Genomic DNA, 1,153,433 nt, shown 5'->3' with positions numbered 1-1,153,433 from the left:
TGGAAAGCAGACGAAAACGACAAATCAATGCCCATCCTACTACAAAAGGATCGCCAGAACCTGGAAACGAACTGGGATCCTCTGTCTGACACAATATTCTCAGGGATGCCGTGCAAACGAACCACGTTCTGGAAAAACACAGGAACCAGATCGGAAGAGGAAGGCAGCTTAGGCAAAGGAACCAAATGGACCATCTTGGAGAAGCGATCACATATCACCCAGATAACGGACATGCCCTGAGATAGCGGAAGATCAGAAATGAAATCCATGGAGATATGTGTCCAAGGTCTCTTCGGGACAGGCAAGGGCAAGAGCAAACCGCTGGCACGAGAACAGCAAGGCTTAGCTCGAGCACAAGTCCCACAGGACTGCACAAATGACCGCACATCCCTTGACAAGGAAGGCCACCAAAAGGACCTGGCCACCAGATCTCTGGTGCCAAAAATTCCCGGGTGACCTGCCAACACCGAGGAATGAACCTCGGAAATGACTCTGCTGGTCCACTTATCCGGGACAAACAGTCTGTCAGGTGGACAAGACTCAGGCCTATCAGCCTGAAATCTCTGCAACACACGTCGCAGATCCGGAGAAATAGCTGACAAGATAACTCCATCTTTAAGAATACCAACAGGATCAGCGACTCCAGGAGCATCAGGCACAAAGCTCCTAGAAAGAGCATCGGCCTTCACATTCTTTGAACCTGGTAAATACGAGACAACAAAATCAAAGCGGGAGAAAAACAATGACCAGCGGGCCTGTCTCGGATTAAGGCGTTTAGCAGACTCGAGATACATCAGATTTTTGTGATCAGTCAAGACCACCACACGATGCTTAGCACCCTCGAGCCAATGACGCCACTCCTCAAATGCCCATTTCATGGCCAACAACTCCCGATTGCCCACATCATAATTTCGCTCGGCAGGCGAAAATTTCCTAGAGAAAAAGGCACAAGGCTTCATAACAGAGCAACCAGGGCCTCTCTGCGACAAAACGGCCCCTGCCCCAATCTCCGAAGCATCCACCTCAACCTGAAAGGGAAGTGAGACGTCAGGCTGGCACAAAACAGGCGCCGAAGTAAACCGGCGTTTCAACTCCTGGAAAGCCTCCACGGCAGCAGGAGCCCAGTTAGCTACATCGGAGCCCTTCTTGGTCATATCCGTCAAAGGTTTCACAATGCTAGAAAAATTAGCGATAAAACGACGGTAGAAGTTAGCGAAGCCCAAGAACTTCTGAAGACTCTTAACTGACGAGGGCTGAGTCCAATCAAGAATAGCTCGGACCTTGACTGGGTCCATCTCCACAGCAGAAGGGGAAAAAATGAACCCCAAAAAGGGAACCTTCTGTACACCAAAGAGACACTTTGAGCCCTTGACAAACAAAGAATTTTCACGCAAAATTTTAAAGACCAACCTGACCTGCTCCACATGCGAATCCCAATTATCAGAAAAAACCAAAATATCATCCAGATAAACAATCAAAAATTTATCCAGATACTTCCGGAAAATGTCATGCATAAAGGACTGAAAAACTGAAGGCGCATTGGAGAGCCCAAAAGGCATCACCAAGTACTCAAAATGACCTTCGGGCGTATTGAATGCGGTTTTCCATTCATCACCTTGCTTAATGCGCACAAGGTTGTACGCACCACGAAGGTCTATCTTGGTGAACCACTTGGCACCCTTAATCCGGGCAAACAAGTCAGACAACAGCGGTAAAGGATACTGAAATTTGACAGTGATCTTATTTAAAAGCCGATAATCAATACAAGGTCTCAAAGATCCGTCCTTTTTTGCCACAAAAAAGAATCCCGCACCAAGAGGGGAAGAAGACGGACGAATATGTCCTTTTTCCAGAGACTCCTTGATATATGAACGCATAGCGGTATGTTCAGGTACCGACAGATTAAACAGTCTTCCCTTAGGAAATTTACTGCCTGGGATCAAATCTATAGCACAGTCACAGTCCCTATGAGGAGGCAGTGCACTGGACTCAGACTCACTGAAGACATCCTGATAATCAGACAAATACTCCGGAACTTCCGAAGGCGTAGAAGAAGCAATAGACACAGGCAGGGAATCCTCATGAATACCACGACAGCCCCAACTTGAGACTGACATAGCCTTCCAGTCCAGGACTGGATTATGGGTCTGTAACCATGGCAGCCCTAAAACGACCAAATCATGCATTTTATGTAAAACCAGGAAACGTATCACCTCGCGGTGTTCAGGAGTCATGCACATGGTAACCTGAGTCCAATACTGCGGTTTATTTGCTGCCAATGGTGTAGCATCAATACCCCTAAGAGGAATAGGATTTTCTAATGGTTCAAGAGTAAATCCACAGCGCTTAGCAAATGAGAGATCCATGAGACTCAGGGCGGCACCTGAATCTACAAACGCCATGACAGGATAAGATGACAGTGAGCAAATCAAAGTTACAGACAGAATAAATTTAGGTTGCAAATTACCAACGGTGACAGGACTAACAACCTTAGCTATACGTTTAGAGCATGCTGAGATAACATGTGTAGAATCACCACAGTAGTAGCACAAGCCATTCCGGCGTCTATGAATTTTCCGCTCATTTCTAGTCAGGATTCTATCACATTGCATTAAATCAGGTGTCTGTTCAGACAACACCATGAGGGAATTTGCGGTTTTTCTATCACATTGCACCGAATTAGGTGTCTGTTCAGACAACACCATGAGGGAATTTGCGGTTTTGCGCTCCCGCAACCGCCGGTCAATTTGAATAGCCAGTGCCATAGTATCATTCAGACCTGTGGGAATGGGAAAACCCACCATAACATTCTTAATGGCTTCAGAAAGGCCATTTCTAAAATTAGCGGCCAGTGTACACTCGTTCCAATGTGTCAGCATGGACCATTTCCGAAATTTTTGGCAATACACTTCAGCCTCGTCCTGCCCCTGAGACATAGACAGCAAGGCCTTTTCTGCCTGAATCTCAAGATTGGGTTCCTCATAAAGTAAACCGAGCGCCAGAAAAAACGCATCAAGATCAGCCAATGCCGGATCTCCTGGCGCCAGCGAAAAAGCCCAATCCTGAGGGTCGCCCCGTAAGAACGAAATAACAATTTTTACTTGCTGAGCAGAATCTCCTGATGAACAGGGTCTCAGGGACAAAAACAATTTACAATTATTCACGAAATTCCTAAACTTAAACCTGTCTCCGGAAAACAGTTCAGGAATCGGTATTTTAGGTTCTGACCTAGGATTTCTGATAACATAGTCTTGTATGCCCTGCACACGAGTAGCCAGCTGGTCCACACTTGTAATCAAGGTCTGGACATTCATGTCTGCAGCAAGCATAGCCACTCTGAGGTAAAGGGGAAGGAGAAAAAAAAAAACTCAGAATCTTCTTTCTTATAATCCCTCTTCTGCAATGCATTAAACATTTAATACTGGCCTGGCAAACTGTTATGACCCCAATGGCGAGGGTCTCAGAGGAACGTGGAAGTCTGCAGAATACAAAAATCCAGCTCATAGGGCAGTGGTAACTGGGTTGACCATATATCTACTCCTAACGCCAACACTAGAAGTAGCCGGGGATCATTCCTACGTTGATTCTAGATGACACGCGCCAGCCGGAGAATCTAGCTACCCCTAGTAGAGGAAAACAAAGACCTTTCTTGCCTCCAGAGAAGGGGACCCCAAAGCTGGATAGAAGCCCCCCACAAATAATGACGGTGAGGTAAGAGGAAATGACAAACACAGAAATGAACCAGGTTTAGCACAGAGAGGCCCGCTTACTGATAGCAGAATAAAGAAAGGTAACTTATATGGTCAACAAAAACCCTATCAAAATCCACACTGGAAATTCAAGAACCCCCGAACCGTCTAACGGTCCGGGGGGAGAACACCAGCCCCCTAGAGCTTCCAGCAAAGGTCAGGATATAGATTTGGAACAAGCTGGACAAAAATACAAAACCAAAACAAATAGCAAAAAGCAAAAGGCAGACTTAGCTGATATAACTGGAACCAGGATCAGTAGACAAGAGCACAGCAGACTAGCTCTGATAACTACGTTGCCAGGCATTGAACTGAAGGTCCAGGGAGCTAATATAGCAACACCCCTAACTAACGACCCAGGTGCGGATAAAAGGAATGACAGAAAAACCAGAGTCAAAAAACTAGTAACCACTAGAGGGAGCAAAAAGCAAATTCACAACAGTCTCCCAGGTGGCTTGTTGCAAACTTTAAATGACACTTTTTATGGATATCTTTGAGAAATGGCTTTCTTCTTGCCACTGTTCCGTAAAGGCCAGATTTGTGCAGTGTACGACTGATTGTTGTCCTATGGACAGACTGTCCCACCTCAGCTGTAGATCTCTGCAATTCATCCGGAGTGATCATGGGCCTCTTGGCTGCTTCTCTGATCAGTCTTTTCCTTGTTTGAGATGAAAGTTTAGAGGGACAGATGGGTCTTGGTAGATGTGCAGTGGTATGATACTCCTTCCATTTCAATATGATCGCTTGCACAGTGCTCCTTGGGATGTTTAACCCCTTCACCCCCAAGGGTGGTTTGCACGTTAATGACTGGGCCAATTTTTACAATTCTGACCACTGTCCCTTTATGAGGTTATAACTCTGGAACGCTTCAACGGATCTTGGCGATTCTGACATTGTTTTCTCGTGACATATTGTACTTCATGATAGTGGTAAAATTTCTTTGATATAACTTGTGTTTATTTGTGAAAAAATGAATATTTGGTGAAAATTTTGAAAATTTCGCAATTTTCCAACTTTGAATTTTTATGCCCTTAAATCACAGACATATGTCATGCAAAATACTTAATAAGTAACATTTCCCACACATCTACTTTACATCAGCACAATTTTGGAACCAAAATTTTTTTTTGTGACGGAGTTATAAGGGTTAAAAGTTGACCAGCAATTTCTCATTTTTACAACACCATTTTTTTTTAGGGACCACATCTCATTTGAAGTCATTTTGAGGGGTCTATATGATAGAAAATACCCAAGTATGACACCATTCTAAAAACTGCACCCCTCAAGGTGCTCAAAACCACATTAAAGAAGTTTATTAACCCTTCAGGTGTTTCACAGGAATTTTTGGAATGTTTAAATAAAAATGAACATTTAACTTTTTTTCACACAAAATTTATTTCAGCTCCAATTTGTTTTATTTTACCAAGGGTAACAGGAGAAAATAGACCCCAAAAGTTGTTGTACAATTTGTCCTGAGTACGCTGATACCCCATATGTGGGGGTAAACTACTGTTTGGGCGCACGGGAGAGCTCGGAAGGAAAGGAGCGCCGTTTGACTTTTCAATGCAAAATTGACTGGAATTGAGATGGGACGCCATGTTGCATTTGGAGAGCCCCTGATGTGCCTAAACATTGAAACCCCCCACAAGTGACACCACTTTGGAAAGTAGACCCCATAAGGAACTTATCTAGATGTGTGGTGAGCACTTTAACCCAACAAGTGCTTCACAGAAGTTTATAATGCAGAGCCGTAAAAATAAAAAATCATATTTTTTCACAAAAATAATTTTTCACCCCCAATTTTTTATTTTCCCAAGGGTAAGAGAAGAAATTGGACCCCAAAAATTGTTGTGCAATTTGTCCTGAGTATGCTGATACCCCATATGTGGGTGTAAACCATTGTTTGGGCGCAGGGCAGAGCTCGGAAGGGAAGGAGCGCCATTTGACTTTTCAATGCAAAATTGACTGGAATTGAGATGGGACACCATGTTGCGTTTGGAGAGCCCCTGATGTGCTTAAACATTGAAACCCCCCACAAGTGACACCATTTTGGAAAGTAGACCCCTTAAGGAACTTATCTAGATGTGTGTTGAGCACTTTGACCCAACAAGTGCTTCACAGAAGTTTATAATGCAGAGCCGTAAAAATAAAAAATCATATTTTTTCACAAAAATGATCTTTTCGCCCCCATTTTTTAATTTCCCCAAGGGTAAGAGAAGAAATTAGACCACAAAAGTTGTTGTGCAATTTGTCCTGAGTACGACGATACCCCATATGTTTGGGTAAACCACTGTTTGGGCGCATAGCAGAGCTCGGAAGGGAAGGAGCGCTATTTTACTTTTCAATGCAAAATTGACTGGAATTAAGATGGGATGCCATGTTGCGTTTGGAGAGCCCCTGATGTGCCTAAACATTAAAAACCCCCACAAGTGACACCATTTTGGAAAGTAGACCCCCTAAGGAACTTATCTAGATGTGTTTTGAGAGCTTTGAACCCCCAAGTGTTTCACTACAGTTTATAACGCATAGCCGTGAAAATAAAAATTCTTTTTTTTTTCACAAAAATGATTGTTTAGCCCCCAGTTTTGTATTTTCACAAGGGTATCAGGATAAATTGGACCCCAAAAGTTGTTATCCAATTTGTCCTGAGTACGCTGATACCCCATATGTGGGGGGGAACCACTGTTTGGGCGCATGACAGAGCTCGGAAGGGAAGGAGTGCCATTTGGAATGCAGACTTAAATGGATTGGTCTGCAGGCGTCACGTTGCATTTGCAGAGCCCCTGATGTACCCAAACAGTACAAACCCCCCACAAGTGACCCCATATTGGAAACTAGACCCCCCAAGGAACTTATCTAGATGTGTTGTGAGAACTTTGAACCCCCAAGTGTTTCACTACAGTTTACAACGCAGAGCCGTGAAAATAAAAAATCCTTTTTTTCCCACAAAACTTATATTTTGGCCCCCAGTTTTGTATTTTCCCAAGGGTAGCAAGAGAAATTGGACCCCAAAAGATGATGTCCAATTTATCCTGAGTACGCTGATACCCCATATGTTGGGGTAAACCCCTGTTTGAGCACACGGGAGAGCTCTGAAGGGAAGGAGCACTATTTTCCTTTTTCAACTCAGAATTGGCTGGAATTGAGATCGGATGCCATGTCCCGTTTGGAGAGCCCCTGATGTGCCTAAACAGTGGAAACCCCCCAATTATAACTGAAACCCTAATGCAAACACACCCCTTACCCTAATCCCAACAGTAACCCTAACCACACCTCTAACCCAGACACACCCAACCCTATTCCCAACCGTAAATGTAATCCAAACCCTAACCCTATCTTTAGCACCAAACCCTAACTGTACCCCCAACCCTAGCCCCAACCCTAGCCCTAACCCTAGCCCTAACCCTAGCAGTAATGCTAGCCCTATCACTAGCCCTAACACTAGCCGTAACACTAGCCCTAACCCTAGCCCTAACCCTAACCCTAGCCCCAACCCTAGCCCTAACCCTAGCCCTAGCCCCAACCCTAACCCCAACCCTAGCCCTAACCCTAACCCTAGCCCTAACCCTAGCCCCAACCCTAGCCCCAACCCTAGCCCTAACCCTAACCCTAGCCCTAGCCCCAACCCTAGCCCCAACCCTAGCCCTAACCCTAGCCCTAACCCTAGCCCCAACCCTAGCCCCAACCCTAGCCCTAACCCTAGCCCTAACCCTAACCCTAGCCCTAAGCCTAATGGGAAAACGGAAATAAATACATTTTTTTTATTTTTTTATTTTTCCCTAACTAAGGGGGTGATGAAGGGGGGTTTGATTTACTTTTATAGTGGGTTTTTTAGCGGATTTTTATGATTGGCAGCCGTCACACACTGAAAGATGCTTTTCATTGCAAAAAATATTTTTTGCGTTACCACATTTTGAGAGCTATAATTTTTCCATATTTGAGTCCACAGAGTCATGTGAGATCTTGTTTTTTGCGGAACGAGTTGACGTTTTTATTGGTAACATTTTCGGACACGTGACATTTTTTGATCGCTTTTTATTCTGATTTTTCTGAGGCAGAGTGATCAAAAAACAGCTATTCATGAATTTCTTTTGGGGGAGGCGTTTATACCGTTCCGCGTTTGGTAAAATTGATAAAGCAGTTTTATTCGTCGGGTCAGTACGATTACAGCGATATCTCATTTATATCATTTTTTTTATGTTTTGGCGCTTTTATACGATAAAAACTATTTTATAGAAAAAATAATTATTTTGGTATCGCTTTATTCTCAGGACTATAACTTTTTTGTTTTTTTGCTGATGATGCTGTATGGCGGCTCGTTTTTTGCGGGACAAGATGTCGTTTTCAGCGGTACCATGGTTATTTATATCAGTCTTTTTGATCGCGTGTTATTCCACTTTTTGTTTGGCGGTATGATAATAAAGCGTTTTTTGCCTCGTTTTTTTTTTTTTCTTACGGTGTTTACTGAAGGGGTTAACTAGTGGGGCAGTTTTATAGGTTGGGTCGTTACGGACGCGGCGATACTAAATATGTGTACTTTTATTTATTTTTTTTTATTTAGCTAAAGAAATGTATTTATGGGAATAATAAATATATATTTTTTTTCTTTATTTAGGATTTTTTTTTTTTTTTTTTTTTACACACGTGGAGAATTTTTTTTTTTACTTTTTACTTTGTCCCAGGGGGGGACATTACAGATCGTTGATCTGACAGTGTGCACAGCACTCTGTCAGATCTGCGATCTGCTGTGCAGGGCTGCAGACTTACCAGCACCTGCTCTGAGCAGGCACTCGGTAAGCCACCTCCCTCCCTGCAGGACCCGGATGCCGCGGCCATCTTGGATCCGGTACCTGCGGCGAAGAGGGAGGTAGGAGACCCTCGGAGCAACGCAATCACATCGCGTTGCTCCGGGGGTCTCAGGGAAGCACGCAGGGAGCCCCCTCCCTGCGCGATGCTTCCCTATACCGCCGGCACACCGCGATCATGTTTGATCGCGGTGTGCCGGGGGTTAATGTGCCGGGGGTGGTCCGTGACCACTCCTGGCACATAGTGCCGGATGTCAACTGCGATATGCAGCTGACACCCGGCCGCGATCGGTCGCGCTCCCCCCATGAGCGCCGCTGATCGGTGATGACGTACTATCCCGTCGGTGGTCATACGGGCCCACCCCACCTCGACGGGATAGTACGTCAGATGTCAGAAAGTGGTTAAAGTTTTGGAAATCATTTTGCATCCAAATCCAGCTTTAAACGTCTCCACAACAGTATCATGGACCTGCCTGTTGTGTTCCTTGGTCTTCATGATGCTCTCTGTGCTTCAACCCTGAGACTATCACAGAGCAGGTGCATTTATACGGAGACTTGATTACACACAGGTGGATTATATTTATCATCATTAGGCATTTAGGACAACATTGGATCATTCAGAGATCCACAATACACTTCTGGAGTGAGTTTGCTGCACTCAAAGTAAAGGGGCCGAATAATATTGCACGCCCCACTTTTCAGTTTTTGAATTTCCACAAAAATTTAGAATAACCAATACATTTCATTCAACTTCAGAATTGTGTTCCATTTGTTGTTGATTCTTCACCAAAAATTTACATTTGGTATCTTTGTTTGAAGCATGATATGTGGGAAAAGGTTGAAAAGTTCCAGGGGGCTGAATACTTTCGCAAGGCACTGTAAATTAAATGTTTAGGTCTAAAACAAGATTTTAGTGGTTAAAATTAAGTTATTCTGTCTTCACTGTCCAATTGTATAAAATTCTGTTAGGCACATGTAGTGTGAATATGCTCGCTGCACCCCTAGGTGAATTCATTGGGGGTGTAGTTTGTAAAATGAGGTCTCTTATGGGGGGTTTCTATTGTACTGGCATCTCATGGGCTCTGCCAATGTGAAATGCACCCTCAAACCATTTCAGCAAAATTTGAACTCCAATATGGCACTCCTTCCCGTCAGAGCTTTGCACTGTGCCTCAAAAGTATTTTTGACCCCATATAGGGGTATTGGAGTACTCAGGAGTAACTGCGTAATTAATTGTATCATGCATTTTCTCCTATTATCCATTTTGAAGATTTAAAACTTTGGGCCAAGTGGAAAAAATGGTAATTTTTCCATTTACTCTGCCTAATCTTATACATTTCTGTGAATCCCTTAAAGTTTAAAAATGCTCACAAGTTCACAACCCCACTAGATGAATTCTTCTAGAGGTGTAGCTTCCAAAATAGGGTCACTCATGGAGGTTTCTGTTGTTTTTGCATGTCAAGGTCTCGTCAAATGTGACATGGATTCCGCAATCTATTTTACCCAAAATTGAGCTCCAGAATTCAGTTGACACAAATAATAGTTTTCCTCCACATTTGGGATATTGGTGTACGCAGGTGAAATTGCACAACAAATTTTATGATCTATTTTCTCCTGTTACCCTTGTTAAAATGAATAATTTGGGGGAAAACAATATTTTTTGCTGGAATAATAAGTTTTTTGAGGGGTGTTATTTTGAAAATGGGGTACATTGTGGGGAGCTTCCACTGTTTAGGTACATCAAGGGCTCTTCAAACACAACAAGGCATCTGCTATCTATTCCAGAAAATGTTGCACTCTAAGGCTGTGTGCACACGTTGCAGATTTTTTGAGGTTTTTTTTCGCGTTTTTTCACTATAAAAACACGAAAAAAACGCATACATTATGCATCCCATCATTTAGAATGCATTCTGCAATTTTTGTGCACATGATGCGTTTTTTTCCGCGAAAAAAACGCGTCGCGGTAAAAAACGCAGCATGTTCATTAATTTTGCGGATTTTTTGTGGATTTCCCACTATATTATTGCATTGGTAACCTCCAGGAAAAACCGCAAAAAAAACACACCAAAAACACGGTAAAAACGCATGCGGATTTCTTGCAGAAAATGTCCTGTTTTGCTCAGGAAATTTCTGCAAGAAATCCTGAACGTGTGCACATAGCCTAAAAGTAAAAAGGTGCTTCTTCCCTTCTGAGTTTTGCTGTGCTCCCAGTAGTTTTCTACCACATATGGGGTATCAGCATACTCAGGAGAATTATAAATTTTGATTTTTTTTCCTTCCACATTGCTTTAATTCCTGTGAAGAACCTGAAAGGTTAATAAACTCATTGAATTTGGTTTTGAGTACCTTGATGGGTGATTTTTTTAATGTGGTGTCACTTTGGGTATTTTCTCTCAAAGTCACATCAAATGTGATGTGGTCCCAAAAAAATTGTTTTTGAAATTTTTGTTTGAAAACTGAAAGATTGCAGACCAACTTTTAACACTTCTAACTTCCTAGCAATAAAAAACTAACTTTAAGAAATGATGCTGATGTAAAGTGGGCATATGTTAAATTACTTATTAGCTATATTGTGTGATATAACTATCTGCTCTAAGGGCATAAAAATGAAAAGTTTGAAAATTGCAAATTTTTCACCAAAATTTCAATATTTTTACAAATGAACACAAAATACACTACCATTCAAAAGTTTAAGGTCACTTAGAAATTTCCTTATTTTTTAAAGAAAAGCACAGTTTTTTCCAATGAAGCTAACATTAAGTGATTCAGAACTACACTCTATACATTGTTAATGTGATAAATGAATATTCTAGCTGCAAATGTCTGGTTTGTAATGCAATATCTTCATAGGTGTATAGAGGCCCATTTCCAACAACCATCACTCCAGTGTTCTTATGGTACTTTGTGTTTGCTAACTGTGTAAGAAGGCTAATGGATGGTTAGAATACCCTTGAAAACCCTTGTGCAAGTATGTTAGCACAGCTGAAAACAGTTTGGCTGATTAGAGAACCTATAAACCTGACTTTCCTTTGGGCTAGTTGAGAATCTGGAGCATTACATTTGTTGGTTCCATTAAACTCTCAAAATGGCCAGAAAAAAAGAAATTTCATGTGAAACTCGACAGTCTATTCTTGTTCTTAGAAATGAAGGCTATTCCATGCGAGAAATTGAAGATTTCCTACAATCGTGTGTACTACTCCCTTCAGAAGAGAGCACAAACAGGCTCTAATCAGAGTAGAAAGAGAAGTGGGAGGCCCCGCTGCACACAACTGAGCAACAAGACTAGTACATTAGAGTCTGTAGTTTGAGAAATTGATGCCTCACAGGTCCTCAACTGGCAGCTTCATGGGTGTCAACGTCTACAGTGAAGAGGCGACTCCGGGATGCTGGCCTTCAGGGCAGAGTGGCAAAGAAAAAGCCATATCTGAGACTGGCTAATAAAAGGAAAAGATTAATATGGGCAAAAGAACACATACATTGGACAGAGGAAGATTGGAAAAAAGTGTTATAGACAGACGAATCCAAGTTTGAGGTGTTTGGATCACACAGAAGAACATTTGTGAGACGCAGAACAACTGAAAAGATGCTGGAAGAGTGCGTGATGCCATCTGTCAAGTATGGTGGAGGTAATGTGATGGTCTGGGGTTGCTTTGGTGCTGGTAAAGTGGGAGATTTGTTCAAGGTAAAAGGGATTTTGAATAAGGAAGGCTATCACTCCATTTTGCAAGGCCATGCCCTATGGACAGTGCTTGATTGGAGCCAATTTCATCCTACAACAGGACAATGACCCAAAGCACGCCTCCAAATTATGCAAGATCTATTTAGGGAAGAAGCAGGCAGCTGGTATTCTATCTGTAATGGAGTGGCCAGCGCAGTCACCAGATCTCAACCCCATTGAGCTGTTGTGGAAGCAGCTTGACTGTATGGTATGGAAAAAGTGCCCATCAAGCCAAACCAACTTGTGGGAAGGGCTTCTGGAAGCATGGTGTGAAATTTCTCCAGATTACCTCTGCATATTAACTGCTAGAATGCCAAAGGTCTACAATGCTGTAATTGCTGCAAAGGGAACATTCTTTGACAAAAGCAAAGTTTGTGTAGATATACTGTATGTTATGATCCGGTGACCTTGGAGCCGCATGAGACTTTCTCTGGAGTAGGTGGAACCTGTACTGACCGCAAACCCTAAACTGACACCGCAACTAGAAGTAGCCGTGGGGTGTACCTAACACATCCTAGACACCTCGACACAGCCGGAGAACTAAATACCCCTATAGATGGAAATGGGAATTCTATCTTGCCTCAGAGCAGAACTCCAAAGGATAGGTAGCCCCCCACAAATATTGACTGTGAGTATTAGAGGAAAGACACACGCAGGCAGAAAACAAGATTTAGCAAAAGAGGCCACTCTAGCTAAATAGAAAAGGATAGGATAGAATACTAAGCGGTCAGTATTAAAACCCTAAAAATATCCACAGCAGATAATGCAAAAATTCCACATCTAACTAAAGACATGGAATGTATATCTGCATCTACTGAGAATCCAACATGACTGAAAAAATCCAAACACAGTCTAAGCTGGACAAGAAAAAAAAATGAATAGTACTGAATAGTAAAGCACACAACATGTGTGCTGCAGAAACAAAACCCAGACACTTATCTTGGCTGATTTGGCAGCAGGGCAGGAGGAACCAGACAAAGATGTAAGACCTCCAAGAACAATGGACAACTGGCAAAGGCTAATGGATCCTGCAACCCTAAATACCCAGAGAGAGCTGCAATCAGCAGGGACACCTGCTCAGGATTGCAACCCAGGGACAACTGTATTACCGCCAACAACCACCGGAGGGAACCCAAGAGCAGAATTCACAACAGTACCCCCCCTTGAGGAGGGGTCACCGAACCCTCACCAGAGCCCCCAGGCCGATCAGGACGAGCCAGATGAAAGGCACAGACCAGATCAGCAGCATGGACATCAGAGGCAAAAACCCAAGAATTATCCTCCTGGCCATAACCCTTCCATTTGACAAGGTACTGAAGCTTCCGCCTAGAAAAGCGAGAATCCAAAATCTTCTCAACCACATACTCCAACTCCCCATCAACCAACACAGGGGCCGGAGGATCAACAGAGGGAACCACGGGCACCACATATTTCCACAATAAAGATCTATGGAAGACATTATGGATAGCAAAAGAGGCCGGAAGGGCCAATCGAAAAGACACCGGATTAATAATCTCAGAAATCCTATAAAGACCAATAAACCGAGGCATAACTTAGGGGAAGAAACCTTCATAGGAACATGACGGGAAGACAACCAGACCAGATCCCCAACCCGAAGCCGGGAACCAACACACCGACGACGGTTAGCAAAACGTTGAGCCTCCTCCTGAGAAAATACCAAATTGTCCACCACATGAGCCCAAATCTGCTGCAACCTGTCAACCACAGAATCCACACCAGGACAGTCAGAAGGCTCAACCTGCCCCGAAGAAAAACGAGGATGAAAACCAAAATTACAAAAGAAGGGCGAAACCAAGGTAGCCGAACTAGCCTGATTATTAAGGGCAAACTCGGCCAATGGCAAGAAAGCCACCCAATCATCCTGATCAGCAGACACAAAGCATCTCAAATAAGTTTCCAAAGTCTGATTAGTTCGCTTGGTCTGGCCATTTGTCTGAGGATGAAATGCGGAAGAAAAAGACAAATCAATGCCCAGCCTAGCACAGAAGGCCCGCCAAAACCTAGAAACAAACTGGGAACCTCTGTCGGACACAATATTCTCCGGAATACCATGCAAACGAACCACATGCTGAAAAAACAACGGAACCAAATCAGAAGAGGAAGGCAATTTAGGCAAAGGCACCAAATGAACCATCTTAGAGAATCGGTCACAAACAACCCAGATAACCGACATCCTCTGGGAAACCGGAAGATCAGAAATAAAATCCATAGAAATATGCGTCCAGGGCCTCTCAGGGAACGGCAAAGGCAAAAGCAACCCACTAGCACGGGAACAACAGGGCTTGGCCCGCGCGCAAATCCCACAGGACTGCACAAAAGAACGCACATCACATGACAAAGAAGGCCACCAAAAGGACCTACCAACCAAATCTCTGGTACCAAAAATACCAGGATGGCCAGCCAACACAGAACAATGAACCTCAGAAATCACTCTACTAGTCCATCTATCAGGAACAAACAGTTTCCCCACTGGACAGCGGTCAGGTTTGTCAGCCTGAAATTTCTGAAGAACCCGTCGTAAATCAGGGGAAATGGCAGAAAGGACCACCCCTTCTTTCAGAATGCCGACCGGTTCAAGGACCTCAGGAGAATCAGGCAAAAAACTCCTAGAGAGGGCATCAGCCTTAATATTCTTAGAACCCGGAAGATACGAGACCACGAAATCAAAACGGGAAAAAACAAGGACCATCGAGCCTGTCTAGGATTCAGCCGTCTGGCAGACTCAAGGTACATCAGATTTTTATGATCGGTCAAGACCACAATACGATGCTTAGCTCCCTCAAGCCAATGTCGCCACTCCTCAAATGCCCACTTCATAGCCAACAACTCCCGATTGCCGACATCATAATTGCGTTCAGCAGGCGAAAACTTACGGGAAAAGAAGGCACACATTTTCATCAAGGAACCAACAGGATCCCTCTGAGACAAAACGGCCCCTGCCCCAATCTCAGAAGCGTCAACCTCAACCTGAAACGGAAGAGAAACATCCAGTTGACGCAACACCGGGGCAGAAGTAAATCGGCGTTTAAGCTCCTGAAAGGCAGAGACAGCTGCAGAGGACCAATTCGTCACATCAGCGCCTTTCTTCGTCAAATTGGTCAAGGGTTTAACCACACTGGAGAAGTTAGCAATGAAACGGCGATAAAAATTAGCAAAGCCCAAAAATTTCTGAAGGCTCTTCACAGATGTGGGTTGAATCCAATCATGAATGGCCTGAACCTTAACCGGATCCATCTCCATAGATGAGGGAGAAAAAATGAAGCCCAAAAAAGAAACCTTCTGCACTCCAAAGAGACACTTAGACCCCTTCACAAACAAAGCATTATCATGAAGGATCTGAAATACCATCCTGACCTGTTCCACATGAGACTCCCAATCATCGGAAAAAATAAAAATGTCATCCAAATATACAATCATGAATTTATCAAGATAAGTCCGGAAGATATCGTGATTGAAGGACTGAAAAACAGATGGAGCATTAGAGAGCCCGAATGGAATCACAAGGTATTCAAAATGGCCTTCGGGCGTATTAAACGCAGTTTTCCATTCATCACCCTGCTTAATACGAACAAGATTATATGCCCCCCGAAGGTCAATCTTCGTAAACCAACTAGCCCCCTTAATCCTAGCAAACAAATCGGAAAGCAGAGGTAAAGGGTATTGAAACTTGACCGTGATCTTATTCAAGAGGCGATAATCAATACAGGGTCTCAAGGAGCCATCCTTCTTAGCAACAAAAAAAATCCTGCTCCCAACGGTGAAGAAGATAGCCAAATATGCCCTTTCTCCAAAGACTCCTTAACATAATTCCGCATGGCGGTATGTTCAGGCACAGACAGGTTGAAAAGTCGGCCCTTAGGAAACTTACAGCCTGGAATCAAGTCAATCGCACAATCACAATCCCTATGCGGTGGAAGGGAACTGGACTTGGGCTCATCGAATACATCCTGAAAATCAGACAAAAACTCTGGAACCTCAGAAGAGGAAGAAGAGGAGATTGAAATCAAGGGAATGTCATTATGAACCCCCTGACAACCCCAGCTAGTCACAGACATAGACTTCCAATCCAACACAGGATTATGTACCTGCAACCACGGAAAACCCAGCACGACAGCATCATGCAAATTATGCAACACCAGAAAACGACAATCTTCCTGATGGGCTGGCGCCATGCACATGGTCACCTGTGTCCAAAACTGGGGCTTATCTTTAGCCAAAGGTGTAGCATCAATGCCCCTTAAAGGAATAGGGTTCTGCAAAGACTGCAAGGGGAAACCACAACGCCTGGCAAACTCAAAGTCCATTAAGTTCAGGGTGGCGCCTGAATCCACAAACGCCATGACAGAAAATGATGACAATGAGCAAATCAAGGACACAGATAACAGAAATTTAGGTTGTACAGTACTGATGGTAAATGAACTAGCGATCCTCTTTGTACGCTTAGGACAGACTGAAATGACATGAGAAGCATCGCCACAATAAAAACACAACCTATTCTGATGTCTGAATCCTTGTTGTTCCGTTCTAGACAGAATCCTATCACACTGCATTGGCTCAGGCATCTGCTCTGAGGACAACGCCACAGCACGCACAGTTCTGCGCTCCCGCAAGCGCCGATCAATCTGAATGGCCAGAGACATAGAATCACTCAGACTGAAAGGCGTGGGAAACCCCACCATAACATCTTTAACGGATTCAGAAAGACCCTTTCTGAAAATTGCCGCCAAAGCATCATCATTCCATTTAGTCAGCACAGACCATTTTCTAAATTTCTGACAATACAATTCTGCCGCTTCTTGACCCTGAGACAGGGCCAACAAGGTCTTCTCCGCTTGATCCACAGAATTTGGTTCATCATATAATAATCCTAAAGCCTGAAAAAAGGCGTCTACATTAAGCAAGGCCGGATTCCCAGATTCCAGGGAAAATGCCCAATCCTGAGGATCACCACGCAGCAGGGAGATGACAATTTTAACCTGCTGAATGGAATCACCAGAGGATCGAGGTTTCAGAGAAAAAAACAGTTTACAGTTGTTTTTAAAACTCAAAAATTTGGACCTGTCTCCAAAAAACAAATCAGGAGTAGGAATCTTAGGCTCTAAAACTGGAGTCTGAACAATATAATCAGAAATATCCTGTACCCTAGCAGCAAGCTGGTCTACACGAGAAGCTAATCCCTGAACATCCATGCTAGCACAAGACTCCTCAGCCACCCAGAGAAAAAGAGGGAAGGAAAGACAAAACAGGCTACAGAAAAAAAATGGCTCAACACCTTTCTTCCCTTCTTCTGAAATGCATTTAACTCATTATAGGCCAGTTGTACTGTAATGATCCGGTGACCTTGGAACTGCATGAGACTTTCTCTGGAGTAGGTGGAACCTGTACTGACCGCAAACCCTAAACTGACACCGCAACTAGAAGTAGCTGTGGGGTGTACCTAACACATCCTAGACACCTCGACACAGCCGGAGAACTAAATACCCCTATAGATGGAAATGGGAATTCTATCTTGCCTCAGAGCAGAACCCCAAAGGATAGGTAGCCCCCCACAAATATTGACTGTGAGTATTAGAGGAAAGACACACGCAGGCAGAAAACAGGATTTAGCAAAAGAGGCCACTCTAGCTAAATAGAAAAGGATAGGACAGAATACTAAGCGGTCAGTATTAAAACCCTAAAAATATCCACAGCAGATGATACAAAAATTCCACCATCTAACTAAAGACATGGAATGTATATCTGCATCTCCTGAGAATCCAACATGACTGAAAAAATCCAAACACAGTCTAAGCTGGACAAGAAAAAACAATGAATAGTACTGAATAGTAAAGCACACAGCATGTGTGCTGCAGAAACAAAACCCAGACACTTATCTTGGCTGATTTGGCAGCAGGGCAGGAGGAACCAGACAGAGATGTAAGACCTCCAAGAACAATGGACAACTGGCAAAGGCTAATGGATCCTGCAAACCTAAATACCCAGAGAGAGCTGCAATCAGCAGGGACACCTGCTCAGGATTGCAACCCAGGGACAACTGTATTACCGCCAACAACCACCGGAGGGAACCCAAGAGCAGAATTCACAACAGATATAGCCTGGTTTTATATGTGTAGGTGTAGGTTATCAGAGAGTTGACCTTTTAATCCATGTGCTTGTTGCTGAAATGACCTTATGCCCATATATGCTGTTGCCTTTATTCACTTCCTTTTTCTGACATGCTAATAAGAATGATCCCTGTCATTAAGGCCTGCAGACAGGCTATGTACACAGACAGGTGTGTTTATTGTGGCTTTGTCTCTGCGACCAGTCAACGCCCTGATTTGGTCAAAACTGGCAAACATGTTCAAATGCCTAGCATCTCCCCCAAAGCTCTTCCTAGAAAGGGGTTTCCACAACAATAAGTGTGTAAAAATATTTTTACCACATGGTAAATGCTGTAAAACCAAAAGCAAAACAATGAGAAATCGAAACACCAAAAATTTGTAAGCGTATAACTTTTTATCATACAATGAATGAGCTTTACATAAAACTAGAAAAAAAAGAGGCTGAAAGGGCAGCCAACTTTTCACAAAGGTTGTTAATGCGTTGGATTCTGTAGTTCCTTAAAGGGAGTCTGTCAATCTAACCCTATGTCACATCAGTCAATTTTTATCTTTAATTTACTTCCTCCCCTTTTTCTAAGAGTCATAACTAGTGATGAGCGAATATACTCGTTACTCGAGATTTCTCGAGCATGCTCGGGGGTCCTCCGAGTATTTCTTAGTGCTCGGAGTTTTAGTTTTTAGCGCCGCAGCTGAATGATTTACATCTGTTAGCCATCATAAGTACATGTGGGGGTTGCCTGGTTGCTAGGAAATCCCCACATGTACTTATGCTGGCTAACAGATGTAAATCATTCAGCTGCGGCACTAAAAACTAAAACTCCGAGCACTAAAAAATACTTGGAGGACCCCCGAGCGTGCTCGAGAAATCTCGAGTAAAGAATATATTCGCTCATCACTAGACATAACTCTTTTATTTATTCATTGATATGCCAAATGAGAGCTTGTGTTTCGTAGTACAAAGTTTAAAATAGGACAGTGTCAGAAAGTCATGGGTATGAGTGCTATCTGTCAAAATCATGGACAGCACTCTCTAATATATAGGTTATGTGCATCTGCCCCAAGGTTTAGATAATCCTGTATTTTGACAGATTGGACTTTCCTGGACACGGAGATACCAAATATGTTCATTTTTGTCATTTTTTAAGTGGAGAGAGTGAAATTTTTATGTTATTTTATTTTTTAAAACATTTTTTCCCATGAGGAGCATACTGCAATTACTGTGTGAAACTGATGTTCTTCTCTGAGGTTTATCCATATCTGTTATGTATGGTTAAGCTCCTGAGTCCGCTCCATACACCCACACCTGACATGCACTGTACATCTACAGCGGATGTCATGGAGGGGTTAAAGTAAGCATATTGCCTTTGTACAGATTTGCTAATTTGGATGCTCAGTACACCCTTGGCATAACCAAGTCAGTGTGTGCCCCATTCCCCATTTGAACTTTCTTGATTTTATTTTTTCTATTCTCTTTTTTTGGGGGGATTTCATTTCCGCATGAATTGAAGGGAAATACATTTTTTTAACCTCTACACTAAATCATTTGCATTTGCTTTGTGAGACACCATATTAAATGAACTTAGGTTTATTCCATCTGTAGTGTTGATAAAACCATTACTGAATAGTAAATCTGCTTTTCTTTAAAGGTACTTTGGCTATAGCCAAGTACATCCACCCTGTGGGGGCAGAAGATAAAACCAACATCTAACAGCTCCATTTTCTATTAATGGGATTGTAGTTTTTAGTGCATAGTGCATAAAGCAATTATAATATTCCTATTACGGCCCACGCATTTTACATTATTTATCAACATTCTGAGTACTGTAAAATTTTATTGCATTTTTAAGGCTGTCTGTGGCTCTATACAACAGAAGCTGAAGGTAACTGACCTTGGTCAATCCTCAGTAAAGTATATGGGATTTTTTTTTTTTTACTATGGTTTTACTACTCTAAATCAGACATAGAATTGTACAAGTTTACCAAAATTGATCATGTGTTCAATAAAAATTTAAAAAAAGCAAAATATGTTTGAAATGTGTTTGAAAAAAATAAAAAAGGCAAAATAAACAGCTTCAATAAAGTGAATATGAGGAATTTCACACAATCTGTGTTACCTTTCTGCTGGCTGCAACCTTCTGCCAGATTTTTTTTTTTTCATTCTTTTTAGGAAGCGCTTTGAGGGGAATATACCATGAGAACAATACACAGCTGCTGCTGTATAGAGATATCTAATTGTCAATATTGTGGAATTTCTGCGGCTTATTACTTGCATTCAGTCTAATTCTGGGCAAATTGCCAGTCACTTCAGGGACATTTAAGGGAACCACATTACACGTGGTATGGCAGCCCAGCTTTAAGATACCCGGCTGTTTTGCCTCTGGCCAGGGAATGTTTTTACCGATGCTCACGAAAAAAAAAAAAGGAGGGGGTAACAACAAATAAAAATAAAATTTTGTATTTTTTTCAAGTGGGCTGAGTTTCAAGCCCAGATGTTGGTAATGAAAGATTCAATTTAAGGATTTAAATTACAAATAAATAAAGAATGAAACAGATGTGATTTTTAAGGAAGTTCAAATTATCCAGGAAGAAAAATATCTCCGTGCATGACAAAGTACTAGGGATTGTCTCGAGAGTCTGTCGGAAACAATCTGCTTTGTTAGATACACCCTAAGGACAGGCTTGGTATAGAACGGGGAGGACTGGTGGAGCTTGTCATTAAACAAAAATTGTGTTTAATAAAACTTTATAACCGTGATTAATCCTATGAGGCCCTAAAGGAGTTTGCAATTTCTGATAAACACATTTTCCTTGTTTGCAATGGTAATGATATTTTCAAGAGAAGGAAATTTGAAAGAAAATTACAAAGTTAACAAAAAAAGTAGTTCTCACCACTACCTAAAAATAGAATAATGCTGATGGCAAAAATATTACAAAGCTCATCATTTCTGTCATACAGCTTTTTCCAGTAGACTTTTTTTTATAATAAAATTCAATTTCATTATTGTACATGATTCATTTATTTGTATCCTTATGGCCATAAATAGAAAAGATGATATAGATAGATACTGTAGATAGATAGATAGATAGATAGATAGATAGATAGATAGATAGATAAAAATCAAGCAGCACTCCAGTTCAAGAAAAACTGTGGACTTTACTCCAGCACCAAGTTGTGCAATGTTTTGACCTCACAACATGGTCTTTGTCAAAAATTGACAGCAGCATTTAACATGTGATTGCGATTCCACCCGTGGCTGTTAGGGTCATATGTCCGGAAATGTTGCGGGCCCATCGCCACAGCCTGCGTCAAACAGGGGGAGGCGACCTATGACCTACCTGCAGGTCATAGGTAGTAAAGGGGTTAAAGGGAATATGTCAGTAGGATCAACCTTCATAAGCCATCTACATGGGAATGCAGATAATAGGAAGCAGAATAAAATGTTACCTTGATATCTGCAATCTGATGTCTTATTCCAGATAAATTAATGTTTTGTTTATATGCAAATTAGCAGCTTAAGGTGATGGGCAGGACACTGATCTGCATAAGAATCTGATTCCATGGCTTATTTTCATAAAAGGAGGTGCTACTAGAGTGAGACATATAAATAGCACAGTACAGTAGAACTGAACTTTGTCTTCTTACAAACACGTTAGCAGTTGCAGTTCTCACAGCTGTACTGTATTGCAATTATATTGGCTGCCTTGGAAATGGAAGCTGAAGCACTAAGAGGAACCCGTAGATTGTATCGGTTAGGCCAGAGTCACGCTACCATACAATAAAACATGGCATAGCACTCGGCCCAGTGTTACTGCATGGGGAAGCTCATATCTGAGATTATTTTCTCATGCTGAATCGGCATGTGAGATTGGCTGCAAGACTCAGTGAGACTCGTTTCACTCACACCCATATAAGTCTACACGGTGCATAGCACTTGGATATCATCCAAAAGTTTTGCAATATACGCCGACGCTGGGAGCAGAGGAGATGAGGAAATTAATTTCTCCACCTCCTCTACAGCTGTGTTCCAATCCTCTCTGTGTGAGAGGATCGGAGCACAGTAGCATGACAATCGGCTCCCGCTCACAGCAGAGCAGGAACCGAGTGTCATTAGCATATAACAACCAAGGATGAGATCGCCCTTAGAGAACTTAGGTGTGCAACGCGCCTGCGTGGTACATCACATGACCAAAAGGTCCTTTATGCAGAAGTATCCCATCTGTGCATTGCATACTTAGTGTCACGTGACCGCAATGTCCTTTACAAGAATACCATGATTGAAAAGATACAAATAAGCGATGTATTTGTCTAATATGTTGGCAATGCGTCTGCGTGATACATCACATGACCAGAAGGTCCTTTATGTAATAATATCCCATCTATGCACTGCATACTGTACTTAAAGTCGCATGCCAGCCGCGACCAATCAGCGATATTGGGGCGGGATTTCAACACCGTTTCACTTTTTACTATTGATGCTGCCTATGCAGCATCAATAGTAAAAACATATAATGTTAAAAATTATTTAAAAAAAAAAAACATTATATTCTCACCTTTCGGCATCCGCGGCAGCTTTTCCCGCTCCTCGCAATGCTCTGGTCCCAAGAATGCATTGCGGCAATGACCCCAGATGATGTAGCAGTCTCGCGAGACCGCTACATCATCACGGGTTATTGCCGCAAGGCATTACTGGGAACGGAGCATCGCGAGGACCATCGATAAAGGCCTGGGCTGGATCCGGGGGCCACCGGAAGGTGAGTATATAACTAATTTTTATTTTAATTATTTTTTTCACAGGGATATGGTGCCCACATTGCTATATACTAAGTGGGCTGTGTTATATGCTATGTGGGTTGTGTTTGGGCTGTGTTATATACTACGTGGGCTGTGTTATATACTGCGTGGCCTGTATTATATACTGCATGGGCTGTGTTATATACTACCTCGCTGTTCTATATACTACGTGGGCTGTGCTATATACTACGTGGGCTGTGCTATATAGTACGTGGATGTGCAATATACTACGTGGCTGTGCTATATACTATGTGGCTCTGTTATATACTACGTGGCCTGTGTTATATACTGTGTGGGCTGTGCTATATACTACGTGGGTTGTGCTCTATACTACATGGGCTGTGCTCTATACTACATGGGCTGTGTTATATACTGCGTGGGCTGTGTTATATACTGCATGGGCTGTGTTATATACTGCGTGGGCTGTGCTATATACTACATGGCTGTGCAATATACTACGTGGGCTGTGCTATATACTACGTGGGCTGTGCTATATGCTACGTGGGCTGTCAGACTCTTTAGCCTGGGGCCCTCAAAAACCTGGAGCTGGCCCTGGCTTCACTAATTGGTCACGCCCGGCCGGCCGCGAACAATCAGCGACAGATGCAGTCCAGCCACGAATTGGCACGGGATTTGAACCACGCTTCGCTGATTGGTTGCGCCCAGCCAGCCGAATCCTGTGTATTCATTGCATTATTCTGAAATCTTCATAAATAAACTACATACATATTCTAGAAAACCCAATGTGTTAGAATCGGGCCACCATCTAGTATGAACATACTCAGAAACAAGATTAGTTTAAGTTATTATATTTGGTGTGCATACAAAAAAGGAGAAACCTCTGATATTTGATTTCCATTCCCTTTAATATTTCTGATTTCCTTCTTTGATGGTGCCCTCCCTGTTTCGTATTATACTAAGTGTCATTAGCATATCGCATCCGATGCTCTCGCATTGGTTATGATACTCTGGTGTGACTCCAGCCTTATAACGATACACAGCTCTGTAGTGATATCAGGAGACCAGAAGATGCCATCACAGATAACACTGGTAATGTGCTCTTTCAATTAAAATAAGTGTTAGAGGCAGATTCTCATGCAGATCATTGTCTGGCCCAAAGTTCTGAAGAGCTTATTTTTCATATAAGAAAAATGTGAATATCTCAGAAATAAGACATTGAATTGCAGATATCAATGTATCATTTTATTCAGCTTCCTATGATCTGTGCCCATATTGACGGCTTTGGAAGGTTGATCCTACTGACAGATTCCCTTGTAGGATTGATTGCACTTATTGATTCTTATTGATTCTTTTGACATGTCAGAAGAGATCACTGAAATCTGGGATACTGCACACACCATATTCTTTATCTAAAAAAAAACAAGTTAAATTAGTTATTACACAATGTCTAAGAAGAGGTTTTCATAGGTACCCATTCACATGGAGATGTTTATTCTCAGCGAGGAAGGAAAGCGTAGGACCTGGTATAAGAGAGATGCCGTAAAGTGGCTACCAGGTACACATAAAATTGGCCTTTTTTATGCGCTAAACGCTCTCATTTTTCATATTTTTAGTGCAGTAATGCAGTTCAATTTCTGTGTTTCATGTTTGCATGTGTTAGCGCTGCAGTGTGCTGCCTTTTTTGCTTGACTGTATAGGAGTTGGTGACTCTAAGGTTCAGCACCTGTTCACACTTGATCTATGTTTGGATGTGATGGTCAGTTTTTTCAAATGTATTGTCTAGCCTTCTGACCGAGCACTCCGCCTCCTAGTCACAAGTGTCTTAATTGAAGCAGGTCCAGTACCCCTCCACAGAGAAAGAGATTGTTAGTCTCATGAGAGGTTTTCATAAGTACCCATTCACATGGAGACGTTTATTCTCAGCGAGGAAGGATAGCGCAGGACCTGGTATAAGAGAGATGCCGTAAAGTGGCTACCAGGTACACATAAAATTGGCCTTTTTTATGCGCTAAACTCTGTAATTTTTCATATTTTTAGTGCAGTAATGCAGTTCAATTTCTGTGTTTCATGTTTGCATGTGTTAGCGCTGCAGTGTGCTGCCTTTTTTGCTTGACTGTATAGGAGTTGGTGACTCTAAGGTTCAGCACCTGTTCACACTTGATCTATGCTTGGATGTGACGGTCAGTTTTTTCAAATGTATTGTATAGCCTTCTGACCGAGCACTCCGCCTCCTAGTCACAAGTGTCTTAATTGCAGCAGGTCCAGTACCCCTCAACAGAGAAAGAGAATGTTAGTCTCATGAGAGGTTTTCATAAGTACCCATTCACATGGAGACGTTTATTCTCAGCGAGGAAGGATAGCGCAGGACCTGGTATAAGAGAGATGCCGTAAAGTGGCTACCAGGTACACATAAAATTGGCCTTTTTATGCGCTAAACGCTCTCATTTTTCATATTTTTAGTGCAGTAATGCAGTTCAATTTCTGTGTTTCATGTTTGCATGTGTTAGCGCTGCAGTGTGCTGCCTTTTTTGCTTGACTGTCTACCTTGTGCCAGTCATTACACTGGCTACCCATCCACTCTAGAATCCAGTACAAAACTACTATCCTCATCCACAAAGCACTCCATGGCTCAGTACCACCCTACATTTCCTCTCTGGTCTCAGTCTACCAACCTACCCGTGCCCTCCGCTCCGCAAATGACCTCAGGTTAGCATCCTCAATAATCAGAACCTCCCACTCCCGTCTCCAAGACTTTACACGTGCTGCGCCGACTCTTTGGAATGCACTACCTAGGTTAATACGATTAATCCCCAATCCCCACAGTTTTAAATGCGCCCTAAAAACTCATTTGTTCAGATTGGCCTACCGCCTCAACGCATTAACCTAATTATCCCTGTGTGGCCCATTCAAAAAAAAAAAAAAACATAATCAGGTTCCTCGCATCATGTTCTCATACACTTTATGCAGTTAATAGCCTCTGTGCCTGTACTGCTACATACTTAGGCAGTTCACTGGTTCATGCAGCTTTACATGAACACCCGAGCCTTACACTATGGATGGTCCAAATAACTAAAGCAATTGTTACCATCCACCTCTCGTGTCTCCACTTTTCCTCATAGTTTGTAAGCTTGTGAGCAGGGCCCTCATTCCTCCTGGTATCTATTTTGAACTGTGATTTCTGTTATGCTGTAATGTCTATTGTCTGTACAAGTCCCCTCTATAAATTGTAAAGCGCTGCGGAATATGTTGGCGCTATATAAATAAAATTATTATTATTAATTATTATTATTATTATTATTATTAAAGTGGATGTGTAACATATTTACAAAATGTTAACCTCCATTTCTTTGTAAAGAGCGAGAGCAAGTGAGACCTGCTATTGTGGCATAGTGCAATTTCCAATTCCATACTTGCCAACAGTCCTAATTTTCCCAGTCCTGCAAAACACACTGTATTAGCGGTGCAGCTTACTAAAACCACACTCAATGGTGGCCTTTTTGGGGCTGTCCTCAGTTGTTTCTTGAAATCAGACTTAAATTTACAAACTTTGCTACGTTATTGGTTGGTCAGAACTGTGATGCCTCAGAAGAAGCCAAATGTCTGGTGAAATCCTTGATCCAGTGATAATTCTAAATTATTATTCATGAAATTATATTACCTATAATTTGATTCTTTTCTTGTTTGGAGTAAAAGTAGCACTCCTCTAATCAGCTGTTATGAGCTCCGATTGCATGGCTGAACAGTACTGGGGGTTGCAGGATTAAGGTTGTGGACAACTTCCTACTACATTGCTTCACACTGAATTTTGAAATTATATAGTTGAAACTACAGCGTGAGGACACGTAGGCAATGTTCACACATTGCTGCCCTGTGCATTCTTTTGGTTGTGGTTTTCCAAAAAAAGGAAGTCAAAATTGCCAGATTTTACCAGAAATCAGAGCAATTTCTATAGTTGCAAAGCTGGACAAAGATGTAACAATTATTGTTCCCAATCCAAATGATCATTAAAAATAATTGTTATATCTAAGGTATTAAATGCAATCAGTTCTCTATGGAAAAGTTTCAAGTGCTCCCTCACACAAGAACACATTATAGTTATAGAAACAAAATATATATTGCTATTTTTACTTATGTCAAAAGACATGTTAAATCACTTTCATCTCCATTAATTTAAGTGCTTGTATCTGTGTTGCAGCTGCAAGCTATAGGTCAGGCCAACAATATTTTTCTTGAACAGTTTTTTTATAGTATATGTCAGTTTTAACACTTTTCTATGTATTACACTAATTAGGAACAATCTCAAGAATGTCTGTTCTAGTGTTTTGATTGTGGTATTATAATAAATGCAGATTTTATCCTGAAATGTTTTTCATAACACAACTAACTGATCAGGAATAATGACCCAGTTAATTGTGGTATTTACCACCATGTGCCATGGAACGAGGTGGTCAGCTGGCTCCTGGATATGGACACAGTTAGTATTCCTAATAATACAGTTTGAAAAAATAATTATTTCTACCCGCAAAATGTACAGAAAGGAAAAGCGAACTGAGAGCAGAACATGAGCACAAAAATACAAAGATCTAAACAAATAATAGAAAATCACATTGTATGATTTTTAATTAATTAATTTGCATTTTATTACTTGAAATAAGTATTTGATCACCTACCAGCGAGCAAGAATTCTGGCTCTCAAACCTGTGAGACCTTTCTCTTTAATAATATCTTATACTCTGCACTAATTACCTGGATTGATTGCACCTGTTTAAACGACACCTGTTCACACACTCAATTAATCAGACTCCAACCTCTCCACCATGGCCAAGACCAAAGATATTTCTAAGGACACCAGAGACAAAATTGTAGACCTGCATAAGTCTGGGATGGGCTACTACAATAGGAAAGCAGCTTGGTGAGAAGGCAACCACTGTTGGCACAATTATTAGAAAATGGAAGAAACACAAGATGGCTGTCAATCTCCCTTGGTCTGCGGCAAGGATGATCCTGAGAACGGTCAGAAATCAGCACAGAACTACACGGGAGGACCTGGGAGAGCCGGGACTACAGTCCCAAACATTACCATTACCATACACTATGCTGTCAGGAATTAAAATCCTACATGGGACGCGAGGTACCCCTGCTCATACCTCACAATTACCATCTGTATGATCCAGAGGAGGCATGGGAGAAGGCTATATGCTCAGATGAGACCAAAATAGAACATTTTGGTATCAACTCCACTCACTGTGTTTAAAGAAAGAATAAGGATGAGTACAACCCTCAAGAACACCATCCCAACCATGAAGCATGGTGGGGAAAACATACTTTGGGGATGCTTTTCTGCAAAGAGGACAGGACAACTACACTATATTGAACGGAAAATGGATGGGGTCATGTTTTGCGTGATTTTGGCCAATTAACTCCTTCCCTCAGTAAGTGCACTGAATATGGGTCATGGCTGGGTCTTCCAGCATGACAATGACTCAAAACACACAACCAGTGCAACTAAGGAGTGGCTATGTAAGAAGCATTTTAAGGTCCTGGAGTGGCCTAGTCAGTCTACAAACCTGAACTCAATAAGGGGAGCTGAAACTCAATGCCCAGTGACAGCCCAAAACCTGAAAGATCTGGAGAATATCTGTATGGAGGAATGGGCCAAAATCCCTGCTGCAGTGTGTGCAACTTGGTCAAAAACTACAGGAAACATCTGACCTCTGTAATTGCAAACAAAGGTTTCTGTACCAAATATTAAGTTCTATTTTTCTATTGTATTAAATACTTATTTCATGCAATAAAATGCAACTTAATTATGTAAAAATCAAGCAATGTGATTTTCTGGATTTTTTTAAAGATTCTGTCTCTCATAGTTGAAGTGTACCTACGATAAAAATTACAGACCTCTTCATTCTTGTAGGTGCAAAAACTTGCAAAATCGGCAGTGTATCAAATACTTATATTCCCCACTATGTATATGATGAATTAACAACTGCAAATATTTATAATGCTAATTATAAAAATGATTTGAATTCATAACAACTGATATTAATAATATACATATGATGTATATATATATATATATATATATATATATATATATATATATATATACAGGTATATATATATATATATATATATATATATATATATACACTCACCGGCCACTTTATTAGGTACACCATGCTAGTAACGGGTTGGACCCCCTTTTGCCTTCAGAACTGCCTCAATTCTTCGTGGCATAGATTCAACAAGGTGCTGGAAGCATTCCTCAGAGATTTTGGTCCATATTGACATGATGGCATCACACAGTTGCCGCAGATTTGTCGGCTGCACATCCCAAAGATGCTCCATACAAGGCAGGATGGATCCATGCTTTCATGTTGTTTACGCCAAATTCTGACCCTACCATCCGAATGTCGCAGCAGAAATCGAGACTCATCAGACCAAGCAACGTTTTTCCAATCTTCTACTGTCCAATTTCGATGAGCTTGTACAAATTGTAGCCTCAGTTTCCTGTTCTTAGCTGAAAGGAGTGGTACCCGGTGTGGTCTTCTGCTGCTGTAGCCCATCTGCCTCAAAGTTCGACGCACTGTGCGTTCAGAGATGCTCTTAGGCCTACCTTGGTTGTAACGGGTGGCGATTTGAGTCACTGTTGCCTTTCTATCAGCTCGAACCAGTCTGCCCATTCTCCTCTGACCTCTGGCATCAACAAGGCATTTCCGCCCACAGAACTGCCGCTCACTGGATTTTTCTCTAGTCACCTTCCACGACGGCATATGGAGGTTGTCTCTTTGCCCTAATGGGGAACAGGAAACACAGAGAGGTTAAAAGGACCTCCCACCTCCCACTTGCCAGTGTCTTTCCTGTTCCCCTTTAGGACAGGGAGAGGTTTTTTCCGTATGCTGTAGTGGCCGGCGGCTACAGTGTGTTTTCTTATGCGGGTTTTTACCTGCTTAGCCGGGCAGCTGGTGTCGCTCTGTGCCTCCCCCCTTTTTGCTGCTCCCGTCGTCCTGATGCCAGGTTCCTTGGGACCCCTTCCAGGCCTTCCTGCGCCCCCGTGAGGGTAAAGCAGGCCTGGATCCCCAGCCGGGATCCTCCTTGAGCTTCCCGGCTCCTTCCCCTCCATGCGGCTCGGCTCGGCGTTCCGGAAGTGACGTCAGCGATCGCGCGCGTCACTTCCGGTTTTTTTGTATGTTCCCTGAAGCCGGTACTTCCGGGTTTCGCCGGCCGGCGTGTTCGGAGCAATGGCGTCCCACACATGGATACCGGAGGGGGAGGGGGAGATTCGGCCGCTGGAGGCAGGTGCTGGGAGTGCTCTCCATAAAAGCCTGCTGAACCACCACTGAGGTAAGACCAAAAAATCCTTCAGTATGGACGGTTCTTCATGCCCTGCGTCTGCAGAGCCCAGCGCTGCCCCTGCTACTGTGAGTACGCAGGGACGGGATCCGGGAGGTAGTTCCCTTAGGGGGTTTAGCTCCTCACTCCTCTCTCCCTCTTTATTTCAGGGAGAAAGGTCTACCCCCAAAGCTAACTATAGGAAGAAGTGCCCGGTCTGTGCTGCTAAATTCCCTCCTAACTGGGATAAAAAGCTCTGTCAGCCTTGCACTGACAAGATAATTAAAGCGGAGCAACCATCACTACTAGATGAGATTCGCTCTCTTGTTAGGGTACTGTCACACAGTACCATTTTGATCGCTATGACGGTACGATTCGTGACGTTCTAGCGATATCGTTACGATATCGCAGTGTCTGACACGCAGCAGCGATCAGGGATCCTGCTGAGAATCGTACGTCGTAGCAGATCGTGTGGAACTTTCTTTCGTCGCTTGATCACCCGCTGACATCGCTGGATCGTTGTGTGTGACAGCGATCCAGCGATGTGTTCGCTTGTAACCAGGGTAAACATCGGGTAACTAAGCGCAGGGCCGCGCTTAGTAACCCGATGTTTACCGTGGTTACCAGCGTAAAAGTAAAAAAACAAACAGTACATACTTACATTCCGGTGTCTGTCCTCCAGCGTCTCAGCTTCTCTCCACTGTGTGAGCGTCTGCCAGCCGGAAAGCGAGCACAGCGGTGACGCGGTGACGTCACCGCTGTGCTTTCCGGCTATGGCGCTTACACAGTGGAGAGAAGCAGAACGCCGGGGACAGACACCGGAATGTAAGTATGTACTGTTTGTTTTTTTACTTTTACGCTGGTAACCACGGTAAACATCGGGTTACTAAGCGCGGCCCTGCGCTTAGTTACCCGATGTTTACCCTGTTACCGGGGACTTCGGCATCGCTCCAGCGCCGTGATTGCAACGTGTGACCGCAGTCTACGACGCTGGAGCGATATTCATACGATCGCTGCGACGTCACGGATCGTGCCGTCGTAGCGATCAAAATGGTACTGTGTGACAGTACCCTTAAACAGGAGGTGCAATCTTCCTTGGCAGCTTTCACACCTCCACCTCCGCCACCACACTCCCCAGCTAAGAAGAGAAAGATACAGGTCATTGAATCAGACTCTGATTCAGACCACTCTCAAACTTCATCTGTTGGCTGGGAAGATCCTGCATCCCCTAAGGCTGAGGTCAGGAAATACCTCTTTTTCTCAGAATATATCGAGGACTTAGTCTCTGCTGTACGTAACACGATGGGACTTGAAGAGGAACCTGTACCACAGTCCATACAGGATCATATGTTTGGTGGGCTTAGATCGGAGAAAAAGACAGGGTTCCCCGTTCATGCTAATGTGGTTAACATGATTGAGCAGGAATGGGAACTCCCCGAAAAGCGCCTTAGCATGTCTTCAGAGATGAAACATAGATTTCCTCTAGAGGGTGAATTTGTCAAACTCGACATTCCCAAAGTTGATGTGCAAGTGGCCAGAGTCGCCAAAAAAACGGCACTCCCCTCTCTTCGCAATTGAGAGATCCTATGGACAGGAAGATTGAGAGTCTCCTGAAGAAGTCTTGGGAGTCCTCTACATCTGTCCTTAAGGCTAATATCGCCTCTACCTGCGTAGCCAGGGCCCTCTCCTGCTGGCTAGAAAAACTAGAGTCTCACATATCGCAGGGTACCCTTAGAGGTGAAATGTTGGATTCACTTCCTATACTGCTTAGAGCTACTGGGTTCCTGGCGGACGCCTCTCTGGAATCCGTTAGAGTCGCTGCCAGATCTCTAGTACTCTCCAACTCTGCCAGACGGGCTCTCTGGCTCAAGCTATGGAGTGGTGATATCACCTCTAAAGCTAAATTGTGCGCCATCCCATTTAAAGGAGACTATGTGTTTGGCCCAGCATTAGACGATATTCTTGACAAAGCAACTGACAAGAAAAAAGCACTCCCGGAGCAAAAACAACCAAAAAAACGTTTTTTTCGTGCCCCAATGTCGCAGCCCTCTCAACCGAGAGGTAAAGGCAAAACCGGCAGGTGGAGCTATGCAAAAGGAAGAGGGAAAAATATTTTCGTCCCTCAACAACAGCAGCAGCAGCAGTCATCCCAACAGGATAAACAATGACTCCGACCCGGTGGGGGGAAGACTCTCAAAATTTATAGATCAGTGGGAAAACATCACCAAATCCCACTGGGTCCTCAATGTTATCAAACAGGGCCTTTTGATCGAGTTAATTTCTCCCCCCCCTCAGGGTCTAAAAATTACTTCCCTCCCGGCAAGACATCACAATTTGTTAACATTGGGTCTCAAAAATCTTCTGAGATCAAACGTGATCTTCCCGGTTCCTCAGACGGAACAGGGTCTAGGACATTATTCCCGTTTATTTCTGGTACCCAAACCATCAGGGGAAGTTCGGATTATTATAAATTTAAAGGGTCTGAATCAATACGTGAAATATCGAAGATTCAAGATGGAGTCTGTAAAATCAGCCATCCCTTTAATAAGTCAACACTCCTTTATGGCGACTATAGATCTAAAGGATGCATATTTCCACATTCCTATCCACCCGAGACACAGAAAATATCTCAGGTTTGCGATACAGGGAAATCACCAGGTGGAGCACTATCAGTTCAGAGTCCTCCCATTCAGCATTTCATCAGCCCCGAGGGTGTTCTCCAAAGTGATGGCAGAGGCAGTGTCCTTTATCCGGAGACAAGGGGTTTCTGTGGTGCCCTATTTGGACGATCTGCTGATAGTAGCTCCCACCGAGGCAACCCTAATATCCCATGTGTCAGCTACATTAGAGATATTGAAGTCTCTGGGTTGGATTCCGAACATGAAGAAATCTCAGCTTCAACCCTCAAAAACCAGGAAGTTTTTAGGAGTAGTTCTGGACTCGATAAAACAAATGTCCTTTCTTCCAGACGATCACAGACTACCATTAGTAGTAAAGATAAGGAAATACAAGGAGATGAGATCCCCTACGCTCCGAGAGGGAATGTCCTGTTAGGCTCCATGACAGCATGCATTCAGTCGGTGGCTTGGGCTCAAGCCCACTCAAGAATTCTCCAAACCCATGTCTTAGACAATTGAGATGGTCGTCCCAGCTCACTGACCAAAAGGATTCGCACACCAGGGCGGGTGAAAGCATCCTTAACATGGTGGATGAGATCGAGAAATCTTCTCAGAGGTGTGAGTTGGGTTCATGTCCCCGATAACTACAATCAAGACAGATGCCAGCAAGAGGGGCTGGGGAGCCGTGATAAATCAGGTTCCTTATCAGGGTCTTTGGGACCAAACAATCAGAGGGAGATCTTCGAATTTCCGGGAACTCAAAGCGGTAGAAGAAGCTCTCTTGGCAGCAGATCGTCAGATTTCTGGCCAACATGTTCTGATACACTCAGACAACATGACCACGGTGGCTCACATCAAACACCAGGGCAGTACAAAATTCGCCAGCCTAAAGAGGGTCTCTGCTCGAATCTTTGCCTGGGCCGAAAATCACTTGCTTTCTCTGACGGCAACTCACCTGCAAGGTACTGCCAATATTCAGGCAGATTATCTGAGCCGGCGAGACATCCACCCGGGCGAATGGAGTCTGGATCCTCAAACGTTCAATCTTTTAGTAAGCAGGTGGGGTCTCCCGGATGTCGACCTCTTTGCCTCCCATCAGAATGCAAAAGTCGAAACATTTTTTTCCCTGAATCCAACAGGCAATCCCAGAGCAGTGGATGCTCTAGTTCAAGATTGGCATTTTCATCTAGCCTACGCATTCCCACCAATCCCAATCCTTGCAAAAGTGCTGCGGAAAATTCGGATGGAAGGGACTCCAACTATCCTGATTGCTCCTTTTTGGCCCAAAAGAAGTTGGTTCAACTTGATCATCCATCTACAAGTAGACGGGCCAGTTATGTTACCTATAAAAGACAATCTCCTCTCTCAGGGGCCAGTTCTTCACTCGGACCCTCAGAAATGGAATTTAGCGGCGTGGTTTCTGAAGCCCAGGTATTGAAAGCAAAAGGGTTATCAATCCCTGTCATAGCCACCTTACAAAAATCCAGGAAGCCAGTAACAAACGCTATTTACAATAAAATCTGGAAAAAGTTTTCATCTTTTTGCCTACCTATTCTTCCAGACCCTCTCAGGCCGGATGTACCTAGGATATTAGATTTCCTACAGAAAGGCTTGGAAATGGGCCTGAAACCTAGTACTCTGAAGGTCCAAATTTCTGCGCTCAGTTCTATGTTCGATCAAGATCTAGCAGGCCATCGCTGGATCAAAAGATTCATGACCTCAGCAATCAGAATAAACCCTAGGCAACAAATCATAGTTCCTCCATGGGATCTTAACATCGTACTTCAAGGTCTTACGGGTCCACCCTTTGAACCTTTGTCCTCCTGTTCCCCACAAAATCTTGCTTACAAAACCGTTTTTTTGGTAGCTATAACTTCAGCCAGAAGAGTGGGTGAATTACAGGCCTTATCGATAAGAGAACCTTATTTACTGGTTAGAGATGACTCAATAGTACTCCGTCTGGATCCTTCTTTCCTTCCAAAAGTGGTCTCTGAATTCCATCGTTCTCAAGAGATCGTTCTGCCTACCTTTTGCAACAAGCCTGCAAACTCAGAGGAAAGGAGATTTAACACTCTGGACGTTCGTCGTATCCTGCTTCATTACCTGGATCAAACTCAAGATCTTAGAATTGATCATAACCTTTTTGTCCATACTTCGGGGCAAAATAAAGGGAAGAAGGTAGCTAAAAATACCATTGCTACATGGATTAAAAAAGCCATAACAGAATCCTACCTTGCTCAAAATAAAATACCTCCGGTAGGGATCAAGGCCCACTCAACTAGATCTACGTCAGTTTCCTGGGCAGAAAGAGCAGGCGCATCTCCAGAGCAGATCTGCAGGGCAGCTACGTGGTCCTCACTCCATACCTTCTCTAAACATTATAGATTGGATGTATTATCCAATAAGGATTTGGTCTTCGGCCGCAAGGTTCTTCAGGCCGTTGTCCCTCCCTAGTGCCAAATTAGTTGGTATTCCTCCATATGCCGTCGTGGAAGGTGACTAGAGAAAATAGAATTATTCTTACCGTTAATTCGGTTTCTAGGAACCTTCCACGACGGCACTAATTCCCTCCCTCTATATATTCCTGGATTAATTCTGGGACTCAGAAGGTAAACCGGTGCTATGGTCTCAGTTGTAAGTCACTGGCAAGTGGGAGGTGGGAGGTCCTTTTAACCTCTCTGTGTTTCCTGTTCCCCATTAGGGCAAAGAGACAACCTCCATATGCCGTCGTGGAAGGTTCCTAGAAACCGAATTAACGGTAAGAATAATTCTATTTTTTTCTTTTTCGGACCATTCTCTGTAAACCCTAGAGATGGTTGTGCGTGAAAATCCCAGTAGATCAGCAGTTTCTGAAATACTCAGACCAGCCCTTCTGGCACCAACAACCATGCCACATTCAAAGGCACTCAAATCACCTTTCTTCCCCATACTGATGCTCGGTTTGAACTGCAGGAGATTGTCTTGACCATGTCTACATGCCTAAATGCACTGAGTTGCCGCCATGTGATTGGCTGATTAGAAATTAAGTGTTAACAAGAAGTTGGACAGGTGTACCTAATAAAGTGGCCAGTGAGTGTATATATATAGCTAAGTCCATATATATTAGGACAGAGACAACATTTTTCAAATTTTGGTTATAGACATTACCACAATGAATTTTAAACAAGACAATTCAAATGCAGTTGAAGTTCAGACATTCAGCTTTCATTTGAGGGTATCCACATTAAAATTGGATGAAGGGTTTAGGAGTTTCAGCTCCTTAACATGTGCCACCCTGCTTTTAAAGGGAACCTGTCACCTGAATTTGGCGGGACCAGTTTTGGGTCATATGGGCGGGGTTTTCGGATTTTGATTCCTTCGGATTTCCTTACCCGCTGGCTGCATGCTGGCCGCAATATCGGATTGAAGTTCATTCTCTGTCCTCCGGAGTACACACCAGCGCAAGGCAATATTGGCAGTAATTGGATAATTGACTCCAAGGCTATTTCATGGACAAGTGTGGGCAATCCCTTCGTTATGTCATTCTCAATTAAGCAGATAAAAGGCCTGGAGTTGATTTGAGGTGTGGTGCTTACATTTGGAAGGTTTTGCTGTGAAGTAAACATGCGGTCAAAGGAGCTCTCCATGCAGGTGAAACAAGCCATCCTTCTGCTGCGAAAACAGAAAAAACCCATCCGAGAAATTGCTACAATATTAGGAGTGGCAAAATCTACAGTTTGGTACATCATCAATGAACTCATCAATGCAAAAAGACCTGGGCGCCCAAGGAAGACAACAGTGGTGGATGATCGCAGAATAATCTCCATAGTGAAGAGAAGCCCCTTCACAACAGCCAACCAAGTGAACTACACTCTCCAGAAGGTAGGCGTATCAATATCCAAATCTACCATAAAGATAAGACTGCATGAAAGTAAATACAGAGGGTTCACTGCACGGTGCAAGCCACTCATAAGCATCATGAATAAAAAGGCTAGCGTGGACTTTGCTAAAAAACATCTAAGAAAGCCAGCACAGTTCTGGAAGAACATTCTTTGGACAGATGAAACCAAGATCAACCTCTACCAGAATGATGGAAAGAGAAAAGTATGGCGAAGGCGTGGTACAGCTCATGATCCAAAGCATACCACATCATCTGTAAAACATGGCGGAGGCAGTGTGATGGCTTGGGCATGCATGGTTGCCAGTGGCACTGGGTCACTAGTGTTTATTGATGATGTGACACAGGACAGAAGCAGCCGAATGAATTCTGAGGTATTCAGAGACATACTGTGTGCCCAGATCCAGCCAAATGCAGCCAAACTGATTGGTCGTCGTTTCATACTACAGATGGACAATGACCCAAAACATAAAGCCAAAGCAACCCAGGAGTTTATTAAAGCAAAGAAGTGGAATATTCTTGAATGATCAAGTCAGTCACCTGATCTCAACCCAATTGAGCATGCATTTCACTTGTTAAAGACTAAACTTCAGACAGAAAGGCCCACAAACAAACAACAACTGAAAATCACTGCAGTGAAGGCCTGGCAGAGCATCAAAGAGGAGGAAACACAGCATCTGGTGATGTCCATGAGTTCAAGACTTCAGATAGTCATTGCCAACAAAGGGTTTTCAACCAAGTACTAGAAATGAACATTTTATTTAAAGTTATTTAATCTGTCCAATTACTTTTGGTCCCTTTAAAAACAGGGTGGTACCTGTTAAGGAGCTGAAACTCCTAAACCCTTCATCCAATTTTAATGTGGATACCTTCAAATGAAAGCTGAAAATCTGAACTTTAACGGCATCAGAATTGTTTTGTTTAAAATTCATTGTGGTAATGTCTATAACCAAAATTAGAAAAGTGTTGTCTCTGTCCAAATATATATGGACTTAACTGTATATATATATATATATATATATATATATATACATTATATAACATGATAAAAATGGTAAATAAGATCAGAGCCTTAATGAATAATAATGCAGACCAAAGGAGGAACATGAGAATGGCGAATACGAAAGAATTTCAATAAAATAGTAACATAATTATTACTAATAAATATAGATATATAAACAAGAAATACATCAAAAACTGTGCCTGGATTTAGTGCGTAAAGAAAGCAAATAAAATATGGATCAATTAGTGCATATTATATTAGCAATTAGCAATGACAATGCCGAATTTGAGCAAAGTAAATGTGTAGAAGTAGACCTATTAAACATTATACTACAGGTAAATTATTATTAAGTGTTCTGCGCTAAAATTATAGGCAAAAGCAGCACCCATGAAACAAGGTAATCAGAGTTGAATACCCAAGAATGGTCGCTGTGATGACTTCAGCTGCAATGTAAATTTTGGTGCTGCCTTCTTTTGAGGCATGTACAGCTAAATGTTCAAGCATAAGCATCGCAATGATTTCTGAACAACATCCAGTTACTTGATCTGTATTCATATGTTAACAGGAATCCGTCATCAGGTTTTTTCTATGTAATCTGAGGACAGCACAAGGTAGAGGATAAAACACAGATTTCAACCATGTGTCACATGTCAGGCTATGTGCTTCTGTTTATTTTCTGGACTACACCCGCTACAGCAGCTCATGCTTGCTAGTCCGACTCCACCCCTTTCTGTGATAAGCAACTTACTGTCTATAGACAATGTGCATACAGAGCCAAGTGTGGGCAGCGTTAGCTTTTGAGCTCTACTGGATTGCTAAATGTAAAAACTCTGATTGTGTCATAACCACTGCACCCAGTAAAGCACGTGTATCTGACCCCTGATGAAGTTATGGAGAAACGCACGTAGGGTGTAAACATCTGAGGATATGTAGTTTGTTTGATACAGTCTTATTATCTTTACTGTTTCTTATCTTTTTTCCCTGTGTGATCTCTTATGTGGATGGTTCACATGCATCAGGAAGGGCTCATCCATTACATGCTTATGAGGGAGACATAGTCACCTATGCCATAGTATGCAGCTTTTTGAATGTAGTACTCTTTTTGCACTTTGCACTTTTTGTATACTTAATAATGCACTTTATTAAACATTTGCATATAGTGTTATACGTTATATAGTTTTCATTATCACTCCAAATAGTTTTTTATGAATTACTATTTTATGCACTGAACTCTTCTTTCACCAACATATCTATCTCTATTAGTAGTGACCCTATGATATTGCAGAATGGAATTTATATATTATGAATGTTACCATATTTAGGGAAGTCTTCTTTCACCTATTCTACTATCATATATCTATTTTAATTTGTTCTGAAACACTATATTAATTGTTGCATTTTTGAGCCATTTTTAGATATATTTTGAATCATTGGATTAATGTAAACATAACCACTAATTTCTTGATATTGATATTTATAAAACCATCTCCATATTTTAAATGCTTTTATATATTAATAATAAATTGATGTCATTGAATTATTTATGTTATGTGTAGTCTTTATAGGTTTAATAAGTGATACATGGATGGATTGAGGTCTCATCATGCTGCTCTCATATGAGGTAGAAAAAAAACTGCTGACAGATTCCCTTTAATACTTTTTCTAACCAAAGATGCTGCAGTTTTTTGGTAGCAAATAATTGAAACCTACGGTTAAGTCTGTCAGCGGACACAGGCTAAAAAGTGTACCTCAGACAGCCTTGGCACAAGTCACTCCATCATGTAGATTCCAGAGGAACCCCAACACCCTGGAGTCTGGACGGACTTACAAGAGGGTCCAGTGGATTACTAGTATGGAAGAGATACCATTCGAACCAGAGTCAAGGAGGTCGCCAAGCAGGGACAAAGTTGAGACGTTATGTCAAAGACAAAATCAGGAGATAAGCAGGTGGTCAAAATACAAGCTGGTTAACATTACAGCCATGTCTATGCAACATGGGATGGTTCAGGATGATTAAAAAGAATCTAGGACTTGTGTTCTTGTTAAATACTAATTCTCTGACACCAAAAAAATGCTGTGACACAAACACTGACATTAATATGGCTAGTGGTGGTGCGAGTTTTTATGATGCCAAGAATAGCACTGACAATTGCACTATTCTTGCTTTAAAAAAATGACTAATGGAGGTTCCTGACAAATGTGAACACAGTCTAGTAAAGGACCCCGTACACACTAAAGTAAAATATGTTGCTGGTATAACAATGTTTTAATAATGTTAGTCCAATTGATCGAGAAATTTACGCAGCCATAAATAAAAACTGGCACATATTGCAAAATGATAGAGAATTGAAATCCCTGGCAATAAGTCGTCCAAGATTTGGTTACAAACGTACGAAAAATCTGAGCGATTTATTGGTTAGGAATAGGCTCCTCCCGACGGTAAACAATTGGCTGTCAAAAGCTTCACCAACGGGCAACCATAAGTGCGGGAATTGTAAATTTTGCCACTTGAGATTGCTGAAAAATCCTATTCGCATAGGTCCTGTCACTCACGTAGTTCGGCATCTAATCACGTGTAAAACCCAATACGTTGTGTACCTGATTCTCTGCCCTTGTTTACACTACTACATTGGTAAAACCATACGCCCAATGGTTACCAGATTCAAGGAACACTACAACTCGGTGTTATCCGGCAAAGGCCGTCCCCGGTTCATTCAACATATGCGGGAGCATCACAATGGTGACCCTAATGTACTGCGTTTCGCAGGTTTAGAGGTTGTAAAAAGCCCTGTACAGGGAGGTGACCGCAATAGATTGTTGTTACAACGGGAAGGGAGATGGATAATGGAAACCAATGCACAGGGACCTATTGGTCTCAACGATAAATTGGATATGACCATCTTTTTGTAGTATTAGTAAATGACACTTATTGTATTATCTCTGTTTCGAAATGTGATTCTATATTTGTGCTTGTTAATAATGGTTTTGCACATAATTTATAATGTTTTTAAGTTTCACACCTGTTCACGTAGCGTCATGGAATTTCCTATAAAGGATATGACGTTTTTATTTGTGCACCTGGACCCGTGGAAGCGCATCGGCGCGAAACGGCCGTCATCCTCCTCCTTACTCCCAGCACTATTACCCGATTCCAGCCGCCTCTCCTTATGATATGTGTTTTATCGCATGACGAATAAAGGACATTAATTTAGCAGTTCATCTGGGTGAGTGCCACATTTTTCTTCTCTTCATTTTTCGGACATTGCTGATTTTTCTATGTTGAGCACCCCTGGGCATTACTGCAGGTACGCCCGCCATACGAGCCAGTCGGAGATCCAGCAAATTTTTACCATAAATTGTGCAACACAGCTTGGTGCCGTTCACACATCTTGGATTTTGTAGTTAAATATAAATACCTACATTGATGACCAATAATTGTCCTCTTACCGCCTCAGTGTGGTGCTGTCCAGGAGAAAATAGCTGTGGGTGGCTCACAGCACATCACTTATTCTTCCATTTTAGCATGTAACAGAGGGATCACAATTCGATTGTATCAGTATTCTTGGGAATGTAGATGACATTGAATGTGTCAGAAGCACCATTGTTGGGAACAACATGGACCTAGCCCAAGGACCATAGAACAAACATCTGCATCTGCTTCTATTGAAGTTGTTTCGCTGGTGTCGGGCTCTCCTAATCAGTAAGTTAATCCTGACCATCCTACACAAACCTGTGATTTGTTATACACCTTTAATTATATAGTAACAGCAACAGCAAATGCCAATAAAGGACAAAAATTCAGTTCTTTGAAGAAAAATTGGACAAGTTGAGGCAGACTATACGAGTAACCATAGATTAATATTGGGTGTTAATGGCATTGTATAGATAGCATGGTGAAGAAAAGAAATATAAAATGTATTCCCTAAAAATGAAATATAAAATTCATAATTCTGGATTAGTAACAGCTGAGAGAAAACTGTAAAATGCAATCATGTATGCATGCATGTTAAAGAACATTAATACTAATAATGGGTGCCCAATAATTTTTCATATTACAGTATATTATTATATTCAGAAATCCTTAAACGAACCCTCAAATATATCATACAGATACTACTGATAACAATTCTTAACATTTCTTACATGTTTTTTACTATTACCTAGATATTATATCTTCCAAGTTGGAAGACATTGCGGTCTACATCTGATTGCAATACAGTCGCTCATTCACTTTAGCACATTCAATCCATCAGCTTTTCAAACAATTGCCAGGGGCTACAACAATTGCTGTTTGTGTTCAGGAAACACTGATTAATGAATGCAACAATTCTCAAATTTATCAATGTTACAGTGGCAATTTACTCCTTACGAAAATGCATTGCAAATTTATTTTATATATATCTCACAACAAATGGCATTGACAAAATTAATCCAACTGCCCCTAAATTCTTGATAATGATATTGAAATTGTACTTATGGCATAAAATTAAGTTTGCAACTGGTATGAATGTAAAATAGTGTGAAAAGTAATAAATCAAAAAGTCAAAGCATTATGATTCATTAGAGAAAGGAAGAATAGACATAAAATGTGCCATCTCACAGCTGTTTTGCCTTTACTCTGGTAATATATTCAATATATATACAGTATATTCATTCCTTCCAGTATGTTTTCAGTTTTACTGAGAAATAATCAATATCAGAGTATGAAGCAAAATAAAGTCTCAGCTTCACAGTTATAATCTAAGATAAACTACAGACCACTCAGAAATAGGGATGAGCGAACCCAAGCTGTAGTGTCTGGTGCTGAACTCTGAACATAGACTTCTCCTGGAACTCTGTGAAAAATCCACATTATTGCTCTGAGCTTGAATGATTAATAAAGCCTGTTGAAAGACTGCAGCACAGCCAATCAACAAGCTTTTAGGTTGTGGTTGTGGACACTTCTGCAGCCATCACAACCATACCAAATATTGAGATGGCTGTGATTGGCCGATGCCACCGGTGACCCAGCCTGTATAATCGCCAGATCATGCGTGGTGCCACCATTGTGCTCTGACTAGCATAGGGACAGGATGCTGCTCAAGTGAGGGACAGTGTAAAAAAATAATAATTTAAAAAAAATGACAGGTCCCCTGTATTTTTAATAACCAGCCAAGGGAAAGCAGACAGCTGTGAGCTGGTCTTATTATGCTGGGAAAGGGCTATATCCATGGATCTTACCACAGCCTATTAGTATCAGCCCCAGCTGTCTGTTTTGCTTTTGCTGGTTATTAAAAATGGGGAGACCCAAAAAATGATGTGGGGTCCCCCCTATTATTAATAACCAGCTAAGGCAAAGCAGACAGTTGGGGGCTCATATAAATAAGCTTGTAAGATCATTGGACATTGTCCCCTTTCAAGACTACTAAGACCAGCCACCTCAGAAATGGTGCATACTTACATACACTGTTTACTTCCAGTCAGCACTGCAAACAGTTAATCACCCAGAGAGGTGAATATTTCTCTTAAGTGGTGGCACACGTGACCGCCCGGCAGCTGCAGGAAGGCTCCGGCTGACACTGTGCACATTGCTGAAGAGCAATAAATACTCACTGCTCTCTGCGTGCACAATCCCGGCATGCAGAGCAGTGAGTATTCTGGCAGCTGCCCTTCGTCTTGCAAGCAGCGCATGATGTCCTTTCCATGTGCTGCTTACAAGCATAAACCAGCTGCTGGCATTGGAACAGGATGCTGCAAGGGAGCGCCGGGAAGGTAAGTGTAATGTTTTTTCTTTAATGTTTTCTGATGGGCTATGCATACCGGGATAGGGGTGGGGGCCAATCATGGCAGAATATGGGATAGGGCCATGCATACTAGGATCAGATGGGGGCCTTGCATACCAGGATAGGGATGGGGCCATGCATACTAGGATAGGGATTAGCACGATCATTCCTGCCAGGATAGGTGTTGTGAATTCCGTCTGGGCTCCCTCTGGTGGCCTGTAGCGATACTGCGGGTCTGTAGCAGGGCTCAGCTGCCTCATTTCCTGCTATGCTGGTCCCTATTTAACTCCACCTGGACCTTTACTTGTGGCCTGCTGTCGTTGTATTCAGTACTGGGTCTGATCTCTCCTGGACTTCCTTGTGACCTGTCTCCTTCTGGAGAAGCTAAGTCTTGCTAGTTCTTTTTGCTCATTGTTTCCTTGAAAATGTTTCTCAGTATGTTATGAGTTCAGTCCAGCTTGCTTATATGTGATTTTTTTGCTTGCTGGTAGCTCTGGGGGGCAGAGTGTGCCCCTCACATCGTGAGTCGGTGTGGGGGTTCTTGTACTTTCTGCGTGGATAGTTTTTGATAGTTTTTGTACTGACCGCACAGATCCCTTGCTATCTTCTGTCTATTTAGCGTTAGCAGGCCTCATTTGCTTAAACCTGTTTTTCATTACTACGTTTGTATTTTCCCATTAACTCACCGTTATTATTTGTGGGGGGCTGTCTAAACTTTGGGGGTATTTCTCTGAGGCAAGTGAGGCTTTGCTTTCTCTCTAGGGGTAGCTAGTTTCTCAGGCTGTGAAGAGGCGTCTAGGTTTTTAGGTAACGCTCCACGGCTGCCTTTAGTGTGTGTGGATAGGATCAGGGTTGCGGTCAGTATAGTTCCCACATCCCCGGAGCTTGTCCTTACATTCAGGTTTTCCTATCAGGTCAGTTTTGTGATCCTACCACCGGATCATAACAGTACAGCAGGCCCGTAAAGAGTTAATGCATCGCAAAAGAGGGATAAGAGAAATCCTGAGTTCATTTTTTTTTTCCTCTGCAGTGTGTCTAGCCTATCTCCTCCCCTTAATCTCTGAGTGGTTCAGAATTCAGCTGCAGCTATGGACATTCAGAGTCTGTCTTCTAGTGTGGATCATCTCACTGCAAGGGTACAAGGCATTCAGGATTATGTAGTCCACAGTCCTATGTCAGAGCCTAAGATACCTATTCCTGAGCTGTTCTCTGGAGACCAATCTAGGTTTTTGAACTTTAAAAATAATTGCAAATTATTCCTTTCTCTGAGACCTCGTTCCTCTGGTGATCCTGTTCAGCAAGTTAAAATTATTATTTCTTTGTTGCGTGGTGACCCTCAAGATTGGGCATTCTCTCTGGCGCCAGGAGATCCTGCACTGCTAAATGTGGATGCGTTTTTTCTGGCGCTTGGAGTGCTTTATGAGGAACCAAATTTGGTGGACCAAGCAGAAAAGGTTTTGCTGGCTCTCTCCCAGGGTCAGGATGAGGCAGAGGTTTACTGTCAGAAGTTTAGGAAATGGTCTGTGCTCACTCAATGGAATGAGTGTGCCCTGGCAGCGATTTTCAGAAAGGGTCTTTCTGAAGCCCTTAAGGATGTTATGGTGGGGTTCCCCACGCCTGCGGGTCTGAATGAGTCAATGTCTTTGGCCATTCAGATTGATCGGCCTTTGAGGGAGCGCAAACCTGTGCACCATCTGGCGGTATTTTCTGAGCAGAAGCCTGAGTCTATGCAATGTGACAGGATTCTGACCAGAATTGAACGGCAAAATCACAGACGTCAGAATGGGTTGTGCTTTTACTGTGGTGATTCTGCTCATGTTATCTCAGATTGTTCTAAGCGCACAAAAAACTTCGCTAAGTCTGTCACCATTGGTACTGTACAGCCTAAATTCATTTTGTCTGTTACTTTGATTTGCTCTCTGTCATCCTACTCAGTTATGGCTTTTGTGGATTCAGGTGCTGCCCTGAATTTGATGGATTTGTCCTTTGCCAGGCGCTGTGGTTTTATCTTGGAGCCTTTGCAATTCCCTATTCCACTAAAGAGAATTGATGCCACGCCATTGGCCAAGAATAAACCTCAGTACTGGGCTCAAGTGACCATGTGCATGACTCCTGCACATCAGGAGGTGATTCGCTTTCTTGTGTTACATAATTTGCATGATGTTGTCGTGTTGGGTCTGCCATGGCTGCAGGCTCATAATCCAGTCCTGGATTGGAAAGCAATGTCTGTGTCAAGTTGGGGTTGCCAGGGGATTCATGGCGATGCTCCTTTGGTGTCAACTGCTTCTTCTACTCCTTCTGAAGTCCCTGAATTTTTGTCAGACTACCAGGATGTATTTGATGAGCCCAAGTCCAGTGACCTACCTCCTCATAGGGATTGTGATTGCGCTATAAATTTGATTCCTGGTAGTAAGTTCCCTAAGGGACGACTGTTTAATTTATCTGTACCAGAACATGCCGCTATGCGGAGTTATATAAAGGAGTCTTTGGAGAAGGGGCATATTCGCCCATCCTCGTCCCCTTTGGGTGCGGGGTTCTTTTTTGTGGCCAAGAAGGATGGTTCTCTGAGACCTTGTATAGATTATCGCCTTCTAAATAACATCACGGTCAAATTTCGGTATCCTTTGCCACTGTTGTCCGATCTGTTTGCTCGGATTAGGGGGGCCAGTTGGTTCACCAAGATAGATCTTCGTGGAGGATATAATCTTGTGCGTATAAAGCAGGGCGATGAATGGAAAACAGCATTTAATATGCCCGAAGGCCATTTTGAGTACTTGGTGATGCCTTTTGGGCTTTCTAATGCCCCTTCTGTGTTCCAGTCCTTCATGCACGACATCTTCTGAGAGTATCTGGATAGGTTTATGATTGTGTACCTGGATGATATTTTGGTCTTTTCTGATGATTGGGAATTTCATGTGAAGCAGGTCAGGATGGTATTTCAGGTCCTGCGAGCCAATGCCTTGTTTGTGAAGGGCTCTAAATGTCTCTTCGGAGTCCAGAAGGTTTCCTTTTTGGGCTTTATTTTTTCTCCTTCTACCATTGAGATGGATCCAGTCAAGGTCCAGGCTATTTATGACTGGACACAACCTACATCGGTAAAGAGTCTTCAGAAGTTCTTGGGTTTTGCTAATTTTTACCGTCGCTTCATCACTAATTTTTCCAGTGTGGTTAAGCCTTTGACGGATTTGACCAAGAAGGGTTCTGATGTGATGAATTGGTCTCCTGCGGCCGTGGAGGCCTTTCAGGAGCTGAAACGTCGGTTTTCTTCGGCTCCTGTCTTGCGTCAGCCGGATGTCTCTCTTCCCTTCCAGGTCGAGGTTGATGCTTCTGAGATTGGAGCAGGGGCTGTCTTGTCACAGAGAAGCTCTGATGGTTCTGTGATGAGGCCATGTGCCTTCTTTTCAAGAAAGTTTTCGCCTGCCGAGCGGAATTATGATGTTGGTAATTGGGAGTTGTTGGCAATGAAGTGGGCATTTGAGGAGTGGTGACATTGGCTTGAGGGAGCCAAACATCGTGTGGTGGTCTTGACGGATCACAAGAATTTGACTTATCTCGAGTCTGCTAAACGGCTAAATCCTAGACAGGCTCGATGGTCGCTGTTTTTCTCCCGTTTTGATTTCGTGGTTTCATACCTTCCGGGTTCGAAGAACGTGAAGGCTGATGCCCTTTCTAGGAGCTTTGTGCCTGACTCTCCGGGAGTTTCTGAACCGGCTGGTATCCTCAGAGAGGGGGTGATTTTGTCTGCCATCTCCCCTGATTTGCGACGGGTGCTGCAGGAATTTCAGGCCAATAGACCTGACCGTTGTCCAATGGAGAGACTGTTTGTCCCGGATAGATGGACCAGCAGAGTCATTTCCGAGGTTCATTCTTCTGTGTTGGCAGGTAATCCTGGGATTTTTGGTACCAGGGATTTGGTGGCTAGGTCCTTTTGGTGGCCTTCCTTGTCGCGGGATGTGCGTTCCTTTGTGCAGTCCTGTGGGATTTGTGCTCGGGCCAAGCCTTGCTGTTCTCGTGCCAGTGGATTGCTTTTGCCTTTGCCTGTCCCGAAGAGGCCCTGGACGCATATTTCCATGGATTTTATTTTGGATCTTCCAGTCTCTCAGAGGATGTCTGTTATCTGGGTGGTTTGTGATCGTTTTTCCAAAATGGTCCATTTGGTACCCTTGCCTAAGCTGCCTTCCTCCTCCGATTTGGTTCCACTGTTTTTTCAGAATGTGGTTCGTTTGCATGGTATTCCTGAGAACATTGTGTCTGACAGAGGATCCCAGTTTGTGTCCAGATTTTGGCGGTCCTTTTGTGCTAAGATGGGCATTGAATTATCTTTTTCATCGGCCTTCCATCCTCAGACGAATGGCCAAACCGAACGAACTAATCAGACCTTGGAGACTTATCTGAGATGTTTTGTTTCTGCTGATCAGGATGATTGGGTGACCTTTTTGCCATTGGCTGAGTTCGCCCTCAATAATCGGGCTAGTTCTGCTACTTTGGTTTCACCTTTTTTTTGCAATTCTGGTTTTCATCCTCGTTTTTCCTCAGGTCAGGTTGAGCCTTCTGACTGTCCTGGGGTGGATTCTGTGGTGGATAGGTTGCAGCAGATTTGGAACCACGTGGTGGACAATTTGACGTTGTCACAAGAGAAGGCTCAGCGCTTTGCTAACCGCCGTCGCTGTGTGGGTCCCCAACTTCATGTGGGGGATTTGGTATGGTTGTCTTCTCGTTATGTTCCGATGAAGGTTTCCTCTCCTAAGTTCAAGCCTCGTTTCATCGGTCCTTATAAGATTTTGGAAATCCTCAACCCTGTGTCATTTCGTTTGGACCTCCCAGCATCATTTGCCATTCACAATGTGTTCCATAGGTCATTGTTGCGGAGATATGTGGTGCCTGTGGTTCCTTCTGTTGATCCTCCTGCTCCGGTCTTGGTCGAGGGAGAATTGGAGTATGTGGTGGAGAAGATCTTGGATTCTCGTATTTTGAGACGGAAGCTTCAGTACTTGGTTAAGTGGAAGGGCTATGGTCAGGAGGATAATTCCTGGGTTGTCGCCACTGATGTCCATGCGGCCGATTTGGTTCGTGCCTTTCATTCGGCTTGTCCTGATCGGCCTGGGGGCTCTGGTGAGGGTTCGGTGACCCCTCCTCAAGGGGGGGGTACTGTTGTGAATTCCGTCTGGGCTCCCTCTGGTGGCCTGTAGCGATACTGCGGGTCTGTAGCAGGGCTCAGCTGCCTCATTTCCTGCTATGCTGGTCCCTATTTAACTCGACCTGGACCTTTACTTGTGGCCTGCTGTCGTTGTATTCAGTACTGGGTCTGATCTCTCCTGGACTTCCTTGTGACCTGTCTCCTTCTGGAGAAGCTAAGTCTTGCTAGTTCTTTTTGCTCATTGTTTCCTTGAAAATGTTTCTCAGTGTGTTATGAGTTCAGTCCAGCTTGCTTATATGTGATTTTTTGCTTGCTGGTAGCTCTGGGGGGCAGAGTGCGCCCCTCACATTGTGAGTCGGTGTGGGGGTTCTTGTACTTTCTGCGTGGATAGTTTTTGATAGTTTTTGTACTGACCGCACAGATCCCTTGCTATCTTCTGTCTATTTAGCGTTAGCGGGCCTCATTTGCTTAAACCTGTTTTTCATTACTACGTTTGTATTTTCCCCTTAACTCACCGTTATTATTTGTGGGGGGCTGTCTAAACTTTGGGGTTATTTCTCTGAGGCAAGTGAGGCTTTGCTTTCTCTCTAGGGGTAGCTAGTTTCTCAGGCTGTGAAGAGGCGTCTAGGTTTTTAGGTAACGCTCCACGGCTGCCTTTAGTGTGTGTGGATAGGATTAGGGTTGCAGTCAGTATAGTTCCCACATCCCCGGAGCTTGTCCTTACATTCAGGTTTTCCTATCAGGTCAGTTTTGTGATCCTACCACCGGATCATAACAGATAGGGGTAAGGGGGACCAGTCCTACCAGTATAGGGATGAGGGGGCCATGCATACCAGGATAGGGAAGAGGGGGCCATGCATACCAGGATAGGGAAGAGGATCCCATGCATACCAAGATAGGGATGAGAGGGCCATGCATACCTAGGTAGGGACGAAGGGGCCATGTGTATCAGGATGGGGATGAGGGGACCATATATACCAGGATAGGGTATATTAAGTACAGAATTGATCTAGAGAAGTAGAGAATTGCTTAAATTTTTTTCCCTAATTTCCTCCTCTAAGACGTAGGTGCGTAAAATGTTTTGTACACACTCTAGGGTCCTATTGTTCATGCCAATCTGGATGAGGAGGTGCGCTGGAGTCAGACGCTCATAATTCATGAATCATGAGAATCGGACAAGTAACGCATACAGTACCTCTTGTGGTACCTCACTGCAAATCCTACTCCAAACCTTGCTGGAGTTACATTTGAGAAAGGCAGGGCAATCACAGCAGTCACTACACTCCCATCCTACCCAGCTTCATAGACTTTGTAAGAGCTGGGGAAAAATGGTGTGAAAATGCCAAACATTGCATCATTTTAGCATAGCATCAAATTGTGCCAAAACTATGCAACTTTAGATGCTAGGGTTTTTTTTACACAACACCTATCTAAAATGCAATAAAGAACAATCAAAATGCCACACGTACCCTAAATAGGAGCAATATAACTGTCTGCTCACAATACAAAAACAAGTCCTCACACAGCTATATCACAGAAAATGACGTGACAAACCAAAATTTCTTTTAAAGACTTCTGATTTTTTTTTCACCCTATAAATACAAAAAACATCTATGTAAGTTTGGTGTTATCCTAATCATAGTGACCTGGAAAATCCTGTTTCAAAGGTCGGTTTTGTCATAACAAAACCCAGAAACCAAATACGGAATTTTTTTTTTTTTCACCATTTCATCTCACGTGCAGTTTCTTTCCCATTTTTACTTTACATGGTAACATTAATGTTACAATTCCAAACTATAACTTGTCCATCACAAAAATAAGCACATTTAACCCCTCTCTGGTAGCTGATTGGATAGTACGTCAGCTGGCAGTGTCCTCCGCTTTGAGGTGAGCTATGGCGGTGAGCCCACCTCAAAGCTGTGACATATCAGCTGTTTTCAACAGCTGACATGTGCGTACAATGGGCATGAGCAGAAACGCGATCCGTCCGCCCCCCATTCACTAGTTAAATGCCGCTGTCAAACTCTGATGGAGGCATTCAACAAGCGCTCCCGGCCACGTGGCCGGGGTTACTCACACCGCTGACCCTGTCACATGATCGGGGGTCATCGGTGCATTGCCATCACAACCAGAGGTCTCCTTGAGACCTCTATGGTTGTTGATGGCAGATTGCTATGAGCACCACCCTGTGGTCGGCGCCCATAGCAAGTCTGCAATTCTGCTGCATAGAGGTGATCTGTGCATCACCTCTATGTTATAGTGCAGGACAAGACGTGCACTCTCGCTAGTGCTGGTGCTGACTGAACATGGAGGGATACTCCAGAATATAGTCCTATATAACAACAGTCGCACTCAATGAGGAGAGTTCTTCTGAATTTTGTTAGTCAAAAAGCGTGGTTTCTTTATTGTGAACAAACACCAAAATAAAGGTATCACCGCAGTGTTTCAAGGTAACGTTTCGACCCACAGGGTCTTTCTCAAACCTTACTTTCAATAGTAGTAGATACCGAGCAGAGGGCACATATCCCTGGAGAGATGCAGGAGTCCCGTTAGGGGCTGTAGCTAGAGAGTAACTGGCGTCTGCGGTGGTGGTGTGTGTCACCTCTATGTAGCAGAGGCAATCAATTAGTGCTTGCTTCTAGCCTCCAATGGAGGCTAGTGAAGCATGCCCAAATTTAGAAAAACTGTTTAAAAATATATAAAAAAAGAAAAAATACAAAAGTTCAAATTACCCCCCTTTCGCCCCGATCAAACTAAAGCAAAAAAAAACACATATTTGGTATCGCCGCGTTCAGAATCCCCAATCTATCAATAAAAAAAGATTAACCTGATCGTTAAACGGCGTAGTGAGAAAAAAATCAAAATGTCAAAATTACATTTTTTTTGTTGCTGCGACATTGCAATAACAGGCGATCAAAAGAATGTATCTGCACAAAAGTGGTATTATTAATAACGTCAGCTCAGCATGCAAAAAATCAGCCCTTACCCAACCCCAGATCACAAAAAATGGAGATGCTACGGGTATCTGAAAATTGCACAATTTTTTTTTTTCTTTAGCAGATTTTGGATTTTTTTTTTTTTACCACTTAAATAAAAGAGAACCTAGACATGTTTGGTGTCTATGAACTCGTAATGACCTGGAGAATCATAATGGTAGGTCAGTTTTAGCATTTATTGAACGTAGCAAAAAAGCCAAACAAAAAACAAGTGTGGGACTGTTCTTTTTTGCAATTTCATTGCACTTATAATTGTTTTCCCATTTTCTGTTACAAGACATGGTAAAACCAATAATATCGTTCAAAAGTACAACCTGTCCTGCAAAAAATAAACCCTCACATGACCATATTGATGGAAAATTAAAAAAGTTTGGGCTCTGGAAAGAAGGGGAGCGAAAAATGAAAATGAAAAAACAAGAAAAATCAACTCCGGGGGTTAAGGGTTTAAAGCTTATGTCACAGAAGAATCAAAAGTTATTGGTCTTGGAAGAAAGGAAGGGGAAAATAAAAGTGTTAAAAATGAAAATTGCTTGCAAAGGAAAGGGTTAATGAGTATGAATCAGTATTTTTACAAATAGCATTGAAGTAAATACCCCACTGTGATTGCATAAGAGAAACTCTTCCGAAAATCTGTTTGTTTCCATTGTGACAGTCTACTTTGATCCTGCAACCATACTATGTACAATCAGTCTCCTACTTTTTGCTAACCTATGTTGAGTTGGTTAAGATAACTGTTAGAAAGAATTATAATTGCAGAATTTGACTACATTGGGTTTGTTTGTAGTCTGTTACCATGGAGACATCTAACTCTGCATAAGAACTGTATAAACGAAAACATCAGGCTATTTTTAAATAGGGCTAGAGATGAACTGAACGTTTTGTGGGACTCCAGTCCAGCATCCACTAGATGGGAGGCCCACGAATCTCTTACTTAGCGACATCTCTGGAATGGCTTTTGATTGGCCTGGGCTGGTGCAAATTCATCTGTGCATCACATTGCCTAGATCAGGTCACGGTAGCCATGACAAATCAAATGCCATGCTGGAGACACTGGTAGGTAAAAGCTTTGTGGCATCCCGTCTAGCTGCCAGGTGTCACTGTCGTGGATGTTGGACCAGAGTCCCACAAATTGATCCACTTATCTTATTTTAAAAAATCCTGACATTTTTGTTCATGCTTTACTATGCAGACATAGATGTCTTTACGGTAATAGAGTACAAATAAATTGAATGTAGTCAAATTCTGCAATTATAGTTCTTTGTATAACAGAGTCCTGCAAGTCAATCTGCTCATTTTGCTCAGTTGCTTCAGTTTATAATATATTTTTAATTAATTTTAGCAATACAAATAGTTGAAAATGTGGATATACGCTTAAGAAAAACTACCTATATTTATGGAGGAAATAAACGCCCGCGGAGGAAATCTCCCCAAAAATTCCAATTCTTGTAAACATCCTTTACCACAAGTTATACCAAAACATAAGAGAAACACTTTGTTAATGTGCTCCTGCTAATCTTAAAACTTTAGCAAAAAAATCTAATGGTAATTCCCATGTACAATATCCCAGGGAGTAGAACAGCTTGGTCAATGAACCTGTGCGGTATTTTTAAAATGCAAATATTGATGCATTGTTCTTCTAGGTCTTATTTATCATAGAGGAGCAGATTTATATGACATCCTCTATATGCAATTGTAACTACAATTTACCATGTCAAACGTACTTGACTAAACAAAATGCCACTAAGTAGGCCATTCAAATCTGTTACTATAATACAACCGCGGAATTATGCAGGTAAAGATTTCTTCCTGCCACTAGTGCATAGTGACATGTTGCTATGTTTTTTCTTTATTTTACAAAACATTTGTTTTCAAACTATATTGTTTCTCAGTGCATCTGAATCAGCAGTATTTAAATACCCAGTATATCAGAACAGATACGCACACAACAAATACAGCAGGTGTTTAATTGTGGTTTAGGATCCGCATTGTTCACATTTTATAATCACAATTAAAATCAAACAATAACACCAAAGGAATTTCAGTACACGGCAATAATATTTAGCCATATAGTGGAATTGATAAGGATCCAAATATTTCCCTGCCTAGTGTGGTAACCCTGTGGTGACTGATTGCTGCTATGCAGTCAACAAGCAACTAAGAAATGCTTAATTTTTTTATTTTATTTTTTCTTAAATTATCAATTTGTTTCATGGATATGAGAACAATGTAAACCCCAAGGAGAGAGCAATAGTTAGTGTGGTATTAAAACAGTTATATAACTAATAAAAACACTAAATCAACTTAGATATGCAATAGTGTGTTATTTTCAATTTAATAAAAAGGGACATTATTCTCCTCTCAAAATTATAAAATTGTGTTTTTTAACTCCATGCCAGGACAATCTGGAAGTGAAAAGTAATAAATCCACGGTTTCTAAAATTGCTGTTTGAGCCATTTCACTAATCTCCAGAAAGGTAAAAAAGTAACAATAGAAATGCTTGCCAATATCAGTATTCTGCATTTAAACAATTCAGCTGCTTCATGTTCTCGCTTTCTATTTTCAGCTGGGATATGCATTCGCTAATTTGCCTAGCTGGGTACGTACTGTACATAACTAAATAAATACAGTAAGTCTGGGTAGCCAGATCAAATGGCGCTATTAGGAAAAAACAAGTAACTTGAATAATAGCATAATATGAAAAAAAGCCGTCGGTTTTATTATAAGGGGGGAAAATGGAAGAGACCAATATGCTGATAATGCATGTTTTCCTATCTAAAGCATAGATCAATTAAAGATTGCAAAAAAAATGGAAAATAATTTAAAGGGGGATGTTTTGTTTAAATAAGACACATTTTATTCCCACTGAATAAATTTTATGCAAATCAAATTTCCTGGCCAAATTTGAATGAAATGCCGAATTGGAATTTTGGCAGATTCACTCTTCATTAACCCCCTTACCCCCAAGCCAGTTTTCACCTTCATGACCCCTGACAAATTTTACAATTCTTACCAGTGTCATTTTATGAGGTAATAACTCTGGAACGCTTCAATGTATCCAACTGATTCTGAGACTGTATTTTCGAGACATATTGTACTTCCTGATATTGGTGAAATTTGTTCAATATGACTTGCATTTATTTATGAAAAAAGGGGAAATTTGGCGGAAGTATGGAAAAGTTAGAAAATTTTGCACTTTCAAACTTTTAATTTTTATGCCCTTTAACCAGAGAATTGTCACACAGAAGAGTTGATAAATAAGATTTCCCACATGTCTACTTTACATCGGCACAATTTTTGAAGCGACTTTTTGTTAGGAAGTTAAAGAGGTTAAGAGTTGACCAGCGATTTCTCATTTTTTCAACAAAATTTACAAAACCATTTCTTTAGGGACCACATCACATTTGAAGTGATTTTAAGGGGCCTATATGACAGAATACTCAAAATTGACACCATTCTAAATACTGCACCCCTCAAGGAGCTCAAAATCATATTCAAGAAGATTATTAAACTTTCTAGTGCTTTGCAGACATTTTTGCAACGTGGAAGGAAAAAATGAACATTTAACTTTTTTTCACCAAAAATTTACTTTTGACCCAAGTTTCTTTATTTTCACAAGGTTATCAGGAGAAAATGGGGTAAAAGGACTGTTTGGGTTCACGCTAGGGCTCAGAATGGAAGGAGCGCTGTTTGATTTTTTAACGGGAACCTGTCACCCCCAAAATCGAAGGTGAGCTAAGCCCACCAGCATCAGGAGATTATCTACAGCATTCTGTAATGCTGTAGATAAGCCCTTTTTCTATGAAAGATGAGAAAAAGAGGTTAGATTATACTCACCTGGGGCGTTCCCGCTGCGGTCCGGTCTGATAGGCATTGCAGTCTGGTCCGAGGCCTCCCATCTTCTTACGATGACATCCTCTTCTTGTATTCATGCTGCGGCTCCGGCGCAGGCATACTTTGTACCTTTGTAACCTCTTTTTCTCATCTTTCAGGATACATCGGGGCTTATCTACAGCATTACAGAATGCTGTAGATAAGCCCCTGATGCTGGTGGGCATAGCTCACCTTCGATTTTGGGGGTGACAGGTTCCCTTTAAACACAAAATTGGCTGGAATCTAGTGTGGATGCCACATTCCTTTTGTAGAGTCACTGATGGGCATAAACAGTGGAAACCCCCCCACAAGTGACCCCATTTTGGAAACTAGACCCTTCAAGGAACTTATTTAGATGTGTGGTGATCACCTTGAACCCCCAGGTGCTTCACAGAAATATAATTGTGAAAGCAAAAATTCATATTTTTTCCACAAACATTTTTTTTAGCAGCACATTTTTTATTTTCACAAGGGTACAGGAGAAATTGCGCCATACAATTTGTGGTGCAATTTCTGCTGAGAATGCCAATACCACATATGTCAGGGAAAACTACTGTTTTGAAGCATGACAGGGCTCAGAAGGGAAGGAGCAGTGTTTTACTTTTTTAACTCAAAATTAGCTGGAATCAATAGTGAACACAATGTTGCATTTAGAGAGCCACTGATGTGCCTAAACAATGGAACCCCCAAAAACTTACCTTATTTTAGAAACTAGACCCTGCAAGGAATGTATCTTGATGTGTGATGAGCATCTTGTACCCCTAGGTGCTTCACCGAAGTTTATAACGTTGAGCTGTGAAAATAAAAAAATCTAATTTTTCCCACAAAAATGTTATTTTAGCCCCAATTTTTTTATTTTCACAAGGGGAAAAGGAGAAAATGGAACCTAAAATTTGTTGTGCAATTTCTCCTGAGTACAGAGATACCCCATATGTGGAGGAAAACTACCATTTTAAACCCCTCAAATAATTTGCCTAGACATGTGATGAGCACCATCAACCCTCAGGTGCTTCACAGAACTCTACAACATTGTGAAAATGAAAAAAAAAAACACAAAAATTTTGATTTAGCACTAAAAGTTTTCATTTTTATAAGGATAGCAAGAGAAAATAGACCCCAAAAAATGTTGTGCAATTTCTCTTGAGTACACCAATACACCATATGTGGTTGAAAACTATGTTTGAGGCACAGTGCGAAGATCAGTAAGGAAGAAGTGCAAATTGGGGTTCAAATTTTGCTGTGTAGGTTTGAGGGTGCCATGTCACATTGGCAGAACCCCTAAGGCACCAGAACAGCAGAAACCACCAATATGTGACCTCATTTTACAAATAACACCCCCCAATTAATTCATGTAGGAGTGTAAGAATGCAGTGATCATATTTTATAACCAAAATTTAGTTTTAATCCCAGATTTTACATTTTCAGAAGGGTATGTGGATAAAAATGTTGGCAAAATTTTAGAAGAATGTGGAAATATGTGGCTGTACAATACTACTTGGCCATACGGCAAGACTCGGGAGGGATGGAGCGTTATTTGCCTCCCGGAGGGCAGATATTCCTAGAATAGTTTGCGATCTCCATACACAAAGCCCCTAAGTGCTAGAAGAGCAGAATCCCCCCTCAAGTGACCCCATTTTGGAAATTTTACCCCTTTGAGAATTTATCTACAGGTGTAGTGACGATTTTGACTCCTTGTTTGTTTTCCAGAAACAAGCAGCAGTGGTTGTTGCTGAGTTAAAATTGCAAACTTCCACTGTAGTCCACAGTATGTTGTAGTCCCCAGTAGGTTGTAGTCCCCAGTACGTTGTAGTGACCAGTACATTGTAGTGATTGTAGCGCTCCGGGCGGTGGGTCCCATCTCCAAGGTACAGGGAGATTGGGTCCCTCCAAATCAGCAGGCATTCCCCTGGTCTCCACAATCTTTCTCACCCAGTCCACGCTCCTGCGATGCTTCCTCTGGCTGCAGTGTCTGTCCGACATGTCTCCTCCGCTCCCTCACTTCCTGGTTACAGGGGAGCGAGCATAGGACACACGTGCGCCACTGTCAAATCATTTAAAGGGGCAAAGCACCATTTTTCCTGTCCTCTCAGCCAATCACTGAGAGATCTGGGTGTATTTAAGATCCTCACTTCCTTTGGTAGGTGCCTGCGCAACTCTGTGTTTTCTGCTTAGTTGCCGTCCTCAGGTCACAGATCAGCACTTGCTTGTTCTGTCTTGCCTTGTCTTGCCTGAACTAATATCCAGTGTTTTTTTTTGCCCTAGTGCCGTTGTCCTGAATACCTACCATTTACCTTTGGACTCTGATGGTATCCTTGGGCCCTGCTGGTTCTCATGCTCTGGTTCCCTGGACCTCTCGCTCCTCCTCACCCAGTACCACTGTCCCATTTGGATCTGACCCCCTGGAGCTGTTGCACGTGAGCTTCCTTGGCTGCGCTGGGTCTATCTCTGTATAGGGGTTCGCTCGCCGGAGCTCCCTCGGGGGTATTCTGTGTTTCAGCCAAAGGAGTTCTCACTTGAGGGTTCTCTGTTGTGAATTCCGTTCTCGGACTCCCTCCTGTGGTCATGAATGGTACTTTGGTTGGTTCTGCTCTTGGACTCCCTCTGGTGGCTTCGAGCGGAACTGCTGGTCACTGAGGTTGGCTTTATCAGCTGCTCTCGTTTATTGCTATGCTGCTTCCCTATTTAACTCCACTCAGATCGCTACTTCATGCCAGCTGTCAATGTTTCAGTATTGGTTCAGATCTCTCTTGGACTTCTCTGAGGACCTGTCTACTCCAGCAGAAGCTAAGTCTTTGCTAGTTCATTTGTTGTTACTGCTTCCTGAATATATTTCTTAGTACTGCTAATTTCTAGTCCAGCTTGCTATCATGATATTCCCTTGCTAGCTGGAAGCTCTGGGGTGCAGAGTGGCACCTCCACACCGTGAGTCGGTGTGGGGAGTCTTTTTGCTTACTCTGCGTGGTTTTTTGTAGTCTTTTGTGCTGACCGCATAGTTCCCTTTTCTATCCTCTGACTATTTAGTGAAATCTGGCCTCCTTTGCTAAAACCTGTTTCATTCCTGTGTTTGTGACTTACTTCTTAACTCACAGTCAATATATGTGGGGGTCTGCCTTTACCTTTGGGGAATTTCTCTGAGGCAAGGTAAGGCTTCTATTTCTATCTTTAGGTGTAGTTAGCTCTTAGGCTGTGAAGAGGCGTCTAGGGAGAGTTAGGTACGCTCCACGGCTATTTCTAGTGTGTGTGATAGGAGTAGGGTTTGCAGTCAGCAGAGTTCACACTTACCCAGAGCTAGTCCCGATTTTGAGTTTACTCATCAGGTCATTCCGGGTGCTCCTAACCACCAGGTCCATAACAGTACAGCTGGCCATAAAGTGTTAATGCATCTCAAAAGAGGGATAAGAGAAGTTCTGAACCCATTTTTTTTTTTTGCAGTGTGTTTTGTCTCTCTTTTCCCCTTAACCTCTGGGTGGTTCAGGACTCAGGTGTAGATATGGATATTCAAGGTCTGTCCTCTTGTGTGGATCATCTCACTGCAAGGGTACAAAGCATTCAAGATTATGTAGTTCAGAATCCGATGTTAGAGCCTAGAATTCCAATTCCTGATTTGTTTTCTGGGGATAGATCTAAGTTTCTGAATTTCAAAAATAATTGTAAACTGTTTCTTGCTTTGAAACCCCGCTCCTCTGGTGACCCCATTCAGCAAGTAAAAATTATTATTTCTTTGTTGCGTGGCGACCCTCAAGACTGGGCATTCTCCCTTGCGCCAGGAGATCCTGCATTGCTTAATGTAGATGCGTTTTTTCTGGTGCTTGGATTGCTTTATGACGAACCGAATTCAGTGGATCAGGCAGAGAAAATCTTGCTAGCTTTGTGTCAGGATCAGGATGAAGCGGAGATATATTGTCAGAAGTTTAGAAAATGGTCTGCGCTTACTCAATGGAATGAGTGTGCCCTGGCAGCAATTTTTAGAAAGGGTCTTTCTGAAGCCCTTAAGGATGTTATGGTGGGATTCCCCACGCCTGCTGGTCTGAATGAATCAATGTCCTTGGCCATCCAAATTGATCGGCGTTTGCGCGAGCGCAAAATTGTGCACCATTTGGCGGTGTCCTCTGAGCAGAGGCCTGAGCTTATACAATGTGATAGAACTTTGACCAGAACTGAACGGCAAGAACACAGACGTCAGAATAGGCTGTGTTTTTACTGTGGTGACCCCACTCATGCTATCTCTGATTGTCCTAAGCGCACTAAGCGGTTCGCTAGGTCTGTCACCATTGGTACTGTACAGCCTAAATTTCTTTTGTCTGTTACTCTGATTTGCTCTTTGTCATCCTACTCGGTTATGGCATTTGTGGATTCAGGCGCTGCCCTGAATTTGATGGACTTGGAGTTTGCCAGGCGCTGTGGTTTTTTCTTGGAGCCTTTGCAGTATCCTATTCCATTAAGGGGAATTGATGCCACGCCGTTGGCCAAGAATAAACCTCAGTACTGGACTCAGTTGACCATGTGCATGGCTCCTGCACATCAGGAAGATATTCGCTTTTTGGTGTTGCATAATTTGCATGATGTGGTCGTGTTGGGTTTGCCATGGCTACAGGTTCATAATCCAGTATTGGATTGGAAATCAATGTCTGTGTCTAGTTGGGGTTGTCAAGGGGTACATGGCGATGTTCCGTTGGTGTCAATTTCTGCTTCCACTCCTTCTGAAGTCCCTGAGTTTCTGTCGGATTACCAGGATGTATTTGATGAGCCCAAATCCAGTGTCCTACCCCCTCATAGGGATTGTGATTGTGCTATAAATTTGATTCCTGGTAGTAAGTTTCCTAAGGGCCGACTTTTTAATTTATCTGTGCCAGAGCACGCAGCTATGCGGAGTTATATAAAGGAGTCCTTGGAGAAAGGGCATATTCGCCCGTCTTCATCACCGTTGGGAGCAGGGTTCTTTTTTGTGGCCAAGAAGGATGGTTCTCTGAGACCCTGTATAGATTACCGCCTTCTCAATAAAATCACGGTCACATTTCAGTACCCTTTGCCTCTGCTGTCTGATTTGTTTGCTCGGATTAAGGGGGCTAGTTGGTTCACCAAGATAGATCTTCGAGGGGCGTATAACCTTGTGCGTATTAAACAGGGCGATGAATGGAAAACAGCATTTAATACGCCCGATGGCCATTTTGAGTACCTGGTAATGCCATTCGGGCTTTCAAATGCTCCATCTGTGTTTCAGTCCTTTATGCATGACATCTTCCGAAAGTATTTGGATAGATTCATGATTGTATATTTGGATGATATTTTGGTCTTTTCGGATGATTGGGAGTCTCATGTGAAACAGGTCAGAATGGTATTCCAGGTCCTTCGTGCTAATTCCTTGTTTGTGAAGGGGTCTAAATGTCTCTTCGGAGTTCAGAAGGTTTCCTTTTTGGGCTTCATTTTTTCCCCTTCTACTATCGAGATGGATCCTGTTAAAGTTCAGGCCATTTATGATTGGACTCAACCTACATCTGTGAAGAGCCTCCATAAATTCCTGGGCTTTGCTAATTTTTACCGTCGCTTCATCGCTAATTTTTCTAGTGTGAAACCTTTGACTGATTTGACAAAGAAAGGTGCTGATGTGGTGAATTGGTCCTCTGCGGCCGTTGAGGCTTTTCAGGAGCTGAAACGTCGTTTTTCTTCGGCCCCTGTGTTGCGTCAGCCAGATGTTTCGCTCCCTTTTCAGGTCGAGGTTGATGCTTCTGAGATTGGAGCAGGGGCTGTTTTGTCTCAAAGAAGTTCTGATGGCTCTGTGATGAAGCCATGTGCCTTCTTTTCTAGAAAATTTTCGCCTGCTGAGCGTAATTATGATGTTGGCAATCGGGAGCTGCTAGCTATGAAGTGGGCATTCGAGGAGTGGCGACATTGGCTTGAGGGAGCCAAGCACCGCGTGGTGGTCTTGACGGATCACAAAAATCTGACTTATCTCGAGTCTGCCAAGCGGTTGAATCCTAGACAGGCTCGATGGTCGCTGTTTTTCTCCCGTTTCGATTTTGTGGTCTCATACCTTCCAGGTTCTAAGAATGTGAAAGCGGATGCCCTTTCTAGGAGTTTTGTGCCTGATTCTCCGGGAGTCCCTGAGCCGGCTGGTATTCTCAAAGAGGGGGTAATTCTGTCTGCCATCTCCCCTGATTTGCGGCGGGTGCTGCAGGAGTTTCAGGCTGATAGACCTGACTGTTGTCCAGCGGAGAAATTGTTTGTCCCTGATAGATGGACTAGCAGAGGTATTTCTGAGGTTCATTGCTCGGTGTTGGCTGGTCATCCTGGGATTTTTGGTACCAGAGATTTGGTGGCTAGGTCCTTTTGGTGGCCTTCCTTGTCACGGGATGTGCGTTCTTTTGTGCAGTCCTGTGGGACTTGTGCTCGGGCTAAGCCCTGCTGTTCTCGTGCCAGTGGGTTGCTTTTGCCCTTGCCAGTCCCGAAAAGGCCTTGGACGCATGTTTCCATGGATTTTATTTCAGATCTTCCTGTCTCTCAAAGGATGTCTGTCATCTGGGTGGTTTGTGATCGCTTTTCTAAGATGGTCCATTTGGTACCCTTGCCTAAATTACCTTCTTCCTCTGATTTGGTGCCATTATTTTTTCAACATGTGGTTCGTTTGCATGGCATTCCGGAGAACATTGTGTCGGACAGAGGTTCCCAGTTTGTCTCTAGGTTTTGGCGGTCCTTTTGTGCTAAGATCGGCATTGATTTGTCTTTTTCTTCGGCTTTCCATCCTCAAACAAATGGCCAAACCGAACGAACCAACCAGACTTTGGAAATCTATCTGAGATGCTTTGTTTCTGCTGATCAGGATGATTGGGTGACCTTCTTGCCATTGGCTGAGTTCGCCCTTAATAATCGGGCTAGTTCGGCTACTTTGGTTTCGCCTTTTTTTTGCAATTCTGGTTTTCATCCTTGTTTTTCTTCGGGGCAGGTTGAGCCTTCGGACTGTCCTGGTGTGGATTCTGTGGTGGACAGGTTGCAGCAAATTTGGACTCAAGTGGTGGACAATCTGACTTTGTCCCAGGAGAAGGCTCAACGTTTCGCTAACCGCCGTCATTGTGTTGGTCCCCCACTTCGTGTTGGGGATTTGGTTTGGTTGTCTTCTCGTTATGTTTCTATGAAGGTTTCTTCTCCTAAGTTTAAGCCTCGTTTCATTGGTCCTTATAAGATTTCTGAAATTCTCAACCCTGTGTCATTTCGTTTGGTCCTTCCAGCTTCTTTTGCCATCCATAATGTTTTCCATAGGTCGTTGATGCGGAGGTACGTGGCGCCTATGGTTCCCTCCATTGATCCTCCTGCTCCGGTGTTGGTTGAGGGGGAGTTGGAGTATGTAGTGGAAAAAATTTTGGATTCTCGTATCTCGAGACGGAAGCTTCAGTACCTGGTTAAGTGGAAGGGCTATGGTCAGGAGGATAATTCCTGGGTTGTTGCCTCTGATGTCCATGCTGCCAATTTAGTTTGTGCCTTTCATTTGGCTCGTCCTGATCAGCCTGGGGGCCCTGGTGAGGGTTCGGTGACCCCTCCTCAAGGGGGGGTACTGTTGTGAATTCCGTTCTCAGACTCCCTCCTGTGGTCATGAATGGTACTTTGGTTGGTTCTGCTCTTGGACTCCCTCTGGTGGCTTCGAGCGGAACTGCTGGTCACTGAGGTTGGCTTTATCAGCTGCTCTCGTTTATTGCTATGCTGCTTCCCTATTTAACTCCACTCAGATCGTTACTTCATGCCAGCTGTCTATGTTTCAGTATTGGTTCAGATCTCTCTTGGACTTCTCTGAGGACCTGTCTACTCCAGCAGAAGCTAAGTCTTTGCTAGTTCATTTGTTGTTACTGCTTCCTGAATATATTTCTTAGTACTGCTAATTTCTAGTCCAGCTTGCTATCATGATATTCCCTTGCTAGCTGGAAGCTCTGGGGTGCAGAGTGGCACCTCCACACCGTGAGTCGGTGTGGGGAGTCTTTTTGCTTACTCTGCGTGGTTTTTTGTAGTCTTTTGTGCTGACCGCATAGTTCCCTTTTCTATCCTCTGACTATATAGTGAAATCTGGCCTCCTTTGCTAAAACCTGTTTCATTCCTGTGTTTGTGACTTTCTTCTTAACTCACAGTCAATATATGTGGGGGTCGGCCTTTACCTTTGGGGAATTTCTCTGAGGCAAGGTAAGGCTTCTATTTCTTTCTTTAGGTGTAGTTAGCTCTTAGGCTGTGAAGAGGCGTCTAGGGAGAGTTAGGTACGCTCCACGGCTATTTCTAGTGTGTGTGATAGGAGTAGGGTTTGCGGTCAGCAGAGTTCCCACTTACCCAGAGCTAGTCCCGATTTTGAGTTTACTCATCAGGTCATTCCGGGTGCTCCTAACCACCAGGTCCATAACAGTTCTCCTGCTTTATAACCTGAATAAAGGTTTGCCAAAAAGCTGTGCCTATACTGTGGGAGTGCTACCCATTTTCGCCACCGATGTCCCAAGAGGCCGGAAAACTTCTTTGCCTAGGTCAGGTAATAGAGGCCTTCCTAGGTGAGAGTGATTCCTCTCTACACCTTACTATCTCTATACAGATGGTTGACTGGAGGCGGGAGATTTTCTGAGACAGCGTACTTGGATTCCGGTTCTGCAGGTAATTTCATGCAGCAAGCTGTGGCTCTTCGGTTTGGGATTCCTGTTGTTCCTTTGCAGCATCCTCATCTCATCACCTCCATGAACGGGAGACCCCTGCAGGACTCCATCCTAGGCATCACTAAGGAGGTGGAACTTCAGATTGGGGCTCTCCATAAGAATTGGATCGCCTTCTATGTACTACCAAACCATTCTCCTCCTTTTCTGCTATGTCTTACCTGGCTTCACATCCATGATCTGGTTCTGGATTGGCAGACAGGAGACGTTCTTCATTAAAGCCAGTCGTGTCATCATCACTGTCTCACACCTGTGCAGCCAGGTTACACTCCGCTACCTCCTCCAGCCCTACCCGGGTTACCTGCGCCTTACTGGTCCTTTGTGGATGTGTTCAACAAATGTGAGGTGGAGACTCTACCACCACACAGGCCGTATGACTGTCCATTGATCTTATTCCTGGTTCTATTCCTCCCAGAGGCTGGATTTACCCTTTGTCGCCTGTCGAGACTCAAGCTATGTCTGACTACATCAAGGAGAACCTGGCCCGAGGGTTAATTCACAAATCCTCCTCCCCTGCTGGTGTGGTGTTCTTCTTTGTGAAGAAGGACAGATCTTTGCGTCCATACATCGACTTTCGAGGTCTTAGTGCCATCACAGTGAAGAATAAGTATCCTCTGCCTCTTATTTCAGAGCTCTTCAATCGCCTTTGTGGATCCAGGATCTTCACCCAGTTGGACCTCCGAGGACCCTACAATCTTGTCAGAATTAATTCCAGGGATGAGTGGAAAACCGCCTTCAACACTCGTGACGGTCACTACGAATACCGTATAATGACTTTTTGGCTAAGTAACACACCAGCGGTATTTCAGGAATTTGTCAATGATGTCTTCTGTGACCTTCTCTACGTCTGTGTAGTTGTCTATCTGGATGATATCTTGGAATTTTCTCCGGATCTCTCTACTCATAGAAGAAATGTCCATCAGGTCCTTCTACGATTGAGGGAGAATCGTCTGTATGCCAAGTTTGAGAAGTGCCTCAGAAGTTCTCCCTTGTGGGTTCTCCTGCTTTATAACCTGAATAAAGCTTTCCTGATTCATCTGACAACCTTGTCCGGCTGGTTCCTAGGGTTCAGCTTCCACAGAGTCCTCTGTGGTCTAGTGGGTTCACTAACCTTGCTCTGCCTGCCTTGGCGTGACAGTGACTAGTACGTGGTAGTGCCCAGCTCATGCTTTGGGAGACACGCACCCGTAAATTAGGTGGACTCTTATCACTACAGAAATGTGGACTATAAGTATGGAGGGACACTGGGGCTCAAAAGGGAGGGGACATTTGGATTTTGGAGAGTAGAATTTGATTAATTTATTTCGGGGGCAAGGAGCCATTTTGCTTTTCAGGCACATGACTTTTTTTATTGCTTTCTATTACAATTTTTGTAAATCAGAATGAACAAAAACTAGCAATTCAGGAATTGCTTTTATGAAGGTGCTATACCATGTGATAAAATTGATAAGGCAGCTTTCTTCTTTGGGTCAGTATGATTGTAGCTATAATACCTTTCACCTTCACCACTTTTATCGCAGTTATAAATCATTGCTATGCAAAGCAGTCATCAAAGCAAAAGGTGGCTACTTTGAAGAACCTAGAATGTAAGACATATTTTCAGTTGTTTCACACTTTTTTGTTAAGTATATAATTCCACATGTGTTAATTCATAGTTTTGATGCCTTCAGTGTGAATGTACAGTTTTCATAGTCATGAAAATACAGAAAAACTTTTAAATGAGAAGGAGTGTCCAAACTTTTGGTCTGTACTGTATATATATATATACACATATACAAGCTCAATTCCAAAAATAGTTGCAATAATGATTACAAGATAAAAGAAAAAACAATGAGATAGTTTGCAAATCTCTTATAGCCATATTTTATATACAGCAGAATACAGATCAGAAGTTGAAAGTTAAACATTTTTCCATTTGAAAAAAATAACTAATTTAAAACTGATGGCAGTAACACATCTCAAAACAAAAGTTGGGACAGGGCCATGTTTACCATTCTTCTTTTTATAACAGCACCTAAATGTCTGGGATATGAGATCAATTGCTGGAATTTGGGAAGAGGAATGTAGTCCTAGTCTAATCTGATATAGGATTTTAGCTGCCCCTAGTTCTGGATCTTCTGTGCCAGATTTTTCATTTCATAATGTGCCAAATGTTTTCGATTGGTGAAAGGTTTGGACTGCAGGTGGCCAGTTCATCACCTGAACTCTTCTGCAAAGCCGTGCTGTTGTGATGAATGAACAAACCGCCCAATGATAACAGTATTTTTTCCAAAACTAAAGAAGCTCAAAATGCACTGTTCCAATTTATTATGCACAGCAAAGTTTCCAAATATTTTATAGGTTGTAAAGAACTGAAAATGGTCATATGTTGAATTTACAGCTTAAGAAGTCACATATACTGAAATCAAAAGCTTTCTTGGGCAAAAGCATCTTAACAGGCCAACCTACATTTTAACAGAGGACTTCTTTGATATCAACTTCACAATACTTACTTTCATTAAACTTGTGAGTTTTTGGATAGTGTCTGCTTGAATTTCTTTGCATGACGTCTCCCAGAGCTGCTCCTTTGATGTGAACTGCCTCCCAGCATCATATATCTTTTGTTTGAGTATACTCCAAAGCAGGGGTGTACATACAAATCATGGGGCCCCATAGCAAAAGTTCTATTTGACCCCCCATTAAAAAATATTAATATTTGGCAAGGTCACAACTTAGCATCCCTTACAAAGTCATTTTCCTCCTTTATAGTCCTCCATACAGTATTATGGACACCACCACATAGTCCTTCATACAGTGTTATGGGCAACACATAGACTTCCACACAGAATTATGGGCACCACATAGTCCTCCATACAGTATTATGGGCACCACATAGTCCTCCATACAGTATTATGGGTACCACATAGTCCTCCATACAGTATTGTGGGCATCACATAGTCCTCCATGCAGTATTATGTGCACTACATAGTCTTCCATACAGAAAAATGTCCCCATGTAGTGCCACATATAGTGCTCCATACAGTATAATGGGCCCAATATAGTGCTCCATACAGCATATTGGGCCCCACATAATGCTCCATGCATTGGTCCCCGCACCAAGATAGCTGTGATCGGTCAGTCAATCTGACTGACCAATCACAGTATGATCACATAGGAGATACTGAAATATCAGCACTTCCTGCCCGATTATTGCAGCAGTTCAGCACTGCCAGTAGCTGAGGTTCTGCACTAACAGTGATGTCAGTGTCGCCCCTGGCTGTTAATCACCTATTCAGGAGGGAGGCTGAGGGACAGGAGCTCCCTCTGCCTTCAGATCAGCGTCCCCGTAACGTCAGCGTGGGCCCGATCATTGAGATGGTGTTGTGAATTAGACTTTTTGGCTCCCTCTTGTGGTCACTAGTGATATGACTCTGGGATTGTCTTTCTTCAGTTTGGCACTCACCTGGGTCGTTAGTCCAGGGGTGTTGCTATATTAACTTCCTGGATTCTTAGTCCAGTGCCTGGCATCGTTGTAATCAGATCCTTTCTGTTTGCTCCTGTCTGCTGGTCCGGGTTCTTGCAAATTTAAGCTAAGTCCTGCTTCTTTGTTTTTTGGTTATTTGCTTTGCTCTTATTTTTGTCCAGCTTGTACTAAATGTGATTTCTGACCTTGCTGGAAGCTCTAGGGGGCTGGTGTTCTCCCCCCGGCCGTTAGACGGTTCGGGGGTTCTTGAATATCCAGCGTGGATATTTTAATAGGGTTTTTTTGCTGACCATATAAGTCATCTTATTATATTCTGCTATTAGCTAGTGGGCCTCTCTTTGCTAAATACCTAGCTCATTCTTACGTTTGTCTTTTCCTCTTACCTCACCGTTATTATTTGTTGGGGGCTTGTATCAAACTTTTGGGGTCTTTTCTCTGGAGGCAAGAAAGGTCTTTCTTTTCCCTTCTAGGGTTAGTTAGTTCTCCGGCTGGCGCGAGACGTCTAGAACCATCGTAGGCACGTTCCCCGGCTACTGCTATTTGTGGTGCTAGGATTAGATATATGGTCAGCCCAGTTACCACTGCCCTATGAGCTGTTTTTTTGTGTTTGCAGACTTGGTATTTATTTTTGAGACCCTCTGCCATTGGGGTCATAACAGATGGTGACCCGGGGTCATCATGACGACCCACGAGTCATCAAGCTACAGAAAGCTTCTGAGACAATGCTCTCAGAATGGTGTCAGAAGCTTTCAGTATAGGTATAATGCACTGCAATGCTAGTGCATTCAATGCATTATACCTTCAATCAAAGTGAAAAAAGCGAAAGTCCCATAAAGGAACAAGGTAAAAAAGGTAAAAAAAATAATAAAAAATATATTTAAAAAAATAGAAAAAAATAATAATAATAAAAATCCACTAATATATACACATTTTCATGTTAAAAAAAACTAAATAAACAAAAATAGTACACGTTTGGTATCGCTGCGTCCGTAAAAATCCAGTCTATAAAAGTGTCACACCAGTTAACTCCTTCAGTGAATGCCGTAAAAAAAAGTAGCAAACTATGCTTTATCATCATACTGCTTGGAAAAACTGGAATTAAACGCGATCAAAAAGACAAATGTAAATAAAAATTGTATAACTGAAAATGCCATCTTGTCCCGCAAAAAACAAGCTGCCATACAGCTCTATCAGGGGAAAAATAAAAAAGTTATAGCTCTCAGAATAAAGCAATGCGAAAAAAATTATTTTTTCTATAAAAGTTTTTATTGCGTAAAAGCGTCCAAAAAACAAAAAAACAAAAAAACAAAAAAACAAAAAAGTGGCATCACTGTAATCGTACTGAGCTGAAGAATTAAACTGACTTATTAATTTTACCACATGCAGAACGGAGAAAAAAAAAACAATTTCCGAATTGTTGATTTTTGTTCATTCTGCCTCCACAAAAATTGGAATAGAAAGCAATCAAAAAATGTCATGTGCCCGAAAATGGTACCAATAAAAAAGTTAGCTTGTCCCACAAAAACAAGCCCTCACATGATTCTGTAGGCCAAAATATGGAAAAATTATAGCTCTCAAAATATGGCGATGCAAAAACTTCTTGCAAAAAAAAGCGTCTTTTCGCGTGTGACAGAAGCGAAACATAAAAAAGATATAAATCTGGTATCCCTGCAATCGCACCGACCCAAGGAATAAAGTCGCCTAATCACTTATATCGCACAAGGAATGGCGTAAAAAATAAAAACGATTCTTTACCTGCTGTGGATTTGTTCATTCTGCCTCCCAAAGATCGCAGTAAGGCTCGTGTTGTGAATTTGGATTCTGGGCTCCCCCGGTGGCCGCTTGTGGAATTGGACTTGTCATCCTCTTTCCTGTTTCACCTGGTTCCATCAGTAGTGGGTGTCGCTATTTAAGCTCATTTCTCTGGTGGTTTCTTGCCGGTCAACAATGTTATCTGATGCCTCTCAGTGCTTGTTCCTGCTTCTAGACTACTACTAGATAAGTTGGACTTTTGTCCTTGTTTTGTTTTGCCTATTTGTTCCAGTTCACAGCTGAAGTTTTGTTACTGTGTCTGGAAAGCTCTCGTTGATCAGGGATTGCTACTCTGGCGTTATGAGTTAATGCCAGAGTTTAAGGTAATCTCTGGATGGTGTTTTGTTAGTGTTTTTCTGCTGACCATGAAAGTATACTATCTGTCTTCTGCTATCTAGTAAGCGGACCTCAAATTTGCTAAGACTATTTTCCTGCTGCGTTTGTTGTTTCATCTGAACTCACCGTCATTATATGTGGGGGGCTACTGTCTTCTTTGGAAATATTTCTCTGGAGGTGACCCAGGTCTTATATTTCCCTCTGCTAGCTATTTAGGTCTTAGGCCAGAGCTGGGCATCTAGCGATAAATAGGAAATGCTACCTGGCTATTTCTAGTTGCGCGGCAGGCTTAGTTCATGGTCAGTATAGTTCCATCTTCCGAGAGCTTGTCCCTCTATAGGCTTGCTATGATCTCTGCCTGCAGAGATCATGACAGTTTGACCGGACACTAAAGTGTTAAAGACCCAGGTTTAGAAAGGAGAGTTATAAGAAGTCTGCTGGAATTTTTTTTTTTTTTTTTTTTTTTTTTTTTTTTTTCCTCCAGTCTGCCTTGCTGCAGTCTTTTTTCTCTCTCTCCTCCTAATCTCTGTATGCTCTGTGTGCACCTGACAATAATGGATCTCCAGAGTGTAACTGCGGGTTTGAATAATCTCATCACGAAAGTACAAAATTTACAAGATTTTGTGGTACATGCTCCGGTATCTGAGCCGAGAATTCCTTTGCCGGAGTTCTTCACAGGGAATAGAGCTAGCTTCCAGAATTTCCGAAATAATTGTAAGCTTTATTTGTCCCTGAAGTCTCGTTCAGCTGGAGACCCTGCTCAGCAGGTTAGGATTGTGATTTCCTTGCTCAGGGGTGACCCTCAAGATTGGGCCTTCTCATTGCCAGCAGGGGATCCTGCGTTACGCGATGTGGATGCGTTTTTTCTGGCCTTGGGCTTGCTTTATGAGGAACCTCATTTGGAACTTCAGGCAGAAAAAACTTTGATGGCACTATCTCAGGGGCAAGACGAAGCTGAAGTTTTCTGCCAAAAATTCCGTAAATGGTCTGTGCTTACTCAGTGGAATGAGTGCGCCTTGGCGGCAACTTTCAGAGAAGGTCTCTCTGATGCCATTAAGGATGTTATGGTGGGGTTCCCTTTGCCTGCAGGTCTGAATGAGTCCATGACAATGGCTATTCAGATTGATAGGCGTCTGCGGGAGCGCAAACCGGTGCACCATCTGGCGGTGTCTATGGAAAAGACGCCAGAAAGTATGCAGTGTGATAGAATTCTGTCCAGGAGCGAGCGACAGAATTTTAGACGGAAGAATGGATTGTGTTTCTATTGTGGGGATTCTACTCATGTTATATCGGCATGCTCTAGGCGTACAAAGAAGCTTGATAAGTCTGTTTCCATTGGCACCATTCAGTCTAAGTTTATTTTGTCTGTAACCCTGATTTGCTCTTTGTCATCCATTGCCACGGACGCCTATGTTGACTCTGGCGCCGCTCTGAGTCTTATGGATTGGTCCTTTGCCAATCGTTGTGGTTTTGATTTAGAGCCTTTGGAGACTCTTATTCCTCTGAAGGGGATTGACTCCACCCCATTGGCTAATAATAAACCACAATACTGGACACAAGTAACCATGTGTATCAATCCGGATCACCAGGAGATTATTCGTTTCCTGGTGCTGTATAATTTACATGACGATTTGGTACTGGGATTGCCATGGTTGCAGTCTCACAACCCAGTCTTGGACTGGAGAGCAATGTCTGTGTTGAGCTGGGGATGTAAGGGTATTCATGGGGACGTACCTTTGGTTTCTATTTCGTCGTCCATTCCCTCTGAAGTCCCTGAGTTCCTCTCTGATTATCAAGACGTCTTTGACGAACCCAAGCTTGGGTCGTTACCTCCGCACCGTGAGTGCGATTGTGCCATAGATTTGATACCGGGTTGTAAATATCCAAAGGGTCGTTTGTTTAATTTGTCTGTGCCGGAACATGCTGCTATGCGGGAATATATAAAGGAGTCTTTGGAAAAGGGACATATTCGTCCATCTTCTTCTCCCTTGGGAGCTGGGTTTTTCTTTGTCTCAAAAAAAGACGGCTCTTTGAGACCATGTATTGATTATCGGCTTCTGAATAAGATCACTGTTAAGTATCAATACCCATTGCCATTGCTTACTGATTTGTTTGCTCGTATAGAGGGTGCTAAGTGGTTCTCTAAAATTGATCTTCGTGGGGCGTATAATTTGGTGCGGATCAGGCAGGGGGATGAGTGGAAGACCGCATTTAATACGCCCGAGGGCCACTTTGAGTATTTGGTCATGCCTTTTGGTCTTTCTAATGCCCCTTCAGTTTTCCAGTCTTTTATGCATGATATCTTCCGCGATTTTCTGGATAAATTTATGATAATATATCTGGATGATATTCTGATTTTTTCTGATGACTGGGACTCTCATGTCCAGCAGGTCAGGAGAGTTTTTCAGGTTCTGCGGTCTAATTCTTTATGTGTGAAGGGGTCTAAGTGCGTTTTTGGGGTCCAGAAAATTTCCTTTTTGGGGTATATTTTTTCTCCCTCTTCCATTGAGATGGATCCCGTCAAGGTGCAAGCTATTTGTGACTGGACTCAGCCCTCCTCTCTTAAGGGTCTTCAGAGATTTTTGGGCTTTGCCAACTTTTACCGCCGATTTATTGCTGGTTTTTCGGATGTCGTTAAACCACTGACTGATTTGACCAGACAAGGCGCTGATGTTGCTAATTGGTCCCCTCATGCTGTAGAGGCCTTTCAGGAGCTTAAGCGCCGTTTTGCCTCTGCCCCTGTGTTGCGTCAGCCTGATGTGAATCTGCCTTTTCAGGTTGAGGTTGACGCTTCGGAGATCGGAGCTGGGGCAGTGTTGTCGCAGAAAGGTTCCGACTGCTCCGTCATTAGGCCTTGTGCCTTCTTTTCTCGCAAATTTTCGCCCGCAGAGCGGAATTATGATGTTGGGAATCGGGAGCTTTTGGCCATGAAGTGGGCGTTTGAGGAGTGGCGCCATTGGCTCGAGGGGGCTAGGCATCAGGTGGTGGTATTGACTGACCACAAAAATTTGATTTATCTTGAGACTGCCAGACGCCTGAATCCTAGACAGGCGCGCTGGTCTTTATTTTTTTCTCGCTTTAATTTTGTGGTGTCATACCTACCGGGTTCTAAGAATGTTAAGGCAGATGCCCTTTCTAGGAGTTTTGACCCGGACTCTCCTGGTAATTCTGAACCCACAGGTATCCTTAGGGAGGGAGTAATTTTGTCGGCCGTTTCTCCTGATCTGCGGCGGTCCTTGCAAGAGTTTCAGGCGGATAGACCGGATCGTTGTCCGCCTGATAGACTGTTTGTTCCGGATGATTGGACCAGCAGAGTCATCTCTGAGGTACATTCTTCTGCATTGGCAGGTCATCCCGGAATTTTTGGTACCAGGGATTTGGTGGCAAGATCCTTCTGGTGGCCTTCCCTGTCACGAGATGTGCGAGTCTTTGTGCAGTCATGTGACGTTTGTGCTCGGGCCAAGTCTTGTAGTTCTCGGGCTAGCGGACTGCTGTTGCCCTTGCCTATTCCTAAGAGGCCTTGGACACACATCTCGATGGATTTTATTTCAGATCTGCCTGTTTCCCAGAAGATGTCTGTCATCTGGGTGGTCTGTGACCGTTTCTCTAAAATGGTCCATTTGGTTCCTCTGCCCAAGTTGCCTTCTTCTTCTGAGTTGGTTCCTCTGTTTTTTCAGAATGTTGTCCGATTGCACGGTATTCCTGAGAATATTGTTTCTGACAGAGGTACCCAATTTGTGTCTAGATTTTGGCGGGCATTCTGTGCTAGGATGGGCATAGATTTGTCTTTTTCATCTGTTTTTCACCCTCAGACTAATGGCCAGACCGAGCGGACTAATCAGACCCTTGAGACATATCTGAGGTGTTTTGTCTCTGCTGACCAGGATGATTGGGTTGCTTTTTTGCCATTGGCAGAGTTCGCCCTCAATAATCGGGCCAGTTCTTCCACCTTGGTGTCCCCGTTTTTCTGTAATTCGGGGTTTCACCCTCGATTTTCCTCCGGTCAGGTGGAATCCTCGGATTGTCCTGGAGTGGATGCGGTGGTGGAGAGATTGCATCACATCTGGGGGCAGGTTATGGACAATTTGAAGTTGTCCCAGGAGAAGACTCAGCGTTTTGCCAACCGTCATCGTCGTGTTGGTTCTCGGCTTTGTGTTGGAGATTTAGTGTGGTTGTCTTCTCGTTTTGTCCCTATGAGGGTCTCTTCTCCTAAGTTTAAACCTCGGTTCATCGGCCCTTATAGAATATTGGAGATTCTTAATCCTGTTTCTTTCCGTTTGGACCTCCCTGCGTCCTTTTCCATTCATAACGTTTTTCATCGGTCGTTATTGCGCAGGTATGAGGTACCTGTTGTACCTTCAGTTGAGCCTCCTGCTCCGGTGTTGGTTGAGGGTGAGTTGGAGTACGTTGTGGAGAAAATTTTGGACTCTCGTGTTTCCAGACGGAAACTCCAGTATCTGGTTAACTGGAAGGGTTACGGCCAGGAGGATAATTCTTGGGTCAATGCATCTGATGTTCATGCTTCTGATCTTGTTCGTGCCTTCCATAGGGCTCATCCTGGTCGCCCTGGTGGATCTGGTGAGGGTTCGGTGCCCCCTCCTTGAGGGGGGGGTACTGTTGTGAATTTGGATTCTGGGCTCCCCCGGTGGCCGCTTGTGGAATTGGACTTGTCATCCTCTTTCCTGTTTCACCTGGTTCCATCAGTAGTGGGTGTCGCTATTTAAGCTCATTTCTCTGGTGGTTTCTTGCCGGTCAACAATGTTATCTGATGCCTCTCAGTGCTTGTTCCTGCTTCTAGACTACTACTAGATAAGTTGGACTTTTGTCCTTGTTTTGTTTTGCCTATTTGTTCCAGTTCACAGCTGAAGTTTTGTTACTGTGTCTGGAAAGCTCTCGTTGATCAGGGATTGCTACTCTGGCGTTATGAGTTAATGCCAGAGTTTAAGGTAATCTCTGGATGGTGTTTTGTTAGTGTTTTTCTGCTGACCATGAAAGTATACTATCTGTCTTCTGCTATCTAGTAAGCGGACCTCAAATTTGCTAAGACTATTTTCCTGCTGCGTTTGTTGTTTCATCTGAACTCACCGTCATTATATGTGGGGGGCTACTGTCTTCTTTGGAAATATTTCTCTGGAGGTGACCCAGGTCTTATATTTCCCTCTGCTAGCTATTTAGGTCTTAGGCCAGAGCTGGGCATCTAGCGATAAATAGGAAATGCTACCTGGCTATTTCTAGTTGCGCGGCAGGCTTAGTTCATGGTCAGTATAGTTCCATCTTCCGAGAGCTTGTCCCTCTATAGGCTTGCTATGATCTCTGCCTGCAGAGATCATGACAGGCTCGGCTCACATTCATCCTATGCTCTACACTGAGCGCTTATACCGGGGTTTCCATGTAAATTCTTGAAAAACCTGATTCAGACAGAATCGCTGGCGGAAGATTCTCTATAATGAGACAGATGGAGGCACTGTGAACGCCATAGGACCTGTGATCCAGCGGTGTCCTTCTTTTTTGGGCGTGCATAAAAAAGTGGTCTACCATAGTTTTGTCCACCTCTGAAAGGAAAGACAGGCCTAAACAGAAGCCAGACGGAGTCCAGAGTAACTCTGCTGCCTCATTATAGTGAATGGCTCCATTGGGGGTTTCATCTGACACGTAGCTCGGAGATTTAGATGGAAACCCCAAAGTATATGCTCAGCATAGAGTGATGGATAAATGTGATCCTAAATGTTCTAAAAAATGTTCCCAATAAAAGCTTCAACAACTCAATCCACAAAAAAAGCAAGTCCCCACTCAGGTCTGTCATCTGTTAACAGAAATAGGAGACTTCCATGTTACTGGTAGCACAAAGGCTCTGGAAAAGCAAAATGGCTCATTGCCCTGAAAAAGAAATTCAGCAAATTCTGAGCTCCCAAATCCAAATGCCCCCCTCTCTTCTGAGTCACAGTTTGCATAAACCACCTTTGCCGTTCACATTTCACGGGGGTATAATTTAAGAAATGGGGTCACTTGGGGTGGTGGGGGATTCTGCTCTCTAGCATGTCGGGAGCTCTGCATATGGAGTCTGCAAACTATTCTAACAAAATCTGCGCTCCAGGAGGCAAATAGCACTCCATTCCTACTGAGACTCTCAGTATGGCTAAGGAGTACTGTACAGCCACATTTGGTGTATTTCTATATTCAGCAGAAATTGTGGGACAAATTCTGCTGCCAATTTTACCCACTTCTTGTGTGAAAATGTTAAATCTGGGGCTAAAACAAAATTTTTATGGTAAAAATTTAATTTTTTTTTCTTCACTGCCCAATGGTATAAAATTATGTGACACACCCTTGGTATCAATATGATCATTACACCCATAGATTAATTAATTGAGAGGTGTAGTTTGTAAAATGGGATCACTTATGGGGCGTTCTACTGTTCTGGCATCTCAGGGGCTCTCCCAGTGAGTCATGACACCCTCAAACCATAATAGTAAAATCTGTAGTATAATATGGCGCTCCTTCCTTTTTGAGTTTTGCACTGTGCCTCAAAAGTAGTTTTCACCCACACATGGGGTATTTGCACACTCAGGAGAAATTGCACAACAAATTCTGGGGTCCATTTTCTCCTGTTACCCTTGAGAAAATAAAAAATTTTGAGCTAAAATAAAATTTTGGGGGGAAAAATGTAGTTTTATTTATTTTCTTAGTTGTGTTATAAACTTCTGTAAAGCACCTGGTGGTTCAAGGTGCTCACCACACATCTAGATAAGTTCCATGAGGGGTCTAGTTTCCAAAATGGTATCACTTGGGGGGGGTTCCACTGTTTAGGCACATCAGGGGCCCTCCAAAAGTGACATGGCATCCGCTCTTAATTTCAGACAATTTTGTGTTCAAAAAGTCAAACCTTTTGGCTTCCCTTCTGGGTGCTGCCGCACACCCAAACAGTGGTCTTCCTCCACACACGGGGTATCAGCCTACTCAGAAGAAATTGCACAACTTTTGGAGTTCATTTTCTCCTGCTATCTTTGTTAAAATAAAAAATTTGGTACTAAAAGATGAATTTTGTGGAAAAAATTTGATTTTTAATTTTCACGGCTCTACGTTATAAAAGTTATGTGAAGCACCTGGGGCTTCAAATCGCTCATCAAACATCTACATAAGTCCCTTGAGGGGGTCTAAAATGGGGTCACTTAGGGGTGATTGCACTGTTTAGGCACATTAGGGGAGCGTCCGCTCTCGATTCCAGCCTATTTTGTGTTCAAAACATGAAACAGTGCTCCTTATCTTCCGAGCCCTGGTGCATGCCCAAACAGTGGTATTCCTCCACACAAGGGGTATTGGCGCATCCAGGAGAAATTGCACAACAAATATTGTGGCTCATTTTCTCTTGATACCCTTGAGAAAATTAAAAAAAAATTGTGTCCAAAGTAAAGCATCTGAAGGGTTAATAAACTTTTTGAATGTGGTTTTGAATACCTTGAGGGGTGCAGTATTTAGAATGGTGTCAATTTTGAGTATTTTGTCATATAGGCCCCTTAAAATTGCTTCAAATGTGATGTGGTCCCTAAAAAAAATGGTTTAGTAAATTTTGTTGAAAAAATGACAAATCGCTGGTCAATTCTTAACCTCTTTAACTTCCTAACAAAAAAATATGTTTCAAAAATTGTGCTGATGTAAAGTAGACATGTGGGAAATGTTATTTATTAACTATTTTTTGTGACATAACACTCTGATTTAGAGGCTTAAAAATTAAAAGTTTGAAAATTGTAAAATTTTCTAAATTTTTACCAAATTTACATTTTTTTCACAAATAATCACAAGAAATTTTGAAGAAATTTTACCACTATCATAAAGTAAGATATGTCCCCCCCAAAAAAATCTCAAAATCAGTGGGATCCATTGAAGCGTTTCAGAGTTATAAACACATAAAGTGACAGTGGTCAGATTTCAAAATTAAGGTCTGGTCATTAAAATACAAAGTGGCTTGGTCCTTAAGGGGTTAAATCCAATTTGCTTAATATGTGTAAAAACATACACATATTTAGTGTTACCATGTCCATTATAGCCTGACCTACAAAACTGTCACAATATTTTGCCCTTATAGTGAACATCATATAAAACAAACTATGGCAAAAACTATGTTTTTTCCTCATGCTGCCAAAGAAAATGTGGCATAAAATGTGATCAAAAAGTCGTATGTAATTAAAAATGGTATCTCTGAAGACATCATTAGTCCAGCATAAAAAGGTCTGCAGTGAGCTCTGTCAACAGAAAAGTAAACAAGCTATATCTCTCAGAATATGGAGATGAAAAAACATTTTTTTCTATAAATTTGATCTTATTGTGTAAAAGCAGCAAAATGTAAAAAAAAATCTACATAAATGTGATATCATTGTCAATGTACTAACCCAAAAATATAGCTGTTTTATCAATATTATAGCTGTTTTATCAATATTACCACACACTAAAAAGCGATTAAAACAAACACAACAACAATTCATGAATTACTGTTTTTGGCCTCCTAAAAATAGGAAAAGCTTATACTCACCGGCATTCCAGCGATGTCGGCACTCACGATCTCAGTGCTCTTGTCAGGTTGCATGACACGTGCTGCCCGATGCCCAATCAGCACTGGCGTCACTCTCCCAACCTTCTTTCTCATTGAACATGAAGGGGAAGCCATGGCTGCAACTGATCTTTGACTTCCTATTCATATTTAATTCGACAGAAGGTGAGGACAGTGACCCAGCGCTGATTGGGCACCAGGCACCACGTGTCATGCTGTAAGGGGATACAAAGACTAGTTGTGCCCGCTCGCCCTCGCCCATGTTTTTACATCCCTGACAAGCTGGTATATTCATTACGTTATGTTGTGAACTGTATAATGCTGCTATCTTGTATATGACTGTTAAATGTTGTGTGCACTGTATGATTGCTAATGCCATGTATTTATGTTATTATCTAGGGATAGTGCAGTATTCAGATTGGCCCACTAGAGGAGGGCACAATAGTATAAGACATCAGTAGGATAGGAACTAGTTAAATAGGAGGGGTCAACTGTGTAAGGTGTAGAGAGCTTCCTGCATTTAGTCAGAAGGGCCTCAGAGCCTGTACAGGGCAGTTGAGCCATGTAATGTTTCTCAAGTAAAGGAGCCCAGCTGTCATGAATCCCCAATGGCTAGGGATAGCACAGGACAAGCAAAGTACAAATAGATAACGGACGAGCTCTAGGGTGATGGAACCTGGGCTGACCGCTGCCCTACGCCTGACAAACGCAACTAGAGATAGCCAGGGAGCGTGCCTACGTTGGTTCTAGACGCCACGCACCAGCCTAAGAGCTAACTAGTACTGCAGAGAAAATAAAGACCTCACTTGCCTCCAGAGGAATGAACCCCAAAAGATATAGTTGCCCCCTCACATGTATTGACGGTGAAATGAGAGGAAGGCACACACATAGAGATGATATATATAGTTTTAGCAAATTGAGGCCCGCTGTAAACTAGAAAGCAGAATGATACAAAAGGGGACTGAGCGGTCAGCAAAAAACCCTAATCAAAAAAACCATCCTGAGATTACAAGAACCCATGTGCCAACTCATGGCACATGGGGAGAACCTCAGTCCACTAGAGCTACCAGCTAGCATAGAGACATAATAAGCAAGCTGGACAAAAAAACAAACAACTGAAAATCAGCACTTAGCTTATCCTGAAAGATCTGGGAGCAGGTAGGCAGGAACCAAACAGAGCACATCTGAATACATTGATAGCCGGCAAGGGAATGACAGAAAGGCCAGGTAAAATAGGAAACACCCAGCCTCTGATGGACAGGTGGAAACCAAAGGCCGCAACCCACCAAAGTCACCCAGTACCAGCAGTAACCACCAGAGGGAGCCCACAAACAGAATCCACAACAGTACCCCCCCCCTTGAGGAGGGGTCACCGAACCCTCACGAGAACCCCCAGGGCGATCAGGGTGAGCTCTATGGAAGGCGCGGACCAAATCAGTCGCATGAACATCGGAGGCGACCACCCAGGAATTATCCTCCTGACCATAACCCTTCCACTTAACCAAATACTGGAGTTTGCGTCTGGAAACACGAGAATCCAAGATCTTCTCAACAACATACTCCAATTCTCCCTCCACCAGCACCGGAGCAGGAGGCTCAATCGAAGGAACAATGGGCACCTCATACCTCCGCAACAATGACCGATGGAACACATTATGAATAGCAAACGATGCTGGGAGATCCAAACGAAAAGATACAGGGTTAAGAATCTCCGAGATCCTATAAGGACCGATGAACCGAGGCTTGAACTTAGGAGAAGAGACCTTCATAGGGACAAAACGAGAAGACAACCACACCAAATCCCCAACAAGAAGTCGGGGACCCACGCGGCGACGGCGATTAGCAAACTGCTGAGTCTTCTCCTGAGATAACTTCAAATTGTCCACCACCTGATTCCAAATCTGATGTAGCCTGTCCACCACTGTTGTGGATTCTGTTTGCGGGCTCCCTCTGGTGGTTACTGCTGGTACTGGGTGACTTTGGTGGGTTGCGGCCTTTGGTTTCCATCTGTCCATCAGAGGCTGGGTGTTTCCTATTTTACCTGGCCTCTCTGTCATTTCCCTTGCCGGCTATCAATGTGTTCAGATGTGCTCTGTTTGGTTCCTGCCTACCTGCTCCCAGATCTTTCAGGATAAGCTAAGTGCTGATTTTCAGTTGTTTGTTTTTTTGTCCAGCTTGCTTAGAATGTCTCTTTGTTAGCTGGTTGCTCTAGTGGACTGAGGTTCTCCCCATGTGCCATGAGTTGGCACATGGGTTCTTGTAATCTCAGGATGGTTTTTTTGATTAGGGTTTTTTGCTGACCGCTCAGTCCCCTTTTGTGTCATTCTGCTTTCTAGTTTTCAGCGGGCCTCTATTTGCTAAAGCTATATACATCATCTCTATGTGTGTGCCTTCCTCTCATTTCACCGTCAATACATGTGGGGGGCAACTATATCTTTGGGGTTAATTCCTCTGGAGGCAAGTGAGGTCTTTGTTTTCTCTGCAGTACTAGTTAGCTCTTAGGCTGGTGCGTGGCGTCTAGAACCAACGTAGGCACGCTCCCTGGCTATCTCTAGTTGCGTTTGTCAGGCGTAGGGCAGCGGTCAGCCCAGGTTCCATCACCCTAGAGCTCGTCCGATATTTATTATACTTTGCTCATCCTGTGCTATCCCCAGCCATTGGGGATTCCTGACAGTATAGCCGGCCCACAAAGTGTTAATTGTTTGGGCTGAAGCAGGAGAATAAGAAGTGTTCAAGGAAAATTTTTTTTTTTTTCCTTCAGAGTTTTGCTGCCTAGCCCTTAATTGCTGTCTAGCTGCTTCTTACCTCCTCTTAACCCTTGAATGGCTCTGATCTTAGCTGTTTATCATGGATGTCCAGAGTTTGGCTTCCAGCCTGAGTAATCTCGCGGCAAAGGTTCAAAACATACAGGATTTCGTTGTTCACACTCCCATGTCTGAACCTAGAATTCCTATTCCAGAGTTTTTTTCTGGAGATAGATCTACCTTCCTGAATTTCAGGAACAATTGTAAATTGTTTCTCTCTTTGAAATCTCGCTCCTCTGGAGACCCTGCTCAACAGGTCAAGATTGTTATATCGTTCCTACGGGGCGACCCTCAGAATTGGGCATTTGCATTGGCACCAGGGGATCCTGCATTGCTCAGTGTGGATGCGTTTTTTCTGGCATTGGGATTGCTCTATGAGGAACCTAACCTAGAGATTCAGGCTGAAAAGGCTTTATTAGCCCTCTCTCAGGGGCATGTTGAAGCGGAAATATATTGTCAGAAATTTCGGAAATGGTCGGTGCTTACTCAGTGGAATGAGTGCGCCCTGGCTGCAAACTTCAGAAATGGTCTTTCTGAGGCCATTAAGGATATTATGGTGGGGTTCCCTGCGCCTACAGGTCTGAATGAGTCTATGGCTATGGCCATTCAGATTGATCGGCGTTTACGGGAGCGCAAACCCGTGCACCAGTTGGCGGTGTCTTCTGAACAGGCACCTGAGACTATGCAATGTGATAGAATTCAGTCCAGAAGTGAACGGCAAAATTATAGGCGGAAAAATGGTTTGTGTTTTTATTGTGGTGATTCAGCTCATGTTATATCAGCATGCTCTAAACGCACAAAAAGGGTTGATAAATCTTTTGCCATTGATACTCTGCAGTCTAAGTTCATTTTGTCTGTGACTCTGATTTTTTCACTGTCTTCCATTTCCGTCGATGCCTATGTGGATTCAGGCGTTGCCCTGAGTCTTATGGATTGGTCATTTGCTAAACGCTGCGGTTTTAGTCTAGAGCCTCTGGAAGTTCCTATTCCTCTGAAAGGAATTGATTCTACACCATTGGCTATGAATAAACCGCAGTATTGGACACAAGTGACCATGCGCATGACTCCCGTTCATCAGGAGGTGATTCGCTTCCTTGTACTGTATAATTTACATGATGTACTAGTGCTTGGTCTGCCATGGTTACAAACTCATAATCCTGTCCTGGACTGGAAAACAATGTCTGTGCTAAGCTGGGGATGTCACGGGGTTCATGATGATGCACCTCCGATTTCTATAGCTTCATCTACTCCTTCGGAGATCCCTGCATTTTTGTCAGATTATAGGGATGTTTTTGAGGAGCCTAAGCTCAATTCGCTCCCTCCCCATAGAGAGTGTGACTGTGCTATAGAATTGATTCCTGGCAGTAAGTTCCCTAAGGGTCGTTTATTTAATCTGTCACTGCCAGAGCATACTGCTATGCGGAATTATATTAAGGAGTCCTTGGAAAAGGGACATATTCGTCCATCTTCGTCCCCTCTGGGAGCAGGTTTTTTTTTCGTGGCAAAAAAAGATGGTTCCCTGAGGCCTTGTATAGATTATCGCCTTCTGAATAAGATTACAGTCAAATACCAGTATCCATTGCCATTATTTACTGATTTGTTTGCTCGCATTAAGGGGGCTAGGTGCTTCACTAAAATGGATCTTCGTGGTGCGTATAATCTGGTGCGGATAAAACAGGGTGATGAGTGGAAAACCGCATTTAATACGCCTGAGGGCCATTTTGAGTATTTGGTAATGCCTTTTGGACTCTCCAATGCTCCGTCAGTCTTTCAGTCCTTTATGCACAATATTTTCCGTGAATATCTGGATAAGTTTATGATTGTGTATTTGGATGATATTTTGGTGTTTTCTGATGACTGGGAGTCTCATGTTCTACAGGTCAGGAAGGTGTTTCAAGTTTTGCGGGCCAATTCTCTGTTTGTGAAGGGCTCAAAGTGTCTCTTCGGAGTCCAGAAGATTTCTTTTTTGGGGTACATTTTTTCTCCTTCTACTATTGAGATGGATCCCGTTAAGGTTCAGGATATTTGTGACTGGACACAACCTACATCTGTTAAGAGCCTTCAGAAGTTCTTGGGGTTTGCTAATTTTTATCGTCGGTTCATTGCTAATTTTTCCAGTATTGTTAAACCTTTGACTGATTTGACTAAAAAGGGTGCTGATGTTGCTGATTGGTCTCCTGCGGCCGTGGAGGCCTTTCGGGAACTTAAGCACCGGTTTTCTTCTGCTCCTGTGTTGTGTCAACCAGATGTTTCACTTCCTTTCCAGGTGGAGGTTGATGCTTCCGAGATTGGAGCGGGGGCGGTTTTGTCACAGAGAAGTTCTAATGGCTCGGTGATGAAGCCATGTGCTTTCTTCTCTAGAAAATTCTCGCCCGCCGAGCGCAATTATGATGTGGGTAATCGGGAGCTTTTGGCCATGAAGTGGGCATTTGAGGAGTGGCGTCATTGGCTTGAGGGTGCTAAACATCGCGTGGTGGTCTTGACTGATCACAAGAATCTCACTTACCTTGAGTCTGCCAGGCGTTTGAATCCTAGACAGGCTCGTTGATCGATGTCCACCAGAAAGACTGTTTGTTCCGGATGATTGGACCAGTAGAGTCATCTCCGAGGTCCATTCTTCTGTGTTGGCTGGTCATCCTGGAATATTTGGTACAAGAGACTTGGTGGCCAGGTCTTTTTGGTGGCCTTCCTTGTCTAGGGATGTGCGTACCTTTGTGCAGTCTTGTGAAGTGTGTGCTCGAGCTAAGCCTTGCTGTTCACGGGCTAGTGGGTTGTTGTTATCCTTGCCCATCCCGAAGAGGCCTTGGACGCACATTTCCATGGATTTTATTTCTGATCTCCCGGTTTCACAGAAAATGTCCGTTATCTGGGTTGTGTGTGACCGCTTTTCTAAGATGGTTCATTTGGTGCCCTTGCCTAAGTTGCCCTCCTCCTCTGAGTTGGTTCCTTTGTTTTTTCAGAACGTGGTTCGTTTGCATGGGATTCCGGAGAATATCGTTTCTGACAGGGGATCCCAGTTTGTGTCTAGATTTTGGCGGACGTTTTGTGCCAAGATGGGCATTGATTTGTCTTTCTCGTCTGCATTCCATCCTCAGACGAATGGCCAGACGGAGCGAACTAATCAGACCTTGGAAACTTATTTGAGGTGTTTTGTTTCTGCTGATCAGGATGACTGGGTTGCTTTTTTGCCACTGGCCGAATTTGCTCTTAATAATCGGGCTAGTTCGGCCACGTTGGTCTCTCCTTTTTTTTGTAATTCGGGGTTTCATCCTCGTTTTTCCTCTGGTCAGGTGGAGTCTTCGGATTGTCCTGGAGTGGACGTGGTGGTGGACAGGCTACATCACATTTGGAATCAGGTGGTGGACAATTTGAAGTTATCTCAGGAGAAGACTCAGCAGTTTGCTAATCGCCGTCGCCGCGTGGGTCCCCGACTTCTTGTTGGGGACTTGGTGTGGTTGTCTTCTCGTTTTGTCCCTATGAAGGTCTCTTCTCCTAAGTTCAAGCCTCGGTTCATCGGTCCTTATAGGATCTCGGAGATTCTTAACCCTGTATCTTTCCGTTTGGATCTCCCAGCATCGTTCGCTATTCATAATGTGTTCCATCGGTCGTTGTTGCGGAGGTATGAGGTGCCTGTTGTTCCTTCGGTCGAGCCTCCTGCTCCGGTGCTGGTGGAGGGAGAATTGGAGTATGTTGTTGAAAAGATCTTGGATTCTCGTGTTTCCAGACGCAAACTCCAGTATTTGGTTAAGTGGAAGGGTTATGGTCAGGAGGACAATTCCTGGGTGGTCGCCTCCGATGTTCATGCGACTGATTTGGTCCGCGCCTTCCATAGAGCTCACCCTGATCGCCCTGGGGTTTCTCGTGAGGGTTCGGTGACCCCTCCTCAAGGGGGGGTACTGTTGTGGATTCTGTTTGCGGGCTCCCTCTGGTGGTTACTGCTGGTACTGGGTGACTTTGGTGGGTTGCGGCCTTTGGTTTCCATCTGTCCATCAGAGGCTGGGTGTTTCCTATTTTACCTGGCCTCTCTGTCATTTCCCTTGCCGGCTATCAATGTGTTCAGATGTGCTCTGTTTGGTTCCTGCCTACCTGCTCCCAGATCTTTCAGGATAAGCTAAGTGCTGATTTTCAGTTGTTTGGTTTTTTGTCCAGCTTGCTTAGAATGTCTCTTTGTTAGCTGGTTGCTCTAGTGGACTGAGGTTCTCCCCATGTGCCATGAGTTGGCACATGGGTTCTTGTAATCTCAGGATGGTTTTTTTGATTAGGGTTTTTTGCTGACCGCTCAGTCCCCTTTTGTGTCATTCTGCTTTCTAGTTTTCAGCGGGCCTCTATTTGCTAAAGCTATATACATCATCTCTATGTGTGTGCCTTCCTCTCATTTCACCGTCAATACATGTGGGGGGCAACTATATCTTTGGGGTTAATTCCTCTGGAGGCAAGTGAGGTCTTTGTTTTCTCTGCAGTACTAGTTAGCTCTTAGGCTGGTGCGTGGCGTCTAGAACCAACGTAGGCACGCTCCCTGGCTATCTCTAGTTGCGTTTGTCAGGCGTAGGGCAGCGGTCAGCCCAGGTTCCATCACCCTAGAGCTCGTCCGATATTTATTATACTTTGCTCATCCTGTGCTATCCCTAGCCATTGGGGATTCCTGACACACCACCACGTCCACTCCAGGACAATCCGAAGACTCCACCTGACCAGAGGAAAAACGAGGATGAAACCCCGAATTACAAAAAAAAGGAGAGACCAACGTGGCAGAACTAGCCCGATTATTAAGAGCAAATTCGGCCAGTGGCAAAAAAGCAACCCAGTCATCTTGATCAGCAGAAACAAAACACCTCAAATAAGTTTCCAAGGTCTGATTAGTTCGCTCCGTCTGGCCATTCGTCTGAGGATGGAATGCAGACGAGAAAGACAAATCAATGCCCATCTTGGCACAAAACGTCCGCCAAAATCTAGACACAAACTGGGATCCCCTGTCAGAAACGATATTCTCCGGAATCCCATGCAAACGGACCACGTTCTGAAAAAATAAAGGGACCAACTCAGAGGAGGAGGGCAACTTAGGCAAAGGCACCAAATGAACCATCTTAGAAAAGCGGTCACACACAACCCAGATAACGGACATTTTCTGTGAAACCGGAAGATCAGAAATAAAATCCATGGAAATGTGCGTCCAAGGCCTCTTCGGGATGGGCAAGGATAACAACAACCCACTGGCCCGAGAACAGCAAGGCTTAGCTCGAGCACACACTTCACAAGACTGCACAAAGGTACGCACATCCCTAGACAAGGAAGGCCACCAAAAAGACCTGGCCACCAAGTCTCTAGTACCAAATATTCCAGGATGACCAGCCAACACAGAAGAATGGACCTCGGAGATGACTCTACTGGTCCAATCATCCGGAACAAACAGTCTTTCTGGTGGACAACGATCCGGTTTATCCACCTGAAACTCCTGCAATGCACGTCGCAAGTCTGGGGATACGGCGGACAATATTACCCCATCCCTAAGGATACCAGTAGGCCCAGAGTCTCCAGGAGAGTCAGGCACAAAACTCCTGGAAAGAGCATCTGCCTTCACATTCTTTGAACCTGGCAGGTATGAAACCACGAAATTGAAACGAGAAAAAAACAACGACCAACGAGCCTGTCTAGGATTCAAACGCCTGGCAGACTCAAGGTAAATGAGATTCTTGTGATCAGTCAAGACCACCACACGATGTTTAGCACCCTCAAGCCAATGACGCCACTCCTCAAATGCCCACTTCATGGCCAAAAGCTCCCGATTACCCACATCATAATTGCGCTCGGCGGGCGAGAATTTTCTAGAGAAGAATGCACATGGCTTCATCACCGAGCCATTAGAACTTCTCTGTGACAAAACCGCCCCCGCTCCAATCTCGGAAGCATCAACCTCAACCTGAAAAGGAAGTGAAACATCTGGTTGACACAACACAGGAGCAGAAGAAAACCCGCGCTTAAGTTCCTGAAAGGCCTCCACGGCCGCAGGAGACCAATCAGCAACATCAGCACCCTTTTTAGTCAAATCAGTCAAAGGTTTGACAATACTGGAAAAATTAGCAATGAACCGACGATAAAAATTAGCAAACCCCAAGAACTTCTGAAGGCTCTTAACAGATGTAGGTTGTGTCCAGTCACAAATAGCCTGAACCTTGACGGGATCCATCTCAATAGTAGAAGGAGAAAAAATGTACCCCAAAAAAGAAATCTTCTGGACTCCGAAGAGACACTTTGAACCCTTCACAAACAGAGAATTGGCCCGCAGAACCTGAAACACCTTCCTGACCTGTAGAACATGAGACTCCCAGTCATCAGAAAACACTAAAATATCATCCAAATACACAATCATAAACTTATCCAGATATTCACGGAAAATATTGTGCATAAAGGACTGAAAGACTGACGGAGCATTGGAGAGTCCAAAAGGCATTACCAAATACTCAAAATGGCCCTCAGGCGTATTAAATGCGGTTTTCCACTCATCACCCTGTTTTATCCGCACCAGATTATACGCACCGCGAAGATCTATCTTAGTGAACCACCTAGCCCCCTTAATGCGAGCAAACAAATCAGTTAATAATGGCAATGGATACTGGTATTTGACTGTAATCTTATTCAGAAGGCGATAATCTATACAAGGCCTCAGGGAACCATCTTTTTTTGCCACGAAAAAGAAACCTGCTCCCAGAGGGGACGAAGATGGATGAATATGTCCTTTTTCCAAGTACTCCTTAATATAATTCCGCATAGCAGTATGCTCTGGCAGTGACAGATTAAATAAACGACCCTTAGGGAACTTACTGCCAGGAATCAATTCTATAGCACAGTCACACTCTCTATGAGGAGGGAGCGAATTGAGCTTAGGCTCCTCAAAAACATCCCTATAGTCAGACAAAAACGCAGGGATCTCAGAAGGAGTAGATGAAGCGATTGAAATCGGAGGTGCATCATCATGAACCCCCTGACATCCCCAGCTTAACACAGACATTGTTTTCCAGTCCAGGACAGGATTATGAGTTTGTAACCATGGCAGACCAAGCACTAGTACATCATGTAAATTATACAGTACAAGGAAGCGAATCACCTCCTGATGAACGGGAGTCATGTGCATGGTCACTTGTGTCCAATACTGCGGTTTATTCATAGCCAATGGTGTAGAGTCAATTCCTTTCAGAGGAATAGGAACTTCCAGAGGCTCCAGACTAAAACCGCAGCGTTTAGCAAATGACCAATCCATAAGACTCAGGGCAGCGCCCGAATCCACATAGGCATCGACGGAAATGGAAGACAGTGAAAAAATCAGAGTCACAGACAAAATGAACTTAGGCTGCAGAGTACCAATGGCAAAAGATTTATCAACCCTTTTTGTGCGTTTAGAGCATGCTGATATAACATGAGCTGAATCACCACAATAAAAACACAATCCATTTTTCCGCCTATAATTTTGCCGTTCACTTCTGGACTGAATTCTATCACATTGCATAGTCTCAGGTGCCTGTTCAGAAGACACCGCCAACTGGTGCACGGGTTTGCGCTCCCGTAAACGCCGATCAATCTGAATGGCCATAGCCATAGACTCATTCAGACCTGTAGGCGTAGGGAACCCCACCATAATATCCTTAATGGCCTCAGAAAGACCATTTCTGAAGTTTGCAGCCAGGGCGCACTCATTCCACTGAGTAAGCACCGACCATTTCTGAAATTTTTGACAATATATTTCCGCTTCATCATGCCCCTGAGAGAGGGCTAATAAAGCCTTTTCAGCCTGAATCTCTAGGTTAGGTTCCTCATAGAGCAATCCCAATGCCAGAAAAAACGCATCCACACTGAGCAATGCAGGATCCCCTGGTGCCAATGCAAATGCCCAATTCTGAGGTTCGCCCCGCAGGAAAGATATTACAATCTTGACCTGTTGAGCAGGGTCTCCAGAGGAGCGAGATTTTAAAGAAATAAACAATTTACAATTGTTCCTGAAATTCAGGAAGGTAGATCTATCTCCAGAAAAGAACTCTGGAATAGGAATTCTAGGTTCAGACATGGGAGTGTGAACAACAAAATCCTGTATGTTTTGAACTTTTGCCGCGAGATTACTCAGGCTGGAAGCCAAACTCTGGACATCCATGTTAAACAGCTAAGATCAGAGCCATTCAAGGGTTAAGAGGAGGTAAGAAGCAGCTAGACAGCAATTAAGGGCTAGGCAGCAAAACTCTGAAGGGAAAAAAAAAAAAAAAAATTTCCCTTAAACACTTCTTTTTCTCCTGCTTCAGCCCAAACAATTAACACTTTGTGGGCCGGCTATACTGTCATGAATCCCCAATGGCTAGGGATAGCACAGGACAAGCAAAGTACAAATAGATAACGGACGAGCTCTAGGGTGATGGAACCTGGGCTGACCGCTGCCCTACGCCTGACAAACGCAACTAGAGATAGCCAGGGAGCGTGCCTACGTTGGTTCTAGACGCCACGCACCAGCCTAAGAGCTAACTAGTACTGCAGAGAAAATAAAGACCTCACTTGCCTCCAGAGGAATGAACCCCAAAAGATATAGTTGCCCCCTCACATGTATTGACGGTGAAATGAGAGGAAGGCACACACATAGAGATGATATATATAGTTTTAGCAAATTGAGGCCCGCTGTAAACTAGAAAGCAGAACAATACAAAAGGGGACTGAGCGGTCAGCAAAAAACCCTAATCAAAAAAACCATCCTGAGATTACAAGAACCCATGTGCCAACTCATGGCACATGGGGAGAACCTCAGTCCACTAGAGCTACCAGCTAGCATAGAGACATAATAAGCAAGCTGGACAAAAAACCAAACAACTGAAAATCAGCACTTAGCTTATCCTGAAAGATCTGGGAGCAGGTAGGCAGGAACCAAACAGAGCACATCTGAATACATTGATAGCCGGCAAGGGAATGACAGAAAGGCCAGGTAAAATAGGAAACACCCAGCCTCTGATGGACAGGTGGAAACCAAAGGCCGCAACCCACCAAAGTCACCCAGTACCAGCAGTAACCACCAGAGGGAGCCCACAAACAGAATCCACAACACCCAGCTTGTCCAGGGTCTAAGAGTAATGATTGCCAGTGAAGCAGAGGAATACAGGGTAGCTTTGTCATGATGGTGGTCAGATACTTAGGAAGACGCCTGCGTATCTGATGCAAAACGGACTGGGAACTCTGTCATGAATCCCCAATGGCTAGGGATAGCACAGGATAAGCAACGTATAATAAATATCGGACGAGCTCTAGGGTGATGGAACCTGGGCTGACCGCTGCCCTACGCCTGACAAACGCAACTAGAGATAGCCAGGGAGCGTGCCTACGTTGGTTCTAGACGCCACGCACCAGCCTAAGAGCTAACTAGTACTGCAGAGAAAACAAAGACCTCACTTGCCTCCAGAGGAATTAACCCCAAAGGTATAGTTGCCCCCCACATGTATTGACGGTGAAATGAGAGGAAGGCACACACATAGAGATGATGTATATAGCTTTAGCAAATAGAGGCCCGCTGAAAACTAGAAAGCAGAATGACACAAAAGGGGACTGAGCGGTCAGCAAAAAACCCTAATCAAAAAAACCATCCTGAGATTACAAGAACCCATGTGCCAACTCATGGCACATGGGAAGAACCTCAGTCCACTAGAGCAACCAGCTAACAAAGAGACATTCTAAGCAAGCTGGACAAAAAACCAAACAACTGAAAATCAGCACTTAGCTTATCCTGAAAGATCTGGGAGCAGGTAGGCAGGAACCAAACAGAGCACATCTGAACACATTGATAGCCGGCAAGGGAAATGACAGAAAGGCCAGGTAAAATAGGAAACACCCAGCCTCTGATGGACAGATGGAAACCAAAGGCCGCAACCCACCAAAGTCACCCAGTACCAGCAGTAACCACCAGAGGGAGCCCGCAAACAGAATCCACAACAGTACCCCCCCCTTGAGGAGGGGTCACCGAACCCTCACGAGAACCCCCAGGGCGATCAGGGTGAGCTCTATGGAAGGCGCGGACCAAATCAGTCGCATGAACATCGGAGGCGACCACCCAGGAATTGTCCTCCTGACCATAACCCTTCCACTTAACCAAATACTGGAGTTTGCGTCTGGAAACACGAGAATAAAAGATCTTTTCAACAACATACTCCAATTCTCCCTCCACCAGCACCGGAGCAGGAGGCTCGACCGAAGGAACAACAGGCACCTCATACCTCCGCAACAACGACCGATGGAACACATTATGAATAGCGAACGATGCTGGGAGATCCAAACGGAAAGATACAGGGTTAAGAATCTCCGAGATCCTATAAGGACCGATGAACCGAGGCTTGAACTTAGGAGAAGAGACCTTCATAGGGACAAAACGAGAAGACAACCACACCAAATCCCCAACAAGAAGTCGGGGACCCACGCGGCGACGGCGATTAGCAAACTGCTGAGTCTTCTCCTGAGATAACTTCAAATTGTCCACCACCTGATTCCAAATCTGATGTAGCCTGTCCACCACTGTTGTGGATTCTGTTTGCGGGCTCCCTCTGGTGGTTACTGCTGGTACTGGGTGACTTTGGTGGGTTGCGGCCTTTGGTTTCCATCTGTCCATCAGAGGCTGGGTGTTTCCTATTTTACCTGGCCTCTCTGTCATTTCCCTTGCCGGCTATCAATGTGTTCAGATGTGCTCTGTTTGGTTCCTGCCTACCTGCTCCCAGATCTTTCAGGATAAGCTAAGTGCTGATTTTCAGTTGTTTGTTTTTTGTCCAGCTTGCTTAGAATGTCTCTTTGTTAGCTGGTTGCTCTAGTGGACTGAGGTTCTCCCCATGTGCCATGAGTTGGCACATGGGTTCTTGTAATCTCAGGATGGTTTTTTTGATTAGGGTTTTTTGCTGACCGCTCAGTCCCCTTTTGTGTCATTCTGCTTTCTAGTTTTCAGCGGGCCTCTATTTGCTAAAGCTATATACATCATCTCTATGTGTGTGCCTTCCTCTCATTTCACCGTCAATACATGTGGGGGGCAACTATATCTTTGGGGTTAATTCCTCTGGAGGCAAGTGAGGTCTTTGTTTTCTCTGCAGTACTAGTTAGCTCTTAGGCTGGTGCGTGGCGTCTAGAACCAACGTAGGCACGCTCCCTGGCTATCTCTAGTTGCGTTTGTCAGGCGTAGGGCAGCGGTCAGCCCAGGTTCCATCACCCTAGAGCTCGTCCGATATTTATTATACTTTGCTCATCCTGTGCTATCCCCAGCCATTGGGGATTCCTGACAGTATAGCCGGCCCACAAAGTGTTAATTGTTTGGGCTGAAGCAGGAGAATAAGAAGTGTTCAAGGAAAAATTTTTTTTTTTCCTTCAGAGTTTTGCTGCCTAGCCCTTAATTGCTGTCTAGCTGCTTCTTACCTCCTCTTAACCCTTGAATGGCTCTGATCTTAGCTGTTTATCATGGATGTCCAGAGTTTGGCTTCCAGCCTGAGTAATCTCGCGGCAAAGGTTCAAAACATACAGGATTTCGTTGTTCACACTCCCATGTCTGAACCTAGAATTCCTATTCCAGAGTTTTTTTCTGGAGATAGATCTACCTTCCTGAATTTCAGGAACAATTGTAAATTGTTTCTCTCTTTGAAATCTCGCTCCTCTGGAGACCCTGCTCAACAGGTCAAGATTGTTATATCGTTCCTACGGGGCGACCCTCAGAATTGGGCATTTGCATTGGCACCAGGGGATCCTGCATTGCTCAGTGTGGATGCGTTTTTTCTGGCATTGGGATTGCTCTATGAGGAACCTAACCTAGAGATTCAGGCTGAAAAGGCTTTATTAGCCCTCTCTCAGGGGCATGTTGAAGCGGAAATATATTGTCAGAAATTTCAGAAATGGTCGGTGCTTACTCAGTGGAATGAGTGCGCCCTGGCTGCAAACTTCAGAAATGGTCTTTCTGAGGCCATTAAGGATATTATGGTGGGGTTCCCTGCGCCTACAGGTCTGAATGAGTCTATGGCTATGGCCATTCAGATTGATCGGCGTTTACGGGAGCGCAAACCCGTGCACCAGTTGGCGGTGTCTTCTGAACAGGCACCTGAGACTATGCAATGTGATAGAATTCAGTCCAGAAGTGAACGGCAAAATTATAGGCGGAAAAATGGTTTGTGTTTTTACTGTGGTGATTCAGCTCATGTTATATCAGCATGCTCTAAACGCACAAAAAGGGTTGATAAATCTTTTGCCATTGATACTCTGCAGTCTAAGTTCATTTTGTCTGTGACTCTGATTTTTTCACTGTCTTCCATTTCCGTCGATGCCTATGTGGATTCAGGCGTTGCCCTGAGTCTTATGGATTGGTCATTTGCTAAACGCTGCGGTTTTAGTCTAGAGCCTCTGGAAGTTCCTATTCCTCTGAAAGGAATTGATTCTACACCATTGGCTATGAATAAACCGCAGTATTGGACACAAGTGACCATGCGCATGACTCCCGTTCATCAGGAGGTGATTCGCTTCCTTGTACTGTATAATTTACATGATGTACTAGTGCTTGGTCTGCCATGGTTACAAACTCATAATCCTGTCCTGGACTGGAAAACAATGTCTGTGCTAAGCTGGGGATGTCACGGGGTTCATGATGATGCACCTCCGATTTCTATAGCTTCATCTACTCCTTCGGAGATCCCTGCATTTTTGTCGGATTATAGGGATGTTTTTGAGGAGCCTAAGCTCAATTCGCTCCCTCCCCATAGAGAGTGTGACTGTGCTATAGAATTGATTCCTGGCAGTAAGTTCCCTAAGGGTCGTTTATTTAATCTGTCACTGCCAGAGCATACTGCTATGCGGAATTATATTAAGGAGTCCTTGGAAAAGGGACATATTCGTCCATCTTCGTCCCCTCTGGGAGCAGGTTTTTTTTTCGTGGCAAAAAAAGATGGTTCCCTGAGGCCTTGTATAGATTATCGCCTTCTGAATAAGATTACAGTCAAATACCAGTATCCATTGCCATTATTTACTGATTTGTTTGCTCGCATTAAGGGGGCTAGGTGCTTCACTAAAATGGATCTTCGTGGTGCGTATAATCTGGTGCGGATAAAACAGGGTGATGAGTGGAAAACCGCATTTAATACGCCTGAGGGCCATTTTGAGTATTTGGTAATGCCTTTTGGACTCTCCAATGCTCCGTCAGTCTTTCAGTCCTTTATGCACAATATTTTCCGTGAATATCTGGATAAGTTTATGATTGTGTATTTGGATGATATTTTGGTGTTTTCTGATGACTGGGAGTCTCATGTTCTACAGGTCAGGAAGGTGTTTCAAGTTTTGCGGGCCAATTCTCTGTTTGTGAAGGGTTCAAAGTGTCTCTTCGGAGTCCAGAAGATTTCTTTTTTGGGGTACATTTTTTCTCCTTCTACTATTGAGATGGATCCCGTTAAGGTTCAGGATATTTGTGACTGGACACAACCTACATCTGTTAAGAGCCTTCAGAAGTTCTTGGGGTTTGCTAATTTTTATCGTCGGTTCATTGCTAATTTTTCCAGTATTGTTAAACCTTTGACTGATTTGACTAAAAAGGGTGCTGATGTTGCTGATTGGTCTCCTGCGGCCGTGGAGGCCTTTCGGGAACTTAAGCGCCGGTTTTCTTCTGCTCCTGTGTTGTGTCAACCAGATGTTTCACTTCCTTTCCAGGTGGAGGTTGATGCTTCCGAGATTGGAGCGGGGGCGGTTTTGTCACAGAGAAGTTCTAATGGCTCGGTGATGAAGCCATGTGCTTTCTTCTCTAGAAAATTCTCGCCCGCCGAGCGCAATTATGATGTGGGTAATCGGGAGCTTTTGGCCATGAAGTGGGCATTTGAGGAGTGGCGTCATTGGCTTGAGGGTGCTAAACATCGCGTGGTGGTCTTGACTGATCACAAGAATCTCACTTACCTTGAGTCTGCCAGGCGTTTGAATCCTAGACAGGCTCGTTGATCGATGTCCACCAGAAAGACTGTTTGTTCCGGATGATTGGACCAGTAGAGTCATCTCCGAGGTCCATTCTTCTGTGTTGGCTGGTCATCCTGGAATATTTGGTACAAGAGACTTGGTGGCCAGGTCTTTTTGGTGGCCTTCCTTGTCTAGGGATGTGCGTACCTTTGTGCAGTCTTGTGAAGTGTGTGCTCGAGCTAAGCCTTGCTGTTCACGGGCTAGTGGGTTGTTGTTATCCTTGCCCATCCCGAAGAGGCCTTGGACGCACATTTCCATGGATTTTATTTCTGATCTCCCGGTTTCACAGAAAATGTCCGTTATCTGGGTTGTGTGTGACCGCTTTTCTAAGATGGTTCATTTGGTGCCCTTGCCTAAGTTGCCCTCCTCCTCTGAGTTGGTTCCTTTGTTTTTTCAGAACGTGGTTCGTTTGCATGGGATTCCGGAGAATATCGTTTCTGACAGGGGATCCCAGTTTGTGTCTAGATTTTGGCGGACGTTTTGTGCCAAGATGGGCATTGATTTGTCTTTCTCGTCTGCATTCCATCCTCAGACGAATGGCCAGACGGAGCGAACTAATCAGACCTTGGAAACTTATTTGAGGTGTTTTGTTTCTGCTGATCAGGATGACTGGGTTGCTTTTTTGCCACTGGCCGAATTTGCTCTTAATAATCGGGCTAGTTCGGCCACGTTGGTCTCTCCTTTTTTTTGTAATTCGGGGTTTCATCCTCGTTTTTCCTCTGGTCAGGTGGAGTCTTCGGATTGTCCTGGAGTGGACGTGGTGGTGGACAGGCTACATCACATTTGGAATCAGGTGGTGGACAATTTGAAGTTATCTCAGGAGAAGACTCAGCAGTTTGCTAATCGCCGTCGCCGCGTGGGTCCCCGACTTCTTGTTGGGGACTTGGTGTGGTTGTCTTCTCGTTTTGTCCCTATGAAGGTCTCTTCTCCTAAGTTCAAGCCTCGGTTCATCGGTCCTTATAGGATCTCGGAGATTCTTAACCCTGTATCTTTCCGTTTGGATCTCCCAGCATCGTTCGCTATTCATAATGTGTTCCATCGGTCGTTGTTGCGGAGGTATGAGGTGCCTGTTGTTCCTTCGGTCGAGCCTCCTGCTCCGGTGCTGGTGGAGGGAGAATTGGAGTATGTTGTTGAAAAGATCTTGGATTCTCGTGTTTCCAGACGCAAACTCCAGTATTTGGTTAAGTGGAAGGGTTATGGTCAGGAGGACAATTCCTGGGTGGTCGCCTCCGATGTTCATGCGACTGATTTGGTCCGCGCCTTCCATAGAGCTCACCCTGATCGCCCTGGGGGTTCTCGTGAGGGTTCGGTGACCCCTCCTCAAGGGGGGGTACTGTTGTGGATTCTGTTTGCGGGCTCCCTCTGGTGGTTACTGCTGGTACTGGGTGACTTTGGTGGGTTGCGGCCTTTGGTTTCCATCTGTCCATCAGAGGCTGGGTGTTTCCTATTTTACCTGGCCTCTCTGTCATTTCCCTTGCCGGCTATCAATGTATTCAGATGTGCTCTGTTTGGTTCCTGCCTACCTGCTCCCAGATCATTCAGGATAAGCTAAGTGCTGATTTTCAGTTGTTTGGTTTTTTGTCCAGCTTGCTTAGAATGTCTCTTTGTTAGCTGGTTGCTCTAGTGGACTGAGGTTCTCCCCATGTGCCATGAGTTGGCACATGGGTTCTTGTAATCTCAGGATGGTTTTTTTGATTAGGGTTTTTTGCTGACCGCTCAGTCCCCTTTTGTGTCATTCTGCTTTCTAGTTTTCAGCGGGCCTCTATTTGCTAAAGCTATATACATCATCTCTATGTGTGTGCCTTCCTCTCATTTCACCGTCAATACATGTGGGGGGCAACTATATCTTTGGGGTTAATTCCTCTGGAGGCAAGTGAGGTCTTTGTTTTCTCTGCAGTACTAGTTAGCTCTTAGGCTGGTGCGTGGCGTCTAGAACCAACGTAGGCATGCTCCCTGGCTATCTCTAGTTGCGTTTGTCAGGCGTAGGGCAGCGGTCAGCCCAGGTTCCATCACCCTAGAGCTCGTCCGATATTTATTATACTTTGCTCATCCTGTGCTATCCCTAGCCATTGGGGATTCCTGACACACCACCACGTCCACTCCAGGACAATCCGAAGACTCCACCTGACCAGAGGAAAAACGAGGATGAAACCCCGAATTACAAAAAAAAGGAGAGACCAACGTGGCAGAACTAGCCCGATTATTAAGAGCAAATTCGGCCAGTGGCAAAAAAGCAACCCAGTCATCTTGATCAGCAGAAACAAAACACCTCAAATAAGTTTCCAAGGTCTGATTAGTTCGCTCCGTCTGGCCATTCGTCTGAGGATGGAATGCAGACGAGAAAGACAAATCAATGCCCATCTTGGCACAAAACGTCCGCCAAAATCTAGACACAAACTGGGATCCCCTGTCAGAAACGATATTCTCCGGAATCCCATGCAAACGGACCACGTTCTGAAAAAATAAAGGGACCAACTCAGAGGAGGAGGGCAACTTAGGCAAAGGCACCAAATGAACCATCTTAGAAAAGCGGTCACACACAACCCAGATAACGGACATTTTCTGTGAAACCGGAAGATCAGAAATAAAATCCATGGAAATGTGCGTCCAAGGCCTCTTCGGGATGGGCAAGGATAACAACAACCCACTGGCCCGAGAACAGCAAGGCTTAGCTCGAGCACACACTTCACAAGACTGCACAAAGGTACGCACATCCCTAGACAAGGAAGGCCACCAAAAAGACCTGGCCACCAAGTCTCTAGTACCAAATATTCCAGGATGACCAGCCAACACAGAAGAATGGACCTCGGAGATGACTCTACTGGTCCAATCATCCGGAACAAACAGTCTTTCTGGTGGACAACGATCCGGTTTATCCACCTGAAACTCCTGCAATGCACGTCGCAAGTCTGGGGATACGGCGGACAATATTACCCCATCCCTAAGGATACCAGTAGGCCCAGAGTCTCCAGGAGAGTCAGGCACAAAACTCCTGGAAAGAGCATCTGCCTTCACATTCTTTGAACCTGGCAGGTATGAAACCACGAAATTGAAACGAGAAAAAAACAACGACCAACGAGCCTGTCTAGGATTCAAACGCCTGGCAGACTCAAGGTAAATGAGATTCTTGTGATCAGTCAAGACCACCACACGATGTTTAGCACCCTCAAGCCAATGACGCCACTCCTCAAATGCCCACTTCATGGCCAAAAGCTCCCGATTACCCACATCATAATTGCGCTCGGCGGGCGAGAATTTTCTAGAGAAGAATGCACATGGCTTCATCACCGAGCCATTAGAACTTCTCTGTGACAAAACCGCCCCCGCTCCAATCTCGGAAGCATCAACCTCAACCTGAAAAGGAAGTGAAACATCTGGTTGACACAACACAGGAGCAGAAGAAAACCGGCGCTTAAGTTCCTGAAAGGCCTCCACGGCCGCAGGAGACCAATCAGCAACATCAGCACCCTTTTTAGTCAAATCAGTCAAAGGTTTGACAATACTGGAAAAATTAGCAATGAACCGACGATAAAAATTAGCAAACCCCAAGAACTTCTGAAGGCTCTTAACAGATGTAGGTTGTGTCCAGTCACAAATAGCCTGAACCTTGACGGGATCCATCTCAATAGTAGAAGGAGAAAAAATGTACCCCAAAAAAGAAATCTTCTGGACTCCGAAGAGACACTTTGAACCCTTCACAAACAGAGAATTGGCCCGCAGAACCTGAAACACCTTCCTGACCTGTAGAACATGAGACTCCCAGTCATCAGAAAACACTAAAATATCATCCAAATACACAATCATAAACTTATCCAGATATTCACGGAAAATATTGTGCATAAAGGACTGAAAGACTGACGGAGCATTGGAGAGTCCAAAAGGCATTACCAAATACTCAAAATGGCCCTCAGGCGTATTAAATGCGGTTTTTCACTCATCACCCTGTTTTATCCGCACCAGATTATACGCACCGCGAAGATCTATCTTAGTGAACCACCTAGCCCCCTTAATGCGAGCAAACAAATCAGTTAATAATGGCAATGGATACTGGTATTTGACTGTAATCTTATTCAGAAGGCGATAATCTATACAAGGCCTCAGGGAACCATCTTTTTTTGCCACGAAAAAGAAACCTGCTCCCAGAGGGGACGAAGATGGATGAATATGTCCTTTTTCCAAGTACTCCTTAATATAATTCCGCATAGCAGTATGCTCTGGCAGTGACAGATTAAATAAACGACCCTTAGGGAACTTACTGCCAGGAATCAATTCTATAGCACAGTCACACTCTCTATGAGGAGGGAGCGAATTGAGCTTAGGCTCCTCAAAAACATCCCTATAGTCAGACAAAAACGCAGGGATCTCAGAAGGAGTAGATGAAGCGATTGAAATCGGAGGTGCATCATCATGAACCCCCTGACATCCCCAGCTTAACACAGACATTGTTTTCCAGTCCAGGACAGGATTATGAGTTTGTAACCATGGCAGACCAAGCACTAGTACATCATGTAAATTATACAGTACAAGGAAGCGAATCACCTCCTGATGAACGGGAGTCATGTGCATGGTCACTTGTGTCCAATACTGCGGTTTATTCATAGCCAATGGTGTAGAGTCAATTCCTTTCAGAGGAATAGGAACTTCCAGAGGCTCCAGACTAAAACCGCAGCGTTTAGCAAATGACCAATCCATAAGACTCAGGGCAGCGCCCGAATCCACATAGGCATCGACGGAAATGGAAGACAGTGAAAAAATCAGAGTCACAGACAAAATGAACTTAGGCTGCAGAGTACCAATGGCAAAAGATTTATCAACCCTTTTTGTGCGTTTAGAGCATGCTGATATAACATGAGCTGAATCACCACAATAAAAACACAATCCATTTTTCCGCCTATAATTTTGCCGTTCACTTCTGGACTGAATTCTATCACATTGCATAGTCTCAGGTGCCTGTTCAGAAGACACCGCCAACTGGTGCACGGGTATGCGCTCCCGTAAACGCCGATCAATCTGAATGGCCATAGCCATAGACTCATTCAGACCTGTAGGCGTAGGGAACCCCACCATAATATCCTTAATGGCCTCAGAAAGACCATTTCTGAAGTTTGCAGCCAGGGCGCACTCATTCCACTGAGTAAGCACCGACCATTTCTGAAATTTTTGACAATATATTTCCGCTTCATCATGCCCCTGAGAGAGGGCTAATAAAGCCTTTTCAGCCTGAATCTCTAGGTTAGGTTCCTCATAGAGCAATCCCAATGCCAGAAAAAACGCATCCACACTGAGCAATGCAGGATCCCCTGGTGCCAATGCAAATGCCCAATTCTGAGGTTCGCCCCGCAGGAAAGATATTACAATCTTGACCTGTTGAGCAGGGTCTCCAGAGGAGCGAGATTTTAAAGAAATAAACAATTTACAATTGTTCCTGAAATTCAGGAAGGTAGATCTATCTCCAGAAAAGAACTCTGGAATAGGAATTCTAGGTTCAGACATGGGAGTGTGAACAACAAAATCCTGTATGTTTTGAACTTTTGCCGCGAGATTACTCAGGCTGGAAGCCAAACTCTGGACATCCATGTTAAACAGCTAAGATCAGAGCCATTCAAGGGTTAAGAGGAGGTAAGAAGCAGCTAGACAGCAATTAAGGGCTAGGCAGCAAAACTCTGAAGGGAAAAAAAAAAAAAAATTTCCCTTAAACACTTCTTTTTCTCCTGCTTCAGCCCAAACAATTAACACTTTGTGGGCCGGCTATACTGTCATGAATCCCCAATGGCTAGGGATAGCACAGGACAAGCAAAGTACAAATAGATAACGGACGAGCTCTAGGGTGATGGAACCTGGGCTGACCGCTGCCCTACGCCTGACAAACGCAACTAGAGATAGCCAGGGAGCGTGCCTACGTTGGTTCTAGACGCCACGCACCAGCCTAAGAGCTAACTAGTACTGCAGAGAAAATAAAGACCTCACTTGCCTCCAGAGGAATGAACCCCAAAAGATATAGTTGCCCCCTCACATGTATTGACGGTGAAATGAGAGGAAGGCACACACATAGAGATGATATATATAGTTTTAGCAAATTGAGGCCCGCTGTAAACTAGAAAGCAGAACGATACAAAAGGGGACTGAGCGGTCAGCAAAAAACCCTAATCAAAAAAACCATCCTGAGATTACAAGAACCCATGTGCCAACTCATGGCACATGGGGAGAACCTCAGTCCACTAGAGCTACCAGCTAGCATAGAGACATAATAAGCAAGCTGGACAAAAAACCAAACAACTGAAAATCAGCACTTAGCTTATCCTGAAAGATCTGGGAGCAGGTAGGCAGGAACCAAACAGAGCACATCTGAATACATTGATAGCCGGCAAGGGAATGACAGAAAGGCCAGGTAAAATAGGAAACACCCAGCCTCTGATGGACAGGTGGAAACCAAAGGCCGCAACCCACCAAAGTCACCCAGTACCAGCAGTAACCACCAGAGGGAGCCCACAAACAGAATCCACAACACCCAGCTTGTCCAGGGTCTAAGAGTAATGATTGCCAGTGAAGCAGAGGAATACAGGGTAGCTTTGTCATGATGGTGGTCAGATACTTAGGAAGACGCCTGCGTATCTGATGCAAAACGGACTGGGAACTCTGTCATGAATCCCCAATGGCTAGGGATAGCACAGGATAAGCAATGTATAATAAATATCGGACGAGCTCTAGGGTGATGGAACCTGGGCTGACCGCTGCCCTACGCCTGACAAACGCAACTAGAGATAGCCAGGGAGCGTGCCTACGTTGGTTCTAGACGCCACGCACCAGCCTAAGAGCTAACTAGTACTGCAGAGAAAACAAAGACCTCACTTGCCTCCAGAGGAATTAACCCCAAAGGTATAGTTGCCCCCCACATGTATTGACGGTGAAATGAGAGGAAGGCACACACATAGAGATGATGTATATAGCTTTAGCAAATAGAGGCCCGCTGAAAACTAGAAAGCAGAATGACACAAAAGGGGACTGAGCGGTCAGCAAAAAACCCTAATCAAAAAAACCATCCTGAGATTACAAGAACCCATGTGCCAACTCATGGCACATGGGGAGAACCTCAGTCCACTAGAGCAACCAGCTAACAAAGAGACATTCTAAGCAAGCTGGACAAAAAACCAAACAACTGAAAATCAGCACTTAGCTTATCCTGAAAGATCTGGGAGCAGGTAGGCAGGAACCAAACAGAGCACATCTGAACACATTGATAGCCGGCAAGGGAAATGACAGAAAGGCCAGGTAAAATAGGAAACACCCAGCCTCTGATGGACAGATGGAAACCAAAGGCCGCAACCCACCAAAGTCACCCAGTACCAGCAGTAACCACCAGAGGGAGCCCGCAAACAGAATCCACAACAGTACCCCCCCCTTGAGGAGGGGTCACCGAACCCTCACGAGAACCCCCAGGGCGATCAGGGTGAGCTCTATGGAAGGCGCGGACCAAATCAGTCGCATGAACATCGGAGGCGACCACCCAGGAATTGTCCTCCTGACCATAACCCTTCCACTTAACCAAATACTGGAGTTTGCGTCTGGAAACACGAGAATAAAAGATCTTTTCAACAACATACTCCAATTCTCCCTCCACCAGCACCGGAGCAGGAGGCTCGACCGAAGGAACAACAGGCACCTCATACCTCCGCAACAACGACCGATGGAACACATTATGAATAGCGAACGATGCTGGGAGATCCAAACGGAAAGATACAGGGTTAAGAATCTCCGAGATCCTATAAGGACTGATGAACCGAGGCTTGAACTTAGGAGAAGAGACCTTCATAGGGACAAAACGAGAAGACAACCACACCAAGTCCCCAACAAGAAGTCGGGGACCCACGCGGCGACGGCGATTAGCAAACTGCTGAGTCTTCTCCTGAGATAACTTCAAATTGTCCACCACCTGATTCCAAATGTGATGTAGCCTGTCCACCACCACGTCCACTCCAGGACAATCCGAAGACTCCACCTGACCAGAGGAAAAACGAGGATGAAACCCCGAATTACAAAAAAAAGGAGAGACCAACGTGGCCGAACTAGCCCGATTATTAAGAGCAAATTCGGCCAGTGGCAAAAAAGCAACCCAGTCATCCTGATCAGCAGAAACAAAACACCTCAAATAAGTTTCCAAGGTCTGATTAGTTCGCTCCGTCTGGCCATTCGTCTGAGGATGGAATGCAGACGAGAAAGACAAATCAATGCCCATCTTGGCACAAAACGTCCGCCAAAATCTAGACACAAACTGGGATCCCCTGTCAGAAACGATATTCTCCGGAATCCCATGCAAACGAACCACGTTCTGAAAAAACAAAGGAACCAACTCAGAGGAGGAGGGCAACTTAGGCAAGGGCACCAAATGAACCATCTTAGAAAAGCGGTCACACACAACCCAGATAACGGACATTTTCTGTGAAACCGGGAGATCAGAAATAAAATCCATGGAAATGTGCGTCCAAGGCCTCTTCGGGATGGGCAAGGATAACAACAACCCACTAGCCCGTGAACAGCAAGGCTTAGCTCGAGCACACACTTCACAAGACTGCACAAAGGTACGCACATCCCTAGACAAGGAAGGCCACCAAAAAGACCTGGCCACCAAGTCTCTTGTACCAAATATTCCAGGATGACCAGCCAACACAGAAGAATGGACCTCGGAGATGACTCTACTGGTCCAATCATCCGGAACAAACAGTCTTTCTGGTGGACATCGATCCGGTTTATCCACCTGAAACTCCTGCAATGCGCGTCGCAAGTCTGGGGATACGGCGGACAATATTACCCCATCCCTAAGGATACCAGCAGGCCCAGTGTCTCCAGGAGAGTCAAGCACAAAACTCCTGGAAAGAGCATCTGCCTTCACATTCTTTGAACCTGGCAGGTATGAAACCACGAAATTGAAACGAGAAAAAAATAACGACCAACGAGCCTGTCTAGGATTCAAACGCCTGGCAGACTCAAGGTAAATGAGATTCTTGTGATCAGTCAAGACCACCACGCGATGTTTAGCACCCTCAAGCCAATGACGCCACTCCTCAAATGCCCACTTCATGGCCAAAAGCTCCCGATTACCCACATCATAATTGCGCTCGGCGGGCGAGAATTTTCTAGAGAAGAAAGCACATGGCTTCATCACCGAGCCATTAGAACTTCTCTGTGACAAAACCGCCCCCGCTCCAATCTCGGAAGCATCAACCTCAACCTGAAAAGGAAGTGAAACATCTGGTTGACACAACACAGGAGCAGAAGAAAACCGGCGCTTAAGTTCCCGAAAGGCCTCCACGGCCGCAGGAGACCAATCAGCAACATCAGCACCCTTTTTAGTCAAATCAGTCAAAGGTTTAACAATACTGGAAAAATTAGCAATGAACCGACGATAAAAATTAGCAAACCCCAAGAACTTCTGAAGGCTCTTAACAGATGTAGGTTGTGTCCAGTCACAAATAGCCTGAACCTTAACGGGATCCATCTCAATAGTAGAAGGAGAAAAAATGTACCCCAAAAAAGAAATCTTCTGGACTCCGAAGAGACACTTTGAGCCCTTCACAAACAGAGAATTGGCCCGCAAAACCTGAAACACCTTCCTGACCTGTAGAACATGAGACTCCCAGTCATCAGAAAACACCAAAATATCATCCAAATACACAATCATAAACTTATCCAGATATTCACGGAAAATATTGTGCATAAAGGACTGAAAGACTGACGGAGCATTGGAGAGTCCAAAAGGCATTACCAAATACTCAAAATGGCCCTCAGGCATATTAAATGCGGTTTTCCACTCATCACCCTGTTTTATCCGCACCAGATTATACGCACCACGAAGATCTATTTTAGTGAACCACCTAGCCCCCTTAATGCGAGCAAACAAATCAGTAAATAATGGCAATGGATACTGGTATTTGACTGTAATCTTGTTCAGAAGGCGATAATCTATACAAGGCCTCAGGGAACCATCTTTTTTTGCCACGAAAAAAAAACCTGCTCCCAGAGGGGACGAAGATGGACGAATATGTCCCTTTTCCAAGGACTCCTTAATATAATTCCGCATAGCAGTATGCTCTGGCAGTGACAGATTAAATAAACGACCCTTAGGGAACTTACTGCCAGGAATCAATTCTATAGCACAGTCACACTCTCTATGAGGAGGGAGCGAATTGAGCTTAGGCTCCTCAAAAACATCCCTATAATCCGACAAAAACGCAGGGATCTCCGAAGGAGTAGATGAAGCGACAGAAATCGGAGGTGCATCATCATGAACCCCCTGACATCCCCAGCTTAGCACAGACATTGTTTTCCAGTCCAGGACAGGATTATGAGTTTGTAACCATGGCAGACCAAGCACTAGTACATCATGTAAATTATACAGTACAAGGAAGCGAATCACCTCCTGATGAACGGGAGTCATGCGCATGGTCACTTGTGTCCAATACTGCGGTTTATTCATAGCCAATGGTGTAGAATCAATTCCCTTCAGAGGAATAGGAACTTCCAGAGGCTCTAGACTAAAACCGCAGCGTTTAGCAAATGACCAATCCATAAGACTCAGGGCAGCGCCTGAATCCACATAGGCATCGACGGAAATGGAAGACAGTGAAAAAATCAGAGTCACAGACAAAATGAACTTAGACTGCAGAGTATCAATGGCAAAAGATTTATCAACCCTTTTTGTGCGTTTAGAGCATGCTGATATAACATGAGCTGAATCACCACAATAAAAACACAAACCATTTTTCCGCCTATAATTTTGCCGTTCACTTCTGAACTGAATTCTATCACATTGCATAGTCTCAGGTGCCTGTTCAGAAGACACCGCCAACTGGTGCACGGGTTTGCGCTCCCGTAAACGCTGATCAATCTGAATGGCCATAACCATAGACTCATTCAGACCTGTAGGCGCAGGGAACCCCACCATAATATCCTTAATGGCCTCAGAAAGACCATTTCTGAAGTTTGCAGCCAGGGCGCACTCATTCCACTGAGTAAGCACCGACCATTTCCGAAATTTCTGACAATATATTTCCGCTTCATCATGCCCCTGTGAGAGGGCTGATAAAGCCTTTTCAGCCTGAATCTCTAGGTTAGGTTCCTCATAGAGCAATCCCAATGCCAGAAAAAACGCATCCACACTGAGCAATGCAGGATCCCCTGGTGCCAATGCAAATGCCCAATTCTGAGGGTCGCCCCGTAGGAACGATATAACAATCTTGACTTGTTGAGCAGGGTCTCCAGAGGAGCGAGATTTCAAAGAGAGAAACAATTTACAATTGTTCCTGAAATTCAGGAAGGTAGATCTATCTCCAGAAAAAAACTCTGGAATAGGAATTCTAGGTTCAGACATGGGAGTGTGAACAACGAAATCCTGTATGTTTTGAACCTTTGCCGCGAGATTACTCAGGCTGGAAGCCAAACTCTGGACATCCATGATAAACAGCTAAGATCAGAGCCATTCAAGGGTTAAGAGGAGGTAAGAAGCAGCTAGACAGCAATTAAGGGCTAGGCAGCAAAACTCTGAAGGAAAAAAAAAAAAAAATTTTCCTTGAACACTTCTTATTCTCCTGCTTCAGCCCAAACAATTAACACTTTGTGGGCCGGCTATACTGTCATGAATCCCCAATGGCTAGGGATAGCACAGGATAAGCAACGTATAATAAATATCGGACGAGCTCTAGGGTGATGGAACCTGGGCTGACCGCTGCCCTACGCCTGACAAACGCAACTAGAGATAGCCAGGGAGCGTGCCTACGTTGGTTCTAGACGCCACGCACCAGCCTAAGAGCTAACTAGTACTGCAGAGAAAACAAAGACCTCACTTGCCTCCAGAGGAATTAACCCCAAAGGTATAGTTGCCCCCCACATGTATTGACGGTGAAATGAGAGGAAGGCACACACATAGAGATGATGTATATAGCTTTAGCAAATAGAGGCCCGCTGAAAACTAGAAAGCAGAATGACACAAAAGGGGACTGAGCGGTCAGCAAAAAATCCTAATCAAAAAAACCATCCTGAGATTACAAGAACCCATGTGCCAACTCATGGCACATGGGGAGAACCTCAGTCCACTAGAGCAACCAGCTAACAAAGAGACATTCTAAGCAAGCTGGACAAAAAACCAAACAACTGAAAATCAGCACTTAGCTTATCCTGAAAGATCTGGGAGCAGGTAGGCAGGAACCAAACAGAGCACATCTGAATACATTGATAGCCGGCAAGGGAAATGACAGAAAGGCCAGGTAAAATAGGAAACACCCAGCCTCTGATGGACAGATGGAAACCAAAGGCCGCAACCCACCAAAGTCACCCAGTACCAGCAGTAACCACCAGAGGGAGCCCGCAAACAGAATCCACAACAGAACTCCTACAGTTAGTCAGACTGGTCAGACCAAATGCTGCGGTACCGGGGACAACAATGCGACCCGGTGATATTCCTAAAGAAGAAAGGGACTGCACAGGGACAGAAAATGTCCTGTCCTGTGAAGTATTTTGTGCTGGACTTGAAAATGAACTGGACGAGCTGAGAAAGGAACTGAGTAAAATCGTTTGTTTTAAGTTGGAACTTGACTCGGTCTCTCTTTATGTGAAGTCCAAAGAAAGAAACCCCCAGGAAGTCAAAGAGGATCCAGATGGACAGGAAAGCGGACAGAAAGGTACACTACCGCTGGGACATTATGTGTTTGTGACAAAGGGCCAGGGAGCGCTGGAGCAGCCACCATTGAAAGCCACGACTACAGCTCTGGTCCCCCTTACAATGTTACCACACGAGAGCCCTGGGACTGCGAGTGCCGACACCACTGGAATTGCGACGGCAGAGGTGAGTATAAGCTTTTTTATTATATCAGGGCCAAACATTTAGCTTGAGAAGTGGTTGTCCTAGTAGTGCACAACACCTTTACAGTAGCAAAACCTATATAAATCCGATATTGCAGTAATTTTACTGACCTGAAGAATAAAAAAGTGAAATATGAAAATAAAAAAGAAAATGAACATTTCCTGCTAAACTTAACTATTCTAACAAAAAAGGCATTTCAAGCATGATGCTGATGCAAAGTAGATATGTGGTAAATGTTATTCATTTAATATTTTGTGTGGTGTGTTTGTTTTAAAGGCATAAAAATTCTAGGTTTGAAAAAGGCATTTGAATTAGAATTTTTCAAAATTTGACAAATTTCAGATATTTTCATAAGTAAACAAAATCATATACACCTAAATTTACTTCCATCGTGGAGTACCATATGTCAGAAAAAAAACATTGTCAGAATCACCTCAATATGTTGAAGAATTCCACAGTTATTACCACACAAAGAAACACATTTGTCAGATTTGAAAAATTTGGCCTGGTCAGGAAGGCGAAACTGGCTTCGGCATTAAGGATATAAGGCAGCAAAACTATAGAATAGCAGTGTATATTACAAGAGCATCAAAACCTTAACATATAAGTATTTACATCTGTAAATACTGTATACATTTCTTATATTTGTAAAGCTTGGTGGGGAAAAAAAACAATAAAAAGAATATTATACTACGAAACAATGAAAATGACCAGGGCTAAGAGTTTATATTAATGTGTACACTTGCTGAAGTAATTATTTCTACCAGTATAATGCAATATTGTTTTTAAAATACCTGAAAACCCAGTGAAACCAATTAAATAGATGTGAAAACATAAATATATTGTCGCTAGGTGCACTCACAGCTACGATGGTATATGGTGAACTCCTAAGTGAACATGTAGATTTTAATATTCAATATTTCCAAGTTGGCTTACAAATTGAAATGAAAGTATTAACTAAACATACAAATATGTTCACTAATAAATCCTCTCATGTATGTTCATGCAAAATGTTTTCTAAGGAAAGTTTCTCTTCACGCCTGTATTTATACTGTCATGCCGCATCTACATTGGAATTTAATAAAATGAACGGTAATTAGTCTATTAAACATTCTTACTTTAATAAACTCAATAGATGTTATTTATTTTAAAATATTTGGGATATTCTTTTCAACACCATATTTAGAGCTCATGGTGCCCAAGATGCTCGTTATATTCAGATTAACTATTGGGGATTCAGGTTAAAGAAACCAATCTCGTTGTCGGAGATTTAACTACTTAAATGCCACTGTAGGAAGATGGACCAGGCTAGTGGTCCATCTTGTGTATCTGGGCCAGAACTGTCGGGGCTGTCACCATTGTGGCCGGGGGAAAGATTTCCTGACTAGAGCAGACCGGTGCACCTGACTGAGGGGGACGTTTCAGATATAAAAGGGGTTGAGCGCGGGAAGACAGGACTTTTGACGGCTACTCAGCCTGAGCGACAAGAGAAAGTTGACTCTCTCTTCGCTGACCAATGCCAATTGACAGAGCCGTGTGACCTGACTACGGTCCCCGCTCAGACAGACTTTGATTCACACATCGCCCCTTTACTCTGTGAGTACTGGCCGGACTGTGCCTCTGACATCGACAGACATACCACGCAGTGCAGATACCTCGGTGCACGGTGATTGACATTGCGGCCTGCTCTTCTGGACTGTGCCCTTCACCAGCGGTGCTGCAGATTTGCTTGCGGATAGCTCCCCGTTCCAAGGACAGGAGACCACGTGCAGGAAGGACCGGATACTTCACCCCCGTGCAAAGACAGTGTTTCAACTACTTCCAGGACCGGATCAGAGACTTCTCGCGCCACCTACGGTGCCATCGTGGGATTTTCCAGCCTCCACCATCCAGGAACCAGAGACTGATAAATTAATTTTGTTTTCTTTGCCCCTCGGCTATTACCCCTGTTGCCGCTATCACTCGTCTGTTGTTTTGCACATTGATCCCCCATTCTCCCTGTGTGGAGAAGAATCGCTGCATTTTTTAATTATAAAGAACCAGTTAACCCTTGCTCTGTGTCCTGCCTGTCACTGCATACCTCATACCTGCTAGTATCTTACACCACCTTCAGAGATTGACAGTGGCATTAGAGTGGTTAATCTGCAGTGATCAGAGCTAGTTCTGATTTCTGCTGTTAGAGGCTGGTCAACTCAATACACAAGCACTCAACTGTCACTCTACATTTACGGCAAATGTCAGGAAATACTTAAAGGGGTGGCCGAGAACTAAACATTATTTTAATCCGCAATGCCTGTCTATTTAATGTCGTAATCTCATCTCTTTTCTAACATACTTTAATTAAAAGTCCCTATAATTTCCTCAGTACTCTAACTGTTTTATTTATTTTTTCTTCTTCTCCGATGACACTTCATTTAAGAATCCCAAGTCATACTAGAATAGTCAAATAATTTGTCATCATGGGACAGAGCCTGCTGTCAGAGCATTACATGAAGACTCCCCCGCAAGCCTGCCCCTAAGCAGTATGCTTCGGGTCATTGTCCATTTGGAAGACCCATTTACGCCCAAGCTTTAACTTCCTGGCTGATGTCTTGAGATGTTGCTTCAGTATTGCCACAATCTTCTTTTCGCATGATGCCATCTATTTTGTGAAGTGCACCAGTCCCTCCTGTAGCAAAACAACACCACAACATGATGCTGCTACCCCCTGTGTTTCACAGTTGGGATGGTGTTCTTAGGCTTCCAAGCTTCTCCCTTTTTCCTCCTAACGTAACATTGGTCATTATGACCAAACAGTTCAAATTTAGTTTCATAAGACCTCCAAACATTAAGGTCTGTGCATTTGCACACATTAAACTGGCTTTTCTATGTTTCTTTTGGAGTAATTGCTTCTTCCTGACAGAGTGGCCTTGCAGCCCATGTTGATACAGTACTCGTTTTCACTGTGGATATTGATGCAATCTTACCAGCTTCTGCCATTATCTTCACAAGGTCTTTTGCTTTTGTCCTTGGGTTGATATGCACATGTCAGAACAAAGCACGTTCATCTCTGGGACACAAAACTCATCTCCTTCCTGAGCGATATGATGGCTGGACATTCCCATCTTGTTTTTACTTGCATATAATTGTTTGTACAGATGGACAAGGCTCCTTAAGGTATCTTGTAATTGTACCTAAGAATGAGCCAGACTTGTGCAAGTCCACAATTCTCTTCCTAATATTTTGCATGATTTCTTGAGACTTTCTCATGATGCTACACAAAGAAGCAGTGTGTTTCAGGTGTGCATTAAAATACAGACACAGGTGTGTCTCTAATTAGCTCAAATGTTGCCAAAAAAAACTATCAGAAACTTCCAAACACATGACATCATCATATGGGCAGTCCATAATTGTTTAAAGTCATAGTAATCTTAGTGTATGTAAACTTTTGATTTTGCCGTAAGAAATAAAAAGCCTTAAAACATTCTCTCTCTCTCATTATTCTGGCATTTGGCAAATATTAATAATTATGGTAAAACTAGTTGACCTAAAACGGATCATGTCAGATCATGAGAAAAACATGCATACGTGTCTTTTTATATAGAGTATGTAAACTTCTAGTTTCAACTGTAGTTACTTGTCTCTCCTATAAGTGACCTTGTTAAACATTCAAAAAATATATTATTCATTCTATTTTACATTTTTTTCCACCAAACCCAGTACATACAATAAATACATTTATTCAAAATGAAACACCCTTGCATGGTTGCTTGTGAATATTTGCACATTATATGCAAGAACAACATAACCTTAGGCAATGCAAAACACATTAATATACACAACTGTCAGAGATATAGCAACATAAGGGAAAGTTCACACATGTAATTTGTAGTATAGGTTACAAACAATTTGCACTACAGAATCTTATGAATCATTGTGCTTCATGTCAAATGCAAATTACCAAACATAAACTATATTTCATTGTGCATGTTAACATTCTAAATCCACGCAGGTCCTATCCAAACTGTAAATTTATAGCGGTATTAATTCTGTGATAGAATGTAATAATATGTGAATCTGATCAGATGTGTTAAGAATTGCACTGATTTAATGGCACATTATCTGCAACTCCCACAGTGCTTGGGACATTTTTTCTTTCTCTTTACACTGGTAAGGATTGAATCATTTTTAATAATGTGATCATTGTGACATATCTGGCTGTGGATGATTGAAGGTATGTAGCATCAAAACAAAAAAGAGTCAAAAAATGGCAAATATGTTTCAGGAGATTGCACAACTTTCATAGCTCTAACATTTAGAAGATTAAAGCAGGTAAATGCTAGGTTATGGGGTGGCTTTATAACAATACTTCGCTTGCTGGCTGATTCATTTTTGACATTCACCTTGAAGCCCTCCATACTCCTTAGACTGTCAGCCAAAGCTGACAATTTCGACAGGTTTGGTCAACAGACTAATGTGTATGGGAGCCCAGGATTATTTTTTGTCAAAGGAAATATCTATCCAGTATATGACACTGCCTGCGTGCTTATGATTGGCTACATGTGCCACTCATAGTCTATGACTGGTTTACACGTGGCGCTCACTTATCGGTGTGGGCGTATATATGTATAGTGTCTCCTGCTGGTCTGACGCCACACCCCCTGAAAAAGGCTAATTCCAAAATGCGTATTGGGACCTGGCACCATTCCAGCAGGAGGAAATGAATACCAGTTTGGGCATGTTCTTGCCTTTATAACATTAGTGTACCTTTAATCATATTTGCAGTCTTCTACATTGTTTACTGAAGTGATGGGCTTATTGCTCCATCAGTCATATATTTACTCTATATACAGTTGTGTTAAAAAGTGATTGTCCCTTCCTGATTTCCTATTCTTTTCCATGTTTGTCACACAACCTCCATTTTAGAAAAGCGATCATAAAAAGGCAAAATCATATCCAACTGGTATCCTTTCTAATATAGTGAAACCCCATTTTTAGTGAGATAATCATTCTTTCTATAAGGGCTTGTTTCCATTTGCGAGAAACACGTCCGTGTCGCGCATGTGGAAACCAAGCTGTGGCGCCGGCACTTTGGAGTGGAGCGTGCAGCCGCATAGCAACACATGGAGCCACACACTCCGCTCTGGAGTGCTGGCGCCAGAGCTTGGTTTCCACATGCGAGACACGGACGTGTTTCCCGCAAATGGAAACAAGCCCTAAGTCTCATAATATGAGAAGTTTGTATACATCTGTGTGAAAAATTGTTTGTCCCCTTCCTGATTTCCTACTATTTGCATGTTTGTCAAACTTAAATGTTTCACATCACAAAACAAATTTAAATATTAGACAGAGATAACACAAGTAATCACAATGTGCAGTTTTTAAATGAAGGGCTTTATTATTAATTGAAAAATGAAACCAAACCTACAGGGTCCTGTGTGAAATAGTGATTACCCCCTTCTTAAAACATAAATTAACTGTGGTCATCACATCTTTTTGAAGCTGAGTTCAAATTCCCTAGCCATATGCAGTCCTGATTACTGCCGTGTAAGGGAGCCAGAGAGGTAGCCATGGCAAGGGGCTTCTGCCTTTCCACCCTCTGGTGCCCCTTAAATAATACATAATGTCCCGATACTTGTGTAACGTGTGCAATGCCAAACACTCACTTTTGAGTTAGAGTCCTCCTATCAGAATCCCGTCAGCACCGGCGAACTTCCAGGGCTGTATGACTCACCCACACTGTGGGAGAGCCCTGGGTTAGATGCTGCAGGGAAAGCTCAGGCAGACAGGACCTGAGCAGCGTGGTGATAGGAGATGCTGAGAATAGCAGAAAGGAGAAGGACCTGCGATCATGGGACCACAGGGGGCGGGGAATAGTGTCCTGCTGCTGGAGATGAGTTCAGGATGCTACAGGGACCCTGAAGTAGAGGAGAGGTGAACCCAGGACAAACAGGGGTCATACATGGAGAGATCGGTGCGGTACAGGAGTGGCAAGCAGAGAATAGTCAGAACATAGGCAAGGAGTCATACATGGAGATAGCAGCGCAGTACAGGAGGGACAGGCAGAACTCTTAACGGGGACAGAACAAAATCAGAACCAGACAAGCATAAAGTAGCACAGGCACAATGCACAGGCACAACAGGGTCACACACACTCGGCCAAGGGTCAAAGTATAAGCGATGAGGAATAACTCCACAATGAGGCTATAAGAAGCCTCCCAGAATCCCAGAGTGAGGCCTTCCAGATTAACCACTGAACTACATAATCCCACAAACTAAGCAGATCATGACACCTCCTCAGGTTGTAGCGACTCTGAGTTCTTCAGCATCACACAATGATTATCAGAGTCCAAGTTCATTTTTAATAAAGCTACTTTACTCAGTTTGTCCAGTTTAGTTACAGCTTTAGCTTCCCGACTAGCTGAACATGGGCAAAACTAAAGGATGCCGCTGCCAATTCGTCTCAGACCGTAGGTCTGGGACGTTCAGGGATTTCCTATTAAGCCTAGTCACTGTCACTTTCATGCTGCCTTAGTCCTCCCGTGCTCATGCAACTTTTAGCCCTGTAGGCTCTGGACTGCTGGATATCTTTTCTTAAACTCCCACTGACACAATCTCATGGTTCTTACTTCACTCTGAATAACTAACCCAGGAGCTCCCTTGACTCACCCTACTCTCACCCCTCTCACTAGCCATCACTTGTTAGCTTAACTAGTTCTTATTCCAACTTGATCTAATTTACTAATCTACAGTGCCCCCACTGTTCCAACCTTGTATTTCCCTTACTAATACTAAACCTTACTCTATCACTCTATCTCCCTATCTCTATTCCTAACTCTTGGAGATATAGAACTTATACAGTACATTGTTTAACATGCTAATTCACAATAAAATAGTACCGCATATTTTGCCCATAAAACGTACCCGCTTTATTAGGAAGACACGGAAAGGGATACAGGGCATAAGTTAATCCCCAGCAAACCCCTTACATATATCCCTCCTAAAACATGGTCATCTGTTATGATATGGTGGCCTAGGAGCAGCATGGGGAACACTCTGGAGAAGGTGGGACCTGTACTGACCGCAGACCCTGAACTTAACACCGCAACTAGAAGCAGCCGTGGGATGTACCTAACACTCCCTAGACACCTCGTCACAGCCGGAGATCTAAATACCCCTAGAGATAAGAAAAGGGAAAACTATCTTGCCTCAGAGAAAACCCCCAAAGGATAGACAGCCCCCCCACAAATATTGACTGTGAGAGGAGAGGGAAAAAACATACGCAGACTGAAATCAGGATTTAGCAAAGGAGGCCATACTAGCTAGATAGAAAGAAAAGAACAGAGTACTATGTGGTCAGTATTAAAATACTAGAAAATATCCACCACAGAAAAATACAAAAGCTCCACATCTAACTAAAGATATGGAGGGTATATCTGCATCTCCAGAGATACCAGCATGGCTGAACAAATCCTTGCACAGACCAAGCTGGACAAAACAAACATGAAAATGAACTGAACTATTAAGTCCACAGCATATGGACAGCAAAAGGCCAAGCCAGAACTTATCTTTGATGAACTGCACAGCAAGCAGGAGAGACCAGGAAAGGATGTGAATCCTCCAGGAACAATGGACAACTGGCACTGACCAAAGGGTGAAGCCAGACTAAATATCCCAGTCCGAAGTGGCTACACCTGATAACTGCTGTGAAAGACAGACAGCAGCGCTACCACTTATAACCACCGGAGGGAGCCCAAGAGCAGAATTCACAACAGTCATCCCCGACCATATGGCACCTGTAGAATATAACACCAATATAAAACAGTGTTAAAATATGTTTAACCATAAAAATTATTATGCTCTACATAAGAGTCCATTTCTCTTTTCTCTTCCATCCACCTCTGACCCTGTTACTGGTCAGGACTGTCCCACTTGGTTGGGACTCTGGAACATACAATTCGAGTCTTTTGAATACCCAGGCCCTTTGGCCAGCAATACACATTTGCCCGCAAACACGTGAGCACAGTCTTCTATAACCCGGCACGATCCTCGGGTTGTCCAATTAGTACTATGGGTCCATTTGACCCTGGTCCTCTTGTTCTTAAGACCCAGACACGCAAACGGTTCACTTCAGAATACACCAGGCTCTTCGGTCAGTCCTTTTCCTGTTTCTGGGTGTCAAAACAAACATAATGGCCCAATGGCCAACTCATCACAGCTCCGACAGTTCAGTAGCATTTACAGTCCATGTGGTTCTGACCCGGCTCACTCCTCCGGTCTTCCTGCTAAGTTTTCCCCCTCCCTCCTTTTCACAGAGTACGGCCCTTTATGACATGTGAGCTGCTCTTAACCCCTTAACGACCGTCGATATGCCTTTTACCGGTGGAAATTAAGGGTACTTAAATCACAGCTCCGTTAATTAACGGTGCTGTGGAAAATGTGTATAGCACCCCCCAGAGTCAGATTTTCTGTGGTTAATTTTCTCTTTTTACACTTGTGAAAATAAAAAAAATTGGTTCTGAAGTAAAATGTTTGTAAAAAAAAGTTAAATGTTAATTTTTTTCTTCCACATTGCTTCAGTTCCTGTGAAGCACGTAAAAGGCCAATAAACTCCTTGAATGTGGTTTATTTAGCACCTTGAGGGGTTAGTTTTCAGAATGGTGTCAATTTGGGTATTTTCTGTCATGTACACGTCTCAAAGTGACTTTAAATGTGAGATGGTCCCTAAAAAAATGGTTTTTGTAAATTTTGTTGTAAAAATGAGAAATCAACTTTTAACCCTTATAACTTCCAACTAAAAAAAAATTTGTTTCCAAAATTCTTCTGATGTAAAGTAGACATATGGGAAATGTTATTTATTAACTATTTTTGTGGCATATCTCTCTGATTTAAGGGCATGAAGGTTCAAAGTTTGAAAATTCTAAAAATCACACAATAATTATCAGAGTCCAAGTTCATTTTTAACAAAACAACTTTACGCAGCTCATCCAGTTTAGTTACAGACACCGCACAGTCATCTTCATAAAACATAAACATTCCTTTCTCTGTGCTGTCCCTTCATCTTCCCATAATCCCTCGTTCATGTACCGTATCCTCTGGTACCGCAGCTTCCCAACTAGCTGAACTACCTTGTGACTGGAGTTCCCTGTCCATTTTCCCATCTATGGGCGAAACTAAAGGATGTCGCCGCCAATCCTTCTCAGCCCATAGGTCTTGAATGTCCCGGGATTTCCCATTAAGCCTAGTTGCTGTCACTTTTATGCTGCCTTAGTCATCCCGTGCTCATGCAACTTTCAGCCCCGTAGGCTCTGGACTGCTAAATTTCTTCTCTTAAATTCCCACTGACACAACCTCATGGTTCTTACTCCACTCTCTGACTAACTAACCCAGGAACTCCCTTGACTCACCCTACTCTCACGCCTCCCACTAGTCATCATTTAGCTTAACTAGTTCTTCCCAACTCGATCTAATCTACTAATCTATAGTGCCCCCACTGTTCCAACCCTGTATTTCGCTTACTAAGGGTATGTGCACATGTCAGGATTTCTTGCAGAAATTTCCTGAAGAAAACCGGAAATTTTCTGCAAGAAATCTGCATTTTTTTTTGCGTTTTTTTCGCATTTTTTTTAGCATTTTGCAAGCGTAATTAGCTTGCAGAATGCTAAAGTTTTCCAAGCGATCTGTAGCATCGCTTGGAAAACTGACTGACAGGTTGGTCATACTTGTCAAACATAGTGTTGCATCAATAGTAAAAAGATATCATGTTAAAAATAATAAAAAAAATAAAAAAATGATTATACTCACCTGCAGACAGCCGATCTCCTCAGCGGCGTCCGTTCCTATAGATGGTGTGAGCAGGACCATCGATGATGTCACGGTCACGTGAGCGGTCACATGAGCGGTCAAACGCCGCAGGGCCGAGGGGTACCCGGTACCGGGCCAATGAGTCTCTGCTCTGGGGTTGTCACGGTGGCTAGACCCGGTCCGTGACCCTGCTGAGGGGCGTACAGTAATAGATGTGGATAGTGGTGGTGGTGCGGTGCAGTAAATAACAAGGACACCAGGTTGCAGTCTCTTTACCTCTTTACTGAAGATCTCTGGGTCCTCAATCCGGAATACGGTTAACCAGGCTGCGCAAGTCCGGCCGGTCCAATGGCACCTCCAGAGTTCTCTTTGCAGGTGGAAATCTGTGCCTTCCTGCTAGCGCTATGTGTTGTGATCCTTCTCTGGTGTGCTCACGGAAAGTCCCCACAACTGTTGAGTCTGTTTCTTAAGTTCCCTCACAACTCGATTAGATGATGTTCTGCTAATCTTCCGTCCCTCCCTGATGTTACGGTTAGGACGGCACCCGTATGACGGGTAGGCTCGGAGCTCTTCCGGGACCCTAGAGTCGCCCCTCTCCACAAGTTGCCCCCTATGTCTTCGTAGGTGATTTAGGTGAGACAGCCCGCCTATGACTGACTGTCCTGCCGTTGGTTTGAAGTATTGCTTGAAGCTAGATGTATGAATACTTCCTCGGTGTTCCGGCCACCGGTTGTGCGCCTCAGTAGGATGTTGCCTCGGTCTCACAGCACGACTCCTACTGGTATTCTCCTTGTTGCTTTGATCTCGTTTCTCACTCAGCACAATCTATCTCGCTTCTAATCCTTCCTTGGGCACCGCCGCTATGCTGAGCAGGCACGGTCCCTTGACGTTCTCTCAAGTTGCCAGGCCTCTGTCAGGATCCCACCCCCGACAGGGGCCCTACCGAATCTTCCCCCACAACACCCTCTGCCACAAGGTGTTGCCTGGTTCCAACCCAGTCAGCTTTCTGTCCTAACTTCCTGCCTGACCCCCAGTTTTACCAGTATGTGAGGAGTGGCCTAATGAATAGAACCCTTAGCTCCCCCTGGAGGCCCGGCTGTGAAATGTATTGGTGTCTGTGATACCTGGTCAGATGAACTCCTTCAGTGCCATCAGACGTACCATAGCTCCCCTTAGTGGCGGAGCCACAGTACTGCAACGACCAGGACTCTGGGGCGCTACATCTATTCCTAACTCTGGGAGATATAGAACTTATACAGTACATTGTTTAACATGCTAACACACAATAAAACAGTACCACATAACACACCATTTTACCAGGAAAACATACCCACTTTATTAGGAAGACGCGCAAAGGGGTACAGAGCATAAATTAAACCCCAGCACTCCGCTTACAGCCACAAATCAAGAAATCACTTAAATAGGAACTGCCTGACAAAGAGAAATAGACAAAAATAGGAAATCAAGAAGGGAGAAAACACATTTTCACACAACTGTACTTGTGCTGCCTTATTCATCCCCTCCTGCTGTTTAGTTCTGCCTTTAGTATGTACTCATTGTGCTTTTCTAACCTTATGTTAATACTGTTACCTAATAAAGACGTATATTATCCAATTTTTCTGGCTATATAATTTTGTGATTAGGTTTATATTGGTTGATTTTTGGTGCCATGGCATATCTTGATACATATATACTTATTTAGTGTTAATTTCTTATACTGTGTGCTAATGATTGGCTTGAAATATCTATTGAGCATATCTGGTTTTGGCCTGACAATAGTATTGTCTCCCGAAGATAAGCTGTTGCCCAGACATGCCTGGTGGCAGCTATTTCATGAAGGGCATAAGAACACTCGGCCAAGATGGATGCCAGCCAAACAACTGGCCAATCCATAGTTTGTTCGGTAGCCATCTAATATATATGTCAGGCTGAACTGTCCAGTATGGGGAGCAGTATATGAATATAGAAGATAAGAAAAGACTGCTTCAGTTTTATACAGCAGGTTAAATTACCAACTAGATTATTCATTAATGTACATAATATTTTACCATCAGAGCTCCTGCACATGACCACATTTTCGGTCCAAGTGCAATCTGACAAAACATCAGATTGCACTCAGACTAATGTTAGTCTTCGGGGGCCGTGCACAAGTCTGATTTTTTCCTAAGGGTCTGTAAGGGGAAAAAAATCACAGCATATACGATTTGCATCTGATATTCGAATTGCAATTGGCCACACCAGTCAATGAGTCCATGGAAAGATGACAGTCTAGTGTGGCGAGATTTTCATGAACTGACAGAATGGAGAAGATGGAGAATTTTTTTTCCATCTTCTCCTCATCCGAGAAAATTGCATCACACTATGCTGACACTCTAATCAAACTCTTGACAGAATCATTTGCATAACCGACCCAATTCTCTTGGATAAGAGAAAATAAAGTGGTGTGATTCTTGTCTCAAAATGTATTTTAATTTATTAAATTTAGAGGGGCTACCAGGGACAGAAAAAAAAAAAAGCTTCACGGACTTACCCCCTCATTTTATTTATGACTAACTGCCTCCAACAGTGCCGTTCATTCGACTGCCGTTGCTCAGGGGTGGGGATAGGACTTAGACATTCGACGCACAGTGAAGGACTCGAAATTCCAGAATCCTCCTGCTCACTCTGTATTGCCTTCGGCCCACTCTGACTGAGCTGCTAAGCTGATAATGTGATCGCAAGGGGCTGTCATTAATGTTCTGCTTACCACGTTGCAGGGACATGAATGCTGATAACACGACTTGAGGTCTTGTGGTGTTGGGATCATGTAATTATTATAGGCAAGTATGCTACGAAGATATAGATGTCACTTTAATTCATATTCTATATGAACAGGGGTGAGTAAAGAATTTTTTTTCTGTGTTTGATTTGTGTCTGACTTTTGACTCAATAGTTCATTCAGTGAGTCATTTCACAAAAAGACCCAAAGGCTGATACAATGACAGCTTTCAATTCTTGAGATGTTCAGACACCTTAGCATGCTTCCAAAAGCTCATTCGGCTAATGGCTATGTCTTCTGACTACTCCATACACAAACATGCTCAGGTTTAGCGTTCATGTTTTCAAAGCTTATCACCCAGGGAAGCCAAAGATCAGGCCTTATAATTTAATATATTGAAAAAAAAAACAGCACTCGCCTTTGCTTTTTAAAAAAAAGGGTAATGTTCTTTATTTCATGTGGACCAGAGTTTGGACCCGCAGAAGAACTGGGATAGGAGCGAAACAGCTGTTGTCCTCCTTCACTTCCCAGCTCACCCTGCATGTTAAAGGATTGTCCCGCCACATGAAATAAAGAACATTAACCTTTTCTTAAGAAGCAATGGTGAGTGCCGTTTCTTTTTTCAATATTGAACACGCTTGGTCTTCAACATATTTTCATGCACCACCTAGCTCATCATTATGTGGTATACTTTATATTAAGGACTGATTCAGACTGCAGTCAACTGTTTGTAACCGTTTTTTCTGTTTTTTCACTTTCTGCTATTATAATTTAATATGCCTGGTCCTTCTTGCTCCTGAGATCATCTGTTTGAAGACTCCCATACACATTACACGTCTCCGTAGACTTACGTATAAACATGTACCCCATCTTTGCTCAGACATGGAAGCTTCTAGCAGAGGCTTTTTTCCCAAATCTTGTCTTATCGGTGAAATCAGGAGCCCTCATATACGTGGCAGCGTCATACAACTGATCTAATGATCAAGAGCAGATTGAGTTATGTTACCAGCAGATGTCAGAAGCCAAGCTGGGTTTAACCATGGGCATTTTCATAAAAAAATGTAGTTCTACCCAATCATAATTACTATCCTTTAAGTAAATGATAATGGCAATATTATTGTATGAAACAAAGAAATGTGCAATAAGTATGAAAACACACTGTAGTCAGAAAATCCTCTGGGAAAACGAAAGGAACAAAAAAAAAACCTGTCTATGACACTTAATGTAGATTGTTCCAATATAATGAAGCGTGATTGGAATAATAATATTCAGAGAACACTTTTTTTCATCAATCCGGAAAATATCTCAGTACTTTTAAAGAAAGTATAATTAATGGAATAAACCTGTTATAATAATAACTCCTTCTTCTTGTACAGTGGGTATGTGTTTAATAGATTTGCAGTATATTAGCATAATGTGGTGCTTTTACTTTCTGCAGCTAATCTTTAAGAAACACACATTAATATACTGTACTGTATTCTTCCTGAGATAATATTACTTATACTCAGTTGATGTTAATAAGATTTAGGTTGCTAACACTTTCATGCCGAGATGCAAATAAGGCTTTTTCTTTACTGATTATAAAAACAGCAGAACAGCATACAATTATTATGGTTTTCTGTCTCGTCAAAGTGCTCTTTTCTGTTTCTGCCTATCAAGAACGCCAGCTCGGGATGTCTTTTTGTTATATTTGTTGTTGATTTTTTTTCCTGTATATTTGTTTCTGTTGTTTGTGTCCTTTTTTTAGGTGGGGGGAGGGAAGGGCATTTAATAGCTGGCACATTTCAGAACTGACACATTCAGATATGTCCAGTACATGGGCAGGAAGAGTATGGAATTGATGAAATTCCTTTTTCATCTTATAAAAGACCTTTGAAAGTTCTTTATTGTTTGAGACAGAGGAATTTCTTTGTAAATATAATTCCTTAGAGCTTTGTATGGGTGGTGTGCAGTATCTTTGGACCACATACCCAAACTACATCCAAGCCTGGTAAAGAATTGAAAACAATCCCTCGTTGATGTCAAATTACATTAGTTTGTTTGGAAGTGTGCTTTAATATCTTTAAGTTATTAATGGACTTAAAAATAAAATCAATGTAAGGCTATATTCACAGCATGTTGGATACTTATGAGTCGACCGCCAGAGCCGTGGGGTACTCGGTACCGGGTCCGGTACTTAAAGGGATGTGTTACTGCGGCGGCGACCCGGTCCGTGGCCCTGGGCTCCCATGTTAAAGGGACAGTCTTTAAAGGGGTTTGTGAAATAGGAAATGTTTGTGACGCCACCTGTGGTATTCGGTCAGGGAGGACCGACGCTGCTTAAAGGGGTCCAATGGGGTGATGTTATGGCAGCAGGGATGGTATGGCTTCCCACAGGTGAAGCTGAGTCCCAGGGCTCCCGGTGTAGAAGATGAAGATGGTGTAGTAAGAAACAGAGGACACAGGGTTGCAGTCTCTTTACCTCTTTACTTCGTTCAAGGCAGCCACAGTCCAGGGTACCAGATCACAGGTGATGGTGTGGTCTGGCCGGCTTGGAAGCGACTCAGGAATCCCCCTAAACAGGTGGTGTTGGAAACCTTCCTTCTAGCGCTGTGGTGTTGTAGTCCCTTGCTGCCTTAGGTCTCACACAGGGTCCTCATGTTCTCTCTCTGTTCTCCTTTATGTAGGACACTAACCTGTACGACAGGTAACTGGAGCCTTTTTACAGGATCTCTATCATTACCCGGGCTCTATCTGTTACTGTGTCCTCGGGTGTTAATGGTGGACAGGTAACTTGAAATCTAGCTGTCCGCCGGTTTCTGCTGTGGGGCATGAAGTTGCCCCCACAACCTCGGTTCCAGCTACCGGTATATGCGCTCAGCGTGGAGGAAGTTCAGTCGCAACTTCTCTCTCCAGCACTTCACTTCGCCTTTGCTCCTTCCTCCTTTCTGTCTATTTACAAGTTGCTCTGCTCTTTTTTTCCTTCCCAGGAGCAGCTTCTGCATGGGCCCAGCTTTCCTTCCTCACTGCTCGCTCTCCTCTCACTAACTGTCTAACTCCAACTGCCTAGCAACTGCCTAACAACTGACTTCTTCTCCCGACCAGAGAGAGCAGCTCCCCTGAAGTTGGGTGTAGAGCTTCCCCTTCTGGCCTGACGTCAGAATGGTATTGTATGTGCTGAATACCTGTTAAAGGGATCCTGCCTCGCTTCTAAGCATGACATCACTCTCCCCGTGAAGAAAGAAATGCCACTGTAACAATCGGTTACCTGGGTGATACACTTACATATTCATAGTATAGACATGTGCATATAACTTTTTGCCTGTTAACTGCTATTACAAATAAATAAGTTAAAAAAGCATACTGCTCAGTATATGTTTTATATTTTGGCTACAGGGTCTAATTTGCTGGTCAAATTAATAATACAATTATCCTTTTAGTTAAGACTATGAATCAATTAAAGGGAACCTGTAAGCATTTTTTTCCGATATAACTTAAGGCCACCACCTTTCAGCCCCATGTGATATCATTCTATAATGTTGTATTTAAGACTCTGATTCACCCTGCAAGGCAAAAAAAAGACCTTTCATTATACTCAGTCTGGTCCGATGGGCATCACTGGTCTTTGTTTGGTGCCTATGCTCTTCTTGTGATGCCGTCCCCCTTCTGTGCTTTGTGTAGATGACACGTCCTATGTCATCCACACAGTGTTCCCATTCATGCTTCTGCACAGGCACACTTCTCTTTGCCTTGCTGAGGGCACAGTGACGTACTGCAGTGCGCATGCACCAGTGCTCTTTTGAACTTTCCCGGCGCATGCGCACTACAGTGCTTTGCTCTGCCCCCTGACAAAGGAAAGTGGGAAGGGGGACACTGTGTTGATAACCTAGGACAAATTCAATGTTGCTTTCAGATTTAAAATGAAGCAGAGCTGAGAAAGCTGCCCCCTCCCCCGTCCATATCAGGCTTTCTGTGTACAAAGTCCATAGACAGTGAGGTGTTTTTTACTGTGAGAGGGGATGTTGCCAAACTAATGTAGTTCAACAATGTTAATCTATTAGTGATAAATCCTTCACAGTTAGTAAACAACAGTATGCACCTTAAGGCCATGTGCACACGTTCAGTATTTTTCGCTTTTTTTCGCGTTTTTTCGCTATTATAAAACGCGAAAAAAAAGCGAAAAAAACGCTTACATATGCATCCCATTATTTTAAGTGTATTCCGCATTTCGTGTGCAAATGTTGCATTTTTTTCTGCGAAAAAATCGCATCGCGGAAAGAAAAGGAACATGTTCATTAAATTTGCGGAATTGCGGGGATTCTGCACACCTAGGAATGCATTGATCTGCTTACTTCCCGCACGGGGCTGTGCACACCATGCGAGAAGTAAGCGGATCATGTGCGGTTGGTACCCAGGGTGGAGGAGAGGAGACTCTCCTCCACGGGCTGGGCACCATATAATTGGTAAAAAAAAGAATTAAAATAAAAAATAGTCATATACTCACCTTCGATGGCCCCCGGAGTCTTCCCGCCTCTCAGGTGCCCGCTGCCGCTTCCGTTCCTATAGATGGTGTGTGTGAAGGACCTGCGATGACGTTGCGGTCACATGACCGCGATGACGACGCGGTCACTTGACCACGACGTCATCGAAGGTCCTGCACACACCATCTATAGGAACGGACGCCGCTGAGGAGATCAGCTGTCTGCAGAGGGTGAGTATAACCATTTTTTTATTTTTTTATTATTTTTAACATGATATCTTTTCACTATTGATGCTGCATTAGCAGCATCTATAGTAAAAAGTTGGTCACACTTGTCAAACAGTATGTTTGACAAGTGTGACCAATCTGTCAGTCAGTTTTCCAAGCGATGCTACAGATCGCTTGGAAAACTTTAGCATTCTGCAAGCTAATTTCACTTGCAAAATGCTAAAAAAAAACCGCGAAAAAACGGGAAAAAAACGCAAAAAAAAAATGCGGATTTCTTGCAGAAAATTTCCGGTTTTCTTCAGGAAATTTCTGCAAGAAATCCTGACGTGTGCACATACCCTTACAAGTGACACATTCCTGAAATCTGTGTCTTAGGCTCTATCTTCTGCTGTCTTCAGATTACGTAGCATAAAACCTGCTGACAGGTTCCCTTTAAGAAGAACACTCCACATTACTAAGCAGAACACAGAGAAAACAAAAGAATCTCTCTGCTGCTGAAAAGTGTCATATAGTGCAATGCTATGAACAAGGTATGAAAACATTAGATTTTTCATGAAAACTTTAGAGTGATCAACGTACAGTAAAGATATTTGTGACTGATAAAGAGTACAGGGAGGGGTTTGTGCAGATAAAGGCATAATAAGGAATGTTGCTGCCAGACAAATTAATCGGATTAAGAAAGCAGATGCTAAAATACCATTACAAAGCAGCAAACGGCTGTTTGAAGCTGCTGATGCCTCTGGAGTCTCACAAACAGTAGGGTGAAGGATCCTCCGGAGGCATGTAGTTGCGCATAACCCTACTATTTGTCCACCCCTAAACACAAGCAGAAATAGTTGCAGTGGACTCAGACATACATGAAAACTAATTTTAAAAAAGTCTTGTTTACTTATGAGTGTGGTGTAATCCTTGATGGTCCAGATAGATGAAGTAGTTTGATGGTTAGCGGATGGCCATCATGTTCCAACAAGGCTGCAACATCAGCAAGGAGGTGGCAGAGTCATGTTTTGGACTGGAATTTGTTCCTGAAAGTGTGAAAATGACCTCGGCTAAGTATGTAGAGTTTCTGAGTGACCACTTTTTTTCATGGTATAAAAAGAAGAACAGTGTCAACCATAGTAAAATCATCTTCATGCATAACAATGCACCATCTCATGCTGCAAAGAATACCTCTTAGTCATTGGCTGCTATGGGCATAAAAAGAGAGAAACTCATGGTGTGGCCACCATCTTCCCCTGACCTCAACCCTATTGAGAACCTTTGGAGTATCCTCTAACAAAAGATCTCTGAGGCTGGGAGGCAGTTCACATCAAAACAGCAGCTCTGAGAGAATATTCTGACATCCTGTAAAGAGATTCAAGCAGAAACTATCCAAAATCTCACAAGCTCAACAGATGCAAGAATTGTCAAGGTGGTATAAAAGGAGTCCTATGTTAACATGTAACTTGGCCTTACCAATAATTCAACAAATTACCATTTTCAGTTCTTTACAACCCATACAATGTTTGGAAACTCTATTGTGAATAATAATTTGCAACAGTGCATTCTGAGTTTTTTAGCTTTGAAATAAATACTGTTATCATTAGGAGGTTTGTCCAATAAAATTTAATTTATACTCTAATGGTTGATGATTTGAACATTATACCGTCTCATTTGCATAGACCATATAGGAAAAATCAGAGTAAAGGAGCATTTGCATAATAATTTGAAGCATGGTATATACAACAAATATTGCATATAGATGTGCTCATTGAGTTTCTGCTGTGCAAAATGGTGATTTTGCTTGATTTTGCTTTGAGTGTCAACAGTATTCCATGTTATATGTTCCATGTCACGGCTCTTTCCTCCATTTATAAACTCATTTTATAAAAGCATGCCAAAATGGGCAGTGTTTCATTTATGCTTGGGCAAATCACCATCACGTCAAGAACATATGATCTTTGTGACTTTGATTGTGGAATGTTGCCAGATGGAGTGATTTGTGATCAATTGAAGGCAGATGGGGTGATTTGATCATCTCCAACACTACTTATCTCTTGGGAAATTCACACACATAAGTACCAGCACTGGGGCACAAAGTATGGTCTGTGAATAAAATATCCATTTCAATTAGAGAAGTCACTGATTTTTTGACCAGACTTGGACATGTATACGGCATCATGCCATATAATGTATACTGTTGAAAAAGCTGCGTAATATGTAATGCAGCATGTCACAATTTCATTTCTTTCAAATTGAATGGAAAGAAACAGAAAATACTTTTTATGGGTTCACAGACCTAAAACGTTACAGTAAGAGCCCATACTTTTGTATGGATACCACATTATGGCACTGTACAATTCAAAGGTTGTAAAGTTAGAATTCAACTATGTAGAACTGGTAGGTTAATTCTGCCACAAACTTGCACCAAAATATGTGGAATCAGACAAATTTTGCCACAGATTTTTAGAATTTTCAGAAATTATTTTGATTTGTGTTTTTATAGTATATTGCAATACTGAATTTTTTTCTATTATATTATATCATATTAAAGGTATGTTCACGAGTAGCATTGTTTGCTTTATACCAAAAACCAAAGTGTTGGCAGGAAAAACACTTTGTACAATATGTACTTTTTTGACACGTTTCTGCGTGTATTTTTACATTTTGACTTGCATTTTTTTCCTGACCATTTGTATGGGTGAAAAACGCTGCAAAAATGCTGAAAGAATGAATATGTTGGGGTTTAAAAAATAAGAGTACCACAGCTCGAAAAAATTGCACCATGTGAATGAGATTTGAGAAATGATTTATTTTGCTGCTGCTTTTTCAGGACAGAAAAAAAAAATGCAGCAAAACCGCTACATGTGAACCTAACCTTAGAACTAAAGCCCCTTATTGCTGATGTTATGACATGCGGAATTGAACCCAGAGGAGTCGTATAGTAATATAGATTAGTACGCACAACCTCACATTTCCTGAAGAAGCCTTCGCAAAACGCATGTTGGAGTGAGTGTTTATTCTCAAAACTGTGCTTGTTCACACTGTCTAAACAACTATGAATAAGGCTCATCGGAGCTGAAACGCGTCGGTTGTATCCACTATGACCAGAACAGCACGTACCATGTTTTTATGGATGTGATTTATTTCTTCAAAAAATTAGACATTTTATTTACCTGCTTCTATGCTGGATTTTTCCTCTACATCTATACACTGACTTCCATACTCTGCCCTCACACTATATACTGCCCACAATACTACTCCTTTACATTGTACACTGTCCCCTGACTACATATACTAGCCTCCATACTGTGTCTTCACACTATATACTGAACCCCATACTGTACCATCACACTATATACTGCCTCATATTGTGCCCTCACACGGCACACTGCATCTCCATACTACTCACTCACACAATATAATTCCCCCAATACTATGCAATCACACTGTCCCTCTTTCTGTATACTGCCCTGCATTCTGTGCCCTTACAATATATACTGACCTCATACTATACCCTCACACTATATACTGCCCCTCCCCTACTGTGCCCTCACACTGTATACTGTCCCCCTATATTGTACACTCACACTATACCCATCCACCCCCAGCCTTGCATGACATAGGAAACATAAGCTGGAAGTAACATTTTCAGGATCTGATACCAAGTAAGAAACGGGGACATCAGTGGACTTTGGTAACAGAAGTAAATTAGAAAACTATAAATAATAGTAAAAAGAACACATCAAAATGAGAGATGATCAAAAACATGTGCAGACCCTGGTCCAGTGGGCATGTCAATAATCCATGGCTTCCAAGCCAGAGCCCGGTGAATCTTCTCCTACTTGCCTTAATCCCAGGCACTTCTTTTGAATAGTAGACCAAGCGTCCAGTCCAATTAATCACAAAAGGCACTGGAGATGCCAACAAGTAGGAGGGGGTTCACAGGTCTCTATCCCGGTGGTCACAAACTAAGGACATGACCACTGTACCGAATCCTGTGAATCTGTGTGATCATCTTTAATTTAAATATATTTTAAGACAAACCCTTTAAGCCTAAAGTCAGTAAGCATATGAATAAAGAAACAAATCTACAATACCTTTACCTCTTATGGCTGTATAAAACAATACTTTCCCCTTTGTACCTTTTTAAGGAAATTATTTGTTTAAATGCGTTTTCTATTATTGCTTTGAAACTGTAATAATCTCTGTGCATCCAGAACATTAGTGCAACATTTTCCAGGGTTCTATCTAGTTGCATTCGTCAATGACATTAGTGCAATTGATAGTTCTTATATTGCCTTAAGCCGAAATCATACTTTAAGTGATCCATGATGAAAATTATATTTGACTGATTTAGTTGCAATGCATCCAACAGCATTAGCCTGTGATTAAATTATTAAGTGAAATACTGCTAGGAAAATCAAGCCAAAGCAGATAAACTCTCTATAGAAGGGCTTACTGCCTTACATAGGATAAATGATTATTAAGACATATCCACGCAATGTTTCTCTCTAAAATCAGGATACTTTAGGTGGTTTGAAACAAGTAATGGAAACTAGTTCTGAAATAGGCACTACATAAAATTGACCAGTTAGCTCTTTTAACTTGTACTCATATGTTTTAGGAAATATTTATATTTCTTAGAAAAGCAATTTTGGGGTATTTTTTTAGATTTTTATGTTGTGCAATTGTCCATAAGCTTGTTTAAACACACTGTCCTATCATTCGGATTTGCAAACCACAGTACCAAAGGATTTCCCAGTAGAACCAGCCTTTCATACAATAATACACCACTGATACAACAGGACCTCAAAAGTCCATCATTAGACTACCCATTAGCCACTAAAGTCTATTTATGAGGTAATTACCGTACTTACTTAATTAATAGTAGTTACTATTGGGACTTTTAATGTCATGACCTGCATTTACAAAGATAACAATTTAAGCAATTAAAAGTGAACTAGTACAGATGGTGGATGAACCTCAAAATAATTTCCCTTGATGGGACCAAGTATAAAAATGTTGTCCCTTAATAATCTGTACCGTATATACTCGAGTATAACCGAGATTTTCAGCCCACTTTTTTGGGCTGAAAGTAACCCTCTCAGCTTACTCTCGAGTCATACCCAGGGGTCGGCAGGGGAGGGGGAGCGGAGCTGTGTAATAATACTCACCTGCTCCTGGCACGGTCTCTGCATGTCCCTGGTTCCCCGGTGCCAGCAGCTTCTTCCTGTAGTGAACGGTCACATGGTACCGCTCATTACAGTAATGAATATGGACCCGACTCCACTCCCATTGGGGTGGAGCCGCATATTCATTACTGTAATGAGCGGTCACATGGTACCGCTCATTACAATAATGAATATGGACCCGACTCCACTCCCATTGGGGTGGAGCCGCATATTCATTACTGTAATGAGCGGTACCATGTGACCGCTCACTACAAGAAGAAGAACAGATGTGCAGGGATGCGCCTGGAGCAGGTGAGTATTGGCGGGGGCAGTGCGCGATATTCACCTGCTCCCCATTCCACCGTTGGCGCTGCTGCATCTTCCGCAAACACTGAACAGTCAGTGTAGAGGATGGGGAAGACACAGCGGGGGTGGGCGGTGGAACAGGAAAGGTGAGTATAGCAAGTGCCGGGGGCCTGAGAGGTGATTATGTCATTTTTGATTTTTTTAATCGCAGCAACAGCATATGGGGTAAATGTCTGTATGGAGCATCTTATGGGGCCATGTGCAGCATTATATGGGGCAAATATCTGTATGGGGCCATGTGCAGCATTATATGGGGCAAATATCTGTATGGAGCATCTTATGGGGCCATGTGCAGCATTATATGGGGCAAATATCTGTATGGGGTCATGTGCAGCATTATATGGGGCAAATATGTGTATGGAGCATCTTATGGGACCATGTGCAGCATTATATGGGGCAAATATCTGTATGGGGCTATGTGCAGTGTTATATGGGGCAAATATCTGTATGGGGCCATGTGCAGCATTATATGGGGCAAATATCTGTATGGAGCATCTTATGGGGCCATGTGCAGCATTATATGGGGCAAATATCTGTATGGGGCCATGTGCAGCATTATATGGGGCAAATATCTGTATGAGGCCATGTGCAGCATTATATGGGGCAAATATCTGTATGGAGCATCTTATGGGACCATGTGCAGCATTATATGGGGCAAATATCTGTATGGGGCTATGTGCAGTGTTATATGGGGCAAATATCTGTATGGGGCCATGTGCAGCATTATATGGGGCAAATATCTGTATGGAGCATCTTATGGGGCCATGTGCAGCATTATATGGGGCAAATATCTGTATGGGGCCATGTGCAGCATTATATGGGGCAAATATCTGTATGGGACCATGTGCAGAATTATATGGGGCAAATATCTGTATGGAGCATCTTATGGGGCTATGTGCAGCATTACATGGGACAAATATCTGTATGGGGCCATGTGCAGCATTATATGGGGCACATATCTGTATGGGGCCATGTGCAGCATTATATGGGGCAAATATCTGTATGGGGCCATGTGCAGAATTATATGGGGCAAATATCTGTATGGAGCATCTTATGGGGCTATGTGCAGCATTACATGGGACAAATATCTGTATGGGGCCATGTGCAGCATTATATGGGGCACATATCTGTATGGGGCCATGTGCAGCATTATATGGGGCAAATATCTCTATGGAGCATCTTATGGGGCCATGTGCAGAATTATATGGGGCAAATATTTGTATGGAGCATCTTATGGGGCCATATGTTATGACCCCAATGGCGAGGGTCTCAGAGATATCAGCAAGTCTGCGAAGTACAAAAATCCAGCTCATAGGGCAGTGGTAACTGGGTTGACCATATATCTACTCCTAACGCCAACACTAGAAGTAGCCGGGGAACATGCCTACGTTGGTCGCTAGATGTCTCGCGCCAGCCGGAGGACTAACTACCCCTAGAAGAGGAAAACAAAGACCTCTCTTGCCTCCAGAGAATAGACCCCAAAAGTTGGATACAAGCCCCCCACAAATAATAACGGTGAGGTAAGAGGAAATGACAAACACAGAGATGAACTAGGTTTAGCAAAGAGAGGCCCACTCACTAATAGCAGAATGTAGTAAGATAACTTATATGGTCAACAAAAACCCTACAAAAATCCACACTGGAGATTCAAGAACCCCCGAACCGTCTAACGGCCCGGGGGGAGAACTCCAGCCTCCCTAGAGCTTCCAGCAAGGATAGGATACAGATTATGTACAAGCTGGACAAAAATGCAAACAAAAACAATAGCAAAAAGCAAGAAAGCAGACTTAGCTTAATCAAGCAGGAACCAGGATCAGTAGACAAGAGCACTACAGATTAGCTCTGATATCAACGTTGCCAGGCATTGAACTGAAGGTCCAGGGAGCTAATATAGCAACACCCCTGACCTAACGACCCAGGTGAGCATACAAGGGATGATAGACATACCCAGAGTAAAAACACTAGTAGCCACTAGAGGGAGCCAAAAGGTAAATTCACAACAGTACCCCCCCCTTAGTGAGGGGTCACCGAACCCTCACCAAGACCACCAGGGCGATCAGGATGAGCGGCGTGAAAGGCGCGAACTAAATCGGCCGCATGCACATCAGAGGCGACCACCCAGGAATTATCCTCCTGACCATAGCCCTTCCACTTGACCAGGTACTGAAGCCTCCGCCTGGAGAGACGAGAATCTAAGATCTTCTCCACCACGTACTCCAACTCGCCCTCAACCAACACCGGAGCAGGAGGCTCAGCAGAAGGAATCACAGGCACAACGTACCGCCGCAACAAGAACCTATGAAATACGTTGTGAATGGCAAATGACACCGGAAGATCCAGGCGAAAGGATACAGGATTAAGGATCTCCAATATCTTGTAAGGACCAATGAATCGAGGCTTAAATTTGGGAGAGGAGACCTTCATAGGAACAAATCGAGAAGACAGCCATACCAAATCCCCAACACGAAGTCGGGGACCCACACCGCGGCGGCGATTGGCAAAACGCTGAGACTTCTCCTGTGACAACTTCAAGTTGTCCACCACATGATTCCAGATCCGCTGCAACCTATCCACCACAGAATCCACTCCAGGACAGTCAGAAGGCTCCACATGTCCCGAGGAAAAACGAGGATGGAAACCGGAGTTGCAGAAAAATGGCGAAACCAAGGTGGCAGAACTAGCCCGATTATTAAGGGCAAATTCAGCCAACGGCAAGAAGGTCACCCAATCATCCTGATCAGAAGAGACAAAACACCTCAAATACGCCTCCAGAGTCTGATTAGTTCGTTCCGTTTGTCCGTTAGTCTGTGGATGAAAAGCGGACGAAAACGACAAATCAATGCCCATCCTACCACAAAAGGATCGCCAGAACCTGGAAACAAACTGGGATCCTCTGTCCGACACAATATTCTCAGGAATGCCGTGCAAACGAACCACGTTCTGGAAGAACACAGGAACCAGATCAGCAGAGGAAGGCAGCTTAGGCAAAGGAACCAGATGGACCATCTTGGAGAAACGATCACATATCACCCAGATGACAGACATGCCTTTAGACACCGGGAGATCCGAAATGAAATCCATAGAGATGTGTGTCCAAGGTCTCTTCGGGACAGGCAAGGGCAAGAGCAACCCGCTGGCACGAGAACAGCAAGGCTTAGCTCGAGCACAAGTACCGCAGGACTGCACAAATGACCGCACATCCCTTGACAAGGAAGGCCACCAAAAGGACCTGGCCACCAGATCTCTGGTGCCAAAAATTCCCGGGTGCCCTGCCAACACTGAGGAATGAACCTCGGAAATGACTCTGCTGGTCCATTTAGCAGGCACAAACAATCTGTCAGGTGGACAAGAGTCAGGCCTACCAGCCTGAAATCTCTGCAACACACGTCGCAGATCTGGAGAAATCGCTGACAAGATAACTCCTTCCTTAAGAATACCCTCAGGTTCAGCGACTCCAGGAGCATCAGGCACAAAGCTCCTAGACAGAGCATCGGCCTTCACATTCTTAGAACCTGGTAAATACGAGACCACAAAGTCAAAACGGGAGAAAAACAATGACCAGCGGGCCTGTCTAGGATTCAGGCGTTTAGCAGACTCGAGATACATCAAATTTTTGTGATCAGTCAAGACCACCACCCGATGCTTAGCACCCTCGAGCCAATGACGCCACTCCTCAAATGCCCACTTCATGGCCAATAACTCCCGATTGCCCACATCATAATTTCGCTCTGCCGGCGAAAACTTCCTAGAGAAAAAGGCACAAGGTCTCATAGTAGAGCAACCAGGGCCTCTCTGCGACAAAACGGCCCCTGCCCCAATCTCCGAAGCATCCACCTCAACCTGAAAGGGAAGTGAGACATCAGGCTGGCACAAAACAGGCGCCGAAGTAAACCGGCGTTTCAACTCCTGGAAAGCCTCCACGGCAGCAGGAGCCCAGTTAGCTACATCAGAGCCTTTCTTGGTCATATCCGTCAGCGGTTTAACAACGCTAGAGAAATTTGCGATAAAACGACGGTAGAAGTTAGCAAAACCCAAGAACTTCTGAAGACTCTTAACTGACGAGGGTTGAGTCCAATCATGAATAGCTCGGACCTTGACTGGATCCATCTCCACAGCAGAAGGGGAAAAAATGAACCCCAAAAAGGGAACCTTCTGTACACCAAAGAGACACTTTGAGCCTTTTACAAACAAAGAATTTTCACGCAAAATCTCAAAAACCATCCTGACCTGCTCCACATGCGAGTCCCAATCATCAGAAAAAACCAGAATATCATCCAGATAAACAATCAAAAATTTATCCAGATACTTCCGGAAAATGTCATGCATGAAGGACTGAAAAACTGAAGGTGCATTAGAGAGCCCAAATGGCATCACCAAGTACTCAAAATGACCTTCGGGCGTATTGAATGCGGTTTTCCATTCATCGCCCTGCCTAATGCGCACAAGGTTGTACGCACCACGAAGGTCTATCTTGGTGAACCACTTGGCACCTTTAATCCGGGCAAACAAATCTGACAACAACGGCAAAGGATACTGAAATTTGACAGTGATCTTATTTAAAAGCCGATAGTCAATACAAGGCCTCAAAGATCCGTCCTTTTTGGCCACAAAAAAAAATCCCGCACCAAGAGGGGAAGAAGAAGGATGGATATGCCCCTTCTCAAGAGACTCCTTGATATATGAACGCATCGCGGTATGTTCAGGTACCGACAGATTAAACAGTCTCCCCTTAGGAAACTTACTGCCAGGGATCAAATCTATTGCACAGTCACATTCCCTATGAGGAGGCAGTGCACTGGACTTAGACTCGCTGAAGACATCCTGATAATCAGACAAATACGCCGGAACTTCCGAAGGCGTAGAAGAAGCAATAGACAAGGGCAGGGAATCTCCATGAATTCCATGGCAGCCCCAACTTGACACTGACATAGCCTTCCAGTCCAAGACTGGATTATGGGTCTGTAACCATGGCAAACCCAAAACAACCAAATCATGCATTTTATGCAGAACAAGAAAACGTATTACCTCCCGATGTTCGGGAGTCATGCACATGGTAACCTGTGTCCAAAACTGCGGTTTATTTTTTGCCAATGGCGTAGAATCAATACCCCTAAGAGGGATAGGATTTTCCAATGGCTCAAGAACAAATCCGCAGCGCTTGGCAAATGACAGATCCATAAGGCTCAGGGCCGCACCTGAGTCCACAAACGCCATGACAGGATACGATGACAGTGAGCAAATCAAAGTTACAGATAGAATAAATTTAGGTTGCAAATTACCAATGACGACCGGACTAACAACCTTAGTAAGACGTTTAGAGCATGCTGAGATAACATGTGTAGAATCACCACAGTAGTAACACAAGCCATTCTGGCGTCTATGAATTTTCCGCTCATTTCTAGTCAGGATTCTATCACATTGCATTAATTCAGGTGCCTGTTCAGACAACACCATGAGGGAATTTGCGGTTTTGCGCTCCCGCAACCGCCGGTCGATTTGAATAGCCAGGGCCATAGAATCATTCAGACCTGTGGGAATGGGAAAACCCACCATCACATTCTTAATGGCTTCAGAAAGACCATTTCTAAAATTTGCAGCCAATGCACACTCGTTCCACTGGGTCAGCACGGACCATTTCCGAAATTTTTGGCAATACACTTCAACCTCGTCCTGGCCCTGAGACATAGCCAGCAAGGCTTTTTCTGCCTGAATCTCAAGATTGGGTTCCTCATAAAGCAAACCGAGCGCCAGAAAAAACGCATCAATATCAGCCAATGCCGGATCTCCTGGCGCCAGCGAGAAAGCCCAATCCTGAGGGTCGCCCCGTAAAAAAGAAATAACAATTTTCACTTGCTGAGCGGAGTCTCCAGAGGAACAGGGTCTCAGGGACAAAAACAATTTACAATTATTCCTGAAATTTCTAAACTTAAATCGGTCTCCGGAAAACAGTTCAGGAATCGGTATCTTAGGTTCTGACATAGCATTTCTGGTAACATAATCTTGTATGCCCTGCACACGAGCAGCAAGCTGGTCCACACTTGTAATCAAGGTCTGGACATTCATGTCTGCAGCAATCACAAGCCACTCAGAGGTAAAGGGGAAAAGAAAAAAAAAATGAGAGAGAGAAAAAAAAACTCAGAACTTTCTTTCTTATAATCCCGCTTCTGCAATGCATTTAACATTTAATACTGGCCTGGCAAACTGTTATGACCCCAATGGCGAGGGTCTCAGAGATATCAGCAAGTCTGCGAAGTACAAAAATCCAGCTCATAGGGCAGTGGTAACTGGGTTGACCATATATCTACTCCTAACGCCAACACTAGAAGTAGCCGGGGAACATGCCTACGTTGGTCGCTAGATGTCTCGCGCCAGCCGGAGGACTAACTACCCCTAGAAGAGGAAAACAAAGACCTCTCTTGCCTCCAGAGAATAGACCCCAAAAGTTGGATACAAGCCCCCCACAAATAATAACGGTGAGGTAAGAGGAAATGACAAACACAGAGATGAACTAGGTTTAGCAAAGAGAGGCCCACTCACTAATAGCAGAATGTAGTAAGATAACTTATATGGTCAACAAAAACCCTACAAAAATCCACACTGGAGATTCAAGAACCCCCGAACCGTCTAACGGCCCGGGGGGAGAACTCCAGCCTCCCTAGAGCTTCCAGCAAGGATAGGATACAGATTATGTACAAGCTGGACAAAAATGCAAACAAAAACAATAGCAAAAAGCAAGAAAGCAGACTTAGCTTAATCAAGCAGGAACCAGGATCAGTAGACAAGAGCACTACAGATTAGCTCTGATATCAATGTTGCCAGGCATTGAACTGAAGGTCCAGGGAGCTAATATAGCAACACCCCTGACCTAACGACCCAGGTGAGCATACAAGGGATGATAGACATACCCAGAGTAAAAACACTAGTAGCCACTAGAGGGAGCCAAAAGGTAAATTCACAACAGCCATAATCCACATTTGTGGAGCATTATACGGGGCAAATGTGTCTATGGAGCATCTTATGGGGTCATAATCAACATTTGTGCAGCATTATATGGGGCGTATTTTGTATGGAGCATCTTATGGGGCCATCATGAACTGTATGGAGCATTATATGGGGCTCCTGATTCAATATGGATATTCAAAAACATTTAAACTACTGATGTCTCAATTAATTTTACTTTTATTGGTATCTATTTTTATTTTTGAAATCTACCAGTAGCTGGTGCATTTTCCACCATAGGCTTATACTTGAGTCATTAAGTTTTCCCAGTTTTTTATGGCAAAATTAGGGGGGTCGGCTTATACTCGAGTATATATGGTATGTAGTGTAGAATGGATGTATTCAAATATGTACTATCCGCTGTTATTTCATGTACTCAGTCCTGTTCTAGTACTCCTCTGCACCATTGGAGTCTGCAGACTCCAATTCACACAAGACAGCCTGTGTGGACTGGAAGATGCCTTCTCAATATGTCTATAAAACTCATCAAGGCTCTTATAGACTTACATCGAAAAATTAACTTATGAACTACATAGCAAATGCAGTGTAAGATTTATGTGCAATCACAGAGAGACCCAGCAAGACTGGCATCAAACCAGCAAAGGCACAGACACATTTGGCGCAAATGGCCGGGATACTCTTCACCTAGCTCCCAGTAAATGAGAGTGTGACTTTAACAGAGCCCTTCCCAGGCCCACTGTCGCCAGGCTAGTGACACAGCCGTAGCCTAGTCAAGAATAGGTAAATTCCATTGCGAGAAACACTGGGACTGAGGCACAAAGAGAAAGGGAAACACACCCTAAGACCTACTCTGGAAGAGAGCAACTAATACTGCTAGTACAAACCAGGGCTGCCACCAGGAATTTAAGGGCCCCATACTGGCAACATTTTTGGGTCCCCTTAAGACTCCACCCAAGCTTCACCACAGCTTCGCCTCCACCACTTGAACCTTCCACAGTCCCACCATCCACTCTTGGAAAAACTCTACTTCTGCACCACATCCTCACTAATCACACATTAACAGTTCCCATCGAACACCATATCACAAACATAGCCATCAGCTTTTGCTTTGGCCAAAAGATTTTCTAAGCAGCCACTATGACAACGAGACTATTCTGGCCAGGTCCTACTCTATTTTCATCTATTAAACATTTGCTAAAATATACAATATTCTTTTTAGGTATATTTTTATTAATTTTTCATTTTTTTAAATGACCAATAATATCACATACAAGGGACAAACACCGTCACACCATGGCCAAACCATATATTATCACCACATAGTGACTGAATAATATCACATTCACGGGACAAATTCCATCACCCCATGACCAGACTACATATTACCACCACATAGTGACCGAATAATACCACATACAAGGAATAAATACCGCAACACCATGACCAGACCACATATTACAACCACATAGTAACTGAATACTACAATACTGATCATTAATTAGAAAAAACACAATACTAATATTACAATAAGTGCCATTATACACAGGACCTCTGTACATAGTATACAGTGTATAGTGTTAGTGTACAGGTAATACAGGAAACACCAGTGACTTTATACACAGGAGCTATGTATATAATGTATAGTGTACAGCTAAAAAAAGGGATCACCTGTGACATTGTACACAGGAGCTCTGTATATAGTGTATAGTGTACAGGTAATACAGGAATCACCAGTGACATTATACACAGGAGCCTTGTATACAGTGTATAGTGTACATGTAATACAGGGATCAACAGTGACATTACACACAGGAGATCTGTATATACTATATAGTGTATAGGTAACACACTGACTCACCAGTGATGTCACTAATAGACATCTGTTGTGAAATTGGATTTTGGGCTCCCCCGGTGGCCACTGGTGGAATTACTGGTGTGCATCATCCTCTCTGTTCACCTGTTTCCATCAGGATGTGGGAGTCGCTATTTAGCCTTGCTCCTCTGTCACTTCCATGCCGGTCAACATTGTAATCAGAAGCCTTTCTGTGCATGTTCCTGCTGCTAGACAACTCCCAGCTAAGTTGGACTTTTGTCCTTGTTTGTTTTTGCATTTTGTTCCAGTTCACAGCTGTAGTTTCGTTTCTGTGTCTGGAAAGCTCTTGTGATCTGAAATTGCCACTCTGATGTTATGAGTTAATACTAGAGTCTTAAAGTAATTTCAGGATGGTATTTTGATAGTGTTTTCAGCTGACCATGAAAGTGCCCTTTCTGTCTTCCTGCTATCTAGTAAGCGGACCTCAATTTTGCTAAACCTATTTTCATACTACGTTTGTCATTTCATCTAAAATCACCGCCAATATTTGTGGGGGCCTCTGTCTGCCTTTCGGGGAAATTTCTCTAGAGGTGAGCCAGGACTATATTTTCCTCTGCCAGGATTAGTTAGTCCTCCGGCCGGCGCTGGGCGTCTAGGGATAAAACGCAGGCTACGCTACCCGGCTACTGTTAGTTGTGCGGCAGGTTTAGTTCATGGTCAGTTTAGTTTCCATCCTTCCAAGAGCGAGTTCTTATGTTTGCTGGGCTATGTTCTCTTGCCATTGAGAACCATAACAGTTTGACCAGCCCTAAAGGGTTAAATTAATTGACAGAGAAAGGAGAGAAAAGAGAAGTCTGCTGAAGATTTTTTTTTTTTTTTTTTTTCCTTCAGTTCTGAGTGTGCTTGTAATTGAATCTCTTGCAAGTCTGCCTATATTGCAGCCTTTCTCTCTCTCTCTCCTTCTAATCCTGGAATGGCTCTGTGTTCACCTGTTTAAAATGGATATTCAGAGTTTAGCTGCAGGTTTGAATAATCTCACCACGAAAGTTCAAAATTTACAAGATTTTGTTGTTCATGTTCCTATATCTGAACCTAGAATTCCTTTGCCTGAATTTTTCTCGGGGAATAGAGCTTGCTTTCAAAATTTCAAAAATAATTGCAAGTTGTTTTTGTCCCTGAAATCTCGCTCTGCTGGAGATCCTGCTCAGCAGGTCAGGATTGTGATTTCCTTGCTCCGGGGCGACCCTCAGGATTGGGCTTTTGCATTGGCTCCAGGGGATCCTGCATTGCTCAATGTGGATGCGTTTTTTCTGGCCTTGGGGTTGCTTTATGAGGAACCTCAGTTAGAACTTCAGGCGGAAAAGGCCTTGATGTCCCTATCTCAGGGGCAAGACGAAGCTGAAGTATACTGCCAGAAATTCCGTAAATGGGCTGTGCTTACTCAGTGGAATGAGTGCGCCCTGGCGGCGAATTTCAGAGAGGATCTCTCTGATGCCATTAAGGATGTTATGGTGGGGTTCCCTGTGCCTGCGGGTCTGAATGAGTCCATGACAATGGCTATCCAGATCGATAGGCGTCTGCGGGAGCGCAAACCTGTGCACCATTTGGCGGTGTCTACTGAGAAGACGCCAGAGAATATGCAATGTGATAGAATTCTGTCCAGAAGTGAACGGCAGAATTTTAGACGAAAAAATGGGTTGTGCTTCTATTGCGGTGATTCAACTCATGTTATATCAGCATGCTCTAAGCGTACTAAGAAGCTTGATAAGTCTGTTTCAATTGGCACTTTACAGTCTAAGTTTATTCTATCTGTGACCCTGATTTGTTCTTTATCATCTATTACCGCGGATGCCTATGTCGACTCTGGCGCCGCTTTGAGTCTTATGGATTGGTCCTTTGCCAAACGCTGTGGGTATGATTTGGAGCCTCTTGAAACTCCTATACCCCTGAAGGGGATTGACTCCACCCCATTGGCTAGCAATAAACCACAATACTGGACACAAGTAACTATGCGGATTAATCCGGATCACCAGGAGATTATTCGCTTTCTTGTGCTGTATAACCTACATGATGTGTTGGTGCTTGGATTGCCATGGCTGCAATCTCATAACCCAGTCCTTGACTGGAAAGCTATGTCTGTGTTAAGCTGGGGATGTAAGGGGACGCATGGGGACGTACCTGTGGTTTCCATTTCATCATCTATTCCCTCTGAGATTCCTGAATTCTTGACTGAATATCGTGACGTTTTTGAAGAACCTAAGCTTGGTTCATTACCTCCGCACCGGGAGTGCGATTGTGCCATAGATTTGATTCCGGGTAGTAAATACCCTAAGGGTCGTTTATTTAATCTGTCTGTGCCTGAACATGCTGCTATGCGAGAATATATAAAGGAGTCCTTGGAAAAGGGACATATTCGTCCTTCGTCATCTCCCTTAGGAGCCGGTTTTTTCTTTGTGGCTAAGAAAGATGGCTCTTTGAGGCCGTGCATTGATTATCGGCTTTTGAATAAGATCACGGTTAAATATCAATATCCGTTGCCACTGCTGACTGATTTGTTTGCTCGCATAAAGGGGGCCAAGTGGTTCTCTAAGATAGATCTCCGTGGGGCGTATAATTTGGTGCGAATTAAGCAGGGGGATGAGTGGAAAACCGCATTTAATACGCCCGAGGGCCACTTTGAGTATTTGGTGATGCCTTTTGGTCTTTCAAATGCCCCTTCAGTCTTTCAGTCCTTAATGCATGACATTTTCCGTGATTATTTGGATAAATTTATGATTGTGTATCTGGATGATATTTTGATTTTTTCGGATGACTGGGACTCTCATGTCCAGCAGGTCAGGAGGGTTTTTCAGGTTTTGCGGTCTAATTCCTTGTGTGTGAAGGGTTCTAAGTGCGTTTTTGGGGTTCAAAAGATTTCCTTTTTGGGATATATTTTTTCCCCCTCTTCCATCGAGATGGATCCTGTCAAGGTTCAGGCTATTTGTGATTGGACGCAACCCTCTTCTCTTAAGAGTCTTCAGAAATTTTTGGGCTTTGCTAACTTTTATCGTCGATTTATTGCTGGTTTTTCTGATGTTGTTAAACCATTGACTGATTTGACTAAGAAGGGTGCTGATGTTGCTGATTGGTCCCCTGCTGCTGTGGAGGCCTTTCGGGAGCTTAAGCGCCGCTTTTCTTCCGCCCCTGTGCTGCGTCAGCCTGATGTTGCTCTTCCTTTTCAGGTTGAGGTCGACGCTTCTGAAATCGGAGCTGGGGCGGTTTTGTCGCAGAGAAGTTCCGATTGCTCCGTGATGAGACCTTGTGCTTTTTTCTCACGTAAATTTTCGCCCGCCGAGCGGAATTATGATGTTGGGAATCGGGAGCTTTTGGCCATGAAGTGGGCTTTTGAGGAGTGGCGTCATTGGCTTGAGGGGGCTAGACATCAGGTGGTGGTATTGACTGACCACAAAAATCTAATTTATCTTGAGTCCGCCAGACGCCTGAATCCTAGACAGGCGCGCTGGTCGTTGTTTTTCTCTCGGTTTAATTTTGTGGTGTCCTACCTGCCGGGTTCTAAGAATGTTAAGGCGGATGCCCTTTCTAGGAGTTTTGAGCCTGACTCCCCTGGTAATTCTGAACCTACAGGTATCCTTAAGGATGGAGTGATATTGTCTGCCGTTTCTCCAGACCTGCGGCGGGCCTTGCAGGAGTTTCAGGCGGATAGACCTGATCGTTGCCCACCTGGTAGACTGTTTGTTCCTGATGATTGGACCAGTAAAGTCATTTCTGAGGTTCATTCTTCTGCATTGGCAGGTCATCCTGGAATCTTTGGTACCAGGGATTTGGTGGCAAGGTCCTTCTGGTGGCCTTCCCTGTCTCGAGATGTGCGAGGCTTCGTGCAGTCTTGTGACGTTTGTGCTCGGGCCAAGCCTTGTTGTTCTCGGGCTAGTGGATTGTTGTTGCCCTTGCCTATCCCGAAGAGGCCCTGGACGCACATCTCGATGGATTTTATTTCGGATCTTCCTGTTTCTCAGAAGATGTCTGTCATCTGGGTGGTGTGTGATCGTTTCTCTAAGATGGTCCATTTGGTTCCCCTGCCTAAGTTGCCTTCTTCTTCCGAGTTGGTTCCTCTGTTTTTTCAAAATGTGGTTCGTTTGCATGGTATTCCGGAGAATATCGTTTCTGACAGAGGTACCCAATTCGTGTCTAGATTTTGGCGAGCATTCTGTGCTAGGATGGGCATAGATTTGTCTTTCTCGTCTGCTTTCCATCCTCAGACTAATGGCCAGACCGAGCGGACGAATCAGACCTTGGAGACATATTTGAGGTGTTTTGTGTCTGCAGATCAGGATGATTGGGTTGCTTTTTTGCCTTTAGCGGAGTTTGCCCTCAATAATCGGGCCAGCTCTGCCACCTTGGTGTCTCCCTTTTTCTGTAATTCGGGGTTTCATCCTCGATTTTCTTCTGGTCAGGTGGAATCTTCGGATTGTCCTGGAGTGGATGCTGTGGTGGAGAGGTTGCATCAGATTTGGGGGCAGGTAGTGGACAATTTGAAGTTGTCCCAGGAGAAGACTCAGCTTTTTGCCAACCGCCAGCGTCGGGTTGGTCCTCGGCTTTGTGTTGGGGACTTGGTGTGGTTGTCTTCTCGTTTTGTCCCTATGAGGGTTTCTTCTCCCAAGTTTAAGCCTCGGTTCATCGGCCCGTACAAGATATTGGAGATTCTTAACCCTGTGTCCTTCCGTTTGGACCTCCCTGCATCTTTTTCTATTCATAATGTTTTTCATCGGTCATTATTGCGCAGGTACGAGGTACCGGTTGTGCCTTCCGTTGAGCCTCCTGCTCCGGTGTTGGTTGAGGGCGAGTTGGAGTATGTTGTGGAAAAAATCTTGGACTCCCGTGTTTCCAGACGGAAACTCCAGTATCTGGTCAAATGGAAGGGATACGGTCAGGAGGATAATTCTTGGGTGACTGCCTCTGATGTTCATGCCTCCGATTTGGTCCGTGCCTTTCATAGGGCTCATCCTGATCGCCCTGGTGGTTCTGGTGAGGGTTCGGTGCCCCCTCCTTGAGGGGGGGGTACTGTTGTGAAATTGGATTTTGGGCTCCCCCGGTGGCCACTGGTGGAATTACTGGTGTGCATCATCCTCTCTGTTCACCTGTTTCCATCAGGATGTGGGAGTCGCTATTTAGCCTTGCTCCTCTGTCACTTCCATGCCGGTCAACATTGTAATCAGAAGCCTTTCTGTGCATGTTCCTGCTGCTAGACAACTCCCAGCTAAGTTGGACTTTTGTCCTTGTTTGTTTTTGCATTTTGTTCCAGTTCACAGCTGTAGTTTCGTTTCTGTGTCTGGAAAGCTCTTGTGATCTGAAATTGCCACTCTGATGTTATGAGTTAATACTAGAGTCTTAAAGTAATTTCAGGATGGTATTTTGATAGTGTTTTCAGCTGACCATGAAAGTGCCCTTTCTGTCTTCCTGCTATCTAGTAAGCGGACCTCAATTTTGCTAAACCTATTTTCATACTACGTTTGTCATTTCATCTAAAATCACCGCCAATATTTGTGGGGGCCTCTGTCTGCCTTTCGGGGAAATTTCTCTAGAGGTGAGCCAGGACTATATTTTCCTCTGCCAGGATTAGTTAGTCCTCCGGCCGGCGCTGGGCGTCTAGGGATAAAACGCAGGCTACGCTACCCGGCTACTGTTAGTTGTGCGGCAGGTTTAGTTCATGGTCAGTTTAGTTTCCATCCTTCCAAGAGCGAGTTCTTATGTTTGCTGGGCTATGTTCTCTTGCCATTGAGAACCATAACAGACATCCTTCATCTTTGCTTTTATTCTTCATCCAGCACAGACCACCATCACTTCTTCCAGCCAGGACTCATCTCTGCAGAAAATAATACAGTTATTAGTGATGAGTGAGTGTACTCGTTGCTCGGGTTTTCCCGAGCATGCTTGGGTGATCTCTGAGTATTTGTTAGTGTTCGGAGATTAAGTTTTCATCACCACAGCTGAATGATTTACAGCTATTAGCCAGCTTGATTACATGTGGGGATTCCCTAGCAACCAGGCAACCCCCACATGTACTCAGCCTGGCTAATAGCTGTAAATCATTCAGCTGCCGTGTTGAAAACTAAATCTCCGAACACTAACCAATACTCGGAGATCACCCGAGAGTGCTCGGGAAAACCAAAGCAACGTGTACACTCGCTCATCACTAACAATTATCTAAAGCACCACTTCCAAAGAACAATCAGCAATTTTTTCCCAACTAAAACTCTACACTAGATGATGAAAAAAAGGCGACTTAGTGCCGCCCTGCACAGTAACAAGACCCTCCCCCATTGAAAACAGTATCATCAAAATAAAATACATCACAGCAGTAATAATAACCCTTAATTAGCTCCTACAGTAATAATGTGCCCCATTCTGGCCCCCTTGTGTCTCATTCCTAGCCCCTTGTGTCTTATCCCTGGCCCCAGCCATATGTTCTCCCATCCTGGCCCCATGTGTATCCATTGTGCCCCATATGTTCTCCCATGGGGGATGCCTTATACAATATAGAGTTTGTTTATGGGGGGTGCATTATATAATATTGAGTCTGCCTATGGGGGTGCATTATTCTATTTATACTATAAAGTAAGCCTATAGGGGTGCACTATGCAATATAAAGTCTGCCTATGGGGAATGCATTATACAATATAGAGTCTGCCTATGGGGAGTACATTGTACTATATGGAGGAATATGGGAAGTGCATTATACTATATTGAGGACTATCTCGTGCATTATACTATATGGAGGCTATCTAGGGGACCATCATACAATGTGGAGATTATAGTGATGGGCCATCATACAGTGTTGGAGCCATCAAACAGTTTGGGGGCTACTAAGGGGTAAGTATACTGTGTGGGTGGTACTATACAGTGAGGGGGCATTATACTGTGTATAAGGGAGCATCATACTGTGCACAGGGGGAGACTCAGGACATTATTAAATGTAAAGTGGGCACTTATTGTTATAGGGGAACTCAAGTTACTGTGACTGTCAAAGGGGTACACAGGGTATTATTATTTTCTAGGGGGGCAAAATATGGGCACTGTTGTCTAGGGCACTTGCACCTGACATTACTATACTCTAGAGGCTTGTTTTACCAGCTAGACGGCACACAGTACCACACAGTAGGTGCAGTGATAGGGACATATATGGCAGCAGCGGCTCAGTATTGGGGTATCAGCAGGATAAGGAGTTTGTGCAGGTTGGGAATAGTCCCATTGGGGACAGTGCTGAAAATATGAAAAGTGAAATGTGTCTTTGTTGTAATCTCTACAGCTGAGTCGTCACATAGAAACTGCAATAATCAACAAAGACCTGAGCTGGGAACAGGGTTAAATAGCCTGCCTGATGCTGAAGGAAATGATGAGGTGTTGAATACCTCCCAATCACCCCCAGACAACCACTCCCTTCTAACTTGCACAGCAGAATGGACACAATCCCACCACTGCCTAGTACCAGACACAGCAAAACAGGAACACAGCATCTAATGTTCCCCTGGACAGTGAAATCCATGAGAGTTACAGCGTCCTGTGTTCCCACACATCAACTACTCCAGAACACAATGCTCCATAAGATTGGGATGTTTTCCCTGTATGTGTTGTAGCTCTGTAAGGAGGTGGCGGAGGACCTCAGTGCTCCCTCTCTCTTTCCTGTGTGGCCCCCGAGCACTTGATATAAATATGTTCTTCATGTATTGTGCCGACTTCTGTGTTCACATTGTTCTTGCTGTGCATGGTAAAACCTGTACTGTAAATGCCATGTCATTTTATCGGATTGCATTATATTGATGAGTTATATTTACATTGTTCTATGGTGTGAGTTCCCTTTAATTGCCTCTGTATCCATGATGTCAATTTATTGCCTGTAGTTATGATAGGGACAGTTAAAGGTTAACTTTGTGGGCAGGACTTGCAGCCACAGGAGAGCAGGAAGCTCCTGTTTCAGTTCAGTTGCCTGGGCACATTTGCCCTGGGCAGATGCTCAGTACAGCCGGGGCATTGCCAGACCCCAGGAGGGGAAGAATCTGTTGCCCCGGAAGCAAGGATAGGATTACAGGAATTGCTGGACCCCAGGAGGGAAGAATCTGCTGCCCAGGACTTAAAGACTGCAACATGGGCCCCAGGACTTGGTAAGGGCCCCGCCAAAGGGACTTTAAGCTTCCATATTCCGGCGTATGGACTACTGCTTCTACCGGCTGCCGTGGCTGTTGTGGGTACGGCCGTGGACATTGCTAGGGAGAGGGCAGGAAGCCAGTGTTGTACTTCATTTCTTCAATTTTATTCCCTGTTATTAAATTTTGCTTCCTTTTGGTCTGCAAGTCGTATCTGAGGATTGTGTCCCTCCTGTCTATTTCATGTATAAGGTCCCGGGGGGTGTATACTGACTGTGGCTTAGTTGACTCGGCTGGGACTAAAGCCCCGGTCCACCTTGTTACAGCTCCACCTCCAGGGTCAGGACAATGGCAGCGCTTGTGACTAGAGATGAGCGAATTTGATCGGGTCAGGGCTTATTTGGCAAGCTATAGCACTTACCGAAGAAGCTGCAGAGGGAACCCGGCTTCTTGGATTGCTGCAGCTGATCAGCTGTTCGGCTCCGCAGCTGCATGTGTCGCAGTTGTGCGACAGTCACAACACATGCATGGAGAGCCTGTTTGTGGGGCTTTCTATGAGACCCATGGCTGGTCCAGAAAGTGCAGTCCGTACATGGACCGCAATGCTCAGACTTGTGAATTTGACAAATTAGAAACTGACGTAATATAAAAAGGTGAATAGTAAGGGATGTAAGTTTAGAAAATTTACCTCTAAAAAATCTTTGAAAATTAGCCCCCAGTATAAAATATGTATATGATCTTTGTAAATATTTGTTGTTGTTTTTTAAAGCAATGTGTTATTTTGTAATAAGAGGTTAAAGGGAACCTGTTACCCCGTTTTTTCAGTATGAGATAAAAATACCGTTAAACAGGGCCTGAGCTGTGTATTACAATAGTGTATTTTTTGTCCCCTGATTCCCCACCTATGCTGCCGAAATACCTTACCAAAGTCGCCGTTTTCGCCTGTCAATCAGGCTGGTCTGGTCAAATGGGCATGGTGAAATCGCTTCTTCTCCCCCAGATCTTGCTTATCTTTCCGTTGTTGGCCTAGTGGTTTGCGCATGCCCCACAGCCGAATGCACTGCGTAGCTGAAGAAAAACAGCGCGATCTGCGCTATTCAACGGTTTATCACTGGCGGCGGCCATCTTCCTGAGGCCGCGCGTGCGCAGACGGGAGTGCTCGGCTTCCCGGGGCTTCAGGAAAATGGCCGTGGGATGCCGTGCGTGCGCAGATGGAGATCGCGGCAGCCATTTTCCTGAAGCCGAGTTCGCATCTCGGCTTCAGGAAAATGGCCGCCGTGATCTCCGCCTACGCACGCGCGGCATCCCGCGGCCATTTTCCTGAAGCCCCGGGAAGCCGAGCACTCCCGTCTGCGCATGCGCGGCCTCAGGAAGATGGTCGCCGCCTGCGATAAACCATTGAATAGCGCAGATCGCGCTCTTTTTCTTCAGCTGCGCAGTGCATTCGGCTGTGGGGCATGCGCAAACCACTAGGCCAACAACAGAAAGATAAGCAAGATCTCGGGGAGAAGAAGCGATTTCACCATGCCCATTTGACCAGACCAGCCTGATTGACAGGCGAAAACGGCAACTTTGGTAAGGTATTTCGGCAGCATAGGTGGGGACTCAGGGGACAAAAAATACACTATTGTAAAACACATCTCAGGCCATATTTAATGGTATTTTTATCTCATACTGAAAAAACGGGGTGACAGGTTCCCTTTAAGAGCAAGTATGAAGAAAAGAATCAGTCATGATTTCATGTGTTTCACTTAACACTTTTGATCTTTAGTAAGAATAGCAGTGGTCTAACTTCACTGGTGTGTTTCATTATATGGTTATTTATTCGTAACAATTGAATCTAAAAACACCTAATTAAGTTGAAGAGCTGTGACAGCAGGGAGATCTGGAATAATTGTGTTATTTACACTTGCTTAAAAAAATGACTGTGTTTGTGATATGTCGGGAATGTAAAATAGAATGTTTTAGAAAATTGTTCCTTCCATGTCTGTTTACAAAGAGTCTTGACCTTAAAATATTTAAATTACAAGATTAGAAGCACTAATTGCAGTTTAAATTAAAGAAATAGTTAAAAATACCTGTGTCATAAAACTGCTATAGAATTCACAAGTACAGTAGCTGTCAAAAAATATGAAAGTGCAGTAGTCAGGAATATGTTTGCTTGTTTTCAGTTGCACATGTACAGTATATACGCTCCAATATATTCCCCAATATATTCCATAGTGTTGTATAGAAACTATGACCACTCAAATTGGGAACTGAGCTCATTTTGGGCTCACAATCTACCGTAATTTATCAATCTCAATAATTCACAAAGGCCAACTGACATAGACACAAATTTATCCATCAACAGAGAAAAGATAATCAATTTGATGCTAATTGAACTTGTGCTGAATTTTATTAATTCGCTGAACCTAGTGAATACAAACAATGTGATTCACTTCCCATGGACAGCCTAAAATGGCCACCACCATTTTACACCTAGCAGACTCTTGCATTAAATCGAGAAAGCTAACATTAACTTGGGTATGGTTGGTTAGGCATACCTATAATGCCTTGCTGCTATCACATCAGAAGGTATAGCTCAGCCAATCAGGAGGGACTATCACAGCCTGTATGAAAGCAGAAACTTGGAATTCGGCAGCCATTTTGTGGTGAATCTGAATAGTGGGATGACACCACAGCTTACAGCTTACCCATAAAAATAAAGTGTGAAAGCCATAAAATATTGAATACATTCTGCATACAATATATATGTGCTAAAGGACAGCAATGAAAAAGATAACAGTATAGTGTGTGGGAAGAGCAGAGAATAATTGCAAAGATTCTTTTGATAGTGGGAGAAAGAAATTAGAGCTGGCAGTGATTGATTAAATTATTTACAGCGCTGCTGCAACATTTCAAACACACATTTTTTGCAATTATGCCGAAGAAGACCAAAAATAAATCTAAAAAAAAAATTTACTCTGACTCACAAATTGTGAACGTCACAAACGAATGATTTTTTGCACACCTTTATATTAGTCTAATTTAACATATATTCACACACCACCAATAGTGTACCCTGTATTTCATGGTCACTCCAGTTTGGGAAGGAGGAAATTGTTTAAGACAAAAATACAAAAGGGAAACAAAAAAATACAGATATTTACAGATTCATGTCCTTGGCTATGGACTTAATTTTGTACCGGAAAGGATGTTTGACTTGTTTGGTGCTCTTATGGATATTAATAGATTCATCAGAAATCTTACTGTTAAGAGACATTTTTTTAATGATGTGTTTGATGAACCAGACAATCTTGTTCAACCCGAGCAAAACGAATACCGCACACTGAGTTTTATGGAGCAAATGTCAGTACTAAATCTGCAAGAACTACATGCCAAAGAGGAAACTAATGTGCCTCAGATTAACCATACTTCAACGTTCAAGACATGTAATCTACTTGTGTTCAAGGGTATCTTTTTTTGTATAAATTGCTGAATGATCGCTGTTAATGCAGCTTTGACAAAGAACACTATCAGTGTTCGAAATGCGTTGCTGTGGTCATGGGTACTGGGCATTTTACATATATTTTTTCAATAAATTCAAGCCTTATTGGAAGCTGGACCTCTTCATTTCTTAAACTGTAGGAAATGCAACAGAGATTAACCAGGTAAAATAATCCATAGCTGTGGAGCTAAATCTCCAAACATCATTTGTCTTGAAATACAGCCTGTTATGACCCCAATGGCGAGGGTCTCAGAGATATCAGCAAGTCTGCGAAGTACAAAAATCCAGCTCATAGGGCAGTGGTAACTGGGTTGACCATATATCTACTCCTAACGCCAACACTAGAAGTAGCCGGGGAACATGCCTACGTTGGTCGCTAGATGTCTCGCGCCAGCCGGAGGACTAACTACCCCTAGAAGAGGAAAACAAAGACCTCTCTTGCCTCCAGAGAATAGACCCCAAAAGTAGGATACAAGCCCCCCACAAATAATAACGGTGAGGTAAGAGGAAATGACAAACACAGAGATGAACTAGGTTTAGCAAAGAGAGGCCCGCTTACTAATAGCAGAATGTAGTAAGATAACTTATATGGTCAACAAAAACCCTAACAAAATTCCACACTGGAGATTCAAGAACCCCCGAACCGTCTAACGGCCCGGGGGGAGAACTCCAGCCTCCCTAGAGCTTCCAGCAAGGAAAGGATACAGATAATGAACAAGCTGGACAAAAATGCAAAGAAAAACAAATAGCAAAAAGCAAGAAAGCGGACTTAGCTTAATCACGCAGGAACCAGGATCAGTAGACAAGAGCACTACAGATTAGCTCTGATATCAACGTTGCCAGGCATTGAACTGAAGGTCCAGGGAGCTTATATAGCAACACCCCTGACCTAACGACCCAGGTGAGCATACAAGGGATGATAGACATACCCAGAGTAAAATCACTAGTAGCCACTAGAGGGAGCCAAAAGGTAAATTCACAACAGTACCCCCCCCTTAGTGAGGGGTCACCGAACCCTCACCAAGACCACCAGGGCGATCAGGATGAGCGGCGTGAAAGGCACGAACTAAATCGGCCGCATGCACATCAGAGGCGACCACCCAGGAATTATCCTCCTGACCATAGCCCTTCCACTTGACCAGGTACTGAAGCCTCCGCCTGGAGAGACGAGAATCTAAGATCTTCTCCACCACGTACTCCAACTCGCCCTCAACCAACACCGGAGCAGGAGGCTCAGCAGAAGGAACCACAGGCACAACGTACCGCCGCAACAAGGACCTATGAAATACGTTGTGAATGGCAAACGACACCGGAAGATCCAGGCGAAAGGACACAGGATTAAGGATCTCCAATATCCTGTAAGGACCAATGAATCGAGGCTTAAATTTGGGAGAGGAGACCTTCATAGGAACAAATCGAGAAGACAGCCATACCAAATCCCCAACACGAAGTCGGGGACCCACACCGCGGCGGCGGTTGGCAAAACGCTGAGCCTTCTCCTGTGACAACTTCAAGTTGTCCACCACATGATTCCAGATCCGCTGCAACCTATCCACCACAGAATCCACTCCAGGACAGTCAGAAGGCTCCACATGTCCCGAGGAAAAACGAGGATGGAAACCGGAGTTGCAGAAAAATGGCGAAACCAAGGTGGCAGAACTAGCCCGATTATTAAGGGCAAATTCAGCCAACGGCAAGAAGGTCACCCAATCATCCTGATCAGAAGAGACAAAACACCTCAAATACGCCTCCAGAGTCTGATTAGTTCGTTCCGTTTGTCCGTTAGTCTGTGGATGAAAAGCGGAGGAAAACGACAAATCAATGCCCATCCTACCACAAAAGGATCGCCAGAACCTGGAAACAAACTGGGATCCTCTGTCCGACACAATATTCTCAGGAATGCCGTGCAAACGAACCACGTTCTGGAAGAACACAGGAACCAGATCAGAAGAGGAAGGCAGCTTAGGCAAAGGAACCAGATGGACCATCTTGGAGAAACGATCACATATCACCCAGATGACAGACATGCCCTTAGACACCGGAAGATCCGAAATGAAATCCATAGAGATGTGTGTCCAAGGTCTCTTCGGGACAGGCAAGGGCAAGAGCAACCCGCTGGCACGAGAACAGCAAGGCTTAGCTCGAGCACAAGTACCACAGGACTGAACAAATGACCGCACATCCCTTGACAAGGAAGGCCACCAAAAGGACCTGGCCACCAGATCTCTGGTGCCAAAAATTCCCGGGTGCCCTGCCAACACTGAGGAATGAACCTCGGAAATGACTCTGCTGGTCCATTTAGCAGGCACAAACAATCTGTCAGGTGGACAAGAGTCAGGCCTACCAGCCTGAAATCTCTGCAACACACGTCGCAGATCTGGAGAAATAGCTGACAAGATAACTCCTTCCTTAAGAATACCCTCAGGTTCAGCGACTCCAGGAGCATCAGGCACAAAGCTCCTAGACAGAGCATCGGCCTTCACATTCTTAGAACCTGGTAAATACGAGACCACAAAGTCAAAACGGGAGAAAAACAATGACCAGCGGGCCTGTCTAGGATTCAGGCGTTTAGCAGACTCGAGATACATCAAATTTTTGTGATCAGTCAAGACCACCACACGATGCTTAGCACCCTCGAGCCAATGACGCCACTCCTCAAATGCCCACTTCATGGCCAACAACTCCCGATTGCCCACATCATAATTTCGCTCTGCCGGCGAAAATTTCCTAGAGAAAAAGGCACAAGGTCTCATAGTAGAGCAACCAGGGCCTCTCTGCGACAAAACGGCCCCTGCCCCAATCTCCGAAGCATCCACCTCAACCTGAAAGGGAAGTGAGACGTCAGGCTGGCACAAAACAGGCGCCGAAGTAAACCGGCGTTTCAACTCCTGGAAAGCCTCCACGGCAGCAGGAGCCCAGTTAGCTACATCAGAGCCTTTCTTGGTCATATCCGTCAGCGGTTTAACAACGCTAGAGAAATTTGCGATAAAACAACGGTAGAAGTTAGCAAAACCCAAGAACTTCTGAAGACTCTTAACTGACGAGGGTTGAGTCCAATCATGAATAGCTCGGACCTTGACTGGATCCATCTCCACTGCAGAAGGGGAAAAAATGAACCCCAAAAAGGGAACCTTCTTTACACCAAAGAGACACTTTGAGCCTTTTACAAACAAAGAATTTTCACGCAGAATCTCAAAAACCATCCTGACCTGCTCCACATGCGAGTCCCAATCATCAGAAAAAACCAGAATATCATCCAGATAAACAATCAAAAATTTATCCAGATACTTCCGGAAAATGTCATGCATGAAGGACTGAAAAACTGAAGGTGCATTAGAGAGCCCAAATGGCATCACCAAGTACTCAAAATGACCTTCGGGCGTATTGAATGCGGTCTTCCATTCATCGCCCTGCCTAATGCGCACAAGGTTGTACGCACCACGAAGGTCTATCTTGGTGAACCACTTGGCACCTTTAATCCGGGCAAACAAATCTGACAACAGCGGCAAAGGATACTGAAATTTGACAGTGATCTTATTTAAAAGCCGATAGTCAATACAAGGCCTCAAAGATCCGTCCTTTTTGGCCACAAAAAAGAATCCCGCACCAAGAGGGGAAGAAGAAGGACGGATATGCCCCTTCTCAAGAGACTCCTTGATATATGAACGCATCGCGGTATGTTCAGGTACCGACAGATTAAACAGTCTCCCCTTAGGAAACTTACTGCCAGGAATCAAATCTATTGCACAGTCACATTCCCTATGAGGAGGCAGTGCACTGGACTTAGACTCGCTGAAGACATCCTGATAATCAGACAAATACGCCGGAACTTCCGAAGGCGTAGAAGATGCAATAGACAAGGGCAGGGAATCTCCATGAATTCCATGGCAGCCCCAGCTTGACACTGACATAGCCTTCCAGTCCAAGACTGGATTATGGGTCTGTAACCATGGCAAACCCAAAACAACCAAATCATGCATTTTATGTAGAACAAGAAAACGTATTACCTCCCGATGTTCGGGAGTCATGCACATGGTAACCTGTGTCCAAAACTGCGGTTTATTTTTTGCCAATGGCGTAGAGTCAATGCCCCTAAGAGGGATAGGATTTTCCAATGGCTCAAGCACAAATCCGCAGCGCTTGGCAAATGACAGATCCATAAGGCTCAGGGCAGCACCTGAGTCCACAAACGCCATGACAGGATACGATGACAGTGAGCAAATCAAAGTTACAGATAGAATAAATTTAGGTTGCAAATTACCAATGGCGACCGGACTAACAACCTTAGTAAGACGTTTAGAGCATGCTGAGATAACATGTGTAGAATCACCACAGTAGTAACACAAGCCATTCTGGCGTCTATGAATTTTCCGCTCATTTCTAGTCAGGATTCTATCACATTGAATTAAATCAGGTGCCTGTTCAGACAACACCATGAGAGGATTTGCGGTTTTGCGCTCCCGCAACCGCCGGTCGATTTGAATAGCCAGGGCCATAGAATCATTCAGACCTGTGGGAATGGGAAAACCCACCATCACATTCTTAATGGCTTCAGAAAGGCCATTTCTAAAATTTGCAGCCAATGCACACTCGTTCCACTGGGTCAGCACGGACCATTTCCGAAATTTTTGGCAATACACTTCGGCCTCGTCCTGGCTCTGAGACATCGCCAGCAAGGCTTTTTCTGCCTGAATCTCAAGATTGGGTTCCTCATAAAGCAAACCGAGCGCCAGAAAAAACGCATCAATGTCAGCCAATGCCGGATCTCCTGGCGCCAGCGAGAAGGCCCAATCCTGAGGGTCGCCCCGTAAAAAAGAAATAACAATTTTTACTTGCTGAGCGGAGTCTCCAGATGAACAGGGTCTCAGGGACAAAAACAATTTACAATTATTCCTGAAATTTCTAAATTTAAATCGGTCTCCGGAAAATGGTTCAGGAATCGGTATCTTAGGTTCTGACATAGGATTTCTGATAACATAATCTTGTATGCCCTGCACACGAGCAGCAAGCTGGTCCACACTTGTAATCAAGGTCTGGACATTCATGTCTGCAGCAAACACAAGCCACTCAGAGTTAAAGGGGAAAAGAAAAAAAAATGAGAAAGAGAAAAAAAAACTCAGAACTTTCTTTCTTATAATCCCGCTTCTGCAATGCATTTAACATTTAATACGGGCCTGGCAAACTGTTATGACCCCAATGGCGAGGGTCTCAGAGATATCAGCAAGTCTGCGAAGTACAAAAATCCAGCTCATAGGGCAGTGGTAACTGGGTTGACCATATATCTACTCCTAACGCCAACACTAGAAGTAGCCGGGGAACATGCCTACGTTGGTCGCTAGATGTCTCGCGCCAGCCGGAGGACTAACTACCCCTAGAAGAGGAAAACAAAGACCTCTCTTGCCTCCAGAGAATAGACCCCAAAAGTAGGATACAAGCCCCCCACAAATAATAACGGTGAGGTAAGAGGAAATGACAAACACAGAGATGAACTAGGTTTAGCAAAGAGAGGCCCGCTTACTAATAGCAGAATGTAGTAAGATAACTTATATGGTCAACAAAAACCCTAACAAAATTCCACACTGGAGATTCAAGAACCCCCGAACCGTCTAACGGCCCGGGGGGAGAACTCCAGCCTCCCTAGAGCTTCCAGCAAGGAAAGGATACAGATAATGAACAAGCTGGACAAAAATGCAAAGAAAAACAAATAGCAAAAAGCAAGAAAGCGGACTTAGCTTAATCACGCAGGAACCAGGATCAGTAGACAAGAGCACTACAGATTAGCTCTGATATCAACATTGCCAGGCATTGAACTGAAGGTCCAGGGAGCTTATATAGCAACACCCCTGACCTAACGACCCAGGTGAGCATACAAGGGATGATAGACATACCCAGAGTAAAATCACTAGTAGCCACTAGAGGGAGCCAAAAGGTAAATTCACAACAACAGCCATCAAAGATGCAGGTACAAGATGAGTATAAATACGGTATATAAATAGCCCCCTCCAAGAAGTTATAGGACAAATCAAATTGGGAAGAGAGAGACACTATAATAGCAAACCAAAGAATGGAAAGACAATAGAACCATAAGCAGTTGAACAGAAACCAAACTGGCTGTGGCTCAGCAGAAAGGGAGACCGACCACAAAGCCAGATGTCACCATATCAAGTCCCAAAACCGAGGCATGACACAAGGACTAAATGGCCTGATTTTGAACTGCTTAAATGAATAAGCCAAACCAACTCCTGCCTTAGACAACCTGACCTTGGATTGAATTTTATATGGGATTTAGGGATTAGTAGCAATGGTGAATAATATTCCTACACACCATTTGAAGAGTGGACTAATATACTTTAAGGGTAAATTGTACTTTTAAGTAACCTTGCAGAATAAGCTGTCCTGTGTGTACATGAGCAATTGCACTATTTATGATCATTATATGTCTAGTGTCCTGCATTTTCTCTGGTTTTTCCCTCTGCAGGCTCTACAGTATCTCTAATTTGTAGTCTACTCTGAGCTGGGGAGAGAAAACAATCTGATGTGGTCTCTCCCAGACAAAATACAGCACACAGAGAGAAAATCCCATTCTTCATTACCTTTTTGGCACAGAGATAAGCAGCAGCAGCATGGAGAAAAATATACAGCAGTGCTGAACTGACTTGAATGAAATTAAGTTCTGATGCTAGATAAAAAAAAACACTTGTTAGAGAGCTTTGTGCAATCTTACTGTCTTCCTTTGCCTGTTTCTCCTCCCGCTCCTCACTCAATAGATTATTAATACTGTGTGACATGACTATTGCAGTCCATCTTGTCTGAGCAAGACAGATTTGAGCTGGTTTTTCAGAGTAGATGACAACTCCAGGACGTAGGGCTGGGCAGAAGTGTCTGATAACCGTGGAAGGAAGCTGATTTCTCTAATAAGATATAAAATTACAAATATTCTTTTATTTGTCTGTACCATTGACCTATGCAAAGTTTTTTTTAAAGAAAAGTTCCATTTCAATCTTCTTTTTATGTTTACATTGTAAGATGCCCAGGGTGGGATCCATGGGTGAGCTGCTGCTTTTCCACACCCTGGCACCACACAAATAAACAGTGTCCCTGTACTAACTTTCAGGTCGGAGGTCTCCACTGTATCCACGTCCTTTAGTCCAGAATTAGCCCCACATACATCAGGGTACAACCGGTTTGTTATAACAAATTCAACTCTACTGGACAGTTCAGATACAACAGTCTTTAAAATGCAGTTTCGAGCACAATACCCTCCAGTTCCAGTTTCATCAATATAGTTAATTTCAAGCCTCTGCTTACATTCAGCTTGGATAATCCCTACCCTTGATCCTCCTGTCAGCACCAGTGATTTCCCATCCGAGATCCGCTACGTTTCCTCCTTTTTTTCTCTTGGATGACTCAAAACAGCCCCTTAACCTTGGCGTGGTCCAGGGGTTACTCCTCCACATACACCTGCGGCTGTGGTATCAGGGCCACCTCCTTAATTGGCACTTCTTTGAGGGGCTGTGGGGTACTCACTCTCCATTGTGTCATCTCGACTTGCTCAGTATTCTCCTTGCTCACCATCAATGGCGCCGGCCTGCTCTGCCGTGAATGTACTTCTCTGTTGCTTCACCTCTTCTGGGGTGGGGCTTCTTCCGACTCACCTGCCTGTGTTCTGCAAGTCCACGCATGTTTTTCATTGACTCACTGCAATGGGCACAGTTTCTTTTTCTTCCACCACTCCCGTCTTTGGTGGGCACTGCTCAAGATGGGACTTCTCCATACAGACTACATCTGGGGATGGACAGGATTTTGCACTATTTTGCTCTACAGATGCCCATGCTGGGTGGAGCCTCCCCTTTTTTCGTGCCTCTGTCCACCATCTCAGGTTCGCCGACAGTCGCCATCTTAGCTTCTTCAGGGGTCCTTCCACTTTCTCTGTGCAAGGGCTCTGAATTCTGCTGACTAGGTCATGTTGTAAGCATGGACAGGCGCAGGCTACACAGGATACAGCAAAGCTGTGGACAAGGAAAGCATTAAACACTAAACTTGTCAAATGATCTTTTACTGTTAAACTCAGAATGTGCATACTTCCACCCACCAACAACATGTGACAGGTTAATTCACACACACCTGGTCAGAACTGACAGGGACCACTGTGCTGCATCACTCAGTAGGAATGGAAATGTTGACTACGTTACTATGATTTAACTAGTTGTGCACCTGCCTAGTGCAGCTACCAAGCATTTAAATGGAAAACTGGAAAAATCAAATGAATGCCAGTGGTGGCCTATTGATGATTCAGCACAGCAGCTTACTAACTTAATAAAACAACTCTAAACCAACTAGGTAGAATCCAGTTATTGAATTATACACCGTTGTGTCCACTTTACAGACACATGAGTGTTATGAGCCACTCCTCGGATCACCTCCGTATTCTTCGGTAGCTTCCCCTTTAATGTTGTAGTCTCTGTGAGGCTACCCTCACACTTGCGTACTGGGGCTTTGTCGACGGCTGTGTACTTCCTCCCTGAAGCTCCGCCTACTTCTGCACTTCTTCCATTTAGGTCCGCCTACTTCTGCATGCGTCCTGCGCACCTATCTTTAACATTGGGTACGCAGGACATGCGGATATATGCAGATGCGTCGTTTTGACGCGCCCGCCGACCGCACGGGGACTGAACAAGTTGCGTTCTCATGATGGGTATATGGGCACTGGACTATGGGATGGAGGATGTGTGATGGGTATAAGGGCACTGTACTATGGGATGGAGGATATGTATGATGGGTATATGGGTACAAGACTATAGGATGGAATATATGTATGATGGGTATATGGGCATGGGACTATGGGATGGAGGATATGAGGATATGTGTGATGGGTATATGGGCACGGGACTATGGGATGGAGGATGTGTATGATGGGTATATGGGCATGGGACTATGGAATGGAGGATATGTATGATGGGTATATGGGACAGGACTATGGGATGGAGGATGTGTATGATGGGTATATGGGCATGGGACTATGGGATGGAGGATGTGTGATGGGTATATGGGCACTGGACTGTGGGATGGAGAATGTTTGATGGGTATATGATCACTGGACTATGGGATGGAGGATAATCATTATAATTAGTTATAACTAACCACAGTTAGCCCTGTCATAGCCATGTTTTATACATCTCAAACTATACCCTCTTTGTTCAAATATTTTTTTTAGGTCATTGGCTTGTGTCTCAAATCACCTCATTTTTAGGAACTGTCCAACTGAAACGGCCCTAATAGTGGCAGGATTATGGGCAGAATGTATCAGGGCAGTGACTGAAGTAGGTTTCCTGTAGACATCAGTCTGTAAACAGAGATTATCACCAATCTTTTTCAAGTTGTATGTATAAATCAACCTGATATTGCGTGAATTGATGTTGTGTTGGTCCATTAATGTCTTGAGCTGCTGCGCCGACCCACACCACAACAACAGAATATCGTCATGTATCTGAGCCAGCACACAACATAGTCAGCAGCCCCTGCACCCATGTTGCTGAATAAGAACCTATCCCATGAGCTGAGGAAGAGATTAGCATATGACGGTGCACAGGTCGCACCCATGGCCTTGCCACATCTCTAAAGGTGTTTCTCACACATGGTTGCAACATGTACATGAAACATTGACATCTAACTAAGGCTTAACAGGCACACAATAATTAAAACATTGTTTTATGTGCTGAACCACTTTTGCACACGTTTCCCCAATAAATGTGATAAAAGGGGTGCATGTTGTGAACTCCGTTTTCAGGCTCCCTCTTGTGGTCACAGATGGTATTGTGTGACTTTGGTTTTTTTTGGCTCCCCCTGGTGGTTTGGTTTATTATCCTGCGGGTCTGGCTGGATCAGCTTCCTCGTTATTCACCAGGGAGGCTCCTATTAAGCTCTGCTTCACTTCCACTTGTTGCCGGCTGTCAATGTATTCAGTGCTATTCTGATTACTCCTGATTATCTCGTTTTCTGCCTCTTCAGGATAAGCTAAGTTCTGTTTGAATATTTTTTGCTCATCTGCCTGCAATATGATTTCTGTGTATGATGAGTCTAGTCCAGCTTGCTAATATGTGATTTCTTTTTGCTGGTAAGCTCTGGGGTACGGAGTTGCTTCCCCCGCACCGTTAGTTGGTGCGGGGGCTCGAGCAATCTCTGCGTGGATATTTTGAATAGGGTTTTTTATTGACCGCACAGTTCCCTTCCTATTTTCTGCTATCTAGTATTAGCGGGCCTCATTTGCTAAATCTCTGCGTTTGTGCTTTCCCCTTAACTCACCGTTAATATTTGTGGGGGGCTATTCTATATCTTTGGGGTCATTCCACTGAGGCAAGAGAGGACTTTCTTTCCCTCCAGGAATAGTCAGTTTCTCAGGCCGTGAAGAGACGTCTAGGATTTTTAGGTAACGTTCCACGGCTGCCTATAGTTGTGTGCGGATAGGATCAGGTTGCGGTCAATCTAGTTACCACTTCCCCAGAGCTAGTAGTCTGTTCAGTTACTTAGCTAGTCCGACCTGCGATCCTTGCCACTAGGATCATAACAGGTGCAAATGCATGGGTTGTCAGGAACTGTTCACAACCATGCTAGAGTTATACCTTGTATGTATACATGAAAGTCTCCTGACGTATGCAAGATGCTTTCTTTGAAGTCTACGGAATAGACAGATGATAAAGAAGCAACCTATTTTTGGCATTCATCTAGATAGTATTTAGCATTTATTAACCGTATTGGAAATAGTAGGTGATGCTTTCCAAAAATAAGAGCATCGAGTGAAAAAAAATTGATATCTTGTGGAATGACATATAGAGAAAAAGAAAAACATTGTAACAGCTTTCTACCTTTGTTCATTTTAGTACGTCCCTGCTCGTCTGACAAAAATGAGCAAGTAATTCAGCTAGTGGTGGAATCCAACTAGTATATCATATATAACGATTTCTATTAAAAAGTAACTTTTAATTATTTATTAAAATATGCAACTACCATAAACAACAAACAAAAATGAAAATTTGTGCAAAGTGCGAAAGACAAACAACAATTAAAATATTGCGGGATGCATCATACGCAGATGCGGTATTATATTATAGCTCCCCTTTATCTGCTGTGCTTAGATCCCTAATCACCATACCACCCCTAATAATAACCAAAGCTGAAATCAAAGTAGCAGAATAGGGGTATGCGTATGTACCATAGGGATCAAATCAGATTGGGATTTAATAATACTAAATCACCCCTAATCTGTGCAATCTCCACATAAAGGGATGATCAGACACCCATTACTGTGTAAATAAATAAATAAAATATAACCACAGTAGAGAAAGCATTTCAAATGGGTGTTATTTATACTAGTCCAGTGACTCTGTACATCCTCTTAGGGCCCAAAACCCTCCACAGAAAAGAACCAGGGTCCAAAATAAACAGGGGTTAACAATGTCAAACATATCAATGTAACTATGATGTCAATTAACCCCTTAATCCCATATGACGTACTATCCCGTCGAGGTGGGGTGGGCCTTAATTCCCACCGACGGGATAGTACGTCATAGCCGATCGGCCGCACTCACGGGGGGAGCGCGGCCGATCGCGGCCGGGTGTCAGCTGCCTATCGCAGCTGACATCCGGCACCGCCCCCGGCACATTAACCCCCGGCACACCGCGATCAAACATGATCGCGGTGTGCCGGCAGTACAGGGAAGCATCGCGCAGGGAAGGGCCTCCCTGCGGGCTTCCCTGAGACGATCGGTACAAGGCGATGTACTCACCTTGTACCGAGCGTCTTCTCCCTGCAGGCCCCGGATCCAAAATGGCCGCGGGGCTGCATCCGGGTCCTGCAGGGAGTACTTCCGGGTCGGAGCAGCAGCCTGCTCCGATGAAAGTATGATTGCCGATCTGATAGAGTGCTATGCAAACTATCAGATCGGCGATCTGTGTTGTCCCCCCCCTGGGACAAAGTAAAAAAGTTAAAAAAAAAAATTTCACATGTGTAAAAAAAAAAAAAAATTCCTAAATAAAGAAGAAAAAAAAAATAATATTCCCATAAATAAATTTCTTTACCTAAAAAAAACAATAAAAGTACACATATTTAGTATCACCGCGTCCGTAACGACCCCACCTATAAAACTGTCCCACTAGTTAACCCCATCAGTGAACACCGTAAGGAGAAAAAAAAACAAGCCAAAAAAACCGCTTTATTATCATACCGACGAACAAAAAGTAGAATAACACACGATCAAAAAGACAGATATAAATAACCATGGTACCGCTGAAAACGTCATCTTGTCCCGCAAAAAACAAGCCACGATACAGCATCATAAGCAAAAAGATAAAAAAGTTATAGTCCTTAGAATAAAGCGATGCCAAAATAATTATTTTTTCTATAAAATAGCTTTTATCGTATAAAAGCGCCAAAACATAAAAAAATGATATAAATTAGGTATCGCTGCAATCGTACTGACCCGACGAATAAAACTGCTTTATCAATTTTACCAAACATGGAACGGTATAAACGCCTCCCCCAAAAGAAATTCATGAATAGCTGGTTTTTGGTCATTCTGCCTCACAAAAATCGGAATAAAAAGTGATCAAAAACTGTCACATGTCCGAAAATGTTACCAATAAAAACGTCAACTCGTCCTGCAAAAAACAAGACCTCACATGACTCTGTGGACCAAAATACGGAAAAATTATAGGTCTCAAAATGTGGAGACGCAAAAACTTTTTTGCTATAAAAAGCGTCTTTTAGTGTGTGACAGCTGCCAATCATAAAAATCCGATATAAAAAACGCTATAAAAGTAAATCAAACCCCCCTTCATCACCCCCTTAGTTAGGGAAAAATAATAAAATTAAAAAATGTATTTATTTCCATTTTCCCATTAGGGCTAGGGTTAGGGTTAGGGCTAGGGTTAGAGTTAGGGCTAGGGTTAGGGCTAGGGTTAGGGTTAGGGCTAGGGTTAGGGCTAGGGCTAGGCTTAGGGCTAGGGTTATGGCTAGGGTTAGGGTTGGGGCTAGGGTTGGAGCTAAAGTTAGGGTTGGGGCTAAAGTTAGGGATAGGGTTGGGGCTAAAGTTAGGGTTAGGGTTGGGGCTAAAGTTAGGGTTAGGGTTGGGGCTAAAGTTAGGGTTAGGGTTTGGATTACATTTACGGTTGGGATTAGAATTAGGGGTATGTCAGGGTTAGGGGTGTGGTTAGGGTTACAGATGGGGTTAGGGGTGTGTTTGGATTAGAGTTTCAGGTACAATTGGGGGGTTTCCACTGTTTAGGCACATCAGGGGCTCTCCAAACGCGACATGGCGTCCGATCTCAATTCCAGACAATTCTGCGTTGAAAAAGTAAAACAGTGCTCCTTCCCTTCCGAGCTCTCCCGTGTGCTCAAACAAGGGTTTACCCCAACATATGGGGCATCAGCTTACTCGGGACAAATTGGACAACAACTTTTGTGGTCCAAGTTCCCTTGTTATCCTTGGGAAAATAAAAATTTGGGGGGCTAAAAATCATTTTTGTGAAAAAAAAAAGAATTTTTATTTTCACGGCTCTGCGTTATAAACTGTAGTGAAACACTTTGGGGTTCAAAGTTCTCACAACACATCTAGATAAGTTCCTTGGGAGGTCTAGTTTCCAATATGGGGTCACTTGTGGGGGGTTTGTACTGTTTGGGTACATCAGGGGCTCTGCAAATGCAACGTGGCGCCTGCAGACCAATCAATCTAAGTCTGCATTCCAAATGGCGCTAATTCCCTTCCGAGCTCTGCCATGTGCCCAAACAGTGGTTCCCCCCCACATATGGGGTATCAGCGTACTCAGGACAAAATGGACAACAACTTTCGGGGTCCAATTTATCCTGTTACCCTTGTTGAAATACAAAACTGGGGGCAAAAAAATCATTTTTCTGAAAAAAAAAAAAGATTTTTATTTTCACGGCTCTGCGTTATAAACTGTAGTGAAACAGTTTGGGGTTCAAAGTTCTCACAACACATCTAGATAAGTTCCTTGGGAGGTCTAGTTTCCAATATGGGGTCACTTGTGTGGGGTTTGTACTGCTTGGGTACATCAGGGGCTCTGCAAATGCAACGTAACGCCTGCAGACCAATCAATCTAAGTCTGCATTCCAAATGGCGCTCCTTCCCTTCCGAGCTCTGCCATGTGCCCAAACAGTGGTTCCCCCCCCACATATGGGGGATCAGCGTACTCAGGACAAATTGGACAACAACTTTTGGGGTCCAATTTATCCTGTTACCCTTGTGAAAATACAAATCTGGGGGCTAAAAAATCATTTTTCTGAAAAAAAAAAAGAATTTTTGTTTTCACGGCTCTGCGTTATAAACTGTAGCGAAACACTTGGGGGTTCAAAGCTCTCAAAACCCATCTAGATAAGTTCCTTAGGGGGTCTACTTTCCAAAATTGTGTCACTTGTGGGGGGATTTAATGTTTAGGCACATCGGGGCTCTCCAAACGCGACATGGTGTCCCATCTCAATTCCAGTCAATTTTGCATTGAAAAGTCAAATGGCCCTCCTTCCCTTCCGAGCTCTGCTATGCGCCCAAACAGTGGTTTACCCCCACATATGGGGTATCGTTGTACTCAGGACAAATTGCACAACAACTTTTGTGGTCTAATTTCTTCTCTTACCCTTGGGAAAATAAAAAATTGGGGCGAAAAGATCATTTTTGTGAAAAAACATGATTTTTTTATTTTTACGGCTCTGCATTATAAACTTCTGTGAAGCACTTGGTGGGTCAAAGTGCTCACCACACATCTAGATAAGTTCCTTAGGGGGTCTACTTTCCAAAATGCTGTCACTTGTGGGGGGTTTCAATGTTTAGGCACATCAGGGGCTCTCCAAACGCAACATGGCGTCCCATATAAATTCCAGTCAATTTTGCATTGAAAAGTCAAATGGCGCTCCTTTCCTTCCGAGCTCTGCCATGCGCCCAAACAGTGGTTTACCCCCACATATCGGGTATCAGTGTACTTAGGACAAATTGTACAACAACTTTTGGGGTCCATTTTCTCCTGTTACCCTTGGTAAAATAAAACAAATTGGAGCTGAAATAAATTTTGTGTGAAAAAAAGTTAAATGTTAATTTTTATTTAAACATTCCAAAAATTCCTGTGAAACACCTGAAGGGTTAATAAACTTCTTGAAAGTGGTTTTGAGCACCTTGAGGGGTGCAGTTTTTAGAATGGTGTCACACTTGGGTATTTTCTATCATATAGACCCCTCAAAATGACTTCAAATGAGATGTGGTCCCTAAAAAAAAATGGTGTTGTAAAAATGAGAAATTTCTGGTCAGCTTTTAACCCTTATAACTCCCTAAGAAAAAAAAATTTTGGTTCCAAAATTGTGCTGATGTAAAGTAGACATGTGGGAAATGTTATTTATTAAGTATTTTGCATGACATATCTCTGTAATTTAAGGGCATAAAAATTCAAATTTGGAAAATTGTGAAATTTTCAAAATGTTCGCCAAATTTCCATTTTTTTCACAAATAAACGCAAGTTATATCGAATAAATTTTACCAATAACATGAAGTAGAATATCTCACGAGAAAAGAATGTCAGAATCGCCAAGATCCGTTGAAGCGTTCCAGAGTTATAACCTCATAAAGAGACAGTGGTCAGAATTGTAAAAATTGGCCCGGTCATTAACGTGCAAACCACCCTCGGGGCTTAAGGGGCTAATAATGCAACTATATTACAGCTTATGCATATTCAGAAATTACCACCTTCCCCCTTAGAACCTCAAGGGGATTGACATAATAAAACAAGGCATCTTAGAAAAACTGGAAAGGTCTCACCCGCATTAATGTCACAGGGACCTATCCTTCATCTGGATACAGCGGTGGAACACTTCAAAAGACCTCTTCTACAAACTGTTCCAAATCTCCCTTATATGAAGGGTGGTTTCTTCCAACAGCAATTTTAAGATGTCTCCACAGGTGTTCAATGGGATTTAGATCCAGACTCATTGCTGGCCACCTCAGAGCTCTCCAGCCCTTAGTTGCCATCCATTTCCGGTTCTTTCTTGAAGTACTTTTGGAGTCATTATCCTACTTGGACCAAGGACGCAAACCCATATTTCTGACATTGGGTGCAAAATTGCATCCCAAAATTCATTGGTAATCTCCAGATTTCATGATGCCTTGCATAAAGTCAAGGAACCCACTGCTAGAGGCAGCAAAACAACCCCAAAACATCTTTCAACATCCAGCATATTTGACTGTAGGTACTGTGTTTTTTTGTAGGGCTTATTGCATTTTTAATAAACAATAGAATGATATGCTTTATGAAAAAGCTCTGTTAGTCTTATCTGTCCACAATATACATTCCCAGAAGGATTTTGGCTTACTTGCGTACATTTTGGCAAATATCAGTCTAGCTTTTCATGTCTCAGTGTCAACAGTGGGGTTTTCATTCAAATGTCGACGAATAGTTTGTGCTGAAACTGATGCAGGACAGCTTGAATTTCTTTGAAACTTGATTAGGGCTGCTTAACCACCATCCAGATTATCTTGCGTTGCAACCTTTCTTCAATTTTTCTCTGCTGTCAAAGTCCAATGAGATTAGCTACAGTGCGTTTGGTTGTAAACCTCTTTATTATGTTGTGTACCGTGGATAAAGAAGCATCAAGATCTCTGGAGATGGACTGGTAACCTTGAGATTGTTGATATTTTTACAGTTGTGATGGTGTTTTTAGGCTTCCAAGCTTCTCCCTGTTTCCTTCAAACGTAACGATGATTATTATGCCCAAAAAGTTCAATTTTAGTTTCATCAGACCACTGGACATATCTCCGAAAATTAAGGTCTTTGTTACTGTGTGCATTTGCAAACATTAATCTGGATTTTTCTAAGTTTCTTTTGGAGTAATAATGATATAGAAAATGTTCAGCACAGCCTAAAAGAGGAGGTGCATAGATATAGGTTCCCAAACCTTAATACGTGGAATAGTTACAACTAGCACACTCCAATGTGATGCAAAAAAGGGGGTATTTAATATACATACAGTAACCACAAACGTTTCGGTCTGCAATGGACCTTCATCAGTGTGCTAAATGTAGCATGAATGGTATATATAGTGGAACCCTGATAAGAATTAACTGATTTGCATCAAAATGTAAGTTTTACTGGAAAAATTGCACTGAAAACAGTTTTGAATGGTAGGTCAGTCCGGCTAGCGGGAGAGGAAGAGACACGAGAGCCACGCGGTATCCACCGCAAGCTTTTGGAGTAATGGCTTCTTCCTGGCAGAGTGGCCTTTCAGTCCATGTTGATACAGTACTTGTTTCACTGTGGATATTGACACAATTTTACTAGCTTCTACCATCATCTTCGCAAGGTCTTTTGCTTTTGTGCTTGTGTTGATATGCACATGTTGGACCAAAGCACGTTCATCTCTGGAACACAGAACCCATCTCCTTCCTGAACGGAATGATAGCTGGACACTCCCACCTTGTTTGTACTTTCATGTGTGCATTAAAATACTTTAATTAACTTAGATGTTGCCAAAAAGCTATCAGCAGTTTCCAAACATATGAAATCATCATATGGGCAGTCCAGAATTGTTTAAAGGCATAGTAATCTCTCATTATTCTGGCATTTGGCAAATATTAATAATTATGGTAATCTAATTGACCTAAAATGGAAAAAGTTTATTCTGATTTCTTGTCAGATATTGAGAAAAACATGCATATGTGTCTTTTTATATAGTGTTTGTAAACTTCTGGTTTCAACTGTATATATACAGTGCCTTGCGAAAGTATTCAGCCCTCTGGAACTTTTCAATCTTTTCCCACATATCATGCTTCAAACATAAAGGTACCAAATGTAAATTTTTGGTTAAAAATCAACAACAAGTGGAACACAATTGTGAAGTTGAATGAAATTTATTGGTTATTTTAAATTTTTGTGGAAATTCAAAATCTGAAAAGAGGGGCGTGCAATATTATTCGGCCCCTTTACTTTCAGTCCAGCAAACCCACTCCAGAAGTTCATTGTGGATCTCTGAATGATCCAATGTTGTCCTAAATGCCTAATTATAATAAATATAATCCACCTGTGTGTAATCAAGGCTCCGTATAAATGCACCTGCTCTGTGATAGTCTCAGGGTTCTGTTTGAAGCACAGAGAGCATCATGAAGACCAAGGAACACAACAGGCAGGTCCATGATACTGTTGTGGAGAAGTTTAAAGCCAGATTTGGATACAAAATGATTTCCAAAACTTTAAACATCCCAAGGAGCACTGTGCAAGCAATCATATTGAAATGGAGGAGTATCATACCACTGCAAATCTACCAAGACCAGCCGTCCCTCTAAACTTTCATCTCAAACAAGAAGACTGATCAGAGATGCAGCCAAGAGGCCCATGGTCACTCTGGATGAACTGCAGAGATCTACAGCTGAGGTGGGACAGTCTGTCCATAGGACAACAATCAGTCGTATACTGCACAAATATGGCCTTTTTGGAAGAGTGGCAAGAAGAAAGACATTTTTCAAAGATATCCATAAAAAGTGTTGTTTAAAGTTTGCAACAAGCCACCTGGGAGACACACCAAACGTGGAAAAAGGTGCAGGTAGGTCAATCAGTTAGTCACTTGTTTGTACCAAGACTAATCAGTTCCACCTATAACTATCACCATGTTTAGTGCTAGCATGCATTGCTAAAAACAATTACAATGTATCAGACATAAGTAGCTATAAGTAGTAAGTATAAGTAGTAGATATGCATCAATAAATCAAGGGTTAATTACCCATATTGTGTCTCCTCTTGTCTACAATGTGACCGCAAACCCGACGTACGTTTCGCAAGTATTAAGACTCGCTTCCTCAAGGAAGCGAGTCTGATACTTTGTTTTTAGTAATGCATGCTAGCGCTAAACATGGCGATAGTTATAGGTGGAACTGATTAGTCTTGGTACAAACAAGTGACTAACTGATTGTCCTACCTGTTTAAGTTGCATTGCTTATGTGCATTGCTTTCTACATGTATATGCAATTATTTAGCATAATATGTTGTCCTGATCCACCCTGTGACTGTTACTCTTCCTTTTTTGGGGGATCACACTATTTTATCATATCCTATTATATATATTTGTACTTAGTCTGTGTTAAATATCTACCCTTAATAAAAATATTTATATTTTTAGATACATTATGTCTCAAGTTCTCCTCATATTTAATGTATTGAAGATTGCAGTGTTTAATTAGGACGGGGAGGAAGAGAGGGCACATTGGAGAAAATACAGGTAGGTAATAATGTAATATTTTTAACTCCTTTACGACCAGAGGTATTTTCATTTTTGCGCTTTTGTTTTTTGCTCTCCTTCTTCCCAGAGCCATAACTTTCTTACTTTGCAGTCAATATGGTCATGTGAGGGCTTGTTTCTTGCGGGATAAGTTATATTTATGAACAACACTATTGATTTTAACATATCATGTACTGGAAAGCTAGAAAAAAAATCAGTGAAATTGAAAAAAGGTGCAATTCAGCAGTTGTTTTTCTACGATTTTTACCATGTTCACCAAATGGTAAAACTGACTTGCCATTATGATTCTCCAGGTCTTTGTGATTTCATAGAAACCAAATATGTTTATGTGCTTTTTTATTTGAGTGGTGAAAAAACATCCAAAGTTTAGTAAAAAAAAATAAATAAATGGTGCCTTTTTCCAAGACATGTAGAGTCTACATTTTTCATAATCCGGGGCTGGGTGAGGGCTTAGCTTTTGCGCGTCGAGCTGCTGTTTTTATTAATACCATTATGGTGTAGATACGATCTTTTGATCGGCTGTTATTCCACTTTATAAAACTTAAAACAAACGTTTTTATGTTTTTTCTCATTATGCCGTTTAGCAATCGGATTGATTATTTTTTTATATTGATAGATTTGGCAATACTGAATTCGGCGATACCAAATATGTGTATATTTTGATTTTTTTATTATTGTTTTATTTTGAATGGGGCGAAAGGTGGGTGATTTTAATTGTTATATATTTTTTAAATACTTTTAAAACCTTTTTTTTACTTTTTTCAAACTTCAATAGTCTCCATTGGAGACTAGAAGCTGCACTACTTTGATCGCCTTTGCTACACACAGGCGATGATCAGTTCGCCTGTGTGCAGCAGAATTGCTCACTTGCTATGAGTGCTGTCCACCGGGCTGTGCTCATAACAATCTGGCAATGACAACCATAGAGATCTGCTGGAGATCTCTGGTTGTCATGCAGACCCATCTGTGACCCATGATCATGTGACGGGGTCACCGATGGGCTGGATTTAAAATGTGCTTCTGGTAAGCGCAAGTTAAATGCCACTGTTAGAAATTCACACCAGCATTTAACTAGTTATCAGCCGTGGGTGGATCGCGATTCCACCTGCGGCTGTTGAGGGCACATGTCAGCTGACGTGTGCCTGGAAAGGTGCAGGCTCAGCGCCATAGCCCGTACCAAACAGAGGGAGCCCAACATCGGCGTACTGTTACATCCGATGTTGGAAAGGGGTTAAGGATGAACGCTGGGCAATTTTCATCCAAAAAGTTTATACTTTTGAACTTGGGTAAATTATCTATGAAGCACTTATTACTGCATTGTAAAAGCCTTTATATGATTCATTACATACGCTTATATGTCAACACTTTTAATTAAGAAGTAAAGTTGAGACTTTCACACCCTTACTGTCTTGGATGCAGTCATCTTCTGGCACCTTCACAATGGAATGACTCTTCGCTTTGTTGAGAAGTGCTGTGAACATTGTCGATGCTGGCTGACAGTCTGTTAGTGATTAATAAAAAATCACTTTCCACATGTTAAATGATTAGGCAAATTCTGTGACAAAGTTTACAGAGATAAATATTATCTGATGACAATTTGTTTTCAGGATGTCTGTAGATGTTACGTTTCATTGGCTGCGTACAATAAAGCCAGAATTCACAGCTGCTTTGTAAATTATTGTGGACTTGGACTGGGGGAAGACATTCTTCATCATTAGAACCATGAAATTGTCAAAAGTGTTTCTAAATTTACGTAATCTGGATTTTGATATATAGGAAGCTCTGAAAGCAGAAGTCACCGTGCAGTATCTAACATCATAATAAAAACTTAACCCCAGCATCACAAAAACTTTATCCATATCAGGATATGAGGATACAGTATATGTAGACTTTTCTCAAGACGGTTCAGTAGAAAATATAAAGACATATGAGCACATTACATTGCCAGTCACAAATAACTTTAGAACACCCCCAGCTACAACGCTCAATAACAGTACCAGCCATTTATGTAAACTGTGCCATAAACAGACACAAATACAAAACAACATGCACCCAATGCTTTGGTATACTTAGTGTACTTCAGCATTATTGTCTGTCAATAGTAAACTGACAGGCAATTAGGCAATGCTCAATAAGACTGGATGTCTATGTAAGACCACTAGCTGCCATGACAATCCAGCAGCAGCCTATGATTTTTGGATAATAAAGGAAGCCCCCTGTATCAAACCACTTAGATGTGGCAACAGCTATTGACAGCTCCATCAAATATCTTAAATGTTGGGGATTAAATTTACCTTTGATCTGTCCTTGAAAAGCTAAGCTATTGGCTTTGAGTGACCACCATCATTAGACAAATCAGGAGCTATTTGCATCACGTTTTATACTTTTATCATTTATGCCCAGTACGTCCACCAGGTAAGATACTGACATTACAAGCTAAACATGTCTATAAGTCTCCATATCAGATGGAAGCAAAAATTGTTATTCCAGCCTCTACCTGGCCTGTATAGATTATTAAACTAAGCCACTAATAAAAAAAACTTTTTGGCATACTGTAAGTAAGTAGACTATGAAAATCCCACTAAAGGTGTACAGTAAAAAAAAAATTAAAGTATACAAGTTTTTAAACACGGAACTTATGTGTGATAGATGCCATGTGTCACATGTGGTTTGTCCTGAGGAAGATGTCTGATGACTTAGAAACGTGTAGACAATAAAACAGCTTTTATCATTGTTTGTCTCCTGGACCTCTCAGTGAAATATCAGCAACGCAGATAACCCACTTTTCCATTTCTACTTATCGTGGCTCCTGTGGGCGAGCAGCAGCTGATTGCAAACCTTTACAGTGGTTGTGTCTCACACTGCCCTATTTTATACCCAGATAAGACCCTATTGCGCCTTCCTTGTCTCTCCAGCAATCCTATAGATGCTACTGTTTGGCATGCATCACAGGCATCCATTAAATGGATTTGTCGTGAGCTTTATAATAGCTTTTCTCAGTGTATGTGTTAAAGAGAGACAACAAAAAATTGCATCTGCAGATAGTATGGCAATTACAGCAATTAAGTTCATGGGATCACTATCTTATAGGTAAGATGTTCTCACACATAGTAACTTTTATTCTAACATGGTGAAAGGTTCCAATCCGCTTTATTCAGGTTAATAGTTGATTTCTTAATTTTCCAACAAAATTTACAAAACCATTTTTTTAGGGACTACATCACATTGGAAGTGACTTTGAGGGGCCTATATGACAGAAAATAACCAAAAGTGGCAACATTCTAAAAACTGCACCCCTTGTCATGTGCTACATCACTGAGACTTGGCATCTCGAGGACACATACCTCCCTTCCACGACCTGTCCAGCTGCCACCTTACACACCATACAATTTGTTGTGCATTTCACTTTTTGGATACAAAATTTGCTGGAATAATTAGCGGATGCCATGATAAGTTTGGATAGCTCCTGATGTGCCTAAGGAGTAGAAACCCCCCCACAAGTGACCCCTCTAGATGTGTGAGTGAGCACCTTCAACCCCCAAGTGTTTCATAGAAGTTTATAATGTTGAGCCATGAAAATAAAAAAAATCACAATTTCCTCACAAAAATGTTTTAGCCCCAAATGTTTTATTTTAACGAGGGTAACAGGAGAAAATGGACCCCAGAAATTCTTGTGCAATTTCTCCTGAGTATGCCGATAACCTATATGTGTGGGGAAAACTACTGTTTGGGAGCACGGCAGGGCTCAGAAAGGATGAAGTGACATTTTGGAACACAGATTTTAATGAAATGTTCTGCTGGTGCCATGTTTTGTTTCGAGAGCTCCTGATGTGCCTAAACAGTGGAAATCCCCCACAAGTGACCCCATTTTTGAAACTAGACCCCTGAAGGAATTCATCTAGATGTGTGCTGAGCACCTTGACCCCCCCAGGTGCTTCACGGAAGTTTATAACGTTGAGCCATGAAAATAAATCAATCACATTTTCCCCATAAAAATGTTGCTTTAGCCCCAATTTTTTTATTTTCACAAGGGCAACAGGAGAAAATGGACCCCAGAAATTGTTGTGCAATTTCTCCTGAGTACACCAATACCCCATATGTGGTCAAAAACTACTTTTGAGTCACAGTGCAAAGCTCAGAAGGGAACAAGTGCCATATTGGAGTACAGATGAACTGGTTTGAGGTTGCCATGTGACATTGATAGAGCCTCTGAGGTGCCAGAACAGCAAAATAAAACATAAGTGACCCATTTTACAAACTACACCTCTCAATGCATTAATATTGGGATGCAGTGATCATATTGACACCATAGGTGTGTCACATAATTTTGTACCATTGAGCAGTGAAGAAAAAAAACATTACATTTTTACCATCAAAATTTTGTTTTAGCCACAGATTTTACGTTTTCACACTGGGAATTGAGTAATAATGGCACCAAAATTTGTCCAACAATTTCTGCTGAATGTAGAAATATCCCATATGTGGCTGTACAGTACTGCTTAGCCATACGGAGAGACTCAGGAAGGACAGAGCGCTATTTGCCTCCTGGAGCGCAGATTTTGCTAGAACAGTTTGCGGACTTCATATATAGAGCCCCTAAATGCTAGAAGAACAGAATCCCCCCACTCCATTTTGGAAATTATTCCTCTTTGGGAGTTTATTTACAAATGTAGTCACGATTTTGACTCCATGGATTGAATTGAAGCTTTTCTTAGGAACATTTTACATAACATTGGGGGTCACATTTATCAGGCGCTTTACGCTGAGTACATTGTGGTTTACATCTAAATCTCCGAGTGATGTGATTCAGATGAAACCCCTGAGGGAGGCATTTACTATAATGAAGCAGCAGAGTTACTCTGGACTACATCTGGCCTCTGTTCAGAGGTGTCCTTCTTTTCAGAAGTGCACAAATCTGTAGAGAACCGCGCTTTTATGCACACCTGCAAAGACAGGCACCTCCGAATCACAGGTCAGACGGCAATCAAAGTGCCTCCATCTGTCTAATTATAGGTTATCCTCCGCTGGAGCTTCCACCTGAATCACATACTTCAGAGAATTCCATGGAAACCTCAGTGTATTCGCTCAGTGTAGTACACAGGATAAATGTGAGCCAAAGCCTTAGGCCGGCCTCACACTCAGCGTATATAAATACGGTCCGTCATTGAGACACATATATATATATTCTGTATTTATATTTAATTCAGCGCGATATATGTGAAAAGCCGGTAATTCAATTGCCGGCTTCTCATTTCTCCTTCCCAAACCCGACAGGATATGAGACATGGTTTACATACAGTAAACCATCTCATATCCCCTTTTTTTTTGCATATTCCACACTACTAATGTTAGTAGTGTGTATGTGCAAAATTTGGGTGCTGTAGCTGCTAAAATAAAGGGTTAAATGGCGGAAAAAATTGGCGTGGGCTCCCGCGCAATTTTCTCCGCCAGAGTGGTAAAGCCAGTGACTGAGGGCAGATATTAATAGCCAGGAGAGGGTCCATGGTTATTGCCCCCCCTGGCTAAAAACATCTGCCCCCAGCCACCCCAGAAAAGGCACATCTGGAAGATGCGCCTATTCTGGCACTTGGCCACTCTTTTCCCACTCCCGTGTAGCAGTGGGATATGGGGTAATGAAGGGTTAATGTCACCTTGCTATTGTAAGGTGACATTAAGCTAGATTAATAATGGAGAGGCGTCAATTATGACACCTATCCATTATTAACCCAATTGTATGAAAGGGTTAAAAAAACACACACACATTATTAAAAAGTATTTTAATGAAATAAACACACCGGTTGTTTTAATATTTTATTGCTCTCTCAATCTACCTGAAGACCTTCGCTCTGCAAAATAATAAACAAACAATATACATACCTTCTGATGAACTGTCACGTCCCATGAAGTAAATCCATCTGAAGGGGTTAAATCATTTTACAGGCAGGAGCTGTGCTAAAGCACTCGCTCGTGCCTGTAAACTCCGGGTGCTGAAAGGAAAGCTGGGTGATCTGTACTTACATTGAGTCACGGTGAGGCGCCCTCTGCAGGATGTCCTCACATGAACTCGAGCGTGGGAACTTTTCCAAGGCTGCAGTTCATGAGAACATCCAGCAGAGGGCGCCTCACCGCGACTCAATGTAAGTACAGATCACTCTGCTTTCCATTCAGCACCCGGGGTTTACAGGCACGAGCGAGTGCTTTAGCACAGCTCCTGCCTGTAAAATGATTTAACCCCTTCAGATGGATTTACTTCGTGGGACGTGACAGTTCATCAGAAGGTATGTATATTGTTTGTTTATTATGTTGCAGAGTGAGGGTCTTCAGGTGGATTGAGAGAGCAATAAAATATTAAAACAACCTGTGTGTTTATTTCATTAAAATACTTTTAAATAATGTGTGTGTGTTTTATTAACCATTTATTACTATTGGATTAATAATGGATAGGTGTCATAATTGACGCCTCTCCATTATTAATCTAGCTTAATGTCACCTTACAATAGCAAGGTGGCATTAACCCTTCATTACCCCATATCCCACCGCTACACGGGAGTGGGAAGAGAGTGGCCAAGTGCCAGAATAGGCGCATCTTCCAGATGTGCCTTTTCTGGGGTGGCTGGGGGCAGATGTTTGTAGCCAGGGGGGGCCAATAACCATGGACCCTCTCTAGGCTATTAATATCTGACCTCAGTCACTGGCTTTACCACTCTGGCGGAGAAAATTGCGCGGGAGCCCACGTCAATTTTTTTCGCGATTTAACCCTCTATTTTAGCAGCTACAGCGCCTAAATTTTGCACATACACACTACTAACATTAGTAGTGTGGAATATGCAAAAAAAAAAGGGGATATGAGATGGTTTATTGTATGTAAACCATGTCTCATATCATGTCGGGTTTGTGAAGGAGAAATGAAAAGCCGGCAATTGAATTACCGGCTTTTCACTAACACCGCTGCGTATTTCTCGCAAGTCACACTGCTGGTCCATGTGTAATCCGTATTTTTCTCGCCCCCATAGACTTTCATTGGCGATTTTTTTGCACAATACGGTGACAAACGCAGCATGCTGCGATTTTCTACGGCCGTACAAGACCGTATAATACGGATCAGTAAAATACGGCTGATAGAAGCTGGGACATAGGGAATCATTGGGCTGTGTGTAATGCGTATTTTACGGACGTAGATTATGCGCTCTTACGTCCGTAAAACTCGCCAGTGTGAGGCCGGCCTTACTGCGATCTTTGGGAGGAAGATTAAAAAAAATCAACAGCAGGTGAAGAATTGGTTCTATTTATTTTTTACACCAATATTTATGCCGTTCCTTGTGTGGTATAAGTGATTACATGAGATTATTTTTCAGATCTGTTAGATTCCAGCGATACCAGATAGATAGATTTTTTCTGATTTGCTGCTGTCACACACTATAAAACGCTTTTTATTGCAAAAAGTATTCCCGTATTTGGAAAACTAAAATGTTTCCATATTTCAGCTGACAGAGTCATGTTAAGGCTTGCTTTTTGGGGGACGAGTTGACGTTTGTATTGGTACTATTTTCGGGCACATTACATTTTTTGATTGCTTTCTATTCAGATTTTTGGGAGGCAGAAATAACAAAAACCAGCTATTCAGGAATTGTTTTTGTTTTTTTGTTTTTTTTAATGCCACTCCGCATGTAGTAAAATTGATAAAGCAGCTCTATTCTTTGGGTCAATATGATTACAGCGATACCACATTTATATGTTTTGTCGCTTTTACGCAATAAAAACTATTTTATAAAAAAAAGTTATTTTTGCATTTGTTTTATTCTGAGAGCTATAACTTTTTTATTTTTCTGCTGACGGAGCTATATGACTTGTTTTTTGCGGGACAAGATTTTTGTTTTTACATAAATAAATGTAATTATTACAATAATATTTTTCTTTTTTTTGGTTCTTAGTTTTGTGATTTTTTTAAAAATATTTTGACAATTTTGATTAACTTTTTTATTTTTTTTAACTTTGTCCCAGGATGGGACATCAACTTTCCACTGACTGATCGCTGATCTAATACTCTTAAATGCTTCTGCATTGCAGAGCATTAGATCAGCATCTCAGATGCGGGGAGGAGGCATGTCAGCTCCTGCTCTGAGCATGAACTGACAGGCCACAGTTCCTCGGTGACACCGCGGCCATCTTTCAGCCTAGGGTCACCATGGGGAACATCAGCACAATGTGATCGCAATTGCATTCTGCCGACTGGAGCACAGAGGGAGATCACTCCCTCTGCGATGCACCTCGATGTTGCAGTCACTATTGACATAGGCATCCAAGTGGTTAAACACCCATGATCGGTGCTTCCACTGATCGTGGGCATTGCTGCAGGGTGTCAATTCCAGCATAGAGCTGACACATGCATTTGATGACGGCGGCACTCATCGTGAGCCCGCGTGATCATCACACCATATATACAGTGATTTGAGAGAATGCAGCTCCCGCAGCAGTGCATGTCAGGAAGGGGTTAAGGAAGAAAATATTAAGAATTTGAAATTGGAAGTGTGAATTAGTACTGCCCAGTCATGAATGCCAGAGATAGAAATAATACCTTAGTGATATTCATCTGTCCGAGTTTAGGCACCAGGCCTTGTTTCCTTCCCCTTACTATATTTATGAGCATGAATGGCTCTGCTTCATCTGGTTTTTCATGCTCAGATTGTCTCTCTGTCCTACTGCATAGCTGTGTTCCTGGTCCTCATTGATTCATGAGCTGTCAAGGCCTGTTCCACTGCCACATCACCTTTGGTCCATAGTGCTCACCTTGACCTTAGGGAATCCATCTCACTAGATGATCCCATAACAATGAACCATCTTAAAACAAGAGTAGGTGAAGTGAGAGCTCACATTACTTTGCCCTAAATATAAAAATAACTGAATTTCTATTCTGGATTTTAGTCTGTACCTGAATCTGAAAGAAATGCTTCTTTCTCTACCGCATTTACCCTAGTTGTCACTGCAGGATTTGCACAATCAAAGTAGACAAGAAAAAAAAGGATGCAACCGCAATATCTAGACACAGGAGAACTTTTAGAAATGATTCCAGATGAATAATTTCTTATGGTTTTTTGTTATCTAAGAGGGGTGCTCTATATTTTGTCAAGGGGTGATGATTAGAACTTGAGCAAGCTAGGAACATTTTCGACAGAGTATGTTTTGATATGACTTTATTAAAATCGTCCCATTTAGTAGTTTACTAAGAGGAAAACTTCAGAATTTCTCACAAGTGAAGTAGCTCAATAAAACAAATGTTGGTTTGGTGCCAGCATGACTGATATATGGCATGTCAGCAATCAGGTATGGACTTTCCTCATCAGATGACAGGGTTGTGGTAGTAAGGCAACATAAGTACTTTGATTTATAGGCAATTGATACAGACTGGATGTTTGCTTTAAATAAAAAAAGTAGACACTTGGATATGTAAGAAGTTCTTATACATATTCACAAAGGGACTTTGGACTGCTTGCAATATGTTTGTCACCATTTAGCGCTTTTACTTACCGTTCAGCACATTTCCTTACCTTACAACTATTATTTATATTAATGCTTGTTGTATAGAAGACATTTGAACCTATATCTTAACAGGTCGTCAACTCATGATAACATACAAAATATAAGGATTAGACGTGGTAACTAAAGGGTGAACCCACTGGACCGCAACAACAAACCTCCTCCGGGCGAGCTGACCAAGTGTACCACCCCCTATACAGGGAGCGTTAGGGGCAGGCCAGAGGGAGACTATCGCCACAGCAGCTGGTAAAGAAGGATGGGCAAGATGGTAACTAATAGGATAAAATAAGGACTAACGAGGAGACAGAAACAGGGAGAGCGTGGGAGTACGGACTGGATGGAGAACACAAACAGGAGGACTAACCTCGAGCGCAGGGACTGGAGGAGGGACACGGAAGACAGGCTGCAGACTGGAACTAGGACTAGGAGGAAGACGGAGGCAGGCAGGCAGGCTGGGACACTGGAACACTAATAGGAAGGAAGACATCAGAGGACAGACAGGAAGGCAGGCAGGGACACTGGAAAAACGGACTGGAAGGGAGACACAGGAGAACAGGCACTAGGAGGAAGCAAGGAGAAGACCAAGATTAGATACAAGAACGCCGAGAGGACGTTCAGCCAGATTCACTTGACAGAGACAAATGACAATCAGGCACCGCCGATAGGAAGAGGTGGCCTGATAAAGAGAGTGGGAGCATACCTTCCGGGTCGGAGTGCACAGGGCGGCACAGAAGACACGGCCAGGCTTCAATGAACGACATGTGCGCGTGCACCGAGGAACCCAGAGCGCGCGCGCACCCAAGGAGGAGTGGGAGCCAAGCGCGCAGGGAGAGAAGACCGGAAGCAAGCAGGGACCCGCCGGGACGCTGCAGCGAGGTGAGTATGAGGCACATACGCCGAGGCAGGTGGGAGCATAACAGTATCCCCCCCTTATGCCCCTCCCTCCTAAGAGATGAAAGAAATTTTGCTAGAATTTGAGGAGCCCGAATGTTCTCCCGAGGCTCCCAAGATCTCTCCTCGGGACCAAAACCCTTCCAATCGACAAGGAAAAAGGCCCTCCCTCTAATTTATTTCATAGCAAGAATGTCTTTAACTTCAAAGACATCATTACAAAAACCAGGCTGAGGAGACTGATTGAAAGTGAAATGGAAGCGATTGAGGACCACGGGCTTCAGGAGGGAAACATGAAAAGAATTGGGGATGCGAAGAGAAGCAGGAAGTTTTAACTTATAAGAGACATTATTGATACGGGACAAGACCTCGAAGGGCCCAATATAGCGAGGACCCAGTTTGTGCGAGGGCATTTTTAAGCTGACAAACTTGGAAGATAACCACACCTTATCACCGGGCTGAAAAAGAGGAGAATCCAAACGCCTCTTATCCGCATGTTTCTCCATTCTGGCGCAGGCCAGTTCAAGAGTGGTCCTAGTCTCCTGCCAAATCCTAGAGAACTCCCCGGACAAAAGATCGGCCGCTGGGACACCTGAGACCGGAGGAATTGGAAGTGGAACACCAGGATGTTGCTCGTAGACGATGAAGAAAGGAGACCTGGAAGTTGATTCACTGGTATGATTGTTATAAGCAAATTCAGCCCACGGAACTAAATCTACCCAGTCGTTCTGATGAGAGTTAGAAAAGTGACGAAGATAAGACACCAGCGTTTGATTGGTACGTTCCACTTGACCATTGGTTTGTGGGTGGTAGGCAGATGAAAAATCAAGCGAGATGTCCATGAACTTGCAGAGAGACCTCCAAAAGCGAGAGGTGAACTGCACCCCTCTATCCGAAACAATATGTTGAGGAAGACCTTGAATGCGAAAAATATGATGAATAAAATCTCTCGCCAACTCAGGTGCAGAAGGTAGTCGAGGAAGGCATATAAAGTGAGCCATCTTAGAGAACCTATCTACGACGACAAGGATGACGGTGCAACCAGAAGATCGAGGCAGATCGGTGATAAAGTCCATTGCAATGTGTTGCCAAGGAGCAGATGGAATAGGGAGCGGATGAAGCAAACCGGAGGGTAAATGCCTAGGAGACTTATTCTTGGCACAAGATGGACAGGAGTGTCATGGTTCCCAATGGCAAGGGAACGTAAGAAACATATAAATAACGAACGAGCTCTCGGGTGATGGAAACTCGAGTTGACCGTGAGCTAAATCTACCACACAACTAATAGTAGCCAGGGAGCATACCTACGGCTTCCTAAATGCCACGCGCCAGCCGGAGGACTAACTAAGCCTGGTAGAGGAAGAAACAGACCTGGCTTACCTCTAGGGAAATACCCCAAAAGATGATAGCAGCCCCCCACATGTAATAACGGTGAAATAAGAGGAAAAGACATACACAGTATGAAAGTAGATTTAGCAAAGAGAGGTCCACTTACTAGATAGCAGAAGGATACAAAAGAGGACTTCACGGTCAACTGAAAACCCTTTCAAAAAACCATCCTGAAATTACTTTAAGACTCCTGTGTCAACTCATGACACAGGAGTGGCAATTTCAGCCCGCAAGAGCTTCCAGCTACAGAGAATTACAAAAACTGCAAACTGGACTAAAGATACAAAACAAAAGGACAAAGTCCACTTAGCTGATCAGCAGACTAGTAGCAGGAACATGCAACCGAAGGCTCTGGTTACAATGATGACCGGCAAGGAAATGACTGGAGAGCAAGGCTAAATAGGAAACTCCCAAACGCTGATGGAAGCAGGTGAACAGAAGCAGCAAAGTGCAAACAAGTCACCAGTACCACCAGCAACCACCAGGGGAGCCCAAAAAGCGGATAAACAACACAGGAGACAATGAAGCTTCGGGTATCCTGAAGAAGAGTCGGCCACCAATAAAAGCGGGACACGAACGAGAGTGTTTTTTTGAAGCCGACATGACCTGCCTATTTGGAAGCATGTCCCCAGCAAAGGACCTGTCTTCTGTTGCACACAGGTACGAAAGTTTTACCAGGAGGTAGAGAAGACAAACTAACAAGTGCCACCATGATGACCTTAGATGGATCCAAGATATGCGAGGGCTCCTCCTCAGAATCAGAAGATAAGAAGGACCTGGACAAAGCGTCAGCCTTGCATTTTTGTCCGGGTAACAAGAATCTCAACTCAAAATTAAAACGGGCAAAAAACAAAGACCATCTAGCTTGCCGAGGATTAAGTCTCTGAGCAGAACGGATGTATGCCAAGTTCTTGTGATTCGTGAATACTTTAAATGGATGAACAGCTCCCTCCAAAACGTATCTCCACTCCTCAAAAGCCAACTTGATGGCTAAGAGCTCCCTGTCGCCAATGGAATAGTTCCGTTCTGAGGAAGAGAATGTCTTGGAGAAGAAACCGCAAGAAACCAACTTTCTAGAAGATGACTTTTGAGAAAGTACGTCTCCAGCACCAGCGGCAGATGCATCAACTTCCAGAACAAAAGGTTTATTCACCTCCGGATGATGTAGTACTGGAGCAGAGGCAAAGGCTTGCTTCAGAGACGAGAAAGCATCTAAGGCTTCAGATGACCAGATTATGAGGATTGGACCCCTTTCGAATCAGAGCGGTGATAGGACCGGACAAGGAGGAAAAATGAGGGATGAACTGCCGATAGTAATTTGTGAAACCAAGGAATCGCTGGATAGCTTTGACACCATTAGGACGCGGGCAGTTGAGTACGGCAGACACCTTCTCCAGATCCATGTGAAGACCTGAGTCAGAGATAATGTAACCTAAGAAGGGAAGAGACGGCTGTTCAAAGGCACATTTTTCAAGCTTGGCATAAAGGTGATTCTCCCTCAAGCGTAGTAGAACCAGACGAACATGCTTTCTGTGGGCAACTAGATCTGGAGAAAAAAATAAGGATATCGTCCAAGTAAACCACCACACAGGTGTACAGAAGATCTCGAAAAATTTCATTCACGAATTCCTGGAACACAGCAGGAGCATTGCATAAACAAAAGGGCATAACTAAATACTCGTAGTGCCCGTCCCTGGTTTTAAAGGCCGTCTTCCACTCATCGCCAGAACGAATACGGACTAAATTGTAGGCCCCACGGAGATCTAGTTTCGTAAAAATGCGTGCTCCTCGTAGTTGATCAAAAAGTTCCAGAATAAGGGGAAGTGGGTACTTGTTCTTAATTGTGATATTGTTAACGCCCCGGTCATCGATGCAGGGACGGAGAGATCCATCCTTCTTCTTGCCAAAAAAGAAACCTGCGCCTGTGGGAGAGGAAGACTTCCGGATAAAACCTCTGGCTAGATTCTCCTGGACATACTCGGTCATAGCTTGAGACTCGAGAGGATTCAGTGGGTAAATCCTCCCCCTGGGTGGTGTGCCCCGGACTAGGTCGATCGGGCAATCAAACGGACGATGTGGGGGCAAGTTCTCTGCCTCTTTTTTGTCAAAGACATCCGAGAAGGTCCAGTAGGCAGAAGGCAACCCTGCAGGTGCCAGATTAGACTGAAGAGACCTTACAGGTTGCACGGAAAGAAAGCACCTGGTCTGGCAGGCGTGACCCCAGCGTAGAACATCACCCGATCGCCAATCCAGAACAGGTTCATCAGTTCTTAACCATGGAAGACCCAATAGAAACGTATGGGACAGTGAAGGCAGCACATAGAAGGCAATCTTCTCCCGATGCAGGGCTCCGATCTGTAACTCCACTTCTTCAGTGACGAGAGTAACGGTCTCCCGCAAGGGCCTACCATCGACCGAAGCTAACTGCCGGGGAGTCTCCAAAGATTTGACAGGAATGTGGAGTCTTCTGACTGCCTCTAGATGAATAAAGTTCCCTGCAGCACCAGAATCAACATAAGCCACCTCAGAAAAATGACTGGTACCAAGACTAACTAAAACGAAAAGAGTTAAAGGTAGAGAGGGTTCAGAAATACCTAGGGAGGCCTCTCTTACCTGGCCTAGGCAGAAGCGTTTCCTGGCCTCACCGGACAGGAATGCAGAAGATGAGGCCATGAGCGATTCTTTCTTTGCGGCGTAGTTCGGCTTGACGAAGATCATCCACCTGCATGGGTTCAGGAGACGAAACCGGAGGCGAAGAAACCAATCGTGAAGAGGAAGAACTGGAAGAAGCCGAAAGTAGGCGAGAAGATTTTCTCTCTCTAGCAGTCTCACGGAGCCATTCCTGGAAACGAAGATCGATGCGAGTAGCCAAGGAAATTAGATCCTCCAAAGATGTTGGTGTGTCTCGCCCTGCCAACTTGTCCTTGATTCGAGACGACAGACCTCAACAAAAGGTTCCCACTAAGGCCTTATTTTTCCATCCTAACTCAGATGACAAAGAACCTTGGTGGAGATTAAAAAGGGACTCGGTAGTAGAGGCCAAGCGTCCGGGTTCATCGAACACCTTACGGAAAGTCTCCAAAAAATTGGCGAGTTGGTAAACTAAAGGATCATCCCGCTCCCTAAGTGGATAAACCCAGGCCAAAGCCTCCCCCTCCAGGTGAGACACAACAAAAGCCACCTTAGCCTGATCAGTGGGGTAAAGTTGCGGCAAAAGCTCAAAATGTAATTGGCATTGGTTTAAAAAAACGCAACATAACTTAGGATTTCCACTATAGCATGGAGTTTTGGCCAGGCGAGGTGGTGGATGCGGAGCAGGAACAGGAGCTAAAGCAGCCAACTGCATGGAAAGCAGATGATTATCTAGTGAAGCAATATAATTTAGAACGTGGCCCTGGGTGTCGTGTTGCTGGGCAAGCTCTTGCTGGAGACTTGCCATCTGGGACGCGTTCCCAGGATCAGAGGGCTGTAACGCCGATAAGTGGGATTCCATGGCTTTTAAAAAGGCCATGATCCTATTCTGATTCTTACGAAGAACCCCAAGCTCTTTCTGCGCAGAAAAAGGAGTACCAGCGGGGTCCATGGGCTGATTGTACTATAAGGATTAGACATGGAAACTAAAGGGTGAACCCACTGGACTGCGACAACGAACCTCTTCCGGGCGAGCTGACCAAGTGTACCACCCCCTATACAGGGAGCGTTAGGGGCAGGCCAGAGGGAGACTATCGCCACGGCAGCTGGTAAAGAAGGACGGGCAAGATGGTAACTAATAGGATAAAATAAGGACTAACGAGGAGACAGAAACAGGGAGAGCGTGGGAGTACGGACTGGATGGAGAAGACAAACAGGAGGACTAACCACGAGAGCAGGGACCGGAGGAGGGACACGGAAGACAGGCTGGAGACTGGAACTAGGACTAGGAGGAAGACGGAGGCAGGCAGGCAGGCTGGGACACTGGAACATGGATAGGAAGGAAGACACCGGAGGACAGGCAGGAAGGCAGGCAGGGACACTGGAAAAATGGACTGGAAGGGAGACACAGGAGAACAGGCACTAGGAGGAAGCAAGGAGAAGACCAAGATTAGATACAAGAACGCCGAGAGGACGTTCAACCAGATTCACTTGACAGAGACAAATGACAATCAGGCACCGCCGATAGGAAGAGGTGGCCTGATAAAGAGAGTGGGAGCATACCTTCCGGGTCGGAGTGCACAAGGGCGGCACAGAAGACACGGCCAGGCTTCAATGAATGACGTGTGCGCGTGCGCCGAGGAACCCAGAGCGCGCGCGCACCCGAGGAGGAGCGGGAGCCGAGCGCGCAGGGAGAGAAGACCGGAAGCAAGCAGGGACGCGCCGGGACGCTGCAGCGAGGTGAGTATGAGGCACATGCGGCGAGGCAGGCGGGAGCGTAACACAAATAAAATCATTAGCTCTTATCCAGGCAAGGAAACATTTACTTGCAAATCTTATTTAATACAGTTAATAAAAGCCCCCAACTAAAAATCTCACCTTTCTCAAGGACTAATTAGATAATATCAGCCATATATAATTTTTCAATGTACTTGACCAATATAACTAAATTAAGCAAAAATCGATTGCTTCATGATGCTTAAAATATAAAAGACACTTAAAGTAAAGGTCAGTACACTCACAGTTGCTGTTAATGATTCAAGAGTCTCTAAGGTCATCTTGAAAAGTAATCATATTAAATATTTTCCAAATGAAAAGTTTTATGGAGTATATAATCAAAGGAAAAGAATGATATTTTGGCTGTTGAATCATCATCATACAAACTATCGACTTGTAGTTTTAGGTATTCTCTAATTCATATCTATTTTTCAAAAGCAAATGTATGATTAATAAAGAGGAACTAAAAATAAGAACAAAAGAAAATGTATGAAATTTGTTGGGGTCACAGTCGAGGTACGACCCACCAACTGGCTGCATAAAATATAATGCCAGACCATTAAGATTATATACAGAACAATTTCACCATATAGTATTCCTGATTTAACTGATGAAAGTAACACAGTATATGATACATATATATGCCCCAAATGCAGACTGGATATTGGCTTATGTCATCGACTTCACTTAATTTAAGTATTTCTCATTCGACCAAAGTATATCTAAAAATCATTTTAACACTGCAAAATAGCATGGGACAGTTCAACTTGCTATATATCTTTTAGCTGAATTGCATCCTTTATAAGAGGCGTGTTTCTACTAATAGAAAAGAGAATTGTTGAGGCAATAGAACTCCCTATGCCCATCTTCCCTTGACCACTTGTATAATACAAGTATTGGTCAAAGAGATTCTATTATGCATTGGAAAGCGCTTATGGCAATCCTTACAGCTGCTCTGCTGTCGCCACTGTAAATTATGCCTATATTTTGCTAAACAAAACTGGTAGTTACGGCATTCCTGTGAAAGGTTCCCAAGTAGGATCCTATCTCGTGTAATTCTTATAGAAAGCTTGGCACTCAGGTAAATGTTGTCAGAAGATCATTTTGTGTGCAGTCAATCCAAAAATAAAGGAGACTTTTCAGGTTATACAATGACCTTCATCAATCAGACTGCATAGAAAAAGCAAAAAACAGAAATGTATGTATTTATGTACATACAGTATAAAAAAGCAAAATGCAAAATAAATGTAAGGATGGGATAATGTAACAAAGCACAAATCCACCAAGGAAAAAGAGAAATAATAAGTCAAAAAAGTGGTGGGCCAGAATGATATTTGTAAGCGAGTCCTAAACAAAGGGAAAGAAAAAGGGAGAAAAAAGGAACAAAATTAGAAGTAAAAGAAGGGGAAAAAATATAAAAAAACTAATGCTGACTAACTGCAGCCAAAGGCATACAGATTTACAAATACAGACCGATCTCTCTATAGCAGTGAATTACTATATTTTGCTAAAGACGTTAAAAAAAGAGGAAACACATGAAACAAAGAATTTATTTTGCCACATCTGTCTTCTCAGCCACCTTAAATGTTCCTACATACAAAGGAACTGATCAGAATAAGGTTACCAAAGCATTTCAAGAAACTGCTTATTAACTAATCCCAAATATAAACAGGGATCGACAGTATAACCAAATATAAATACGTACAGCCATCATAAATGGGGTAGGTGTTGTGAATTTGGATTCTGGGCTCCCCCGGTGGCCGCTTGTGGAATTGGACTTGTCATCCTCTTTCCTGTTTCACCTGGTTCCATCAGTAGTGGGTGTCGCTATTTAAGCTCATTTCTCTGGTGGTTTCTTGCCGGTCAACAATGTTATCTGATGCCTCTCAGTGCTTGTTCCTGCTTCTAGACTACTACTAGATAAGTTGGACTTTTGTCCTTGTTTTGTTTTGCCTATTTGTTCCAGTTCACAGCTGAAGTTTTGTTACTGTGTCTGGAAAGCTCTCGTTGATCAGGGATTGCTACTCTGGCGTTATGAGTTAATGCCAGAGTTTAAGGTAATCTCTGGATGGTGTTTTGTTAGTGTTTTTCTGCTGACCATGAAAGTATACTATCTGTCTTCTGCTATCTAGTAAGCGGACCTCAAATTTGCTAAGACTATTTTCCTGCTGCGTTTGTTGTTTCATCTGAACTCACCGTCATTATATGTGGGGGGCTACTGTCTTCTTTGGAAATATTTCTCTAGAGGTGAGCCAGGTCTTATATTTCCCTCTGCTAGCTATTTAGGTCTTAGGCCAGAGCTGGGCATCTAGCGATAAATAGGAAATGCTACCTGGCTATTTCTAGTTGCGCGGCAGGCTTAGTTCATGGTCAGTATAGTTCCATCTTCCGAGAGCTTGTCCCTCTATAGGCTTGCTATGATCTCTGCCTGCAGAGATCATGACAGTTTGACCGGCCAATAAAGTGTTAAAGACCCAGGTTTAGAAAGGAGAGTTATAAGAAGTCTGCTGGAATTTTTTTTTTTTTTTCCTCCAGTCTGCCTTGCTGCAGTCTTTTTTCTCTCTCTCCTCCTAATCTCTGTATGCTCTGTGTGCACCTGACAATAATGGATCTCCAGAGTGTAACTGCGGGTTTGAATAATCTCATCACGAAAGTACAAAATTTACAAAATTTTGTGGTACATGCTCCGGTATCTGAGCCGAGAATTCCTTTGCCGGAGTTCTTCACAGGGAATAGAGCTAGCTTCCAGAATTTCCGAAATAATTGTAAGCTTTATTTGTCCCTGAAGTCTCGTTCAGCTGGAGACCCTGCTCAGCAGGTTAGGATTGTGATTTCCTTGCTCAGGGGTGACCCTCAAGATTGGGCCTTCTCATTGCCAGCAGGGGATCCTGCGTTACGCGATGTGGATGCGTTTTTTCTGGCCTTGGGCTTGCTTTATGAGGAACCTCATTTGGAACTTCAGGCAGAAAAAACTTTGATGGCACTATCTCAGGGGCAAGACGAAGCTGAAGTTTTCTGCCAAAAATTCCGTAAATGGTCTGTGCTTACTCAGTGGAATGAGTGCGCCTTGGCGGCAACTTTCAGAGAAGGTCTCTCTGATGCCATTAAGGATGTTATGGTGGGGTTCCCTTTGCCTGCAGGTCTGAATGAGTCCATGACAATGGCTATTCAGATTGATAGGCGTCTGCGGGAGCGCAAACCGGTGCACCATCTGGCGGTGTCTATGGAAAAGACGCCAGAAAGTATGCAGTGTGATAGAATTCTGTCCAGGAGCGAGCGACAGAATTTTAGACGGAAGAATGGATTGTGTTTCTATTGTGGGGATTCTACTCATGTTATATCGGCATGCTCTAGGCGTACAAAGAAGCTTGATAAGTCTGTTTCCATTGGCACCATTCAGTCTAAGTTTATTTTGTCTGTAACCCTGATTTGCTCTTTGTCATCCATTGCCACGGACGCCTATGTTGACTCTGGCGCCGCTCTGAGTCTTATGGATTGGTCCTTTGCCAATCGTTGTGGTTTTGATTTAGAGCCTTTGGAGACTCTTATTCCTCTGAAGGGGATTGACTCCACCCCATTGGCTAATAATAAACCACAATACTGGACACAAGTAACCATGCGTATCAATCCGGATCACCAGGAGATTATTCGTTTCCTGGTGCTGTATAATTTACATGACGATTTGGTACTGGGATTGCCATGGTTGCAGTCTCACAACCCAGTCTTGGACTGGAGAGCAATGTCTGTGTTGAGCTGGGGATGTAAGGGTATTCATGGGGACGTACCTTTGGTTTCTATTTCGTCGTCCATTCCCTCTGAAGTCCCTGAGTTCCTCTCTGATTATCAAGACGTCTTTGACGAACCCAAGCTTGGGTCGTTACCTCCGCACCGTGAGTGCGATTGTGCCATAGATTTGATACCGGGTTGTAAATATCCAAAGGGTCGTTTGTTTAATTTGTCTGTGCCGGAACATGCTGCTATGCGGGAATATATAAAGGAGTCTTTGGAAAAGGGACATATTCGTCCATCTTCTTCTCCCTTGGGAGCTGGGTTTTTCTTTGTCTCAAAAAAAGACGGCTCTTTGAGACCATGTATTGATTATCGGCTTCTGAATAAGATCACTGTTAAGTATCAATACCCATTGCCATTGCTTACTGATTTGTTTGCTCGTATAGAGGGTGCTAAGTGGTTCTCTAAAATTGATCTTCGTGGGGCGTATAATTTGGTGCGGATCAGGCAGGGGGATGAGTGGAAGACCGCATTTAATACGCCCGAGGGCCACTTTGAGTATTTGGTCATGCCTTTTGGTCTTTCTAATGCCCCTTCAGTTTTCCAGTCTTTTATGCATGATATCTTCCGCGATTTTCTGGATAAATTTATGATAATATATCTGGATGATATTCTGATATTTTCTGATGACTGGGACTCTCATGTCCAGCAGGTCAGGAGAGTTTTTCAGGTTCTGCGGTCTAATTCTTTATGTGTGAAGGGGTCTAAGTGCGTTTTTGGGGTCCAGAAAATTTCCTTTTTGGGGTATATTTTTTCTCCCTCTTCCATTGAGATGGATCCCGTCAAGGTGCAAGCTATTTGTGACTGGACTCAGCCCTCCTCTCTTAAGGGTCTTCAGAGATTTTTGGGCTTTGCCAACTTTTACCGCCGATTTATTGCTGGTTTTTCGGATGTCGTTAAACCACTGACTGATTTGACCAGACAAGGCGCTGATGTTGCTAATTGGTCCCCTCATGCTGTAGAGGCCTTTCAGGAGCTTAAGCGCCGTTTTGCCTCTGCCCCTGTGTTGCGTCAGCCTGATGTGAATCTGCCTTTTCAGGTTGAGGTTGACGCTTCGGAGATCGGAGCTGGGGCAGTGTTGTCGCAGAAAGGTTCCGACTGCTCCGTCATTAGGCCTTGTGCCTTCTTTTCTCGCAAATTTTCGCCCGCAGAGCGGAATTATGATGTTGGGAATCGGGAGCTTTTGGCCATGAAGTGGGCGTTTGAGGAGTGGCGCCATTGGCTCGAGGGGGCTAGGCATCAGGTGGTGGTATTGACTGACCACAAAAATTTGATTTATCTTGAGACTGCCAGACGCCTGAATCCTAGACAGGCGCGCTGGTCTTTATTTTTTTCTCGCTTTAATTTTGTGGTGTCATACCTACCGGGTTCTAAGAATGTTAAGGCAGATGCCCTTTCTAGGAGTTTTGACCCGGACTCTCCTGGTAATTCTGAACCCACAGGTATCCTTAGGGAGGGAGTAATTTTGTCGGCCGTTTCTCCTGATCTGCGGCGGTCCTTGCAAGAGTTTCAGGCGGATAGACCGGATCGTTGTCCGCCTGATAGACTGTTTGTTCCGGATGATTGGACCAGCAGAGTCATCTCTGAGGTACATTCTTCTGCATTGGCAGGTCATCCCGGAATTTTTGGTACCAGGGATTTGGTGGCAAGATCCTTCTGGTGGCCTTCCCTGTCACGAGATGTGCGAGTCTTTGTGCAGTCATGTGACGTTTGTGCTCGGGCCAAGTCTTGTAGTTCTCGGGCTAGCGGACTGCTGTTGCCCTTGCCTATTCCTAAGAGGCCTTGGACACACATCTCGATGGATTTTATTTCAGATCTGCCTGTTTCCCAGAAGATGTCTGTCATCTGGGTGGTCTGTGACCGTTTCTCTAAAATGGTCCATTTGGTTCCTCTGCCCAAGTTGCCTTCTTCTTCTGAGTTGGTTCCTCTGTTTTTTCAGAATGTTGTCCGATTGCACGGTATTCCTGAGAATATTGTTTCTGACAGAGGTACCCAATTTGTGTCTAGATTTTGGCGGGCATTCTGTGCTAGGATGGGCATAGATTTGTCTTTTTCATCTGCTTTTCACCCTCAGACTAATGGCCAGACCGAGCGGACTAATCAGACCCTTGAGACATATCTGAGGTGTTTTGTCTCTGCTGACCAGGATGATTGGGTTGCTTTTTTGCCATTGGCAGAGTTCGCCCTCAATAATCGGGCCAGTTCTTCCACCTTGGTGTCCCCGTTTTTCTGTAATTCGGGGTTTCACCCTCGATTTTCCTCCGGTCAGGTGGAATCCTCGGATTGTCCTGGAGTGGATGCGGTGGTGGAGAGATTGCATCACATCTGGGGGCAGGTTATGGACAATTTGAAGTTGTCCCAGGAGAAGACTCAGCGTTTTGCCAACCGTCATCGTCGTGTTGGTTCTCGGCTTTGTGTTGGAGATTTAGTGTGGTTGTCTTCTCGTTTTGTCCCTATGAGGGTCTCTTCTCCTAAGTTTAAACCTCGGTTCATCGGCCCTTATAGAATATTGGAGATTCTTAATCCTGTTTCTTTCCGTTTGGACCTCCCTGCGTCCTTTTCCATTCATAACGTTTTTCATCGGTCGTTATTGCGCAGGTATGAGGTACCTGTTGTACCTTCAGTTGAGCCTCCTGCTCCGGTGTTGGTTGAGGGTGAGTTGGAGTACGTTGTGGAGAAAATTTTGGACTCTCGTGTTTCCAGACGGAAACTCCAGTATCTGGTTAACTGGAAGGGTTACGGCCAGGAGGATAATTCTTGGGTCAATGCATCTGATGTTCATGCTTCTGATCTTGTTCGTGCCTTCCATAGGGCTCATCCTGGTCGCCCTGGTGGATCTGGTGAGGGTTCGGTGCCCCCTCCTTGAGGGGGGGGTACTGTTGTGAATTTGGATTCTGGGCTCCCCCGGTGGCCGCTTGTGGAATTGGACTTGTCATCCTCTTTCCTGTTTCACCTGGTTCCATCAGTAGTGGGTGTCGCTATTTAAGCTCATTTCTCTGGTGGTTTCTTGCCGGTCAACAATGTTATCTGATGCCTCTCAGTGCTTGTTCCTGCTTCTAGACTACTACTAGATAAGTTGGACTTTTGTCCTTGTTTTGTTTTGCCTATTTGTTCCAGTTCACAGCTGAAGTTTTGTTACTGTGTCTGGAAAGCTCTCGTTGATCAGGGATTGCTACTCTGGCGTTATGAGTTAATGCCAGAGTTTAAGGTAATCTCTGGATGGTGTTTTGTTAGTGTTTTTCTGCTGACCATGAAAGTATACTATCTGTCTTCTGCTATCTAGTAAGCGGACCTCAAATTTGCTAAGACTATTTTCCTGCTGCGTTTGTTGTTTCATCTGAACTCACCGTCATTATATGTGGGGGGCTACTGTCTTCTTTGGAAATATTTCTCTAGAGGTGAGCCAGGTCTTATATTTCCCTCTGCTAGCTATTTAGGTCTTAGGCCAGAGCTGGGCATCTAGCGATAAATAGGAAATGCTACCTGGCTATTTCTAGTTGCGCGGCAGGCTTAGTTCATGGTCAGTATAGTTCCATCTTCCGAGAGCTTGTCCCTCTATAGGCTTGCTATGATCTCTGCCTGCAGAGATCATGACAGGTAGGTCTGTAATTCTTGATCCACTCCTATGAACTACAATGGAATGCTGCTCAGTTCTGTGGGACTCGAGAAATCGTAAGAATGACCATCCATCTAAAGAATGGCCTTCTGTGTAATAATAAATTTCCCCTTGCATTGGGAGAAGCAGGGAAGATGTCTGTTATGGCTTCCCTTAGCAAAAAATCCACTGTTTGCTGCAAACTGGAAGTGAACGCAAAAGAAATTCTATCACCAAAGCAAAAACAGATAAGATTGTGCTTATTATTATTATAATTCTTATAGCACCACTTATTTCATGGTGCTTTACATGTGAAAAGGGTATACAAAACAATAATAATTCATAACTAGTGTTGAGCGATACCTTCCGATATCCTGAAATATCAGATCGGATTGGATCGTACCGATACCCAAAAAGTATCGGGTATCGCCGATTCCGATACCGGAAACCAATGCAAGTCAATGGGACACAAATATGCAGATTTGCAAGCTATACCCATTCTAGAGGAACTGGGGGATGAACGACAACAAAACCATAAAACTGATGCAGGTAAAAAAAAATTCCTCCCATTCCCAAAAGGTTTCCTCCACTTAATCTATATCTTGACATAGAAATGTTCGTTAAACTGGTTACAAAGGAATTTGAAAAAATTGGCGCATCCACTGCCAATCCTAATCTCTCAAGCACCCATAGGGCAGCTTTAAAGGAGCTTAAAAATCTCAAGGGGGTTGTAATTAAGCCCGCCGACAAAGGGGGAAATGTGGTGATTTGGCCAACCCACATGTACGAAAGGAAAGCCTTCAGGCAGTTGCGAGACGAAATCTGCTATAAAAAGTTAGCATTTAACCCCACATCCAAATATCAGCAGGAACTGCAAAATATTTTGGATGAAGCATTCTATAATAGGCTAATTACAAAAGATCTCCAGAACCACTTGATCCCCCAACATCCTAGAATGGCCTGCATTTACTTCATCCCCAAGATTCACAAGAATCCCGCTGCCCCACCAGGGCGGCCAATAGTCTCAGGCAATGGCAACCTATGCGAGACTATTTCCAAATTTTTAGACTTTCATTTAAAGCCATTGGTATCTGACCTTCCTTCCTATGCTAAGGATATGAGTGATGTTTTGAGAAAAATTGAAGGGATACCGTGGGATGAGGACATGTGGCTCGTTTCGATGGATGTCGAATCGTTATACGCGTCAATTCACCATCAAGATGGTATTCAGGCAGTAAAAACTTTTTTGATGATGACTGAACACGAACCTGATTTTATTGATTTTCTCCTTGCTTTGTTGGCCTTTGCCCTGGAGCATAACTTCTTTATCTTCAAAGAGAGTATATACCTACAAAAACAGAGCACCGCCATGGGTGCGGCTTTTGCATCTTCATATGCAAATTTATTTTTAATAAAATATCGCAGTGCGGATAAGGTGGACCGCGCTCAGGGGTGCGTGTTCTATGGTAATGGACAGCAGGAGGCTAATAATTGTATACAATAAATGGTGCTTAGATCGTTACTCTATGCATAAATCTGCTGTAGGTGACATACGGATAAAATGACATAGATGTACATGCCTGTATCGGCTATGCAGAGGTGCTTACTGTAATGGCTGTGCTACTTCAGCGTCCTGAGTGGACCCCGAACTGGCGTCCGCTGTAAGGTAAGATGCGGCGTCCGTGAAGGGCGGGGGGGATGAAGGAGGACTCTGCAGCTGTAGCGGTACCTGGGAGCCCCGGCCGAAGGCGTCCCTGGTAACCGCGAGGAGAAAAAAGATGGCCGCTAGCGCCGGCTCGCTGGTGCCTAAGCAGTGACGTCACTAAGGTACGGAGCGGCGTTGGAGCCAAAAAGGTGGCGACAAACCAACGCGTTTCGAAGGTGCTCGGCCTTCTTCGTCAGGGTTTTTATTTTCACGGCCCACTCCCCCTGCCACCAACTCGTGTCCCCCTCCCCCCTTTGTGGCGAGCGCCATAGTGTGTGTAGTTTTTTCTCAAATTTATTTTTAGGCATGTGGGAAAGGAGTCTTTTCTTTACCAAACCGGTGGTGCACATTGAGGGGGTCCTGTTCTGGACCCGCTATATAGATGACATTTTGGTCATCTGGCAGGGCTCAGAGCAGGACCTCCTTGATTTTGTGAAAACTCTGAATGACAATACTCTGAATATTAAGTTAGCGTGCAAATACAGCCAAACCACTATTGATTTTTTGGACATTCAGATTTCAGGAGGAACTGGAAAAACCCTGGAAACTGATGTCTTTCGGAAGGAAACAGCTGTAAGCAACTTGCTTCATGCCACATCATCGCATCCCAGGCCTCTCGTAAACGGTATCCCCACGGGACAATTTTTGAGGGCCAGATGAATCTGCTCCAACGATTTATCCTTCCAGAGACAAGCCAATGCCCTCACAACTAGATTTGAAGAGCGGGGTTACGCCAAAAGAAGCATTAAAAAAGGTTTCAAGAAGGCCAGGGAAGCCAAGCATTCTGATCTGCTACAACCAAGTAAAAAACCCATCACGGACTCTACTATACGATTCATTTCCACATACAACGGCAAATGGTTTGAAATGAAAGAGGCTTTGAGAAAATATTAGCCTATTCTGACAACTGATCGTACCCTCACAAAGCATCTGCCACAGCAACCGGCAATTTCATTCCGTCGATCACCCAATTTAAAGGACCAGCTTGTTCATAGCTATTATCAGGGTTCACAAATAGGAAAAAGCTTCACCTCCAAAGGCCCCAAATGGGGGTTCTATCCATGTAGTGAATGCATTGCCTGCCCCAATATTCTACGCGCGAGTTTAAATCCAGCGACGGTAAGAATACGTTTACCATCACGCAACATATCACCTGCAATACCATAGGTGCAATCTATCTAGCAACTTGCACGTGCCCTAAGCCATATGTGGGACTCACTTCTAGACCACTTAAGATTAGGGCAAGAGAGCATTATTGGGATATTCTAAATGCACTTGATGTAGATGACCCTTCAATCCTAAAGCCCATACCAAGGCACTTTAAAAAAATACCATGGCTATGACGCTGCACTACTATCCATTACTGGTATCGACAAGGTGTATATTGACACTCGGGGAGTGAACTGGAGGAAGAGGCTAACCCAGTTAGAAGCTCAGTGGATTTTCAGGGTGGGTTCCATCCAACCATCAGGCTTAAACGAGGTCCTAAGTTTTGCCCCTTTTTAGTGATTGTTTTTTGTAAATTAATTTTAGTATGCTTTTATTGCTTTTCTTTGGCGGTTTTTTAACTTACAGTGTTTTTATCTTCTTTAGTGACCTACTTTCAGGATGTCCTTCCAATGATATGATGAAATATTGGTTATCTGGCGGTTTTATCTCTGCGTATTCTGATGGTGCTATGATTTTTCCGTTTACATCGAATCATGTCTTTCTGCATGGGAAGCAGCAACATGGGAACTGTTATTTCAAGATAAACTAAACTTCATACAATTATCTGTACCTGGAATCTATCTATAGTTTTTCTATTATATGTATTTCACCAATTTCTTTATTTTTATAGTATTTTAATGGTACGTTTATACTCCTTCATGTAAGCAATGCAGTTGTTCACTTTATATGCATCTTTTATGCAATAAGCTAATTTACACCTTTTATCATTTAATATAAATAGGGTGGCGACTTTTTAGCATAACTCTATGTATTTATACAGTAGTTGCACCTTTACTTCCTTCTGTATCCACTTCCCTCCCCTTCTTTTTTTTCACACAAGGATTTTTTGCCTATATGGATTTTTTATATGAATGTATAAGCATATGCATGCATTTATTTACTTTTCATCTTTTATTCATTAATGTATTTATTTTTCTTAGTTTATGTCCGAATTAATGGCCCAATAGCACTAACCACATTGCACACCCTTTTCTTACATTAAGATTTGTATTTGTTTTGTTAGACAACATAGGCACAAATATTTGATGTTTATTTTTTTCTAATCTCCAGCTGCAGATTTTAGGTATTCAAATGGCGTTTTTTCTTTTCCCTAGACGCATGCGCTCTTAGTATAGGGACGGCCAAGCTGCACATATACCACCAGAATTTGAACAATCCATTTCCAGCACTTAACAGCGCAGTGTGCGCTTGCGTCGGCTTCCTGCCTTGGTGTTACTGTGGAGACGCGTCTCTGCTGGCGCCTGGTCCGCCCCCCGCTCTGACGCGTCGGGCCGGGGAGTAGTCAGGCGTCACATGACGCCGATCAGCAGCGGCATCACGCAGCACCGCTGACGGAAGCGCCGCCATTAAACTGCCGCCATTCATAATCAAGCTAGCGCTATTTAAGCAATTGGTAACTCATATTCAGTACGCACTTCTCCCTAGACGAAGCTATACACGAAACGTGCGTCGGGTCGGTGCCACCACCTTGAGGTAATAACCCAGCATGTTTTTCTTTCATATGTCACCTACAATGTTTTCCGCATGTGAACTATCTTATGTTTAGGCTGCTATAACATTCAGGATACTGTACGTTCATTGAACTACTTGGTCTTATGGGTTACTTTGTATGAGACTTTGTCTCACCTGCTTCATATAAAGGGTTATATTCCCTTATCATCTTTTACTCCCTGAAAAGCCCGTTCATTACATGTATCACTTTGCATCTATTGTGAATTATTCATCCCGGGACACGCATTGTTAGAAAGATACCTGGGTTCACCAGCATGTGCATATCACCTTTATTGTATGATTTACATAATAGGAAGCCTTTCTTAGACTCCTTCATTTGCACTATCTTAATATCATAAGCTTTGCGCATGGTATATACTTACCTTTTGTATTTAATTATGAACTTTTCGCATATTTAATGATATCATAATTTATTGCCTCCTCTGGTGGTCCTTCTTTTGCATATTTCTATCCCCACCTTTTTACATGTTTGATTAAAATTGTTTTTATACATGTCCTAATAAAGATTTGTAATTTTATGGCTAATTGCTTCTATGTCCGTTTTTTGATGTATATATTGTTTTGAAGCTTTGCCACTGATCTAGGCAGTTTTTTTGCTTTTTTTCATGCACTCATTATAATTCTTATAGCACCACTTATTTCATGGTGCTTTACATGTGAAAAGGGTATTCAAAACAATAATAATTCATAACTCGTGTTGAGCGATACCTTCCAATGTCCTGAAATATCGGACTGGATCGGATCGGACCAATACCCTGTGTGTGTCTGTGTGTGAGGGCGGTGTCTGTGCGGGCCTGCCGGGGCCTGTATGGGCCTCTCGAGGGTCAGTGTGGGCCTGCCGGGGCCTGTACGGGCCTCTCAGGGGTCTGTGCGGGCCTGCAGGGGGTCTGTACGGGCCTCTCGGGGGTCTGTGTGGGCTGTCGGGGCCTGTATGGGCCTCTCGGGGTCTGTGCAGGCCTGTCGAGGCCTGTACGGGCCTCTTGGGGGTCTGTGTGGGCCTGCCGGGGCCTGTACGGGCCTCTCGGGGGTCTGTGTGGGCCTGCCGGGGTCTGTACGGGCCTCTTGGGAGTCTGTGCGGGCCTACCAGGGTCTGTAGGGCCTTTTGGGGGTCTGTGTGGGCCTGCCGGGGCCTGTACGGGACTATCGGGGGTCTGTACGGGCCTGCTGGGGGTCTTTGTGTCTTTGTGCAGGCATCGTCCGATGGGACTACAAGTACGATCGGGCTTTGCCTGCTACAATGACAGTATTTGACACATTAGCTAATGATGGGACAGTAGTAGTCCCATCATCCAGCTAATGTGTTGAATGTAAAAAAAACACAAACATACATACTACATACAACATACTACATACATACTACATGCATACATACTACATAAATACATACATACTACATACATACTACATTGTTGTGAACTCTATTTTTGGGCTCCCTCTTGTGGTCACAAGTGGTACTGTGTGAGTGCTGTCTTTGGGCTCCCTCTGGTGGCTCTTTGTGTCTTTCTGCAGGTTTGTGGCTGGGATCAGCTGTCTCGTTATCCGGTAGTTGGTTTCCTATTTAGCTCACCTGGACTTTCAGTTGTGGCCTGCTGTCAATGTATTCAGTGATATTTGGAGCTCTCCTGCATTCCTTCGTTATCAGTCTCTTCAAGAGAAGCTACGTTTTGTTTATTCATTTTTTGATCACCAGTGTTCAATATGTTTCTTGGTTGGTGATTAGTCCTTGTCCAGCTTGCTAGTAAGTGATTTCCTCGCTTGCTGGCAGCTCTAGGGGGCTGAGTTTCTCCCCTCACACCGTTAGTTGGGTTGGGGGATCTTGTATTATCAGCGTGGATATTTTGCATAGGGTTTTCTACTGACCGCACAGTTCCCTATGTGTCTTCTGCTATCTAGTATTAGCGGGCCTCATTTGCTGAATCTGTTTTCATTTCTACGTTTGTATTTTCCCCTTACCTCACCGTTGTTATTTGTTGGGGGCTTCCTATATCTTTGGGGTTATTTCTCTGAGGCAAGTGAGGTCTTATTTTCCCTCTAGGGGTAGCTAGTTTCTCAGGCTGCGTCGAGACGTCCAGGATTTTAGGCACGTTCACCGGCTACCTTTAGTGTGTTTGGTTAGGATCAGGTTTGCGGTCAGTCCAGTTACCACCTCCCTAGAGCTCGTTTCTATGTTCAGTAACTTAGCTAGTCCGTTTTGTGATCCTCAGCCACTAAGGATCATAACAGCTAAGCCCCTGACGGATTTGACCAAGAAGGGTTCTGATGTGACTAATTGTTCTCCTGCGGCCGTGGAAGCCTTTCGGGAGCTGAAGCGCCGGTTCTCTTCAGCTCCAGTCTTATGTCAGCCTGATATCTCTCTTCCTTTTCAGGTCGAGGTTGATGCTTCTGAGATTGGAGCAGGGGATGTTTTGTCGCATAGAAGCTCTGATTGCTCTGTAATGAAGCCTTGTGCTTTCTTTTCAAGAAAGTTTTCGCCTGCCGAGCGGAATTATGATGTTGGTAATCGGGAGTTGTTAGCTATGAAGTGGGCATTTGAGGAGTGGCGACATTGGCTCGAGGGAGCTAAGCATCGTGCGGTGGTCTTGACTGATCACAAAAATCTGATTTATCTCGAGTCTGCCAAGCGGCTGAATCCTAGACAGGCTCGTTGGTCGTTGTTTTTCTCCCGTTTCGATTTCGTGGTCTCGTACCTGCCTGGTTCGAAGAACGTGAAGGCTGATGCTCTTTCTAGGAGTTTTGTGCCTGACTCTCCGGGAGTTTCAGCGCCGGCTGGTATCCTCAGAGAGGGAGTGATTTTGTCTGCCATTTCCCCAGATTTGCGACGAGTGCTGCAGAAATTTCAGGCGGATAGACATGACCGTTGCCCACCAGAGAGACTGTTTGTCCCAGATAGATGGACCAGCAGAGTTATTTCTGAGGTTCATTCTTCGGTGTTGGCAGGTCATCCTGGGATTTTTGGTACCAGAGATTTGGTGGCTAGGTCCTTCTGGTGGCCTTCCTTGTCGCGGGATGTGCGTTCCTTTGTGCAGTCCTGTGGGATTTGTGCTCGGGCTAAGCCTTGCTGTTCTCGTGCCAGCGGTTTGCTTTTGCCTTTGCCTGTCCCGAAGAGGCCTTGGACGCATATTTCCATGGATTTTATTTCGGATCTTCCAGTATCTCAGAGAATGTCTGTCATCTGGGTGGTGTGTGATCGTTTTTCCAAAATGGTCCATTTGGTGCCCTTGCCTAAGTTGCCTTCCTCCTCCGATTTGGTTCCTTTATTTTTTCAGAATGTGGTTCGCTTACACGGCATCCCTGAAAATATTGTGTCTGACAGAGGATCCCAGTTTGTGTCCAGATTTTGGCGGATCTTTTGTGCTAAGATGGGCATTGATTTGTCTTTTTCGTCGGCTTTCCATCCTCAGACGAATGGTCAAACCGGGCGAACTAATCAGACCTTGGAAACGTATTTAAGATGTTTTGTTTCTGCTGATCAGGATGATTGGGTGACTTTTTTGCCATTGGCCGAATTTGCCCTTAATAATCGGGCTAGTTCTGCTACTTTGGTTTCGCCTTTTTTCTGCAATTCTGGTTTTCATCCTCGTTTTTCCTCGGGTCAGATTGAGCCTTCTGACTGTCCTGGGGTGGATTCTGTGGTGGATAGGTTGCAGCAGATTTGGAACCATGTGGTGGACAATTTGAAGTTGTCACAGGAGAAGGCTCAGCGCTTTGCCAACCGCCGTCGCGGTGTGGGTCCCCGACTTCGTGTTGGGGATTTGGTATGGCTGTCTTCTCGGTATGTGCCTATGAAGGTCTTCTCCCCTAAATTCAAGCCTCGCTTCATCGGTCCTTATAAGATTTTGGAAATCCTTAACCCGGTGTCTTTTCATTTGGACCTCCCAGCATCGTTTGCCATTCATAAAGTGTTCCATAGGTCTTTGTTGCGGAGGTATGTGGTGCCTGTGGTTCCTTCTGTTGAGCCCCCTGCTCCGGTGCTGGTTGAGGGCGAATTGGAGTACATGGTGGAGAAGATCTTGGATTCTCGTAATTCTAGACGGAGGCTTTAGTATTTGGTTAAGTGGAAGGGCTATGGTCAGGAGGATAATTCCTGGGTTGTCGCCTCTGATGTTCATGCGGCCGATTTGGTTCATGCCTTCCATGTGGCGCATCCTGATCGCCCTGGGGGTCTTGATGAGGGTTCGGTGACCCCTCCTCAAGGGGGGGGTACTGTTGTAAACTCTATTTTTGGGCTCCCTCTTGTGGTCACAAGTGGTACTGCGTGAGTGCTGTCTTTGGGCTCCCTCTGGTGGCTCTTTGTGTCTTTCTGCAGGTTTGTGGCTGGCATCAGCTGTCTCGTTATCTGGTAGTTGGTTTCCTATTTAGCTCACCTGGACTTTCAGTTGTTGCCGGCTGTCAATGTATTCATTGCTATTTGGAGCTCTCCTGCATTCCTTCGTTATCAGTCTCTTCAAGAGAAGCTAAGTTTTGTTTATTCATTTTTTGATCACCAGTGTTCAATATGTTTCTTAGTTGGTGATTAGTCCTTGTCCAGCTTGCTTATATGTGATTTCCTCGCTTGCTGGTAGCTCTAGGGGGCTGAGTTTCTCCCCCCACATTGTTAGTTGGTGTGGGGGTTCTTGTTTTCTCAGCGTGGATATTTTGCATAGGGTTTTCTACTGACCGCACAGCTCCCTGTCTGTCTTCTGCTATCTAGTATTAGCGGGCCTCATTTGCTGAATCTGTTTTCATTTCTACGTTTGTATTTTCCCCTTACCTCACCGTTATTATTTGTTGGGGGCTTCCTATATCTTTGGGGTTATTTCTCTGAGGCAAGTGAGGTCTTATTTTCCCTCTAGGGGTAGCTAGTTTCTCAGGCTGTGTCGAGACGTCCAGGATTTTAGGCACGTTCACCGGCTACCTTTAGTGTGTTTGGTTAGGATCAGGTTTGCGGTCAGTCCAGTTACCACCTCCCTAGAGCTCGTTTCTATGTTCAGTAACTTAGCTAGTCCGTTTTGTGATCCTCAGCCACTAAGGATCATAACACTACATACATACTACATACAACATATTACATACATACTACATACAAACATACTACATACATACTACATACATAGAACATACTATGTACAACATACAGACATACTACATACATACTACATACAACATACTATATACTACATACATACTACATACATACATACATACATACTACATACATACAACATACATACATACAACATACTACATACATACTACATACATGCATACATACAACATACTACATACATACTACATACATACAACATACATACAACATACTACATACATGCTACATACATACAACATGCATACAACATACATACAACATACTACATACATACTACATACATACATACTACATACATACAACATACTACATACATACTACATACATACAACATACATACTACCAAGTACAGACTGGGGCTGAAATTCAGTCCTGGCATTTGAAATCACACTGGCCCATGTTGTCCCTATCCCCAAGCACTAGATGTAATATATTACTAATATTACCCTGGATAGAGGAAAGCAAGATTTACTACAAGACCATTATTTCTAATGATACCCGTGGCCTGCTGGGGTAAGTGACGGAGTCAGTGACTTTGTGCTCCATCACGACTCTAAACAGTATGGGTGTCTTGAGAACACCGATTCTGTTAACAACATAGCAGACAAGGCAGCCCACAACCAGGCAGGCCCTTCTGGCAATTGCCAGAATTGCCAGTCTGGCCCTGCCTATAATGCCACATACGAGGAACACATACCACCACACCATATCCAGACCTCATATTACCACCACAGTGACCGAATACTATCACATACAAGGACAAATACCACCACACCATGTCCAGACCACATATTACACCACATGATGACCAATAATACAACATACAAGGAACAAATACCACCGCACCATGACCAGACCATATATTACCACCACATAGTGATGAAATAATAGCACATACAAGGAACAAATACTGCCACACCATGGCTGGACAACATATTACCACCACATAGTGACTGAATACTAAAATACTGATCAGTAATAAAAAAACACAATACTAATATCACCATAAGTGCCATTATACACAGGAGATCTGAACTTAGTATGCAGTGTCTGTGTACAGGTAATACAGTTATCACTGGTGACATTGTACACAGGACCGCTGTATACAGTATAGTGTCAGTTTACAGGTAACACACTGACTCACCAGTGACGTCTCTAGGTGAAGTCCTTTATCTTTGCTTTTCATCTTCATCCAGCACAGACCGCCATCGCTTCTTCCAGCCAGGGCTCGTCTCTGCAGGAAATAGCACACTTACCTAGAGCTCTGCTTGCAGAACACAATACTTTTTTTCCCAAATTCTAAACTACACCAGCAAGGCTGAAATTGGGCAGGTTAATCTTTGCAAAGGAAGAACGAATTAAGCCGCATACAAGGTTATCCTGGAAAAACAGTTGATTCCTTCTGCTCAGGCAATGTTCCCCAACTCTGGGGACTGTTTTTTCCAGCGGGACAATGCGCCTTGCCACACACCTAGGTCAATCAAGGTGTGGATGAAGGACCACCACATCAAAACACTGTCATGGCCGGTCCAATCTCCAGACCTGAACCCCATTGAAGACCTCTGGAATGCAATCAATAGGAAGATGGATAGTGACAAGCCATCAAACAAAGAAGAATAGCTTTAGTTTTTGTACCAGGAGTGGCATAAGATCACCCAAAAGCAGTGAGAAAGACAGGTGGAAAGCATGCCAAGACGCATGAAAGCTGTGATTAAAAATCATGGTTATTCCACAAAATATTGATTTCTGAACTCTTCCTGAGTTGAAATATTAGTATTGTTGCTTCTAAATGATTATGAACTTGTCTTTTTTTTGCACTATTTAACATCTGCAAGCAATGCATTTTTTCTTATTTTGACCATTTAGCATTTTCAGAAAATAAATACAAAATTTATTGCTTGGAACGTCGGAGACATGTTGTCAGTAGTTTATACTGTAGAATAAAAGAACAATTTACATTTTACTCAAAAATATACCTATAAAGAGAAAAATCAGACAAACTGAAAGTTTTGTAGTGGTTTCTTAATTTTTTGTCAGAGCTGTATATGGTCTGCAGTACACTTGTGTAGAACTCATAATACCATTATATGGACACTGTATGGTGGTGTGATATCAGTTCTAGTACATTGGTTTCAGTTAATGATCTGTATGGCGGCATTATCATTACTGTATATGCTGGTAATATTTTGATCAGCTCTGGTGCTATTTGTTTGGTAGACTAAGTTCCCGTGAAGAGTAGTTGGTGACTTTTTGGTTTTTCCACCTATTAGGTAAACTAGGCTACTTGTGTTTTTATTACATTTTGGTATCTTTTTGACTCTGTTTTTTTGGTTATTTGCTATGTTATGTGTTGAATAAATCTGCTTTATTTTTTATACTTCCTGGTACTCGGCTTTAACAAAGCTTTATTGATAGAGTCATGTGTGGATTTTATGCATTTTGTGCTTTTTTACCTGCGTATTTTCCTCATCTAATGCAATTCTATGGATAAAATCTGCATATAAATCTCAGCGTAATCGCAAGAAAAATGTATCCTGTATTTTTGGATTTTAAACACACACGCACCACAGGTCATTTTATAAAGGGTATAAAAAAAATCACAGTGGGCATGAGATTTCTATAAATCCCATCCACTTTGTTGGGACTGTAAGAAGGTGGATATTTTATGCAGTGAAAATACTCAATGTGAGAACTTAACCATATATTGCAATATTATTATTATGAAATCTTATATTGGAAATATAGATAATAGTAAACTATTGATTTTCTCCAGGTAGGATAAAATTAGTATTAGAGACCTCAATCTAGGGATGGGGGAGGCGACAGCATGTGCTTGAAACGCCAGGACTGGATTTTAGTCCCAGTCCATCCAAAAGTCACAATATCCAGAAAAAGTAAATGTTTACACAAGTGAAGAACATTTAGCGTCCAAACTCTGTTTAACATATTTTATGGGGGAAAAGACAGATGTAAAAGCCTGCCTCACTGATTAAACCCATGGTGCTTCCCTCCATGCCTGAGTTTGAAACTGATGCTCAGCCTATGGTGTTGACACTTTAATTATTGCTAGGCAACTTCCTTTTATGGTGAGATGCCCCTTTAAGATTGCATCACCAGATTCCTTGATGACATCACTGATGACATGTTAACGTTCCTCCACAAGATTCCGTTATTGTAACATCATAATGCACCACCACTATTTAACCAAGTGCTTACTGCCCAGGAGTCATTGTTGTCAGTGATTGGCTGCGAAGCTGGTGATATACTGACTGCGCTTGGATTTGTGTGAAATGTCTGGAATTTCTTCAGATAAACTTGAAGTGTTGGCACTACTCCAGGGGATTCTTACCACCTATGCCCTTGACATTGTGCTACCACTACCCGATGGCGTCCTCAGCTTCACCTACCGGACGGTTATGAAGCTAGTGAGCGACTGCCTGACCAAATACCACCGAGGTCGTATAACCTCAGAATATCTTGAGCATTTACAGATGAACATCAGGACATTAGTACAACAGGCAAGTAATCTGGGCAAACCATATAAAATAATAATGGATAATAATCATAAAATACAAGCTGGAGAAGGGGGCGGTGATAGTGTGGGCCTGCATGCTCTAAAATGCCAGGGCTGAATTTTACTCCCAGTCCACCCTGGTCACAATATGTAATAAAAGTAAATGTTTACACATGTAAAAAATATGTAGCATCCAAAACCTGTTTAAAATAATTTTTTTGGGGAAAGATGGATATAAAAGCCTGATTAGAAGAGCAAAGCCATGTTTTTTCCTCTTTCCCTGATTCTGGTTCTGAGGCTCAACCCATAATGTTGCCACCTTAATTGTTGCTAGAATGTTGTTAGGCAACTTCCTTTTATGGTGAGATGCCCCTTTAACTCCTTCACCACCTTGCGATTTTCCGTTTTTGTTCTTTCGTTTTTTTTCTCCCCTTCTTCTCAGAGCCATAACATTTTTTTACCATAAATATAGCCTATGAGGGCTTGTTTTTTTGCAGGCCGAGTTGTAGTTTTTAATGACACCATAGATTGCATACTGTATATTGTACTTGAAAACGGGAAAAAAAATTGAAGTGCAGTGAAATTGCAAAAAAATGCAATTCCACAGATTTTTTTATTCAAAATATTCAATGAATGCTAAAACTGACCTGGTCATATGATTCTACGGGTCAGTATGAGAATGCAGATACCAAACATATATAGGTTCTTTTTTTACTTAAGTGGTGGAAAACAAAATCTGAACGCCGGCCATGAGTCAGCGTTCATAAAATGTGATGAATGGACAGGCACACTGGCCTTCTGCAGACCCCAGCTGTCATTACCACCCATCGCAACCCCAGAATCATGTGACAAGGGCGCTAATGAGCAAGAATTGTTACACGGTTTCGGTCAACATGTCTTAAATGCTGTTGTCAGTGACTGACAGTGGAATTTAAGTGGTTGACAGCCGAAATCCATCTGCATCTATTTGTGGGTCATGACAGCTGATCAAATCAGCTGTCATGTGCGGGTAGAGATGCCGGCTCTGGCGCTGCCTAAAAAAGACAGGGACACAACCTTGGGCGTACCTATACTTTCAAGGATGTAAATGGGTAAAGATTCCATCCCCGGATTCCATGATGACACCACTGATGAAATGTTAACATTCCTCCACAAGATTCCATGATGACATCATAATGCACCGCCACTGCTTACCCAAGTGCTTACTGCCCAGGTGTCATTGTTGTCAGTGATTGGCTGCGAAGCTGGTGATATACTGACTGCGCTTGGATTTGTTAGAAATGTCTAGAATTTCTTCAGATAAACGTGAAGTGTTGGCACTACTCCAGGGGATTCTTACGACCTATGCCCCTGACATTGTGCTACCACTACCCGATGGCGTCCTCAGCTTCACTTACCGGATGGTTATGAAGCTAGTGAGCGACTGCCTGACCAAATACCACCGAGGTCGTATAACCTCAGAATATCTTGAGCATTTACAGATGAACATCAGGACATTAGTACAACAGGCAAGCAACAGACAAACTGGGCAAAGCGTATAAAATATTAATGAATAATATTTATAACAAGTTTATTTACATGAAATATGTATTTTGGCCAAGAGCAATATAATTTATCGCTTATACGAAATATCCATATATGTATTAATTGTAGCTGTAGATTGCAGGAGTAAAATGGTGACGTAAATAGTGTCCTATATTCTCTACTTTCTCTCATGATTTTCCTTTTTTGTTTATTTCAATTTTTATAGGCTGAAGAAAGATCCCAAAGTGGAGATTTGGCCTTTCTTAAAAAATTGGCCCGAAAGTTCCTGGATGTACTAGAATTTATGGACCCCTCACTGATGTATTTGGTAAGAATCCGTCATCTTCTATATCTCATGTCTATCTTGTCTGATCTTCTCCAGATTCCTAGTCATATAGCAGAATGTCATATTTCTCATATTAGAAGCCTCCCAGTCCGCTACCGGCAGATACAGGATATTTTATGGCCGCCTGTCTCTGCTCCATCCTCTGTGGTGACAGTCTGTGCTGCACTCAGTGGTGCGGACCTTTCGGATCACATCTGTCTCACTTTATCTTCACAATCTTCCTTCTTGTAAATGCTGCAGTTCTGGTAATAGATGTTATTGGAGAACTGTTGTATATACAAGTCCCTTATACATTAATGTGGATTTACTGGACGGAGCAGCGGTGTATATTCCATACAATACCGCAATTATGTAAATCCAGGTTTAGTCCTTTCTGTCTTTTGTGTACTGTAATTAAGTATTTGTAAAAGTTGTATTAATTGTACGTATTATATCCATTAGGAAACACCGGACGGTGACTCCAAAGAGGGGCAACAACGAACTATCGCTGACCCCAATACCAGTGAGCCACGGCTAGAAACGATTGAAGGTAAGCTGATCATCTCGTCTTCCTACAAACATTAATATTATGGAGACTCCAGAGAATATATAAATTTACTCTTCATCCTATGTATGAGGCCAGTGACGGCTCCAGGACCTCCTATAGACTATAATAGAGAAGGCCCATGCAATTCTGAAAACCCCTCTGATTCTCTTCTGAGATCTTCTCAGCCCCAAAATGCACAAGGAACCTCATAGGGTCCCCATTCAAGTCCTTGTCAGATCCAGAACAATCACACATTTATGGTAGAGTAGATCTATCTATGGATGTGCCATAATTATATACAGTATGTGCAGAATAGCCATATAACTAGTATTATACCATTTACTTGTCTTTCCTTCCTTATATCGATGTGTTATTTATTAAATATTGATATAATCTAATACATGATGTCTCATTATTTTATCATTATATTAGAGACAACTGAGCCGGCAACTGCTGACGGTGGAATACCTGAGACACCAGAGATCCCCGAATCTGCCAGTGTAAGTATCAGAGAAGACATCTGTATATCATCCGATAACGGGGTAGGAATTACATATCACGTTACACCCCATAAGACAGCGGGTTAATTCTATTCTTAACGTAGATTGGACCTATTATTACTACTCCTGTCTCCTCTGTGTGATGTCCCTTACCATCCCCTCCAGTACAAAGATATATGTGCATGGAGGCTATCCCCATAATATAATAGTGTCTGGGGAGCGTCCTGCTAGTATCATGTCCTCTACATCTGCTGCAGTGTAATCTGCAGGGACATAATCTAGGGGAAAAGTTCCGGCATCTGCAGCTTTTATTTTCCTGCAACTTTTATGTCTCATTGTCATTTCTTATTCTTCTAGGCCGTGATCAGATCATTGAACCCTATGAATAAACCAAAGATGAGCGACTTTACCCAGATCAAAGTGATCAGCAGTGGATCTTATGGGTGAGCTTTATGTATAAGCTACATTTTTTCCAAACTCCTTATGATGAATCCTCTGTCTATATGTCCTCCTGCCTTGGGGAAATTCCTGTATAAGAGTCCACGTCTAAATATTACTGTTGTCCAAGATCTGAAACATTTTTATTTTTTCATCCGATGGAGCTTTGTAAGGACTTGTTTTTTGTGAGCCGAGCTGTTGTTATTGATACCACTTTGCACTAGATCTAATCTACATCTAGTCATCTAGTCCACGTCTATTTGTCACGATTCAGCTCAGTTATGATGTGATATGGATGAATACCTCCCATAAGTGATCATTCATGCCGAGTTATTTTGTGTATTTCCAGATAATGATTTCTAGTGACGGCCATACATCTAGTATTAACTATTAGTGATGAGTGAGTATGCTCGTTACTTGAGATTTCCAAGCATGCTCGGGTGGTCTCTGAGTAGTTTGGGTGTGCTCGGAGATGTAGATTGTGTCGCCGCAGCTGCATGATTTGGGGCTGCTAGACAGCCGGAATACATGTGGGGTTTTCCTAACAAACAGGCAATCCCCACATGTATTCAGGTTGTCTAACAGCCGCAAATCATGCAGCTGCGGTGATACAAACTAAATCTCCGAGCACGCCAAAATACTTGGAGAACACCCAAGCATCTTCAGAAAAACCAGAGTAACGAGTATATTCGCTCATCACTCACTATTAACTAATAGTGCAGAAGATCTTTTGACATATAGACAGACTGATAGTAAGAATTCTGTATAAATTATGGATTTTTCTCCTCTACAGGGTCGTCCACTTAGTGCGTCATAAAGACACGAACAAGGTTTATGCCATGAAGAAACAAGCCAGGAGAAACCTGGATCATCCAAAATATCTTGAAAGGGCCTATCTGGAAAGGGATATCGCAATATTCTCTGATTGTCCCTTTGTTGTCTCCACGCTTTGTTCCTTCCCAACTAATAGACATCTGTGTATGGTCATGGAATTTGAAGCAGGTAAGATATATCCATTGTATCTATATCCAGCCCATATCTGCTTAAATATATAAAGGTACCAATGTATTTATATTTCATTCATCTACATGCTCATAAGAACAGTTTAGGAGGGTTACATCTTTCTGACAGATAATAATTTTCATTGCTTCTTATTGCATTTCTTTTCTGATGTTGGGACAACAAAAACACTGCATTTCCATCTGAGTTTTTTTGTTTTTTTATTATTTATCTTGAATGGAGGAAGAATGATTTTTTAATTTAATTTTCTTTCCCCAAATATTTTTATTATTATTTTATTTTTTAGTCTCCATAAGGAACCTGAACTTGCGATTACAGAATCGCATTTCCTATGTACTGCAATATGGATATTGCAGAATATGGTGAAAATCTTGGTCCCCTATGAAGCCAAGCTACACACTGACCTTCACAGAAGTACCATAATGGCAAGGATAGTAGTCTTCTGCAGCCATAGCCACCCACTGACATGAAATGGGGACGATGAGTGCTTAGAGCAGCTCGCCTCCAGGTCACCTGCTGTCACAGTGCAATGTAAGAGTTTACCAGCAGGGGGCAGACCGGAGCTCTGTTTTTGTATAGGACTACTCTGTAGTATACGCTCTCCATCACAAGACTACTCTGCAGTATGCAGTATACAGTACGCATTCTACATCACACAGTGTATCTCTATGATTGACTCCCTGCCCCAATGTCTCAGCTTATTTCTCATTCACACTCATCATGTGTAATTTACATTGTAAAAAACCCTCACCTGTCATATTTGCTTTCTGCTCTAGGAGGAGACTGCGGCAGTCTCATAAAGTTATGTGGTCGTTTACCCCTTGACTTGGCCCGCATGTACATTGCGGAAACGGTGCTTGCTGTGGAATATCTGCACAGCTATGGTGTGGTTCACCGAGACTTGAAGCCTGAAAAGTAAGTGAATGCAGCAGTTTAATACAGGGAAAGACAGTTATAGTTTGGTATACAGTCTATGGGTTATTACTTAGGGCTGACAATATCTTTTCTTTCACAGCCTCATGATATCATCAACTGGACATATCAAAGTCACCGATTTTGGGCTTTCAAAACTCGGACTCATGAGACCAACATCAGCCATTTACAAGGCTCGAACTAGGCACATCACCAGAGAGTTCCCTGGTAATCAGGTTAGCGATACATAAAAAACTTATTCTTTACGCATCTGATCTATTTCTGCTTCTCTGATATTTTCTCACATGGAAAACTTTTCCACCGATATTAGTTGTCAAAGTTATTTTCATTGATCATCTTCTCAATGTTCTGTTGGTTTCCAGATGATTGGCACCTTGTCTTATGCAGCCCCAGAAGTCATCATACAGGTGGGCTATGGAAGGCCTATTGACTGGTGGGCAATAGGAATCATCTTATATAAATTTCTCACCAGCCATGTGCCATTTAGAGGAAGATGCCAAAAAGATATTTTCTACAGAATCCTCACGGGTAAGTAAAATAATCTGACTACTGTGTGATGCCATAGTAATTTCGTTCAGTTGTTAGGTTCATTCTTTGGTTTAGTTACTTGTTTTTGAGAATTTGTTTTTAAATGATAGTAAATGTAGAGACTTTCTTTTCTGTAATATTTACTTTTTATATAACAGATGACATCACTTTGAAATTTCAAAATTTTGCTCTTCATCCCGATGCTGAAAACATCATAACTCAGCTGCTCCGAAAAAATCCAAAACGTAGACTCGGGACAGGTAATGTATATAGTAGTATTAATAATGACATATAACTCCTCTGTGACCTTACAAATAGATAATTTCCATGAGGATGAGCACCGAGGTCTCTGCTTTACCTTCTTCTCTATTCCCCAACTTCATGCCATGTCTTCCAGTATATGTTGGCTCTGCTCTGTCTTCAGCTTAGATTAACATAAAATGTACAGTCCTCCTAACATTGTCTGAATCACTTTTTTCTTGTCTTCCGTTTCCAGGAGGAGCAAATGAAATCAAGAGTCATCCATTCCTGAGTAAGTTAGATTTCAAGAACCTTCAACATCAGAAGCCACGGATTTGGCCAAAGCTTACGTCAGACGAGGACACCCGCTACTTTCCCAGTAAGTAGAATAAGATGTCATCTGCCATTTGTCTTCTTTCATTTTATGTGACAATGTGTTCCCATCATTATTAGTAATAACATGGTGACTGTGACTATATTAATAATCTCTGCTAATACTTGTTCTTTGTAGCTGGCAATAGGAGACTCAGACATATGGATTTAGATAAGGATGAAGTCATTGATTGGCCAGAAGGCCTAAACTATGCATCATCTTCTCAAAGACTTTCTAAGGTAAGTAAATCAGTAAATCCACAAAACTATAACTAAAAATAGTATTAACCCCTTCACGACATGTGCCATACTAGTACTAGTCGTGTCTAGTGTTGAGCGATACCGTCCGATACTTGAAAGTATCGGTATCGGAAAGTATCGGCCGATACCGGCAAAGTATCGGATCCAATCCGATACCGATACCCGATACCAATACAAGTCAATGGGACTCAAGTATCGGACGGTATCCTGATGGTTCCCAGGGTCTGAAGGAGAGGAAACTCTCCTTCAGGCCCTGGGATCCATATAAATGTGTAAAAGAAAGAATTAAAATAAAAAATATCGCTATACTCACCTGTCCGACGCAGCCTGGACCTCAGCGAGGGAACCGGCAGCGTTGTTTGTTTAAAATTCGCGCTTTTACTTGGTTACGTGAAGTCCCGGCTTGTGATTGGTCACGGCGCCATGTTGCCGGGACGCGGACCAATCACAGCAAGCCGTGACGAAATTACGTCACGGCTTGCTGTGATTGGTCCGCGTCCCGGCAACATGGCCGCCATTAACCAATCACAAGCCGTGACGTCACGGGAGGCTGGACACGCGCGCTTTTTAAAATGGGCGCGTGTCCAGCCTCCCGTGACGTCCCGGCTTGTGATTGGTTGCGCCGCGGTCAACCAATCACAAGCCGGGAGGCTTGTATAATACATCAGCTGAGAGGTGATACATGGGAATGTGAGACACATCCTGCAAATTCGACCAAACTTATTATGCAATAATTGATGTTTTGACAACATTGGCAGTTTCCCCTTGTTTGGTTTAGTTCATCCTCACTCATTTTGTGCGCCGCGGTCAACCAATCACAAGCCGGGAGGCTGGACACGCGCGCATTTTAAAATTTTAAAATGGGCGCGTGTCCAGCCTCCCGTGACGTCCCGGCTTGTGATTGGTTGCGCCGCGGTCAACCAATCACAAGCCGGGAGGCTGGACACGCGCGCATTTTAACATTTTAAAATGCGCGCGTGTCCAGCCTCCCGGCTTGTGATTGGTTGATCGCGGCGCAACCAATCACAAGCCGGGACGTCACGGGAGGCTGGACACGCGCCCATTTTAAAATGCGCGCGTGTCCAGCCTCCCGTGACGTCACGGCTTGTGATTGGTTGCGTCTCCCATGTGACTGCGACGCAACCAATCACAAAGCCGGGACGTAATTTTAAAATCCTTAAGGACCTGAAATTACGTCACGGCTTGCTGTGATTGGTTGCGTCGCCCATGTGACTGCGACGCAACCAATCACAACGCCGGAACGTAATTTTAAAATCCTGAAGGACCTGAAATTACGTCACGGCTTGCTGTGATTGGTTGCGTCCCGGTCACATGGGCGGCACGCAACCAATCACAAGCCGGGACTCACGTAAAGGAAAGAAAAGCGCGAATTTTAAACAAAGAACGCTGCCGCTTCCCTCGGTAAGGTGCAGGCTGCGTCGGAGAGGTGAGTATAGCAATATTTTTTATTTTAATTCTCTCTTTTACACATTTTTACATTAATGTTGTTTCGATACCGATACCCGATATCACAAAAATATCGGATCTCGGTATCGGAATTCCGATACAGCAAGTATCGGCCGATACCCGATACTTGCAGTATCGGAATGCTCAACACTAGTCGTGTCGTCTCCCCCTTTGATGTGGGTTCCGGCGCTGAGCCCACATCAAAGTCACGACATGTCAGCTGTTTTGTACAGCTGATATGTGTGCGCAATAGCGGCAGGTGGAATCGCGATTCACCCGCCGCTATTAACTAGTTAAATGCCGCTGTCAAACACTGACAGCGGCATTTACCTACCGCTTCCGGCCGCGCGGCCGGAAATGAGCGCATCTCCGACCCCCGTCACATGATTGGGGGTCAACGATGTGTCAGGATGGTAACCATAGAGGTCCTTGAGACCTCTATGGTTACTGATGCCAGCCTGCTGTGAGCGCCACCCTGGGGTTGGCACTCATAGCAAGCCTGCAGTTCAGCTACTGTACATAGCAGCGATCTGATGATCGCTTCTATGTAGCTGAGCCGATAGAGCTGTGCCAGCTTCTAGCCTCCCATGGAGGCTATTGAAGCATGGCAAAAGTTTAAAAAAAATGTTTTTAAAAATATAAAAAAAATAAAAAAAAACATAAAAGTTTAAATCACCTCCCTTTCGCCCCATCCAAAATAAAATAAAAAAAATCAAACCTACACATATTTGGTATCGCCGCGTTCAGAACCACCCAATCTATCAAATAAAAAAAAGCATTAACCTGATCGCTAAACAGCGTAGCGAGAAAAAAATTCGAAACGCCAGAATTAAGTTTTTTTGGTCGCCGCAACGTTGCATTAAAATGCAATAACGGGCGATCAAAAGAACGCATCTGCACAAAAGTGCTACCATTAAAAACTTCAGCTTGGCACGCAAAAAATAAGCCCTCACCCGACCCCAGATCACAAAAATGGAGATGCTATGGGTATCGGAAAGTGGCTCATTTTTTATTTTATTTTTTTAGCAAAGTTTAGAATTTTTTTCACCACTTAGATAAAAAATAACCTAGACATGTTAGGTGTCAGTGGACTCATAACGACCTGGAGAATCATAATATCAGGTCAGTTTTAGCATTTAGTGAACCTAGCAAAAAAGCCAAACAAAAAACAAGTGTGGGATTGCACTTTTTTTTGCAATTTCACCACACTTGGAATATTTTTCCCATTTCCTAGTACAAGACATGGTAAAACCAATGGTGTCACATGACCATATTGATGGAAAAATAAAAAAGTTATGGCTCTGGGAAGGAGGGGATCGAAAAACGAAAACGCAAAAACGAAAAAGGGCCGCGGCGTGAAGGGGTTAAAGTACTACATATATATATTTGATTTTCCTCTCTGTATTTTAGCTATATGCCACCAATACCAGGATGATGAGCAATGAAGATCATAAGCCATCTCCAGATTCTTCTCCAGAGACCAGCACAAAACACTCAGACGTGTGAGTAGATAATTATTATTATGGGGTACAGTTCTGACATATCTTCAGAATACCAAATACAAGACGCATATGACACAATACTACATCCAGAACCCCCCACCTATGATTGATCATCACTGTAGGGTCTGGCTTCTGATAACACTGGTGATAACAGTTGATAATTGTGACAGCCTTTAATTTCCATTTCATTAAAGCCCTTTATTACTAGTTATTATTATTATTATTATTTATTGTTATAGCGCCATTTATTCCATGGCGCTTTACAAGTGAGGAGGGGTATACATAATAAAAACAAGTACAATAATCTTGAACAATACAAGTCATAACTGGTACAGTAGGAGAGAGGACCCTGCCCACGAGGGCTCACAATCTACAAGGGATGGGTGGGAATACAGTAGGTGAGGATAGAGCTGATCGTGCAGCGGTTGGTTGATCGGTGGTTACTGCAGGTTGTAGGCTTGTCGGAAGAGGTGGGTCTTCAGATTCTTTTTGAAGGTTTTGATGGTGGGCGAGAGTCTGATGTGTTGTGGTAGAGGGTTCCAGAGTAGGGGTGATACGCGAGAGAAATCTTGTATACGATTGTGGGAAGAGGAGATTCTTGCTGATAGAAGGCAGTCCTGGGCAAGGTATCCCCTCCATTTTGTCCAAGTGTCCCAACTGCCCATACAGAAAGGAGTCTTTTTACTTTGAATTGCTTTTACTTGTAATTTATTTATTTTTCTTCTACCAAACAGGCAGAAAGAATCTTCTCCTACTACAAGTGATGGTGATAGTGAGTTTTTCACTGCTAAAAACAGCAAGTCACCATCTCCCATATTGTCAGGTATGTGCAGGTCTATAGGACATCTTGATGTCACCACTGACCAATAGGTGTAATGTAAATGTTACATGAGGGCTCAGAAAATCACTGCTTTTTTGTGCCTTTAAAAAAACAATCCAACACTTTAATGTATAAAATTTTCACTCTTTTGTTCTGTGCATTAAAAGGTATAAGAGGCCATACAGTCTGGTGCCTGATACTGATCACAAATGGCTCGATCAAGCCCCAAACTAACCCTATATGTACCCTTAATGTGACACAGATGGTTTAAGTAATGGTTATATGATAACACTGCTGCAACTAATGTCATATTGAAGGGAACCTGTCACCAGATTTTTCCCCTATAACCTAAGACCACCACCTTTCAGCTCCGTGTTACAGCATTCTGGAATTTCTGTATACAAGTCTCCAAGCTGCCCTTCAAAAAACAAAAAAGACATTTTATTATACTCACTGATGGTGCAGTCCGGACTGATGGGCGTTACTGTTCTTGATCCAGAGCCTCCTCTCTTCTTGCGATGCCGTTCTCCTTCTCTGCTTCATGTGGATGATGCTTCCTATGTCATCCACACAGTGATCCCCCATTACGTTCCTGCGCAGGCACACTTTCCTCTGCCCTGCTGAAGGCGGATCAAAATACTGTAGTGCACATGCGCCTGTGGTCTTTGGCCCTTCCCCAATTAGTGATGAGCAAGTGTGCTCGTTACTCGAGTTTTCCGAACATGCTCGGGTGATCTCCGAGTAGTTTGGGCGGGCTCTGAAATTGAGTTTTAGTCCCCGCAGCTGCATGATTTGAGACTGCTAGACAGCCTGAATACATGTGGGGATTTCCAAAAAAACGGGCAATCCCCAGATGTATTCAGGCTATCTAGCAGTTGCAAATCATGCAGCTGCGGTGACTAAAATATAATTTCCGAGCACGCCCAAAATACTCAGAGAATACCCAAGCATGCTCGGAAAACTCGAGTAACGAGCACACTTGCTCATCACTATACATCAATGGTGGGATTTTCACATCTATTACTAACAATGATCATTGACTTGTTTTTCTCACTTTTTTATATGAATTTCCAGTTGAGAAGAAAAATACATCTGCATTAAAACTGGGAGAAGAGCAAGACCCAGAAATAGTAGCAGAGACAGAACCTAGCAGAGGTAAGTGTGACAATAAGCTCTATGTTGTCTGATGTTGGCGACTGAGAATAATTCATGAGGAGGAAATATTACATGTTACTGGTGGGATTTTCACATCTATGACTAACAATGATTATTGACTTGTTTTTCTTACTTTTTTATATAAATTTCCAGTTGAGATGAAAAATACATCTGCATTAAAACTGGGAGAAGAGCAAGACCCAGAAATAGTAGCAGAGACAGAACCTAGCAGAGGTAAGTGTGACAATGAGGTCTATGTTGTCTGATGTCGGCGACTGAGATTAATTCACGAGGAGGGTATATTATATATAGTGATGGGCGAGTGTGCTCGTACTCGAGTTTTCCAAGCATGCTCAAGTATTATCCGAGTATTTTGGGTATGCTCGGAAATTAAGTTTTAGTCCCCGCAGCTGCATGATTTGTGACTGCTAGACAGCCTGAATACATGTGGTGATTTCCTAAAAAAGGACAATCCCCACATGTATTCAGGCTGTCTAGCAGTCGCAAATCATGCAGCTGCAGGGAATAAATTTGAATTTCCGAGCACGCCCAAAATAATCGGAGAACACTGGAGCATGCTAGGAAAACTCGAGTAACGAGCACACTCGCTCATCTCTATATGTCAATGGTGGGATTTTCAAATCTATGACTAACAATAATTATTGACTTGTTTTTCTGACTTTTTTACATAAATTTCCAGTTGAGACAAAAAATACAACTGCATTAAAACTGGGAGAAGATCAAGACCCAGATATAGTAGCAGAGACAGAACCTAGCAGAGGTAAGTGTGACAATAAGCTCTATGTTGTCTGATGTTGGCGACTGAGAATAAGTCACGAGGAGGATATACATGTCAATGGTGGGATTTTCACATCCATGACTAACAATGATTATTGACTTGTTTTTCTTACTTTTTATATGAATTTCCAGATGAGATGAAAAATACATCTGCATTAAAACTGGGAGAAGATCAAGACCCAGATATAGTAGCAGAGACAGAACCTAGCAGAGGTAAGTGTGACAATAAGCTCTAGGTTGTCTGATGTTGGCAACTGAGAATAAGTCACGAGGAGGATATACATGTCACTGGTGGGATTTTCACATCTATGACTAACAATAATTATTGACTTGTTTTTCTGACTTTTTTACATACATTTCCAGTTGAGACGAAAAATACATCTGCATTAAAACTGGGAGAAGAGCAAGACCCAGATATAGTAGCAGAGACAGAACCTAGCAGAGGTAAGTGTGACAATGAGGTCTATGTTGTATGATGTCGGCGATTGAGAATTATTCACGAGCAGATGTTAACTCCCAGTGGTACGATTGCCACATGTATGATGACTGACAATGATCACTGACTTTTTTTTAAATTTTTTTATATGAATTTTTAGTTGAGAAGAAAAATAAGTCTGCAATAAAACTGGCAGGAGAGAAAAATGCCAAAATAGTAGAAGAGCGAGAACCTAGAAGATGTAAGTGTGATAATAAGGTCTATGTTGTTTAATGTTGGCCAGTGAGAATAATTCATGTGGAGAAGGTGTTATCTGTCAGTGGTGGGATTGTCACATGTATGATGACTGACAATGATCATCCTGTTCCTCTGCACAGATAAGATTTCTCTCCCCTCCTGCCACAATGACACCAAAGCAGTATCTTCTAATATGGAGTCCTATTACTTACTTTAGTTTTATATCTCCTCTCATAGGTTCCATCTTCCGACGGATTATTTCATCCTGCCAGCGTGGACTATCTAGGGCTGCTCGCAGCATCAGAAAACGATGCATTTTTCCAATCTGTCATTAGGGCACCATATACATCTAGTGCCCTGAAGAAAGTACAGCAAGTCCATCATCAAAGCTGTACTTGGGCAGCACGGTGGCTCAGTGGTTAGCACTGTTGCTTTGCAGCACTGGGATCCTGGGTTTAAATGTCACTAAGGAAAACATCTGCATGGAGTTTGTATGTTCTCCCCGTGTTTGCGTGGGTTTCCTCCGGGTACTCCGGTTTCCACCCACACTCCAAAGACATACTGATAGGGAATTTTCTGTGGAATATGATGGCGCACAAATACACGTAAGAAATAATACCCGTGCGGAAATATTTCTAACATCTACCTGTGGCCTTCTGACCTGCTAAAAGCATCTGCAGAAGATGAAGGCCTGTTCAAGCACATCACATCTTACTTCCATGCAATTCCTAATTTAAAAAAAAAAAAAAAATTCTGAATTAAATAATGTTGTTTTGTTATAGAATATTTCTAAAATATATGGCATACCAATACTGTACGTTGTACATGTTTGAAGCACCCTCATGAAGTTTTGTTTTTTCACTAAACGTGTATGTACTGTAGTGTGGTGGGGTAATATACTTCCCTACTGCCATCTTCTCTGGGATCAAGCTCTGTCCGGCTCCTCTTTTGTGTGATGTCATAGCTACATAGTTGAAAAAAGACCTGGGCCCATCAAGTTTACCCTTTCTCCACCAATTGTCCATTTTGTCACTAAAGTAAATATAACCTACAATGCTACGTGTATTGAGGAAATCATCCAGCCCTTTTTAAAAAGTTGTTGTAGTGTCTGCCATTATTAGTTCTTCTGGTAGGGCATCCCACAGTCTGACTGCTCTAGCTATAAATAACCCTTTCCTATTTAGCTGTCAGAATCTCCTGTCATTGCTCTTCTGTCTGTTCGGCTCACTCTATGCTCTCGGTGTAAGCCAGAAATCTCATCTATAATGCAAGCCTATGGGGCCTTGTTCTGACGCTCCATAGGCTTACATTGTTAAAGCCACATCCAGGTTACATAGAGTGCAGTATGACCCGGTCTGTCTGGAGAGCGGTGACATCAATCAGAAGAGGAGCAATCGGCGCTAGATACCAGGGAACTCGGTGGTAGGTGAATATATTAACATACACTACAGACCAGAGGTGTTGCTAGGATCCTAAAAGATTAGGGGCTGAGCTCCAAAGTACATGTTTTCTCACATGACCCCTCGCGACTAGGGTTGAGCGAAATGGATCAAATTCAAAAATCGCCGACTTTCGGCAAAGTCGGGTTTCATGAAACCCGACCCGATCCTAGTTTGTCAGCCATGAGGTCGGCGATCTTTGCGCCAAAGTCGCGTTTCGTATGACGCATTCAGTGCCATTTCTCAGCCAATGAAGGAGGACGCAGAGTGTGGGCAGCGTGATGACATAGGTCTCGGTCCCCACCATCTTAGAGAAGGGCAATGCAGTGATTGGCTTGCTTTCTGCGGTGTTACAAAGGCTATAAAGGGGCGTGCACGCCGACCGCCATCTTACTTCTGCCGATCTCAGCATAGGGAGAGGTTGCTGCAGCTTCGTCAGAAGAAGGGATATAGTTAGGGAGGGAAGATTAACCCCCAAACCGCTTGTGCTGTAGCGATTTCCACTGTCCAAAACCACCTTTTTTTGCAGGGACAGTGGAGGCTATTATTTTGTGCATCAGCTCTGTAGCTTATTAGGCTGCCTTATAAGGGTCCCTGATAGCTGCATTGCTGTTTGCACGCTGCTGTGCAAACCAACTGCTTTTTTAAAAGCAAAAATCCTGTTGCTCCTTTCTGCAGTTATCTTGTTTATTTGTCCATACTTGTGTGCAGCAGTCCTTTTTGTTGCTGCCATACTTGTCCTGAGATCATTGTAGGGAGATTGAAATTATACTACAGTCCTTGGATTTTTTCAGATATCTTCCAGCCACTTTCTGCCACATACATTGTGCTATGTTTCACACTGGGCCTGAGTTGTGGTGCTGTCTCCCCCCCAAAAAAGGGAGATTCAAATTGTCACAAAGTGGATATACGTCAGTTCTGTTAGTTTGTCGTATATCAGCCAGCCACGTTCTGCCACTTATATTGTGTTGTGTTATACACTGGGCCTGCGTTGTGGTGCAGTCTCCCCCCCAAAAAATGGAGAATCAAATTGTCACAAAGTGGATATACGTCAGTTCTGTTAGTTAGTCGTATATCAGCTAGCCACATTCTGCCACTTACATTGTGTTGTGTTATACACTGGGCCTGAGTTGTGGTGCTGTCTCCCCCCCCCAAAAAAGGGAGATTCAAATTGTCACAAAGTGGATATACGTCAGTTCTGTTAGTTTGTCGTATATCTGCCAGCCACGTTCTGCCACTTACATTGTGTTGTGTTACACACTGAGCCTGAGTTGTGGTGCAGTCTCCCCCCAAAAAAGGGAGATTCAAATTGTCACAAACTATATATACGTCAGTTCTGTTAGTTTGTCGTATATCATCCAGCCACGTTCTGCCACTTACATTGTGTTGTGTTATACACAGGGCCTGCGTTGTGGTGCAGTCTCCCCCCAAAAAAGGGAGATTCAAATTGTCACAAACTATATATACGTCAGTTCTGTTAGTTTGTCGTATATCATCCAGCCACGTTCTGCCACTTACATTGTGTTGTGTTATACACTGGGCCTGCGTTGTGGTGCAGTCTCCCCCCCAAAAAAGGGAGATTCAAATTGTCACTGTCAGGCTGCTGCAGTGCAGTACAGCGCAACCTCCACCAGAGGGGGTTTGGGGAGGAAAGTAAGACTGCACTCACAGGACAGCAGAACAGATGCCACCAAGTGGCGAGAGAGTGGTCAGACAAGCCAGGTCAAAAAACACTAGATAGCACGACAGTATAATAGGATTAGACAGATGGATAGTCAGAACATAGCCAGAGATCAGTAAACCAGAATGGGCAAATACGGTACAAAAGGGACATAAAGCAACTAAGTAAATAACCAAGCCAGAAGATCAGAACCAGAGAATCAAGCAGACAAACAGACAGAGAAATACTGGGAAAAGGGCAGACAGAGGGAGATAACAAACACAGGACAAGTCAGGGTTCACGGCAGGGCAAATCAAGAGCTACCAGCAGGGTCAGGTTAACACGCCGAAGGCAGAACTATAACTGACACTGCCAACAAGATTCATGGGAGCTAAATAGCAAACCTGAACCCAGAATGAGGCAGTGCAAAGTTAACCCTTGACATGATCCGTCCAGAAAAAAGGGCAGACACTAATAAACCCTGGAACGGATCATGACAGTCACAAAGTGGATATACGTCAGTTCTATTTGTCGTATATCAGCCAGCCACGTTCTGCCACTTACATTGTGTTGTGTTATACACTAAATAACGGTTGTTATTTTGGATACATTTTCCCAAAAATGAGGAAGTCTGGTGGAAGAGGCCGTGGGCGGTCGTTGCCAGCTGGTACTGATGGTAGTGGTGGTGGTGGTGGTGGAGCATCTGGTGGTAGTGGGAAAAGCAAAATAGCACCTAAGGCTGGAGGTGTTGAGCCAGCGTCATCATCTGGCTACACAAGGCCTCGAAGGCTCCCTTATCTTGGAGTAGGAAAACCTCTTTTAAAGCCGGAGCAGCGAAAAGTTTTGGCTTTCCTTGCTGACTCAGCCTCTAGCTCTTTTGCCTTCTCTTCAGAAAGTTCAAAATATAAAAGCAGCGAGTCATCAGTGGATGCTCCCGGTCAGGAACAAGACGTTTCCTTGTGTCCTTCACCCAAACCAAAAGTGAAGGATGTGTCAGGCGACACCACAGGTTACTCCATGGAGCTCTTTACACATACCGTGCCTGAGTTAGAAAGGGAAATTGATAACTGCCCATTACAAGATGAATCGTACATGGAGTGCACTGATGCACAGCCACAGCTAGATTATTATGCTGTTCCATTGACTCAGATCACTACATTGCCCTCACAGTGTACTGAATCTGACCCTGATGAGGCTATGGTGCCCCTGTTGTGAATTTGCTTTTTGCTCCCTCTAGTGGTTACTAGTTTTTTGACTCTGGTTTTTCTGTCATTCCTTTTATCCGCACCTGGGTCGTTAGTTAGGGGTGTAGCTATATAAGCTCCCTGGACCTTCAGTTCTATGCCTGGCAACGTAGTTATCAGAGCTAGTCTGCTGTGCTCTTGTCTACTGATCCTGGTTCCAGTTATATCAGCTAAGTCTGCCTTTTGCTTTTTGCTATTTGTTTTGGTTTTGTATTTTTGTCCAGCTTGTTCCTAATCTATATCCTGACCTTTGCTGGAAGCTCTAGGGGGCTGGTGTTCTCCCCCCGGACCGTTAGACGGTTCGGGGGTTCTTGAATTTCCAGTGTGGATTTTGATAGGGTTTTTGTTGACCATATAAGTTACCTTCCTTTATTCTGCTATCAGTAAGCGGGCCTCTCTGTGCTAAACCTGGTTCATTTCTGTGTTTGTCATTTCCTCTTACCTCACCGTTATTATTTGTGGGGGGCTTCTATCCAGCTTTGGGGTCCCCTTCTCTGGAGGCAAGAAAGGTCTTTGTTTTCCTCTACTAGGGGTAGCTAGATTCTCCGGCTGGCGCGTGTCATCTAGAATCAACGTAGGAATGATCCCCGGCTACTGCTAGTGTTGGCGTTAGGAGTAGATATATGGTCAACCCAGTTACCACTGCCCTATGAGCTGGATTTTTGTATTCTGCAGACTTCCACGTTCCTCTGAGACCCTCGCCATTGGGGTCATAACAGTTTGCCAGGCCAGTATTAAATGTTTAATGCATTGCAGAAGAGTGATTATAAGAAAGAAGATTCTGAGTTTTTTTGTTTTTTTTTTTCTTCTTCCCCTTTACCTCAGAGTGGCTATGCTTGCTGCAGACATGAATGTCCAGACCTTGATTACAAGTGTGGACCAGCTGGCTACTCGTGTGCAGGGCATACAAGACTATGTTATCAGAAATCCTAGGTCAGAACCTAAAATACCGATTCCTGAACTGTTTTCCGGAGACAGGTTTAAGTTTAGGAATTTCATGAATAATTGTAAATTGTTTTTGTCCCTGAGAACCTGTTCATCTGGAGACTCTGCTCAGCAAGTAAAAATTGTTATTTCGTTCTTACGGGGCGACCCTCAGGATTGGGCTTTTTCGCTGGCGCCAGGAGATCCGGCATTGGCTGATATTGATGCGTTTTTTCTGGCGCTCGGTTTACTTTATGAGGAACCCAATCTTGAGATTCAGGCAGAAAAGGCCTTGCTGGCTATGTCTCAGGGGCAGGACGAGGCTGAAGTGTATTGCCAAAAATTTCGGAAATGGTCCGTGCTGACACATTGGAACGAGTGTGCACTGGCCGCTAATTTTAGAAACGGCCTTTCTGAAGCCATTAAGAATGTTATGGTGGGTTTTCCCATTCCCACAGGTCTGAATGATACTATGGCACTTGCTATTCAAATTGACCGGCGGTTGCGGGAGCGCAAAACCGCAAATTCCCTCATGGTGTTGTCTGAACAGACACCTGATTTAATGCAATGTGATAGAATCCTGACTAGAAATGAGCGGAAAATTCATAGACGCCGGAATGGCTTGTGCTACTACTGTGGTGATTCTACACATGTTATCTCAGCATGCTCTAAACGTATAGCTAAGGTTGTTAGTCCTGTCACCGTTGGTAATTTGCAGCCTAAATTTATTCTGTCTGTAACTTTGATTTGCTCACTGTCATCTTATCCTGTCATGGCGTTTGTAGATTCAGGTGCTGCCCTGAGTCTTATGGATCTGTCATTTGCTAAGCGCTGTGGTTTTGCTCTTGAGCCATTGGTGAATCCTATTCCTCTTAGGGGTATTGATGCTACGCCATTGGCAGCAAATAAACCGCAGTATTGGACACAGGTTACCATGTGCATGACTCCTGAACACCGCGAGGTGATACGTTTCCTGGTTTTACATAAAATGCATGATTTGGTTGTTTTAGGGCTGCCATGGTTACAGACCCATAATCCAGTCCTGGACTGGAAGGCTATGTCAGTCTCAAGTTGGGGCTGTCGTGGTATTCATGGGGATTCCCTGCCTGTGTCTATTGCTTCTTCTACGCCTTCGGAAGTTCCTGAGTATTTGTTTGATTATCAGGATGTCTTCAGTGAGTCTGAGTCCAGTGCACTGCCTCCTCATAGGGACTGTGACTGTGCTATAGATTTGATCCCGGGCAGTAAATTTCCTAAGGGAAGACTGTTTAATCTGTCGGTACCTGAACATACCGCTATGCGTTCATATATCAAGGAGTCTCTGGAGAAAGGACATATTCGTCCATCTTCTTCCCCTCTTGGTGCGGGATTCTTTTTTGTGGCAAAAAAGGACGGATCTTTGAGGCCTTGTATTGATTATCGGCTTTTAAATAAGATCACTGTCAAATTTCAGTATCCTTTACCGCTGTTGTCTGACTTGTTTGCCCGGATTAAAGGTGCCAAGTGGTTCACCAAGATAGACCTTCGTGGTGCGTACAACCTTGTGCGCATTAAGCAAGGTGATGAATGGAAAACCGCATTCAATACGCCCGAAGGTCATTTTGAGTACTTGGTGATGCCTTTTGGGCTCTCCAATGCGCCTTCAGTTTTTCAGTCCTTTATGCATGACATTTTCCGGAAGTATCTGGATAAATTTTTGATTGTTTATCTGGATGATATTTTGGTTTTTTTCTGAGAATTGGGATTCGCATGTGGAGCAGGTCAGGTTGGTCTTTAAAATTTTGCGTGAAAATTCGTTATTTGTCAAGGGCTCAAAATGTCTCTTTGGTGTACAGAAGGTTCCCTTTTTGGGGTTCATTTTTTCCCCTTCTGCTGTGGAGATGGACCCAGTCAAGGTCCGAGCTATTCTTGATTGGACTCAGCCCTCGTCAGTTAAGAGTCTTCAGAAGTTCTTGGGTTTCGCTAACTTCTACCGTCGTTTTATCGCTAATTTTTCTAGCATTGTGAAACCTTTGACGGATATGACCAAGAAGGGCTCCGATGTAGCTAACTGGGCTCCTGCTGCCGTGGAGGCTTTCCAGGAGTTGAAACGCCGGTTTACTTCGGCGCCTGTTTTGTGCCAGCCCGATGTCTCACTTCCCTTTCAGGTTGAGGTGGATGCTTCAGAGATTGGAGCAGGGGCCGTTTTGTCGCAGAGAGGCCCTGGTTGCTCTGTTATGAAACCTTGTGCCTTTTTCTCTAGGAAGTTTTCGCCTGCCGAGCGAAATTATGATGTGGGCAATCGGGAGTTGTTGGCCATGAAGTGGGCATTTGAGGAGTGGCGTCATTGGCTCGAGGGTGCTAAGCATCGTGTGGTGGTCTTGACTGATCACAAAAATCTGATGTATCTCGAGTCTGCTAAACGCCTTAATCCGAGACAGGCCCGCTGGTCATTGTTTTTCTCCCGCTTTGATTTTGTTGTCTCGTATTTACCAGGTTCAAAGAATGTGAAGGCCGATGCTCTTTCTAGGAGCTTTGTGCCTGATGCTCCTGAAGTCGCTGATCCTGTTGGTATTCTTAAAGATGGAGTTATCTTGTCAGCTATTTCTCCGGATCTGCGACGTGTGTTGCAGAGATTTCAGGCTGATAGGCCTGAGTCTTGTCCACCTGACAGACTGTTTGTCCCGGATAAGTGGACTAGCAGAGTCATTTCCGAGGTTCATTCCTCGGTGTTGGCAGGTCACCCGGGAATTTTTGGCACCAGAGATCTGGTGGCCAGGTCCTTTTGGTGGCCTTCCTTGTCAGGGGATGTGCGGTCATTTGTGCAGTCCTGTGGGACTTGTGCTCGAGCCAAGCCTTGCTGTTCTCGTGCCAGCGGTTTGCTCTTGCCCTTGCCTGTCCCGAAGAGACCTTGGACACATATCTCCATGGATTTCATTTCTGATCTTCCGCTATCTCAGGGCATGTCCGTTATCTGGGTGATATGTGATCGCTTCTCCAAGATGGTCCATTTGGTTCCTTTGCCTAAGCTGCCTTCCTCTTCCGATCTGGTTCCTGTGTTTTTCCAGAACGTGGTTCGTTTGCACGGCATCCCTGAGAATATTGTGTCAGACAGAGGATCCCAGTTCGTTTCCAGGTTCTGGCGATCCTTTTGTAGTAGGATGGGCATTGATTTGTCGTTTTCGTCTGCTTTCCATCCTCAGACTAATGGACAGACGGAGCGAACCAATCAGACTTTGGAGGCTTATTTGAGGTGTTTTGTCTCTGCTGATCAGGACGATTGGGTGACATTCTTGCCGTTGGCTGAGTTTGCCCTTAATAATCGGGCTAGTTCCGCCACCTTGGTTTCGCCTTTTTTCTGCAACTCTGGTTTCCATCCTCGCTTTTCTTCGGGTCATGTGGAGTCTTCTGACTGTCCTGGGGTGGATTCTGTGGTGGATAGGTTGCAGCGGATCTGGAATCATGTGGTGGACAACTTGAAGTTGTCACAGGAGAGGGCTCAGCGCTTTGCCAACCGCCGCCGCGGTGTGGGTCCCCGACTACGCGTTGGGGATTTGGTATGGCTTTCTTCCAGCTTTGTTCCTATGAAGGTCTCCTCTCCCAAATTTAAACCTCGTTTTATTGGGCCTTACAAGATATTGGAAATCCTTAATCCTGTATCTTTTCGTCTGGATCTTCCTGAGTCGTTTGCTATTCACAATGTATTTCATAGGTCCTTGTTGCGGCGGTACATTGTGCCTGTAGTTCCTTCTGCTGAGCCTCCTGCTCCGGTGTTGGTTGAGGGCGAGTTGGAGTACGTGGTGGAGAAGATCTTGGATTCTCGCCTCTCCAGGCGGAGGCTTCAGTACCTGGTCAAGTGGAAGGGCTATGGTCAGGAGGATAATTCCTGGGTGGTCGCCTCTGATGTTCATGCGGCCGATTTAGTTCGTGCCTTTCATGCCGCTCATCCTGATCGCCCTGGTGGTCGTGGTGAGGGTTCGGTGACCCCTCACTAAGGGGGGGGTACTGTTGTGAATTTGCTTTTTGCTCCCTCTAGTGGTTACTAGTTTTTTGACTCTGGTTTTTCTGTCATTCCTTTTATCCGCACCTGGGTCGTTAGTTAGGGGTGTAGCTATATAAGCTCCCTGGACCTTCAGTTCTATGCCTGGCAACGTAGTTATCAGAGCTAGTCTGCTGTGCTCTTGTCTACTGATCCTGGTTCCAGTTATATCAGCTAAGTCTGCCTTTTGCTTTTTGCTATTTGTTTTGGTTTTGTATTTTTGTCCAGCTTGTTCCTAATCTATATCCTGACCTTTGCTGGAAGCTCTAGGGGGCTGGTGTTCTCCCCCCGGACCGTTAGACGGTTCGGGGGTTCTTGAATTTCCAGTGTGGATTTTGATAGGGTTTTTGTTGACCATATAAGTTACCTTCCTTTATTCTGCTATCAGTAAGCGGGCCTCTCTGTGCTAAACCTGGTTCATTTCTGTGTTTGTCATTTCCTCTTACCTCACCGTTATTATTTGTGGGGGGCTTCTATCCAGCTTTGGGGTCCCCTTCTCTGGAGGCAAGAAAGGTCTTTGTTTTCCTCTACTAGGGGTAGCTAGATTCTCCGGCTGGCGCGTGTCATCTAGAATCAACGTAGGAATGATCCCCGGCTACTGCTAGTGTTGGCGTTAGGAGTAGATATATGGTCAACCCAGTTACCACTGCCCTATGAGCTGGATTTTTGTATTCTGCAGACTTCCACGTTCCTCTGAGACCCTCGCCATTGGGGTCATAACATGCCCCGTCCCGAACGCTATAGCACCTTACATGGTGACACAGAGGAAGGTGCACATGACATTGAAGAGGAGGTGATAGATGACCCAGTTGTTGACCCAGGTTGGCAGCCATTGGGGGAAGAGGGTGCCACTGCCAGTAGCTCAGAAGCAGAGGAGGATGATCCGCGGCAGCCATCTACATCGCAACAGCTGTCATCTGGCAGGCCCGTATCAGGCCAAAAACGTGTGTCAAAAACAAAAACAGTTTTAGGACAGCGTGGCCATCCGGTGAAAGTAGCACAGCGTGCAATGCCTGAAAAGGTATTCGATAGTAGGAAGAGTGTAGTGTGGCAATTTTTTTAACCTAGATCCGAATCAAAAAGTTATCTGTAAGAAATGCTCAAAGACCTTTAGAAGAGGGAAGAATCTTCAAAATTTAAATACAACGTGCATGCATAGACATTTAACCAGCATGCACTTGCAAGCCTGGACTAACTACCAAACGTCACGTACCGTTGGTGCACCTGCTCAGAATGAAGGTAGTCAGCAGTGCTACATTGCCTCCCTTACTGTAAGCCCACCGGTTAGGACACCACCAGCAGCAAATGTGGAGGTATCGTCGTAAGGCCAAAGCAGTCAGGGAATCACAAGGTTATTGATAGGAAACACTGTATGTAGGCCAACATCAAGAATACCATCACCAACCCTCTCTCAATCCGCCATGTCCACCACCACCACCACCGCTAGTTCCATACCATATACAGCTCTGTTGTGAATTTGGATTCTGGGCTCCCCCGGTGGCTACTGGTGGAATTGAACTGGTGTTTTCATCTTCTCTGTTCACCTGTTCCCATCAAGATGTGGGAGTCGCTATATAACCTTGCTGCTCTGTTAGTTGCTTGCCGGTCAACAATGTTATCAGAAGCCTCTCTGTGCTTGTTCCTGCTCCTAGACAACTACTAGATAAGTTGGACTCTTGTCCATGTTTGTTTTTGCATTTTTGTTCCAGTTCACAGCTGTAGTTTCGTTACGGTGTCTGGAAAGCTCTTGCGAACAGGAATTGCCACTCTGGTGTTATGAGTTAATGCCAGAGTTTTAAAGTAATTTCTGGATGGTGTTTTTGATAGGGTTTTCAGCTGACCATGAAAGTGTCCTTTCTGTCTTCTGCTATGTAGTAAGTGGACCTCAAATTTGCTAAACCTATTTTCATACTACGTTTGTTATTTCATCTTAATTCACCGCCAATACATGTGGGGGGCCTCTGTCTCCTTTCGGGGTATTTCTCTAGAGGTGAGCTAGGACTGATATTTTCCTCTGCTAGCATTATTTAGTCCTCCGGCTGGTGCTGGGCATCTAGAATCAACGTAGGCATGCTACCCGGCCACTGCTAGTTGTGCGTTAGGTTTAGTTCATGATCAGCTCAGTTCCCATCTTCCAAGAGCTAGTTCCTATATATGCTTATGCTATGTCCTCTTGCCATTGAGATCATGACAGTTTGACCGGCCCACTAAAGGGTTAAAATCCTTGGCTGAGAAAGGAGAGAAATAAGTAGTCTGCTGAAATTTTTTTTTTTTTTTTTTCTCTCCTAATCTTTGAATGGCTCTGCGTCCACCTGTTTGTAATGGATCTTCAGAGTGTAACTGCAGGTTTGAATAATCTCGCCACGAAGGTACAAAATTTGCAAGATTTTGTTTGTCATGCACCTGTATCTGAGCCGAGAATTCCTTTGCCGGAATTTTTCTCGGGGAATAGATCTGGGTTTCAGAATTTTCGAAATAATTGCAAATTATTTTTGTCCCTGAAATCTCGCTCTGCCGGAGACCCTGCACAGCAGGTCAGGATTGTGATTTCCTTGCTCCGGGGCAACCCTCAAGACTGGGCTTTTTCATTGACACCAGGGGATCCTGCGTTGCTCAATGTGGATGCGTTTTTTCTGGCCTTGGGGTTGCTTTATGACGAACCTCATTTGGAGCTTCAGGCAGAAAAAACTTTGATGTCCCTATCTCAGGGGCAAGATGAAGCGGAAATTTACTGCCAAAGATTCCGTAAATGGTCTGTGCTTACTCAGTGGAATGAATGCGCCCTGGCGGCGACTTTCAGAGAGGGTCTCTCTGATGCCATTAAGGATGTTATGGTGGGGTTCCCTGTGCCTGCGGGTCTGAATGAGTCCATGACAATGGCTATTCAGATCGATAGGCGTTTGCGGGAGCGCAAACCAGTGCACCATCTGGCGGTGTCCACTGAGAAGTCGCCAGAGAGTATGCAGTGTGATAGAATTCTGTCCCGAAGCGAGCGGCAGAATTTTAGACGGAAAAATGGGTTGTGTTTCTATTGTGGTGATTCTACTCATGTTATATCAGCATGCCCTAAGCGCACTAAAAAGCTTGATAAATCTGTTTCCATTTGCACCTTACCATCTAAGTTTATTCTATCTGTGACTCTGATTTGCTCTTTGTCATCTATTACCACGGACGCCTATGTCGACTCTGGCGCCGCTTTGAGTCTTATGGATTGGTCCTTTGCCAAACGCTGTGGGTATGATTTAGAGCCTTTGGAGACTCTTATTCCTCTGAAGGGGATTGACTCCACCCCATTGGCTAATAATAAACCACAATACTGGACAAAAGTAACTATGCGTATTAATCCGGATCACCAGGAGATTATTCGCTTTCTGGTGCTGTATAATCTACATGATGATTTGGTGCTAGGATTGCCTTGGCTGCAATCTCACAACCCAGTCCTCGATTGGAGAGCTATGTCTGTGTTGAGCTGGGGATGTAAGGGGGCTCATGGGGATGTACCTGTGGTTTCCATTTCATCATCTATTCCCTCTGAAATTCCTGAGTTCCTGTCTGACTATCGTGACGTCTTTGAAGAATCCAAGCTTGGTTCATTACCTCCGCACCGAGAGTGCGATTGTGCCATAGATTTAATCCCGGGTAGTAAATACCCAAAGGGTCGTTTATTTAATCTGTCTGTGCCTGAACATGCTGCTATGCGAGAATATATAAAGGAGTCCTTGGAAAAGGGACATATTCGTCCATCGTCATCTCCCTTAGGAGCCGGTTTTTTCTTTGTGTCAAAAAAAGACGGCTCTTTGAGACCATGTATCGATTATCGGCTTTTGAATAAAATCACTGTAAAATATCAATACCCTTTGCCGTTGCTGACTGATTTGTTTGCTCGCATAAAGGGGGCCAAGTGGTTCTCTAAGATTGACCTTCGTGGGGCGTATAATTTGGTGCGAATCAGGCAGGGGGATGAGTGGAAAATCGCATTTAATACGCCCGAGGGCCACTTTGAGTATTTAGTGATGCCTTTTGGTCTTTCAAATGCTCCGTCAGTTTTCCAGTCCTTTATGCATGATATTTTTCGCGATTATTTGGACAAATTTATGATTGTGTATCTGGATGATATTCTGATTTTTTCGGATGACTGGGACTCTCATGTCCAGCAAGTCAGGAGGGTTTTCCAGGTTTTGCGGTCTAATTCTTTGTGTGTGAAGGGTTCTAAGTGTGTTTTTGGGGTACAGAGGATTTCCTTTTTGGGATATATTTTTTCTCCCTCTTCCATTGAAATGGATCCTGTCAAGGTTCAAGCTATTTGTGATTGGATGCAGCCCTCTTCTCTTAAGAGTCTTCAGAAATTTTTGGGCTTTGCTAACTTTTATCGTCGATTTATTGCTGGTTTTTCGGATATTGCTAAGCCATTGACCGATTTGACTAAGAAGGGTGCTGATGTTGCTGATTGGTCCCCTGACGCTGTGGAGGCCTTTCGGGAGCTTAAGCGCCGTTTTTCCTCTGCCCCTGTGTTGCGTCAGCCTGATGTTGCTCTACCTTTTCAGGTTGAGGTCGACGCTTCTGAGATCGGAGCTGGGGCAGTGTTGTCGCAGAAAAGTTCTGACTGCTCCGTGATGAGGCCTTGTGCCTTCTTTTCCCGTAAATTTTCGCCCGCTGAGCGGAATTATGATGTTGGGAATCGGGAGCTTTTGGCCATGAAGTGGGCTTTTGAGGAGTGGCGCCATTGGCTTGAGGGGGCCAGACATCAGGTGGTGGTATTGACTGACCATAAAAACTTGATTTATCTTGAGACCGCCAGGCGCCTGAATCCTAGACAGGCGCGCTGGTCATTATTTTTCTCTCGGTTTAATTTTGTGGTGTCATACCTACCGGGTTCTAAGAATGTTAAGGCGGATGCCCTTTCTAGGAGTTTTGAGCCTGACTCGCCTGGTAACTCTGAGCCCACAGGTATCCTTAAGGATGGAGTGGTATTGTCAGCCGTTTCTCCAGACCTGCGGCGGGCCTTGCAGGAGTTTCAGGCAGATAGACCGGATCGTTGCCCACCTGATAAACTGTTTGTTCCTGATGATTGGACCAGTAGAGTCATCTCTGAGGTTCATTCTTCTGCGTTGGCAGGTCATCCTGGCATTTTTGGTACCAGGGATTTGGTGGCAAGGTCCTTCTGGTGGCCTTCCCTGTCACGAGATGTGCGAGGCTTTGTGCAGTCTTGTGACGTTTGTGCTCGGGCCAAGCCTTGTTGCTCTCGGGCTAGTGGATTATTGTTGCCCTTGCCTATTCCTAAGAGGCCTTGGACGCACATCTCGATGGATTTTATTTCAGATCTGCCTGTTTCTCAGAAGATGTCTGTCATCTGGGTGGTGTGTGACCGTTTCTCTAAGATGGTCCATTTGGTTCCTCTGCCCAAGTTGCCTTCTTCTTCCGAGTTGGTTCCTCTGTTTTTTCAAAATGTTGTTCGTTTGCATGGTATTCCTGAGAATATCATTTCTGACAGAGGGACCCAATTCGTGTCTAGATTTTGGCGGGCATTCTGTGCTAGGATGGGCATAGATTTATCTTTTTCGTCCGCTTTCCATCCTCAGACGAATGGCCAGACCGAGCGGACTAATCAGACCCTGGAGACATATCTGAGGTGTTTTGTGTCTGCTGACCAGGATGATTGGGTTGCTTTTTTGCCATTGGCAGAGTTCGCTCTCAATAATCGGGCCAGCTCTGCCACTTTGGTGTCCCCGTTTTTCTGTAATTCGGGGTTTCATCCTCGATTTTCCTCTGGTCAGGTGGAATCTTCGGATTGTCCTGGAGTGGATGCTGTGGTGGAGAGATTGCATCAGATCTGGGGGCAGGTGGTGGACAATTTGAGGTTGTCCCAGGAGAAGACTCAGCTTTTTGCCAACCGCCACCGTCGTGTTGGTCCTCGGCTTTGTGTTGGGGATTTGGTGTGGTTGTCTTCTCGTTTTGTCCCTATGAGGGTCTCTTCTCCTAAGTTTAAGCCTCGGTTCATCGGCCCGTATAAGATATTGGAGATTCTTAACCCTGTTTCCTTCCGTTTGGACCTCCCTGCATCCTTTTCTATTCATAACGTTTTTCATCGGTCATTATTGCGCAGGTATGAGGTACCGGTTGTGCCTTCCGTTGAGCCTCCTGCTCCGGTGTTGGTTGAGGGTGAGTTGGAGTACGTTGTGGAGAAAATCTTAGACTCTCGTGTTTCCAGACGGAGACTCCAGTATCTGGTCAAGTGGAAGGGATACGGCCAGGAGGATAATTCTTGGGTGAATGCATCTGATGTTCATGCCTCTGATCTGGTTCGTGCCTTTCATAGGGCCCATCCTGATCGCCCTGGTGGTTCTGGTGAGGGTTCGGTGCCCCCTCCTTGAGGGGGGGGTACTGTTGTGAATTTGGATTCTGGGCTCCCCCGGTGGCTACTGGTGGAATTGAACTGGTGTTTTCATCTTCTCTGTTCACCTGTTCCCATCAAGATGTGGGAGTCGCTATATAACCTTGCTGCTCTGTTAGTTGCTTGCCGGTCAACAATGTTATCAGAAGCCTCTCTGTGCTTGTTCCTGCTCCTAGACAACTACTAGATAAGTTGGACTCTTGTCCATGTTTGTTTTTGCATTTTTGTTCCAGTTCACAGCTGTAGTTTCGTTACTGTGTCTGGAAAGCTCTTGCGAACAGGAATTGCCACTCTGGTGTTATGAGTTAATGCCAGAGTTTTAAAGTAATTTCTGGATGGTGTTTTTGATAGGGTTTTCAGCTGACCATGAAAGTGTCCTTTCTGTCTTCTGCTATGTAGTAAGTGGACCTCAAATTTGCTAAACCTATTTTCATACTACGTTTGTTATTTCATCTTAATTCACCGCCAATACATGTGGGGGGCCTCTGTCTCCTTTCGGGGTATTTCTCTAGAGGTGAGCTAGGACTGATATTTTCCTCTGCTAGCATTATTTAGTCCTCCGGCTGGTGCTGGGCATCTAGAATCAACGTAGGCATGCTACCCGGCCACTGCTAGTTGTGCGTTAGGTTTAGTTCATGATCAGCTCAGTTCCCATCTTCCAAGAGCTAGTTCCTATATATGCTTATGCTATGTCCTCTTGCCATTGAGATCATGACACAGCTCTCCAGTCCAGCTCATTCTACAAGAGACTCTCATTAGGAAAAGAAAATACTCATCCTCTCATCCGCGTACACAGGGTTTGAACGCCCACACTGCTAGACTAATCTCGTTAGAGATGATGCCCTACAGGTTGGCCTACGCAGTACCACGCTATGACCTACCCAGTCGGCACTTTATGAGAAAAACCATCCCAGCCCTTCACCAGCATGTCAAAGACCGCATTGTCCATGCACGGAGGCAGTCAGTGGAAAGGTGCACCTCACAACAGATGCATGAACCAGTAGGCATGGCCAGGGACGTTACGTGTCCATCATGGCGCACTGGGTTAATGTGGTGGATGCAGGGTCCACTGGGGACAGCCATAGTGGGACAGTTCTGCCTAGCCCACGGTCTAGGAAACAATTGGCTGTAGGCATTCGCCACCCCTCTGTTGTGAATTCCGTTCTTGGGCTCCCTCCTGTGGTTATGAATGGTACTTTTGTGAGTTCTGCCCTTGGGCTCCCTCTGGTGGTTTAGAGTGGAACTGCTGCTCATTGAGTTCGGCTGTAGCAGCTGCTTTCACTAATCGGCTCCCCTGGCCTTGCTATTTAACTTGGCTCTGGTCTGTAATTCATGCCAGCTGTCAATGTTTTCTGGGTTGGATTCAGTCCTCTCCTTGGATTTCTCTGATGGCCTGTCCATTTCAGCATAAGATAAGTTCTTGCTAGTTCTTTGGTTGTTCCTTTGCTTTGGACTTTCTGCTCAGTTTAAAGTTATGTCTCTTTTTGTCCAGCTTGTCATTATGAAATATTCAGGCTAGCTGGAAGCTCTGGGGAAGCAGATTTGCCCCTCCACACCGCGAGTCGGTGTGGAGACCATTTTTTGTAAACTCTGCGTGGATTTTTAGTTTTTAATACTGACCGCACAGTATCCTTTTCTATTTCTGTCTATCTAGATTAGAATTGGCCTCCTTTGCTAAAATCTGTTTTCATTTCTGTGTGTGTCATTTCTCTCTCCACTCACAGTCAATATTTGTGGGGGACTATCTTTCCTTTTGGGAATTTCTCTGAGGCAAGATAGTTTTCTATTTCCATCTTTAGGGGTAGTTAGTTCTTAGGCTGTGACGAGGTGTCTAGGGAGAGTCAGGAACACTCCACGGCTATTTCTAGTGTTGGTGTTAGGAGTAGGAACTGCGGTCAGTAAAGCTACCACCTCCTCAGAGCTTGTTCCATGATTCATTTTACCCACCAGGTCATATCAGTGCTGCTCCGTAACCACCAGGTCATAACAGTACAGCTGGCCCACAATGTGTTAAATGCATCTCAAAAGAGGGAAAATAAAGTTCTGAGTCATTTTTGTTTTCCTTTGTAGCTTGTTTTGTCTTTTTTTTTCCCCTTAATCTTTGGGTGGTTCAGGATTCTGGTGCTGATATGGAGGTTCAGGGTCTGTCTTCACGTGTCGATCATCTCGCTGCAAGGGTACAGGGTATCCAAGATTATGTTGTTCAGACATTGGTTTCTGAGCCTAGAATTCCTATTCCTGATTTGTTTTCTGGGGATAGATCTAAATTTTTGAACTTTAAAAATAATTGCAGATTGTTTTTTGCTCTGAGACCCCGTTCCTCTGGTGACTCCATTCAGCAGGTGAAGATTGTTATTTCTCTGCTACGTGGAGACCCGCAGGACTGGGCATTCTCCCTTCAGCCAGGGAATCCTGCATTGCTCAATGTAGACGCATTTTTTCAAGCACTCGGACTGCTTTATGACGAACCTAATTCTGTGGATCAGGCAGAAAAAATCTTGCTGGCTCTGTGTCAGGGTCAGGAAGCAGCAGAAATATACTGCCAGAAATTTAGAAAGTGGTCTGTACTTACAAAATGGAATGAGGATGCCCTGGCAGCTATTTTTAGAAAGGGTCTTTCTGAAGCCCTTAAAGATGTTATGGTGGGGTTCCCCACACCTGCTGGTTTGAACGAATCAATGTCTCTGGCCATTCAGATTGATCGGCACCTGCGCGAGCGTAAGGTGGTGCACCATATGGCGGTGTCCTCTGGGCAGAGTCCTGAGCCTATGCAATGTGATAGGATTTTGACTAGAGCAGAATGGCAGGAAGTCAGACGTCAGAATAGGCTGTGTTTTTACTGTGGTGACGCTACTCATGCTATTTCTGATTGCCCGAAGCGTACTAAGAGGGTCGCTAGGTCTGTTACCATTAGTACTGTACAGCCTAAATTTCTCTTGTCTGTTACCCTGATTTGCTCATTGTCGTCCTTTTCTGTAATGGCATTTGTGGATTCTGGCGCTGCCCTGAACTTAATGGACTTAGAATTTGCCAAACGCTGTGGTTTTTCCTTGGAGCCTTTGCAGAGCCCTATTCCCTTGAGGGGGATTGATGCTACGCCATTGGCCAAGAATAAACCTCAGTACTGGACACATTTGACCATGTACATGGCTCCAGCACATCAGGAAAATATTCGCTTTTTGGTGTTGCATAATTTGCATGATGTTGTTGTGCTGGGTTTTCCATGGTTACAGGTACATAATCCGGTGCTGGATTGGAAATCTATGTCTGTGACTAGTTGGGGTTGCCAAGGGATACATTGTGATATTCCTTTGATGTCAATTTCCTCTTCCCCCTCTTCTGAAGTTCCTGAGTTTTTGTCGGATTTCCAGGATATATTTGATGAGCCCAAGTCCAGTTCCCTACCTCCTCATAGGGACTGTGATTGTGCTATTAATTTGATTCCTGGCTGTAAGTTCCCTAAGGGTCGACTTTTCAATCTGTCTGTGCCAGAACATGCCGCTATGCGGAGTTATGTAAAGGAGTCCTTAGAGAAGGGGCATATTCGCCCGTCTTCGTCACCGTTGGGAGCGGGATTCTTTTTTGTTGCCAAGAAGGATGGCTCCTTGAGGCCCTGTATAGATTATCGCCTTCTCAATAAGATCACGGTCAAATTCCAGTACCCTTTGCCTTTGCTTTCTGATTTGTTTGCTCGGATTAAAGGGGCTAGCTGGTTTACCAAGATCGACCTTCGAGGGGCGTATAATCTTGTTCGTATTAAACAGGGTGATGAATGGAAAACAGCATTTAATATGCCCGAAGGCCATTTTGAATATCTTGTGATGCCTTTCGGGCTCTCTAATGCTCCATCTGTGTTTCAGTCCTTTATGCATGATATTTTCCGGGAGTATCTGGATAAATTCATGATTGTATATTTGGATGATATTTAGTTTTTTTCCAAAGATTGGGAGTCTCATGTGAAGCAGGTCAGGATGGTATTTCAGATCCTTCGTGCTAATGCATTGTTTGTGAAGGGGTCTAAGTGCCTTTTTGGAGTTCAGAAGGTTTCTTTTTTGGGTTTCATTTTTTCTCCCTCGGCTATTGAAATGGACCCTGTTAAGGTCCAGGCCATTCATGATTGGACTCAACCCACATCTGTGAAGAGCCTTCAGAAATTTTTGGGCTTTGCTAATTTTTATCGCCGCTTCATTGCTAATTTTTCTACTGTGGTTAAACCTCTGACCGATTTGACAAAGAAAGGTGCTGATGTGGTGAATTGGTCCTCTGCGGCTGTGGAGGCCTTTCAGGAGCTTAAGCGTCGTTTTACTTCTGTCCCTGTGTTACGTCAGCCAGATGTTTCTCTCCCTTTTCAGGTTGAGGTTGACGCTTCTGAGATTGGGGCAGGAGCCGTTTTGTCTCAGAGAAGTTCTGATGGCTCTTTGATGAAACCGTGTGCTTTCTTCTCCAGAAAGTTTTCGCCTGCTGAGCGTAATTATGATGTCGGCAATCGGGAGTTGTTGGCGATGAAGTGGGCATTTGAGGAGTGCCGACATTGGCTTGAGGGAGCTAAGCATCGCGTTGTGGTCTTGACCGATCATAAGAATCTGATTTACCTTGAGTCTGCCAAGCGGTTGAATCCTAGACAGGCTCGATGGTCTTTGTTTTTCTCCCGTTTTGATTTTGTGGTCTCGTATCTTCCGGGATCTAAGAATGTGAAGGCTGATGCCCTTTCTAGGAGTTTTTTGCCTGATTCTCCGGGAGTCCTTAAGCCGGCTGGTATTCTCAAGGAGGGGGTGATTCTTTCTGCCATCTCCCCTGATTTGCGGCGGGTGCTTCAGGAGTTTCAGGCTGATAGACCTGACCGCTGTCCTGTGGGGAAACTGTTTGTTCCTGATAGATAGACTAGTAAGGTAGTTTCTGAGATTCATTGTTCTGTGTTGGCTGGTCATCCTGGGATTTTTGGTACCAGAGATTTGGTTGCCAGGTCCTTTTGGTGGCCTTCCTTGTCACGGGATGTGCGTTCTTTTGTGCAGTCCTGTGGGACCTGTGCCCGGGCCAAGCCCTGCTGTTCCCGTGCTAGTGGGTTGCTTTTGCCTTTGCCGGTCCCTGGGAGGCCCTGGACGCATATTTCCATGGATTTTATTTCTGATCTTCCTGTCTCTCAGAAGATGTCTGTCATCTGGGTGGTTTGTGACCGGTTTTCTAAGATGGTCCATTTGGTATCTTTGCCTAAGTTGCCTTCCTCCTCTGATTTGGTTCCATTATTTTTTCAGCATGTGGTTCGTTTGCATGGCATTCCGGAGAATATTGTGTCTGACAGAGGTTCCCAGTTTGTTTCTAGGTTTTGGCGGTCCTTTTGTGCTAGAATGGGCATTGATTTGTCTTTTTCTTCAGCATTCCATCCTCAGACAAATGGCCAAACGGAGCGAACCAATCAGACCTTGGAAATCTATTTGAGATGCTTTTTGTCTGCTGATCAGGATGATTGGGTGACCTTCTTGCCGTTGGCCGAGTTTGCCCTTAATAATCGGGCCAGTTCGGCTACCTTGGTTTCGCCTTTTTTTTGTAACTTCGGTTTTCATCCTCGTTTTTCTTCGGGCAGGTTGAGCCTTCGGACTGTCCTGGTGTGGATTCTGTGGTGGACAGGTTGCAGCGGATTTGGACTCATATGGTGAACAATTTAACGTTGTCTCAGGAAAAGGCTCAACGTTTTGCTAACCGCCGTCGGTGCGTTGGTCCCCGGCTTCGTGTTGGGGATTTGGTCTGGTTGTCTTCTCGTCATGTTCCTATGAAGGTTTCTTCCCCTAAGTTCAAGCCTCGCTTTATTGGTCCTTATAAGATTTCTGAAATTATCAGTCCGGTGTCTTTTCGTTTGGCCCTTCCAGCTTCTTTTTCCATTCATAATGTGTTCCATAGATCTTTGTTGCGGAGATATGTGGTGCCCATGGTCCCCTCCGTTGACCCTCCTGCTCCGGTGTTGGTTGAGGGGGAGTTGGAATATGTGGTGGAGAAGATTTTGGATTCTCGTCTTTCGAGGCGGAAACTTCAGTATCTGGTCAAGTGGAAGGGTTATGGCCAGGAGGATAATTCTTGGGTTTTTGCCTCCGATGTCCATGCTGCCGATTTGGTTCTTGCTGTTCATCTGGCTCTTCCTGATCGGCCTGGGGGCTCTGGTGAGGGTTCGGTGACCCCTCCTCAAGAGGGGGGTACTGTTGTGAATTCCGTTCTTGGGCTCCCTCCTGTGGTTATGAATGGTACTTTTGTGAGTTCTGCCCTTGGGCTCCCTCTGGTGGTTTAGAGTGGAACTGCTGCTCATTGAGTTCGGCTGTAGCAGCTGCTTTCACTAATCGGCTCCCCTGGCCTTGCTATTTAACTTGGCTCTGGTCTGTAATTCATGCCAGCTGTTAATGTTTTCTGGGTTGGATTCAGTCCTCTCCTTGGATTTCTCTGATGGCCTGTCCATTTCAGCATAAGATAAGTTCTTGCTAGTTCTTTGGTTGTTCCTTTGCTTTGGACTTTCTGCTCAGTTTAAAGTTATGTCTCTTTTTGTCCAGCTTGTCATTATGAAATATTCAGGCTAGCTGGAAGCTCTGGGGAAGCAGATTTGCCCCTCCACACCGTGAGTCGGTGTGGAGACCATTTTTTGTAAACTCTGCGTGGATTTTTAGTTTTTAATACTGACCGCACAGTATCCTTTTCTATTTCTGTCTATCTAGATTAGAATTGGCCTCCTTTGCTAAAATCTGTTTTCATTTCTGTGTGTGTCATTTCCCTCTCCACTCACAGTCAATATTTGTGGGGGGCTATCTTTCCTTTTGGGAATTTCTCTGAGGCAAGATAGTTTTCTATTTCCATCTTTAGGGGTAGTTAGTTCTTAGGCTGTGACGAGGTGTCTAGGGAGAGTCAGGAACACTCCACGGCTATTTCTAGTGTTGGTGTTAGGAGTAGGAACTGCGGTCAGTAAAGCTACCACCTCCTCAGAGCTTGTTCCATGATTCATTTTACCCACCAGGTCATATCAGTGCTGCTCCGTAACCACCAGGTCATAACACCCCTCCTCCTCCTCCACAAGCGAAAGCTCGTCCACAGAGCGCAGTCGCCCGACCACTCCATCCGCAGCTGCCAGTGTTGCACACGAGGTGTCCCATTATGGAACAGCTAGTGGTAAGCATCAGCAGGCTGTGTTACAAATGAAGTGTTTGGGCGACAACAGACGTACCACGGAAGTATGGGCCTAGTACTTGCAGCAAGAATCTCAGTCATGGCTGGGCAGTGTACATCTTGAGGCAGGCAAGGTAGTCAGTGATAACGGAAGGAATTTTATGGCTGCCATAGCCCTTTCAGAACTGAAACACATACAGTACCTTGCCTGGCTCACACCTTGAACCTGGTGGTGCAGTGCTTCCTGAAAAATTATCCGGGGTTACCAGCCCTGCTCCTGAAGGTGCGAAGGCTTTGCTCGCACATCCGCCGGTCGCCCGTACACTCCAGCCATATGCTGAACCGTCAGCGATTGCTGAATCTTCCCCAGCACCGCCTAATAATCGACGTTGCAACAAGGTGGAGGAGGATGGGGATGAATATTTATGGGAGGAGGATGCTTCTCAGGGGGCAATAGAAACTGGTGGCGTTGCAAGGTCAGGTACAGGGTTTTTGCGGGACACAAGTGATGTTGATTTCCAAGAAAGTGCTCCTCAACCCAGCACAAGCAGTGAATTGACACCTGGAACATTGGCCCACATGGCTGAGTATGCCTTGCTTATCCTAAAAAGGGACCCCCGCATTATCAAAATGATGACCGATGACGATTACTGGTTGGCTTGCTTCCTGGATCCACGATATAAAGGAAAATTACAAAATATCATGCCACATGAGAACCTTGAGCAAATATTGGCTACCAAACAAGCAACTCTTGTAGACCGTTTGGTTCAGGCATTCCCAGCACACAGCGGCGGTGATGGTTCTCACACGATCCGTAGGGGGCAACATGGCAGAAGTGTTAGAGGTGCACAAATCCAAAGTGGCATTGGACAGAGGGGTTTTATGACCAGGTTGTGGAGTGATTTCGCAATGACCGCTGACACGACAGGTACTGCTGCATCCATTCAAAGTGACAAGAGACAGCATTTGTCCAGTATGGTTACGAACTACTTTTCCTCCCTCATTGATGTTCTCCCTCACAGGTCATTCCCCTTTGATTACTGGGCATCTAAAATAGACACCTGGCCTGAATTGGCAGAATATGCATTACAGTAGCTCGCTTGCCCTGCTGCTAGTGTGCTATCCGAAAGAGTCTTCGGTGCTGCTGGTTCAATACTGACCAAAAAAAGGACACGTCTGGCTACCCGAAATGTCGATGATCTAACCTTCATTAAAATGAACCAATCATGGATTTCAAATTATTTGGCCCCACCTTCCCCTGCTGACACCTAGCTTGCCTGAAAAAGTCTTACTTTTGGCCACCTCTTACTGACTGCTTCAATTCCTCCATTTGCAGCTGCTGAATGTCCACCATAGGCCATTTTTATACCTCCCTAAATGGGCTGACTCCCCCCACAGGGCCGTGGTCACCACCTGGCGCAAGCACCTGTGCATGGACAGGTGGGTGGGCCCACTCTTGGGGAACGGTACTGGCACAGGGTCCCTCATAGTACAATGAAGTGTCTCTGCCGGTGGTGGTGCACAACCAACGTCAGACACACCGTCGTAATATGAGGGGCCCTGTGCCAGTACCGCCGCCCATGAGAGAGTGTTCCCCCCAGTGCCAACAGTGCTCTACCACTTGCAATACTTACCTCTCCCTGCTCCACCACTGTGTAGTCTGTGCTGTTAAATCCTTCAATGGCACTGCCAATACAAATTTGTTGAAACGATAGATGATAGTTAAAATATACAGAGGCCCTGGCCTCCATTTAGACCAGTTAATACTTTGCACCTACTACCACTGTCTGCTACTCAGCAGAGGAGCCCACCCCTGTACCTAGCTATGCCACCTGATTATTTATGATCAGTTTTTTGGCAGACATTTAGCCCACTTTATTATTTGGGCCTACTAACTGTGTCAGCCACTACTTACAGTTTTCCTCCACTGAACAAAGCAATGCTGCCTGTTTAGTCCTGTTACCAATTTTGAACTGCATTTAGCCTACTTACTTTTTTGGGCTTACTAACTGTGTCAGCCTCTCATTACAGTTGTCCTCCGCTGAACAAAGCAATGCCGCCAGTTTAGTCCTGTTACCAATTTTGAACTGCATTTAGCCCACTTACTTATTTGGGCCTACTAACTGTGTCAGCCACTACTTACAGTTTTCCTCCACTGAACAAAGCAATGCCGCCTGTTTATTCCTGTTACCAATTTTGAACTGCATTTAGCCTACTTACTTTTTTGGGCCTACTAACTGTGTCAGCCTCTTATTACAGTTGTCCTCCGCTGAGCAAAGCAATGCTGCCTGTTTAGTCATGTTACCAATTTTGAACTGCATTTAGCCTACTTACTTTTTTGGGCCTACTAACTGTGTCTGCCCCTCATTACAATTGTCCTCCGCTGAACAAAGTAATGCCGCCAGTTTAGTCCTGTTACCAATTTTGAACTGCATTTAGCCTACTTACTTTTTTGGGCCTACTAACTGTGTCAGCCACTACTTACAGTTTTCCTCCACTGAACAAAGCAATGCTGCCTGTTTAGTCATGTTACCAATTTTGAACTGCATTTAGCCTACTTAATTATTTGGGCCTATTAACTGTGTCTGCCCCTCATTACAGTTGTCCTCCGCTGAACAAAGCAATGCCACCAGTTTAGTCCTGTTACCAATTTTGAACTGCATTTAGCCTACTTTATTATTTGGGCCTATATCTGTGTTTCCTCCTAATCCTGCCCATTGCCTAGCCACTGCTAGATGAGTCTGCTGGTACATTAACCCAGACTACTACATTCCCCTTGCACTCTACACAGCCAGAATCTGACCCTGCTGAAAGTCAGGTTCCCCTTCCCGCATACTATACCACCTTTTTTTGGAAGTGCATTTGAACAGCAAGGTGGATTGCTGTTGAGGGGAAATAGAGAAAAAAAAATCTATAAATCTTCAGCATAGCGAGTGTGAGCGAGCTGAGTGTGACCTGAGCGTAAGTGTGAATGGCGGTAAGTGTGACTTGTGATTCAGTGACTTTGGAATCAGGGAGTTTCCAAGAGAGGAATTGCTGTCTGTTTTTTTATTAATACTTTGTTTTTATTTTTTATTTAACGTTTCTGTGTGGTGCAATCCCCATTAGGAAATGTGCTCCACTATTGTTAATGCCATCCAGTGCACATCTTGCCACATGTATGCAATCCTTGATCAGCCGGTCGAGGGTGCATACTGCTGTCCGAGATGTGAGCACGTTGAGCATTTGGAAGCCCAGATTCTGGATTTAAATGTGCAGCTGGCAACACTGAGATCCATTGACAACATGGAAAGGAGTCTTATGCTCACTGAGCACACGCTCAATGGGATAGATGAGTGAGGGGGGGATGGTAGGATGGAGCTGCAGGACAGTGAAGTAGCAAGCTGGGTGACATTTAGGAAGCGGGGTAGAGGGAAGAGTGCCAGGGAGGCTAGTCCTGATCTGGCACACCCTAACAAGTTTGCTAAGTGGGCAGATGAGGGGGATGCCAGTACAGGGGTAGCACTGTTGCAGCCAGGCATGTCCTCTGAAAGCCGGAGGAGTGACTGCTCCAGTAAGGAGGGAAATAGGAGAGCAGGGCAGGCCAGGCAGGTACTGGTAGTGGGGGACTCAATTATTAGGGGAACAGATAGGGCAATCTGTCACAAAGATAGTAATGGTCGAACGGCGTGCTGCCTACCTGGCGCTTGAGTCCGACAGATTACTGGGAGGGGCTGGTGAGAACCCAGCGGTCATGGTGCACAATGGCACAAATGACAAAGTTAGAGGTAGGTGGAAGGTCCTTAAAGATGATTTCATGGAATTAGGCTGCAAGCTGAAAGCAAGGACCTCCAACGTGGTATTTTCCGAAATACTGCCTGTACCACGTGCCACGCCAGAGAGGCAACGGGAGATTAGGGAGGTTAATAAGTGGCTCAAGAATTGGTGTAGGAAGGGTTTGGGTTCCAGCAGAACTGGGCCGACTTCGCAGTTAGCTACAGGCTCTACGCTAGGGATGGGCTCCACCTCAATGGGTAAGGTGCAGCTGTGCTGGGGGAGAAAATGGCTAGAAGGTTGGGGGAGTGTTTAAACTAGGGATTGGGGGGAGGGTATTCAATTTTTATGTGGCCTTCAGCCACATAATTACCTGCATATTTAATGTTGTAAGGATTGTCCTTTTTTAACAAGTTGGACTAATAAAGATTTTTGCCATTTTATTGGAGCTGGAGTACCTACGTATTTATGGATTGCATGTATACTAATGCCAGAAGCCTCGCCAACAAAATGGACGAATTAGAACTAATGTTGTTGGAGCATAATTATGACATGGTGGGGATATCTGAAACATGGCTGGATGAGAGCCATGACTGGGCTGTTAACTTGCAGGGCTATAGCCTGTTCAGAAATGACCGTACAGATAAGCGAGGGGGTGGGGTGTGTCTATATGTAAAATCGTCCTTAAAACCCATCCTGCATGATAATATAGGTCAATTTAATGAAAATGTAGAGTTCCTGTGGGTGGAGATAAGGGGACGGGGAAAAAATAATAAATTACTGATGCGGGTTTGTTATAAATCTCCAAAAATAATGGAAGCAATGGAGAATATCCTCGTAAAGCAAATAGATGAAGCTGAGACTCAAGGAGAAGTCATTATTATGGGGGACTTCAACTACCCTGAAATAGATTGGGGAACAGAAACCTGCAGCTCCAGCAAAGGTAATCGGTTTTTGACAACTATGAGAGACAATTACCTTTCACAACTGGTTCAGGACCCAACAAGAAGGGGGGCACTGCTAGACCTAATATTAACCAACAGGCCAGACCGCATATCAAATATAAGAGTTGGGGGTCACTTGGGGAATAGTGATCACAAAATAATAAGTTTTTGTGTATCCTTTAACCCCTTCATGACCGTGGGATTTTTCATTTTTCCGTGTTCGTTTTTCGCTCCCCTCCTTCCCAGAGCCATAACTTTTTTATTTTTCCATCAATTTGGCCATGTGAGGGCTTATTTTTTGCGGGACGAGTTGTACTTTTGAACGACATCATTGGTTTTACCATGTCATGTACTAGAAAACAGGAAAAAAATTCCAAGTGCAGTGAAATTGCAAAAAAAGTGCAATCCCACACTTGTTTTTTGCTTGCCTATTTTGCTAGGTTCACTAAATGCTAAAACCTGCCATTATGATTCTCCATGTCAGTACGAGTTCATAGACACCTCACATGTCTAGGTTATGTTTTACCTAAGTGGTGAAAAAAAATTCCAAACTTTGCAAAAAAAAAAAAATTGCGCCATTTTCCGATACTCGTAGCGTCTCCATTTTTCGTGATCTGGGGTCAGGTGAGGGCTTATTTTTTGCGTGCCGAGCCGGCGTTTTTAATTATAGCATTTTGGTGCAGATACGTTCTTTTGATCGCCCGTTATTGCATTTTAATGCAATGTCGCGGCGACCAAAAAAACATATTTCTGGCGTTTCAATTTTTTTTCTCATTACGCCATTTAGCGATCAGGTTAATGCTTTTTTTTATTGATAGATCGGGCGATTCTGAACGCGGCGATACCAAATATGTGTAGGCTTGATTTTTTTTTAATTGATTTATTTTGATTGGGGCGAAAGAGGAGTGATTTAAACTTTTATGTTTTTTTTATTTTTTTCACATTTTTAAAAACTTTATTTTTTCACTTTTGCCATGCTTCAATAGCCTCCATGGGAGGCTAGAAGTAGGCACAACCCGATCGGCTCTGCTACATAACAGCGATCATCAGATCGCTGTTATGTAGCAGAAATACAGGTGTGCTGTTAGCGCCGACCACAGGGTGGCGCTCACAGCTACCGAGGATCAGTAACCATAGAGGTCTCAAGGACCTCTATGGTTACTGTCCTGACACATCGCCGACCCCCTATCATGTGACGGGGGTCGGCGATGATGTCATAACGCCCGTCTGCGTTTGACAGCGGCATTTAACTAGTTAATAGGTGCGGGCAGATCGCGATTCTGCCCGCGCCTATTGCGGGCACATGTCAGCTGTTCATAACAGCTGACATGTCCCGGCTTTGATGCGGGCTCACCGCGGAGCCCTGCATCAAAGCAGGGGACCTGACGTCGGACGTACTATCCCGTCCGACGTCAGGAAGGGGTTAATAAGATGTGTAGTAGAGGGGTGACAAGGACACTAAACTTCAGGAGGGCAAATTTCCAACGGATGAGAGAGGATCTGGGTGCAATTAACTGGGACGATATCCTGAGACATAAAAATACACAAAGAAAATGGGAGACGTTTATTAGCATCCTGGATAGGACCTGTGCACAGTATATACTGTATGGGAATAAACATACTAGAAATAGGAGGAAACCAATATGGCTAAAGAGAGCTGTAAGGGGCACAATAAGTGACAAAAAGAAAGCATTTAGAGAATTAAAGGAAGTAGGTAGTGAGGAGGCATTAAATAAATACAAAAAATTAAATAAATTCTGTAAAAAGCAAATCAAGGCAGCAAAGATTGAGACAGAGAGACTCATTGCCAGAGAGAGTAAAATAATCCCAAAATATTCTTTAACTACATAAATAGTAAGAAACTAAAAAATGATAGTGTTGGCCCCCTCAAAAATAGTCTGGGTGAAATGGTGGATGAGGATGAGGAAAAAGCCAATATGCTAAATGACTTTTTTTCATCAGTATTTACAAAAGAAAATCCCATGGCAGACAAAATGACTAGTAATAAAAATTCCCAATTAAATGTCACTGCTTAACCCAGCAGGAAGTACGGCGGCGTCTAAAAATCACTAAAATTGACATATGTATCGGATGGGATACACCCCCGAGTACTGCAGGAATTAAGTACAGTCATTGATAGACCATTATTTTTAATCTTTAAAGACTCCATAATAACAGGGTCTGTACCACAGGACTGGCGTATAGCAAATGTGGTGCCAATATTCAAAAAGGGGACAAAAACTGAACTTGGTAATTATAGGCCAGTAAGCTTAACCTCTACTGTGGGTAAAATCCTGGAGGGCTTTCTAAGGGATGCTATACTGGAGTATCTGAAGAGGAATAACCTCATGACCCAGTATCAGCACGGGTTTACTAGGGACCGTTCATGTCAGACTATTTTGATCAGCTTCTATGAAGAGGTAAGTTCTGGACTGGACGAAGGGAGCCCAGTGGATGTAGTGTATATGGACTTTTCAAAAGCTTTTGATACGGTGCCACACAAATGGTTGTTACATAAAATGAGAATAATGGGGATGGGGAAAATATTTGTAAGTGGATTGAGAGCTGGCTCAGGGATAGGAAACAAAGGGTGGTAATTAATGGAGAACACTCAGACTGGGTCGCGGTTAGCAGTGGGGTACCACAGGGGTCAGTATTGGGCCCTCTTCTTTTTAACATATTTATTAATGACCTTGTAGGGGGCATTCAGAGTAGAATTTCAATATTTGCAGATGACACTAAACTCTGCAGGGTAATCAATACAGGGGAGGACAATTTTATATTACAGGATGATTTATGTAAACTAGAAGCTTGGGCTGATAAATGGCAAATGAGCTTTAATGGGGATAAATGTAAGGTCATGCACTTGGGTAGAAGTAATAAGATGTACAACTATGTGCTTAATTCTAAAACACTGGGCAAAACCGTCAATGAAAAAGACCTGGGTGTATGGGTGGATGACAAACTCATATTCAGTGGCCAGTGTCAGGCAGCTGCTACAAAGGCAAATAAAATAATGGGATGCATTAAAAGAGGCATAGATGCTCATGAGGAGAACATAATTTTACCTCTATACAAGTCACTAGTTCGACCACACTTAGAATCTTAGAATACTGTGCACAGTTCTGGTCTCCGGTGTATAAGAAAGACATAGCTGAACTGGAGCGGGTGCAGAGAAGCACGACCAAGGTTATTAGAGGACTGGGGGGTCTGCAATACTAAGATAGGTTATTACACTTGGGGCTGTTTAGTTTAGAAAAACGAAGACTAAGGGGTGATCTTATTTTAATGTATAAATATATGAGGGGACAGTACAAAGACCTTTCTGATGATCGTTTTAATCATAGACCTGAGACAGGGACAAGGGAACATCCTCTATGTCTGGAGGAAAGAAGGTTTAAGCATAATAACAGACGCGGATTCTTTACTGTAAAAGCAGTGAGACTATGGAACTCTCTGCCGTATGATGTTGTAATGAGTGATTCATTACTTAAATTTAAGAGGGGACTGGATACCTTTCTGGAAAAGTATAATGTTACAGGGTATATACACTAGATTCCTTGATAGGGCGTTGATCCAGGGAACTAGTCTGATTGCCATATGTGGAGTCGGGAAATTTTTTTTTTCCCCAAGGTGGAGCTTACTCTTTGCCACATGGTTTTTTTTTTTGCCTCCTTCTGGATCAACATGTTAGGGCATGTTAGGTTAGGCTATGGGTTGAACTAGATGGACTTAAAGTCTTCCTTCAACCTTAATAACTATGTACCCTTACACAGGGACAAAGAGGAAGGTGCAGATGAAAGTGCAGGTTCCTTCATCAGGTGGGGGGGCATACTCGTTGGCAACGTCACTGGCACAGGGCTCCTCATAGTACGCAAAAGTGTCTCTGCCGGTGGGAGGCGCCACCTGCCGTCAAACACACTGTGCCAGTGCCAGTGCCAACAAGTGGGCCCCCCCTGCTTGCTCAGGATCACAGCACTTGCAAAGTCGAAATACTTACCTCTCCCTGCTCCACCGCTGTGACGTATTCCACGTTTCCTGGGCCCACGAAAATCTTGAGCCAGCCCTACCCCCCCACAACTTTAGCCAAATGACCCCCAGTTTTCAAGGCCTAACTATTATTATAAAGTGAATTAAGATTGACAAGCTTCAGTAATAAGAATTGATGTTTTTGGCATTAAAATGGGCACTGTAGGTGTTTTCCTGTCCTCCACTCACTGCCGACTTTGATTCCCCTTTGTTTTGCATTGGGTTTCATGTTTCATTCGGACCCCAACTTTACGTAATAATCGGCCAATTTCCCCGACCCGACTTTTGACAAAACCCGACTCGATCCGAAAAAAGTAAAAGTCGCTCAACTCTACTCGCGACTTATAAGAGGATTTATACATACGGTATATAATTACATAAATTAAGAGGAGTCACAGGAGACTAGATGAATATATATGCACATACAGTGCCTTGCGAAAGTATTCGTCTAACTTGAAGTTTTCAACCTTTTCCCACGTATCATGCTTCAAACATAAAGATACCAAATGTAAATTTTTGGTGAAGAATCAACAAGTGGTACACAATTGTGAAGTTGAATGAAATTTATTGGTTATTTTAAATTTTTGTGGAAATTCAAAAACTGAAAAGTGGGGCGTGCAATATTATTTGTCCCCTTTAACTTAATACTTTGTTGCACCACATTTTGCTGCGATTACAGCTGCAAGTTGCTTGGGGTATGTCTCTATCAGTTTTTAGATCAAGAGACTGAAATTTTTGCCAATTCTTCCTTGGCAAACAGCTCGAGCTCAGTGAGGTTTGAAGGAGATCGTTTGTGAACAGCAGTTTTCAGCTCTTTCCACAGATTCTCGATTGGATTGAGGGCTGGACTTTGACTTGGCCATTCTGAAACCTGGATACGTTTATTTATGAACCATTCCATTGTAAATTTTGCTTTATGTTTGGGATTATTGTCTTGTTGGAAGACAAATCGCCGTCTCAGTCTCAGGTCTTTTGCAGACTCTAACAGGTTTTCTGCAAGAATGGTCCTGTATTTGGCTCCATCCATCTCCCATCAATTTTAACCATCTTCCTTGTCCCTGCTGAAGAAAAACAGGCCCAAACCATGATGCTGACACCACCATGTTTGACAGTGCGGATGGTGTGTTCACGGTAATGAACTGTGTTGCCTTTACGCCAAACATATTGTTTGGCATTGTTGCCAAAAAGTTTGATTTTGGTATCATCTGACCAGAGCACCTTCTTCCACATGTTTGGTGTGTCTCCCAGGTGGCTTGTTGCAAACTTTAAACAACACTTTTTATGGATATCTTTGAGAAATGGCTTTCTTCTTGTCATTCTTCCATAAAGGCCAGATTTGTGCAGTGTACGATTGATTGCTGTCCTACGGACAGACTGTCCCACCTCAGCTGTAGATCCCTGCAGTTCATCCAGAGTGATCATAGACCTCTTGGCTGCATCTCTGATCAGTCTTCTCCTTGTTTGAGATGACAGTTTAGAGGGATGGCTGGGTCTTGGTAGATTTGCAGTGGTATGATACTCTTTCCATTTCAATATGATCGCTTGCAAAGTGCTCCATGGGATGTTTAAAGTTTTGGAAATAATTTTGTATCCAAATCCGGCTTTAAACTTCTCCACAACAGTATCACTGACCTGCCTGTTGTGTTCCTTGGTCTTCATGATGCTCTCTGTGCTTCAAACAGAACCCTGAGACTATCACAGAGCAGGTGCATTTATGCGGAGACTTGATTACACACAGGTGGATTATATTTATCATCATTAGGCATGTAGGACAACATTGGTCATTCAGAGATCCACAATGAACTTCTGGAATGAATTTGCTGCACTGAAAGTAAAGGGGCCGAATAATATTGCACACCCCACTTTTCAGTTTTTGAATTTCCACAAAAATTTAAAATAACCAATAAATTTCGTTCAACTTCACAATTGTGTTCCACTTGTTGTTGATTCTTCACCAAAAATTTACATTTGGTATCTTTATCTTTGAAGCATGATATGTGGGAAGAGGTTGAAAAGTTGAAGGGAGCCGAATACTTTCGCAAGGCACTGTAGGTACACAAGGTTATAAATTATGTAATTTTATAAATACAGGAAGTATGTCTGTGCATACGTCTAGGATATGAATTCTGAAGAAAAACTAATCTGAGCATTAAAGGGAGCAAAACACCAGAGAACTGATAAATAAAGTCAATAGAACAATGTATGTAAATATAAAAATTATATTACACTTGTCAAGTATAAAAGGTGTGGGAGAAACACAAATATGAGAAAAAAGGGCGCATAACATAGTTGTATTTAGTAAAAGTGACGTATGTCAAGGTTAGGTAGGGCGACGTGCTGCATAACGCTGTCAACAGTGTATTGAAAATATGTGAATACTCTCAAGTAAGAACAAATGTAATTTTACATAAAGACACTGCGAGTATGGTATAACACTATGGTTAGTCAAGAAAGTGACAAAATGTATAAGTGGATACAAATAATAAATACCGTATTTTACACATTATAAAACGCACTTTGGGGGGTGCATCTTATAATGCATTTATACCTTAACGGTACCTTTGCTGCAGGCTGGGATGAAGGGGTTCTAGCCGCTGCCGCTGCTGCCCAGGAGTGTCCGCCGCTACTGCTGCTGCCCGAGGTGTTCGCCACTACTGCTGCCCGGGGTGTCCGCCACTGTGGAAGGGCTCTGCCAACATTTCGTGAAAGGCCAGAACCCCCTGCAGTTCCTTGTTCCCTCCTGTGCGATGGACTCTGGGAAAATGGCCACCGGTGGGTGGCGCATGTGCAGATAGAGATCTTGGCACCAATATCTTGGGAGATGTGATTTCAGGGCTGAGATCTCATCTCCCAAGATCTTGATGCCGAGATCTCGATCTGTGTATGTGCCGCCCCCCAGAGGACATTTTCCCGGAGTCCACCACACAGGAGGAAAGGGCACTGGCCTTTCATGAAATGTCGGCAGAGCACTCGCGTCGGCGGCGGACACTCCAGGCAGCAGTGCAGGGAACCCCAGCAGCACTGCCAGGGACACCCGCAGCACCGGACACCCCCTCATCCCGGCCTGCGGCCTGAAGCATCACCTCACTCCTGCCTCCTCCAACAGCGACCCTAGGACCCCGCTTCACCGCAGCCATCACCCCCAGTAAGCAATAAGCAATAAGACGCATGGATTATAAGAAGCACCACCATTTTATTAAAAAAAACCTTTTTTTCCTATTTTTCTCCTCAAAATTTGGGGAGAATCTTATAATCCGAAAAATACGGTAGTTAGCATAGATAAAGTATATATATAGGTGGATATGCCACATGCACAATAGTATATATTTATGTGTAGTTAGATGATCTAGTCGGGGAACATAGCCAGAGATTAGACTAGTCCATTTCTGCCTCCAGCGCCGAAGCATTTCAGAGAAGAATATAAATGAGACAACTTGTCCTCTCTATAGTGATATTCTTGTGCTGATAATACAGTGACTTTATTGAAACTCACATCTCAGAAAATGATACATTGTTAGAATCAGATTCTCAGCCCCTAAATCATGCTGTGATTAGACAAATGTGTGTCAGAACTATGATGAATATTTATTAAAAAAACAGGTATAGATGTCCAACAATACAGACAAAAGGACAAATTAGTGGGTGAGCCAGTGAAGGAGCCCCAATAGAACAAATGCACCAATACTTACATGGCATAACAAAATACAAAAGTATTACCTGTACAGGTATTTAAAACATACAAAAGTCACATAATATAAAGCTCAAAGTGCCTACCAAACACCCGACACGCGTTTCACAAATGCTTCATCGAGGTGGTTTGTGGGACTGTGGGCTAGGTATTTAAAGTGCCAGTGACCAATCAGCATATACACAAAGCAATATATGAGTAAGTGTATAATAGTTACCTCACGTATAATGGAGACACACATGATCTACCACAGATGACAGTGTAGCACCCCAGGAGTTCGGGTACCACAGTAGTGCTGCCTTCCTCTCAAGGAGTGATGCCCTCCTCTTGGGGAGGGTAGTGCTATGCCTGGAAACAATAGGGATCCCTTTGGTAGGTTATCACACACACAACACCTTCTGACTCTAGGCCAAGAGGGGGAGCTCAAAACCTGGTTTTAGTGGAACTTCCCTATATCCATCCTGGACTGGAGGAGGAGTCAGTTCAGTCTGGAGTAGACAGCAACAAGTGAGGAGCAGAGGAGAGATTGAGGGCTCAAGGAGGCTGCGAGTGGGCCTCCTGTGAGCCAGAGTGCAGAAACCAAGCACCAGGAGCCCGAGGTTGTGGATAACTGTAAGGTCCACAACAGACCCAGAGGGCATAGGACTGTACGTAAACTGCCCGTACAACACCTGTGGTACAGCAGCATTCTGGAGCCTGGAGTCACCATGCAGAGACCCCAGAAGGAATGGCTCAAGCTGCCTTCCATACAGGTACTGTCCCAGGACAGTAAAGAACTAGGACCTTGTTAGGACACTTCAGATAGCAAGGAACTAATAGTGAGCGCAAAGTGGAAGGCTCCTAACCTGACCTGCCAAGGGTATTTTCACTTGTTTCCAGGCTGTCTGGACACCTTTTGTACCTGTGGCCGGTACCCTAGACTGTGGTCTACTACCACCAGTAAACCAGGTAAAGACTTTACAACTCTGTGTCCTCCATTATACGTCAGCATACATCATCCTTGCCACACACCTTGGGAGCCCTGGAGAGCCCGCTTCACCTGTGGGAAGCGTTACCATCTTGCTGCAACAACATCACCCCAGAGGACCCCTTTAAGCAACGTCAGTCCCTATTAACCGAGAACCACAGGTGGCATCATGAACAATAGACTTTATCCACAATTCCCCTAAAAAGACCTTTCCCCCATTTATTGGGCGCCCAGGGCCACGGACCGGGTCGCAGCCACCATGACATCCCCTTTAAGACCGGACCCGGTACCAAGTACCCCAAGGCCCAGGCGGGTGACTCAACTTGGCGTCACGAACAGGATCTATTGTGAGACTATTGGACTGAGACATTGCGCCAAAACCGCCATTGCCATGCCGTGTGGAGAGCGAGGAGAAGAAGGGGCGTACCTTAGTAGGCGGAGCGATCAAAAAGAGCGCCAAGAGGAAGCTGGTGCCATGCTGCGAGAGGAGCCGCAAGTAAGGACGCGGTACAGCAGAGCCAGAAGTGGAGACTCCGGGCAGTAACACCGCAACACCACAAGTGAGTACGTCGCGCAACGGAGCTGTGAGTGAGGACATCGTACCACAAAGCCCTGGATGGAGGACCGGGAGAGGCGACAGTCCATGCAGAGGAGGAACCATTGTGGACCGCGCACAGGAGAGGCGCCGGGCCTCTACAAGGTAGGCACGAGGGACAAGCTATGTCTGACCCAGGAGGGGAATTGGCGATGGACGCAGTCGCAGGCCCGGAGATGCCCCAAGATCTCGGGGTGGAGGCAGCCGCCAGCCCTATGATACCCCAGTCCCCGGTGCAGGCGCACCTGCAGGCCCAATACTGCCACCAGACTCCATAGCTTCTACCAGCCGGTCGGATCACGCTGCAGCTACAGCGCCCATCATGCCGCTGTCCATGTCCTTTATTCCTGGGGCGGCCTGGCTTCCACAATATTCTGGGGAGTCCCATACATTAAGTAACTTTAAGTAGAGGCTCTGCAGCCTATTTGAGGTATATTCCCTCACAGAGCATCAGAAGGTCAACATTCTAACTAGACAATTGATAGGCACAGCCCTTAGAGAAGTGAAATCCTGGCCAAATATGGGAAAAGGAACTGTGCAGCAGATATTTTCCAGTCTTAAAACCACCATTGACACCTGCACCGCTGCAGAAATCAAAATGAAGTTTTTTGGGTGCAAGCAAAGAACACAGGATAGCATAGGGAACTATGCCCTTAACCTGCAAGAGGCACTACGGGACATCAAACAGGTTGACCCTAACAGTGTACAGGATGGAGATAAACTCTTAAAGGAACAGTTCATTGAGGGTTTTCTGTCCAGCACCCACAGGACACAGCTGCGCATCCTGGCCTTGCAAAACCCTGACCTGGACTCTGCGCAGTTTAAGGACAGAGCCATCTGGGTGCTGCATGAACCTCAGCCCAGCCGCAAAGTGCCCCCTAGGTGTCCAGCCCTCATGTACCACCAAGAGGTGGAACCCTGCCATCATGTTCCCAGTAGAGGCCGACGCACAGATCCTGGATGATAATCCCTCAGCAGGACTGCGCCTCCAGGTCCAGGAAATGACTAAAAGCATAGCTGCACTAGCTAAGACAGTGCAGTCCCTGCAGGAATCTCCGAAGAAGATCACGCTGGCTTCCAGACCGGAGGACGTCCCCTGGCGATGACAGAAGAGGATCCCGCCGACCAGAGGAAGAGACAACAATCGCTATCATCAGGATAGATGACCCATCTGCCGCTGCAACATCGCAAGGTACTGTCATTTAAACGAGCGACCCCTCAGGCAGTAGGCCAACCCCCAGAAGTAGAACGACCAGGCCCACAAAATTGGCAAGCCAAGTACGTCGGAGGACGACCAGTCCTCCCTATTGTGATCGTTGGCATCCCGATGAACACTTTATTGGACACTGGTTCTCAGGTGACGACTATGTCTTACATCCTATATAAACGGTACTGGGCTGACATAGACATTACCCGTGGCCCAGATAGTGATTTAACAATAGTTGCCAGTAATGGTCAGCCATTTCCACAGGGGGGTACAAAGAGGTCACCATTAAGGTGGGGCGGGTTGAATTGAAGGCCCAAGGAATGGTAATTGTTGATATTGACCGACGTAAAAGTAACCCCATGATGACCATTGGTACTAATGTCATAGAAAATTGTCTTGTTACAAGTGGCCGAAACTGCTGGTTCCAGTGAGCAACGTGTGAAAAGAAAACTGCAGAACGAAATCTGTGCTCTGGTGCAGAGACAGCAGGTTAGAATTATCTGGTGGAGAAATTGTCCGCGTCACAGTGAGTGATCCGATCCCCACTGCAATACTCCCCAGGAGTGAAATGTTGATATGGTGTCGGGCAGCAATAGGCCTCAGAGGTAAAGACTACCAGGCCCTGGTAGAACCTGTGTATTCAGATAGTAGGCCTACAATCCTGACAGCCAGAGGGGTGGTTGATGTCCGCAAGGGGAGGGTACCAGTACGTGTCTTTAACTGTGAAGAGAAGCAGGTCCACCTAACCAGATATGCCACACTTGCCAAACTGTTTATTGTTGATAATAATGTAATACAGGTGACAGAACCCTTGATCCCGTCAGACCAGGCAGAGGACAATGGCTCTGCAGGACAGTTGGAGGATTGGTGCCAGAAGTTACAGAGTTACACGTGGGCACAGATTCTACCCCATCACACCAGAAATATGGGGCTTACCGGGTGGTCCAGGAGTATGAGCGGTATTCAGCAAACACCCACTAAATTTTGGGCAGGTAAAAGCGGTTCAACATCATATCCCCATGGGAAGTCTTCTGCCCATTAAGGAGAAGTACCGGCCAGTACCTCCAGCTCACTACCAGTATGCCAAAAGTATGTTACGAGAGATGAAGGAGGCTGGGGTAATCAGAGATAGTTGTAGCCCCTGGGCAGCTCCATTAGTCCTCGTCAGAAAAAAGAATGGCACAATGAGAATGTGTGCTGATTACAGGCAGATAAACCGCATTACACACAAAGATGCATACCCGTTGCCCAGAATAGAAGAGTCATTAGCTGCTTTAAAATCTGCTAACTACTTTTCCACCTTGGATCTCACCAGTGGGAACTGACAGGACATAACGTGGAGAGGCGGCGGGTGAACAGAGGGGTGCGGGGAGTGGAAGGAGGACACCCGCCGCCTCTCCACGTTATGTCCTTGCTACCATGAGAATGAATAAAAGACATTGAATCACAGCAAAATCTGGGTGAGTGCCACGTCTTTCTTTATTTCGTCTACATTATGTTGTGAAGGCCGTCTTTTCCTTATCCGCCTCTGCCTGTCAGTGCTATGAACTTTCGTTGAGCACCTCCAGGACACTGCTGACCTTTCATGTGCTATAAAAGTCCTAATTGAATCCCCACGTGCACCATCGCATGAGCTGATATAAAATCGCCTAGTGCCGATGGGTCTCTCTGAATTTAACTATATGCCGCTCGGACTGAGCAACGCACCAGGAACATTCCAGAGGATGAAGGAGTGCTGTCTCGAGCACAAGAATTTTGAAACCGTCTTGCTGTATCTGGATGATGTCATCATCTTCTCCAAGACTTATGAGGACCACCTGAAGCACCTGGTCGAAGTGTTTAAAGTTTTGTCCAACTTTGCCCTGAAGGTAAAACCATCCAAATGCCATCTATTTGTAATAATTATAGGGGATAACTCAGGAGACTCTTTGCGTGGAACAAGACAACTACAGGACACAGTTTTATAAGTCTATATTATCACACGGTGATTCAAACAGGTGCAGAGAGAAACTCAAGTCCACAACACTTGGTGTAAATATTAAATGCAGCTTAGCAGTCTATAGGAAACTTCAGAGGAAAATGCAATCAAGCAGAAAGTCTATGAAGCACAATTATTCTTGAGGATACTTGACATGAATAAATCCTTGTCTTAGTCCAAACACAGAGAAGATAAGCTTATAAAGTATCAGGCAGGGAGATATGAGTGACACTCACCGATGCTATCTCCTGGGAAAATAGGACCTGGAGATAGCCACAGACTCCCAGAAATGCAGGGCAAGCAAGACTGGAGAGAGACTGCTTCAGGCCTGTCAGGACCTGAATCACCTGACTGGTGGTGGGCGTGGCCTAAGCTCCAGGGAGCTAGAAGCTGAAGGAAAACTCCTTAAAAGGTAACTACAGAACAGAGCTACCAAGGGGCACAGACAGAGACATAAGCAGATCAGGCCGGGGTCAGAGCACACGATAGCGTAACGGTACCAAGGGACAAGACAAAAAGGATAGTAGGGGCCAAGCAGAGGTCAATACCGAACGAACAGAGAAAGTACAGAGAGGGAATCCAATAAACAGTATCCAGAGAACAGACCGAGTCAAAGAGCCAAGAGATCAAGCAAACCAGCACACAGCACAAAACACACTCAGGGGTCAATACACTTAGTCAAGGGCGGAAGTATCACTGACAAAGGAAACTCCCAGATTGAGGCTATAAAAAGTCCACCCAGGATCAGAGTGAGGCTACAGGAGTTAACCCTAAAGGAACTGAAACAGACAAACCATGACAGTACCCCCCTCTCAACGGGGGGCCACTGGACCCCCAGGCTTACCAGGATACCTAGAATGAAATGCACAAACTAAGCGATCTGCGTGTACCAAGCGGGCAGTAACCCAGGACCTGTCCTCAGGCCCATACCCCTTCCAATGAACTAGATACTGTACAGACCGTCGCACCAACCTGGAATCCACGATGTGATCAATCTCATATTCCATGTGTCCCTCAACCAAAACAGGAGGCGCAGCGGACCCAGACTCCCCCCGAACAGGCACAAAAGGTTTCAGTAGGAATTTATGGAAGACATTAGGGATCTTGAATGAGACTGGTAGACTCAACCTGTATGCTACTGGATTGATCTTTTCCACAATCTTGTATGGGCCAATGAACTTGGGGCCCAACTTGACTGATGGAACCTTCAGCTTAATGTTTCGTGTGGAGAGCCAAACTTTGTCCCCAACCCGAAACTCAGGACCTGGAGTTCTTTTCCTGTCAGCGAAAAATGTATATCTCCCTTGAGACCTGGAGATATTCCGCTGATCCTTTGCCCATGTGTTCTTTAATCTCTGAACAGAACCCTCAGCCCCGGGACATCCAGAATCCAAACGAGAAAACTCACCGAAATGTGGAATAAAACCATAATTGATCATGAAAGGAGACATACTGGTAGCTTGGCTCACCCGACTATTGAAGGCGAACTCCGCCAATGGCAGTACATCACACCAGTCATTCTGTCTTGCGGAAGTCAGACATCGGAGGATCTGTTCCAGAGACTGATTAGTGCGTTCTGTCTGACCATTGCTCTCTGGGTGGTATGCAGATGAAAAAGACAGAGAAATCCCCAATTTCTTACAGAAAGCATGCCAAAACTTAGCCACAAACTGCACCCCACGATCAGACACCACATTCCGGGGTACCCCATGCAACCGGACCACATGCTGCACAAACAATCTGGATAAAGTCTCAGCTGACGGTAGTGCGGTCAAAGGTACAAAATGAGCCTGCTTAGAGAACCTGTCCACCACTACCCATATCACTGTATTGCCCCTAGACAAGGGAAGATTGGTAATAAAGTCCATGGACAAGTGAGTCCATGGCCTTTCAGGAACTGCCAAGGGCATAAGTTCCCCAGCCGGCCGGCTGTGTGAGTTTTTAGAACGAGCGCAGACCCCACAACCAGAAATGAATTTTTTTACATCAGAACCAAGAGTAGGCCACCAAAAAATGTTAGCCACCGCCAGGCGCGTGGCCGAAATACCAGGGTGAGCCGTAAGCTTGGATTCATGAAACTCCTGCAGGAGTTTAAGTCGAAGCTGCAATGGGACAAACAACTTACCCGCCGGCTTGGCAGCAGGAGCCAGAGACTGGGCCCCCTCAATCTCTCATTCTAACTCAGACGAGACCCCTGCCAATACTACCCCAGGGCGAAGAATGGAGGACGTTGGCTCAGAGGGAGACACTGGATGAAAACTACAAGACAAGGCATCAGCCTTGATATTTTTTGACCCCGGACGAAACGTTATAGTAAACTGAAAACGAGAGAAAAAAAGTGACCAACGGGCCTGTCTGGGTGTAAGTCTTTTAGCAGACTCGATATACGATAAATTTTTATGATCGGTAATCACAGTGACCGGATGACTGGCCCCCTCCAAAAAGTGCCTCCACTCTTCAAACGCCAATTTCACCGCAAGGAGCTCTCTGTTGCCAACATCATAATTCCTTTCAGCAGCAGAGAACTTCCTAGAAAAAAACCCACATGGCCTGAGATTGGTCAGAGTGGCGGGCCCTTGGGACAACACGGCACCCACCCCCACCTCAGAGGCGTCCACTTCCACAATAAAAGGTTTGGACGGATCTGGCTGTACCAAAACAGGGGCAGTAGTAAAGCATTTCTTCAGAGCAGCAAAGGCCTCTTTTGCGGGCAAGGACCAATTTTTCACATCCGCACCTTTGCATGTTAAATCTGTGAGTGGTTTGACCACCTGCGAAAAGCCCCGAATAAATTTAGGTAATATTTGGCGAACCCAAGAAGCGCTGGAGCCCCTTAAGATCTCGAGGTTGCACCCAATCAGCAATGGCCTGCACTTTCTTGGGGTCCATACGAAAACCCTCACAGGAAACAATCAACCCCAAAAAAGATATCTCTTGAACAAAAAACAAACATTTCTCTAACTTAGCAAACAGATGATTTTCCCTAAGTCTTTGGAGGACGGTTCGTACATGAATCAGATGAGACTGACTGTCTGATGAGTATATCAGGATATCATCTAAGTAAATCACAACAAATCGACCAATGAGATCAGCAAACACAACATTGATGAAATTCTGAAAAATGGCGGGGGCATTGGTAAGACCAAATGGCATGACTAAATTTTCAAAAAGTCCCTCAGATGTGAGGAATGCAGTTTTCCTCTCGTCCCCCTCCCGGACTCTTATCAAATTATATGCTCCCCGAAGATCCAGTTTGGAGAACCATTTAGCCCCTGATAATTGATTACATAAATCAGGAATCAACGGGAGGGGATACGTATTCCAAACCGTTATATTAAGTTCCGGAAAGTCGAGACAGGGACGTAAACCGCCATCCTTTTTTTTAACAAAAAAGAACCCTGCAGCCACAGGTGAGACAGAGGGACGTATATGTCCCTTGCGAAGACTTTCTGCAATGTAATTTTTCATAGCTAAGCGCTCAGGGCCTGACAAATTAAATAGACCGGCTTTAGGCAGTTTAGCCCCCGGGACTAACTCAATGGCACAATCAAAAGGTCTATGTGGCGGCAACGTCTCGGCCTCGCTTTCTGAGAACACATCTTCGAAGTCTATCAGGTACTCCGGAATACCTTCCAGCTCAACAGATGATACAGACACAGATTTGACAGGTTTAACCAACAATGCAGATTTATAACACAACTTAGAACAATTAGACCCCCATTGAACAATCTCCCCCGTTTTCCAATTAATAACTGGATTATGGCGTTGTAACCAGGGCATACCCAACACCAACCCCGCTGGCAGATTGTCTAGAACTAAACAACTTAACTTTTCCTCGTGAGCAGCGCCCACTCTGAGCGAAAACAAATCAGACATAAAGAGAATTCCCTCTTTTTGTAAGGGGGAGGAGTCAATGGCTACCACCTTGATTGGAGTCTTGAGCCTAACTGTCCCTATCTTGCAACTTGTGACCAATTGGGAGTCAATCAGATTGATAGATGATAGACTCAGTTGTGGTATAATCCTCAAATTCTAATATATACAAATAGTAGGATTAAAATATAACTTTTACTAGATTCACATAAAATACTATATTAATAAAAAGTGCAAAAAGATCAAATAAAATTTATTTGATCTTTTTGCACTTTTTATTAATATAGTATTTTATGTGAATCCAGTAAAAGTTATATTTTAATCCTACTATTTGTACAGATTGATAGATGACCCGCAGTCCACAAATGCTGTCGAGAAAGAACAACTGTCCACTAACAGTTCCACATGAAGCAACACCTTAGAAAATGAGGACAAGTGTACCTGCGGGTCTGAGTAGTCTCCTCGATAACTACCCAGACCTAGTCTGTTATGATCTGGTGGCCTAGGAGCAGCATGGACGAGCTCTGGAGAAGGTGGCCTCTATACTGACCGCAGACCCTGAACTTAACACTGCAACTAGAAGTAGCCGTGGGATGTTCCTGTCACTCCCTAGACACCTCGTCACAGCCGGAGGACTAATTACCCCTAAAGAAAGAAAGAGGAAAACTGTCTTGCCTCAGAGAAAATCCCCAAAGGAAAGACAGCACCCCACAAATATTGACTGTGAGAGGAGAGGGAAATTACATACGCAGACTGAAAACAGAATTTAGCAAAGGAGGCCACGCTTAGCTAGAAAGAAAAGACAGGACAGAGTACTGTGCGGTCAGTATTAAAATACTACAAAAATCCACCACAGAGAATACAAAAATCTCCACACCTAACTAAAGGCATGGAGGGTAACTCTGCAACTCCAGAGCTTCCAGCTTGGCTGAATAAATCCTTACACAGACAAAGCTGGACAAGAAAGAGCATAGCAATTCACTGAGCTATAAAGTCCACCGCATGTGGACTGCAAAAACAAAGCCAGGACTTATCTTTGATGATTTGGACAATCCAGCAGGAGAAACCAAGCAGAGATGTGAATCCTCCAGAAAACAATGGGCAACTGGCACTGACTAAAGGATCTAGCCAGAATAAGTTGCCCAGTCAGAATTGGTAGCAAGTGAAAGCACCTGATGACTGCTGAGATCAGCAGCAGTACCACTTACAACCACCGGAGGGAGCCCAAGAGCAGAATTCACAACAGTACCCCCCCCTTGAGGAGGGGTCACCGAACCCTCAGTAGAGCCCCCAGGCCGATCAGGACGAGCCAAATGAAAAGCACGAACCAAATCGTCAGCATGAACATCGGAGGCAGCAACCTGTTGTGAATTCCGCTCTTGGTCTCCCTCCGGTGGTTGTAAGTGGCACTTTTGTGAGTTCTGCTCTTGGGCTGCCTCCGGTGGTTTTAAGTGGAACGGCTGCTCCTTGGATTTAGCAGTCAGCAGCTGCTTCCACTGATCGTCTATTCTGCTCGGCTATTTAAGTCTGACTCTATCCTTCAGCCAGTGCCAGTTGTCAATGGTTCCTGGTTGGATTCACATCTCTGCTTGGATTTCCCTGATTTTCTCACCAGTTCAGCAAAGATAAGTCCTTGCTTTGTTCTTTTGCTGTCCACATTTTGTGGACTTTATCGTTCTGCACATTCTATGTTTTTTCTGTCCAGCTTGTCAGTATAGATTTATTCAGTTAAGCTGGAAGCTCTGGGAAGCAGATTTACCCTCCACACCTTTAGTCAGGTGTGGAGATTTTTGTAAAACTCTGTGGTGGATTTTCTAGTTTTTTAAATACTGACCGCACAGTATTCTGTCCTATTCTATCTATCTAGCTAGAGTGGCCTCCTTTTGCTTCATCCTGGTTTCATTCTGCGTATGTCATTTCCCTCTCCACTCACAGTCAATATTTGTGGGGGGCTGTCTATCCTTTGGGGATTTTCTCTGAGGCAAGATAGCTTTCCTGTTTCTATCTTTAGGGGTAGTTAGTCCTCCGGCTGTGACGAGGTGTCTAGGGAGTGACAGGAACATCCCACGGCTACTTCTAGTGTTGTGTTAAGCTCAGGAACTGCGGTCAGTACAGGTACCACCTCCTCCAGAGCTCGTCCCATGTTGCTCCTAAACCACCAGTTCATAACAGCTTCCCTGTACCGCCGACACACCGCGATCATGTTTGATCGCGGTGTGCTGGGGGTTAATGTGCTGGGGGCGGTCCGTGACTGCTACTGGCACATAGTGCCGGATGTCAGCTTCGATAGGCAGCTGACACCTGGCCGCGATCGGCCGCGCTCCCCCCGTGAACACGGCCGATCGCGCTGGACGTACTATCCCGTCGGTGGTCATACGGGCCCACCTGTTATGACCCCTATGGCGAGGGTCTCAGAGATATCAGCAAGTCTGCGAAGTACAAAAATCCAGCTCATAGGGCAGTGGTAACTGGGTTGACCATATATCTACTCCTAACGCCAACACTAGAAGTAGCCGGGGAACATGCCTACGTTGGTCGCTAGATGTCTCGCGCCAGCCGGAGGACTAACTACCCCTAGAAGAGGAAAACAAAGACCTCTCTTGCCTCCAGAGAATAGACCCCAAAAGTTGGATACAAGCCCCCCACAAATAATAACGGTGAGGTAAGAGGAAATGACAAACACAGAGATGAACTAGGTTTAGCAAAGAGAGGCCCACTCACTAATAGCAGAATGTAGTAAGATAACTTATATGGTCAACAAAAACCCTAACAAAAATCCACACTGGGGATTCAAGAACCCCCGAACCGTCTAACGGCCCGGGGGGAGAACTCCAGCCTCCCTAGAGCTTCCAGCAAGGATAGGATACAGATTATGTACAAGCTGGACAAAAATGCAAAACAAAAACAATAGCAAAAAGCAAGAAAGCAGACTTAGCTTAATCAAGCAGGAACCAGGATCAGTAGACAAGAGCACTACAGATTAGCTCTGATATCAACGTTGCCAGGCATTGAACTGAAGGTCCAGGGAGCTAATATAGCAACACCCCTGACCTAACGACCCAGGTGAGCATACAAGGGATGATAGACATACCCAGAGTAAAAACACTAGTAGCCACTAGAGGGAGCCAAAAGGTAAATTCACAACAGTACCCCCCCCTTAGTGAGGGGTCACCGAACCCTCACCAAGACCACCAGGGCGATCAGGATGAGCGGCGTGAAAGGCGCGAACCAAATCGGCCGCATGCACATCAGAGGCGACCACCCAGGAATTATCCTCCTGACCATAGCCCTTCCACTTGACCAGGTACTGAAGCCTCCGCCTGGAGAGACGAGAATCTAAGATCTTCTCCACCACGTACTCCAACTCGCCCTCAACCAACACCGGAGCAGGAGGCTCAGCAGAAGGAACCACAAGCACAACGTACCGCCGCAACAAGGACCTATGAAATACGTTGTGAATGGCAAACGACACCGGAAGATCCAGGCGAAAGGATACAGGATTAAGGATCTCCAATATCTTGTAAGGACCAATGAATCGAGGCTTAAATTTGGGAGAGGAGACCTTCATAGGAACAAATCGAGAAGACAGCCATACCAAATCCCCAACACGAAGTCGGGGACCCACACCGCGGCGGCGATTGGCAACACGCTGAGCCTTCTCCTGTGACAACTTCAAGTTGTCCACCACATGATTCCAGATCCGCTGCAACCTATCCACCACAGAATCCACTCCAGGACAGTCAGAAGGCTCCACATGTCCCGAGGAAAAACGAGGATGGAAACCGGAGTTGCAGAAAAATGGCGAAACCAAGGTGGCAGAACTAGCCCGATTATTAAGGGCAAATTCAGCCAACGGCAAGAAGGTCACCCAATCATCCTGATCAGAAGAGACAAAACACCTCAAATACGCCTCCAGAGTCTGATTAGTTCGTTCCGTTTGTCCGTTAGTCTGTGGATGAAAAGCGGACGAAAACGACAAATCAATGCCCATCCTACCACAAAAGGATCGCCAGAACCTGGAAATAAACTGGGATCCTCTGTCCGACACAATATTCTCAGGAATGCCGTGCAAACGAACCACGTTCTGGAAGAACACAGGAACCAGATCAGCAGAGGAAGGCAGCTTAGGCAAAGGAACCAGATGGACCATCTTGGAGAAACGATCACATATCACCCAGATGACAGACATGCCTTTAGACACCGGGAGATCCGAAATGAAATCCATAGAGATGTGTGTCCAAGGTCTCTTCGGGACAGGCAAGGGCAAGAGCAACCCGCTGGCACGAGAACAGCAAGGCTTAGCTCGAGCACAAGTACCGCAGGACTGCACAAATGACCGCACATCCCTTGACAAGGAAGGCCACCAAAAGGACCTGGCCACCAGATCTCTGGTGCCAAAAATTCCCGGGTGCCCTGCCAACACTGAGGAATGAACCTCGGAAATGACTCTGCTGGTCCATTTAGCAGGCACAAACAATCTGTCAGGTGGACAAGAGTCAGGCCTACCAGCCTGAAATCTCTGCAACACACGTCGCAGATCTGGAGAAATCGCTGACAAGATAACTCCTTCCTTAAGAATACCCTCAGGTTCAGCGACTCCAGGAGCATCAGGCACAAAGCTCCTAGACAGAGCATCGGCCTTCACATTCTTAGAACCTGGTAAATACGAGACCACAAAGTCAAAACGGGAGAAAAACAATGACCAGCGGGCCTGTCTAGGATTCAGGCGTTTAGCAGACTCGATATACATCAAATTTTTGTGATCAGTCAAGACCACCACCCGATGCTTAGCACCCTCGAGCCAATGACGCTACTCCTCAAATGCCCACTTCATGGCCAATAACTCCCGATTGCCCACATCATAATTTCGCTCTGCCGGCGAAAACTTCCTAGAGAAAAAGGCACAAGGTCTCATAGTAGAGCAACCAGGGCCTCTCTGCGACAATACGGCCCCTGCCCCAATCTCCGAAGCATCCACCTCAACCTGAAAGGGAAGTGAGACGTCAGGCTGGCACAAAACAGGCGCCGAAGTAAACCGGCGTTTCAACTCCTGGAAAGCCTCCACGGCAGCAGGAGCCCAGTTAGCTACATCAGAGCCTTTCTTGGTCATATCCGTCAGCGGTTTAACAACGCTAGAGAAATTTGCGATAAAACGACGGTAGAAGTTAGCAAAACCCAAGAACTTCTGAAGACTCTTAACTGACGAGGGTTGAGTCCAATCATGAATAGCTCGGACCTTGACTGGATCCATCTCCACAGCAGAAGGGGAAAAAATGAACCCCAAAAAGGGAACCTTCTGTGTTGTGGATTCTGTTTGTGGGCTCCCTCTGGTGGTTACTGCTGGTACTGGGTGACTTTGGTGGGTTGCGGCCTTTGGTTTCCACCTGTCCATCAGTGGCTGGGTGTTTCCTATTTTACCTGGCCTTTCTGTCATTCCCTTGCCGGCTATCAATGTATTCAGATGTGCTCTGTTTGGTTCCTGCCTACCTGCTCCCAGATCTTTCAGGATAAGCTAAGTGCTGATTTTCAGTTGTTTGGTTTTTTGTCCAGCTTCCTTTTTATGTCTCTATGCTAGCTGGTAGCTCTAGTGGACTGAGGTTCTCCCCATGTGCCATGAGTTGGCACATGGGTTCTTGTAATCTCAGGATGGTTTTTTTGATTAGGGTTTTTTGCTGACCGCTCAGTCCCCTTTTGTATCGTTCTGCTTTCTAGTTTACAGCGGGCCTCAATTTGCTAAAACTATATATATCATCTCTATGTGTGTGCCTTCCTCTCATTTCACCGTCAATACATGTGGGGGGCAACTATATCTTTTGGGGTTCATTCCTCTGGAGGCAAGTGAGGTCTTTATTTTCTCTGCAGTGCTAGTTAGCTCTTAGGCTGGTGCGTGGCGTCTAGAACCAACGTAGGCACGCTCCCTGGCTATCTCTAGTTGCGTTTGTCAGGCGTAGGGCAGCGGTCAGCCCAGGTTCCATCACCCTAGAGCTCGTCCGTAATATATTTGTACTTTGCTTGTCCTGTGCTATCCCTAGCCATTGGGATTCATGACACTTCTGTACACCAAAGAGACACTTTGAGCCTTTTAGAAACAAAGAATTTTCCCGCAAAATCTCAAAAACCATCCTGACCTGCTCCACATGCGAGTCCCAATCATCAGAAAAAACCAGAATATCATCCAGATAAACAATCAAAAATTTATCCAGATACTTCCGGAAAATGTCATGCATGAAGGACTGAAAAACTGAAGGTGCATTAGAGAGCCCAAATGGCATCACCAAGTACTCAAAATGACCTTCGGGCGTATTGAATGCGGTTTTCCATTCATCGCCCTGCCTAATGCGCACAAGGTTGTACGCACCACGAAGGTCTATCTTGGTGAACCACTTGGCACCTTTAATCCGGGCAAACAAATCTGACAACAACGGCAAAGGATACTGAAATTTGACAGTGATCTTATTTAAAAGCCGATAGTCAATACAAGGCCTCAAAGATCCGTCCTTTTTGGCCACAAAAAAGAATCCCGCACCAAGAGGGGACGAAGAAGGACGGATATGCCCCTTCTCAAGAGACTCCTTGATATATGATCGCATCGCGGTATGTTCAGGTATCGACAGATTAAACAGTCTCCCTTTAGGAAACTTACTGCCAGGGATCAAATCTATTGCACAGTCACATTCCCTATGAGGAGGCAGTGCACTGGACTTAGACTCGCTGAAAACATCCTGATAATCAGACAAATACGCCGGAACTTCCGAAGGCGTAGAAGAAGCAATAGACAAGGGCAGGGAATCTCCATGAATTCCATGGCAGCCCCAACTTGACACTGACATAGCCTTCCAGTCCAAGACTGGATTATGGGTCTGTAACCATGGCAAACCCAAAACAACCAAATCATGCATTTTATGCAGAACAAGAAAACGTATTACCTCCCGATGTTCGGGAGTCATGCACATGGTAACCTGTGTCCAAAAACTGCGGTTTATTTTTTGCCAATGGCGTAGAATCAATACCCCTAAGAGGGATAGGATTTTCCAATGGCTCAAGAACAAATCCGCAGCGCTTGGCAAATGACAGATCCATAAGGCTCAGGGCCGCACCTGAGTCCACAAACGCCATGACAGGATACGATGACAGTGAGCAAATCAAAGTTACAGATAGAATAAATTTAGGTTGCAAATTACCAATGACGACCGGACTAACAACCTTAGTAAGACATTTAGAGCATGCTGAGATAACATGTGTAGAATCACCACAGTAGTAACACAAGCCATTCTGGCGTCTATGAATTTTCCGCTCATTTCTAGTCAGGATTCTATCACATTGCATTAATTCAGGTGCCTGTTCAGACAACACCATGAGGGAATTTGCGGTTTTGCGCTCCTGCAACCGCCGGTCGATTTGAATAGCCAGGGCCATAGAATCATTCAGACCTGTGGGAATGGGAAAACCCACCATCACATTCTTAATGGCTTCAGAAAGACCATTTCTAAAATTTGCAGCCAATGCACACTCGTTCCACTGGGTCAGCACGGACCATTTCCGAAATTTTTGGCAATACACTTCAGCCTCGTCCTGGCCCTGAGACATAGCCAGCAAGGCTTTTTCTGCCTGAATCTCAAGATTGGGTTCCTCATAAAGCAAACCGAGCGCCAGAAAAAACGCATCAATATCAGCCAATGCCGGATCTCCTGGCGCCAGCGAGAGAGCCCAATCCTGAGGGTCGCCCCGTAAAAAAGAAATAACAATTTTCACTTGCTGAGCGGAGTCTCCAGAGGAACAGGGTCTCAGGGACAAAAACAATTTACAATTATTCCTGAAATTTCTAAACTTAAATCGGTCTCCGGAAAACAGTTCAGGAATCGGTATCTTAGGTTCTGACATAGGATTTCTGGTAACATAATCTTGTATGCCCTGTACACGAGCAGCAAGCTTGTCCACACTTGTAATCAAGGTCTGGACATTCATGTCTGCAGCAATCACAAACCACTCAGAGGTAAAGGGGAAAAGAAAAAAAAATGAGAGAGAGAAAAAAAAACTCAGAACTTTCTTTCTTATAATCCCGCTTCTGCAATGCATTTAACATTTAATACTGGCCTGGCAAACTGTTATGACCCCTATGGTGAGGGTCTCAGAGATATCAGCAAGTCTGCGAAGTACAAAAATCCAGCTCATAGGGCAGTGGTAACTGGGTTGACCATATATCTACTCCTAACGCCAACACTAGAAGTAGCCGGGGAACATGCCTACGTTGGTCGCTAGATGTCTCGCGCCAGCCGGAGGACTAACTACCCCTAGAAGAGGAAAACAAAGACCTCTCTTGCCTCCAGAGAATAGACCCCAAAAGTTGGATACAAGCCCCCCACAAATAATAACGGTGAGGTAAGAGGAAATGACAAACACAGAGATGAACTAGGTTTAGCAAAGAGAGGCCCACTCACTAATAGCAGAATGTAGTAAGATAACTTATATGGTCAACAAAAACCCTAACAAAAATCCACACTGGAGATTCAAGAACCCCCGAACCGTCTAACGGCCCGGGGGGAGAACTCCAGCCTCCCTAGAGCTTCCAGCAAGGATAGGATACAGATTATGTACAAGCTGGACAAAAATGCAAAACAAAAACAATAGCAAAAAGCAAGAAAGCAGACTTAGCTTAATCAAGCAGGAACCAGGATCAGTAGACAAGAGCACTACAGATTAGCTCTGATATCAACGTTGCCAGGCATTGAACTGAAGGTCCAGGGAGCTAATATAGCAACACCCCTGACCTAACGACCCAGGTGAGCATACAAGGGATGATAGACATACCCAGAGTAAAAACACTAGTAGCCACTAGAGGGAGCCAAAAGGTAAATTCACAACACCCACCCCACCTCGATGGGATAGTACGTCCAATGTCAGAAAGGGGTTAAAAATAATGGTCTATCAATGACTGTACTTAGTTCCTGCAGTACTTGGGGGTGTATCCCATCCGGGCCCGGAGATTTGTCAATTTTAGTTATTTTTAGACACCGCCGTACTTCCTGCTGGGTAAAGCAGGTGACATTTAATTGGGAATTTTTATCACTAGTCATTTTGTCTGTCAGGGGATTTTCTTTTGTAAATACTGATGAAAAAAAAGTCATTTAGCAGATTGGCTTTTTCCTCATCCTCATCCACCATTTCACCCAGACTATTTTTAAGGGGGCCAATACTTTCATTTTTTAGTTTCTTACTATTTATGTAGTTAAGGAATATTTTGGGATTATTTTTACTCTCTCTGGCAATGAGTCTCTCTGTCTCAATTTTTGCTGCCTTGATTTGCTTTTTACAGAATTTATTTAATTTTCTGTATTTATTTAATGCCTCCTCACTACCTACTTCCTTTAATTCTCTAAATGCTTTCTTTTTGTCACTTATTGCGCCCCTTACAGCTCTATTTAGCCATATTGGTTTCCTCCTATTTTTAGTATGTTTATTCCCATACGGTATATATTGTGCACATGTCCTGTACAGGATGCTAATAAACGTCTCCCATTTTCTTTGTGTATTTTTATGTCTCAGGATATCGTCCCAGTTAATTGCACCAAGATCCTCGCTCATCCGTTGGAAATTTGCCCTCCTGAAGTTTAGTGTTCGTGTAACCCCTCTACTACACATCTTATTAAAGGATACACGAAAACTTATTATTTTGTGATCACTATTCCCCAAGTGACCCCCAACTCTTATATTTGATATGCGGTCTGGCCTGTTGGTTAATATTAGGTCTAGCAGTGCCGCCCTTCTTGTTGGGTCCTGAACCAGTTGTGAAATTGTCTCTCATAGTTGTCAAAAACCGATTACCTTTGCTGGAACTGCAGGTTTCTGTTCCCCAATCTATTTCAGGGTAGTTGAAGTCCCCCATAATAATGACTTCTCCTTGAATCTCAGCTTCATCTATTTGCTTTACGAGGATATTCTCCATTGCTTCCATTATTTTTGGAGATTTATAACAAACCCGTATCAGTAATTTATTATTTTTTCCCCCTCGCCTTATCTCCACCCACAGGGACTCTACATTTTCATTAAATTCACCTATATTATCACGCCGGATGGGTTTTAAGGACGATTTTACATACAGACACACCCCTTGTCCTCGCCTATCCATTCGGTCATTTCTGAACAGACTATAACCCTGCAAGTTAACAGCCCAGTCATGGCTCTCATCCAGCCATGTTTCATATATCCCCACCATGTCATAATTATGCTCCAACAACATTAATTCTAATTCGTGCATTTTGTTGGCGTGGCTTCTGGCATTAGTATACATACACTTTATGTATCTCTCTGCACCTCTATTCTTTCTTAAATTATTAGTTGTTCTAACCCCTCTCCCAATGCCATCGCCACCCACAACTTCCTTATTTGTGCCCAGGTCTCTATCTGCACTATCTTTCCCTTCTATAAATTGAATACCCTCCCCCAATCCCTAGTTTAAACACTCCTCCAACCTTCTAGCCATTTTCTCCCCCAGCACAGCTGCACCTTCCCCATTGAGGTGGAGCCCGTCCCTAGCGTAGAGCCTGTAGCCAACTGAGAAGTCGGCCCAGTTCTGCAGGAACCCAAACCCCTCCTTCCTACACTAAATCTTGAGCCACTTATTAACCTCCTTAATCTCCCGTTGCCTCTCTGGCGTGGCACGTGGTACAGGCAGTATTTCAGAAAATACCACGTTGGAGGTCCTTGCTTTCAGCTTGCAGCCTAATTCCTTGAAATCATCTTTAAGGACCTTCCACCTACCTCTAACTTTATCATTTGTGCCAATGTGCACCATGACCGCTGGGTCCTCACCAGCCCCTCCCAATAATCTGTCCACCCGATCAGCGATGTGTCGAACTCGAGCGCCAGGTAGGCAGCACACCGTTCGATGATCCCTGTCTTTGTGACAGATTGCCCTATCTGTTCCCCTAATAATTGAGTCCCCCACTACCAGCACCTGTCTGGCCTGCCCTGCTCTCTTATTTCCCTCCTTACTGGAGCAGTCACTCCTCCAGCTTTCAGAGGACATGCCTGGCTGCAGCAGTACTGCCCTTGTACTGGCACCCCCCTCATCTGCCAAATTAGCAAACTAATTGGGGTGTGCCAGATCAGGACTAGCCTCCCTGGCACTCTTCCCTCTACCCCACCTTCTGTCACCCAGCTAGCTGCCTCACTTTCCTGCAGCTCCATCCTACCATTCCCCCATCTATCCCATTGAGCGTCTGCTCAGTGAGCAGAAGACTCCTCTCCATATTGTCTATGGATCTCAGCGTTGCCAGCTGCACATTTAGATCCAGAATCTGGGCTTCCAAATGCACAACGTGCTCACATCTCGCACAGCAGTATGCACCCTCGACCGGCTGATCAAGGATTGCATACATGTGGCAAGATGTGCACTGGATGGCATTAACAATAGTGGAGCACATTTCCTAATAGGGATTGCACCAGACAGCAGAGTTAAATAAAAATAAATACAAAGTATTAATAAAATACAGACAGCAATTCAGCAATTCCTCCCTTGGAAACTCCCTGAATCCAAAGTCACTGAATCACTAGTCACACTTACCGCCGTTCACACTTACACACAGGTCACACTCAGCTCGTTCACACTCGCTAAGCTGAAGATTTAAAGACTATTTTTCCTTTTTCCCCTCAGCAGCAATCCACCTTGCTGTTCAATGCACTTCCCATATTTGAAAGATTTACATGCATATGTAAATAATTTGAGGGGAGAGGGTGAAATCCTTTCTTTTTAAGTTTTAGACACCTTCCAATGCCTTGGATTGGAATACCTATTTATCCTGGATTGGTCACCAGTTTTAGATTTAGACTAGGTTTGCATGGTGAAGCATGCACATCCAGTTGGAAGAATGTCTCAAGTGGGGTACCACAGGGTTCTGTCCTGGGAACTGTATTGTTCAACATCTTTATAAATGATTTAGATGAATGAATTGAGGGTACACTGATTAAATTTGCTGATGACACAAAGCTAGGAGAGATAGGTAATACTAGAGAAGAGAAAGAGAGGATTCAAAAAGATATAAATAAACTGGAGCAGTGGGCAGCAACTAACAGAATGGTTTTTAACAAGGAAAAATGCAAAGTACTACATCTGGGCAATAAAAATGAAAAAAACATATACAAAATGGGAGGAAAAGGGCTAAGAAACAGCACATGTGAAAAAGACTTGGGTATACTAATAGATCATAAACTGAACATGAGTCATCAGTGTGATGCAGCAGCAAAAAAGGCGAATGCAATTCTGGGATGTATTAATAGAAGCATACAGTCTAGATTACGCAAAGTCATTATTTCCCTCTATTCCACTCTGGTCAGACCTCATCTGGAATACTGTGCCCAGTTTTGGGAGCCACATTTTTAAAAAGACATCAACAAACTGGAGCAAGTTCAGAGAAGAGTGACCAGAATGGTGACTGCAAACCATGTCCTATGAGGAACGTTTACAGGATCTGGGAATGTTTAGCTTGCAAAAAAGAAGACTGAGAGGAGACTTACTAGCTGTCTACAAATATCTCAAGGGCTGTCACATTGTACAAGGATCATCATTATTCTCATTTGCACAAGGAAAGACTAGAAGCAATAGGATGAAACCGAATGGGAGGAGACACAGATTAGATATTAGAAAAAAACTTTTGGACAGTTAGGGTGATCAATGAGTGGAACAGGCTGCCACAAGAGAGGTGGTGAGTTCTCCTTCCATGGAAGTCTTCAAACAGAGGCTGGACACACATCTGTCTGGGATGTTTTAGTGACTCCTGCATTGAGCAGGGGGTTGGACCAGATGACCCAGGAGGTCCTTCCCAACTCTACCATTCTATGATTCTATGCATGAAAGCAATACTCAGATAAGCAGGGCAACTACAAACATTTGTACAACTTGCCTGCAACTAGTTCAGAGCTTAAATATTGCAAAAAAGCAGACAAGCAGCGCGTCCGTTGTGAATTACATTGAAGTCCTTTGCAAGTAAGTCGCTTGAAACTTTAGACAACTGACAGAAAATCAAACCAATTTTGAAACTTTTAAAACACCACATTGCAATAACTGTGGGTTGCACTGCGACACACATTAAATCATTAGATGTGGTGTGTCAATGTCGGGGAACCCAATTCACTATATTGCCACAATATTATGGAAGATAAATGGATTAGAATAAACTTCCCGTGACTATGATACAGTATATGGTAAAGAATACATAGTAAAAGTTCAGTTCTTTTTTGGTGAGAAGCTACTCAAGAACATGTGAGCTATAAATTAATCTATAAACTATAATTATTGGAGAATCTTCACTACAGCCCTCCTAGGACCTTTCATACATTTCAGGGCAGGAATTTACTGACATTACAATGTGGCAAATCAGGAACAATCACAAATTATTTTCTATCACCTTAATTATAATATCAGCTGACTATTTAATGATAGTAACTGACATGTCCACTTACAATAGCAGCTAGAAGATTAATAAAAAGGGCCCTATCACAATGACAGATGACCATTAAACTTACTGTATAACAATATGATAGCAAATTCTACCCTGTAATAAATATTGAAATATTTACCTCTTATTAATTGCTTGACTTGTCATGTTTCATTGACCATATAGAATATATGCCCATTAGCTGCAGCAACATTTTGTACTGGCTACTATACATTAGTTTAAATCCATAGAATGTAAGGCTGGTTTCACATTTGCGTTTAAAAACGCAGCGTTTTAAACGCAAACGCAGGTGGTGAAAAAATGCATGTAAACGCGTGCAAACGCTGCGTTTATTAGACGCATGCGTTTTTGCATGCTGTAAAAAAATGCGGCGTTTTGCCGCGTTTACATGCGTTTTTTACCTGCGTTTGCGTTTTTGAAACGCATGCTGAGAAGTGTGTGACAGCTGCCAATCATCAAAATCAACAAAAAACCCACTATAAATAGAAATAGCTAGGGTTAGGATCCCTACCCCTAACCCTACCCCTAACCCTAGGGATCCTAACCCTAACCCTAGGGATCCTAACCCTAACCCTACCCCTAACCCTACCCCTAACCCAAGGGATCCTAACCCTAAACCTAACCCTACAACTAACCCTAGGGATCATAACCCTAACCCTACCCCTAACCCTAGGGATCCTAACCCTAACCCTACCCCTAACCCTACCCCTAACCCTAGGGATCCTAACCCTAACCCTAGCTATTTCTATTTATAGTGGGTTAGGGGTAGGGTTAGGATCCCTAGGGTTAGGGGTAGGGTTAGGATCCCTAGGGTTAGGGGTGGGGTTAGGGGTAGGATTAGGGGTAGGGTTAGGGGTAGAGTTAGGGTTAGGGTTTGGATCCCTTTATCACCTTGATGGTGGGGGGTGGCTTACCAGTGTGTATTCTTGTTTTTTTTTTTATAAAAACGCATGTGTTTTAAACGCAAACAAACGCATGTGCTTAAAAACGCATGCGTTTACATAGACAGCAATACGTTTTTTTGCCGCAAAAAACGCCTCTAGAAATTACTACATGTTGCATTTCTGCAACAGAACGCATGCAGCCGAAAAACGCATGCGCCGTTAAACGCGGCCAAACGCGTACAAAAAAACGCATGCGTTTTTAATGTTAAACTTAGGGAAAAAAAACGCAAGCGTTTTTTTTGGCACAAACGCTGCAGATCAAAACGCAAGTGTGAAACCAGCCTAAGTACGCAAGGACAGGGTCCTCTCCCCTCTGTACCAGTCTGTCACTGTAAACCTGTTTACTGTAAACGATATCTATAACCCTGTATGTAACCCCTTTCTCATGTACAGCACCATGGAATTAATGGTGCTATATAAATAAATAAATAATAATAATAATAAGTAGCATTCAGTATTAATTTTTCCCTATTTATCCCTAATACAGTTACGCTTTCTTGTTGTGGGAAGCTTCCGACTCTTTGTGTTTTCTCATTATAATGCACATGGTTTAAAAGTGAATTAAAATATGTCTGGGCTTTATAGTTTTGTTGGACCGTTAGAAGTCCCCTGTGATTAATCACAAATAATTTAAAAAGATGCAGCTTGGTTATATCTTTGCTCTATGTATTTTGGCTTTTGTTAGCACATTTTAATTAGTATCTGGTATCTGCAATAAACAGTAAACATAAAGAGCTTTGCAAAAATGTATTAGACTGTTTGTTTTCACACTCTAATGCATATTTGCACAATTTTACCATGAAAAAGGAAAAACATGCTAAGCTCTTGGGCTCCTTCCCAAATATCCTGGAACAGAATGTAGAAATGACTAAGAATAAAACGGAGTCACATCATGCTTCAGGATTTAACCAAACAGAACTGAGCAAATCCTTTACAAAGAGAGCTGCACGAGAATATCCCCCTACCTCTTCTAGAGAGGCCTGGAAATCATTGGACCTCAGTATCTGGAACAGAATAAGTGATAATGCGATCAGATGCTTAATATTGTGAACACGGAGATAAGTACGGCTTCTGGTATTGATGTTGTTGTGACTTTGGTCAGGTACAAAATCCACTGATATCAGCTACATTGCATTATATAATCCACTGATTATCAGCGTACATTGCTATATATATATTGTAGTACAGTTTAGAATGTAGATCTTAAATAAAACCTGTCATTTAAAGTCTAAAAAAAATAAAAACGTTTGCCCAAACTCAATAATAGTACTTTTACATCTTGACCTCTACAAGCCAGATGTTCTGATAGTGAATGGGAGTTTAAAGGATATGCATAGTTTTTTTTTTATTATTATTATTCGTTTGCTTCCAAAATGTTGATCAACTAACCAAATAGTCTTTATTTAACTGTTCTATCATTTTGCTTCAGCAGTGTCTTTAACCCTTTCGCCACAGAGCCTGTTTTTGCCTTCGTGAGCAGACCAATTTTTACAATTCTGACCAGCGTCACTTTATAAGGTAATAACGCTTCAATGGATCCCAGTGATTCTGATACTGTTTTTTTCATGACATATTATACTTTATGTTAGTGGTAACACTTGTTCGATATGACTTGCGTTTTTAGTTCTGAAAATATCAGAAATTTGGCGAAACGTTTGAAAATTTCACAATTTTAAAACATTTAATTTTTATGCCCTTAAACCAGAGAGTTATGTCGCACAAAGTATATTCATAAATAACATTTCCAACATGTCTACTTTACATCAGCACAATTTTTGAAACATGTTTTTTTGCTATGAAGTAGGGTTAAAAGTGGATCCGCAATTTTTCATCTTTCCCTAAAATTTACATAAAACCATTTTTTTTAGGGACGACATCACATTTGAAGTGAGTTTGAGGGGCCCACATGACAGAAAATACCCCAAAGTGACACCATTCTAAGAACTGCACCCCTCAATGTGCTTCAAACCACATTCAAGAAGTTTATTAGCTCTTCAGGTGCTTCACAGGAATCAATGGAAAGTGGAAGGAAAAATTCACATTTAACTTTTTCCCACAAAAATGTTACTTTAGCGCCAAATTTTTAATTTTCACAAGGGTAACAGGAGAAAATGTACCATAACATTTGTTGTGCGATTTCTCCTGAGTAGTCCAATACCCCATATGTGGTGGAAAACTACTGTTGGGGCACGCAGCAGGGCTCAGAAGGGAAGGAGCACCATTTGACTTTTGGAATACCATGTCGTGTTTGGAGAGCCCCCGAGGCTCCTAAACAGTGGAAACCCCCACAAATTACCCTATTTTGGAAACTAGACCCCTCAAGGACTTTATCTAGATGTGTGGTGAGCACCTTGATCCCCCAGGTACTTCACAGAATTGTATAATGTTGAGCCACGAAAATTAAAAAAAAAACATATTTTTCCAACAAAAATGTTATTTTAGCCCCAAATTTATTTTTCACAAAGGTAACAGGAGAAAATGGATGCCAAAATGTGTTGCAATTTTTCCAGAGTACGCAGGTACCCCATATTAGTTGAAAAACGACTAATTAGGTGGATGGTAGGGCTGGAAAGGGAATGAGCGCTATTTTGGTTGGTATAGGTTGCGAATACCATGTCACATTTGAAGAGCCGCTGACATGCCAAACAGCAGAAACCCTCACAGGTGATCCCATTTTGTAAACTATACTTCTCAAGGAATTCATCTAGGGGAGTAGTGAGTATTTTTATCCCTCAGCCGGTTCACAAACTGGTATAAAATTGGGCTGAGTAAATGAAATATTACTACTTAATCCACTAAAATGCTGATATGACCCCTGTGATCTTCAAATATAGGGCACAAGAGCCTGATTCCAGTGACATGTCACTTATTACGGTGGGTGCTGTAGTTTCAATACAATTTGTATTTTACCAGCAGGAGATTAACATTAAAGGACTGCATCTCTCATACATAGCAGTCAGGCTAATCAATGTAACCTTGCCCCCACCACTTAATAGCAGCTTCAAGACAATTCACAGTGTACATGGGAAGCTGTCAGTCAGGGGTGTGGTGGGGTTATACACAGTCCAAAAGTCTAAGCTCTGCTACATGCACATCAGACAAACAAGGATTCTATCAAAACTACACCAAGCAGCCCTGTAACTGACACATCCCTGGAATTAGAATTTTTTTGTCCTATATTATGCTAATTACATAGCAAAAACTTTCTGACAAATTCCCTTTGAGTCCTTTAGCTGAGTAATTAGCAAAAAAATATATAAATACTTCACAGCTCCTGGTTAGCTCTAACAGCTTTCTGCTTTCACCCTCCTCTCAATGTTAGAGATTGCAGCAGAATGGGGGTTGCACACAGATCTCCACAAGGTTGAGAAAGGGAAAAGTTATCTATAGGCAGAAGGAGGTCAGGGAAAAAAGACTGTAGAAAAGGAGGAAAGAATGTGAAGAGGTCGTAAAGGCAGGATAGTTGTACTGGTAGATGAGAAAATAAAAAACAGTATCACACGGGATACATACACGTCACATCCAGCCTATATTAGGCTACGTTCACATTAGCGTCTTTGACGCATGTCAAACGCATATACACAACGCAGCGTTTTTTGACGCATGCGGTCAACGTCTTTGCAAGTGAAATACAATGCAATCACCCTTTTTTATATCTATGGGGTGGTCTTGTCACTGTCTAGACACTTCATCACTTGTTTTTTACTCAAAAGGCGCATGCGTCGAACAACGCGAGTCAACGCAGGCACCTGCGCCCTATGTGTTTTACATAGACAGTAATGTGTTTTTTTGGTGCATTTACGACGCAAGTGCGTTGCATTCGTTGTTTACCGGAAATTTGGCGCAGGAAAAATGCAACATGTAGTGTCGGCCGCGCCCTGTCTGGTGCGCCCAAATGACGCATGCGTCGTACAACGCTTGACATCGCATACCGGCGCATGTCCATGCGCCCCCCATGTTAAAGATAGGGGCACATGACGCACGCGTCGGTATCCGTCGACGTAGCCTTAAACTTGGATCAGTCTGCAAACTGCATATCAGAGGGTCTAAAACTGATCAAAGATGAAGATTCCAGGCTGAAATTTAGATAGCCACTAACATATGTAAAATCTTTTCTTCCACTTCAAAGCTATGCAAACACTTTAAATATCCCACTCTCATATTTAAAAAAAACACATCTTTTAACTTGTAATTTACTTACCATGTATTTTTCCTATTGAGACTGTATATAAAATATTTTTTTTACATGCAGCGACACGACATGGTTTTCCATAGAAGCAATTTCCTATATTGCATTCCATGACTGCGGTGAGACAAAAGCAAAAATTACATATATTTACATGTATTTCCCATGTTTAATATGTACTGATATGTGGTTTCATTTTCTTTACGTTAAAATGGAAATTTCTTGCAATAACTGTTATAAAAGATCACCTCATTCAATGACCATATTAGCGCACACCAGCAAATGAATGTTATGTAAACTGCTACCTCCCCATGGCCTCAGTCAGTGTGTGCATATTCTCTCCTTCTAGCAGCTGCGAACCGTGGGCTTGTGAATGAGCACATTGCTTTCAATGAACTGTTTGCTCAGAGACAGTTCTTTTCTAGGCAGGGATACATTTGCTATGGAATCAGCCACTGTAACTACTGTGCGGATGCTAGTTTATGTTAAAGGGGTTGTCCATGATTTTGATATTGACAGCCAATCCTTAGGTTAAATTGGTGGGGATTGGTTGATCATCGATCAACTGACTGAAAGTAGCAAGCTGCACCTCCTACATGACCAGGCAGAGCTATATATGTTTTGCAGTGTCCACAACAGGTACTGCAGTTTATTCTTATTTCCTTGAATGGGACTGATCTTCAGTACCAGGCACAACTTCTATAAACTATACTGAGTTGTGCGCCATAAACAAAGAAGAAGAAATGGTAAGTATTTTAGATAGATATCATCTGAAAATCTATCTGAGCTGAGGACTTTCTCTAACCCCCCATACACGTTCAAGCCCGGACATACAGTACCTGCATATGTTTCACACATGGAAATGAGAGTTAGCCAACACCTTTAGTAGCAACCTATTTCCAGGAGGAATAAGCATTTTAATTTAAAATACCCAATCCTCCTCCTCAAAATCATCTATCAGCAGGAGTTGGGAAACCCACATAGACATCAGGTAAGCCAGCATGGAAGATCCAGCTGAATGCACTCTAATGTGTAGGTTGGTCCTTAAGTGGGGTGAACCTGAGGTCCATGATCGAGAATAGACGTGGTACAGAGAGCCCTCATGTGATGGCACTACTCCTCTGTGTGCTGACCAGGGCTGTGGAGATGGCTAACCAAACCTCCGACTCCTCTATTTCCCTGACTCCATTTCCTGACTCCTACTCATGTTTAAGTGATACATTTACTCTAGTAAAATGGTAACATCAGGCTTTTCATCACCATTATGATACAATAATCAAGCTATTTAGAAAGAACAAAAAATAATAAATTTACAGTTCACTCTAGCAGTTCTGAGATGAGTGCATGTGGGCAGGCATTCCTTTCCGATGACATTTTCCTCTGATCCATAGAGGAGGAGCTTCACTACTGAGCATGTACATAAAGTGCAGCACAGATCAATCTCAACTAAAAGCTGAGATCTTTAGATCAGTACAGACACTTATAAGACATTTCATAACATTCCCAAATTCTTATGAAAAAATATTCAGCACATGCTGCATTGAACTAATGTTCTCAATTTATTATATATTTTAGGAGTCGCTCCATCTTATACGACTCCACCAATATGGACACTGACTCGAACTCCACGATTTTGACTCCACAGCACTGGTGTTGACTACATCTATGCCAAGAACTGGATCTCCTGTTGGATGAGGTGAGGTGGCTTCAAATGTATGATTAACTTATAATTATATAGATCTAGACATAATGAAACATAAAAAAGAAATTGTGCATAGGATATATACTTTGTAGCCCTCAATTGGAGGGAGAGGCTATGTTTGGTAAGGAAAGTAATGCTTCTTTAATTTTCTAAACTCATCCTGAGCCAGAGGAAAAATATTTTCCGATTGAGCTCTATGGAGAGGGGAAGAAGATCATAGAGCAGAATGGGAGAGACAAAGAGAAAAACTGTGCTGCTTTGTTCTAATAAATGTTTTATGTCACCCCAGTATTGAATTCACAGTTACACTGCTCAGTGTTACAGTAAAACTAGTTGGACATTGGTTTTCGGGGGCGCATGCAATTTCAGGAAAATCAAGCTGGTCAAATGTTAATGTATTTAATGAGATGATGAACACAGAGAGGTATTTATATATGTAGATTGGTAATACAATAAATTGGTTTGATAAGTAGAGGCTAAAAAAAGTCTTGAGGTTGTGGTGCCACCTGCAGGTTGCTTTTTTATGCAGGTTTCTGAAAATGAATGTAACCCCTGGCATGACCAGACCGGACAAAAGGGAACACAGGACTCAAAACCCGGTCTGGATCATGACATAGAGACTGAACATGTAAAATGGAAAAAAAAGATGAAAATTCAGGCTACATGTCATAATAGCCAGAAATAGTGTTAATACTGCTTATTTTGAAAATTTACATGAAAAGAGACATGCTATAAATCATGTAACTGACAAGGTGGGCCCTCCATGGATCCTACTAGGGTTATTTTGGCACATTACACAGTTGCTCAATCAGTTTGACATCTAGGGGATTTGGAGGCAAACTTAAAATGAACCCTTTGCCATATTACACAATACATTCGTTTTTTTTTTCTTTTTGCAGTGTCACAAAGTGTACTAGCCTTCTTAAAAAGACCCTGGAATTATAAAATACTGTGGCCCAGAAGAAGGGTCCTTCTTCTGTAACAATGTTAGGTATGTGGTTTATGTGTAACTAACATCCACTTGAATGCCTGAAGTCCAATGTGTTCAAACAGAACATTTGCATAGAGCATTACACTGCCTCCCATAGCTCGTCATCTTTTCGTGCTGTGTCCTGTTACCATCTCTACCCTTAAGGGTAACCATAACCATATACACCAGGCCACACACAAGATAAAAAAGGAAATGCACTCCATCAAACCAAACCACCTTATTTAATTGCTAGAAGAAAAAAGTACTCCAACCAAACTCCAAGTGTATATCATGTAACAATTACAATTTTAATCGTACTGCTAGCTGCTAGGAATTGCCTTTGAATGACTGAGAGGTATGTAGAAGAATGAAATATATTATTTTTTACCTTTAACTATTTATTGTAGACTATAACTGTTGTGTGCACGAGCATAATTATATATATATATATATATATATATATATATATATATATATATATATATATATATATATATATATATATATACACTGGCTGATACATTTTTATTAATTTAAAAATACATGCAACTTATTAATTTAGCAAGATAATTGAAACTGACAAGTATTGCTGTTACCTCTCCTTCTAGGTGTAATCTTACTGTTTGGGAAGGCATTAGTATATCAATTTTATTTAATTGGAATCAGTCACACAAAATGTTCCGTCTTGATGATATACCACAGATCAAATCAGGTAACACATTTATTATTTCACTTAACAATGTGTTCTAGAAGGTCTAGCAAAACAAAACTGCAAAGAACATTTTAATTTATACATTAAAAGTTTGTAAAAAAAATGTGTTGAGTAGCAATCTAAAGATTGAAGTCTGGAAATAGCAAGAAGTTTTATGTGAGTCTTAGATTTGTTTGAAAATGTAATGGTATGTTTATTCCCCTAAGGATTGTTAAAATGCATTGCGCAAATTATATAACCCTGTCTGTTATTTGATTCTGATGATTGGTATTTTTAGCTCAAAACAAAGACTGACGTATTCTGTGCTAAATCATTTCCACTGAGAGCAGATAGACAAAAAACACATATGTGACATTACTATCTTTTTCTGAATTGTGAGTTTTCTATAAAGACTTTCTTCATTGTTTCATCCGATGTGGTCCTTTTGGATCTTTTGTGCTTTTTGTGCCTCTGTAATGTTCAACAACTACTGGGGGTTATTTCTATCTCTCCAGCATTGTTCAAATTGATCATCCCTGGCAAAGTTCAGCACTCACTGTTTAAGAACTAGGACACCGGCTCCATCCAAATGCTGATGCAATATCAACTGGTGGTGTGCCTATATGTGCACAACAAAACACATTGAGGCTCTTCAATCCCACCTACAAGAAAAATACTGAATCCTTTATAGGTGTCTTAGCCCTATGAGCATCTTGTTTGTTCTATTTCCCTATGCTCTTCCCTAACATCGGCAATCTCAGAGAGCAGCTACTGCGCAAGTACGGGCCGCGCCATATTGGAGGAATTTATTTTCTTCTCCAGCAAGATAGTGCCACAGGCGCCTGCACAATAGTAGCTATCGGATCTCTGTACACTGATAGCTGCTACTGTGCAGGACCGGTGGGCACCATTTACAAATTGATTTTTTTTACACTTGCTCAATAACATCAAGAATCCTTATTAACTGGACACTAAACACGCGACTATGCTGCAGTGCAGGTGTCATGACTGGCACCTACCTGGAGAAGGGTTTTTTGTTTTCTTCTGCATGTACAGGTATTCATTATGCAAACTAGGGGGCAGGTCAGTGAGGATCAACCAAATCACAAAACCTGCCCCTGGGCACGAGCATATCATTAACACAAAAAATTAATCAGTATAACGGCAGCGATCTGACATTGTGTGTAGGTTACTGTGACAATGCCACTGACAGGTTCCCTTTAAGTATTTGGCACATGGAGTGAGCTAAACAGCCCTGAAACAATGTGCACCCTCAGTGTCCCAGCATATGCAAATAACAAAATCCTCATAACATTGCCAATCGGCGGCTCAGTATTGGCATTTAAAGTGGTTGTTGAGAACATGTAAACCTTTTTACTAGGCAGAGGATTTTTCACAAATTAAAATAAATAAGTGGAAGAACAATACTCACCTAATGAATGGGCACTGCTCCACAATTCTGCTGTTAGTTTCCCTCTTTTGTGGTGTCTTTTGACCAATAGAACCAGTGGTCGTTGATTAGCTGCAGTTGTGCTATTCAGTCCAAAATGAAAAACAGGTTCTAAAAGCCTGAAAATGTCAAATCCATAGCACCATTCAGTTACATAGATTTTTCTTTTCTGTGTAAACATACCCTTAACCACATAATCCCATATGACGTACTATCCCGTCGAGGTGGGGTGGGCCCATAAGACTAGCAACGGGATAGTACGTCACATGCGATCGGCCGTGCTCACAGGGTGAGCGCGGCCGATCGTGGCTATCGCAGCTGACATCCGGCACTATGTGCCAGGAGCGGTCACGGACCACTCCTGGCACATTAACCCCCGGAACCCTGCAATCAAATATGATCACAGCGTTCCGGCGGTACAGGGAAGCATCAAGCAGGGAGGGGGCTCCCTGCGGGCTTCCCTGAGACCCTCGGTACAAGGCGATGTGCTCACATTGTACCGAGCATCTCCTCCCTGCAGGCCCTGGATCCAAAATGGCCACGGGGCTGCATCCGGATCCTGCAGAGAGGTGGCTTACCAGCGCCTGCTCAGAGCAAGTGCTGGTAAGCCTGCAGCCCTGCATGTCAGATCGCTGATATGACACAGTGCTCTGCAAAGTGTCAGATCAGCGATCTGACCCTATAACATGATGCCCCCCGGGGCAATGTTATAAAGTAAAAAAAATTATATATATTCACATGTGTAAAAAAAAAAAAATCCTAAATAATAAAAAATATATATATATTGTTCCCATAAATATATTTCTTTATCTAAATAATAAAAAAATAAAAGTACACATATTTAGTATCGCCGCGTCCGTAACGACCCCACCTATAAAACTGTCCTGCTAGTTAACCCATTCAGTGAACACGGTAAAAAAAAAAACAAAATTGAGACAAAAAACAACACTTTATTATCATACCGCCGAACAAAAAGTGGAATAACACGCGATCAAAAAAGACGGATATAAATAACCATGGTACCGCTGAAAACATTATCTTGTCCCACAAAAAACGAGCCACCATACAGAATCATCAGCGTAAAAATAAAAAAGTTATAGTCCTCAGAATAAAGCGATGCAAAAATAATTATTTTTTCTATAAAATACTTTTTATCATATAAAAGCGCCAAAACATAAAAAAATGATATAAATGAGGTATCGCTGTAATCGTACTGACCCGAAGAATAAAACTGCTTTATCAATTTTACCAAATGTGGAATGGTATAAATGCCCCCCACAAAAGAAATTCATGAATAGCTGGTTTTTGGTCATTCTGACTCACAAAAATCGGAATAAAAAGCGATCAAAAAATGTCACATGCCCAAAAATGTACCAATAAAAACGACAACTCGTCCCGCAAAAAACAAGACCTCACATGACTCTGTGGACCAAAATAAGGAAAAATTATAGCACTCAAAATGTGGAGACGCAAAAACTATTTTTTTGCAATAAAAAGCATCTTTTAGTGTGACGGCTGGCAATCATAAAAATCCGCTATAAATAGTAAATCAAACCCCCCTTCATCATCTCCTTAGTTAGGGAAAAATAATAAAATTCCATTTTCCCATTAGGGTTAGGGCTAGGGCTAAGGCTAGGATTAGGGCTAGGGTTGGGGCTAGGGTTAGGGTTTCAGTTAGAATTGGAGGTTTCCACTGTTTAGGCACATCAGGGGCTCTCCAAATGCGACATGGCGTCCGATCTCAATTCCAGCCAATTCTGCGCTAAAAAAGTAAAACAGTGCTCCTTCCCTTCTGAGCTCTAACGTGCGCCCAAACAGGGGTTTACGCCAACAAATGGGGTATCAGCGTACTCAGGACAAATTGCACAACAACTTTTGGGGTCCAATTTCTTCTGTTACCCTTGGGAAAATAAAAAATTGGGGGCGAAAAGATCATTTTTGTGAAAAAATATGATTTTTTATTTTTATGGCTCTGCATCATAAGCATCTGTGAAGCACTTGGTGGGTCAAGGTGCTCACCACACATCTAGATAAGTTCCCTAGGGGGTCTACTTTCCAAAATGGTGTCACTTGTGGGGGGTTTCAATGTTTAGGCACACCAGTGGCTCTCCAAACGCAACATGGCGTCCCATCTCAATTCCAGTCAATTTTGCATTGAAAAGTCAAATAGAGCTCCTTCGCTTCCGAGCTCTGCCATGCGCCCAAACAGTGGTTTACCCCCACATATGGGGTATCGGTGTACTCAGGACAAACTGTACAACTTTTCGGGTCCATTTTCTCCTGTTACCCTTGGTAAAATAAAACAAATTGGAGCTGAAGTATATTTTGTGTGAAAAAGGTTAAATGTTCATGTTTATTTAAACATTCCAAAAATTGCTGTGAAACACCTGAAGGGTTAATACACTTTTTACATGTGGTTTTGAGCACCTTGAGATGTGCAATTTTTAGAATGGTGTCACACTTGGGTATTTTCTATCATATAGACTCCTCAAAGTGACTTCAAATGTGATGTGGTCCCTAAAAAAAATGGTGTTGTAAAAATGAGATATTGCTGGTCAACTTTTAACCCTTAAAACTCCCTAACAAAAATTTTCTTTCCAAAATTGTGCTGATGTAAAGCAGACATGTGGGAAATGTTACTTATTAAGTATTTTGTGTGACATATCTCTGTAATTTAAGGGCATAAAAATTCAAAGTTGGAAAATTGCGAAATTTTCGCCACATTTCTGTTTTTTCACAAATAAACGCAAGTCTTATCGAAGAAATTTTACCACTATCATGAAGTACAATATGTCACGAGAAAACATTGTCAGAATTATCAGGATCCGTTGAAGCGTTCCAGAGTTATAACCTCATAAAGGGACAGTGGTCAGAATTGTAAAAATTGGCCCGGTCATTAACGTGCAAACCACCCTTGGGGCTTAAGGGGTTAAAGTCAAAGTAACTAATCAGCTTTAAGTCACCGTATGTGAAAAACAAGTGAAGTTAAACAGTTTGCATTACATGTCTGTGCATTTCTTGTCTTTTAAGGGATCCAACGACTAACGTTTCTCCTTGCAGAGAGTGACATGTCAAGCCTGACATGCCGAGGTGAGGAGACTTTTGAGCCCCAATGCTCCTCTGGGAAATATGCCAATTGTCTCTTCAGAAAGGAAGAGGACTTGAACTCTAGTGCCACCTATATGAAGTAGCAATCCAAAAGTCAATATTGACTCTCTAAAGAGCCTTGTAACATGACTTAGGATTTAAAACAAATCCAAAATCTCAATTTGCAGACACTGTTTTAAGGTACTGCCCCTCGTCAGTGCAAAGTGTGAAATCTGGTTTGGCTGTGTGAGAGGTGTCTGACCGGGATCCAAGGGGTAATGTTTCCTCATCCTTTCTGAAGAGACAATTTGTCTTTTAAAAGAAACAGTTAAGCTACAGAAAGACACTACTGACTTACAATGGAGTTTGTGTTCTGACGTGTTTTAGCAGGAATAGTGCTGCATGCTGTGCTTGCTGTTCCTGCTGTCACAATCTGACTTAAAGAGGTTGCACAGCTTTGGCATGAAAGTTTGCAGTCTCTCTATGTAACTGCAGACTTGTGAATCCTCACAATGCGCCCAGCACGATATCAGGATTCTTCAGCGCTGCCTCACTCAATACAAGTGAATTGAGTAAGGCAGTGCAAATGTAGTCGGAATGTGGCCAGCAGTATGCATACAAGTTCTTGCACTCATTTATAAAAATGAAAGGAGTTAAATCCTCAGCTTGCAACTTTTTAGTCACTGTAAATAGGTGATAAAGCAATTTCTTCAATTCAGCCACCTGTGTCCATTGACCTTCATGTAGTGTTACCTGAGGGTTAGCCATATCTACAAGGTAGGGTTTCAGCTCAAACAATCGCTTAATCATTAAATAGGTGCTGCCCAACCGGTGGCTTGATCCACAATTGCCCCTTTTCCACCACGTCTCTTCAAAATGGAATCAATTTTAGTGGTTCTGGCAGCAATAGCCAATTTCCTGACTTTTCTAATCAGAGTTCCAGCATGTCCCTCTTGTTGACTATCTCTTATTGCCAGCTGCAGCGTGTGCACAACACAGCGCATGTGATGAATAGGAAAGAGGTATGAAGCAGCTTCAACAAGATCATCTAATTATAACGGGAACAGGACAGTGGCCTTCCATTTCCAACATACTGAATATGAAATGTTCTTCTAGCTGCTGTTTACCTTCATTATTCTCATTCATCAGTTTAATTGTACTTATCATGTTTGAAGAATTATCAGTTACAATAGCAAGAAGCTGTTCTTTTTTGAGTTCATAATCTTGCAGAACTATTTCTACTAAGGGTACCGTCTCACAGTGGCACTTTTGTCGCTACGACGGTACGATCCGTGACGTTCCAGCGATATCCATACAATATCGCTGTGTCTGACACGCAGCAGCGATCAGGGACCCCGCTGAGAATCGTACGTCGTAGCAGATCGTTTGGAACTTTATTTCGTCGCTGGATCTCCCGCTGTCATCGCTGGATCGGTGTGTGTGACGCCGATCCAGCGATGCGTTCGCTTGTAACCAGGGTAAACATCGGGTTACTAAGTGCAGGGCCGCGCTTAGTAACCCGATGTTTACCCTGGTTACTATCGTAAATGTAAAAAAAAACAAACCGTACATACTCACATTCCGATGTCCGTCAGGTCCCTAGCCGTCTGTTTCCCACACTGACTGTGACTGCCGGCCGGAAAGTAAAAGCAGAGCACAGCGGTGACGTCACCACTGTGCTCTGCTTTCACTTTACGGCCGGCACTCAGTCAGTGCGGGAAGCAGACGGCTAGGGACCTGACGGACACTGGAATGTGAGTATGTACTTTTTTTTTTTTTTACATTTACGATGGTAACCAGGGTAAACATCGGGTTACTAAGCGCGGCCCTGCGCTTAGTAACCCGATGTTTACCCTGGTTACCCGGGGACTTCGGCATCGTTGGTCGCTGGAGAGCTGTCTGTGTGACAGCTCTCCAGCGACCACACAATGACTTACCAACGATCACGGCCAGGTCGTATCGCTGGTCGTGATCGTTGGTAAATCGTTTTGTGTAACGGTACCCTAAGGTCTGGAGACCCTAGCTGCTGTGATGAGCTTTAGTATCTTTTACTGCCAGCGTCTAAGTAACAATTTTTTTGTCACAAATATATCGAACGTTGATAGCAAAATAGTTTACTCTGTGACATGTGCAGGCATCCATTTTAAAAAACACAAAGTGTCACTTGAGAGTCTTTTTAAGTCTTTTGGTTAAGGGCTTATTCAATCACTAATTTTTTAATTCATTTTCTTTCCAGAGAAACACCAAGTTTGCGGGCCGTTTTTCCATTAAGAGCTGTAAAAGCTGGTCGTTTAAATGATAATGGTACACTGTCCTTCACAACAAGCTTGATGAGCTGTCTTTTAAACACATCGGCTGTCATTGTTACAGTATCTTTGTCACTTACAAAATATCTTGTAACTGATGTTTGAGATGCTATTTCCTCCTCCTTTGCCTGGTGGGAAGTGCTGGTCTCTGGTTTCTTGGTGCTGCTGTGATCTTTTTCAATCACAGCTTTGTAAACTTCTGGGTGGCAGCATTGTAAATGTCTTTTTAGATTGGAATCTCTTGAAGGAGCATTTTTATCACTGCCCGAGTATGCACTGATTTTGGCACCACAGCATTTGTTTCATCTGGGTCACTTATACACTGACACACAAAATGTTTTCTATCTTGAGTCACTGCGGAATGCTCAAATACAGCTGACTTCATAAGATGCTTCTTAGACATTTTGTAATTATATAAATTCTCTCTCAAAATAATTTTGTCCCATAAAAAAATAAGGTATAGTGTAATTCTTGCAAGAATAGGGAATCATGCACTGTATAAGTTAAGATAGAAATAAAACAATCTTTGCATAAATCAATAGGACAGATGATAAGTATAAAGTTTGTAAAATATGTTGCTAGATAGCTTTACTCTGAACTTTCAATGTCAGACTTGTCTCAGGGTAGAGCTCACTTAATAATAATAATCTTTATATAGCGCTAACATATTCCGCAGCGCTTTACAGTTTGCACACATTATCATCGCTGGGGCTCACAATCTAAATCCCCTACCAGTATGTCTTTGGAATGTGGGAGGAAACTCACACAAACACGGGGAAAACATACAAACTCCTTGCAGATGTTGTCCTTGGTGGGATTTGAACCCAGGACTCCAGCACTGCAAGGCCTCAGTGCTAATCACTGAGCCACCGTGCGTCCCTAAATGCTTAACATCAAATTTATTCACAGTCTATAAAGAGGGGAGGAGGGAGGGAGCATGTTTGTGCTCGATCATATTCCAGAACACACACAAAAATATATGTTTTCATCGATCCTGTTACTGTATTTCCGAATCTGAGATGTTAGAAAACAGTTTTTCCCCTTATATTCTATGTACAGTATATATAAGTCATCAGAGCAGCTAATTTCTCCAACCATGAGGTAAGAGGAAAAACAAACTAAAACATCTAGCATACAGAGGCAACATATACTGGACTATTGATTTATGCACAGTTTATTAAAAGTTTAGATACGCTTTAAGAAGTTCTTACCTTAATCCTGCTTTCCTGTTCACTCCAGAAGTTCTGAGATGAATGCACACATTCCTTCCCTGTGTGTTTATTTTTTTCCTCTTATCTGTAGAAGAGCTTCACTACTTATCATGAACATAAACTGCAGCACAAATTCATCTCAGCTAAAAGTCTAGACCTTAGATCAGGAACAGGACAGACATTTATAGGACATTTCATAACTTTCCTAAATTCTTATGAAAAACATATTCCCCACAAACTGCATTGAACTACTGTACCCAATTTATTATATATTTTAGGAGTTGGAGTTGGTCCATTTTATACTGACTCCACCAGTTGGGCTCTGACTCCACGACTCCGACTCCACAGCCCTGGACCCAAGCCTGACTGTTTTGCATTAGGAGCCATGCCTCTGTATGTACAAAGTATAACAAACTTTTGCAAAACCAAAGAAATGAGTTGGAACATATGTTGATATAAGTGCAAAGAGTAGGTGCACATATAAACTGGCCATTAAAAACCAAACCCAGGATAAACACAAAATGGTATAGGTGATATAGAGATATCACCGGATACACATTTATGTATATATGATATACAATACTATAGTTATGAGATCTTTCGGGTGGCACCTATGCATACTTAAATGAATATACCATATATACTCGAGTATAAGCCGAGATTTTCAGCCCAAATTTTTGGGCTGAAAGTGCCCTTCTCGGCTTATACTCGAGTCATGGTCGGCAGTGGGGTCGGCGGGTGAGGGGGAGAGAGGCCTGTCGCATACTCACCTGGTCCCGGCGCTCCTAACGCTGTCCCAGCCTGTCCCATGGTCTCCCTCACTGCAGCTCTTCCTCTATTCAGCGGTCACGTGGCACCGCTAATTAAAGTAATAAATATGAACTCCATGCTCATAGGGGCGGAGCCGCATATTCATTACTGTAATGAGCGGTATCGGTGACCGCTCATTACAGGAAGAAGCTGCGGTACCATGGGACAGGCAGGGACAGCGTCAGGAGCGCCGGGATCAGGTGAGTATTTGATATTCACCTGTCCGCGTTCCATGCGCAGGGCGCCGCTCCATCTCCCCGTCCTCTTGCAGTGACTGTGCAGGTCAGAGGGCGCAATGACGTATTAGTGTGCGCGCCGCCCTCTGCCTGAACAGTTAGTGCGGAGAGACGGGACGCTGAGGAGCAGCGGGCAGCGACGAGAGCTGAGTATGTGATTTTTTTTTATTGCAGCAGCAGCATTACATGTGGCACAATGCTGTATGGAGCGTCTATGGGGCCATAAACAACTGCATGGAGCATTATATGGGGTCATAACTGTATGGAGCATTATATGGGGCATCTATGGGGCCATAACTGCATGGAGCATTATATGGAGCATCTATGGGGCCATAACTGCATGGAGCATTATATGGGGTATTATATGGGGCCATAACTGTATGGAGCAGTATATGGCGCCATAACTGCAAGGAGCATTATATGGGGCCATAACTGCATGGAGCATTATATGGGGCATCTATGGGGCCATAACTGCATGGAGCATTATATGGGGCATCTATGGGGCCATAACTGCATGGAGCATTATATGGGGCATTATATGGGGCCATAACTGTATGGAGCATTATATGGGGCATCTATGGGGCTATAACTGCATGGAGCATATGGGGCATCTATGGGGCCATAACTGCATGGAGAATTATATGGGGCATTATATGGGGCCATAACTTTATGGAGCATTATATGGGGCATCTATGGGGCCATAACTGCATGGAGCATTATATGGGGCATCTATGGGGCCATAACTGCATGGAGCATTATATGGGGCCATAATTGCATGGAGCATTATATGGGGCATCTATGGGGCCATAACTGCATGGAGCATTATATGGGGCATCTATGGGGCCATAACTGCATGGAGCATTATATGGGGCATCTATGGGGCCATAACTGCATGGAGCATTATATGGGGCATCTATGGGGCCATAACTGCATGGAGCATTATATGGGGCATCTATGGGGCCATAACTGCATGGAGCATTATATGGGGCCATAATTGCATGGAGCATTATATGGGGCATCTATGGGGCCATAACTGCATGGAGCATTATATGGGGCATCTATGGGGCCATAACTGCATGGAGCATTATATGGGGCATCTATGGGGCCATAACTGCATGGAGCATTATATGGGGCATCTATGGGGCCATAACTGCATGGAGCATTATATGGGGCATTTATTGGGCCATAAAGAACTGCATGGAGCATTATATGGGGCTCCTGATTCAATATGGATATTCAAAAACACTTAACCTACAGATGTCTCAATTAATTTTACTTTTATTGGTATCTATTTTTATTTTTGACATTTACCAGTAGCTGCTGCATTTTCCACCCTAGGCTTATACTCGAGTCAATAAGTTTTCCCAGTTTTTTGTTGCAAAATTAGGGGGGTCGGCTTATACTCGGATCGGCTTATACTCGAGTATATACGGTACATCTTAGGATCTAAGTTGTGTTAGCTATTGTGTCCTTTCAGAGGCATTTGTTTATTTTACATTGTATTGTCAATACTTTTTACTAAGGTTAAAGATTACATATTTTATCGATATAAAGCACTTCATTTTTTCAGAGTATTCCATACTTTGAAAGAGGCTGTTGTAATGGTTAGTACCTAGAAGCACCCGCCTTTGAAAATATCACAGCTTGTAAACTCTTTTTGTAGCTAGCCAAGAGTCTTTCAATTCTTGTTTGGTGATGTTCATCCATTTTTCCTTGGAAAATTCCTCCAGTTCTGTGAGATTCCTGGGTCGTCTTGCATGCACTGCTATTTTGAGGTCTAGCCACCAATTTTCAATTATGTTCCAATCAGGGGAATTTTTAGGTAGTCCATTGTGGATTTTGACGTGTTTAGAATCATTATTCATTTGTAGAAGCTATCCCCTTTTATACCTCAGCTTTTAACATATGGTGTTATGTTTGCATCAAGAATTTCTTAAAACTGCATTGAATGCATTCTTCCCTCTACCCGTGAAATGATTCCTGTGCCATTGGCTGCAACAAAATCCCAAAGCATGATTGATCCAACCCAATTGTAATACTATTGTAGGAACTCGAGGATTGTGGTAGCGTGGGGCAATGAACAGACAGAGATGAGTTTCTTTAGTGCAAATAGTGTATTTGTACAACAGCAATAACACCCAAAACAATCTACTGATAATCCGCAATGAAATCGGCAGAGTTCATAAGGCAGAGTCCTCGACAAGGTGATCAAAAGGTGAGTGTGACAGGTGACGTGGTGCAGATCCAAAACACTGTCGGTGCAGAAAGAGTCAAATCCAGGTATGTAGTAAACACAGGGAAGTCTAGAACAAGTCCACAGGTTAATCCCAGGTGTGGCATGAACACGGGTAAGTCCAGAAACTAGTTCACAAGTTGATCTCAGTTGTGGCATAAACACGGGTAAGTCCAGAAACAAGTTCACATTAACCCCTTAGTGACAGAGCCAATTTGGTACTTAATGACCGAGCCAATTTTTACAATTCTGACCAGTGTCACTTTATGAGGTTATAACTCTGGAACGCTTTATCGGATCCCGCTGATTCTGAGATTGTTTTTTCGTGACATGTTGTACTTCAAGTTAGTGGTAACATTTCTTCGATATTACTTGCGATTATTTATGAAAAAAATGGAAATATGGCGAAAATTTTTAAAATTTTGCAATTTTCAAACTTTGTATTTTTATGCCCTTAAATCAGAGAGATATGTCACAAAAAATAGTTAATAAATAACATTTCTCACATGTCTACTTTACATCAGCACAATTTTGGAAACAATTTTTTTTTTTGTTAGGGAGTTATAAGGGTTAAAAGTTGACCAGCAATTTCTCATTTTTACAACACCATGTTTTTTTTAGGGACCACATCACCTTTGAAGTGATTTTGAGGGGTCTATATGATAGAAAATAACCAAGTGTGACACCATTCTAAAAACTGCACCCCTCAAGCTGCTCAAAACCACATTCAAGAAGTTTATTAACCCTTTACGTACTTCACAGGAACTAAAACAATGTGGAAGAAAAAAATTAACATTTTACTTTTTTTTGCAAACATTTTACTTCAGAACCATTTTTTTTAATTTTCACAAGTGTAAAAACAGAAATTTAACCACAAATTTTGTTGTGCAATTTTTCCTGAGTACGCCGATACCCCATATGTGGAGGTAAACCACTGTTTGGGCGCACCGCAGAGCTTGGAAGTGAAGGAGCACCGTTTGACTGTTTCAATGCAGAATTGGCTGGAATTGAGATCGGACGCCATGTCGCGTTTGGAGAGCCCCTAATGTGCCTAAACAGTGGAAACCCCCCACAAGTGACACCATTTTGGAAACTAGACCCCCCAAGGAACTTATCTAGATGTGTGGTGAGCACTTTGAACCCCCAAGTGCTTCACAGAAGTTTATAACGTAGAGCCGTGAAAATAAAAAATCGCATTTGTTTTCACAAAAATGATTTTTTCGCCCACAAATTCTTATTTTCACAAGGGTAACAGGAGAAATTAGACCACAAAAGTTGTTGTGCAATTTCTCCTGAGTACGTCGATACCCCATATGTGGAGGTAAACCACTGTTTGGGCGCACCGCAGAGCTTGGAAGTGAAGGAGGCACCGTTTGACTTTTTCAATGCAGAATTGGCTGGAATTGAGATCGGATGCCATGTCGCGTTTGGAGAGTCCCTGATGTGCCTAAACAGTGGAAACCCCCCACAAGTGATACCATTTTGGAAACTAGACCCCCCAAGGAACTTATCTAGATGTGTGGTGAGCACTTTGAACCCCCAAGTGCTTCACAGAAGTTTATAACGTAGAGCCGTGAAAATAAAAAATCTCATTTTTTCTACAAAAATGATCTTTTTGCCCCCAAATTTTTATTTTCACAAGGGTAACAGGAGAAATTAGACCACAAAAGTTGTTGTGCAATTTCTCCTGAGTACGTCGATACCCCATATATGGGGGTAAACCACTGTTTGGGCGCACCGCAGAGCTTGGAAGTGAAGGAGCACCGTTTGACTTTTTCAATGCAGAATTGGCTGGAATTGAGATCGGATGCCATGTCGCGTTTGGAGAGTCCCTGATGTGCCTAAACAGTGGAAACCCCCCACAAGTGATACCATTTTGGAAACTAGACCCCCCAAGGAACTTATCTAGATGTGTGGTGAGCACTTTGAACCCCCAAGTGCTTCACAGAAGTTTATAACGTAGAGCCGTGAAAATAAAAAATCTCATTTTTTCTACAAAAATGATCTTTTTGCCCCCAAATTTTTATTTTCACAAGGGTAACAGGAGAAATTAGACCACAAAAGTTGTTGTGCAATTTCTCCTGAGTACGTCGATACCCCATATATGGGGGTAAACCACTGTTTGGGCGCACCGCAGAGCTTGGAAGAGAAGGAGTGTCGTTTTACTTTTTAAATGTAGAATTGGCTGGAATTGAGATCGGACGCCATGTCACGTTTGGAGAGCCGCTGATGTGCCTAAACAGTAGAGACCCCCCACATATGACACCATTTTGGAAACTAGACCCCTTAAGGAACTTATCTAGATGTGTGGTGAGCACTTTAAACCCCCAGGTGCTTCACAGAAGTTTATAACGTAGAGCCGTGAAAATAAAAAAATCGCATTTTTTCTACAAAAATGATCTTTTTGCCTCCAAATTTTTATTTTACCAAGGGTAACAGGAGAAAATGGACCCCAGAAGCTGTTGTACAATTTGTCTTGAGTACGCCGACACCCCATATGTGGGGGTAAACCACTGTTTGGGCGCATGGCTGAGCTCGGAAGCAAAGGAGCGCCATTTGACTTTTCAATGCAAAATTGACTGGAATTGAGATCGGACGCCATGTCGCGTTTGGAGAGCCCCTGATGTGCCTAAACAGCAGAAACCCCCCAAAAGTGACCCCATTTTGGAAACTAGACCCCCCATGGAACTTATCTAGATGTGTAGTGAGAACTTTGAATGCCCAAGTGCATCACAGAAGTTTATAATGCAGAGTCGTGAAAATAAAAAATATATATTTTTTAACAATAAAGATTTTTTAGCCCCCAAGTTTTTATTTTCACAAGGGTAACAAGAGAAATTGGACCCCAAAAGTTGTTGTCCAATTTGTCCTGAGTATGCTGGTACCCCATATGTGGGGGTAAACCACTGTTTGGGCGCATGGCAGAGCTCGGAAGGGAAGGAGTGCCATTTTGGAATGCAGACTTTGATAGAATTGTCTGCGGGCGTTATGTTGCCTTTGCAGACCCCTAATGTACCTAAACAGTAGAAACCCCCAACAAGTGACCCCATTTTGGAAAATAGACCCCCCAAGGAACTTATCTAGATATGTGGTGAGAACTTTGAATGCCCAAGTGCTTCACAGAAGTTTATAATGCAGAGTAGTGAAAATAAAAAATATTTTTTTTCCCACAAAAAAGATTTTTTTAGCCCCCAAATTTTTATTTTCACAAGGGTAACAAGAGAAATTGGACCCCAAAAGTTGTTGTCCAATTTGTCCTGAGTATGCTGGTACCCCATATGTGGGGGTAAACCACTGTTTGGGCGCACGGCAGAGCTCGGAAGGGAAGGAGCGCCATTTTGCAATGCAGACTTTGATAGAATTGTCTGCGGGCGTTATGTTGCGTTTGCAGACCCCTAATGTACATAAACAGTAGAAACCCCCACAAGTGACCAAATTTTGGAAACTAGACCCCCTAAGGAACTTATCTAGATGTGGTGAGAACTTTGAAAGCTCAAGTGCTTCACAGAAATTTATAATGCAGAGTAGTGAAAATAAAAAAATATATTTTTTTCCAACAAAAAAGATTTTTAGCCCCCAAGTTTTTATTTTCACAAGGGTAACAGGAGAAATTGGACCCCAAAAGTTGTTGTCCAATTTATCCCGAGTACGCTGATGCCCCATATGTGGGGGTAAACCACTGTTTGGGCGCACGGCAGAGCTCAGAAGGGAGGGAGTACCATTTGACTTTTTTAGCGCAAAATTGGCTGTCGTGTTTGGAGACCCCCTGATGTACCTAAACAGTGGAAACCCCCCAATTCTAACTCCAACCCTAACCCCAACACAGCCCTAACCCTAATCTCAACCCGATCCATAATCCTAATCACAACCCTAACGATAATCACAACCCTAACCCCAAAACAGCCCTAATCTCAACCCTAACCATAACCCTAATCAAAACCCTAAATCCAACACACCCCTAACCCTAATCCCAACCCTAACCCTAATCCCAACCCTAATCCCAAACGTAACACTAATCCCAACCCTAATCCAAACCCTAACCCTAATCCCAACTCTAACCCTAACTTTAGCCCCAACCCTAACTTTAGCCCCAACCCTAACCATAACTTTAGCCCCTGTCGTCACAAAAAAAGTTCAATGTAACCTTTTTTTTGTACGTCGCGTCCGCCATTTCCGCGGATGCGTGGCCGTAACTCTGCCCCCTCCTCCCCAGGACATAGACTGGGCAGCGGATGCGTTGAAAAACTGCATCCGCTGCCCACGTTGTGCACAATTTTCACAACGTGCGTCGGTACATCGGGCCGACGCATTGCGACCGCCCCGTACCGACGCAAGTGTGAAAGAAGCCTTAGGCTACTTTCAGACATAGCGCATTTTTGAGCGCTATTTTGCGGGCGCTTTTCAAAAATGCGCAATGTCATTTTCGTCTGCCGGCAAAGTGAATGAGAAATTCACTTTGCCGTTCAGACACACCGCAAAAAAACGCGGCGCTTTTGTCTGCAAACACGCCGGCGTAAAAAGAATTGACATGTCAATTCTTTACGCAGCGGCGTGTCTGCGTATCCCCCTAGGGCCCCTATATTACCTTCCACACACAGCGCCTTTGTCCTGGGTGTCGGCGTCTTTGTACGGAGGGGTTGACACCCAGGACCGGACGTGACGTCGGACAGGAAGAGGGAAGCCCCCGCCCCCCAGTGAAGCAGCATGGAGTCCTTCTGTGTGTGTGTGTGTGCGTGTGTGTGCGTGTGTGTGTCCCCATGCGACGCTAGTGCCACCATTGTGCTAAGTCGCCGTATGGGACTACTACTCCCATCCGGTATTAGGATGGGAGAGTTGTCCCTGTGTCCGGCGACTTAGCACAATTGTAAAGTTACACAAAACACCTACACACAATACACATACATGACACACAGTACATACAACATATAACACAGAGTATATACTCACCAACAGCACACTTGTAGGCGAAGCCCTCGATCCTCCAGGAAAAAATCCAAAAATAATAAACCAAATTCATACTCCCTGTCCGCAGAATCCATAAAACGAGTGTCCCACGCCGATCGGCTGCTCTCCGGCGATACACTGCCAGGAGCGAAGCTCCTAGCAGTGTATCGCGTACTGTTCCGGAGTTCAATGACTCCGGCGTCTCGGTTAACAGCAGTACAGCTGCGTTGAACTTTCCCACGCAGCACTGCCGTTAAGCGAGAGTGCCGGGGTCAATGACCGCCGGTAAACTCGCTCGCGCATGCGCAGTGACACACCGACAGGAACTATGGCTCCTGTCAGTGTGTTGCTGCAGCCGTGGAGAGCAGACATATCTCTGGATGTGTCTGTTCTCCATGGAAAATCTTGATACGTGGCACTTAAATATGTGGCAATTAAATACGTGACACGTGGCACTTATACGTGATACGTGTCACTTAAATACGTGGCACTGAAATACGTGATACGTGGCACTTTGATACGTGGCACGCGTCACTTAAATACGTGGCACGTGGCACTGAAATATGTGGCACGTGGCACTTTGATACGTGGCACGTGTCTCTTAAATACGTGGCATGTGGCACTGAAAGATGTGGCACGTGGCACTTTGATACGTGGCACGTGGCACTTTGATACGTGGCACTGAAATATGTGGCACGTGGCACTTTGATACGTGGCACGTGGCACTTTGATACGTGGCACGTGGCACTTTGATACGTGGCACGTGGCACTTTGATACGTGGCACTGAAATATGTGGCACGTGGCACTTTGATACGTGGCACGTGTCACTTAAATACGTGGCACTGAAATACGTGATACGTGGCACTTTGATACGTGGCACGCGTCACTTAAATACGTGGCACGTGGCACTGAAATATGTGGCACGTGGCACTTTGATACGTGGCACGTGTCTCTTAAATACGTGGCATGTGGCACTGAAAGATGTGGCACGTGGCACTTTGATACGTGGCACGTGGCACTTTGATACGTGGCACTGAAATATGTGGCACGTGGCACTTTGATACGTGGCACGTGGCACTTTGATACGTGGCACGTGGCACTTTGATACGTGGCACGTGGCACTTTGATACGTGGCACTGAAATATGTGGCACGTGGCACTTTGATACGTGGCACGTGTCACTTAAATACGTGGCACGTGGCACTGAAATATGTGGCACGTGGCACTTTGATACGTGGCACGTGTCTCTTAAATACGTGGCACTGAAAGATGTGGCACGTGGCACTTTGATACGTGGCACGTGGCACTTTGATACGTGGCACGTGGCACTGAAATATGTGGCACGTGGCACTTTGATACGTGGCACGTGGCACTTTGATACGTGGCACGTGGCACTTTGATACGTGGCACGTGGCACTTTGATACGTGGCACTGAAATATGTGGCACGTGGCACTTTGATACGTGGCACGTGTCACTTAAATACGTGGCACGTGGCACTGAAATATGTGGGACACGTTGCACAAAAAAGTTACATGTAGTTTTTTTTGTGTCGACGGTCCGCCGAAGCACGATGCATCCGTCGCACGACGGATGCGACATGTGGCAATCCGTCGCAATGCGTCGCTAATGCAAGCCAATGGAGAAAAAACGCATCCTGCAAGCACTTTTGCAGGATGCGTTTTTTCTCCAACGACGCATTGCGACGGAAGCCAAAAAACGCTAGTGTGAAAGTAGCCTAACCCTAGCCCTAACCCTAAATTTAGCCCCAACCCTAACCCTAACTCTAACCCTAACACTAACCCTAACTGTAACCCTAACCCTAACCCTAATTTTAGCCCCAACTTGTCTTCTCCTGCCGGCCGGCAGATGGCAGCAGATGGCGGGCGCACTGCGCATGCGCCCGCCATGATGAAAAAGCCGGCCGGCAGGAGAAGACAGAAGAGGACCCAGGGACCCCGGGTGAGTATGATAGGGTCCCCGAATCCCCCTATTTCTCTGTCCTCTGATGTGCGATCACATCAGAGGACAGAGAAATAACTGATCGCTTTTTTTTTTTTTTTTTTTTTTGCGGTCGCCGGTAAACTGTTAATTACCGGCGATCGCAAAGCAGGGGTCGGTGCAAATCGACCCCGATCATGTTCTTTGGGGTCTCGGCTACCCCCGGCAGCCGAGACCCCAAAGAACATCCGGGTGCCGGGCGGCGGGCGCACTGCGCGTGCGCCCGCCATTTTTTCCCGGAAAAAAGATGGCGGCGCCCATGGGGAGACACGAGGAGCAACGGGGGAGGTAGGTAAGTATTGGGGGGCTATTGGGGGCCATCGGGGACCACATTTCTCTGTCCTCCGATGTGCGATCACATCGGAGGACAGAGAAATTAAACGGCAAATCGCGTTTTTTTTTTTTGTTGCGACCGCCGGTAAACGGTTAATTACCGGCGATCGCAACTCGGGGGTCGGTAAAAACCCCCCGAATCATGTTCTCTGGGGTCTCGGCTACCCTCGGCAACCGAGACCCCAGAGAAAATCCGACTCTGGGGGGCGCTATTCACTTTTTCCACAGCGCCGTTAATTAACGGCGCTGTGGTTTAAGTACCCTTAGCGGCCGCCGTTAAAAGGCGTATCGGCGGTCGTTAAGGGGTTAAAGTATCATACTGGTGTTGTTTCCAACAGCTCCCACCGGGGGGAGTAAATGAAGGATTAAGTAGCAAAACACAGTCCAGCAACTTAGTTCAAAACACAGTTCAGAAACAGAGTTCTTACCAGGAGGAGTGAACCAAGGGTTAAGTTCCAAAGTCAACAGACTAAAGATAACTTAGAGAGTGTAGCTTACATAAGCAGAGAATGTCCAGAGCCACGGTAGAAGCACAGTATAACAAGCAGCTGAGCTGAAGGGGAACAGAAGCAGAATACTCCAGCATAGAAGCTGACACCTGAGCAGGGTTTTAAACAAACGAACAGGAAATAGGGCAGAGAAAAACAGCAAACTCCATCTTAACAAAGGGCAAGATCATTCACAAGGTGACTTGGAAAACCCGGAATACTGACACCCATGCTTAATGGTTGGAGAGATGTTCTTTTCCTGAAATTCTGCGCCCTTTTTTATCCACACATACATTTGATCATTGTGGCTAAAGACTTCCATTATAACCTCACTGGTCCACAAGACTTGTTTCCAAAAAGCACCAGCTTCCTTAGATGTTCTTTTGCATACTTCTAACACTGAATTTTATGGTGAGGATGCAGGAGCAGTTTACTTCTGATGACTCTTCCATAAGGGCCATTTGTGTGCAGGTGTTTCTGAACAGTAAAACAATGTACCACAACTACAGAGTCTGCTAAATATTTCTAAAGGCCTTCTACAGTCAAGGGGGGGGGGGGTGGTTCTGATTTTTCTTGGTCTTTCAGACATTATCTTGACCTCCATTGTATCTGTTAACTGCCATTTCTGAATTACATTGTGAAATGAGGAAAGGGCAACTTGAAAAGACTTTACTATCTTCTTATAGCCTTTCTATTGCTTTGGGGGCCCCCACCATTTTCAGTGTGCTAGGCAAATGCCTAGAAAAACCCATGGCTGCTGTTTTTTGGCACAAGGTTAGAAGAGAATGGATTTTTATAAAGCTGGTAAATTTGCATCATCTGGCATTTACTAAGGATGATAGTGAACAAGCCATAATCCTTACGGACTAATTAAGGTCTAAAAATGTAGTCAAAGATATCTTACTACACAAATATCATTTTTAAAACAAAAGAATACAATAGTTTTTTTTACGTGGCTAAAATACAAAGGAAATGTGTTATCTTTTTAATTTTAGGTCTTTTAGAGATCATTTCATCTTCAACTTGCTTAACCCTTTAACCCCCAAGGGTGGTTTGCACGTTAATGACCGGGCCAATTTTTACAATTCTGATCACTGTACCTTTATGAGGTTATAACTCTGGAACGCTTCAACAGATCCTGATGATTCTGACATTGTTTCCTCATGACATATTGTACTTCATGATAGTGGTAAAATTTATTTGATATTACCTGCGATTATTTGTGAAAAAAACGGAAATTTGGCGAAAATTTAGCAATTTTCCAAATTTAAATTTTTATGCCTTTAAATCACAGATATACAGTATAGACCAAGATTTTGGAAATTGTTCTTGCATTCAGTGAGATATTGATTAAAATCTTAGTTTTGAAAGGGGTGTACTCATTTATCCTGAGCAATATATACAGTACAGAGCAAACGTTTGGACACACCTTCTCATTTAAAGATTTTTCTGTATTTTCATGACTACGAAAATTGTACATTCACACTGAAGTAATCAAAACTATGAATTAACACATGTGGAATTATATACTTAACAAAAAAGTGTGAAACAACTGAAATTATGTCTTAAATACTAGGTTCCTCAAAGTAGCCACCTTTTGCTTTGATGACTGCTTTGCACACTCTTGACATTCTCTTGATGAGCTTCAAGAGGTAGTCACCGGGAATGGTCTTCCAACAATCTTGAAGGAGTTCTGTTGTGAACTCTGTTCTCGAGCTCCCTCCTGTGGTCAGGAATGGTATTTCTGTGAGTTCTGTCCGTGGGTTCCCTCTGGTGGCTGAAAGTGGAGCTGCTGGTCTGGAGGTGGCTTCCTCAGCTGCATCGTTTAAGACTGGGCTGGTTCCTCTATTTAACTCTGCTCAGATTGTTACCTGATGCCAGTTGTCAATGTATCTGTACTGGTTCAGATCTCACTTGGATCTCCTGACGACCTGTCTACTTCAGCAGAAGCTAAGTCCCTGTTAAGCTCATTTGTTGTTCATTTGTGTGCTGAATATATTTCTGAGTACCTGCTAAGTTTTGTCCAGCTGGCTATCATGATATTGTCTCGCTAGCTGGAAGCTCTGGGTTGCTGTTATGATCCGGTGGTAGGATCACAAAACTGACCTGACCTGTAAACCAGAATATTAGGACAAGTTCTGGGGATGTGGAAGCTATACTGACCGCAATCCTGACCCTATCCACACACACTAAAGGCAGCCGTGGAGCGTTACCTAAAAACCTAGATGCCTCTTCACAGCCTGAGAAACTGGCTACCCCTAGAGAGAAAGCAAAGACCTCACTTGCATCAGAGAAATAACCCCAAAGTTTTAGACAGCCCCCCACAAATAATAACGGTGAGATAAGGGGAAAATACAAACGTAGAAATGAAACAGGTTTAGCAAATGAGGCCCGCTAACACTAGACAGACTGAAGATAGCTAGGAATCTGTGCGGTCAGTACAAAAACTATCAAAAACAAACCATGCAGAGAATACAAGAACCCCTACACCGACTCACGATGTGAGGGGCGCACTCTGCACCCCAGAACTAGCCAGCAAGCGAAAAATCACATTAAAGCAAGCTGGACTGAACTCATCATATACTGAGAAACGTTTTCAAGGAAATAATGAGCAAAATGAACAAGCAAGACTTAGCTTTTCCAGTAGGAGACAGGTCACAAGGAAGATCCAGGAGTGATCAGAATCAGGACTGAATACAACGACAGCAGGCAACAAGTGAAGGTCCAGGTGAGTTAAATAGGAACAGCAAAGCAGGAAATGAAGCAGCTGAACCCAGCCACAGACCAGCCATATCGCTAAAGGCCACCAGAGGGAGCCCAAGAACAAACTCACACAGTACCACTCATGACCACAGGAGGGAGCCCGAGAACGGAATTCACAACAGTACCCCCCCTTGAGGAGGGGTCACCGAACCCTCACCAGAGCTCCCAGGCCGATCAGGACGAGCTGAATGAAAGGCATGAACCAAATCGGCCGCATGGACATCAGAGGCGACAACCCAGGAATTATCCTCCTGACCATAGCCCTTCCATTTAACTAAGTACTGAAGCTTCCGTCTCGAAATATGAGAATCCAAGATCTTCTCCACCACATACTCCAACTCCCCCTCGACCAAAACCGGAGCAGGAGGATCAACAGAAGGGACCACAGGCACCACATATCTCCGCAACAATGACCTATGGAACACATTATGAATGGCAAACGATGTTGGGAGGTCCAAACGAAATGACACAGGGTTGAGGATTTCCAAAATCTTATAAGGACCGATGAAACGAGGCTTGAACTTAGGAGAGGAAACCTTCATCGGGACATAACGAGAAGACAACCATACCAAATCCCCCACACGAAGTTGGGGACCCACACAGCGACGGCGGTTAGCAAAGCGCTGAGCCTTCTCTTGTGACAACGTCAAATTGTCCACCACGTGGTTCCAAATCTGCTGCAACCTATCCACCACAGAATCCACCCAAGGACAGTCAGAGGGCTCAACCTGACCCGAAGAAAAACGAGGATGAAAACCAGAATTGCAAAAGAAAGGTGAAACCAAAGTAGCAGAACTAGGCCGATTATTGAGGGCGAACTCAGCCAATGGCAAAAAAGTCACCCAATCATCCTGATCAGCAGAAACAAAACATCTCAAATAAGTTTCCAAGGTCTGATTAGTTCGTTCGGTTTGGCCATTCGTCTGAGGATGGAAGGCCGACGAAAAAGACAATTCAATGCCCATCTTAGCACAAAAGGACCGCCAAAATCTGGAAACAAACTGGGATCCTCTGTCAGACACAATGTTCTCCGGAATACCATGCAAACGAACCACATTCTGAAAAAACAGTGGCACCAAATCGGAGGAGGAAGGCAGCTTAGGCAAGGGCACCAAATGGACCATTTTAGAAAAACGATCACAAACCACCCAGATGACAGACATCCTCTGAGAGACAGGAAGATCCGAAATAAAATCCATGGAAATATGCGTCCAAGGCCTCTTCGGGACAGGCAAAGGCAAAAGCAATCCACTGGCACGAGAACAGCAAGGCTTGGCCCGAGCACAAATCCCACAGGACTGCACAAAGGAACGAACATATCCCGCGACAAGGAAGGCCACCAAAAGGACCTCGCCACCAAATCCCTGGTACCAAAAATCCCAGGATGACCCGCCAACACCGAAGAATGAACCTCGGAAATAACTCTACTGGTCCATCTGTCCGGGACAAACAGTCTCTCCGGTGGACAACGGTCAGGTCTATTGGCCTGAAACTCCTGCAACACCCTTCGCAGATCAGGAGAGATGGCAGACAAAATCACCCCCTCTTTGAGGACACCAGCCGGTTCGGAAACTTCCGGGGAGTCAGGTACAAAACTCCTAGAAAGGGCATCAGCCTTTACGTTTTTCGAACCCGGAAGATATGAAACCACGAAATCGAAACGAGAGAAAAACAGCGACCATCGAGCCTGTCTAGGATTTAACCGTTTGGCAGACTTGAGATAAGTCAAATTCTTGTGATCCGTCAAGACCACCACACGATGCTTGGCTCCCTCAAGCCAATGTCGCCACTCCTCAAATGCCCCCTTCATTGCCAACAACTCTCGATTACCAACATCATAATTCCGCTCGGCAGGCGAAAACTTTCTTGAAAAGAAAGCACATGGTCTCATCACAGAGCCATCAGAGCTTCTCTGCGACAAGACAGCCCCTGCTCCAATCTCAGAAGCATCAACCTCGACCTGAAAGGGAAGAGAGACATCGGGCTGGCGCAAGACAGGAGCTGAAGAAAACCGACGTTTCAGCTCCTGAAAGGCCTCCACGGCCGCAGGAGACCAATTCATCACATCAGAACCCTTCTTGGTCAAATCCGTCAAAGGCTTAACCACACTAGAAAAATTAGTGATGAAGCGACGGTAAAAATTAGCAAAACCCAAGAACTTCTGAAGACTCTTCGCAGATGTAGGTTGAGTCCAGTCATGAATAGCCTGGACCTTGACTGGATCCATCTCAATAGTAGAAGGAGAAAAAATAAAGCCCAAAAAAGGAAACCTTCTGGACTCCGAAGAGACATTTAGAGCCCTTCACAAACAAGGCATTGGCACGCAGGACCTGAAATACCAGCCTGACCTGCTTCACATGAGATTCCCAATCATCAGAAAAGACCAAAATATCGTCCAGGTACACAATCATAAATCTATCCAGATACTCTCGGAAGATGTCGTGCATGAAGGACTGAAACACAGAGGGGGCATTAGAAAGCCCAAAAGGCATCACCAAGTACTCAAACTGGCCTTCGGGCGTATTAAATGCTGTTTTCCATTCATCGCCCTGCTTTATGCGCACAAGATTATACGCTCCTCGAAGATCTATCTTGGTGAACCAACTGGCCCCCCTAATCCGGGCAAACAGATCGGACAACAGTGGCAAGGGGTACTGAAATTTGACCGTGATTTTATTTAGAAGGCGATAATCTATACAGGGTCTCAGAGAACCATCCTTCTTGGCCACAAAAAAGAACCCCGCACCCAAAGGGGACAAGGACGGGCGAATATGCCCCTTCTCCAAAGACTCCTTTATATAACTCCGCATAGCGGCATGTTCTGGTACAGATAAATTAAAAAGTCGTCCCTTAGGGAACTTACTACCAGGAATCAAATTTATAGCACAATCACAATCCCTATGAGGAGGTAGGGCACTGGATTTGGGCTCATCAAATACATCCTGGTAGTCTGACAAAAATTCAGGGACTTCAGAAGGAGTAGAAGAAGCAATTGACACCAAAGGAGCATCGCCATGAATCCCCTGGCAACCCCAACTTGACACAGACATTGCTTTCCAATCCAGGACTGGATTATGAGCCTGCAGCCATGGCAGACCCAACACGACAACATCATGCAAATTATGTAGCACAAGAAAGCGAATCACCTCCTGATGTGCAGGAGCCATGCACATAGTCACTTGAGTCCAGTACTGAGGCTTATTCTTGGCCAATGGCGTAGCATCAATTCCCTTTAGTGGGATAGGGAATTGTAAAGGCTCCAAGACAAAACCACAGCGCCTGGCAAATGACAAATCCATCAAATTCAGGGCAGCACCTGAATCCACAAAAGCCATAACTGAGTAGGATGACAGAGAGCAAATCAAAGTAACAGACAAAATGAATTTAGGTTGTACAGTACCAATGGTGACAGACCTGGCGAACCTTTTTGTGCGCTTAGAACACTCTGAGATAACATGAGCAGAATCACCACAGTAAAAGCACAACCCATTCTGACGTCTGTGATTTTGCCGTTCAATTCTGGTCAGAATCCTGTCACATTGCATAGGCTCAGGCTTCTGCTCAGAAAATACCGTCAGAGGGTGCACAGGTTTGCGCTCCCGCAAACGCCGATCAATCTGAATGGCCAAAGACATTGACTCATTCAGACCCGCAGGCGTGGGAAACCCCACCATAACATCCTTAAGGGCTTCAGAAAGACCCTTTCTGAAAATCGCTGCCAGGGCGCACTCATTCCATTGAGTGAGCACAGACCACTTCCTAAACTTCTGACAGTAAACCTCTGCTTCATCCTGACCCTGAGAGAGAGCCAGCAAAATCTTTTCTGCCTGGTCTACTAAATTAGGTTCCTCATAAAGCAATCCAAGCGCCAGAAAAAACGCATCCACATTTAGCAATGCAGGATCTCCTGGCGCCAGAGAGAATGCCCAATCTTGAGGGTCACCACGTAACAAAGAAATAACAATTTTAACTTGCTGAACAGAGTCACCAGAGGAGCGAGGTCTCAGAGAAAGAAATAACTTGCAATTATTCTTAAAGTTCAAAAACCTAGATCTATCTCCGGAGAACAGCTCAGGAATTGGTATTTTAGGCTCTGACATAGGACTGCGGACTACATAATCCTGAATGCCCTGTATCCTTGCAGTGAGATGATCCACACTAGAAGACAGACTCTGAATGTCCATATCTGCAGCTGAATTCAGAACCACCCAGAGATTAAGGAGAGGAGAGAGGCTAAACACAGTGCAGAAAAAAAAAATGACCTCAGGACTTCTCTTCTCCCTCTTCTGCTGCATTAACACTTTGTAGGCCTGCTGTACTGTTATGATCCGGTGGTAGGATCACAAAACTGACCTGACCTGTAAACCAGAATATTAGGACAAGTTCTGGGGATGTGGAAGCTATACTGACCGCAATCCTGATCCTATCCACACACACTAAAGGCAGCCGTGGAGCGTTAGGGTACTGTCACACAGTACCATTTTGATCGCTACGACGGTACGATTCGTGACGTTCTAGCGATATCGTTACGATATCGCAGTGTCTGACACGCAGCAGTGATCAGGGATCCTGCTGAGAATCGTACGTCGTAGCAGATCGTATGGAACTTTCTTTCGTCGCTTGATCACCCGCTGACATCGCTGGATCGTTGTGTGTGACAGCGATCCAGCGATGTGTTCGCTTGTAACCAGGGTAAACATCGGGTAACTAAGCGCAGGGCCGCGCTTAGTAACCCGATGTTTACCGTGGTTACCAGCGTAAACGTAAAAAAAACAAACAGTACATACTCACATTCCGGTGTCTGTCCTCCGGCGTCTCAGCTTCTCTGCAGTGTGAGCGCCGGCCAGCCAGAAAGCGAGCACAGCGGTGACGTCTGACGTCACCGCTGTGCTTTCCGGCTATGGCGCTTACACAGTGGAGAGAAGCAGAACGCCGGGGACAGACACCGGAATGTAAGTATGTACTGTTTGTTTTTTTTACGTTTACTGTTGTGAATTTGGATTCTGGGCTCCCCCGGTGGCTACTGGTGGAATTGAACTGGTGTCTTCATCTTCTCTGTTCACCTGTTCCCATCAAGATGTGGGAGTCGCTATATAACCTTGCTGCTCTGTTGATTGCTTGCCGGTCAACAATGTTATCAGAAGCCTCTCTGTGCTTGTTCCTGCTCCTAGACAACTACTAGATAAGTTGGACTCTTGTCCATGTTTGTTTTTGCATTTTTGTTCCAGTTCACAGCTGTAGTTTCGTTACTGTGTCTGGAAAGCTCTTGTGAACAGGAATTGCCACTCTGGTGTTATGAGTTAATGCCAGAGTTTTAAAGTAATTTCTGGATGGTGTTTTGATAGGGTTTTCAGCTGACCATGAAAGTGTCCTTTCTGTCTTCTGCTATGTAGTAAGTGGACCTCAAATTTGCTAAACCTATTTTCATACTACGTTTGTTATTTCATCTTAATTCACCGCCAATACATGTGGGGGGCCTCTGTCTCCTTTCGGGGTATTTCTCTAGAGGTGAGCTAGGACTAATATTTTCCTCTGCTAGCATTATTTAGTCCTCCGGCTGGTGCTGGGCATCTAGAATCAACGTAGGCATGCTACCCGGCCACTGCTAGTTGTGCGTTAGGTTTAGTTCATGGTCAGCTCAGTTCCCATCTTCCAAGAGCTAGGTCCTATATATGCTGATGCTATGTTCTCTTGCCATTGAGATCATGACAGTTTGACCGGCCCACTAAAGGGTTAAAATCCTTGGCTGAGAAAGGAGAGAAATAAGTAGTCTGCTGAAATTTTTTTTTTTTTTTTTCCTCTCCTTCTAATCTTTGAATGGCTCTGTGTCCACCTGTTTGTAATGGATCTTCAGAGTGTAACTGCAGGTTTGAATAAACTCGCCACGAAGGTACAAAATTTGCAAGATTTTGTTTGTCATGCACCTGTATCTGAGCCGAGAATTCCTTTGCCGGAATTTTTCTCGGGGAATAGATCTGGGTTTCAGAATTTTCGAAATAATTGCAAATTATTTTTGTCCCTGAAATCTCGCTCTGCCGGAGACCCTGCACAGCAGGTCAGGATTGTGATTTCCTTGCTCCGGGGCGACCCTCAAGACTGGGCTTTTTCATTGACACCAGGGGATCCTGCGTTGCTCAATGTGGATGCGTTTTTTCTGGCCTTGGGGTTGCTTTATGACGAACCTCATTTGGAGCTTCAGGCAGAAAAAACTTTGATGTCCCTATCTCAGGGGCAAGATGAAGCGGAAATTTACTGCCAAAGATTCCGTAAATGGTCTGTGCTTACTCAGTGGAATGAGTGCGCCCTGGCGGCGACTTTCAGAGAGGGTCTCTCTGATGCCATTAAGGATGTTATGGTGGGGTTCCCTGTGCCTGCGGGTCTGAATGAGTCCATGACAATGGCTATTCAGATCGATAGGCGTTTGCGGGAGCGCAAACCAGTGCACCATCTGGCGGTGTCCACTGAGAAGTCGCCAGAGAGTATGCAGTGTGATAGAATTCTGTCCCGAAGCGAGCGGCAGAATTTTAGACGGAAAAATGGGTTGTGTTTCTATTGTGGTGATTCTACTCATGTTATATCAGCATGCTCTAAGCGCACTAAAAAGCTTGGTAAATCTGTTTCCATTTGCACCTTACCGTCTAAGTTTATTCTATCTGTGACCCTGATTTGCTCTTTGTCATCTATTACCACGGACGCCTATGTCGACTCTGGCGCCGCTTTGAGTCTTATGGATTGGTCCTTTGCCAAACGCTGTGGGTATGATTTAGAGCCTTTGGAGACTCCTATTCCTCTGAAGGGGATTGACTCCACCCCATTGGCTAATAATAAACCACAATACTGGACACAAGTAACTATGCGTATTAATCCGGATCACCAGGAGATTATTCGCTTTCTGGTGCTGTATAATCTACATGATGATTTGGTGCTAGGATTGCCTTGGCTGCAATCTCACAACCCAGTCCTCGACTGGAGAGCTATGTCTGTGTTGAGCTGGGGATGTAAGGGGGCTCATGGGGATGTACCTGTGGTTTCCATTTCATCATCTATTCCCTCTGAAATTCCTGAGTTCCTGTCTGACTATCGTGACGTCTTTGAAGAATCCAAGCTTGGTTCGTTACCTCCGCACCGAGAGTGCGATTGTGCCATAGATTTAATCCCGGGTAGTAAATACCCAAAGGGTCGTTTATTTAATCTGTCTGTGCCTGAACATGCTGCTATGCGAGAATATATAAAGGAGTCCTTGGAAAAGGGACATATTCGTCCATCGTCATCTCCCTTAGGAGCCGGTTTTTTCTTTGTGTCAAAAAAAGACGGCTCTTTGAGACCATGTATTGATTATCGGCTTTTGAATAAAATCACTGTTAAATATCAATACCCATTGCCGTTGCTGACTGATTTGTTTGCTCGCATAAAGGGGGCCAAGTGGTTCTCTAAGATTGACCTTCGTGGGGCGTATAATTTGGTGCGAATCAGGCAGGGGGATGAGTGGAAAACCGCATTTAATACGCCCGAGGGCCACTTTGAGTATTTAGTGATGCCTTTTGGTCTTTCAAATGCTCCGTCGGTTTTCCAGTCCTTTATGCATGATATTTTTCGCGATTATTTGGATAAATTTATGATTGTGTATCTGGATGATATTCTGATTTTTTCGGATGACTGGGACTCTCATGTCCAGCAAGTCAGGAGGGTTTTTCAGGTTTTGCGGTCTAATTCTTTGTGTGTGAAGGGTTCTAAGTGTGTTTTTGGGGTACAGAGGATTTCCTTTTTGGGATATATTTTTTCCCCCTCTTCCATTGAAATGGATCCTGTCAAGGTTCAAGCTATTTGTGATTGGACGCAGCCCTCTTCTCTTAAGAGTCTTCAGAAATTTTTGGGCTTTGCTAACTTTTATCGTCGATTTATTGCTGGTTTTTCGGATATTGCTAAGCCATTGACCGATTTGACTAAGAAGGGTGCTGATGTTGCTGATTGGTCCCCTGATGCTGTGGAGGCCTTTCGGGAGCTTAAGCGCCGTTTTTCCTCTGCCCCTGTGTTGCGTCAGCCTGATGTTGCTCTACCTTTTCAGGTTGAGGTCGACGCTTCTGAGATCGGAGCTGGGGCAGTGTTGTCGCAGAAAAGTTCTGACTGCTCCGTGATGAGGCCTTGTGCCTTCTTTTCCCGTAAATTTTCGCCCGCTGAGCGGAATTATGATGTTGGGAATCGGGAGCTTTTGGCCATGAAGTGGGCTTTTGAGGAGTGGCGCCATTGGCTTGAGGGGGCCAGACATCAGGTGGTGGTATTGACTGACCACAAAAATTTGATTTATCTTGAGACCGCCAGGTGCCTGAATCCTAGACAGGCGCGCTGGTCATTATTTTTCTCTCGGTTTAATTTTGTGGTGTCATACCTACCGGGTTCTAAGAATGTTAAGGCGGATGCCCTTTCTAGGAGTTTTGAGCCTGACTCGCCTGGTAACTCTGAGCCCACAGGTATCCTTAAGGATGGAGTGGTATTGTCAGCCGTTTCTCCAGACCTGCGGCGGGCCTTGCAGGAGTTTCAGGCGGATAGACCTGATCGTTGCCCACCTGATAAACTGTTTGTTCCTGATGATTGGACCAGTAGAGTCATCTCTGAGGTTCATTCTTCTGCGTTGGCAGGTCATCCTGGCATTTTTGGTACCAGGGATTTGGTGGCAAGGTCCTTCTGGTGGCCTTCCCTGTCACGAGATGTGCGAGGCTTTGTGCAGTCTTGTGACGTTTGTGCTCGGGCCAAGCCTTGTTGTTCTCGGGCTAGTGGATTATTGTTGCCCTTGCCTATTCCTAAGAGGCCTTGGACGCACATCTCGATGGATTTTATTTCAGATCTGCCTGTCTCTCAGAAGATGTCTGTCATCTGGGTGGTGTGTGACCGTTTCTCTAAGATGGTCCATTTGGTTCCTCTGCCCAAGTTGCCTTCTTCTTCCGAGTTGGTTCCTCTGTTTTTTCAAAATGTTGTTCGTTTGCATGGTATTCCTGAGAATATCGTTTCTGACAGAGGGACCCAATTCGTGTCTAGATTTTGGCGGGCATTCTGTGCTAGGATGGGCATAGATTTATCTTTTTCGTCCGCTTTCCATCCTCAGACGAATGGCCAGACCGAGCGGATTAATCAGACCCTGGAGACATATCTGAGGTGTTTTGTGTCTGCTGACCAGGATGATTGGGTTGCTTTTTTGCCATTGGCGGAGTTCGCTCTCAATAATCGGGCCAGCTCTGCCACTTTGGTGTCCCCGTTTTTCTGTAATTCGGGGTTTCATCCTCGATTTTCCTCTGGTCAGGTGGAATCTTCGGATTGTCCTGGAGTGGATGCTGTGGTGGAGAGATTGCATCAGATCTGGGGGCAGGTGGTGGACAATTTGAGGTTGTCCCAGGAGAAGACTCAGCTTTTTGCCAACCGCCACCGTCGTGTTGGTCCTCGGCTTTGTGTTGGGGATTTGGTGTGGTTGTCTTCTCGTTTTGTCCCTATGAGGGTCTCTTCTCCTAAGTTTAAGCCTCGGTTCATCGGCCCGTATAAGATATTGGAGATTCTTAACCCTGTTTCCTTCCGTTTGGACCTCCCTGCATCCTTTTCTATTCATAACGTTTTTCATCGGTCATTATTGCGCAGGTATGAGGTACCGGTTGTGCCTTCCGTTGAGCCTCCTGCTCCGGTGTTGGTTGAGGGTGAGTTGGAGTACGTTGTGGAGAAAATCTTAGACTCTCGTGTTTCCAGACGGAGACTCCAGTATCTGGTCAAGTGGAAGGGATACGGCCAGGAGGATAATTCTTGGGTGAATGCATCTGATGTTCATGCCTCTGATCTGGTTCGTGCCTTTCATAGGGCCCATCCTGATCGCCCTGGTGGTTCTGGTGAGGGTTCGGTGCCCCCTCCTTGAGGGGGGGGTACTGTTGTGAATTTGGATTCTGGGCTCCCCCGGTGGCTACTGGTGGAATTGAACTGGTGTCTTCATCTTCTCTGTTCACCTGTTCCCATCAAGATGTGGGAGTCGCTATATAACCTTGCTGCTCTGTTGATTGCTTGCCGGTCAACAATGTTATCAGAAGCCTCTCTGTGCTTGTTCCTGCTCCTAGACAACTACTAGATAAGTTGGACTCTTGTCCATGTTTGTTTTTGCATTTTTGTTCCAGTTCACAGCTGTAGTTTCGTTACTGTGTCTGGAAAGCTCTTGTGAACAGGAATTGCCACTCTGGTGTTATGAGTTAATGCCAGAGTTTTAAAGTAATTTCTGGATGGTGTTTTGATAGGGTTTTCAGCTGACCATGAAAGTGTCCTTTCTGTCTTCTGCTATGTAGTAAGTGGACCTCAAATTTGCTAAACCTATTTTCATACTACATTTGTTATTTCATCTTAATTCACCGCCAATACATGTGGGGGGCCTCTGTCTCCTTTCGGGGTATTTCTCTAGAGGTGAGCTAGGACTAATATTTTCCTCTGCTAGCATTATTTAGTCCTCCGGCTGGTGCTGGGCATCTAGAATCAACGTAGGCATGCTACCCGGCCACTGCTAGTTGTGCGTTAGGTTTAGTTCATGGTCAGCTCAGTTCCCATCTTCCAAGAGCTAGGTCCTATATATGCTGATGCTATGTTCTCTTGCCATTGAGATCATGACAGTTTACGCTGGTAACCACGGTAAACATCGGGTTACTAAGCGCGGCCCTGCGCTTAGTTACCCGATGTTTACCCTGGTTACCGGGGACTTCGGCATCGCTCCAGCGCCGTGATTGCAACGTGTGACCGCAGTCTACGACGCTGGAGCGATAATCATACGATCGCTGCGACGTCACGGATCGTGCCGTCGTAGCGATTAAAATGGTACTGTGTGACAGTACCCTTACCTAAAAACCTAGACACCTCTTCACAGCCTGAGAAACTGGCTACCCCTAGAGAGAAAGCAAAAGCCTCACTTGCCTCAGAGAAATAACCCCAAAGTTTTAGACAGCCCCCCACAAATAATAACGGTGAGATAAGGGGAAAATACAAACGTAGAAATGAAACAGGTTTAGCAAATGAGGCCCGCTAACACTAGACAGACTGAAGATAGCTAGGAATCTGTGCGGTCAGTACAAAAACTATCAAAAACAAACCACGCAGAGAATACAAGAACCCCTACACCGACTCACGATGTGAGGGGCGCACTCTGCACCCCAGAACTAACCAGCAAGCGAAAAATCACATTAAAGCAAGCTGGACTGAACTCATCATATACTGAGAAATGTTTTCAAGGAAATAATGAGCAAAATGAACAAGCAAGACTTAGCTTCTCCAGTAGGAGACAGGTCACAAGGAAGATCCAGGAGTGATCAGAATCAGGACTGAATACAACGACAGCAGGCATCAAGTGAAGGTCCAGGTGAGTTAAATAGGAACAGCAAAGCAGGAAATGAAGCAGCTGAACCCAGCCACAGACCAGCCATATCACTAAAGGCCACCAGAGGGAGCCCAAGAACAAACTCACACAGTACCACTCATGACCACAGGAGGGGGCCCGAGAACGGAATTCACAACAGGTTGCAGAGTGGCACCTACCGCGCCGTGAGTCGGCGCGGGGGGTTTCTTGCTCACTCTGCGTGGCTTTTTGTAGTTTTTTGTGCTGACCGCAAAGATCCCTTTATCTATCTTCTGCCTATTTAGTAAGTTGGGCCTCCTTTGCTGAAACCTGTCTCATTCCTGTGTTTGTGCCTTCCTCTTAACTCACAGTCAATATATGTAGGGGGCTGCTCTTTTCCTTTGGGGAATTTCTCTGAGGCAAGGTGAGGCTATATTTCTCTTTAGGAGTAGTTACCTCTCAGGCTGTGAAGAGTCGTCTAGGCAGAGTCAGGTACGATCCACGGCTAGTGTGTGTGATAATAGATTAGGGCTGCGGTCAGCAGAGCTCCCACTTCCCAGAGCTCGCTCTATTTTTCAGTTTTGACTATCAGGTCATTCCCGGTGCTCCTAACCACCAGGTCCAGCCATAACAGTACAACTGGCCAAAAAGTGTTAATGCATCTCAATAGAGGGATAAGAGAAGTTCTGAGACCATTTTTTTTTCTCTGCAGTGTTTAGTCTTTTTTTCCCCCCTAAACCTCTGGGTGGTTCAGGACTCAGGTGTAGATATGGACATTCAAGGTCTGTCCTCTTGTTTTTTCTTGGAGCCCTTGCAGCATCCTATTCCATTAAGGGGAATTGATGCTACGCCTTTGGCCAAGAATAAGCCTCAGTACTGGACCCAGTTGACCATGTGCATGGCTCCTGCACATCGGGAAGATATTCGCTTTTTGGTGTTGCATAATTTGCATGATGTGGTCGTGTTGGGTTTGCCATGGCTACAGGTCCATAATCCAGTATTGGACTGGAAATCTATGTCTGTGTCCAGTTAGGGTTGTCAAGGGGCCCATGATGATGTTCCAGCGTTGTCAATTTCTTCTTCCACTCCTTCTGAAGTACCTGAGTTTTTGTCGGATTACCAGGATGTATTTGATGAGCCCAAGCCCAGTGCCCTGCCTCCTCATAGGGATTGTGATTGTGCTATTAATTAGATTCCTGGTAGTAAGTTTCCTAAAGGCTGACTTTTCAATTTATCTGTGCCAGAACACGCCGCTATGCGGAGCTATATAAAGGAGTCCTTGGAGAAAGGGCATATTCGCCCGTCGTCGTCACCGATGGGAGCAGGGTTCTTTTTCGTGGCCAAGAAGGATGGTTCTCTGAGACCTTGTATAGATTACAGCCTTCTTAATAAAATCACGGTCAAATTTCAGTACCCTTTGCCTCTATTGTCTGATTTGTTTGCTCGGATTAAGGGGGCTAGTTGGTTTACCAAGATAGATCTTCGAGGAGCGTATAATCTTGTGCGTATTAAGCAGAGCGATGAATGGAAAACCCCATTTAATACGCCCGAGGGCCATTTTGAGTATCTGGTGATGCCATTCGGGCTTTCTAATGCGCCATCTGTATTCCAGTCCTTTATGCATGACATCTTCCGAAAGTATCTGGATAGATTCATGATAGTATATTTGGATGATATTTTGGTCTTTTCGGATGATTGGGAGTCTCATGTGAAGGTCAGAATGGTGTTCCAAGTCCTTCGTGCTAATTCCTTGTTTGTGAAGGGGTCTAAGTGTCTCTTCGGAGTTCAGAAGGTTTCCTTTTTGGGCTTCATTTTTTCCCCTTCTACTATCGAGATGGATCCAGTTAAAGTCCAGGCCATTTATGATTGGACTCAGCCTACATCAGTAAAGAGCCTTCAGAAATTCCTGGGCTTTGCGAATTTTTACCGTCGCTTTATCGCTAATTTTTCTAGTGTTGTCAAACCACTGACTAATTTGACCAAGAAAGGTGCGGATGTGGTGAATTGGTCCTCTGCGGCCGTTGAGGCATTTCAGGAGCTGAAACGTCATTTTTCTTCGGCTCCTGTGTTGTGTCAGCCAGATGTTTCGCTCCCTTTTCAGGTCGAGGTTGATGCTTCTGAGATTGGAGCAGGGGCTGTTTTGTCTCAGAGAAGTTCTGATGGCTCTGTGATGAAGCCATGTGCTTTCTTTTCTACGCCTGCTGAGCGTAATTATGATGTTGGCAATCGGGAGTTGTTGGCCATGAAGTGGGCATTCGAGGAGTGGCGACATTGGCTTGAGGGCGCCAAGCATCGCGTGGTGGTCTTGACGGATCACAAGAATTTGACTTATCTCGAGTCTGCCAAGCGGTTGAACCCTAGACAGGCTCGATGGTCACTGTTTTTCTCCCGTTTTGATTTCGTGGTTTCATACCTTCCGGGTTCTAAGAATGTGAAGGCTGATGCCCTTTCAAGGAGTTTTGTGCCTGATTCTCCGGGAGTTTCTGAGCCGGCTGTTATTCTCAAAGAGGGGGTGATTTTGTCTGCCATCTCCCCTGATTTGTGGCGGGTTCTGCAGAAGTTTCAGGCGGATAGACCTGACCGCTGTCCTGCAGAGAGACTGTTTGTCCCTGATAGATGGACTAGTAGGGTTATCTCGGAGGTTCATTGTTCGGTGTTGGCTGGTCATCCTGGAATTTTTGGCACCAGAGATTTGGTGGCTAGGTCCTTTTGGTGGCCTTCCTTGTCCCCGGGATGTGCGTGCTTTTGTGCAGTCCTGTGGGGCGAAGCCCTGCTGTTCTCATGCCAGTGGGTTACTTTTGCCCTTGCCGGTCCCGAAGAGGCCCTGGATGCATGTTTCCATGGATTTTATTTCAGATCTCCCTGTCTCTCAAAGGATGTCGGTCATCTGGGTGGTTTGTGATCGCTTCTCTAAGATGGTCCATGTGGTACCCTTGCCTAAGTTGCCTTCATCCTCTGATTTGGTTCCGTTGTTTTTCCAGCATGTGGTTCGTTTGCATGGCATTCCAGAGAACATTGTGTCGGACAGAGGTCCCCAGTTTGTTTCGAGGTTTTGGCGGTCCTTTTGTGCTAAGATGGGCATTGATTTGTCTTTTTCTTCTGCTTTCCATCCTCAGACAAATGGCCAAACTGAGCGAACCAATCAGACTTTGGAGACCTATCTGAGATGCTTTGTTTCTGCTGATCAGGATGATTGGGTGACCTTCTTGCCATTGGCTGAGTTCGCCCTTAATAATCGGGCCAGTTCGGCTACTTTGGTTTCACCTTTTTTCTGTAATTCTGGTTTCCATCCTCGTTTCTCTTCAGGGCAGGTTGAGCCTTCGGACTGACCTGGTGTGGATTCTGTGGTGGACAGGTTGCAGCAAATTTGGACTCATGTAGTGGACAATTTGACATTGTCACTGGAGAAGGCTCAACGTTTCGCTAACCGCCGTCGCTGTGTTGGTCCTCGACTTCGTGTTGGGGATCTGGTTTGGCTGTCATCTCGTTATGTTCCTATGAAGGTTTCTTCTCCTAAGTTTAAGCCTCGTTTTATTGGGCCTTATAAGATTTCTGAAATCCTCAATCCTGTGTCATTTCGTTTGGACCTTCCAGCTTCTTTTGCCATCCATAATGTGTTCCATAGGTCGTTGTTGCAGAGATATGTGGCGCCTATGGTTCCTTCCGTTGACCCTCCTGCTCCGGTGTTGGTCGAGGGAGAATTGGAGTATGTGGTGGAGAAGATTTTAGATTCTCGTATCTCAAGACGGAAACTTCAGTATCTGGTCAAATGGAAGGGCTATGGTCAGGAAGATAATTCCTGGGTTCTTGCCTCCGATGTCCATGCAGCCGATTTGGTTCGTGCCTTTCATTTGGCTCGTCCTAATCGGCCGGGGGGTTCTGGTGAGGGTTCGGTGACCCCTCCTCAAGGGGGGGTACTGTTGTGAACTCTGTTCTCGAGCTCCCTCCTGTGGTCAGGAATGGTATTTCTGTGAGTTCTGTCCATGGGTTCCCTCTGGTGGCTGAAAGTGGAGCTGCTGGTCTGGAGGTGGCTTCCTCAGCTGCATTGTTTAAGACTGGGCTGGTTCCTCTATTTAACTCTGCTCAGATCGTTACCTGATGCCAGTTGTCAATGTATCTGTACTGGTTCAGATCTCACTTGGATCTCCTGATGACCTGTCTACTTCAGCAGAAGCAAAGTCCCTGTTAAGCTCATTTGTTGTTCATTTGTGTGCTGAATATATTTCTGAGTACCTGCTAAGTTTTGTCCAGCTGGCTATCATGACATTGTCTCGCTAGCTGGAAGCTCTGGGTTGCAGAGTGGCACCTACCGCGCCGTGAGTCGGCGCGGGGGGTTTCTTGCTCACTCTGCGTGGCTTTTTGTAGTTTTTTGTGCTGACCGCAAAGATCCCTTTATCTATCTTCTGCCTATTTAATAAGTTGGGCCTCCTTTGCTGAAACCTGTCTCATTCCTGTGTTTGTGCCTTCCTCTTAACTCACAGTCAATATATGTGGGGGGCTGCTCTTTTCCTTTGGGGAATTTCTCTGAGGCAAGGTGAGGCTATATTTCTCTTTAGGAGTAGTTACCTCTCAGGCTGTGAAGAGTCGTCTAGGCAGAGTCAGGTACGATCCACGGCTAATTCTAGTGTGTGTGATAATAGATTAGGGCTGCGGTCAGCAGAGCTCCCACTTCCCAGAGCTTGCTCTATTTTGCAGTTTTGACTATCAGGTCATTCCCGGTGCTCCTAACCACCAGGTCCAGCCATAACAGAGCTTCCAGAGATGCTTAGCACTTGTTGGCCCTTTTGCCTTCACTCTGTGATCCAGCTCACCCCAAACCATCTCGATTGGGCTCAGGTCTGGTGACTGTGGAGGCCAGGTCATCTGGCGTAGCACTCTCTCAAGCTCCTTCTTGGCCAAATAGCCCTTACACAGCCTGGAGGTGTGTTTGGTGTCATTGTCCTGTTTAAAAATAAATGATGGTCCAATTAAACGCAAACCAGATGGACTAGCATGCCGCTGCAAGATACTGTGGTAGCCATGCTGGTTCAGTATGCCTTCAATTTTGAATAAATCCCCAACAGTGTCACCAGCAAAGCACCTCCACACTATCACACCTCCTCCATGCTTCACGGTGGGAACCAGGCATGTAGAGTCCATCCATTCACCTTTTCTGCATCACACAAAGACATGGTGGTTGGAACCAAAGATCTCAAATTTGGACTCATGAGACCAAAGCACAGATTTCCACGGGTCTAATGTCCATTCCTTGTGTTCTTCAGCACAAGTCTCTTCTGCTTGTTGCCTGTCCATAGCAGTGGTTTCCTAGCAGCTATTTTACCATGAAGGCCTGCTGCACAAAGTCTCCTTTTAACAGTTGTTGTAGAGATGTGTCTGCTGCTAGAACTCTGTGTGGCATTGACCTTATCTGAGCTGCTAAACTTATCCTCAGAAGCAGAGGTGACTCTAGGTCTTCCTTTTCTGGGGCGGTCCTCATGTGGGCCAGTTTCTTTGTAGCGCTTGATGGTGTTTGCCACTGCACTTGGGGACACTTTCAAAGTTTTCCAATTTTTCGGACTGACCTTCATTTCTTAAAGTAATGATGGACACTCATTTTTCTTTACTTAGCTGCTTTTTTCTTTCCATAATACAAATTCTAACAGTCTATTCAGTAGGACTCTCAGCTGTGTATCCACCAGACTTCTGCACAACACAACTGATGGTCCCAACACCATTTATAAGGCAAGAAATCCCACTTATTAAACCTGACAGGGCACACCTGTGAAGTGAAAACCATTCCCGGTGACTACCTCTTGAAGCTCATCAAGAGAATGCCAAGAGTGTGCAAAGCAGTCATCAAAGCAAAAGGTGGCTACTTTGAAGAGCCTAGAATATAAGACATAATTTCAGTTGTTTCACACTTTTTTGTTAAGTATATAATTTCCACATGTGTTAATTCATAGTTGTGATGCCTTCAGTGTGAATGTACAATTTTCATAATACAGAAAAATCTTTAAATGAGAAGGTGTGTCCAAACTTTTGGTCTGTACTGTATGTCACACAAAATACTTAATAAGTAACATTTCCCACATGTCTACTTTACATCAGCACAATTATGGAACCAATCATTTTTTTGTTAGGGAGTTAAAAAGTTGACCAGCAGTTTCTCATTTTTACAACACCATTTTTTTTTTAGGGACATGACATTTGAAGTAACTTTGAGGGGTCTATATGATAGAAAATACCCAAGTGTGACACCATTCTAAACTATAAAACTCTAAACATACTGCACCCCTCAAGGTACTCAAAACCATATTCAAGAAGTTTATTAACCCTTCAGGTATTTCACAGGAATTTTTGGAATATTTAAAAAAAATTAACATTTAACTTTTTATCACAAAAAATTTACTTCAGCTCCAATTTGTTTTATTTTACCAAGGGTAACAGGAAAAATTGGACCCCATAAGTTGTACAATATGTCCTGAGTACGCTAATACCCCATATGTGGGAGTAAACCACTGTTTGGGTGCAAGGCAGAGCTTGGAAGGGAAGGAGCGCCGTTTGACTCTTCAATGCAAAATTGACTGAAATTGAGATAGGACGCCATGTCGCGTTTGGAGAGCCCCTGATGTGCCTAAACATTGAAACCCCCAACAAGTGACACCATTTTGGAAAGTAGACCCACTACGGAACTTACATAGATGTGTGGTGAGCACTTTGACCCACCAAGTGCTTCACATAAGTTTATAAAGTAGAGTTGTGAAAATAAAAATTCTTTTTTTTCCACAAAAAATCTTTTTTAGCCCCCAGTTTCGTATTTTCCCAAGGGTAACAGAAGAAATTGGACCCTAAAGGTTGTTGTACAATTTGTCCTGAGTACGCTGATACCCAATATGAGGGGGAACCACCGTTTGGACGCATGGCAGAGCTCGGAAGAGAAGGAGCGCCGTTTGGAATGCAGACTTAGATGGATTAGTCTGCAGGCGTCACGTTGCATTTGCAGAGCCCCTGATGTACCTAAACAGTAGAAACTCCCCACAAGTGACCGCATACTGGAAACTAGACCCCCCATTGGAACTTATCTAGATGTGTTGTGAGAAGTTTGAACCCCCAAGTGTTTCACTACAGTTTATAATGCAGAGCCGTGAAAAAGAAAAATCATTTTTTTTTCCACAAAAATGATTTTTTAGCCCCCAATTTTTTATTTTCCCAAGGGTACCAAGAGAAATTGGACCCCAACCATAACCCTAGCCATACCCCTAACACACCCCTAACCCTAAACACAACCGTAAATGTGATCCAAACCCTAACCCTAACTTTAGCCCCAACCCTAACTTTAGCCCCAACCCTAACTTTAGCCTGAACCTTAACTTTAGCCCCAATCCTAACCCTAACTTTAGCCCCAACCCTAACTTTAGCCCTAACCCTAACCCCAACTTTAGCCCCAACCCTCACTGTAGCCCTAACCTTAACTTTATCCCCAACCCTACCCCTAACCATAATGGGAAAATGGAAATAAATATATATTTTTAATTTTATTCTTTTTCCCTAACTAAGGGGGTGATGAATGGGGGTTTAATTTACTATTTATAGCGTTTTTTTAGCGGATTTTTATGATTGGCAGCTGTCACACACTAAAAGACACTTTTTATTGCTAAAAATTGTTTTTCCATCTCCACATTTTGAATTCTATAATTTTTCCACATTTTGGTCCACAGAGTCATGTGAGGTCTTGATTTTTGCGGGACAAGTTGACGTTTGTATTGGATTTCTGGGCACGTGACATTTTTGGATCGCTTTTTATTCCGATTTTTCTGAGGAAGAATGACCAAAAACCAGAAATTCATGAATTTCTTTTGGGGGCGTTTATACCGTTCCGCGTTTGGTAATATTGATAAAGCAGTTTTATTCTTCGGGACAGTACGATTACAGCGATACCTCATTTATATCTTTTTTTTATGTTTTGGCGCTTTTATAAGATAAAAACTATTTTATATAAAAAATAATTATTTTTGCATCGCTTTATTCTGAGGACTATTACTTTTTTATTTTTTCGCTGATGATGCTGTATGGCGGCTCGTTTTTTGCGGGACAAGATGACGTTTTCAGCAGTAGAAATATTTATATCAATCTTTTTGATCGCGTGTTATTCCACTTTTTGTTCGGCGGTATGATAATAAAGGGTTGTTTTTTGCCTTTTTTTTAAAGGTTGTTCACTGAAGGGGTTAACTAGTGGGACAGTTTTATAGGTCGGTTCGTTACGGACGCGGCAATGCTAAATATGTATACCGTTATTGTTTTTTTATTATTTAGATAAAGAAATGTATTTATTGGAATATTTTTTTTTCTTTATTTAGGATTTTTTATTTTTTTTTACACATGTAAAAAATTTTTTTTTTTTTTTACTTTTTTACTTTGTCCCAGAATGGGACATCATGCTATAGTGTCAGATCGCTGATCTGACACTTTTAAAAGCACTGTGTCAGATCAGCGATCTGACAGGAAGTGCAGGAGGCTTGACTTGGCCTGCTCTCAGCAGGCACTTGCAAGCCTCCTTTAAACCTATAAAAGATCCGCGGCCAAAGCGGAAAAACATCCCCCTGTGGCTTTGAATATATCTACCAAAAAGAATTGCTCTAAGGGGAGCAACATAAGCTAGAATCTCTATGTTCAATAAAGTGATGGGACACTGCATTAAAGCCCAAAATAGTATGTATCTAAAGAGATCATAAAATAGCCAGAGGGAGTAAATTCAATTTGCAAAACAAGTTTTATTAAACACATATAAATACAATATTTAAGGACAAAAATGTAAGTAGGTGGGGTACAGCCAAAAAGACATACACGCCGGCACCATACAAGATGATATAAGAGGGTGCCGGAATGTAGAGATAACAAAAAACATGTCCCAGGACATATGGCCGCACATTCAAAAATATTAAGAAGGCAGGGAGCACAAATTATGTATAGTGCATGGGGTAGAGAGTTAAATTCTGACCGAAGGGTACTATAAGGTTTTCAACTTCTCATGCCTAATTAAGCCATGTGCTGCTGCTTAGACCGAAGGGCTGCACATTATACTGAATGTTATACCAAGGTATATGGCCATACAGGCAGCCATTAGTAAGCCCACAGGGTAAATATAAATGACCGATAGGAGACAGTAGTTTATACGGCGAAATAGACGTTTCAGGTCTGTCTCCGATATCGGGAGCAGACAGCTATCATAATGGAGATTAGAGTGCTTTACCTTGTGACATGGTGCTCTGATGTGCCGCTGGGTCCCTGGGACGCGCTGTGCCTCGACGCGCGTTTCACCACCTACGGCTTCGTAGGTATTTATATGTGTTTAATAAAACTTGTTTTGCAAATTGAATTTACTCCCTCTGGCTATTTTATGATCTCTTTAGATACATACTATTTTGGGCTTTAATGCAGTGTCCCATCACTTTATTGAACATAGAGATTCTAGCTTATGTTGCTCCCCTTAGAGCAATTCTTTTTGGTAGATACTTGCAAGCCTCCTCCCTGCAGGACCCGCTAGGAGACGCTCGGAACAACGCGATCGCGTGCGCGGCCGATCGCCTATGACGTAGTATCCCGTCCCTTGGAATTAAGTCCCAGGTCACCTCAACGGGGTAGTACGTCATATGGGATTAAGGGGTTAAACTTTTACATGCCACTGTACTAGTGTACAGATGAGCACATACAGTGTGTGCATACTATATACAAATGTACATATAGTGTGTGTATATACTATATACAGATGTACATATACTGTGTGTTTATATTATATACAGATGTTTGTATACTGTGTGTATACCATATACAGATGAGTGCATGCTGTGTATATATACAGCTCTGGCAAAAATTAAGAGGCCACCACATCAAAACCCTGTAATGGGCAGCCCAATCTCCAGACCTGAACCCCATTAAAAACCTCTGGAATGTAATCAAGAGGATGATGGATAGTCACAAGCCATCAAACAAAGAAAAACTGCTTACATTTTTGTGCCAGAAGAGGTGTGAAAGACTGGTGGAAAGCATGCCAAGACGCATCTGAGATTTAAAATCAGGGTTATTACACAAAATATTGATTTCTGAACTCTTCTTGAGTTAGTATTGTTGTTACTAAATGATTATGAACTTGTTTTCCTTGCATTATGTGAGGTCTGAAAACAATGGGGTTTTATTTTTAATTTTGATCATTTCTCCTTTTCAGAAAAAAATACAAAATTTATTGCTTGGAAATTCAGAGAAAAGTTGTCAGAAGATTATAGGATAAAATAACAATTTACACTTTACTCAAAAATATACCTATAAAGAGAAAAATCAGACAAACTGAACATTTTGCAGTTGTCTCTTAATTTTTTGCCAGAGCTGTATATACTATATACAGATGTGCACATACTGTGGGAATATTATATACAGATGTAAACATACTGTGTGTATATACTATATAAAGATGTTAGTATACTGTGTATATACCATATATAGATGAGCACATACTGTGTGTATATAAATATATTATATAAAGATATTTACATACTGTGTATACAGTACAGACCAAAAGTTTGGAAACACCTTCCCATTTAAAAATGTTTCTGTATTTTCATGACTATGAAAATTGTAAATTCACACTAAAGGCATCAAAACTATGAATTAACACATGTGGAATTATATACTTAACAAAAAAGTGTGAAACAACTGAAATTATGTCTTATATTCTAGGTTCTTCAAAGTAGCCACCTTTTGCTTTGATGACTGCTTTGCACACTCTTGACATTCTCTTGATGAGCTTCAAGAGGTAGTCACCGGGAATGGTCTTCCAACAATCTTGAAGGAGTTCCCAGAGATGCTTAGCACTTGTTGGCCATTTTGCCTTCACTCTGCGGTCCAGCTCACCCCAAACCATCTCGATTGGGTTCAGGTCTGGTGACTGTGAGGCCAGGTCATCTGGCGTAGCACCCCATCACTCTCTTTCTTGGTCAAATAGCCCTATACACTATAAACAGATGTGTACACTGTGTGTATATACAGTGGGTACGGAAAGTACTCAAACCCCATTACATTTTTCACTCTTTGTTTCATTGCAGCCATTTGGCAAATTCAAAAAAGTTCATTTTTTTCTCATGATTCCTCTCGGCTATCTCCGAGCTGCTACTGCGCAGGCATGGGCAGTGCCATCTTGGAGAAGGATTTTTTTTCTACCTCTCCAGTAAGATGGTTCCTCTGGCACATGCGCAGTAGCAGCTATTGGATCACAGCAGCATACACCGATAGCAGTACTGTGCAGGAGCAGCGGGCGCCATTTTCAAATTGTTTTTTTTTTCCCTCTAGCTGAATAACCTGAAAAAAAATGTTATTATTAGCACACAAAACGTGATTTTGCTGCAGAGCACCTGCCTGCAGAAGGTGTTTTTAAAAAAATATATATACAGATATTCATTATGCAAACTAGGGGGCAGATCACTGAGGGATCAGTGACCTGTCAGCAGTCTGCATTATGATTATCTAATTAGAGCACCACATGAAGACCCCGCCTTAGGGCACGAGAATCTCATTAACACAAAACTGAAAGTAAAGATGAAAGAACAACCATAAGACAGATTTCATCAACTAAGGTATCATTTTAATTAGTTTAACAGTGCCGACCTGACACTGTATGTAGGTTACTGTGCACAATCCTGCTGACAGGATCCCTTTAAGTGTAGTGAGATATATCTCCACTCCAGCACTTTACCAGTAACTTTGACACATATCCCCCCCCCCTCTGCCCAAAGCCGGGAGTTTTGACATCTTCATTTGCTAAGCATGGGAGTCTGGACAGGGCATCTGCGTTCCCATGTAAGCTCTCGGGCTTGTGCTCCGCATGAAAACTAAAGTCCTGGAGCACTAGAAACCACCTTGTCACCTGGGCATTCTTCCTCTTCTTTTCCCTCAACCATCTCTGCGGCGCATGATCTGATACTAGCCTGGACTTCCTGCCTAACAGGTAGTATCTCAGGGTATCGATTGCCCACTTGATGGCCAAGCACTCTTTCTCTACGATGGCATAGTTCTTCTCACAGGAGGAAAGTTTCCTACTCTGGTATAGAACTGGGTGTTCATCCCCATCTATTTCCTGGGACAACACAGCTCCCAAGACAACCTTGGAGGCGTCTGTCTGGAGCACAAACTCCTTGGTGAAGTCAGATGCGACCATGACTGGCTGTCTGCATAGGGCGTGTTTCAACTCCTGGAATGCCATCTCAGCTTCCAAGGACCATTTGTCTATCGAAGGCTTTGTGCCCTTGAGAAGATCTGTCAGGGGGGAGGCCATCATGGCGAAATTCAGGATGAATCGCTGATAGTATCTCACAATTCCCAGAAACGCCCTAATCTGCTTTTTGGAGATAGGCTGCTGCACTTCTTTGGGTTTATGGTAAACCCTGCCTTCCTTAGTGCATGCAGTACTGCCTGGACTTTCTGCAGGTGACTTCCCCAATCTGGGCTGAAGATCACGATGTCGTCCAAATAAGCAGCGGCATACTTTTTGTGAGAGATTAGGATACGGTCCATGGCCCTTTGGAAAGTAGTTGGGGCTCCTTGTAGTCTGAATGGCATCCGGGTATACTAAAAGCACCCTTCAGGTGTAAAGAAGGCTGTCTTCTCCTTGCACTTCTGGACAGAGGAATTTGCCAGTACCCTTTCGTTAGGTCCAGGGTGGTAATATATCTGGCTGGCCCTAGCCTCCCAATGAGCTCATCGAACTGTGGCATCGGATAGGCCTCAAACATGGACACTTCATTTAGCTTCCTGTAGTCATTACAGAAGCGCCACTGTCCATCCAGCTTTGGCACAAGGATGATAGGGCTGGACCAGCCGCTCTTTGACTCCTCATTGACACCCAGGCTCAACATCCTCCTCACCTCCTTGGAGAACACCTCGCTGCAGGCTTCGAGAATCTGATATGGTTTTTTGGTTCACCTTCACATGCGGTTCTGTCAGGATTTCGTGCTCAACAATCTGCGTACATCATGCTAACTCGGTAAACAAGTCCCGTTCCGGAGAAGCGAGTCACGACACTGTTGTTTCTCGGCCAGCAATAGTATCTGTTACTGAGATCCTCAACCCTGGCATCAAGATCGGCCTCTTGGCATGTTGATTATACCGGATCCCTGTCTCGCCACAGTTTGAGCCGGTTAATGTGGTACACCTGGTACAGTTTTCTTCTCCCTGGTTGATGGACCACCTCGTATGGCCCAGTACAGTACAGGTACAGTAACAGTTAATCCCAGTCCCGGCCATCCTTCTCCATGATCTTCTTCCACATAGACTTCAAGGTCTTGCTGAACCTTTCCACGAGTCCGTCCCTCTGTGGATGTAACACAGATGTCTTCAGTTGGGTAATCAGGAGGGCCTTACATAAGTCTCTCAATGGCTTGGACATAAACGGTGTTCCTTGGTGCATCAGAATCTCCTTGGGCAGGCCAGTCTGAGATAAAGGGGCTAGCTCTTGGGCTATACTCCTAGCTGACGAGTTCCTCATTGGTACCGCCTCCCGGGTACCATGTTGCATAGTCCATTACCACCAAGATGTATTGGTGACCTCTGGCTGACTTAAATAAGGGTCCTACAAGGTCCATGGCAATACGATCAAATGGGACCTCTATGAGTAACAGGACTAGGGGACTGCGGAAGTGGGATACGGGAGCAGTTAACTGAAATGTAGGACAGGACCGACAAAAATTAACAATTTCCCGGTGACACCCAGTACAGTAGAACCTTTGAAGGACCCGCTCTTGGGTTTTATCTGTGCCCAAATGCCCCCCAAGACATGAAAATGGACCAGGTCTAGTACCCTACATCTATAGGGTTCCAGGAATAACAGTCCCTCACCTATAACCAGGCTGCTTTATAATGTTCTGATTCTTCTGACACTATGGGATCCATCTGCCTCCTGATAAACTCAAATTCTAGGAGGGAAACGTGTCACGGCTGTTGAAATATTACCAATGTTTGGGGACACCTTATTAAATCGGTGCAAATGTGCAATAGATATTGTGTGGGGAGATTTGACCTTATAATCCACCTGAATGACATATGATCAATTTGGGAATATGATAATTGCCATTTGTTAAATGTGTATCTAGGTATATTTCATTAGGTGTGAGAAGTCCGTATGGGGTACAGTGCAATATTAGTGATAGAGTCCAATTCTCATGAGGTACTCTTTGTTTATTAATGCACTTGAGCACCCTGAAATTAATTTGATAATACCGTGTCTTTATTGCCTACCAATTTCCCTCTTTTTTCTTTTTCTCCCCATTCTTTCCCCACTCCCTACCCTCATCTGATAGTTTAAGAAATTAGGGGGAATAAGGGTAAGCCACCATTGCGTGGGGGTGCCACATTGTGTACAAGCTAGGGTGCGAACCTCCGCAGTCAGGTAGGGACAACGGATTAGGGATTTTTTGAGGGCTAGGTGTATTAGTATGAAATCCCTTGCTAAACCCTCAGGTGTCTGTTTTTTTGTTTGGTCAAAGGATCTAGAACCTGTTGGCAATTATGTGCCTATATATCCTTTTGAATAGGTTTGGCTTTTGCTTTACATAACTGTTTTTGGCAGGGCCCCATTGTGTAGCCCTCTTTACAGCACCCAGTTATATACCCACCTTTCACCCATACAATTATTTCCCTCTCCCTATCCTTTGATTCTCTTTGTCACCATTTGTGGACCCATCTCAATCTATCTGGGTGGTTTTACATTGGTTTAGTGATTTTTGATCACCAGGGCTTATCTGTAACTGGTTTTCTCCTAAGGATAGGGAATGTTAGGGCATATTAGGGGCAGCCGTTGGTGAGAGAGGGCACCATATTGCGTTCAAGTTAGGGTGCCAACCTCCGCAGACAGGTAGTGGCTCCATTAGGGAGTTACAGGGCATAACAGGGTGCTTAATGTTGCATGGTTAGTTATCATATTTTTGACCACTTGGTGGCCTGGAAAGGCATTAATAGTTAGATTGTCGTGTTGAATTTTTAACAAATTTAAATAAAAAGGTGATTTTAAGGTTTTTATTTCCTCCTGTCTGAGACAATTGGTATCCCCACCTTCCGCCATAAATCCCAGAACAGGCTAAAATTTCACCCTATGATCATCAGGTGTAGCAAGTCCTTAACCACCCAGTTTGTTTTTATAGACACTTTGTCAATGGAATAGTCCTTGGCGCCGTCATGGATACAGCGGACACCCACGTGTTTCCCTGGGATCAACTGATGGGGGAGTGTGGCCCTTATCAGGGCTACTAAACTCCCTGAGTCCAATAGTCCTGACTCCAGCACCCCATTTATGGTGACAGAACATGACTGCGACCCCTCTTTGGGTTGATAGTCCACACTGCAAGCTGGATAAGCATAATACGAGCAGCGCCTGCCTAGGCTGCAGACCATCTCCGCAGAGGACAAAAGGCTATATGTCCTGGACCAAGACATCTCCAGCAGAGCAAATCTTTACCAATGGCCCTTGGCAACCCCTCAGCGACCTTTCGGGATCTAGGACTCCCCCCAGTGGTGGCTCTATTATCCCTCTTTTTTGAATCGGGCTCCCGCTGGGTACCCCAGTATGGAGATGCATCACCCCCAGGCTTCCTTAGGGACCTCTCGACCACCAGGTACCTTTCTAAGAGGCCTGCCAGGTCGTCTGCATTCAGGCGGTCTCCCTGGGCAACCTAAGTCTGCACTGGCCTAGGGAAGGAGTGAATAAATCAGTCCATGACAACCCGCTTGACCATCTGGGCTGGACTCTGGCTGCAACCATTTCTGTACCAGATGCAGTAGCTCAAACATCTGAGAGCGAGGGGGTTTATCGCCCAGTGATTAACCCTTTGGGTTCTGACATAGAGAACCCAGAGAGTGCCAATACCTCATTTTTAATTTGGCATATTCCCAGGCATCTTGTAAGGCCAAGTCATAATAAGCCTTCCGGGGTTCGCCAGTCAAATAGGGGACCAGCACCTCCATCCACTGCTCGGGGGGGGGGGGGGGGGGGGGGCAGCTTCTCCCATTCTGCAACCCCCTCATACACAGTAAAAAATGCCTCTACATCATCACCCGATGTCATTTTCTGCATTGCTCCTCTTAGCGCCTTCCGGACGTATGTGCCGTAACCTGCACCTTTGGAGTGGGCTTCTGGTCTCCCACGAAATGTTTCAGCAAGCAATCAATCTGCTGCTGTCGTCGGAACTGGTCCTTTTGGTGCTTCTGTTGCTGTTGAAGTTGCAGCTGATGCTGTTGCATCTGCTGGATAAGCAGCATACTCGTCTCCTGATGTGCCAGCTGTTGCTGCTGCTGCGCGGTCACCAGATGCTTAGTCAGGTCCTCAATTTTGTCTGTCTTCTCCTGACTTATGGCGGCCTTTACCCAGGACATGCAGTCTGTCGACCGCTGCTACTTGTGTTTCTGGAACGTTGCCCGCATTCAAACACTACTTGTAGTAGTTCAGCTTATTCAGCGGTACATGGAGTTAGAAAGCAGGAACACTGACTCTTTAAATCTTCTGTTGGTTTATTAGATAGATGGCATAAACCAACATGAAGGGAAAAATAAATACAGCCCTTTGGAGCACAACAGGAAAACAAAACGCTGCAACACAGTCCATACAATTGCCGAGAGTGTCCCGATCTGGAGCAACACAAGTTCAGTCCAGGTCCTGGTCGTCACAGTGGAATTGCTTTCCTCTCAGGGAGAGTGATGTCACGCTTGGAAGCGATGAAGGCTATCTTTCACCAGGTAATCACATACACACAACACATTCATACTCCAGGCCAGAAGGGGGAGCTCTAAACCTGGTTTAGGGTGAAATTCCCTATAAATACATTCTGGTCTGGAGGGAAGGAGCTCAGTTCAGTTCAGTTAGTGCCAGACAGCAGTCTGGGACAGAGAAGAGAGCAGACAGACATAGAGTGTCAGAAGGTTTGAAGGGGCCATGTAGTCTGAGGTACTACAGCTCTTGGAAAAAGAGAACTTAGAAAGAACGAACAACTTGTGGAAAGTGTGCAGGAGAGAAAAGGCACAGGAGAGTGATACCAGCGGAGCAGAGCAGTGAATTAGCTACCTCCTGGTGGGCGCAGATTCCGGTAGCCAGAAGACCGTGGCCGTGCTGAACTCTAAGTGGCGTAGCTGAAACCGGCAGGACAGCTGAACTTCAAGTTACCTGTCTGCCTTTACACCCAGGAGACACAGTGATACTTATAGGGCCCGGGTCGTGATAGAGATCCTATAAAAATGCCTGCTTCACCTGTCATACGGGTTGCGTCCTAACCTTTATGGGGGACAAAGAGGAACTGTGAGGACCTTATCAGAAGCCATAGGCAGTAAGGGACTACAACACCACCGCACTTTGAGGAAGGCTTTCATCTCCACCTGGTGAAGGGGACTCTGGATTCGCTTCCAAGCCGGCCGGACCCTGCCTGCCCTGTGATCTGGTGCCCTGGACTGCGGATGCCTCAAGCTTCAGTAAACCAGGTAAAAGACTGCAAACCTGTGTCCTCGTTCTTCACTGCACCACTCACCATCTCCAACTACACAAGGGAGCCCTGGGGACCTACTTCACCTGTGGGAACTTATACCATCTAGCTGCCATACCATCACCCCAGAGGACCCCTTTAAGCAGCGTCGGTCCCTACTGACCGAATACCACAGGTGGCGTCACGAACAATAGACTTTATTCACAAAACCCCCCTAAAAGACTTTTCCTTTAATTGGGTGCCCAGGGCCACGTACCAGGTCGCAGCCACCGTGACATCCCCTTTAAGTACCGAACCCGGTACAGAGTGCCCCACGGCCCTCGCGGGCATTCCACCTCCTCATGACAAAAACCACTGGAGATCCTCTCTCCAGTCCTGCTGAACCTCTGGAGTCCAGCTACTTAAGCCCTAGACTACACCCTTAGGTGGAGATAAGATGGACATCCTCCCATACGCTCTATGGATGTCCACATAAAAGCCAAACCATTATACAAATTAGTTAACCCCTAACCACACTTATTGTGCTGGAGGAAGCTCTGGGTTTTATATCATTGACGCCATTAAGTGTAGTGAAAAATACTATGTGTACATACTCTGTGTCTGTACAGATGTAAGTATACTGTGTGTATATACGATATACAGATGTGCACATATTGTGTGTATATACTATATGCAGATGTAAGTATACTGTGTATATACTATGTACAGATGTGCACATAGTGTGTATATATTTACAGATGTGCACTGTGTATACAGTATACAGATGAGCATATACTATGTGTACACTACATACAGATGTACAAATACTGTGTTTATATACTATATACAGATGTTAGTATACTGTGTGTATATACCGTACACAGATGAGCACATACTGTTTATATACTATACACAGATGTGCACATACTGTGTGTATATACTATATACAGATGAGCATAGTGTGTATACTATACAGATGTTCATACCGTGTGTATACTTCATATAGAGGAACATATACTGTGTGCATATACTATAAACAGATTTTAGTATACTGTGTATATATACCATATACAGATGAGCACATACTGTGTATATTTACTCTATACAGATGTGCAGTGTATATATTCAGATGTGCACATACTGCATTTACAGATGTTAGTACAGTTAGTCCTCGGGTTACAACGGTCTCGAGTTACATCGTTTCGTGGTTACAACACTTTATACGACGCCTCATTCCAACTTACACGGTTTGTGTCGTAAGTCGAACTACTGCAACTACGTGCAGCGGTGGAAGAATAGAGTCCAGTACTACACTGTACCCGGTTACACGAGGAAAACGAGTCTCCTGCACGCCATAACACCCTAATTATGTAGGGTACTGTGTTAGGATAGGTGTTTGGATAGGCTAAGTGTTTGCAGTACTGTACTGTTATTATGGTACAGTACTGTTTACGACGCCACGAAAGAACGGATCAACATTGTAAGTTGAGGACTACCTGTATAATGCGTTTGTATAGTACATACAGATGTGCACATCCTGTGTATATACAGATGTAAGTTTACTGTGTATATAATATATACAGATGTGCACATACTGTGTGTATATATACTATATACAGATGTTAAGTATACTGTGTATATATATATACTACATACAGATGTGCACATCCTGTGTATATACAGATGTTAAGTTTACTGTGTATATAACTACAGATGTGCACATACTGTGTGTATATACTATATACAGATGTTAAGTATACTGTGTATATATATATATACTACATACAGATGTGCACATCCTGTGTATATACAGATGTTAAGTTTACTGTGTATATAACTACAGATGTGCACATACTGTGTGTATATACTATATACAGATGTTAAGTATACTGTGTATATATATATATACTACATACAGATGTGCACATACTGTGTGTATATACTACAGATGTTAAGTATACTGTGTATATATAATATATACAGATGTGCACATACCGCGTGTATATATACTATATACAGATGTTAAGTATACTGTGTATATATAATATATACAGATGTGCACATACCGCGTGTATATATACTATATACAGATGTTAAGTATACTGTGTATATATAATATATACAGATGTGCACATACCGCGTGTATATATACTATATACAGATGTTAAGTATACTGTGTATATATTATACAGATGTGCACATACTGCGTGTATACTATGTACAGGACGTATATACACGTGTGAGAACACCACTATACATATAGCACAGCCCCAGCACCGCTCTCGGTCGCCGATACACTGTGCATGGTCTCACTTCCGGTATCCTGCTCTGCTGCGGAGGAGCACACGACACACATAACTTGACCCTCTTCGGCCACTGTAGCAGCTCACTCGCAAAGGCTGCTGGGATTTGTAGTTTGCGGCTCTTCCTAGTGTCTCCCTGTCATGGCTGCTTCCAGTTAGGTACTGTGCTTTTCCTCCTTTATAATGGCACTTGTGTGTTGCTTTGTACAGTACACCGATGAGCTGGTGGTGAACGATCCGTGTAGGGTAGACCGGGGCCGTGTACACAGATGTGTGGTGCAGGTGCTGGGGTCCTGGGAGAGTGTCAGGCAGGTGACCACCACAGTGTGTGTCCTGCCAGGTACGTGCCCCCATGTACAGAGGGGATGCCGGGCAGGCAGTGGTGTATGGAGGGGACAGTGATGTGCTGGAGGGCGTGCTGCTGCCAGGACTGGGCTTTCTCTCTGCCCATGTGTATGACAGCTGTCCTCCTGGGGAGTGTGTGATGGGGCAGCGGTGCATTATTACACAGGGGAGAGCACCAGAGGATGTCACCAGACCAGCACTTCTCACAGACCGGTTCCTTAGGTACCGAACCCCCGAGACGGCGACAGCGAAACCTGCCCCACATCAGGGCGGCCATGCTACATCCGACTGTATGTAACCCATATGGTCCACGTGGAGCCGGTGTATATGGCGCTCACACCTGGCCGCCACACTACCTGTGCGCTGTATACACGGCGCTGTTTATACCCTCACAGTAAGGGTATGTGTCCACGTTCAGGATTGCATCAGGATTTGGTCAGGATTTTACATCAGTATTTGTAAGCCAAAACCAGGAGTGGGTGATAAATGCAAAAGTGGAGCATATGTTTCTATTATACTTTTCCTCTAATTGTTCCACTCCTGGTCTTGGCTTACAAATACTGATGAAAAATCCTGACCAAATCCTGATGCAATCCTGAACGTGGACACATACCCTAACACGTGCAGGTATTCCTGGTCACATGAATGGCCGGCTTGTTGCCCTCAGATTTGAAACATTTCTTTGGATTTTGGTGCGGAATCCGTGCTGAGGTACTCTGTGTGAACACAACCCTAATGAATGCAGCTGCAGTGAGGGTTTCTAATGCAGCATGCCAATTCCTGGTCCCTTGTGTGTTGTAGATATTTGTTTCTATTGAATCCTCTAGAGAAGAAGAATTCTACCTTTTATTTTTAGATTTGTGCAGGAAAATCTGCAGGTACTGGTTTAAAATAAGAAAAGCGGTGTACTCGCCTGACCAATCTGCTGTCTCATTATGAGGATGGCCTGCTCCCTGTGTGCAGATGTTATGGCTGCAGACCCGGATACAGGGACTGGTCAGCATCGGTATAGGAGCAGCTGAAAGCGATATCCAGAACGATATATTACTGGCCTGAGAATTTACCGGCAGGTGATAACTACCTGCCTGTTGTGCCCGGTGCCGATCTCTGCCATCACAGACTCTTCCTACTGGTTAGCAGGTTCTGTTGACCTCACTTTGACAGAGCCGTGACTTCTGTTCCCCTCTGTTCTGTTGCTGGGGCATGACTGTCATTGTCATGCTGTTTGACATGCAGCTCCCTGCTGCCTAACCGCGGGGAGCCCCCTGTCAATCTGCAGGACATTGGCAGTCACACCCTGTGGACAGAGCAGCTCGTAAAAAGAAGAGCTTCTCTGTTCACGTGGAGCTGCTGAATAGCCAACATATCCGCTCTGAGCCAGCGCCGGGTAGAATAGGCAGGTTCCTCTGTTAGGCTTCTTTCACACTTCCGTCGGTACGGGGCCGTCACGAAGCGTCGGCGCGACGTACCAACGGAAGTGTTTTCTTTCACATTTCCGTCTGCGTTGCCTAGCAGGAAAGATCGTGAGAGCGATATTTCCTGCTGGGCATGCGCAGTGTGAAACAGTGGATGCGACGTACAGAAAAACGTTCCCTTGATCGTTTTTCCGAGACGACGGGCCGCCAAAACCTGATGCATCCAGTGCACGACAGACACGACGTGTGGCCATACGTCACAATCCGTTGGCAATACAAGTCTATGGGAAAAAAACGCATCCTGCGGGCAGATTTGCAGGATGCATTTTTTTTTTTACCAAAACGACGCATTGTGACGGATCCAAATAAACGGAAATGTGAAAGAAGCAACCTGTCTGAGCCAGCGCTAGGTAAGAACAGGCAGGTTCCTCTTTTAGTAACTACCTGTCTGAGCCAGCGCAGGGTAAAGCAGGCAGGTCCCTCTGTTAGTAACTGTCTGAGCCAGCGGAGGGTAGAACAGGCAGGTTCCTCTGTTAGTAACTATATCTGAGCCATCGCTGAGTAGAATAGGCAGGTTCCTCTGTTAATAACTATCTGTCTGAGCCAGCGCAGGGTAGAACAGGCAGGTTCCTCTTTTAGTAACTATCTGTCTGAGCCAGCGCCGGGTAGAACAGGCAGGTCCCTCTGTTAGTAACTATCTGTCTGAGGCAGTGCCCGGTAGAACAGGCAGGTCCCTCTGTTAGTAACTACCTGTCTGAGCCAGCGCAGGGTAAAGCAGGCAGGTTCCTCTGTTAGTAACTATATCTGAGCCATCGCTGAGTAGAATAGGCAGGTTCCTCTGTTAATAACTATCTGTCTGAGCCAGCGCAGGGTAGAACAGGCAGGTTCCTCTTTTAGTAACTATCTGTCTGAGGCAGTGCCCGGTAGAACAGGCCGGTTCCTCTGTTAGTAACTGTCTGAGCCATCGCCCGGTAGAACAGGCAAGTCCCTCTGTTAGTAACTGTCTGAGCCAGCGCTGGGTAGAACAGGCAGGTTCCTCTGTTAGTAACTATCTGTCTGAGCCAGCGCAGGGTAGAACAGGCAGTTTCCTCCATTAGTAACTGTCTGAACCAGCGCAGGGTAGAACAGGCAGGTTCCTCCATTAGTAACTGTCTGAACCAGCGCAGGGTAGAACAGGCAGGTTCCTCTGTTAGTAGCTATCTGTCTGAGCCAGCGCAGGGTAGAACAGGCAGGTTCCTCCATTAGTAACTGTCTGAACCAGCGCAGGGTAGAACAGGCAGGTTCCTCTGTTAGTAACTACCTGTCTGAGCCAGCGCAGGGTAGAACAGGCAGGTTCCTCTGTAAGTAACTACCTGTCTGAGCCAGTGCAGAGTAGAACAGGCAGGTTCCTCTGTTAGTAACAACCTGTCTGAGCCAGCGCAGGGTACAACAGACCGGTTCCTCTGTTAGTAGCTATGTGTCTGTGCCAGCGCAGGGTAGAACAGGCCGGTTCCTCTGTTAGTAACTATCTGTCTGAGCCAGCGCAGGGTACAACAGACCAGTTCCTCTGTTAGTAGCTATGTGTCTGAGCCAGCGCAGGGTAGAACAGGCCGGTTCCTCTGTTAGTAACTATCTGTCTGAGCCAGCGCAGGGTACAACAGACCAGTTCCTCTGTTAGTAGCTATGTGTCTGTGCCAGCGCAGGGTAGAACAGGCCGGTTCCTCTGTTAGTAACTATCTGTCTGAGCCAGCGCAGGGTACAACAGAACAGTTCCTCTGTTAGTAGCTATGTGTCTGAGCCAGCGCAGGGTAGAACAGGCCGGTTCCTCTGTTAGTAACTAACTGTCTGAGCCAGCGCAGGGTAGAATAGGCCAGTTCCTCTTAGTAACTATCAGTCTGAGCCAGCGCAGGGTACAACAGACCGGTTCCTCTGTTAGTAGCTATGTGTCTGTGTCAGCGCAGGGTAGAACAGGCCGGTTCCTCTGTTAGTAACTATCTGTCTGAGCCAGCACCGGGTAGAACAGGCAGGTTCCTCTGTTAGTAACTACCTGTCTGAGCCAGCGCAGGGTAGAACAGGCAGGTTCCTCTGTTAGTAACTACCTGTCTGAGCCAGCGCAGGGTACAACAGACCGGTTCCTCTGTTAGTAGCTATGTGTCTGTGTCAGCGCAGGGTAGAACAGGCCGGTTCCTCTGTTAGTAACTATCTGTCTGAGCCAGCACCGGGTAGAACAGGCAGGTTCCTCTGTTAGTAACTACCTGTCTGAGCCAGCGCAGGGTAGAACAGGCAGGTTCCTCTGTTAGTAACTACCTGTCTGAGCCAGCGCAGGGTAGAACAGGCAGGTTCCTCTGTTAGTAACTACCTGTCTGAGCCAGTGCAGAGTAGAACAGGCAGGTTCCTCCTTTAGTAACTACCTGTCTGAGCCAGCGCAGGGTAGAACAGGCAGGTCTCTCTGTTAGTAGCTTTCTGTCTGAGCCAGCGCCCGGTAGATTAGGCAGGTTCCTCTGTTAGTAACTGTCTGAGCCAGCGCCCGTTAGAATAGGCAGGTTCCTCCGTTAGTAACTACCTGTCTGAGCCAGCGCAGGGTAGAACACGCAGGTTCCTCTGTTAGAAGCTATCTGTCTGAGCCAGCGCAAGGCAGAACACGCAAGTTCCTCTGTTAGAAGCTATCTGTCTGAGCCAGCGCAGGGTACAACAGACCGGTTCCTCTGTTAGTAGTTATGTGTCTGTGCCAGCGCAGGGTAGAACAGGCCGGTTCCTCCATTAGTAACTACCTCTCTGAGCCAGCGCAGGGAGAACAGGCAGGTTCCTCTGTTAGTAACTACCTGTCTGAGCCAGTGCAGGGTAGAACAGGCAGGTTCCTCCTTTAGTAACTACCTGTCTGAGCCAGCGCAGGGTAGAACAGGCAGGTCTCTCTGTTAGTAGCTTTCTGTCTGAGCCAGCGCCCGGTAGATTAGGCAGGTTCCTCTGTTAGAAGCTATCTGTCTGAGCCAGCGCAGGGTAGAACACGCAGGTTCCTCTGTTAGAAGCTATCTGTCTGAGCCAGCACAGGGTACAACAAACCGGTTCCTCTGTTAGTAGCTATGTGTCTGTGCCAGTGCAGGGTAGAACAGGCCGGTTCCTCTGTTAGTAACTATCTGTCTGAGCCAGCGCAGGGTAGAACAGGCAGTTTCCTCCGTTAGTAACTACCTGTCTGAGCCAGCGCAGGGTAGAACAGGCAGGTTCCTCCATTAGTAACTACCTGTCTAAGCCAGCGCAGGGAGAACAGGCAGGTTCCTCTGTTAGTAACTACCTGTCTGAGCCAGCGCAGGGTAGAACAGGCAGGTTCCTCTGTTAGAAGCTATCTGTCTGAGCCAGCGCAGGGTAGAACAGGCCGGTTCCTCTGTTAGTAACTATCTGTCTGAGCCAGCGCAGGGTAGAACAGGCCAGTTCCTCTGTTAGTAACTACCTGCAGGTTATATTTTGTTCCATTGCAAAAAAAAAAAAAAAAATACAACAGTCCAGGAAAACCCCTTTAAGATCTGGTCGCAGTCTATTCTGCTTGTAAGCAGATTCCTAGCGGATTTCCTTACAGATTTTGTCAGATTTGTTGTGGAAAATTTCTGCAGCAAATTCGTTACGTGTGAATCTACCTGAATGGCGTCGATGTTTGTCTCCCGTGTCTGGTGTGGACCTGTGGTCAGAGCTGCTGACTTCCTCTTTATCCGTCTCTTCTTCAGCATTTGTCACCACAATTTCCTTCCTGCCACTCTGTTTTAATGGTTTACGCAGGGACATTAATACTGGCTGCCACATTACAGATGATTGTTGGACAGCCCGCAGCGTTCTCCTATTGTGCCTTCATTACCTCCTCTATATTGGCATGAACTTGTATCTCCCTCATGGATCCATATCTGACGTGTCCCGTAACCTGCCATGTTCTTCCTTACAGCTGAGTACAGTGTAAGTTACACCGTGTAGCAGGTGACCTAGAGGTATATGGCCAAGATGGCTGCTGTGGAGGCATGGGTAGCGATGTGGTAAGTCGGTACCTTGCCTCCTTTTTATTTCATTGGTGTGGCTTGGGCCGGCGATTCTGACAGTGGTGTTGTATACATCCAGCCTTCACAGCTGCCATTTTAAATATGAGTAGAACAGGTCACCGGTCACTGGTATGGACGAGGCAGCAGAGCAGGAGTCTAGTGCAGCAGATACTCTGCTTTATGTAATTTACTAACCTACTACATTTATATTTGATCTAAGTATGATATAAAAGGATGATTACAAGGCCAGACTGAGTCGGATTTGTTTGTAGTCTGTTACCATGGAGATATATAGCTCTGCATAGGAGTTGTGGACAAAAACTGGTTGGAATTTCTTTAAGCAACCCCTATTTCAGAGTTGGTTTAATTTCATTTAAATCATATTAGAACTATGTATACACACCAACACACACTATAATACATTGCAAGGGTGCATGCATCTTTTTGTTCCTACATAATTCCTGGTCACTACCTATACATCACAAACCGTGCATGTGTATACAGTGGGGAAAATAAGTGTTCGATACCCTGACGATTTTACATGTTTTCCCACCTATAAAGAATGGAGAGATCTGTAATTTTTATTGTAGGTACACTTCATCTGTGTGAGACAAAATCTAAAACTAAATCCAGAAAATCACGTTATATGATGTTCAAATAATTAAATTGCATTTTATTGCATGAAATAAGTATTTCATCACCTACATATCAGCCAGAATTCTGGCTCTCTCAGACCTGTTAGTTTTTCTTTAAGAAGCCCTCCTATTCTGCACTCATTACCTGTATTAATTGCACCTGTTTGACCTTTTTATCTGTATAAAAGACACCTGTCCACACAATCAATCACACTCCAACCTCTCCACCATGGACAAGACCAAAGAGCTGTGTAAGAACTCCAGGGACAAAATTGTAGACCTGCACAATGCTGGGATGGGCTGCAGGACAAGAGGCAAGCAGCTTGGTGAGAAAGAAAGCAACAACTGTTGGCACAACTATTAGAAAATGGAAGAAGCACGAGATGACTGTCAATCTTCCTCGGTCTCGGGGCGCCATGCAAGATCTCGCCTCGTGGGTTAAGGATGATTCTGACAAATGACAGGAGTCAGCCCCCAACTCCACGGGAGGACCTGGTCAGTGACCTGAAGAGAGCTGGGACCACAGTCTCAAACATTACCGTTAATAGCACACTATGCCATCCTGGATTAAAATCCTGCAGAGCATACAAGGTCCCCCTGCTCACACCAGCACATGTCCAGGCCTGTTTGAAGTTCGCCAATGACCATCTGAATGATCCAGAGGTGGCTTGGGAGAAGATCATGTGGTCAGATGATACCAAAATAGAACTTTTTGGTATCAACTCCACTTGCCCTGTTTGGAGGAAGGAGAACGATGAGTACAACCCCAAGAGCACCATCCCAACTGTGAAGCATGGTGGGGGAAACATCATACTCTGGGGCTGCTTTTCTGCAAAAGCACGACTGCATCATATGGACGGTTGGGGTCATGTATCTTGAGATTTTGGCCTACATTGTCTTCCAGCATGACAGTGGACCGAAACATACAGCCAGGGCAACTAAGGAGTGGCTCCATAAGAAGCATTTTAAGGTCCTGGAGTGGCCTAGCCAGTCTGCAGACCTGACCCCAATAGAAAATCTATGGATGGAGCTGAAACTCAATGTTGCCCAGCGACAGCCCCGAAACCTGAAAGATCTGGAGTAGATCTGAATGGAGGAGTGGGCCAAAATCCCTACTGCAGTGTGTGCAAACTTGGTCTAAAACTACAGGAGACATCTGACTACTAATTGTAAACACAGGTTTCTGTGCCAAATATTAAGTTCTGTTTTTCTTTTGTAGCAAATGCTTAGTTCATAATAATAATAATAATTTAATAATAATAATCTTTATTTTTATATAGCGCTAACATATTCCGCTGCGCTTTGCAGACATTATCATTGCTGTCCCCAATGGGGCTCACAATCTAAATTCCCTATCAGTATGTCTTTGGAGTGTGGTAGGAAACCGGAGTGCCCGGAGGAAACCCACGCAAACACGGGGAGAACATACAAACTCCATGCAATAAAATGCAATTAATTGTGTAAAACTCATACAATGTGCTTTTTTATTTTTGGATTCTGTCTCTTTCAGTTGGTGTACCTACAATAAAAATTACAGACCTCTTCATTCTTTGTAGGTGGGAAAACTTGAAAAATTGGCAGTATATGAAATACTTATTTTCCTCACTGTATGTGTGTGTATATATATATACTGGATGGTGTCCCGATTCTAACGCATCGGGTATTCTAGAATATGCATGTCTACGTAGTATATTGCCCAGCCACGTAGTATATTGCCCAGTCACGTAGTATATAGCACAGCCAATGGAGTATATTGCCGAGCCACGTAGTATATTGCCCAGTCACGTAGTATATAGCACAGCCCACGTAGTATATTGCCCAGCCCATGTACGCAGTATATAGCAGCCACGTAGTATATAACATTGCCCACGCAGTATATAGCAGCCACGTAATATATAGCACAGCCCACGCAGTACACAGCCCACATAGTATATAACACTGTCTATGTAGTATATAGCAGCCACGCGGTATCTAACAGCCCACGTAGTATACAGCAGTGTGGGCACCATATCCCTGTTAAAAAAATAATTAAAATAAAAAATAGTTATATACTCGCGAGACCGCTAAGTCTTCTGGGTAATTTTGCAATGCATCGCCGGGAACGGAAGATGGCGGCCGGCGCGAGCGGCTCGGCGGACAACGGAGGGTGAGTATAGCAGGTTTTTTGTTTTTTTTATTATTTTTAACATTACATTTTTTTTACTATTGATGCCGCAAAGGCAGCATCAATAGTAAAAAATTGGGGACACAGGGTTAATAGCAGCGTTTTTTGGAGTGCGTTACCTGCGGCATAACGCGGTCCGTTAACCGCCGGCAGTAACCCTGTGTGAGTGGTGACCAGAGGGGAGTATGCGGGCGCCGGGCACTGACTGGGGAGTAAGGAGCGGCCTTGTGCGCGTTGCTGATTGGTCGTGGCTGTTTTGCTGCGACCAATCAGCGACTTGGATTTCCATGACAGACAGAGGCCGCGACCAATGAATATCCGTGACAGACAGACAGAAGGACGGACAGACAGACAGAAAGACAGAAGTGACCCTTAGACAATTATATAGTGTGTATATATATATATATATATATATATATATATATATGAAAAAAAAACCAACCAGCACTCCTAATGTGCACGCTGTAAACTGCATAATATAGATAAAGAACACAGCAGCACATGTACATGAATCTAGGCCATGTGAAAACACAGACAAATATGCAATATGAATCATACTTCTCAAAAATATTTTTTCAAAAATGTTTTCAAAATTTTTTTGTCATAAAACTTACAGTAATAGATGAATTGAAGATTCTTAGCGCATAAATTGGCCAATTCATGTGTGCCCATCAACCACGGCAAGGTGATCTCCTTCTGATGGGTCCTACTCTACCGTACATGCCACTCTTGGGCCACCAGCCTAGAACTATGGACAAACATGTCACTCTAGGCCTAAACCTACAATTTATGGGCAGGTAGAGTTGATTACCGCCACCTGCAGGGTCAATGGGAGGAGTGCAAGATCAGCCTGGAAGCAGCCAGCATCCAGTAACTAAATAGAGGAAAAAAAACCAACCAGCACTCCTAATGTGAACACGTGCACGCTGCAAACTGCATAATATAGATTAAAAAAAATAAAAAAAAAAAAAATATATATGTATATATATATATATATATATATATATATATATATATATATATATACAAATTAGCATAAACATACTGTACAGTAGTGCGAGTGCAAAGCTTTTTGGACACATAATTTTAGTCAAATATGATATAAATAGAAAAATAAGCAGCCCTCTAATGTGAAAAAAGGGAAGGACTTTTTATTGATTGGATCGATAGACATGTTAATGATATGCAAATGATGAAACAATAGAATCAAAATTTTCAAACCATCTCGATATATTCAGCATTGAGTATACGCGCTTTGCACAGAAATACACGTGCCTTGGCTGCTATCAATGAGGTTATTAATGGTTGAGGAACGTTCTGCCACACTGAAGGCACATGGGCAAATCGTCATGGTCCGCTGCTGGCAGCTCCCTTTTCAATTGCCAACCAACGGTGTCCTTGATGTTCTCTGTGGAAGACTAGTCCGGAGGCCCTGCAGGACATGGTGGCACGAACAACATGCGGTCTCGTGTTGAAAAATGGCCAAAGGCGTGCAAGTCTGTGTATTTCCTCCTTTGGCATCATAATTAATGCTGAATAAATTGAGATGTTTTGATAATTTTGTTCCATTTCTTCATCATTGTACATATCAGTAACATGTCTATCCATCCTGTGATCTCCATAACTCCACGACTTTTCCTTCTTGGTGTTGCAATTTCAGTGTTGAGGAGAGTATATAAGCGAGTGATGCCTCACCCTACAGCGTGACATGAATAAGCACGCCTAATGGGCAGCAAATTGACAGATAAGGTTCAATCTTGGGACGAGTAAGGGTATGTGTCCACGTTCAGGAAACGCTGCGTTTTTGACGCAGCGCTGAGCCGCAGCGTCAAAAACGCAACGTCCAGATGTTACAGCATAGTGGAGGGGATTTCATGAAATCCCGTCTCCACTGTGCATTAAAAAACGCTTGCGTTTTTCCTGCAAAAACGCACATGCGTTGCGTTTTTTCAGAACGCAGCATGTTGCTACAATGAGCAAAACACGCAGGAACACCGCAGGTGACCTGCCAGTGACCTCAGGTGCATTTTTGGTCAGGATTTTACCTGCATAAAATCCTGACCAAAGCCTGAAGCAAACCTGACCGTGGACACATACCCTGAGGTGTTACATTTTGGGCGAGTAAAGAAGGGTTTGTGCGTAACTGTACAGAATAAACTAAACTATATCCTTCAATGTCAGTCAGCGGACTCAAAAGTGAACAAGCCATTGTTCTGTATTAGTAAAGTCATGGCCACTGGAGAAGAAAGTGTTTGACCTCCTTGATAAAACATTGGTGTAACCGACTCTTGAGTATTCAGTCCAGTTTTGGGCAATAGTTCACAGTTCAGTATGTTTGGATGAATATACAGAGTTCAGTTGCAAAGCTCTATAAAGGGTCAGACATTGACTTACAGAGGAGCATCCTCCAATAGGTCTTGGTCCATGAGGAGACCATGTCTCAGAAAGCTTTGCCTCACCTATATGTCCCCCTACAGCAGCAGGCAGACCCTATAGTGAGTGCACAGTGCCCCCCAAACCTCATACATTCAGCCAGGGGCCCTGCTTCTTCATTGAGGAGAGCTTATTTGCATGCCTTTTTCCCAGAGGGGATTGCCTGGCCTAGAAGTCTCCACAAGGAGAAACAGTATCCCCTAGACCAGGGGTGGGGAATGTTTTTTTTCTGCCAAGGGCCATTTGGATATTTATACCATCCTTCGGGGGCTGTACAAACTCCGTCCACAAAGTGCATCCTGACTGTGGCACTGGTTTCAGGATGTAATCTTCCATTGCATGCCCTTCAGTGTCCAGTAGTGACACTGCATGTGTGTGCTAACAGAGCAAGAAGAAATTAATGAGCTGGTTGTAATCAAAATACACCTCCCTGCCCAGTAATGCCGTCCCTGAGAATCTGCCCATGTGCTGGATAAAAGGTCAACGAGGGCCGTAAATGGCCCTGGGGCCTGAGGTTCCCCACCCCTGCCTTAGACCTATCACAAAGTCTGCAAGGATTACTTTCATCTCTATGTAATGGAACGTGCTCGTAGAGGATTAGGCTGAGAAAGTGATATATTTTAGATAAAGCAGTCCATTGTCCAGACGTGACCCGTACTCGTAAGGTTATGCTCTGCTTTTCTCTCCCAGTCGTCTCCCGCAGGGATGATTGCTCCATTGCCGGGTATCTGCCTCTGTTTTTGTCTCCCTGTGCCGCAGACATCAGTGTTTTGGAGGCTTCACATGTGATACGGTTGTCTCCCCTCTGCTTTGCTTGATTGCCTCATTTTTTGTGATTCTTTACCTGCCGGATGAGGGAAGCGAGTGATGCCTGACAAGTTTTTCACCTGATGTTTTTGAATTTTCAATGCGGTTTTGAAAATGAGTGTTCTTCCGGATTCAGTAATTGCAAGTGATTATAATTACTGATTATACTGATTATGAGTGATTTGTTTTTGGAATGATGATATCTTTAAGGTGTTTCATAGTTTGGTGTTTCATTGATTATTTTTTTTTCTTCTTTACTTCCTGGGGGTGAATTGACAAGGAAGATGCAGTTGACATAGATTTGATTTTTAAAAGCCTGGATCACGCATGACAAGTAGCTGGCTCAGTGCTGTAGTAAGGATCTGATCAGTGTATGGAGCCTTGACTATCCAGGTGTACTACTTCTACTACTACTCCTCATCTCCAGATCTGAGGAGCTATAACCATTCCTACAAGCTAGACATAGGGACGCTTCCTCTTCTCATGTGACACCATGTGATCTTTGACTGTTCTTTCTAATCACGAGGTCAAAACTCAAATTCCGAGCAGCAACATGTGATTTTACAATGCTGGAAGGAAATCCGGATGACTCTCATTTTTTATGCTGTCAGTGAATGGTGTTTGTTAATGACTGCACGTTTCTGTAGTGCACTTATTTTTGTGGACCTTCATGTTTGCAGAAGTTGAGTTTCTTTTCAAAATATGTTTTCTTTTTTTCTTAACTTATTTTCATCCTGTGTGGGATTCTGATGGGTAGAGGGCCTGTTAAGGATATATTGTGGTATTGAAGTATATAGATTCAGCTGTCAGAGGTTCAAGTTCCCTAAGGAGATTTAAAAATAAAGGAAAAAAAAAAAAGGGAAAAAGAAAGTTTTAAAAATTAGTACAAAATGTAAAAATCCACACAAACATTTGTATTACCCCTACTTTAACCGCTTCCCGACATGCGCTGTACTAGTACTGATCTGCAGGAATTGCGTTCCCGCAAACAGCAGTACTAGTACGGCGCAGTGATCGCACGGCTTCACGCTGAGCACCACGGCGATCGGGTGCAGGTGTCAGCTGTATGTGACAACTGACATCCCGCAGCTGTGCCCACGATCGGTGCTAGCCCCGATTACGGGCATTTAAAGAGAACCTGTCACCCCCAAAATCAAAGGTGAGCTAAGCCCACCAGCATCAGGGGCTTATCTACAGCATTCTGTAATGCTGTAGATAAGCCCCCAATGTATCCTGAAAGATGAGAAAAAGAGGTTAGAGTATACTCACCCAGGGGCGGTCCCGCTGCTTTCCCAGTACGATGGGCATCGCGGTCCGGAGCTTCCCATCTTCTTTCGATGACCTCCTCTTCTTGTCTTCACGCTGCGGCTCCTGTTATGACCCCAATGGCAGAGGGTCTCAGAAATAGTTACCAAGTCTGCAAACACAAAAACCAGCTCATAGGGCAGTGGTAACTGGGCTGACCATATATCTAATCCTAGCACCACAAATAACAGCAGCCGGGGAACGTGCCTACGTTGATTCTAGACGTCTCGCGCCAGCCGGAGAACTAACTAACCCTAGAAGGGAAAAGAAAGACCTTTCTTGCCTCCAGAGAAAAAGACCCCAAAAGTAGGATACAAGCCCCCAACAAATAATAACGGTGAGGTAAGAGGAAAAGACAAACGTAAGAATGAGCTAGGTATTTAGCAAAGAGAGGCCCACTAGCTAATAGCAGAATATAGTAAGATAACTTATATGGTCAGCAAAAACCCTATCAAAAATATCCACGCTGGAAATTCAAGAACCCCCCGAACCGTCTAACGGCCCGAGGGGAGAACACCAGCCCCCTAGAGCTTCCAGCAAGGTCAGGAATCACATTTAGTACAAGCTGGACAAAAATGAGAGCAAGCAAATAACTGAAAAAACAAAGAAGCAAGACTTAGCTTAATTTTGCACGAACCAGGACCAGCAGATAGGAGCAAACAAAAAGGGTCTGATTACAACGATGCCAGGCACTGGACTAAGGATCCAAGAGGTTTATATAGCAACACCCCTGGACTAACGACCCAGGTGGGTGCAAACTGAGGGAAGAAAATCCCAGAGTCATATCACTAGTAACCACCAGAGGGAGCCAAAAAGTCTAATTCACAACAGGCTCCGGCGCAGGCGTACTTTGTCTGCCCTGTTGAGGGCAGAGCAAAGTACTGCAGTGCGTAGGCGCCGGGCCTCTCTGACCTTTCCCGGCACCTGCGCACTGCAGTACTTTGCTCTGCCCTCAACAGGGCAAAGTACGCCTGCGCAGGAGCCGCAGTTTGAAAATAAGAAGAGGACATCATCGTAAGAAGATGGGAGGCCCTGGACCGGACCGCAGGGGGACCACCCCTGGGTGAGTATAATCTAACCTCTTTTTCTCATCTTTCAGGATACATCGGGGGCTTATCTACAGCATTCCAGAATGCTGTAGATAAGCCCCTGATGCTGGTGGGCTTAGCTCACCTTCGAATATGGAGGTGACAGGTTCCCTTTAAGGGTACTGTCACACAGTGGCACTTTTGTCGCTACGACGGTACGATCCGTGACGTTCCAGCGATATCCATACGATATCGCTGTGTCTGACACGCAGCAGCGATCAGGGACCCCGCTGAGAATCGTACGTCGTAGCAGATCGTTTGAAACTTTATTTCGTCGCTGGATCTCCCGCTGTCATCGCCGGATCGTTGTGTGTGACAGCGATCCAGCGATGCGTTCGCTTGTAACCAGGGTAAACATCGGGTTACTAAGCGCAGGGCCGCGCTTAGTAACCCGATGTTTACCGTGGTTACCAGCGTAAAAGTAAAAAAAAAAAAAAACCTACATACTCACATTCTGGTGTCCTTCAGGTCCCTTGCCGTCTGCTTCCCGCTCTGACTGACTGCCGGCCGGAAAGTGAGAGCAGATCACAGCGGCGACGTCACCGCTGTGATCTGCTTTCACTTTACGGCGGCACTCAGTCAGTGCGGGAAGCAGACGGCAAGGGACCTGAAGGACACCGGAATGTGAGTGTGTACGGTTTTTTTTTTTTTTTTTACTTTTACGCTGGTAACCACGGTAAACATCGGGTTACTAAGCGCGGCCCTGCGCTTAGTAACCCGATGTTTACCCTGGTTACCCGGGACCTCGGCATCGTTGGTCGCTGGAGAGCGGTCTGTGTGACAGCTCTCCAGCGACCACACAACGACTTTCCAACGATCACGGCCAGGTCGTATCGCTGGTCGTGATCGTTGGAAAGTTGCAGAGTGTGACAGTACCCTTACGCCTCTGATGGCGCTGTCAGTAGTGAAAGCGACATAGAGGGGAATGGCGCAGGGAGGGGGCTCCCTGCACACTTCCATCAGGACAACGCGATGCGATCGCGTTGTCCTGATGGTCTCCATGGAGACCCCTGGCCCCAAGATGGCCGCAGGGTTCTTCCAGGTCCTGCAGGTAAGGTGGCTTCCCAGTGGCTGCAGAGAGCAGACACTGACATGCCTCCTTCCCTGCCAGATTGCTGATCAGCGATCTGACACAATACAGTGATGTCCCATCCTGGAACAATGTAAAAAAAGTTATAAAAAATTACAATATAAAAATCTCCATATATTTTTAAGAAATCACCAAATAAAGAAAAAAATAAATATTTTCCCAATAAATACATTTATGTAAATAAAAAGAAAACAATAAAAGTACACATATTTGGTATCGTTGCATCCGTAATGACCCACTCTTTAAAACTGTTCCGCTAGTTTACCCCTTCAGTGAACACCGTAAAAAAATAAATAAAAACAAGGCAAAAAACAATGCTTTATCATCATACCGCCGAACAAAAAGTGCAATAGAAAGCGATCAAAAAGACGGATGTAAATAAAAATGCTACTGATTAAAACATCATTGTGTCCTGCAAATAAGAAGCCGCCATACAGCTCCATCAGCAGAAAAATAAAAAAGTTATAGCTCTCAGAGTAAAGCGATGCAAAAATAATAATTTTTTCTTTAAAATAGTTTTTGAGTAAAAGCACCAAAACATAAAAAAAAAAATATAAATGAGGTATCGCTGTAATCGCACTGACCCCAAGAGTAAAGCTGTCTTACCAATTTTACCACATGCAGAACGGTATAAAAAAAAAAGCAATTCCTGAATTGCTGGCTTTTGTTCATTCTGTCTCCCAAAAATCAGAATAGAAAGCGATCAAAAAGGGTCATGGGCCCGAATATGGTACCAATAAAAACGTCAGCTCTTTCCGTAAACAACAAGCCATCACATAACTCTGTCGGTCGAAATATGAAAAAATGATAGCTCTCAAAATGTGATGCAAAAGTTTTCGCAATAAAAAGCGTCTTTTAGCAGCCAAACTTAAAAACCCAATATAAATCTGGTATCGCTGTAATCGCACCGACCCGAAGAATAAAGTTGCTTAATCGCTTATACTGCACGAGGAATGGCGTAAAAAATAAATAAAAACAATTCTTTACATGCTGTTGATTTTTTTTCATTCTGCCTCCTGTGAGGCAGTGACTGGTGTTACAGGTAGTGGCCATTGTATGTTCCCCCCCCCAGAGGCATATTGAGGCCATGGGAGTGCATTGCAGTCACAGGCATTGCTGTGATTGCAATGCAAAATGAAAAAAAAAAGGGTTAGTCCTGGACAAGCTATTTGTGCAGGGCAGATTTAGGGAAAACCTGCTCTGGGCTTTTGTGTTTAGAAACAGACAGCAGATGATAGTCGTGCAGTCTGTTTCATTACTCCCTGGGCTTTACATGTGGCTGAAGGCCACAAGTTGCTAGTTAAAAAAACCTGCAGTATAGGGTTTGGGTGCGTCGGTGCCAGAGTCAGTTTGGTGTTTGCAAGCAGACAGAGCAGACGGCTTTGCAGAGCCCAAACCTGTGTGAGGCAACAAAGGGCCAAGCGGAGCCAAAAGTCCTGGCACCCTCAGTGTACATGGTGGTGCAGTCGCCCACGGCAACCAGTCTTGGAAGTGGACTGGCGTGTTTAGTGGCTGTAAACTGGAGGATATGGTTCCCGGATGTCGTGTGCTGTGCATTATTTGCGAGTTAACCATTAAAGCGTCTTTTGTTTTGAACTTTGCTGGGTCACTGCCTCATCACTGCACAGCGAGGATACCACTGCTCTACACTCCCAAAGATTGCAGTAAGGCTTGGCGCTCATTTATTCTTCGCTGAGCGCTTACACCGGGGTTTCCGTGTAAATCTCTGAAATACGTGATTCAGACAGAATCACCCCTGGTAGTAAATTCCCTTTAATGAGGCAGATGGAGGCACTGTGGATTCCGTCTGACCTGTGATCCGGCGGTGTCCGTCTTTTTAGGATTGCATAAAAGTGCCGTCAGCCACAGTCTTATGCACTTCTGAAAAGGACAACACTGAACAGAGGCCAGATGGAGTCCAGAGTAACTCTGCTGCCTCATTATAGTGAAGGGCTCCCTCGGGGGTTTCATCTGTCACGTTACTCAGATGTAAGTGCTCAGCGTAGCGCGCCGGATAAATGTGATCATAAATATTATGTAAAATGTTCCCAATAAAAGCTTCAACTCAATCCACAAAAAAAGCAAGTCCCCACTCAGGTCTGTCATCTGTTAACGCAAATATTGGAGGCTTCCAAGTTACTGGTAGCACCAAGGCTCTGGAAGAGCTAAATGATTTCTCGCCCCCAAAAGAAATTCAGCAAATTCTCCGCTCCCAAATCCAAATACCCCCTTCCCTTCTGAGCCCCAGTGTGCCTAAACCACATTTAGCGCCCACATGTTTGGCATTTCTGTAGTGATAAGAGCCTGCTTAATTTACAGGGGGGATTCTGCTTTTCTAGCACTTAAGAGCTCTTTATATGGAATCCGCAAACTAGTCTAGGAAAATCTGCGCTCCAGGAGGCAAATGGCGCTCCGTCCCTCCAGAGTCACTCCGTATGGCTAAGCAGCACTGTAGAACCACATACAGGTCCTTCTCAAAAAATTAGCATATAGTGTTACATTTCATTATTTACCATAATGTAATGATTACAATTAAACTTTCATATATTATAGATTCATTATCCACCAACTGAAATTTGTCAGGTCTTTTATTGTTTTAATACTGATGATTTTGGCATACAACTCCTGATAACCCAAAAAACCTGTCTCAATAAATTAGCATATCAAGAAAAGGTTCTCTAAACGACCTATTACCCTAATCTTCTGAATCAACTAATTAACTCTAAACACATGCAAAAGATACCTGAGGCTTTTAAAAACTCCCTGCCTGGTTCATTACTCAAAACCCCCATCATGGGTAAGACTAGCGACCTGACAGATGTCAAGAAGGCCATCATTGACACCCTCAAGCAAGAGGGTAAGACCCAGAAAGAAATTTCTCAACAAATAGGCTGTTCCCAGAGTGCTGTATCAAGGCACCTCAATGGTAAGTCTGTTGGAAGGCAAAAATGTGGCAGAAAACGCTGTACAACGAGAAGAGGTGACCGGACCCTGAGGAAGATTGTGGAGAAGGACCGATTCCAGACCTTGGGGAACCTGAGGAAGCAGTGGACTGAGTCTGGTGTGGAAACATCCAGAGCCACCGTGCACAGGCGTGTGCAGGAAATGGGCTACAGGTGCCGCATTCCCCAGGTAAAGCCACTTTTGAACCATAAACAGCGGCAGAAGCGCCTGACCTGGGCTACAGAGAAGCAGCACTGGACTGTTGCTAAGTGGTCCCAAGTACTTTTTTCTGATGAAAGCAAATTTTGCATGTCATTCGGAAATCAAGGTGCCAGAGTCTGGAGGAAGACTGGGGAGAAGGAAATGCCAAAATGCCTGAAGTCCAGTGTCAAGTACCCACAGTCAGTGATGGTGTGGGGGGCCATGTCAGCTGCTGGTGTTGGTCCACTGTGTTTCATCAAGGGCAGGGTCAATGCAGCTAGCTATCAGGAGATTTTGGAGCACTTCATGCTTCCATCTGCTGAAATGCTTTATGGAGATGAAGATTTCATTTTTCAGCACGACCTGGCACCTGCTCACAGTGCCAAAACCACTGGTAAATGGTTTACTGACCATGGTATTACTGTGCTCAATTGGCCTGCCAACTCTCCTGACCTGAACCCCATAGAGAATCTGTGGGATATTGTGAAGAGAAAGTTGAGAGACGCAAGACCCAACACTCTGGATGAGCTTAAGGCCGCTATTGAAGCATCCTGGGCCTCCATAACATCTCAGCAGTGTCACAGGCTGATTGCCTCCATGCCACGCCGCATTGAAGCAGTCATTTCTGCCAAAGGATTCCCGACCAAGTATTGAGTGCATAACTGAACATTATTATTTGATGGTTTTTTTGTTTGTTATTAAAAAACACTTTTATTTGATTGGCCGGGTGAAATATGCTAATTTATTGAGACAGGTTTTTTGGGTTATCAGGAGTTGTATGCCAAAATCATCAGTATTAAAACAATAAAAGACCTGACAAATTTCAGTTGGTGGATAATGAATCTATAATATATGAAAGTTTAATTGTAATCATTACATTATGGTAAATAATGAAATTTAACACTATATGCTAATTTTTTGAGAAGGACCTGTATGGGGCATTTCTACATTCAGCAGAAATTTTAGGACAAATTATTGTGCCGTTTTTACCCATTTCCCAGTGTGAAAATGTAAAATTTGGGGCTAAGGCTACTTTCACACTAGCGTCGGGAACAACCCGTCGCTGTGCGTCGGGCCGACGTTCCCGACGCTAGCGTGGTCTCCGCCGCACAACGGGGGCAGCGGATGCATTTTTCCCACGCATCCGCTGCCCCATTGTGACATCACCCACCAGGCGGACGCGCTTCCACACAACTCCACCAGAGCTGCCCTATGGGAACTCGGCTCTTTCTCCTCTCCTCTACCTCTTTGGCACAAGTGAGGTTTTGATAAAGACCCGCTGGGGTCGAAACGTTACCCGAATTGAATAGTCCGCCACCCATTTACCTCCTAAAAAAGCACCTGGTGATGTTTATTGTATATGTTAATAAAGAAACTACACAGTTTGCTGAACTTTCAACCAATTGAGTGCGGCTGATTTTTCCTATACTTGCCCCATTGTGAGGTGCGGGGAGGTGGGGGCGGAGTTCCGGCCGCGCATGCGCGGTCGGAAAAAGCGGACCGTCGGGAGCAAAAAACGTTACATGTAACGTTTTTTTCTCCCGACGGTCCGCTACCACACGCCCAAGCGTCGCAAAACGGACGCGACGTTTGGCAATGCGTCGCAAATGCGACGCTAATGTTAGTCTATGACGAAAAAACGTATCCAGCAAGAACTTTTGCTGGATGCGTATTTTCGGCAAAACGACGCATTTGCGACGTATTGCAGTTAACGCTAGTGTGAAAGTAGCCTAACACACAATCTTGGTGGCAAAAATGTAAATTATTTGTTCTTCACTGCCCAGTGGTATAAAAGTCTGTGACATACTGAACCTGTGGTGTCAGTGTAATCACTGCACCCCTAGCTGAATTCATTGAGAGGTTTAATTCGTAAAATGGCGTCACTTATGTGGGCTTCTGCTGTTCTGGCACCTCATTTCAGCACTCTTGGATTTTGTTTCCCCAATTTCAGTACATTATAGGGTTAAAGGGAACCTGTCAGCAGGATTGTGAGTAACCTACAGACAGTGTCAGGTTGGCGCCGTTATACTTATTTCTGGTTGTTATTTAATCTTTATTTTCAGTTTTGAGTTAATGATATGCTTGTGGTCCGGGGCGGCCTGTGGGGTGTTCTGCCCTGCTTATGTATTCATCTGTATGGCTACTGACACGTCACTGATCCCTCAGTGACCTGCCCCTATTTTACATAATGAATATTACGGTACATATATTGTTAAAAAAAATTCACCTGCAGCAGGCCAGAGACAGCACTTGCGCTGCAGCAGGATTGCATGTGAAATGTGCATTTAATTCTTTTACTTGATGCTATAAATAAATGAATAATAAAAAAAGTCTCAAATTGGCACCGGATGCACCTGTGCGGTAGCAGCTATTGGCGATCCGATAGCTGCCACTGTGCAGGCGCTGGCGGCTCCGGAGAAAAAACTGAAGAAAAAAAACTATTGCATCCTTCAAAATTGCGCTGATGGTGCCTGCTCAGTAGCAGCTATCCGTGATCGCCAATTGCTGCTACTACGCAGGCGCGACCGGCGCTATTTTGAGATTTTTTTTTTTAATGAATTTATTTATAGCATCAAATAAAAGAATTAAATGCACATTAATCATGCTGCAGCCTGCCTGATGAAGGTGATTTTTTTTTTTTCACTATATATATATTATTCATTATGTAAAATAGGGGGCAAGTCAATGAGGGATCAGTGACGTGTCAGAAGCCTTATTGATGAAGACCAACCCTGGAGCACGAGCATATCATTAACTCAAAACTGAAAATAAAGATTAAATAACAACCACAAGACGGATTTCATCAACCCAGGTATTATTGCAATCAGTATAACGGCGCCGACCTGACAGTGTCTGTAGGTTCCTGTACACAATCCTGCTGACAGGTTCCCTTTAAGTAAGTGGTGTCAGTTAAAGTTACATCGTATCCCTCATAAAATAAGCATTCCAATGGAAATATTTACAGAAAGATCAAAAAGTTATGGCACTTGGAAAATGAGGAGGAAAAAACCCTAAAGCCCCCCCAAAATACTGCCCTGCCTTGAAGTGGTTAAAGGGGCTTGCACTTTAGACTTCAGTTCTGTGCTGCAGTCAGGATCTGTGGAGCTTTTCCTCTCTGCTTCACAATTGCTTCTCATCTACAGCCGTACACTAATCTGTCCAAAATGTGGCCACAGGTGAATGGACATGTGATACGAGATGTAAGAAACCTCCGAGGAAACCCTCTGTGTCTGCCCTACTTCCAAAAGGAATTTATTACGTATTTGTCTATTATAAAGGGGTTGTCCATCACTTGATAACACGATTAATCACTTCACTAATCCACATGAAATAAAAGCAATCGATACTCTGCTTTCGCAGCAGTTCTGTTCCTGCAGCGTCGGCTAGGCGCGTCATGAATATTGTCGTGTCACGTAACCCCTGCAACCGATCAGTGACTTCTGATGGGCTGCAGCCTTTCGGTATTATATCCATCACAACAGACATCTGCTTTGACGGAATAGTAAACGCTGTAGCTGATCATCGGCTTCTGATTGGCTGCAGCGGTCACGTGCCACAACAGCGTCACTTCACCCGCTGATACTAGCCGACATAGCGGGAAAGACACCGCTGCGGAAGAGCCAGATCTGCAGCCCTACCAGGGGATGTCTTGCATGTTAATTTCACAAAATCTTCAGCTTCTAAAAACCAGAAAACTAATTTACATTTATCAGGAAATTGCTTTCCGAGCCGTTCCCCAATCTAACATTCACATAGCTTTTCGGTAACGTCAGGGTAATTTTTTTGAGATCTTGTAGAATCCTCAGTGCCGCCATCCAAGTGTCATTTATTATTGTTGGCCAAAATCAAGACCAAAGTTTTAGTTTTGCAAATTTAGCATTTTTGTTGATTTAGAAACTATTCTAATGCAATATACATGATGAAGATACAATTGTGCTCTCTGCATCAATTTGTTGACTAGATGCTATTGATGAGTGTAAATTACTCTGGATTCATACTTTATTACCTATTGATTGTATAAAGCTTTATTCTTTAATAAAATGAAGTCTTCTTTTAAATGATATCATTCTCTAAATGTCTATTGCAGATGTTTTTTTCACATTATCTTTTTGCAATGATGCAAGTATTGAACAATTAAAATCTTGCAACGTTTCATTAATTTGAGTACTGGGGTGGGACTTTTTTTTTAATTATTTTTAAGGGAAATGTAAATATTCCTAAAATGGCCTTAATGCCATAGTAATGGTGTTATAGAGAAATAGTTATTTTTAAATTAACATATCTGATTGAAAAGGGGAGAACCCCATATTGAAATCCCTCTCTAGAAAGCCATAAAACTTAGCTTTTATTAATACATCTAAAATAAATGCGGGGTATAATAAAATGATGTCCCTAATCTAATGTAAGTTGGTTGTTGGGATAACTACCTAGATTTTTAGATGACTCCCTGTGGTGCCTGTATTATTTGGTGTAATAGGACATACAGTCACGTCACCCCCCAACATGTTTCACTGTAAGAACGGCGTCATCAGGGGATGGGACAATAGGATGAAACAAAAGCATTAGATTATAAAACGTATGTATTTTAGATGTACAGTTGAAACCTGAAGTTTACATAAACTATATAAAAAGACATATGCATATAAGACATGAAATCAGAATAAACCTTTCCCGTTTTAGGTCAATTATGATTACTATAATAATTAATTGTTTTGCCATAAGCCAGAATAATGAGAGAGAGAATATTTTAAGGCATTTTTATTACTTACTGCAAAGTTTACATACATTTCATTAGTATTTGGTACCATTGCCCTTAAAGTGAATGACTTTGGATATCCTTCCACAAGCTTCTCACAATAGTTGGTCAGAATTTGGGCCCATTCCTCCTGACAAAACTGGTGTAACTGATCCAGGGTTGCAGGTCTCCTTGCTCGCACCGGCCTTTTCAGCTTTGCCCATAAATTTTCAATAGGATTGAGATCAGGGCTTTGTGATGGCCACTCCAAAACATTGACTTTATCATTAAGCCACTTTGTTACCATTTTGGCAGTATGCTTCAGGTCGTTGTCCATTTGGAAGACCCATTTCTGCCCAAGCTTTAACTTCATGGATGATGTCTTGAGATGTTGCTTCAGTATTGCCACATAATCTTCTTTTCTCATGATGTCATCTATTTTGTGAAGTGCACCAGTCCCTCCTGCAGCAAAACGCCACAACATGATGCTGCCACCACCGTCTTTCACAGTTGGGATGGTGTTCTTAGGCTTCCAAGCTTCTCCCCTTTTCCTCCAAACGTAACGATGGTCATTATGTCCAAAATTTTTCAATTTTAGTTTCATCAGACCACAGGACATGTCTCCAAAAATTAACGTCATTGTTCTGGTGTGCATTTGCAAACATTAATCTGGTTTCTTTTGGAGTAATGGCCTCTTCCTGGCAGAGTGGTCTTTCAGCCCTGTGGATATTGACACAATCTTACTAGCTTCCACCATCATCTTCGCAAGGTCTTTTGCTTTTTTTCCTTGGTTTGATATGCACATGTTGGACCAAAGCACGTTCACGCACAGAACCCGTCTCCTTCCTGAGCGGTATGATGGCTGGACATTCCCATCTAGTTTGTACTTGCTTATAATTGTTTGTACTTGATTATAATTGTTTGAACAGATGAACGAGGCACCTTCAGGTATCTTGAAATTGTACCCAAGGATGAGCCAGACTTGTGCAAGTCCACAATTGGCTGATTTCTTGAGACTTTCACATGATGCTATGCAAAGAAGCAGTGTGTTTCAGGTGTGCATTAAAATACATCCACAGGTGTGTCTCTAATTAACTCAGATGTTGCCCCCCAAAAAAACAAAATCAGAAGCTTCCAAACACATGACATCATCAACTGGACAGTTCAGAACTGTTTAAAGGCAGAGTAATCTTATTGTATATAAACTTTTGACTTTGCAATGAGTAATAAAAATGCCAGTCTCTCACTATTCTGGCATTTGGCAAATATTAATAATTATGGTAATCCCAATTGACCTTAAACTGGGAAAGGTTTATCCTGATTTCAGATGTCAGATATTGAGAAAAACATGCATATGTGTCTTTTTATATAGTGTATGTAAACTTCTGGTTTCAACTGTATCAACCCCTTCCCGACCCATGATGCCACGTAGGCGTCATGAAAGTCGGTGCCAATCCGACCTGTGACGCCTATGTGGCGTCATATAATGATCGCGTCTGTTATGACCCCAATGGCAGAGGGTCTCAGAAATAAATACTAAGTCTGCAAACACAAAAAACCAGCTCATAGGGCAGTGGTAACTGGGCTGACCGTATATCTAATCCTAGCACCACAAATAGCAGCAGCCGGGGAACGTGCCTACGTTGGTTCTAGACGTCTCGCGCCAGCCGGAGAACTAACTAACCCTAGAAGGGAAAAGATAGACCTTTCTTGCCTCCAGAGAAAAGCCCCCAAAAGTTGGATACAAGCCCCCAACAAATAATAACGGTGAGGTAAGAAGAAAAGACAAACGTAAGAATGAACTAGGTATTTAGCAAAGAGAGGCCCACTGACTAATAGCAGAATATAGTAAGATGACTTATACGGTCAGCAAAAACCCTATCAAAATTTCCACGCTGGATATTCAAGAACCCCCGAACCGTCTAACGGCCCGGGGGGAGAATACCAGCCCCCTAGAGCTTCCAGCAAAATCAGGAATCACATTTAGTACAAGCTGGACAAAAAAATAAAAGCAATACAAATAACCAAAAAACAAGGAAGCAGGACTTAGCTTAATTTTGCACGAACCAGGACCAGCAGACAGGAGCGAACAGAAAGGACTGATTACAACGTTGCCAGGCACCAGACTGAGAATTCAGGAAGTTAATATAACAACACCCCTGGACTAACGACCCAGGTGGGTGCCAAACTGAGGAAAGACAATCCCAGAGTCATATCACTAGTGACCACAAGAGGGAGCCAAAAAAGTCTAATTCACAACAGTACCCCCCCTTTAAGGAGGGGTCACCGAACCCTCACCAAGACCCCCAGGGCGATCAGGATGAGCAGCGTGAAAGGCACGAACAAAATCGGCCGCATGCACATCAGAGGCAACCACCCAGGAATTATCCTCCTGACCATAGCCCTTCCACTTGACCAGATACTGAAGCCTCCGCCTGGAGAGACGAGAATCCAAGATCTTCTCCACCACGTACTCCAACTCGCCCTCAACCAACACCGGAGCAGGAGGCTCAACAGAAGGGACCACAGGTACAACGTACCGCCGCAACAAAGACCTATGGAACACGTTGTGAATGGCAAACGACACCGGAAGATCCAAGCGAAAGGACACAGGATTAAGGATTTCCAATATCTTGTAAGGACCGATGAAGCGAGGCTTAAATTTAGGAGAGGAGACCTTCATAGGAACAAATCGAGAAGACAGCCATACCAAATCCCCAACACGAAGTCGGGGACCCACACCGCGGCGGCGGTTGGCAAAACGCTGAGCCTTCTCCTGTGACAACTTTAAGTTGTCCACCACATGATTCCAAATCTGCTGCAACCTATCCACCACAGAATCTACCCCAGGACAGTCAGAAGGCTCCACATGTCCTGAGGAAAAACGAGGATGGAAACCAGAGTTGCAGAAAAATGGCGAAACCAAAGTAGCGGAACTAGCCCGATTATTAAGGGCAAACTCAGCCAACGGCAAGAAGGTCACCCAATCATCCTGATCTGCAGAAACAAAACACCTCAAATAAGCCTCCAGAGTCTGATTAGTTCGCTCCGTTTGTCCATTAGTCTGAGGATGAAAGGCAGACGAAAACGACAAGTCAATGCCCATCTTAGCACAAAAGGATCGCCAGAACCTGGAAACAAACTGGGATCCTCTGTCAGACACGATATTCTCAGGAATGCCGTGTAAACGAACCACATTCTGAAAGAACAGAGGAACCAGATCGGAAGAGGAAGGCAGCTTAGGCAAAGATACCAAATGGACCATCTTGGAAAAGCGATCACATACCACCCAGATGACAGACATGCCCTGAGACACCGGAAGATCTGAAATGAAATCCATGGAAATGTGTGTCCAAGGCCTCTTCGGGACAGGCAAGGGCAAGAGCAACCCGCTGGCACGAGAACAGCAAGGCTTAGCTCGAGCACAAGTCCCACAGGACTGCACAAATGACCGCACATCCCGTGACAAGGAAGGCCACCAAAAGGACCTAGCCACCAAATCTCTGGTGCCAAAAATTCCCGGATGCCCTGCCAACACCGAGGAATGAACCTCGGAAATGACTCTGCTGGTCCACTTATCAGGAACAAACAGTCTGTCAGGTGGACAAGAGTCAGGTCTACCAGCCTGAAATCTCTGCAACACACGTCGCAAATCCGGAGAAATGGCTGACAAGATTACTCCCTCTTTAAGAATACCCACTGGTTCAGCGACTCCAGGAGAGTCAGGCACAAAGCTCCTTGAAAGAGAATCAGCCTTCACATTCTTCGAACCTGGTAAATACGAGACCAAAAAGTCAAAACGGGAGAAAAACAATGACCAACGGGCCTGTCTAGGATTCAGGCGTTTAGCAGACTCGAGATACATTAGATTCTTGTGATCAGTCAAGACCACCACACGATGCTTAGCACCCTCGAGCCAATGACGCCACTCCTCAAATGCCCACTTCATGGCCAGCAACTCCCGATTGCCAACATCATAATTCTGCTCAGCAGGCGAAAACTTCCTAGAGAAAAAAGCACATGGTCCCATCACAGAGCAACCAGGGCCTCTCTGTGACAAAACGGCCCCTGCCCCAATATCAGAAGCATCCACTTCAACCTGAAAGGGAAGTGAGACATCAGGCTGGCACAAAACAGGCGCTGAAGTAAACAGGCGCTTCAACTCTTGGAAAGCTTCCACGGCTGCAGGAGCCCAGTTAGCAACATCAGAACCTTTCTTGGTCATATCCGTCAAAGGTTTAACAACGCTAGAAAAATTAGCGATAAAACGACGGTAGAAGTTAGCAAAACCCAAGAACTTCTGAAGACTCTTAACTGACGTGGGTTGAGTCCAATCATGAATAGCTCGGACCTTGACTGGGTCCATCTCCACCGCAGAAGGGGAAAAAATAAAACCCAAAAAGGGAACCTTCTGTACTCCAAAGAGACACTTTGAGCCCTTAACAAACAAAGCATTCTCACGCAAAACCTGAAACACCATCCTGACCTGCTCTACATGCGAGTCCCAATCATCAGAAAAAAACAGAATATCATCCAGATAAACAATCATAAATTTATCCAGATACTTCTGGAAAATATCATGCATAAAGGACTGAAACACTGAAGGAGCGTTAGAGAGCCCAAAAGGCATCACCAAGTACTCAAAATGACCTTCGGGCGTATTAAATGCAGTTTTCCATTCATCTCCTTGCTTAATGCGCACAAGGTTGTACGCACCACGAAGATCTATTTTGGTGAACCACATGGCACCTTTAATCCGGGCAAACAAGTCCGACAACAGAGGCAAAGGATACTGAAATTTAACAGTGATTTTATTCAGAAGCCGATAGTCAATACAAGGTCTCAAAGATCCGTCTTTCTTGGCCACAAAAAAGAATCCAGCACCAAGAGGGGAAGAGGATGGACGGATATGCCCCTTCTCCAGAGATTCCTTGATATACGAACGCATTGCGGTATGCTCAGGTACAGACAGATTAAATAGTCTTCCCTTAGGAAATTTACTGCCTGGAATCAAATCTATAGCGCAGTCACAGTCCCTATGAGGAGGCAGAGCACTGGACCTGGACTCGCTGAATACATCCTGAAAATCAGACAAATACTCAGGAACTTCCGAAGGAGTAGAGGAAGCAATAGACACCGGCGGGGAATCACCATGAATTCCCTGACAGCCCCAACTTGACACAGACATTGCCTTCCAATCCAAGACTGGATTATGGGTCTGTAACCATGGCAGCCCCAAAACGACCAAATCATGCATTTTATGCAGAACAAGAAAACGAATCACCTCCCGATGTTCAGGAGTCATGCACATGGTTACCTGTGTCCAAAACTGTGGTTTACTTTCCGCCAATGGCGTAGCATCAATACCTCTAAGAGGGATAGGATTTACCAACGGCTCAAGAACAAAACCACAGCGCTTGGCAAATGACAGATCCATAAGACTCAGGGCAGCACCTGAATCCACAAACGCCATAACAGGGTAGGAAGACAATGAGCAAATTAAAGTCACAGACAAAATAAATTTAGGTTGCAAATTACCAATGGCGACAGGACTAACAACCCTTGTTAGGCGTTTAGAGCATGCTGATATAACATGTGTAGAATCACCACAGTAAAAACACAACCCATTCTGACGTCTATGATTTTCCGTTCATTTCTAGTCTGAATTCTACCACATTGCATTAAATCAGGTGTTTGTTCAGACAACACCACAAGAGGATTAGCGGCTTTGTGCTCCCGCAAACGCCGGTCAATTTGAATAGCCAGCGCCATGGAATCATTCAGACTTGTAGGAATGGAGAAACCCACCATCACATTCTTAATGGCTTCAGAAAGGCCATTTCTGAAATTTGCGGCCAGAGCACACTCATTCCACTGAGTAAGCACGGACCATTTCCGAAATTTTTGGCAATACACTTCAGCTTCATCCTGGCTCTGAGAAATAGCCAGCAAGGCTTTTTCTGCCTGAATTTCAAGATTGGGTTCCTCGTAAAGCAATCCGAGCGCCAGAAAAAACGCATCAATATTTGCCAATGCCGGATCTCCTGGCGCTAGCGAGAAGGCCCAATCCTGAGGGTCGCCCCGTAAGAAAGAGATAACAATTTTAACTTGCTGAGCTGAGTCTCCAGATGAACGGGGTCTCAGAGATAGAAACAATTTACAATTATTCCTGAAATTCCTAAACTTAAATCGGTCTCCAGAGAACAGTTCAGGAATAGGTATTTTAGGTTCAGACATAGGACTACTGGTAACAAAATCTTGTATGCCCTGCACACGAGCAGCAAGCTGGTCCACACTTGTAATCAAGGTCTGGACATTCATGTCTGCAGCAAGCTCAAGCCACTCAAAGGTAAAGGGGAGGAAGAAAGAAAAAAAAAAAAAAAAAACTCAGAATTTCCTTTCTTATAATCCCACTTCTGCAATGCATTAAACATTCAACTTTGGCCTGGCAAACTGTTATGACCCCAATGGCAGAGGGTCTCAGAAATAAATACTAAGTCTGCAAACACAAAAAACCAGCTCATAGGGCAGTGGTAACTGGGCTGACCGTATATCTAATCCTAGCACCACAAATGGCAGCAGTGGGGGAACGTGCCTACGTTGGTTCTAGACGTCTCGCGCAAGCCTGAGAACTAGCTAACCCTAGAAGGGAAAAGATAGACCTTTCTTGCCTCCAGAGAAAAGCCCCCAAAAGTTGGATACAAGCCCCCAACAAATAATAACGGTGAGGTAAGAAGAAAAGACAAACGTAAGAATGAACTAGGTATTTAGCAAAGAGAGGCCCACTGACTAATAGCAGAATATAGTAAGATGACTTATACGGTCAGCAAAAACCCTATCAAAATTTCCACGCTGGATATTCAAGAACCCCCGAACCATCTAACGGCCCGGGGGGAGAATACCAGCCCCCTAGAGCTTCCAGCAAAATCAGGAATCACATTTAGTACAAGCTGGACAAAAAAATAAAAGCAATACAAATAACCCAAAAACAAGGAAGCAGGACTTAGCTTAATTTTGCACGAACCAGGACCAGCAGACAGGAGCGAACAGAAAGGACTGATTACAACGTTGCCAGGCACCAGACTGAGAATTCAGGAAGTTAATATAACAACACCCCTGGACTAACGACCCAGGTGGGTGCCAAACTGAGGAAAGACAATCCCAGAGTCATATCACTAGTGACCACAAGAGGGAGCCAAAAAAGTCTAATTCACAACACGCGTCCCTGCAGATCGGGTGAAAGGGTTAACTCCAATTTCACCCGATCTGCAGGGACAGGGGGAGTGGTACTTCAGCCCAGGGGGGTGGCTTCACCCCCCCGTGGCTACGATCGCTCTGATTGGCTGTTAAAAGTGAAACTGCCAATCAGAGCGGTTTGTAATATTTCACCTAAAAAACTGGTGAAATATTACAATCCAGCCATGACCGATGCTGCATTATCATCGGCCATGGCTGGAAACTCTTATGTACCCCCCCCACCACCACCACCGATCTCCTCCCCGGTCCTCCGTCCGGTGCTCCGCTCCCCTCCGTCGTCCTGTCCGCTCCCCCGTGCTCCGATGCCACCCCCTGTCCTCCGATCCACCCCCCATGCTCAGATCCCCCCCCCTCATACTTACCGAGTGTCCGTCCATCTTCTCCATGGGCGCCGCCATCTTCCAAAATGGCGGGCGCATGCGCAGTGCGCCCGCCGAATCTGCCGGCCGGCAGATTCGTTCCAGGTATATTTTGATCACTGAGATATAACCTATCACAGTGATCAAAATTAAAAAAATTGTAAATGACCCCCCCCCCCCCTTATCACTCCCATAGGTAGGGACAATAATAAAAAAAAAGAAAACTTGGGTTAGGGTTAGAACTAGGGTTAGAACTAGGGTTAGGGGTAGGGTTAGGGGTAGGGCATGTGCACATAGTGCGGATTTGGTTGCGGATCCGCAGCGGATTGGCCGCGGATCCGCAGCGGATTGGCAGCTGCGAATTCGTAGCAATTTTCCATCAGGTTTACAGTACCATGTACACCTATGGAAAACCAAATCCGCTGTGCCCATGGTGCGGAAAATACCGTGCGGAAACGCTGCGTTGTATTTTCCGCAGCATGTCAATTTTTTGTGGATTCCGCAGCGTTTTACACCTGTTCCTCAATAGGAATCCGCAGGTGAAATCCGCACAAAAAAACACTGTAAATCCGCACATAAAACGCAGTGCCTTTTACCTGCGGATTTTTCAAAAATTGTGCGGAAAAATCTCTCACGAATCCGCAACGTGGGCACATAGCCTTAGGGTTAGGGTTGGAATTAGGGCTAGGGTTGGAAATAGGGTTAAGATTAGGCTTGTGGTTAGGGTTATGGATAGGGTTAGGGGTGTGTTGGGGTTACAGTTGTGGTTGGGATTAGGGTTAGGGTTGGGATTAGGGTTAGGATTAGGGTTAGGGTTGGGATTAGGGTTAGGGTTGGGACTAGGGTTACGGGTGTGTTGGGGTTAGGGTTGTGGTTAGGGTTGTGATTAGGGTTATGGCTACAGTTGGGATTAGGGATAGGGGTGTGTTGGGGTTAGTGTTGAAGTTAGAATTGAGGGGTTTCCACTGTTTAGGCACATCAGGGGTCTCCAAACGCAACATTGCGCCACCATTGATTCCAGCCAATCTTGCGTTCAAAAAGTCAAATGGTGCTCCCTCCCTTCCAAGCCCCGACGTGCACACAAACAGTGGTTTACCCCCACATATTGGGTACCAGCGCACTCAGGACAAACTGGGCAACAACTATTGGGGTCCAATTTCTCCTGTTACCCTTGCGAAAATAAAAAATTACTTGCTAAGACATAATTTTTGAGGAAAGAACAATTATTTTTTATTTTCACGGCTCTGCGTTATAAACTTCTGTGAAGCACTTGGGGTTGAAAGTGCTCACCACACATCTAGATAAGTTCCTTGGGGGGGTCTAGTTTCCAAAATGGGGTCACTTGTGGGGGGTTTCTACTGTTTAGACACATCAGGGGCTCTGCAAACGTAACATGATGCCTGCAGACCATTCCATCAAAGTCTGCATTCCAAAACATCACTACTTCCCTTCCGAGCCCCGGCATGTGCCCAAACAGTGGTTTACCCCCACATATGGGGTATCAGCGTACTCAGGAGAAACTGTTCAACAAATTTTGGGGTCAAATTTCTCCTGTTACCCTTGGGAAAATTAAAAAATTCTGGGCTAAAAAAATATTTTTGAGGAAAGAAAACACATTTATTATTTTCACAGCTCTGCGTTATAAACTTCTGTGAAGCACTTGGGGGTTCAAAGTGCTCACCACACATCTAGATAAGTTCGCTTGGGGGTCTAGTTTCCAAAATGGGGTCACTTGTGGGGAGTTCCTACTGTTTAGGCACATCAGGGGCTCTGCAAACGCAACGTGACGCCCGCAGAGCATTCCATCAAAGTCTGCATTTCAAAACATCACTACTTCCCTTCCGAACCCCGACGTGTGCCAAAACAGTGGTTTACCCTCACATATGGGGTATCAGCATACTCAGGAGAAACTGGACAACAACTTTTGGGGTCCAATTTCTCCTGTTACCCTTGGGAAAATAAAAAATTGTGGGCTAAAAAATATTTTTTGAGAAAAGAAAAATTATTTTTTATTTTCATGGCTCTGTGTTATAAACTTCTGTGAAGCACTTGGGGGTTCAAAGTGCTCACCACTCATCTAGATTAGTTCCTTGGGATGTCTAGTTTCCAAAATGGGGTCACTTGTGGGGGAGCTCCAATGTTTAGGCACACAGGGGCTCTCCAAACGCGGCATGGTGTCCACTAATGATTGGAGCTAATTTTCCATTCAAAAAGCCAAAAGGCGTGCCTTCCCTTCCGAGCCCTGCCATGCGCCCAAACAGTGGTTTACCCCCACATATGGGGTATCATCGTACTCAGGACAAACTGGACAACAACATTTGGGGTCCAATTTCTCCTATTACCCTTGGGAAAATAAAAAATTCCAGGCTAAAAATCATTTTTGAGGAAAGAAAAATTATTTTTTATTTTCACGGCTCTGCGTTATAAACTTCTGTGAAGCACCTGGGGGTTTTAAGTGCTCACTATGCATCTAGATAAGTTCCTTGGGGGGTCTAGTTTCCAAAATGGGGTCACTTGTAGGGGAGCTCCAATGTTTAGGCACACAGGGGCTCTCCAAACGCGACATGGTGTCCGCTAACGATTGGAGCTAATTTTTCATTCAAAAAGTAAAATGGCGCGCCTTCCCTTCCGAGCCTTGCCGTGCACCCAAACAGTGGTTTACCCCCACATATGAGGTATTGGTGAACTCAGGAGAAATTGTCCAACAAATTTTAGGATCCATTTTAACCTGTTGCCCATGTGAAAATGAAAAAATTGAGGCTAAAAGAATATTTGTGTGAAAAAAAGTACTTTTTCATTTTTACGGATCAATTTGTGAAGCACCTGGGGGTTTAAAGTGCTCACTATGCTTCTAGATACGTTCCTTGGGGGGTCTAGTTTCCAAAATGGGGTCACTTGTGGGGGAGCTCCAATGTTTAGGCACACAGGGGCTTTTCAAATGCGACATGGGGTCCGCTAAAGATTGGAGCCAATTTTTCATTCAAAAAAGTCAAATGGCGCTCCTTCCCTTCCGAGCCCTGCCGTGCGCCCAAACAGTGGTTTACCCCCACATATGAGGTATCAGTTTACTCAGGACAAATTGGACAACAATGTTCCTGGTCCAGTTTCTCCTTTTACCCTTGGGAAAATAAAAAATTGTTGCTAAAAGATCATTTTTGTGACTAAAAAGTTAAATGTTCATTTTTTCCTTCCATGTTGCTTCTGCTGCTGTGAAACACCTGAAGGGTTAATAAACTTCTTGAATGTGGTTTTGAGCACCTTGAGGGGTGCAGTTTTTAGAATGGTGTCACTTTTGGGTATTTTCAGCCATATAGAACCCTCAAACTGACTTCAAATGTGAGGTGGTCCCTAAAAAAAAAGGTTTTGTAAATTTTGTTGTAAAAGTGAGAAATCACTGGTCAAATTTTAACCCTTGTAACTTCCTAGCAAAAAAAAAAATTGTTTCCAAAATTGTGCTGATGTAAAGTAGACATGTGGGAAATGTTATTTATTAACTATTTTGTGTCACATAACTCTCTGGTTTAACAGAATAAAAATTCAAAATGTGAAAATTGCGAAATTTTCAAAATTTTCGCCAAATTTCCTTTTTTTTTCACAAATAAACTCAGAAATTATCGACCTAAATTTACCACTAACATGAAGCCCAATATGTCACGAAAAAACAATCTCAGAATCGCTAGGATCCGTTGAAGCCTTCCTGAGTTATTACCTCATAAAGGGACACTGGTCAGAATTGCAAAAAACGGCCATGTCATTAAGGCCAAAATAGGCTGGGTCATGAAGGGGTTAATGAAAGCTAAGTTTTATGGCTTGTTAGAGAGGGATTTCAATATGGGGTTCTCACCTTTTCTTTCAAATATGTAAATATATTCTTCCCAAGTCATTTTTTTCCCCTTTTTGTGTTATATATTTTTTAATTTCTTTTTATTTATTTTTCATCATTTTTAATATATTTACAATGTCATTGGGAAGTAAATTTTTAGGACTTTATAGAACAATGTATTATATGATTGTTGTGATCAATCAGATGAACATTGATCCTGAGAATGGCATTGGCTCTGTCCCAGTTGCTGTCAAATAAGTGACCATACATACTTTAATAGAAAATGACGGTGCTGGCCCTCCACCATACCTCTGTGGGGGTTTCAGAAACTGTTTACTCCTTGGTTATTTTCTTATGATCTATGCTAAAAACAGCTGATCAGCAGGGGAGTTATCAGCGTAAAATATTGTGCAAGCCCTTTAAGTGATGAAGCTTATGTCTGTTCTTCTGTCTGCTGTATAACATGCCACTGTATTGTCTTTTCCATGCTTGGATGCATAAAGAGACATTTAAAGGGAATCTGTCAGATTACTTAGCAATAACCTGCTAAGGGAAGTACTATGTAGGCGCTGAGACACATTTCAGTGATGTGTCACTTAGTAGGCTGTGTGCTGTTATTTCAATCCAATGAATGTTTTATCACCAGGAGATTATCACTGCTTGGACTACATGAGACCTGGTCCGATCATGACGCCTCACAGCGCCACCCACAGCTTTCTGTGTACATTGCTTATAACAGGAGGTGGCGAACTCAGACCACTTGGCACAAGGGAATTAGCCAAGGCAGTGATAACCTCCTGGTAATAAAATATTCATTGTATGGAAACAGCACACTGCCTAATAAATGACACATCACTGAAATCTGTGTTTAATCCCCTACATAGTACATATCATAAACCTGCTTACAGATTCTCTTTATTAAGCCCCGCCATACAGCTTACTAGAATAACACTGATAGGACAATACATTGTAACTAAGAAGTATCCAACCAGTATCATCCATCCGGAAGACAGATGGAGCTATCACTCAAGACCTGGGAAGGGTGCAATAGAGCATGCCAAGGAAACTTCATAGAAATTAGCATTATGCTGCTTTCAGATTAATTGGAAAACCTAGTGTCAGATTCCCTTAAACATACAGTAGATTAATTCAGTACAAGACATATGGGCCTTATTTAATTCTTATGATCTTTACAAAAAGGCATGGCTCACAGGGTAATAATTTAGAGCAGTCTAAAGACACGCCCCAGAGGATCCTGTTGGCCACACCTCCATAATAAAATCCATAATATTTGCACTAAATGAAAGGCCAACATCTCTGAAACAGTATTACGGATTTAAAAAAAAAAACCCGGATCAAATGGAATAAAATCAGAGCAAAAACTGACCACTTGTGACCCTAGTGACAGGTCCTCTATAAGGGGGTTGCCCACTTTTTCTTTATTTTAATAAATGTGTTGAGGACATAATTTAGTGGTACTTACTAATATAAGTGTTAGAGGTACTCCTCCTAGTATTACGGGTTTGTCTCCAGCACTTGTTAGTACAGTCTTCTGCACAGGCTGTACAGAGGTTCTGAAAATGGCTGCTGGTGGTGGAACAAATAATCAGATCAGTCCATCAGTCTCCACTAATTGAAAACACCTCACATGGAAAACCTGTTTTTCTATTGGAGAAGACTGAGAGACAGGTCGGCTCTTTAGCAGTTGCTGATTGGCTGCAGGGCTCACCTGACATAACTACGTCACACAAGCCCTGGGAGACCCAACGTCTCTGGAAAGAGGTGTTTTACTCTACATGGGGAAAAGTGTATGGAAGTCCACGACCATGCGAATGAAACATTCCTAATAATTTATTTCCCATATTATGTAATCGTGTGTTCAGGCGGTCCTGTGATGAAGGTCTTATCAGTATACTGCTCGGAAATATAGACTAAGTCAGAACACCTAGTAAATACCATATTTTTCGGATTATAAGATGTACTTTTATGATCCCTACAAATTAGGGGGAAAATGGGGGTGCGTCTTATAAATCTAACACTGTTCTTACCGATGCTGCGGGCTCGGAGCTGGGGGTGTAGCGGTGGTGGTGCGGTGGTCCTGTGGTGTGCGGTGGTGGTCCAACGGCGAGTGGTGGCCCTGCGGTGGTGGCACGGCGGCGAGCAATATCCCTGCAGCAGCCGCCATTCTTCTTCCGGGGTCCAGCTTCTCACTCGGCGCAGGCGCAAATGGAGGAAAGCTGAGATCTCCATCCGCGCCTGCCTCTACACGATGTCTCCAGGAAAATGGCCGCAGATGGAAATTTCGGCACCAAGATCTCGGGAGATGAGATCTCAGCGTCAAGCTCTCCATCTGCACATCCTCTGCCTTGGCTGCCATTTTCGTGGAGTCCACTGCATAGTAAACAGTGCAGGGGCTCTGGGCTTTCACAAAATGTCGGCGGAGGCCCCGCACCACCGAACACCCGTAGCGCCACTCTTGCCTCTTCCAGCAGCGATCCTGGGACCCTGCTCCACTGCGGCCTGGACCACTGAACACCAGCAGCTACCCTGGGACCCTGCAAAATATGGTACATGTGAGCGTAAAATCAGCATAGTAATTAAGAATAGTTTTTGTGACATTTAAGAGTAAATTCATTGTGGAGAGCGTTAGTTACTCTGGAGGCTAAATCCAACTCTGCACAGAGACATTGACGGATCGCCTCTACTAGCCTCATGTCATTGGCACAGGGCGGCATCCTGCCCAAAGTTTGGATTCTCAGCCAAAACAACTACAAAGCCTATAACTAAGCAAGCGTCTTTTTTTTTAATTTTTTTTTATTATTATTATTTCATTCCCTCGAGGCATGTGATACTTGTTAACTAAAAGCTAACCACGTGTTCCATGTTAATTTTGTCCTTATCCGGTTTTCTCGTTACATCTGAATTGGTGCCAGGTTGCACAGATTGTATGTCAAATTAAATGCAGAAAACAGGGCTCAGTCTGCCATCGCGTGTCGCCGAAATACTCCATAAGACTTTCAGTAGCTCGACCGCAGACAATAAAAAATAAAAACAAACTCGCAATTGTTATTTTGATTGTTAGGATTATTATTAACAGAGAGAAGAATTGAAAGCAGACATTCAACATTCAGGAGCTGTTTCCTATAAAGAGACCGAAACGCGCTGCCAAAGAACTGACGGAGCTATTCCCCCTCCACCTGTGGCAATAATTTTTAAGTGTTCAAAATGGCAACAAGACTGTATAACGTTACAAACTGCTAATGATGTGTTTACTGCAACCAATTTCTATTTAAGGTGCAGCTTATATCACGGTGATCGTCTCCTGTATCTTAATTCATTTCCCTTACCCCACTATCTATCATAAAAGCCTGTCTAGCCTCGCAGAGCATTTCCCAGCACGTCGAAGATCTGCACGATATACATTTATGCAGCTCTTGCCAACGCATTATTTTTTTTTTTTTTCGGCTACTGGACTCTGGAATAAACAGAGTTAAAAATGTATGCTTCCTTCGACATTTGCTTACTACTTCACAATTTCCTTTATATTGCAGAATTATTTATTTGCTGGTTTATTTATGTATTTCATTATTTATTTGATTATTTAGTAAATTATTTATCTGATGAATTATTAATACTTTTTCATGATGTGCTTTAAATTATTTATCCCTTAATTTTGAGTTTATTGCTTTTAGATGTTGCCTTGCCACTAACTAGTTTTTAGTGATTTTTTTTTTTATACTTGCTTATTGAGATTTAACCTTTTTCCTGCCACAAGGACTGTAAAATATATATATATATATATATATATATATATATATATATATATATATATATATATATATATATATATATATAATTTATTTTTTTAATCTTTAGGAAGACAGTTTGATGAGTTTGGTAGCTTATGAGAATCCTGCACAAACACATAAGAAATGTTTCTTTATTATTATTTTTGAGACCTTTAAACAACACTGCACATTGGTGGTAAAATTGTCAATTCTGTCTTATGTTTATGTTGGAATTGCGTAGTTTTTTGCTTTTTTGACTTCACGACTGGCCGTATGATCTCTGCATTAGCAGAAGACAGGCTTCCATAAACTGCCGTACTCCTCTATTTTGCGGCGATGCCCATGGGCACAGGTTGGGAATTTTAAAATGATGCAATTCAGAAGATGAAGCTTCATTATAATGTCAGAAAACGTATGAAATGTCATAGATAATTCGATGGATGCAGGTCTTGATGCCAAGGTCCCCACTATTTATTAGAATGAAGGGGTACGAATGCTCTCTATGATTCTAGAAGTTAGAAGTTTTAGTAACGTTACCCTTGAAGCGCTCTCCAAACACATAGGAGGCGAGTTGGCCAAGCTTTTACACTAGGATATAGGATTCTGCGACTTTTTGGCGCATTCACACCAATTTGAAGCAATTCTGCTAAAATAGGTAGAGCTGGGGCGTAACGGTCGCTCGTCAAGTTCAGCAAAAGTGCTAGAGCTTTTATGTTTTCTTAAATGTGTTAGAAAGGTTTATACTCCCCTCCCGCATCGTGCCGTATCTCTCAGCACAGTGTGACATTATGTCACGTGAATGCTGCAGCCAATCGGTGGCTGTTGATTGGTTGCAGACTTCATTATTTTGTCTGGACGTCCAATCTGATAGAGTAGTGATGAGCTGCAGCCGATCAGTGACTACTGATTAGCTGCCATGCACACATGACACAACATTGACAACATTTGCAAGTGTAAGATTTTCTTCTTTTTGTCACAGGACTTGAGCATTTAAGAAGGGCTTGTCAAATGAGTGGACAATCCCTTTAAGTGTTTGTTGGAGAACTTTACCCATTTGTTGCTTTTCAGTATGATAGTTCTGTATACTATTATGGGTGATGAATATGCGTTAATAGCTCAACAGAACAAAGTTTACCTACAGTGCCCACAGGGGTGCTGGTAGTCTTAGACACGCCTCCTGCCTCCTCATTGGCTCAGGCTGCTGCTCTCTCCCTCCCCCAGCCCAAGTCTATCACAGGCTGATTGTGAACTCAGTGCATATAAAGTGGATTTCTTACTCTACAATGATAAAATGGGTGAAGAATACAGATGACTAAATTTTGCAGTGAGAAAAAGATTAGATATTTGCTGCACAAAGACTGGGAGGAACTAAATAAGAGGGAGCCTGGAGTGGTACAGTAACGTGCAAAATATAAAACAACTGATAAAAAGCTCTCTCCTAATACCATTTATTTCCATATACACAGACACTGGGAGCGCTGCACACTCAATTCTAAATGAAGACATGAACAAAACATCAATTTGTCAACTGAAAATAAAAAGAGGAATAATAGGCTGCTCAAAAAAATAGCAGTGTCTGCATTTATAGTATAAACTGACATTTTTTTCCCGACTTCTCTTTTCTGTTAAAACTAATATTTAGTTGTATAATCTTTATTTCTGATCACTGCTTTACATCTGTGTCACATGGAGTCATCTAACATCTGACCCCTGTGACCAGGTATTCCATCCCATACTGACTGGACTACATTCCACCGTTCTTTTGCATTTTTAGGTTTTGTATCAAAAGCAGCATTTTTGATGTCACTCCATAAATTCTTAATCGGATTGAGGTCTGGGGATTGGACGGCCACTTACCGTAATAACATCAATCTTCTTGGTCTGGAACCAGAATGTTGCCCGCTTGCTGGTGGTGTTTGGATTCGTCGTCCTGCCGGAACACCCATAACAAGGGCATTTCTTCTTCAGAACAAGGCAACATGACCTCTTCTAAGTATTCTGATCTATTCAAACTGGTCCATGGTGCCTCTTGTGCGATAAATGGGCCAACTCCATAGTATGATAAATTATTATGCTTGCACCTCCTTGTTTTACATTCTTCACGGTGTACTGTGGCTTGAAATCAGTGATAATGGATCCTCTCACAGACCTGTCTGCTGCCCTTAGACCCAATAGGAACCATCTTGCTCTCATCTGGCCATACACTGTTGTGCCACTTCTTTTTAGCTCAGTCAATGTGTTCTTTGGAAATCTGTAACCTTTTCTATTCAACACGTCTTTTTTTTCAGCAATGGTACTTTATGAGGGTTTCTTGCAAAATGGCTTCACGTAGGTGTCTTCTGGTGGTTGCAGGGCTCATAGGTAACTGAAGATCCTATTTGATCTCCCTGAGGCTGACCAATGGATTCTTCTGTGCCATTCTTTTGATTCTATGATCTATGCAGATGGTATTGTTTATTTTCCTACCACGTGTTTCGGGTTTTGTTTGACAATTTAAAGCATTGGAGATCTTTTTATCTGAGCAGCAATTATTTTCTGCAGTTCTTTATATGTTTCCCCTCTCCAGTCAATTTCATCAAAGTTCTTTTTCCTTCATTACAGTGTCTGGAACCACCCATTTTACTCCCTGAGTAAGTGCTAAAACCACAGGTACAACCTTTGCTGCCCTCCTTTAAATAAGGGCAATAACTGACACCTTTTTCTTCATAGAATGAATTACCTCAGTAATTGAACTACGCAATGCTATTAATTAGAATACCCCCTTTCATTAAATGAGTCAATTACTCCCTATTATCATCGTGCATGTCATGACTGTTGATTTTGTTGGTTGCCCATTACTTTCCTACACCTAATCATGAATTTTTTCCTATGCTGTATTACCTGTTATGCTGTTTTGCTACCTCACAACCTGGGATTTCACTGTTTTTGTTTGAGGGTTTGCATCAGTTTATATAAAGAACATGCCTACAACTGTGAACATTTGCTTTTATTTTTATTTTGTGACGCACACAACAAATAGGACAAAATAACTGAAAACTTCAGTGTGCACAACTATTCACCCCCCAAAGTCAGTACTTTGTAGAGCCTCCTTTTGTGGCAATTATATCTGCAAGTCACTTTAGATAGGTCTCTAGGAGCTTTCCCCTGGGAGTTTTGCCCATTTTTCAAGGCCAAACTGCACCAGCTCCTTCAAGTTAGATGGTTTCCTCTGGTGAACAGCAATCTTCAAGTCTGACCATAGATTTTCAATTGGATAAAGGTCTGGGCTTTGACTAGGCTACTCCAAAACATTTACACCTGACGCTGCATCCACCATATTTCACTGTGGGGATGGTGTTCTTGGGGTAGTGCTCTAAGTAAGTTTTACCTTGGTGGCTGAAAAGTTCAATTTTGGTCTCATTTGACCACAGCACCTTCCTTCATACATTTTGGGAGTCCCCCACATGTCTTTTTGCAAACTCAAAATGAGCCTTACAATTTTTATGTGTAAGTAAAGGCTTTATTCTGCCCACTCTTTCGTAAAGGCCATCTCTATGGAGTGTACGGCTTATTGTGGTCATATGGACCGATAGTCCGGTCTCTGCTTGGGAACTCTGCATCTCCTCCAGGATTACCTTTGATCTCTGAACTGTCTATCTGATCAATGCTCTCCTTACCTGGGCTCAGGGTTTTGGTCGGTGGCCCTCTCTTGGTAGGTTTGAGGTGGTACTATGTTCTTTCCATTTGATGATATTGGATTTGAAAGTGTTGCGGAGGATCATCAGAGATTGGGATATTTTTAATAACACAACCCTGACTTGTACTTTTCAACAACTTTGTACATGACTTGTTTGGAGATCTCCTTAATCTTCATGGTAGTGTTTAGTTAGTGAAGCCTCTTGCTTAATGGTGTTGTAGCCACTGTGGCCTTTCAGAAAAGGTGTGAATATACTGACAGACCATGGGACACTTAAGGTACCGTCACACTAAGCAACTTTGCAACGAGAACGACAACGATACGTGACGTTGCAGCGTCCTGGATAGCGATCTCGTTGTGTTTGACACGCAACAGCGATCTGGATCCCGCTGTGCCATCGCTGGTCGGAGCTAGAAGTCCAGAACTTTATTTCGCTGCCAGGTCGGTGTGTATCGTCATGTTTGACATCAAAAGCAACGACGCTAACAATGGATGTAATGGAGCTAACAACCAGCGAGAACGAGAAGTGAGTCGCCGTTACGTCACTGGATCGCTCCTGCATCGTTCTGGAGTTGCTGTGTTTGACATCTCTACAGCGACCTAAATAGCGACGCTCTAGCGATCGGCTCGTTGTCTATATCGCTGCAGCGTCGCTGAGTGTGACGGTACCTTTAGATTGCTGACAAGTGGACTTCCTTTCACTAAGCATGTGACTTAAGAAGGTAATTGCTTGCACCAGAAATTTTTAGAAGCAGCTTCATAGTAAAAAGGGTACATACATATGCACATGCCAATTTTAAGTTATTTGAGCCCATACATTTTAATTTATGGCTATAATCTTCTCCCATCAGTTCACCAACTTAGACTATTTAGTGCTGATGCATCACACACAAATCGGATTACAAAAATATTTAAACACAGGATGTAATGTAGCAAAATAGGTAAAAAGCCAACGGCGTGATTTTTTTTTATTTTTTTTAAGCCACTGTATGTTGACTTTTTCTAGAATTCTAAAAAATGTTATTATGCTTTAAATGGAACATCTCAGTAATACTACCCCATGCAAGCAGAGGAAAGGGGACTGTATAACATTATGAAAGATACCTAATATGGTGCCATTCAATGTGCCTTTACCCTGAAATTTGGCTTTTATTAACCCCTTCCCGACATGTGACGGAATAGTACGTCACATGTCGGGACCCCCGCTTTGATGTGCGCTCCGGCGGTGAGCGCACATCAAAGTCGCGACATGTCAGCTGTTTTTTACAGCTGACATGTGCGCGCAATAGCGGCGGGTGAAATCGCGATCACCCGCCGCTATTAACTAGTTAAATGCCGCTGTCAAACGCAGACAGCGGCAATTAACTACCGCATCCGGCCGTGCGGCCGGATATGAGCGCATCGCCGACCCCCGTCACATGATCGGGGGTCGGCGATGCTTGTACATTGTAACCATAGAGGTCCTGGAGACCTCTATGGTTACTGATCGCCGGTGGCTGTGAGCGCCCCCCTGTGGTCGGCGCTCACAGCACACCTGCATTTTAGCTACATAACAGCGATCTGATGATCGCTGTTATGTAGCAGAGCCGATCGGGCTGTGCCTGCTTCTAGCCTCCCATGGAGGCTATAGAAGCATGGTAAAAGTTAAAAAAAAAAAGTAAAAAAAAATGTGAAAAAAATAAAAAAAATATAAAAGTTTAAATCACCCCCCTTTCGCCCCAATCAAAATAAATCAATAAAAAAAACCCCCAACCTACACATATTTGGTATCGCCGCGTTCAGAATCGCCCGATCTATCAATAAAAAAAAAGCATTAACCTGATCGCTAAACGGCGTAATGAGAAAAAAAATCGAAACGCCAGATTTACGTTTTTTTGGTCGCCACGACATTGCATTAAAATGCAATAACGGGCGATCAAAAGAACGTATCTGCACCAAAATGCTATCATTAAAAATGCCAGCTCGGCACGCAAAAAATAAGCCCTCACCTGACCCCAGATCACGAAAAATGGAGACGCTACGAGTATCGGAAAATGGCGCAATTTTGTTTTGTTTTGTTTTTTGCAAAGTTTGGAATTTTTTTTCACCACTTAAGTGAAAAATAACCTAGTCATGTTAGGTGTCTATGAACTCGTACTGACCTGGAGAATCATAATGGCAGGTCAGTTTTAGCATTTAGTGAACCTAGCAAAATAGGCAAGCAAAAAACAAGTGTGGGATTGCACTTTTTTTGCAATTTCACTGCACTTGGAATTTTTTTCCCGTTTTCTAGTACACGACATGGTAAAACCAATGATGTCGTTCAAAAGTACAACTCGTCCCGCAAAAAATAAGCCCTCACATGGCCAAATTGACGGAAAAATAAAAAGGTTATGGCTCTGGGAAGGAGGGGAGCGAAAAACGAAAACGGAAAAAGCTCCGAGGGTGAAGGGGTTAATATGCAAATTAGGTTCACAAGTGCACTCATGGGCGTATCAGTACACTTGCAGTCTATAGCTTTCCTATGCTTCTCCCTGCCAACACGCCCCATTCTTCCTGACTGACATTGGCGGTAGAGGCTCAGCTGCATAACGTCCATTTTGCTCTCTACTGTCCATCAAGAAGAGGGGGGCAGCACGGGCAAGGAGAGGCACAAGGAACCAGAGACTACCATTGCAGTGATATGCCAGCTGTGCACTTGCAGGGCTCATTTTGTTGACAGATTCCTTTTAAAGGGAACCTGTCACCCCGTTTTTTCAGTATGAGATAAAAATACTGTTAAATAGGGCCTGAGCTGTGCGTTACAATAGTGTATTTTGTGTACCCTGATTGCCCACCTATGCTGCCGAAATACCTTACCAAAGTCGCCGTTTTCGCCTGTCAATCAAGTGGTCTGGTCAAATGGGCATGCCCAACTGCCGAATCCACTGCGCAGGTGAAGAAAAAGAGCGCAGCAGAGCACTCCATATGCACACGCGCGGCCTCAGGAAGATGGCCGCCCCCACCGATAACCAAGGGAATAGCGCAGATCGCACTCTTTTTCTTCACCTGCGCAGTGGATTCGGCAGTTGGGCATGCGCAAACCACTACGCCACCAACGGAAAGATAAGCAAGATCTGGGGGAAGAAACGGCTATGTCACCACGCCCATTTGACCAGACCACCTTGATTGACAGGCGAAAACGGCGACTTTGGTGAGGTATTTCGGCAGCATAGGTGGGGAATCAGGGTACACAAAATACACTATTGTAATGCACAGCTCAGGCCCTATTTAACAGTATTTTTATCTCATACTGAAAAAACGGGGTGACCGGTTCCCTTTAAGCATCTCATTGTTTCATTTAAAGGGGATTTGTAATCTCTCCTTACTTATCTGTATTAGTTATTACTCATATTAACCATGAAATAATATGCTGGAGCAGCTTCTTCGAAAAAATTTCCATTTTTTGATTTTTCTTTTGGACCTCCTGGAGCTCAATTGCCAAACTGAGATCTAGGTGCTTCTATTCCCCTTGAAAAATGCATTAAGGCAAGGAAATGATGCTCAGTAGTGTGTGGCCTCCACATACCTGTATGACCTCCCTGCAATGCCTGGGCATGGTCCTGATGAGGTGGCACATGTTCTCCTGAGGGATCTCCTCCCAGACCTTGATTAAAGTATCAGTCAACTGTTGGACAGTCTGTGGTGCAACGTGGTGTTGGTGGATGGAACAAGACATGATGTTCCAGATGTGCTCGATTGGATTCGGGTTTGGAGAACAGGCAGAGCAGTTCATATTATCAATGCCTTCATCATGGAGGAACTGCTGACACACTTCGGCCACATGAGGTCTAGTATTGTCATGCATCAGAAGGAACCCAGAGCCCACTGCATGTTCCTATGGTCTCACAATAGGTCTGAGGATCTCATCCCGGTACCTTTGGCTAGCACATTGCGGGCTGTGCGGTCCTCCAAAAAATGCCTCCCCACACCATTACTGACCCACTGTCAAACTGGTAATTCTATAGGATGTGTAAGCATCAGAACGTTCTCTATGGCATCTCCAGACTCACAGGGCACCATTGTACTGTAGAATCTACCAATCGCCCTGCACGGTATTGGGCTGTAAGCACTACACCCACTCATGGATGTCGGGCCCTCATACCACCCTCATGGAGTCTGTTTCTGACAGTTTGAGGAGATACATGGATGTTAGTGGCCTGCTGGAGGTCATTTTGCATGGCTCTGGCAATGCTCCTCCTGTTCCTCCTTGCACAAAGGAAGAGGTAGCGGTCCTGCTGCTAGGCTGTTGCCCTCCTACACCCCCTCCACGTCTCTTGCTGTAATGTCCTGTTTACTGGTATAGTATCTGCTCCATGCTCTGGACACTGTGCTGACAGACACAACTACCCTTCTTGCCACAGCTCGCATTGATGTGCCATCCTGGATGAGCTGCACTACCTGAGCCACTTACACCGCCTCATGGTACTGTTTAGTACCTCTAAGGATGAGAGCAATGACAAAATGCAAAAGTGACCAAAATAACAGCTAAAAAGGATGAGAATAGAGAAATGGCCTGTTGTCACCCAATGCACAATCACTCCTTTATAGGGGTTGTGTTTTTGCCTATAAATTCTACCTGTCGTCTGTTCTATTTGCACAACAGCAGAAATTGATTCACAATCGGTGTTGCTCCATAACAGGACAGGTATATTTCACAGAAGTGTGATTGACTTCGGGTTACATTGTGTTGTTTAAGGCTGCGTGTCCACGATCAGGATGGCCGGCGGTATCGCCGGAGCGGCGAAGCCCCGCCCCCTTTCTGGACGCGATGATGCCGGATGTGTTAACTGTACACATCCGGGATCATCGCACCCCTCCCATAGGGCCCTGTGTTATGCCTTGCGGGGACGCTGCGTCCCCGCAAGGTGTACGGACATGCTGCGTCCCCGCAAGGTGTACGGACATGCTGCGATCTGAAAAGACGCACAGCATGTCCGGAGTCGCAGGGCCGCCGCGTTCGGGTTTCCATGCATAGTGGACACGGGATTTCAAAAAATCCCCTCCACTATGCTGGAACATCTGGACGCTGCGTGTTTGACGCTGCAGCTTTGCGCAGCGTCAAACAAGCAGCGTTTACTGACCGTGGACACACACCCTTAGAGTCCAATTTATTATTTTAAGCAGTGTATATGATATATGCCTTTTATATTTTTTGAGCTGTGTGTGTGTGTGTGTGTGTGTGTGTGTGTGTGTGTGTGTGTGTGTGTGTGTGTGTGTGTATGTATGTATATATATATATATATATATATATATATATATATATATATATATATATTTATTTTACTGTATCTATGTATATTTATGTGTGTAGGTGTAAATTTAGGCAGTAACAAAGCTTCTGTGTTGTGATGTCTGCTCTTTACATTTTGATTTTGAATCCCAAATTTCTATCTGCTTGTAAACATGTTTTTAAAAAGGAAAGATCCTTTATAAATAGCACAGCATGTGCTCCGTATTTTTCTAATTGTGACATATGTTGTACAGTAAGGCAACTGAAGTAACATATTTGGCCTCGCTGTAATAATTTAATATTCTTGCTAACTTTGCAAGAAAGAGATGACAGTGAATGTGGACAGTGACATCAATTCAAGTTTCAGAAGTTCTCGTTTAGGCTATGTGCACACGTAGGAAATGTGGTGCAGAATTTTCTGCACTAAATCTGCATCTCCTGGCAGAAAACGCAGGTGCAGATTTGATGCAGTTTCTGTGTAGTTTCTGTACAGATTTTACCAGTGCAGATTTTTATCATGGAGGGGTGCAGAAACGCTGCAGAACTGCACAAAAGAAGCGACATGCACTTCTTTGAAATCTGCAGCGTTTCTGCGCAGATTTTTCTGCACCATGTGCACAGCTTTTTTTTTTTCACTTTGATTTACATTGTACTGTAAATCACAGTGCAGTTCTGCAGCAGAAAAATCTGCTGCAGTTCTGCACCAATTCTGCACTAAATCTGCATCGTGTGCACATACCCTAAGGGTTCACTCACACATTCTGGATTTGCTGCGGTTATTTGGTGCGGGTTCCACATCAGGAGCCTATGCAATGTCTAATAGTCTCTGTTCTATTTCATCCCAAATCTGTTGGATGGGGTAGAGGTCAGGACTCTGTTCAGGACAGACACATTTTTCCACACTAAACTCGCCCAACCATGCCTTTATGGACCATTGCTTTGTGCACTTGTGGACAAAAAAGAGCCTCCCCCAAACTGTTCCCCGCATCAAAAAGTTGGAAGTATACAATTATCCAAAATCTGGTATGCTGATGTGATTTCCTTTCACTGGCAGTGAGGTGCCAAGGCTGACCCCTGAAAACCTATTCTCTACTGTGGGGAAAAAATGGCAAAGTTTCAGAGTTTTCCCATTTTGCTCCCCACTAAAAAAATAAAATAAACCTGATTATAGAAACACGATGATGATGATAATAATAAGAAAAACACAAAGTCCGAAAATAACTACATCCTAAATGGGTAAGGTAAAGGATTGCCTCTACGAGGACAACCAGAGCATATGTGATATCTCTGTACATGTTGGGCATGAGATTTGCTGCAAAGCTGGCAAGTCTCCTCTTATGGTGCATGTGGCGTTATCTATAGCATTACAGAATGCTGTTGATAAGACCCTGATGCTGGTGGCCTTAGCTCATATACGATTTTTGGGGTGACAGATTCCCTTTAATATGTAAATGAGTTGTTAAGATCTATGGGCCGGACATAGATCTCCCAGAGAATCTGCCTCCAGAGCTTATTTTATATATAAGGGGGCATTACCAATATGTGACATGTAATGACTGACGGTCTGCTCTCCTGATCTACATGTCGGACACTGGTATCATCCCCTTTAATTTTAAATGATTTCTTTTAGAGGCAGATTCTCAGAGAGATCTATGTCCGGCCCATAGATCTTAACATCTAATTTACATATAAGAAAAACATGGATTTCTCTGGAATAAGACATCGGATCGCAGATATTAAGGTATCACTTTCTTCAGTTTTCTATGACCTGTTGCCCATTTAGACAGCGTACGCTACTGACGGATTCCCTTTAACCATATTTAATAAGAATAAGAACATTAAGAAAGATCTTGAGACTGTGTAGATGAAGTGCGTTACACACCCCGCCCTGCTGAGACACTTTCAGATTAATTATGACTGGTAAAGAACTGAACTTGTTTGTGTCTTTCTTAGGGAGAAGGTGGACAGGTTGTGCTTTGGAATCAGCCGGACCCAGTGGGAGACGTGCAGCTGCCAAGGTAATGTTACTAGACAAATCTAAAATAAAATGAATATAGTACCGTACATCTGTAAAAAGTATCATTCCTGGCTACTGGAGACTTTTCAGGGTGTTCAGTAACATCTGTATCAATTACCCAGAGGGAATGTCATGAGATTACACATTGCTCTGTGGTGCAGAGTATTCATAATTTGCATGGTTATTGCTGATGTATCTAAATATTCGCAAGAAAAAAAAGTTATATACATTTAGTTTATTTTTCCATTATAATTATTTTTTTTTAACGTTTGATAGAGATACTCCTCAGTGTGCACAATTAATGTGATATATATTTAAATAAAAATAGCATTTTATTTGATATTATTTTTTAGCAGACTTTTTCTTTATTATCATCATCGTTAATATTATTATTACATCAGCAAAAGTGTAATGATTTATTGTTATTTTTTGGAGCCATCTTCAAAAAAAATGAACCATTAAAGGGAGCATGTTAGGTCTGATAATGCTATTAATGTGCAGATGTAGGGTTAATCTGCATGTAAATAGCATTATGAAGGTGCCCAGCTGCAAGACTGAAAGTGCGGAGATAATAAGCTTTATTTCCCTCTGCAGCTGCCAATTTTCAGGCATACAGGTGTGCCTGGAGCAATTATAGTGCATCAGTGTGAAACCGGCTGTTAGTTAGTGCCGGGGCGTGCTTACAGCCGCAAATCTCAGTGATATGAGCGGTGACTGTAATCCCTCTGGGCACGCCTGCATGACTGAAAGCCGGAGGCTCCCAGGAGAAATAAAGTTAATTTTCTTCTGGTTGCTGCACTTTCAGTACTGCAGCCACGCACTTTCATAACACTATTAACCTGCAAATGAACCCTATATCTGCAGGTTAATAGCTTTGTTAAATCTGACAGGTTCTCGTTTGAAGTGAAGCTTTTCAATAGTTATCCAAATGCACCTTTTTTATATAAATAAAGCCTAAAAAGCTTTTCCTATACCTATAAGTAATAAATCTATATTTGATGGTGGCTTCACTGCTGGGACCCCCACTGACCCCGAGGTCAGGAGCCCTGTGCGAATACATCTGCTACCTTGACATGTTAAATAATGGATTTGTGAGGGTTTCAAGTTAGGATTTGCAGAGAATCTCTCAAAGAATAATATCCAAAGCAATTAAGTAATGGCAGCAGAGGGTGTAAAAATTCTAAAATGTTACTTTTAATACAGTGCCTACAAGTAGTATTCAACCCCCTGCAGATTTAGCAGGTTTAATAAGATGCAAATAAGTTAGAGCCTTCAAACTTCAAACAAGAGCAGGATTTATTAACAGATGCATAAATCTTACAAACCAAAATGTTTTGTTGCTCAGTTAAATTTTTATAAATTTTAAACATAAAAGTGTGGGTCAATTATTATTCAACCCCTAGGTTTAATATTTTGTGGAATAACCTTTGTTTGCAATTACAGCTAATAATCGTCTTTTATAAGACCTGATCAGGCCGGCACAGGTCTCTGGAGTTATTTTGGCCCACTCCTCCATGCAGATCTTCTCCAAGTTATCTAGGTTCTTTGGGTGTCTCATGTGGACTTTAATCTTGAGCTCCTTCCACAAGTTTTCAATTGGGTTAAGGTCAGGAGACTGACTCGGCCACTGCAACACCTTGATTTTTTGCCTCCTGAACAAGGCCTTGGTTTTCTTGGCTGTGTGCTTTGGGTCGTTGTCTTGTTGGAAGATGAAATGACGACCCATCTTAAGATCCTTGATGGAGGAGCGGAGGTTCTTGGCCAAAATCTCCAGGTAGGCCGTGCTATCCATCTTCCCATGGATGCGCACCAGATGGCCAGGCCCCTTGGCTGAGAAACAGCCCCACAGCATGATGCTGCCACCACCATGCTTGACTGTAGGGATCGTATTCTTGGGGTCGTATGCAGTGCCATCCAGTCTCCAAACATCACGTGTGTGGTTGGCACCAAAGATCTCGATCTTGGTCTCATCAGACCAGAGAACCTGGAACCAGTCAGTCTCAGAGTCCTCCAAGTGATCATGAGCAAACTGTAGACGAGCCTTGACATGACGCTTTGAAAGTAATGGTACCTTACGAGCTCGTCTGGAATGGAGACCATTGCGGTGGAGTACGTTACTTATGGTATTGACTGAACCCAATGTCCCCACAGCCATGAGATCTTCCCGGAGCTCCTTCCTTGTTGTCCTTGGGTTAGCCTTGCCTCTTCGGACAAGCCTGGCCTCTGCACGGGAGGAAACTTTCAAAGGCTGTCCAGGCCGTGGAAGGCTAACAGTAGTTCCATAAGCCTTCCACTTCCGGATGATGCCGCCAACAGTGGAGACAGGTAGGCCCAACTCCTTGGAAAGGGTTTTGTACCCCTTGCCAGCCTTGTGACCCTCCACGATCTTGTCTCTGATGGCCTTGGAATGCTCCTTTGTCTTTCCCATGTTGACCATGTATGAGTGCTGTTCACAAGTTTGGGGAGGGTCTTAAATAGTCAGAAAAGGCTGGAAAAAGAGATAATTAATCCAAACATGTGAAGCTCATTGTTCTTTGTGCCTGAACTACTTCTTAATACTTTAGGGGAACCAAACAGAATTCTGGTGGGTTGAGGGGTTGAATAATAAATGACCCTCTGAAATAACTTTTCACAATTTAAAAAAAAAATAAACAAAGAAATAACATTCTTTTTCGCTGCAGTGCATTTCACACTTCCAGGCTGATCTACAGTCCAAATGTCACAATGCCAAGTTAATTCCAAATGTGTAAACCTGCTAAATCTGCAGGGGGTTGAATACTACTTGTAGGCACTGTAGGTAATTTTAAATTAATATATAACATTTAATACCAACAGTATAATATAGAGAAAAGAAAACTCTGCAAATTTCCCATCAAAAGGGGTTACGCTGTTGTGAGATAGAACAAGCTTCTCTTCAAAGCCGAGGGAAGACCAACTAAATAGAATTAATATGGAGGAATATTAAGGATTATTAAGAATTCTAGGTCCTCTACTATAGGAATCTTGATTCAGCTCCAGTATCTAGTATGTCTGGATTAAACCCAGTGAGGAGTATACAAGACTGGGGTGAGCAAGATATCACAAATGAGGAGCACATTTGGGGGAAATGAATAATACAGATGACAATGGTCACAGAGTTCCCCAAATGTACTCAAAACGTCCTTACATTAGAATGCGCATACCCACCATGGTGGGTTAGTAAGTGTGAAAAAGAACGTTCTCGCCAATTCAGGAGTCGGTCATCAGTGGTCTGGCTTTGGGGGTATAGCAGGTCATCCTGTGTAGATGTCCAGGGAAGAGGAGCAGAAATGGACCCTATAAAGCCCCATATTGGCTGTAATATCCTAGTACCCCTTTAGCTCCCTCCATAACAAGGGTAGTCCGCAGCTAGCCCTATTATATGTGCCTTGCACTCTCCCTAGACGCTTCCCATGTGTCCCGACATTTTTCTTCAATAAAGAGACTTCAGGGGACCACTACACATGGCGAAGGAGGAATCTATAGTAACTAGGTCATTTAGTTGGAGCTACTCCTGTGTTTGCTGTCTTTTCAACAAAGCAAAGCGTTTCACATTAACTACATGGTACTTCCAGCAAGTTCTCAGAGGTAAAATATTTGTTTTGCTGCTCATTTTTCTTCAGAACAATATCCAAAAATGTTCTTATGTAATCTTTAAGTGAAACTGACAGCTAATACATGCTGCCCAATCCGTGCTTTCTAGTTGGACATGCAGGTCCCTGGTGGCTTCTTCCCGCCCGCTGTCCTGAAATGACAGCTTCTGCCTATACGTGCATGTAGGTAGAGACCTGTCAGTCCAGGGCAGCGGGCGGGGACAAGCTGCTGGCTATTAAAGTATTTCTTCTTCTGAATCCCTGCAGCGGTTCAGTGTTAAACATACCTGGCTAAGTTCACACAGTCAGTGCCTGATACCTGCTGCCCATGGATTGGGCAGACAGATTCTCTTTAAATTCTTTGGGATGAAATAAGCCATAGATCCTCACCCCATTACCCCGAGGAGGCAGTCTCTGTACATTAGGTTCTGATAGTGTAGATATGTGACGTGTTGGTGTTTGCTGCTACCTGTGATTGGTCATGTCTAGTTAAATGCCTGTCCTGGCTAGAAGACGAAGCACAGAACGTGGCCTCCCACCCAGCGAGTCTTAAAAGAGGAGCCATGTTGGTCGGTAAAATATGTTGTTTTTCCAGAACCTGTGGTTTTTTATTTATTTAAATAAAGAGTGGAGAAGACTTTGAAATCACTGTTCTTCATGCAGTGATTAAGCTTTACTTCTATGATTGTTCTGTTTTCTAAGCCTGGACTAATAGATTCACGGTTATCACTACTACAAATAATTTAAGGAGGTGTCCCTGATGAATAACCTTAGAGTGCTGCATAAAAAAGACCGTATTCTTACCTCCTGGACCAGTCCTTTTGTCCTTTTTGTCCTTAGCTTCTAAGGACCCACTGTTTAGCTACATGCAAATATTACATTACCCCCATTCCCAGATTGACCTCTGCTTCCGTATAATAATAAGCTAGGTAGTTTGTTGAATGAATGATGAGATACTGTATTCATCTGTTCATGATGAATCGAATGTATTGCGCCAACTACTACTCATGTTGAGGGGTAAGTGGCTTATTCCGGCATCACGGCCCACCGGGGGATTTACCGGTTCTCCTGTGGGCCAGTCTGTGCCTTCCCTGGGGCCATTAATAAGAGGTTGTCTAGTACTTAGAACTTCTCCCAATCAAATTTTAAATAGTAATTCCCTTTATTTTCTGTAGTTGCTCTGTGTGCAGCTGTCTTGTAGCCGCCTTATACCTTTCTGGAGAGAAAACTGATTACACATTTGTATTTTTTTTAAGAGGAGCCCACATCTTCATGTCTGTGGAAATAGTTTTGAAGGATCTTTACAGGTAGCCACTTGTAGTTTCTTTGATACTATTTTCACTTCAAAGCCTTGTAGTGTACCGAAGCGACAGCTCTTGAGAACATTACATTCCTTCATAGTCAAAGAAGTCAATGTCTGCTTCTTATCAGTCTGCTATCTGATTTTTCCCTTTATACTTGTTAGCATACTTTTACATCTTTTTGATATAAGAATACATATGTGAGGTCAGTAGTGTAAGTCTTAACTCGAGTCCTGGAAATATGTTAGAATTAAGCTTATTCCTATTGAAAAAAATATATGTATGTTCTCATTTGATTATTATCTATTAGGTTGGGTGACATATTCTACAGGACTGTGCTGTTTACTTCACATCAAACACAAGTTTGTACCAGATCTTTGTAAGTGTAAGTCTCCCCTATAGTAATAACAAGCCCCAGAGAAATGTCCACTCTAACACCCTTTATTTTTAATACTTATGTTTTCCAATTTTTAATTGAAGCCTACATTCGCTGAATTTATGGCTCTTGTAGACAAGTCAATAATTTAGGAACGAGCACTTATGAAAACACTTGTTCCCCGACTATTGTCCCCTTCTATGCAGTCAGGCCAACAATCACTCAAAAATGGGCATTATGTTCATTGGGTGTAATAATATTTAAGCAAGCTTAAAAATAATAATCATTATGGGCAGGACATCACCAAATGTAAATAGGTATAAGATTTTATGGGCACAGAACAAACATACTGAGGATCGTTCTGTGTGCAACCCTCCTGAACGGTATGTGGCTGATTTATGATTGTTTAACGGCATGGATAATCCTGTCTATGTGGGTCATTAGCTTAGGATTGGAAGCCAACTTCCATTACTAGTTTTATGGGTGCAGTCTCCTTGACCAGCTAGTTCACAGTCCATTATGTGAATGACTGTGTCCACAAGAGTCTATTAGGAACTTAGATTTGGGTGACCAATAAGACAGATAGTGGTATAGTTTACGGTAATTGATGGATAGAGACAGGAAGACATAATTTGGTGTAAAAGGGACATTATTTTCTCACTAAACTAAAGGCTCGCACACATATAAGGTTACAATTGGCCAACCAGTTAATATATATGGGTAGATTGCATGGCTTTGTGCTTGATTCTAGGCTCAGAGTGTGGGTAAAACACTCAACTCAATAATTAGGAGAGGTGACCACATATTTATGGCCAAGTACTGTATGTAGGATTGATATGTAACATTTGTAAGTAAGAAGAGGTTATAAAAATGTAAAAAACAAAAACAAAATCAATACAATTAGTAGGGCTATGTAATGAAAACCACACGCTGGTTTACTGATCGACATGGGTCCAACTTCTCTAACCCCCAAATACCCTAGGGAAGCCATGTTTAAGCAATACATTTCCAGCAACTGATGCAAATAACTAGCGATTATTGAAATGCATGGGCGCCTTTGACCTGGATGGATGCTCTCGGTCCACCTTAGTAGGAGTGGTGTGCCCTACGTGGGCATATAGGCGGGAATTGATGTTGTGAGACAACCCCTTTAGAGTAAAACGAAGGAAAAAAAAGATATATATGAAACTCAATTCCTAAAGGCAAGTCAGTCATGTAATGAAAGAATGAGATTGATATTAAATAGCTGAGAAAATAATGTTGTTTTAGGGCCTGTGCTTTATAAAATGACGTTTTTCTGTCCTATTTAATTATGTTCCAGTGAGTTTTTTTCACAATGTTATATTCATTTGCAAATACTTTACACAGACGCCTAACAGTTTTCCTACCAAGATTGATTAGTAATGAGTAGTGTCAAAAGCTTTGTAGAATGTGGAATATTTTTGTAATATTACCCTATCATCAAGCTGTGAGACGTTTTGTGAGGAAAGGATAAAATTGTTCAGCTCTTTAGTGATTCGCCTTAAAGATACATCCATCCTAATTTTTTTATATCTGTAGTTGGAACTTTGCAATAAAAATGACTTTCAAGTGAATTGATACGGTTAGGCCTTGTTCACATGTTCATTATTTGGTCAGTATATTACCTCAGTTGTAAGCCAAAACCAGGAGTGGGTGATAAATACAGAAGTGGTGACGTGTTTCTATTAGGCCATGTTCACACTTTGCGGCGTCCCTCTGCGGGTTCTCCCGCAGCGGAATTGATAAATCTGCAGGGCAAAACTGCTGCGGTTATCCCTGCAGATTTATCGCGGTTTGTTTTGCGATTTCCGCTGCGGGATTACTCCTGTACTATTGATGCTGCATATGCAGAAATATGCAGCATCAATAGTAATGTTAAAAATAATAAAAATTGGTTATACTCACCCTCCGATGTCCGGATCTCCTCGGCGCTGCACCCGGCGCTCCGGTTCCAAAGATGCTGTGCGAGAAGGACCTTCGTGACGTCACGGTCATGTGACCGCGGCGTCATCACGGTCATGTGACCGCGACGTCACCGCAGGTCCTGTTCGCACAGCAACTCTGACCGGCCGGCCGCGTGCAGCGCTGAGAGGTGAGTATAACATGATTTTTTATTTTATTCTTTTTTTTTTACCCCAAACATGGTTCCCAGGGCCTGGAGAAGAGTCTCCTCTCCTCCACCCCGGGTACCACCCACACATTAACCGCTTACTTCCCGCAACGTGGGCACAGCCCCATGCGGGAAGTAAGCGGTTCAATGCATTCCTATGGGTGCAGAATCGCAGCGATTCTGCACAAAGAAGTGACATGCTGCGGGTTTTAAACCGCTGCGTTTCTGCGCGGTTTTTCCCGCAGCATGTGCACAGCGGTTTGCGGTTTCCATAGGGTTTACATGTAAATGGAAATGCTATGGAAACTGCTGCGGACCCGCAGCATCAAAATCGCCGCGGTTCCGCGGTAAAAACCGCAAAGTGTGAACATGGCCTTATACTTTTCCTCTGATTGTTCCACTCCTGGTTTTGGCTTACAGATACTGAGGTAAAAAAATCTGCAAATATTCAGCATGTGCATGTAGCCTTATATGGTACTTTATGTCTGAGTGCCTACCTACTCCACCAACAAAGCACCATCTAGAGACTCCTATACAGTCTCAAGATGAATAAATCGCTGCACATACAGTTTAATATACGTAACCTTCCTCCCCCTTCACCAAGTATGTGCGATCATGACACTGTCCTGTTAGTAACCTTAGGAAATGTGCACACTTTGCAGATTTGCCAGTGGAATTTTCTGCGCAGATTCTGCATCTCTTGGCAGAAAACGCAGGTAAAAATCCACGCAGATTTGATGCGTTTTTGATGCGGATTTTCATGCGGATTTGTATGCTAAATAAAGATTTATTATTTGACAAAAAAAAAAAGAATTGTGATGTAATGTCTTGTCCAACCTCTTCATTTACATACTCCATTGAAGAATAATGTTTACACCCACAGAAAGATAGATAATAGATAGATAGATGATAGATAGATAATAGATAGATATATCTATAGATAGATGGATAGATAGATAATACCAAGCCCGATGTTTAGTAAAGATAATAGATAGATATACAGTATCTATAGATAGATAATACCAAGCCCGATGTTTAGTAATAAACATAATAAAATGGTACATAAAGAGTTAAATAAAAGTGTGACCCCGGCCTTATATGCAGTATCTGTTTAATTAAAAAGAAGTTTTAAAAAAAATGGCATGGGTTCCCGCTCAATTTTCTGCGCCAGAGAGGGAAAGCCAGCGACTGGGGGCCGATGTTTATAGCCCAGGAAGGGGCTGTGGATCTTCCCAGTCTATGAATATCAGCCCGCAGCTGTATATTTAGCATTTACTGGCTATTAAAATAGGGGACCCCACAAAAAAATGACGTGGGTCCCCCTATAATTTATAGCCAGAAAAGGCTATGCAGACAGCTGTAGGTTGAGATACATAGCCTAGGAAGGGGCCATGGATATTTCTGCCCCCCAGCTACAAACACCAGCACACAGCCGCCCCAGAAATGGTGCATCTGTAAGATGCGCCAATTCTGGCTCTTAGCCTCTCTCTTCCCACTGCCCTGTAGCGGTGGCATATGGGGTAATAGTTGGGGGTTGATGCCACCATTGTATTGCAAGGTGACATCAAGCCGGCTTAGTAATGGAGAGGCGTCAATAAGATACCTATACATTACTAATCCTACAGTTGTTAAAGGATTAAATAAACAGACAGCCAGAATAAAGTATTTTAATGAAATAAAACTTTATTGTTAAGCCCAATTCCATGCGATGCCCTCGATCTCCTGTAAAAAAGAAAAAATAATAAACCAACACAAATACTCCCTGGTCCGACGCAGTCCATTTAATAATGACTGTCCCACGACGATCTCCCCTATAGAGCTGTCACATCAGGAGATTTGACCACTCTACAGGTCCTCCAGTGACACATTGATAGGAGATAATGGTTCCTGCGGTGTTATCACTGAGGGTTCATTGAGTTCAGGCTCTCACTTTACGGCACTGCTGCGTGAGAATTTTCCCACGCAGCGGTGCCGCACGTGACAGTATGAACTCTGCTGAACTCGGCGGAGGGATACAGTGCGGAGGATTACCTCCTGTCACTGTATCACCGGAGCCCCTGGAGAGCAGTCACATCTGCTGATGTGACAGCTCTCCACGGGAGATCGTCGTGGGACACTCGTTATTAAATGGATTACATCGGACCAGGGAGTATACTATTGGTTTATTATTTATTTATTTTTTTTACAGGTGATCGAGCGCTTCGGGGACTAGGTGATTGATGAGTATATTCTGTATGTTCTATGTACTGTATGTCTGTATGTGTGTATGTCTTTTTGATTTTTACACAGTAGCCGATGATGGGACTACTGCTGTCCCATCATCCAGCTAGCTATCACTGTAGCAGGCACAGCTGGATGGGACTAGTAATCCCATCGGACGATGCCTGCCTACACACACACACACACACACACACACACACACACACACACACACACACACACACACACACACACACACACACACACACACAGATACACACAAGGATACACACAAGCACCCGCACACAGATACGCACATCTTCTCCGCACACACACACACAGTCTCCGCCACACACTCTTCCTCCTCCTGATCTGCAGCGTTTCTCGCACCCAACTCTGCAGCAAAACTGTAGATCTTTTTAAACCTGCGGTTTTGCTGCAGGTTTGCCTGACACAATGGAAGTCAATGGGTGCAGAAACGCTGCAGATCCGCAAAAAGAATTGACATGCTGCTGAAAATAAAGCGCTGCAAATCCGCACGTTTTTTTCCCGCAGCATGTGCACAACAGTTGTCAATTTCCCATTGACTAACATTGCTTGTGCACTACACTGTGGATTTGATGCAATTCCGTGCGTCCAAAAATGCTGCGTAAACACATCAAAATCTGCAACGTGTGCACGAAGCAAACTGATGCTGACACATGCTGTTGCCATGTACTGTAGGACAGCAATGAGTCATATAATGTATGCATGCAGTGTCATGTAAACCTAGCATTCAGGAACGCCCAGCTCTATCCCCTATTGCTAAGGTCGCAAGATGATTACTTGTTTTTTGTGGAATCTGCAAGATGTTCTCTCTGCTGTTTCTCCCTGTGTACCTTCCCAGGCACTTAAACTTGCCAGTGATCACAGGCCATGCCTACCATGACATCATCATTCAGAGTTCCCTGCAGAGCTGCTGGCTGACTTGTTCAAAGCACAGAACACAAAGATTTCTTGTCTGTGCTTTGGACTGTTCAGCCAGCAGCGCTGCAGTGTCCTCTGAAAAGTGATGTCATGGGGAGGCTTGGCCCGTGATGGACTGTGTGAAGGAGCTGAAGGTTACATCGCCAGTAGTGATGAGCGAAAGTGCTCGGATAACGTGTTATCCAAGCATGTTCTGGTGTTATCTGAGTATCTTGGACATGCTCAGATAATATGTTTGAGACCCCGTGGTTGCATGATTTGCGGCTGTTAGATAGCCTCAATGAGATTGCCTAACAAACAGGTAATCTCCTTATATAACACTAATAGGAGAACCATGAGTCAAAAAAGTTGCCAAGAATAGTTAGAGCAAAAGTACAAATTTATTAAAGATACAATCAATATCAGGATAAAATATTACCAGTTACAGAAAAGTGACTAAATCCGTGGATACAGTGGTGAACTGAGAACACCAGGACGAGACATGGAAGTCCTAAGGTATATGAATATATAATACATATGCTGTTACAATCGTGTGCACTGAAGGCTAACTGCCAAAAGCAGGCAGCCCAGCAAAGAAATGTGATGGTAACATAAGGTGCAAACGTACTAAAACAATTAACCGGGAGCTACAGCACACACAAAATAAGTAAAGCAGTTAGTTACCCATGTGGGATGGTGTGGAGGTCCCGTCCGGCGCCCAGTCACATACCCCAACGCGCGTTTGAACGTTGCCGCTTCCTCAGGGGGCGTGGAGGGGCCCCCTGAGGAAGCGGCAACGTTCAAACGCGAAACGCGAAACCTCCACACCATCCCACATGGGTAACTAACTGCTTTACTTATTTTGTGTGTGCTGTAGCTCCCGGTTAATTGTTTTAGTACGTTTGCACCTTATGTTACCATCACATTTCTTTGCTGGGCTGCCTGCTTTTGGCAGTTAGCCTTCAGTGCACACGATTGTAACAGCATATGTATTATATATTCATATACCTTAGGACTTCCATGTCTCGTCCTGGTGTTCTCAGTTCACCACTGTATCCACGGATTTAGTCACTTTTCTGTAACTGGTAATATTTTATCCTGATATTGATTGTATCTTTAATAAATTTGTACTTTTGCTCTAACTATTCTTGGCAACTTTTTTGACTCCTGGTTCTCCTATTAGTGTTATATCTATGGTTGAGTCGCCATTTTTTGGTAATACAATACACGGCTGATGTTCCTGTATGTGAATCTCCTTATATGTTGCTGCTGTCTAACAGCCGGAAACATGCAGCCGCAGGCATGTGAACATATTATCTGAGCACGCCCAATATACTCAGACAAAGTACGCCTGCGCTGGAGCCGCAGTGTGAAGACCAGAAGAGGACGTCATCTGATGAAGATGGGAGGCCCTGGACCGCGACACCCATCGGACCGGACCGGGACCGCCCCTGGGTGAGTATAATATAACCTCTTTTTCTCATCTTTTAGAATGCTGTAGATAAGCCCCTGATGTTGGTGGGCTTACCTCACCCTCGATTTTGGGGGTGACAGGTTCCCTTTAACAGTAAGTAAATGTATTATTTTTTTTCATTTCTGATAGCCATTACAATGATTTACTGATCCATGTTCCCAGAAAACCCCTTTTTACCTCCACAAATCAGTACAGTACACACAAAGCTAGCTGGATCAAAATTGAAAAGTAGTCTGGATAAAAATGGATTTCTAAGTTTAAGTCTTAAAATGACAAATCCTGATTACTTACATTGTTGGACCCCAATATTTTTACTTCTATGTTTATTTTACGTGAACATTTTTAACGTCAAGCTATTAATAAGTTTTAGTTTCCCTAAAGAAATTCTCAATTATAGCAGCATGGTGTCGTACTGGATAGCTCTGGAGTCCTGGGTTAGAATCTGAGCCACGTCAACATCTGTATGGCGGTTATATTCGGCATTTTTTTGATTACCTTCCAAATGCCAAAAACACCCTTTGGTTATTTGGCTGCTTATTATATTTGGCCTTAAAAATTAGGCTGTGGGCCACATTTGGGATGTGAAGAATGACAACTTCGGTACAGCTTGACATTACAGCCTGAGTGAATAAATAAGTGATATCCTCCTTTGTTCATAGTTGCTGCCCAGTTTATACTAATTTCATTAAAGGATATGTAGCATTTTAAAGAAAAAAAGCTTCTCACTTGTCAGAAGTTTTGATCAGTGGAGGGTCAAAGTGCTAAGATCCCCAATAATCACTAAAAAAAAGGGGAAAATCAGTACACCTTTAGGAGACCCACCTCTGGGAACTATACTGCATTTCGAATTGGATGTATTTGCTAATACTATTATTATTACACCTACTACATATTGTGATAGGATCTTGGAGATGGGAATATTGCTTTAAGGCCACCATATACTTTAGAGTAAACACAGCCGAACCCACAAAAATCAGCAGAATTAAAAAATTGCAGATTGCGTCTCTCACTTGACAGATGATGTAGGGGAAGAGAAGGATCCAGCTTGGTAAATTTCGTTGGTTGATCCTTACGATCTCCCTGGAAGTAAGCAGCTGCCAGACTCTCTCACAGAATACTGGAGCGTTCCTGTCTATGGGGGCGTTGAAACATATCTCTCAGCCGTCTAATGTGTATTGGGGCCTATAATCCTTTCTTGAGCCACACAGTATCTGCAGTCTCTGTTATCCAGAGTTCTTCATGGGACTTGTCGAGAGTTGTGTTGACTGTAGAAATCCCGCGGTAAGCACTCTTTTCCCCGAAATTTGTTGGGCGAGGTTCTGAACATAAGCTCGAGAGTAGAAAAGCGGGAAATTATCTTTTTTTTCTTTTTTTTGTTTTGTAGCTCTTTGCAAACATGCCTCACGCCCGTCTAATAAAGCATTGCTTCTAACTATTGGACATCTGTTTAGCTACGAACCAGTTTGTCATTTGAACAACAGTGTTTTTAGGTAGAAATTGAAGGAGCCAAACACATAAATAAACATATTCATCTGGAATCGGGAAATCTGTTAATTCCACTCATGTACCAGTTGTTAACTGGCCTCACATATGACTGATGTCGGTATAGTTTTATCTCTATGTGCTTAGCCAGAATATTGCAAGTGTCTGAGAAGAAACAGTTAACTCATTTTCTTACTGTTTTTCTCCAGCAAAAAAAGCAAGAAATATACATTTGGAAGCAAAAGGCATACTTGTAATATCATCAAAGTTTGGATTGTTCTTTCCATATGATTAGAGTTTCTTAAAGCTGAAAAATGTGTTCTGCTTTGCAACAAACAGATGCTGCTCTAACAATGCAATACATTATGTACCAAAAATGATCTCTGTTTTAATCATAGATGCTGATTTAATGAGATAAGACTCGCTTACATCAAAAATGGATTTTGGATGTGATTTTAGTTTCGGTATATTTCCTCTACATAATTAATAGAAATATGGCACAAGCAGGCTGGAAAGTGCATTGTTGTATTATTTTTGTTCTGCGGTGGATTTAAGATATTCTCGGCTTGTTTACAGCAGCGTTACATCTTGTGGCTCGTATAACCCCCAAAATGTGATAGTTAAGTAAATTACTAAGCACAGTGTTGCCCTCTTTTAATTTTTATTCACCCTTACATTCATCTATTTAAAGGGGTTATCCAAGACTTTTTATTTATGTACCTAAAACGTATAGGGGATGTTAGTTGGTAACAGAGGCATCTACCTGCCTGTTGTACCCGGCGCTGGCTCAGAGCCATCACTGACCGCCCCTGCCGGCGAATCGGATGCTTTGTGTCAAGTGACTGCTGATGTCATGCCGATTGGCAGTTAGGCAGCAAGAAGCCTGCTGTCAATCACCATGAAGTCGGCAGTTACGGCCCATTCAACAGAGCAGAGGGAAGAGCAGCCTGTGTTCTGTCAACATGACGTCAGTGGAAACCGCAGAGTCGCCAGCAGGAGCCACTCTGTTCCGGTAGGGATTTGCGTTGGTAACTACCTGCCTGCTACTGCTTAGGCACATTGTAAAAAGAAAAAATCTGGATAACCCCTTTAACTGATTAATGACTGGATTTGAGTAATTGTGAAAAGTTATGTAATATAAGCATTGGCTACTTACAAGGTTATTTTTTATATACCACTCTGGCAAAAAATTAAGAGACCACTGCAAAATGTTCAGTTTGTCTGATTTTTCTCTTTATAGGTATATTTTTGAGTAAAATGTAAATTGTTCTTTTATTCTATAAACTACTGACAACATGTCTCCAAAGTTCCAAGCAATAAATTTTGTATTTATTTTCTGAAAATGAGAAATGGTCAAATTAACCAAAAAATGCATTGCTTGCAGACCTCAAATAATGTAAAAAAAAGTTCATAATCATTTAGAAACAACAATACTAATGTTTTAACTCAGGAAGAGTTCAGAAGTCAATATTTTGTGGAATAACCATGATTTTTAATCACAGCTTCCATGCGTCTTTCACACTGCTTTTGGGTGACCTTATGCCACTTCTGGTACAAAAAGGTAAGCAGTTCTTTGTTTTCAATGGGGTTCAGGTCTGGAGATTGGGCTGGCCATAACAGGGATTTGATGTGGTGATCCTTCATCCACACCTTGATTGACCTAGCTGTGTGGCATGGCGCATTGTCCTGCTGGAAAAAACAGTCCTCAGAGTTGAGGAACATTGCCTGAGCAGAAGGAATCAACTGTTTTTCCAGGATAACCTTGTATGCGGCTTGATTCATACGTCCTTCGCAAACATTAACCTGCCCAATTCCAGGCTTGCTGAAGCATCCCCAGAGCAACACCTGGTCATCTAATGGTTAGACGGAGACCTGGGGAGGCGTACAAGCCACAGTGTCTTGCACCAACTGTGATATTTGGTGGAGGATCGGTGATGATCTGGGGATGCTTCAGCAAGGCTGAAATTGGGCAGGTTGTTCTTTGCGAAGGACATATGAAGCAAGCCGCATACAAGGTTATCCTGGAAAAACGGTTGATTCCATCTTCTCAGGCAATTTTCCCCAACTCTGAGGACTGTTTTTTCCAGCAGGACAATGCGCCATGCCACACAGCTAGGTCAATCAAGGTGTGGATGAAGGATCACCACATAAAATCCCTGTCAGGGGCAGCCCAATCTCCAGACCTGAACCACATTGAAAACCTCTGGAATGTAATAAAGAGGAAGATGGATAGCCACAAGCCATCAAACAAAGTGGAGCTATTTACATTTGTTTTACATTATTTGAGGTCTGCAAGCAATGCATTTTTTTGTTATTTTGACCATTTCTCATTTTTAGAAAATAAATACAAAATGTATTGCTTGGAACTTTGGAGACATGTTGTCAGTAGTTTATAGAATAAAAGAGCAATTTAGATTTTACTCAAAAATATACCTATAAAGAGAAAAATCAGACAAACTGAAAATTTGCAGTGGTCTCTATAAAAATATACAGCTCTGGCAAAAATTTAATGTTATATATTTTTTATTTATATTTACTGTATTTCACTTTAATCCTAAACAACAAAAAGCATCTCTCTCTCTCTATGGAGGAGCTGTCTTTAATTACACTGACAAGCCATAGCTTTAAATGGACATTGTGTAATGCTTCAATTCTCCTGTAGAGGCGCTGCAGATAAACACGTGCTATGCTGACGACGTTGGGTCCCAGCTTTGGAACGCTTTGTGATTAGTGTATTCAAGGGACCGTGTAACAAATAGGAATTGGAGAGTGGAGAAGCCCTTTCAAGTGTTCTCATTCCAACTATGCAAATTGTTTCTTCAGAGAGGAAGAGGACTAGAACTCTAGTGCCACTTATTGGAAGTAGCAATCCTAACAGTCAATGTGGACCCTTTAACGAGCCTTGTCACATGACTTAGGATAAACTCCAAACCAGAATCTCAATTTGCAGACACTTGTCAGGATTCACACCATGCTGCTGCCAACAATATGTCACGGATCCCACCAATATATCAGGGATCCCAGGGTGGATACCTTTATCGTCCCCACTGCTCACACCAATTTGTCTCGAACCGGAGTTGTTTGGTTGCCCCCTGGTTCCTTCTGAAGGGAATTTATCTATATCCAGTTCCGGTTTGGAACCTGCAGCTCTCTGGCTCCCCTCTTACCCTCAGGTCAGATTAGGTACTGCACCTAGGGTAATTAGTCACCAGGAAGGCTGCCTGCTATGTACTGGCTATTGGGCTCACTGCGGCGAGGGCGACTTAACTACACCAACTCAGACAGGAACAATAATTAACAACGCCGCCATCGCTACAAAGCTTCACAATTGCATAGAACAAAGTATTCTGCCACCAGCTCCGATTTTCACAAGGATTAACGGGTCCGGAGCCAACCCAAATCAGTAGCGTAATTCACCTCTGGGGACGCGACAGTTCGTTTATAGAGCATGAAGAGACAAGCTAGTAGATTAAATATTTTACTCCATAAAAAAGGTAGGCAGTGTTTACAAGGTATAAAAAGATATTATAAAGGAGACAATTCGTATGTACATTACAGATTACAAAATAAAATAGGATTAACGTGGAAAAGAGAACACTTACAGGTCATTATGTCATGGTATCATCTTGGCTGGCCTGTGGCTTAGGAGGATAAATACATCCAGATGCATTGAACAGCTTTTCCGAGCTGTTAGCTCGCTTCCTGGGCCAAGACTAACACCCAATTCAGCAGGGGTAAAAATATGCCCTCTTGTTGTGACATCACTAAGTGGGCTGAGTAATGATATGCACTGCTTTTCCAACTATTTACGTTTCTTGAGCCCCAGACAAAGACATTTCTGGGTCAGTAAGGGGAGGGGGAACGAGGAGCTTTAGGGGATTGGTCCAGTGATTCTAGAGAGGGTTTTGAATTACACCCATACAAGCTGCAAGCAGTGAGAGAGGGGTGGGTGGTTGGAATAGCCCGCAGCGTGTGTCTTGTCAGCTTTAAGGGAATTAGCAGAGTTCAGTGTGCGTGATAATACACAATCAAATACCTCATGTTCCTGACAACTGTGTTTCGGGGTACTGCCCCTCGTCAGTGCAAAGTGGAGATCTGGTTTGGCTGATTGAGGGGCGTCTGACCGGGATCCAAGAAGTATCGTTTCTCCTTGCGGAGAGTGACATGTTAAGTATGTCGAGGTGAGGAGACTTAAAGCCGCAATGCTCCTCTGGGAAATATGCAAATTGTCTCTTCAGACAGGAAGAGGACTAAAACTCTAGTGCCACCTATTGGAAGTAGCCATCCTAACAGCATTGCAGCTTTAAGTCTCCTCACCTCGACATGCTTAACATGTCACTCTCCTTAAGGAGAAATGATATGTCTTGGATACAGGTCAGATGCCTCTCATTCAGCCAAACCAGATCTCCACTTTGCACTGACGAGGGGCAGTACCCCGAAACACAGTGTCTGCAAATTGAGATTCTGGTTTGGTGTTTATCCTAAGTCATATGACAAGGCTCATTAAATGGTCAACATTGACTGGTAGGATTGCTACTTCCAATAGGTGGCACTAGAGTTCTAGTCCTCTTCCTCTCTGAAGAGATAATTTGCATACTTCCCAGAGGAGCATTGCGGCTTTAAGTCTCCTCACCTCGACATGCTTAACATGTCACTCTCCGCAAGGAGAAACGATACTTCTTGGATCTCATTCCAACTATAAAGAGATTTCTGTGCTCATCTTGTCGCAGTCAAGTGAGTTGCAGAAAACCTCAAATGACAGCCTATTGTTCCTTCTCTAGTAACCAGAATGAAAACTGAAATATTTCAAAATTTTGTTTTATATTTATCAGTATTGATGCTGTTGTATTGCAGTATTGATGCAGAATTGCGGTATTGGTACAGTATTACATTATTGATACAGTATTTACAGTATTGCTGTATTAGTACAGAATGGCAGTTTTGGTACAGTATTGCGTTATTGGTACAGAATTGCAGTATTGATACAGTATTGATACAGAATTGCAGAATTATGATATTGATACAGTAGTACAGTATTGGTACAGTATTGCAGTATTGATACATTATTGCGGTATTGGTACAGTATTGTGGTATTGGTTCAGAATTGCGGTATTTGTACAGAATTTCAGTATTGATGCAGAATTGATGCAGAATTGCAGAAGGAGAATCTGGAATATTAAATTGTTATATGGAAGAAGCAGAAATATGGCCAAGAGTTGCAGCTAGCATTTATGAGGTGTGGGTGTTATGGTGGTCAAGCATAACCAATAGGATTAAGGTATATTTATCCTTTTAATCACCGTGTTACATATAGCTTTGATCTACATATAATTTTATGTAGCTTTGTACATTACACTTCTCTTATATTGGTGAACTAGATGGTGGCCCAATTCTAACGCATCGGGTATTCTAGAATATGCATGTCCACGTAGTATATTGCACAGCCCACGTGGTATATTGGCCAGCCACGTAGTATATTGTCCAACCACGTAGTATATTGCCCAGCAACATAGTATATTGCCCAGTTACGTAGTATATTGCCCAGTGATGTAGTATATTGCCCAGCCACGTAGTATATTGCCCAGTTACGTAGTATATTGCCCAGTGACGTAGTATACAGCACAGAGCCACGTAGTATATTGCACAGCGACGTAGTATACAGCACAGAGCCACATAGTATATTGCCCAGCCACGTAGTATATTGCCCAGCTACGTAGTATATTGCCCAGCCACGTATGTCACAGGTTAAAAAATAAAAAATAAACATATACTCACCTTCTGATGGCCCCTTGTAGTCCTGTCGCCTGTGTGCGGTGCACACGGCAGCTTCCGGTCCCAGGGTTGGTATGAGCGCAGGACCTGTGATGACGTTGCAGTCACATGACTGTGACGTCATGGCAGGTCCTTCTCGCGCAAGCGCGCAGGACCTGTGATGACGTCGCGGTCACATGACCGTGACGTCATGGCAGGTCCTTCTCTCATAGCATCCTTAGCACCGGAACCTGCAGGCGCGAGCGCATCGTCGGACTACGGAAGGTGAGAATAGCAGGTTTTTGTTTTTTTTTTATTATTTTTAACATTAGATCTTTTTACTATTGATGCTGCATAGGCAGCATCAATAGTAAAAACTTGGTCACACAGGGTTAATAGCGGCGGTAACGGAGTGCGTAACCTGCGGCATAACGCGGTCCGTTACCACTGGCATTAACCCTGTGTGAGCGGTGACTGACTGACGGGAGGGGAGTATGCGGGCGCTGGGCACTGACTGCAGGGGAGTAGGGAGGGAGTAATCGGACTGTGCCCGTCGCTGATTGGTCGCGGCAGCCATGACAGGCAGCTGGCGAGACCAATCAGTGACGCGGGATTTCCGTGACGGAAGTTGCCGACAGAAAGACGGAAGTACCCCTTAGACAATTATATATATAGATTACTTTTGTTCATCACCACATTCACATATGTGTTGATAATGAAAGGGGTTGTCCCTTTTCAGAAAACGTTTCGCTCTCTACAAAGTTTGTTGTACAAAAACCCCCAAAACAGCATTATTTGCCCTCCGTGCTCCAGCGATGTGTTTCAGCCACCACCTCGGTTTCCCTGTTTGGTTGCAACTTTTACGTCACATCAAAATCGCTGCAGGCAATCTTTGAGTTTAGTGACTCTGCCTGTGAAGACTACACAAGACGCTCTGAGCTGCTGAGCTCAGTGATTGCCTGCAGCGATGTTGATGTGGCGTAATTTCTGCAGCCAAACCACAAAGACTAAGGCAACAGTGGAGACCCAGGGAGGGTAAATAAAGGTTGGCTTATATTTTTCTTTTTATCATGAACTGTACATATAGGAATACATTTTTGGAAATTGGACAAACCATTTAATGGAGGTAAACTACAAGCTTGATGTCAGTGAGGTCCCTAGCAGTTTAGAAGAAATGTAGTAAAAGTGGATATCTACAATGAGTGATGTTGCTGTTGAGGAGAGTGGCTGCTGTGGTCACCTGTGGCCACCTATTTCAACAGGACATCAACTCTATAGTCAAGTGAACATGGACGGTCAGGGTGTACTGGAGTGGCAGGGCTCAAGCCTCAGGGGTCTAAACCAGGTAAGTAATACTTCTTTTAATTTGTTGCATTTTCCCCTTTGATATATTTTCTTTTGATTATAGTTAAGTCCTTTAATTTTTCCTATGAAAAATCTCTTTGTTCAGTGATAACACTTTTCTCTCATGCCTGTAGATTAAGGAGTGCAGCTCTGGGCTGTAATGCAGGACTAATGACTAAACTGTGTTTATTGAGGTACTTACAGTGGCTTGTGTAAATTTTCACACCCCTTAGCATTTTTTGTGTTTTGCTACTTCACAACCAGGCGTTTCACTGTTTTTTTAGGGGTTTCATCAGTTCATGTATAGAACATGTCTACAACTGTGAACATTTACATGTTGGTGAATTTATGGTGAAGCAAACAACAAATAGAATAAAATAACTGAAAACTTCAGTCAGAACTTTGTAGATTCTCCTTTTTGCTAATTACATCTGCAAGTCGCTTTGGATAAGTATATATGATCTCTCCACATCTTGCCAGTGGGATTTTTGCCATTTTTGCCCATTCCTCGAGGCAAAGCTGCTCCAGCTCCTTAGCATTAGATGGTTTCCTCTAGTGAACAGCAATCTTCAAGTCTGACCATGGATCCTCAATTGGATTAAGGTTTGGGCTTTGGCTAGGCCGATCCAAGACATTTACACGTTTCCCCTTAAACCACTCAAGTGTTGCTTTAGCAGTGTGCTTTGGGTCTTGTTGGAAGGTGAACCTCCATGCCAGTCTCAAATCATTGACTGTCTGAAACAGGTTTTGCTCAAGACTATCCCTGTATTTCACACCGTACATCTTCCTTTCGATTCAGCCCATTTTCCTTGTACCTGCTGCTGGTGTTCTTGGGGTGATGAGCTATGTTGATTTCGCGCCAGACATAGCGGTTACCTCAGATGAGACCAAAATTCTACTTTTTGGACACTGACTACAACACTTTCCTCTATACATTTTAGGAAACTCAAAATGATTCTTACAGTTTTTGTGTGCAAGTAAAGGCTTTTTTCTGCCCGTTCTCCATAAAGGCACACCTCTATGGCGCCCACGGCTTATTGTGGTCATATGGACAGATGCTCCAGTCTCTGCTTGGGAACTCTGCAGCTCCGTAAATGTTACGTTTAGTCTCTGTGCTGCCTCTCTGATTAATGCCCTCCTTGCCTGGGCTGAGAGTTTTGGTGGCGGCCCTCTCTTGGCAGGTTTGTTGTGGCACCATGTTCTTTCTGTTTGATAATGGATTTGATGGTGCTTCGGGGGATCATCAGAGATTGGGATTTTTTTTTTTATAACCCAACCCTGACTTGTACTTTTCAACAACTTTGTCCCTGACTTGTTTGGAGACCTCCTTGATCTTCATCGTAGTGTTTAGTTAGTGGAGCCTCTTGCTTAATGGTGTTGTAGCCACTGTGGCCTTTCAGAAAAGGTGTGTATATACTGACAGACTATGTGACACTTAGATTGCACACAGGTGGACTTCCTCTCACTAAGCATGTGACTTATGAAGGTAATTGCTTGCAACAAAACTTTTTCGGGGCTTCATAGCAATAGGGGTGAATACATATACACATGCCAATTTTTAGTTATTTGATCCCATAAATTGAATTTATGCCTATATTTTTCGCACTTCACCAACTTAGACTATTTAGTACTGAAGCATCACACACAAATTGGATTACAAAAATATTTAAACACAGGTTGTAATGTAGCAAAATAGGTAAAAAGCCAAGGGGGTGAATAATTTTGCAAGCCCCTGTAACTCTGTGTAGGCTGATGTCTTTGCGTAAAGTGACCATGTAGTTGTACACTGGAATTTGTCGATATTATGGTACCGTCACATTAAGCGACGCTGCAGCGATATAGACAACGATGCCGATCGCTCCAGCGTCGCTGTTTCGTCGTTGTGTGGTCGCTGGAGAGCTGTCACACAGACAGCTCTCCAGCGACCAACGATGCCGAAGTCCCCGGGTAACCAGGGTAAACATCGGGTTATTAAGCGCAGGGCCGCGCTTAGTAACCCGATGTTTACCCTGGTTACCATTGTAAATGTAAAAAAACCCAAACACTACATACTTACATTCCGGTGTCTGTCGCGTTCCCCGGCGTCCGCTTCCCTGCACTGTGTAAGCGCCGGCCCTAAAGCAGAGCGGTGACGTCACCGCTGTGCTCTGCTTTACGGCCGGCCGGCGCGCGCTGATACAGTGCAGGGAAGCGGACGCCGGGGGACCCGACAGACACCGGAATGTAAGTATGTAGTGTTTGTTTTTTTTAACATTTACAATGGTAACCAGGGTAAACATCGGGTTACTAAGCGCGGCCCTGTGCTTAGTAACCTGATGTTTACCCTGGTTACCAGTGAAGACATCGCTGAATCAGCGTCACACACACCGACTCAGCGATATCAGCGGGTGAGCCAGCGACGAAATAAGGTGCTGGCCTTCTAGCTCCGACCAACGATGTCACAGCAGGATCCTGATCGCTGCTGCGTGTCAAACACAACGATATCGCTATCCAGGATGCTGCAACGTCACAGATCGCTGTCGTTATCGTTGTTAAGTTGTTTAGTGTGAAGGTACCTTTAAAGTAAGTTTACCAGTAATGTGGAGCACGTTTTTATATGTAAAGGATAAGCTAATGGTGGTAAATAAAGTTGAGCCAGGTCCAGAGGTCTTGTCGGTAGCCTATGGCTGCAGGGCTAGAGCCCTACAATCCTCCTACTATCTACAACATCTCCGGCATCTCTTCAGAGTAGAAGGCACTGGTGATGTTGCAGGCAGTAGAAGGGTTGCATGGCTCTGGTCTGTTGGACATGGACTACTGACATGGCCTCCGGACAAGGTTCTTGCTAATTTTTATTGCTCAACTCTGTTAATCTCTATTGGCATATCCTTTACATATTTCGACATGTACAATTTGAGTATCCTTATTCTTCTTTCCAAAAGATGCCATTCTTCAAGCTTCCCTTATCAGGTGATGTGAATTTTTAGTTTATAAATTGGAAATATTTGTAGTTTTCTACATGAATAGCCCCCAGGTTTTTTCTTGTCTGGTATGCTACATGCAGTTTTCCTTTTCTATATCTCTGGATGTCTGTGACATACTTTGATCATGTAGAAAACATTTATACGCTTGGTTGACAAATCTTAGAGTTGATCTATCTTAACGAACATTTTCCAGGTCTAGGGTAGGGCTAGTTAGAAAAATAATTATGTTTGTACTATGCTTACTCTCGTCCATCTGTTTCCTGTCTGAAGTATGTTTGTAAAATGATGGACACAAACATTTGATTTTAATTCTATGCGTAAGTATTTGTTCACAGTTAATATTGGACAACTCCTTTAAAGACATATTTGCCATGAGATAAACCCCCTTTTTGTTGTGTAAGGACTTAAACGTTGTGACTTTAAAAGATTTCTGTGACTATGTATAAGGGGCAAGAGCTTAGTTCACCATAAATGATGAGTTCACTTTCAAAACATAATGGTGCAGTAATATGCTGGCCATATACAGTAATGTGCAAAAGTTTTACGCAGGTGTGTAAAAATGCTGCAAAGTAAAAATGCTTTCAAAAATAGAAATCTTACAGTATGTTTTGTTTTTATCAATTAACAAAATGCAAAGTGAATGAACAAAAGGGAAATCTAAATCTTATTTAAGATTTGGTGTGACCAGCCTTTGCCTTCAAAACAGCATTACGGTAGTTCCTCTAGGTACACTTGTACACAGTTTTTTTGGAACCTGGCAGGGAGGTTGTTCTCAACATCTTGGAGAACTAGCTACAGATCTTCTGTGGATTTAGGCTTGTGCAAATTCTTCTTTCTCTTCAAGTATTCCCATATATTCCCTTGATGATGTTGGAAATGAGGATATGGCCCCCACAGAATCCTAATCTCAAGTCCTTGGTCTTTTGTCCATGCTGAAGACAATTATTGACATTTGCTGTATGTTTGGGGTCGTTTTCCTGTTTCAGAATAAATTTGTTGCCAACTAACTGTCACGGCCACTCCTTCTGCGGCCGTGTCTGCTGCCGGAACCACCGCCGCTCCCTCCGCTCTTGCTTACCCGCTGCGGTCCTCTCCTTCATTCTTCTCCGCTCCCTGGTTCTCGTCGAGTGCGCGTGCGCACCGCCCACTCCAGCACTTCCTCTTTCTCATTTACAGACACTCTGTATCTCCTCTCTGTGATCCTGGAGGACCGTGACCCGGAAGTCCTTCAGCACTCCTTCAGCACTCCATGTATTTAAGGCGATTCCTTCCTCTGCTCCTTGCCTGTCTGTCATTTGTGCTTATGTGACTCAGGTCCACTTTTGTCTTTGCACTGCCTGTTCTCAGTCTCTGCTCTGTCCAGCCAGTTCAGCTTCTCTGCCTTTCCCAGGCTTCCTTGTCTCCTCGTCCAGTCCAGCATTCCCAGTGTCCGCTCTGTACTCTGTTAGTCTGGTGTCTCTGTCCTGTCCTGCTTCCTTTGTGTCTTCCCCTTCCCAGTGCTCCTTTGGTCTCGCCTGTGCTCAGCTCTTACCAAACTGTACTTCATCTTACCTCGCTTTGTTTGTACTACGCCCAGCTTCTCTATTTTGTACCTCCTACTACCTGTCTCCGGGTTCCAGCTTCTGCGGCAATAGTCTCCCTTGGGTCTGCCCCTAATGCTCCCTGTATAGGGTGTGGTCTATCTGGTCAGCTCACCCTTGGGAGGTTCGTTGTCGTGGATCTGCGGGTCCACTCAAGGTGCCTGTATTTCTCAGCATTGGGGACACTAAATCCTGATAAAATCCTCAACTCTATTTGCTGAAATGAAGCCACAAACTTACAAGGAAGCTCTACCATGTTTCCGTATTGCCTGCAGACAAATATTATTGCACCCCACCTTCGGAAAACAAACCGCCTTCAGCTATAACCAGATATTTAAAATTTTGACTCATGAGTCCAGGGCTCCTACTGCCATTTTTCTGAACCCCAGTTCCTATGTTTTCATGCACGGGTGAGTCCCTTGCCTTGTTCCCATTCCAAAGATACTGCTTTTATGGACACATTTCTTCCACTTCTGACCAGACTTTTCCGAACAGTTCTGAACAGTCTAGCTGAATCCCACCTAGCCAGCTGGTTGCTGTTACTACTAAGCTGATGGACCTACTGGACATATGTGGAGACATGGGGGTTGGCGGGCGCCCAGGTCCCCTAGCTGAAACCGCGTGAACCAGGGATTGTCCCACCGAATGTCCACTCTCCCTTTAACGTGGGCATAACGCTACTCAGACAACACGAAGTGAGGGTAAAACAGTGTAGCAGTGCTTTATTGAACCACAAAACAGGCAGGTAACACGTAGAGCAATCCCAGCAAAATATCCCAAGATGGGTGCACATTACAGAGTTTCACCCTTCCGCTGACTTGCTGGGATAATGGCAGCTGTTACTTCAGACAAGCGTAATGACAAGTGTAGGAAGATTACAGTGCATTCAGATACAAGGCCAGTTGACCGGAGGGTGACAACCTGGCTTCATCTTCCAGGGTCAATTACCCCACCTGTAGCAAGCACACAGAGAGGAGGTAACGACATGCGTAGTAAGAGGACTGTCCTTTGCGTACAAAGCCAGTTGACCTGAGGGTCACAACCTGGCTGCTCTGAACATCTCCACGGAGCCAAGCAACCGGCGGATCCCACTCCTGGTTTTCTCCAAACATATCCAAGGTTCAGCTATTGTCAATGGAGCAGATCTGTATTCTTCCTGTCGGGGCCGAAGTCCTCTAAGCCTGTCATCCTGTAGAATACTAAATCTATTTCCCTCATGATGGAGCCATGATGTCTTGGCAGCAATCCTGTAGTGTCCTCTGGATGTTTGGATATCTTGGCAGAATCTCTGGCTGTCTCTCTGTCTTATAGAGGCATATCACCTCTTTTTATGTTTAACAAGTGTCCTTCAATCCAGCATTAGAGATAAGGGGAAGAATGGTGACAACCAAGTTGCATTGGCTGATTATGTAATCTATTTGCATAAATTTTCCTCCTCTGTTTTAAAAGTCAACAAACTATCTGGCCTAGACAATGCTTAATTAGCAGTAAGCATCGCTAGTTATCAAGGATAAGAGCAGAAAATGTTACATCAAATGCCAACTTACAAGTCAGTATTACAGGCTTACACAAGCAAAAGTCTGTTTTCTTGACCACATAAATTCAAAAGTCAACATATAGGTAACAGTCTATTCTTACTGGCGTGCTAAAATAGTCGTTCGTTACTTAAGATACAATGCTGTGTCTCCACAAAATCTTCTCATTTTGAAAGGAAGTAATCATGATGTGTTTTTCATCTGCTGAATTACCGTATTTTCCGGCGTATAAGACGACTGGGCGTATAAGACGACCCCCCAACTTTACCAGTTAAAAAATAAAATCTTCTTAAAAGTCGGGGGTCTTCTTATACACCGTATGTCGTCTTATAGGGCCGGTGAATATGTGCCTTTTGGGGGGGGGAGTGATCCTGATGACGACGAGGGGGCGTCTCACAGGAAAGTGAGTATCCCCCATTACCTTATCATAGCGCTGCAGCGTGGGGTCTCTGTGCTGGGAGCGGCGGCTGCTGTGCTGTGGTGCGGCGGCTCCTCTTCTGCAGTGTGGGGCCTCTGTGCTGTGGGGCCTCTGTGCTGTGGGGTGGCGGCGGCGGCGTATCTTTATGCAGTCGGGGCTCCTCCGGCATCTCATTAAAGCCTGGAGGCCCCGCCGGCAACTCCATCGGTACAATGCGGTGGCCTCCGGGAAAATGGCCGCTGCTCAGATTCAGATCTCGTCCCGAGATCTCGGGAGACGAGATCTGAATCTGAGCAGCGGCCATTTTCCCGGAGACAGCTCAATAGGTGCGATGCGGTGGCCTCCGGGAAAATGGCCGCTGGGGGCTGCGCATGCTCAGATTCAGATCTCGTCCCGAAATCTCGGGACACGAGATCTGAATCTAAGCAGCGGCCATTTTCCCGGAGGCCACCGCATTACACCGATGGAGTTGCCGGCGGGGCTTCCAGGCTTTGAGATGCCGGAGGAGCCCCGACTGCATGAAGATACGCCGCCGCCACCGCCCCACAGCACCAGAGGCCCCACACTGCAGAAGAGGAGCCGCCGCACCACAGCACAGCAGCCGCCGCTCCCAGCAGAGACCCCACGCTGCAGCGCTACGATAAGGTAATGGGGGATACTCACTTTCCTGTGAGACGCCCCCTCGTCGTCATCAGGACCACTTCCCCCCCCACCCCCACCCACCATATACACCCGGCGTACAAGGCGATTCCCGGCGTACAAGACGACCCCCGACTTTTAAGAAGATTTTCAGGGGTTAAAAAGTCGTCTTATACGCCGGAAAATACGGTAAGTTTCTTTGGCAAACCACTGTATTTACAGTCTTCAACATTGCCCATTTCTTGGTGCATCTTCAAAGTTCAAACAAGCATGAACAGCACATCTTGAGACCCCAGTCTGCTTTGACATTTTTGCCTAGGAATGACCTTACTGATGCAGTATAACACTTTATCTTGCTGCGGTTTTCAGTCTTTGCATGGTTTGACATGTGACGAAAGTATAGGTCATTGAAGTTCCAAGCCTGATTCTCTTTGCCATCATCTGTCTGAAAGTTGAGAGGCCTCCATATACATCAGAAAGTTAGCCGGTCCTGATAAAATCATCTGACTTTCATCTATTGTGTATGGTGGCAGCAGTTGTTAAGTCTGGGGGCTTGTAGAAGTTTTACCTCTAAAGTCACTGATTTGTATAAGGGTGCGTGTCCACGGTCCGTAATCACGGAGCTTTGGACGGAACGGAAAACCCGCTCTGCCTAAAGCACCGCCCCCTTCTGTTTGCGCTGTGATTCCGGATGTGTTCATTGCACACATCCGGAATCTCCGCATCCCATACATAGGGGCCTGTGATTTACCTTGCGGCGACGGAGCATCGCCGCAAGGTAAACAGACATGCTGCATTCTAAAAAGACGCGCCGCATGTCCGTAAACGCACGGCCGCCGGATGCATGTTCGCATACATAGTGGAGACGGGATTTCATAAAAACCCCTCCACTATGCTGTAACATCTGGACGCTGCGGGTTGAACCCTGCGGCTGTACGCAGCATTAAATCCGCAGCTAATCCGGATGTAATACTGAACGTGGACACATACTCTAAGGGTAGAATTGAAGCGATTGCTGCAAGTGACAACATGAAAATTTACAGTTATCGTCAGTACTCACTATACCATGAATGTTGCTATAGTCATTCCGCAGCACTTTAATAGCCTATTGTGCAGCATGTGTATGCAGAGCAGGCCGTCAATCAAAAGTGCTAGGGAGTGATTTCAGCCACTTTACAGTAAAGTGAGTGGTGACGCTGTTTTGTGCATCAGCTCTATGATTGAAAGTGAACAGCTACAGCAGGGGTGGGGAATTTTTTTTTCTGCCAAGGACCATTTGGATAATTATACCATCCTTCGGGGGCCGTACAAACTCCGCCTACAAAGTGCATCCTGACTCTGGCACTAGTTTCAGGACGTAATCTTTCATTGCATGCCCTTCAGTGTTCAGTAGTACACACTGTGTGTGTGTGTGTGCTAACAGAGCAAGAAGAAATTAATAAGCTGGTTGTAATCAAAATACAGCTCCCTGCCCAAGAATGAGGTCCCTGAGAATCTGCCTGATAAAAGGTCATCGAGGGCCGTAAATGGCCCTGGGGCCTGAGGTTCTCCACCCCTGAGCTACAGGGAAGACATACGTTCATCTTCTCCTTGTAGCCATGCTTCCAGTAAGCCAGGCAAGCATGATTTTAACACTATTTACCTGCAAATTCACACAATTTCTGCAGGTAAATATGGTTTTCTCAAGATGACCGTTTTTTATTTTATTTTTACAGTCTGTTAATAGCGTGTAATGTGCATGATTTTGCAGACCAATCAGCTGTGACTGGAGATGTCATCAGTATCTTACGCTTGGATAGATAGTTGTTATAATAAGTGTGAATTAACTTGGAAGACCCCTTTAAAGGGAATTTATTAGCAGGATTTCACCCCCACAAACTATTTATATGTGCATCAAGCTCTTGCAAAGGTAAGTCCAGCAATACCTTTACATGGCCAGTTTGTTCCTCCATTATTTAGAAATCAACGCTTGAATTGACATGCAAATGAGTCTGTAGATCTTAAGCCTCTGTCACTCCAGCTCTATTTTCTGCCCTGTGCCACCTCCTGTTTGTCTGACAGCCTTTATGCTGTGTGACTTCAAGCAAAGGAGTCCTAAGTCAAGCCGGGGGAAGTGTCACTGGGCGGAGAATAGAGCTGGAGTGGCAGAGGCTTCATATCTCCCATAATCCTTATGCCTCATTTACATATCAATTAAAATGCTGATTTCTCGGTAACGGAGGAAAGGACTGGCAGTATAATGGTATGGCTAGACTTGTCTTTGAAAGAGCTACATGTACATATAAATATTTTGGGTTGTAAAATCCTGCTGACAGATTCCCTTTAATAATTGTGCATTAGATGATTGGTCTTAATGCAATTCCTTATAGTCAATCGTCCACGCAAGACTTCTGTTTTATGTAGTACTTTAACTTTTTATTAGGGAACTGCTTTTTATATACCATAATTCCCTTATATATTCCGTTCACTTTCTCCAAAGGTGGCGTGTCACTTCACTCTAGGGAATTCAGCCTTGAATTAATACCGGAAACATTCAACCAACAACACTTAATGTATTTAACACAGTCCCCCCATAAAGGGCTCGTCTTGTCACTACCACGCTGTGCTCTGCCTAGGCAGGCAGGATGTTTTTACATTAAATTTCAGATGTGTGCTCCTTGCTACGGGCATACCCCTTTTACATTAAAAAAAAAGGGGGCCATAACTCATGGCAGCACCTGTGCCTGGCCGTGGTCCGTCGCTGCCTTTTTATGTGTGCTTTTTCACATTTGAATACAGTTAAATAATAATACACTTGAAGCAAGGAAAAAAAAAATCTTCATATTGTATTTTTAATTCAGCTGAATACCCAGCAGAGTTAAATGCAGTTTGGATGCACAGGGAAGAATTAATGATTGGAAGATACAGAGTTGGTAAATTATTTATTCTGGCCCTGAGGAAGCTGAAAAGCTGAGTGAAAGACTAATAAATCATTTGTGGTAGTGCTGGTTGTCACTTCCAATTATTTTAGACGGTTTTGTGATAAACTACAGCACCTGCTATATATCCCTGCGCTATCCCTTGATGCTTGCAGGGCAGCTTGTTCAGTTGATTATCAAAGGCAAGTTTGTCTAAACTTTCCTTGAGCAGCAAAGAAAATTACTTGAGATTTTCGTGGACTTGTTCCATTTTTAGTTTGATTTTATTTGTCGTGCGCCGGTAAGCCTCCTGACATAATGGCGCTCAGCCCTGTTGGTGTAAATAGAAGAGTCCCTGTCTGCTCTTACTGAGGTTCGTCAAGTCTTACCGAATTCCCGGCGTGATGTATCCTAGGTAACTGCTCACCGTTTGATGCCGAGAATGTGCAACTTCTGGATAAACATTAGAACTTGCCACCCTTTTATCGGCTTTGTATGTTTAACGTGATTTCCAAACTTATCGAGGGCATCGTCTGTCTCCGCGTTCTAAGTACATAGCAGGGAGGATGGAGCTGACATTACGTTTCCTCCAGATGAGGGTTGTTGGAGTTTTTATGAGGCTAATAGACACATTTATGACACGTTAATGCTGTTTTAATTATTTTGCATTACTCTTTAATTTGGGTATGAAAAGGGTGCTCCGAAACTAAAATTGATTTTCATCCTAGATGTCTATTTATTTTAGTACTATATTATTTTTTTTAAATTATTTAAATAAAATGTCCCTGCCTGTTCCTCTCCAATCTAACTGCTTTATTTATTTCTATTTTTTCACCTGTTTCCATTTTGATGATGCTTTGTTTGAGAATCCACAAATGCATCTTGGGATACTCAAACGGACTGTCACTTCCTCTGTCCCTGCCGTGAAACGGGGCGAGGCGCAGGCACAGGATTCGGACCCCTCAGGTAGATATAACTATATAGTTGCTGTACATTTTTTTTATACACGTGGTTCCAGCATATGCTGGCACTTCATGAACCTAGTGATAGGTTCTTGCACACTCTCTAGGTTTTAGTTGGAGACTGGAAGTAATTAACACCTGACACTTAAGCACTTGGTCACTTTATTTGAGTTGTGGTATATTTGCACACTTTATAATTATATATTTTGCGGTTTTGAGATTTTTATTTTCACAATGAATATGAATTTTATGCTATTCTCACTTAAGAGAGATCTATTTATGTACAGCACACTTTAGTATATCCTGATATAGCAGTGGGGGTGTAATTAAGAAACGGTAATTATACCTTATGTTCCTGGTGCCGCGCAATTTTGTTAACTCTAATCTGTTTAATTTTTAATTTTTTTTTTATATATTGTAACCATTGCCACACCCATAAATAAAGGCACATTTTAATATTCCTATGCTTTGATACTTTTTCTGGTATTCAATCCTTGCTGTATTGCTTTGGTTTTAGTTCCTGCCGTGAAACGTAGCATTATCAGGGGCATCCCTTTCAGGGGCTGGGCTACTGTGCATGTATCTTTTGTCACTTCCAATGTATGCTCAGTACAAGCTTCATTTTTACTGTGCAATATTCTTGTCAATGCATAGTGACAGTGCACTCCCTCACTGACAGTAAGTGACCAGCTGGCAACAGAACGCACTCAGTGCACATTGTAATTTGAGTAATAACCAGCCCCGCCGTCAAAAGTGACGCCTGTTTTGGGGTGGAGTTGGTCTGTGCTCACCAGGTGATTTTCCTACAATGTGCAATGACAGTGCGTTCTGTTGTCGTCTCATTGCTTCTAATTAGAGCCAGCGAACGAGCAGACTATTTAGAATGCAACAGTGCAAAATATGTTTCAAAATGTTTCCAATGTTATTGTAACCTTTATCTAGAACCAGCACTACGTTTATCTTTGGTATGTAACTGAGTGGTATTGTAGAATAGCCCTATTTACTAATCTCAACTCCATTAACCCCTTCCCGACCTGTGACGCCACATAGGCGTCATGTAAGTCAGTGCCAATCCGACCTGTGACGCCTATGTGGCGTCATGGTGGGATCGCGTCCCTGCAGATCTGGTGAAAGGGTTAACTCTAATTTCACCCGATCTACAGGGACAGGGGGAGTGGTACTTTAGCCCAGGAGGGGTGGCTTTGCCCCCACGTGGCTACGATCGCTCTTATTGGCTGTTGAAAGTGCAACAGCCAATCAGAGCAATTTGTAATATTTCACCTATGAAATTTGGTGAAATATTACAATCCAGCCATGGCCGATGCTGCAGTATCATCGGCCATGGCTGGAGACTGCGATCTGACCCCCCCACTGACTGACAGCGGCGATCTGCCGCCGCTGTCAGTCTTTCCTCCCCTCCGTTCGGTGCTCCTCTGCCCTCCGCTGCTTTCCTCTCTCCTCCTCTCCCCTCTGGTGCCCCCCCGCTGTGTGATCCCACCCCCTGTACCGCTGGAGTCCCGGGAGTTCCGTCCGGCATCTTCGATGGGCGCCGCCGGCAGATTCGTTACAGGTACATTTTGATCACTGTGATAGGTTGTATTACAGTGATCAAAATAAAAAAAAATAGTAAATATAAACCCCCCTTATCACCCCCATAGGTAGTGAAACTAATGAAATAAATAAAATATATTTATTTTTATTTTTCCACTAGGTTTAATGTTAGAACTAGGGTTAGGGTTAGAACTAAAGTTAGGGCTAGGGTTAGGGCTAGGGTTAGGGTTGCAATTAGGGTTAGAATTAGGCTATGTGCACACAGTGCGGATTTGGCTGCGAATCCGCAGCGAATTGGCCGCTGCGGATTCGTGGCAGTTTTCCATCTCGTTTATAGTACCATGTCAACCTATGGAAAACCAAATCCGCTGTGCCCATGGTGCAGAAAATATCGTGCGGAAACGCTGCCTTGTATTTTCCGCAACATGTCAATTCTTTGTGCGGATTCCGCAACGTTTTACACCTGTTCCTCAATAGGAAAACACTGGAAATCCGTAGTAAATCCGCAAGTAAAACGCAGTGCGTTTTACCTGCGGATTTTTCAAAAACGGTGCGGAAAAATCCGCACACGAATCCGTAACGTATAGCCTTAGGGTTAGGGCTGGAACTAGAGTTAGGGTTGGAATTAGGGTTAGGGTTGGAATTAGGGTTAAGATTAGGGTTAGGCTTTTGGTTAGGGTTATGGTTAGGGTTGGGATTAGGGTTGGTTGTGTGCTGGGATTAGGGTTAGGGTTGGGATTAGGGTTAGGGGTGTGTTGGGGTTAGGGTTGTGATTACGGTTATGGTTAGAGTTGGGATTAGAGTTAGGGGTGTGTTGGGGTTAGTGTTGGAGTTAGAATTGAGGGGTTTCCACTGTTTAGGCACATCAGGGGGTCTCCAATCACGACATGTGTATGCTTTTTAAGTGTTTTTATATGTCCATGTGTTTGTTACCCTTGTTTGTATATATATTTCAATAAAGCTGTGTATATATAATTTTTCGCCATTTCCTTGTTGTGGTGATCCCCTTTCTTAGGACCTTGTCTGTTTCACCTTTTGTGTATGCTCATATGTCTCAGGTCCTGGTGGTATCCCATGATCCGTGGTGCCCCCTTTCCATTATATGCAATCACGACATGGTCCCACCATTGATTCCAGCCAATCTTGCATTCAAAAAGTCAAATGGTGCTCCCTCCCTTCCGATCCCCGAAGTGTGCCCAAACAGTGGTTTACCCCCACATATGGGGTATCAGCGTACTCAGGAAAAATTGTACAATTTTGGGGGTCTAATTTCTCCTTGTACCCTTGGAAAAATAAAAAAATGGGGGCTAAAAAATTATTTTTGTGGGGAAATTTTTTTTTTTTATTTTCACGGCTGTGCGTTATAAAATTCTGCGAAGCACTTTGGGGTTAAAAGTGCTCAACACAAATCTAAATAAGTTCCTTGGGGTATTTAGTTTCCAAAATGGGGTCACTTGTGGTGGGTTTCTACTGTTTAGGTACATCAGGGGCTCTGCAAACGCAACGTGACGCCCGCAGACCATTCCATCAAAGTCTGCATTTCAAAACATCACTACTTCCTTTCCGAGCCCCGACGTGTGCCCAAACAGTGGTTTACCCCTACATATGGGGTGTCAGCGTACTCAGGACAAACTGGACAACAACTGTTGGGGTTCAGATTCTCGTGTTACCCTTTTGAAAATAAAAAATTGCGGGCTAAAAAATCATTTCTGAGGAAAAAAAATTATTTTTTATTTTCATGGCTCTGCGTTATAAACTTTTGTGAAGAACTTGGGGTTCAAAATGCTCACCAAACATCTAGATGAGTTCCTTGGGGGGGTCTAGTTTCCAAAATGGGGTCACTTGTGGGGGGTTTCTACTGTTTAGGCACATCAGGGGCTCTGCAAACATAACATGACGCCCGCAGACCATTCCATCAAAGTCTGCATTCCAAAACATCTCTACTTCCCTTCCGAGCTGTGCCATGCGCCCAAATTGTAGTTTACCCCCACATATGGGGTATGAGCATACTCAGGGCAAACTGAACAACAACATTTGGGGTCCAATTTCACCTGTTACCCTTGAGAAAATAAAAAATTGTGGGCTAAAAAATAATTTTTTTAGGAAAGAAAAATGATTTTTTATTTTCATAGTTCTGCGTTATAAACTTCTCTGAAGCACTTGGGGGTTTAAAGTGCTCATCACACATCTAGATGAGTTCCTTGGGGGGTCTAGTTTCCAAAATGGGGTCACTTGTGGGGGAGCTCCAATGTTTAGGCACACAGGGGTTCTCCAAACACAACATGGTGTCCGCTAACAACTGGAGCTAATTTTTCATTCAAAAAGTCAAATGGCGCTCCTTCCCTTCTGAGCCTTGCCGTGTGCCCAAACAGTGGTTTACCCCCACATATGAGGTATCGGTGTACTCAGGACAAATTGCCCAACAAATTTTAGGATCCATTTTATCCTGTTACCCATGTGAAAACAAAAAAATTGAGGCTAAAAGCATTTTTTTGTGAAAAAAAAAAAGTACTTTTTCATTTTTACGGATCAATTTGTGAAGTACCTGGGGGTTGAAAGTGCTCACTATGCATCTAGATAAGTTCCTTGGGGGGTCTATTTTCCAAAATGGGGTTACTTGTGGGGGAGCTCCAATGTTTAGGCACACAGGGGCTCTCCAAATGCGACATGGTGTCCGCTAAAGATTGGAGCCAATTTTTCATTCAAAAAGTAAAATGGCGCTCCTTTCCTTCCGAGCCCTATCGTGCGCTCAGTGATTCCCCACCATATATGGGGTATCGGTGTACTCAGGACAAATTGTACAACAACTTTAGGGGTCCATTTTATCCTTTTACCCTTGGGAAAATAAAAAAATTGTTCCTAAAAGTTCATTTTTGTGACTAAAAAGTTAAATGTTAATTTTTTCCTTCCATGTTGCTTCTGCTGCTGTGATGCACCTGAAGGGTTAATAAACTTCTTGAATGTGGTTTTGAGCACCTTGGGGGGTGCAGTTTTTAGAATTGTGTCACTTTTGGGTATTTTCAGCCATATAGACCCCTCAAAGTGACTTCAAATGTGAGGTGGTCCCTAAAGAAAAAATGGTCAAATTTTATCCCTTATAACTTCCTAGCAAAAAAAAATGTTGTTTCCAAAATTGTGCTGATGTAAAGTAGACATGTGGGAAATGTTATTTATTAACTACTTTGTGTCACATAACTCTCTGGTTTAACAGAATAAAAGTTCAAAATTTGAAAATTGCTAAATTTTCAAAATTTTCGCCAAATTTCCGTTTTTTTTCACAAATAAACACAAAAATTATCGACCTAAATTTATCACTAACATTAAGCTTAATATGTCACGAAAAAACAATCTTAGAATCGCTAGGATCCGTTGAAGCGTTCTTGAGTTATTACCTCATAAAGGGACACTGGTCAAAATTGCAAAAAATGGCCAGGTCATTAAAGGGAACCTGTCACCGGAATTTGGCGGGACCGGTTTTCGGTCATATGGGTGGGGTTTTCGGGTGTTTGATTCACCCTTTCCTTACCCGCTGGCTGCATGCTGGCCTCAATATTGGATTGAAGTTCATTTTCTGTCCTCCGTAGTACACGCCTGCGCAAGGCAATCTTGCCTTGCGCACACGCGCAGTATGCTTTGCCCAACTGCGGGCTAAGCCGAAAAGCATTAATGCTCATGCGCCGGCGCACTATGTCCCGGAACACAGCGAAATACTTCCGGGACATAGTTCGCCGGCGCATGCGCACTAATGCTTTTCGGCTTTGCCCGCAGTTGGGCAAAGCATACTGCGCGTGTGCAAGACAAGATTGCCTTGCGCAGGCGTGTACTACGGAGGACAGAAAATTAACTTCAATCCAATATTGCGGCCAGCATGCAGCCAGCGGGTAAGGAAAGGGTGAATCAAACACTCGAAACCCCCACCCATATGACCGAAAACCGGTCCCGCCAAATTCAGGTGACAGGTTCCCATTAAGGTCAAAATAGGCTGGGTCATGAAGGGGTTAAAAAGGCTGTCCCATGAATAAATATCTACTCCAAATATTCACCTAATGTTTCCCATGCCAGTGAGAAGATTCTGCTGGGGTGTAAAAATCACTTGGTCACCTGTTGTGAACTCTGTTTTTGGGCTCCCTCTTGTGGTCACAACGGGTACTGTGTGAGTGCTGTCTTTGGGCTCCCTCTGGTGGCTCTTTGTGTCATTCTGCAGGTCTGAGGCTTGATCAGCTGTCTCGTTATCTGTTAGCTGGTTTCCTATTTAGTTCACCTGGACTCTCAGTTGTTGCCTGCTGTCAATGTCTTCAGTGCTATTTTGGAGCTCTCCTGCAGTCCTTCGTTATCAGTCTCTTCAAGAGAAGCTAAGTTTTGCTTGGTTCATTTTTTGACCATCAGTGGTCATATATTTCTTGGTTTATTTTTGTTTCTTGTCCAGCTTGCTAATATGTGATTTCCTTGCTTGCTGGTAGCTCTAGGGGGCTGAGTTTCTCCCCTCACATCGTTAGTTGGTGTGGGGGTTCTTGTATTCTCAGCGTGGATATTTTGCATAGGGTTTTTTACTGACCGCACAGTTCCCTATCTGTCTTCTGCTATCTAGTATTAGCGGGCCTCATTTGCTGTATCTGTTTTCATTTCTACGTTTGTGTTTTCCCCTTACCTCACCGTTATTATTTGTTGGGGGCTTCCTATATCTTTGGGGTGATTTCTCTTGAGGCAAGTGAGGTCTTACTTTCCCTCCAGGAGTAGATAGTTTCTCAGGCTGCGTCGAGACGTCCAGGATTTTAGGCACGTTCACCGGCTACCTTTAGTGTGTTGGTTAGGATCAGGTTTGCGGTCAGTCCAGTTACCACCTCCCTAGAGCTCGTGTCTATGTTCATAAACTTAGCTAGTCCGTTTTGTGATCCTCAGCCACTAGGATCATAACAGCCACATATATAGAAGAGGAGCAGAGCAACAAGTGTGCCCAAAAAAGTGTGTAGGAGCAACAAGTGAAAACCTGATGTGTTTTGCGTGATATATCATATATACTCGAGTATAAGCCGACCCCTAATTTTGCCACAAAAAACTGGGAAAACTTAATGACTCGAGTATAAGCCTAGGGTGGAAAATGCAGCCGCTACTGGTAAATTTCAAAAATGAAAATAGATACCAATAAAAGTAAAATTAATTGAGGCATCAGTAGTTTAAGTGTTTTTGAATATCCATATTGAAAATCAGGAGCCCCACATAATGCTCCATACAGTTTATGATGGGCCCCATAAGATGCTCCATATTAAAGTATGCCCCATACAGTGCTGCACAAATGTTGATTATGACCCCATAAGATGATCCATACAGACATTTGCCCCATACAGTGCTGCACAAATGCTGATTATGGCCTCATAAGATGCTCCATAGAGATATTTGCCCCATATAATGCTGCATAAGTGCTGATTATGGCCCCATAAGATGCTCCATAGACACATTTCCCCCGTATAATGCTGCACAAATGCTGATTATGGCCCCATAAGATGCTCCATAGAGATATTTGCCCCATATAATGCTGCATAAATGCTGATTATGGCCCCATAAGATGCTCCATAGACACATTTCCCCCGTATAATGCTGCACAAATGCTGATTATGGCCCCATAAGATGCTCCATAGACACATTTGCTGTTGCTGCGATTAAAAAAAATAAAGTGTCACATACTCACCTCTCGTCGCTCAGGCCACCGTGGGCACTTGCTATAGTCACCTTTCCCCGTTCCACCGCCGGGCGCCGCTGCGTCTTCTGCACTGACATTCAGGCAGAGGGCGGTGCACACACTAATCACGTCAACGTGCCCTCTGACCTGAGCGTCACTGCAGAGGATGCGGAAGACGGAGTGGCGATGGAACACGGACAGGTGACTATCGTGCAATGCCCCTGTTATACTCACCTGCTCCTGGTGCAGTCCCTGCACGTCCCTGGTTCTCCGAGCACCGGCAGCTTCTTCCTGTGTTGAGCGGTCACTTGGTACCCTATGGGAGTGCAGTCGTGTCCATATTCATTACTGTGACCACTCAACGCTGGAAGAAGCTGCCCGCTCCTGGAGAACCAGGGACGTGCAGGGACCACGCCAGGAGCAGGTGAGTATTATTACACAGCTGCCGCTCCCCCTCCCCTGCCGACCCCTGGGAATGACTCGAGTATAAGCTGAGAGGGGCAATTTCAGCCTAAAAAAAATGGGCTGAAATTCTCGGCTTATACTCGAGTATATACGGTAATTAAATAAGTTTAGAGTTATTTGTAGGATAATCCCTATGAGCTTGTCCAAAGAGTATGACGGTTCACTGTATTTCAGTGTTTGCGTCGTCACCAGATCCCAAGCTATTAAAGCAACTTTTAAGGCCTCTATACTCATTAGATAGATGACCCCGCTGTCACTGTCCCGGATGGTGGACCGTAATCACGCAAATCGATCGGCTCATCTCTAATCACTATACCATGCTATATTAACATGTGTACTTAAGGGGTGAAAAGCAATAAGAAAAGCTTTGGAATACATCAAATATTGATTCAGTGTTACCATTATTTTATATTCCCTGAATTCTTAGGATTCTTGTTTAGTAAAGTTTTAGTCATTTTTGCTCTAACTACACTACAGAATGAACGCTACATTTCCTAAAACTGTTGCCTTACAGGCATCCAGCAGATAAGGTGTTATGTGATGCTTTCACTTCATTACCGGTAGAGTATGTTGTGAAAAAGGGATGCTTCATTAAAAGTGTTGATAGTTTCCGTCTTAAAAATTGTGCATTTTTCTGCTTCATTTACTGCGTTTAATATATTTAAATTAAAAAAACAAACTTTTTTTTTAGAATGGTTAACAAGTGGTGTGAAAGTTTAAACTTTTAGCATCAATAGGTATAAGGTTTAGCAGGATATAAAAATTTTTAGTTTATATTGAACAGTGTTAAAATGTTTTATTTTTACAAGGTCTCTGCTGCTGTAATCGTTAGGTTCGTAGCATACCTCGATATACAGCACAGCTTTCTCTAGCCTTTTAAATTGGCCACCATACTCTATAATTAAAAATAAGTTCCAAATGCAATAAATAGTTCATGCCTTGAATATCTTAGACCTTCATTTGTCATGCAATCAGCATCTGCCACTGCATACTCACTTGTTTAATGCATGTAAATGGCATGAGGAGTAGGATCGCTCGCACCAGGCAACCTTTAAGAGCACTAGGATAGATTGTGAAAGCAGATGGAAAGAAATGGAAACTTAAATCGGGGATGTAAACTTAATGCCATAAAACAAATAGGATTCCTTAATAAAATATAGCTTTAAGACAACTGTGTGTACCCGAATATCAGTGTTATAATTAAAGAAGGCTTTTGGTTGGGGCTGTTTTTTGCACAAATATTAGGTAATTGCATAGATAAAATACCTGAGTGTATAGTTCCCCTGGTTCTGTGGTGTAGAGATGAGCGAACCCGAACTGTAAATTTTAGGGTTGGTTCATTCCGGACTCCTCGTGTCCAGTGCTGAACTCTGAACACGAGTTCTCATGGAAGTCCGTTTTACAGTTTGGGAATTCGGGGAGTGCAGAGAGAGTGATTTTCCAGCTCCAAAGTTCCGGTCGCTATTTATTTCAATGAGGTTCGGGTTCAGATTGAAGTTCGGGTTCAGATTGAAGTTCGGGTTCAGATTGAAGTTTGGGTACAGTTCTGGTACCCGAAACAAACTTTGGACTGAAGATCGGTCGGGTACCAGAACCTGAACTTCCATGCATACTCATCCCTAATTGACCACATTCGACAGGAAATCATCTCCCAATCTCTTCATACCAGGCACTGTCCTCCCTCCCCCACTGCATCTAGTTCACTCTCTGACTTTGAACCAGTTACTGAAGAAAAAGTAAGCAGGCTCCTTGCATCTTCTCGCCCGACCACTTGCACCAGTGACCCCATTCCGTCACATCTCCTCCAGTCCCTTTCCCCGACTGTCACCTCTCGCATAACAAAAATATTCAACCTTTCCCTCACTTCCGGTATTTTTCCCTCCTCATTTAAGCATGCCATCATACATCCATTACTTAAAAAACCCTCCCTCGACCAAAACTGTGCCGCTAATTATAGACCTGTCTCTAATCTTCCCTTCATCTCTAAACTCCTGGAACACCTGGTCCACTCCCGTCTTACCCGCTATCTCTCAGATAACTCTCTTCTCGACCCTCTTCAATCTGGCTTCCGCTCTTTACACTCTACTGAAACTGCCCTCACTAAAGTCTCTAATGACCTACTAACAGCTAAATCTAATGGTCACTACTCCATGCTAATTCTATTGGATCTTTCCGCAGCATTCGACACTGTGGATCATCAGCTCCTCACTATGCTCCGCTCCATCAGCATCAAGGACACCGTTCTCTCTTGGTTCTCCTCCTATTTCTCTGACCGATCCTTCACTGTATGTTTTGCTGGTTCCTCCTCCTCTCACCTTCCCCTTACTGTTGGGGTTCCTCAAGGATCAGTCCTAGGCCCCCTCCTCTTCTCTTTGTATACTGCCCCTATTGGACAAACAATCAGTAGATTTGGGTTCCAGTACCATCTCTATGCTGATGACACCCAATTATACACCTCTTTCCTGCTTTCACTCCGACCTTCTTAGAAAACACCAGTGATTGTCTTACTGCTGTCTCTAACATCATGTCCTCCCTCTATCTGAAACTGAACCTGTCAAAAACTGAACTCCTCGTGTTCTCTCCCTCTACTAACCTACCTTTGCCTGACATTGCCATCTCCGTGTGCGGTTCAATCATTACTCCAAAGCAACATGCCCGCTGCCTTGGGGTCATCCTTGATTCCGAGCTTTCATTCACCCCCCACATCCGATCACTGGCTCGCTCTTCTTATCTGCATCTCAAAAACATTTCTAGAATTCGCCCTTTTCTTACTTTCGACTCTGCAAAAACTCTTACTGTTTCTCTTATTCATTCCCGTCTGGACTATTGTAACTCTCTACTAATCGGCCTCCCTCTTACCAAACTCTCCCCGCTCCAATATGTCCTGAATGCTGCTGCCAGGATCATATTCCTCACCAACCGTTACACCGATGCCTCTACCTTGTGCCAGTCATTACACTGGCTACCCATCCACTCCAGAATCCAGTACAAAACTACTACCCTCATCCACAAAGCACTCCATGGCTCAGCACCACCCTACATCTCCTCTCTGGTCTCAGTCTACCACCCTACCCGTGCCCTCCGCTCCGCTAATGACCTCAGGTTAGCATCCTCAATAATCAGAACCTCCCACTCCCGTCTCCAAGACTTTACATGTGCTGCGCCGATTCTTTGGAATGCACTACGTAGGTTAATACGATTAATCCCCAATCCCCACAGTTTTATGCGTGCCCTAAAAACGCATTTGTTCAGACTGGCCTACCGCCTCAATGCATTAACCTAACTATCCCTGTGTGGCCTATTAAAAATAGAAAAAAAACAAAACACATAATCAGGTTCCTTGCATCGTGTTCTCATACAGTTTATGCAGTTAATAGCACTCTGTGTCTGTACTGCAGCATACTTAGGCTGTTAACTGGTTCATGCAGCTTTACATGAACACCCGAGCCTTACACTGTGGCTGGTCCAAATAACTAAAGCAATTGTTACCATCCACCTCTCGTGTCTCCCCTTTTCCTCATAGTTTGTAAGCTTGCGAGCAGGGCCCTCATTCCTCTTGGTATCTATTTTGAACTGTGATTTCTGTTATGCTGTAATGTCTATTGTCTGTACAAGTCCCCTCTATAAGTTGTAAAGCGCTGCGGAATATGTTGGCGCTATATAAATAAAAATTATTATTATTATTATTAATGTGGTCACTTTTACCGAATACTAAAAGCAGTGGCTGGAGGTGAAGCCAACAGAGTGGGCAGCAGCCCTAGATGACCATATGCCCAAACGCTAAGAACCTATATCGGCTTTTCTTACATAACTCTGTCCAAATGTGAATGTTCCTTTATTCTCTGGTGCTAGTTAATCTTAGAACGGGAAATGGCTACCACTAACCATGCATAATAGGCTTGATTCGTCCAACAGCAACCGTATATCTGTCAGCCTCTACATACATATGCCTGCTTGGTTTGTTCTGTATAGATTGTCAGCCGGCTTTGCCATAGTCGTCATGCTCCTACTTCACTCATCTAATGTGTATGATCAGCCTATAACTATGTTTGGTTTCTGGTTGGGATTGCAGGATCATAATGCAAATAACGCAACATGTAACTTTTCTTGCTTTGTCCATCAACATAGAAGTGAATGTGAAAACTTACTTTCTCAGCATCTCAGCAGCTTTGATTCCAGGTCACTTGTATTGAGCATGGACCATGTTCCAAGGATGTAAGTTCCGCCAAAGTGGCAACTTCTGTTAATCTCTGAGTCACTTACACTAAATACTAGTGATCTGCAACTTGTGGTACCCCAGCAGTTGTGAGTCATTAACTCCCAGGGCACGCTTCCACATGTAGTTGCCCAACAGCAGGGTTTACTGCATCTGCAAAAGTGGTACTACAGGGATTTGAAAATAATAATAAAAAAAAAAACTAAAAAATAATGTAAGTGAGCAGATTCCTGAAGGAATCTCTGCCCAAAAAAAGATCTGGTACCTTTGATTTTGGAATCCCTGCTTATGTTTTGGCTGCAGTTCCACCCCTAATGATTATATTTCTAAGGCCGGGATCACACACAGCGAGATACGGCCGAGTCTCGCAGGTTAAAACCAAGCTCTGGCGCCGGCACTCCAGAGCGGAGCGTGCGGCCGCACAGCAACACATGGAGCTGCACGCTCCGCTCCGGAGTGCTGGTGCCAGAGCTTGTTTTTAACCTGCGAGACTCGGCCGTATCTCACTGTAGTGTGACTCCGGCCTTACTCTATTGCTAGATGACAAGATAACTTTAGTCATTTTGTGATATCTAGTACAATAGCCACCACTCCTCCATTAATTCTGTCTTTGTAATTTAATGGAGATGTCAATGGATTTTTTAAATGACTCCAGTATCTCCTCCAGTTTGCGCTGCTCCACTGATCCTGGGACATATTTTTTTTCTCGTGCCCCTCCATTCCAAAGTTATTTCCTTGATAATAAAAACTGCCCAAAATACAGATTTTCTCTTTAACCATTTTGTCTTTTACTAAAGAACTTCTCTGAAGGTGTTTTCCTTTTCTCCTTTATGACAATGGCCAATCAAAACTGTCTGTGTCATAGAAGGGAAAAAAGCAAATGCTCTGAGATGAGATCACAGGTGCAGCCTGGCTCAGCATGTTTTCCCAAAAGGGCGGTTACTGCATCCCTTCCTGCTTTTTGAAGCACAGGAGAGCAGCAATCCTGTATCACTGCCGCTGCGAGGTCATTAGTTTAAAGGAAATAATCCAGTCAAAAGTTCACTTTAATCAATAGATTTGGGAATTATAAGTTCCACAAATGGATGTTTGTTTTTTTTAAAGTTCCTGTGCTGAGGTAATCCTTTTTAAATGTGCCCTGCTGTGTAATGGCTGTGTCTGACCGTACAGGAACATGGTCTGATCATACCACAGCTCCTGGGCGGGGGAGGAAACAAAACCGTATACAGACATTACAGTATGGGATCGCTGCTGCTTCTTTTTGTGAGGTAAAACATGTCCCTACCTGTTTTTAAACAATGCTTTTCCTCAAAGAAAGAATAATTTGCGAACCCATACTGTAATGTCTGTATATTCTTTTCCTTCCTCCCCTGCCCAGGAGATGTCCCTGTATGGTCAGACACAGATATTACACAGTACACAGCAGGGGCACATTAATGAGATTATCTCAGCACAGGAACATTTTATTTAATCACATCCAAATGTGGGACTTATTATTAGTGTTCAATATCTATTGATTAAAATTAACTTTTGTTATTGGGGTTATTGTCCTTAGAGGTTGGGGCTGCACAGTGAATTTGGCTGCAACACCTGTCGTGTGATCCAAGTTTGCTAGGTCTCGCTACTACATCACAACGCCACTGGAGTCGCATCGCACCCCCACAGGATACTATGGGTCCAACCGCATGATATGTTTTGTGATTTGCTTGTTGCAGTATGACCCTGTTCACTTGTATTGTGTTACTATGTAGTGGCGAAACCTCGCAAACTTTGGACACGTGTTGCGGTGAAAGTCACCATGTAGTCCCAGCCTTAAGATCAGTGGATCCAACAGTCACACCCCAGACCTTAAAGGGAACCTGTCACCCCCAAAATCGAAGGTGAGCTAAGCCCACCAGCATCAGGGGCTTATCTACAGCATTCTGGAATGCTGTTGATAAGCCCCCGATGTATCCTGAAAGATGAGAAAAAGAGGTTAGATTATACTCACCCAGGGGCGGTCCCACTGCGGTCCGGTCCGATGGGTGTCTGAGGTCCGCTCCGGCGCCTCCTATCTTCATTCCATGACGTCCTCTTCTGGTCTTCACGCCGTGGCTCCGGCGCAGGCGTACTTTGTCTGCCCTGTTGAGGCAGAGCAAAGTACTGCAGTGCGAAGGCGCCGGAAAGGTCAGAGAGGCCCGGCACCTGCACAATGCAGTACTTTGCTCTGTCCTCAACAGGGAAGACAAAGTACTCCGGAGCCGCAGCCTGAAGACAAGAAGAGGACGTCATCGTAAGATGATGGGAGGCCCCGGACCGGACCGCGACACCCATCGGACCCGGACCGCAGCGAGAACGCCCCTGGGTGAGTATAATCTAACCTCTTTTTCTCATCTGTCAGGATACATCGGGGGCTTATCTACAACATTACAGAATGCTGTAGATATGCCCCTGATGCTGGTGGGCTTACCTCACCTTTCATTTTGGGGGTGACAGGTTCCCTTTAACAAAACTAGGGAGTTTATGGAAAATACATTTTTGTTTTTGTACTTTGTGGTAAATGAACCGTCTCCACTTCCATTTACAGCAGATGAGATAATTACCTGTTTTTGTAGAATAAAAATAGTAGTTTCTGGTCATTTAGACTTGGCTTGAAGGTAGCAGATTACAGACCACTAGGACCACTGTGCTACAAGTGAATTCTAAGTCCCGTAATCCTTTCTAGCTGAAAATAATAGCCGTCTGTTGTGATATTTGCCGTATTACTTTGCAGTTCTGTGTCTACCAGCACTGCGGAAATTCTCATTAATAATAGTGTAGCATGCTCACAAATGAGGGCTCCCCACTGAGCTTACCTCCAGCTTCTCTTCTCACTTCTTGATATTATGTTCACTTAATCAGTAATTATAAGGAGGTGCAGCAATTGTTACTCGCACCGAAGCTTCACTGCTTCACTCAAAACCCTCGGATTTAATCTCATGCTAAGGCTCTTCAGATTCCCCAAATACATGTATAACTCGGAGGGGGTTGTTTTTAACTTATGTGATAAATGATAGAAGGTAATAGTATCCCATATCAATGCACCAATAATCAATATTTACACCTACATGTTTTATAAATTGTAACAAATTTTAGACAAATAAGTCCTACTGTGGTAAAGACAGACATGTATGACATGGAAACACTGTCCCAGTGTCCAGCGCACGTTTCTCCTGATGCTTGTGATGTCTGTAGAACTTTACGGCATAGGGTTATATTGCTGTGCCATACATGCGTTATATAGACCTCATATTCATCACAAAGCCTCACTTTCTATAATTGGACCATAACATGGAATTTATGCTGCCATCTTGGTGGTCTTATGAAGCCCAACCTGTGGCTGGGCTTCATAAAAGATCAGTAATTGTACTATATATTACAATGCGATGGTATTGCAGTACATACTTCAATATATAAAATGTTTGCAGGGTCTAAAAAATAAATTTAAATAAATTAAAAAAAAATATTGAAAAATATAACAAGGTTAAATCACCCACTTTTTCACAATTGAAAATAAAGAATTCTAAAAAAAAAAATTAAACATATATTTTATAATATCGTATCATGAAAATTGTGTAACCCACATAGTAAACACTAGAAGGCGAAAAAAAATATGGATGTACCAGAATTGTTATTTTCTGACATCGTTCTCCTGTAAGAGAAAAAAATCTAATAACCAGCGATCAAAATGTTGTATATTTATCCCAAAATGATGCCAATAAAAAGGACAGCTTGCCACACAAAAGCTATCCCTTATAGAGGTCCATCAATGAGAGACTAAAAAAATGATTGATCTCAGAAAATGGCAACACAAACATTTTTTGTTTATTCATTTAACCACGAACATATAAACAAAAATCTAGTAAGGGTACTGTATGTGCACACAGCGTCTTTTTCAGGTGTATTTTGCCTAGAATTCGCCTGAAAATGCACGGCAAAATCTTCTTATAAAATGAATATAGTGCACAGTCATGTCAAAATGAAATTTCTGTGCACATGTCGCACTTCTTTTACCCACTTTAGGGTTCTTTTACCCACTTTAGTAACCCCGAATAAGTTAGAGGAAGAGACTTGCTCATTCTTCAGGCGAAACTGCCTACTTTCTATACTGAACAGTAGAAGGGAAAGCCGCCAACGTTTCCCCGTAGTGGCTTTACCTAAGTTTGGTTTGATTAAGGAAGTCATGTACCAGAAACGCGTTGATGTTTCAAAGACTTGTCTATCATGATATTCTAATCTTGCTTGCACGGCTTCTTTTATACTCACTGACCAATAAACATTTGCATGTTTGTGCAGCTGGACCTTTCCTTTCCTTCCTCGCTATAATTGCATTGTCCTGAAGGGTCATTTTGTCAGGTCATTTATACCACACAATGAACATTATAAGAGCAAAACCCCAAAACAATGGTGTACGAAATGTCTACAGAAAAAAAACGTTGTGGCTCTTAGAAGGAGGGAGGAAAAAAAGTGGAGGCACAAATATAGGATTTGGAAGGAATGGGTTAAAGTTGTGGAAATGTTTGTAACTGCAGGCCACCAGGATTGCTTTTACGGAAAAATCTGGTTGGTCACAGAGGCACAATGTGCTTTACAGACTATCTACTGGTTCATGAGGATGAGGACAGATAGGGTATGAGCAAACTAACTTTTTTTTGCTAAGTTTTTGAAAACTCTCCAAAACTTGAAATTTCTGCACCAAAAACTGAGCAAATAGATTCATACCCTTATTAGAATCTCAAGACGCCAAAATGATTCCGCCATTTGTTTTCTTCGGAGTCCCTTTATTCAGGCATAAACTGTGTTTTAGACTAAAAAGCCTCCCAACTGTGACGGGAGGGCATTGATAAATGTGACATTTCCATTGAACCTCATTAGCTTTTTGCCTTCAGGTGGCAGAAAATTTTCAAGGTTATTTTTTTGGTCTCAAGTGCCTAAGGAACAGGCGATCCCGGCATGTGTTATAGTTGTCGAACAACCAGGAGACATGTAGGCGCGGGGACTCAAGCATATTATTCGAGTACACTGAAGACCGTCGGTTCCCACCCGAGCATGCTCAGATAACGCCTTATTACTATTAAGCATACGTCCTAAATGAGAAATATATTTAGATGTTACCGTTGGGTTGTAATTATATTCTTCTTTTCCCAATATTGGCTTAGGGTTATTCCAATGTCTAATTCCTTCTGAGATATTTTATAATAATGAATCCAGCTTATTACATTACTATTGAAATGATCGGTATAATTAAGCGGAAGAATGGGTTAAGCAGCTGATAAATGACTTAAAATGGCATCACGCAATTTGCATTGATTTTTTTTTTTTTTCTCTTTGCAGTCTTGCTGTATATCCTGATAGGGATAATAAGGTTTGAGTGCCAAGCACACTGCTTTAGTTAACAAAGAATTTAACACAAATGCTTCCTTTGGCAGGAAGACTCAAGGGCTGCCAACTATGAAATTTCAGTAGCCTTAGGCTGCTGTTAAGTTCAATTCCTGCTTGTAAGATCAGGTGGCACAACCAATTGTGCTATTTCCCGAGACTAGAATGTTACAAGTTTTATTAGAAGAAAATTAAACTTTCTTTAAGAAAATTGTGACAGGCCTACGCTAGACATTTGGTAAAAGTTTGTAGCCCGGAGGCATAATAATATTTAGTTTGATCTACTTTTTAAAGTACTCTTCGTCCATATTTTGTTTTCTTTTTTTTGAGGATCTGCACAGTTGATGTTTTCTGACTCCCCTCTCTTTGCTTAAACACATCAATTGTTTGAAGAGTAACCTTTATTATATAATCTTTTTTGTTTATAAATAAAACCTGTGAAAATAAGAAACTTTGTAATATGCTTTATCAGAGAAATCTGCACTTGTCTCCTCCTGGACTGATCATTCATTCTTAAAATTCTCAATTGACGGGTTAAATCAATCTTCAGTTTTCCCATTACTGAAATAAGAGATGATAGTTGGTGCTCATAAAGTTCTATGGAGCAGAATGTCTGCCAGCCTCTAGCTCCTCCCTTCTCCATAGAATTGTAAAAGCACCAACTGTCATCTTATATTTCTCTTCACTGAATACAGAGGAAAAGTATAATAGAAACACGTCACCACTTCTGTATTTATCACCCACTCCTGGTTTTGGCTTGCAGATACTGATGTAAAATACTGACCAAATACTGCCAGTGTGAACGTGACTTTATAGTGATCACTTATTGATGGTAATTTCCAGGGGGACAGAAAGAATGAATGTAGTAAATAGGAATTGAAACAGCTTTTCTTGCATAAAACAATTTTCTCATGTGTAATTCGCCACGGAATTGAAAAAAAAAAAAAAACCTTCAATGAGGCGCAGGAAGCAAAGTTCGTGGTCATTGGAATACAAACATATAACAATAAAGGCTGAAGTAATGGGGAGCAGGAAAAATAAACAGATTTCCATAGGTCCCACCTCTATGTATCTAGCAGTATAGAAAAGTGTGATGTCTGGTTTATTGTAAATGTCAGCAGAGACTTTCCATGACCTTATTATATACAGAATAATAGATGAATAAATCCGCCTTTATTGACCTGTAGCTTTCCAGTGTCACCGCGACCTGGATTTTCACTTCTCACTGCTTTGTCTTGTTGATGAAGTAGATTGTTGCATTATTATTTGCTTTGAGAATATCACCTATTTGTCTCGTCGGCAGGGGCGCATCGCGTGTGGAATGGCGATACATATTTTTCCAGTAATTAGGATGTTATCTAACGTATTTTTTGTGAATTTATGTAACAGTCTGAAGTTGACATTTGTAGAACTAATTTAAATGGACTGAAAAGAAAAACATGTGTTCACAAGTTGGAGGTGTCTGAGTGATTCTTCTTTTATCCCTTCATTGAGTATGTGGATTGCCATTAATATTGAATGCTCTATGTACTTTTTAGACGAATGTAAAGCTGTGACTTTACACGTCGCTGTGTTTGTAGTGCTGGAGGGGAGGGGATGGAAGAAAGTATGGAAGATGGAGCCGAAAGCCTTCATTCCTATGGTGGTCAGATATCTAACATGCCAACGTTACTGTACATGTAGGGTATGACGGGCGGTATAACAGCAAAACGTTGCGGATTTCACCTAGAATTTGAACGACTGCTTACATGCTATACATTGGATAAGTGCGTTGCCATACCATTACAATCTACATTTACAGGCAGACTTGGGGTACTGCCGCATGTAGCAACAGCATTATGTGCCAACATGCAATTTCATTTGTGGACAAAACTAATTTACTATAATCTGTTAATTGGTAATAATTTGTTTCTAGCGGATCAGTTATTTAACTACAAATAAAAATGTGATTTTCATCTCAACTCGGACTGCGCTGCTCTTGGTGCTCAGCAGTGTGTAGACATGGGAAACAGTGCGACTACCAGAAATTGGCACATTTTATTTACTATGCCTTGCTTATATAGCGCCATCATATTGCACAGCGCTTTACAGATATTATCATTAGAGATGAGCGAGCGTGCTCTGATAAAGTGTTATCTGAGCATGCTCGGGTGCTCGAATACTATGTTTGAGTTGCTGTGGCTGTAAGTCTCACGTCTGTTCAACAGCCACAATGCATGCAGGGATTGTCTATTTGTTAGGCATTCCTTACATGTGTTGCAGGTGTTGAACAGCCACGAGACATGCAGCCGCTGGGACTTAAAGGGAACCTGTCACCCCCAAAATCGAAGGTGAGCTAAGCCCACCAGCATCAGGGGCTTATCTACAGCATTCTGTAATGCTATAGATAAGCCCCCGATGTATCCTGAAAGATGAGAAAAACAGGTTATATTATACTCACCCAGTGGCGTTCCTGCTGCAGTCAGGTCCGATAGACGTCGCGGTCCGGTCCGGGGCCTTCCATCTTCTTACAATGACGTCCTATTCTTGTATTCACGCTGCGGCTCCGGCGCAGGCGTACTTTGTCTGCCCTGTTGAGATGGCAGCAGTGTGATTTACTGTGCTTGCGCGAATTACATGCAGGCGCAGTGAATCATTCGTCTGATCCCGGCGGCAGATGTGCGATGTGTCTACAGGCAGAGGAAGCTGGTCACATTAAAGGGTTTTCCCAAGAACGAAAGTTCATTTTAAAAATGGACTGTGTCTGACCATGTATGGAGCATACCACATCCCCTGGGCAGGGGAGGAAGCAAAAGATAATACTGACATTACAGCCGGGCATCACAGTGGATTCATTTTGTGAGGTAAAATATTTCACGGACTGTTTTTAAATAATATTTTACCTCACAAAATGTATTCTCTGCAATCTCCTGCTGTAATGTCAGTATTGTCTTTTGCTTCCTCCCCTGCACAGGAGCTATGGTATGTTCGGTACACGGTCAGGCACAGATAATTTTTTAAATGAACTTTTGTTCTTGGGAAAACCCCTTTAAAAAGGAAATAATGCCAACATGGCTCCTCATAAAAAGTATGACAATGAAAGGAAAGATCAAAGGCACAACGTCGAAGACCACAAAGGGCAAATGAGACTCTTGACGAGCAACAGCATCGCTGGGACAAAAGCAATGCATATAAGAGTAGGCGTCAAGCACATGAGTCCCCTGATGCAAAAGTCATTAGATTGTCACAGGATGCCATTAGGCAACAACAGCGCCACATGCCTGCCCCCATCGTGACATTACCGCCCTCCCGATGCAATAGCATCGGGCCTCCATCTAGTCTATATATATATATATATAATTGTCTAAGGGGTACTTCCGTCTTTCTGTCTGCAACTTCCGTCACGGAAATCCCGCGTCGCTGATTGGTCTCGCCAGCTGCCTGTCATGGCTGCCGCGACCAATCAGCGACGGGCACAGTCAGATTAGTCCCTCCCTACTCCCCTGCAGTCAGTGCCCGGCGCCCGCTCCATACTCCCCTCCAGTCACCGCTCATACAGGGTTAATGCCAGCGGTAACGGACCGCGTTATGCCGCGGGTAACGCACTCCGTTACCGCTGCTATTAACCCTGTGTGTTCCCAACTTTTTACTATTGATGCTGCCTATGCAGCATCAATAGTAAAAAGATGTAATGCTAAAAATAATTAAAAAACCCCTGCTATTCTCACCTTCTGTCGTCTGACGATGCGCTCGAGCCTGCCGCCATCTTCCGTTCCCAGAGATGCATTGCGAAATTACCCAGAAGACTTAGCGGTCTCGCGAGACCGCTAAGTCTTCTGGGTAATTTTGCAATGCATCCTGGGAACGGAAGATGGCGGCAGCCGCGCGTGCATCGCCAGAGCTTCGCTGGTGAGTATATAACTATTTTTTAGTTTATCTATTTTTTTTAAAAGGGATATGGTGCCCACACTGCTAAATACTGCGTGGGCTGTGCTATATACTGCGTGGCTGCTATATACTGCGTGGGCTGTGTTATATACTGCGTGGGCTGTGTTATATACTGCGTGGGCTGTGTTATATACTGCGTGGGCTGCGTTATATACTGCGTGGGCTGTGTTATATACTACGTGCCCTGTGTTATACACTGCCTGGCTGCTATATACTACGTGGGCAGTGTTTTATACTGCGTGGGCTGTGCTATATACTACGTGCCCTGTGTTATATACTGCGTGGCCTGTGTTATATACTGCATTGCCTGTGTTATATACTGTGTGGCTGCTATATACTGCATGGGCTGTGTTATATACTGCGTTGCCTGTGTTATTTACTGCGTGGTTGCTATATACTGCGTGGGCTGTGTTATATACTGCGTGGCTGCTATATACTTCGTTGGCTGTGTTATATACTGCGTTGCCTGTGTTATATACTACGTGGCAGCTATATACAGCGTGGGCTGTGTTATAGTACGTGGGCTGTGTTATACACTGTTTGGGCTGTGTTTTATACTACGTGGCCACTGTTATATACTGTGTGGCCTGTATTAACGCATTGGGTATTCTACAATATGTATGTATGTATGTATATAGCAGCCACATAGTATATAGCACAGGCCACGTAGTATTTGTCTGCTATATACTACATGGTTCCTATATACTACGTGGCCTGTGCCATATACTAAGTGGCTGCTATATACATACATACATATTCTAGAATACCTGATACGTTAGAATCGGGCCACCATCTAGTCTAATATAAATGCCTTTCCACTGCACCCTATTGGCTGATGTTGGAGAAGGGGAAAGGATTGGGCATATTGGATATTAACATGCCTGATCATTTTTTGCCGTGATTGACATAGTTGTCCGCTGCTTATTCCTTTCCCTTTATAAATACACTTGGCAGAATCTGCATGGGTATGGTCAACTTTTGTATATCTAGGGTTTTGCTCCAGTATCCGCAAAAGGAGTTACTCTACTAATATGTCTAGTCACTGTCAGTCTTAAGTTACTAATTGGGTTGCAAAATAAAATTGTACCTTTTATGATGTCTGCAAATCTGTAACAAAAAGCTGCTAATCCAGGCATATTTTACCTCCGTTCATTTGTCCACTGTAGTCACCACTCAATGACTATTCAGTTGTAATGGAGAAGGAAAGAAAAGGACCTTGAAGAAGCAGTAGCTTTCACTGACAATTGGATGCCCCAGAGCACTATAATCAGGTGCACTCTGAGGATATGGAATTAATCAAAGGAGGCTTAGATCTGGTAACATAGCAGTGAAACATGGCCCAAAGCTACTACGAGGGAAGGCACAGGGGAATCTGGAGTGCTAGCAGAGCAATCAATGGAGTCTCCGAGCAGGCAGCAGAACAATTACCTGGGAAGGCATACTTAGCAAAATCTAAAAGCCTCTAGTAGAGCAATCAGTATTGTGACCTGGGTGGGAAGATGAGCAATAAGTAGGGACTTGTTGCAATCACTGGGAAACGCTCCAGTGCTAGCAGGGTAACAAGTGGAGGCTCACAGGTGCCAGCTTCTGGGACTTGGTAATCAGATATATAAAGGCGGCACAGTTCTCCATGTAAGGCCTCGTTCAGACGTCAGTGATTGTTCTCATTCACAGAGAAAAACGGTCCGATTTTCATGAGTATTATTTTTCCCAATTTTGACCAGTTTGATCTGTGTGTCAGTTTTTACCATCAGTTTAATTGTTTTTTAGCTTGAAAAAAAACATGCTGCAGGTTTCTCAAGCTTCTCCTATCAAACAATCTGTAAAAAACAGATAGCACATGGGTGGCATCTAAGTGCTGTCTGGCTGCTTTCATTGACCCATAGACTTGCATTGACGAGTTTGATCGATGACGCTGATCAAAATCGGACATGTCTCAGACGGGTGAACAGCCCCATTGTTTTATAATAGGTACAAGCTTTATTCAGGAAAAACATGGATAAAACTCGTAGGAGAAAAGAAGACTCCTGAATAAGCCCTAGCCCGTGAAACATGGATCACAGTGCTTTGCGGCACACCGCTACAGGGCAAGTGGGAAGAGCCGGGCAAAGCGCATCTAATAGATGTGCCTTTTCTGGGCAGCTGCGGGCTGCTATTTTTAGGCTGAGGGGCAATATCCATGGCCCCTTACCAGCCTGAGAATAGCAGCCCCCAGCTGTCTGCTTTAGGAAGGTTGGTTGTCAAAAATGGGGGGACCCCATGCCATTTTTAAAAAATTATTTATTTAAATAATTAAAAAATAAGCGTGCGGACCCCTCTATTCTTGATAACCAGCCTTGCTGAAGCTGACAGCTGAGGGTTGCAGTCCCCAGCTGTGAGTTTTGCCTGGCTGGTTAACAAAAATACAGGGGAACCCACGCCGGGTTTTTTAAAATTATTTATTTATAGCGCAGTCTGTCATGATCTCTGCAGGCAGAGATCATAGCAAGCCTATAGAGGGACAAGCTCTCGGAAGATGGAACTATACTGACCATGAACTAAGCCTGCCGCGCAACTAGAAATAGCCAGGTAGCATTTCCTATTTATCGCTAGATGCCCAGCTCTGGCCTAAGACCTAAATAGCTAGCAGAGGGAAATATAAGACCTGGCTCACCTCTAGAGAAATATTCCAAAGAAGACAGTAGCCCCCCACATATAATGACGGTGAGTTCAGATGAAACTACAAACGCAGCAGGAAAATAGTCTTAGCAAATTTGAGGTCCGCTTACTAGATAGCAGAAGACAGATAGTATACTTTCATGGTCAGCAGAAAAACACTAACAAAACACCATCCAGAGATTACCTTAAACTCTGGCATTAACTCATAACTCCAGAGTAGCAATCCCTGATCAACGAGAGCTTTCCAGACACAGTAACAAAACTTCAGCTGTGAACTGGAACAAATAGGCAAAACAAAACATGGACAAAAGTCCAACTTATCTAGTAGTTGTCTAGAAGCAGGAACAAGCACTGAGAGGCATCAGATAACATTGTTGACCGGCAAGAAACCACCAGAGAAATGAGCTTAAATAGCGACACCCACTACTGATGGAACCAGGTGAAACAGGAAAGAGGATGACAAGTCCAATTCCACAAGCGGCCACCGGGGGAGCCCAGAATCCAAATTCACAACAGTACCCCCCCCTCAAGGAGGGGGCACCGAACCCTCACCAGATCCACCAGGGCGACCAGGATGAGCCCTATGGAAGGCACGAACAAGATCAGAAGCATGAACATCAGATGCATTGACCCAAGAATTATCCTCCTGGCCGTAACCCTTCCAGTTGACCAGATACTGGAGTTTCCGTCTGGAAACACGAGAGTCCAAAATTTTCTCCACAACGTACTCCAACTCACCCTCAACCAACACCGGAGCAGGAGGCTCAACTGAAGGTACAACAGGTACCTCATACCTGCGCAATAACGACCGATGAAAAACGTTATGAATGGAAAAGGACGCAGGGAGGTCCAAACGGAAAGAAACAGAATTAAGAATCTCCAATATTCTATAAGGGCCGATGAACCGAGGTTTAAACTTAGGAGAAGAGACCCTCATAGGGACAAAACGAGAAGACAACCACACTAAATCTCCAACACAAAGCCGAGAACCAACACGACGATGACGGTTGGCAAAACGCTGAGTCTTCTCCTGGGACAACTTCAAATTGTCCATAACCTGCCCCCAGATGTGATGCAATCTCTCCACCACCGCATCCACTCCAGGACAATCCGAGGATTCCACCTGACCGGAGGAAAATCGAGGGTGAAACCCCGAATTACAGAAAAACGGGGACACCAAGGTGGAAGAACTGGCCCGATTATTGAGGGCGAACTCTGCCAATGGCAAAAAAGCAACCCAATCATCCTGGTCAGCAGAGACAAAACACCTCAGATATGTCTCAAGGGTCTGATTAGTCCGCTCGGTCTGGCCATTAGTCTGAGGGTGAAAAGCAGATGAAAAAGACAAATCTATGCCCATCCTAGCACAGAATGCCCGCCAAAATCTAGACACAAATTGGGTACCTCTGTCAGAAACAATATTCTCAGGAATACCGTGCAATCGGACAACATTCTGAAAAAACAGAGGAACCAACTCAGAAGAAGAAGGCAACTTGGGCAGAGGAACCAAATGGACCATTTTAGAGAAACGGTCACAGACCACCCAGATGACAGACATCTTCTGGGAAACAGGCAGATCTGAAATAAAATCCATCGAGATGTGTGTCCAAGGCCTCTTAGGAATAGGCAAGGGCAACAGCAGTCCGCTAGCCCGAGAACTACAAGACTTGGCCCGAGCACAAACGTCACATGACTGCACAAAGACTCGCACATCTCGTGACAGGGAAGGCCACCAGAAGGATCTTGCCACCAAATCCCTGGTACCAAAAATTCCGGGATGACCTGCCAATGCAGAAGAATGTACCTCAGAGATGACTCTGCTGGTCCAATCATCCGGAACAAACAGTCTATCAGGCGGACAACGATCCGGTCTATCCGCCTGAAACTCTTGCAAGGACCGCCGCAGATCAGGAGAAACGGCCGACAAAATTACTCCCTCCCTAAGGATACCTGTGGGTTCAGAATTACCAGGAGAGTCCGGGTCAAAACTCCTAGAAAGGGCATCTGCCTTAACATTCTTAGAACCCGGTAGGTATGACACCACAAAATTAAAGCGAGAAAAAAATAAAGACCAGCGCGCCTGTCTAGGATTCAGGCGTCTGGCAGTCTCAAGATAAATCAAATTTTTGTGGTCAGTCAATACCACCACCTGATGCCTAGCCCCCTCGAGCCAATGGCGCCACTCCTCAAACGCCCACTTCATGGCCAAAAGCTCCCGATTCCCAACATCATAATTCCGCTCTGCGGGCGAAAATTTGCGAGAAAAGAAGGCACAAGGCCTAATGACGGAGCAGTCGGAACCTTTCTGCGACAACACTGCCCCAGCTCCGATCTCCGAAGCGTCAACCTCAACCTGAAAAGGCAGATTCACATCAGGCTGACGCAACACAGGGGCAGAGGCAAAACGGCGCTTAAGCTCCTGAAAGGCCTCTACAGCATGAGGGGACCAATTAGCAACATCAGCGCCATGTCTGGTCAAATCAGTCAGTGGTTTAACGACATCCGAAAAACCAGCAATAAATCGGCGGTAAAAGTTGGCAAAGCCCAAAAATCTCTGAAGACCCTTAAGAGAGGAGGGCTGAGTCCAGTCACAAATAGCTTGCACCTTGACGGGATCCATCTCAATGGAAGAGGGAGAAAAAATATACCCCAAAAAGGAAATTTTCTGGACCCCAAAAACGCACTTAGACCCCTTCACACATAAAGAATTAGACCGCAGAACCTGAAAAACTCTCCTGACCTGCTGGACATGAGAGTCCCAGTCATCAGAAAAAATCAGAATATCATCCAGATATATTATCATAAATTTATCCAGAAAATCGCGGAAAATATCATGCATAAAAGACTGGAAAACTGAAGGGGCATTAGAAAGACCAAAAGGCATGACCAAATACTCAAAGTGGCCCTCAGGCGTATTAAATGCGGTCTTCCACTCGTCCCCCTGCCTGATCCGCACCAAATTATACGCCCCACGAAGATCAATTTTAGAGAACCACTTAGCACCCTCTATACGAGCAAACAAATCAGTAAGCAATGGCAATGGGTATTGATACTTAACAGTGATCTTATTCAGAAGCCGATAATCAATACATGGTCTCAAAGAGCCGTCTTTTTTTGAGACAAAGAAAAACCCAGCTCCCAAGGGAGAAGAAGATGGACGAATATGTCCCTTTTCCAAAGACTCCTTTATATATTCCCGCATAGCAGCATGTTCCGGCACAGACAAATTAAACAAACGACCCTTTGGATATTTACAACCCGGTATCAAATCTATGGCACAATCGCACTCACGGTGCGGAGGTAACGACCCAAGCTTGGGTTCGTCAAAGACGTCTTGATAATCAGAGAGGAACTCAGGGACTTCAGAGGGAATGGACGACGAAATAGAAACCAAAGGTACGTCCCCATGAATACCCTTACATCCCCAGCTCAACACAGACATTGCTCTCCAGTCCAAGACTGGGTTGTGAGACTGCAACCATGGCAATCCCAGTACCAAATCGTCATGTAAATTATACAGCACCAGGAAACGAATAATCTCCTGGTGATCCGGATTGATACGCATGGTTACTTGTGTCCAGTATTGTGGTTTATTATTAGCCAATGGGGTGGAGTCAATCCCCTTCAGAGGAATAAGAGTCTCCAAAGGCTCTAAATTAAAACCACAACGATTGGCAAAGGACCAATCCATAAGACTCAGAGCGGCGCCAGAGTCAACATAGGCGTCCGTGGCAATGGATGACAAAGAGCAAATCAGGGTCACAGACAAAATAAACTTAGACTGAATGGTGCCAATGGAAACAGACTTATCAAGCTTCTTTGTACGCCTAGAGCATGCTGATATAACATGAGTAGAATCCCCACAATAGAAACACAATCCATTCTTCCGTCTAAAATTCTGTCGCTCGCTCCTGGACAGAATTCTATCACACTGCATACTTTCCGGCGTCTTTTCCATAGACACCGCCAGATGGTGCACCGGTTTGCGCTCCCGCAGACGCCTATCAATCTGAATAGCCATTGTCATGGACTCATTCAGACCTGCAGGCAAAGGGAACCCCACCATAACATCCTTAACGGCATCAGAGAGACCTTCTCTGAAAGTTGCCGCCAAAGCGCACTCATTCCACTGAGTAAGCACAGACCATTTACGGAATTTTTGGCAGAAAACTTCAGCTTCGTCTTGCCCCTGAGATAGTGCCATCAAAGTTTTTTCTGCCTGAAGTTCCAAATGAGGTTCCTCATAAAGCAAGCCCAAGGCCAGAAAAAACGCATCCACATCGCGTAACGCAGGATCCCCTGCTGGCAATGAGAAGGCCCAATCTTGAGGGTCACCCCTGAGCAAGGAAATCACAATCCTAACCTGCTGAGCAGGGTCTCCAGCTGAACGAGACTTCAGGGACAAATAAAGCTTACAATTATTTCGGAAATTCTGGAAGCTAGCTCTATTCCCTGTGAAGAACTCCGGCAAAGGAATTCTCGGCTCAGATACCGGAGCATGTACCACAAAATCTTGTAAATTTTGTACTTTCGTGATGAGATTATTCAAACCCGCAGTTACACTCTGGAGATCCATTATTGTCAGGTGCACACAGAGCATACAGAGATTAGGAGGAGAGAGAGAAAAAAGACTGCAGCAAGGCAGACTGGAGGAGAAAAAAAAAAAAAAAAAAAAAAATTCCAGCAGACTTCTTATAACTCTCCTTTCTCAACCTGGGTCTTTAACACTTTACTGGCCGGTCAAACTAACTGTCATGATCTCTGCAGGCAGAGATCATAGCAAGCCTATAGAGGGACAAGCTCTCGGAAGATGGAACTATACTGACCATGAACTAAGCCTGCCGCGCAACTAGAAATAGCCAGGTAGCATTTCCTATTTATCGCTAGATGCCCAGCTCTGGCCTAAGACCTAAATAGCTAGCAGAGGGAAATATAAGACCTGGCTCACCTCTAGAGAAATATTCCAAAGAAGACAGTAGCCCCCCACATATAATGACGGTGAGTTCAGATGAAACTACAAACGCAGCAGGAAAATAGTCTTAGCAAATTTGAGGTCCGCTTACTAGATAGCAGAAGACAGATAGTATACTTTCATGGTCAGCAGAAAAACACTAACAAAACACCATCCAGAGATTACCTTAAACTCTGGCATTAACTCATAACTCCAGAGTAGCAATCCCTGATCAACGAGAGCTTTCCAGACACAGTAACAAAACTTCAGCTGTGAACTGGAACAAATAGGCAAAACAAAACATGGACAAAAGTCCAACTTATCTAGTAGTTGTCTAGAAGCAGGAACAAGCACTGAGAGGCATCAGATAACATTGTTGACCGGCAAGAAACCACCAGAGAAATGAGCTTAAATAGCGACACCCACTACTGATGGAACCAGGTGAAACAGGAAAGAGGATGACAAGTCCAATTCCACAAGCGGCCACCGGGGGAGCCCAGAATCCAAATTCACAACAGCAGTCGGTGGCTGATGAATACTCCCATCCGCCGCTCCTGCTCTCACTGTTATTAGCGGCAGCAGGTGTCGGATGATGGGAGCGGTTGTATCAGCAGCTGACACCAGTGACCGGAGGTGAACTTTATACCTCTGATCACAGCTGAGCGCTCGCGCTGTCTTCTGACAGTGTGGGAACCGCGGCTCTCTGACTGGCAGGGATGGTTTCACTGACGATCAGAAGCGGTGTTTGCCGCGTTGTCATGTACATTACAGTGCAGCAAACACTGGATGTTCGATGCCCCCCATTCAAGTGAAGAGGGGTTGTCTCATACAGCGAGTATATCCCAAACTCTGTATTTTAACTGGAAAAGTTGGGGGTCGTCTTATATGCTCAGTCGTGTTATACACCGGAAAATACGGTACTTTACAGAAAATAACAAAAAATGAACATTGGGTTGTTCTAAAAAAAATAGCAGTGTCTGCATTTGTTTTTACAAACTCATGATATGTACTTTTTTGTGGATTTAGCATTCCTGTGTATCACTAACCTAATATTTAATTGTATACCCACAGTTTTTTTTCTAGAACTTCTTCACATGTATATTGCATAGTCAACCAACTTCAGGCACCTGTCAACTGTTATTCCAGCCCAGGATCCCAACATTTTTTTTGCATTTGTTGGCTTTGCTTCAGAGATGGCATTTCTAATGTCACCCTACAGGTTTTCTATCGGATTGAGGTCCTCAAGTTTCTTTGACTGAAACCAAGATTTTGCTCGTTTACTGGTGTGTTTAGGGTCGTTGTCTTGTTGAAACACTAAGGGCATATCCTCTTCAGCGTAAGGCAACATGACCTCTTCAAGTATTTTAATATATGCAGATCGGTCCATGACCCCTGGTATGCGGTAAACAGATCCGGCACCATAGTAAGAGAACCATGCCCATACAATGATCCTTGCATCACCATGCTTCACTGTCTCAGAGTGTACTGTGGCTTGAATGCAGAGTTTGGGGGTCGTCTGATGAACTGTCTGCGGCCCATGGACCCAAACGTAACAATTTTACTTTCATCAGTCCACAAAATGTTTCTCCATTTCTCCTTAGACCAGTTGATGTGTTCTTTGGCAAATTGTATATCTGTATCCTCTTCAGTACATGTCTTTTTTGTTTTTTTATAGTAGGACTCTGCGCGGGGGGGCTTCATGCTAAGAGATTAGCTTCACAGCGGCGTCTTCTAACTGTCCCAGTTCTCACAAGTAACTTGAGACTGTGTTTTATCATCCTGGAGTTGATCATTGGCTGAGCCTTTGCCATTCTGGCTATTCTTCCATCCATTTGAATGGTAGCCTTCCATTTTCTTCCACGTCTCTCTGGTTTGGCTTTCCATTTTAAAGCATTGTTGATCATTTTAGCTGAACAGCCGATCATTGTCTGAACTTCTTTATAAGTTTTACCCTCTCCTATCAGCTTTTTAATCAAAGTACGCTGTTTTTCTCAACAATGTCTCGAATGACCCATATTTCTCAGGCTTCATGAGAAATGCATGTACAACATGTCCTGGCTTCACCCTTAATTAAGGACCCCCAGACTCTTACCTGTTTCTTCACAGAATGATTGACCTCACTAATTGATCTCCACACTGCTATTATTTTGAACATACCCCCTTCCAATTAATTATTCTAATATGCAGACTCAAAAACATGCAGATCATGAATGCGGAGTCTGTTGGTTTTCTTAGAATATACTGCACCAACTGGTAAATAGTGACATGTGGTAATTAGTGATGAGCGAATATACTTGTTACTCGAGATTTCTCGAGCACGCTCTGGTGTCCTCCGAGTATTTTTTAGTGCTCGGAGATTTAGTTTTTATTGCTGCAGCTGAATGATTTACATCTGTTAGCCAGCTTGATTACATGTGGGGATTCCCTAGCAACCAGGCAACCCCCACATGTACTTATGCTGGCTAACAGATGTAAATCATTCAGCTGCGGCAATAAAAACTAAATATCCGAGCACTAAAAAATACTCGGAGGACCCCCGAGCGTGCTCGAGAAATCTCGAGTAACGAGTATATTCGCTCATCAGTAGTGGTAATATAAATTATACCAAAAACATCGATTAATCTGGCTAGTCATATTGGACTGCTATTATTTTGAACACTACTGTATAGTGGATAACAACAGCTTCTAACACCATTTTGTTCACCAAAGATGCTCTAAGGGTACCGTCTCACAGTGGCACTTTTGTCGCTACGACGGTACGATCCGTGACGTTCCAGCGATATCCATACGATCTCGCTGTGTCTGACACGCAGCAGCGATCAGGGACCCCGCTGAGAATCGTACGTCGTAGCAGATCGTTTGGAACTTTATTTCGTCGCTGGATCTCCCGCTGTCATCGCTGGATCGGTGTGTGTGATACCGATCCAGCGATGCGTTCGCTTGTAACCAGGGTAAACATCGGGTTACTAAGCGCAGGGCCGGTGTAAAAGCAGAGCACAGCGGTGACGTTTTACTTTCCAGCCGGCAGTCAGTCAGTGCGGGAAGCAGACGGCTAGGGACCTGACGGACACCGGAATGTGAGTATGTACGTTTTTTGTTTTTTTTACTTTTACGATGGTAACCAGGGTAAACATCGGGTTACTAAGCGCGGCCCTGTGCTTAGTAACCCGAATGTTTACCCTGGTTACCCGGGGACTTCGGCATCGTTGGTCGCTGGAGAGCTGTCTGTGTGACAGCTCTCCAGCGACCACACAACGACTTACCAACGATCACGGCCAGGTCGTATCGCTGGTCGTGATCGTTGGTAAATCGTTTTGTGTAACGGTACCCTAAGTCTTTCCTTCTAGCTTCAGTGTTACCCTTATTCTTGTATCAACCAGCCATCATGCATCAGTAATGAAGTGCCTGGCTGAGGACCTGCAGTTCCTGTATCCTGCTTTCCATGAGACGAGCTCCATGTGCTCAGTCACTTGGTAAAAGAAAACAATTTATGGTTTTTCTTTCATATATATTGAGGGTATATTCATGCAAATGTGGGGTCAAACAAGGGCTCTAAATCTTAACGGGTATGTCCACTACTGGTCAACACCTTCTAAATCCCTATGTCCCCCCCCCCAGTAAAATAATAACACCTATAAACACGTCCAGTGCCAGCACCATTCCGACAGTGTTGGCTCTAGCTCTCCCGGGGATGGCATGGCATTATGTCACACGATCCCTGCGGCCAATCAGCATTTGCTTCATTCTCCTCTCCTACGAATGTAATTGACATTTGGAAGAAGCAAGGGCTGCTTTCTAATTTCCGCTGGATGTCTTGATTTGTCCAAAGCAGGGGCGAGTGAAGCAGCTGATGATTGTTCGCAGTAATCGCATGACATGACAATGTCACGCAAGCCTCGGGACAATCAGTGCAGACACTGCTGGAATGGTGCCTGCACCAGAGGTGAGTACAGATATTGTTATTTTATTGGGGGGAAATAATAACAACCCCTCTAAATAATAATTCAATTCTAAAAAGAGTATGTATGTATGTATGTGTATATATATTTTTTTAAATGCTCTTTTGCATTAAATTGTCAATCGTCAACTGCAACTTCTGGCAAACAGCTTAACTTCTGCCAATAAAGGTCCAGGCTACGTATTTGCTTTTGCCTTGCGTTACTTGACAAAGGATTTCATAATGAGATCTTCTTACACTTTGAACCGAGACCCATAAAAGTCAAAGTAATTGTCACACACTGAACTACAGCTTCCATCAGCACTTATGTGGATGTGGTTACGTTGGCTAATATAAGCTGCCGAGGCCATGTCTTATTCCATGGGAGCATAGGCAGATGATAATGTGGGCTACTCATGGCCAGACTGCCATCATTGCAATATTTTGTGCATCACCATCAGCTCAATATTACGGTAAGTGATGCAATTAATATTAAAAAAATATTATAATTAATATATTAATATTGAGCTAAATTAATTTCAGCCGATTGGTTTGGCCTCTACAGCAGTCACGGTTTCTCATGTGTCCCCTCGAGAACATTAAAGGGGATCATGTGACATGTCACGTGATACCTCGGGTTCCCGGGGGGGGGGCACACCTGATACACTGCTCGGGGCACTGACTACTCTTAATCCGCCCCTCCATTGCAGCCAGTGTTTGCTTTACACTTTTATACTCCGTGTGTTCAATAAAACATACAAAGTTAGCAGCTAATTTAAAATGTATTTTTAGTGTCTAATTTGCACGACAGTGCTAACAGCTAATTGATAACTGGTTGCTGGAGGTCATTACACTAATTACTGATTTTCTTTTTCCCCATCTTATACATACTGTATGTTTGGGATGATGTGTGAAATGCTTATAGCTGATAAACCTGAAAAATATTCCGTTTTTTTCACAAGGCAAAATGCGTAGTTTTAGATTTTTACTCTGTACTCAACAAATAATTCTGTCATGTAACATTGTCGTGATATCAATTTTTTCAATTGACAGATGTCTGTCAGATTGCACTTTGGTAAAATCAATGGTGAATGATAACCTCATAAAAAAGACCAACATTTGGGCCTCTTTCAGACGGCTGTATCTTCTGTATGGCTACGTTCCCACAATGAGTGTTTTGAGTTTTTGATGTTTCTGATTTTCTGCACCGATTTATATAAATTTAAGTTACTTTTCTTTCTTTCATTGCATTTTTTGGTCCTCTTTTACATACATTTTTATTGTGTTTTTGGCGCTGCGGCTTTTGTTTCTGTTTTTTTTTTCCGTTTTTGGCAAGTCATGTTTTAAATTACCCTGCTTTGGTTTTGATAACTCCTGGTATCTGGCTTTGGCCAAACATTAATGATACAGTCATGTGAAGATTAAATGCGTGGGGGAAATCTGCACATAAAGATTAGCGTACCCGCAAGAGAAACTAACACGTTTCGGATTTCAAAAACATCGCAGGTCAGTTTACTTTGCAGCTTAAACAAAGAAAAAACAGTGGGCATGATATTTTTTTTAAATCTCATCCACTTTGATGGAATTGTAAAAAAGCTACGTTTTTTTTGTTCAAGAAAAATATGCACAGTCAAAAACTCACCAAAAACACATTTTTGGAACTTTAAAGGGCTAGTCCAGTGCCTAACGGGTACTTTCTAAATATCTATTTTTACACCTTAACCACTTGTAATTAGCTTTATTATACAATACCCTACACCTCTCCCTATCTATTTAATCCCTTAATATATATATTTTTTTATATTTACTTCCTCTGATGTTTTGTTTGAGTTGAGTCTCAAATGTGACATCACTGGAGGCTGGGGCTGCACTTACTTCACTACAGCATCTATTACCCCACTCACACACACTCCTAGATCAAGAAGGGGTTGTCCTAGTACTGGACAGCCCCTTTAAGACTGGAATACCCCTTTAATTATAATGGAAGACCATTTAAATAGTTTCAGATCCACTAAAGTTTAAAAAAAAAATCTAATAGCATTTGAAAAATATAGTGATGTGAAAGAGCCGCAGCAGTGTGGTGGTCTGCCTACCCACTTCGACCCTGTTACTAAGCCTCAATTGGTGCGTCCCTTCTATTCTGACCATCCCATTTTCTGGATCAGTGAGGGTCTTGGTGGTCTGATCCACGAGTTGTAACCCTTGTTGGCGATAGTTTTAAATATTGGGAGTAATTCTTAGAGGTGATTTAACAAACAATAGTAGGCAAATCCAGCTTGTCAAAAGTTTTTCATAAAATAATAGAATTTTTTTCAAATCGCATCATTGCAGAGGAGATTAAGCAGGAAGATGGAGATAAGTTCTTAGCTGTGTAACCTTCATTTATATGTTATAGCTATTTATTTTTGTTAGGGGCTTAGTGATAGATGACTAAGTGGCTTATTTCTGCTGTAATGCCACTGGGCAGCTGTTCTATTACTGAATGGAGCGCACTTCCGGTGTGTGCTCCTGTGTAGTAAGCATGCCTAATGTTGCTTTCAAGTGAAATAGTAATATCATTGCTGATAAGAAGCGTTAGGATTCATTTTCTGGTTGAATTGTAGATTGTTTAAACAGCATTTCTTTGCCTATTAGACTAATTCGGTGTATGTCGCGCTTCTCTTAACTTAGTACAGCACAGGACATTTCTTTTTGCATTAATTGGCTGACACTGTTTGACCTTAATTCAGAAAGAGGGCTTTAATGAATTTCAGAGGTATGGAAATATTTGGGTAATTATTGCTGTTGAACTATCGAGAATATGTGTATAGCGTCTAAATTTCTAAAAAGAATTGATAGGTTCAATTTATTCTTCACTTATTGTTCAACCTTCCTGGCTGCAGAAATGTGGCTGCAGAGAGAATCACAAAGCTGTGGCTCACATGGCTTGCTTTTGGAAATATCTGGACACCTAGTACAGTTATATGAAAAAGTTTGGGCACCCCTATTAATCTTAAAGGGAACCTGTCACCCCCCCCCCCCCCCAGGCATTTTTAACTAATAGAGCCACCTTGTGCAGCAGTAATGCTGCATTCTAACAAGGTGGCTCTTTTAGTTCTGGTTGCTGTAACTGCCGAAATAATCAGTTTTGTAATTTGTCCTAAATACCTTTTCTTCAGTCAAGGAGGCAGGCCTTTCCCCCCCTGCTTCAGACGCCACACAGCTGTCACTCAAATCCTCTTGGCGCCGGGCGCCTCCTCAGCGCTGTTTTGAAATGAGCCGGCGCCTGCGCTCTTTTCTCCTGTCTAGCTGACTGCACCTGTGCGGCCGCCCTGCCTGTGAATCCCAGCCCCGCAGTGAAAATAAATCAGAAGACACTGCGGGGCGGGGATTCACAGGCAGGGCGGCCGCACAGGCGCAGTCAGCTAGACTGCATATGAGGACAGACGGGCAGCGCTCACTGCGCCTGCCCAAGGCAGGAGAAAAGAGCGCAGGCACCGGCTGATTTCAAAACAGCCCTGAGGAGGCGCCCGGCGCCAACAAGATTTGAGTGACGGCTGTGTGGCGTCTGCAGCAGGGGGGGAAAGGCCTGCCTCCTTGACTGAAGAAAAGGTATTTAGGACAAATTACAAAACTGATTATTTTGGCAGTTACAGCACCCAGAACTAAAAGAGCCACCTTGTCAGAATGCAGCATTACTGCTGCACAAGGTGGCTCTTTTAGTTAAAAATGCCTGGGGAAGGGGGGGTGACAGGTTCCCTTTAAGCTTAATGCTTTATAAAAATTGGTTTTTTTGCAACAGCTATTTCAGTTTCATATATCTAATAACTGTTGGACACAGTAATGTTTCTGCCTTGAAATGAGGTTTATTGTACTTACAGAAAATGTGCAATCTGCTTTCAAACAAAATTTGACAGGTGCATAAGTATGGGCACCTCACCAGAAAAGTGACATTAATATTTAGTAGATCCTCCTTTTGCAAAAATAACAGCCTCTACTCGCTTCCTGTAGCTTTTAATGAGTTCCTGGATCCTGTATGAAGGTATTTTTGACCATTCCTCTTTACAAAACAATTCCAGTTCAGTTAAGTTTGATGGTCGCCGAGCATGGACAGCCCTCTTCAAATGATCCCACAGATGTTCAATGATATTCAGGTCTGGGGACTGGGATGGCCATTCCAGAACAGTGTAATTGTTCCTCTGCATGAATGCCTGAGTAGATTTGGAGCGGTGTTTTGGATCATTGTCTTGCTGAAAGATCCATCCCCTGCGTAACTTCAACTTTGTCACTGATTCATGAACATTATTGTCAAGAATCTGCTGATACTGAGAGGAATCCATGCGTCCCTCAACTTTAACAAGATTCCCGGTGCCGACATTGGCCACACAGCCACAAAGCATGATGGAACCTCCACCAAATTATACTGTGGGTAGCAAGTGTTTTTCTTGGAATGCTGTGTTTTTTTGCCGCCATGCATAACGCCTTTTTGTATGACCAAACAACTCAATCTTGGTTTCATCAGTCCACAGGACCTTCTTCCAAAAAGAAATTGGTTTCTCCAAATGTGCTTGCTTTTGCATACCTCAGCCGACTCTGTGGCATGCTTGCAGAAACGGCTTATTTCGCATCACTCTCCCATACAGCTTCTCCTTGTGCAAAGTGCATTGTATAGTTGACCGATGCACAGTGACACCATCTGCAGCAAGTTGATGCTGCAGCTCTCTGGAGGTGGTCTGAGGATTGTCCTTGACTGATCTCACCATTCTTCTTCTCTGCCTTTCTGATGTTTTTCTTGGCCTGCCACTTCTGGCCTTAACAAGAACTGTACCCGTGTTCTTCCATTTCCTTACTATGTTCCTCACAGTGGAAATTGACAGGTTAAATCTCTGAGACAGCTTTTTGTATCCTTCTCCTGAACAACTATGTTGAATAAACTTTGTTTTCAGATCATTTGACAGTTGTTGTGAGGAGCCCATGATGCCACTCTTCAGAGGAGATTCAAACAGGAAAACAACTTGCAAGTGGCCACTTTAAAGGGCCACTGTCACCCCCTCCAGCCGTTATAAACTAAAAGAGCCACCTTGTGTAGCAGTAATGCTGCATTCTAACAAGGTGGCTCTTTTAGTTTTTGGTGCATGTATTCCCAAAATAAAGCATTTTATAACTTCTCCAAAATACCTGTCTTTCGCCAGGGAGGCAGGTCGTCACCCCCCTGCTTGAAACGCCACACTGCCGTCACTCAAATCTTCAGGGGCGCCGCCCCCTCCCCGCTGTTTTCGCATGAAATCCGGCGCCTGTGCTGTGTAGTACTGTCTGGTGCAGGCGCAGTGAGCTTTGGCCGTCTGACGTCACAGCCAGGCTTGCAGACGGCGCCTGTGCGGCCACCCACCTTGGTAATCCCAGCCCCACAGTGTGTTATGCATTATTCACAGTGCACCAGACAGTACTACACAGCGCAGGTGCCGGATTTCATGCGAAAACAGCGCAGAGGGGGTGGCGCCCGGCGCCCCTGAAGATTTGAGTGACGGCAGTGTGGCGTTTCAAGCAGGGGGGTGAGGACCTGCCTCCCTGGTGAAAGACAGGTATTTTGGATAAGTTTCAAAATGCTTTATTTTGGGAATACATGCACCAAAAACTGAAAGAGCCACGTTGTTAGAATGCATTACTGCTGCACAAGGTGGCTCTTTTAGTTTATAACGGCTGGAGGGGGTGACAGTGGCCACTTTAAGTAGCTTTTCTCATGATTGCATACACCTGGTTATGAAGTTCAAAGCTCAATGAGGTTACAAAACCAAAAAAAGTGCTTTAGTAAGTCAGTAAAAGTAGGTAGAAGTATTTAAAACAAGAAAATGATAAGGGTGCCCATACTTATGTACCTGTCAAATTTTGATTGAATGCAGATTGCACATTTTCTGTTAGTACAATAAACCTAATTTCAAGGCAGAAACATTACTGTGTCCAACAGTTATTAGATATATGAAACTGAAAACCAATTTTTATAAAACATTAAGCTTAAGATTAATAGGGGTGCCCAAACCTTTTCATTTAACTGTATAGCAGGGGGTTTTATGTCTTTTCTACATTTTTTGTTTTCAATATTTTTTTCAAAAAAGTTAAAGGGGTACTCCAAGATTTACTTGTTTTTATCCTTATTTCTCAAAAGCTCTAAAAATAGTAAAATAAGGTTTGCTCACCAACCACAGGTCCATTTCATGCCTCTTTGATACTACACTCGGTTTTTGTTCACAGGCTGCAGCGGTGACTTTACGAGGCCTCTGCACCCCCACTAGGCTCAGAGGTTTAGAAATGACTAAATTGGTATTTCCCATAAACTGTGGACACACAGGACACATTCACACTTTCAGTATTTGGTCAGCATTTTACCCATATTTGTAAGCCAAAATCAGGAGTGGGTGAAAAATACAGAAGTGGTGACGTGTTTCTATGATACTTTTTCTCTGATTGTTCCACTTATGATTTTGGTCTACAAATACTGATGTAAAACACTGACCAAATGCTGAACGCATGAACGTAGCCTTACTTTTGCCTTCAGCTCATGTGCATTTTTGGGTCCGGTGTCTCATGTTCCTCTTGACAATAATCCATGGATTCTCTATAGGGTTAAGGTCAGGCGAGTTTGCTGGCCAATCAAGCACAGTGATACTGTTGTTTTGAAACCAGGTATTGGTACTTTTGACAGTGTGGACAGGTGCCAAGTCCTGCTGGAGAATGAAATTTCCATCTCCAAAAAGCTTGTCAGCAGAGGAAAGCATGAAGTGATCTAAAATTTCGTAGTAGTCATCTGGGCTGACTTTGGTCTTAATAAAACACAGTGGACCTACACCAGCAGATGACATGGCTCCCCAAAACATCACTGATTGTGGAAACTTCACACTAGACCTCTAGCAGCTTGGATTGTGGCCTTTCCACTCTTCCTCCAGACTCTGGGACCTTGATTTCCAAATGAAATGCAAAATGTACTTTCATCTGAAAACAACACCTTGCACCACTGAGCAACAGTCCAGTTCTTTTTCTTCTTGGCCCAGGTAAGACGCTTCTGGCGTTGTCTATTGGTCATGAGTGGCTTGACACAAGGAATGCGACACTTGTAGCCCATGTCCTGGATACTTCTATTTATGGTGGCTCTTGAAGCAATGACTCCAGCAGTAGTCCACTCCTTGTGAATCTTCCTCAAATTTTTGAATGGCATTTTCTTAAAGGGAATCTGTCTCCCCCAAAATTCGCCTATAAGCTAAGGCCACCGGCATCAGGGGTTTATCTATAGCATTCTGTAATGCTATAGATAAGCCCCTGATGTCACCTGAAAGATAAGAAAAACAGGTTATATTATACTCACCCAGGGGCGGTCCCGATGAGGTCCGGTTCGATGGGCATCGCGGTCCGGGTCTACTATCTTCATACGATGACGTCCTCTTCTTTGCTTCCTGTCGCGGCTCCTGCGCAGGCGTAATTCTCTGCCCTGTTAAGGGCAGAGCAAAGTACTGCAGTGCTCAGGTGCCGGGAAAAGTCAGAGGCCCAGCGCCTGCGCACTGCAGTACTTTACGCTGCCCTCAACAGGGCGGATGAAATACGCCTACGCAGGAGCCGCGACAGGAAGCAAAGAAAATGACGTCATCATATGAAGATGGGAGGTGATGAACTCGGACCGCGATGCCCATCGGACCGAACCGCATCGGGACTACCTCTGGTTAAGTATAATATAGCTTGTTTTTCTTATCTTTCAGGTGACATCTGGGGCTTATCTACAGCATTACAGAATGCTGTAGATAAGCCCCTGATGCCGGTGGCCTTAGCTTATAGGCGAATATTGGGGTGACGGATTCCCTTTAACAATCCTTTCAAGGCTGCAGTTATCCTGGTTGCTTGTGCACCTTTTTCTATCACACTTTTCCTTCCACTCAACTTTCCATTAATATGCTTGGATACAGCACTCTGTGAACAGCCAGCTTCTTTAGCAATGACCTTTTGTGGCTTACCCTCCTTGTGGAGTGTGTCAATGACTGCCTTCTGGACATCGGTCAAGTCAGCAGTCTTCCCCATGATTGTGGAGCCTACTGAAACAGACTAAGGGACCTTTTTTAACACTTAGGAAGCCTTTGCAGATGTTTTTTGTTAATTCTAATTTTACTGAGATAATGACTTTGGGGTTTTCATTGGCTGTAAGCATAATCATCAACATTAACAGAAATAAACACTTGAAATAGATCACTCTGTTTGTAATGACTAAATAAATTAACTTTTTGATATTCTAATTTAGTGAAAAGCACTTGTAGCTTAGAAGGATTCAGCTAGTCAGTTTTTAATCACGTGATATCATAGACCTAATGGAAAAGAGGGGGATTAATTGGATAGAAAGGCAAAATGAGCAATTGTAAGTACACAGTGCTATATAATACGATGATTGCAATTAAATAACATTTTTGTTGGATAAAAATGTTGATGGGAGTGCTTTTCTAAGTGCCATTAGTAGTGAAAAAAGCCACACTGAAATTTTCTCAGCTTGTGGGGTCTAGCGTTGGGCCTCCACCGCAGCTCTTGGTGTCTTTTGTTGTCTGCATCACTGACATCATGTCGATAGCGCTGTAAACAACTGAGCTCAGCAGCTCTGCCTGTGTAGACGAAACAAGCTGCTCAGAGACACTGAGCTCACTGATTTGCTGCTTCTGATATTAGCAAAATATGTATAAATGTATGTATTATATATATTGGAGTGTGTATGTTTATAAATATGTATATAATATATATATATATATATATATATATATATATATATATATATATATATATATATATATATATATATATATATATATATATATATACATATATATATACATATATATATATATATATATATATATATATATATTTATAATATATATATAGAGAGAGAGAGAGAGAGAGAGACATTTTTTTTAGGGCCATTGAAAGCACATGTGTATGTTTAAAAAAAAAAAAAAAAAAAGAAAATGTGCCTTTTCAGAAATGGGAAAGTGGCCAAGTCATGATCTAGTTAAGATCTTGACATGTGCATGCAAAAAAAACAAAACAAAATGCAAATATTGGGTTGAAACAATAGGTCATGTTCTGAGGACACATTGTCTTTAACCGCTTAACGACCAGAGGTAGTTTTGTTTTTGCATTTTCATTTTTTGCTCCCCTTCTTCCCAGAGCCATAACTTTTTTTTTATTTTTTGGCCAAAATGGCCATGTGAGTGCTTGTCTTTTGGTGGATGAGTTGCAGCTTTGAACAACACCATTGGTTTTAACATATTGTGTGCTGGAAAGCGGGAAAAAAATTCCAAGTGTGGTGAAATTGCAAAAAAAGTGTAATCCCACAGTTGTTTTTTTTTTTTTTGTTTTTTACTATGTTCACTATATTCTAAAACTGACCTGCCATTATGATTCTACAGGTCATTACGAGTTCACAGACACCAAACATTTATAGGTTCTTTTTTTATATAAAAGATGAAAATAAATTCCAAAGTTTGTTTAAAAAAAATGGCGCCATTTTCCGCAATACCCGTAAAGTCTCCATTTTTCGTGATCTCCTTTTTGGTGAGGGCTTATTTATTGTGTGCTGAGATTATGTTTTTAATGATACCATTATGGTGCAGATGCGATTTTTTGATCGCCCGTTATTGCATTTTAATTCAATTTTTTGGCAACCAAAAAGACGTAATTCTGGCATATTGACTTTTTTTCTCGTTACGTCGTTTAACGATTGGGTTAATTTTTTTATATTGATTGGGCGATTCTGAATGTGACATTACCAAATGTGTATATTTGATTTTTTTTTAATTGTTTTATTTTGAATTGGGCGAAAGGGGGGTGATTTGAATTTTTATTTATTTATTTTTTAAATAGTTTTTAAAACATTTTATTTTTACTTTTTGCATGCTTCAATAGTCTCCATGGGAGACTAGAAGCTGCAGTCGCCTGATCGGCTCTGCTACATACAGGCGATGATCAGATCACCTGTATGTAGCAGAAATGCTCACTTGCTATGAGTGCCGACCACCGTGCGGTGCACATAATCATCTGGATATGACAACTAAAGAGGTCTACTGGAGACCTCTAGTTGTCATACCAACCCATTGGTGACCCTTGGTCACGTGCTGGGGTCACCGATGGGCATGATTTCCGGCCCGCTTGCTGGAAGCGCGAGTTAAATGCCAGCGGCATTTAACAGGTTAACAGCCGCAGGTGGATCACGATTCCACGCACCAAACTGGGAGTCAGACATCGGCGTACTATTACGCCCGTTGTTGGAAAGGGGTTAAAGCTACTGCCCGAGGTGATGAACACATTGGATCAGTTGTAGTAATTATTATTATATACCGATTGTTCGGTAATTGGATAACCTCTTCTCAATTTGAATGTTTGCTGTCGTTAAAATAATAACATCTATACTCCCCTCCATTATTAGCGCCGTTCCAGCGGTGTTGGCTCACGTGAGCTTGTTACATCATGTGATCCCAGCGCCTAATCAGCACTGTCGTTACTGTCCCTGCCTTCAGACATATAAGTAATCAAGAGGAGGTGAGAGCTGCTTCTGGCCGGCACAGTGTCAGTCACCGCTCACTGTATAGAGAGCAGCTGCTGTAACCACGGCACTGACTGACAGCCGACTCCAATGCAAAGCTGCTGTCAGTCAGTGCTGGGGGTGCGGTTACAGCCACCACTCTATACACAGAGCAGTGACTGAACTTGTGTCCTCTCTATGGCTGAAAGTGTAAGCCTGCTGGGAGGAGTAAGGGTATAGTAATTTCCTCGGTGTCAGGGTGCTATTAACCTGCAGATTAACCCCTATATCTGTAAGTTAATAGCGTTATTTTACATGACAGGTTCCCTTTAAGCAGTGTTGAAGTTTTTATGTTACCATTCAGCACAGTCTATGTGAAAGAAGTGGACATTCAAAGCTGGAGACATCACCCACCCGTGTCTTCTAGCCCACTTCATTCTGACACTGGCCACATTAAGTTACATTCACACATCCATATATTATCACCAAAGAGAAGCAGAACATTTTTTTTTCTCAGGTGTCATCCTAGATTACAAAACTTATAATTGTTAGAGACCTATTCAGTTTTGAAGTCACTTTTATGGGCCTATATAAATTGGAAAAACCCATGTCGCTCTCCGGAAGGAGAAACGTTACCCCTTGGATCCCGGTCAGACACCTCTCACTCAGCCAAACCTGATCTCCACTTTGCACTGACGAGGGGCAGTACCCAGAAATTTAGTGAACATGTATCCCTTTAAAAATATATTTTATTTCAAAAAAATGTTTAAAATACACCACCCAGTGTTTAAGGCAGAAAACACTGCCTAGATAAAAAAGACCAAGGTCTAGCACATACCCTACACTAGTCCTTCCTGACCCCTACCTAACTGTGGAGGTTGGCACCCTGTCAACGATTTTTTGGCGCCCCCACTCAACGTAGGCTCACCCTCTCTGCCCTAGCTCACCCTGTAATGCAGGTGGGAAAACAATAACATAAGAACAGAGATGAAGAAAGAAAAAAAATGGTCAAATCAATAAAAAAACCAAATATAACAAACTTAGCAAAAATTGGGGGAGGGGGGTTGGAAGGCAATTTAGTGGGCAAAAGATATCATTTCCATACAGGGAATAATATAGCCATCTAATTGTTAGCAGATGCTATTGTGTAATGGGTATGCCACCGGATATGCCACATCAATATTATATTTAGGCAATGAACACCTTTTTTAGACTAGCACCCATACTGTAGATTAAATATTTCAAAAAATGTTGTCAACCATATGTTTTATATATAATGTGATAAGTAATATATCTAATTGACAGTCAACCACATTAAACAATGTTTAGTACCTGCACACTAATCAATCAGATTATATCCGAGCAATAGGTACACACATAAAAATACACATAATTTGACTACAAGATATGTCAATAGTATCCACAGCTTTGCATGGTGCTTTAACGCAATACTCTGTGTCTACCCAACACTATTGCATGATACTTATCGCAATGTGCTGCGCCTCAACGCGTTTCCCCGTATACCGGTTCATCAGGAGGCCTATCAAACAGGATTACTGATAGCGGATGCCATAGATGACAAGCAAATTGAGATTCTGGTTTGGCTATTATCCTAAGTCATGTGACAAGGCTCGTTAAATAGTCAACATTGACTGTTAGGATTGCTACTTCCTATAGGTGGCGCTAGAGTTCTAGTCCTCTTCCTCTCTGAAGAGACAATCAGCACTCCTCACAATAATTTAAACTGGAATTGTGTTACCCTTTCAGGTGCTTAACAGGAATTAACACAACGTGGAATGGATGGATTGGAAACTTAACATTTTTACACTAAAATGTTGCTTATCTTCTCACATGCCACCACAGCTGCAGACATTGAGACCATTATTTGGCCTTGTGTTACCATTTTGACAAAGCACTGGAGTGGAGATGTATAGCACTGAGGTTGTTAGCTTCAGTGATATAAACCTAGGAAAAATCATCCAGCACACTAGGTTTTTAGTGTTAGGATGATTGAACAGCTGTAGAGTAGAGTCCAGAGGATAAATACACAGCTTTGTAGAGCATTTGGTGTGGGGTGGGTCTGGAGTTTCCAGCTCTGGAGATGTGCTTTTGTGCTAAGGAAAGCTGTATGTCTGGAGATTGCAGAATCTAAGCCAGGTGGACTGACCAGCACTAATGCATGGACTTGTTACTTTATGTTTTACCTTCTGACGGACAAAGGCTGTATTTACGTTTTCTGGTAACGTAGTTTATGTGCAATAAACCAGGCTGATTCTAAATAGAAATGGTTCCTGTGTCTACCTCTTGAACAAGCCGAGTGAGTCGACCTACCACACCATCTTGGGATGCTGATGGAGTTAAAGAGGGAGCTCTTTCCTCTGACTACCATCTGGATGCCGCTGTCACTATTGACAGCAGAATCTAGGGGGTTAAACAGCCACGATCGATGTTAACACTGATCGTCACTAGTGCAGCTGGGTGTCCGCTTTAGTATACAGCTGACACCCTCTACTTTTTCATTTGTCGGGGGTGCTATTTTTTCATTCTCAATTCAGTAAAAAAAGCGCATTTGCAATCATTAAAGGGGATATCTGGGACTTAAAAAAAAAAAAAAAAAAAAAAAAAAAAAGCCTTAGCACAGGCATGTAGTTGCCAACAGAGTCTGCCTGCCTGTCGTACCCGGCACGGTCATTGACCGCTCCTGACGGAGATTCAGCTGCACCCTGTCAACAGAGCAATGGTTTCTCTTCCTGTTAACAGGTTGGGACTACTGATGTCATGCTGATTGACACCCGGCTCCCCCAATTATTAAGCAGGGAGCCGACTATCAATCAGCATGACACCAGTAGTCCCTTGTTAGTGCTAAGGCACATTTTTTTAAGGTCCCAGATATCCCCTTTAAAGGGTTAATGTAATGTACCTTTATATTGTAGAATGTTATTAATTGTTTTATACTTTTTCTGAAAAGTTTCTAATGTTAGATGTATTGCATGCCAGATTAAAATATCAATCTATGGATTGTATTTAGAAAACAGGTGGTGCCTCATGGTTGCTTGCATCTGATACATCAAAATATGCTGAAAATAAAATCTGCTTTGATGATGACAGACAAACATAACCCGAAGAGATATTATTGTACCTCAAGTGAGATATCGCTTATTTTACTATAGCTCAGGGCGATAAAAGCTTTACCGTGTGCAGGAAATTTCCTGTAAAATGTAACACTGCAAGAGAAGTACTAAAGGTATACATCAGCCATAGTTCAAGAATAAAAATCATTTTTTTTATCTTTGCTATTAGTCTCAAAATTGATAAATTGTGGGACTAGTTAGTAACCTTTAAGTGAATGTGTCATCATGAAATCAAACATTGTTTATACTGGGTGTTAAACATGTAGTTTAAAACATTTTGATATGCCTTTTTTTTTATTTGTTCATATCACTATTTATATAAAAAAAAAATCTTGACATTTTCACATTGACCACTTGGAGTAAAATTAGATTCACACCTCCTGTTCGTTACACAGGAGTTTTCAGCAGTCTCATTATCATGACAGACACGATTGCAATGAAAACTATCATCGCTATACAAATGTAGATAACACAGAATGCACCAATCTCCTTAGGTAATGGTCAGCTCTTTACTCTACTCTCATTTTCTTCACAATAATGATTGCCCTGTTAAAATGGCTGTGGTTGTACGGCATTATAACTAGCAATCTGATCGCCATGCTGTGGTTTTCCTTGTTCTTAATAGAATGTGCATTTTGTAGATTCTGACTAAAGGCAGCAAAACTACAAGGTCACACATATGGAAATAAGAAATAGAGAATCACACGATAAACATACCAGAATGAGTGTTAAAACGGATGTTCCTTTAAGTTCCACCCTTTTATTCCGATGACCATTTACACCCCCTTGGCATTTTCTCAAACCGCTTCATCAGGCAGTCATCTTGAATGGCTTTTCCATAGTCTTGAAGGAATTCCCAGAGATGCTGAGCACTTGTTGGCTTCTTTGCTTTCATTCTGTGGTCCAACTCATCCATAACCATCTCAATTCGGTTGAGTTCAGGTGATTGTGGAGGCCATCGCCTTCCTTTTTGGTCACATAGTCGTTCTATAAGTGGTATATTTTGGATCATTGTCCTCTCGGAACACATATGATGGTCTATGTGCAAACCAGATGGATGGCATGATATTGCAGAATATTGTGATAACCATGGTGGGTTAGTGTGCCTTGAATGTTTAATAAATCACCAACAGTGTAACTAGCAAAGCATCCTCACATATCACACACTCCTCTTCTTTTTTCACAGTGGGCACCGCTTATATAGAAACCATCCACTCATCTTTTCTGCGTCTCATAAACACATGGCTGTTGGTACCACAAATCTAATGTTTGCCCAGCAGACATGCGTGTCCTAAATACTGTAAATCTTTTTCTTTTTTGCGACCCTCAGTAGTGATTTCTTTGAAGCAATTCGACCATAAAAGCCTACTTCTCATAGTCTCCTCTGGACTGTGGATGTTGAGGCGTATCAGTTACTTGCTACAATAAGGAAAAAAAGTAGTCGGTCACCAATTGTGCAAGTTCTCCCAATTAAAAAGATGAGAGGCCTGTAATTGACATCATAGGCAGACCACAACTATGAGAGTCAAAATGATTGATTTGCCAAGATTTATTTAGCAAATTATGGTGGAAAATAAGTATATGGTCATTAATTAAAGTTCATCTCAAAATTTTGTTATATATCCTTTTTTGGCAATGACAGAGGTCAAATGTTTTCTGTTAGTCTTCCCAAGGTTGACACACACTGTTGGTGGTATGTTGGCCCATTCCTCCATGCAGATCTACTCTAGAGCAGTGATGTGTTGGGCCTGTCGCTGGGCAACCCGGACTTTCAACTCTCTCCAAAGGTTTTCTATGGGGTTGAGATGTGGAGACTGGCTAGGCCACTCCAATACCTTCATATGCTTCTTACGAAGGGACTCCTTCGTTGCCCTGGCGGTGTGCTTGGGATAATTATGCTGAAAGACCCATCCACGTTTCATCTTCAATGCCCTTGCTGATGGAAGGAGATTTGCACTCAAATTCTCATGATACATGGCCCCATTCATTCTTTCATGTACAAGGATCAGTCGTCCTGGTCCTTTTGCAGAGAAACAGCCCCAAAGCATGAATTTGCCACCCCCATGCTTTACAGTAGGTATGGTGTTCTTTAGCTGCAACTCAGCATTCTATCTCCTCCAAACACGAGTTTTGTTTCTACCAAAAAGTTCTACTTTGGTTTCATCAGACCATATGACATTCTCCCAATACTCTTCTGAATAATCCAAATGCTCTCTAGCAAACTTCAGACGGGCCCGGACATGTACTGGCTTAAGCAGGCGGACACGTCTGGCACTGCAGGATCTGAGTCCCTGGCGGCGTAGTGTGTTAATTATGGTAGTCTTTGTTACGGTGGTCGCAGCTCTATGCAGGTCACTCACTAGGTCCCCCTATGTGGTTCTGGGATTTTTGCTCACCGTTGTTGTGATCATTTTGACCCCACAGGTTGAGATCTTACGTGGAGCCCCAGATCGAGGGAGATTATAAGTGGTCTTGTATGTCTTCCATTTTCTTATTATTGCTCTCACAGTTGATTTCGTCACACCAAGCTACTTGCCTATTGCAGATTCAGTCTTTCCAGCCTGGTGCAGGGCAACAATTTGGTTTCTGGTGTCCTTCGACAACTCTTTGGTCTTCACCATAGTGGAGTTTGGAGTGTGACTGTTTGAGGTTGTGGACAGGCGTCTTTTATACTGATAACAAGTTTAAACAGGTGCCATTACTACAGGTAACGAGTGGAGGACAGAGGAGCCTCTTAAAGAAGAAGTTACAGGTCTGTGAGAGCCAGAAATCTTGCATGTTTTTACGTGACCAAATACTTATTTTCCACCATAATGTGCAAAATAAAGATTGCCAAATCAGACAAGGTGATTTTCTGGATTTGTTTTCTCATTTTGACTCATAGTTGTGGTCTACCTATGATGTCAATTACAGGCCTCTCTCATATTTTTAAGTGGGAGAACTTGCACAATTGGCGGATGACTAAATATTTTTTTCCCCACTGTATCTGGGCAGTTTTTGATGAGGGCAGTTGTCTGTAGTGTGGCCAATTTGCGGTTTCTGAGATTGATAACTCTTGTCGAGTTTATCCTCTGCAGCAGAGGTCATTCTTGATTTTCCTTTCCTGGGGTGGTTCTCATGAGAGCCGGTTTCATCACAACAATTATTTTTCATGACTGCACTTGAGGATAATTTCAAGGTTCTAGCAATTTTCCAAATTGGCTCCACATTGTATGGAATTGTATACCAACGCTGCCTCTGCATAACACACCTGATGACCTCAGACACGTGCTGAAAGCAAATGTTTCCATAAATGAACTCTTGACGAGGCATACCTGTTCCATTGAAGCCATTCCAGGTGAATACCTGATGAAGCTGCTTGAGAGAAGGGAAAGGTATGTAAAGCTGTCATGGAATTAAAAAGGGGTGATGGTACTTTGAGGAATCTAAGGTTTGGCACATATTCTGGTTTGTTTTGCATATGTTGTTCCTTTACTTTCATGATTTTGCTGTCTTCAGTCTGAATCTTCTATGTGCACTGTAGTGCAGTGGGGTTGGTGCAGTGTAACAGATAGGCAGGGACCACAGCAAGTTCAACATAAACGGTGTCTTTATTTTCAGAACTCACACACAGGAGTGATATCCTCCGAATCACAGCCGAGTTTCCACAAACACAGTCCAGAACTCAAAACCTGTTGCCGTGGACAATGGCACCACCGTCTTTTGAGTGCGTCAGCCACCTGGAAGTCCCTGGCTCTGTGTTAGCTCCACCCAGATCTAGGTTGCACAGAGGCTCCTGCTCTGCAGCTTGCAAACTCCAAACTGACAAACCCAAGGCCAAACTGACAGATTTTAAATGGAATCGTGGCCATAGAGCCACTTATAAAACCCGGAGTGGAGAGAGGCATTCACCCTACTACCAAACCTGCAAATCCCTCTAAAATAAAAGCCAAAAACGGGTTTTCTTAACAATCTGACTGAGTCACTACTTGGACCCAGTCCATTTTTTTTTTAAATTTTGCCTTGTGGCTCATAGGCATCCTGCTGTGAACACAAAGCACTCCAGTGGATTTAATAGGACTTCATCCGCATCCTGGGGGACACATATCGACCCTCGCATATGATCCCCCTCACAGCACATTAAAATAAGAGCAAGGAAAATTGTTGCGTGAACAGGTGTGTTCAAAATTTTGACTGGTACTCTATTTAAAGCCAATAATTTTAATATGGAGACATTAGCTGCATTCACTGTAAAAAGATAATAATTAGTCATAATAATCTGTGCAAGTTTATTTAGTAGAAAGTCAGGGACACATAAGGCGTTGAACATGCTCATGAAAGTCATTCCAGAGTCTTTCTAAGTGCGTTTATGACTAAAGGTAATCTCTCACTATCGTATTGGGGAAACGGTAAGTATGTGGTTATGTAACAAGTGGCTCCAAAAAAGTGGTCCTGCTTTATCAGCTGCACTGTGACATAGTAGCTGTAATGCTGTAGGTAAAGTCAAGTAGTCTAGTAGACTAGTGGGACATGGCACATTTCAGATATCCTAGTATATACTGTATGTATGAGGTCATTTTAGGGGGACTGATTATTTTCTCAGTTGGCACTGCCAACTTTGTTTTATGAGAGCAGACAGTGACATTATGGTCTTTTTATAGATTGGTTGATATATAGACCCATAGACAATTTGTTCAGAGTTTTGCATACATTTTATATATAGACGTTCTCTCTTTATATGTGACTATTTTATAGGTTAATCAAAGTCCATTTCAATAGCCAGGAAAAGAACTTGCACATCTCATATTGAGTGGTCACTGGCCCGCTGTATTAAGGTTACTTTGTAGCTCATCACTTAGCTCTCTATTAATATTTGGATGGCTTCAGCTATTAACATTATGTGCACAGTCATCAGTTATTGCCTTGCCAATAAGAAGTTTAGCCAATGTTTTAACCTTTACAGCGCTGCCATCATTAAGATCAAAGCGGACTTATTTCACAGAGTCTCCAAAAGAGTACATAAATACTGTAGATGTGAGAGGAGTGAAACGATATACTGGACCCAAGTGCAGCATCCAGGTCAGTGTTCATGGCCGCTGGATGGGAGCCCTGTGAGCCGCCTCCTACCTGCCAGCATCTACGGCTCATATTTTCAATTAGCCAGCCTGGCACAACCTCATCATTGCGGCTTAGCATTTACACAACGCCATTCCAGGCCACCTAATCAAAAGAGGAGCTGTGGATGCCGACAGATAGGAGGTGATTCACGGTTCCTATCCATCTTCAGACCTTGCCACTGGACCAGTATCAGGTGCATAACTATAATAGACGAAGGGGTTTTAATCGCACCCTAGCCTTTGAGCCTGTGTGGCCGAAAAGGTTATTTTTGTCCATCTAAAAAGACGCTTACTATTAAACACGTGCTAGTTGAGATCCCTGTTGAGAGATTTATCATTGGGGCCCTCGAGCTTTAGGTTACGCCACTGACCAGGATCCTGCAAATGTATTCACTCATCTCTACTGTAGATAGCTCAGCTTGTTTCTTTAACTTTTTAACATCTATACATTATATTATTCTTTTAAAAATGGGAATAATGCTTTTATGGAGTTTAATGAAATGACTTGGCTCTTAGTTCAATATTTTCATAGCCAAGCAGACCTTTTGTATAGGCTTCAAATAACTTATTTTTTAAACCGATATAGGTGTTTTCTCATATCTGGAAAAAGGACTTAACATATGCCTTTAATAATAATAATATTAAATAATAATAAAATAACATGATAAACCCCCTGCTGTTCCAGTCTCTCCAGTCTTTACTTTTCTTTTGCAATGTTCTCACAGACTACCCTGGCAACTGCTGCAGCAGCATCGAATCAGAACAGTAAACAAAGACTGCGAGGGAGCACTGTTATTAATTTGTGTTGGTTTAATCACGATTAAACTTTTATGATTTCATTACATTTCCATTTCTTTGGCCACATTTTTTCCAGTCTTGGAAAAGCCCTTTACAAGGTGCACCCAAAACACTTCCTTAAAGTTAATGTTGCTCTTTTTTTCTTTCTCACATTTTGTCTTTATTATTAATGTGTAAATTCCGTGACTTTTCTGAATCTTTATACAGGTAATCTTCATGCTGGGATGACCTTTTCATGCTATGCCAAGCGTCAAACTCTTATCGCCCACAGGCCAAATGTGGCTGGCATGGTGATTATATTTGGCCCGTCTCCCCTCTTTTTATCTCACACACACACACACACACACACACACACACACACACACACACACACACACACACACACACACACACACTCACACACTCCTTGCTAGTATAGCATTTTGAAATGTATTGGCATCATGGTTGCTGATACATTTGAAAGCAATGATAGAAGAGGGAGCCATCCATTCCCTCCCACATCATTCTCCATCTGCGCCTGAAGTCTCAGCACAGTGGGAGCGATGACGTCACTATTTCGCACCCGCTGTGTCGAGCAAGGAAGAGTTTGCTTCCGACAACGGAGCAGCAGGGAAATGAGGACAGGGGAGTTCCCCTTTTTTTTTCTTAATGTGGGGCCCACTATACTGTATGGAGGACTATGTGGGGCCCATTATACTGTGTGGAGGACTGTATGGGGATCACAGTTGGAGCATCATACTGTATGGGGTCAGAATACTTTGCTAGGGTGGTTGAAGAAGGGGAGGTACAGTAGGGTTATACCGTGCATGTGGTGGGTACTGGGGAGGAATTCACTCTGGTCTGTATCATACTGTGTTTGTTTTGTTGGCATGTTACTTTATGGGGCAATTAAAGAGCAATCTATGGGCTTCGATAGGAGAAAAATTACTTTTTTAGGGCTGTCGGATATGCTTTCCTGTGACCCCACCAAATAAGTTTTTTGTGGTTCCCCATAGTGATGAGCGACTTTACTCCTTGCTCGGGTTTTCCCAAGCACGCTCGGGTGATCTCTGAGTATTTGTTATTGCTCGGAGATTTCGTTTTCGTCACCTCAGCTGCTTGATTTATGGCTGCTGGACAGCCTGAACACATGTGGGAATTTTCTAACAAACAGGAAGTCCTCACATGTATTCAGCCTATCTAACAGCCGTAAATCATGCAGCTGTGGCAAGGAAAACTAAATCTCCGAGCAGTCACAAATACTCGGAGACAACCCGAGCATGCTCAGGAAAACACGAGCAACGAGTATACTCGCTCATCACTAGTGCCGCATGATTTATGTGTACGCCTTTGCCCACGAGGAAATACCCAATGCTTCAGTAATGTTATCTGACTCTTAAGGCCACGTGCACACACTGAGTATTTGGTGAGTTTTTTACCTCAGTATTTGTAAGCCAAGACCAGGAGTGTGTGAAAAATGAGGAAGTGGTGACGTGTTTCTATTATACTTTTCCTCTGATAGTTCCACTTTTGGTTTTGACTTACAAATACTGAGGTAAAAAACTCACAAAATACTCAACGCGTGCACGTGACCCAAGATCTTTTATTCATGGGACAACCCATTTAGGTTTGTTTCCATCTAAAAATGTCCATTGTTCTATTTCCTGATAAGGAAAAACTTCCTCAATTGGAGACTTTTTTAAAATAAATATGAAGGTTGGCCTGCGACTTTGTCCAAGTTTTTAATTTTGGCCCTGTGTATTTGAGTCTGACATTCCTGGCCTATGCCTTGGTCAACTTGCTTTTTTTCCTTTGTTGATTTTTTCCTTCTAAAACTGTGAGACGCACACTACTTTCCAAGGCTCCAAAAGCCTCTAGTTTCCCAAGGTCATACCAACAGTGCTAAAGCAAATCAGTGAGCTGACCAGCTCATGAGCGGTTAGTGCCATCTACTCTGGCAGATTAGTTGAGCTTACTTACGGACACAAAGCACAGCGGTGGATACTCAATGCTGGACCCGGGGAGGGTGTGTAAAGAAGTTCCATAAAGTCCTGCAGAGGGTGTGTCCTGACGGCCTTCTGAAGAGAACTGAGATTGCCTACACTCTGCATCCTGTCATTTTCATGGCTATTAGCAGTGAAATATTGTTTCCTTTGCACCGAATACTGGGGGAATGTCCCTGGAATATACAGAGAAGCCTTGAAGTGCACTCAGGCATGACGAAAAGTAAGCATCAGAAGGAGCAGAGTCCAGATAGTGTGACTTCCAACATGGCGCTTCATACAACCACATCAGCCAGAGTGAGAGCGGCTGAGGCTGCTGCACCAAAGTTCGGGAGATTTGTGAGGCTATGTGCACACGTTGCAGATTTTGCTGCAGCACTTTTCCATGCGTTGTACAGTACCATGTAAACGTATGGAAAGCAAAATCCGCAGTGCATATGCTGGGGAAAAAACGTTCGGAAACGCAGCGTTTTTTTCCGCAGCATGTCAATTCTTTGTGCGGATTCCACAGTGGTTTACACCTGCTCCTCAATAGGAATCCGCAGGTGTAAAACCGCAGGAGGAATCCGCACAAAAACCGCGGTAAATCCGCAGTGCGGTTTACCTGCGGATTTTGCAAAAACAGTGCGGAAAAATCCGTACACCAATCCGCAACGTGTGCACATAGCCTTAGACTGACCTTAGACCCCAACAACCCTTCAGATGATTTACAACCTGATCAAGTATGCTGGCAGTGGGAGTGATACAGAGTCTCGGCAGGGGAGGCAATGTGGCCATATGGCACCATTCTCACAGCAACAGTTAAACAGAGAAGTGCAGAAAATACAGAGCACTAACAACATCTATGGAGAAGCTAATCCAGCCAATGATTTTGGGCAAGAGCCTACACTACACTACACAAGATGTTTTCTTTGCTGTAAAATCCTGCAGCCTCTCATTAGAAACCCTCAACACACACACATGGGAGGGCTTAGAGAGGACATTAATCTCATCAGACAAGACATGCAGAAAATAAACAGCAGAGTCAAAGAGTTGGAGGAAAGAGTAAGTTCTGTTTAGGACCAAATGCCTATTATTCATAATGATCTTAGGAGAGGTCTTCAGAGTTTCAGTGCCCTTCTCAACAAGACTGATGACCTAGAGAATAGGCGAAATAACATACGTTTCGTCGGGGCTCCTGAAAAAGCGGAGGGTCGTAATTCAGTTGATTTTTTTTTTTTTTTTTTTTTAATCCTGGCTTACTACAATGTTCGGCAAAGACACTCTTTTTCAATTTTTTGCAATTGAAAGAGCTCACAGAGTTCCTACACGTACTTTGCCACTGGGGCTGCACCGAGGCCTGTACTCAGTAAATTACTACATTTCAAAGATCGAGACCTTATCCTACGAAAGACCAGGGACCACTCTTCACTTATGCGTACATGTATTCCCTTAAAAACAATTTTTATTGATATTGTATTAAAATCCCAACCCACTAACGAAATATTTTACCAAAGATAAAGAAAATTCCTTGTTATAAGGATAACTTAGCGTGTGTCAGTTTCTCTTCTCCTCTTCATTCATAGGAATTATCCATTTGCATGCCACGTTTTATCTAAAGGGAAAGCGTAGGGGAGTAAGGGACAGCCTACGTTGAGCGGGGGCGCCAAAAAATCGCCTCTTAGGGTGCCAACCCCCGCAGCAAGGCAGGTGTTAGTGGTAGGTGTACCTAGAATCTTAATAGGTTATCAGGACATTTGGTGACTTATTTATCTTTGGTAAAATATTTCGTTAGTGGGTTGGGATTTTAATACAATATCAATAAAAATTGTTTTTAAGGGAATACATGTACGCAGATTTGATATAGATTCCTCTACATATATATATTTTTTTGAACCACTCTTCACTTACAATTGATGGAAGAAAAATGTCCATTTATCCTGACTTTTCAACAGAAGTTCAGAAGAAGAGGGCCAAGTTCTGGGATACGTCCTACTTACTATGGCGTATATAATTAATGTGATAGCCTGGAATGTCAGGGGCATGGGGGAAGTGGTCAAGTGATGTTCTGTGTTCTCTTCGATCCAACAATTTCAGTTTGGTGTAATTTGTCTTTCCGAAACTCATATGACCTGTGGGAGACTCCGATTTCCAAGGAGCTTGTGGGTGGGTCCAGAGTACCAGTCAGTTTTTTCTACTTGGGCACGGGGAGTCAGCATTTTAGTGCATAGACCGATTCCATTCATCTGTTCCTCTATTCTGTTTTAGATATCGATGGAAGATTTATATGTCTTGATTGTACCATGTACAATATTAAGTTTATTATAGTAGCTTTGTATATTTCACCTCCTTACTCAGCGGAAATCCATAAAGAGCTGCATCTTCCAATTAAATTTTTTTTTTTTTATTTTCAAAATTAATGTATCAGCACGGCAGTCCAGCAAAACTACGTTTACACTTTTCAATTTTTTTGTGATAATCTGAACATACAAGGCAAATGCCAGCAAATCAAATGTAAAATCTCCTGCTACTCCCCCACCTATATCACTAATTATTTGCAGACATATGAAATAAGATATCTAAATGACATCAGATGCATATGATTAACAAATCTATCTATGTATATACATTCAATTTTTACAAAAGTTCAGACCATATGGGAATCTCCTATTTGATTTCCTAATCCACAATGCTCCATTCCTAAGTAAAACCTTTCTCTAATCTCCTGCCCGTTTGGTTTTGTTAAACCTTATATAGCCAAAAAAAGCAAATGACTTTAAACTACCTGCTTGTTTCTCTGAAAAATGTTTAGCAGCACCAGAGGTATTAATTGTTTTTTTTTCTCTTAACAATATTAGCAATGTGTTTTGCGATTCTATTCTTGAACTCTTCGTGGTGCATCCAGCATACATGAAATTATACTATGCGCATACGATCTCATATACGGTGGGTACGGAAAGTATTCAGACCCCTTTAAATTTTTCACTCTGTTTCATTGCAGCCACTTGGTAAATTCAGAAAAGTTCATTTTTTCTCATTAATGTACACTCTGCAACCCATCTTGACTGAAAAAAACCCAGAAATGTAGAAATTTTTGCAAATTTATTAAAAAAGAAAAACTGAAATATCACATGGTCATAAGTATTCAGACCCTTTGCTCAGTATTGAGTAGAAGCAACGATTTGAGCTAGTACAAATATATAAAAGTTCAAATCACCCCCCTTTCGCCCCATTCAAAATAAAACAATAAAAAAATGAAACATACACATATTTGGTATCCTCACGTTCAGAATCGCCTGATCTGTCAATATAGAGATCAGGCGATTCTGAACGTGAGGATACCAAATATGTGTATGTTTCATTAAAAATTAACCCAATCGCTAAACGGCGTAATGAGAAAAAAAAATTAAAGATGACAGAATTAATTTTTTTTAGTCGTTGCAAAATTGCAATAAAATGCAATAACTAGCGATCAAAATGGTTTTAATAAAAACATCAGCTCGGCGCTCAAAAAAAAAAACCCTCACCCAGACCCAAATCACAAAAAAATGGAGTCGCTACAGGTCCCGGAAAATGACACCATTTTTTTTTTTTTTAAACAAATGGATTTTTTTTTCACTACTTAAATAGAAAAGATCCTTGACATGTTTGGTGTCTATGAACTCATAATGACATGGAGAATCATAATGGCAGGTCAGTTTTAGCATTTAGTGAACATGGTAAAAAAATAAACTGTGTAGTTGCACTTTTGTTGCAATTTCACCACACTTGGAATTTTTTGTTCTGTTTTCCAGCACATGATATGTTAAAACCAATGGTGTCATTCAAAAGTATGACTTGTCCCTCAACAAACAAGCCCTCACATGGCCATATTGACTGAAAAATAAAAAAGTCAACAACTGAAATACCCCTGGTTGTTAAGGGGTTAAAAAGCCACATGGTAAGCCCTGTTCCTTTGTCACAATGGTGAAGACAAATGAGCTTTCTGAGGACATCAGAACTGCTATTATTAGCAAACACTTCCAAACGGTATAAGGCCATTTCCAAAGACCTTGGTATCCCAGTTTCAACAGTGCACAATGTTAAAACATTTGCCAAGCATGGTATCATCAAGAACCTCCCTGGTCGTGGGGGAAAGAAGAAAATTGACAATAGATGCCTTTTGAAGGTTGGTGCGAATGGTGGATAAACACCACGTCAAACATCCAAAGACCTGAAGGCCAACCTGGAAGAGTCTTGGGTCATGGTTTCAATAAATACCATACCATACACCACACTCTAAGCAGAACTTTATGGGTGAAGGCCAAGGAAAGTATTGCTGAAAAAAAAGGCGTAAAAATGAAACGACTTCTTGACAAACCACAATCCTGTTCTCAATGTGTGGACAGATGAAACAAAAATAAAACTTTTTGGCAATGAAAAGCAACAGTTTGTTTACAGATGGCGTAATGAAGCTTGTAAGGAAAATAACACCCTACCAACAGTTGAGTATGGTGGAGGATCCATAATGCTGTTGGGTTGCTTTGCTGCATCTGGTACTGCATGCCTTGACCGTATCACAGGAATTATGAAATCAGAGAATTCTAAGATATTTTTGAGCAAAATGTCCTACCTAGTGTAAGAAAGCTGGGTTTGAGTCGAAGATCACGGGTCCTCCAGCAAGACAATGACCCAAAGCACACATTCAAAAGTACACAGGAATGGTTAAAAACTAAAAAAGGACTGTTTTTTAACCCCTTCAAGACGGAGCCCTTTTTCATTTTTGCGTTTCCGTTTTTCACTCCCCTTCTTCCCAGAGCCATAACTTTTTTATTTTTCCGTCAATATGGCCATGTGAGGGCTTGTTTTTTTGTGGGACAAGTTGTACCTTTGAACACCATTGGTTTTACCATATCCTGTACTCAAAAATGTGAAAAAATTCCAATTGCGGTGAAATTGCAAAAAAGTGCAATTCCACAACTTTTTTTTGGCCCTTTTTTTTTTACCATGTCCACCTAATGCTAAAACTGACCTGCGATTATTATTTTCCAGGTCATTACGAGTTCATAGACACCAAACATGTCTAGGTTCTTTTTTATTTAAGTGGTGAAAAAATAATCCAAATTATAAGAAAAAAAATGGTGTCATTTTCCAAGACTCGTAACGTCTCCATTTTTCGTGATCTCGGGTTGGGTGAGGGCTTATTCTTTGCGTGCCGAGCTGCCGTTTTTATTGATACCATCTTGGTGCAGATACAATATTTTGATCTCCCGTTATTGCATTTTAATGCAATGTTGCAGCGACCAAAAAAAACGTAATTCTGGCGTTTTGACTTTTTTTCTTCTTACGCCATTTAGCGATCTGGTTAATTTTTTTTTACATTGATAGATCGGGTGATTCTGAATGCAGCGATACCAAATATGTATGTTTTATTTTGTTTTTTATTTTATTTTGAATGTGGCAAAAGGGGAAGATTTGAACTTTTATAAAAAAAAAAATATTATTTTTAATATTTTTAAAAACGTTTTTTTTCACTCTTGGCATGCTTCAATAGTCTCCATGGGAGAGTAGAAGCTGCAATAACCCGATCAGCTCTGCTACATACAGGCGATGATCAGATCACCTGTATGTAGCAGAATTGCGGACTTCCTATGAGCACGACCACCGGGGGGTTCTCATAGCAAGCCGGCAACGACAACAATAGAAGTCGGTAGGAGACCTCTGGTTGTCATGCCCAAACCAGTAACCAGTGGTGACTTGACGGGGGTCACCTATGGGTGGATTTCTGGCCAGATAGCTGGAAGCGCACACTAAATGCCGCTGTCAGAGATTGACAGCGGCATTTAACGGGTAGATCGTGATTCCACCCGCGGTTGCTTCGGGCACATGTCATCTGTTTAAAACAGCTGACATGTGTCGGGAAAGATGTGGGCTGAGCGTCGGAGCCCACATCCAAGGGGGAGACATGACATGTTGTGAAGGGGTTAAAATGGCCAGTACTGAGTCCTGACCTCATTGAAAATCTTTGGGGTGAGTTGAAATCTGCTATTGGGAAAAAGAACCCGGCAAATACTCAAGAGCGTGAATAATATGCAACGGAAGAATGGGAGAACGTGCCAGCTGAAAAGTGCAAGAATCTTCTAGATGGCTGCAAGAAACATTTGGAGGCTGTCGTCAATGCCAAAGGGTGTTCAAACAAGTATTAATTAGGGGTGCCTTTATTGCTGCCCATGCTTTTAATTATTTTTCTTCTTTGAATATTGCAACATTTAGGTTGAAAAGCAATGTTTTGTCAGATTGCTTTGGACCACTAATTAAAAAAAATCCTGAGGATATAACTTGTGTTCATTTCTATTTATTTCTGAAGATGTTGTTCAGTTTATGAGAAAAATGAAGGTGTGCCAGTAATGGTGATCAGCACTGTACATGGACTTCAATAAAGAGGGCTTCACCAGACCCCATTATCCCGCACTGTCCCAGAGGAGTGACCTGCAGCTAAACCTTAATTTCTAGAATAGTATCAAGTAGATTTACAGATATTATAATGCCGGCTGCTTATAGCCTCGTTCCCACTGTCGCTGGTGGGATTTCCATGTTTTCCATTAATGTATAATTCGGAATATTGTTTAGCCACAACCAGTCGTTGTAGGTTTTCTACAGCGGGGATGTGTTTGCCGTGCATCAGAACAATTTTCATGCCTCACTCAATTTCTAATGTAAATTAGTAGGAACATTGGTTATCCATTTGAGAAATTGAGTTGGTTTAAAAATAAAAATGCACTTATGGTGTGTGGTGCTTTGTGTATCATCCAGGGAGTGTTTTTCTGTTTATCTGTCACTTACATTAGAAGAAGCAGTCACTGGCTGCAGGTGACATTAAATATTAACCGTTAACCTCAATTCCTTTACTGACCAAATACAGTAGAGAAAGTTCTGCTGGCTGCGTGCCCTGCGAGCGCTCACCGTCGGGGAGCAGCACTGGTGTAACCCTGTGTGTGTGTGTCTACGTGTGACTTTCAGCCTCTCATCCATCATAAACCCTCGTTTTACATCGGAGATGTCACATTTACGTCTCAGGACCTCTTGCTAAAAGCAAAAGGCAACACATTTAAATATTAATTTGTATCAGTGACATACTCCTCGTTGATCTGCTGCCACACCGTTTCATATTCATACATGGGCTGCGGATATTAGAGGAAAGCTAAATCCCCCATCATTTGCACAATTAGAAAAAATTTCATTATGAGAAGGATCACAGGTAGAATTGACTATCAAAGTGTGAATACATAAAAATAGGATAATATATAACCTGCTGGGATGTTAAAGTAGCGCTCCCATCAAAGTTTTATCCTCTTAATATATTGCGATCACCATATTATGTAGCACTGTGCACCCAGATAATTCTTCTCTTTTCCATTAGGTATATGACATAATGTGAGTAAAAACTGATTAGCTGAATTCTTCTAAGCTCTATGTACAGACACAAAGTATCTTCTCCTTCCATGAGTCCTCAGCAGAACTGCAATTCTACATCACTGCAAAGTTCCTGGCAGACCAGCTCCATCCTCTCCTCAGCTGCGGACCCAGCTGCTCAGCTCCTCCTCCTCCTAAGCTCCGGACCCAGCTGCTCAGCTCCTCCCCTCCTCAGCTCCAGACCCAGCTGCTCAGCTCCTTCCCCTCCTAGGCTCCACCCTCTCCTCAGCTCCAGACCCAGCTGCTCAGCTCCTCCCCCTCCTAAGCTCCACCCCCTCCTCTGCTGCGGACCCAGCTGCTCAGCTCCTCCCCCTCCTTAGCTCCACCCTCTCCTCTTAGCTGCGGACCCAGCTGCTCAGCTCCTCCCCCTTAGCAGTAGTCACTGCAGAGATGTAGAACTCTAGTTCTAATGATGACTCATGTAGGGAAAAGAGACTTCCTATTTCTACATACCGCTTTGAAGGATTCAGCTAGTCAGTTTTTAATCAGACCTAATGGAAAAGAAAGGAATTAAAAGGTTAGAAGAGCAAAATGAGCAATTGCAAGTCCACATTGCTGTATAATATGATGATTGCAATATATTAAGTGGATACAAAATGTGATGGAAGAGCTTCTTTTAAAGCGTATTTGTCCTTTTATACACAACCCTTAGAAAAGCATGTCTTGGCTGCTTTTAATACTCATAGTCTAATCTGTCCAAGAACTCTCACGATTGTTATTCTCTATAGCTTGTTCTCCGTTAGTTTTCTATTCCTATTCGTCGGCATTCTGCCAGCACTGACTGTGCTGGAACTTTCCAATCATGCGTTCTAATTCATTTTCCGGTGGCTTGAATTGAAAGCCGCCCTATGTGTTACACATGGATAGTGTTTGACAGACACGAGCGCAGATGCAGAGAGACAAAGACCTACGTCCACTTCTTGTAATCCGTTTCCAGCTTTCTTCTGCTAGAGATGGATTTCACAAGGTATACAGAAGAGAAGCGTCTTGTGGCTCTTTGGAGTGATTTTTTTTCGGCGTTAAGATAACATTTCTTTTAAATAATATGATTTTAAAATGTAATTAGCAAATCAGATCTTAGTCTGAAAGTACAGCGAGCATTTCAACAATGTAGGTCAGTCTCAGCCAAGAGTACCATGGGTTCATTTGTGCGCATAGTGTCATAGATGCAAGTCCTGTAAGATCGCTATGACATGGTCGTCAGTTTGGATCTTCAGACCCGCTGCTGTATTCTCCCACTGGCCGCACTCTTATATTGAGGGTCCTTGCTGTAATCATAGAGTTCAACATTATTTGAATTTATTAAGGTCCTACGGTATAAAGAATGAAGATATACTTAACTGTGTTATATGAGCATGCTTTATATTAGCCATCCTTTTTTTTTGGTTGGAGGGGAAAAGGAGTATCAATGTAACCCAAAATTAGTTTACTTTATTAAAGTTGATGGAAAGTAGACAGCATGACTTCTTTCTTTGAGATACAGCACAGCTGTTTTCCATGGGCTGTCTCTTATAAGTCCATTTTAAGGGAATAATGCTGAGCTATTATGCCATACACCTCGCCTGGGAGTAATCGAACATATTTTTGATCTGGTGCAGTCAAGTGGAAAGTCCCCATGACCTATGGGCTTGGTCCAATAATCCACCAGGTCAGATTTCTTTTGGTTTCCAAAAGAACTTGTCACTAGAATTCCTACCATAAATCAGCCGTGTCTGTTATTGGGCTGCCATGAGTTGTAGCAAGAATGAATTGCCCCCATTGTCTCTGAGTCAGGAACAGTACCTTAAAAAGGTTACAATTCAACATATTAAAGTAGTCGGCAGATTCGGCTCTGCATCAGTCAGAGTAGGAGCAATCCCGGCAACAGGCTGTAATATTTGGTCATTGGTGCTCAACGTATAGCGAAACAAGCACAGTCTTCAATGTAGAGGATAGACCTGTGCCGCACTTACCTGCTGCTTCTTTAACCTCTTCACCACCTTGGGATTTTCCGATTTTGCCTTTTCTTTTTTTGCTCCCCTTCTTCCCAGAGCCATAGCGTTGTTATTTTTCCATCAGAATGGCCATGTGAGGGCTTGTTTTTTTGTGGGACGAGTTGAACGACACTATTGATTTTGCCATATATAGTGTACTGGAAAACGGGAACGAAAATTCCAAGTGCAAAGAAAAAGTGCAATTCCATCTTTTTTTTTTTTTTATACCACGTTCACTAAATGCTAAAACTGACCTTTCATTATGAGTCTCCAGATCATTGCAAGTTCACAGATGCCAATCATGTACAGGTTATTTTTTATGTAAGTGGTAAAAAAACACACCGAAGTTTGTAAAAAAAAAAAAAAAGAAAAAAAAAAGTGCCATGTTCTGATAACCTGTAGCGTCTCCATTATCCAGGATCTGTACAGCACCATGGAATTAATGGTGCTATATAAATAATTAATAATAATAATAATCTGGGGCTGGGTGAGTGCTTTTTTTTTTTTTGCATCCCGATATGTAGTTTTTTATTGATACCATTTTGGGGCATAAAAGATCTTTTGATTTCATTTTATTGCAATGTTACGGCAGCTAAAAAATAACTTAATTTTGGTGTTTTGATTTTTTTATCTCGTTACGCCGTTTACCGATTGGATTATTTCTTTTTATATTTTGATAGATCGGGTATTTCTGAACACAGTGATACCAAACACACTAGTTGTATTTTTAATTACCATATTGTATTGTTTTATTCTGAAGCTGGGGTGGTTGGAGCGTGTATTTTTTTAAAATTTAAGGAATTTTTTTTTTTTTTTTTTTACACTTTTTACTGGCTTAAATAGTTTGCCGAGGAGACTTGAATCTGTGATCTTCCCACCTGCTTTGTGCAGCAGAATTCACCATCTTCAACAGGGCGGCACTCGTAGCAGATCTCCAATGACGGCAGCATTTAACCTGTTAACAGCTGCGTTTGGATCGAAATTCCACCCGCTGCTGTTAGGGGCACGTGATAGCTGAGTAAATTAGCTGAAAAGATGGCAAAGAGCTTGCAATCGCTGCTGGCCAACTTTTATACACCATACATTTACATTCAAAATCTCTCAATTCTTGAAAACAGAAAACAGAAAGGATCTTTAATAAGGAATAAATTGCAAAATTCCTTATTCTTACAAGCACTTTGCAGTTATGTAAGTAGATGACACAGCTCCTTTAATGCCCCTGTATTCTTGAATGTTTAGTTAAGCCATTTTCCTAATATATTGCTTGGCATGGGCGAAGATCACTCCCCACTTTTTTATTTTACTTGCAGGTGCCTTTTTGTTACAGATGCATTATGAAGTCTGCCGGCACTTAAAGGGTGTCAGATCGTTAGATTTCTCTTCCAATTGTTTTATTATGCCTTAAAATAACTTTCCCCAGTAAGTCTGAAAAGATAAAAATGAGCATTTATTTCCAGATGAAGATCCATGTCTGTTATTAGATATAAATATTGCAATTATACCATCATCCCAGAATTGTTACTTAATGTGGATCTTGTCCAAATGGAAACACGAAGCAGAGTTCCCATTAATGTTTATTTTATTACAAGACGGCGCAAGGAAACAATTATATGGTGTTGATAAAATATTTCTGTCTAATAAGTGGCAGTAACCATGGTAAGGATAGCAGGCGGTGGGTGGGTATTAGGCAGCAAAGCCCCTAAAATTCTAATGCTAATTATAAGTGCGAGGACAATTACCTCCCACATACCGAACTGTTGTTCTGCCTTGTTCCCTTCTCCAGAGTTCATCAAACACTACATATGGCTTTTGTGTAACACTTTCCACTTTTCTGTGTTACGCCTCACACGCGGGAGGAAAAGGAAGTAATAGAAACTGAGGAATACAGGAGGTTGATGATCTCGCTTGTCAGGGAGCCAAAAAGCCTGCGTTCTCGTGTGTCTGCACCCGTCATGGCTGATGGAAGTATGGCTAAGGATAATCTGAGGAAGGAGTTCAGGATGGAATTGTTTTCAACAAATGTATCACTGTATTCCTAAGGCCATGTGCACACGCTGCGGATTCCATTGCGGAATTTTCCGCAGCGGATTTGTTAAATCCGCAGGGCAAAACCGCTGCGGTTTTACTGCAGATTTATCGCGGTTTCTATTGCGGATTCCGCTGCGGGTTTACACCTGCAGTTTTCTATTGGAACAGGAGTAAACCCGCAGCGGAATCCGCACAAAGAATTGACATGCTGCGGAATATAAACCGCTGCGTTTCCGCACATTTTTTTCCGCAGCATGTGCACTGCGGATTTCGTTTCCCATAGGTTTACATTGTACTGTAAACTTATGGGAAACAGCAGCGTGTGTACATGCCCTTAGTGTCCGGCATATAACTGAGTGTAAGGCTTGGTCTGTATGTCAGCGCTTCTCAAAGTGGAAGTTGACCTCCGTTATCGGAAATACATGCCCAGGAATCGGCAAAGCTTTTTAAAACATAATTAATAGTTCTGCAGCACAGAACAAAATAAAGCCCTTAGTGCCGGTTGCACTTTTGTCTTGGTTAGTGATGAGCGAGTATACTCGTTACTCGAGATTTCCTGAGCACGCTCGCGGGTCCTCCGAGTATTTTTTAGTGCTCGGAGATTTAGTTTTCTTCGCCACAGCTGGATGATTTACAGCTACTAGCCTGCTTGATTACATGTGGGGATTCCCTAGCAACCAGGCAACCCCCACATGTACTTATGCTGGCTAACAGATGTAAATCATTCAGCTGAGGCGATGAAATCTAAATCTCCGAGCACTAAAAAATACTTTAACATTGCTCCCACCGCTAGCTCTGCCTACTTCTGCATGCAGCCTGCGTACCTATCTTTAACATTAGGTACGCAGGTCGTGCCGCTGTATGCGGATGCTTCCGCATGCGTCGTTTTGACAATGCGGCGACCAGCGTAGGACGCAGCTGGTTGCAATCCCTTTTTTTTCTCCGCATCGTCAAAACGATGCATGCGGAATCATCCGCATACAGCGGCACGACCTGCGTACCTAGTGTTAAAGATAGGTACGCAGGCTGCATGCAGAAGTAGGCGGAGCTAGCGGCGGAGTTGTGGCTGAGGGCAGGGCTTCACGGAGGAAGTCCGCAGCCCTCTGCAGCTCCTCAAAACGCTAGTGTGAAACTAGCCTTACTAAGGTGCTAAACGCCGATCACTGATTTTCCCCAGAAGTCCGTTGCAATGTTATTATTTATTATTTATTTATATAGCACCATTAATTCCATGGTGCTGTACATGAGAAAGGGGTTACATACAGAGTTATAGATATCGTTTACAGTAAACAAATTTATAATGGCAGACTGGTACAGAGGGGAGACGACCCTGTCCTTGCGGGCTTACATTCTATGTTCTGAGTTCCATAGGGGGAATGCGTGAGTGAGAGTGCTTGAGTAAGTGAGTGACTGAGTGCGTGAGTAAGTGAGTGACTGAGTGCATGAGTGAGAGTGCGTGAGTGAGAGTGCATGAGTGCCAGTGCGTGAGTGAGTGACTGAGTGCGTGAGTCCGAGCACCATTGTTTTCAATGGGGTTCTCGTTGAAGTTTGGAATAAAGGCCGAGTACCAGAACCCGAACTTCTACGAGTCCGCTCATCCCTAATCATTAGACATCACTATCACAGCCGACTACAAACAGGGTAGCCAATTATGAACTTACTACACAGGTCTGCATAGGAGCTGTGTACACTAAACGGCAGGACATTTACATTCAGCCCTTTTCCCCCCCCATGTATTGAGACAATAATAAATGTTTCCAAAAGTTCTCCTAGCTTTGTAATGCGAGCACCTATTCCAATCCTCGGTCCTACATTAATTTCTACTCCTTGATATGATCCTCTCACGTTAGAACACCTGTGTCTGCCTTCTGGCTGATCTAAAGCCACACTTTATACATCTACAAAAAGATGGCAGCTAGTTCTTTCATTCCGAGACACGCAGCTGCTGCTGGTTTTTGATATCCTTCAAAAAATTCCACTTATATTCTGTTTTCTGTCTCATTACTTTAATCGTATTATTTTCTGCAGTTTTAGTTTGGTTTTTGTAATGGAAATTAGTAGTGTACTGTAAAAAAACCCTAAAACTAAAAGCACTGGTAGATTGTGTAGAAAACAAAACCTTCTTTAATTAGGAGATGTTCCTTAAAAAAAAAAGAACAGTAATTCTTTGTCCTAACGTTCCTAGAAAACTTTGTCGTTATGAAGAAGAGAAAAAAACCCACAAGTTGTAATCTGGCTTTATGGATTTTCGTAACTTGTAATTTAAGATCAGTTATTAGGTGTGTTTCTGCATTTTATATATTGTTCCCAGATGCTGCAGTATTAGTTTTTATCACTGCATATTTTATGAAATGTCAGCCTTCTGTTGACTGTTCACGCAGCATTGTTAGTGATCAAAGCCGCAACATAAAGGGGAAGAATCTAAACAGTTGGCTTATCTTTGTCCTTCACCGTGACACAAATAAAATTGCTTCAGCAATAAAAGGAAAAAAAAAGCCACCAAGTTGGAGTTTTCGAAATAGAAAAAGGTAAAATTGTTTGTTTGTTTCGCCGATAGGTTGAAGAACCCACCAGATTTGCAGATTTGTAAGGAATGTAAAAAAAAGAGGAGTAGTCAAGTCTGCGGAGAAGAATATGAAATGAGAAATGATCGAGAAAGAAGTTTTTGTAAATAGTTGTCTCTTGATCTTTACAGACGAGCCTGTTTTAAAGCGCCGCTGCAGAGGTTTGTTTTTTATTGCAGCTGTTGTAGCTGTTTTTGTTCTAACTAGTGGTGAGCGCGCTCAGATAAGGTGTTCAACAATGGCAGCACGGATCACCTAACAATCAGGTAATACCCACATGTGTTGCTGTTGTCGAACATCCTCTAGACCTGCAGCTGCAGGGACGCAAACATAATATTCGAGCACTCTCCGATAGCTCCTTATCCGAGCACAATCGCTCATCATCACTAGTTCTGACCCAAAGTCAGATTGCGGGATCACCAAATCATCAAATTCAGAGACTAGGCCCTTACTATTCCAAGTGCTTGGCACACAATCTGTGAGCAAATCAATTCTGTTTATTCTTCTGTGAGTAGCTTTTCTTATAACATTTACAGACAAATTGGAAATTACTATGTGCCGCCCCTTCTGGTGGACATGTTAGGAGTTCTTTACCTTATTATGGCTTTGTCTTAATAACTTCCCATAACACGAACAGTTTCTCAATACAGTATATATGAGATATGAAAATATTAGACCCTAAGAAATTAGTAAACCTCATATGAGACCTTGTGATTTGGTAATGCTACACAAAAAATAGAATTTAGAAAAATATGAACCCTTCCTTGTATTATGCGGCACTGGGAAGAGCTGAAGATGTCTGCTGGTAGTTATACTACTAAGGGCAGGGAATTTAGATTAGTGGCACTACTCCATCCCTGAAATAAAAAAAAATACTGGAAAGGTACTTTAATATATGGTATACTAAATTAAAATAATAAATTATTTTTATTTTTTATATAGCGCTAACATATTCCGCAGTGCTTTACAGGTTGCACACATTATCATCACTGTCCCTGATGGGGCTCACTATCTAAATTCCCTATCAGTATGTCTTTGGAATGTGGGAGAAAACCGGAGAAAACGGAGGAAACCCACGCAAACACTGGGAGAACATACAAACTCCTTGCAGATGTTGTCCTTGGTGGGATTTGAACCCAGGACCCCAGCGCTGCAAGGCTGTAGTGCTAACCACTGAGCCATTGTGCTGCCCTAAAAGTATATTAACTCCCATATGTAAGGAATAATCCCTGAAAACAATGGTGCACCAAGATATTTTTTATCTTTTCTTATGGGCTGTGCCATCTTATATTTCTACCATTTGTCTGTCTCCTTGGAAAGCTTTCGTCGTCCTGTGCACAGAATCAGAACACTGTATGGTGACTTATCACAGAATGGCTGCAGTAGAAGATACTTTATAAAAATGGTGGGAAATTGCACAAATAGCAGCTCCTCAATTTACTGTCATAAATTGAATTTCTCTTGCTGGTTTGGGAAGCGATCTGAGAATGGAAGCCTGCCAGTAACTTCTCAGCCGGTCTGCCAGTAGTTTGTAGCCAGCAGTCTATTAGCTAAGACTGAAGACTAGACAGCTGTAAGAACGGTATAGCTTGCTAATAGGACTCCAGCCACAAGGAATTATTATTATTTATTGTTATAGCGCCATTTATTCCATGGCGCTTTACAAGTGAGGAGGGGTATACATAATAAAAACAAGTACAATAATCTTGAACAATACAAGTCATAACTGGTACAGGAGGAGTGAGGACCCTGCCCGCGAGGGCTCACAATCTACAAGGGATGGGTGAGAATACAGTAGGTGAGGATAGAGCTGATCGTGCAGCGGTTGGTTGGTCGGTGGTTACTGCAGGTTGTAGGCTTGTCGGAAGAGGTGGGTCTTCAGATTCTTTTTGAAGGTTTCGATGGTGGGCGAGAGTCTGATGTGTTGTGGTAGAGGGTTCCAGAGTAGGGGTGATACGCGAGAGAAATCTTGTATACGATTGTGGGAAGAGGAGATAAGAGGGGAGTAGAGAAGGAGATCTTGTGAGGATCGGAGGTTGCGTGTAGGAAAGTACCGGGAGATGAGGTCACAGATGTAAGGAGGAGACAGGTTGTGGATGGCTTTGTACGTCATGGTTAGGGTTTTGTACTGGAGTCTCTGGGCAATGGGGAGCCAGTGAAGGGATTGACAGAGGGGAGAGGCCGGAGAATAGCGGGGGGACAGGTGGATTAGTCGGGCAGCAGAGTTTAGAATAGATTGGAGGGGTGCGAGAGTGTTTGAGGGGAGGCCACAGAGCAGGAGGTTGCAGTAGTCAAGACGAGAGATGATGAGGGCATGGACTAGGGTTTTTGCAGATTCTTGGTTGAGGAATGAACGGATTCGTGCAATATTTTTGAGTTGAAGTCGGCAGGAAGTGGAAAGGGCTTGGATGTGTGGTTTGAAGGAGAGATCAGCATCAAGGATAACCCCGAGGCAGCGAGCTTGTGGGACTGGGGAGAGTGGGCAGCCATTTACTGTAATGGATAGGTTCGTTGGGGGGGTCACGTGAGATGGGGGAAAGATGATGAATTCTGTTTTGTCCATGTTAAGTTTCAGAAATTTAGCGGAGAAGAAGGATGAAATAGTGGACAGACATTGAGGGATTCTGGTTAGTAGGGAGGTGATATCTGGTCCAGAGATGTAGATCTGTGTGTCATCAGCATAGAGGTGATACTGAAAGCCATGAGATTCTATGAGCTGTCCCAGGCCAAAGGTGTAAATGGAGAAGAGCAGGGGCCCAAGGACTGAACCTTGTGGGACTCCGACAGATAGGGGGCGAGGTGAGGAGGTGGTGTGTGAGTGGGAGACGCTGAATGTCCGGTCTGTTAGGTATGATGAGATCCAGGATAGGGCCAAGTCTGTGATGCCAAGGGATGAGAGGGTCTGTAATAATAGGGAATGGTCCACTGTGTCAAAGGCAGCCGACAGGTCGAGGAGGAGGAGAACAGAGTAGTGTCGCTTGCTCTTGGCGGTTAAAAGGTCAGTGGTGACCTTAGTTAGGGCAGTTTCAGTGGAATGGTGTGGCCGGAAGCCAGATTGTAAGCGGTCAAAGAGGGAGCAAGAAGAGAGATGGGAGGACAGTTCAAGGTAGACGTGTTGTTCCAGTAGTTTTGAGGCATAGGGGAGAAGTGATATAGGGCGATAGCTAGATACAGAGGATGGGTCAAGAGAGGGCTTTTTGAGGATAGGTGTGATGGAGGCATGTTTAAAGCTTGAGGGGAAAACACCATTTGTTAGTGATAGGTTGAAGAGATGGGTTAGGGTTGGGATGAAGATTGTGGTGAGGTTTGGGATGAGGTGGGTTGGGAGCGGGTCAAGTGCACAGGTGGTGAGATGCGATCTTGAGAGTAGAGTGGCGAGTTGATCTTCTGTAATGGTGGAGTAGTTGGTTTTGGAGGTGGAGGGTAGGGAAGTTGGGAGGAAGGGCTCTGGGGCTTGTTGACCAAAACTGTCTCTGATGTTCTCAATCTTCTGCTTGAAGAATGAGGCAAAGTCTTCAGCAGAGATAAGTGAGGAGGGAGGAGGTGCTGGGGGACGGAGGAGAGAATTGAAGGTGTTGAATAACTGTTTAGGGTTGTGAGATAGGGAGGATATGAGAGATGAGAAGTAGGTTTGTTTAGCTGTGGCGAGTGCGGTCTTGAAAGTAGTGAGGGACTGTTTGAATGCGATTAAGTGGTCGTTGGAGTGGGATCTTTTCCATCTGCGCTCAGCAGCCCTGGAAGCTCGCCTCAGTTCTTTGGTCAGGCTGGTGTGCCAGGGCTGTCTGTTGATTTTGCGAGCTTTGGTATGTGTAAGTGGGGCAGCAGATTCCAAAGCTACAGCTATTGTGGTGTTATATAGAGCGGCAGCGTCATCCGCATTGTGTATGGAAATTATGTCTGTGAGAGGGAGGAGGGATTCAGAGAATGAATGTAGGTCAAGATGTTTAAGATTTCTGCGAGGGTGTGAAAGTTTGTGGGGTGGGGACTCTAGACATGGAGTGGAGAGAGATGAGAATGTGAGAAGGTTGTGGTCAGAGAGAGGAAGAGGCGAGTTAGAGAGGTTAGATAGGGAGCAGAGGCGGGTGAAGATGAGGTCCAGTGTGTGACCATCTTTGTGAGTGGCTGCAGAAGACCATTGAGTGAGGCCGAAGGAGGAAGAGAGAGATAGAAGTTTAGTGGCAGCTGAGAGGGAAGTGTCAATGGGTATGTTGAAATCGCCCATGATGATAGTGGGGATGTCCGCAGAAAGGAAATGAAGTAGCCAGGTGGTGAAGTGGTCAAAGAAGGTGGTGGCTGGCCCTGGGGGGCGGTAAATGACAGCCAGTTGGAGGTTGGAGGGGGAGTAGATGCGCACAGAGTGCACCTCAAAGGAAGGGAGGGTAACAGAGGGTGGCAGTGGGATTGTGGTGAAGGAGCAGTTATCTGACAGGAGAAAACCAACTCCTCCACCATGCTTGCTGCTGGGGCGGGGTGTGTGAGAAAGGTGGAAGCCACCGTAAGAGAGTGCAGCAGGGGAGGCCGTGTCAGAAGGGGTGAGCCAGGTTTCGGTGATGGCGAGGAAGGAAAGTTTGGTAGTAACAAAAAGATCATGGATGTAGGAAAGCTTGTTACAGACAGAGCGAGCGTTCCACAGAGCTCCTGTTAGTGGGACTGGGGAAGCGGGGGCTGGGCGAATGGGTATAAGGTTAGAGAGGTTACGGAAGTTTGTGATGGAGCGTGGATGGGAGGTAGAAATGACTGTGGGAATATGGTGAGGAGGACCAGGATTTGGAGAGATATCACCAGCAGTGAGAAGGAGCAGAGATAGTGTTAGCAGGTGGGAGCAGGAGAGAGCGTGAGGGGGCTGCCTGTGCTTTGAGACAGAGGATTGTATGTTAAGGAACAGTTCTGAGGAGGAGGTGAGATGGATGGGGAGGATTGAAGAGGAGATGAACAGTTCCTTACTTGGTGTGGGGATTGGGGGAGGTAGCAGAAAGTGAAGGATTATAGGGGTGAAAGTGAAAACAAACTGAAACATTGTTTGCAGTGACTGGCCAGTTACCTTCAGTTCCCTTCAGTTCCAATTCAGGTTTTAATTCTAATGTAATCCACACTTTTAGAACACACTTCTAGAAATCACACGGCAGACTGAAGTCTAGCAGACTTGTGCTATGCAATATATGGAAAACTAAGTGCGGTCAGGTGTGGAGCAGAGAGGAGTGGTCTCTGCTCATCTTGGTCAGAGAATTAAGGGTCGACCAGATGCATACAATCAAGACTAAGTAAACAAGGTCATAAATATCACACAGCAAGTTGGGGGTTAGCTGAAAGGCATACCATATGAAAGCAAAGAGCAGAGGAAAGTCTGTGTGCAAAGCTGGGTGATGTATTATGTGCACTTCATGTAGGAGAGCTGGATGAACATACCATATGAAAGCAAAGAGCAGAGGAAAGTCTGTGTGCAAAGCTGGGTGATGTATTATGTGCACTTCATGTAGGAGAGCTGGATGAACATACCATATGAAAGCAAAGAGCAGAGGAAAGTCTGTGTGCAAAGCTGGGTGATGTATTATGTGCACTTCATGTAGGAGAGCTGGATGAACATACCATATGAAAGCAAAGAGCAGAGGAAAGTCTGTGTGCAAAGCTGGGTGATGTATTATGTGCACTTCATGTAGGAGAGCTGGATGAACATACCATATGAAAGCAAAGAGCAGAGGAAAGTCTGTGTGCAAAGCTGGGTGATGTATTATGTGCACTTCATGTAGGAGAGCTGGATGAACATACCTGTTGGAAGAATAGAGATGCTTGTTAGAGTGCGATGGTGGCAGGTAGCAGGGCACAGTCTGTATACATCTTTCAGGTTTTAATTCTAATGTAATCCACACTTTTAGAACACACTTCTAGAAATCACACGGCAGACAGGAATGTGACATTACAGTAGCGGGCCTGCTCTGTGTTCAGCTATTGCTCATACTTTACAGGGAATCTGTCGGCAGGTTTGCAGACCAGTCAGCTGTGCCTATTGAGAGGGCATCAGTATCATAACCTTGGATGGCCCTGAGTGTGGATTAGCTTCCAACACTTTAGAGGGAATCTGTCCTCATGATTTCATCTCCAAGCTATCTGTTCATGTACCTTTTCCAAAGACAAGTCCAGCCCGTTCCTCCAATACTGAGAAATCAGCATTTAACTTGATATGTAAATGAGCTTGAAGAACTGTATGAAGATCTGAAACCTCTGTCACTCCAATTCAATGGTGAGAAAATGGAGGATTTGAGAAATGGTTTTGAGTTGGAGGCAGCACGAAGTGTTAGGCTAGGTTCACATTGCGTTAATGTGTTAACGCTAATGGACTGCGTTGCATGGCGAAATTGTCGCAATTAACGCCATGCAACGGGTCAGTTAGCGCACCCATTGACGGCAATGTGAATCTGCCATTTTCGGCACGCGCTAGCAATGTGCCGTTATTTTCTGTCGGACCTCGGACGCTGCTCGGGGATCTGCGCTAGCGGGATCAGCAAACGCGATCCCTATAGATACATTGCGTTAGCGCAATCCGCTAGCGCTATGCGCTTAACGGATTGCCCTAACGCAATGTGAACCTTGCCTTAGTGGGGTTTTTCCACAATTATTTGACCCTCTTATATGTCCAACCTCTTAATAACAATAGTTTTTCTAATATTCTTTCCTTTCCTGTGCTTCCTCTATGGTGTAGGTGGGTCACGTAACCCTCTGTTGACGTATAAGCACTAGTCCCTTGTTTGCCCTCACCTGGGCACAGGATTCGGGCAGAATGAGAAGAGAACATCACTGACCATGATTGACGGGAGTCTGAGCACGTAAAATCAGTCTTGATGGAACTTGCTGATGCTTTGGAGCACCGGTCCTGTCAGTTGAGAAGCTTTACGTTATGGATTGTCATTAGAAAGCACTTGTCAATTGAAGGGTCTGACACCGGCGCTCCAAAGCATCGGTTGGATTAGTCTGCTCATATGATGATCATGTTATTGCCCTAAAATTACTTTATCTTAAAAGCCTCCATAATATGTGTTATGGGTTTAAGATGTGGATAAGATCTTGCATATTCATGCCACATTGTACATTTATTTTAGGTAGTTTTACTCTTTAAGAAATTTGTTCTTGTGAATGGAGCATTTAGTAATCACTCAATATTTTGTGTATTCTCTCAATATACACTGGTCGAAAAAATTAAGGGAACACTAAAATCACACATCCTAGATATCACTGAATTAAATATTCTAGTTGCAAATCTTTATTCATTACATAGTGCAATGTGTTGAGAAAAATAAAACAGAAAAATAAATGTAAATCAAAATGAATATCCCATGAAGGTCTGAATTTGTAATGATACTCAAAATCAAAGTGGAAAATGAAATTACAGGCTGATCCAACTTCAGTGGGAATGCCTCAAGACAAGGAAATGATGCTCAGTAGTGTGTGTGGCCACCAAGTGCCTGTATGACCTCCCTACAATGCCTGGGCATGCTCCTGATGAGGCGGCAGATGGTCTCCTGAGGGATCTCCTCCCAGACCTGAACTAAAGCATCCACCAACTGCTGGACAGTCTGTGGTGCAATGTGACGTTGGTGGATGGTGCGAGACATGTCCCAGATGTGTTCAATCGGATTTTGGTCTGGGGAACAGGCAGATCAGTCCATAGCTTCAATGCCTTTATTTTGCAGGAACTGCTGACACACTCCAGCCACATGAGGTCTGGCATTGTCCTGCATTAGGAGGAACCCAGGGCCAACCGCACCAGCATATGGTCTCACAAGGGGTCTGATTATCTCATCTCGGTACCTAATGGTAGTCAGGTTACCTCTGGCGAGCACATGGAGGGCAGTGCGGCCCTACTAAGAAATGCCACCCCACACCATCACTGACCCACTGCCAAACCGGTCATGCTGAAGGATGTTGCAGGCAATAGATCGCTCTCCACGTCGTCTCCGTACTCTGTCACGTCTGTCACATGTGCTCATTGTGAACCTGCTTTCATCTGTGAAGAGCACAGGGCGCCAGTGGCGAATTTGCCAATCCTGGTGTTCTGTGGGAAATGCCAAGCGTCCTGTACGGTTTTGGGCTGTAAGCACAACCCCCATCTGTGGACGTCAGCCACTCAGACCATCCTCATGGAGTCGATTTCTAAGTGTTTGTGCAGACACATGCAAACTTGTGGCCTGCTGGAGGTCATTTTGCAGGGCTCTGGCAGTGCTCCTCCTGTTCCTCCTGGCACAAAGGCTGAGGTAGCAGTCCTGCTACTGGGTTGTTGCCCTCCTACGGCCCCCTCCACGTCTCCCAGTGTACTGGCCTGTCTCCTGGTAGCGCCTCCAGCCTCTGGACACTACGCTGGCAGACACAGCAAACCTTGTTGCCACAGCTTGCATTGATGTTCCATCCTGGATGAGCTGCACTACCTGAGCCACTTGTGTGGGTTGTAGAGTCCGCCTCATGCTACCACAAGTGTGGAAACACAACCAACATTCAAAAGTGACGAAAACATCAGCCAGAATGTATTGGTACTGAGATGTGTTCTGTGGTCCCCACCTGCAGAACCACTCCTTTATTGAGTGTGTCTTGACAATTGCCAATAATTTCCATCTGTTGTGTATTCCATTTGCACAACAGCATGTGAAATTGATTGTCAAACAGTGTTGCTTCCTAAGTGGAGAGTTTGATTTCACAGAAGATTGTGTTACTTGGAGTTATTTTCTGTTGTTTAAGTGTTCCCTTTATTTTTTGAGCAGTGTACATTGTTCATGGAAATCACAAAATTGATGCTACCATCATTAGAAACCATGCATTTCTCCACTGAACCCTTTTGACATACTTTGTTGTATAATAATGCTCATATTCCAATTGATTGCTTTACTGAGTATGGAGTTTATGTTGAGTTGGTGTAAAAAGAGCGAGAAAAAAATTACAATAAAAGTACAGAATTAGGAACTAAACAACATTATCGGAGCCCCAGACTCTGCCTCAAACACTCTCCTATGCATCATTCTCAGGATCTGTGCCCACAAAAGGAATGTAATGTCCATTATTATAGAGTTATTAATTCTTATATATCACAATTGAAGCACTATGAATCAATCTGCTAGGCTGGCAGAAGAGCACGAGCCCTTTATATGCTCCTAGGAAAGAAATAGTACGGGAATAAAAATCTTGAATGATTTTGATCAGCTGTTGTGTATGCCCAGCACAGCAGTTGGTTCAATCAATTTTATGTTTTGGGATGTTTTTATTAAAACGAGCTGCTGCTTTCTGTAAATCACAGAGAAAGATGTGATCAGTACGTATGGCTTCATTTCTCTACCTATAACTTATCTGTGGTTCTCAGTAAAGTTAAGGAGCAAAGTTTTTTTCCTGTTTTTATAGCAAAGTAAAATATATCAAGATATTGTTTGTATTTGTTTCTTGTTCTTACTGTTTTTTTGGATACTTATTAGGATTTAGCAATTATTGTTCTATCATTGATAGCTTGTGATGTCATCAAAGACAACCAGTCGCCACACACCGCCATTATAACAGTACCCTGTAGATGGAGAAAGGTGTTCAATAATATGACTGCAAATTCTTTTTTGTTGAGCTGTTAGACATATCTTCAACAATAATGTATTAATAAAGTTGATTTATGTACTTCAACTCTTTTCTGAGACTTTTAATTTGAATTTATGCCTGGTGCCACAACTTGCTTCACTAGCCAGTGTGTCTTTTCCAGTAAAGTAGACTGGAAGAGATGTCCGTGTGTATTCAGGTAGTTGCTCTCTTCATTAGCTCATATATCAGCACAGTTTCTAACCATCCTTCACTTATTTCCTCTTTATGAACTTTCCTCCTTTTCTATAGCCTGTTCTCTCTGCCCTCCCTGATACTGTAAATACTTTCTCCTCTCTCTACAATGGGGAGTTCTGTGTACAAGTCCCTTCCTCACTGCTGCTGTCTCTAACATCGAGAGAAGGTGGGAAAGAGCTGTCAGAACCAGGAGCTCTGACAGATTTGTAAAATGTTTGTATTTGGGTATATAAAATACTTATAGATACTCTGCATCAGCAAAACGGTCAAAATATTTTAATGATTAATTAGAAAGTTGATTAACTTTCTGCTTGGGAAAGAAATTAAAATAAAAAAAAAATTCTGTGAAGTTGTACCTCAACAGTAAGCTATGTTTCCTCTGCTAATATGCATTTTGGCCTATAAAATGTCTGTTTTAAATAAAGTCCACCACTAAATGGTTCACCTGGTGTCTGTACAACTGGCCAGGCTTAAGGCTGCGTTCACACGTTTTTATGTAGATTTTTAGGCTAACATATGAATGTGGATCCTAGAGAAGTCATAAGGCCCCGTCTCACACAGCGACGCTGCAGCGATACAGACAACGATGCTGATCGCTGCAGCGTCGCTGTTTTGTCGCTGTGTGGTCGCTGGGGAGCTGTCACACAGACCGCTCTCTCCAGCGACCAACGATCAGGGGAACGACTTCGGCATCGTTGAAACTGTCTTCAACGATGCCGAAGTCCCCCTGCAGCACCCGGGTAACCAGGGTAAACATCAGGTTACTAAGCGCAGGGCCGCGCTTAGTAACCCGATGTTTACCCTGGTTACCAGCGTAAATGTAAAAAAAAAAAAACAGTACATACTCACCATCTGTTGCCCGTCAGGTCCCTTGGCGTCTGCTTCCTGCTCTGACTGAGCCGCCGTACAGTGAGAGCAGAGCGCAGCGGTGACGTCACTGCTGTGCTCTCACTTTACGGCGGCTCAGTCAGAGCAGGAAGCAGACGCCAAGGGACCTGACGGGCAACAGATGGTGAGTATGTACTGTTTGTTTTTTTTTACATTTACGCTGGTAACCAGGGTAAACATCGGGTTACTAAGTGCGGCCCTGCGCTTAGTAACCCGATGTTTACCCTGGTTACCAGTGAAGACATCGCTGGATCGGTGTCACACACACCAATTCAGCGATGTCAGCGGGACCTCAACGACCAAAAAAAGGTCCAGGCCATTCCGACACGACCAGCGATCTCACAGCAGGGGCCGGGTCGCTGGTACGTGTCACACATAGCGAGATCGCTACTGAGGTCGCTGTTGCGTCACAAAACTTGTGACTCAGCAGCGATCTCGCTAGCGATCTCGCTATGTGAGACGGGGCCTATAGTCTCTGTTTTTGATCCTTTCCCAGCCTTGACTTCAAAAGTGCAGCAAAAATGTCACCGTGAAGACACTCACTGTAACTTCCACTCCACATGGGTTTAAATTGGCTTTTAATATTCCTTCAGTCTTTGCTTGCATCTTGCATTGTCATCCTTGGTTAAAACCCTAATTAATTAGCCCATTGATTTTTCTACACTTCTAGCAGTTCTCCTATAGTAGTTCAATTGAACGTTAACATTTAATTTGCCCAACTAGCGAGTCAGGTAATCGTTCTGTCTCCGCTGCTAAAATGATCTGTTCCAACCAGCACTGACAATTTTTGGAAATGTTTAATTTTTTTAATTTAGCCATTTATTTCCTGAAAAAAATGTTTTTTTTCTCTCTAATCCAGTGACCAGTTAGTAATTAATCTAACTCTGTACAGGTCTTTTTATATGGGCTTACCAACTGCCCTTTAAGGAAACCCGTCACCATGAAAATGCAGTCTAATCTGCAGGCACAATGTTATAGAGCAGGAGGAGCGGAGTACATTGATATATAGTTTTGTGAGAAAAAAAAATTCAGTGTAACTTGTGTTTTTATCATTTAAATCCCTGCTCTTTCCTGGATTTTCAGTCCAGTGAGCGTCAGGGCTGTGGAGTCTGAGTCGTGGAGTCGGTGTCATGGAAATTGAGGAGTCGTTTGGCCTACCGACTCCACAGCCCTGTTAGGGCTGTGAAGTCGGAGTCGGTGCCCATTTTGGTGGAGTCGGTGTCATGGAAATTGAGGAGTCAGAGTTAGAGGTTTGGTTTACCGACTCCACAGCCCTGGTGAGCGGTCTAATCAGTAACGGACTGCTTCCTTTGTCTTTAAGTACATACAGAGATGGCGGTCCATTCACTGGACAGAATATCCTAGAAAGAGCTGAGGATTAAACGATGAAAACACAGGTTATACTGAATTAATTCTCACAAAACTATATATTAATCTACTCGGATCCTCCCTACTCTATAACATGGAGCTTGCCGATGGGAGCGCATTTTCATGGTGACTGGTTCCCTTCAAAAGAAGTTTGTTTACCAGATCAATCAACATAGAAGGATGCGGATGCCTACAGGACCTTATGCGCGGGACGGTGTATTTAGTCATGTGGCCTCACTATGGGTGCACCGAGCACCCTAATTAGCATATTTAATCACATGACATTTCCTGGATAATGGAGGAAGCGATAAGAAAACTATAGGTTTAGTCTGCTCTAAGGCCCTTTTGTTCGACAAGGTGCCCAAACACGCAAAAAAATGGTGCAAGTAACGAAAGCCTTTTTTTTTGCGAACATTATGCCAGAATACTGGCACATTTCGCTTTAATCGACCCCCCCCTCCCCCCCCCATTGTGTCCTAAACAGTGGGATGTTGGTTAAACCTTTTAGTACAACCTTTTCCCAGAGTCGTGAAACTGTTACAGTGGTGCTAAAAATCATGAATGCCTAGTTGTATCGATAAAGAATTATAGTGAATAACATTTTTTGATAGTAGGATCTGAAATCCATTTTTTTCTCATTTTAGGTTTGCTGACTCCTACAATTTGAATAATCAAGAGGTTGAAGTTTACCTTTCACAGGACAGGAGACTATAAAGCAAGGTATTGTGTTGAGAAACGTCTATGTTGTATGTGTCTGTATGTGTACATCCAGTGGTTGTGATGTGAGGTTCTTGCCTGTCAGGTGTGTATGTTGTAATGTATTTCATTTGTATCATGAAAAATTGGGGTCCTTATTGAAATATAGGTAGAGATGGGCATATCTGTACTGGTATGGAGAAGGGAATGTAACGGGGCGATTGCACTTCTTCTTCTCTATAACCAGACTTGTGCACGCAATGCTTGATGGAAGGTTGGTGACTTACCCATAAATGCTGACTTCAAATGGGTTTTCCAGTTTCTCGCAATTTTTTTCAAAATGTAAAAGTGGATAAAAACAATAAATTGTCTTGTTTCCCTGAAAATAAGATCTACCCCAAAAATAAGTCCTAGCATGTTTTTACAGGATTTTTGGAGTATATTTTAAATATTATCCCTTCTCCAAAAATAAGGAACTAGTTACAGTCAGGACCATCGTTAGGTGGAGTCAAACTGGGCAATTTTCCATAACCCCACTTTCTTAGGGGCCGCCAGTGTTTCTATTTCCAGATTAAGACTGCTTAAGGACCTTTGGTGACTTCACAGTCATGTTACCTTGATGTCACCAAAGGTCTCTTAACTGCAGGAGTCTAGAAGAACTGAACAGGAGACAGGCTGGCATGCAGGATCGTCGTTATGGGGGAAGAGAGAGCCAAATGAGCCGTTTCACTCTCTTAGGGCCCCCAGTGTTTCTATTCTGAGGTTAAGACTGCTTAAGGACCTTTGGGTGCATCACAGTCATTTGGCCATGATATCACCAAAGGTCTCTTAACTGCAGGAGACTAGAGCTGAAGAGGAGGCTGGCATGTGTATGTGCAGTGTATGTGTATAGAAATGTGCATGTACTGTTGTGCCAGAGGCACACGGCAATGGTAAGATTCCTAATTTATTAAGTGATGTGCACCTTTTAAAGAATGCATCTTACTCCAGTAGTCCTTTTCATTAAGACTGTCCTGCACATCTCCATTGTTAATGAATCAGGGCCATTGTCCTCATCAGCACATCACCCAATGTACACAGGAGATGTGCTGCTGATAACATGAGGACAGAATGATCTATTAGTGATCATTCTAAAGGCTGAGTCACACACAACGATATCGTTAACGATATCGTTGCAACGTCACGCTTTTTGGTGACGTAGCAACGATCCCGCTAACGATCTCGTTATGTGTGACAGCGACCAACGATCAGGCCCCTGCTGGGAGATCGTTGGTCGATGGGAATGATCAGGACCTTTTTTTGGTCGCTGATCACCCGCTGTCACCCGCTGGATCGGCGTGTGTGACGCCGATCCAGCAATGTGTTCACTTGTAACCAGGATAAATATCGGGTTACTAAGCACAGGGCCGCGCTTAGTAACCCGGTATTTACCCTGGTTACCATTGTAAAAGTTAAAAAAAAAAAAACAGTACATACTCACATTCTGATGTCTGTCATGTCCCCCGGCGTCCACAGGGTTAAAACTGCTTTTGGCAAGAGCGCTGCTAATATGCACACGCTGCTGCCGAGAGCTTCCCTGCACTGACTGTGTCAGCGCCGGCCGTAAAGCGGAGCACAGCGGTGACGTCACCGCTGTTACTGCCGGCGCTGACACATTCAGTGCAGGGAAGCTCTCGGCAGCAGCGCGTGCATATTAGCAGCGCTCTTGCCAAAAGCAGTTTTAACCCTGTGGACGCCGGCAGGGGACGTGACAGACATCAGAAGGTGAGTATGTAGTGTTTTTTCTTTTTTTTTACTTTTACAATGGTAACCAGGGTACATATCGGGTTACTAAGCGCGGCCCTGCACTTAGTAACCTGATGTTTACCCTGGTTACCCGGGTGCTGCAGGGGGACTTCGGCATTGTTGAAGACAGTTTCAATGATGCCGAAGTCGTTCCCCTGATCGTTGGTCGCTGGAGAGAGCTGTCTGTGGGACAGCTCCCCAGCGACCACACAACGACTTACCAACGATCACGGCCAGGTCGTATCGCTGGTCGTGATCGTTGGTAAGTAGTTTAGTGTAACGGTACCTTTAGCCCATCCTTCTTCGTCAGCTTCAAGAAACTGATGATGGAATTGAGGGTTCGCAGAGTTATGATGATGCTCCAGAATGTGATGACATGATTATATTTGAATAAATGGTGATTTATTTTTTTTCAAGAATAAATCTGGATTGGTGTTCATGGTAAAATAAAATAAGACATATCCTGAAAATAAGCCCTGACCTATAAAATAATAATAAAAAAATAAAACCCTGCCTTATTTTCTGAGAAACACGGTAAGTTATACTTACTGGCTCTATTCTACGCAGTTAATGTGGAGGCCACTCTGGTGGTCCTTGTTATGACATAAAGCTATAACTTAATTTTCCAGTCACTTGCCATTTATAGGGCTTTTGAGGAGGACCACTCGAGTGGCCAAAACCAGAGAGTCTACCTATTTTTTAGTTTTTATAGTCATCCTTGCCGTTTCAAACTTTTTTCGAGGGATAAGTTGGACAACCCTTTTAACGTCAAAATATTTTGGATGTGAACTTATTTCTTTTTCAATGTAGTAAACTTAGCTACAAGTTCCTAAATGTACCCACTCTTCCACTAAGACCGATTTACGGGTTGCTATGCTCAAGTTGTATAGCAACTCATGAAGCCATCGGTTCTCTGCGGCACATTCCACGGCTGGGACAGGCATTCTCCCTCTTGTGTATGGTAATGGTCACCAGGGATTACGTGGCATAGACTCCTTTTGTAAATTGGAGATTAGAGAGTATTGTATTCCTGGATTGGTACTAAAGCATTGACATTGTTTTTTAATCTGATAACGTATGGCTTTAAATTCATGTTCCTTCAGTCGCAGGCGACAAATCTAAAGCAGCATTTCTTGGATTTATGAGGATAAATCCTGTTTGGCAATCTTGTAGATCCTCCAGAGAATAGTTAAACAGTGATTAATCATTGTTTCTTCACTGAGTGTGCAGAAAAGAATGGGGAAGCCGCATTTCACACCTCTGAAGCAATTAATCCCCATGATCTTAGCCAGGCTTGTCTTGTAGATAAGTCAGGATACAAAACTGTACCTAATTTATCAATGTATGCATGCCATAAAGTATAAAACACACTATTTATTTCATATCATTTATAGTCAAATGTAAAAAAAAGTGACTTTTCCGTATCCAAGAGTGTTTTTTACATTGCCTTCATATAAACTAAGTACCAGAGATTACAATGGGATTGCTGTTTATTGTGCACATCTGGTGCAGTCACTATGCATTTTCTCATTCACTTGCTGGCATTTTTAGTGATTGTGGCATAAATCATTTTGCTAATCAGAAACATAAGTGACGGGAAGTCATCTCCTTTTTTTGAACAATGGGAAAAAACATATGGCTGCTTAGACAGGACTTGGCTGTTCTGCTATTTATGTGGCATTGTATTCTGTATTTAGAATTTCATATTAATTGCAATGGTTTGATTGAAGGCATACAGTGCCCAAGGTTTACGTTCAAAGTATTTGTTTTATGCCTTGTATATGGCGCACTTTGAGCTTAACTTTTATGGTCCACCTGCCTGCAAAAATAAAGTTGTAGCATATTATGCTATCCGATTCATGAGCAGACTACTTTAAGTCGCTCGGATACAAAGACTGCGTGTTATAATTGGCAGCTCAGATCAACATGCACAGAGAGCTGGCTGGTAAAATAGAGGTTTGCATTGGTTAGATGTTTCTGACCAAGGATCTGTGTCTATCAAATTGTGGTTCCGCTAGGTGAAGAGGTATATATAATATAATTAGAATATACTAATATAATCAAATACAGTAGAATAGAGAATGCTGTGTGTTACTTATTGCAACAAGACGAAGGAAAAGTTGAGGAATGATGGAAATCACAGAAAGGATAGGCAAGTTAATAATATGTAAATGATATATAATTTTTTCTAAAAATCTTGATCTATTCAGTATTGAGTATGCAGAAATCCCCACACTTACACACTTGGCTGCTATTAATTACATTATTAATTGTTAACTGAGGAATGTTCTGCCACACTGAATGCACTTGGACAAATCGTAAAGATCCGCTGCTGGCAGCTCCTTTGCAGTCAATGACTATTGACACCCCATATGTGCTTGCTATGAGACAGGTCCAAAGATGCTGCAGATCATGGTGGCACGTTTAGGCCATGCAGCCTGCTCACAGTGGCACACGTAACACACAGCTCGATGATGTCATCTGGAAAATTGGCCCCAGGGACACTAGAGAATTGGCCATACCACGGGCTCCACAACCAAATCAATGTATAGTAGAGATGTTAGGCCATGTTCACACGCTGCGGTTTTTACCGCGGAACCGCCGCGATTTTGATGCTGCGGGTCCGCAGCAGTTTCCATAGCGTTTACATTAACATGTAAACCCTATGGAAACCGCAAACCGCAGTGCACATGCTGCGGGAAAAACCGCGCAGAAACGCAGCGGTTTACAACCCGCAGCATGTCACTTCTTTGTGCAGAATCGCTGCGATTCTGCACCCATAGGAATGCATTGAACCGCTTACTTCCCGCATGGGGCTGTGCCCACGTTGCGGGAAGTAAGCGGATAATGTGCGGGTGGTACCCGGGGTGGAGGAGAGGAGACTCTCCTCCAGGCCCTGGGAACCATAAAATAGTGTAAAAAAAAGAATTAAAATAAAAAATGAAGCTATACTCACCTCTCAGCGCTGCCCGCGGCCGTCCGGTCTCAGTTGCTGTGCCGAACAGGACCTGTGGTGACGTCGCGGTCACATGACCGTGATGACGCCGCGGTCACATGACCGTGACGTCACGAAGGTCCTTGTCGGCACAGCCGCTTGCAGCGCCGGGGAGATCGCGACGTCAGAGGGTGAGTATAGCCAATTTTTATTATTTTTTACATTACTATTGATGCTGCATATTGCTGCATATGCAGCATCAATAGTACAGCAGTAATCCCGCAGCGGAAACCGCGGAACAAACCGCGATAAATCTGCAGGGATAACCACAGTGGTTTTGCCCTGCAGATTTTCAATTCCGCTGCGGGATTAACCCGCAGAGGAACCCGCAGCGTGTGAACATGGCCTTAGTGTACCTTGAATGAAGACTAGAGGGGTCTGGCTTTTGTGTACTTTGTTATTCCACACCATAATACCAGGAACAGGATCGATGTAATGTTCCCTCCTGAAGGCCTCTTATTGGCGATTGTAATGAGGTCCCCAGACCAATATCTTGCTATCATTGTATTCAAGGTAAAAGTGGAACTCATCTTTGTAAAGTACAAACCTCCATTCCAGCCTCCATTGCTGTCTTGCTCTGTACTATGATAGCCTATGAAAGCGGTCATGTGACTGACATCAAGCCTGTACCTGGACATGTGGCTCGTGGCCCAATGTCGTGCAAATGTCTTTTGATGGTTTGTGTAGACACTGTTTGGTACTTTAAGCTTGGTATGTAACTTTGTTTCTTTTTCGGTACAGAATAAAGTAATAGTGTAACCAGTGGTACTTCAATTTCCCAGTCTCTCGAGTGCCATTTTGTAAAATACAATGTTAGGCTACATTTTATTATCACACCTTTTATACACAGCTCATTACACAGAATCCAGCATTCACAATAGGTGGTGTGAAAACTGTCCCTGCTTCCCCTCCCTTCACATCTCCTTTTGCACAGTCTCATTAGATGCGCCAATGCAAAAGATAGTAGTGTACTCTGTTCAATGTACATATGTCCTTTCCTGAAACAAAAGCAGCCATTGTGATAAATGCAAGATTTTTAATTTTTATTTTTAATACAGATTGTGATATTTAACCACTCCCCCCAAAAAAAACAAACAAAAAAAACTTCCGTTTAAGATGGATCTCAATGTGCCTATCCAGATTTACTACAACCAGGGTTGGAGCTATAGCCATAGCAGCCACTGGACCCTGGACTGCAGCTGGGCCCAGGACGCCAGCAAAAAAATAAATAAAATGTCCCGCGGCTGTTCTACAATAGTATGCGCCACTGGGATGCTAGCCAGGTCCTAATTACAGTGCAGCTGCAAGTGCCAGGGGAGGAGAAGCAGAGTTGTGATAAGGGAAAGGTCTAGTGATGGCTGGGATACTCCAGGGAGATTAAGAATGATCCTAGTGCTCATACTTTTATTGACTATTAGGAAAACATGAAGAGTGCTGTTTTCCATCCTCACAGTAGCTGTAATTCTGTGGCGCTGGAGCTGCTCCTTGGTGCTCCCCGTCCCTTATGGGACGTCACGTCACACATTGGGGAGTGGCCTGCTCCAGGCAGCTAGCAGCAGCCAGCCCCTAATACCATGTGCTTGTATTCAGTCTGATATCAGGGGGCGTAGTGGAATAGTGGCCTGCTATTGGCTGCTAGCAGCTGCCAGTTCTCTGATATCTTTTCCTGAAGTCCTAGATCATGGAGCCCCCAGATCTAGAACTGAATGCAAGCAGATATTAGCGGGGAACTGGCAGCTGCTAGCAGCCAATAGCAGGCCACTACTCAGCCACGCCCCTTGATATTGGACTGAATACAAACTGATGGTATCAGGGGCTGGCTGCTGCTAGCCGCACTTTATCAGGCCACTCCCCGTTGTGTGACGTAATGTCCCATAAGGGACGGGAAGCACCAAGGAGCAGCTCCAGCGTCACAGAATTACAGCTACTGTGAGGATGGAAAACAGCACTATTTATGTTATCCTAATAGTCTATGAAAGTATGAGCAGAAGGATCATTTTTTATCTCCCTGGAGTAGCCCTTTAAAGAGGTTGTCCACTACATTAGCACTGATGACATATCCTTAGGGATTGATCATCAATGTCTGATTGGTTGGGGTCCGACACGACACCCGGCATTCCCGCCAGTTAGCTGTTCTCGGTGTCTGCTGGAAATACTCGCTTACAGAGCTTTTCGAGCTTCTGATAATGGCCGAGGCTGGGTACTGCATATCCCCCTCCGATACAAATCAGTAGGAGTTGGATGTGTAGTACCCTGCAGCGGCTACTGCCAGAAGAAAGCCAGCTCTGCAAGTGAGTATTTCCAGCAGACGCCGATAACAGCTGGTCATCGGGGTTCCAAGTGTCGGATCCCAATCAATCAGACACTGATGACCTTTCTTGAGGATAGTGTATCAATACTAAAGTCATAGACAACGTCTTTACTGTATATATCACGTATACAGGAGGAGGAGCTGGGTGTGTATTGTAGTGTGTAGGGAGAGGCGGTCTGCCGCCATCCGATCAGTGCAGAGGTGTATTTATAGCAGCCGGAGGATGCATTCACTGTAGGGATTGTGAAGGCAAGAAGAATCATCACTCACATCTCCACCAGGCCTTTCTGCAGTGCCCAATACTGACAAGCTGGTGGACCAAGTACAAAAGTTAGCTGTCGGGCTCTAGCTCTTTTCCTAGATGTTTTAAAAACTATGGAAAAGAAAAAATAAGAAGGGGACTTCATATTACAGCAGGAATCTTAGTCCAGTCAGGGACTGAAGTAACATTTCTAGCGTAAGTATCGCTGGCACTATTGATGAATCTGACAGGCAGGCATGTCCACATTTGGTTTCTCCCCAGGTCCGACCATTCTGGCATAGCTGCTTAAAACTGGCGTGAAAACTTTAAAAGTCGCACAATTTTGGGACAAATCTGTGATGTGCATACATTTGAGGACTTTTCAAGATGTTTTTTGGAAGTTTTCTTGCAAAAATACTATGCTGAATCGCTCCCATTGTGCGTATGCTTTTGCCTCGGGATCCAAATGTAAAATGTGGTAAGTATTTTCAGGCAGCTTTGCTCCATGTGTCCCATGTTTTGCCTCTGGTTACCTTGTAGTGAGGTTGCTTCCTAACTCTGTAGGCAAAGCACTTTCATGTACACATTTCCTAAATTTTTACTGCAAGCCACCTTCCGAGTAATGACATCAGCCCCTCCTACTTCCCCCAGTAGCAGGCCCAAGATCTTAGTGATCAAAGCAGAGACATCTTCAACAAGATGTGAAAATAAGAGACAACAAGGCCTCTGAGCAATGCAACCTACAGCTATTAATCATTGCCAAGTGTTTCTCAACCCCCTCTTTCTCCTGGAAGTCACAGCCAAGCCGCCCCAAAGCCAACTACCCGATAAACTGAACAAATTCCATCACACAATAGAGAGATGGTATGTTCTTTATTTTATAACGATAAATATTCACATAAACAGATAAAAGCCAGAGTTGAAAACCTACGTATTTCGAACTTTAGCATTTCTTTATGGTTACCATGTCTCACCTTTGTTGTATTTTGTTCTGATTTTTCAGTAGTCAAGGCTAGATTTATTCCTAGTTGTCCCTCTCCCAGTACTCATAAAAAGGGTTTCATCCTGGTGCAACACTTTCTTTCCTCTTACCACCACCGCAAAGGTTTTCCCATTCAGCCCGTTACTCACATCTAGGCTTTTCCCAATCATCGTACACTTATTAGAGTGGATATAAAACATCTACACACCTGTCAAAATGTCAGGTTTTTGTCATGTAAAAGAAATCATACCAAGAAGAATAATTTCAAAACTTTTTCCACCTCTAATGTCAACCATAATCTATACAAATCCATTGAGAAACAAACTGAAATCAGTTTGAGGAGAAAAACAAAAATAACAAAACAAAAATATGCCTGCATAAGAGTGAGCACTCTCTTTTAATTGGGATATACCGTATTTTTCAGACTATAAGACGCATCGGACCATAAGACGCACCCCAAATTTGGGGTTAAAATTGCAGAAAAAAAGATTTTTTTATAAGATGGCGTCCGTCTTATTGTCCGAATTTTACAGTATCTTACCCGAGGGCTGGCGGTGGCAGAGCAGGGTCACAGGAGGCATGGTGTCGGCAGAGGTGCGGTGATGCGGTGGGCGATATGGCGTGCACCTGAGCAGGGTCCCTTCCTGTTTAGGTGGGCGACGCCACGGCCTGGTGTCCATGGGGGGTTGCAGCAGTGCTGTGGCGGAGGCAGAGGTGCAGGGATGACGAGGCACAGTGAGTGGTATGGCGTGAGCAGGGTCCCTTCCAAAGGTGAGGTGACGCAGCGGCCCAGTATTCAAGGTAAGCAGCAGAACCGGGTGAATCATGGCTTCATCGATGTCGGCGGCCATCTTCCTGAGGCCGCGCGTGTGCAGATGAAGTGCTCTGCTTCCCAGGGCTTCAGGAAAATGGCCGCGGGAGGCCGCGCGCGTGCGCAGATGGAGATCACGGCGGCCATTTTCCTGAAGCCGAGTTTGCAGATTTAGATCTCGGCTTTAGGAAAATGGCCGCCGCGATCTCCATCTGCGCACGCGCAGCCTCCCGCGGCCATTTTCCTGAAGCCCTGGGAAGCAGAGCACTCCATCTGCGCACGCGCGGCCTCAGGAAGATGGCCGCCGCCACTGATAAAGCCATGATTCACCCGGCTCTGCTGCTTACCTTGGATCCGGGCCGCTGCATCACCTCACCTGTGGAAGGGACCCCGCCCACACCATACCGCTCACTGCACCTCATCATCCCCGCACCTCTTCCACCGCCGCCGCACCTCTGCTGCCGCCACACCACTGCCGGTAAGCCTGCATTCCAACTATAAGACGCACCCCCCCATTTTCCTCACATTTTTCTGAGGGAAAAAGTGCGTCTTATAGTCCGAAAAATACGGTACTTGTGTTTAGAATTAGCCCATGGCATGTAAACTCATTTTAAATAGTAGTCAGTACACCGCTGCCATCATGACAGTGATTCTGATTAACCTCATATAAAGTTTAGCTGTTCTAGTAGGATTTTCCTCTGACAATTTCTTAGTTCCATTTTGCAGCAAAAGCCATGGTCCATAAACAGCTGACAACACAGCAAAGAGATCTCATTGTTGAAAGTTATCAGCCAGAAGAAGGAGATAAAAACATTCCAAGGCATTAGGTATACCATGGAATGCTGGGAAGACGGTCATCAAAAAATGGCTTTAATTTGGTAGTACAACAGTGGCATTGCATAAAACTGGACATCCCTCAAAATTGCTGAATAGGTGAGAAGAAAATTGTCCCTAGAGGCCTACAGCAACATTAAAGGAGCTGCAGGAATTTCTGGCAATTACTGGTTCTGTACTCCATGTGACAACAGTCTCCCATAAATTTCATATGTCTAGTCTGTGGACTAGGATGGCAAAACCGAACCCTTTTTCTTACAAAGAAAAACATCCCAGCCTTGCTATATTTTGCCAAAATCTACATCAAATCTGCAAAAAGCATGTGGGGAGAAATGTTATTATGGTCTTATGAGACCACGGTTGAACTTTTTGGCCATTAATCCAAAAGGTATGCTTAATGCAAAACCAACACTGTGTGGCACCGGAAGAACACTATGCCCACAGTGGGGCTGTTGCTTGACAACTTGAAGTGGGGCATTAGTCAATGTGGAGGAAATTCTGAACAGATCCAAATATCAGTCAGTTTTGAAACCAAACCTTCAGAGCGCTGACAAAAAGCTGAAGATGATCAGGAGCTTCACTTTTTCAGCACAACAATGAATCTAAACATAGCTCCAAATAAAGATAAAATTGGATTACCCAGAATAAGATCAAAATGTTAGACTTTCCCAGCCAGAACCCAGACTTCAATCCAGTTACAAATCTGTGGGGGACATGAAGAAGTCGCTGAAAGAGTGGGAAAGGTTGCCCATTCTAGATGTCCCACGCTGATAGACTCCTACCCAAAAAGACTGAATGCTGTCATAAATCAAAGGGTACTTCAACAAATAATTAGTTTAAGGGTGTGCATATTTACACAACTACATTATTTTAGTTCTTTTTTTTTTCTCTTTTTGCACCTAAAAAGATTTTAGTTTATTTTCCAATTGACTTGTACACATTAAAGTTTGAACAAGTTCTGAAGTAATTCTTCTTTTGTATTTTTTTTCTACATTTAACAGGGGTGTGTAGACTTTTTATTCCTACTGTACATCGTAGTTACAGCAGGACTTTCCTTCTTCGGCTCCGGCAGACTGGCAGTGACACACTGCTGGTGTAGCCTCAGGCGTCAGCCTTTGTCCTCACTGCCTTACACCTCACCGTATACCTCCGGGAGAAGGCTCAGACATAGGTCACCATTGGGCTAAACATTGTTAGACTTCTTCCTTTGGCACAATCTTATTTACATTTTTTTTACAGTTGTCTTGTGTTTTTCTTTCACTTGCAGTGACTCACTATATAGGAAATTGTCATTTACTTTTCTTCCCATACCGAAAAAAAAATTCTTCTGATGTCTAGCACCAATTCGGGGACCAAAAAGACACTGATCTCTGCTGCGCACGGCATTTTATTTTGTTTATAGATTTTGTCACAATTTTTGATGCAATGTATTTTTTGAAATATGTAAAAAAAAAAATATATTAATAGATTAGTTTTTAGATTGGATGAAAGTTCCCATTTCTCTCGCTGCACATTTTGCCGACTACCTCCTTGGTGGCCGTATGTGAGTTATATTATCATAGTGATACTAATATTTGGGTTTCATTATCCAGGTGACATTTGTTATTCAGAATCTGTTCTTAACATTTATGTATCTTGAAATGAGCAGGATTAGTCGCCATCCATAAACATGGTGAATTTTAAAGAGCACGCCGACGCTCGTAAAATGCCACACTAGCAGTCCTTATGGCCAATTTCAGCGTGGCCTTTCTGCTGCGCGTTTGTATTCATTTGTGTTTGTTATATAGATGATAGATGTGACGTATGTCGGAGTAAGATTAGCTCATCAATGCATGCTATTGGGAGAGGGGGAAAAAAAACCTGCCTAGAAAAGAGACAAATTAACGGAGGTTGAAATCTATGTCTCACTGATTACAATTATGCACATTGCTTGCAGTTCAGACAAGGGGTTTCGTGCGCATTCGTTCTGCTTCCCCTGGAAACATCTGTGCAGACAGTGCAATAGGGGGTGTATACTGTACAATCACACTCCAAATGAGTGGTCCGGCTCCTCTGGAATCCATGTTCGCAAATCACGCTTAGAATTGACTTTCTGCAGTTGGCAGCTCCATATTTTGGCCCGTTTCGCAATAAAGGGCATCATCCTAATCACTCTTTATTTGTGATGGTTTTTATTCTGGTATCTAACGACCTAACTTGTGACATCAGAGTGACGCCATGGCTTATAAATAGTTGCTGTAACTGGCTGAAAAGTTTTGTATAAAGTGCAGCGTCCTTGAGTTCACTACTTTCTGCCTCCTTTCTTTCAGCCCTAATGTATTCTGTGTATCCGACACTTCAAATGCCACATTGATATCTATTGATTTCATTCATTCATTTATTTTATTTCAGAATTTTCTTTAAACATCAGGTTAAATTACCAATAAAATCCACTTGCTACATTTGTGTATTTTATTATTTGTGTTGCAAAAAAACCATGCCACAGTTATAAAATCCGTTAGTTGTCTTCAAAACTCCCCCAAATGAGCTCCGCTAGGTCTCGACCAGAGAAAACTGACTCAATCATAACTGCTGCACCCAGTAAACTAAGGCTGGTTTCACACTTGCGTTTTTGTCCGCTGTGTTTTAGCGCTAAAAAACGCATGCGTTTTTTTTCCTATACTTAACATTAAAAAACGCATGCGTTTTTTGACGCGTGCGTTCATTTGCAGAAATGCAACATGTAGTAATTTCTAGCGGCGTTTTTTTGCCGCAAAAAAAGCATGCGTTTTTTTCGCGGCAAAAAAATGCATTGCTGTCTATGTAAACGCATGCGTTTTTAAGCACATGCGTTTGCTTGCGTTAAAAACGCATGTGTTTTTATAGAAAAACACAAGAAAACACAAGAAAAAACAAGAAAACCCTAACCACAAGAAAAAACAAGAAAACCCTAACCCTAACCCTGACAAGCCACCCCCCACCATCAAGGTGATAAAGGGATCCAAACCCTAACCCTATCCCTAACCCTATATGACAGTCAATACTCTACGAGTTTATATTTTTAGTACTCTATAGCAATACCGTATATCTTGGGGTGTCCACATTGAACAAAGCTTTTTATTAGAAGAATGTCCTGGTCACCAGGTCAACATAATAGCCAATTCCTATGGATCACTAGGATCCCTAGGGTTAGGGGTAGGATTAGGGTTAGGGTTTGGATGCCTTTATCACCTTGATGGTTGGGGTTGGCTTGTCAGGGTTAGGGGTAGGGTTAGGGTTTGGATGCCTTTATCACCTTGATGGTGGGGGGTGGCTTGTCAGGGTTAGGGGTAGGGTTAGGGGTAGGGTTAGGGTTTGGATGCCTTTATCACCTTGATGGTGGGGGGTGGCTTGTCAGGGTTAGGGGTAGGGTTAGGGTTAGGGTTTGGATGCCTTTATCACCTTGATGGTGGGGGGTGGCTTGTCAGGGTTAGGGGTAGGGTTAGGGTTTAGATGCCTTTATCACCTTGATGGTGGGGGGTGGCTTGTCAGGGTTAGGGTTAGGGGTTAGGGTTAGGGTTAGGATCCCTAGGGTTACTAGGGATCCTAACCCTAACCCTAGCTATTTCTGTTTATAGTGGGTTTTCTAGTTGATTTTGATGATTGGCAGCTGTCACACACTTCTCAGCATGCGTTTAAAAAACGCAAACGCTGGAAAAAACGCATGTAATCGCGGCAAAACGCCGCGTTTTTTTTTCTGCATGCAAAAACGCATGCGTCTAAAAAACGCGGCGTTTTTCCGCGTTTACATGCGTTTTTTCACCACATGCGTTTTTTTTTAAAAAAACGCTGCAGATCAAAACGCAAGTGTGAAACCAGCCTAAGTGACACACATCTGCAATCAGGGTCTCTGTCCCTACATCAAGCCGCTGTCAGATTACATAGCAAAAACCTGCTGACATATTCCCTTAAACTCATTTTGCATCCAGTAATTGACAGTGGCACGTAGAGCCTGTAAAAGACAAGAGGTGCAACATTTTTAATAAAACTCAATAGCAAAAATAAGTTTTGGCCTCAGTCGTGTGCAGTTAGGTAACAAAAAAAAAATTAAATCTGCTCTACATCTGCTTTGCATAGACATTTGAAGAGCACATTTTAATATGATTACAATTTCACCTCTAGATTTTCCTTTGGTGTAAAGTGTATGCTGCGGTATAAAACAAAAACCATAATGCGGGGTATGAATTTGGTGAATTTGTAATATTGTGTTTGCTCTAATGGGTTGTTGCTGTCTTTTTCTTATGATCGCTACCTAACCATGTTTTGGCCAGCAAACTGTCTGGCACTACTCCCGCTGATAAGTGTGTATCCACCATCATGACGTTGTCGTATACCGCGTGGTCTGGGAGCACAACTGTTCGCATGCAGTGATTTCACCATGTAGTGAGGCTGTATATGCTTTACCTAGTTGCTTTAGACTTTTGCTCGGGATTGATAGTCTAAGATATTTGCCCATTTACATATTTATGGCTCATGTTCTTAAAACCCCTCAAAGACTGTCTGCTAATTTATTTGCTCGGCGCAGTGTAAACGGCAATGCTATATATACATTTTATATTTATGGGCAGAGGAACGTTGCTAAGGGGTGCTTTGAAACCACCTTTTTAGCTCTAAATAGCTATTGTGTACATATGGTAAGGTACTGCTGCTTAACAATTAGTAACTGCTTTGATGAAACTAAATTACATTTTTAAGTTCCCATCAGGAAGTCGCTCCACATATCTGTATTAATGTATTCAAGGCTCGAGAAGGAAAGTTAATTTTCCAGCTTAAATATTTAATTCAAGCTTAAAATTTAGTCTGTAATTAGAGCTCCCAAATGGCAGGAACATGGAGTATTTGTCCATTTTAATTAGATTGTTGTTTACCTATTAATTATATATCATATCTTGTCATATAGTTTTGATGGTAACAGATGGTGCTAGGAGTTAGTAAGGGTTTGAACAAAATAAGATTCCGCATGATTTATTAAGTTGCACTTTATTAGTGAGTGGTCTGCTTTAGTTAATTCTCCGGGAAAAGAACGTAGCTCAATTTTTACTAATTTTTCTATGATTATTCCTTTGTGGAATGAACATCTCTGCATCATTTTTCACCGGAAAAGAAAATATTGCGGTTTCATTTCTCTCTGGTAAAAGTAACACTCCTTCGCTGTCATGCTGTATAATTTGATTTTCTTAAGATATATAGTTTCTGCTCTGAAAAACCCAATAATAAAGCATTTAATGTTCTTGTATAGGAAGAATGTCTGCTGCGTGTCTGCCCGCTTTACAGTAGTATTTATTGCGGTGTGTGCGGAATCGTTTCTGACTGCTTTGGGAATGGACGTATTATGCGTGTATACACCGTGTGTAAGCGCGTGTGTCCGCTGTCTTGTTTTTGTAAATCTGAAAGGAATCCATCTCCGGGTTTTTGCTCCTCCGAGGGCAGAGACCCTGATTACAGCGATGTATCACTTACTGCGCTGCTTGCTGTTGTTCTGCTGCAGATCTAGCAGTTCTCTGAATGCTGAGCTCTGTATAACCCCGCCCACATCATTGATTGGCAGCTTTCTGTGCTCTGTGCATAGGCAGAAGGCTGAAAATCAGTGGTGGGATGGGGTTATACAAAGTCTGTTATTATGGAGGACTACGTGGCAGCAGGTTTACTAGTCCTCTCCTACTGATAAAACAGTGATTGTAAAAAAAACAACAATGAACAACTCGGTATAAGTGATCAATCACTGGAATTGGCGTCTCTGCCACTACATCATGCTGCTCTCAGATTAGGTGACAAAAACCTGGCGACAGATTATCATATAACACGACTACATCTCTTGTTTTGGGAGACTGGGGCGCTGTTCACATTATATCATGGCTGCTGTTTTAACAAAGTTATGGCTGCTCTGGCAGTTTTCAGTTGGGTCCCAGTAAATACTGATGGATCCAAGTAGCATGTAATGCAAAGACTGCACAATATTTCCTGGCAATTGTAACTACAGTAGTGTGCAAAATAATAGCAGTTCAATATGTCTAACCATATTAGTCGCTGTTTTTGGTATAAATTATATTACCACATGTCACACTATTTACCAGTTGGTGCAGTAGATTCTAAGAAAACCACCAGACTCCACATTCATGATCTGCAGGTTCTGAGTCTGTGTATTAATTAAATAATACAATTAAATTAAATAATTAATTGAAAGGGGGGGGGGGGTGTTCAGTATAATAGCAGAGTGGAGATCAATCAGTGAGGTCAATCATTGTGAAGAAACAGGTGTGAATCAGGTGGCCCTTATTTAAAGGTGAAGCCAGGACATGTTGTACATGCATTTCTCCTTGAAAACCTGAGAAATATGGGTCGTTCCAGACCTGGTTCAGAAGAACAGCGTACTTAGATTAAAAAGTTGATTGAGAGGGTAAAACTTATAAGTAAGTGCAGACAATGATCGGCGGTTCAGCTAAAATGATCTCCAATGCTTTAACCCCTTCATGACCTATTTTCGTTTTTCTGTGTTCGTTTTTCGCTCCCCTTCTTCCCAGAGCCATAACTTTTTATTTTTCCGTTAATATGACCATGCAAGACCTTTTTTTTTTGCGGGACAAGTTGTACTTTTGAATGACATCATTGGTTTTAGCATGCCATGTACTATAAAACGGGAAAAAAATTCCAAGTGCGGTGAAAATGCAAAAAAACTGCAATCCCACACTTGTTTTTTGTTTAGCTTTTTTGCTGGGTTCACAAAATACTAAAACTGACCTACTATTATGCTTCTCCAGGTCAGTACGAGTTCATAGACATCAAACATGTCTAGGTTCTTTTTTATCTAAGTGGTGAAAAAGATTCCAATCTTTGCTAAAAAAAAAAAAAATTGTGCCATTTTCCAATACCCGTAGCGTCTCCATTTTTCATGATCTGTGGTCAGTTCAGCGCTTATTTTTTGCACGCCGAGCTGACGTTTTTAATTATACCATTTCGGTGAAAATACGTTCTTTTGATCGCCAGTTATTGCATTTTAATGCAATGTTGCAGCGACCAAAAAAACGTAATTTTGGCGTTTACAATTTTTTTCCTCACTACACCGTTTAGCGATCAGGTTAATCCTGTTTTTATTGATAGATCGGGCGATTCTGAACGCGGCGATACCAAATATGTGTAGGTTTGATTTTTTTTTTTATATGTTTAGTATCATAGGAATGCTGAAATAATCACTTTTATAATTTTTGCGCCAAACCTGTATTGAGTCCTGGGAGTTCGTTTTCTCCCCCTGACTCAGCCGCCTCGCAGCCGTCCATCATCCCACCGGGTGTCGCCTCCTCTCTGTCTTGTGCCTTCACCTGTGCCTGCAATTATTTCTTGGGCATGCGCCGTGCGCGCTGCCCTGGAACTTACATCAAGTGATGTTAGTAGATCGCGCCTGCATGTAGCGGAGGCCTCAGATCCCGCTCCACAGTGTGTTATGATTTATTCACACTACGGGGCTGGGAAACTGGTGCTGTGCGCAGGCGCGATCTACTAACATCACTTCATGTAAGTTCCTGGGTAGCGTGCACGGTGCATGCCCGAGAAATAATTGCAGGCACAGGTAATGGCACAAGACAGAGAGGAGGCAACACCCGGTGGGATGATGGACGGCTGCGAGGCGGCTAAGTCAGGGGGAGAAAACGAACTCCCCGGACTCAATACATGTATGGCGCGAAAATTATAAAAATGACTAGATGGTGGCCCGATTCTAACGCATCGGGTATTCTAGAATATGCTATTGCCCAGCCACGTAGTATATTGCCCAGCCACGTAGTATATTGCCCAGCCACGTAGTATATTGCCCAGCCACGTAGTTTATTGCCCAGCCACGTAGTATATTGCCCAGCCACGTAGTATATTGCATAGCGACGTAGTTTATTGCCCAGCCACGTAGTATATTGCCCAGCCACATAGTATATTGCCCAGCCACGTAGTTTATTGCCCAGCCACATAGTATATTGGCCAGCCACATAGTATATTGCCCAGCCACATAGTATATTGCCCAGCCACGTAGTATACAGCACAGAGCCACGTAGTATATTGGCCAGTCACGTAGTATGCACCATATCCCTGTTAAAAAAAAATAATTAAAATAAAAAATAGTTACATACTCACCCTCCGTTGGCCCCCGGATCGAAGTGGTTACCGATGCTTCTCGTGCGCTCCGGTCTGAAGAGTGCATTGCGGTCTCGCGAGACTGCTACGTCATCATCTCGCGAGATCGCCGCATGGACCGGTTACCGGAGCGTCGCGAGCGGGAAAGGCCTGTTGTGGATCCGAGGGGCCGACGGACGGTGAGTATATAACGATTTTTTATTTTTTTTAAATTATTTTTAACATTAGATATTTTTTACTATTGATGCCGCATCAATAGTAAAACGTTGGTCACACAGGGTTAATAGCAGCGTTAACCGAGTGCGTTACACCGCGGCATAGCGCGGTCGGTTAATGCTGCCATTAACACTGTGTGAGTGCTGACTGGAGGGGAGTACGGAGCGGGCACTGACTGCGGGGAGGAAGGAGCGGCCATTTTCTTCCGGACTGTGCGCGTCGCTGATTGGTCGTGGCAATGGTCGTGGGCGTTTTGCCACGACCAATCAGCGACTTGGATTCCATGACAGACAGAGGCCGCGACCAATGAATATCCGTTACAGACAGAAGGACAGACAGACGGAAGTGACCCTTAGACAATTATATAGTAGATTATTTCAGCATTCCTAGGATACTAAACATAAGAGCCACCTTCACAGAATGCAGCCTTAGTGCTGCTGAAGGTGGCTCTTTTACCTTAATAGACCCTGGGGGGGTGACAGGTTCCCTTTAAAGTGTAAATCAAAAGACTACCATTCCAATTGATAGAAGAATGGCCAGAATGGCAAAGGCTCAGCCAATGATCAGCTCCAGGATGATCAAAGACAATCTCAAGTTACCTGGGAGAACTGGGACAGTTAGAAGATGCCTGTGCGAAGCTAATCTCTTAGGCTACTTTCACACTAGCGTCGTGCACTGCACGTCGCTATGCGTCGTTTTGTAGAAAAAAAAGCATCCTGCAAAAGTGCTTGCAGGATGCGTTTTTCTCCATTGACTTGCATTAGCGACGCATTGCCACACGTCGCAACCGTCGTGCGACGGTTGCGTCGTGTTGCGTCATACCGTCGCCACCAAAAAACGTTGCTTGTAACGTTTTCTGGTGCGTCGTTCCAGTCTTTTCCGACCGCGCATGCGCGGCCAGAACTCCGCCCCCGCCTCCCCGCACCTCACAATGGGGCAGCGGATGCGTTGAAAAACAGCATCCGCTGCCCCCGTTGTGCGGCGCATTCACTGCTAGCGTCGGTACGTCGCAACGACGCAATTCGTCGTGCGTCTTCCGATGCTAGTGTGAAAGTAGGCTCAGCAAGAAGTCCCTGCAAAAGTCCCACTGTTAAAAAAATAAATTAAATAAAATAAATAAAATAAAATATATATACAGTGTATATATATATATGTATATATGTGTGTGTGTGTGTGTGTGTATATATATATATATATATATATATATATATATATATATATATATACACACACACACACACACACACACACACACACACACACACACACACACACACACACACACACACACACACACACACATACATGTACTGAAGCGGATACAATTTGCCAAAGAACATGTCAACTGGCCTGAAGAGAGATGGAGAAGCATTTTGTGGACTGAGGAAAAGCCAACAAATGTCAAAATATTGTGTGATGTAGTCCAAGCATCCTGGGCTGGAATAACAAGTGACGGGTGGCAGAAGATTGACTCTATGCAACATAGATGTGAAGAAGTTCTAAAAAACTGCGGGTTTACAACTAAATATTAGGTTAGTGATTCACATTAATGCTAAATAAACAAACAGTACATATTGTGAATTTGTAAAGACAAATGCAGACACTGCTATTTTTTTTTAGAACAGCCCAATGTTCATTTTTTTCTTTTCTGAAAAGTAGTTAAAATTTTATATACATTTCTCTTCATGTTTTGAATTAGAAAACAGTGTGCGATGTTCCCAATGCTGGAAATAAAAACTAGTGTACGGATTTTGTGATTAATTCATGTTTGTGAATACACAGCTAGTATTTTGAACACTACTGTATAAAGAATTTGGAAGGGTGCTAATGTGAGCGGAGCCTTTAAGGGGTTGTCCGCTTCCCCTTAACTTTAACAAATCTTTTGCAGACATGATTTTGTGGCACTTGCTGATGTCAATAAGTGTTCTTCTACTTTGTGAAGCGTTGGCTGGATATGAGGCAGTATTCCTCACAGACCACCTACTGGCAATTGGCAGTTGATGGAGACACCTGTGACCAGACCCGACCATCAGCCTCCTCCAATTGTGCAGCAGCTTTCCCATGTCTTTCAATTGGAGGAGGCTGATGGACGGGTGTGGGAACATGAACCTCCATTAACCCCTTCCCGACCTGTGACAGTGTATGCGTCATGAAAGTCGGTGCCAATTCAACCTGTGACGCATATGCTGTGTCACGGAATGATCGCGTCCCTGCAGGTCGGGTGAAAGGGTTAACTCCAATTTCACCCAACCTAAAGGGACAGGGGGAGTGATACTTCAGCCCAGGGGGGGTGGCTTCGCCCCCTCAACGTGGCTACGATCTCTCTGATTGGCTGTTTCACTTTTAACAGCCAATCAGAGCAATATGTAATATTTCACCTATAAAAAGTGGTGAATTACAATCCAGCCATGGCCGATGCTGCAATATCATCAGCCATGGCTGGAAACCCTGATCTGCCCCCGCCACCGATCCCCTCCCTAGTCCTCCGTCCTGTCCCGTACTGTGCTCTGCTCCCCTCCATCCTCATGTCCGCTCCCCCGTGCTCCGATCCATCCCCCTGTGCTCCGATCCACCCCCTGTGCTCCGATCCACCCCCCGTGCTCCGATCCACCCCCCTGTACTCCGATCCACCCCCTTGTGCTCCGATCCACCCCCTTGTGCTCCGATCCCACCCCCTCATACTTACCGAGCCTCCCGGTGTCCATCCGTCTTGTCCATTGGCGTCGCCATCTTCCAAAATAGCGGGCGCATGAGCAGTGTGCCCGCCGAATCTGCCGGCCGGCAGATTCATTCCAGGTACATTTTGATCACTGTGATAAAACCAATCACAGTGATCAAAATAAAAAAAATAGTAAATGAACCCCCTTTATCACCCCCATAGGTAGGGACAATAATAAAATAAAGAAAATGTATTTATTTTTATTTTTCGGCTAGGGTTAGGGCTATGGTTAGTGTTAGGGCTAGGGTTAGGGTTAGAATTAGGCTATGTGCACACGGTGCGGATTGGCCACTGCGGATTCGTAGCAGTTTTCCATGGAAAAGAACTGAACAATAAGGCAACAGCATGTGGACAGCAAAAAATCAAGGCCAGAACTTATCTTTGTTGAAAAGAACTGCAAAGCAGGAGAGACCAGGCAGAGATGTGAATCCTCCAGGAACAATGGACAACTGGCACTGACTAAAGGGTGAAGCAAGACTAAATAGCCCAGTCAGATTTGCAAAAAGTGAACACACCTGACAAATGCTGCGACTCAGAGACAGCAGCGCTACTACTTACAACCACCGGAGGGAGCCCAATAGCAGAATTCACAACACATACAGTGGTAAAAGCAGTCATACCTGTATGCCTCATATCAGCAGTATTCTTGTGGAGAAATCTTCTTTTCTTTTGTTATGGTAATGAATTCTTCTAGGCTCACATGCAGAAAGAAAACTCTTTGCCTCTGATGTTCATTATCATACCAGCCCCTTCCCATCAGCTCACAGCGCCCTGTGATGTATAATGGTGGCCCCAGAATTCCGCACCTGCGCCCTGTAAAAGCAATTATACATCACTTTTCTGTCCTTCTATGGGCATTGGCTTCTTTATTCTTCTGCGCAGGCGAGTCACTGCTACTTCTGCTCCTGTGACCACCGGCGCCACTCCCAGTCACTCGCCGCACCTGTGCAGAAGAAGCCAATGTCCATAGAAGGCAGAAAAGTGATATGTAATCGCAATATTGCAGGGTGCAGGCGTGGGATTCCGGGGCCACCATGGGAGGGGGCTGGTATGATAATGAAGATTGGAGGAATGGGTGAGCTTTCTTTTAGGCACCACCCGCCTCAAATAACTCATTGCCATAATAAAATAAGAGGATTGTTTTTACCATTCTTGACAAAGACCTATTATGGTCGAACTGTTGCATGATGGCAGAATAAAGCTCTTTTAATCTTTCATCGCCTGGATGGGATGCTGTTCCTTTTTTGTACTGGACTGTGAGTTCTATCCTATTGGGCCATTGGATTGGAACGTGCATTCCTGCGTTGAAGTGCTGTCGGCTACAATTTATTTCTATTTGTTTTTACCATTTTATCACCTGTATGCCCATATTAATAGGTTATAAATGCCCCAAGGGGGTGAAAGATTCCCTTTTTGATACATTTTTTGGAACACAGACATTTTCTGTACTTCCCCATTTTATTTTTTTTTGCACAAATTTGCCTAAAATCTTCAGAAGGGCTAATTAATTGCTTTGAACATAAAACTCTACACGTGACGTGTGATTAAACCACAAAGTGCAAACTGATTTAAAAAAAAAATGGTTTTCCCGTTCCACCATGTGCTGAACGCAAGTGATCTCCATTATGAGAATAATCTCTTAATAAGGAGGCTCATGTAAGCCATCCATGTATCCGAGCCCTTCTTTCGGGTTCAGGTTCTTCCTCTTTATTATTGACACGATAGATGTAAGCTTTTCTTTTTGTCTTGTTCCCCTCATTTGTGCCATGTAATCAGATGCATGCGGAAGGCAGTACGTTGCGTTGTTAGTTCCTCTGACTGGTTTATAAATTAGCAGTAAATTACCGGACCACTTTATTATTCCACTAATTGCTTTTCTAAGATCTCGCAGCTAATAAAATGTATAAATACGCAGAGAATCAGCTGCCGCCAAATTTATCACAGGTAATATCTCAAGTTGTGGAAAATAAAGAGCAGAAATAGACACAATTGGGTCAGCGAAATGTTCTTTATTACTGTATTCCGGGAAACTGATTGACAGTCGAGAAGATGTTTTTCTGTCTCATCTGTGTAAAACAGTATGGAGCAGTATTTTAATGCTATTAATGGCAACATACATTATCAAATTCTATTTTTTTGTCTCCTTTAATCAAGCAGGCTGCTGAAAACTTTCATGTAAGCCAAGCTCTTTTTTTTGATAATTAGATTACTTTTTTTATTCCTTATAATGAATGACAATTAAATTATTATTAGCTTCTGCTTCAGTATTGCGGTATAAATATTGCGGTTTTATAGAGTTAATTTATCAAACCAAGGACCCTATTCATCAATAGTGGTTTTCTTTTTTTAAAGCACCACTCCAACACTTTGTTGCCTTTTTTTCATTTCTGGAGTGGTACTTCTAATGTAAGGTCACTGACCTGAGCATTATACTCCCCTGCCGCCATCTTCATCTTTTATAGGCAACACTGCGGTCCCGTGGCACCATCTGGTGACCACAACTTCTGATTGGCTGGAAGTCAAAGGTAACGTCACAAGCTCCCAATGTAAGTCTGTGAGAGGTAGAACCAGGTTGTGTTGAAAAGTGTCGTCCTGCTCACCCAGCAAACACTGGAGCGATCCAGCAGATCACATGAGGCTGGAGACCGGCGGGAGCAGCGGAGGTAGAAGATGAAGACGGCAGCAGGTGAGCATAATACTTGGGTCAGTGACCTTAGATTAGAAGCACCACTTGAGTGCTGCAATAAAAAAAAAAATGCTGGAGTGGTGCTGTAAGTCACTTTCCTTTTTAGTCTTGTGTGTATTAGTTCCTGTTTTTTTTACCCAAATTCTTCAAAATGGCGTGAGATTCATGAATTTGGTGCAAAGTTATGGCTTTTTTTTCCTGTCTTGAAGTGCTTTTGCGACTTTTTAGCGTAAACAGTGGCACGTCTATCAAAGTGATGGAAAAATTACGCCAAAATACTAACATACCCAAAAATACACCAAGAGCAAACTGGAGTGGAGTGGTGCTAAATTCTGAATCTTTATAAAAATCTGATGAATTGGGCAGAAACCTTTTAGAATCGCTAAAATTCGCTCACAAAATGGGGAAAAAAGAAACAAGTGAGCACATATAGAATAGACTTAAAAAAAAGATGCAGATAGAATGATAAATTGGATGAAATGAAAGAAAAAAAGGAAAATACACAAGACAACAGTAAAAAAAAAGATGCAAAGGTAATGATGAAACTGAACCCGAGTCTTTCGTGAATGTGTCTATAAAGCTGAAAAGTCACCAAAGGGGTATTCAGGTACATTCCCACTTTGCACAATTGCATCAAACGGATGAAAAAACTGCGGCTTTTTAAAGTACCAGTTTCGTGCATGACATTTTTAGAAGTTCCATGCGCAAATTGTGGAGAATAACTGCAGCAGAAAATGACCAAATGATGCAGATAATACAGCTGATGTAATTTGTGGCCAATGGCACCATTTTTACAATGAGATATGTAGCAATAAATTTTGCTCTGATATTTCAGCTCCAGGATGATCTGGGGGAATGCAACATAAGTTTGTGTTGCAAATTTGCTGCTGGTTTTTCACATGGATTTGCATATAGAAAACATGCACCATAATAAAAGTTCCAACTAAGTAGATGAGATTTCAACAAAGTCCATCATCATACTGCAGAATACTTTTCGTGCAGAAATTCACAGTATATTGCGGATGTCATCCTATTCAGCAGCAAGTCTGCAACAAAGCAAAATCCGCATGTAACTCATACGGATTTTGCTGCAGATAAACTTCATATTCAGGTGCTTCTCACAAAATTAGAATATCATCAAAAAGTTAATTTATTTTAGTTCTTCAATACAAAAAGTGAAACTCATAAAGAGTCATTATAAACAGAGTGATCTGTTTCAAGTGTTTATTTCTGTTAATGTTAATGATTATGACTTACAGCCAATGAAAACCCAAAAGTAATTATCTCAGTAAATTATAATAACTAACAAAAACACCTGCAAAGGCTTCCTAAGTGTTTAAAAAGGTCCCTTAGTCTGATTTCTCCACAACCATGGTGAAGACTGCTGACTTGACAGATGTCTAGAAGGCAAACAGCAAAAAATGAACAGCATCCAGTCCAGATGATGAAAAAAGTGAAAAGACTTTAAGACTTTTCACTTTTTCATCATCTGGACTGGATGCAGTTCCTTTTTTGTTCTTTGGATTATCTCATTTCCAATTGGGTCATTGGATCTGGAACAGGCATCCTGTGATTGATGTGCTGTCAGCTTCTTTTTCTTCTTTTAGATGTCCAGAAGGCAGTCATTGACACACGCCACAAGGAGGGTAAGCCACAAAAGGTCATTGCTAAGGAAGCTGGCTGTTCACAAAGTGCTGTATCTAAGCATATTAATGGAAAGTTGAGTGTAAGGGTACCGTCACACATTGAAATTTTCATCGCTGCGACGGCACGATTCGTGACGTCGCAGCGTCGTATAATCATTGCTCCAGCGTCGTAGACTGCGGTCACACGTTGCAATCACGGCGCTGGAGCGATGCCGAAGTCCCCGGGTAACCAGGGTAAACATCGGGTAACTAAGCGCAGGGCCGCGCTTAGTAACCCGATGTTTACCCTGGTTACCAGCGTAAACGTAAAAAAACAAACCGTACATACTCACCCGTCGGTGTCCTTCAGGTCCCTTGCCGTCTGCTTCCTGCTCTGAGTGCAGCCGTACAGTGAGAGCAGAGCGCAGCACCGCTGCGCTCTGCTCTCACTTTCCGGCCGGCACTCAGAGCAGGAAGCAGACGGCAAGGGACCTGAAGGACACCGACGGGTGAGTATGTACGGTTTGTTTTTTTACGTTTACGCTGGTAACCAGGGTAAACATCGGGTTACTAAGCGCGGCCCTGCGCTTAGTTACCCGATGTTTACCCTGGTTACAAGCGAAGACATCGCTGGATCGCTGTCACACACAACGATCCAGCGATGTCAGCGGGTGATCAAGCGACGAAAGAAAGTTCCAAACGATCTGCTACGACGTACGATTCTCAGCAGGGTGTCTGATCGCAGTAGCGTGTCAGACACAGCGATATCGTAACAATATCGCTAGAACGTCACGAATCGTAACGTCGTAGCGATGGAAATTTCAATGTGTGACAGTACCTTAAGGAAAAAGTGCGGTAGAAAAAGGTGCACAAGCACACTGCTGCTGGAGTCATTGTTTCAAGACTTATAACACATGGGCTACAAGTGTTGCATTCCTTGTGTCAAGCCACCCATGTTCAATAGACAACGCCAGAAGCATCTTACCTGGGCCAAGGAGAAGAAGAACTGGACTGTTGCTCAGTGGCCCAAGGTGTTGTTTTCAGATGAAAGTAAATTTTGCATTTCATTTGGAAATCAAGGTCCCAGAGTCTGGAGGAAGAGTGGAGAGGCCACAATCCAAGCTGCTTGAGGTCTAGTGTGAAGTTTCCACAATCAGTGATGGTTTGGGGAGCCATGTCATCTGCTGGGGTAGGTCCACTGTGTTTTATCAGGACCAAAGTCAGCGCAGCCGTCTATCAGGAAATTTTAGAGCGCTTCATGCTTCCCTCTGTCGACAAGCTTTTTGGAGCTGGACATTTCATTCTCCAGCAGGTCTTGGCACCTGTCCACACTGCCAAAAGTACCAATACCTGGTTTTAAAAACAACAATATCACTGTGCTTGATTGGTCAGCAAACTCGCCTGACTTTAACTCCATAGAGAATCTATGGGGTATTGTCAAGAGGAAGATGAGAGACATCAGACCCAACAATGCAGATGAGATGAAGGCTGCTATCAAAGCAACCTGGGCTTCCATAACACCTCAGCAGTGCCACTGGCTGATCGCCTCCATGCCATGCCGCATTGATTCAGGAATTGATGCAAAATGAGCCCCGACCAAGTATTGAGTGCATTTACTGAACATAAATTTCAGTAGACCAACATTAAAGTATTCTAATTTACTGAGATGACTTTTGGGTTTTCAGTGGCTGTAAGCCATAATCATCAACATTAACAGAAATAAACACTGTGAAATAGATCACTCTGTGATGACTGTGTATAATATATGACTTTCACTTTTTATATTGAAGAATTGAAATAAATTCATTTTTGATGATATTCTAATTTTTGGAGAAGCACCTGTATGGGGGGGGGGGGGGGGGGAAGGTGTGTTATGCTGCAGAACTTCTATGTTTAATCTTACCTTGAGGTTGTGTGCCCACAATGAGTTTTTGTCGCATTTTTGACCTTGCCTGTTTTTGCTGCATCAACAACGCAGCGTCTTTCAGTTCCAGCGAAGTGGATGGGATTTATAGAAATAAAAAACACAGTGTTCAAAAACGCGATAAAACAACTTGTAAAAAAAGCCAGCAATTTAATTTATTTAATAGGTGCAGATATGGCACAGAAAATTAGCAAAATCAAAAACGCAACAAAGGCTCATCATGGGAATTTCTCCTAAGGATTTCAGCTATTAGGGAGTATTTATTGCCGTCATTCAGAGTGAATCTTCATCATTTCATTCCAGTGCATACAGATCTGCTGTGCTGATCATGCCATAAACACACAGGTGCATGGTTTGTTACAGAACAATGTTCTGATACTGTAAGGCTATGTGCACACATCAGGATTTTATGCCGAAATTTCCTGAGCAAAACCGGAGATTTTCCACATAAAATCCGCACGCGTTTTACTCGCGGTTTTGTCGCGTTTTTTGCTCAGATTTTTCAAGTTTTTTTCCAGAGCTTCCCAACTCAATAACATAGCGAGAAATCCTCAAAACATCTGCAAAATTAATGAACATGCTGTGTATTTTTCCGCATGCGTTTCTTTGCGGAAAAATACGCAACATGTGCACAAAAATTGCAGAATTCATTGGAAATGATGGGATGCATAATGTATGCATTTTTTATGCGGTTTTGCCGCGGAATTCTGCCGAAAAAATGTTAAAAATCCACAAAAAATCCGTAACGTGTGCACATAGCCTTACTGTTACACATCATGCACCCTTATGATCATCACAGGACCAGAACGCTTTTTTTTTTTTTTTTTTTTAACTCAATGTAAATAATAAAGATTTATATTGAATAACTGTTAGTAGAAAAACTGTGAGGAATTGATATAGTCAGTATATTGAGAAATCACATACATTTTGCTTAACCGTTAGTTGCCGAAAGAGCAAAACGTTGATAAGGATGCTGCAGTGGGACATTGTGTGTGTGAGCCTTAAATTTTCAGCTTTTGTGCTCCAAGTTTAATTATTGTGTTCTCAGTGAACTAAATACATTAAATCAGGAGCGAACACGGGCAGAAGCAGGCCTGTGCAAAAACACAATATATGGGCCCCTTATAGTTCAGTAGCTCATCATAACGCACAATTCCACTTGCTTTGGAGGGAAAAGTGAGCAAAATAGTGAGGTTTTCCCTTTTTTCTTTTTTTGCTGTGCATTTTTGCCTAGTTTTTTTTTTTTTTTTTAATTAAACACAGTGCGTCAATTCTGTCACCATTTATAGTGTAGTTTTTCCCCACTGAAATAAAAATGGTTTAGTACTAAAAATGTGTTGTTTGCTCGATGTCTTTCTTCAGAAGAAAACTATAAACAATGTTACATGTGAACATACCCTTATTCCGGTTATTAATGATTCCTTCATGGACTATAGCTGGTATCATACAGCACCATTAATACACAGCGTGGTAATCCCTCCGGCACAGAAACTGTACCCATACCTGCGCGTTCAGGATGGTTGGTGACTGGCCTCCCATGACAACAGAATTTTCTTCTGTGTTAAAGAGATTGTCCACTTTCTCTTTAGTTTAATATATGTGTTGGGGACATGATTTTGTGGCACTTAGGACTCATTCAGAGATTCTCCTATTAAAGTCCATGAAAATAGGACAGCACACGGATGACATTCGAGTGCAGTCTGATTTTTTACTAACCTATAGACTTACGTTGACAATTTTGATCTGTGAATGAGACCATTATTTCTTTTGTGCAGAACACTTGGTGTGAGGAAAAAATTGGACATGTGAAGTAATCCATAGATTATCATAGGTACGAGTGCAATCTGGAAATTAGGGATAGCTCTCGCGCGAGAAAAAGTGATGCCTGAATGAGCCCTTACCGACTTATAAGTATTAGGCTGCCGTCACGCTAGCAGTATTTGGTCAGTATTTTACATCAGTATTGGAAGCCATAACCAGGAGTGGGTGATAAATACAGAAGTGATGCATATGTTTCTATTATACTTTTCCTCTAATTGTTCCACTCCTGGTTTTGGCTTACAAATACTGAGGTAAAATACTGACCAAATACTGCTAGTGTGACGGCAGCCTTAGGCCATGTGCCACCATTGAGTATTTGGTGAGTTTTTTACCTCAGTAACTGTAAGCCAAAACCAGGAGCGGGTGATAAATACAGAAGTGGTGACGTGTTTCTATTATACTTTTCCTCTGATTGCTCTTCTCCTGGTTTTGGATTACAAATACTGAGGTAAAATACTGACCAAATACTGAACATGGTGCACGTGGCCTAACAGCTTCCCCTTGACGTGCGTTTCGCCTAGATTCCACAGAAAGTGTAGACTTCTATGGGAGCTTTTGGAATCAGTGGAGCTCATCGTAGTCTAGGGATGCTACTAAGCATGTGCAATAACTGCTTGTTACTGCACATGCTCAGATTCTATTGGCACCACTGAAGTCAATGGAGCTCATAGCGGTCTAACGGGTGATCACGCAGAACATTCTATCAGGAATTATTGTAATGTGAAAACCGCTTTAAACGTTTGAGGTTGCATTTGACTATTCAAATCATTTTGGAAAGTGCAAATCGACTGTTCTCCTTTCTCAAGCATTGACACCCCAGCACGTGATACAAGACGTGCCAGTCTATGCTTTTTCCAAATTTAGATTTCTTAAAATTCATACAGAACATGATGCGTCTAATTCTCTGGTTGATCTTGCTTTTTTTGTGTTTGTGCACTTATGGTTCCAATCCCAAGTGAATAGCAAAAGATATTTGTGCGTAAACACACAGATCCTGTAGTAAGTGTTCATCTGCTTAATTCATTGAGTAATGTGCCAAATCTACTCTTAGCAGTATCACTAAATGAATCAGACGGCTTCATATTATTGGATAAAGAAACCCGTTTTACATAATGCATATTATTCAGTGAAGCTGTTACTTGGTTTCTTTTTTTTTTGTTTCTTACATAGGTTTTTTTTTTTTTTTCCAGTTGCACAATAAACTAATGTTTTCCTGGATGTGATGTTAAAAACTAATAAAGATGCAGTGATAATTGAAATCTGTAAAAGTGTTTCCTAGTTGTTAGCCAACTGAAACTCACAATGCAAGTTCTGTCATAATAGTTTATTTTGTAATATTTCAATTTGAGCCCGATTGTGCGGATGTTGCTGACAATATTTGGTTAATGATTGTTAATGATCCTGAATTATTGTGCTTTTGATCAAATTAGAAAACTGACTCAGGATTGTTTCGCCCTTCTGGTGCCAGACTTATGATGTATTTAGATTTGTGAAAAACATGTGGGCTCCTGTCCTCCCGGGCCGGTATTGGGAGATAATAATATGGGCTGACTACTTAAAAGTTTACTTTGTAAATTTCATTGAATTGTCTCAGCCCCAGAAATATCACATAATTAAAAGCACATAGCAGTCATGTAATTATTTCCTCCTTTTATAGAAAATAATTTAAGGCGTCTATCTATATATATCCATCCTGTATATTTACCATAAGCAAATCCAGTGTGGTTTTTTTAAACGGTCTGTCACAGGAATCCAGGTCTAAAATCTGGATTTACACGAGGATTTGAAATTCAATCAAGTTAATTCACAGCTTTTCTATATGGAACCCACATCAATAATGAACATGCTGCAGCCGTAAAGTTGCCTGCTCAGAAGAAGCAATATTTTATCAAATTTCCCTCTTTCTTGAGTAGAAAACCCAAAAGCACATGTTTATCAAAGCAATTTCAGATGAATTTCTTTGGTTACGTTTTCACGCCAGTTTCACCTAGCTGTTTGCCTGTATATTCTATAACCAGCCAGGCAAAACTCACAGCTGGGGTCTGCAACCCTCACCTGTCCACTTCAGCTAGGCTGGTTATCGAGAATAGAGTGGTCCACGCTTTTTTTTTTTTTTTTTTTTAAACCAAAAATTATTTAAACACTGTAATCGCTCTTATTTCTGGTGCAAAGATTAGGATAGTGAACAAAGGATGCCTATCATTTCACAAGTAGTCTAATAGGGAAGGAGAAACTGGGCTTTACTAAACTGGATAAACCTTTCATTGTCTTTGTTGCTATATGCAGCGAAAAAAGGGTTTTGTTAAGATAGAAAAACAAACATTTATTTTGACTTATTCTGAAAAAATCGTTCCTATGGATAGTCATTTGTGAAAACCAGAACATTCCTTATACAATTAGTTAAATGTGATTTGCAGTTAAAAAGTACAGGGACACTGACACATTGTCCTATGGGAGCTTTTCTGACATTATAGGCTAAATACATAAGCAGTATTATGAAGTTCATTCCCCCTTTACAACTACACTGCTCAAAAAAATAAAGGGAACACTTAAACAACAGAATATAACTCCAAGTAAATCAAACTTCTGTGAAATCAAACTGTCCACTTAGGAAGCAACACTGTTTGACAATCAATTTCACATGCTGTTGTGCAAATGGAATAGACAACAGATGGAAATTATTGGCAATTATCAAGACACACTCAATAAAGGAGTGGTTCTGCAGGTGAGGACCACAGACCACATCTCCGTACCAATGCTTTCTGGCTGATGTTTTTGTCACTTTTGAATGTTGGTTGTGCTTTCACCCTCGTGGTAGCATGAGACGGACTCTACAACCCACACAAGTGGCTCAGGTAGTGCAGCTCATCCAGGATGCACATCAATGCAAGCTGTGGCAAGAAGGTTTGATGTGTCTGTCAGCGTAGTGTACAGAGGCTGGAGGCGCTACCAGGAGACAGGCCAGTACACCAGGAGATGTGGAGGGGGCCATAGGAGGGCAACAACCCACCAGCAGGACTGCTACCTCAGCCTTTGTGCAAGGAGGAACAGGAGGAGCACTGCCAGAGCCCTGCAAAATGACCTCCAGCAGGCCACAAATGTGCATGTGTCTGCACAAATGGTTAGAAACCGACTCCATGAGGATGATCCTGAGTGCCCGACGTCCACAGATGGGAGTTGTGCTCACAGCCCAACACTGTGCAGGAGGCTTGGCATTTGCCACAGAACACCAGGATTGGCAAATTCGCCACTGGCGCCCTGTGCTCTTGACAGATGAAAGCAGGTTCACACTGAACACATGAGACAGAGTCTGGAGATGCCATGGAGAGCGATCTGCCTGCAACATCCTTCAGCATGACTGGTTTGGCAGTGGGTCAGTAATGGTGTGGGGTGGCATTTCTTTGGAGGGCCGCATAGCCTCCATGTGCTCGCCAGAGGTAGCCTGACTGCCATTAGGTACCGAGATGAGATCCTCAGACCCCTTGTGAGACCATATGCTGGTGCGGTTGGCCCTGGGTTCCTCCTAATGCAGGACAATGCCAGAGCTCATGTGGCTGGAGTGTCAGCAGTTCCTGCAAGATGAAGCCATTGAAGCTATGAACTGGCCCGCCCATTCCCCAGACCTGAATCCGATTGAATACATCTGGGACATCATGTCTCGCACCATCCACCAACGTCACGTTGCACCAGAGACTGTCCAGGAGTTGGCGGATGTTTTAGTCCAGGTCTGGGAGGAGATCCCTCAGGAGACCATCCGCCACCTCATCAGGAGCATGCGCAGGCGTTGTAGAGAGATCATACAGGCACGTGGAGGCATTTCCAATGAAGTTGGATCAGCCTGTAACTTCATTTTCCACTTTGATTTTGATCATCATTCCAACTCCAGACCTCCGTGGGATATTAGTTGTGATTTACGTTGACCATTTTTAGGTTTTATTGTTCTCAACACACTCCACTATGTAATGAATAAAGATTTACAACTGAATTATTTCTTTTAGTGATATCTAGGATGTGGGATTTTAGTGTTCCCTTTATTTTTTTGAGCTGTGTATAACAGCTCCCACTCTTCTGGAAAGGTTTTTACATGATTCACTTAATAAAACATTTGGTATAGTTTTGTGATCCCCCACATCCGGAGCATTCATGTTTAACCCCTTAGTGACCACCAATACATCTTTTTACTGGCCTCACATATCAGACAATAGCATCCCCCGACTGGTGAAAATGCAGCATCTATCGACTGTACAATATAGCTGACACCTTACTGTATCAGCCATGATTGATTTTAGCAGCAACCATGGCTCTTTAACCCATTAGATGCTGCTGTCAATAGTGACTATGGCATCTTTGTGGTTAACAGTGTGTGGGGGTTACCTTTTCAGCCCCATTGGTACCCTGAGATCATGATTGTGTGGTCCTGATGTTTGTTATGGCAATTCGCGGCCAAATAACGGCTATAGCAGCCTTTTCAAAAGTTAGCAACATTTAGGTGGTAAAAATAACATGTTTCCTTCCTGTCAAGCCACTTTGTATTGATTCCTCAAAAGCACCCGAATGGTTAATATACTACCTGACAGCAGTTTTGAATATTTTGAGGGGTGCAGTTTTTTAAATGGTATCACTTTTGGGGATTTTATGACATATAGATCCGCCAAACTTACTTCAAAACAGAATAGGTCTCTGAAAAAGTAAGGTTTGTATATTTCCTTGAAAAATGAAACATTTTAAACCTTCTAACATCGCAACAAAATAAAAGGATATTTTAAAATGGTGCTAATGAGCAGACATGAGGTAAATGTTATTGAATGACTTTTATGTGGAATGACTATCTGCTTGAAGTAGACAACAGAGTGACGGGGACCTCTGAATTAACACTAACACTTGAAATAGGTTCCGCTGAGACAGCCATTCCTATTGTGGAAACACTACCTTGCCAAATGCTGCTAGGACCCTCACCACCCACTGGAGATAACCAACCCCTAACCATCCGAAAAAATTCTGCTGCCATGCCCTCCGATCTCTCCCTAATATCATCGACCAAACTTGGTCCTATCACATCACCGTCACCAGCATGTACCCTTGAACGGACATCTGCAACATTCATACAAGGTGCACGCATATCTTGTGTCTTACCAGGCTGACCACTAATACAGCCATCATGTGACCTCCTTGGCAATCACTGCTCTGGTCCTCGCTGCCTGATGACTCCTGGCTCTCTTCTTCTGATGCAGACTCAGGCCTGGCGACATCGCCAGGAGAACTTGGCTTAGTCAACCCACAGCCCGATCTGGTCGTGCTGGTAAAAGCTGTTCTGGTAAAGGAGCAGTAAGTTCACCTGCACGCCTGCAGCTAGCTCTCCTGGAACCACCCTGCTGTTCCTTGGCCCTGTCTTGCAGCTCGCCAGCACCACTGGCTCCTGACCATTCTGCTTGTACGCCCCGATCTGCTGCACTTGCATCCCTGATGCCTGCCCCAAATCTTCCAGAGTCTTCTGCTGTTGGACCATGTACGGCTGCACAGGCCACACTTCCAAGTTCATGGCCAGCTCATGTGATGACGTCCACCCCATGTGGCAACCTGGATGAGGAGGAGGGCCCAGGATTGTCACTCCCCTCCTCCGTGGTACCAGGCCGGCGCTATGGATTCCTTCTAGAGTGACGCGCTGGCGGTGAAGACAGAGGCACCGCTGGCGGCCCTGGAGAGTCTCTGCTGGGGCTCCGGCTGGAACTTTAACATTTATAGCCTAATCTTAGGATAGGTCATCAGTGCTGATCAGTTAGGGTATGTGTCCACGTTCAGGATTGCATCAGGATTTGGTCAGGATTTTCCATCAGTATTCGTCAGCCAAAACCAGGAGTGGGTGATAAATGCTTAAGTGGTGCATATGTTTCTATTATACTTTTCCTCTAATTGTTCCACTCCTGGTTTTGGCTTACAAATACTGATGGAAAATCCTGACCAAATCCTGATGCAATCCTGAACGTGGGCACATACCCTTAGGGTCCAACACCCCCACCAATCAACTGTTTCCGCTGTCAGTGACGGCCGAATGTGCTTGGTTATGGAGCTCCACAGCACAGCTCTGTCCACTGCATAGTGGCCGCAGCCTGAGCACTACAGATGCGCTCCCTATTCAAATCAGTAGGGGGTGGATGTGCAGTACCCGGCAGCAGCCAGTATTCTCAGTTGAAGGAGCTGTGCAGCTCCATAACTAAGTCGCTCTGTCTGACACGGAGAACAGCTGATCAGCGGGGACGCCAAGTGTCGCACCGTCACTGATCAGACATTGATGACCTATCCTAAAGATAACCAATCACTGCTAAAGTCATGGACAACCCCTTTAACTCCAGCAGAGGTTAGCGAGTCAGCAGAGTGATGGCAACTTTTTATGCCCTATGTACCTTCAGCAGTTGACAACTCCGCTCTGTCACTTGTGGTCTGTAGACTGCTTTGCTAGGGGCTGGGTTTCATATACCTGGGGCAACGTGACTGAAATACGTGAAATTAATTATTAAGCGTTGTGTCCCAATGTTTTCCTCAATATAGTGTATTATTGCTTGTGTACAGAACATTCCCCCTTATTCTTATGGAACATCAATACCCACTGTGAATGCCCCGGAGAGGGGCCGTATTATTTCTTTCCATTCTATATTTCTGCACACATTGCGCTCCCACAGCCTATATGCTTTACGGTTTCATCACTGTTCAGTATTTAAACTCTTTCAAATGTGCAAAGATTAAATGTTTAATAAAAATTGCCTGTTGTTTCCAACATCTGTGTTGGAAGAACAATGGGCCACTGGAGTGCGGAAAGCTTGTAAAGTTACAAAATGTATTGAGAATGACAGAAAGTTCAGTGAAGACTTTGCTTTTCTCATTACAGAACTACTTCTGTGGCTGCGATTACACTAAGAGCATCTTTAATTGCTTTAAAATCTGAATGCATGATAAGAATGGATTAATTTGATTTTTCTGTTACTACAAGTAGCAGATGGTTTATGTCTTAGGAATGCTCGTGTTGTAAAATGAGCTCCCCAGCTCCTTCCTGATTGGTCACTGTTAATGAAGCATGCTGTGCTGATTATTGATTTAGAAAATGAGGATGACATGAGTATTGTGTGTGTTGCTGTTATAAATTAAAGAGGAGTATTTTAATAGCCAGCAGACATACACCTTAAATAACATGAAATATTTGATTTTCTATTCAGGTGGTCTCTGCCCTGTCAAACTAATTTTATTGTTTATTAAAAAGATGTACTTTTATGGTTCCAGCTAACAAGCAGATGGTCTTTACTTATTTGTGTTTTGTATTGCTGTATGACCGATCGGATGCATGATAAGAACGCAGATTAGCTTGTTGTCTACGCAGCCATGGCACAGTCACGAGGGGGAGTCTGTTGGCGGTATATAATGTGTGTGCAGGCATGTGTGCGCCGCTTTTATTAGTCTATATTAACGGTGATTTATTCTTCTTTCTCAGCTAAGACTTTAATTTTCTCCTTTTATTAAACAGGAATGAATTATTGTATTATTTTCCATTTTATTCCATCTACTGTATATTCTTTATTTTATCTATTCTTGTCTCTTCCAGCTATTATCAATTTTATCTCATCTAATCTATATCTCTATCTCTTTTATTTCTCCCTTATCGATTTATTAATCCATTCTATGTATTTTATCTAACACATTTATCTCAAGTATTGTGTTGTTCTCATTTATCTTTTTCTCTCAATCTTATTTATCCTCATATCTATATATTTTTTTCTTATCTATTTATCCACCATCTATATTATCTAATATTATTGTTTTTTTACCTATAGTTTTTATTCTTTCTTACCTATTCCATTTGTTATCTATTCTCTTTTGCCTAATCTGTGATCAATACCCTTATTTCATTTATAAATCTATTCATCTACTTTATCTATCGCATGTATCTCAACTAATCTACTGATCTCCTATATCTTTATTAATTTATTTGTTAACTTATCTACCTATTTAGAAAAATAGAACAGCATCTTTAAAAGGAACCTGTCACCAGTTTTGTGACCAAGCAACTAAAAACATCAACGTATTCAGCGTCTGCTATGCATTCCCTACATTCTTATATAACCCCCTGACTCCCCTTGTATACTCCCAAAAAACCTTTTTAATTTCTCCTGCGTTGTATGGTAATCTTCTCAGTCCGGTCCAATGGGCGGGGTTTAGGGCCTCTATCACTCCCATCAGCTGTTACTCGCTGTCCTACTTCATGGATGACGCCTCTTGCGCCGTGCAACATCTCCATGCCTGCTCAGAAATATTGCGTTTTACGCCTGTGTAGAATGTTTTGCCAACTGCGGGCTAAAGCCGAAAAACAGAAGTGTCATGCGCTGACACACGTACTTCCGGCTCATGTACCGGAACTACATTTGCCAGCGCATGCGCACTTCTGTTTTTCAGGTTTGATGGATTTGGAGTCTGTATAAAATGGAAAGACTCAGACTCCTAAAATATCTAATATATTGGGTACATTAGCTCATTGCAGTATGTGAATATTTTCATAAGAATTTTCGAAAATTATGACATGTCTTACGGATCTCTGCTTTTAGGTGAGATTAATCTGTGCTGCACTTTGTGGTCATCCTCAGTAGTCAGGCAGGGCTGTGGAGTCGGAGTCATGGAGGCGGGGAAATTGAAGTTTGGCTTACAGATTCCACAGCCCTGGAGGGAAGTCCAGAACATTTAATTTCTGATATACAGCATTCTAATATGCTGTAAAGTTTATATATATGCCCCGGATTCTGCCTGGAAGACAAGAAAAAGACCTTTATTAGCTTTATTATCTATCTATTATCCAGTCCAATAGGCGTCTCTGTTCTTCTTCCATCGCCTCCTCTCTTCTTGCAATGCCATCCTCCTTCTGTAATTAGTGTGGATGATGCATCCTACGTCATCCACACAGTGTCCCCTGAATCGCACTCTTGCGCAGGCATACTTCTCTCTGCCCTAACCAGGATAGAGTAATCTACTTGTGACAATACGTATTGAGACCCAATGGGTGGTCAGACAGCGCAACACACACACACAACGGGATTGTATTAGGGAGAGGGAGGCCCTACAGATAGGGAAATGGGAGATGGTCACCACCTGAGCCTGTCCCTGCACTCCCCTAATGCCCTAAGTGGGTCCTTCCCCCCCACCATTGTCACAAACCTAAGTCCCTTGCTGTCACCTAATACTGCCCTGGCTAGTGCACAGGCCAGCAAGGAGCACTAGCCTCACCACTGCAGATAATAGCACACAGGGGACAGTCAAAAACACCAAAGGGACAAGGTGAAAATACAGCACTTAGCTTCCAGACACCGCTGCCAAGCTCCACACCGCAGATAGCACAGCAACAGACTCCAAACACCAGAAGTGGCTGACACCAGAGAGCTGCTCCTGCTAGGCTAGATAAACTATCACCAACAGTCAGCTGATGCATCAGGCGACCATTTAAAGGATGATGGGAGTGGTCACCACCCACATCAGCTGACCCAGCAACACTGCAGTTACACCAGATAGCCAGCGGCGGGAAAAAATGACATTAACCCCCAATGGACTGAAAGAAAAAAGCTACATTTAAACAAAGTAGATCCAGAGCTGCCACAAATCCAAATGGATTGTGACGCTACTGCAGTGTGCATGCGGCTGGGCTCTTTGACCTTTTCCTGCACATGCGCATTGCAGAAGTTTTCTCTGCCTTGACAGTGCAGAGGGAAGAACGCCTGCGCAGGAGCGTGATACCAGGCACACTGTGTGTTATTCTAACAAATAGGCAATCTCTGCATGTGTTGCCACTGTCGAACAGCCGCGAGACATGCAGCCACGGCAACTCGATCATAGTGTTCATGCACGCCAAAGATTAGTAGCACTCGAGCATGCTCGGATAACACCAATGCTACATCTTTGTAGTTTTCTTTTACTAAATTACAGTTGCAGGATAATTTTTTTTTTTTTTATTGAACGTGCACACACATGATGCAAAAAACAGAATGAGAATTCAGTAATGCAAGCCACCGGAGTACCCGTACAATGGTACCAGCCAAAATACACCATAAGCAGAATGCCTGGGGTTTTGTCATCCTCTCTCCCCGGCTTTACCTACACATCACTGGAGGAGCGCAGGGGCGCTGAAGCTGGACAGCACAGCTGGCTTTTCAGAGTAAAGCCCCCGTCACACTAAGCGAGGTCGCTAGCGAGATCGCTGCTGAGTCACAAGTTTTGTGACGCAACAGCGACCTCAGTAGTGATCTCGCTATGTTTGACACGTAGCAGCGACCAGGCCCCTGCTGTGAGATCGCTGGTCGTGTCGGAATGGCCTGGACCTTTTTTTGATCGTTGAGGTCCCGCTGGGTAGCACACATCGCTGTGTTTGACACCTTACCAACGACCTCGTTGACTACAATGTCACACCGGACGTCCCTCATCGAGGTCTGAATCGTCATAATAGCTGCCATGTGACAGGGTCACAACGACTAACGACATCGTTGTACAGGTTGCTACAGGTCGCCGCATCGCTGCTGCGTCGTTGGGAAGATCTCACTGTTTGACATCTCACCAGCGACCACATAGCGACACAGCAACGATCCCTGACAGGTCGTTTCGTTGTCGGAATCGCTTTAGCGTCGCTAAGTGTGACGGGGCCTTAACACTTGCGAGCTTTAAAGCAAGCCGCTTGCGAAAAGGAGCCTAGGAAGCTGGCCATCACTGATAGCCTGCAAAAGTGGCCGGTAACCTAGGCAAAGAGAGCAGTGAACTTTAGAATTAAAAATCCTTTCATTTCTGAGAATAAAAAAGATTTTTCATGAGAAGAAAATCACAAAGTTGCTTCTTTTTCCGACCACTTTGCATTTTTTCCCACTTAGCAGGATGAGACGATCCCTTTAAATTCTGGCAATGTTCTAGGAGTTCTTATTTCAGGTGTGTCTCGGGAGTAGACATGTATGGTGGGATCAGTATTTGCTGATATTTTGTATCTTAGGTTCCTATTATTTTTGTAACGCAATTTCTTTTAACATGATATGTGCATTTCTGTTGAAAGCCCCTCCGTAACCGCACAGCGTTCTGCCTGTGACACTCCGGTGACGGTGACGTATCACCGCATTTATATAGTTTATATTCACGCGTTCTCCTCTGGGGACCCGAATTGAGTGCTCCTTATTCCTGCTATTTATCCCTGTAAAGGAGTTCTTAGTAATCTGTTACTTTTATAGAGAGTCTGCTGAGCAAGTGCAGAGACTGCTTTCATGCACTATAACGTTGGCTCATGCCAATTAATGTATATTAGCGAAGATTCCCGCTGTTTTTGTTTTGTTTTGCTTTCTGAAGCCCCCTGCTGCTGTTGATTACACCTAGATCTGCTACTGATTGGAACTGTTAAAAGGCAGATAGTGTGTTGGGTGATTACAGCTGAATCCTTTAATCGTACAACTGTAAAAACTCTGTATTTCATTCCGGCTTTCCATCACACAGCGGATCATGAACAGCTCAGTAATTTCCAGCAATGACCAAATACCCACCCGATACTTCGTGTTTCTTGATTTTTGATGGATGACAATCAGATACAGTGTCTCTTCAGCACGGCTTCTTCTTTTTCTCTGAGTTATTTTAATGCCATGTCAATGTCATGTTATTGTTCATTTCCAATCTTAATTCCCAGTTTCACGGCTTGTCAAAACGTAACGGTATTCTTGTTTAAAGTGAATTAAAGGGGGTTACCACTACACTGAAAGTAATCATCTGTCATCCTTAGGATAGGTCATCAGTATCAGAATGACAGGGATCCAACACCGAGATCTCCATGATCAGTTGTAAGCAGCTGTGGCAGCTGCTGGATTAAACAATATACGGAGTGGACTACCACTTCAACATCGCACTGTTTATTGGATGCTCCTGTGTAGTGTAGAAAAACTCCCTGTGTAATGGAGATCAGCTCTCCGGTATTGGAGATCAGTTCCTAGATAGTGCAGATTAGTTCCTGGGTATTGCAAATCAGCTCCCACGGTAGAGCGGATCAGCTCCTACGGTAGTGCGGATCAGTTCCCAAGGTAGTGCGGATCATCTCCCACGGTAGTACCGATCATCTCCCACGGTAGTGCGGAACAGCTCCCACGGTAGTGCGGAACAGCTCCCACGGTAGTGGGAACAGCTCCCACGGTAGTTCGGATCAGCTCCCACGGTAGTGCGGATCAGCTCCCACGGTAGTGCGGATCAGCTCCCACGGTAGTGCGAATCAGCTCCCACGGTAGTGCGTATCAGCTCCCTCGGTAGTGCGGATCAGCTCCCACGGTAGTGCGGATCAGCTCCCACGGTAGTGCGGATCAGCTCCCACGGTAGTGCGGATCAGCTCCCACGGTAGTGCGGATCAGCTCCCACGGTAGTGGGGATCAGCTCCCACGGTAGTGCGGATCAGCTCCCACGGTAGTGGGGATCAGCTCGGGTTTAGTTCAGACCAGTTCCTGGGTTTTACAGATCAGCTCCCACGTATTATAGATCAGGTCCCGGTTAGTGCAGACCAGCTTGTGGGTTTTGTAGATCAGATACTATTTGTCATGACGGTAAACAGTATTCCTCCTCAGCGCCGCCCTACTCAATGTGGTCAAAACGTGGCTCACCGAGTTTTGCCTCTTGCAGCACTACTGCATCTTAGGGTGGTTTCCATTTTACCTTAGGGGCGTGATCTGTCTCTGCAGTAATTTAATTTGGCCCAAGCGTTGGTTCCTAACCTGTTTGTTTAGCTGGAGTCCTGTGAGAGCATTGTCTGTTTGTTTTTACCATTACTGACCTGGCTCGTGTACCCGTCCTGTCTGAACTCTGGTATGTATCCTGAACCTGTGCTGCCTGCCACGACCACAAATTGTTTGACAACGTTTTTGCCTTTGCCCTGCTGTACCGCGTTCCCGTGCCTCTGACCCTCCGATCAGCTGCTGCAATCCAGAGGACTATAGTGGTACTTGGCGAATACCTATGGCCAAGCCTATCCTCCCCACCAGAGATTCTAGCAAAGACCAGGTAATAGCTGAGTCACCTCCCTTCAGGGTGGCACCGTGGATCCAAATTCTCCAGCATTACACTATTCATTTGATTGCAGCCAGTAAACAATGTGCTGGAGCAGTGGTATCCATATACTATTTGCATTGCCTGATAATAGCTGATCAGTGGGTATACTGGATCCCCATGGATCTGATATTGATGGCCTATACTAAGGTTGAAAGAATTCTAAAAAAATAATAATTTGTTGCAAAAATCACAGCATTGGTGCTTATTAACTTTCTACTTCATTTATCTCCGAGCTCAATAAATATGTAATATTTGAGCAAGATTTGATGGTGAGCTTTCCAATTACTGGAAAGCTCACCATCAAATCTGTGACCAATCCCGTTCATAAGGCTCGGGAAGGACATTCTCCACTTGCTCATTTAGCGCCTATCTAAGAAAGGCTGCATTAACTGGAGCCTACATATGATGTGAGGAGAACTTTTGAGTACGTCTTTGTAACTAGTCCGGTCCCCCAACACCAACCCTCCAGGCGCTGCTGATCATGCACCGCCCCCTAGTCAACGGTTTGTCTTTTGTTCATAGATCGGTGGGAGTAGGTGAGTATACTAACAAACACACTACACTACACACAGTACTCTTGATGTTGGTCTACCATGGAGAAAGAATGGTTCGGAGCTTGAGAAGCCCTAACTTGTGTCCCTCAAGTGCTCCAATTACATCAGGAGGTTGGGATATTGCAAGCCTATGTATCCTTTCCAAAAACCAATGCAAAGAAAATGAACTTTCTTAATTTTAACTGCTGTTTATTAGGTTTTTTTTGCTAATTTTTCTTAAGTTGATTTTCAAGCCTATTCCTAAAGACTAGTTTTGTTTTCCATTTATCTTAGTAGTTTTTTTTCTTCCTTAATGCTATAATATATAAACCTCCTTTGAATAAACAGTACAATATAGCAATAAAATATGTAGAAAAGAAAAAATAGAACACTGAAATATAAAGTGCAAGATATGTTCAGCTATTAAGCCACCCTTCTGTCATAGCACCAACAATACCCCAATATACGTCCGTCTGCAAATCTATTTTCTCTCTATATTAAGTTTTGCAGACAAATTAAGTATAATTAAGTCATCTCTGTCTTCTCACAAGCTTTTTTTATTTTTATTTTTTTCTGAGCATATGCTTGTGCATCTTCAATTTCCTGAACTTTGACATTCCTGAAAATGAGCTCCATAGATTCGGCGTAGTACCATGTGGCATCATTTATAATCTAATTAGTAAGCACAGGGGACAAGTGCTGTTATTTGCACCTGCCCATTCACTCTCCGAGCCTTTTAATGTCCAGTTAACAAGACATCAGGCTTTTATTTTATCTGTAAATTCCAAGTCCTTTTGTTAGAAAAAAAAAGTGTTGCATTCTTTATTTTATATTATGGATCTGAGCCTTTCAAACTTCTCATTTTGGGTGTTATTTATAAGTACCACTATATTGCAAAAAAACTCCTATAGCTGATGGCCAAAGCACATAAGGTCATGTTCACATAGTGTTTTACCCTATTCAGTGGCTCTGCCGGGGCTGATGTCCGAACCCCCGCAAAAGATGATTTAGGTGCATTCGTTGACTGTGCCAATGACAGTACTAAGTCATAGTGTGCTCTGTAGTACATCATTTTTACCATATAAACTTAGTTGAGGCTGACACCAATATATCTTCCTCCAGAGATTATTTTACATGAGAGTTACCCGTGTGAGACATGCAAGACAGCAGACTGTCAGTCATTACATGTCTCACACTGGTAACAACCCCTTTCATGTAAAATAAGCACTGGAGGCAGCTTCTCAGGGAGATCAGTGTCCGTCCCATAGTACCGTATATACTCGAGTATAAGCCGACCCGAGTATAAGCCGACCCCCCTAATTTTGCCACAAAAAACTGGGAAAACTTATTGACTCGAGTATAAGCCTAGGGTGGGAAATGCAGCAGCTACTGGTAAATTTCAAATATAAAAAGATACCAATAAAAGTAAAATTAATTGAGACATCAGTAGGTTGTGTTTTTGAATATCCATATTTAATCAGGAGCCCCATATAATGCTCCATACAGTTCATGATGGCCCCATAAGATGCTCCATACAAAATGATCCCCATACAATGCTCCATAAAGTTCATGATGGGCCCCATAAGATGCTCCATAGATAATTATGCCCCATATAATGCTGCACAAAGGTTGATGGCCCCATAAGATGCTCCATCCATAGAATTAATATGCCCCATATGCTTCTCCATAAAAGTTGATGGCCCCATAAGATGCTCCATAGAATATTATGCCCCATATTCTGCTCCATAAAGGTTGATGGCCCCATTAAATGCTCCAAAGAATATTATGCCCCATATAATGCTCCATAGAATAATATGCCCCATATGCTGCTGCTGCATGCGATTTAAAAAAAAAAAAAAAGACATACTCACCTCTCGTCCTGAGCAGGCGGAGACACCGGCGCTATGGGGGCCAGGTGCCGGTGTCGCCGCTGGTTCAGGGCACCGGCACTTGCGATATTCACCTGTCCCCGTTCCATCGCCGCGCGCCGCTGTGTCTTCCGGGTCTCTGCAGTGGTTGTTCAGGCAGAGGGCACGTAGTAAGCACGTTATCACACCCTCTGACTTGAACGTCACAGCCAGAGGACGCGGAAGACAGAGCCCAGCGGTGGAACGGGGACAGGTGAATATCGCATGGCTCACCCTCCCCGTCATACTCACCCCATCCTGGCACAGTCTCTATGCACGTCCCTGCTTCTCTGATGGTCTCCGGCGCCCGCAACATGTTCCTGTGTTCAGTGGTCACATGGTACCGCTCATCAAAGTAATGAATATGCACGCCACGCCTATGGGATTGGAGTCGCGTCCATATTCATTAGTTTATTGAGCGGTACCACGTGACCGCTGAACACAGGAAAAGCTGTGGGCGCCGGTTACCATCGGAGAAGCGGGGAAGTGCAGAGACCGCATCGGGAACAGGTCCCCGCCGCCCCCTGGGACAATGACCCGAGCATAAGCCGAGAGGGGCACTTTCAGCCTAAAAAAATGTGCTGAAAATCTCATCTTATACTCGAGTATATACAGTCATGGCCAAAAGTATTCACACCCCTGCAATTCTGTCAGATAATGCTCAGTTTCTTCCTGAAAATGATTGCAAACACAAATTCTTTGTTATTATTATCTTGTCAATTTTTCTTTTCCATCCACATCTAGGGAGGTTAGCCACAGTGCCATGGGCTTTAAACTTCTTGATGACACTGCGCACAGTAGACACAGGAACATTCAGGTCTCTGGAGATGGACTTGTAGCCTTGAGATTGCTCATGCTTCCTCACAATTTGGTTTCTCAAGTCCTCAGACAGTTCTTTGGTCTTCTTACTTTTCTCCATGCTCAATGTGGTACACACAAGGACACAGGACAGAGGTTGAGTCAACTTTAATCCATGTCAACTGGCTGCAAGTGTGATTTAGTTATTGCCAACACCTGTTAGGTGCCACAGGTAAGTTACAGGTGCTGTTCATTACACAAATTAGAGAAGCATCACATGATTTTTCGAACAGTGCCAATACTTTTGTCCACCCCCTTTTTTATGTTTGGTGTGGAATTATATCCAATTTGGCTTTAGGACAATTCTTTGTGTGTCTTTTCATTTAAGGCAAATTAAATGAAGATAATAATACCAAAGAATTTGTGTTTGCAGTCATTTTCAGGAAGAAACTGAGTATTATCTGACAGAATTGCAGGGGTGTCAATACTTTTGGTCATGACTGTACGGTATTTAACAGCTCATTTACATACAAGAAAAATGTGGATTTCTCTGGAATTAAACATCAGATCTCAGATATCAAGGTATCATTTTATGCAGATTTATGTGACCTACACGCCCATATAGACAGCTTAAGAGGGTTGATTGCATCCAAAACGTTGCATTATTGACTGTTCTGAAGACAAGTGGAAGTTAAAATACTTTTAAGTGTGTGTATATGTGTGTGTGTGTATATATATATATATATATATATATATATATATATATATATATATATATATATATATTATATATATATATATATATATATATATATATATATATATCTACACACACACACACATGTGGACTATATCTTGCTGGAGTTGTACCACATAAATGAAGATTTTGCTGTTTTTCACTTCGGTGTGCTCAGTGGTCTGTTGCCTGATTTAGCAGCGAGTGCTTAAGGAACCGCCAAATATGGTGAAAACAGCCGCTGGTCGGCATATGGAAATTCAAGGGAAATATAAAATACCAGGCACTAGCGTGTGGACAAATCAAATAGCGGTTTTAATAAGTTTGTCTTAAAATAATGCATTTTGAGGGAACATTCCTTTTTTACAGCTAGAAAAGACATAGCTTTTATATACCTTTATTGAAATGCATTATTTTTAGACAAGTTTTTTAAAACTAATATTGTATTTATCCGAGAGCTAGTGCCTGGAATTGTATCATTTTTTACTCATTTTAATGTGAATCATGGTAGAATTGCTTTTTGACAACTGACTGTATCACCAAAATTTTTCCCTATGGACAAAAAAAGTTGAATGCAATCTTCTGACTTTTTTCAAAAGTTCCCACTTTGTCACAATTTTTGCAATGGTGAGTGCATGATTTCAATGAGGTTTCTTTAATTCTGATATTTTACTATGATTGATGACCATAGTTTTGGAGGGTGATACCTCATTCAGACATCCATGTTTCCAGTACATCTGGTATGCATTTTTTTCACGGATACAACACGTACCCATTTATTTATCTGTTTGTGAAAAACACTGATGACACATTGATAGTAAAAATGGATACACGGATGATAAAAAAGGGCACACGGACCAAACACTAATGACACACTGATGGTAAAAACGGACACAAGGACCAAGCACTGAAGACACATAGATGGTAAAGACGGAGCATGGACCAAACACTGATGACATATTGATGGTAAAGACGGACACATGGACCAAACACTGAAGACACAATGATGGTAAAGACGGACACAAGGACCAAACACTGAGGACACACTGATGGTAAAGACGGACACATGGACCAAACACTGAAGACACAATGATGGTAAAGACGGACACAAGGACCAAACACTGAGGACACATTGATGGTAAAGACAGACACATGGACCAAACACTGATGACACAATGATGGTAAAGACAGACACAAGGACCAAACACTGATGACAGATTAATGGTAAAGATGGACACATGGACCAAACACTAATGACACACTGATGGTAAAAACGGACACAAGGACCAAGCACTGAAGACACATTGATGGTAAAGACGGAGCATGGACCAAACACTGATGACATATTGATGGTAAAGACGGACACATGTACCAAACACTGCGGACACAATGATAGTAAAGACGGACACATGGACCAAACACTAATGACACACTGATGGTAAAAACGGACACAAGGACCAAGCACTGAAGACACATTGATGGTAAAGACGGAGCATGGACCAAACACTGATGACATATTGATGGTAAAGACGGACACATGGACCAAACACTGAGGACACAATGATAGTAAAGACGGACACATGGACCAAACACTGAAGACACAATGATGGTAAAGACGGACACATGGACCAAACACTGAGGACACATTGATGGTAAAGACGGACACATGGACCAAACACTGAAGACACAATGATGGTAAAGACGGACACAAGGACCAAACACTGAGGGCACACTGATGGTAAAGACGGACACATGGACCAAACACTGAAGACACAATGATGGTAAAGACGGACACAAGGACCAAACACTGAGGACACATTGATGGTAAAGACGGACACATGGACCAAACACTGATGACACACTGATGGTAAAAATGGTCACAAGAACTAAACACTGAAGACACATTGATGGTAAAGACCGACACATGGACCAAACACTGATGACAGATTAATGGTAAAGATGGACACAAGGACCAAATACTGAAGACGCAGTGATGGTAAAAACAGACACATGGATGACACTCATGACACACTAATCTAAAACACTGATGACACCGATACCATTTTTTCTCAGACGTGTGAATGAAGCCTAATAGGGTAAGAAACCAGACCCAAGTCTGCGGTATGTTCAGAAATGCTAGTATTAGTACGCTTATCCATATATTGATGGCCAGAGAATCTTTTTAAATATTAGGAAATTCCCGTTCACAATATTCACTGCAGGGAAGACTGTTACTGTATCCAGGAATAGATGGCTATTCATTTTATAGCACATGTCTTTTAATATTACTTTATGTGGTAGCAAGATACCACCAAAACGAATGCGTGGGCTTTACCATGCCATCTCTGCTTTCAGTCTAAATATGATTATTGTATATTACGTTCCCTCTCATTAGTCATTTAGCACCCCCTGCTTCTGCATCTTCTATATAGCCTTGAATGTTTTATGACTTTTCCTGTGTTTGAGTTTTGTATCTAATATCCTGCAAAGAATAAAACATGACGCTGTGAGTGATACACTGCTTAGGGGACCAGAGGATCTTACCATCTCCTGCAGAATTCAGATACTGCATTTAACCCTTCCTTCGGCACGGGCTTCACATTTGGTGGAGGGCACGTTTCTTAAGGATTGCAATCCTTGACAATAACAGAAAGCAGGCGCTACATGTACTCCATGATGGAAATAAGCTAAAGATGTTCGTTTTTTTGCTGTATTTCTATGATGTTCATTTACTTATCCACCAATTCTATTTTGTAAATTGTGTACATGTCAGAACGAGGCTAATCTTACCGGCTGTTGTTTCCTGGAGTGTTGTGTGGAGAAATTCAAAGACACATCGGGTGTTAGTATTTATTTATGGGGCGATATTTCTTAATTTGTGTGATACTTGCTAAGAGATTCTGCAAAAGTTCGAAGAAATTAAAAAAAAAACAAAAAAAAAAACAGCGACAGCGCTGGCGAGACTGGCACACGTGAACATGAACGGAGAATGGGCTGCAAAACTTTTTGAAATTAACTTTAAAGAATTTAAGAATATAAATAAATGGCCGTAACATTTGGCCGACACGTGTAGTATTAACCTCGCCAGCCCGGGAGAGTTCTGCAAGATGGGCGAACTGTCTTCATGCATCAGAGAGTCTTCCTCTTGTGGCCTCCTGGCAATTATTTCAGACTCTGCTTGTTCTTCATATGCTTCATAGCCAATTCTCAAGTTCTGCAATTCAATTACATTTTGTTTCAAGGATTTCTTTATTTTCAGGATGTAACATATCTCCCACCACCTTGTCATTATCTGATATCAGGCAGTGTTTACAGCCCATTAATAGGAGGAATCTCTGCAATGTTTGCATAGGGAAATTTAGAAAAAAAGTAGTATCTATCTATTTTTTTAGATAAAGTATAAATCCTATGATGATTGGTCTTTAAAGCGGACATGTCACTTGCAATAAATGTCATTTTTGTAACCTATTGTAAATGATGCTATACTCTTGAATCTGGCACTGTTTTTGTTTTGTTCCTGTTCTTCATTGCTGAAATGCAAAGCAAGGCTTGTTATTCAAGGGGGCATGATCCTCATGAAGACAACCATAGAGAAGAGTTGAGGATTCCGCCCCCTTGGCTAGCAAGAGCAGATTTACATGCAATGTATAGGGGACCATTTCTCAAGAATGAAAAGGTGCAGCTACAAAAGAAAAACAACCCCAGAGAACAGTACACCAGGAAAATAAATGACATAATTATGGTAAATGACAGTGTAAAGCCGGTGGGAGTGATTGTAATGCAGATGGGTATGGACCCACTGCGCCACGGCTTGGGCTTACCCTGGAGGAGTGTAACTAAGTGAGAACCTGGTGTTCACTAGTGCCTTTGATGGTGAGGATAGGCTTGACACAGGTAGTCACCAGGTAACACTCCAGGGCTGTCCCAGGTTCTGCAGCACCTGACCGGAAGGTCAGAGGCACGGGTATAATGAACAGGGCGACGAAGACATAGACATGGTCAGACCATCCGGGGTCAGAGCAGACCGCACAGGTTCAGAGTATAAAGCAAAGTTAAGGAGCGGAGAGGTCAGACAGGACAGGTATTCAAGCCTGGTTGATAACTGGAGATACTGAACAAACATGCACCTACAGGATCCAGAGACAAGCAGCTGGGAACCAACAATTGGGAAGGAGTGGTGGGAGGATCTGTCTAATAAACCCGCTGCTGCCTAGGGATAGGCTGGGGAAGGCAATCTCTGCAGGACACAGCAGGGTTAAATTCCTGTAAGATCCAGCCTTTCCTCCCTATAGCCAGGTGGATATTCTCTAGAAGCAGAGCTGGCAGTGAGCACAAGGCAGCTCAGGGAGATGGTCTGACTCCTCTGGAAGCAGAGGGGGGAACGCTATGAGTAGGGCGGCGCTGAGAAAGCGAGTAAGATGTCGGTGTGACAGACAGATCCTCTTTTAGCAGCCATCTTTTATATACTCCCAATAATGCCTTCTTCTAATAATTAAGCTATTAACCCCTTCCTGACCTGTGGCGCCACGTAGGCGTCATGAAAGTCGGTGCCAATCCGACCTGTGACGCCTATGAGGCGTCATGGAGGGATCGCGTCCCTGCAGATCGGGTGAAAGGGTTAACTCCAATTTCACCCGATCTGCAGGGAGAGGGGGAGTGGTACTTCAGCCCAGGGGAGTGGGGTCGCCCCCCCCCCCCCATGGCTACGATCGCTCTGATTGGCTGTTTCACTTTCAACAGCCAATCAGAGCAATTTGTAATATTTCACCTATGACAAGTGGTGAAATATTACAATCCAGCCATGGCCGATACTGCAGTATCATCGGTCATGGCTGAAAAACCTGATCTGCCCCCCGCCACCGATCTCCTCCCCAGTCCTCCGTTCTGTCCCGTACTGTGGTCCGCTTCCCTCCGTCCTCCTGTCCGCTCTCCTCATCCTCCTGTCCACCCCCCCATGCTCCGATCCACCCCCGTGCTCCGATCCCACCCCCTCATACTTACCGAGCCTCCCGGTGTCCGTCCGTCTTCTCCATGGGCGCCGCCATCTTCCAAAATGGCGGGCTCATACGCAGTGCGCCTGCCGAATCTGACGGCTGGCAGATTCGTTCCAGGTACATTGTGATCACTGATAAAACCTATCACAGTGATCAAAATAAAAAAAATAGTAAATGAACCCCCCTTTGTCACCCCTATAGGTAGGGACAATAATAAAATGAAGAAAATATATTTACTTTTATTTTTCCACTAGGGTTAGGGTTTAGTACTAGGGTTAGTGCTAGGGTTAGGGTTAGGGCTAGAGTTAGAATTAGGGTTAGGGTTAGAATTAAGCTATGCGCACACGGTGCGTGCGGATTGGCCGCTGCGGATTCGTAGCAGTTTTCCATCAGGTTTACAGTACCATGTAAACCTATGGAAAACCAAATCCGCTGTGCCCATGGTGCGGAAAATACCGCACGGAAACGCTGCGTTGTATTTTCCGCAGCATGTCAATTCTTTGTGTGGATTCCGCAGCGTTTTACACCTGTTCCTCAATAGGAATCCGCAGATGAAATCCGCACAAAAAACAGTGGAAATCCACGGTAAATCCGCAGGTAAAATGCAGTGCCTTTTACCTGCGGATTTTTCAAAAATGGTGCGGAAAAATCTCACACGAATTCGTAACGTGGGCACATAGCCTTAGGGTTAGGGTTGGAATTAGGGCTAGGGTTGGAAATAGGGTTAAGGTTAGGCTTCTGGTTAGGGTTATTGTTAGGGTTACGGGTGTGTTGGGGTTAGGGTTGTTGTTAGGGGTGTGTTGGGGTTGTGATTAGGGTTATGGATAGAGTTGGGATTAGGGTTAGAGGTGTGTTGGGGTTAGTGTTGGAGTTAGAATTGAGGGTTTTCCACTGTTTAGGCACATCAGGGGTCTCTAAACGCAACATGGCGCCACCATTGATTCCAGCCAATCTTGCGTTCAAAAAGTCAAATGGTGCTCCCTCCCTTTCGAGCCCCGACGTGTGCCCAAACAGTGGTTTACCCCCACATATGGGGCACCAGCATACTCAGGACAAACTGGGCAACAACTATTGGGGTCCAATTTCTCCTGTTACCCTTGCGAAAATATACAATTGCTTGCTAAAACGTAATTTTTGAGGAATTAATTTTTTTTTTATTTTCACGGCTCTGTGTTATAAACTTCTGTGAAGCACTTGGGGGTTCAAAGTGCTCACCACCCATCTAGATAAGTTCCTTTGGGGGGTCTAGTTTCCAAAATGGGGACACTTGTGAGGGTTTTCTACTGTTTAGGCACATCAGGGGCTCTGCAAACGCAGCGTGACCCCCGCTGACCATTCCATCAAAGTCTGCATTTCAAAACGTCACTACTTCCCTTCCGAGCCCCGACGTGTGCCCAAACAGTGGTTTACCCCAACATATGGGTACCAGCATACTCAGGACAAACTGGGCAACAACTGTTGGGGTCCAATTTCTCCTGTTACCTTTGTGAACATAAAAAAATTGCTTGCTAAAACATCATTTTTGAGGAAAGAAAAATGATTTTTTATTTTCACGGCTCTGCGTTGTTAACGTCTGTGAAGCACTTGGTGGTTCAAAGTGCTCACCACATATCTAGATAAATTCATTGGGTGGTCTAGTTTCCAAAATGGGGCCATTTGTGGGGGGTTTCTACTGTTTAGGCACATCAGGGGCTCTGAAAACATAACATGATGCCCGCAGACCATTCCATCAAAGTCTGCATTCTAAAACGTCACAACTTCACTTCCGAGCCCCGACGTGTGCCCAAACAGTGGTTCCCCCCCACATATGGGGTATCAGCGGACTCAGGACAAACTGGGCAACAACTTTTGGGGTCCAATTTCTCCTGTTACTCTTGTGAAAATAAAAAATTGCGGGCTAAAATTTAATTTGTGAGGAAAGAAAAATGTTTTTTTATTTTCACGGCTCTGCGTTATAAACTTCTGTGAAGCACTTGGGGATTTAAAGTGGTCACCGCACATCTAGATTAGTTTCCAAAATTATGTCACATGTGGGGGAGCTCCAATGTTTAGGCACACAGGGGCTCTTCAAACGCGACATGGTGTCCGCTAACGATAGGAGGAAATTTTTCATTAAAAAATGAAATGGCGCTCCTTCCCTTCCGAGCCCTGCCGTGTGCCCAAACAGTGGTTTCCCCCCACATGTGAGATGTCAGTGTACTCAGGAGAGATTGCCCAATAATTTTTTGGATCCATTTTATCCTGTTGCCCATGTGGAAATGAACAAATTGAGTCTAAATGAATTTTTTTGTGAAAAAAAAGGACTTTTTCATTTTTACGGATCAATTTGTGAAGCACCTGGGGGTTCAAAGTGCTCACTATGCATCTAGATAAGTTCCTTGGGGGGTCTAGTTTCCAAAATGGGGTCACATGTGGGGGAGCTCTAATGTTTAGGCACATCAGGTGCTCTCCAAACACGAAATGGTGTCCGCTAACGATTTGAGCTAATTTTTCATTCAAAAGTCAAATGGCGCTCCTTCCCTTCCGAGCCTTGCCGTGTGCACAAACAGGGGTTTGTGACCACATATGAGGTATCTGTGTACTCAGGAGAAATTGCCCAACACATTTTAGGATCTATTTTATCCTGTTCCCCATGTGGAAATGAAAAAATTGGGGCTAAAAGATATTTTTTGTGAAAAAAAAGTACTTTTTCATTTTTATGGATCAATTTGTGAAGCACCTGGGGGTTCAAAGTGCTCACTATGCATCTAGATAAGCTTCTTGGGGGGTCTAGTTCCAAAATGGTGTCACATGTGGGGGAGCTCCAATGTTTAGGCACACAGGGGCTCTCCAAACACGACATGGTGTCCGCTAAAGATTGGAGCCAATTTTTCATTGAAAAAGTCAAATGGCGCTCCTTCCCTTCCGAGCCCTGTCTTGCGCCCAAACAGTGGTTCCCCCCCACATATGGGGTATCGGCGTACTCAGGACAAATTGTACAATAAATTTTGGGGTCCAGTTTCTCTTTTTACCCTTGAGAAAATAAAAAAATTGTTGCTAAAATATCATTTTTGTGACTAAAAAGTTAAATGTTCATTTTTTCACAAATGTTCACAGTTGCTTCTGCTGCTGTGAAGCACCTGAAGGGTTAATAAACTTCTTGAATGTGGTTTTGAGTACCTTGAGCGGTGCAGTTTTTAGAATGGTGTCACTTTGGGGTATTTTCAGACATATAGACCCCTCAAACTGACTTCAAATGTGAGGTAGTCCCTAAAAATTGGTTTTGTAAATTTCGTTGTAAAAATGAGAAATCGCTGGTCAAATTTTAACCCTTATAACTTCCTACCCAAAAAAATTTTGTTTCCAAAATTGTGCTGATGTAAAGTAGACATGTGGGTAATGTTATTTATTAACTATTTTATGTCACATAACTCTCTCGTTTAACAGAATAAAAATTGAAAATTGCAAAATTTTCAAAATTTTAGCCAAGTTTCCATTTTTTTCACAAATAAAAGCAAAAATTATCGGCTTAAATTTACCACTAACATGAAGCCCAATATGTCACGAAAAAACAATCTCAGAACCGCTAGGATCCGTTAAAGCGTTCCTGAGTTATTACCTCATAAAGGGACACTGGTCAGAATTGCAAAAAAAGGCCAGGTCATTAAGGTCAAAATAGGCTGGGTCATGAAGGGGTAAATAGGTTATGCAATCTTATAGTAAGTAATGGCATATCACTAGGATAGCGCCCCTTCTATTGATTCTCCCTGCGCATTGGCACCTGTCAACCTTCCATGCTGGGAACGTCAGCACAGCCCTATTTGAGTGAATTGGCCTGCTGCAGTTCCCTGCAAATTGCCGTTATGCAGCAAATAAAGAGCATGGGTAAAGGGGTTATCTAGAATTTAAACATTGATGACTATTAGAGGAAACCTGCAATGTTTGATTGGTGGATGTCTGATCTGCACTACCCTTAGCAGAATGTACAAGCAGACCCCACAGCTGTGTGCCTGGAGCGGCAACGTATCCCATACTGCTAAATAGGACTGAATCGAGTTCAGCTATTGAAAAAGGCTCAACTGCTACTACTACTGACGGGCACAGACAGAAGAGGCCCCTGGGCAAGAACATGGACCCATTGCAGTCCAATAGCTCATCATAATACTGAATTCCACCTGCTTTGGAGTTGATAATGGGCCCCTGTGCAGCACCAATGATATGTCTGCCCCTGGCTTCTACAGATCTGCTCCTATGTCTGTGTTAACATTAAATCTGTGCTGATATGTGACTATCTTTGCATTTGATCCGTCAATGATCAATATTTAAAGAGACTCTGGGGGAAAACGAGGGCGGCAGCCTATGGCACAGGGATTGAAAGAACATGAGCACCAAAGGGAGAGTCCCTGTGTCGTGCCCTTCCCCTTTCAATCCTGCACTAGGCATAGCGCATTGTATACGTTTACTACCAGGAGGCGTCCTTTTAGGATCACAGTTGCAATATTGCTTCTTGTGGATCACAGATGTGGATGTGTGCGTCATAAGAAGATCCTTTGGGTGCAGTATAACGTGTATGCTCTTGAGCAGACACCTAGAATAATAATTCCGACACCATGTTATACGTGAAAAATAACCTGAGTATATTTAACATTACAGCAAATAACTTTGTTCATATTAATCCTAAAAATATAATCCACCTTCTTTCTAGAATTAGAATTTAGAGTGTATAGTCCTGTATGTCCCGGCTCTTGGTTAGTGCTATGAACTATTTATAGGGTGCCAATGTATGTTACTTACAGAAGAGAGAGTAGGGGAAATAAGAGCTTAGATGCTTCACACAGCCATCAAGGGATTGACATGGTTCATTAATATATGCATGCATTAATGTTGGTGCAATAAAACTTTCAAAATTGACTTGGCGTGAGATTATCTTATTTAGGGCAAACCAGAATTCTTTGAAAACAAATGATATGCCTTTGCTTGACTTTTAAATTGCTGTTTGGGCTAGATGTATTAAAGGAACCTGTCAGCAGTTTTATGCTGCGTGCACTGTATGCGGTGTTCTAGATCAGCTCACTCGGCTGGTCACAGAGGTAGACACGGAAACACTATCTCTTTAAGAACTTCCTTTGGTTTATTATAGGCAGCATAAACCAAGGTGTAGTAAAACAATACAGTCCTCTGGGCAAAACAGGAAAACAAGACAAAAAGGTAACACCAAGCATAGTCCTTCTGAGAGTGGAGTTCCTCCCACTCACCGCTACCAGAACACAAACGGTTCAGGTTGGTTCCAGCACAACCACTTCTCTGGAGTGTTCCTCTCCAGACACTGACACTGCTGCCTTTGGGGGCCAGCTACTTAAAGGGAACCTGTCACCCCCCCAAGGCATTTGTAACTAAAAGAGCCAACTTGTGCAGCGCTAATGCTGCATTCTGACAAGGTGGCTCTTTTAGTTCTCGTTCCTGCCACTGCTGAAAGAATAGTTTATCAAATTTGTCCCTCATACCTTGAAATCGCCAGGGGGGCAGGTCTTTCCCCCCTAACACAGACGCACCACAGCCGTCAGTTACTTCCTCATGTTTACAGGGCGCCGCCTCCTCAGCGTTATTGAATTTTCCCGGCGCCTGCGCTGTGATCTTAGGCCTTGGGCATGTGCAGTTAGCGCTGCCCTTCCACTGAATCACTTGATGTCTTTCTTATTGCGCCTGCATGGACGCGCAGCCCGAGATCCCGCCCCGCAGTCTCTTCTGATTTATTCACACTGCGGGGCTGGGAATCTTGGGCATGCACAGTAGTTCTCTGCGGCTCTCACTCATCTCCCTCAGCCTCTTTCCTACTGTGCAGAGTCATAGGAATCGTCAGATATCGTCAGATATGGGGGGGTGACAGGTTCCCTTTAAGCCCCAGACCATACTCTGGGGTGGAGATAAGATGGAAATCCACCCACCCACTCAGTGGATGTCCATATAAAACTCAGCTTATTATACAAATTAGCTTTTAACCCCTCACCGCACTTAGTGTGCTGGAAGAATATCTGTGGGTTTTAGAACACTGATGCCATTAAGTGTAGTGAAACATACAGTGGGTACGGAAAGTATTCAGACCCCTTTTAAATTTTTCACTCTTTGGTTGATTGCAAAAAAGTTCATTTTTTTCTCATTATTGTACACTCTGCACCACATCTTGACTGAAAAAAAAACAGAAATGTAGAAAGTTTCCCAAATTTAATAAAAAAGAAAAACTGAAATGTCACATGGTCATAAGTATTCAGACTCTTTGCTCATTATTCAGTAGAAGCACCCTTTTGAGCTAGTACAGCCATATGAGTCTTCTTGGGAATGATGCAGCAAGTTTTTCACACCTGGATTTGGGGATCCTCTGCCATTCTTCCTTGCAGATCCACTCCAGTTCTGTCAGGTTGGAGGGTGAACGTTGGTGGACAGCCATTTTCAGGTATCTCCAGAGATGCTCTATTGGGTTTACGTCAGGGCTCTGGCTGGGCCAGTCAAGAATGGTCACAGAGTTTTTCTGAAGCCACTCCTTTGTTATTTTAGCTGTGTGCTTAGGGTCATTGTCTTGTTGGAAGGTGAACCTTTGGACAAGTCTGAGGTCCAGATCACAATGAAAGATGTTTTCATCCAGGATATGTCTGTACTTGGCCACATTCATGTTTCTTTCAATGACAACCAGTCGTCCTGTCCTTGCAGCTGAAAAACACCCCCATAACATGATGCTGCCACCACTATGTTTCACTGTTGGGATTGTATTGGGCAGGTGATGAGCAGTTCCTGGTTTTCTCCACACATACCACTTAGAGTTATCACCAAAAAGGTCTATCTTCATCTTATCAGACCAGAGAATCTTATTTCTCATAGTCTGGAAGTCCTTCATGTGTGTTTTTTAGCAAACTCTATGCAGGCTTTCATATGTCTTGCACTGAGGAGAGGCTTCCGTCGGGCCACTCTGCTGTAAAGGCCCGACTGGTGGAGGGCTGCAATGATAGTTGACTTTGTGCTCAGTTTGGCTGGACGGCCAGATCTAGGAAAACTTCTGGTGGTCTCAAACTTTTTCCATTTAAGGATTATGAAGGCCACTGTGCTCTTAGGAACCTTGAGTACATCAGACATTCTGTTGTAACCTTGGCCAGATCTTTGCCTTGCCAAAATTCTGCCTCTGAGCTGCTTGGCCAGTTCCTTTTGACCTCAAGATTCTCATTTGGTCTGACATGCACTGTGAGCTGTGAAGTCATTAGCCTTCTGACTGAGCACTCCGCCCTTTAGCCTCAGGCGTTTTTAACCCCTTTCTGTCATTAGACGTACTATTCCGTCCATGTGGGGTGGGCCCTACTTCCCAAGGACGGAATAGTACGTCATACGCGATCGGCCGCGCTCACGGGGGGAGCGCGGCCGATCGCGGCCGGGTGTCAGCTGCCTATCGCAGCTGACATCCGGCACTATGTGCCAGGAGCGGTCATGGACCGCCCCCGGCACATTAACCCCCGGCACACCGCGATCAAACATGATCGCAGTGTACCGGCGGTATAGGGAAGCATCGCGCAGGGAGGGGGCTCCCTGCGGGCTTCCCTGAGACCCCCGGAGCAACGCGATGTGATCGCGTTGCTGCGAGGGTCTCCTACCTCCTTCCTGGCTGCAGGTCCCGGATCCAAGATGGCCGCGGCATCCGGGTCCTGCAGGGAAGGAGGTGGCTTACCGAGTGTCTGCTCAGAGCAGACACTTGGTAAGCCTGCAGCCCTGCACAGCAGATCGTCGATCTGGCAGAGTGCTGTGCACACTGCCAGATCAATGATCTGTGATGTCCCCCCCTGGGACAAAGTAAAAAAGTAAAAAAAAATTTTTTCCACATGTGTAAAAAAAAAAAAAAAAAAAAAAAATTCCTAAATAAATAATAAAAAAATAAATAAATATTATTCCCATAAATACATTTCTTTATCTAAATAAAAAAAACAAAACAATAAAAGTACACATATTTAGTATCGCCGCGTCCGTAACGACCCAACCTATAAAACTGCCCCACTAGTTAACCCCTTCAGTAAACACTGTAAGAAAAAAAAAAAAAAAAAAACGAGGCAAAAAACAACGCTTTATTACCATACCGCCGAACAAAAAGTGGAATAACACGCGATCAAAAAGACTGATATAAATATCCATGGTACCGCTGAAAACGTCATCTTGTCCCGCAAAAAACAAGCCGCCATACAGCATCATCAGCAAAAAAATAAAAAAGTTATAGTCCTGAGAATAAAGCGATACCAAAATAATTATTTTTTCTATAAAATAGTTTTTATCGTATAAAAGCGCCAAAACATAAAAAAATGATATAAGTGAGATATCGCTGTAATCGTACTGACCCGAAGAATAAAACTGCTTTATCAATTTTACCAAACGCGGAACGGTATAAACGCCTCTCCCAAAAGAAATTCATGAATAGCAGGTTTTTGGTCATTCTGCCTCACAAAAATCAGAATAAAAAGCGATCAAAAACGGTCACGTGTCCGAAAATGTTACCAATAAAAACGTCAACTCGTCCCGCAAAAAACAAGACCTCACATGACTCTGTGGAGCAAAATGTGGAAAAATTATAGGTCTCAAAATGTGGAGACGCAAAAACTTTTTTGCTATAAAAAGCGTCGCTGGTTTCACACTTGCGTTTTTGTCTGCAGCGTTTTTTGCACAAAAAAACGCATGCGTTTTTTCCCTATATTTAACATTGAAAACGCATGCGGTTTTTTTGTACGCGTTTGGTCGCGTTTTCAAACGCATGCGGTTTTTTTCTGCATGCGTTCATTTTCAGAAATACAACCTGCAGTATTTTCTTGCGTTTTTAAGCACATGCGTTTGTTTGCGTTAAAGACGCATGCATTTTTATCGAAAAAAAACAGAAAACACACTGAAAAGCCACCCACCACCATCAAGGTGATAAAGGGATCCAAACCCTAACCCTAACTCTACCCCTAACCTCACCCCTAACCGTTTAATGAACATTTTCTGACAGTCATAGTGCCACGTATTTCAGAGCCACGTATTTCAGTGCCACGTATTTCAGTGCCACGTATTTCAGTGCCACGTATTTCAGTGCCATGTATTTCAGTGCCACGTATCACGTATTTCAGTGCCACGTGTTTCAGTGCCACGTATTTCAGTGCCACGTATCACGTATTTCAGTGCCACGTATCACGTATTTCAGTGCCACATATTTTAGTACCACGAATTCAGTTGCACGTATTTCAGTGCAACGTATTTCAGTGCCACGTATTTCAGTGCCACGTATTTCAGTGCCACGTATTTCAGTGCCACGTATTTCAGTGCCACGTATTTCAGTGCCACGTATTTCAGTGCCACGTATCACGTATTTCAGTGCCACATGTTTCAGTGCCACGTATTTAAGTGCCACGTATCACATATTTCAGTGCCACGTATTTAAGTGCCACGTATTTAAGTGCCACATATTTAAGTGCCACGTATTTCAGTGCCACGTATTTCAGTGCCACGTATTTCAGTGCCACGTATTTCAGTGCCACGTATCACGTATTTCAGTGCCACGTGTTTCAGTGCCACGTATTTAAGTGCCACGTATCACATATTTTAGTGCCACGTATTTAAGTGCCACGTATTTAAGTGCCACGTATTTCAGTGCCACGTATTTCAGTGCCACGTATCACATATTTCAGTGCCACGTGTTTCAGTGCCACGTATTTAAGTGCCACGTATCACATATTTCAGTGCCACGTATTTAAGTGCCACGTATTTAAGTGCCACGTATTTAAGTGCCACGTATTTAAGTGCCACGTATTTAAGTGCCACGTATTTAAGTGCCACGTATTTCAGTGCCACGTATTTCAGTGCCACGTATTTCAGTGCCACGTATTTCATTCACGTTTAGGGTTAGGGTTAGGGGTAGGGTTAGGGCTAGGGTTGGGGCTAAAGTTAGGGTTGGGGCTAAAGTTAGGGTTAGGGTTTGGATTACATTTACGTTTGGATTAGGGTTGGGATTAGAATTATGGGTGTGTCAGGGCTAGGGGTGTGGTTAGGGTTACCGTTGGGATTAGGGTTAGGGGTGTGTTTGGGTTAGAGCTTCAAGTAGAATTGGGGAGTTTCCACTGTCCAGGCACATCAGGGGCTCTCCAAGCGCGACATGGCGTCCAATCTCAATTCCAGCCAATTCTGCGTTGAAAAAGTTAAACAGTGCTCCTTCCCTTCCGAGCTCTCCCGTGCGCCCAAAAAGGGGTTTACCCCAACATATGTGTTATCAGCGTACTCGGGACAAATTGAACAACAACTTCTGGGGTCCAAGTTCTCTTGTTATCCTTAGGAAAATAAAAATTTGGGGGGCTAAAAATCATTTTTGTGGGAAAAAAAAGATGTTTTATTTTCACGGCTCTGCGTTATAAACTGTAGTGAAACACTTGGGGGTTCAAAGTTCTCACAACACATCTAGATAAGTTCCTTGGGAGGTCTAGTTTCCAATATGGGGTCACTTGTGGGGGGTTTGTACTGTTTGGGTACATCAGGGGCTCTGCAAATGCAACGTGACGCCTGCAGACCAATCCATTTAAGGCTGCATTCCAAATGGCGCTCCTTCCCTTCCGAGCTCTGTCATGCACCCAAACAGTGGTTCCCCCCCACATATGGGGTATCAGCGTACTCAGGACAAATTGGACAACAACTTTTGGGGTCTAATTTATCCTGTTACCCTTGTGAAAATACAAAACAGGGGGCTAAAAAATCATTTTTGTGAAAAAAAAAAAGAATTTTTATTTTCACGGCTTTGCGCTATAAACTTTAGTGAAACACTTGGGGGTTCAAAGTTCTTAAAACACATCTAGATAAGTTCCTTGGGAGGTCTAGTTTCCAATATGGGGTCACTTGTGGGGGGTTTGTACTGTTTGGGTACATCAGGGGCTCTGCAAATGCAACGTGACGGCTGCTGACCAATCCATTTAAGTCTGCATTCCAAATGGCGCTCCTTCCCTTCCGAGCTCTGTCATGCGCCCAAACAGTGGTTCCCCCCCACATATGGGGTATCAGCGTACTCAGGACAAATTGGAAAACAAATTTTGGGGTCCAATTTATTCTGTTACCCTTGTAAAAATACAAAGCTGGGGGCTAAAAAATCATTTTTGAGAAAAAAAAAATATATATATTTTCACGGCTCTGCGTTATAATCTGTAGTGAAACACTTGGGGGTTCAAAGCTCTCAAAACACATCTAGATAAGTTCCTTAGGGGGTCTACTTTCCAAAATGGTGTCACTTGTAGGGAGTTTCAATGTTTAGGCACATCAGGGGCTCTCCAAACGCAACATGGCGTCCCATCTCAATTCCAGTCAATTTTGCATTGAAAAGTCAAATGGCGCTCCTTCCCTTCCAAGCTCTGCCATGCGCCCAAACAATGGTTTACACCCACATATGGGGTATCAGCGTACTCAGGACAAATTGCACAACATTTTTTGTGGTCCAATTTCTTCTCTTACCCTTGGGAAAATAAAAAATTGGGGGCGAAAAGATCATTTTTGTGAAAAAATATGATTTTTTATTTTTACGGCTCTGCATTATAAACTTCTGTGAAGCACTTGGTGGGTCAAAGTGCTCACCACACATCTAGATAAGTTCCTTAGGGGGTCTACTTTCCAAAATGGTGTCACTTGTAGGGAGTTTCAATGTTTAGGCACATCAGGGGCTCTCCAAACGCAACATGGCGTCCCATCTCAATTCCAGTCAATTTTGCATTGAAAAGTCAAATGGCGCTCCTTTCCTTCCGAGCTCTGCCATACGCCCAAACAGTGGTTTACCCCCACATATGGGGTATCAGCGTACTCAGGACAAATTGTACAACAACTGTGGGGGTCCATTTTCTCCTGTTACCCTTGGTAAAATAAAACAAATTGGAGCTGAAATAAATTTTGTGTGAAAAAAAGTTAAATGTTCATTTTTATTTAAACATTCCAAAAATTCCTGTGAAACACCTGAAGGGTTAATAAACTTCTTGAATGTGATTTTGAGCACCTTGAGGGGTGCAGTTTTTAGAATGGTGTCACACTTGAGTATTTTCTATCATATAGACCCCTCAAAATGACTTCAAATGAGATGTGGTCCCTAAAAAAAAATGGTGTTGTAAAAATGAGAAATTGCTGGTCAACTTTTAACCCTTATAACTCCGTCACAAAAAAAAATGTTGGTTCCAAAATTGTACTGATGTAAAGTAGACATGTGGGAAATGTTACTTATTAAGTATTTTGTGTGACATATGTCTGTGATTTAAGGGCATAAAAATTCAAAGTTGGAAAATTGCAAAATGTTCAAAATTTTCGCCAAATTTCCATTTTTTTCACAAATAAACGCAAGTTATATCGAATAAATTTTACCACTAACATGAAGTACAATATGTCACGAGAAAACAATGTCAGAATCGCCAAGATCCGTCAAAGCGTTCCAGAGTTATAGCCTCATAAAGGGACAGTGGTCAGAATTGTAAAAATTGGCCCGGTCATTAACGTGCAAACCACCCTTGGGGGTGAAGGGGTTAATCACAGCAGGACCCTACCCCTCCACAGAGATAAAGATTTCAGTCTAAGGGTATGTGCACACGTCCGGATTTCTTGCAGAAATTTCCTGAAGAAAACCGGAAATTTTCTGCAAGAAATCCGCATTTTTTTTTTGCGTTTTTTTTCCGTTTTTTTCGCGGTTTTTTTAGTATTCCGCAAGCGTAATTAGCTTGCAGAATGCTAAAGTTTTCCAAGCGATCTGTAGCATCGCTTGGAAAACTGACAAGTTGGTCACACTTGTCAAACATACTGTTTGACAAGTGTGACCAACTTTTTACTATAGATGCTGCTTATGCAGCATCTATAGTAAAAGATAGAATGTTTAAAAATAATGAAAAAAATTTAAAAATGGTTATACTCACCCTCTGCAGACAGCCAATCTCCTCAGCGGCGTCCGTTCTTATAGATGCCGGTGTGGTTCAGGACCTTCGATGACGTCGCGGCTTGTGATTGGTCGCGTGAGTCACATGAGCGGTCACGCGACCAATCACAAGACAGCGACGTCATCACAGGTCCTGAACCACACCATCTATAGGAACGGAAGAGAGAGCATACACCGGAGAGGCGGGAACTCTTCGGGGGCCATCAGAGGGTGAGTATATGACTATTTTTTATTTTAATTCTTTTTTTTTACCAATTATATGGTGCCCAGTCCGTGGAGGAGAGTCTCCTCTCCTCCACCCTGGGTACCAACCGCACATAATCTGCTTACTTCCCGCATGGTGGGCATAGCCCCGTGCGGGAAGTAAGCAGATCAATGCACTCCTAGGTGTGCGGAATCCCTGCAATTCTGCATTTTTAATGAACATGTTGCTTTTTTTTCCGCGATGCGATTTTTTCGCGGTAAAAAATGCAACATTTGCACAAAAAATGCGGAATACCCTGTAAATAATAGGAGGCATATGTAAGCGTTTTTTTCGCGTTTTTATCACATTTTTATAGCGAAAAAACACGAAAAATCCTGAACGTGTGCACATGGCCTAAGAGAGGATTCGCATTAAGTTCCCATACAGATGAAGACTTTAGCCTAAGACAGGATTGGCATTAGGTTAGGTCCTGGTAACGAGAAACGCCTTACCATGGCTACCAGGTACACATGAATTGGCCAATTTATTTACTAAACTTTCTTAATTTTTCATATTTCTAGTGCAGTAATGCAATTCAATTTTCATATTTCATATTTTCATGCTATGGCGTGACAGAGTGCTGCTTTATTTGTTTGATTAAATATGAGTGTCTGAGCAAAGGGTCTGAATACGGTACTTATGACCATGTGATATTTCAGTTTTTTTTAATTAAATTTTTAAAAATTTCTACATTTCTTTTCTTTTCAGTCAAGATGTGGTGCAGAGTGTACATTAATGAGGAAAAAAATGAACTTTTTTGAATTTACAAAATGGCTGCAATGAAACAGAGTGAAAAATTTAAAGGGGTCTGAATACCTTCCGTACCCACTATATCTCCCCTCCAGCACTTTACCAATGACTTTGTCACAGTGGCTTGAAAAGCAGTTGGACGCCTTCATTCCAAAAAAAGGATGTTTTATTCTGAAATGCTGCAGTGTTTAAGAGAAAAAAAATTAGTTCTAAAACAGCTGTGCAAAAATGTTAACTAGGTGCCTGCTTGACAGGATCTCTTGTGTATGAAAATAGAGAAAGAACTGTCAATCTAGCCAACCTGGGCAGGGAGAAGCCAGAAGAACCACCCAGCAGAAACTTCTCCCGATGTCTGGTTAGATTAAAAACTATGGCCTTCATGCACCAAGACTTCCCAACCCAGTCACAACTGTATTGAAGATGGTGCATGTTGGAGTCATAGGCACTGGATTCATTAAGCGGCATATGCCTCTTAATGAACCAAGTGTGTCTGAAAGTTAACGTTTGCTTCCTTTTGATTTGCCACAAATCTTAAGATTTCTGGCAAAACGTACCCCACATCTAATTGTGACTTAGACGAGCTGTGTCATTGCGTCCCCGTTCTGCACTCGACCTGCCTCACCAACACCCGTTTTGCATTGAGCAAAAACATGGCGACATCTCAAAAATTCTGGTTTAATTGGCTTTGATGAATCAGGGTCCAAGTTTTCTCTGAAAGTCCAAGTAGAATTAGAAATATAATAAATAAACCATTAAAAATACATAAGATGTAACAGGGAAAATGCTTTTATAAAAAAAAAAAAAAGAACTAATGCTATTTTGTCGCCTTATGTTGCATTGCAATAATTATTATTATTATTTTTGATTTTTGTTGCTTTTTAATGATTTTTATGAGTTGGGTACCTAAAATTGAGACTGATGTTATATATGCTTTTTTTGTACTTGTACATTTACTATGCAAGTCGCCTTTTCCAGCAACTGAAGATGTGATCGAAAATAAGTGACCTCTCACTTCTGATAGTTGTGGCAAATCCATACTAGTTACTTTATGAATGGCTTGTTGTATGAAGGCTGCATCGTATCCGCTTGGTCGTATGTGTAGTGAGCACTGTAGGCTCCATATCTGTGGTTCTCAGCAAGGTGTAGATGTCAGCCATTGCCTGTGAGTTGTCTGTCCGTGTATGGATCCATGCTTATCTTGGGGAGTAAAAACCCAAAACACGTGTCTGCAAATAGAGTGTCTGGTTTAGCTTCCTATCCCAAGTCGTGGGGCAAGTGGCATGGTCTTAAGGTACCTTCACATTAAGCGACTTTGCAACGATAACGATAGCGATCCGTGACGTTGCAGCGTCCTGGATAGAGATATCGTTGTGTTTGACACGCAGCAGCGATCAGGATCCTGCTGTGATATCGCTGGTCGTTGCTGAAAGTCCAGAACTTTATTTGGTCGTCAGATCGGCGTGTATCGTCGTGTTTAACAGCAAAAGCAACGATGCCAGCAATGTTTTACAATGGTAACCAGGGTAAATATCGGGTTACTAAGCACAGGGCCGCGCTTAGTAACCCAATGTTTACCCTGGTTACCATTGTAAATGTAAAAAAAAAATAAACAGTACATACTCACATTCCGGTGTCTGTCACACGTCCCCCGCCGTCTGCTTCCCGCACTGACTGTGAGTGCCGGCCGTAAAGTAAAAGCAGAGCACAGCGGTGACGTCACCGCTGTGCTGTGCCTTACGGCCGGCACTCACAGTCAGTGCAGGAAGCGGACGGCGGGGGACGTGTGACAGACACCGGAATGTAAGTATGTACTGTTTGTTTGGTTTTTTTTACATGTACACTGGTAACCAGGGTAAACATCGGGTTACTAAGCGCGGCCCTGCGCTTAGTAACCCGATGTTTACCCTGGTTACCCGGGGACTTCGGCATAGTTGGTCGCTGGAGAGCTGTCTGTGTGACAGCTCTCCAGCAACCACACAGCGACGCTGCAGCGATCGGCATCGTTGTCGATATCGCTGCAGCGTCGCTTAATGTGAAGGTACCTTTACAATGTAATGATATTGACTTTTAAGATTGCTACCACCAATACGTGACACTAGAGCTTTTGTTCTCTCGTTCTCTAAAAAGGCTATTTGCATATTTAAACACCCATGGGAACATTGCAAGGACTATAAGACTCCTTTGCCAAATTGTCTCTCACCGGTGAGAACCTTTGTCCAACTGCTAACTAAAAAAAGTCAGGGCAGACTGGATGAAGCTTGGCCTACATTATCGTTGAGCCCCACGAGTGCCTACGTTTTGGCTGTGGATCTGTGGCTAGTAATAATACTTGTGATATAGTGTGTAGTTCAGAAGTATCTCACTAGCCATTCCTTATACAGACTCATTTATTGGTCGGCCCAGAATGTAATATTTAAATGCCTAATTGCGGATTTCTCTTCCTTCACGGTCAACCGTCTACAAGCAAAAATGGCAACACACAGTGAAATATTTATGAATTGTGTAAAATAAAGTATTTATTCGGACTCCCATGACAGCACTACGAGAGAGGGGATCCTGTTATGACCCCAATGGCGAGGGTCTCAGAGGAACAAGTAAGTCTGCGAAGTACAAAAATCCAGCTCATAGGGCAGTGGTAACTGGGTTGACCATATATCTACTCCTAACGCCAACACTAGAAGTAGCCGGGGAACATGCCTACGTTGGTCGCTAGATGTCTCGCGCCAGCCGGAGGACTAACTACCCCTAGAAGAGGAAAACAAAGACCTCTCTTGCCTCCAGAGAATAGACCCCAAAAGTTGGATACAAGCCCCCCACAAATAATAACGGTGAGGTAAGAGGAAATGACAAACACAGAGATGAACTAGGTTTAGCAAAGAGAGGCCCACTTACTAATAGCAGAATGTAGTAAGATAACTTATATGGTCAACAAAAACCCTATCAAAAAATCCACACTGGAAATTCAAGAACCCCCGAACCGTCTAACAGCCCGGGGGGAGAACTCCAGCCTCCCTAGAGCTTCCAGCAAGGTTAGGATACAGATTATGTACAAGCTGGACAAAAATGCAAACAAAAACAAATAGCAAAAAGCAAGAAAGCAGACTTAGCTTAATCTAGCAGGAACCAGGATCAGTAGACAAGAGCACAACAGATTAGCTCTGATTACAACGTTGCCAGGCATTGAACTGAAGGTCCAGGGAGCTTATATAGCAACACCCCTGACCTAACGACCCAGGTGAGCATACAAGGGATGGCAGACATTCCCAGTCAAATCACTAGTAACCACTAGAGGGAGCCAAAAAGGTAAATTCACAACAGTACCCCCCCCTTAGTGAGGGGTCACCGAACCCTCACCAAGACCACCAGGGCGATCAGGATGAGCGGTGTGAAAGGCACGAACCAAATCGGCCGCATGCACATCAGAGGCGACCACCCAGGAATTATCCTCCTGACCATAGCCCTTCCACTTGACCAGGTACTGAAGCCTCCGCCTGGAGAGACGAGAATCTAAGATCTTCTCCACCACATACTCCAACTCGCCCTCAACCAACACCGGAGCAGGAGGCTCCACAGAAGGGACCACAGGCACAACGTACCGCCGCAACAAGGACCTATGAAATACGTTGTGAATGGCAAACGACACCGGAAGATCCAGGCGAAAGGATACAGGATTAAGGATTTCCAATATCTTGTAAGGACCAATGAAGCGAGGCTTAAATTTGGGAGAGGAGACCTTCATAGGAACAAATCGAGAAGACAGCCATACCAAATCCCCAACGCGAAGTCGGGGACCCACACCGCGGCGGCGGTTGGCAAAACGCTGAGCCTTCTCCTGTGACAACTTCAAGTTGTCCACCACATGACTCCAGATCCGCTGCAACCTATCCACCACAGAATCCACCCCAGGACAGTCAGAAGGCTCCACATGTCCCGAGGAAAAACGAGGATGGAAACCAGAGTTGCAGAAAAATGGCGAAACCAAGGTGGCGGAACTAGCCCGATTATTAAGGGCAAATTCAGCCAACGGCAAGAAGGTCACCCAATCATCCTGATCAGAAGAGACAAAACACCTCAAATAAGCCTCCAGAGTCTGATTAGTTCGCTCCGTTTGTCCGTTAGTCTGGGGATGAAAAGCGGACGAAAACGACAAATCAATGCCCATCCTACCACAAAAGGATCGCCAGAACCTGGAAACAAACTGGGATCCTCTGTCCGACACAATATTCTCAGGAATGCCGTGCAAACGAACCACGTTCTGGAAGAACACAGGAACCAGATCAGAAGAGGAGGGCAGCTTAGGCAAAGGAACCAAATGGACCATCTTGGAGAAACGATCACATATCACCCAGATGACAGACATGCCCTGAGACACCGGAAGATCAGAAATGAAATCCATAGAGATGTGTGTCCAAGGTCTCTTCGGGACAGGCAAGGGCAAGAGCAACCCGCTGGCACGAGAACAGCAAGGCTTAGCTCGAGCACAAGTTCCACAGGACTGCACAAATGACCGCACATCCCTTGACAAGGAAGGCCACCAAAAGGACCTGGCCACCAGATCTCTGGTGCCAAAAATTCCCGGGTGCCCTGCCAACACTGAGGAATGAACCTCGGAAATGACTCTGCTGGTCCATTTAGCAGGCACAAACAATCTGTCAGATGGACAAGAGTCAGGCCTACCAGCCTGAAATCTCTGCAACACACGCCGCAGATCAGGAGAAGTAGCTGACAAGATAACTCCTTCCTTAAGAATACCCACAGGTTCAGCGACTCCAGGAGCATCAGGCACAAAGCTCCTAGACAGAGCATCGGCCTTCACATTCTTAGAACCTGGTAAATACGAGACCACAAAGTCAAAACGGGAGAAAAACAATGACCAGCGGGCCTGTCTAGGATTCAGGCGTTTAGCAGACTCGAGATACATCAGATTTTTGTGATCAGTCAAGACCACCACACGATGCTTAGCACCCTCGAGCCAATGACGCCACTCCTCAAATGCCCACTTCATGGCCAACAACTCCCGATTGCCCACATCATAATTTCGCTCTGCCGGCGAAAACTTCCTGGAGAAAAAGGCACAAGGTCTCATAGTAGAGCAACCAGGGCCTCTCTGCGACAAAACGGCCCCTGCCCCAATCTCCGAAGCATCCACCTCCACCTGAAAGGGAAGTGAGGTGTCAGGTTGGCACAAAACAGGCGCCGAAGTAAACCGGCGTTTCAACTCCTGGAAAGCCTCCACGGCAGCAGGAGCCCAGTTAGCTACATCAGAGCCTTTCTTGGTCATATCCGTCAATGGTTTAACAACGCTAGAAAAATTTGCGATAAAACGACGGTAGAAGTTAGCAAAACCCAAGAACTTCTGAAGACTCTTAACTGACGAGGGTTGAGTCCAATCATGAATAGCTCGGACCTTGACTGGGTCCATCTCCACAGCAGAAGGGGAAAAAATGAACCCCAAAAAGGGAACCCTCTGTACACCAAAGAGACACTTTGAGCCTTTAACAAACAAAGAATTTTCACGCAAAATCTTAAAAACCATCCTGACCTGCTCCACATGCGAGTCCCAATCATCAGAAAAAACCAGAATATCATCCAGATAAACAATCAAAAATTTATCCAGATACTTCCGGAAAATGTCATGCATGAAGGACTGAAAAACTGAAGGTGCATTAGAGAGCCCAAATGGCATCACCAAGTACTCAAAATGACCTTCGGGCGTATTGAATGCGGTTTTCCATTCATCGCCTTGCTTAATGCGCACAAGGTTGTACGCACCACGAAGGTCTATCTTGGTGAACCACTTGGCACCTTTAATCCGGGCAAACAAGTCTGACAACAGCGGCAAAGGATACTGAAATTTGACAGTGATCTTGTTTAAAAGCCGATAGTCAATACAAGGCCTCAAAGATCCGTCCTTTTTGGCCACAAAAAAGAATCCCGCACCAAGAGGGGAAGAAGAAGGACGGATATGCCCCTTCTCAAGAGACTCCTTGATATATGAACGCATCGCGGTATGTTCAGGTACCGACAAATTAAACAGTCTCCCCTTAGGAAACTTACTGCCAGGAATCAAATCTATTGCACAGTCACATTCCCTATGAGGAGGCAGTGCACTGGACTTAGACTCGCTGAAGACATCCTGATAATCAGACAAATACGCCGGAACTTCCGAAGGCGTAGAAGAAGCAATAGACAAAGGCAGAGAATCTCCATGAATTCCATGGCAGCCCCAACTTGACACCGACATTGCCTTCCAGTCCAAGACTGGATTATGGGTCTGTAACCATGGCAAACCCAAAACAACCAAATCATGCATCTTATGCAGAACAAGAAAACGTATCACCTCCCGATGTTCGGGAGTCATGAACATGGTAACCTGTGTCCAAAACTGCGGTTTATTTTTTGCCAAAGGCGTAGCATCAATACCCCTAAGAGGGATAGGATTTTCTAATGGCTCCAGAACAAAACCGCAGCGCTTGGCAAATGACAGATCCATCAGACTCAGGGCAGCACCTGAGTCTACAAACGCCATGACAGGATACGATGACAGTGAGCAAATCAAAGTTACAGATAGAATAAATTTAGGTTGCAAATTACCAATGGCGACAGGACTAACAACCCTAGTAAGACGTTTAGAGCATGCTGAGATAACATGTGTAGAATCACCACAGTAGTAACACAAGCCATTCTGGCGTCTATGAATTTTCCGCTCATTTCTAGTCAGGATTCTATCACATTGCATTAAATCAGGTGCCTGTTCAGACAACACCATGAGGGAATTTGCGGTTTTGCGCTCCCGCAACCGCCGGTCGATTTGAATTGCCAGGGCCATGGAATCATTCAGACCTGTGGGAATGGGAAAACCCACCATCACATTCTTAATGGCTTCAGAAAGGCCATTTCTGAAATTTGCAGCCAATGCACACTCGTTCCACTGGGTCAGCACGGACCATTTCCGAAATTTTTGGCAATACACTTCAGCCTCGTCCTGGCCCTGAGACATAGCCAGCAAGGCTTTTTCTGCCTGAATCTCAAGATTGGGTTCCTCATAAAGCAAACCGAGCGCCAGAAAAAACGCATCAATATCAGCCAATGCCATATCTCCTGGCGCCAGCGAGAAGGCCCAATCCTGAGGGTCGCCCCGTAAAAAAGAAATAACAATTTTCACTTGCTGAGCGGAGTCTCCAGATGAACAGGGTCTCAGGGACAAAAACAATTTACAATTATTCCTGAAATTTCTAAATTTAAATCGGTCTCCGGAAAACAGTTCAGGAATCGGTATCTTAGGTTCTGACATAGGATTTCTGATAACATAATCTTGTATGCCCTGCACACGAGCAGTAAGCTGGTCCACACCTGTAATCAAGGTCTGGACATTCATGTCTGCAGCAAACACAAGCCACTCAGAGGTAAAGGGGAAAAGAAAAAAGAATGAGAAAGAGAAAAAAAAAAACTCAGAATTTTCTTTCTTATAATCCCGCTTCTGCAATGCATTTAACATTTAATACTGGCCTGGCAAACTGTTATGACCCCAATGGCGAGGGTCTCAGAGGAACAAGTAAGTCTGCGAAGTACAAAAATCCAGCTCATAGGGCAGTGGTAACTGGGTTGACCATATATCTACTCCTAACGCCAACACTAGAAGTAGCCGGGGAACATGCCTACGTTGGTCGCTAGATGTCTCGCGCCAGCCGGAGGACTAACTACCCCTAGAAGAGGAAAACAAAGACCTCTCTTGCCTCCAGAGAATAGACCCCAAAAGTTGGATACAAGCCCCCCACAAATAATAACGGTGAGGTAAGAGGAAATGACAAACACAGAGATGAACTAGGTTTAGCAAAGAGAGGCCCACTTACTAATAGCAGAATGTAGTAAGATAACTTATATGGTCAACAAAAACCCTATCAAAAAATCCACACTGGAAATTCAAGAACCCCCGAACCGTCTAACGGCCCGGGGGGAGAACTCCAGCCTCCCTAGAGCTTCCAGCAAGGTTAGGATACAGATTATGTACAAGCTGGACAAAAATGCAAACAAGAACAAATAGCAAAAAGCAAGAAAGCAGACTTAGCTTAATCTAGCAGGAACCAGGATCAGAAGACAAGAGCACAACAGATTAGCTCTGATTACAACGTTGCCAGGCATTGAACTGAAGGTCCAGGGAGCTTATATAGCAACACCCCTGACCTAACGACCCAGGTGAGCATACAAGGGATGGCAGACATTCCCAGAGTCAAATCACTAGTAACCACTAGAGGGAGCCAAAAAGGTAAATTCACAACAGGATCCGCCCTTAAGGAACAGGAAACCTACAGATACAAAAAGGGCGGTACCTCTCCCATGCATCAGTTGGTTTCCTGTTCCTGAAGGGACTGGATACCTACAAGAAGATTTCTACAGTAGTCCAGGCTGGCCGGACCGAATCAGGTAGCGAGGGGGTCTCCTACCTCGGCCGGTGCGGGTTCCTGATGTGGTCACGGTGGCCCTGGCATTGCTGCACGGCGGTGACTAGACAGCATGGAGCGATCGCCAGGGGGTGTCCGGTCTCCGGAGCCAGCGTGCGGTGAGTATTATCCTCCCTCCCTCATGGTGAATCTCCTGGCGTGTGGGGGGGTGGCAGCGTCTAGGGGGCGCCGGCCGGAGTACAGCTGGCTGGCCTCGGCGTCCCACGATGGCTGCAGTGCTGACAGGAAGCGCTGTAGGCTGTGGTGACGTCGGTAGGTGGAGCTGGTAATGGCTTCCGGGTTGCGGAGCTCCTTTGTATGCGCAGGGGCTCCAAGATGGCGGCGCCCACCGGAGATTCGTGCCACTCTCCCCCAGAGCGTCGGATCGTTCCCCACATCTGCGGGGGCGGAGAAATCAAAATGAAACGCTGAGCAAGGTGTGCTGACCGAAGGAGGGGCTTTATAAGGAAGCTCCAGCAGCGTGTTCCTGGCTTCTGGCTCCAGATTGCTGAAGATGGAATCTGATCAGGATCAGCAGATTGTGCTGCTGGACGAAGCATTCCAGAAGCCTAAAGAGAAGGAACACGAAAAAAGGAGCGATGGTTCGGGCTGCAGAAGCTCCTCCAGACAGGGGTCTGGAGTGTCAGCCAAGAAAGATCCCCCTCGTACTTCGGTATCTCTTTGGGTGTGGGCGGCCACTGGTAAGTGATCTCCGAGAAAGTTCACTTTGTGACTAGGCTCCCCTCATATGTTTTGTGCAGGGAAGGAAAAACGTCAGTAAGGCGAAGCATAGGGAGTGTGCCATCTGCGGGGTTCCCTTGCCCAACTCACACCCTAAAAAACTATGTGACCCCTGTATCCAGCAGACGGTGAGGTCCTGGAAGGAGGGGAGGGGGTATGGCATTTAGATCTTATACGCTAGTTTGCCTTACTTATCCCCTTAGGTAGCAGAATAATCCTCTTCTATTGCGGCCATTCTGAAGGAAATGGTTAGAATGGAGGTCAGACAGTCCATTAAGAACCTTTCACAGACAGGAAGCTCTAAGCAGAGAGCTCAGTGGACGTCTGATTCGTCTGGATAAGGACAAAAGCGAAGAATCAGACAACTCAGCAGCATCATCCTCCTCCTCGGAAGAAGACGCTGCTCGTTTTTGCTTACCCTTGGAGAGGGTAGACAGATTAATAAAGGCAGTCAGAGGCACAATGGGTATAACAGAACCCAAGCCTCAACTATCTAAAGAACAAATGATGTTCAGTGGGTTAGAACAGAGGAAGCGCAGAGTTTTTCCCCTGAATGAAAAGATACAGGAACTTATCAACAGGGAGTGGAGAAAACCAGAGAGAAAAGGCTCTTTACCACCTGCGCTGAAGCATAGATATCCTTTTGATGACCCGGCAGTGGGTAACTGGGAAAAGGCCCAAAACTGGACGCGGCAATTGCCAAGGTAGCGAAGCGGTCCTCTCTCCCGTTTGAAGATATGGGAACGCTCAAGGAACCCCTGGATAGGAAAGTGGATACCTTCCTAAAGGGGACTTGTGAAATGGCAGCCGGCTCTTTAAGACCTGCGGTAGCGTCAACATGCATGGCAAGGTCAATGATGGTCTGGCTGGACCAATTAGAGACCCAATTAAAACGGGGCCTCTAGAGATTCCATACTCTCAGCGTTGCCTATAATCCAGGAGGGGGCAGCTTTTTTATCGGACGCTTCAATTGACTCCGTTAAGTTGGCAGCCAGAGCAGCAGGACTTTCGAATGCTGCAAGGAGAGCCCTATGGTTGAAATGCTGGCCAGGGGATATGCAGGCGAAAGCAAAGCTCTGCGCTATCCCTTGTAAAGGCGAGTATTTATTTGGGCCTACCCTGGATGAACTCCTGGAGAAGGCAGGAGATGATAAGAAAAAGTTTCCCAATTTATTCAATGCTTATCGTCGTCCCTTCAACAAGAGAAGGTTCAATCGGGGAGGGAAACGTGCCTTCTCACCGGGTAGAGATCGATCCAGATGGGATGATAAGCGAAAACGAGGTACAGGTCTCATGTTTCGCCGTAACCCGACAGAAAACAAAAAACAGGACCAATGACTAGCAATCCCGGTGGGAGGGAGACTATTACATTTCTCGGCGGAATGGTCGAGAATCTCGAACAGCGTTTGGATAAAAGACACTGTTTCCCATGGTCTCAAACTCGAATTTGTTCATACTCCACAGGACAAATTCAAGTTAACACCCTGGCGCTCATCTCCCACTGAACAAATTGCCTTAGAAGAGGAAGTGAGGACTCTTTGTTCCAAGAACGTTTTGATAGAAGTGCCGTATTATCAGGCAGGGAAAGGGTTTTACTCTCCCCTTTTCCTAATCCAAAAACCAGATAACACTTATAGAACCATTATTAATCTTAAGGGTCTCAATAAGTTTTTGATGAAGCATACTTTCAAAATGGAGTCCATCAATTCGACAATAAAAATGCTCTTTGAAAACTAGAAAAGGGGAATACACTGGCGCTCAGATGAAAAAAGGTGAGGGGGAAGGGCGGGAGATGGAAAAATGATAGCTGCTGGTGATGGGAACGGGGTCTGTGCGTACCCTATAGACTAGAATGAGAGAAACAGTAATAAATCACCTACGCTTATATGTGGGGGATAACAGTTCCCCTACGGATTGTGCTGCAATGTAAATAATAGGCAAATACAGGGCTTGCAGTGTTGTGTACTTACTGCGTGCCAGTAAGATGGTGTGGCTGCAGGTCCTCCTGGTGCTTTAAAGTCCGGTTCACTGCTGCAAGATTTGTGGGCTCAAAGAAGCTCGACTTGCTGCGCGCGAAGTTTGTTCGGAGGACGCAGGAGTCAGATGGAAACCGCTCACTTCAGGCGTGCCCCGGCCGGAAGCAACGCCGAAGCGGTAGCGGCGTTGAGAAGGGGCGTGGTGAACAGCGTGACGTCACAGCTAATGGGCGGGCGCGTATGTGGATTAACCAATCCAACGCGTTTCGAAGGATACGATCCTTCTTCGTCAGGGCTGGAGTCCCCATAGAGCCCTGCCTCTCATATAGCCGCTGTTGTGCCATCCCCTTTCAGAAAAAATGCCCAGCATCCTTAATTTACGTGGCTCGCAGAGGATATTTGAAGTTGCAGCAGCAATTAGTGTGCTTAATAGTGGAATGTGATCGGCAATGTGTGACTTAAATGGTGTAGACTGCATTGAGGCCATAAAATATGAAATAAAAATAGAAAGAAACCAATATGTTCTAATAACATGTAAAAAATGTTATTAGAACATATTGGTTTCTTTCTATTTTTATTTCATATTTTATTACTCCATTAATAAAGTTGTCGGAGTTTTTATTTATTTGTACACATTGTAATGTTTTTTCTGGCAATGCCACATTAGGGTATCCAATCATAACCCCCATCATGTAAACCCTCTTTGCTATGGCAGATTCATATATGGCCTCAATGCAGTCTACACCATTTAAGTCACACATTGCCGATCACATTCCACTATTAAGCACACTAATTGCTGCTGCAACTTCAAATATCCTCTGCGAGCCACGTAAATTAAGGATGCTGGGCATTTTTTCTGAAAGGGGATGGCACAACAGCGGCTATATGAGAGGCAGGGCTCTATGGGGACTCCAGCCCTGACGAAGAAGGATCGTATCCTTCGAAACGCGTTGGATTGGTTAATCCACATACGCGCCCGCCCATTAGCTGTGACGTCACGCTGTTCACCACGCCCCTTCTCAACGCCGCTACCGCTTCGGCGTTGCTTCCGGCCGGGGCACGCCTGAAGTGAGCGGTTTCCATCTGACTCCTGCGTCCTCCGAACAAACTTCGCGCGCAGCAAGTCGAGCTTCTTTGAGCCCACAAATCTTGCAGCAGTGAACCGGACTTTAAAGCACCAGGAGGACCTGCAGCCACACCATCTTACTGGCACGCAGTAAGTACACAACACTGCAAGCCCTGTATTTGCCTATTATTTACATTGCAGCACAATCCGTAGGGGAACTGTTATCCCCCACATATAAGCGCAGGTGATTTATTACTGTTTCTCTCGCTCTTTGAAAACTGTTTTATGGTAGTAGTGGATTTGAAAGATGCCTACTATCATGTACCCATTCATGCTGATTTCCAACGATACCTGAGGGTAGCACTGCTAATGGAGGGAAGGATTCAACATTTTTAGTTCAGGGCACTCCCCTTCGGGATAACTTCTGCTCCTAGAGTGTTCACTAAAATAATTGCGGAAGTCATGGCGCATTTAAGGGAATCAAATGTCCTTATAATCCCCTACTTAGACGATTTCCTCATTGTCGGGAGCTCAGTAGATCACTGTCTGTCACAATGGGAGATTACTAAAGCTAAACTAGAACATCTGGGTTGGATCATAAACTTCGAAAAATCTAAGTTACAGGCCCTAAATATTCAAAAATTCCTTGGGTTAATATTGAATTCAGTAACACAGCAGTGTCTTCTCCCTATAGAAAAGATAGAGCTAATTCAGAGTTATGTGTTAAAAGCAATTAAAACACCCTCCATGACACTTAGGCAAGCAATGTCCCTACTTGGGTCACTCACATCTTGCATTCCAGCTGTTAAGTGGGCTCAGTTCCACACCAGATCCCTGCAAAAAGAAGTTTTGTTCCATGACAGAGCCTTAAATGGTGCGCTAAATGGGAAATTAACGTTAGGGCCAATAACACTGAATTCCCTTAGGTGGTGGTTAGACAAACAGAATTTATCAGCAGGGGTGCCCTGGATAGTAAATGTCACCCAGGTGATAACCACAGATGCCAGCTCTTCGGGGTGGGGAGCCTATATGAGAGACATGGTGGTCCAGGGACAATGGGAACCCTTCACAACATTCTCATCCAATCAAAGGGAATTGTGGGCAATTGAATTGGCTGTTAAAAAATTCCTCATATATCTGCAGGGCCAGCACATCAGAATTCTGTCGGACAACAGAGTGGCATTCGCCTACATAAACCGGCAAGGGGGAACACGTTGCGAGACATTAATGCAGATCACGGATCGCTTGTTCCAGGTAGCAGAGCTCAATTTTCAATCTTTGACAGCTCTCCACATCAAAGGAAAGGAAAATATAACAGCAGATTTCCTAAGTCGAAACATGTTAAGACAAGGAGAGTGGTCTCTCAACGAAGACATTTTCAACGATATCATCCACAGATGGGGTCAACCAGTGGTGGATCTGTTTGCCACCAGAGGCAACAGAAAAGTAAAACTTTTTTGCTCTCTGAATCCCAGAGAGAATCCCCTGGCGGTGGACGCATTTCTAATAAAATGGGATTTTCCACTGGCTTATGCCTTCCCACCTCTGACTCTGATACCTCTAGTGGTGAGGAAAATCAGGGAAGATCGAGCAAAAGTCATCCTTATTGCCCCCTTTTGGCCCAGAAGAACCTGGTTGCCTGGCTCAGGACAATGTCTGTATCGGATCCCTGGGTACTGCCAGAGATCCCGAACTTACTTTCTCAGGGACCAATCTCCCATCCACAAGTGGCAGCGCTCCATTTAACGGCGTGGAGTTTGAACGGTCACTGTTAGTAGATAAAGGCTTCTCTCCGAACTTAGTAGAAACGCTCATAAAGAGTAGGAAACAAATAACTACAAAAATCTACTCTAGGACTTGGAGGAAGTTCTTGACCGTTTCAAAATTTAATATCCAAGAAGGGGTGCCGATACAACAAATCTTAGAGTTTCTACAGAAGGGGTTTGAGCTAAAACTCTCTACTAGTACCCTTAGAGTACAGGTCTCAGCTCTGGGTGCCCTGTTTTCCTGTAATATAGCTAACAACTATTGGATAGCGAGGTTTATGAAGGCAGTCTGTAGAACTAGACCAGTATATAAAGACAGAACGGTTCCGTGGGATCTAAATTTAGTTCTGTCCTCTCTAACAAAGCCCCCATTTGAACCTCTACAAGAGGCCTCGATCAAAATGTTGACACTTAAGACAGCTTTCTTGATTGCCATAACCTCAGCTCGCAGGATAGGGGATATCCATGCACTATCCAGACTTCCCCCATATACAGAGTTACTATCTGACAGGGTAATCCTTAGACCAGACCCAGCTTATCTGCCGAAGGTAGCAACACGGTTTCATAGATTGCAGGAGATAGTTTTACCATCATTTATTCCTAATCCCTCTAATCCTAAAGAGCAGGAGCTTCATACGTTAGACGTTAGGAGATCCCTTCTACAGTACATTTCAGTCACTGATAATTGGAAGAAAGATGAGGCACTGCTTCTTTCCTTCCAAGGGCCAAGGAAGGGATGTAGAGTATCAAAATATTTACTGGCTAAATGGATTAGGGAAACTATCTCTCTAGCTTATACGGCGGGTGGGGGGCCAGCTCCGCAGAATCTAAAGGCACATTCCACCCGGGCCATGGCGTCATCCTGGGCAGAAAGATCTGGAGTATCAGTGGATCAAATATGTAAGGCGGCCACATGGTCATCCCCTTCCACGTTCTTTAAGCACTATCGGTTGGATTTGGGGTCCTCCTCTGATCTCACCTTCGGGTTAAGGGTGCTGCAGACTATAATCCCTCCCTAAGGTAGCTTACATCTCTGTAAATCTCTCGTAGTGCTGTCATGGGAGTCCGAATAAAGCATTAAGCTACTTACGGGTAGCGGCATTTTTCGGAGGCCCATGACAGCACCCTTAGTTCCCTCCCTATTCACGTGGGGGTTGCACTTCCTAATTTGTATATAGTGTGATATGTAAATCTCACGTATGGTGTCTAGTTACAATTTAATGGAATATTTTCGTTTTCAAAATGTATATAATGTATATTTGTATGCCACTAACCGCGGTAGTCCTCTCAAGGCTCTGAAATACAACTGATGCATGGGAGAGGTACCGCCCTTTTTGTATCTGTAGGTTTCCTGTTCCTTAAGGGTGGATCCCCTCTCTCGTAGTGCTGTCATGGGCCTCCGAAAAATGCCGCTACCCGTAAGTAGCTTAATGCTTTTGTGCAAGATATTATAATGTTTTTGATGAAAACTTCAGTGAAAGTTGTCCATGTACAACATTGCCTTTTGGGAAAATACAAGGTACCTTAAAACTAAAACTGTTAAACCGAAGATGGCGCCAATATTTTAGCAGCTGTCACCTCATATCACTTAAAATATGTGGAGATATATTTTTGAAGTAGGCAAAGAGTTTAGATTTTTTTTTTCTTCTTCCTTTCCTCCGCCATAAAATGATTGTTGCTGATTTACTGAATTGTGGCAATTGTGTTTGCAAATGGAGACAGCTGGCGAGTCAGAAATTTTACCACTAGAGAAATCTATTGCACAAATTATATCAGCATAGTAAGGAAACTATAAAATACACCGTTTGGTTGGGTGCATGTGTTCCCCTTTTTGAAGTTTTTATGTTTGTTATTTTCTTGAGGATTAAAACAACTATTAAAAGTGATATTTTAAAAGTCCACTATATTAAAAAACTAACACTATGGAAAGCTCTTATGGGCTGTCTGCCTGGGCTTTTAGTATTTTCAGCAGCAAGAAGTCACAAGTGAAGTAGAAACCATCTGAAAATAGATGATGGCAGTCAATTAGCGGGCAAGAATGTGTTGTGGTGTAGAGTTGTATGGGTGATGGCTGAAATGGCTCATATGTAGCTGTTGAATTTATGGCCGCCACCAGTAGTGTATCATGATCTGCTATCCTCAATTATCACTAAAGGGTGAGAATGGAAGCAATAGAAAGTATGTTACTGTGCAAGTGCGTAGTTTTAGCCTGGTGAGGTGGTTTCACAAAGCCATAGGTCAGAGTGGGTGCACAGACCCATGCCGTTAGCACGGTATACTGGACAGCATGTGGTACAGCGAGGACTTATACTCACCGGTAGCCACAGAACAAGGAGGGCAGATGAAGCTGGAAATGGAAGCAGCACGCAGAGCAACCGCAGGAGTTTTGCAAGGATGAATGACCAATATGAACTGAGGACAATAACAGTTTGTGATGCTATCTTCAACCATTGGGTTATACAGAAGATGGCAAGCAGTGAGCTAACCAGCAGATCTGAGGACGTATGCAGGAATAACAGGCTTTGCAAAGACGAATGCACAATGTGGCTGGTGGAACACTCCATACACCACCTGGACACATGAGGGTCAATACGAAGGCACTGGTGTGTGTCTAGCTGGGCCATAAGAGGCCTATGAAGGTGATGTCACTCGGAGACGCCGGGGAACCCATAAAACCCAACGTGGAAAACAGCAAAGAGCAGCATCCATAGGGAAAGGGATTAGAGTCTAGCAATGGCATGCTTCCACCATCACCTACGCTGCACCAGAAAATCCTGCCATGTTTTCTACTTTACATCCAAGAGACTGATATTAAAGGATCTTGTTGCCCAGTGAAGAAACTGACTAACATAGCCCTGTACACTGTAATGGCTGTCCTCTGGTACTGCTGCTTAGCTCCCATTTCGTTCAACAAGATAAGGATAGGTAATCATAACAGGTAGTCCACAACTTTTGAACATCTGACTTACGTACCACCCCGAGTTAAAAATAAAATCCACTCAAACTTACTTGCCTCACCTCTCACCTTTCTGGCCACCATTTGGTCCTCTTTTTTTAAACAATGCCGCATTTCTACCTCTTCACTGTATGCCAGGTTTTCTGGATGGGTCCAGGCCAAAGCTCACTGCGTGTCATAAGATCGATGATGGAAAGAATAGGACTTGATGGCAATCAGCAGGACGACTGTTAAAAAAAAATAATAAAAATAATAATAATAATACCCCTCATGCCGTCCAGTCCTGTTACACCGCGCATCAGGTGCCACATGACCTTGACATGGCTTAAAGTCCTGATCGGCAGTGTGCTCTCAGCTGAGGCAGATGATTGCTGAATATCACAACCATCTTCTTTTATGCACTTTACCAAAAGCAGTGTTGCTCACAAAAGTTCTATGGGGTTGTGTCTTTAGGCTTCTTTGTGGAATTATCCTGTATGCAGCATCCACTTGGCAAAGACTATGAAATGAGCGTATTTGCTGCACTAGTAGAATGGCCTATATTTTTGGAACGGCATGGCAAATTTAAAAGGAACAAAACGAAAAAACAGAAAACTCAGGGGAGCAGTGGGAATAAAACCTCACACTATTCAACCAATGTTAATCCAGTGTTAGTAATATCACAATCCATAGTGTCCCTTTAAATCAACCGCTTTGCTCTGTATAAGTTATTGGTACGCAATTTATGTGATGAGGTTTTTTTTCTTTTTTTTTCCCCTCTGTCGCATTACATCCTTGTGAAATAAATGCGAAGACAAGTAGTTTTAAGTTGACAATGCTGAATGGCATATTTATTGTATAATTCATTTGGATTACTTGTTTTGCTTTAATTGCTGGCCATCCTTTCTTATTTATTTATGACTAACAGATATTATGTCAGTGTATCCAGCTGCTTAATGCTTTCTGCTGAAAACAGGTGGCTATCATCATTTGCAGTCAGGTCACTGGGAAGAGAAGGGAGACAATCATGGTGAGGAAGTGAGTGCGGAGTGGAGGGCACACTGCGGGTGGGAGAAGGCCACGCTGGGTTTTCAGAGTGGAACTTACACAGCAGAAAAGAGGAAATGCTGGAACAATAATGCAATAATTAAGTGTCAGTAAATATAATTAACATAATCTTAGGAGATTATCTTTAGTGTTTAATTCTTTTCTAAGTGTATGTTTTTTTTCTCCCTGTTGTCTGGGAATTTGGACACATACGTCTCAAATTATACTGTACGTTTTATATGTCATATGCAAATACTGCGGACGGTCCTGCTGATTTCAAGGCTAAATCAGTTACCAGCTTAAAGGGGTACTATCAATAAATGTGAAAAAAAATACACAAAATTTGCTGACGCAAAAAAAATCCGCACAGTGTGATGACATGTTAATCACACTCAGGTCTGCTGTGCTCCAGCACTTGCCATCACAGCGAGGAGAGCAGATTGTTTGTCCTTGCTATTGTGGCGTCGTGTTTTTTTTTCCCCAGTTTGTTGGTACCTGATTATGATTTATCAGCATCAGAAAGAAAAAGAAGTTCAGGCCCTACCCCAGTGAAATCTCTCTGGTAACGCCCTGCTTGGACTTAAAGCAAATTAACTGTTTAGGTGCCAAATACTTTGATTGTTAATATCTCTGTAACGGAGGCGAAGTTAAAAAAAACAACAAAAAAAAACCAACCCAAACTGTTATTCGCGCTGCAGCCACTATTATTTCTCATGTCCAGTTCAGTATGAAAACATTGGTGAAAGGTCCTCTTTATATAACTCAGCATAACTAATATAACAAGTAGTTTCTCCAAATCCATCAGAAAATGCCATTTTTAATGACTCGTCATTATTACTCAACACCTTCATGATGAGCATCTTTAGCACTTGGTTAGACCACCATTGACTGTTCTGACTTGATGCATAGCCATTTACCAGCTTCTGGCATCATTCCTGAAGAATCTTTGCCCATTCCTCATGGGCAGTGGCCTCCAGTTCACTAATATTCTTGGATCTGCAGCAACGACTGCCTTCCTCAAATCTCTCCAAAGATTTTCTATGGGATTAAAGTCAGGCGACTGTAATAGCCACTCCACAATTGTCAAGCACTATATCTGTAACCAAGTATTGGTAGGATTTAAGTTATACTTAGGATCATTATCTTTTCGGAAGGTCCAGTGAGGCCTAACTGCAGTTTGCTCACAGAAGGCATGATGTTATCTCCTACGATTTTTTGGTACTTGATTGAATCCATTCTGCCAACCAAACGAGCCGGTTTCCAGTTCCAGTGGAAGCAAAGCAGCCCAGAGCATTGCCAAGCCACTTTTACTTAATAAAAAAATGCTATTTACCTGGAGACATAGTGCTAATCTACAGGTCGATAGCGTTTTACACGCTTGGCGTGCATACTGGATCAGCGGCAAATGGGAGAAAACAATGATTTATTCTCCCTGCAGCACAGCCACTCACTTCCAGTCATCAAAGTGGTGCTGGGTGCGTGCTGTGGTGTGACTGGTGGTCGCGTGGTTAATGGGAGGTATGTATCACAGGGATGGATGCTCCCTGCGTTGCAACCCGGAGTATTTTGTCTTTAGTGCACGTGAGCACTAAAGATATCATTTAGTGCACCTGGGTCCGGGTTGCGGGTAGCTATGAGAGATGGGAGGGTCTGGCTACCCACATACCTCACCTGAGTGTGGGTGCTCACTGTACCCTTTTCCCTGCAGGAGTTTGAGGACCTGCAGTGATGTCATGATCACGTGACAGTGCATGTGATGTTACCTCACCTGTGGGTGTGGTTACAGGCTACCTAAAGGAGGTGTGTTTAGCTGCACATGGTAGTAAGTGTTTGGGGGTCTGTCAGTGTGGACAGATTTGCATGTGTCCAGGCTGGACACTACAGAGTGGTCTGTGTATTGGGAGGAGAAGCCTTTCTGTGTCCATGGCTTCAGATAGAGCCTGAGTGATGGACATTGCACAGCCTGTGTGCCCACAGGCCTGAGAGAGCAGAGCTCTTCTATGGACATTAATGCTGTGTCGGCCTGATGTACGGACTGTTTACCTTTTTGTTGCTGCCTTGATGGTTTATGGAGCAAATAAACCCTCATGGACATTGAAGAGAATGTGCCTCCTGTTTCCTCCTACGCATCTGAGTACAATCCTTACAGTGCGTTAATCACACCCCTGCATCTTAAAGGGAATCTGTCAGCAGGTTTTAGCTATGTAATCTGACAGCACCATTTGGTAGAGATAGAGACGCTAATTTCAATGATGTATCAGTTTACTGGGTGCAGGAGTTGTAAGTGAATCACAGTTTTCTTTGCAGCTTTCTGTGTACATAGTATAGTGACCGAGAGCTGATAATCAGTTCTTTAGAGGCATTGCTGGATTATCATGCACGAGGCCAGTTGTCCTCTAGTGATAATCTCCTGCTGATGAAACACTGATTGTATTTAAACAGCAAAAGACAGCCCAGTAAGTGACACATCGCTGTAATCAGGGACTCTGCCTCTCCATTATGTTGCTCTCAGATTACAAAGCAAAAACCTGGTGACAGATTCACTTTAACAACGTGCTTTGCTGCTTGAGTGCAGAGCGGGTAGTCGGTTAACTATTCAAAACTTTACTCTGTCAATAGCATTATATCCCCAGCCAGGTAGAAATAGGTACATTTCAATCCAGAATTGATGCAAGCAAATATATATCCAGTATATAAATGGAATTGTTGTCTTGGTAATTCAGTAGGATATCGTAAAGTACAGGGCCAGCAGAAGTTTTCAACATTGGTCCCAATCTTTGCACTCTGCGTCTTTATTGTGATATACCATACTTTGCTCACATGCAAGTGCTGTAATTTTTTTTCTACATTTTCTATTTAGCTTGTTAAAATTAATACTAATCTTGTTAACTTCCTTGTACTCTCCACTATGTATATACAGTCATGTACGAAAAGTGTTGGCACCCTTGAACCCTTGAAAATGTTCCATAAAATGAAGTTTTGTTTATACACGTTAGTTTCATTCAACAACAGGAAAATTGGACATCATTTCACACAAAACCCCCAAAATAGGCTGGACAAAATTGTTGGCATCCTCAACTTAATATTTGGTTGCACACAGTTTGGAGTAAATAACTGCAATAAACTGCTTCCTATAACCATCTACAAGCTTCTTACACCTCTCAACTGGAATTTTGGACCTCTCTTCTTTTGTAAACTGCTCCAGGTCTCTCCCAACAGCAATTTTAAGATCTCCACAGGCGTTCAATGGGATTAAGATCTGGACTCATTGCTGGCCATTTTAGAACTCTCCATTGCTTTGTTTCCATCCATTTCTGGGTTCTTCATGAAGTATATTTGGGGTCATTGTCCTGCTGGAAAACCCATGACCTAGGACACAAACCCAGCTTTTTGACACAGTGCTACATTGCAACCCAAAATCCTTTGTTAATCTTCAGATTTCATGATGCCTTGAACACAGTAAAGGCACCCAGTGTCAGAGGCAGCAAAAGAACACCAAAACATCTTTGAACCTCCACCATATTTGACTGTAGGTACTATGTTCTTTTCTTTGTAGACCTCATTTCGTTTTCATTAAACAGTAGAATAATGTGCTTTACCAAAAAGTTCTCTCTTGGTCTCATCTGTCCATCCACAAGACACTTTCTTAGGCTAGTTTCACATTGGCGTTCGAATCCGCAGCGTTTAATCCGCATCCGCAAGTCCAGGAAAAAACGTTTGGAAACACGTACAAACGCGGCGTGTTTTTAGATGCATGTGGAAATGCATGCGGTTAAAAATAAATGCCGCGTTTGCACGCTTTTCAATGCGTTTTTTCCTGTGTTTGCGTTTTTGGTGCGCATGACGACAAATTTTACGGGAGAAAAATCGAGATAACCAGAAACCGCCAATGGGACTACAGAGAGCGTGTATTATGGGATCTCAATATATAGACCCTTGAACAGCTGAAATCTTCAGATTTTGCTCCTGTATGCTGTGTCAGAATTGATCTTCTCATTGAGAGCTTTTATTTCAACCTGGATTTAAGCATCAAGCTGTTTCTTGCCTGTGCGTTTGCTTGGGAGCAAGACAGAAATCGCGAAAGATGGAGAAGGAGACAACGTAGGCGTTTTTGGAGACACCCCATTATCGAACTACATGAGAGCCGTGGAGCCTATCACACGCTGTATGGCGAGCTAAATGCCAACCCTGACAAATTCCATGAATATACATGGATGTCGCAAAACTCGTTCCGGGATTTGCTTGCTCGTGTCCAAGGAGCCATACGGAGACAGGACACCCAGCTCCTTAGAGCGATTCCACCCGAGGAACGTCTGCTGGTTACATTAAGGTACGTTCCAAATCTAAACCAATGACAGTCCAAATTTTTGGTGTTCTGACATGTATTTTTGGGGTATTTTGCTTTCTGTCTTTAGCGTAACCACACCATAAATAGAATAGATTGTAATTTTTTTTTGGTTTGTTTTTCTTACAGATTTCTGGCAACTGGAGAGAGTTTATCATCCCTCCACTTCCAATACCGGCTCGGAATATCCACCCTGTCCGGAATAGTTGCGGACATCTGCCAGGCTTTGTGGAATGTACTCCAGGAAGAGTTTATACCCCTACCCACCGTGGCTTGAAATTCTGGAATGTGGGTGATTTCCCCAACTGTTTGGGAGCGGTGGATGGAAAGCACATTCGCATTATCAAACCAGCCAGAACAGGATCGGAGTACTTCAATTACAAAAAAATATTTTTCTGTTGTGCTCATGGCAATAGCCGTTGCGGACTGTCGCTTCATCGCCGTGGACATTGGAGCTTTTGGCCGTGGCAACGATTCCCAGACTTTTAAGAACTCTGATATGGGCCGCCGTGTGTATGGCAAAAATTTTAATTTTCCACGGCCACAACCACTCCCCAACACTCAAGGTCCACCAATGCCATTTGTTATGGTTGGGGATGAGGCCTTTCAGATGTATGAAAACCTACTGAAGCCATATTCCAGTTGGGACTTGAACCACACTAGAAGGATCTTTAACTACAGACTGACCAGGGCCCAAAGAACAGTAGAGTGTACCTTTGGCATTCTAGTCTCAAAATGGCGCATTCTTGCATCAGCCATTAATCTAAAAATGGAGACAGTCGACGAGGTGGTCAAAGCCTGTGTGGTTCTGCAAAATTATATAATGGCAAAGGAGCAACCCAACATTGAACTGGATTAACCAGTTGCACACCCACTGCCCGATTACCAGCATCACCCGCTGCGGTCAACTGCTGAAGTTGGTCACATGCGGGACCAATTTGCTGCCTTTTTTGATTGTGATATTGGACGTGTGTCATGGCAGGACAATGTTGTGTAAATGTCCTGTTCTAATTTTATCTGTACAAGTAATTTTATTAAATGTGAATAATATGTCTCATTAATAAACTTTATTTTTGTTTGTGTTGACCGTGTCTCCTATGTATTTCCTCTACAAACCAAGGCTGTCCTAAAAGTGGCAGTATTTGGTCTGTCTTTAATATCAGTATATGTAATCCAAACCCAGGAGTGGGTGATAAAGGCAGAGGTGCTAGTTATTATGTTAATATCATAATTTACCTATAATTTGTTCACTCCTTGTTTTGACTTACAAATATTGATGTAAAACACTGACCACATACTGCTAGTGTGACGGCAGCCATGTTGCTTTAGTGGCAAGCTTGTTGACGTCATTGCATCCTGATTCTGTTCTGCAGTATTTATTGGACACAGACTGAAGAGACAATGACTGTCACACTAAAGAGATCTATAGTCATCAAGTCAGGTGTCAGAAATAATGAATTCTTGATGCACATATAACAGCCTCATGATTTCACTATCTCTGACACCTGTGCAGGTGAGCATAGATATGCCGTGTATGACCACCATCGTCCCTTCACTTTGTGTGGAATAGATTACGTACACAGAAGAGAAAATGGAGGTTATACAAGGCAGTTCTCTACTCACCAGGTCAGGTGTCCTAACTAATCATTTTTTGGACACCTGACCTGTTGCGTATAGTTCTGCATTGTATTTCCGCCATTTTCTCTTCAGACTGCTACACTAGTCACTGACTAAGCAGAAGGAAGAGATTATGGAGATAATACATTAATTAATTTTTTGGCCCACCTCATATCTCTATACTAAAGACAGACAAAGCTGCAGTCTTTTATTTGCTAACTACTGGAGATATGATGTGGCCAAAAAATAAAGTGTGTGGCGAAGTTTATTTGGCGCACGGTGTGTGTTGCCGGCGTCGAAAGACACAGTAAACCAAACATAATTGTGCTAAAAAAAATTGTTTTTTTATTTTTAAACAACAAAAATATTTATTTAACTGCCCCGGCTTGGGGTAGAGTGATGTAAACGGGGGGTGTGAAGCACTGAGGCCTGGCTAACCGTGGACGACGCAGAGGTGGCAGGAGAAGGGGCAATGAAACTAGTGGGGTCTGGTAGTTCGGGGATGGGGCTTGACACACGAGAGGCTTGAGACGCACTGGAAGGGTGAGAAAAACCTGACATTACAGACACACTGGGAGGTGAAGGGGGAGGAATACTTAGAGTCCGCTGGTTTTTTTTTTTGGGGGGGGTTGGGATTGCCGGGTTCTGGGAAGCCTCGGTGGGCTCATATGGTGTGGCATGGTCGTGGTGGGGGACCTTTCAGGGTTCGGCTGCACTGTGTCACAGTCCATAGTGCTCATAGAGCGTGCAGCCATGCCAGAGTCCATAGTGCTCATAGAGCATGCAGCCATGCCAGAGTCCATAGTGCTCGTAGAGCGTGCAGCCATGCCAGAGTCCATAGTGCTCATAGAACGTGCAGCCATGCCAGAGTCCATAGCGCTCGTAGAGCGGAAGGCCATGCCAGGGTCCTGCTGCATCGTGGTGGTGGCGGTACGGAAGGCCATGCCAGGGTCCTGCTGCATCGTGGTGGTGGTGGTACGGAAGGCCATGCCAGGTTCCTGCTGCATCGTGGTGTCAGTGGAGGAGGTCCGAGCAGGAGCAGCGGTTGTCATGGTGGTGGCGGTGGGCTGTCCAACTGCACTCGGCATGGTAGTGGTGCTCTACTGGTGTCCGGCACTGCTAGGAATAGAGGTGGCCGTGCAGTGGTATGCAGCAGAGGTCAGCATTGAGGATAATCGTGACAGTGAAGGCACAGGTGGAAATGCCGCCACTGTCTGCTGAAAATACAGACTCTGCTGCATAGCCTGCACATAAGCAGCATTGCAGGCCTGCATGACACTCAGCTGGAGATCAGGAGTAAGGTGTTCCGACATGCCCTGCTCAATTTGGTTAAAAAAATTATGTGCTGGCCTCTGGAGGTCAGCTTTTACTTGGTCAAGGCTTTTAGTGACCTCCTGGATACGTGTATTCATGTGGCTAAGTGAAATATCCATTCGGTCACCCAAAGCCTTGAGTCCTTCGTGAAAAACCGAGCTCAAGTGCAAAAACTCGGGCATGAGGGACCTGTCCGATGCCCTCTGCCGCTGCCAGGAGGAGCCCAAAAAAAGAGGCAGTGGCAGAGGACTGGGAAAGGGGAACACCTGATGGACCAGCTTCCTGGTCTCCAGTTAGTGTGACAGGCCCACTTGCTGCAGCGCTGCTGGATGGCTGGGACGGGTCCGTGGCTGTCTGATGAAGGACCGCTCCAGAACCTGGGCCAACAGTAGTGCTCCATGTGCTGTGAAAAAAGAAAATTAATACCAAGAATTAACCAAACGCAAAATACTGTGGAAAATAAATATACAGATTATGGCAATACAATACAACCAAATGCAAGGGGAAAATACTTACGTTCTCTGGTCAAGGACCGGTCTTAAAAATGCCAGAACGCGATGGTATTTGTATTTTCTGATCCTTGCTCCTGAACCACTGGGAATACGGCTCTCTTGACGCAGGTCCTTGTTGAAGCGGTCCTTCATTGAACGCCAACGTGTTTTCACTTTGGCCACTGTTAAAAAAATAAATAAATAAAAGGTCAGAAAAAGGACTTTTGGTTATGCTCACACAACTGTGTGTGATGAGAGAAACTCCTGACAGTTTCTTTCATCACACACAGTTGTGTGAGCACGCCCAATGTCTTTGCTGCTTCACACTGCATTTCAATACTTACCAAATGCACTTCGGACCCGATTCGGGACGTTGTCCCAGCCATCCCACATCGCTATGGCCACCTCATTCCATATGCGCCCGATCGTCACGTTGTGTGAGTGCAGTGGATCCCGGGTGTCCCAAAACGGAACTCGCTCATGGACCAGGGAGATGAGGATATCGTTGTCAATGAGGTCCTCATCCTGTTCTGGAACCTAAAACATAAATGAAGACATTAAATGTTGCATACATTAACATAAGGAAAAGAAAGAAAACAGAGGCTGAGAAATGGAATGAATAAGGAAAGTCAAGATAAAAAAGGAGTCCAGAAGAAAAATGTAAAGAAAGTGGAAAGTAAAGGAAGGAAGATTCAAGAATAGTAAAGTGAGGTTACAGTAAACAGTCAGCCTTGTATACATACACGCTGCCGCCTTGCCACCCGACCGTGACTCCGCTGCTCCTGCCCAGTCTCAGCCGCAGTAGAAGAAGAGCTCTAAAAAAATGAAAAACCAAAATTGTCATATGTGTAGATGTGATAGTGAATACTTACCAATCTGAGGAGGCAAGTACTCACCTTACTGACATGTTCTACTTCAGAAGGCCCAGGACGTTGCTCCTCATCAGAAGAAGAAGACATTCTGATGCATGCAGAAAGAAAGAAAGAAAGAAAGAAAGAAAGAAATGGCAGAAATTAGGACATGTAGAGACAGAAAATAGAAAATAAAGGCATTGGATAGGATATACTCACATTGTTCAGTGTCCTGTTTTCCTCCAAGGATGTAGCCTGCCTCTCGTCTGCTTCTGTGTCTGCTGAGTAGTGACCTGCAAATGCCCACTCCCTCCCTTTATCACCTTGTATGTGGGGGGTGGCTTATCAGTGTCTAGACAGGTTTTTCTCTTGTGGAACGCATGCGTTCATATAGACAGCAATGCGGGTTTTTTGGCTCATTCCTTGCGCAATCGACCGCATACGTTTCCAGGCGGCAAATTGACGCCTCTAAAAATTACTACATGTTGCATTTCCGTGAAAAGCCGCAGACAACGTAACGACTCATGCGGCGTCAAACGCGGTAAAACGCGAACGATCGCAAACGCATGCGTCCCTAATGTTAAAGATAGGAATACACAACGCATGCGGATATTTGCGGAAGAAACGCTGCGGACACAACCGCAAATGTGAAACCGGCCTTAGAAGGATTTTGGCTTACTCATGTGCATTTTAGCAAACTGGAGTCTAGCTGTTTGTCTTTGTGTCAGCAGTGGTATCCTCCTGGGTCTCATGCCATAGCGTTTCATTTAATTCAAATGTCGACGGATAGTTCGCATGGATACATATAATGCAGCCAGAGCCTGCAGGACAGCTTTAATTTCTTTGGAACTAGATTGGGGCTGCTTTTCCACCATCCTGAAACCTTTCAGGATTTTTTCTCTGCTGTCCATGTCTTTTTGATTATGTTGCGCACCGTGGACAAAGGAAAATAAAAATCTCTGGAAATGGACTTGTAACCTTGAGATTGTTTCACAAACCTACACAGTTAAGTCCGGTGGATGACAAATCAAACACCAACTGCAGAATGGAATGAGGAGAGGAAGGCCCTCACAGTAGGGAACAAGGGTTGGGGCACCTTCAGTGCTCCAACCTGTGCCTGTCCCTAGACTCCCCGAACACCCTAAGTGGGTCCTTATCCCTGCCGTCATCATGTGCCCTAGTCCCTGATTGTCACCTTTCTACTCCCTCGCTAGTGCACTGGCCGGCAAGGACGCTAGCCTCACCACTGCAGATGGTGAACAACACAGGGAGAGGGACAACAAAGAAGACAGACAGAAAAAGGGGAAATAGTATTTAACACCATACCTGCTGTAAAGCACCACACAGCTGAGGATAAGGCACACGGACCACGAACTCCAAACACAGCAAAAGCACCACTGAAACCAGAGAGCTCATTACTCCAGGCTTGGTCAACATAGAAAACTCTTAACACCGACAGCTGATGGGTCATGTGACTTTTTAAAGGATGATGGTAGTGGTCACCACCCACATCAGCTGACTAGCAACAAAACAGCTCACAGCAAAGAAACATACATTAACCTTTGCTTGCCCGAAAAGGAAAAAAAAAACTACATTTAAATTATAGCTGAACCAGAGCTGCCACGAATCCAAAAATGAATCGTAACAGATTGTTGATATTTTTCAACTGCCCTCAGACAGTTCTCTTCTCCTTTTTCAGTTCTCCATGCTTAGTGTGGCACACAAACACACAATGCAAAGATTGAGTCAACTTACCTCTTTTTATCTGGTTTCATGTGTTTTTTTCGCGTTGCCCACACCTGTTACTTGCCACTGGCGAGTTTGAACGAGCACTACATTTCTGAAACATAGTTATTTACCCCCAGTTTTGAAAAGGTGCCATCAGTCTTGTCTGGCCTATTTTTGGGTTTTGTGTGAAATTATGTCCAAGTTGACTTTTTTTTTCAAATTTTTTGTGTGTTATTCCAATACATACAAAGGAAATAGTCATGTGTTTAACAAAACGTTTAATTGCAATAATTTTCAGGGAGAAATACTTAATTTTCTGGAAAAATTTCAAGGGTGCCAACACTTTCGGCCATGACTGTGCTTAGTAAACTTTTATTTGAAATTCATTTCATTCTATTAAATCTTCACCTAATAAGTTTCTATCCTTGTTCTTTAATTGAACCTAATGCCCTACAGTAATTTTCTAATTTTCTTTTTTTATTCTTTTTTTTCTTCATTAATTGCTAAATTGCTTTTTGTGAATGAAAGAATTTCAAGAGTAACACAAAGTACCAGGAGTAAGTACATAAAAAAGAAGAAAAAGTTATTATTGAAACCAGAAATAAATAGGATTGTTTGTATTTTCATCTATTGACACTTTTTTTAAATCTTAGTTATAATTTCACTTGTATACTATCAATCTGAATCATAAATAGTGTAGTATTTCATTATCATGCAGTGATCGGGATGGTAATTGGACCAATGTATAGGTGGATATTGACTCCTTCTATAATCAAACTGTTGGGTTTTGCAGGACGTTTTTATTTTTTGTTACCATTTCGACCATGGTGTGACATCGGTGGTGCAAGAAAGGGTGTTTGAGAATCACCATTTTCGACATTTCTGCTTGTTGTTACCATATCAGTCAGATATTTCTAGAGTTTGTTTTTAATGAAAGATTAGTTTAATCTTATGCTTTTTGATTTTTACAACTGTTAAACAAAAAATATTAAGATTATTATAATAATTATAATAATAATAATTTTTATATAGCGCCAACATTTACCGCAGCACTTTATATTATAGAGGGGACTTATAGAGGGGACTTGTACAGATTGTAAGTTGGACAACCCCTTTTAATACGAGTTGCTGAAGACAGTATTATACTAGTCCCATAAATTACAATAAAGATAGCTGCATCGTTTATGGTGAACTCTCTACTTCAGATAGCTGCAGTATTTATGGTCAACTCGCTACTTCACTTTAATCCTTCCTAAAGTGCTATACAGGGTCCAGGAGATCCTTATTCAGCCAGTAGGTAAGGATTCCAAAGATAGGAGTAGAATGTTGGCTCAGTGGTTAGCACTGTTATTTTGCAGTTCTGGGGCCCTGGGTTGAAATCCCACTGATGCCTTCCTCTGAATGATACTCGACTGGTATGGAAGGATGCGATTGTCCTCATTGATTTGCTTCACTGCTTTCATAAATTGTAAGCTGGCTCAGTGGTTAGCACTGTTTTGTTTCCTGGGTTAAAATCCTGCTAAAAACAACATCTGCAATGAGTTTGTATGTTCTCCCCGTGTTTGCGTGGGTTTCCTCCGGGTTCTCTGGTTTCCTCCCACACTTCGTAGACATATTGATAGGGAGTCTAGATTGCAAGTACATACCCCTCCTTACTCCTGTGCTCTTTAGCATGGAAAATACGTATGCAGAGCCCAGGTGCAGAGAAGCGTGCCCATGACCAGGTGGTTTGGGACTGTACAGACTGGCACTGTGGTCACCGGTTGCGCCCCTCTGCCCTGCACCCTTCAGTGTTGCTATAGTACAAATCATTTCCTATTCTGTCATTGTAAGTTTGTGGTACTGCGGCTAGATTCTCTACACCGATAATTTCTATACGGAGCATAAATACTATATTCTTCTCCATTTTTCATACATGCAGATACATTTTCCCTTCAGATGCTTATTTATGTGTCAGGAAATCTCCTGTAAACACATTACAAAAAAGTTCTTCCATCCAACATAAACAGGGATTACAGGGCAAAAATGTTGCACAACAACTTGTCAAAATATTTTCTCGTGCTAGTTAGATTTTGAGCCTTGCGTGTCCTCTCTTTACCATCTCATTTTCTACTTCCATAGCACTGAATGAGCAATGTAGAAACACTTATTTCCATCGCCGTGCAGCTGTGCATCCCAGCAACACCTTTCCCGCACGTTCCGAGCTTTTCATGCACAGTGACCTAAGGCAGCGACTGTCGCCGAATATCTTTCAGCACCATATAGATCAAGGCTTTCTGATTTTTTTTTTTTCATTTGAAATTTATTTTCCGTCGATCAGAGGGTGAATTTTATCTTATAAAAATGTAAAAATTCCGTGTAGAGTTGAGTCTTTACTTGTACATTTCCATTACGTTTTGCTCTCGACTGCTATTACTTGTCAAGCTAGTAACTGGAATGATTGTTGTTTTGTGCAGTTTATAGTACAAGTATCATCTCATGTGGTAGAGGAATCATTGGGCTGCCTAAGTCAGCCATTATGGCCATATTACGTTTTTTCTACAATTTTATGAAATTGGCAAAATCACTACACTTTTGCAGTTGTTTTGGAAGATTGCAGCACTAGATTGCTCTATGGCCTCAATGTGTGAACCCAGTCATATCGACTTTACTCCTTTGCGATATATACATTAATACGTACGTCCGTGCGTCTAGGTTTATGGACTGGCTCAATAGCTATGTCCACACCATGCCCGGAAGATGAAAGTTGTGTTATACGGCTAGCACACTCCTATAGTAGCAGCAACCGGAGCTAACCCTGATCGCTGCTGTTTTAGGATTTGTCAATCTGCGACAGCAGCATCTGAATGGACTTGTGGCTGGTAACGTGTGTACCTACTACCATTGGCCCAGTTTTATGGTGCTGATGGTTTTACAAAGCAGACAGGGACATGCTGCCCTCACTGATGTTCCTTTAATATAGTATATTATACACTTATTATATACTGATATACTGTGCTACAGCAATATAGATATATAACCGATCAAGTGATCGTAGGTTCACATTTTATAAAGTACCAAAACTTGAAAAAGTTTGAATCACCTCCCATTTCCCAGTGTAGAAATAACCATATCAGGTGTTGGCGCCTCCTTAGAAAGTTTTGTTTATCAAAGTGTAGAGATAGATAATTTGTTTGGTAAATGCCCAGTGACCAACGTGCACATATTATGTAGGGCTTCATAGGAACACAATGTTGTGCCCATGTAATCATCACATCACATTCCAGCATTCACATATAATACTCCAGCACTTGGAGTTATCAAGAATGTGGCATCTAACTTGCCTATATTAGTGTCTCCAACCTTTCACCCTATTTTTCATGTTTAGCTGGGCACATGATGTAATAATGGCTGTGGAGCAGAATAAAAAAAAATGTTGTCTCTCTGTTGCAGAGATATTAGTAATCAAAGTATGTGGCACCTAAAGAATTAACTTTAGTTACGTCCAAGTGGGTGTTATCAAACAGCAACTCATACAGGGAGAAGTAGTACACGCTTCAGGGAAAAGTGTCTGATAACAAAATGAATTCATTAGGTGCCACATACTTCGATTGCTAATATCTCCGCAGCGTAGAGATGAAGTAAAAAAGGCATGAAAACGTTTTATTTCACCCTGCAGCCATTATTACATAGTGTCCTGCTCAATATGAGAGCTTTGGTGACAGGTCCTCTTTAAAGTCTTATCAAAAAGTAGACAATTCCTTGAATTCAAACTGGCAATAAAACTGAGTCCAAGAAAGCTTAGTAGCTAAAAGTATGTGCTCCTCCTGTGCCTCACGTCTTAGGACCAGGACCTCTTGAGCGACCCATGCTCTTATCTACACTGTGCTTGGGGTGGTAAGGAATAGCCACTTGTTGGGCCGGTAACAGGTGGAATCATCAGTTTCTGCTCAGAGAGTGTGACTGTGTGCTTCTTAGCTGGTATCATGGGTAAGATATCTTCCTCGCCATGCTGTGCTCAGTCTCTCTTCCGTAAACAGCACTTTAAGCAACAGGGAGCAATTTTCAAAGTCCCACGAGTGAACTTAAAAGAAGACAGGAAATAATTCTGCAAGGGGAATATGGGAACCAAATTGTCTTTCTTTTAATTGCTGGTATAATTTTACAAATTGCTTTTATAACTTCACAATTTTAGGGCAAGAAGGATATCGGCATTCTGAATGCTCATTAAGACTTCAGCCATTATTAATTAAGAGGAAAACAGTATGATTCTTACATTAGATGACATAGCGCTGGGTAGCACGATGTGTGGAGAATGCTTTCCTAGAAATGCACATTAGAAAGTCTGAGTCTGCAGAGCAAATGAGAAATGAACTTTATTCTAGCATCGAGAGAACACTTGGAGATTATTTACCTAGGAACCTGTAATCAATCACCCTATTGAGACCTGGAATATCAATGCAAATCCTTAGGATGGGTCATCATCATCAGATCATTGGAGGTCCGACACCCGGCACACCCACCAATTAGCTGTTAGCTGGTCCTGCAGTCACTGGATAAACACAGTACACAGAGCTGAAACTTCACAGCTTCTGTGTGATAGGCCATTTAATAAACACAGTATACAGAGCTGAAACTTCACAGCTTCTGTGTGATAGGCCATTTAATAAGCACAGTATACAGAGCTGAAACTTCACTGCTCCGTGTGATAGGCCATTTAATAAACACAGTATACAGAGCTGAAACTTCACAGCCTCTGTGTGATAGGCCATTTAATAAACACAGTATACAGAGCTGAAACTTCACAACTTCTGTGTGATAGGCCATTTAATAAACACAGTATACAGAGCTGAAACTTCACTGCTCCGTGTGATAGGCCATTTAATAAACACAGTATACAGAGCTGAAACTTTACTGCTCCGTGTGATAGGCCATTTAATAAACACAGTATACAGAGCTGAAACTTCACAGCTTCTGTGTGATAGGCCATTTAATAAACACAGTATACAGAGCTGAAACTTCACAGCTTCCGTGTGATAGGCCATTTAATAAACACAGTATACAGAGCTGAAACTTCACTGCTCCGTGTGATAGGCCATTTAATAAACACAGTAAACAGAGCTGAAACTTCACAGCTTCTGTGTGATAGGCCATTTAATAAACACAGTATACAGAGCTGAAACTTCACAGCTTCCGTGTGATAGGCCATTTAATAAACACAGTATACAGAGCTGAAACTTCACTGCTCCGTGTGATAGGCCTTTTAATAAACACAGTATACAGAGCTGAAACTTCACAGCTTCCGTGTGATAGGCCATTTACTTCAAGTCAAGCTAAACTGCAGTATCCATAAACATCCCTGTGATGCTGTGGTGATTTTGGTCCATACACTCTGTACATTCAGCCGCCATGGGTGCTGCTCCCTTCTGCTGATTGTGACGATGATTGGTGTTTGATCCCCACTAATTTGTTGTTGTCAGTTTTAGGTTGTCAAGGTCATAATCCTTGACAACCCTTTTAATAGTAAGGCTCAGTCTTGACCCATTAAGCTGATGGTGTTGCAGGTTGCAAGGAAGTAATGTTACCGACCCCCAGGATTAGGTATCACTTTATATACAAAGGTAAAGATTCATCATAAATGTTTCTTTCAGCACTTTGAACTTCGCCTATTCATTTTTATTTATTTATTTTTTTTTTTTAGAAAAAATCAGTAGTGTAGGCAAAGATAATCTCTTTTTTTTCATAGTTGAAAACATAATACGTTTATTTTTTTCACTAGTGGACAGCAGAAAAATAATAATTGTCCAGAAGATATGAGCCTACATTATTGCTTCTCCGTTATTTAGTGCCAACATTTGCCACCTCTTTGAACAGAGAAAGTTACTCTCTGCAATAGTCTCTGTAAGGGGCTCACAATCTACCAATTGACCTTTCAGTATGTCTTGGAGTGTTGGATGAGACTGTAGTACAGAGATCCCCAACCTTTCTTACCATGATAGGCAATGGTCGCGAGCCACATTCAGAGCCCCTGAGCAGTGACATCCAGCTCCTGCGCCTTCCACAGTAGTGACACCCAGAGCCCTCAAATACTGGTTTAACGACAGCCAAAGCTTTCCCATAGAAATCACATAATGGCAGTATACATATATCCATTGGTTCCCACCCAACCCCATTTGGTATTCTCGCATTAGGCACTCCCATCACACTATTGACTCCAGCCTCATGCAACCCTCTTGCAAAATCATATCTCCAGCTTACCATATCTCTCCACCCCCCATGGCAAGTACATTCGCATGCAGATCTGCTCTTCTCTGTGGGGCTACTCATAAAAGTCACCATCTGGAGACTCACTCTTCATAACTGTTTCTTAGGCCGGGTGCTAATGCACCAAGCTGGCAGACAGCCACGAGCCACACATCATGGACCCGCAAGCCACATGTCTGTATTGTAGCCTCTTCTGTAGAAGCAACTGATTTCTACTGAAAAATAGATTGTTCTGTTTAGTAGAGTCCAGAATATTTAGTATTATGTCTTAAAGAGAGAATTAATTAAATTTATCTTCACTCTGTGGTGACCCATTGCTTTGTAGAGGGCCTTAAACACTGCATAGAGGCTTTGTTCTTAGAGGGATTGTCTCATCTTTCAAAGCTTGTAAATAAAGCAACTTTGTAATTTAGCTCTAATTAAATATTCTCCTTATTATCAAGAATGAAGATATTATTTTATTTACTGCTTATCGTTGAATAAGGTACCAGCCACTTTAGTTTTCTATGCAATAAGCGGAGCGCTTACAAGCGCTTTGCAAAAGAGCTTGCAAGTGTTGCTCTGGACATAGCTGAATCGCTTGATCCAGCCAGTTTCTGTACCTCCGACGCTGTAGAGGCAAAACTGCCTCTGCTTGCACCTTGGAGTGCACACTTTAGGCCAGTGAAAAATGGTCCATGCTGTCGATCATCAGGAGCACACCGCAACCGGCAAGTAGGAAGCCAGGAGGCAAAGGGGGAGTAGTGTGCTCCTGAAAGCATAACATGGATGCCTAATTTACTGCTTTTTCTGAATTTGGATTAAATTTGTTATATTTGCAATTGGTCCTGTTGTATGGGTTGAGAATGCAGATAGCGTTGTTTGGTTTATTACTCGTTCTTCACAATATTTGCGGATTTTGTAATTTCTGTATATGATATAGATATATTTGGTAGAAGTTTCACATGTAGTTCATTACTTGGGTGCCACAGGATGGTAGATTATCCTCAGGTTTGTTTGTTGCATTCTTACTGATAATTGTGTCCTGCTGTGTTGAGAATCTATGTTAAACCACATGAGAGAGATTAAATAGAAAACATTTGACTATTACAAAGTGCGGCTGCTAAGAATTGATTAGGGTTTCAAGGCAGCATCAATGGGCGATATTAAATATTGAATGACACGTGTAAAGACAAATGCTGGCGTATATATAATTTATTTGGCCTGGTAAATGGATTTGTCTTGCAACATGCAGACCCCCCACAGTTATCGAGACTAATCTGGTGGGGGCTGGAGTAAATAAATAATAAAACCGCTTTATGGTACAATCTAACAGTATTAAATATTAAGGTTTTCTGACAATTGATTTTTAATTCTTAATCAACTTGCTTTATACCATATGTAGCATTGTTTGTAAGTCGAAATTTAGGAATTTAGGATGAACCTTGGATTAAGATCGACAGGAAACACCAATAAATTATTAACATTGCCTATTATTCATATAAAATGTTTATGCTAATCTTATGGTATCAGATTTCTAAGCATTTTGAGCTTCACTTGTGTTTTCTACCTTGTTTTTCTGGTCAGAAAATGCTGCCTTGAAGGAAAAAGTACTGTATTTCGTATTTGTTAGTTGCTAACATTATATTATACATTTAATTGGATAAAAAAGTTACAATAAAATATTTTATCATATCATTGTATTGAAGGAAAACCATCAGTAAACTATTGTATGTACGGTATGTTTATTTATGACTCACTAAAATTGTGTAATTGTCATAAGGACACTGAGACACTTCCCCTGAAGAAGCCACGGATGTTGGTGGCGATACACGTGGGGTCTGATCCTCCCTAAACTTCTCTTTGGCCAATATAACGGGCGTAATCAGTCATTGAACCATCACATCAATAAACCTTTTTTTATTTAATTTTTGGGTGTTCCCTACTTTTTCAGCCTGCATCTTTCTCTCTTCCATTAATCTATTTCCATGTAGCATGCTTCATGTTTGATTATTGGGCCCTCTGTTTCTATTTTCTCTTAGGGCACTGTTCATGGCACCCTGCCAGCTCTTAATAGGGCTTTCACATACTGGCTTAGCATTATCCACTAGATCTACCAGATCTCAGGGATTGATCTGGCCTTCACCAATTTGGTCTCTGTACATGGATTAAGATTTACACAGGGGCGCCTTTCTTTTGGTCGTAGAGTTGACTGTTGGCCAGTGGAGCAAGCTGGCAGCAAGACAGTTGGTCACATGGGTTAGTTACCAGGAAGTCTAAGTAGTCAGGTTTAAGAATCGGAAAAGTAGCAGGTGGCCAATTTACAAGCCGTGGTCAGAAAACAGAATAATTAAAATAGCATCATAGGAGAAGAGAGCAGAGATAAGGACCAGGTCAAGTTGAACTTAAGGCGTAACCGTAGTTTTAATTTTTATTTCATAAATAAAAAAAATACTTATGAAAATCAGCAACTTTATATTACATCTTATCAGAGAATTTGGCTTCTTTCTCCACCAGAATAGATCAGTCATTATCAACATTTTCAATTCTGAGGTAAAATCTGTATTCATTGAAGACCACCTTTCCCATTTCATGAGCTGCCTAGGAGCACACAGAGGTAATTCTCGGTGTCAACGTTTTCAGTCAGAGGTTGACTTTAAATCTGTTTTTGTAGAGTGCTATGTATGATGTGGTGTCTATAAGTAAAGTGTCCATGTGTTGTACAGGTCTGAGGCTTTATCTTCATATATTTCTTTGGCAATGGTTTTCTAAGAAGTAATATTGATACAACGGCCATCTTACCTCTGAGAACCCATGCTGGTTTTGGGAAGCCAAAAGTGGCACACATGGAGTTTGGAGGGGCCTGTAGCAAGGATGAAAATGTGACCCAGCCTGTTGCTGGCAACTATGTACCACTAACCTCGTGCGACATGAAGACGTGGTGCTTATTTGCCCCCCATGTTGGCCTTTTGAGAGGATTCCTGTACAAGTTCTCAATGCTTATTAAAATAAAGGAGGGCAGTTGACTGCACTGCGCTTGCGCTCTGCGGGGTCTCTGCAGCAGTTACATGGGTTGATTACATAGTACATAAGCCCTTGTGCAGAGCCTCATCAATTGATCTGGCACTGCAGACTCGAGGGACAGAAGGTCAATGTATGGTGCGAATGTCACTCTTGGCAATGCAAAAGTTTCAAGATGTGGCAAATTCTCAGCATTACTATGTACATCTACAGTGCTATTGGATCCTGCAGACATTCTGCAGCAAACCGGTCCCAAATAACCTTAAAGGTCAAATCCGCCTCGAAATTCCCTGTGAAAAGACTCTTGTTGTAGTAATATTGGTGTTCTCCAAAAAAGACCACCTGCAGTTTGCGAAGATGGCAGGTGCAAGGAGCAAAAAAAAAAAAAAAAAGTATGTTCTTGATACTTTCTTATTTGCGCTTCTGAATAAGTTATCACATTGCATGAATTTAAACATATTTACTAAACTAGGTACACAACCTAGAAAACCTGCAATATACGCATAACTTTATCCTCATGAACGCGGTGAAACCATCTGCTGCTTCTGTCTCCTGAAAGATGGCTGTTAACCCTTTATCAGGGAGCGCTCATAACGGAAAGGTTTAATGACCAAATTATACATGCCTGGGTTATTTTATGCTTATTGCATACAGATAGAATTTTATGTAAGCAGCCTCACAGAAAATTAATAATTTACTTTCATCATTACAGGAAAGAGGGCAGTCAGTCTAATAGTCCAGAAACAAGAAGTCAAGCATGGTGAGATCAGCTCACAAGGCTTACTAGTCTGCCATCCAGAGCCTTTGCTTACTACTTGAGTAAACATGAAATTAAGGAGCGCATCCGGTATATTCCTGTGCCTTCTCTTTTATTCAGTAACACACTTGTGAGCAGCGACTTAGGGTACCGTCACACAGTGCAATTTTGATCGCTACGACGGCACGATTCGTGACGTTCCAGCGATGCATTTACGATATCGTAGTGTCTGACTCGCTACTGCGATCCGGATCCCCGCTGAGAATCGTACGTCGTAGCAGATCGTTTGAAACTTTCTTTGGTCGTCTAATGTCCCACTGTGGCGGCATGATTGCATTGTGTGACACAGGTTGTATACGATGTGCGCACAGTAACCAACGGCTTCTACATCGCAAATACGTCATGAAATTATCGCTCCAGCGCCGTGTATTGCAACGTGTGACCGCAGTATACGACGCTGGAGCGATACTTATACGACGCTGCAACGTCACGAATCGTGCCGTCGTAGCGATGAAAATGGCACTGTGTGACGGTACCCTTATTTTCTTTGATTTCATTGCATTTGTTATCCAGTGTTTGTATGGCACTGTCTTGTTAGTGTGTAGCAATGATACAATCAAATATCTCCTGAAGCTCATGCTAGGAGGGTAGATATTGGGTATTGTACATGTAATCTGAAAGCACTTTATTCTAGGGATTTGTCTATAGAGAAGTTCCCTATTAAAAAGTTTACCTTATAATTGGAGGTCTTCCACTTATAAAGTGCAGGCCTTTAACCCCTTCATGACCGTGGGATTTTTCGTTTTTCCGTGTTCGTTTTTCACTCCCCTCCTTCCCAGAGCCATAACTTTTTTATTTTTCCGTCAATTTGGCCATGTGAGGGCTTATTTTTTGCGGAATGAGTTGTACTTTTAAACAACATCATTGGTTTTACCATGTCGTGTACTAGAAAACGGGGAAAAAATTCCAAGTGCGGTGAAATTGCAAAAAAAGTGCAATCCCACACTTGTTTTTTGCTTGGCTTTTTTGCTAGGTTCACTAAATGCTAAAACTGATCTGCCATTATGATTCTCCAGGTCATTACGAGTTCATAGACACCAAACATGAATAGGTTATTTTTTACCTAAGTTGTGAAAAAAAATTCCAAACTTTGCTAAAAAAAAAAAACAAAAAAAAAACACGCCATTTTCCGATACTCGTAGCGTCTCCATTTTTCATGATCTGGGGTCGGTTGAGGGCTTATTTTTTGCGCGTCGAGCTGGCGTTTTTAATGATTCCAATTCGGTGCAGATATGTTCTTTTGATCGCCCGTTATTGCATTTTAATTCAATGTCGCGGCGACCAAAAAAACGTATTTCTGGCGTTTCGATTTTTTTTCTCGTTACGACGTTTAGCGATCAGGTTAATGCTTTTTTTTATTGATAGATCGGGCAATTCTGAACGTGGCGATACCAAATATGTGTAGATTTGATTTTTTCTTATTGATTTATTTTGATTGGGGCGAAAGGGGGGTGATTTAAACTTTTATATTTTTTTTTATTTTTTTCACATTTTTTTTAACTTTTTTTTTTTTTACTTTTGCCATGCTTCAATAGCCTCCATGGGAGGCTAGAAGCAGGCACAGCACGATCGCCTCTGCTACATAGCAGCGATCTGCTGTTCGCTGCTATGTAGTAGAAAATCAGGTGTGCTGTGAGCGCCGACCACAGGGTGGCGCTCACAGCTACCGGCGATCAGTAACCATAGAGGTCTCAAGGACCTCTATGGTTACAATGGAGAAGCATCGCTGACCTCCGATCATGTGACGGGGGTCGGCGATGCCGTCATTTCCGGCCGCCCGGCCGGATGCGGTGGTTAAATGCCGCTGTCTGCGTTTGACAGCGGCATTTAACTAGTTAATAGCGGCGGGTGAATCGCGATTTCTCCCGCCACTATTGCGGGCACATGTCAGCTGTTCAAAACAGCTGACATGTCCCGGCTTTGATGCGGGCTCACCGCGGAGCCCTGCATCAAAGCAGGGGAGCTGACATCGGACGTACTATCCCGTCCAATGTCAGTAAGGGGTTAAAGAAATTGTCCACTACTTGGACAACTTCTTGTCATACCCCTCTCTTATCCCCGATTAAATAATAAAGCGTATACTCCCCTCCCGTGCCAACGCTGTTCCCGCTGTGTCCGCACTAGTTTTCCCTGGACTCCTGTGCTGTTGTTGTGACACATGACGCCGGCGCCCAATCAGCGCTGGACTGTCTCCACCTTCGGACAGATCGAATATAAAGAGGAAGTCTGGGCTGCAGCTGTAGTCCGGACTTCCTGTTCATGTTCAATTTGTCTGAAGGCGGAGACAGTTAGTCCAGCGCTGATTGGGCGCCGGGGTCACAACAGCAGCACGGGAGTCCCAAGGAGAGTGTGTGCCGACACCATGAGAACGGCATTGGCACGGAAGGTGAGGGGAGGCTTCATTATATCTGTGCCAAACATTTTGATCAAGAAGGGGTTGTCCTAGTAGTGGACAACTCCATTAATTCTCATGTTTCCTGACAAACCAACGTCGGGGAACGCATGCTTCTGTTTGCTGTAGTCTGTATAGTACAACCACCATTTTATCATATTTGTCATTATCTATAATTGCCCATGAAAGTATCCATTCTCTTTGTGGACATCCAGTTCAATAGGCCACTGCTAAAATCAAGTATATAAAATGGTGCTTTTTTAGGCAACATGTGTCTCACAACAAAGATCTTGCTATGGTGTTGCGACATTGCATCTGATTGTCAGTATAGTTGTGCTGCAATCTGCCATTTACTGCGTCGGGACCATCACAAAAATTATCGCGATTGAATTCTTTGTCTAAAGTTACTCATGAACTTGGCCCCATAAGCCTCAATGCAAATCCATGTAACCTGTCTGCAGATTGACTGACTTTTACAGTCCAATTTCATCTAATAAAATTGTTAATGACTTACTGACATGCATCTTCTTCATCACTGACCTTTGGTATTCCAGTATGGAGAGGGAGCAGATGCTCTATGATGGATTGGACAGACAGAACTCCATCCTGCGGTCTCATTGTTTCTTCTAACCTTAAATGTTGGAGATCTTTTGAGAAAACATAAAAGTTTCCTCCTGTAAAAATCAGAAGGGGTCTGATATCAAATATAATCACCGCTGGCATAAATCCCTTTATAGATTAGTAATTTACCATATGTTTAGCCTTATCAGTCATTTACAAATGTTTCTTCTTTCTTTTAGCTAAACCTTTTTTTGAGAATGCAAGAACCTGAGCCCCAAACTCGCCATCCTTTGCAGTCTGAAGAAGTTGGATTTGACCCGTTACAGAGTGAGGTCGGAAAGCATGACTTAGGTAAGAGGCTCGGGAAACCATCATAAGTCCATCCCGCCGTTTACTGAACAGTGGTAATCCTGTGATCATACATCGCTCCTTTATTACGACAGCACCTTTCACCATTCAATTAAAGGCGTGTAATATCGGCTTGTTTAGTGCACTGTCACCGCCTTACTGGAAACACTGCGGCGTCTGAACTCCCATCAGATCCGGCGTTCCCCATACCTTTGTATCGCGTTATTCTGCGCGAATCTTGTTCACGTCGTTTGCCCCATCCTTAAGTAAATAAATGCTTTATTTCTGTATGATTGACACAAGACATTTGATTACCGAAACCATAAAATCAAATTAAAATAATTGTAGTTAAAGTTTGCAGTTCTTTCAATTTAGGGTAATAATAAGCGTTAATCCTACTGAGAGCTGCATGGGGAGAGGAAACTGTCTGTGATTATGTGTGTCACTGTGCCTGGGATTCTTCACTCACTCGCTAGCAGTGACAACATAGTTTGAGGAAGTGATGAGCCTAACAAGCTGCTTGAAACGTGATCCTTGTCGCGAAAACATTCTGCGAGTAGTCTGTTATACACCATGACACCTAAACTAATTTTCCAGTCATTGAACATGTGCATCTGGAACCAAGGAAGTGAAATTTATTTGTAATCTTAAATCTAAAATAACTGTGCTGTGCATGTCGCGGAAGTCTCAGGCTGAGCATGCACAGCTCATATTATAGGGGAGGGTATAAGTATTGCCCGTGTCTGGGTGGCATCATCAGAACTACAATCCTGTAAGTACTACATGATACAGACGCAGAATAGGCCCTGTGTACAGGCCTCCTATTGATGTTTTTGAGAATTAACTACAGTACATTTTCTAGGAACTTCTGCCATATATGCATGAAGACAAACAAGGCCCTGGATCCCGAGGAAGTTTTTTTTTTTTTTTTGTAGAAAAATAGCTACATGATTAATGATTAATGGGGCTGACTTGATGACATCGGTTACTATGCTGTTAAATATGCCACTGGAGTTCCATCTACAACCTGCTGTTTATGGATGTGTTATTTTAAATCTCCGAGGTTAGAAAAAAATAAATAACTGAAGGAAATGTAATTAGAAATAAATTCCTAAATGCAAACCACAATAATTTTGTTTAGGGAGGTAATCACTATAGAATTAATATGGCTGCTACGTGGTGTCACTGAAGCGGCTACTCCACTTTGTCTTTCTGATCTAATACTCGACATACCAGTGGTGCAGAGGTAAGAAGAGGCTGCTCACACTGCTGTCCACCCTGTCTATCTGATCTAATACTGGAGATACCAGGGGTGCAGAGCTAAGAAGAGGCTGCTCACACTGCTGTCCTCCTTGTCAATCTGATCTAATACTGGAGATACCAGGGGTGCTGAGGTAAGAAGAGGCTGCTCACACTGCTGTCCACCCTGTCTATCTGATCTAATACTGGAGATACCAGGGGTGCAGAGGTAAGAAGAGGCTGCTCACACTGCTGTCCTCCCTGTCTATCTGATCTAATACTGGAGATACCAGGTGTGCCGAGGTAAGGAGAGGCTGCTCACACTGCTATCCACTATGTCTATCTGATCTAATACTGGAGATATCAGGAGTGTTGAGGTTAGAAAAGGCTGCTCACTCTGCTGTCCACCCTGTCTATCTGATGTAATACTCGACATACCAGTGGTGCTGAGGTAAGAAGAGGCTCACATTGCTGTCCACCCTGTCTGTTTGATCTACTACTGGAGAATACCAGGGGTGCCGAGATAAGAAGAGGCTCCTCACATTGTTGTCCACCCTGTCTGTTTGATCTACTACTGCAGAATACCAGGGGTGCCGAGATAAGAAGAGCCTCCTCACATTGCTGTCCACCCTGTCTTTCTGATATAATCCTGGAAATGCCAGGGTGCTCAGGTAAGTAGAGGACACTCACACTGCTGTCCACCCTGTCTTATCTGATCTAATACTAGACGTAAGAGGCTGTTCACACTGCTGTCCACTTTGTCTGTCTGATCTAATATTGCATATACCTAGAGTGCTGAGGTAAGAGAAGGCCACTCACAGTGTTTTTCACCCAGTCTTTCTAATCTAATTCTGGAAATACCAGGGGTGCTGATGTAAGAAGAGGCTGCTCACACTGCTGTCCACTTTATCGGATCTAATACCAGAGATGAGGCAGACCAGTGGTGTTGAGGTAAGAAGAGGCTCACACTGCTGTCCACCCTGTCTATACAATATACCAGGGATGCTGATTTTAGAAGAGGCTGCTCATGCTGCTGTCCAAACTGCCTGTATAATCTTATACTGGAGATACCAGCGATGTCTCAAATCTATTCCATCTTTTATTGTTTTTTTTGCAGTTCTCTGAACAGTCTACATTTGTTTTAGATATTGTACTGTTAGATCCGATTAGGCTGTTCGGAGTTATTTTGAAAATTTGTGTCAAAATAGCTGCATAATCCTCAAATGAAAATGAACATTTTATCAGTCCAGCTAGTGCAGGAAGACTATACAAGCATTCTGACATGGGTTTTCAAAGTAAGTACACCAATCCCATCAGGTCCAAGTGTTCTATTTAATATTATATGCAGTTTGTATTGTGACATATCCTCTTTACTTTTTTTAATGTATAAATTACCATTAAGTGTCATTTTCCCCAAAATTATACCACAAATACAGCAAAATATATATTTATATAAAAAAAATAGTTACAGCTAAAATAAATGAAAGCATCAAAAATATAATGCAGAGGTAAGAGAAGTGTGTAATAATCTGCGTGACCATACTTATAGGCCAAATACAACTTTACCAGAGTTTCATTTTAATAATGAAGATGCTCTTCTGTTGATGGTCTCATTTGCAGCATAAATCTACAACATTTTAGAAGATAAAGGGTCTCCTAAATTCCCCAATGAACAACTGTAGCTTCATTTCTAATCCCAGTCTGATACTTCTGAGCGCTATAATTAAAGTACATCATATTTAATTTTTTAAGAACTGATTTCTATTACATTTTATTATAAAGTGCAGACTTGTAAATCAAAATGAAAAATATCTTCTGCTTAGAAAAGAAAAAAAATTAAGTGTGCTTAATATCTATCATGGAAGCAGCAGGTTTAAAGTGAAAATCCAAAATAAACCTTTTTTTTTCTTCTATTCGTGTTTATTTTGTCAATTGCGTGACAACATAGTCCACATGACAATCTGAGCCTGGCCTAGAGAAACTCTGCTGTAAAAAGTGATGGTCCCTTAAAACAAAAAGCCCCAAAGGTCCAGTAGAAAATAATTCTATTTGGAACTGACTTTGCAGCTTGTTATTTGGCACTTGGACCATTTATATGACCTGATTAAAAAGTAATCTTTTTGTTCAACATGTACAATGATCACAACAAAAAAATTAACAGTAGACATTTATATATTATCCATGAATGTAGAATGACCTAAGGAGAACTTGTCTTTTGTAGGCCCTAGGAATTCTATCATAAAACTTACTATCTGGTGATTGACTTTAGCTTTCAGCAGAATCAGTCAGCATTTATTGTGGGAGAATGAACTGTTTCAATTGGGACACAGGAAAGATATATATCTTGGTACCGTGATAGCCAGTAGATAGAAAAATGTTTAGAATTGAGAGTCCTCAGTGGTTGATACCTTTTAATGGCTAACTGAAAAGATGGTAACAAATTGCAAGCTTTCGAGACTACACAGGTCTCTTCATCAGGCGTAGACTAATACAAATTCTGAAGAATCACATATTTATGCACAACATAGCACAGAAAAAAAAAAAAAAACCCATGGATAAGACAGGTGGCATGAAGCAGAATTACCATGAGTGATAAACAGTTATGTCCATAAATGTTGGGCCAGTTCTTAGATAAGGATTGTTTTATTGTCCTCTGATTGGGGTCTGTGTTGTGATGACCCCTTATAGTCTGAGGGGCAAGTTCCTTAGTTGATGTAAAAAGACATAAATCCATGCGACACATTCATTCCACCACTAAGACAGTCAAAGGTCGTCATCAGTTTATATTCCCAGACTGTTCTGTCTCTCTGAGTTTTGAGCTTATCCTTTAACACAAGTAATTTCATGTCCATAATGCTATGATTTGGGAGACAGAAATGTATTGCCACAGGTAGATCCATTCTTTTTTCTCTTATTGTATGACGGTGAGAATTAATTCTTGTTCTAAGCTTTTGCCCTGTCTCCCCCCACATACAGACCCCCAGTTGGACATTTAGTACAAATAATTAGGTACACCACATTAGAAGTGACGCAGCTGAAAGTACCTGGGATCTTGTAGTCCTGATGTGAGTTGGAGATCTTTATCTTGACCGTGGTCATTATAAATGGACAGGTTTTACATTTTTTCTGACTGCAAGGAAAGGTACCTGCAGCTGTTGGAGAGGACAGGGAGCTCTTGACAATGATGCTTCTTAGATTTGGGGGCTGCCTAAAACACAGTAGTGGGGGGTCTGGGAAAATGGATTGTAATCGGGCATCTTTTTGTAGTAAAGGATGTAATTTCCGTGCAGCTCCCTTTAGCACCTCCAGATTTGGATTGTAGGTAACTACTAGAGGTACCCGGTTATTTTCTTCTTTAGCTTTGTAATATAGCAGGTGATTCCTTGATATTCTGGTGGCTCTTGTAATCTGGTTTTCAATTGTTCTTGGATGGTAGCCCTGATTCAAAAAGGTCTTTCTGAGGCGACCAAGGTGTTCATCCCTGTCCATTGGGTAGGAACATATACGATTGTATCTGATGGCTTGGCTGTAGACAATGGAGTTTTTTATGTGTTTTGGATGGAAACTGTCCCATTTAAGGTATGTTGGACGGTCGATTGGCTTCTGATACAGGGATGTCTCTATTTTATTGTTCTGCAGCTTAATGATGGTGTCCAAAAAGTTATTTTTTTTTTTTTTGTTCTGTGCTATGTTGTGCATAAATATGTGATTCTTCAGAATTTGTATTAGTCTATGCCTGACGAAGAGACCTGAGTAGTCTCGAAAGCTTGCAATTTGTTACCATCTTTTCATTTAGCCATTAAAAGGTATCAACCACTGAGGACTCTCAATTCTAAACATTTTTCAATTGGGACATAAAGTAACCATTATCTTCACCAACACAAGGGACTTTTTTGTGCAGAATCAAATCTTTTCTATGCTATATAAAACCCCCCATTAAAAATGCTACTTCAAATCTGCACCAAAAATAAGTGAGAAAACACATGCAGCAAAAATGCAATAACTGGATGTGGAGACAAAGGGGTCAGTGGGTGTTCTCATCCGCTTGCCCAAGACCACATTGACCAGGCCTCATCCCACTGAACGCCTGCTCTGCTTTTCCTGTGGGCATAATACTACTCAGACAACGCAGGGTGAGGGCAAAACGGTGTGGCAATACTTTATTGAACCACCAAACAGACAATAACATATAGAACAGTCAAAGCAGAATACCCAAGATGGTGCAAATTACAGAGTTTCACCCTCCCACTGAGTCACTGGGACTATAGCAGCTGCGACTTGGGGCTTCCATAGCTGAATACTCCCACCAGTAGAACCCCGCTTTTGCAGGTCAACAAACTAGCTGGACTTATACAATGGGTAATCAACATAATAGCAAACATCTATTGTTCAATTACGTATGTCCCTGCCCCCCAAAGATAGCAGACAATAAGCTGCAGCAAACATCAACTCAAGAGTCAACATTCAAACAATAGCCTACACTGTGTGAAGAATTATTAGGCAAGTTGTATTTTGATCACAGGATACTTGTTATGCATGTTGTCCTACTCCAAGCTGTTCAGGCTTGAGAGCCAACTACCAATTAAGTAAATCAGGTGATGTGCATCTCTGTAATGAGGAGGGGTGTTGTCTAATGACATCAAAACCCTATATAACGTGTGCTTAATTATTAGGCAACTTCCTTTCCTTTGGCAAAATGGGTCAAAAGAGAGATTTGACGGGCTCTGAAAAGTTCAAAGATGTCTTGCAGAGGGATGCAGCAGTCTTGAAATTGCCAAACTTTTGAAGCGTGATCACCGAACAATCAAGCGTTTCATGGCAAATAGCCAACAGGGTTGCAAAAAGCGTGTTGGGCAAAAAAGGCACAAAATAACTGCCCATGAATTGAGGAAAATCAAGTGTGAAGCTGCCAAGATGCCATTTGCCACCAGTTTTGCCATATTTCAGAGCTGCAACGTTACTGGAGTAACAAAAAGCACAAGGTGTGCGATACTCAGGGACATGGCCAAGGTAAGGAAGGCTGAACAATGACCACCTTTGAACAAGAAACATAAGATAAAACGTCAAGACTGGGCCAAGAAATATCTTAAGACTGACTTTTCAAAGGTTTTATGGACTGAAGAAATGAGAGTGACTCTTGATGGGCCAGATGGATGGGCTAGAGGTGGATCAGTAAAGGGCAGAGTGCTCCACTCTGACTCTACAGGGATCTACAGGGAGGGAAAACGGTACACCTCTCGGAACAGTGTCTGTGAGGCTGTGGTGGCTGCTGCACGCAATGTTGATCGTAAACAGATCAAGCAACTGACAGAATCCATGGATGGAAGGCTGAGTGTCATCATAAAGAAAGGTGGCTATACTGGTCACTAATTTTTTTGGGGTTTGTTTTTGCATGTCAGAAATATTTATTTCTAAATTTTGTGCAGTGATATTGGTTTACCTGGTGAAAATAAACAAGTGAGATGGGAATACATTTGGTTTTTATTAAGTTGCCTAATAATTCTGCACAGTAATAGTTACCTGCACAAACAGATATCCTCCTAATGTAGCCAAATCTAAAAAAAAAAACCTCTCCAACTTCCAAAAATATCAAGCTTTGATATTTGAGTCTTTTGGGTTGATTGAGAACATAGTTGTTATTCAATAATAAAAATAATCCTCTAAAATATAACTTGCCTAATAATTCTGCACACAGTGTATGTCTCCTGGCCTACTGAAAATAGACCTCTGTATAATTAAGATTAAATGCTGTATCTCACAGTTGTGGACTTTGATGTGGACATCTGCAGAAAGCATGCAGACAAAGAGCTGCAGGAAAAAAGCTGCATTTATGCTATGTTTGAGCAGAGCCTTAGAAACGTTTGTCAAAATAGCACTTAAAAAAAACTTCAGCTCTTCTTACAAAGACAGCAAAACCTCATATATTGAAGCTTACGTCAAAATGATAACATTTTGACTGCTAGAACTATGAATGAATAAAAAGTAAATCCATGGGTCCCAACTGTTATGAAGGCAGCGGGACAGACCTAGATTTGGGTCTATGCCCTGCTGTCCCGGCCGGTCGGCTGAGTGTCCCTCACTGCCACCATGCCCTTTTTGAGAAGTGGAGCTGTAAAGGGAATAGAGCACACACATACATTAGTGTAAAACCCTAATTGAGGAGGACAAAGAGACAATAGATGGTGTTCACCTGGAGGGGTTTTGTGAGACACAACCACTGTGTAAAGTATAAATACCAGCTGCTGCCCCTTGGCTGGGGGAATAAATCCACTAGAAGAGCTTGACAACTGGTGGATGAAACACGTTAAAAAAAGGCTGCCCTCCTGAAATAATATTCTCTTGACATAGTTGATTGGTAAAATCTTATTAGCACTTCGTGTTTCGACGCTAAACTAACATCTTTTTCAAGGCATTTTTCACTTATTGCAGCAATGCTGCTTGTTTTAAACTTGTTCTGTCCACCGTACCCCCTTTGACATCTCCTGCCAAAGTAGAAAGAAATTATAAATTGGTGTTTTTAGGAGGATGGTCAAAAAAATTGAAACTTTACTTTAATATGGAAATGTTACATGGAAAAAGATTCAGTCTGTTTTACTCAGAGTCCATTTTTTTATTTATTTTTTTACCAAAGCGAACATTTTGCTTCTGCTGCATGTTCACCTGCACAGGGGCCATGGGGACCTTATATTGTCGATGTCACTAGCGTAAGTCCCAACCATATAAAGGTAGATACTCGTATAAAGCTGACTTTCTGTTGTATAGGGCAGTGTGAAACCTTTACAAAGATACGCGATTTGGTCCAATCATATACTCCATTGCATTGAAAGTTGTCTTATGTTCATATGCAAATTTGCTTTGTAGGGCCAAGGATAAGGATATCGGTGCATTTGGAGTTGTCAGCGCCTCTTTGCTGCTCCAAGCCGGATCTGCTACTTCATTGACATTGGAGATCAGGAGGGACGTTATGTAGCCGAGCTTCTCCATTATAAGGTGTGGCGCAGTCGCTGATAAGCATAGAGGAGCTGAAGACTGCAACTGCACCGATACGTCCCCCTCTGCTGTTCCGGAGCAAATTTGCATATGAATAAAAGACGAATTTCAGAAAGAGGGAACATCAGATTTCAACAAAACAGGTATCCTTGGAAAGGTTTTACATTGCCCTATTCTTCAGTACATCTGTTTGCGTAGGGCATATGTTACTGACAGATTCCCTTTAAGTCCATACAGGGGAAATGCAAGCTCACCATGCTCCCTCCAAATCCTAAATGAGACCTAGTTTGTGGTTCAGTACTGCCATGTTACTTTCTGTTATAGGGTGAAGGAAGGCGAAGATGCAAGTGATTTTTACCGGCAGTGTTGCTTCACTTCTCTGATGAGATCATGGGTTAATAGTTACTGATGAAAATGCAAAATACTAGCAGAAAAAAATGACCTGACAGGTGGATGGAACCTCAGTGCTCTAGAACCTGCACAATATTACAGACAGAATAGATTTTCTTCGACATAAAAAGCAAAAATCTTTATATGTTCAGAAATACAATTGTATGTGGAAGTTTGTACTGAATTCTAGCTGCGTGAACTGCTTATGTAGCAAATGTGAGACTTCACATTACAGGCCGTTATTAAACCATTATATATGTATCGCACGTTTTTCATATTATTAGGCTTTGTTCTGTTTTAACCACAATTGTGAAAACTTTACCATGGTGCTTAATTAGAAACTCAGTATTCATCCCTGCTGTTCAAGCATTGTGCAGAATGGAGTCATGTCTGAGACAAAAGCCAGTAATGAAGATAATTATAAAGGGACTCTACGAGCGGATATTATAGGTATAGTATTTAGTGTAGACTTGTGTAGACATTGGCGGAGATTTATGAAACTCTTTGTTGCCCAAAGCAAGTTTTTCTTTTAGACAGTTTCATAAATGTGCCCCAATTGTTTTATGATTATGTTGGATTACTCGAAAAATGTTGTAGATGTCTCCAAATTTAGCATGCTCCAAAATGTACAAGCCCGGCTTTCTCATTTTTCATAGGTTTTTTTTTTTTTTCTGCTGTCATGACAATTTCATTTTTCATGTTTTTTTCAGAAATATTTTTTTCTCCCAATTTCCTAAAGCTATTGGTTCGATTATAGAAATTATCTTTTCGGGCCACCCTGAAATGGACAGTGGCAGCATATAAAAGTTTGGGCACCACTGGTCAAAATTACTGTTATTGTTAAGCAAGTTGAAGATTAAGTGATTTCTAAAAGGCCTAAAGTTAAAGATGACACATTTCCTTTCATTTTAGGCAAATATATATATATATATATATATATATATATATATATATATATATATATATATATATATATATATATATATATATATATATATATATATATATATGTATATATTTCATCTTTATTATTTTATTAATTACAAAAAGGAAAGTGGGCCAATGAAAAAGTTTGGGCGCCCTGCATGGTTAGTACCTTGTAAGTATCACAGCTTGTAAACGCTTTTTGTAGCCAAGAGTCTTTTTATTTTTATTTGAGGGATTTTCATTCATTCTTCCTTTAAAATTCTTCCAGTTCTGTGAGATTCCTGGGGCGTCTTGTATGCACTGCTATTTTGAGATCTAGCCACAGCTTGCAATGATGTTCAGATCCGGGTGCTGTGAGGGCCATTGTAAAACCTTCACCTTTTGCCTTTTGAGCTAGTCTATTGTTGATTTTGATGGGTGTTTAGGATCAGTATCCATTTGTAGAAGCCATCCTCTTTTCACTAAGAAGTTGTTGAATTTTCATTGAATCCATTCTTCCCTCCACCCGTGAAATGTTCCCTGTGTCGTTGGCTTCAACACAATCCGAAAGCACGATTGATAACTCCAATGCTTAATGGTTGGCGAGATGTTCTTTTCATGAACGTCTGTGCCCTTTTTTCTCCCCACATCCCTTTGATCATTGTGGCCAAAGAGTTGTATTTTAATCTAATCTATACACAGGACTTATTTCAAAAATGCATCAGGCTTGTTTAGATGTTCTTTTCCATTCTTCTGACGCTGAATTTTATGGTGAGGACGCACGAGACACTTTCTTCTAATGGCTCTTTCATGAAGGCCATATTTGTGCAGGTGTATTGAACAGTAGAACAATATACCACAACTCCAGAGTCTGCTAAATCTTTCTGAATGTCTTTTGCAGTCTATTGGGGATTCTGATTTACATCTGGCAATCCTACTAGCAGCTCTCATTGAAATTGTACTTGGTCTTCCAGACCTTATCTTGACCTCCACTGTTCCTGTTAACTGCCATTTCTGAACTGAGAAAAGGGCAACATGAAAACGCTTTGTTATCTTATAGCTTTGTTCTGCTTTGTGAGCATCCACCATTTTAATTTTGAGAGTGTTAGGCAGCTGGTTAGAAGAACTCATGGCTGCTGGGGGGTTTTTAGAGGAGACTGAGTGTTTATAAAGCTGGTAAATTGCATCACCTGGCCTTTCCTAACAATGATAGTGAACAAGTCATAATCCAAACAGGCCAATTAAGGTCTGATACCTTGGCCAAAGTTTTGAGAGCCCACAATTTTCTTACGGTGCCCAAGCTTTTGCATTGGTCTATTTTCCTTTTTGTAATTTTTAAAATGTAAAAGATGAATGAATATATATATATATATATATATATATATATATATATATATATATATGTATATATATGTATATATATATATATATGTATATATATATGTATATATATATATATATATATATATATATATATATATATATATGTGTATATATATATATATATATATATATAAAATTGTCTAGTGGGTAGTTCCGTCATTCTGTCTGGAACTTCCGTCACGGAAATCCCGCGTCGCTGATTGGTCTCGCTAGCTGCCTGTCATGGCTGCCGCGACCAATCAGCGACGGGCACAGTCCGATTAGTCCCTCCCTACTCCCCTGCAGTCAGTGCCCGGCTCCCGCATACTCCCCTCCAGTCACCGCTCACACAGGGTTAATGCCAGCGGTAACAGACCACGTTATGCCGCGGGTAACGCACTCCGTTACCGCTGCTATTAACCCTGTGTGTCCCCAACTTTTTACTATTGATGCTGCCTATGCAGCATCAATAGTAAAAAGATGTAATGTTAAAAATAATAAAAAAAAAAAAAAAACCTGCTATTCTCACCTTCCGTCATCCGACGATGCGTTCGCGCCTGCCGCCATCTCCCGTTCCCAGAGATGCATTGCGAAATTACCCAGAAGACTTAACGGTCTCGCGAGACCACCAAGTCTTCTGGGTAATTTCGCAATGCATCCTGGAAACGGAAGATGGCGGCAGCTGAACGCACATCACCAGAGCTTAACAGGGATATGGTGCCCACACTGCTCAATACTGCGTGGCCTGTGTTTATATACTGCGTGGGCTGCGTTATATATTACGTGGCTGCTATATACTGCGTGGCCTGTGTTATGTACTACGTCCCCTGTGTTATACACTGCGTGGCTGCTATATACTGCGTGGGCTGTGTTATATACTGTTTGGGCTGAGAATGCCAAGAGTGTGCAAAGCAGTCATCAAAGCAAAAGGTGGCTACTTTGAAGAACATAGAATAGAAGACATAATTTCTGTTGTTTCCCACTTTTTTAAGTATATAATTCCACATGTGTTAATTCATAGTTTTGATGCCTTCAGTGTGAATGTACAATTTTCATAGTCCTGAAAATACAGAAAAATCTTTAAATGAGAAGATGTGTCCAAGCTTTTGGTCTGTACTGTATATATACTGTATATATAAATAATATATATACAATTATAAAATACAAAGGAAATGTGTCATCTTTAACTTTAGACATTTTAGAGATAATGTAATCTTCATCTTGCTTAACTGTTCACAATAAGTAATTTTGATCAGGGGTGTCCAAACTTTTACATTCCACTGTACGACAGCACTTCCTGCACACAAAAACAATGTATCTAGTGCTCTTCTGAGCTAAAATTGTCTTTTTGGTGAATATTGATGTATATTGATCAAAGTGTAGGAAAGTTAGTGTGGGGCAGGCAATAAACTGTGCCTCCCCATGTTGTGCTGTATATATCCAGGGAAGTCTACACAATCCAGATAGGACTAGCTTCAAGAATTCTTCATTTTTAGAGAGTTTTTCTCTATCTACATTGATGCAAGACAAAGTTTTACATAACATGTGTAGGATATCAAGCTTCATTGTAAAGTATAAATTTGCAATATCAAAATAAATCTGAGATATTTAAGAATCCCTCCCTTCAGGAGCTCATCACAAAAGGCAGGTACTTGCAAAAACTTACCGTATGTATTTTACCAATGGAAGAGTATAACTGTCTAAAGGCCAATTTAGATGCGAGGATTTTAGCCCAATGACAAGTGCCGATCAACTACTTACAGATCTATCTGCTCTTACTTAGTGGCCCATTCAAACAAACAAACAATAATTTTATATGAAGAGCCATTATTATCGATGTTCTCATCACACGAATGACCATTTTGCTCGTTCATTTGCTGATTGGCGGCATATTTACTTTGATGATAATCAGGAATGAACATTCTTACAAATGGATAATGGAGAAGTGATGTACAGGAGATGCTAGAAATGGTTTCCTACTGCAACAATGAAAAGCCGAGCCTGTGTTATGTTCAGATTTCTACCACACTAGACGTTCCATATTCCAAACATGAATTTCAGCTTGCTGCTTGAGCTTAGGAATTTTCTGTGGATTAATTTATCCTACCCTTTCGGTAACCCTCTCAGATTAAAGGCGCCCCGCGTTAGGTCTTGAAATTGACTAGTAATACAGTCCTGTGTTTCTTTGAATGAGTCCATATATAGGCCTCCATCAGCACCACAATTCTTTGCTGAGTCAAACATTGCAACCTGGACATGCTCATGAATAAGGGTATGTTCACATGGTCTGTAAACGGCTGCGGGTTGGATGCCTCGTCCTACCCGCAGTGTCCAGATGTTACAGCATGGTGGATGGGATTTCAAGAAATCCTGTGTCCGCTATGCGTGCACCGAAGCCCGCGGATCACACGTGGAGAAGTACATGTGGCGCGTCTTTCCAGACCGCAGCATGTCAATTTATATAAATTTTCTTATGCATTTTTTGGGTCACAAAGTGATTACTTCTCCTTTATGTGAAGTTTAAATTTTACTATGTATTCAAAAAGGGCGTGAAAAAATAAATCAAAATGAAAAACATCTACTATGTGCACGTTCAGATGCTGTAATTTCGGCTGCTATAATATAGGATTTTGGTGCATATTGTGAATATTTCTGCAGCTCATGTATGTGTTTAATTCCTTTTTCTGTTCACTTCATGACTCCTTTGAGCAGTTGGTAGGACCAGATCATGGCTCTATTTAGCTACGATAACATTTTAAGACACCCGTGAAACTGAAAGTTATTAGGTCTGAATTTATGTTTAAGAGTGTCATTAATTCATTTACCCCAAATGTTCATTAACAATGTAAATGTATGCTGATGTTCCTGGAGACAAGGGAGTGACTAATGACTCCTCACACTAACAACACTTAAAATGAATAGAAACTTAAGATAGCTAATCTTGAAGTAATCAAGACCCTCATTCAGCCTGGCATCGCTGTATGCTCTAAAACAGCTGTCAACTGATTAAAAAAATTACGATATATATAAAAATCACATATAAATATCTCACATGTACACATTTCCTCTGCCCCGGAATGCCTTAGCATGAATCTATAATTATAAATTGTGCTTAAGTGTGATTTACATTGGGATAAGCCACAAGCGCAGCTTACAACCTAGGACAGCTTTATTGTAGTGTGCAGGGTGATCCGGTCGGAAGATCACAATCATTATATTATTTCCCTCTTTCAATTGTGTGTAGATAAAATAGAAGGTAGGTTGTGTTCACATGGCCAGTGGATATATCCATTTTGGGAAGACAAAAGTGGAAATAAAATGATCCGTACAGAATCTGTTCATTTGTATGAGGAAGGAAGTATCCAAAGATGTCTTCTGTTTGTCCACTTTCCAGCTGCAATCCATTTCTTAGCAGGATTAAAAAAACGTAGAATGACCAACTTTTCTGTCCAGCCCCCAAAAAAATAGCAACCATATAGAGCTGTGCCTCCTGTTTAGTAAATGCTGTCCGCTGGCTCTGATTGATGTGGATGACGTGTCCTGCGTCATCCACATAGCTGAACCAGTGGTGACAGAGCCAGTGCTGACACCACTGGTAATGCATTGGGGATAAGTACAGTGGGGAAAATAAAATAAATATTTGACACACTGCCGATTTTGCAAATTATCCTACCTATAAAGAATGGGGAAGTCTGTCTTTTTTATTTTTTATCATAGACACTTCAACTGTAAGAGGCAGAATCTTTTTTTAAAAAAAAATCCAGAAAATCACACAGTATGATTTTTACATAATTAATTTGTATTTTATTACATGAAATAAGTTTTTGATAGAATAGAAAAAATAGAACTTAATATTTGGTACAGAAACCTTTTGTTTGCAATTATAGAGGTCAGAAGTTTCCTGTAGTTCTTAAAGAGTGTTGCACACACTGAAGCAGGGATTTTGGCCCACTCCTCCATACAGATCTTCTCCAGACCTTTTAGGTTATGGGACTGTCACTGGGCAACATTGAGTTTCAGCTCCTTCCAAATATTTTCTACTAGGTTTAGGGCTGGAGACTGGCTAGGCCACTCCAGGACCTTGAAATACTTCTTACTGAGCCACTCCTTAGTTGCCCTGGTTTTGTGTTTTGGGTCATTTTCATGCTGGAAGATCCAGCCACGAGCCATCTTGAATGCTCTTACTGAGAGAAGGAGGTTGTTAGCTAAAATCTCATTATACATGACCCCATCCATCCTCCCTTCGATGTGGTGCAGTCATCCTGCCCCTTTTGCAGAAAACCACCCCTAAAGTATGATGTGTTCTCCACCATGCTTCACGATTGGGACGGTGTCTTGGGGTTTTACTCTTCCTTCTTCCTCCAAACATGTCGCGTGGAGGTAATACCAAAAAGTTTTATTTTTGTCTCATCTGATTACGTGATCTTCTCGTATGCATCTTCTGGATCATCCAGATGGTCATTCACGAACTTCAAACAAGCCTGGACATGTGCCGGTGTGTGCAGGGGGACTTTGCGTGCCCTGCAGGAGTTTATTCCATGTTAGCGTAGTGTGTTACTAATGGTAATGTTTGAGACTGTGGTAGAAGGTCTTTTCTGGTCATTGGCCAGGTCCTTCCATGTAGTTTTGGCAGATTCCTAACCTTTCACAGGATCATCCTTACCTCACGAGGTGAGATCTTACATGAAGCCCCAGACTGAGGAAGATCGGCAGTCATCTTGTGTTTCTTCCATTTTCTAGTAATTGGGCCAACAGTAGTTGGTTTCTCACCAACCTGCTTGCCTATTGTCCTGTAGTCCATCCCAGCCTTGTGAAGTTCTGTAATTTTTCCCCTGGTGTCCTTAGACAGCTCTTTGATCTTGGCCATGGTGGAGAGGTTGGAGTGTGATTGATTGAGTGTGTGGACAGGTATCTTTTATACAGGTGACGAGTTAAAACAGGTGAAATTAATACATGTGATGAGTGCAGAGTAAGAGGGCTTCTTAAATATAAACTAACAGATCTGTTTGAGCCAGAATTCTTGTTGGTTAGTACGTGATCAAATACATATTGTATGCAATAAAATGCAATTTAATTATTTAAGTATCATACAATGTGATTTTCTGGTTTTTATTTTTAGGGTCTGTCTCTCACAGTGGAAGTGTAACTAAAATTACAGACCTCTCCATTCTTTGTAGGTGGGAAAGACTTGCAAATCGTTCATTCGGTTGTTCATTCATACAAATTTTCAATTTCATCATCAGTGCTTTATGCTTCACAAAAGGCAAAGTATGACCAATAGTCGATTATTACATAAAAAATTAGATCAACTAGTTTGACATTTGATTAGTTAATACAGAACAATGAGCAGGAATTAATGTCGGTACTGGCATTCGCCCACCCAATCATAAATATCCTGATGGTGTTCAGTTGATGTATAGGTGGGGTCTACTACTAAGGCTTGCAGATGTAGCTAAGTTTAAGGGTATGTGCACACGTCAGGATTTCTTGCAGAAATTTCCTGAAGAAAACCGGAAATTTTCTGCAAGAAATCCGCATTTTTTTTTTGCGTTTTTTTCGCGTTTTTTTTAAGCATTTTGCAAGAGAAATTAGCTTGCAGAATGCTAAAACTGACAGGTTGGTCACACTTGTCAAACATAGTGTTTGACAAGTGTGACCAACTTTTTACTATAGACGCTGCCTATGCAGCATCAATAGTAAAAGATAGAATGTTTAAAAGTAATTAAAAAAATGGTTATACTCACCTGCAGACAGCCGATCTCCTCAGCGGCGTCCGTTCCTATAGATGATGTGTGTGTGCAGGACCTTCGATGACGTCGCGGTCACGTGAGCGGTCACATGACCGGTCTCGCGACCAATCACAAGACCGCGACGTCATCGCAGGTCCTTCACCACACACCATCTATAGGAACGGAAGTGGCCACTTGCACCGCTGAGAGGCGGGAAGACTCCGGTGCCATCGAAGGTGAGTATATCACTATTTTTTATTTAAATTCTTTTTTTTTTACCAATTATATGGTGCCCAGTCCGTGGAGGAGAGTCTCCTCTCCTCTCCTCCACCCTGGGTACCAACCGCACATAATCTGCTTACTTCCCGCATGGTGTGCACAGCCCCGTGCGGGAAGTAAGCAGATCAATGCATTCCTAGGTGTGCGGAACCCCGCAATTCCGCAAATTTAATGAACATGTTGCTTTTTTTTCCGCGATGCGATTTTTTCGCGGAAGAAAATGCAGCTTTTGCACAAAAAATGCGGAATACCCTGAAAATAATGGGAGGCATATGTAAGCGGTTTTTTTGCGTTTTTATCACGTTTTTATAGCGAAAAAATGCGAAAAATACTGAACGTGTGCACATGGCCTAACTCCACAAAAAGCATGTTATCTTGATAACTTGTCACTGAATATTATCTCACTTAAGTGGACTAAGATAAGTTAACATTGGAAAAGCCATTGACTTATCTAAATTAGGTGTCAGATTTCACTTTTATTCCAGTTCTGCTTTTTTTTTTAGCCATAGCTACATCTGTATATCAGACGTGTCACCCCAGATACCAGTCTGCAACCTCACCTTAGGGTACCGTCACACAGTGCCATTTTCATCGCTACGACGGCACGATTCGTGACGTTGCAGCGTCGTATGATTATCGATCCAGCGTCGTAGACTGCGGTCACACGTTGCAATACACGGCGCTGGAGCGATAATTTCATGACGTATTTGCAATGTAGAAGCCGTGGGTTACTGTGCGCACATCGTATACAACCTGTGTCACACGATGCAATCATGCCGCCACAGCGGGACACTAGACGACGAAAGAAAGTTTCAAACGATCTGCTACGACGTACGATTCTCAGCGGGGTTCCGGATCGCAGTAGCGTGTCAGACACTACGATATCGTAACGATATCGCTAGAACGTCACGAATCGTGCCGTCGTAGCGATGAAAATGGCACTGTGTGACGGTACCCTTACTCCTGATCTGTTGTCCCTAAAATGCTATTCAACTTCTAAAAGTCTGGGGTCTAATCAATGCTATAATATCCTACCTATTTTATAAATCATGCATGTTCCTAGACCTAGGTTTTATTCCACAAGGGGTATCAATAATTCTGAAATACTATGCTAATAATGGAGTTTTCTAGGCTTACTATTAATCCCTGTAGTGCCTCTATCTGACTGCAGATTAACAAATCCTGACAGTGTGCATACTGCTCGGTTTGCCTGCTCAAGCAATGATCACGTGACTGTTTAAAAGTGATTTGCATACTTGTTGTCACATGTTGGCTAGCTTCTCATCTTCTACTTTCAATAAAATATTGAGGAAATCAGCAAAAGTTGACATTCATGACCGCCAGATGGCAAATTGTACATGAGACATCTAAGGATGACCACTCGAGTAGGCAAAGGTTAATCCGGACAGTGTACATATTGCTCAGTCAAGATTTGATTATTTGCAGTGAGATTTATAATTTGCCTGGACATTCCCTCTAAATCACACCAATTGTATAATCTGGATTGCAGTATTTTAGGGCCAACAATGCTTTAATATCATGGTAACTGTATAAACAGTCATCTGGTGTGAGTTGTATGTTTAGGGTACCAGCAATATTCAAGTGCCACCCCTATTGTTTCCCTGATATGTGTTGTGTGCAGGGAAACAGATGAACCTAGCACTCTTGCTTTCCTTCCTGTCATACATTGAATAGCTGCTGCATACGGCACTTAAAGTCTTTTGCGATTTTCCAGGATGGATGCAGAAATAATAAGCCAATCACAAAACAAAAGAACTGTAACATACATAACTGCTTGCTCCATAAAGAATATCTGAATTATTTTTTTTTCTGCTGATATAATGGGAATCATGGCACGGCTAAGACATATGGAATGAATTACTTTAATTTTACAGTCAACCCATAATGAGACCTATTCTTTGTAATCTAACAATTTCACTTGATGGCGAAATCTATTCACAAACTTCACAACTGTAAATGTAACATGCTTTTAATATGGGAATTGAGAACTTGAGGGCTTGAAACACGCTGATGTAATGTCAATCTTCACGTGACATGTTTCAGAATGCCAGGCTTATAGGCCACGCTGTCACTGAGATGTAGAGATAATGCAAACAAATTAAGGAGGGCACAAGTTACTCTCAGACATTTGTGTCGTATCTAGGTTTCATCTAGACTTGAACCAAAAGTATAGGTTCTGATTCATCGTTTGCTTATTTTTAAATCATTTTTCTTTTTTATGTTGTGGTAATGGTTTTGGTGCCAAATTCATAAAAATGCCGCATGCGGTTCATGATTTTGACACACAGGAAAAAAATTGGCTTTTTTTTCCTTTCTTAAGCCAGTTTTGGGCTTTCGACACCAAAAATTTGTGCAGAAACTTTTTGTTGCATACCCAGAAATATTCCGCGGGATGGTACACTTATGAAAAGTCGCAATTGATGAATCACGCAAAAACATCTGGAATTGCTAGACTGCAGCCTCAAAACAAAAAAAAACACAAACAGGCAAGCACACACAGAGTAGATTAAAAATAATAAGTTGGGAGAAAACGATAAAAAGGGACAAAACTAAACAACACATAGGTGCATAAGCGATGATGAATCTGGGCCATAATGGTTAGTAATAGTTTAAAAGGAGCCCATCACCAGTTTTGTCTCTTATAAACTATGCCCTTCACCTTTATGATCATAAGAATAAGGATCCTGTAACCCCTTTATACGCTCAGACGTGCTCCTGCATACCTCAGAAAAAGTGTTTTGTACTTGGCCCGTGCTGTATGTAAATTGCGCTGTCCGGTCCAATGGGCGTTTCCAAATTGTGATCAGGGCCGCCTCTTGTAAGTGCAGGTAAGCGGACGACATTTCTGTCATCCATGAAGTGTCCATAGTCCCGTGCCTACGCAGTGGAGTCACTGGCTGTTCAATAGGGCACCGTAATACATGCCTGCACAGATCACCGTTTCCACTGCACAGGCACAAGACTGGGCACTATGTGGATGACGAGAACCTGAGACCGTTGCCGTGGGCGACTGCACCACCGTGTCAAGCTGAGGGGTGCCAGGCCTTTTGGCTCCGCTTGGCACCGTGTTACTTCACACAAGCTGAAGCTTTGGCAGAGTCACCTGCTTTGCAGTTTGCAAACCAAGACTGACACACCCAACCCTTTGCTGCAGGGTTTTTAAATGAAATCTGTGGCCATGGGGGCCACTTATAATACTTGGCTGGGAGGAAGCGGACCACCCCACTGCCATCCTGTAGTACGCTCAAAAAATAAAAAAGGACATGCCAGGTTTTCTTAAATCTGCCTTGGGCAAATAGCTTGTCCAAGACCAAACCTAATTTTGTTTTGCACTCCAGCGGCCTTCTGTGCGCATCCTGGGGGACACATATCGACCTTCGCATATAACACCTGCCACTGCCTCACAGTATTTTAAAATATAAATACACATTTTTAAATCTTCTGACTTTGGACGTGTTGCTTCAGTTCGCCCCCGATGTTCTTCCAGGAGCCTTTCTCTTCCTGTGCTTCCCCAGATGACGTCTCGTTTGTAGGCTATGGTCACATGACTAATTTTCTCTCATCCATCATCCAAGGGAAAAAAAAAGCTTCTCAGCCTTCTTTCAGTCTGTCTGTGAAAATCTGATCTCACTTTGAAGTCGTCCAATGTTAACCATAGATTTAATTAGCCGAGTACGAACCAAGTGTCGGAGGCAAATCATGCGTTCTGCAATTTTTTTCCTCTGACCACTCGGTCCAAGGGAAAAATTGGACATGTGCATGGCCTCATTGAATAACATGGGGACGAGTGGTATCAATCAAAACGACGGATAACAATCGTCCAATTAGTATGAGCCCTTAGGGACTTCACCTCCTAATCATGAAGGTTAATCAATGCTATAAGATGTGTTCTCACTGTGTGCAAAATACAACCCCTAGCAAAAATTATGGAATCACCGGCCTTGGGGGATGTTCATTCAGTTGTTTAATTTTGTAGAAAAAAAGCCGATCACAGACATGGCACAAAACTAAAGTCATTTCAAATGGCAACTTTCTGGCTTTAAGAAACACTAAAAGAAATCAAGAGCAAAAAATGTGGTAGTCAGTAATGGTTACCTTTTTTAACCAAGCATAGGGGAAAAATTATGGAATCACTCAATTCTGAGGAAAAAATTATGGAATCACTCTGTAAATTTTCATACCCAAAAATAACACCTGCATCAAATTAGATCTGCTCGTTAGTCTGCATCTAAAAAGGAGTGATCACACCTTGGAGATCTGTTGCACCAAGTGGACTGACATGAATCATGGCTCCAACAGGAGAGATGTCAATTGAAACAAAGGAGAGGATTATCAAACTCTTAAAAGTGGGTAAATCATCACGCAATGTTGCAAAAGATGTTGGTTGTTCACAGTCAGCTGTGTCTAAAATCTGGACCAAATACAAACAGCATGGGAAGGTTGTTACAGGCAAACATACTGGAAGATCAAGGAAGACATCAAAGCGTCAAGACCAGAAACTTAAAGCAATATGTCTCCAAAACAGAAAATGTACAACAAAACAAATGAGGAATGAATGGATGGAAACTGGAGTCAACGTCTGTGACCGAACTGGAAGAAACCGCCTACAGGAAATAGGATTTACATACAGAAAAGCTAAACGAAAGCCATCATTAACACCTAAACAGAAAAAAACAAGGTTACAATGGGCTAAGGAAAAACAGTCGTGGACTATGGATGACTGGATGAAAGTCATATTCAGTGATGAATCACGAATCTGCATTCTGCAAGGTGATGATGCTGGAACTTTTGTTTGGTGCCGGTTCCGCAGTCATTGATGATATGGGGCTGCATGTCAGGTAAAGGCACTGAGGAGATGGCTGTCATTACATCTTCAATAAATGCACAAGTTTATGTTGATATTTTGGACACTTTTCTTTTCCCATCAATTGAAAGGATGTTTGGGGATGATGAAATCATTTTTCAAGACGATAATGCATCCTGCCATAGAGCAAAAACTGTGAAAACATTCCTTGAAAAAAGACACATAAGGTCAATGTCATGGCCTGCAAATGTCATGGCCTGCAATCCAATTGAAAATCTTTGGTGGAAGTTGAAGAAAATGGTCCATGACAAGGCTCCAACCTGCAAAGCTGATCTGGCAACGGCTATCAGAGAACGTTGGAGCCAGATCAATGAAGAGTACTGTTTGACACTCATTAAGTCCATGCCTCAGAGGCTGCAAGCTGTTATAAAAGCCAGAGGTGGTGCAACAAAATACTAGTGATGTGTTGGAGTGTTTTTTTTGTTTATTTCTCATGATTCCATAATTTTTTCCTCAGAATTGAGTGACTCCATAATTTTCCCCATATGCTTGGTTAAAAAAAAGTAACCATTACTGGCTACCACATTTTTTGTTCTTGATTTCTTTTAGAGTTTCTTAAAGCCAGAAAGTTGCCATTTGAAATGACTTTAGTTTTGTGCCATGTCTGTGATCTGCTTTTTTTCTACAAAATTAGACTGAATGATCATCCTCCAAGGCCGGTGATTCCATAATTTTTGCCAGGGGTTGTATCACTGCAGTCCACTTAATAGCCTATCAGACCACCTGATGTCACCATTAGTGGGGTCTGAGGCAGAATGTAAAATATGAGTATATTTTACATAATTTTTTATGATAAAACCAAATTTTGCATTAACCTCATCTTTCAGGTATGTTATGATTTATTTCTTCATTCTTATTAGACACAGTAGAGAAATCTGTAGTAATATAACTTCTGTTTTGTTCACTCTTGCACCGAGGTTTTCCCTCAGTGGTTCTGTCGGTGAGTAGGTTTGGGGTGTTGTAGTGCATCTCTAGGATTCTTTTTTTTATGTTAACCAGTTTAGTGCCCTGCTGCATTAACAAATCCAATATCGCATGTTGTCTCACGTTCATAATCACGAGTGAAGGGCTCCTGTAATTTAATAATTACCGCTTGATATCACTGGAATTAATTTTCAGCATTATTTATATTCCTAGTCGAGTGCTACATTAACTTGGGTACTCCACATTATTTTTTTTCCAAAAGTTGTTTATTTTCTTTTTTTTCTTTTTTAAAGTATGTGTATCTAATTTAAATCTTCTCCTTTCAGTAGTCTTTGCCAGATGGTATTTAATACAGCCGCTTGGTTGGTTGGTTGGTTGATGTGCAAGTCTCTAGATGCCGCAACTTAGTGCTGTGTGATTTACTAAGTCCACTGCAAATACGAAGAGTGGAAGCATTGTATTTCTTCTAAATATTCTCTCCGAAGGATTGCACCCTGATGTACAGTGATATTGGCAATCAAATGCCAGGTGCAAATGAAGTGGAGGGGAAAGAAGATTATATCAGCCTTGACGTATTACTTACGTTACCAAATGACAGCTCCCAGTCTATTACCTACATCCTCCACTGATAATAAAGCGATTATTAGAGAGTGTGCACCTTTCTAGAATGCTCTGGCTAAGCCATGGAGCTGAGATGGAAACATATCTATGACCGCTGCTCCACAATTATATAGTCATGGGTTTCTTTCCTGCCATAAACTTGTGAATATAATTTATTTATTTTAAATTTTAGTACTTTATATGAATTACAATTTATATATATATATATATATATATATATATATATATATATATATATATATATATATATATATATATATATATATATATATATATATATATATCTCACACGTTGTTGGACATACTTGAGTATACGATGGTTACCCTCTCAATTATTTGTTGTATGCTATTCTTGTCCTGTTTGTTTTTACTCCAAATAGCTGAATGTTCTCCAGAAGGCAGCTTATATATTTTATTTAAGCTCGTATAATGATACATAAAACTGTATGTCAACCCTGTGATTCTGCTTAGACTGTTGCTATAAAATAAATATTTTATTCCTGTACATAGTATAAAACAAGAACATCAATGACGGTGCAAAGAACATCTCGCATTTCAAAGGTTCTAGCTTTAAACAAGAGTTGAGTCCTGTATTCCTTTTAAAGATGACTTGATTCACAAAAGACTTACACATACTAAATACTTTGCTTCCTCAACTCATCACAGTATGAGCCACAGTATGATTCACCTTTATTATTCTTTAGGAGGCCGTACACATTAGGCTTCTTTCACACTTCAGTTTTTTGGCGTCAGTCACTTCCGACATAATGACGGATCGACGGATCCGTCACAGTAGTTGAAAAAACGGATGTAACGGATCCGTTTTTTTGACGGATCCGTTACTCGGGGGTTGTATATACTTTTTGGAGCATGCGCAATTGAAAAAAATTGAAAAAACGTATTGGGGCGACGGACCCGCCGAAATGACGGTCGCGACGGATCCGTCGCCCATAGGTGGCCATTCTATGAAATGACGGACGCGACGGATCCGTCGCGATCCGCCATTTCAACGCAGACAAAAAACGTTGCAATGACTGTCAATGTCTAGATGACGTCCGCCAAATTTTGACGGATCCGTCGCATGACGGATGGAACGGACGACCATCCGTCACAATCTGTCGCTAATGCAAGTCTATGGGGAAAAAAAACGGATCCGTCGAAAAAAAAAAAAGTATCCGTTTTTTGAGGAAAATGGCGGATTTAGACTGACGCCAAACAACTGAAGTGTGAAAGAGGCCTTAGATACTTATTGGCCAAGTGCTCATTTGGCTAATAGCTTTTTCTTCTGAGCCCCCCAAATTCACGTGGCTATCCAATACAGTTAAACCGGAATCAGCGTAGGGTTTAATGCGATAATTAGCAAATTGCCGAATTATTATTATTATTTATTTATATAGCACCATTAGTTCCATGGTGCTGTACATGAGAAAGGGGTTACATACAGAGTTACAGATATAGTTTACAGTAAACACGTTTACAGTGACAGACTGGTACAGAGGGGAGAGGACCCTGTCCTTGCGAATGGCAAATGGACCCTAACTAAAGATTCTGAAATTAATAAAATATAACATTTAATGATTGAGGGGGCAGCTGTTTGTTTTTAGACCAGATAGTCCACATTATTGTAAAACACCATAAGAGTGATCCACGGTCACCAAGGCTAAAATCCTATAATAAATGATGTCCTTTAAGCTGTAGATAGGCTTCACATGGGGTGGTACTGAAGAGTACTTACCCCATAAATGCTAATCAGCCAGTGAAATAAATCACTATTACTCGCATAAAGGCAGGAATTGAATAATACCTACCCCCATGTGACATGGCCTATCAATATCAGATTTATACAATAATAGGGAAGAATCTCCTAATACCCTTGTAGCAATAGCCCCCAGCAGTTAACAGCCACATTGCATGTGGAGGAATTACGTCTATCTTGTATGATCAGTACATCAAGTTAGGATATCAATAACTATTGTGTATTTTTAATTAGCACAATTCTTATATTATAATTTAATCATTAAAACTTATATTTTATTAATCTCAGAAACTTTAGTTAGGGGCCATTTGTCAATTTGTTAATTACCCCAATTCATATGCACACGCATTTTGGCTGAGTTTTTTATGAGTGACGTAGAGTAGGCCGATCCCGGTTGCCTATGTCCGGAGTGTCACGCCTTAAGCCCTGCACAGAGATCTGATCTTACAACAGGGTCTAGTGCATGCCTTCCGGAGGACCAAACCAAGAGATTATGTCTGGAACAGATTCGTAAGACAAGAGTATGGTCAAAATTTACAATGGGGTCAGAAAACAGGAGCAATCAGGAAAGCACAACAAGCAAGGGCAAAAGAACAAGTCCGGTGGCAAAAAAATAAGATTGTTAGACATAAGTTCAACGTTTTGTCTATGTATTGCTGCAATTTGCTGCCCAACATGTGAAATGCCATAGCACACACGTGGTTGGAATGTTTGGGTATAAGTGAATTTTTATCTCTCGCCTAAGAACATTAGGTACATGACTGTATATATAGTTTAATCAGGTTTTTACAGTTCTCATAGGTGGGAGATAAGACATGACATGCAGTAATATATTTGCTTGTCCTGTTAATGGCAAGCTTCCCCCATGTACTGTGAAGAATAGCAATACACATCAGCCTATATGTACACCATCATAAATATTTCCTATTGTCTGCCCTTCAACTCTTATCAAGCCCAAGCGGAAATGAGATTATTCCTGCCCAATCTGGCTTCCTAATAAAGACAAATCTGCTTTTCTCCAGGATCTTCCTACTACATTTTGTGCTCACCTCTGCCAGGGCGCAGACAGGACGCAAAGCAGATTGAGTCGGTTGCGAGTACACATTTCCATGGTTAGAGTAGACGTGCAGCCTAATATTGGCAATTGTATGTGGCCATCAGACTAGCAGCCTAAAACAGAAGGAAGGCCATTTGTATCAATTTGGTAAAGCAGCAATGGTGATGACATAAGTTACCAGTGCCACGTTGCTTCAAAGAGTTTTTTCCTGAAGGATTTGTAGAGGTTCTTGCCAGATAATCGCGTCCTGTGCCTTCCCTGTGATAGTATGAGCCTTCGTGTGATAGACACAATGTCTACGTATTCATCGTTTGCCTAGGGATCAGCAAACTTGCTCTCAATGCCGCCAAGGAGTTTTCTGCTTTTAATGAAAATCTTTCTCAATCTAATAGATTCAGCTGTGAGAACGGGCATACATTAACGATGACAAAGAAGTTCTTCACCGAGCCAACGTTTGCCTTTGTTCTTTTTTTCTTTCGCATCGCCTAATGATGAATTGCACACACAAATGTTCCAGGTTATTTTAATTTTGCTTTTTCCTCAGTACAATAATAAATGTCTTCAGTGTTTACCTTTCCTGTTACAGCTTCTTATTATTACTAATCACTTCTTATTAGATGGGGGTTATAGCAAACCTGGATCCATTCAGTTCTGTTACAAAGCATTTCCAAAAGGAACTCGTAAAACTTTTGTACATATCTGTTGTCTTGCTCTATTAAAGGAGTTGCCTTCCCCTGTTTATATACCCTATTTAGCACATGAATGTTCCTTAAATGGGGCGCCCATTCTGTGAGCAAAAAAAAACAACCCTTGTGGTCCAAATTCATCATTTGCATTTTTTTTTATAAAGTCACTCCTTGCGATTTTCGCTAACAGTTTTCGTGTAAAGTTTGTGAAAATGGCACACGCGCTTCATAAATTTTGCATAAAGCCCAAAATTGTTTTTTTTTTTTCTCGACTTCAACTAGTTTTGTGACTTTTTTTAGCAGAAAAAGTCACTCATTTTGCAAAAATGTCACAAAAAAATGCACCAAAATAATTGGCGTTCGTAAAATCACACCAGGTGGAACTGGAATAGTGTTGAGCCAAATTTTTATGTCGCATTTCATAAATCTGTGTAAAACATCTAGTAAGGTCACATTAACGTAAAGAATCAGAAAACTAACTAAACCTCAGAAGACAAATCGTTTGATGAATTTGTTGCAAATCAAAAGAGGTTTTAACACCAAAAAACTGTTGGTAATTCCATAGTCAATTGGGCCCTTCATTTTTTTGTCCCATGAACAAAATACATTTTAATCGATAGATCTTAGAATTACAATAAATTCCACAATTGGATGTGCTAAATAAATATGTCCCTGTGTTGAGATAATCGAATAAAGGTGCCCCTGCTGTGTACTGTGTAATGGCTGTATCTGACAATGCAGGAACATGTTCTGATCATACCACAGCTCCTGGGCAGGGGAGGAAGCAAGAGAGTATACAGACAGGGCTGCCAGGGAGTGCAGCTGCTTCTTTCTGTGAGGTAAAATATTTTTCCTGCCTGTAGCTGTGATCCTGTGCTGTAATGTCTGTACACTCCTTTCCTTCCCCCCCCCCCCCCCCCCCCCCCCCGCCCAGGAGATGTGTTATGATCAGACCATGTCCCTGCATGGTCAGAAACAGACATTGCACAGTAGACAGCAGGGGCACATTTATAAGATTATCTCAGCACAGGAACATTTTATTTACACATATCCAATTGTGGAACTTATTTTAATTTCAAGATCTATTAATTAAAGCACTTTGTGGGGAAACCCCTTTAACCCCTTCCCGACCTGTGACACAGCGTATGCGTCATGAAAGTCGGTGCCAATCCGACCTGTGACGCATATGCTGTGTCACAGAATGATCGCGTCCCTGCAGATCGGGTGAAAGGGTTAACTCCTATTTCGCCGATCTGCAGGGACAGGGGGAGTGGTACTTTAGCCCAGGGGGGGTGGCTTCACCCCCCCCCCCCCGTGGCTACGATCGCTCTGATTGGCTGTTTCACTTTCAACAGCCAATCAGAGCGATTTGTAATATTTCACCTATGAAAATGGTGAAATATTACAATCCAGCCATGGCCGATGCTGCAATAGCATCTGCCATGGCTGGAGACCCCGATCTGCCCCCACCCCACCCCACCGATCGCCTCCCCAGTCGTCCTTTTTGCCCCGATCTCCTGTCCGCTCCCCTCCTCCCTCCTGTCGGCTCCCCCGGTCCTCCTGTCCGCTCCCCAGGTCCTCCGATCCCCCCCCCCCCCCGTGTTCCGATCCCACCCCCCGTGTTCCGATCCCACCCCCCCATACTTACCTAGGTCCGATGTCCCTCCCGGTGTCCGGCCGTCTTCTTCATGGGCGCCGCCATCTTGGAAAATGGCGGGCGCATGCGCAGTGCGCCCGCCGAATCTGCCAGCCGGCAGATTCGTTCCTGCACATTTTGGTCGCTGTGATAAGTTCTATCACAGCGATCAAAATAAAAAAAATAGTAAATAAATCCCCCCCTTTATCACCCCCATAGGTAGGGAAAATAATAAAATACAGAAAATATAATTATTTTTGTTTTTCCATTAGGGTTAGGGGTAGGGTTAGGGGTAGGGTTAGGGGTACGGTTAAGGGTAGGTTTAGGGGTAGGGTTAGGGGTAGGGTTGCACTTAGGGCTAGGGTTGCACTTAGGGTTGCACTTAGGGCTAGGGTTGCACTTAGGGTTGAACTTAGGGTTGCACTTAGGGTTGCACTTAGGGCTAGGGTTGCACTTAGGGTTGCACTTAGGGCTAGGGTTGCACTTAGGGCTAGGGTTGCACTTAGGGTTGCACTTAGGGCTAGGGTTGCACTTAGAGTTGCACTTAGGGCTAGGGATGCACTTAGGGCTAGGGTTGCACTTAGGGCTAGGGTTGCACTTAGGGCTAGGGTTGCACTTAGGGCTAGGGTTGCACTTAGGGCTAGGGTTAGAATTAGGGTTGCAATTAGGGTTATGGTTGCAATTAGGGTTAGAATTAGGCTATGTGCACACGGTGCGGATTTGGCTGCGGATCCGCAGTGGATTGGTCGCTGCGGATTCGTATCAGTTTTCCATCACGTTTACAGTACCACGTAAACCTATGGAAAACCAAATCCGCTTTGCCCATGGTGCGGAAAATACAGCGCGGAAACGCTGCGTTGTATTTTCCGCAGCATTTCAATTCTTTGTGCGGATTCCGCAGCGTTTTACACCTGCTCCATAATAGGAATCCGCAAGTGAAATCCACACAAAAAACACTGGAAATCCGCGGTAAATCCGCAGGTAAAGCGCAGTGTGTTTTACCTGCAGATTTTTCAAAAACTGTGCGGAAAAATCCACACAAATCCGCAAGGTGAGCACATAGCCTTAGTGTTAGGGTTGGAATTAGGGGTAAGACTAGGGTTAGGGGTGTGTTGGGGTTAGGGTTGTGGTTAGGGTTGGGATTAGAGTTAGGGGTGTGTTGGGGTTAGTGTTGGAGTTAGAATTGAGGGGTTTCCACTTTTTAGGCACACCAGGGGGTCTCCAAACGCGACACGGCGCCACCATTGATTCCAGCCAATCTTGCGTTGAAAAAGTCAAATGGGGCTCTCTCCCTTCCGAGCCCCGACGTGTGCCCAAACAGTGGTTTACCCCCATATATGGGGTACCAGCGTATTCAGGAGAAACTGATCAACAACTTTTGGGGTCCAATTTCTCCTGTAACCCTTGGGAAAATAAAAAATCAGGGCTAAAAAAAATTTTTTGAGGAAAGAAAACGTGTTTATTATTTTTACGGCTCTGCGTTATAAACGTCTGTGAAGCACTTAGGGGTTCAAAGTGCTCACCACACATCTAGATAAGTTCCTTTGGGGGTCTAGTTTCCAAAATGGGGTCACTTGTGGGGGGTTTCTACTGTTTAGGCACATCAGGGGCTCTGCAAACGCAACGTGACGCCCGCAGAGCATTCCATCAAAGTCTGCATTTCAAAACGTCACTACTTCCCTTCCGAACCCCGACGTGTGCCCAAACAGTGGTTTACCCCCACATATGGGGTATCAGCGTACTCAGGAGAAACTGGACAACAACTATTGGGGTCAAATTTCCCCTGTTACCCTTGGGAAAATAAAAAATTCAGGGCTAAAAAAAATTTTTTGAGAAAAGAAAAATTATTTTTTTATTTTCATGGCTCTGCGTTATAAACTTCTGTGAAGCACTTGGGGGTTCAAAGTGCTCACCACACATCTAGATTAGTTCCTTGGGAGGTCTAGTTTCCAAAATGGGGTCACTTATGGGGAAGCTCCAATGTTTAGGCACACAGGGGCTCTCCAAACGCGACATGGTGTCTGCTAATGATTGGAGCTAATTTTCCATTCAAAAAGCCAAATGGCGTGCCTTCCCTTCCAAGCCCTGCCGTGCACCCAAACAGTAGTTTACCCCCACATAAGGGGTATCATTGTACTCAGGACAAATTGGACAACAACATTTGGGGTCCAATTTCTCCTGTTACCCTTGGGAAAATAAAAAATTCTGGGCTAAAAATCATTTTTGAGGAAAGAAAAATTATTTTTTATTTTCACGGCTCTGCGTTATAAACTTCTGTGAAGCACTTGTTGGTTTAAAGTGCTCACTATGCATCTAGATAAGTTCCTTGGGGGGTCTAGTTTCCAAAATGGGGTCACTTGTGGGGGAGCTCCAATGTTTAGGCACACAGGGGCTCTCCAAACGCGACATGGTGTCCGCTAACGATTGGAGCTAATTTTCCATTCAAAAAGTCAAATGGCGCGCCTTCCCTTCCGAGCCTTGCCATGCGCCCAAACAGTGGTTTACCCCCACATATGAGGTATCGGCGTACTCAGGAGAAATTGCCCAACAAATTTTAGGATCCATTTTATCCTGTCGCCCATGTGAAAATTAAAAAATTGAGGCTAAAAGAATTTTTTTGTGAAAAAAAAGTACTTTTTCATTTTTACGGATCAATTTGTGAAGCACCTGAGGGTTTAAAGTGCTCACTATGCATCTAGATAAATTCCTTGGGGGGTCTCCTTTCCAAAATGGGGTCACTTGTGGGGAAGCTCCAATGTTTAGGCACACAGGGGCTCTCCAAACGCGACATGGTGTCCGCTAACGATGGAGATAATTTTTCATTCAAAAAGTCAAATGGCGCTCCTTCCCTTCCTAGTTCTGCCGTGCGCCCAAACAGTGGTTTACCCCCACATATGAGGTATCAGCGTACTCAGAACAAATTGGACAACAACTTTCGTGGTCCAGTTTCTCCTTTTGCCCTTGGAAAAATAAAAAAATTGTTGCTAAAAGATCATTTTTGTGACTAAAAAGTTAAATGTTCATTTTTTCCTTCCATGTTGCTTCTGCTGCTGTGAAACACCTGAAGGGTTAATAAACTTCTTGAATGTGGTTTTGAGCACCTTGAGGGGTGCAGTTTTTAGAATGGTGTCACTCTTGGGTATTTTCAGCCATATAGAACCCTCAAATTGACTTCAAATGTGAGGTGGTCCCTAAAAAAAATGGTTTTGTAAATTTTGTTGTAAAAATTAGAAATCACTGGTCAAATTTTAACCCTTATAACTTCCTAGCAAAAAAAAAATGTTGTTTCCAAAATTGTGCTGATGTAAAGTAGACATGTGGGAAATGTTATTTATTAACTATTTTATGTCACATAACTCTCTGGTTTAACAGAATAAAAATTCAAAATGTGAAAATTGCAAAATTTTCAAAATTTTAGCCAAATTTCCATTTTTTTCACAAATAAACGCAGAAATTATCGACCTAAATTTACCACTAACATGAAGCCCAATATGTCACGAAAAAACAATCTCAGAATCGCTAGGATCCGTTGAAGCGTTCCTGAGTTATTACCTCATAAAGGGACACTGGTCAGAATTGCAAAAAATGGCAAGGTCATTAAGGCCAAAATAGGCTGGGTCATGAAGGGGTTAAGGGCCACAATTAGGGTTGAGCGAAACGTGTCGGCAATTTTCAGAAGTCGCCGACTTTTGGCAAAGTCGGGTTTCATGAAACCCGACCCGACCCCTGTGTGGGGTCGGCCATGAAGTCGGCGATCTTCTGAATCTGGAATCGGAATTCCGATACCGATTCCCGATATGTTTAAGATATCGGGAATTGGTATCGGAATTCAGATTTAAGTGTAAAATAAAGAATTAAAATAAAAAATATCGCTATACTTACCCTCTGACGGGCCCTGGTACTAACCGGGAACTTTCCTTCCTTAGAATCAGCCTTCCAGGACCTTGCGGTGACGTCTCTTGGGTAGACCTTTTTCTGTGTTTTATGTATTTTAAATGTTTTTATATTGTGTGTGGTGTGGTTTAAGGACTATGACTTAATAAAAATTTGGAATATTGGATGATCCCTGCAGTTTTGCATGTCTCTTTTTCTTGTTTTGGTTTATTGTATTGTATTGACATGTTGCGGGTTGAGCATCTGTAATTATTAGCTTGATGGTGCCCTCTATGTCTAGTGTTTTGTCGCGGTGACGTCGCGGCTTGTGATTGGTCGCGTGGCCGCCCATGTGACCGCTCGCGCGACCAATCACAAGCCGCGACGTCACCGTGACGTCACCGAAGGTCCTGGAAGGGCTGATTCTTAGGAAGGAAGGCTGCCGGAACGAAGCCGAGGGTGAGTATATTCCTATTAGGTATATACTCACCCTCGGACACGCCCTGCTTCTTTCCGGCAGCCTTCCTTCCTAAGAATCAGCCCTTCCAGGACCTTCGGTGACGTCACGGTGATGTCGCGGCTTGTGATTAGTCGTTCGAGCGGTCACATGGGCGGCCGCGCGACCAATCACAAGCCGCGACGTCACCGCAAGGTCCTGGAAGGCTGATTCTAAGGAAGGAAGGTTCCCGGTTAGTACCAGGGCCCGTCAGAGGGTAAGTATAGCGATATTTTTTATTTTAATTCTTTATTTTACACTTAAATATGGATCCCAGGGCCTGAAGGAGAGTTTCCGCTCCTTCAGACCCTGGGAACCATTGGAAACCCAATGCACTGCATTGGGTTTCGAGTTTCGGCCGACCCCGACCCCGACTTTTTTATAGGATCGGCCGATTTCACTCGACCCGACTTTTTAAAAAGTCGGGTTTCGTGAAACCCGACCCGATCCTATAAAAGTAAAGGTCGCTCAACCCTAGCCACAATGTTTTTTTTTTTTTACTTCTGATCTTCTGTTCTCCATAACTTTTTTGAAATGGTTCCATGGTAGAACAAGTTCTAGGTTTGAATGTTTTTTTTTTTTTTTTTTTTTAGAAAGTATTTTGGGGTGGAATTCATGAATGTGCTACCATATTTTTAATTTTTATTTTTTATGCAGTTTACCCCAACTAACAGAGCCCAGACGTATTCCATCTGTCATCTATATTATCTATCTATCTATCTACAGTATCTATCTATCTATCTATCTACAGTATCTATCTATCTACAGTATCTATCATCTATATTTATCCATCTATATCTATTTATCTATCTATCTATCTATCCATCCATCTATCTATCTCTATCATCCTATCTACCTATGTATCTATCCATCTATATTTATCATTTATATCTATCTATCATCTATATTTATCCATCTATATACAGTGGGGCAAAAAAGTATTTAGTCATTCAGCAATAGTGCAAGTTCCACCACTTAAAAAGATGAGAGGCGTCTCTAATTTACATCATAGGTAGACCTCAACTATGGGAGACAAACTGAGAAATAAAAATCCAGAAAATCACATTGTCTGTTTTTTTTATAATTTTATTTGCATATTATGGTGGAAAATAAGTATTTGGTCAGAAACAAACAATCAAGATTTCTGGCTCTCACAGACCTGTAACTTCTTCTTTAAGAGTCTCCTCTTTCCTCCACTCATTACCTGTAGTAATGGCACCTGTTTAAACTTGTTATCAGTATAAAAAGACACCTGTGCACACCCTCAAACAGTCTGACTCCAAACTCCACTATGGTGAAGACCAAAGAGCTGTCAAAGGACATCAGAAACAAAATTGTAGCCCTGCACCAGGCTGGGAAGACTGAATCTGCAATAGCCAACCAGCTTGGAGTGAAGAAATCAACAGTGGGAGCAATAATTAGAAAATGGAAGACATTCAAGACCACTGATAATCTCCCTCGATCTGGGGCTCCACGCAAAATCCCACCCCGTGGAGTCAGAATGATCACAAGAACGGTGAGCAAAAATCCCAGAACCACGCGGGGGGACCTAGTGAATGAACTGCAGAGAGCTGGGACCAATGTAACAAGGCCTACCATAAGTAAAACACTACGCCACCATGGACTCAGATCCTGCAGTGCCAGACGTGTCCCACTGCTTAAGCCAGTACATGTCCGGGCCCGTCTGAAGTTTGCTAGAGAGCATTTGGATGATCCAGAGGAGTTTTGGGAGAATGTCCTATGGTCTGATGAAACCAAACTGGAACTGTTTGGTAGAAACACAACTTGTCGTGTTTGGAGGAAAAAGAATACTGAGTTGCATCCATCAAACACCATACCTACTGTAAAGCATGGTGGTGGAAACATCATGCTTTGGGGCTGTTTCTCTGCAAAGGGGCCAGGACGACTGATCCGGGTACATGAAAGAATGAATGGGGCCATGTATCGTGAGATTTTGAGTGCAAACCTCCTTCCATCAGCAAGGGCATTGAAGATGAAACGTGGCTGGGTCTTTCAACATGACAATGATCCACAGCACACCGCCAGAGCAACGAAGGAGTGGCTTCGTAAGAAGCATTTCAAGGTCCTGGAGTGGCCTAGCCAGTCTCCAGATCTCAACCCTATAGAAAACCTTTGGAGGGAGTTGAAAGTCCGTGTTGCCAAGCCAAAAGCCAAAAACATCACTGCTCTAGAGGAGATCTGCTTGGAGGAATGGGCCAACATACCAACAACAGTGTGTGGCAACCTTGTGAAGACTTACAGAAAACGTTTGACCTCTGTCATTGCCAACAAAGGATATATTACAAAGTATTGAGATGAAATTTTGTTTCTGACCAAATACTTATTTTCCACCATAATATGCAAATAAAATGATAAAAAAACAGACAATGTGATTTTCTGGATTTTTATTTCTCAGTTTGTCTCCCATAGTTGAGGTCTACCTATGATGTAAATTACAGACGCCTCTCATCTTTTTAAGTGGTGGAACTTGCACTATTGCTGAATGACTAAATACTTTTTTGCCCCACTGTATATCATCTATATCTATCTATTACACTGGTCAACAGCATTTTTGGTGCCAAAGATATTTCATCGAATTTAGGGTATTTTTGGGGTGCTGATTCTGAATATGTCATCAGTTTTGCCAGATTGGCTCAAGTTTTTGAGATTTTTGGTATCTTATTTATAGCACTTGTTGGTAAATGCGACGCATCATCTCATTAATTTCTTTGGATTAGTACTTGAACTGAGCAGTTCTCAATATAGTTTTGTGTTAATTAGTGTTCTAAAAGTTTGTTCATAGCTTGATTTTTGCACTAACTTTATGTTGTTGTCTGTTTTCCAGTGAAAAGCATGAACTCATCAAGAAGAAGTTGTCTTAACGATCCAGACTCATTCTGTTACATTTGTGGTGAATACACACTGCCAAAACATAGAAGAAACATAACAGACTTCGTAAAAAAAGTGTATTTTGCCTATTTTGGGGTTATGCTTGGGGACCAAGACAAGTTTTGGGCACCACACATAGTGTGCAAAGCATGTATCGAATTATTACGAAAATGGAGCAAAGGACAAAGCAAAAGCTTCAAATTTGGTGTTCCAATGGTGTGGAGAGAGCCAAAAAATCATCATGATGACTGTTATTTATGGTAAACACAGGTACAGGCACATCTTCACAATGAGGGACAGGCCTTCTTGCAGATTCCATGTTACTCCCATTTTCGTTTCTTATGCTTATTGAATCCTTGTACTTGCACTGCACAGAAATAACAGTCATCATGATGATTTTTTGGCTCTCTCCACACCATTGGAACACCAAATTTGAAGCTTTTGCTTTGTCCTTTGCTCCATTTTCGTAATAATTCGATACATGCTTTGCACACTATGTGTGGTGCCCAAAACTTGTCTTGGTCCCCAAGCATAACCCCAAAATAGGCAAAATACACTTTTTTTACGAAGTCTGTTATGTTTCTTCTATGTTTTGGCAGTGTGTATTCACCACAAATGTAACAGAATGAGTCTGGATCGTTAAGACAACTTCTTCTTGATGAGTTCATGCTTTTCACTGGAAAACAGACAACAACATAAAGTTAGTGCAAAAATCAAGCTATGAACAAACTTTTAGAACACTAATTAACACAAAACTATATTGAGAACTGCTCAGTTCAAGTACTAATCCAAAGAAATTAATGAGATGATGCGTCGCATTTACCAACAAGTGCTATAAATAAGATACCAAAAATCTCAAAAACTTGAGCCAATCTGGCAAAACTGATAGCATATTCAGAATCAGCACCCCAAAAATACCCCAAATTCATTAAAATATTTTGGACACCAGAAATTTTTTTTTTTTTTGTTGACCTGTGTTATCTATATCCATCTATATCTATCATTTACCCTGTATGTAACCCCTTTCTCATGCACAGCACCATGGAATTAATGGTGCTATATAAATAAATAATAATAATTTATATCTATCATCTATATTTATCCATCTGTATCTATCATCTATATCTATCCATCTATCATATCTATCTATCTATCTATCTATCTATCTATCTATCTATCTATCTATCTATCTATCTTTATCTATCTATCATCTATATCTATCCATCTATATCTATCTATTATCTATATCCATCTATATCTATATACAGCATATGTGCACAATTTAGAGACTAAACTTTACATTTGATGCCCATTGGAGTTTCACGAGATGTTAAATGTTTATAATACCATAAAGCAAATGTGTATAAAAATACAAACAAATATTACGTAAAAAGTCAGCATTTTTCTATAAGAAATGTAAATTAGCAACAATTGCTTTCCTGGTGGGTATTTTACCATGCCGTCAGTGGAAATTTACATCAGATTTGATTTGCTTACTTGTGGCCAGAACAGATGTTGTCTTAATAAGAGAAAAGGAAACTGAGGAACGTCGATCCGCACTGTCTATTTAATATTCCCTCACCTTGCTCTCTGATTTTGCCAAAGTTTTAGAACATTAAAGTTAGTTTCTTTTTATTTTTTCTCTGTTCCAGTCGGATCTTACTTTGAGACATTTATATTAGGAACCACAGTAAGCTTGTCTAGTAAACCTGTCCCTGCAGTTTATAGATGGACCTGCTATTTTCTTCATGTGCTGTGTTGTACCAGGAATTCCCAGTATTGGCACCAGTGCACACGGGAGAGAATGAGAGTCTAGATTAGCCCTGGGATCTGTCTCAGACATCCACGGTTCATATGTAGCATGCCAATGTATGATTCTTACAGGTGATCTGTCCCCAAATAGACTCTGTAAAGCCCCTTAGTGTCTTTTACTAAGCTATATGAGGGCAGTATAGGTTAAGGAGAAATGCTGACCTTGTGGCATATACATTTCTGTAATTATAGCCAGCCTTTACATTTAAAAAGCTTTTAACAAGCTAAAAGATGGAAAAATTATTTAACATATCTTAATTGTTACCTTTATTTAAAGGGAATCCGTCAGCATGTTTTTGCTATGTAATCTGACATCAGCATGAAGTAGAGACAAGGACCCTGATTTCAGCGTTATATCACTTAGTATACTCGGTGCAACAGTTATGATAGAATCACAGTTTTCTCTGCTGCAAAGCTATCAGAGCCCAGTTGTTGAGCTTTGTATAACTCGCCCACACAGCTGATTGGCAGCTTACTGTATACATTGTAGAATGACAGAAAGCTGGCAAACAGTGGTGAGGGCGTGGTTTGGACTAGGATGCAGGAGGGCATCTAGTTCTTGATGTTCTTCTGCTGATCAAACACTGATTGTATTGAAACAACAAAACACAGCCTAGTAAGTGAAACATCATTGTAATCAGCGTCTCTGCCCCTACATCATGATGCGCTCATATTACATAGCAAAAACCTGCTGACAGATTTCTTTTATGGGGTTTTTCTGGGCTTCAGGTAAATTTCATCAGTCACTCTAATGTCATTATGCGCACACTGTATATACGTTATATAGCGTTTTTTCACATTTTCTATGGCAGTAATGCAGTTTCAGTATTCTAGAGTGATCATTTTTGGTCATTCATGGTGTAAGCTTATAGTTTTTCAAGAAAAATGCTTTTTGGTTGGCACCTGTTCACATTAGCTTGGATGCCCCATATGTGGTCAAAAAGTACTTTTGAGGCACAATGCAAAGTTCAGAAGGGAATAAGCGCCATATTGCAATTCAGATTTTGCTGCGCTTGTTGGAGGGTGCCATGTTACATTGGCAGAGCCCCTGAGGTGCCAGAAGAGCAGAACTCCCCCATAAATGACCCAATTTTACAAACTACATCTCTAAAAAGACGGACACTGCCGGATCACAGGCCTAAGGCATCTACAGTGACTCCATCTGCCTCTCTATAGGGAATCTTCCAACGGGGATTCCGTCTGAATCATGTATTCCCGATTTACATGGAAACCGCGATGTAAGCGCTCAGCACAGGGTGCAAGATAAATGTGAGTCGAGCCTTACTGCAGTCTTTGGGAGGCAGAGTGAACAAATCAACAACAGGTGAAGAATTTATTTTATTTATTTTTTACCCCATTCTTCGTGCTTTATAAGTGATTCGACGACTTTATTCTTTGGGTCAGTGCGATTACATTGATACCAGATTTATATAGGGTTTTTATGTTTGGCTGTTGTCACACACTAAAATACGCCTTTTACTGCAAAAACTAGTTTTTGTATCCCCATATGTAGACAACTATAATTTTTCCATATTTCGGTTGACAGTCATGTGGCAGACGAGTTGTCTTTAATGGTACCATTTTCGGGCACATGACATTTTTTGATCGCTTTCTATTTCGATTTTTGGGAGGCAGTATGAACAAAAACAAGCATTTCAGGAATTGTTTTTTTTGCTTTTTATACCGTTCCGCGTGTGGTAAAATTGATAAGGCAGATTTATTCTTCAGGTCAGTACGATTACAGCGATACCCCGTTTATATATTTTTTTTATGTTTTGGCGCTTTTATACAAAAACTATTTTATAGAAAAAATAATTATTTTTGCATCACTTTATTATGAGAGCTATAATTTTTATTTTTCTGCTAACGGAGATTTATGGCATCTTATTTGTTGCAGGGCAAGATGATTTTTTCAGCGGTATAATTTTAATTTACATGTATTTTTCAGACTATAAGACGCACCTAGGTTTTAGAGGAGGAAAATAGAAAAATAAATTGAAACAAAAAATGTGGCAAATTCTGTACTAATATCCCATATCCTGGTATATATGGTCCCCTCATCATTATCCTGGAATGCATGTCCCCTATCAGAAGAAACAATAAAAAAAATATAAGCCATTCTACTTACCTTCCCTCCGCTCCCTAACAGCGTCCTGTTCTGATGCCTACAGCTGATTTTTGCTTGTAAGCAGCTCATGACAGTGACGCCATGCGCTGCTTTCAAGCAGAGGCCAGCTGCCGGAGTACTAACTGCTACCCACGCTGAGACCATGGGCGTGGAGATCAGTGAATATTCATGCTCTCTAATAGCGGGCACACGTAATCGCCCGGCAGGTGTGGGAAGCCGGCAGTTGCCACTACTGTGCCCGCTAATAATGATCAATGAATATTCACCGCTCTTCACATCCGTGGGAGTTGAAAGCAGTGAATATTCATTCCCTTAAGTAGTGGGCACACCTGATAACCCAGCAGCCGCAGGAAGCAGGTTCCTGCAGCTAATACCGTGTCCACCATTAAGGAGAAAAGAATATTCACTTCTCTCCACTCCCATTGGCGTTGAGTGCAGTGAATATTCATTTCTATTTAGCAGCGGGCACAGGTGTTAGCCACAGCAGCCGGCTCCTGCCTCCTGTGACCCGCTGCTCCTCCGCTGCCGATCCCTCACCTCACCATCCATAGCAGGTACATCTGGACTAGAAGACGCACCCTCCATTTCCACTAAATTTTTTTAAGAAAAAAGTGCATCTTATGGTCTGAACAATATTGTACATTCGTCTTTTTGATTGCATTTTATTGCACTTTTTTTTTCGGTGGTATGATGATGAAGCATAGTTTTTGCCTAATTTTTTATTATTTTTTACTCCACTGAAGGAGTTAACTAGTGGGACCGTTTCATAGAGTGTGTATTTATTCTAATTATATTTTTTCTTTTCTTTTGTTTTTTTGGGGGGGATTTTTAAAAAAATATTTTTATACTTTTTAATAACTTTTTTTTTTACATTGTCTCACTATGGGACATCATCCTTATACTAACAGATCACTGATCTAATACTCTGCAATGCTTCTGCACTGCAGAGCATCGGAGCAGCTTCTGACAGGCAGGGGAGTGGGCTTTTCAGCTCCCGCTCTTAGCATGCTTTCACAAGCCACCTTCCCGACAGGACCCCGAAGGACCGGGCTGCCATCTTGCGGCCGGAGGGTCACCTTGGATACCAATGCGATCGCATTGTGTTGTGCTAATGGGAGCAGACAGGGAACTCTCTCCCTCTAAAAGGGAGCTCCTCGATGTCGCTGTCACTATGGACAGCGGCGTCAGAAGGGTTAATTAAACATCCGCGATCGATGCTAGCACTGATTGTGGGCATTGCTGCAGGGTGTCAGCTCTCACATAGAGCTGATACCCACACCTGATCACCACGGCGCTCAGTGTGAGCTTGCGCGATCGTGGCTCCAAACATATACTGCGATTTGCGGACACGCAGCTCCCACAGCGCTGTATATGTACGCCGCATGTCGGGAAGGGGTTAAAAGGCCTCTGTCAGCACAGAATGACAGGTCTTTCAAACTAAGTTCCGGTGCTCGGTGAGTCCGTGGTGTGACCAAGTATTTATATACACCTTCTCACCTGCTAGTTTTCCCTCAGTATCCACCCTCCTCTTCTTTGATTAATTCATAGAGCCAGAGAAGGGCAGGGATAGATGGCTGACTAGACCATGGTAAATCCATGGTGGCTTCTCCCTGCTCCAGTTGACTGACAGGTGAATTCTTATTTCTGTGTTTAGGGAAGAGACCTGTGAGTCAAAAGGATCGAGCAGGACGATGCCAACTGGGGAGCTGTCTCAAGCTAGTCGGCCAAGGCACTTATAGTAGTTCCCGACCTGGTTTTCAAAGTATGAAAAAGCAGGCTGCCATGATTTGGGCAGTAAGGATCAGATTGCAGGTTCCCTTTAAATGGTGCCAGGACTCATAAATAAAGAGTCCTGCTGACCACAAAGATTGCCATTTCTTCCTGTATTCAAAAAAATACAAGTCACATTGTCTATCAGCAATGTGTGTGTGTCAGACAAGCAGGGCTTTTGTTCTTTTTCTAAAACTGTTGGGAGCACTTAAAGGTTTTTCCTCTTTTGTTGAGAATCACATGATAGAAAACTATTTTTCTGACCTCAGTTTTTCCTCTCTGGCCTTTATGAACCCTAGATATGATAGCACAAAAGATCTGACAGACCTGCTGCAATAAAAAGCATCGAAGAGCTGCTTCTTCCTATGTGATTCAGTGGGATCCCTTGCTGAACAGAGACGCTCCATATCGATGAGATGCGCCATTCATCAGCATATGTATGGATACTTATGTTTCTTCATTGGCCAGAAGGCTCTGTGAGGTCATGACTGTAATTTGGGGACACAAGTGCATTTCGTGCCATAAACCTGTGACTCCCTTACTGACAGCCAGAATTGGATGTGCAGTGATGCTATTTTGCCTTAGCATATGACACGCGCTTTAAAAAATAATTAACACTTTGCACTCGAAAATGAAGGTGACATTTTCTAGATTTTATCTTTTTTTTTTTTTTTTAATCTTTTTTTTTTTGATGGCTTGCCTTAAAATAAAATCTAACGTTTCAGTCCTATACGTGGACCTTCATCAGACTCTGATTGTCGTTGGTCCAATAGTAAATGTTGCAGGAAGAGAAGCGCAGTAGATTGGAGACCTGAAAGAGCGCCTTATCCATTTTGACTTATGTCACCATTCTATTGCACTTCTCTTCCTGAGCTCCTTCCTTTTTTTATTTAAAGCAGTTATCTCAGCTTCTTGAATATGTAAAATTACAAACTTCTTCAAGAATGGAGGTTTCTTTCAAGTATACAGTGTATTGCTTGTTGCAGCCACCTCTGCAGTGTTTTAGTGGTGGCTGGTCTCCTAGGCAAAAGGGCAAGCTCCGTACTCTATATATGCAAGCGCTGCTCTTAGGCTAGGTGCACATTAGTGTTTCTGTGCACAGCGTGTCATCTGCATGCTCAAACGCATGCCAAAGCGCATGCAAGTGAAAATGAACTTTATTCCTCCCGGTAGCGTTTGGGTTTCAGTCACGGGGGCGGCGCTGTCACAGGTTCAGTCACCACTGTTTATAGAGAGCGGCGGCTGTAATCGTGTCCCCGACACTGACTAACAGCCATCCCCAATGCTGAGCCTTCTGTCAGTCAGTGCAGGGTTTGCTGTTACAGTCGGCACACTCTGTACACAGAGCGGTGACTGAACCCACGTCAGTGCCACCCCTGTGACTGAAACCCGAATGCTGCCGGGAGGAATAAAGTTCATATCTTTAGGTTAAGAGCGTTTTTTTATATGACGGGTTCCCTTGCCGCATCACTGAATCGGACCAGCCTCAGTACCCTGGCACTACTCCGATACCTCTGCTTGGAGCTTCTCAGACGGTATAGTTTGGACCAGAACATCTACTTGGCAAGAAGGAAGCTGGGAGGCTGAGGAGCAGTGCACTCCAGAAGAAGGAATATTAGATGATCCCTTTAATGGTGGACCAACTACTTGGACAGACGTCAGTTCTAATTTATGAAAAAAAAAAAAAAATTTCTCTATAGAACAGGTGTGAAACTTTCCAATGAACACATCACTTTGCTACATCGGTTCCTGGATGAAATATCCAGTAAAGTCCAAGTAACAGAACCATAATTTCCAAATTAGAATAAATAGCTGGTTTTCTTCATGACCACATCAGATTCTCTTGAGAAAGCTATTGTGGAGCTGAGCCATCATGCACATGTGATGGTGGATTAGACCAGCTATTCATTCTGATTTGGAAGTCATGGTGCTGCCACTTTACTAATGGTGTAAAATGCTGAAATAGTTAGGCCTCATTCAGACGCCCATGTTTCATACATTTGTTATACCTGTTTTTCACAAATCAAACACATTTCCATTGATGTTTTTTCAGATCGATTGTCCGCAACAACAAAAACACTGAGATGTTCAATTTTGATTCAGTTAGCAGATCAAAGTTACTAGAGATGAGGAAATCTAATGGTAGGACCATAATCTAGGGGTTATGGCAGTAGCTCGTGGCCTCCGGAAAGGAGACTTGCAAACAGTCTCCTACCTGTTGAAATCTTCTTCATCTTTTCTGCTTTGTGGGCTCAGAGCAACATCATCATTGTGGTGTGATGTGCACATGATGCTGACAGGTAGGAGGCAGTTTACAGGGCTCATGTCCAGCATCCACGGACTGAAGATATGGCTGATGGACTCTCAATTCACTCATCTGTAAGGCACCCATTCAAATCGAGGGGTTTGTGGAAACAATGGACAGGACACTGATGCCATTCGTTTGTCATTGTAGTGCCGTCCATTTTTAAAGGAGCTTGGAATTTGAATTCTTTTTTGCAAATGAGATAGTGAATGCTGCATTGATTTAAAAAATGGACCCGTGTGCCAAAAATAGATGAAAATCCGAAAAATCAGATCTAGCACGCTGATGAAATATGGTCAGATTTTTTTTTTTATTTAGTCCTCAAAAAACGAGTCATCCTGTTTGCAAAATAAATTAGTATTAACAGTTTAATTATGCATTTTTCTACTGAGCAGAATTTAAGTACAGTGTATATATACACACTTTAAAAATTCTGCTCAATAAAAAAATACATACAGTAATTCAGCTTAACATAAATAATAATTATATGTATATAAATATAATTTTCAATCCTAAATGCAGTTTATTTGCTCTTCGTATTTTTATCATGGATGAGCATCAAAGTTAGTCGATATTAGAATAATATAATTAAAACAATAAGCCCTTTTAATCTTTTTTATTAAGTATTTTTTAATTCCATACTTTTTATATTCTCTGTCACTCTCATTCTTTCCCAAATTGGTATAATTAAAAGCAGAAAGATGATGAAAGCCTAAATGTTTTACTTTAAAGGGATATTTTTTTAGGCTGGAGCAGCGAACAATATTTTACCTTGAGATACAAGGTATTCTATATAGATCAAACTGGTAAATAGTCAATAGCAAAAAAAAAAAAAATACAACGGAAAACAAAAAGGAAACTTGTCAAGTATATAAAGGGTCAATAAAATGTACAAAATCTCAGATAACACGCCTAGACCGAGAGAAAGAGAGCGGAAAAAAAAACAACAAAACACTTCCACAGCTTTCCAGCACGTCAGCGTTTCTTGAGTTTGTTGCAATTTACACGAATTGTGATTTGAAGAGAAAAAAAGAGAAAGCAAAGAAAGACGCCTAAAGATGAGTTGTTGTAATCATGTCCGAAATTAAATATTGAAATGGACCTCACTTAGCAGCTGCATAAACATTTGGCTGCTGTATAAGCTTTTTATGCAAGGTATCGGTGCATGTTAATGCACCATCTCCGTCCCCCCCCCTCCTTCAATCTGCACGTTTCTTATTTCCAGACCAGCGCATCATTAAACAACTCATTGGTTTGCAAATACTTTTCATACCTTTGCTCTGCACCTGATTTACATTCACCGCATACCTTGTTTACATCTCTTCCGCAGCGCAGAAATTACACATAGGTGTTGTCATACATGAGCACCGCCGTCTCCTAGACCTCTCCTCGAGTGTTCGGCTTTAACAACAGAAGGGGAAGCGTTAGGCTTCTTGTCTTCCTTTATTCGAGTTTGTGCGGAGTTACTGATCATTTAAAAAATGTTTTTATTTTTTTTGCTTTCTTTTAAGATTAATAATTGATGCTCCAACTCGCATGAAAGAATTAGTTACCACAAAGGATCAGGTCACCATAACTCATTGACATTAGACCGCATAACTGAATAATGTCTTACTTCAGTGAAATACATCAAATGAGACCAACAATTATGACTCATAAACATGCCTTGCAGGCATAAAACAGCAGGGAATTAGCATGTGAGCCTAATAAATATGCATGTAAATAAGCTCCCAAGGGAATAACATGGGTTTGATTGATAGGTTTAGAATTGTAACATATGTAAACCCCTTTATTCTTCTTTCTGGTGATGCTATGTTTAAAAAAAGAAAAGAAAAATAATAAAAAATAAATTATTTTCACTTCTTAATAAGTTTTGTCAACTCTTTCACTTCTTGATGACACCTTATTTATTTTTTGGGGTTGTTTTATGCCGCATACAAGACACTTTTGATAAATATATTTTCTGATAAATCTTCAACATAAGCGATTGCTATATCTGTGTCTTCATTTATGTTCTCGTTTGTGGATCAGCCGGTCTATCTCTTTTTTTTTTACATAGCTTGAAAACGTTTTTTTCAGAGCAGGGTCCCCAACCTGTGGCTCGTCCCATGAATTGTGGCTCGCGGATGTCTGCCATTTGGTGCATTAGCTACAGGTCTAGCAAACCGTAATGAAGAGCAAATCTCAAAATGGTGAATTTTGTGAGTGGCCCTGCACAGAAGAGCAGATCTGCATGCACGTATACTGGTCTTAGGGGTTTGGAGATAATTTAAGTATGGTAGGCATGAGACATGATGATGCTACTGGCAAAGGAGGTGCTTGAAGCTGGATCCAACAGTGTGCTGGGAGTGCTTGACAAGAAGATACTGAATGGGGGTATTGTGGAAACTTCTGGTTCTTGGTATACTACTTCAGGGTGATTTCTGAGGAAAAGCTTTGGTTATCATTCTACCCGTAATGGGAGTTTTGGTAGCCAATAATGTGAGGGAAGGGGAGCTGGATGTGGCTCGTGACCCTTTCTCAGAGCTGAATGTGGCTCTCAAGGTCAGAAAGGTCAGGGACCATTGTTTTAGAGCAAGGGGTGATTAACACGCGAAACGCGCGTTGGGGCTTTACCATCCGATCCAGTAACTGCTGCAGTTTCCACTAGTTGTGGTGAGCCATGCCTTTCCTCATGTTTTGTACTTTGCCACTTGGCTGTATTTATTAGTATCGTTGTTGAGGTGTGGGACATTCTTTACTTCAGTACTCATGACATATGTACTGTTACTAATTATATGCTTACTAGTGATGAGCGAGTGTACTCGTTGCTCGGGTGGTCTCCGAGTGTTTATGACTGCTCGGAGATTGTTTTCATCGCAGCAGCTGAATGATTTACAGCTACTAGCCTGCTTGATTACATGTGGGGATTCCCTAGCAACCAGGCAACCCCCACATGTACTCATCCTGGCTAGTAGCTGTGCTTACCCAACTTCTGGTAGCTGGCAATGCTGTCTATCTTTTCTGCACTTTATTTACTTTTTCTACTTGGTGTTTACACTTGTATTACACTTTTTAAAGCCATTTTACTCCACTTCCTCCTTTACTCGTGTTTTAGAGCGTAGTACATTGTAATGTATGGCTTGAGATAGCCTGCCTACTTCCATTTCTAGCTGAACTCAATATTATACATATAATTCTGACATGTATTTTCAAAATAAGTACACCAGTCTCATCGATGTAAAGAGTGCTATTCAATAGTGTACAGGATTTGTACTGTGAAGTGTGGTGAAAGATTCACTTTAACAAAACCAAGCTTGAATGACTCAGTGGGCCCGATTCATCAAAAGCAATTTTGTCAGAATTCTGGCATAAATTGTTTCGAAAAGTCGCAAAATGTTTGCACAATTTGGAGTTGCACAACAATTCTAAAAAATTTTTGGGTTTCCATGAGCATTGCAGGGGTGCAGCAGGGACATGATGCCACTCCTTGTTTAATACGTGACAAGCTGTGGCGTTCTGGAAGCCTGAAATCTTACTTCAGTCAGGGAGTCTTTATAAAGCAGAAGTGTCTGACTCCTACACGTTTTCTAATTAAGACCACTGACAAAATTGCTGGTCTTGATGAATCGGGGGCCAATATCATTTGCTTATTGGTGTCTTTATTGACAAGATTACTCTTCTATAAGACTACTTTTTAATGCCATTTTTGAATGTTTTTCTTGTATGTTTTGCAGCGGAGGCTTCTATCATTGTGCAGTTGACTAGATCACTAGATCTCCCATTTCCAAATTGTATCTGCTACACTTTTGGTGGAAGATGTGACGAAAGTCATTCCTGGAGCTTTTTTTTAAAAGCTTTTTATGTTTCCCCAAACCTTACAAGTACTCTGCTAGCTTTTTAGTTTGTACTCCTGTCATGTAAACTCTATAAAATGTTCTGTAAATCTTAAGAGGTAAGAGGACTCAAACCACACTAATGACCATCATAGACATTAGACTTAACGTTGGCCAAATCCGCCTTCCAACTCTTCCCCCGAGAGATGATGTCAGGGAAGATGAGAACTCAGCATGTATCATTTTGGAATGCCGATCTTTTCGTTCTTGGTGTGATATTCCACCACCAGAGGAATAAAGAACATAGGATTGCTTGGGAAAACCAATGCTCCTGTGCATGGAGGAGTCAGGAGAGATGGACCATCATTTAGCTGACAGCTATCTAATCTGTATAGGGGCCATTTAGTGGCACATCCATTTTTCAAACTTTTACACAGGTCAATTATTGTCCCAAAGATCCATACACATTAATTGTCCAATGTAAATATGCCCAGAAATCGAATAACAATGGGTAATTTGCTGGTTTTATTTTGACTGCATAGTTTATGCTGGTATAAAACCATTGTTCTTTTACGTCAGCATATTCCCTTGTGTAACTTACCACCTGCCTAATGTAATGTAATATATGGAAACTGTATGGGGACAATGTTTTTATAAACAATCGTTTCTATGACACCTTCCCTGTAATTCACACATTTGAAAGCAAGCGATGATGGACTTTTCATTTTGTTACTTGGAGCTTGTTATGGGCAATTTATCTGCCCAATCCAATTACAAGGACCCTTATTCTCTTAAGTTTTTTGTTTTACTTTTCCTGTTATATTTTCACTTATAGAGTCATAACAGAAATGAGTTTTTTTCCTTGAATGCTTTCAGGGTCCTCCAACCAAGATAACCAACCACTAATTTGATGGACGAAAGATAGTTAAACACTGCTTCATTTGTCCTTCACCCTTGTTCCCGAATTAGCTTTGGGTTGCTGTGTTGTGGTTGCTATCTTATTTAAGTATTGGTTATACAAACCTTTGGTGCCATTATGATGTAATATGTTTGCCTTCAAAAGGGTAATGAAACGCTGAGAGGTCAATGTGTCTGCTTACCAGCGTTCCAGAATATGCTGCTCACTGGTAATAGAGAATGCAGAAGCCGGTGCTGGACTTGTCTCGTCTTTCACTATGGTCCTCAAACCTTTAAACCATGGTATTTCTGAAGTACTGTGGCTTACGCAGCATGAATCAATTGACTGGTCCCTAACCCTTTTCTGACCTCAGATGGGATAGTACGTCTGAGGTCAGAAACCCCGCTTTGATGCAGGCTCCGGCAGTGAGTCAGCATCAAAGACAGGACATGTCAGCTGTTTTGAACAGCTGACATGTGCCCGCAATAGCAACGGGTGGAATCGCGATCCACCCGCTGCTATTAACTAGTTAAATGCCGCTGTCAAACGCTGACAGCGGCATTTAACTACCGCTTCCGGCCATCGAACCGGAAATGAGCGCATCGCCGCCCCGTCACATGATTGGGGGTCAGCGATGCGTCGGCATGACAACCTGAGGTCACTTTGAGACCTCTATGGTTGTTGATGCCGGCTTGCTGTGAGTGCCACCCTGTGGTCGGCGCTCATAGCAAGCCTGTAATTCAGCTACATAGGAGTGATCTAATGATCGCTCCTATGCAGCAGAGCCAATCCTGTTGTGCCTACTTCTAACTTCCCATGGTGGCTATTGAAGCATGGTAAAAGTACACAATAAAATGAAAAAAAAAAAAAAAAAAAAAGTAAAAGTTTAAATTACCGCCTTTCGCCCCATTCAAAATAAAACAATAAAAAAATCAAATATACACATATTTGGTATCGCCGCTTTAAGAATCGCCCGATCTATCAATAAAAAAAAGATTAACCTGATCGCTAAACGGCGTAGCGAGAAAAAAATTTGAAACGCCCGAATTACGTTTTTTTTGTCGTCACGACATTGCATTAAAATGCAATAACAGGCGATCAAAAGAACGTATCTGCACTAAAATTGTATCATTAAAAACGTCAGCTCGGCACACAAAAATAAGCCCTCACCCGACCCGAGATCCTGAAAAATGGAGCCACTACGGGTATCGGAAAATGGCACAATTTTTTTTTATTTTTTTTTTGTTTTAGGAAAGTTTGGAATTTTTTTTCACCACTTAGATAAAAAAGAACCTAGGCATGTTTGATGTCTATGAACTTGTAATGACCTGGAGAATCAAATTGGCAGGTCAGTTTTAGCATTTAGTGAACATAGCAAAAAAAGCCAAACAAAAAACAAGTGTGGGACTGCACTTTTTTTGCAATTTCACCGCACTTGGAATTTTAATCCCGTTTTCGAGTACACGACATGGTAAAACCAATGATGGCATTCAAAAGTACAACTCGTCCCGCAAAAAATAAGCCCTCACATGGCCATATTGACGGAAAAATAAAAAAGTTACAGTTCTGAGAAGGAGGGGAGCGAAAAACGAACAAGGAAAAACAGAAAATCCCAAGGTCATGAAGCTGTTTTAATCTGATATTTAAGAATAATCTTCTCTGTGTGTCCCAGGAGCTCGGTCATGTCCCCCTGTTCCTCACTGCCCTATGTGTGGCTGTAGGACAACTGTGGCTGGAGATGAAGCGGCAAAGCAGTTCCCTGTCTGCTGGAGGACAAAATATTTTTAAACAATTGCTTGTCTTAGGTCAAGCTTGCAACCATTTACCATCAAAAACTGGAACAGATCAGATTAAGGCCCCTTTCACACATCAGTTTTTTGCTGTCTGTCACAATCCGTTGGCTCGACGGATCCGTCACAGATTGTGAAAAACTGATGCGAAGGATTCGTTTTTTGACAGATCCGACTAGTGGATCTGGCTAAATGGATCCTAAAAAATCGGAGTATGTTCAGTTAAAAAAAAAATGGAATCCGTCACCGGATTCCGTCATTTGACGGATCCGGCGCCCATAGGCTTCTATTCGAGCAAACGACAGACGGTGACGGATCCGTCGCTGTCCGATTTTTCGACGTACACAAAAAACTTTACTTTGTCCGTTGTCTCCGGCCGCCGGACAAACAATTTTCGACGGATCCGGCGAATGATGGATGAAACATGAGGCCATCCATCGCAATCCATCACTAGTACAAGTCTATGAGAGAAAAACGGATCTGGCGGCATCAGTCGTCGGATTCGTTTTTTTCAAAATTCGACGAATTGCGACTGATAGCAAAAAACTGGTGTGTGAAAGGGGCCTAACCCATGCCCTCCATGTAGGATTCCTGGAAGACTGGTATTTTTGAGGATCAGGCAGGAAATCCTGTAGAATGACAAGTTTCAGCAGTGAGGTTATTTCCTGTTTTTTTTTAGATTTAATTTCTAGGTTTAATGAGGACCAGTAATCTGATTTGTGCTGACCAAACTGCGGGCATTTGGAATCAGATCATGGCTGCGTGATTGCAGCCAAGTATATGAAATGCTCTGGCGTTTTACAGAAACTTTACTTTAATGATGCCCTCCCATGAAGAATATTTTAAATATTTTTTATATATAAATCTGTGTATTTGTGCATGTACTGTGGTATGAGTGTATTAATATACTTCTCTACCGTCGTTTTCTCCAAGATCAGCACCGTTTTGCACTCCATACTCTCCGGCTCACTCTGTGCGTGAGTCAGAAGTCTCTTTAACAATCTAGCCATACGAAGACTCGTTCTGACGCTCCATAGACTTACATTGTAAAAGCCACTTCTGGGCTCACAGAGCGCAGTGTGACCTGGAGAGTCTGCAGAGCGGTGACATCACTTAGAAGAGGAGAACAATGGCGCTGAATCCTGTAAAGGCGACAGTGGGTGAGAATATTAACACACACTCATACATATACACTACACTACACTACAAGCACGTGTATACAGATTTATAAAAAAAATTCTTAATGGAAGGGCTTCTTTAAAGAAACATGTCAGCATGGCCATAATGGTGCTCTTATACAGATTAATTGGATACCTTTGGAGAAGAAATCAGCATCTGACGCTTTCATCTAATCAGATTTAGGTGCACGGGGCGGACTCTGCTCTAGTCTTCTCCTCCTGCCATGGCCCCTCTACCTGCCTCAGTGGAATTCGCAGTCACTTTCCTCCTGTTTGATTTCCCGCCTACACTAAAGTGAAATGACGCCTTGTTCGGTGCACTCGTACCAGTCTCTAGCATATCATTGAGAAGAGATGTCAATCTGCTCAGGCCATGGCGCCATTTTATTGTAGACCAGCTGGGAAATTGGTCTGTGCATGCGGCCCTACAGCAAAGACGGCGCAGGATTTCAAATAGGAGGTAAGGCACTGAAAAATACCAGAGACAGACAGAGGGGCCGAGGCTGAAGGTGAAGACCTCTTGTAGAGTCCGGCCCCTGTGCGCCTAAATCTCATTGGAAGAAAACTTCAAATAGTGAATAAAGAACAACACAGCGGATTTTTTCACCAAAGGTATGAATTTAATCCGTATAGCAGCACTATGACCATGTCGTACCTTACATTGCAGAATCGTACTGAAAGATGCCCTTTAAAGACCCTTCTTCTCTGCTCACTATGGGAGACACTTGTCAATCACTTACAGCATCGCTGGGCGCATCGGTGAAGCATATTGTCCTGGAGCGCTTCTGAAAACTATATACGTTACTTAATCATGCAGCCTGGCTTTGATTTATGATGCCTGTAGTTTGGGCAGCATGGATCAGATGCCAGGTTCCCTTGTTAAAACTGCAATCTTTGAGATCCAGGGCATGTTTTACACATATACTATAGTGCAGACATCGTGTTATAAGCCACTCATCTCAATTCTCCTCTTACGGCAGTATTAATTCATTGCTCTCGATTCCACCTAATCCCCAAATTATTCCCGTTATTACCAGGTGAATATACTGCAATTACTTCTGTCACTGACTAAGTATGGCTGTGCCAAATGTAACCACTTGAATTCTCGAAAAGCTAAATGTTTTCCCACTATTCTCTAAATAAAAGCAATATACAATAGCTATTTTCAGCCAGCCTTACAATACACCAGAAGCTAATTTTACTGCCATTGCCTGACAAAAGGGTGAGGATTTGTCTCTTGTTCTGCTTTGCTTTGTAATTGAATATACAGAGGAGGGTGGATCCATAAATCCATCAGTAAATGTGTTTATTCTGTACTTGTAGCTACCCCAATTTAAAGGTTATAACATTTTCAAATTATTTTTTCTTTTTCAATCTTTGCTTTTGTTTTGATTTTTTATCTCCCTCTTAACCATTTGTCTATACTCATGAGTGAACACGTTTCCAGTCATGTTTGCTCTTCCATCATGCTGCACAGTCTTCACCTATCGCTAGTGAATCTAGTGCAGCAATAGATCTGAATTTAAAAAGGTAGCTTGGGCATTCCGTAGCATGGTGGCATTCCGCAGCATGGTGGCATTCCGCAGCATGGTGGCATTCCGCAGCATGGTGGCATTCCGCAGCATGGTGGCATTCCGCAGCATGGTGGCGTTCTGCAGCATGGTGGCGTTCCGTAGCATGGTGGCGTTCCGTAGCATGGTGGCGTTCCGTAGCATGGTGGCGTTCCGTAGCATGGTGGCATTCTGCAGCATGGTGGCATTCTGCAGCATGGTGGCATTCCGCAGCATGGTGACATTCTGCAGCATGGTGGCATTCTGCAGCATGGGGGTATTCCGCAGCATGGTGGCATTCCGCAGCATGGTGGCATTCCGCAGCATGGGGGCATTCTGTAGCATGGCAGCAGCACACTATCAGGTCTTCTTTGCTCACATAAAGCTCAGAGCTGCAGTTTGGATGTGCTACTTTATTGTAATCAGGCGCTGTTTTATCTGTATAGTACATTTCCTAGACCTAGTTTACCTGCAGATGTAAAGTTGTAAAACTTAATAGAAAAAGAAAACTAAAACATTATCAATGAGGTTGTCTACATATATTTGACCAATTTCTGCCCAATCAAGCCAAAAATGGATTTTTTTGAAATGATCATTTGATCTCATTGAAATGTGTTTCAAAATATTCATCTGACGTACTTGAAGAGGTTGTCCAGGTTTGACATGAACGTTTTCAGTCCCTCTTTGTGACTGCAAACTCATGAGTCCTTATGGTTAGCGCTGTCAGGATTTGTTGGCCTAACACTGAGATGGAGGAGGACAAGTGATTGCAAGTAAGCGACATGCATAACCTGTCCATATTCCAACTAAACATGCGTGACTGCAAACTTGTGAGTTCTCACAGCACGTCCAGCATGTGCTGTCAGGATTCTCCAGCAATGGCGCCCCATTGATTGAATAGGCATATTCCTGGACACATTCCGACTAGACGTGCGTGGCCTCGCTCAGTGCAAGTTAATTAAGCGAGGCCATGCACATCTAGTCAGAAAGTGGCCAGGAATATGCCTATCCCATACTGGCTCTGTGTACCGCATGTACTGTATGTTACCTTCATCTGCCATTTTGTTTAGGCCTAAAAAAGGCCACTTGCTGGCCAAAACATTGCTTTTATGATGCATTTGGATAAATAAAGGAATAGAATCATCTCTTTGTTCCTTTGGAAAGGTTTTGTCTCTGTATCCCATACTTTTGGGCCAGTACTGGAGAATCCTGATAGCATGAGTTGGGCGCCCTCTGAGGATTCACAGGTTTGCAGTCACACAGACTGTAGATTTTTGTGCCAAACTTAGACTCTTCCTTTAATAATTTGTAAGCCAAACACAATTTATCTATGCTAATTCTTAGATGGTGCAAACTAAAGGTGCATTTATGCTGCACAATTATCTTGAATGAACATTGTTAGCAACACTAATTAATTGGGAATAATCAAAACAGGCTGCTAATTACCTAATGAAAGAGCAAAGCACTTGTTCATCGGCTGAAATGTTTTGTTTTGCCCAAAAAGATCAGCGTCCTTGGCTAGTCATCATCTCGTGTAAACAGGCTTGAACTGCTGAGAAAACTAGCAGTCTTTGTGCACAGAATGATCTATTACTGATCAATCAGTACGCATCTAAAGCATCCCCTTCCCAATAAGTCCCACCTGTTTTTCCAACTTCGACATTCCCTTCATCAGACAAGTCGTAAAAAAGGGTCTAAAACTCACTAAATATGGTGCAAAGACCGTTGAGTTTTTTCTATAATTCTGGTACTTTAGCTTTATAAATATGCCATAATGATTCTAGTATGGAAACAAGATATCCTAAAGACAATTCCATTATTATGAATAGGGAGAGGTTTATTTTTTAGGAAAATTACAACTGATGTGGAAGATGAGAATTATTAGTATAAATGGACCAGTACAGGATGGATATTACATGTTTATATTGGCTATAGTTGCCATTTATAGGGATTTTATGAGATTAGAAAAGCATTGCTGTCTCCTTAAGAATAGTGCCACACTTGTCCAAGTGCTGAGTGTGTTATTACTTCTCAGTCTCATTCTCAGTCACATGTATGGTAGCATTTTTGGAAGAAAGCCACCATTTTTCATCTGTCTCGTACAAGCCCTTTGAAACATAGCAGCTGACATTGGTGACTTACGTAATGCTTAGAGGTGGTATTGTTTCTTCTCGCGAGGATCGCCCAATGATGTAAGCCAGGCAAGGTTATTCAAATTGATTCTTCCCCATGAACAAAAAAAAACTGTCTCTCAAGTGCCATCTCTTGCCAGTAGCCACTATCTACGCCAATTAGCCATCTCCAAAAGGTAGAAATAGTACCCTCTCCGTCAGTAGCCTCCCACTCAGTCTACATTGTTCTGCACTGCCCACAGGCAAGAACCCAAATGCAGCTGTGTTGTGAATTCTATTTTTGGGCTCCCTCTAGTGGTCACAAGCGGTACTGTGTAGTGTTGTCTTTCTGCAGGTTGGCTGCATCAGCTGGTTCGTTATCCTTGGTTGGTTTCCTATTTGGCTCACCTGGAGACTCAGTTCCTTGCCTGCTATCAATGTATTCAGTGCTCTTCAGATTCCTTGTGGCTACCTTGCTCCCAGTCTCTCCAAGACAAGCTAAGTTTTTGTTTGATCATTTTTTGATTATCAGTGTTCATTATGTTTTTAGTCCAGCTCGCTAAAATGTGATTTCCTCACTTGCTGGTTGCTCTAGGGGACTGAGTTTCTCCCCCCACACCGTTAGTTGGTGTGGGGGTTCTTGAAATCTTAGAGTGGATATTTTGTAAGGGTTTTTTACTGACCGCATAGATTCCCTTTTCTATTTTCTGCTATCTAGTATTAGTGGGCCTCATTTGCTGAATCTGCTTTCACCCCTGTGTATGTGCCTTCCTCTTACCTCACCGTTATTATCTGTTGGGGGCTTCTATATCTTTGGGGATTATTTCTCTGGAGGCAAGAGAGGTCTTTCTTTCTCTCTAGGGGTAGTTAGTTCCTCAGGCTGTCTCGAGACGTCTAGGATTTTTAGGCACGTTCACCGGCTACTTCTAGTGTGTTTGGATAGGTTCAGATTTGCGGTCAGTCCAGTTTGCCACCTCCCTAGAGCTTGTCCTATGTTTGTTACTTAGCTGGAGTAATTTGTGATCCTCAACCACTAAGGATCATAACACCGCTGTCTCTATAGACTGGTAGTGTTTCCTTTTTTTTGGTTTGGCTACATAATTAATTTGGCAAAGCTATTTAAAAGATAGGCTACTGCAGATAGGTGGCCCTAGAGATGCACTGCATGAAATAATGGGCAGCACGGTGGCTCAGTGGTTATTACTGTTTCTATGTGGGCCTGTGGGCCTCGGTTCAAAACCCATCAATGACAGCAAAGTGGTGGTTTCAAGTTCCTATCTTCACTGCCCCCTGGCTTCCTGCTTGCCTGGGGATAGTCTGATCCTGAAAACTGAGAATTCAGGCCAGCGGCATAACTGAGCCGGTGGTGCGAACTATCTGCTGTCCGATGATACTAGTAGAGGTAGTTTTGCCTTTACAATGTCAGTGGAGCACCCTGACACTGAAGCAGCCTGGATCCATGGATCTGGCCAGTCTAGAGCAGCTCATGTAGGCTATATAGCAAGGGAATCTTCCTGTGTGGTAGATAACAGCAGGTCTTTGTCTGTAAACGGGGTAATTGAACACCTTTATTTAGTCTATTGATGTTCTTATCCTATGGTAAATTAAAAGTTGTCCTACAAAGGAATCTTTGCTGATTTTGGTGATTGATTAGTTGATTAGAGCTTCACTGAGAATATAAATCGTTGTAAAAGAATTTGATATTATCTTGTGTAGACATAAAGTGGAAATTACTGATGAAATTAAAGATATATAACTTGGTACCGTGTTAGCCAATAGATAGAAAAATATTTAGAATTGAGAGTCCACTGAGGACTCTCAATTCTAAATATTTTTCTGATGAAATTAAATAAAGAAAATACTTTAGTGAGACAACAAAAAATAGGAAATTTTTTTTATACAAAATATAACCTTTCTAGTGGTCCAAGAAAGTTGAGCAGTCACGTATTGTGGTGATCATTACATTCAACTTCCCTTCCTCCTCTGACCTAAGGGTATGTGTCCACGTTCAGGATTACATCTGGATTAGCTGCGAATTGAACGATGCCTACAGCCTCAGTGTTCAACCCGCAGCGTGCAGATGTTACAGCATAGTGGGGGGGATTTTATGGAATCCCGTCTCCACTATGCATGCGAACATGCATCCGGCGGCCGTGGGTTTACGGACATGTGGCGCGTCTTCTTAGAACGCAGCATGTCTGTTTACCTTGCCGCGACGCTCCGTCGCTGCAAGGTAAATCACAGGGCCCTATGTATGGGGTGCGGAGATTCCGGATGTGTGCAATGAACACATCCGGAATCACCGCGCGTACAGAAGGGGGCGGCGCTTTGGGCGGAGCGGGTTTTCCGCTCCATCCAAAGCGCCGTCATTACGGACTGTGGACACTTACCCTTAGAGATCATTGTTGGGTAGAGGGGTCAGGAACTTGCTCAGTTCTCTGTTTTTAATCTAAAGCTTCAAACAAAAGATTTCAGTGGCAGTCACCAATCAGTAGAAGGGGGAGCTTTTATAACCGGCAGTGCATATTCTTAACCACAGCTCTGTTAATTCGTTATTGAACTGCTGAATTCTGTTCTTGGCTTTATCCAGCTACTCCTTTTTGCAAACAGGATGCAAATCCCCCATTCTGCTGATCAGTGTCCTATTGGTCAGGTACCCACTAGTGATGAGCAAATATACTCGTTACTCGAGGTTTCCTCGAGCATGCTCGGGGGTCCTCCGAGTATTTTTTAGTGCTCGGAGATTTAGTTTTTCTTGCCGCAGCTGAATGATTTACATCTGTTAGCCAGCATAAGTACATGTGGGGATTCCCTAGCAACCAGGCAACCCCTACATGTACTTATGCTGGCTAACAGATGTAAATCATTCAGCTGCGGCAAGAAAAACAAAATCTCCGAGCACTAAAAAATACTCTGAGGACCCCCGAGCATGCTCGAGAAATCTCGAGTAGCGAGTATATTCGCTGATCACTAGTACCCACCAATCAGCAAGTTGTTACCTATCCCATGGATAAATAATAACTTACTGTCTATGGACAGCCCCTTTAATTTGCCATTAGGTAAGGAATTTTATGAGACCCGGTCCATAAAGAGTACCTTTATGTAAGTACTAGATGGTGGCCCGATTCTAAAGCATCGGGTTTTCTAGAATATGCATGTCCACGTAGTATATTGCCCAGCCACGTAGTATATTGGCCAGCTAAGTAGTATATTGCCCAGTGACGTAGTATATTGCCCAGCCACGTAGTATACAGCACAGAGCCACGTAGTATATTGCCCAGTCACGTAGTATATTGCCCAGCTACGTAGTATATTGCCCAGCCATGTATGTCACAGGTTAAAAAATAAAAAAATAAACATATACTCACCTTCCGAGGGGCCCCTTGTAGTTCTGTCACCTGTGTTCGGTGCAGGCGGCAGCTTCCGGTCCCAGGGTGTGATGATGTCGCGGTCACATGACCGTGACTTCATGGCAGGTCCTTCTCGCGCAGGCCCTGTGATGACGTCGCGGTCACATGACCGTGACGTCATGGAAGGTCCTTCTGGCATACCATCCTTGGTACTGGAACGTCGCGAGGAGCAGGAAAGGCGGCAGAAGGTGAGTATATAATAATTTTTTATTTTTTTAATTATTTTTAACATTAGATGTTTTTACTATTGACGCCGCATAGGCAGCATCAATAGTAAAAACTTGGTCACACAGGGTTAATAGCGGCGGTAACGGAGTGAATTACCTGCGGCATAACGCGGTCCGTTACCACTGGCATTAACCCTGTGTGAGCTGTGACTGCGGGGAGTGTGGAGCGGGCGCCGGGCACTGACTGCAGGGGAGTAGGGAGGGACTAATTGGACTGTGGCCGTCGCTGATTGGTCGCGGCAGCCATGACAGGCTTCCGTGACGGAAGTTGCCGACAGAAAGACGGAAGAGCCCCTTAGACAATTATATATATATAGATAAAGGTGGGAGTGTGAAAATACAATAAAATAAATTATTGCTTTCCAAATAGTACATATCTCCAATATCTTGGGCTTTTTCCAAATAATGGTATTTGAGCAATTAATGTTTTTTAAAGCGCTTGTATTACCCTGGAGAGAGTACAGGTCAAGCAGCTGGCCATCAGGCTTGACTCCTGATAGTAGCTCCTAATACATTACTTCCCTTGCACCGCCAGAAGACGTTTGCAGCGGTTTCACCAAAGTAATCGCTTACCAAGCCCTACTAAAGAGTATTAAACGCAAGCAAATGCAGAGCAGAGTTGATGAGTGCCGATCTATAGGAAAGGATCACTACGCAGCATCACGTGGTCACCACTGAACAAGGTATTTACAATGATCAGAAAGATAGTTTTATAAATGTTCCTCCCAATCATTAAGCCGCGGTCAGATGTTTCAGGTGTTGCCAGGTCGCCTTTACTTAGGATGATAAGATGCACAAACTTTAAACCAGATTTTTTCATTACTTAAAAGAACATTTTGTAGTACAAAAAATGACTGTAATTGCCCCACCAATCAAATCTTTACATAAACCACATATTTCTCTACACAAGATTTCTGATGTCTAGGGTCTCCTTTTTGGGGGGAATATCACACCTGTTCCTGGATTTCTCCCTTCAGCTCAGTGTCTTTCCATTGACAACAATCTGGTGGTAGATTACGGGTGCAATTGGACTCACTTTCCATCATTCCTGAAGGATGTTTTGGCGTTTCTCTTTTCAGCTTGAAGAAGGGTACATTACCTGAAACATTGCTACACTTCACTGTATCTATATATAGAAGAGGCATCGTGATTACTTGCTAATCCCACCCCCTGCACAGTAGCTCCGCCCCCACCACATCACCACACACAATCCCGCCCCCCACCACATTACCACACATAATCCCGCCCCCACCACATTACCACACATAATCCCGCCCCCACCACATTACCACACACAATCCTGCCCCCCACCACATTACCACACACAATCCTGTCCCCCCACCACATTACCACACATAATCCGGCCCCCACCACATTACCACACACAATCCTGCCCCCTACCACATTACCACACACAATCCCGTCCCCCCACCACATTACCACACACAATCCGGCCCCCCACCACATTACCACACATAATCCGGCCCCCCACCACATTACCACACACAATCCCACCCCCCACCACATTACCACACACAATTCCACCCCCCACTACATTACCACACGCAATCCTGCCCCCCACATTACCACACACAATCCTGCCCCCCCACATTACCACACACAATCCTGCCCCCCCACATTACCACACACAATCCTGCCCCCCCACCACATTACCACACGCAATCCCGCCCCCCCACATTACCACACGCAATCCCGCCCCCCCACCACATTGCCACACACAATCCTGCCCCCTACCACATTACCACACACAATCCCGTCCCCCCACCACATTACCACACACAATCCGGCCCCCCACCACATTACCACACATAATCCGGCCCCCCACCACATTACCACACACAATCCCACCCCCCACCACATTACCACACACAATTCCACCCCCCACTACATTACCACACGCAATCCTGCCCCCCACATTACCACACACAATCCTGCCCCCCCACATTACCACACACAATCCTGCCCCCCCACATTACCACACACAATCCTGCCCCCCCACCACATTACCACACGCAATCCCGCCCCCCCACATTACCACACGCAATCCCGCCCCCCCACCACATTGCCACACATAATCCCGACCCCCACTACATTACCACACAATCCCTCTCCCCACCACATTACCACACACAATTCCACCCCCCACTACATTACCACACGCAATCCTGCCCCCCACATTACCACACACAATCCTGCCCCCCCACATTACCACACACAATCCTGCCCCCCCACATTACCACACACAATCCTGCCCCCCCACCACATTACCACACGCAATCCCGCCCCCCCACATTACCACACGCAATCCCGCCCCCCCACCACATTGCCACACATAATCCCGACCCCACTACATTACCACACAATCCCTCTCCCCACCACATTACCACACATAATCCCGCCCCCCCACCACATTATCACACACAATCCCCACCACCACATTACCACACATAATCCCGCCCCCCACCACATTACCACACACAATCCCACCCCCCACCACATTACCACACATAATCCCGCCCCCCTCCACATTACCACACATAATCCCGCCCCCCACCACATTGCCACACATAATCCCGCCCCCACCACATTATCACACATAATCCCCCCACCACATTACCACACATAATCCCGCCCCCCACCACATTACCACACACAATCCCGCCCCCCACCACATTACCACACACAATCCCGCCCCCCCACCACATTACCACACAATCCCGCCCCCCCACCACATTACCACACAATCCCGCTCCCCACATTATCACACACAATCCCGCCCCCCACCACATTATCACACATAATCCCCCCCACCACATTACCACACACAATCCCGCCCCCACCACATTACCACACATAATCCCACCCCCCACTACATTACCACACATAATCCCGCCCCCTCCACATAACCACACGAGGCTCCGTCCCCACACATTACCACACGAGGCTCCGTCCCCCCACATTACCACACGAAGCTCCGTACCCACACATTACCACACGAGGCTCCGTCCTCACACATTACCATACGAGGCTCCGTCCTCACACATTACCACACGAGGCTCCGTCCCCACACATTACCACACGAGGCTCTGTCCTCACACATTACCATACGAGGCTCCGTCCTCACACATTACCACACGAGGCTCCGTCCTCACACATTACCACACGAGGCTCCGTCCTCACACATTACCACACGAGGCTCTGTCCCCACACATTACCATACGAGGCTCCGTCCTCACACATTACCACACGTGGCTCCGTCCTCACACATTACCACACGAGGCTCCGTCCTCACACATTACCACACGAGGCTCCGTCCCCACAGATTACCACACGAGGCTCCGTCCTCACTCATTACCACGTGAGGCTGCGTCCCTGACATTACCACACGAGGCTCTGTCCCCACACATTACCACACGAATCCAGTTTGCTTTTGATTTTACACTGTGAATATAATGTATTAGTATTATTCTGATTTTTAATTATTATTATTGTTATTAACTTCATTTTAAGTTAATTTACCATGTTATGTTGTCATTATTTACTTTAGTTTAATCACTAGCAGCGTTAATTAGATAGCAATGAGCATGCCGAGCGTTAGCTTGCTGGAAACAGCTACTATTTCAATATAAAGCAGGGTGGATAAAAATCAATGTTTTTTTTAAAAAATCAAAAAAATCGGATTTTTTTTATTTAAATCGGATTTTTTTGATTTAAATCGGATTTTTTTCAATAAACTGCTTTTTGAGGAAAATATTTTACCATCCAAAGGTTCTTCCATCATGAGATAAAGCTGAGTTGTTTAACTCAGTAGAATAAAGGCTGTATATGTGTAACATTCACAATGCCATGCTCTTCCAGAGGTTTCTGTAGGATGCTGACTATCCAACAAGTTTGGGCATGTCAACTGAATGGAAAAAGAAACTAAACCAAAAGTGAAACCAAGCTAGAAGTGTGGAATTAAAGGGGCAGTATGAACAAAATGTGGAGGCTATTAATAGTTTATACAATTAAGACATGCTGCTTTTAAACACCTACCTATTGCCATATAGTAAAACAAAAAAGATTTTTACTTACTTTGGGGTCCCCCCCTCACCCTGGCGTTAGATCGTTGCCCCTAGTTTCATCCGTGTAACTATGGGCGCACATGCGCACTGCTCTCACTTCTCATTTTAATCGTGATTTATATTAAAAAAAACCTTTTGATTTAAATCAGTGATTTAAATCATGATTAAAATCATGATTTAAATCGATCCGATTTAAATAGAAAAAAATCTTTTGATTTAAATCGTGATTTAAATCATGATTTAAATCGGCGTGATTTAAATCAATCCACCCTGATATAAAGTGGGGTGAATTATGAGAAGTGCAAAATAAAAAGCATTTGGAGCATCTTTGTGCCTTTCCACATGCTGTTCCTCCAAGTACTGATTACATATTGATGAGCTTTGGAGCAAAGTGGTCTGCTCTATGTGACCCATCACCCACCTTCTTTCATGCATTGAGGGTTGAGCAACCTACACTTAAATTCACTTGAATCCCAAGATAAGTGTCACAAGATGATAGTGTGGATAGAGCTTATGTCATGGAAACCCCTGATTTACTCAAGGAGACATTGGAAGGATTGAAATAACCATTGTCAAGTCTACCCCATTAGTGGATTAGAAAGTGATGACACCAGTGTGGTCAATGATTGGGTTTTTTACAATGTGGCCACCACAAGGCTGACCAAATCCAGGTCAAGCATGTCATTGGGATTTAGGAGCTAGTTGTAGTAAGACTTGAGCATATAACGCCACACAGAAATACTAGACACTTTAATTTCCACCTTTCTCGCATATGTTAAAGAGCTCTTGACATATTGCTTGTTATTTTTCCTATTAGAAAAAAATGGCCTAAAGGGTTAAAAAACAGGTTAATCGAGCTCTAAATCTAGAAAGCTACTGGGTCTTAAAGCATAAGAAGCATTACTTTAAATATGTCTCTGGAGGTACCGTATTTTCTGGCGTATAAGACGACTTTTTAACCCCTAAAAATTGTCCCAAAAGTCGGGGGTCGTCTTATACGCCAGGTACGGCATGTGCAGGGAGCGATCCTGGATGTTCCCAGGGTCTGAAGGAGAGGAAACTCTCCTTCAGGCCCTGGGATCCATATTCATGTAAAAAATAAAGAATAAAAATAAAAAATATGTATATACTCACCCCCTCCGAGAAGCCTGGCTGTCACCGCTGCAAGCGTCTGCCTCCGTTCCTAAGAATTGCAGAGCGTGAAGGACCTTCGATGACGTCACGGTCAGGTGACCGGTCACATGAGCGGTCACGGACCAATCACAGGACTGTGACGTCATCGAGGGTCCTTCATGCTCTGCAATTCTTAGGAACGGAGGCAGACGCTTGCAGCAGTGACAGCCAGGCTTCTCGGAGGGGTGAGTATATCCATATTTTTTATTCTTTATTTTTAACATGAATATGGATCCCAGGGCCTGAAGGAGAGTCTCCTCTCCTTCAGACCCTGGGAACCACACGCCGTATAAGATGACTGGGCGTATAAGATGACCCCCGTCTTATACAGCGGGCATATCCCAAATTCCATATTTTATATTTAAAAGTTGGGGGTCGCCTTATACGCCCAGTCGTCTTATACACCAGAAAATACGGTATATGAGATAGCACTAATCATAGGAGCAGACACCGTAATCCCAACTGGCCCTTTTTAGTATAATGTCGTGTTAGCGCTTGCATTCTGTACTGAATGATTCCTTAATATATCTTTATAGTGATTCCTGTTTTTCAGATAAGTAAATCTAAATCCTGTTCCCATTACCTCCATTAAGGTAGAGTTACATGAACATTTTCCCCACAAACTTTGAAATCTGCTGACTTTTGAGATTCTTCTTCAGTCCGCCACCAAAATCCTTTCAGGATCCTTTCTTCTGCTGCACTCCCCCTGATGACATCTCATCTTTACGCTAGGGTCACATGACTGATTTTCTCTCAACCAAGAAAATAGGTCAAATTATTGTACATGTAACAATGCTCTGAGAATTTAATCAGAGCGGCATCAGTTTTTCTTAGATGTGTAGAGAAAAAAAAGTTTCTACACCTTCTCTATTCTGTCAGTCTGTGTCTGTGAAAATCGTACCGCACTTGAATGTCACCCAATTGCGATCCTATTTTTTTCACAGCCCCATAGACTTGCATTGCTGATGTTGATTTCACACTTTTGATCACAATTGGAAATATCTGAGAATCTTGCTGCTGACCACTTGGTCCAAGGAAAGATTGAACATGTACACAGCCCCAAATCATATCATAGGTACAAGTGCTGTTTCTGAAAATCAGGGATAGCACAAGTCAAGGTCCAGAAAATTTGGTTGTGTCAAGCTCTTAAGGGGAGATTTGTGTATTTATTTAACTACAGGTAAATACCATCTTAAACTTATATGGCTTCTTGACTGTCATTCGGCTCCACTGTGTTTGTGCAGACAGACTGTCAGTCGGTGTGCAAGGGGAGTGATTACCGCTTGCTCACTGTGTAGTGAGCGCTGACTGTTCCCTGCCCTTGTGTCACTCCAATGACTGGAGTTGAGCAGCTGCAGGGAGAATATAACTTAGTGTTTTTCTTGCAGCTGCTTTTTACAGTTAGGCAACCAGTTCTATATTCACCTGCAGATTACCACTATGTATTACCTATGCAGGTAAATACCATTTTGTTGTTTTTTTTGGTAGCAGGTTCTATATAAGCTCCAACTACTGGTGGGTATAGAGCCTGAAGTCATCATCTGATTGTGTCAATGCAGGAGGTTTGAAGCTCTGTATCTTAACTGGATCACCGAGCCACGCCTGTGCAGTTACATCCGCAAAGAAAGCATATCAGCGATTCAGTTACAAATGCAGGATATCATTGTTTCTCTTGTAAAATAATTCCCTTGTTTCAGAAACAAAGCTCATTATAGTCAATAGGGTCCCACTAGTGCCATTGGTGTCTAGTGTGAAAAAAACAGCTGCTATAAGAAAAAGTGAGTTTAGTACAGAATTTTTTGCTTTGGCCACATTTAAGGGGTTATTTCAAGCACTGGGAGAAACAGATACGAAAGGACCCCTGTGCAAGAACAATATATGGGCCTTTGCAGCCCAAGAGCTCCTAACAAAGCACAATTTCACCTGCTTTGGAGGTAGAAATGGCCCCCCTGACCTCTTAGGCCCCTGTTCGGCCGCACAGGTTGCACCAATGATATGTCCCCTCTGATTTCAAGTTCCTTCCATTACTGCCTCCCGAATTCATGCTTGTCGGGATACAATGAGATCCAGGCTGGGGGCATGACTGAGTCAGTGGCACGAACTGCCGATGTCCGATGGTACTAGTGTGGTATCCCGGTACCCATTCTACAGCTGCTGAATGAGGCAGTTGTTGTGTGGCAGTAGATTTGTTCCAGTGTGTCAGAATTAGTTTGAGCACTGTGAATTAGAAAATGTAATACATTGCATTGTATACCGACAACTCATAAATGTTCTTTGGTGCCATCTACCAGCAAATGTGTATATGAAAGATAAGTGATTATTCTCCTCACAACAAGCTGCCATAGAAACGGCTGGGAGGAGCCTCCCAGCTCAGGGCTTACACAGACTTCCTGAGGTAACTCCCAGCTTAGTACTCTCATACTTCCTGAGGTAACTCCCAGCTCAGGACTCTCATACTTCCTGAGGTAACTTCCAGCTCAGAACTCTCATACTTCCTGAGGTAACTCCCAGCTCAGGACTCTCATACTTGCTGAGCTAACTCATTGCTCATGACTCATACTTCCTGAGGTAACTTCCAGCTCAGAACTCTCATACTTCCTGAGGTAACTTCCAGCTCAGGACTCTCACACTTCCTGAGGTAACTCCCAGCTCAGGACTCTCATACTTCCCGAGGGTAACTTCCAGCTCAGAACTCTCATACTTCCTGAGGTAACTCCCAGCTCAGGACTCACACTTCCTGAGGTAACTCATACTTCCTGAGGGTAATTTCCAGCTCAGAACTCTCATATTTCCTGAGGTAACTCCCAGCTCAGGACTCTCATACTTCCTGAGGTAACTTCCAGCTCAGAAATCTCATACTTCCTGAGGTAACTCCCAGCTCAGAACTCTCATACTTCCTGTGGGTAACTTCCAGCTCAGAACTCTCATATTTCCTGAGGTAACTCCCAGCTCAGGACTCTCATACTTCCTGAGGTAACTCCCAGCTCAGAACTCTCATACTTCCTGAGGTAACTTCCAGCTCAGAAATCTCATACTTCCTGAGGTAACTCCCAGCTCAGAACTCTCATACTTCCTGTGGGTAACTTCCAGCTCAGAACTCTCATATTTCCTGGGGTAACTCCCAGCTCAGGACTTTCATACTTCCTGAGGTAACTCCCAGCTCAGAACTCTCATACTTCCTGAGGTAACTCCCAGCTGAGAACTCTCATACTTCCTGAGGTAACTTCCAGCTCAGAACTCTCATACTTCCTGAGGTACCTCCCAGCTCAGGACTCTCATATTTCCTGAGGTAACTCCCAGCTCAGGACTCTCATACTTCCTGAGGTAACTTCCAGCTCAGAACTCTCATACTTCCTGAGGTAACGTCCAGCTCAGAACTCTCATACTTCCTGAGGTAACGTCCAGCTCAGGACTCACACACTTCCTGAGGTAACTTCCAGTTCTGGGTGGTTTAAGCTGCCTGAGGGAGCAAATACTACTGCTCCCAGCATAGTTTTCCATGCGAGTACACACTGAGGGGACATCTTTCTCTATATAATCTCCACACAGGAGTGAAGTCTTCTAGTCAGGAGAGATAACGCAGCACATGTGCTCTCCTGGATGTTGCTTATCCTGTTTGCTTCTAGCCAGGACCAGATCCCCTGCGATAGGGAATGGTTGGCTCAAAACCGTGAGTACACACACATTAGTGTGTTTCCACAGAGAACCAAACTGTGAAGATCCCACCATCAGTGTAATATTTCTTGGACTGCACATAATACTTCCTGTAATAGCAATTGAAGAGAACTCTTCTCCTGCCGCCCTGAGAGGCCATAACCTTGCTTGTCTCATGAGGAGAGAATCATTACTTTCATATGCACAATATAGTGTGAACTTTGCCTTTAAGAGAGAGACTGTACCGCGTTACCTCTTTCAGTAAAATTGTTATGTTTACAAGTTCACCTGCATGTCTGGCTGCTTGAGATTGCACAAGCACCACAGGTGCTCCAAAACCTGCACCCTGACACCACCGCTACAGGAGTGCCCCCCAGGGGGTCCTATACCATCCACAAGTGCCACCTCCCGCTATTGACAATTGTAGTTGACACGAGGGAAGTGTTGAGGAGTCCAGCGACCCACTTCAGTTACTGTGACATTATCGGCTTCCTGTGGGACTACATGCCCTTCTGGCCCTTCTGCAACATCTGGCATCTCCCCAGTGGCCCACCACACTAGCAGATGTCGCTTTGCCTCGTCAATGTCATAGGAGCACAGTGACATTGACGCTGCCTGGATCCAGCGATCCGTCCAGCCTAGAGCAGAACTTATGGCAAACAGCTTGCAGCACGTGCTTCTTTACTAGGAAATCTTGGCCATGAGCTGTAAATTATATCATGCAAAATCCCTCCATTTTTGAGAAAGGAGAGCATTTTTAATAAGTAAATTGCAAAGCTGGTTGTTTTTACAAACAGTTTGCAATTTTACCATTTAATAAGGTGAGACAATCCAGCCCTTTAATTGGTCTTTAATAGTGATGAGCGAGTGTACTTGTTGCTTGGGTTTTCCTGAGCACGCTCGGGTGGTCTCCGAGTATTTGACTGCTCGGAGATTAAATTTTCTGTGCCTCGGCAGCATGATTTACAACTATTAGCCAGCCTGATTACATGTGGGGATTACCTATCAACCAGGCAACCCCCACATGTACTCAGCCTGGCTAATAGCTGTAAATTATTCAGCTGCCGTGATGAAAGCTTAATCTCTGAACACTAACAAATACTCCGAGGTCACCCGAGCATCGAGTACACTCGCTCATCACTAATCATTAACTTTAATTGTGACATGAATTCTCCTCTAATTTGTGACAACATCTTAAAATTACCCTAACTTTAGTGTTTTCCTATTGAAGAAAAGTTGCACCATAGTCACGAAAATTCACTCATGGAGCCTTCTTAGATCTTCTTGGGGTCTAGAAACCCTTTCTGTATTTAATGTCATCACAGTTCTTACAAGACAGAACAGGAGACCGTTATCCCACAGAAGTTTATTCTTTTTTCTACTTTTATTCTCTTCAACGATACAAATATTTTTTTCCCTTAATATCCTGAGTTAATTCATCAGCTCAGTTATGCTTTGCCTACAATTCCTCTTCCTTGCTGTACACACCTTCTATGCCTTAAAGCCATTGCGATCCATATAATCATCATGTGATCGGAAAAAAACACTCACTCTGAGGTGTTAAAAGCAATACATTTGCACACATTTGCACTTTTCTGCTTATACTCAAATTAATTTGCTATTGCTATTAAACCAGTTAATAGCAGCTAATTATTAGACTGTGTTGTCCATTTGCCGAGGTGCACTGCAGGGCAGATAATATTCATGAGGAGCAGTAGCACAGCTGCATCGAGATGTGTCGTAGTGTTAAGTTCAAGACAGGTTTTTACTGTGTTTAATATTTCCATTTATTTTTAACCCCTTAATCCCGTATGACGTACTATCCCGTCAAGGTGACCTGGGACTTAATTCCCGGTGACGGGATAGTACGTCATACGCGATCGGCCGCGCTCACGGGGGGAGCGCGGCCGATCGCGGCCGGGTGTCGGCTGCATATCGCAGCTGACATCCGGCACTATGTGCCAGGAGCGGTCACGGACCGCCCCCGGCACATTAACCCCCGGCACACCGCGATCAAACATGATCGCGGTGTACCGGCGGTACAGGGAAGCATCGCGCAGGGAGGGGGCTCCCTGCGTGCTTCCCTGAGACGATCGGTACAAGGTGATGTACTCACCTCGTACCGAACGTCTTCTCCCTGCAGGCCCCGGATCCAAAATGGCCGAGGGGCTGTATCCGGGTCCTGCAGGGAGCACTTCCGGGTCGGAGCAGGCTGCAGATGAAAGCTGCAGCCTGCTCCGATGAAAGTATGATCGCAGATATGATAGAGTGCTGTGCACACTATCAGATCTGCGATCTGTGATGTCCCCCCCTGGGACAAAGTAAAAAAGTAAAAAAAAAAATTTCCATATGTGTAAAAAAAAAAAAAAAAAAAAAATTCCTAAATAAATAATAATAAAAAAAAAATATTATTCCCATAAATACATTTCTTTATCTAAAAAAAACAAACAAAAACAATAAAAGTACACATATTTAGTATCGCCGCGTCCGTAACGACCCAACCTATAAAACTGCCCCACTAGTTAACCCCTTCAGTAAACACCGTAAGAAAAAAAAAAAAAAACGAGGCAAAAAACAACGCTTTATTACCATACCGCCGGACAAAAAGTGGAATAACACGCGATCAAAAAGACGGATATAAATAACCATGTTACCGCTGAAAACGTCATCTTGTCCCGCAAAAAACGAGCTGCCATACAGCATCATCAGCAAAAAAATAAAAAAGTTATAGTCCTCAGAATAAAGCGATGCCAAAATAATTATTTTTTCTATAAAATAGTTTTTATCGTATAAAAGCGTCAAAACATAAAAAAATGATATAAATGAGGTATCGCTGTAATCGTACTGACCCGACGAATAAAACTGCTTTATCAATTTTACCAAGCGCAGAACGGTATAAACGCCTCTCCCAAAAGAAATTCATGAATAGCTGGTTTTTGGTTATTCTGCCTCACAAAAATCGGAATAAAAAGTGATAAAAAATGGTCACGTGTCCGAAAATGTTACCAATAAAAACGTCAACTCGTCCCGCAAAAAACAAGACCTCACATGACTCGGTGGACCAAAATGTGGAAAAATTATAGGTCTCAAAATGTGGAGACGCAAAAACTTTTTTGCTATAAAAAGCGTCTTTTAGTCTGGTTTCACACTTGCGTTTTTATCTGCATGCGTTTTTTAAAAAAACCGCATGTGTGAAAAAATGCATGTAAACGCGGTAAAACGCATGCGTTTTTATAGAAAAACACAAGAAAACAAGAAAAAAACAAAAAACCCTAACCCTACCCCTAACCCTACCCCTAACCTGAAATACGTGGCACTGAAATACGTGGCACTGAAATATACGTTTATATACGTATATAAGTGCCACGATATTTCAGTGGCCACGTATTTAAGTGCCACGTATTTAAGTGCCACGTATTTAAGTGCCACGTATTTAAGTGCCACGTATTTACGTGCCACGTATTTTTCAGTGCCTGAAATACGTGGCACTGAAATACGTGGCACTGAAATACGTGGCACTGAAATACGTGGCACTGAAATACGTGGCACTTAAATACGTGGCTCTTAAATACGTGGCACTTATATACGTGGCACTTATATACGTGGCACTTATATACGTGGCACTTATGACTGTCAGAAAATGTTCAGTAAACGGTTAGGGGTGAGGTTAGGGGTAGGGTTTCAGGTAGAATTGGGGAGTTTCCACTGTTCAGGCACATCAGGGGCTCTCCAAACGCGACATGGCGTCCAATCTCAATTCCAGCCAATTCTGCGTTGAAAAAGTAAAACAGTGCTCCTTCCCTTCCGAGCTCTCCCGTGCGTCCAAAAAGGGGTTTACCCCAACATATGGGGTATCAACGTACTAGGGACAAATTGAACAACAACTTCTGGGGTCCAAGTTCTCTTGTTATCCTTGGGAAAATAAAAATTTGGGGGGCTAAAAATCATTTTTGTGGGAAAAAAATATGTTTTATTTTCACGGCTCTGCGTTGTAAACTGTAGTGAAACACTTGGGGGTTCAAAGTTCTCACAACACATCTAGATAAGTTCCTTGGGAGGTCTAGTTTCCAATATGGGGTCACTTGTGGGGGGTTTGTACTATTTGGGTACATCAGGGGCTCTGCAAATGCAACGTGACGCCTGCAGACCAATCCATTTAAGTCTGCATTCCAAATGGCGCTCCTTCCCTTCCGAGCTCTGTCATGCGCCCAAACAGTGGTTCCCCCCCACATAGGGGGTATCAGCGTACTCAGGACAAATTGGACAACAACTTTTAGGGTCCAATTTATCCTGATACCCTTGTGAAAATACAAAACTGGGGGCTAAAAAATCATTTTTGTGAAAAAGAAAAATATTTTTTATTTTCACGGCTCTGCGTTATAAACTGTAGTGAAACACTTGGGGGTTCAAAGTTCTCACAACACATCTAGATAAGTTCCTTGGGGGGTCTAGTTTCCAATATGGGGTCACTTGTGGGGGGTTTGTACTGTTTGGGTACATCAGGGGCTCTGCAAATGCAACGTGACGCCTGCAGACCAATCCATTTAAGTCTGCATTCCAAATGGCGCTCCTTCCCTTCCGAGCTCTGTCATGCGCCCAAACAGTGGTTCCCCCCCACATAGGGGGTATCAGCGTACTCAGGACAAATTGGACAACAACTTTTAGGGTCCAATTTATCCTGATACCCTTGTGAAAATACAAATCTGGGGGCTAAATTTCATTTTTGTGAAAAAAAAAAAAAATTATTTTCACGGCTCTGCGTTATAAACTGTAGTGAAACACTTGGGGGTTCAAAGTTCTCACAACACATCTAGATAAGTTCCTTGGGGGGTCTAGTTTCCAATATGGGGTCACTTGTGGGGGGTTTGTACTGTTTGGGTACATCAGGGGCTCTGCAAATGCAACGTGACGCCTGCAGACCAATCCATTTAAGTCTGCATTCCAAATGGCGCTCCTTCCCTTCCGAGCTCTGTCATGCGCCCAAACAGTGGTCCCTCCCCACAAATGGGGTATCAGCGTACTCCAGACAAATTGGACAACAACTTTTGGGGTCCAATTTTTCCTGATACCCTTGTGAAAATACAAAACTGGGGGCTAAAAAATCATTTTTGTGAAAAAAAAAAATAATTTTTATTTTCACGGCTCTGCGTTATAAACTGTAATGAAACACTTGGGGGTTCAAAGCTCTCAAAACACATCTAGATAAGTTCCTTAGGGGGTCTACTTTCCAAAATGGTGTCACTTGTGGGTTTTTTTAATGTTTAGGCACATCAGGGGCTCTCCAAATGCAACATGGCATCCCATCTTAATTCCAGTCAATTTTGCATTGAAAAGTCAAATAGCGCTCCTTCCCTTCCGAGCTCTGCTATGCACCCAAACAGTGGTTTACCCCCACATATGGGGTATCGTCGTACTCAGGACAAATTGCACAACAACTTTTGTGGTCTAATTTCTTCTCTTACCCTTGGGGAAATAAAAAAATGGGGGTGAAAAGATCATTTTTGTGAAAAAATATGATTTTTTATTTTTACGGCTCTGCATTATAAACTTCTGTGAAGCACTTGTTGGGTCAAAGTGCTCAACACACATCTAGATAAGTTCCTTAAGGGGTCTACTTTCCAAAATGGTGTCACTCGTGGGGGGTTTCAATGTTTAGGCACATTAGGGGCTCTCCAAACGCAACATGGCGTCCCATCTCAATTCCAGTCAATTTTGCATTGAAAAGTCAAATGGCGCTCCTTCCCTTCTGAGCTCTGCCCTGCGCCCAAACAATGGTTTACACCCACATATGGGGTATCAGTGTACTCAGGACAAACTGCACAACAATTTTTGGGGTCCAATTTCTTCTCTTACCCTTGGGAAAATAAAAAATTGGGGGTGAAAAGATCATTTTTGTGAAAAAATATGATTTTTTATTTTTACGGCTCTGCATTATAAACTTTTGTGAAGCACTTGTTGGGTCAAAGTGCTCACCACACATTTAGATAAGTTCCTTAGGGGGTCTACTTTCCAAAATGGTGTCACTTGTTAGGGGTTTCAATGTTTAGGCACATCAGGGGCTCTCCAAATGCAACATGGCGTCCCATCTCAATTCCAGTCAATTTTGCATTGAAAAGTCAAATGGCGCTCCTTTGCTTCCAAGCTTTGCCATGCGCCCAAACTGTGGTTTACCCCCACATATGGGGTATCAGCGTACTCAGGACAAATTGTACAACAACTTTTGGGGTCTATTTTCTCCTGTTACCCTTGGTAAAATAAAACAAATTGGAGCTGAAATAAATTTTGTGTGAAAAAAAGTTAAATGTTCATTTTTATTTAAACATTCCAAAAATTCCTGTGAAACACCTGAAGGGTTAATAAACTTCTTGAAAGTGGTTTTGAGTACCTTGAGGGGTGCAGTTTTTAGAATGGTGTCACACTTGGGTATTTTCTATCATATAGACCCATCAAAATGACTTCAAATGAGATGTGGTCCCTAAAAAAAAATGGTGTTGTAAAAATGAGAAATTGCTGGTCAACTTTTAACCCTTATAACTCCGTCACAAAAAAAAATTTTGGTTCCAAAATTGTGCTGATGTAAAGTAGACATGTGGGAAATGTTATTTATTAAGCATTTTGTGTGACATATGTCTGTGATTTAAGGGCATAAAAATTCAAAGTTGGAAAATTGCGAAATTTTCAAAATTTTCGCCAAATATTCGTTTTTTTCACAAATAAACGCAAGTTATATCGAAGAAATTTTACCACTAACATGAAGTACAATATGTCACAAGAAAACAATGTCAGAATCGCCAAGATCCGTTGAAGCGTTCCAGAGTTATAACCTCATAAAGGGACAGTGGTCAGAATTGTAAAAATTGGCCCGGTCATTAACGTGCAAACCACCCTCGGGGCTTAAGGGGTTAATGGGTAATTATTTTCATAATGACGTTTGTAGTATTTTTGGGGGAATCATAAAAGTCCACTTTCAAGAAGTCCAAATACCCTAAAATGTATTATGTGCCTTTTTGATATCTACCCTCATTGTGGGGCAGATGCAGCCAAATGTATTTTTCTGGTCTGAGTGCAATCTGACAAAACATTGGATCATACTCAGACAGTGCACATGTCCGATTGTTTTCATCGGACAGAGTCTGTACAAAGAAAAAAATTGCAGCACTGAGAAGATGGAGAAATTGTATTTTTTTTCCATATTTCCTTAAGACTTGATTTTACTGGCTCGATTTTAGATCTTCTACTGAATATCGGGCAAATATCGAGGATCACTGAACTTAGTACCCTTATTCTAATTACCAACTTCCCTCCCTGCCCTTCTTCTCTTGGGACTCCTCCACTGTTCTCTCCTTTTCTTTCATCTATCTGCTTCTTTCTTGGCTTAGATCTTATATTTGGTTGATGATATAAAGAAACTTTACATTGTGTCGTTTTATTGAATAATTGTTGGTAAGAATTTAGTATGACCAATAATTTTGTTGCCAAGATGTTACGTCACATTCCTTACCACCATCTTTGTGGATATAGCAGTATGTTACTCGACGTTAATTACGAATGTAATTACGAATGGGCAACTTAATAAATAAAATAACCCATCACACTTGGTCCAATGTTATTCAGTGGGGCAGTGTTTTTTTCACTGAGCGTATCTGCATGTGAAAATACCGTATTTTCTGGTGTATAAGACGACTGGGCGTATAAGATGACCCCCAACTTTTCCATATAAAATATGGAATTTGGGATATGCCTGCTGTATAAGACAGGGGTCATCTTATATGCCCAGTCATCTTATACGGCGTGTGGTTCCCAGGGTCTGAAGGAGAGGAGACTCTCCTTCAGGCTCTGGGATCCATATTCATGTAAAGAATAAAAATAAAAAATATGGATATACTCACCCCTCCGAGAAGCCTGGCTGTCACCGCTGCAAGTGTCTGCCTCCGTTCCTAAGAATTGCAGAGTGTGAAAGACCTTTGATGACGTCACGGTCACGTGACCGGTCACATGAGCTGTCATGGACCAATCACAAGACCGTGACGTCATCGAAGGTCCTTCACGCTCTGCAATTCTTAGGAACGGAGGCAGACGCTTGCAGCGGTGACAGCCAGGCTTCTCGGAGGGGTGAGTATATCCATATTTTTTATTTGTATTCTTTATTTTTTACATGAATATGGATCCCAGGGCCTGAAGGAGAGTTTCCTCTCCTTCAGACCCTGGGAACATCCAGGATCGCTCCCTGCACACGCCGTACCCGGCGTATAAGACGACCCCCGACTTTTGGGACAATTTTTAGGGGTTAAAAAGTCGTCTTATACGCCGGAAAATACGGTAATTGCATGCTCTAGTTTCTTCTGTAAATCGGATGAGTCTCATGAATTCAAGTGTATAGGTACTTGAAATAAAATTGGATGTTATTTGGAGCCACAGTAAAGCACCAGATTTTTACGGATACATTGCAATTCTGTAATGTAAGAAACTGTGAATGATTAATAGCTGCTGCTATAAAAACGGATTATATATGGACTATAGACGGATGACAGGTGATAAAAAAAATCGTCCCACTTTCCTGGATGAAGATCTGAATGATTTTTTATACAGTTGTGTGATTCTATTTCTCCCATGATATGAAATGCTTTAGAATATGAAATACTGAGATTCAATATGAATCCTTTAGAAAAAAGTTTGTTTACAAAACCAAATTGAAATACATTGTATGTGCACGATTTTACACATCCATAGAAATCTGTGTGATAACCTCTATCACGTAAAAAGTGCAATTTCAGTTCAGTTTCTGTATTTTAATAATAAAATTGTATAAAAATATTCTTAAAAATACTAAAAAAATTGCAGCAGAATTTTCATATCTATTTACTTGAATGGTTATTAATCTTACATGAAGCCAACTCTGTTAAGTTCCTATTGATGTACCTAATTAAGAAACAATACAATTTATGTGTTGGAAAATTAGAATCAATTTTGTCCTTTAACCTGTCGTAACAAGTGTAATGTATAGATAGTGTAGTAAATGGCGACTACTTTTAATTTTTTTTTCGCAGGGTGGCTGATTCTCCGTAGTACTGCTTATCCTCATCTAAAAAATGTTTTAGTGATCAGCATCTTTTATTTTGTAGTGTTACAAAATGTTGCAATCAGGGTTGCAGGCGTTGTTGGTTTTCTGGACTGGTAAAAAGCATAAAAGTCATAGATAGCCATCAGCAGAGAGGGCAAGTATAGAAACCAAAACTTAGTCATAATATGAAATATATGTCTAGAGCTCAAATACGAATATGAAAATGTCAGAACTTATTGTGAACTGTGATAACATAATTGCTGTAACTTCTACAAACTCTACAGATTTAGAAAAAAAATTACATGCAGCATTGGCCAAAAGCCCTTTTATTTTACTGACTGTCCTTTAATATTCTGTAATGTGTCCCTGAAAGATTTGTGCTATGTAATTTCTCACTGTGTGTTGTCCTAGGACTTAATGCTAGAGATGCTGTTAAATTTGTCATTCCCGCACAGACTGTGGGCACTTATCGCCCTTCGTGGTCATTCAAGAGGCTCCATTGCCCCAGAAACCACTAACCACATAGATGATGAAAATATTGGATGTGTCACCTAATCACTTCATCCATTCCTATAATGACCTGATGGATCACCTTCGTTTTGTTCTTCTTGCCAGGAATTTGTCATGTAACTTTCTGGTTCACTGTTGTTAACTTGTTTATAAAATGGCCAATACCATTCACAGTTAAAAGGATCATCTGTCGTTCCTGCATCAGCTGAGGAAAGGGAATCCTTTTTTCCCTAGGTTAAAATATTTACCTTTGTTCATTTTATTATTTTTATTTTAGGATAAATTACTAATGTATACTATTTAACCAGTTTGTTTAGCGCCAAATAAACCTAAATGTAAAAAATATTATTAAAAATATAAAAAATAAAACAAGCAAATGTATGTGTAAGCATAGCTTACAAAGCGACTACTTTTCCCTCTTCCTTCTATCTCTCCATCATTTTCATCTGTCTTTAACCACCTTCCTCCTTCTTTTCCTTTTTTCTATTCCTTATCCTTTCCTATTTCTTCTTTCTTTTTTTCCTTTTTTTCTTTTCTTTCTTCTTTCTTTTTCGTCCTTCTTCTTCCTTCTACTTATTCCATCGTATTCCTCTTCTTCTTTTCCCCTTCTTCTTCTTTCTTTTTACTTTTTTTTTCTTCTCTATTCCTTCTCTTTCTCCTGCTTCTTCTTTCTCATTTTCTTCTCCTCTTCTTTCTCCTCTTCTTCTTTCTTCTCTTCTCCTCTTTCTTTTTCTTCTTTCTTTTTCTTCTCTTTTCCTTCTCTTTCTTCTCCTGCCTCTTCTTTTTCTTTTTCTCTCTTCTTTTCTTTCTTCTTTCTTCTCTTCTTTCTTCTCCTCTTATTTTTTTTCTTCTTTCTTTTTCTTTTCTTTTTCTTCTTTCTTTTTCTTGTTTCTTCCCCTGCTTTTTCTTTCTTCATTTGTCTTTCTTCTCCTTATTCTTTTTTCTTCTTTCTTCTCCTTCTTTCTTCTTCTTCTTTCTTTTTACTTCTTCCTTCTCTTCCTCTTCTTCTTCTTCTTCTTATTTTTAATTCTGACTTAATTCATGTCCAAAAACTAAATGTTAAGATTTGCAAAAAGTTATAGAATTCCATAAAAGATTTTTTTTTATTAAGTCATTATTACGCTGTTCTCAGTATTCCTGATGAACAAGTTTGCTTCTTGAACTGTTGATGGAATTCAGCGTAGAACTGCTGTCTAGATCCCTCAAACCCGGAGGTATTACGTGAAAATGAATTAAGGCTGTGCCATAAACGCCGGCTGTTCTTATGTGGAATATGCCTCCTTTAAAGTTGATTTTCTTATAAAAAAAAAAAAAAATACTGAAGTTCAATCTGCCACATCAACTTTATGTCCTAATAATTATTTTATAAATATCAGAAGTGTAGTGCACTTAATTTCTTTGCTGATGGCATTATTCTCAGCTTCTGAACACTGCCTGGAGCTTGCTCTTTTTAATCATTTTAAAAGTGTATTTGGTGTAAATTGAGTTTAACACTGTTGAAAGGGTGTTGTTCAGGAACTCCAAAAGAGCAGTAATGTAGTCTCATCCCAGAGCCGCCGCTGCTGCGGGAATCATCCTAAACTCTCTAGCACCCTCTCTTGCTCAAAATACGAAATGCAGGCTGGCTTTCCAAGTCCCAGCTAAATTGACTCTTGCACTTCACAAGATCAATACAGGTAGTCATTTATGGTATTTTAGCGGAAATACATACTGATTTTAACATATATCTGAAATTGTGTCTGCTCCTACACAAAAAAGGAAGGATAAACATCAATATACCATAATTAGATTCAAACTTTGTTTTTTAAATGAAACAATAGATATTAATCTGGACTGTGCTGGGTAGACTATACATATTTCTTTTTTATCTTAACATCTGTTTATCTGTAAGAACATAGATATTGTGTTCACAGAAGCTTGCCATTTTACATAGTTCTTTAGTCGTGTCTCTCCTGATATTGGGATGGAGCAGATGCCAAATGAAAAGCAGAAAATGCAATAATATAAGAATGTGGATTGTTGTACCTGATGCAAAATGAAGATACCGTATATACTCAAGTATAAGCCGACCCGAGTATAAGCCGACCCCCCTAATTTTGCCACAAAAAACTGGGAAAACTTATTGACTCGAGTATAAGCCTAGGGTGGAAAATGCAGCAGCTACCGGTGAATTTCAAAAATAAAAATAGATGCTCCATACCGTTCATTATGGCCCCATAGCTGTGCCATATAGTGCTCTGCACCATTCATTATTGCCCCATAGCTGTACCATAGAAAGCTGTGCCATATAGTGCTCTGCACCGTTCATTATTGCCCCATAGCTGTGCCATAGAAAGCTGTGCCATATAGTGCTCTGCACCGTTCATTATTGCCCCATAGCTATGCCATATAGTGCTCTGCACCATTCATTATTGCCCCATAGCTGTGCCATAGTGCCATATAATGCTCTGCACCGTTCATTATTGCCCCATAGCTGTGCCATATAGTGCTCTGCACCGTTCATTATGGCCCCATAGCTGTGCCATATAGTGCTCTGCACCATTCATTATTGCCCCATAGCTGTACCATAGAAAGCTGTGCCATATAGTGCTCTGCACCGTTCATTATTGCCCCATAGCTGTGCCATAGAAAGCTGTGCCATATAGTGCTCTGCACCGTTCATTATTGCCCCATAGCTATGCCATATAGTGCTCTGCACCATTCATTATTGCCCCATAGCTGTGCCATAGTGCCATATAATGCTCTGCACCGTTCATTATTGCCCGATAGCTGTGCCATATAGTTCTCTGCACCGTTCATTATTGCCCCATAGCTATGCCATATAGTGCTCTGCACCATTCATTATTGCCCCATAGCTGTGCCATAGTGCCATATAATGCTCTGCACCATTCATTATTGCCCGATAGCTGTGCCATATAGTGCTCTGCACCGTTCATTATTGCCCCATAGCTGTGCCATATAGTGCTCTGCACCTTTCATTATTGCCCCATAGCTGTGCCATATAGTGCTCTGCACCGTTCATTATTGCCCGATAGCTGTGCCATATAGTGCTCTGCACCGTTCATTATTGCCCCATAGTTGTGCCATATAGTGCTCTGCACCTTTCATTATTGCCCCATAGCTGTGCCATATAGTGCTCTGCACCGTTCATTATTGCCCCATAGCTGTGCCATATAGTGCTCTGCACCGTTCATTATTGCCCCATAGATGTGCCATAGAAAGCTGTGCCATTGCTGCTGCAATAAAAAAAAATAACATGCTCACCTCTCTTGCTTGCAGCTCCTCAGCGTCCCGTCCCGGCATCTCTCTGCACTGACTGATCAGGCAGAGCGCGGCGCGCACACTATATGCGTCATCGCGCCCTCTGACCTGTCAGTGCGGAGAGACGCCGGGAAGATGGAGCGGCACCCGGCGTGTGGAAGGCGGACAGGTGAATATGTAATACTTACCTGCTCCCGGCGTCCCGTTCTTCCCCCGGACAGCTGGTCTTCGGTGCCGCAGCCTCTTCCTCTGTCAGCGGTCACCGTTACTGCTGAATAGAGGAATGAATATGCGGCTCCACCCCTATGGGAGTGGAGTCCATATTCATTTCTCTAATGAGCGGTCCCACGTGACCGCTGAACAGGGGAAGAGCTGCGGCACCCGGAGACCGTGGGACTGCAGGGACAGCGCCAGGAGCCCCGGAAGCAGGTAAGTATGCCTCAGCGCCCTCTCCTCCTCACCCGCCGACCCTGCCACCGACAGTGACTCGGGTATAAGCCGAGAGGGGCACTTTCAGCCCAAAAATTTGGGCTGAAAATCTCAGCTTATACTCGAGTATATACGGTACTTTAGGGGGCGCAGATCTTTATTATTTCTGATAAAGGGCACAAAAGGAGTCTGACTTCGGCGATATACAAATTGCTGTATTTCTAGTACAGAAAAGCTTTAACAATGTGACCCATGTCCAGAAATAGCATTATTAGCATGTTCCTTTTGTAAACCTACTATCTGACGGGGGCAATCTGATATTTCCGCGTGACTGTCTGCAGCCATAGTCCGCGCACTTGGCAGACTACACCTTGTCAGTGCACTGAACTTAGTCTAAGTTCACATTAGCGTTTGGACTTCTTTCCTTAGCTCTGCCTACTTCCGCATGCGTCCTGCGTACCTATCTTTAACATTGGGAACGCAGGGACATGCGCGTTGTATGCGGATGCGTCCGTTTTGACGTGCCCACCGAACACAAGAAAATGCAACATGTTGCGTTCGGCGGGCAAGTCAAAACGACCCACGTGGACACATCCATATACAACGCATGTCCCTGCCTACATAATGTTAAAGATAGGTACGCAGGACGTAGGCGGAGCTAAGGAAAGAAGTCCACAGCACCACACTGCGGACTCAAACGCTAATGAACCCGGCCATAGCTTTTGTCAGATCCAGATTTTTAAAAATACGTTTTTAAGTGAAATTTTTTTTTTCTTTAAATAAAATCGCTAAAATAACAATTCAGAGAATTTAAACTGGAATTGCATTGGTTTCTATGAGCACAATTCAGTAATAATGCTTGTTAGAAAGTAGTCAAAGGTCACACAGTTTTGCAGAAAATGTACGAGGGAAATATCGTCTACAGTTTAGGACTGGCTGCATATTGTGAAGGAGACCTCATTTTATTCTATAACATGAAAGTTTGCACCTAAAAGGGTTTTCTGTGAAATAATTGATAAATGTTCTGTTCTGGGGGTCTGGACACTGTAGTCCACTCTTACGCATGGCCAATACAGAGAGGTGTCATATAGACTAGATGCGTTCCACGGTTTCCGTACTCCCTAACGACTTCTATAGATCAGGCTCCCAATGTGCACGACCATTGCTTTACTTCCCATCTGTGGGAGGAGGTAGGCAGACCTTTAGTGGGAGTTTCTGGAGGTCAGTCCATTAATAGTATTAACTAAAAGGGTATTATAGTTAGAATCAAGTTTATTACCTATCCATACGATAGGTGTTAATTTCTAGATTGATGGGGTCTGACCGATGAGACTTCAACTGATCGTAAGAATGGGACACGGTTATCCTCAATCACTATGGGACTGTCAGAGCGCTATATTTTGCTTTTTTCATCAACCCTAAAGTGAGTAAATGGAGCGGCGGCGATCTAGCATTTGTACTGCCGATCCATTCTGACGGGGATAGCAGTGCCCATTATGGTGATTGATTGGAATCCAACTGATCTAAACGTTACCACTAGTGATGAGTGAAAGTGCTTGGATAAGGTGTTATCGGAGCATGCTCTGGTGATAATCGGGGGTCTTCAGGGTGCTTGAAAAATATGTTATAATCCATGCAGCTGCATGTCTTGTGGCCGTTTAACAGACACAACACATGCAGGGATTGCCAGTGCGGGGACTCGAACATATTTTTCAAGCACGTCACTCAGTTATCTTCCGAGCATGCTCAGATAACATGTTATCCGGGCCTGTTTGCTCGTCACTAGTTACCACCAATCCTCCAGATAGGTGATACCTTGTGCCACACAGAACCGCCCTTTATATGTTGCACTTTTTGGCCATTTGGTCACTTAAATGTATAGTAATATAATACATTTGCGATGTATAAACCCATAAACCTCCGTCAGTTTCCCTATTTTTGCCCCCATACACATGCGTGCTAGGATCAGCCAAGTGTGCGTGTGTGTTTTCATGGTTAGCTGGTGTCAGACTCTTCTGGCGGTGGCTTATTTCCCCTGTATACAAAACGATTGTGCAGTGAAATTAAGACTGCTCATTCCTTGTTTCCACCGACAGACAATGAATGAGAAGATGAGGGACGGGAGGTCCCATAAGATAGAAGCTACGGTAGTTATACTGACATCGCCCGGTTCAGCCGACTCTTGTGCTTGGGTTCCTTCGGTGCGGTTTTCCAGTTGGGTCTGGAGATGCCTCCAAGCAAGGCTAGAGCGTTCCTAATGCAGGACATTATGTATATATATCTAAATATTATTTTTTTATGGGCGTTTTTCATATCTGTGGATCTATTTGATGCTTTCTTAATTGGAAATTCTTTTTATTTACAGTACAATAATGGGTATATTTTCTCTTTTTTTCTATTGTTAATATTGGCAATATAATATACAGTGCTTTTTTTCACAGAGGATGCTAAAAACATGCAGATAAATAAAGCTTCCTGAAATGAGCACCCCATCTATGTGTCTGTATGGCTGATTAGAAAACACAAAGCCGCTCTTCCCTCCGAGATTCCTCATTCATTTGTTACTTAATGCCAAGACCTCACATTCTTCCCGAAATTGGCTGCATGCAAACGGGGTGCCGCACGAATACAAATTCCTAATGCCTTTTCTCATATACCTTTTATTTGTCAGAGTTTGTTATCTTTCAAAACAATAAAGAGAGCCCGGACTCATCTATGCTAAAATTAAGAATTTATAACTATATGGAACAGATGTTTTCATAAACATTTGCTATAATTAATTTCAACTAGGGATTGAAGGAACAAAGCCATTTTTTTCCTCTTGAAAACTTTATTGCTATTTCCCCACACACCAAACTGAATTCTTCACTTTAATATTGTTAATGAAACAAAATTACTATTCAATTTTGTTTTCATTGCAAGAAACAAAATCTTAATAGGTGCACAAACCATTTAGACACAGATATATAAAAGTCGCAGCATAAAGCATTCCTTCTAGAAATGTAAAACGAAAAAAATGTCTCTGCGGCGTTTCCTTCCCTCTTTTTGAACCCACCTCTTTTTCGGTGTCAGTTTTGGGGTCATGGATTAATAGTTTTCTCCTTTTGGTTCATCTAGATATACTATTGTTAAACATTTGGATAATTTGTCACATCCTGATCTGCCTTCTATTAAAACATTATTATTCGTGATGAGTGAACGTTCTCGGGTAAAGCGTTATCTGAGCATGCTCGTGTGCTAAACAAGTGTCTTCACATGTTCGAAAAATATGTTCAAGACCCTGCGGCCACATGTCTCACAGCTGTTAGCCACCAGACATACAGGGATGGCCTAACAAACAGGTAATCCCTCCATGTGTTGCAGCTGTCTAACCAGGGCTGTGGAGTCCATTTTGATGGAGTCGGAGTCAGAGTTGGAGTCGGTGTCATGGAAATTGAGGAGTCGGAGGTTTGGCTTACCGACTCCACAGCCCTGTGTCTAACAGCCGTGCAACATGCAGCCGCGGGGACTCAAACATATTTTTCAAACACGCGAAGACACTTGTTTAGCACACGAGCATGCTCAGATAACACCTTATCTGAGCACGTTCGCTCATCAATAGTTATTATTTCTTTGCTTGTTTAATTATTCCGTGACCGCTTCTGTTTTACTGGAATGTTTTCGTGTGCACATTCTTTTCTGCTATGTGTTATCTAGCATGGGGGCTTTGATGCTAGAAGTTATGGGCTTAAATTCCAGGAGTTAATTATTTTGTCTTTCAACTTTTGGTTGTGAAAAGACCAACCGCAGAGAATTCTGAGCAGTCAGCGGGCTGCTGGGGTACTACAGGATCCAGCATAACCATCGGTATGCAGTGTAGGACTGGAATGCCAAGGGCCCACCAGTAACATTGACTCTAGGGGCCCTCTGCATCTATATATTAATAAGGTTTGTTAAATGGCTGATAAGATGCGGCCATTGCCTGTACATACAGAATGAAGTGTAATGTGCCAAATACTGCTCATACATGGGGAGGTGGGCCCACCAGGAATTCATTGGTTTCTCCTTGGGCCAGTTTGGTTGGCCACTACTTTTTTTATTAATGGCCTATGTGTTCTTTTAGTATCTCGAAATTCAATGTAAATTAAAGCCCAAATCAAATCTGTATTGCCATTTGTATTGTTTGCTATTGGAAACCGCATGCTGGCTGACACACACCTCTACAGCTTTACTGAGCTCCTAAAATGCAATGGACAGTTGAAATGAGTCTGTCACCACAGCATGACTGTTCAAACAAAGCACAGATGCTTGGTGCACCCTTGGCATGACCGAGCTGCTCAGTGCATCTTCCCAACTACTTGTTTTCCACCATTTTCACTTCCTTACCTTGGTTAACAGCTCTGGCTTTACAGGAGCAAAAGAAGGGATAAGAAAGAGCTACAATAAATAGATTTAAAGGTGCACTGAACTGTTTGGCCATGCCAGGGGTGCACCGAGCATCTGTGCTTAGTTTGCATAGTCATGTTATGCTAACAGACTCCCCTTAACTGGTCTGAAAAGAAAGGTCGGTCCAGCTACGCTGATGTATGTAAAAAATCTTCAGTACTTTTGGTTTACTTTCAGCACACTATGAATAAAGACCTGTAAAGTGCCAGAAACGCATTGGTGGTGCAGATGTTTCTATGGATTTGCTTTCATTTTAATGATTCACAAATAAAATATTGAAGATTTTTTTATATGCTTCTGCTGAGGCAGCCCTACCTTTCTTTTTGGACTGTTAGAAGTTATGCCACAACAGCCTTTTATCTATCTTCTGATTTTTTGGTGAGTTTGCAACATCTGTTTTTTACTGTATTAGATTCTCTTTAAAGCGACCCTGTCAGCAGGATTTTGCTAAGTAAACTACAGGCATTGTCATGTTGAGATTGTTATACAGATAAAAAATGATACCTAGGGTGAATATATCAATCTCTAGGTTTTTGTGTAATCAGTGTTAGAAGTTTTCAGTTAATGAGATGCCCGTGCATCGGGACGGGACTGTAGGCAGAGTCTTATCTTCCTGCTCTAAGGGTACCGTCTCACACTGGCACTTTGGTCGCTACGACGGCACGATCCGTGACGTTCCAGCCATTTTCATACGATCTCGCTGTATCTGACACGGTACTGCGATCAGGGACCCCGCTGAGAATCGTACGTCGTAGCAGATCGTTTGAAACTTTATTTCGTCGCTGGATCACCCGCTGTCATCGCTGGATCGGTGTGTGTGACACCGATCCAGCGATGTGTTCACTTGTAACCAGGGTAAACATCGGGTTACTAAGCGCAGGGCCGCGCTTAGTAACCCAATGTTTACCCTGGTTACCATTGTAAATGTAAAAAAAAAACACTACATACTCACATTCTGATGTCTGTCACGTCCCTCGCCGTCAGCTTCCCGCACTGACTGTGAGTGCCGGCCGTAAAGTAAAAGCAGAGCACAGCAGTGACGTCACCGCTGTGCTGTGCTTTACGGCCAGCACTGACACAGTCAGTGCGGGAAGCTGACGGCGAGGGACGTGACAGTCCCCGGAATGTGAGTATGTAGTGTTTTGGGGTTTTTTTACATTTACAATGGTAACCAGGGTAAACATTGGGTTACTAAGCGCGGCCCTGCGCTTAGTAACCCGATGTTTACCCTGGATACCCAGGGACTTCGGCATCGTTGGACACTGGAGAGCTGTCTGTGTGACAGCTCTCCAGCGACCACACAACGACTTACCAACGATCACGGCCAGGTCGTATCGCTGGTCGTGATCGTTGGTAAATCGTTTAGTGTAACGGTACCCTAAGCCAGAGAAACCAAGAAGAGACCTGATCACAGGCCGCCCAAAGCACAAACATGTTCCTCATCATAGAGACAGAGAGACAGACTTTTCTTCAGGGCGGGTCTGTGGGAAGGTCTTTCCTTGGTTTCTCTGGCCTAGAGCACCAAGATAAGACCCTGCCTACAGTCCTGCCCCAGAGCACAGGTATCTCATTAACTGAAATCAGTGTAACAACACCAACCTGACATTGCTTGTAGTTTACTTAGCAAAATCCTGCTGACAGGTTTGCGTTAAGCCTCTCTATACTCATCTAGAGACAAGTGGTCTAAAGCTGTGGATTTCGCCAGGACTGGGTTATATTGTATACGAAAGCTTTCTTGACTATTCCCCCAAAAGATGATGTTAAGGGAGAAGGAAGTATAGAAAATCAAGAGTGTAGATGACAGGAGTTCTCCATTCCCCCTGAGGCTTTTCAGCTACCGTACTTTCTCCTTGTCACAAATTGTACAGAGGGAAAGTACATATATGCATGTATGTATTTGAGCAGACTGTTTTTGTTGCTTATTTTTGGATAACATACAATGTCGGTACATAACTCTGGATATAGATGTGAAGGCTTACTTACATGTTATTCCATATGTCCAACATGTGATTTTAGTATATTTATTATATTTTATATTCATCCACTATAAAACATTGTCTGCTTCCTAAAACGAGTTAACTCCATCATTATCATTCATTTCTCTTATTGTACTGTAGTTCTGTAATTAACTTGCTCTGTAATTAGAACTACCTCATATTTCTCCGAAAAGTGAAAAGGATATTCCAAAATATTGGTGCAGAATGTGGGTAAAGCATTATTTAAGGCTAATTAATCTAATTTGCAAAATATTTCTGCTGATAACCAGCAGATATCATATTTTCTGTCTCATTTTCTGACGTCGGTACCATGCTGATAACATTATATGGCATGTTAAATTGTGTTTTATCTCATCTCTATCATGCATTTTTAGGCCATGTTCACACGTTCAGTATTTGGTGAGTTTTATACCCCAGTATTTGTAAACCAAAACCAGGAATGGGTGAGAAATACAGAAGTGGTGACGTGTTTCTATTGTACTTTTCCTGTGACTGCTCCACTCCTGGTTTAGGCTGACAGATACGAAGGTAAAATGCTGTCCAAATACTTAAGATTTTTTGTTGACATACCCATGAGGGCTTTTTTTTTTATCTAGTTTTCTATTACACCATTCACTTCACCATATAATGTAGTGAGAAATAAGTAAAAAAAAAAAAATACCAAGTGTGGTACCCCCCTCAATTCCACCATTTTTATATGTTTTTTTATTTGAGTTACTGCTATATTAAGTCACGGTATTCATTGTGTAGTAAAAATCTGGCAACATAATTCTCCAGGTCCGAAGGATTACAGTAATGTCACGACCACAAGGGTCGATCCAGCGGATGGCACAACAAACACCAACAATGGGATGGGAAAAGGGGAGAAAGGCTATAATAGTAGGGAATGAGGGATGGGAAACCTCCTTACTCAGCCTTTGCCTGTCCTTAAGCTCCTCTAAAGCCCTATGTGGGTCCTTTTCCCCGCCGCCATCACGTACCTCGTCCCTAGCTGTCACCTCACTAAACCCTGGCTAGTGCACTGGTTGGCAAGGACACTAGCCTCACCACTGCAGCTAGTACAAACACAGGGGATTGTGACAAGCGTGAGACAGATAAGATATAATATCAAGCAACTTAGCTCCAGGCTCCGCTGCCAAGCTCCACACCGCAGAGAATACGGAAACAGGACCCCTGACTCCACAGAAGTAACAGATTCAGTGTGGACACCAGAGAGCTGCAACTCCAAGGCTGGCATACATAGAAAACTCTATTACAAACAGTCAGCTGATGCGTCATGTGACTAAATGATGGTGAGAGTGGTCACCACCCATAACAGCTGACCTAGCAACACAGCAGCTTCCAGCAAGCTGCCAGCAAGGAAACTGACATTAACCCTTGCTGGCACAAAAGCAAAAAAAAAACAGTGTTTAAATTAAAGCAGAGATAGAGCTGTCACGATTTCAAAAATGGATTGAGACAAGTGATGCTGAACTTGTACATTGTGTGTGTGTGTATATACACTCACCGGCCACTTTATTAGGTACACCATGCTAGTAACGGGTTGGACCCCCTTTTGCCTTCAGAACTGCCTCAATTCTTCGTGGCATAGATTCAACAAGGTGCTGGAAGCATTCCTCAGAGATTTTGGTCCATATTGACATGATGGCATCACACAGTTGCCACAGATTTGTCGGCTGCACATCCCAAAGATGCTCCATACAAGGCAGGATGGATCCATGCTTTCATGTTGTTTACGCCAAATTCTGACCCTACCATCCGAATGTCGCAGCAGAAATCGAGACTCATCAGACCAAGCAACGTTTTTCCAATCTTCTACTGTCCAATTTCGATGAGCTTGTACAAATTGTAGCCTCAGTTTCCTGTTCTTAGCTGAAAGGAGTGGTACCCGGTGTGGTCTTCTGCTGCTGTAGCCCATCTGCCTCAAAGTTCGACGCACTGTGCGTTCAGAGATGCTCTTAGGCCTACCTTGGTTGTAACGGGTGGCGATTTGAGTCACTGTTGCCTTTCTATCAGCTCGAACCAGTCTGCCCATTCTCCTCTGACCTCTGGCATCAACAAGGCATTTCCGCCCACAGAACTGCCGCTCACTGGATTTTTTTTCTTTTTCGGACCATTCTCTGTAAACCCTAGAGATGGTTGTGCGTGAAAATCCCAGTAGATCAGCAGTTTCTGAAATACTCAGACCAGCCCTTCTGGCACCAACAACCATGCCACGTTCAAAGGCACTCAAATCACCTTTCTTCCCTATACTGATGCTCGGTTTGAACTGCAGGAGATTGTCTTGACCATGTCTACATGCCTAAATGCACTGAGTTGCCGCCATGTGATTGGCTGATTAGAAATTAAGTGTTAACAAGAAGTTGGACAGGTGTACCTAATAAAGTGGCCGGTGAGTGTATATATATATATATATATATATATATATATATATATATATATATATATATATACTCACCGGCCACTTTATTAGGTACACCTGTCCAACTTCTTGTTAACACTTAATTTCTAATCAGCCAATCACATGGCGGCAACTCAGTGCATTTAGGCATGTAGACATGGTCAAGACAATCTCCTGCAGTTCAAACCGAGCATCAGTATGGGGAAGAAAGGTGATTTGAGTGCCTTTGAACGTGGCATGGTTGTTGGTGCCAGAAGGGCTGGTCTGAGTATTTCAGAAACTGCTGATCTACTGGGATTTTCACGCACAACCATCTCTAGGGTTTACAGAGAATGGTCCGAAAAAGAAAAAAAATCCAGTGAGCGGCAGTTCTGTGGGCGGAAATGCCTTGTTGATGCCAGAGGTCAGAGGAGAATGGGCAGACTGGTTCGAGCTGATAGAAAGGCAACAGTGACTCAAATCGCCACCCGTTACAACCAAGGTAGGCCTAAGAGCATCTCTGAACGCACAGTGCGTCAAACTTTGAGGCAGATGGGCTACAGCAGCAGAAGACCACACCGGGTACCACTCCTTTCAGCTAAGAACAGGAAACTGAGGCTACAATTTGTACAAGCTCATCGAAATTGGACAGTAGAAGATTGGAAAAACGTTGCTTGGTCTGATGAGTCTCGATTTCTGCTGCGATATTCGGATGGTAGGGTCAGAATTTGGCGTAAACAACATGAAAGCATGGATCCATCCTGCCTTGTATGGAGCATCTTTGGGATGTGCAGCCGACAAATCTGCGGCAACTGTGTGATGCCATCATGTCAATATGGACCAAAATCTCTGAGGAATGCTTCCAGCACCTTGTTGAATCTATGCCACGAAGAATTGAGGCAGTTCTGAAGGCAAAAGGGGGTCCAACCCGTTACTAGCATGGTGTACCTAATAAAGTGGCCGGTGAGTGTATATATATATATACAAAAAAAGTTTGCACTCTATCATGCTAAAGCATGTCAATTTGGAATATGTGAAATTTGAATAGCAATACGGCTTTGGAGGATTAGGAAAAAATATGAGACGCTTAGCATAAAATTTGGCCAAATATTATGTGCCCATCAACCATCGTCAAGGTGGTCTCAGCCTGATGGGTCTCTGACCTGTGTGAATACCTCTCTAAGGCTGATGACTGAATTCCTGGGTGAATGTGGACACCTGTGTCAGCAATGCCTGTATTTATGGGTAAGTAGGAGGAGCTACCTCCATATTGCTATTCAAGTTTCACATATTCCAAATTGACGTGCCAGTCAGTTTTTTGTCTTTTATATACACTCACTGGCCACTTTATTAGGTACACCTGTCCAACTTCTTGTTAACACTTAATTTCTAATCAGCCAATCACATGGCGGCAACTCAGTGCATTTAGGCATGTAGACATGGTCAAGACAATCTCCTGCAGTTCAAACCGAGCATCAGTATGGGGAAGAAAGGTGATTTGAGTGCCTTTGAACGTGGCATGGTTGTTGGTGCCAGAAGGGCTGGTCTGAGTATTTCAGAAACTGCTGATCTACTGGGATTTTCACACACAACCATCTCTAGGGTTTACAGAGAATGGTCCGAAAAAGAAAAAAAATCCAGTGAGCGGCAGTTCTGTGGGCGGAAATGCCTTGTTGATGCCAGAGGTCAGAGGAGAATGGGCAAACTGGTTCGAGCTGATAGAAAGGCAACAGTGACTCAAATCGCCACCCATTACAACCAAGGTAGGCCTAAGAGCATCTCTGAACGCACAGTGCGTCGAACTTTGAGGCAGATGGGCTACAGCAGCAGAAGACCACACCGGGTACCACTCCTTTCAGCTAAGAGCAGGAAACTGAGGCTACAATTTGTACAAGCTCATCGAAATTGGACAGTAGAAGATTGGAAAAACGTTGCTTGGTCTGATGAGTCTCGATTTCTGCTGCGACATTCGGATGGTAGGGTCAGAATTTGGCGTAAACAACATGAAAGCATAGATCCATCCTGCCTTGTATGGAGCATCTTTGGGATGTGCAGCCGACAAATCTGCGGCAACTGTGTGATGCCATCATGTCAATATGGACCAAAATCTCTGAGGAATGCTTCCAGCACCTTGTTGAATCTATGCCACGAAGAATTGAGGCAGTTCTGAAGGCAAAAGGGGGTCCAACCCGTTACTAGCATGGTGTACCTAATAAAGTGGCCGGTGAGTGTATATCTATAGATATTTATACAGTGGGGAAAAAAGGTATTTGTTACCATGCCGATTTTGCAAGTTATCCGATCTACAAAAAATGGAGAAGTCTGTAATTTTTATTGTAGGTGCTCTTCAATTGTGAGAGACAGAATCTAAAAATCACATTGTATGATGTTTAGATAACTACCGTAAATAGCATTTTATTGCATGAAATAAGTTTTTGATCACCTACCAAGATTTCTGACTCTCACAGACCTGTTAGTTTTTTTTTTTTTAAGTCCTCTGCCTCTGCACTCATTACCTGGATTAATTGCACCTGTTTGAACTTGTTGCTTGTATAAGAAACACCTGTGCACACACTCAGTGAACCACTCCAACCCCTCCACCATGGCCAAGACCAAAGAGCTATCTAAGGACACCAGGGACAAAATTGTACAACTGGCCAAGGCTGGGATGGACTTCAGAACAATAGTAAGCAGCTTGGTGAAAAGGCAACAACTGTTGCCACAATTATTAGAAAATGGAAGAAACACAAGATGACTTTGGTCTGAGGCTATATGCAAGATCTTGCCTTGTGGGGTAAGGATGATTCAGAGAAAGGTCAGGAATCAGCCCAGAACTAAATGGAAGGACCTGGTCAATGACCTGAAGAGAACTGGGACCACAGTCTCAAACATTACTGTTAGTAACACACTACGCTGTCATGGATTAAAATCCTACAGGGCACACAAGGTCCCCCTGCTCATGCTAGCACATGTCCAGGCCCATTTGAAGTTCGCCATTGATTGTCTGGATGATCCAGAAGAGGCATGGGAGAAAGTCATGGGTCCAGATGAGACCAAAATAGCCCTTTTTGGTATCAACTCTACTTGCTGTATTTGGAGTAACAATAAGGATGAGTTCATCGTCAAATACAATGTCCCAACTTGTGAAGCATGGTGGAAGAAACATCATACTTTGGGGGTGCTTTTCTGCAAAGGGGACAGGCCAACTGCACCTTATTGAAGGGAGGATGGATGGGGTTATGTATCGCAAGATTTTGGCCAACTATCAGTAAGAGCATTGATGATGGGTCGTGGTTGGCTCTTCCAGCATGACAATCCCCCGAAACACACAGCCAGGGCAACTAAGGAGTGGCTCCGTAAGAAGCATTTCACAGTCCAAGAGTGGCCTAGCCAGTATCCAGCACTGAGCCCAATAGAAAATCTTTGGAGGGAAGTGAAATTCAAGGTTGCCCAGTGACAGCCCCGAAGCCTGAAAGATCTGGAGAAGATCTGTATGGAGGAGTGGGCCAAAATCCCTACTGCAGTGTGTACAAACTTGATCAAGAACTACAGGAAACATCTGACCTCTGTAATTGCAAACATATCAAATGTTAAGTTCTGTTCTTCTATTGTATCAAATACTTATTTCATGCAATAAAGTGCAGATGGGTTGTCTGGTCTTAAGTTACAGTAGAATGGCTACAGACTTATGAATACTCACATTGCTTGCACTACACGCTGTGAAGATTCTCCAGTGCCGGGAACGGGCAGTCATATGATCCCAAATATGTGATTTGTATACTCCCAGCCACATTCTGACTAGACTGTATCCGGCCTTGCATTGAGCAAGGCAACGCCCATCTAGTCGGCATGTAACCCCCTGTATACAAATCACATTCTTGCAGTTACGCTCCCGGCAGCAGACAATCCTCACAGAGCGCAGTGCACACGATGTGAGGATTCACAAGTCTACAGTTTCATAGAGTGACTGCAGACTTGTAGCGTAAGACCAGACAACCCCTTTAAGGAAAATAGTCTGAAAAGTCTTTTTGGCAATGAGAAAGCTTTACCAGATATCCTTTGCTAATTTTGTGAATGTTTGGCTGACGCTCCTGTACAGCAGTAATTTAAGTTTAAGCAAAGAAAAGCATTTATGAGGCTTTTATATTGATTTAGTGTCCTTCATTTATATATCACCCATGAATGATATTACATCTTGTTTCCTAATGAGAATATTGCAGCATGCATGGGATTAGGTTGTGCAAATGTTTCAAAATGATTCCTCAAATAAATCTCCGGCATATTCTGGAAGCAACCAAATCACACGTTCCAATAAAATTCACATATTGCCCCAATAAAAGCCTATTCTCAGATATTAGAAGACGATTTGCCATTTGTTTTATAGCTTCCATGTTTTCCATATTGAACGCATTTGTTTTCAGAAAACCCGAACCCGCAGCTGTATCCTTCCTCCAGTCTGTTGTCAAACGTAATCAACCTCTCGTTTTAGTTATAGGCTAAAATGTTTTCTATTAAATAATGTGGAAATCTGATTGTGTCAGTATTGCAGGGCATTAATCTAGCCGTAATTCCCTGTCTTTCACACATTTGACGTAGAAATGCCATGGGGTGTAAGCTAAATAACATAAAATACACATTTTTAAGACAATTATGTGGTCTATAAGGCTATTAATACGCAGATGTAACAAGATTCATTACTTAGTCTTGGGTTTGGGTGATATATTGACGCTGTATGAAAATTTATTATGTCAACTTAATTACTCCCCTGTTTCGTTCTTATGGTTTTAGATTTCCAAACTCGAATTCTCAGGCTTTCACCATGTTTCTTTTTATAGAGAATTCATACTCAAAATGGAAAAATGGCCACGTATTAGTAGACCAGAAGATAAAACCGTGTCCAGAGTTTGGCCATTATGTTTCTTTTACTTCTAGAAATATTTGCGCATGATTTTTGGCTCCTTTTTAGTGTTTTGCGCCATATTCATTTTTACATTTGCAGATTTTTTTTTAAAAGTTAATTTAATGTCTCCTGATTTTTACTTCACCCCTGTGAGCGCAGTTTGGGTCTCCAGATGTTTTTGTCTGGTTCATCATTTGTAACTTTTTGCAAATGTCCCCTCAAGTGATTGTATCTACATCGGAAAGTTAAGTGCATGTTTTCCAATACGTACCACTTTTTGCTCTAAATAGTTGCAAAAAGGGTAAAGACAAAAATGAAGACCAAAAGCACAAAATTCATGAACCTCGTGTGCCATGTTGAAGAATTTGACATAAAAATGGCAGCGAATAGCACAAGACCAAAAAGAGAAGAGACTTTAAAAAACAAACAAACCTACAAATGATGATTCCAGACCGTTGGCTTTCCTTTCTATTGAGCTGTGGCGGCCATTCTTGCTTAGTCATCTTGTTCGAAAGTTTTTTTGTAACTGCCACTTTTATATTAGCAGAACATGCAAAATAAACATTTCTGCTTCCAAAAAAGCAAATTTTTCATTGCTTGTCCAAGTTGATAGCAGTTATTATCTTTAACTCATATTTACCAAAGTGAAAGTTATAAAATGATTGGTCAACGTCGCTCACCATGCATCTGTGTCCTTCCTTACCCTTTACCCTTGGTGCAAGAAGATTGGTATGGAATGGTCAGAAAGAAAACAATAAAATATAATGTTGAGATACTCTGTCAGGAGATGTTTATGCTATATGTGTCTATGTGTGGCCCGCCAGTGACTTACGTTTTGCCGCCATGTCACAATAATGTATAGAAGTTGTTTTGTTACAGTTAATGGAATTCCTATATGCAGAACTACTTTTCCTAAAGGTTTTTGCACGTACTGCTTTTAGAACACGCTCATCTTGACATGTCTTTGTTTTTGATTTACTATAAAGCATTTCAGTGGTTATTTTCACATTTTACCTGTAGATTTAGTAAGACTTGGCTCCTTATTGCATCTTTTTGTCTTACAGGAATATCTGTAGATGAAAAAAGATCTCAGCCAGCCTCCAATTCAGAGCACATCTTTATATCATACAGGTATTTCATTAAATATTGATCTCCTAATTGTCTGTATAGCACTTCCATTACACAGTCATAATCGGATCAATCATATAAGGAAAAGGTTTATTTAAAGTGGATTTGTCACTACACTCACAATACCATGTGCCGTCTTGCTGAAAGTCAGAGTAATGTCAGGACAGATCTCGTGTACTATTTGGCCAAACAGTATGGAAATATATTGCTCTATTTTAGATAATAAAGCCCCCAAAAACTAATATAGTAAACTCATAGTAAAACATCCGCTTTATTCCTGAGAATTCTGACCCGGTCTCCTCATGCCTCTTTAAAGGGGTTCTTTGGGTTTATCATATTCATGACCTTTTTCTAGGGTAGGTCATCAATAAAGCATTGATGCAGTTCGACACTCATCACCACCACCAATATGCTGTTATTATCTCCTATGATGGCTGGATGTAAACATTTAAAAGGAATCTGTCACCGGGTTTTTGCTAGCTCATGTAGTTGATGCTGCTTGTGGGGCCATGAAGCTATACTATACAGAGAATATTGTAATTGCATCTAGGGGAACCTCTAAACTGATATTTAGATAAAGTAAAAATTAGCCAGTGGCATCTTAAATAACTTGCAGATCACTAAATGTTTTAAAGAATCTGTCACCAGGTTTTTCCCACCTAATCAGACAGCAGCATAATATAACGACAGAAGCTCTGATTCCAGTGATATGTCACTCACTGGGCTGCTTGCTCTAGTTTTCATAAAGTCATTGTTTTATCAGCAGGAGATTATCAATAGAGGACTATTACCCTGCTTCATGTAGTCCTCCATATTCAGGAGCTCTGTATAACTCTGCCTCCATCACTGATTGTCAGTTTTCTGCTTTTACAAAGTATACACAGAAAGCTGCTAATCAGTGGTGTGGTCAGACTTATACAGAGCTCAGCATTCAGAGAACTGGTTAGATCCGCAGAAGATAAAACCATGTATTTATTTAAAAAATAAATACAAAACTCAGCCCAGTAAGTGACACATCGCTGGAATCGGCGTTGTGCCCCTATATCATGAGCTCATAGGTGGTAGCAATAATCTGATGATAGATTCCCTTTAAATGGCCACTGTCACCCCCTCCAGCCATTATAAACTAAAAGAGCCACCTTGTGCAGCAGTGATGCTGCATTCTAACAAGGTGGCGTTTTTAGTGCATGTATTCCCAAAATAAAGCTTTTTATAACTTCTCCAAAATACCTGTCTTTTGCCAGGGAGGCAGGTCCTCACCCCCCTGCTTGAAACGCCACACTGCAGTCACTCAAATCTTCAGGGGCGCCGGGCGCCACCCCCTCTGCGCTGTTTTCGCATGAAATCCGGCGCCTGCGCTGTGTACTACTGTCTGGTGCAGGCGCAGTGAGCTCTGGCCGTCTGACCTCACAGCCAGGCTTGCAGACTGCGCCTGTGCGGGCAGTGCGGCCACCCACCTTGGTAATCCCTGCCCCGCAGTGTGTTATGCATTATGCAGAGTATGGGGCTGGGATTCACAAGCAGGGCGGCCCCACAGGCGCAGTCTGCAAGACTGCATCAGAGGTCAGATGGCCAGAGCTCACTGCGCCTGCACCAGACAGTACTACACAGTGCAGGCGCCGGATTTCATGTGAAAACAGCGCGATGGGGGCGGCGCCCCTGAAGATTTGAGTGACGGCAGTGTGGCGTTTCAAGCCGGGGGTTGAGGACCTGCCTCCCTAGCGAAAGACAGGTATTTTGGAGAAGTTATAAAAAGCTTTATTTTGGGAATACATGCACCAAAAACTAAAAGAGCCACCTTGTTAGAATGCAGCATTACTGCTGCACAAGGTGGCTCTTTTAGTTTATAACGGCTGGAGGGGGTGACAGAGTCCCTTTAAAACATTATGCCAGTTCGCATATGTGTCTGCAAACACATACATCACAGACCGACAACCTCCACATGGAAAAGGGAAGGATGGTTTATTAGCAGATCTGCCTTTCTAATCACTCTATATGTACGAATGAGCACCTTGTATACGGATTAGGAAACTAACAGTGCTTCCTTCTCCCATTTTAGTGATCATGTGTTCGCCTGCTGTGGGAAGGGAGCAGGAGCTGCTGGGTCTTAATAGGTCAGCACTGGACTCAGGAGGCAATGTGTGAAATAAAGGATCAAAAAAGAAAAATCAATGAAATTTAGACACTGCCAGTCAAAATTGCTTTATCTAACCGAGCAATGACAAAAAAAGCAAACAAACATATGTTCAATATATAAACATAATTGTTCTGGAAAGGGGAAAACAACTTAAAATGTATTTTACTGGCCGTTTGAGGTTGAGCAAAAATTATTTGAATAACCAAGCAAGAAAAAAAAAATTAGAGCTCTCAAAACCGCATATATGAAAAATAAAATGTGCTTTATAATGAATGGGGGAAATGGCCCTGTGTTGAATTGGTTAACCATGCTAACTCCATTATTTCCTGCCCCTGAACCACCTCCTGGCAATTCTCTCTCTATGTACAATGCCGGAGACTGTACACACATGGGAAGGAAGAGGGCCAAAGGAGGGCCAACTAGAATGGGGACAAGCAAGGCCGGTCACGGCTTCAGACTTGTCAGCTCAGACACGTACACCAGGTTCCAAATTATTATGCAAATGACATTTTTCTCAGATTTTCCTAAATGGTCGGTGCAAATGACAGTCAGTCTAATAAAAGTCATCACCCGTTAGAATATACATCAAATTTTATTGAAGAAACCTCCCAATGATAACAGTATAGTCTCCAAAACGAATTTAAACTCAAAATGCACTGTTCCAAATTATTAGGCACAGTAGAATTTCTAAACATTTGATATGTTTTAAAGAACTGAAAATGCTCATTTGTGGAATTTGCAGCATTAGAAGGTCACATTCACTGAACAAAAAGGCTATTTAACTCCAAAACATCCTAACAGTCCAAGTTACATGTTAACATAGGAACCCTTCTTTGATATCACCTTCACAATTCTTGCATCCATTGAACTTGTGAGTTTTTGGAGAGTTTCTGCTTGTATTTCTTTGCATGAAGTCAGAATAGCCTCCCAGAGCTGCTGTTGTGATGTGAACTACCTCCCACCATCATAGATCTTTTGCTCGATGATACTCCAAAGGTTCTCTATAGGGTTGCGGTCAGGGGAAGATGGTGGCCACACCATGAGTTTATCTCCTTTTATGCCCATAGCAGCCAATGACTCGGAGGTATTAGCATGAGATGGTGCATTGTCATGCATGAAGATGATTTTGCTCCTGAAGGCACGTTTCTGCTTTGTATACCATGGAAGAAAGTTGTCAGTCAGAAACTATATATACCGTATATACTCGAGTATAAGCCGACCCGAGTATAAGCCGACCCCCCCTAATTTTGCCACAAAAAACTGGGAAAACTTATTGACTCGAGTATAAGCCTAGGGTGGAAAATGCAGCAGGTACTGGTGAATTTCAAAATTAAAAATAAATACTCCATACCGTTCATTATGGCCCCATAGATGCTCCACATAAAGCTGTGCCATATATACAATGCTCTGCACCGTTGCCCCATAGATACTCCACATAAAGCTGTGCCATATATACAATGCTCTGCACCGTTGCCCCATAGCTGTGCCATATATATAATGCTCTGCACCGTTGCCCCATAGCTGTGCCATATATATAATGCTCTGCACCGTTGCCCCATAGCTGTGCCATATATATAGTGCTCTGCACCGTTGCCCCATAGCTGTGCCATATATATAGTGCTCTGCACCGTTGCCCCATAGCTGTGCCATATAGTGCTCTGCACCGTTGCCCCATAGCTGTGCCATATAGTGCTCTGCACCGTTGCCCCATAGCTGTGCCATATAGTGCTCTGCACCGTTGCCCCATAGCTGTGCCATATAGTGCTCTGCACCGTTGCCCCATGGCTGTGCCATATAGTGCTCTGCACCGTAGCCCCATAGCTGTGCCATATAGTGCTCTGCACCGTTGCCCCATAGCTGTGCCATATAGTGCTCTGCACCGTTGCCCCATAGATGTGCCATATAGTGCTCTGCACCGTTGCCCCATATCTGTGCCATATAGTGCTCTGCACCGTTGCCCCATAGCTGTGCCATATAGTGCTCTGCACCGTTGCCCCATAGCTGTGCCATATAATGCTCTGCACCGTCCATTATTGCCCCATAGCTGTGCTGCTGCTGCAATAAAATAATAAAACACATACTCACCTGTCTTGCTTGCAGCTCCTCAGCGTCCCGTCCCGGAGTCTCTCTCTCCGCACTGACTGATCAGGCAGAGGGCGTCGCGCACACTATATACGTCATCGCGCCCTCTGACCTGCACAGTCAGTGCGGATAGACACCGGAAAGATGGCGCGACGCCCGGCGTGTGGAACGAGGACAGGTGAATATGTCATACTTACCTGCTCCCGGCGTCCCGCTCCTTCCCCCGGACAGCTGGTCTTCGGTGCCGCAGCCTCTTCCTCTATCAGCGGTCACCGGCACCGCTGACTAGAGAAATGAATTATGCGGCTCCGCCCCTATGGGGGGTGGAGCAGCCTATTAATTTCTCTAATGAGCGGTCCCACGTGACCGCTGAACAGGGGAAGAGGCTGCTGCACCGAAGACAGTGGGGCGGGCAGGGGGAGCGCCAGGAACGCCGGAACTAGGTGAGTATGCCTCAGCGCCCTCTCCCTCTCACCCGCCGACCGTGACTCGAGTATAAGCCGAGGGGGCACTTTCAGCCCAAAAATTTGGGCTGAAAATCTCGGCTTATACTCTAGTATATACAGTACTTTGCAGAGGTCATTTTCACACCTTCAAGAACCTTAAAGGGCCCTACCAGCTGTTTCCCCATGATTCCAGCCCAAAACATGACTCCTCCACCTCCTTGCTGACCTCGCAGCCTTGTTGGTACATGGTGGCCATCCACCAACCATCACTACTCCATCCATCTGGACCATCTAGGGTTGCTCGACACTCATCAGTAAACAAAACTGTTTGGAAATTAGTCTTCATGTGTGTCTGGGCCCACTGCAACCGTTTCTGGATGTGAACACTGTTTAAGGGTGGCCGAATAGTAGGTTTATGAACCAAAGCAAGCCTACACCTTGAGGTTTGAGGGACTCCAGAGGCACCAGCAGCTTCAAATAACTGCTGCTTTGTAATTGTATTTTGGCAGCTGCTCTCTTAATCCTATGAATTTGTCTGGCAGAAACCTTCCTCATTATGCCTTTATCTGCATGAACGCTGTCTGTGCTCTGTTTCAGTCATGAATCTCTTCACAGTATGATGATCACTCTTAAGTTTTCGTGAAATATCTAATATAAGTAGTTTTCCTTTTATTAGAATCGCCTGGAAAACTAATTATCACATGTGTTTCAGATTGATTTCAGTGATCCATTGAGCCCTGAGACACAATACCATCCATGAGTTTATTTGAAAAACAAAACAATTAAATCTTTATGACACTTAAATCCAATTTGCATAATAATTTGGAACATGGTGTAGTGTCCAGCCAGCTTTTCAAAAAATAGGTATACTGGCAGAAAACCATTGTCTTATTCATGCTGCCTGTTACCCAAAGCGTGACTCTAATGACAACCACCTCCCTTTAATTGAGTTCAGTGAAAACTATGTACATCATCTTTCTGCTCAATTATGGATTCATGACTTACAGGTAACCTGTTAGACAGTTCATGCTGTACACACGGCGGGCGACAGGAATCAGAGCCTGACGGCACGATTGTCACTGAGTATATTGTCTGAAGCACTCCGGCTTTTCAGAGAAAAGTTAGTTTGAAGATCTGGCCAGAGACCACAGCCGGAGAGCAGACTAGTGCAGGTCTACCCCAGCTGGATCTTCCCAGTGTCATCCCAAGTGATTAGCAGGTCTCTCCCACACACGTGCCTATGGGAGGACCTGTCAGTCACCTGTAGCGGCACTGGGAGGAGCCGGCCAGGGGCAGAGCCGGACTGGTTGACTATGGTATCCTGCTGGATTTTAGAATATTGTCTCTGAATCATTCAGGCTGCAGTGGTGCTCCGATCTGCAGTTCATTCTGCCTGTTGTTAGAGCAGCATGTTTCGCCTGACCAGTTCCCTTTAATACCTCAGCGCTTGACTTTACTATTACTTTACAGCAATGATGGTAGAGTTTATTTTGCCTAAAATGCCCGGGATTTCCTGCCACCGTACACGCAGAGCATTTGATCGCACTAACTCCAGCACTTCTGTCATTTAGTGTCATTTGTGGTTCTGCGCTCTCTGAACCGTATCTGTGTGCCGACATTGTGCCATTTATCACATCATAAATATCCCCATACCTCTTTCTTCTGCTCCTCACATTTACTTTGATCTGAGCAGCATATTTTATGTATGCCACTCAGAATATTTAAAGGTGCAATTTCACACACAAACATATTGAGCAGATGTTAATTATGAGTTTTATTAGCATCATTAATTAATTCAAACATGGCAAAAAAAATCTCTTTTCCAGTCCATTGAATGCGTCGCTGTCATTACATATTCTGTTTTCTTTTCATCAGATCAGATCACATAGTATTGTGTGTAAGAGCAGAACATTTGTTGGACTTGCGTTCTTTGTAAGATGTAGGTTTTAGTATATCTTTGAATATTCTATTTCTTTTACTGACTAATTTTATGTATTCATTTTTTTCATGACTTTTTTTGGATAAATTTTGATCTGTAGGTGAAAAAAAATCTAAATTATCGTAATTCTGCATCCCATTGTCTCATTTTGTGCAATTAAATATATCTCTACTGTATATATTTTCTTTTATTTAACATTCTCCTCCTTGAAGAATAAGAAAAAATTCTGAACCCATGGTTTTTTCCATTTCCCATCAGTCTGTGTACGAGTGTCCCGTACATTGTACAGATTGAGGAAATCCGGGGCCATGTACTAATTTGAGCAGAGTTGGGAGATGTGGTCACTTTTACTAATGTTATACTTGAAAGCCCAGATTTTCTTTAGATACAATGACTAAATAAAAAACATATACACCAATAAGCCATAACATTAAACCCACATTATTAATATTTTATAGTTCTCCTTCGTTTTGACAAAAGAGCTCTGACCTGTTGAAGGATGAATTCCACAAGACCTCTTAAGGTGTCCTGTTTTAGCTGGCACCAGAACTTCAGCTAGTTCTGTAAGTTGCGTGTTGGGGCCTCCATGGACCTGTATTGTTTTTTCAGTACAGTTGTTTGATTACCTTATCACATTATCATGTTCCTGAAACCATTCCTGAAGATTTTTTGCCATATGGTAGGTGGTATTAACCTGCTGAAAATGGCCTTCAACATACTAGTGAGGGAAGAGCATTGCCTTGAAGGAGTAGAATATTATCCTCCAATAATGTTTAGGAAGGTGGTACTTTTCGAAGTAAAGCCTACATGAAGGCTGGAACTTATGGTTTCCCAACAGAACGTTGCCTAGAGCATAACACTGCGTCCCTCAGCTTGTCTTCTCATAATGCATGTTTGTGCCATCTTTTTCCTTGGCAAGAGACTTATATAAACCAGCATGCTGTCCAAATGGCGGGCGTGACCGCACAGTGCCTGACATTTTGAGAACAGGGAAAGTCTCTAAGACTTTATTTGCACATTGAGTATGAGCCACTATTGGAACATTAGATTCTAAGATTCTAATAACTGGAGTGGAGCCTTGATGTAGGATACTATGTATTATAACTTTATTGTTCAGAATTATCTGGTAATTTTAGGGATTTTATATGAAATAGTATGATTTGATGAATGTTTGATATGTCTGCTATTGGGCATTTCTGGTATTATTATTACTATGTAGTTATTAAATGTTTTGCACATATACAGTACAGACCAAAAGTTTGGACACATCTTCTCATTTAAAGATTTTTCTGTATTTTCATGACTATGAAAATTGCACATTCACGCTGAAGGCATCAAAACTATGAATTAACACATGTGGAATTATATAGTTAACAAAAAAATCTTGAAATGAGAAGGTGTGTCCAAACTTTTGGTCTGTACTGTATGTTTTAAGTAACATCTGAGAAACATGGCTAGATGATCTTAATATGTTCCCAGAGGAAGCCAACATAGGCGAAACTCGAGTTGTGCAAATTAAATTTTTGTGGTTGTGATATTCACTTTTTTATATTATGTTTGTGAGTATAAAATACACTTCTGGCCACCTAAGACATTTTTGCACTATTTGTTTTACATTTCCCCTTAAACAGATGTGATTGTGTTGGTGTGACCAGTGTGCAGAGTGCATGTGGTAGGAGGCTGAAGAATATTTATTTCCATTTATGACTAGCGTTCACAGAAGGAATAGATATTTCAACTTTTCATACTTGAGTAAACCTGCTTATCGCAGCAAGTACTGTTTTATATCCGGCTTTCTTCACGTGCCCATTTACCTTTTCATCTTGTCCGTTCTATTTAGCGCAGACAAATGGAACAGATACATTGAATTAGTGACTCATTGCTTCAATTTAAGAGGGGACTGGATACCTTTCTGGAAAAGTATAATATTACAGGGTATATATATTAGATTCCTTGATAAGGCGTTGATCCAGGGAACTAGTCTGATTGACGTATGTGGGGTCGGGAAGGAATTTTTTTCCCCATGATGGAGCTTACTCTTACCACATGGGGTTTTTTTGCCTTCCCCTGGATCAACATGTTAAGGCATGCTAGGCTATGGGTTGAACTAGATGGACTTAAAGTCTTCCTTCAACCTTAATAACTATGTAACTATGAATTAGAATCCTGAGCCTTCCTGTTTGAATTGGAAGCTGAGTGGCCCCATTGATTTACCATTGAATAAAATGCCTGCATTCAGGACTATTCATCCACTCTAAGAATTCATAGAATGCTAATTCCATTTATCTGTTCTGCGTATCTCTTGTAAACTGAACAGGTTTTTAAACAGAGCTTTAATGTTGTTAAAAATCCTTAAACGGGTTGTCTGGGACTTTTCCATCATTGCCTACCCTTAAGATAGGTCAACATCCGACTTCCCTGCCTATCAGCTGTTGCCGGTGCTGGAAGCTGCCTAAAGTGCTCAGTTGCGAAGCGGTCAACAGTATTGTTGCTGCAGCTGGATGCTGCATATCTGCCCCCTATCGATTCGAATAGGGGGCTTATGTACAGAACCCACTGCAGCCACTAGACGGTTGACTGAGCTATACTTTACCGCTCTGTATCTGAGCGCTTCTGGCTGCTGCTGGCACTGGGAACAGCTGATCGGTAGGGGTGCCGGGTGTCACACCCCCAATGATCAAACATTGGTGACCTATTCTAAGGGCAGACCATCAATTTAAGAGTCCCGAACATCACTGTTCATCATTGTATTCATCATATTGTATTGTTTATCACTGTACATCATTGGTGCAGCAGTAAGATCCTTGGATTGGTTGCGTCCTGTAGTATACATTGAGTGAGCTGCAAATATATGATGTAGAGATGCAGATTTCCCCAGCCAGATATTTTGTATACCTCCATATATCTGCAAAGTTTTCTTCACCCTAGAGTCACATGGTGGTCCTTGGAGTGGAAAATAACGTTCACAAGACATGGTTTGGTAGCTTCAGTTAAGTTCTTTTCCCATTGTATAGCGATATGCAGTAGATTGTAAGTAACAATGATGTTGTCTTTTTTGGAATACCGGTATTTATGTAGACAGGTTGAAAATGAGCTTAACTGATGGTTGTGTGGCATTGAGTCATTAAACATTTATGCCAGCAGGTGTAGATATTGAGGAGGGTCTATATCTTAAATAACACCCAAGGTAGTCCTAAGCTCTGTTGTGCTGTATCTCATCCCTTTTCTAAATGGAAGAAGGAAAGTCATAGAGGAGCTGTATATTTAAAGTACATTTTAATTTACCATCGGGGTCTTTCCAAGATTCCTTTTAAATAGTTAACACAGTACAAGACAAATTGGAATGATAAATCTTGTTCTTGAGTTACAAATTGAAAAATTAATGATGCTATAATTATTCTTATAAGTTAGAATAAAACATATTAAAAAGTGATCCATTTACCCCCTATGGCAAACCATGTAGTTTTCATGCTCTTGTTCACATGCTGTAGAGCAGTCTGCGGTCCGCGGTCTGTGGTGACCTTTTCTCTGGCCTCTAGGCAGATTCTTGAGGTTCACATTGCTCATACGGCGGTGAATTTTGCTGCCTACTCGCCCATTAATTCCTTCTTGCGCTGCGAGTACATGCATGCAGCGTTCACTACTGAATGTTGCAGTGCATATGTTGAATGAATATGTCCTGACACTGGTCGCTCGTCATTTGATGTATATGCTTCAACCCCACTGTATCCTGTGATGTAGATGTTTCAGAGCCAACGCTTCCTGTGATGTATATGCTCCAGCCCTACTACTGTTTCTTGTGATGTACATGCTCCAACCCCACTGTCAACCGTTATGTATATGCCCCAGCTATTGTGACTACTGTGATGTACGTGCTCCACCTCCACTGTCTCCTGTGATGGTTATGCTCCAGACCCAATGTCTCATGTGATGTACATGCTCCAGCCCCTACTGTCTCCTGTGATGTATATGCTCCAGACCCAATGTCTCTTGTGATGTACATGCTCCAACCCCAATCTCTCCTGTGAGGTATATGCTGCAACCCCATTGGCTCCTGTGATGTATATGCTCCAGCCCTTGTGACTCCTGTGATGTACCTGCTCCAGTCCAAATGTTTCCTGTGATGTATATATTCTAGCCACCATATCTCCTGTGATGTACATGCTAAAGTCCCACTGTCTGCTGTGATGTATATGCTCCAGCCCCAATGTCTCCTATTGAATATACTCCATTCCCAGCTTCTCCTACTGTATGCTAAATGTGCTACATTTCCAGCGTCTCCTCTGTGATTTATATGCTTCTGCCCCTCCGTCTGTGTGATGTATGTGCTACAGCCCCATTGTGCCTCCTGTTTTGTATATGCTTTTGCCCTAGTATTTCTTATGTGATGTATATGCTCCTGCCCTACTGCAGTGTGATGTTTCTGATATGTGATGTATATGCTCCTGCCCCAGCATCTCCTATGTGATTTATGTACAGCATTCCCATTGTCTCCTATGAGACGTATGTGCTTCAAACCCAGTGTCACCTATGTGATGTATATACTACAGACCTCCCACTACTTGCATTCTATAAATGTAATGTGAGCAGTGCTGAATTTCCCACTTTGATGAGGCATGTAGTGTAATACGCATCTATGTTCAGAAAAACTTACTGCAGCGCGTTCTGTACAAAAGTCATCACTCCAGACCAAAACTCACTGCACTCCAGACCGATGCATACCTGTAAAAGCAGTTGTGAGAAGCAATATCATCATTACCAGCACCAGCATGGGCAGCACGGGGGCTCAGTGGTTAGCACTGCAGCCTTGCAGCGCTGGGGTCCTGGGTTCTAATCCCACCTTGGACAACATCTGCAAGGAGTTTGTATGTTCTCCCCGTGTTTGCGTGGTTTTCTTCCGGGTTCTCCGGTTTCCTCCCACATTCCAAAGACATACTGATAGGGAATTTAGATTGTGAGCCCCATTGGGGACAGCGATGATAATGTGTGCAAACTGTAAAGCGCTGCGAAATATGTTAGCGCTATATAAAAATAAAGATTATTATTATATAAAAATAAAGATATTTATTATTACCACCGAATATAAGTCTCACCAAAGAGAGGCAGTTCCAGCAATCTCATTAGGAATGAGTTAATTAATTGCTTGATCAAATATAGCAGGCTAATTTTCAAGTTGATAATTTTTTGCGGCTCCCAAATGATGGCATAAATATCCAAATGGCCATTGGCCAAAGTTCCCCATCACTGCTGTAGAAAAATCACTTGGTCCAAGAACAGTACTGGGTAGCAATGCTTTTTCAGGAGTCTGTAAGGCTAGTTTCACACTAGCGTTTATCCGGGCTGCGGAGGGATACGGACTTCCACTGTGAAGCCCCGCCCACTTCAGCGCCTCTTCGTTCAGCTCCGCCTACGGCTGCATGCGGCGTGCGCACCCTATCTTTAACATTGGGTACACAGGCCATGCCCCTGTATGCGGATGCCACCACATACATCGTTTTGACGGTGCGGCATCTGCACGAAAATGCAACATGTTGCGTTCAGCACAAGTCGTCGCACCATCAAAGCGACGCATGCAGCTGAACATATCCCGAGATAGGTTGTACGAGATTATGAGCTTTAAAAAACTAACAATATTCTGTCGGGAGATGTTTATGCTATATGTGTCTGTGTGATCTGTATTACAGTATGTATAGGGATTTGCTAACATGTCCAAATAATGTATTGTATTCTTGAGAAATTAGAATCCTTTCCAAAATTTGCAGAAAGGTAAGGATACTTAAAGGCTCTCATAGACAATTGTTTAAGCATTTAATTATATGATCGCAATGAATGATTGATATGCAATGGAAGACAAGTGCTGAGCACACGCCATACACTCACATCTGACCCGACTGCACTCGTGTGGTGGATGTCTGTAAGGGCTCAAACGTCATTTTACCTTCTTAAGATAAATGTAACTTATCGTTGAAAGATCACACAATTTAGGTTTATGTTGCACAATGTATAAGCTAGCAACAAACTATAATAAGCGGATGGATGAACTATTCCATGAACGACAAACAATCATTTTTGTGGCCTTTTTTCGTTTGGTCATTTTACCGCTTTACATTACACAATTGTAGCAGGCGATGGGTTGTAAGTGAGCAACTATTACCATGTCTAAATGGGTCTTAGGTTCTATTTTTCTCATAACTGTTAAAGGGCCGGTCCGGTATTAGGGTAAGTCTGTAGTCAATCTATATGACTGCCAATTTGTGAATCCTCACAACATGCAGTTTGCCCTTTGTCAGGATTTTCTGGTGCTGGGAGCATGCGGATGTGTAACCACAAGTGTGCCATATGCATACATGTGGCCACATGCCAACTGAACATGGGTTGCCTCCCTCAATACAAGTGAATTGAGGAAGACCGGATGTGTCTAGTCGGAATGTAGCTGGGAATATGCATATTTCGTAAATACCGTCACATGACCACCTGCTCCCAACGCTGGCACCGGAGAATCCACAGAGCGCGCAGAGAGTGACTACCTACTTGTACTCCAAGGCCAAACAAACCCTTTAAATGGCATCAAATCTGTACGGCCTCTTTTTCTTTATGGTTTTCTTATTGTTATGTCTATTTTTACGCAGTTAAAGGGGACTTTTCCCGAGTCTGTTCCATATGATAAATTAACTCTATGGACCAGAAAATCGATATGAAGTCATCACATTAAGACAGTAGTCTTCAGTAGAATGACGTTTGCCTGCCTGAAACCGGTCTGAAAACAAAAAAAAAAATAGATAATATTTAGAGTGGTTAAATAATCTATTCCATGCCAAAGGTTTAAACTTAAAGACAAGCATTGTTGGGATTTTGTGACTTAGGAAAAAAAACCTTAAAAGAAGCCCTCCTCCTCCTATCAAAACGTTTATCCGCTTAACATTTTGAAGTCATAGTATTATATAGCACTGTGTACTTACAATTGCTTATTTTGCCTTTCTACCCAGTTAATTCTTCACCTTTATATTATGTCTATGACATCACGTGATTAAAAACTGACTAACTGAATCCTCCTAAGCTCTATGTAAGAAACAGGAGGTCAATTTTCTCTGCACAAGTCATGATTCACTGCAAAAGTCCCTGGCAGGGGGGAGGAGGGAACAGCTGGGTCAGGAGTTGAAGAGGGGAATGATAAATGCAGGGACAAGAGACTTCCTGCTTCTACGTAGAGAAGAGCAAAGTGAAAAATTAGCTGGGTAGAAAGGCAAAATTAGCAATTGTAAGTACACAGTGCCATATAATATGACAAGTGCAATATATTAAGAGGATAAAAACTTAGATGGGACTGCTTCTTTAAACTGTGTGTGAAGTAATATAGAGCTGTCCACCACAATGTGTGAATTTCCATCATGCTTCTGCATTATTGCAATTATTTTTTCTCTGATTATCCCTTTCTAATCAAGACTGAGCCATCCATTAATAATTCAGGACTTTTGACTTTTTTGTACTGTAAAACAAGTTGCAATCATTGAGATGACTTTTATGTATAGAGCTATTACCACACAGTCCTGGTGAATGCCTCGCTAAAAAGCCTTTTTATATAATGATTGTTAGAGATTTACAATCCCCACAAGGGAGCGCGAACAAAGGAGAGATTAAAGTGTTATTCAAAAGAGTATTAAACATTGTTTGTTGATATCTAATTTGGGATTTTCTCAAGTAGATAGGACAATGTTAATTTCTTCATTAGTAATTGCACAGAGCCAGCAAGTTAAAAGATGTTTTCAAATTCAGCATCAGATTTTGCAGTGAGATCTAAATTTCTGTAAAAAAAAAAAAAAAAAAAAGCCATAACATTTTTTAGTATTCTGTAAATATAGTCGGATGAGAACTTATTTTTTGCAGTTTGTTTTTTGTTTCACTATTTTTAAAAAATCTTGACAAAAAGGTGGGGTTCATACACTTTCTGATCTCTTTTTATCATATTTTTGGGGGATAATGAGTGACTCAACAAAAAAACAAACAAGTTATTCTGCCATACATTTTTTTTTTATTATTTTCTATGTGTTTTCCATTTTCATTTTAGATTGTATTAGTCTCTACTATTTAGCAGAACAAAATATGTAAAAAAATTTTTTGATTTTGCAATTTGTATTTTGAGAAAATGTGGTGATTTAAACTTTTATATTTTTGATTTTCTTTATATTTTTTATTTTATTATTTTGTTGTGTTACCTAAGAGAACAAACAAAAATGTAACTTGAACCTCCACTCACTTGACCACTTATTCAGTACTGCAGTTTACTGTACAGTTTCCTTCGTTGGCTGTGCTTCATAGATGTACAAGGCTCCCTGCTGCCATCACAACTCATCAGCCCCTTCGATGAGTGACAGAATCATCCCCCACCACCCTCGATGCTAACATTTTTTTATGTGTTTTAATTCTTTACGGTATATCAGGGAAAATAGTACAAACAGTTAGAAAATAGTTACCTATTACAAATCAGCATTTAGTTGAAACAACGATAAGGGAAAAAGGTGGGGTGGGTTGGGAAGCAAGGGGAGAGGGGATCATGAGGAAAAGGAGAAGATAGGGAAGGGGTTGGGGGTAGTTCAAAAACATTGGTTAGGGTTGGGTTATCTCTATCAAACAAGTTATCATAGTGGGGGAATTTCCAACTATAAACAACAAAAGGGGAGGGACACATAATTGAATACTGTATCATATAGCCAAGCTAACAAATTCGCCAGGAGGTAAGTATATGAGGGCCAGAGACATATGGTCAATTATGGTGAGTAGAATAAATGATAGTGCAAATGTGACAATAAGGAGGCTTAGACTCACAGAGAGTACGGACATATATAAGCTATGTCATTCCACTTGAATTATAACTATGTAATTGCTTCCAAGGAGCCCAAGTTTTGCAATATATTTCGTGGGTGCGTGATTCCCAGCTGGTGAGTTCTTCCAGGCAGGAAACTTGATTCACTTTAGAGATCCTTTCCTGGAAAGTGGAAGGGGATTTGTCCTTCCAGTGCAGAGCGATTAAGTGTTTTGCTGCACTGATTAGTAAAGGGAGGCCATGTTTCAATGGTTTAAAGCTTTTGAATGGGCACGACAAAAGAGCTTCTATAGCCTGTAGGTCAGAAGTAAGGAGCTGTAATTTTTTAAGTTCTCGATTAATATCCGACCATAAGCCACGAAGCACCAAGCAATTCCAAAAGTTGTGGGTGTGGTGACCCGTATGTGTATGACATCTCCAACAAGCGCTAATTTCTGATAGGCCCATATGATAAAGTTTTGCTGGTGTCTTATGCCATCTAGTTAGGATTTTATAAGCGTTTTCCTGGAGGAGGATACAGCTAGAGAACCCTTGTGCGTTAAGTAAGATTTTGGAAATTTGTTCCTCAGAGAAACTGATATTGAGTTTCGACTCCCAGGAGAAAATGAAGGAAGGTTTAAGTGTGGAAGAAGGGGTGATAAGACAGGAATATAGATGGGAGATAATCTTTTGTCTCGGAGGTGGCAATTTAGTCAGCATATCCAATCAGCTAGATTTAAATGGGTATTGTTGTCTAAATTGACAAATTGTCAAATGTGTTGTTGCTGGAGGAAGTTTTTGGGTTGAGCAAGGGGATCTGAAGTTCATCAATCATTAGGCGTCTAATCTGGAGGGTAGTTGTGAGGCCATGTGCACATGTTCAGGATTTTTCGTGTTTTTTTCGCTATAAAAACGTGATAAAAACGTGAAAACAATGCGAAAAAATGCTAACAAATGCCTCCTATTATTTACAGGGTATTCCACATTTTTTGTGCAAATGTTGCATTTCTTTCCGCGTAAAAATCGCATCGCGGAAAAAAAAGCAACATGTTCATTAAATTTGCGGAATTGCGGGGATTCCGCACACCTAGGAGTGCATTGATCTGCTTACTTCCCGCACGGGGCTGTGCACACCATGCGGGAAGTAAGCAGATCATGTGCGGTTGGTACCCAGGGTGGAGGAGAGGAGACTCTCCTCCACGCACTGGGCACCATATAATTGTTAGAAAAAAAAAAAAAGAATTAAAATAAAAAATAGTGATATACTCACCTTCGATGGCCCCGGAGGCATGCTGCCGCTTCCGTTCCTTTAGATGGTCTGTGTGAAGGACCTGCGATGACGTCGCGGTCTTGTGATTAGTCGCGTGACTGCTCATGTGACCGCTCACGCGACCAATCACAAGCCGCGACGTCATCGAAGGTACTGCACACACACAGCATCTATAGGAACGGACGCCGCTGAGGAGATCGGCTGTCTGCAGGTGAGTATAACTTTTTTTTTTTTTTAATTATTTTTAAACATTCTATCTTTTACTATTGATGCTGCATAGGCAGCATCTATAGTAAAAAGTTGGTCACACTTGTCAAACATGTTTGACAAGTGTGACCAACCTGTCAATCAGTTTCCAAGCGATGCTACAGATCGCTTGGAAAACTTTAGCATTCTGCAAGCTAATTACGCTTGCAAAATGCTAAAAAAAACGGGAAAAAAACGGAAAAAAAAACGCAAAAAAAAATGCGGATTTCTTGCAGAAAATTTCCGGTTTTCTTCAGGAAATTTCTGCAAGAAATCCTGACGTGTGCACATACCCTGAGAGTTTCATCTAATTTAAAGGCCTCAGGGGTTTTTGCTCGGGACCATAGATATGGTATCCCTTTAGCACCTAGTAAAGCCAAGTCTAGATCATCTCAACTTCCCTTCTCCCAATTAAAATCTATTTTCAACCATCTACCCAAGTGTATAGCTGTGTAATAGATGTGAGGGACCGGGATTCCCAGGCCTCCCAAAGAATTTGGGTATGAGAGGAATTTAAATAGTAATCTCGCTTTTTTCTGTTTCCATATGAATCGGGATATTACAGGGAACCTGTCACCTGAATTTGGCAGGACCAGTTTTGGGTCATATGGGCGGGGTTTTCGGGTGTTTGATTCACCCTTTCCTTACCCGCTGGCTGCAATATTGGATTGAAGTTCATTCTCTGTCATCCGGAGTACACGCCTGCGCAAGGCGCAATATTGCCTTGCGCAAGGCGTGTACTCCGGAGGACAGAGAATGAACTTCAATCCAATATTGCGGCCAGCATGCAGCCAGCGGGTAAGGAAAGGGTGAATCAAACACCCGAAAACCCCGCCCATATGACCCAAAACTGGTCCTGCCAAATTCAGGTGACAGGTTCCCTTTAAAAGCCTTAAAGATTTAAAAAAGGTTTGGGGTACGTTCATGAGGATCATGCTCATAGTTTAGAGAATAATGGGTAGTATACAGGGCCGTATTTAGAGTTTCTGCTGCCCTAGGCACTTTTAGTGCTGCCTCCCCCTTTGGTGAGTATGACACTATCAGCAGTGACTTTGGCAAGAATCGCTGATGTGAAAGTAGCCTTTTGCAGCAGATCCGGCAGTTTTTCTGCATCTGCCGCGTAACGGAACACTTACGGCAACACTGCGTTCGGCCTCATTCATTCCCTATGGGATTTGCGGCACTTGCCGTGATCTGGCAAATGCGGTACCATACCTCCCAACTTTTGAAGAAGGGAAAGAGGTATAAAGTTTGGGCGCGTAGTGCGACGCGGCAAATTTTAGGCCACGCCTCTGACCACACCCATTTCACAACTAGTCACACCCATATCCACGTCCCAACCACACCCATTTAGCACTGCTGATCACACTGTTTCATATACAATAATTATAAACAAACAAAATGGCCACACAGTGCTCCATACTGTATAATGGCCACACATGATGCTCAATACTGTATAATGGCCACACATGATGCTCCATACTGTATAACGGCCGCACATGATGCTCCATACTTTATAATGGCCACACAGTTCTCCATACTGTATAATGATACCACATGATGCTCAATACTGTATAATGGCCACACATGATGCTCCATAGTGTATAATGGCCACACATGATGCTCCATACTGTATAATGCCAACACATGATGCTCCATACTGTATAAAGGCCACACATGATGCTCCATACTGTATAATGACCCCACATGATGTTCAATACTGTATAATGGCCCCACATGATGCTCAATACTGTATAATGGCCACACATGATGCTCCATACTGTATAATGGCCACGCATGATGCTCCATACTGTATAATGGCCACACATGATGCTCCATACTGTATAATGACCCTACATGATGCTCAATACTGTATAATGGCCACACATGATGCTCCATACTGTATAATGGCCACACATGATGCTCCATACTGTATAATGGCCACACATGATGCTCCATACTGTATAATGCCCCCCTCCCATCTGGTATGCATGGCTCATATTTCCCCCCTCCTGTATGCATGGCTCATATTTCCCCCCTCCTGTATGCATGGCTGATATTCCCCCCCTCCTGTATGCATGGCTCATATTCCCCCCCTCCTTTTATGCATGGCTCATATTCCCCCCCCCCTGTATGCATGGTTCATATTTCCCCCCTCCTGTATGCATGGCTCATATTCCCCCCTGTATGCATGGCTCATTTCTCAACCCCCCCGCTCCCGCACCCATCTTGCATAGCTCAGCTGACCGTCCTTCTTCATCCCCCGTCCCCTGTCCCTCATACTCACCTTTCCCACACCGCGCGGCCGCGCCGAACATCCCTCTAGCTCTGTCCCGACTCCCGACGCAGCACCTTCTTCCTGCGTGAGCGGTCATGTGGTACCGCTCATTAAGGTCATGAATATGCCCATATTCATGACCTTAATGAGCGGTACCACGTGACCGCTCACTCAGGACGAGCTGCAGATGCTGAGACCAGGCATCGCTGGAGCAGGGTGAGTATGACGTCTTGAAGGAGGGTGTGCGGGAGGCAGGCGGGCTGGGGGGCGGTCGGTCGGGAGGTGACCCAGGGCTTAAATAAATTAAAAGAAAAAACCTTGCTCAGGTGCCGCCCCCCCCCCCCCCCCCCGCATCGTCCCGCCCTAGGCACGTGCCCTCAAGTGCCTAGTGGCAAATACGGCCCTGGTAGTATATAGACTTTAAGTATATTAATGCACCCCATCCAGGAGAGGGTAGGCAAATCATACGATTTTGTTAATGTTTCCACCTTCTTCAAAAGTGGAATGTAAGGCTATGTGCACACATATTCTTGAGGTCTGCAGATTTTTCCGCAGCAGATTTAAGAAATCCGCAGGTAAAAGGCACTGCGTTTTACCTGCGGATTTAATGTGGATTTTGTGCGGATTCCACCTGCGGTTTTACACCTGCGGATTTCTATAGAGGAGCTGCGGAATCTGCACGAAGAATTGACATGCTGCGGAATGTAAACCGCAGCGTTTCTGCGTGTTTTTTTCCGCAGCATGGACACAGTGATTTCTGTTTTCCATAGGTTTACATGGTGCTGTAAACTCATGGAAAACTGCTGCGGACCCGCAGCTGCAAATCCGCTGCAGATCCGCAGCAAAATCTGCAACGTGTGCACATACCCTAATTAGCTTGGTATAAACATGTAGGGTCTTTAGTGATAAATACTCCCAAGTATTTAAATGTTTGCATGGGCCAGTTACAGAGTGTGAGTTTGCGGAGGCCGATGCTAACATTTTTACTGTTGTGGTCATGATTGACAGCGGCATCTAAGAGATCAAACAGTTGTGATTAGATCCATCTCTATATGCAACAGTTACTGTTGCGGGATCAGGTGGTACAGGAAGCGCACACATCTGCAGTAAATGTGCAGTGCATGTCACTTAGGCTACTTTCACACTGGCGTTAACTGCATTACGTCGCAATGCCTCGTTTTGCCGAAAAAACGCATCCTGCAAAAGTGCTTGCAGGATGCGTTTTTTCTGCATTGACTAACATTAGCGATGCATTTGCGACGCAATGACACACGTCGCAACCGTCGTGCAACGGTTGCGCCGTGCTGTGGCGGACCGTCGGCAGCAAAAAACGTTACATGTAACGTTTTTTGCTCCCGACGGTCCGCTTTTTCCGACCGCGCATGCGCGGCCGGAACTCCGCCCCCACCTCCCCGCACCTCACAATGGGGCAGCGGATGCGCTGGAAAAATGCATCCGCTGCCCCCGTTGTGCGGCGGAGACAACGCTAGCGTCGGGAACCTCGGCCCGACGCACCGCGACGGGCCGAGCCCGACGCACCGTGACAGGCCGAGCCTGACGCTAGTGTGAAAGTAGCCTAACCGGTTAATACAGATTCCACTTGCTCCAAGATTAATCAGAAACTCATTTTTAATCCTGGCTCATTGAATAATCTAGCACTTTTAAGCTCTATGTAAAATGCAAAAGTAAAAGCTTTTGAAAATATGAAGTGAGTAGAAGTAGAAGGGACCATTGGAGGCATTGCAGATGAACTGTGAGGTTGTGAACTGATTAACTGGGCAATTAAAACAGAATTGCTCCACATATTTGTTAGAAGGGTCTCCATAAAAATAAAAGCCCTGCTAAGACCCAGTCCTGCAGTAAATGTGGTGCCCCAATAGGAGAAGTGAAGTATTACATCCTAGTGAAATCAATAACAAGGTCGGTAATCCAGAGTCACTTTTCTTTGGCTTTGATAGTGATCTTTAAAAAAAAAAAAAAAAAAACACCTGTGTCAACTAAGAATGGGTATTTGAGTTTTCTTAACCAGACAACACTTTCATGATATAACTTACCCTGGAAATGCTGACACAGATTTTATTGACCGAATATAGTGAAGATAATTTTTCGACATGTGTTAAGTAGGGTATTTAATATATAGGGGTGGACATTCCATGGGTGCAAGCTGTGCGGCCTCATGGGGGGCCCAAAATATAAGGGGGCCCACTACCACTTCCAAGGCATGGGTAATTGTGCATGATGACCTGTTGGCCTGCAGTAGTTTTTGCACTTGAACCCCCTTTTTTCTAAAATTTACCTACTTGTGTGTAAATTATTGAGCAGATGTTGGACACAGCAGCCTCCTGTGAAGGTAGAGTTATAGAACAGAACTTACAATGACTTACTATACATTTACCGTACATTAGTGCTGCACTAGAAACCTCTCATTTTAAATACTGTATATACTTGAGTATAAGCCGAGCCGAATACAAGCCGAGGCACCTAATTTTACCACAAAAAAACTGGAAAAATGCATTGACTCGAGTATAAGCCTGGGATGCATGGCCCTCTCATCCTCATTCTGATATGCATGGCCACCTCTTACCTATCCTAGTATGCATGGCTCCCTCATCCATATCCTGGTATGCATGGCTCCTCATCCCCATGCTGGTATGCATGGCTCCCTCATCCCCATGCTGGTATGCATGACCCCCTCATCCACATGCTGGTCTGCATGACCCGATCATCCCTATCCTTGTATGCATGGCTTCTTCATCCCTATCCTTGTATTCATGACCCCCTCATCCAATCCTAGTATGCATGGCCCTCTCATCCCTATCCTGGTATGCATGGTACCCTTCAGAAAAGCACAAAAAAATAAACCATCCTACTTACCTTCCCTGCGCTCTCTCGCAGCATCCTGTTTTGATGCCAGCAGCTGTTTTTTGCTTGTAAGCAGCACATGGTAGTGACATCATGCGCTGCTTGCAAGCAGAGGACAGCTGCCGGAATACTCACTGCTCTCCACGCCAGTACTTTGTGCATGGAGAGCAGTAAGTATTCCTTGCTCTTTAATAACAGGCACAGTAAGCTCGGCCGCTTGCTCATGTGTGCCCGCTACTAAAAGGAATTAATATGCATTGCCCTCCACGCCCATGGGAGTGGATGGCAATGAATATTCATTCCCTTAAGTAGCGAGCACATATGATCGCCCATCAGCTGCAGGAAGCTGGCGGCTGCGACTACTGTGCCCGCTATTAAAGAGAAATGAACATTCACTGTGAGCCCAGTAAATATTAATTTCTCTTTAGCAGCGGGCACAGGCTTTAGCCGCAGCACCCGACTCCTGCCTCCTGTGACCTGCTGCTCTGCCACTGCTGCTTCCCCTCCGTCTTGTGGGACCCTTACAAAAGTATAAGTCGAGGGGGGCTTATTCAGCATAAAAAATGTGCTGAAAAACTCGGCTTATACTCGAGTATATACGGTATGTCCTTACTTAATAAAGAACTTCCATGTAAACCTATGTACCGGTAGAAAGAATTTCCATGTAAACCTATGTACCGGTAGAAAGAACTTCGATGTAAACCTATGTACCGGTAGAAAGAACTTCCACGTAAACCTATGTACTGGTAGCACTTTTCTTGCAGTGTCATGGCACTGCTTATTCTTAGTACATGTGAAGATTGCTGTTGCATTGTGTAATTTTCATTGTGTAAAGTGCATCACATGTAATACACAAGACAAAAGAAATGAAGCTCCACTGGGCCTTGTTCTCCTTGTGGAAAGCAAAATGCCACCGGCAAATTGCATCTTCCAGGCAATGTGCAGAATTGTATGGTCCACTCATTACGATGCTTTTATGGGGCAAGCTGGCTGCAGTGGTGATATGACCAAGGTATATTGCTGGTTGCCAGAATAATAATGGGACTATGTGCAATGCCAGTAAATAAAGTGAATTTAATATAATTATAATAAAACTCACTTCTCATTTAATCCTAAAAATAAAGTTCTTTTTAAGCTAAGAACTGTGCGTTACAATAAATTTCACGTAATTAGTTAATAGTGATGAGCACAAGTTCTCGTTGCTCGAGTTTGCCTAGGGTACTCAGGTATACGCTGAGTATTGCGGGTGCTCGAGTGACATGTTCGAGTCCCCACACCTGCATGTTTCGCAACTGTTAGCTACAAAACATAGCTGTGACAAAGACCGTCAGGTCGAAACGCGTAGCTCTCTTCACATGTGTTATGGCATTGTCCCAGGAGTGTGTCCTTTTGATTTTAATATGTTGGATTAAAAACTAAATTTTATCAAGAAGCTGGAACAACTTTTCTCTGTTTTGGGATTCCACTACGTCGTGTCAGGACGAAGTTCCGTGCCTCTTACATCTATCGGTGAGCTGGCTTTTTTCTCTTTTTTTGCTTGAGCTACAAAACATACAGGGATTGCCTGACACACCTGCGGGGATTGCCGGCATACACCTGCGGGGATTGCATGACATACACCTCTGGGGATTGCCTGACATACACCTGCGGGGATTGCCTGACATACACCTGCATGGATTGCCTGACGTACACATTTGGGAATTGCCTGACGTACACAATTGGGAATTGCATGACATACACATGCGAGGATTGCCTGGCATACACATGCGGGGATTGCCTGACATACACATGTGGGGATTGCCTGACATACACCTGCGGGGATTGCCTGAGATACACCTGCGGGGATTGCCTGACATACACCTGCGGGGATTGCCTGACATACACCTGCGGGGATTGCCTGACATACACCTGCGGGGATTGCCTGACATACACCTGCGGGGATTGCCTGACATACACCTGTGGGGATTGCCTGACATACACCTGCAGGGATTGCCTGACGTACACATTTGGGAATTGCCTGACGTACACAATTGGGAATTGCATGACATGATGACATATGGGGGGATTGCCTGGCATACACATGCGGGGATTGCCTAACATACACATGGGGGGATTGCCTGACATACACATGGGGAGATTGCCTGACATACACAAGGGGAGATTGCCTGACATACACTTGGGGGGATTGCCTGACATATACTCTTGGGGGGATTGCCTGACTTACACATGGGGGGATTGCCTGACATACACATGTGGAGATTGCCTGACATACACATGTGGGATTGCCTGGCTTACACATGCGGGGATTGCCTGACAAACACAGGCAATCCCCACATGTTTTGTGGCTGTCTAACAGTCTCGAAATATGCGGCCGCGGGACTCAAACATGTCACTCGAGCACCTGCGATACTCAGTGCATACCCAAATACCCTAGGCAAACTCGAGTAGTGAGCACTTGCACTCATCACTATTAGTTAATAGATGTGCACCTCTTAATAAATTTGCCACATCTTTAAACTGCCATGCGTCTCCACCAGAAATGTCACTCCGTGGCTTAAAAATAGCAAAAGTTACAAAATGTTTGAGCAACTTTGAGTTTGCCACATTTCAATGTGCTTTACACATGGCCACTGATTCAATCAGTAATGGGACACATGCACAAAAATTGCTTCAAAAAATGTATTTTTTTTCTTTATGTGGCTTTTAGACATAGATTTTTCAGCTGGAAAAAATCCACATTAAAAAGCTCTCTGTTCACATCTAGTATTTTGGCTTGGATTTTGGAGTAGGTTTTGCTTTTGTACTTCTTTTCATGTGATAAAAGAAGCAATGTGTCAGGTCTTGAAGCTCTTCTCTTTGGAAGGAAAAATACTCAAAATTTGAGTTCTGAATCAAATAAAGAGCAAAAAAAAATATCAATCAATTAAAGAAAAGTGTAAAAAAACACTCCTATAACTTGGTTGTTTAGCTTTTATTTTGTGGATTTTTTAGCCTAAAAAGTCCACATCAAAATATGAATGAATCTACCCTAAATCTCCCTTATTGTATTGGTTGATGGCTTCCTGGTTTTACATGATTGTTTAACTCCAGGTATTTCTTTAATCAATATAGAACATTATTCATGTACAGTTCTGACTAATTGCAGAGTATTTTCTGGGTTTAATACTGTGCACAATCAAGAATATATTAATTGCAAGCTGTTGGCCAATATATGCACATGTCTGACAGCACATCAAGGCTATGAAATGGTGTGAGAGCACGTTACAAGCCAACGTCTGCTAAACATATGAGCTCATTTGATTTGTAAAATAACACCAAACTATTTTACACCCAGCTAAAAGAATATTAGAAAAGATTTTCTGAAATAATTAGAAGATAGTGCAATAAGTTTGTGAACACTACAGGAGAGATTAGCTTTGTTGCTGTAGAAAAAAATCATAGGTAAAATTGTCAAGACATAAAGGGGTTAAGGGTATGTGTCCACGTTCAGGATTGCATCAGGATTTGGTCAGGATTTTACATCAGTATGTGTAAGCCAAAACCAGGAGTGGGTGATAAATACAGAAGTGGTGACGTGTTTCTATTATACTTTTCCTCTGATTGTTCCACTCCTGGTTTTGGCTTACAAATACTGATGTAAAATCCTGACCAAATCCTGATGCAATCCTGAACGTGGACACATACCCTAACCGGGACTGTGCGAAAAACAATAAAAGTGCCGTAGCACTAACAGTCAGGTAGTTGCTACCTACCTGCCTGTCGTGCCAGGCGACATTCATCGCCGACACAGACTATTCCTGCCGGGGATTCAGTTGCCTCTGCTGATGTCACATCGACAGAGAGGCGGCTTCTTTTTTTCCCTGCCCTGTTGACGGGGCGTGGCATCTGCCGTCATTCTGATTGACAGTTGGCTCCCCGAGTTAGGCAGCGGGAAACCGGCTGTAAGTCATAATAATATTGAAGTCCCTCTCGGTCAACAGAGCAGAGCGGAAAAGAAGCTGCCTCTCTGTCGATGTGATGTCAGCCCAGAAAGCTGAATCTCCAGCAGGAGTGGTCTTTGACAGCTCTGTGTCAGTGATGAACGGTGAAGGACACAAAAGGCAGGAAGGGGTTTTCTGAGTAGTAGACGACCCCTTTATGTCAGGCTGAGCTGCAATATCAGGCACAATGTATGGACAGATGTGGGGCTGTTTCGGGAAGTAAGCTGCCATGTTTTTCATTTACACCCCTTTTAGTCTGCATCTCAGATTTTAAACAACTTTCCGAAAATCGAGAGTACAAATGAAAATAAAAAACTAATTGATAAAATCTGTTTTCAGAGAGGCAGAGATAAAGATGGATTTTGAATTCACTGAGAGATAGAGTTATAGGTGCTGCTCATGGAAGTCTACGTAGAGGGTCGTGGGAAGCAGAGGGAAGTGCCGCAGAGACAAATTTGGACACGCAGATGTTGCTGCAGCTTGTAGTAGAGATAGTGTTGAATCTCCAGCAACTCTTCTCAGTACTGTTGCATCACTGGAGTGAAACAATAAAACACTTATTGAAAGCTGCAGTAAGGGCTGAGTCTGTCTCTCTTTTATTTCCCCCTCCATCTGCAGCTGTTCCCTTCTCCGCTACATTGGTGGACTGCAGCTGTAACTTGATCTCTCAGTGAAGCTGAAGTCCTCTCTGAAGACTGATTTCAGTAGTACATTGAGAATGAATGATGGGTGCAAGAGGGGGAGTAGGAAAAGAGTTTAATAAGAGAAAGACATTTTTTTTTTCTGTTAGAAGATATTGAAAATAGTTTCCTACATTCACTTGTATTACTGATTTATGAAAAGCTATTACAAATTGCAATCCTACTTTTTCATAAGTGCACAAAAAACTTTTTTTAGATTATAGAAAAATATATAACTACAGGAATTCACATTTCTGCTTGTGTGTTACTTCTTCATGCTGGATCTTGGGAATTAATGTATCACTGTGGGTGATGATATATTTATTTGCTGGTCACAAAACAATTTCTTAGACACCTCAGACTACTGAGAAGAGTGGAGACTGTCTTTCACTTTTTCTCAAGGGCAGCTGACCTTCTCATCGCCAAAAAGGGGAGCCCCTTGCCAGCACATATGACTACAGACTATTACATTAATCTGTTTAGCCGCTGTACCAGCTGCTTGCATGTTTTTAATTATCTTATTAGATGAAATAACGTTGACCTATCAAATAAAAATCAAGGTGAGTTATTTTTTAACTTTCTGTTTTACATGTTATTTTCCTAAATACATCGTAATGGCTTGTCTACTATTATTGTAAAGAAAGCCATTGAAGTTGACATTTTATTTTGGCTCATAAACGAGCTGAATTCCTGAAGGGCAATTGCAATTTGCTAGAGATTAAAGTTTAATGCTTTGCTTAAAACTATACTGTCCTCTGACTCAATACTAGAGAGATCATCTTTTCTTAAGGAATCATTATAGGCTTTGAATAAAAGCAGCAGTTTGTTTTCATATTAGGGAGTGAGAGCTTCATTATCTAAGAGTTTTGGGTGTGTATATACAGTACATAGATATATAGAAAGATAGATATAGAGATAGATAGTAATCTTTCGGCACGTGTAGATAAAATGCTGCAAAGTTAAAATGTTTTCAATAGTAGAATATTTAGTTTATTTATTTTATTTAATGTAATATAAAATATATACAAAATAGATATCTAAATCAAATCAATATTTGGTGTGACCCCCCCCCCCTTGCCCTCAAAACAGCATCAACTCATTAATTCATCTAAAAACACTTCCACATAGTTTTTGAAGGAACTTAGCGGGTTAGTTGTTCCAAACATCTTATAGAACTAACTACAGATCTTCTGTTGATGTAGGCTTGCACTCTGTCTCACCGTGTAATTCCACACACAGTTGATGGTCTTAAGATTAGGGCTCTGTAGATGCCATATCATCTCTTCCAGGACTCTGTGGTCTTCTTTACATGAAGATAGTTCTTTCTTGCTGTATATTTCGGGTTGTTGTTTAGCTGAAGAATACATTGAAAGATAGTCAAACGCATCCCTGATGGTAATGCATGATGGACTATTATTGGTGGTTAATTTTCCAAGATATTTGGAACAACCTTCCTGTAAGGTTCTTTCAAAAATGATGTGTAAGTACCTAGAGGAATTGATGCTGTAATCCGGTTTTGAAGGCAAAGAAAGGTCTCACCAAATATTGGTTGGATTTAGATTAATCTTTTGTTCATTCAATTTGCTTTTTGTCAGTTGATTAAAAAAATAATGACACTTCTATATATACATACAGTACTGACTAAAAGTTTGGACACACCTTCTCATTTAAAGATTTTTCTGTATTTTCATGACTATGAAAATTGTACATTTACACTGAAGGCATCAAACTATGAACTAGATGGGCATTTCCTGAAGGAAATACATGGTGCTTGAACAGCGCTGCCAGCTTTACAGCAGCACTTTTCACACACGGGACCAGGGGGGCCACTTACTTTTCCTCACCCGGGACCAGGGGAGCACTTACTTTCCCACACCCGGGACCGGGGCGCACTTACTTTTCCACACCCGGGACCGGGGCGCACTTACTTTTGCACACCCGGGACCGGGGCGCACTTACTTTTGCACACGGGGCCGGGGGCGCACTTACTTTTGCGCACGGGGCCGGGGGGCGCACTTACTTTTGCACACGGGGCCGGGGGTGCACTTACTTTTGCACACAGGGCCGGGGGCGCACTTACTTTTGCACACGGGGCCGGGGGCGCACTTACTTTTGCACACGGGGCCGGGGGCGCACTTACTTTTGCACACGGGGCCGGGGGCGCACTTACTCTTGCACACGGGGCCGGGGGCGCACTTACTTTTGCACACGGGGCCGGGGGCGCACTTACTTTTGCACACGGGGTCGGGGGCGCACTTACTTTTGCACACGGGGTCGGGGGCGCACTTACTTTTGCACACGGGGCCGGGGGCGCACTTACTTTTGCACACGGGGCTGGGGGCGCACTTACTTTTGCACACGGGGCCGGGGGCGCACTTACTTTTGCACACGGGGCCGGGGGCGCACTTACTTTTGCACACGGGGCCGGGGGCGCACTTACTTTTGCACACGGGGCCGGGGGCGCACTTACTTTTGCACACGGGGCCGGGGGCGCACTTACTTTTGCACACGGGGCCGGAGGCGCACTTACTTTTGCACACGGGGCCGGGGGCGCACTTACTTTTGCACACGGGGCCGGGGGCGCACTTACTTTTGCACACGGGGCCGGGGGCGCACTTACTTTTGCACACGGGGCCGGGGGCGCACTTACTTTTGCACTCGGGGCCGGGGGCGCACTTACTTTTGCACTCGGGGCCGGGGGCGCACTTACTTTTGCACACGGGGCCGGGGGCGCACTTACTTTTGCACACGGGGCCGGGGGCGCACTTACTTTTGAACACGGGGCCGGGGGCGCACTTACTTTTGCACACGGGGCCGGGGGCGCACTTACTTTTGCACACGGGGCCGGGGGCGCACTTACTTTTGCACACGGGGCCGGGGGCGCACTTACTCTTGCACACGGGGCCGGGGGCGCACTTACTTTTGCACACGGGGCCGGGGGCGCACTTACTTTTGCACACGGGGTCGGGGGCGCACTTACTTTTGCACACGGGGCCGGGGGCGCACTTACTTTTGCACACGGGGCCGGGGGCGCACTTACTTTTGCACACGGGGCCGGGGGCGCACTTACTTTTGCACACGGGGCCGGGGGCGCACTTTCTTTTGCACACGGGGCCGGGGGCGCACTTACTTTTGCACACGGGGCCGGGGGCGCACTTACTTTTGCACACGGGGCCGGGGCGCACTTACTTTTGCACACGGGGCCGGGGGCGCACTTACTTTTGCACACGGGGCCGGGGGCGCACTTACTCTTGCACACGGGGCCGGGGGCGCACTTACTTTTGCACACGGGACGAGAGGGTGTCATAGTCACTTTATTCTGATGTTTGACTTTGATAAATGATCATGTCCTAAAATGGACACCGTACATTTGCATAGCTGCCATCTTTGGAAGGTCAAGTTGGGGGTAATGGAAAGTTCGCCATTATTTCCTATGGGAATTTTTTTTTTTTAAATGCGATTTTTAAAAAAACTACATATCGGATCGACTATAAAAGTCATAGCACACCTGTCCCCACCGAGGGCTTCGAAACGCCACCTGAAAGGGGTCTCTGCGCCGAGCGGTTCGGGCCGCATTAATTGCGGAAAACGCTGAGAAGAAGAATAATAATAAGAAGAAAATATAAGAAATCGGATTACAATATGTTGCTTGAACCTAGGAGGTTCAAGCACCATAATTAACATAGAATGGAATTATATTCTTAACAAAAAAGTGTGAAACAACTGAAATTCTGTCTTAAGGTACCTTCACACGAAGCGACGCTGCAGCGATAGCGACAACGATGCCGATCGCTGCAGCGTCTCTGTTTGATCGCTGGGGAGCTGTCACACAGACCGCTCTCCAGCGACCAACGATGCCGAGGTCCCCGGGTAACCAGGGTAAACATCGGGTTGCTAAGCGCAGGGCCGCACTTAGTAACCCGATGTTTACCCTGGTTACCAGCGTAAAAGTAAAAAAAACAAACAGTACATACTCACCTGCGCGTCCCCCAGCGTCTGCTTCCTGACACTGACTGAGCTCCGGCCCTAACAGCACAGCGGTGACGTCACCGCTGTGCTTTCACTTTAGGGCCGGCGCTCAGTAAGTGTCAGGAAGCAGACGCCGGGGGACGCGCAGGTGAGTATGTACTGTTTGTTTTTTTTACTTTTACGCTGGTAACCAGGGTAAACATCGGGTTACTAAGCGCGGCCCTGCGCTTGGTAACCCGATGTTTACCCTGGTTACCAGTGTAAAACATCGCTGGTATCGTTGCTTTTGCTTTCAAACACAACGATACACGGCGATCGGACGACCAAATAAAGTTCTGGACTTTATTCAGCGACCAGCGACATCACAGCAGGATCCTGATCGCTGCTGCGTGTCAAACTAAACGATATCGCTAGCGAGGACGCTGCAACGTCACGGATCGCTAGCGATATCGTTACAAAGTCGTTTTGTGTGAAGGTACCTTTATATTCTAGGTTCTTCAAAGTAGCCACCTTTTGCTTTGATGACTGCTTTGCACACTCTTGGCATTCTCTTGATGAGCTTCAAGAGGTAGTCACCGGGAATGGTTTTCACTTCACAGGTGTGCCCTGTCAGGTTTATTAAGTGGGATTTCTTGCCTTATAAATGGGGTTGGGACCATCAGTTGTGTTGTGCAGAAGTCTGGTGGATACACAGCTGATAGTCCTACTGAATAGACTGTTAGAATTTGTATTATGGCAAGAAAAAAGCAGCTAAACAAAGAAAAACGAGTGGCCATCATTACTTTAGAAAATGAAGGCCAGTCCGAAAAATTGGGAAAACTTTAAAAGTGTCCCCAAGTGCAGTGGCAAAAACCATCAAGCGCTACAAAGAAACTGGCTCACATGAGGACCGCCCCAGGAAAGGAAGACCAAGAGTCACCTCTGCTTCTGTGGATAAGTTTATCCGAGTCACCAGCCTCAGAAATCGCAGGTTAACAGCAGCTCAGATTAGAGACCAGGTCAATGCCACACAGAGTTCTAGCAGCAGACACAGCTCTACAACAACTGTTAAGAGGAGACTTTGTGCAGCAGGCCTTCATGGTAAAATAGCTGCTAGGAAACCACTGCTAAGGACAGGCGACAAGCAGAAAAGACTTGATTGGGCTAAAGAACACAAGGAATAGACATTAGACCAGTGAAAATCTGTGCTTTGGTCTGATGAGTCCAAATTTGAGATCTTTGGTTCCAACCACCGTGTCTTTGTGCGACACAGAAAAGGTGAACGGATGGACTCTACATGCCTGGTTCCCACCGTAAAGCATGGAGGAGGAGGTGTGATGGTGTGGGGGTGGTGTGCTGGTGATACTGTTGGGGATTTATTCAAAATTGAAGGCATACTGAATCAGCATGGCTACCACAGCATCTTGCAGTGGCATGCTATTCCATCCGGTTTGCGTTTAGTTAGACCATCATTCGTTTTTCAACAGTACAATGACCCCAAACACACCTCCAGGCTGTGTAAGGGCTATTTGACCAAGAAGGAGAGTGATGGGGTGCTACACCAGATGACCTGGCCTCCACAGTCACCAGACCTGAACCCAATGGAGATGGTTTGGGGTGAGTTGGACAGCAGAGTGAAGGCAAAAGGGCCAACAAGTGCTAAGCATCTCTGGGAACTCCTTCAAGATTGTTGGAAGACCATTCCCGGTGACTACCTTTTGAAGCTCATCAAGAGAATGCCAAGAGTGTGCAAAGCAGTCATCAAAGCAAAAGGTGGCTACTTTGAAGAACCTAGAATATAAGACATAATTTCAGATGTGTCACACTTATTTGTTAAGTATATAATTCCACATGTGCTAATTCATAGTCTTGATGCACTCAGTGTGAATGTACAATTTTCATAGTCATGAAAATATAGGAAAATCTTTAAATGAGAAGGTGTGTCCAAACTTTTGGTCTGCACTGTGTATATATATATATATATATATATATATATATATATATATATATATATATATATATATATATATATAATATTTAGCTCAGGATAAATGAGTACACCCCCTTTCAAAACTAACATTCTAATTAATATTTCACTGAATACAAGAAACATTTCCAAAATCTTGATAAGATTGTGTTTCATAAAAAGTAAGGTTAATGTAACTTCCTATACATAGTCTTGACTTTTACTTAAATTTGTTGATGCAATGATGAATACACTCCTCATCAAAAACTATTCCAACTGATATTTTGTATGACCTCCATGATATTTAAAGACAACATCAAGCCTTCTAGGCATGGAAAAAGTCATCAAATAGGTAAATGTTTTGATCTTAACGCATGCCTGTCTTTTCACAAAAAGCAGAGTAAAAGCTGTTTTTATCTAGTTTAATATGTCCATGAATTGGCATGGTTTTTATACTTTGAAACTTGCCACCAACTCTTTTTTTTTTTTAGTAGGCACTTTCTTTTCATTAGCTTTCTGCCTGCAATATTAGTGGTGGAACCTCTTTTCCTCCAGTATGCTGTTGTCTAATGACTTACATTTCCTAAACTGATAGCTAACCCCTCAATTATGCCTATATACAGTGGCATGCGAAAGTATTCACCCCTTTAACTTTTTACCTATTTTGTTACATTACAACCTATGTTTAAATATTTTTGCAATCTTATTTGTGTGTGATGCATCAGCAATAAATAGTTTAAGTTAGTGAAGAGAGAAAAATATAAGCATAAATTAAATTTATTGGATTAAATATCTAAAAATTTTCATGTGCATATGTATTCACCCCTTTTGCAATGAAGGGCCCCAAAATATCTGGTGCAAGCAATTACCTTTATAAGTCACATGCTTAGCGAAAGGAAGGTCCACAGTGAGCAATCTACAGTGTGTGCAGAATTATTAGGCAAGTTGTATTTTGATCACATGACACTTTTTATACCTGTTGTCCTACTCCAAGCTGTTCAGGCTTAAGAGCCAACTACCAATTAAGTAAATCAGGTCATGTGCATCTCTGTAATGAGGAGGGGTGTTGTCTAATGACATCAAAACCCTATATAAGGTGTGCTTAATTATTAGGCAACTTCATTTCCTTTGGCAAAATGGGTCAGAAGAGAGATTTGACGGGCTCTGAAAAGTTCAAAATTGTGAGAGGTCTTGCAGAGGGATGCAGCAGTCTTGAAATTGCCAAACTTTTGAAGCGTGATCACCGAACAATCAAGCGTTGCATGGCAAATAGCCAACAGGGTCGTCAGAAGCGTGTTGGGCAAAAAAGGCGCAAAATAACTGCCCATGAATTGAGGAAAATCAACCGTGAAGCTGCCAAGATGCCATTTGCCACCAGTTTTGCCATATTTCAGAGCTGAAACATTACTGGAGTAACAAAAAGCACAAGGTGTGCGATACTCAGGGACATGGCCAAGGTAAGGAAGGCTGAAAAACGACCACCTTTGAACAAGAAACATAAGATAAAACGTCAAGACTGGGCTAAGAAATATCTTAAGACTGACTTTTCAAAGGTTTTATGTACTGATGAAATGAGAGTGACTCTTGATGGGCCAGATGGATGGGCCAGAGGCTGGATGATCAGTAAAGGGCAGAGAGCTCCACTCCGACTCAGACGCCAGCAAGGTGGAGGTGGGGTAGTGGTATGGGCTGGTATCATCAAAGATGAACTTGTGGGACCTTTTCGGGTTGAGGATGGAGTGAAGCTCAACTCCCAGTCCTGCTGCCAGTTTCTGGAAGACAACTTCTTCAAGCAGTGGTACAGGACGAAGTCGGTATCGTTCAAGAAAAACATGATTTTCATGCAGGACAATGCTCCATCACATGCCTCCAACTACTCCATAGCGCGGCTGGCCAGTAAAGGTCTCAAAGAAGAAAAAATAATGACATGACCCCCTTGTTCACCTGATCTGAACCCCATAGAGAACCTGTGGTCCCTCATAAAATGTGAGATCTACAGGGAGGGAAAACAGTCCACCTCTCGGAACAGTGTCTGGGAGGCTGTGGTGGCTGCTGCACGCAATGTTGATCGTAAACAGATCAAGCAACTGACAGAATCTATGGATGGAAGGCTGCTGAGTGTCATCATAAAAAAAGGTGGCTATATTGGTCACAAATATTTGGGGGTTTTATATTTGCATGTCAGAAATATTTATTTCTAAATTTTGTGCAGTTATATTGGTTTACCTGGTGAAAATAAACAAGTGAGATGGGAATATACTTGTTTTTTATTAAGTTGCCTAATAATTCTGCACAGTAATAGTTACCTGCACAAACTGATATCCTCCTAAGATAGCCAAATCTAAAAAAACACACTCCAACTTTCAAATATATATTATGCTTTGATATTTATGAGTGTTTTGGGTTGATTGAGAACATAGTTGTTGATCAATAATAAAAATAATCCTCTAAAATACAACTTGCCAAATAATTCTGCACACAGTGTAAGTGTCACATGTTCTGTCAGTATATAGACAACTTTACTGAAAGGCCACAGATGCTGCAACACCATTAAGCAAAACGTGCCACTAACCAAACAACACCATGAAGACAAAGGAGATCACCAAACAAGGCAGAGCCAAACTTGTTGAAAAATAAAAGACACGGTTAAGTTATATAAAAAAAATCACAATCTCTGATGATCCCTCCATTATCATCAAATAGAAAGAAAATGGTACCACAAGAAACCTGCTAAGAGAAGGCCGCCCACTAGAGACAGGACACCTGGATGTTCGGGTTCAGTTGAACTGTTACAAAAAGTTCGGGTTCAGGTACCAGAATAGTACCCGGACCCCATTCACCCGAACATCCAGTGTTCCCCACGCTGTCATGACCACTTATGATCGGCGGTGAAATCATCCCCGCCGGTCAGAGAGTTATGGTTCCCATGCTGTCAAGACAGAGTGAGCGCTCAGCTGTGATCAGAGGTATAAAGTTTACCTTCGGTCACTGGTGTAAACTCATGGGACTACAGCTCCCATCATCCAACGCCTGCTGCCACTAATAACAGCGAGAGCAGGAGCGGCTGATGGGAGTATTCATTAGCCGGCTCCTGTGTTGTAAATAAATAATTAAAGAAAAAAAGAACGGCATGGGTTCCCCTGTATTTTTGATAACCTGCTAGGCAAAGCTCACAGCTGGAGGCTGCAGCCCTCAGCTGTCAGCTTCAACAAGACTGCTTATCAAGAATGGAGGTTTCCCCGTGCCGTATTTTTAAATTATTTAAATAATTTAAAAAAAAATGGCATGGGGTCCCCCCATTTTTGACAACCAGCCTTGCTAAAGCAGACAGCTGAGGGCTGGTATTTTCAGGCTAGCAAGGAGACATGGATATTGCCCCCCAACCTAAAAATAGCAGCCCACAGCTGCCCAGAAAAGGAACACCTATTAGATGCACCAATTCTGGCACTTTTAACGGCTCTTCCCACTTGCCCTGTAGCGGTGGCAAGTGGGGTTAACCCCTTTCTGCCATTGGACGTACTATTCCGTCCATGTGGGGTGGGCCCTAATTCCCAAGGACGGAATAGTACGTCCAGCACGATCGGCCGCTCTCACGGGGGGAGCGCGGCCGATCGCGGCTGGGTGTCAGCTGCCTATCGCAGCTGACATCCGGCACTATGTGCCAGGAGCGGTCAGGGACCGCCCCCGGCACATTAACCCCCGGCACACCGCGATCAAACATGATCGCGGTGTGCCGGCGGTACAGGGAAGCATCGTGCAGGGAGGGGGCTTCCTGCGCGCTTCCCTGAGACCCCAGGAGCAACGCGATGTGATCGCGTTGCTGCGTGGGTCTCCTACCTCCTATCCCTGCAGGCCCCGGATCCAAAATGGCCGTGGGGCTGCATCCGGGTCCTGCAGGGATTACTTCCGGGTGAAAGCTGCAGCCTGCACGGCTGTAAGTGAGATCGGTGATCTGACAGAGTGCTGTGCACACTGTCAGATCAACGATCTGTGATGTCCCCCCCTGGGACAAAGTAAAAAAGTAAAAAAAAAAATTCCCACATGTGTAAAAAAAAAAATAAAAAAAAAAATTCTTAATTAAAGAAAAAAAAAATATTATTCCCATAAATACATTCCTTTATCTAAATAAAAAAAATCAAACAATAAAAGTACACATATTTAGTATCGCCGCGTCCGTAACGACCCCACCTATAAAACTATATCACTAGTTAACCCCTTCAGTGAACACCGTAAAAAAAAAAAAACGAGGCAAAAAACAACGCTTTATTCTCATACCGCCGAACAAAAAGTGGAATAACACGCGATCAAAAAGACGGATATAAATAACCATGGTACCGCTGAAAACGTCATCTTATCCCGCAAAAAACGAGCTGCCATATAGCATCATCAGCGAAAAATAAAAAAGTTATAGTCCTCAGAATAAAGCGATGCCAAAATAATAATTTTTTCTATAAAATAGCTTTTATCGTATAAAAGCGACAAAACATGAAAAAATGATATAAATGAGATATCGCTGTAATCGTACTGACCCGACGAATAAAACTGCTTTATCAATTTTACCAAACGCGGAACGGTATAAACGCCTCCCCCAAAAGAAATTCATGAATAGCTGGTTTTTGGTCATTCTGCCTCACAAAAATCAAAATAAAAAGCGATCAAAAAATCTCCCGTGCACGAGCATGTTACCAATAAAAACGTCAACTCGTTCCGCAAAAAACAAGACCTCACATGACTCTGTGGACTCAAATATGGAAAAATTATAGCTCTCAAAATGTGGTAACGCAAAAAATATTTTTTTGCAATAAAAAGCTTCTTTCAGTGTGTGACGGCTGCCAATCATAAAAATCAGCTAAAAAACCCGCTATAAAAGTAAATCAAACCCCCCTTCATCACCCCCTTAGTTAGGGAAAAATAAAAAAATGTAAAAAATGTATTTATTTCCATTTTACCATTAGGGTTAGGGCTAGGGTTAGGGTTAGGGCTAGGGTTAGGGCTAGGGTTAGGGCTAGGGTTAGGGCTAGGGTTAGGGCTAGGGTTAGGGCTAGGGTTAGGGCTAGGGTTAGGGTTGGGGCTAGGGTTAGGGTTGGGGCTAGGGTTGGGGTTGGGGCTAGGGTTGGGGTTGGGGTTAGGGTTGGGGCTAGGGTTAGGGTTAAGGCTACAGTTAGGGTTGGGGCTAAAGTTAGGGTTGGGGCTAATGTTAGGGTTGGGGCTAAAGTTAGGGTTAGGGTTTGGATTACATCTACGGTTGGGAATAGGGTTGGGATTAGGGTTAGGGGTGTGTCTGGGTTAGAGGTGTGGTTAGGGTTACCATTGGGATTAGGGTTAGGGGTGTGTTTGGATTAGGGTTTCAGTTATAATTGGGGGGTTTCCACTGTTTAGGCACATCAGGGGCTCTCCAAATGCGACATGGCATCCGATCTCAATTTCAGCCAATTTTGCGTTGAAAAAGTAAAACAGTGCTCCTTCCCTTCCGAGCTCTCCCGTGCACCCAAACAGGGGTTTACCCCAACATATGGGGTATCAGCGTACTCGGAACACATTGGAGAACAACTTTTGGGGTCCAATTTCTCATGTTACCCTTGGGAAAATACAAAACTGGGGGCTAAAAAATAATTTTTGGGGGAATTTTTTTTTTTTTTTTTTCACGGCTATGCGTTATAAACTGTAGTGAAACACTTGAGGGTTCAAAACTCTCACAACACAACTCTAGATGAGTTGCTTAGGGGGTCTACTTTCCAAAATGGTGTCACTTGTGTTTTTTTTTTATACTGTTTAGGTTCATTAGGGCTCTGCAAATGCAATGTGACGCCTGCAGACCATTCCATCTAAGTCTACATTCAAAATGGCGCTCCATCCCTTCCGAGCCCTCCCATGTGCCCAAACAGTGGTAACCCCCACATATGGGGTATCAGCGTACTCAGGACAAATTGGACAACAACTTTTGGGGTCCAATTTCTCCTGTTACCCTCGGGAAAATACAAAACTGGGGGATAAAAAATAATTTTTGTGGGAAAAAATGTTTGTTTTATTTTTATGGCTCTGCATTATAAACTTCTGTGAAGCACTTGGTGGGTCAAAGTGCTCACCACACCTCTAGATAAGTTCCTTAGGGGGTCTACTTTCCAAAATGGTGTCACTTGTGGGGGATTTCAATGTTTAGGCACATTAGTGGCTCTCCAAACGCAACATGGCGTCCCACCTCAATTCCTGTCAATTTTGCATTGAAAAGTCAAACGGCGCTCCTTCCCTTCCGAGCTCTCCTATGCGCCCAAACAGTGGTTTACCCCCACATATGGGGTATCAGCGTACTCAGGACAAATTGTACAACAACTTTTGGGGTCCAATTTCTTCTCTTACCCTTGGGAAAATAAAAAAATTGGGGGCGAAAAGATCATTTTTGTGAAAAAATATGATTTTTTATTTTTACGGTTCTGCATTATAAACTTCTGTGAAGCACTTGGTGGGTCAAAGTGCTCACCACACCTCTAGATAAGTTCCTTAGGGGGTCTACTTTCCAAAATGGTGTCACTTGTGGGGGGTTTCAATGTTTAGGCATATCAGGGGCTCTCCAAACGCAACATGGCGTCCCATCTCAATTCCAGTCAATTTTGCATTGAAAAGTAAAATGGCGCTCCTTCGCTTCCGAGCTCTGTCATGCGCCCAAACAGTGGTTTAACCCACAGATGGGGTATCGGCATACTCAGGACAAATTGTACAACATCTTTTGGGGTCCATTTTCTCCTGTTACCCTTGGTAAAATAAAACAAATTGGAGCTGAAGTAAATTTTGTGTGAAAAAAAAGTTAAATGCTCATTTTTATTTAAACATTCCAAATATTCCTGTGAAACACATAAAGGGTTAATAAACTTCTTGAATGTGGTTTTGAGCACCTTGAGGGGTGCAGTTTTTAGAATGGTGTCACACTTGGGTATTTTCTATCATATAGACCCCTCAAAATGACTTCAAATGAGATGTGGTCCCTAAAAAAAAAATGGTGTTGTGAAAATGAGAAATTGCTGGTCAAATTTTAACCCTTATAACTCCCTAACAAAAAAAAATTTTGGTTCCAAAATTGTGCTGATGTAAAGTAGACATGTGGGAAATGTTACTTATTAAGTATTTTGTGTGACATATCACTGTAATTTAATTGCATAAAAATTCAAAGTTGGAAAATTGCGAAATTTTCAAAATTTTCGCCAAATGTCCCTTTTTTTCACAAATAAACGCAGGTAATATCAAAGAAATTTTACCACTATCATGAAGTACAATATGTCACGAGAAAACAGTGTCAGAATCACCGGGATCCGTTGAAGCGTTCCAGAGTTATAACCTCATAAATGGACAGTGGTCAGAATTGTAAAAATTGGCCCGGTCCATAACGTGCAAACCACCCTTGGGGGTGAAGGGGTTAATATTTGTGGGGTTGATGTCACCTTTGCGTTATCCAGTAACATCAAGTCTACGTATTATTAATTGAGAAGCATATATAAGACTCTTATCCATTACTAATCCTATAGCTATATGGTAAATAAAGACACATCCAGAATAAAGTCCTTTATTAGAAATAAAACAAAGCACACTTTTACTTTTTTATTTAGAAATAACAAACGCAGTTATACTCACCTAATGCCTAATTCCATCGAAGCCCTAATTCTCCTGTAAGAAAACAAAAATAAAAAACAATAATGTCCCTCACCTCTCCGTCGTTATGTCCTATGCCGTAATCCATGTATGGGAAGGAAACCGTTTTCAACCTGGACGGTGGCAAGATGCGATCATCCAGACTGAGAACCATTGGTGAATGAGACATAGTCTACCCTGTGGCTTTTCTCTATGCACAGTGCCCTTTACTCATTAAAGATCTGTATGTTGGACCTGCTCCATGGATTGTCCTTGGTACAGAGCTCGTCTCTCATAAAAAAAAAAGTAGTTACAGTTTATATAGTTTATCGTAAATACTATCTGTGTAAGTTTAAAGTTTGATTATTTCTTATTAAGAAAATATTAAGATAAATGTTTATAATGTGTTTATAAAGACCTTAATATCAGGACAGGTATGAGGTTCACCAAGGTTGGGGCTGCACAGCTACTTTCTCCATTACACCTGTTGTGTTGCCAAAGATTGCTGTATGCTGCTGTTATATTGCAGTGTAGTACAAATGAATGATGTCGCTTTGTGGCCCACAATTCTCCGCAATCTCAACAGGTAAATCGGAACCAGTTGGAATTTTTGGTGAGTGACTTGTCACAGAGATTGGATTTTGCAGGTCGCAATGTGTTTCTATTTACTTTCACTGCAATGTAGTAGGACTGTACATCAATCTTTGGCCGCATCACCTCAGTCATGACTAGAGTTGCCATTTAGCCACAGAGTTAAAGGTAAGGTACCGCGTTTGTAGATCATTAATAAATCACTGTAATGTAGCATAACATGCTGCTATAACCAAGTTTTAAATGCATGTGAAACAGATTTCGTGTGTTATATGTGTTTAAAGAAGGAACTGGGGGCTGACATCTTGGTTTTGCAGCAGTAGCAGGGCACTAACAGTGTCATTTTACAGCACCCCATGGACATAGGAGCTAATAGACCGGCGCTGACCCTATCTATAACATTGGAGAGGCGTTAGCAGTGAGCTGGGCACGCCTCTGTGGGCTGCACAACTCACTGCTGTAGGTGTGACTAGCAGCCATTTTACTATAGCCCAGTGCTCTCTGCCCAGATACACTTACTCTATCACAGGAGCTCCATTCACTCCATTAAGCTGCATTCCCAGCCTGCAGAGAGAGGTGACACCTGACACCTGTCTCTGCCATACAATGTATCTCTCCCCTCCCTCCACAATGCCGGCCATTCACTGCAGACCTGGAGCTCCTTCTTATCTTACTGAGGGATGAGTCACAGACAGCTCTGCACAGACAATGCTGCTCCATACACACCACATAAACTATAAACTGCTGGTGATAGCAGATCACAGGGCAGTCACACACAAAATGTCTCTGCCCTGTGATGCTGCTCTTCATTCTGCCCCAGGGATATTAGACCACCCAAAAGGGGAGGGAAATGCTGATGTCAGCAGTTACTGCCCCAATTTTCCAGCTAACAGTAAAGCTGGTAAGTCTTACTATAGCTGCTTGAGGTCTAAAACGGAAAATGCTCCCCCTAGTGGTCAATATATATTTTTAATATATATTCTATTTTTCATATAGAAATGTTTGCAAACAGTGCAAACATTGCATTAATACATTTTATTTACTATTTTAAGCTTAATTTCACAAAAAAACAAACTACAAGAAAACTGGTGGCACCTTCCCTTTAAAGGAAGCTCATCACAGGCAGTACCACTGCTTGTATTCCAAGAGGTCAGCAGTAATCTGTAAGGGAGTCTGGCTGCAAGTATTTAATTTCCCTGCACTGCCCCCACAGGCAAAATCAAGTATTAAATGATGCCTGTTGAAATTAACTTGACTGTCTTTTATAATATTTCTATGTGCTGGATCTTCCTAAGAGTGATAGATACTCTTTCTAGCTGCTTCGTCCCCCAAAAGAGACACCCCTTCTTTATTAAAGGGTTTGGTTACGTTATCGTTATTTTTGCATATGTAATCAGTATAACATAGTAACTGACCAGTATAATTTTATGGTAAAATATGTTAGTTGTCTTCATTTACATACTGCCACTCTCATGTTCTGATTTTCTATTGTCTCCCCTTACCACAAGTATGCAATGTGCATACTTCCAGCCACGTTCTAACTAGACGTGTCTGGCCTCTCTCAAAACACTTGCATTGAGCGAGGCCGCGCCCATCTAGTTTGCATGTGACTGTATGTATCAAGATCACCGTCACGTGCCTGCTGCTCCTGCTCCCAGCACCGGACAGTCTTCACAGCGTACAGAGTGCGGTGTGAGGATCCAGAAGTCTGTGGTGACATAGGTTGACTGCAGACTTGTAGCCTAAGACCAGACAACCCATTTCAAGGAACATGCAATGACTGTTTTTCTTTTGTTTGTTTGTTTTTTTTATGTCTTTGTTAGCAATTCCTTTTGTCTGCTCATTATAGGTCAGGAAATTCAAAAAGGTGCTATAGTTTTAACATATATGTCCTTCTCCATACAAGATAACTACTAACTTAAAGGTACCGTCACACTTAGTGACGCTGCAGCGATACAGACAACGATGCCGATCGCTGTTTGGTCGCTGGGGAGCTGTCACACAGACCGCTCTCCAGCGACCAACGATGCCGAGGTCCCCGGGTAACCAGGGTAAATATCGGGTTGCTAAGCGCAGGGCCGCGCTTAGTAACCCGATCTTTACCCTGGTTACCTGCGTAAAATGTAAAAAAAACAAACACTACATACTCACCTTCGCGTCCCCCGGCGTCCGCTTCCTGCACTGACTGAGCCCGGCCCTAACAGCAGAGCGGTGACGTCACCGCTGTGCTGTACTTTCACTTTACGGCCAGCGCTCAGTCAGTGTGGGAAGCGGAGGCCGGGGGATGCGAAGGTGAGTATGTACTGTTTGTTTTTTTACATTTTACACTGGTAACCAGGGTAAATATCGGGTTACTAAGCGCGGCCCTGCGCTTAGCAACCTGATGTTTACCCTGGTTACCAGTGTAAAACATCGCTGGTATCGTTGCTTTTGGTGTCAAACACGACGATACACGCCGGTCTGACGACCAAATAAAGTTCTGAACTTTCTACAACGACCAGCGACATCACAGCAGGATCCTGATCGCTGCTGCGTGTCACACTCAACGATATCGCTAGCCAGGACGCTGCAACGTCACGGATCGCTAGTGATATCGTTTAGTGTGACGGTACCTTAAGTAAGATTCAGACAATTGTTAAAATCAAGCTAGTCACATCCACCACACTAATGGGTGCAGCAGAGGCCTGTTTTTTCATGTACTTCTCTGGTTTGCAAAATGGACCAGACTTCAGTTTTTTTTTTTACTTGGACCATTCCTCTGTGTGGAAAATTGCGTGTGTATACAGGCACATAGGTTAATATTGGGCAGTATATTGTTTACTGCGCATAAGGACAACCTACCGACTGAAAAATGTCCATTTGAATGAGACAGTATAACTGTAGCTCCAGATAACTTCAGAATAACCTATTGTGTGTCTACATCAGCAATTAATTTTTGGTGCAAATCTAGATACAATTTTGGAGAAGGCGTCTGACCATAGAAAAGGTTTGCCATAGGACAAGTTCCAGGAAAAAGACAGTTTTTGGGGAGGCCTAGATGTTGTGCTCAAAAAGATCAGAAGTCCAAGGATAAAATGAGCAGGCACAAGGAGAAAGGAAAGAATTTCCTCTTAAATCCCAATAGGAAAGATTTTTTCCCCCTTCAAACAATTATGTCAGTTGTGTGAATTTTTTTTTTTTTTTACCAGTAGGAGCTTTTCGCCCAGAGAGCATCATTAAATAGGATTATCTCATAGACTTCCCCTTACAGATTTGTTATCACAATATTATCTTCAATAGATTTTTACCATCTTCTATATGTAGTTTGGGGGTTAGTTCATTTGGGTGCTATTTATCTTGTGCCAATAGACAGACAGAGTAAAAGTACTTAAAACATTTCTTAATAAGATAAAGAAATGGGAAATTGAAATTTGGCGTGGTCAATAACCTGAAGCCAATAAACAAATTTGTAATCGGCAGAATCTTAAAGATGGAAGCAATCACATCAGCTATCAATTTAATGAAGAAATATTTCATGTCAACCATAGACTTGGAGAATGCTTAATATCATCTTCCTATGCAGCCTCAGTCTCAACAGTTCCCAGGGACAAGGTGCTAAAATACATTCAGGCAACAATAGTCCTTCTTCTAGCCTTCTGCAGGATAATCAACTGTGAAAAGTCAGACCTCACTCCAAGAAGGTCTTCTTGGAATTTTTCTGAGACTCCTAAGAACAAACCTCTTTCCTTCCAGAACCCAAAGTCTTGTCGATGAACAATCAAATAAAAAATGATTTTCTTTTTTGTTGCTCCTTCTCAGTTTGGAATATGTCGTAAATTGTGCGCCACATGACATCCTGAATATCTGCGTAGTATGGGCTGAATTTCATATAACGTTTTGACAAATTCATTCTTTCCAACTGGAACAGAACTCAGTCCTACTGAAAGGAAAGAAGGATTCTCATACTGGCCGAAGTCAAGTCCTCTCTAAGATCGTGTCTCTTCACCCACAATTTTACCAGTGGGGATTCCTTAGCTTCTTGATCAGGTCTTTCCCATCACTACTGACCTGAACAGGTGGGGCTAGGGAGCACATTTCGTACAGATAACTCTGCAAAGAAAATGGTTTGATTATATGTCTATTCAATTTTTAAACTACAAGAAAACTCTAGAAATTTGGAAGACCTTTCAGAATCTCAGCACTTGACCTGAAACCCTTTGGGACCAATTTCATACAACACCTCTTCAACTACTGAAAAATTCTTCCTTTCCAAATGGAAGTGATTGATAGTCCCCCCAGAAAGAAGGATTTTCATGCCAGCCAAGATTATGGTGGCTCTTGAAATTTGTACAGAAGGGTTCCTTAGCTTCTGGATCAGCTTTATCCCATCACTACCCTCTCAAGCTGGTGGAACTGAGGAGCACGTTACATGCAGATAAATCTGTAGGGAAGATGGTCCCATCATGTGAATCTTAAATCCTCAAGCTACAGGGAACGTCTAAAAATGTGGAAGTCCTTTCAGAAATACCAGCACTTGATCCAAAGACATTATGTTCTAATTTACATAGACAATAAACCAGCAGTAGTTTTATTTTGTCACCAAGGTGGAAAATCACTATTGCAAGCAGAGTTTTTTTGTTGGGCAGAGATTAGGCACTCTCTCTTTCTGCAGTTAATCTTGGACTTCTTGAGTGATCAAAGTTTGGATCTGGGCAAATGGTCACTATCTCCAAAGGTCTTTCATCAGTTAGTGTCCAGTCTCCCTCAAATAGACCTCTTTGCAACAAGTTCAATGTTTTTCAGTAGAAAAACTACTTCCAAAATTTATCTTAAAGGCAATCTGTCAGTAGGATCATCCCTCCAAGGCCATCTATATGGGAGTCTAGGTAATAGAAATTAATAAAATGATGCCTTGATATTTGCGATCTGTTGTCTTATTCCAGAGAAACCCATATTTTTCTTAATATGTAAATGAGCTGTTAAGATCTATGGATGGAACACAGATCTTCATGAGAATCCTCCCCCAGAGCTTATTAGAAATGAAAATGGGCATTACCACTGTGAGACATGCAGCTCCGGAGAGCAGGCTGTCAATCATTACATGTAAAAATGTGCATACTTATATGAAGCACTATAGACTTGATTTTTTTTTAGCTTTGACGGATATGACATTTGTTAGGAAGGTACTAAATGCTGTACAATTACTTTAAAGCTTACAGGGACCAAACAATATGGGAGACTAGGCGGACCCTTGAGTGACCGGTTTCTCCCTGTCATTCTCTGGCAATGGACGAGGAAAAGCTACTAGAGGCCCGCCTGTCCAACTAGTCTCCTGTGTGGTTCGGTTTCAGAGTCAAACATATATAGCGGAAATCATGCAGCCAGCATCTGATGCATACTGTCCGTAGATCAGGCAGCATGTATCAGCTGACAGGTTCCCTTTAACCCCTTAGTGACGGAGCCAAATTTTTGATATCTGACCAGTGTCACTTTATGTGGTAATAACTCTGCAATGCTTCAACAAACCCCAGTGATTTTGAGATTGTTTTTTCGTGACAAATTATACTTTATGATAATGGTAAATTTAGGTCAATATGTTTTGTGTTTATTTATAAAAAATATCAAAAATTTGAGAAAAATGTTAAAAATTAGCAATTTTCAAAATTTGAATGATTATCCCTTTAATCCAGATGATCATACCACAGCAAACCATTAATAAATAACATTTCCCACATGTCGGCTTTAGATCAGCACCATTTGTAAAATGTTATTTCATTTTGTTAGCATTTTAGGAGGTTTAAAAATGTAGCAGCAATTTTTCATTTTTTCAAGGAAATTTACAAAATTTATTTTTTTATGGACTTATCCATGTTTGAAGTGCCTTTAGGGGTCTCATATTGGGAAACCCCCAAGCGTGATACCATTTTAAAAACAGCAGCCCCTGACATATCGAAAACTGCTGTCAGGTAGTTTATTAACCCTTCAGGTGCTTTACAGGAATTAATGCAAAGAGACATGACAGAAATCAAAATGTGTATTTTTACCACCTAAATGTCTCTAACTTCTGAACAGATTACAACAGCCGTCAGACTCTAAGGCCGCTATTTGGTCGTGAATTGCCATGGCAAACATCAGGACCACACAATCATGACCTGAGGGCACCAATTGGGATAAAGAGGAAGCCCCCACACTCTGTTAACCATTTATAATGATGTAGTCACTATTGACAGCAGCATCTAAGGGGTTAAACAGATTTGGACGGTGCAAACACTGATCGTGGCTGATGCAGAAAGTTGTCAGCTATAGTGCACAACCGACAGATGCTGGATTGTCACCTGTATGAGGAGGCTATTCTCTTATATCTCAGGTCAGTTAAAAGACGTATTGGCTGTCATTAAGGGGTTAAAGTTGGGATACAATAAGCAGTATATTTCAATTGGCTGTTGATAAAATAAATAGAAAATTTGCTGTTCAGTGATATCAAGACCATAGCGTTCGGATGACTCATTTTTCGTTCCCCCTAATAAGAGAAATTAAATACCGAACAATGTTATTGAAATGGGAACAAGTGTTGCTTGATAAAGATTTGGAATTGTATGGATGTAGGTGGAAAGTAAATAATATCCTTTAATGATCAGAGCAAACTCATATGTTTTAGAAGATGACAACCAGAATAACAAGTTACAGATGTTCCACAATTGACCACAGTCACCAATATAAAAAACTTTAGCAATTATTTCCAAGCCCAGCTAGTCCAAAAATGATAAGATTTTTTATGTTTTTGATATCAGTTGTATTAAGAGGAATGGTCTGTCTTTTGGTAGTTGATTGCTTTCACATTCTGGCATACATGCGATTTACCAAATGTATTATTTTCTTTGCATAGTTACGTAAAAGTGTTGAAAATAAATTTATCACATTTGTTCATTACAAGTACCATTATTTTGGCAACAGATATTGTTGTAAAATAAGCCAGCCAAGAGGTGGCATAAGAAACAGAAAATATTTATCAATATTAACACTTTTCAGTGATGTAGAATTGTAGTTCTAATGATGACTCATGCAGGGAAAAGAGACTTCCTGTTTCTACATAGAACTTAGAAAGATTCAGCTAGTCCGTTTTTAATCACGCCATGTCATAGACCTAATGGAAAAGAGAAGAATTAGCTGGGTAGAAAGGCAAAATGAGCAATTGTAAGTACACAGTGCTATGTAATATGATGACTGCAATATATTATGAGAATAAAATATTTGATGGGAGGAGTGCTTCTTTAAGCTGCTGGTCTGGAATGTGAATTCTCTGATGCTGCAGACAGAGGCATCTTTGAACCCCTCAATATCGGAGGAGTACAGGGAACTGAAACTGGCTGGAACCAGCAATATGGAAAACTTTAGAGCAGCGCTTACAAGCTCTTGGGCTTGCATGCGCTGCTCTCATTGCCTAGGAGATCGGCTGTAGCTGCCGGTAACTTTGCCAATGGGCAAAGATCAGAATTGTTCTTCACAATGTAGAGGACGATTAATAAAAGAGGTAAATTGCAAAGTTGCTTGTTTTTGCAATATCGAGATGGTTGTTACTTAGGTATTACATTTTAATACAATTTTTTATGTTAATCAATACATCTTATCCTTTAAGAAAAATATAACACGTCTTCAATTATTCCGTTATTCCAAGATGACCTTGTGTGTGTCTGCTAATTGTAACAAGCCTCCGCTCGTCAGGTCACCGCGTATTGTTCTCGAGCCGATGATGTGTCGTTCATGGCGCTTGATTCACAGAACGACGGAGAAGAAGCCAAGTGAAATTCTTTTGTTCAAACTCTGTAAATGGTTTGGGACAATTAATTTCCAATCGCTTCCCAGTAGAGCAGATTTACTTGTATATTAATGAGGCACAGGTGTTAGGCCCCTTGTGTGTCTAAGCCTGGGAGGCATATTTAGGTTGTTTATCTAGTCAGCCATAGGTACTGCAAGGTGCTCAAGCTTGCCTTCCCTAACAGTTTATACAGTCGGGCTTTTTTTTTCTTTTTTTCTTTTTTTTTTTTTATGCTTTTTTATTTAAATATGCCTGCACCTGTTAAAAATTTAAAACTGTTCATGTAGAAATAAGTGTAAGCCGTTCCGGTGGTAATAGCACTACCGGTTAAGTAATGCAGTCCTCTATTATGTTTAACAGCCCGGTCTATCATTAAGGCTAGAGAAAAAAAAAAGAAAAAGTCAATTTAAAAGCAAATATTTTATCGAGGAGCTAATAGTTATTAGCTCCGGTTCCTCTCAGATAATTCCTGCCAGCGCTTTTCTCTCCTGCCTGTGTACGGAAATCTGGTCGTGCCGGTATTAATATTCATTTTTCTTGTTTATTCACTGAACTGCAGTCCCAACATTTTAGAGAAAATGGAATGGCCTCCATAGGCATTATGAATTTCAGTAGCTGGCATAATTATAGCGATCTACATATTCATTAAATCCAGAGAAGAAATGTGTCCAAAAAAGACATCCATGCGTTTTTAAACTATGCGTGAATGAAATCATTGTAGAACCAAAAAATAAATAAATATTTCAAAATTGAAGAAAAAAAGAAAAGTCTTAGAAATGCTACTTGTATTCTGGCAACTTGCGACGTAGAAGCGCTCCTGCGATATGTTTCTTAAATCTAATACATCTGTGTTATTTACCTCCATAGCAAAGAATGGGAAGAACTTTTTGTAAACAGCAATTATTTGGCAGCGATCCGTCTGAAAGGGATTAATGGGCAGCTGAGAAGCAGCAGGTTCCGGAGTGTTTGCTGGAAGGTAAGGAGAAAATATTTATTTATAGTTTGCGGTTGCAATGTATCAACATTTTACCTGATGCGCTTAAAGATTACTGATGCAGTCATCGGATTTTCCAGGCGAATAAATCTGCTGTCTCTGAATCCTTTATTATTTTGTGCCGGATTTTTTTTTTTTTTTTAATTTTTCGAGGGGGGTGGCGAAATTATACAGAGCTGCTTTTTGTAATGACTTTAGAGGAAAAGAAGGATAAACATTGTATTCCTTTTAATGTTTATTCAGTGGAGACACAACTGGTTACATTTTGTGCTCTCCTTGTCTATCCCTGTTGTATTGTGGTGGGGGGTTCATCCATTGTTTATACAAGGGCATACCACAAACCATCTAAGCCATGCCACTTTCCCTCATGCTTAATAACACTTTGCATATCCTGTTATCCTGTATCCCAGACATGCTGACGAGGGGCAATTTCTGACTTTTCATTATGCTCATCCTCTTAAATAAACACTTGGTGATAACATACAATTACCGCTGTGGAGCAGGACGGATGGCTTTCTGCACAACTCAGGGACTACTTTATTCAACCTTTTTAAGGTTGGATTAGCGTGGTAGCTTTTTTTCTAAAGGTACCGTTACACTAAACGACTTACCAACGATCACGACCAGCGATACGACCTGGCCGTGATCGTTGGTAAGTCGTTGTGTGGTCGCTGGGGAGCTGTCACACAGACAGCTCTCTCCAGCGACCAACGATCAGGGGAACGACTTCGGAATCGTTGAAACTGTCTTCAACGATGCCGAAGTCCCCCTGCAGCACCCGGGTCACCAGGGTAAACATCGGGTTACTAAGTGCAGGGCCGCGCTTAGTAACCCGATATTTACCCTGGTTACCATTGTAAAAAAAAAAAAAACCACTACATACTCACATTCTGATGTCTGTCACGTCCCCCGCCGGCGTCCGCAGGGTTCCCTGCACTGACTGTGTCAGCGCCGGCAGTAACAGCGGTGACGTCACCGCTGTGCTCTTCTTTACGGCCGGCGCTGACACAGTCAGGGCAGGGAAGCTCTCGGCAGCAGCGCATGCATATTAGCAGCGCTCTTGCTGAAAGCAGTTTTAACCTTGTGGACGCCGGGGGACGTGACAGACATCAGAATGTGAGTATGTACTTTTTTTTTTTTAAACTTTTACAATGGTAACCAGGGTAAATATCGGGTTACTAAGCGCGGCCCTGCGCTTAGTAACCCAATATTTACCCTGGTTACAAGTGAACACATCGCTGGATCGGCGTCACACACGCCGATCCAGCGATGACAGCGGGTGATCAGCGACCAAAAAAAGTTCCTGATCATTCCCATCGACCAACGATCTCCCAGCAGGGGCCTGATCGTTGGTCGCTGTCACACATAACGAGATCGTTAGCGGGATCGTTGCTACATCACCAAAAGCGTGACGTTGCAACGATATCGTTAACAATATCGTTATGTGTGACTCAGCCTTTAGCAGTGTTTCAAGTTGAAAAGAAATGTTTTATTTTTTTCCAGACTGAAAAGTTTATTTTCGCTTGGTCACTGATGATGGCCGTTTTCCATGCCACTACCCAACTCAAGCATAGGCCAAGTCTAATCTCTTGTGAAATCCCCTACTTATAGGGATTGGTTGGGATATTACTAATCAAGGAGACTCCAAAAAGGACCTTAAAAGAGCATCTTTAAGATGCTCTACACTGGCTACCCGTTTGCTACAGGGTCCAGTATAAACTCATCTCTCTCACCCACAAAGCCCTCCACAGTTCTGCACCGCCTTTTATCTCCTCTCTCATCTCTGTCTATCGCCCTACACGTGCCCTCCGTTCTACAAACAACCTAAGACTAACATCCCCCGTAATCCGAACCTCGCACCTCCGTCTACAAGACTTCTCTCGTGCTGCGCCTGCTCTCTGGAATGCACTTCCCCTGACGATCAGACTGATACCTAGCCCCGACCTATTCAAGCGCGCTCTAAAAACCCATCTCTTCAAACAAGCCTACCACATCAACTACTCAGTAAACTAACTTTGCCCTGTTCCCTCCCTCCAAATATTATTCTGAATCTGCACCCTACTATTCATCTGTCTCCACACCCTCCATGCACACGATAACTGCTCTTGATACTTGACTATTGCACTTAAACACACGGGCTGATGACAGGATCATGCAGCTTAAAATGAAAATCCCTATTTATTATAATTGCAAGACCTGAAATAACGAGCACTTTTCGCCTATTGTGTCCCCCCATTTCCTTGTAGATTGTAAACTTGCGAACAGGGACCTCACCCCTAATGTCACTGTTTAAATTGTCTTAACTCGTACTGAATTTATTGTCTGTATATGTCCCCGCTTAATTGTAAAGTGCTGCGGAATATTTTGGCGCTATATAAATAAAAATTATAATTATTATCTTTTCTTAACGATTGCCAACCAATTTTTTTTGGGGGGGTTTAACAATATTGATATGAAAATAGAACATTCCAAAGATGTTCAATAATAACAATTAAAAAAATGACGGTTCTTAATATTAAGTTATATTAAATATTAAAATATAAGTGTAATCAAAATGATGAGGTATCAATGTAAGCCCTTACATGAACCAAATAATTATGTGTGTGCTAGAGGAATGGAAAGAAGAAAGGAGGGAGGAAAAAGAAAGAATAGGACGAAGAAAGAGGTGGGGGGGACAAAAAAAACAACAAATTATTGAAACCAGCAGTTGAGAAGAGACCACATCTACCACGACATTCTATTTTATGTATTATTTACCGACAACCAGATTGCCAGGTCATTCCCCTCACTGAATAATAGCCAACCTTTGCATTGGTGATGAAAAGCTTCAAGTCGATTGTTATCATTTACAATCATGTTTTCCATTTTCATAATATTTAATATTTTTCACCCATTCAACCAAAGTGGGAGTTTTTGTGGATTTCCAGTGACGTGGATTAATTGACCTAACAGCTGTTAGAAAGTGCCTAAGGATATCTTTTTTGTGCCTTTGAGACTGAATCTAGAGTAACGGACAGTGAGAAAACTGAATTCCATAACCCACCAACCAATGGGCATTCCCACCATATATGTAACCTAGACCTGGCTGCACAGCCACACTGCCAGCACAAGTAATCACTTTTCAAGGAGAATAGTTGCACCTCGTCAATTTATTCATATACAGTATTTCCCAGAGCAATAATGGGGGAACAGCCCAATGCAGAGCTCTAAGGAAAGAGGTTACAGAATTGTTATTTTATAATGTTCAAATGTGTCTGCTGACAGATCAGGATAGAAACACATCCATAATCTCTGGAGTCTTGTATGTTGCTAGCTGTGAGGATGCTATTTATTTATTTTTTTTTAACTCAAATAAATTTTTATTAAGAATAACATTACAATTGACATGTTACATTCTTGTTTTCAGTACAAAGTTTTCCCCCCCAAACGAACCCTGCAATCCCAACTTATCCTGCCCCCCCAATAAGACAGCCCACCTTGTTTAGTAGCTCCACACTCAAATCTATAGGATGACTATCCCCTCAGTTAGGACTGTAGGCCACGTGTTATGTTTTCACCAATTCAGGGCCTTGATTCGCCCATTCTCTATAACAAACCTATCCCATGGCAAGCCACGGAGATCACAATTTATCGAACATTTCAATTTTCCCTCTTTTCTGCTAAAACCCCTTTTCCAGCATCAGGCCCTGCTTCACATATTGGAGGAATTCTCTCCTTGAAGGCGGCTCGTCCTTAATCCAATTTCGCGCTATTACCTTCCGGGCCATATACAGCAATCTGGCAATAGCTGTCTTCAGGTTGTTATCCACCCCAATCTCATCCACGCACCCCAACAAGCACACCATCGGGTCCCTTGCCCTTGGCACCGTGCATCTGTATGCTCCTTCCACACGACTCAAAACTACCAACCAAAAAGCAGCCAGTCTCGGACACGTCCACATCATATGAAATATATCAGCATCTGTAGACCTACACCTCGGGCACTCAGAATCATCACGCAGACCTGCCTTATATAACACGTTCGGAGATTTGTAAACTGTGTATTACATAAAGCTGTTACAGCCTATATGGTTCGCTCAGTGACAGCCGTGGAGCCCACTCCAGCACCGACTCCCAAGTTTCATTCTCCATTGGGCCCAGATCCCTCTCCCACTTAGCTCTCGCCAGTATTGGAAACCTTAACAGGAAAGTGTGAGGATGCTATTTCTTCTCACACCAACAGGCAACAGATTTCCCAAATGGTCTCTAATTATATCACTATGTTTTCAGACTTTAAAGGGGATTTTACTGGATCAACAAAATGCTCGCTAAAAGCAATAACTGGCAGAAAAGAATAATATCACTTACAATAATCAGCTGTCATTTCTGCCACTCCTATGACCCCCACTTTTTTTTAATCTATGGAGTAGATACTTGTCATCTATATTACTATTGCCACCAATCACTGGCCTAAGTGGTCTTGTGCTGCCCGCCCTAGTGTCTGTGTGATTTGCTGCTGTGGTCATGTGAAGGAATATACTTGCAAAAACAGTCAGCATGGCAACATACAAGTATATAGGTAATAAATGATTCAATTGTCAGCCATAATAATTAGCCAGCTGCATAGAAAGGACTACTCAATGTGGACTGGTCGCCAAACAAAACAAAAGAGAAAACAAGGCTGGCAAGCCAGGAAAGGATGACCAAACAAGTCCATATAGATATAAAAGTGAAAATTCTTTATTTATAAATAGTAACAAGGACAAACAGCCATCAGGATAGGAGATGGCATGCAATACCAGTAACCAAAATGACAAAGGTAAAAAAACACAACAACAGGTGTGCACACATGCCAGAACCACTCCACACAAAATAATTAGTGTATATTAAACTCCCTGTCAGAATATGACGGTACAGGAGCAGGTGCCAAAATAGATTTACATCTCATATTGCAAAGTGGATGATACTCTAAAAATTAGAGCAACCCCACATATCAGAAATAATACATTTGCGCTCAGCCAAGGATAAATAACACACACAATGGTAACTTATACCTTATCGCAAGCGGCACCAGTGTAGGGGTTCCTGGGATGTGCACACACACCCCAACTCACGTTTAGGATGTTCTCCTTCCTCAGGGGTTGTTTTGTTATTTTCTGAGATCATTTACCTTTTTCCTAATTTTTGTAGATTCTAGAAAACTCTTTACCCGCTTTCTAATATCCACTGTTTACAAACAGTCATGGCCAAACATGTCAGCACCCTTGAAATTGTTCTAGGCAATGAAATATTTCTCCCATAAAATTATTGCAATTACACATGTTTTGTTATACACGTTTATTTCCTTTTTGTGTATTGGAACAACACCAAAAAGCTGAAAAAAAGCAAATTGGACATAATTTCACACAAAACAACAAAAATTGGCCAAAATTGTTGACACCCTCAGCTTAATATTTAGTTGCACAACCTTTGGAATAAATAACTTCAGTCAATCGATTCCTATAACCATGAACAAGCTTCTGACCGTTCTCAACTGGAATTTTGGACCACTCTTCATTTGCAAACTGCTTTAGGTCTCTCATATTTGCAGGGTGCCTTCTCCCAACAGCAATTTTAAGATCTCTCCACAGGTGTTCAATGGGATTTAGATCCGGACTCATTGCTAACACTTCAGAACTCTCCAGCGCTTTGTTTCCATCCAATTCTGGGTTCTTCTTGAAGTATGTTTGTGGTCATTGTCCTGCTGGAAGACCCATGACCTAGGACGCAAGTCCAGCTTTCTGACACTGGGCACCACACTGAGACCCAAAATCCTTTGGTAATCTACAGATTTCATGATGTCTTGCACATATATTTGTCTCATCAGTCCACAGGACACTTTCCCAGAAGGATTTTGGCTTACGTACCTATTGCCAAACTGCAGTGCAGCTTTTTTATGTGTCTGTGTCAGCAGTGGGATCCTCCTGGATCTCCTGTCATAGTGTTTAGTTTCATTCAAACATCGATGGATAGTTCGTGCTGACACTGATGCATCCAGACAGCTTGCATTTCTTTGGAACTTGATTGGAGCAGCTTATCCACCATCCTGTCTATCCTGGGTTGCAACCTTTCTTCAATTATTGTCTGTGACCCAAGTCCAGGAAGATTATCTACAGTGCCATGGGTTGTAAACTTCTTGATTATGTTGCGCATCGTGGACAACGGAACATCAAGATCTTTGGAGATGGACTTGTAACTTTGAGATTGTTGATATTTTTCAACAATTTTGGTTCTCAAATCTCAGAGTTTTCTTTTCCTTTTTGTGTTCTCCATGCTTAGTGTAGCACACACAAACACACAATACAAAGATTGAATCAACTTCTTCTCTTTTTATCTGGTTTCAGGTGTGATTTTCATATTGCCCACACCTATTACTTGCCACAGGTGAGTTTGAGTGAGCATCACATGCTTGAAATAAAGTTGTTTACCCACAATTTTGGAAAGGTGCCAACAACTATGTCCTGCCCATTTTTAGAGATTTGTGTGAAATTGTCTAATTTGCCCTTTTTTTCTCTGTATTTTTGTGTTGTTTCAATATACACAAAGGAAATAAACGTGGATAACAAAATTTGTGTAATTACAATAACTTCCAGGGAGAAGCACTTCATTTTCTGGAACAATTTCAAGGGTACCAACACTTTCAGCCATGACTGTATGGTAGAAGTCAACTACAGTTGTATGGATGGGTCAAAAGTTGCTGCAGCCTCTAAGCAGTTAGACAGATGGACTGCCTTCCTCTGTCTCCCTATTGGCTTTGATGGGTTGTCGAGAAGTAATGAACGCTCCTGTCACACCTGCATTGCTGCTATATTGAATTTACTTGTAAAATTAAGGTACTTAGCGCGCAATTAGCCAGTCTATGTGTGCCCACCAGCCACAACAAGGCGATCTTTCTTTTGATGTGACCCTTACCATTTCTATGGAACATAACTTTCCTGGGCCAAAAGGCTACATATTTAAAGGCAGGTAGGATCCAGTGTTTATTTAAAACAGGTAAAGGCTAAGGGCTCTGTACGTCAAAACTCAGACCTTTATTCATCAGTGTTTTGGATCCAATTTTCATAATTGTTTGGTCAGTGTGTCTGTTTTTACTATCAGTGTTACATCAGTGATTTTCACTGCTGAAAAAAATAATAAATCACAAAACTTCTACGGGAGGGCTGGTCCTTGCTTCGGCCTTCTACCTTGCCAGGACGAGCTGTCCTGCGGTCCTCCATCCCGGGAGGTGAGCACCTTGATTTGTCCTCCCGTCATCAGAATCGGGCCCAGGCCCATGTCGGGCTCAAGTATGGAGGTGGGCACTCCACGGATCGACAAAGCTGTATGGGGCCCATCCCACACTTTTGGCCAGTCCGTATGGATATCGGATGTCATTGCCAAAAAGAAGCAGTACAAGCGGGAGATTTGGGCTCAGCTACATCAGCAAGGGGAGGGCACTTTGGCCGGGTGCCGCTCTTATGGACAGTTAGTGTACACTAACATCGAACATGTTCACGGCTTTATTCTGGAGGTAGGCACTGATGACAAAATCTATATAAATACTGTCTCTGTGAAGCATAGGAGTCCTTTAGTCGAAGGGGACTGGGTCTCTTTCATTAAAGAGAACTGCCCTAAGGGCTACTATGCGGTAGCAGTGACATTGTGCCCAGAGGGTGATGGCTCGGGACTTTATGCGAGCTCGAGAGAGGAATGGTCGGCTTCTCAACCTGCACTTGCTCCTAATGCTGCTTACGCTGCATCATGGCAGCCCAACGGTCTCTGCGGCTGCAGAGTCCTCCTCCGTCCGCCCACAAGCAAGGAACCCTGGGGTACAGGATGTGTGCCGTTGAACTGTGAAAAGTTGTGCTCTTTGCACCATGGCTGAATAAATTTTAGCTGGGACTTTTCTGCATCCTCACAGGCAAAGGAGCTCAGATGTGCTCTCAAAGCAGTGAGCAATGTAACCGATACGGCCTGGAGAGAACGTTAAGTTGTACTTATGCTTTGTTGCACCCTTTCTGCTGAAAAGCAGGACTTGGATGTTGAGGAACAATGGGTCCTTGGACCGACAGACCTGGTACAGGTGGCCTTCAATCGAGCTGAGAACAGTGCTCTGCTCAAAGGAAGGGGGGACCAGGACGCCTTTCCCTTAAGGACTGTTGATAATTGTCTTTATGTTTGGGCCTACCTCAGGGACTGTGGACCCAATTGAAGGGTCACTATTAGTGATGAGCGTATATACTCGTTACTCGAGATTTCCCGAGCACGCTCGGGTGTCCTCCGAGTATTTTTTAGTGCTCAGAAATTTAGTTTTTATTACCACAGCTGAATGATTTACATCTGTTAGCCAGCATAAGTACATGTGGGGATTCTCTAGCAACCAGGCAACCCCCACATTTACTTATGCTGGCTAACAGATGTAAATCATTCAGCTGAGGCAATAAAAACTAAATTTCCGAGCACTAAAAAATACTCGGAGGACCCCCGAGCGTGCTCGAGAAATCTCGAGTAACGAGTATATTCGCTCATCACTAATAAGAATGAGACATGGTTATCCTCAATTACTATGGGGCTGTCAGAGCGCTATATGTTGCTTTTTTCATCAACCCTAAAGTGAGTAAATGGAGCGGCGATCTAGCATTTATGCTGCCGATCCATTCTGACGGGGATATCAGTGGCCCATTATGGTGATTGATTGGAACCCAACTGATCTAAAAGTTACTGCTAGTGATGAGCGAAAGTGCTTGGATAAGGTGTTATCGGAGCATGCTCTGGTGATAACCGAATGACTTCGGGGTGCTTGAAAAATATGTTCTAATCCACGCAGCTGCATATCTTGTGGCCATTTAACAGACACAACACATGAAGGGATTGCCTGCACGGGGACTCGAACATATTTTTTGAGCACGTCACTCAGTTAACACCTGAGCATGCTCAATATGTAATTAAGTTTGGCTCCGGAGGACCGGAGAAAGTGAACCATGGACATCACCTGGAGGACTGTGAACCAGGCTTGTGTTTTTATGTATTCATATGTGGACTTGTCTCATATTGAGCTGATAGAACAATATGGACTACCTTATTTTCTCCCTACGAGGCGTATTACTTGTACGGTATTAAAGTTGTTCGGTATTTGGTCGGGGATGACCAAGCTAAAAGGAAGGGGGAATGTAAAGAGATGTAAAGTCTACCCCTTTAAGCTTTCTATGCTGATATATATATATATATATATATATATATATATATATATATATATATATATATATATATATATATATATATATATATATATATAGTAATGTATTATATTAATATTAGTGTGAGGGAGAGCTTAATGCCCATTTTTGTCCACTAGATGGGGGGCATCCTAGTATGTTTAGTATGGATAGATTTCCACACTGTAGATAGTTAACTGTAGGAGGGGTCACTGTAGTAATAGGAAGCGAGCTTCCTGATTAGAGGCAGAAAGGCGAAGGCTCGGGTGGGCTATAGGCTCGGGCAATTATAAGACCCCGTAATGTTAATTCCAAGGAAGTGCCCAGGCATCCAGCGTGTGGGGAACAGCACAGATGCAGCTACAGCAGTTGCAGAAGATTGAGCTTCAAGTATGGAAGCTATAAAGGTGGACACGGCAGGAAAGACAGGCAGGTCGCTCACCATATGGCAGGTTCTAGCCTTGGTAGATGCCCTCAGATCCGAGGCGAAACGGCTGAAGGATAACCTAGTGGCAGTGAGTCTGGACAGGGAGGACACCGAGAAAATGTACAGTTCGGTACGACCTGATCTCGAGCTGAGAATGCTGTGTTGAACCTGAATGTGCTGCAAAGTTATGAAACTAAAGTTCTGGACTGTGTCTCTGTTATTTCACAAATGGCCAAAGGTGACCCTAGAGAACCAAGGAAGAACCCTGACGGCCCAGTGTACGGAGAAACAAGTAAGCTGAAAGTGAAACATGATTTATATATAAAGGGAGATCAGGGCATGCAAAGCCTGATAAGCTCAGCCACGACTATGGCCCTGGCTGACCTCTACAGACCCATAAGTGTGAATTGTGTCTGTGTATATGATTGTGAGCCAAGTTGTTTGGACATTATACTGTGTTTGCTACTGTGAAGACATTCTGTGTGGTGGGCTGTAGGGGCAATCCTACTATGTGGCAGATCTGTGGGTTGCATCATGCCGAGGAATTATGCTGCGTGAGGGCATCATACTTTGTGAGGGACTTTGGAAACATATTGTGTATGTAGGGAATGTGGAAACATTATACTGTGTGTGGGGGACATCACCCTGCCTGTGGGGAAATGTACTGTAGTGGGCATTATAATAAGGAATTAGAATTACATTCACTGTGTTTGGGGGATATTATACTGTCTAGGGGAAGTACTGTTGGGGCATACTGTATTGGGTGAGTGTACTGTGATAACATCATACTGTGTGTTGAGGCTGAGAGAGTATCATTCTGTGTATAGGGCTCTGGAGTCTTCATAATATGTTTGGTAGACTATACTCTGGGAGCATCATATTGTGTGTGCGCCGTGGGGGCATCATACTGTGCAGGGTTATGTACTGTGGGGCATTCACTGTGTGTGGAAGAATGTATTGTGGGGGCATCATAGTATGTGTGGGGAATATACTCTGGGGCATAATACTGTTTGGGGCTAACAGGGAGTCATTCTGTGTGTGGTAGAATGCACTTTGGGGGCCATCATACTGTGTGTGAGGAATGTACTGTGGGGGCATCGTATGGTGTGTGTAGAATGTATTGTGTGAGGATCATACTGTGTAAGGGAGAATTTACTCTGGGGGCATCATAAAGGACTTTAGAGGTATCATACTATGTGTGCGGGAATGTTTTGTGGGGGCATCATACTGTTTGGGAGAATTGTACTGTGGGAGACCTTATATTGTGTATGGATGACATCCTTAGTCTGGGGAAATCATACTATATGTGGGGACATCATATTGTGTGTGAGGGAACATATTCTGGGGACATACTTTCTGTGGAGGATTATACTGTGGGGCATTATGCTATGTGTTGGTGGCACTGCGGGGATACATGGCAGTGGTACCGTACTTTGTTGGAATGTTAATGGGCTTCACTAGGAGTAATATTTCTGTATGAGCACTTATAAAGGACTGGGGGACGTTAGGAAAGTTGACATAAAATATAAATTTCCTCCATTTTTGTCTTTCAAATTTGGTAGATTTGTTGAACTGTTTCCAGTCAAGATCAACAAATCCTGCACTCTGCTCTGTCTCCATAATGGAGCAAGCTCAGCACAGATAGATAACACAAGTAGAGCTGAGCTGTATTTTTGATGGCTGTGGTGACAGATTAGGGATGCGAAACTGCAAAGCCTGCTCTGTTGATGCATATGTCAGAAGATATTTCTCTGTTGTATTCATCAACAGACCTCCATTTGTAGTTTCACATCACTGATGTCAGCAACAGGCATCAAACACAGCTCAGCCCTGCTTGTATAAGCACCTCATTGTCTAGTTATTACATGATCCATTGTGTAGACAGAGCAGAGTCCATGACAGTTGAGCTGTGCTGGAAGCCAGCTAACATAGCAATAATGTAAGCTCAAAGATGCCGCTGTGTTGATGTAGATGTTGGAAGATAAGATCCTTCAAGCAGCGCTGTGCACAGGACAAGACAGTGTACATAAATATAGAGTGTAATCTGAACAAAAAATAGCTTGATGATGTTCCAGATGTCTGTGGTGGATACATTTGAACTGAGATAGTACTGTATACACTATATAGCAGAGCTGTGCTGAACACCTGTACTAATATTACACATTCATCAGTTAGCAGGCTTCCAGCAAAGTTCTGAGTTAGACGTGGAGCTAGTCAGGAGTAGAGTTGAGTGAATTTGTTCGGGTTCCCTCTTATTCTGCAAGCTATAGCGCTTACCGAATAAGCTGCAGAGGGAACCTGGCTTCCTGGATAACACCGGCTGATCTGCTGATCGGCGCCGCAGCTGCATGTGTCACTGTCATGACACATGCATGGAGAGCCCATCAATCAGGCTGTCCATGCATGTGCTGTGACAGTGACACAGCCGCGACACATGCAGCTGCTGCGCTGATCAGTCGGTGCGATCCAGGAAGCCGGGTTCCCTCTGCAGCTTATTCGGTAAGCTCTGTAGCTTGCCGAATAAAAGGGAACCCGAACAAATTCACTCGACTCTAGACAGGAGCACACAGAAGAGGAAGGGAGGAGTCTGCAGCACTGAGGAGAAGCAGGGTGCTGTTGGGAAATTTAGTTTTAGCAGTATAAAAATAGGACTGATCATTCAGTTATGTGAAGCTGGAAACATAGAGAGGCAGATGGAGATGAAAAAAAGGCACGAAGGTACAATATATAATCTTTATCTTCGGCTGATCTATATATTAACAATTAGTATGCATTTTACTGTATCTTGTGAAAAATAATGTGATTGCCGGGAATAACTTTACAGGAGTCTTTTATTTTACTTGGGGGGACTATAGTAAGTGAGAATGGGTTGTCCAAGTAGTGCACATCCCCTTTAAGCTAAAGGTGCATGTACACCTGCTGGTGCACTGTGTTAAATGACCACCAATGTGCAACAATGGTTCAGATGCGGACAGAACGATCAGTAATAGGGAATTGGGAAACGAGCATAAATGCACACAACAAAGATATTACGACACAGAAAGTTAACCCAACAAGCCAATGAATTTGTACATTTGTATAGTTAGGTGTAAGGTTACACCTGTCTGAATAGCTTTCTGCATCGTGAAGTCATTTTAAGAAAGGCATTATCTGTATATACCTTTTCATTATTAATCTATTGTGTCATCATTGTGTTTGTTGACCTGGGATGTGATGTCACTGTGTTTATTCTTAATTTTCTAAATAATCTTTTGAATATGATTGGTTAAAAATATTTTTTAAGCATAACTTTTTCAAATTTTTTTTTTTAACCTGTTGGAGCCTTTTTCAGATATTTTTATTCGCTGCTCAAACCAAAAAGTGTTGATGTTCCAACACGTTGTTCTTGTCTTGAATTATTTCCACTCCGTTTACATCAATAAAAATATAAACATTGTCTTGTAAATTGTTTTCTGAAGGACGCCGTGCCTCTTCACACTTGCTCCATGAATGATTAGATATTGAGTGGTAAGACATGTGGTTTCTTTATAAGAATGAGATAAAAAAAAATACAAGCAACGCTGTACTTCAGCAGAGACCATAAATTATGGCACAAACAATCTTTTAAATGAATTAAGTTTGATTAATCTACCAATTCTCTGAACACTAATATTTCTAAGATCTGAATTTATTATTCCAAAAATACCTATCCCTGCAGAACATGTGATGAGAGGGCAGTAAAACATTCTGACTGCCGGCAGTGATTATAGGAGATGTCTGGCTGAGAGTTACATAGGAGAGGAATACTTACTGCTAAGATCACACAGCAGACCGCACATAGAGAACACCACCGTCAAGCGGAGGCTGAACATGAGCAAAGTCTATAAAAAAATCTCCTATATCTCACACTGTCAGTTCAGTCATTAATTCATTACTTATTTATTTTACTCATTTATATAGCGCTATCATTTTCCGCAGCGCTTTACAGACATTATCGTCACTGTCCCCATTGGGGCTCACAGTCTGTATTCATTATCAGTATGTCTTTGGAATGTGGGAGAAAACCGGAGGAAACCCACGCAAACACGGGGAGAACATACAAACTTTTTGCAGATGTTGTCCTTGGTGGGATTTGAACTCAGGACCCCAGCACTGCAAGGCTGCAGTGGTAACCACTGGGCTGCCCTATTGATTATCTGATCTGTTTGCACTAATATATGGTCCATTTTTCCTCTGGGAATGAGTGCCATAGCTAGATCCCACATTTCATTTAATAGATGGGATTCCTGTAAGTATATTAGGGCATTCAAGTTGCAATATACAATAATGGCTGTCCTTAGGATAATACATATAATGTATCATTTGTTCCAGTTCTACAATCCAGCATCAACATAACTGATTGGAGAATGATGCTTATTTATGTGCCACGTACTTATGTGCCACGTACTGCAGCTCAGCACAGTCAGAAAAATCGGGCTGAGTGGGATTACACCAGTACCAGATACTAGAGAAACACCCAATGACCTTACAGTGATGACATATCCTAAAGATAGGTGGACATCCTTGCAGGGCTATGGATTCGGTACTCCAAACCTCCGAATCCTTAATTTCCTCGATTTCGACTGAAAGACTCCTACTCCACAGCCCTGCTTCACTACTGAGCATGTACATAAAGTGCAGAACAGATTCATCTCAGTTAAAAGCCAAGATCCATAGATCAGGAACAGAACAGACATTTATAGGACATTTCTTAACTTTCCCAAATTCTTCTGAAAACATTTACTGCTCATTCTGCATTGTTCTACTCTACCCAATGTATTATATATATTAGGAGTCAGAGTCCGTGTACTTTGTACCAACTCCACCAAAATGGACACCAACCATGACTCCGACTCCACAGCCCTGCATCCTTGTAACATCAACAATTCAACTGTAGGTTTACCATGACGTTACAAGGATGTCCACCTGTCTTTAGCATATGTCATCAATGTATGATCATTGGAGGTTTCACTAGTGTCTGGTACTGCAGTGTATTCCTGATCAGCCCGATTTTACTGAGTGTGCTGAGCTGCAGTACTAGACACTAGTGAAACCCCAAATGATGATACATTGATGACATATGCTATTTATTATTATTATTATTATTATTATTTATTTATTTATATAGCACCATTAATTCCATGGTGCTGTACATGAGAAAGGGGTTACATACAGGGTTATAGATATAATTTACAGTAAACATTTTTACAGTGACAGACTGGTACAGAGGGGAGAGAGGACCCTGTCCTTGTGGACTTACATTCTATGCTAAAGAAGGTGTCATCTGGTGACAGGCTTTGCTTCACATTTGTAGCCGGTTATAACAGCCAAAGGGTTTTCTATTAAGTACCAAATATGCTTAAAGGGTTAAATAATTCTGAGGCTTCAGTAGTCATTGAAAGTGGCATCTTGTATCATCGTGGAGATACCACTTGTGTATTATTTGTCTGGAGCTTTTTAAATTGTTCTTTTGTAAATTTTGCTAATTAACCTAATTTACAATATGGATGAATACGTTTTCTTGCCACTGTGTATCCTTTAAACTTCATGCGCACAATCTTCCTGATGGCCATAGTGTCTGATTGCACCAATCCCAAGGTCTCCAATAAAAGTTGTTCTTTTCTGAGATGAGAAGTTTGTGGCATATGCACTATATTGAGCTAAGGATAACTGTCTGACAGTCATGGTCGAGGGCAGGTTATATACTGCTGCTTTAGACAAGTTGGATCTTGTTTTAAAGGGGGTGTCCAACCTTAGGCTGCAAGTCTGCAATCACTTTGTGACTTCAGACTTATGAATCCTCACATAGGACACACTGCGCACTATGAGGATTTGCTGGCACTAGGAATGAGGTTAGGTGTGACTGGAAACATGTGGTTTGCATACATGCGGTCACGTGCAGACTAGACATTCACAACTTCACTTAATGCAAGTGTATTTAGCGAGGCCATACACTTCTAGTTGGACTGTGGCCAAGACTATGCAATTCGCACACTTGCGGTCACAGGAACACCCGCTCCCGGCTCTAGCCCCAGAAAATCTTCACAGCACGCAGTCTGCTGTCACTTAGAGTGACTGCAGACTTGTAGCCCTAGGTCGGACAGACCCTTTAAGTGCACAATATTATCCTTTTATTATAGTCTTGGCCAGTAACACATTTTATTTAAGTATGTAGAGAAATATATTGTTCATGAATAGAAATGACCCATCACCGTGACCTGTTCTTATATATGGTAGGTGACTACCATTATCTTCTCATTATGTATCATCTATCATTTTGGATGAAATTTTAGAGATCCGCCCTGGAGTGCCACCTATCAAACTTCTTATCTGTATCGCTTCTGCTTGTTTTTTCCCGTGATCCTGCCTTTTTATTCTCAATGTATTACATTTTTCCCTTGATAATCAATGTCCTTTCCTAAGCTTGTTTGTAACACATTTCCATTTTTTATTGGCAGCTGTTTCTAAATGTTTTACCCCAAGACAGAAGCCAATGGATAAGTAAAACGGCAGAGTTAAGAACATGGTATAAAAAGATTAAGGAAATAGTAAGTGATATTTTCACTATTATCCAGCGCTGCTGTGAAACAGTGTCTGGTTGAGAGAAATGTAATGTTGCTGTGTTTGTCTTATTTTAGCATATCACAAATCCAAGGAAAGCTGCCGGACAGCAGGACTTAATGATAAATAATCCATTGTCACAGGATGAGGGGGTAAGTAGACGTCAGTCTCTTGAGACTACTAAAAGAAATGGTATCCGACACAATATTTAATTTTCAATATCAGTAAAACCTCTTATAAAGTGATTGTGTATAGAGCAATTGCCCTCCTTGAACTGCCTCTCAAAATACTAACCAGTAGTGAGGTGATGAGCGAACGCGCTCTGATAAGGTGTTATCCGATCATGCTCGGGTGCTAACTGAGTGACTTAGGCTGTGTACTTGAAAAAATGTTTGAGTCACCGCACCAGCATGTCTCTCGGCTGTTTAACAGCAGCAACACGTGCAGGGATTGCCTAACAAACCGGCTGCTGCGAGACATACAGGCGTGGGGACTCAAACATATTTTTCAAGCACGTCGAAGTCACTCGGTTAGCACACGAACATGCTCGGATAACACCTTATCTTCGCATGTTCGCTCATGACTACTGACCAAGTTAAAGCGAACCTGTTAGCAGTTTTGGCCGATATAAGATACGGCCATCACCTTTCAAGGCTTATCTACAGCATCCTATAATGCTGTAGATAAGCCCCCAGTTCGACCTAAAAGATAAGAAAAATAAGTTTTATTATACTCACCTGGTGGGGGGCGGTCCGGTCCGATGGGTGTCGCAGGTCCGGGGCCTCCCATCTTCTTGGAATGCCGCCCTCTTGTTGCTTCATCGCTCCCCAGCATCGCACTCCTGCATAGGCGTATTTATCTGTCCTGATGAGGGCAGAGTAAAGTACTGCAGTGCGCAGGTGCTGGGTCTCCCTGACCTTTCCCGACGCCTGCGCACTGCAGTACTTTGGTCTGCCCTCAACAGGACAGATAAATACGCCTATGCAGGAGCGCGATGCTGGGGAGCGATGAAGCAACAGGAGGGCAGCATCTAAAGAAGATGGGAGGACCCAGACCTGCGACACCCATCGGACCGGACCGCACCAGACAGCCCCCGGGTGAGTATAATAAAACTTTTTTTTCTTATCTTTTAGGTCGGTCCGGGGGCTTATCTACAGCATTATAGAATGCACCTGCAGCCTGATTTGCATACGGCTTTTAGGTTAGATTTCTGTCCTGACTGATATTAAAATCTTTTGTGTAGAAATCCATCTTTATTTGGGGATAAGTGCCTACATACAGTAGTGTTTAAAATAATAGCAGTCCAATAGGACTCACCAGATTAATCGCTGCTTTTGGTATAAATTATATTATCACATGTCAAACTATTTACCAGTTGGTGCAGCAGATTCTAAGAAAACCACCATGATCTGCAGGTTTTTGAGTCTGTGTATTAGAATAATTAATTGAAAGGGGGTGTGTTCAAAATAATAGAGCGGAGATCAATCAGTGAGGTCAATCATTGTGTGAAGAAACAGGTGGCCCTTCCTTCTGCATGCTAAAATGCCTTAGTCTGACAACCCTTTATTCAGTTGGGTTGTATCCCTTTCTGGATGACAGAAGGCTTCATTTGTGTAATCAAGATGTCTAAGGGTATGTTTCCACGGTCAGGAAACGCTGCTTGTTTGGCGCTGCGCAGAGCTGCAGCGTCAAACAAGCAGCGTCCAGATGTTCCAGCATAGTGGAGGGGATTTTATGCGTGGAAACCTGCACGCGGCGGCCCTGCGACTACGGACATGCTGCGCGTCTTTTCAGATCGCAGCATGTCCGTACACATTGCGGGGACGCAGCGTCCCCGCAAGGCATATCACAGGGCGCTATGGGAGAGAGCGATCATCCCGGATGTGAAGAGTTAACACATCCGGCATGATCGCGTCCCAGAAAGGGGGCGGGGCTTAGCGCCGAGCGGCTTCGCCGCTGCGGCGATACCGCCGGCCATCCTGAACGTGGAAACATACCCTAATGGTGGTTGAGCATTGCCTATTCTATTGGGTTTAGGCTACACGGCGACATGGGGTCTCTGACAATCCGAGTGACCAAAAATATTTGTGCTGTAAATAAAACAGCCAAGATGCGAACAAGTCCCATGTCACAAGCAACTTGCATTGAGGTCTATGGCAGATGTGTCACATGCAACTTGCAACCAAAGACAGAAAATCCAACACATTTGGAAACCTATATGACTCTGTGTCACAGTATATCACAGGTGGCAACACGACACCATCAGAAATCATTATATCCAGCATTGCTGTGTGACCATAGCTTTATTCTATGCTAGGGCCGGACATAATAATAATAATAATAATAATGCACATCTATGGTTAGTTAGCTTTATTCTAAACAGCAATTGCAGTAAAGTAACATAGACCATTAGCGGGGTTTTCCCAAAATCACAAGTTATTCTCCATCCATAGACACACGTTACTATATGACACAACCCAGGTTTAGCCTGCAGAAAATAGTTAAAGCTTAAATGCTCAGCATAAATGAGTACGCCACCTTTCAAAAGTAAGATTTTGATTAATAAACCACGGAACACGAGAACAATTTCCAAAATTTTGACAAAACTGCGTTTCATAGAAAATATATTTATCCCATATCTACCATGAGATATTAGTCACCAGATATGCTGTAGGTCCCATACAGGGTAAGGTTAGTGTGCAGTGATCCTAGTGCATATGGCTATGGTTCTGTCATGTCTCTGCAAACTTGCCTAATTATACTTTGTATTTCAACTATATTGAATAGCATTGTTCACTTCTATTGTAAAGAGATGCTGTAAAAGAAGTAAATAGCATAGACCATACAGTACGTCATTTCTTCTGATGCAAGTATTATATACATTACTTAATTTGATATCTGGAAGTAAAGCAGTGTTGTCCTACGGAGCCAATGATCTCTGATAATAGTGTGCTCCACATTTAGCCTTATAAGATGGCTGCTGCTGTATATACTGGTGATTCAGATAGAATGATAGAGTTGCAAGGGACCTCCTAGGTCATCTGGTCCAACCCTTGCTCAAAGCAGGAGTCACAAAATCATCCCAGACAGATGTCTGTCCAGCCTCTGTTTGAAGACTTCCATGGAAGGAGAACTCACCACCTCTGGTGGCAGCCTGTTCTACTCATTGATCACCCTCACTCTCAAAAAGTTTTTTTCTAATATCTAATCTGTAGCTTCTCCCTTTCAGTTTTATCCCATTGCTTTTAGTCTTTCCTTGTGCAAATGAGAGTAATGATGATCCTTGTACAATGTGACAGCCCTTGAGATATTTGTAGACAGCTAGTAAGTCTCCTCTCAGTCTTCTTTTTTGCAAGCTAAACAGTCCCAAATCCTGTAACCGTTCCTCATAGGTTTGCAGACCTTTCACCACTCTGGTCGCTCTTCTCTGAAATTGCTCCAGTTTGTTGATGTCTTTTTTAAAATGTGGTTCCCAAAACTGGACACAGTATTCCAGATGAGGCCTGAACAAAGAGGAGTAGAGGGCCATAATGACATGATTAGAAGAATGGTGAAGATGACATGATTAGAAGAATGGTGCTATGACGCTTATTCCCAATTTTGATTTATTTATTTATTTTGTTACGACAGAGTCTTTGGAATAAGTTCTTTCAGGATAAAGAACTCAGAGCGATGGTTGATCAAGATGTTAAAAGAACGTATGTATATTCTTTGTGCTTTTTAACCTTTTCTTCTAGTTTGTGTTTTTGTTGTTTTTTTAGTATGCAATACAATGCAATCAGTTATTCCATATTTTGAACAGCTCCCAATTCGCTGAGAGTTGTAGTTTTACAACAGCTGGACGTTGGCATGATGCAGCAATCAGCCAGATATAGTTGCTATTGAAACTATTCAACCCCCATTTTTACTTATTAGCAAAATTTACAAACTGTCTGCTTTTTGTAATAAGCCAATGAGACCAGAACAATTTATATAGCTCAAGATAAGTAATATAACAATTGCTTTCTCTAAATTCTTTGCAAAATGCCACTTCTTATGTTCACTACAGTCTCCAAATTATTCATCCCTTGTAGGAATAATATCTTTAGAACTTAGCAGAGCACCTTTGGCTGTTGTGACCTGCTGTATACATGATATACATGATACATAGCCAAACACCCAGCTTATGACTGTGTTCCTGAGGAAAATTAACCCATTTCTCATGTTTTTAGCCATCCTCAAGTTCTTTATTGCTCTTGGGTTGTCATGAGAGAGGTCAAAAATTTCAATTTCGGGTTCAAATTTAAAGGCACAATGGCATAACTACTTGGATGTGACAAAAAGAGGAGCTATCTGCAGCTGCATACTAAAAGCTGAAGGTCTACATGCCCATACTCCAAGACATCCATGCTTTGTAACCCAAAACCCAAGAAAAGACGAGTCTAATATGCTCTTAACCATTTAAATAAACCTCAAAAGTTTTGGAATTCTGTTATGTGGAGCAATTAAATAAATCTAGAACTTTTCAGGCCTATTGATCAGCATTATATCTGGAGGATGAAGAATGAGGTACACACACACAAATAATAAGACCCCGCCTAAGGTGAAGCATGATGGTGGCTCAGTGATGCTTCGGGGCAGAATTGCTTCATCTGGCAATGCAAATCTGCTTCGTGAAATCCTTGTAGAAAGCATCACCCCTTCAATAAGGAAACTGAAGCTCTGGCATCATTGGACCCTACAAATGGACAATGAAACCACGCATAAGCTCCAAGAAACTTGATATATAATTGATCAACGCTCTTTTAAGTGGGACAAAATTGGCACTTTTAATATTCCTGATGAAGCCACTCTTTATAGGTAGCACTAGTTAGTCACACTTCTTTTAGGATTTTATATTTGTTTATTTTTTATATATTACAGCATTTACCTGTTCCTCTTATTTGTGTACACTCTTCACTATTTATAAGCCATATGCTTTATAGGGCTTTCAGTTTAATCAGATTTTATTGGTTATACATAACAAAACATAACATAAAAAACAAATTTTCATTTGGGCCACGCAGGGCCTCATTGCATACAATAACCACAGAATGAAAATACCGCTCTTGTATATCCAAGTTGATCACATATGCATTTATAATTTATACACTATACTCTTTTCTCTGTATTATGTTAAAGGGAACCTGTCACCCCCAAAATCGATGATGAGCTAAGCCCACCAGCATCAGGGGCTTATCTACAGCATTCTGGAATCCTGTATATAAGCCCCCGATGTATCCTGAAAGATAAGAAAAAGAGGTTAGATTATACTCACCCAGGGGCGGTCCCGGTACGATGGGCGTCGCGGTCCGGTCCGGGGCCTCCCATCTTCTTACGATGACGTCCTCTTCTTGTCTTCATGCTGCGGCTCCGGCGCAGGCGTACTTTGTCTGCCCTGTTGAGATCAGAGCAAAGTACTGCAGTGCGCAGGCGCCGGGAAAGGTCAGAGAGGCCCAGCGCCAGCGCACTGCAGTACTTTACGCTTCCCTCAACAGGGCAGACAAAGTACGCCTGCGCCGGAGCCGCAGCGTGAAGACAAGAAGAGGATGTCATCGTATGAAGATGGGAGGCACCGGACCGCAACGCCCATCGTACCGGGACCGCCCCTGGGTGAGTATAATCTAACCTCTTTTTCTCCTCTTTCAGGATACATCGGGGGCTTATCTACCGCATTACAGAATGCTGTAGATAAGCCCCTGATAACGGTGGGCTTAGCTCATCGTCGATTTTGGGGGTGACCGGTTCCCATTAAAGATATATCTTTAAAAAAAAAAAAAGACAAACGAGAAAGATACCACAACATTGGTGAATATCGCTACCTAAGAAGGATATATAAATTGCTTTATTGGTCTTTCATTTTGCACTTTGATGTTTGGCTTTCCCCACTTAACTTGATATTCCATCACTGTTTTACCTGTAGTTGTATATGGATTAAGGTGGGTTCTCCACATGCATTTTTCTGTGGGAACCTTGGTATTCATTGCTTTTTAAATGTTTTTAATTTTTGTTTGTTATTTATGTTTCTAATAAATATTTCCATTTTTACTATCCTTGGTTTTTGGTGATATTGTAGGGATATTGATGCCTATTCCATACTTTTTGTTCTTTACTATTGTTTTTTGGTATATGACACATCTCTCTATGTATTTGTCTGAGCACTATCCCACTATCTACGTCTAATAGCAGCATAAGTGCCTTGGTGTCTCCGTTTTCAGTGCCTTTTGTACATCTTTGTCCCTGTACACGCTGATGGTATCCGCACCGATTAGATTGTGCAGCGACAAACCCCTTTGACAAGAGAAACGGTTGCAACAAGTTTATGTTGATGCATACATTTCTAGGAGGAAAAGGGAAGAACGGCACCAAGTTCTAGAAAATGTGAATTGTTTGAATTGTTATTTTATGAGGAAAACAAGTATTTCCTCAAGTAGACATGTTAATAGAGCCAACAGGTGGTATATAATGGGAGTCCGACTCGTCTCACTATAGCTATAGGGATTGAAGAATATTAAAATGTGTAAGAGAAACTGTCAACTAGCAGAATTAGAAGTGGGACAATTGGTTTTCTTTAAGAATTTTTCATGGAAGATAATCGTATAGTAGTTTCACTCCTGCCGAACATTTTTATATGTGGAAGTGAAATTTGCCTTTATTTCCTATCCTTTTCACAACTTCACTGATCAAATTGAATATTGCTAATCCTATCTAAAATATCTCTTCCAGATTTCCTGAAATGCAGTTCTTCCAGCAAGAAGATGTGAGAACTATCCTCACTGATGTACTTTTCTGTTATGCCAGAGAGAATGAACATTTGCTTTATAAGCAGGTCAGACGCGCCACTTACCTATAGGATCCATTGCCCTATTGATTATTGCTGTGCATTATGTGAATTATGAAACTCTTTGCTCTTCTAATGCGATCACTATAGATACTTGTGAAAAATGATTTTCTTACCATTGTAAACTTCTTTTTTCTCTTATTATTTTGCGGTTTTTAGCCTTTTACCAGTTACATGACATGTCCTGTGCGAGTATATTGGAGGAGCTGAGTCCACTTCATACATGGCAGGTGCCAGCTGTGTCATACAGCCAGCGCCCGCCTGTGACTGCAGCAATCAGAGCTAGATTCAGTCATTGCTGTTTAACCCATTATATTCCATTGACCACAGGATCTAAATGGTTGGACAATGAGGACGGCCGCTTAATTACCACCACACCCCATGGCACTGATGGGTTGCCTTTGCAGGCGATTTCACAACTCTTGGAGGGTTTTTTTATTTACCATGTTTACTATACGGTAAAATTGACCTGGTAGTATGATTCTCAAGGTCTGTACGATTGCTCAGATACCATGTGTGTATAGTTTTTCTTTAAGTGGTAAAAAAAAATTCAGAAATTTGTCAAAAAAGAAACCAACAAAATTTTTCTTGTGCCGACATTTTCTGAGATCGGTAACGCTTTTAATTTTTGAGATATAGTGCTGAGCGAGGGCTTATTTTTTGTACCCTGAGCTGACAGTTTTAGTGATTTTATTTTAGGGTTGATACAATGCTTTGAATGCCTCTTATTGCATCTTACTGCAATTTTGCAGCTGTCAAAAAAAGGAATTCTGGCGTTTCAATTTTTTTTCTTGTTATGTCGTTTACCTGTCTGATAAATTTTCTTTATATTTTGATAGATCGGACATTTATGAACAAAGTGATACCAAATATTTGTATTTTTTATTTATTTTTAGTTGTTTTATTTGTAATGGGGCTAAAGGGGGAGATTTGAAATTTAATGTTTTTTTTATTTTTTTTCATATTTTTAAAAACATGGCTTTTACAGGAGAATCATCATGACAAGCACGGAGATCTTTAGCAGATCTTCGTCTGTCATGGCAACAGATCGGCGCCCCGCGATCATGTTACGGGTGTGCCTATTGGCTTGCGAAATAACACATCCCCTGCCAACGTGTGTTGAATGCCGCTGTCAGAGATTGTCAGTATCGTTCAACCTGCTGATGTTAAAGGCATATGATGGCTGATTAAATCAGCCATCATCTGCCGGGAAACATGCATGCGAGCCGCATCAAAGACATATGAAGTAAATGTACATTATATGTCGTGAAGGGAATAAAGAAAATTTGTCAGCGTCTTAAGATTTGATAAGACACTGTTTTACCTGCTGCAGCTCTGCTAGTCTTCTACTTGGTATGCTTCCTCCATTTAGTCCTCTATATCTATGATCTCTTAACATCCCTTTCTGCCTAGGCACAGTATAGGCAGAAAGATGTCAATCAATGGTGAGGGGAATTTGAAAAAGCTCATGATTGAGAGGATTTGCAGATAAAACTGTGATTTTTATCAAAACTACACAAAAAAGCCCAGTTATTGATCAGTGTCTCTGTCCTCTTTAATGCTGCCAACATAATGAAAAGCATAATCCTGATGACAGGTTTGTTTTTTACCATTTCCCCAAAAAATTCTCAATCTTGCAGTTTTTACTCTGGCTGCTGAGCATTACAATAAGCTGTTCTGTTCATGTTCTGTAGCAATCTTTTTTAAATTGTCATCTGATTATTACAGGAGTCCCCAACCTTTACCTCGGGATACACATGTTGTCCCATGAATTGTGGTTCTCGGCTGTCTGCCAGCTTGGTGCATTAGCTCCAGGTTCTTGCAAACTGGTCTGAAGGTCACATCTCAAAATGGTGAATTTTGTGAGTGGTCCTGCACAGAAGAGAAGATCTGCATGCACATATTCTGGTCTTAGGGGTTTGGAGATAATTTTAGTATGGTAGGCTGAAGACAAGATGATACTATCTGTCAGAGGAGGTGCTTGAAGCTGAATCAGGAATTGGGAATACTTGATGGGATGATACAGAATGGGGGGTATTGTGGTAACTCCTGGATCTTGGTTTACTGCTTCGGGGGGATTTCTGTGGAAAGCTTTGATTATCATTAACCCATAATGGGAGCTTTGGTTGTCACTCCTGTGAGTGGAGCAGGAGCTGGATGTGGCTGACAAGGTCAGAAAGGTTGGGGAACGCATGATTATCACAACAGGCGTATTACAAGGAATGATCACACCTGTATATCGATAACTGATGATCCTCTGGTCATAATAGGTTATGGCCACAGATCACCTCCTCCCCTTTATTACACATTCTCATTGGCACATATCAGATCATTCCTAGAATACATTTCCATAAAAGTCACTACTGTTTCCTATGCTCCGTGTGGCTTCTGTATAGCGTAAGTCTTAACTGCTGTTAAACCACCACTCTATTTTCTTTAATTTCATAATTTCAGCACTGGAGTGTTGCTACTAATCTAATTTCCCTGCCCCAGTCTTACATTTACCACCTGCCTTTTTCAGCTCTTCCCAGTGACACTGGTCTTGTGACACCCTCTTGTGACTGCAGCCTCTGACTTACCAGATTTTAGAGGTAATGGTCACAAGCTCTCAATGTAATTCTATGAGAGCCTCGTTTTCCGGCAGGTCACAAACTGCTGAAGACATACCAGAGTGGTGCCTATAACAGAAGGAGTGTCACGCTTGTGGAATGTAGACCCTCTGAGTGACCTTCTTGGATGCTAGTTGGAAGGGGAGCATTGCCACTAGGGAAAGATAAGGGGAGCACCACTGAAACTTGCCCTGAGTTCCCTGACGTCTCTAGATGGGTTATTTCACCTTGTGCGACGATCACGTTCCTATCATTGTCTTAGCCTAAGCATGGCCCTGGCTAGTGCTTGGGGCAGCAGGATCACTAGTCCTTCTCTATGATCTAAATAAAAAGGTTAACAGACAAGGGTAAAAAGGGAGAGGAAGGTTTAGACAGACCAAAAGGGAGATAAAGAAAAGGAAGACACCAAACAAACTTCCAAACGGCAGTCTTTGGAGCCAACTTCTAGAGGACTTCTCTTTCCACGGCTACCAAAATCTAGCAAACTATCACTGGCAACTAGCTAAGCTAATATGTGAGTACTTGTATCAGAGGGGAGTGGAGAAATCAGAACAGCTGTGATAACTCAGGACAGAAAGCTTTAGGAGACAAACCGAAATATTCATACCTTGCAATAAAAGAACAAGAGAAATCTGCACAGCTGGCTTTAAAGCAAAGTAGATCCAAACAGTGCAGGCGTGTATCCAAACGCTGCAATCTTCTGACCTCTGAAATAGAAGAGAATAGAAAGTATGAAGATATCTATTGGTAAATATGAGACTATCGGCATGGAATTTAAATTTATAGCGCCATTCTAACTTGGCAATAAAAAAGAAACGTTGGATTGGTGCTTTTATGTAAGCTTGGACAAGATGGCTGTCTGCAAAATCATGTATAGAAAATAAAATACAAATTTTCTAATAAGAAAGGTAAAGATAGATTAGAGAAAAAAAGAATTTGTATAAGTATTTGGTTTTTTTTGGTGAAAATAAGGTCTTGGGACCCTTAGCCATAGTTAATGGCCAAGGGCTGCATACCCCCAGACCATTGCCAATGCTTTAATAGTCCGTATCGTATATAGCAATGAGGAGTGTGATATCGTAACCCAGGATTAAAAGAGACTGCACAAAACTGTTTATATTCAGCAGCTATTAGAGATTTGGAGAAACATAGGGGGCCTCCTAGCAGAGACTCATTTTCAAGTTAATGCCGTTTTTGTATTAGTTTTCGGCAGAGAACATTGGGAAAAAAGACACTAAAGAACTTTGTAAAATCAAATTACGTTAACTAAGCAATAAACAAGTTCGGAAAGGCATATTTCCTAGCTATGTTAACTGCGATGTGAAAACGAATCGTTAAGCCAAATAAAAATTAATGGCGAGCAATTTTTTTTCCTTATTTTATTTTATTTTTTTTCTTATAAATTTCCTTGGTTGTAATTATTCAACGGTGTCCATTCCCACAGCGTTAAGTGAATACACCCCAGGCACGTCATGCATTGAAGTGGGAAACCGTGTATAATTTTAAACAAAGTCTGTCATTTACTGAACTAGAAAGTAATATTATTACTGGGTAAGAATTAAAACAGCTTAATTACCCCCTGCTTGGGTTTGATATCTTGAAGATGCCTTACAGAGAAATAACACCTTTCTGCATAAGGAATGAATATTTAACTTGATAACATTTAAAAGAAGAGAAAAACTTAAGTCTCCGCACAAGCTGTTAAAGCCATTACTTTGTAGTAGGTGACACCCCGTTTAACATAGACCATATTGTTAATAGTTATGGGGTTTTATTGAATTAATGAGACTGTTATCATGTAGTAGAATGTCTTGCTGAGTTAATTGAAACCGCATAGATTACATAAATGGTATTAATGAACTTTGACTGCCTGATGCTCCAGCTTTAATAAAGACTGCTTGGTGGGCTAAATGAACACAGGCATATAAAGAACAGGTTCAATTTTGCGAGCCTACAGGCTGTTGACAAACACAAAACTTTAGCACAGTTTTCTTTTTCCGTTTGCAGCATTGCATACTGATAGAAGGAATGCAATGTGAAAAGTTCTCTTAAAGGGAGTCTGTTGGCACAAAATGACTGCACCTACCCACTTACTTGTTCCCTTTTACGCCCATAAAGCCACAGCTGTCCAAAAAGGAAGAAGAAAACGGAGATTAAAAATAAACAAGTAGGTAGAAAGGTGCGCTAATTTATTTGGCCCAAGCCAAGGGTTCACCAAGTTCATGTGCTTGGTCTTAGTAGTCATTTTCTGCCGTCAAATTCCCTTTAAAGACAACCTGATACATGCTGCCCAATCCACATGCAACATGTATGTGATTTCAGCCAAGTGTGTTTGACACTGAAGCGTTGCGTCTAAAAGCATACTTTTATTAGTCTGCCGCGTGGTTCAATTTCCGGCAAATGTAGAAAGAAACCGGTTGATCCTGTGCAGTTGGCAGGACCTGGCTGTCCAGCTAGTGTTCCTGACAGCTATTAAAAGTATGTTTGTCTCTGAAACTCTGCAGCATTTTAGATATGCAAATTGCCTCTTCAGAGAAAAAGAGGACTTGAACTCTATAGCGCCACCTGTTGGAAGTAGCGATCCTACAAGTCACAATCAACCCTTTAACGAGTCGTGCAATATAACTTATGATAAAATGCCAAATCAGTATCTCAATTCGCAGACACGGTGTTTCGGGCTGTTGGCCCTCATCAGTGCGAAGGATGAGAGCTGATTTGGCTAGGTGAGAGGCTCTGGACTGGGATCTAAGGGGTAACGTTTCTCCATGTGGAGAGTGATATACCAGCTCTGGCTTGTCAAGGTAAGGAGGCTTATTCTCCGTGCAATGCGCCTCAGCATCTTATAGCAAATCATGCCTGGCTGAGATCATACAGTCAGAGCATAAATAAGGATTGAACACGTCACCAATTTTCTAAGTAAATATATTTATAAAGGTGTCCACTACTAGGACAACCCCTTCTTGATCTAAATGTTTGGCGCTGATAAAATAAAAAAGCTTATACTCACCTCCTGTGCCGACGCCGTTCCAGCTGTGTCAGCACTCGCAATCCTGGGGCTCTCGTGCGGTTGTTATTACATGTGAGCTTGGCACCCAATTGGTGTCACTGTCTCCACCTTCGAACAAATCAAACATCAAGAGGAAGTGAGACAGAAGTCACAGCCATGATTTCCTGATGCTGTTTGATTTGTCATAAGGTGGGGACAGTGACCCCAGCGCTGATTGTACCACAGGCTCACATGTCATAACAACTGCGCGAGAGCCTCGGGAATGCGACTGCCGACATCGCTGGAACTGTGCCGGCACGTGAGGCGAGTATAAGCTTTTCTGTTTTATAGGGCCAAGCATGAGGAATGGAGAAGGGGTTGTCCTAGTGGTGGACAACTTCTATAATTCTTGAAAGGTGAGCTGGAAAAATGTTCCTTTTTTTTGTACAAGAGGCCTGAGACCCCCATCTCTTGGTGATGTAAAGGATTGCATGTGTGTAGAGTTCTAGCAGTGTAGAAAGCCAAGTGTATTGATTACACTCGAGCACACAGAAGGAAAAAGATTCCGAGCGCTTCTGTGTAAGCACCCGAGAGTGGCATGTGGTAGGTGCCCACCTGTGGCACAAGTGATGGGAACTGAACACATTTTTATTTACAGCTGAATTTGAGACTTTAGAAACCTTCTGTAATTAATAAGTAGCCTTTATGGCCAAATGTATGTAGTCAGCGCTGATAATTAATAAAGGACTTAGCCAGGACTACTCAGTTCTGCATCAGGAGGTGCACAACACCATTTATTTCTCGACTAAGTTGGAATGAGTGCACGATCGACAGGTATTGCGCACCTGTTCTATACATTAGGGCATTAGGATAGGAAAGGTGATTGATACCTGCCCATCATGCATAGATGGATAGGTGCGCAATATCCACAAAAATGCCTAACATTTGTGGAAATTTTTCCCAGTTGAATGAAGGCTTTTATATCTGGAAAAGGGACCCAACTCTACATCCTCCAAGTTATTCCGTGTAATAAATAATAATTGCATTTTCAGATAATCTGCACAGAACAGTCTTGAACAGTCGGGTATATTTACATGAATATTGTTTTTGGCATTTCTATAAAACAGAGTACTGATAATTTACTCTTAATTTTCAGGGAATGCATGAACTGTTGGCGCCCATATTATTCATACTGCATTGTGATCATCAGGCGTTTATGCATGCAAGTGAAGCTGCACAACCAAGGTGGGTACTTCTACACCTAGTGTGGTATTTTAGCAAGTGATCCATGGGGGTCTTGCAGTAGACGGCCCCTGCACTGGTTGGCTGACGTATATTCTTTGAACATAATGAACAGCACCGTCATCACCTGACTTTCAATCAATGAAGCAACAGAAAATATTATATACAATACACCGAGAAAGATTGAAATACCTCACTGGTTCAGCTTAGGAAGAAGACTAGACATAGGATATATTAAGAAAAGCTTGATTTCAATTAAATTTTGTCTAAGGGCAAGTTAAGATAGTAATCTCGCTCCATCCTGCCCTGTCACACATGCAGGAGTTTAGTCCATCTGTCCCTTTGTAAGCTCTTCTGTCTACAGTTGTGGCCAATAGTCTTGAGACTGACACATATTTTGGTTCTTCGCTTCACTTTTTTTGTGGCATTAACTTTAGTTGTCATGAAGAGCAATCAGATGAATTGCAAAAAAAATTGCAGTCATTTCTTGCTATGAAAATTAACTTCATCTGTAAAACCTCAATTCCACTGAATTTCAGCCTTGCACCAAATTGATCTGCTTACTTCATTTCAGTGATCTTCTCTTCAGGTCAAGAGAAAATGTTAATGAGGTCAAAGCAGCTGATCTCTCACTCTGTTGTTCTGATTGAGTTGTGGAGCTGAATGGTTGCTTTAAAAGGAGGCTTCAAAATCATTGTCTAATTCTGATAACCATGGTCACCTCCAAGGAAACGTGCAGTCATCATTACTTTACATCAAAGTGGCTTTACATCCAAAGACCATTGTTGATTGTAGGATTGCCCTTAAATCAACCATTTATTGGATCATTAAGAACTTTAGAGAGGTTCCATTCTTGTGGAGAAGGCGTCAGTGAGTCCAAGAAAGTACATCAAGTGCCAGGACTGTATTCTACAGAGGATTGGAGATCCATTCAATACCAGTGCAGAGCTTGCTCTTCAATAGAAGGCAGGTGTCAATGCTTCTGTCAAGAAGGACAGCAAAGAAACACTTATTTCAAAGAAAAACATTAAGAACAGGTTGACATTCTGCAAAAAGTACATCACGATTGAAGTGCAGATGACTGGGTTTCAATGCTGCAAAGTAAGCCAGTGGCCAGGCTTTGCACTATTTATCATCTTCCCTGATGAATGAAGCTTCTTGAGGAAACATGGTGGAAGAAAACCAGGGCGATTTTCTGATCAGGCATTCAAACAAGGAATCATTGCCTCCCTAACATCTGATGATCTTTCAACTGGAGCTATGCGGGATTAGAGTTGAGCGACTATGTTCGGAATCAGTCGCCGAATCTGAATTTGCCATAGTCGTGCCATATTGTTACCCTATTCGTGCCGAATTTATGTTTGATGATCGATTCCGAACATATTTGGTCATTTCTACTCCCATTGACTCCAATGACATTTAGCTGTGTTTGGCAAATATTGCAAAAACAATATTTGCCACCGATCGTAATCGGAACCGGATTTTGAAAAATTTGTTCAGCTCTATTCAGGATGGTCTTCTGACACATTGGTGAAATTGTTCCTAGTACTTATTCTGCGGCATTGTTTTTATATTCATAGGGCTTTAGTTTGAAGTCCAAAAAGCACTTTTGGAATTGGTGACAGTATTTATTTGATGTTTTCATATGTAAACAGGGTTTTTAATGTTATATTAAAAGTTATGTTTCATACCTAATCTTTTTGCTGGTTATTGCAATTTATAAACAGTAGATGCTATTGATCCAAAATATATGTTATGCTGAGTATTTAGGATCTAAAAACAGTAGTAAACTTTGTGAAAATTAAAAATTTGTGCCACTTTCAAAACTTTTGGTCACGACTTTACTAGTAAATATTATTACAAAGTAGTACTATGAAGGGTTGAATAGCCTTGTGATTTATGACCATGTTTAGATGCTGCATTTTTGGAAAGGAGAGGCATTCAGTGATCCATTTCTTCCCTTCATGTCAGATGTAGGTATGTATAACAAAGCTAGAGTAGATATACAGTGTAAAAATCTGCATCAAACAGCCCCATAGATCTGAGCCCTCAGGAGTCACATATTAGCAGAATTAGGTATTTGAAAAGGGTTAGTCCTCTTCAACTTTTGTTTTTGCATAAATGGGACCAAGGAAGTTTTGGAATGGGAGCTGAAGGATCTACGGTAATTTTTTTTTTTACTTTTTATGCCACTTAGAGCCTTTAAACATTTGTTAAGGTTGGCGACCTAATGAAACCTGTAGATGAAACTTTTTGGGTTGTTCTACCACTGTAAAAACACAATATATAGGGATGGAGTAGCACACCTCATTGAGAATCTGCCTGCAACGTGCTTGCTTAGCTAGCGATGATAAATGCCAATGTCTCCACCAACTGATGAATGTTGCCTCATTTGTTCTTCAGTAAAAGTCTGACAATTAATGACTGTTAGAAATGTTTAGAAGAAAAACCTGTTTTTTATTTTACTTGTTCCCAAAGAAACAACTCAAAAATGCATATTTTTCAATCATAAGATGTATTGACATTATGGTGCACGGCATAAAATACATTAATATTATGGGGTTTTTTTTCTAGTGAAGAAATGAAAGTTCTGTTGAATCCTGATTTCTTGGAACATGACGCCTAGTAAGTCAGAAACCTTAGCAATGCTGAACTATTTAATTAATATATATAAATTATAACATTCACTGGCCATCTGATGGGTGTTGGACGCTGTTATATGGCACACTGATGCAAACACAATGACAATGCTACAGTACTATGCAAAAATGTAATGCACTGTTATTACACACATAAAAATGCACGTTTTGATCACAGTGTGTGAACACATCTGCATGCCACTAGGTGACCTCCTGTAGATTTATGTATTTTACTCACTTATATAGCACCGTCATATTCTGCAGCGCTTTACAGACATTGTCATCACTGTCCCCATTGGGGCTCACAATCTGAATTCCCTATCAGTATGTCTGTGGAGTGTGGGAGGAAACCCACGCAAACACGGGGAAAACATGCAAAGTGTTATCAAATCAACACTGCATACATTGGATGCATAAATTGAACCACTGCTGCACAAAATACGTCAAACTGAGGCTTTTAATGCGCATTTTCATCAAAGTTTGAGGCGCTAATAATCAAACTGCTTCCTTCACCTCTGGGGTGTTCCTCTGATTTACATGACTGCAGGTCACTTTATGTTCACTTCAACCCTACATTAAATATTGCTGACTCCATCCTATAAACCTGTTCAAAGGCTAAACTCTTATTTATGGTCCATATCTGATATAGGACACCCTGGTTAAAAGGGTTCTCCAGGAATAAAAAAAAGAAAGAAAATGTCATTCTAAATAAATTCCTAACTACTTTTTATTAGCAAATCACAGTTGTTTTGTCTAGAGGGGTAATCTCTATAAAACTCAACTGACCGCCATCTTATTACAATGAAAGAGAATATTGATAAATTGGGTGCCTGTGAGCATGTGCAGTAGGAAGTACCATCATTCCCTTCTTGTGTAGGAAGCTGTGCTCCCAATACCGGAGATTCCAGGAGTGGTGAGGTAAGAAGAGGCTGCTCACATTTAAGTCCACCCTGAATTTCTGATCTAATGCTGAAGATACCAAGAGTGCTAAGAAAGAAGAGGCTGCTCACACTGCTGCCCACACTGCCTATCTGTTCTAATACTAGAGATACAAAGAGTGCTGCGATAAGAAGAGGCTGCTCACTCTGCTGCCCACCCTGAATTTCAGATCTAATACTTGTGATACCAAGAGAGCTAAGGAAAGAAGAGGCTGCTCACACTGCTGTCCACCCTGAATTTTTGATCTAATACTGAAGATACCAAGAGTGCTGAGGAAAGAAGAGGCTGCTCACACTGCTTCCCACATTGCCTATCTGATCTAATACTAGAGATACAAAGAGTGCTGCGATAAGAAGAGGCTGCTCACTCTGCTGCCCACCCTGAATTTCAGATCTAATACTTGTGATACCAAGAGTGCTAAGGAAAGAAGGGACTGCTCACTCTGCTGCCCACCCTGCATTTCAGATCTAATACTTGTGATCCCAAGAGTGCTAAGGAAAGAAGAGACTGCTCACTCTGCTGCCCACCCTGCCTATCTGATCTAATACTAGAGATCCAAAGAGTGCTGAGGAAAGAAGAGGCTGCTCACACTGCTGTCCACCCTGAATTTTTGATCTAATACTGGATATACCAAGAGTGTTGAGGTACAAAGAGGCTGCTCACTCTGCTGTCCACCCTGAATTTCTGATCAAGTACTGTAGATACCAAGAGTGCTGAGGAAAGAAGAGGCTGCTCTCACTGCTGTCTAGCCTGTATATCTGAAGGACAATGGAATAGGTATCTCCATGTCACAGAAATGGAGCTTCCATCTGCACATGCTCACAAGCATTGCAGTTAACCATTAACATTCTAGGACAAATTTCTGTCGGTGTAACATGAATACGGCAATTTTAATTCTATAGTAATTACATCCTTAGACAAAACAATGGTGATTTTCTTATTCAATTTATTTAGGATTTTGCTTTGTTATTTAATAATTCTTTTCTGGAGAGCCCCTTTAATGAATGCCTACCTACAACTGTGTTATATAACAGAAGAATAACTGCCGTGTGACCTTTACTATTAGATTTCAGTTATGTTATTTTTTTTTTATGGCATTGTCCCTTGAAGCTATATGAGTTATATCCAAGACTTTATAAAATAAACAAAAAATGTATTTAAGCACTAAGGCAGGTAATTGCAACTTACCTGCCTGTTGTGCAGGAGGCCATACTTCCCGACACAGAGTGGTCACATACCACCCCTGCCAGCGATTCAGCTGCCTCTGCTGACACGACGGGGCGGGACTTCTGACATCGTTCTGATTGACAGACGGCTCCCCAAGTTAGGCAGCAAGGATCTGGCTATCAATCAGAATAATGTCTGAAGTCCTGTCGAAAGAGAAAGAAGCCTCTGCTCTTTAGAAGTGATGTCAGCAGAGGCTTCTGTATCACCGGCAGGAGCGGTCTGTCACTGATCTGTGCAAGGGAAGAACGACGGCGTGCACAACAGGCAGGTAAACTGCAATTACCTGCCTGTTAGTGCTTTAGGTACATCTTTTGTTTTATATAAAGTCACAGATAGAAATTAGATTTGTATACTAATGGCATAATTTTAACAACAGAAAAAGTTTTTTTGGGTAACTAAAAAAAAATGATTTTCACAAAATATTCTGTTATTAAATGGTGAATTTATCGCCGTGAGACGAATGATAAAACTCCCCATTATTCCATTTTTTTTGGCCCAGAGTGGTGCGTGTTGTACAATGTACATGTCTCTCTTGGTGCAGGTTGACCATATTGTTCAGCAGAGTTCTTGTTAATTACAAAGATTCTTACTTATTCTAGTGCCTTGTTTTCAAACCTTATGGGAAGCGCTGAGCCTTGGTTTTCCACATATGAACATGATTCTCGCAAGGTAAGATACAATCTTCAACACATTGGAAGGTCTCATTTGTATTTCTGTATTTTTTTATTATTGATTTTCTTTGTTTAATTGCTTAGCCCATACCATCATTTTCTTGCAGTTCAATTTAGTGGTAAGCCACAAGAAAAAAAGAACATAAGTTATTATTTTGAGATCTTTATAAACAGCATGTATTGTTAGTGCCTGGACTCCAGGCTAAAATTCTTGCTTTTCTCCAGAAGCAAATAAAAACATCAGTGTCACTTTAAAGGATATGAAAGCTAGAATTACACTGTTATAGGTCAGCATGAAGTTATTAACTATGCACACACATTGCCATAGGCAGATCCCTCATTAAAGATCCTAATAAAACATAACTTAAATTAATTTCACTAAACGGAAACAAATTGTTTTAAAACACACAGTGCTATGGGAGGGTATTATTTTCATATGAATCCTATAGGTCGGTATATAAGGTGCAGGGATATGCTCACTCTATATGTCCGATGCTGTGGAGGGGGAGGCACTAGTATTCCTCTTATGAATTGGCCGCTCGGTTAACTAGCATCCACCACATTCATATTTCATTGGAATCAAACTGATGCTGATTCTTTATATATTTGTTTGGTACTTATTTATTTACTAGATGGAGGCCCGATGCTATCGCATCGGAAGGGCAGTAATGTCATGATGGGGGCAGGCTTTGCAGCGTTGAGAATCACTCCCCCCTATGTGGTGACCCACCTATCCACTCTCTTTCCCCATGTGCTGACTTTTTCCGTCTGTGCTCTCTTGTTTGACCTGTCTACCCCATGTGCTATCCCCCTTGTCTGCTGTCTCTCTATTTCCTGTGCTGTGTTCTCCCCTCAAGTGCTGTCCTGTTTGAGTTGTCTCTTCCCTGTGCTCTGTCTCTCCCCCCCCCATTTGCTGTCTTCTCCTCTCATGTCATCTCTTCTTTGACCTGTGTACCCCATGTGCTCTCTTTTTCTCCACCACTGTGCTGTCTTCTTCCCTCGTGTGTGTGTGTGTGGTGCGTATGGCATATACATTGTGTGTGTGTGGTGCTACGGTGTTCTGCTCAAGAGGCTGGTACCACCAGCAGTTTCCATATTGAGACACCCATCACTTGGGTGTCCCAATATGGCGGTCGGTGAACTTCTGTCGCTTGGAATTCTGGGATCCGGACACATCTGGATGGAACAGGATGTGAAGACATTACAAGGTAAGTATATATTAAGATTGCATACTATTCACATTTCCTCTTGTTATCGCTCCTATATTAGCTTATATCAGAAACAGGATGAAATGGAAATAGTGTGCAATAAATGAATAGGCACCACCACGGCTGTGGACTGGTGCAAAATAATAGTAAGTGTGGACTGGGTCAAGTTATTGATGAAATCAGTTTAGGAAAGCCTGTTTTGGTCTTTTATTTTTGGACAGATCTGTAGGATGGTAGTGGGACGGATCTCTCCCTCCAGTCTGGATCTTACAAGTGTCCCATGGCCACGGCTTTCATTAAACCTGAGGTAAAGCTTTGGGTGTGTCAGTTTGTGTTTGGTTTTCACATGCAGCAGAACTAAAGGTGCTGTGGTTGTATGCCTGGCTGTGTGAAGGTAACACTGCTATGAAGAACTAAGCGAGTGGTGGGGAACTTCCACGACATCGTTTGCTGTTTGTCCCACGCAGATTCCCAAGAACCGCAGTGCTCAGGTGGCCAGCCCTTTAGTTGACACTGACACTGCGTGTACACAGCATTCACTACTGAATGCTGCATCTCATGGAATAAAGGGTTACGTCCTGCTTCAGGATGTACTTTGTGGGCGGACTCAGCGCATTCTACACTTCACACTCCAGTCCCACCGACGTCAACAGCAGAAGCCCCTGCCCCCCTGGGAATTATATATGACGCTAAAACCTCAAGTGATATATATAGACCGTAGCTCTTCCTCTGATGTATATATGCTCCAGCCACTCCTGTAATGTACAGTTATATGAAAAAGTTTGGGCACCCCTATTAATCTTAAGCTTAATGTTTTATAAAAATTGTTTTTTTTGCAACAGCTATTTCAGTTTCATATATCTAATAACTGTTGGACACAGTAATGTTTCTGCCTTGAAATGAGGTTTATTGCACTAACAGAAAATGTGCAATCTGCATTCAAACAAAATTTGACAGGTGCATAAGTATGGGCACCTCACCAGAAAAGTGACAGTAATATTTAGTAAATCCTCCTTTTGCAAAAATTACAGCCTCTAGTCGCTTCCTGTAGCTTTTAATGAGTTCCTGGATCCTGGATGAAGGTATTTTTGACCATTCCTCTTTACAAAACAATTCCAGTTCAGTTAAGTTTGATGGTCGCCGAGCATGGACAGCCCTCTTCAAATGATCCCACAGATGTTCAATGATATTCAAGTCTGGGGACTGGGATGGCCATTCCAGAACAGTGTAATTGTTCCTCTGCATGAATGCCTGAGTAGATTTGGAGCGGTGTTTTGGATCATTGTCTTGCTGAAAGATCCATCCCCTGCGTAACTTCAACTTTGTCACTGATTCATGAACATTATTGTCAAGAATCTGCTGATACTGAGGAATCCATGCTTCCCTCAACTTTAACAAGATTCCCGGTGCCGGCATTGGCCACACAGCCCCAAAGCATGATGGAACCTCCACCAAATTTTACTGTGGGTAGCAAGTGTTTTTCTTGGAATGCTGTGTTTTTTTGCCGCCATGCATAACGCTTTTTTGTATGACCAAACAACTCAATCTTGGTTTCATCAGTCCACAGGACCTTCTTCCAAAAAGAAATTGGCTTCTCCAAATGTGCTTTTGCATACCTCAGCCGACTCTGTTTGTGGCGTGCTTGCAGAAACGGCTTCTTTCGCATCACTCTCCCATACAGCTTCTCCTTGTGCAAAGTGCGTTGTATAGTTGACCGATGCACAGTGACACCATCTGCAGCAAGTTGATGCTGCAGCTCTCTGGAGGTGGTCTGAGGATTGTCCTTGACTGATCTCACCATTCTTCTTCTCTGCCTTTCTGATGTTTTTCTTGGCCTGCCACTTCTGGCCTTAACAAGAACTGTACCTGTGTTCTTCCATTTCCTTACTATGTTCCTCACAGTGGAAATTGATAGGTTAAATTTCTTAGACAGCTTTTTGTATCCTTCCCCTGAACAACTATGTTGAATAATCTTTGTTTTCAGATCATTTGACAGTTGTTTTGAGGAGCCCATGATGCCACTCTTCAGAGGAGATTCAAACAGGAGAACAACTTGCAAGTGGCCACTTTAAGTAGCTTTTCTCATGATTGCATACACCTGGCTATGAAGTTCAAAGCTCAATGAGGTTACAAAACAAAAAAAAGTGCTTTAGTAAGTCAGTAAAAAGTAGGTAGGAGTGTTTAAAACAAGAAAATTATAAGGGTGCCCATACTTATGCACCTGTCAAATTTTGTTTGAATGCAGATTGCACGTTTTCTGTTAGTACAATAAACCTCATTTCAAGGCAGAAACATTACTGTATCCAACAGTTATTAGATATATGAAATTTAAATAGCTGTTGCAAAAAAAAACAATTTTTATAAAACATTAAGCTTAAGATTAATAGGGGTGCCCAAACTTTTTCATATTACTGTATATATGCCCCCAGCCTTCCTCTAATTTATATATATCCCATCCTGTAATGTGTATATGCCCCCGGCCCCTCCTGTAATGTCTATATGTGCCCCGGCCCCTCTGTAATGTATACATTCCCCCCGACCCATCCTGTAATGTATATGTGCCCCTGGCCCCTCCTGTGATGTATGTGCCCCCAGACCAGCCACACACAAGCGTGAAACCAGCCTATGTCACGGAAAACTAAAGTTATTGCTCTTGAAAGAAGGCAAATGAAAAAGTTTAAAATTCCCTAGTCCTTAAATGCTTAGTGACTACTGCAGTCTCAGAACAATTCTAACTCCTTATGAAAAGCATCTTTAGTACTTATTAGAGCTCCATTTTTCTGTTATTCCCAGCTCGAAATGTGATACATAGGCAGACATCAGTTTATGGACTTATTTCACAGGAATCTTCCTCATGGTCAGTAGCTTCCCTTTCACTAATACAGTACTGTTGGGCTTGCGAGCTGCAACCTCCTTAGGCTACTTTCACACTAGCGTTAACTGCATTACGTCGCAAATCCGTTTTTTGCCGAAAAAACTGATGCGTCAAAAAAAGTGAAAAACGTATGCAAAGCATACAGCATTTCGATGGATCCGTCGCAAATCCGCTAAACGTTTCCGTCGAAAATACTGGATGCGTTGCATACGTTGCATACGTTTTTACCATCCGTTGCATCCGTTTTTACGACGGATCCGTTTTTAAAATAGGAGGCTCCCAAATTTGATTGGCTACTGGAAAATATGGAAAACTATATAGTTACTGTTTTTACAGCCCATCTTTGAGGGTTTTAGTTTTGTGGCAGCGATGGAAGGTGTTCTTGTGAGGATTGCTAGTTTGGTTACCGACGTTATCTTTGAGACGAATCGCCTGGATATCATAGTGCGGGAGAAGGAGGCGGCAGCGGAAAGACGTAGGATGCTTCTGCAGCAACGGAGACGGAGACGACTGTGGATTCATCCGATTAATGAACTACGGATGATGATAAAGGGATCCAAACCCTAACCCTACCCCTAACCTCACACCTAACCGTTTAATGAACATTTTCTGACAGTCATAGTGCCACGTATTTCAGTGCCACGTACTATAAATACTATAACTACGTGGTTATACGTGGCACTGAAATATCGTGGCACTTAAATACGTGGCACTTATATACGTGGCACTTATATACGTGGCACTTATATACGTGGCACTTATATACGTGGCATTTATATACGTGGCAATTAAATACGTGGCACTTATATACGTGGCACTTATATACGTGGCACTTATATAAGTGCCACGTATATAAGTGCCACGTATATACGTGGCCATATATGTGGGGTTGAAGGCCCAGGCCAGGTTTATATAGATTTGGGGGTGTCTGGCCAATTGGCAACAAAATCCAGCTTCTGAGCATGCTCAGTGTAAAAAAACGTATTGCAGCGCTGCATTGCGTCGTACGACGTGTCCCGACGCATCCGTCGCTCATAGGCTTCCATTGTAGCCAACGACACATGCCGCAGGATGCGTCGCAACACGTTTTTTAGGCGGAGACAAAAAACGCTACAAGCAACGTTTTTTGCCGATGACGTATCGCCAAATTTCGACGCATCCGTCGTAAAACGTACACGACGTATGTCAATCCGTCGCAATACGTCGCCAATACAAGTCTATGGGGAAAAAACGCATCCAGCAAAAACTTTTGCTGGATGCGTTTTTTCGAAAAAAAGACGTTTTGAGACGTAATGCAGTTAACGCTAGTGTGAAAGTAGCCTTATTCATATCTCACCAATGTTTCTATCAGGTAATCAGATGTCAAGTTAAAAAGCCCCTAGCTAGTCCAGATATTGATGTGTTTTTATCTCAAGCAGACCTGATGAATCTAATTAAGCCCTTTATAAGATAACACTTAATTTTCAAATATTTTCTCCTATGGGGGATTCTATTCAAGGGGTTGAATAATTCCGAATAGTTCATAAAAGTGATATTTTGTGTTGAACTTGAAGGAACACCTTGTTATTTTAGTTGTGATCAGCTACTTACATCGGTCTTGATTACATGGTTTATTGCGTATGAGCAGAATGTGTAAATTTAGCTAATATTCCTAATTTGCAATTGGGGGTTCAATAATTTTTGTTACAACTTTAAGTGTTCAATAACACTTCAGAAGAGAAATAAATTATGCCCTCATTTCAAGAAAGGGCTATTTTGACTTTTACACAATTTATAGAAACATCTTTCTTAATTTTTCTTAATTTTAAAACGTCTGTGACTTGTGATGTCTTCAGTCAACAGCCTCCAAACTTCTGTCCCTTACTTCATCTTTTGGACTTACTCAGTGGTCCTCCGCAGCCACCCACACAGACGGACATTTACTAGACCTGGTCTTCACCCGTCTCTGCTCTCTATCTAGCTTCACCACCTCCCCTCTATCCGACCACCATCTGCTCACTTTCTCATCCCTGTCCTTCTCCCGGTCACCCATGTCCAGCAACTTGCGCACCTCCGCGGATACCTTGCACACCTAGACGCCCACACACTCTCTGACTCTATCCTACCACTGGCATCCATATCCTCACTCCACGACACAGACAGTGCCGCTGCTTTCTACAATGCCCCTCTCGCATCAGCTATTGACACGGTTGCCCCTCTTGTTCATGGCAGAGTGCAACGTATCAATAGACAACCCTGGCACAATAACACCACTAAAAAGCTCCGGCAAGTGTCCAGGGTTGCAGAGCGGCATTGGAAGAAAACCCATTTGCAAGACAACTTCACTGCATTCAAACAGGCAACACTCGCTTTTAAATCTGCTCTCACCTCTGCTAAACAGGCCTACTTCACAACCCTCGTATCTTTCCTATCCTACAACCCCAAACAGTTATTCAAAACCTTTAGCTCCCTCCTCCGCCTCCCACTGCCCCCTCCAACCTCCCTCATCTCTGCTGTGGACTTTGCCACACACTTTAAAAATAAGATCGACCAAACAAGGCAAGTCTTCATTGTTCAACCACCACAACCCCTTTGTACACCAGACCAATGCCCAAACCCCATAACCTCCCTATCCAACATCACTGAAGGGGCGCTTAACTGTCTCCTCTCCAAATCGCACCTCACCACCTGTGTGCTCGACCCCATTCCATCCCACCTCCTCCCCAACCTCACCACCACTCTTATCCCATCCGTAACCCACTTCTTCAACCTTTCACTATCTTCTGGCACCTCCCTTTCTGCTTTCAAACATGCCACAATCACGCCTATGCTTAAAAAGCCAACCGTCAATCCAACTGCTATGTCCAGCTATCACCCAATATTGCTGCTCCCTTTCGCTTCCAAACTCCTGGAGCAGCACGTCCACGCTGAACTTTCCTCCTACCTCTCATCTAACTTGCTCTTTTCACAATCTACAATCTGGTTTCCGCCCCCATCACTCAACTGAGACAGCCCTGACCAAAATTACTAATGACCTACTTACAGCCAAAGCTAACAGACAGTACTCTGTACTCCTCCTTCTAGACCTGTCCTCTTATATTGACACAGTTGACCACTGCCTCCTACTACAGATCCTCTCCACTTTTGGCATCAAAGACCTCACCCTATCCTGGATCTCATACCTTTCCAACCGCACATTCAGCGTCTCCCACTCCCACACTACCTACTCATCCCACCCAATCTCTGTTGGAGTCCCCCAACGCTCTGTTCTAGGACCCCTACTCTTCTCAATCTATACACTTCGCCTGGGACAACTCATAAAGTCCCATGGTTTCCAGTACCACCTTTATGCTGATGACACTCAAATCTACCTTTCTGGCCCAGACGTCACCTCTCTGCTGCCTGAATCCCGGAGCGTCTTATCAGCCATATCCTCCTTCTTCTCCTCTCGCTTCCTCAAACTCAATGTGGACAAATCTGAACTCATCATCTTTCCTCCATCTCATAGATCTTCCTTACCTGACCTATCTATTGCAATTAACAACATCATGTTTTCCTCTGTACCTGAAGTCTGCTGCTTCAGAGTAACCCTTGACTCTGCCCTGTCCTTCAAACTGCACATCCAAGCTCTTTCTACCTCTTGTCGTCTCCAGCTCAAAAATATCTCTAGAATCCATCCTTTCCTCAACCGTCAATCTACTAAAATGCTTGTGCATGCCCTCATCGTCTCCCGCCTTGACTACTGCAACATACTTTTCTGTGGCCTCCCTGTTAACACCCTTGTACCTCTCCAGTCCATCCTTAACTCTGCTGCCCGACTAATTCATCTGTCTCCTCACTGCTCCTCCGCTTCCCCCCTCTGCAAATCTCTTCACTGGCTCCCATTCCCTCAGCATATCCAGTTCAAATTACTAATACCAACCTACAAAGCCATCCATAAGCTGTCTCCTCCTTGTATCTCTGAATTAATCTCCCGATATCTTCCCTCATGTAATCTCCGGTCCTCTTAAGACTTCCTTCTTTCCTCCACACTTATTCACTCCTCACCCAACTGCTTCCAAAACTTCTCCCGAATATCCCCCATCCTCTGGAATTCTTTGCCCCAACACGTCCGATTGTTTCCTTCACCACAATCCTGTAGAATGTAAGCTCGCAAGGGCAGGGTCCTCGCCCCTCTGTATCAGTCTGTGATTGTTAGTTTGCTTACTGTAAGTGATATCTGTAATTTGTATGTAACCCCTTCTCATGTACAGCACCATGGAATCAATGGTTCTGTATAAATAATAATAATAATGTCTTGAATGTGATCTAAAAGACAGTATGATGTAGTGTCTGCAGGTGTCCAGTGCACTAACTGGGATCCAGTTTTGGGCTCCACATTTTAAAAATGATGTTAGAAAGTTAGTCAGTTCATAGGCGGGAAACTAGAATATTACAAGGGGTAGAAGGCCCTCCCATAAGATGAGAGGTGGGAATCGTTGGTCTTGTTTAGTTTAGAAAAAGACGTCACAGAGGAGATCTCATTTATTTGTAAGTCACCCAAAATAGTGTCATTTATATTAATCGTATTCTTCGTCCATTGGTGACCACGTTTCCATCGTTTATAAAATATACAACAGACCTTCTTAGGAAACTGGAAGGGATAACAGTCGATGCAGATACCATCATAGCATGGATAGATGTGGAGGCCTTATATAGTAATATACCCCATAATGCTGGTTTATATGCCTTTAAGCATTTTCTAACATCAAGGGCCATTGAATGTGAGAGACATAATTCATTTGTGGTAACTCTTATGGAATTTTTCGTGACCCACAACTACTTCCTCTTCAATGGTAAGTACTTCCTCCAGGTCAGGAGAACTGCGATGTGGAGCCCTTGTGCCCCCCCGTATGCGAATATCTTCCTGGGCTGGTGGGAGGAAACCATTGTTTTAGGTGAGGAGGGAGATTGGGGGCAGCATCGTGTCATCCTGTTGTGGGCCAGGTATATACAGTGCCTACAAGTAGTATTCAACCCCCTGCAGATTTAGCAGGTTTACACATTTGGAATTAACTTGGCATTGTGACATTTGGACTGTAGATCAGCCTGGAAGTGTGAAATGCACTGCAGGAAAAAAGAATGTTATTTCTTTTTTTTTTTTTTTAAATTGGGAAAAGTTTTTTCAGAGGGTCATTTATTATTCAACCCCTCAACCCACCAGAATTCTGTTTGGTTCCCCTAAAGTATTAAGAAGTAGTTCAGGCACAAAGAACAATGAGCTTCACATGTTTGGATTAATTATCTCTTTTTCCAGCCTTTTCTGACTATTTAAGACCCTCCCCAAACTTGTGAACAGCACTCAAACATGGTCAACATGGGAAAGACAAAGGAGCATTCCAAGGCCATCAGAGACAAGATCGTGGAGGGTCACAAGGCTGGCAAGGGGTACAAAACCCTTTCCAAGGAGTTGGGCCTACCTGTCTCCACTGTTGGGAGCATCATCCGGAAGTGGAAGGCTTATGGAACTACTGTTAGCCTTCCATGGCCTGGACAGCCTTTGAAAGTTTCCTCCCATGCCGAGGCCAGGCTTGTCCGAAGAGTCAAGGCTAACCCAAGGACAACAAGGAAGGAGCTCCGGGAAGATCTCATGGCAGTGGGGACATTGGTTTCAGTCAATACCATAAGTAACGTACTCCACCACAATGGTCTCCGTTCCAGACGAGCCCGTAAGGTACCTTTACTTTCAAAGCGTCATGTCAAGGCTCGTCTACAGTTTGCTCATGATCACTTGGAGGACTCTGAGACTGACTGGTTCAAGGTTCTCTGGTCTGATGAGACCAAGATCGAGATCTTTGGTGCCAACCACACACGTGACGTTTGGAAACTGGATGGCACTGCATACGACCCCAAGAATACCATCCCTACAGTCAAGCATGGTGGTGGCAGCATCATGCTGTGGGGCTGTTTCTCAGCCAAGGGGCCTGGCCATCTGGTCCGCATCCATGGGAAGATGGATAGCACGGCCTACCTGGAGATTTTGGCCAAGAACCTCCACTCCTCCATCAAGGATCTTAAGATGGGTCGTCATTTCATCTTCCAACAAGACAACGACCCAAAGCACACAGCCAAGAAAACCAAGGCCTGGTTCAAGAGGCAAAAAATCAAGGTGTTGCAGTGGCCTAGTCAGTCTCCTGACCTTAACCCAATTGAAAACTTGTGGAAGGAGCTCAAGATTAAAGTCCACATGACACACCCAAAGAACCTAGATAACTTGGAGAAGATCTGCATGGAGGAGAGGGCCAAGATAACTCCAGAGACCTGTGCCGGCCTGATCGGGTCTTATAAAAGACGATTATTAGCTGTAATTGCAAACAAAGGTTATTCCACAAAATATTAAACCTTGGGGTTGAATAATAATTGACCCACACTTTTATGTTTAAAATTTATAAAAATTTAACTGAGCAACAAAACTTTTTGGTTTGTAAGATTTATGCATCTGTTAATAAATCCTGCTCTTGTTTGAAGTTTGAAGGCTCTAACTTATTTGCATCTTATTAAACCTGCTAAATCTGCAGGGGGTTGAATACTACTTTTAGGCACTGTAGATGACATTTTGATTCTATGGACGGCACTTTAGAGGAGTTTAAGAAGTTTGTGAATATTTTGAACATCAATGATATTGGCCTTCGTTTCACATCAGAATCAGATAGTATCCAGTTGCCTTTTTTGGACCTAGTTATTAGAAAAGATAAGGGGGGACATTTACGAACATCTACCCATCGTAAATCAGCGGCTACGAATATTTTATTAAGATGGGATTGTCATCACCTTATGACACTGAAAAGGGGAATACCTAAAGTAAAGGCCAATTCCTTCTCTGAGAAGAAATTGCTCCAGTCTGTCTGATTGCAAGAGTCAATCCTCTGACATGAAGAGGAGTTTTAGGGATAGGGGATACCCCAATTATATACTTGAACAAGCTTGCAACCATGCAGAGAGCCGTGATAGGAATTCCCTATTCCTAGGTGCTGAAAGAGCAGAGGAGAGGATTACCAGGGTGATAGGAACCTTTGATGATAAAAACAAACAGGTTTATTGTGTTCTAAAAAAAACATTGGGGTATATTACTATCAGAAGTTCTGTGATTGGATGAACCCAGGGAAAACCTTCTTAAGTGCTTCAACAGGGAAAACGCTTTACATTCGTGATTTTGCTAATTGCAAGACCGAAGGGCTGGTGTATATGCCTACTTGCACCTGTCCATTAAATTATGTGGTAAAGACAGCAAGAAAATTTAGGAGGGGGATCAGTGAACACCCTGGTGATATACGACATAAACATGGTGCTCTGATAGGAAGACATATTAGTGAAGCACACCATGGAAATATGCAGGAAATATCTTTTTGTGTGATGAGACAAAACATCAGAAAGGTGATCATAATAGATACTTAGGAAAGAAAGTGAGTTGATTTACAGTGGATTGTTTGTCTCGAAGGGGACTAATTGAACAATTGTCGTATGCACATTTTGGCCGAATAATATTGCACGCCCCACTTTTCAGTTTTTGAATTTCCACAAAAATTTAAATTAACCAATACATTTTGTTCAACTTCACAATTATGTTCCACTTGTTGATTCTTCACCAAAAATTTACATTTGGTATCTTTATGTTTGAAGCATGATATGTGGGAAAAGGTTGAAAAGTTCCTGGGGGCCAAATACTTTGGCAAGGCACTGTATCACACCAGACAAGATAGACTTATCCTAATCTATATCTATCCCTTCCTATTTTATGACTACCCATGACCTAAGATTATGTTTATAATTTATTAATGGTCTCTATTGGAGCCAGAGTATTAATATAACTGCAGTGTGGAGTGATGAAGTGTTTGCTTGATGCTTATGTGATTAGGATTAATTTGTCAAGCACTTTTCTGGATTCTGTCCTTATAGTAAGTATGAGACCATCAATTTAAACATGGGGATTTCAGATGGATGACGCTGCCTAGCTCAGATTTCATAGTGGAATGCATCAAAAATGCGCTGAATGTCCATCGGTAATGACATTTGTTAATGGAGCACTTTGTGATGTTGGAGCGTTCCATTATGGAGCACATTGGTTTCTGCGCTTGTGCGCCTGGTTCAGGTACATTCCAGTGTGGAGCACATAGACATCCGAGCAGGCGCCTAGGATCACCTTGACACTCCATGTGGGCAGTGTTTGTGAATCAGAGACTGCTAATACGTTGAAAGACTTCATTGCATTTTTGAGACGTTGATATATTAAATGGGTTGTCTGGAGTCCAGTGAAGTGCAGGTTACATTTAGCGACAAGGTGACATTTATCTACTTTATGCATCACCAAAGGAGCTTTAAAAAAAATGTAATATTGTAACTGAGTGAATATGAAATCCTTGGACGGTATTGTTCAATGTCTCTAGATTTCTTCATAGTTGAGGGCATTAGGAAGCTTCACTAACATTTTCCTACTAAAGAATTAATGGCCATGTACCTAGCATATACAGATAGACAATTAAGCAGCTGTCACAAGTTTGATGTTTCACAGAGCCTCCATTTATGGTAATCGTCTTGTTCCTTCTCACTGCAGGAGAAAGATGCAATGATTTCCACCATGCCATTTGCCAGACCTCAAGACATAGGACCTTCTATTGCTATTGTGACAAAGGTGAATCACATCCAAGACCAGTTATTGAAGAAACACGACATTGAGCTCTACATGCATCTCAACAGGCTGGAAATCGCTCCTCAGATCTACGGATTGTAAGTATAAAAAAACTCAGCTGACGGTTTTCATCTGGATGTGCCATGCAATATGTAGGTTGTGTAGCTAACATATTGTTCGTTGAAGGTTTATTGTCATCATTAAAAGTTCCAAAGCATATATGATAATGTTGGATTAGACGGGGTCCTAAGAAGGATCTCTGAAATGCTCCATCAGAATGGAGTGGTGGCGGACTTGCACACCAATAATTGCACATGGGACTGCAAGAGATACTAGAGTACAGCTCTTGGCTTTTTCCCCTTAATCTAGCACACAGAATAAATGGAGAGGTAGTGCACAGGTATGGCTGCGCTCTAATTCAACGAGGCATTTCAGGGTCACCACCAATGACTTTTAATGATGTGGATAGCCCTTTAAGTACTCTATTGATTTGAACCTTTTGATAGTTGCAAACATGAATTGATACCTAACTCCAAATCATGTTTCTGTAATCTACTAACAGTAGAATAGATCACATACTATTGATCAGCATTGCCCATTCATGTCTTCATGGGACTGAAATCTGGCCTGGCTTTTTTCTCCTGACTACTAGGCCGTACCAAGGTGCTCTGTCAAAAAGATAAAATGATGCATTGCATAACCAGGGCAGTCCATGTTCACAAGATTACTATTTGGTCAGTATTTTACCTCAGTATTTGTAAGCCAGACCCAGGAGCAGAGCAATCAGAGGAAAAGTGTAACAGAAACACGTCACCACTTCTATATTTATCACCCACTTACAAATACTGAGGTACAAACACTGACTAAATACTCGTGTCCATGTGTTCATAGTGTCAGGACTGAGCAGGGTGAGTTTACAACCTGATCAGCTTTGAGGGAGTGTCAGGGGAGTAACCAAAGTCTTAGAGACCAGAGGTCAGTTTTTGGGTCTGATCCCTTCCACCAACATATAACTCAAAAGCTTGATGATTACTTCCGTCCAAGACTGGTCTGTGCAGAAGGTAACGCACAAACATCTTGTGCCAATAGACCTGAAATGTAAAAGCTAAATTTAAAGTATGTGTTGTTATATACACTGCTCACAAAAATAAAGGGAACACTTAAACAACAGAATATGTCTCCAAGTAAATCAAACTTCTGTGAAATCAAGCTGTCCACTTAGGAAGCAACACTGTTTGACAATCAATTTCACATGCTGTTGTGCAAATGGAATAGACAACAGATGGAAATTATTGTCAATTATCAAGACACACTCAATAAAGGAGTGGTTCTGCAGGTGGGGACCGCAGACCACATCTCAGTACCAATGCTTTCTGGCTGATGTTTTTGGTCACTTTTGAATGTTGGTTGTGCTTTCACACTCGTGGTAGCATGAGATGGACTCTACAACCCACACAAATGTCTCAGGTAGTGCAGCTCATCCAGCATGGCACATCAATGCGAGCTGTGGCAAGAAGGTTTGCTGTGTCTGTCAACGTAGTGTCCAGAGGCTGGAGGTGCTACCAGGAGACAGGCCAGTACACCAGTAGACGTGGAGGGGGCCGTCGGAGGGCAACAACCCAGCTGCAGGACCGTTACCTCAGCCTTTGTGCCAGGAGGAGCACTGCCAGAGCCCTGCAAAATGTCCTCCAGCAGGCCACAAATGTGTGTGTGTCTGCACAAATGGTTAGAAACCGACTCCATGAGGATGGTCTGAGTGCCCGATGTCCACAGATGGGGGTTGTGCTCACAGCCCAACACCGTGCAGGACGCTTGGCATTTGCCACAGAACACCAGGATTGGCAAATTTTCCACTGGCGCCCTGTGCTCTTCACAGATGAAAGCAGGTTCACACTGAGCACATGTGACAGATGTGACAGACGTGACAGAGTCTGGAGACACCGTCGAGATTGATCTGCCTGCAACATCCTTCAGCATCACCGGTTTGGCAGTGGGTCAGTAATAGTGTGGGGTGGCATTTCTTTGGAGGGCCGCACAGCCCTCCATATGCTCACCAGAAGTAGCCTGACTGCCATTAGGTACCGAGATGAGATCCTCAGACCTCTTGTGAGACAATATGCAGGTGCGGTTGGCCCTGGGTTCCTCCTATTGCAGGACAATGCCAAACATCATGTGGCTGGAGTGTGTCAGCAGTTCCTGCAAGATAAAGGCATTGAAGCTATGGACTGGCCCACCTGTTCCCCAGATTTAAATCCAATTGAACACATCTGGGACATCATGTCTCACACCATCCACCAACATCACATTGCACCACAAACTGTCCAGTAGTTGGCGGATGCTTTAGTCCAGGTCTGGGAGGAGATCCCTCAGGAGACCGCCGCCTCATCAGGTGCATGCCCGCACATTGTAGGAAGGTCATACAGGCACATGGAGGCCACACACACTACTGAGCATCATTTCCTTGTCTTGAGGCATTTCCATTGAAGATGGATCAGCCTGTAATTGGATTTTCCACTTCGATTTTGAGTGGGATTCCAAATCCAGACCTCTATTGGGTAATAAATTTGATTTCCATTGATGAATTTTGAGTGATTTTGCTGTCAGCACATTCAGCTTTTTACCGAACGAAGCATTTAATGAGAATATTTCATTCATTCAGATCTACGATGTGTTATTTGAGTGTTCCCTTTATTTTTTTGAGCAGTGTGTTTTTTTAAATTAATACATTTTTATGATTTTTTATATATATATATATTTTTTATTCTAGTCTAAGCCTAGCGTTATCCCTTGCGTTAGCTTTAACCCTATTCCTAAAATTATTTCTAACCCTAGTTCTACTTCTAACCGTAGCCCTATTCTTAACCCTAATTAGAGTTAGAATAAGTATGTAAAATATAAAGGCAAAAGAAAAAAATGTCCAGCATCACCGAATCCTTGAAAAAAAGTTTTCTTTATTCACAAACTTAAACATGGAGGATACAAACTTCAGCACAAACCATATGGGTACAAATCTGGAGAAACGCGATGAGATTTGTACCCATATGGTTTGTGCTGAAGTTTGTATCCTCCATGTTTAAGTTTGTGAAAAAAGAAAACTTTTTTTCACGGATTCGGTGAAGCTGAACATTTTTTTCTTTTGGATTCTACACGCCTGGACACAGCGGGTCCGTGCTCCCGAAAACTCAGCTTATGCATCACGGGTGAGCTGGTTTATATTCCTTCTCTTCAAAATTTTAAGGCCCCTATTCATCAAAGCTTTTGCGCCAGCTTTGACTGCACTAACATTTTGTGACTTTTGTGTTCTCGTGCTGTTTTTGCTCAGCTTTGACAAAGTGGGTTGAGCTTTGGTGGGACAGGGGCATGTCAACACCTGCTCATCAAGGGTTGACATGCGCCAGGAGTAAGAGTTATAGTAAGGAGCATTCCATTTTTCGGATGTTCTGGATTGCGCCTCTTAATGAATCAGGAGTATCTGACCCCAGCACGCCGTCTCATCAAGACCTGAGTGAAACAGTCCAGTCTTAATAATCTGGGACATAGTTTATTATACCTTTTCCTGACTTTTTTTGTTAGTTTATTCATTTACGTAACACACTTTTTAAAAAAAATTTAAGACCGCTTCACCTGCAGGCCTTTGTCTCTCTTTCACAAAATTCCAAGTTATAGGAGAGGTATGGGAGAGAACAGTGGATACATCGTCAACTGAGTTGTTGCCTATGCAGATCATTGCAGTAGTGATTAGCTGCTGTTCTCTGCATAGGCAGCGACCGAAATGACAAAGCTCAAATTCTCAGCTTGAGAGCTTTGTAATATTAATTGCTGTCTATGCAGAGCACAGCTGCCGATAACAAAGTAATCTCAACTGCTGCACTCAGACTAGGAAACTGTGGCACAGACCTACATATCAAAGCATTCTCTAACCATCTAGTTTGTTGGGCACTCACTGCGCTCTAAGAAGAATCTGCTCTGGAGAACGGAGAGAAAAATTTGCGCCACAATGCTAAATCAAAAGACTAGTACTATGCTTCAATTACAGTACTTTGATTAATATTAACCCTTGGCTTTAACACCTGTGTATTAGGTGCACTTATTAGTTCACTTGAAGAGTGAGAGTTTCCGGTGTCTTCTAATACATTTCCAAACAGAGCTGCAATATATGTAGCAAGACAGGAAGGAAGAATTGGCATCTTCTAATGGGCATGGGAATTCACACTGTAAAATAGCCTGAGCTGTTCAGGTTGTATGCCACTATGATTTATTACCAGGTCTTCAGTGCTCCTTAATGGATATTATTGATGAAAAATAAGTCTGCTATTATTAGAGAGAACTTACTGCAAGCCGGCTGTAGGTATTAGCCTTATGGCGGTTGCATCCTGATTTTTAGATTTAGGTGAGTAAGTAGTATTTCTACTCCCAGTGATTGCTGATAAACCTCCTAGGACACCAGAGTTGCACATTTCACGTGTAATTTTCGCTGACATCTTCAGTGTTACTTGCTCAGATGAAGGTATTAATTTATATTTTTAAGAGGACCTGTCAGCTCCCCTGACTTGTCTGTCTTGGTAAATATGTGTATTCTCCATAAAAACCCAATAATTGGACATCTTTTCCTAAAAGTCTACATTTTGCGGTTCCTCTGCTAATTTTCTTTAAAACTCAGAATAATCAGACTCATTTGTCAATTTATTCATCCTTGTCAAATGGGTGTGTCCTTACACACTGATGGTATCACCAGTAGTGATGAGCGCAAGTGCTCGCTACTCGAGTCTGCATCGGGTGCTCGGGGACGCACAGAGTATCGCGGGTGCTCGAGTGACATGTTCGAGTCCTCATTCCACATGTTTAGCGGCTGTTAGACAGCCACAAAGTCATGCGAGGATTGCCTGTGTATGGCAGGCAATCCCCTCATGTTTTGTTGGAGCGGGGACCCGAACATGTCACTCGAGCACCCGCAATACTCCAACACCGAGTAGCGAGCACTTGCGCTCAAGACTAATCACCACCAATAGGACAATGTCAGGCTGTGACCAGTTTGGGTAGATATGATGCTTTGATCTCCTTTTATTGCATTTTTTTGCATTGGTCAAAAAAATAAAAACGCAATTCTAGCCTTAAAATTTTTTTTGCAGTACATCATTTAACAATCAAGATGAATAAGTTTAGATTTGGATAGATTCAGACTATTATGGACATGGAGATACCATATGTGTATTTTTTGTTATTATTGTTATTGGGAGAAAGGGACGTGAACTTTATTTTTCTCTATAGTTCTCATATTGTTAAAAACCTTTTATTTAACTTCTTACTATATTTTGCAGTCTCCTAAGGGGACTTGAACGTGCAATTGTCTGGAAATAAAATATATCTGATATACAGTACAGACCAAAAGTTTGGACACACCTTCTCATTTAAAGATTTTTCTGTATTTTCATGACTATGAAAATTGTACATTCACACTGAAGGCATCAAAACTATGAATTAACACATGTGGAATTATATACTTAACAAAAAAGTGTGAAACATCTGAAATTATGTCTTATATTCTAGGTTCTTCAAAGTAGCCACCTTTTGCTTTGATGACTGCTTTGCACACTCTTGGCATTCTCTTGATGAGCTTCAAGAGGTAGTCACCGGGAATGGTTTTCACTTCACAGGTGTGCCCTGTCAGGTTTAATAAGTGGGATTTCTTGCCTTATAAATGGGGTTGGGACCATCAGTTGTGTTGTGCAGAAGTCTGGTGGATACACAGCTGATAGTCCTACTGAATAGACTGTTAGAATTTGTATTATGGCAAGAAAAAAGCAGCTAAGTAAAGAAAACGAGTGGCCATCATTACTTTAAGAAATGAAGGTCAGTCAGTCTGAAAATTTGGGAAAACTTTGAAAGTGTCCCCAAGTGCAGTGGCAAAAACCATCAAGCGCTACAAAGAACCTGGCTCAAATGAGGACCGCCCCAGGAAAAGAAGACCAAGAGTCACCTCTGCTTCTGAGGATAAATTTATCCGAGTCACCAGCCTCAGAAATAACAGGTTAACAACAGCTCAGATTAGAGACCAGGTCAATGCCACACAGAGTTCTAGCAGCAGACACATCTCTACAACAACTGTTAAGAGGAGACTTTGTGCAGCAGGCCTTCATAGTAAAATAGCTGCTAGGAAACCACTGCTAAGGACAGGCAACAGGCAGAAAAGAGACTTGTTTGGGACACAAGGAATGAACATTAGACCAGTGGAAATCTGTGCTTTGATCTGATGAGATGGTTCCAACCACCGTGTCTTTGTGTGATGCAGAAAAGGTGAATGGATGGACTCTACATGCCTGGTTCCCACCGTGAAGCATGGACAAGGAGGTGTGATGGTGTGGGGGTGCTTTGCCGGTGACATTGTTGGGGATTTATAAAAAAAATTGAAGGCATACTGAACCAGCATGGCTACCACAGCATCTTGCAGCGGCATGCTATTCCATCTGGTTTGTGTTTAGTTGGACCATCATTTATTTTTCAACAGGACAATGACACCAAACACACCTCCAGGCTGTGTAAGGGCTATTTGACCAAGAAGGAGAGTGATGGGGTGCTACGCCAGATGACCTGGCCTCCACAGTCACCAGACCTGAACCCAATCGAGATGGTTTGGGGTGAGCTGGACCGCAGAGTGAAGGCAAAATGGCCAACAAGTGCTAAGCATCTCTGGGAACTCCTTCAAGATTGTTGGAAGACCATTCCCGGTGACTACCTCTTGAAGCTCAACAAGAGAATGCCAAGAGTGTGCAAAGCAGTCATCAAAGCAAAAGGTGGCTACTTTGAAGAACCTAGAATATAAGACATTTTCAGTTGTTTCACACTTTCTTGTTAGGTATATAATTCCACATGTGTTAATTCATAGTTTTGATGCCTTCAGTGTGAATGTACAAGTTTCATAGTCATGAAAATACAGAAAAATCTTTAAATGAGAAGGTGTGTCTAAACTTTTGGCCTGTACTGTATAAAAACAATTGTTTCAGAAAGTGCAACACATTTTTAAATGTAATTGAGTGTTCCTTTATGGTCATAAAAATGAACAAACAAAAATATGAAACATAGACACTTACCGTATATACTCGCATATAAGCCGAGATTTTCAGCCCAAATTTTTGGGCTGAAAGTGCCCCTCTCGGCTTAGGCTAGGGTCACATTGCGTTATGTGACCGCGTTTAACGGACTACGTTACACCGCGGCATAACGCGGTGTTAACGTAGTCCGTTAACGCCGACATAGCCTGTAATGGTGAGCGCATCGCTAGCGCACGCCCACATTGGGTGGGCGCTAGCGATGTCGCGTCATTTGAGTGACGGACCTCGGACGCTGCTTGCAGCGTCCGCGGCGCGCCCGAGGTCCGTTCCTCGCTAGTGCAGATCGGGGATCTGCGCTAGCGGGGACGCCGAACGCGGACCCTAGAGAAGCATTGCGTTAGCGCAATTCGCTAGCGCTATGCGCTTAACGGATTGCCCTAACGCAATGTGAACCTAGCCTTATACTCGAGTCACGGTCGGCGGGTGAGGGGGAGAGGGCGCTGAGGCATACTCACCTAGTCCCGGCGATCCTGACGCTCCCCCTGCCTGTCACACTGTCTTCGGGTGCCGCAGCTCTTCCCCTGTTCAGCGGTCACGTGGGACCGCTCATTAGAGAAATGATTATGGACTCCACTCCCATAGGAGTGGTGCCGGTGACCGCTGACAGAGGAAGAGCTGCGGCACCCGAAGACAGTGTGACAGGCAGGGGGAGCGTCAGGATCGCCAGGACTAGGTGAGAATTTTATATTCACCTGTCCACGTTCCACCCGCCGGGCGCCGCTCTGTCTTCGCGTCCTCTTGTTCTGACTGTGCAGGTCAGAGGGCGCGATGACACATATAGTGTGCGCGCCGCGCTCTGCCTGATCAGTCAGTGCGGAGAGACGCCGGGACGGGACGCTGAGGAGCTGCAAGCAAGAGAGGTGAGTATGTGTTTTTTTTTTTTTTATTGCAGCAGCAGCGTTATATATGGCACAGATTTATGTGGAGTATCTATGGGGCAACGGTGCAGAGCACTATATATGGCACAGATTTATATGGCACATCTATGGGGCAATAATGAACAGTGCAGAGCATATATGGCACTGCTTTATATGGAGCATCTATGGGGCCATAATGAACGGTGCAGAGCATTGTATATGGGGCACAGCTTTATATGGAGCATCTATGGGGCCATAATGAACGGTGCAGAGCATTCTATATGGCACAGATATATATGGATCATCTATGGGGCAATAATCAACGGTATGGAGCATTATATATGGCACAGCTTTATATGGAACCTCCTTTGGGGCAATAATCAACGCTATGGAGCATCTATTTTCATTTTTGAAATTCACCGGTAGCTGCTGTATTTCCCACCCTAGGCTTATACTCGAGTCAATAAGTTTTCCCAGTTTTTTGTGGCAAAATTAGGGGGGTCGGCTTATACTCGGGTCGGCTTATACTCGAGTATATACGGTATTTCTTTTATTTTCCCACTTATATTAGCAACAAAGAAAATAAAAAAAAGAGAAAATGACAGAAAAGTGAAGCCTCGTGCATTGCGAAAAAAAAAAGATGCAAAAGCTATTGAATATCCCAATGTGAAAAATCGTACAGCTCTTTTAACTGCCAAGATGAAAAAAAACAAAAATGTGCCTGGTCAGGAATAGTGGTATATGTCCCGGTCTTAAACTGGTTAAATGTGAGACTGCATTCTTTCGTTTCACTAACATTAATGTTATTGTTGTTGCCCATTTATGATGCCCATTAAAAAATATGACATCCTGAGGTATTTCTTTAATAATATAAATAGTAGTTACCTGTGAGTACAATATGTACCGGATCTACACATTTTCCCTGTGACATGCAAATAAACCTCTTTTTAATTATCTCTTTGCTCTAGGCAAAGTGCACTCTACAATTTAAATAATTTACAAAATATGAACTTACAAAAAATACATGTAATTATCCGAAAAGAATAGTATATAATTCTGCTCTAATTTGTGTATTTTGCAGACTACTCCTGATTTAATGCTCCAATCAAATTAATAGCCAATCTTGAATTTGATTGGAATCAGCGATAGTTTACCATCTCTTGTTATATGACTCTGCGGTATGCCTGGAATCTAGAATGAGTTATTAGAGAGCGCACCTAATTCCAGCCTGTAAATTAGGGATTGTATTCAGCTCGCTATGTCCACATGTGCAGAGATCTCCTACTTGAACCTTCTTGTGGTTTAGTAATCAAATCGTTCTCAATTTATCACATTTTTATTTGCTTTTATACTTATTTATTTTTATTATATTTAATGTAATATTGTGTGTGTGTGTGTATATATATATATATATATATATATATATATATATATATATATATATATATATATATATGGTATATATATATATATATGGTATATATACAGTATATGTATGTAATATCAATTGTATATTTGCTAGTAAAACATGTTATACTATAGAACTCTAACTCTGAACTTTTATATGTCACAGTTTATCCCTTGAAACAATTTATCAAGATATTAATAATAATAATTAGTACAATTTTTATATATGGGTTTACATTGGAGAGCAGTTAAGGGAACACCATCATTGGAAAAGTACATTGCTTTTAATTAATTTTTGTGAAAAGAACATTTTTTTTTCAATGTTGATTTTGCATTTTCTCAGTGCTTATCAATGTAAAAGGTTTTCACTTGTGCTGACATCTAGTGGACAAATGAGTTACAGTCTGATAGAACCAAAAATATATTTTACAGCCTACGGTAAAGTATGCTGTAACTATGGCAGTGGATTAAAGGGGTTATTCGTTTTTTTAAATATTTGATTTGTCCTTGGGATTGTCCATTAATAATTGATTGGTAACGGTCGAAATCTCGGCACCCCATGTTCTATACAAAGCTATATGAAGGGGCCATAATTCTCTTGCGATCACAGTGCCCTCTTCATTGGGAGCTCTGTACTTTTAGTTGTGTCTGTTGTGATGCAGCGGTAGGACCATACGCAGTCAAACGGCATTGATCCAAGCAAGTTCAAACAAAACGTTCCTTTAATGTGTTACTTCACACAGTCTATTAGCAATACACAGTAAACGGCTTCTTCATCCAGGCCATCGAATAATACACAGTACACAGCTTCTTCATACAGTCCATTAGAAATACACAGTAAACGGCTTTAGTTTGCAGTCCCTACACAGGCCAGACTTCCCTTTGTCCAGTTTCCCTGGGGCAACCGCACGCCGTTACCAAGTCTCTTTACTCACGCCGTGCACAGCACTATTTATCCTCCAGATTGCAGCCTGGCAAACACAATACAGCCCGGGACGCAGGATGTCAGTCTCTTTGGTTCCTCTTGCCCCTGTGTTGCTCCACACAGAAAGAGCTCTGCAGACAACTTCTCTGTCTGCCTCCAAACCAATACTGACACACCTCCCCCTCTACTACAGGGCTTTTAATCAGTCACTGCTTCACTATTCTAATTACAGCCACACCTGTGTCTGCAGTACGACCTCATGGCCTCACTACGCCTCCATGCGCATTCTGGAGTGCACAAACAGCGCCCCCTAGCTGTAACAGGGGTCACTGCCTCACTGTGTACCTATTTTCTTGAATAGAATGAACTTGGATTGAACTGTAATACCAGGAACAACCACTACTAGTAGTGTAGCACTGTACTAATAAACAATGAAGAGGATACCGCTCTCCCAATCTAATATTGATGGACAGTACTAAGGCTGCCAATCACCATCGTTCGGCCGATCGATCTCTCACTCCAAGCTCCCCCATACACCGGAACGCTTTTATCAGCCGATCACTTCTATGTTCTCTTCTGGTGGCAACCAATCTCCCACAGAACAAAAGCATTAACTATTGGAAATCCAACATGCCAAATTCTTCTCACCCACAACAGCATTTGTCGAGGAAGCGTAAGGAGGACCCCATACACCAGGTGTGGGGAACCTTTTTTCTGCCAAGGGCCATTTGAAATTTTATAATAGTGCTCGGGGCCATATAAAATTATTAGCTTAAACATTTAAATAACTTGCAGCTCCCCCCCACACACAGTATATTGCAGCTCCCTATCAACACACACAGTATATTGCAGCCCCCGTACTCAAACACACACTCGCATAATACCCAAACCTCCTCCTTGTTCCCCACGCTGCTTCAGTCTCTGCTGCTCCGGTCTCATCGGCTCCACTGTTGGCACAGCGTGGGGCACGATGAAGTGATGTCATCGCGCGCCCATGGAGTCAAAAGCGGAGGGGGAGTGATGGGAGGGGGAGCATCTTACTCTCTCTCCTGCATCACAGCTTTCAACTTTATCGGCGTCTATGATGCTAATAAGTTGAATGAGTGATGGGGGCGGCGCGGGGCCACATAGCAGCCATCCGCATGCACCTCTGAAAAACTAAAGTGCCTGTTTTTGGCTGCAGGCCAAGTGGCTGCGTTCCCCACCCCTGCCATACACAATAGACTGCTGAATGCTGCTGCTGCCAATGTTGGAAAATTTGAACGACTTTAGTGACTTGAATGGAGTCCAATGCTCATCCAATGGAGAGACTTATGCACATGCTCGTCCAATGGAGAGACTTATGCACATGCTCGTCCAATGGAGAGATCTATGCACATGCTCGTCCAATGGAGAGACCTATGTGCATGCTTGTCCAATGGAGTGACCTATGTGCATACTTGTCCAGTGCAGAGACCTATGCGCATGCTCATCCAATGTTGAGAACTATGCGCATGCTCGAACAATGGAGAGAACTATGCACATACTCGTCCAATGTAGAGAACTATGCACATGCTTGTCCAATGTATGCACATGCTCGCCCAATGTAGAGAACTATGCACATGCTCGTCCATTGGAAAGATCTATGCACATGCTCGTCCAATGGAGAGACCTATGCACATGCTCATCCAATGGAGAGAACTATGCACATGCTCGTCCAATGGAGAGAACTATGCACATGCTCGTCCAATGGAGGAGAACTATACACATGCTCGTCCAACTTTGGATGCTTGCACCCCCTCCTTTCCAAGATTTAGGCATCCCATAGATGCCATAAATTTCTAAAATTGTGAACCCCATTACTTTAATTTTACTACACGTTTGCTTTTTGTAGTACGCCCAAATATGAAGAGACCGGCCATGATACGGTTGTCTATTGTATAGCCATAGCAGTCAGCAATATGTTCCTGATGTGACCCTGATGCAAATGTTGCTGACGCGATAATGTTTCATGTTTCAATGTCCTTGGATTATGAGCTATACTGCTGAATTTTAATGCATTTCTAGACTTTAATAATGCAGGTTATTTCACTATTATCTACCCATTATGTGCATGATCTTCAATATGTATCATGCATATAGGCGCATTATGTGCATCAGCTGAAGTCTCGACTGTGCGGTGGATCCTTATATTTTCTTCTTTGCAGTTTATAACTATTTAAGCTTTAAAAAGAGTGCAGTTAATTTCTTAAAAATATTCCATTGATCATCTAATTTTATTAATGAGCTTTGTTCAGAAGAATAATGCTTCCTCTGACCAGGCGACCTCCAGTCTGAATTGCTAGACAGCAAATAATCGTAATGTGTTTGAATATATTCCTTGGACTGTGGCCTAAAAACGATTGACCTCAAATGTAATAATGATGTATCAGCCGCAGTAAAAGTTGGATTGACTGTTTCAGCGCTGGCATTGCACTACTGGATGGCTTTAACATTTTTTTTTTTAATCTAGATTTTCCCCTCTTCTGTTTCTTTAACTACCGTGTATAAAGACTTGCATATTGGGGCCTTTTTCAGTGTTAAAGAGTAAAAAAAAGAAAAATATTCTCTCCTTTTTGCTAAATAAACTGTAGAAATGGTGTGACCTCGTCCAGCAGCCATGTGGATAATCCGAGGCTGCCGAACAGTAGCCCAGAGACAATCCTCCTACTTGCCAGAATCCATGGCTCTTCTTTGGGTTAGCCAGCCTGGTGTGCAACATGCGTCAACCATAACGCTGTGCCAGGCCAGCTAATCAGAAGAGCCGGGGATGCCGAGGTAAAAGGGCCGGTTCACGGAGTTCCCGTCTAGCATGTCCTCGCCCTGTATTCTTTGCAATTGAGGTTATGGTCCAATGCTTCAGTGTTTGGAGTCTAGAGGCTCACTCATATGTTAGGTCTAAGGTGTCGTGGCATGTTCTGTCTGTGAGAGCACTACTTCTCTGCCTTCTGGCTTCCTGCTTGCCGGGGGCTATGTGCTCTTGATGATTGATATTTTGGACTAGCGGCATGACCGAGATTCTGCCCCAAACTGTGCGGTCTACCAGGCCGCAATGGCAGAATCCAGCCAGTTCTAATAGACTGCAGTACATTGTCTATACAATATTAAAAGAAAAATGATATACTGTACATTAATTTTTAGTTTGTTTGTTTTTTATTATCATGGATGACATATGTCCCTAGGATGGCTGGTGACATCTGTAATGGCATCCATTGGATGTATTTTTCTATGTATAGTTGTATGTATGTTTTTTATATACTTGTTTAATATCACATGTATTAAAGCTCTGGATATGTTGGGTTTGAAAACCAGTTAAATAAGCCGTCCGCCTAACTTCTATTCAGTAAAGGTGTGTGTATCTGTAATGTAATGTGAGTGTATTAATATGCTCCCCTACCGCTGCTCTCCGGTGTCCAGCGCCGTCATTCTCTGCTTCTCAGTGACATCACTACTAGTGATGAGCAAGTGTGCTCGTTACTCGAGGTTTCCGAGCATGCTCGGGTGTTTTCCGAGTATCGGGGGCGTGCTCATGTTTTGTGTTTCCGCAGCGTCATGATTTGTGTCTGCTAGACAGCCTGAATACATGTGGGGATTGCCTGTTTGTTAGGTGCGGGAGCACAAACACAAAACACAAGCACGCCCCAGATACTCAGAGAACACCCGAGCATGCTCGGAAACCTCGAGTAACCAGCACACTCGCTCATCACTAGAAATGAAACTAGCCGGCTCGCTCTATGAGCTATGCATGAGCCAGAAGTCTCTTTCTCCATGTAAGACTGGTTCTGACGTCTATAGGCTTTCATTGTTAAGTAGACTTCTGGCTCACAGAGAGCGCAGCGTGACCCGGCTTGTATGCAGAGCCGTGACGTCACAGAGATGCAGAGGAGAACGGCGCTGGACACCGGAGAAAGCAGCTGTAGGTGAGTATATTAATACCCTCGCACTAGATTACATGCATTTAGTCACACATGTAATGAATAAAAACGTTAATGGTTGTGCCTCTTTACAGAAAATCACGTGTACTTATTCTGTTGCCACCTATAGGACAGGAGAAATATTTGCGCTGTATTTTGCTCACTTATCATTTAGTAGACTAAACCATTGTTCCAAGCAGTTCAGCTGTGCTAGCAGGACGGGGTTACATTGGGTTTACATCCTGTGACATTTCTAATCAGTATCTAGTGTGGCCTTTCCTTGTATATAATCTGTCATGTATATTCCTGCACAGATCTGTTCCAAATATATATAAATGTGGTTGTTTCTGCAGCACGTGCATGGGCTATTTCCAAACCTAGATTACTACTGCAAAAAGTTATAATAAAATTAAGCTAAGGTATAAAAAACAAAACACATTTTCTTCTTGATTAGAGATGTGCAGCTTCCCCTTTAAAAAAAATGTACGTGCATATTAATATACAAGTTTCCAAAAGCTAAAATCCAGATATTAATGCCCCATCTGTAATTATGTGTGCAGTGCCAACATCGCCATGGCTCATAGCACCATGTCTAAACTTTGAAGCACTTTTTTGTAGCGCAATAATCCTAATAACAAAGCAATAAAAAGATTATTTGACTGAGAGTCCTAGAAGCAAAGTGGTCTCATCGTGGCCCCCACTACCTCTTTACGGGCTAAACAGAAGGGTGTTATTATTCAAGTCTCTCTCCCCTGATTCCAGTTTTCTCCTGTAGTAAAATATTACAGTGATTACACATCATAAAGCCTATCTGTAATAAAACGCATCAGCTGGCCAAGGTTTTCATCGCTCACTCAATAATCCATTAATACAGCGACGCTGCCCAGGCGTCTTTATAATACCAACTCGGAGGTAATTTTAATCAGCCGCACCAGCTGGTATTTAACAGCAGCTGCTGGAGTCGCCACAAATATACTCAATAGCTGGCATCTTTATTTGCAGTATTTCAAGGGGAGAAGCGATCCCCCTGTGGTTCCTGGTGGTTTCTGTGTGTGTATATGACTGCACGGAAGGAGAAAAAAGTTGTTTTAAGATCATTGCTACTTTTTTTTTTCTTCTTTTACTCTACAATGCAAAAGCATCAGTATGACTTGTGGAACCATGCACAGTCCTATAATTCCACGGAAATACTCTTCTGGAGTAGTTAAGGTTTCTTAATATGTAGGGTTATTCATGTACAGACCAATCTGTGCTTCCTAATGCACAAATGGCAAAAGAAAAGGCCAAGAGAAAAGCAAAAAGAAACAACACAAATGGTTAAAACACTTAAAGCTCCACTCTCATGTGTAAGTGTTGTGGAGTTGCCGTCTACTCCTGGTTTCAGCGGGGCTTTATTCCGCCCCAGCACCACATGACTGCATCTCTAACCTGCTGGATCCCGGTGTGGAATTGTGGCTACTCTCGCAATGTGAGACTCAGAACAGGCTCTCCAGTCTTATAGACTTGCATTGATAAAATTCAAGAAGTGACCTTTGCTGCTCACAGCGAGCACTGCGCGATTCCACCGGCCAAAAACTAAGTATCACACATCATGAAGTGCAAGTATGTAGTGTAAGAAATAGTGATAAGCAAACGTGCTCAGGTAAGGCGTTATCCAGGCATCCTCGCGTGCTAACTGAGCGCCTTCAGCGTTCTCGAAAAATAGGTTTGATTCCCCGCGGCGGCATGTCTCGCATCATTCTGTTCAATAGCCGCAACACATGCAGGGGGTTGCCTAACAAGCAGGAAATCCATGCGTGTGCTGCGGCTGTCGAACAGCTGTGAGACATGCAGCCTGGGGGCTTGAGCATATTTTTCAAGCACTCGGTTAACACACAAGCATGCTTGGATAACGCCTTATCTGAGCACGTTCGCTCCTCACTAGTAACGAAGCAGAATAGTACATTACAGCTAATGGTATCATTACCAAGGGTAACATAAAATTCAGCAGCAAGTACTAAAATGTGTCACACAAATAATAAATACCATATATTGTGTTTCGCCCAGTTGCATGCGGCTTCCTCAGGGGTTCTTGTGCACAAGTGTAGGATTGGAGAGGAAAAATCTTAGTAAAGATCGGTATTAACACATAATAATATAGGGACTTGGATACATTTAACCAAGCTTTGTTAGATCTGGATGGTGTTTTGTTTGCCATTACTAAAATGATTACTCTAATTTACTACTCGATAGTGTAACTTACTGTATTTGGATTTGTCTGCTTTGTACCCTGGACCGGCCTGTGTATAAATCATTAGTGAACAGAGGCTTTGTTCAAATGTTTGATACTATTACTTGTCTGGCAGGCTCCTCACTGCATTTCTTTATTTTTACTTTAATTTTGTGGCCATATAAAAGGCTAGGGGCGTCATATTTCTTGATTTGTTATATAACTTAATATGAGACTAATGCGTCTACTGTATTCCTAATAATCTTTTTTTTTTTTTCACCAGTAGTTTTATGTGAAAATCCAGATAATAATGGCAAGGCAGACTATTCTTACATTTGCTACTAAATAGAAATGATAATGCTAATAATAAAAATGTTAATGGTGGCGTTACTCATGTATCATGTTTAGTATCAATTATAAATGATAATAATAACTTGCCCATGGATCCCTTGGTAAAGAAATCTAATAATGCAAATAATGGTGTAATAATTAAAAAGACATTATTACAGGAAAGTTTTTAGTATGAAATCTGCACAAAAATAATAAAATAGACTTTACTTGTGTATTATTCATCTGTATGAATAAAAAACATAATAATATAATAGATTATCGTAACAAAGACATTGCTCCTATGTCATCCTTAGTCATTCTTATAAATAATAATAATTTTCTCATAAAACATACCGCGAATAATAAAAAGAATAGCCATGTTGTTCTTGTTATTATTACTATTTTTTATTATTGTATTATTTTTTATTTTCTCATTATGTCTGCATTATTTCTTTCAGGACTATTATAAATATTAATTTACACAGAAATCATAATCTGTTCTTTGTTGAGCCAGGCCAAATATTAGAGGGTTTTTTCTTTTTTTAGTTTCAGGAATTTTGCTGAAATATCATAGAAAGCTTTGTGATTGGCCATCAGGGCAAACTTTTTTAAAAAATTTTCACACCCATAATTCATCTTATTTACCTATATCCTGTTTTTTTTGTCACCCCTAATAACTGGATGAGAAATACTTGAAGTGCAGTTATTAGAAAATAAAATGCCAGTAATACTTTGTTTCATTTGCATTTATTTCTTTGGAAAATGTGTTTGCAGTAATATATAGATATTTGGCAGAATACAGCTTCTTTTACTCTTGCTGGGTTTTTTGCGGCCCGTTATTGCAGGCCTTTTTTGCGGGCTGTATCGCCGCAATTTTCAAGGTCTGTCGCAATATCTGACCCCAAAAAACTTGCAGATCGCCTTTTTTCAGGTTCCCAATACTACAGCAAAATTATTGGGGAAAAAAAAACCGGCGGTCCACAAAACCATAAGTCACCGCGCACCTCAAAAACAACCTTCCGTTTTTTTGGCGGCCCCATTGATTTACAATGGGGGCCATGTCCGTAAGCCGTGAAAAATATCGAGCAAGCTCGATATTTTATCACAGCCATGAATACGGCCAAACGGCGTACGGCGCTCCTACGATTTTTTGCAGCCCGTTTTGTGGTCCCACAGAAATTTATTGGGGACGCCAAAATGGGCCACAAAACCACGGCAAGTGTAAAAGAAGCCTAAACTTGAGAACATATGTTGAGGTGATCATAGACCCCCTGTGCATGACAGAGATACAAGAGCAACAAAAAGACCCCCCTGCACAAGGCATAACACGCTGTATAGGTTTTACTGGTAATAGTTCTTTAGTGGCGCTTGTATTTTATTTTGTTTAGTTACATCTAGATAGAATATCCAGAACATATATTTTTTTAAACTCTTTCTTTTTATTTGATATTAAATTCTCAATAAACGTGTCTAGTGGTATCACTAAGATACGAATATCTTCTCTTGTAAAAAAAAATAAAAATGCAGAAACAAGAAAATACTGATTTCATCGCAGTTAAAGAGACTGTCCACTACTTTCTTTCATGACCTATCCTTAGGATAGATTATCAATGTCTGATCAGTCGGTGTCCGATAACCGGGATCTCTGCTGATCATCTGTTCCGGCAGCAGCCACTGGCCGGAACTGCTCAGTCTTCTAATAGGTACTGCACATCTGCCTCCTATTGATTTGAATATGTGCAGTACCCTGCCGCGGCCACTATCAGAAGATGGAGCAGTTCTGCAATTCAGCTTTTTTGGCTGGTGGCCGCTATCACTGAGAACCGCTGATCAGACGTTGATGATCAGTCCTCAGGATAAAGTAGTGGACAACCTCTTTAAATAAGTACAATTTGAAGAGCACTTTGGTATTTATTTTAAATGCAGCCTTGAAAGAAAAAGGTTCAGTCCATTTTTATTTTATTTTTTTAGTAATTGTTATCACCTGCAGCAGATGTCCAATAGAGTGGCGTGTCTGTAGCTTTCTATTTGCTACTATAAAAGTTATTGATGTATTTGCACCCTTGGTGCTACAGGTGTATATGGCACAGAGGCACAGCATCATGCTAATAATGATATAGTTGCGCCTCGGGACATGACTGTAGTAAGCCCTGATGATGCTAGATGGCTATTTTGCAAATCGCTTTATGTAAAAATGATGTCTGTCACCCAAAAAATCACCCCAAAGTGCTGGCCATTGCATTTCTCCCTTCTCTGTAACTTGCAGTTTTCTGCCTGTTGTTAAAGGGAACCTGTCACCCCTCCCCAGGGTCTATTAAAGTAAAAGGGCCACCTTCAGCAGCACTAAGGCGGCATTCTGTGAAGGTGACTCTTATGTTTTTGATCCCTAATAACGCTGAAATATTGAGTTTTATAAATTTCCCGCCATACCTCTATTGAGTCAGGGAGGTATGTTTTCTCCCCCTGACTCAACCGCCTCGCAGCCGTCCATCATCCAGCATTGTCCTCCGTGTGCCACCTCTTCTCTCTCTCGTCACCTCACTGGCGCCTGCGCTCTGCAATCAGTTCTTGGGCATGCGCCGTGCACACTGCACATGAACTTACATCAGGTGATGTAAGGATATCGCACCTGCGTGTAGCGGAGGCCCCAGATTCCACCCCGCAGTGTGTTATGATGTATTCACACTGCGGGGCTGGGAATCTGGCGCCTGCGCAGTGGAGCGGGTCACCGTGCTCCATTGAAGATAGTGCTGATGTCTCGCGAGACTTCGGCACTTCTATCGAGGAGCACGGTGACCCGCTCCACTGCGCAGGTAGTGTGTGCACCAAAAACAGTTTTACCCTGTTTTCTCAGACACAATGCTATCTGTCTTTCAGTCCTCTGATTTCCAGGAATTATGCTCACTCACAGGCGGGCGCTATTGAGACAGTATATGTATAATATCACATGACTATGGCAAAATTGCTGCTTAGACAAAGTGACCTTGTACTGACCAGGGGGAGCAGAATTACTTTTTAAACTGTAATATTCCAGAAATCTGTAATAAAGGATTTCTTTATTTTGGACTGTCACCACTTGTTTGTAGGGGTCCTTGACAAGAAGTTGATCAAAGTTTTTCTGCGGGAAAAAAGATAAAAAATAAAAGTCTTCTTCAGTCTTCTCCACCCCCTTTCCATCTATAGAGCTTCAGCAATCAGCTGAAATCTGTAAAGATACCTGTCAGTAAGTTGTGAACATCCCTGCAGTGCCATCAAGAGAAACCAAGTATGCAAACTGCCTCTTCAGAAAGCAAGAGGACTAGAACTCTAGCGCCACCTATTGGAATTGGCAATCCTAGACGTCAATATCGACGGTTTTAACGAGTTTTGCCACATGACTTAGGATAAAAGCCAAACCAGAATCTCAATTTGCAGTCACTGTGTTTCAGGTTGTTGCCCATCATCAGTGCAAAGCATGACTTCTGATTTGGTTGTATGAGTGGCCTATGACTGAGATCTATGTGGTAATGTTTATCCTTGTGACATGTCTAGCCTGGCATTCCAGTGCAAGGAGGCTTATAAGCCATGCAAAATGCTCCTCTGGGAAATTAAATATGAGAGAGGAAATAGGCTTGAACTCTAGTGCCACCTATTAGAAGTAGCAATCCTAATAGTCACGCATTGCACAATATACATTCAAATCAATATCTGGTCTGTAGAGTGAGGAACAAGACAGGTCCTCCAGGGCAAAAAGATGCTCTTTGTATCTACAGATGGGGATTGCTAGATTAACTCAGATCTCCCTAATTAGGTGTGTATATATATATATGAGTTTTCTAAATTAGACAACCACTTTTGAGGGTGTGTTGCTACAAAGGACTTTTTTATGTGCATTTTGAAGTGGATCTGCTTGAAAATCCACATCAAAGGGTACTCAAAGATTTGAAGCATTTTCTGATGTGGATCCAAGTCAAAGAAACTCCATGTGAACAGACCCTAAGGGGTTTTTTCCTAAATAGAAATGAACAGAACAGGAATGTTCTCCAGTGTAGAAAGGTAAAACTTCAAGTTTATTCAGTACTTGTTTTTTAAAAAAAACAACATGTTAGCAACTCAAGATGGATCCCACGGGATGCAGGGCCGACGCGTTTTGACTAGATAGCCTAAGTCACGGACCATGACTAAGGCTATCTAGTCGAAACGCGTCGGTCCTGCACCCCCAGGGATCTCCCTTGTGTTGCCAACATGTCTTTTTTTTAAAAAAAAACAAGTACTGAATAAACTTGAAGTTTTACCTTTCTACTCTGGAGAACATTCCAGTTAATTTCTGTCTCCAGAAACGCCCAGGACCAGGGCTGCTCCATACGTGGATTCCTTTCACTACCAAGTGCCAGATATGCGGTGAGCTGACTATTTCCCCCTCTCTATATATTTTTCCTGAATAACCCCTATATGGCAAAAGAGGGGGTCTCCACATCCATGCATTACATGTAGCGCTGCATTTTGGTTTCTACAGGGCACATAAGTAGCCAGATGCAGTTTGGGGGTCAGTATAACCATAAAGAATAATCCATTGTGTAGTTTATTCCCCCGATACAAAATCATCGTCCTTTTGTTTTCTAGCCGCACAACTTCAAGTCTTAAATACAACATCAAGAAACGTTCCTGTTTCTCATCAGCACACATTGCTAATTCATCTAAAAGTTACACTGAAACCAGTTGTTTGAGAGAGTTCATTTATCAGTACAAGCAATTTTCCGAGCTTCAGCCAAATATGGATCTGTCTGCTTTGGACTATGATTGAGTACGTACAGTTAAATCCTACAACAAAATGAATTACTGGAATAGCAATTTGAATGCAAAAATTACACGGCAAGCACTTTCCCTGTTATTTCTAGTGAAAACAGGCTGTTAAAGTTTGTTTAGTGTGTTTGACAACAGACAGTTTGATGTATTGCCGGGCACAGCGGTAGGTTGGACTTGAGTGGTATTAACTCCCTGTTTTGATTAATGGTAATTGTTTCAACAAGAAAGCATGTTTTACATACAACTCATAGTCGTGGAAAGCAGAAGTTGACTTGCGAGATCCATAATTAGCGTTCCGAGTTAGCATATAAAAAGATCACGAGGAACAAGCGGGCAGAATATACTCAAGCGTCTATTGTTTAGCATTGTATTGCTTATAAACTGTTCGTTAGAGAAAATTAAACCTGGTTATTTATCTTTTGTTCTCTGTTACAATGTGATTTATGAGCCATCGTCAAAGCCTACAGCACTTTAAAGAATAAAACACAGTAGCAAAAAAAAAAGAAAAAATGAAATTGTACAGTACCGGTGTACAAGACGAGGCAGAAAGGTAATCAGATATCGCAGCGTCTAATTGCTGTGGGAACAGAACACGATTTAGCAACATAAATCTAGGGAAAAAATGCCGTAGAACATTGTGCATTGTAATTTAGAGAGGTAACGATGGGAGAGGAAATGGGACGGTGGGATGGAATCAGAAAGAGAAAGCATACATCACTGTTTTTTATATATATTATGTGCTCACTTGTCAGTGCCTAGATGTTAAGTTATGGAAGATACCAGTTATTTGCATCATCTTTTTATGAAATTATGTAAGATATTAATCATGCCCAAAACTTTCTTCTTTTTTTTTATTCAGATGGTAAGAATAGATTCTAAGAATTGAAATCTTTCTAATGGCTAATTATTAATGGATGGGTTTTAATGTAATTAGCAGTATACAGAGGCCTTATGGCTTCCTAGTATTGCTGCATTTCCTCTCTGCTGCAGTATAGGATCCGTCCGGTGGGAGTTGCACCATATTTTTTGGGGGGCGCACTAAATTTTATCAGCATGCAAAAAAACACATATACCTGATAAAAACGTAGCAAAACCTGCTTTTGGTAAGCAGTTTCTTTACTGCCAAGAGGACAGGTTTTCCCGCAGTGAAAAACGCAACGTGTGAACTTAACCTTCGGGTATAATTCTGGAGTAGACAAAGAAGAGGGCCTCTGCACAAGAACAATATAAGGGCCCTTTGCAGTCCAATAACTCATCTTAATGCATGATTTCACCTGCTTTGGAAAGTAGACCCCCTTACCTATTGGGGGCCCCCTGTTTGGCTGCGTGAGTTCCACAATTACTATGTCTTCCGCTAGGTACATTCACATGTAGCAATGACTGTTCACTATAGAACCATTCCATGACCTCATTTATATGCACATTTGTATTTTTTTATATATATATATATTTTTTTTATATGATTGCGGTCTCCAAATTGCCACTGTTTTGTGAATGTGACATGAAACACAAGGGGGCTCATTTGATCTGAACGACTCAGATTTTTAAAACTCTGTTTTTTGTGCTGGTAACTTTAATATCCATCCCATTATCTACTGCAGGGGTTCACTCTCTCTTGCATTGATTGGTTGAGGCAGGCACAGGCATGTTGCTTGGTGCAAAAACAGGTAGATTTATTACAGTCCATTAATCTCTAACACAAAAGGAAAGCAAACATATTTCTCTGGTGTATAAACCAAGATAAGGAAAAACAAAACTGTGTACGTTCTGTATCAACTCCTGCTAATTAGATCCGCACCAAGAGGTCTTTAACATCTCACTCACAGACCCCATTGAGGCAGCTCAGCTGCCTTAAATAAGCTGTTCATACCCTGGAAGTGGAAAATGAGAATGACCAGTCCCACCCAGCTCTTCTAGCTGTTCATAAAACCCAGACCCCAAATCTGGGCCCGTTGAAAAACCCTCTCAGCACTAACTATGCTGGAGCCTGCATTTCTGGACTTCACATCACCGAGACTAACCACCTCAGGCACATTTCTCCTCCATCCCAATGAAGCACCGCTAAATACCTATTTTAATAAAAAAAATTGCATAAGACCCATGGTATGGTGGCGTGGTGTGCAAATTTGTTGCGTATAAAATTTGACTTTTTTTAAGCATTACATTTTTATTGTGGACTTTAACATACCACAGGCATAATTCAGAATTAAATTTCATTACAAACATATGATTAAAGGGGTTGTAAGCAGGGCAAATATATAAAGGAGGGGGGGAGAAGAGCAGGATGGAGAGTGGGAAAGGGAGTTCCGAGGTGGGGGAGACCTGTCAAGTCTCATGATTACTATGAACTGCCTGGAGATCGGAGGTGACAGAAGTTTTTAGGTGAAGCTATGGTGTGGCAAAGGGGGTATGATTAGCGGATTTTGCCCAGGGCAGCCAAACCTTCTCAAATTTGTGGACTTTACCTGCTATGTGGCTGAGAATTTTGCGTTAATTATGACCATGAGTGACGTCTTTTGACTTCAGATAGATCTAGGCCTGATGTTTTCAAGGCCGAGGCTATGGTTTGTTTAGCGGCTAAAAATATAAATGAGATGAGGGTTTGTTTTAGGTTAATGTCAGTGACAGAATTAGGAAGTATTCTCTGATCCAGAGTCTGCTGACTAAAGGGACATAACCACCGCTTATGCTTGAACATCCAGACATGATGTCTCTGATATTAAGGGTGCGATCTCCTGATCTGATCTGTGCTACAGCCATTTGCATGGGCCTCTACCCAGTCGATCTGAACTGAGCAATTCTCAGCAAGCTATCAGAAAACTGAAATAAGAAGTTTACATTTCTGATTAAATGTATGCCTGAACTATTAAAGAGGTTGAAGGGAATCTGTCACTAGGTTTTTACTACCCTATTAGGAGACTTACTGGGATGAATGTAGCAGTTTTAATACAATCCATTTTCTCTGTTGCAGATCTAGCTGTTCTCCGAATGCTGAGCTCTGTATAACCCCGCCCACATCACTGATTGGCAGCTTTCGGTGTACACTGTGCATAGGCAGAAAGCTGCCATTCAGTGATGGAGGTGGGGTTATATTGAGGCCCGGAATATGGAGGACTACATGCAGCAGGTTTCCTAGTTCCCTAGTAATACTCTCCTGCTGATTAAACAGTGATTTTATTGAAACCTTAGCAAGAAGCCCAGTAAGTGACACAACACTGGAATTAAGATTTCTGTCTCTACATTATGATGTTTACCAGATTCTGTGACACAAAGCTGGTGACAACTTCACTTTAAGTATCATTCAGATGAATGCAGCATATGTTTGCCTTAATGAGAAAGTATCATCTAACATTTTTTTTTTTACTAATGTAAATTAGATACGGATAACTATTGTTTGTCTGTATACTCTCTTGCTTTCTCCCCTGCCCAGGAGCTGTGGTATAATTAGACCATGTCCCTGCACGGTCAGACAGATATTACACAGTACACAGCAGGGGCACATTTATAAGATTATCTCAGCACAGGAACATTTTTTTAAACACATCCAATTGTGGAAATTATTATTATTCATAGATGTACTGATTAAAATCAACTTTTGTTCACGGGAAAACCCAATTGAGCTTCATTGCCTTTCAATTTAATTGCATAAGTGAAATAGTGGATGACTATCTTTGAGAGAGCAACATCATAATATAAACAACTTGGATCATTTTGACAGATTCTCTTTAAACATGCTTTTAATAATTTTTTGATAAAGTCTTCTGAAAATGTTTAGGTTTTTTAGAAACAATATTGTATTACGGTATAATGTTATTAGTGATAGAAAAAAAAATATTAAATGAAGGTAACGTTACCTAAGGAGGGTTTATATAGGGGTATATCGTATTTTTCGGATTGTAAGACGCACTTTTTTCCCCAAAATTTGTGGGTAAAATGGGGGTGCGTCTTATAATGCGGATTTACCTTACCTACCGTTGCCGCAGGTTGGGATGAGGACATATCTGGCGCTGCTGCTGCGGGTGCCTGGCACTGCTGGGGAGTCCGGTGCTTCGGGGGTGCCCGGCGGTGCTGCAGGGGTGCCCGGTGCTGCTGCTGGTGTCTCCAATGCTGCAGGGGGCTTTGTCTACATTTTGTGAAAGGCCAGAGCCTCCCGCAGTTCCATGGTTTCCTGTGCAGTGGATTCTGGGAAAATGGCCGACGGGGTGCGGCGCATGCGCAGATGAGATCTCGGCACCAAGATCTTGGGACATGAGATCTCATCTCCTGAGATTTTAGTGCCGAGATCTCCATCTGCTCATGCGCCACCCTCGGGTGGCCATTTTCCTGGAGTCCACTGCACAGGAAACCATGGAACTGCGAGGGGCTCTGGCTTTTCACAAAATGTAGACAAAGCCCCCTGCAGCATTGGAGACACCAGCAGCAGCACCGGGCACCCGCACCATCACCCCCGCCGAGCACTCCCGCAGTGCCAGGCACCCGCAGCAGCACCACACATCGGAACACCCCCTCATCCCAGCCTGCAGCATCACCCTGGGACTCCTCTTCACCGCAGCCACCACCCCCCGGTAAGCAATAAGACGAATGGATTATAAGAAGCACAAACATTTTATTTAAAAAAAAAAAAATTCCTATTTTTCTCCTCAAAATTTGGGGTGCGTCTTATAATTTGGAGTGTCCTATAATCCGAAAAATACAGTATATTCCAAAAACCTTCCTGCTACTCAGAGTAGTAAAACAAATCCAATAGATTTCTTATTACTCAGGATTTAATTGCAGATATTTCCTTTAAACCATATTTTAAATGAATTATTACTATACGCCACCTCACCCATGTACCACTATAGATGTGTTTAGTGATCAATTTGTCAGAATGTTTTAAAATCTGCATTTATGAAAAAGAAGAAATGTGACCATGGAGCCCCTGCGTGGGGTAATTAGGTTTCAGTATGTCGAGGGTGCACCTTGTGTGTCAAGTATCCATGCACCTGCCCAGCAGCAACATGTCCCTGGAAATGCGATTCCGATATTTGTCCATTGAAAATACACACAGCGTAATCTCGCACTATGATAAGAGCCCTTCACCTAATTAAACATGCTATTCCTAAGAAGTCTGAACAACACTAATTTGCAGATAGAAATGTCTTAATAAGCCACATTCCTCACCTCGGGTTCTTTAGCCATCCCTCGAGCTTCCCAATTAAGGTCATAACACTGATGAGATTGAGCTTCTAAGAGCTAATAAATCCTGAGGCTTTTGTTGTATCTGCTGCAGATTCACCTGCAAATTATAAGCATTTACTAGATATTCTGTTTTCTCTATATAAAGCTTTGTGTCTTCCCCCCCCCCCTACGGCTGTAAAACAAAAATAAAAGCTAAATATTTATTTGTTTTATATTAATTTGCCCGTAATTTTTTTTTCAGTAAAGAGAACATCCTGACTCTTTTACATTCAATACGGCGCAAAACCTGGGGTAGAACATGACATGACTGAGTGTAAAAGATGAGCCCTGAGTATAAAGAACGATAATCATAAAAGTTGACTACACAATGAACTTTAGATGTGTTCCTAATATAAATATATCCGTCTAATACACTTGTATCTAATGTATAGGTACTGTATCAGCGCTGATTCCAGCAGCTCTACCTTTGGCTCATGTTCACACAGGAGAGTCTGTCTTCTTTGCGTGCTGTGTATGGAGATGGCCTCTTAATTCCAGTATCTAAGGATGCCTCTATGGCTTAGCAACAAACCATCACATGCTCGAGCACCTCTCCATTTATTCTCGATGTGGTACCTAGCGGCCTACTTACCAGACTTCACTTCCAGAAGGGCCTGGACCAAAACTCCCTAAAGGTGGGAGCAAGTTCAGAGAAGAGCTATCAGGAGGGTGAGCAGACTGCAAACTATGTCCTATGAGGAAAGGTTAAAGGATCTGGGAATGTTTAGTTTGCAAAAAAGATGTCTGAGAGGAGACTTAATAGCTGACTCCAAACATCTGAAGGGACGTCACAGTGTAGAGGGATCATCATTATTCTCATTTGCACATGGAAACACGTGAAGCAATGGAATGAAACCGAAAGGAGAAGACACAGATTAGATATTAGAAAAAACTTTTTGACAGGGTGATCAATGAGTGGAACAGGCTGCCACCAGAGGTGGTGAGTTCTCCTTCAATGGAAGTCTTCAGACAGAGGCTGGACACACATCTGTCTGGGATGGTTTAGTGAATCCTGCATTGAACAGGTGGTTGGACACAATGACCCTTGATGTCCCTTCCAAATCTCTATGATTTCATAGTTTTGCTGACTTAGGAAATAGCAGACTCATATATACTCGACCTCCTCCGGTCCAGCGCTTCCCCGGTCTTTGTAAACAGCCTGCTGCAGTGGTGACATCACAGCTACAGTCCGTCCAATCACTGGGCTCAGCAGAGATGGCGAGGTAGACAGCACGGCCACAGACTCCAGGATTGGCTGCAGTGGTCACGTGTCACCAAGGAAGATACTAAGAGGCAGCGCTGGACCTCGGAAGGAGTTTGATATTTTCTACATCTGCAAGCCTATCCGAGAACAGAAAGGAATCCCAGACATCTGTTTGATGGAACATCCTGTAGATATGCCATAAAAATGTCCTTTTTAGTTAAGACCTATTGTGGTGTAAGAAGATAGAAATATTTTCCAGCCTGGAATCCTACTTTAATATGGAAGCAAACAGCCAAATGTTTAATTGAACCTTTTTTATATTTTTGTGCTCACCGCTGTTTAGACAAAGATGACATCTGAAATAGTTGTCCTCCGTTTCGGGACATTAGTGTAGTTGTAAGTTTCTCAGTATTCTGCAGTGTTTCATTGTAGCATCTTTTATAGAAAGGAACTTTATTTAAGTGGCATAAACTTGTTAGATTAGCTTCAATTAAGTGATGATTTGTTAATGCAAATGTGTGGAGAATGACTGGTGCTACATCTGTCTCTTCATCAATAGGCCATTACTGAGCCACATTAGAACATGATTGTAAAGAAACTGGAAATCATTAGCTGCAGATAGCACAAATTCACTCACATCTGACCTTATGCCTCAAAAGCTGAAGACACGACATAACCAAGAAATGGGGAAAGTAAGCCAAGCCATCATCTTCTAGATAACCCTTTTTATGATCAATAATTTTCCATTATAAGTGACATGGATGAAGCCGTTAGATTGATAATTATGTGAGTCCGTAGAAAGACAAGTGTAGAGCACGACCTCCATAATCATGGGGAAAGAGGCTTATATATTACATTTTATAGGGGGCATCAATTCACTGATGATCTGTAGTAGAAAAGTTTCAGAACTCTGCGGTGTCTGTGATTTTTAAAGAACCTGTCACTACGGAAATGTCATCCAATCTGCAGACATCATGTTATAGAGCAGGGAGAATCAGCAGATTGATGAACAGCTTTGGTTTCATCATTGAATCCTCTGCTCTTTCTGGGATTTTTGGTGCAATGGGCGTCCGATCAGTGATTGACAGATTTTTTTGTATTGGAATGCATGCAGAGCTAGCTGTCAATCACTGATAGGACCGCCCACTGGACCATAAATCCCAGAAAGAACCGAGGGTTAAATTATGAAATCTTTTCACTCAAAACTATATATCAATCAGTTCTGCTTCACCTGCTCAGTAACATGACCCCCGTAGATTGGACTACTTTCTATAATCCAATCATACATCTCAGATACATGCAGCGTTACATCAATACTGTATATATATATATATATATATATATACTGTATATATATATAGCCATGGAATCTGTATAGGAATCTGTATAGCCCAATCATACATCCCAAATACACGCAGTGTATATCAGTACTGTATACTACAGTATATGGCAATGGAATCTGTATAACCTAATCATACATCTCAGATACATGCAGCGTACATCAGTACTGTATAGTATATAGCCATGGAATCTGTATAGTACAATCATACATCTCAGATTCATGCAGCGTACATGAATACTGTATACTGTAGTATATAGCCATGGAATCTGTATAATCCAATCATACATCTTAGAATCATGAATCATACATGAATACTGTATAGTATATAGCCATGGAATCTGTATAGTACAATCATACATCTCTGATACATGCAGCGTTAGATCAATACTGCGTGTATATAGCCATGGAATCTGTATAACCTAATCATACATCTCAGATTCATGCAGCGTACATCAGTACTGTATACTATATGGCCAGGGAATCTGTATAATCCAATCATACATCTTAGAATCATGAATCATACATGAATACTGTATAGTATATAGCCATGGAATCTGTATAGTACAATCATACATCTCAGATACATGCAGCGTACATGAATACTGTATACTGTAGTATATAGCCATGGAATCTGTATAATCCAATCATACATCTTAGAATCATGAATCATACATGAATACTGTACAGTATATAGCCATGGAATCTGTATAGTACAATCATGCATCTCAGATACATGCAGCGTACATGAATACTGTATACCGTAGTGTATAGCCATGGAATCTGTGTAATCCAATCATGCATCTCAGAATCATGCAGCTTCCATCAATGTTGCAGATTGTGTGCCCTGCGACATTACTTACTCATTCATTACCTTCCTTCCTGAATCGGTGAGGGTAGGGCTAATAGACTTTAATAAATGACTGTCTTGAACCTTGTAATGGACGCTGTAAGGCTAATACATTGAGGCATTGTGGGGTCTCTCTAGCAGAAAATTCACTCCAGAAAAGACTGCAATGAGTTAACTGTGGGTAATAAGGAGGGAGGTTAATGAGCTCATTAGGTGTGATTTACATAGTGTCTGGGGCTGCCTGATACTGTCTGTTTCAGACAAAAAAAGGTGATCTGCGTTAATGTGTGTAATGTCATGTCGGCTATATCCTGTCTGCTTATTCCTCTGAAGATGGCTGCGTATTTATTAAGTGCAGATAACATGATATTAAAATCAATGAAGTGTAACTGTTCATCATAAATCTGAGCACTTATTCTATAAAAGCAGAGGTATGCCATTACAGCAGGGGAGGAATCCTGAGTGGCCGGACAAGCTATGTGGCCCCTGGCAAAAAAGCTCGGATTTTTGACATTATAAATTTATGTTGTTGCCATCAGTATCCATCACAGTATCACGAGGCGTGGAGGGTTCACTCTGATCACTACACCTCATGATAGTGATTTCATTGAGTGAACACTATGGTGGAACTGAATATTTGCCCATTTTGCTTGAAAGCATTCTAAATGAAACACCAGGGCCCAGTAACGTGGGGATGGGGGCCCGAAGGTGCTGTCGCCCCCGGTCCCGTGCTTTAAGGGGGCCCACCCGGAGCTACGCTACTGTAACTGTATCGGAATGCACAGCGCACCCATACAGTTACACTCTGTGGCAGAGCAGGGAGACACAATCTCCCTGCACTGCCACCGGCCGCTTTGGGGTCCCCAAGCAGGGCTGGCGCCCTCGACCCATCATATCAAGTTCATTTGTATCGCCTGGATGCCGATACAGCTGACCGCATTGATGAGGAGAGCGGGAGCGTTCATTCCCCCTGTCAGTGTCTGACTTCACAGACACTGACAGGGAGTCGCGATGACGTCAATACTCGGCATCCGCAGTCCAGAGAGGTGCAGGCGCTCAAAGCAGCTGAGGAACGAGGAGGAGTGGTCAGCTTATGATCAGTGTATTATACTAAATAAAGTCTGCCTATGGGGAATGAATTTTACTAAATAGAGTCTGCCTATGAGGGATGCATTATACTATATAGAGTCTGCTTATGGGAGTGCATTAAACTATAGAGTCTGCCTATGGGGATTGTATTTTACTTTACAGAGTATGCCTATGTGGAATGCATTATGCTATAGAGGCCCATGGGGAGTACATTATAGTATATGGTGGCCTATGGGGAGTGGATTATACTATATTGAGGACTATCTGTTGCATTATACTATATGGAGGCTATCTAGGGGGCCATCATACAGTGTTGCAGCCATTAAACATTATACTGTGTATAGGGGACCTGTACAGGGGGGAGACTTGGGAGATTATTAAATGTAAAGTGGGCACTTATTGTTATAGGGGTACTCAGGTTACTGTGACTGTCAAAGGGGCACACAGGGCATTATTACGTTTTAGGTTTTTAGGGGGCAAAATGTGGGCACTTGCACCCGGCATTACTATATTATAGAGGGTTGCTTTAGAATTTAGAGGGCACAGAGAGCCACACAGCAGGTGCAGTAATAGGGACACATACGGCAGCGGCTCAGTATTGGGGTATCAGCAGGATGAGGAGTTGGTGCAGGTCGGGAATAGATGGTGATGGGGCTGGAATATGAGAAGTGAAATGTGTCTTTGTTGTATTCTCTGCAGCCGAGTCCTTGCTGGAAGAAGTTGTCATGTCTGTCTGGGCCACATGGAAAAGATGTGAAAAGTGAACGATTCCATTATAAAGAACTGCGGTAAGTCACCATCTGTAACTGTGCTGTAATCTCTATATGTTCCATAGGACTGGTATCTCCCACTGACCATATGGTGGTAATATCCATGTTGGTCTTTGTATAGAGATTATTTTCAGTCACAGCGCGGTCATCTGCTGAGCTTCTCCTACATCCACAATTGGGGTGCGTCACCCAGTTGTAATCAAGGTTACCTGGTTAGGGGCCACTCAGAAGTTTCTCCCCCCCGAACCAAAACCCTAGCTACACCTCAGCTAGGGCCCCCTAATCATTAGGACTGGCGCTGTACTCATAGGTCTGAAAGGGGTTGTCCACTACTTGGACATACCCTTCTCAATCCCTATGTTTCCCTCTTGTGAAATAACATCTATACTCTATCACCTCTAGTGATGGTGCCATTCCAGCGGTGTCTGCACTCAGGGATCTTTCTCAGGGATCACTTGACATTATGTTATGTGATCCCTGCAGCCATTCAGCACCAGCTTCATTCTCCCTCACTTCGGAACTATCACATACATCCGGAGGAAGTGAGAGAGCAACAATGTCACTTGGAATGGTACCGAAGGTGAGAATAGGGGTGATTGTTTTGTTTCGGGGGAAACATAAGGATTCAGAAGGAGTTTTCTGAGTAGTCAACAACCCTTTTAATGTAGGGCTATAATGGAGTAAGAGAAGCCTGATTCATTAAGAAGCATACGCCACTTAATGTATCAGGCACATTTTATAAGTGGCATATACCTCCATCCACCTCTCCAAAATTGTTACTCCAGCTGGGAGCTGGAATAAAATTCCTGGTGAAAGGTACACCACGTCTGGTCATGAATTAAAGGGGCAGGTGTTGTCATGCCTCCATACTGCCCATACTCTAAGGCATTTTGAAGAGCTGGCCGAGACTCATGTTGCGCAAAACTTTTATGACTTTTTAAGTTGTTCTACTCTTGTTTTTTCTAGCATAAACATTTTGATAAGTCAGGGATGATATTTTATATATAGTAAAAGTAAAAAAAAAATACAGAAAAGCTACACTCCGAAACATACACACGGGCCTGTGAAAAAGTAAAAAAAGCAAATGAGTCACTGTAGTCCTAAAGGGATTACGAGACAAGCATGTATGTATTTTTCTATTTCTTTTAGTGGAGGGGGACCCTCTTTTTAATCTACACTAAACATCTTAAACCCGTAAGGGCAGATTTAAATACTGTATTCTCTAGATTTAAGGATAAGGCTGAATTATTGCCTCTTTAAATAACGGAGTAGTAGTTTTTGTGCAGAATACAATACCATTGGTCTGATGACAAAATGGTCAAAGCGTGTGGTAGGAGCATTGTTTGGAGAAATGACGTACTTGTATGCGATTATTACGGCGTTCCCCAGTTCAACGTGCCCATTGTTCCGACATCTCCAAAAGAGAGAATTTGGAATGGAATAGATGGGAAATCTGACGTGAAACGTGTTAACCACGCGAGGGTTGATCGTCAGGTAGCGCAGCCCTGATCCAGACAATGACATGTAACGAGCTGCTCATCTTGTTGATGCTGAGAATAGTTTGCGTTGACAGTTTTGGAGAACACTAGTTTGATGGGTAATCACATACACTACTTGACATTTGTCCCCAATCAGACCGGATGCTACATGAAAAATTTACTCAGGCAAAGGGGCTCGTAGGAATAGCGCGTTCTCTAGTGTCGCTCACTGGGGACTCTGCAAGGTGAGCGGAACTTCAGCTTGTCACGGATGCACTGTTCTGACAAACATAAGTAGATGCTAATGGCTAAATCGTGACAGAATAAAGTCCCACCACCATATGGCTAATTGCCACAACAATATCTTCAGTGTTATTAATCAAGTTTTCATAGTGTGCCATGATAATTGGAATAATTAGAAACAGCATAGACTCCTTTCCTCTGCCACACGTTGTGCAAACAGGGACCAAGTAGTACAGCAATCGCACTTCCAGGACTGCATTGTTTTACTGCCTCCTTTCCCAACGAATAGCGAGGTTAATTAATAAGTTAACTGCTTGCTGCCAAAGCCATTAGTATGTAAGTGGAAAGCAAGAAGATAGTAGTATCGAGTGTGCCCATATTCTGCAGGCATGTTGCTGATAAAAAGGTGTAGGCTGATGATAATTGTGCCCAGGACTTGTCAGGTGGTTTGCATCCTCTCCTAGAAGGGTATGTCGATTTTGGGGGTGATCTCTTTTCTTAGAAGACGCACGCATAGAAAAATAGTAGGGACAAAGGGGGCTATTAGAAAATCAGGGAGGGTTGGCAAAAACGTTTCAATAATAATGGTGACCAGTAGCCTGGGAGCAAAGGATGATTTCTAGAGGTCTGGAAGTATATTGCGTATTTTGTTTTCTTTGTGCTGCCTGGGTTGGGACCATTTTTAAAAGGCCAGATAAATATGTCTGTGCCTCCTTCTATATGTTTCATATGACTTAGCTACATTGGAAGTCACGCTATGCTTGCAAATTAAAATGTCTTGAACTTACCTTTACATTGCCCTATATCTCATCCCTGCTTTATTGTACTTGTTTAGTGTATATATAAAACAGCATTTTAGTGGCAAAATATTTTTTCATGCTTTATTTTGATTTTTTTTTCACATTTTTATAATTTCGTTTCCCCCAGTTGGCCACATTCAGTAATATTGTCTTGCAGTTAGCACCATATAGTAATTCTTGTAGTAATGTCCCCATCTTGTAGTAACACCCCATCCTGGTCCTCCTTTGTAGTAATGCCTCACCCTGGTTCCCATATTGTAGTAATGCCTCATCTTGGTGTAAGGTCTCCATCCTGGTCCCCTTCTTGTGGTAATGCCATCCTCCTGTTCTTCATTTTGCGATGCCAGCATGGCGGCCTATGACGTCACTGCCATGCGCCAGCACAGTGATGTCAGCTGCTGGCCTCTGATTGGCTGGCAACTGGCTTTGGTATTGCTGTGTACAGAGCTTGTCTCTTCACAGCAGTACATTTCCACAAAAACACTGCTAACAGATCCCTTCTAAGCCACAAACTCTACCAGACTACCAAATCTGGCCAAATTTGCCTAAATTCAAGGCTGGATGTGCTTATTTAATAATTCTCTTTCTATGTTCATAAAGCACTCACTGTGAGAAGAGATAACCCGTATTTTAAGGAGATAACTCGGTGAGCAGGAAAAGTAGAGACCAACCCCCCTTGGAAGTGACATTTGTTTTGGAGGCAGGGCTGATCTCTGCTTGCAGCGTTCTCTCCTTACAATGTGCACTGACAGTGCGTTCTGTTGCTGGCTCTTCACTTCTAATTAGAGCTGGCATGCGTGCGCACTGTCACTGTGCACTGAAAAGAATATTGTACAGTAAGTAGGGTTCTCGTACTGAGCATACGTGGCAATTGACAACCAGCGCAAGATCAGTAGAGCAGGGACTAACCCAGCCCCTGAAACGGATGTCACTGATGATGCTTCTTTTCAGGGTCGGGACAGAGACCGTGGCAGTGACGGCTGCCTCTGCCCCCTGATGACGTCTCTTTGAGTATCCTAGCATGCACTGGGGATTGCCATCAAAAAGATAAAAATAAAGCAGTTTGAGAGGGAAGTCTAGGAACTTTTAATTAAACCATATTAGAAAAAGTAATAAGGTATGTTAGAAAAAATAAATAGAGACATTTAGGATAAAAATATTAGATTCTGTCCACCCCATAATCTGGTGGACAGTTTTAAATTTGGCGCTATTAAATAAAGACATCAGGGGGGATCCAGTCCTGGAGAGTGCGCTACTTGGATATTAAGTTAGAGATGATTGTTTTGTCAGTCACATGTTGATCTTTTTGCAGGAGGGAAAGCGAGACCTCGCAGGCATCGTTAGTCGGGTTATTTCAGCCGATGCAACCTGTATTTATCAGAAATTAAGATAATCAGATGCCGCAGTTAGATAAACAACGGCATTCCGGCTATTGTCTGCATTACTTTGCGCTCGGCACTAATTTAACAGGTCAGGTGAGAATCTGAAGGAACATTTGTTTATTGCAGTTAATGCTTTTGTCATTAGAAGATTATTTATGTTATTCTTTGTTGCTTGGTCGGGGAGGCGTTTGATGGACTCTTTTTGTTTCTTTGCCGAGTATAATGGCCAAGGAAGACTGGTAAAATATGAATTATTATATTATCGCTAGTGATAAAACTCCGCACTATGAACATTTCATGGTGCAGGTGTAACAGATGCTAAACAAGATTAATAGGACAGAGCAATAATTAAAGCGCAGCCAGCTGTCTCGGAAAGAATGGCTTTCTCTGGTCCCTTTCTATCATTGCGGGGATACCTAATATTTTTATATGTCAATGAGATTACAAAGATTTCCTTAGCTTTTTTCCTTAGCTGTTCCGGCAGAAATATTCTCATCAGGAAAAAGAGGGACTTAATTACGAGAGATCAAATCCATCTGTATTGCAATTGTATGAACGTTATACATTATCATATAACAGAAAACCGTAAGAAAACATTGTTTAGGGAATGGTATCGGAATGTAATACATCCCTATTTCGCTCTCTCCGGCCAGTGCTCCATTGTGTTAACCCTCACCCTTCATGGGTTTAGCGGGATCGTAACGTGAAAAAAAGATGGCATTTTCTTTGCTATGAAATGCACAATAATAATTTTGTAAAAATCACTATTCACTGATATAATTGCAGAATGCTTTCTTTACAAGCTGGAGCGATTTCTGTAAGGGGATCATTTTCAATATTTGTTTTTCAATCTTTAAAATAGAGCATGATCTTGCTACCATTATCTCTCCCAACTAGTTAAAACTGCATACATACCGGTCTAACATGTTTAGGAACTATTCTCTCTTTTTGAGTGCTTCACTAGCATTCTGCCAGCACTATAGGAGCTGGAACTTCATTTATTTTAGTAAATAGAATACACTATATCTTCCACTGTTCAATAACTTGTCCGCCTCAGACTGAAAGCTCACCCATCATGATATGCAGTTTGGCAAACAGGAAGGAAGGACAACGACCCACCGCTACTTCCTGTAACCAGTCTCAAGATCTGCTGATGAGACGGCTTACATTAAACAGTAGGTTAGACAGTGGGGGGACTCCTATTGGCCAGAATTTTAGTTTTTGGGAACAAAATACTGTACAATTTTGGTATTGAATTGCCCTTTAGATGAGCCGAAGTTTATTGAAACAATAGAAATAATTTTAAGAGCACTAAGGTTTTCTTATTCTATCTGTATTGTATTTTAATGTTTAAAAAATTGATTGTGTGAGGTTTTTTAAAACTTTTTTGTCCTTTAAAAAAAAAAAAAAATGGAAATGCATTTGATTGCAGATTTTGTTATGGAAGACCTTGGTGAAGCCTGTCAGCGGCATTAAGAGAGTGGTTGTATGTCCAGACTCTTCAGGAGCTTGCTTGGGTTTGAGCTGAGGGTCAGGATGTACAGCAATGATGGACGTCCTCTACAAAAACATGATTTCTGAATGGGGAGAGGGGAGTAAGCTACTGTAAGACACCTTTCATGATTTAAAGAAGCGCTCACATCAAAGTTTTTATCATAATATACTGCAATTATCATAGCATTGTGTACTTACAATTGCTCATTTTGCCTTTCTACCCAGCTAATTAGGGAGGCTACCCCTCTAGGCACCATAATTAGAGAAATACTATATGGTTCTCCCGCTTATGTGTCGGCTGTCCTTATGTACCGTATATACTCGAGTATAAGCCGACCCGAGTATAAGCCGACCCCCCTAATTTTGCCACAAAAAACTGGGAAAACTTATTGACTCGAGTATAAGCCTAGGGTGGAAAATGCAGCAGCTACCGGTGAATTTCAAAATTAAAAATAGATGCTCCATACCGTTCATTATGGCCCCATAGATGCTCCACATAAAGCTGTGCCACATATAATGCTCTGCACCGTTCATTATGGCCCCATAGATGCTCCACATAAAACTGTGCCATATATAATGCTCTGCACCGTTCATTATGGCCCCATAGATGCTCCACATAAAACTGTGCCACATATAATGCTCTGCACCGGTCATTATGGCCCCATAGATGCTCCACATAAAGCTGTGCCATATATACAATGCTCTGCACCGTTGCCCCATAGATAGCTGTGCCATATATATAATGCTCTGCACCGTTGCCCCATAGCTGTGCCATATATATAATGCTCTGCACCGTTGCCCCATACCTGTGCCATATAGTGCTCTGCACCGTTGCCTCATAGCTGTGCCATATAGTGCTCTGCACCGTTGCCCCATAGATACTCCACATAAAGCTGTGCCATTGCTGCTGCTGCAATAAAAAAAAAAAACACATACTCACCTCTCTTGCTGCAGCTCCTCACGTCCCGTCCCGGCGTCTCTCCGCACTGACTGATCAGGCAGAGGGCGGCGCGCACACTATATGCGTCATCGCGCCCTCTGACCTGCACAGTCAGTGCAGAGAGAGAGACGCCGGGAAGACAGAGCGGCGCCCGGCGTGTGGAACGAGGGAAGGTGAATATGACATACTTACCTGCTCCCGGCGTCCCGCTCCTTCCCCCAGACAGCTGGTCTTCGGTGCCGCAGCCTCTTCCTCTATCAGCGGTCACCGGCACCGCTTCATTAGAGAAATGAATAGGCGGCTCCGCCCCTATGGGAGGTGGAGCAGCCTATTCATTTCTCTAATGAGCGGTCCCACGTGACCGCTCAGGGGAAGAGCTGCAGCACCCGGAGACCGTGGGACGGGCAGGGGGAGCGACAGGAACGCCGGAACTAGGTGAGTATATGACAGTCCTCACCCGCCGACCCCACCACCGATCATGACTCGAGTATAAGCCGAGAGGGGCACTTTCAGCCCCAAAATTTGGGCTGAAAATCTCGGCTTATACTCGAGTATATACGGTAATTGCTCTCGTTAATACCCATTCCTTAAATATGACACTGCCACAAAACAACTAATACAAAAAAGTGCAAATAACCGCATCCATAAAATATCTAATGCTACATAAGCATACAGGAATTAATCTCCAAGTAAGGGAGTCATAATAGTTCCTCAGGAGTAAAGGAAAAAATGTGGAGAGACAATAGACACAATAGGGTCTTATCCGACTGGAAAATGAGGAGCTAAAAGCGATTTGTGCTCTCCTGCGGTGGCTCTGAGAGGCACAAGTTTCATATCAACTTAGAAATAGGCTGCTGCAGATCCACGATTTGGAGAAACTTGTGCGGCTGGAAATAAGTTGGTAAAAATCCGCACAGCCAATGGTCCAGAGAAGAGTAGGAGACCTGAATAGTGGAATGCGGTTTTATTTGTCAACACGTTTCGAAGTAAACCTTTTTCTTCATCAGGACAAACCACACGCGATCTCCCCAGCACTGACATACGTATCTTGCTCTAAAGGGTTAAATCTATAAAACCTGCCTCCCTATAAAAAAAAAAAAATCTTACTTGCTAATGACTTGTGTTTTAATAAAGTCTTATAAGTTTTTCTCCTACTCATAAACAGTTTTTTTTTCCACTACACCTGTAGATAAATTCCCAGAGGGGTGTAGTTTCCAAGATGGAGTCACTTGAGGAGGGATTCTGCTCTTCTAGCGCTTAGGGGCTCTGAATATGGAGTCCGCAAACAATTCTACAATATATTTCTCTCCAAGAGTCAAATAGCGCTCCATCTCTCCCAAGTGTGGCTAAGCAGTACTGTACACCGACATTTGGGGTATTGCCACATTCAGTGCAAATTGTGGGACACATTTTGTTGCCAGTTTTACTCATGTGAAAATGTAAAATCTGGGGCTAAAACAAATGTTTTGGGGTAAAACTGTAATCCTTTTTTCTTCACTGACCAATGGTATAAATTTTTGTGACATGCATGTGGTGTCAACATAATCGCTGCACCCTTAGGTGAATTCATTGAAAGGTGTGGTTTGTAAAATTTTGTCATTTATGGGGGGGTGTTCTGCTGTTCTGTCACTTCAGGGGCTCTTCCAATGGACATGGCACCCGTAAACCATAACATCCAAATCTGCACTACAATATGGCACGCCTTCCCTTCCTACACTGACTTGTACCCAAACAGGAGTTTTCTACCCCAGATGCGGTATTGGCGTACTTAGGAGAAACTGCACAGCAAATTGTGTGGTCCGTTATCTCAACTTACTTTTTTGAAAATGCAAAATTTGGGGCTAAATGAATATTTTTATGGGAAAAAGTTAAATTTTCATTTATTTCTTTGACATTGCTTTAATTCTGGTGAAGCCCCAGAGGGTTAATGAACTTCCTGAATATGGTTTTGAGCAGTATGAGGGATGTTGTTTTTAAAATGGTGTCTTTTTTTGGTATTTTCTGTCATATAGGGTTCTCAAAGTCACTTTAAAGGGGATGTGATATCTAAAAAAAAAAAAAATTGGTTTTGTAAATTTAGTTCGAAAAAGAAAAATTAGATATTGCTGATAAAATCCTAATGCTTGTAACGTCCTAACAAAAAAAATATGTTTAAAAAATTATGCTGATGTGAAGTAGACGTGTGGTAACTGTTATTTGTTAAGTGTTTTGTGAGATATAACTATTTGGTTTAAGGGCAAAAAATTTAACCCCTTTCTGACATATGACGTACTATCCCGTCGAGGTGATAACCAAAGAAAATGAAGTATAGCCACTCATAGAATTAGTTTAAAAGATATATTTTTATTAATACTAAAAATTAAAAACTATGATCCAATAGTAATTCCAAGTAGATATAACATACAGAGTTATTTAAATACAAATATGGGTGCACCAAAAACAATCAATGTTGCACCATGAATACAGAGAGGCGCATAAACTATAACAACAATGAATTCCAGTAGTCACCTGTTATAACATAATAACATGCCAGTGTTGACTAAGTCCCTAGGTAACCACATAGATCCACTATTGTACAAAAAGCAATTTTCCCTATGGTCCAGTGACCCAAACTATCACACATGAAAAAGGGACTAACAGTCCCATGCTGTAATCTTACCCTTCTCTTTCTCCATAAGTGTCAACACGCGCCCCTACGCGCGTTTCGCCCACAGCTTCCTCGGGGGGCCTGCATGATATCCCGTCGTGGTGGTATGGGCTTGTATGACCACCATCAGGATAGTACGTCATCACTGATCAGCCGCGCTCACGGGGGGAGCGCAGCCGATTGGGGCCGGATGTCAGCTGACTATCGCAGCTGACATCCGGCACTATGTGCCAGGAGCGGTCACGGACTGCTCCTGGCACATTAACCCCCTGAACACTGCAATCAAACATGATCGCAGAGTTCAGGCAGCATAGGGAAGCATCGCGCAGGGAGGGGGCTCCCTGCGTGTTTCCCTGAGACCCTCGGAACAACGCGTTGCTCCAAGGGTCTCCTACTTCCTCCTCCCTGCAGGCCCCGGATCCAAAATGGCCATGGGGGGCCTTCCGGGTCCTGCAGGGAGGTGGCTTGCAAGCGCCTGCTCAGAGCACGTGCCGGCAAGCCTCCCTGCAGTGCCTGTCAGATGGCTGATCTGACACAGTGCATTGCAAAGTGTCTGATCAGTGATCTGACTCTATATAGTCATGACCCACCCCCTTCCCCAGGACAAAGTAAACAAGTAAAAAAAAAATATTTACACGTGTAAAAAAAAAAAAAAAAAAATCCTAAATAAAGAAAAAGAAAAAATATTGTTCCAATTAATACATTTCTTTAACTAAATTAAAAAAAGTACACATATTTAGTATCGCCGCGTCCGTAATGACCCGACCTGTAAAACTGTCCCACTAGTTAGAGCCTTCAATGAACACCGTAAAAAAAAAATGAACCGACCTGTAAAACTGTCCCACTAGTTAGAGCCTTCAATGAACACCGTAAAAAAAAACGAGGCAAAAAACAACGCTTTTTTATCATACCGCCAAACAAAATGTGGAATAACACGCGATCAAAAAGAGGGATATAAAAAAATGGTACCGCTGAAAACGTCATCTTGTCCTGCAAAAAACAAGCCACCATACAGCATCATCATCAAAAAAATAAAAAAGTTATAGTTCTCAGAATAAAGCGATGCAAAAATAATTATTTTTTATATAAAATAATTATCGTATAAAAGTGCCAAAACATAAAAAAAGTTATAAATGATATATCACTGTACTCGTACTGACCCGAAAAATAAAACTGCTTTATCCATTTTACCAAACGTGGAACGGTATAAACGCCCCCCCAAAAGAAATTCATGAATTGCTGGTTTTTGGTCATTCTGCCTCACAAAAATCGGAATAAAAAGCGATCAAAAAAGTCACGTGCCCGAAAATGGTACCAATAAAAACGTCCACTCGTCACACAAAAAACAAGACCTCACATGACTCTGTGGACCAAAATATGGAAAAATGATAGCTCTCAAAATGTGGAGATGCAAAAACTATTTTTTTTGCAATAAAAAGCATCTTTTAGTGTGTGACAGCTGCCAATCATAAAAATGCCCTAAAAAACCCGCTATAAATAGTAAATCAAACCCCCTTCATCACCCCCTTACTTAGGGAAAAATAATAAAATAAAAAAAATATTTATTTCCATTTTCCGGTTAGGGTTGGGGCCAAAGTTAGGGTTAGGGTTGGGGCCAAAGTTAGGGTTAGGGTTGGGGCCAAAGTTAGGGTTAGGGTTGGGGCTAAAGTTAGGGATAGGGTTTGGATTACATTTACAGTTGGGATTAGGGTTAGGGGTGAGTCAGGGTTAGGGGTGTGGTTAGGGTTGGGATTAGGGTTAGGGGCGTGTTTTGGTTAGGGTTTCAGTTAGAATTGGGTTTTTTTCACTGTTTAGGCACATCAGGGGCTCTCCAAACGCGACATGGCGTCTGATCTCAATTCTCGCCAATTTTGCATTGAAAATTCAAATGGCACTCCTTACCTTCTGAGCTCTGCCATGCGCCCAAACAGTGGTTTACCCCCCCATATGGGGTATCAGCATACTCAGGACAAACTGCACAACAGCTTTTGGGGTCCAATTTCTCCTAATACCCTTGGTAAAATAAAACAAATTGGAGCTGAATTAAATTTTTTGTGAAGAAAAGTTAAATGTTCATTTTTTGTTAAACATTCCAAAAATTCCTGTGAAACACTTGAAGGGTTAATAAACTTCTTGAATGTGGTTTTGAGCACCTTGAGGGGTGCAGTTTTTAGAATGGTGTCACACTTGGGTTTTTTCTATCATACAGACCCCTCAAAGTGACTTCAAATGTGATGTGGTCCCTAAAAAAAAATGATGTTGTAAAAATGAGAAATTGCTGGTCAACTTTTAACCCTTATAACAAAAAAAAATGTTGGTTCCAAAATTGCGCTGACGTAAAGTAGACATGTGGGAAATGTTACTTATTAATTATTTTGTGTGATATATCTCTGTGATTTAAGGGCATAAAAATTCAAATTTGGAAAATTGCGAAATTTTCAAAATTTTCTATTTTTTCCACAAATAAACCGCAGGTAATATCAAAGAAATTTTACCACGATCAGTACAATATGTCACGAGAAAACAGTGTCAGAATCATCAGGATCCATTGAAGCGTTCCAGAGTTATAACCTCATAAAGGGACAGTGGTCAGAATTGTAAAAATTGGCCCGGTCATTAACGTGCAAACCACCCTTGGGGGTAAAGGGGTTAAAGATTAACAAGATATCTCTACCCGCTTTTCCTTCTTTTTTCCTCCTCTTTCCCTTTCTTTAACTTTTTCTCCTTCTATCTACTTTTTCTACTTAGTGACATTCTCCACTAAAATAAATGACTAAATATAGCTAGTAATGCATGATTGTCTTCGCTGTTGTTTATACGTTTTAACAATGAAAGTTATTATTGCTAAATTGAAAGTGATATCATTGGCATTGGCCAATAGCACCCGGGAACTCGCTGGGACTTTCTCTTCCTGTCTGAATTATGGGTTGTATTCTATTGAGTTTAATAACTATGTTTCAGCATTGTTTCATTGTTTGTATTATCTATTTGCTTTAATAAACCTGATTTATACAAAGATTAACAAGATGTCATGAAAAAACAATGTCAGAATCGGTGGGATATGTTGAAATGTTTGAGTTATTACCATATAAAATGACACTGGTTGGAATTGACCCAGTCAAGAAGGTGAAAACAGTCTATGGGATGAAGGCGTTAAAAAGAAAAAACCTAAATATTGTCTTACTATAGCTTAACCCCTTCATGACCTTGGGATTTTCCAGTGTTCGTTTTTCACTCCCCTCCTTCCCACAGCCATAACTTTTTTATTTTTCCGTCAATATGGCCATATGATGGCTTATTTTTTGCGGGACGAGTTGTACTTTTGAACGACATCATTGGTTTTACCATGTCGTGTACTAGAAAACGGGAAAAAAATTCCAAGTGCAGTGAAATTGCAAAAAAAGTGCAGTCCCACACTTGTTTTTTGTTTGGCTTTTTTGCTAGGTTTACTACATGCTAAAACTGACCTTCCATTATGATTCTCCAGGTCAGTACGAGTTCATAGACACCTAACATAAGTAGATTATTTTTCACCTAAGTGGTGAAAAAAAATTCCAAACTTTGCAAGAAAAAAAAAAAAATTGCGCCATTTTCCGATTCTCGTAGCGTCTCCATTTTTCGTGATCTGGGGTCAGGTGAGGGCTTATTTTTTGCGTGCCGATCTGGCGTTTTTAATGATAGCATTTTGGTGCAGATATGATCGCCCGTTATTGCATTTTAATGCAATGTCGCGGCGACCAAAAAAACGTAATTCTGGCGTTTCAAATTTTTTTCTCGTTACGCCGTTTAGCGATCAGGTTAATCCTTTTTTTTATTGATACACCGGGCGATTCTGAACGCGGCAATACCAAATATGTGTAGGTTTGATTTTTTTTTTATTGATTTATTTTGATTGGGGGGAAAGGGGGGTGATTTAAACTTTTATATTTTTTTTACTTTTTTCACATTTTTTTTAACTTTTTTTTAACTTTTGCCATGCTTCAATAGCCTCCATGGGAGGGTAGAAGCAGGCACAGCACGATCGGCTCTGCTACATAGCAGCGATCTGATGTTCGCTGCTATGTAGCAGAATTGCAGGTGTGCTGTGAGCGCCGACCAGAGGGTGGCGCTCACAGCTGCCGGAGATCAGTAACCATAGAGGTCTCAAGGACCTCTATGGTTACCATTCTGAAGCATCGCCGAACTCTGATCATGTGACGGGGGTCGGCGATGACGTCATTTCCGGCCGCCCGGCCGGAATGCGGTAGTTAAATGCCGCTGTCTGCGTTTGACAGCGGCATTTAACTAGTTAATAGCGGCGGGTGAATCGCGATTTCACCTGCCGCTATTGCGGGCACATGTCAGCTGTTCAAAACAGCTGACATGTCCCGGCTTTGATGCAGGCTCACCGCGGAGCCCTGCATCAAAGCAGGGGAGCTGACATCGGATGTACTATCCCGTCCGAGGTCAGTAATGGGTTAATATACAATGGTGATTATTGTACATATTTTCAAAATTCTTCTTGGTTGTGAATTCCATTGTCTATTATTTAGAGTTAGTAAAGTAATAATTAGCTACGAATTGTCTACTGATAATTTAGCATTTGTCAATAATTAGGTAGAATAGTGAATTAATCACTGGGTTTTCCTGTCTCTGTTGGGGAGAACTCCTCCAGTCTGAAATTTGTGTGAGAAAGGACAACGCTTGTCATCTCCAATAATGCAATCTGCATCCTCCTTTCTACTTAAAAAATAATTTTTATGTCACATTCCAAACCGCCAGGTGTTTCAGACATAATTTAAAGCTTATTTGACTTGTTTTTCTAATTTTGGATCACTACCATATCACATTCTGATGATTTGATATAACACATGTGCATGCAGGTGGAAACTCACCCATGTAGTGTGATTTTCTTCCCTTCAATTATTTGTGGTGCCGCTTACTTAGGCACATAACATGATAATTGCCAACTCGTTGTGACTTCCTTAGTGTTTTAAAATTTCTTGACTACAAACATGATGAACCTGTATGGCCTGTAAGCTTTGGTGATGGAGTCTAAGCCCCGGCTCATACCCAGGCATGGATCACTCTGCCCAGCAACAAGGGGTTGTCCGGTCTAAAGTGAGAAGTCTGTAGTCGCTGTGTGTGTCTGCAGACTTCTGAATCCCCTCAGCGCATGCACTGTGAGGTGTGAAGATTCTCGTGTATCTGAGGCGGGATTCTTCATGTTTGTATGCAAGAGTGGTGCAGTGTGAGCAGCGGCATCCTTCTTTCCCCGGTTTCTTGGGCTAGCTCAGCGCTGTCAGCCAATGTAACAGAGGGCAAATCTGTGAAAGGAGCAGTGCTTCCTACCGGCCAGCTGTGTCTGCAGTGCTCCTGGAAATGAACATAATGATTCTTTTCTCTACACTATCCATCAAACTCTTTTTGTGTTTTTTTCATGATCTACTTACTGAGAAACTGCCTGTAGACTATAGTGGGGCGTGTTCTTTTTTCCTTTGAGTGTTGCTGCTGTCTTATTATTGGTCAGCATCATACAGGGAGAAGAAGCACACACCCATAGTGGAAACTGTCTTATAACACCCACTTAAAAAAAAGAAGTTAATTCATTAGGTGTCAAAAACTTTGATTGCTAATATCTCTGCAACATAGAGGCGAAAAATATAAATAAATGTTTTATTTCGCTCTGAAATTACTAGTACATTGTGTTCAGTTCAACATTACAAATTTGGTAAACGATCCTCTTTAAAAGCTTCTTTTAAGCCGCATCAAATGTTACGCCCATTTCTTGCCAACTGAATTTATCTAAAGTTTTTGAAAATGGTGGTGTATTGTGGATCTTTGTTAGGCGTCATTCTTATTCTTTCTGATATGTGAAAAAATAATTCCATCAGTGTGCTAGATCAGATTTTCATCAGTGTTTGGACAATGTGTCCATTTTACCCATCACTGATTTTCTCGTATGCCAAAAAAAAAAAAAATACAGAGCTTCTCCGATTTATTACAATGTTAAAAATGAACAGCAGAGGGATTTCTCACAGATGGCATCGGTGTGCTGTCTGTGATTTTCATGGGACCATAGACTTGGAAGGGTAGTTTCGATCTGTAATTCACTGTTCACAAACAATGCAGAGAGGTGGATAGCTCAGTTCTCTATATTCGGTGTCACACACCCGTATAAAACACGTACATGATAAACGGACATCTGTCTGATGCATGAGGCCTTACATTATATCAGTGCTCCCCAAGTCCGGTCCTCAAGAGCCACCAACAGGTCATGCTTTTGGGATTTCCTTAGTATTGCACAGGTGATAATTGCATCACCTGGACAGGCAAGCATTCAATCACTTGTGCAATACTAAGGAAATCCTCAAAACATGACCTGTTGGTTGCTCTTGAGGACCGGACTTGGGGAACACTGCATTATATGTTCAACTTTCCTGGTAATGCCAACCATTATACATCCGATAAAGGGCAGTCGTAATGAATGGCTAATCTGGAAAACATTCATAAAGGTCCTTACGAATTATCAATGCCGAACTGTACTAGGAGTTGGGGGAAAAAAATCTGAACTTTAACGTACCTTTTCGAAACTGTATAGGTTTAAATTTATTTTTATTTTTTTAATCTGCTTTGCTATATGCTGTAATTGGTCTCAACACCAGGATAAATCAATATTTACAGCAATGCCGGGGTCTTTTTTTTTGTTCTTTTTTACATTTCTATTATTTTTCAATTGGAGTAGCTAAAAGTTTTGTTCTTTATCATTGTTTTAGAAGTGGTAGGTGAATAACAATCACCACTCAAACCATCTTTAAATGTATTTTGCTGCCTTTCGCATTCATTTTACACCATTATCCACTATCATTTCATCTAATACATTTGTCAGATACTTGTTTGTTTTAGCATATTCCCTTTTTTTGCATCTTTTATCTTGCCAGCTCTTATCTCTATTGTATTTTTTTTTATATCTAAAATTACATTTATTGTAAACTAATTATGGATGGTAATCATTCATGCCAATAGTTGTGTGTTTCATGATGTTTTTATTTTATTTTTATGTTTCTTGTACATTTTTGTGGTGCAGCTAGAGTTGTGCATTCATGGTCAGGAGTAGCAGTCAGTCATAGATGAACTCCTCTAATGGTTCGTTTTCCCATTAAAATTGTGGCGCACTTGAGAGAAAGTATAGTCGGAGATGCCTTCTCTGTAAGACGGCGGGCTTCACGTTGTAGGCACAATGTGGCAGACGCTATGCTGGCATGCTGAGCGGCACAGTTCTAATAGTTGGTGGTGGACACAGAGGAGGGTCCCACTTTATGGCTAAGACAGAAGCTCTGCAGGCGGTAATGGGCCCCCTTACCTCTTGGGCCCTTGTGCAGCAGCACAGGTTGCACCGATGATTTATCTGCCCATGCTAAGAGCAGTTTTATAATTGGCCTGCAGCTCTAACGATGAGACCAGAGCAGTGAGTGAGAGCTAGTGCTGGACCCGGGGAGGCGGTGAGTACTATGTGATTTTAATATTTTCCATTTCGGGTCATTTTTCAGGTCCACTTTTTGTCAAAATGGAAAACCCCTTTAAAATGATTTTCTTGCATTAAAGACTGCTGCATATTGGCTGAAACAAAAAGTGTTTTTATTTTTACAAAAAAATATGGGGTAAGATATCATATTTGGGTATGAATGATCTTGGGACGGTTCTTGGAGATTCTAGCAGTTCAGTCGGAAATTCCTTCAGCACAAATGAGTGATCCTTGTGCTATGTAAAGGTGTCACTTTGCATTATCACCTGTAAATGCCGTGCCGCTCTTTCTGTTTGCGCTCATTTTGTGCTTTTACAGCTTGTAGTTCTGTCTGTATTTATAGAATTCAATCCCTCCTTCACATTAGTATGGCAATCGGTAGATTCACATTTTCCTAGAACGTGTCGTGTTTGCCTGTGACATTGCCGCTGTTTTTTCTTTATTCCTTCTATTGAGATCAAAGGAGATTTAAGAACAAACAAAAAAATAAACACAAAACAAAGTTTAATCAAGTAACTTGTCCTGTGAACCAAACATCTTGTGGCTGCATTATATGAACCACGCTGTACTTTATGCTTTGTAATTCTTGAGACCCTTCACATGTAATGACACTTATGGTACAATTTTTCTTTCTCTTCTTTTTTTACACTTTGTTTTAGACGATGGGTGAGACTCCTCTTTGGTCGAGAATTTCCGCTTCAGGACCTCCTTGTGGTTTGGGATGCTCTCTTTGCAGACAGCAATACTCTAGCCTTGGTGGATTATATTTTTGTTGCCATGCTTTTGTATATCAGGGATGCATGTAAGTATCATAGCTTTTTTTATCATTTTTACACGGGACTATTAAACTAGATTTCCATCACAACACTTATCAATAGTGGAAGGCACATCTGATCAAACTGCATGTGAGTCTGAACATGGGTCCTAAGGAGTAGAGGGGCCCTATATTCCCACCTGTCCACACAAGCAATTTGCTGTCTGGAAGATTGTCATTTCAGATGTTGCATTCTCTGCTGCAGATGACATGCTTGTAGGAACCTGTAGGAGAAGCTCCAGATGTTTTCCTCCATGACTCTCTACATGCAGGTTTTATGTGATGGTACTAAGATTGTCTTTAAGAACTGGAACTCAAAAAATCTTTTAATTTTCATCCATGTATGGCAACCATGAATGTGTTTTATCGAGAGAAGCTGTTTTGTGTGTAGCAAAACATGTGGACTATGCATGGGCTATGCAGTTTTGGGCACCAGTTCATAGAAAAGAAGCCCTGGAGCTAGAAAAGGTAGAAAACTGATAATGAGGATGGAGGATCTTGGTTATGGGAAGGTTAAAAGATTTAAATTTATTTAGTCAAAGCTGTTTTAATGAGTGTTCCAAAGAAAAGAGGACACTTCCTCCATCTGGAGGAAAAAGGTTAAATCTCCAGAGGAGAAAAAGACTGTTATACCATGAAAATTGTAGATCTGTGAAATAGTCTACTTCAGGAGCTGATCAGTGCGGGAACAATCAAAAGAATTAAAAAAAAAAAAAAAAGAATGAGAAGATTTGGAAAACATATCATAAATACTTACATTAATGTGTACAATTCTTATTCTGAAGGTTGATCCAATCCATCATGTACACCCAGGATCAGGAGGGAGAATTCGCTCTTTTAGGGCAGACGGGTTCATGCACTTTGGCTTTATCTATACACTCTCCCTTTATCTTTTCCCTTGCCTCGGTTGAATTTGATGGATATGCCTTTTTTTCATCCATACTATGTAACTATATATGTATTATCAAACATTTTGATTCTGATTTTCACTCTACAAATTAAAGGGAATCTGTCACCCCATTTTTCGCCTATAAGCTGCGGCCACGGCCATCAGGGGCTTATCTACAGCATTCTGTAATGAAAGATAAGAAAAACAAGTTAAGGTACCTTCACACGAAACGACTTTACAACGAGAACGACAACGATCCGTGACGTTACAGCGTCCTCGCTAGCGATATCGTTTAGTTTGACACGCAGCAGCGATCAAGATCCTGCAGTGATATCGCTGGTCGTTGAATAAAGTTCAGAACTTTATTTGGTCGTCCGATCGCCGTGTATCGTCAGGTTTGACACCAAAAGCAACGATACCAGCGATGTTTTACGCTGGTAACCAGGGTAAATATCGGGTTACTAAGCGCAGGGCCGTGCTTAGTAACCCGATGTTTACCCTGGTTACCAGCGTAAAAGTAAAAAAAACAAGCAGTACATACTCACCTGCGCGTCCCCTGCCGTCTGCTTCCTGCTCTGACTGAGCGCCGGCCCTAAAGTGAAAGTAAAAGCACAGCGGTGACGTCACCGCTCTGCTGTTAGGGCCGGCGCTCACACAGTACAGGAAGCGGACGCCGGGGGACGCGCAGGTGAGCATGTACTGTTTGTTATTTTTACTTTTACGCTGGTAACCAGGGTAAACATCGGGTTACTAAGCGCGGCCCTGCGCTTAGTAACCCGATGTTTACCCTGGTTACCCGGGGACCTCGGCATCGTTGGTCGCTGGAGAGCGGTCTGTGTGACAGCTCTCCAGCGACCAAACAGCGACGCTGCAGCGATCGGCATCGTTGTCGCTATCGCTGCAGCGTCGCTTCGTGTGAAGGTACCTTTAGATTATACTCACCCAGGTGCGGTCCAGTCTGATGGGCGTCGCGGTCCGGGTCCAGTGCCTCCTATCTTCATGCGAGAGAGGCCCAGCGCCTGCGCACTGCAGTACTTTGCTCTGCCCTCAACAGGAGCCGCGACAGGAAGCAAAGAAGAGGACGTCATCACATGAAAATGGGAGGCACCGGATCCGGACCGTGACGCCCATAGGACCGGGACCGCCCCTGGGTGAGTATAATCTAACTTGTTTTCCTTATCTTTCAGGTTACATCGGGGGCTTATCTACAGCATTACAAAATGCTGTAGATAAGTCCCTGATGGCGGTGGCCGCAGCTTATAGGCGAAAAATGGGGTGACAGGTTCCCTTTAAGGTCTTGTTGATTGAGTCTCTTATGGCTCGCTCACACTGCCGTATATTCTCTTGCTAGAGAATCAGGGCCGGTTATGCTAATGACACTCTGCGCAAATGCTGTCAGAGTTTGATCCGAGTGTCATCTCTCGCATGAGAGAATTACAGCACAAGTGCAGACAAGATGGAGAGCTAAATTTCCCCATCTTCTCCATTGTCTCGGTGAGAATACATCTGTCTGCACTCAGATGACATCCGAGTGCAGTTCGATGTGTCCCAGGCACCCATAGACTTTTATGGGAGCACGTGATTTGTATATTGAGTCACTCACAGTATGCAGCAATTGGTTTCTCATGTCGATTTGGCATGAGAAAATAATCACTGACCTGCACTGCCCCATAGTATAATCGTGGGCCGAGTGCTATGTGATAAAACATCAGCGATCACTCGGCCATGTTATATGGCTCTTTGAGTGTACCCTTGGTGTGCTCAGTGAACTATGAGGTTCATTATGCCCTGGAAAGATAAAAACAAAGTTGCTTCTGACAAGTACAGTAGTTCCAGAAGATGGTGGAAGCACATTTATTGTGGGAACTAAGAGTGCACCGTCTGCACAGGTTATTCTTCACCATCACAGTTTCAACTGGATCTCATTTGAAAAGGGAAAAAAGTATATTTTAGTAGCAAACAGAAACAAATCAGAGTCACAGGACATTTCCCTAAACAGATAGCATCATCTTTTTACCAAAAACAGATATGGATCTTGGCAGAGTGAAGAAGAAACCTATTCCCAACGATTCCGTCATCATCCCTCTGGGACACGAGCCCGAGGTGAATGCGGCAAGAACGTCTCTATTGTTTGCAAACATTGCTGAAGTTCTGGGGTTGCAGAACTGATGCCTCAATGGCGGCATGATACCACAGAGATGATCATGTTCTTTGTTGCTCATCTTTAGACTATTAGCAAAGCTGCATTGTTTTTCTGTAAATTGCAGTGATTTTACAGTAATGATGTTGGCTATGTGATTTTTATATTTTTTAGCAAGTTTAATTTATAAAACCCACCTAACCAATAACTGAAACCAAAAAAATCCCATCAGTGAGTACAGCGCTTGCTATTTTTGCTCCATGGTAATTGGGCATGCAGCGCTCTCCTCAGGATAGTGGTCCATGATGCATTTCAGTGCTCCCTGGCCGTGGACAGGTGCTGCCTCAATTTCCAGAGCTTACTGGTTCCGCGGCTCAGCTTTTGATTCGCCAGCCTGGCGTGACATCATATGTGTGGCGTTCAGTGCACATAGCAGTAGCGCATCGGTAACTTCATGCCAGCCTTTGTGCCTAAGCAGATCTTGGGATCCTAAGCAGCCTTTGTGCCTAAGCAGATCTTGGGATCCTAAGCAGCCTTGCAGCCTAAGCAGATCTTGGGATCCTGGAGGGTAAGGATGTGACTTTTCATATACGAGTTTGGTGTCATACGTGGACAACACTCACATGTCAATGACTGGATCCGTGATTAGGCGGACAGCACATAGATACCATTCTGGTACATTTGTGTGCTGTCCATCAAAAATTGTGTGAATTAGGCCTAACATGGATATGTTTAGATTTGCTACGATCATTTAACCCTTAAAGGTAGTACAATCTCATCTTTAAATAACCACACTTCTGTAATAGACCTGGGGATTCTACTGCATTATTTCTTTGATAAATGGCTGTACACTTCCATATAAATAGGAATATACAATTGTGGCATTGATAAAAACAGTAAAGTGTAAGTAATGGCATCTTGATGGATCACCTAAGGATGTCTGGTTTTAATACGTAAATTTTGGACAAGAACATAAATGTGCCAAGTCATATTTAAAAAAGCATTAATATATCATTTTGTTTGGTTAAGACAAGGATCTGTGTATCGTCAGAGTTTTCTGTCAACTTGGTAACAATAAGTGAAATTAATTGTTATAAGTACACGATAGGCTAAACTGGGTCAGCAGCAACAACTTTCTTGTAGTTTAGGAAGTTAAATGTGTTGTCCAGCTTTCAGGACTTCTTTTTTATTTAAAAAAAATTATTTAATTAAAATGTTTGTGTTTTTTTTATTGTTTTTTGTAATCTATTTATTTTCCAGCACATTCAACTTTGATGTGGTCTGTAGCCATAAATAAGCTGAGAGGAGCTCAGAAAAGTCACACTACAAGCTCTCCATCTAACTGTCAGAGCAGGCTGACTAACGGACTCTCAGATAACTCATTCAGCAGACAGCGCAACACAGAAGGAAACAGTACACACTTTTTTAATGATCATTTGGGAAAAAAAATTGAGTTCTGGTTACATGCATTTAACAAAATGTCCCCTTTAAAAGCAACCCCTTTAAGAAGCAAATAAATGCTGTAGTAGTAATAAGTAACTTGTACGTAAGTTAGTCAAAAAACAGTAACTGCAATTCAAAATGTAGTAGCTGGACAGAGGACTTAAGGTACCGTCACACTAAGCAACGTCGCAGCGATATAGCCAGCGATCTGTGACGTTGCAGCGTCCTAGGTAGCGATATCGCTGTATTTGACACGCAGCAGCGATCTGGATCCCGCTGTGAAATTGCTGGTCGCTGCTAGAAGGTCTGAACTTTATTTGGTCGCTAGGTCGCCGTGTATCGCCGTGTTTGACAGCAAAAGCAATGATACCAGCGATATTTTACACTGGTAACCAGGGTAAACATCGGGTTACTAAGCGCAGGGCCGCGCTTAGTAACCCGATGTTTACCCTGGTTACCAGCGTAAAATGTAAAAAAAACAAACGGTACATACTTACATGCGTCCCCCGGCGTCCACTTCCCACACTGACTGAGCGCAGTAAAGTGAAAGTGAAAGCACACGTCACCGCTGTGCCCTGCTACTGCCGGCGCTCAGTCATTGCAGGAAGCGGACGCCGGGGGACGCATGTAAGTATGTACTGTTTGTTTTTTTTACATTTTACGCTGGTAACCAGGGTAAACATCGGGTTACTAAGCGCGGCCCTGCGCTTAGCAACCCGATGTTTACCCTGGTTACCCGGGGACCTCGGCATCGTTGGTCGCTGGAGAGCGGTCTGTGTGACAGCTCTCCAGCGACCAAACAGCGACGCTGCAGCGATCGGCGTCGCTATCGCTGCAGCGTCGCTTAGTGTGACGGTACCTTTAGCTGAGCTGTCCCCACCACATCAAAACAAGATCAGTTCAACTGATTAGTATAGAGGAGGTCTGGTAGTTCTAGTTCCCCCTCATCCCAGCAGGTATAGGGTATGGAAAACAGAGTTATAGAGTGTCTAGTGATTTCTCTCCATTCTTTCTTGAGGACACTATGAAGTATCCTTCTGAACAACAGGATATTTTTTTCTTGCCAGCCTCTGGCACATCAGAGCCGTAAAGGTCTATGTTAGTTTTTTTGTTTTATTATGAATATACAGAACTATGTAAAAGTTTTATGAAGGTTTGGTAAAAATGCTGCAACATAAGAATTCTTAAAAAAAAAAAAAGTTTTAGAGTTTATTCTGTGACTGAACAAAAGAGAAATCTAAATAAAATCAATATTTAATATTCCCAACATTTGCCTTCAAATCAGCATCAAAGAATCAAATCTTCTAGGTACACTAGCAAACAGCTTTTGAAGATCTCAACAGAGAAGTTGTGCCAAACATCCTGGAGAACTAACCCCGGATCCTCTGTGAATGTAGACTTGCACCAATCCTTCTCTTTCTTCATGTAATCCCAAATAAACTCGAGGATGTTAAGATCACTGTGGGTCCATATCATCACATCCAGTACTTGTTCTTCATTACTATAAGATTGTTCTTAATGGCATTGACTGTAGGTTTGAGGTGGTTGCGCTACTATAGAATACATTTGGAGTAAATAAGTATCTGCCTTTATTTCTCAACATTGAGTACACCAAGAAATAGGCAACGTTGTGGACCACAGAATCAACAGTCAGCCAAGGAAACCGTGCAGCAGATGAGACACATCATGATTACTTTTCTTCAAAATCAGAAGCTTTACAGCAAAGCCCTTAGCTCAGAACTGGCAGCAATCTGTGGGACTCAGCTACTCTTACCTTCTGTACAGAGAAGTCTGGCCAGAAGTGGTAATTTATGGAAGAATTATGGCCAAAAAAATATACTATCTACTTAGAAACAAGACCAAGTGACTTGGCTATGCACAAAAATATCAGGACTGAGGTGTAGACAAATTGTAGCAGATTGTCTGTACGGATGACTCAAAATCTTTAAATATTTGGCTGTGGCAAAAGGCAGTTTGTTTGCCAAAGGGCTGGAGAGTGGTACAATCATGAGTGTCTGCAAGCAACAGTGAAGCATGGTGGAGGCTCCTTTTAAGTTTGGGGCTGGATTCCAGCAAATGGGAGTTGGGAATTTTGTCTAAATTAATAGTGTCATCAATGCTTAAAAATACAGAAAGATACTTAGTAATCCTTCATGCAATACCATCAGAGAGGCATTTAATTACGGTAGTTCCAAATTTACTTCGCAACATCACAGCGACCTCAAACATATGGCTTATGATATTAAGAACCATCTTCAGTGTAAAGAATAACAAGGAGTCTTGGAAGTGATGATATGGCCCCACAGAACCCTGATCCCTATATCATTGAGTCTGTCATGGATGACATGAAGATGCAGAAGGATTTGTACAAGTTTACATCCACAATAGATCTGGGGTTTGTTCTCCTAAGATGTTTGGAACAACCTTCTAGACAAGTTCCTTCAAAAAAACTGTGTGCAAGTGTACCTAGAATTGATGCTGTTTTGAAGACAAAAGACCGACACCTCAAATATTGCTTTGATTTACATTTCTCTTTTGTTCATTTAATTTGCATTTGAATTGATACAAAAATAAACTATTAATGCTTTTTGAATTTATTTTTACTTTTCAGCATTGTTCCCACACTTAACTAACACATTTGCACTGTACTGTGTGTTACAAAATTAAAAAAAAAGGTAGAGATTATCTTGAATGATAATTAACTTACAATGGTCCTCACAGTCCCCTGATCTCAACATCATTGAAAATCTGTGGCTAGACCTCAAAACAGCAGTGCTTGCAAGACGACCCAGGAATCTCATAGAACTGGAAGAATTTTCCAAAGGAAGAATGGATGCAAATCCCTCAAACAAGAATTGAAAGACTCTTGTCTACAAAAAGCTTTTACAAGCTGTGATACTTTCAAAAGGTGGTGCTACAAGGTACTAACCATGCAGGGTGCCCAATTCGGCCCATTTTCTTTTTTGTAATTTTTAAAATGTAAAAGATGAAAAATTATTTTTTTGCCTAAAATACAAAAGAAATGTGTCATTTTTAACTTTAGGACTTTGAGATCATTTAAACTTCAACTTGCTTAATTGTTCACAATAACAGTAATTTTGACCAGGGGTGTCCAAACTTTTACATGCCACAGTATAAAAAGCCATATTTCCGACATTAATACATGAAGATACTTTCATGCACAGATTAGCAAGATTGTCACATCTATTTTCTAGGGTCCCATGATAAAAGATTTATATCAGACTATTTTTGAAAACATGGTCCCAAGTCATCAAGACTGGCACTTGTGGAAAATGCGCCAAATTCATTAATTCATTGACTCCCCCATTTCTACCCTATCCCTATTATCCTGGCAGCCCTATTCTAGCAACCAAAAAGTCTTGTTTTTCATACAGGTCTTTTCCTCTCTGAGTCTCTTGTCATAGGGCTCTGGCCAAACATACATTTCAAACCTGTTAAGTTATAGCTACAATTTCTAAAATGTATTTTTATATAAAACAAAATTTATACTTTAAGTTATGATTTTTTTTCCGCCTAAATTCCATAATATTAAAAAATATTTCTTTAAGTTTTGCTGCATTTCTCCAGAGATAACACAGAGAATCCAAGTAAGGATTACTGTTGGAGAGAATCAATTACAAGGATCAAAAATAAAGTGAGAAAGTAATTAAGAGTCAGTGCATTATATAAAATCAGAGGTGAAATTGAGCATTGACTAACGCATTATACAAGCGCTGGACCTTTTTATTCATTAAGCTTCAAGTATTTTGTGCAGATTACCTAACGCCAGTTTACAATATTCATAGCAATAATAATAGCTATAACACACACACACATATATATATATATACATATGTGTATATATTTATATACACAGCTCTGGCCAAAATTAACCCCTTCATGCCGCGGCCCTTTTTCGTTTTTGTGTTTTCGTTTTTCGCTCCCCTCCTTCCCAGAGCCATAACTTTTTTATTTTTCCGTCAATATGGCCATGTGAGGGCTTATTTTTTGAGGGACGAGTTGTACTTTTGAACGACATCATTGGTTTTACCATGTCGTGTACTAGAAAACGGGAAAAAAATTCCAAGTGCGGTGAAATTGCAAAAAAAGTGCAATCCCACACTTGTTTTTTGTTTGGCTCTTTTGCTAGGTTCACTAAATGCTAAAACTAACCTGCCATTATGATTCTCTAGGTCATTACAAGTTCATAGACACCTAACATGTCTAGGTTATTTTTTATCCAAGTGGTGAAAAAAAATTCCAAACTTTGCTTAAAAAAAAAGTGCCATTTTCCGATACCCGTAGCGTCTCCAATTTTCGTGATCTGGAGTCGGGTGAGGGCTTATTTTTTGCGTGCCGAGCTGATGTTTTTAATGATACCATTTCAGCGCAGATGCGTTCTTTTGATCGCCCGTTATTGCATTTTAACGCAATGTCGCGGCGACCAAAAAAACGTAATTCTGGCGTTTCGGATTTTTTTCTCGCTACGCTGTTTAGCGATCAGGTTCATGCTTTTCTGAACGCGGCGATACCAAATATGTGTAGGTTTGTTTTGTTTTTTATTGTTTTATTTAGGATGGGGCGAAAGGGGGGTGATTTAAACTTTTATATTTTTAATATTTTTTTCACATTTTTAAAAACTTTTTTTTTTCACTTTTGCCATGCTTCAATAGCCTCCAAGGGAGGCTAGAAGCAGGCACAGCCCGGTCGGCTCTGCTACATAACAGCGATCATCAGATCGCTGTTATGTAGCTGAAATGCAGGTGTGCTGTGAGCGCCAACCACAGGGGGGCGCTCACAGCAGGCCGGCATCAGTAACCATAGAGGTCTCAAGGACCTCTATGGTTACCTTCCTGATGCATCGCCGACCCCCGATCATGTGACGGGGATCGGCGATGACGTCATTTCCGGCCGCCCGGCCGGATGAGGTAGTTAAATGCCGCTGTCTGCATTTGACAGCAGCATTTAACAGGTTAATAGCGGCGGGTGAATAGCGATTTCACCCGCCGCTATTGCGCGCACATGTCAGCTGTACAAAACAGCTGACATGTTGCGACTTTGATGTGCGCTCACCGCCGGAGCGCACATCAAAGCAGGGGACCCGACATGCGCCGTACATGTATGGCGCATGTCGCGAAAGGGTTAAGAGACCACTGCACAGTTTTATAAAAATCAGCTTCTCTACATGTCTGACAGCCATTTCATTCCAGTGTCAGTTGAATTCCAACCAGAATACACCTCATTCTACTTAACCCCTCTGTGACCTTAGACGTACTATCCCGTCGAGGTGACCTGGGCCTATCTGACCCTCGACGGGATAGTACATCATAGCCGATCGGCCGCGCTCACGGGGGGAGCGCGGCCGATCGCGGCCGGGTGTCAGCTGACTATCGCAGCTGACATCCGGCACTATGTGCCAGGAGCGGTCACGGACCGCCCCCGGCACATTAACCCCCGGCACACCGCGATCAAACATGATCGCGGTGTACCGGCGGTATAGGGAAGCATCGCGCAGGGAGGGGGCTCCCTGCGGGCTTCCCTGAGATCCCCGGAGCAACGCGATGTGATCGCGTTGCTCCGAGGGTCTCCTACCTCCCTCCTCGCCGCAGGTCCCGGATCCAAGATGGCCGCGGCATCCGGGTCCTGCAGGGAGGGAGGTGGCTTACCGAGTGTCTGCTCAGAGCAGACACTTGGTAAGCCTGCAGCCCTGCACAGCAGATCGCAGATCTGGCAGAGTGCTGTGCACACTGTCAGATCAATGATCTGTGATGTCCCCCCCCTGAGACAAAGTAAAAAAGTAAAAAAAAAATTCCCCACGTGTGTAAAAAAAATAATAATAAAAATATCCTAAATAAGGAAAAAAAAAAAATATATTATTCCCATAAATACATTTCTTTAGCTAAATAAAATTAAAAAAACAATAAAAGTACACATATTTAGTATCGCCGCGTCCGTAACGACCCAACCTATAAAACTGCCCCACTAGTTAACCCCTTCAGTAAACACCGTAAGAAAAAAAAAAAAAAAACGAGGCAAAAAACAACACTTTATTATCATACCGCCGAACAAAAAGTGGAATAACATGCGATCAAAAAGACTGATATAAATAACCATGGTACCGCTGAAAACGTCATCTTGTCCCGCAAAAAACGAGCCGCCATACAGCATCATCAGCAAAAAAATAAAAAAGTTATAGTCCTGAGAATAAAGCGATACCAAAACAATTATTTTTTCTATAAAATAGTTTTTATCGTATAAAAGCGCCAAAACATAAAAAAAATGATATAAATGAGGTATCGCTGTAATCGTACTGACCCGACGAATAAAACTGCTTTATCAATTTTACCAAACGCGGAACGGTATAAACGCCTCCCCCAAAAGAAATTCATGAATAGCTGGTTTTTGATCACTCTACCTCACAAAAATCGGAATAAAAAGCGATCAAAAAACGTCACGTGTCCGAAAATGTAACCAATAAAAACGTCAACTCGTCCCGCAAAAAACAAAATCTCACATGACTCTCTGGACTCAAATATGGAAAAATACAGCTCTCAAAATGTGGTAACGCAAAAAATATTTTTTGCAATGAAAAGCGTCTTTCAGTGTGTGACGGCTGCCAATCATAAAAATCCGCTAAAAAACCCGCTATAAAAGTAAATCAAACCCCCCTTCATCACCCCCTTAGTTAGGGAAAAATAAAAAAATTAAAAAATGTATTTATTTCCATTTTCCCATTAGGGTTAGGGTTAAGCCCCCGTCTCACTAAGCGAGATCGCTAGCGAGATCGCTGCTGAGTCACAAGTTTTGTGACGCAACAGCGACCTCAGTAGCGATCTCGCTATGTGTGACACGTAGCAGCGACCAGGCCCCTGCTGTGAGATCGCTGGTCGTGTCGAAATGGCCTGGACCTTTTTTTGATCGTTGAGGTCCCGCTGGGTAGCACACATCGCTGTGTTTGACACCTTACCAACGACCTCGTTGACGACTCAGACACTGAATCGTCATAATAGCTCCCATGTGACATCGTTGTACAGGTCGCTACAGGTCGCTGGTGAGATGTCAAACAGCGAGATCGCAGCAGCGATCGTTAGGAAGATCTCACTGTTTGACATCTCACCAGCGACCACATAGCGACGCAGCAACGATCCCTGACAGGTCGTATCGTTGTCGGGATCGCTTTAGCGTCGCTAAGTGAGACGGGGCCTTTAGGGTTAGGGCTAGAGTTAGGACTAGAGTTAGGGCTAGGGTTAGGGCTAGGGTTAGGGCTAGGGTTAGGGCTAGGGTTAGGGCTAGGGTTAGGGCTAGGGTTGGGGCTAGGGTTGGGGCTAGGGTTGGGGCTAGGGTTAGGGCTAGGGTTAGGGCTAGGGTTAGGGCTAGGGTTAGGGCTAGGGTTGGGGCTAGGGTTAGGGCTAGTGTTACGGCTAGTGTTAGGGCTAGGGTTATTGCTAGGGTTAGGGCTAGGGTTGGGGCTACAGTTAGGGTTGGGGCTAAAGATAGGGTTAGGGTTTGGATTACCTTTATGGTTGGGAATAGGGTTGGTGTGTCTGGGTTAGAGGAGTGGTTAGGGTTACTGTTGGGATTAGGGTAAGGGGTGTGTTTGGATTAGGGTTTCAGTTATAATTGGGGGGTTTCCACTGTTTAGGCACATCAGGGGCTCTCCAAACAGGACATGGCATCCGATCTGAATTCCAGCCAATTCTGCGTTGAAAAAGGAAAACAGTGCTCCTTCCCTTCAGAGCTCTCCCGTGTGCCCAAACAGGGGTTTACCCCAACATATGGGGTATCAGCGTACTCAGGACAAATTGGACATCATCTTTTGGGGTCCAATTTCTCCTGCTACCCTTGGGAAAATACAAAACTGGGGGCCAAAAAATAAGTTTTGTGGGAAAAAAAAGATTTTTTATTTTCACGGCTCTGCGTTGTAAACTGTAGTGAAACACTTGGGGGTTCAAAGTTCTCACAACACATCTAGATAAGTTCCTTGGGGGGTCTAGTTTCCAATATGGGGTCACTTGTGGGGGTTTGTACTGTTTGGGTACATCAGGGGCTCTGCAAATGCAACGTGACGCCTGCAGACCTATCCATTTAAGTCTGCATTCCAAATGGCGCTCCTTCCCTTCCGAGCTCTGTCATGCGCCCAAACAGTGGTTCCCCCCCACATATGGGGTATCAGCGTACTCAGGACAAATTGGACAACAACCTTTGGGGTCCAATTTATCCTGATACCCTTGTGAAAATACAAAACTGGGGGCTAAAAAATCATTTTTGTGAAAAAAAAAAGAATTTTTATTTTCATGGCTCTGCATTATAAACTGTAGTGAAACACTTGGGGGTTCAAAGCTCTCAAAACACATCTAGATAAGTTCCTTAGGGGGTCTACTTTCCAAAATGGTGTCACTTGTGGGGGGTTTTAATGTTTAGGCACATCAGGGGCTCTCCAAACGCAACATGGCATCCCATCTTAATTCCAGTCAATTTTGCATTGAAAAGTAAAATAGCGCTCCTTCCCTTCCGAGCTCTGCTATGCGCCCAAACAGTGGTTTACCCCCACATATGGGGTATCGTCGTACTCAGGACAAATTGCACAACAACTTTTGTGGTCTAATTTCTTCTCTTACCCTTGGGGAAATAAAAAAATGGGGGCGAAAAGATCATTTTTGTGAAAAAATATGATTTTTTATTTTTACGGCTCTGCATTATAAACTTCTGTGAAGCACTTGTTGGGTCAAAGTGCTCACCACACATCTAGATAAGTTCCTTAAGGGGTCTACTTTCCAAAATGGTGTCACTTGTGGGGGGTTTCAATGTTTAGGCACATCAGGGGCTCCCCAAACGCAACATGGCGTCCCATCTCAATTCCAGTCAATTTTGCATTGAAAAGTCAAATGGCGCTCCTTCCCTTCCGAGCTCTGCCCTGCGCCCAAACAATGGTTTACACCCACATATGGGGTATCAGAGTACTCAGGACAAATTGCACAACAATTTTTGGTGTCCAATTTCTTCTCTTACCCTTGGGAAAATAAAAAATTGGGGGCGAAAAGATCATTTTTGTGAAAAAATATGATTTTTTATTTTTACGGCTTTGCATTATAAACTTCTGTGAAACACTTGTGGGGTCAAAGTGCTCACCACACATCTAGATAAGATCCTTAGGGGGTCTACTTTCCAAAATGGTGTCACTTGTGGGGGGTTTCAATGTTTAGGCACATCAGGGGCTCTCCAAATGCAACATGGCGTCCCATCTCAATTCCAGTCAATTTTGCATTGAAAAGTCAAATGGCGCTCCTTCCCTTCCGAGCTCTGCCATGCGCCCAAACAGTGGTTTACCCCGACATATGGGGTATCAGCGTACTCAGGACAAATTGTACAACAAATTTTGGGGTCTATTTTCTCCTGTTACCCTTGGTAAAATAAAACAAATTGGAGCTGAAATAATTTTTTTGTGAAAAAAAGTTAAATGTTCATTTTTATTTAAACATTCCAAAAATTTCTGTGAAACACCTGAAGGGTTAATAAACTTCTTGAAAGTGGTTTTTAGTACCTTGAGGGGTGCAGTTTTTAGAATGGTGACACACTTGGGTATTTTCTATCATATAGACCCCTCAAAATGACTTCAAATGAGATGTGGTCCCTAAAAAAAAATGGTGTTGTAAAAATGAGAAATTGCTGGTCAACTTTTAACCCTTATAACTCCGTTACAAAAAAAAATTTTGGTTCCAAAATTGTGCTGATGTAAAGTAGACATGTGGGAAATGTTACTTATTAAGTATTTTGCGTGACATATGTCTGTGATTTAAGGGCATAAAAATTCAAAGTTGGAAAATTGCGAAATTTTCAAAATTTTCGCCAAATATTCATTTTTTTCACAAATAAACGCAAATTATATCGAATAAATTTTATCACTGTCATGAAGTACAATATTTCACGAGAAAACAATGTCAGAATCACCGGCATCCGTTGAAGCGTTCCAGAGTTATAACCTCATAAAGGGACAGTGGTCAGAATTGTAAAAATTGGCCTGGTCATTAACGTGCAAACCACCCTTGGGGGTGAAGGGGTTAATGTGCTTCTGATTAGGTGATTACCTGAACCAAATCTTATTTAACGAAGGAAAGTATAAATTACAGGGTATTTGAGGTCTGCAAGCACTGCATTTTTTGTTATTTTGACCATTTCTCATTTTCAGAAAATAAATACAAATTGTATTGCTTGGAACTTCGGAGACATGTTGTCAGTAGTTTATAGAATAAAAGAACAATTTACATTGTACTCAAAAATATACCTATAAAGAGAAAAATCAGACAGACTGAAAATGTTACAGTGGTCTTTTAATTTTTGCCAGAGCTGTATATATATAGAGAGAGAGACAGAGAAAGAAAACAAAAAGCAGCACCAAAAGTAAACAAAGGGTGCAAAAAATCCTTCCAGCTATATACCAAACCTCATGCTATTGTCCAGAAAAATGAAGGCAGCACTCCAATAGAAAAAATAAAAGTGGTGTATTGGCCCATGTGCGACGTTTCAGCTATTTTTTCTATTGGAGTGCTGCCTATATATATATATATACAGTGTATATATATATATAATTGTCTATGGTATGAACATGGAGATATATATCCGTATGTTTTTATATATATATATATATATATATATATATATATATATATATATATATATATATATATATATTACTTTGTAGTAATTCCCTTTTTTTTTTTGCTGTGAAGCAAGTTAATAGTTTCTTTGCTTGGAGAATGAGGCATCATTTTTAATTACTCTAGGAGGTTTGCAAGATTTTCCTTATTATTTACTTATTTACTTCAGTCATGTCTTTACTTGTTTAAGCAATTAGCTTTAAATCAAATTAAAAGTGATGCTACAAGAAAATTGTTTGATTAGAAGTGACAATACCTTTTAGAGAATGTGATTTGTATTTGTAATGCTCCACATTACATATTGATTGATGCTAACTTGCATATGCTGATATATGTGGTTATTTCGGACGTATATAACATATTATAATGGGTTAAATTTGTTGGTTATAGTTTATTTAAATCCAGCAACCGTTCTTTTTCCCAATATTGCTTTATTTTTATTTGGTCACATGCAGTGAAGGGCTGACCATTGAACATTAGGCTAGTATTGGGGGTCCTGTGACAAGCTTCTACGTCAATTACAGCACTCACAAAATGCTATTGTAGGCCACGCCAAGTATGGAATGGCTTCTAGTCTCTTGACTCACACTCAACAGCCTCAGGCCCCCTAAACATGTCCTTGTCACCAGTATGTGTGGCCTGTTTTCACATGTACCGGAGACACCCACACGTACCTATGGCGATCTTCACATGTCCATGTTTCCACAAGGACCATGTGTCCATGTGAATCACACGGAGACATGCCCATTTTTTCCCAGCAGCACAGATGACAAGGACCAATACTAGTCAAAGGGTCTGTGTAGCTACTTACAGCACATGGATGACATCCGTGTGCCGTCCGTGTGACACGTGCCGTAATGAAATGCATTCAAGAAATTAGTGAGTCTTATGTGTTAAAGATGTTCTAAAATAATAGATGGATATCTGTCAGATATATAATTTGTGCCTTGCATGTGCAGCCTATTGTACAGCTTTCTATTAACCTAATAAATAAATAATTGAAAAAAAAAATAATGTGGGGTCCCCCTCCTGTTTTTGGTAACAAGCAAAAGTTGACACAGACAGCCGAGCGCTGTTATTAGGCTGGGAAGGTTCACGGTTATTGCTTCATTCTCAGCCTAAAAATACCACCCTACAGCCGCCCCAGAAGTGGAGCATCACATTAGATGCTCTAATTGTGGCTTTTTGCCTTGGCTCTTCCTGATGCCCTGGTGCTTTGGAAATTGGGGTAATGGGGCTTGGTGTTGATATCAGCTGTGAAGTATCCAAAAATACCGCTGAGATCAAGCCCTGGTGCTAGTAATGGAGAGGTGCCTATCAGTCACCCCAGTAATGAGAAAAGACCCAAAAAATACTTTATTGAAATAAGCGGTCCCCCACAATTTCTCTTGGTTCACCACTTTATTAAAAAAGAAAGAAAAACCCACGCAAGTGCGACATAGTCCACCGAATCCGATGTAGTCCAGCAAATCCATCCCGGTTCAGATGATTCCACCTCATTCTGACGCTCCATATCCTTTGCAAACAACCACTTCCTGGGCACCAGAATTCTGCTGCAATTTTGTTTTATTATCACCCTGTTCTGCATGGCTATGGTGTTTTGCATAATTGGAGCATCGGGGGTTAAAAGTGTATTGTAAAATGACCGTGTTGTACAACTTACATCTTGCAGCCTTTCTGGCAGGGATTGCTACAAGCCACCCTTGTCTATGGTGCCAGAGGTAATCTGCGGACACATGGATTGCATCCATCATATTATTTGATGTTACATTCAAAAACTTTTGTTCAGCTTTAAAAGAATAAGCGTTAAGGGAAACTTGTTTGCAGTGCACTGGCAGATAGTATTGTTGCAGGCAGTCAATATGGTATACTAAACAAGCATCATTAATAGGCTTTGCTTTGACAGCCACAGCAGATGGATTGCTTGCATTTCGATTGGAGAAAAAAAAATGCTGCATTCATAGACCTGCTTTGAATGATGTGTTTAGTAATTGCCCTTATAAAATCTCTGATTTTGGAAGTGGAAAAAAGAATAGAGGAAAACAAAAAGCAGTACTGAAAGAGAAAAGTCGCATATTAGGCACAGGTATTGTGTTTTGTCATTCAGGAATTAAATTACCATGAAACAGTCTCTCCAACACTGTCAGGTTGTGTTTGTTTTTAGTGTAGGTTTACCATGTCAAGTGCAGCAGTAATACTGTGCGATTGTGGCGAGTCTGGCTCAGAATGTAATTGTCGTGTCTAGTAAACCGGATAACTGGTGGTAGAGGATGCAGTGTGTTGTGTAACAGAGCTGGTCCCTTCTCTCCCTGACATAGTTATGTGCTTGTGCGATAATATTGCACAGACATCTGCTGAAAAGTTAGAGGTTGTCCACTACTTTATCATTGATGACCTATCCTCAGAAGTGAAAAAAATACTTCTTTATTGTGCCATAAATGCAACGTTTCAACCCCAAGGGTCTTTCTCAAGCATTGGGGTTGAAACGTTGCATTTATGGCACAATAAAGAAGTATTTTTTTTCACCTTGATTGGATGCTGTCCTTCACTTCAACCTACGGTATGTACTCCTCCACTTGGGTCCAGTGGATATAGGACGGGAATCCACCTTTGCCTGCTTTTTTGTCAGTTGTGCTGTCAGTCATCAAACCTTGTTCTTGGGCTATCCTCAGAAGTGGTCATCAATGTCTAATCGGTCCAACACCTGGCACCCCCACTGACTAGCCGGTCTCGGAGCTGCTTTGCCTTCTGATAGTGGCTGCGAACGGCTACTGCACATCCACCTCCTATTAATTTGCATAGTTGGTGGATGTGCCGTACCAAGCCACGGCCACTTTTAGAAGATGGCGCAGCTCCACATTTCAGCATTTCCAGCTGATGGACAACACCGAGAACAGCTGATTGATGGGAGTTCGGGGTGTCGGTCCTGTCATCAATGATAAAGTAGTGGACAACCTCTTTAAGACTCTGAAGAGTACTCCACAAATAAAGTTTAGATGTATGCAAATTTAATGCTTTGCTGTCAGTCGGCTTGGGTGGCAAGGGCCCACCAGTAACATTGACTCTGGGGGCCCACTGTTCAGCTAGATGCAAATATTATATCATCCTCTTTCACAAATTTACCTATGATTCTATATAATGATAATAAACTCAGTAAGCCACTAGGTAAGAGTCTTACTCCTGCACACGGGTCCTCTGGAGGATTCACCTGTTCCCCTGTAGACCAGTCTGAACCTGCTTCAGTTTCTTCTGCCATTGAAGCCTTTAACAAAAAAGTGTAAATTTCAATATAAAAGCTACTCCTGCTTGTTGGACATCAGCTATCCTCTTCATCCTCATCCCCACCCCCAAACACACATGTATGCCCAGTTCTGACTAGCATGCATGTGTTTTTAATGGGTTGAAAGGCGAGCAAGGTTCTGCCAGACTTTTCAGGAAGCAGCTTATAGTGTAGGTCCGAAAAGAACAAAAAAATCAGGCGTGGAAATTCAAAATGCTCTATCCTTATCTCTGCTACCCCAACATCATCTCTCAATGGAGAGTCGAGAGGCCCTAACATGTTATATAGTCAACTAACCTGGCCAAAATCAGTGTACTAAGCCACATTTTTTTCTTACATGGGGACCTTTAGACAGTGATGTTAATTTTTGTTAAGCATTTCCCATCTGCATACATTTACTCTACCCCAGAAAATTAGGACTAAACAGAGATTTAGGCACTCCCTAAAAACACATCTGTTTGGGGCGGCCTATCACGTTCCATAACAAAGTCCTTATATATATATATATATATATATATATATATATATATATATATATATATAACCCATTCACTATTTCTCTGAACATAATTCTCCATCAAACTCCATCGCTCCGAAAAGCACCACAAATATTGGCTGGTGACTAGATAATGCAGCTATTACCTACCGCCTATTCCATAATAGATGGCAGGACCATCATTGTAAATAAGCCCCTGTACTTTGTGTCTCCCCCACCTCATTGTAGATTGTAAGCTCTTACGAGCAGGGTCGTCATTGTTTTTGCTTTAAATATTGTATTATCTTTAACGTTTTTACTTATGACTGTTGTGTATGAACCTCTGAATTGTAAAGCGCTGCGGAATATGTTGGCGATATATAAATAAAGATTACTATTGGATCACTTCTGATCATTTGTTGTCAGCCGGTATTTTTATGAAAAGCTTATAATCTGAATTGTAACGTGCATATAACTAAAAATTGTTATTATTATGTAGAAATTATACAGTCATTTTTCAGGGTGTTCATTTACACTCATGATCTAATCATACTGGGGGGGAGAATAAACTCCAAAAGACAGCCAAAGTCTATAAAAATGCTTTATTAAACAGGGCATGAGGTGGTGACAACAGCAAGTAACACCAAACAGATTAAAACGCAGGGGCACTAGGAACCCAAAACATGCCTTAAGGATAAAACATAGGTATAATACTCATAATCATTAATGGGCGAGGAGGATATATAACGTAGCCATATAGTATATAAGCAAAGATACACAAATCATATACAGATATCAATAACAACATGCAGTCAGCATAGCGTACGAAATGAAAATATATGATACATCACCCAAATAAGATCGGCTAGTGCAGGCAGAGAAAGGGGTCCCAGTGCCCGCCCCAACGCGCGTTTCGGGAAACCTTCGTCAGGGGGCACAGGGGGGTATCATATATTTTCATTTCGTACGCTATGCTGACTGCATGTTGTTATTGATATCTGTATATGATTTGTGTATCTTTGCTTATATACTATATGGCTACGTTATATATCCTCCTCGCCCATTAATGATTATGAGTATTATACCTATGTTTTATCCTTAAGGCATGTTTTGGGTTCCTAGTGCCCCTGCGTTTTAATCTGTTTGGTGTTACTTGCTGTTGTCACCACCTCATGCCCTGTTTAATAAAGCATTTTTATAGACTTTGGCTGTCTTTTGGAGTTTATTCTCCCCCCCAGTATGCTTATGTTTTGATAGCTAGTCTATCATTTTTTGTATATCCATGGCAAGAATTTTCTTGGGACAATTAATTACTTACTTTTGTTATGTTATAACTCTTACAATTGTCCTTAATTATGCCTAACATCCTGTTGCCTCACGTTGCCCTCTTAGTTTGTTACTCATGATCTAATGTACGACTGATCAGCAATGTCTCGGCCACTTTTTTCCTTGCGTAAAAATATCCTGTCTGTAGTAAGAAAAAGCTGTGTGAATGGCGCTTTTTATTTATACTCCCTTTTAAAAGAGGTATTCTCAAGTTATAAAACTGCTTTAAATTGTTAGACAGCATGAAAATAAGCAAGATTTCAAGCGACTTGCTTTTTCTAACTTCTGTCATTATTATTATTATCCTGTAATGAGTGCTGTTATCGTTCATGGTATACAGTTGGTTTTCTTTTTCTTTTTTATGATTTCTTTATTTGAGAATGTTGGCATAAGCAAGTATAACAGCAAAGATACAAAGAAAAAGCAGCGTTCATTTTCTTTAAGGGGTACAAAGTTTAAGGGAACTGGGAGCAGAAGAGAGGAAAAAGAGGGGGGAATCAAACGAGGGGTGAGGGGGCAGGGTAGTCCTGCTGAGAATTAACCCATTTTTCACTTTAGTGCAGAAACTAAGACATGTATAACTATATGTAGCATAAACATACTTGACAGTTTAATTCCATGGTTTATAGCTTAATCTTGTTTTGATATTGATACCATTGTTGCCAGCTTTCTCGGGGTTTTTCTTGTTTGAAGTAAATCAGGTGAATTTTTTCAAATGAATATTTACTATTGGATTCATTGATCCATTCTGAGAGGGAAGGGGGATCAGTATCCTTCCAATGTCTTGCAATGAGGATTTTATCCTTGTTGAAGAGATGGAATATTATAGTATAGGTACTAATATATTGATATTGAGGATGGACGTTAAGGAGGACTAGTTGGGATCTCATAGGGGTGATATGTTAAGAGCTTTTTCTATATGACCATGTATTGTTACCCAAAAGGATGCGATCTTAGAACAGTAACACCAAATATGAGAGGGTGTTCCAGATAACAGATTGCATCTCCAGCAGTTAGGCGAGTAAGATTTATCAATTTTGTTAAGAATATCGAGTTTTATACCATTGAGATAAAATTTTGTAGTTTAATTCTTGGTGTTAAATTGAGGGAGAAATGAAGTGTATCTCTTTTAGAAGGAAAAAAACTTTTTTTTAATAAAATGGTGGTGCTTCTTATAATCCATGCGTCTTATTGCTTACTGGGAGTGGTGGCTGTGGTGAAGCAGGGTCGCTGCTGAGGAGGCAGGAGTGGAGCGTTGCTGCAGGCTGAGATGAGGGGGTGTGCAGGTGTCCTGTGCTGCAGGGGGGCTCCGGTGCTGCAGGGTGGTCTCCGGTGCTGCGGGGGGCTCTGCTGACATTTTGTTAAAGGCCAGAGCCCCCCGGCAGTTCGTCCATGCTTTCCTGTGCGGTGGACTTTTTGGAAAATGGTCGCCGGGAGGCGGCGCATGTGCAGATGGAGATCTTGTCACCAAGATCTCGAGAGATGAGATCTCAGCACTGAAATATCATTTCCCGAGATCTTGGTGCCGAGATCTCTATCAGCACATGCGCCGCCTCCCGGCGACCATTTTCCCGGAGTCCGTCGCACAGGAAAGGATGGACGAACTGCCGGGGGGCTCTGGCCTTTCACAAAATGTCGGCAGAGCCCCCCACAGCATCGGAGACGACAGCATCACCCTGGGCAGCGGCAGACACCCGCTCATCCCAGACGGTAACAGTAAACGGTATATCCACTTTGTAAGACATTTCCCCCCCAAATTTGGGGGAAATAAAGTGCGTCTTACAAAGCGAAAAATGTGGTATATTTAATTCTGTCTCCAATTTGCCAATAAATTGGGGAAATTCTACAGTGTCGCAGAGGATTTTATATATTTTAGAGATTATTTTTTTATTTTCATTCATTCTAAGAAAAAAGACCCTTTGTATTAGATTATCAACTGTATTGCTAGAGATATCTGGCAGATGAATTCTGACTGTTTTATGTCAATTTGATGCTATTAAGAAAAGTTTAAAGTTTGCTAGTGGAATGAATATTGTTTTTCTGAATTAGTTGGCCAATTTGTATGCAAGAAAATTTTTCTGAAGATTTAGTTTTATTTTTAACAGATTTGTATTTATTTGGGATCAGGTGTAATAGCGGAGTATATGTGGAGATATTGGGGACCAGATTGTGTTTTTTGTTAGTTTTGTTCCAAAGACTTATGGATAATTTTGTGAGCGGGTTTATAGCTTCCCAATATTTGAATTTATTATATAGTGTTGGCCAGAGATAATGATTGGTGTTTCTATTAAGGGAGCTGAGCTCTATGTCACTGGAGATTGGTTAACTCCTAATATCCCACTCACCTCTCTCCAGCTCGTTGATTTCTATGCAGTAGTTTGCTGCTTTCCTCACTCCTGCTCCGTTTCAGTTTCTGACACTTGAGCTGCTATTATAAATCTTCCAAAATTAGCCCCCCACCATCAGCTGCTTCCAGGGCAGGTCTCCTTATTTCTGATGTTATCTCTATATGTATCGCTGAATGTGTTACAACAGAACTTGTGCTGAGCTTTAGAGTTCTACTAATCCAGGTCTACTCACCAGAACTGTCACTCAAAGAGGATAGCCTGCCATGTTAGAAAACAAGAAGTAAGGAGACTTCATAGCTCTGAGCTCCTCAAGAGGCAGCTTAGGAATACCCGTTTAACCTCACCTGATTCTGAGCCAATCTGGCAAGCTGAATTTTCCTGAAAATCCAGGTAGTCGGTTGTGCCACTGTGTCGGGAAAACTTAGAAGAGGAGACAGAACTAAACATACCCTTAAAGGAAATCTTCTATCACCAGGTTTTTTGTCATGCAAACTCAGAAAAAAAACTACAAAGTTGTCAGCAAGCCAGTAGGCCAGAAAAATAGCAGTTATCACATAATGGTGGTCATCAACAGCATGTAATACACAACCAAGTACAGTAGTGTTCAAAATGATAGCAGTTTAATATGACTAACCAGATTAATCGCTGTTTTTGGAATAAATTATATTACCACATGTCAAACAATTTACCAGTTGGTGCAGTAGATTCTAATTTTTGAGTCGTGTATTCGAATAATTAAAAGGGTGGTGTTCAAAATAATAGCAGTATGGAGTTCAATTAGTGAGGTCAATCATTCTGTGAAAAAAACAGGTGCATTTTTCCTTGAGAGCCTGAGAAATATGGGTTGTTTGAGACATTGTTTAGATAAATAGCGTACTTTGATTAAAAAGTTGATTGGAGAGGGTAAAACTTATAAAGAAGTGCAGACAATGATCGGCTGTTCAGCTAAAATGATCAACAATGCTTTAAAATGGAAAGCCAAACCAGCGAGATGCGGAAGAAAATGGAAGACTACCATTCAAATGGATGGAAGAATAGCCAGAATGGCAAAGGCTCAGCCAGTGATCAGCTCCAGGATGATCAAAGACAATCTCAAGTTACCTGGGAGAACTGTGACAGAAGACGCCGGTGTGAAGCTAATCTCTTAGCAAGAAGTCCCCGCAAAGTCCCACTGTTAAAAAAAAGACATGTACTGAAGCGGATACAATTTGCCAAAGAACACATCAACTGGCCTAAAGAGAAATGGAGAAACATTTTGTGGAACGATGAAAGTAAAATTGTTCTTTTTGGGTCCACGGTCCGCAGACAGTTTGTCAGACGACCCCCAAACTCTGCATTCAAGCCACAGTACACTCTGAAGACAGTGAAGCATGGTGATGCAAGGATCATGATATGGGCATGTTTCTCTTACTATGGTGACGGACTTATTTACCGCATACCAGGGGACCTGGACCAGTTTGCATATATTAAAATACTTGAAGAGTATTGTTGCCTTACTCTGAAGAGGATATGCCCTTGAAATGTGGGTTTCAACAAGCAACGACAATAAACACACCAATAAAAAAGCAAAATCTTGGTTCCAGTCCCACAAAATGAGGTTATGCAGTGGCCAGCCCGATCCTCGGACCTTAATCCGATAGAACACTTGTGAGGTGACATTAAAAATGCCATTTCTGAGGCAAAGTCAACAAATGGCAAAAAATTGTGGGATGTAGTCCAAGCATCCTGGGCTGAAATAACAGGTGACAGGTGCCAGAGGTTGGTCAACTCTATGCAATGTTCATAGATGTGAAGAAGTTCTAAAAAACTGTGAATACAGTGGGAGAAATAAGTATTTGATCCCTTGCTAATTTTATGTTTGCCCACTGACAAAGACATGAAGAGTCTATAATTCTAAGGGTAGGTTAATTTTAACATTGAGAGATAGAATAAAATCCAGAAAAACACATTGTATAAATTATATAAATGTATTTGCAATTTTGTAGTGATAGTATTTGATCCCTCTGGCAAACAAGACTTAATACTTGGTGGCAAAAGCCTTGTTGGCAAGCACAGCAGTCAGACGTTTTTTGTAGTTGATGATGAGGATTGCGCACACGTCAGGAGGAATTTTGGTTCACTCCTCTTTGCAGATCATCTCTAAATCATTAAGATTTTGAGGCTGTCGCTTGGCAACTCAGAGCTTCAACTTCCTCCATATGTTTTCTATGGGATTAAGGTCTGGAGACTCGCTAGGCCACTCCATGACCTTAATGTGCTTCTCTTTGAGCTACTCCTTTGTTGCCTTGGCTGTATGTTTTGTGTCATTGTCTTGCTGGAAGACCCAGCCACGAGCCATTTTTAATGTCCTGGCGGAGGGAAGGAGCTTGTCACTCAGGATTTTATGGTACATGGCTCTATCCATTCTCCCACTGATGCGGTGAAGTAGTCCTGTGCCCTTAGCAGAGAAACACCCCCAAAACGTAATGTTTCTCCCCCCATGCTTGACAGTGGGGACAGTGCTCTTTGGGTCATAGGCAGCATTTCTCTTCCTCCAAACATGGCGAGTTGAGTTAATGCCAAAGAGCTCAATTTTTGTCTCATCTGACCACAGCACCTTCTCCCAATCACTCATAGAATTATCCAGGTGTTCATTGGCAAACTTCAGATGGGCTTGTACATGAGCCTTCCTGAGCAGGGGGACCTTGCGTACACTGCAGGATTTAAACCTTTACGGCGTAACGTGTTACCAAGGGTTTTCTTGGTGCCTGTGGTTCCAACGACCTTGAGATCATTAACAAGTTCCCCCCCCCCCCGTGTAGTTTTAGACTGAACTCTCACCTTCCTCATGATCAAGGATACCCCACGGGGTTAGATTTTGCATGGTGCCCCAAATCGATGTCGATTGACAGTCATTTTGTGTTTCTTCCATTTTCTTACTATTGCACCAACAGTTGTCTCCTTCTCACCCAGCATCTTACTTATGGTTTTTGTAGCCCACTCCAGCTTTGTGCAGGTCTATGATCTTGTTTCTGACATCCTTAAAAAAGCTCTTTGGTCTTGTTCATGTTGTAGAGGTTAGAGTCTGACTGATTAATTGAGCATCTAACTGGTCTGTAGGAGCCAGAACTCTTAATGGTTGGTAGGGGATCAAATACTTATTTCTCACTGCAAAATGCAAATAAATGTATATAATTTATACAATGTGATTTTCTGGATTTTATTTTTGATACGCTATCTCTGAATGTTAGAATTAACCTACCCTTAAAATTATAGACTGTTCATGTCTTTTTCAGTGGGCAAACTTCAAGGGATCCATTACTTATTTCACCCACTGTACAACTAAATATTAGGTTAGTTATTCACAGGAATGCTAAATCTTCAAAAAATATTGTGAGATTGTGAAGACAAGTGCAGACACTGCTATTTTTTAGAACAGCTCAATGTTTATATTTTGTTATTTTCTGTAAAGTAGTTAAAATTTACCGTACATACATTTCTCTTCTGGTTTGAATTAGAAAGCAGTGTGCAATGTTCCCAATGCTGGAAATAAAAACTAGTATAAAGATTCTGTGATTATCTCATGCTATTATTTTGGACACTACTATGACCATGATGCCCCAGGAACAAGTGATGGTGAAATGCACCACAAGGTAATATATATTTGCACTATAATACTGATTCATGGCAAATATATGTGGCTACAACTAGGGTCTGTCCTATTTAGGGCTTATGATTACCATATCTCAGAGGCATCCTAACATTTATCCCTATTATTTAGAACTGTAAATATTTCACATGTGGGATATATTTGCTACTTTTTTGTTTGGGTCATATGTATGGATGAATGGTATTGTTTATAGGTACTCTTGAAAAGTGATAATTGAAATGTAATATTGATTACTCTCATTTTACTGCCCTTAGATATAGAGTGCTATGTTATCCTACCTTTCTCTGTACTGTTATTCACTTGTTATTATATGTGTATGTTTTATGTATTAAATAATAAAATATTTTTTTACATATGTTTGGTCATATTAGGCTTTCCCTGGAATCCGATAGCAGTATGGTGTAGGGCAGAGACCCTGATTCCAGTGATATATCACTTACTGGGTCGCTTGCTGTCATTTTGATAAATTCCTGTGTTGTCTGATGCTGATCTGGCAGTTCTCTGAATGCTGAGCTCTGTATAACCCCACACCACTGACTGGCAGCTTTCTGTGTACACTGGGCATAGATAGAAAGCTTCCAATCAGTGGTGGGGGCGGAGTTACACAGAGCAGTAGGACTACATGGCACAAGACAGCTAGTCCTCTAGTGATAATTTCCTGCTGATAAAACACTTATTTTATTGAAGCTATAACTATAGCTTAGTAAGTGACACATCACTGGAATCAGAGTATCTGCCTCTACATTGTGCTGCTCTCAGATTACATAGCAAAGCAAAAACGTGTTACCCGATTATCTTTTAATTCAATCATCGATGGGTGTCCCATTATAGAGTAATTTCTTATCATCGCGAATTGATATCACTTTATATGACAGGCAAATCCCATTGATTCAGGATTCCCTTATAGGGTATATAAAAATAGTTTTTCATATGGGTTTATTAAAATTGGACGCATGCAATGTACTATCCTTGTGTTGTACTGTTGTCTCAGCACTGTATCGCTCCATTGTGCAGTAACAGTTTTGCTCGCCCATTGCCCAATGTGATGCCCGTGTGAACTTTGGTGGAGGTGTAGTTTAGTTCTCCATTCCTAGCACTTTCAGCCATTACATTATAAATGTTTTGGAAATTAAGTGAAAGAATCTGCATACCTTGTACAATAACCGTAGGCTTTTACGGAGAAGCCTTTTGAAATACATCTGCCATCTGTCTGAAAAGAAAGAGGTAAAAAGAGTCAGTCTTGTGTATGCCGACTTTATGCAAACTGTATTTCCTTCTGCATCCCCTGTTGGTGCAGTTAAAAAAAAATAATAGAACATTTTTCAACAAGGTTTATTAAACCAATTACAAAAAAGCCCACAAGAATTTACCCAACATAAAACCTACATGTCAGAAACGTGAAAGAAATAGGAATAAACTACAACAAAAAACTCTATCAAACAAGAGGTTCCTCTCCCAAAAAGATGAAAAAACCACCTCTCACTCATATATGCATGTGATAAAATGTTGTGTTGACCTGTTGGTACTTTTTTTTCTCAGTAGGTCGTGTCTCCCCTTGTCAGGAGTCCGGAAATACATGGGATGTTCACACTGTAGCTTGATATATATGTATTTTTTCTTTTTCCAGTAATCTCCAGCAACTATCAGACGTGCCTGGGTCTCCTAATGCACTACCCACCGATCGGTGACGTTCACTCCCTCATTCTCAAGGCTCTGTTTCTGCGAGACCCAAAGGTATAGTAACACTAAAAGCCTGTTCTCTTCGGTGCCTCAAGCACACCAACAATTACACCATCAAAGAGTAGAAATGTGTTTTAGACGGAGAGCTTACTTGGCAGCTAGTAATAGACATTAGCATAAAGTTTTGGGACCTCATGGAGAGATTACGTCTGGAGGCTGTCATCTACTATCTGTACTGACAATGGTACATATCATTAATCACAGAGGGTGCGTGTAGAGGGGGGAGACGCTTGAGATCTGTATTAATCCTGTGCTGTATAGCAACAAGTTCTGCCGGATTGTTTTGAAGCAGGTGAGACAGACATTTTCTGCACTTTCATGGTCTAGTTAATGTTTTATGTCATATGCCATGCATATTGTATAACAACATAAAGGTTAAAAAACATCTATTCTAATTCACATAGTTGCTGCGTGACATTTTGCTTGGTGACATTTTTCTGTGATTGTTATATATGTGGTATTATATACATAGTTGTTTTTTTTATATAACTAATGGTAAAGAACTACAAAATAGTACACAAAGACATATCTAAAGATACTATTGAAGGGTCCAACAAGCTCTCCAAGATTGCAGCAATGAGGTCGCTTTGGGGTTCTTAGTGGACCATTTGTTTTTTGGTTACCATGGTCCTCTTTTATTGCCATTTGAAAGAGTAGATTGTCGTCTTAGAGATCACTGGGTGTCTCTTGAATTCACTCTGAAACGCATTAGTGTTGTAGAAAAGGTCTTAAAAAATGAAGGTACTTAGTGCACAAATTGGCCAATTATTGTGAGCCCGACAACCAATGACAAGGCGTACCCCTCTGTTGGGACCCTAAACCTAAATAATTTACCTATCGGACTAAAAGCCTACAAATATATGGGCAGGAAGGATTAAGCTCTATTTGAAAACTCCTTAGGCTGATGGCAGAAGCGCTCAGTCAGAGGATGTGAGCTACAAGTATCAGAAAAATGACCGGCACTTACAAACAGAAAACGACAAGCGTGAACAGGTGCAAGCTAAGAGAGCCACTCTAAGAATTTATAAATTGCATTTGTGGTTCCCATTAGGTCCTAATGAGCCGCTCTAATAATCAGCTAGTAATTATAAGCTAGGAAATTCTCTTAGCTCATCCTTTCTACCAGTCAGTAATATTCTCCATTTCGGTGACATTGTAGGTGTGCATGTTGGACATATGGTATGTCCACCCTATCTATACAAAACATAGGCAGATACATTTTAATTACCTTGCACACAGGACATATCATCAATACTTTTTGATTTATGTTTCTGAATTAACATGTAAAAATATAGCGGTGGCCTGGAGAAATTGAGATTAGCTCCAGTAGGCTTATCTTCTACTGTACACTGTGTGCAGAATTATTAGACAAGTGAGTATTTTGACCATATCATCATTTTTATCCAATTCCAAGCTGTATAAATTGAAAGCGTATTGGATGAAGCCGATCAGGTGATGTCTATTTGTGTAATGAGGGAGGGTGTTGCCTAAGATACAACACCCTTTATCAAGGTCTGCAGAATTATTAGGCAGCTTGTTTCCCTCAGAGAAAATTGGCCAAAATAGAGACGCAGCACTCTTGAAATTGCTAACGTATTGGAACGTGATCACAGATCCATCAAATATTGTTGCAAATATTTAACAGGTTCACAAAAAACATTGCGAATAAAAGATGCATATTAACTGACAAAGACTTGAGAAGAATAAAGCGTGACATGACCAGAAGTGCAAGGTGTTCAGTGCTCAGAGACATGGCCGTGGCGAGGAAGGCTAAAACCTGACCATCATCGAACAAGACACATGAGATAAAACATAAACATAAAACATAAAGACTGGGCCAACAAATATCTGAAGACAGGTTTTTCCAAGGTTTTATAGACTGATGAGATAAGAAAGACTTTTGATGGACCAGATAGTTCTGTGGCTGAATGAGTAATGAACATAGACCTGTACTTCAACTCAGACACCAGTAAGATGGAGGTGAGGTACTGCTGTGATCAGTATTATTAAAAATGAGGTAGTTGAACCTTTTCAGGTTCAAGATAGACACAAAATCAACTGCCACACCTACTGCCAATTTTTAGAAGAACTTCCTTCAAGCACTGGTACAGGAACAAGTCTGCTTCTTTGAAGAAAACCAAGATTCTTATGCAGGATAATGCTCCATCACAGCATCAAAGCCTCCACTGTCTGGCTTGTCAGTAAAGTCTTTAAAGATGAAAGAATAATGACAAGCTCTTTTTTCCATTCCCCCATGACGGCACACCTGAGAGAGGGGATCCGCCCAGTCAGGACAGGAAACCCTACTGAAAATAAAAGGGTGGTACCTCTCTGTCGCTTCATTTGGGTTTCCTGTCCTGACAGGGACTTTTGTGCTGAACACGGCGGTGATTCCACTTACCCAGGTCCCATCCCGGTGTGGAAGAACAGGCAGCGCCTGTTCGTCGGAGTTCGGGTCCTGGATGCGCCGTCCGCAGGTCCTCTGGGTCTCTGCGTCCGAGCGGGCGTTTGTGCAGCATGGTCGGATGGCCGGGTTCCTTCCATGGCTGCCACGCCGCCCTCCTCTCTCTGCTGGCGTCCAGGTGCGGCGGCCGCTTCCGGGTCGCTCGTCTGACGTCACGCGCAAGGCACGCTGGGAATGGGCGTGTCCGCGAGACATCGGGGGCGGGCACCGGATCCAAGATGGCGGCGCCCATGAAGAAAATGCCAGCCGGTGGATAAAGACTCCGGCTGCGCGGCAGAGCAGGGCAGGGGCCACTATTGGGCACCGGAGGAGGCAGTGAGTGCAGTGGATCCCCCATAAAAGGGGTGATAACCACAGAAGACGCACTCGTGCCCAGAAACTTCATCATGGAAGTGGGGCAGCAAGAGCAGCAGCAGCCGCCATCGCAGCAGCAGCAGGAGCTCTCGCCAGATGCCTTGCCGAGCCACCAGCATACCAGGAGCAGCCGCTCAAGTGGTAGGAGCAGCAGTCGTCCTGTCCGGCAAGATTCGTTGGCGTCCAGGAGGGATGCTTCACGTGCATCTGTCCAGCCTTCAAAATCGGTGCCCTTGATTGTCGGCGGTGGTGAGTGATCTACGTGAATGTCACCCTTATGGTAACAGGGTCCATTTTTTCTGTTTTGATCACTAGGGGTCCAGGAAAGCTAGCGGTAAAACAAAGAACCAAGAGTGTGCCCTTTGTAAAGACCCGCTTGCAGTTCAGTGGCAGAAGGATCTCTGTGCTAACTGCAATAGTAAAACTATACAAGAAGAGACCCCTAATTTCGCCACTAGCCTTAAAGCCATAATACAGGCTGAAATAAAAGACTCCTTGAAAATGGCCCTTAAAGGGACTCTGTCACCCCCTCCAGCCGTTATAAACTAAAAGAGCCACCTTGTGCAGCAATAATGCTGCATTCTGACAAGGTGGCTCATTTAGTTATTGGTGCAGTCAAAGCAGAAATAAAGCGTTTTATAATTTCGCAAAAATACCTGTCTTTAGTCTTGGAGGCAGGTTTTAACCCCCCTGCTGCACACGCCACACTGCCATCACTCAAGGCTGCTTCGGCGCCGGGCGCCGCCCCCTCTGCGCTGTTTTCAAGTCAAATCCGGCGCCTGCGCTGTTTTGTTCTGCCTGTGGCAGGCGCAGTGAGCGCTGCCCGTCTGACCTCAGATGCAGTCTCGCAGACTGCGCCTGTGCGGCCACCCAGCTTGTGAATCCCAGCCCCGCACTGTGCATAATGCGAAAAATAGTCCCGAAGACATATTACTTCTGTAATGTTGCCATGCATGTAGTAGCATATATATGCTAAGTAGCATATTGACAAAAGGCAAAAAAGTGACTCAAAACATGTAAAATAATAAAGGAGAAAAATGAGTCAAAACTGCCAATATTTTACAAATGTGAACAAACTTTATTAATTATCAAAAATAGATAAAAACAGAACTGTTAATGTAGATACATACAGTTCATGGAGCAATCAATATATAATGTAACAGCATGACAATAGGAGGTGTAGGACAGAACTCCAATTAGATAGGTACCGGTACAGCATACCTGCACGAATGGGTTCTCAAAGTATAGTATACTGAAACGAAGTATCCTCAATAACTGTGGTACAATATGTACAGCATAGATATTTGCAAGTAGATTTAGTGGAGGAGGCTAAGTCATATACTGCATAAAGGGAGGGGAGGAGCTTGAGAGCAAGACAGGTCTCAGTGACCTCCGTCGCTCCCAATCTCACCCACTCCAAACAGCCCAAAGCATGTTAAAAACCGTAATAGCCATTCTAATAAGAACTACTAACATTTGCAAAGTAAACCACAGTAGCAGGAAAAGTTACAAGCGATAATTACCCATGTTGTGACAGGCTGGCGTTACCGGACCTAACTCCCCAACGCACGTTTCGGTGCGGGTACACCTTCTTCAGGGGGCGTGGTTTTGATGGTAAGTACACCCTCCCTATATATCCAGCATAGATGAACATGTGATACAATTGTGCCAATAGAAATGAAGTGCTGACGCTGGTGCACAAGCCAATAAGGACAGGCAGCCGCTCATCCACGTCATCATCGCCGCTGCAAAGCCACGTGGGGCGGCCGGCGCCAACACCCACCCCACAGCAAAGCAAGCGGAGAGGACGCACCGGAAAATAGCGACTCGTCAGCACAAGAGTGCAGCACGCATGAGCTGCCAAAATGTCACAGCGCTGACACTAACCCAACAATACAAATTATCAGAACACACAGATACAACATCCAGCATCAGCGAGCGGTCCCTCCTCCACGTCACAATCTCCACTGCAAAGTCACATGGGGCGGCCGGCGTCAAGACCCGCCCCAGGGCAGAGCAAGTGGAGAGAATGCACTAGAGTGTGACAGCAAGCTGACATAAGGCCCTAAAGTGCATAGTAATATGTAAAAACAACATCAAAAGTATAGAATATAGATTAGTCATAAAATAATATATATATAAATAGATAGATCCAAGATAAAGATGAGTCCAGCATAAATATCAGAGTACATCATGGTTGAGATACTTAATGGCAGTCACAGCCTACAATGGGGCAGTATACCCATATACCAGCCCTAAGAGGGCCGGTCACGTCGGGGAGGCTGGTGCCCAGCCACCACCACGTACCAGACCAAAAAGGGGGGGGGGGGAAACAAAAACGAGATGTATCAGGCTGAGAGTGCCATCAATCACACAATAAGTAACACATAATATATAACCATAAACAATGTAATGATAAATACATAGTACAATGTCAAACAGACAACATAATCATAATCGTAGTGATGTTACTATATCAGTTGTTTATGTAAAATAACAGACTTAATCAAAAAGGTCATTATAATAGAATAATGTGATTGTACAATAGTATATCCATGCTAGAATCTCACATCTCCTCAATATATGACAGATTAAATATATTCAGAGGCACCACTTCATATGCTGAAGAGTAGAACACACGACATCAACGGGATATAGGGATACATCTTGAACGGATATGTCATGGATATTGAGATCGATATATTACATATAGTAGATCACTAGAAAAGTAAAAATAAAATAGAACATCCATTAAAATCAATAAAAACAGACCAAAACTAAATTAAAATGACACACAACAGCAGTAGGTCAAGTAGGGACATACTAGGCAACAAAATTGTACATAGTATAGCTACAAAAACGGTCAGAGGAATGAAGCGAATCCCTGTGACTCATTAAGACCGTGGGGAGACATTGTGCCCAAAACGGTGATCCACCTACATTCTTTTTGGGCAAGTAAACGCTTAATGTCCCCACCACGGATCCCAAGTTGGATATGCTGAATGCCCCTTACCATAAAAGATTTAGGATCGCTCTGGTGAAATATTGTAAAATGCCTAGGTATAGTTTTTAACTGGGTCACATCCGTGGCTGAGGCTGATGCTAGTATGTCACGCACATGCTCACGAGTGCGTATTCTCAGCTGTCGAGACGTCAGACCTATATAGATCTTCTGACAGCCACACGTAGCGTAATATATCACCTGTGTTGTCGCACAGGTGATATAATGTCTGATATCAAATTTCCATTTCCCATCGGATGAGGTGAAGGTAGTAGTTCTCAACGTATTCTTGCATGCCATGCATCTCCCACATGGAAAACAACCCTGAGGCGGTCCACGAGAATTAAAAGGATTTTTAACCTCGGGAACATAATGGCTATTAACTAGCATGTCTCCCAAATTTTGACTACTTCTAGCTGTCATTAGTGGATCCGTGGGTAAGTATCTAGACAAAATGGGATCTGTCTGAAGTACACTCCAATGCCGTCTGAGGCTTTCCCTCATCTGTGTCCACTGACCATTATATGTAGATATAAATCTAATATGATCTACATCTTTTTTAGTTTTAGAATGGCCGTGTAACAGGGCAGGGCGATTATTTTTTTTTGCCCTTAAATATCCTCGTTTTATACAGCGTTCACTGTACCCGCGCATCCGAAACCTGTCACGAAGGTCTGCTGCCTGGGCCTCAAATCTCTCCTCCGATGAGCAGACACGCCTCATCCTGAGGAATTGGCCTACTGGGATGGTGCTAATGGTGGCTGTAGGATGACTCGAACTCGCATGCAACAACGCATTGACCGAGGTGGGCTTCCGATATACATCAGTCTGCAATTGCAGATATTCATCAGTAAATATTTTGACATCAAGGAAGTCCACCTCAGTCCTGCTGTATTTATACGTCAATTTGATATTAAACATGTTAGAGTTCAAGCAATCCATGAAATCCCTCAGCTGCTGTTCACCACCCTGCCACACAATAAATACGTCATCTATATAACGTAGCCAGCACTGCACATGGTCCGCGGCCTGGGCACCCTCCCCACCAAAAACCTCCCTCTCCCAAAAACCGAGGAAGAGATTAGCAAAAGAGGGCGCACAGGCCGCCCCCATGGCAGTGCCGCACCGCTGTAGGTAAAAAATGTCACGGAAGGCAAAGAAATTGTGGGTAAGGATGTATTGGAGCAGCTGCAGGATAAACTCACACATAGGGCCATCCCAGTTACTGTTGGCAAGAAAGAACCGGCAAGCTTCAAGCCCGTCACCATGTCGGATGCACGTACAATTGTATCACATGTTCATCTATGCTGGATATATAGGGAGGGTGTACTTACCATCAAAACCACGCCCCCTGAGGAAGGTGTACCCGCACCGAAACGTGCGTTGGGGAGTTAGGTCCGGTTACGCCAGCCTGTCACAACATGGATAATTATCGCTTGTAACTTTTCCTGCTACTGTGGTTTACTTTGCAAATGTTAGTAGTTCTTATTAGAATGGCTATTACGGTTTTTAACATGCTTTGGGCTGTTTACAGTGGGTGAGATTGGGAGCGATGGAGGTCACTGAGACCTGTCTTGCTCTCAAGCCCCTCCCCTCCCTTTATGCAGTATATGACTTAGCCTCCTCCACTAAATCTACTTGCATATATCTATGCAGTACGTATTGTACCACAGTTATTGAGGATACATCATTTCAGTATACTATACTATGAGAACCCATTCGTGCAGGTATGCTGTACCGGTACCTATCTAATTGGAGTTCTGTCCTACACCTCCTATTGTCATGCTGTTACATTATATATTGATTGCTCCATGAACTGTATGTATCTACATTAACAGTTCTGTTTTTATCTATTTTTGATAATTAATAAAGTTTGTTCATGTTTGTAAAATATTGGCAGTTTTTACTCATTTTTCTCCTTTATTATTTGACTGTGCATAATGCATAACACACTGCTGGGCTGGGATTCTCAAGCTGGGTGGCCGCACAGGCGCAGTCTGCGAGACTGCATCTGAGGTCAGACGGACAGCGCTCACTGTGCATGCCCCAGGCAGAACAAAACAGCGCAGGCGCCGGATTTGATTTGAAAACAGTACGGAGCGGGCGGCGCCCGGCGCCGAAGAAGCCATGAGTGACGGCAGTGTGGCGTGTGCAGCAGGGGGGTTAAGACCTGCCTCCACGACTAAAGACAGGTACTTTTGCGAAATTATAAAACACTTTATTTCTGCTTTGACTGCACCAATAACTAAATGAGCCACCTTGTCAGAATGCAGCATTACTGCTGCACAAGGTGGCTCTTTTAGTTTATAACGGCTGGAGGGGGTGACAGAGTCCCTTTAATAAACCGAGAAGGAGAAGCCGTAAGGCGTCTACAGAGTCAGATGCTTCTCAGAGACAGGAGAGTCATAAATCGTCCCGATCTCCCTCTACCTCCTCGGCCTCTGTCCAGTCTTCAGATTCCTCCTCGGACAGTGATTCAGGTGGTCGTCCATTTTTTCCAACTGAGGACGTAGACAAATTAGTTAAAGCAGTTAGATCTGCAATGGGTCTTAAAGAGGAGAAGACACCTAGGTCACTAGAATATGTCATGTTTGGTGGCTTAGAAGAGAAAAGGAAACGCACGTTTCCGGTCAATGCGAAAATCAAAGCATTAATTGAGAAAGAGTGGAAAAAACCTGAAAAAATGGGTTCTTTGCCCTCTTCATCCAAAAGGAGATATCCTTTTGAAGAAAAAGACTCTGAATCCTGGGAGGAAATCCCTAAAATTGACAGGGCAGTAGCCAAATGTTTAAAAAGATCGTCCCTTCCGTTAGAGGATTCAGGTTTTCTCAAAGACCCGCTTGATAAAAAAGCAGATAGTTTTCTTAAACATATCTGGGAACCCTCAGCGGGGGGCCTGAAACCAGCAATTGCTGGGACATGTACGGCCCGTGCTCTCATGGTCTGGCTACAGCAGATAGAGGATCAGCTAAGGGACAAAGTACCCAAAGGCGACATTCTTGCAAATATATCTTTAGTGCAAGGAGCAGCAGCTTTCTTGGCAGACTCTTCCGCGGATTCCGCAAGACTAACAGCCAGAGCGGCGAACTTGTCCAATGCGGCAAGAAGAGCCCTTTGGCTCAAGGGCTGTGCAGGTGATTTACCATCTAAACATAAGCTGTGCTCCATTCCGTGTGACGGCCAACTCCTTTTTGGCAAAAAACTAGAAGAGATTCTGGAACATGCAGGGGATAAAAAGAAAGTTTTTCCCAATATCCCGAAAGATTCCAAAAAAACTTTTTTTCGGAGGAGAAGGTTCAACAGAGGTCGCCCCCCAGGAGAGAGAAAAAATTGGGACTTTAAGGATAAGAGAGGATCGGGCTACATGTTTAAAGGGCCCTCTACATCAGCAAAAAAATCCCCCCAATGACATTACGCCAGAAGTGGGAGGAAGACTCTCCCTCTTCTGTCCGGCCTGGGTAAATATCTCCCCCAGTACCTGGGTCGTAAATATTATCAAAGACGGCCTAAAAATAAAATTCATCCCTCCACCCAGGCAAAACTTTATAATAACTCCCAGAAGAATGTCCCAACAGGAGCAATCTGCCCTGGAGACGGAGGTCTTGGGACTCATTCGCAAAAAAGTTCTTCAGGAAGTCCCGGCTCGGGAAGAAAGAGGCAGATTTTACTCCCCCCTCTTTTTAATCCAAAAACCGGATGGCTCTTGGAGAACTATTATAAATCTAAGGAAACTCAACCAATCGATAGAGAACTACTCCTTCAAGATGGAGTCTATCACCACGACCATAAAACTTATCTTCCAACACTGCTTCATGGCAGTAATAGACTTGAAAGATGCGTACTACCATATACCAATACATCAGGAATATCGGAAATACTTGAGAGTAGCCCTCTATATTCAAAATCAGTTAAAATATTACCAATATACAGCCCTTCCATTCAGCCTGTCTACAGCCCCCAGGGTTTTCACCAAAATAATGGTGCAAGTAATGTTATACCTCCGGTCCCGGGATGTAGTAATTGTCCCATATCTGGACGATTTCCTTGTAATAGGGAGGTCAGAGTCCCACTGCACTCATCAAGTGTCAGTGGTAACATCAACTGTAATGGAGCTGGGTTGGATAATAAATATCCCCAAGTCAAGATTGGTACCAGTAAAACTACAGTCCTTCCTGGGGTTAATGCTGGACTCCGAGCGTCAGCTCTGCCTCCTCCCAGAAAACAAAGTAGCCAAGATGATAAACCTGGCCAGTACAGCAATACATCATCCAGCAATGACTCTAAGAAAGGCGATGTCCCTACTAGGCTCGTTAACATCGTGTATTCCGGCAGTAGGATGGGCACAATTCCACCTAAGACAACTACAGTGGGAAGTTCTCTCAGCTCAAAAACGGTTAAGAGGGCATTTACAAGGAAATCTATGTCTTTCCCTGGGCGTAAGGGATTCCCTAGTGTGGTGGACGGTGGAAGACCACCTGACAATGGGGGTCCAGTGGCAAAATCCGGTCAAAGACATCATCACGACTAACGCAAGCAGTACAGGTTGGGGGGCTCACCTGAGATCTCACTCTGTACAAGGAACCTGGTCCTTACTAGAAAGAAACTATGGGTCAAACGAAAAAGAACTATTGGCAGTGGAAAAAGCCCTAAGACATTTTCTCCCTTTGCTCCGGGGCCGCCATACTCGAATCATGACGGACAATCGAGCAGTAGTGGCGTATATCAATTATCAGGGGGGAAGAGGTCCAAAGGCCTCATGGAAATATCAAATCTACTCCTTCAGTTGGCAGAACAACACCTGTCATCCCTGACGGCACTACACATCAGGGGCATAGAAAACACACGAGCAGATTTCCTGAGTCACAGAGGCTTAAAACAGGGGGAATGGTCCCTAAACCCCCAGATATTCCAACAAATCGTCCAAGCCTGGGGTACACCGGAAATAGACTTGTTTGCCAACTTACACAACAAAAAAGTCAAAAAGTTCTGCTCCTTAAATCCAAGAGAACATCCTTTTGCAGTAGATGCCCTACTAATACCCTGGACGTTTTCTCTGGCCTACGCATTCCCCCCGATAGTGATGATTCCAGCTGTGATCCGGAATATCAGAGAGGATCAAGCAAAAATAATCCTCATAGCTCCATTCTGGCCAAGGAGACCATGGTTCTTCCTTCTAAGACAGATGTCGGTAACGGACCCATGGATTCTGCCAGAGATTCCGGACCTGCTAACCCAGGGCCCAGTGACCCACTCTCAAGTGAAGGGCTTCCATCTGGCAGCCTGGAATTTGAGAGGGCGTTACTAAGTGGCCAAGGATTCTCACCAGGGTTAATCTCCACCCTATTGAAAAGCAGAAAACCCATAACCTCTAGGATCTATGGTAGGACATGGAAAAAATTTCTTGACTTCCTGGGTGAACCATTGGGGGAGATGGCTCCAGTGGGTCCTATCCTAGAATTTCTGCAAGCAGGATTACATCTTGGGTTTGCAACCAGCACCCTTAAAGTTCAGGTTTCAGCCTTGGGGGCCCTATATAACTGTAATCTTGCCTCAAATAGATGGGTTTCACGATTCATAAAATCTTGTAGTATATCTCGACCGGTCGTTATCCCAAAAATCCCTCCTTGGGATCTAAATTTAGTCTTAGAAGCCCTAACTAAAGACCCTTTTGAGCCTTTACAGGAGTTATCACCTAAGTTACTTACCCTTAAAACTGTTCCACTAGTAGCCTTAACATCGGCACGTAGGGTAAGTGATTTACAGGCCCTGTCAATGTGCCCTCCTTATACTCAGGTTTTTGATGACAGGATCGTTCTAAGACCAGACCCGGCGTATCTCCCCAAGGTGGTTAAAAAGTTCCATAGGAGTCAAGAGATTACTTTACCATCATTCTGTAGTAATCCTAGAAATCCAGGGGAGCAAAAGTTCCACATGCTAGATGTAAGAACAGGGGTGGGCAATTAATTTTGCCATGGGGCCCCATGAGAAATTGGGATGGTTTTAGAGGGCCGGACTAATATAATTACCGTATTTTTCGGACCATAAGGCGCACCCCAAATTTGGGGTGAAAATTTCAGAAAAAAATATTTTTTTATAAGATGGGGGTCCGTCTTATTGTCCGAATTTACAGTATCTTACCTGAGGGCTGGCGGTGGCAGAGCAGGGTCACAGGAGGCATGGTGTCGGCAGAGGTGGGGTGATGCGGTGTGGCGTGCACCTGAGCAGGGTCCCTTCCTGCTCAGGTGGGCGACGCCTCGGCCTGGTGTCCATGGGGGGGTTGCAGCAGTGGTGTGGCGACGGCAGAGGTGCGCAGGGTCCCTTCCACCGGTGAGGTGACGCAGCGGCCCGGAATGCAATATGAGCAGCAGAGCCGGGTTGAATATCGTTGGCGGCGGCCATCTTCCCGAGGCCGCGCGTGCGCAGATGGAGTGCTGTGCTTCACGGGGCTTCAGGAAAATGGCCTCGGGAGGCCGCGCGTGCACAGATGGAGATCGCGGCGGCCATTTTCCTGAAGCCGAGATCTAAATCTGCAAATTCGGCTTCAGGAAAATGGCCGCCACCGCAATCTCCATCTGCGCACACGCGGCCTCCCGTGGCCATTTTCCTGAAGCACAGCACTCCATCTGCGCACGCGCGGCCTCGGGAAGATGGCCGCCGCCAACGATAAACAGGTGATCAACCCGGCTCTGCCTCTTGTGACTGGTGGCATAATGCTGCCTCCGGTCACAAGAATGATTGACACAGCGGGGAGCCAATGGCCCCTGATGCTGTGTCAATCACATCCTGACCCTGGACTCTGGAGGAACTGTATACGCTGCAAGCGCATACAGTTCCGACAGCGTGTGGATGAGCTCGGGGCCTTCACTGCAGCCGCCAGCGGTCCTCCTCAGAAGCGTCTGTCGGCTGGCCGAGCGGTGCCGGGGGCGACTGTCAGAAGTGACAGCTAGCTGGCGGGCCTTTTAAAATGATTAGGCGGGCCAGGTCTGTGTAAGAAGATCTATGTTACAATACATGTCTGTAACTGGTCAGTGGAGGAAAGACCAAACCCTATTCGTAACCTTTCAGGGTAGCAAAAGAGGGTGTGGGGTAGCTAAAAGTACCATTGCTAGATGGATCAGGGAGGCCATTAGTTTATCCTACTCTGCGGGTGGCACTCCGGTTCCTGAAGGCATCAAGGCTCACTCCACCAGAGCCGTGGCTACCTCCTGGGCAGAAAAGGCTGGGGTATCAATTGATCAAATTTGCAAGGCCGCTACCTGGTCCTCACCCTCAACTTTTTTCAAGCACTACCGGCTCTTTCTTCCTCTGCTGACCTAACCTTTGGTAGAAGGGTACTACAAGCTGTGCTCCCTCCATAAGGTTTCATTCTACAAAAATCTCTCAGGTGTGCCGTCATGGGGGAAGGGAAAACACCAAGGTTACTTACCGGTAGCCGGTTTTTCCGTAACCCATGATGGCACCCGTATATTCCCCCCCTTTATCACCCTTTCGGTGTGCACTATTGTTTTGGGTGCTTTTTTAGTTAATATGATGTGGTGATGGATTGCCATGTATACTAACCAGGGGGGCCTCTCATGCTCTGAAAACCAACTGAAGCGACAGAGAGGTACCACCCTTTTATTTTCAGTAGGGTTTCCTGTCCTGACTGGGCGGATCCCCTCTCTCAGGTGTGCCGTCATGGGTTCCGGAAAAGCCAGCTTACTGGTAAGTAACCTTGGTGTTTCTCACCTGATCAAAAACCTATTGAGAACTTGTGGGCCTTTCTTAAATAGGAGATTTCCAGTGAGTGAAAACAATAGAATCTCTGAACAGTGTCTGGGAGGCTGTGGTTAGTGCTGCCCAAAATGTTGATTGTCAACAGATTAAGGAACTTATAGATCCCATCGATGGAAAGCTTATCACCGTTATTGAAAGGAAGGGTGACTATATTATATATTTTTTTATTTATGAAATGTATCTTTGCACATTTTGAGTTGTTTGGTTATTATTCTTACCTTAACCGATGAAAATGAACAATTGAGATGGGAAAAAAAGGGTTTTTTTAGTTGCATCATAATTTTACACACTAATGGCTAATTTTAACCTCCCATATTGTATGAGTGCTAGCCGTGGTTTCACAGATAGCCCTCGTACCTGTGACAGTCCATGTGGCCATCACATGTTCGTGGTTTTTCGCTGACCCATGTCCAAAATTGATCCGAGGGTTGGATCAAAATCGGCAACGCAAGTCTATTGATCTATGACAAAATCAGACTGAAAATGGATATTATGTCCTACTTTCACAGACTGTCAAAAAGGATAAGGTGGATAAACTTTTTTCTCCACGTTCAAGAAAAACTGATGACGTTCGGACATACCAAAACTCTGATCAAAGTAATCAGTCCGTTCACGTACGTGACAAAAAATGGTCTTCTGAATGACACCTAATAGTTGTCCAATAATCATGCACACGCAGATGTTCTCCTTCGAAGGACGAAACCTCACTTTTTCTTTGTTTCAGGGTTCATTAACCTTTTGGATTGACCAACATCACTGTAGTTGTTCAGTGATAAAAATAATCATCAAAAATACAAAATGCCTAATAATTCTGCACTTAGTGTACCTTTAAGCCTATTATTTAATCGAAGCCTGGGTCTACCAGTGATTCCTCTGGTTCTCTGATAGTTTATTGTGATCTAAGAAGGGATGGACTAGCCTGTCTTCAGACATTTTTGTGTAACCTAACATTATAACATATTTTTTTGTATAAAGGATCACAATATAAGTGATATTGGTTTAATAGATTTTATATATTATTTTATATGTATAATCATGAAGCACAATTGTGTAGTATATTCCGAAGTGGCATTTAATGAGCTGTAATTGCATGTTGCCGAAGCCCATGACCTCTGTGGCCAGTGGGTGGCCTCAATGGTGTTGCATGAGCATGTGATCCTTTGTCGGGCAATAAATGGAGATCTATGGGGACCAGAGCACCCACAGGTACTTTAAAGGTTTTTAATTGATTATTATTTTCTCACACGTCTTGCATTCGGGCGAGGATATTATATACTGGACAACTCCAGTATTTTTACTTTGGGCTTCATGTACCCCTCCCCCCTCTTCTTATTCTTTATTGGTCGTTTAATGACCTCCTTAGTGTTTACCATCTTATTCTTTTGAGGGAGGATAAACGTACGCCCAATTAGAAACTAAAAGTCATAGAGGATGCGAACATATTGTTTTCTTTAAATAACCAGATGTTCCGTTGTGTCCTGAAGGCAATAAGGCCCGAGAATAAAAGGTTTGAGACTATTGTTTTAAGTTAACGGTGAATTTTGAAAATCTGTCTGTACCCTTTAGCACATAAAATTCTAATATAGCAACATCAGCATCGAAATATTTTCTTGTTACACATCCATATCCGTGTTTCATTGATTTTAAAAGTGTTAGCCTTATCACAATGAGTGATACCTACCACATTGCTAAATTTGTAAAGCAAACATTACCATTTTAAATGAGCTACTAAAAACAAAACAAGAGCTTTCCTTTAATTTTATGACCATTTGTGTTTATAGCAATAGCCAGAAGTGCATTCAGCAGTGACAATTACTGTCATATATTGTTCTCAGTAAGTCTTCATATACATACAGGCCTTTACTTTCTAAGTCTTTGTCAAGTTAATAACCAATATGGCGCCGTAAGCCGTCACTAGTGTGTGGTGGTGTTCTACTTTGTGTGATCTTCTATTGTAAACTGTGAATTTTCATTAAGTCAATAATAAGAGTAATTGGTGCCAAAATATTGCCGTGGACCCAAACTCTCTGCTATTATTTGACGGTCCATATAGCTTTCAAACCAAGCTGCTAATTGTGCCATAGTTTTACTAGATGGCCACACTGTATAACACATAATAGACAATAGACTTTTCTGAGTCACGCGTCAGGGTGGTAGGGTGTCACGCATCTGGGAGTCTGCTATCCTTTCATTGCAGTAACTACAGTTTGCTCATCCATACCAATGCTGTATACAGAGCACTTCTGCACTTTCTACTTTGGTTGTATGCCATAACCACATACACTTGTGTGTATATATAGTACATCATATATACGATTTTTGGCATTACACCCGAATAATTTTTTGATACATTGACTTTTATACACTCTGGGTGTGCGCTCCTGCATCATTCTATATTCTTTTGTTACCTTCCTGATTTATTCAATAAAGTACATATATTTTTATTATCCGTGTTCATTCTGGGCTTTTCATTTTTTCTTTACATAAGAGTGTTGGACGAGCCCATAGATATTGACTGGTTTGGGCAACATTAGTCTAATGGGTATGGGGCCTTCTGATGGGTCTAACTAGTGGACAACACCTATTCCGGCATTGCTAATATTTTGCTTTGGGAGATTAGCGGTGCTGTTTAAGTTGTGTCTACAGATACCTGCTGGAACGCAATGTCCCATTGTAATAAATAGCAGTGGTGCACAATTCCTGCCCATCATTCACACCTCCGGGCATGTACACAGTATGTAAACGTAATATCACTGGCACTGCTCACCTCTAGGGACATCCGAACTGACGGAGTTCGGGTTCTTTTCCCTGATCCGAACTCTTTTGAACAGAACAGCACCCGAACTTCCACCAGAACCCAAACCCCATAGAAAATAGTGGATATCCAAACTGAGAAGAAAATAGAAAAAAAATTTCTCCCTCTCTCTCTCTCCAGCAGAAAGTCCTTGTTCGAAGTTCAGGTCCAAACAATGACTGTTCAGTATCAATTCTGAACATTTCTATTCAGGTTTGCCCAACTCTACTCACCTCCCAATATGGAACCGAGTGGCGCCAGAATAAGCCTTTAAACTGCTGCCTCGTCGTTAAAGTAATCCAATCTTATGGATTAGAGCACAAAAAAAAAATAATTTCACAAAAATATTAAGTACGGTAATAACAATGAGTAAAAAACAGATTTAAAAAGTTTTATCAGCTATTGACTGGTTATTTTTGGTGAACTTGGTCTCTGTTTTTTATGATCCGGCATTATATTGAAGTTTATTTTAAAATATTGTAATGTATACATCTGCAACACTTTTTGGAATCAATAAAAATATATATATTTAGTATTATAAAAATGTAAAAAAAAAGTGTACAGTGTAAACTGTACTAGAAAAAGGTGGTACGATATAAACTCTGCATCCACTCTCATATTAGTTCTTCAACACTTTGCTGGGCTACAGTGTAAAATAAACCATCCCCATAGGTCTTGTTTTCTGCTCAAAACTTTAGCAATTTGAACAGGAATTAGAAAAGATATAAATGATATATAATAGCCGAGAAAATTGGATGCGTACTTTAACATCAGATAGATGATGCTGGCAAAGCTCTGCGAGGTGCTTGTGCATTGACCATCTTCAGCTCCGACATCCACTGCAAAATAAAAGGCTAAATTAGCATTTTCATTTAGAAATATCACAGGCTTTGGAGGAATTAAGATGGATCTAACATCACAAAGGAGACCAAGGAGAGTATTTCTACAAGCTGTCTTTTTTAGAAATATTTGTTTAAATAAGGCTAATTTAGTTAATCCTTTGCAGTTTTGCAGTAATTGCAGTTCTATCAGGTTGTTTGTTCCAGGTTTAAAATTTACTGCAGAATTTTCCTATCCAATAAAATACAAAGGAAAAAAATCTGTTTCGCTGGCACTGAAGAGACAAATATTTTTGTCTGACAGCTTCACTTTGCATATACTGTTAAGTATCGCTATGTATCTTAATCACCCGCTCGCATTCAGACAATTTGGTTTCTGTTATGTTCCTGTAAATCCCTTTTAGTGGCTGAGGCTTGGCCCACCTGTCTCCTCTAAAACACCTGCAACATATGTTTGCCTAACCCTAATGTGCATTTGCTTTTGGGGCCTCTGAATTTCCCCTTGAGCTTTTTGCTTATAAACAGCTGAGTAATTTTGTTTTCTAATGACGTTTTCATTTCCCCTGGCAATGAGGCAATAACATATTCTGTAAACCAAGTGTCATTTTTCACTGGGCTACATTTTTTTACGTATTTTGTGTTTTCTTGCTTTTTTTTTGTTTTACAATGTTTGGATCATATCTCGAAACGACTTTGTCTTAATTAATACTGTAAGTAAAAGCAGATAATTTTTGACTACTTTTGCGTTTCTGCAATGTCAATTTGGCTGAAGACTGAAATAAAATATATGTTTCTTTCTCCACAGCAGCAAGGTTTTGTTTATTTTTTAATGGCACTGCAGTGCATGTGTATTTAACAAAGCGTAAAATCACAGTCGAAATATTGGCATTTCCCAAAATACACGACTTTCCTTTTTGAATAGGTACTTTTTGTATTAAATTGGTGAAATGTATATTTTACCTAATCCATAAACTAAACTGTATAATAAAACGAAATTACGTCACGGCTTGCTGTGATTGGTCCGCGTCCCGGCAACATGGACGCCATTAACCAATCACAAGCCGTGACGTCACGGGAGGCTGGACACGCGCGTTTTTTAAAAAGTGCGCAAGTCCAGCCTCCCGTGACGTCACGGCTTGTGATTGGTTAATGGCGGCCATGTTGCCGGGACGCGGACCAATCACAGCAAGCCGTGACGTAATTTCGTCACGGCTTGCTGTGATTGGTCCGCGTCCCGGCAACATGGCCGCCCTGACCAATCACAAGCCGGGAATTCACGTAACCAAGTAAAAGCGCGAATTTTAAACAAACAACGCTGCCGGTTCCCTCGCTGAGGTCCCGGCTGCGTCGGACAGGTGAGTATAGCGATATTTTTTATTTTAATTCTTTCTTTTACACATTTATATGGTTCCCAGGGCCTGAAGGAGAGTTTCCTCTCCTTCAGACCCTGGGAACCATCAGGAATACCGTCCGATACTTGAGTCCCATTGACTTGTATTGGTATCGGGTATCGGTATCGGATTGGATCCGATACTTTGCCGGTATCGGCCGATACTTTCCGATACCGATACTTTCAAGTATCGGACGGTATCGCTCAACACTAATGTTTGGTGTTATTTTAATAAATTGCCTTTATCTTTTAAAAACAGGAAATTATTTTATAAATAGCTGATAAAAAATGCTATGAAGTAGCAATACTTACAATAAATAATGACTTAAAAATGAAATTATGTAATGTGCTATCCTAAAACAACATGAATAGTCAATTTTTTTCTAACTATAGTCTCTATTGTAAGTCTATCTTTTAGTCTTCTTTTTGTCTTTTGTTTTTCACATTCATGTCCTATTCATGTTTTTCACGGATAGAACATGCATTCATTATTAAAAAAAAAAAGTAACCCTTTTTGAAAACATTATTACATTGCAGCAATTCTCCACACCTGTCTGAAACATTTGCACAGTACTGTATATTTGTGTGTATATATATATATATATATATATATATATATATATATAAATATCTACTATATAATGTCTAAGGGTCACTTCCGTCTTTCTGTCTATCCTTCTGTCTGTCTTTCTGTCTGTCTGTCACGGATATTCATTGGTCACGGCCTCTGTCTGTCATGGAAATCCAAGTCGCTGATTGGTCGCGGCAAAACGGCCACGACCAATCAGCGACGGGCACAGTCCGGTGGCAAAATGGTCGCTCCTTCCTCCCCGCAGTCAAAGCCCGCTCCATAATCCCCTCCAGTCAGCGCTCACACAGGGTTAATGGCAGCGGTAACGGACCGCGTTATGCCGCGGATAACGCACTCCGTTACCGCTGCTATTAACCCTGTGTGACCAACTTTTTGCTATTGATGCTGCCTATGCGGCATCAATAGTTAAAAGATCTAATGTTAAACATAATAATAAAAAAAAAAATCATATACTCACTGTCCGTCGGCCCCTCGGATCCAGAACCGGCCTTTCCCGCTCCTCGCGACGCTCCGGTGACCGCTCCATGCATTGCGGTCTCACGAGATGATGACGTAGCGGTCTTGCGAGACCGCTACGTCATCATCTCGCGAGACCGCAATGCACTCTTGGGACCGGAGTGCGCGAGGAGCGTCGGTAACCGCTTCGCCTGGATCTGGGGCCAACGGAAGGTGAGTATATAACTATTTTTAATTTTAATTCTTTTTTTTAACAGGGATATGATGCCCACATTGCTATATACTGCGTGGGCTGTGCAATATACTATGTGGGCTGTGCAATATAATACGTGGGCTGTGCAATATAATATGTGGGCTGTGCAGTGTACTACGTGGGCTGTGCAATGTACTACGTGGGCTGTGCAATGTACTGCGTGGGCTGTGCAATATACTACATGGGCTGTACAATATACTACGTGGGCTGTGCAATATACTACGTGGGCTGTGCAATGTACTACGTGGGCTGTGCAATATACTGCGTTGGCTGTGCAATATAATGCATGGGCTGTGCAATATATTATGTGGGCTGTGCAATGTGCTACGTGGGCTGTGCAATGTACTACGTGGGCTGTGCAATGTACTATGTGGGCTGTGCAATGTACTGCGTTGGCTGTGCAATATACTACGTGGGCTGTGCAATATACTACGTGGGCTGTGCAATATACTACGTGGGCTGTGCAATATACTACGTGGTCTGTGCAATATTCTGCGTGGTCTGTGCAATATACTGCGTGGGCTGTGCTATATACTACGTGCGCTGTGCAATATACTACGTGGGCTGTGCAATATACAACATGGGCTGTGTTATACACTACGTGGCCTGTGTTATACACTACGTTGCCTGTGTTATACACTACGTGGTCTGTGTTATACACTATGTGGGCTGTGTTATACACTATGTGCGCTGTTATATACTGTGTGCGTGGGCTGTTATATACTACGTGAGCTGTGTTATATGCTATGTGGGCTGTTATAAACTACGTGGCTGTGCTATATACTCCGTGGGCTATGCTATATACTCCGTGGGCTGTGCTATATACTACGTGGGCTGTGCTGTATACTACGTGGCTGTGCTATATACTACGTGGCTGTGCAATATACTACGTGGCTGTGATATTTACAACGTTGGCTGACATATACTACATTTATATATATATACACACTGCTCAAAAAAATAAAGGGAACACTTAAAAAACAGAATATAACTCCCAAGTAAATCAAACTTCTGTGAAATCAAACTGTCCACTTAGGAAGCAACACTGTTTGACAATCAATTCCACTGTTGTGCTAATGGAATAGACAACAGATGGAAATTATTGGCAATTATCAAGACACGCTCAATAAAGGAGTGGTTCTGCAGGTGGGGTCCACACATCACATCTCAGTACCTATGCTTTCTGGCTGATGTTTTGGTCACTTTTGAATGTTGGTTGTGCTTTCACACTCGGGGTAGCATGAGACGGACTCTACAACCCACACAAGTGGCTCAGGTAGTGCAGCTCATCCAGGATGGCACATCAATGCGAGCTGTGGCAAGAAGGTTTGCTGTGTCTGTCAGCGTAATGTCCAGAGGCTGGAGGCGCTATCAGGAGATAGGCCAGTACACCAGGAGACGTGGAGGGGTCCGTAGGAGGGCAACAACCCAGCAGCCGGACCGCTACCTCAGCCTTTGTGCAAGGAGGAACAGGAGGAGAACTGGCAGAGCCATGCAAAATGACGTCCAGCAGGCCATAAATGTGCATGTGTCTGCACAAATGGTTAGAAACAGGCTCCTTGAGGATGGTCTGAGTGTCCAACGTCCACAGATGGGGGTTGTGCTCACAGCCCAACGCCGTGCAGGACGCTTGGCATTTGCTACAGAGCACCAGGATTGGCAAATTCGCCACTGGCGCACTGTGCTCTTCACAGATGAAAGCAGGTTCACACTGAGCACATGTGACAGACGTGACAGTCTGGAGACGCCGTGGAGAGCGATCTGCTGCCTGCAACATCCTTCAGCATGACCGGTTTGGCAGTGGGTCAGTAATGGTGTGAGGTGGCATTTCTTTGGAGGGCCGCATAGCCCTCCATGTGCTCACCAGAGGTAGCCTGACTGCCATTAGGTACCGAGATGAGATCCTCAGACCCCTTGTGAGACCATATGCTGGTGCATTTGGCCCTGGGTTCCTTCTAATGCAGGACAATGCCAGACCTCATGTGACTGAAGTGTGTCAGCAGTTCCTGCAAGATGAAGGCATTGAAGCTATGGACTGGCCCACCCGTTCCCCAGACCTGAATCCGATTGAACACATCTGGGACATCATGTCTCACACCATCCACCAATTTTCACGTTGCACCACAGACTGTCCATGAGTTGGCAGATGCTTTAGTCCAGGTCTGGGAGGAGATACCTTAGGAGACCATCCGCTGCCTCATCAGGAGCATGGCCAAGCGTTGTAGGGAGGTCATACACACTACTGAGCATCATTGTCTTGAGGCATTTCCACTGAAGTTGGATCAGCCTGTAACTTCATTTTCCACTATGATTTTGAGCATCTTTCCAACTCCAGACCTCCATGGGATATTAGTTGTTATTTACGTTGATAATTTTTAGGTTTTACTGTTCTCAACACATTCCACTATGTAATGAATAAAGATGTACAACTGGAATATTTCATTCAGTGATACCTAGGATGTGGGATTTTAGTGTTCCCTTTATTTTTTTGAGCAGTGTGTGTATGTATATATATATATATATATATATATATATATATATATATATATATATATATATATATATATACACCATACTACAAGATACTCACACATTGATTGCAAACAAGATGTGATATTTTGCACAACCCAAAATAGCAAATTTTCCTAACAAAGTAATTCAAGACCATGTTGCCAAAATGAGCACACTTAGACTACAAAATTCTAATTAACAAGAATTCAACCCCTAGTAAGTCTGATTACTCATTGTTCAGATGTCCAGCAGCTAGTTGGCTATAAGAGGGAGTTAATTCACAAAGAAAACCCCTTCCCATTTCATACTGTCAGCAATGGTACCACATGCAAAAGCAGAGATTGAATCCCTATCGAACGATGCTAATAATAATCAAAATTATTATCTGGTCCAGTGGGACATAACATTTTCTAGCATCCAAATAGGACTAAAAGGGTATGTTTCCACGTGGCGTATTTGCTGCGGATTGCACACTGAGTACAGCCGCAGCGTCCAATCCGCAGCATCCAGATGTTACAGCATAGTGGATGGGATTTTATGAAATCCCTTATCCACTATGTGTACAAATACGCAGGTGTGCGTTTAAGAACATGCGGCCAGTCTTTCCAGACTGCATCATGTCTATTTATTGTGTGGAGACGCTCCTCAAGATAAATAGCACTGTTCTATGTATAGGATGCGGCGATTCCGCATGTGTTCAATGTCTTGTGGTGTCTTGTATCTGTGCAGGGTACAATGAAATCTAAAGACTATAAAGTCATTCTGAAGTGAAATGTGCTGCCTACTTTCAGAAAGATTGGTTTGAGTCACAGGTCATGAGGTCCTTCATTTGTTTGGAGGCCTAAGCCGGTAAACATTGCTGCCTTTTTTCTGCTGTTTTTGTCCTGCTACAGAACAGCAAAACAACATTGCTAAAACATCCTGGAATGGCTAAGAGAAAAGCATTAAACTATTCTGAAGTGGCTTTTATGAGCCCTGGTCTTCTTCCTATTGAACATCTCAACAAGCTAAAGCAGTTTGCTCACAAGGAGTGGTCAAAATACCTGTGGACAGTGCAGAAGTCTCATTGAGAGTTCTAGAAATCGGTTGTTTGCAGTCATTGTTAAAAAAAAAAGGTTTTACCACCAAATATTAAGTTAAGGGTATCCAGACCATTTTAATTATTTTGTTTTTACATTTTTCTGGTGAACCACAATTGAAAAGCATTGTCTAATGTTCAGTATTTGATATTCTGTAAATTTAGATTGAAAATTCCTCTTGTCACTTTTAAGTTAAAAAGGTTCACTGAACCAAAACATTGTAGACTCTGGCCATGAAGTAAACTTTTTTCTGCCAAGTTATGGAGTGCTGCCTCCTCTTCTCTTGTATTATTGTGATACAAGTGGATCTATAGGATTGCAGCCACATGTTGTATAATTGGGGCTTCTTCATTGTATACATATATACAGTCATGGCTGAAAGTGACACCCTTGAAATTGGTCTAGAAAAATAATTATTTCTCCCATAAAAAGTCTCTGTCAGCAGTGGGGTCCTCCTGGGTCTCCTGCTATAGCGTTTTAATTCAAATGTCGGCTAAAAGTTGACGCTGACACTGACACATGCTGAGCCTACAGGAAAGCTTGAATTTCTTGATTGGAGCTGCTTATCCACCAGCCGGACTATCCTGTGTTGCAACCTTTCATAATTTTTTCTCTGCCGACCACGTCCATGGAGTTTAGCTACAGTGCCATGGATTGTAATCTTCTTGATTATGTTACGAACTGTGGACAAAGAAACATCAAGATCTCTGGAGATGGACTTGTAACCTTGAAATAGTTGATATTTTTCAACAATTTTATTTCTCAAGTCCTCCGACAGTCTCCTTCTTTTTGTGTTCTTCTGTTCTCCATGGTTAGTGTGGCACACACAATGCAAAGATTGAGTCAACTTCTACCCTTTTTATTTGGTTTCAGGTGTGATTTTCACATTGCCTACACCTGTTAGGGTTTGCGCCCTCCATCAGAAAATAGCAAAATGTTGCGTTCAATTACTCCGTTAAATCCACATGTGTTCATTGAACGATGCGGATTTACAGCATCCAATATATTCTAGGTGCTTGCCCACAATCAGGAATAGCAGCATTTTGGAATTTATAGAAATCCTATGCCCACTGTGCTTCTATTTGACACTGCATACACTTACCTGCGGTGTGGATTTATGGACCACAGCATGCCAATTTCTGTTGCAGCAACGATTGTCTCCGCAACAGAAATTTCCACAATAGAAAGTACTGGATGCAGTAAATCCGCAAAGTTCAATGAACGCGTGATTGAACGCAGCGTTTTGGATGCAGCGAAAATACGTTGCGTCCAAAGTGCTGCTGTTTCCTGATCGTGGACACATAGCCTTACTTGCCACAGATGAGTTTGAAAGAGCATCACATGCTTGAAACAATCTTGTTTACCCACCATTCCGGAAAGAGCCAACAATTTTGTCCGGACCATTTTTGCGGTTTTGTGTGAAATTATGCCCAAGTTGCCTTTATTTTTCAGGTTTTTTTTCCTTTGTTGTTCAAATATGCACAAAGGAAATTAACATGTGTATAACAAAACATTTGTAATTTAAATAATTTTCTGAGATAAATCGAACCTGTCAGCAGAATTTCAGAATTTTGCCAAGTAAACTACACACACTGTCAGGTTGGCACAGTTATACTGATTAAAATGATACCTGAGTGATGAAATCCGTTTTGTGGTTGTTGTTTAATCTTTATTTGTAGTTTTCAGTTAATGATATGCTCGTGCTCCAGGGCAACTGTGGGCAGGGTTTATGTGGTGTTCTGTTCACATATTCATCCATTGGTCTATTGTATATACAGTTATATGAAAAAGTTTGGGCACCCCTATTAATCTTAAGCTTAATGTTTTATTAAAAAATTTTTTTTTTTTGCAACAGCTATTTCAGTTTCATATATCTAATAACTGTTGGACACAGTAATGTTTCTGCCTTGAAATGAGGTTTATTGTACTAACAGAAAATGTGCAATCTGCATTCAAACAAAATTTGACAGGTGCATAAGTATGGGAACCTCACCAGAAAAGTGACATTAATATTTAGTAGATCCTCCTTTTGCAAAAATAACAGCCTCTAGTCCCTTCCTGTAGCTTTTAATGAGTTCCTGGATCCTGGATGAAAGTATTTTTGACCATTCCTCTTTACAAAACAATTCCAGTTCAGTTAAGTTTGATGGTCGCCGAGCATGGACAGCCCTCTTCAAATGATCCCACAGATGTTCAATGATATTCAGGTCTAGGGACTGGGATGGCCATTCCAGAACAGTGTAATTGTTCCTCTGCATGAATGCCTGAGTAGATTTGGAGCGGTGTTTCGGATCATTGTCTTGCTGAAAAATCCATCCCCTGCGTAACTTCAACTTTGTCACTGATTCATGAACATTATTGTCAAGAATCTGCTGATACTGAGAGGAATCCATGCGTAACTCAACTTTAACAAGGTTCCCGGTGCCGGCATTGGCCACACAGCCCCAAAGCATGATGGAACCTCCACCAAATTTTACTGTGGGTAGCAAGTGTTTTTCTCGGAATGCTGTGTTTTCTTGCCGCCATGCATAACGCCTTTTTGTATGACCAAACAACTCAATCTTGGTTTCATCAGTCCACAGGACCTTCTTCCAAAAAGAAATTGGCTTCTCCAAATGTGCTTTTGCATACCTCAGCCGACTCTGTTTGTGGCGTGCTTGCAGAAACGGCTTCTTTCGCATCACTCTCCCATACAGCTTCTCCTTGTGCAAAGTGCGTTGTATAGTTGACCGATGCACAGTGACACCATCTGCAGCAAGTTGATGCTGCAGCTCTCTGGAGGTGGTCTGAGGATTGTCCTTGACTGATCTCACCATTCTTCTTCTCTGCCTTTCTGATGTTTTTCTTGGCCTGCCACTTCTGGCCTTAACAAGAACTGTACCTGTGTTCTTCGATTTCCTTACTATGTTCCTCACAGTGGAAATTGACAGGTTAAATCTCTGAGACAGCTTTTTGTATCCTTCCCCTGAACAACTATGTTTAATAATCTTTGCTTTCAGATCATTTGACAGTTGTTTTGAGGAGCCCATGATGCCACTCTTCAGAGGAGATTCAAACAGGAGAACAACTTGCAAGTGGCCACTTTAAGTAGCTTTTCTCATGATTGCATACACCTTGCTAAGAAGTTCAAAGCTCAATGAGGTTACAAAACCAAAAAAAGTGCTTTAGTAAGTCAGTAAAAAGTAGGTAGGAGTATTTAAAACAATAAAATTATAAGGGTGCCCATACTTATGCACCTGTCAAATTTGTTTGAATGCAGATTGCACATTTTCTGTTAGTACAATAAACCTCATTTCAAGGCAGAAACATTACTGTGTCCAACAGTTATTAGATATATGAAACTGAAATAGCTGTTGCAAAAAAAAAAACAATTTTTATAAAACATTACGCTTAAGATTAATAGGGGTGCCTGTTGTGAAATTGGATTTTGGGCTCCCCCGGTGGCCACTGGTGGAATTGAACTGGTGTGCATCATCCTCTCTGTTCACCTGTGTCCATCAGGATGTGGGAGTCGCTATTTAGCCTTGCTCCTCTGTCACTTCCATGCCGGTCAACATTGTAATCAGAAGCCTTTCTGTGCATGTTCCTGCTGCTAGACAACTCCCAGCTAAGTTGGACTTTAGTCCTTGTTTGTTTTTGCATTTTGTTCCAGTTCACAGCTGTAGTTTCGTTTCTGTGTCTGGAAAGCTCTTGTGATCTGAAATTGCCACTCTGATGTTATGAGTTAATACTAGAGTCTTAAAGTAATTTCAGGATGGTGTTTAGATAGGGTTTTCAGCTGACCATGAAAGTGCCCTTTCTGTCTTCCTGCTATCTAGTAAGCGGACCTCAATTTTGCTAAACCTATTTTCATACTACTTTTGTCATTTCATCTAAAATCACCGCCAATATTTGTGGGGGCCTCTGTCTGCCTTTCGGGGAAATTTCTCTAGAGGTGAGCCAGGACTATATTTTCCTCTGCCAGGATTAGTTAGTCCTCCAGCCGGCGCTGGGCGTCTAGGGATAAAACGCAGGCTACGCTACCCGGCTACTGTTAGTTGTGCGGCAGGTTTAGTTCATGGTCAGTTTAGTTTCCATCCTTCCAAGAGCTAGTTCTTATGTTTGCTGGGCTATGTTCTCTTGCCATTGAGAACCATAACAGTTTGACCGGCCAAAAAGGGTTAAATTAATATACAGAGAAAGGAGAGGAAAGAGAAGTCTGCTGAAGATTTTTTTTTTTATTTTTTTTTTTCCTTCAGTTCTGAGTGTGCTTGTAATTGAATCTCTTGCAAGTCTGCCTATATTGCAGCCTTTCTCTCTCTCTCTCTCCTTCTAATCCTGGAATGGCTCTGTGTTCACCTGTTTAAAATGGATATTCAGAGTTTAGCTGCAGGTTTGAATAATGTCACCACGAAAGTGCAAAATTTACAAGATTTTGTTGTACATGTTCCTATATCTGAACCTAGAATTCCTTTGCCTGAATTTTTCTCGGGGAATAGATCTTGCTTTCAAAATTTCAAAAATAATTTCAAGTTGTTTTTGTCCCTGAAATCTCGCTCTGCTGGAGATCCTGCTCAGCAGGTCAGGATTGTGATTTCCTTGCTCCGGGGCGACCCTCAGGATTGGGCTTTTGCATTGGCTCCAGGGGATCCTGCGTTGCTCAATGTGGATGCGTTTTTTCTGGCCTTGGGGTTGCTTTATGAGGAACCTCAGTTAGAACTTCAGGCGGAAAAGGCCTTGATGTCCCTATCTCAGGGGCAAGACGAAGCTGAAATATACTGCCAGAAATTCCGTAAATGGGCTGTGCTTACTCAGTGGAATGAGTGCGCCCTGGCGGCGAATTTCAGAGAGGGTCTCTCTGATGCCATTAAGGATGTTATGGTGGGGTTCCCTGTGCCTGCGGGTCTGAATGAGTCCATGACAATGGCTATCCAGATCGATAGGCGTCTGCGGGAGCGCAAACCTGTGCACCATTTGGCGGTGTCTACTGAGAAGACGCCAGAGAATATGCAATGTGATAGAATTCTGTCCAGAAGTGAACGGCAGAATTTTAGACGAAAAAATGGGTTGTGCTTCTATTGCGGTGATTCAACTCATGTTATATCAGCATGCTCTAAGCGTACTAAGAAGCTTGATAAGTCTGTTTCAATTGGCACTTTACAGTCTAAGTTTATTCTATCTGTGACCCTGATTTGTTCTTTATCATCTATTACCGCGGATGCCTATGTCGACTCTGGCGCCGCTTTGAGTCTTATGGATTGGTCCTTTGCCAAACGCTGTGGGTATGATTTGGAGCCTCTTGAAACTCCTATACCCCTGAAGGGGATTGACTCCACCCCATTGGCTAGCAATAAACCACAATACTGGACACAAGTAACTATGCGGATTAATCCGGATCACCAGGAGATTATTCGCTTTCTTGTGCTGTATAACCTACATGATGTGTTGGTGCTTGGATTGCCATGGCTGCAATCTCATAACCCAGTCCTTGACTGGAAAGCTATGTCTGTGTTAAGCTGGGGATGTAAGGGGACGCATGGGGACGTACCTGTGGTTTCCATTTCATCATCTATTCCCTCTGAGATTCCTGAATTCTTGACTGAATATCGTGACGTTTTTGAAGAACCTAAGCTTGGTTCATTACCTCCGCACCGGGAGTGCGATTGTGCCATAGATTTGATTCCGGGTAGTAAATACCCTAAGGGTCGTTTATTTAATCTGTCTGTGCCTGAACATGCTGCTATGCGAGAATATATAAAGGAGTCCTTGGAAAAGGGACATATTCGTCCTTCGTCATCTCCCTTAGGAGCCGGTTTTTTCTTTGTGGCTAAGAAAGATGGCTCTTTAAGGCCGTGCATTGATTATCGGCTTTTGGATAAAATCACGGTTAAATATCAATATCCGTTGCCACTGCTGACTGATTTGTTTGCTCGCATAAAGGGGGCTAAGTGGTTCTCTAAGATAGATCTCCGTGGGGCGTATAATTTGGTGCGAATTAAGCAGGGGGATGAGTGGAAAACCGCATTTAATACGCCCGAGGGCCACTTTGAGTATTTGGTGATGCCTTTTGGTCTTTCAAATGCCCCTTCAGTCTTTCAGTCCTTTATGCATGACATTTTCCGTGATTATTTGGATAAATTTATGATTGTGTATCTGGATGATATTTTGATTTTTTCGGATGACTGGGACTCTCATGTCCAGCAGGTCAGGAGGGTTTTTCAGGTTTTGCGGTCTAATTCCTTGTGTGTGAAGGGTTCTAAGTGCGTTTTTTGGGGTTCAAAAGATTTCCTTTTTGGGATATATTTTTTCCCCCTCTTCCATCGAGATGGATCCTGTCAAGGTTCAGGCTATTTGTGATTGGACGCAACCCTCTTCTCTTAAGAGTCTTCAGAAATTTTTGGGCTTTGCTAACTTTTATCGTCGATTTATTGCTGGTTTTTCTGATGTTGTTAAACCATTGACTGATTTGACTAAGAAGGGTGCTGATGTTGCTGATTGGTCCCCTGCTGCTGTGGAGGCCTTTCGGGAGCTTAAGTGCCGCTTTTCTTCCGCCCCTGTGTTGCGTCAGCCTGATGTTGCTCTTCCTTTTCAGGTTGAGGTCGACGCTTCTGAGATCGGAGCTGGGGCGGTTTTGTCGCAGAGAAGTTCCGATTGCTCCGTGATGAGACCTTGTGCTTTTTTCTCGCGTAAATTTTCGCCCGCCGAGCGGAATTATGATGTTGGGAATCGGGAGCTTTTGGCCATGAAGTGGGCTTTTGAGGAGTGGCGTCATTGGCTTGAGGGGGCTAGACATCAGGTGGTGGTATTGACTGACCACAAAAATCTAATTTATCTTGAGTCCGCCAGACGCCTGAATCCTAGACAGGCGCGCTGGTCGTTGTTTTTCTCTCGGTTTAATTTTGTGGTGTCCTACCTGCCGGGTTCTAAGAATGTTAAGGCGGATGCCCTTTCTAGGAGTTTTGAGCCTGACTCCCCTGGTAATTCTGAACCTACAGGTATCCTTAAGGATGGAGTGATATTGTCTGCCGTTTCTCCAGACCTGCGGCGGGCCTTGCAGGAGTTTCAGGCGGATAGACCTGATCGTTGCCCACCTGGTAGACTGTTTGTTCCTGATGATTGGACCAGTAAAGTCATTTCTGAGGTTCATTCTTCTGCGTTGGCAGGTCATCCTGGAATCTTTGGTACCAGGGATTTGGTGGCAAGGTCCTTCTGGTGGCCTTCCCTGTCTCGAGATGTGCGAGGCTTCGTGCAGTCTTGTGACGTTTGTGCTCGGGCCAAGCCTTGTTGTTCTCGGGCTAGTGGATTGTTGTTGCCCTTGCCTATCCCGAAGAGGCCCTGGACGCACATCTCGATGGATTTTATTTCGGATCTTCCTGTTTCTCAGAAGATGTCTGTCATCTGGGTGGTGTGTGATCGTTTCTCTAAGATGGTCCATTTGGTTCCCCTGCCTAAGTTGCCTTCTTCTTCCGAGTTGGTTCCTCTGTTTTTTCAAAATGTGGTCCGTTTGCATGGTATTCCGGAGAATATCGTTTCTGACAGAGGTACCCAATTCGTGTCTAGATTTTGGCGAGCATTCTGTGCTAGGATGGGCATAGATTTGTCTTTCTCGTCTGCTTTCCATCCTCAGACTAATGGCCAGACCGAGCGGACGAATCAGACCTTGGAGACATATTTGAGGTGTTTTGTGTCTGCAGATCAGGATGATTGGGTTGCTTTTTTGCCTTTAGCGGAGTTTGCCCTCAATAATCGGGCCAGCTCTGCCACCTTGGTGTCTCCCTTTTTCTGTAATTCGGGGTTTCATCCTCGATTTTCTTCTGGTCAGGTGGAATCTTCGGATTGTCCTGGAGTGGATGCTGTGGTGGAGAGGTTGCATCAGATTTGGGGGCAGGTAGTGGACAATTTGAAGTTGTCCCAGGAGAAGACTCAGCTTTTTGCCAACCGCCGGCGTCGGGTTGGTCCTCGGCTTTGTGTTGGGGACTTGGTGTGGTTGTCTTCTCGTTTTGTCCCTATGAGGGTTTCTTCTCCCAAGTTTAAGCCTCGGTTCATCGGCCCGTACAAGATATTGGAGATTCTTAACCCTGTGTCCTTCCGTTTGGACCTCCCTGCATCTTTTTCTATTCATAATGTTTTTCATCGGTCATTATTGCGCAGGTATGAGGTACCGGTTGTGCCTTCCGTTGAGCCTCCTGCTCCGGTGTTGGTTGAGGGCGAGTTGGAGTACGTTGTGGAAAAAATCTTGGACTCCCGTGTTTCCAGACGGAAACTCCAGTATCTGGTCAAATGGAAGGGATACGTTCAGGAGGATAATTCTTGGGTGACTGCCTCTGATGTTCATGCCTCCGATTTGGTCCGTGCCTTTCATAGGGCTCATCCTGATCGCCCTGGTGGTTCTGGTGAGGGTTCGGTGCCCCCTCCTTGAGGGGGGGGTACTGTTGTGAAATTGGATTTTGGGCTCCCCCGGTGGCCACTGGTGGAATTGAACTGGTGTGCATCATCCTCTCTGTTCACTTGTGTCCATCAGGATGTGGGAGTCGCTATTTAGCCTTGCTCCTCTGTCACTTCCATGCCGGTCAACATTGTAATCAGAAGCCTTTCTGTGCATGTTCCTGCTGCTAGACAACTCCCAGCTAAGTTGGACTTTAGTCCTTGTTTGTTTTTGCATTTTGTTCCAGTTCACAGCTGTAGTTTCGTTTCTGTGTCTGGAAAGCTCTTGTGATCTGAAATTGCCACTCTGATGTTATGAGTTAATACTAGAGTCTTAAAGTAATTTCAGGATGGTGTTTAGATAGGGTTTTCAGCTGACCATGAAAGTGCCCTTTCTGTCTTCCTGCTATCTAGTAAGCGGACCTCAATTTTGCTAAACCTATTTTCATACTACGTTTGTCATTTCATCTAAAATCACCGCCAATATTTGTGGGGGCCTCTGTCTGCCTTTCGGGGAAATTTCTCTAGAGGTGAGCCAGGACTATATTTTCCTCTGCCAGGATTAGTTAGTCCTCCGGCCGGCGCTGGGCGTCTAGGGATAAAACGCAGGCTACGCTACCCGGCTACTGTTAGTTGTGCGGCAGGTTTAGTTCATGGTCAGTTTAGTTTCCATCCTTCCAAGAGCTAGTTCTTATGTTTGCTGGGCTATGTTCTCTTGCCATTGAGAACCATAACAGGTGCCCAAACTTTTTCATGTAACTGTATGGTTTAGTATTTTGTATAATATATTGTTTTAATTTTAGGTCCTCATTAATATATTCCTTTTCACTTTTGCACTTAGTTACCTGGGATGCATTATGGGTATCCTGGGACGTTGTGATTGTTTGTCTGGTTCTGATTCCGGCCGGGTCTGACGGATGAATCCATGGAGAAACAAAGAGAAATGAAGAAGCAAATTATTAATGATTTATTAATGATTTATTAGGCACTCTATTAGATTTATCCTATGGACTTTCTCATAAATTATTGATACATTTATTGATTACGTATATTTGTAAAGTATGAAATAATTTTTCTATGCACCATTTTTTGATGCACTATTTTTTGCACTTAATAACATTTAGGAATAAATGTAGGATAGGCATTATTAGGATATATGATAATTGAGTATAACATCATTTTTTAATTATTTATGTCCTCCAGAGATGTACCTGTTATTTATGTATTTATTTATTATTATTATCACTATCTTTTTGTCTATATTATCACTATTACTTTCACTTTTATAAGCTTCCTATTATCTATCACTAATATTATTCGTATATGTTTTTATCATCTCAGTACTGGCATTTTTATTACATGGATTTACTATTTTGTTTTTTATTTATTAATTTAATTTTTTCTTTATTCATATATGGAGTAAAGTAGCCTTTTATGACTACGCACATATGTCTATTATTTATTTATTTTTTTCTTGCACTCATTCCATGATTCTTTATAGGGACGAATTACTTTTTTGTATGCAATTTTAGTTCTTTCCCTTCTTTTTTTCTTATCACACACCGTTCACACACACTGTGGCTATTTTTGTTATACTCACCTTTATTGCTATTGTTACGCACTGCGTTCCTTTTCTTCTTTTTTCCCTTTACCCATATAATTTATCCTTTTTTGTTATGCACCTTCAGGACCTTTTGCATCACATGGTTCATTTCAACCTATGAATGAACTGCTTTCCTTTTTCCTTTCACCTGTCAGGACCTTCCATCCCACATAACCCATTCTGACCAATGACGGCCGGCCGGGTGGAACGCACACTGGCATTGCGCTCCGGGAGTCCCTCCTTCCGTGTCCACGTCCCCCAGGGCTGCAACAGCTGATTGCGGCCTCGGGGATCACGTGGGGCGGAGGGGTGAGTCCTCAGGATGACGTCAAGTGCGGTAATGCGTCGCTCAACAACCTCTCCGGCTCTCATTGGTTGCTCTTTCTTTAAATATCCCTTCTGGTCTGGATGACGCCACCCCCCTGACGAAGGCAGACGCTGAAACGCGCGTCGGGGCAGGGCGCATCCCGGGAACTCTGATTGTACAGGCACAAGGTAATTTATCGGGTGGCTCATGGCTTATTTTTGGATGTGATTAATTATACTTTTTAGCTATGGATGCATACGTATGCTTGGTGACTAGCAGCATCAGTTTAGCCCCCATGTATGATGAATTTAACGTATACTGGTTTAACTCTTGAATGCCTGTACACTGTTTACATTTGTGTCTTAATTAGATTGTATTGCGCTTCCAATTGTTTGTGGCATAATGGCTCCTTATAATACTAAATAAGCATACCATGATGTAAGAATTCTTTCTGGGCCACATTTTGTATATTTTTGTATACTTATATTTAGTTTCAGGCAATCAGTGTACCCCACGTTGCCCCCTTTTTTCCTTTGGTACCTTCTCACCCCTCCTTATGGTTTATGTATCCTTAAATAAACATTTTCTTTATTTAAAAGCACTGGATATTTGTTTGAGTTCCTTTTTTCATCATGAACTAAAGTACTGGATGCAGTAAATCCGCAAAGTTCAATGAACACATGCGGATTTAACTGCGTGATTGAACGCAGCCTTTTGGATGCTACGAAAATACGTTGCGTCCAAAGCGCTGCTGTTTCCTGATCGTGGACACATAGCCTTACTTGCCACAGATGAGTTTGAAAGAGTATCACATGCTTGAAACAAAGTTGTTTACCCACCATTCCGGAAAGCGCCAACAATTTTGTCCGGACCATTTTTGCAGTTTTGTGTGAAATTATGCCCAAGTTGCCTTTATTTTTCAGGTTTTTTTTCCTTTGTTGTTCAAATATGCACAAAGGAAATTAATATGTGTATAACAAAACATTTGTAATTTAAATAATTTTCTGAGATAAATCAAACCTGTCAGCAGAATTTCAGAATTTTGCTAAGTAAACTACACACACTGTCAGGTTGGCACAGTTATACTGATTAAAATGATACCTGAGTGATGAAATCTGTTTTGTGGTTGTTGTTTAATCTTTATTTGTAGTTTTCTGTTAATGATATGCTCGTGTTCCGGGGTGACTGTGGGCAGGGTTTATGTGGTGTTCTGTTCACATATTCATCCTTATGGGCTTATGACAAGTCACTGATCCTTCAGTGATCTGCCTCCTATCTTACATACTGCATAGGATATTGTTGGCTTAGAAAAAAATTTTTTTAACTTCAGCAAATTGGCAGTGGCACATGTGCAATAGCATCTATTGTTTGCTGATATATGCTACTGTGCAAGTGGTGCCGTTTTGTTAAAGGAAAGTAAAATTTGGCTGCATCAAAATGGTGGCAGCACTTGCGCAATAGCATAACTCGGCAAGCGATAGAATCTACTACGCATGGGCCACTGCCAGCGCCATTTTGTTGGAGTAAAAAAAATTTGGCTGCAGAAAAATGGCGCCTGCCGCAGCGCTTGCGCGGTAGCATCTATTGCCTAGCGATAGATGCTACTGCACATGCACCGGCGACATTTTGCTAAAGTAACTTTTTTTTCTCCTAACCACACAATAGTATCTGCAGTATGTAAAATAGGAGGCAGGTCACTAAAGGATCAGTGACCTATCATAAGCCCATGCAGATAAATATGTAAGCAGAGCACCAAATAAAACCCCGCCACAGGCCGCCCTGGAGCACGAGACTTCTCATTAACTGAAAACTGACAATAAAGATTAATTGACAACCACAAAAGACGGATTTCATCACCTCAGCTATCATTATAATCAGTATAACAGTGCCAACCTGTTCATGTAAAGAACTGTACACATTTGGTTTTCTTTTTATTGTGAAGTGAACAACAATTAAGTCAAATAGGACAAATACTTTAGTGTGCATAACTATTCACCCCCCTAAAGTCAGTACTTTGTAGAGCCTGCTTTTGTGGCAATTACAGCTGCAAGTCAGTATGAACTTTTCACATCTTACCACTGGGATTTTTTCTCATTCCTCAAGGCAAAACTGCTCTGGCTCCTTCAAGTTGGTTTGCTCTGGTGAACATCAATCTTCACGTCTGACCACAGATTCTCAATTGGATTAATGTCTGGGCTTTAACTAGTCCACTCCAAAAATGTACACATTTCCCCTTAAACCACTCGAGTGTTGCTGTAGCAGTATGCTTTGGGTCATTGTTTTGTTAGAAGGTGAACCTCCGTGCCAGTCTCAAATCACTGACAAAGTGAAACAGGTTTTGCTCAGGAATATCCCTATAGTTTGCACCATCCATCTTCCCCTCAGTTCGGACCATTTTCCCCGTTCCTGCTGCCGAAAAACATCCCCACAGCATGATGGTGTTCTTGGGGTGATGAGTTGTATTGGTGTGGCGCCAGAGATAGCATTTACCTTGGTTGCCAAAAAGTTCAATTTTGGTCTCATCTGAGCACAGCACCTTCCTCCATACATTTGAGGAGTCTTCCACATGTAAATTGGCAAATTCAAAACAAGCCTTACAATTTTTGTGTGTAAGTATAGGCGTTTTTCTCTCTCTTCATAAAGGCCAACTTTATGGAGTGTACGGCTTATTGTGGTTGTTGTTAGGGGTCGAGTTCCCGCCTCTGCACAGGGGGAATCTCGGTCCATCTCCACTGCGGTCTCCCATTCTTCTCCTGCCGCAGTGGAGTCTGCTCAGCGGAGACGTTGGTCCCAGCATCTCGCTCAGTCTGACTCTGTGCAAAGGGTTACTGCTGCTTTTCCAGATTCTGCCATTGAAGCCAGTGCTGGGCAGCGGCGAGCAGACGCTTTTGGGACTAAGTCCCGCTTTTCTCCTACTGAGCATGCCCGGGGTAAGATCTCTCATTGGAGATCGAGGGTCACATGCTTAGATACTGCAGCAAAGGCCATTGGTTCTCCTGGAAGGTCCTGAAGGTGCTCAGGCTTTGTGGCAGCTTCTCATTGGTCCTTCTAGGAAGGTCTTGTTCGTGCTTCAGCTATAAAAGGCTCGCATGGCCGCACGGCCACGCGCTAGTATCAATTCAAATATGTTCTTTGCGCCAGTATGGTTATGCATGAATGTGTTCAGGGACCCGGCTGAAATAAGCCCCTAGAATACCGGCTTCTCCAGTGAGGAGATTGTGTGTTTGTATTCAGGGACCTGGCTGAAATAAGCCCCTAGAATACCGGCTTCTCCGGTGAGGCGATTGTGTGTGTGTGCATGACCACTGACTGCTCTCAGTTCGGCGCAAGCTTGCGCTCCTGTGAGGCTAACAGGGCGCAGTGCTTTCCTCTCACGGCTGCTCTGTGAGTTAACAGCTAGTCTATACCGCCAAACCGTGCCACCATTCACTAGCAGCAGGTTCTCCTGCACGGTGGACCCCGGGCTGCGAACGCACGATTTATAATAAACATCTATTTTTACTCGGTGCGTTCCGCTAGCCCTAACAGTTGTATGGACAGATATTCCAGTCTCTGCTTGGGAACTCTGCAGCTCCTTCAGGATTACCTTTATTTGGTCTTTGTGCTGCCTCTTTAATGCCCTCCTTGTCCTGGCTGAGAGTTTTGGTGGCGGCCCTCTCTTGGCAGGTTTGTTGTGGCACCATGTTATTTCCATTTGATGATAATGTATTTGATTGTGCTTCAGGGGATCATCAGAGATTGGGATATTTTTTTACAACCCAACCCTGACTTGTACTTCTCAACCACTTTGTCCCTGACTTGATGGAGATCTCCTTGGTCTTTGTGGTGGTGTTTGGTTGGTGGTGCTTGATGGTGTTGCAGCCTCTGTGGCCTTTCAGGAAAGTTGTGAATATACTGACAGACATGTGACACTTAGATTGCACACATACCTTCATAAGTCACATGCTTAGTGAAAGGGATTGCTCGCACCAGAAATTTTCAGGTACTTCATCGCTAAAGGGGTAAATGCATATGCACATGGCAATTTTTTAGGTATTTGATCCCATAATATTAATTTATGCCTATATTTTTCTCATTTCACTTCACCAACTTAGACTATTTAGTACTGAAGCATCACGCACATATCGGATTACAATAATATTTAAACACAGGTAAGGTGGTGAATTCTTTCACAAGCCACTGTATATCTACGTAAAAGCATGCCAATGTGTTGATAGCATCTTGACTATGACCCTAGTATATGCTGTGGTAGGTAGAAGCTTGTCAGCCTTCAATTTAGCATCACAGTAGCAGCACCCATCCCATGTCACATATCACTATTAATTATATTTATTTTTGCTGTATTTATGGTGTAAATTGAAAATACATTATCTGTAGGTGCTATATTTTATCAGTCTTATGTCATATTTAATGGAGCGGCCTTGACTCCTTCAAAGTACTGTGCTGATATGGCTGACATTTCTTTGGGTAGTTGGGTAAAATTTATTTGTTCTAGTTATTTACGCTCATGCTTTAAAGTAAGAAAAAAATGTGCTGTATTGTAGACAGGTGATAAATATTTGCAAAAACAATGCCATTTTCACAGTCACTTCCGCAGAGTAGTTAATGTAATTGCACTCAAAGATATTGCTCAGTATTTAGTGTCAATAAATAAATTGCAAGAAAGTTTTATAGCCAGTAAATGTAACTTTTACCTATATTGTTACTATATTATGGAAGACTGGCTACTACCAGAGTTGTGGGCCTCTTGAGTAATACAGACATCTTTGGCTGCTACAAACACGGGGCTATTTTTGTCGCAATAAGGTCCTTTGGCAAGAAACCACACTTCCTAATTTTGTTTAGGCTTTGCCCTAATGGTAGCCATAAAAATAACTTGTTGGTAGGTAACGTAGCTCTCGGCGGGGAAGAGGTTGCGGTCACCCCAGGCCCATCTCTCTGAGGGGCCCACCTGGAGCTACTGCCACTGATGACTATATTGGCGTGTGCAGATCTGCGGTAGAACAGGCAGACATAATCTCCCTGCACTACTGCTGTCTGTTCTGTAGACCCTGGAGCAAAGAGCCATATGCCTCCTGGGATGCTGGGTGCCAGCACTGTACCTCTGTGTAGATAATTGCCTTCAGCATACTGCAGACTCGCCCACATTTCATGCTGTATGGCTGTGTCTGCTGAATAGACGTCATGGCACTGCTTCTTCCTGCCAAAGAGAAGCAGCACTGGAGACAAGGTGATGTTGTTACATAACACCTCAGGCTGCTGCCTCTATCTGGGTCCGGAGATGTCTGCACATTGCAGTGAGGAGGTGGCAGGACGCTGCTTACCTCCTGACAAGATCTGGCTGATTCTTCTCTCGTATCTGCAGTCTTGCTATCTGAGGCACAGTAGATTTATGGCAGCTTCTTGAACTTTTAATCAGATCAGTGTCTCTGGCAGTGCAAGTTGCCTGAGCATCATGAACTTATCTACAAAAAAGGCTTCAAAGCAGCTGCAATGAATCTCATGGTGCCTCTCAGAAAGAGGGACAGACATTAGTGTCAGTACACTGTACTGATAGATGTGACCCCGGCTGCAGGACACCACAGATGTGGATATAAGTCTCTTTCCCTCTTCAAATAGACAGGGGTGTGTGTGTGTGCGTATATATATATATATATATATATATATATATATATATATATATATATATATATATATATACAGTTAGGTCCATATATATTTGGACAGAGACAACATTTTTCTAATTTTGGTTATAAGACATTACCACAATGAATTTTAAACAAAACAATTCAGATGCAGTTGAAGTTCAGACTTTCAGCTTTCATTTGAGGGTATCCACAATAAAATTGGATGAAGGGTTGAGGAGTTTAAGCTCCTTAACATGTGCGACCCTGTTTTTAAAGGGACCAAAAGTAATTGGACAATTGACTCCAAGGCTATTTCATGAACAGGTGTGGGCAATCCCTTCGTTATGTCATTCTCAATTAAGCAGATAAAAGGCCTGGAGTTGATTTGAGATGTGGTGCTTGCATTTGGAAGGTTTTGCTGTGAAGTAAACATGCGGTCAAAGGAGCTCTCCATGCAAGTGAAACAAGCCATCCTTAAGCTGCGAAAACAGAAAAAAACAAGCCGAGAAATTGCTATAATATTAGGAGTGGCAAAATCTACAGTTTGGTACATCCTGAGAAAGAAAGAAAGAAAGCACTGGTGAACTCATCAATGCAAAAAGACCTGGGCGTCCACGGAAGACAACAGTGGTGGAGGATACAAGAATAATCTCCATGGTGAAGAGAAACCCCTTCACAACAGCCAACCAAGTGAACAACACTCTCCAGGAGGTCGGCGTATCAATATCTAAATCTGAAAGTAACCACAGAGGGTTCACTGCACGGTGCAAGCCACTCATAAGAATCAAGAATAAAAAGGCTAGACTGGACTTTGCTATAAAACATCTAAAAAAGCCAGCACAGTTCTGGAAGAACATTCTTTGGACAGATGAAACCATGATCAACCTCTACCAGAATGATGGAAAGAGAAAAGTATGGCGAAGGCGTGGTACAGCTCATGATCCAAAGCATACCGCATCATCTGTAAAACACGGCGGAGGCAGTGTGATGGCTTGGGCATGCATGGCTGCCAGTGGCACTGGGTCACTAGTGGTTATTCATGATGTGACACAGGACAGAAGCAGCCGAATGAATTCTGAGGTATTCAGAGACATACTGTGTGCTCAGATCCAGCCAAATGCAGCCAAACTGGTCGTCATTTTATACTACAGATGGACAATGACCCAAAACATGAAGCCAAAGCAACCCAGGAGTTAATTAAATCAAAGAAGTGGGATATTCTTGAATGGCCAAGTCAGTCACCTGATCTCAACCAAATTGAGCATGCATTTCACTTGTTAAAGACTAAACTTCAGACAGAAAGGCCCACAAACAAACAGCAACTGAAAACCACCGCAGTGAAGGCTTGGCAGAGCTTCAAAAAGGAGGAAACACAGCGTCTGGTGATGTCCATGAGTTCAAGACTTCAGGCAGTCATTGCCAACAAAGGGTTTTCAACCAAGTACTAAAAATGAACATTTTATTTAAAATTATTGAATCTGTCCAATTACTTTTGGTCCTTTTAAAAACAGGGTGGCACATGTTAAGGAGCTGAAACTCCTAAACCCTTCATCCGATTTTAATGTGGATACCCTCAAATGAAAGCTGAAAGTCTGAACTTCAACTGCATCTGAATTGTTTTGTTTAAAATTCATTGTGGTAATGTCTATAACCAAAACTAGAAAAATGTTGTCTCTGTCCAAATATATATGGACCTAACTGTATATATATATATATATATATATATATATATATATATATATATATATATATATATATATATATATATACAGTACAGACCAAAAGTTTGGACACACCTTTTCATTTAAAGATTTTTCTGTATTTTCATGACTATGAAAATTGTACATTCACACTGAAGGCATCAAAACTATGAATCACCACATGTGGAATTATATACTTAACAAAAAAGTGTGAAACAACTGAAATTATGTCTTATATTCTAGGTTCTTCAAAGTAGCCACCTTTTGCTTTGATGACTGCTTTGCACACTCTTGGCATTCTCTGGATGAGCTTCAAGAGGTAGTCACCGGGAATGGTTTTCACTTCACAGGTGTGCCCTGTCAGGTTTTATAAGTGGGATTTCTTCTTATAAATGGTGTTGGGACCATCAGTTGTGTTGTGCAGAAGTCTGGTGGATACACAGCTGATAGTCCCACTGAATGGACTGTTTGAATTTGTATTATGGCAAGAAAAAAGCAGCTAAGTAAAGAAAAACGAGTGGCCATCATTACTTTAAGAAATGAAGGTCAGTCAGTTTGAAAAATTGGGAATACGTTGAAAGTGTCCCCAAGTGCAGTGGCAAAAACCATCAAGCGCTACAAAGAAACTGGCTCACATGAGGACTGCCCCAGGAAAGGAAGACCAAGAGTCACCTCTGCTTCTGAGGATAAGTTTATCCAAGTCACCAGCTGCAGAAATCGCAGGTTAACAGCAGCTCAGATTAGAGAACCAGGTCAATGCCACACAGAGTTCTAGCAGCAGACACATCTCTACAACAACTGTTAAGAGGAGACTTTGTGCAGCAGGCCTTCATGGTAAAATAGCTGCTAGGAAACCACTGCTAAGGTCAGGCAACAAGCAGAAGAGACTTGTTTGGGCTAAAGAACACAGGGAATGGACATTAGACCAGTGGAAATCTGTGGTTTGGTCTGATGAGTCCAAATTTGAGATCTTTGGTTCCAACCACTGTGTCTTTGTGCGACGCAGAAAAGGTGAACGGATGGACTCTACATGCCTGGTTCCCACCGTGAAGCATGGAGGAGGAGGTGTGATGGTGTGGGGTGCTTTGCTGGTGACACTGTTGGGGATTTATTCAAAATTGAAGGCATACTGAACCAGCATAGCAACCACAGCATCTTGCAGCGGCATGCTATTCCATCCGGTTTGCGTTTGGTTGGACCATCATTTCTTTTTCAACAGGACAATGGCCCTAAACATACCTCCAGGCTATGTAAGGGCTATTTGACCAAGAAGGAGAGTGATGGGGTGCTACGCCAGATGACCTGGCCTCCACAGTCACCAGACCTGAACCCAAGCGAGATGGTTTGGGGTGAGCTGGACCGCAGAGTGAAGCCAAAAGGGCCAACAAGTGCTAAGCATCTCTTGGAACTCCTTCAAGATTGTTGGAAGACCATTCCCGATGACTACCTCTTGAAGCTCAACAAGATAATGCCAAGAGTGTGCAAAGCAAAAGATGGCTACTTTGAAGAACTAAAATTATAATATTTGCTTCGTAATAGGAGTCTTGCAAAGAACCCCCCTCCCAAATCCCCAAAAAATACTTGAAAAGAATTGGTGCCAAAATGTCTCGATATTTCCTATACATGTCTATTGGGAATCCGTCTAGGCCGGGTGCCTTTCCAGAAGCCATATCTGCTATAGCTACAGTTAGGTCCATATGTATTTGGACAGAGACAACATTTTTCTAATTTTGGTTATAGACATTACCACAATGAATTTTAAACAAAACAATTCAGATGCAGTTGAAGTTCAGACTTTCAGCTTTTATTTGAGGGTATCCACATTACAATTGGATGAAGGGTTGAGGAGTTTCAGCTCCTTAACATGTGCTACCCTGTTTTTAAAGGGACCAAAAGTAATTGGAAAATTGACTCCAAGTCTATTTCATGGACAGGTGTGGGCAATCCCTTTGTTATGTCATTCTCAATTAAGCAGATAAAAGGCCTGGAGTTGATTTGAGGTGTGGTGCTTGCATTTGGAAGGTTTTGCTGTGAAGTAAACATGCGGTCAAAGGAGCTCTCCATGCAGGTGAAACAAGCCATCCTTAAGCTGCGAAAATAGAAAAATCCCATCCGAGAAATTGCTACAATATTAGGAGTGGCAAAATCTACAGTTTGGTACACCCTGAGAAAGAAAGAAAGTACTGGTGAACTCATCAATGCAAAAAGACCTGGGCGCCCACTGAATACAACAGTGGTGGATGACCGCAGAATAATCTCCATGGTGAAGAGAAGCCCCTTCACAACAGCCAACCAAGTGAACAACACTCTCCAGGAGGTAGGCGTATCAATATCCAAATCTACCACAAAGAGAAGACTGCATGAAAGTAAATACAGAGGGTTCACTACACGGTGCAAGCCACTCATAAGCATCAAGAATGAAAAGGCTAGACTGGACTTTGCTAAAAAACATCTAAAAAAGCCTGCACAGTTCTGGAATAAAATTCTTTGGACAGATGAAACCAAGATCAACCTCCACCAGAATGATGGAAAGAGAAAAGTATGGCGAAGGCGTGGTACAGCTCATGATCCAAAGCATACCACATCATCTGTAAAACACGGCAGAGGCAGTGTGATGGCTTGGACATGCATGGCTGCCAGTGGCACTGGGTCACTAGTGTTTATTGATGATGTGACACAGGACAGAAGCAGCCGAATGAATTCTGAGGTATTCCGAGACATACTGTGTGCTCAGATCCAGCCAAATGCAGCCAAACTGATTGGTCGTCGTTTCATACTACAGATGGACAATGACCCAAAACATAAAGCCAAAGCAACCCAGGAGTTTATTAAAGCAAAGAAGTGGAATATTCTTGAATGGCCAAGTCAGTCACCTGATCTCAACCCAATTAAGCATGCATTTCACTTGTTAAAGACTAAACTTCAGATAGAAAGGCCCACAAACAAGCAGCAACTGAAAACCACCACAGTGAAGGCCTGGCAGAGCATCAAAAAGGAGGAAACACAGCGTCTGGTGATGCCCATGAGTTCAAGACTTCAGGCAGTCATTGCCAACAAAGGGTTTTCAACCAAGTACTAGAAATGAACATTTTATTTAAAATTATTGAATCTGTCCAATTACTTTTGGTCCCTTTAAAAACAGGGTGGCACATGTTAAGGAGCTGAAACTCCTAAACCCTTCATCCAATTTTAATGTGGTAATGCCTATAACCAAAATTAGAAAAATGTTGTCTCTGTCCAAATATATATGGACCTAATTGTATATTTATCTCATCAAGAGTAAAATCTGCATCTAAGAAAGCTTGCTGTGCGGGACTCATAGTAGGGAACTCTATGTCTGATAAATAGTTTAGGCATTCCAGAGTGTCAGAATCCCCCTTGGAGCTATACAATTCTTTATAGTAGTCATGAAAACATTGAAGTATGTCGTCCGTCAAATTTACATAGGGCATTTTTGCTGCGTTTTTTATGCTAATTTTCAGCTGCTTTTTACAGTACCAGCAAAGCCTATGAGATTTCAGAAATCTCATGCACACACATTGGGTTTTTGTGTGATCAGTATTTTGTGCTTTGCAGCGTTTTTCTGACATAGGGCATGTCACTTCTTTCAGCGTTTGTTCAGCGTTTTTCACCCATTGACTTGAATGGGTGGTGAAAAAAAGCTGCAAATATGCTAGGTTGACTTTTCTTGCAGTGTATTTGCTGCAGAAAAGTCAAGGAGAGCCGGATGTGACGTTACATTCGGCTCTGCTACATCTAGATGGCAGGCTGCGTGATGCGTTCATCCAGCAGTGGACCCCCCATTCACTTGAATGGGGGGTCCGACATTAGTGTTTGACACGCTGTCATATGCATTCTCCCCGCTGGTCAGAGAGCCGTGGCTCCCCGCTGTCAGAAGACAGCGAGGAAGCTCAGCTGTGATCAGAGGTGTAAACTTCAACTCTGGTCACTGATGTCAGCTGATGGGACTACTGATCCCATCATCTGACACCTACAGCCACTAACTACAGTGAGAGCAGGAGCAGCGGATGGGAGTTTTCATCTGCCGCTCTTGCGCTATAAATAAATAATAAAAAAAAAAACGGCATGGGTTCCCCTCTTATTTTGATAACCAGCCAGACAAAACTCACAGCTGTGGGCTGCAAACCCCTGCTGTCTGCTTCAGCAAGGCTAGTTATCAAGAATAGAGGGGTCCTCACGCTTTTCTGTAAAATTATTTAAATAAATAATTTTAAAAAATGGCGTGGGGTCCCCCTTATTTTTGACAACCAGCCCTGCTAACGCTCACAGCTGGGGGCTGACATTCTCAGGCTGGTAAGGGGCCATTGATATAGGCCCCCTAAAAATTGCAACTGCAGCTGCCCTGAAAAGGAACATCTAGTAGATGTGCTAATTCTGGCGCTTTGCCTGACTCTTCCCACTTGCGCTGTAGGGGTGGCAAGCGGAGTGATAAGGGGTTAATGTCACCTTGCTGTTGTAAGGTGACATTAAGCCGGTTTAGTAATGGAGAGACGTCAATAAGACACCTATCCATTACTAATCCTATAGTAATTAAAGGGTTAATAAACACACACACACACATGCAGAAAAAAGTCTTTTAATTAAATAAAACACCACACAGTTTTGACCATATTTTTATTATAATGCCATTCCAAAGTGAAGCCCTTGATCTTCTGTAATAAAAATAAAATAAAAAAGCAAAAGTATACTCCCTGATCTGTCGTAGTCCAATATATCGAGTGTCCCACGCAGAATCTGGGGGAGATGAAGCTTATAACCAGGAGCGCTGCTAATGCGACCGCTCCCGGCTGTTAGTGACTGGGGAATAAATGAGCCGCAGTGGGCGCAGGCTCAGTAACGAGCGGTGACGTCACCGACCCTGCGCTCCCTCACAGCCTGACCGGAGGTAACCTCTACACCGTGGGGAAATGCCGAAGAGGATACCGCAGGTAGTGTATCTATTCTATTTTATCTATTCTATTCTATCAATCTATGCTATCAATCTATTCTATCAATCTATTCATTCAATCTATTCTATCAATCTATTCATTCTATCTACAGGAAGTTGTTTTTTTTTTTCTGTGTGCACTCAACTTTATTGGCATGCACAAAAAGAAAAAAACGCACCAAAAACGCACCTAAACCTGTTTTTTTTGTGCAGCTTTTTTCCTGCCAAGATGATCAGGTTTTGCTGCAGAAAAAAACGCAGCAAAAACGCCCTGTGTGAACTTATCCTAAGAGAGAAAGGGGTATGCCAAAACAAGTTATCACCAAAAGATACAAATACACGATTTTTTATTATTAAATCATAGACAACATATGGGAAAACAAACAGGTTAAAAACATCTAAGAAAGCCAGTCATGGCTAACAGGAACCACACATCAACAACAGTCTATGATATGGCCATTGTGAATTCCCAATAATAGATGGTAGGCAAAAGTAGGGGGCAATGCATGTAAACATGGGCAATAAGGTGCATTAGTGCCAAACATCCATCTGAGCTTTCTTTGTACACAAAAATAAGTAGATATGCAGATATTTAACAGTTCTTAGAAATATGTTTGCATGGGTACAGGCAATAAGGTATATAATTAGTCAAATTCAGTAGGTGAATTTTGTTGGATATGTCAAAAATCTCAAACAATTTACATCCTATAAATTGCCATGTTGAATGTCACAGAGAATGCAAAAAAAAAGTATTAACATATCAAAAAGAATGATAATAAGCAATTCAAAGGACAGCTGCAAACAATACTTAGCATTTTGTGTAAGGTAGGCACCCCTGTGCACATAGAATGCCATCCATAGTGGGAGTGGAACCCCACTTTTATCAACACCAAGTGTCTTCCTCATGGGTAGTTTGTGATAAAGAATCTTTAACCCCTTACTGACATTAGACGTACTATCCCGTTGATGTGGGGTGGGCCCGTATGACCACCGACGGGATAGTACGTCATATGCGATCGGCCGCTCTCACGTGGGGAGCGCGGCCGGGTGTCAGCTGACTATCGCAGCTGACATCCGGCACTATGTGCCAGGAGCGGTCACGGACCGCCCCCAGCACATTAACCCCCGGCACACTGCGATCAAACATGATTGCAGTGTTCCGGCGGTATAGGGAAGCATCGCGCAGGGGTGGGCTCCCTGCGTGCTTCCCGGAGACCCCCGGAGCAACGCGATGTGATCGCGTTGCTCCGAGGGTCTCTTACCTCCTCTTCGCTGCAGCAGGCCCGGATCCAAAATGGCCACGGCAACCGGGTCCTGAAGGGAGGTGGCTTAACAGCGCCTGCTCACAGCAGGCGCCGGGAAGCCAGGAGCTGTGCATGTCAGATCGCCGATCTGACACAGTGCACAGCAAAGTGTCAGATCAGCGATCTAACACTATAACATGATGTCCCCCCCGGGGCAATGTTATAGTGTAAAAAAAAAAAAATATTCACATGTGTAAAAAAAAATTCAAAAAAATATATATACACTCACCGGCCACTTTATTAGGTACACCATGCTAGTAACGGGTTGGACCCCCTTTTGCCTTCAGAACTGCCTCAATTCTTCGTGGCATAGATTCAACAAGGTGCTGGAAGCATTCCTCAGAGATTTTGGTCCATATTGACATGATGGCATCACACAGTTGCCGCAGATTTGTCAGCTGCACATCCCAAAGATGCTCCATACAAGGCAGGATGGATCCATGCTTTCATGTTGTTTACGCCAAATTCTGACCCTACCATCCGAATGTCGCAGCAGAAATCGAGACTCATCAGACCAAGCAACGTTTTTCCAATCTTCTACTGTCCAATTTCGATGAGCTTGTACAAATTGTAGCCTCAGTTTCCTGTTCTTAGCTGAAAGGAGTGGTACCTGGTGTGGTCTTCTGCTGCTGTAGCCCATCTGCCTCAAAGTTCGACGCACTGTGCGTTCAGAGATGCTCTTAGGCCTACCTTGGTTGTAACGGGTGGCGATTTGAGTCACTGTTGCCTTTCTATCAGCTCGAACCAGTCTGCCCATTCTCCTCTGACCTCTGGCATCAACAAGGCATTTCCGCCCACAGAACTGCCGCTCACTGGATTTTTTTTCTTTTTCGGACCATTCTCTGTAAACCCTAGAGATGGTTGTGCGTGAAAATCCCAGTAGATCAGCAGTTTCTGAAATACTCAGACCAGCCCTTCTGGCACCAACAACCATGCCACGTTCAAAGGCACTCAAATCACCTTTCTTCCCCATACTGATGCTCGGTTTGAACTGCAGGAGATTGTCTTGACCATGTCTACATGCCTAAATGCACTGAGTTGCCGCCATGTGATTGGCTGATTAGAAATTAAGTGTTAACAAGAAGTTGGACAGGTGTACCTAATAAAGTGGCCAGTGAGTGTATATATTGTTCCTATAAATACATTTCTTTATCTAAATAAAAAAAACAATAAAAGTACACATTTAGTATCGCCGCGTCCGTAACGACCCGACCTATAAAACTGTCCCACTAGTTAACCCCTTCAGTGAACACCGTAAAAGAAAAAAAAAAAAACGACCGCTTTATTATCATACCGCCACACAAAAAGTGGAAAAACACGCGATCAAAAAAGACGGATATAAATAACCATGGTACCGCTGAAAACATCATCTTGTCCCACAAAAAACGAGCCGCCATACAGCGTCATCAAAGAAAAAATAAAAAAGTTATAGTCCTCAGAATAAAGCGATGCAAAAATAATTATTTTTTATATAAAATAGTTTTTATTGTATAAAAGCGCCAAAACATAAAAAATGATATAAATGAGGTATCGCTGTAATCGTACTGACCCGAAGAATAAAACTGCTTTATCAATTTTACCAAACGCGGAACGGTATAAACGCCTCCCCCAAAAGAAATTCATGAATAGCTGGTTTTTGGTAATTCTGCCTCACAAAAATCGGAATAAAAAGCGATCAAAAAATGTCACGTGCCCGAAAATGTTACCAATAAAAACGTCAACTCGTCCCGCAAAAAACAAGACCTCACATGACTCTGTGGACCAAAATATGGAAAAATTATAGGTCTCAAAATGTGGTAACGCAAAAACTATTTTTTGCAATAAAAAGCATTTTTTGTGTGTGACGGCTGGCAATCATAAAAATCGGCTAAAAAACCCGCTATAAAAGTAAATCAAACCCCCCTTCATCACCCCTTAGTTAGCGAAAAATTAAAAAATAAAAAAAATGTATTTCCATTTTCCCGTTAGGGTTAGGGAAAGGGTTAGGGCTATGTTTAGGGCTAGGATTAGGGTTAGGGCAAGGGCTAGGGTTAGGGTTGGGGCTAGGGTTAAGGCTACAGTTAGGGTTGGGGCTAAAGTTAGGGTTAGGGTTGGGGCTAAAGTTAGGGTTTGGATTACATTTACGGTTGGGAATAGGGTTGTGATTAGGGTTAGGGGTGTGCCAGGGTTAGGGGTGTGGTTAGGGTTACCATTGGGATTAGGGTTAGGGATGTGTTTGGATTAGGGTTTCAGTTATAATTGGGGGGTTTCCACTGTTTAGGCACATCGGGGGCTCTCCAAACGCGACATGGCGTCCGATCTCAATTCCTGTCAATTTTGCATTGAAAAGTCAAACGGAATCCTTCCCTTCCAAGCTCTCCCATGCGCCCAAACAGTGGTTTACCCCCACATATGGGGCATCAACGTACTCAGGATGAATTGTACAACAACTTTTGGGGTCCAATTTCTTCTCTTACCCTTGGGAAAATAAAAAATTGGGGGTGAAAAGATCATTTTTGTGAAAAAATGATTTTTTATTTTTACGGCTCTGCATTATAAACTTCTGTGAATCACTTAGGATGGTTTCACATTTGCGGTTGTGTCCGCAGCGTTTGTACCGCATATATCCACATGCTTTGTGTATTCCTTTATTTAACATTAAGGACGCATGCGTTTTTATTTGTTCGCATTTTGCCGCGGTTGACGACGCGTGCGTCGTCTCGTCGCTTGCGGCTTGGCGCTGAAATGCAACATGTAGTAATTTTTAGAGGCGTCATTTTGCCGCCGGGAAATGCATGCGGTCGATTGCGCAAGGATTGCGGCAAAAAAACGCATTGCTGTCTATATGAACACATGCGTTTATAAGTACATGCGTTTGGTTGCGTTCGTGAACGCATGCGTTTCTATAGAGAAAAACATGTCTAGACACTGATAAGCCACCCCCCACCATCAAGGTGATAAAGGGAGGGTGTGGACAGTTGCTGGTCACTTCTCAGCAGACAGCCAAGCAGAGCAGACGGACCACAGTGGACAGCCAAGCAGAGCAGACAGACCCCAGCACCTTGGAGCAAACAAGCATCTGAACAATGTGAGTATACCCTAGCCAATGCCTTTATTTTCTATTTTCTTTCTCTACATGTCCTAATTTCTTTCTTTCTTTCTTTCTTTCTACATGCATCAGAATGTCTTCTTCTTTGGAATCATCGCATGAGGAGTTTCGTCCAGGACAGTCGGAAGTGGAGCATGTCAGTGAGGTGAGTACTTACCTCGTCAGATTGGTAAGTATTCACTGTCACATCGACACATGTGACAATTTGATTTTTCCTTTTTTTTAGAGCTCTTCTACTGCGGCAGAGACAGGGCAGGAGCAGCAGAGTCAAGGTCCGGTGGAAAGACGGCAGCGGGTACGTATACAAGGCTGACTGTTTACTGTATCCTCAGTTGAATATTCTTGAATCTTCCTTTCTTTCTATTCGTATTTCTTTACTTTTTTCTTCTGGAATCCTTTTGTATGTTGACTTTCCTATTCATTACATTTCTCATCATCTTTTTTCTTTCTTTTCCTTATGTTAATTGAGCAAACTTTAATGACTTTATTTAATTTGTAGGTTTCAGAACGGGAGGAGGATCTAATCGAGAATGACCTCCTCATCTCCCTCGTCCAGGAGCGAGTCCCGTTGTGGGACACCCGGGATCCACTGCACTCAAACAACGTCACGATCCGGCGCTTATGGATTGAGGTGGCCCAAGCGATGTGGGATGGCTGGGACAACGCCCCGACACGGGTCCGAAATGCATTTGGTAAGTATTGCACTGCAGTGTGAAGCAGCAGAGACCTTGGCCGTGCTCACTCGACTTTGTGTGATGAAAGAAACTCCCTGGAGTTTCTCTCATCACACACAGTTGTGTGAGCACGGCCAAAAGTCCTTTTTCTGACCACATTTTTTTTTTTTTTTTAACAGTATCCAAAGTCAAAACACGTTGGCGTTCGATGAAGGACCGCTTCAACAAGGACCTGCGTTAAGAGAGCCGTGTTCCCAGTGGTTCAGGAGCAAGGATCAGACGATACAAATACCATCGAGTTCTGGCATTTTTAAGACCGGTCCTTGCCCAGAGAACGTAAGTATTTATCACGTACATCAGGTTGTATTGTATTGCCATAATCTGTATTTTTATATTCCACAGGATTTTGCGTCTGGTAAATATTTGATATTAATTTTCTTTTTCATTTTTTCACAGCACATACAGCACTACTGGGCCCAGGTTCTGGAGCGGTCCTTCATCCGACAGCCACGGACCCGTCCCAGCCATCCAGCAGCGCAGCAGCAAGTGGGCCTTCCACACTAACTGGAAACCAGGGAGCTGGTCCATCAGGTCTTCCCCTTTCGCAGTCCTCTTCCACTGCTCCTTTTTTTTGGGGCTCCTCCTGGCAGCGGCAGAGGGCTTCGGACAGGTCACTCATGTCCGAGTTTTTGCACTTGAGCTCGGTTTTACACGAAGCAATCAAGGCTTTGGGTGACCGAATGGATGTTTCACATAACCTCTTGAATACACGTATCCAGGAGGTCAGCAAAAGCCTTGATCAAGTGAAAGCCGACCTCCAGAGGCCAGCACATCATTTTTTTAACCAAATTGAGCAGGGCATGTCGGAACACCTTACTCCTGATCTCCAGCTGAATGTCATGCAGGCCTGCAATGCTGCTTACGTGCAGGCTATGCAGCAGAGTCGGTATTTCCAGCAGACAGTGGCGGCATATCCACCTGTGCCTTCACTGTCACGATTGACCTCAATGCCGACCTCTGCTGCATCCCACTGCACGGCCACCTCAATTCCTTCCACAGCCGGACACCACTACAGCACCACCACCATGCCGAGTGCAGTTGGACATCCCACCGCCACCACCATGACATCCGCTGCTCCTGTTTGGACATCCTCCGCCACCACCACGATGCAGCAGGACCCTGGCATGGCCTTCCATACCGCCACCACCACGATGCAGCAGGACCCTGGCATGGCCTTTTGTATCGCCACCACCACGATGCAGCAGGACCCTGGCATGGCCTTCCGTACCGGCACCACCACGATGCAGCAGGACCCTGGCATGGCCTTCCGTACCGCCACCACCACGATGCAGCAGGGCCCTGGCATGGCCTTCCGTACCGCCACCACCACGATGCAGCAGGACCCTGGCATGGCCTTCCGTACCGGCACCACCACGATGCAGCAGGACCCTGGCATGGCCTTCCGTACCGCCACCACCACGATGCAGCAGGACCCTGGCATGGCCTTCCGTACCGCCACCACCACGATGCAGCAGGACCCTGACATGGCCTTCCGTACCGCCACCACCACGATGCAGCAGGACCCTGGCATGGCCTTTTGTACCGCCACCACCACGATGCAGCAGGACCCTGGCATGGCCTTCCGTACCGGCACCACCACGATGCAGCAGGACCCTGGCATGGCCTTCCGTACCGCCACCACCACGATGCAGCAGGACCCTGGCATGGCCTTCCGTACCGCCACCACCACGATGCAGCAGGACCCTGGCATGGCCTTCCGTACCGGCACCACCACGATGCAGCAGGACCCTGGCATGGCCTTCCGTACCGCCACCACCACGATGCAGCAGGACCCTGACATGGCCTTCCGTACCGCCACCACCACGATGCAGCAGGACCCTGGCATGGCCTTCCGCTCTACAAGCGCTATGGACTCTGGCATGGCTGCACGCTCTACGAGCACTATGGACTCTAGCATGGCTGCACGCTCTACGAGCACTATGGACTCTGGTGTGGCTGCACGCTCTACGAGCACTATGGACTCTGGCATGGCTGCACGCTCTACAAGCACTATGGACTCTGACACGGTGCAGCCGGACCCTTACAGGTCACCCACCACCACGCCACGCCATATGAGCCCACCAAGACCTCCCACAACCAGGCAAAGCAAAAAAAAAACACAAAAAAAAACCCAAAACAGAGGACTCTTAGCATTCCTCCCCCTTCACCTCCCAATGTGTCTGTAATGTCAGGTTTGTCTCACCCTTCCAGTGCGTCTCAAGCCTCTCATGTGTCAAGCCCCATCCCCGAACTTCCAGACCCTTCTAGTTTCATTGCCCCTTCTCCTGCCACCTCTGCGTCGTCCACGGTTAGCCAGGCCTCAGTGCTTCACACCTCCCGTTTACATCACTCTACCCCAAGCCGGCACAGTAAATACATTTTTGGGTTGTTAAAAAATAAAAACAATTTGATTTGCCACAATTATGTTTGGTTTATTGTGTCTTCCGCCACCGGCAACACACACCGTGCACCACGAAACTTCACCACACACTTACTTTTTGGCCCACATCATATCTCCAGTAGTTATAAATAAAAAAAAGACTGCAGGTTTGTGTGTCTTTAGTATACAGATATGAGGTGGGCCCAAAAATATTAGATGTATTATCTCCATAATCTCTTTTTGTCTGTTACTAGTGTGGCAGTCTGAAGAGAAAATGGTGGAAATACAGTGCAGACCTCTACTGAACAGGTCAGGTGTCAAAAAACTCATTAGTTATGACACCTGACCTGGTGAGTAGAGAGCTGCCTTGTATAACCACCATTTTCTCTTCTTTATACATAATCTATTACACACAAATTGAGGGACAATGGTGGTCACACACTGCATATCTATGCTCACCTGCACAGGTGTCAGAAACAGTGAATTCATGAGGCTGTCATATGTGCATCATGAATTAATTATTTCTGACACCTGACTTGATGAGTATAGATCTCTTTAGTGTGACAGTCATTGTCTCTTCAGTCTGTGTCCAATGGATACAGCAGAACAGAATCAAGACGCAATGACGTCAACAAGCTTACCAATAAAGCAACATGGCTGCCATAACACTAGCAGTATGTGGCCAGTGTTTTATATCAGTATTTGTAAGCCAAAACAAGGAGTGGATCAATTAGAGGTAAATTATGATATTAACATAATAACTAGCACCTCTGCCTTTATCACCCACTCCTGGTTTTGGATTACAAAAACTGATATTAAATACAGACCAAATACTGCCAGTTTTAGGACAGCCTTGGTTTGTAGAGGAAAAACATAGGAGACACGGTCAACACAAACAAAAATAAAGTTTATTAATGAGAAATATTATTTTCATATCAGAAAATTAATGGTACAGATGTAATTACAACAGGACATTTACACAACATCGTCCTGCCATGACACACGTCCAATATCTGAATCAAAAAAGGCAGCAAATTGGTCCCGCATTTGACCAACTGCCGCAGTTGACCGCAGCGGGTGATGCTGGAAATCGGGCAGTGGGTTTGCAACTGGTTCATCCAGTTCAATGTTGGGTTGCTCCTTAGCCATTATATAATTATGCAGAACCACACAAGCTTTGACCACCTCGTCGACTGTTTCCACTTTTAGATTTATGGTTGATGCAAGAATGTTCCATTTAGCGACTAGAATGCCAAAGGTACACTCTACTGTTCTTCGGGCCCTGGTCAGTCTGTAGTTAAAGATCCTTCTAGTATGGTTCAAATCCCGACTGGAATAGGGCTTCAGTAGGTTTTCACACATCTGAAAGGCCTCATCCCCAACCATAACAAATGGCATTGGTGGACCTTGAGTGTTGGGGAGAGGTTGTGGCGGGGGAAAATTGAAATTGTTGCCATACACACGGCGGCCCATATCCGAGTTCTTGAAAGTTTGTGAATCATTGCCATGACCAAAAGCTCCAATGTCCACGGCGATGAAGTGACAGTTCGCATCAGCTATTGCCATGAGCACAACAGAAAAATATTTTTTATAGTTGAAATACTCCGATCCTGTTCTGGCAGGTTTGATAATGCGGATGTGCTTTCCATCCACCGCTCCTAAACAGTTGGGGAAATCACAAACACTCCAGAATTTTTCCGCAATTTCAAGCCACATGCCGACGGTGGGTAGGGGTATAAACTCATCCCGGAGTACATTCCACAAAGCCCGACAGGTGTCCGCAACTATTCCAGTCAGGGTGGATATTCCAAGCCGGTATTGGAAGTGGAGGGATGATAAACTCTCTACGGTTGCCAGAAATCTGTAAAACAAACCCAAGAAACATTACAATCTATTCTACTTATGGTGTGGTTACGCTAAAGAAAGGAAAATACCCCAAAAATACATGTCAGAAAACAAAAAATTTGGACTGTCATTGGTTTATTTGGAACGTACCTTAATGTAACCAGCAGACGTTCCTCCGGTGGAATCGCTCTACGGAGCTGGGTGTCCTGTCGCCGTATGGCTCCTTGGACACGAGCAAGCAAATCCCGGAACGAGTCTTGCGACATCCTTGTGTATTCCTGGAATTTCTCCGGGTTGGCATTAAGCTTGCCATACAGCGTGTGATAGGCTCCACGGCTCTCACGTAGTTCGATAATGGGGTGTCTCCAAAAACGCCTACGTTGTCTCCTCCATCTTTCGCTATTTCTGTTTTGCTCCCGAGCAAAAGCACAGGCAAGAAACAGCTTGATGCTTAAATCCAGGTTGAAATAAAAGCTCTCCATGCGAAGATCCATCATGACACAGGATATAGTAGCAAACTGTTAAGATTTCAGTAGCCCTAGGGTCTATATATAGAGATTCCATAATACACGCCCTCTGTAGTCCCATTGGCGGTGTCTGGTTATCTTGATTTTTCACTTGTGAAATTTCTCATCATGCGCACCAAAAATGCAAACGCAGAAAAAAACGCATATAAACGCGTACAAACACGGCGTTTTTTTAACCGCATGCGATCCCGCATGCGTCTAAAAAACGCCGCGTTTGTACTCGTTTATATGCGGTTTTTCCACCACTTGCGGATGCGTTTTAAACGCTGCAGATTTAAATGCTAATGTGAAACTAGCCTAAATGGGTCAAAGTGCTCACCACACATCTAGATAAGTTCCTTAGGGAGTCTACTTTCCAAAATGGTGTCACTTGCAGGGGGTTTCAATGTTTAGGCACATCAGTGGCTCTCCAAATGCAACATGGCGTCCCATCTCAATTCCAGTCAATTTTGCATTGAAAAGTCAAATGGCGCTCCTTTGCTTCTGAGCTCTGCCATGCATCCAAACAGTGGTTTACCCCCACATATGGGGTATCGGCGTACTCAGGACAAATTGTACAACAACTTTTGGGGTCCATTTTCTCCTGTTACCCATGGTAAAATAAAACAAATTGGAGCTGAAGTAAATTTTTTTGTGAAAAAAGTTAAATGTTCATTTTTATTTAAACATTCCAAAAATTCCTGTGAAACACCTGAAGGGTTAATAAACTTCTTGAATGTGGTTTTGAGCACCTTGAGGGGTGCAGTTTTTAGAATGGTGTCACACTTGGTTATTTTCTATCACATAGACCCCTTTAAAATGACTTCAAATGAGATGTGGTCCCTTTAAAAAAAATGGTGTTGTAAAAATGAGAAATTGCTGGTCAACTTTTAACCCTTATAACTCCCTAACGAAAAAAAAAAATTTGTTCCAAAATTGTGCTGATGTAAAGTAGACATGTGGGAAATGTTACTTATTAAGTATTTTGTGTGACATATCTCTGTGATTTAATTGCATAAAAATTCAAAGTTGGAAAATTGCGAAATTTTCAAAATTTTCGCCAAATTTCCGTTTTTTCACAAATAAACACAGGTAATATCAAAGAAATTTTACCACTATCATGAAGTACAATATGTCACATGAAAACAGTGTCAGAATCACCGAGATCCGTTGAAGCGTTCCAGAGTTATAACCTCATAAAGGGACAGTAGTCAGAATTGTAAAAATTGGCCTGGTCATTAACGTGCAAACCACCCTTGGGGTTAAAGGGGTATTCTCAAGTTTGGAAATTGTTCCTTATCCATGGGATAGAGATATTTTCCTGATCGCTGGGAGTTCGACCATTGCGACCCCCACTGATCAACAGAACTGGGGCTATGAAGAGCCCCATGTGAATAGAGCAGAACAGTGGTTGATCTTTTGCACACAACTCCATTAATTTTTAGTGGGACTGCTGTACTCTGTTGTTTTTTCAGTACTCCCGTAAGAATGAATGGAGCGACAGACAGTGCAAAAGATCAATGACTGCTCCTTTCACAGGAAGGTCTTCAGATCAGGAAGTAATCGTTACCCTCTTTCCCATGATTAGGGGATAGCTTCCAAACTTGAGAATCCCCTTTTAATTATTTCCGTCCATAGAGAAAGGTGACCATATATATTACAATCAATGGTTATCTCACTAGTCAATTGAATAAGAGCACACATTTTGGACTCTGTAATTATATCTGATGTGTAATTTTATATCCATGATTGACTTGGATGTTAGACATGAGTGGCTGTCATTACGGAGAGTTTATGTTTTCCCCAAGAGGAAACTCACAATAGTGCTTGATAGCCTAAGATCATGTTAATATGTTCCATTATTGTCACTAGATATAATGCAGATCTGTCATCAGACAATACACACTGCATACATTATCAAATAGATCTCTCATGTGTCTGATAAGACCGTTGTACTTTTCTTGAAGATCCATATTGGAATGGCTGTATATCCTCATTTTAAGATGAGCATTGTAGGACTCCTTCTGAAGAGTGCGAGCTCATGAGTCCAGGTGGTTCAGTCTACTGCGTGACTGGCAGCTGCAGCTTGTCCTGAGCAGTGTGAGACCACAACAGCAGCAGGAAAGAGGGACCATATGCCAAGTCGTATTTGTCATAGTGAAATTCAATATGCCTTTCTTTTCTCTGACATCTGCTAACAGAGGACAGTCGTGTTGCCCTAAATGCATTACATTTTTAACAAATGCCTCTAAAATCTATGAGCAAATTTGCTTTATACTATTGTACTTGTTTATCGACAAATAAATGCTGGTAGGCTGTAATAAAGTGGAACAAAAGCTCTTTTTAATAAACCCATTTGTCCTTTAATGGCCATGATGTTATCGAACATAATTAGGATCTTGTTACTAACCAGTAAGGATAAGCGAACCTGTGGAAGTTTTGGTTCTGGTACCCAACCCAAACTTTAGTCCAAAGTTTGTTGGGGTACCAGAACCCAAACCCCCCCCTTTAACAATGGAGACCGGAACTTTGGATCTCCATCACTGCAACTGACTTCAATAAAAGTCCGTGTTTGGCGTTTAGCACTGGGCACGAACTGCCTGGTACGAACCCCAAACTTTTAAGTTCGGATTTACTCAAGTCTATTAACCAATTTCATTTACTGTGTGGCGTACTACTTACATACTTTTAAGATGATAAGTTATATTTTCTAGGAAGTTGGAGCTATTTGTTTTAATACTCAGCCCTTCTTTCCTTGTCACCTATAGACTGTTTATCACACGCTCATTTTTGGGGTTTGTTTACACTTAACAGAAGGTGCTGTAGATTTTCACTATGAATTTGCACAGACAAAATCTACAGCACAATACAGTAACCAGAGAAGTGAATGAGATTTTAAATTATCCACAAGATACAGAATTTCTTGCGCACAGAAATTGAACAGCGGTGGAAAATTTTAAACCTGTGCCATGTTTATTTCTTCTGTGGAAGGAGTAAGGATTTTTCGTGGATTTTTCCATTGATTTAAATAGGGATGAAAAATTGAATCAAACTCTAGCAGCTCTGCATTATCAGCACTGAAGCCAAAAATACCTGCAAGTAGTAAACCAGTAAAGGTTCAACGGAGCAGAGATTGGTAAGGTGGGCTATAGACTTTTTATTTCACAGAATCTAATTGGCTCTTAAAATCCACAGCTGTAAAACTGCAACACAATCTGCACTAAAATCCACAGTTTGTTGTGGATTTTCTGCTGCAGACTACTTCTGTTGTGGATAATTTTTGCAGAAAATCCGTTGCAGCTACTCACATAATAGACACAATTAGTTGCTTCTCAGGCTTCAAAGCATTTCTGGCTTCAGACATACCTGCGGTCAAAATGCCGATAATTATGTTACATAAGTAACATACAGGACAGTTACATGGAAACTCAACATGTGATTGCAATAGACCACAACTAGGCGAGGTACTGAGATCACTTTATTTTTCCCAATTTTTAACTTTGTATAATTTTTTGACAAGGACAAAAAATTACCCTCAGAAGTGATGTGACTTAACGATGAGGCTACACAGCGATTTTGTTTGTTACATTTATCGTATGACCAAAGCCTGCTAAGTGCAGCTGCTACATCGCAGCACAATACAAGTGCATTTCGAACCTGATGAGCAAGTCAAAAAATTGTGACCGTGACAAGCAAGTCTATAAAATGTGTCATAGCTTCTTGCAACTTGCCTGTCGTTGGCGCGAGACCTTTGGGGTCGCATTCGACCCCATTTGCTTTTATTGCATTACAATCTAGCAGTGACTTCTAGCAAACTTTGGTTGCATGACAGATGTTATGGGCAAACTCACCTGTAGCCCCTGCCGAAAGAGGACCTTACCTTGCCATTAATATGTAATTTTTTTTACCTGGTATAAATGCCGAAGTTCTCCTGAATCTGGCATTTTTTAATTTTTGTTTCTGCTTCTAACTTCTCCTGAGACACTGCCTCTTCTGTGTATAAAACTAGTCTTCTTAACCAAATGTGTGTGGTCCTCAAGAAGACTGCCTTGTAGAAGACCACCAGACTTAGTCTTAGTTTAAAGAAACTACACAGTTTGCTGAACTTTCAACCATTTGAGTGCGGCTGTTTCTTTCCTATACTTGTAGAAGACCACCAACCTTGGCTATCAAGACAAAGCGTACATAGAAGGAAGAGGGGTTGATATCGGTCAGGTACAGGAGCAAGAATAAACAATCTCAGATTCCAAAGAACATCGGCATCAACAACAGTAAAAAAAAAAAAAATACATATTTATGGGAAGTGATAGGTCCTCTGTAATGTCAGACTTAATCAAGCTGGTTTTATGGAATAGTTATGTGAAGCGCGTGACTAATTCATTAAAGACGGAGAGACGTCTGAGTTCGTATGTCTCATGACAGAGACATTTCCGAATTTCAAACTGTAAAAACGGGACGATATTTTTAACACAATATCCCAAGATGTAGTTTAGCTCGCAATCCGCTCTACTTTTGACTGTCTCATAATTAAAATACCCACCTCCTTGTAGTGACAGAATATTAATTTACAGAAGGGTTAACATGGCGGTCCTTTTGTCAGGGGGCTGGCACTCCAAACATGGGACTTTTCAGTATCTTAAATTTCCAAGAAATAATTCTTCAATTTTGTTCTCACATTTCCATTATACTTTCAAAATTGCATTTCAAGTGCACTTTTTAATCTCCCCGTACTGTAAACAGCTCATTTTAATACCAGCAAACCTCACAGGAATGTAAATTGCCCTGCTGAAGTAATACTTGCATCTTATTCATATATTCAGGTAGGATCATTATTCCTAATAATGGATGTGAGCACTTAGATGGCAGATCTGTGTTTCTCGTCCTGAATTGCTTGTCAATCCTTTGAAAACACATGTGCACCATATGATCTATCTGCTCATTGTTTTCAATAACAAGACGCTTACTCCTGAGAACTGAGAGAGCTTAGACTTTATGTGGTTTTATAAAACACCGCCGCCTTGTCGTCTTTTTTCTCTATCATTATTTTTTTTTTTTTTTTACTCCAGTTTGCAGAAATTGATACTAACAGTTTTGTCTTCATTAAAAGCTGCCCGCTTATTATTAATATAGAAAAGAGGAATGTATACTGCCTGGAAATACGCCAGGCTGTCTGCAGCCAAAGTCTTCTCTTCATTCATTCACCAGTTATTGTACTGTTTGCTTGTTCGCATACTCATACATCCAGGTATCCTGCCAGCACAGTTACTGGACGTTCGAGGCAGTAGAACAAGTTTATGAAGTCAAATAATGAAATTGCCTCGAGTCCCATTTAGCATCCAATATGGCACCTGTTACATCTCCCACAGTGGTTGTCATCAATCCTTCCCATAATGACAGATCTGCCGTATTTCCATTACCAGCTTTTGAATTGCTGCCCAGTTAGACAGATTTTCCTCTCCTAAAGCTGGGTGACGATCCCTGTGGAAGCTGTAATGTCATCACATTGGCCTAGAAAGAACACCACCTTTGTATATGGCCCATGTCTATTTCAGTGCCAGTTACAGGTCATGGACAAGAGTAGCGCTGTTTCTGGGATACATTTTTAAAATTTTGGACAACATCCTTTATTGACAATCATCAATGCATTTGAAGATTTCCCTCTGGACCTTTACCTTCATTGTACCTGTACTAAGGTTTACTTTCCTTACTATATTATTGTAAACCTCTTTACAGTTGGAAGCCACAATAATTCCACCATAATTCTCCAGGCAATTCTCACTTTATTCTGCACTGACATTGTAAAATATAAGGGCAAAGTAAACTTGCAGGACATTGTGCGTTATCAGGGAGTCAGCTGTCAGACACAGCCAGACTTCCCACAGAGAAGGCAGACGTAGTTTATTACCATGTCTGCCTTCCTAATCACTGCATTCACAATGCTGAACAAGGGTTGTGTATACAGATTAGAAAGCACTGACAGTGCTTTGTCCTTTAGACCCAATGATCATGTGATCCCTGTGTGTAGGGAGAGAGCAGGAGCTGCTTAATCCTGGGAAACTATGTCAGCTCTGTTATACAAGCAGGAGTCTGACTTTCCCCTGTATCTGTGGCTAATTTACCAGCCCAAGTTACACAGGAAATCAATAATAAAAAAAAATATTAATACAGTGGGGAAAATAAGTATTTGATACACTACTGCCAATTTTGCAAGGTTTCCCACCTACAAATAATGGTCTGCAGTTTTTATCATAGGTACACTTCAACTGTGAGAGACAGAATCTTTAAAAAAAATCACATTGAATTATTTTTACATAATTAGTTTGCATTTTATTGCATTAAATAAGTATTTGATACAGTAGAAAAACAGAACTTAATATTTGGTACAGAAACTTTTGTTTTGCAATTACAAAGGTCAGATGTTTCCTGTAGTTTTTGACCAAGATTGCACGCACTGTAGCAAGAATTTTGGCCCACTCCTCCATACAGATCTTTCTGGTTTCAATGCTGTTGCTGGGCAGCATTGAGTTTCAGCTCCCACCACAGATTTTATATTGGGTTCAGGTCTGGAGACTGGCTAGGCCACTCCAGGACCTTTAAATGCTTCTTACGGAGCCACTCCTTAGTTTCCCTGGCTGTGTGTTTTGCGTCATTGTCATGCTGGAAGATTCAGTCACAACATATCTTCAGTGCTCTTGATGAAAGGGGGTTGTTTGCCAAAATCTCGGAATACCTGACCTCATCCATCCTCCCTTGAATAGAGTGCAGTCGTCTTGTCCCCTTTGCAGAAAAGCAGCCCCAAAGCATGATGTTTCTCCCATTATACTTCACAGTTGGGAGGGTGTTCATGGAATTGTATTCATCCTTCTTCTTCCTGCAAACACGGCGAGTGGACTTGATACCAAAAAGTTCTATTTTGGTCTCATCTGACCACATGTCCTTCTCCCATGCCTCCTCTGACTCATCCAGATGGTCATTTGTGAGCTTCAAACGGACCTGGACATGTTCTGGCGTGAGCAGATGCACCCTGCAGGATTTTATTTCATGACGTCATAGTGTGCTACTAACGGTAATGTTTGTGGCTGTGGTCCCAGCTCTCTTCAGGTCATTTGACCAGGTCCTTTCATGTACTACTAGACTGATTCATGACTTTCTCAGAATCATCCTTACCTCTCTAGGTGAAATCTAGCATTGAGCCCCAGACGAGGAAGAATGTCAGTCATCTTGTGTTTCTTTCATTGTCCTGTAGTCTATCCCAGCCTTGCGCAGGTCTACAATTTTGTCTCTGGTGTCCTTAGACAACTTTGTTCTTGGCACAGTGGATAGGTAGGAGTGTGATTGAGTGTGTGGACAGGTGTCTTTTATACAGGTAACAAGTTAAAACAGGTAGAATTAATACAGGCAATGAGTGCAGAGTAGGAGGGTTTCTTTAAAAAAAAAAAAAATAAATAACTTGGTTTGTAGGTGATCAAATACTTATTTCACGCAATAGAATGCAGTTTAATTATTTAAAAATCATACAATGTGATTTTCTAAACAATAACATGAAACAAAATAAAAGACACCACTAGGTAGAATCGCAACAACCTCTTGCATTATATAAGTGCATTATATAAAAATAATTTCTACGGAAATAGGAACATACTTTGTAATGGTTTTTTTTTTTTTAATGGTGCTTTATGTTTGTCAGTAGATAAAAAAGTTAAGAATTGGCACACATTTCCTATACATTTGAATATCTGAATGAGAACATATTTTACAACCATTAAAAATATACGTGAGAAAAGACATGAAAATGTGAGTGGTCAGGAGTGGGGAAAAATGGTTAAATAGTTGAACAGAAATATTCCCACTTGCGCAGAATTTCTGTCAGCCATTTTATAGCACCATGTGTCCACTGCTCGATATTCAGAATAACAGCTTCTTTATCTTCCCTCAGTTCTGGTGCTTATGGCTACTTTACTTCCATTTGTAATAGGAGTAATTCCTGAAGTAAGGATATTCACCCAAACAGAACAGAGGAGCTCGAATATTCCCCGACCTGTACATGGCTATTGTATAACTAGATGGTGGCCCGATTTTAACGCATCGGGTATTCTAGAATATGTATGTATGTATATAGCAGCCACATAGTATATAGCACAGGCCACATAGTATATAGGAGCCATGTAGTATATAGCAGACAAATACTACGTGGCCTGTGCTATATACTATGTGGCTGCTATATACATACATACATACATATTGTAGAATACCCGATGCATTAATACAGGCCACACAATATATAACAGTGGCCACGCAGTATATAACACAGCCCACGTACTATATAACACAGCCCATGCAGTATATAGCAGCTACACAGTATATAACACAGGCGACGTAATATGTAGCACAGCCCACGCAGTACAAAACACAGCCCACATAGTATCTTAACACTGGCCACGTAGTATATAGCAGCCACACGGTATATAACACAGCCCACGTAGTATACAGCAGTGTGGGCACCATATCCCTGTTTAAAAAAATAATTAAAATAAAAAATAGTTATATATTCACCCGCCGGGATCCAGCGAAGCTCTGGCGATGCGCGCGTGGCTGCCGCCATCTTCCGTTCCCAGGATGCATTGCGAAATTACCCACGTGACTTAGCGGTCTCGCGAGACCGCTAAGTCTTCTGGGTAATTTCGCAATGCATTTCTGGGAACGGAAGATGGCAGCAGCCACGCGCGCCTGGGCGGACTACGGAGGGTGAGAATAGCAGGTTTTTTGTTTATTATTTTTAACATTACATTTTTTTACTATTGATGCTGCATAGGCAGCATCAATAGTAAAAAGTTGGGGACACACAGGGTTAATAGCAGCGATAACGGAGTGCGTTACTCGCGGCATAACGCGGTCCGTTACCGCTGGCATTAACCCTGTGTTAGCGGTGACTGGAGGGGAGTATGCGGGCACCGGGCACTGACTGTAGGGGAGTAGGGAGGTACTAATTGGACTGTGTCCATCGCTGATTGGTCGCGGCAGCCATGACAGGCAGCTGGCGAGACCAATCAGCGACGCGGGATTTCCGTTACGGAAGTTGCGGACAGAAAGACGGAAGTACCCCTTAGACAATTATATATATATAGATGGTACAGAGGCCATACAGTGAAAAGTTCAAGATGTGATTTGCAGGATGGGATAGACTTATGTGATGGGTTAGGGTGGTTTCACATGTCCAAAATGTACTGTCCGAGTGAGGACCACAATGTCCGCACGGCCACTGATCTTTATCATTCAAAAAAGGACGAGAATGGACATTTTTATTCATCTGCAATTCTCGTCACTGGTCTTTTGATACAGACTCAACAGCATCATATGTACCTATATGTTGAGTTCGGGTCAGGGCACCAACCCGTGGCCAGTTGGGTCCAGAAGGTCGATGTTGGATATGTGAAATCATCCTTAAAGTGATGATTCTCATCCGTTTTGAATGAAAAACATTTTTCTCTCTACAGAATGTATAGTTATTAGAGATTAACACATTTTTTTCATTCAGTTGCATTTCGACGTCCATTGCACTGCATTGGTGAGCCATTCCCGTCTGGAAGCAGCATGATGTGGGTACAGAGACCCTTATTCCAGTGATTTGTCACTTCACTGGGTGCTGCAGTTTTGATTAAAAACTGTTTAATCAGCTGCAAATCTAGCAGTTCTCCGAATGCTGAGCTCTTTATAACCCCACCCAATCTATTGATTGGCAGCTTGCTGTGTACACTGTGCATAGGCAGAAATCTGCTAACCAGTGTGGGGGGATGCCGTGCTTCGTCTATCTTGCAGCAGGTCAAGTAGTCCTGTAATGAGAATAAAACAATGATTTTATCAAAACTACAGCATGCAGCCTAGTAAGTGATACATTGCCAGAATAGACGTCTCTGCCTCTACAATATGCTCCTCTCTAATAAGCAAAATCCTGGTGACAGATTCCCTTTAAGCTTTACTTGGCAAACCAGCAAATCAGTAAAACAGGCGACCCAATTTTCTCAACATTAGGGGGGATTTTGTGGCTACTGTAGACTGAGTGAAATTGTGACAATCCAGCATTAGTGATGAGGGCAAGTGCACGTTACTTGAGTTTTTCTAGGGTGCTCGGGTATGCGCAGAGTATCGTGGGTGCTTGAGTTAGATGTTCGACTCCCCACAGCTGTTAGAAAGCCACAAAACATGACGTGATTGACCGTAGGGTCTTGTACATGTCTCTCGAGCACCCGCGATACTCTGCGCATACCCGAGCACCCTAGGCGCACTCGAGTAACGAGCACATGCGCCATCACTATCCAGCATACGTTCAGTCCCATTCCTCATCGTTTCCTGATATCTACGATACTCTCTGTGAATAGAAGACATAACTTCTGCTGCTTATAGGGGAGCGTATGGTCTCGTATAGGTCACTCGACAGAATAGGCTACAGATGTATTTTTGATATGTTTTATAAGGATTGTCATTTACCGGCATTCACACCATAACTGCCATCAAACTGATATGTATTATGGTTATGGATTGTGAGCCCTGAGACAGAATTTAGATTTTGAACATTGTAACAAACCATTATATCAAAGTTTTGTAAATGTACGAAAAATGTAACAGACGTAACCTGACAACTTTACTTACCTATGTTTGACCAAACAAATTTTCTCTTTTGCACTTTGTTTTTCCTTCTCCCCCTTCGAAGAGCCATTTTTTGTGGCTTATTTTTTTGAATGACTCTATTCATTTTAACATACAATGTACTGAAAAATGGGAAATCATCATATGTCAGGAAAGATGGCGAAAAAGTGCAATTACAGTATGCCTTTTATGGTTTTCATTGTTCAGCAACATGATCCTTCACGTCAGTCTGATGACAGCAATACCGAACTTGTCTCATTTTTTAGTGGTTAAAATGTTCTGAACTCTATGGTTTGTTTTGCCATTCCTGAGACTCATAACTTTCCTTTTTCTTTAGTTTTATGTTGATGGAGCTTTGTGAGGGCTTGTTAGTTTTTGTTTTTGGAGTGCCGAGCTGTAATTTTGTTACTATTTTGGGTAACATACAACGATTTCATTGCTATTACACTTTTGGGGTGTGCAAAATGAGCATAAACTGGCAATTTAAGCATTTAGAATTGATTTTGATTTTACAGTTTATAATAAAGGGTAATTAATATTAGAATTCCATAGATCAGACTTTTACGAACATGGCAATACTAAATTAGTTAGACTATTTTTTTTATTTCTTTATTTTGTAGAGCAATTTTCGTAGAATAAACTTTAAAAACAAATCTTTATTTTATAGAGTAATTCCATTAATTGCAATTTGTTAAAATTTCATCCACTGTTACTGTAACATGCAGGGAATTTTCTGCACACAAATCCATATTGGAAAATCTGTGTGTGGAAACGTAGACGTGTATATGACAGCTGCTCACCTGCGTGCTTCCATTGGGAATACTCACCCTTCAGACATCCATTCCCTCGTGTGCTCCATTACTCACAAGGAACAATTAGCTGATTGTGAACGGGCATTACTCACTATGCTGGATGCTGTACAGAAAGGTGGCCGGAGCACTTACATACGTAACGCACAGCACATAAGTGTGCATTACCATGACTGTTCCCGAGTTACTTTGTATAAGTTTGTTCAGTAGTTTTTCACTTCGATTTAGGAATCTGTTTTCTAGTAAGGACCATTTTTTGTGAATCCCGAAAAGACAAAGACTGTGCCTACCATCTAGTGGTTAATGGTGGGATTTGCATTGGTAATATTATCAAATACCTTCTAATCTGTAATCAGTCAATAATGTTGTTATTTACTTACAAGCGCTCAGGTTGTCTTAATTATATGTAGATCGGGAAAATGAATGCATGATTGATGTCTTAAAAGGTTCTGCTTTATTAAAGTTTAACTTGCTATGCAATTCATATCTCGAAGAGTAAAATGCTGGATGTAGAAGATAAATATATCCTTTAATATGCCATTCTTCAACACGGCACCAGTTATTAAACATCAACATTTTCCAGAAGTCGGAGACATCCTCCATTATTTATTAGCCTGTGTATTGTTTAATGGGGTATTTATAGATGGATTTAGTAGTGATGCCTCCTGCGCTTCTTGTACTTACTGTTCACTTACATTGGGGTCAGGTTTTCACTGCCTAATTGTGGGGTGAATAAAATGAACTGGCACTATGGCAATGTAAGGCTAGGTTCACATTGCGTTAACAGCAGCCCGTTCAACACATGCGTTAACGGGCTGCTGTTAACGCAAGTACCGATATGTCATATCGCTAGCGCAGATAGAGCTAGCAGATGCTCTATCTGCGCTAGCAGTGACGGACCCGGAAACGCTGCAGCCCTCATCCCAGGGTCCGTCACTCAATGACGGCACATCGCTAGCGCACGCCCATTATGGGCGTGCGCTAGCGATGCGTCCGACATAGGACTTAGTGGCGGCGTTAACGGACTGCGTTACACCGCGTTATGCCTCGGTGTAATGCAGTCCGTCTAACAGACTGGGGGAACGCAATTTGCACCCAGCCTTAGAGTCCCTGACCATTATAAGGGTCTGCGGACCCCCATTTGCCCATTGGGTATGGTGGTGGCCATGTCTCTGAAGATAGAATGTGACATGGATTATTTTCTGTGTCACGAAGGTTGGTTTTAGACTTGCGTTCCTGTGCGCTGCGGATGGCAACATACTTCCTCCATGAAGCTCCGCCCAGGCTCCGTCTACTGCCGGCTGCATCCAGCGTTTCCCGGCGTACCTATCTTTAACATTGGGTACGCAGGGACATACGTTGTATGCGGATGTGTCTGCATGCAGCGATTTGAGGTGTGCGGTGCCTGCACGGAAACGCAAAATGGGGTAATTCAAAAGTGCATCTTGTGTCACAAAAAACAAGTCATATGGCTATAGATTGTGGTAGATCAGCTCACTCGTCTGCACACAGGTAGTCACGGGAACACTGCACCTTTAAGGATGCACTTGGTTTATTAATTACAGCATAATCTAAGTTTTAAGCACAAAATAAACACGGCCCTCTGGGCAAAACAGCAAGACAAAATGGTAGCACTACGTACAGTCCTTGCATCAGTGGGGGTCAGCCCACTCAGGGTTAGCAATGTCCTTTTACAGGCACCACGTGCGCAAACACTGTCCTGGAGTCTCTCTCTCCAGGCAGTCAACAACCCAAACTACCTCTGGAGTTCAGCCATCTAAGCACAGACCATGTGACTCCTCACCCATGTGACTGATCGCATGACTGTGACATCACACAGGTCCTGTTAGCACATGGCGATGCCAGATTTACACGTGGAGATAAGGTGGACATTCTCCCACCCGTTCTATGACTGTCCACATAAAACGAGCCCATTTATGCAACTTTAGCTTAAGCACTTTAGAGTGCTGGAGGAAACACTCTGGCTTTATATCACTGACGCCTTTAAGCAAAGTGACACATATCTCCCCACCTGTACTTTACCAGTGACTCCATCACAAGACAATAAGATTAAAAAGAAGTAAGGCTCTTGGAAGAAGAGGAGGAAAAAACGAAAATGAAAAATTGCTGCTTAATGAAGGGGTTAATGTCTTTTTTTTTAATGTTTTTAAGTTTTGGGTTGAATTTGACTTCAGTGTTACAATGCCTGGGTCTTAAACCAGTCATAAACATTCCATAAAGAGTCATATGTCATGCTCGCACCGAGTTAATGCTGTACTTTTGATAGACTTAGATTTATAATTATAGGCTTGACGTTACTTTGATGTAATTTCCTTAAGTAGGGGTCATTGACTTTGCAGTCGTGTAGAATGTTTCCTGTTGTTAGGATATTTTTTGTTTGTGATTACTTGAAAGTTCGCACTTTTACAGCAGCAGTTTAAATAAATGCTAATAATTCTACTGAATTATGGAAACAATATTTATACTTCACATATTTCAGGCTGATTTATCATAGTAAAATATGAAGATGGTGGCACATTCATCTTTTCTTTTCTTTTTGAAAGCTATTTTTGAATTACACCTTTTTGTGCAAAATGATTATGAAGCAAGATGACAAGTTTTTTGAATTGCATTAAATTGATTAATTTCGTATATGGCATATAGAAAAGAAGTGCTGAAAGTTGCTGTATAAATAGTTTTCTAGAAGGTGAGCCTCTTAAAGTAAAGGGAAAATATAGGTAGATTATAAGGTCAGGTGGTCTTGTTAGAATGGAGGTTTTTGGGGGGAGGCCCAGCATAGATAGCACATGAAAATTGTATTTGACTAGTCAATGAAACATGCAATTGGAATTTTTGGAAGTATCATGATTTTTCTTTTTGAAATCACAGAAAAATCCAAGACCAATGAGTTATCAGTTCCATCAAAATCTAGACTACTATAGAGCACGCGGACTTGATTTGATGAACAGGTCACGGTCAGTATCTCTGTCTATTACTGATTTATACTGATCGTATAAGAGGATTTATAGTATTGTATAAAATAAGACGAAAAGAAAATAATTTTCCTAAATGTGTCTATTGAAAACTAATAATTGACCCACATTTCTAAACATAACATGCGATAAAGAATAAAATTCCATTGTGGTTTAACATTTGCCTTTTAAATGTACGTTTGATTTCCGCTCGCTATTTTAGTATTCTTTTCGTTTTATGTTCTAAAATTATACTGTTATTGTCTTTTTTGAGGACATTAAAGAAGTGTTCCATCTAAATACATTTGTCAACTATCTAACTGATTAGCGGTAAATGTACGATCACTTAGTACTGGCATGCCGCTAGCACAGGAGTTACAGTTGTCTGATTCTTCCGTACCCACACAACCACAGTGAGGAGGAGTTTAAAATGGGGTGGCAGATCACGATCCTGTGGATAGACGGTGAATGTACACTGCTCAAAAAAATAAAGGGAACACTCAAATAACACATCCTCGATCTGAATGAATGAAATATTCTCATTGAATACTTTGTTCTGTACAAAGTTGAATGTGCTGACAACAAAATCACACAAAAATCATCAATGGAAATCAAATTTATTAACCAATGGAGGCCTGGATTTTGAACGATACTCAATATCAAAGTTGAAAATCAAATTACAGGCTGATCCAACTTCAGTGGAAATGTCTCAAAACAAGGAAATGATGCTCAGTAGTGTGTGTCTGGCCTCCACGTGCCTGTATGACCTCCATACAATGCCTGAGCATGCTCCTGATGAGGCGGCGGATGGTCTCCTGAGGGATCTCCTCCCAACTCCTGGACAGTCTGTGGTGCAACGTGACGTTGGTGGATGGTGCGAGACATGATGTCCCAGATGTGTTCAATCGGATTCAGGTCTGGGGAACGGGCAGGCCAGTCCATAGCTTAAATGCCTTCATCTTGCAGGAACTGCTGACACACTCCAGCCACATGAGGTCTGGCATTGTCCTGCATTAGGAGGAACCCAGGGCCAACTGCACCAGCATATGGTCTCACAAGGGGTCTGAGGATCTCATCTCGGTACCTAATAGCAGTCAGGCTACCTCTGGCATGCGTGTAGAGAAAGATGATGTGGATCCAGCTCCAGGAATAAATTGTAGAAACTTTATTAGTTCACATTAAAATGCTGCTGAGACATGATCGGCATGGTGGGTAACAGAGAGCAACCAGCACCTGACTGGACGCTTTTCGAGCAACAAGTGTGCCCTTAGTCCTCAGTATGCTGATAGAAACACAGGTTGCAATAAGAATGAAACGAAAAGATTGACAGAAGTAAATATAAATATATATATATATATATATATATATATATATATATATATATATATATACACTCACTGGCCACTTTATTAGGTACACCTGTCCAACTTCTTGTTAACACTTAATTTCTAATCAGCCAATCACATGGCGGCAACTCAGTGCATTTAGGCATGTAGACATGGTCAAGACAATCTCCTGCAGTTCAAACCGAGCATCAGTATGGGGAAGAAAGGTGATTTGAGTGCCTTTGAACGTGGCATGGTTGTTGGTGCCAGAAGGGCTGGTCTGAGTATTTCAGAAACTGCTGATCTACTGGGATTTTCACGCACAACCATCTCTAGGGTTTACAGAGAATGGTCCGAAAAAGAAAAAAAATCCAGTGAGCGGCAGTTCTGTGGGCGGAAATGCCTTGTTGATGCCAGAGGTCAGAGGAGAATGGGCAGACTGGTTCGAGCTGATAGAAAGGCAACAGTGACTCAAATCGCCACCCGTTACAACCAAGGTAGGCCTAAGAGCATCTCTGAACGCACAGTGCGTCGAACTTTGAGGCAGATGGGCTACAGCAGCAGAAGACCACACCGGGTACCACTCCTTTCAGCTAAGAACAGGAAACTGAGGCTACAATTTGTACAAGCTCATCGAAATTGGACAGTAGAAGATTGGAAAAACGTTGCTTGGTCTGATGAGTCTCGATTTCTGCTGCGACATTCGGATGGTAGGGTCAGAATTTGGCGTAAACAACATGAAAGCATGGATCCATCCTGCCTTGTATGGAGCATCTTTGGGATGTGCAGCCGACAAATCTGCGGCAACTGTGTGATGCCATCATGTCAATATGGACCAAAATCTCTGAGGAATGCTTCCAGCACCTTGTTGAATCTATGCCACGAAGAATTGAGGCAGTTCTGAAGGCAAAAGGGGGTCCAACCCGTTACTAGCATGGTGTACCTAATAAAGTGGCCGGTGAGTGTATATATATATAGAACGTGGAATTTCACAAAAAGAATGAAAACAACAACAAAACAAAAAAAAAAGCCACAAGATTCGTTAGTAATGGAGCATGATCTCTTTTCTTAGATTTAACCCTAAAGGGGCTCTGGTGTTGAGTCTGAAAATCCAGAAAGCCTCCCTATCGCGCAGTTACTTTTACATTCCAAAAAAAAACAAAAATCGTGCAGATTGGTTGTCCGTCACAGGCTGTTTCAAGTATGGTTCTCACTCTTGCAAAACTTACATGAAAAAAACCGCACATTTTAATTGTTCATAAAATGTAACCACTTTTTCCATAAAAAAATTCCTTAATTGTAACTCTGATCATGTGGTTTACATTGTAGAATGTACTGAATGTAAATTGTTCTATGTTGGATCTACTATTAGGAAGTTCAGAGAAAGATTCAGGGAACATCTTTATGATATAGTACATCCCACACTCCGACATGTTTCCAATGTATCTAACCACTTTATTAATAATCATAACAGGCAAACTATGCATCTCAAGACATTTGCCATTGAGCAAATACCAAAACACATATGTGGTGGTGATCGGGAAAAGAAACTGCGCGATAGGGAGGCTTTCTGGATTTTCAGACTCAACACCAGAGCCCCTTTAGGGTTAAATCTAAGAAAAGAGGTCATGCTCCATTACTAACGAATCTTGTGGCTTTTTTTTTGTGTTTTTGTTGTTGTTTTCATTCTTTTTGTGAAATTGCACATTTTCTTTATATATATATTTATATTTACTTCTGTCAATCTTTTCGTTATGCAGTTTTAAATTTGTTCACTTTGTTGAGTTCATCACGTTTGTATTTGTATCACGTGTCCATTTTAATTGCACTCACCTGCTGTGAACATTCTTATTGCAACCTGTGTTTCTATCAGCATACTGAGGACTAAGGGCACACTTGTTGCTCGAAACGTGTCCAGTCAGGTGCTGGTTGCTCTCTGTTACCCACCATGCCGGTCATGTCTCAGCAGCATTTTAATGTGAACTAATAAAGTTTCTACATTTTATTCCTGGAGCTGGATCCACATCTTTTTTTCTCTACACGTTGACCAGTGTTGTGGCAGCAACACTTTGTTTCCGTGCTCGGACTGATACTTACCACATCGCACAGATGAACTAAGGGTGAGCTGAAATATACCTTTTTTGTTCTACCTCTGGCATGCACATGGAGGGCTGTGCGGCCCTCCAAAGAAATGCCACCCCACACCATTACTGACCCACTGCCAAACCGGTCATGCTAAAGGATGTTGCAGGCAGCAGATCGCTCTCCACGGCGTCGCCATACTCTGTCACGTCTGTCACATGTGCTCAGTGTGAACCTGCTTTCATCTGTGAAGAGCAAAGGGCGCCAGTGGCGAATTTGCCAATCCAGGTGTTCTGTGGCAAATGCCAAGCGTCCTGCACGGTGTTGGGCTGTGAGCACAACCCCCATCTGTGGACGTCGGGCACTCAGACCACCCTCATGGAGTCGGTTTCTAACCGTTTGTGTAGACACATGCACATCTGTGGCCTGCTGGAGGTCATTTTGCAGGGCTCTGGCAGTACTCCTCCTGTTCCTCCTTGCACAAAGGCTGAGGTAGCGGTCCTGCTGCTGGGTTGTTGCCTTCCTACAGCCCCCTCCACATCTCCTGGTGTACTGGCCTGTCTCTTTGTAGCGCCTCCAGCCTCTGGACACTACGCTGACAGACACAGTAAATCATCTTGCCACAGCTCACATTGATGTGCCATCCTGGATGAGCTGCACTACCTGAGCCACTTGTGTGGGTTGTAGAGTCCGTCTTATGGTACCACGAGTGTGAAAGCACAACCAACATTCAAAAGTGAACAAAACATCAGCCAGAAAGCATTGGTACTGAGATGTTGGCTGTGGTCCCCACCTGCAGAACCACTCCTTTATTGAGGGGGTCTTGATAATTGCCAATAATTTCCATCTGTTGTCTATTCCATTTGCACATCAGCATGTGAAATTGATTGTCAAACAGTGTTGCTTCCTAAGTGGACAGTTTGATTTCACAGAAGTTTGATTTACTTGGAGTTATATTCTGTTAAGTGTTCCCTTTATTTTTTTGAGCAGTGTATTTTCTCTTTTAAAGGAAATCTGGCAATAGGTTTTGATATTAAATCTGGGAGCAGCATAATGTAGGAACAGACACATTGGTTCCAGTGATGTGTCACTTACATAGCTGTGTGTTGTTGTTTCAGTGGTTAATCAGTAGGAGATTATCACTAAAGGACTAGTTGTCTCGTGCCATGTAGTCCTTCTGTTTGCTTTCAACATGCGCAGTATAACCATCAATCGTCACTTTTTTTTTCTAGTGTGAACACCAAACCTGCTCCCCTCAACATAAACAAAGTGTCTAGCAGTATACTTAACTTTGGACGGAAGTTAATGGGGCCAAACATCCCTGCTGGGGGGTCTATGAGCCCTATGACTTCACCATCAAACACCAACACAAGCCACAGTGCTGTAAGTGCTAGTTTTACAGCCGCTATGCCAACTCAAACAGTCATGGAGCCATCTACACATCAAGCCTCAACATCCCAGCAGATGCCACAAAATCAGCGCATGATGAAGTCAGAGAGCATGCCGGTGCAGCTCAATAAAGGTAATTAATAAATTATTAATTAATAAAGGTAATCTCTCCATATTGATGCTATTGAAAAATACGAAAACCTGGCATGAAATGAAGAAAGAAAAGCTGTAAAGACATCAGTATATCCAACAATTGGTATTTGGCCCCGTATGTCATGGTTGTGTCATGAGATTCATACTGCTCGAATCAAGTTATTGTAGCCATTTATATTTTACACTATTACACTACATCGTTTCCGAGAAAACATAATCTGAAAAGCAGGTCGGGGACTATGTGTCATGTTTAGTCCAAGAGGCAGGTCCCCATTGGACCCCGCATCTTGTTTGCCGAGACAGACGGGTCTCTTCCTATGTCTGTGTCTGGAGAACCCGGTCACTCTAGAATAGCAGCAGGGACCTGCCCTGGACTAGTCATCAGAGACATACAGTCCCCAGACTGTTTTCAATGTATTATGTTCAAACTCACAGAAAAGACATGGGTCCCATACAATAACAAATGACCTCCAAGTGGCTTCATATATTGACCCAAACCAATAACCGGACAGTCAGTGTATACTCCCAATACACATCAAAAAAACAAAAAAATGGAGTTCAATACACGTAAATATACTTTAAAAAATGTAAATTTTATTACAAATATTATTGCACAATTTATCACAATAGAGCAAACAAGAGACCCTAGTAAGAGACAAGTTAGTCCCAGGCAAAGAAGGCCTTTTGATAAAGCCTACGCGAAACGCGCGTCAGGGGGTGGATCCGGTCCTTTGGCATCATACCACATCACCATGGGTAAGCTACTTGGCTACTAGATACACTGCAAATTGCCCTCCTTTACATGGGGAAAATTGGTCATTATGACATTCTGAGGGTACTATGCTGGGGATATCCAATGCTTATACTAACATTGTATATGTAGGATTACTGCATTGGATACCAGAGTGAGTTAGTATAATTTGCTGTGGTTTTTCACTAGTACCATTGTGATGTTTTTTATTTACTTCTTTGCCTGGGACTAACTTGTCTCTTACTAGGGTCTCTTGTTTGCTCTATTGTGATAAATTGTGCAATAATATTTGTAATAAAATTTACATTTTTTAATGTATATTTACGTGTATTGAACTCCATTTTTTTTGTTTTTTGATGTTTTCAATGTATGTTTTCTGAGAAATGCCGCAGAGTGACACATTTATGGCTACAATAATGGAGATAGTACCTGATCCAGGCTGCTCATGGTTTGGACGACATGCATCTACTGCCAAGTTCCCTTTAAGTAGAAAAAAACTAGAGAAACTTTTGACATAATGGTATATATAAAGCGCTGCGGAATATGTTAGCGCTATATCAAAAAAATTATTATATGTTGATCAATGTAAGAGGTTCACATACTGACATCAGTAATGTAGAAGGAGATCCGCCACAGAAGAGGCATATCAAGCTATAGAGACTAGTTCATAAGCAATAAATAATTAAATATAAAGTGCACAATAAAATAAGAAGATTCATACACACGCAAGGGAGCATTACATTTGATTTCTTCTTACGATTATTGATCCAAATAGAGGAATATTTGTATGGGGTGCACAGTTCAAGGTGTGAAAGCTCCACAGCTCTCGTTAAATATATATGCAGAGGTCGTTTGTAAAGGAATTTTGTGCTTGTTAATGGGAAGAAGAAGAGGCTATAGTTAAGATTTATTGTGTTGTTATACACCATACTTAAGGGCAATGGGGAAGTGGAGGGTTAGGAAACAGACAACCAATGCATGCTGGGAAGAGAGGAAAAGGAAGTTTCAGCACCTGTAATGCTGGCAAAATGATGATGATGAACATGAACCATCCACTCAAAAAAAGAAAAGTGGATGGTACAGCATGGATTATGAGAATTGGAACAGTTCCTGGACATAAGTATCTTTAACTTGTCACTCTGGTGTTGGGTGAATCGACAGTTACACTTTAACTCTTCCCTTTCCCAAGAATATGGGGCACTGCAAATTTGTAAAACACTAGGTTTCTGTAACAAGTGGAATAGACTTTATTCTAGTAGTAGTCAACCACAGTCCACAATTGCAATGTATTCTCATGGGCATCGAGGTCCCCGGTGTAGACCGCCGTTGCACTACTATACCGGTCTAATGTCATATCCATGCCTTTACTCTTGGCACGCTGCTCTGAAGCTCAGATGGCTTCTTTTCCGTTTTATATATCCCCAGCCCTACAACAGCTGTGGAAGAATAAGTTTACTATAGCGGTAGTAACTTCAGGCGGTATTTCCCGCATCCATCCTTGTATCCTGCACAGGAAGCACTTTTATATCGGATATGAACTTCACTATTTTACTTTCCTGCTCCGGTGTCCATATTGATATCGCCGTTTTGTTTCATGGACCAATAAACAACCAGTTTCTATTAAAGAATCATGTAGAAGAAGCTTGAATGGTTTCCCAAGTCTTCACATCTTAGCCTAGAGACACCCTTTATGAAAATGGAGCAGAGATATTTTTATGTTATTCTTCGTCGCCTAAAAAATTTCAAACGCTAAAACCATATTGAAATGAAGAAGAATGTGCTTACCCCACAGAAGAAGAAGAGGCTGCTTCCATGTTTAATATGCAGATTTAAACAAATGATTAAGACTCGTTTCCTGTACATGTGGCTAACTGATCCCTTCCAGGCAGGAATTCACACAGATTATATGGTCTATCGGGAATAGTGCATGACTAGCCAAGCACAGCCAGCGTTATGAGCTGCGAGGGGATTCTTATTATCTCTCACTCCGAGTGCGCATAAATCAGCCTGGATTTATTGCTCCTATCAGTCAGTTTTCTAAAACTGCCATTGTGTTTGTTACTGCACATACAGTATATCCAAAGATTAATAATGTACATATGTCTGAATGACATGGCTATCCCTCGTAGAAATCTGTACAAATATTTCACACCATTCTGCACGCACGTAGGAAGAAATCTTGAAGTGCATGAGTGAAACGCCATGTCACCGATATGCTGCACAATTTTCTTCCAGATTGGTAGAGGAAAAATCCTGAGTGTATAAGGGTATGTTCACATGTTGCGTTTTTGCAGCATTTTTTCTGCATCTAAAAAATGGCAGGAAAAATACAGCATACAGGTCCTTCTCAAAAAATTAGCATATAGTGTTAAATTTCATTATTTACCATAATGTAATGATTACAATTAAACTTTCATATATTATAGATTCATTATCCACCAACTGAAATTTGTCAGGTCTTTTATTGTTTTAATACTGATGATTTTGGCCTACAACTCCTGATAACCCAAAAAACCTGTCTCAATAAATTAGCATATCAAGAAAAGGTTCTCTAAACGACCTATTACCCTAATCTTCTGAATCAACTAATTAACTCTAAACACATGCAAAAGATACCTGAGGCTTTTAAAAACTCCCTGCCTGGTTCATTACTCAAAACCCCCATCATGGGTAAGACTAGCGACCTGACAGATGTCAAGAAGGCCATCATTGACACCCTCAAGCAAGAGGGTAAGACCCAGAAAGAAATTTCTCAACAAATAGGCTGTTCCCAGAGTGCTGTATCAAGGCACCTCAATGGTAAGTCTGTTGGAAGGAAACAATGTGGCAGAAAACGCTGTACAACGAGAAGAGGTGACCGGACCCTGAGGAAGATTGTGGAGAAGGACCGATTCCAGACCTTGGGGAACCTGAGGAAGCAGTGGACTGAGTCTGGTGTGGAAACATCCAGAGCCACCGTGCACAGGCGTGTGCAGGAAATGGGCTACAGGTGCCGCATTCCCCAGGTAAAGCCACTTTTGAACCATAAACAGCGGCAGAAGCGCCTGACCTGGGCTACAGAGAAGCAGCACTGGACTGTTGCTAAGTGGTCCCAAGTACTTTTTTCTGATGAAAGCAAATTTTGCATGCCATTCGGAAATCAAGGTGCCAGAGTCTGGAGGAAGACTGGGGAGAAGGAAATGCCAAAATGCCTGAAGTCCAGTGTCAAGTACCCACAGTCAGTGGTGTGGGGTGCCATGTCAGCTGCTGGTGTTGGTCCACTGTGTTTCATCAAGGGCAGGGTCAATGCAGCTAGCTATCAGGAGATTTTGGAGCACTTCATGCTTCCTGGCACCTGCTCACAGTGCCAAAACCACTGGTAAATGGTTTACTGACCATGGTATTACTGTGCTCAATTGGCCTGCCAACTCTCCTGACCTGAACCCCATAGAGAATCTGTGGGATATTGTGAAGAGAAAGTTGAGAGACGCAAGACCCAACACTCTGGATGAGCTTAAGGCCGCTATTGAAGCATCCTGGGCCTCCATAACATCTCAGCAGTGTCACAGGCTGATTGCCTCCATGCCACGCCGCATTGAAGCAGTCATTTCTGCCAAAGGATTCCCGACCAAGTATTGAGTGCATAACTGAACATTATTATTTGATGGTTTTTTTGTTTGTTATTAAAAAACACTTTTATTTGATTGGACGGGTGAAATATGCTAATTTATTGAGACAGGTTTTTTGGGTTATCAGGAGTTGTATGCCAAAATCATCAGTATTAAAACAATAAAAGACCTGACAAATTTCAGTTGGTGGATAATGAATCTATAATATATGAAAGTTTAATTGTAATCATTACATTATGGTAAATAATGAAATTTAACACTATATGCTAATTTTTTGAGAAGGACCTGTACAATACACCTGTGATCTCTGACAGCAGTATTAACGCACGGGGTTGCGTCATTCTATGCATACATCGGCTGCCCGTTGACGTGGCCTGGCGGCGCTAATGGGTTGCGATAAAAGCTGGGGGGTCTGTTGAAGATTTCCGTGCTTGTCATCACTGAGCTCCATTGAAAGGAGAACATGATTTTTATATGTACAGCATTATGATGGTATATAGCACAAGCCATCAGACAATCGCAGGTTCAAAGTACCCTACGGAGACTAAAAAATACAGTATAAAGTAAAAGAAAAACAAGTTTTGAAAAAATAATAAAAAAATAAAAGTTCAAATTACCCACCTTTTCTCCCTTTAAAAATAAAGATATTAAAAAATACACACATGTGGTATAGCTGTGTCCATAAAAGTCTGACCTATCAAAATCTAAAATTAATTAACCCAATTGATAATCACAATAAACAGTAAAAAGTTAAAAAAAACAAGTTTGTTTTTTTGTTACTGCGATTACACAAAAAAACTCCTGTACTAAGCAATCAAAATCTCATATCTATCCCAAAATGATATCAATAAAAAAGTGGTCTTGTCACACAAAAAATGAGCCCTCACACAGATCCATAGTCGTTGAAAAAATAACATTACAGGTTTTGGAAAATAGCGACACAAATTGAAAAAAAATATATATATTTTTCTTGTTTTACAAATTTCAGATTTTTGTTTCACCTCTACAATTATAAAAAAAAAATAAATAGGCAAGTTTGTTATTGCAGAATGTCTGCTGATGTGGACAGTCATTGGTAAATACAATGTATTCTGTAAAAACAATTTCCAAAAAACATTGCCGCAATTGTTTTTTTTTTTTGCGATTTCATTGCACTTGGAATTTTTTTTACAGTTTTCCAGTACACAGTAAGTGGTAAAATGTATAGTGTCATTGAAAAGTACAACTTGTCCTGCCAAAAGCAAGTCTCCATAAATGTATGTGGACAGAAAATAAATAAAAAATATGGCTCTTCGAAGAATTGCAAAAACAAAAATTTAAATTGGCCATGTCAAGTAAGGGTTAAGCTAAGGTGAAATCTCTGGAGCAGGCAGAAATGTGCTATTTGCAGAGGAACAATGGACGAAGAAAGGCGCTAATAGCTCACATATTACTAACAAATTGAAGCCTGCCATTGTTGTCAAAGGTGGGACAGTTAAATATTAACCCCTTAATGACCACCAATACGCCTTTTAACGGCAGCAGTTAAGGGTACTAATTCCTCAGTGCCGCTTTTTAGCGGCGCTGAGAAATAAGTGTATAGCGCCCCCAGCGTCGGAAAATTTCCGGGGTCTTGGTCCCCAGGGGTAGCTGAGAACCCGGAGAACATGATTTGGGTTGTTTTTTTTACCATCCTCTGTCACTTGATCACCATTATTCACTGAGTAACGGCGATCACAAAAATAAAAAAAGTCTGGTTTTCCACTCATTTCTCTCTCCTCTGATATGATCTAGCACACCAGAGCAGAGAGAAATGGGGTCACCCGAGCCCCCCGGTACCTCCGCCATCCTTGGATCCTTCTGATCTGTTTCCCAGCCCTCCTCATCATCTTCCCGGAAGAAAATGGCAGGCACATGCGCAGTGCGCCTGTCAAGATCTGCCGGCCAGTACCCAGCAACAATAGGAGATTTTTCCTATTGGTTCATTGTCCCTAGACCCTATCACAGTGATCAAAATAAAAAGAATAGTAAATCAACCCCCCCCTTTGACAAAAACCGGAGAGCCCAGAGGAAACCCGCGCAAACACGGGGAGAACAAACTCACTCCTTGCAGATGTTGTCCTTGGTGGGATTTGAACCCAGGACCCCAGCGCTGCAAGGCTGAAGTGCTAACCACTGAGTCACCGTGCTGCCCATAAAACATATATATATTTTTTCCATTCTTTGTGGTTAGGGTTTTGTTATGTTGGGGATGAGGTTAGGTTTGGGGTTGGGTTAGGCTTGTGATGGGGTTAGGGTTGTGTTAGTTAGGGTAGGGGTTGTGTTAAGGTTGGAGTTAGGGTTGTGATAGGTTTGGGATTAGGGTTGTATTGGGGTTAGGTTTGTGGTTAGGGGTATATTGGTGTTAGGGGTGTGTTGGAGTTAGCGGCTTGTTGGGGTTAGGGTTGGGTTTAGGGCTGTGTTAGGGTTGGAGTTATAATTGGGGGGTTTCCACTGTTTAGGCACATCAGGGGTCTCCAAATGCCACATGGTGCCCGCCATCGATTGCAGACAATTTTATATTAAAAAAAAGTCAAACTGTGCTCCCTCCCTTCTGAGCCCTGCCATGCACCCAAACCGTGGATTTCCCCCTCAAATGGGGTATTGGCGTGCTCAGAAGAAATTGCACAACAAATTTTGTGGTCTGTTTTCTTTTGATACCCTTGTGAAAATAAAAACGTTTGGGTCTAAAGTGAATTTTTTGTGAAAAAAGCTTAATATTAATTTTTTCCTTCCACATTGCCATAGTACGTTCTCGTGAAACACCTGAAGGGTCAATAAACTTCTTGAATGTAGTTTTGAGCACCTTGAGGGGTGCAGTTTTTAGAATGGTACCACTTCTGGGTATTTTCTGTCATGTAAACCCCCTTAAAGTCACTTCAAATGTGATGTTGTCCCTAAAAAAACAGTTTTGTAAATTTAGTTGGAAAAATGAGAAATCGCTGGTCAACTTTTAACCCTTATAACTTCATATGTTTTTGGTTGTCATTATGATTTAAAAAGAGAAAACACATTAGTTTGACAATAAATGGCTTCACCCAACCACTAACCATGAGTGGAGAAAAAGTTTTGGTGTTATCATTCATATTCTCTGAAAAAAGGCCAAGAAAGCAAAAATTCTGCCTGGGTATGTACATTTTTGAGCACAACTGTAACTCTCTGATTTAAGGGTGCACAAATTAAAAGTTTGAAAATTGCAAAATTTTTGCCAAATTTCCTTTTTTTTCATAAATAAATGCAAGTCTTATCATAGAAATTTTACCACTACCATGAAGTACAATATGTCACGAAAAAACAATCTCAGAATCAGTGGGTCTCACGAAGCGTTCCAGAGCTATAATTGGTGCAGCTTGCGAGAAGTCTTGGAGACGGGAATGAGAGTATCGGATTATTGAGGATGTTAGTCTTAGGTCATGAGATGAAAGAAGAGATATAGGGTGGTGCAGAACTGTGTAGAGATTTGTGGGTGAGAGTGAGAAGTTTATATTGGACTCTGTAGCGGATGGGCAATGAGTGCAATGACTGGCAAAGGGTAGAGGCATCAGTGTAGCGGTTGGAGTTGATTAACCAGCATTGCAAAAAACTGTGCTGTGATTTACATCTACATCTTCATTGTTCCAGGGTTTAAAGGTAAGTATGGTCTACATACATCAGTACCTGCTACACATTCTGTATGTCTATAACAAATTGTATTCCTTTCACAGCTGGGAGCTGTACCCTTTTTAAGAATTGGGGCATCTTCATGACCTACTGAACGCACATATCGTTTGGAAAACAAAGAGCTTAGTTGCAGGTTAAAGCTACTTTTTTTAAGCAGTGCCTCATAGCATAAATTAGCCTTAACTAGTAGGTTTTGTTTGTAACTGAGGAATAAAGTATTTTAGGCCAGATGCCGCAATTCTTTTGTAGCAGCTCTATCCCAAGTCCTCTCTGGTTGGCTTTTGGTCCTATGCCCAAGACAGGACAGCATTTCCTTTGTACACTGAGTGCAGAATTGTTAGGCAAGTGAGTATTTTGACCAAATCATTTTTATGCAGATTTTCTAACTCCAAGCTGTATAAACTTGATTCTTATTGGATGAAGCAGATCATATGATGTGTATTTGGGTAATGGGTGAGATGAGACCCAAGAATACAATGCCCTTTATCAAGGTGTGTAGAATTAATAGGCAGCTTGTTTTCTTTAGACAAAATGGCCCAAAAAGAGATTTAACTGACTCTATGAAAAGTAAAAAAAGATTACATGTCTTACAAAGGAATGCTTTACTCCTGAAATTCCTAAGATATTGGGGAGTGATCACAGAATCATCAAAAGTTTTTTTGCAATTAGTCACCAGGGCATGTTGAGAAAAAAAAGACGTAAAAAAAATTGAGAAGAATCAAACGTGAAACGATCGGGATGCCATTATCCTGCAGTGCTGTCATATTCCAGATCTGCAAACTCCCTGGAGTGCCCAGAAATACAAGGTGTTCAGTGCTCAGAGACACAGACTAGGTAAGGAAGACTGAAACCCGACCACCACTGAACAAGACACAAACGTCAATACTGGTTCTCTAAATGTTTGACTACCGATTTTTAAGGACATGTTTTATTGACTGATGAGAAGAGTGCCTCTTGACGGATCAGATGGATGGGCCCGTGGCTCATTCTGTAACTGGTACAAACCTCCACTTTGACTCATATGTGAGCATGGCAGAGGTGGGGTATTGCTATGAACTGGTATTATGAAAGATTTTGTGTTGAAGATGGACTCAAAATCAACTTCCAAGTCTACTGCCAATTATTAGAAGACACTTTCTTTAAAGGTAACCTGTCACCTCATTTTTAACTTTTAAACTGGTCCCAGTGTGCGGTTAGTGATACAATGTGCATCATTAAAACATGTTTTTGTCAAAGAAAAACAACATGTATTAGGTTTAAAAAACACTTCACTGTATATCATTAGAGGATTCCCTCACGTACCTTTTCTTTCAGTCTTAGGAGTGGTGACTTTATCTTTTCAGACATAATTGACAATGCCATTCAGTGTACATCTTGCCACATGTATGCAATCCTTGAGCAGCTGGTCGAGGGTGCATACTACTGTGCGAGATATGAGCACGTTTTGCATTCGGAAGCCCAGGTACAGGATCTAAATGTTCAGCTGGCTACACTGAGATCCATTGACAATATGGAAAGGAGTCGGCTGCTCACTGAGCAGACGCTCAATTTGATAGATGTGGGGGAGGATGGTAGGATGGAGCTGCAGGAAAGTGAGGCAGCTAGCTGGGTGACAGTTAGAAGGTGGGGTAGAGGGAAGAGTGCCAGGGAGGCTAGTCCTGATCTGGCACACCCCAATACGTTTGCTAAGCTGGCAGCTGAGCGGGGTGTCAGTGCAGCGGTAGCACTGCTGCAACAAGACATGTCCTCTGAAATCTCGAGGAGTGTGTGCTCCAGTAAGGGGGGAAATAGGAGAGTAGGGTAGGCCAGACACGTGCTGGTAGTGGGGGACTCAATTATTAGGAGAACAGATAGCGCAATCTGTCACAAAGACAGGGATCGTCAAACAGTGTGCTGCCTACCTGGCACTCGAGTCTGACACATTGCTGATCAGGTTGATAGATTATTGGGAGGTGCTGGTGAGGACCCAGCGGTCATAGTACATATTGGCATAAATGACAAAGTTAGAGGTAGGTGGAAAGTCCTTTAAGATGATTTCAGGGAATTAGGCTGCAAGCTTAAAGCAAGGACCTCCAAGGTGGTATTCTATGAAATACTGCCTGTACCATGTGCCACGTCACAGAGGCAACGGGAGATTAGGGAGGTTAATAAGTGGCTCAAGAATTGGTGTAGGAAGGAGGGGTTTGGGTTCCTGGAGAACTGGGCTGACTTCTTAGTTGGCTACAGGTTCTACACTAGGGACGGGCTGCACCTCAATGGGGAAGGTGCAGCTGTGCTGGGGGTGAGAATGGCTAGAAGGTTGGAGTAGTGTTTAAACTAGGGAATGGGGGGAGGGTATTCAATTTATAGGAGGGGACGATAGTGCAGATAGAGACCTGGGCACAAATAAGGAAGTTGGGGGTGGCCGAGGCATGGGGGGTGGGGTTAGAACAGTTAATATTATAAGAAAGAATAGAGTTAAAGAGAGATACATAAAGTGTATGTATACTAATGCCAGAAGCCTCACCAACAAAATGGAGGAATTAGAATTAATTTTCTTGGAACATAATTATGACATGGTGGGGATATCTGAGACATGGCTGGACAAGAGCCATGACTGGGCTTTTAATTTACAGGGCTGTAGTCTGTTCAGAAATGACCGTACAGATAAGCGAGGGGGTGGGGTGTGTCTATATGTAAAATCATCCTTAAAACCTATCCTGCGTAATAATATAGGTGAATCTAATGAAAATGTAGAGTCCCTGTGGGTGGAGATAAGGGGAGGGGGAAAAAATAATAAATTACTGATAGGGGTTAGTTATAAGTCTCCAAAAATAATGGAAGCAATGGAGAATATCCTCATAAAGCAAATAGATGAAGCAGCGACTCAAGGAGAAGTCATTATTATGGGGGACTTCAACTACCCTGAAATAGATTGGGGAACAGAAACCTGCAGTTCCAGCAAAAGTAATCGGTTTTTGACAACTATGAGCAACAATTACCTTTCACAACTGGTTCAGGACCCAACAAGAAGGGGGGCTCTGCTAGACCTAATATTAACCAACAGGCCAGACCGCATATCAAATATAAGGGTTGGGGGTCACCTTTAATAAGATGTGTAGTAGAGGGGTTACAAGGACACTAAACTTCAGGAGGGCAAATTTCCAACGGATGAGAGAGGATCTTGGTGCAATTAACTGGGACGATATCCAGAGACATAAAAATACACAAAGAAAATGGGAGACGTTTATTAGCATCCTGGATAGGACCTGTGCACAGTATATACCGTATGGGAATAAACATACTAGAAATAGGAGGAAACCAATATGGCTAAATAGAGCTGTAAGGGGCGCAATAAGGGACAAAAAGAAAGCATTTAGAGAATTAGGCTATGTTCACACGATGCGGTTTTCGCTGCGGATCCGCAGCTGCGGATCCGCAGACGTTTTCCATGCAGGGTACAGTACAATGTTACCCTATGGAAAACGAAATCCGCTGTGCCCACTATCCTTTTTTCGGCTTGAAAATCAGCGCGGATTTTCAGCGGAAAAAAAGAAGTAGCATGTCAATTCTTTCTGCGGAATCCGCAGCGGGTTTCCACCTGCACCAATAGGAAAATGCAGCTGGAAACCCGCAGTGGAATCCGCAGGAGAAAAAGGACTGAAACCCGCAGTGAAAACCAACGCAGGTTTTGCACTGCGGGTTTCACAAATCAGGACCTGAAAAATCCGCAGCGAAAAAAGGATCGTGTGAACAAGCCCTTAAAGCAAGTAGGTAGTGATGAGGCATTAAATAAATATAGAAAATTAAATAAATTCTGTAGAAAGCAAATCAAGGCAAAAAAGATTGAGACAGAGAGACTCATTGCCAGAAAGAATAAAAATGATACTAAAATATTCTTTAACCCCTTCACGACCCAGCCTATTTTGACCTTAATGACCTGGCCATTTTTTGCAATTCTGACCAGTGTCTTTTTATGAGGTAATAACTCAAGAATGCTTCAACGGATCCTAGCGATTCTGAGATTGTTTTTTCGTGACATATTGGGCTTCATGTTAGTAGCAAAACTTAGGTCGATAATTTTTGCGTTTATTTGTGAAAAAAATGGAAATTTGGCGAAAATTTTGAAAATTTTGCAATTTTCAAATTTTTAATTTTTATTCTGTTAAGTCAGAGAGTTATGTGACACAAAATAGTTAATAAATAACATTTCCCACATGTCTACTTTACATCAGCACAATTTTGGAAACAAATTTTTTTTTTTGCTAGGAAGTTATAAGGGTTAAAATTTGACCAGCGATTTCTCAGTTTTTACAACAACATTTACAAAACCATTTTTTTAGGGACCACCTCACATTTGAAGTCAGTTTGAGGGGTCTATATGGTTGAAAATACCCAAAAGTGACACAATTCTAAAAACTGCACCCCTCAAGGTGCTCAAAACCACATTCAAGAAGTTTATTAACCCTTCAGGTGTTTCACAGCAGCAGAAGCAACATGGAAGGAAAAAATGAACATTTAACTTTTTAGTCACAAAAATGATCTTTTAGCAACAATTTTTTTATTTTCCCAAGGGTAAAAGGATAACGTGGACCCCGAAAGTTGTTGTCCAATTTGTCCTGAGTACGCTGTTACCCCATATTTGGGGGGGAACCACTGTTTTGGCGCACGACAGGGCTTGGAAGGGAAGGAGTGCCATTTGACTTTTTGAATGAAAAATTGGCTCCAATCTTTAGCGGATACCATGTCACGTTTGGAGAGCCCCTGTGTGCCTAAAGATTGGAGCTCCCCCACAAGTGACCCCATTTTGGAAACTAGACCCCCCAAGGAACTTATCTAGATGTGTGGTGAGCACTTTGAACCCCTAAGTGCTTCACGGAAGTTTATAATGTAGAGCCGTGAAAATAAAAAATCCTTTTTTTTCCTCAAAAATGATTTTTTAGTCCGCAGTTTTTTATTTTCACAAGGGTAACAGGAGAAATTAGACCCCAATAGTTGTTGTCCAGTTTGTCCTTTTACTTTTTGAATGCAAGATTGGCGGGAATCAATGGTGGCGCCATATCGCGTTTGGGACCCCCTGATGTGCCTTAACAGTGGAAACCCCTCAATTCTAACTCAAACACTAACCCCAACACACCCCTAACCCTAATCCCAACCATAACCCTAACCACAACTCTAACCCCAACACACCCCTAGCCCTAATCCCAACCATAACCCTAACCACAAGCCTAACCCTAACCCCAACACACCACTAACCCTAATCTTATCCCTAATTCCAACCCCAACCCTAATCCCAACCATAACTCTAATTCCAACCCTAACCCTAAGGCTATGTGCCCACGTTGCGGATTCGTGTGCAGATTTTTCCGCAACCGTTTTTGAAAAATCCACAGGTAAAACGCACTGCGTTTTACCTGCGGATTTACTGCTGATTTCCTGCGTTTTTGTACGGATTTCACATGCCGTTTTATACCTGCGGATTCGTATTGAGGCGCAGGTGTAAAACGCTGCGGATTTCGCACAAAGAATTGACATGCTGCGGAAAATACAACTCAGCATTTCCGCACGGTATTTTCCGCACCATGAGCACAGCAGATTTGCTTTTCCATAGGTTTACATGGTACTGTATACCGCATGGAAAACTGCTGCGAATCCGCACTGTGTGCACATACCCTAATTCCAACCCTAACCCTAATTCTAACCCTAATTCTAACCCTAGTTCTAACCCTAGTTCTAACCCTAGTTCTATCCCTAGCCCTAACCCTAGTTCTATCCCTAGCCCTAACCCTAGTTCTAACCCTAGCCCTAACCCTAGTTCTAACCCTAGCCCTAAGGCCTCTTTCACACTTGCGTCGTGACTCCTCCATCGCAATCCATCGTTTTGGGAAAAAAACGCATCCTGCAAATATGCCCACAGGATGTGTTTTTTCCCATAGACTTGTATAGCCGACGGATCGCGACGTATGGCCATATGTCGCATCCGTTGTGCACTGGATGCGTCAGTAGTTGGCAGACCACCGTCACAAAAAAACGTTCAAGGGAACGTTTTTTCGTACGTCAGGTCCGCCATTTCCTACCACGCATGGGCGGCCAGAGCTCCTCCCCCTCCTCCCCGAACTTTAGAATGGGCAGCGGATGCGTTGAAAAACTGCATCCGCTGCCCACGTCGTGCCTTTTTTTTCACAATGTCCGTCGGTACGTCGCGCCGACGCCTGGCGAGGGCCCCGTACCGACGGAAGTGTGAAAGAGGCCTAACCCTAGCCCTGACCCTAGTTCTAACCCTAGCCCTAACCCTAGTTCTAACCCTAACCCTAGTGGAAAAATAAAAATAAATATAATTTCTTTATTTTATGATGCTCCCTACTTATGGGGGTGATAAAGGGGGGGAGCTATTTACTATTTTTTTATTTTGATCACTGTGATTGGATGTATCACAGTGATCAAAATGAATGAACGATTCTGCCGGCCTGCTGATTTGGCGGGCGCACTGCGCATGCGCCCGCCATTTTGCAAGATGGCGGCGCCCATGCTGGAAGCCGGAAGGATGCTGGGAGGGACCCCAGGATTCGGTAAGTAGGGGGGGGGGCTCGGACAGCGGGCGGGGCGCCGGACAGGACAGGGGGGCGGAGGGGAGAGGAAGGCAGCGGGGACAGAACGGAGGGGTAGGAAACATTGTCGGCGGCAGCACATCTCCGCTGTCTGTGTGTGGCGAGGGGCAGATCGGGGTCTCCAGCCATGGCCGATGCTATTGCAGCATCGGCCATGGCTAGATTGCAATATTTCATCAATTTTCATTGCTGAAATATTACGATTGCTCTGATTGGCTGTTTCACTTCAACAGCCAATCAGAGCGATCGTAGTCACGGGGGGGGGGGGGGCGAAGCCACCCCCCTGGGCTGAAGTACCACTCCCCCTGTTCCTGTAGGTTGGGTGAAATTAGAGTTAACCCTTTCACCCGGCCTGCAGGAACGCGATCATTCTGTGACACAGCATATGCGTCACAGGTCGGATTGGCACCGACTTTCATGACGCATACGCTGTCACAGGTCAAGAAGGGGTTAACTACATAAATAGTAAGAAACTAAAAAATGATAGTGTTGGCCCCCTTAAAAATAGTCTGGGTGAAATGGTGGATAAGGATGAGGAAAAAGCCAATATTCTAAATGACTTTTTTTTTTCAACAGTATTTACACAAAAAAATCCCATGATGGATAATATGATCAGTGATAACAAAAATTCCCCATTAAATGTCACCTGCTTAACCCAGCAGGAAGTACGGCGGCGTCTAAAATCACTAAAATTGACAAATCCCTGGCCCGGATGGGATACACCCCCGAGTACTGCAGGAATTAAGTACAGTCATTGATAGACCATTATTTTTAATCTTTAAAGACTCCATAATAACAGGGTCTGTACCACAGGACTGACGTATAGCAAATGTGGTGCCAATATTCGAAAAGGGGACAAAACTGAACTCGGAAATTATAGGCCAGTAAGCTTAACCTCTACTGTGGGTAAAATCCTGGAGGGCATTCTAAGGGATGCTATACTGGAGTATCTGAAGAGGAATAACCTCATGATCCAATATCAACATGGGTTTACTAGGGACCGTTCCTGTCAGACTACTCTGATCAAGTTCTGTAAGGAGGTGAGTTCCGGACTGGACCAAGGGAACCCAGTGGATGTAGTGTATATGGACTTTTCAAAAGCTTTTAATACTGTGCCACACAAAAGGTTGATACATAAAATGAGAATAATGGGCATAGGGGAAAATATGTGTAAGTGGGTTAAGAGCTGGCTCAGGGATAGGAAACAAAGGGTGGTTATTAATGGAGCACACTCGGACTGGGTTATGGTTAGCAGTGGGGTACCACAGGGGTCAGTATTAGGCCCTCTTCTTTTCTTTGCATACTAGAATTTCAATTTTTGCAGATGACACTAAACTCTGCAGGCTAATCAATACGGAGGAGGACAATTTTATATTACAGGAGGATTTATGTAAACTAGAAGCTTGGGCTGATAAATGGCAAATGAGCTTTAATGGGTATAAATGTAAGGTGATGTACTTGGATAGAAAAAATAAGTAACTAGGCCTGAAGTGACGTCATACAATTACAGGGCTCTGCCACTACATTGTGATGTTGCAGGAGCCAATAATTACAAGGGGTACCCTGAATACCAACATTCAGGTACCGGTGGAGCAATTACGCGCTGCCCTGATCCTGAAGTGGAATCCAGACTAGGGTAGTCTGAATCTTTTTGCTCATCTCTATTTGTAAATTATATAACATAAAATTGATTTATGAATATTTTAATATAGTAAAAAATACTGTATGTCATAGGACCATAATGATGGTTGGTGTGGAGCCATATATTTTCATTCCAACATCTTGTCGTCCTAAAGTCAGACTGTTTCCACTGACCGATCTGTAAATCTAAGCTGCATATAATACTCCCCACGTTGCTGCATATATATTAAAGGAATTCATCCACTGCTTAGTGCATGGAGTCCCATGTATTGCTTTACTGTAGAATTTTAGTTTCAACACTCCTCTGATATATTTTGACAGGTTCACCAAGGGTGACTGTATATTTCAGATATTTCAAAGAGCTAAAAATGTTCTGTGAAATGTAAGATGATCTTGCGTGGCAAACTGTGCCGTGTATTCTTGTGAAATAAACGATGCTTATATTTAATTTTAACACAACATATTAAAATCAAACTTTGATATTTTCCCGTTAAGAGAAATGGCTTGAGATTTAATTATGTTGTGAATTTTCTTTTAGCAAGCTAGAGCAGCCTCATACATCCTACCTCTGTATTAATGCCAGCAGATGTTTTGCTTACAACATGCCCGAGGAGTGAACCCTTTCTCAGCGCAAGCATAAAACGTGCAGATGTTTCAGAAGTAAAAGGATGTATCTTATGTAGGTTTTCTACTCCTCGCCTATGCTAGGGGAGATTCCTTCAAGTCAGCTATCCGATGTAAACGACACCTAGTTCTAGTTCTGAAAGAAAGTTTTCTGAATTCAATTTTGGTCTAAACTTTTTTTTTCCTTATTGTCAGCTGAACATGATTACCGTATTTTTCGGACTATAAGGCTCACTTTTTTCCTCCAAAATTTTTGGGGAAAATGGGGATGGTCTTATAGTCAGAATATACTTACAAAATACTGTGGCAGTGGTCCCAGGCTGCAGCCTCCCTTCCCATGCTGGTGCTGCGGTCATGCTCTGTGGTGCCGCTGTTGTGCTCTGTGGTGCGGCGGTGGTGCTCTGTGGTGCGAAGGGGCTCCGCCAGCATTTTCTGAAAGCTCAGAGGCCCCCATAGATCCATTGTTGCGATGCGGTGGCTGCAAGGGGTGGCACATGGTCAGATTGAGATCTCAGCACCGAGATCCTCGGGAGACGAGATCTCGTTGCCGAGATCTGAATCTGAGTATGTGCTGCCCCCAGTGGCCATTCTCCTGGAGGCCACCGCATCGTGGCAGGTTGAGATCTCGTCCTGAGATCTCGTTGCCGAGATCTCAATCTGAGCATGCGCCGCCCCCTGCTGCCATTTTCCCGGAGGCCACCGTATCACAGCAATGGATCTGCGGGGGCCTCCGGGCTTTCACAAAATGCCAGCGGAGCGCCACCGTAGCACAGAGCATCACCACCGCACCAGTTGCAAAATGCTGGCAGAGCCCCACCGCCTAACCTGTCGCAAAATACAGGCGGAACCACCGGAAACCCCAGAGCATGACCGCCGCACCAGTCTGGAATGGGATTTACCGGAGGCCACCGCACCAGCCTGGACCACCGAACAACCACTCCACCTGTGCCGATCTGCAAGATGGACCCCCATTTGACAAATTTTTTTTCCTATTTTCCTTCTGAAAATTTGGGGTGCGTCTTACAGTCCGAAAAATACGGTAATTCGAAATGTAGCATCTTGTTTTCTATTAACGTTACGATCTTTCTCAGGACTTTGAACTCAGTTTTTTTGGATAACAAAATATTGAAGTATTTGATCCCCTATCAACCATTAAGAGTTCTGGCTCCTACAGACCACTTAGACGCTCCTAATCAACTCGTTAACTGCCTTAAAGACCACTGTCTTATATAGTCACCTTTATAAAGACTCCTGTCCACAGACTCAATTAATCAGTCAGACTCTAATCTCTACAACATGGGCAAGACCAAAGAGCTTTCTAAGGATCACAGGGATAAGATCATAGACCTGCACAAAGCTGAAATGGGCTACAAAACTATTCATAAGACGCTGGGTGAGAAGGAGACAACTGTTGGTGCAATAGTAAGAAAATGGAAGAAAAATAAAATGACTGTCAATCGACATCAACCTGGAGCACCATGCAAAATCTCACTTCGTGGGGTATCCTTGATCAAGAGCGAGGTGGGAGATCAGCCTAAAACTACACTGGAGGAACTTGTTAATGATCTCAAGGCAGCTGGGACCCGTCACCAAGAAAACAATTGATAACACATTACGCCATAAAGGTTCAGAAGGTCCCCCTGCTCAAAAAGGCACATGTGCAGGCCCGTCTTAAGTTTGCCAATGAACAACTGGATGATTTTGTTAGTGATTGGCAGAAGGTGCTGTGGTCAGATGAGACAAAAATTGAGCTCTTTGGAATTAACTCAATTCGCCGTGCTTTGAGGAAGAGAAATGCTGCCTATGACCCAAAGAACACCGTCCCCACTGTCAAGCATGGAGGTGTAAACATGTTTTGAGGGTGTTTATCTGCTAAGGGCACAGGACTACTTCACTGCATCAATGGGAGAATGGATTCAGCCATGTACCATAAAATCCTGTGTGCCAACCTCCTTCTCTCCGCCAGGACATTAAAAATGGATTGAGGCTGGATCTTCCAGCAAGACAATGACCCAAAGCATACAGCAAAGACAACAAAGGAGTGGCTTAAAAAAGCACATTAAGGTCATGGGCCTAGCCACTCTCCAGACCTTAATCCCATAGAAAACTTATGGAGGGAGATGAAGCTCAGAGTTGCCAAGCGACAGCCTCAAAATCTTAATGATTTAAAGATAATCTGCAAAGAGGAGTGGATCAAAATTCCTCCTGACGTGCGCAAACCTCATGAACAACTACAGAAAACATCTGACAGCTGTGCTTGCCAACAAGGTTTTTGCCACCAAGTATTAAGTCTTGTTTGCCAGAGGAATCAAATACTTATTTCTCACTACAAAATGCAAGTATACAGTATTTATATAATTTATACAATGTGATTTTCTGGATTTTATTTTTGATATTCTGTTTCTCATTGTGAAAATTATCCTGCCATTAAAATTATAGACTGTTCATGTCTTTGTCAGTGGGCAAACTTACAAAATCAGCAAGGGATCAAATAATTATTTCCTTCATTGTATCTGACGCAAGGTTAGCATTTTGTCTCTGACAGCGCCCTTCTCTGAAGGCTTATGTAGGCTATGCACCTATTTTTGTATGTTCTCCTCTGAAGGAGCAGCATTTTAGTAGGCGAAACCTAAGATAAAAACAAAATGAACATATACCCTGCATGCTGCACACGGATGACATCGGTGTATCATCAGTGTAACACATAGCGGCGCCTGGAAAGATCAGTACAATCTGCGCTATTACCTAATGCTGGGTGTTGAATGCAGCTCTCATCCAATAGCCATAAAGGTTCCCAGGCTATTAATATCAGCTTACAGCTGTTCGCTTAGCCTTTACTTGTTATTATGGGGAGAACCCTAAAAAATGACATGGGGTCCCCTCTATATTTACCAAGCAGCAAAGGCTATACAGACAACTGCAGACTGATTTTAGTAACCTAGGAAAGGGCCATTGATATTGGCCCCCTCCCAGGCTAAGAACATCAGCCCTCAGCTGCCCCAGAAATGATGCACCCTCGCTCTTCCCACGTGCCCTGGTGCATTGGCAAGTGGGGTAATAGTTGATGGGTTTATGCTGTTTTGTGGCCGCTGACATCAAGCCCAGGGGTTAGTAATGGAGAGGTGTCTGACTGACTGACCATGTGTGAGACAGGTTCCATTTTACAATGTCAACCACACCCAGGGGTGGAGACATGGTGAGCAGCTATCTCGTTCAGCACTTCCGCTGCTTGCATTAAACCCGGCCCTGTCATCACTGATTAAACCCTCTTACTACTTTGTGTACTAGAGCGTTACTCCAGATTTACATCACAGAGGACATCCACCTCTGTGATACATATCTTCCATCCACTATGTGTCCGGCAGCCACCTTACACCTGCCTTAAGCGTTTTAGTAGGTGAATTGTCAATCAAAATAATAGGATCGCAAGCACGATCAGCGACAACTTCTGAAAAGATAATAAATGTGTTGTGTTTAATAAGACTGGCACCAAAATACGTTTTGCATTGTACTGTGAGGCTGTGAATAGCAGCATTATTATAGAACTGGCACTTGTCAGGCTCACTTTGAGAAGTTGACCCACTACTTCTAGGTCCAGGTAGGCACACAGTTGCCAGGTGTTAGTGCAGCTGGCAAAATGGCAGGAAAAAGTGGTGCGCTCTGGAATCTAGGGAGCAGCTGGATGCATGCAGTGAAGTCAGCAAGGAAAGGAGAAGCATAGCACGTTGTTCACATAAGATGGCATACACGAAATAAGAGTCTTGAAACACAATCCAAAGACATAGGTGTGTGTGTCAATGGCCTTACCAGAGCGCTCACATTAATGCAGTGTATGTAAAAGTTAGGAGTATGGAGAAAAATCTGTGTGGGAACAATATGTGATGGAAGGTGTGAAGTGGAAATTGTAACATAGCAAACAGTCTTTTGGAGAAGAAACATAGGGAACAGTCTTTATGAGAGGGAGAAACATTGGATTTGATGTGTACGAAGAGCATTTTGTGTAATGGAAAGCGTAGCAGGGGGCACAGTCTATATGAAAGACAGATGTCTATCCGTTCTACTCTGGACTATCCGGAGTACTAGCATTAACACTTTCTCTGCCCTGCGCAACCAGGAATTTTCACATTAACCCTTTTCATTGCCCTATACCAGAGGTGGGCAATTAATTTTCTATGTATATTAATTGTATCACTTAATATTGAGAAGAATGTAAGTATGCCGACATTCCACTATATGCTGTATGAGCCCGCACTCAGCCTCCTATATACAGTATGAGCCTCCGCATAGCCTCCTATGTACAGTGTGAGTCCCCACATAGCCTCCTATATACAGTGTGAGTCCCCACATAGCCTCCTATGTACAGTGTGAGTCCCCACATAGCCTCCTATGTACAGTGTGAGTCCCCACATAGCCTCCTATGTACAGTGTGAGTCCCCACACAGCCTCCTATGTACAGTGTGAGTCCCCACATAGCCTCCTATGTACAGTGTGAGTCCCCACATAGCCTCCTATGTACAGTGTGAGTCCCCACATAGCCTCCTATGTACAGTGTGAGTCCCCACATAGCCTCCTATGTACAGTGTGGTCCCCACATAGCCTCCTATGTACAGTGTCTCCACATAGCGCCTCTATATATACTGTAACCCCCCACATAGCCTCCTATGTACAGTGTGAGTCCCCACATAGCCTCCTTTGTACAGTGTGAGTCCACACATAGCCTCCTATGTACAGTGTCTCCACATAGTGCCTCTATATATACTGTAACCCCCCACATAGACTCCTATATACAGTGTGAACCCCCACATAGCCTCTCTATATACAGTGTAAGCCACCTCATAACATCCTATATTCAGTATGATCCCCCACCATATACCAATTAACTCCTTAACTAATTATGACAAATTGTTTGGTACCATACAGTAGTATTTATTGCTGTTTAGAATCACCCAGATTATAAGGACCAGGGCTCAGGTTTCTATCTTCCCCACACTCTAGCAACAAAGGCTTAGGTGTAACATTGGTTATGTCGTTTTTTTTCTGTGAGTGGGGAGCCAAAAATATTTGGACAGAAAACTACATGCATAAGCCTTGATGAGAAGAATGTCGCTTGTGAGTCACTGTATTGTAGTCACTTACGGTCTGCAGAGCACCTGTGTAGAACAGTGTCCACCATTATGTGGGTACTGTCAGTGGTAACATTAGTTCTAAGTCTGTAGTATGGCACGGAGTGGTGGCCACAGACAGGAGCCAATGAGATGAAAGTCAGGAATAACGCTATGTGAGCATGACTGCAGTGTCCATGCAGAGCCGCTGATTGAGTGCTGTCAGCTAGGATAAGAGAGCGCTCAGGATGCAAATTGAGGGGGTATAACAGTGCGCTGAGCTCTTCGCCACACCAAAAGTGCACCGAAGCCCCCTCATTTACATATGAAATAAACTAGTATGATTATTACTGTGGATGAGCTCCCTACATACAGTTATGGCCAAAAATGGTTGCACCATTGAAATTGTTCCAGAAAATTAAGTATTTCTTTGCGAAAATTCTTGCAATTACACATTTTGTTATACACATGCTTAGTTCCTTTCTATGTATTGGAACAACACAAAAAAAACAGGAAAAATGCAAATTGGAAATAATTTCACACTAAAGACCAATAAGTCTGATCAACTGATCAATAAGTCTATATGTTATGTTGTATAATGAACAAATCTTCTTTTGGAAGTCACTACTATGGGTAAACTTCAAATTATTGTAATACCCTTTTAATCTGCAACTAGGGTTTAGCTGTTGTCCACCTACTTCAAATGTACCAAAAAGCCTGCCTTCTCAAAGGCCCGCTTATTAAAATAGTTATTTTATTGGCAGAGAATCCTGTTTTGCTGAACACCCGAACTGATACTTTGTCAAAAATGGGAACCATTGATATTTGGTTTTTTACTATTTTCATACTGTGAGATATTGTGACGTGTAGAAAGTAGATAATATCACAAATGCACTACCCCATTAGTTGTCATTGTGTTACCGGCTGGAATATTATAAGGCATATGTGCCTGTAATGTGGATGAAGGACATTGGAACAAGCAGTACGACATCGTCTTCCTTGTGTTCCTCCATGAAGCCTTTTAATGGTTCCCTTGCCCTTAGTTCTCCAGGCTGCATCGTCACTGGATGAGGCTTAGGGATGTGCGATACCTGATTGTTAAAGAAAGTGGTTTTGTATCTCTGGCAGATAGAGAGCGCGGCAAGAGAACACAATTCTGACAGAACTTCAATCAGTTATTTAAGGAACAGCCAAAAGGAAAATGTTGATTTTGACATGCTGAGAACTCTACACTAAATCACCGCGAAAGCAACTGGTTGTGTCTGTTACCTCGATTAACCCCACTGAATCTCATCGTTGTTATCATTATATCAGTTAATGTAGAGAGTTTGTGTTTAACAAAAAATGTAAGTGTTTGGCCTTTTCATAGTTCCATGTTTCCCTATTCTTCTTCAAGCAGTCAGACTGTCAGGTTATAGAGCAATACGGGACCAGAGAAGCCATGAAAGATTTGTGATAGCAGCTAGAATGATTGTTTAGGACTTGACCCCTTTACCCACCAAGCCTGTTTGAACCTTCCTGACCAGGCCAAATTTTACAATTCTGACCACTGTCACTTTATGTGGTAATAACTCTGGAACGCTTCAATAGATCCTACTGATTCTGAGACTGTTTTTCATGACAGATTATACTTTATGATATGGGTAAAATTTATTTGATATGACGAGTTTATTTGTGTAAAAAAACAAAATATCACACAAAATAGTTAATAAGTAACATTTCCCACATGTGGACTTTACATCCGCACAATTTTTGAAAGATAGTTTTTTTTTGTCAGGAAGTTATAAGGGTTAAGCCAATTTTTGTAGGGACCACATCACTTTTGAAGTGATTTGAGGGTCCTATGTGACAGAAAATACCCAAAAGTGACACCATTCTAAAAACTATAAAGAAATGCAAGAGCACAATAGGGTCTTATCCAGGTTAAAGTTAGATGATTGAAAGGTAAAACCTTGTAAGGTAGTGAGAGACACAACACTTACAGAGCCTAGAGACCAGATGCAGCAGCCTCCATAGAATATCAATAAAAGTAACCGGATTGGAAGTGTTTCTGCGCTCTCTGGAATTGTGACATGAGTTATAGTAGATAAATATATGAAATTGCAGGTTTATTTTTGACTCATTTCATAGTCTATTGACTCCTTCCTCAGGACAACCATACAAAAAAAAATATGCAATTTTATCTATTTATCTACTCTAACTCGTGTCATTATTCCAGAGAGTGCAGAAACAATTTTTAGAATGTGGATGAAAGAAAAAGAAAAAAATGAACATTTAACTTTTTGTCACAAACATTTTATTTAGACCCAAATTTATTAGTATGTTGATATCCAATATGTGGGGGAAAACCACTGTTTGGTCACATGGCAGGGTTTGGAAGGGAAGGAGCGCCATTTAACTTTTTTTTATGTAAAATTTGCTGTAATAATTAGCTGATGCCATGTTGCGTTTGTAGAGCCCCTGATGTGCCTAAACAGTGGAAACCCCCCCACAAGTAACACCATTTTGGAAACTAGACCCCACAGGGAACTTATATAGATGTGTGTAGAGCACCTTGAACTCCCAGGTGCTTCACAGAAGTTTATAAAAGTTTATAACATTGAGCCGTGAAAATAAAAAAATCACATTTTCCCCACAAAAATGTTATTTAGCCCCAAATATTGCATTTTCAGAAGGGTAAAAGGAGAAATTACCCCATTAAATTTGTTGTGCAATTTCTCCTGAGTATGCCGATACCCCATATGTGGTCGAAAACTACTTTTGAGGCACAGCGCAAAGCTCAAATTACAAAGAATCACATTTTTCCCACAAAAATGTTATTTTAGCCCCAATGTTTTTTTACAAGGATAGCAGGAGTAAATGAACCCCAAAATTTGTTGTGTAATTTCTTCTGAGTATACCTATACACCATATGTGGTCAGAAACTACTTTTGAGGCACAGTGCAAAGCTCAAAAGGGAAGAAGTGCCATATTATTTTGATGTCTCATGTGTAGCACCATGAAATTAATGGTGCTATATAAATAATAATAATATTACAATGCAGATTTTGCTGCACTTGTTTTAGTGTGTCACACTGGCAGAGCCCCTGAAGTGCCAGAGCAGCAGAAGTGACCCCATTTTACAAACTACACCTCTCAATGAATTCATCTAGGGGTGCAGTGACCATATTGGGCAGAATGTTATACCATTGGGCAATGAAGAAAAAAATTTATTAAAATTTTCTCACCAAAATGTTGTTTTAGCTGCAGATTTTACATTTTCACACTGGGAAATGGGTAAAAATGGCACCAAAATTTGTCCCACAATTTCTTCTGAATGTAGAAATACCTCATACAGTCATATGAAAAAGTTTGGGCACCCCTATTAATCTTAAGCTTAATGTTTTATAAAAAAAAAAAAAAATTTGCAACAGCTATTTCAGTTTCATATATCTAATAACTGTTGGACACAGTAATGTTTCTGCCTTGAAATGAGGTTTATTGTACTAACAGAAAATGTGCAATCTGCATTCAAACAAAATTTGACAGGTGCATAAGTATGGGCACCCTTATCATTTTCTTGTTTAACCCCTTAATCCCGTATGACGTACTATCCCGTCAAGGTGACCTGGGACTTAATTCCGGGTGACGGGATAGTACGTCATACGCGATCGGCCGCACTCACGGGGGGAGCGCGGCCGATCGCAGCCGGGTGTCAGCTGCCTATCGCAGCTGACATCCGGCACTATGTGCCAGGAGCGGTCACGGACCGCCCCCGGCACATTAACCCCTGGCACACCGCGATCAAACATGATCGCAGTGTACCGGCGGTATAGGGAAGCATCGCGCAGGGAGGCGGCTCCCTGCGTGCTTCCCTGAGACCCCCGGAGCAACGCGATGTGATCGCGTTGCTCCGAGGGTCTCCTACCTCCTTCCTCCCTGCAGGTCCCGGATCCAAGATGGCCGCGGCATCCGGGTCCTGCAGGGAGAAAGGTGGCTTACCGAGCGCCTGCTCAGAGCAGACGCTGGTAAGCCTGCACCGATGTAAGTGAGATCGGTGATCTGACAGAGTGCTGTGCACACTATCAGATCATCGATCTGTGATGTCCCCCCCTGGGACAAAGTAAAAAAGTTAAAAAAAAAATTTTTCCACATGTGTAAAAAAAAAAAAAAAAAAAATTCCTAAATAAATAATAAAAAAAATATATATATTATTCCCATAAATACATTTCTTTATCTAAATAAAAAAAAAAAAAACAATAAAAGTACACATATTTAGTATCGCCGCGTCCGTAACGACCCAACCTATAAAACTGCCCCACTAGTTAACCCCTTCAGTAAACACCGTAAGAAAAAAAAAAAAAACGAGGCAAAAAACAACGCTTTATTACCATACCGTCAAACAAAAAGTGGAATAACACGCGATCAAAAAGACTGATATAAATAATCATGGTACCGCTGAAAACGTCATCTTGTCCCGCAAAAAACAAGCCGCCATACAGCATCATCAGCAAAAAAATAAAAAAGTTATAGTCCTGAGAATAAAGCGATACTAAAATAATTATTTTTTCTATAAAAGTTTTTATCGTATAAAAGCGCCAAAACATAAAAAAATGATATAAATGAGATATCGCTGTAATCGTACTGAACCGTCAAATAAAACTGCTTTATCAATTTTACCAAACACGGAACGGTATAAACGCCTCTCCCAAAAGAAATTCATGAATAGCAGGTTTTTGGTCATTCTGCCTCACAAAAATCGGAATAAAAAGTGATCAAAAATGGTCACATGTCCGAAAATGTTACCAATAAAAACGTCAACTCGTCCCGCAAAAAACAAGACCTCACATGACTCTGTGGAGCAAAATGTGGAAAAATTATAGGTCTCAAAATGTGGAGACGCAAAAACTTTTTTGCTATAAAAAGCGTCTTTTAGTGTGTGACAGCTGCCAATCATAAAAATCCGATATAAAAAACGCTATAAAAGTAAATCAAACCCTCCTTCATCACCCCCTTAGTTAGGGAAAAATAATAAAATTAAAAAAATGTATTTATTTCCATTTTCCCATTAGGGCTAGGGTTAGGGTTAGGGCTAGGGTTAGGGCTAGGGTTCGGGTTGGGGCTAAAGTTAGGGTTAGGGCTAGGGTTAGGGCTAGGGTTGGAGGTAAAGTTAGGGTTAGGGTTAGGGTTGGGGCTAAAGTTAGGGTTAGGGTTGGGGCTAAAGTTAGGGTTAGGGTTTGAATTACATTTACGGTTTGGATTAGGGTTGGGATTAGAATTATGGGTGTGTCAGGGCTAGGGGTGTGGTTAGGGTTACCGTTGGGATTAGGGTTAGGGGTGTGTTTGGGTTAGAGTTTCAGGTAGAATTGGGGAGTTTCCACTGTCCAGGCACATCAGGGGCTCTCCAAACGCGACATGGCGTCCAATCTCAATTCCAGCCAATTCTGCGTTGAAAAAGTAAAACAGTGCTCCTTCCCTTCCGAGCTCTCCCGTGCGCCCAAAAAGGGGTTTACCCCAACATATGGGTTATCAGCGTACTCGGGACAAATTGAACAACAACTTCTGGGGTCCAAGCTCTCTTGTTATCCTTGGGAAAATTAAAAATTTGGGGGGCTAAAAATCGTTTTTGTGAGAAAAAAAAAGATGTTTTATTTTCACGGCTCTGCGTTATAAACTGTAGTGAAACACTTGGGGGTTCAAAGTTCTCACAACACATCTAGATAAGTTCCTTGGGAGGTCTAGTTTCCAATATGGGGTCACTTGTGGGGGGTTTGTACTGTTTGGGTACATCAGGGGCTCTGCAAATGCAACGTGACGCCTGCAGACCAATCCATTTAAGTCTGCATTCCAAATGGCGCTCCTTCCCTTCCGAGCTCTGTCATGCTCCCAAACAGTGGTTCCCCCCCACATATGGGGTATCAGCGTACTCAGCACAAATTGGACAACAACTTTTGGGGTCTAATTTATCCTGTTACCCTTGTGAAAATACAAAACTGGGGGCTAAAAAATCATTTTTGTGAAAAAAAAAAGAATTTTTATTTTCACGGCTTTGCGCTATTAAGTGTAGTGAAACACTTGGGGGTTCAAAGTTCTCACAACACATCTAGATAAGTTCCTTTGGAGGTCTAGTTTCCAATATGGGGTCACTTGTGGGGGGATTGTACTGTTTGGGTACATCAGGGGCTCTGCAAATGCAACGTGACGGCTGCTGACCAATCCATTTAAGTCTGCATTCCAAATGGCGCTCCTTCCCTTCTGAGCTCTGTCATGCGCCCAAACAGTGGTTCCCCCCCACATATGGGGTATCAGCGTACTCAGGACAAATTGGATAACAACTTTTGGGGTCTAATTTATCCTGTTACCCTTGTGAAAATACAAAACTGGGGGCTAAAAAATCATTTTTGTGAAAAAAAAAAGAATTTTTATTTTCACGGCTTTGCGTTATAAAGTGTAGTGAAACACTTGGGGGTTCAAAGTTCTCACAACACATCTAGATAAGTTCCTTGGGAGGTCTAATTTCCAATATGGGGTCACCTGTGGGGGGTTTGTACTGTTTGGGTACATCAGGGGCTCTGCAAATGCAACATGACGCCTGCAGACCAATCCATTTAAGTCTGCATTCCAAATGGCGCTCCTTCCCTTCCGAGCTCTGTCATGCGCCCAAACAGTGGTTCCCCCCCACATATGGGGTATCAGCGTACTCAGGACAAATTGGACAACAAATTTTGGGGTCCAATTTATTCTGTTACCCTTGTAAAAATACAAAGCTGGGGGCTAAAAAATCATTTTTGTGAAAAAAAAAATATATATATTTTCACGGCTCTGCGTTATAATCTGTAGTGAAACACACACAAAGCTCTCAAAACACATCTAGATAAGTTCCTTAGGGGGTCTACTTTCCAAAATGGTGTCACTTGTGGGGGGTTTCAATGTTTAGGCACATCAGGGGCTGTCCAAATGCAACATGGCGTCCCATCTCAATTCCAGTCAATTTTGCATTGAAAAGTCAAATGGCGCTCCTTCCCTTCCAAACTCTGCCATGCGCCCAAACAATGGTTTACACCCACATATGGGGTATTAGCGTACTCAGGACAAATTGCACAACATTTTTTGGGGTCCAATTTCTTCTCTTACCCTTGGGAAAATAAAAAATTGGGGGCGAAAAGATAATTTTTGTGAAAAAATATGATTTTTTATTTTTACGGCTCTGCATTATAAACTTCTGTGAAGCACTTGGTGGGTCAAAGTGCTCACCACACATCTAGATAAGTTCCTTAGGGGGTCTACTTTCTAAAATGGTGTCACTTGTAGGGGGTTTCAGTGTTTAGGCACATCAGGGGCTCTCCAAAGGCAACATGGCGTCTCATCTCAATTCCAGTCAATTTTGCATTGAAAAGTCAAATGGCGCTCCTTCCCTTCCAAGCTCTGCTATGCGCCCAAACAATGGTTTACACCCACATATGGGGTATCAGCGTACTCAAGACAAATTGCACAACATTTTTGGGGGTCCAATTTCTTCTCTTACCCTTGGGAAAATAAAAAATTAGGGGCAAAAAGATAATTTTTGTGAAAAAATATGATTTTTTATTTTTACGACTCTGCATTATAAACTTCTGTGAAGCACTTGGTGGGTCAAAGTGCTCACCACACATCTAGATAAGTTCCTTAGGGGGTCTACTTTCCAAAATGGTGTCACTTGTAGGGGGTTTCAATGTGCAAAAGCACATTTGGAGAAGCCAATTTCTTTTTGGAAGAAGGTCCTGTGGACTGATGAAACCAAGATTGAGTTGTGTGGTCATACAAAAAGGCTTTATGCATGGCGGCAAAAAAACACAGTGCGTTGTATAGTTGACCGATGCACAGTGACACCATCTGCAGCAAGTTGATGCTGCAGCTCTCTGGAGGTGGTCTGAGGATTGTCCTTGACTGATCTCACCATTCTTCTCTGCCTTTCTGATGTTTTTCTTGGCCTGCCACTTCTGGCCTTAACAAGAACTGTACCTGTGTTCTTCCATTTCCTTACTATGTTCCTCACAGTGGAAATTGACAGGTTAAATCTCTGAGACAGCTTTTTGTATCCTTCCCCTGAACAACTATGTTGAATAATCTTTGTTTTCAGATCATTTGACAGTTGTTTTGAGGAGCCCATGATGCCACTCGTCAGAGGTAGTTTGGTGGTATGATGATAAAACATCGTTTTTTGCCTCTTTTATTTATTTTTTTCAGTGTTCGCTAATGTGGTTAACTAGTGGTGCAGTTTTATAGGTCAGGTAATTTCTAATGCGGCGATACCAAATATGTGTGCTTTCATTGTTTGTTTTTTTTAATACCGTAATATTTATTTATGGTACAATATATATATATATATATATATATATATATATATTTTGAGATTTTTAAAATAATATTTGTACAAGTTTTTTCACTTTTTTAAAAAGTTTTTATTTATTCCCACTATGGGACTCTCACTTCCTGCAATCTGATTGCAGTTGTTATAAGGCGTAGCAATGCAGGAGCGGTGCTATACCTTATAACCTGTCAGCCCTGCAGACACAACTTAGTTAGATCATGCACTGCGCAAGAGCTAACTTGCAAGTGCCTGATGACCCAGATGTCGTCCTGATGACATAGGGTCACAATGACAACGATCGGGCCCTCGCGATGATGTCGCTAGGGCGCCGAATCAAGGGCACAGGGGCTTTCAACCCTTCGTTTGCTCGATAAATTCTGTGATCACAGCATTTAGGGGGTTAAAGTGCTGGGAGCGGTGTGAGCAGGATCAGCTGCCACCCATCGACGAACGCGCACTCATAGCTTCTGTGCATGCAAAATCATCATGACGTAGCCATACGTCCAAGGTTGTTAAGTACCAAGCAACTTGGACGTATGGATATGTCTAAGGTTGTAAAGGGGTTAAAGCATTACCGTTTTAACTTTTTTTTTCATAAATCAATAGTACACTTGAAAATAAGCAACTTTGTAACATATCGTATCAGAGAAATCTGCTTCTTTCTCTGCCAGGACTGATCAGTCAGTATCAAAATGATCGATTCTGAGGTAAAATGAGGTAGTCAGTGAAGGCTTTCCCATTACTGAGAGAGAAGATGGCGGCTGCTAGGACAGTCTATGCAGACGGAGGAGGGAGGAGGAGCTAGAGACAGAGCTCTGCCATCTACATAGAATTGAGAGAAGCAGATTTCCCTGATAATATATATTACAAAGTGGCTTATTTTCATGTGTACTATAGATGAATGAAATAAAAACTAAAACAACAGTAATGCTTTAGGATGGCACCACAAAATGCTTTATCATTGATTGATCCATTTCCACAGGTTTCATCAAAGATGGCACTTGTGTATGTGCGCACCAGGAAAGATGAGGGCTTTTATCCTCCCTGACAGTTGTGTTCCCCTGGGAGAGCACCAGACCTGTCTGTCGGCTGTTTTTCTCTCTATATTATAATAATAATGGACTCCTAAACGTGGTGTGATGATCAAGATTGAGCTTTCATAGGAACGCTGGTCAGCCAACAAACAAGATGAAGTGATCTTTTAGTTTTAACACTTTCATCATTTTCAGCAGCACATCGCCCTGAGTAAGCAGGATGTGTGCTGCCGAGAACAATGGCAGGTTGCAATCAGTAATAGCTTGTTGTGGGTGTGATAAGCTGCCGGCCTGTCTGAACAGGTTATGAAACTCCCTCCAATTACCAGCTGTTTGCTGCCCAAATCGTCTACCATAAACGAGGCATTGGGCTGACGTCTGCAAAAAGATAATAAGGCGCCGTAGCAAAATTTAAAAAGCACATCCATGAAATGTTTAAGCTCTAAGCCTAATATTGTAGTGTAAATACGGTAATAGGTATGTGCACACGTTGCGGACTTAGTGCAGTTTTTGTGTGGATTTTGCCTGCGTTTTTACACTTGCGGATTCCAATTATGGAACAGGTGTAAACCGCTGCGGAATCTGCACAAAGAATTGACATGCAGAAAATAAACCGCAGCGCAGCGTGGACTTTTCCGCAGCATGTGCACTGTGGATTTGATTTTCCATAGGTTTACATGGTACTGTACATCGCATGGAAAACTGCAGCCAAATCCGCAACGTGTGCACATAGCCTTATACTCCCCAATCGCTGTATTCCCTGATTTCCAGCGCTGCTCCAGTCCTCTGCTCACTCACGTCACTGAAGGTCTGACTCGCCCGTTCACACTGCGCTCTGTGTCAGCCGAAATTGTTTTTTACAATTTGAAGTTTGGGCGTCTGGCAAAGCTCCATCGGCTTATACTGTAAAAGAGACGTCCTGCTCACACATCCAGTCCCATCAGTGAGAAGAGAACTGGAGCAGCGCTGGAAACTGGGCAAGACGGCGATCAGTGGCTATATTCATGTACTTAGTCCATATTACATACACAGTTGGACAGCTTTAAGGAGGGCTTCCAGATTTTGTGGAATGCTTCTTTAATATATTCATCCATTTCTGTTTTTTTCTAATAGTTTTTACTTTATTACAGACCTTTAGAGGAGGCGCTGCATTGTAGCTCTCTAGGATTCTTGACCTATAATGCTGACGATTGAACAATGTTTTTACTCTTACAACTGCAAAAGGAATTTAAAGCAAATATTCCAGATTTAATTGTAAAGAAAAGCACTTGACTTGTGTTCTTCTCCTGGTGTAATTATCTGCATCTGTCATTGACCATAGAGTCTACTCTGTAAACGACCAGGAATTTACTGGGCTCTAAATGTGGCCCTAAAGGGAACCTGTCACCTGAATTTGGCGGGACCAGTTTTGGGTCATATGGGCGGGGTTTTCGGGTGTTTGATTCACCCTTTCCTTACCCGCTGGCTGCATGCAATATTGCCTTGCGCAGGCGTGTACTCCGGAGGACAGAGAATGAACTTCAATCCAATATTGCGGCCAGCATGCAGCCAGCGGGTAAGGAAAGGGTGAATCAATCACCCGAAAACCCCGCCCATATGACCCAAAACTGGTCCCGCCAAATTCAGGTGACAGGTTCCCTTTAATAGTGTAATGAGCTGGCCGGCTCTGACTGTTCTGTGATCATTGACATAGAATCTGTGACAGACACTGCCCCCGTGTGGCCAGAAGTTGTATCTATGTCGAATGTGATTACAGGGAAACAAACTGTATTTGCAAAACTCCCCCCTGCTGTGTCATGTGATCAGGAAGGAGAGGAAGAAAAAGCCCAGGAAGTCTGTCTGTGCAGAGAGAGATCAGTGTGTGATCTGGCGTCCTCCCATATATGCAACATAGGAGATTGCCTGGATGATTCCCCTCCCTTGAAAGCTGACTTCCAGATTGTTCCCAGCTCCCACACTGCAGAGCACTCAGCGGTGACATCTCCACAGATCCTGAACCCACGAACTGTAAGCGGGTCCTCTGTTGAGAGGCCGAACATTCCACCCCTACCTGCCGTACCCCAAGGACTACAGTTTGGACCTGAGAGACGGAATTTTGTTTAATCCCTGTTGTTTTATTCAGTCGTCATGACAGCACTAACGAGAGAGGGGATCCGCCCTTCAGGGACAGGAAACCTACAGAGATAAAAGGGCGGCACCTCTCTCCCGCATCAGTTGGTTTCCTGTCCCTGACAGGGGACCCTGCAGAGGCCTTTTGAAGAAAGGCGAAGAAATTGGGACCCAGGTCCGACTCACCGATTCTGGAGGCGGGATGGCCCCTTCCCCGGTGTTGATTGTGACGCTGGAAGTGCCACACCACAGAGGGCTGTGGGGGTAGGCAACAGCACGGCAGGAGCAGCCTTCAGGGGGAGTGCTGGCTCGAGTGGTGTCCCATCGCCAGGTGCAGGTAAGTATTGTGTGGGAGGCCCTCCGATACCCATCTGGTGGCACACATCGCAGCGGCGGTACTTTTGCGGCCGGCACTGTGCGCTGGAGCGTCCCCTCTGCACGGGTGTATTAAGCGGTGCATCACAGCGGCGGTTTCCTGGGTGCCGGCGTCGGGGCTAGAGCTTCCCCTCTACACCGGCATTCTAAGCAGCACGGGCGCTGCGCTCAGCGTCCCGGAAGCGGCGCACCGGAGGTGACGCGCATAAGGGGGCGGTGCTTAGTCCGGCAAGAAGCAATGACGCTCGGCGCATGCGCAGTGCGTCTATGGAAGGAAAACATGGCGGCGCCCAGCGTTCTTCCCTGGAAAATCGGCGTGGGGGCGTTTTCGGTGGAAACTTGCGGCGGTACTTCCGGACTAAAGTTGTGAGTACCATTGGAGGGGTCTTGGGGAAAGGAGGGGCCTCCCACACACTGGCTGGCACCAGGCAGTTCACCGGGATTGGCCTGCTGTCCCCCATCAGGGGGAGGTACCTTTAGGGGGCCGGCTACTTAAAGATTCATCGATGGCTGCCTCATGCTTCGTATCCATTGTTACAATGGAGTCTCAGGAGCAGGAGCAGTTGCCTTCTGAGCAGCAGCAACCCCTGGAGAAGCCCCATGCAGCAAACACCCAGCGACGTTCTAGTGGCAGTAGTCGTCCTGGAGGTAAAGCTGATCAATCTGCTAAAGCCGGAAAGTCCTCGAGCCGGATGGATATTGCTTCGGTGGAGAGGGTCCCCCCGCAATCTTCGGTACCACTCGGACACTGTAGGGGTAAGTGATCATCGTGAAAGTTCACTTAGTGATTGGTGTCCCTCCTTATTCCCTTTTTTACATCAGGGAAGAAAGCGGTCCTCTAAATCCAAGCACAAGGAATGTGCAGAATGTGGTATTCCTCTACCTGACGAATACGTTAAAAGACTATGTGGTCCGTGTATCCAACGTCTAATAGCGGAAGAAACACCAGATTTCGCTTCTAGTCTGAGACAGATGGTGAGACAAGAGATTAGGAGCTCTACTAGATCTCAATCTCATAATAGGGGGTCTAAAATAATAGACTCTGGTTCCCCAAGTTCACACGAAAGTGACTTAGGAGATCTGAAGTCAGAAGCCTCTCTCTCATCAGTGTCCTCCTCGGGTTCTGAATATGAACATTCCTGTTTTTCTTTTGACCGCATAGACCGCCTCGTTAAAGCGGTAAATAATACAATCGGTATTGAGCAGACGCCGCCAGAGAAATCCATGCAGGATGTCATGTTCAGAGGTCTGGACCGTAAATCCCGCCGATGCTTTCCGGTGGTGGAGAAAGTCAGCGCCCTAATTTCCAGAGAATGGAAAAAACCGGAAAGAAAAGGTTCTCTTCCTCCATCCTTCAAACGGAAGTATCCGTTCGAGGAATCTGCTTCGGCCACGTGGGATAAAGCCCCGAAGCTTGATGCGGCTGTAGCCAAGGCTTCTAAAAAGTCCTCTCTACCGTTTGAAGATCTGGGGACTTTAAAGGACCCACTGGACAGGAGGGCAGATGTGTTTCTCAAAGGAGCCTGGGAAACTTCAGCAGGGGCTCTCAGACCATCAATCGCTGCCACCTGCACGGCACGCTCCATGATGGTGTGGCTGGATAGCCTGGAGGGTCAGCTGAAGGACAAAACCCCGAGAGATGAAATATTATCCTCCCTCTCTATGATTCAGGGGGCTGCGGCTTACCTTGCTGACGCTTCAGCGGACTCAGTTAAATTGGCGGCTAGGTCGGCCGCGCTCTCTAATTCAGCCCGTAGAGCAATCTGGCTGAAATGTTGGCAAGGAGACATGCAGGCCAGATCTAAATTGTGCAACATCCCGTGCGTGGGAGAACACTTATTCGGTCCGGTTCTGGACGAATTATTAGAGAAAGCGGGAGACAGTAAGAAACGGTTTCCCTACCTGGGTAGGCCTACTTACAGAAGAGGCACTAATAGGAGATGGTTTGATCGAACAAGACCAAATAGAGAAAGATCCAGATATGATGCCAACAAAAAGAAAGGTAGAGGCTACATGTTTAGCTCCTTTAGAGACAACAGGAAGCCACAATGACTGGCGGACCGGGTAGGAGGCAGGCTTCTAGCCTTCTATCCGGCATGGCGTACTATATCCAATAGCCCGTGGGTCTTGAACATTGTGGAGTCTGGTTTAAAGTTTGACTTTCGTTTCACTCCTGACGACAAGTTTCTGGTAACACCATTGCGTTCTTCCTCCACAGAACAGCTGGCGTTAGAGACTGAGGTCCAGGAACTCCAACAGAAAGGCGTTTTGGTGGAGGTTCCTGAAACACAGAGGGGTAAAGGATTCTATTCTCCCCTCTTCTTGATTAAAAAGCCAGATAACACTTTTCGCACAATTATAAACCTGAAAGGCCTAAATAGATTTTTGTGGATCCCGTCATTTAAAATGGAGTCGGTCAAGTCTGCAATAAAGTTATTGTTTGGCGGGTGCTTTATGGTCGTCTTGGATCTGAAAGACGCGTATTATCACGTCCCCATACACGTAGACCACCAGTGTTATCTAAGAGTTGCAGTCCTCTTAGGAGAATCAATAAGACACTTCCAATACAGGGCACTCCCCTTTGGTGTTGCGGTGGCCCCTCGGGTATTCACTAAAATAATGGTGGAGGTTATGGCGCATCTTCATGAGCAGGATATTCTCATAGTTCCATATCTCGATGACCTATTAATAATAGGAAACTCCGAATCACACTGCACGTCCCAACTACACAAAGTAATCGCAGCCTTGCAAAGGTTGGGGTGGATAATCAATTTTAAAAAGTCACGGTTGCAGCCTCTAGAGATTCAAGAATTCTTGGGTCTCATATTGGACTCAAGGTTACAAGAATGCCGTCTACCTGACGTTAAGTTGGAAAAGATCCAACGACAGATTCTTGGAGTGATTGCTAATCCAGTTATAACATTGAGGGGAGCAATGTCACTGTTAGGCTCACTCACGTCGTGCATCCCGGCAGTACGATGGGCCCAGTACCACACCAGGGTCCTACAGTGGGAGGTTCTGTACAACACTCGTCGGTTAGAAGGTCACTTGGACAGTTTTCTTTCCTTGTCAATTGCCACTATTCAGTCCTTACGTTGGTGGTTACACGCTCCAAACCTTCGTAAGGGGGTACCCTGGATAAACCACATATCACGAGTATTAACCACAGACGCTAGCCCCACGGGATGGGGGGCACATATGGGCGAGATGTGGGTCCAGGGGGTTTGGTCACCCTCCGAACAGAGTTTGTCATCTAACCTCAAAGAGTTGTTGGCCGTAGAACGAGCTCTGAGATATTTCCTTATATCCTTACAGGACCATCACGTCAGAATATTCTCAGACAATCAGGTAACGGTAGCTTACGTTAACCACCAAGGGGGAACCCGATCCAGGTCCTTAATGGAGGTATCGGGTCGTATCTTACAGATAGCCGAGAATCATCTACGGTCACTAACATCACTGCACATAAAGGGGAAGCACAACGTTGTAGCCGACTTTCTAAGTCGCAGAAAGCTCGGGCAAGGAGAGTGGGTGCTCAATCAGACCATCTTCGATCAGATCACCCATCGTTGGGGATACCCACAAATAGACCTCTTCGCCAACAAAGAAAACAAAAAATGTCGTCGGTTTTGTTCCCTAAATCCCAGAGACAATCCGGTGGCGGTGGACGCTCTCCTGATTCCTTGGCACTTCGAAACAGCCTATGCCTTTCCCCCGTTGAACTTGATCCCGATAGTCCTCAGAAAGATTCGGGAGGACAGAGCTCATGTGATTCTGATAGCGCCATTCTGGCCCAAGAGGCCGTGGTTTCCTTGGTTGAGGAAAATGTCCATTTCTCAACCATGGATTCTCCCAGAACTCCCAGACCTCCTCTCACAGGGTCCGATCTTCCATCCACGAGTGGCCAGTTTACATCTGACGGCGTGGGATTTGAAGGGTCATTATTAAGAAAAAAGGGATTTTCTGAGGGACTTATTAATACCCTATTAAAAAGCAGAAAAAACTCCACTACAAATATTTATGTAAGAATCTGGAGAAAATTCCTTTCAGTCTCAGGATCGGTTATCAGTCAGAAAGCTAGTATTCCAAAGATCTTGGAGTTCCTGCAGAAAGGTCTCGAAATGGGGCTAGCTACAAGCACCCTCAGAGTCCAAGTTTCTGCCTTGGGGGCACTGTATAACTGTGGGTTAGCTAAAAATTATTGGATTGCTCGGTTTATTAAAGCGGCCGCTAGATCAAGACCCATCGTTAAGAATAAACTAGCCCCGTGGGACTTAAACTTAGTCCTCTCAGCGTTAACGGAACCCCCCTTTGAGCCTTTAGAATCTGCGTCTATAAAGATCCTGTCCTTAAAAACTGCTCTTTTGATTGCTCTTACGTCTGCTAGGAGAGTTAGTGATTTGCAGGCCCTCTCTAGACTAACTCCTTATATGCAGATTAGAGAAGATAGAGTAGTATTAAGAACGGATCCCCTCTATCTCCCAAAAGTAGCATCTAGGTTCCACAGACTCCAGGAGATAAATCTCCCTACCTTTTGTCCTAATCCTAAAAACCCAAAGGAACTCAGACTCCATACATTAGATGTCAAAAGATGCCTTCTTAAATATATTTCTTTAACAGATCCCTGGAAAAAAGACAATTCCCTGTTTATATCCTATCAGGGAGTCAAAAAAGGGTTTAGAGTGTCCAAAAACACCTTGAGTAGATGGATTAGGGAGGCAATTTCTCTGGCTTATTCAGCAGGTGGCCTAGAAGTCCCGGAAGGCGTAAAGGCTCATTCCACTCGTGCCATGGCATCTTCCTGGGCAGAGAGATCGGAGGTGTCAATTGAGGACATATGTAAGGCGGCCACATGGTCATCTCCGTCTACTTTCTTGAATCATTATAGATTAGATCTTGGTAGCTCCAATGATCTCACATTTGGTAGAAGGGTGCTGGAAGCAGTAATCCCACCCTAATACTCTTTTCTCTGTAATTCTCTCGTTAGTGCTGTCATGACGACTGAATAAATACTCAAGCTACTTACCAGGTAGCGGTGTTTTTCAGGAGTCCATGACAGCACTCCTATATTCCCTCCCTTTCTACTGGTATGGGTTTCATCACGATAAGTATATTCTAATGTAGGTTAATTTTCTACAAAATTTAGTCACAAGGTGAAATGTGTTAAGATATTTATGTGTTACTAATCAATGGAGGTCCTCTCATGCTCTGTAATCCAACTGATGCGGGAGAGAGGTGCCGCCCTTTTATCTCTGTAGGTTTCCTGTCCCTGAAGGGCGGATCCCCTCTCTCGTTAGTGCTGTCATGGACTCCTGAAAAACACCGCTACCTGGTAAGTAGCTTGAGTATTTCTCTTCGGCTGGAGCGTCCCCCTGCAATGACAGGCCTGCGACGTGGGAAGATAACCTTCTGGAGCAAAGAGACTGGTAACGTGTGGATAGGGAAAGTGAGGGACAGTTTGTATTACACGTTATTTCTGTGGATAGGCATATTTTGTGTTGTTTATTATTGTGTTCCGCTGTGTTAAGGAAAAATGTATAACAGTAAAGATATGTTTGTTAAAATGGAATCTGGGTGTGGAAGTTTTGCTGAGCCAGATCATGGATATACATGGGCGGCCTTGCCCTCGTCCACTTCAATAGTACTGCCAAAAAGCTGGAGAAAGAAAACGTCCACGTACATGAAAAGACTGTCCTGAATATTTGTCCAGTCCTTCATACATAAAATATGAAGCTGCCCATAGCAGGCATTGTATATATTTCCCACACGTATGTACGTAAAGTGAGTGGCTTTGATGCTTATAGGAATCAGATAATTTTAATATTTCTGATGGACTTAACATTCCTTATTTTACTATTGGGCCATTTAAAATGATAAAGTGATAAAAATCTAAGGATTTTATTTCAAAATATAGCTTCTTTTTATTTACTTGCCGGTTTACTACCATAGTTAGAAGTCATTTACGAACTATGGGCTTCACACAGAGTTGGCTGAACCTGCTGTTATGCCTTTTGTCCACACAGTGGCAGTATTGGCTGAGAAAACATTTACAGTCAGGCGCACTGTGCTGGATGGGAGACGTCTGTGTTTCCTAAGAGCAGAATGGATGAATTACTCTTGGTACATATCATTGTATTACAAATAATAGTTGACAACCCCAAAACCTAATGAAATTGCCTCTGTTCCCTTGTTTTTTGCACATATTTCCATTTTGAACTGCAGAGAATGAAGACATTTACTAAGTTGTGCTTTGTACCCAACATGTAAGTTATTTCTTTTTTTTATTGTTACTGTCTCAAAAATATGAAGAAACAGGTAAAGATGACTTTTCTTTTCACTCTTTACCCCATGTTCGTGTTTGCTTGCCCTGTTCATTTCCATTTGTAAATGCATATGTAGAATGTATATATAGTTTATTTTATAAATGGAGCTTTAATGTGGTGAACATAGGAGGGTACGGTGATAGAATCTGAGAACCGCCTCTGAGCCATTCAAGAGAAAACGTAACTATTAATGTGGCTGATTTTCCCTCCACTAGAGGTTGACGTAAGGTTATACCTGTACATCTACACCTTCTGCCTGGGACTGCTCATAGAATCCCACCGTTTGCAGTACCATCTCTACGCCGATGACACACAGCTCTACCTATCCGGACCTGACCTCACCTCACCTCCTTACCAAAATCCCGCACTGTCTGTCTGCTATCTCGGCCTTCTTTTCTGCTCGCTTTCTAAAACTGAATATGGACAATACAGAATTCATCATCTTTGCCCCATCTCACTCTACCTCTCCACCAGACCTATCCATCAATGTCAGTGGCTGCTCACTTTCCCCAGTCCCGTACGCCCGGTGCCTCAGGGTGATCCTCGACTCTGCCCTCTCTTTCAAGCCACATATCCAAGCCCTTGCCTCCTCCTGCCATCTCAAACTCAAAAATATCTCCCGGATCCGCGCATTCCTTGACCCCGCGACACCACAAAAACACTACTGCATCTCCCGCCTTGACTACTGCAACCTCCTACTCTCTGGCCTCCCCTCTAGCACTCTGGCACCACTCCAATCCATCCTACACTCTGCTGCCCGACTAATCTACCTGTCTTCCCGTTATTCCCCAGCCTCTCCCCTATGCCAAGCCTTTACTGGCTCCCCATTACCCAGAGACTCCAGTTCAAAACCCTTACAGTGACATACAAAGCCATCCACAACCTGTCTCCATACATCTGTGACATGGTCTCCCGGTATTTACCTACACGCAACCTCCGATCGTCTCAAGATCTCCTTCTCTACTCCCCTCTTATCTCTTCTTCCCACAACCGCATCCAGGACTTCTCCCGTGCTTCCCTCATACTCTGGAACTCTCGACCACTACACATCAGACTCTCGCCTACCATAGAAACCTTCAAAAAGAACCTGAAGACTCACCTCTTCAGACAAGCCTACAGCCTGCAGTGATCCTGAACCTACTGAACCGCCGCACAACCAGCTCAACCCTCTCCTAGTGTATCCTCACCCATCCCCTGCAGATTGTGAGCCCTCGCGGGCAGGGTCCTCCCTCCTTCTGTACCTGACAGTGCCTTGTTTTTTGATCATGTTTATTGTATTTGTCTATATTTGCCCCCTTTTCACATGTAAAGTGCCATGGAATAAATGGCGCTATAAAAATGTACAGTAATAGTAATAATAGATATTCCCTTAATGTCTACTATGGGATTAAAGTGGATTTGTCACCAAATTAATAATTTTATTATACAAGCTGCATAAATGCTTCAGCCAATCACTGACTTCTGCAGTCCTGTGCAAGCATCACTGTTGAGGCCAGTGATTGGCTGCAGGGATCACTTCGATGATCAACTTGTGATCGTTTCAGAAAACGGCAAAATTTGAAAAACAAAAGCCAACTGGAACGACTTTAAGCGACAGGAGTACATTTTTATTTTATATTTTTTCACATTTTCTACTTCTGAAAAAAAAAATATTTAATTGTCATAGTTAATCTCTAAAGATGTGAACAATGGCCGGTCTTCACACTTGTTTTCATCCTGCCACTCCCCTGAGTATTGCAGTACATTTGTATTTTGTTTGTTTTTTTTGTATTGTTTTTTTCTTATGGGCCTTAGTATTGGTGCTAGTTTTTATGGTCTTTAACAAAGGGTGTGGCTCGCAAGATTCTCTGGGGCGTGCTTTTAAGCTGCTCTTTAAATTTACTCTGAGCATCACCCCTTTGTAAAGACCATAAGCATGTGCGAATTTGTGGATTACATTAAAAGGGCTTGTATTTTGTGGCCCATATGGAGATATAAAAGAGAGCAAAAAACTGAATACTCAGAGGAGCAGCAAGAACATAGTAAGGACTAATACTTGCCACTTTTAGATGGGCGTGAGCCACCTCTTTTAATTTGTGGGTTTGTGAGATGCTCAATACAGCTGCTCCGTCTAATTGAGGGATGTTTCTCAGCTCAGTACCCTTCATCTGTAATGTCCACATGCCCAGTTGGGACTGCCCCCGAGGTTCTACAATAAATGCACAGAATAGGTGATAACTCGCTGATTGCTGGGACGCTCACTGATCCTGATAAGTGGGCTTTGGAGATGAAGGGAGCGATAGTCCCATCCCCAATCCTAAAATCTATTATCTCTGGGACTTGCAGAGATAACTGGATATAACAGCAGTTCCACATACAATGGATGGAGCGGTGGGGCACATGGCCGTGCACTCCAGAACCTCGCTCTCAAGATTGATGGAAGTCCCAACAATTAGCAAATTATGTCTCCTGCTTCTCTGTAAACAGAATTAAGCAAAGCCGTGTAATGATAGGGAATCAGTCAATAACATTGTATGAGAGGATTGTGAGCTGGTTGTTTCTCACGTTCCTTCCTACCGGCTGTATTTCCCTTCTATAGTTCTTTATTGCAGAATCAGCAGAACAAGTCCTTCAGTACAATGGAGAGGACACAATGTACTGACATAATCGCAAAAGACTCTGCTGTGTCATTTCTGAGCTTCCTGTAAATCTGTTCAGGGCTGCATTGCTCCCATGATTCATTTTGGCTTCTGCTTCTTTTGTCACTGTACAAACATGGCTTAGTGTTAGAACTTTATTAAATGTGAGTTAGAAAAATATCAGGAGCTGTTTTCCTGTGAATTGTTGTAGACTCATCATTCATAATTAAAAAGTTAGTGCAGTCTAAGGGGTAAGGTTTCTCCTTGTGGCGAGTGCCATACCGGCTCTGACATGCCAATGTAAGGACACTAATACTCTATAGCGCCACCTGTTGGAAGCATAAGTTAGTTCACTAAGGCCTCTTTCACATTTCCGTCGGTACGGGGCCGTCGTAAACCGTCGGCCTGACGTACCGACGGACGTTGTGCAAATAGTGCACAACGTGGGCAGCGGATGCAGTTTTCAGACGCATCCGCTGCCCATTATGAGTTCCAGGGAGGAGGGGGCGGAGTTTCAGGCCGCACATGCGCGGTCGAAAATGGCGGACGCGTCGCACAAAAAAAACCTTACATTGAACTTTTTTTTTACGACGGTCCGCCAATTACCGACGCATCCAGTGCACGATGTATGGAACGTGTGGCCATACGTCGCGATACGTCGGTAATACAAGTCTATGTGCAAATAACGCATCCTGCGGGCAACTTTGCAGGATGCGTTTTTTTCACAGAACGACGCATTGCGACGTTCACATTCCGACGGAAGTGTGAAAGAGGCCTAACTCGTTACTTTTATACAGTGCAGTTTATTGATGAACACTACACCTGACATGCTGTTAAATCACGTGCACATTGAGGTAGAGAGTGAAACAAAGATTTCCATTGGTGCTGTATTTGTGATCTGTGTGATACGGATGCAAAATACAACCACATTCATAAGGACTAGTGATGAGCGAGTGTACTTGTTGCTCGGGTTTTCCAGAGCACGCTCGGGTGGTCTCCGAGTAGTTGTAACTGCTCGGAGATTTAGTTTTTGTTGACACAGCTGAATGATTTACAGCTGCTAGCCAGCCTGAGTACATGTGGGGGTTGTTGCCTGGTTGCTAGGGAATCCCCACATGTAATCAAGCAGTAACTGTAAATCATTCAGCTGCCGGGATGAAAACGAAATCTCCCAGCAGTCATAAATACTCGGTGGTCACCCGAGCGTGCTCTGGAAAACCCGAGCAACAAGTATACTCGCTCATCACTAATAAGGACCTATTCACACTACAGCACTAGGATGTTGCAGCCATCTTTCTAACTTTTTTTTAAGTTTAAATGGTGAGGCTGCTCCTAGTGCAGGGCTACAGGTGACCTCCACACTCTGCATCATTCAGATCAAGTCTCTCACCACTTCTGCCTCATTACCTTTTTTTAAGCATGCAGTCTCACAAAAACAAACACAAGTTGAAGAAACTGCAGCTGCATCCCCCTCCTTCGCTTTTATGTTTTCCTGTATTACATTAGATATATTTGGAATACTGATTTTTTTTTTTTTTTTTTTTCAAAGTAACAATGGTGGTTACAAAACACTTTAATGCTTAACCCAATTATGGGTTTTACAGGTTGCCCACTTTTCATCTATGCCGACTTTATATTTATCTTAAAGGGTAATCCTCAAGTGTAGAAGTTATCCCCTAACCATGGGAAAGGGGCTAACTTAACAATCGCTGGAGGTTCGACTGCTAGGACCCCTACTTATCTATACAACCAGGGCTTTAAAGGGCCCCATATGAATGGGGGTTGATCATGCACACTGCCGCTTCAGTCATTCTTATGGGAGTGCCAAAGGCCAGCCGAGCACAGCGCTTGGCTATCTCTCCAGCGGTCTCCCTAAGAATAAATGGAACGGTAATGCCGATGTTTGACCGCCGCTTCATTCACACGGGGCTTTTTAAAGTGTAGGTCCCTCAGGTCATTGGAGTTCCCATGGATGGAGGTTAACTTCCAAAGTTAAGAATACCCCTTTACGTAAGTGTATTTCCCACTTCTATTCTTCTTTTCCCCTTACAGCATTTTCTTAATAGAAATAGAGAAAGTGAAAGTCTATAACTGTTCCTCCCTCCTCTGTGCCCTTTATTTACTCTGTAAGCCTGTGAGTTGCACAGTTACAGAGAACCATATGCTGTAAAATAGAGCTGAAAGCTGCGTAGGGTGAAGAGGGTGCCACTTTTCCATTATGAGATATGGTATATTACTACATATTCGCATATACCACTAATGTATGGAAGCTACCAGATACCCTTCTCCGATGATTTCCTTTTTGTCTTGCCTTACATGTAGTGATTCCCCTAAAATCAGGGCATGTGTGAACTGAATCAAAGCGACTGCTCTTCTAAACACTTGTGCTGTCTGTATTTTATTCTAGGCCAAAGCTCTAAGAACGTCAGCTCATCTCCCAGTATAGAGAGTTTGCCTGGAGGCCGCGACCACACAGATTCTCCTCCTCTGTCAGCCGGAAAGAAAGATTCCTTCTTCAGCAATATCTCCCGCTCTCGTTCTCATAGCAAATCCCAAGGGAAAAGGGAGTCTGTAAGTTCCGAGCACTTGCACTAATGCTTAAGGTTTATTTATTCATTTTTTTTGGCTGAGAAGATGTAAAATGAAATTGGGAGACTTGTAACAATGCAGAGGGCATTATGTGATTTAGAAATGGTAATGGGATGAGCGTGGCAGGGAATCCTTCTACTTCCAGAAGAAAAACAGACTTTTGAATGTACAGGCACCTAATGTAGAGTTAAGGGTTATATGTACAATGATTATGGAGGAAGCTTTGATGTTACTGGTGGTCTCTGTCTCCAGCTAACTATGGTATAGTGTAAATTGCTAAACAATTTAGACTCTCAAATAAAGTTTATCACAAATATGTCAACATATTTATTTTTGAGCTCTGACTTAAAGAGGTGGCTGATTTTCAAATGCCATTTTAGGGAATTCTGAGTAAATACAGGGTGATATTCCATTTACAGTGGCATGTAAAAGTTTGGGCACCTTTGGTCAAGATTACTGTTATTGTGAACAGCAAATTGAAGATGAAATGATCTCAAAAAGGCCTAAAGTTAAAGATAACACAATTACTTTGTATTTTAAGCAAAAAAAGGTATATATTTAAATTTTTTACATTTTAAAAAATTACTAAAAGGAAAATGGGCCAAAGTAAAACCTTGGGCACCCTTGGAGATTTGTGTGCTCAGATAACTGTGACCAAGGTTTCAGACCTTAATTGGCCTGTTACGGTTATGGCTTGTTCACTATCATCATTAGGAAAGGTCAGGTGATGCAAATTTCCCAGCCTAATAGACTCCTCTAACCTTGTGTCAAAAAACAGCAGCCATGGGTTCTTCTAAGCAGCTGCCTAGTACTCTGAAAAAGGTGGAGGCCCGCAAAGCAGAAGTCTTCAAGAAGATAGCAAAGCATCTTCAAGTTGCCCTTTCCTCAGTTCGACACGTAATTAAGAAATGGCCGTTAACAGGAACAGTGGAGGTCAAGCTAAGGTCTGGAAGACCAAACAAAATTTCAGTGAAAGCTGTTCCTAGGATTGCTAGAGAGGCAAATCAGAACCCCCGCTTGACACCAAATGACCTTCAGAAAGATTTAGCAGATTCTTGGTACATTGTTCTACTGTTCAGATGGCCTTCATGGAAAAATCATCAGAAGAAAACCTCTCCTGCATCCTCACCATAAAATTCAGCTTCAGAAGTATGCAAAATAACATCTAAACAAGCCTGATGCATTTTGGAAACAAGTTGAGAGTTAAAATAGAACTCTTTGGTCACAATGATCAAAGGTATGTGTGGAGAAAAAAGGGCCCAGAATTTCAGCATGGTGGTGGATCAATCATGTTTTGGGGTTGTTTTGCAGCCTGTGGCCCGGGTAGAAAGAAGAATGGATTCAATGAAATTTTAACAAATTCTTGATACAAATATTACACCATCTGTAAAAAAAAAGCTGAAGTTGAAAAGACGATAGCTTCTACAAATGGATAATGATCCTAAACACATGTCAAAATCCACAATAGACTACCTCAAAAGGAGCAAGCTGAATGTTTTACAATGGCCCTCACAGTCCCCTGATCCGAACAACATTGAAAATCAGTGGCTAGACCTCAAAATAGCAGCGCATGCAAAACGACCCAGGAATCTCACATAACTGGAAGAATTTTCCAAGGCTGAATGGATGGAAATCCCTCAAGAATTGAAAGACACTTGACTGGCTACAAAAAGTGTTTACAAGCTGTGACACTTGCAAAAGTAGGTTGCTACTAGGTACTAACCATGCAGGATGCCCAAACTTTTACATTTTTTCCATTTTATAATTTTTAAAATGTAAAATATGATATTTTTTTTCCCAAAAAAATACAAAGTAAGTGTGTCATCTTTAACGTTAGCCCTTTTAGAGATCATTTCATCTTCAACTTGCTTAATTGTTCACAATAACAGTAATTTTGACCAGGGGTGCCCACACTTTTACATGCCACTGTATGACATTAACCCCTTCCTGACATGCGCCGTACTTGTACTGCTCGTTCCTGCAAACCGCAGTAGTAGTACGGCGGCACAATCGCGCGGTCTCACGATGAGTGCCGCGGCGATCGCATACGGGTGTCAGCTGTATGTGACAGCTGACACCCTACAGCAATGCCCATTGCCGATCGTGAGCATTTAACCCCTCTGATACCGCTGTCATTAGTGACAGTGGCACAGAGAACAATCGCGCAGGGAGGGGGGCTCCCTGTGCTCTCCCACCGGAACAAGGCGATGCGATCACGTTGTTTCGGTGGTCCATCACTGAGGTGGCTTGCAGGCACCTGCTGAGAGCAGGCGCCGGCAAGCCTCCTACACTGCCTGTCAGATCCCTGATCTGACACAGTGCTATGCAAAGTGTCAGATCAGCGATCTGACTTCATATAATGATGTCCCAACCTGGGACAATGTTATCAAGTTAATAAAAATCCCGAAATAAAGAAAAAATTAATAAATATTTATTTATGTAAATAAAAAAAAAAAAAAACAATAAAAATACACATATTTGGTATCGCTGCGTCAGTTACGACCCCCTCTATAAAACTGTCCCACTAGTTAACCCCTTCAGTGAACACCGTAAAAAAAAAAAAAACGAGGCAAAAAACAATGCTTTATCATCATACTGCCGAACAAAAAGTGCAATAAAACGCGATCAAATAGATGGATATAAATAAACATGGTAACACTGAAAACGTCACCTTGTCCCGCAAAAACAAAGCTGCCATACAGCTCTATCAGCAGAAAAATAAAAAAGTTATAGCTCTCAGAATAAAGCGATGCAAAAACAATAATTTTTATATAACATAGTTTTTATTATGTAAAAGCGCCAAAACATAAAAAATGATATAAATGAGGTATCGCTGTAAGTAATCTTACTGACCCGAAGAATAAAACTGCCTTATCAATTTTACCACACGCGGAAGGGTATAAACGCCCCCCTAAAAGAAATTCAGGAATTACTGGTTTTCGTTAATTCTGCCTCTCAAAAATCGGAATAAAAAGCGATTAAAAAATGTCATGTGCCCGAAAATGGTACCAATAAAAACGTCAACTCGCCCCGCAAAAAACAAGACCTCACATGGCTCTGTGGGCCAAAATATGGAAAAGATTATAGCTCTCAAAATATGATGATGCAAAAACTATTTTTTGCAATAAAAAGCGTCTTTCAGTGTGCAACAGCTGCCAAACATAAAAATCCGTTAGGGTTGGGGCTAAAGTTAGGGTTGGGGCTAAAGTTAGGGTTAAGGTTGGGGCTAAAGTTAGGGTTAGGGTTGGGGCTAGAGTTGGAGTTTGGGTTTGGATTATGTTTATGGTTGGGGTTAGGGTTGGGATTAGGGTTAGGGGTTTGTCAGGATTAGGGGTGTGGATGGGGTTGGGATTATGGTTGGGATTAGGGTTAGGAGTGTGGTTAGGGTTGGGATTAGGGTTAGGGGTGTGTTCGGGTTAGGGGTGTGGTTAGGGTTATGGTTAGGATTCGGATTAGGGTTAGGGGTGTGTTGGGGTTAGAGTTGGAGTCAGAATTGGGGGGTTTCCACTGTTTAGGCACATCAGGGGCTCCCCAAACGCGACATAGTGTCCGATCTCAATTCCAGCCAATTCTGCGTTGAAAAAGTAAAACAGTGTTCCTACCCTTCCGAGCTCTGCCGTGCGCCCAAACAGTGGTTTACCCCCACATATTGGGTATCAGCGTACTCAGGACAAATTGGACAACAACTTTTGCAGTCCAATTTCTCCTGTTACCCTTGTGAAAATAAAAATTTGGGGGCAAAAAAATTATTTTTGTGGGAAAAAAATATTTTGTATTTTCACGGCTCTGCGTTATAAACTTTAGTGAAACACTTGGGTTTAAAGTTCTCACTTTAACACATCTAGATAAGTTTGAAGATTTTGTTTTCATTGCAGCAGCTGAATGATTTACAGCTACTAGCCAGGCTGAGTACATGTTAGGGTTGCCTGGTTGCTAGGGAATCCCCACATGTAACCAAGCTGGCTAGTAGCTGTAAATAATTCAGCTACTGCGATGAAAACGAAATCACCGAGCAGCTACAAATACTCAGATATCACCCGAGCGTGCTCGGGAAAACCCGAGCAATGAGTACACGCGCTCATCACTAAATATAATCTTTAGTGAAGCAATTGGGGGTTCAAAGTTCTCACCACACATATAGATAAGTTCCTTAGAGGGTCTACTTTCCAAAATGGTGTCACTTGTGGGGGGTTTCCACTGTTTAGGCACATCAGGGGCTCTGCAAACATGACTTGGTGTGCGATCTCAATTCTATCCAATTTTGCATTGAAAAGTCAAACGGCGCTCCTTCCCTTCCGAGCTCTGCCATGCGCCCAAACAGTGGTTTACTCCCACATATGGGGTATCGTCGTACTCAGGACAAATTGCACAACAACTTTTGGTGTCCAATTTCTCCTGTTACTCTTGGGAAAATGAAAAAATTGGGGCGAAAAGATCATTTTTGTGCAAAAAATATGATTTTTTTTTATTTTTTACGGCTCTACATTATAAACTTCTGTGAAGCACTTTGGGGATTCAAAGTGCTCACCATACATCTAGATTAGTTCCTTAGGGGCTCTACTTTCCAAAATGGTGTCACTTGTGAAGGGTTTCCATTGTTTAGGCACATCAGAGGCTCTCCAAAGGCGACATGGTGTCCGATCTTAATTCCATCAAATTTTGCATTGAAAAGTCAAATGGCGCTCCTTCTCTTCCGAGCTCTGCCATGCGCCCAAACAGTGATTTATCCCCACATATGGGGTATCGGCATACTCAGGACAAATTGTACAACAACTTTTGGTGTCCAATTTCTCCTGTTACCCTTGGTAAAATAAAACCAATTGGATCTGAAGTAAATTTTTTGTGAAAAACAGTTATAATGTTCATTTTTTTTAAACATTCCAAAAATTCCTGTGAAGCACCTGAGGAATTAATAAACCTCTTGAATGTGGTTTTGAGCACCTTGAGTGGTACAGTTTTTAGAATGTTGTTACTTTTGGGCATTTTCTGTCATATAGGCCCTTCAAAGTCACTTCAAGTGTGAGGTGGTCCCTAAAAAAATGGTTTTGCAAATCTTGTTGTAGAAATGAGAAATCGCTGGTCAACTTTTAGGCTATGTTCACACGATCCTTTTTTCGCTGCGGATCCGCAGCGGATTTGCAGCTGCGGATCCGCAGACGTTTTCCATGCAGGGTACAGTACAATGTTACCCTATGGAAAACGAAATCCGCTGTGCCCACTATCCTTTTTTCGGCTTGAAAATCAGCGCGGATTTTCAGCGGAAAAAAAGAAGTAGCATGTCAATTCTTTCTGCGGATTCCGCAGCGGGTTTCCACCAGCACCAATAGGAAAATGCAACTGGAAACCCGCAGTGGAATCCGCAGTAGAAAAAGGACTGAAAACCGCAGTGAAAACCACCGCAGGTTTTGCACTGCGGTTTTCACAAATCAGGACCTGAAAAATCCGCAGCGAAAAAAGGATCGTGTGAACATAGCCTTAACCCTTATAACTTCCTAACAAAAAAAATTATGTTTCCAAAATTGTGCTAATGTAAAGCAGACATGTGAGAAATGTTATTTATTAACTATTTTGTGTGGTATGACTCTCTAATTTAAGGGCATAAAAACTAAAAGTTTGAAAATTGCGATAATTTTCAAAATATTCGCCAAATTTCCATTTTTTCGCAAATAAGCGCAAGTCATATCGAAGAAATTTTAACACTATCATAAAGTACAATATGTCACGAGAAAACAGTCTCAGAATCACTCAGAATCACCAGGATCCGTTGAAGCATTTCAGAGTTATAACCTCATAAAGTGACAGTGGTCAGAATTGAAAAAAATGGCCTGGTCAGGAAGTTAAAAACAGGCTTCGGGGTGAAGGGGTTAATTTATTAGTGCAGAGAGTGGCTACAATGAGCATTTTACACTCTGAGGTATTAAATACCTGTATTAAACACATGTTAACAGGTTTGTACCTAGATTATACCAGATTGTAGACAACCCGTTCTAGATACATTGTACTATGCATTGGCTTTTATATCCTTGACTACTGAAGGTACATGCAATACAGCCAGTCTATGTTGAATTTAGGCCAGATTAAGCTATACATTATCTGAATGGAAGCAAAAACTATATTGCATTTTTTATTTTTTTTTTAATTGTGTATAGTCAAGAACCTTATGCCTTGTGAGGATACACACAAAGTTACAATTTAAAGGCTTTGTACACCTCCTTCACACTGAATTTCTTTTTATTGTTCAATTTCTTCCTAAATGCAGTGTTAGGTATCTTTCTAAATAGTCTTTATAAACATTTTCTGCCATCTTGCTGCGGCACAGTGTCTATAAGTCCTCCTGTTGGCTCTCTGCTGTCCCCCCTACCTCCTCACAGTGTTAAAGTTGGCTCAGGAAGGGTTGTACCCGGATTTCAACAGCATAGAAACGGGAGAAAGTATCTAGGGGAGGGCAGAGAAAACACTATATATATAAAAGAAACAGATAAAACGCTATAGAAATAAAAGAAAAACTCATGTAGAGGCAATAAGTGCAGGATAGAAGCTGTGCTAATATATGAGCTGTAAAGACAGCAGCACGACGGATACACACAGACCTCTTATCCAACCTATATTACTAGGAGAGACACTCCCACAAGAGAAAAGCATGAAACTGTATATCAGGGAGTCAGAAAATAAATGAACGAATGAAGGTTATAGGATGAAACTTTGTCCAATTTTATAAACTAAAGATAACTCCTGACATATGTAAAAATCATTCTAGGTCAAAGGTGTCCAGAGCATTTAAGATATTAGATGCTGAATTGCTGCAGTTCTTTAAAATGTTATGGATTTAATAATCTTACAAGCAGATTCTTCATTCTTTTTCAGTGAAAGACGTATCACCGCTCAGTGCCTCATGCAAGCATTATACCATTCATGCTGCAGTGTTTAGATCCAATGCTGAATATGTATCCTGGAAGTGCTGAGATTTACCAGTTCCTAACTTTTCCCAGATGAAGCATTTTCATTAGTAGCGCAGAGATTTGCTGATGGCATTGAGCACGTTTTATGGCTTTGTAATTCTGACTTGTCTCCAGTTACAATCCATAAGTCAGTGCTGTGAGTATAACTAACAGGTTTACATTGGTGCTGGAAAGTCTTTATGATCAGGTAGGTGCAGTGAAATTTACATCTGTTCATCTTTGTAAATTGTAGATAATCCCAGTGTAGCCTATTCTGTGATTGACTGTTCCCTTATTACAGGGTAAATATTCCTGAGGTCCTGACTAATAATAATTGGAGACCTCTAACTTCCATGGTGATGTAGTCGCTGATATAAAGCAGAATATGGGGTTCTGTATACCATCTATAATAGACTTCATTATTGATGTCACTAAGATAAATGCGATCACACTTGCCCATTTTCTTCCTTTTTGAACATGTCTTTATAGGAATACTTATGCATCGTTTTAGGCCCCTTTCACACATCAGTTTTTTGCCATCAGTCACAATCTGTTGGATCGACGGATTCGTCGCAGAGTGGGAAAAACTCATGCGACGGATCTCTTTTTTTGACGGATCTGACTAGTGGATCTGGCTAATTGGATCCTAAAAAAATCGGAGCATGCTCAGTTTAAAAAAACGGAATCCGTTCCCGGATTCCCTTATTTGACGGATCCGATCCGGTGCCCGTAGGCTTCCATGCGAGCAAACGACGGACAGCGACAGATCCGTCGCTGTCCGTTTTTTCAACGTACACAAAAAACGTTACTTTGTCCGTTGTCTCCGGCCGCCGGACAAATAATTTTTGACGGATCCAGCGAACGATGGCTGAAATGCTCATAGAAGCCTATGAGAAAAAAACGGATCCGGCGGCATCAGTCGACGGATTGCGACTGATAGCAAAAAACTGATGTGTGAAAGGGGCCTTACCTGGGGCAAAGATTTTACACCTTTTTGCAAGACTGTTCCCCAGAAATGTCTGACTGTTAGCTCAGTTGGCTTCATACTGATGCCCCCATAAAACATCCAGGACTGGACTGTATGCTTTGCCAAATCCCTGTAGTGAAACACTTTTGGATATAGGCCTTGTGTGAGTTAGGGCAGGTGCAGACAAGCCTATTTGCTGTCCGAGTGCGATCTGATAAAACATTGGATCCCATTCGGACCAATCTTAGCCTATAGGGCCGTGCACATGGCCAATTTTATCCTCATATAGAGACTGTCCGAGGAAAAAATCGCTGCATGCTTGAGTTTGAGCCAGTATTCTGATCGCGCAAGTCAGAGTACATGGGAAACATGAGACTGCACTCGGATCACATCTGAGTGCAGTCCTATTTCCGCACACCGACAGAATGGAGACTATGGAGACTTTTTTTCTCCATCTTATCATCACTTGAGAGAATCAGATCACACTATGATCACACTGTGATGAGAGTGCCATTTGCATAACCAGCCCAATCTCTCTTATCAGAGAATATACGGCCGTCTGCGCCTGCTGTTAGTCAGAGAAGAGTGCTGGAGCAAACTTTACACTGTTTTGGAGAACCACAGATGTCCATTAAAATCATTGGATCTCAAACAAATTAATTGTATGCCATGTAATGATTTGTTTGCCAGCAAAGACTTACATAAAACGCAAGCGATCAGTTAAAGGGATCCTGACAGCTGAGACATGTGAGCATGTATCAGACAGTATGATTTCACCCAGATATGTTGGACTCTGAAGCACTGTAGTGTTTCATATAAGAACATACTTTAAAGTGAACCTGTCAGCAGGATTGTGCACAGTAACCTACACACAGTGTCAGGTCGGCGCCGTTATACTGATTACAATGATAGGCGGGTGATTAAATCTGTCTTGTAGTGGCACCTGCACAATAGCATGTATGGCATATGTATCGCGTTATGCATATAATATGGTAGGCTAAAGAAAAAAAAAGTATCTTCCTGAAAATTGCAGCGGCATCGGATGCACAGAATCATCTATCGCATTCCGATAAATGCTACTGTGCAAGAGCCGCTGCCATTTTGCTGCACCCACATTTTTTTTCTCCAGCAAAATGGCGGCTGCGCATTAGCATCTATAGCTTGCTGATAGATGCTACTGTGCATGCACTGCCATTTTTCTGGAGAAAATAAATGTGGCTGCAGCAAAATGGCGCCATGTTGATGAAGTGATTTTTTTTTACCATATTATATGCATGTGATACATACGCAATACAAGCTATAACGCAGGCGCCATTTTGCTTAATGTAATTTTTTTTTTTCTAACCACACAATAGTATCTGTAGTATGTAAAATAGGAGGCAGGTCAGTGAAGGATCAGTGACCTATCATAAGCCCATACAGATGAATACCTAATCAGAGCACCACATAAAGCCCTGCCCAACAGGCCGCCCCGGAGCACGAGCATATTATTAACTAAAAATGACAAAGATTAAACAACAACTACAAAACAGATTTCATCAACCAAGGTATCATTTTAATCAGTATAACGGTGCTGACCTGACAGTGTCTGTAGTTTACTGAGAAAAATCTTCCTGACAAGTTCACTTTAAGAGCCAGAGCCTCAAGTGAGCCTAGTCGGACAGGCAGGTCCTCGGTGGCTTCTCCCTGCCTACGTTAGTGACCGGTCTCTCCCTGCGTGCATGTACTATGTCTCAGGTTCCCTTTAATGAGATTGACCCATTGATAAAAAAGTATTTTAAAAAGGCCTTAAACTGGTATAACATACGAAAAAAATCCATACTCGATCATAATCGATCCCCCCAAGTCCTGCACTGGTCGTTATGTCCTGGTCCTGTCTCGACACACAGGAACAGAACATCTTAATATTTTGATCAATAAGAATCTACTGATAAAGGCTTGATTAATAGTGAAATCTTTATAGAAAAAAACGTTTTTGCCTTTCTCATTAATAATCTGTGCTGCCTGTTGCACGTGCCGTCGTGTGTGGTCTGTCCCACGCCCAGCAATGGCCTTTGTCATCTGGGTTTGTTAGACATTCTGTGCTTCCTGGCTGACGGCCCAAAGTCACATTTCACGGTTGGTCTTTATTTTTAGACTGGGCCACAGCTGCAAATGAATTTCCAATAACTATTGTGTTTCATAAGATTACTTGTCAATTTGAGTTTAATTGAAATTGACATGGTCTTGAATTAATTTGAGCTACATTGGCGGGTGTTAACTATATTCCATACAGAGCAAAAATCAATATTAATCAAATGAGATAGAAGCTTTCATCTGAGTCAGTCATTGGTCAGTGGATTTCCTTCCTGCCCTTGCTAATTGGCTTTGTTTAGCTGAATACTCCACTGTACATTTAGCAGCACACCCAAGCTCACACGTGTTGGTCTATCGGCACCGTGATCATTCCGATACCTCTTATTTTTTATCAAAAACGGATAGTGGAAATGTCGTATGTCTCTGTTTTTAAGAAAATCAAGATATAATGGCTCTCAAAAACTGCCTGTAGCTATGGCTTGCAGAAAGGTGACTGATTTTACTTATGTTTTGCCTGCTCCTTGTTTGCTGTGTGAACTAGTGTGAATGATGAGACGTTGAGGCCACAGACGCACTGGTTACTGCATTTCAGCAATTAGTGTATGTGGCACAAGTGAGGACCTTTTTTAGGTTTTGCTGTGGGGTTACCATTTCCCTATTGTCGTTTAGAGTAGCAGGACACTCAATTATTTGACTTCATCTAGACTAAGCTGTCACCTTTTTTTTTACTCCAAAATAATTGAATAGGCAACTTCACTCGCTCTCATGAAATAGCGCTTCTTTATTCCTATCTTGATTTTTCCTTCTACAGCCCATTAGGTATCTTTTCTCCCTTGTGCTGACAGACACTGATGCTAAGTAGTGTGTGTGATATTCCTTTGCCCTGCAGTCTTCCCTCTCTGCTGTTTTCTCGCTACACTCATACAAACCTTGTATGATTTCTTCCCTCTCCCCTGCAGACGTGCTTGTTTGTACATTTTTATCTATCTATACCTTGTGTGATCTGCCCTCCCTGAGCACTTGGATGCTTCATCCCCTCTTCACACTTTAAAGCGCTATGTAAAACATGCTTCCTACCTGCTGCTAATTCTAACACTGAAAGAAGGGGAATGTAGCGCAATGAGACATGTTCTGTAATATCTATTTCAGAAACAACAGCACACTCATCTTATGAATGACCTACACTGTCAAAATAGTAGGACATTTTTAATGAACTGTATTTCTACAGTTGCTCAGTTTTGCATTTAGAAAACAAACTTGTGGCATGTATCTAATACTAATCTTCCACACCTGTCGATCAGGACATAATTCTTGTGATCAAGATCGAGAGGATCAAGATGACAATGAAAGACTGTTTAATTTGGCTTCAGATCCTGCTACATTATCTTAACATTTGCCGTTGACAGCTGCAGACTTGGGATCAAGGGTGGCCAGCATCCGTTTCACCATTATCACTGTTTATTATCCTGCCTTCTTTGGTACATCTGCTTTTGTGTCAAGGATCTTGGTACCTTGACTTAATTAAAGCTGCTGTTTTGTGGTTGAAATTCTTCAAATTTCATCCTCAGCCATTTATCAGGAACCTGTGTCATCATAGAAATGTTTCATGAACAGTATATAGAAGGTTTGGATACTAGCAAAATGAAATACGGTATTTTTTTTTTTTGTTATGAAGTAACGCTTATCGGTCTTCACAATAGCAGTGCCAGGTATTGTTCATACCGAATTATTCCAAGTAATGTAGAGCCATAGCAGGTCAGCCCAATGCCCAGGCCCGAGTGGTAATGTGTCTTTTTGGTATTGGATTTTCTAATGGGGAACCAACTGCTTGGTAGGTTTTGCAATTTCCATAGAGGAAGTCCATTGGCATTTATATTGTATAGCACAGTCTGAGTAAAGGTCTTTGGTCCATGATTGCGTGGTACAGCAGGTGATTAATTGATTTTATAACCGTCTAAATAATTGATAGTGGAAAAAAGACACATGGGACCGCTTCATCTTCTCAGAAAGTGTTTTTGTAAACCACACAAAAAAATATTGTTTTCACAGCTGAAAGGATGTTTGCAAGTTTTTCCCCCAGTAGGGTTTAGCCATCCTGGTCCATATGGGTAACAGGGGTACCCCTTCTCTTGAAAATATCTTCTGTGGTAGTGTACATAAATCTGGAGAAATCGCATAGATTATCTACAGTTTCACAAAAAATGATTGTAGTGCAGGACTTTGCAGTATAATCATTTTTCGAAATCACATTTTGTAGATAACCCGCCGCATGGACCACCCGAAGTCAGTGTTGCAGGCTACACTAAATAAGCTGCTTCCTTCTTGTTGCTCTCAGGTACTGTCATTAATGCATGATTGTGTAATGTAGAATTCTATGATGCTCACTCATGCACTGAAGACGGTAGCCTAGGAAAGGAACACTGCATATTTTAGTGTAGCCTGCATCATTAGAACTTCTGTGTTTGCAGGTTTGCACAAATCCTTCTGTCTCTTTATGAAAAATCATGAAACTCTATTATGTTGAGATCAAGGCTCTGTAGGCTCTAAATTATGGAATCACAGAATGTTAGAGTTGGATGGGACCTCAAGGGTCAGTGTGTCCAACCCCCTGCTCAATGCAGGATTCACTAAACCATCTCAGACAGATGTCCAGCCTCTGTTTGAAGACTTCTATTGAAGGAGAACTCACCACCTCTCGTAGCAGACTGTTCCACTCATTGATCACCATCACACCCATAAAGATAACTGTCAACAATTGTTTACAGTATCTAATCTGTATCTTCTTCCTTTCAGTTTTATTCCATTGCTTCTCGTGTTTCCATGTGCAAATGAGAATAATGATGATCCCTCTACACTGTGACATCCCTTCAGATATTTGTAGACCGCTATAAAGTTTCCACTTAGCCTTCTTTTTTGCAAGCTAAACATTCCCAGGTCCTTTAATCGTTCCTCATAGGACATACTTTGCAGTTCGCTTAACATCCTGGTAGCTCTTTTCTCAACTTGCACCAGTTGTTCAGTGTCTTTTTTAAAATGTGGTGCCCAGAACTGGACTCAGTATTCCAGATGAGGCCTGACCAAGGAGAAGTAGAGGGGTATAATTACTTCATGTGATCTAGACTCTATGCTTCTCTTAATACATCCTAGAACTGTGCTTTACCTTTTTGCTGCTGCATCACACTGTTGACTCATATGCTGTCTGTGATTTATTCGTTTAACCATGTCTATTAGTATACCCAAGTCAAATCGACACTTCCAGGACTTATTTATGCCAAAATAGTTCATAATGAAATTGGCTCTACATTTATGGTTGTTATCCAGCTGCAGAATAAATTTGGAGCAAATATGATGCCTACCTAATGGTATTATATGATGGATAACTATCTTCCTATATGTCTCAGCACTGAGGGCACCATTAATCCTGACCAAATTGTATCTTCCTTTGCTAGAATGCAGCCTCATATTTGCAAGGAACCTCCTCCATTTTTAATTGTTGCCTGCAGACACATTATTACACAATGCTCCAGCCCTTCGGGAAATAAACTGCCTTCTGTTACAGTCAAATATTTCACATTTTTACTTGTAAGCCCAGGGCACCTACTACCTTTTTTCTGTACCACAGTGCCTATGTTTTCATGCATATTTGAGTTGATTGGCCTGATTTCCATGTTGAAGGTATGTCCTTCTGGCTATGAAGACCACTTCTGGACAGACTTTTTTTGAACAGTAGATGGGTGTAGCTGGGTTCAACTGGTTGTTACAAGTTCTGAGCAGATGGAACTTCTGGACATCTTCTGAGTTTGAAGGGAAGTAAGCATGATATGTCCTATATACAGTGGGGAAAATAAGTTTCTCCTTCGCCTCATTGGGGGACACAGGACTGTGGGGTGTATGCTACTGCCGCCAGGAGGCTGACACATTAAAAAAAAGTTTAGCACGTATACACCCTGACACTGGCCGAAGGCGAACCCAGTTCTTGCTTAGTGTCTGAAGGAGGCACAGGTCTTTCCAGACCTCCCATATTTTTTCCTCTTCACCTTGGAAGCGAGACAGGGGCGACGGACCCTTTTGAAGGGGTCCGATCTCCCCAAACCATCAACGGGCGAGCACGTGGAGTGTCGTCTCCACGTATCCTTTCCCGCAACGTGGGATCATTTGCCGGACTTAGCCCTGACCACCCTAAGGTAACGAAACCCTAGGCTGTACAGGTGCATATGTGCAGTCCGTGTAGCCCCCACTGCATCACCAATACTTGGACAGCGGTGATGGAAGGTGGCGAACAGTCCCTCTCCTCATCCCCTGAAGGGAAGATGGAGTTAGAGTGCCTACACGGTCCTTTATACAGCCCCCCTCTAACCTTAAGATCCTCACGTGGGGGGGCCGGGGGGGCTCCTGTGGCAGCGCACATCATAGAGGGCGTCTGGAGCACAGCAGGCGCCACGGCCTTTCTGTTCCTGGCGGCGCCGCGTTCTTTCTGCTGTCGGCGGCACCGCAGTTTTTTTCGGCTGCTTGCGGTGCCACGCCGGATATCCCGCCGTTAACTTCCGGTTCGCACGGGAGCCGGCTAATCTAGTCCCCGGCTTCTGACAGGCTAGGCCGCGGGCGGAAGCCCCACCCCTTCCGGCCGCGTCATCTTCTTGCTGCGTCATCTTCCGGCGGGTCCGCCCCTCATCCTTGCCGAACGCTGGGGAAGTAATTTAAGCCCTGGCTTCAGCCTCCTATAGGCCGCAACGCCATCATTTCCGGCGGTAACGCCCTCCAAGAGAGTGCTCTTTATAAAAAGATCAGCGCTGACTCGTTGCCCTGTGACAGGATCCACGAGTCGGACGGGGACACAGGACTGAGGTAAGTGCTACTCTCCCCAGCCTGACAGCCGCAACTTCTGTTTTTTCTGTATCTTCTCTATTTAGCTCTGATTATAGCATTTGCGCGGCACCATGTCTAGAAGAACCAAGTCTCACACGGTGTTATACACCGCATGTGTAGCCTGTCGGTTTGCTTTTCCGCGTGCCCAGAGTAATCGTCTCTGTGAGGCCTGGGATTCCGAACGCGCTCAGGAGCCCCCCTGTAACTCAGACAGAAACTGCAGTTTCTCCCCTGGAATGTGTCACGTCCTTGTCGCAATCTATGGCATCCCTAACAAAAGTGATTGAGTCCCTTCAGACCCTGGCGGGGGCCAGGGACATCGGTTTATCTGCTTTAGAGAGGTCCTCCGACTTGCAGGAACCTTCGGCCTGCAGGGGCTCTCGCACTAGGCAGACGCGGGGGAAATGAACCCACACAGCGTCTCCCGGTCCATCAGGTGCTTCTGCATCCTGGAGTTCTGCCTCTCGCTCACCCTCTCCAGCGGAGAGTAGTGAACACGGTTTGGACTACGATTCCGAAGGGTCCCTCAATTTAGAGGTACCTGATTACCGGGAGTCAGTAGACAGTCTAATTGAGGCCGTCAACCAAACCCTGGGAGTAGAGGATGAATCCGCCTTGGCCTCGGGTCATAAGGTATCGTTTAAGAGGGTCAAGCAGCCTCATAGGGTGTTCTCCACTCATCCTGAGTTTGAGGACTTGGTCCAACGTCACAGGGAGTGTCCAGACAGGCCTTTCTCTGGACAAAAATCCCTAAATGCCAGATACCCGTTCGTCCCTGAGTTGCGTAAGAAGTGGGCAGAATCCCCGTCGGTAGATCCACCGGTTTCTCATTTGGCCTCTAACACGCTGTTATCCCTTCCCTACGGTTCCTCTATTAGGGATCCAACTGATCGGCTCATAGAAAGTTTGGCTCGTTCAGTTTTTGAGGCTTCAGGTTCAGCCCTCTCGCCCTCTTTTGCGGCGACTTGGGTAGCTAAGGCCATGATTTCTTGGTCAGAATCTTTGACTAAGGTTCTGCAGGAGAGGGATCTACCAGCAGATTTGACAGAAATGTTGAATCAGATAGCTCTTGCTGGGTGCTACCTGATCAATGCGTCTTTAGATGCTGCGAACTGTGTGGCATTGGCGGCCGCTAACGCAATTGCCATTAAAAGAGCGATTTGGTTGAGAACATGGCGGGCGGATTCTACCTCGGAAAAATCCCTCACATCTTTCCCATATCAAGGTGGTCGATTATTTGGGGAAAAACTCATTTCTGATACCACAGGAGGGAAAAGCAATTTTCTCCAACAGCAAAAGATTAAACAACCTTTCGTCGCCAATTCCAGACTCGGTTCAAGTCTTTTCGGAATACCAGGTGGACCCCAATGTCAAACCCGGTTGGCCCAGGTTGACATAATCAGGACAGAGATTATCAGATCTCATACAGAGCCAACCCATTGGGAAGAATGCGGTCCCAGCTGCCAAGATCAAGGGGATCTAGGTCCCATAGGTTTTCAGCCAAATGACTGGAGGCAGTCTCCGATCGCCACCGACAGAGTAGGCGGCCGTCTACTCTTGTTTCATCAGTCTTGGCTCACGGTGGTTCACGACACGGTGGGTAAGAGAACTAGTGTCCTCAGGGTCCAAGATAGAGTTTGTCAGTCCCCCACCATGCCAGTTCTTTCCCTCCCGACTTCCCAGTTCAGAATCCCGAGTACAAGCCCTGTCCGAAATTGTAGAATCCCTTCGACTACGCGGGGTTATCACTCCAGTTCCAAAGGAGGAGAGATTTCAGGGGTTCTATTCCAACCTGTTTATAGTTCCCAAAAAAGACGGAACTGTAAGGCCCATTTTGGACCTGAAATGTTTAAACAGGTTTGTCAACATTCGTTACTTTCGAATGGAATATCTCCGGTCGGTCATTGCGGCAATGGAGAAGGGAGAATTCTTAGCTTCAATCAATATTCAAGATGCCTATCTTCAAATTCCTATATGTCCTTTGCATCAAAAATTTCTACGTTTTGCCGTAGGAAGCCTACATTTCCAGTTCAGAGCCTTACCTTTCGGGCTGGCCACCGCACCCAGAGTATTCACAAAGGTCATGGCAGCAGTGGTGTCCATCCTGCATTCCCGGGGCATACTCGTCTTGCCATATCTAGACGACCTCCTTATCAAGGGGCCGTCTTGTCAGGCCTGCGAGGAAAGTGTCAACATTACTCTGGATACTCTTTCTCGCCTAGGGTGGCTGGTGAATCTAAAGAAATCGTCCCTTGTACCATCTCGAAAAATCTCTATTTTAGGGATGATCTTCGACACCTCACAAGGGTTGACAATCCTAGTCTTGGGAAGGAAGGATGGTAGCAGCAATAGAAGCAGTGCCATTTGCACAACTCCATCTTCGTCCTCTCTAACATGCACTATTGGCAGCATGGGACATCTGTGTTCTCTCAACCTCAAGTGCCGTCTGTCTCCCCAGGTCAGGCTTGCTCTTACATGGTGGTCAACGAGCCCTTCTCTATGACAGGTGAAGGCGTTTCCCCCAACACATTGGCTGGTAGTCACGACAGACGCCAGTCTTCTCGGCTGGGGAGCAGTGTTTTGCCACCACACAGCCCAGGGACGCTGGTACTCACAGGAATCAACCCTCCCGATCAATCTTTTGGAGATTCGGGCAGTTCGGCTGGCGCTGCAGCATTTTCATCAGCTTCTGGCGGGCCGCCCAGTCCAGATTCAATTGGACAATGCCACAGCAGTGGCATACATAAATCACCAAGTGGGTACCCGCAGCACGGCGTCCATGCACTCGGTAAACCTGGTCCTCTACTGGGCTGAGAAGAATCACTCTGTGAGTCGTCAGGGCCTTGCATCCGGGGAGTGGTCTCTCCATTCCGAAGTTTTTCAGCAAATATGCCAGCGCTGGGGAACCCCGGACGTGGATCTGATTGCTTCCGGGATGAATGCCAAAGTACCCAGGTTTGTCGCCCGGTATCGAGATCCACAGGCGATTGCTGTGGACGTGTTAGTACTACCTTGGAACCAGTTTCGTCTCTCATATCTGTTTCCTCCTCTGGCATTACTCCCGAAGGTAGTCAGGAAGGACAAGACAGAAGGAGTCGCCCCAGATTGGCCTCTTCGGTCACGGTACGCAGACCTAGTGCAGCTGCTCGCCGAAGTTCCTTGGCGGCTTCCAGAGCGCCCCGATCTACTGTCTCAGGGCCCGATCTTCCACCAGAACTTAGGGGCCCTGTGTTTGACGGCCTGGCCACTGAATCTTGGATTCTGAGGCAGGCCTGGTTTTCCCAAAAAGTAGCCGCTATCATGATTAGCACCCGGAAATCCGTCTCAGCACATATTTATCATCACACCTGGAAGGTTTTCCTTTCATGGTGCAGAAAGCGCGAGCTTCCACCACTGCATTTCTCTATCCCTAACATTCTAGCTTTTCTCCAAGCCGGTCTGGATTCAGGACGTGCACCAAGTACCCTAAGGAGACAAATATCAGCCTTGTCAGTTCTTTTTTAGCGCAAGATCGCTACCAATCTACAGGTGAAGACTTCCTTACAGGGAGTCATTCACATGGTGCCGCCTTACAAAGCCCCCCTGGATGCTTGGGACCTTAACATGGTCTTAAGTGCCTTACAGGAAATTCCTTTCGAACCTCTTCAGGATGTCTCTTTATCCTACCTTTCCTGGAAAGTCGTGTTCTTGGTGGTCATAACTTCCATTAGTTGGGTCTCAGAACTTATTTACTAATTTATTAACTTATTTATTAATAACCTGAACGTATTTACGGTTCCATCAGGATAAGGTGGTGCTCAGGCCAGCACCCTCTTTTTTACCAAAGGTGGTTTCCTCGTTCCACATTAACGAGGACATTGTTTTACGTTCTTTTGCTCAGCACCAACACACCGTATGGAAAAAGCTCTACATACGCTAGACCTAGTGAGAGCGCTCAGAAGGTACATTTCACGGACAGCACCTTTTCGGCAGACGGATGCGTTGTTCGTCCTCCCTGAGGGTCAAAGAAAGGGATCCGCTGCATCAAGATCAACCATTTTCCGGTGGATTCAATCGGCTATTCAGGAAGCCTATCACGTCAAGGGCATGGTTGTTCCAGCCAGGATCAGAGCACACTCCACTCAGGCAGTGGGCGCTTCGGCACCAGGCTTCGGCAGAACAAGTTTGCAAGGCAGCAACCTGGTCAAGTTTGCATACCTTTTCCAAACACTATAGTGTCCATGCTCAGACTTCTGCGGATGCAAGTCTGGGTAGAAGGGTTCTTCAGGCAGCAGCAGCGCACCTATAGGTGGCAGATGCCTGGATATTATTCCGGTGAGTAAATTTCCCACTCAGGGACTGCTTTAGGACATCCCACAGTTGTTTCTGGATTAATGCTGATTTATTTGTTTTTTTTCTTGTTCTTCTCCTACTGCTTTTTACACTAAACTGGGTTCGCCTTAGGCCAGTGTCAGGGTGTATACGTCGGAGGAAGAGCTAAACTTTTTTTATGTTTACTCAGTGTCAGCCTCCTGGCGGCAGTAGCATACACCCACAGTCCTGTGTCCCCCAATGAGCGTCTCGGATAAAAGGATTTTACAGTGCGTAACAAAAAAATTCCTATATTTGAAACACTGTAGATTTTGTACGTTTTCTCACCTACAAAGAATGGAGAGGTCTGTAATATTTATCATAGGTATACTTCAACTGTGAGAGACAGAATCTTAAAAACAATGTATAAAATCACATTGTATGATTCATATATAATTAGTTTGTATTTTATTGCATGAAATAAGTATTTGATACAATAGAAAAAGAAAGCGTAATATTTGATACAATTTGCACACTTAGTGGGATTTTGGCCCCCTCCTCCATATATATATCTTCTCCAAATCTTACAGGTTTTGGGGCTGTCACTGGGCAACACTGAGTTTCAGCTCCCTCCAAACATTTTGGATGTTTGGAGACTGGCTATGCCATTCCAGAACCTTGAAATGCTTCGTACGGAACTACTCCTTAGTTGCGCTGGCTGTGTGTTTCAGGGCATTGTCATGCTGGAAGACTCGGCCACAACCTATCTTCAGTGCTCTTAGGGGAGGTTGATGACCCCATCAATCCTCCCTTCAGTACGGTGCAGTCATCCTGTCCCAGTTGTAGAAAAGAACCCCCAAAGTATGATGTTACCCCCACCATGCTTCACGGTTTGGATGATGTTTTGGGGTTGTACTCATCCTTCTTTTTTCTCCAAACACGGCGAGTGAAGTTTATACCAAAAAGTACTATTTTGGTCTCATCTGACCATGTGACCTTCTCCCATGCCTCCTCTGGATTATCCAGATGGTCATTGGCGAACTTCAAACAGACCTGGAAGGCAACATTTTCCTAACCACATTGACTAACAGTCTCTTTTGATACCATAGTTTAGCACAGATCAAGACCCTTTACAAAGGCACGGTAGTACACAGCATTCCTTCTAGCACAGTGAGTTGGAGGGGGGGTTGCTGAGGGAGATAATCCCTGTGACACAATTCTTTCCAGTCCTTATCTTCCTGCTCATGATAGACTTTCTCAACTATCAGTACAGTGGTTAGCCCAACTTCACTCTTTAATGGAATCCCGTGTCCCTATGGTTCTCTTGCCTGAACTTTTGTGAGAGACAGATCACACACCACTCATTGCTTCTGCTGCTGCCAGAATATTCAACAAGTTCCTCACAATCCTCATGGGGCTCTGCTAACCACTCCCTGTCTCCTGTAACTGTGTTAACCCCTCTAGTTGCTGGATGCTTTTGAAGCAAGAGCACTCAACACTACTTCTACATGTCACATTTGTGTTGGAAAACAGGCACAATTAAATAATAGGGGAGAAGTTACCCTTACACCCCAAATTCATATACAGAAAAGCAAGAAACCTGGGGAATTTGATTTCCCCATCAGTCCAGAACACTAACCCCCTAAAAACATCCCCCCCATTATATCTGAACAACTTGACAGGCTTTTACCCATGCCGTAAATGTAAGTTATGTAAATCATTACAAACACCTAAACAACAAAGCATTTCTAGAGATGGGAAGGATTTTATTGTTCATGACTTCATTACACGCAACACTATAGGGGTTATTCATACTTTATATGTCCTTGTGACAAACTCTATGTGGGTCGTACTAAGAGACCCATGAATGTCAGAATCAATGAACACCTTAGGAACATCAAAAATAGGTTTGAAGGGCATCCCCTAGCTAAGCATTACCTTGATTATCATGGGGGCCTAATCCAGGGGACAGTAGTCACAGGCTTAGAAATTGTCCCTAAGCATTGGAGGAAAGGGAACTATACTAAACAAATGTCCCGAGCTGAAAGTAGATGGATCTTTTACCTGGACTCTTTAAAGCCAAAAGGAATAAATAGCGAAGTGGAACTTTTTGCATTCTATTAATCTCTACATGAGCAACATGGCACATAGGATATAAGGCAGCCACGATACTCCCAGGACCATCCCTGACGAAGGAAACCGTACTTTTCTGAAACGTGTTGAATTTGGTCCTTACCGCGCCTCTTACTCCATTCGGTCACGGGTGCATCACGTGACCATTGACGTCACGCAGGTCCTGTCTGCCTCTCATCGGGCATCGAAGGGTAGGAGCCGCACAGAGTGCCTGTCACCGGCTGGGACAGCGCTCTGCTTCACAAGAAAGATCTGCTGCCGCCAGACGCTAGCCAACACTGTGAACAGTGTGGACAACCTTCGGAGATCGTCCACCATCTGCCCATGCAGGATATTCTTTTCCTCTTATCAATTGGGGAAAGGTAATTACTGTGCCATGTCTATCCTCATATGACTATTGGTGGTCCTGATTGTTAGGCATTAACCCTGTGTATGAAACCCTTTGTTAGATCCATCATATATGTTAATAATTGGTGAAAGGTAGCTATTCTACCAGGCTTATCAATCTTATTCATGTACATTTTGGTACACGTTCCTCCAAAATGACATTAGGTGTAGATGTTCAGCTACAGTATGGTGTCATGGACTTAATCTGTGCTGAAAAAAAAATGAACTGTGTAATTCATACATTTCATATCCTTCAGCTGCTGTGAATTGCTTATGGATGTACGGAACATGTGTAACACTTGAGTGCTATATTTTTCTTTTGGCAAGCTTAAAGTGACAAAAAGTTATGACATTTAAGTGCACGAATATTACATGCAAATCTTATTGCTCTACAGCTTTTCCCACACTTTTTTTTACTATTGCCAGTTAAAATAATAATGATTCCTGCCCTTGGTATTTTAATTTTAGTGGATCTGTTGTTTTTGCCAAAAGGCCAAAACTTTCAGAAATAATAAACGGGTCTTTATCTGACTATTGTTGTTGGTGTGACGGAGGCTTAATAAATGTGAGAAAAGTAACCAACTTTACTATCTTTTAACAAACAGTAGTCTGGGGATAAATGTTAGATTGGTGGGGGTCTGTCTGGTTCAACCCACATGTCTGCTAAAATGGGGAATGCCTCTACCTTTCAACTACACAACCAGAGCCATGAGGAATTTGGAAAAAATAACTGTCGTAGAGATTCCTGATTCCTCTCCAGCCATTGTGAGTGAAAAAGCTGACTGTGATGTTTTTGGCTGGGATAATCCTTTACATCTTCATTACAGTTATGGAATTGTATTTAGGAACCATGAAGATCAAGAAAAGCTGTGTTCCAGGTCCCTACCTATTATCAGAAAATGACCTAGGTTTTTGTATTAAATGTATTGTTTTTAAATGTTGGCAATCATTTTTTTTTTATTATTTTCATTACATAGCACAATCTATATTAAAAGTAAAAAAAATAATAATAATTTTGCATGCAATTTTCATACTGGCCACTGGGGCAAAAAAGCTCCAGTGGCCAGTATGAAAATTGCATGCAAAATTATTATTTTTTTACCTGTGCGTTTTTTTGTTTCAGAAAATAACACATGTACTTAGCCTGGCTATCTTTTGCATTGAAGTGTCTAATGAACATGTGTAAAGTTCATTGTGAACAGAGGGGAGCAGGGTCAGCTGTGACATTGCCTATTGTGACTGTAACCCAAGACAAGAGAATAATAATAATCTTTCTTTTTATATAGCGCTAACATATTCCGCAGCGCTTTACAGGTTGCACACATTATCGTCGCTGTCCCCGTTAGGGCTCACAATCTAAATATGGGCCAGATCTAATACTCTACGCCCATAGGGACACGGCACCAGCAACTGCTCTGTCTCTTGCCCTTTTGGTGTAGTGACCCAATAAAGCAGCTCCTCATTTAAAAAAAAATATGGAAACCTGGTGTCAGACCCCGGCTCTTGAGCAACCCCATTGATCACAGTCACATTATCAAAAGCCCGTTTCAACATAAGATCTTGGACTGGTGCAGTCCCAAAATTCCTCCCAGAAACCCCCAACTCAGGAATCTGATTCTCATGGGTCACTGTCTTGTCCTCGTTGCCAGTAAGAACATACAGGGGGAACTCATCTGCCTCTGACTGCAATGTGAATTCTTCATGGGTGGATCGGCTCCTGTCTGCATTAGTGGGCAACCTCGCCTTTTCCCACAAGTCCCTGAACAAGTTAAAGTCCCACCCGATTATCACTGGGTGTAGCAAGTCTTCCACTACCCTCACCTCCTGGGACTCAGTCCATTTTTATCATCGCTCTAGCGACGGGGTAGTTTTTGCTATCCCTGTGGATACAGCAAACGCCCACGTTTTTCCCTGGGATCAACTGGTGGGAGAGTGTGGCCCTTACCAGGGTCACCAAACTCACTGAATCCAAGAGTACTGACACCAGTACTCCATTTATTATCACGGGACATGCCTGCGGCGCCTCACCGGACTGATAGTCAACACTGCAGACTGGATAGGCATAGTATCTGTTCAGAGGACATAGAACACCAGGCAGCTATGCGCGCAGGACTGTGACATCTCCAGCCCCTTGGGACTTGGACATCCCCCAGTGGTGGCTCTACTACACCTCTTTTGATATTCGGTCTCCTTCTGGGTACCCCAGTATGGGGATGCAGTATCACCTGGCCTCCTTAGTGGCCTCTCGACCACCTGGTACCTTTCTATTAGGCCAGCCAAGTTGTCCGTATTTCGGCGGTTGCCATGGGCAACCCAGGTCTGCATCGGCCTTGGAAGAGAGTGGATTAACCTGTTCATTACAACCCGCTCTACCGTCTGGGCTGGGACTCCTGTTGCAACCACTTCTGTACCAGATGAACCAAATTGAACTTTTGGGAGCTAGGAGGTTTATCACCGCAATGGAAGTCTTCAGACAGAGGCTGGACAGACATCTGCCTGAGATGGTTTAGTGGATCCTGCATTGAACAGGGGGTTGGACCCTGGAGGTCCCGTCCAACTCCTAACATTCTATGATTTCTGCAGCAATTAAGTAAAATAGGTTACATCTATATATATATATATATATATATATATATATATATATATATATTTTTTTATTTTTTTTTTAAATCTGCAGCGCAAATAACTAACCAAAACTCATTGTGGGAATGTAGCCTAGTAGTAATAATAATATAAATATACTCTGAATAGACAGCTATAGCAATGTATGGCATATGTTATGCATAAGATACCAAAGCCTGTCGCCTGACTTTCCTGCATGAAACGTTACATTTTAATTTGCTTGAATAATTTTAGATATCCTGGAGGATTTTGTTGGTACAATTTATTGCATATTGGAGCTTTTTTTTTCTTTTTCCCTTTTTTTTCCCTAAGAACTCTGAAAACATAATTTGATTCTATTTCAATTTGTATTTTGGCAGGTTAGTGCAGGAAGGCTTGCGATTACACAATAATATTTTGGAAGCTGTTTGTTTTGCTGTGGATGTGCGCCATTACTTATGGTAGAGAGACATTATGGAAACTTCGGGAGCTCTTTAATGTGACTAGCAAACAAACATAATGAAATCCAAATATGCTTACTCATCACATATTGTCGTCTCATCTGCTTGATACATTTGTAAAAACCTCGCGCAGTATTTTATCATTCTTTCATTCCATGATTTTCTTCAAGCTGACCAAGGTAGAAACGACTGTACTTTTTGTAAGAAAGATTTTTCAAGCAATCAAATAATTTCCAGGTGAATGTACAGCATTGCTTTGCAGTTTTTAGAATACCTTCTGACGAGGTAATTCACCTACAGACCAGCACCTGTCAATTTATTCTACAACAATCGCTAATGAAAGGAATTAACACTTCATCAGTCTTATTTAGGGATAAGCGAGCGTGCTCAAATAAGTTGTTATCCCAGCATGCTCATGTACTAATAGAGTGACTTTGGCGTGCTCTAATACTATGTTCAAGTCGCCGAGGTGAGGCGACCAGTGTTCAACAGCCACAACACATGTAGGGATTGCCTAACAAAAAGACAATCTCTGCATGTGCTGCAGGTGTCGAACAGCCGTGAGACATGCGGCCGCGGGGTCTCTAACATAGTATTCGAGCAGGTCGAAGATACTCTATTAGCACACGAGCATGCTCAAATAACACTTTATTCGAGCACACTTGCTCATCACTAGTCTTAATCTAATGTGCAGCTGAATAAGATACACCTAAGTGTTTGGGTTTTTCTTTATTTAAAAGAAATGGATCATGTTCGGTAATGACAATAACCTGCAGATACAGCGTTATTCTGCAAATTAACAGTGTTATGAAGGTGCTCAACTGCTGTAATGAAAGTGCAGTACCCAGGAGAAAATTAGCTTTATTTCTTCTGGGAGACAGCTGTTTTCAGTCATACAGGCGTTTCTGGACAACTGTAAGCATGCCCCCGACACAGACAATTGGCTTTGTACTTATGCACAGCAATAACGGCTGTCAGTCAGTGCCGGAGCGTGCTTACAGCCACGGATCTCAGTGATGTGAGCAGTGACTGTAATCCCTCTGGGCACACCTACATGACTGAAAGCCGGAGAAATAACGTTAATTTTTTCTTGGTCACCAGGCACCTTCATAAGGCTATTAACCTACAGAATAACCCCTTATCTACAGGTTAGTAGTGTTATCAGACCTAACAGGTTCCCTTCAACTTGTTTTATTGAAGAATAAACAAACCTGAAAACATTTCGTACTGTTATTACACTATGCAGTACATTAGCAATTTCATCAAATAGCGATATGCATGATAGGTAAAAAAAACTAAGCATGAATTCTGCTTTTACATAGGGAATAACCAGGAAATGTTATGCAAAATACAATTTTAATTATTACGTTTACACCTCAGAAAGTGCTGCACAATAGGACTGGGTAATGGTCGAGTCGCACATCTTTCCCAAAAAAATTTTCATGTACTTTCATATGAAACTGCAGTATTCATTTTTTTTCCCATTGAGATATAAAGGGTGGTCTCTCCTCTATCCATCGCGTCGCAAAAGCCTTCTGGCCCACAAAGAGCGCTTCTCTCAAGAAAACCTGTTTTGATGAGACCATCATTTTTTATCTAAGATTCCAAATATATCTAAGCTGTGTAATCTGTTGGGGCCTCCACCAATTCTAATAAAATGTTTACAATTCCCTAACAAAGTCTTTGAATCTCAGAATAGTGCCATATTAGATGATAGAAATCAGCATGGGGAGCATGATACCTATGAACGCAGCTGCCCATACTGTATAGCCAGGAAGGAGTTAAGTAACCCTGATGCATAATGTATAGCTGAATCATTTTATTATTTGCAGCTCGGAAGACTACCATTGGGGACCTAAGTGCGTCTCACCAATGTCCATTAATGTAGGAATTAAGCTCTGCTATTACTCTTTGACAGGCAATAGGGTTGAGGAGAATCTGACACTAAGTAAATGGGTATAAAGTGCTGACACTATACCTGTGAGACCCTGAGCTTTAAATACTAATATCAAAGGGTATGATGATATTCTCTGTCTGGGGTGAGAAAATTGACTTGTGATTGCATGTCGTAATTGCAAATACCTTGAGATTGCATTTAGTCAAAGGAGGGATAGACTTTATTTGAAAAATGTGATTAATGATAATAACTCTGCTGCTTCCAAAACTCTCACTCTGTTTGTGATCAAATATGTGTGTATTCAATGTTATCCCATAATTGAGTCATTGAACTTCTCCAAAGATTTACTTGTGTGCAATTCTGTGAATAGACAATAATCTTTATATGTACCTTCCAATAAGGCCAAGAATGATTTATTGTTAAGGTGGTGTGCTAAATGTGCTTCAACATTAGCCCTATCCTCATCCAATAACCAAGACCTTAGGCTGGTTTCACACTTGCGTTTTGATCTGCAGCGTTTGTACAGAAAAAAACGCATGCGTTTTTTTCCCCTATGTTTAACATTAAAACATGCGTTGCATGCGTTCTGTCGCAGAAATGCAACATGTAGTAATTTCTAGAGGCTTTTTTTGCCGCAAAAAACGTATTGTTGTCTATGTAAACGCATGCATTTTTAAGCACATGCGTTTGCTTGCGTTAAAAACGCATGCGTTTTTATAGAAAAAAACAAGAATACACCCTGATAAGCCACCCCCCACCATCAAGGTGATAAAGGGATCCTAACCCTACCCCTAACCCTAACAATATGACAGTGAATACTCTACGAGTTAATATTTTTAGTACTCTACAGGTCCTTCTCAAAAAATTAGCATATAGTGTTAAATTTCATTATTTACCATAATGTAATGATTACAATTAAACTTTCATATATTCTAGATTCATTATCCACCAACTGAAATTTGTCAGGTCTTTTATTGTTTTAATACTGATGATTTTGGCATACAACTCCTGATAACCCAAAAAACCTGTCTCAATAAATTAGCATATTTCACCCGACCAATCAAATAAAAGTGTTTTTTAATACCAAACAAAAAAACCATCAAATAATAATGTTCAGTTATGCACTCAATACTTGGTCGGGAATCCTTTGGCAGAAATGACTGCTTCAATGCGGCGTGGCATGGAGGCAATCAGCCTGTGACACTGCTGAGATGTTATGGAGGCCCAGGATGCTTCAATAGCGGCCTTAAGCTCATCCAGAGTGTTGGGTCTTGCGTCTCTCAACTTTCTCTTCACAATATCCCACAGATTCTCTATGGGGTTCAGGTCAGGAGAGTTGGCAGGCCAATTGAGCACAGTAATACCATGGTCAGTAAACCATTTACCAGTGGTTTTGGCACTGTGAGCAGGTGCCAGGTCGTGCTGAAAAATGAAATCTTCATCTCCATAAAGCATTTCAGCCGAGGGAAGCATGAAGTGCTCCAAAATCTCCTGATAGCTAGCTGCATTGACCCTGCCCTTGATGAAACACAGTGGACCAACACCAGCAGCTGACATGGCACCCCACACCATCACTGACTGTGGGTACTTGACACTGGACTTCAGGCATTTTGGCATTTCCTTCTCCCCAGTCTTCCTCCAGACTCTGGCACCTTGATTTCCGAATGACATGCAAAATTTGCTTTCATCAGAAAAAAGTACTTGGGACCACTTAGCAACAGTCCAGTGCTGCGTCTCTGTAGCCCAGGTCAGGCGCTTCTGCTGCTGTTTATGGTTCAAAAGTGGCTTTACCTGGGGAATGCGGCACCTGTAGCCCATTTCCTGCACACGCCTGTGCACGGTGGCTCTGGATGTTTCCACACCAGACTCAGTCCACTGCTTCCTCAGGTTCCCCAAGGTCTGGAATCGGTCCTTCTCCACAATCTTCCTCAGGGTCCGGTCACCTCTTCTCGTTGTACAGCGTTTTCTGCCACATTGTTTCCTTCCAACAGACTTACCATTGAGGTGCCTTGATACAGCACTCTGGGAACAGCCTATTTGTTGAGAAATTTCTTTCTGGGTCTTACCCTCTTGCTTGAGGGTGTCAATGATGGCCTTCTTGACATCTGTCAGGTCGCTAGTCTTACCCATGATGGGGGTTTTGAGTAATGAACCAGGCAGGGAGTTTTTAAAAGCCTCAGGTATCTTTTGCATGTGTTTAGAGTTAATTAGTTGATTCAGAAGATTAGGGTAATAGGTCATTTAGAGAACCTTTTCTTGATATGCTAATTTATTGAGACAGGTTTTTTGGGTTATCAGGAGTTGTATGCCAAAATCATCAGTATTAAAACAATAAAAGACCTGACAAATTTCAGTTGGTGGATAATGAATCTATAATATATGAAAGTTTAATTGTAATCATTACATTATGGTAAATAATGAAATTTAACACTATATGCTAATTTTTTGAGAAGGACCTGTATAGCAATACCGTATATCTTGGGGTGTCCACATTGAACAAAGCTTTTTATTAGAAGAATGTCTTGGTCACCAGGTCAACATCCCTATGGATCCCTAGGGGTAGGGTTAGGGTTTGGATCCCTTTATCACCTTGATGGTGGGGGGTGGCTTATTAGTGACCTGGTGACCAGGACATTCTTCTAATAAAAAGCTACCCCAAACCCTAGGGATCCAAACCCTACCCCTAACACTAACCCTAACCCTAGGGATCCTAACCCTACCCCTAACACTAACCCTAACCCTAGGGATCCTAACCCTAACCCTAGGGATCCTAACACTAACCCTAACCCTAGGGATCCTAACCCTAACCCTAGGGATCCTAACCCTATCCCTAACCCTAACCCTAGCTATTTCTATTTATAGTGGGTTTTCTAGTTGATTTTGATGATTGGCAGCTGTCACACACTTCTCAGCATGCGTTTCAAAAATGCAAACGCATGAAAAAAGGCATGTAAACACATCAAAACGCCGCGGTTTTTTTACCGCATGCAAAAACGCATGCGTCTAAAAAACGCAGCGTTTGCACGCGTTTACATGCGTTTTTTCATCACCTGCATTTTTTTTTTAAACGCAAATGTGAAACCAGCCTAAGATATCTCAATTGGCCCTCTAAGTAATAGAGATACAAGTCGGGTAATAGATATGATCTCTGAGTTTTTCTAGTCACAATTTAGGTCTAGTATTACTCCACCAAAAAATATTGGTCATCAACAGGTGTAGCTGATTAAAAAAGGGCTTGAGAATTGGATGTTGAACTATGTTCAATCACATAAAAGCGCTTAAGAAATATCATTTTTATGAGATTTAGCATTCCAGCTACTGACAGTAGGAGACAACCCAAAATTCTGAATATGTGTCCAAGAAGATCTAAGAGAGAGTGAATATTATGTTTATCATCCTCAGCTGGACTATGGATATTTATATCTAATTTTTTAAATCTGTATACACCCGACTTACAGACATCCAATTTATGTACAACCCCTAGTTACAAAAATCGGATGTTAAAAAAAAATAACATGCTCACCTTATCACTGATTTCTCCAATCACCATATGGTCCTCTACTTTCTGCCGTTGCGTGCCACATCTATGACCTTTTTGCTATAGGCCAGGCTTCCGGCCACATTCAGGTCTCACTGCATATCTCTAGCAGTGGCCGTGGCTGGAAGTTTTGGCCTGTAGTGAAGAGACCAGAGAATGAGCGCTCTTGATGACAAAAAGAGGAGGACCAGACGGCGAAATGAGTATTGGTTTAAAAAAAATGAATACTTGCCTTTCAGCCTTTTTCCTCCACCATCGTACTCCACATTTCCAAGCTTTCTGGCTACTTACGTGCCCCAGGGGTTATGTTGCTAGTGTCACAGTAACCTCCAAGGCCTGAATGTGACCGTAAGTCCTGGCCTATAGTGAAGAGACCAAGACCGTAGGTGCAACAAGAAAGAAGAGGTCTGGACGGCGAGCAGTGGGACGGCTAGAGAAGTAAGTCTTGGTTATAAATAAATAATACCTCTACAGCGGGCTCGCTGTCCGGTCATCTTCTTTCCATCATCGCATACTGCATCTCCAAGACTTCCAGCGGTGTCCAGGCCCTGGAGGTTACTGCGTGTCATAAGGTCAGAACATTGATATTGTTCCTTCTCACGTTACTTCCCCGATATGTTATGCTGGGAAGAAGCCACACAGGGTGAAGTCAGCTTGAAATTCACAGTGCAATTATTACGGAGGTGGGTCTTGATGCAGATTTGTAATTAAATGTAATGTAATTCAAGTTTCTATATGTGAATTCTCTGCTTCCAAACCAACTGAGTCTTCTCTAGGGGCTTGTGCTTTCAACCATCTTTCCCAGACGCTGCCAAACACAGCTTAACAGCATCTGAGAATAGTAGACTCACAGATCAGCTGTGTTTATGAGGACTGAAATTGCGAAAAAACAAATGCATTTATGGCTATACCAATATCACAGTACCATATGGGTAAATACACAAGTTGAGGAATAATAGAAAAAAGAAAAAAAGTATTAACGGAGTAATATACATTATAAAAAAAATTGAGAAAGTAATAAAAAAATAATGAAAAATAATAATAAATAAATAAAAAATGGTATAAATTATATATATATATATGTATATATATATATTTTTTCACCAGGGGCCACGATGTGTCTTAAAGCGCTGGCATAGAGGGCATTTCTGAAGCTCATAATATTAGAGCAACATGAAACCCAAGATTTTTGATATGGCTACCACATCCATATATAAGATGATTCAATGCCACAACGTTGAGTAAATATATGTGAAAAAAAAAAGAACATGTGCACTGAGGGCTATATGCTTGGCATCCTTTATGTGACGGTGCTACATTCATCGCATCACTGCGCATGCGCTTGTGCATTTTCTCGCTCGTGCGCAATGATATTGAGTTTACACAAACTGCACGGCGTGCGCACGCTTCGGAATTCGGCCTGGCGCACGCGCTGTTTTGTTTTCACACAACTTTATTGCCAATTGCTGGTCAGGAACGTGGAAAAGATGGTCGCGGCTTTGCATTGCTGCATGTGCTTAACCATCAGAGGTCTCCTACACAGGTGAATATCTGTTTGAATTATTATGAATGTGTATATATACTTGTTGGACACTCAACACAGCAAGCTATCTTTCCCTGAGGAAGCTGCAATTCCTGCAGCGATACGCATGGGAACCTATCCCACATCTGTCTCCCCTATTGCTAACATGGTTCCGATTTGAACCCCGGGACTCTGGACATGAGGGTATATTAGCTTGAGCATTGGGCTTGTCTAATTCAGCCTCTGTTCTTTTCATTATTTTGTTCACTATTCCGCATATCTAATTCATCAAAATAATCTCTTGTTTTTTGGTGCTTTGAATTAGGCACTGGTATACTACACAAGTTTTTTTGAGCCCATATGGTACTATGATATTGGTACAGCCATAAATGCACTCTATCTTTTAACTGTGGTTCAGGTGTATAATACAATTGATCATTGTTTAGGAGCCATTTTTTGTACTTACTGCTTTGGGGAGTATTGATGTGTGCTATCATTGCCCCTATATCAGGGCATGATATCTGTATAGGTCTATGTTTGCATGTTTGCCATTTTAGTGTTTTTAAATGTTTTTGTGTGGTGTCCTTCATGTATTTATCTTTTTGATACCTACCAATAAAGCATTGAATTTTTATACATTGAGGTGTTCCCGTTTATGCGGGCATGATCTTTTCTCGTTTTTTCATAATGTCTATTTCCAAGCCCATGGTGAGTCCTCGTGTCTGTAATTGATTTGCGGTGCCCTCCACCCTCTTTAGAATTATGAGGACTGAAATCTCACAACCCCAGAAAAGACTCTGAGGTAAGACCAGTTGGTCTGTAAGTGGAGATTTCACATACTGTGCTCAAAAAGTAACACATGATTATCTATGTAATAGAGCAATGAATCCCCCCCCCAAAAAAAAAAACAGACTAGATTAGGAGTTTACCGGTCTTTGCAAGGTATTTAACAATTTTTTTGTTAATTTCAGGAACTCTTTAACCATAATGAGTCTTTTGTAATTGGAAATGATAATAAAAAAGTATCCATTTGCCAATGCAATGCTACCAATCTTGTAACAGGCCTGCGTAATTTTTCTTTTTTTTTTTTTTTTCTTTTAGACCTGTGGCTCATATGCTGTTCTGAGCTATATATACTGTACTTAGTGTTGCATGACAAAAATCCATTGTAAGTCATATTTAATAACAAATCCCGGAATATTTTTGAGAATTACTTTAATGCAGGTACATGTGTGACCTTGACAGTCACTGGAGGAACCATTTGCATAAATCCCCTCCATTAAGCTTAGTATGCTTAATATGTTTTTCTGACAGCAGTTGGTATCTTACATATTAACACTGTTTTCGTTACTAAACCTGCTGAAAGCCTTTTAGTTAACATAATGACTTTTAGAAAATGGCTCTGAACATTAAAATGGCAAAAGCCAGACTTCTATCATAGAATATGAAAGCATTAATCGAGCCTTTATCTTGAATGTTTTCCATTAGAGTAGAATTGTATTGGCACTGTGCATGGTAATTATTCTCTTATAACACAGTATGACTAGCAGCAGAAGTAGAAGCTTGCAGGAGAAACAATATCTTACTCGCGGCATTGACAGATAATGCATTGTGAACTTGTGTCACGTCTTTTGTAAAAGGCAAAATGGGTAAGTGAGGATCCGTGACATAAGAGCTTTCTTTGTGATCTTGAGTAGTCAAGTGGGATTCTTAGGAAAAAGGAAGTGTTATTACACTGGCTGGAGTAGACATCATAGATTAGCAAAATGTATCCAATATACTTGTTGATAGAGAGGAAAAATGTCTGTGATAAAGCTTAAAATTAACAAAGTTTGCCTTTTAATTGCGGATAATAAATTATCCAGTGAAAAGGTTAGACATGTTCCAAAATATGCCAATTTGTGTTCAAAGTGTATAGCAATATGGAAGTCCATTTTGGTGGACGCACATGCTCAGTCACCCTTCCAAATTCTATGCATAGTAATTCTCTGTTCGCTGCTGAGTTTCCTTCTGTTCTGCTTGTCAGAGAAGGAGCAGAGACTCTGCTAGGGCATGATAGAATAGCTGAGTAGTCTGCTTTTGTAGGGGTATAGAAAATAACTATTTTGTCAGCTGCAGAGTTGAGATCTGATTCTTTCCCAGCTCTTCCACTGGCTGGACAGATTAGTAGCAAAATCAAGTGGGACACACGGAAGCCAATAATGATTGTCACCCTAATATTGAGGAATGAAACATGGCTACATCGTAACTTGGAGAGAGAGCAAGAGCTACAAACTCCTATATGATCCCCTATTCAGTTACGATCTCCTGCTGTGAACAGGTATTTGAAGTGGGTTATCTGATGGAGAGCAGACACAAAGTCTAGAGAGTATTCAATAGCCTGGGAGGCGAGAAATTTAATGCCTGCAGAGATAACTCTTCCTATGCTCAAAATAACTACAAGCAGATTATTAGGAGCCCTATCCCAGTTATGAATATTGGGTATGTTGTGACCGGCATAGGTCCTATAATTATGGGAAACAGATTTTCAGCGTTTTGGCAAACATAACGCATTGACTTGCATAACTGTGCTTCCTGCCGGTCATCCCAGAATTAATATCGGCCAGATGGACAAAGTTGGATATGTCATGTCTTCTATGTATAGAAAGCTAAAATCATGATGGAAAATATGGCATTAATACTGTTGGACCTCAAGGGGGACAGATATCCTGTTGGTTGGGGATTTTATAATTTTTTGGGACCTAGTTGCTTCCCATTGACCAGCCCCATCTGGGGGAGGTATATGGGAGTGACTTTCATCTAATAAAAGCAGATTCTGAATTTTAATCATTATTCACTGCTGGGAGATAGAGCTTGCTGTTAGATTATTTCATTTTCCTAGTCGGCATGCTTCCCTCCATAAAGGATTTGCACCATTCCTGCCAACACAGGTTTAGTGCTTTTCTTTTCTTATCCTTTGTATTTTATGTAATTGTTTATACTGTATTGTGTTGTCCCCTTTTGTAATATTTTTTGTATATTTTATAAACAATGTCTACGTTTTGGATTAAGTATGTAAAATTTAATAGCTTTGTTCCTCTTGTTCTATACACCGCATCCCTGAAGCCAAGTAAAGCTGTACATTACCATAAACGGGTGTCCAGTTTGCCTGTACAAACGATTTGTGGTGGCAGCTAGTTTTTCTTGGGATATTGCAGAGCTTGGCAGTGACGTACCTAGCAGCAAAAGCAGTCATGGACTTGTCCATCAATCGTCAGTCAATTTTATATTTGTTCTGATGATTGGAGTGAGCAGAGTGCTGGTTTGTGACAAACTAGTAACAGCAGTGGGATATCTGCATGATCCCCTGGCTGTTCCCTGACAAATTGATGGCAGCGGTGGAATATCTGCGTGATCCACCAGCTGTTTCCTGACAATTATAAAGAAATGTATTTTTATAATTCTTGAAGCACTGTAAATTGCTTAAAAACGACTACCAACAGCATCACATTATAGTGTTACACATATAGAAAACTGGTATTGATATTTTTATGTTTCTTTTTTCTTTTATCATATTGTAACCATTTGTAAACCCTTCTTGTTTCACATAAACTTCAAATATATATCGACTTTCTATTAAAAAAAAGATCTGAAATTTCGAACTGTGCTATTTTTCAGAACTTTTTTTGTTGATATGAAAGCTGCTCAGTAAAGAAAAAAAAACAGACAGTATTGATTTCCTTAAGCTTTGGTGCTATCAAAGACTTTTTATTTTGGAATATCATGAAAGACAAGGAAAACAAACTTTTGGATCGTTGACTAAATAAAGCGTATTTTTTCACTTGAAACCCAATGACCAGACCAAAGCTGATTTTGGGCATTTTATGTCAATACTTAGCATATTGGAGAGAAGATAATAAGTGTAGTTAATGAACTGAAAGCTGTGCACTTTCCTAGAATCTATGTACAGCATTTAGCAAACCAGAGACTAAGGGGAAAAAAGAAAACACAAAGCCTCATTTTAATTTATTGGGTCCAAGTGCAAAATGTATAAGTTGTTCCACTACCTTTATGTACCAATTATTATAGTATTACTGGTGTTCCTGACAATATTCATATTACCATCAGTAGTCAAAGCTTACTGTTAGTAAATTTGCCTCTCATATAGGATTAAATACCAGCTATATGAAGATTCATGATTACTTTCTTCCCATTTACAAGGTTTCCTTGGGATTCTTAGTAGATTTTATAACCTAAATTATTTAAAGAGAATTTAAGCCTAAAATGTGCAAATTGTTATATACTTGATAATTAGAAGATAGTGTATGTTTTCATGTCACATTTTTGTCCCCTAAAATGCAACATTTTACTGTCGCAGCACCCTGTGGTCGGCGCTCATAGCAATGCTGTAATTCTACTACATAGAGATAATCTGAGCATCGCTTGTATGTAGCAGAGATGATCGAGTTGTGCCAGCTTCTAGTCTCCCATGGAGGCTATTGAAGCATGGCAAAACTTAAAAAAAAATGTTTTTAAAAATATGAAAAAAATAAAAAAAATATAAAAGTTTAAATCACCCCCCTTTCGCCCCATTCAAAATAAAACAAAAAGAAAAATAATCAAACCTACATATATTTGGTATCGCCACGTTCAGAATCACCCGATGTATCAATTAGAAAAAGAATTAGCCTGATCGCTAAGCGGCGTAGCTATACAAAAAAATTTCAAAACGCCAGAATTACGTTTTATTGGTTGCTGCGACATTGCATTAAAATGCAATAACGGGCAATCAAAAGAACGTATCTGCACCAAAATGGTATCATTAAAAGCATCAGCTCGGCATGCAAAAAAATAAGCCCTTACCCAACCCGAGATCACAAAAAAATGGAGACGCTATGGGTATTGGAAAATTGTGCAATTTTTTTTAACAAAGTTTTGGAATTTCACCACTTAGACACCAAACATGTCTAGGTTATTTTTTATCTATGAACTAATGACCTGGAGAACCAAAATGGCAGGTCAGTTTTAGCATTTAGTGAACCTAGGAAAAAAGCCAAACAAAAAACAAGTGTGGGATTGCACTTTTGTTGCAATTTCACCGCACTTGGAATTTTTTTCCCATTTTCTAGTACATGACTTGGTAAAACCAATGATGTCGTTCAAAAGTACAACTCGTCCCGCAAAAAATAAGAAAAATAAGCGCTCACATGGCCAAATTGACAGAAAAATAAAAAAGTTATGGCTCTGGGAAGGAGGGGAGCAAAAAAACACAAAAATGAAAATACCCTTGGTCATGAAGGGGTTAATATGTTTTTACTAGTGATGAGCGAATATACTCGTTACTCGAGATTTCCCGAGCACGCTCGGGTGTCCGAGTATTTGTAAGTGCTTGGAGATTTGAATGATTTACAGCTACAAGCCAGCCTGAGTACATGTGGGGGTTGCCTGGTTGCTAGGGAATCCCCACATATAATCAAGCTGCCTATCAGATGTAAATCATTCAGCTGCTGCAAGGAAAACTAAATGTCCGAGCATGCTCGGGAAATCTCGAGTAACAAGTATATTCGCTCATCACTAGTTTTTTTAGAGTGGGGTAGGGGGAGGGCAAATCACCTTGAATGACTGTCTGGAAAGGGAACTAATAAAAATTAATATAAATTCTAATACTACTTTTTTTATTAAAGCGAACCTGTCACCAGGTTTGACCGATATGAGTTGCTGCCACCACTTTTCAGACCTGATATACAGCATTCTATAATGCTGTAGACCTGCCTCCAATCCGACCTGCAAGAGAAGAAAAAGACCGGGACGGTCCGGTCAGAGGGGTTTCGCTCATCTTGATCCGGCGCCTCCCTTCTTGCGATGCCATCCTCCTTCTTGCTTCATGTGGAAGACGCATCCCTACATCATCCACACAGCGTCCCCAGATTCACGCTCCTTCACAGGTGTATTTCACTGCCCTGACTAGTAAAGTGCTGCAGTGCGCAGGCACCAGAGCTCTTTGGCCTTTCCCGGCTCCTTAGTCAGCCGGGGAGACTATGTGGATGCAGAAGCATCATCCACACAAAGCAAAAAGGAGGATGGCATCGCAAGAACAAGAGAGGCACTGAAACAAGACCAGCATCACCCTTTGGATTTGACCTCCCCGCAGGTGAGTATAATAAAAGGTCTCTTTCTTCTCGCACAGGTCGGGTTGGGGGCAGATATACAGCATTATAGACTGCTGAATATCAGGCCTGAAAGGTGGTGACCGTATCTCATATTAGTCAAATCTGGTGACAGGTTCCCTTTAAATTATACTTTTATAATATATCTAATATATAAAGCTGAATGTGTGTGTGTGTGTATGTATGTATGTATGTATGTATGTCCGGGATTGGCATCTGAACCGTAGCAGCTACAGCCACAAAATTTTGCACAGTCACACGTCTGGACCCCGAGAGCGTCATAGGCTATGTTGTGAGGTGAAATTTTAACCCCGCGCTTTCCAATTCACCAAACAATTTTGCCCCTATCTACATAATGGGGAAAAAGTGAAAGGAAAAGTGTTGGAGGCGTCGCAGCTACAGGCACAAAATTATGCACAGTCACACGTCTGGACCCTGAGAGCGTCAAAGCTATATTGTGAGGTGAAATTTTAACCCCGCGCTTTCCAAGTCACCAAACAATTTTGCCCCTATCTACATAATGGGGAAAAAATGAAAGGAAAAGTGTTGGAGGCAAATTAACAGCTGCCAGATGTGAACAAGGGGGACTTAAAGAATGACAGCGATGGCACCAAAGAGTATATACTGTACAGTTGCTAAGGTGGGGCCCCAACATGGGATAATCACACCACCACGGGGATATGAACACACACACAAAATGCGCCACACACTACCACGTGCTCGAACACATATACCACCCTCAGTGCACATTTCACCACACATACACCAACCTCGCCACATAAAAGTAGAAACACAAAAGTCGCCGCTCAAAACTCGCCACGCGCAAAACTCTCCACATGCAAAACTCGCCACACGTGCAAAACTCGCCACACGCAAAACTTGCACACGCAGAAAAATTGCCACACGCAGAAAAATTGCCACATGCACAAAAGTTGCAACACATGCAAAAGTTGCCTCACACAAAACTTGCACATACTCAAAAGGCACCACACATAAAACTCGCCACGCGCAAAACTCGCCATGCGCAAAACTTGCTGCACACAACTTGCTACACTAACCTGTCACATGCAACTCGACACACAAAAAGTTGCTACACGCATGTCGCCACACAAAACTCATCTCACAAAAGTCCCTACATGCATGTCGCCACACGCAACTCAACACACACAACTTGACACACGAAACTCGCCCTAAAACACACACAAGTCTGGTATCCTTCAAAAATAAAAATCTGATTAATAAGCAGACAAACTACAAGAGCAACAAATGTACCATATAGGAATCCGGCAGCTGTCAGTCACATGACCAGTCTATTATGTGTATGTGTGAGCTAATATATACTGCCAGGGGGTGGGCTTACTGTTGGCTGGGGATTTATCAGGCTGCCATTTTAGCTTACAAATACTGAGGTAAAAATACTGACCAAATAACGTGTGAACGAGGGCTAATACAGGAGGAGATGGCATACAGCTATATACTATATACAGGAGATGACACACAGGTATATACTATTTACAGGGGAGATGACACACAGGTATATACTATATACAGGAGGAGATGACACACAGATATATACTATATACAGGAGAGATGACACACAGGTATATACTATATAGAGGAGGAGATGACATACAGGTACATACTACATACAGGAGGAGATGACATACAGGTATATACTATATACAGGAGGAGATGACACACAGGTATATACTATATACAGGAGCAGATTACCTACAGGTATATAGTATATACAGGAGGAGATGACACAGGTATATGCTATGTATAGGAGGAGATGACATACAGGTATATACTATATACAGGAGATGACACACAGATATATACTATATATAGGTGAGATGACACACAGGTATATACTATATACAGGAGATTACATACAGGTATATCTAATATATAAAGCTGAATGTGTGTATGTATGTATGTGTGTATGTCCGGGATTGGCATCTGTACCGTCGCAGCTACAGCCACAAAATTTTGCACAGTCACACGTCTGGACCCCGAGAGCGTCATAGGCTATGTTGTGAGGTGAAATTTTAACCCCGCGCGTTCCAATTCACCAAACAATTTTGCTCCTATCTACATAATGGGGAAAAAGTGAAGGGAAAAGTGTTGGAGGAAAATTGACAGCTGCCAGATGTGAACAATGAGGACTTAAAGAATGAGAGCGATGGCGACAAAGAGTATATACCGTACAGTTGCTAAGGTGGGGCCCCGACATGGGATACTCACCACACACGGGGATATGAACACAAACACAAAATGCGCCACACACTACCACGTGCTTGAACACATATACCACCCTCAGCACACATTTCACCACACACACACACCAACCTCGCCACATAAAAGTCGAAACACAAAAGTCACCACTCAAAACTCGCTACATGCAAAACTCGCCATATGCAAAACTAGGCTCACGCAAAACTCGCCACACGTGCAAAACTCACCTCATGGAAAACTCACCTCATGCAAAACTTGCACACACAGAAAAATTGCCACATGTACAAAAGTTGCACCACATGCAAAAGTTGCCTCACACAAAACTTGCACATACTCAAAATGCACCACACATAAAACTCGCCACGCGCAAAACTCGCCATGCACAAATCTTGCTGCACACAACTTGCTACACTAACCTGTCACATGCAACTCAACACACAAAATGTTGCTACACGCATGTCGCCACACAAAACTCATCTCACAAAAGTCGCTACATGCATGTCGCCACACGCAACTCAACACACACAACTTGACACATAAAACTCGCCCTAAAACACACACAAGTCTGGTATTGTCCTTCAAAAATAAAAATCTGATTAATAAGCAAACTACAAGAGCAACAAATGTACCATATAGGAAATACGGCAGCTGTCAGTCACATGACCTGTCTATTATGTGTATGTGTGAGCTAATATATACTGCCAGGGGGGAGGGCTTCCTGTTGGCTGGGGATTTATCAGGCTGCCAATAGCAACCAATCACAGCTCAGCTTCTATTTTGCTACAGTTAATTAACCTGAGCTCTGATTGGTTAATATAGGCAACAAAGACATTCTCAGTATAACAAAGCTAATATATGTTGTGAAATGCTTCTATTTGCTTAGTTTTTGCCTTTTAATAATTACATTTCTATCTATTTGTTTTGTGGTTTTTGTGTGCAGAATAAATTTTTGTTAACACATTCTATTTTGCTAACAGCAGTCATTAACCCGGGCGAAGCCGGGTAGTACAGCTAGTTGGTTATAAAAAGGAATATAATTTTGTTCATAGGAGGAAGATCTGGAAGCGCAGATTTCATTCCTTCAGGGACAACTGAATGACTTGGATGCGATGTGCAAGTACTGTGCGAAAATAATGAATACTCACCTCGGTAAGTAATATTATAATTCACCACATTTCGAAAACCTGTCTTTTTTCCATAAGTTAAAGAATGTGTGGAATAATATGTCTATTACTATTATAGATGTTCAGGTCAAAAATATGTCTTTTATTTAAAGTTTTACTTTATTGCTGTAATATCATTCATCACATTCAACAATTATCATCCATTATTTTTACATCAAAATGAAAAAGATTTGAATGTATGGCGTAGATATTTGCACTCAAGTACTCTAATATTGTATACCATACATTAAAGTGTATCTCTCATCAGATTATTCTGCTCTTATCTATAGCCAAAGCAGAACAAAAATTATGCCTGATTTAGAAGAAATAAAACACATCCTTGCATAACTTCCACAACCCATTGTTTTCACCAAAAAAGGTGAAGACGCCGGAGGGCAAGTATAGGGACTAGGACCTTACATTAAAAGCACCACTCCAGCACTGAAAAAACAAGCGCTGTGCAGAACAACTGATTCACGTGTAATGTGACTAGTGTGAATTGGAGGGGACAGCTTTGTCGTGCAAAGACGGATACTGTTACAGTTTCTGATACTGGCTCCACACAGGCCCAGTGGGGCATGTACTTGATCAATCCTTGGAGCCTGCATCCTGCTTATGTTTCTTCCTCTCTCCCTCCTTGTACACTTTCCCAGTCGCTCACAACTTGCAGCAGATCACTGTGTCATATCACTGTTCGGAGCACACCACTCCAGACCTGCTGACTCTGTCCTGCCTCCTGCTTGCAGCCTGCGCTTGACTGGCAAGCTATGTTCTGTTCAAAGCACAGACAGGAAAACTCTGCACTCTGTGCTTTGAACGGATTGTAGCAAGAAGTAAGGCGCTGGAGGTCAGATGATCACTTGTGACAGCTCAGTAACACAGAAGAAATAAGTAACGATTAGAAGGAACGAGATGCTCACGCCAAGTTATTGTAGTCCAGAAGATATTTTAGGTTAGTACAGACGATTATTGTACTGTTTTCCATATTTAGAAGTCCTTTTTTCAGATGTATTCTGCAGAACTGAAACAGCCATTTGCATTTACCATGGAAATCGTCCAAGAATCTCTCACATTAATGTTAGAAAATGGCCATTTAATTCTGAGTACTGGGGAGTTGGAACAATGTGGCATAATAGGAAGTCAAAATCCATAAAGAACTTACTGCATTCTGATTTATTGGAAATGACAAATATCTGAATTGTACATCGTTCTTAACTCACATTTTATGGCAACTAATGACATTCTCACTTCAGGTAATATTTCTACTGAAGGATGGCTGCACTAAATAAGGAGGAGAACAGTTAATGTGTTCCTATTCCTTGTAGCGCTTCACAGTCAGAGCCACATATGCAGTAATTTGCTGCCTGTCTGCATTACTTATTATTTTGTTTAAAAAATGCCTAATTGTCACTATGGAAGTGAGTTGTACATCACACTGTAGCTTGGCTGCAAATTAATAAGATAAATTAGATATGCCAGACTGAGCATTTGTGAGGGATTATTCATTGGCGTAAACGAGCCAGGATAATGTGTTGCTGATGAGCGAGTGTGGATGAAAGACTAAAAGAGACTCTTGAAAACATTATGCACATTTTTTCTTTATTAGCTAATCAAGCATTGCTTACAATAGTGAATAACCTAATTGCTACTTACTTCTTTATGTATGCATAATGTTCCTTTATGATGACTTATGATGTTTGGTATGTAGCTTTTTTTATTTGTTTTTTCTTCTTTCCTTGTGTTGAGTTTATTTGCTGCAGCTACAATTTAAGTGCTAGAGCTAAAATCTTGGTGTCTTATTAAAAAGTCCATTAACTTTCCAATTATACTGTACCTGCATCAATATTCTGAGTGCAGTATTTAGGGAGAGCACTCATTTGAAGTGAGAGAATAGCATGAAAATCTTCCTGGCTCTGGTTATATGTGAAGGAGAGATGTAAGGTGACAACGATAAAGAAATGTACGGTAACCCATGAAGATTGTAAAAGAAAACGCTGATCCACTTTATTACTAGTTTTATTGTTAAACAATAAGTAATGAGCGAGCGTGCTCAGATATTGTCTTATCCGAGTATCTTGGGTGTGCTCGAGTAATATGTTCGAGTGCCCGCGGCAACAGCCCCAACTTATGCAGCAGCAGGGACTCGAACATATTAATCAAGCACGCCCGATATTCTCTAACACCCGAGCATGCTTGAATAGCACAATATCCGAGCACGCTCGCTCATCACTGATGACAATCTATGCCTTTATCATAAAGTTGATCACTTTTGAAATCACTTGTCTTTCTTTTCTCCAATTCTAACAACTTGCAGATGCTTGTTTACAGAAGGAAATAGGAGGGCAACAAACACGTTTTAGATTATTAGGGTGACATGACACGTATAGCTGACCACACAGCCAAAACTTGACTCACCATTGCTCGCCAAGGACCGGACAATTTTCAACCAATATCTTGTGGCTCTATTGCCCACTAAGGAATGGTAGAGCTTTGGTCACATGTGAATGAGTGACAAGTGAATGAACAAAATAGACATCTAATCACAAATCAGTAGTTGGTCTGAACAGGGAACACCTTTTGCCTTCAGAACAACATAAAAGCATCAATTCTTCTAGCTACACTTGCACACAAAAACCTGGCAGATAGGTTCCTCCAAACATCTTGGAGAACTAACCTCCGATCTTCTGTGGATGTAGGCTTGTGCAAAACATTTACACTTGTGTGTATTATAACTTCCAGGACTCTTTGTTCTTCATTACGGTGTTCTTAATGACATTGGCTATATGTTTGGGGTCATTGTCCTCCTGAGTATTAGTAGCTAATCAGACACCTCCATGATAATATTGCATTATGGATAAGAATCTGCCTGTATCTCTCAGTATTGAGGACACTAGTGATCCTGATTAAATTCTCTTCTCCTTTTGCTCTAATGCAGCCCCAAACTTGCAAAGAACCTCCACCATGCTTCCTCATTGCCTAGAAACTCATTATTGTACTGCTGTCCAAGCCTTTGGTGAACACATTGTCTTCTATTACAGCAAAATATTTCACATTTTAGCTCACTGGTCCAGAGAACATGCTGCTAATTTTCTGCACAACAGTTCCTATGTTTTTGTTCATAGTTAAGTCTCTTGGTCTTGTTTCCTTGTCAAACATATAGCTGTTTGGCAGCAATTTGTGAATAAAGACCACTTCTGGACAGACTTCTCAAAACTGTAAATAGGTCTAGGTGAGTTCCATTGTCAGTCCTGAGCTGAAGGTACTGCTGGATAACTTCTGATTTTGAAGGGGAGTAAGCATGAGGTGTCTGTCATCTGCTGCACTAAGTTTCCTTGGCCATCCACTGTGTCTACAGTCCTCAATATTGCCCATTTCTTGGGGCTTCTTCAAATGACCTTGAACAGTACATCTTGAAATATTTGCCTGAGAGAGACACCTTGCTCATGCAATATAAGTACTGTACCTTGCTATGATGTATATAACCTGTTACACGAAACTGTCTTCCATAACTTAACCACTGTAGCAGAGGTTGGCGGTTCCTCACCTAGTTTTAAGCCTTTTTCACATCCATTTCTCTTCCAACTAATGACTGTGTTTCAACTTACATGTAAAAATGATGATCATTATAGACTGTTAGGTATAATTGGTTACTCATTCACCTGACAATAATCCTAAACTGACTTTGTGGCAAAGGGAGGTCACACCAAATATCGATTTGATTTGGATTTTTCTTTTGTTCATTCACTTTGCATGTTTTATTTGATAAAAGTAAACTATTAACACTTCTATATTTAAAGAGTAATCATCGTTCTAATTCATAAATCAGTCATTCTCAAAATTCTCAATTTTAAGGTAAAATCTGTATTCAGTGAAGACTTTCCCATTACTTTTCCCCTTCTCTCCTCCCATCTACATAGACTCTCATCAGTAGCAGCCACTATCTCCTATCTCAGTAATGGGAAAGTCTTCACTGAATACAGATTTTACCACAGAATTGAGAATTTTCATAATGACTGATCAGTTTTGGTAGAAAAAGAAGCTGATTTCTCTGATAAGATGTTTACAAAATTCCTTATTTTCATGTGTACTATTGATTTCTGAAATTAAAATTAAAATGACTGTTACACTCTAAGGCAGTGGTCCCCAACCTTTTTGACCTAGAGAGCCACATTCAGCACTGAGAGAGGGTTGCGAGCCACATTCAGCTGTGAGAGCGGGACACAAGCAACATCCTGCTCCTATCCCCCTCAGCGTAGTGTCAACCAAGGCCCCCATTACGGGTATAATGATAACCAAAGCTTTTTGACAGAAATCATTCCAAAGCAGTACACTGAGATGCAGGGGTTACCACAATGCCCCAGTTCAGTATTCTCTCATCAGGGACTCCCAACACACTGTCACATCCAGCTTCAAGAACTTCCTCTAACAGGTAATATCATCCTCCGTACCTAAAACATCTCTAAACCCCTAAGACCAGTATATGTGCATCGAGATCTGCTCTTCTGTGCAGGGCTACTCAAAAATTCACCATTTTGAGATGTGCTCTTCATACCTGTTTGCTAGACCTGGAGCTTAATGCACCAAGCTGGCAGACAGTCGCGAGCCACAATTCATGGGACCGCGAGCCACATGTGGCTCCCGAGCTACAGGTTGGGGACCCCTGCTCTAAGGCATTCTTACTTTGCTTCATTATTTTCCACACCTGCTTAAAATTTTTGCACAGTATTGTATGTGTTCTTAGATTGTGACATTTTTAGAGTGGGAGGTTTTTTTTTCAATTTCTACATAATCATATTATATCTACTTTGTACCTAATCGGGACCTATAGTAGATTTTGTTATTCAAATGCTCACAGACGTCTGAAGATTTTTGGTCTATTTAGTTCTGGCAAATATGTGAAGACATAAGCATGTGGATATATATATAAGTGGCATTTATGAATTCTGCACATTTTGGACTTTTATTTTAAGAACGCACAATTGTTCAAAGTCGTCCATGACTGTGAAGTGCTGGATGACATTTTCATAGTGTGACAGGTGTCTGCGTTCAGAAAATATGCTGTGAAAATTGTCCTGGGAGTAAAAAGGTTTAGGAAAAACTATGCGACATAGTATATAAAAGGCCCCTTAATGCATATGGACAAGAGAGAATTATTTTAATATTTTCTATCCGGAGATACTGTATGCTTGCTTGGAGTTACAGGGTCAAAACCTTAGACCTTTCCTACATGTAAAACACTAACGATTATTATTATTATTATTTATTATTATAGTGCCATTTATTCCATGGCGCTTTACATGTAAGGAGGGGTATACATAATAAAAACAAGTACAATAATCTTAAACAATACAAGTCATAACTGGTATAGGAGGAGAGAGGACCCTGCCCACGAAGGCTCACAATCTACAAGGGATGGGTGAGAATACAGTAGGCGAGGGTAGAGCTGGTCATGCAGCGGTTTGGTCGATCGGTGGTTACTGCAGGTTATAGGCTTGTCGGAAGAGGTAGGTCTTCAGGTTCTTTTTGAAGGTTTCGATGGTAGGCGAGAGTCTGATATGTTGTGGTAGAGAGTTCCAGAGTAGGGGTGATACGCGAGAGAAATCTTGTACACGATTGTGGGAAGAGGAGATAAGAGGGGAGTAGAGAAGGAGATCTTGTGAGGATCGGAGGTTGCGTGTAGGTAAGTATCGGGAGACGAGGTCACAGATGTATGGAGGAGACAGGTTGTGGATGGCTTTGCACGTCATGGTTAGAGTTTTGTACTGGAGTCTCTGGGCAATGGGGAGCTAGTGAAGGGATTGACAGAGGGGATAAGCTGGGGAATAGCGGGGGGGACAGGTGGATTAGTCGGGCAGCAGAGTTTAGAATAGATTGGAGGGGTGCGAGAGTGTTAGAGGGGAGGCCACAGAGCAGAGCAGGAGGTTGCAGTAGTCAAGGCGAGAGATGATGAGGGCATGGACTAGGGTTTTTGCAGATTCTTGGTTGAGGAATGTAGAATTCATGAAATATTTTTGAGTTGAAGTCGGCAGGAAGTGGAAAGGGCTTGGATATGTGGTTTGAAGGAGAAATCAGCGTCAAGGATTACCCTGGGGCAGCGAGCTTGTGGGACTGGGGAGAATGGGCAGCCATTTACTGTAATGGATAGGTTCGTTGGGGGGGTCAACCATTCAATAAGTTACTTTTTTGTTCACAAGAAGGAGACATCATCACCTCCCACGTTATGTATTTTGTTCTCTCAGCAAATATCTCACCTTGGAGAAAGGCCCTAAGGTTCTCAACCATGTTTAACACTGCAAAGAAGGCCATGGAGTCCATAATAAAGGTGACAGGTGAATGTAATCAGCCAAGCAGCAGAGTTTTTGGCATATGTGATTATTCATGTTTGTTACAGTTATGATCTATGGCCTTTCTGAATGCTGCTCACTAAAAGTGTGTTCTAGAAAGTGGCAGTAGTTTTTGTAGATGATTTTAGTTAATCTACAAACCAGATGGAATATATACCGACCCACACAATAAATCCTTTCCCCAACCTCCTAGTTTCATGGCCATTTTGTGATCTAGCCATAGACCAATCAGTTTGTTCCGCTGAAGATTTCCCTCTTCTTTCTGTTAAGCTGGCCATAGTAATGAACATTTTGTTAGTATATCCTATCCCCTGTGCAGTTTTATATATTGGAGACCTGCATATACTATGTTTTCATGCACTTAAATGGATGTCCCACTTGGTTCCAGACCGGTTTGGGCTGTAAACTGCTAAAAGCACAAGGCCATAGAAAGAGGGACTGAAATAATCTGTCAATGTATTGATAGTCTGACATAGTAGTATTGCAGATATATATCACTCTACACGGGTAAAAATCATTAGATATCTAAAATCCTTAGGTTCTTTTTTACATGTCTTATTGTTTGGCAGATCTGTTAGTGGGATAAATAAAATTTCAAATATAAAGAAAACTGATATAATTATACATGTCTTCCATCATTAATAATATTATGAGTGTCTCGAGCCTTACTTGTCGTAATAAAAAAATCCCACTTAAAGAGGTTTTCCCAAAAAAATGGAAGTTATCCAATATCCATAGAATAGGGTTATCATAACTAGCTTTTTCTGGCAGTTCCATAGAAATTGAACAGAGCACCCAAGAGGGGCCTGTGCAGAGACCCTTCATTGGTATCCCAAGGATTCACATTACGTAGACCCCAAGCAATCAGCAATTTAGCCTCCCTCCTATGGATAGGGGATAACATGCCATTTTACTTATATACAACATCGTAGTGCAGTTAGTTTATACATAATATATGTGTGTGTATGCGCCCTTTGAATTGTAAAGTGCTATAGACATAAACGATTTATTACATGTTATCTGTACAGTATTTCCTTAACGTAATTTTATCCAATAATTTGTTTATGTAAAATGTTTAAAAAGAAACAAAAGTAGAACCATTCAGGTTGGAAAATAAGATCCATACTGAGTCCAATTAAAGGAAATATTGTATATGTCATGGATTATAAATGGGTTCCTGGTAGGAGTCAATACTTGTTTGTCTTCATTGGTAGGGCAGATCGGATGCGTTGACCGTTCTCCTTCTTCACTCAGTCCTATGACACATAATAACATGCTGCTTGGTTACAGATGGTTTTTATCGCAGCAGATAACACTTCTCATTTTCAGTCTGTGCTCATAGATTCACCTTTCTTTCTAACGTAAAAGAGAGTAGATTTACAAATAGGTAGGGATTACATTCCATGCTCTAAATAGGATACAATAACACATTTTCCTATAGGTGGAGCAAAAGCATATCTCTCATAGTGACCATATTACTGGGATCTTGTTTTCAACATTCTTTTGTTGAAAGAGTGATTTCTGGAAACTTGTTTTAATGGTACAGGACTGTTCTTATGTGCTGGTAAGAACGGCATGTTACGTCATAGAAAACATAAAATATCCAGTGTAATATGGCAAGTCATTGAATCTTCCACCCAAGTCCAAGATTATATGAATACACTTCATGGGACGGTTTATTCTTCAGCACTGAATGTTTTACTTTACTTGGAACCATTTTTATTACTTGTTGCTTAGGCAGTAAAACCAGGTCACATATGTGACATGTCCAAATAGAGAATATTCACAGTTTGTGGGAGGTGTAAGTTGTATCAAACATGACCTGTCCTACAGTGTTGCATAGCCAGTCATTTTCAGAGGGCTTTTCCATCACTCATATTCAAAATGTACATCTCCAGAATCTGTAGACTGGGATTGTCAGAAGCTCATATACCTTATACACCTCCCCAAGGCCTCTATATACATTCACACTCAGTTTACGTGTTTTCAATACATAAAAGTGAGATAGCAATGCCAGTTACCTCTGATGGTGGCTTATCTCTTGGGAGAACAAAAGGATCAGGAGTTAAATTTTAACTCCTGTTCCTTCTCTCTCTCCTACATCATTTGTCAGAGGAAAGTCTGGAAGGCCCTGACTACATTAGATAATTGGCCACTCTCTCCAAAATTGGCAAATTCATACAACTTTAATATCTATGAGGTTGTTTAGATGTTGTCGAGTTAGATGAATGTACTATAAAGAAGCCCTCCCATGAGGTTTTTTTTCTAGTAAAGCGGTCTCCTAATTGCACTTCTCCTTTCTTTCAGGCCAGCAGCTTAGGTTAAACATAGCTTAGATCCAAGTGAAAGTTGTCTGGACTAGAAATTCAAGGGAAATAATGACAATTATTTTTCTACTTCTGGATGCAATTCATATCTTTGTGTCAGTTGTCAGAGTTGTTTTACTTTGGTGGACACACCAATTAGGTTGCATACAAAGGTGGTATTTCATTATTAAATGTTAATTTGCCATGTTAGGTTCAATTATATACAGTTCAATTTTTCAATTATAATTATTTTAAAAAACAATGGTCTTGTGTCTAAATGTTGCATACTTACATCTTGGCTATGGTGCCCCTTCTGCTTTTAATTCTTTCTCAGGACGTCCATGTAACTTGTCGAAGACCGGTGGGAAGAAGCCGCTTCTGGGGTGTTGGATCTCATTTCCTGGTTTGTGCATTAGCACACCGAAAATCTGCAAATTAGCCCCACTCACTGAAGTGGGGCTGAGTTGCTTTGTTTTATATATACAGTGGGGCAAAAAAGTATTTAGTCAGTCAGCAATAGTGCAAGTTCCACCACTTAAAAAGATGAGAGGCGTCTGTAATTTACATCATAGGTAGACCTCAACTATGGGAGACAAACTGAGAAAAAAAATTCCAGAAAATCACATTGTCTGTTTTTTTATCATTTTATTTGCATATTATGGTGGAAAATAAGTATTTGGTCAGAAACACAATTTCATCTCAATACTTTGTAAAATATCCTTTGTTGGCAATGACAGAGGTCAAACGTTTTCTGTAAGTCTTCACAAGGTTGCCACACAGTGTTGTTGGTATGTTGGCCCATTCCTCCATGCAGATCTCCTCTAGAGCAGTGATGTTTTTGGCTTTTCGCTTGGCAACACGGACTTTCAACTCCCTCCAAAGGTTTTCTATAGGGTTGAGATCTGGAGACTGGCTAGGCCACTCCAGGACCTTGAAATGCTTCTTACGAAGCCACTCCTTCGTTGCCCTGGCGGTGTGCTTTGGATCATTGTCATGTTGAAAGACCCAGCCACGTTTCATCTTCAATGCCCTTGCTGATGGAAGGAGGTTTGCACTCACAATCTCACGATACATGGCCCCATTCATTCTTTCATGTACCCGGATCAGTCGTCCTGGCCCCTTTGCAGAGAAACAGCCCCAAAGCATGATGTTTCCACCACCATGCTTTACAGTAGGTATGGTGTTTGATGGATGCAACTCAGTATTCTTTTTCCTCCAAACACGACAAGTTGTGTTTCTACCAAACAGTTCCAGTTTGATTTCATCAGACCATAGGACATAATCCCAAAACTCCTCTGAATCATCCAAATGCTCTCTAGCAAACTTCAGACGGGCCCGGACATGTGCTGGCTTAAGCAGTGGGACACGTCTGGCACTGCAGGATCTGAGTCCATGGTGGCGTAGTGTGTTACTTATGGTAGGCCTTGTTACATTGGTCCCAGCTCTCTGCAGTTCATTCACTAGGTCCCCCCGCGTGGTTCTGGGATTTTTGCTCACCGTTCTTGTGCTCATTCTGACCCCACGGGGTGGGATTTTGCGTGGAGCCCCAGATCGAGGGAGATTATCAGTGGTCTTGAATGTCTTCCATTTTCTAATTATTGCTCCCACTGTTGATTTCTTCACTCCAAGCTGGTTGGCTATTGCAGATTCAGTCTTCCCAGCCTGGTGCAGGGCTACAATTTTGTTTCTGGTGTTCTTTGACAGCTCTTTGGTCTTCACCATAGTGGAGTTTGGAGTCAGACTGTTTGAGGGTGTGCACAGATGTCTTTTTATACTGATAACAAGTTTAAACAGGTGCCATTACTACAGGTAATGAGTGGAGGAAAGAGGAGGCTCTTAAAGAAGAAGTTACAGGTCTGTGAGAGCCAGAAATCTTGATTGTTTGTTTCTGACCAAATACTTATTTTCCACCATAATATGCAAATAAAATGATAAAAAAACAGACAATGTGATTTTCTGGATTTTTGTTTCTCAGTTTGTCTCCCATAGTCGAGGTCTACCTATGATGTAAATTACAGACGCCTCTCATCTTTTTAAGTGGTGGAACTTGCACTATTGCTGACTGACTAAATACTTTTTTGCCCCACTGTGTATATATATATATATATATATATATATATACTGCCTTGATGAGAATGGTACAGTACAAAGAAAGTGACAACTGAGGCCTTTGTCACTTTGTTCCTTTATACTGGCAATCACTTGAGATCCTATCTTATGCACACCCAACACTGCTGTCTTATACAAGAGGACACTATAGGGAGAAAAGTATTTGGACACCGACACATTACACCTTCAGCAGCTTGTATGATCTAAACCGACCGATGGTCATTAATATGGAGTTGATCCACCCAGCTATAACATCTTCCACTCTTCTGAAAAGACTTTCTACAAGATTTTGGGTGTGTCTGTGGGAATTTTTTCTCATTCATCCAGAAGAGCATATGTGATGTCAGACACTGATATTGGATGAGAAAGCATGGCTACAATATCTATTTTAGTTTCTCCTAATGGTGTTCAGTGGGGTTTAGGTTAAGGCTCTGTGTGGCCAGTCACGTTCTTCTCCACCAAACTCACCCTTTAGTGTTTATATGGACTTTGTTTTGTGCACTTTCAAGATGGAATCATGATGGAACAGAAAATCACTTTACTCAAACTATTTCCACATAATTGAAAGCATATAATTGTCCAAAATATCTTGATATTCTGAAGTATTAATATTTCTCTTCACTGAAACTAAGAGTTTATGGCCAACTCATGAAAAACAACCAGCTCCATAGCATTAACCCTCCTACAACATATTTTACATTTGGCACAGTGCAGTCAGGCATGTAATGTTCTCCTGACATTCGCCAAAATCAAAGTCATCCATCAGACCGCCATATAGAGAAACCTGATTATTTACTTCAACAGATCACACTTCCGCTCATCCAGAGTCCGGTGGCATCTGCTTTGTTGTGAATTCTGTTTGTGGGCTCCCTCTGGTGGCTACTGGTGGTACTGGTTGACTTCTGTCTTCCATCTCCAGTGCACCTGTTTCCATCAGGAAATGGGAGTTTCCTATATAGTCTGGCTTCTCAGTCATTTACTTGCCGGCTATCAATGTTACCAGAGCTCCTCTGTTACTTGCTACCTGCTCCAAGTCTGCTGATTCAGATAAGTTGGATCATCTGTATCTTTTTGTCCAGCGTGCATTTATATGAACCTTGCTGCTGGAAGCTCTAGTGAACTGAAAAGACCACTCCGGTGTCATGAGTTGATACCGGAGTTTAAAGTCATTTCAGGATGGTATTTTGTAGGGTTTTGAGTTGACCTCGTAGTCCACTTTTGTATTTTCTGCTATCTAGTTAGTGGGCCTCTCTTTGCTGAACCTGTATTCATACTGCGTATGTGTTTTCTTCTTAACTAACCGTCATTATATGTTGGGGGCTACTATCACTTTGGGGTTTTCTCTGGAGGCAAGCCAGGTCTGTGTTTCCTCTATTAGGGGTAGCTAGATCTCCGGCTGGTGCGAGATGTCTAGGGATAGGTACGTTCCCCGGCCACTGGTAGTTGTGCGTGAGGTTCAGCATCGCGGTCAGCTTAGATTCCATCTTCCTAGAGCTAGTCCCGTTTTTGCCTATGCCCCTGCCATTGGGAATCATGACCGTATAGCCGGCCTTACTGTGTTAAGTATTGGCTGAAGAAGGAAAGAAAAGAAGTCTCTGACACCTTTTTTTTTTTTTTTTTTTTTTTTTACTCTGAAGTCTGTCTAGCCATAATTGTAGTCTGCTTCTTTCCCCTCCTCTTAATCCCTGAATGGCTCAGATCTCAGCTGCTGAGAAATGGATATCCAGAGTTTAGCTTCTAATCTGAATAATCTTGCCTCTAAGGTTCAAAATATACAAGATTTTGTTATACATGCTCCTATGTCCGAACCTAAAATTCCTATACCAGAGTTTTTTTCTGGAGATAGATCTAGTTTTTTGAATTTTAAGCACAATTGTAAATTGTATCTTTCTCTGAGACCTCACTCCGCTGGAAACCCTGCTCAGCAGGTTAAGATTGTTATTTCCTTGCTGCGTGGTGACCCCCAGAATTGGGCATTTGCATTGGCGCCAGGGGATCCTGCGCTGCTCAATGTGGATGCGTTTTTTCTGGCGCTGGGGTTGCTCTATGAGGAACCGAATTTGGAGATTCAGGCTGAAAAGGCCTTGATGGCCCTCTCTCAAGGGCATGATGAAGCTGAAATATATTGTCAAAAGTTTCGTAGATGGTCTGTGCTTACTCAGTGGAATGAGTGCGCCCTGGCGGCGAATTTCAGAGAGGGTCTCTCTGACGCCGTTAAAGATGTCATGGTGGGGTTTCCTACGCCCACAGGTCTGAATGAGTCCATGACAATGGCTATTCAGATTGACCGGCGTTTACGGGAGCGCAAACCTGTGCACCATTTGGCGGTGTCTTCTGAGCAGGCATCGGAGAATATGCAATGTGATAGAATTCTGTCCAGAAGTGAACGGCAGAATTATAGGCGTAAAAATGGGTTGTGCTTCTATTGTGGCGATTCTGCTCATGTTATATCAGCGTGCTCTAAACGCACAAAAAGGGTTGATAAGTCTTTTGCAGTTAGCAACTTGCAGTCTAAGTTTCTTTTGTCTGTAACTTTGATTTGTTCATTATCATCTATTAATGTGAATGCCTATGTGGACTCTGGCGCCGCCCTGAGTCTTATGGATTGGTCCTTTGCCAGGCGCTGTGGGTTTAGTCTAGAGTCTCTGGAAGTCCCTATTCCTTTGAAGGGTATCGACTCCACACCATTGGCTAGGAATAAACCTCAATACTGGACACAAGTGACTATGTGTATGACTCCAGACCATCAGGAGGTGATTCGATTCCTTGTGTTGCACAACTTGCATAATGTCTTATTGCTTGGATTGCCATGGTTACAAACTCACAACCCAGTTCTTGACTGGAAAACAATGTCCGTATTAAACTGGGGATGTCAGGGGGTTCATGGGGAAGTACCTTTGGTTTCCATTGCTTCATCTACTCCCTCTGAGGTTCCGGCATTTTTGTCTGACTATTGTGATGTTTTTGAGGAGCCTAAACTTAGTTCGCTCCCTCCTCATAGGGATTGCGATTGTGCTATAGATTTGATTCCTGGCAGCAAATTTCCTAAAGGTCGTTTGTTCAATCTGTCTGTGCCAGAGCATGCCGCTATGCGAGAGTATATTAAAGAGTCCTTGGAAAAGGGACATATCCGTCCATCCTCATCCCCTTTAGGAGCAGGTTTTTTTTTCGTGGGTAAAAAAGATGGTTCCCTGAGGCCTTGTATTGATTATCGGCTGTTGAATAAGATTACAGTCAAATATCAGTATCCTTTGCCACTGTTGACTGATTTGTTTTCTCGTATTAAGGGGGCAAGGTGGTTCTCTAAGATTGACCTTCGGGGTGCGTATAATTTGGTGCGGATTAAGCAGGGAGATGAGTGGAAAACTGCATTTAATACGCCCGAGGGCCATTTTGAGTATCTGGTAATGCCTTTTGGTCTTTCTAATGCCCCTTCAGTCTTTCAGTCTTTTATGCACAATATTTTCCGTGAATATCTGGATAAATTTATGATTGTGTATTTGGATGATATTTTGATTTTTTCCGATGACTGGGAGTCGCATGTTCAACAGGTCAGGAAGGTTTTTCAGGTTTTGCGGGCCAATTCTTTGTTTGTAAAGGGCTCAAAGTGTATTTTTGGGGTTCAGAAGATCTCTTTTTTGGGGTACATTTTTTCCCCTTCTTCTATTGAGATGGATCCTGTCAAGGTTCGGGCTATTTGTGATTGGACGCAACCGACTTCCCTTAAGAGCCTTCAGAAATTCTTGGGCTTTGCTAATTTCTATCGTCGATTTATAACTGGTTTTTCAATTGTTGTTAAGCCTCTAACGGATTTGACTAAGAAGGGTGCTGATGTTTCCAATTGGTCCTCGGCGGCTGTGGAGGCCTTTCGGGAGCTTAAGCACCGCTTTTCTTCTGCTCCTGTGTTGCGCCAACCTGATGTGTCACTTCCTTTTCAGGTCGAAGTTGATGCTTCAGAGATCGGAGCGGGGGCGGTTCTGTCGCAGAGAAGTTCCGATTGCTCGGTGATGAGACCATGTGCGTTCTTTTCTCGAAAATTTTCGCCCGCCGAGCGAAACTATGATGTTGGTAATCGGGAACTCTTGGCTATGAAGTGGGCCTTTGAAGAGTGGCGTCATTGGCTTGAGGGTGCTAGGCATCAGGTGGTGGTCTTGACTGATCACAAGAATCTGATTTACCTTGAGTCAGCCAGGCGTCTGAATCCTAGACAGGCGCGCTGGTCGTTATTTTTCTCCCGGTTTAATTTTGTGGTCTCATATCTACCAGGTTCAAAAAATGTGAAGGCAGATGCCCTTTCTAGGAGTTTTGAGCCTGACTCCCCTGGTGATTCTGAGCCTACGGGTATCCTTAAGGATGGGGTGATATTGTCTGCTGTCTCTCCAGACTTGCGACGTGCTTTGCAGGAGTTTCAGGTGGATAGGCCTGATCGTTGTCCGCCTGGGAGACTGTTTGTTCCAGATGAGTGGACCAGTAGAGTCATCTTGGAGGTTCATTCTTCTGTGTTGGCAGGTCACCCTGGAATCTTTGGTACCAGAGATTTGGTGGCCAGGTCCTTCTGGTGGCCTTCCCTGTCTCGGGATGTGCGTACTTTTGTACAGTCTTGTGATGTTTGTGCTCGGGCCAAGCCTTGTTGTTCTCGGGCTAGTGGATTGTTGTTGCCCTTGCCTATTCCAAAGAGGCCTTGGACGCACATCTCTATGGACTTTATTTCGGATCTCCCGGTTTCTCAGAAAATGACCGTCATCTGGGTGGTGTGTGACCGTTTTTCTAAAATGGTTCATTTGGTACCCTTGCCCAAGTTGCCTTCTTCATCGGAGTTGGTTCCTCTATTTTTTCAGAATGTGGTTCGTCTACATGGTATCCCGGAAAACATCGTTTCTGACAGGGGATCCCAATTTGTGTCTAGATTTTGGCGGGCGTTCTGTGCCAGGATGGGCATTGATTTGTCTTTTTCATCTGCTTTCCATCCTTAGACGAATGGCCAGACAGAGCGAACTAATCAGACCTTGGAGACTTATTTGAGGTGTTTTGTGTCTGCTGATCAGGATGACTGGGTCGCCTTTTTGCCGTTGGCGGAATTTGCCCTTAATAATCGGGCTAGTTCTGCCACTCTGGTTTCTCCTTTCTTTTGCAGTTCGGGGTTTCACCCTCGTTTTTCATCTGGTCAGGTGGAATCTTCGGATTGTCCTGGAGTGGACACTATGGTGGATAGATTGCACCAGATTTGGAGTCATGTGGTGGACAACTTGAAGTTGTCCCAGGAGAAGACTCAGCAATTTGCTAATCGTCGTCGCCGTGCTGGTAATTGTCTTCGCGTTGGGGACTTGGTGTGGTTATCTTCTCGTTTTGTCCCGATGAGGGTCTCTTCTCCTAAGTTTAAACCTCGGTTCATAGGTCCTTATAAGATTTTGGAGATTCTTAATCCTGTGTCGTTTCGTTTAGACCTACCAGCATCTTTCACTATTCATAATGTCTTCCATCGGTCTTTGTTGCGGAAGTACGAGATACCGGTTGTTCCTTCTGTTGAGCCTCCTGCTCCTGTGCTGGTGCAGGGTGAATTGGAGTATGTTGTGGAGAAGATTTTGGACTCTCGCATTTCCAGACGGAGACTTCAATATTTGGTTAAATGGAAGGGATACGGTCAGGAGGATAATTCTTGGGTGACTGCCTCTGATGTTCATGCCTCTGATTTGGTTCGCGCCTTTCATAGGGCTCGTCCAGATTGCCCTGGTGGTTCTCATGAGGGTTCGGTGCCCCCTCCTCAAGGGGGGGGTACTGTTGTGAATTCTGTTTGTGGGCTCCCTCTGGTGGCTACTGGTGGTACTGGTTGACTTCTGTCTTCCATCTCCAGTGCACCTGTTTCCATCAGGAAATGGGAGTTTCCTATATAGTCTGGCTTCTCAGTCATTTACTTACCGGCTATCAATGTTACCAGAGCTCCTCTGTTACTTGCTACCTGCTCCAAGTCTGCTGATTCAGATAAGTTGGATCATCTGTATCTTTTTGTCCAGCGTGCATTTATATGAACCTTGCTGCTGGAAGCTCTAGTGAACTGAAAAGACCACTCCGGTGTCATGAGTTGATACCGGAGTTTAAAGTCATTTCAGGATGGTATTTTGTAGGGTTTTGAGTTGACCGCGTAGTCCACTTTTGTATTTTCTGCTATCTAGTTAGTGGGCCTCTCTTTGCTGAACCTGTATTCATACTGCGTATGTGTTTTCTTCTTAACTAACCGTCATTATATGTTGGGGGCTACTATCACTTTGGGGTTTTCTCTGGAGGCAAGCCAGGTCTGTGTTTCCTCTATTAGGGGTAGCTAGATCTCCGGCTGGTGCGAGACGTCTAGGGATAAAACGCAGGTACGTTCCCCGACCACTGGTAGTTGTGCGTGAGGTTCAGCATCGCGGTCAGCTTAGATTCCATCTTCCTAGAGCTAGTCCCGTTTTTGCCTATGCCCCTGCCATTGGGAATCATGACACTGCTTTACAGCACTATGTCTATTGCTTGGCATTGGGCTTTGTGATGTAAAGCTTGCATACAGCTGATCGGCAATGGACACTCATGCCATGAAGCTCCCAACTAACCTTTTTTGTTCTGATGTTTATGCCAGAGGAGGTTTAGACTCTGCAGTTCTAATGCAGAAGAGTGTCGGTGAAGTTGATACAAAATACATACTAAAAGGGAGGTTTAAAAAATTGACAAAAATATACCCAAATGCTGAAAATACAACTACAGAATCCTGTTTGCAGCAAAATCAAAAAGTTGGCCAGACTGGACAAAGTCTATTGAATTCATAATATTTGCAGGCTTTGGACTTGTTTGAATCCTTTGTTTCTAAGGAAAGCAACAAATGATTGTCTACTATTCACACTTCCACCAGGAGTTCCAGCAGAGGTGATACATCCTTTAATCACTATCAGCATTTCAACTTGTTTCCGTAATTCCTCACCTCTCGATCCTGTAACAAATGAAAGGTGGAGCACAACCTCCGATAATTACGCTCTGTGAGGCCTTCTTAATCACAGAAAAGATTTTATTCTGCTGACAAACACAATGAAGCACACTTGTAACATAACATATAAAGTGAGGTCACTGGCCGATTCCAAGTTCTTCCTTGCCCCCGGACAAATCCACTCTTTTTCCTTATTCAACTTCAGCTCCGACTCCATCCCATTATAAGTGGCTCATGTATAATGATCAAGTATAACAAATGTATTTTAGTGAAATGGAAACCTCATGCTCGTCATCATCTCCATCATGTACTGTATATATATAATGTTTCCTACTTTTTATTTGAAGCTGGAGCTGGGAATCGGTACTCTTCTAATCCTACTCCTTTCCATAACTGATTCCAGCTCTTAGCCCTGGGTATGTGATTGACATTCAAAGGAGGGCTTCATCGTCATATCCAAACAAATATTGTAATAATTATCATTTAATCCATATCTTGTATAACCAAAGTATAAGGCACATATGATTGGAGAAGTACCGTATTTTTCGGACTATAAGGCGCACCCAGGTTTTAGAGGTGGAAAATAGGGAAAAAAATATTTGAAGCAAAAAAAATGTGGCAAAATACTTAATAACATAAATAACATACTATTATATGTGGTGTTATTATATATAATAGTACGTTATTATGTTGGAAGCTGCGGGACCAGTGTGGTGTCTGTAAAGTACTATATGAAGACACTGGAGGGTGAGTATAAGAATGGGGGCACAGGGCTTATAGTGAAAGCTCCACTCCAGCACTGCAAAATAACACTGGAGTGCTGCTTTAAAATCCCATGGGAGAACTGTAACTCCCAGCATGTCCTGCAGATCCTATGACATGCTGGGAGTTATAGTTCACCAAAGGAGTGGCAGAGTGCTTTATTGTGTTTTGTAAAGACTAACCTCTTAATTGTGGCAGCCAGCCTGTGGTGAGGTAAAAGCTGGAGCATCCCATGGCTGCACACACAGAGCCCTCTCTCTTGTAGCCTTTCCACAGTGCACGGAAGCTGCAGATTCTAGGCGGGAGTCTGAAGGACCTATGATGATGTCAGAAGAGGGAGGGCTCTGAGCTGCCATGTGATGCTCCAGCCCGCCCACTTCTGACATCACACAGGTCCTGCTTGTGCACCACAGACAGCTCAGCGTCCAGCACAGGCAGGTATGCAGCGATCTCCTGGCCCCTGCTGCGGCTGCCTCCTCCCCCGGACACACAGATTCTCCCCAGAATCAGTGCTGGGGAAACTGTGTGTTGCTGCTTAAGTGCAGTATTCATTTGCTGCTCCCCGCTCAGCTGATCGGTGGGCGGGGAGCCGCTAATGAATATTCACTGCACTTAATCAGCGGGGCCATGTGGTTTTCCCAGCGCTGATTCCAGGCAGCGGGGACATCCTGAAGTGGGATATCATTGCGATCCCACTCGCTGCTGCCCCCCTCCCCACATGCTATATCCGTACTATAAGACGCACCCACACTTTCCTTCCAAATTTGGAGGAAAAAAAGTGCGTCTTATAGTCAGAAAAATACGGTATACATCACTGAATCAGATGGATGCTTAGTTTTGACATTTTTCTCAGATAATCTTTTATCACTATGATTACTGGAAATAGTCTAATTTAATACCAATAAGGTAATACAAACATGGGAAAATTGCTAAAATCTCAGTTCATGAAAAGGTTAGCTTTCCTTAAAAGTGATTGTCCGGTCTTCTGATGAAAGTCTGCAGACACTCTGACACTACACGCTGTTAGGATTCTCCAATGCTGCTGGTGAGAGCCGCAGTCACGTGACTGTAAGAATGAGATTTTCTTATACATGCGGTCATGTGACGACTAGACGTGCCCATACTCTCTAAAAATACAAGCAACCTGAGCAAGTCGAGTACGTGATGTCTAGTCTGAATGCGGCCCGAAATATGACAATCCCATACATAGAGTGACTGCAGACTTTTATCCAAAGACCACAACCTCTTTAAAATAAACTTTTTCTCACAAAAAACCCATTCTCAAAGCAATGCCTCTTAGAAAATTACATAATACTTGCATGACAATGTGATATACTGTATTTTGCAGTTCCCAACCTTTCCCAGATGAAGCATTTCAATTAGTAGCGCAGTGATTTGCTGATGGTATGAGCACGTTTTATGGCTTTCTAGTTCTGACTTGTCTCTGGTTACAAACTATAAGTCAGCACTGTGAACATAACAGATTTACATTGATATTGGACATTTTTTATGATCAAGTAGGTGCAGTGAAAATTACATCCGTTACATCTGTTTGTTAATTTGAGATAATCCCATAATGTGATTGACTATCCCCATAGTATGTGGGAACTATTCCTGGGCTCCTTAGTCCATGCATAATTAAAGAGAACTTTCTTTAGAAAATGACATCTTACCTTTACATATTACATGACTGATATAACACATACAATTGTGTTAAAACTAAACTTTAAAGGGTTTTCTTACAACCAAAACTCGGATTAAACTACTTCTATAGTTCTATAGGGGAACTTACACGTAGGAGACTTACACATCCTACCTGCAATGTAGGTTTCACTTGTTTAGTAATTCAGGAAAACTGTTTTATTTCCTATGGAAATAAGTGTTCCTGGGTCACCCTTGTTCTGCTGCATTTTACCGTCCCAGCATAGTGCATGAGTTTTCTAGAAATGTAAGATCTTCATCATATCTATTCATGCTGAGGCTAAAGGTGTCCATTTCACCGTTTTCCACGCAGAATGGTTTTACCTACACCTTTTTTAGCAGTGATATGCGCCGCGGTAAACACTGATCCATATATGACTGCAGGAGGTCCGCAGTGACGATGCTACATGGGACCTAGCCTTCAGGTATAATGGATCCTCATGGTTACCCAATGCCTACTTAATATTTGCTTCCAGCATTTGTATCTGAATCGGCATATTTATTCATAATGAAATACAGTGACAACATTAATACAGATTCCCGCTGTAATCATTTTTATTGTTACTGGATAATACTTCTTCAGTGGCAGATGGATAATATGTGTAGCTCCTATTAAGGGAAATCTCTGATTACTTGGTAACTATAGCAACAATGTAGCCACTTGCAACTTCTGATGGTCTTCACTCATTACTTGGTAATTATTATTTCCTCCTAGGTACTAAGTGTCCCTAATAATCCCAGGACGGAGATGTTTTGCTAGTCATCTAATAAAAGTCATCACCCGTTAGATTATACATCGAATTTTATTGAAGGAACCTCCCAATGATAACAGTATAATCTCCAAAATGAATAAAAACTCAAAATGCACTGTTCCAAATTATTAGGCACAGTAGAATTTCTAAACTTTTGATATGTTTTAAAGAACTGAAAATGCTCACATGTGGAATTTGCAGCATTAGCAGGTCACATTAACTGAACAAAAAAGCTATTTAACTCCAAAACATCCTAACAGGCCAAGTTACATGTTAACATAGGAACCCTTCTTTGATATCACCTTCACAATTCTTGCATCCATTGAACTTGTAAGTTTTTGGAGCGTTTCTGCTTGTGTTTCTTTGCATGAAGTCAGAATAGCCTACCAGAGCTGCTGTTTTGGTGTGAACTGCCTCCCACCCTCATAGATCTTTTGCTTTATGATACTCCAAAGGTTCTCTATAGGGTTGAGGTCAGGGAAAGATGGTGGCCACACCATGAGTTTATCTCCTTTTATGCCCATAGCAGCCAATGACTCGGAGGTATTCTTTGCAGCATGAGATGGTGCATTGTCATGCCTGAAGATGATTTTGCTCCTGAAGGCACGTTTCTGCCTTTTAGACCATGGAAGAAAGTTGTCAGTCAGAAACTGTATATACTTTGCAGAGGTCATTTTCAGACCTTCAGGAACCTTAAAGGGCCCTACCAGCTGTTCTCCCATGATTCCGGCCCAAAACATGACTCCTCCACCTCCTTGCTGACATCGCAGTCTTGTTGGGACATGGTGGCCATCCACCAACCATCCACTACTCCATCTATCTGGACCATCCAGGGTTGCTCGAACACTTATCAGTAAACAAGACTGCTTGAAAATTAGTCTTCATGTATGTCTGGACCAACTGCAACAATATCTGCTTGTGAACACTGTTTAGGGGTGGCCGAATAGTAAGGTTATGCACCACAGCAAGCCTTTCAAGGATCCTAAACCTTGAGTTTCGAGGGACTCCAGAGGCACCAGCAGCTTCAAATAACTGTTTGCTGCTTTGTAATGGTATTTTGTCAGCTGCTCTCTTAATCCAATGAATTTGGCAGAAACCTTCCTCATTATGCCTTTATCTGCATGAACTCTGTCTGTGCTCTGTTTCAGTCACAAATCTCTTCACAGTATGATGATCACTCTTAAGTTTTCTAATGATTTCATACCTTGTCCAAGGCATTGCACTTTTTAATGCTTTTCAGCAGCAGAGAGATCCTTTTTATTTCTCATATTGCTTGACAGCTGTGGCCTGCTTAATAACGTGGAACATCATTTTTAAGTAGTTTTCCTTTAATTAGAATCACCTGGAAAACTAATTATCACATGTGTTTAAGATTGATTTCAGTGATCCATTGAGCCCTGAGACACAATACCATCCACAAGTTTATTTGAAAAACAAAACAATCAAATCTTTATGACACTTAAATCCAATTTGCATAATAATTTGGAACAAAGTGTATAGGCGTCCCCAGAGCAATAACAGTCCCCGCTCACTGCACTGACAGCGCCGGCCATAAGCACGCCCCGGCACTAACAGCCAGGTTTTTACTGATGCACTGCAGAACAGGCTGTCAGTCAGTGCCGGGGTGTGCTTATAGCCGACACTGTGAGTGGTGACTGTTATTGCTCTGGGCACGCCTATATGACTGAAAGCTGGCAGCTCCCAGGAGAAAACAAAGTTAATTTTCCTCCTGGTGCTGTGCTTTTAGTACTTCAGCCAGACACCTTCACAAAGCTATTATTCGGCACATTAGCCCCTTCACCCTTCCGGCAATTTTTCTTTCTCGTTTTTTTTCCTTTTTCCAAAAACCATCATTTTTTAATTTTCTACCATATAGCTCTATGAGGACTTGTCTTTTGTGGGATGAGTTGTACTTTTGAATGACACCATTCATTTTGCCCTGTGACACACTGTTAAGCGGGGAAAAAATTCCAAGCGCTTTGAAATTGCAAAACAAAAGTGCAGTTCCACAGTTGTATGGTGGGGGGGTTGTTTACCATGTTCACTATATGGTATAACTGATCTGGGAATATGATTCTCCAGGTCAGTGCGAGTATGCAGATACCAAACATGTTTAGTGTTTGTGTTTTTTATGTACGTGATAAAAAAAATCACAAATTTGAGGGTAAAAATGTTTTTCTTGTGTCACCATTTTTCGAGACCCGTAATGTTTACATTTTTCAGAATCTGCTGCTATGTATTCCCTGGGACTAAACCAAAAGTAGGCAAGATATGATGATAAACCTAAAACCTATATATCTTATTCTCCCAATAGAACCAAGAGAAAAAGGGGAGAAAAAGTTCCAAATAATAAAGCCTGATATCTGAAGCAGGGTCATAACAGAAGGGCACTATAAAAGCTTAGATAGCCATAAGGTCCCAAATAATCACTACATAGTCACCATATCACCAACTCTGCTCAGGCACAAGAAAGGGCCATGATTGAAACCACATGACTGAGATGTCCTGATGGAAGAAAAGGGGGGTGAGGAGAGAGCCCCACGCGTATCGCTGCTAACAGATCAGCTTCGTCAGGGGAACTTCTCATTCCCCTTCGTGCCCTTCTGTTATAGCACCCTGCTTCAGATACCAGGCTTTATTATTTGGAACTTTTTCTCCCCTTTTTTCCTGGGTTCTGTTGGGAGAATAAGATATATAGGTTTTAGGTTTATCATCATATCTTGCCTACTTTTGGTTTAGTCCCAGGGAATACATATCCCTTTTTGGTAGATATTGGTCATCCTATGGATCCATATAGGTCTGGTTCTGTTTAGGGATATACATGTGCATGCATATATTTTTTCTGTCTCCACATATCATTCTGCTTTATTAATATTCCATGATTGACATGGTATAACTTATGATGGTTATGGTGTATATTATTTGTCATGGGCATGGTTTATCATAATTGTGATTTTTTTGCATGTATGGGCCTTATTCACAGGTCCATTTAATTCGCCTTCATGGGGGTGATGATTATTGGGTTGCATGTTGCATTTTAAATGTTTTTAATTTCATTGTGTTCAAGGTGAAATAAAGGTTTTTCAAATTTTACCATGAGGATGTGCATACCATTATTAGTTTAGTCTTTTTTCTTTTTCTTTTTTGGATCATTGTTGTATAGACTAGGTATTGCACTCTGTTCTAATATTTCTGACAGTAGTGCACTCTCTCCTTGTTATTTCCTGAGCTGATGTTTCCTGATACTATTTTAGGGTAATTATGATGTTTTCATATCCTCTTATTGCATTTTATTGCAGTGTTGCAGCTGCCAAAAACAATAATTCTGGAATTTTGATTTTATTTTCTTGTTACGCCATTTACCAATGAAATTAATTTTTATTTTTGATAGATCGGACTTTTACGAACACATGCCAAATATGTGTATTTTTTAATTGTTTTATTTTTAATGGGGCAAAAGGGGGTGATTTGAACTTTTGTGTTTTTTTATGTTTTCATATTTTCAAAAACTTGTTTTTTTTTTCACTTTATTGTTTTTACCGTAGTAGTCCCCTAAGGGGACTTAACGCTGCAACCAACTGATCGCTTGTGCTGTACACACCAGTCCATCAGCACCAGTGGCCCAGCTTTAACAGAGAATCATAATGACAGGCACGAGGTCTTGACAACCACCCTGCCACCATGTATTTAGTGCCCCTGTCAGCGATTGAGCTCCACACAGGCAAATAAATCAAACCATAGATGTCCATAAATTAAGTTATGTGTAATAATTAGAAATTACACATGGAAAAAATATTGAACACACAAAGCAAGTGAGGTGCAAGAAGCCATGGAAAGTCATGACACCAGCTAAAATCTATCAAAAGTTAGAAAACAATTCTGCCACTTAGTGAAAAATAATAGCTGGTTTAACTGATGGCCTATAAAAAGGTGTCTTATTACCAAGATTCCACACAAGAAACATCTCATGATGGTTAAAACCAGTAAGCTGTCTTAAGACCTTTGCAACCTTATTGTTGCAAAAGATACTGATAACATTGGCAGAAGAAATTCTAAACTACTGAATAGTGATGAGCAAGTACCGTATACTCATTGCTCGGGTTTTCCCAAGCACGCTCGGGTGACCTCCTGAGTATTTGTTAGTGTTCTGAGATTTAGTTTTCATCGCTGCAGTTGAATGATTTACGGCTACTAGCCAGGCTGAGTACATGTGGGGGTTGCCTGGTTGCTAGGGAATCCCCACATGTAATCAAGGTGGCTAGTAGCTGTAAATCATTCAACTGCGGCAATGAAAACTAAATCTCCTAACACTAACAAATACTCGGAGGTCACCCGAGCGTGCTCAGGAAAGCCAGAGCAACGAGTATACTCGCTCATCACTACTACTGAAGCTTCCACTGAGCACTGTTGGGGCCATAATCTGGAAGTGGAAAGAACATCATTTCACTATAAACCAGCCATGACCAGGTGCTCCCCACAAGATGTCCAACAAATGAGTGAAGAGAATTAACAGAAGAGTTGACCAAGAGCTAAGGACCTTCTGTTGAGAGCCGCAGAAAGACCTGTAATCAGCAGGTACAAATGTTTCAAAGAAAACAGTAAGTTATGCACTCAACTAACGTTGGCCTCTATGCACCCTCACCATGCAAAACTACCTTGGTGAAAAAAAGCATGTTCAAGCATTTTTAACGTTTGCTCAACAACATTTACACAAGCCAGTGAGATACATGGAGAATGTAGTCTGGTCAGATGAGACAAAAATTGAACTCTTTGGATGCCATATTACAAACTATGTTAAGACACCATACCAACAGTGAAGTGTGTTTGAGTGAAAGAATGGGCCAAAATCACTACTGAGCAATGCATGCAACTAGTTTATCCATACAGGTATCTTGAAGCTGTCATGACCAACAAAGGCTTTTGTACAACGTATTAAATACATTTCAGTAAAGCGTGTTCAATACTTTTTCCCTGTGTCATTTCTCATTATTACACATAACTTGATTTATGGACATTTCTGGTTTGATTTCTTTGCTGGTGTGGCTCGGATGGGTAGTTGCTGACATGTGGTGACAATTTCCTATTAGTACTACCTTTAGAAATCTATTTACTTAGAAAATTTTTAGTGTCCAATATTTATTTTACCTGCTTATGTCCTTAAAGCATTATAACATTATGTAATAATATACACTGCTCTAAAAAAATAACACTTAGGGAACACTTAAACCACCTCAATGTAACTCCCAAGTCAATCACACTTCTAACCTGTCCAGTTATGAAGCAACACTGATTGTGAATCAATTTGTCCTGATGTTGTGCAAATGGAACAGACAACAGGTAGAAATAACAGGCAATTTGCAAGACAATCCCTATAAAGGAATGGTTCTGCAGGTGGTGACCGCAGACCATTTCTCGTTTCTCATCCTTTTTGTCTGTTGTTTTACTCACTTTTGCATTTTGTCATTGCTTTTACATCTAGAGGAACACTAGCATGAGTTGGTGTCTACAGTACAACTCACAGAAGCTGCTTAGGTAATGCGACTCATCCAGGATGGGAGCTGTGGCAAGAAGGGTAGCTGTGTTTGTCAGCACAGTGTCCAAAGCATGGAGTGGATACCAGGAGACAGGCCAGTACACCAGAAGACGTGGAGGGGGCCATAGGAGGGCAACAGCCCAGCAGCAGGACCGCTACCTCCTCCTTTGTGCAAGGAGCACAGGAGGATCAGTGTCAGAGCCATGCAAATTGACCTCCAGCAAGCCATTAACATCCATGTGTCTGCTCAAACTGTCAGCAACAGACTCCATGAGGGTGGTATCAGGGCCCGACTTCCGCAAGTCTGTGTCATGCTTACATACCAACACCGTGTAAGGTGATTGGCATTTGCCAGAGAACACCATGATTGGCAGATTCAATATTGGTGCCCTGTGCACTTATCGGATGAGAGCAGGTTCACACTGAGCACATATGACAGACGTGACAGAGTCTGGCGATTTCATGGAAAAAGTTCTGCCTGCAACATCCTCCAGTATGACCGTTTTGGTAGTGGGTCAGTAATGGTGTGGGGAGGCATATCTTTGGAGGGACACACAGCCCTCCATGTTCTAGCCAGAGGTAGCCTGACTGCCATTAGGTACCGGGATGAGATCCTCAGACCATTGTGAAACTATATGCAGGTGTACTGGGCCCTGGGTTCCTTCTGATGCATGACAATGCTAGGTCTCTTGTAGGATAAGGGTGCCAGCAGTTTCTGCGTGATGAAGGCATTGATGCTGTGGACTGGCCTGCCCATTCCTCAGACCTGAATCCAATTGAGCACATCTGGGATATCATGTCTCATTCCATCCACCAACGCCACATTGCACCACAGACCGTTCAGGAGTTTTTCTAATGGTTAATGAAGTATTGAGAAAATTAAATCACGTTCTGAGATGATGATTAAATCATCTTCTTCATTCATTATAGTATTGTATCAGTAGCTAGCATGTATACAGTTATAGGCCTGTCTATGGTATGCGTTCTTGCTGAGCGGCAGCTTCTGCCTAGTACATTAGACTATGAAAAATAGACTCTTTTATGGAGAAATAAGCCCAGCAATCACACAGCCTAGCATGCCCAGAATGTCCTTGTGCCTTAACTACTAAGGATTCATTTACCTTTCTTTGCATTAGATTCCACCTTTGCCTTTAAACCATCAAGTCAATCTTCAAGGTGACATTACAAGAGGTGGCCCTGCAATCAGCGGCACGTTTCTCTCCAGCTGTGTACGGTGATAAGCATAAGGAAACAGCATGAATGGTTGTTGCTATGGAAACCCAGCAATGGCGATTCTTAGTCATTTATAGTATAAACTTTCAATTTTTTCAATCTGGACAGAACATTAGAAATGAGTGAAATAAAATTATCCACCATGTTTGTACTGAAATCTAAAATCCTCTCTGGAGATAATGGAAGATTTACAAACATTAAACATTCAGTTTAAGGCCTTGTGCATTGGCCTTTTGAGTCTCCTCCAATCTATACTGAAGGACTCTGTGTGCCACTGTAGGGTGCTTCTCCTGATGCCATATGCAGTAGATATTCTTCTCTTAGAAGAAATGCATCTAAGGGAAGATACTTCTATGTTGTGTCATTTAATGAAACATCTGATACAGTTGGAGAAATAAGTCTTTCATCCCTTGCTTATTTTGTAAGTTTGCCCACTGACAAAGACATGAACAGTCTATAATTTTAACGGTAGGTTAATTTTAAAATTCAGAGATAGAATATTAAAAATAAAATACAGAAAATCACAGTGTATAAATTATATAAATTTATTTGCATTTTGCAGTGAGAAATAAGTATTTGATCCCCTACCAATCATTAGGAATTCTGGCTCCTACAGACCAGTTAGACGCTCCTAATCAACTCGTTACCTGCATTACAAACAGCTGGCTTTTATAGTCACCTTTATAAAAGACTCCTGTCCACAGACTCAAATATTCAGTCAGACTCTAACCTCTACAACATGGGCAAGACCAAAGAGCTTTATAAGGATATCAGGGACAAGATCATTGACCTGCACAAAGCTGGAATGGGCTACAAAACCATAAGTAAGACGCTGGGTGAGAAGGAGACAACTGTTGGTGCAAAAGTAAAAAAATGGAAGAAATACAAAATGACTGTCAATCGACATTGATCATGGGCACCATGCAAAATCTCACCTTGTGGGGTATCCTTGATCTTCAGGAAGGTAAGAGATCAGCCTAAAACTACACAGGGGAACTTGTTAATGATCGCAAGGCAGCTGGGACCACAGTCACCAAGAAAACCATTGGTAGCACATTACGCCGTTAAGGTTTAAAATCCTGCAGTGCCCGCATGCTCACCCTGCTCAAGAAGGCACGTGCAGGTCCATCTGAAGTTTTCCAATAAACACCTGGAAGATTCTGTGAATGATTGAGAGAAGGGGCTGTGGTCAGATGAGACAAAAATTGAGCTATTTGGCATTAACTCGCTGTTTTTGGAGGAAGAGAAATGCATGGAGGTGGAAACATTATGTTTTGAGGGTGTTTATCTGCTTAGGGCACAGGACTACTTCACCGTATCAGTGGGAGAATGAATGGAGCCATGTACCGTAAAATTCCGATTGACAACCTCCTTCCCTCATCCAGGACATTAAAAATGGGTCGTGGCTGGGTCTTCCAGCAAGACAATGACCAAAAACATACAGCCAAGGCTCAAAAAGAAGCACATTAAGTTCATGAAGTGGACTAGCCAGTCTCCAGACCTTAATCCCATAGAAAACTTATGTAGGGAGTTGAAGCTCCAAGTTGCCTAGCAACAGCCTCAAAATCTTAATGATTTAGAGATGGTCTGCAAATAGGAGTGGACCAAAATTCCTCCTGACATGCGAGCAATCGTCATCATCCGCTACAAAAAACGTCTAACTGCTGTGCTTGCCAACAAGGGTTTTGTTTGCCAGACTTCATCACTTCCAGGACTACTTGTTCTACTTTGCTCTGAACCTTGGCTGTATGATTGGGGTTGTTGTTCTGCTGCAGAAAAAATCTAGAGCCATGCAGACACCCCCCGATGGGGTTACTGTTGTGAACTCTATTTTTAGGCTCCCCCTAGTGGTCACAAGTGGTACTGTGTAGTGTTGTCTTCTGCAGGTTGGCTGTATCAGCTGGTTCGTTATCCTTGGTTCGTTTCCTATTTAACTCACCTGGATACTCAGTTCCTTGCCTGCTATCAATGTATTCAGTGCTCTTCAGATTCCTTGTGATTACCTTGCTCCCAGCCGCTCCAAGACAAGCTAAGTTTTTTGTCCGTTCATTTTTTGATTATCAGCATTCATCATGTTTCTTGTCCAGCTTGCTAAGATGTGATCTCCTCGCTGGCTGGTTGCTCTAGGGGACTGAGTTTCTCCCCCCACACCGTTAGTTGGTGCGGGGGTTCTTGAAATCTCAGTGTGGATATTTTGTTAGGGTTTTTTACTGACCGCACAGACCCCTTACTATTTTCTGCTATCTAGTATTAGTGGGCCTCATTTGCTGAATCTGTTTTCACCCCTGTGTATGTGCCTTCCTCTTACCTCACTGTTATTATTTGTTGGGGGCTTCTATATCTTTGGGGATTACTTCTCTGGAGGCAAGAGAGGTCTTTCTTTCTCTCTAGGGGTAGTTAGTTCCTCAGGCTGGCTCGAGACGTCTAGGATTTTTTAGGCACGTTCACCAGCTACTTCTAGTGTGTTTGGATAGGTTCAGATTTGCGGTCAGTCCAGTTTGCCACCTCCCTAGGGCTTGTCCTATGTTTGTTACTTAGCTGGAGTAATTCGTGATCCTCAACCACTAAGGATCATAACAGGTTACATGATGGATAAGTATCTACTCAGCATTGAAGACCCCATTAATCCTCTCTAAATTCCCAACTCCATTTTCTGACATGCAGCCCGAAACTTGCCATGAACCTCCACCATGCTTCACTGTTGCTTGCAGACACTTATTATTGTATCGCGCTCCAGCCCTTTGGCAAACAAATTGCATTTTGTTACAGCCAAATGTTTAAAATTTTGACTCATTAGCTCAGAACACTTGCTGCCATTTTTCTGCCCCCAGTACCTATGTTTTCATGCGTCGTTAAGTCACTTGGCCTTCCATGTCAATTCCAGGTATTGTTTTTGGCCATAATTCTTCCATGAAGATCACTTCTGGCCAGCCTTAACTGACAAAAAAGATGGGCATAGTTGAGTCCCCCTGGTTGCTGCCTGTTCTGAATTGATGGTCCTGCTAGTCATCTTCTGATTTTGATACATACATGGGTCGAAAAAAGTATAGAACATGTAAAATTTAGAACAACACAATTTTCTAAGTAAACTGATTTCTAAAGGCGCTAACATATTCCGCAGCGCTTTACAGGTTGCATACATTATCATCGCTGTCCCCGTTGGGGCTCACAATCTAAATTCCCATCAGTATGTCTTTGGAATGTGGGTGGAAACCGGAGAACCTGGAGGAAACCCACGCAAACATCGGGAGAAAATACAAACTCTTTTCAGATGTTGTCCTTGGTGGGGCTTGAACCCAGGACTCCAGCGCTGCAAGGCTGCAGTGCTATCCACTGAGCCACCGTGCTGCCTAGTTGTCGGTAACAACACGTCCAATCCACGCAGGCAAAGAATTCAAACCATTGATGTCCATAAATTGTGTTATGATGAGAAATAACAGAGGGAAAAAGTATTGAACACATTTACAGAAATTTATTTAATATTAAGTACATAAACCTTTGTTGGTGATGACTGCTTCAAGACCAGCAGAAAGATTGGACTGGATCAAAGTCTTCCCAATATATTAGTCTTTGGTTCAGAAATGAAAAGTCTCAATGATTTTCATGTGCTGAGTTCTAATATCACAATAAAAACTCATTTGATCCTTGTTTCTATTTCAAAAAGCTTTCATTTTACCACTACATATTGTAGAAAATGCATAGAAATGTAATCATTACATTTAAACATTGTTATTTCTTCCAACACAGAGATTCACATAAAATAGACGTAGCCATAATTATGTTTACAAAACATAGCTAAATACTATTGTGAATCATAATTACGAGGCACTATGCCGAAATAGTACCGTAATTGATAGGGTGAACAGTCAGAAATTATTTACTTTGCTAATGCAAGTAGGAGAGATCCCTGAATTTATTCTGATAGGAATAATCCAAAAGGCTAACAAATAATGCTGTGTCACTGATAAAGTATTAAAGGGAATCTGTCAGCATGATTTTGCTATGTAAACTGAAGACAGCAGGAGATATGAGTATGAGACACAGAGTTGAATGATGTGTTTTTTATTACTCTGTGTGTTATTAATTATAGTCAAGGTTGTATCACTTCTGAGTATCTTTGCTGGACTACACTAGTCTGACCACGCCCTCTGTGACAAGCAGCTCAGTGTTAATAGCCATTGCATATACAGGGCCTGGTGTGGGTGGGGCTAGCTTTCTCAGCTCTGCTGCATTCTACATCTAAAAGCTCTGCTTGTGTCAGGACCACCGCACCCAGTACACTAAGTGATACATCTTTGAAATCACAGTCTTTTTTCCTACATTATGCTGCTCTCAGATGAGGTAGCAAAAACCTGCTGACAGATTCCCTTTAAAGATTCTATTGGTCACTTCGGGATGATGTAATACTGATGATGCAATAGCGAAGAAGCAATCTTCTAAATTTTAAGCATCATTTTTAGCAGACCAAAATAAAAGAGAATCTCACTTAATTCAAGCTGTACAAACCTTGGCAGCATGAATCACAGTCTGGCAGCGTGATATAGTATATCCAGGTATATTTTGAAGATCTGGCTGGGGACCATAGGCAGAGACGAGACTTGTACGGGACCACACCTGAATGGCCTTTCCCGGTGCCACTATATTTGCTTTGCAGGTCTCTTGCTAAGTACACACATGGGAGAGACCTTTCAATAATAATAATTTTTTATTTATATAGTGCCAACATATTCCGCAGCACTTTATAATTAAGCGGGCACATGTACAAACAATAAATTCAATACAAGACCATTTAAACAGTGACATTAGGAGTGAGGTCCCTGCTCGCAAGCTTACAATCTACAAGGAAATGGGGGGACACAATAGGTGAGAAGTGCTTGTTATTTCAGGTCTGGCAATTATAATAAATAGGGATTTTCATATAAAGCTGCATGATCCGGTCATCAGCCAGTGTGTTTAAGTGCAATAGTCAAGAATCAAGTGCAGTTATGTGCATGGAGGGTGTGGAGACAGATGAATAGTAGGGTGCAGATTCAGAATATTATTTGGTAGGAGGGAACAGGGCAAAGTTAGTTTACCGAGTAGTTGATGTGGTAGGCTTGTTTGAAGAGATGGGTTTTCAAAGCGCGCTTGAATAGGTCGGGGCTAGGTATCAGTCTGATCATCTGGGGAAGTGCATTCCAGAGAGCTGGCGCAGCACGAGAGAAGTCTTGGAGACGGAGGTGCGAGGTTCGGATTGCTGGGGATGTTAGTCTTAGGTCATTTGTAGAACGGAGGGCACGTGTAGGGCGATAGACAGAGATGAGAGAGGAGATGTAAGGCGGTGCAGAACTATGGAGAGCTTTGTGGGTGAGAGAGATGAGTGTATACTGGACCCTGTAGCGAATGGGTAGCCAGTGTAATGACTGGCACAAGATGGAGGCATCGGTGAAGCGGTTGGACAGAAATATGACCCTAGCTGCCGCATTCAGGATGGATTGGAGAGGAGAAAGTTTGGTAAGAGGGAGACCGATCAGAAGAGAGTTGCAGTAGTCCAGACGAGAATGAAAGAGCGACAGTAAGAGTCTTACCAGTTTCAACGGTGAGAAAAGGTCAGATTCTGGAGATGTTTTTAAGATGCAGGTGACAAGAGCGAGTGAGTGATCGGATATAGGGAGTAAAGGAAAGTTTGGTGTCGAATATGACCCCAAGACAGCGGGCATGCTGCTTGGGAGTTATGGTTGAACCCTCCAGGGTTATATCAATGTTAGGTAGTGAGGTTAGTAGAAGGGAGAAACACAAGAAGTTCAGTTTTGGAGAGATTTAGTTTCAGATAGAGGGAGGACATGATGTTAGAGACAGCAGACAGACAATCCTTGGTATTTTGAATTAGGGTAGGGGTGATGACAGGGGAAGAAGTGTATAATTGGGTGTCATCAGCATAGAGATGATACTGGAGCCCAAATCTGCTGATTGTTTGTCCAATATGGGCCGTGTATAGAGAGAAGAGGAGGGGGCCTAGGACTGAGCCCTGCAGAACCCCAATAGTAAGGGGACGAGGAGAGGAAGAGGAGCCGGCAAAAGGTACAGTGAAGGAGCGGTCAGAGGGGTAGGAGGAGAACCAGGAGAGGGCTGTGTCCTTGAGACCTATAGAGCGGAGCATAGTGAGGAGGAGCTGGAGAACACAGGAGAATCAGCAGAGAGCAATGACCTTTGGATTTAGCTGTTATTAGATCATTAGAGACTTTAGTGAGGGCAGTTTCAGTGGAGTGTAAAGAGCGGAAACCAGATTGTAAGGGGTCAATCAACTAGCGCAAAGCCGGCCGGGGTTGGTGCTGGACTAGTCTTCTTTCTGCCTATGGTCCCTGGCTTTATTCCAAACTGTTTTCTCAGATATGCTGCCACATTTCAGTGAAAAACATACCAAGCTGCAGTTGTGCAACCAGGCAATGCTGCCTGTGGTTTGGGCAGCATGAATCGACTGACAGGTTCCTTTTATGTTTAACTGTTTGTGTGACTGAACCAACTTGACTGTTGACCAGTGTAATTTGTGTTAGACCTGCTTATCCTATTAAAATAATTATGTTTGATTGCTAATATCCTTAAAGCTGAACTGCATCATATGTTAGACCAGCATTCATAAAACATTTGAAACTGGCTCAGTCCACTAATACTGTAGTTTAGTAACTAGAAATACTTAGATACAAATTGATTTTGCTGTCAGTTTCTGTAATCTTGGCCTTGTGCCTCATTTCTTGGTGTTCATATTAACTTGCTGCAATCAAGTCTGTGGTTTCTCCTGTAACTTTGTGTTTAGTTAGTTTATTCTCCAGTCCCTGATGAAAGTGTTTGGCGCTCCATTCGTGATGAATCATTAGTTTCTTTACACGTTGTATCTACAGTACAGTACGTGTTTTATCATTTATTGGCCTTTCTACGATTTCTGTATTTTTATCAGTAATTATCACACTGATTTTACTGGTAAAGCGTTTAACTACTTCCGTAAGCTGCTACCTGGTTAAAGAAAGGCAGCATGATAGGAGATAGGATATAAAAGTTCCATTCTGATTGTTTCAATTCTGTCTGATCTATAACAGGACATATTCAGGATGTTGTCTTACAAGAAAAGCTGGAACGAGAAGACAAAATCCAGGTGTCTCTAGCAGTGCTGAAACAGGTGTGTATTGCTGCATTTCATAGCATTATATAAGATTATTATTATTCTCTCATAACCCCGGTCGCTTTACAGCCATGAGTCTTCCTGTGTGACCACCCTACCAGCAGGGCAGATAGGGATTATTTTAATGTGGACAACCATTGGAATTGTGAGTGAATAAAGGCTTAGTGTAATCTTTTCTATATTGTGTGCTGTGTCTAGCCTTGTTTTATAGCCTCAAACAGTTGTGTATTACAAATTTAATAATATAGAGGTATTCTCAAATTTTAAAGTTATCCCCTAAAAATTAGATAGGGGATAATTTCCCAATCGCTAGGACCACCGATCCTGAGAACCAGGGTTCTGAAGGGCACCATGTGAATGGGGCAGTGGTCGATCATATGCACTGCTGATCCATTCATCCTTTTGAGAGTCCTCCCTGTGTGTCTCATATCAGATGTCTTGTTGTTGATAAATCATCTTTTATCACTTTATGTAAATGATCCCTCTGGATGTCACTGCAGAGCTGTGTGTGATTATACCGGACACATCAGCAGGTTCTTCTCAGCTTCAGCTTCCAGCTCACAGGCAGATAGGGCTGCAATAAGGCAGGAATATAACAGAGCTCAGAGAGAAGCAGAACATGTGTTTGCAAGAACACAAATGTAATTTCTCCTGTTCTGTGTTAGTTGCTTGTCTCACTGGAAGCTCCACCTTTTATTTAAAATAATCTCTGGAGGCAGAGTTATCTTCCAGGGGGTCTGACACCCAACACCCTCGCCGATCAGCTGTTCTCGGTGTTGGCCACAGAGGCCAGAAATGCTCAATTTCAGAGCTGCTCCGTCTTCTGATGGTGGCCGCGGCCCTGTACTGTAAATACGCCTCTTATTGATTTGAATATCATTTCCAGCCAGCGGCCACCAGCACCCAGGGCAACTAATCAGTGGGGGTGCTGGGTGTCGGACCCCAATCGATCAGATATTGATGACATATCCTGAGGATAGTGTTTGCAATTGGTATCTGACCATGGGGGGAGGAGTGCAGAGAAGCTAGACCTGCAGTTAAAATAAACTACTAAGACAACATAAATAAGGCAGATAAACCAGCACTTTCGGTGTTAAAGATGGAAGGAAGCAAAATAAAGTAATGGAGTATATAGCAAAAATTCATAACTTTGATAGATTAAATTAAAAAGTGTAGATGCTCTTTAAGCTTGTCACATTTACACCAGTTATATATATAGTGCAAAAGAAAATAAAAATCAACACATTTGACTTATCAGTAAGAATGTATTCAGTATTTACCGAAAGATGCCTCTACATAGGAACGGATACATCTATCACAGATTATGGCGTGTAGTACTGACGTACTTTGTGTTATATTTCCATGGTGCACCAGTTGTTCAATCTATATCTTATTTATTTAAATATTCTTATTAAATTATTATTCAGTATTCTTATTTAATGACATTTTAACACTAAGCTCACTTGGGCAGACAATTCAGGATGCAGCTCATTCAGAATCTTTGTATTTTCAGATAAAAGATATTTTGAAAGGATCGCTGCGATTCAACCAAAGTCATCTGGAGGCTGAAGAGAATGAGGAGATTACCATCACTGATGATCATTACTGCTCCAGCATGCAGATGAACCAGGGAGAGATGCGGGAGTTCTTCACCCATAAACTGCCACAATTGCATCAGGTAATGCAATAGCAAGGCATTAGACAATACTCATCTTGTCAGATACATACAAAGAATAAGAGGCAGCCCTTCCATTCAAATAAAGTGGGGAAAATAGTTGTATTCTATTGAATGCCTATGTGTGAAGACACGAGGGATCGACGAGCGCCCCAGGGTCCGCTAGCCGGAACCACATGGACCAGGGATCGTCCTGCCGAACAGCCGCTCTCCTTTTACGTGGGCATAACGCTACTCAGACAACACACAGGGTGACGGTAAAACAGTGTGGCAATACTTTATTGAACCAAAAAACAGGCAAATAACACATAGAACAGTCCCAACACAGTACAGTACCCCAGCTCTAACAGTGACATGAGAAAGGATCAATGTTAGAGCCAAACTGTCATAACATGGGTAAGCTATAGACATCTAGTTTTCTAAAAAGAAAATTCTACTTTATTTGAAGGGAAGTGCTGAATTTTTAGCTAGATTGATTGATTATAAATTGATAAATTAGCAAGTTTATTGGCTCAGATAGATCCTGTAATATAAGAACTGATTTCCGAAATTCTTCCCAAAATCCAATGCCTGATGAAAAAGCCTCCTATTTACAGTGCCTTGCGAAAGTATTCGGCTCCCTGGTACTTTTCAACCTTTTCCCACATATCATGCTTCAAACATAAAGATACCAAATGTAAATTTTTGGTGAAGAATCAACAACAATTGGAACACAATTGTGAAGTTGAACGAAATTTATTGGTTATTTTAAATTTTTGTGGAAATTCAAAAACTGAAAAGTGGGGCGTGCAAAATTATTCGGCCCCTTTAACTTAATACTTTGTTGCGCCACCTTTTGCTGCGATTACAGCTGCAAGTCGCTTGGGGTATGTCTCTATCCGTTTTGTACATCGAGAGACTGAAATTCTTGCCCATTCTTCCTTGGCAAACAGCTCGAGCTCAGTGAGGTTTGATGGAGATTGTTTGTGAACAGCAGTTTTCAGCTCTTTCCACAGATCCTCGATTAGATTGAGGTCTGGACTTTGACTTGGCCATTCTAACACCTGGATACGTTTATTTGTGAACCATGCCATTGTAGATTTTGCTTTATGTTTGGGATCATTGTCTTGTTGGAAGACAAATCTCCATCTCAATCTCAGGTCTTTTGCAGACTCCAACATGTTTTCTTCAAGAATGGTCATGTATTTGGCTCCATCCATCTTCCCATCAATTTTAACCATCTTCTCTGTCCCTGCTGAAGAAAAGCAGGCCCAAACCATGATGCTGCCACCACCATGTTTGACAGTGATGGTGTTTTCAGAGTGATGAGCTGTGTTGCCTTTACACCAAGCATATTGTTTGGCATTGTTGCCAAAAAGTTCGATTTTGGTTTCATCTGACCAGAGCACCTTCTTCCACATGTTTGGTGTGTCTCCCAGGTAGCTTGTTGCAAACTTTAAACAACACTTTTTATGGATGTCTTTGAAAAATGGCTTTCTTCTTGCCACTCTTCCATAAAGGCCAGATTTGTGCAGTGTCTGACTGATTGTTGTCCTATGGACAGACTGTCCCACCTCAGCTGTAGATCTCTGCAGTTCCTCCAGAGTGATCATGGGCCTCTTGGCTGCATCTCTGATCAGTCTTCTCCTTGTTTGAGATGAAAGTTTAGAGGGACGACCAGGTCTTGGTAGATTTGCAGTGGTATGATACTCCTTCCATTTCAATATGATCGCTTGCACAGAGCTCATTAGGATGTTTAAAGTTTTGGAAATCATTTTGTATGCAAATCCGGCTTTAAACTTCTCCACAACAGTATCACGGACCTGCCTGTTGTGTTCCTTGGTCTTCATGATGCTCTCTGTGCTTCAAACAGAACCCTGAGACTATCACAGAGCAGGTGCATTTATACGGAGACTTGATTACACACAGGTGGATTATATTTATCATCATTAGGCATTTAGGACAACATTGGATCATTCAGAGATCCACAATTAACTTATGGAGTGAGTTTGCTGCACTAAAAGTAAAGGGGCCGAATAATATTGCACACCCCACTTTTCAGTTTTTGAATGTTCAAAAAAATTTAAAATAACCAATACATTTCGTTCAACTTCACAATTGTGTTCCACTTGTTGTTGATTCTTCACCAAAAATTTACATTTGGTACCTTTGTTTGAAGCATGATATGTAGGAAAAGGTTGAAAAATTCCAGGGAGCCGAATACTTTCGCAAGGCACTGTAGTATTACATGTGTCGCTGCTTGTTAGGGTCTCTCTGCTCAAGATCCTGGGGTCCCAAACAGGAAATCCCCCTGTAAGAGATCCGATTAATATTGAGTAGCTAAAATACACTGAACCTTTTCTAAGCATCCTAACACACTATGCTTCCATATATTATTCCTGTACTTGATTTTGTTACCAGATCATGTCAAAAAGACATATGGGCTCATGTGTAAGGTCATTATGTGAGGGAGCTACTGCTTGTATGTTCTGTCATTATTCATTTAGTCAGCAACTGAGAAGACTAGTTGGAAACATGTTTCATGTCACTGTATGTTTCCTAAATCTGACATGAGCTCGGTATTTGACCCCTGACAAGTCTGTGTCATAACAACACATATCAAATCATACTATTTGGATCCGTTTGTCTTTAGGTTTCTCTTTTCCCGCTGAACCACATCAGAGTTTTTGTTGATTCCTAGAGATATGTGTTTCCAGATGCTTTGGGCAAGTCCTCCATCTCTCCTTGGATCACAGCCATCATTGAACAACTGGACTGTGGCCAGTAAACACTTGCATATGTTATAGCAATATGCTGGTTGGAGTGTAAAAAAAGAGGTCAATATGGCTTTAGTTAGCGCACATTGTTGTAAAATGTGTACTTCAGTTCGATATTTTCCTTGCATGTTATGAAATTTATAAGAAATGTACGAGGTTGCATTAATAGATATAAGCCGCAGGTATCAATGTTTGGCCTACTGAAGTCTGTAGATAGCAGGCTTGGTCAACCTAATCCTAGTTCAGACTAGCATTCAATGTTCTGTAGGCTTTTCAGCTGAAATCTCCCAGCATTTATTGGTGGCTTGAAACCGGCACAGAGCTTTCTTTGGTTTTTGTTCCAGGCACTGTACAGCCATGAGATGTGCACTAGATGCAGCTGTTTGACATACTGCATTTTAGGAGTTCAGCTAGGAGGTTAGGACAACAAACTAATTGACTGTGTCTAATAGAATGTTGAATGCAGCTTTGTATGCTGTAACCAGGGCCGGACCCAAGGGGGCATCCACCTAAGGTGCCATTGTTGGAGGGACTAGGCTCATTTTATGTTGTTTTTTTTTTTTAAGTGGTATACCTTTAAAATTATCTATACAACCAAGTAGAGAGACAGTAAAATCTGCGTCCATTCTGGGCACCAAGGCAACTTTTCTCATTCTAACTTTTTTGTGCAAAAGAAAAACATTCACCATTTTACACCCCTTCCAAATTATTACGCAAATTCTATTTTTGTGAATAATGGACCAGCATTGTTGCTCATTTTGTAATTTATCAGTACATAGGCATACCTACCATGGATGTGGTCCATGCTGCCTTAGTGCTGTTGGAGAGAGGAGGTCTATCCCCTTCTGACGCTGAAAGTGGTCTGAAACTTTGCAAGACATTTCAAACTGTGTTTCAAATTATTATGCAAATGCAATTTTTTCTCAGATTTTTCCTAAATGGTCAATGCAAATGAGTCAGTATAATGTTCAAATCATTAACCATTAGAGTATAAATCAAATTTTATTGGACAAACTTCCCAATGATAGCAGTAATTTTGTTTAAAACGTAAAAAAAAACCTCAAAATGCACTGTCCCATGTTATTATGCACAACAGAGTTTCCAAACATTTGATAGATTGTAAAAGAACTAAAAATGGTACTTTGTTGAACTTGTAGCATTAAGAGATCACATTACGGAAATAAAAAGCTTTTTCAATCAAGAACATCTTACCAGGCCAAGTTACATGTTAACATAGGACCACTGCTTTGATATCGCCTTCACAATTCTAGCATCCATTAAATTTGTGAGATCTTGGATAGTTTCTACTTGAATCTCTTTGCAGGATGTCAGAAAGTTCTCCCAGAGCTGCTGTTGTTTTGATGTAGACTGCCTCCCACCCTCATAGATCTTTTGCTAGAAGATACTCCAAAGGTTCTCAATAGGGTTGAAGTTAGGGGAGGATGATGGCCACTCCATCAGTTTCTTTCATTTTATTCTCATAGCAGCCAATGACTCAGAGGCATTCTTGGCAGCATGATATTGCGCATTGTCATGAATGAAGATGATTTTGCTATAGATGGCACAGTACATCTTTTTGTACCATGGAAGAAAGTAGTCAATCAAACAGAAACTCTACACTGTGTGCAGAATTAATAGGCAAGTTGTATTTTAGAGGATTATTTTTATTATTGATCAACAACTATGTTCTCAATCAAACCAAAGACTCATAAATATCAAAGCTTAATATTATTTGAAGTTGGAGTTTTTTAGATTTGGCTATCTTAGGAGGATATCAGTTTGTGCAGGTAACTATTACTGTGCAGAATTATTAGGCAACTTAATAAAAAACCTAATATATTCCAATCTCTATTGTTTATTTTCATCAGGTAAACTAATATCACTGCACAAAATTTAGAAATAAACATTTCTGACATGCACAAATAAAATCCCAAAAAATTAGTGACCAGTATAGCCACCTTTCTTTATGATGACACTCAACACCCTTCCATCCATAGATTTTGTCAGTTGCTTGATCTGTTTACGACCAACACTGTGTGCAGCAGCCACCACAGCCTCCCAGACACTGTTCCGAGAGGTGTACTGTTTTCCCTCCCTGTAGATCTCACATTTTATGAGAGACCACTGGTTCTCTATGGGGTTCAGATCAGGTGAACAAGGGGCCATGTCATTATTTTTTCTTCTTTGAGACCTTTACTGCCCAGCCACGCTGTGGAGTAGTTGGAGGCATGTGATGGAGCATTGTCCTGCATGAAAATCATGTTTTTCTTGAACGATGCCGACTTCTTCCTGTACCACTGCTTGAAGAAGTTGTCTTCCAGAAACTGGCAGTAGGTCTGGGAGTTGAGCTTCACTCCATCCTCAACCCAAAAAGGTCCCACAAGTTCACCTTTGATGATACCAGCCCATACCAGTACCCTACCTCCACCTTGCTGGAGTCGGAGTGGAGTCGGAGTGGAGCTCTCTGCTCTTTACTGATCCAGCCTCTGGCCCATCCATCTGGCCCATCAAGAGTCACTATCATTTCATCAGTCCATAAAACCTTTGAAAAATCTCTTAAGATATTTCTTTCCCAGTCTTGACTTTTTATCTTATGTTTCTTGTTCAAAGGTGGTCATTTTTCAGCCTTCCTTACCTTGGCCATGTCCCAGAGTATCGCACACCTTGTGCTTTTTGTTACTCCAGTAACGTTGCAGCTCTGAAATATGGCAAAACTGGTGGCAAATGGCATCTTGGCAGCTTCACGCTTGATTTTCCTCAATTCATGGGCAGTTATTTTGCACCTTTTTTGCCCAACACGCTTCTTGCGACCCTGTTGGCTATTTGCCATGAAGCGCTTGATTGCCAAACTTTTGAAGCATGATCACCGAACAATTTCAAGACTGCTGCATCCCTCTGCAAGACATCTCACAATTTTGGACTTTTCAGAGCCCGTCAAATCTCTCTTCTGACCCATTTTGCCAAAGGAAAGGAAGTTGCCTAATAATTAAACACATCTTATATAGGGTTTTAATGTCATTAGACAACACCCCTCCTCATTACAGAGATGCCCATCACCTGATTTACTTAATTGGTAGTTGGCTCTCAAGCCTGAACAGCTTGGAGTAGGACAACATGTATAAAAAGTATTATGTGATCAAAATACAACTTGCCTAATAATTCTGCACACAGTGTATTTACTTTGCTGTGATCGTCTTCATATATTCAGGCACCCTAAAGGGACTTACCAGCTCTCTCCCCATGAATCCAGCCCAAAACATGACTCCGCCGCCTCCTTGCTGATGTTGCAGTTTTATTGGGACAAGGTGACCATCCACCAACCATCCACTACTCTATTCATCTAGGGATACACAGCACTCATCAGCAAACAAAACTGTTTTAAAATATGTCTTGGCCCAGTGCAATTGTTTGTGCTTGTGAACACTTTCTTATAGATTGTAAACTTGCGAGCAGGGCCCTCACTCCTCCTGTAACTGTTGAAATGTGATACATTGTATTATTTTTATTGTCTGTACATGTCCCTACTTAATTGTAAAGTGCCGCGAAATATGTTTGCAATATATAAATAAAAATTATTATTATTAGTGGTGGACAATTAGTAGGTTTATGCGCAACTGCAAGCCTGTGGCGGATCCTATACCTTAAGGTTTGTGAAATTCAAAAGGGGCCAGCAGCTTCAAGTACCTGTTTACTGCTTTGTAATGGTATTTTAGCAGTTGTTTTCCTAATTTCAATTTGTCTAGAAGAAACCTTCCTTATTTTGCCTTTATCTGCATGAACCCGTTTGTGCACTGCATCAGCCACAAATATCTTCAAAGTATGATGATCACCCTTATGTTTTTGTGAAATATCTAATCATTTCATACCTTGTCTTAGATATTGCACTATTTGATGCTTTCAGCAGAAGAGAGATCATTTTCCTTTCCAATATTGCTTGAAAGCTGTGTCCTGATTAATAATGTGAAATGTTTTCCTTAAGTAGTTTTCCTATAATTGGGCTCACCTGGCAAACTAATTATCACAAGTGTTTTAGATTGATTTCAGTGATCCAAAGAGCCCTGAGACACAATACCTTCGATGAGTTTATTTGAAAAACAAAAAATGTAGTCTTTATGACACTTAAATCCAATTGGAATAATAATTTGGAAAGCAGTGTTCACAATAAAGGATAAAATCTGCAAAACTGTACAGTTTGTTAACCATAATTGCATATTTCTCTTAGGTTGAAGATATCTTGTCTGAAAACACAGAGTCTCGGCAAGCAGAAGACTATATTCTGATACGGAAGGAAGATGGCAGCACTGGCTGTGACCAAGACTTACAGCCAAAAGTTACATTGCAGAAACACAAAGATACAGACCAGAAGAAAGAGCCTTCACCGCATGCACTGACCTTCTCGGACCCCCTCTTGGGTGGAAACACACCTTCAAGTATACTTAGCTCCAGCCCAGATGATGACAGCAGTAACAACAGCAAAGATTCAGATTTCACCATTGTTAGTCCGTTAGATATTTAATAGTTGCGTCTTAAGTTTTTGTTTTTATACTTTGTAAAATGAAGAACACCCTTCACGTACTCTGATATATGTAGGGAATATTGTAGTTTTGTTACGTATGAGCAGCAGGATGTGCCAGGTGCTGTCATTTATGCAAGCTGCTAATCAGAGCACAAAATAACAATAGACAGAGAATATAGCCATTGTCATTATTGCCTTACATGTATATTTACCACTATATGATATGTCTACTGGATGGCAGTGCTTGCACAGACTGACAGGTCTGCAGAAAATGGGGAGCCGCCGGTTGCCTAGCCAAGCTTGGAAAAGCAGTGTTTACTAGTAACATGGTACCTAAGAAAACTTATGTTAATATTGCCAACAGAAGTATGTGTACAACTAATAAAGGAAATGAAGACTATTTCATGTATTCTGCATTAAAGAAATGTCTTTGGAGCATTCTACTGTCAGTACTGTCTGCTGAAGCCAATCGACGTGGGGTTAAAGGGACTCTGTCACCTGAATTTGGAGGTAACAAGTTTCAGTCATATGGGCGGGGTTTTCGGGTGTTTGATTCACCCTTTCCTTACCCGCTGGCTGCATGCTGGCTGCAATATTGGATTGAAGTTCATTCTCTGTCCTCCGTAGTACATGCCTGCACAAAGCAATCTTGCCTTACGCAGGCGTGTACTATGGAGGACAGAGAATGAACTTGAATCCAATATTGCAGCCAGCGGGTAAGGAAAGGGTGAATCAAACACCCGAAAACCCAGCCCCTATGGCTGACAATTGTTCCCTCCAAATTCAGGTGACAGAGTCCCTTTAAGGAGAATGGAATGTGACTTATTGATACACGTCATGCCGGAAGTATCCTCTAAAAATGTTATACATGTAGACATAAGGCTCAGTTGTCCTTTCATGCAAAACCTGAAGGCCTGGTACATGTACCAGTATAATATCTTCAAGAACTGCCATGATTCTCTGTGATTTGCCATTCACTCTCATTGAGTAGCAGTTCCTCATCATCAGCATTTTCCCAGCCATATAGCCACTACAAATCCCTTCTCCTTACTTCCCAGCATGCATTGCGTCTCATGTTGTCCAATGGCTTGACTTTCCCAATCTGAGAGTCTGATCCTCGGTTATGCTGTATGGAGTTTGACAGGAGCAGAGATAGACAACGTCCCGCCACCACTTCCTCTAATCCGTCTCCACATCTCTGCTCCTGGAGCCAGATTACACTTGACAACAGGCAGTGAACAGCAAGTTATACAGAAGGGAGACAACTAGTGGTTTGCAATTTAGAGTATATTTTTAAGTGTAAGACATGTTAGATTTAAAAAAGACCACTTTTCCTACACAAAGGTTGAGGTGAAGAAGGTGTATTTGTGATTCTAGACTAGTTTTCCGTTAGTACTGCCTCTATAGAAGGAAGTAGTAGACTGAAAACCGCGAGTATTGTTAAGCAGCCTTTGTTCTATCCTTCAGTTACATACATTTGGAACTACAGTGTGGAAGGGATTGGGATGAAAGGAAAATGGGGAGAAAAAGGCCAAGAATAGGTTGGGAAGGGTTGACTGGTTAATTAACCCATCAACTCTCAAATTGACTAAATGTAATTATTCATTTAATAGCAATTCTGAATAATCTTTTCTTAGCTCCCTTCATCGTGTCTTTTAGTTGTTATTCCTTCTATACTTATATGCATTTAATTGGCAACTGGGCGCTAGGGATGAGTACTAGTGATGAGCGAATATACTCGTTGCTCGGGTTTTCCCGAGCACGGTCGGGTGGTCTCCGAGTATATGTAAGTGCTCGGAGATTTAGTTTTCATTGCTTCAGCTGCGTTATTTACAGCTACTAGACAGCTTGAATACATGTGGGGGTTCCCTAGCAACCAGGCTACCTCCACCTGTACTCAGGCTGGCTAGCAGCTGTAAATCATGCAGCTGCGTCAACAAAAACTAAACCTCTGAGCAGTTACAAATACTCAGACTACCCAAGCGTGCTCGGGAAAACCCGAGCAACGAGTACACTCACTCATCACTAATGTGTACCACATGACTGTGCCATTTAGATGGATGGAGATGAGTAACAACCAGTTGTCAATTCATAGACACATTTTCAGGAAGAATATGAAAGGAACAGCACTATAGAGTTTTAAAAAAAGATTATCTAGATTTTTTTCCAAAGGGAAACACAGACATGTATATTACTCAATGTATGCAGTTGGAGGAATAAGAATGGCTTTTGCTTTAGATGTGTCTGACCGATAAATTCACACAACATCGGTCCTTCTGTCTCTGGAAAATCATTTATACCAGGGCGCAAAGAAGAATTAAAGGGAATCTGTCAGTAGGATCAACCCTCCTTAACAGTCTATATGGGGATGTAGGTCTTAGAAAGCTGATTAAAAGGATACCTTGATATCTGCGATCCAATATCTTATTCTAGAGAAATTTGGATTTTTCTTATGTGTAAGTGAGCTGTTAAAGGGAACCTGTCACCAGTTTTTGAGCCTTTGAATAAATAGCACCACCTTTAACTGCTCCTGTGCTGTATCCCACAAACGTGTCTGTTATCTTCCATCTTCCCCTGTATGCCCCAAAAAATACAATTTGATATGCTCCCGTGCAGTATGTAAATAAGGGTGGTCTAGTCCGATGGGCATTCTGGCTGCGGAGGCTGTCACTCCTGTCTGCTCCTAATCCCGTCCTACTTTGCGAACTGAGATATCATGCTTGCGTGTATTGACTGCATCATTCACATCAATCAAAGCTAGGCGCTTGCGTAGTGCTGTTTTATGCTCTGCTGACAGTAGGGCAGAGCAAAGTGCACCTGTGCGCCTGCTACGCTACTTATCAGGCGCGATATCTGAGTTTGCAATGTGTATGACGAGTTCTCATCAATCAAAGCTGATAGACACGTTTGTGGGATGCAGCACAGGAGCAGTTAAAGGTGGTGCCATTTGTTCATAGGCTCAAAAAAAGGTGACAGGTTCCCTTTAAGGGTTATGGGCTGGACACTGATCTGCATGTGAATCTGACGTCATCTGACATTATATTATGTAAAAGGAGGAGATACTAGTGTGATGTGTAATGGCCGCTCTCTGCTCCCTGATCTCACTGCAGATTACAGCTAGCACAGTACGGCATTAAACACCTGCACGTTCCTCTCAGCTTCAGCTCGTCACACAGGCAGATGGGTGAAAACGTGTTGAAAAACAGTAGAAATATAAGAACTGCAGCAAATGTGTTTGTAAGAAGACCAAGTTCAGTTCTCTTGGGGGCGTGGCTATGTAGCCGAAGAAGGAGGAAGCACCTTAGGAGAGCTCCAAACATCCTGAGCTGATTTTGCCATAAAATACTGAGCGTGGCCGAGCGGTACTAAGCCAAATTGAAACCCCATACATCGGAGAGCCTTGTGGATCTCCTGGAAGATCGCTGCGGAGATCCGTGGAGCCGGGAGCTGCAGGAGCCGAAGCAGGCAGGTGACCCCCCCTCGTGCAGCGGCGGCCATTTTTCAGAGCGCGTGCCAGGGAACACAGGACGCGGCGCTGCTTTCAGCTGGAGCCCGGGCCCCCTATCATCTTAGAAGCGGCGGTGACCGACCGCGCTGGTGAGAGCAGCGGGGTGCCTACACGCAGGAGTGGGGAAGACATACGGAGCGCGACGCTGCTCCATGCCGGAGCCAGGTCCCTTTCATCTTGGAGGAGGCGGCGGTGGATGGTGCCGGTGAGTGCGGTGGGGTACCTGCATGCAGGAGCTGTGAAGACTGACACAAACGCCGGTATGTGCCTGGGGCAGCGGCCATCAACCTAGCGCACACCCTGACAGCTAGGGAAGTTGCGCTTCTATCTTTTTCAGCGGCGCCAGGCGGGTGAGTGCCTGAAGAAGTAGGGGTGGTGCAGTGTGTGCCCTGAGAAAGTGGGACCTGCGCCCCCCTGTCGGGTGGACATCTTCCCTGCCAACGCCATAATATTATAGGGATTAAACCCCCTTCTTGCTGCTCCCCCTATGGTAACTGTGGAGCTGCACGGCCTGTGTGTTACAGCGACTATCTCTATATACCTGATACCTCAAGCTACCCGCCCAGCGGACTCTTGTCTTATAATTTTGGGCTTAATAATACGGGACTCAAAATCGGAATACAGCTTATCCATAACTACCTCTGGGATCACTTTGTGAGATTCCCCTGTGCGTACCCACCATGCAGCACCCTAGAGGAGCAGCGGCTGCTGAAAAATAAAAAAAATATGCCAAGGACGATTCTCATGATAATGTGCGCAACCTTAGAAATAATCCTGCATCATCCCAGCATAAAGGTCGCCCCTCTGATGGTAACGAGGAGGGAGGAGAGGATGAGCTGACTCTTAAACAGGCATCAGAGCAGTTAATGCAGGCTATCTCCCTCACTAGATCATCTCTTACGGAGAAAATAGAGGATGTGCATGCTGAGGTGGGCCGCCTGCGACATGACATGCAAGCTATGAGAGGGCGCATTTCGGAGGTTGAAACGAGGGTGTCTCATATAGAAGACACTATCACCCCTATGGAAGCTAAACTGACTAAAGCCGCTGGATCCGTAAATGCCTGGAAGCAAAAGGCAGACGATTTGGAAAATAGACTGCGCCGCAATAATATCCGAATTATAGGTCTCCCGGAGCGGTCAGAAGGTCAGCAGCCCGAGCAATTTCTGGAGGAGTGGCTTAAGTCTTCACTGGGAGATGGATTCTCTTCGATATTCTCGGTGGAGAGGGCCCATAGGGTCCCGACGAGACTTCTTCCTCCTGGAGCTCCACCACGACCTTTCCTGGCACGTCTCCTTAATTGTAGAGACAGAGATGCCATCCTTCGCTTGGCGCGACAGAAGGGCCTCATTAAATTCGATAATGCTACCATATCGATTTTTCCAGATTTTTCCATGGAACTTCAAAAGCAGCGGGCAAGATTTATGGATGTTAAGAAACAACTTAGGGATAAGAACATCGTCTACTCCATGCTCTATCCAGCCCGGCTCCGTGTTGTCCATAAGGGCTCCTCCTTATTCTTCACAGACCCAGCGGAGGCGACCGAGTGGCTACGATCTCGCGGGGGGCCGAATGTGGAAGACTCCTAACCTGGGTTCCCTGACTAACGGCAATATAAATAGAGCCCTCTGTCCGGGTGTGGAAAATGTCAACAATACCGGACACTGAATCCAGTGAGGGTATCCCCTTTTCAATCTGACTGTGGGAGTATGGAAATATACTCCCCTACTGTTCAAGTTTTGTTTAGTTTGGTTTTATGTACCAGTTTTGGTTGTTTACTAAATATGGTTGCCGCTGATACTAACTCTTTGCTCTGTGTGATGCCGCTGAACTGCACCCGAACAATAATGATATGCATTAATTCTCCCTTCGAAAGTAAACATGGGGGCTGAGATTATATGTATGACCTGGTACATACGAGGTATTAAAACCCCTCATAAGAAAATTAAGGTTTTTTTGCAGATAAAAAGATATCACCCTCATGTTGTAGCATTATTAGAGACACATTTAACAAGAGACACGGCTCGATGTATGCAAAAACCGTGGGTACAATGGTCCTTACATGCCTTCCACACTAGCTATTCAAGAGGGGTCTCTCTGCTGATACACAAGGAGGTCAGATGGGAGGCCAAGGAGGCGAGACGTGATCCAGTGGGTCGTTTCGTCTTTGTGCATGCATTCATTAATTCACGAGAGTATGTGTTGCTGTGTATCTATAACCCCCCCTGCTAACATGTCAGTCCTCCGTATGGCTTTGGGCTTCTCCTTAAAATATCCGGAAGCCAACGTTATTTGTATGGGAGATTTTAATCTAGTTATGAATCAATCCATGGATAGATTGAGATTAGACGATGTAGCGTCAGGGGAAGCTTTACCTCAACCCCCCTCTCAGTTGGCACTGTTTATGGATGGTAGTGGGTGGCTAGATTTATTGAGAATAAATCATCCAGAAGATAAGGGGTACACCTGCCACTCGTCTACTAGGCAGTCTCTATCTCGAATAGACTATATATTTGGGTCGGGTGGTTTGGCATTACGGGTGGACAGCATTGAACATGGTAATCGGGGGATCTCAGATCATAGCCCAATTATTCTTAAACTTAAATATGGGCAATCCGATAACAATGGTGGGACCTGGAAATTGAATCCCTTTTGGTTAAAATTAATAGATTCTAGTGATAGGACGGTCAATCAGTTGAATGGTTTTATTCTAACACACTCGGAACTCCGAAACCTCGGTCTGTTTTGGGATACCCTGAAGGCATACTTGAGGGGATGCCTATCTTCTACCATTTCCTATATCAAGAGGGTGACGGCGAGAGAGGACGAGGAGATAGAGCAAAGATTAAAAGACTCGGAGGCCACTTATATAGCTAATCAGTCCAGCAGTAATAGAATTGAGTGGCTTACTTCCCAAAGACTATATACCCAACATGCAGACGCTAAGTCAAAACGCAAATTATTTTTCACTCGTCAGTCCTATTTTGAGTTGGGGAATCAGGCCAGTACACTCCTAGCCTTCTTGGTGCGCCAGCATGGCGCCTCCAACACAATATTGCAGATCCGGGTGTCCGATGGCTCATTGGTGTCCTCTACTGATGCCATACTTCAGGGCTTTTATGATTATTATACTTCGTTGTACAAGTCTAGTGGTTTTGATGTTGATGAATGCTTGAATTATTTATCAGATATAACATTCCCCTCGTTAAGCCCATCCCAACGAGCTCTTATGGAGGCTGAATTTACCCTGGAAGAGGTAGAACATGCTATACCAGATATGGCAACTGGGAAGGCCCCGGGACCTGATGGGTTTCCCATTGAATTTTATAGGAAATACCGTGATAATTTAGCACCTATATTGCTGAAGGTACTCAGGGGAATATGGGAGGGAGAATCCGTGCCCGAAACGTTTTATGATGCTAATATTATCGTACTCAGGAAGGAAGGGAAGGATCCTCTAGACTGTGGATCATATAGACCAATTTCTTTGGTGAATGTGGACTATAAAATTTTTACTAAAATTCTAGCTACTAGATTGAATACAATCATACTAGATCTCATACACCCGGATCAAACCAGTTTTATGCCCGGGAAAAACACTTCTATTAATATCAGACGGGTGCAATCGGTTATTCAATATAGTTCTCTGGAACCGGATAACAGGTGGGCATTGGCTTCGCTGGACGCAGCCAAGGCTTTTGACTCCCTTGAGTGGTCCTTTTTAATTGCATGTCTGCGGAAATATGGGTTTGGGGATAAATTTCTGAGAGGGATAGGTACATTATATGCGAAGCCCAGGGCACGTATAGTGGTGAATGGCTCTATGTCTGCACCATTTTCTTTGCATAGGGGAACTTGCCAGGGATGCCCTCTCTCCCCAGCTTTATTTGCCTTGGCAATAGAGGCCTTGGCAATAAGGATGAGGTCCTCTGTAGACATTAAAGGGATACATATTGCTGATCGAGTGGACATCATTGGTCTTTATGCTGATGATATGGTGGTGTTTATGGACCAAACGGAAGATACATTACCTAAAGTAATAATGACGATTGATAAATTTAGTAAATTTTCTGGTCTCTATATAAATTGGGATAAGTCTGCTCTGATGCCTCTCTCCCATACCCCAATGTCCTGCCTTGAAACCCTCTCGCTGCTGCCCATTGTCTCCAATTTTAAATATCTGGGGATACATATGTCCCAACACAGTCACCTAGATTTGCATCTCAATATATATCCGTTACTGGACGTGGTAAAATCTAAATTTGCTACCTGGGACAAGCTCCCGCTGTCTGTGGCTGGTCGTATCAACCTGATCAAAATGATATTGCTCCCCAAATTGAGCTATTGCTTCCAGCACAATGCCGTTTTAATACCTAAATCTTTCTTTGCAACCCTAAACTCCCTTACTACATCTTTCATTTGGGGGAAGGCTAGGCCTAAACTTAAATTATCCACCCTGCAGAGACCCAAACAGGGGGGTGGGGCGGCCTTGCCGGACTTCTATTTATATTACCTTGCTGGGCAGGCTAAAATGATAAATAAGTGGATGCCCGGGAATCTCTTCCTAACTCTGAAAGCCATATACTGCATTCAACTAAAATTGATTGCCCGCTGGGTTTTTTGGAGATGGAGAAAATTGCTGTTCCTCGTTTGCTTCCTTTGCTCCGATTGGCACGTTCAATATGGAGGCAAATTAAAAAAGTAACAAAATTTGTCGATATAGCAGCCGAAATGCCACTGTGGAATAATGGTTATTTTCCAGAATTATTGGGCCACCTGTCTACTGAATTTTGGATATCATATGGTGTCCTCACAGTGAGTGATATACATAACCAGGGGATCTTTGTTTCCTTTGAACAGTTACAAAATACTCATAGCATACCGAAGTCTCAATTTTTCCGCTACTTACAATTAAGATCAGCCTTCCAATCACATGTACGGAATATGGTTACAGGTCGAGCTATTTCATCTCTACCGTTAATAGGAATTCTTAACTCACAGGGTCCTCAGGGACTTATTTCCTCTTTATATACCTATTTGCTATCCATAGGCGAAGGATCTACCATAGATTCAATTAAGGGAAAATGGGGAAGGCTTCTTCCAGATACACTGGGAGAAGAATGGGATGAAATCTTGGAATCTCCAACTAAGGTCTCCCCATCAATCAATAATAGGATGACCCAACTGTGCATCATATATCAATCCTATTTGACCCCGACTCGTCTTTTTAAAATGGGCCATCTTCATTCATCGGACTGCTTGAGATGTCACTCCAGTGATGCAGATTTTATCCATATGATATGGAAATGTCCGGTTGTTTTTCAATATTGGAGAGAGGTGACGACACTTTTGACGTCCTTGGTGTCGATCCCTGTCCCACTTGAGCCACTGGTATGTCTATTTGGAGTATGGGAGACGGAGACCTGGGATCACCACACGGGAATTTTTCTGAGGGAGTTGCTGTTTATGGCACGAAAGGTGTTGGCACTGTGGTGGATGGGTGGTTCTTGTCCATCTCTTAGAGCATGGGTTGACTTAGTGAACTCAATTATTCCATACAAGCGAACGCTGTATCAAAATAGAGGTTGTCCAGCCAAATTTGAGAAGATATGGGGAAGGTGGAACTCATCCTGCCATACTGTTTAGGTTGAAATAACTCAGTATATGCATAAGAAAAGGGTGTACGATTATGCGGACACTATTTACTCGCAGGGCGGAATCTACTTGAATTCTCCTGCAGGCGGCACTATGTTAGTTTTAAAAGTTTTATTAGAAGTTAATGTAGTTAAGGTTCAAAATGAGACATTAATGATAACATGCACAGTTTATTATTGTTATAATATTTTAGACATGGCTATGTATGGTAATTTTCTGTAATTAATGGATAATGATGGATACAAGCAAATGTGTGTATGATTTATCCTGCAATCAATAAACGAATTTAAAAAAAAAAAAGTTCAGTTCTCTTGTTCCATGTTAGTTACATGTCTCACACTGGTAACTCCTCCTTTCATTTATAATAATCTCTGGAGGCAGATTCTCATGGAGATCTGTGTCCGGCCCATAGTCCCGAACAGCTCATTTACATATAGGAAAATCCAGATATCTCTTTAATAAGTCATCGAATCGCAGATATCAAGGTATCATTTTAATCAGCTTCCTATGACCTACATGCCCATATAGATGGCTTAGGAGGGTTTATACCACTGACATGCCCTTTATGGAAAAATGTATAAATGAGGTTCACAGCAATGAATACTGATGAAAAGGCAAAGAGAGGAGGAGATTACGATAACAAAATCCTATCAGCCCTGCCTAATAGCTGAAAATACCACCCTGGAAATGGCTTTGTTGACCTGGAGGCAAAGGTCACAATACTTTTCACCCAAGATATGTGCAAGTTAAATTGTAGTGGTCAGACAGTCATTCGGAAGCGTTGTCATTTTGAAGATGGTGGGAGACTCTTTCTACCCTTTGTACAAAGTCCAGCTACACATATATTTCTGCCATTGGAAGAGATGTTGGAGCACCATGCCTTTTACATGTGTTTTTTCAATCCTATTCATATTTGTATTTTGTCTGACTTAATCCACGTTAAGGGTGACTTCACAAACAATTTTTTTAACCATGCAATCTTCATTCCTTTATTCATTTTCAGCCTTCCTGATATGCAGACTGCTAGCTGATCCCAGTTTCAGATTTTTCTCTTGTAGGATTGTCTCTCCCTTTAACATAGGCTGGATGTGAACTCTGCGTGTATCCAGGATGCTGCTTTCTTCTTTCAGGATGCATACAGAATTTGGCGGAGCGTAGGCGGAGCTTCAGGGAGGAAGTACGCTGCCATCCGCAGCCCTCCTGAACGCAAATGTCAACCCGGCCTTACAGACACTATGGGGCAGCAAGATGCTAGAATTTTTGTTTTAATGAAGATTACTTAGAAAGCTGCTTAACTTTGCATTTAGGAAGCAAAGAGGAACATAGCCGTTAAAGTCCTATAAAGAGGTCTGATGTAAAATACAGTCTTTGTAGTATATGTTATATTTCCCTATTGGTTTATGACTAATTAGTTAGCTGCCATTTAAAAAAAAAAAGGAAAACGCAGCAAGAAAAACTCTGTGGTGAAATTACCCTAAAAGGGTTGGACAGGTTTAGTAAGAAGGGTTTGTTTGTTTTTTTCAGAGGCTGTACCACAGTTGTCCTGCATGGCTTTTGTCTGGTATTACTTATTAAATGGTTATTAACAACATTGAAAGATACTTATCACTGGTCCATGGAACAGAGTTCAGAAAAGCATGCATGCTACCGCTCTATTCATTCTGTATGGAACTGCTGTAGTAAGCTGATAGTGCTCTTTCCCCGGCAATATCATAGAGAATGGATTGAGCAATGTCACACATGCTTCAGAATGGTGTTGGAATTATTATTAAGGTATCACAAACTGCTACTGTCACAAATGTCCCTTGTCCTGCTGAGACCTTTGGGGTATTTGGGATCAGATGGTCACAGTGATTGGCAGATGGCAAGGTTGTGTTTGGAGTCCACTCGACAATTAACTTGAGTGGAGCAGATTGATTTTCACTTAGTGGTGAAGAGGTTGAGTTCCTTTTGTGATCCTGCTCAGACTGCCTTCCATTATTTATACTCGCTTCTAGCTCTCTCCTATGCCAGTTATAGGTTTTCTATGCTGACTGTTGTGAATTTACCTTTTGGCTCCCTCTAGTGGTTACTAGTGATTTGACTCTGGGTATGTCATTCATCCCTTGTATGCTCACCTGGGTCGTTAGGTCAGGGGTGTTGCTATATAAGCTCCCTGGACCTTCAGTTCAATGCCTGGCAACGTTGTAATCAGAGCTAATCTGTTGTGCTCTTGTCTACTGATCCTGGTTCCTGCTAAATTAAGCTAAGTCTGCTTTCTTGCTTTTTGCTATTTGTTTTTGTTTGCATTTTTGTCCAGCTTGTACATAATCTGCATCCTAACCTTGCTGGAAGCTCTAGGGAGGCTGGAGTTCTCCCCCCGGGCCGTTAGACGGTTCGGGGGTTCTTGTATCTCTAGTGTGGAATTTTGTTAGGGTTTTTGTTGACCATATCAGTTATCTTACTACATTCTGCTATTAGTAAGTGGGCCTCTCTTTGCTAAACCTAGTTCATCTCTGTGTTTGTCATTTCCTCTTTCCTCACCGTTATTATTTGTGGGGGGCTTGTATCCGACTTTTGGGGTCTATTCTCTGGAGGCAAGAGAGGTCTTTGTTTTCCTCTTCTAGGGGTAGTTAGTCCTCCGGCTGGCGCGAGACATCTAGCGACCAACGTAGGCATGTTCCCCGGCTACTTCTAGTGTTGGCGTTAGGAGTAGTTATATGGTCAACCCAGTTACCACTGCCCTATGAGCTGGATTTTTGTACGTTGCAGACTTACTTGTTCCTCTGAGACCCTCGCCATTGGGGTCATAACAGTTTGCCAGGCCAGTATTAAATGTTAAATGCATTGCAGAAGCGGGATTATAAGAAAGAAAGTTCTGAGTTTTTTTTTCTCTCTCTCATTTTTATTTCTTTTCCCCTTTACCTCTGAGTGGCTTGTGTTTGCTGCAGACATGAATGTCCAGACCTTGATTACAAGTGTGGACCAGCTTGCTGCTCGTGTGCAGGGCATACAAGAGTATGTTATCAGAAATCCTGTGTCAGAACCTAAGATACCGATTCCTGAACCGTTTTCCGGAGACCGATTTAAATTTAGAAATTTCAGGAATAATTGTAAATTGTTTTTGTCCCTGAAACCCTGTTCATCTGGAGACTCCGCTCAGCAGGTAAAAATTGTTATTTCTTTTTTACGGGGCGACCCTCAGGATTGGGCTTCCTCGCTGGCGCCAGGAGATCCGGCATTGGCTGACATTGATGCGTTTTTTCTGGCGCTCGGTTTGCTTTATGAGGAACCCAATCTTGAGATTCAGGCAGAAAAAGCCTTGCTGGCGATGTCTCAGGGCCAGGACGAGGCTGAAGTGTATTGCCAAAAATTTCGGAAATGGTCCGTGCTGACCCAGTGGAACGAGTGTGCATTGGCTGCAAATTTTAGAAATGGCCTTTCTGAAGCCATTAAGAATGTGATGGTGGGTTTTCCCATTCCCACAGGTCTGAATGATTCTATGGCCCTGGCTATTCAAATCGACCGGCGGTTGCGGGAGCGCAAGACCGCAAATTCCCTCATGGTGTTGTCTGAACAGGCACCTGATTTAATGCAATGTGATAGAATCCTGACTAGAAATGAGCGGAAAATTCATAGACGCCAGAATGGCTTGTGTTACTACTGTGGTGATTCTACACATGTTATCTCAGCATGCTCTAAACGTCTTACTAAGGTTGTTAGTCCGGTCGCCATTGGTATTTTGCAACCTAAGTTTATTCTATCTGTAACTTTTATTTGCTCACTGTCATCGTATCCTGTCATGGCGTTTGTGGACTCAGGTGCTGCCCTGAGCCTTATGGATCTGTCATTTGCCAAGCGCTGCGGATTTGTTCTTGAGCCATTGGAAAATCCTATCCCTCTTAGGGGTATTGATTCTACGCCATTGGCAAAAAATAAACCGCAGTTTTGGACACAGGTTACCATGTGCATGACTCCCGAACATCGGGAGGTAATACGTTTTCTTGTTCTGCATAAAATGCATGATTTGGTTGTTTTGGGTTTGCCATGGTTACAGACCCATAATCCAGTCTTGGACTGGAAGGCTATGTCAGTGTCAAGTTGGGGCTGCCATGGAATTCATGGAGATTCCCTGCCCTTGTCTATTGCTTCTTCTACGCCTTCGGAAGTTCCGGCGTATTTGTCTGATTATCAGGATGTCTTCAGCGAGTCTAAGTCCAGTGTACTGCCTCCTCATAGGGAATGTGACTGTGCAATAGATTTGATTCCTGGCAGTAAGTTTCCTAAGGGGAGACTGTTTAATCTGTCGGTACCTGAACATACCGCGATGCGTTCATATATCAAGGAGTCTCTTGAGAAGGGGCATATCCGTCCTTCTTCTTCCCCTCTTGGTGCGGGATTCTTTTTTGTGGCCAAAAAGGACGGATCTTTGAGGCCTTGTATTGACTATCGGCTTTTAAATAAGATCACTGTCAAATTTCAGTATCCTTTGCCGCTGTTGTCAGATTTGTTTGCCCGGATTAAAGGTGCCAAGTGGTTCACCAAGATAGACCTTCGTGGTGCGTACAACCTTGTGCGCATTAGGCAGGGCGATGAATGGAAAACCGCATTCAATACGCCCGAAGGTCATTTTGAGTACTTGGTGATGCCATTTGGGCTCTCTAATGCCCCTTCAGTTTTTCAGTCCTTCATGCATGACATTTTCCGGAAGTATCTGGATAAATTTTTGATTGTTTATCTGGATGATATTCTGTTTTTTTCTGATGATTGGGACTCGCATGTGGAGCAGGTCAGGATGGTTTTTGAGATTCTGCGTGAAAATTCATTGTTTGTAAAAGGCTCAAAGTGTCTCTTTGGTGTACAGAAGGTTCCCTTTTTGGGGTTCATTTTTTCCCCTTCTGCTGTGGAGATGGATCCAGTCAAGGTCCGAGCTATTCATGATTGGACTCAACCCTCGTCAGTTAAGAGTCTTCAGAAGTTCTTGGGTTTTGCTAACTTCTACCATCGTTTTATCGCAAATTTCTCTAGCGTTGTTAAACCGCTGACGGATATGACCAAGAAAGGCTCTGATGTAGCTAACTGGGCTCCTGCTGCCGTGGAGGCTTTCCAGGAGTTGAAACGCCGGTTTACTTCGGCGCCTGTTTTGTGCCAGCCTGACGTCTCACTTCCCTTTCAGGTTGAGGTGGATGCTTCGGAGATTGGGGCAGGGGCCGTTTTGTCGCAGAGAGGCCCTGGTTGCTCTACTATGAGGCCTTGTGCCTTTTTCTCTAGGAAGTTTTCGCCGGCAGAGCGAAATTATGACGTAGGCAATCGGGAGTTGTTGGCCATGAAGTGGGCATTTGAGGAGTGGCGTCATTGGCTCGAGGGTGCTAAGCATCGTGTGGTGGTCTTGACTGATCACAAAAATCTGATGTATCTCGAGTCTGCTAAACGCCTGAATCCTAGACAGGCCCGCTGGTCATTGTTTTTCTCCCGTTTTGACTTTGTGGTCTCGTATTTACCAGGTTCTAAGAATGTGAAGGCCGATGCTCTGTCTAGGAGCTTTGTGCCTGATGCTCCTGGAGTCGCTGAACCTGTGGGTATTCTTAAGGAAGGAGTTATCGTGTCTGCTATTTCTCCAGATCTGCGACGTGTGTTGCAGAGATTTCAGGCTGGTAGGCCTGACTCTTGTCCACCTGACAGATTGTTTGTGCCTGCTAGATGGACCAGCAGAGTCATTTCCGAGGTTCATTCCTCGGTGTTGGCAGGGCACCCGGGAATTTTTGGCACCAGAGATCTGGTGGCCAGGTCCTTTTGGTGGCCTTCCTTGTCAAGGGATGTGCGGTCATTTGTGCAGTCCTGTGGTACTTGTGCCCGAGCTAAGCCTTGCTGCTCTCGTGCCAGCGGGTTGCTCTTGCCCTTGCCTGTCCCGAAGAGACCTTGGACACACATCTCTATGGATTTCATTTCGGATCTTCCGGTGTCTCAGGGCATGTCTGTCATCTGGGTGATATGTGATCGTTTCTCCAAGATGGTCCATCTGGTTCCTTTGCCTAAGCTGCCTTCCTCTTCTGATCTGGTTCCTGTGTTCTTCCAGAACGTGGTTCGTTTGCACGGCATTCCTGAGAATATTGTGTCGGACAGAGGATCCCAGTTTGTTTCCAGGTTCTGGCGATCCTTTTGTGGTAGGATGGGCATTGATTTGTCGTTTTCGTCCGCTTTCCATCCCCAGACTAACGGACAAACGGAGCGAACTAATCAGACTCTGGAGGCTTATTTGAGGTGTTTTGTCTCTTCTGATCAGGATGATTGGGTGACCTTCTTGCCGTTGGCTGAATTTGCCCTTAATAATCGGGCTAGTTCCGCCACCTTGGTTTCGCCATTTTTCTGCAACTCTGGTTTCCATCCTCGTTTTTCCTCGGGACATGTGGAGCCTTCTGACTGTCCTGGGGTGGATTCCGTGGTGGATAGGTTGCAGCGGATCTGGAGTCATGTGGTGGACAACTTGAAGTTGTCACAGGAGAAGGCTCAGCGTTTTGCCAACCGCCGCCGCGGTGTGGGTCCCCGACTTCGCGTTGGGGATTTGGTATGGCTGTCTTCTCGATTTGTTCCTATGAAGGTCTCCTCTCCCAAATTTAAGCCTCGCTTCATTGGTCCTTACAAGATATTGGAAATCATTAATCCTGTATCCTTTCGCCTGGATCTTCCGGTGTCGTTTGCCATTCACAACGTATTTCATAGGTCCTTGTTGCGGCGGTACGTTGTGCCTGTGGTTCCTTCTGCTGAGCCTCCTGCTCCGGTGTTGGTTGAGGGCGAGTTAGAGTACGTGGTGGAGAAGATCTTAGATTCTCGTCTCTCCAGGCGGAGGCTTCAGTACCTGGTCAAGTGGAAGGGCTATGGTCAGGAGGATAATTCCTGGGTGGTCGCCTCTGATGTGCATGCGGCCGATTTAGTTCGTGCCTTTCACGCCGCTCATCCTGATCGCCCTGGTGGTCTTGGTGAGGGTTCGGTGACCCCTCACTAAGGGGGGGTACTGTTGTGAATTTACCTTTTGGCTCCCTCTAGTGGTTACTAGTGATTTGACTCTGGGTATGTCATTCATCCCTTGTATGCTCACCTGGGTCGTTAGGTCAGGGGTGTTGCTATATAAGCTCCCTGGACCTTCAGTTCAATGCCTGGCAACGTTGTAATCAGAGCTAATCTGTTGTGCTCTTGTCTACTGATCCTGGTTCCTGCTAAATTAAGCTAAGTCTGCTTTCTTGCTTTTTGCTATTTGTTTTTGTTTGCATTTTTGTCCAGCTTGTACATAATCTGCATCCTAACCTTGCTGGAAGCTCTAGGGAGGCTGGAGTTCTCCCCCCGGGCCGTTAGACGGTTCGGGGGTTCTTGTATCTCCAGTGTGGAATTTTGTTAGGGTTTTTGTTGACCATATAAGTTATCTTACTACATTCTGCTATTAGTAAGTGGGCCTCTCTTTGCTAAACCTAGTTCATCTCTGTGTTTGTCATTTCCTCTTTCCTCACCGTTATTATTTGTGGGGGGCTTGTATCCGACTTTTGGGGTCTATTCTCTGGAGGCAAGAGAGGTCTTTGTTTTCCTCTTCTAGGGGTAGTTAGTCCTCCGGCTGGCGCGAGACATCTAGCGACCAACGTAGGCATGTTCCCCGGCTACTTCTAGTGTTGGCGTTAGGAGTAGTTATATGGTCAACCCAGTTACCACTGCCCTATGAGCTGGATTTTTGTACGTTGCAGACTTACTTGTTCCTCTGAGACCCTCGCCATTGGGGTCATAACAGCTGACCTCTCGGAGACGTTGTTCCAGATAAAGCTGTGGAGTTCCATTTGTTGTTTGATTTCTCCCTGTTTGTTTCCCTGTCTGAGTTTTCTTTCTTTAGTAGTGAGACCAGTGTCTTGCTGCCCTACTCATTAGTCAAAGTTAGCTCAGGGCTTAGGTACATGATCGCGCACTGGGTGATGGACCTGTCTAGGGACGATAGGGAGCGCAGGGCACAGTCTCAGTTGACTGTTCAGGGGTCTCCCTCCTCTCCCTATCGTCAGGGCTCCCTTTACCTTGCTCTCAGGGTCTTTCCTCTATTTAACACCGCACACCGGACATTTCCTTTCTCTGGCCTGACAGCTACAGGTTCTCTCAATAGAATACTAAGGAAATCCTGAAAATATGCTTTGTTGGGGGCCGTGAGTAAGATGTTTGGGAAGCACTGCTCTAGAACTGTGCTGGAAAATTATTTTTTTATAATACCCCATGTGATCAACATTGTGAAAGTGACAGCAATTGAAATAATTATCTTCCCAGATACTTGATGGTTAGCTTAAGCATGCATAGATGAAGCCTTGAGTTGCTTTGATTCCTTCTGGGAGAAAATATGGTGAATTATGCGTTTTGCTGGAGGGACACAACTATAAATAGCATTTGCAAATCCCCAGGAAATATCACTCCCACTAAAACACAAAATCGCTTTCATTTACTAATGTCCACAAAATTAGGACATTAACAGTCTTCATCAACACTGCATGTCAAATCCAGGCCAGTATACAGCAGCAAGCAAGGTTTAGTTTCACAGGCTGCCAACATGCCCTATTATGTGCCAGTGTGCTGACCTCAGGAATTGCCTGTTAATACGCAAACTTGCTATTTTTCCTACAGTTTGCTTTATTGAGCTGTTTGCTAATGCTGTGTAGTTAGTGCTAGAGCATTAAGTGCATTCTCAACTGCATTAATACTAACACATTAAGTTTAAGACATGTCAAGAAAGTATAAAATGTACCTGGGTAATCACCTCGCCAATGCAATGCCATCACCGGCAGATAAAGCATTTTGACTAATATGAATTTGCTATTTTTTTTTGCAGACTTCTTGATTGTAGAAATAATCTCTTCAATGTGCTAGAAGAATAAAGACTTTACTTATGTATATTACTAATGTGCCTGATTTTTAGGGTCATTTTTTATTGATAGCTTTAGATACCACCAGGGCATCTGAAACTGATCGAGGCTGGATCCTGAATGCTACATTTTCTTCGTTCATAGAGTTATTGGCAATAAACCGTTATTTCCTTACCGATAATGAAACTGTGATTTTCTATTTTTTTTCCAAAAGTGCCTTTTATTTGTCAGTCATAGTGAAATCTGGTTTTACCTAGGACAAAAAATATCCGTACATTAAAATATGGATGCGTACAGTCCTTAATCAAGAATCTGCAAAAACCCTAGTCCTGCAATCATCATCTTCCACCTCGACTACTGCAAGCTCCTGCTCTGTGGCCTCCCCTCTAACACTCTCGCACCTCTCCAATCTGTCCTAAGCTCTGCTGCCCGACTAATCCACCTGTCCCCCCGCTACTCCCCGGCATCTCCCCTCTGTCGATCCCTGCACTGGCTCCCCATTACTCAGAGACTCCTTTTCAAAACCCTAACCATAACATACAAAGCCAACCACAACCTGTCTTGTTGTGAAATTGGATTCTGGGCTCCCCCGGTGGCCACTTGTGGAATTTAACTTGTGTGCATCATCCCCTCTGTTCACCTGCTCCTATCAGGATGTGGGAGTCGCTATATAACCTTGCTCCTCTGTCAGTTTCATGCCGGTCAACAATGTAATCAGTAGCCTTTCTGTGCATGTTCCTGCTACTAGACAACTCCCAGCTAAGTTGGACTTTTGTCCTTGTGTGTTTTTGCATTTTGTTCCTGTTCACAGCTGCTGTTTCGTTACTGTGTCTGGAAAGCTCTTGTGAGCGGAAATTGCCACTCTGGTGTTATGAGTTAATGCTAGAGTCTTAAAGTAATTTCTGGATGGTGTTTTGATAGGGTTTTCTGCTGACCATGAAAGTGCCCTTTCTGTCTTCATGCTATCTAGTAAGCGGACCTCGATTTTGCTAAACCTATTTTCATACTACGTTTGTCATTTCATCTAAAATCACCGCCAATATATGTGGGGGCCTCTGTCTGCCTTTTGGGAAAATTTCTCTAGAGGTGAGCCAGGATTGTCTTTTCCTCTGCTAGGATTAGGTAGTTCTCCGGCTGGCGCTGGGCATCTAGGGATAAAAAAACGTAGGCATGCTACCCGGCCACTTCTAGTTGTGCGGCAGGTTTAGTTCATGGTCAGTATAGTTTCCATCTTCCAAGAGCTAGTTCTCATATATGCTGGGCTATGTTCTCTCGCCATTGAGAATCATGACAGTTTGACCGGCCCAAAAAAGGGTTAAATTACTGGCTGAGAAAGGAGAGAAAAAAGAAGTCTGCTACAATTTTTTTTTTTTTTTTTTTTTTTCCCCTCTAGTTCTGAGTGTGCTCTTAATTGAATCACTTGCTAGTCTGCCTATACTGCAGCCTTCCTCTCTTCCTCTCCTTCTAATCCTTGAATGGCTCTGTGTTCACCTGTTTCAAATGGATCTTCAGAGTGTAGCTACAGGTTTGAATAATCTCGCCACAAAGGTACAAAATTTGCAAGATTTTGTTGTTCATGCACCTATGTCTGAGCCTAGAATTCCTTTGCCTGAATTCTTCTCGGGGAATAGATCTCACTTTCAAAATTTTAAAAATAATTGCAAATTGTTTTTGTCCCTGAAGTCTCGCTCTGCCGGAGACCCTGCACAGCAGGTCAGGATTGTAATTTCCTTGCTCCGGGGCGACCCTCAAGACTGGGCTTTTGCATTGGCACCAGGGGATCCTGCGTTGCTCAATGTGGATGCGTTTTTTCTGGCCTTGGGGTTGCTTTATGAGGAACCTCATTTAGAGCTTCAGGCGGAAAAGGCCTTGATGTCCTTGTCTCAGGGGCAAGATGAAGCTGAAATATACTGCCAAAAATTCCGCAAATGGTCTGTGCTTAGTGGAATGAGTGCGCCCTGGCGGCGATTTTCAGAGAAGGTCTCTCTGATGCCATTAAGGATGTTATGGTGGGGTTCCCTGTGCCTGCGAGTCTGAATGAGTCCATGACGATGGCTATTCAGATCGATAGGCGTCTGCGGGAGCGCAAACCTGTGCACCATTTGGCGGTGTCTACTGAGAAAACGCCAGAAAATATGCAATGTGATAGAATTCTGTCCAGAAGCGAGCGGCAGAATTTTAGACGAAAAAATGGGTTGTGCTTCTATTGTGGTGATTCAACTCATGTTATATCAGCATGCTTTAAGCGTACTAAGAAGCCTGACAAGTCTGTTTCAATTAGCACTTTACAGTCTAAGTTTATTCTATCTGTGACCCTGATTTGTTCTTTGTCATCTATTACCGCGGACGCCTATGTCGACTCTGGCGCTGCTTTGAGTCTTATGGATTGGTCCTTTGCCAAACGCTGTGGGTATGATTTGGAGCCACTGGAGGCTCCGATACCTCTGAAAGGGATTGACTCCACCCCATTGGCTAGTAATAAACCACAATACTGGACACAAGTGACTATGCGTGTTAATCCGGATCACCAGGAGGTTATTCGCTTTCTGGTGCTGTATAATCTACATGATGTTTTGGTGCTGGGATTGCCATGGCTGCAATCTCATAACCCAGTCCTCGACTGGAGAGCTATGTCTGTGTTAAGCTGGGGATGTAAAGGAACTCATGGGGACGTACCTTTGGTTTCCATTTCATCATCTATTCCCTCTGAGATTCCTGAATTCTTGTCTGACTTTCGTGACGTTTTTGAAGAACCCAAGGTTGGTTCACTACCTCCGCACCGGGAGTGCGATTGTGCCATAAACTTGATTCCGGGTAGTAAATACCCTAAGGGTCGTTTATTTAATCTGTCTGTGCCTGAACACGCTGCTATGCGAGAATATATAAAGGAGTCCTTGGAAAAGGGACATATTCGTCCTTCGTCATCTCCCTTAGGAGCCGGTTTTTTCTTTGTGTCTAAGAAAGACGGCTCTTTGAGGCCGTGTATTGATTATCGACTTTTGAATAAAATCATGGTTAAATATCAATATCCGTTACCACTGCTTACTGATTTGTTTGCTCGTATAAAGGGGGCCAAGTGGTTCTCTAAGATTGATCTCCGTGGGGCGTATAATTTGGTGCGAATCAAGCAGGGGGATGAGTGGAAAACCGCATTTAATACGCCCGAGGGCCATTTTGAGTATTTGGTGATGCCTTTTGGTCTTTCAAATGCCCCTTCAGTCTTCCAGTCCTTTATGCATGACATTTTCCGCGATTATTTGGATAAATTTATGATTGTGTATCTGGATGATATTCTGATTTTTTCGGATGACTGGGACTCTCATGTCCAGCAGGTCAGGAGGGTTTTTCAGGTTTTGCGGTCTAATTCCTTGTGTGTGAAGGGTTCTAAGTGTGTTTTTGGGGTTCAGAAGATTTCCTTCTTGGGATACATTTTTTCCCCCTCTTCCATCGAGATGGATCCTGTCAAGGTTCAGGCTATTGGTGATTGGACGCAACCCTCTTCTCTTAAGAGTCTTCAGAAATTTTTGGGCTTTGCTAACTTTTATCGTCGATTTATTGCTGGTTTTTCTGATGTTGTAAAACCATTGACTGATTTGACTAAGAAGGGTGCTGATGTTGCTGATTGGTCCCCTGATGCTGTGGAGGCCTTTCGGGAACTCAAGCGCCGCTTTTCTTCCGCCCCAGTGTTGCGTCAGCCTGATGTTGCTCTTCCTTTTCAGGTTGAGGTCGACGCTTCTGAAATCGGAGCTGGGGCGGTGTTGTCGCAGAGAAGTTCCGACTGCTCCGTGATGAGACCTTGTGCTTTTTTTTCCCGTAAATTTTCGCCCGCCGAGCGGAATTATGATATTGGGAATCGGGAGCTTTTGGCCATGAAGTGGGCTTTTGAGGAGTGGCGTCACTGGCTTGAGGGGGCCAGACATCAGGTGGTGGTATTGACTGACCACAAAAATTTAATTTACCTTGAGTCTGCCAGGCGCCTGAATCCTAGACAAGCGCGCTGGTCGTTGTTTTTCTCTCGGTTTAATTTTGTGGTGTCTTACCTACCGGGTTCTAAGAATGTTAAGGCGGATGCCCTTTCTAGGAGTTTTGAGCCTGACTCCCCTGGTAATTCTGAGCCCACAGGTATCCTTAAAGATGGAGTGATATTGTCTGCCGTTTCTCCAGACCTGCGGCGGGCCTTGCAGGAGTTTCAGGCGGATAGACCTGATCGTTGCCCACCTGGTAGACTGTTTGTTCCTGATGATTGGACCAGTAGAGTCATCTCTGAGGTTCATTCTTCTGCGTTGGCAGGTCATCCTGGAATCTTTGGTACCAGGGATTTGGTGGCAAGGTCCTTCTGGTGGCCTTCCCTGTCACGAGATGTGCGAGGCTTTGTGCAGTCTTGTGACGTTTGTGCTCGGGCCAAGCCTTGTTGTTCTCGGGCTAGTGAATTGTTGTTACCCTTGCCTATCCCGAAGAGGCCTTGGACGCACATCTCGATGGATTTTATTTCGGATCTGCCTGTTTCTCAGAAGATGTCTGTCATCTGGGTGGTGTGTGACCGTTTCTCTAAGATGGTCCATCTGGTTCCCTTGCCTAAGTTGCCTTCTTCTTCCGAGTTGGTTCCTCTGTTTTTTCAAAATGTTGTTCGTTTGCATGGTATTCCGGAGAATATCGTTTCTGACAGAGGGACCCAATTCGTGTCTAGATTTTGGCGGGCATTCTGTGCTAGGATGGGCATAGATTTGTCTTTTTCGTCTGCTTTCCATCCTCAGACTAATGGCCAGACCGAGCGGACTAATCAGACCTTGGAGACATATTTGAGGTGTTTTGTGTCTGCGGATCAGGATGATTGGGTTGCTTTTTTGCCTTTGGCGGAGTTCGCCCTCAATAATCGGGCCAGCTCTGCCACCTTGGTGTCCCCGTTTTTCTGTAATTCGGGGTTTCATCCTCGATTTTCCTCCGGTCAAGTGGAATCTTCGGATTGTCCTGGAGTGGATGCTGTGGTGGAGAGGTTGCATCAGATTTGGGGGCAGGTGGTGGACAATTTGAAGTTGTCCCAGGAGAAGACTCAGCTTTTTGCCAACCGCCGTCGTCGTGTTGGTCCTCGGCTTTGTGTTGGGGACTTGGTGTGGTTGTCTTCTCGTTTTGTCCCTATGAGGGTTTCTTCTCCTAAGTTTAAGCCGCGGTTCATCGGCCCGTACAAGATATTGGAGATTCTTAACCCTGTGTCCTTCCGTTTGGACCTCCCTGCATCCTTTTCGATTCATAATGTTTTTCATCGGTCATTGTTGCGCAGGTATGAGGTACCAGCTGTGCCTTCCGTTGAGCCTCCTGCTCCGGTGTTGGTTGAGGGTGAGTTGGAGTACGTTGTGGAAAAGATCTTGGACTCTCGTGTTTCCAGACGGAAACTCCAGTATCTGGTCAAATGGAAGGGATACGGTCAGGAGGATAATTCTTGGGTCACTGCCTCTGATGTTCATGCCTCCGATCTTGTCCGTGCCTTTCATAGGGCTCATCCTGATCGCCCTGGTGGTTCTGGTGAGGGTTCGGTGCCCCCTCCTTGAGGGGGGGGTACTGTTGTGAAATTGGATTCTGGGCTCCCCCGGTGGCCACTTGTGGAATTTAACTTGTGTGCATCATCCCCTCTGTTCACCTGCTCCTATCAGGATGTGGGAGTCGCTATATAACCTTGCTCCTCTGTCAGTTTCATGCCGGTCAACAATGTAATCAGTAGCCTTTCTGTGCATGTTCCTGCTACTAGACAACTCCCAGCTAAGTTGGACTTTTGTCCTTGTGTGTTTTTGCATTTTGTTCCTGTTCACAGCTGCTGTTTCGTTACTGTGTCTGGAAAGCTCTTGTGAGCGGAAATTGCCACTCTGGTGTTATGAGTTAATGCTAGAGTCTTAAAGTAATTTCTGGATGGTGTTTTGATAGGATTTTCTGCTGACCATGAAAGTGCCCTTTCTGTCTTCATGCTATCTAGTAAGCGGACCTCGATTTTGCTAAACCTATTTTCATACTACGTTTGTCATTTCATCTAAAATCACCGCCAATATATGTGGGGGCCTCTGTCTGCCTTTTGGGAAAATTTCTCTAGAGGTGAGCCAGGACTGTCTTTTCCTCTGCTAGGATTAGGTAGTTCTCCGGCTGGCGCTGGGCATCTAGGGATAAAAAAACGTAGGCATGCTACCCGGCCACTTCTAGTTGTGCGGCAGGTTTAGTTCATGGTCAGTATAGTTTCCATCTTCCAAGAGCTAGTTCTCATATATGCTGGGCTATGTTCTCTCGCCATTGAGAATCATGACACTGTCTCCTCCATACATCTGAAACCTCATCTCCTGGTACTTACCTGCACGCAACCTCCGATCCTCACAAGATCTCCTTCTCTACTCCCCTCTATCTCATCCCCACAGTCGCATACAAGATTTCTCCAGCACGTTCCTCCTACTCTGGAATTCTCTAACCAAACCTATCAGACATAGAAAAAAAAAGATTAGATTATGACATGAAATAGAGTGTAGGATGAAAATAAAATGTAGTTTCTGACCACCCCTTTAAATGATGCACGCTGAGAGCAGGGCCGGGACAAATCATTTTGATGCCCTAGGAAGATGAAGCCAATGGCGCCTCCTCTCCCCTTCCTCCACAGGATCCCTAATGTACATCCCCCTTCAATGCTGAAGGGTTTAGAAACAAATTCTGATGACCACTTCCACTAGAATTGTTACCCTTTTCACCAAAAAATGCTATCAAAAATAAAAATCTAAAAAGTGGTGTACTTTTGGAATGTTACTTAACAGGGAGTGCAATTTGAAACTTAGATACAGAATCAATAATTTTTGTCTGACAATACACAATACAGGGGAAAAAATAGCGATATTGATCCCTAAAGTTCAATATTTTAAATGTAGAATCCAAGGATAGTTCTAAAAACTAATAAAGCGTATTCGCTAGATGCCAATGCAATTGAGCGTAGGGAAGGAGCAACGGCCGAGGTGCAGTACAGAGAGAAGGGTGAGCATTGTCAGTGACTGACATTGCTCCGTGTCTGCGTCCCCCTCGGGTAGGCAGGAAGTAGCATCAAAGGCAAGTACTTCCCCTGCCTATCTCTCGTCACGGCCCTGACTGAGCGATCAGTCCCATATTATATAGCATCAGCTGTTATATATAGCGCTGTCACATATTAGTGTCCTCTGGTTATATATAACGCTGTTTCTTATAACAGTATCCTCTATTATGTATAGCGCTATGTTATGGATTGGGGAAAAATCTGTCTATTGTTTTGTATCTGCAGATTTGCACCAGAGTGCTTGTGCGTTGATCACGTGACCTATCACATGATCTCTCAAACTGAATCATGTGACATGTCATGTGATACATCAAATGCTGGAAAGGCCAAACCTTCTAAACTGGCTACTCTTAATCTGCCCCTACCACGCTTTACAATATGAAACAAAGTACTAGAAATCTGAAGGTATTGTTTAATATTATGCAAGTACTTTTTGGAGAACAGATGTTGCAGATTTTCCTATCTTAATTTGCATTCAAAAAATGTAGGTGAGATTTTAAAAATCTCATCCTTACATGACAGACATTTTCCACAACCCAAATTGACCAGTAGGACAGTTTTTAAGTATGTCAATTATTTTGGTGTATTTTCATTGTGGATTTCACCCTTTGCAATGTATAGGAGAAATCAGAAAGGCACTTGTCACATATATCCACTGGCTTCCATTATAAGGCTAGGTTCCCACAATGAGCCTTTGGTGAGTGTTTGATGTTGCAGATTTTCTGCATTATTTCTACACCAATTAAGTAAAATAGGTTACTTGCATTTTTCTCGAAAATGTGCAGCATAAAAAACTTACCAATAACTCATCGTGGGAGCTTAGCTCTAAGGCTTTAGAGACAGTTGATCCACCATAATGGCGCCTAATGGACCATATTCACTTCTCATGAAGTCCGTATGGTTCTGCTGAGTTGTCTGATTCTGTTGCAGCACTAGGTTTTTTTTAGCGAATATGACAGAATTTTTGGTGTAAGCTTCAAATGGAGCAAAGAATACAGGTGTCAATGGACTTAAACATCCGTTTTTTACTACCACATAGTTTAGCAGTAGTGATGAGCGAGTATACTTGTTGCTCGCTCGGGTGATCTCCGAGTATTTGCTATTGCTCGGAGATTTAGTTTTCATCGCCTCAGTTGCATGATTTACGGCTGCCAGATACGCTGAATACATGTGAGGAATGCCTGTTTGTTAGGGAATTCTCACATGTATTCAGCGTATCTGGAAGCCGAAAATCATGCAACTGAGGCGATGAAAACTATATCTCCGAGCAATAACAAATACTCGGAGATCATCTGAGCGTGCTCGGGAAAACCCGAGCAACGAGTATACTCGCTCATCCCTATTTAGCAGTAATGATGAGCGAATATGCTCGGATAGGGTGTTATCTGAGCATGCTCCGGGTGCTAACTAAGTGTCTTCGGCGTGCTCAAATAATATGTTTGAGTCCCCACGGCTGCATGTCTCGTTGTTTATTGGACATTTCTGAAACCTTCAAGTGTCCTCGTTCTCTGTTTTTGTCAGTGCGCTATGATTGGTGATATAGATAAACTAGACTCCACAAGACCTATGTCAGCAGTTTGGTGGTCTCCGGTCTGCTGACAGCTTCCCTCTCGCTTGCATTCATTGTATATATTTATTTACAATTATTTTCATTTCTTCAAACTGCTAGGAGCGACTGTAGACAGATTCAGTACAAATATAAGTCAGGACACCCAGGGCAAAGGACTGAATGAATCCAGTGCTACAGAGCTGCTAAAATAACAATGACCTACTATGCAAGTAAATTGATTATTCACATGGAGCTGATCAACCTAAAAACGTGGACATCAATTAACCCCTCAATGATGAATGACAGGTATAGTATGTCATAAGTGGGTATCAGTTCCCACATTATGATGTACTGTACCAATAATTGACTGTCACTGTGTGTAAACACTCGGTGACATTTTCATGCCGGCAGTAGTCACCGGTATCGGTATTGCCACATTTGGAACAACCTGCTCTATAAAATTGTCACACTATTTAACCTGTACTGTCAGCACCATAAAAAAAATTATGTTTTTGCATTATACTGCTGAACAAGTTGAATAAAAAACACGATCAAAAAGTCATATGTGAATAGTGGAAAATTAGAAACTCAATAGCGCTCTATTTCTGTAATATTTTGATTGTGTAAAAGCAGCAAAAACCAAAAAAACTACATGAATGTGGTATCGCTGTAATAGTACTGATCCAAAGAATAAAACCATGACAATCACTTTTTCCAAAAGGTGAACAGTAATGAAAAAAAGCAAAAATAATTCACAAATTTCTGTTTTTGTTCAATCTGCCTCCCAATATTGGAATTGAATGTGATCAAAAAATGTTATGCACCTCAAGATGGTACTAATAAAATCCTCAACTCATCCTGGAAAAATCAAGCCCTCACATGACTGTGTCGGCAGAAAAATTATAGTTCTCAAAATATGGTGATAAAAAACTTTTTTGTCTATGAAAAAAAATAAGTATCTTTAAGTGTGAGATGGTAACAAAACCTAAAAGAACTATAGAAATCTGGTATTGCTGTAATTGCACTGACCCATGGAATAAAGTCGTATTATCACTTATACCACACGGTGAATGGCAGAAAAAATAAAACCAATTATTGAACTGCTGTTGATCTGTTCATTCTGCCTCCCAAAGATCACAATAAAGCTCATCTTACATTTATCCTGCGCTCTACGCTGAGAACTTACTGTACATGGGCTTTATGTGTAAATTTATGAAAAATGTGATTCAGTCACAACATTCCCTATAATGATGCAGAAGGAGACAATTTGGCCAATGATCTGGCAGTGTCCATCTTTTTAGGTGCACTAAAGCATAGATTGCCATAGTTTTGGGCACCACTGAAAAGACAGATACAGCCATAAAGAATCCAGAGTAACTGCTGTATTATTAGTGAAGGGATCCATTGGAAATTTAATCTGAATCTCATATATGGTAGATTTAGAGCGTAGAGCGAGGGATACATGTGAACTGATCGAAAATGTTATGTACTCCAAAATAACACCAATTAAAGCTTCAACTTAACCCACAAGAAGCAAGCCTCCATTCAGGTCCATCACCTGTTAATAGAAGTATAGAGGTTTTTCATGTTACTGGTAGCACAAAGGTTCTGGAAAAGTGACATGATTTCCCCACCCTCAAAATAGAAATCCAGTGAAATCTGCGTTTCCAAATCCAAATGCCCCTCTCTCCCTTCTGAGCCCCAATATGTGCCTAAACCGCAGTTAGCGTTCACATGTTTGTCAGTACTGTAGTGAGGAAAGCCCACTTTAATTTATGGGGTGAATGTCTCCGAAATCACAAGCCGGGCAAATTGTTTCTGGAAAATGCTTGTGGAGTCAAATTTGTCACTACACCTGTAGATGAATTTCCAGAGGGTTGTATTTTCAAATTGGGGCCAAGAGGGTGTCACCAAGGGGCTCTGCAAGAGAAGTCTGCAAACTACTATAGTATAATCTATGGTCCAAAAGTCAAATAGCACTCCTTCCCTCCCAAGTCCTGCCATTTAGCCAAACAGTGCTGTACAGTCATGGGTCATTTTAACCTATTTCCCCTTGTGAAACTTAAAAATCTGGGGCTAAAATAATATTTTAATTGTCAAAATGTCATTATTTTTCTTTGCTGCCCAATGGTATTACATTTTCTGAAATACATGCTGTCAATACGCTCACTGTACCCATACATGAATTCATTGGTGGGTATAGTTTGTAAAATGGCATCCATTATGAGAGGATTCTGCTGTTCTGGAACCTCATGGGTTCTGCCAATGTTGCATGGCACCTGCAAACTATTCCTGCAAAATCTGCACATGTCGCTCTTTCCCTTCTGAGACTTGTACTGTGCCTGAAAAGTAGTTTCTGACCATAAATGAGGTGCTGGTATACTCAAGAGAAATTGTGTAACAAATTATGTGGTTAATTTTCTCCTATTAACACTTTTGAAAATTAAAAACTTAGGACTAAAACAACATTTTACTGGGAAAAATGTAATGTTTCATTTTCTCAGCCCAGTGTTATATAATTCTGTGAATCACCAGGGGTTTCAAAATGTTCAATACACTCCTAGATTAATTCTTCGTGGGGTTTAGTTTCCCAAATTAGTTCACTTGTGGAGATTTCTTCTGCTTTGGTACCTCTGGGGCTCTGCAAATGCGACGTGGGGTCTGTAATCTATTCCAGCTAAGTTTACGCTCCAAATAACAAATAGTGGTTTTTTCGTTTCCAAGCCCTGCCATTCACCCAAACAACAGTTTTTAACCACAATATGGATATTACCGTATTCTAGAGAAATTGCGTAATACATATTAGGGTCCATTTTTTACCCCTTGTGAAAAAAATAGAATTTTTTATTTTCTCATTCCACTTGGCCTTAATTCCTGTGAAGCACTTGAATGGTTAACACATTTTCTTACATCAGTTTAAATTAATTTTGGGGCTACAGCTTTTAAAATGGTATCTCTTAAGGGGGTTTTCTGTAAAAAAAATTTGATTTGTAAATTTCCTTGAAAAAAAAAATGAAAACTTGCTGCTAAATTTTAACCCTTCTAACATCGTAATGAAATAAAAGGACATTTGAAAAATTATAAAGTAGATTTATGGGAAATGTTATTTATTAACATTTTGTGTTTGTGTGGTATGACTACCTGGTTTAAAGAGAACCTGTCAGCAGGATTTTATAATAAACTACAGACATTGTCAGGTTGGAGTTGTTACACTGATTAACATGATACCTGGGGTGAAGAAATCCATCTTGTGGTTCTTCTGTAATCAGTGTTAGAAGTTTTCAGTTAATGATATGCTCGTGCTTCGGGGCGGGACTGTAGGCAGAGCCTTATATTCCTGCTCTAGGCCAGAGAAACCAAGAAAGGACCTGCCCACAGGCTGCCCCGAAGCGCAAACAATCTGTCTCTATGATGCAGAATATGTTTGTTCTTCGGCCTGTGGGCATGTCTTTCTTGTTTTTTTCTGGCTTAGAATATGAAGATAAGACTCTGCCTACTGTCCTACCCCGGAGCACGAGCATAAATGAAAACAATATGCTATCATGCTACAGCGCAGGTGCCCCTGCCACCGCCTGCCTGCCAAATGTGAATTTTTTTCAAAACATATTATATTTAGTATGTAAAATAAGGAGCAGGTCACTGAGGGATCAATGACTTGTCATAAGCCATCAGTATGAATATGTAAGCCGAGCACCACATAATGCCCTGCTCACAGCCCCTCCCCAAAGCACAAGAATCTCATTAACTGAAAACTAAAGATTAAACAACAACCACAAGACAGATTTCATCAGCCAAGATATTTTAATCAGTATAACGGCACCGACCTTACACGGTCTATAGGTTACTGTGCACAATCTTTCTGACAGGTTCCCTTTAAGTATATAAGCATTGGAAGTTTGGAAACCGCTAACGTTTCTAAATTTTCATGAAATTTCAAATATTTTCCACCAAAAAAAGAAAAATGTATCTACTTAAATTTAATACTAACAAAATACAATGTGTGACAAAAAAAACTATCTCCGAATCACAATACAGTACATAGAAGCAGTCCAGAGTTAGCATCACATAAAGTGACACTGGTCAGATTTGAAAAATGGAGCTTGGTCATTAACATAAAAAATGGCTTGGTCCTTAAGGGGTTAAGGGTGGTTTAACAAGAAGAACATAGAATGCGTTTATTGCTATGTTACAGTTCTAAAATCATAATCGCATCCGTCAAATCATGTGTGACCTTTCTTATTTACACCTTAGACAAAGTGCTTTCTATTGCACTCTCTTGCCAACTTGTTACATGTACATACATTACACATATTTATGTACAGTTATATAAGGGTTATTGACAGCAAACTTGATAATGCCCTTCATGGTCAAGTGTGGTTAAAGGTTAATAACTGATACGTCTGGCGATCTAGAATGGTGGTCTTATCCATGGTAATGCCAGAAGTTTGGGTAGAAAGCATGGGGTTCCCATAGCAAAGGTATGAATTGGGACCCCCCCACTGGGCACCTGAATGACCTGAATTAAATAACATATTTGCATATTTGGTTTTGGTAATAGTGTATTGGGGCAAATTGATGTGACAAAGGACCTCTGTTTCCCGTTTAGCCACTTATATTGCAGCACCATGGCATAAGGTGTTTAATGCAGCGATAAGAGCTAAAGTGATGCTTGAAAGTTTATGATCCCTTCAGAAATTTACATATTTCTGCACAAATTTGACCTAAAACTGCATCGGATTTTCACAAAAGTGCTGAAAGTAGATAGAAAGAACCAAGTAAAACAAATGAGCTGAAAATGAATGAGGAAAGTGATCCAATATCAAATGACTTGGAGTGGGGAAAAAGTCAGCAAACTCCTGCCCCCGCTGTAGTTACCCTCCTGTGCGCAGCGCAGTCGGTCTTTGCTACTTTCAGGGCTCATCTTTAGCTTTTCAGCTTTCTACTTTTGTTGCACTAGACATCTACAAGTGATAAATATGACTGCATTAAACACTTCAAGCTTGATTCATCTTTTTCTTGTCTTGTGGTATTAGCTTATATTTTTTGCACCAATTTATTCAATATGTTGCACATGGTTAATCAATTTTGCTCACAATCAATAATGCGCTTTATTTTTACAATTACCGTACATACTCGTGTATAAGCTGAGTTTTTCAGCACATGTTTTTTGTGCTGAAAGCGCTCCCCTCGGCTTATACACAAGTCACGGTACAGAAAACCAGCGGGGGGGGGCGGAGCAGCGGGTGCCAGGAGCCGGCGCACACATCATATTCACCTACCTGCGCGGCCTCGGTGCTGGCATTGCATCCCGCTCTGGTCGCCGGTGCCTGTGCAGCCCTTCCTGTGCTCAGCGGTCACGTGGTACCGCTCATTAAGGTGATGAATATGGACACGTCTCCACTCCCATAGGTGTGGAGCGCATATTCATCGCCTTAATGAGCGGTACCACGTGACCGCTGAGCACAGGAAGAGCTATAGGCAGGCACCGGCAGTCGGAGCGAGATGCAGTGCCAGCACTGAGGGCACGCAGGTAGATGATTATGATATTTGGGTTTTTTTTCAATAGGAAACATGCACACAGGGATAGGGGATAAAGAGGCATGCATACAGGGACGGAATGTTGAGGCATTCATACCAGGACAGGAAAGGGGGAGGCTTGCATACAGGGGCAGGGAGGGGGAGACATGCAGACAGGGACGGAACGGGGGAGGCATGCAGGCAGGGACGGGGAGGCATGCATACAATGAGAGGGACAGGGGTGGGGAGACATTCATACCAAGGCATGCAGACAGGGATGGGGAGGTATTCATACCAGCACAACGACGGGGGAAGCCACACATAGCAGGACAGGGATGAGGGGACAATGCATACCCGGCTTATACTCGAGTTAATAAGCTTACCCAGTTTTCCTTGGTAAAAGTAGGTGCCTTGGCTTATACTCGGGTCGTCTTATTCTCGAGTATATACGGTAATTTGTTTTCCAAATTTTTTTTAGTGCCAAAAGTCCTTTGTTCGTCAGAAGGTCAAACAATTTGCTCAAACATTTTAGACATGAATAAAATCACTTTTTTTGAGATTTTTTGCACAAATCTCTCGTGCCCCCAATCCCTCCCAACTCTAGTACATATGAGCAAAAGATTTGCGACTTTTTAAAAAGTTGTAATTGGTGAAACATTAAACTCCGCTCACAATGATGAACAAGAATAAATAAAAATAAGCACATATTAAATAGACATAAGGTGATAAATAGCTAAAACTAAACTAAAAAAGTCACAAATGTAATAATGAACTGAGCCCCTAGTGCGTAATATTGCTGTGGCTAAATTATCAATTGTAGCTAGTATTAGCTCACTTAACCCAATTACTGTTATATTTTTATAAAAGCATGTTTATATCGTGTTATGTCCTTCATCCAGTATGAATAGTAAAATGATTTCACTTTCAGATAAGTGTTCTGAAAGAGAAACGTTGAGGCAGTTAAATGCCATTTTTCCTTGCGGATGGATGGTTGTTTGGACAATAAGAGGCATTAGAGCCATTAGTCTACATTGTAAAGTGTTCCCCCTGGCACAGTGTTTTATGTCAATGACACCGGCTGTATCCTCTCACTGTTCACAACCAGTAAGTCAAGTTGGTATTCTTCAGGAGCATGCTGTTCTTTAGCAGGCCATTTACAAAATGCCGATGCCATGGGGGTGGGGTGCAATAATTAGGACATTCAGAACAGCACAAAAACCATTATCCTGGCTGTAGAATATTATAAATCTATTCAAATCTGTTGTGTATTTTATTATTTTATTAGTAGATGTCAAGACTGTAGATGGTCAGTGTTTTAAGTAGCCATAAGGACCACATACATAGTCATTTCAATCAAGCGCTAACATTTTGGGTGCCTATAATAAACACAAACACATCAGTATGGCCAGTGTCTGACTGGAGCACCTTGTGCCCACCAGAGAAAATCATTCTTGGGGCCCACTATGTAGCTACATAGAAATGAATACAAGACCATCAATTGTGTGGTAAAACACGCTAATATCAGGGTATAATATTAGTACACGTCTTAATTATGTAGTAGGGGTTGGGTAGCCCCTCTCAGAATTTAATTCAGCCCTCATATAGTATAACTAGCTGTTTCCAGCCAGCTAACGCTCGGCATGCTCATTGCTATCTAATTAACGCTGCTAGTGATTAAACTAAAGTAAATAATGACAACATTCAATAGCGCTTACACAGGTGGTAAATTAACTTAAAATGAAGGTAATAACAATAATAGTAATTAAAAATCAGAATAATACTAATACATTTTATTCACATTGTAAAATCAAAAGCAAACTGGATTAGAGTGGTAATGTGTGAGGACGGAGCCTCGTGTGCTAATGTGTGAGGACGGAGCCTCGTGTGGTAATGTGTGGGGACGGAGCCTCGTGTGGTAATGTGTGGGGACGGAGCCTCGTGTGGTAATGTGTGGGGACGGAGCCTCGTGTGGTAATGTGTGGGGACGGAGCCTCGTGTGGTAATGTGTGGGGACGGAGCCTCGTGTGGTAATGTGAGGACGCAGCCTCGTGTGGTAATGTGTGGTGGGGGGTGGGATTTTGTGGTAATGTGGGGGGGCGGGATTTTGTGTGGTAATGTGGGGGGGCGGGACTGTGTGTGGTAATGTGGTGGGGGGCAGGATTGTGTGTGGTAATGTGGTGGGGGGGCGGGATTGTGTGTGGTAATGTGGTGGGGGCGGTATTGTGTGGAAATTTGGTGGGGGGGCCGGATTGTGTGTGGTAATGTGGTGGGGGGCCGGATTGTGTGTGGTAATGTTGGGGGCGGGATTATGTGTGGTAATGTGGTGGGGGGGCGGTATTGTGTGTGGTAATGTGGTGGGGGGCGGGATTGTGTGTGGTAATGTGGGGGTGGGATTGTGTGTGGTAATGTGGGGGGCGGGATTGTGTGTGGTAATGTGGTGGGGGGTGGGATTGTGTGTGGTAATGTGGTGGGGCTGTGAGATTGTGTGTGGTAATGTGGGGGGGCGGGATTGTGTGTTGTAATGTGGGGGGGGCGGGATTGTGTGTGGTAATGTGGGGGGGCGGGATTGTGTGTGGTAATGTGGGGGGGCGGGATTATGTGTGGTAATGTGAGGGGGCGGGATTGTGTGTGGTAATGTGGGGGGCGGGATTGTGTGTGGTAATGTGGTGGGGGGTGGGATTGTGTGTGGTAATGTGGTGGGGGGGCGGGACTGTGTGTGGTAATGTGGTGGGGGTGGGATTGTGTGTGGTGATGTGTGGGGGCAGAGCTACTGTGCAGGGGGCGGGATTAGTAAGTAATCACGATGCCTCATATATATAGATACAGTCCCCCCATAGAATATAATGCAGCCTCCTCATAGGGTATAATGCAGCCCCCAACAGAATATAATGCAACCCCCTCATAGAATATAATGTTGCCCCCTCATAGGATATAAAGCAGCCCCCCACAGAATATGATGTAGCTCCCTCTGAGTATAATGTATCCCCTCATAAGGTATAATGTAGCCTCCTCATAGTGTTTAATGCAGCCCCCCTCATAGGGTGTAATGCAACCCCCCTCATAGGGTGTAATGCAGCCCCCCTCATAGGGTATAATGCAGCCCCCCTCAGGGTATAATGAGGCCCCCTCATAGGGCATAATGCAGCCCCCACAGAATACAATGCAGCCTCCCACCCCATAGAATATAACGTAGCCCCTCATAGAGTATAATGCAGCCCCACATGGAATATAATGTAGCCGCCCCCCCACCCCATAGAATACATGCAGTCTTATGGCCACCAGGACTTACTCACATCTATGATCTATGATGCCGATACAGTTGAATGCTGTGCGCACTGGGGGGCAGCGCTGGTGCTGGACCCCCCTGACTTACAGGCCCCACAATGGCTCCATGGGCTGGGGGCCCCTGGGGGAGCTGGGGCCCCTGTGGGAGCGGGGCCCTAGTCTGCCAGTCCTGATTGTAGGCAGTGATAGCCGCAGCTTGCGGCTATCACTGCCCGCTATTAAAGCAAAATGAATATTCACTCCTCTCCACACCCATGGGGGCATGGGGAAGAGTGAATATTATTTTATTTTTAGCAGCGGGGACAGGCTTTAGCTGCAGCAGCTGGCTTCTACCTCCTGTCACCCGCTGCTGCCCCGCTGGCAGCAGGCAGGCCCTTCTGACTCACGGGTCCCATAGCAGCTGCGTGGTGTGCCGCTATGTACGACACGACAATGGCTGGGGGCCCCTGGAGCAGTGGGAACGCTAGGCAGCTGCCGGCCCTGTATGCCAGCAGGTGTTAGTGCCTGGGCCCACCGGACAATCCTCCAGTTCTCCAGTTAGTCCGACCCTGAGTAATTGGAAGCAGAATGGATCTATTTGACCTTAACAGATCCTAATAAGCCTTATTAACTTTAATAGGTGTTTTTATTCATCAGCCATAAAAAGGTCTAAAGGAAATCTGTTCATGTGAAAACAGCATTATGCAAAAGTATGTAACTGACCTGATATTTGCAACATTTATCTGAACTTGACCTTAAAGGGGGTAGTCATATTTCAAAGTGCAATGATGCGCTCCCTCTCCAATGCACTTCCAGGCTAATTTGCATGCAATCGCCACAGTTATACTACTAGCTTGATTATTAAAATTGTCATTATGCGTTCCTTTTGTTGGGAATCTGTCAGCAGGTTTTGGCTATGTAATCTGAGAGCACCATGATGTAGGGGCAAATACCCTGATTCTAGTTATGTATCACTTACTGAGCTGTGTGTTGCTGTTTTAATAGGCTCATAAGTGTTTACCCCTCGAAAAAATTAACATATATTTTGTGTAAATCTTTTTATTGGAACAAATTGCATGGAAATATTCAATACAGAACCAATCATCATCAGACACATATATGATTAAACACCTGCGGTGCAAACATTCAAATAAAAAAAAATGAGTTCTGGTTTAGAGTAAGTTTGATTACTAAAATTCTTTCTGTCCTCCTTCGTGTAAACACAAGGAGTCGGTTACGCTGTAAGAGCTGGAACAACTTCTGATAGTGTTATATGACAATTTCAAAATAGCTTAAACTCTAATAATGTTCGAGAGTAGATAAAGAAGAGAGAAGGGAGAAGAGGGGGGAAAGAAGAGAGGGATAAGGGAGGGTGCGGATTGGGACCTGGTTTCCCGTCTACAATCAACCGTGTTCTATCCAAGATATCAAATCCGGAGTCTCCCTGAACATGATCCATGGAGACCATATGTTCAACATCCTGTCTAGGGTGCCTGTGTCCTGCCCAATCAATTGCTCCATTCTATATATGTGGTTCAATTCCACAACAAGGTCAGAGCGCGATGGAGAATTGGATTGTTTCCAATACCTAGGTATCAAATTGCGTGCGGCAGTGAGGAAATGTCTAAGAAGACCTCTCTTAAATCTGGCGATGGAAAGATCACAAATCGATAACAAGGCCAGCTCTATAGTCGGCTGCATCCTGTAAAAGGATAATTTGTTGTGAAGATCAAATACCTCCTTCCAAAATTTATAAATGGGAGGACAAGACCACCAAATATGTGAGTATGATCCCTTTTCTGTCCAGCACCTCCAGCAAACATCTGGAGTGGATGGGAACATATTATGGATATTGTCCGGGCATCTATACCATCGAGACAATAGTTTATAGCTAGGGTTGAGCGAAAAGGGTTGGCCATTTTCAGAAGTCGCCGACTTTTGGCAAAGTCGGGTTTCATGAAACCCGACCCGACCCCTGTGTGGGGTCGGCCATGAGGTCGGCGATCTTCTGAATCTGGTATCGGAATTCCGATACCGAGTTCCGATATGTTTGCGATATCGGGAATCGGTATCGGAATCCATATTTAAGAGTAAAATAAAGAATCAAAATAAAAAATATTGATAAACTCACCCTCGGACGCGCCCTGGTACTAATCGGCAGGCTTCCTTCCTAAGAATGAGCGCGTGAAGGACCTTAGATGACGCGAAGTCACCGCAGGTCATTCATGCGCTCATTCTTAGGAAGGAAGCCTGCCGATTAGTACCAGGGCGCGTCCGAGGGTGAGTATATCAATATTTTTTATTTTGATTCTTTATTTTACACATTAATATGGATCCCAGGGCCTGAAGGAGAGTTTCCTCTCCTTCAGACCCTGGGAACCATAGTATCCCATTGCACTGCATTGGGTTTCGTGTTTCGGCTGACCCCTACCCCGACTTTTTTATAGGATCGGCCGATTTCACTCGACCCGACTTTTGAGAAAGTCGGGTTTCGTGAAACCCGACCCTATAAAAATAAAAGTCGCTCAACCCTATTTATAGCTTCTCTCCTGGTAGTCAGCGCACAACGAAGATCTGAACGTATGAAGGAGACACTTGGATCTATCCTCTGGTGAAAGGGTTTTGTTTAGATCATTCTCCCATTTCGCAAAGAAAGCAGGAGAGCCAAATACAGTTACCTGATGTTCCTGGAACATCTTATACAAGAATGATACCAAGCGCGTAGGAGGGCCTGCACCCAGGCATGCCAACTCGAAGGGAGTGAGGGGTTTAAAAATGTTGGTTTGTTTAGAGATCACTTTAATGAAACTTTTAATTTGCTCATAGGGAAACCATGATCCAGGGGGTGGATCTGATTCGGCAAAGAGGGATCGTAGGGGCTGTATATCAGTTTGGTTTATGTAATCATAAATTACTGGGTGATTGTCTTTATGTTTATGTAGAAAGAAGGTTTTATCCCGTCCGGCTGGAAAGTCTAGATTGTCGATAACTGGGGTCATGGGTCCCGGTATCGAGGAAATGTTGAGATTTTGGCTACCATTTTTAATGAAGAGCACTAGATTTCTTGTGAGGAGGGGGAATTTCTCCCTCGGTTGCTGTGTGTTTTTCTTTTGCCAAATGTTGGCGATAGGATTGGTCGTCGAGAGATTAAATTCCAAGTTAACCCATTTTTTGGTATGTGCATGATGGAAAAGGTCCATGACACATGTTCCCAGGGATGCATAATTGTAAAGTTGGAAGTTTGGGAGGCCTAGTCCTCCTGTTTGTTTAGATCTGCTTAAGAGCTGATATGATAGACATGAGCGCTTGCCAGACCAGATATATCGTGTGATCATTGCCTTGAGCCTGGAAAAAAAAGAGGGCGGGAGGGCCATGGGGACTGTCTGGAAAAAATAGAGGAGGCGTGGCAGCAAATCCATCTTGATGGAATTAATTCTACCCAGCCAAGATAGATGAAGTTTATTCCACTTTTCCAGATCTATCTCCATTCTGCGGAGAGCCGGTCTGTAATTAGCTTCGTATAGCTGTGTTGTTTTTGAGGTAAGTGTAATGCCCAAGTATCTAAGGGAATCTGTTTGCCATCTGAATGGGAAAGAGGCGCGTAGCTGGGAAACTAAGGAGGGCGGGAGTGAGACATTCAGCATTTCTGATTTATGTGAGTTTATCTTGAAATTACTTAGGACCCCAAATCTCTGAAGCTCTGAGATGATGTTGGGAATGGTGGTTACAGGAGAAGTGATGTACAAGAGTACATCATCAGCAAACAGGGCCAGTTTGTGTTCTTCTGACTGAATCTCCACACCCTTTATAGATGGGTTGTTGCAGATCCCGGTGGCTAAATGCTCCATGGTTAAGACATATAATAAAGGTGAGAGGGGGCACCCCTGCCTAGTGCCGTTACGGATTTGTATGGAGTTCGACAGAGATCCGTTTACTTTGATCTGTGCCGAAGGAGTCTCGTAGAGCGCCATGATACTCCGCAACATCCTCTTTTTTAGCCCAATGCCCTCCAGAGCTCCCTGCATGAATTCCCATCCCACTCTATCGAATGCCTTCTCAGCATCAATTGAAAGTATACACATGGGGTCTCCACCTCTGTTTGACCTATCAATCAGGGAGATAGATCTTATGGTATTATCCCTCGCCTCTCTTCCCGGGATGAAACTGACCTGGTCTTGGTTGATCAGATGGGGTAGAAGACCATTTAATCTTTGAGCTATCATTTTGGCATAGATTTTTATATCTACATTGATAAGTGAGATGGGACGATAACTGCTGCACAACAGAAGATCTTTCTCCGGCTTAGGGATGACTGTTATATGCGCCGCTAGTGCCTGTGGTGGAAAAGACCCCCCGAGGCTACATAATTACAAGAGGTCAACAGCGGAGTGCACAGCAGATCCGAGAACTGTTTATAGAAGCTGGCTGTGAAGCCATCAGGGCCAGGGCTCTTACCTGACTTCAAGTCTCCGACCACAGAGGTGACTTCCTCTAATGAAAAATCATCCTCTAACTCCGCTAGACACTCCTCCGAGACCGCAGGAAGCCTATTTGACTGGATATATGATTTAATTTTATCCCGAAGTGAGTGCAGGGGAAGATCACTGTAATGGCCCTTTAGGTTATAGAGTGAACTATAGTAATCGTGGAAGCTAGATAGTATGTCCTGCGTGCTATAAACTTTTTTGCCTCTGGAATTTTTAATCTATGGGATGAATGTTTGGGGACCTCTGGGGTGTAGAGCCTTCGCCAAAAGTTTGCCACTTTTGTTACCTAGATGATAGAAGTGACTTTTTATTCTTTCTCTCAGACACCGGGATTTCTGATCTAGTATAGTGAGTAGTTTTTGTCTGGCCGAGGACAGTTCCGACAGAGTGAGTGGGGAGAGATCCTGTTTATGTTTTGCTTCGAGTTTGTAAATCTGAGAGGACAATTCTGTGATTTCTTCAGTCCGTTCTCTTTTAAGACGAGCGCCATGCGATATGAATACGCCTCTCAGAATGCATTTTAAGGTCTCCCATTTAATCGAGGGTGACGTGGGGTCGTCGACATGGTCCACCATAAAACCTTCAATGGAGCGTTTCACTTCCGAAACACAGGTCGGATCCTGCAGAAGATTCTCGTTCAGCCTCCATGAGAACCTGGATCTCACAGAGGGGTCCAGTTGCATCGTGAGGTAAATAGGTGCATGGTCAGACCGCAGAATCGACCCCATATCGGCCTCAACACCGCTACCCAACAGGGAGTGCGAGACAAAGAAATAATCAATTCTGCTATATGTAGAATAAATTGGGGAATAAAAGCTGTAGCCCCTCACGCCCGGGTGCAGCGCCCTCCACACATCCATCAACCGCAAGTCACTCAACTGCCTCCACTTTTTTGATAGAGGATACAGGATATGAGGACTTACCTGATGACACATCAAGTAGAGGATTCATTGGAAGATTGAAGTCACCTCCGAGGATGATCGGCGAGCCTCCTGCAAATTTTTCTAAAAGCTGTTTGCACGTGGAGCTGAATTTGTGCTGACCTTGATTGGGGAAATAAACATTTGCCAGTATGAGATTACGAGATCGCCATGCCAGTTTCAAGAAGATAAATCTCCCTTCTGTGTCAACCACCGAGTCAAGTACCTCGGGAAGGAAGGACTTGTGGAATCCAATAGATACCCCTTTAGACTTTGAATGAGGGTTTGTACTATGGAACCATTTGGGGTAGTGATATGATGTACAATTAGGAGTCACTCCTGTCTTAAAGTGAGTCTCCTGTAGCAATAATATTGAGACACGTTGCTTATGGTTAGAGTACAGTACCTGTCTTCTTTTTTCCGGTATATTAAGCCCTTTGGCATTAAAAGAGCAAAATTTAACTCTAGCCATAATCAAGATGTTGGTTAGATGAATGATTATGAGAACAGAGAAACCAGGTCGATGGTAGGTCCATGCAATTTCTTAGGACAGGGGATAAGGTAAGGAATAGAGAGGGGAAAGCTATGAGGGAGAGAAGAAAGAAACCCATAAAGTATAGGCTAAGAGAGAAAAGAGAAAGTGTGGTGATTGAACACCTAAAGGAGGAAATCTTGACGCGGTGATGTACTTAGGAGCCACCACTCGCATCAATTTGGGTGAGGAAGAGCCAAGGGCGAGGTTCGGTCTCCCCGGCGCCCCCGCGGCCTAAAAACATATCAACAATTGCATAACATTGTGTAGGGTCAAACTACAGATATTGGTAACTATATCTGCTTGGATTAAACTAGAGCTCTAGCTAGATAATGCAAGTGTTGGAAAAGAAAGTTAGATTAATAACACCTCAGTATTATGCTAGACTTCAATGATAAACATTCAAAATTAACTTATATAGAGGCGATTCATATAGCAGAACATGACTAATTCCCCTCAAATATTAAACCCACAGTTAGAGTGGTTCAGACAGAAAAGAGTAGTTAGTTTAAATTGCATTGAAGGTAAACGGAAATTAGAAAAAACAAAAACTCTCAGGTCTGATCTGATGGCAAATCATGTTTCTTGTGTTGCTTGGAGCGTTGAACCTTTGACCATCTCGGTGATATATCTGGAAGCTGAGGAGAGCTTGGCCAATCAGGCAGGGCAGTCATCGGCAACTCAAAAGTACCTAAGAAGTTGGCCAGATCACCTAGGTTACGAAAGGTAGCTGTTTTCCCTCCTTTGAAGGCTATCAGTTGGAATGGAAAGCCCCACTTGTAAGGAATGTCTTTTTCCTGGAGGAGGGACAGTAGCGGACGCAGAGCTCTTCTCAGTTGCAGGGTTCGCCTGGACAAGTCCGAGAGTATTAGAATCTGCGTTCTGCAGAAATTAATTGTGCCCTTCCGTCTAGCAGCCAGCATTATAGATTCCTTAGTTTTATAGTAGTGTACTCTGCAAATAACGTCTGTGGGCCTTGAGTCTGATTGTGGTTTTGGGCCAAGGGATCTGTGAATTCGGTCAAATTCTATGGTGCCTGTCCCCTCTTCATTTAGGATTTCAAGAAATAATTTCTGAACTGTGGGGTCTAGCACAGATGGGCCTATGGACTCCGGTAAACCACGGATCCTGATGTTGTTACGTCTGTTACGATTTTCTAGGTCCTCCATTCCAGTTGCTAATTCTTCCAGTCTCAAAGTATGGTTTGTTATGATTTCTCTGTGAGTTTGTAACTCTTGCAATACGAGTTCCTGAGTGTTCTCTACCTCTTCCACCCTGGTTGTAAATTCTGATTTTAATGCTTGAAGCTCCTTTTTATAGGAGTTTTCTATTCTACAGGCAAATTTCTCCAAGTCTATTTTGGTGGGGAGGGATCTTATAAATTTGCTGAGATCCTGTACGTTCAGGTCCTCAGAAAGTTCATTGCCATCATCACCTTCCTCAGTTGCCCTTCCAGGAGAGTTGTGTGGGGTCATTGAGTCTTGTGAAAATAAACGGTCCTCTGAGAGCTTATTAGAGGACTGAGATCTAGTGTTTCTGTGTTGCTTATTAGCAATTAAGAAGCGATCCATCTCTGTGGAGTGGGCTGTAGAGTCCAAAAGTACTTCCAAGCGCTTCCTGGGCTTACCCATGAACAATAGCGATTTTTATAAGCAAATAATTGGCCGCGGTGGGTACCCGTGAGATCCGAGGGGCTACATCAGGTAACTCACTCCCCACCTAGCAGAAACCTCTCCCCAGGGAGACTTCCCCCTTATTTATTTATTTAGGGAGATAAACCGGCGCTGCAAAACTAGAGACAGTTCAATGTCCTTGTAAGGAAGCAGAGCTGGCTCCTGTGTATAATGGAGGCTTGTCCCAATGTATATGAATAGTGAAAAATTATAAAATAGGCGTCCAAAGGTCCCAGAAAATGAAGTGTTGTCTGTGCGTTTATGCCTCTTCCAGTGTGGCCCAAAGGGTGGTAGGTATGGGGCAGCAGTAAGAGAGGCTCAATGAGAGGGATGGTTTGTACTTCCCTGATGTCGCTGCAGCCTGCTGTGTTCCCAGTCTGTGAGACTGTAGTCTTTTCTCTTTATCACAGGGGGACCACAAGTCACAGGATACTTTATGTGTAGCTGTTACTAAACCTCCCGGCTGATCTCCCACAGCCCCAGGGGGTAAAAAGTAGCTCTGATATGCCACAAGTCACAGCAAATCTTATATAAAGCTGTTGTAAGTTTCCACAACTTGCTTCCCCCAGCCCCAGGGGGTATAGAACGGCTCTGATGAGTCTTATAAGAAGATATAGTGACCGATGTAGCTAATGTAGGCACCCCAGATATGCTGCAATCTCCTCTTAATGCAGCGGCGATGAAAAAACTGACCTCAGGGGATTTCCCAGGCGCTGTTCCACCGATCAGCAGAGCCCAAGGAGAAACGCCCGGAGCCTTCTCTCCTCTGCCGACAGTGATGAAGCAGATGGGTGGCAACGTGCGTGCGGCCTCCTCTCACCGACCAGTCTCCTCAGCGGCTCCAATGATAACGACGTCCAGACAGAAGGCGGGCGGCTCAACCGAAGGCATTTCCGAGACGTCCAGCGGCCAGGTAAGCCGGCGCGGTCGCTAGATCAAATAAGCCGGGACCTCTGCAGTAATGGCGGCCGGGAGGGGCGGCGGGCGGGAACACCGATGACGGAGCTGTGATCTATCAGGATCCTCCACAACCTCAAAGCCCCGGGAGCGCTCCTCCGGCTTCCAGCTACACAGGAGAGAGGATAGATGGAATACCTCGTCTAGCAGGGGAAACAGGCGTAGCACGCCGCGATGAGATGGCGGGCTGGAAGTGAATCCGACCAGGCCCAGGTCTGTCTTTAGGCCTCGCGCTCTTGCAGAGTCCGTGACAACAATCAGTGCCCAATATAGCAAAGTAATGCTTCCAGGGACTGAGGGCACACCAATAGTGCCGTCAAATATAGTGGATTGGTCCTCTAAAGCGATAAAATAGATGGATTATAATGTCCAGCAGAGGAGCACAGGAAATGCACGTCCTACTCCTTCAGCAGCTGGCCACGCCCCCTAACATATATATCTTTTAATAAATCTCCTTAAAAAACAGACATTCACCAAAACAAGGAACCGTGCTTTCTACACAAAACCTGCACCAGCAACCCTTCCTCAAACTGCCTGTCAGCGGAGGTTGGCACCCTAAAAGAGGTACGAGTATGGCGCCCCCTGCTCTTCGGCGGCTGTCCCTGTAACTCCTAGATGGCCCTATGCTGCTGAGACACTCACCAAACAATCAAAACATAGAGGATAGAAGAATAGGGAACCTCATACGAGGGTAAATATATATACAAAGGCAAAGAAACAATGTGGGAAGGTGCTTATGAACAATGATCAATGTCACATCAATTAAAGTGACGTGCATATTAAGAATGTACCCTGCTATGCTGTTCCCTGCTACAGATATTCCTGCCTGACAGCTGGGGTTGGCACCCTACTTGTCAGCGGAACTGGCGCCCCTGCTCCATGGTGGCTGACCCTGCACAGTCCCTTGTGTTAATTACAATGATTTAATCAAAGGCTCAATCACATAATATAAAGGCAGGTCCATCAGCTCGGAAAATTCATTCATTCATAACTGCTGAATAAAAAAATGTTGATATCATGATAAAGTCAATATACGATAACAGCAAGCAAAGGGTAGTTAAGGTTTAGATGTACAGAAGGACCTCTACGCATTTTACCTCATGATCTCCTGATGATCCTAATGGTGAAACGCGTAGAGGTTCTTTCAATGTCCAGTGAAAATGCCTAGAAAACGGTGTCCACATTTTACCCCCTACAAAGTATTAATGCCACTACGTGCATCTTTGATGGTCACAATACCTTGAGTTCCCTTATAACAATAATGCTTCTTAGGTGTCCACTTGACATTTAATAATGCCCCTACAGCTCCCCTATACACAGTTCAAGCTGCAGCAATAACTCACAGTCAAGGTCACACACCAGTATGAGTCATCCAGCGCTGACTGCTCCAGAGCCTGGCTCCAGAACATTATATATCATATATAATTCCATACATTATAATGTGAGGTCCTGCAGCCAGGTCCAGGTGTGATCTGTAGGCATGTGCTCATAGTATAGTACATTAGTACATAGTTTAGTGTATGACTGGTATGTAATATACTGTGTTACAGACATCAGACATCATCTCATGTCTATACAACCTTTATACCTTTAGCACCAAGTGGTTGCTGGTATAAAATAGAAGTGGCAAAAACTTAAAAATATTAATATTTATTTCAATATTAAAATTATTTAAAACCGGAAAAGGTACTGAAAAAAACTGAGGCAAATTAACTCATATCATTTAGAATTTTAGCATCATAGATATAATAGCAGCATGAGTGTAATACAGTATCTATTTCACAAAACCTTGGGTTAAAATACATTAATATGTAGGATGTGTGCATATATATATATATATATATATATATATATATATATATACAGTATATATATATATACATACAGTATATATATATATATATATATACAGTATATATTATATATATACAGTATATATATATATATATATTATATATATACAGTATATATATATATATATATATATATATATATATATATATATATATATATGGCTATGTGAGGACTCATACTGTATAGAGGAGGCTATGTAAGAACTCATACTGAATATAGAAGACTATGTGAGTGCTCATGCTGTATATAGGGGTTCATACTGTATATAAGGGGCTTATACTGTATATAGAGACTTCATGTGGGGGCTCACATTTTTTTAAGTGTCTATGAGGCGGCTCGTAGTCAGGGCCGGTTTCAGGCAGAGTGGGGCCCTAGGCAAACGTTTAAAATGGGGCCCCATTTTGAGTTCAGGCTGCTAAACGAGTGTGATTGACAATATTGAAGTCATTCCATGCTTGTTTCCCGACCTCTGCACACCAACTGAAAAAGAATAATGGGAACAGAACAATCACTATTAGATCAATCTGGCCCCATACAGTATCATGCTATCAGCAGCACATCTACAGTTTACACCGATGATGTGCTGCTGAGAACAATGATTTTTTTTCCAGCATAAACAATCCAATCACTCGATGAATATGCAGCATTTTGTTTGTTTAGTATAATACACCCTATAGTCCTCCATATATTATAATGTGCACCACAGTCCTCCACATTGTAAAATGCACATCCTTTAGTCCTCCATATAATATAGTGTGCCCCATAGTCCTCCATATAGTAAAAAAAACACTCCCCATAGACCTCCATATAGTATAATTCACGCCCATAGTCCTCCAGATAGTATAATACACTCCCTATAGTCCTCCATATATTAAAATGCACTCCTTAGTCCTCCATATAGTATAACACACTACTCATTGTCCTTCATATATTAAAATATACTGCTTAATCCTCCATATAGTATAATACACTCCTCAGTCCTCCATATAGTATAATATACTCCTCAGTCCTCCATATGGTATAATACACTCCTCATAGTCCTCCATATATTAAAATACACCCATAGAATATAATTCAGCCCCCCATAGAATATAATGTAGCCCCCATAGAATATATTACAGCTCTCCTCCCATAGAATATAATGTAGCCCCATCAAAGATTAGCAATCGTCCCTCAATATAGAATATAATACAGCCCCCATAGAATATAATACAGCCCACCTCCCCATAGAATATAATTAGCCCCCCATAGAATATAATGTAGCCCCCATAGAATATATTGTAGCCCCATAGAATATATTACAGCTCTTCTCCCATAGAATAAAATGTAGCCCCCCATAGAATATAATAGAGCCCACCTCCCATAGAATGTAATGCAGCCCCCCATAGAATATATTGTACACCCCCCCAAGAATGGCCCCACAGTCCATTACTGTTGTGAATTTGCTTTTTGCTCCCTCTAGTGGTTACTAGTTTTTTGACTCTGGTTTTTCTGTCATTCCTTTTATCCGCACCTGGGTCGTTAGTTAGGGGTGTTGCTATATAAGCTCCCTGGACCTTCAGTTCAATGCCTGGCAACGTAGTTATCAGAGCTAGTCTGCTGTGCTCTTGTCTACTGATCCTGGTTCCAGTTATATCAGCTAAGTCTGCCTTTTGCTTTTTGCTATTTGTTTTGGTTTTGTATTTTTGTCCAGCTTGTTCCAATTCTATATCCTGACCTTTGCTGGAAGCTATAGGGGGCTGGTGTTCTCCCCCCGGACCGTTAGACGGTTCGGGGGTTCTTGAATTTCCAGTGTGGATTTTGATAGGGTTTTTGTTGACCATATAAGTTACCTTTCTTTATTCTGCTATCAGTAAGCGGGCCTCTCTGTGCTAAACCTGGTTCATTTCTGTGTTTGTCATTTCCTCTTACCTAACCGTCATTATTTGTGGGGGGCTTCTATCCAGCTTTGGGGTCCCCTTCTCTGGAGGCAAGAAAGGTCTTTGTTTTCCTCTACTAGGGGTAGCTAGATTCTCCGGCTGGCGCGTGTCATCTAGAATCAACGTAGGAATGATTCCCGGCTACTTCTAGTGTTGGCGTTAGGAGTAGATATATGGTCAACCCAGTTACCACTGCCCTATGAGCTGGATTTTTGTATTCTGCAGACTTCCACGTTCCTCTGAGACCCTCGCCATTGGGGTCATAACAGTTTGCCAGGCCAGTATTAAATGTTTAATGCATTGCAGAAGAGGGATTATAAGAAAGAAGATTCTGAGTTTTTTTTTTTTTTTTTTTCTTCTTCCCCTTTACCTCAGAGTGGCTATGCTTGCTGCAGACATGAATGTCCAGACCTTGATTACAAGTGTGGACCAGCTGGCTACTCGTGTGCAGGGCATACAAGACTATGTTATCAGAAATCCTAGGTCAGAACCTAAAATACCAATTCCTGAACTGTTTTCCGGAGACAGGTTTAAGTTTAGGAATTTCGTGAATAATTGTAAATTGTTTTTGTCCCTGAGACCCTGTTCATCTGGAGATTCTGCTCAGTAAGTAAAGATTGTTATTTCGTTCTTACGGGGCGACCCTCAGGATTGGGCTTTTTCGCTGGCGCCAGGAGATCCGGCATTGGCTGATCTTGATGCGTTTTTTCTGGCGCTCGGTTTACTTTATGAGGAACCCAATCTTGAGATTCAGGCAGAAAAGGCCTTGCTGGTTATGTCTCAGGGGCAGGACGAGGCTGAAGTGTATTGCCAAAAATTTCGGAAATGGTCCGTGCTGACACATTGGAACGAGTGTGCACTGGCCGCTAATTTTAGAAATGGCCTTTCTGAAGCCATTAAGAATGTTATGGTGGGTTTTCCCATTCCCACAGGTCTGAATGATACTATGGCACTGGCTATTCAAATTGACCGGCGGTTGCGGGAGCGCAAAACCGCAAATTCCCTCATGGTGTTGTCTGAACAGACACCTAATTCGGTGCAATGTGATAGAAAAACCGCAAATTCCCTCATGGTGTTGTCTGAACAGACACCTGATTTAATGCAATGTGATAGAATCCTGACTAGAAATGAGCGGAAAATTCATAGACGCCGGAATGGCTTGTGCTACTACTGTGGTGATTCTACACATGTTATCTCAGCATGCTCTAAACGTATAGCTAAGGTTGTTAGTCCTGTCACCGTTGGTAATTTGCAACCTAAATTTATTCTGTCTGTAACTTTGATTTGCTCACTGTCATCTTATCCTGTCATGGCGTTTGTAGATTCAGGTGCTGCCCTGAGTCTCATGGATCTCTCATTTGCTAAGCGCTGTGGTTTTACTCTTGAACCATTAGAAAATCCTATTCCTCTTAGGGGTATTGATGCTACACCATTGGCAGCAAATAAACCGCAGTATTGGACACAGGTTACCATGTGCATGACTCCTGAACACCGCGAGGTGATACGTTTCCTGGTTTTACATAAAATGCATGATTTGGTTGTTTTAGGGCTGCCATGGTTACAGATCCATAATCCAGTCCTGGACTGGAAGGCTATGTCAGTCTCAAGTTGGGGCTGTCGTGGTATTCATGGGGATTCCCTGCCTGTGTCTATTGCTTCTTCTACGCCTTCGGAAGTTCCGGAGTATTTGTCTGATTATCAGGATGTCTTCAGTGAGTCTGAGTCCAGTGCACTGCCTCCTCATAGGGACTGTGACTGTGCTATAGATTTGATCCCAGGCAGTAAATTTCCTAAGGGAAGACTGTTTAATCTGTCGGTACCTGAACATACCGCTATGCGTTCATATATCAAGGAGTCTCTGGAGAAAGGACATATTCGTCCGTCTTCTTCCCCTCTTGGTGCGGGATTCTTTTTTGTGGCAAAAAAGGACGGATCTTTGAGACCTTGTATTGATTATCGGCTTTTAAATAAGATCACTGTCAAATTTCAGTATCCTTTACCGCTGTTGTCTGACTTGTTTGCCCGGATTAAGGGTGCCAAGTGGTTCACCAAGATAGACCTTCGTGGTGCGTACAACCTTGTGCGCATTAAGCAAGGTGATGAATGGAAAACCGCATTCAATACGCCCGAAGGTCATTTTGAGTACTTGGTGATGCCTTTTGGGCTCTCCAATGCGCCTTCAGTTTTTCAGTCCTTTATGCATGACATTTTCCGGAAGTATCTGGATAAATTTTTGATTGTTTATCTGGATGATATTTTGTTTTTTTCTGATAATTGGGATTCGCATGTGGAGCAGGTCAGGTTGGTCTTTAAAATTTTGCGTGAAAATTCTTTGTTTGTCAAGGGCTCAAAGTGTCTCTTTGGTGTACAGAAGGTTCCCTTTTTGGGGTTCATTTTTTCCCCTTCTGCTGTGGAGATGGACCCAGTCAAGGTCCGAGCTATTCTTGATTGGACTCAGCCCTCGTCAGTTAAGAGTCTTCAGAAGTTCTTGGGCTTCGCTAACTTCTACCGTCGTTTTATCGCTAATTTTTCTAGCATTGTGAAACCTTTGACGGATATGACCAAGAAGGGCTCCGATGTAGCTAACTGGGCTCCTGCTGCCGTGGAGGCTTTCCAGGAGTTGAAACGCCGGTTTACTTCGGCGCCGGTTTTGTGCCAGCCTGACGTCTCACTTCCCTTTCAGGTTGAGGTGGATGCTTCGGAGATTGGGGCGGTGGCCGTTTTGTCGCAGAGAGGCCCTGGTTGCTCTGTTATCAAACCTTGTGCCTTTTTCTCTAGGAAGTTTTCGCCTGCCAAGCGAAATTATGATGTGGGCAATCGGGAGTTGTTGGCCATGAAATGGGCATTTGAGGAGTGGCGTCATTGGCTCGAGGGTGCTAAGCATCGTGTGGTGGTCTTGACTGATCACAAAAATCTGATGTATCTCGAGTCTGCTAAACGCCTTAATCCGAGACAGGCCCGCTGGTCATTGTTTTTCTCCCGCTTTGATTTTGTTGTCTCGTATTTACCAGGTTCAAAGAATGTGAAGGCCGATGCTCTTTCTAGGAGCTTTGTGCCTGATGCTCCTGGAGTCGCTGATCCTGTTGGTATTCTTAAAGATGGAGTTATCTTGTCAGCTATTTCTCCGGATCTGCGACGTGTGTTGCAGAGATTTCAGGCTGATAGGCCTGAGTCTTGTCCACCTGACAGACTGTTTGTCCCGGATAAGTGGACCAGCAGAGTCATTTCCGAGGTTCATTCCTCGGTGTTGGCAGGTCACCCGGGAATTTTTGGCACCAGAGATCTGGTGGCCAGGTCCTTTTGGTGGCCTTCCTTGTCAAGGGATGTGCGGTCATTTGTGCAGTCCTGTGGGACTTGTGCTCGAGCTAAGCCTTGCTGTTCTCGTGCCAGCGGTTTGCTCTTGCCCTTGCCTGTCCCGAAGAGACCTTGGACACATATCTCCATGGATTTCATTTCTGATCTTCCGCTATCTCAGGGCATGTCCGTTATCTGGGTGATATGTGATCGCTTCTCCAAGATGGTCCATTTGGTTCCTTTGCCTAAGCTGCCTTCCTCTTCCGATCTGGTTCCTGTGTTTTTCCAGAACGTGGTTCGTTTGCACGGCATCCCTGAGAATATTGTGTCAGACAGAGGATCCCAGTTCGTTTCCAGGTTCTGGCGATCCTTTTGTAGTAGGATGGGCATTGATTTGTCGTTTTCGTCTGCTTTCCATCCTCAGACTAATGGACAGACGGAGCGAACCAATCAGACTTTGGAGGCTTATTTGAGGTGTTTTGTCTCTGCTGATCAGGACGATTGGGTGACATTCTTGCCGTTGGCTGAGTTTGCCCTTAATAATCGGGCTAGTTCCGCCACCTTGGTTTCGCCTTTTTTCTGCAACTCTGGTTTCCATCCTCGCTTTTCTTCGGGTCATGTGGAGCCTTCTGACTGTCCTGGGGTGGATTCTGTGGTGGATAGGTTGCAGCAGATCTGGAATCATGTGGTGGACAACTTGAAGTTGTCACAGGAGAAGGCTCAGCGCTTTGCCAACCGCCGCCGCGGTGTGGGTCCCCGACTACGCGTTGGGGATTTGGTATGGCTTTCTTCCCGCTTTGTTCCTATGAAGGTCTCCTCTCCCAAATTTAAACCTCGTTTTATTGGGCCTTACAAGATATTGGAAATCCTTAATCCTGTATCTTTTCGTCTGGATCTTCCTGTGTCGTTTGCTATTCACAATGTATTTCATAGGTCCTTGTTGCGGCGGTACATTGTGCCTGTAGTTCCTTCTGCTGAGCCTCCTGCTCCGGTGTTGGTTGAGGGCGAGTTGGAGTACGTGGTGGAGAAGATCTTGGATTCTCGCCTCTCCAGGCGGAGGCTTCAGTACCTGGTCAAGTGGAAGGGCTATGGTCAGGAGGATAATTCCTGGGTGGTCGCCTCTGATGTTCATGCGGCCGATTTAGTTCGTGCCTTTCATGCCGCTCATCCTGATCGCCCTGGTGGTCGTGGTGAGGGTTCGGTGACCCCTCACTAAGGGGGGGGTACTGTTGTGAATTTGCTTTTTGCTCCCTCTAGTGGTTACTAGTTTTTTGACTCTGGTTTTTCTGTCATTCCTTTTATCCGCACCTGGGTCGTTAGTTAGGGGTGTTGCTATATAAGCTCCCTGGACCTTCAGTTCAATGCCTGGCAACGTAGTTATCAGAGCTAGTCTGCTGTGCTCTTGTCTACTGATCCTGGTTCCAGTTATATCAGCTAAGTCTGCCTTTTGCTTTTTGCTATTTGTTTTGGTTTTGTATTTTTGTCCAGCTTGTTCCAATTCTATATCCTGACCTTTGCTGGAAGCTATAGGGGGCTGGTGTTCTCCCCCCGGACCGTTAGACGGTTCGGGGGTTCTTGAATTTCCAGTGTGGATTTTGATAGGGTTTTTGTTGACCATATAAGTTACCTTTCTTTATTCTGCTATCAGTAAGCGGGCCTCTCTGTGTTAAACCTGGTTCATTTCTGTGTTTGTCATTTCCTCTTACCTAACCGTCATTATTTGTGGGGGGCTTCTATCCAGCTTTGGGGTCCCCTTCTCTGGAGGCAAGAAAGGTCTTTGTTTTCCTCTACTAGGGGTAGCTAGATTCTCCGGCTGGCGCGTGTCATCTAGAATCAACGTAGGAATGATTCCCGGCTACTTCTAGTGTTGGCGTTAGGAGTAGATATATGGTCAACCCAGTTACCACTGCCCTATGAGCTGGATTTTTGTATTCTGCAGACTTCCACGTTCCTCTGAGACCCTCGCCATTGGGGTCATAACAATTACTCAATTATATATTTTAAAAAAAAACACAATCCTCACCTCTCCTCCTGCCCCATGCTGCTTCAGGCTCTCCTCCAATCTCAGTGGCTGCACTGCCCGGGCCTGGAACACTGTGGGTGCGCGATAAAGTAACATCATCGTGCAACCGCAGTGTCAGAAGCAGAGGGGAATGAAGGGAGAGGGAGCGTCCTCTGACGCCCTCTCCTCCATTATTGCTGTGAACTGTACCGGCATCATTATGACGCCGGTATAGTTCAATGTGGTGGCGGTGGGGGGAGTTGGCGCTGGCAGCAGGCGGGCCCCCCTGACTCACGGGCCCCATTGTGGCTGTGTCATGTGCTGCTATTAGCGGCACGCCACTGGCTGGGTGCCCCTGGGGAAGCAGGGACCCTAGGCAGCTGCCTGGTCTGCCGGCCGCTAATGCCTGCCCTGACTGTATGATTGAGCAAACTGTGGATAGCACTGGGGAGCTGATTGGGACTGGCACCGTATTGGTCGCTGTGTGAGTTGTGTCACTGCTCTTTATTATATTGGTGCTTGTCTGCTTCCATGTCACCCATAGACTAATGGAGAGTCACTGCACATGTAGGTCACTCATTGCAGCAAAACTGATAAAGCAGAACATTGAACATAACAGGCTGCCATAGAATGGAGTATACGGTCATAATTGTGCTTAGTTCATGATTTAGAAAATGTATGAAAAATACATTAGGAATAGCAGCCTGTTTGCAAAATCTGAGAAAGCATAAAAAGTAAATAATCGTCTCCAGAATTCTGTACTACATAACAGTACAACAGATGTAATAAGGGTAAAGGGTAATACTGCACATTTAGTACAGGTAGAAGGGTAATACAGCACATACAGACAGAGAGAATTATAGTGCAGGTAATACAGGTAGAGCTCGGTACAGTACATGTAGTACAGGTAGCAAACAGCACAGAACATTTAGAATAGATATACAACAGCACATATAGTGCAGGTAGAGAGCAGTGCAGCACACATAGTACAGATTGCATGCAGTACAGGTAAGAGCAGCATGTGCACTATATATAGAGAACTGCACAATACATGTAGTGACATACATATAGAACATATACAGAGCAATACAGTACATGTGTAATAGAGTACAGGGTTGAGTATGTCACCACGGAACAGACAGACCAACTGTTGAGGTGAATTTATTAACAGGAGTAAGATTCTCCTCGCAGGGAGTAAATAGGGGGTTAATAGAGATAAAGCAAACAGTAAACAGTTAAGCGGAATCAAAACGGTTAACGAATGTTCTTGTAACTTATCAGTCCAGGGCGGTCATGACTGGAGGGTCCTTATTCCAACGTTGGTACAGTCACCAGCAGCGCTTGAAGATCCTGAAGTCTCTCCTCTGTCTCCTGGGAACTGGAGACTCCGGGGTTAAGTCTTTGCAGTCTTTTCTCCCAGTGAAGCTGGAAGCAGGAAGTAACACAGCCACTCTGCTGCGAGTCTCTGTATATCAGGCTGGCAGTCTCTCTCTGCAGCAGCAATGCTACACACACTGAGCAGTTTACTTTGCCACACTCAGGGGTCAGTGCAGTCACCGGGGCTGCGCGCTCAGGTCACTGTAAGGGGATACGTCTTCTCTGATTACGGAGGCTTCCAAGTCTACACTCTCACATCCAGCCTTCACTATGGCTGGTATCTCAGCCTCAGTGCCCTCACGGGGAGCACTCTCTTTCGGGGAGCGCGGCGCTGCAGCCTGCTCTCTCTCTGGCACGCTGTCCCCTCTGTGCCACGCGCTCTGCTCTCCAGCTCTTTTTTGACCACACCCCTCTCTCTTCCTCTCCGCCCCCAGCAGTCACATGGTCCCTTCTGTCCAGGGCAGAAAGTCTTCCCCCCCCAACAACCCAGCTGTCTGACTAAGTGGTTCCAGGTAAGGAGCAGGGCAAGCAACCCCCTTACATTCCCCCTCTCTTGAAGCTCGCCATTCCATGGGCGAGGACTCTTCGTGCTTCTTTGTTCTTTTGAGGAGAGTCAGATACCTGCAATTCTCGCATCTCCTTCTGCCTTTCTTCTTTCACATACTGCCAAACGAAATGGTCTAAGAGTTGTTGCAAAAATCAGACTGCACTGAGATGTCATCCGAGTGCAGTCCTATTGTGAGATCTTTTGGAATACCTGGGGTGGACCCGCAGATCCACGACAACGAACCTCCCAAGGGTGAGCTGACCAGGTAGACCACCCCCTATACAGGGAGCATTAGGGGCAGACCCAAGAGAGACTATTGCCGCAGAAGCTGGAACACGGAGACAGGTAGTAGGAGGTACAAAATAGAGAAGCTAGGGGTAGGACGGACAGAGAGGGGTAAGATGAAGTACAGTTAGGTAAGAGCTGGGTACAGGCGAGGGAGCACTGCGAAGGGGAAGATACAAAGGAAGCAGGACAGGACAGAGATACCAGACTAACAGAGTACGGAGAGGACATTGGGAGGGCTGGACTGGACGAGGAGACAAGGAAGCCTGGGAGAGACAGAAGCTGGACAGAGTGGAGACTCAAAACAGGCAGTGCAAAGACAAAGGTGGACCTGAGTCACAGAAGCACAAATGACAGACAGGCAAGGAGCAGAGGAAGGAATCGCCTTATATACATGGAGTACTGGAGGACTTCCGGGTCACAGTCCTCCAGGATCACAGAGAGGAGATACAGAGTGCCTGTAAATCAGAAAGAGGAAGTGCTGGAGTGGGCGGTGCGCACGCACACCCGACGAGAACCAGGGAGCGGATAAGAATGAAGGAGAGGATGCGCGCCTGCAGGAGGAGTGCCCCGCAGCGGGTAAGTAGGAGCGGAAGGAGTGGTCGTGACAGTTGTTCATCAGTCAGGTTAAGATGTTCTTCCTGCACCTCTTCGGCAGCCACAGAAGAAAATTCCTCAGACGAATTTTGTGTTGTCACATTAGATTTTCCAACAGCATCCACTGTCCTCTTCTTCTTTTTCTTCTTCTTTTTGGCTTTGCCGCTAGCAGATGCTTGCATAAACGATTCGTCCTTTTCCTTGTCGTTATCGGAAACTTTAGGGACTTCTTGCCCGGGTTCCTCAGTCTGGGGGATTAGTACAAGTAATTCTTCTCCATAGCTCCCCCTCTCTTTGACAGGAGAATTCTTGTTGAAACTAGAATCAGATGGATTAAGACTATGCAGGCCGGACTCTTCGTCATCTGCGCCAGGCTCTGCGGGCATCACTTCCCAAGGCTTCTCAGCCACATGCCCTGTCTCACACAGCTGTTCCATTTCCTCTGTCCAATCAGGATCTTGTGAGCTGACAGCCAGCACACTCTTCACCTCAGGGGGCGACATCAGTGGTTCCTCCTTCTCATGGACTAGGACCTTGAAAACGAGTGTAGCAGAAACACTTGGCACTTTTCCCCCTTCTCCTGGGCATCCAACATTGTGGTACTGTCTTGCTCTAGATGGGGCTCTTCTCTTCCTACCGTACCACTCTTTCCAGGGCCAACGTTCCCTCCAGTTAGCAGGACCCTCAGAGGGGTGAGCAGATCTCTGCCACCACTCTTCTCGGGTAGCGCAATTTCTGGACGTGTCCCACCCTTCTGCATGACCAGCACTCACGTCTGCGTCTGTCTGGAGGGCGCTCCAATCTGGATCGTCGACCTCGGCGGGAGACATCTCTCATGTGCGGTTGCTCTTCACTCCAGGATACAGAGTTACACTCTCGGGCCACCACTGAAGCCTTCTTCATGCTACGCACCTCTCTGCTATCTCTGGCTGCTTCCGCACGTTACATCGGGGTATGCCGCCGGTCCCCAAAACGGCAGTCAGGGCTTTACCCAGACTCTCAATCTCTTCCCAGATTCTTCTTATCTTCAACCGGGAATCCCGGGTCCATGTCATCTCCTCTTCATTCTGACTGGGTGCTCCACAATTGTAGCATGTCGGCAGTCTTCTTCGCAGAGTGGCACTAGTCTCACTTTGGGGGGCGGTCTCTCTTTCTCGCACCGGAGGGCTGTACTCTGCAGCAGGGGTCTTCTTATATTCAGCCACTTCCTCACGGACCCGCTTACCTCCTTCTTCAAGTCTTTACCCATTGAGGCGTGATTACCTCCCCGCTCCATACCTTCCCCACTGGCACTACCACCCCTTGCTCTTGCTCGTGCGTGCGTGCCTCACTCCCGACCTCAGAGAAAGTCATATCTGGCTGTACGCGCATGCGCTCTGCACGGCCTGTTTCATCAACACATCTCGCAAGCCTGTCACCAGTTTGTCTCGCAGAACAATGTCAATTGCCCCCACACATACGCCGTTCTTCCGTATGATGGCAGTATGAAGCTCCTGCAGGGCATTCATATATTGCATCACGGTCTCCCCCCTCTCTTTGTTCCCGGTGATACAGTCGCATGCGCAGCTCCCCTACGTCAGTGGGTTCCCCATGCATCTCCTCAAGTATACGTAATACTTTGTCCAGGGTATCTCTTTTATTTCTTGCCTGGGGGGTCTGAGCATAACAGATTCCCGTGCATCCCCCTCTAGGGCCATCACATCTGAGCAGAGCCGGCGTCATAGGATGTATCTACATCATCCCTCGGATGCGCTCCGTCCAACTCCACAACATGACATCGCTCCCCGAGAATTTTGGCAGGTTAACTAACATGGCCACCAGGGAGATGCTAGACCTGGGGCCTTCCCCAACTGCTTGGTCTGCCCTTTCCGCGCTACCGTGTGACATCCTGCCGACTACGCCAAGTGTAATAGAGTGAAGGGTTGAGTATGTCACCACGGAACAGACAGACCAACTGTAGAGGGGAATTTATTAACAGGAGTAAGATTCTTCTCACAGGGAGTAAATAGGGGGTTAATAGAGATAAAGCAAACAGTAAACAGTTAAGCGGAATCGAAACGGTTAACGAATGTTCTTATAACTTATCAGTCCAGGGCGGTCCTGACTGGAGGGTCCTTATTTCAATGTGGGTACAGTCACCAGCAGCGCTTGAAGATCCTGAAGTCTCTCCTCTGTCTCCTGGGACATGGAGACTCCAGGGTTAAGTCTTTGCAGTCTTTTCTCCCAGTGAAGCTGGAAGCAGAAAGTCTCTGTATATCAGGCTGGCAGTCTCTCTCTGCAGCAGCAATGCTACATACACACTGAGCAGATTACTTTGCCACACTCAGGGGTCAGTGCAGTCACCGGGGCTGCGCGCTCAGGTCACTGTAAGGGGATACGACTTCTCTGATTACGGAGGCTTCCAAGTCCACACTCTCACATCCAGCCTTCACTACGGCTGGTATCTCAGCGTCAGTGCCCTCACGGGGAGCACTCTCTTTCGGGGAGCGCGGCGCGGCAGCCTGCTCTCTCTCTGGCACGCTGTCTCCTCTGTGCCATGCGCTCTGCTCTCCTGCTCTTTTTTTGACCACACCCCTCTCTCTTCCTCTCTGCCCCCAGCAGTCACATGGTCCCTTCTGTCCAGGGCAGAAAGTCTTCTCCCCCCAACAACCCAGCTGTCTGACTAAGTGGTTTCAGGTAAGGAGCAGGGAAAGCAATCCCCTTACACATGAAGTACCAGTAAAGAGCATAAATATTAACAGCTAAAGCCACAAAAAGAAGAAGAAAAAATCCTCCAAAAATTCAAGAATTAACACAGCAAAAAATGGCAGTAGTTTTTACCTGTCCAGTACTCAGAGCTAATGCAACAAAACCATATGGTAAAGATGGAGGCAACACCGGTACAAAATACTGATGAGACAACCATAGCCTGCCACTTCAAGGAGGGGGTGATTGCTTTGTATTAAATTGCCCAAAAATGGCTTTTACAGGGTGCTGGTCACACACACTGGTAATGCACAGTGTCTGGCTTACAGCTTGTTAGTGACGCCCATACTATTACATTAGAAGGGCTGCCCAGCAATAAGTGCACCCCATGAGGACCAACACCCTAGCTTACAAGGCCAACAATGATAGGCTCAGCTGCACCCTGAAAAATAAAGTGCAAAACGTGTGTTGCCGTCATCCTTACCATATGGGTTTGCTGCATCTTGATAGCACATTAGTTCTGAGACCTGGGCAAGTAAATGCTGCTGCGCTTTTTTGCTGTGTCAATTCACTAAAGAGCATGTAATAAAAGGCAGGTAGAAAACAGCACATATAGTACAGTTAGAGAGCAATACAGCGAATGGGGACTTGTAGAGGGCAGTACATATAGTACAGTTAGTGAGCAATACAGCAAATGGTGGACATGTAGAGAATAGTACATATAGTACAGTTAGAGAGCAATACAGCAAATGGTGGACATGTAGAGGGCAGTACAGTACATATAGTACAGTTAGAGAGCAATACAGCAAATGGTGGACATGTAACAGACAGCACCGTACATATAGTACAGTTTGAGAGCAATACAGCAAATTGTGGACATGTAGAGGACAGTACAGTACATATAGTACAGTTAGAGAGAATACAGCAAATGTTGGACATGTAGAAGGCAGCACATATTGTAAAGTTAGTGAGCAATACAGCAAATGGTGGTCATGTAGAAGGCAGTACAGTACATATAGTACAGTTAGGCTACGTTCACATTTGCGTTGTGCGCCGCAACGCACAACGCAAACAAAAACGCATGCACAACGCTGCGTTTTGCGCCGCATGCGTCCTTTTTTTCATTGATTTTGGACGCAGCAAAAATGCAACTTGCTGCGTCCTCTGCGCCCGGACGCGGGCGCCGCAGGGACGCATGCGGCGCAAAACGCAAGTGCGACGCATGTCCATGCGCCCCCATGTTAAATATAGGGGCGCATGACGCATGCGGCGACGCTGCGGCGCCGACCGCAAATGTGAACGTAGCCTTAGTGAGCAACACAGCAAATGGTGGACATGTAGAGGGCAGTACAGTACATATAGTACAGTAAGAGAGAATACAGCAAATGGTGGACATGTAGAGGACAGTACAATACTTATTGTACAGTTAGTGAGCAATACAGCAAATTGTGGACATGTAGATGGCAGTACAGTACATATAGTACAGTTAATGAGCAACACAGCACATGGTGGACATGTAGAGGACAGGACAGTACATATAGTACAGTTAGAGAGAATACAGCAAATGATGGACATGTATTGTACATATTATTATTATTATTTATGTAGCACCATTGATTCCATGGTGCTGTACATGAGAAGGGGTTACATACAAATTACAGATATCACTTACAGTAAGCAAACTAACAATGACAGACAGATATAGAGGGGTGAGGACCCTGCCCTTGCGGGCTTACATTCTACCGGATGATGGGGAAGGAGACCGTAGGTTGAGGGTTGCAGGAGCTCCGGTGTTGGTGAGGCTGTAGCTTCGGTAGTGGTGAGGAGGCAGCGGGGTCAGTGCAGGCTGTAGGCTTTCCTGAAGAGGTGGGTTTTCAGGTTCCGTCTGAAGGATCCGAATGTGGTTGATAGTCGGACGTGTTAGGGCAAAGAATTCCAGAGGATGGGGGATATTCGGGAGAAGTCTTGGAGGCGGTTGGGTGAGGACCGAATAAGTGTGGAGGAGAGAAGGAGGTCTTGGGAGGACCGGATATTATGTGAGGGAAGATATCGGGAGATTAGCAGAGATGTATGGAGGAGACAGGTTATGGATGGCTTTGTAGGTCAGTATTAGTAATTTGAACTGGATACGCTGAGGGAATGGGAGCCAGTAAAGAGATTTGCAGAGGGGGGGAGCAGAGGAGTAGCGAGGAGAGAGATGAATTAGTCAGGCGGCAGAGTTTAGGATGGACTGGAGAGGTGCAAGAGTGTTAGCAGGGAGGCCACAGAAAAGGATGTTGCAGTAGTCAAAGCTGCAGATATATTACAGTTAAGGTACCTTCACACGAAACGACATCGCTAGCGATCCGTGACGTTGCAGCGTCCTCGCTAGCGATATCGTTTCGTTTGACACGCAGCAGCGATCAGGATCCTGCTGTGATGTCGCTGGTCGCTGAATAAAGTCCAGAACTTTATTTGGTCGTCCGATCGCTGTGTATCGTTGTGTTTGAAAGCAAAAGCAACGATACCAGCGATGTTTTACACTGGTAACCAGGGTAAACATCGGGTTACTAAGCGCAGGGCCGCACTTAGTAACCCGATGTTTACCCTGGTTACCAGCGTAAAAGTAAAAAAAACAAACAGTACATGCTCACCTGCGCGTCCCCCAGCGTCTGCTTCCTGAGCCGGCCCTAAAGTGAAAGTGAAAGCACAGCGGTGACGTCACCGCTGTGCTGTTAGGGCCGGAGCTCAGTCAGTGTCAGGAAGCGGACGCTGGGGGACGCGCAGGTGAGCATGTACGGTTTGTTTTTTTTACTTTTACGCTGGTAACCAGGGTAAACATCGGGTTACTAAGCGCGGCCCTGCGCTTAGCAACCCGATGTTTACCCTGGTTACCCGGGGGCCTCGGCATCGTTGGTCGCTGGAGAGCGGTCTGTGTGACAGCTCTCCAGCGATCAAACAGCGACGCTGCAGCGATCGGCATCGTTGTCGCTATCGCTGCAGCGTCGCTTCGTGTGAAGGTACCTTTAGTGAGCAATACAGCAAATGGTGGACATGTAGAGGGCAGTACAGTGCGTATAGTACAGGTAGAGAGCAATACAGCAAATGGTGGACATGTAAAGGGCAGTACAGCACATATAATACAGTTAGAGAGCAATACAGCAAATGGTGGAAATGTAGAGGTCAGTACAGTACGTATAGTACAGGTAGAGAGCAAAACAGCAAATAGTAGACATGTAGATGGCAGTAGAGTACGTATAGTACAGGTAGAGAGCAATATAGAAAATGGTGGACATGTAGAGGGCAGTACAGTACATATAGTACAGTTAGAGAGCAATACAGCAAATGGAGGACATGTAGAGGGCAGTACAGAACATATAGTACAGTTAGAGAGCAATACAGCAAATGGTGGACATGTAGAGGGCAGTACAGAACATATAGTACAGTTAGAGAACAATTTAGCAAATGGTGGACATGTAGAGGACAGTAGAGTACATATAGTACAGTTAGAGAGCAATACAGCAAATGGTGGACATGTAGAGGGCAGTACAGTACATATGGTACAGTTAGAGAGCAATGCAGCAAATGGTGTACATGGAGATGGCAGTACAGTACATATAGTACAGTTAGAGAGCAATACAGCAAATGGTGTACATGTAGGGGCAGTACAGTACATATAGTACAGTTAGAGAGCAATACAGCATATGGTGGACATGTAGAGGGCAGTACAGTACATATAGTACAGTTAGAGAGCAATACAGCAAATGGTGTACATGTAGGGGCAGTACAGTACATATAGTACAGTTAGAGAGCAATACAGCAAATGGTGGACATGTAGAGGGCAGTACAGTACATATAGTACAGTTAGAGAGCTATAAAGCAAATGGTGGACATGTAGAGGGCAGTACAGTACATATAGTACAGGTAGTGACCAATGCAGAAAATGGTGGACATGTGCCTTCTAGTTGGCCATCTCCACAGGTCTGGCACATCATTAGAAGGGGTGCGGCATTGCTCAATACAAGTGTCCACACCCACTGGACGGGAGTATGTATAAGGCCGGGGTCACACTTGCGTGTGGAATACGAGAAACTCATTCTCATAGAAATACATGCAGCCGCACGCTCCGGTCCCAAGTGCCCACACAGAGTGACTGCAGACTTATCTGTTTTTACCGAACAACCCCTTTAAGAATTTTTTCACATGTAGCATTTTTCCTGCACTTTTGCAGTGTTTTTCACCACAGAAAAAACAAAAAGCATTTTGCATTACCAGCAAAGGAGATTTCTGAAATCTCATGCACAGGCTGATGATTTTTCCAATCAACCATGTCAATTCTTTCGGCATTTTTGCAGCATTTTTTACCGCTTCAAATGGATGTGAAAAAACAAACATAAGTGAAAACCATTAAAAAACGTGACAAAGATGCACATATTTTCCTATCAGTTTTCATTACCAAGACTCTGGTATTTGGTGCAGATGTTTTTGGCGTCAAACACCAATGCGTGCACACACCCTAACAGTACCCAGTATGTATGTCACAGGGTTACCACGACAGTGTGGAGCCAGAAGACCACAGCGTCTGATTGCTCCCACTCCGTATATATATATATCCTCGTCTATCTCGACCCCATGGGTTCGTTGCTCATTCATGGTCAAGTCGTGAGCCGCAATTGCAGTTTGAGTGGCTTGGGAGCGCACATTATTTACTGCGACCGTTTGTGCTGCCTCACCATTAATGGTGGCGGGAACGGCAAGATCAATCTGTCTGACGCCAGGCGACATCATTAGAGGGGCCGTTTTCTTTACTTCCCGGGTATGCCAACCATCATATGTCCAGTAGCTGGTGTAAGTGACTATGTCCCCCCTACACGGCTCGTAGTCGGTACAGTCTATGTCACTGGAAGATGGTACATCCCTTTCGGTGGCAGGGGCCCCTATCGGTGTCTCTATCTCCTGAATGTAGCCCTTCCTATTCTGGAGGGGAGAGACCACCACCACCCCCCATCGTACCGGAAGCGCAGGTATCGAGTCAGAGCCTGGGTGATGTACAGCCGCTGGAGTCGGCTTGGTCACCGGGGTGATGGCATTCTCTGTACCTGTACCAGATATGGTTACCCCGATGCCGCCCAGCTCTGCAGTCCCAAATACTGGGGTTGATGGCTGCACGGCCGGTCGTTCCACCTGGGCGTCCTCCTTGCGTAAAATCGGCCTCGCTTTCCTCGGTGTCGTAAAGCCGTTGTGCCACGACAGTCGGCGCAGCTGCTCCACCCATAGCTGCACGAAGTCGACTTCCACTCCTCCGGTGGCTCGGGATTGCTGTGGATCGGGTCGTCCTCTTTCAGGTACCCGCTGGTCGCTATCGGTGCTTCTGGATCTGCGGCCGCACATGCACGCTGCTTCTCCATTTTCTGGGGGTAGAGTTCCTTGGCTCCTCTGACCCCACGCTCTGGTTCTCGGCGGCTCGCCATGGCGTCTTCCACGTGGCTGGCTCCTTCCTCGTCTTTTTCCCGCTCTCTTCTTCTGGGGCGGTTCTGCGTTCCTCGTGGCGCTGTAATGGCGGCAGTTTTGGCGGTAAATGGCAATACACAGTCCTTAAGCAAATCACAGTTCCAACACAGTTCTGGCACAGTTCTTAGGCACACATGACCCGATTTTCAGGCTTAAGTACTGTATCCACCCTGGTCCCTTGTCCTGCCACCCTCTTTATTATTATTATTATTATTATTATTATTATATTTTTATATAGTGCTAACATATTCCAAAGCGCTTTACAGTTTGCACATATTATCATCGCTGTCCCCGATGGGGCTCACAATCTAGATTCCCTATCAGTATATCTTTGGAATGTGGGAGGAAACCAGAGAACCCGGAGGAAACCCATGCAAACATGGGGAGAACATACAAACTCCTTGCAGATGTTGTCTTTGGTTGGATTTGAACCCAGGACCCCAGCGCTGCAAGGCTGCAGTGCTAACCACTGAGTCACCATGCTGCCCACCATCCTGGCCCCCATATGTATCCTTCCTGGTCCCTTGTCCTGCCCCCATATATCCATCCTGGCCTCCCATATCTCCATCCTGTCCCCTCATATGTATCCATCCGGCCTCTTGTCCTGCCCCCCCATATCTCCATCTTGGCCCCCCATATGTATCCATCCTGGCCTCCCATGTGTATCCATCATGCCACCCATATGTATCCATCCTGACCCCATATGTGTATCCATCCTCCCCCTCGTATTTGTATCCATCCTGGCCCCCCTCCATATGAGTATACATCATTCTCCCCATATGTGTATCCATCCTGGCTCCTTGTCCTGCCCCCATGTGTATCCATCCTGCCACCCATATGAATCCATCCTGCTCCCCGTATTTGTATCCATCCTGGCCCTCCTCCATATGTGTATCCATCTTAGCCCCCGTATGTGTATCCATCCTGGCTCCTTGTCCTGCCCCATGTGTATCCATCCTGGCCCCCCCCTATGTGTATCCATCCTGCCCCGTATGTGTATCCATCCTGGCACCCCCCATGTGTATCCATCCTGGCGCTCCCTCGTATGTGTAACCATCTTGACCCCTTGTCCTGCCCCCAGCCCTCTCTGTATGTGTATCCATCTTGGCCCATTGTCCTGCCCCCATATGTATATCCATCTTTGTCCCTTGTCCTGACCCTGGCCCCCCTATGTGTATCCATCCTGGCCCCCTGTATGTGTATCTATCTTGGCCCCTTGTCCTGCCCCTGGGCCCCCGTATGTGTATCCATCTTGGCCCCTTGTCCTGCCCATGGCCCCCGTAAGTGTATTCATCTTGGCCCTTGTCCTGCCCCTGGGCCCCCTTATGTGTATCCATCTTGGCCTCTTGTCCTGCCCCTGGCCCCCGTATGTGTATCCATCTTGGCCCCTTGTCCTGCCCATGGCCCTTGTATGTGTATCCATCCTGGCCCCCCTGTATGTGTATCCTTAGTGGCCCCTTGTCCTGCCCCATGTGTATCCATCCTGGCGCCCCCTCTTATGTGTATCAATCTTGGCCCCTTGTCCTGCCCCCAGCCCTCCCAGTATGTGTATCCATCTTGGCCCCTTGTCCTGCCCCCGTATGTGTATCCATCTTTGCCCCTTGTCCTGACCCTGGCCCCCCTATGTGTATCCATCCTGGCCCCCCGTATGTGTATCTATCTTGGCCCCTTGTCCTGCCCCTGGGCCCCCTTATGTGTATCCATCTTGGCCCCTTGTCCTACCCCTGGCCCCCATATGTGTATCCATCATGGCCCCTTGTCCTGCCCATGGCCTCCATATGTGTATCCATCTTGGCCCTTGTCCTGCCCCTGGCCACCATATGTGTATCCATCCTGCTTTCCCCCCCCACACCACCACTACCATAGAGAGAGATAGAGAGAGAGATAGGAAAAAAATTCTCTTACCTTCTTGCGCTCCCGGCGGGGGCGTCCTCCTCCTCTTCTGCAAGATGGCGCGCACATACTAACATGGCCGCTGACATAGCAGAGGCCGGTGGTGAATATGTGAGCCCGTCGCATGTGACGCATGACACTGACATAATACGCCGGTGATGACACGCGAACACTCTTCAGTTGATCGGGACGTGTACCGCAGCGGTTCATGTAATGAACGCTGCGTGCATGCCCCTGCACATACATGGCCTGCGCTTTTAAAGGGCCCGTGCCCCTAAAAACCACAGAATTTTTTTTTCTTCTTTCTTCTCCTCTCCCTCCTACAGCCAAGGGCCCACTGGGGAAATCCCTGGCACCCCACCATGCCAGACAGACCCTGAATACACCCCATCTCCTCATAGAATATAATGTACCCCCATCAAAGAGTATGATGCAATCCTCCCTCATAGAATATAATTTAGCCCCCATAGAATATAATACAGCTCAACTCCCCATCAAATATAATGTAGCCCCCATAGAATATAATACACCTGTTTACACTTGGCATCGTCGGCAGGTTGCAGTCCATGGGTGCAGTCAGGTGACAGACCAAGCGGCCGATGTCTCAAGGGCCAGCTTGCCACTGGGAGCCATGCTCAGCAATCTCCCAAAGCTTACAAGGAGCAATTCACTGCTGTGGGTTAAAGGCATGCTAAGAATGTGTGAGAGGCAGTGCCAGGGTCATAGTCGTGGCTGAGCATATCTGGTTACAAGCACCCTGCCCTCCAGTCACATATAAACAATATCCTGAACTAGGTTGGGTTAGAGAAATCCGGAAAGAACTTCAGGGCATGCGGGAAGAATGGTCTGACCTAAGGAAAAGGCCCGTGGTGACCCCAAGCTCCACCTGAGGCAGAAGTGATTCCGAGCCTTGTCAGGAAATGACAGTCCTGAGAGACTTCCAATTTTCTTCAGGTGCGGGGACACTGGACATTACGCCCGAGGATGCGCAAAACACGGGAGAGTGGCCACTTACTCATTGGCTATTAAACTATTGGGCTCCATGGCCGGGGGTTGCCGCCCGGAGCCTGAACAGCCAAGAAGGAGAGAGAATAGTCCCACAAGTTTGGTTTCCCTGAGCCCTCTCGTAAGGGCCAAAATGGATGGTCGGGCTGCCCGCTGTCTCGTTGATATCGGTTCCCAAGTGACCACCATGCCAGAGACTTATTTCACACTTCATTTTTCTGAGATGATGTGACCTGAATGGGGCCCAGTGATTAAGTTAACAACTGCCAATCAATTGCCCATCCTGGTCGCAGTGGTGGTCTGGATGCAAATCACCGTGTGCGGCAAAGATATGGGCCTAGAAGGAGTGGTTCCTACCGCTGGAGACCCTGGCAATGGCCCCACTGTGACTTTGGGGATGAATGTGTTGAAGGAGCTAGGGACCATCCTGGTCAATGAGTCACCACACACCTTTCTCAATTGATGGAGCCACCGCAAGCCCCCAGAGTAAGATGTCCAACAGCTGATATGGGTAGCCCAGGCTCAAGAAACATCAAGTGAAAGGAACGTCCTACCACATGGTCAGACTGTGCTCACGCTGCCCGTGTGGGCTTGTACAACACTCGAGGGAATGGAAGTCCACATAGAGCCAGCCCAAATGGATCAACTACCTTCAGTGCTTCTCTTTGCGTGAACGTTAGTTACTGTTTTTGACAGTAATGTAGTGGTGCGGTGTGTCAACCTGGGAAGGACAATCTCACGCTCTCATCCAAAGGTGAGGTGGCGCAAGAGCTGGACATGCCGGAAGAGGGAATATCACCGGAAGCCGTTCAGTTAGGGTGAAACAAGGAGATCTCTGGACTGTAGCCGTCACTGTGTCCGCAGAACCTCCGCCCCCCACACCATGAACAAAGGGCACCAGATCCTGGAACAGATGCGGGCTGAACTGATAGAACTCTCATTGCAATAGGTGAAGCAGCTAGAAGCTATGCTGGGGCGTTACCAAGACGTCTTTGGCCGTCATGACAATGATTTCAGGTGCACCACAGCCATAACTCATGGGATTTCCACAGGAAATGCCACACCAATTCGGGACCACTATCAACAGATCCAGCCACAATTGTACCAGGAAGTGAAAGAAATGTTGGCACATATGTTGCAGAGTGGAGTCATATGGGAGAGTCAGAGCCCCTGAGCAGCCCCCATCATTTTAGTTTGGAAAAAGCATGGAACCCTGCCATTTTGGGTAGACTACCGGTGGCTAAATGCCTGAACAGTGCAGGACTCTTATCCCCTACCAAGAATTGAGGAGTCATTGTCTGCCCTGTCAAAAGCCAAATACTTCTCGTCATTGGATCTGGATAGTGGATATTGGCAAGTGCCCATGCCTGAGCAAGACCGGCCAAAGACAGCGTTCATACTGCCTATGGGGTTGTTTGAATTTAACCGGAGGCCCTTCGGTCTCACCAACATGCCTGGAACCTTTCAGTGACTGATGGAGCGGTGTTTGGGAGACCTGAACTTCAAAGCTACCCTCATTTATCTGGACAACATCATTGTCTATGCTGCTACTTTTGAGGAGCACCTCCCACGGCTAGAGCAGGTTTTGAGTCGGCTACAGAAATACAGCCTGAAAGTGAAACCTCAGAAAGGTCACCTCTTCTGCCAGCAGATTGAGTACCTTGGACGTATTGTATCTGCTGAGGGGGTGAGACCTACATGTGAGAAGATAGCTTCAGTACAGGACTGGCCCACTTCTTAGACAGTGAAGGGTGTGTGTGCTTTTTGGGGGCTTACAGGATACTATCGACGGTTCGTGAAGAACTTCACTCGTATTGTCAATCCACTGCTAGAGTTGTTGAAGTGAGTGCCCTCTGGTGCGAAGAATCGGATCATCCAGTGGGGGGAAACCAGGAAGAAGCCTTTTGAGCCCTGAAGTTGGCCCTGACTGAAGCACCCATACTGGCATTTGCAGACTTCTCTCACGCCTTCATCCTTCACACCGACGGAAGTATCCAGGGATTAGGGGCTATTTTGTCCCAGATACAAGATGGAAAGGAACGAGTGATTGCCTGTGTGAGCTGGTCTCTCCATGACTCCGAATGAAACCCAGACAACTATAGCCCTTTCAAGTTGGAATTTTTGGCATTGGTGTGGGCAATGACTGAGCAGTTTGCCGAGTACCTGTCGGGATCCAAAGTCTTG

The 1,153,433-nt window shown here is 43.0% G+C and overlaps 2 protein-coding genes across 4 annotated transcripts; both read left to right on the top strand.

Moving 5' to 3' along the window:
* The first annotated feature begins 208,528 nt into the window (after positions 1–208,528).
* On the top strand, positions 208,529–221,382 carry LOC143783484 (microtubule-associated serine/threonine-protein kinase 4-like). Of its 3 annotated transcripts, XM_077271882.1 has the most exons (21): positions 208,529–208,792; positions 209,035–209,136; positions 209,596–209,683; positions 210,113–210,180; positions 210,538–210,623; positions 211,412–211,620; positions 212,415–212,553; positions 212,654–212,786; positions 212,934–213,099; positions 213,258–213,359; positions 213,596–213,718; positions 213,851–213,951; positions 216,850–216,941; positions 217,676–217,764; positions 218,836–218,916; positions 219,070–219,150; positions 219,617–219,697; positions 219,847–219,927; positions 220,078–220,158; positions 220,311–220,391; positions 220,625–221,382. In XM_077271882.1, exons 1-21 carry the CDS (start codon positions 208,565–208,567, stop codon positions 220,720–220,722), a joined length of 2,310 nt encoding a protein of 769 aa, XP_077127997.1. In that variant the 5' UTR covers positions 208,529–208,564; the 3' UTR covers positions 220,723–221,382. The 3 variants fall into 3 exon arrangements, with proteins under 3 accessions (XP_077127997.1, XP_077127998.1, XP_077127999.1); XM_077271883.1 differs by lacking the exons at positions 219,617–219,697; positions 219,847–219,927; XM_077271884.1 differs by lacking the exons at positions 219,847–219,927; positions 220,078–220,158.
* A 117,755-nt stretch (positions 221,383–339,137) lies between these two features.
* Positions 339,138–1,084,767, top strand: TBC1D5 (TBC1 domain family member 5). Its single transcript, XM_077268870.1, has 23 exons — positions 339,138–339,315; positions 388,423–388,487; positions 501,097–501,172; positions 607,766–607,877; positions 703,526–703,592; positions 753,097–753,205; positions 769,339–769,428; positions 769,519–769,593; positions 773,072–773,139; positions 776,186–776,288; positions 783,052–783,140; positions 785,712–785,762; positions 788,542–788,611; positions 801,266–801,438; positions 850,514–850,656; positions 878,501–878,607; positions 948,910–948,995; positions 953,632–953,921; positions 999,128–999,291; positions 1,040,419–1,040,518; positions 1,075,298–1,075,377; positions 1,076,894–1,077,058; positions 1,084,034–1,084,767. Exons 4-23 carry the CDS (start codon positions 607,784–607,786, stop codon positions 1,084,325–1,084,327), a joined length of 2,418 nt encoding a protein of 805 aa, XP_077124985.1. The 5' UTR covers positions 339,138–339,315; positions 388,423–388,487; positions 501,097–501,172; positions 607,766–607,783; the 3' UTR covers positions 1,084,328–1,084,767.
* Positions 1,084,768–1,153,433: the final 68,666 nt, after the last annotated feature.

The sequence above is a fragment of the Ranitomeya variabilis genome, chromosome 6 (assembly GCF_051348905.1).
Source record: "Ranitomeya variabilis isolate aRanVar5 chromosome 6, aRanVar5.hap1, whole genome shotgun sequence".
Classification (NCBI taxonomy): Eukaryota; Metazoa; Chordata; class Amphibia; order Anura; family Dendrobatidae; genus Ranitomeya; species Ranitomeya variabilis.
This window is presented reverse-complemented; position numbering and strand designations above follow the sequence as displayed.

What these genes read in the sequence shown, in the direction of transcription:
- TBC1D5 (XM_077268870.1), top strand. Translation starts at nt 607,784, where the DNA reads ATGCAAGAACCTGAGCCCCAAACTCGCCATCCTTTGCAGTCTGAAGAA. An exon ending in ATGAACATGATTCTCGCAAG is followed by an intron (nt 788,612 to 801,265) that starts GTAAGATACAAT and finishes TTCTCACTGCAG; the next exon opens with GAGAAAGATGCAATGATTTC. An exon ending in CTCTAGCAGTGCTGAAACAG is followed by an intron (nt 1,075,378 to 1,076,893) that starts GTGTGTATTGCT and finishes TTGTATTTTCAG; the next exon opens with ATAAAAGATATTTTGAAAGG.
- LOC143783484 (XM_077271882.1), top strand. Translation starts at nt 208,565, where the DNA reads ATGTCTAGAATTTCTTCAGATAAACGTGAAGTGTTGGCACTACTCCAG. An exon ending in TCAGGACATTAGTACAACAG is followed by an intron (nt 208,793 to 209,034) that starts GCAAGCAACAGA and finishes CAATTTTTATAG; the next exon opens with GCTGAAGAAAGATCCCAAAG. An exon ending in AGAGCGAGAACCTAGAAGAT is followed by an intron (nt 220,392 to 220,624) that starts GTAAGTGTGATA and finishes CTCCTCTCATAG; the next exon opens with GTTCCATCTTCCGACGGATT.